At 42.8% G+C, this 1,137,162-nt stretch overlaps 21 protein-coding genes, 2 long non-coding RNA genes, 3 other non-coding genes and 3 pseudogenes across 75 annotated transcripts; 17 read left to right on the top strand and 12 right to left on the bottom strand.

The window, feature by feature from the left end:
- Positions 1–46,351: 46,351 nt before the first annotated feature.
- STING1 (stimulator of interferon response cGAMP interactor 1) lies at positions 46,352–56,548 on the top strand. Of its 8 annotated transcripts, none has more exons than XM_061423627.1 (8): positions 46,352–46,447; positions 46,760–46,860; positions 47,462–47,688; positions 47,764–47,947; positions 48,191–48,299; positions 49,540–49,778; positions 50,577–50,763; positions 51,342–52,758. In XM_061423627.1, the coding sequence occupies exons 3-8, from the start codon at positions 47,462–47,464 to the stop codon at positions 51,530–51,532; spliced, it is 1,137 nt and encodes a 378-aa protein (XP_061279611.1). In that variant the 5' UTR covers positions 46,352–46,447; positions 46,760–46,860; the 3' UTR covers positions 51,533–52,758. The 8 variants fall into 8 exon arrangements, 7 of the variants coding, with proteins under 7 accessions (XP_061279611.1, XP_061279610.1, XP_061279612.1 ...); XM_061423629.1 differs by having other exon boundaries at positions 46,396–46,451; XM_061423626.1 differs by having other exon boundaries at positions 46,382–46,860.
- Positions 56,549–56,817: 269 nt separating this feature from the next.
- On the bottom strand, positions 56,818–58,685 carry SMIM33 (small integral membrane protein 33). The gene is made up of 2 exons (XM_061423636.1): positions 58,599–58,685; positions 56,818–57,207 (listed from the first exon to the last, which is right to left on the bottom strand). The coding sequence occupies exons 1-2, from the start codon at positions 58,605–58,607 to the stop codon at positions 56,818–56,820; spliced, it is 399 nt and encodes a 132-aa protein (XP_061279620.1). The 5' UTR covers positions 58,608–58,685.
- A 1,662-nt stretch (positions 58,686–60,347) lies between these two features.
- On the top strand, positions 60,348–68,481 carry ECSCR (endothelial cell surface expressed chemotaxis and apoptosis regulator). Of its 3 annotated transcripts, XM_061423633.1 has the most exons (10): positions 60,348–60,520; positions 64,042–64,092; positions 64,246–64,299; positions 64,733–64,861; positions 65,279–65,326; positions 65,968–66,081; positions 66,481–66,579; positions 66,801–66,837; positions 67,890–67,986; positions 68,145–68,481. In XM_061423633.1, exons 1-10 carry the CDS (start codon positions 60,460–60,462, stop codon positions 68,151–68,153), a joined length of 699 nt encoding a protein of 232 aa, XP_061279617.1. In that variant the 5' UTR covers positions 60,348–60,459; the 3' UTR covers positions 68,154–68,481. The 3 variants fall into 3 exon arrangements, with proteins under 3 accessions (XP_061279617.1, XP_061279618.1, XP_061279619.1); XM_061423634.1 differs by lacking the exon at positions 64,042–64,092 and having other exon boundaries at positions 60,356–60,520; XM_061423635.1 differs by lacking the exons at positions 64,042–64,092; positions 64,246–64,299 and having other exon boundaries at positions 60,357–60,520.
- An 8,793-nt stretch (positions 68,482–77,274) lies between these two features.
- On the top strand, positions 77,275–108,694 carry DNAJC18 (DnaJ heat shock protein family (Hsp40) member C18). 2 transcript variants are annotated; one of them, XM_061424686.1, is made up of 8 exons: positions 77,275–77,393; positions 79,042–79,228; positions 92,479–92,624; positions 95,485–95,670; positions 96,491–96,600; positions 97,605–97,714; positions 100,257–100,429; positions 102,530–105,340. In XM_061424686.1, the coding sequence occupies exons 1-8, from the start codon at positions 77,354–77,356 to the stop codon at positions 102,940–102,942; spliced, it is 1,365 nt and encodes a 454-aa protein (XP_061280670.1). In that variant the 5' UTR covers positions 77,275–77,353; the 3' UTR covers positions 102,943–105,340. The 2 variants fall into 2 exon arrangements, with proteins under 2 accessions (XP_061280670.1, XP_061280671.1); XM_061424687.1 differs by lacking the exon at positions 102,530–105,340 and adding an exon at positions 105,366–108,694 and having other exon boundaries at positions 77,278–77,393.
- A 4,711-nt stretch (positions 108,695–113,405) lies between these two features.
- SPATA24 (spermatogenesis associated 24) lies at positions 113,406–118,572 on the top strand. Of its 2 annotated transcripts, none has more exons than XM_061424698.1 (6): positions 113,406–113,584; positions 114,631–114,696; positions 114,925–115,055; positions 115,140–115,210; positions 117,845–117,947; positions 118,040–118,572. In XM_061424698.1, exons 1-6 carry the CDS (start codon positions 113,468–113,470, stop codon positions 118,182–118,184), a joined length of 633 nt encoding a protein of 210 aa, XP_061280682.1. In that variant the 5' UTR covers positions 113,406–113,467; the 3' UTR covers positions 118,185–118,572. The 2 variants fall into 2 exon arrangements, with proteins under 2 accessions (XP_061280682.1, XP_061280683.1); XM_061424699.1 differs by having other exon boundaries at positions 113,409–113,584; positions 118,055–118,572.
- Positions 118,573–120,305: 1,733 nt separating this feature from the next.
- Positions 120,306–125,469, top strand: PROB1 (proline rich basic protein 1). Of its 2 annotated transcripts, XM_061424647.1 has the most exons (2): positions 120,308–123,284; positions 125,152–125,469. In XM_061424647.1, exons 1-2 carry the CDS (start codon positions 120,330–120,332, stop codon positions 125,452–125,454), a joined length of 3,258 nt encoding a protein of 1,085 aa, XP_061280631.1. In that variant the 5' UTR covers positions 120,308–120,329; the 3' UTR covers positions 125,455–125,469. The 2 variants fall into 2 exon arrangements, with proteins under 2 accessions (XP_061280632.1, XP_061280631.1); XM_061424648.1 differs by having other exon boundaries at positions 120,306–125,244.
- A 450-nt stretch (positions 125,470–125,919) lies between these two features.
- MZB1 (marginal zone B and B1 cell specific protein) lies at positions 125,920–128,071 on the top strand. The gene is made up of 4 exons (XM_061424700.1): positions 125,920–126,188; positions 127,023–127,147; positions 127,499–127,609; positions 127,709–128,071. Exons 1-4 carry the CDS (start codon positions 126,012–126,014, stop codon positions 127,863–127,865), a joined length of 570 nt encoding a protein of 189 aa, XP_061280684.1. The 5' UTR covers positions 125,920–126,011; the 3' UTR covers positions 127,866–128,071.
- A 442-nt stretch (positions 128,072–128,513) lies between these two features.
- SLC23A1 (solute carrier family 23 member 1) lies at positions 128,514–146,489 on the top strand. Of its 3 annotated transcripts, XM_061424668.1 has the most exons (16): positions 128,531–129,447; positions 130,522–130,583; positions 131,214–131,348; positions 131,808–131,965; positions 132,697–132,785; positions 132,920–132,987; positions 133,530–133,711; positions 133,841–133,961; positions 134,208–134,364; positions 134,670–134,817; positions 135,370–135,475; positions 135,710–135,839; positions 135,938–136,081; positions 136,559–136,654; positions 141,507–141,767; positions 144,931–146,489. In XM_061424668.1, exons 1-15 carry the CDS (start codon positions 129,366–129,368, stop codon positions 141,746–141,748), a joined length of 1,920 nt encoding a protein of 639 aa, XP_061280652.1. In that variant the 5' UTR covers positions 128,531–129,365; the 3' UTR covers positions 141,749–141,767; positions 144,931–146,489. The 3 variants fall into 3 exon arrangements, with proteins under 3 accessions (XP_061280653.1, XP_061280652.1, XP_061280654.1); XM_061424669.1 differs by lacking the exons at positions 141,507–141,767; positions 144,931–146,489 and having other exon boundaries at positions 128,514–129,447; positions 136,358–136,648; XM_061424670.1 differs by lacking the exons at positions 133,530–133,711; positions 133,841–133,961 and having other exon boundaries at positions 128,532–129,447.
- PAIP2 (poly(A) binding protein interacting protein 2) lies at positions 143,509–161,434 on the bottom strand. 2 transcript variants are annotated; one of them, XM_061424702.1, is made up of 4 exons: positions 161,348–161,434; positions 148,175–148,338; positions 146,650–146,829; positions 143,509–144,441 (listed from the first exon to the last, which is right to left on the bottom strand). In XM_061424702.1, exons 2-4 carry the CDS (start codon positions 148,310–148,312, stop codon positions 144,385–144,387), a joined length of 375 nt encoding a protein of 124 aa, XP_061280686.1. In that variant the 5' UTR covers positions 148,313–148,338; positions 161,348–161,434; the 3' UTR covers positions 143,509–144,384. The 2 variants fall into 2 exon arrangements, with proteins under 2 accessions (XP_061280686.1, XP_061280685.1); XM_061424701.1 differs by lacking the exon at positions 161,348–161,434 and adding an exon at positions 161,012–161,101.
- A 6,777-nt stretch (positions 161,435–168,211) lies between these two features.
- Positions 168,212–208,016, bottom strand: MATR3 (matrin 3). Of its 13 annotated transcripts, XM_061424654.1 has the most exons (18): positions 207,905–207,983; positions 206,664–206,702; positions 205,151–205,236; positions 204,323–204,402; positions 184,424–185,515; positions 179,579–179,640; positions 178,555–178,596; positions 178,112–178,224; positions 177,823–177,875; positions 177,270–177,395; positions 176,327–176,452; positions 175,975–176,142; positions 174,688–174,819; positions 174,005–174,048; positions 173,530–173,905; positions 171,729–172,095; positions 171,142–171,263; positions 168,212–170,074 (listed from the first exon to the last, which is right to left on the bottom strand). In XM_061424654.1, the coding sequence occupies exons 5-18, from the start codon at positions 185,333–185,335 to the stop codon at positions 170,024–170,026; spliced, it is 2,694 nt and encodes an 897-aa protein (XP_061280638.1). In that variant the 5' UTR covers positions 185,336–185,515; positions 204,323–204,402; positions 205,151–205,236; positions 206,664–206,702; positions 207,905–207,983; the 3' UTR covers positions 168,212–170,023. The 13 variants fall into 13 exon arrangements, with proteins under 13 accessions (XP_061280638.1, XP_061280645.1, XP_061280647.1 ...); XM_061424661.1 differs by lacking the exon at positions 184,424–185,515 and having other exon boundaries at positions 207,905–208,016; XM_061424663.1 differs by lacking the exon at positions 184,424–185,515 and having other exon boundaries at positions 171,729–171,951; positions 207,905–207,993.
- LOC133252202 (small nucleolar RNA SNORA74) lies at positions 204,470–204,669 on the bottom strand. The gene has a single exon (XR_009737826.1). It is a non-coding gene; the product is annotated as a small nucleolar RNA SNORA74 (small nucleolar RNA).
- Positions 208,017–269,344: 61,328 nt separating the features above from the next.
- SIL1 (SIL1 nucleotide exchange factor) lies at positions 269,345–519,301 on the top strand. 5 transcript variants are annotated; one of them, XM_061424675.1, is made up of 10 exons: positions 269,345–269,430; positions 333,124–333,238; positions 340,631–340,760; positions 408,979–409,099; positions 417,672–417,771; positions 428,146–428,337; positions 433,764–433,885; positions 514,371–514,467; positions 514,899–515,063; positions 518,785–519,301. In XM_061424675.1, the coding sequence occupies exons 2-10, from the start codon at positions 333,134–333,136 to the stop codon at positions 519,139–519,141; spliced, it is 1,389 nt and encodes a 462-aa protein (XP_061280659.1). In that variant the 5' UTR covers positions 269,345–269,430; positions 333,124–333,133; the 3' UTR covers positions 519,142–519,301. The 5 variants fall into 5 exon arrangements, with proteins under 5 accessions (XP_061280659.1, XP_061280658.1, XP_061280661.1 ...); XM_061424674.1 differs by having other exon boundaries at positions 269,345–269,438; XM_061424677.1 differs by having other exon boundaries at positions 269,401–269,577.
- Positions 462,519–468,519, bottom strand: LOC133251758 (phospholipid hydroperoxide glutathione peroxidase-like; annotated as a pseudogene).
- Positions 488,212–492,176, bottom strand: LOC133251925 (uncharacterized). Its single transcript, XR_009737781.1, has 2 exons — positions 491,817–492,176; positions 488,212–490,842 (listed from the first exon to the last, which is right to left on the bottom strand). It is a non-coding gene; the product is annotated as an uncharacterized LOC133251925 (long non-coding RNA).
- Positions 519,302–527,395: 8,094 nt separating the features above from the next.
- On the bottom strand, positions 527,396–870,555 carry CTNNA1 (catenin alpha 1). Of its 5 annotated transcripts, none has more exons than XM_061424653.1 (19): positions 870,439–870,524; positions 858,596–858,732; positions 681,396–681,502; positions 680,104–680,299; positions 648,345–648,511; positions 647,715–647,834; positions 638,851–639,120; positions 636,212–636,415; positions 576,020–576,100; positions 574,699–574,851; positions 561,867–561,959; positions 548,973–549,129; positions 538,127–538,327; positions 537,235–537,386; positions 532,875–532,985; positions 531,170–531,351; positions 530,941–531,046; positions 529,483–529,617; positions 527,396–528,581 (listed from the first exon to the last, which is right to left on the bottom strand). In XM_061424653.1, the coding sequence occupies exons 3-19, from the start codon at positions 681,498–681,500 to the stop codon at positions 528,294–528,296; spliced, it is 2,721 nt and encodes a 906-aa protein (XP_061280637.1). In that variant the 5' UTR covers positions 681,501–681,502; positions 858,596–858,732; positions 870,439–870,524; the 3' UTR covers positions 527,396–528,293. The 5 variants fall into 5 exon arrangements, with proteins under 5 accessions (XP_061280637.1, XP_061280635.1, XP_061280636.1 ...); XM_061424651.1 differs by lacking the exons at positions 858,596–858,732; positions 870,439–870,524 and adding exons at positions 702,220–702,311; positions 706,927–707,041; XM_061424652.1 differs by lacking the exon at positions 858,596–858,732 and having other exon boundaries at positions 870,439–870,555.
- LOC133251926 (uncharacterized) lies at positions 528,515–535,566 on the top strand. Its single transcript, XR_009737782.1, has 2 exons — positions 528,515–528,601; positions 529,278–535,566. It is a non-coding gene; the product is annotated as an uncharacterized LOC133251926 (long non-coding RNA).
- Positions 552,586–552,658, top strand: TRNAY-GUA (transfer RNA tyrosine (anticodon GUA)). The gene has a single exon. It is a non-coding gene; the product is annotated as a tRNA-Tyr (tRNA).
- LRRTM2 (leucine rich repeat transmembrane neuronal 2) lies at positions 588,278–595,433 on the top strand. The gene is made up of 2 exons (XM_061424672.1): positions 588,278–589,026; positions 589,376–595,433. The coding sequence occupies exons 1-2, from the start codon at positions 589,023–589,025 to the stop codon at positions 590,920–590,922; spliced, it is 1,551 nt and encodes a 516-aa protein (XP_061280656.1). The 5' UTR covers positions 588,278–589,022; the 3' UTR covers positions 590,923–595,433.
- Positions 626,031–629,015, bottom strand: LOC133251321 (voltage-dependent anion-selective channel protein 3-like; annotated as a pseudogene).
- A 319-nt stretch (positions 870,556–870,874) lies between the features above and the next one.
- HSPA9 (heat shock protein family A (Hsp70) member 9) lies at positions 870,875–886,211 on the top strand. Its single transcript, XM_061424667.1, has 17 exons — positions 870,875–871,070; positions 872,396–872,454; positions 872,720–872,807; positions 873,786–873,967; positions 874,711–874,835; positions 875,747–875,820; positions 875,905–876,011; positions 876,610–876,772; positions 877,754–877,846; positions 880,903–881,112; positions 882,225–882,452; positions 883,321–883,425; positions 884,177–884,294; positions 884,951–885,045; positions 885,253–885,345; positions 885,528–885,668; positions 885,943–886,211. The coding sequence occupies exons 1-17, from the start codon at positions 870,990–870,992 to the stop codon at positions 886,018–886,020; spliced, it is 2,040 nt and encodes a 679-aa protein (XP_061280651.1). The 5' UTR covers positions 870,875–870,989; the 3' UTR covers positions 886,021–886,211.
- On the top strand, positions 881,509–881,580 carry LOC133252205 (small nucleolar RNA SNORD63). The gene has a single exon (XR_009737828.1). It is a non-coding gene; the product is annotated as a small nucleolar RNA SNORD63 (small nucleolar RNA).
- Positions 886,212–893,969: 7,758 nt separating the features above from the next.
- Positions 893,970–922,126, top strand: ETF1 (eukaryotic translation termination factor 1). Of its 2 annotated transcripts, XM_061424688.1 has the most exons (11): positions 893,970–894,128; positions 894,290–894,393; positions 914,568–914,743; positions 915,123–915,262; positions 917,754–917,892; positions 918,175–918,365; positions 918,894–919,023; positions 919,563–919,718; positions 920,122–920,186; positions 920,850–920,997; positions 921,172–922,126. In XM_061424688.1, exons 2-11 carry the CDS (start codon positions 894,308–894,310, stop codon positions 921,252–921,254), a joined length of 1,314 nt encoding a protein of 437 aa, XP_061280672.1. In that variant the 5' UTR covers positions 893,970–894,128; positions 894,290–894,307; the 3' UTR covers positions 921,255–922,126. The 2 variants fall into 2 exon arrangements, with proteins under 2 accessions (XP_061280672.1, XP_061280673.1); XM_061424689.1 differs by having other exon boundaries at positions 893,970–894,393.
- LOC133251920 (POU domain, class 5, transcription factor 1-like) lies at positions 894,400–912,187 on the top strand (annotated as a pseudogene).
- A 27,728-nt stretch (positions 922,127–949,854) lies between the features above and the next one.
- On the bottom strand, positions 949,855–953,692 carry EGR1 (early growth response 1). The gene is made up of 2 exons (XM_061424671.1): positions 953,106–953,692; positions 949,855–952,414 (listed from the first exon to the last, which is right to left on the bottom strand). The coding sequence occupies exons 1-2, from the start codon at positions 953,413–953,415 to the stop codon at positions 951,096–951,098; spliced, it is 1,629 nt and encodes a 542-aa protein (XP_061280655.1). The 5' UTR covers positions 953,416–953,692; the 3' UTR covers positions 949,855–951,095.
- Positions 953,693–965,235: 11,543 nt separating this feature from the next.
- On the bottom strand, positions 965,236–971,299 carry REEP2 (receptor accessory protein 2). 3 transcript variants are annotated; one of them, XM_061424697.1, is made up of 8 exons: positions 971,080–971,299; positions 969,258–969,330; positions 968,893–968,969; positions 967,604–967,724; positions 967,286–967,399; positions 966,781–966,922; positions 966,556–966,686; positions 965,236–966,470 (listed from the first exon to the last, which is right to left on the bottom strand). In XM_061424697.1, the coding sequence occupies exons 1-8, from the start codon at positions 971,109–971,111 to the stop codon at positions 966,402–966,404; spliced, it is 759 nt and encodes a 252-aa protein (XP_061280681.1). In that variant the 5' UTR covers positions 971,112–971,299; the 3' UTR covers positions 965,236–966,401. The 3 variants fall into 3 exon arrangements, with proteins under 3 accessions (XP_061280681.1, XP_061280680.1, XP_061280678.1); XM_061424696.1 differs by having other exon boundaries at positions 966,781–966,928; positions 971,080–971,297; XM_061424694.1 differs by lacking the exon at positions 971,080–971,299 and adding an exon at positions 970,921–971,027 and having other exon boundaries at positions 966,781–966,928.
- Positions 971,300–972,956: 1,657 nt separating this feature from the next.
- Positions 972,957–1,030,573, bottom strand: KDM3B (lysine demethylase 3B). 4 transcript variants are annotated; one of them, XM_061424644.1, is made up of 24 exons: positions 1,030,319–1,030,573; positions 1,017,918–1,018,085; positions 1,015,591–1,015,704; positions 1,013,598–1,013,703; positions 1,011,928–1,012,052; positions 1,009,956–1,010,030; positions 1,006,693–1,007,292; positions 1,001,983–1,003,219; positions 1,000,890–1,001,091; positions 997,521–997,735; positions 996,596–996,748; positions 991,305–991,412; positions 989,893–990,020; positions 988,255–988,534; positions 987,278–987,534; positions 984,417–984,683; positions 983,451–983,622; positions 982,955–983,045; positions 982,685–982,815; positions 982,141–982,260; positions 977,146–977,285; positions 976,715–976,891; positions 976,125–976,259; positions 972,957–974,393 (listed from the first exon to the last, which is right to left on the bottom strand). In XM_061424644.1, exons 1-24 carry the CDS (start codon positions 1,030,514–1,030,516, stop codon positions 974,313–974,315), a joined length of 5,280 nt encoding a protein of 1,759 aa, XP_061280628.1. In that variant the 5' UTR covers positions 1,030,517–1,030,573; the 3' UTR covers positions 972,957–974,312. The 4 variants fall into 4 exon arrangements, with proteins under 4 accessions (XP_061280628.1, XP_061280627.1, XP_061280629.1 ...); XM_061424643.1 differs by having other exon boundaries at positions 996,566–996,748; positions 1,030,319–1,030,550; XM_061424645.1 differs by lacking the exon at positions 1,006,693–1,007,292 and having other exon boundaries at positions 996,566–996,748; positions 1,030,319–1,030,549.
- A 2,975-nt stretch (positions 1,030,574–1,033,548) lies between these two features.
- On the bottom strand, positions 1,033,549–1,043,618 carry FAM53C (family with sequence similarity 53 member C). 2 transcript variants are annotated; one of them, XM_061424693.1, is made up of 5 exons: positions 1,043,330–1,043,618; positions 1,039,782–1,040,011; positions 1,039,347–1,039,404; positions 1,037,422–1,038,206; positions 1,033,549–1,036,496 (listed from the first exon to the last, which is right to left on the bottom strand). In XM_061424693.1, exons 2-5 carry the CDS (start codon positions 1,039,857–1,039,859, stop codon positions 1,036,239–1,036,241), a joined length of 1,179 nt encoding a protein of 392 aa, XP_061280677.1. In that variant the 5' UTR covers positions 1,039,860–1,040,011; positions 1,043,330–1,043,618; the 3' UTR covers positions 1,033,549–1,036,238. The 2 variants fall into 2 exon arrangements, with proteins under 2 accessions (XP_061280677.1, XP_061280676.1); XM_061424692.1 differs by lacking the exon at positions 1,043,330–1,043,618 and adding an exon at positions 1,042,875–1,042,961.
- On the top strand, positions 1,043,108–1,079,026 carry CDC25C (cell division cycle 25C). 7 transcript variants are annotated; one of them, XM_061424682.1, is made up of 15 exons: positions 1,043,139–1,043,226; positions 1,044,562–1,044,660; positions 1,049,140–1,049,348; positions 1,050,217–1,050,311; positions 1,051,007–1,051,052; positions 1,052,621–1,052,654; positions 1,052,759–1,052,848; positions 1,057,019–1,057,177; positions 1,073,049–1,073,201; positions 1,074,151–1,074,252; positions 1,075,252–1,075,314; positions 1,076,602–1,076,700; positions 1,077,235–1,077,368; positions 1,077,788–1,077,899; positions 1,078,104–1,079,026. In XM_061424682.1, the coding sequence occupies exons 3-15, from the start codon at positions 1,049,152–1,049,154 to the stop codon at positions 1,078,251–1,078,253; spliced, it is 1,434 nt and encodes a 477-aa protein (XP_061280666.1). In that variant the 5' UTR covers positions 1,043,139–1,043,226; positions 1,044,562–1,044,660; positions 1,049,140–1,049,151; the 3' UTR covers positions 1,078,254–1,079,026. The 7 variants fall into 7 exon arrangements, with proteins under 7 accessions (XP_061280669.1, XP_061280666.1, XP_061280664.1 ...); XM_061424679.1 differs by lacking the exon at positions 1,043,139–1,043,226 and adding an exon at positions 1,043,706–1,043,917; XM_061424680.1 differs by lacking the exon at positions 1,044,562–1,044,660 and having other exon boundaries at positions 1,043,142–1,043,226.
- A 1,695-nt stretch (positions 1,079,027–1,080,721) lies between these two features.
- GFRA3 (GDNF family receptor alpha 3) lies at positions 1,080,722–1,102,356 on the top strand. 2 transcript variants are annotated; one of them, XM_061424691.1, is made up of 8 exons: positions 1,080,722–1,084,437; positions 1,092,475–1,092,762; positions 1,096,637–1,096,729; positions 1,097,991–1,098,303; positions 1,100,417–1,100,520; positions 1,100,688–1,100,822; positions 1,101,236–1,101,324; positions 1,101,537–1,102,356. In XM_061424691.1, the coding sequence occupies exons 1-8, from the start codon at positions 1,084,365–1,084,367 to the stop codon at positions 1,101,624–1,101,626; spliced, it is 1,185 nt and encodes a 394-aa protein (XP_061280675.1). In that variant the 5' UTR covers positions 1,080,722–1,084,364; the 3' UTR covers positions 1,101,627–1,102,356. The 2 variants fall into 2 exon arrangements, with proteins under 2 accessions (XP_061280675.1, XP_061280674.1); XM_061424690.1 differs by lacking the exon at positions 1,080,722–1,084,437 and adding an exon at positions 1,084,448–1,091,321.
- Positions 1,102,357–1,137,162: the final 34,806 nt, after the last annotated feature.

Genomic DNA, 1,137,162 nt, shown 5'->3' with positions numbered 1-1,137,162 from the left:
AGAGACGCGCGGGCGGGCGGCGCCGCCGGGGTGGGGCAGCCGGAGCGCGGGGTGGGCCCAGGACGAGGGGCAGGTCGGGAGAGCGGGGATTGGCGGGCCGGGGGAAGGGAGGGCCGGGCCGCGCCGGCGGCGGAGGGATACGGGCCGCCCCTGTGTACCTCACGCGCCGTCGCTGTCGCTGCCGCGGACGGCGAGAGGATGACGCCGCGAAGCGCAGAGGAGAAATCTCGCGAGACCTGTGGCGCGGGTCTCAGAGGCTTGCCAGTAGTGGTCCTTGATCGCCTTGCCTGTGGGCTCTCGGCTCTCATTCGCGTGATACATGAGATGAATAAACGTTTAAAAGCGAATGTTTTCCAGATCACTCGACCGTCCCCATAGCATAAACCTACCGGGGAAGAGCACGTAGGGCCATAGGAGGAAAGGACTTGTCCAAGGTCACACAGCTCCACAGTGGCATAGCTTGGGACTTCCCTCAAGTCTAGAGTCTGGTCAAATCTCTCTCGGGAAGCCGCGTGATAACAGCCTGGGCACCTGCGGGACTATGGTTCTACATGCACACCGCCGGCAGCCCTGAGATGGTTTTCCCCAGGAAGGCCCCAAGTAAGTGACAATTTGAATGTCTCCCAGTCTCTGGCTTGTCAGGAGAGGTGCTCCACTTGAATTGTTACAAATAAGCAATAAAGCTGTTCAGTTCAGTTCAGTCGCTCAGTCGTGTCCAACTCTTTGCGACCCCATGAATCGCAGCACGCCAGGCCTCCCTGTCCATCACCAACTCCCGGAGTTCACTCAAACTCAAGTCCATCGAGTCGGTGATGCCATCCAGCCATCTCATCCTCTGTCGTCCCCTTCTCCTCCTGCCCCCAATCCCTCCCAGCATCAGGGTCTTTTCCAATGAGTCAGTTGTTCGCATGAGGTGGCCAAAGTATTGAAGTTTCAGCTTTAGCATCAGTCCTTCAATGAACACCCAGGACTGATCTCCTTTAGGATGGACTGGTTGGATCTCCTTGCAGTCTAAGGGACTCTCAAGAGTCTTCTCCAACACCACAGTTCAAAAGCATCAATTCTTCGGCGCTCAGCCTTCTTCACAGTCCAACTCTCACATCCATACATGACCACTGGAAAAACCATAGCCCTGACTAGACGGACCTTTGTTGGCAAAGTAATATCTTTGCTTTTGAATATGCTATCTAGGTTGGTCATAACTTTCCTTCCAAGGAGTAAGCGTCTTTTAATTTCATGGCTGCAGTCACCATCTGCAGTGATTTTGGAGCCCAGAAAAATAAAGTCTGACACTGTTTCCACTGTTTCCCCATCTATTTGACATGAAGTGATGGGACCAGATGCCATGATCTTTGTTTTCTAAATGTTGAGCTTTAAGCCAACTTTCACTCTTCTCTTTCACTTTCATCAAGAGGCTTTTGAGTTCCTCTTCACTTTCTGCCATAAGGGTGGTGTCATCTGCATATCTGAGGTGATAGATATTTCTCCCGGCAATCTTGATTCCAGCTTGTGCTTCATCCAGCCCAGCGTTTCTCATGATGTACTCTGCATATAAGTTAAATAAGCAGGGTGACAATATACAGCCTTGACGTACTCCTTTTCCTATTTGGAACCAGTCTGTTGTTCCATGTCCAGTTTGAATTGTTGCTTCCTGACCTGCATATAGGTTTCTCAAGAGGCAGGTCAGGTGGTCTGGTATTAATATCTCTTTCAGAATTTTCCACAGTTTATTGTGATCCACACAGTCAAAGGCTTGGCATAGTCAATAAAGCAGAAATAGATGTTTCTCTGGAACTCTCTTGCTTTTTCAATACCTCAGCAAAAAACTTGCACAATGTGTGCCCCAATAATTAAAACCAACTTTACGTTCAGCTCACCATCAAAAGCAAGCTTAGAAAACCTATTCTGGATAGCACTGAAACATGTAAATTATCATATGTGAAACTGATCACAAGTGCAAGTTCAATGCATGAGACAGGGTGCTCAGGGCTGGTGCATTGGGATGACCCTGAGGGATGGGATGGAGAGGGAGGTGGGAGGGGGGTTCAGAATGGGGAACACATGTTCACCCATGACTGATTCATGTCAATGTATAGCAAAACCCAGTACAATATTGTAAAGTAATTAGCCTCCAATTAAAATAAATAAATTTTTTAAAAAGAAAACTTATTCTGGGATTACTTTTAAAAGATAGAGGCAAAAAGTGAGTTCACTGAGCAACTACTCTGTGTGGAGCCCTGCAACCAGGACCAGAGAAATATAAGGCTGACTGGTTTTATAAGGCCTGGTCTGGGAGATGCTTTTTACCTGGTTGAGGACCCTGAAGACACAAAGAATAATAAGTAATATTCTTCTGGGCAGTGATGACTACATTCCCAAGTCTCCCCCAGAGGTTCCTGATTCTAAATCTGTTCTTTCCTCTGTCTGGAAGGCACCTTAAAGATCACTGATTAAGAGAGGAGAAACTGGAGCCCCTAAGGAAAAGGATCTTTCTAAAAGTCATGCCATAAGTCAGCCGCAAAACTTTTAACGCCTAACCTACTAAATACAGGTTGGACCCATAAGGCAGGGCCACCATGGATCCAGTGTCAAAGAAGGGCAAAGCTATGTCCAATAGCCCAGGATGGATAGGTTTTAGGTTGGAGGTAGAGAGGAAGATTCCAAAGTCCTAAATCTTTTCTTCCTAAGAACTGTAATGGGGGAGGTACAAAAATGCTCATTGGTCACATTTTTAAAACTTTTTTTCAACAATACTTTGCATTAAAAAATAATTTACATTTTTCATTACAAGAAATACAGATAAGGAAATAAGCAATACAGATAATACAGATAAGCAAAAGGAAGGAAATAAAAGTCTACTATACTCCCATCATCCAACAATTAACCATTTGTGACATTTGGTTTTTGTCCTTTCTGTGTTTTCCCATTATATATAAATATATATTTTTCTTTGAAAATGTAGGATCATACCATTATACTATTTCGTCATATACCTGTTTAAAAAAAAAATATGGACTTAAGGTGTACAACATGTTGATTTGATATAGGTAAACATAATGGCATGATTACAGTCACGACAGTTAACTTCTCTATTCATTTTGTGTGTGTGTAGTGAAAACACCTGAAATTTTGGTAATTTACTTTTAAAAAATATTTGTTTTAATTGGAGGATAATTGCTATACAATATTGTGCTAGTTTCTGCCACTTATCGACATGATATCATCCATAGGTATGTATATGTCCCCTCCCTCCTGAACCTCCCTCCCATCCCCTACCCCATCCCACTCTAGGTTGTCAGGTAACTTACTTTTAAAATAAAAAATATATGGCGAATCTTCCTGTGTCAAGACATATTTTTCTTATATTTTAATGGTTGTATATTCCATCATAAATGTACCATATTTAATTGTCACATTTTGGGGGACATTTAAGTTGTTTTAATATTTTTACTATTAAAAATATTACTATATGGAACTTCCCTGGTGATCCAGTGCCTAAGACTCCATGATCCCAGAGTGGGGGGCCCTGGTTCGATTTCTGGTCAAGGAACTAGATTCTTCCATGCTACAACTAAGAGTTCATATGCTGCAACTAACAACTGATGCAATCAAATAAATTAATAAATATTAACAATGGAACAATTGACTGGTTCAAAACCAGGAAAGGAGTACATCAAGGTTGTATTGTATTATACTGTCACCCTGCTTATTTAACTTATATACAGAGTACATCATGCAAAATGCCAGGGTGGATGAATCACAAGCTGAAATCGAGATTGCTGGGAGAAATATCAACAACTTCAGATATGCAGATGATAGCACCCTAATGGCAGAAACCAAAGAGGAACTGAAGAGCATCTTAATAAAGATGAAAGAGGAGAATGAAAAAGCTGGCTTAAAACTCAACACTCAAAAACCTAAGATCATGGTATCTGGTCCCATCACTTCATGGCAAACAGATGGGGAAAAAATGGAAACAGTGACAGATGTTATTTTCTTGGGCTCCCAAATCACTGTGGATAGTGACTGCAGCCATGAAATTAAAAAATACTTGCTCCTTAGAAGAAAAGGTATGACAAACCTAGACAGCTTATTAAAAAGCAGAGGCATTAGGGCTTCCCTGGTGGTCCAGTGGTTAAGATCTATCTGCCAGTGCAGGGGACTCAGGTTCGATCCCTGGTCCAGGAAGGTCGCGTATGCTGCAAGGCAGCTGGGCCCGCATGACCTGCATGCCCTAGAGTCCATGTACCATAACTGGAGAGTAGTCCCTGCTCTCAGCAACTGGATAAACCCTTCACACAGCAATGAAGACTCAGAACAGCCATAAATAATAACACAAGCAGAAGATATTAAGAAGAGGTGGCAAGAATACACAGAACTATACAAAAAAGATCTTCATGACCCAGATAACCATGATGGTGTGATCACTCACTTAGAGCCAGACATCCTGGAAGGTGAAGTCGAGTGGGCCTTAGGAAGCATCACTACGAACAAAGCTAGTGGAGGTAATGGAATTCCAGCTGAGCTATTTCAAATCCTAAAAGATGATGCTGTGAAAGTGCTGCACTCAATATGCCAGCAAATTTGGAAAACTCAGCAGTGGCCACAGGACTGGAAAAGGTCAGTTTTCATTCCAATCACAAAGAAAGGCAATGCCAAAGAATGCTCAAACTACTGCACAATTGCCCTTATCTCACATGCTAGTAAAGTAATGCTCAAAATTCTCCAAGCGAGGCTTCAACAGTATGTGAACCATGAACTTCCAGATGTTCAAGTTGGTTTTAGAAAAGGCAGAGGAACCAGAGATCAGATTGCCAGCATCTGTTGGATCATCAAAAAAGCAAGAGAGATCCAGAAACACATCTGCTTCATTAACTGTGCCAAAACCTTTGACTGTGTGGATCATGACAAATTGTGGAAAATTCTTTAAAAAATGGGAGAACCACACCACCTGACCTGCCTCCTAAGAAATCTGTATGCAGGTTAAGAAGAAACATTTAAAACTGGACATGGAACAACAGACTGGTTCCAAATCGGAAAAGGAGTATGTCAAGGCTGTATATTGTCACCCTGTGTATTTAATTTATATGCAGACTACATCATGAGAAATGCTGGGCTGGATGAAGCCCAAGCTGGAATCAAGATTGCTGGGAGAAATAGCAATAACCTCAAATGACACCACCATTTGTTATTGTTATCAGATGACATCAATAACCTCAGATGCAGATGACACCACCCTTATGGTAGAAAGCAAAGAACTAAAGAGCCTGTTGATGAAAGTGAAAGAGGAGAGTGAAAAAGTTGGCTTAAAACTCAACATTTAGAAAACTAAGATCATGGCATCTGGTCTCATCACTTCATGACAAATAGATGGGGAAACAGTAGAAACAGAGGCTTTTATTTTGGGGGGCTTTTATTTTCGGGGCATATTGAGTGCAGCACTTTCACAGCATCATCAAGGTCTATCTAGTTAAGGCTATGGTTTTCCCCGTAGTCATGTATGGATGTGAAAGTTGGACCATAAAGAAAGCTGAGCACTGAAGGATTGATGCCTTTGAACTGTGGTGTTGGAGAAGATGCTTGAGAGTCCCTTGGACAGCAAGGAGATCCTACCAGTCCATCCTAAAGGAAATGAGTCCCGAATATTCATTGGAAGGACTGATGCTGAAGCTGAAACTCCAATACTTTGGCCACCTGATGCGAAGAGTTGACTCATTAGAAAAGACCCTGATGCTGGGAAAGATTGAAGGCAGGAGGAGAAGGGGACGACAGAGGATGAGATGGTTGGATGATATCACGGACTCAATGGACGTGAGTTTGAGTAAACTCTGGGAGTTGCTGAGGGACAGGGAGGCCTGGCATGCTGCAGTCCATGGGGTCGTGACATTGTACAGGAGATAGGGATCAAGACCATCCCCATGGAAAAGAAATGCAAAAAAGCAAAATGGCTGTCTGGGGAGGCCTTACAAATAGCTGTGAAAAGAAGAGAGGCAAAAAGCAAAGGAGAAAAGGAAAGATATAAGCATCTGAATACAGAGTTCCAAAGAATAGCAAGAAGAGATAAGAAAGCCTTCCTCAGCGATCAATGCAAAGAAATAGAGGGAAACAACAGAATGGGAAAGACTAGAGATCTCTTCAAGAAAATTAGAGATACCAAGGGAACATTTCATGCAAAGATGAGCTCGATAAAGGACAGAAATGGTATGGACCTAACAGAAACAGAAGATATTAAGAAGAGGTGGCAAGAATACACAGAAGAACTGTACAAAAAAGATCTTCATGACCCAGATAATCACGATGGTGTGATCACTCACCTAGAGCCAGACATCCTGGAATGTGAAGTCAAGTGGGCCTTAGAAAGCATCACTACAAACAAAGCTAGTGGAGGTGATGGAATTCCAGTGGAGCTATTTCAAATCCTGAAAGATGATGCTGTGAAAGTGCTGCACTCAATATGCCAGCAAATTTGGAAAACTCAGCAGTGGCCACAGGACTGGAAAAGGTCAGTTTTCATTCCAATCCCAAAGAAAGGCAATGCCAAAGAATGCTCAAACTACCGCACAATGCACTCATCTCACACACTAGTAAAGTAATGCTCAAAATTCTCCAAGCCAGGCTTCAGCAATACGTGAACCATGAACTTCCTGATATTCAAGCTGGTTTTAGAAAAGGCAGAGGAACCAGAGATCAAATTGCCAACATCTGCTGGATCATGGAAAAAGCAAGAGAGTTCCAGAAAAACATCTATTTCTGCTTTATTGACTATGCCAAAGCCTTTGACTGTATGGATCACAATAAACTGTGGAAAATTCTGAAAGAGATGGGAATACCAGACCACCTGATCTGCCTCTTGAGAAATTTGTATGCAGGTCAGGAAGCAACAGTTAGAACTGGACATGAAACAGCAGACTGGTTCCAAATAGGAAAAGGAGTATGTCAAGGCTGTATATTGTCACCCTGCTTATTTAACTTATATGCAGAGTACATCATGAGAAATGCTGGACTGGAAGAAGCGCAAGCTGGAATTGCCAGGAGAAATATCAATAACCTCAGATATGCAGATGACACCACCCTTATGGCAGAAAGTGAAGAGGAACTCAAAAGCCTCTTGATGAAAGTGAAAGAGGAGAGTGAAAAAGTTGGCTTAAAGCTCAACATTCAGAAAATGAAGATCATGGCATCTGGTCCCATCACTTCATGGGAAATAGATGGGGAAACAGTGGAAACAGTGTCAGACTTTATTTTGGGGGGGGCTCCAAAATCACTGCAGATGGTGACTGCAGCCATGAAATTAAAAGACGCTTACTCCTTGGAAGGAAAGCTATGACCAACCTAGATAGCATATTCAAAACCAAGATATTACTTTGCCAACAAAGGTCCGTCTAGTCAAGGCTATGGTTTTTCCTGTGGTCATGTATGGATGTGAGAGTTGGACTGTGAAGAAAGCTGAGCGCCGAAGAATTGATGCTTTTGAACTGTGGTGTTGGAGAAGACTCTTGAGAGTCCCTTAGACTGCAAGGACATCCAACCAGTCCATTCTGAAGGAGATCAGCCCTGGGATTTCTTTGGAAGGAATGATGCTAAAGCTGAAACTCCAGTACTTTGGCCACCTCATGTGAAGAGTTTACTCATTGGAAAAGACTCTGATGCTGGGAGGAATTGGGGGCAGGAGGAGAAGGGGACGACAGAGGATGAGATGGCTGGATGGCATCACTGACTCGATGGACGTGAGTCTGGGTGAACTCCGGGAGTTGGTGATGGACAGGGAGGCCTGGCGTGCTGTGATTCATGGGGTCGCAAAGAGTCGGACACAACTGAGCGACTGAACTGAACTGAGCGACTGAACTGAAACATAAAAATATATATTTTTTAAAAGCAGAGACCGCTTTGGCAGCAAAGGTCTGTTTAGTAAGCTGTGGTTTTTCCAGGAGTCATGTACGAATGTCACAGTTGGACCAGGAAGAAGGCTGAGCACCAAAAGATTGACTCTGATGCTGGGAAAGATCAAGGGCAAGAGGAGAAGGGGATGACAGAGGATGAGATGTGGGATGGCATCACTGAATCAATGGACATGAGTTTGAGCAAACTCTGGGAAACGGTGAAGGACAGGGAAGCCTGGCATGCTGCAGTCCATGGGGTGGAAAAGAGTCAGACACAACTTAGTGACTAAATAGCAACAAAAATATTGGTATAGTGGATATTCTGTAGTTAATTTTTGTAAAACTCTGAGGGCTTTTGGGTATAAATTCCTAGAAATGAAATTGCTCTGTCAAAGACTAATCAGATTTTTACATCTAAGTTCATGAGGGATAAGAATTTATAATTTTATTTTCTTGTTATATCTTTGTCAACTTTTCATATCAAGGTTATCCTGGCCTCATAAAATAAGTTGGAAAGTGTTCCTTCCTCTGTGTTTTGAAAGAGTTTGTGTAGGATTGTTATTTTTTTCTTCCTTAAATAAATATTTGATAGAATTCACCAGTGAAGCCATCTAGTCCTGGAGTTTTCTTTGCAGGAGGAGTTTGATAATAAGTTAATTTCTTTAATATGTATGGGGCTATTTAGATTTTTTTTCTTCTTGTGTCCATTTTTCAAGGAATTTGTTCATTTCATTTAAGTTGTCCAATTAATTAGAATAAATTTACTCATAGTATCTAATTTTTCCTCTACTACCTGTAGAAGAAAAATTTCCTACTCCAGGGGATCTTCCTGACCCAGGAATCGAATCTTGTCTTTTGTGTCTCCTGCATTGGCATGCAAAATCTTTATCGCTAGTGCAATCTGGGAAGTCCTAACAGTTACATAGTATTTGTTACTTATTTCTTTTTCCAATAGTGTATAGAGATCACACAATATAGATAATGGATGTGCTATAGGAAGAAAATAACATCTGTGTTTGGTGATTTCTGAGATAGGATTATGAGGGACTTTTGCTTTCTAAGTCAAACATTTCTGAAATGTTTAAAGTTTTATACTGAGCATGTATTATTCTTATATAAAGAAAAGAAGTTTTAAAATCTAAACATGAAATAGCAAAAATTGGATACAGTCTAACCATTCACCAATTAAAAAAGGTTAATTAGAGTACTAAATTAATGCTACAGGATACTATACTATCATGAAAAGAATGATTAAATCCATATGTCCCACTGTGGAAGAACTATCATAATATTGTTGAGGTATAAAACAAAAACTGCAGCAAAATGTAGTTTATATAATTCCATTTTTGTGGGTTAAAAATGTCCAATAAAAACTCATGGAGCTGCTTACACTGGAGATTTTCACAATTTATTCTAATGAATATCTTTTTTTTTCCCCTTAAATATTTATTTGACTGCACCAGGTCTAAGCTGTAGGGTCTTTAGTTGTGACATGCAGTCTTTCTTGGTTTCAGCATGTGGGATCTAGTTCCCTGGCCAGGGATCAAACCTGGATCCCCTGCACTGGAAGCCTGGAGTCTTAGCCACTGGACCACCAGGCACGTGCCTGACGAATATCTGAATAGAAGTTTTTTTTCATCTTTATGAAATTCTGGTTACATCTGTATATGTGTTAGAATGTGCATGGGAAAATATCTGAACAGATGAAGACCAAATTTTTAACTTAATTATTCCTGGGGAATTACTTGAAGAAAGTGAGGGAAGGCACTTGCACTTTTTGCTTTACATACTCCTCTATATTATTTACATTTTAAAATAATGAACATGGAAATTCCCTGGCAGTCCAGTGGTTAGGACTTGGAGCTTTCACTGCATAGGCCACAGGTTCCATCCCTGGTCTGGGGAACTTAGGTCCCCCAAGACTCAGGGATGGGCAAGATAACAAGATGATTTTCTTTTGTTTTTAAAACCAAATAGAAAAATAAAATTCCTTGTCTTCTATGGGGTCCCCTAAATCACTCCATTGATTTCAAGGACATTTTTGCTGCCTTCCCTCCCTCTCAGTGGATAAAGAAAATGAAGTAAGAACAGTCCAAAGCCTTCAGGCAAACTGTGTCCAGTCCACATGACAGTATTACTGATTTCCCCTTTAATTTGCATTGAAGAAACTGAACTTTTGGTTGAAGTCACTTTTGTTTCAAGGAGAAAGCAGACAAACTTTAATGCTAGGCACCGTCTCATGACCTTTTAACATTAACACGTCTCTCAGGAAAAAACTGGGATTTGGCGGCAAAGCTCCGCGTGAACATTATCACTTTTTAAATGTCTTATTTTTGACGATGCCCTAGAAGCATTCTTTTGGAGAGGTTCTTGGTCCCATAAAATTTAGCCAATGGGAAACAGGAACTAGAGACCTGAGAGATGAGACTGGTTTCAACAATCTTCAGCCGTGAGTGAGAAAGCTGCATCTACAGCCAGTCGCCTCCTCACAGCTTGCAGCTCTGTCCTGGTCCCAGTGTCTCTGCTGCGGGTAGCTGCAGCCCTCCCGCCAAGTGGGGCGGGGGATGAACCCGAATGGTTGGTCTTTCCTCTGCATCCAGCCCTACCTACAATCCAGGATCCACACAGATTTAGAGGGATGATTGGGCTCAAAGAAAGCAGAATGATCAAAGAGATGGACACAGAACAGGGCGAGGAAAGGGAACGTTCTAATAGGCTGGGGGCTCACCTGCCAAGCTTTAGCTTTCAGAATAATATTTTGACATTAGTAAGGTAACCCAGATCCATTGTGAGGCATGGAAGAGGGTCTGCCTCAGTAGCTTTACTGCTTTACCTTTTAATATTTTGTCTGATTTTTAAAGTTTTATTTATTGTCAAACAATACAGAAACTTATAGAGCTGAAAGTTAAAGCCACCTTCCCTAATTCTACCTTCCTAGAAATAACTACCATAACAAATACTGTGTGTCTGTCCAAATCTTTTAATGCAAATATTGTATATATAAATATACATATGCTATGATGTAGTGGTTAACGACTAAAAAGTTAGCCTGTTAGATACAGACTAACTTTGACAATTCAGCCTTATCCCAGACATCAGTTTTCTCAAATGTAAACTGAAGATAATAATAAATAATAGCTCCTTTTTAAAATTTCAAAAAAAAATTTTGTAGACATAGATTCATACTACCTTTGTGGTTCTATAAATGTAATTTCAAATGAATTTTTAAAATTCTTACAGATTCACAGGGAGTAGCAAAATAGTATAGAAAGTTCCAGTGCCCTTCATTCAGTTTCCCCCAATAGTTACATCTCACATAATGATAGTACAATATCAAAACCAGGAAACTCATGTTGGCACAGTGTGTATATACAGTTTAATGTCATTTTATCACATTTCTGTGATATCACATATGCAGATTTCTGTGACTACCACTGGAATCAAGATGCAGAACTATTCCAAAACTACAAAACTCCTTCACAGTACCTGTTACAGCCATGTCCACCGACCATCAACCTCAACATCTCTAACCCTTGACAGTTACTAATTTACTTTCCGTTTCTGTAATTTTGTCATTTCGAGAACGATATATAAATGAACTCATACTGTATGTATGTATGAGTTCTGAGATACCTTTTGAGACTGGCTTTTTTCACTCAGCAAAATATCCTTGAGATCCATTTACGTGTCTCAACATTCATTGTTTTTTATTGCTGTGTAGTATTCCATTCTGTAATGTACTTAAAACTTTTTTTAAAATTGTAGTAAAATACGTGCACATGACAAAAATTGCCATTGTAATCATTCTAAGTGTACAGTTCAGTGGCACTAAGTATACTTACATTATACTTAATGTACTTACATACAGCCACTACTACCACCCATCCATAGAAATCTTCTCCATCTTGCAAAACTAAAACTCTGTACCCATTAAAAAATAACTCCAATGTCTCCTTCTCCCATCCCCTGGCAACCACCATGAATTTGACTACTCTAGATAGCACAAATAAGTAGAACATACAGTAGTTATCCTTTTGTGACTGGCTTATTTCCCTTCACATAATGTCCTCAACAGTCGACCATGATATAGCATGTCAGAATTTCCTTCCTTTTTAAGGCTGAATAAAATCCCATTGTATGTAAATCCATTCATCTGTCGATGGACATTTGGGTTGATTCTACCTTTGGCTATTGTGAAAAATGCTGCTATGAATATGGATGTTCTATAATGTACTTTTGTTTGTTAAAACTGGATCATGCCACCTATTAACAAAATAGTACATGAAGGGAAATTTTTCTTTATAAAAGTAGTCTAGCTAATATTTTAAGGAGTAATGAGAAAGTATCAGCATTTTGTGACCTCTAATGAATTAACTGAACTAGGCATGGAGCGTAAATGGCTGCTAATTTTTTAGTAAGAGACAATCAGACACTATTTGCCTTCTGGTAGAAGTACACCATACCAACTATGAAGCAGTGTTGCCATCAAATCTCTACATCCAACTATGTAGTAATAGGAAATACAAAGGACAGAAAAGCCGGTCAAAACTGCCTCAGAAATGCAACCACAAAATTCAGATTGTGAGAACAGTAACAACACAGTTTCTTTAGCAAGAAGTTGCAAGTAAGGACACACACACACACAGAGAAAACTTATGAATTGAAAGATATTTAAGAATCCCCACCAAAAACTTGTGCAAATGTTCATAGCAACATTATTCATAATAGTAAAAAAATGGAAAAACCTAAATATTTATCAGCTGATGAACAGATGAAGTGGTATGCCCATGCAGTAGAATATTATTCAGCAATAAAAACATGCTACAACATGGATGAAACTTGAAAATATGCTCAACAAAATACACCAGTCATGAAAGACCACAGATTGTATGATTCTGCTTATGTGAAATGTCCAGAATAGGCAAATTCATAGAGACAGAAAGCATATATGGGGTGATGGGGAATTTGGGAGGTAATGGCTAAGGAGCAAAATGTGTTAAATTTTACTCTTTAAATAAATGAATTATATGGTATGTGATTATATATCAATAAAACTATTAAAAAGTATTTAAGAAGCATATGAATCAATCACAACATGTGGATCCTATTTATATTCTGATTCAAATTATTAAAAATAAAATTTATGACACAATTGGAAAATTGAACACTAACTAGATACTTGAGGATATTAAAAAATTTATTCAGTTCAGTTCAGTTCAGTTGCTCAGTCATGTCCGACTCTTTGCGACCCAGTGAATCGCAGCATGCCAGGCCTCCCTGTCCATCACCAACCCCCGGAGTTCACTCAAACTCAAGTCCATCGAGTCGGTGATGCCATCCAGCCATCTCATCCTCTGTCGTCCCCTTCTCCTCCTGCCCCCAATCCCTCCTAGCATCAGAGTCTTTCCAATGAGTCAACTCTTCGCATGAGGTAGCCAAAGTACTGGAGTTTCAGCTTTAGCATCATTCCTCCCAAAGAACACCCAGGGCTGATCTCCTTTAGAATGGACTGGTTGGATCTCCTTGCAGTCCAAGGGACTCTCAAGAGTCTTCTCCAACACCACAGTTCAAAAGCATCAATTCCTCGGCGCTCAGCTCTCTTCACAGTCCAACTCTTGCATCCATACATGACCACTGGAAAAACCATAGCCTTGACTAAATGGACCTTTGTTGACAAAGTAATGTCTCTGCTTTTCAATTTATTACTATTTTTAAAAGTGGGATGACAGTATGGTTATCACACAATGGGATGATAGTTATGGTTTTTAATAGGGCCTTTTACTTTCAGAGATACATACTGAAATATTTTTATAGATGAAATAATGTCTGGGATTTGTTTTATTTTTTTGTTTTGTTTCCGATTGTTATTATTTTCTTTTTTTTTTTAATTTTGTTTTATTTTTAAACTTTACATAATTGTATTAGTTTTGCCAAATATCAAAACGAATCCGCCATAGGTATACATGTGTTCCTCATCCTGAACCCTCCTCCCTCCTCCCTCCCCATACCATCCCTCTTAGTCGTTCCAGTGCACTAGCCCCAAGCATCCAGTATCGTGCATCAAACCTGGACTGGCATCTCGAGTCAGGAAATAAACAAGTGAAGGTACAAATGAAACATGATTTCCCATGACATAATAATTATTGAAGTTGGGTAATGGAGCTATGCCAGGCTGGATGAAACACAAGCTGGAATCAAGATTGCCGGGAGAAATATCAATAACCTCAGATATGCAGATGACACCACCTTTATGGCAGAAAGTGAAGAGGAACTGAAGAGCCTCTTGATGAAAGAGAGGAGAGTGAAAAAGCTGGTTGAATACTCAACATTCAAAAAACAAAGATCATGGCATCCAGTCCCATCACTTCATGGCAAATAGATGGGGAAACAATGGAAACAGTGACAGACTCATTTTCTTGGGCTCCAAAATCACTGCAGATGGTGACTGCAGCCATGAAAGTAAAAGACACTTGCTCCTTGGAAGGAAAGCTATGACCAACCTAGACAGCATATTAAAAAGCAGAGACATTACTTTGCGGATAAAGGTCCATCTAGTCAAAGCTATGGATTTTCCAATAATCATGTATGGATGTGAGAAAGTGAAAGCGAAAGTTGTTCAGTCGTGTCCAACTCTTTGCAATCCCATGGACTATACAGTCCATGGAATTCTCCAGGCCAGAATACTGGAGTGGGAAGTCTTTCACTTCTCCAGGGGATCTTCCCAACCCAGGGATTGAACCCAGATGTCCCACATTGCAGGTAGATTCTTTACCAGCTGAGCCACAAGGGAAATCCAAGAATACTGGAATAGGTAGCCTATCCCTTCTCCAGCAGATCTTCCCGACCCAGGAATCGAACCGGGGTCTCCTGCATTGCAGGTGGATTCTTTACCAACTGAGCTGATATGAGAATTAGACCATAAAGAAAGCTGAGCACTGAAGAATTGATGCTTTTGAACTGTGGTTTGGAGAAGACTCTTGAGAGTCCCTAGGATGGCAAGGAGATCAAACCAGTCAATCCTAAAGGACATAACTGAGCGGCTGAACTGAACTGAATGGAGATATGAGAACTTATTGTAATCTAGTCTGTCCACCTTTGTGTATGTTGAAAATTTTCCATAAAAATATGTATTAATGAACATATTTCCATGTCAATATATGGAGATGTACTTCATGCTTTCTTTTTTTTTTAATAGTGAAAACTTTTATATTTGGAATTAGCCAGATGGACTCAGTTTACATGATCCCGATTTTGTTGGCAAGATTCAAAGCATCATAGTCAGGAGCCAGTTGAACATATGCCTTCTTTTCTCCATCAGGCCTGATCAGGAGTTGACCTTAGCCACATGGATGTCATAGAACTTCTTCACAGCCTGTGTAATTTGGTGCTTGTCAGCCTTGACATCCACAATGAATACCAGTGTGTTGTAGTCTTCTATTTTCCTCATGGCTGACTTGGTGGTGAGGGGGAATCTGATGGTGGCCTAGTGGTCAAGTAGTCGGACACAACTGAAGCGACTTAGCAGCAGCAGCAGCAGCAGGGGCACTCTTCCGAAGATATTTGGGCTGCCTCCTGAGCCACAGTGTTTGGCTGATGCCAGGAAGGTGGGTGACATCTGGATCTTCTTTTTTGGTGGATGTGGATGCCTTTGAATACTGCTTTCTCGGCCTTCAAAGCCTTTTGTTTGGCTTCGGCTTTAGAAGCGGCAGGGGCTTCCTTCTTCGCCTTCGCCACCATCTTCATGAAAAAAGGTTTCTGTATTTCATGCTTTTTAAGAGCTATATAAACTTCCATACTTATATAAACAATTCCCTATTAGAGGATATCTGGATTGCTTTCAAAATATTTAATATTCTAAACAATGCTGTAGGAAATATCTTTGTCTCTGCTCATCCTAAAGGAAATCAGTCCTGAATATTCATTAGAAGGACTGATGCTGAAGCTGAAACTCCAATACTTTGGCTACCTGATGCGAAGAACTGACTCATTTGAAAAGACCCTGATGCTTGGAAAGATTGAAGGCTGGAGGAGAAGGGGACAACAGAGGATGAGATGGTTGGATGGCATCACCGACTCAGTGGACATGAGTTTGAGTAAACTGCAGGAGTTAGTGATGGACAGAGAGGCCTGGCTTGCTGCAGTCCATGGGATCGCAAAGAGTCGGACATGACTGAGCGACTAAACTGAACCGAACTGCCCAACTAGCCATTTCCTTAGAATAAATTTCTAGAAGTAAAAGTGTTAGGTCAAATGATGTGAATGTTTTAGATTTTTATATACATGGAGAGATTGTTTTCCAGGAAAATTCTTGCACTTACTTATTTTCCCACACTTACAATAAAATATTGGTCACTAGCAATCCTTTCCTTTCTTATAAAAAAAGCTTTATTGCCATATAACTTTTATACCATCAAATTCACTCATTTCAAGAGTACAAGTCAATGATCTTTAGTACATTAGTTATAGTTATACAACCATAACTCTATAAGTTATGCAACCATCACTCTATACGTTATAGTTAGGCAACCATCTCCACAAATTAATTTTAGAATATTTTTATCACCCCATAAAGAAACTTAGTGTCCATTTACTGTCAACCCTTAGTTCTACTCCCAGCCCTATATGAACAGTAATCTACTTATCTCTATAGATTTGCCTTTTTTGGACATTTCATGAAAGTGAAATTATATACAATGTATGTTCCACTTAGCATGCCTTTAAAGTTCATCCATGCTGTACTGTGTGTCAATATTTTGTTCCTTTTTATTGCTGAATAGTATCCTATTATGTGGATATGCCATATTTTGTTTATGCATTCATCAGTTAATTGAGAACCGTAATGCTGTTTCCACTTTTTGGCTATTGTAAGTAAGGCTGCTATGAATATTCACATGCAAGTCTTTGTGTGGGCCTGTGTTGTCATTTCTCTGGGTAGATACCTAGGAGTAGAATTGATGTGTCATATGAAAATTCTGTTGAACGTTTTGGATAACTGACAAACTGTTTTCCAAAAGACCTGCATCATTTTACATTCTCACCAGAAGTGTAAGAGGATTCTGACTTCTCCACATTCTGACCAATGTTTGTCTTTTTTTTTTAAATAGCCATCCTAGTAGGTATGAAATGGAAGCTCATTTTGGTTTTTATTTGGGACCATATTAATAATCCCAAGACAAAAATATAGGTGGTTTTAATCCTGTGGGATAAACCCTATGAAAGTAAAAGTCACTCAGTCGTGTCCAACTCTGCAACCCCATGGACTATACAGTCCATAGAATTCTCCACTCCAGTGTTCTGGCCTGGATAGCCTTTCCCTTCTCCAGGGGATCTTCCCAACCCAGGGATCGAACCAAAGTCTCCCGGACTACAGTCAGATTCTTTACCAGCTGAGCCACAAGGGAAGCCCAAGAATACTGGAGTGGGTAGCCTATCTCTTCTCCAGCAGATCTTCCCGACCCAGGAATAGAACCAGGGTCTCCTGCATTGCAGGCAGATTCTTTACCAACTGAGCTATCAGGGAAGCCCTGGGGTAAATCCGATAGCAACAGTAACAACAACAACAGTCATCATTTTTACTGAACCCTGACTCTGAACTTTATTCTCATTTAATCTTCCAAACCACCCTATGAGGCAGATACTACTTTTAAGATGAGTAAACAATTTCCAGACCAGGAAGCCAAGGCTTTGGTAAAGATAAGCACAGACAGTTGTGTAGCACAAAGGAGGGGTCTTCATTTAGACTGTGGGGTTCAGGGAAGGAGTTTTGGAGGGGACAACCTCTCATTTGAAAACTGAGTTACACGTAGGTGGTACCAGGCCTTGTTGAAGAAGTGCTGCCTTTCTAGGCATAGGAAAAGCAGGCACAGGGGCTTGTGAATTGGGGGAGCTATTGTGGCCATTCTCTCCCCTGAACCAGCATCCAGTTCCAGAATTCCCAGGACAAGCATCTGTCCCCTGCCAGCTCTGCCTGTTTCTCCCCAAGGCCCCTTTGTCATCTTGTAGACCAGACCCTGCAACCAAACTACCCTTTGAGAATAAGGGGTTACTCCAAATACTGCCCAGCCCCTGGGAATGGATGACCTGTCACACTCATGTGAGTGTGGCCTGAGTAAGATCAGCATGTCCAGCTGCCAACACCAAAGCCAGACTGGAAGTCATGCACGTATGTATGTGTGTGGGGTCTTCTTGGTAAGCCACACCCTCCCCCAGCCCCAGAATCTCCACCTTGAGGTTTACTCCAGGGAATCAAAATTTCCCTTCTAAAATATAAACAACCCTTGCAAAGGGACACTTCAGCCCTTAACTCCTTAGGACAAATTGTATGAGTTATTTTATAGAGAATAATGAGAAAGATACCTTCTCTATTTCAACAAGTGTTCATGGAGCAGCTATTTTGTGCTAGCTCCTATGCTATCAACACTGGGCACCAAGATGTAAAGGAGATAAAGCTCCAGCCCTCATAGAGCTCACATCCTAATGAAGGAGTGTTTAAAGTTACTGTAACCAGGTAACAACTGCTGCTGCTACTGCTAAGTCAGTTCAGTCGTGTCCGACTCTGTGCGATCCCATAGACGGCAGCCCACCAGGCTCCCCTGTCCCTGGGATTCACCAGGCAAGAACACTGGAGTGGGTTGCCATTTCCTTCTCCAGTGCAGGACAGTGAAAAGTGAAAGGGAAGTTGCTCAGTCGTGTCCAACTCTTAGCGACCCCATGGACTGCAGCCTACCAGGCTCCTCTGTCCATGGGATTTTCCAGGCAAGAGTACTGGAGTGGGGTGCCATTGCCTTCTCCGACCATGTAACAAATTACCCCAAAATTCAGTGAAGTAATAATTTAATATGCTCATGGATTTCCCAGATCAGAGATTCAGACAGGGTACAGAGTAGATGGCTTATCTCTGCTCTGCCATATCTAGGGCTTCTGCTGGAAGCTCTCTATGTGTGGTGGTTGGCCCTGGCAGACTGAGTCCCTAAATGGGGCCAGAGGCTGAATATTTGAATGTAAAGGGAAGAAGAGTGCCCTGAGGATGAGACTCTGAAAAGGACTGTGGCGCTATAATAACAGCTCATGTTTCTTTTTAATAATTTTATTTATTTAAGTATTTATTTTTGGCTGTATTGTGTCTTTGTTGCTGTGCAGGCTACTCTCTAGTTGAGGTAAGCAGGCATCTCATTTCAGGGGCTTCTCTTGTTGCAGAGCATGGGCTCTAGGGCACACATTTCAGTAATTGAGGCACATGGGGTCAGTAGTTGTGGTTCCCAGGCTCTAGAGCACAGGCTCCTTAGTTGTGGTGCAGGTACACAGGATTAGTTGCTCTGTGGCATGTGGGATCCTCTCAGACCGGAGATGGAACCCATGTCTCCTGCATTGACAGGCAGATTCTTTACCACTGAGCCACCAGGGAAATCCCTCAGCTCATGTTTATTAAGTGCTTCAGTTCAGTCAGTCAGTTCAGTTCAGTCCCTCAGTTGTGTCCAACTCTTTGCGACCCCATGAATCACAGCACGCCAGGTCTCCCTGTCCATCACCAACTCCTGGATTTCACTCAGACTCATGTCCATCGAGTCAGTGATGCTTGGAGAAGACTCTTGAGAGTCCCTTGGACTGCAAGGAGATCCACCCAGTCCATTCTGAAGGAGATCAGCCCTGGGATTTCTTTGGAAGGAATGATGCTAAAGCTGAAACTCTAGTACTTTGGCCACCTCATGCGAAGAGTTGACTCTTTGGAAAAGACTGATGCTGGGAGGGATTGGGGGCAGGAGGAGAAGGGGACGACAGAGGATGAGATGGCTTAGTATGTGCCAAATATAGGGAAGACATCCCATGTAACCCAGGAAACTGGGTGAAAATGGAGCTCCAATAAAAAATTTTTTTAATTACTCAAATAATTTTTTTAAATTATGTGTTTTCTTTTCATAAAGAGAAGCATATTGTTTTTTGCTTCAACTTGCTGTTTTACATGTCAATATATCAGGGACATCTTTACATGTTAATTCAGAACTATACTTTTCTTTTTAAAGACTATAGAATCTTTCATAGTAAGGATTCTATCATAGGTAACTTAATCCCCTATTGAAGGAGAAAATTAAGGTTAATTTTTCTTGACACGTTTGTAGGATAAGTCCTAGATGTATTATTACTGGATGAAAGGATATGCAAATTTAAATTTTCAGTGGGTATTGCCTGGTTATTTGCTAAGGAGGCCATAAGATTTACACTCTCTACCAACAGTATTAATAAATAAGACCACATGTTTCCCTACACCCAACAATATCCCTCATCACAAATGGGTTAGGTATACCTTTTCATATGCTTTTTGGCCACTTATATTTTATGCTCAGACACGTGCATGTCTATATCTCTCAAGCTGGTGTCTTCATTTGTAAAAATGGGATTGTAGACAGATGGGAATCCCAAGTGTGAAAATTACAAAATCAAGAATGAATGACCCCTCCTACACTGTTGATGGGAATTACGTTGGTACAGCCACTATGGAAAACAGCATGGAGATTCCTTGAAAAACTACAAAAAAAAAAGAGAGAAAGAGTTATCATATGAGTCAGCAATCCTACTCCCAGGCATACATCCAGAAAAGTCAGAAGCTCTAATTTGAAAAGATACACACACCCCAGTGTTCATAGCAGTACTATTTGCAATAGCCAAGACATGGAAGCAACCTGAATGTCCTTCAGGTTGAATGAATGTATAAAGGAGATGTGGTGTATACACAATGGAATATTACTCAGCCATAAAAATAATGAAATAATGCCATTTGCAGTGACATGGCTGGACCAGAGATTATCATACTAAGTAAAGTAAGTCAGACAGAGAAAAGCAAATATCATAGAAATCACCTACATGTGGAATAAAAAAATGATTAAAGTGAACTTATTTATAAAACAGAAATAGACTCATAGACATAGAAAACAAACTTACGGCTACCAAACAGGACATGCGGAGAGGGATAAATTAGGAATTTGGCATTAACAGGTACACACTACTATGTGTAAAATAGATAAACCACAAGGACCTACTTTATAGCACAGGGAACCACATCTTGTACCTATAATGGTGAAGAATCTGAAAAAGAGTAACTGAATCACTTTGCTATATACCTGAAACATTGTAAATTACCTATACTTCAATTGAAAAAAAGAAAAGAACGGGGCTTTCCTGATGGTCCAGTGGTTAAGAATCTGCCTTGCAATGCAATGGACACCGGTTCGTTCCCTGGTTCAGGAAGATCCCACGTGCTGAGGAGAAACTAAGCCTGTGAGCCACAATTACTCAGACTGCCTGATGCAACTACTGAAACCTGGGTGCCTAGAGCCTGTGCTACCCAACAAGAGAAGCCACTGCAATGAGAAGCCTGAACACCACAACGAAGAGTAACTGCACTCACTGAAACTAGAGAAAGCCTGCATGCAGCAATGAAGACCCAGCATGCATCCAAAAAATAAAATTAAATAAATAAATCTTTAAAAAAAAAAAAATGAAGGGCACTGCCTCCTACCCTGCAGATGAGAACTGCGCACAAGATGGCTCCCTTTTTGAATAAAGCCCCTGGCCCTGAAGGGAGGACGCTAGGGACTTCTGCCGAGTGGCTTTTGAGCCTTATTTGTAACTCACTGGAAGCCCCCACTGATGGTAGCCAGTGACAAACAGCATCCACATTCATCTGTAAGAAGTTGACACAGCTTTATGTCAACTTAAAAAACACAACTTATGTGTTTAATATTACAAATTAAACACAAGAATCCTTGAGAGGCCTTGAGGAAGGCTCTAAAAGTGGGCCCACCCAGTCCCTCCTTGAAAGTGTGTGTCCAAGAGGCAGAGTTACCCACCAGATGGAGGTTTTGCCCCCACTGCCATTTACTTTGCTGCATAATATTGCACCAGTGGCTTCCCCAACTCTGAACACAGCTTCTTTACCTGGGGATAATAATAGCACTGACCCAATGGGATTGCTGCAGAATCTGGTGAATTCATGTGCCAGGCACCAGGCACGTAACTAGGTAGTTATTATTATTCTTACAGGTCTCTGACAGAAGGTTTCTAACCTCTCTGTAAGTAGCTTCAGCTTCCCTGGTAGCTCAGATGGTAAAGAATATGCCTGCAATGCAGGAGACCTGGGTTTGATCCTTAAGTCAGGAAGATCCTCTGGAGAAGGGAATGACTACCCACTCCAGTATTCTTGCCTGGAGAACCCCATGGACAGAGGAGCCTGGGGGACTACAGTCCATGGGGTCGCAAAGAGTCAGACAGGACCGAGTGACTCGCACACACATACACACATACACACACGTAGCTCTCTTACATCGCTGTCAGTGGGTAAATAAAATCCCTCTGTAGTCTAATCTCATCCCTCCGGCTGATTCAGCTCCTTCACTTGAGTTCTGTAGCTAGGGAAGATTATTTTTAAGACCCTCTGTAACTTACTCTTTTCCCTCTGGTTCCAGGCACAGTCTGTCAAACACCCTTGGGGAGAGACGGAGGCATGAGAGGCGGTGGTGCTCACAGTAGCACCTCCCATTCTTTCTTTGCCCACACCTGTGTCTGGAGATTACATGCTATCTGCTGGCATGGGGAGAGGAGAACATTCTCACCTGGCCCAGCTTCTGCATGTGGCTTTCACCTAGTTCCACCTGGATCTTGATTTATTTTTGCCATGCTGTGTGGCATGTGGGGTCTTAGTTCCCCAACCAGGGATCCTAAAATCAGAGGCTTAACCACCAGACCACCAGGGAAGTGCCCCACTTGGTCTTTAAACTTTGCATGGCAAAGCCCTAGGGGGACTGTTGACCCCTTCCAGAGAAAGAGGGGGTGGATGATGGGGCTAGGTTTAGGATTGGGCCTCTGCCTATTGCTTAATAATCATCATAAAGGCCTTTCTGGCCTTGGAGCTTCCTGAGGGGCTTTCACATTCAAGATGCTCAGGCCTCCTTTGATCCCTCTCCCTCCAGTGGTGGACCAGTAATACATAACAGTGGCCTCTTGTTACTGAGCACAGAGCACAGAAGGGACCGTACCTTTAGCACTTGGTAATAATAATAGCTAGCATTGATTGAGTACTTAATAGGTACCAAATCCCTCACAACTATTCTGGGAAGAAGATACTGTCACAGACAAGGAAAAGAAGGCAGAAGGTCCTTAACAGTTCAAAATTATGGCAACCAAAGGGCCCGATTGGCATTTGAAGTCCTGCTGGGATTCTGAAACCAGTATGCGCCACCTCCCTGCAGCCTGCACTTCCAAACCTGTCAGTCCTCTTCCTTCTGCAGTGCTTCAGCTTTTCCTGACCTCCTCTTACCAGGAACTTTTTTCCAGGCCCCTCTCTCACCTCCAAGACACCCACTGGTATTTTCAGTACCCTCCATCGTCTATCGTTGTCCCTCCAATTATTTAAGACACTTCTGGGGTCACAAAGCGATCCCTCCCAGTCCAGCCACCCCTCCATCCGTTCTGGGGCACGCGTATGCAGGCACATGCTTGCACACCCCCTGTTCCCCATCTCCAACAAAACAGGCTACAGCCATTACAAACTGTGCAGCAGCAGATTGTAGTGACAGAAACAAATGTTTAGAATGTCTTTTATTTAACTTTTCATAGTTTTGAAGAAAATGATAAAACATTAAATATTTCTTGCTGTTGCTTATCTGTGGTTTCTGATTTATTTGCAAATGAGCATGTATTAATCCTGTAGTAAAGGGAGAAAAGCCCGTATTTGGAAAAACTTGGGTAGAGATAGGAGTTAATGGCCTTTGACTGGCTTTATATTTACCCTCCGATGGATTCTTGCCTCCCATGGCCCAATAAACTCCAGAGTAAGAAGCCCCAGCAGATTTAAACTTTTGGGTCAAAAGAAAAGCAGTAGCAAGAAAGAACACCCAAGAACCTTGGTAGTCTCTTTTTTGATACTCTTTGGTGTTAGCAGTTGTATCTCTGATGACCTGGAGAGTCAGGGACATGATCCTGGCAGTGCCAATAGGGGGCTGGGGAGAGGGAGTCCCCTCTCTTTCTCTGATATGGATAATTGATGCCTTTTAATTCTTATGCAGGTAGACCTCCAAAACAAGTTTCCCAGAAGCCCCCTTCCACAAAATGGGCCCCTTGTTATTCCCTGGTACACCAAGGGCTGAGCTACCTCCTCCAGAGGTTCCAGCCTCTCCCATGTTATCCTCCTGCCATTTCTCCAGCTCTCCTCCTTCACTGTCCTTAGTTCAGAAGATGAACTCAGATGGTAAAGCATCTGAACTGCAATGCATTTCGATCCTTGGGTGGACAATCCCCTGGAGAAGGGAATGGCTACCCACTCCACTATTCTTGCCTGGAGAATTCCATGGACAGAGAAACCTGGTGAGCTAGAGTCCATGAAGTCACAAAGAGCTGGACAAGATTGAGGGACTAACATTTGCAGTTTCAGGCATGTTAAAGCTCTGGGGTCATTGTAGGGTATGTGACAGGCAGGCTTTTGAGATGAGTCTCAGATGGCATCTGGGGTTTTCCTGGTGGCTCAGTCAGTAAAGAATCCGCCTGCAATGCAAGAGTCCTAAGTTTAATCCTTGGGTTGGGAAGATCCCCTGGAGAAGGGAATGGCAACCCACTCCAATATTCTTGCCTGGGAAATCCCATGACAGTCGAGTCTGGCGGGCTGCAGTCCATGGGGTCGCACGAGTCGGACACGACTTAGTGACTAAACCACCACCATCAGATGGCAAAGAGAGTCTTAGTAGGTAGGAAAAATGGGAAAGAGTCTATAGGCCAAGGCACAGAGGAATCTATAATAAAGCCAAAGGATGGGAAGTGACAAGAAATGAGACTGAAAGGCCCTTACAGGCCAAGCTAAAGGTTTGCATGGGATCCTGAGGGCAGTTGGAAGTCACTGAAGAGTTTGGGCTAGTGAGTATATACCAGAAACACAAAGAGAAGTGTTAAATAGCTGACATTTATTGACCACCTGCTTTGTAATGAAAAGAGTTTATTTCATTTAGTCTTACCAACAATTTTATGAACTAGTATTATTTCTATATGATTTTAAGGGAAACTAGAGTATGGGACGGAGAAGGCAATGGCACCCCACTCCAGTACTCTTGTCTGGAAAATCCCATGGATGGAGGAGCCTGGTAGGCTGCAATCCATGGGGTCACTAGGAGTCAGACATGACTGAACGACTTAGCAGCAGCAGCAGCAGCAGCAGAGTATGGGAAGATTGTTTCCTCAAGCCATAGCAAGGTGCTGATCCCGGAATCTATTCCTTTAATTGTCATGCTATCAGACCTGAGAAAGGGCAGGGATCAGTGAAGAGTCCTGGAGATGACTGGGAGACAGAATGAACCACTGGACTCCATGACTGCCTGGACGTGGAAGTGAGGATGAAAACCTCTCAAGGATGATGCCCAGTTTTGCACACTTAGGAAACGCATGCAAAAGCACACATTCTCTGGGCCAAAGTACAGAGATGAGAGCCAGAGCCAGCCAGTCAGCAGACCCATTCTGATGGGTTGGCCGTGTCCACAGGGGAGGCCCAAATCAGCCACACAAGAGGTGCTATAACAGGAGCAAGTGGCCTGCCTTCCTGGTCCTTTCCCAGTGCTAGCCAAGCAGCAGGAGGGGCTGAGGGATGCTTGGAGCAGGGCCATCTAGCAGAGCCCGGGCCCTTGGCAGCTAAGCCCCATGAGGGGACTGCACAGAAGCATGCCAGGAATGGCAGCTGCTGGGGCGGGTCACCAGAGGGATGGAGGAAGGGTATGGATCCAGCTGTGGGCCAGGCCTCTCTGGTGGTCTCTGTCTTACTATGGATGAGGGATGCACCAGGCTGTGTGGTTTCCCCGACTCTGGGGTTCCTGAGGGGTTGTACCTTCCCTACCCTTAGGCATCAGGCATTGACAATATGATCTGACCTCTCTGACCCTTCAGATTCCACATTGAATCCCTTTGTTACCCAGCTCAGGTCTTTTTGCTTGAAATGCAGCAAAGCCACTCTACTGATACTTAATTTCAGTGAAGGACATTACAGTGTTTCCTGCAGGGCACCAAACAAGGAGAACCAGGTGGCTAGTACTCAAAAGGCCCAAACTCCCCAGTAGCTTTCAGGCAAGGGTTTTAAAAGGTAACAAGAAGGGGTGAAGGTTACAGGGAGTATACTCAGCTCCCGGACATTTTTCTGAATGGCTGGTGGTGAGGTAACAGGTGATGCTTCAGGAATCTCAATCATTAGCCTTCTGGTTCCAATCAGTCTGGAGTCTACATGCTTGTGGGCAGCATGTCATCATCATACTCCACTGGGTGGGGGTCTGAGTTTCTGCAGAACAACTCACATTTTTGTCTATATCCCTTCAGACTCATTACTCTACTCATAACTGCTTGAGTCTGCTCTTTGGAACTCAGGGAAGGCCAAACAAGAAATGGGGGCTTGTACCTGGGAAGGCCCCGCAGGGTCCTGCTCAGTTTCAGTCTTCCCTTTTCTTTGATAGTCCTCAATGCTGAGGGGGACAGAGATGGGACAAGAAAGGGAATAAAGCTTTGGACAGAGAGGTTAATCATAAATTCAGCATGGGAACTGGGTTTTAGGGATTCCTCACACTCCTTGGACTTCCTGTACTGGGTTTTGGCCCCTCACCATTTCCTTGCCCTCTGGCCACCTCATTTCCCTTATCTCACAGCTAGCCCATTACCAGGTCCTGTGGTTGCTCCTGCCCGCCTCCCTCTTCTCCCAAATTCAGCCACTTCTCTGGCCCCACTGCCTTTTTCTCAATTCAGGCCAACACCTACTCAAGGCTGGAAGGTCACATCAGCCAGCGGTCCTGTCCTCTTTCTACACTGCAGCTGGAAGAGGGATCATTGCAGAGATTCTTGTTGTTCCCTGGATGAAAGCTCTTCAGTGGCCTTCTGATTCCTTTGGTATAAAGACTAACCTCATCGGACTGACCCACCAGCCTTTCACAGCATGGTCCCTGCGATCTCCAGCCCGTCTTCCACAATGTCTCCCTCACATGCTGAGCCATAGCCCCACCCACTTCAGAATCACTAGTGGAGCTTGTTAAATGTGAAGATTCTGGATCCCCACCCCCAAGTCCACCAAATCAGAATCCCTGAGACTGGCACCCCTGTCTAATAAGCCTCCCATGATTGAAACCTACTTCTTGCAACTCCTCCAAAAGCTAGGGCTCTTGTAACAAATTCAACAAAACCTTTTAAAATGGTCCACATCAAAAATAAAAATCTTAAAAAAAAAAAAAAAGAAGAAGCTAAGGCTCTCTTTCCTCCTGGGCTGTACACAGGTTCCTCTTGCCCGGTGACTATACCTCCTCCACGTCCTTCATACTGAGTTTAAAGGTCACCTCCTTCTGGCCCTAGGCTTACTCCTAAAACAGTACTTATTAAGTGGAATTTTGCCTGTCTGCTTCTTTGTCCCCACCCCTATCCCCAACCAGAATGTAACCTCCTATGGTAAAGTGCCTGGTGCAGAGAAGGGACTCAATAAATACTTCCTGAATCCCAAATGAATGAATATCTGGGCATATTCCAAGCTCAAGGATCTGGCATGGTGCAGGAAGAGAGAAGAGCAACCAAGAATAAACTGGCCCTGAAGATGGAGAAGTGGAAGTATCCAGGGGTTAGGAAGCAGGGGTCCTTCCAGTTCCCCTCAAGCTGCTACTCAGAGGGGTCTGATTAAGGGCACAAGCCCCTCCCAAGGATGCCAAGGAGAACCTACGTTGGTGGATCAGCTTTCTTCTCTGTGGCCTTAAGAACTCACCCCTGCTCTTCTGCTGGGGGTTTTGAGTCCCCCCTACCCCTGTACCCAGAGAAGGCAATGGCATCCCACTCCAGTACTTTTGCCTGGAAAATCCCATGGACAGAGGAGCCTGGTGGGCTGCAGTCCATGGGGTCGTTAGAGTCAGACATGACTGAGCGACTTCACTTTCACTTTCCACTTTCACGCATTGGAGAAAGAAATGGCAACCCACTCCAGTGTTCTTGCCTGGAGAATCCCAGGGACAGGGAAGCCTGGTAGGCTGCCGTCTCTGGGGTCGCACAGAGTCAGACACGACTGAAGTAACTTAGCAGCAGCAGCAGCAACCCCTGTGCCACCCAGGGGAGCTGGGGATGGCATCTTGGTACTCCAGCAGCACTTTGTCTCTCTTGGCTTTTTGATCCATCAGAAAAATCTCAAACCCAGTCCAGACAAGTGACTCATTACAGCTTTAAGGAATGAAAGCTGCAAAGCCAGCCTCCGATAGCAGCACGTAGAGAAGACGCTAAGAGAAACCAGTCAGCAGATGCCCTCTAGAGCCAAAAAGAGGTCTTCCTCTGTGTCCCAGGGCTTCTCTGGACACAGAATCAAGGTATTCTGCCCTCTGTGCTCAAAGATGTCTCCATCTAGTTGTGGGAAGGACTTGCTGCTAATTCGCTTCAGTTGTGCCAGACTCTGTGCGACCCCAGAGACGGCAGCCCACCAGGCTCCCCTGTCCGTGGGATTCTCCAGGCAAGAACACTGGAGTGGGTTGCCATTTCCTTCTCCAATGTGTGAAAGTGAAAAGTGAAAGTGAAGTCGCTCAGTCGTGTCCGACTCTAACGACCCCATGGACTGCAGCCCACCAGGCTCCTCCATCCATGGGATTCTCCAGGCAAGAGTACTGGAGTGGGGTGCCATTGCCTTCTCCACTGGGTCTTAATTACAACAGCAATAACAGCTGTCATTCTTACTGAACGCTTGCGTGTGTGCATACTAAGTTGCTTCAGTCGTGTTTGACTGTGCAACCCTATGGACTGCAGCCTGCCAGGCTCCTCTGTCCATGGGATTCTCCAGGCAAGAATACTGAAGTGGGTTGCCATGCTGTCCTCCAGGGGACAAACCCAACCAGGTTTGTCCCTAACCCAGGGATCAAACCCACATGTGTTAAGTCTAACCTGCATTGGCAGGAGAGTTCTTTACTACTAACGCCACCTGGGAAGCCCACTGAATGCTTACCCTGTGCCAAACATTGTTCTAAGCATTTGGCTAGCAGCCTCTCTCACACCTCAAACAATCCCTTTGCAGATTAGGAAACTGAGGCTCAGGGAGGTTAAGCCCATCCGTACAGTGGAAGGGATGGATATAAAGCAGAGTGGTTGAGAGGAGGGCTCTGGGTGGGTTGGGAGGTGATGCACACTCATTTTTCAGTTGAAAGGAAAGGCATGTTCTTGGGGTGGGGGAGTGTCATAAGGTAACGGGAAAGCCCTGCTTGCCAGGCTAAGGTGCTTGTTGTAATCGGTCCTCTAGGCTCCATATCAACTGTTCCTTTCCTCTGTTTCTATGTTAGGTGGTCAAATGCTATGATTTGACCTAAGGAAATGGACCTGGGAGTCCTGGCTCTGCTACATTCTGGCTGTGGGACCTTAAGCAGGTTCCTGCCTTCTCTGTGCCTCATTGTCCTTGCCCTGAAAGGAGCTTTATTCGGGAACTTCCAAATCAGCCCATGGGTCTCTATTCATAGCTTCATAGGACAATTAAGCTTAGATGCAGGAGCAACTTTTATTAATAATTAACTTTAGCCTTTTCCTGAAATAGACCCTTCCCCTACCTCATATGTTCCCCTAGGACACAGGACAGGTACAGAGGAGGGAGGCAAAAGAGAGAGCAGAGACTGTTTTGTCTGTACTTCCCTGAGCGGATGAAATGTCTGGCCCCCTCCTATATCCAGGTTGGTCCACCTGCTTAGATCTCCAGATCAGAGAGAAACAGCATCTCTTCTTCCTCTTTACTGTCTGTGTTCATCCATTCGTCCATTCATTCCTCAAAAGCCAGGCCTCCTCCAGTCCAAGCACTGTATAGGACAGCTATGAAGCAGATGGACAGGACAGGTAGATGATGGGCTTGCTTTTGTCCTAGTCCAGCTGGCCACCAGGTGTCACCAGTGCCAGCCACACAGCCTCCCTCAGGCCTGAGAAGAAAAGTGGGGCTGGGATGGGGAAGTGTGAACCCGTGAAAACACCCAGCTCTGCTCAGCCAGCCTGGATCAGAGGCAAGTTCCTCAAGTGCAAAAATAATCCACTTCCTTGCCCCTCCCTCACGAGAAAGACACTCTCATGATTTCCCCAGCAGCCCAGCTTGCTTGGGATATTGGCAACTCATAACCTCTGCTCAGTCTGGAATTCTCTCTACAGCCCATCCCTCACAGCAAGCCCACCAGACTTCTTGTAAACCCTTTTGGTGACCACCGGTTACCACTTTGCAGGTGAGACAGGCTGGAATCTGGGACCCTTTACTGCAGTTCCTACACCTGGACAAACTTCTCCTTGAGCAACAGAATATCAAGAAACTGTAAGGGACTGAAAATAACTGTGTGCACCTGCAGCTGGGGCAAATTGTGAACAAGATACAGAAAGACCAAAATCCAACTGCCACTTCTGGGGTTCAGGGAGCAAAAGCAGGGTACTGTGAATGATCCCTGCACATGGAGCCACCCAGCGGGTGGGCAGACCACCTAAGCCAGTGGGCCCCAACCTTTTTGGCACCAGGGGCCAGTTTCGTGGGAGACAACATTTCCAGGACCGGAGATGGGGCATGGCTTTGGAATGATTCAGGAACATTACATTTACTGTGCACTTTATTTCTATTATTATTATATCAGCTCCACCTCAGATCATCAGGCATTAGATCCTGGAGGTTGGGGACCCCCAACCTAAGCCATCCCTCTGGCCTGACCCACAAATTTGCCCATACCATCACTTTATTTAAGGGACCAGCTGTTTCCCCTCCTCCCCACTACCCCACCTTCCCCTTCCTCATTCCCTCTTACCCCCCATTCCCATCTACTACCACCCCCCCACACACCCTCCCCCGCCCCAACTGAGGGGAGAAACAAGACAATCCATTACTTGTTTTCACTCCGTCCTGCTGTAGCATCGGTCCCAGTAAAGCTTTGTCTGTGATTTTCCTCTGGCCTCTTATCAATTTCTATTGATTAAAGATTCCAAGAACCGGGGTCAGTAACACAGGTAGCCTTTATTATTAGAAGATCCTTCCTGACTCAGAACCAAAACTTGACAATCACTTTGTCCTTGTTTTGCCTTCTGTAGGTCAGAAGAAGAGAGCTCTTTGGCTGCATGCAGCACTTCAGGCATTTGAAGAGATTTCTCAGGTCTCCTGAGTTTATTTGTTCATTATTAATGTCTGTATTTTGTAAGGCCTCCCCAGACATCAGCCCTGGGTGTTCTTTGGAAGGAATGATGCTAAAGCTGAAACTCCAGTACTTTGGCCACCTCATGCAGAGAGTTGACTCATTGGAAAAGACTCTGATGCTGGGAGAGATTGGGGGCAGGAGGAGAAGGGGACGACAGAGGATGAGATGGCTGGATGGCATCACTGACTCGATGGACATGAGTCTCAGTGAACTCCGGGAGTTGGTGATGGACAGGGAGGCCTGGCGTGCTGCGATTCATGGGGTCGCAAAGAGTCGGACATGACTGAGCGACTGAACTGATCTGATCTGATCTCTGAATGTCTGTATACAGAGAATTTGCTGTGTGACAGACCTCAGGGCCACAGCAGAGAACAAGCCAAATTGAGACCTGTTCTCCCACAGCTTGTTGTCTGTCCAAGAAACCAACAACCAAACCAACAGAAATGATAAATCTTGCACAAGGCCAGATAGAGGATGTTTGGTCTGACATGAAGTAGGAGGCAAGGCTCTCACCCAGTCTGGTGTGGTCAGGCAAAGGGTGAGCAACTTCACTGCCATTCAGTATCAAATTTTTTCTTTGGGCTGTGCTGGGTCTTCATTGTGGCACACAGTTGCTGTACATGAGGTTTCTCTAGGTGCAGCGAGCAGGGGCTGCTCTCTAGCTGTTGCTCAGTAGCTGCGGCATGTGGGCTCTAGAGCACAGGCTTTTGACACAGCTGCTGACTGTCCCCAGAGCAAGTGATCCAAGAAAGAGAACAAGGAAGAAGTAAACAATGCCTTTTATGATATAGTTAATCCTATACTTAGGAGGGGAATTACACTCCACCTTTTGAAGGCAAGAATATGAAAGAATTTGTGGATTTTTTTTTTAAACCTCCAGATACCCCAAATTCCCTTCCCAAATAACTGCTACAAACATTTTGTTGTATTTACGACCAGAATGTTTCTCATGCAAATACATACATCAGCCTTAAAAAACAAAAATGGTTGTCATAATGTTCATTCTGGGGTTAATTCCTATCTTACGTAATGTTTGAACAGGTAATAACTCACACTCTAAAAATTTAAAGGTATAAAAGCATATGCAGTTAAAAGTGAGTCTCCCTCTCTTACTTGCTCTCAGCCACTTAGCTCCCCTCCCTGAAGTTTGGCTTCACCTGATTCTGGCATATCACAGACACACACGTGTGCTGTGCTTTGTGCTTATTGCTCAGTCGTGTCTGACTCTTTGGGACCCCGTGGACTGTAGCTCACCAGACTACTCCATCCATGGAGATTCTCCAGGCAAGAATACCAGAGTGGGTTGCCATGCCCTTCTCCAGTGGATCTTCCCAACCCAGGGGTTGAAACCAAGTCTCCTGCATTGCAGGCAGATTCTTCACTGTCTGAGCCACCAGGGAAGATCAGATACATACATATCTATCCTTCTGTTTCCACACTCACTGCTCTGCAACTTACTCTTTGATCTCATTCTACAGCACTCAGATATTTCCATATTAGTACATAGGGAACTGCCTCATTTTTAAGATTTGCAGAGTATTTCATTGAATGGAAGCAACCAAATTTATTTGATATGGACTATTTTGTAACTAGTTCTGTGACGTTAAAATGACTATAAATGTCTTTCAGTGTCAGTAATTCTACGCAACATTATAATTTGTTGTGGCTGTTGACCATGTACTGTCATTATTTTAACTGATCCCCTGGTGTTGAAAATTTGAGTTGTTTCCTATTTTCTTGTGGTGGCTTCCAAAACAAACAGCATAAATCTAGTGAGCCTTATGGTAATATCCATCAGAAGCCTGAAAAATAGGCATAGTCTTTGATCCATCAATCCCACTTCTAAGAATCTCTCCTAATAATCAGAAAAGTACATGAAGATACACCTTCCTATGCTTGCTGCAAAGTTGCTTATTGCAAAGAAATATTTAAAAGAACAATTATACCAAAAAGAATTTCTCGCACTGTTGTGAAAGTTCTAGGGCACACAACATATTACCCAACCTGGAGATCCAGCAAAGAGACTGAGAAGCCAGGGAATTTGACTTTGAAGGCCAGTGGGATTTGATTACAGAACTTCCAAAGGACTGGGTAAACAGACTCTTGGAGGGAACAAACAAAACCTTGTGCCCACCAGGACCCAGGAGAAAGGAGCAGTGACCTCACAAGAGACTGAGCCAGACTTGTCTATGACTGTTTAAGAGTCTCGGTGGAGGTGTGGGTTGACAGTGGCTTGCCATGGGATCAGGGGTACTGAATACAACAGTCCTGGCATAAGTCCTTTTAAAGAAGGTCACCATTACTGCCATTACCCTACCATAGTTTGGCCTGAGGCCAAACTACAGGAAGGGAACACAGCCCCACCCATCAACAGAAAATTGGATTAAAGATTTATTGAGCATGGCCCCACCCATCAGAGCAAGACCCAGATTCCCCCACAGCCAGTCCCTCCCATCAGGAAGCTTCCACAAGCTTATCCTTATCCATCACAGGGCAGACAGAATGGAAAGCACAATTACAGAAAACTAACCAAACTGATCACTTGGATCACAGCCTTTTCTAACTCAACAAAACTGAGCTATACTATGTAGGGCCACCCAAGACAGACGGGTCATGGAGGAGAGTTCTGACAAAACATGGTCCACTGAAAAAGGGAATGACAAACCACTTCAGTATTCTAGCCCTGACGGTTGGATGGCATGACTGACTAAATGGACATGAGTTTGAGCAAGCTCCAGGAGTGGGTAATAGACAGGGAAGCCTGGCATGCTGCAGTCCATGGGGTCACAAATAGTCAGACATGACTGAGTGACTGAACTGACTGATTCTTGCCTTGAGAACCCTATGAAAAGAACCAGTATGAAAAGGCAAAAAGATATGATGCTGAAAGATGAACTCTCCAGATTGGTAGGTGCCCTATAATATACTACTGGAGAAGAATGGAAAATAGCTCCAGAAAGAATGAAGAGGCTGAGCCAAAGCAAAAACAACATTCAGTTGTGGATGTGACTAGTGATGGAAGTAAAGTCCAAAACTGTAAAGAACAATATTGCATAGGAACCTGGAATGTTAGGGTCATGAATCAAGGCAAATTGGAAATGGTCAAACAGGAGAAGGCAAGAGTGAACATTGACATTTTGGGATTCAGTGAACTAAAATGGAATGAAATGGGTGAATTTAATTCATATGACCATTATATCTACTACTATGGGCAAAAGAATCCCTTAGAAAAAATGGAGTAGCCATCATAGTCAACAAAAGAGTCTGAAATGCAGTACTTGGGAGCAATCTCAAAAATGACAGAATCATCTCTCTTCGTTTCCAAGGCAAACCATTCAATACCACAGTAATCCAAGTCTTTGCCCCAATGACAATTGCCAAAGAAGCTGACAGTTCTATGAAGACCTACAAGACCTTCTAGAACTAGCACCAAAAAAGATGTCCTTTTCATCATAGAGGAGTAGAATGCAAAAGTAGGAAGTCAAGAGATACCTGGAGTAACAGGCAAGTTTGGCCTTGGAGTACAAAATGAAGCAGGTCAAAGACTAACACAGTTTTGCCAAGAGAACACACTGGTCATAGCAAACACTCTTTTCCAACTGCACAGGAGAAGACTGTACACATGGACATCACCAGATGGTCAATACCAAAATCAGACTGATTATTTTCTTTGCAGCCGAAGATGGAGAAGCTCTATATGGTCAGCAAACAAGACTGGAAGCTGACTGGCTCAGATCATGAACTCCTTATTGCAAAATTCAGACTTAAATTGAAGAAAGTAGGGAAAACCACTAGATCATTCAGGTATGACCTCAATCAAATCCCTTACAATTATACAATGGAAATGACAAATATATTCGAGGGATTAGATCTGATAGACAGAATGCCTAAAGAACTATTGATGGAGGTTTGTAACATTGTACAGGAGGTGGTGATCAAAACCATCCCCAAGAAGAAGAAATACAAAAAGGCAAAATGGTTGTCTGAGGAGGCCCTACAAATAGCTGAGAAAAGAGGAGAAGCAAAAGGCAAAGGAGAAAAGGAAAGATATATCCATCTGGATGCAGAGTTCCAAAGAATATCAAGGAGAGATAAGAAAGCCTTCCTCAGTGATCAATGCAAAGAAATAGAGGAAAATAATAGAATGGGAAAGACTAGAGATCTCTTCAAGAAAATTAGAGATATCAAGGGAACATTTCATGCAAAGATGGGCACAATAAAGGACAGAAATGGTATGGACCTAACAGAAGCAAAAGATATTAAGAAGAGGTGGCAAGAATACACAGAAGAACTATACAAAAAAGATCTTCATGACCCAGATAATCACGATGGTGTGATCACTCACCTAGAGCCAGACATCCTGGAATGTGAAGTCAAGTGGGCCTTAGGCAGCATCACTACGAACAAAGCTAGTGGAGGTGATGGAATTCCAGTTGAGTTATTTCAAATCCCAAAAGATGATGCTGTGAAAGTGCTGCCCTCAATATGCCAGCAAATTTGGAAAACTCAGCAGTGGCCACAGGACTGGAAAAGGTCAGTTTTCATTCCAATCCCAAAGAAAGGCAATGCCAAAGAATGCTCAAACTACCGCACAATTGCACTCATGTCACATGCTAATAAAGTAATGCTCAAAATTCTCCAAGCAAGGAGAATTTCCAGATGTTCAAGCTGGTTTTAGAAAAGACATGGAGAAGGAAATGGCAACCCACTCTGGTATTCTTGCCTGGAAAATCTCATGGACAGATGAGCCTGGTGGGCTAGTCTATGGCATTGCAGAGTTGTACACAACTTAGCAACTGAATAACAACAACACACAATCAGGCAGATTGTGATTTGTGGAAATAATTCTTGATGGAAATGTGACATAAAATGAAGAGTGAAGTGACCTAGCAATATGGAATACAGAGTTTTGTAAGAAATTAGCATTTGTGTATAGAATAATTATTGCAAATATTCAACAATAAAGTCCATGGCTAAAGAAAAAAAAAAAATAGAAAAGGCAGAGGAACCAGAGATCAAATTGCCAACATCCGCTGGATCATAGAAAAAGCAAGAGAGTTCCAGAAAAACATCTGCTTCATTGACTACGCTAAAGCCTTTGACTGTGTGGATCACAATAAACTGTGGAAAATTCTTAAAGAGATAGGAATACCAGACCATCTGACTTGCCTCCTGAGAAATCTGTATGCAGGTCAAGAGACAACAGTTAGAACTGGACATGGAACAAAAGACTGGTTCAAAATTGGGAAAGGAGTACACCAAGGCTGTATATTATCACCCTGTTTATTTAAATTATAAGCAGAGTACATCATGTGAAATGAGGGACTGGATGAAGAACAAACTGAGTCAAGATTGCAGAGAGAAATATCAATAACCTCACATACGCAGATGACACCACTCTTATGGCAGAAAGAGAAGAAGAAGCAAAGAGCCTCTTGACGAAAGTGAAAGAGGAGAGTGAAAAAGTTGGCTTAAAACTCAACATTCAAAAAATGAAAATCATGGCATCCAGTCCCAAAGCTTCATGGCAGATAGATGGGGACACAATGGAAACAGTGAGAGACTTAATTTTATTGGGCTCCAAAATCACTGCAAATGGTGACTGCAGCAATGAAATTAAAAGATGCTTGCTCCTTGGAAGAAAAACTATGACCAACCTAGATAGCATATTAAAAAGCAGAGACATTACTTTACTGACAAAGGTCTGTCTAGACAAAGCTATGGTTTTTCCAGTAGTCATGTATGGATGTGAAAGTTGGACCATAAAGAAAGCTGAGCACCGAAGATTTGATGTTTTTGAACTGTGGTGTTGGAGAAGACTCTTGAGAGTCCTTTGGACAGCAAGGAGATCCAACCAGTCCATCCTAAAGGAAATGAGTTCTGAATATTCATTGGAAGAACTGATGCTGAAACTGAAACTTGAGTACTTTGGCCACCTAATGCAAAGAACTGACTCATTTGAAAAGACCCTGATGCTGGGAAAGACTGAAGGCAGGAGGAGAAGGGGAAGACAGAGGATGACATGGTTAGATGTCATCACTCACTGGATGGACATGAGTTTGAGCAAGCTCTGGGAGTTGGTGAGGGACAGGGAGGCCTGGCATGCTGCAGTCCATGGGGTCGCAAAGAGTCAGACACAACGGAGTGACTGAACTGAACTGATATGTCTCCAAATAGGTCACTGACTAAATCATGATTCATAATTCTATACCATGGAGTACTAGGTATACACCAAAAATTATGATGAAATTTTACCTTTATTGATCCACAAATATGTCTATGAAATGATCCCTCATCTTAAAAAAAGCAAGTTACAACACTGTATGTCTAATAAAATTGTGAAAACAATTTTATTTACAATAACATGAAAAAGAATAAAATAGAAAATAATTTGAGGGTTCTTCAAAACATTAACCATAGAATTACTGTATGACCTAACAATTCCACTTTCCATACCCCAAAGAATTGAAAACAGGACCTCAAACAGATACTTGTGTGTAAATATTCACAGCAGCATTATTCACTATAGTCAAAAGGTGGAAACAACCCATGTGTTCATCAGTAAATAAATATGATACATACATAGAGTGAAATATTATTCACTCATGAAAAGGAATGCAGTTGAAAGTGAGTCTCCTTCTCTTACTTGCTCTCAGTCACTTAGCTCCCCTCCCTGAAGTTTGCCTTCATATAAAGGAATGACGTCTGCTACATGATACCACTTGTGGATGAACCTTAAAAACATTATGTTAAGTGGAATATGCCAGACAAATAGCGTATGATTTAACTTATATAAAATATAGAGGGTAGGCAAATTCATGGAGAAGGAAGCGGCAACCCACTCCAGCAATCTTGCCCAGGAAATTCTATGGACAGAGGAGCCTGGAGGGCTACAGTCCATGGGGTTGTAAGAGTCAGACACAACTTATCGACTAAACCACCACCGGCAGGCAAATTCATAGAGACAAAAAGTAGATTACCAGAGACTAAAGGGAGGAAAAAGTCGAGAGTTACTGCTTAATAAGTATAGAGCTTCTGTCTGGGATGGTAACAAATTTTGGAAATAGATAGTGGTGACTATTGAACAACACTATGAATGAATTACTGCACCTGAATCGTATACCTGAAGCGGTCAAAGTGTAGACTTCCCCAGTGGTCCAGTGGTTAAGAATCCATCTGCCAATGCGAGCGACACGGATTCACCCTCTGGTTCAGGAAGATCCCACATGCCTCAAGGCAACTAAGCCTATAGGCCATAAATATTAAAGTCCACAAGCCCTAGAGCCTGTGCTTCCCAGCACGAGGAGCCATTGCAATGAGAAGTCCAAGCACCGAAACTAGAGAGCAACCCCTTCTCTCTGCAACTAGGGAAAGCATAAGAGCAGCAACGAAGATCCAGCCTAGCCTAGAGTAAATAAACAAGTGAATTTTAGGACTTCCTTGGTGGTGAGAGGGTAACAGGCAGGAAGGCCAGGGGTCTCCAAATGGAGGAAATAGGCTGCAAGTATCAGACATTTTTTCTCTCTCTTAAGTGGCAGGAGGAAACAAGCAAGTGTTAAATTTTTCCCTTTCTCTATACAAATTTAAAAAGAGGTTTGTCTTAAAATTCTGTGTTGCCATGACAACTGGCTCCACCTGAACTTAACTTTTCTCAAACCTTATGTTTGTCATAAGCTATGTTAATGAACTATGTATTTACCCTAGACTCTGTCTTTCTTCAAGTCGGTTCCACTTAAGACCCAGAACTGATAAGTGCTCAACAAACCTGTATGCTTTACTCATACATTGCTCTCCTAATCTATGTTAATGAAACTATATATTTACTTAGAAACCTGCCTTTCTTCAAGATTCATGTCAATTGTTTTATGGCCCAGGATGACTCACCTGGTTCTCAAAATGCATGTTGTGGGTGAGGGGCCTGGTGCCACTCTGAGTTTTGAGACATCTCCTTTCTCTAATTAACAGCTTGCTGATAGGTATACAACATACTGGTAAAGGCTAGCAGGGGGGCACTCTTTCTGCCCCCTTCTGATGTCTATGTCAGAAGCTTTCTCTATCTCTTTTATATTTTAATAAAACTTTATTACACAAAAGCTCTGAGCGATCAAGCCTCATTACTGGTCCCAGATTGAATTCCTCTCCTCTGGAGGCCAAGAATCCTAGCATCTTTCACGGCTCAACAACAATCTTTCAGTGGTACAGTGGATAAAAATCCTCTTACCAATGCAGGAGACACAGGTTCAACCCTTGGTCCAGAAAGATTCCACATGCTGCAGAGCAACTAAGCCCATATGCCACAACTACTGAGGCTGAGTGCGCTAGAGCCTGTGCTCTGCAGCAAGAGAAGCCACCATAAAGAGAAGCCCGTGCACTGCAACAAGAGTAACCCTCGCGTGTACAATCAAAGAAAGCCTGGGCACAGCAACAAAGACCCAGTGCAGCCAAATAAATAAACAAAATTATGAGATAGTTGGATGGCCTCACCGACTCGATGGACAGGAGTTTGAGCAAGCTCTGGGAGTTGGTGATGGACAGGGAAGCCTGGCATGCTGCAGTCCATGGGGTTGAAAAGAGTTGGACATGACTGAGCAACTGAACTGAACTGACTGATAAAAAGTAATAAAAATAAATTAAAAAAACAAAATGATTAAAGAGGCAAATTTTGTGTTATACACATTTACCACAATTTAAAAATTCCAAAGAAGAGTAAAATACTAAATAAGTGCAACACTTCTACAGTATACAATATAAAACATTGCTAAAAGGAATTTTAAAAGACCTGAATAAATGAGAAGACATCTCATGTTCAAGGGCTTGATAATGCTAACATGATGATATTACCCAAACTGACCTATAGAATCAATCTGATACCTGTCAAAATCCCAGATGACTTCCTTGCAGAAATTGACAAGCTGACCCCAAAATGTGTATGGGAAATTAAACAACCCAAACAGCCAAAACAATCTTGAAAAGGAAGAGCAAAGTTGGAGTCCTCAAAGTTGGAGGACTCAAACTTTTCTAATTTCGAAGCTTACTACAAGCTATAGTAACCAAGATGGTGTGGACTAGGATAACAATAGATACATAGATCAATGGAAAAAATTGAGAATTCATAAACAGAATTCACGTTTTGAGTCAGCTGATTTTTGACAACTGACAAAACAATTTGTGCCAATGGAGAAAGGCTAGTTTTTGACAAATGGTGCTGGGACAACTGGGTATCTATATGAAGAAGAACATGAATCCCTAACTCACATCACATATAAAAAAATTCAAAATGGACCAAAGATATAAATGTAAAAGCCAAAATCATTAAACTCTTAGGAGAAAACATATATACAAATCACTGTGACCTTGATTAGGCAATAGCTTCTTAGATACAGCACCAAAAGGACAAGCAACAAACTAAAAGCTAAATTAGGTTTTATAAAAATTAATAACATTTGTGTTTAAAGGACACCATGAAGAAAGTGAGAAAACAACCTAAAGAATAGGAGAAAAATTTTGCAAAGCATTTATCTGATAATGGACTTGTATCTAGAATATAAAAAAAAAAATCCTATGATTATCACAATAACAAATTATTAAATAATAGTAAAAAGACAAATACCCAACTTAAAATGGACAAAAAATATGAGTAGGCTTTTCTCAAAAAAGATGTGCAATAGCAATAAACACATAAAAAGATATTCAACACCATTTACCATTAGGAAAATGCAAATCAAAACCACAATAAGATACCACTTCATATCAATGAAATGAGAATGGCTATAATCAAACAGACAGATAAGTGGGTCATAGAGTATCTTGCTTTGATTTGTGTCATCAAGTGGTCAGCCTATGTTTTCCTCTAAGAGTTTTATAGTTTCTGGTCTTACATTTAGGCTTTTAATCCATTTTGAGTTTATCTTTGTGTGTGGTGTTAGTACATGTTCTAATTTCATTTTTTTACATGTAGCTGTCCAGTTTTCCCAGCACCACTTATTGAAGAGATTGTCTTTGCCCCATTGTATATTCTTGCCTCCTTTGTCAAAAATAAGGTGTCTGTAGGTGCATGGTTTATTTCTGACATTTCTATCTTGTTCCATTGGCCTATAGTTCTGTTTTTGTGCAAGTACCATTCTGTCTTGATGACTGTAGCTTTGTAGTATAATCAGAAATCAGGAAGTTGATTCGTCCAGCTCCGTTCTTCTTTCTCAAGATTGCTTTGGCTATTCAAGGTCTTTGGTGTTTCCACATGAATTGTGAAAAGTTTTGTTCTAGTTCTGTGAAAAATGCCATTGGTAATTTGATAGGGATCACGTTGAATCTGTAGACTGCATTTGGTAGTGTAGTCATTTTCACAATATTGATTCTTCCTACCCAGGAACATGGAATATCTCTCCACCTGTTTATGTCATCTTTGATTTCTTTCATCAGTGTCTTTTATTTCTGTATACAGTTCTTTTGTCTCCTTAGGTAGGTTTATTTCTAGATACTTTATTCTTTTTGTTGCAATGGTGAATGGGATTGATTCCTTAATTTCTCCTTCTGATTTTTCATTGTTAGTATATAGGAATGCAAGTGATTTCTGTGTATTGACTTTGTATCCTGCGACTTTGGTAAATTCACTGATTAGCTCTAGTAATTTTCTGACAGTATCTTTAGGATTTTCTCTGTATAGTATCACGTCATCTGCAAACAGTGAGAGCTCTACCACCTCACTCAGCCCTGACCATCAGAGGGAAAAAAAGAAAAAAACTCAATGCAAATCTCACCTGTAGGAAGCTTAGACAAACCACTGGACCAAACTTCAGAGGGCAGAAACCAAAAGGAAGAAAGAATTCAACCTTGAAGCCTACAAGATTTCTTTTCAGGTGATGAAAATGTTCTAAATTTGATTGTGGTGATGTGACTATATTAAAAACTATTGAACTGTGCATTAAATAGGTAAGTTGTATGGTATGTGAATATCTCAATTAGGCTGTTACCTAAAACTAACAAGAAACAACTGTAGATTTCACCACCCTCATGAATACCACCTTCCAGGAAGATGTAGGGCCATTATTTACCCTCTGAAGATACAGTAGCTCAATCAGCTGTGCTTCCCCAACCCCAGTCATGCATCATCCAGCCCCTTTTTCTATCACATTTACTAGGATATTGTCTTGTCCAAGAAAGACCATGACACACTAGACAGCTGCGTGATGGGGCAATAAAGTTACATAAAGAAGTGGCTGGGGTCAGACTCAGAGCCACCCACAGGTGAGACATCAAGTCTCTGTGTCTGCTTGAGCCCAGGACAGAGGCCAAGATGAGCGGGGCTGACAACTCGAAGAATGTGATTCTCAATGGTTATGATGATGATGGTGATGGTGATGGTGATTACAGTTAGCTGTCACTGAGAACTTACAAGTCAGGCCTACAGACACATTATTTCTTTTCATTCTCATGATAATTTTATGAGAAAAAAAAAAAAGCATTACTACCCCCACTTAGGTATGAGGAAGCTAAACTTCAAAGACGTTAAATAACTGGGCCAAAGGGAGGGAAGTTAGATTCAAGTTGCAGACTGCCAAGCTCTCAGGCTGCTGCCCTCTGGTCAGTGTTTCTGAGTGCCAACACTCTGTTCCTCAGCCTGCTTGCTCCTGGGGCCTCTCCTTCACTTACTGGTAGTTGCTTCTTGCCTCTAGACACTCCGGAAGTGCTGGTCTGAAATGGCTTTCATTTCTATTTCCAACCCCATTACAGCTTCCATATGTCTTCTACCACTTGGACCTAACTTCCCTTTGTGGTCCTCAGCTTCCTCTTTGGATGCCAGATGGCCATCTGGAAGAGCTTTGAGGTCTCTGCCCATCAGCATAGCTGATGAGGAAAATCCCCTTCATGCAGTTGTTGACACTCCCCATGCCCTGAGGCCCTGGCCACAATCCACAAGGCTCCAAACAATTCTCTAGCAATCTTTCTTTCTGCACTGACCTTGTTATGGATTGAACTGTGTCCCCCAAAAGAGATACTGAAGTCCTAACTCCCTCTACCTGTGAATGTGACTTTATTTGGAGACAATGTCTTTGTAGCTGCAATTGAGTTAAGAGGAGGTGATTAGGGTGGGCCCTAATCCAGTGGACAACACTGGTGTCCTTATAAGAAGAGGAAGTGCCATGTGAAGACAGGGACACACACCGTCATCCTGTGATGATGGAGGCAGAGGCTCAAGTGCTACAGCTGCAAACCAAGGAACACCTGGGGCTGCCAGAAAGTGGAAGAGGCAAGGAAAGGTCCTTCTCTAACACCAGCATACTCCAAACAACTAATACATGTTCAATGTCAGGAAAAGAAACCCTAAAAACATGATGAGCTAAAAGGAAAAAACATACCAAAAATCACCCATAGTCCTGCTACACAGAGTAATCATTGTTAGCATTTTTCCTGTTATGTAGCCTTCCAGACCTTTTCTCTTGCAATGCGTATTTCTAAAAATGCAATTATATTATTTTGTACTCTGCTTTTTTCCAGTAAGAAGCAATATGCTAAAAATATTTAAGAGTCAACATACAAAATTACTTCTTCATTTTTAGTGGCTGCCTAACATTCTAAGATAAACCACAATTTAATCAGTCCCTATTGTTGGACATTTAGATTTTAGTTTTTCTCTGGAATAAACAACACTTGCACAAACATCTGAAAATGGGCATCTTTGTGCCTTTGTCTGATTATTTATTTTTTTTTTTAATTATTTATTTTTGGCTGTGTTGGGTCTTCATTGCCACTCAGGCTTTTCTCTAGATGTGGCTGCTGCTGTTGCTGCTAAATCACTTCAGTCATGTCCGACTTTTTGTGCGACCCCATAGACAGCAGCCCACCAGGCTCCCCCAGTCCCTGGGATTCTCCAGGCAAGAACACTGGAGTGGGTTGCCATTTCCTTCTCCAATGCATGAAAGTGAAAGATGAAAGTGAAGCCGCTCAGTCATGTCTGACTTTTAGCGACCCCATGGACTGCAGCCTACCAGGCTCCTCCATCCATGGGATTTTCCAGGCAAGAGTAATGGAGTGGGGTGCCATTGCCTTCTCCACTAGATGTGGCACACGGGCCCAATCTCCATGGCATGTGAGATCTTCTTGACCCGGGGATCGAACCCATGTCTCCTGCATTAGCAGGCAGATTCTTTACCACTGAGCCACCAGGGAAGCCCTGATTATTTCTTGATAAAGGATTCCCAGAAGTGAATTGCTAGGTCTATGATTCTATGTGTCTTTTAAGGCTTCTGATTCATGGTACCATTCTGGCCCACAAACAGAGAATCTTCCTCTAGGAGAAGGGGGCAGAGATGAAGAACAGGTTCAGCGGAAATGATGACCATTGTGGAGCAGTGGAGCTGGCAGAAATGGTACCACCCAGCGGAGGTGGTGCTGGCTGCTGGGCAGGATCAGTATCAGTATTAGTTCAGTTGTTCAGTCGTGTCTGACTTGTTGCAACCCCATGAACCGCAGCACACCAGGCCTCCCTGTCTATCACCAACTCCTGGAGTTTATCCAAATTCATGTCCATTGAGTCGGTGATGCCATCTAACCATCTTATCCTCTGTCGTCCCCTTCTCCTCCTGCCTTCAATCTTTCCCAACATCTGGAAGGCAGGGCAGGATAGTAAAAGCCAAAGGTTGCTTGGCACAGGGGGAGTTTGGGACAGCTGTGGAGTTGCCTACTCTGGGAGGACTCTGCTCAGAAGTTTTCTTTGACAACCTTGATTTTCTTTGGTTTTGAAGCACCAGAGCCCTTGTCCACCGCAGGGGGCCCCCTTTGTGAGCCTTTGTAGGGGAGAGAAAGTGCAGAGAATTTTCTCCATTCTTGGAAAATTATTTTTAAAAATGAGAGTTTTCTGGGAGCCTCCTTGCTCTCAAGAGGCCAGTGGCATCTATGAACATGGTGTGTCTTCTTGTGTCTGGTTGGGATGTGGGGAAGGGTCTAGGCAAGTACCCTCTGGCCTGGAAATATATGGACCGCTTCTGCTCTGTGGCTTCTGTCCCAATCCCACTCCTGTGCCTGCCCTCTTCTCGAATCTGATCAGCTTACTGGTGTGCCAGAAAATGGCCAGAAGCACTCTCCACCCTCCGGAAAAATGCAAGCATGAAATCTGACCCTGGTCCTTCCACCCCTTTCTGGGGAATCAAAGCACAGAGCCAGCTGGATTTTGAAGTCACCCACCTGATTCATGTCCCCACTCCCTCCTTTACTAGCGGGGGGGACAGGGGCAAGTTAATTCACCTCACTGAAGCTCAGATTGTCCATGAGATAGTATTTTTTTTTTTTAAACTTTATATAATTGTATTAGTTTTGCCAAGTATCAAAATGAATCCACCACAGGTATACATGTGTTCCCCATCCTGAACCCTCCTCCCTCCTCCCTCTCCATACCATCCCTCTGGGTCGTCCCAGTGCACTAGCCCCAAGCATCCAGTATCGTGCATCGAACCTGGATTGGCAACTCGTTTCTTACATGATATTTTACATGTTTCAATGTCATTCTCCCAAATCTTCCCACCCTCTCCCTCTCCCACAGAGTCCATAAGACTGTTCTATACATCAGTGTCTCTTTTGCTGTCTCGTACACCGGGTTATTGTTACCATCTTTCTAAATTCCATATATATGCGTTAGTATACTGTATTTATGTTTTTCCTTCTGGCTTACTTCACTCTGTATAATAGGCTCCAGTTTCATCCACCTCATTAGAACATGAGATAGTATTATACCTTCTTGATAGGGTGGCTGAGTGGACTAAGTGAAACAATATATGTAACACTTGGCATAATGTCTGGAGCACAGTAAGCACTTAATTATTAGGCGATGGCACCCCACTCCAGAACTCTTGCCTGGAAAATCCCATGGACGGAAGAGCCTGGTAGGCTGCAGTCCATGGGGTCGAGAAGAGTTGGACATGACTGAGCGACTTCCCTTTCACTTTTCACTTTCATGCATTGGAGAAGGAAATGGCAACCCACTCCTGTGTTCTTGCCTGGAGAATCCCAGGGACGGGGAGCCTGGTGGGCTGCCGTCTACCGGGTCACACAGAGTTGGACACGACTGAAGCGACTTAGCAGCATTATCATTATTTTTATCGTTATTACTATCGTTATTACTATCATTATCCACTCAACTGCCTTTTTAGCTGGAAGCACCAGGTTCTCTCTGGGAAGTCACAAGTGTTGCTATAATACTTCCTATAGAGAGCCAAAACCCCACACTTCAGCAGCCCTTTGGCTCCCACTAAGTGTTTTTACTAGAAGGCTATTGTTACAGGAAATAACTCTTCATTTTCCCCGCCTCTAGTCTGATGTCACAGTCTTCAAAAAAAGAGGATCTGCATTTGCAAATCAGAATAAAACCACCAGGCAGGGCAGCATGGTGCAGTGTGTATGCTTGGCTGGGTGTGTGAGTCTCACGAGGGTGTTGGTAGAGTGTGTTTGACTGGGGGGCTTGAGGGACAGCTGGTGTTCAGGGCTGTGGCTGTGAAGAGTGTGAGAGGGTTTCTGAACACCCTCGATTTGAGGGGTGGACAATGGAACAGGGGCCTTCTCATGCTTTCTCCCTCACCCCAAGGCAGGCGTGGCTGACCAGAATGCCCTGGGAGGCAGGAAATAACCTCCTCAGCAAGCACAGTGAGGCTGTGGTCTGGTGAGATGCCAGCGCTGGAGTGCTGTGGAGAAAGCAGCAGTTGTTTTTAACCTTTCATTTTTCAGGCTCTACCCTGAGAGGCCACCCTTGGTTGCTGGGAGCCCCTGTGCTGGGCCTTCTCTTCCTGTGATCTTCCAGAAACAACCTGCAGTCTGAGAGGTAGAAGGTAAGATCAGGAGCCGGCCAGCCAGAGCTCTAAGGCTGAGGACCCTACAGAGGTGGCAGAGGTGGGTGCCTCCACCCTCTGGACTGTGGTTTACAGCTTTGCTGCCTAAGGTCCTCCCTGGGGTGGACTGTGGGGAGAGGGAAGCCCTGGTCCCCTGCTGAGTGGTACCTCACAGGACACTTTCAGGTCTGGGTCTGGGGTAGTCGCTGTCTTCTTTCTTCACCACACTTGTGGTTTCACTGGGGTTGGGTGAGGTATGTATGTGTTGTTCAGTTGCTAAGTCATGTCCGATTTTTTGCATCCCCATGGACTACGGCACGCCAGGCTTCCTTGTCCTTCACTGTTTCCCCGAGTTTGCTCCAACTCATGTGTGCATGCATTTCTTTCTCCACCTACTCTGTTTGCAACAAATCTTTTTGGGTTGGAGCTCTGGGATGCTGTATGCCCAACCTGTCCCCTAGAGGTGTCTCCAGGAGCATTTTCTGGGTATGGCTGGGCACCAGGGAACTGGAGAGCTGGGGGATATGCCCACTCAGGGCCTCAGTCCTGGAACTGTAGGAGAGTGAGGGGAGAACAACCATGGATTTCTTGGTACCCACAGATGCCTCACTCCAGCCTGCATCCATCCATCCCACAGCCCAGGGGTCTTAGGGCCCAAAAGGCAGCCTTGGTCCTGCTAAGTGCCTGTCTGGTGGCCCTTTGGGGCCTGGGGGAGCCACCAGACTACACTCTCAAGTGGTTGGTGCTCCACCTGGTCTCCCAGCAGATGGGACTGCTGATCAAGGGAATCTGCAGTCTGGCCGAGGAGCTGTGCCACGTCCACTCCAGGTGACTCCCTGAAGTACCTCCTGCCCCTCTCTGGTTGAGCTGGGCTGGAGTCTGGAACTTGCATGTCACCTGCAGGTACCACGGCAGCTACTGGAGGGCTGTGCGGGCCTGCCTGTGCTCCTCCATGCGCTGCGGGGCCCTGCTGCTGCTGTGCTGCTATTTCTACTGCTCCCTCCCAAACATGGCTGACCTGCCCTTCACTTGGATGCTTGCTCTCCTGGGCCTCTCACAGGCACTTAACATCCTCCTGGGACTCCAGGTATCACATACAGGGAGGTGGAGGATCTGGTTGGGTGGAGGTGCGGCTATTGTGACCTGCTCTGAGCTCAGTACTGGGAATGGGATCAGTTTAGAAGCTGACCCTTGGACTAGAGCCTAGAATGGTCTGGGTTCAGCAATGGCAGAGAAGGGAGCCAATTGGCAGGAGGTTGGGAAATCTTGGGGGAGGAGTGCTCTCGTTATCCTTCATGGAGGTCCTCAGGCCCCACCCTGCTGTCCACAGGGCCTGGCCCCAGCAGAGGTCTCTGCAATCTGTGAAAAAAGGAACTTCAATGTGGCTCATGGGCTGGCCTGGTCATATTATATTGGATACCTGAGGCTGATCCTGCCAGGTGGGCCGTCCTCTATGCCCCCATTTCTAGATCTACAAGACAGACAGTAAGATACGCAACCTTGTTTCCAGAAGTCACTATATTTTTCAAAGCATTTTCTTTTTCTTTCCCCAAGAGTTCTCAGTTGCTATTTATTTTTCCAAAACTTTATTTATTTATTGCTGTTGGGAGTATAGTTGCTTTACAATGTTGTTAGTGTCTGCTGTACAATGAATTAAATCAGCTATGTGTATACATATATCCCCTCCCTCTTGGGCCTCCCTCCCACGCCACCCCCATTCTACCCGTCGAGGTCATCACGGAACACAGATTTGAGCTTCCTTCAAAGCATTTTCAGTCTAACAAACCATATGATTCCAAAAGCGATCTTATAGGCTTGAAGGCTATTACTATTATGCCTGGTTTGCAGGAAGAAATTCGGGGCTTAGATCCATTAAGGGACTTGTCCCAAGTCACCCATGAATTCTTTCAATAAATATTTTCTGCAAGCTGTATGCCCTTCATTTACAGTTTCTCTTTTAATTCACATCCCCTGGAGAAGGGAAAGGCTACCCACTCCAGTATTCTGGCCTACAGAATTCCATGGACTCTATAGTCCATGGGGTGGCAAAGAATAGGACACGACTGAGCGACTTTCACTTTCACTTCTGTGAGGACAGGATAATCATCACCCTTGTTTTAGAGTTAAGAACATCAGAGATGTTCTGAGAGATAAAGTGACTTGTCCAAAGTCACACACCTTAGCTATAGGAGGAAGCAGAATTCGAACACAGGCCTGTCCAGACCCTGGACCCTTGACTACCCCACTGGAAACTTACAAATCGCATCTCATTCTTCTAACTTGCTGGCCAGGGCTGTGGTTCTCCCCCATCTCATGGCTGCCTTTGCTAGACAGCAGGGCTTCAGCTAGAGGTCTAGTTCAGTGCACCTGGGGTTGCTGGGCATGGCAACTCCCAGGGATCTGCCTGCCTTTCAGAGCTCTGAAAGCTGTAGTGGGAAAGAATGGGGCTAACAGAAATCTGGACAAAGGTCAAGTGAGGGGGAGAAAGGGGTGGTGGGAGTAGGTGAAACATTATTGCCTAATGCTCTGCCTCTCCTGGCCCCCCAGGCAATGCCTGTGGGCTGGCCCCCCAGGGCTCTTGCACCCACACAGTGAGGGCAGCAAGGGCCTGCATCTCTGTCCTGAGTTTGTTGGGAGACAGAGTTGGTGGAAATGACTTTTTGGACCTCTCCACCCTAGGGTTCCGGGCCCGGATCCAAATTTACAATCAGTTCCACAACAACACGCTACAGGGTGCAGGGAGCCACCGGCTGCACATCCTCTTCCCATTGGACTGTGGGGTGCCTGACGACCTGAACGTGGCTGACCCCAACATTCGCTTCCTACATGAGCTGCCCCAGCAGAGTGCCGACCGTGCTGGCATCAAGGGCCGGGTTTACACCAACAGCATCTATGAGCTTCTGGAAAATGGGCAGCGGGTGCGTGTGCAGGGAAGCAGGTGGCACTGGGAAGGGGTCAGGCCTAGAGACTCAGAACTCCGAGCCCTGGCCAAGCCGTGATGAAAATTCACTGCCCTTCTCTGTGCCTCAGTTTCTCTGATCAGTCCCAGGGCTGGGCAAAATTAGGTTCTGAGTGATGATGATTAAGTAACATTTATTTATTTATGACCGTATCGTGAGGCTTGAGAGATATTAGTTTTCTGACCAAGGATTGAACCCTAGCATGGAGTCCTCACCACTGGACCACCATGGAATTCCTAGTAACATTTATTGAGCACTTATTACAAGCCAGATGCTCTTCCAGGTGCTTCATCTGACCACCTCATGGAATCCTCACCACCACTCTGTGGTGTAGGGACTGTTATGACCCCTGCTTTGTAGAAGAGGACACTGAGACTCAGAGAACCAGGGCGGAAGTGGACGATTTCACCCTGAGTATACCATGCTCTGGAACATAAAGCTGCCCAGATGAAGATCGAGAGAATGTCTGAAGGATTTCATGTAGGCTGTGGGGAACCCAAGCAGAGTTGAACCCAGAGTCCAGTCCCCGGACTTGACATCCAGCTGAAGTAGTTGACAGCCTAGACGAAGGATCTGGGAAGGGTAAATTTAATGCAGTCCCTGGCTGTGATTTTAGGAGTGGGGTTCACAGGCAAAGGTCATCGACCCCATCCGGTGGCCACCTCCCAGACTCCACCCCTACAGATTGAGCAGTGGAGTCCAGATTCTGTCTGCCTGGCCTCTGGCTGAGTCTTATCTTCCTTTTACCTCCTCCAGGCAGGCGTCTGTGTCCTGGAATATGCCACCCCCTTGCAGACCCTGTTTGCCATGTCACAGGATGGCCGAGCTGGCTTTAGCCGGGAAGATCGGCTGGAACAAGCCAAACTCTTCTGCCGGACACTTGAAGACATCCTGGCAAATGCCCCTGAGTCTCAGAACAACTGCCGCCTCATTGTCTACCAGGGTAAGGGGGTGACAAGCTGAAGGACAGGAAGGGTTGGGGGCCTCAAGGGCCTCCCAGGGGGTCAGCAGGAGATAGGACAGTCCTCAGCCTTCCTGAGTGGTCAGGGCATTCAAGCCCTGCCCCTGTCTCCCTTGAAGAAGGTCCTCTCTCCCCACCATGGGACACCCAATGGCTTTCTGAGGTCTTTGGCTATGGGTCCTGGGTGGAGCATGAAGAGGTGGCTCCAGGGGTCTCTTCCTTCATCTAGAGTGCCAGAGGAAGCAGATAGCCCCCAGCCACCCACCAAGACACCAGGACTGCAGCCTCAGCAGTGTCACTCCCTTGCTCTGTGACCTTAGGCAGGTCTCTGTCCCTTTCATCTCTAATGTATCATCTCTAAAAGTAGGAGAGTAGAATTCTCTTGTCTCTAAAACCACTGCTGGCTCTAGGATTTCATGAAACTCCAGTCCCAATGGCTAGGGGTGGGGAGGAGGTGGCAGAAGGAGGGTTGGAGGAGACCCCCAGCAAGTCCTCTGGGTGTGCTGGAGTGGGTGTGTGTGAGGCCTTCACCCCCCTACACATTCCCCTCCTCATTCCAGAACCTGCAGAGGGAAGCAGCTTCTCCTTGTCACAGGAAATTCTCCAGCACCTTCGGCAGGAGGAAAGGGAGGTTACCATGGGTAGCACAGAGACCTCAGTGATGCCCGGTTCCTCTGTACTGTCCCAAGAGCCTGAGCTCCTCATCAGTGGCCTGGAAAAGCCTCTCCCGCTCCGCTCGGATGTCTTCTGAGGCCCCAGTCACCTTTCCTGAGCCCCTGGCCAACCCTGAGACTCTGAAAGGATTTCTTTCTTCAGCAGCTGGAGGCCTGCTGCTGCTGCTGCTAAGTCGCTTCAGTCGTGTCTGACTCTGCGCGACCCCATAGACGGCAGCCCACCAGGCTCCCTTGTCCCTGGGATTCTCCAGACAAGAATACTGGAGTGGGTTGCCATTTCCTTCTCCAATGCATGAAAGTGAAAAGTGAAAGTCAAGTCACTCAGTCGTGTCTGACTCTAGTGACCCCATGGACTGCAGCCTACCAGGCTCCTCTGTCCATGGGATTTTCCAGGCAAAAGTACTGGAGTGGGGTGCCATTGCCTTCTCTGTTCAGTACTTTAGATATTTCAAATATATAGATATGTATGTTAGTGTCTAAAGAGAGTACATACAGCTGAGATGTGGGAGATGATATTTATACTTGACCGAAGAAGGCTGCTTAATGAATTTGGAGGGTTTTCTGTTTGTTTGTTTTTTAAGTAAAAAGTTTGATACCACTAATGCCCTCATTTTTATGAGCCTCCAGGTCCAGTTTAATTATCATTTCTTCCTTCCATAGTCCAGTGATTTTTCTTTTTGTAGTGATTAATATTTGAAGCAAGCCAACAAATCATTCTGAATTAAACTTTAAGTTAATAAAGTTTCAATTCATGAATTTTCCAAACCAACATAAAAATTCATATTTTCCAGAGCTTAGTAATATAAAACTTTAGAAGTCACATGTAAAAAACTTACTGCAAAGACCTAATGGAGATATGGAGAAAGGTAGCAAATGAAACCAGAGATGTGAATCACGTTAAAAACTGCATATGCGTTGGGACTGAGTCTTGAAGGGATAAATGTATATAAAGCATTAAAAACTAGTTTCAACATTAATTTTCCATTTGTGGAATGTAGAACTTGTAGTTTAACCATAAATTTAAATTAGCTATTCTGAAATAGACATATTAGTTTTTAGTGAAAGATTTCTAACAGCCAGAAACACCACCATCAAAAGGTGCTATAGATGCTGGATCCTTATATTTTTATCTCACTTTACAGGACACAGGAAAAAGGGCATTTAGGGAAGAAAAAGGATATTTTGGCTGCAGAAAGGGAAAGCTGCAGTAATATAATCAATTTGTAATTAAGGAACAATCCTTACTTAGCCTAGTAGAAAATAATATTTTAGAGTTTAATAAACATTGATTGTCCTTGGTTTATTATTGTTTTTTTTTCTTTATTTTACAAAAATACTTACCACAGAACACCATACAAAATGGTAAAACTGGATAGATAAACCTGAATTCTTTGTGGCTCAACATGCTATAATAAAAAGATTTCTGCCCTCTCAGAGAAGGTCCTTGGACTTGACATTTCAAGATGAATCCTGTGACCTTGGGCAAGTTGTTTTACCTCTCTGAGCCTCAGTGTCCTCATCTATGAAATGGGATTATAATCATTGCCCTATATACCTCACAGGGTAGTTATGAGTAGTATGGCTGTATAGGTTTTCTGCAAACTCTAAATGCCAGGTCAGGGGCTTCCCTGGTAGCCCAGTGGTTAAGAATCCATCTGCCAACGTCGGGGATGTGAGTTTGATCCCTGGTGTGGGAAGATTCCACATGCTTCAGAGCAGCTAAGCCTGTACTCCACAACTACTGAGCCTGTGCTCCAGAGCCCGTGAGCCACAACTATTGAGCATGTGTGCCACAACTACTGAAGGCCATGCCTAGAGCCTGTGCTCTGCAACAAGAGAAGCCACCGCAATGAGAAGCCCATGCACTGCAACTAAGAATAGCCCCTGCTCTCTGCAACCAGACAAAGCGTGTATGCAGCAACAAGGACCCAACACAGCCAAAATAATAATAAATAAATGAAAAAATCCTTAAAAAAATAAAAAATGTAAACTTATTATAAGGTCATATTTACTTATTATAAATAAGGTAAATTTAAGGGATCTTCCAGGTGTCCTCCATTGGATGCTCAGACCTACCCTCCACCTCTCCTCTGTCCTAGGATGGCATCAACAGGCACCCTCGCCCTCTGACTTCTGGTCACATTCAGACAATGGGAAGCCGCAGTGAGAGAAGGGAGTGGAGGGGGGTGAGGCTGGGATATTTATTCTCCCATGTCCCTCCCAGGAGTTTCAAGGTCACTGTGGGCTCTCTTCATCTCTAGACCTAAAGGATCCTTTCAGTAACCCTGTCTATCTCCAGGTTTCATTAACTTGCTCCTCCCCATCCCTCTTCAGGCCTGACGATGGTACTGCCATCTCACTGATGCTCACCTGGAATGCTCCCTCTCACTTGTGGTTTCCTTATACCTGCCCTTTCTAAATAATCCCCTTTAATTTTTATTAAAATTTTTTTAAATTACAAATAAAAAAAAATGTTTTGGCTGCATCACACGGCATGTGGGATTTTAGTTCGCTGACCCAGGATTGAACCTGAGTCCCATACAGTGGAAGAACAGAGTGTTAACCACTGGACTAACAGGGAAGTTCTTAAGTAGTCCCCTTTTTAAACACTCTTCAGGTTATTTATTTGAGTATGCCATCTTTTTCTGGCCAGTCTCTGATACAGCGGTTGCCCTTTATTACAGTGTCCGAATCTGCTTGCACACAGTTCCTTACATGCCTCCTCGTACTAGCTCAGGGCCGTAGGATAGTGGCCATCATTTCAATGTAGACAGAGCCCACCAGTCAGGCTGAGAGCATGGAGCTGGGAAGCATCCCACTTCACCTGGCCGTTCAATGTCCTGTCTTCAGTGGGTGACTTGGGGGAGAGGGAGGGACCTGAGCCAGCACAGAGATGCCATAAGGAGTAAACACAGCTGTGTCCTGGGCAAAGGGACTACTCAAAGAAGCAGTGGCTACTGAATAAATGTCCCCGGATGAGACTCCCCTGAATAAGGCGGAGGAGAGTTTGTGTGAGGTGATGGGATATACTCTGGAGATCTTGGACAACACAGCTGGCTACTCACCTGCTACACTTTGTGCCATCATTGTTAGAACTGATCCACTGCGGCAACCACTGTGGGGGCAAAGTTGCCCCCATCTGGGAGGCCAGACAGCCTATTTCTGCCACTTCCATCCATTCCACCCAAGACTTATTCCCTCTCTCCCATCTTTGTTTTTATCACAAATGCTCAATATGAATTTCTGAGTACAGCATTACTATGGAAAAAAACTCCACAGAGACACACATTTGTCAGAAGCAACCCACTGCCCCCAAGGATGACAGAGCCAAGGGAGTGAAGGGGAAACAGTCCCCACCCCTCCCCCACTGTGCCAGCCATTCTGCCCCTGAGGATCCCCCAACATCACATCAGTCACTCCAATACCTAAAAATCAGCCCAATAAGATCTTTACCTACCCACCCAGCCCCCAACATGGTGCCCAGACTGTGAAGTCTGCCAGTCCCAGGTTCAAGGCCTGACTCTACCACTTAGTACCTGGGTCCTGCTGCGGTCTTGATATCCCCAAATGTAAATGGGGATAACAGTGGCTCCTCCTCCTCCTAAGGCTGTATGAGGAGTAAACATTACAATATCTGTAGGTCCACAGATGAGCCTGGAGCCCAGCACATAATGGGCCCACAAGAAGGAGCAACTATTAACATTATAGCTGCCTCTTACCAATCCCAGTGGAGGCCAGTCCTCTGCACACATTAGTCTCTGTTCCTCTTCATCTGTTATTTTCCAGAGTCCTTGATTGTGCTGGGGTATTTCCGAGGGCAGTCCCCAAGGTTGACTTGTTGCACTCAGGCATTCCCCAGAGTAAAGTCCAGAAGTCCCTCCACAAATGTCTGTCTGCATGTTCTTGACTGCACAAGTCAAGTGAAGTTCAAGGGTGTCCAAGGAAGGGAAGCCTTTCCAGAGAGCCATTGAGAGGCTCAGCTCTGCCTTCCCTGCCTCCTGCATCTTCCCAACTTCCATGTCCCTCCTTCTGCAGGAACCTCCACTCCTTCATTTCCCCAGACAACCTCCACAGACCTCCTTTTCCTTTCCTGTTTTCCTACCAGCTGGAAGGTTCTGGATCTGGGAAATGTCCTGTGGTAACTTCTAGACTGGTTCCAACAGGCCAACTCACACAGAAAGTGGGAGGTAATGAAAGCCCCCCAATTTCCCCTACCCAATCCTGGGAAAGTGAGATAGAGTCTTGCCCCAAGATGGTGGAGGTAATTCAAAAACAACTTGGGAATCTACAAGTGGGCTCCCTAGATGGCATCAGTAGTAAAGAACCCTCCTGCCAACGCAGGAGACGTAACAGACGTAACAGATATCGATCCCTAGGTCGGGAAGATATCCTGAAGGAGGGCTTGGCAGCCCACTCCAGTATTCTTGCCTGGGAAATCCCATGGACAGAGGAGCCTGGAGGGCTAGAGTCCATCAGGTTGCAAAGAGTTGAACATGACTGAACCGACTTAGCGTGCACACATGCAAGTGGTGCTTAGGGCTTTTAGGGCCCTTGGAAGTTGGCAAGGCCGGGGACCTGACAGCCAAAGCTCAGTTAGTGAAGGGCAGTGGATCTGCCTTCCTTTCCTGAGTCCCAGAGAAGGCAGACCCCTAGGTTCTTTGACTTGGCTCTCTCTGGTTGCCCTCACAGGACCTGGGGGCTATGGGGACAGGGCCTCCACCAGGAACCTCTGACATCCTTACACAAGGGTGGGGTGGATGGTGGAATCTCCCCAGCTGAACTCACTTTGACACCAAAAGGGGAGATAAGGAGTGGAGGAGGGAGTAGGAATTCAGAGGAGGAGGTTCAGGGGTCTGATGCTTCCTGAAGAGAAGGGGGTAGGTTTGTTAGGGTGGCTTTGGGCACTGGGAACGCTCACAGCAGCGTGTTTCTGGGCAGGGCTCTCAAGTTTCTTCTATTATTTTGGTCCTCACAGGGCTTCTTCTACAAATACTCTGCTGAGAGGGCAGCTCCAGTGAGTCCAGCTGTGCCCTTCTGAAGCTCTGAGGCCCAAGCCCTGGTTTGCTTTTGCCCTACTTCTCTGTCCGGGCTTCCCAGGTGGCTCAGTGTGTAAAGAACCCACCTGTAACTCAGGAGACATAGGCAGTCTCGAGTTCTTTCCCCAGGTTGGGAAGATCCCCTGGTGGAGGGCATGGCAACCCACTCCAGTATTCTTGCCTGGAGGATCCCGTGGAAAAAGGAGCCTAGTGGGTGATAGTCCATAGGGTCGCAGAGTCGACACAACTGAAGCAACTTAGCATGCACTATTCTGTCCAGTTTCTTGTTCTGACACAGCTGAGGCCAACTTTCCAAAGTCTCCCTCCTACAGAAACGTGACTTCATTGATGCTGAACCTGGGCCCATCTGGCACAGGGCGGGAGTCAGGGCCCGGAGGTTCCTGCTGGGGGTCTTCATGACTGTCCTGATGGCCCAGCACGCGCCAGCGGATGAGGTAGATGCCGCCCTCTGGCTTTGGGGATGGTGGCTCTGTGGTGAGAGTGGCATGGCCTTTGTGCAGCCTTGGCCCAAAGTGGACCGCCACCACGATACAGACTGCCAGCAAGACAAAGACAGCGACGATGATGGTAAGCAGGGGCAGCCCGACCACTGGACGAGGGTCCCAGGCCCCACCCAGCACCTCCGGAAGCTGCTTCTGGGGCTCCTGCCCTGCTGAGCCATTGACAGTTGGAGAAAGCCATGGATGGTGGCCAGCCTGCGAGGGAAGCGGTAGAGGGAGAGAGTGACATGGGCATGTACACACAGAGAAAGACCAAGCTAGAGAGAGATAGACACCCAAAGGGAACTGAGAGAGGGACAAACAGACAGAGACAGAGAGACAGTAAAGACATGGTGAAATAGAAAGAGATGGCAGAGACAGAAAAACATAGAGATAAATACATAGCAATAGATAGAATGAAAGAAAGAGACAAGGGGATACAGAGAAAATGAGGAAGATACAAGGAGAGAGAGAGATAAAGAGATAGAAATGAAGATAAATACAGAGAACAGAGGGGACAAAACAGAGATCAGGAGACAAAGTCATTCAGAAAGGGACAAAGAGAGGGGCTTTATTACAGCCTAGCATATAAAGTTTATCCTTCCTTCCCCCACCAAGTCCTCTCCCACTGATCTCTCTTCCCAGGTCTCTAGCAAAATTCCTAAATACATCTAATGTCTTGGGTCAGGAGTCCTAGCACATTTTGGACTGCTCTCCCTTGTCTTGGCCAGGGGTCAGTGAGCAACTATTCCTTTCAGTCCCGGGAAAAGGGAGTCATTGTGTCCAGCTTCTTAGGTTCCCACTACTCCCCACCCACATGGTAGGAAGAAGGCTGGACTCCAGGGGAGGGAGAGAGGAAGAGGAGGCATGAACCCCAGAGGCTTGGGGGAGGTAAGATCTATACCTCACCCCATAATATCCACTTCCGGATCAGGTTGTGGTGGGCGCTGTAGGTTATGGAACACTCACAGGGGATTCCTGGTTCCGTCCAAGATGGACTAAGGAGACCCCCTGCCAGCCTCTATCTCTTTCAGGGTCCCAGCATTCTTCTGCCTAAAGCTGGGGGTCATGATCCCTACCTCTGTCTGTCTCTACCCTGCTAAGTATTGGGTGGTGATGGGGTTTACTATCAAGGTAGCAAATCTCCAAACCATAGGCCCCAGAGCTGGCAAGGTTATCACAGGCTCAAGAAGCTGTCCCCCTGGTCTTCCCTTCCCCAGCTGGACCATAAGGAGCAGCCCTTGGGATGGAGACCCTCCCCTAACTCTAAGCCTCAGCCTGGCCATCCCCATGGGTAGGCAACTGGGGTCCAGGGGGGGTTGGCCAGTAAAAACCCACTCCCTTTAGTTCCTGAGTCACATTGTCCACCCCACCCATCCCCAGCACCTGTCCTTTGGCATCTTTAAAGCTTAATACCTACCTCACCTCCCCTGCTTGAAAGTCTTGCGCTCTCTAGGGCCCTGGCCACAGAGCTCCCAGGGTAGGGGGTGGGGAAGCAGTTCCGGATGTACAGGGGGAAAAGGGAAGCAGAGGCTGGTGCAAGACTTGGAGCCCTTGATTGCGGGAGTCTCACCAGCCTGGCAGAAGAGGGTGAGCTGAGAATCTACCTGATGCATTGTCCGGCTGTGCAAGGCTCTCTTGGGACTGGCGGCCAGCCGGGCAAAGGAGAGCCGGTTGCCTCAGCTGGGTCCCTACCCGGAGCTGCCACGTCTATGGGGCTTACAGGGCACACACCCTCTGCGCACACACCCTCACCGCTCTCTCCCGCGCTTTCACTTCCTTGAACATCTGGACTACCCTGGGCCTGGCCCTCAACTCTGACAGTGCTTTGATCTTACTCCTAGGCCCCTCCTTTCACGTCCCCTGCCACCTTCAGGAGCTTGAGTCTGCCTGCTCATCTCTCCTTCACCGGATCCCAAGCACTTGCTCTAACCCCGCCCCCGCCCCCAAGCCTGCCGGCTGTACATCCCAACTGATTCCCTGAAGTCATTATCCTTTGATTTTTTTTTTTAAGCAATTTCTCAAGCACACTGAAAAGTACAGACTATAATATACTAAGTCTCTCTGGTCCAGTCACCAGTTCTGTTCATCTCAATAGTCTGTCACATTTATTTCAAAGAATTTTAAGAACGAAAACATTACAAATGGAAGCTTCACTCCTTACCCCTTCCCTCCTTCTCACCCTAGGGATAATCATCTTGTTGAATTTGATATTTATCATTCCCATGCAAGGCATTCTTCTCTCTTTGTGCTTTTTCTTCTTTGGTTTTTACAAGTATGAATTCTGTTATGTCTGTTTGCATTTGTCTATAACTTAATTTGTGAATGTGTGTGCTTTAATGCTTCTGAGTTACAAGAAGTGCCCACTAATTTTGCCTCTCTCTGGAAACAGTTTTTTTTTTAATGTATTTATTTGGCTGGGCCAGGTCTTAGTTGCACCATGTGGGATCTAGTTCCCCGACCAGGGATTGAACCCAGGCCCCCTGCACTGGGAACATAGGGTCTTAGCCACTGGACCACCAGGGAAGTGCCCCTGGAAACAGTTTATAAAGGATAACTTTTGGTTCCCAACTAACTCCATAGGACCAGCCATCCCTCAATCTGTTCCTCACTGTGCAGCCACCACCCTTTATTCTAGTTTGGAGACCAGGAGACCCCCTAGGAACTCCTCTCACCCTGTGATCTGATCCCAGAAGGTAAGCCTCCTGATTTCTTGTCTCTCAGCCCAGCTGCTACACATGCTGATTTTTAGGGACTCCACTCAACCTCCAAGCTCCCTTAAGCTCTGGTCACTGGGTTTCTGACTTGACCTGCAGAGTGAGTACAACTGGCTGGCTGGACGCTAAGGACAGGGTGCTGCTGGAGCACAGGGAACAATGGACCCCAACACGAGGGGAGGGCTGAGGGAGGGATGCTTAGAACGTGGTCCTTTAGTTTTTCTATGCAGAGTAACAAGAATGTTGTAATACCTCCCTGAAAGATGCAAGGAGTCCCAGCTGGATCTGGAGGCCTGAGGAGGGAGAGGTGCGTAGAGGATTCAGAGTCTACAGAGGGTGGGCGGCTGAGCTTTAGGGCTCAGTGAGACAGAGTGATACTCCAAGAAAATCTCTGGGTGGTGTGTGGAGGGATAGATGGACCCCTGCAGAGGGGAAGAGAGGGGGTGCGGGGCCAGGTCGCCATCACTGGCTTTTGTGCCCAGGTCCTGGCGGAGACCACGTGGCCCTAGCCAAGGCCACAAGGAGCCTGGGCGCAGGCGCTGCGCTGTTTGGGCCTTACATCCTCAGCTGGGCTGCCTGACTGAGCAGGGCCCCTGGAGCCAGTCCCAATCTGTTTCCTTCTATTCTTTGACAGGAAGCTCCTGGAGAGCCAGCCCCCACCCCCCACCCCGCCCCAGCAGTCCCTCTCTCTTCTCCACTATGGACAGAGCTTCCACTCAGAGGCTGCCTGCCGGTTGCAGACCAAGCTGACATGGGGAGTGTCAGAGAAACGCAGCTGCGCTGGGCCATCCTGGGCTTCCTCCTGCTCCAAGGTAAGAGGCACCCACCACCATCCTTCAGCAGTTCTTCTCCAGTGGCCAGCAGTTCTGGGCGCCTGTCCCTCCTTTGGGACACGCACAGCACGCAGGCTCTCCATCCAGGGCTTCACTCTCCCAGAGGGAAATTCCAGAGCCTTGTCATGAAGCGGATTACTTGGATGGGGAGCTGGTCATTCCCAGGCAGCAGTAAAATAGAGATATTCTTAAATGCTTTGGTGGGAAACTTTCCAGGGAGAACTGGGTCCCCCAGAGAGGCTGGCCCCCTGAAATGTGGGAAGTGACTGTCTTGGTGTGAGGTTCAAGCTGGAAAGCTCCCCCCAGGCTGTCCTAGCACAAAATGGTCTGTACCTTGGGCTTCACAGGTGATCTTTTTTCTTCTTTCATATGAGGAATAACAACCTAGGATCTCCAATTATTGACTTTACAGTCAAATCACAGCAATGAAGACTCAGGTTAGATAGAAAGAACTATTTGCCTAAGAAACTGTACACATTTCATCTAGGGGGCCAGATGAAATCATCCCCAAAAGAAATGACTTGGGAACAACACATCTCAGGGCTCTGGTAGCTTATGACTTACGAGGTAGCTCATAAGGGGTCTTCTAATTAGGGAGCAATTGCTGGGAATCATGAGAAATCCAGGAGATTCTGACTCACAGGGCAGAAACTTCCCTTTGGTCATCCCCTCCCCACCCCCACTCCACCCTCCACAAGCCCTCCGCCGAGGATTTAGGAGCATGTGCTCAAAGCAGCAGAAGGAAGTTCTAGAGTATTTGGATGGGGAGGGGAGGGAGGATGGTTTTTTTTTGGTGGTGGGTGAGAGGGCCTGAGTACTCCAACAGTCTGTCTCCTGGAGAGGTCAGACATGTCTCTGAAAGCCCAAAGACTGAGTGTAAAACTCTGATCATCCCAATCCTATGCCTGCCGACCCCCTCCCAGGAGGACAGAGTCACTCACTTGACCTGAGGCTCGGGGACTAGGTGGTTGTAGAAACTGCAGAAATGGCAGAGGAGGAAATGAAAAAGTGAGACTCATGAGGGGACATTTTCACAAAGCTAGGCTTCTCCCAGCTTCCCCACCTGCCTTCCTGCCCCAAGCAAGCACCAGGGCTGGGAATGTCCTTAGTTTTTCTGCCTGAACCATGAGCACCTTTGAGTATCCTAACCGCTCCTCCCAGGATCTCAGAGCGCTCACTCTTGTCTTCTTTGTTGGATTGGAGAATCTTTCGAGGATATTCAGGCTCACAGAGAGACTTGACTGTGGAGACACAGATTCAGGGCAGACTTGAAACTTAGAGGATTAAAGAGAAGGGGCAAAAATTAAAATGTCCAGAATTTCTTGAGCATGAGCTGTCAGGAACTATGTTAAGTGCTTTGTGTGCATTTTCTTATCCTCACAACCACTTGTGGGCTACTAAAATCACTTGCATTTTAAAGAAAACTGAGGCCCAGGTCAGACAGTAAGTGACAGAATCAGGGCTTGAACCCAAGACCATCAGTCTACAAAATCCATGATTTTAACTACTTAACTCTGCTGCTGAGGAACATAGTGTGGTGGTGGTCAAGACAGAGAGGAGAGAGGCTAGAAGGGAATGAAGCAGGTAGGAATAAGGGAGAGGACACAAGAAAATAAGAAATCCCTGTGGTCAGTGTTCTTCCAGTTCTGCATGCCCAGTGGCCTGAGGCACCTCCGCCTGTAGGAACACAAGCTCCCCAAGTCCCTCCTCTCCTCAGTGAGGAATCCACTGTTGACACAGTGTTCTGGTTGGAGGAGGGGAGACGGTAGACAAAGAGAGAGCAGGTCACTGCTAGTTGGAGCTTGTGACTTTGAAACTCCTTCTAACTAGTTTTGCTTCTAGAAAAGTGCAAGAAGGCAGTGAACTGTGCCTTCCCACTAAAAACCAAAGTTATAACTTTCTAGAACTAAGATGGTACCTTAGATATGCTCGATCAATAACTGATAGATTGATCTATCTGATATATGTCTATCAATTACTGATAGACATGCCTCAGATTGAAAGGGTTCGCCCAGGGTCAGCTGGGAAGAGTTCTCTCTAGGCTGGGGCACCTAGAAGCTTTAGCTCCCCGCTTGACACCCCCACCCAAGGAGGGAATGGGGCTATGAGAGATGGTGACCTGGAAAAACGTGGCCCAGTCTTTGGGCAAGCTTGGGCTTGGAAGCAATTAATTCCTCTCCATCTGAGTGATAGCCTCACGGAAAAAGGCAGTGGTTAAAGAAAATAAACAGACCAGCAGGCTGTCCCAGGCTGGGCGGGCCCCTGGCCCTTAGCCGCCTCTGTTCACCCGGGCCCCGGGGCTTCCAGGCCTGGTGCTTCCCTATTGACGAGGGGCCGAGGGAGCAGGAGGCCAGGCCAGTGGCTGCAGTCCCTGCCCAGCCAGTGGAGGACGGGAACCCAGCTGGGCGGCTCCACTTCCCCACGATGTTTTCCTTTCACATTGTTCACAGGTTTCAGGAATGATTTCATTGTGGAAAATGAGCAAAGAGGTTCCACACACACAGGGGACACATGTATGGGCACACCAGCACACACGGCCTCTGCGTGGAGGCCCACAAGCACACACGTGTACGTACAGAAAAGGGAACGAGGGCTTGTGACCGGGGCCTCCTGATAATTGCTCCTCCCTGGGTTTGGCCAACAGTGACCATTTCCAAAGTAGCCTATACCTGTTAGAGTACACTGGTTGCTCATTCTAGAATTTCCTTGCTTCCCGTGTGTACCTCAGAACTTGCTTCCTTTGTAGGCCCCCCCTCCAGCAGGAGGGACAGAGAGACAGCCCAGACACCAAGCCCAGCCCCTAACTCCATCTTATTCACCACATCTTTTCATCCCCTTCCCTTGGGGCAAGGCCAGGATGACAGCATTCACAGAAAAGGAATGGCTCTGCAGCACTGTAGGGAGACCTAAATGAGAGGCCTGAGTTCTGGGTCTTTGTCTAAACGTGTCCTGTCACTGGCCCTCTGTCCTCGGACATATTGCTAATTTGAAACAACCTTCCCCTGGATTCATGTCAGGTTTGTATGTAACCCATGTGGGGTTGAAGAGACCGGAAAGGACTTTGGGACACTGAACCATGAAGTGGTGGTGACAGTGCGACTGAGTCACAGAGGAAGCCGGCACCACGAGCTGGAGTCACATCCTCTAGCCCTCTGCCAGGCTGTCTGCCTTCTAGCACAGGGGGCTGGAAGCCAAAAGGCCTGGGTTCCTCTCCAGGGTGCGCACTGGGCAGAAAGCTCGCCAAGCTAGTCTGTATGTTCGCCTTTCTCTTGCCGGCCGCAGCTTCCAGCTGCGTCATTCAGGGCTGGGTGCTTAGGAAAGAAGAGCTCCAGGCCCGTTTTGCAGTAATCTCTCACATGCCTTGAGAGTGGAGAGAGATGGATGCTTGGGTGGTGGATGGGGTAGGGAGAAAAGTCTAGAAAACACCAGCTTAGCGAAGAAGAGAGGGAGACAGAGCAGTCAGAGGCAGTGGACCCTCAGTCTCAGATGATCTGTTTCAGGAGCCTTCAGCAGTCAAAGTTCAACCACACAGCCAGCTTCCCCTGAAACAAGTGAGTGTGGCTGCCGAGTGGCCAAGCCTGCCCCTTGCCCTCTCCCCAGCCCTTAGACCTGCTTGGAGCCCAAGGGTTCTTGGGTGGGCTAGGGAGCGTGGTGGCATCACCAAACCTGCCCAGCCTCCAACTGCCCTCCGCCTATATTTGCAGGTCCTTCCACAGAGGCCAACAGCTTAAGCCCTCTGTCCGGCACCTGGACCACAGGTACCCCGCTGCTCAGGTTATAGATGTCATCCAGACAGGGTCCAACAAGGAGGCAGACACGGAGTCTGCTCTAAAGGACAATACAGAGTAGTAGGGGACCAGACAAGTAAATAGGACCCCACATTGACAGTTAGGAGGCGGGGAAGGGTCACGATGGGCATAAGCCAAAGGTGCTATGGGAACCCAGGCAACATCAACCCCTTCAGATGTAGGGCCAGACATCCCAGACTGAGTGGTCTCTGAAGCTGAGGCCCAAAAAGAAGTCAGTCAGATGGAGGCTGTGGGTTGGAGGGCGGTAGGGCATACCGCAGACAGAGGGCACTGCAAAGGTAAAGGCCCAGAGGAACTGAAGGCAGGTTTGGGACTAAAGGGCCTCGCTGGTCACATGCTGGCTGAGGCCCTAAGCAGGCCACATGCGCTTCCTAATCTGCAGCAGCATCAGAGACGCCCTCACAGTTCTCCACGGAAGCCGTGACTCTGAGTTCAAGCACCGTGGCTGATCACTTGCCGTCCTCTCCGGGACCGACTTCGTCCCAGTCACAGAAACACACGTCAGGACTCAGTGAGTACCCAGGGCTGGGGGTGGAAAAACACCGGGTCATGTCTGACTGAATTCCTTCTTCCTTGTTCAGGAGGCCCAGGGTCCTGCCCCACAATGAGGGTTCACACCAGGGTCCACACCAGTGGTACCCTGCTTTGGGAGACAACTAGAGCTTCCTGGGGCTGAGGGTGGGGAGAATGGAGCTAGGAATGGGTCACAGTGAAGGTAAAAGGAGCCTGGACTCAGAATTAATAAAGACATAGATGGGATAAGTGGCGGGGAGCGGGGGTAAGAAAATGCAAAATGATGGAAAGGAAGGCATAAAGGGTTGGGAAAGGGCTACACGCTTCTCAGGGCAGGTTGGCCTTCACCTGGCAATATGGGAGAAAACCAGGAGTGGGTGGGTGCCTTCCATCTGGGCCCTGTTTTATGGTGCAGGCGCTGATGTTCCGAGCAGTGGCAGGAGCAGCGACAGCATGAGTGGAGGTATGTCCTGTCTGTGCTCACAGAGCAGAGAGCCCTGACCCTTTCTCTTGTCCCAGCCCTCTGCTCTTCGAGTTTTTTAATACTTCCCACCTTATTTGGTGGGGCGGGGGGTAAGGATAAGGAAGTGGAATTGTGGAATTGCAATCAGGCCTACAGTAAATGTGTTGAAGCTGGGCAGAGATGGGCAACAGTACTGCATTATGAGAGCATCAGAAACGTGTGTCCATTAACTGGCAGCCTGACTTCTTAGGTCAGTGCCTGGGGACAAACTTCCAGTGCCCTTCCTTCCTCCCAGTTCAACATTTGGCAAAACACAGATGGCTCCCTGTGTTTTGTTTTAGGAGCCCAGTCTGACTCCCTATCTCTGCAGCCCTCCTCTGGGCCCCACGGGGGTGGTGGGAAAAGCATAATGAGGGGAAGCATCCTGAACTTTCTGAAGTCCTCTGGAACTAGGAACATGAGCAACCACAGTGCTCTTCCCGTGATCCCATGTCTCCCAGTTCTGGAGGGTGGGAGGGTGTCTCTTGTGGGAGTTCTCTCCTCAGTCCTCTACCTGGGGGAAGTGGGAAGGGACTGGCTTTCTCATGTAGGCTGAGTCAGTCCCTCCACTGATACCTCCATCCCTCCCTGCTCCTTTCTAGACACCTCTCACAATGTTACTTCCACATCACCCAACATGAGTTTTAGGACGACAGCAGACTCCACTGTCCCACCCAGCCCCACGTCAGAGACGGTGCTCACTGTGGCTGCATTTGGTGAGAGGGAGAAGGTGGGGAGTGGCGGATGGGAGGCTCATGCCTGAACTGACTTGAACTCTGGGTCTGGGAACAAAAGTTCAAATCTTGCCCATTTGTTTCAGGAGGGTTGACTGATGAAGAAGATGCTGGTGGGGAAGGAGCCTCCATTGGCCCTCCACTCAGCTCTTTTGGACTCTGCTGGACTCCATGTTCTTAAGAGAGGATGGGGTGGGCTGTGGAAGTCACTTTGGCCAGGGATACAGGCTGAGAGCGCATTCATTTGGGAGTGAAGGGGAATTCACTTTGCTCCCAGAACCTGTATAAACAGCACTCAGCTGGGAAGGGAATCTGGACTCCTGTTGCCCTCTTTTGTCCCTGCCTCTGCCTTTCCCTCACCCCACTCTTCTCCCTGTTCAGGTGTTATCAGCTTCATTGCCATCCTAGTGGTTGTGGTGATTGTCCTGGTCAGTGTGGTCAGTCTAAGGTTTAAGTGTCGGAAGAACAAGGAGTCTGAAGGTACATGCCCTGACTCTCAGGGCCCCCTTTGCCTCTCTTTGATGAGGGACCCACAGCCAGACTCTAGGCGTGGCACCCAGCCCAGAATTGAGGGAAGGAACAGCACGCAGGAGAAATGAGAAATGGGGCGGGGGTGGTCCACTTAGGTGGGCTTTGAAGGGCCAATTGGCCTTCTGAGTTACAGCCTGTGGCCTCTAACCTGTGCCTTTGGGTTTTTACAGATCCCCAGAAACCTGGGAGTTCAGGGCTCTCTGAAAGGTAAGACTATTAGAAGTGCAAGGAAAGAATCATTTACTGACCTCTTACTCCTCCACTCCAAGAGGGAACCAATGCTTCCTGCTTTTTATACACACATACACACACCCACACCCCACACCACCCCCCCCCCCCAACACACACACACGAGTCCTGACAGCCTCACTGAGGCCAGGGCTGGGGGTGGACAGGATAGGGGTGGAACTGAAAGGAAACTGTCAGGCGAGAGGAGATGGACTTTACCCCCAAGGAATCCTTTATCCCCAAGGCTAAGCCTTTATTAGCCTCTTCATGAAAAGCGAAGGAATTCAGATTCTAATATACTCCTTAAACAGAGGGTACGTATTTAAGGAACCACTTTCTAAACACCTTGTATGTGTCAAGCACTATCTTAGGTATTTTGTAATACCGGGAGTTGGTGATGGACAGGGAGGCCTGGCGTGCTGCAATTCATGAGGTTGCAAAGAGTCGGACACAACTGAGCGACTGAACTGAACTGAATATTATGTCAAGTCCTTAGAGTTCTTCAAGGCAGATATTTCTGCATTTTACACATTCTGCATTCTACATTTTAATGCAGAAATATCTACATTAAAAAAATAAGACTTAAGAGAAGTTGTGGTGCTAGAGGTGAAGAACCTGCCTACCAATGCAGGAGACATGAGACATGTGTTTGATCCCTGAGTCGGGAAAATCCCCTAGAGGAGGAAATGGCAACCCACTCCAGCATTTTTGCCTGGAGAATCCCATGGACAGAGGAGCCTAGTGGGCTACACTCCACAGGGTCACAAAGAATCAGATACGACTGAAGCAACTTAGTATGCAGGGGAGGTTTTAACTTGGTCCAGGTCACACAAGTAGTAAGATTTAAAACTAAGATTTAAACACAAGTCTTTTGGGCTTCAAAGCACATACTCATTTGATGACAGTCTACCACCAAAATAAAGGCTTCTCAAAACAAAGGTCTAAGTTTCAATACTCCCCCCAACAATTCCTTGACCCTCAATGCCCTGTGGCTTCTTCTCTCTAAAACCCATGTTCCCTTCCTTCCCCAGCGGTTCCACAGCCAATGGAGAGAAAGAGAGCATCACTCTTATCTCGATGAAGAACATCAACATGAATAACAGCAAAGGATGCCCCTCAGCAGAGAAGGTGCATTTTTCCCCTGGTTCCTTCCTTCTCCTTCCTCCTCCTTTCAGGCTCTATCTCCTTAATCAGAAAGGAGATACTCTCGAAGGCCCAGACTCTTCTTTCCCTACCCAACCATAGCTAATAACGTCACCCATCCTCATTATGTATTTATTTTGCAGGTTCTTTAAAAGCAACCTTGGGTCCCAATGGATCTGATGATGATGCAACTGCCCTGTGACTGTAAGGAAGAAGGTGATGGAATCAGTAGAGGCAATGAACCAGATATAAATTATTGTTTCCCATTTACTCCCAGACTGAAAGGACACTAGCATCCCTCCAGATCTGAGAGGGAGCTGCCAGTATGAGAGACGCTTTCCCATGTGAACAGTCAGCCTAGAAACACAGCCTGCTCCTCCCTGCCATTTCAAAGTCACAGGAAGGAGTCTATGGAGCCAGAGCAAGGAGAATGACAAAATGAACTGATCCTTTTTCCTTGGCATTAAATTTATTTTCTGACCTGCAGTCTAATTTCTTTTAAGGTCTATGCTCCCATGAGTATTTCTTAGTGTTTTAGCAGTTCTGGGGCCTCCTTTTGGAGGTAAGGCATGTGTACAATTTCTACCCCTGTAGGGAGCTCTCTGAGAAACTTGGGAAGTGGAGAAAATGTTTTATTAGGTCTGCCTTGTTCTAATTGATTTATTAAGTAGTGATGAGGACTAACCACTCCAATAGAAGGGACAGAAAAGGAGCTATAAACAGTGACCAACTGTCACCAGTTGGTCTGCAGAGTGAGAACACGAGAGGTACAACGCATTTTGATTCAGACACTTCGGTGACAAGAGCTGAATAATATAAAGGCAAATGTCCTCTGCCTGCCCCAAGTAGACGTGATTCACTTTCATCCTACCGGTGGGAATAGCACTGGGAAGGATAGATCTATGACTTCATAAACCTAAATCTACCCCCTCTGCCCCACACAGCTATGATTTCTGTGTCTGAGAAACAGAATGAAGGTTCACAAACACGGTAAAGTCATTTAAAGAGAATGAGAAAAAGAAAGTAATCTGTATTCTTAGTAATCTCTACCGTGACACTGGTTTGGAAGTGAATCTTGGTTGGGGAGAGTCAATGGAAGAGTCATCTGGGTATGTCTGCATGGAGCACCGTAAGCATCTGATTGATGGCAGTTTAGAACACAGGAAAATACAAATCAGCCATTCTGAAGCAACCATAGGCTATTTTCTTCTGGATTTAGACTCTATGAAGTAACAGGATAGAGAAAGCTTAGAACAGAAAGTTTCACTCTACTTGTCTCAATGAAACTATTAAAGTGGTCTGAAGAAACCGACTGGATTGTAAAATCCTCTAGGGCAGGGCCTGTAACCTGCTCATGTCTGTAGCTTCTATGTGGTACACCGTGCCCAGTACATCAGAGGTCACGAAAACTGGCTTGTGAGTGCAGAGAATCTAGTCAAAAGACTGGGCTCTGCCACAGACTTGCAGCTTGATTTGGGTGAAACCATCCCCATCTCTGAAACTATTTTCTTACTTTTAAAGTGAGGTGGGTAGACTACTTGGTCTTCCCTATCTTTTTTAGTTCTTATATTCTACACTTGATAAACTCAAGATGTAAGAGAAAATGAACACAATATTTTGAGCAGAGATCGTTCTGGGTGGGAGCCAGAGACAAGTATTGGGTGACTCTGGGACTTAGATTTTCCTACGTGTTAGTTGTGCATCAATGTGGAAGAATGATCCTGGCCTAGCCCTGTCTATCTCACAGGCTACTTGGTAGGTAAAATGGAATAGTAAATGTGAAGACACTTGGAAAGTAAAAGGGCTAGCTGGCAACTGCAGCAGATAATGTGGAGTACCACTACCCAGGTCCCACTTCAGGATCAAGACTCTTGACCTTAAACTGCTGGGAGTGTTGGCTGCTGAGGGCTCATAGCTGACTTATGACCAGTCAATGGGGGTGGAGGTAGGGGTGAAGACCTGGACTCCTTATATCAATTTCTCCCTCTGCTTAATCTTGCTTCCCTTATAACTCGAAATTTAATGTTAGGAACACTTAACAATAAACCTTCAGCATACAAATCTCAGAGACTCTATTTCCTGGAGTACCCAACATGTGACAGCAATTCTATAGCTTTTAAAAATAATTGATATATTTTATTTAAGCCACAATGCAAAAAACACATGACTTCCTAGCCAGTTCCAGTACAAAAATCCATTCACTGGGACAGAACTCTCCAGGTGACCTAACAATGTCTAGAAGTACTGGATTCTTTTTGAATTGTTATTGTTACTCTGACTGAGAGGGGGACTTGGTTCAGTTCCTTATCATGCTGGACTAATTAGGTTAAGGACATGCTTTCATTCTAGGTAACTCAGTTGACATCTTCATTATAAGGCCACAAACTTCCCCCTGATTCTGGACAATGTTATGCAAATATGAGCTGTTAGTCCTAAGGAATTTATATGTGGGAGAGATGGGGTGAACTGGTATCAACAAGAGACTAAAAGCCTTTACCCTGAAATTGACATTGAAATACCACATTAGCCAAGTTGACTTTCCTGTTGTCAAATAAGTACCCTTTTGGGAGAGGTTAAGGATGAATTCACTTCATGCTGAATTCTGCTCTCTAGCAAGCTATATTAGAGGGGTTTCTGCTGGAGAATCCTACTATTTATGTAAATACAGAACCCCACCTCTGACAGGAAATCCAAGTATAGCCTTTCCCTGCAGCTTCCCTGAGCCCATATTTCTTCCTTGATGTCTAGACAACAGGATGGTGGTCATTTACTGGACGGCTTCCTCCCTATGCTAACATAGGACTCCAGGACTCCAAGGCAGGAACAGGTGGCAGGGGTGGGCTACTTGCTATGTGTTATTCCCTTGCTTCTCCCTGCATCCAATGGGAGGTCAACTGAAAAGTCATCTCAGGAGCACAGGCTCTATCAAACAGAAGGATGATTTATTCAGTATCTTTCTTCCAGGGCTGGATGGAGCAGCATCTCAATCATATAGGGGACACAGCAAACCTCAGTATCACCAGCAAAAATTCACTACAGTTCAACAAATTTTTCTAAAAGTAGAGAAACTGATAGAAAATCTGAGGCTGATTGTAGGTGAAGTGGTTTAGCAGATGAATAGTTACTGCAGACCTCCCAGCCCAGGTCTTGAACACAATTTCCCAAAGCCAGGCTGCTGCTGCTGCTGCTGCTAAGTTGCTTCAGTCATGTCCTACTCTGTGCAACCCCATAGACGGCAGCCCACCAGGCTCCCCGCCCCTGGGATTCTCCAGGCAAGAACACTGGAGTGGGTAGCCATTTCCTTCTCCAATGCAGGAAAGTGAAAAGTGAAAGTGAAGTCATTCAGTCGTGCCTGACCCTCAGCAACCCCATGGACTACAGCCTACCAGGCTCCTCCGCCCATGGGATTTTCCAGGCAAGGCAGGCTGGTACTACTCAATTCTATTGAATTTGCTAGGAAACATTGTGTGGCTATGCTCAGCATTTTCCCCCTTGATTTGTGGATGTCCTTTCTCATCTCTTTGAACTTCTTTCTGCACCTACCTCCCTTTCTTTGAGGTTCAAGTTTGAGGCCAAGTTCTTGTCCCTTATTTCCTTCCCAGGTGCTCTCACTCTTCCTGCTGATTACTTTCCCCAGCACCTCCATCCTGAGCCCTTTAAGCCCACAGTTTCCTCTTTTACCAAACAGAGATTGAATTTGACAGTGCGAATTATTTTTGTTGTGTAGTTGGCGTGCTTAAGCAAAAACTGGCACAGACGTGTTCTAAATGTTGAGGATTTGGAGTTCTAAGTTAGTCCTGGTGATATAGTCACAGAAAAATTCACCCAGAAGTGTTAATTGAAGTGTAAATGAGCTGATGGATATATTTGCATGGTAATATCTGAGAAAGTTGTATGCTAAACCATTTTTTACTGATCTAGAAGTCACCAAGCCATCTAGAAGTGGAGGAAGTGAGGTTTCAGAGGATAACGGGAAAGGTCATTGAGGTACCAGACATTTCCAAGAGGCCTCAGCTTCCCAAATCTTGTCCAGAATTCTTGAACCTGGACCCTACTCCTAGTTCAGTTCAGTTCAGCTCAGTCGCTCAGTCATGTCCAACTCTTTGTAACCCCATGGACTGCAGCACACCAGGTCTCCCTATCCATCACCAACTCCTGGAGCTTACTGAAACTCATGTCCATCGAATCGGTGATGCCATCCAACCATCTCATCCTCTGTCTTCCCCTTCTCCTTATGCCTTCAGTCTTTCCCAACATCTGGGTCTTTTCCAATGAGTCAGTTCTTCACATTAGGTGGCCCAAGTATTGGAGCTTCAGCTTCAACATCAGCCTTTCCAATGAATATTCAGGACTGATTTCCTTTAGGATTGACTGGTTTGATCTCCTTGTAGTCCAAGGGACTCTCAAGAGTTCTTCTCCAACACCACAGTTCAAAAGCATAAATTCAGCACTCAGATTTCTTTATAATCCAACTCTCACATCCATACATGACTTATGGAAAAACCATAGCTTTGACTAGATGAACCTTTGTTGGCAAAGTGATGTCTCTGCTTTTTACTATGTTGTCTAGGTTAGTCATAGCTTTTCTTCCAAGGAGCAAACATCTTTTAATTTCATGGCTGCAGTCACCATCTGCAGTGATTTTGGAGCTCCCCAAAATAAAATCTCTCACTGTTTCCATTGTTCCCCCATCTATTTGCCATGAAGTGATGGGACCAGATGCCATGATCTTAGTTTTCTGAATGTTGAGTTTTAAGCCAACTTTTTCGCTCTCCTCTTTCACTTTCATCAAAAGGCTCTTTGCTTCTTCTTTATTTTCTGCCATAAGGGTGGTGTCATCTGTGTATCTGAGGTTAATGATATTCCCCCCAGCTATCTTGATTCTAGCTTGTGTTTCATCCAGCCTGGCATTTCACGTGATGTACTCTGCATGTAAGTGAAATAAGCAAGGTGACAATATACAGCCTTGACGTACTCCTTTTCCTATTTGGAACCAGTCTGTTGTTTCATGTCCAGTTCTAACTGTTGCTTCCTGACCTGTATGCAGATTTCTCAACAGGCAGGTCAGGTGGTCTGGCACTCCCATCTCTTGAAGAATTTTCCACAGTTTGTTGTGATCCACACGGTCAAAGGGTTTGGCATAGTCAATAAAGCAGAAATAGATGTTTTTCTGGAACTCTCTTGCTTTTTCAATGATCCAATGGATGTTGGCAATTTGATCTCTGGCTCCTCTGCCTTTTCTAAAACCAGCTTGAACATCTGGAATTTTATGGTTCACGTACTGTTGAAGCCTGGCTTGGAGAATTTTGAGCATTACTTTACTAGCATGTGCTGCTGCTGCTGCTGCTGCTAAGTCACTTCAGTTGTGTCCGACTCTGTGCGACCCCATAGACGGCAGCCCACCAGGCTCCCCGTCCCTGGGATTCTCCAGGCAAGACACTGGAGTGGGTTGCCATTCCCTTCTCCAATGCATGAAAGTGAAAAGTGAAAGTGAAGTCATTCAGTCGTGTCCAACTCTTAGTGACCCCATGGACTGAAGCCCACGAGGCTCCTCTGTTCATGGGATTTTCCAGGCAAGAGTACTGGAGTGGGGTGCCATTGCCTTCTCCGTACTGGCATGTGAGATGAGTGCAATTGCGTGCTAGTTTGAGCATTCTTTGGCATTGCCTTTCTTTGGGATTGGAATGAAAACTGACCTTTTCCAGTCCTGTGGCCACTGCTGAGTTTTCCAAATTTGCTGGCAAATTGAGTGTAGCACTTTCACAGCATCATCTTTTGGGATTTGAAATAACTCAACTGGAATTCCATCACCTCCACTAGCTTTGTTCATAGTGATGCTTCCTAAGGCCCACTTGACTTCACATTCCAGGATGTCTGGCTCTAAATGAGGGATCATACCATTGTGGTTATCTGGGTAATGAAGATCTTTTTTGTATAGTTCTTCTGTGTATTCTTGCCACCTCTTCTTAATATCTTTTGCTTCTGTTAGGTCTATACCATTTCTGTCCTTTATTGTGCCCATCTTTGCATGAAATGTTCCCTTGATATCTCTAATTTTCTTGAAGAGATCTCTAGTCTTTCCTATTCTATTATTTTCCTCTATTTCTTTGCATTGATCACTGAGGAAGGCTTTCATATCTCTCCTTGATATTCTTTGGAACTCTGAATTAAAATGAGTATATCTTTCCTTTTCCCCTTTGCCTTTAGTTTCTCTTCTTTCCTCAGCTATTTGTAAGACCTCCTCAGACAACCATTTTGCTTTCTGCATTTCTTCTTGGGGATGGTCTTGATCACTGCCTCTTGTACAATGTCACAAACCTCCATCTATAGTTCTTCAGGCACTCTATCACATCTAATCCCTTGAATCTATTTGTATAATATACTTCCACTGTATAATCATAAGGGATTTAACTTATGTCATACCTGAATGGTATAGTGGTTTTCCCTTCTTTCTTCAATTTAAGTCTGAATTTGGCAATAAGGAGTTCATGATCTGAGCCACAGTCAGCTCCCAGTCTTGTTTTTGCTGACTGCATAGAGCTTCTCCATCTTTGGCTGCAAAGAATATAATCAATCTGATTTCAGTATTGACCATCTGGTGATGTCCATGTGTAGAGTCTTCTTTTGTGTTGTTAGAAAAGGGTGTTTGCTATGACCAGTGAGTTCTCTTGGCAAAACTCCGTTAGTCTTTGACATGCTTCATTCTGTACTCCAAGGCCAAATTTTCCTGTTACTCCAGGTATCTCTTGACTTCCTACTTTTGCATTCCCGTCCCCTATAATGAAAAGGACATCTTTTTTGGGTGTTAGTTCTAGAAGGTGTTGTAGGTCTTCATATAACCGTTCAACTTCAGCTTCTTCAGCATTACTGGTCGAGGCATAGACTTGGATGTGATATTGAATGGTTTGCCTTGGAAACAAACAGAGATGATTGTGTCATTTTTGAGATTGCATTCAAGTACTGCATTTTGGACTCTTTTGTTGACTATGATGGCTACTTCATTTCTTCTAAGGGATTCTTGCCCACAATAGTAGATATAATGGTCATCTGAGTTAAATTCACCAAATCCATTCCATTTTAGTTCATTGATTCCTAAAATGTTGATGTTCACTCTTGCCATCTCTTGTTTGACCACTTCCAATTTGCCTTGATTCATGGACCTAACATTCCAGGTTCCTATGCAATATTGCTCTTTGGAGCATCGGACTTTACTTCCATCACCAGTCATATCCACAACTAGGTGTTGTTTTTGCTTTGGCTCTGTCTCTTCATTCTTTCTGGAGTTATTTCTCCACTGATCTCCAGTAGCATATTGGGCACCTACCAACATGGGGAGTTCATCTTTCAGTGTCCTGTCTTTTTGCCTTTTCATGCTATTTATGGTGTTCTCAGGAGAAGGCAATGGCACCCCACTCCAGTACTCTTGCCTGGAAAATCCCATGGATGGAGGAGCCTGGTAGGCTGCAGTCCATGGGGTCGCTGAGGGTCAGACACAACTGAGAGACTTCACTTTCACTTTTCACTTTCATGCATTGGAGAAGGAAATGGCAACCCACTCCAGTGTTCTTGCCTGGAGAATCCCAGGGGCGGGGGAGCCTGGTGGGCTGCCGTCTATGGGGTCACACAGAGTCGGACATGACTGAAGCGACTTAGCAGCAGCAGCAGCATGGTGTTCTCAAGGCAAGAATACTGAAGTGGCTTGCCATTCCCTTGTCCAGTGGACCACGTTTTGTCAGAACTCTCCACCATGACCCGTCCATCTTGGGAGGCCCTACACGGCATGGCTCAAAGTTTCACTGAGTTAGACAAGGCTGCGGTCAATGTGATCAGTTTGGTTAGTAGTCTGTGACCCTACTCCTAAGTAGCCCCATAATTCATAGCACTCTTCTCAATCCAATTTCTCCCATATAATGCTCTAGCATGCCCACTCTCAACCAGATACCTCTGACTTCATGGTATTCTGACATCTTTGACTCTAGTTCAGTGTCCCTGGACTTCAAGACATATTCCACCTTTCCCTGTTCATCTTCTAGAGTAGTCTGTCTAGCCTCCCTAAACCAAATAAGCTTCCTTTAACCACCTAAAGGATGTCCCTGATCAGACCCCTTGTCTGAAGAGCACAAGTGGCTTCTTCAGGACCCAGCCTTCTGTGTACACACTGATGTTCATGTATCCCAGGGCCATGACTGCAGGGAAGGGATGGAACTGCTTACAACTGAAGGCATTTACCCTTTCAGTTTGTGTCTAGGGCTGTATATCTCCCCACTCCACCCCAACTACCTAAGTAGCTGTTATTTGATATCATAGTTGACATAACTTATTTGGTCTTTGTGACTAAGATCTCAGTGAATTCCAGGTGATTTTTTTGTTTGAGGATGTACATGATCATGTTTCACTTCTGCAGACCTGATTTTTGGCCATCCCAACTCACCTGCAGGGATGAATCAGTAAGGACACTTAAGAATCGCTTTTATTCTTCACTAGGCTCCATGCAAACTTGAGTGGGAAAATGCAGGGATAATTCTTCATTTCCTTTTCACTCATCTCCTAGGGCCTGGTACTTCAGAAAAGGGGATGGGTCCAGTAAACGAATGGGGTGGAGGAGAGAAGTCTCAGAGGGGCCCTGGAGACTTCAGGGATGGATGTCTGATGGAGACTTCAGACATCCTGGGATGGATGAAGACTAAGGAAAAGCAAATATAGGAATCTAATGCCAGCTCCAAAACCTGACTTTTTCTTCTTTCTCTACGCCTTACTCTTACTGGACATTCTAATGAAACTATGCCAGAGACACTGCCTTCTAACCACATAAAATTCTCACCTTTTAATTTCCTTGATTCTTCCCAGAGCTGGGTTCAACATCACCAAAACTTGTCCTGGACCAAACACACACTTTTACACAGAATTAGGGGGTCAGCGTATATTTTAAAAGGACATCCCTGAGGCTAAAAATAGTCACAATGTCACCCTCTAGCCCATAGTTTGCAATGTCTTTCCCAGTGAATCTCATCGCGTCTCCTTGAACTTCCCAGCTGTTATGCGGCGTGGAAGCCACTATCCCCACGCTACAAATGAGGAAAAGCTCTGCCCGCAGTTGTCACAGTAGCAGCTATGAGCTGCTAACAGTCAACTGGCAGCAACACTCCTCCACAGGCCTTTCAAGGGTCGCGCCCCTTTACACCACTGCAGCTGCGACCCCTGGCGCAATGCAGGCCGGGGATTGTAGTCCAGTGAGCCGCAGTTCCTATGGATTGGACTACAATGACCAGCATGCCTCGCGCTTTTTTGCCCCCCTTCCCTTTTAGCCTCGGGCGCGGGGGAGGCTTGGCCGACCTGCTGACTGGGAACCGATATGGCAGCGACTTTGGGCAGCGGGGAGCGCTGGACGGAAGGTACCAGGTCCTGGCTGGAGGGTGGGACAGGGCAGGGTCTCGGAGAAATCAGGGATGGGACTCCTGAAGGCACTTGAAAGGGCTGAGATCCTGGGCCTGAGATGAAGGACAGAGGCCTATGAGAAGATGCTGGGCCTGAGTGGGGTTCCTGGTGAGGTAGGAGACTCTCCAGGACAGGGGACCGGGATATGGAATCCAGAAGCGTTGGCTCAAGCTGAGGACCCGGCTCGATACCCACAGTCACCTGTGACGACTTGTTGCCTCCGGCCCCCAGCCCCGCCCAGGGCCTGCAGCTATCAAGCCCGGCACGCGCCAGGGTGGGCGGGGTAACGCGGTCTCCCGCAGCTTGCCTACCCGGCCCTTATCCTCGCCTCCAAACTGGGCTGCCTGACCCTAGACCTGGGTTTCGTCTTGCCCCTGCATCCAGCACTGGGACGGATAGGCCAGCCCATTCCATCCTACAGTCAGGCAAAGAGGACTGAACCAATGCCTATTATGTATTCTGCATTATGGATTTGACAGACATGGTCCCCTGAGCCCACAGAACTCTCAGTCTACTGAGAGAGTTTGACAGGTAAACAGTCAGTTACAAAAGAAGCCCAGAATGTCCTGGGCTACACAGCAAGGTCGTAGATTTGGTGGGGGTATACTGTTAAGGCACTCAACACGACCTGGGTTTCAGAGAAGGCCTCATGAAGAAAGCGTTACATATGATGACATGAAGGATGTGCTGGAGCTAGCCAGACCTACTTAGAGAAAGTTTTGCAGGCAGAAGGAACAGCATGTGCTAAGGCCCAGAGAAAACAAGGTATTGCTGATCTGAAGGGAGATTGTTGTGGTAGAAGGTAGAGTACAGAGGACCTTGTGGTGAGATTTGAAGCTAAAGAGACAGGCTGGGCCCATAAGAAGAGATCTGGACATGGAGCAACGGGTAGTCACTAAGATATTAAGCAGGAGAAAAGGGTTTTTTGTCTTACCCAGATCCTCTAGACAGGACATGAGCATTCTGCCTTCTTTGACTATATTCCTATGGCCCTCTTCACACTCTGCAGGCATTATGATTAATTAAATTCTCTCCCTTTAAACAGTAACCTCTTTGTGGTCAGGAGTAGGTCTTACTGATACACCTCCTTGATCTATCTAGCCAAATGTCTTGTATGTATTAGTTCTGTAACCATTTAAACATTGAACTCATCTCTACTTTAAATCTTAGTGGTGGAAAATATTGCAACAAAAAAAAATATGTTATGAACAATTCTCTCCTGACCATGAACCACAGAGAAATAGACTTCCGTGGTGCTGCCCTAAATCCAAGGTATTGGGCAGATGCCTCTGGAGTGCCTTTACTGGCCCTGAATCAAGATTATTTGCTGGCTGATGCCTATAGGGATGATGGACATTTTAATGCTTCATGTTTCTGACATTAAAAGTTTTTCATGATTGCTTCTATATTTTCTGTATTGTTTTCTCAAGGAAGATGTTTCTTCTGCTTTGTATGGATTTGGATCTGTAAAAGTCAGTATGATACCACTAACCTGGCCCTCAAACATTCACTGGCCTATAGGCAGCCTCCCAGATAGCTAAGGCCAGTAGCAAAGTTGATTTGCAGGTCAGAGTGAACCCTTATGGAGGTACTGTTGTTTTGCAGCTTACATTGATGCAGTCAGAAGAAACAAATACCCAGAAGACAGACCTCCTGAAAGTCATGACCCCTGTGGTTGCTGTAACTGCATGAAGGGACAGAAGGAAAAGAAGTCTGAGAATGAATGGAGTCAGACCAGACAGGGTGAGGGGAACTCCACTTATACAGAGGAGCAACTGCTTGGAGTACAAAGGTGAGCCTGTGGTGGGATTAGATGAATGATTTTATGTAGAGTGCCTAGCGCAGATGACTGCTATTATTATTATCATTGAAGCACAATAACATCTTGGCCTCAGAGGCAAAGTTAGGTGGAAGTGGAGTGTTAGGCTATAATCTGAAGTAACTGCCCTGCTTCTACTCTAAGAGAATCAGGGAAAACCAGGTTGACATAACAGACATCTGTACAACATCCTACTCAACAACAGCAGAATGTACAATCTTCTCAAGTATACATGGAATATTATCCAGAGTAGACCATATGTTAGGCTATAAAACAAGCCTTAATAAATTTAAAAGGATTAAAATAAAACAGTGTATGTTCTTTGAAATTGACAACAGAAGGAAATTTGGGTAATTCACAAATGTGTAAAAATTAAACAACATATTCCTAAATAACAAATAGGTCACAGAAGAAGTCACAAGGAAAATTAGAAGATACTTTGAGATGATTGAAAATGAAAACACAACACACCAAAACATATAGGATACAGCTAAACCAATACTTAAAGGAAATTTATAGCTATAAATGTTTATTTTTCTAAAATCTCAAATCAATAACCTAATCTAGAAAAAGAAGAACAAACTAAATTCAAACAAACAGAAGGAAATAATATAGAGTGAAAATAAATGAAATAGAGGATAGCAAAACAATAGAGATCAACAAAAGCAAAAGTTATTGGTTATCAACAAAACTGACAAACTTTTAGCTAGACTGACCAAGCCAAAAAAGGGAGAAGACTCAGATAACTAAAATCAGAAGTGAAATAGGGGATATCACTACCAATCTTAAAAAAATAATGATTATGTAAGAGAATACTGTGAACAATTATATGCCAACAAACAAATTAGAGAACTTAAATGGATAAATTCAATTTCCCACAAATAAAAGCCCAGGCACCGATGACTTAACTGGTGAATTCTACCAGATGTCTGAAGAAGAATTAACTAATCTTTCATTAATTATTATAGAAAATACCAAAGAAGGGAACACTTTCCAAGTCATTCTATGAGACCAGTATTACCCTATAACCAAAAGCAGATGAAAGCATCACAAGATGGATACAGATTTCTGCAACATTAAAACATGTAAAAAGGATTATATATCTTGACCAAGTGAGATTTATCCTAGGAGTACAAGGTTGTTTAACACATGAAAATAAAATAATGTAATATACCATATTAATAGAATAAAAGACAAAAGTCATATGATCATTTCAATAGGTGTAGAAAAAGCATTTGACAAAATCCAACACTCATGATAACAATATTCAGCACACTAGGAATAGAAAGGAACTTCCTCAACCAGATAAAGGTCATCTACAAAAAATCCACAGCTAACATCATACTTAATGATGAATAATTTGATGCTCTCCAAGATCAGAAACAGAACAGGAACAAGACAACTACATTCACTCTAGCTATTACTATTCAACATTGTGCTGGAGGTTCAAGCTAGGGCAATTAGGCAAGAAAAATAAGCCAACCAGATTGGAAAAAAGGAGTAAAACTGTATTCACATATGTTATGATCTAGTATAGAAAATTTTAAGGAATATTCACACACAAACTATTAGAACTAATAAATGACTTCAGCAAAGATCAATATACGAAAATCGTTATTTTTCTTTTTTTCACTTAATAAACATATATTTATAGATATACAATTTCAGAATTCTAGTCAAGAAATATAGCAGATCCATGTTCTTATTGCACATGGCTCAGCCCATCTAGGGACATCTACTGAAACCAGAGGGTCGGGATGATGGGGACAGAGCACTGGGGTCAGCACAGGCAGGTCGCTCTCATCCATATCCAATTCTGAGCATCTCTCTGGGCTAGGGTGGCCACTTCATCACAGGGCAGGACTTTATTTATAAAGCCATATTTGACATTTCTTAACCAAGCTTCCTTTTCCAGCAAGAATCCTATTTGTTGGGGAACTTTTAAAAGAGATCCAAGAGAAGCTCCGGGAGGGTAGTGACCCCCTCCTGGCGGGCAGCTTGGGGTACTAAGGCTTCAGGGGATGGCTGGCTCAATGACACATCCACCGCCAGAGAAAAATTTGGGAAAAACAGTAATTCCAAAAGGTTCAGTATAAACTGTGGAAATGAATAAAACCTCCCTCCCTTCCCCTGGCTGCTGCTGCTATTTTGAGAAAAATCCTCATTTGAAAGTGATGATAAGAAACTCTTGTGGTTCATCCTTTGTCCAACATGCAAGAGAAGGCCAGGTGGCGTCACGAACATGGAGGGTAGAGACAGAGGTGCCCACGGTCATGGACTTTTTTAGGAGCCAGCTGCTGCCCCAGGGTCCTGAGCACCACCTGGTTGACTCTTCAAGGAAAAGCCTTCTGGAGTCTTTGGTATATAACTTAGGAAAAACCAGTAGCAACAATGGGTCTATGCCCTGGGGCACCTGTAAGGGAAAACTTGCATAGGGAAATCATTATTTTTCTATACATTAGCAATGAACACGGAGAAAGCAATGGCACCCCACTCCAGTACTCTTGCCTGGCAAATCCCATGGACGGAGGAGCCTGGAAGGCTGCAGTCCATGGGGTCGCTAGGAGTCGGACACGACTGAGTGGCTTCACTTTCACTTTTCACTTTCATGCATTGGAGAAGGGAATGGCAACCCACTCCAGTGTTCTTGCCTGGAAAATCCCAGGGACGGGGGAACCTGGTGGGCTGCCGTCTATGGGGTCGCAGAGTTGGACAAGACTTAGCAGCAGCAGCAGCAGCAGCAGCAACAATGAACAATCTGAAAATGAAAACAGTTTCATTTATAACAGCATCAAAAAGAATAAAATGCTTAGGAATAAATTTAACAAATGTAAGATTGTACATTGAAAACTACAAACTTCATTAAAAGAAATAAAGAAACTCTAACTAAATGGGAAGTTTGCCTGTGTTTATGAATCGAAAGGCTTAATATTGGTTCAGTTCAGTCGCTCAGTCATGTTCAACTCTACGACCCCATGGACTGAAGCATGCCAGGCTTCCCTATCCATCACCAGCTCCTGGAGCTTGCTCAAACTCATGTCCATAGAGTCAGTGATGCCATTCAACCATCTCATCCTCTGTCTTCCCCTTTTCCTCCTGCCTTTGATCTTTCCCAGCATCAGGGTCTTCACATCAGGTGGCCAAAGTATTGGAGTTTCAGTTTCAGCATTAGTCCTTCCAGTGAATATTCAGGGCTGGTTTCCTTTGGGATTGACTGGTTTGATTTCCTTGCAGTCCAAGTGACTCTCGAGAGTCTTCTCCAACACCACAGTTCAAAAGCATCAATTCTTTGGCGGTTGGCTTTCTTTATGGTCCAACTCTCACATCCATACATGACTTATGGAAAAAACATAGCTTTGACTATATGGACCTTTGTTGGTAAAGTAATGTCTCTGCTTTTTAATATGCTGTCTAGGTTGGTCATAGCTTTTCTTCTAAGGAGCAAGCGTCTTATAATTTCATGGCTACAGTCACCATCTGCAGTGATTTTGGATCCCAAAAAGATAAATCTCTCTCTGTTTCCATTGTTTCCCCATCTATTTGCCTTGAAGTGATGGGACTGGATGCCATGATCTTAGTTTTCTGAATGTTGAGTTTTAAGCCACTTTTTCACTCTCCTCTTTCACTTTCGTCAAGAGGCTCTTTAGTTTTTCACTTTCTGCCATAAGGATGGTGTCATCTGCGTATCTGAGGTTATTGATATTTTTCCCAGCAATCTTCATTTTGATAATATTCCTCAAATTGATCCACAGATTCAACACAATCCCTATTAAATTCCCAGTTACCTTTTTTTGCAGAAATTGACAATCTGATCCTGAAATTCATGGATTTCAGGATGCATCCTGAAAATGCAAAGGACCTAGAGTAACCAAGTGTTAGTCACTCAGTCATGTCCAACTCTTTGTGACCCCCATGGACTGTAGCCGGCCAAGCTTCTCTGCCCATGGGATTATCCAGGCAAGAATACTGGAGTGGGTAGCCATTCCCTTCTCCAGGGGATCTTCCCAACTCAGGGATTGAACCTGTGTCTCCTGCATTGCAAGCAGATTCTTTACCATCTGAGCCACCAGGGAAGCCAAAACAGTCTTGGGAAAAAAGTGCAAAGTTGGAAGACTCATACTTCCCAATTTCAAAACCTACTGCAAAGATTCAGAATGATGATAGTGTGCACTAGCATAGGATAGGCATTTAGATCAATGAAGTAGAATTGACACTCCTGAGATAAACCCTTATATTTATGATTAATTGGTTTTTGACAAGAGTGCCAAGACAATTTAATGGGGGAAAGACTAGTCTTCTTGTTGGGACAACTGGATATCCACATTGCAAAAAATGAACTTGGACTCCTTCCTCACACACATAAAAAAATTTATTCTAAGACCTAGGACCTAAATATAAGAGCTAAAACTATAAAACTCTTAGAGGAAAACATAAATGTAAAGCTTTGTGACATTGGATTAGGGAGTCATTTTGTGTTGACAACCAAAGTATACATTATAAAAGAAAATATAGGCAAATTGGACTTCATCAAAATTAAAAATTTTGTACTTCAAAAGATACCACCAAGAAGGTGAAAAATCAACCCACAAAATGGGAGAAAATATTTTCAAATTATATATCTGATAAGGGAGAGATGGAAAGAGAAAAAGAGAGGCAGGGGAGTATTTGCCATGGAATCAGGAATTGGAAACTAGGGTGTGGAATCCATAGGATCCCCACAAGCAGCTATTGGGGAAGGACCCCAACTGACATTCCAGACCCTGCATGAACAGTCCCGACTGTGTTACTAACTTATGAACTCTTCAGCAACACTGTGAGCCTCTGCCTGCTCAACTGAGTTGTGTGATAGAAAAAACTGGAGGTACTTTAAATGCCTCATCAGTAGGGAATGTACATGCATGCATGCTCAGTCACTCAGTTGTGTCTGACTCTTTGCAACCCTGTAGATTGTTGCCTGCCAGGCTTCTCAGTCCGTGGGGTTTTTCCAGGCAAGAACACTGGAGTAGGGTGCCATTTCCTCCTCAAGGGGATCTTCCTGACCCAGGGATCAAACGCAAGTCTCCTGCATTGCCAGGTGGATTCTTCACCACTGAACCACCTGGGAAGCCCATACGTCCATAACAGTGCAAGAATATGCACCCTTTAGAAGAATGTGGTAGATTTTAAAAGTATAGTTGATTTACAAGTTGTGTTAGTTTCTAGTGTGGAGCAAAATATTATGTTACGTAAAACTGAATATATATATATATATATGTTCTTTTTCAGATTCTTTTCTATTATAGATTATTATAGGATATTGAGTCCAGTTCCTTGTGCTATATATATATATAGTATGACCTTATTGATTATTTTATATAAAGTAGTATGTATCTGTTAATCCCCAAGTCCTAACCTGTCCCCTTCCTTCCCACTCCCTCACCCCTGCTTTCCCCTCATTTCAGTTCAGTTCAGTTCAGTCGCTCAGTCGTGTCTGACTCTTTGCGACCTCATGGACTGCAGCACACCAGGCCTACCTGTCCATCACCAATTCCTGGAGTTTACCTAAACTCATGTCCATTAAGTCAGTGATGCCATCCAACCATCTCATCCTCTGTCATCCCCTTCTCCCTCCTTCAGTCTTTCCCAGCATCAGGATCTTTTCCAATGAGTCAGTTCTTCACATCAGGCGGCCAAATTATTGGAGTTTCAGCTTCAATATCAGTCCTTCCAATGAACACTCAGGTCTGATCTCCTTTAGGATGGACTGGTTGGATCTCCTTGCAGTCCAAGAGACTCTCAAAAGTCTCCTCCAACACCACAGTTCAAAAGCATCAGTTCGTCAGCACTCGGCTTTCTTTACAGTCCAACTCTCACATCCATACATGACTACTGGAAAAACCATAGCCTTGACTAGACAGACCTTGATGATGCTGTGAAAGTGCTACACTCAATATGCCAGCAAATTTGGAAAACTCAGCAATGGCCACAGGACTGGAAAAGTTCAGTTTTCATTCCTATCCCAAGAAAGGCAATGCCAGAGAGTGCTCAAACTACCGCACAATTACACTCATCTCACACGCTAGTAAAGTAACGCTCAAAATTCTCCAAGCCAGGCTTCAGCAATACATGAACCATGAACTTCCAGATGTTCAAGCTGGTTTTAGAAAAGTCAGAGGAACCAGAGATCAAATTGCCAACATCTGCTGGATCATGGAAAAAGCAAGAGAGTTTCAGAAAAACATCTATTTCTGCTTTATTGACTATGCCAAAGCCTTTGACTGTGTGGATCACAACAAACTGGAAAATTCTGAAAGAGATGGGAATACCAACCACCTGACCTGCCTCTTGAGAAATCTGTATGCAGGTCAGGAAGCAACAGTTAGAACTGGACATGGAACAACAGGCTGGTTCCAAATAGGAAAAGGAGTACGTCAAGGTTGTATATTGTCACCCTGCTTATTTCACTTACATGCAGAGTACATCATGAGAAACACTGGGCTGGATGAAGCACAAGCTGGAATCAAGATTGCCGGGAGAAATATCAATAACCTCAGATATGCAGATGACACCACTCTTATGGCAGAAAGTGAAGAAGGACTAAAGAGCCTCTTGATGCAAGTGAAAGAGGAGAGCGAAAAAGTTGGCTTAAAGCTCAACATTCAGAAAACTAAGATCATGGCATCTGGTCCCATCACTTCATGGCAAATAGATGGGGAAACAGTGACAACAGTGGCGGACTTTATTTTAGGGGACCCCAAAATCACTGCAGATGGTGACTGCAGCCGTGAAACTAAAAGATGCTTACTTCTTGGAAGGGAAGTTATGGCCAACCTAGACAGTTTTCCCCTCTGGTAACCATAAATTTGTTTTCTGTGTCAGTGAGTGTATCTGTTTTGTAAATCAGCTCATTTGTGTCATCTTTTTATAGTCCACATACAAGTGATATTATATGATATTTGGCTTTGTCTGACTTACCTCACCTAGTATGATAATCTCTAGATCCATCCTTGTTGCTACAAATGGCATTTCTTTGTTTTTTATGGCTGAGTAATATTCCACTATATATATATATATATATATATACACACCACATCTTTTCTATCCATTCATCTGGCTATTGTAAAGAGTGCTGCTGTGAACACTGGAGTGCATGTATGTTTTCAAATTAGAGTTTTCATCTTTTCCAGATGTATGTCCAGGACCATATGTTCTATTTTTAGCTTTTTTAAGGAACTACCATACTGTTCTCCATATAGCTGCACCAATTTATATTCCTCCCAAGAATGTAGGAGGGTTTCCTTTTTTCTATACCCACTCAAGCATTTGTTTGTAGACTTTTTGATCATCGCCATTCTGACCAATGTGAGGTGATATATACCTCATTGTAGTTTTGATTCACATTTCTCCAGTAATTAGCAATGTTGAGATCTTTTTGTGTGCCTGTTGGCCATCTGTAGAATGTGGTAGATTTTTAACAATAGCCAATATTTACATCATGTCAGATGCTATCAAGCATTTTAATGAACACTTAATTTAATTATAACAGCTCTGTGAAATACAGGTATAATTATTAGCCCATTTCAAAAGATAAAACAATTCACAGAGTTAAGTCCACAGCAAAGTCAGATGCCAACCAAGGCATTTTGACTCCAGAGTTCATGCTGTAGTCATTCTCAAAGGTGTGGTTTGAGAATCCCAAGACCATTTTGGAAAGAGGTCTACAAGTTTTAAACTATCTTTGTGAACTTCCCTAGTGGTCCAGTGGTTAAGATTCTTTGCTTCCACTGCAGAGGGTGCAGGTGTGACCACTGATCAGCAAAGTTCCACATGCTGCTTGGTGCAGCTGTCCCCCACCCCCAAAAAAACCACACAATATCTTCATAATAATACAAACACATATTTGCCTTTTTCACGTGAGAGGCCATATAATATCCAATTATATCTTTTTCAGATCAGATCAGATCAGATCAGTCGCTCAGTCGTGTCCGACTCTTTGCGACCCCATGAATCGCAGCACGCCAGGCCTCCCTGTCCATCACCAACTCCCGGAGTTCACTCAGACTCACGTCCATCGAGTCAGAGATGCCATCCAGCCATCTCATCTTCTGTCGTCCCCTTCTCCTCTTGCCCCCAATCCCTCCCAGCATCAGAGTCTTTTCCAATGAGTCAACTCTTCACATGAGGTAGCCAAAGTACTGGAGTTTCAGCTTTAGCATCATTCCTTCCAAAGAAATCCCAGGGCTGATTTCCTTTAGAATGGACTGGTTGGATCTCCTTGCAGTCCAAAGGACTCTCAAGAGTCTTCTCCAACACCACAGTTCAAAAGCATCAATTCTTCAGCGCTCAGCCTTCTTCATAGTCCAACTCTCACATACATACATGACCACAGGAAAACCATAGCCTTGACTAGATGAACCTTTGTTGGCAAAGTAACGTCTCTGCTTTTGAATATGCTATCTAGGTTGGTCATAACTTTCCTTCCAAGGAGTAAGCGTCTTTTAATTTCATGACTGCAGTCACCCTCTGCAGTGATTTTGGAGCCCTGAAAAATAAAGTCTGACACTGTTTCCACTGTTTACCCATCTATTTCCCATGAAGTGATGGGACCGGATGCCATGATCTTTGTTTTCTGAATGTTGAGCTTTAAGCCAACTTTTTCACTCTCCACTTTCACTTTCATCAAGAGGCTTTTTAGTTCCTCTTCATTTCTGCCATAAGAGTGGTGTCATCTGCATATCTGAGGTTATTGATATTTCTCCCAGCAATCTTGATTCCAGCTTGTGTTTCTTCCAGTCCAGCGTTTCTCATGATGTATTCTGCATATAAGTTAAATAAACAGGGTGACAATATACAGCCTTGACATACTCCTTTTCCTATTTGGAACCAGTCTGTTGTTCCATGTCCAGTTCAAACTGTTGCTTCCTGACCTGCATACAGATTTCTCAAGAGGCAGATCAGGTGGTCTGGTATTCCCATGTCTTTCAGAATTTTCCACAGTTTATTGTGATCCACACAGTCAAAGGCTTTGGCATAGTCAATAAAGCAGAAATAGATGTTTTTCTGGAACTCTCTTGCTTTTTCCATGATCTAGCGGATGTTGGCAATTTGATCTCTGGTTCCTCTGCCTTTTCTAAACCAGCTTGAACATCAGGAAGTTCACGGTTCACATAATGCTGAAGCCTGGCTTGGAGAATTTTGAGCATTACTTTACTAGCGTGTGAGATGAGTGCAATTGTGTGGTAGTTTGAGCATTCTTTGGCATTGCCTTTCTTTGGGATTGAAATGAAAACTGACCTTTTCCAGTCCTGTGGCCACTGCTGAGTTTTCCAAATTTGCTGGCATGTTGAGTGCAGCACTTTCCCAGCATCATCTTTCAGGATTTTAAATAGCTCCACTGGAATTCCATCACCTCCACTAGCTTTGTTTGTAGTGATTCTTTCTAAGGCCCACTTGATTTCACATTCCAGGATGTCTGGCTCTAGGTCAGTGATCATACCATCGTGATTATCTGGGTCGTGAAGATCTTTTTTATACAGTTCTGTGTATTCTTGCCATCTCTTCTTAATATCTTCTGCTTCTGTTAGGGCCATACCATTTCTGTCCTTTATCGAGCCCATCTTTGCATGAAATGTTCCTTTGGTATCTCTAATTTTCTTGAAGAGATCTCTAGTCTTTCCCATTCTGTTGTTTTCCTCTATTTCTTTGCATTGATCGCTGAAGAAGGCTTTCTTATCTCTTCTTGCTATTCTTTGGAACTCTGCATTCAGATGTTTATATCTTTCCTTTTCTCCTTTGCTTTTCACTTCTCTTCTTTTCACAGCTATTTGTAAGGCCTCCCCAGACAGCCATTTTGCTTTTTTGTATTTCTTTTCCATGGGGATGGTCTTGATCCCTGTCTCCTGTACAATGTCACGAACCTCATTCCATAGCTCATCAGGCACTCTGTCTATCAGATCTAGGCCCTTAAATCTATTTCTCACTTCCACTGTATAATCATAAGGGATTTGATTTAGGTCATACCTGAATGGTCTAGTGGTTTTCCCTACTTTTTTCAATTTAAGTCTGAATTTGGCAATAAGGAGTTTATGGTCTGAGCCACAGTCAGCTCCTGGTCTTGTTTTTGCTGACTGTATAGAGCTTCTCCATCTTTGGCTGCAAAGAATATAATCAGTCTGATTTCGGTGTTGACCATCTGGTGATGTCCATGTATAGAGTCTTCTCTTGTGTTGTTGGAAGAGGGTGTTTGTTATGACCAGTGCATTTTCTTGGCAAAACTCTATTAGTCTTTGCCCTGCTTCATTCCGTATTCCAAGGCCAAATTTGCCTGTTACTCCAGGTTTCTTGACTTCCTACTTTTGCATTCCAGTCCCCTATAATGAAAAGGACATCTTTTTTGGGTGTTAGTTCTAAAAGGTCTTGTAGGTCTTCATAGAACCATTCAACTTCAGCTTCTTCAGAGTTACTGGTTGGGGCATAGACTTAGATTACTGTGATATTGAACGGTTTGCCTTGGAAACGAACAGAGATCATTCTGTCGTTTTTGAGATTGCATCCAAGTACTGCATTTCGGACTCTTTTGTTGACCATGACGGCTACTTCTTCTGAGGGATTCCTGCCCACAGTAGTAGATATAATGGTCATCTGAGTTAAATTCACCCATTCCAGTCCATTTCAGTTCGCTGATTCCTAGAATGTCGACATTCACTCTTGCCATCTCTTGTTTGACCACTTCCAATTTGCCTTGATTCATGGACCTGACATTCCAGGTTCCTATGCAATATTGCTCTTTACAGCATCGGACCTTGCTTCTATCACCAGTCACATCCATAGCTGGGTATTCTTTTTGCTTTGGCTCCATCCCTTCATTCTTTCTGGAGTTATTTCTCCACTGATCTCCAGTAGCATATCGGGCATCTACTGACCTGGGGAGTGTCCTCTTTCAGTATCCTATCATTTTGCCTTTTCATACTGTTCATGGGGTTCTCAAGGCAAGAATACTGAAGTGGTTTGCCATTCCCTTCTCCAGTGGACCACATTCTGTCAGATCTCTCCACCATGACCTGCCTGTCTTGGGTGGCCCCACAGGGCATGGCTTAGTTTCATTGAGTTAGACAAGGCTGTGGTCCTAGTGTGATTAGATTGACTAGTTTTCTTTGAGTATGGTTTCAGTGTGTCTGCCCTCTGATGCCCTCTTGCAACACCTACCGTCTTACTTGGGTTTCTCTTACCTTGGGCGTGGGGTATCTCTTCACGGCTGCTCCAGCAAAGTGCAGCCAATGCTCCTTACCTTGGACGAGGGGTATCTCCTCACTGCTGCTCAAGAGTATAAAAGACTTTTTATATCAAAAAGGTCAGAACTGCTGCTCTGGTGGTATAAACTATTAACCCTGTACTTCTCATCTCTGTAAGTTACTGGTCAATCCCCAAGATAAATTGTTGTTTGAAAAAAGGATGTAGAAGGGTGATCATAATATGTTTACATTTAGGTATTAATAAGAAAAAAAGTTAAAAAATGGGGCTGTTTTTATACATGTGCTGTCTCTGTACATGGGAATGAGAAAACTTTTTTTTTTTTTTTTTTTGGCTGTGCATCTTGTAGGATCTCAGTTCCCTGGCCAGGGATTGAACCTGGGTTATGGCAGTGAAAGCTCAGAATCCTAACTACTAGGCCACCAAGGAAATCCCCACAGAAAACTTCTAACTGTGGTTATTCTTAGCATAGGAGATTGGGGAACAGAAAATGGGGAAGCAGGAAGTTGTTTCACTGTATATAGTTTAGTATTTTGGATATTTTTCTTCTACCATCAGTTCAGTTCAGTTGCTCATTCATGTCCAACTCTTTGCAACCCCATGGACTGCAGCATGCCAGGCTTCCCTGTCTATCACCAACTCCCAGAGCTTGCTCAAACTCATGTCCATTGAGTCGGTGATGCCATCCAACCATCTCATCCTCTGTCTTCCCCTTCTCCTTATGCCTTCAATCTTTCCCAGCATCTGGGTCTTTTCCAATGAGTCTGTTCTTCACATCAGGTGGCCAAATTATTGGAGTTTCAGCTTCAGCATCAGTCCTTCCAATGAATATTCAGGACTGATTTCCTTTAGGATTGACTGGTTTGATCTCCTTGCAGTCCAAGGGACTCTCAAGAGTCTTCTCCAACACCACAGTTCAAAAGCATCAATTCTTCGGCACTCAGCTTTCTTTATAGTCCAACTCTCACATCCATATATGACTCTTCGAAAAACCATAGCTTTGACTAGACAGACCTTTGTTGGCAAAGTAATGTCTCTGCTTTTTAAAAAATTTTTTATTGAAGGATAGTTGCTTTACAGAATTTTGTTGTTTCTGCTTTCTAATATGCTGTCTAGGTTGGCCATAGCTTTTCTTCCAAGGAGCAAACATCTTTTAATTTCATGGCTGCAGTCACCATCTGCAGTGAATTTGGAGCCCAAAAAAATAAAGTCTCACTGTTTCCATTGTTTCCCCATCTATTTGCCATGAAGTGATGGGACCGGATCCCATGATCTTAGTTTTCTGAATGTTGAGTTTTAAGCCAACTTTTTCCCTCTCCTCTTTCACTTTCATCAATAGGCTCTTTAGTTCTTCTTCGCTTTCTGCCCTAAGAGTTATTGATATTTCTCCGGGCAAACTTGATTCCAGCTTGTGCTTCATCCAGCCTGGCATTTTGCATGTTGCACTCTGCATATAAGTTAAATAAACAGGGTGACAATATACAACCTTGACGTACTCTTTTCCCAATTTGGAACCAGTCTGTTGTTCCATATCTGGTTCTAACTGTTCCTTCTTGACCTGCATACAGATTTCTCAGGAGGTAGGTAAGGTGCCTTTATAACTTTTTAAAACAAAGTTTAAAAAGATAGCCATAAAAAAGAGGTACATTTTAAAAAATGGTTAGGGTATTTCTTCTGCCTTTGCTATCCTGTGGTTCAACTTTGAGGACCTTAGATTGGGCCTTAATATAAGGATTAGTATACTTGTTCTATCCACTTACAGGGATATAGAAAGAATAACATATTAGATGTAAAAATACTTTGAAAGGAATTAAGCTGTCACTGGGAGGAGGACATTGTTAGTGAATTGAATGATTCATTAATGTGTTCACCAGTTTTCTCTCTTTCTGCTTTGGGTGTCACAGATTGGATATTGATTTACTATTTAGCAGTTAATTGTACAAAAGGGACCTTTGTAGACATACTAAAAAAATGTTTCTGATTTGTGTTTTTAGGATCAAGAAATGCAGAAATTACTATGAAATTCTGGGAGTTTCACGAGATGCTAGTGATGAAGAGCTTAAGAAAGCTTACCGAAAACTTGCCCTGAAATTTCATCCTGACAAGAACTGTGCTCCTGGAGCAACAGATGCTTTCAAAGGTCTGATCCTAAACTAATGCTTAATTATGCCCTCTTTGTGGTGTTTGGTCACAGCAAGTTGTTTCCAGCCTCTCTCGTAATTGTTTTCTAAGGCTACAAGCAGGGTCTTGTTTTTTCCTGCCACACCTCTTAGGTAGTGATTATTAGCATAGCTCTCTCCTTAATTTCTTACTTTAATTTCTTTTGGGAAAAAAAATTGGTTTCTCTGTAATATCTTACAGAACCTTTTATTCTTTGATTCAGCAAATATTTATTGAAGATCTATGTGTCCGGTGCCAGGGTAAGTAAAACTGATATGATTCCTCTTGTGGAACTTAAAGGTTGGTAGCCACTTGCAGGCAGGACCTAGATAGCATTTCAAAGCTTCTTTGACCATGAAACTCTTTGTTCATGAAACCTGCATTATAAACATGTGGTTAGTATAAAAAGGCTTTATAAGACTTTGTAGAGAGCAAAAACATAGTTATAGATCAAAGCTTTTTCCATTGATTTCTGTGATACTTTCAGAAACATATTCTCAAAAAATATTTTGCATCCAATACATAAATAAAAATTTCACTTAAGAGCTTCACCCTGAGGAATGTCATTGATTCAGGAAAGGATTATCAGTAGATGCTAAAACCATTGGGTAATAGGTTGTTGTTGAATAGAATATTCACATAATGTCAAAGTATTATCCCACAGAATACTTACTGATTTTGTTGTTATTTAGTTGCTCAATCATGCCTGACTCTTTTGTGACCCCATGGACTATTGCCCACCAGGCTCCTCTGTCTGTGGGATTTCCCAGGCAAGAATACTGGGGTGTGTTGCCATTTCCTTCTCTAAGGGATCTTCCCAACCCAAGGATTGAACCCCAGTCTGCTACATTGGCAGGTAGATTCTTTACCACTGAGCCACTTGGGAAGCCCAGATTGCACAGAGAAAATTTTCTAAGTAATGGAGATAGCTAGCTGTTACTACTTTAAGCAAGTGATCTAATTTATCATCACCATTACTAGAACAATTTAACATTACATGTTGTAATACTATGTGGTATTCTTGCCAGAATGTTTGACCTGAATCTAATAAAGAGGAAACAATCAAAATATGGAACATTCTACAAAGAACACTGAACTACTCTTCAAAAAATTCAATAAAAGAAAAGCAAAAAAGGTGGGGAGACTGTTCCAGATGAAAAGAAACTAAAGAGATGTGAAACCAAGGACAGTACATTAACCCTGAATGGATTTACTGGGTGATAATGAGTTGGTGTTAATTTTATTAACTGTGATATTATATTTTGATCATGTAGGAGAGTATCTTTCTTCTTCAGAGATGTATGCTAAAATATTTAGGAGTGAAGTGTCAGAATATCTTCAGCCTACTTCCAAGTGATTTAGCAAGAAAAAATGAATACATATTATATATATATGCATGTATGTGTAGAGCATTGAGAAAAGCAAAGTGGTAAAATGCTAACATTGATGAATAAGGTTAAAGGTGTTTATTGTACTATTTTTTCAACTTTTCTGTAGATTGGAATTTTTCAAAAGGAAAAGTAGGGACTTCTCTGGTGGTTTAGTGGCTAAGACTCGGTACTTGCAATGCAGGGAATCCAGGTTCGATCCCTGGTCAGGGAACTGGATCCCACGTGCTGCAACTGAAAGATTATAGATCCCTAATGCCCCAACTAAGATGCGGCACAGCCAAATAAATAAATGTTTGTAAAAAAGAAAAAAGTAAAAAAACGATAGATCTGAGACATTTTTTTAAAGTCGGCATTTACCTTAGAGGACAAGCTACCTTTGTTGATGTGCCTTTGTGAATCTCATTCTCCCCGCAGTTTCTATAAGGAAACAGATAAACCACATTCTCCTCATACCTTCATGTAGGGTACGTCACAGACTGATGCCATTTCTCTAAGAAATCTGCCAGATTTCAAGGGATGTGAATGTTTAAACAACTCTGTTTAGGTTTTTCTGGTTTTTTTTTTCTGCTTAACTGTTCTATTGCTATAAATACTTAATACAGTTCCCTGACTAGAAGACTCACAAGGAAATGCTCTTTCTGACTATGTTTTCTGATAGTGTTGACTGAATTAAAGGTAGGCAGGTGGGAATGACTTAAAAGATTTTTTTTTTTAAGATTTCTTTGGTGATTCTTTGATTGGTGGTACTGACTGTATGTTTAAATGAAATTGGACAAAGTTTGCACATTTGTGCACAGGGAGAAGTGATGGTATGCTTATGTAGTCTGTTCAGACTTTGATCCCTCACTGAGGCACTGGACATTTTTTTTGTTTTTTTAAGCCACAATGACTGGCTTGTGGGATCTTAGTTCCCCAACCAGGGAATAAACCTGGACCCTCGGTAGTGGAAGCACAGGTTCTAACCACTGGACGACCAGGGAATTCCCTGGAGATACATTTCCTAATTTCTAAAGACTATGTTTAAAAGTAAGCTGAAATAAGACTGATGACTGAGGACTTTGCTTTTAACCAAGTAGGAGGATTTTTATTTATTATTTTATTCAGGAGACTGTATGTGACTTCATGTTAGAATACCATTGCTTATGTATAAACTGTTTCTGACCATAAACTATTGCTCTCAAGTGAAATAACACATTTTTGATGAAGGAGCACAGTACTTCTAAGTTTATCTTGACTCCAGTGTTTAAGGCTTATCAAACTAGATCTTGGGAAGATTTCAAGGGCAAGCACTTCGGTGAACTTTCCAGGCCCAAGCACCTCTCCTTGGGTCACTGTGAAGTTGTCCAGCACCAACTCTTCACTGCTACTCTGGGCTCTTCACTGCTACTACTGTGATTACCCTCAGCCGCAACAGACTGTGTACTCTGGTGCTTTTTGTTTTTGTTGCAGCAATAGGAAATGCCTTTGCAGTCCTGAGCAATCCTGACAAGAGACTCCGCTATGATGAATATGGAGATGAACAGGTGACTTTCACTGCCCCTCGAGCCAGACCTTATAATTATTACAGGGACTTTGAAACCGACATCACTCCAGAAGAGCTGTTCAATGTCTTCTTTGGAGGACATTTTCCTACAGGTTAGTATCCCAACTTTTTTCATTTAAGAAGTCTTAGGAACTTCCCTGGTGGTCCAGTGGTTAAGACTCTGCACTTCTACTGCAGGGGGCTCAGGTTTGATCCCGGTTCGGAGAGCTGAGATCCCATATGCCATGTGGTGTGGCCAAAAACAGTCATATATATTTTCAGGATCTGAATAGAGGGGCCGTGGTATGGTGGAAACAAGACTTTGGAATCAGATAAGCTGAGGTTGAAGTCGTCTCCAGCCTCCAACTATGCCTGATTTTTACTTAGTCCGTCTGATCTTGTTTCCTCACCAAAAAATGAGGCTGATAATACCAACCGATATTTTTTAAGTGTTTTATAAATTAGAAGCAAAATTCCTATATTATAATTATTGTAAACTAGCACTTATATAAAGGTAAAGGTTAGAAAAATACCCCCAGAGAATTGGAAGTTGGGTTAATTAAATGCCTTGGAAGTAGATTGAATTTTGTGGAGTTGCAATTAAAGATACTAGTGACATAATCTGATATTGGGCAAGAAGGCAGATAAGAGCATGTCAGACAGGATTCATGGCCCAAGTGCTGTTTCTTTCTCTGCCTCTCGGGTTGCTCTCACTCGCTAGTTACAAAGGACTGTTTAAATAAGGGTGAGAGAGCTAAGCATGTCCCATTTTCAGCTGGTTCACTTGATATACCTACTGTCTTATTTTTCTATTGGGTAATATGGGACAATACCCTACCCTCAAAGAGCCTAGTTGGAAGCACGGACCTTGGAAAAGGCAAGGAAGAGATGTGTGCCATATTTGCGTGCTAAGTATTTTTCTTTCTTTTCCAGGAAATATTCATATGTTTTCAAATGTGACAGATGACACCCACTATTACCGCCGGCGGCACCGACATGAGAGAATGCAGACACGGAAGGAAGAGGAAGAAGATAAGCCTCAGGTACCTGGGGAGGATAGGACAATAGCGGCCCATAAACGCTCATACTGAAACTAACCCTTATGGAGTAAGATCAGGTTTTTGAAGTTCAGCTTGAGATATGTGCTAAAGCGTGCTTTAGGAAAGCAGAAGCATGGTAAGAAGAGCTGGATAACTGGCCCAAATAGGCCAGAATGGTACCCCCTCCCCCACCCATTCTTTGGGGACTATCCCGGGAAATCTGTTCCCCTATGGGGCTGTCTTGAAAAAGATTTTCTTGACTGCAGAGAATAGGGACCCCCTTTATAATATTCAGTACTAAAGGGGGTTTAAATTAAGAGATCGAGGGAGTCTCATGAAGCTCAAGGGCAGGAGGCACGCTGGGCCTTGTGACAGATGGGAGCCAGGAACTGGGGTGCTGTCAGGCATCACGCAGCTGTGCTCTCTGTGACTCTTGGGGCCAGACTGTCTCCAGTTTTCCTGACTCTCTACATCTGCTTTGTTCTCTCTAAGCAGCCTGGCTTTTCTACTTCCCCTTGCAAGTGTCCAGTCTACAGTGCCTCTGAGTATGTGTCCTTACAAGTGACTGCCTAGCAGTGAATGGTGATGAATCTCAATCCCAGATTCTTAGGAAGAATGTGATCATCCCTGCTATGGTTAGATGTCTGCTAGATGTCCCCCAGTCTGCTCAGCTGAGGCCAAGGCAACAGAACTGCATGATAACATGACCTTGTGAGGGTACAGGCTGGGCAGACTAGCACACAGGTGTCTGCTTCATTGGTCTTAGAAAAGGAGGCTGCAGGATTACTGAGTGTCAGTCCAGGTTGTGGGTGGGCCCCCTTCAGCCTTTTCAGCAGACAGAATGGAGCTGTTTGGTACTTCTCAGCAGAAAATACAACCTTCTCAGAAAAACTATGGGCAATGTGCAATGCATTAGTAATGCATATTTTCTTTGGGAAAACTGTCCTATTTTCAGTAAGCTTTATATTGATGAAGAGTACTTACACCAAATATTTTTTCTTTTTCAGACTACATATTCTGCATTTATTCAGTTACTTCCAGTTCTGGTGATTGTGATCATATCTGTGATTACTCAGCTGCTAGCTGCTAATCCCCCATATAGTCTGTTCTATAAATCGTAAGTCAAATACTTAAAATCTTTCTTAACAACAAGCTGGTACATTTCTAACATTTCATGTCACCTTTTGTTGTGGAAAACACTGGTTTTGTGTTTAAAGGAGCAGCTGGATAGTAATAATGCAGAGACTCAAAATTACTTCAGGCAGTTTCCCATGTATTCAGGACCTGGATTGTTTTGTTCTATAGCGACATCATCTGGTCAACTGCGGAACAGCAACAGATGGTTTCTGAGGGATTAACAGACTAACTCCAGGTTCAGATTAAATCTTTAACATTCCATGTTAGAGTTAGAAAGGACCGTAATGAGCTTGTGAAAGTATCGCTGCACCCCTGTGAATCTGAGAACATAGTAACTAAGATCTAGTGATTATGCCCAATTTAAGAAACTGCAAGATTAGGACTTTTATTCATAAGGCTGTGCAGTCAAACCATAGTATCTCATTTCTTTGCTTTTGCTAAAAATATAGAAATCATTATAAAGTTTGTATTGCATGAAAAATATGAGCTCTGGTAGGAATTTTTAAATTTCTTCAATTAAGTATTTCAGTTAAATCAGTTCTCAAAGTTTGATCCCTAGACCAAGCATTAAGTGGCAACATGTTAGAAGTGCAAACTCTTAGGCCTTACTCTGTATCTATTAAATCAGAAACTCTAGAGGTGAGAACCAGCAATATGAGTTTTAACAAGCCTTCCAGATAATTCTGGTCCATGCAAAATTTGAGAATCACTGGTTTTTTTTAAATTAATAATGGGAAATGAGCCATTATTCACAATTAGAGTTTAGCAGACAAAAAACTTTCAAATGTGGACTCCGTCGTGGAACAGTACCTAAGAGGAAGAGCTCTTGGTGATCACTATAGCCTTAAGGCTATCATTCTAGATCAATATCTTCATTTTACAGAGAGGAAAGCTGAGACTCAGAGAGAGGTTATTGCTATCAGGTCACGCTGGCCTGAGTCCCTCTGATTTCCTGACTTCCCATATTTCTCCATATGCTACTGCCACCTCCTTTCTTGTCAGGCCAGTGAGGTAGGCAGGAACCTGCCCTCAGCTTTCCAGAAAGAGGCAAGAGCAATCGGGGCCTGAGCTCTTAGACATCCAGCAAGATCCATGAGTTAAGAGATCAAAGGAAAAGCTAGGAAAAGGTCAAATATAACTCCTTTAAGATAGACTTTGTTCAATCTGAACAAAGTCAGCTTGGATTTGCACAGTACCATCACATTGTTTTAACTGGAATTTGAGCTCCCTTCTATACTTTCTTATGGTTAGACTTTAGTTAACCCACGACCTGTTAAAGTTTCTGAACATCAGAGACTTTTGGATATCACTAAGAGTTCGCCTGGAGGTATAATTGAAATCTATTGTCTCAGTTTTTTGCAGTTCTCATCTAACAGCTATGTGTGAAGTACTTTTTATCATGTCCTAAAAATTGGAACTAAGTTGGTATAAGCTGTCTCGTTATTTGTGAATAGTTTACTGTAGCAATCATTTCATTCAACCAACATTTACCAGTAGCCACTCTGTGCCAGCTGCCATGCCAGGTCCTACAGAATATATAAATTGCTTTTTAAACTTTCAGCATTCTACTTTTAACAGAGAAAACAGTCTAAGAGAGGTGAATCCAGGTAGCTGCACCTTCATGTTCATAGCAACAATGTTTATGGTAGCCACGACGTGGAGAAAGCCTACACACACACACGCACACGTATATACACACACAGGAATATTATTCAGCCCTAAAAAATGAAAATTCTAGCATTTCTGACTACACTGAGGGACTCTGAAGGCATTATGCTAAACGAAGTAAGTCAGAGAAAGACAAATACTATATAATCTCACTTATATGTGGAATCTAAAAAAAAACAACTCAGAAAAGGAGATCAAATTTCTGGTTACCAAAGGTGGAAGAGAGAGGGAGGGGAATTGAAGGAAGATGGTCAAAGGTGCAAACTAATAGTTGTAAGATAAATATTAGTAAATATGATGTATGTCACATACAATACAGTGTTATAGTAGTTAACACTGCTGTATGATAGGAAATGATAGAAAAGTTAAAGAGACTAAGTAGTAAGAGTTCTCATCACAAGGAAAATTTTTTCCTTTATTCTTGTCTGGTTTTTTTTTTTTTTTTGGTCTTCTTTATTTTGTTTTTATTGTATCTATGTGAGAAGACAGATGTTAGCGGATTACCTATTAGACATGTTAGACATTGTGGTAATCATTTCACAATATATGTAAACCCATCATGATGTATGTCTTAAATTTAAAGAGAGAAAGAGGGAGAAAGAAGAGAGGGAGATGACTCATTTAAGAGAATAAAGTAAATATGCTGAGACTGAATCCACTTGAACATGCTCATAGAGTAGCGACAATGACAACATTGCACTTACTGCTTTGCTTGGGAAATAATAAATGTTGATGTGTTAGAAATGGTATTTGCATCTATGAAGAGGTGAGTGTGATGATGATATCAGCGAGGCCAGTGCTAAGAGTGATATTTCCAAATATAACAAGCACACCTGAGCCTCTCCTTGTTTTAGGACCTTGGGCCACACCATTTCTAGAGAAACCCAGAACCTACAGGTGCCTTACTTCGTGGATAAAAACTTTGACAAGGCCTACAGAGGTGCATCTCTGCGTGACCTGGAGAAGACGATAGAGAAGGATTACATTGATTACATCCAGACCAGTTGTTGGAAGGAGAAACAACAAAGTAAGATGCTTAAAAGGGGCTTTAGCTGGTGCCACCCTGAGGTATCCCCAGCGTAGCGATCTCTCCTCTCTTTCTGAGCTACTCATGTTTATGTGAACACGGACAGGACAGAGCCCCATTCAGGATATTAGAAATATTGTGATAAAAAGGGAGGCTTATGACAGGATACGTGTGGCCAGGGCTTGAAATCTTCAGGGACTTAGGCAGGACTAGTTGCCTGTCTGTCTGTCTCTGAGTTGCTACATCTGTCTGCCTATCTGCCTTCTGTCCTTTCTTTGCCAACTGTTTTCCTACGTTTTTTCAAGCTCTCCTTGACAGCCTTGATTTGCCCTAGTTTATTTTGGTTGCCACCCTCTTATTCGTTCCCCCAACTTCCCCAACCCCACCAGTCATTGGCCCCTTTCTACGTCACAAGGTTCCTCTTTAAGTAGCTCGCTGCTTTGGTCCATGGTTTCTTAATTCCACATTTCCCAGAGGGAAATCTGCTCCAGCCTAACCAAAGTTTGATAGGTTGTTGTTATTGAGTCTGGTGCCCCTTCTCTTCCCCTCCAATCAGCTGTGGCCACACAGAACAAAAGTGACTCTCTTACTGGAACAGGCCTTCCACACCATTTCCCTGTCTGGAGACAGCGAGGGTGACAGTATTGGCTTATGATTTGGCTTACGACTGCAGTGAGCGTTCGTGGGGAGTGCTGTAACAAGGCAGCCCTGCCTCAGCCAACAGGCTCCCTTTCTTCCCACTTGAATTCCTCCCTGCCCGCACACACACACACACACACACACACACACACACAGAGGCATTAGTAATTGTATCTTATAAAACTTGGCTTTGGTTAATTTTTAAAAAGCAAACTAACTCATTTTAAAAAACTTATCACCGGGTATTATTAAACATCTAACAGTGTCTGATAAATTTAGATCCTCAGTCACAGTGCTACTAAGCGCTTGCTGACCCATCTGCATCCCAACCCCACCCCAAGTTAATCTCTCCTTCCTCTGTGTGTTTAAAGCCCTTCACTCATCCTACTGAAGTACCACCCTCACAGTGTTCCTGTCCTCTAGGTATATGACAGTCTCCCTGCTGGACTCTGGGCTCTCTGAGGTCAAGAACCATGTCTTACTAATTTTGTGTCCCAAGCCCTTGGCAGTCTTTGCTTCAGAACAGATGCTCAACAAATGTCTTTTGAAGAGTGGATTCTCGGGACTGGAAAAAGTGAAACTGCTGAGGGATCACTGAGCAGGGCTAGTGTCCTAACCCTGGCCCTGAGGGACCTTGTGTCCACTGTCTACTCCTGTAGGGTGGAGCCCACTTGACCTCTCAGTGCCTTAGGAGCAAGGTGGGCATTGACTTGGATGTAAGGGGGAATTCAGCAGGAGGAGGCGATTGCTTTTTTTATTGAAAAAACAAAAAACAAGGGGTCTGGAAGTAACCCTACCCCACTGTCAAACTAGGTTTTTCTAGTTTCAAAAACCAGGAAATAATTTTAGAGCAAGATAGAGGCCTTAGACTTAAAGGCATTATAATTGATCACCTGATCCAAATCAGGTGAGGGTCAGTGTATGTCCTAAGAATCTCCATTGTTTTAGGCCATGAGAGGGTCTTGAATTTGTTGCTTTATGCAATAAATTGGTGAAAATATATATTTCTTAAACCCTACCCCGCCACACACACACACACCAGCTAGAACTATGCAAAGAGCTCATGGTTAGGATTTCCTGGTGGCTCAGATGGTAAAGACTCTACCTGCAATTCAGGAGACCCAGTTTCGATCCCTGGGTCAGGAAGAATCCCCTGGAGAAGGAAATGGCAACCCACTCCAGTATTCTTGCCAGGAGAATCCCATGGACAGAGGAGCCCGGCAGGCTACATTCCATGGGGTCACAAAGAATCGGATACAACTCAGCGACTAACACCTTCATGGAAAGGATTACACCTAAGGTGGCTTCTAGCCTTGTGTCCCCATCCTCGTGAGGCCTGCTTCCAGGGCTTTGGCACCTTCCAGGTATAATCAAGTGGGTGAGCATGACATGTGTACCCACAAGTTCCAAACCGGGGGTTATCAGCACACACCCCTTAAAAATCTATTTCTGGCATTTAAGGATGGTGGCTGTCCGGAGCCGCCACACAACCCAAGTGCCATTTGAGAACAGGCAGCATCTGCCCTCCGGATCCAGCAGCAAGTGCAGCCAACATGGTTAAATTTAGCACATGGATGGAGGTTGTAAAAATAAACCTGCTTGAGAACAAAGTTCAGTCTTGGCAAAATACCGAATGGAAACTGCTTTTAGCAAAGGTTAGCCATTGTCTTTTAACATCTTTTGTTAATTTCTGTGCTCTGCTCTTCCTTAGAATGTTCATCAGAGTGAATTTCTATGAGTACTCCTTTACTGTAAACACTGGCGCCCTGTCTACCCCTTCACAGCTGCATCTAGATAATAAAGCCAACGCTAGGGGAGGTGGCCATGGCCCTGGGCTGGGACAGACTAAAATAAAAGGCAGGACTGCCTCCTGACCTGGCTGAGTGGGACTGAGACCCCAGCCCTGCCTGGCAGAGGAGAACTGTCCAAGCTCTGGAGCAGGATAGCAGAGAGGGCAGAAGCTTAGGCTTTGAAATGGGTATAAAATGAACTTCCTCCCAAGGAGGTTGTATGGATTATAGAAGATGACATGAGTATAACACTTAGCATAGAGTCTAGCATATAGTAAGTGCCCGGATCCTAACAGAATCCAGACCTCGCTTGGCCTTGCTCAACTAGATGTAGCTCTGTCTCACAGGGCTGGATCATGAGGGTGGTTGGGATCTGTCAGGACTCCCATCTGGGCTTTTGGGCAGAGCATTTTGGGAGAGGAGGCTCTGGGACTTGCTTCTCTTGGCAATTTGCCCAAGTCAGTTTACTCTAAAGGCTCAGTGCTCTGCTCATCTATTACACTGGCATTTGGAGCAGGGGAAACATTATGCAGAGAAGAAAACAGTGTTCCTTGGATTCTGCCCCTGCCAAAGATTTTGTTTTTCCTTAGAAGGTACTGAATATTAACAGAATTTGTCAAAAGTAACATATTCATTGAGTTGAGCTTTTGTTCATTGAAGTACAAAAGGATTCAGTGGCTATCTGGAGAGAAGTTTCTCCAACCATGATCATGGGGGTGTGGGGCATTGTTCCTTGAAACACTGTTCTTCTGCAGGGTCATTGCTCTGGAGCAGGGTTCTAAACCTTTGGAGCATGTTTTGAGAAAGCATTCATATATGTGCACGTATGTTTTCTTTCATCAGCTTATTACAGTGGTTGTCAGTGTAGAAAATAGAAAGAAGCACTAGCCGTTAATGTTTTCTGGAATGAGATTTCAGGCAGTGAGACATCTGGATAAGGTCAGTAACAAAAAACCCTAAGGAAATCATTTCAAGGAAAAGCTGAGCCACAGAATCTGCTCTACATACTGGTGCAGCTGTGACTCCAGAGGATCACAGAGCCCTCTTGAACAGGTTTCCCACATGCCAAAGCAGCCAGACAAATGGAGTCAGTGCCCAGCTCTGGGTGGAACAAGGCAGCAAGGACTCTCATTTGGGTGCGGCCCATGATCCTCCACAAAGCTGCATCACCCACGAGAATGCCCATGCCAAGGCAAGCTCTGGCTGGCACGCAATGCAGGCCCCACACCACGAGGTGAAAGCACATTGTTCTGGAGCCTAGGAGACTTGCTGCTTGCCAAGCAACTGCTGGGCCAGGGCCTGGGCTCTGAGCCCCTATTGAAGAGGGTGGGTTTTCATGCATCCCCACCCCTCGCCCTAAAGTCCTGCACTTAATCTGCACTTTGGGCCTTACTTGGTGTAAACAGAATCATTGTGAGCAGAAATGCCAGTATTTTGTGTCGATAGAGACTTATTCAGAAACCAATGCCCATTGTTCCCCATGGCTAAGTATTAAGTCCTGTTTCCAGTCAGTTTGCTGATTAATCAGACAGGTGCCTCGTGTTCACCAAGAAAAACAAAATCTGTCAGCAAGATGATTAAGAATGAATAGGCATATTTAAGAATGATTAAAATAGCATTTTCACAAGTATGGGCCTTTAAACACTGAGTAGCTATCTGCTGTTGAAGCTACACAGGCCCTCCAAGCATGCCTTCCTGTTAATACACAACATGTCTCTGGAGGTTCTCTTCAGGCATTCCTTCCTCAGAGTGTCTCTGAAACTACACAAAAGAATGAAAAAGAGAGGTAGCCAAACCGCTGCTGAGTCTGGGAGGACAGCAGAGATTATATTCTGGTTAAAAATAGAATGACCTTCTCCACTATGAGGAGAAAATGAAATACATTTTGTCAAGGAGATAGAGGTCACCAGATCCAGATGATTTCACTTTTAAAAGAATCCAGCTGCCTTTGCCCTTTGAGTTAGGGGCCCCCCATGTGGTGAGGGCATGAAGGATGCAGCCAGCAGCCTGGGCACCTAGAGCAGGCAGGCCCCCAGAGGAGGGCTCTGTGTCCATCAGCGCGTGTGAGTTATGCTCCAGCAACTCGGGAATGGTGAAGCAGCTGCTTTTGTTTCAGATGACAGGAACAGGCGATCGGACTCCATTCTATCCCAACTGCCACGTGAATACCATTCGTAGGAAAGCCTTGACACAGAGTCTCCTCTTACTGCACACGTGCAGGTTCCCTAAGTCTTGTGCCAAATGTTCTATTGATTAGAACTAAGTCCGGTGCTTTTGTAATGGAGCACAGATACTGTTGGACTCCAGGATCACAGGTGTCCCTTAATCCTCAGCACCTGGTGTGGTATAGCTTCCTGATACATGTTTCTCGAGTAAATGAGTTTTTTTCTTAAACTTAATTGAAAGAAAAAGCATTAAAGTAAAAGGAGCTTTGCTTCCAGAAGTATTGAAGTGAAACAAAGGAGCTCAACTCTCTTGATGAATTGGTTACCTCTTTTATCTTTCAGAGTCGGAGTTGACCAATTTGGCAGGATTATACAGAGATGAACGACTGAAACAGAAAGCAGAATCTCTGAAACTTGAAAACTGTGAAAAACTTTCCAAACTTATTGGCCTACGCAGAGGTGGCTGAGAGGCTGATAGTCCTACGCAGGCTCGGGGTTTTGCTACATGTTACTGTTTATGTTCCTAATTCCATTTTATAATACAAAATTAGGAAATGATGAACATTTCACAATTTGCTAACTTTGTTTGGTGGGCAGAGTTGGAGGCGCTTCAGCATGGAGCCAGACTTGTCATCACAGAATCCTTCCTGGGGGTTGGCTTCAGGAACAAGGGGCAGGTCATCTAAATTCACGGCCAAGCATTAGATCCAGCCCCCTGAGCCGTACCTACCTGCCTCTAGGAATGTAGTTCAGGGCATCCCAGAGCAGATTCATATTTTCTTCCTTCTTCAGTGAAATCTCAATATCCAGTCATTCCTAGGCTTAGCCAAAGCAGCTTAATATTGGTTGTTTACAATGTGCCATGAGAAATTATACCTCTCCTGTTGTTAGAGTCATCTCCCCACCAGATGCAGTTGTTGTAACAACTCAGCTTTCCATTTTCAAAGGGGAATACAGAGAAACGCAAACTGTTGTCCACAGTTTTCCATTTGCCTAATCTCTGTTTAGTTACTGGCATTAGCAAACTACCTGATTTCAGTTTCTTTTACTTTCTTAACCCTCTCTCTTACAAAGGGCCCAGAAATTAAGAGTTACTGAGTAAACAGTTCAGTGGACACACAGAAACAGGGGCCAGGGGTGAAGGTAAAAAGCAAATCTGAGTCTCAGCTGTTCAGTGCAGTTTCCCTAGTCCATCATAGAACACAGAGAATGTGCTTTGTCATTTTTCCTTGCAGCATCACACTTGAGCTGAGTCCCTATACCCCATAGAGGTACAGTGGTCAGACCTAAGAGGAGGCATTCCCACCCAGCCAGGCTGCTCGGACCTAGAGATAGATAGGAAAGACCCTTAGTCTGGGGCTCTGGGGCCTGGTGGGATCTGGTGTTGGCCCAGCAGTCACTTTGTTTAACCCAGTGACCTGTGGTTGTGATAGGAGATGCTTTTTTCATGTAGTCAATGTCTGTTAAGTGCCTGGTATGGATAAGACCATCAGCCCAAAGAGGCTACGTGGTTGACCTGGGTCACACAACTGGTTGTGGCAGAGCTAGATGGTAGGCTGATTATCAAGTACAGAGTGAGTGAACATCCCCCTTGCTCAGGTGATTCTAGCCATATTAGTAAAAGCAGAAGCTTTCCCAAGGATGCCCCTCCTGCACCACCTTCCAGCCTGGAACCTGGTATCCTTTCTATGGCAGTCCTGCATCCACTCAGCACACCTCACTACACCACTTACCATACCAAACAAAAAGAGGCAACTCTTCCCACTGGTGACAAGGAAGAGGGAAGCCATCGCATGGACTGTGTGGTTCTGGGACTTTCTGTGGAGGTGAGCTACAGGATTGAGCTGCCCAGATTCTATCATGAATCTGAACCTAGAAGGATCAGTAGGTGACTGTAGTCAACACTCCATGTGTTTTCAGGATGGAAGAAAAGTTCCTGTTGCAAGGAGAGTCTACATTAAAACTCATTTCCAAAGTAGAGTTTCTCCTTTCAGTGGCAGAGCCATGATTTAAGCAGACGTATTTAGTATGGTTCACCTGGGAGCATCCCACAGGGTCAGGAGATGAGTGCAGAGGTAAAGAGTGGGGCTTTCGTGGCTGGTAGGGGATACCTGCTCAGTTCCAGGGAGGGAGAGCAGCTCCAGAGATGGCCAAATTTTTGTCACCCAACTAGGTCTATCTTCTGGGTTTGGGGGGACTTCCTTGTTCCCCTTGGAGTGAATGAAGGGATTTACATGGTAAAATGTGCCTGTGAGCCAGATGGGCTGTAGAAGGTTGTTTTCCTATACGTACAAAAATCAAAGCTCTACTCTCCCCAACCCCAAACTCTGCTAGAAAATGGACCATAATTAAACTGACTTGACAGGTTAAAAGTCCCGCTCTAGGTGCCCATGAATAGTGTAGTCACACATTTTATGGATTTCATGGCAGAGATGAGTTATCTGTGATGATACTAAATAGAGGCAATACTAACTCACTTCATTAGATGTCAGGTCTGTTGTCTGTTTTTATAGCACTGATGGTACCATTTTATTTATTACCTAATAGACGACAACACTCACATCACATTCCTCAAGGGGATAGTATGTGCTTTGGATTGGAGGATAGTTTAATCTATTTGGTACTGTCCAGAATATTGTTAAACTATAATTTCCTGGGTTGCATTTTTAGATGGGTTGTTTGCATGGTGGTAAAATAAGTGTTTTCCTCTTGCCTACATCATTTGGAAGGTTTTATCATATATAAACTTTCTAGTTATGGCTTATTCTTGCTGTCAGAACTTGGCATGCAGCTCTCGACTATTTTTGTGAGCATGAATGCAGACTGGCGACGGGGCTAAGAAGTAGGGCTTGAGGCTCAAGCAGAAACCGAAGCTCTCAAAAGAATGGAAGTGCCTTCTGCAGCACATGATCAGCAGTGAGGAGGGTAGGATAAAAACCCTTCTCATTACAAAGGGCAGCACAATTTGAAGGCATCTGTGTCCCCAGGTTAGTAACCCTGGGGTTCATCTGCTCAAACTAGAACACTTCTGAACTTCCTTGATCAGCGCCAGGCCTCACAGTTTGGGAAAAGTGACCAGTAAGAAAACACCATTGCTGTTCTTTCTGTTGGAAACTGTTAGAAATTATGCTGAACTCCAAACCCCACGTGGAATCCAGCAGCCTGGCCAAGCTATGTGTTATTCTCATTTATGTCCTCACACTCAGGACTGGCTTTATGAGGAGACACTGTTGGGATTCCAGAGCTTTCTTTTATGAATTGGCCACACATGTGAGTTCACTGTCTGCATGCACTGTTCCCTCACAGGAGCTAGCGCTTAATTAGTATTTATTTTTTATTCCTTTAAGGTGTAAGCTTAGTGTCCTAATATATTTTTGGAAAGGACCAACTTACTATACATCTTATTTTTTGAGCCTGCATTGTTGATACCTTGTACAGTGACCACCGAGAAACTATATACCTATGTGTTAGATATGATTACATGATTTGCATCACATTGAGTATTTGTAATTAAAGATGTGAATGTTCTGTGACCAGAACCAGGTTTGACACAGATGGAATCAGCTTATGATGGAGTGAGAATCCTGAAAAATCTGGTCACCTGATCCACAGCATCTGGACTGAGTATATTTTAACAGAGAAAGAAATTAAATGATTTTATATTAAAAGAATGGCTTTATAGTTTTCCTTTGTTCTTTTACCTTTGCCCATGGCACTCTTAGGTCCTGCATATTGCCTGACTCCTTGGAGCCACTTAGGACTAGACTAGACCAGAGCTCTTGACCTCTGCTCCAGTGTTCCCTCATACATCAATGGAATTATTGGTGTTTAGAACAATAGATAGCATCGGTGACACCATCAATTCAATATTTGTTTTCCATCGGATATCAGCAGCTGCAGCTTATTACAACCAACAGATACATCAAATCCACTTAGCATCTGAACATCAGGTGTTATCCCAGTTCCTTGCTGGTTTTGTTCCTCATGGTCCTGTTAGGTTAGTCATGGCTTAGAAATACAGGACATTGTTAATATAATCGTAATACCTTTCATGTGAAGAAAGATTAAGATTACTCAATTCAGCAAAGATGGAGAACTTACTATGTGCCAGGTGAGCTGAGCTTTTGGGATGGAGATCAGGAAACAGTGAAAGCCAGCACCACTGCTCCTGGAGCTCTCATCTAACAGGGAGGCCAATTAGACAATAGTTCCCAGTGGGATGAATGTCAAAGGGGGAACCAAAGGAATCTATAACAATGGGACTTAATCCAGGATGAAGGATCAATGAAAACAATTCTGAGGGAAAAGAGACTTGAAATGTAATCATCCTTCTTACAGAGTGCAGTGATTAAAAATGGGGATGGAAGCAACACCATTGAAATTCTCCCATTTCCATGAATAGCACCACCATCCATCCAAGAAAAAAGTCAGAAACCCAGAAGACTCTGTGTGGTAGACTTTTAAATTTGGTATCCTCCAATGGATCACGCCTAATATTCATGACCTTGTGTAGTCCCCTTTCTGACCTGGGCTGGCCTTGATCTTTAACCAACAGACTGTGGCAAAACCAGCAGCTTCCATTTAGGTCCTACCACCCTGAGACCACTAAGCTAACTGCGTGGAGAAGCCATCCAGAGGAGAACCAAACAACTGAGCTGGCAGCAAGAACTGAACCCAGACACGTATCATCTGAGCCAAACTGGTTATGTCACCCCTGCTGATGATCACAGCAGAAATGAGCTGCATACCAAGCCCAGTTCAAACTGCAGAATCTTGAGCAAGTAATACACTAGGTACTGTTTTAAGCCATTACATTTTGTGGTAGTCTGCAGCAGTAGAACAGAGAAGGCGATGGCACCCCACTCCAGTACTCTTGCCTGGAAAATCCTATGGACGGAGGAGCCTGGTGGGCTGCAGTCCATGGGATCACTAAGAATCGGACACGACTGAGCAACTTCACTTTCACTTTTCACTTTCCTGCATTGGAGAAGGAAATGGCAACCCACTCCAGTGTTCTTGCCTGGAGAATCCCAGGGATGGGGGAGCCTGGTGGGCTGCCATCTATGGGGTCGCACAGAGTCGGACACGACTGAAGCGACTTAGCAGCAGCAGCAGCAGTAAAAAACCAAACACCTCGGCTCCCTTTCCCCATATCCCTTCCATTGTTAAGTCCTATCAGTTTTACCTCCAGGACACCCCAAATCCATCTACTCTGTCTCCTCTGATACCATCTGACTCCCAAACTACCATCCACCTTGACAGAAACCACTGCAGTAGTTGCCTAAGTATAAGTAGTCTCTGTGCATCCACTCAGGGTCCCCTCCAATCTGTACACCTTGCTGCAGCCAGAGACATAGTTTCAAAGCATAAATTACAGCATAACACCCTCTTGCTTAAAATATTTCAGTAGCTTTCTTTTGCTCTCATAATAAGAATCAGTAGTCTTCTGCATGGCCTAATGCTTAACAAGCCTCTACCAAGTTTCTGGCCTCTATCCTAGCATGATGTCCTGTATATTGTTTTCTTTTCTGCCATACTAACCTTTTAGTTACTACACTCTGCCAACCTTCTTCCCCAAGGGACACTGTATTCACATTTCCCTCTTTCTGGTACCCTTTCCCACTTCCCTGCCCCTGCCCACCTTTGTTAAGTGCTTCCTGGTTACCTTAATAGGTTTCATTCAGCTCAAACATCTTTTCCTGACAGCCTTTCCTGACACCCAGGCTGGGCTAAATCTCCTTTTAAATTACTCTTATTCCTCTTTTTCTTGCTTGAATAATGACTTAAATTGGGATTTATTTGGGTGTTTATTTGATTATTATCTGTCTCCCCCATTAGACTAAGTTCCAGTCTGGTTTTATCTGAACTGAACCTTGGAAGGAAATGACATGACACCTGTCAGGACTTCCTCTGGAAGTGCAGCTCAAATTCTCTGAAACTACTCCCATCAAAAGGTAGGAGGTGTCCCTTCTGCTTGAATCTGTACTCTGTGGTTTCTTGAACCAATAAAGTTGGGCAGAAGTGACACTAACCCAGTTTTTAGGCCCAGAGCTTAAGAAAAACGCATCTCTCATTTTGTCATTTTGAGGGTTTATTGGCCGCAGACTCAGCTTGCAGGATCTTAGTTCCCTGACTAGGGATCGAACCCAGGTCACCAGCAGTGGAAGCGCAGGGTCCTAACTAACTACTGGACCACCAGAATGTTTTGTCACTTTGGATGCAGTCACATGCTATAAGAGAGCCCAAACAGCCCGTGGAGAGGCACCAAGAACCCTGGTCCTCATAGAGCAGAAATAAGATTTCACCATTGAACTTCGCCCAAGCTGAAGATTTCCGAGCAAAATGACTTTTTTTGAAGCTATTAATTTTGGGTGGTTCGTTAATAGAGCAATAGATAACCAGAACATCAACCACGATGACAGCCCTGTGAAGAAAGGCAGTCCTTCCTGGAGCAGGATCACAAAGCTATCTGTGATGTCATGTTATCCTGAGCCTTGCTGAGCCCCAGCTGGCGAGGAACCTGTAGTGTCTGTTGTCACAGAGTGGGAGTCTTGGCAGTCCCTGGACAGAGGGACCATCCCAGATCAAGTCCGTGCTAGTATGCCGTGGGCCTGGATCCAGGGTTCTCTCTTGCTCACAACTTCCCACCCCCTAGGAACTGGCTGCGGGAGCCTATTTCACTCCAGAGTTTTGCCCTGAACATGGAGAGCAGCTGGTGAAAGTGATCTTTGAGTGGCAAGGGACATAAAGCATCACCTCATGAAAGACCCTAGAGAGGAGAAACTCAGGGATCGCTGCCCCAGAGCAATGTACAGCTTTGTCCAGGGTGATTCAGAGGAACATTCGCATTTGAAACACAAAGTTCCAAGAGGGCTCTGTCCTGAGGTACATAAATCACAGAACATCCTACAGGCCCATGATAATCCAATACCATAGCCACTAGCCACATATGGCTATTTAAATGTCAATGTTAACTAATTAGAATTTTTATTAAATATTTAAAAAGCACTCCTCAGTCACATGAGCCATATTTCAAGTGCTGCCAAGCCACGTGAGGCTAGTGGCTGCTGGCACTGGACAGTGCAGAACGTTTCCATCACAGAAAGGTCCATCTATGACCTTAGAGATTGATCCACAGAGGTGGCCTTACCCTCAAGGACATCAGAAGAAACACAATAAAAAAGGAAAGAAAAAAAGGGAAAAATAAAACAAGGATTACCACTGGGAGATCCACAGGAATGATCATGTTTTGTCAGGTCACAACATCCAGCCAAAAAGAGATACCCAGGCAGCTGAGGAGAGCACCCTAAGTGACTTACCTGCCATTTCAACTTCCCTTTGTGGTCATTGACAACATATTTTCCCAAATTCCTTAATATAGTCATTTCCTACTTGGGAGTTTCAAATTCCATAACTTCAGAATCCATTATGTTCACAAAATACTACATAGCATCATGATTAAGAACATGGACTCTGAAATCAAACTGCCCCCGTCAAAACACTGTTTCAAAGCTCAATGGCTTGGGTGACTTTGACTTACTGGGTTATTCATTCTCATAGAAACTACATTTTCTCATCTGTAAAATGGGGATATTAAAATCGAGTTCACAAGGTTATTATGAAGGTCACATGAAATAATACTAATAAGGCATAACAGTATCATGAAATAGTGAATACTTGATAAATATTAGTTCTGGTTTACCCCAAGCATAATCTTATTTGGGTTTCAAAACAAACCCTCATCGGGGATTGGTGGGGATATGTAATCACTTTATTTTTCCTTTCCTCCATTTTACAAGTCTCCTTCAAAGCCTGACTTCAGTTCTAATATCTTCAGACTCTTCAGGTTGCCCAAAGCCTGGTCCCAGAATATAAGGACTCTTATCTTAGATTAAGTCACTTTTCTTTAATATTTTTTAGCTTCCCTTCATTGGGAAGCTCAGGCCCCCTAAGTACTAAGTGTGTTCCTAAGAGCTTCGAAGAGGGATCACATTAGTCTCATACTATGCGGGAAATTCAGAGTTTAGAGTGGGATAAAGACACACGCAGGGGTTGTCCATGACTCTTGCTTCAAGGTCTTGCATGTAGTTTAATGGGTTCTGGGGGAAGGCTGTGGGCCGGTGTGAATGTTGCCTGCTCCTCAGCCCTTAGAGTAAGTTTAAACCGGGCCCTGCCCGCTCCTCAGGACTGCGTAATAAAGACACCACATAACAAACGTGCAAATTCCCTATAAACCTAAATTACTAACGGTGCTGCAGGTTCTCTGCCCGAGGCGGCTCCTGTAAGAGAGCGACTCTTTTAAGAGGCGGGCCCCATCCCTGCAAACAAAGGAAGTCCCCGCCCCTGGTTGCCAGGGTGCTTTGTGGCGCCGCATTCTCATTGGTGGGCGTCAGCGGTGAAGCAGCCCGCGGCAGCCATTTCCAACGAGCTGGCGGGGGCGAAAGATGGCGACGCCCGTCGGGTGGTCGCAGGGGGGGTCAGGGTCGGTGTGTCTCGCCTTTGATCAACTGCGGGACGTGATTGAGTCTCAAGAGGAACTGATCCACCAGCTGAGGAACGTGGTACGCAGCCAGAGAGCTGGGGGAGGTCTGACTGGACGCCTACGTGGTGGGGGCGGGGCCAGGCCCTGTCCCTATGCCAGGGGCTTGCCGAGACCACATTGCCAATGGCGTCATCCGGAGGAGGCGGGGCCCCGATGTGTTGTGGCTGGTAGCGAGGTAGAGCCCAAAAGGGACTGTCTCAGGAACATTTACCCAGAAATTTTAGAGAAAACCAAGTTGTTCCCTGCTCTCTTTGCCTGGTTGTCCAGGGCCTGGTAGATATGGCAGCCTATTCACTGAGCTTCAGTTTCCCCATTTGTAATTGGAGATGACTTCACTGTGTACAGAGTAACTATAACATCATCCCTATTGTGGAATCCACTCTCCATGCTGAGTGCTGTAAGCTCGTCACATGTTGACTTAAGGGCTTCCAACCCCTTTATGTCCTTTGCTTTTGCCTTGTCAATCAAATGCAAAGCTGGGACAAAGCACTGGAGACACAAATTTCCTGAACATGTATGGTAAAATCATGGCCAAGTGGGATATATGATTTTTCTGTTTTTTTTATCTTGATAAGAAGGTGAGGACATAGATAAAACTGACTTCACATCTATTTCTCACTCCAATGTTTGAATGCCGCTCTGAACACTGAATTACCTAAAGGTACCCAGGCCTTTCTGTTGACACCTGGTCTTTACATGTGTGTTCTCATTATCTGGAACACTTCTCTTTTCCATCCTTTTTTCTGGCCCACCCACATTTAGCAGTCAGATATCAGGGTGACATCCTTTCCCTTGAAGAAGTTCTGACCCTTCCCCAGGCTGAGGCAAAGGCCTCATAGTGCACATCATGGTGGCCATGGTGTCTTCTCCATGAGACTTATTCCTTGTGTGCAGGACCTAGAGTTGAGCATCAGTGAATCTTGTGGAATGAACTCTCCCTTCCTTGGGCCCCAGTGTTGTCGTACATGCCCTGGGCATCATCCATTATCTATCCCAGGCCCTGGTGCCTAGAGAAACCCCTCCCACCACAACCCCAGGCCCTCCCTGAACCAGGCTCTGTTGCAGATGATTCTCCAGGATGAAAATTTTGTCAGTAAAGAAGAGTTCCAGGCAGTGGAGAAAAAGCTGGTGGTAAGTAATGGCCTCTGTCAGCTTCTCATCTTCCCCCATTTCCCAGGATCCTAGTGGTTGGGCAGTCCTTGAGCACTGGTCTCTGAGCACCTCCAGCCCCCATAGTGAGGACAGAATCTTCCTGTACCATGCCTTCTACATGCCTGTCTGAGAAAGGGGGCTGATTAAGGGGGCCTAGGAGACTCAGCGTGGCTTGTGGTGATAAGGTCACTGCTGCTGCCCCTGCAGGAAGAGAAAGCAGCCCATGCCAAGACCAAGGTTCTCCTGGCCAAGGAAGAGGAGAAGTTGCAGTTTGCCCTCGGAGAGGTAGAGGTGCTGTCTAAACAGCTGGAGAAAGAGAAGCTGGCCTTTGAAAAGGCGTGAGTGGACCTTGGTAGTGGGGGAAGAGTTGGGGGTCCCATCTGCCCATCAGCCTTCCCACCTTCCTTATCTTCTCCACTCAGGCTCTCCAGTGTCAAGAGCAGAGCCCTGCAGGAGTCCAGCAAGAAGGACCAGCTCATCACCAAGTGCAATGGTAGGCGGGAGGCCCGCACTCCCTCCCACGCTTGCTTACATGGGCACTTCCCTAACAGCCCAGTGCCTGTGTCCAGGGCAGGGTTTCACCCCAACTTCTGTCCCCGGCTGAGGATACAGGCCAGCCCAAGCGGGCCACACCTTCGCAAAGGCCTTCAGGGACCAGGCAGGCCACGGAAATGAGGGAAGTGGTTGGTGTACAATATTCTTCATGGCCATAAAGGAACGGGCTCGCTCCCATTTTTCTTGAAACATACGACCTTCTTAGTCCACCTTTTTGTTTTCCCACTTTTGGTGACTAATAGAAATAGTGTACTTTACTCATAACTCTGTTTTCAGGGAAAGAATAGTCCTGTATGGAAGCTGATCCTTAGTCTGAGTGCTGGGGACCCAACAGGGAGAAATGGAGACTGTGGTAATGTGGAGAGCCATACTCCTTCCCAAGGGCCTAGCACCTCTGCTGTGGGAACAGGGGCCCAGTACAGTCAGATCTTTAAAAAAGACTCTGGAAAGCACATTCTAATGGAAGCTTTTCTGACTTTTTCATGTTGGCACTAAATTTAAAAATTCAGAAATGTTTAAAGTATTGTATGGCCCAAGGACAATATGTCTGTGGGCCATTAGTTTTCACCTCTGCTCTGTGCAGATGTCTGTGGCCACTTGCTGGCTCAGCTGGTGCTCTGAGTTCGAGGCACTTTCAGTCAGCTATTCAGTGTCCTGAGACCTTAGAACTCCTTTTCATTTTCCCAGAATGCCAAACTCCCCTTACCTACTTTAAGAAGTAGATATGAATTCCATATGCAACATTTCCTTCATTCACTGCAGTGTTCATTTTGAGTAGATCAGAGTTCAAGCCCAAAAGAGGTTTAGGGTCTCTCCTGATGGGCCCTCACCTGGAGTCTTGGGCACCCCCTACCTACCAATGCAGTCTTCTCTTTCCCCTGGTGAGTACTCTGACTGGAAAGATGCCAGCAGGCTGCCATCTTGATCTGGCCAGGTGGACTAACAAGCCTCATGGTTGTCTAAGGCAACCTCATGGCCTCATGGCCTCTCCTGTGGCCCAACAGGCAGGCAATGCCTCCATACCCAAAGATGCTGCTCCCCTAGTCCTTCCCTTTTCCCTGGGTTTCCCCCCACTTCCCTAAAAGGAACCTAGGCTTCTCTCCTAGTGGTGAGGCCCTTCCTCTAGGACATTTCCTAGAGATCAGCCATGGCCTCACGGCTCTGCGTCTGCTTGTGGAAAGTATGTGTGAGTCATAGGGGAGGAGCTGGCTGCCTCCCTGCAGAATGTTCTGAATTCCTCCAGAAGGGCACAAGCCCTCACCTGAGCAGATCTGGGGACCTGAGCCACCTCCTGGCCTGACTTCTAACGCCCCACACCTCCCTTTATGTGGTTCCAGGTTGGTTGTATACTTACATAGTTCCTTACTCTTCTGAGAGTCTTTTCTAACCACTCTCTCATTGGGTGCCATTTAGTCTAAATAGCTCTCATTTATTTTAAGATTCAAACAAATTTCTGATGCTTTTTTCCCATAAGAACTTCATAAGCAATCAGATTGGATTCACTGACTGACCTGGGGAAGGAGGTTAAATAGCACTGGTCCTGTGACCCAGTGAGCCCCGGTTTTTCTTCTTTTCCTTCACCCATGTCCCTGTTCAAAATATGCTGTAATTTTTTTACCAGATTTTCTCTTCTGAAACCTTAACTGCTTCAGCATTTTTGCATTTTCAGAGCTTACATTCTAGTTAATCTTTGTCTAGCCTTTAAATGCTTTAGGATTTTCTTCTTGGAGGATCAGAATTTTTCAGGGCTCCCTGAGAGACATTATGTAAATGAAGCAACCCCAGATCCCTACAGCCTCATTGGATTTTAAGCCAAGACACAAAACTCATCCTTGCACTTAATCTGGGGGTAAGCTTTGCCACCACTATCTCCCTGGGGTCCTGTCTTCTCACCTGAAGCTCTAAGATAGGGCTGGGCATCCTGCTAGCCCTCAATGGGTGGGTGATTTGCAATGACTGAACTAGGCGATGTTTCTAAGACTTAAACTCCCAGGGGACATCTTGTTTATTCATTCCACAAATAAATGTATTGTGCATCTATTTAATACTATGTGCCAGGTACTGTTTTAGGCCTTAGGGTTAAAGCTGTGAATAAAACAAAAATCTTTGTCCTTGTGGACCTTATAACCTAGTAGAGGAGAAGACATGAGCAAAACATGAGGTCTGTGAGATTTAAGTGCTAAAAGGGAAATAAAGCAGGAAAATGGGATAGGAAATATTGGGAAGTGAAGGGTTGTAGTTTTAGACTAGGAAGGGTCTCACCAAGGAGGTGATATCTGTAGAGAGCTGCAGGAGTTGAGGGCAGGGCTGACCATCTCTCTCCAAAGGCCTTTGCATGCACACAGGCGAGCCACCTGGTCCAGAATAGAGTTGTGAAGTCACTGACACACACCCCCACTCCATCAGGACTCTATAATAAACTCATCCTTACACAGGCATTAGCAACTACTCTTGGACAAGCCCTGGGTCGGGGGGAGCCAAGTTCTGAAAAGACCCATGAGGGAATGCCTTATCTCAGGAAAGAGCCCATGGGATGGGAACCCCTCCTCCTCCCTGCCTCTCTCCCCCACAGAAATTGAGTCTCACATTATAAAGCAAGAAGATATACTTAATGGCAAAGAGAATGAGATTAAGGAGTTGCAGCAAGTTATCAGCCAGCAGAAAGAGATCTTCAGGTGAGGGGTCTGGGCCAGGCTGGGGGTTGTTGATGGGAGTGGGGAGCCAGACCTCTGCTCCCTACCCTGGGCTGTCCCCAGCCCACGCCCAGCCGGCTCCGTTGCAGGAATCACATGTCTGACTTCCGGATCCAGAAGCAGCAAGAGAACTACATGGCCCAAGTGCTGGACCAGAAGCATAAGAAAGCCTCGGGGACGCGTCAGGCCCGGAGCCGTCAGCGTCCCAGGGAAAAATAAAATGGTTGTCGCCTTCCTGTTATCTGCTGTAAAGCCCAACCTCTGCCTTCTCTGCTCTGGAGGTCCCCATCCTGACTCTGTCCCTGTGGGTACTTCCCTCAGGCCTCACAGTGGCCTGGACCCCAGGGAAGAGGCAGGGTAAAAGGCAAGACACCCCTTTCTTCCTCCCTGCCTGCCTTTTGGACCACCACCTGCCAGGCCATTCCTGTGCTCAGAAGTCTGAGGATGCGCCTCGAGTCTCCAGCCCCTGTTACTCCCCTGGCTCCCTCCCTTGGATGATAGTGGGGACCATGGGGGTATGGGGTTGTAGCCTAGGGAAGGACTACTTGGTTGTCTAGTAGGCACTATCCCTCTTACTCTTGGTATTAAATTCCTTCCTATATAAACAGCCCTGGTTACCCCAGCGCCCTTTGTGAATTTAACTCCAAACTTGAAGGGCTATGTGTGTATGTGCTGTGTTATGTGTCTGAGACACCCCAACTGGAGAGTTCAAAGATGGTGGGTTCTAGGACCACAGTGAATTTGGGAAATCGGTTTCCATCACATAACAAGAATGTTATACCTGGGAATCACTTTTGCATCTTCTTAGACTTCTCTGAAACAGAAGCTTATATGCACAAATGGAGGAAGAGGAAAAGACTGCTATGACGGTGGTGCGGTTTTTTGTTTTCCCCCTGCTATGTCTGTTTTTAAGGTGGGATAAAAGTCTGTGGAAGGGTTATGACTTTATGACTTACTCAAGTTGCATATACAGAGCTGAATGTGATGGCCAGGCTTGGTCCTCTCAGAAGCCATCACTAATGTGCCCTAGGTGGTCAAGGGGACACACCCAGGCAGGGGACCCACTCAGGGGAGGCTGAGTCAGATTGTCAAGTCTAGCCTTTCCTGGGTCAGTGTGAGGCTGAGTGCGTAGGAGGAGCCAGTGCTCTTGCTTTAGGGCCAGCTGGGGCCTGAGTCATAGCAGGACCTTGAAGCCAGAAGTTTAAGGGCAAGTGGTGCCCATTGTCATCGTCCCAGGATAGTAACAGGTGGTAGCTGCTTCCCCATCAGCAGTTGTCCCCAGGACAGGTCCTGAAGTGATGGGGCCTGGAATGAGGGCATTGTGAGTGCCTGGGGGAACACAGAGCTATTCTTACCACAGGCCTTTAGAGAAGGGACCGCAGCTACCCTGCTAAGTCACTTCAGTCGTGTCCGACTCTGTGCGACCCCATAGACGGCCGCCCACCAGGCTCTCCCATCCCTGGGATTCTCCAGGCAAGAACACGAGTGGGTTGCCATTTCCTTCTCCAATGCATGAAAGTGAAAAGTGAAAGTGAAGTCGCACAGTCGTGCCCAACTCTTAGCGACCCCATGGACTGCAGCCCACCAGGCTCCTCCGTCCATGGGATTTTCCAGGCAAGAGTACTGGAGTGGGGTGCCATTGCCTTCTAAAAGATGCCATATTAGCATCTGGGCCTTGTTCTACCAACCTGAAAAGCTAGCACTGTCCCCTCCAGCCTAGGTTTCCACAAAAGCAGTGGGTCTAGCCAGGGACATGTTTTCTGAGGCCCCAGTACAACTTTTGGAGTGGGGGAGCCCTCCATGCAATGCTCCTCTATCAAAGATATGGGGCAGGTGGTGGTGATGGTCACGGGAGGTGATGCATGCTCCCTTATGAGCTCTGGCTGGGACTGGCTTTGTGAGGGCCAGAGAGGAGGGGTGCGCTGCAGTGATGGGAAGATGTGGGGGGTTGACAGATGAAATTGCCAGACCTGGGTTGTCTGGTCTCCTGGCTCACACACTGATCCACACAGGATACTTGACCTCAAGCAGGTACCTGCTCAGCCTCAGTTCCCTCACCTGGGATGGACGAGTGGAGTTGGGCCTAGCTCCTGGGTCCAAGTTGGATGTTTGCCCTCCGCTCACCTTCCAAACCAAACCCTGGAATGTCAGCCTAAGCTCTCAGGTTCACGCCCGAGAAGGGATCTAGGAGGGTAGGGCCCAAGGCCCTCTGGCTGGCTATGCCGCTGTCTTAGGAGCGGACGCGGCCGCTTTAAGGCGCGGTGACCCCCACGGCACCCGCGGGCGGGGCGGGGACAATGCGGGCGTCCGCGGCACCAGCGGAGGCGAATGCGAGGGAGGTAGTGCGCCGCGTCCAGCCCCAGCATGCTGACCGCGTTCGCCCAGCCAGCCCTGCCTGGGTTCCCAGGGCGGCTGCCTGCGGCCCCCGCTCGGCGCCAGGACTCGTCCGGTTCGTCAGGCTCCTACCACACTGCTCCGGGTTCTCCAGAGCCCCCGGACGTTGGGCCGGACGCAGAGGGCCGGGCGAATTGGCCCAGGGTGGCCCCTGCGCTGGGGGCGGGCGTGCAGCCTCGCCTGTCCGTCAGCGCCCAGAATAGCCGCCAGCAGCTACTGCCCGGCTCGGGTTTCCCGCGAGGCCCGGCCTCCGGCCTGCGACCACCCCAGCCCCAGCTGCGCATGCTGCCGTCGGGGGAGATGGAAGTCATCTTCGGCGCTGGGCCCCTATTCAGCCGCTCCGACGCAGAGGATAGAGAAGTGCAACAGCTCACGACGCGGGCCTTCCGCAGCCTCTCTCCTCCTGGGTCCACGTCTCCCATCCCTGACGAACCGCAGCCACAGGGCCCCGACGGTGGCTCCCGCTGGGCCACTTACCTGGAGTTGCGGCCCCGCGCGGCGAGTCCTGCCACCCCATCGCAGTTCGAGTGTGTGGAGGTGGCACTGGAGGAGCATACCGCGCCTGCCAGGCCCCGGACGGTGCCCAAACGTCAGATCGAGCTGCGCCCTCGGCCCCGGAGTCCCCCGCGGGAGGCCAATGCGCCGCGCCCTCGACTGCTCCTGCGCACCGGCTCCCTGGACGAGTCTCTGAGCCGCCTGCAGGCTGCCGCAGACCTCGTGCAGACGGCGCTAGCCAGAAAACTGAGCCCGGCGCCCCCTGCCCCAAGCAACGCCACCTTTGGACCCACGGTGCCGCCGGAGCCTGCGACCCCGGAAACGCTCCGCAGTACTCGGGTGGCCCTGGAGGAAGCCAAGTCTCTGCCGCCTCGGGTGAACTATAGTTCAGCCCCAGCCAGGGCCCCAAGACCGTGGCCAAGCCTCCGGGAGCGCGCAATTCGGCGCGACAAGCCCGCGCCCGGGACCGAGCCTCTGGGTCCAGTTAGTTCCAGCATCTTCCTGAAGTCAGGGGAGAAGCCCGAGGAGGTGCACCAAAAAGAACCGAAGGCTCGTTTCCCGCGAGATACTCCGGCTCAAACCGTCCTGAGGGCACAGGGTCCGCCTTTCCAGTCTAGGCCCCCCTGGGAAGTTTCGAGTAAGGCTGTGAGACGGAGAAGCCCATCCCCGCCGTGGGAAGCCCCAAATGGGACCGTGCGGGGTCCTCACTGCACCTCCCCCCAGAACCTGTCCCCCTGGAATCGAACAATTCGGAAGGTGAGTAGCCCATCGATCCCGGAGGCATCCTCTACGTGGGACAATCAGGATGCTGCTGTCACGGAAACTGTCAGCAGAAAGAGCCCTTCCCCTCCGACCCTTTCCCAGTGGAATCGGGGTGTTGCCAGGGCAAAAAGCCCATCCCCCGAAGCTCCCTCCTCGTGGGAGGTGCCGCAGCCGGCAGTTGGGGATGCAGTTGAGGGAAGCAGGAGCCCGTCCCCGCCGACCTTGCCCTCGTGGGAGACTCCAGATCGTCCTGTTGGAACGTGGAGCCCATCGCCCCAGGAGACGTGGAACTCCACAGTGCAGAGTTCATCGGTAGTGTCTACGCGGGTAGCTATTAATGGCGCGGCCCAAGAGGAACTGGTGCCGCCCACGCCGTCTGCACCAGGGACTCCAAAGCTAACAGAGGCTCAAAGTCCGTCCACGCGGGAGATACCGGATCTTGCCTCCCGAGGCAACCAGCTGTCGCCAGAGGTGGCTGCACCCCAGCTGCCTCTCAGTCGCACCGTGGATGTCGATGTGCTCCCTGAAGCGGTGGGCTCCGGAAAAGCGGCCTCTGGGCGCCCGCGCGTGGCCATTCCGCGGCCCCGCGACGTACGCAAGATGGTGAAGACCACGTACGCGCCGAGCTTTGCGGCAAGCACCCCAGACTCAGGGCTCCCCGCCCCTCCTGCAGAACCCCGCGGGGAGGAAGGCAGCGCATCCAAGACACAAGAACTTCAGGCGCTGGGGCCCCCCGCCCCGTCTCACTACACTTCCATTTTTCTCAAGGACTTTCTGCCGGTCGTGTCCCACCCCTACGAACCCCCAGAGCCAACCCCAGACACAGTGCCCCGGGACGTTACCCAGTCCAACGGGGTCCTGCGGCGGAGGGCGGAGAACAGCACGGCGAAACCCTTCGCGCGCACTGAGATCCGCCTGCCTGGTGCCCTGGCCTTAGGCCGCCGGCCTGAGAGAACCCGGGGAGTCGCGGTGCACGGTCCTGGCGGAAAGAACCGGGATGCAGAGGCTCAGCGCTTGGTCCCAGACAACAAGGGTCGGACCAGCCCTCTAGGCGGCGCTCGCACCTCACCCCAGCAGTCGCCCATAGGGCCGGCAGAGACCCAACCTCCCGGACCGCCACGCCCCAGCTCCCCGCAGGCGCACCCTAGCTCGAGCTCTGGAATGGAATCCGAACTGGAGACGCCCCCTAAGGCCCTTGAGCCCGCGGTGGCGGTCCAGCCGCCCCTTCTGCGGGAGCCCCAGGCGTCGACTCGTAGAACGGCCCGGGCCCAGCCCCGCGCTGCCTCGGCGCCTCCGCTGGACCGGTCAGCGGACGGTTCCTCCCAGGGGACGCGTAGGCCGCCGGGGGCTGCAAACCCGGGGAAGGTCCTGGTGGACCCCGAGAGCGGCCGCTACTACTTTGTGGAGGCGCCGCGGCAGCCTCGGCTGCGGCTGCTCTTCGACCCTGAGAGCGGGCAGTACGTGGAGGTGCTGCTGCCACCCTCGCCCTCGGTGCCACCCCGCCGCGTCTACACTCCGCTGGCCCTGGGCCCCGGCCTCTACCCGCCAGCCTATGGGCCCCTTCCCGGCCTCTCACTGCCACCATCCCCCGGCCCGCCGGCCTTCAGCGGCCCGCAGCTACCCTGGGCCTCCGAGGCGGGGCCCCTGGACGGGATGTACTACCTGCCAGTGAGTGGGACACCCAGCCCCGCACCTCCTTTTCTTCTCTGTGCTCCACCCTCCAGCTTGGGTCCCTCGCAGCCCAACAAGGGCTCCTTGTTCCCGGTGTGAGGCCCCAGGGCCTGATCCGCATGATGTTGGGGCCTATTGATGGTCTTAAAGGTTTTGGCATCCAGTCCTTTACCCTCTTTTCCTTCAATCATCTCTTCTTTTAGCCATCTCATGCCTTTTTGTTTTTTTCAGACCGAAAGTTACCTTCAGATTATCTGAGACACGTTGGGGTGGGGGTGGGGGGGCTAATGGAGCTGGAGCTCAGTAAATGGCTGTCTGTTTCCCCCACCCCAGCAAAATCCTATACCCTTTCCCCAAGTCCCAGAGTGTAGTGTGTTGGGGTGTGTGGGTGTGTATGTGTGTTGTGGGCTGAAAAAAATGCACAACATGAGATTTGTGAATTAAGTGTTCAGTTCAGTACAGTTAAGTGTTACTTGGGGCAAAATGAAAAACTATAAGCCTGGGAGACAGCCTCTCACATAGGTTGTCTATGTGGGGGTAGGTCAGTATATGTGTGATTTTGGTGAAGGAGGATAGTGCAATCAAGCACACATTTTGGAAGAAGATTGCTGCTAGTCACAATGAGCAGATGTCTATTTTATTGCTTTTCTAGATATGAGAAGATTGCAAGAAATGGGCTCATAAAAACTTCTCCTGAAAATAAATATCTAAAGGCCTATTTTGCCAGTTTCTCCCAGAGCACAGAGGGCCTCATTCCTGATCTCTGCCCTGAACTTTCAGGGTGGGTTGAAGGTCAGAGATTGCAATGGCTAGTGATTTCATCTTTGTAGAGGCAGGTGACAAGTGACAATTTTTAGTTGGCTGTGTGAAAAATCCCAGGACATGGCCCCAGGAACCGACCTGAGGGGGTGACGGGGTTTCTCAGGGACAGCAGGAAATGGGAGCTGCAAGGAAGGGGCTGCCCCTAGAGGTAGGGAGATGTCTGTCTCTCCCCAAAGGTGGGCCCAGCTGAGGTGGAGCAGGCTAGTGAGCAATGATGGGATGAAGGGAGAAGGACACTGGTATCAAGTCCATTATTCTTTGGAAGGGGATCTGAGTCTTGGCCTGGGAGGCTGTGGGGGAAAGTGGCTGGAGAAGGCCCTAGGCGAGGATCATCTGAGAAAGGGAGCTGCGGGAACAGGAGGTGGAGGTAAATCAGGGAAGTAGTATGGGAGGGGCCATGGAGGGTCAGCCTGGGACTTACTGGGGTGGGGACTGGGGAGAAGGTGGGAGGTGACTGTAGTCTGCAGCTGGGAGTACTGCCCCTCATTCTCTCCTCAACTCCAGCCTCTGACTTGGCTTGTCTAAGCCCTCAGAACTGAACTGGCTCATTCTGGGGTTATAAGTAGGGGTTCTGGCTGTTCCCACCGAGGGGGGAGGAGCAGATTAGTGGGTCATTGGGAAAGACTTAAAAGCAGAGAGGATGGTTGAGCTGTTGTCAGGAGACTCTTGACCTATCTGGATGGGGTGGAGGGTGGGTTAGGGCTGGCGAAAGAAGGGATGCCCCTGTGTGGAGCTCTCAGCTGGTTCCACTCACCTGGTAACAGATGTGGCAACCATGCCTAGAGAGGGGCTGGCTCTGCAGGCTGTCACAGCGTAGGAAGGGACAGGCCCCACAATGTGTGTTCCAATTGCCTCGAGACTCCAGGAGAGCAGAGGGGGACGCGCAGAGTGGGAGGTGCTCTTCGTGGGGGCTCTGTGTAGAGTACTGAGTGAAGTGACTGGGCCTTGCTGGACTGATACGTGGTGTGATGAGTTTGCATAAGAACAGTTACCATTAGAAGCAGTGTTAGGGATGGAGATCAATGCCTTTCTTAAATTCCAGGCCTCTGGTGGACCTGCATCTCTTGGAGTCACTGCCCCCCTCGATTTGGATTGGAAACAGAGAACTATGAGTCAGAATAACCTGGACATCTTTCTGTGGCCAGAGATGCTGATGCCAAGGAGGGCCCTGGGCCACTCCTGGGCCCCTCACTTCATCGTGATGTGCAATAAACCCAATGGCCCCAATGGCTGGAAAAATTGGCGTGAAGTGTCTGATTTCCTGCTGCGGCCTCTTAACACCCCCTACAATGCCGTCCATGCCTGGGTGTGGCTTGGGGGAGAGTATCACATGTGTCTTTCATAAACTGTGGCATCCATCCTTCAGCAAACCTGCCTCTCGGAGCGAGCCCTAGGCTGGCAGTCACGCCTGTGACCTCATTTCTTCTGGCGGCTGAGTGGTCAGTGGGCCTTGGGGATCAACCAGGCTTGGGTTCCAGTCTCAGCATAGCCCTTCTAGCTGTGTGGCCTTGAATTTGTCACTTTTCTCTGAACCTTTGTGTTCTTGGGGGTAGATTTAAGACAACAGTAACCAGTCATCTCGTCCACCAAGGAGCTTAGCACAGTGCCTGCCATGTGGCCTGTCCCAGGTCATGAGAGGTATCAGCTCCCATGTGTCTTTGCCCAGGCCCAGCCCCTCTCCTTGCCTCATTGGCTGGAGCCAGGGTCCCACGAGAGAAGGTGCACACGTGGAGTCTCCAGGGCCCTGGGGGAAGGGAGAGAATGGGAGGGGTGAAGTGTCAGTTCCCCATTGGTCTGGGCCAGGTGTTCTGAAGCAGCCCCCACTACACACACACACACAGATGCACCCACACACCTGCACCCCAACCACAGCCCTTGCTCACTGAGTCAGCTCCACCGGCCATGAGGCTGTCACTGCTGCTACTGCTGCCGCTCCTTGGGGCCTGGGCCATCCCAGGGGGCTTCGGAGACAAGGCCTCACTCACTGCCACTGCCCCTGAGCTGGACGATGAAGAGAAGTTCTCAACTCACATACCTACTCACCTGCGATGTGATGCCTGCAGGGCGGTGGCCTACCAGGTGAGTCCCCCCTCCCCCAGCAGCTCTCCTGCCCCTACACAGGCCCCTTCTCAAGCCAGACCCTTCTATCTGCCTCAGGTTCCACCACTGGCCTTTGATCCCCAAGCCCACCCCCAGGCATCAAGCTAGACTCAGCCTTCCATGATATTGCCATCTTCACCTCACCAGAACCTCTGTGCCTCAGTTTACCTGTCTGCCCAGCAAAGAGCAGACAGACCATCTCTGGGACATGAGGGAGTCCCTAGCTAGTCCTCTCAGACTTCTCCCGTTCCAGGCCGATCCTGAAGTCCAGACTCCTTCCCAAAGCACACCTGGGGAGCACAGGGGTTTGTGTGCACGTGTGCATGTTTGTCGAGTCCGTGAGCCCATGAGCATGTGTGGGTGTCTTGAGTTCACATACAAACCTGTCAAGCGTGTCTGAGTACTTGTGTGTGTGTGTGTGTGTGTGTGTGTGTGTGTGTGTGTAAGTGCTATGAGTACATGTGTCACTGATGACTGAGTGGTTTTATTTTCTTTGCTTGTTCTTGTGGTTTTACATCACGTGTGGTGATGGTGGGCAGGTGTGCCCTGCAGGAAGGCCCCCCAGTGCCCAGGCCAGCTCAGCTTTGCCCATCCACCCACCTCATCCCAAGGCTGTGGATCCTGCCTCAGCTGGCACGTTCCCAGCTCTCTGGACCTGGGGGAGGGCCACGAAGTCAGCCTCACAGGTGCTTCCTGCTCAAAAGGCTCCGTTGCCTCGTTCTTCCTCCGAGACTCAGGTTTCTGCTCTCCCCCGCCTCTCCTTCCGCACTGAGTAGTTCTGAAGCCCTGGTTCTGAACCCCTCCTTATTCCAGATGTGGCAACATCTGACAAAAGCTGAGGCCAAGCTTCTCCCACTGGACTCTGGGGGCCGTCGTGAGCTGAGCGAGTCAGTATACACAGACGTCCTGGACCAGAGCTGCTCTCAGACCTGGCAGGGGTGAGTTGAAAAATCTGGCCCCTGCCTCACTTCTCCAGGGGCAGGCTGATGAATGGGGGTCCCCATCCTCCCACTCACACCATACACACTCCACAAGGTCTCCAGCCCAAGGGTAGGGGCTGGTTGGGACAGAGGCTGAACTCTGGAACCAGGAGCAAGCAGAAGATTGGGTGGCCAGGGGATAAGGGTGTTGTGTGACTTTGGGCCAGGGGCTTCTCCTTTCTGGTCCTCAGTTTTTCAGCAGAGAGGATCAGAATCTGGGCACTAAACTTGGTAGATGTCCCATGTGCCCCGCTTCGGGTAGATACAGGCTCCACTAATGCTGTCTCCCTCTCCTCCCTCCACCTCCAGCTATGGAGTTGGAGAAGTGGACCAGGTGAAACGTCTCATGGGCCCAGGACTTAGCACAGGGGCGCAGCCGAGCATCATGGTGATGATCATGGAGGGGCTGTGGCCCACCAGGTGATGACTGGAGGGTTGGAGTGGGATGGAGCCCTTGCAGCCTTGAATCTGCCCATTGAAGGCAGGGCAGAGTCTGAGGCTCCTGCTGGGCTCCCCTAGGCTCTCCAAGACCTGCTTTCACTACCTGGGGGAATTTGGAGAAGACCAGATCTATGAAGCCCACCAACAAGGTCGAGGGACCCTGGAGGCGCTGCTGTGTGGAGGCCCCCGGGGGGCCTGTTCAGAGAAGGCTCCAGACACAAGGACAGAGCTCTAGTCCAACTCCTCCTTCCTGGTCAGCCCCTGAAGACAGCTGGCCTCCCTCTTGATCTGCCTCCCTCCTTTCTGCAGGCAGCCTGGAGGAGGGGTGCAGGGAGGCTTTGCTCATCTGTTTTTCCTCTCTCCCTCCCTCCTCCTGCCTCGGGGGCCTGGGACGTGGCCAGGGCCTTTCCCTCTGGACTCAAATAAAACCAGTGACCTCGACTCCTTCTCTCTGCAAAAGGTTCTTGGGGGGCTGGGAGGATAAACATTGGTGTTTCTGCTGGAGAAGACCAGGGACAAGCCCCACAGTTTCCCAGAGGTAAGTGAGATCTGTCATGGTTGAAAATGTGAGTGAGCTGACAAAGGCACATGAAATCAGTTATCAGCACGTTTGGAACCCCAGATCCCTCAGGAGAGAAAACGAAAGCCAAGGAAAACTCCATAAGCACGTCACCTGCGGACACACCCACTGTAGCCGCTGCACTCGCTGTGCCCCTTTCAGAACACGAGTCTCCCTGGGTCTACGCCCAGAGGCTGCTCACTTTCTAGACTCTGCTTGTGACCCAGCTGGCGTGACTGGGCCCTGGGGCAGGGCAGGGCAGGGCGGGGTTCCTAGAACAGGCTGTATTCCTGATCTTGGCTCTACGTCCTCCCCAGAAATTCTTCTCACCTGCGGCCCTTTTTTTAGCAGCAGAGGAAAGAGCTCCACCTGGGTTGCACCTGAGTCTGGGTATCTGGGGTCAGTGATGCTCAAGCTTGTAGTTTCCTTTGTATCTCTGGGAGGTGGACAGAACAGACACTGTAATACTCTGTTGACACCTTGGCTCAGACAACAAAAAGACTCAGGCAGAGTCCTAGGTGAAATGGCAGGGCTGGGAGGGAATTCACATTTGGGGTGGGGGGAAGGATAGTGCTGGAGGAATGGGGGTGTCCTAGGCAGGCCCTGACCACTGTGGCTTCCCTGAGCTGCCCTGCAGCCCAGCGCTCTGTGTTCCATCGCCTGTTCTCCACCTGCCTGAGGCCCCTCCCCTGGCCCTCAGGAGAGAACCCTGAAGCCCAGGGAGAGCCAGGGTCCAAGGCATTGGCTGAGGCATCAGAAGTAGCAGGTGTGGAGCTGGGAGCTGTGATGTGGACCTGCGTGGTCCTGTGTTTGTGAAGTGACTTAGACTTTGCATCAGACTCTGGGTGTGTTTGTGCAACTGTGTATCTGAGATCATGTGCAGCTTGCCAGCCTTGTCTCCTTGTGTGTGGTATGTGGTTTGGGTAGACTTGAATGACCAAAGGACAGTGTGTGGAAAGGGTGGGGCTGTCTCTCCAGCCCCCTAGGGAGTACTGAGGAAAAGAGGGTGGGGAGGAAAGTGCTGAGGAGTACAGGCTTTGAACTGGTCAGACAACTTTGGGAACCTGGGAGCAGTAGCCAAGAAGGGAGAGGAGAGGACAGGCAGGCAGAACAACGGGCTGGAGGCTGGAGCAACGGGCTGGAGGCTGGACAGGCCTTTGGATTCAGGGCTGTGACATGAAGCTGCTACCCAGCTGGACAGCGGTGCTGCCTGGGAGCCCTCGGGGCAGGGCCTGGCCGTGGGCACAGCGACCCAGAAGTAGGTGGACCCTAAGAGGGCCGGGAAGGCACGGAAGGGAGCTGAACCTGGGACCTCGGGCTCGGCCCTCGCCAGCCTAGAGCCTCAACCCCTGGGCTTTCCCCAACCCCTAGGAGGGGAAGATGGTCTGGCCCAGGGCTGCTTCAGGGGTTGTGTGGCCGTCACACAGGGCCTGACGCTTAGAAAGGCCCCCCAATTTGGTTTAATGCTCTGCTGTTGCTGTTTTAAAAATTATAACACTTGGAACAGGGGTCCCAGGTTTTCATTTTGCACTGGGTCCCACAGAGCACACAGCTGGTCCTGGCTGGGAGGGAAGGAAAGGAATCCTTGTCCTGACACAGAGGACAGGCAAGACCGGGCTAGCCCTGGCAGCTCCTTGGGCCCATCTGATTTTGCCTCAGGGACCCTGAGTGGTAGTGGTGAGGAGGGCAGTCCTTTATGACATTTAATGTAGAAATAAATACGATGGGTTTAGGTGTTCAGGTAAACCTAATTTTTGGAATGGTTTTCTAAAACCTTGCGACCTGTGTGGCCTTGGTCAGATCACATCTCCTAAATCTGTTTCATCAGCTGTAAAATAGGTTAATAGCACCCAGAGCCTGGGGTTAGACTTGATGATACAAGGATGTTGCTTGGCACACAGTCATTCCCCAATAACAAGATGGGTTATGATGATGATAATGATTAACTTTTTATTAATAAGTAGGGAAAAACCTGATTCAGAGCGTGACATCATATGTGCCCAGGTTCACTCCCTTTCTCCTCACCTCACCCAGGGCCTGGTACCCTTCCAAGGTCATCCTCTCCTCACCCTCACCCTGGCCCTCTCTTGGAAAACTTGTGGCCCGTGCCCAGGCTCAGGTGTGGGCAAGCAAGGGAATGCTCAAGAGGTACATGTGGCAGAGGCTTGGGCGGCCTTTTCCACTACAGCCAGAGTTAATACGTTACCTCAGCCTGGGCCCTCCTTTCGCAATCAGTGATAGAGATCTGGTTACAGATTTACTTCAAACAATGCCTGATATGTGGAGTAAAGTCCTCCTTGGCCTTCGTAAAGCCAACCCTCCTTCTCCTCAGGAACGGCTCACACCTGTGCCCCAAAGATGAGGGCCCGGGAGGACGCTGAGGGCCAGACACAGGTGCTGGGGGATGAGTAGGGGTGGGGGTGGGGTTGGGTGGGTCAGGGGTGGGGTGGGGCACTCTGCAAGCCTGCTCCCTGGGAGGGCAGAGAGAAAAGTTCTGATGAACTGGATCAAGAGTGACTGTCCCAGGTGGAATGTGGCAACTGGGGGAGGGGGTGGGGGTGGCAGTGGGGGTGAAGGAGATTTCTGCTTTGGGACTGGCTGACTCCAGCCTGGAACCAGCAGGGGGCCAGCCTACCACCCTGCTAGGAGACACTCCAAGGACTGGGGCACTGGTGGGACCAGATTGGATCCAAGAGGGTCTGTCACGGTCTTCAGCCCTCTTGGACTCTTCCTGGGGTACCTCCAGGCTTCTGACTCACGGGCCCATTCCCTTGGCTAGAAGGCCCAGGTTCCAGGGGCTCCAGGAGCCAGCACAGTGGACTCATTCCTGCACAAGGCAACGTGAGGTGGGAGCCAGGTGTAGCCAGGCCAAGGGAGAGCTGGGTAGGTGAAGCTTGAGGGAGGGCAAAGGCCCCCGTCTGTGGAGCCAACAGGCCACTCGGAGCCCCTGATTGATTCTGAAGCAGAATGGACTTTTCTGGGTGTCAACGCTCCCTGCTGAGTTATTCTATATGCTGCCCCCAGCATGAGTCCCTGGGTTCAGCAGGGACCTCCACAAGGGACCCCCCAGTGTCCCTGTCCACAGAACCCAAGTTTGACATGTTGTACAAGATCGAAGATGTGCCGCCCTGGTACCTGTGCATCCTGCTGGGCTTCCAGGTGGGCATCTTCCCAGGGCCTGCCCCCTGCGCATCCCCCACCCCGACCACCCTCCACCCACCCCAGGATCCCAGCCCCCTCCCTGGCCAAGGAGGTCATCCTGGGTAACAGGAAGAGAAACCTAAGGTCAGCTGCAGTGACTGTTGCCAAGTCGGTGGGGAAGAGGTTTGATAGGGCCTGAAAGGGCCGGCACATCACCCGCCAGGGGGAGCGCCAGTGACAGGGAGGAGGGCCCCCGCCACAGCAGCTTGGGCAGATTAGTGACTCCCAGAGAGGTGAGCAGTCGCTCTGTGGGAATCCCTTATGGGAGTATCAGTCCCGAGTGGGCTACCTGGCAGGGGTGGCCTGGGCTCAGGCCCACTGAAGCAGGTGTGAGGGCTCTGAGGCCCCCCCTGCTTCCCGGTGGGCTCCCTGGGCCCTGCGTCACACACTGTCCCCCACACTCTCCCCAACCCCTAGCACTACCTGACCTGCTTCAGCGGCACCATCGCTGTGCCCTTCCTGCTGGCTGAGGCGCTATGCGTGGGCCGTGACCAGTACATGGTCAGCCAGCTCATTGGCACCATCTTCACCTGTGTGGGCATCACCACTCTCATCCAGACCACACTGGGCATCCGGTGAGCTTCCCCATGTGCCACCTGCACCTCTGACCCCATTCCCGTAGACACACACGCAGTGACCCACACAGCAGGGGCAGTCTCAGAGGACTCTCGTGGGACACAGAGAGCTGCTATTTGTGCCCACCTGCTGCTTTGGCTGCCAGGCCAGACTTAGAGGCAGGTGGCTGGGGTCCCACCCTGGACCCCTGGGGGTTCCTCAAGGAAAAGGAACGTGCCTAGCTGGGTTCTCCTCAGTTAAGCCTTACTCTGGGTAATCGGGACCACTCGCTCTCCTGCTTCCAGGGCCTTTGCGGGCCCCTTCAATGGCCTGTCCTCCTGGGGGCTCCCTGCTCCTTGTGCACAGTCCTAGGCCTGGGTGGCCTAAGGATGGTTGTTTGTGGGAAGGAAGGTTGTGACCAGAGCTTGCACACAGGAGCCAAGCTATCCACTCCTGTGCCCATGGCCCGTCACAGTGCAGGAGCTGGTGCTGAGAAAGAAAGGGAGCAGGTTATGGGTTAGGGGCTCCATTTGTTTTCTTTCTTAGGTGCCCAAAATGTCGCCGAGTCCGGCCTGAGGCCTCAGTGATTTCCCTCTGTTCTGCCCCGGCCCCTGTTCCTCTGTGTCTCTGTCCCTGTGATTCTCCCGGTGCCTCTCTCTGTGCCTGTCCCCCGCCCTCTGTCTCCCCCGTCTCTTGCTCCTGCCTCCCCACCTCCCATCCTGTCCCTGTGGCTCTGTGCCTCTGCTTCCAGGCTGCCGCTGTTCCAGGCCAGTGCCTTTGCATTTCTGGTCCCAGCGAAAGCCATCCTGGCCCTAGAGAAATGGAAATGCCCTCCAGAAGGTGGGTGCATTTCTGGGGTCTGCACTGGGAAGGGGAATCCCTGGAGCCTGGAGGTCGGGTCTGTCCCATGTCCATTCAGAGCAGCATCTTTACTTTCTCTCTATCCATGTGTGTGTTCCTATCTCTGCCCACAGAAGAGATCTATGGTAACTGGAGTCTGCCCCTGAATACCTCACATATTTGGCACCCACGGATACGAGAGGTGGGTTTGCATGTGGAGCAGAAGAGACCTGCACTTGAGAGTGTGGTTAGATGGAGGGGAAGGCCACTGCTGAACTGGGGTATGTGAGAATGTGGTCCAGGAACTTTTTCTTTATAATTTTATTTGTTTAATTAATTTATTTCTGGCTGTGTTGGGTCTTGGGTGCTATGTGGGCTTTTCTTTAGTTGCGGCAAGCAGGAGTTATTCTTCGTTGCAGTGCATGGGCTTCTCGTTGGGGTGGCTTCTCTTGCTGCAGAGAACAGGCTCTAGGGCATGCAGGCTTCAGTAGTTGCATCATGTGGGCTCAGTAGTTGTGGTACCCGGGCTCTAGAGCACAGGCTCAATAGTTGTGGCGCACAGGCTTAGTTGCTCCGAGGCATGTGGGATCTTCTTGGACCAGGATTGAACCTATGTCTTCTGCATTGGGAGGCAGATTCTTTACCACTGAGCCACCAGGGAAGCCCCTTGGAACTTTTTTTAAAAAAACAACATAGATGTCATGGCCTCTACATAGTGACTTACAGCTGATCTTGCTTTTCCAGGTCCAGGGTGCAATCATGGTGTCCAGTATGGTGGAGGTGGTGATTGGGCTGATGGGGCTGCCTGGGGCCCTGCTCAGTTACATCGGGCCTCTTACAGTCACCCCCACTGTCTCCCTCATTGGTCTCTCTGTCTTCCAAGCTGCTGGTGACCGAGCGGGCTCCCACTGGGGTATCTCAGCTTGGTGAGTGGGCACCAGGCCTGGTCCTTGCCCAGCCCCAGTCCCTCACTCCCTCATGTCCTGCCCCCTTAGCCTTGGCTCTTGCCCCAGCACAGCCCACCAGCCATCTTCTCTTTGTGCTTCTGCCCCCAGCTCCATTCTCCTGATCGTCCTCTTCTCCCAGTACTTGCGAAACCTCACCTTCCTGCTGCCTGTCTACCGCTGGGGAAAAGGCCTCACTCTCTTCCGCATCCAGATCTTCAAGATGTTTCCTGTGAGGAGCTGACAGGCAGCTTGGGCTGGGACCAAGGCAGGGGCTAGACCTATGTCCAGGGCTAAGGCTGGGAGAAAGGGCCAAGGCAGTAGGGGAGCTAGAGGCAAAGATGAGGTCCCAGCCAGGAATGGGGGCCAGGGTCTGAGCTAGGGCTGGGGCACCATGGGGCTGGGGCTCGGGTTAGCTGGTTAGCCTGGACTGAGCTCCCTGGGCCCTCAGTGGACCCCTCACCCACCCTCGCTTCAGATCGTGCTAGCCATCATGACCGTGTGGCTGCTCTGCTATGTGCTGACCCTGACGGACATGCTGCCCTCAGACCCCACAGCCTATGGCTTCCAGGCACGAACAGATGCCCGAGGGGACATCATGGCTATTGCTCCCTGGATCCGCATCCCTTATCCCTGTGAGCAACCCATCTGGGCCCCTGTGCCTCCAACTGAGACCATCAATGTGGCCCCTGGTGACCCCAGTCCATCTGATGACATAATAAGTATCAACTGCACATTTAAAGTGTTCCAGGCAGAGTGCCAGTGTATTCCGACATAGCCTCACTCCAGCTTTATGACTGAGTGATCCCAAATAAGCTCCCATCCCAGGCTGAGATCCTTTTACCCCTCTCGCTGCTCTACCCAAGTACTGCCTGTTCTACTCCCTGACTCAGCTAGGAACACTCACTGCATCCATCTGCCTGTCTCCCTGTTGCTTCAGGTCAGTGGGGGCTTCCCACTGTGACTGCAGCAGCCGTCCTGGGAATGTTTAGTGCCACGTTAGCAGGCATCATTGAGTCCATTGGGGATTACTATGCTTGTGCCCGCCTGGCTGGTGCGCCACCCCCTCCAGTACACGCTATCAACAGGTATGCCCACCTGTCCTCCCTAATGTCTGATCCCCTCAAAAGTCACTCGGGAAGCAAACATTGGGACAGAGTTGAACCCCAGAGGAGGGGGACAAGGAGTTGGGCAAGTCACTAACTCACCAGGATTGGTCCTCCTTACTTATGAAGTGAGGATGCTCCCATCACTTGCTGTTGCAAATAGCTGAGGAATAACAAAGTCTTAGAGAAACCACAGTCACTGACAGCCTTCCGTGTGTCTAGCCCTTGGTGTGCATTCTCTCCTGCAATCCATTAATGGCTCTGTAAGACAGGTACTCCTATTGTCCGCATCTTACAGATGAGGAGATTGATGCCCAGAATCACCCAAAGATTAAGTGCCAGGATAGTGGGACTAGCATTCAGACCTGGGATCCTGGCTTCCAGACCCCCTTTGGCCTAGAGTGGGGGACGACTATGGACAGTTGGTTGTAGCTCGCACAGTCCTAGGGATGCAAGAGATCTGGCCAGGGCAATGGGAGGACGCAGGCCAGGATAGAGCACTGACCAAGGCCCCCACTTGCCCTTTCCTTACAGGGGTATCTTCACCGAAGGCATCTGCTGCATTATCGCAGGGCTGTTGGGCACGGGAAATGGGTCCACCTCATCCAGTCCCAACATTGGCGTCCTGGGGATTACCAAGGTGCCCGGATTAGCCAGAGTGGCCCAAAGCCCCAACTCCATTCCACGTACCGCAGGCCCTGCCACAAACCAGTCCTACTTTGGTCTAGGCCCCGCCCTACATCCTGCCCTGACCCATTCGTGCCCGGCTCTTGTAACAGGCCCTGCCCACCCACCACACCCCTCCCCTCCTGCAACTAAGGCTCCCCCCAGCTTCGTCCCCTGGGTCTAGCACAAACCCCTGGCTCACTGGCAGGTGGGCAGCCGGCGCGTGGTGCAGTATGGTGCGGGCATCATGCTAATTCTGGGCACCATTGGCAAGTTCACGGCTCTCTTCGCCTCACTCCCTGACCCCATTCTAGGGGGGATGTTCTGCACCCTTTTTGGTGAGTGTTGCGCATGCTTTTGAAGACGCAGCGTGGTCGCAATGAGTGGAGCCCACTCAGTGGGCTAGGAGCCTCTAGCGGTTCTCTTGTGCCCTCAGGCATGATTACAGCTGTGGGGCTGTCTAACCTGCAGTTCGTGGACATGAACTCCTCCCGCAACCTCTTTGTGCTTGGATTTTCCATGTTCTTCGGTCTCACGCTGCCCAATTACCTGGACTCCAACCCGGACGTCATTAACACAGGTATTCCCAAGAGTCTACCCATCTCAAGGTGGGGGAGGTATGGTGGGCTTGACTCTGAGCATAGCCTCTTCCCTCAAAGGCTCCACACAGCCAGAGCCACAAATCCTCCCCAACTCTGGATGTTAGTCAGCAGCCAAGTGGCTAACCAATAACTGTCCTTTACTAAGACATTTTCTGTGTCTTAACTTTACATGTGCTCTTTTAGTTTTCACAACAGCTCCATGAGACAGATACTATCTTCATTACAGATGAGAGGGGTTAAATGATTTGTTGCAGGACAAGCAGCAACCAGCAAACTGGGATTTGAATCCAAGGATGGGAAAGGCAGAGGGTATAATCCTGAATGTCCGGATTTTGTACTGTCCCATCTCCACACCTGCTCGAGGAAGTCAGCAGGCTGCGCAAGTGGGGAGCGTCTCTGAGATCTGTTCTCTGGATGAGGCCGTCACGTTCACTGGCCTTTGGCCTGTTCCACAGGCGTTCCTGAGGTGGACCAGATTTTGACTGTGCTGCTGACCACGGAGATGTTCGTGGGTGGGTGCCTCGCTTTCATACTGGACAACACAGTGCCAGGTATGGGTCAGCCCTGGGAGGGGAACAGAGAACCATGGTGGACTCATAGGCAGTCCACCAGATGTCTCTGGAGCCGTGGCCAGGTCAGATGCAATGCAGGCTCTGCAGGGAGAAGCAGGAACAGATGGGCTGGAGGGAGAGACCACTGGCCTCATAGAGGCCAAGTTTCCTCTTGGTCTTGAAGAGGATGTGGCTAGGAGAGTCATTCCTGGGCCCCATGAATTGTTTCCTTGCCATTTCTTGGTTGCCACTGGATTGAGGGGTGCCTTTGTTTTCTTAGGATAGGACAGCTGGGAATGTAGCATTAGTATGTTGGCAAAACCCACTCCAGATATGCCAGTGATCTGTCATGCTGGCTACCAGGAGAGCTCTTAACATTTCTCTTTGGTATCAGGGCTTTTTACAGGGGTCATGGAGGATACTTTGTGGGGTCCCTGAGAATCCTCCTAGCCCATGTTTATGTGCCCCCAAAATACAAAAACTAAATGTCACCAGGTATTCTGACTAGTAATGAGACTTGTTAGCATTTACCAAATATTTACGGGTCAGGAAGGGAGCTAAATGTCTCATTTTATCCTCAAAAACTATCCTGTGAGACAGACTATCAATGCCATTTTATGTGAGGAAAAAGAATCAGGGGTTAGGTGACTCACTGAAGGTTTTAAACACTGCAAATTTGGGATTTAAATAAAGTCTATCCAATGCAGTTAGTTCACAGTCTGTGTCCCAGCCACTCTACCACTTTGCTGGAGAGTTCCAGGGGAAGTGTAAGATCAAGGAAAGCTCAGTGGGGACAGAGGCCAGATTGCATTAGTCTACGGAGATAAGAGACTGGAAAAACAAGATGATAGCTCTCCATCTGCTGTCACTTAACAGCCTAAATATAGCTGGCTCCACTTGCTTTCCCCTCTCTGAAGACACAAGTGTCTACTCAGAGCACAGGAATCAGGGGCTGGCTGTGCACAGCTGGTGGGTTAGAGTTTACATAGGGAAGGGGCAGGGCTCCCTGGTACTTTCAGGGATTTTAGATAGCATCAGATGAGGGAGCTCCTGGTAGAAGCTATCCAGTGAATAGATGGATTTTGGTACCTGATTATGGTACCCCGCCCTCCCTAAACATATCACCTAAAGGAAGCTGAGGTGAGACCTGAAGCTCATCCTGTGGATATGAAGACAGGGAAGTGGCAACCTTGATGCCTAGGGAATCCAGAGAGATGGAGGGCATCTGGGTAGGCAGCTGTACAGAAGGGTTTGTGATTTGGGCAGCTGGATTAAGCTACCCAGATGTTAACAGCCTCAGAGTGCCAGAGTTCCTCACATCCCTCTCCTTCAACCCAAATGCCCATCATTAATCCATCCCTGCCGATCATTATATGTATTATGCTGCATAGTAGGTAACAGTCCTTCAATATGTATTGATGAGGAATCTGAAGCTCACAGTGGTTAAATCATTTGCCTAAGGTCACACAACCTGGACTCAAACCCAGGTCTGGCTGGCCCAGAATGCAGTCAATAACGGAGTCATACAGCTTTATTCCGTGGGACGGGTACACTGTGGGCACAGGCCACTTTGTATTTGCTCTTTCCCCTTTACCCACAAACCAACCTTAGAGGGGCAAAAAGTTTAGTTCAGCAAGTGCTCCTGAAGCCTGCCAGTATGGCCCTGAGTCAGACACGTAAGGGCAAAAAGTCATCCAACAAAATAGAAAGTGAAAACCGAGTTGAAAGCAATTTACAGCAGTAAGTTTTCATACAAAGATGGGCTCGATAAAGGACAGAAATGGTATGGACCTAACAGAAGCAGAAGATATTAAGAAGAGGTGGCAAGAATACACAGAAGAACTGTATAAAAAAGATCTTCACGACCCAGATAATCACGATGGTGTGATCACTGACCTAGAGCCAGACATCCTGGAATGTGAAATCAAGTGGGCCTTAGAAAGAATCACTACCAACAAAGCTAGTGGAGGTGATGGAATTCCAGTGGAGCTATTTAAAATCCTGAAAGATGATGCTGGGAAAGTGCTGCACTCAATATGCCAGCACATTTGGAAAACTCAGCAGTGGCCACAGGACTGGAAAAGATCAGTTTTCATTCCAATCCCAAAGAAAGGCAATGCCAAAGAATGCTCAAACTACCGCACAATTGCATCTCACACGCTAGTAAAGTAATGCTCAAAATTCCCCAAGCCAGGCTTCAACAATATGTGAACCGTGAACTTCCTGATGTTCAAGCTGGTTTTAGAAAAGGCAGAGGAACCAGAGATCAAATTGCCAACATCCGCTGGATCATGGAAAAAGCAAGAGTTCCAGAAAAACATCTATTTCTGCTTTATTGACTATGCCGAAGCCTTTGACTGTGTGGATCACAATAAACTGTGGAAAATTCTGAAAGACATGGGAATACCAGACCACCTGACCTGCCTCTTGAGAAATCTGTATGCAGGTCAGGAAGCAACAGTTAGAACTGGACATGGAACAACAGACTGGTTCCAAATAGGAAAAGGAGTACATCAAGGCTATATATTGTCACCCTGTTTATTTAACTTATATGCAGAGTACATCATGAGAAACACTGGACTGGAAGAAACACAAGCTGGAATCAAGATTGCCGGGAGAAATATCAATAACCTCAGATATGCAGATGACACCACCCTTATGGCAGAAAGTGAAGAGGAACTAAAAAGCCTCTTGATGAAAGTGAAAGTGGAGAGTGAAAAAGTTGGCTTAAAGCTCAACATTCAGAAAACAAAGATCATGGCATCCGGTCCCATCACTTCATGGGAAATAGATGGAGAAAGAGTGGAAACAGTGTCAGACTATTTTTTTGGGCTCCAAAATCACTGCAGATGGTGACTGCAGCCATGAAATTAAAAGACACTTTCTCCTTGGAAGGAAAGTTATGACCAACCTAGATAGCATATTGAAAAGCAGAGGCATTACTTTGCCAACAAAGGTCTGTCTAGTCAAGGCTATGGTTTTTCCTGTGGTCATGTATGGATGTGAGAGTTTGGACTGTGAAGAAGGCTGAGCGCGGAAGAATTGATGCTTTTGAACTGTGGTGTTGGAGAAGACTCTTGAGAGTCCCTTGGACTGCAAGGAGATCCAACCAGTCCATTCTAAAGGAGATCAGTCCTGGGATTTCTTTGGAAGGAATGATGCTAAAGCTGAAATTCCAGTACTTTGGCTACCTCATGCGAAGAGTTGACTCATTGGAAAAGACTCTGATGCTGGGAGGGATTGGGGGCAGGAGGAGAAGGGGACGACAGTGGATGAGATGGCTGGATGGCATCACTGACTCGATGGACCTAAGTCTGAGTGAACTCCGGGAGTTGGTGATGGACAGAGAGGCCTGGTGTGCTGCGATTCATGGGGTCGCAAAGTCGGAGACGACTGAGCGACTGAACTGAACTGAAGGTGAATGAACCTGGGCTTGAGTCATCCAGAGCGCTTCCTGGATGATTCTGGAAGGACCAAGGAAACTGGAATGTGGACAAGAGTTGAAGGCACCGCAAGGGAGGGGTTTGGAAGGCAGGTGGGGAGCATGCACTGGTGGTTGTGTCCCAGCAGCGTTGAGGAGTGGGGTTGAGACACCCCAGTCTGGTGCCACAGCTCCAGCTCCTCTGCTGTCTGCTCTCTGTGCAGCCAGGCCCAGCTCAGACAGCGCCTGCTCCAGTGGCCTCTCCCATGCATCCCAGCCCTCCCTCAGTGCGTCCTCCTCTGAGATTTTGAGATACATCTGGTTTCTCTACCCATGGGGTTTTTCAACCTGGGCTGCCAGTGTGTGGAAATCTCTGTACTAAATTTCCACTTACTTGTCTTCAACCTCATCTCTTGTGAAAACCTCAGAGAATTCACAAATCCCTCCCATAACTACTTCCCCCTATTTGTGAAAAATCTCTTGTGTATCCCTACCACCAACAAAGATTTTACCTAGCTTGACTTCCTGAAGTTTGTATTAGAGTTTATTTTCCAAATATGGACTCGTAATACTAATACTGATTATAGTATTTCAAAATATACCTTCCTACCTCCACAGCAGTCTGGGTACTACTTGGTCCCCATTGGTCCAGCAAACACCAGCCCCATACTGATGGTGAAGGCTGACAATTACTTAACCTTCTTCATCATAAAATTTTGTATAATAGTGCATATATGCTATGGTGTGCTAAGTCACTTCAGTCGTGTCCGACTGTGTGACCCCATGGATGGCAGCCCACCAGGCTCCCCCATCCCTGGGATTCTCCAGGCAAGAACACTGGAGTAGGTTGCCATTTCCTTCTCCAATGCAGGAAAGTGAAAAGTGAAAGTGAAGTCGCTCAGTCATGTCTGTCAGCGACCCCATGGACTGCAGCCCACCAGGCTCCTCCATCCATGGGATTTTCCAGGCAAAAGTACTGGAGTGGGGTGCCATTGCCTTCTCCGAATAGTGCATATGTATCTCCCACCAATGTTTCAAAGAAATCAGACAATGAATTTAAAGCACTTAAGCACGGAGCATTATGGCACACTGTTACGCGTTACTCAGTTGTGTCCGACTCTGTGTGACCCCACAGACTGTAGCCCGCTGGGCTCCTCTGTCCATGGGATTCTCCAGGCAAGAGTACTGGAGTGGGGTGCCGTCTCCTGGCACACTGTAGATATGCAATAAATGTTGATTATGTATAACCAGTATCTTTCAGGGATCTCTAGAGCTCTAGGCAAGTTAGGAGCTGAGATCATAGATTCATCTTTGCAGGACCAGAAAACTGAGAATCAAGTTAACTCTGGAATTCTTCCCTCATGACTAGGTTATGGGGAAGGGAGGTAGTAGAGGATTGTTGGCTCTGGTGACCCCTTTGTCCACTTGCAGGAAGCCCAGAAGAACGAGGTCTGATACAGTGGAAAGCTGGGGCCCATGCTGACAGTGAGATGTCTTCCAGCCTGAAAAGCTATGACTTTCCCATTGGGATGAGCATGGTAAAAAGAATTGCCTTTCTGAAATACATTCCTATCTGCCCGGTCTTCAAAGGATTTCCATCAAGGTCAAAAAACCAGCTTCCAGTTCCAGAAGATATCCCAGAAAACACAGAAACCGTGTACACCAAGGTCTGAAAAATTATTCCCAGCAAAGGTAGGACTGTGTGTTAGTCTATGGCTTTTGTGGGAGGGATGGAAAATCACAACATTCTTATGCTTTAACCAGAGAGACAACTACTCAAGTTACCATTTTTGTAACATAATTGAATATTTTCAATGGAAAGGGAGACTGGGTAAAAAGTCACTGTATGTATGTGGAACTCCTTAGCCATTTCATGACAGTGGACAGTGGACAGTGACAGTGGAACTTCCCAACAAGTGTGGGCCATTAGCCGTGTAGGAGGTTCAAAGTATGCTGAAATATTGATCCTTTCGGCCTTTGGGTATCTGAACTGATACTGGGTCACCTGGGGCCTGTGAGCTATAACCTGTAGCTATAGGCAACCTCATGTAGTATGATAAATTATATTTCATGACATGGAAAAGGTTGAGAAATGACTGACACAAGTATACGAATATTAAAAATTCTCTCACGTAAGGCGCTCTGTCTCAATAGTTGTAATAAAACCTCTACAAAACAGAATGATTTCAGTTACCCTAAAACTATGCCATACAGGCCCTGATGGGGTGATGTCTCAAGGTCTTAAAAAAAAAAAAAGGTAGTTTTAATGTGCACATTGCCACAGACAGACAAGTTCCAACAAGGTGAGAGCTTAGCTTAGATGACTCCATGATAGAAAGTTTTAGTAAGTGATTTATTAATTTGTACCAGGGAATGGTCTCAAGTGCTTGATGTGTATTAACTAAATATACTCCTGAGATAGATACTATTATTACTACCATTTTAACAAGGTGGAAACTAAGGCACAGAAAGGTTAAGGGACTTACCCATAATCACTAGACTCAAATTCAGGAAGTCTAGTTAGTCTTTGCTCTTAATTATTAGGTTATTCAAGTTTGTAACCTCTTATTATATTACATGATGATCATCTGGCAGTATGTGGAAATGAACTCATCTGCCCACCCATCTAGGCTTAGGGAAATGGTCTCCAACGCTTACATACTTGGCAGCTTGCTGTGCCACTTGTGGTGCTGAGCTAGTAGAGAACAGAAGGGGCTGGTGGTATTGTGGAACCACCACAATATTGTTCTATAAAGAACAATAGCCAAACAAGATCATCTACTTCAGAGTCTTAAAAAACCTACCTGTTTATTAGCTTAGTAAGGGAGTCATTAAAAAAACAGCAGGCACAGGTACTGACATCAAAGGACCATAGGGAAAATGTGAACCAGAACTGACCAGATGGCATTCTTAATCTTGAGCCCTCCAAATTTAAGAATAGGGCCATGAAGCAGAATTGTATGTGGAACCAGGAAATTGCTAGCTGACCAACAGCCTATCCCAAATAAAGATTATAAATTAGTTTGTGAGAGTGAAAAAGGGGATCCAGGTGAATCCCAACAGCAAACCAGGCCAATCAGAGCAGCAATGGTTTGTGAAGGGCAGAAGCCAGTGGAGCTTATACTAGAGTAAGGTTACCAACATACTGGCCAGCCAGAAAGTTTCTTAACATGGATATATATGATTGCCTTGACACTGCAGCCTGAGGTGACCAAGGCGGGCTATGGAGGGGGCTATGGGATTTATTTTACTGCTGTATTTTGGACAGATACTTATATATAACAACACATTTGACACTATGGAATCTAATAAAGCTTGCTCTCTCAGCAAATTTCGCCAACAGGTTTGTCCTGAGGGACTGGGCCCACACTAAAATGAGTATCACCACTTGAGAGTCCGTATTTCAACACCAATAAACACAAACATCAGCAGCTCAGTTCTACTATTATTTATTTTTTTAAATATTTTTGAAAAAATATAATTTTTTTACAATATTTTCAACTTAAACACTATTCACACTGAACACGTATGGCAGCTTAACCTACCCAAATAAGAAGTTTAAGAAGCCAAAACTGTTCTAGCTTTGTTAAAAGAAAAGTTGTGCTGCAGACTATTGTAGTGATGGTTAACAAAGCAAGGAAAAGCACCACTCAAATCATATGTAACAATTTATTTGTTCAATTGAATTATGGGTTGGTCAAATGTTAGATTTTACACAGGTAATAGCTATGATGCAATGACTCCTTAGAAAAGGATGGAATTCTCAAATCACATACTTGCTTAGATGTAACACTAGGATAATTCAGTATTTTCTTACATGATAACACCCCATAAAAGCCAGGAGACTTAGGTTCACTACCTTGTAACCTCAGTAACTAAAGACATATTTAAATGTCTATACTGAACTATTTCAATTAACCAGCAAGCCTTCTTCAGAAAAAGGAGATTCTTTTTGATGGGAACAAATGCAAATTTAAGTCTGAACTGAGGAACTCACTTAACAATTAGAATTTAATTTAGATTTAGAGATCATTTAATTTGGTGCTTTGACACAACTTGACTGGTGCTTCTTTCCTTGCTGTCACTTCAAGCCATGGGGCCAATTCTGTTCTCAGTAAATGTTTGACAGCTTTTTACTTAACAGTCTCAGCACTTTTATTAAGCATGCAAGACTAACAAAACTTTGGCAATGCATAAGTGTAACACAGTGACGAGAGAGAGCTTTTACAATTAAGTCTTCTAATACTGCCTTCACAGTGTGGAAATTGTGCTACATCCACCAAAAGAGGGCCCCGTCTACTCAAATATTTTAGTACTTCACCCCAGGAACAAACTCCTTTGCATTTGGATTCAGATTGCTCTTGACCTGGAAAATAAGTAAAAAAGCAAATTCATTAGCAGATATCTCCAGATACTCAGAAGCATTCAACCCAGATCCACATGCAAAACCATCTTCCAAAAAAAGACAAAGGCAAGAATTCAGATGGTAAGGTCAAACTGAATTAAAACACATCTATAGCAGTGAAAGAAGGAACCAGATGTAAGCTATGTATATTATATCAAATTTTATCAATTTCCTAAACAGAAGGTAGGACTTGAAATTAAATTTGCTTAAGTGTAACCGGAAACTCACTAACTGCACATCCACCAAAGGAATGTCTCAGAACACAGAATTCTATTTATTTAACTATGATAGTTGACTTTCTTTAAACAGTTTCAAACTATGCAAACATTAAACAAGTATTGAAATGATGATTAAAGTGATTGGGGAATTGTTTATGGATTAATTTTACTTTATGATGCTCACTGAAAATATGGAGTTGTCTTTCTAATTGCTGTATTCTAATTCCCACAGGAAGCATGGTATATAACAGGAAAAGAAAACTACATGGGGAGTCAGAAGATCTAAGTTGGAACCCCAGCTCTGCTAACTAACTTCTTATGTAGGCCTGGATAAGTCACTCTCTGGGACTGTTTTTGTATCAGTTAGGGGAGGAATGGGCCAAAGCCTCTCAGAGCCTTAGAGGCTTGTACCACCATCATTGTGTATTTCTAAATCTTTACTTTCCTAAGTAGATATGTTAGCATACAGGGAACAGCTGGAAATTTTCCTCTACCACATTTTTGAATGCAAATTGATCAAGACAAAAAGAAACCAGGACAGATTCCAGGGCCTGAAATGTAGGGATGCTGGCAGGATTTTAGATTGAATCTGAGCCTTCAACATTACTTACTTCAAGACCAGAGCATATTAAACAACATTTTGGAGCAATAATTTAAGTTTCATAATTTAAACATAATCATTCTCATCTCTCAAGGGAAATTAATCTAAACTTTGGGCAGATACAAAATAACTAGGAGGAGTTAATCTCAAATAGACTGAGTCAAACAAACCAGTTTCTAGACAGTGGGATGATACTGGGTCCAGGTAAAGTTATACATTAGAGCAAAGAGCTTTTCTCCTCAGAGGAATCAGGATTATTTGTGGAGTGACTAATCCAGCCATAAGCAAGTATACCCCAACAGACTGTTCAGATCACATATCTGCCTAATTGGGTTACTGTCCTTTACTGCAACAAAAGCTATACCACAATGTACATTTCAGTGTTCTCTATACAGCCTTTTAGGAAAACAGTTTCCAAATGTCTGAAAGGGCAGGCTGGCAGTATCCTCTGGGAATGCTTATAAAAATTAGCATGTCTAGATGACTGATTCTATGGATGGCATGTTCCTGAGAAAATTTCTGTTTTTAATGCTTCATAGGTCATTATGATGTACAACCAGGTTAGGAAATCACTGCACAGTGAATAAAAGACAATTACAAAATGACTTCAGAGTCTAGGGGAATATTCCAGAGAACCGTCTTGCAGAAGCAACTAGAGATTGTCCATATGGAAAGAAAGTTTAACATTCTGGCTAAATTATCTTAATTTTAGCAAAAGGATCATCAGGTTTTACTTTAGTACTGATGCTTAGTTATCACAGTTCCTGAAAAAACTTTTTACTACAAATAAACCATCAGCAATGAGACACTGGGAATAACTAAAAATATAAATAGGTTTGTGTTCCTTTTCTGCCAAGAGTTTGCAAGTCTTTGTTAAATCATAATTCCAAACAGAGTTAGAGTAACTCAATGAAAATCCTGGGTTACGAAAAAAATCTCCAGAATTTTACCCTTCAGAAAAAATTTGTAATTTCACCAAATATTTAAGACAGAGCAAAACCTCTCCGTCTAGCTACTTTTGCACAGGCAAATCACATGAACATACTTGTCCCTTTTGAATGACTGCTTTTAGACATTTACGTATCCTAGGGTATCGTAGTTGTCATAACTAAAAGTAGTGTCAAGGAATCTATTAGTCAGAAATCTATTAATCAGACTAACTCCAGAGTGCTGCCAAAAGTCACTCCATATCATAAGTGAGACCAGGAGGCCTCTGCTTCCATAGTAAGAAGCAGCAGAATTTCTGAAGGGAAAGAGACGTAGAACTCTTCTTAAACAGATGGATGCTGACTTTTCCACTTATGAGAAAGACCAACTAGGTTTTAAAAAAGTGAAAAAATAACTCTTTACCACAAGATCTTCCAGGGAAGAGCCATCACTGATAACAAGGTCATTAAACTGGTCTTGAATTTGGTCCATAGTTTGTGGGAGATCTCGAGCTGGAATAAACCACTCATGTTCCTCCTCTTCTTCCAGCATTTCTTGGAAACAGCGTTCAATAAATTCTTCTTCCCATAACTCCTCTTCTATCTGGATTTATAATAAAGGGTAATTTATAGCATACTTGGTAAGATGACATCACTAGGAAAGGCTTAAAGTATCTTGAACTAAACCATTAAAAATCACAATGTCATACCTTCCTTGTCTGCTTCTATGCTAAGGTAAAAAAAAAAAATCTTTTCCATAAGACCTGGAAAGATATATTTAGATTTTTGCTATGTCTTACTTGTCAGAGCAGAATATTCTTTCTTTCCACTAAAGGTGGCAGGGAAGAAGTAACAAAAGTGTTCTTATGCAGGACTGGGTATTAGAATTACCTATGATACTTCCAAAACTATACAAACCCTAAACCCACCCAAAAATGACTGGAAAAATTATCTTTAGAGGGTCAGCAACTTAACTGTCATTGAAATAGAAGACCATACTGCTTAACCCTTTTTAATACTCTTGAATATATATAACTGCTGCTGCTGCTGCTAAGTCGCTTCAGTCGTGTCCGACTCTGTGCGACCCCATAGACAGCAGCCCACCAGGCTCCCCCGTCCCTGAGATTCTCCAGGCAAGAACACTGGAGTGGGTTGCCATTTCCTTCTCCAATGCATGAAAGGGAAAAGTGAAAGTGAAGTCGCTCAGTCGTGTCCGATTCTTCGCTACCCCATGGTCTGAAGCCTACCAGGCTCCTCCGTCCATGGGATTTTCCAGGCAAGAGTACTGGAGTGGGGTGCCATTGCCTTCTCCAATATATATATATATATATAAAAAACTAGATATGGTCAAATCACACTGGCTACTGATGGCCAAAGTCAGGATCAGGGAAAAACAAGACAAAAGATGAAAACAGGTACAAGAAATATGGGAATAAAGACATTTATCAATGTATGAGACTTCTCTACAACGTATGAGAGTTTTCTAAAGTAGAACAGTGGTGTCAGATTTGGGGGCTGGTCAGAACAAGAACCTTAGGTGAAAACCAGTACTTTGGTACTGGTGCCTGTCTACTCTGGATTCTCTTGACTTTCACCACAATAGGACAATCTGACTGGTCTAAGGTAGTGGTTTCCAAACCTTACTGCTCCCAGGAACCACCTGAGATGGTCAAAAAAAAAAAATAAGTTTATCAGGTCCCACCCTAAACTCTTCTGAATCAGAATTTTTGGGGTCAGACACTGAAAAAAGTTCCCAAGGTTATTTCAATTGAGCAGTTAAACCTGGTAGTAATCAACATCCAAATAAAACAGAAGTGGTGGCACATAAATCCATGTATTTCATATATAAGGGACCAGGTGAAAAACACATTTCAGGGACAAGTACAATTATATTATTTGACGGTTATCACGGGCTACAATAAAAAAGAATGTTTATACACAAAACTAACTTGTCTGTTGAATTCCTCTTCATTTTCCATCCACATGTACTCTGCAAATGGATTGTCATCTTCATGAGAATGACCGTTAATTATCACATCTTCATTGATGATGCTTGGGCTAGTACTGCTGCGACTTGGATCTTTCATGGTTGGCGTCAGATGTAGTTTTTAACCTTAAAACAGCAATACAGTTAATTTAGCCAGTTATTCTTTCAGTTCTTAGTGAGCATCTATTATTACCAGCCATCATGGTTAGGTCTGAGATGCATATTAATACATTAATGCACATGATAAACCAAGCATTTGGAAAGCTTCATTTTTCTCCTAAACGATTTTAATGTCTAAGGAATAACTGAGAATAGCCTAGATTCTAGTAACAGTAAACAAAGGCAAACAATTATTTAAATTGAATCCCCAAACCATCTAATTTGTTAAAAATAGAATATTCTATGTTTCATAAAACAACCATGGTTTGGAAAATTGATATTAAAAAACCTAGGGACTGGAAGTGAAAACTAACAAACTTTTAATATATTGCAAGCTAAAAGTTTGAAGCATTAAAGTTCCAGAGTCTACAGTATTCTGTCTGTGTGTGTACACCCAGTCGAAAAGTTGTGTCCGATTCTTTGTGATCCCATGGACTGTAGCCCACCAGGCTCCTCTGTCTATGGAATTTCCCAGGAAAGTATAGTGGAAAGGGTTGCTATTTCCTACTCCAAGGCATCTTCCCAGCCCAGAGACTGACCCCATGTCTCTTGCGTCTCCGACAGTGCAGGCAGATTCTCTGTCTGCACAACCTGGGACGCCCCTACAGTAAGTCTACCAGTTCATTAACTCCGAAATTGCTAAAAAATGTGTTTACGTAAAGCAAGAGAGACTTGTATGTAAATCCAAACATTAGTGTGATTTATGCCAAAGGAAGGCAACAGCATACCTAATATGAAGATGAGAGTTTTAAAAATGTCTTCTTACTCCAAAGTTGTCATAATCAAACTAAACAGAAAACCCCAAATATACTAGAAATAGTTTTCCTTCTTTGGGTAAGGTTCAGGGACAGACTTGCTCTATGTATGTTGCCTGGCCCTTTAAACTCATTTTATGAACTTAATTTTAACTTAATTTTATGAACTTAACAGGACATAAGTACTAAAAAACAGCTTTTCATATAATATGAATGTAAGTCTCTAAGCAGTAGGGGTGGGTGGGCCCAATCCTGATGCACATATGCATTTCCCCCAATAATGAATACTAATGACAATAGTGTCATGGCACTAACATTTTTCATTGTTAGGAAGTCCTGAATTAAGAATTACTGAGAAGGCTTCCCTGGTGGCTCAGTGGTTAAGAATCTGCCTGCCAATGCAGGAGACACAGGTTTGATCCCTGATCTGGGAAGATCCCGCATGTAGCAGAGCAATTAAGCCTATGCGCCACAACTACTGAGCACGTGCTCTCTAACAAGAGAAACCACAGCAATGAGAAGCTGGCACACTGCAACTAGAGAGCAGCCCCCGCCTGGCGCAACTAGAGAAGAGCCTGCCAGCAATGAAGACCCAGCACAGTCAAATATAAATCAATAAATAAAATTAAAAAAAGAATTACTGAGAATTCTGCCTTCCTTAGTGTTGTATGTGTATGAAAGAAAAGGCAGAGACAGACTGAGATTTATGTGGTAGGGTGTGGGGTAGAGGGCTTCCCAGGTGGCTCAGCGGTAACCACTCCACCGGGCAATGCGGGAGCTGCGGGTTTGAATTCTGAGTTGAGAAGATCCCCTGGAAGAGGAAATGGCAACCCACTCCAGTATTCTTGCCAGAGTTATTCCAGGAACAGAGAAGCCTGGCAGTCTACAGTCCATGAGGTCACAGGGTCGGAACACTACTGAACAGACACACAGTGTGGGGTAGAAAGAAAACATGACTGGGATTAGGAAACTGAAGCACTGTGAAAAGACACAACAGAAAACAGATGATAGATATCCTTGATATTTTTATTTATCATTATCTTGGGTTAAATAAACCCTCTTATTTTGATAACAAGTTCTGACTAAACAGCAATCAGTTCCTCTAAAGTAAATTACTTATATATCAGGCTACCAAATATTTATATGCTCATTTTTAAACAAACTACACTTTAGAGTAGACTCAAATATTATGAAAAGAAGGAGGTCAATTCTGCTTTGCAACTTCATGGAACTTTGTTTACACTGCACACAAACCGATCATTAAACGATGTTCAAACACATCTCAATTTACAACAGCTTTTCATTATTTTCCCAACATGTATCCTATCCCAGCTCATACCCATTACATCCTACCTTTCAGAAGACCACAGTATTAATAAATGACATATTTTTAGTTAAAAATAGTACATAAAAATCATGTTTAGCAGATTACAGGACATTCAATATTCAAGTAGAACTGAACAGTTAAGTAGCAATTATATGTGAGACCTGTACTAGAAATACCACTAACTTGTTTTTGAATATGATTCAAGTGACTATAATAGTGTGTGTGTGTGTATATATATATATATATATATAAAAATAAAAATTTGTTTAAAGAAAAAAGTGTTTTCCATACATTTCATGAGCATAAGTTTATGTAAACAATGAAAATCTGCATCAGCAAATTCTATAGTCTGGGAATCTCAAGGAACCCCTCCCTCCTTGTTTGATGCCAACCAGTAACAAAATATAAATAGTGCTTAGCAAAAAGGGCCCAAGCCCTGCATCTGACATGTCTCTAGGTCAGCTTTTTGCCCATTATCACCTCATCAAACAACCTGTGGCTTTGGTACAGATCCCACTGAAAGTATATTAAGGACAGTAAATAAAATTTCATTGTCAAGCAATATTTGGGAAACAAATCCTAACTGGAACCAGTAAAATCAACTGGAGCCCAGGCACTAATCTTGCATCTTAAGATAGCTGAGGAAGAAACAACTGCTGACCAGATTTCTGCTATAGCCAGTCAAGTGAAAAGCCAGAGGGGTGAGGATCATTTACTTTCAGAACATTGACAGACCTACAATTACTGAGTGTAAGGTGTTTTAATACAAGGTATTGTTACCAGATTTTAAATTTTCTTCTATCACCTGTTGATTCTTCTTAGACCAAACACTTTATATTATGTCCTATGTATGTTTTGGGGCTTCCCTGGTGGCTCAGATGGTAAAGAATCCACCTGCAATGCAGGAGTCCTGGGTTTGATCCCTGGTCGGGAAGATCTCCTGGAGAAGGGAATGCCTACCCATTCCAATACTCTTGCCTGGAGAATTCCAAGGACAGAGGAGCTTGGTGGCCTACAGTCCATGGGGTTGCAAAGAGTTGGACATGACTGAATGATTAACACACACGTGTTTTGCTGTCTTAAAAAAATTGAGTATATAGTTCAAATACCGTAAAATTTATTATTTTAAATTGGCATTTGTCAAAAACAGTTAAAGGCAAATATAGTAGCCAGTGCCAGCAAAGAATAACAGTTGGGGCAAAAAGGAAAGGAAGAAAGGCTGGTGAAGGAGATGCTTTGGGAATAAAGGCTTTGAAAAGCTCCTACATATTCTGGGAAACCTAAGAGGCCACAGGCATGCCCAGTGCTGGCAGCACACTCAGAAAAGACCTGACAAGATTATTCAAGCTTCAGGCTCTGCACATAAAAAGGTTAAGAAAGAGCTGTAAAGTGCTCAAGTGTTAAAGGTGTGCCTCAGCATACAGCAGCAGGTTTGACTGGGGAAAGAATCAGTAAACTTGGTAAATCAATGAAGATTATTTAGTCTGAAAAACATAAAAAATAATGGAAGATTTAAAAATGAACAGACCTCAGAGATCAGTAGGATACCATTACATGTACCAATATATGCATAATGGGAGACCCAGAAGAAGAGAAAGAGTGAAGACTAATTGGCCCCTAACTCCTCCAACTTGATGAAACCTATCAAGCAGCTCAAGGAATTCCCAAGTAGAATAAACCCAAAGCAATCCACATGGACACATTGTAATCAAGTTATTGAAAGTCAAAGACCAAAAAAGCATCTTCAAAACAACAAGATTAATAGATGATTTCACATCAGAAACTAGAAGCCAGAAAACAGGACAATACATATGAAAGGATAAAAGGGGCGGGGAGGGAAACTAAGACATTCCCAGATAAGTAAAAAAGTGAGAGTTCATTACCAATATACCTGTCTTATAAGGAGAGCTAACTGACTCCTTCACATTGAAATAAAAAGAATACCAGCATTAACTTGAATTCACTGGAAGAAATAAACAATGATAATTATACAGTAAATACAAAAGTCACTAATAGATTTCTTGCTTTATAACTCCTCTTTTTCTCTACAGCAAACTAAAGCAGCATTAGTCCACATGAGTTACAAACTAAGGTGTTATTTGTCATGTCCAGGGTAACCACTAGGAAAAACCACCAAAAAAAATATATAGTGTAAGGTGTACTGCTGAGATGTATCATCATCTTATTCAGAGGCAGTCCAAAAGCAGCAGCTTCAAGTCAGTGAGCTCAAATCTATATATATTAGTCTCTTGTGGCTTAGAACAAAACCAACAAAAACTTAAACAGGAACTCCTGAAAACAAAACAGAAGCACCTAATTTGCTTCAGTGATGTTTGAGGACACAATGTATGTAATGACTTGACAAATACAGTTTAAAAAAAAAAAATCTGAGAAGTAAACCATAACAATCTGTTGCTGTCTTGTCTTCGTTCATGATTTAATGGAAACCACTTAAAAATGGGCAGAAACGAACAGAGAAAACCCATAATCCCCTTGCCCCAATTTTTAATGTTCATACTTGCTTCAAAGAACATCTATGGCTTCAAAAAACATGTTTTTATTATTTAAAATCCTAAAATTATCACAAAATGTAATTCAAAATTTTTAATCTTTAGCCTTAATCTCATAAAAGGATTTCTAAAACAACACAGTAATACTAATTCAGAACAAGCAATATTAAATTACTAATACTAAAAATCTAGTAGTTGTAAGAATACATCTAATAAGATTTTCCTAAACAAAAATCACAAAATGGTAAAACAACAATGTATCAAAGTAATCATTTGAAAAATTCTGGATAATTTGTCTTTGCATATAGTTAGGAAATTTTGTTGGAAAAGGAAGCATTAAAGTAAAAAAAACTGTTTATGTACAAAGTAGGCCCTACTTAAACAGGTCTTAAGGAAGTTTTTTCCTTTCCATCTTCAATCTTACCCAGAGGTAGTCAATTTTAACAGCTTAGTATATGTCCTTTCATATTTTTTTGCTTATAGAGACACACATAAAGAATTTATGTATTTTAATAGAATCATGCTAAACTAAATATATCACATGAAAGATCCTTACTAGTCAATGTACACAAGTATACTTAATTTTTTAAATGGATACAGCAGCAATTATTCAACCATTTCTTCTCTGATGCAATTTACCATTTCCAGTTTTTTCAATACAAATAATCCTGCTTTGATCACCCTTGTACACACATCCTTTTCTAGTTGTGTTTTCTGTAGGATACATTCTGATAAGTGAGAATAACTGGGTCAACGGCCATGTGCATTTGTAGCTTTAAAAGACAGATTATATGCCAAAAATATTATGGTAATGTACATTCCTATAATAAGCTGGGTGCTCCCATTTCTCTGCATCCTCAACAGCTCTGTATATAATCAACATAGCATTTTACTTTTGCAAACAGGTGGGCATAAAAGAATCTCACTGTTTTCCTCTACAGCTGCCAGGATATGTTCATCTTGTTTACGAAGTCTTTCCCTATCTTGAGGTTTTATTTCCTTTATTTTCTCTCAGTATTTTTATAGTTTCTTTCTTATAGTGAAACCTTAAAAAAAAAAAAACAAACCACCAAAACCCAACTATTCCTATTATTTTTTTAAATATATTTTTGCATATTTATTTAGCTTACTGGGCATTCCTTAGTCATGGCACATGGGATCTTTAGTTGCAGCATGTGGAACCTATTTCCCTGACCAGGGATTGAACCCAGGCTCCATGTACTGGGAGCATGGAGTCTTAGACACTGGACCACCAGTGAAGTCCTCTAAATCTTTAACTCATGTGAGCATTACTTTGAGTATGATGTAAAAGATCTATATTCATCATTATTGAAATGAAAGCTTGTTCCTCAGGTTTATCATGATCAAACTCCTACTATACTGTTTCCTTGCTCTGTGATGGTATATTGTATACTGTTTTATCCCCAACTTTTATTGTTTAAGAATTTTAAACTTACAAAAAAGTCATAATAAAATAATAGTATCATGAACACTTGTACCTTTCATCTAGATTCATCAACTATTAGCTTTTTGCCACAGTTGTTTTCTCTATACAATTTTTTTTGGCTTAACCATCTGCTATGTTGCAGGCCTTTCATCATGACCTTTCATTTTCAAATATTTCAGCACAGTATCATACTGTTTTGAATAGAGCAGCCTTTCAGTAAGTTTGAATATCTAGTATCACAAATCCCTTAGCAACTTTCTTGGGGAAGAGGGGAATCTTGCACTTTCATCTTTGTATCAATTTTAAAATTGTCAATAACAGTCTGATGGGAATTTTACTAAAAATTTGCAGTTTAATCAGGATCATGTTTTTATGTTAAGCCCTCTGGCCAGGAAGATGGCATATCCATTTACTTGAAACTATTTTAATTCCTTAAAGCATAAATGAATCAGAACTTTTTACCAATAGTGGTAGACTATTTATAGTCTTCTCACTAAAAGTGTTAGATAACATATTCCTCAAGAAACACTCAAAAGTGCTGAAAAGTAAGTAAAGTGGGAATTCAAAGAACAAAGTGGAACTTTAAACACTGAGGCTGCCTCTGCACTGAGGGCTTCTTTCTGTCCATTAGGCTTCTTTGAATCGACCTTGGATGCTTCAAGGGGCAAAAGGCATATAGGAAAGATGGAACAGGAGATCCTCCCGCTCTAAGCTGGGACCCCAAAGGGCTATATACTCAGGTTAAGGTTGAACCAAAAACGACTCCCACTCCCCACCAAGCTAATCAAAAGGGAACGGTGGAAGGGAACTGGACCTCTTATGGATAGGAGGAATAAATTCTCATCACCTGGGAAGTCCAGAACATCCCAAGTCATGAACTGAGTATAAAGTGGCCCTTGACTGGTGCCAGAGCCTGGCAAAAGCAAATGTAAAATTCCTTGAGAGGAAGGCATCTTCATTCGAGGCCTTCGGTGAAGTCACTCAGTCGTGTCCGACTCTTTGCGACCCAATGGACTGTAGCCTACCAGGCTCCTCTGTCCATGGGATTTTCCAGGCAATAGTACTGGAGTGGATTGCCATTTCCTTCTCCAGGGGATCTTCCCAACCCAGGACTTGAACCCAGGTCTTCCACATTGTAGACAGATGTTTTACCATCTGAGCCACCAGGGAAGTCCAAGAACCTCAAAAAATTAATCTTTAAGGCCAATGAAGAGTTCAAAATGAAAGATAACCAAATTCAAAAGGCAAAAAAAAAAAAAAAAAGATACAACAAGCAAGAAGCAGTGCAATTTACAGAAAGCATAATCAAAACTCATGTAGCATGTTGCCACTCATGTGGCAAAATGATCATTACCTATCAAGCTTGAAAATATATTCAGAAAACAAAAAAAATAAATAAATAAAGAAAACAGCTAAATATAAAAAGTGCACACAATAGATTTGGAAAACAGCCAAATGATGATATATAAAAACCACAACATAAACAAAAATATAATGGGTTTGGCAGCAGACTAGATCTATACAATAGAACTGAAGATAAAAGAAAGTATCCAGAAAACAGCAAAAAGATAAAAAATACAAGAGGGTTCAAACAATATAGATGGCAGAGTGACAAGTATCAAGTTCCAAAAGAAAATAACTGCAAACCCAGACTGTGAGAACGCTACATAAAATATAGTTTTCAAAAAAATGAACTAGGAATTTTTCCATCCTTATATTCAGGAATCATTTCAATAACAAGAATTATGGGATCCCCAAAGACAAATGAATCTAAAATTATAAGGGCTTGGTATTATTAACAACCTTTAATTTTCTCGTTTTGATAGGTCTATTCAGGTTTTCTGCATGTACGGACGTGAGAGTTGGACATAAAGGCGGCTAACGCTGAAGAACTGATGATTTCAATCTGTGGTGTTGCAGGAGACTCTTGCAAGTCCCTTGGTTCAAGCCATTCAATCCTAAACGGAATAAACCCTGAATATTCATTGGAAGGACCGAAGCTGAAGTTTCACTACTTTGGCCATCTGATGCGAAGAGCTGACTCATTGGAAAAGACCCTCATGCTGGGAAAGACTGAAGGCAAAAGGAGAAGAGGGTAACAGAGGATGAGATGGTGAGATAGCATCAATGACTCAATGGACATGGATTTCAGCAAACTCCAGAAGAGAATGAAGGACATGGAAGCCTAGAGTGCTGCAGTCCATGGGGTCGCAAAGAGCTAGACATGACTTAGCAACTGAATAACAAACCTCTCTGGTTAACCACAGTAATTTTTATTTCACTAAAATCTCATTTCTCCAGAATTTGAATTTTGTTACAACAGAAACGAATTTCTCCTATTTCATAGCTCATTTGACTATATCCCTCTTTTCCTTGATAAGGCTGACACGGGATTTATCATAAGGAAAAAAAACTCCAGCTTTACAATTTGCAGAACACAGTGAGTGTGAGGGGGGTGTGTGTGTGTTCACAATTTGCAAATGCATAGAATCTCTGGAAAGGTAGAAAAGAAACAGAGGCAAATAATATCTGATAAGGGAATTTTATTTGGAATAAAGACCTATTACAACTCAACAATAAAAGACCAACCAACCAATTTAAAAATGGGCAAAACATCTGCAAAGTTCTCCAAAGGCCAAAAAACACATGAAAAGATGCTCAGCATCCTTAACTATGTGGAAAATGCAAATCAAAACCATGAGATAATACTTTATATTAGTGAAAATATGGAAAAATTGGAACCCTCATTCACTGCCAATGGGAAATTTAAAATGGAAAACAGTCTGGCAGCTCCCCAAAAGATTAAACACGGAATTACCATATAACCCAGCAATTCCACTCCTGGGTATATTCCCAAGAGAAATGAAAATATGTATCTACATAAAAACTTACACAGGCAAAATGTTCATAGCAGTAGAGATACAACCCAAAGGTCCACCAGCTGATAGATGGATGAATACTGAAAACATCATGCTAAATCAAAGAAGTCAGTCACAAAGGAACACATATTGTATGACAGATCATGGGCATAAGATTTCTTTTTGAGGTAATGAAAATGTCCTCATTTGATGGAAGTACAACTCTGGTAATATACTAAAGACTACTATATACTTTAAATGGGTGAACTGCATGGTATGCGAACTATAGCTCAGTAAGAGCTGCTAAAAAAGAAAGAAATTTCACCAGATTTTGGTCAGGTTAAGAGCAGTTTTTTTCCTGATATCTGGCACTTTAAATCTACAAACTCTTTTCCTCAGCTATTTTTTGCCATTTATTGGTTTCCAGCAGTGTCCATACATTTATAGTCGCTACAAAATTTTAAAATATGAAAATAAATCTTTTAAGTTTTAGAAAGTTTCCCCCTTTTTCATCTCTTAAGAATTGTCATTAACCACTTCATGATGTATGTAAATAAAATCATTATACTATATACCTTAAACTTATACAGTGCTATATTTCAATTATATCTCAATAAAACTGGAATAAAAAATAAAAACATTAACTCTTAAAAAAATTCTCATTAAAATTCAAACAGAATTCTCTCTCTGCTTCTTTCATTAAACTGACTCCACAAGGAATTTCCTGGTGGTCCAATGGTTACAACTCTGGGCTTCCACTGCCAGGAATCAGGGATCAATCCCTGGTGGCAGAACTAAGATCCCACAAGCCGAGTGGTGCCGCCAGAACCCCCACAAAAAATCAAAAAGAAACTGACTCCACAGACTTACCACCTTTTCTTATTCCACTGGACTCTACTTTGAACTACTGTAGGCCCTTTAAAGTTATTTGTTGTTTAAACACACATATATTGTATACATATGTATTTTAGTTAGTGAGAGAAAATATAGAAATTTCTGCAACAGCTTCTGTATTTAATTCAGAAGTCTGAGCAGGACGGAATTTTTTGTTTAATGTTTGGCAGTATAAAATAACGATTAAAAGCATGGGCTCTGGAACCAGGCTGCCTTTCTAGATATGTGACAGTGGGCAGGTTATTTAATCTGTTTCAGGTTCCCTATCTGTAAAATTGATAATAATAAGAGTACCTAGGCAAACAACCTAGCAGATAACAGTATTACTAAACATGTAGAACAATTAAGATTGCTAAGGCAAGCTATAAGATAAAAACAACAGGTCCAACCACTTGTAGGAGTGAAACAATGTCACAGAAAAATCCCAAAGACTATAACCCTGATCTCAATTATAGTGTAACTACGTTATGAGGTAAGAAAAAGGATGGTACAACACGGCTGAAAAAAGCTCGAAGTGCATCAGAAATACCATCCTTATTTATAAAAACTGATACATAAAAGAAGCAGAGTCAGTTCAAATAAATTCACACTATCCAACTTGGTAGCCACCAGATACTTGTTGCTATTTAAATTTAAATTATTTTAAGGCAAAAGAAGAGGGTGGCAGAGGATGAGATGGTTGGATGGCATCACAGATTCAATGGACATGAACCTGGGCAAACTCCAAAAGATGGTAAAGGACAGGGAGGTCAGGGGTGCTGCAGTCAGTCCATGGGATCAAAGAGTCAGACACAACTTAGTGACTGAACAATTTTAATTCCATACAATCAAAATTTTAGTTCTTCGGTTGCACTTGCTACATTGCAAGTGCTCAACAGACATGTGCTCAGTAGCTATCTTACTGGACAGCACCACTATGAACAATGAGGAAATTAAGAAAAAAGACTGAGTTACTGATAGTGAATCTCAGGCTGTATCATACGTGAAATCTTAATGTATCTGTGCAACAGGGTGATCCAGATCACCAAGACAACTTGGATAACTTTCATTTTGGATTGGGTTCAAATCCCAGATATGCCATTAACCACCAGAGGACTCTTAATATGTTACTAAATCACAGGCAGCATGCTACAGAGGTTAAGAGCACATAATCTCCGCTTGGATTTGAATTCCAGCTCTTATTAGTTGTGTAACATTGGGCAAGTTACTCCACATCTCTCTTTCATTTATAATCTTCATTTTACAGTAGTACTTGCTGCCTAAAGACACTGAAGAGTAAATACTTGTAAAAGTACTTTGAACAATGCCTTCCATTACTAAGGGCTATAGAAGTGTGTGCCTAATAAAAGAATCTCTCAAGTTTCTACTGCTTTCAAAACGGGCAGGACAAGCTTCTCTTCCTGCTTATTTCACAAGTTAAAATAAATATGAAAATCACCTTCCAACCCATAAAGAAACAGACAAGCAGGCTACACTTTTGGGAGAGTTACCTTTTTTTTTTTGGTCAAAGACACCTACTTGTTAGAAAAAATGAAGTTCTGAACAAGTTCACAATTAACAAGTGGTATAAACAGCGTAATTTGCTCAAAATATCCTCTCACAGACCGGAACAGAAACACAAAACAGCAAACACTAGGAATCTCATTAAAACCCTTAGAGAATTTATTTGCATACATAACCTGCAGCCCATGAAATTTCAAAGGCTATTTAAAGAAAACTCAAACTAACACCTGACCAACTGCTAAAACGCAAACTGTGAAAAATCATACCACCAGGTTAATTAGACAAGATTAGCCAGCACATGCAAAATGGGAATTTGTCTTCTGCTGAAATGTCAAAAGCTGTCAGCTGTTAGACCTTCTCCCACGGCACACTGGATGCCAAATTCTTTCTAGAGTTTGCGGTTTCTGTGAGATGATGGCGTTGCAAAATCAGGGAAAATAAGACAACAAAAGAAGCAGTAAAGGTCCCTTTTTGCAGTTACAGAAAATATCAATGCTGGCTGCTTCAACAAATGTTTTGAAACAAGTAACTTGAACACAAGCTATATATTTTTGATGGTGCGAGAGAATAAGCATAGTACAGAGAAACTAAAAAGTGCAAGAACCAAAACTGAAAAACGTGAATTGGCTAAGCCCTTAAAAGTTCAACTAGTTCAAAACAGTCCTGGAGTAGGAGTTGCCAGTACTCCAAAGGACCTCCTAACCCGAGCACGGAATACAATGTAACTAAAATTAAGGGGTAGGGGATGTCGAAGAAACCGGAGAAAACAGATCAGAAAGGTACAGGCTCGCGGACGGTTACAAAACGCTCTACTAGTACGCAAGGCAACCCGCCAGTCCCTCCGCCCCTCTCTCTTCCCCCACCCTAGCCTCAGGAGGAGCGCGCAAGCGCAGCAAGTAGCGGCAGCGCGTGGCGACGCGCAGGCGTAAAGTGGGGAGAAACAATGAGCTTTGTTGCCGAGGCGGCAGCGGGGAGCAGGGGAAAAGGGTACCGGAGGCGGGGGTGAAGGGACTGGGGTGGGGGTGGGGGCTCGCGAGAAAGTGCTATCCCGGCAACCATCGCGCGCCACCGAGGACCCGGATAGAGAGCTGCGGGATCCAAATCATAAATAATAATGACAATGAGAAAAAAAAGCGACGGCCATTTCTCAAAGAAAGAGACTAAGTCGGTCCAAGATCATCTCTCAGACTCAACTGGAAGAGGCAAGGAACAACGGGGGCCATACGGGCTTGGGGGCCAACGACCCAGGGGACCCTCTAGGCCCCTCAGCCGTCGCCGAGGTGCTGTCCCTCGACCGCCGGGGCCGCCGCACCCTTCTCGCCGCTCCGCCCGAGGGAACCCCTCACCCAGTGCACAGCAGCGGGGACGGCAGCCAACGAATCCGGTCGGCCTCCGCGGATCTCCACAAGCAGCGCCGCTCCCCCGCTCGACGCGCGCTTCGCCCGCAGCCTCCCTTCTCCAGTCCAAACAAACACCCCAGCCCGGAAGTGACTTCACTTCCGCCGCTGCCGCCGGCCCCGCCTCTCGTTCTGTCTGCGCTGCCCTCCGAGGCCACCAGAGAGCGCACGAGAGGGAAAGGGAGACTCGCCGCCCCCCCCCCGCCCCCCCCCCGCCTCCCCACCACAAAGTTCTTGTCGCCCAAGCTGCACACGTGTGCATGCGCAAAGGCCTTTCCTCCGTACCCTTGTGACCGCGGGGAACGCTGGGAGTGCTGTCACGTTTTCTTAGGAAAACTGGAGTGGAGCTGGGCCAGTGTCCCCACACGCGCCCATTCTTCAAGAATGATGGGATGCAGTGAGTGGGGGAGGTAGGAAGGAGTCACAGACAAGATACACAGACGTGGACTATTACACACCGCAACAGTTACCTCAAACACACTGACATCAAATAGGAACATCTAGATAACGAGAGTGCAGTCACACAGCCAGACACACACATCAAACGTGATATATACAGCGTCACACACTGAGTGACACGTACCAAATCATATCCACAGATCCTGACATAGAAAACATAACACAGAAATAATAAACTAAGACAAATTCACTGAGGCTTATTACACAAGCACCTGCACTCATACACGTCCAGGTACACCCTTTTCGAACCCAGATCTTACCACCACTATCCAGACATAGCATGAAAACGTGAACGTACCCTTGGCCAATCAGGCTTTTTCAACCACAATGGTGAACTCAATGTGAGCTGGGAATTGAGATCTATAGCCCCCTTTCGAAGTTACAAAGGAAATAGTCTGTTCAGAGGGAAGACTGAAGGGTGAGTTAAGGGTCCAATAATTTCCTCCTCCATGATCTCGGATGCGCTGCCCGCCATACATTTATCTATGCTTCCTTGCTTCCCCATTGGCAAGTCTTACGTATGTTTTTAGTGATACTAATCAAGGTACAGTGTATAGTATGTGTAAAAAAATCTCCGAATATATATTTGAAAGGGGACACAAGAAAACTTTCTTCCCCCTAGGGAAGTAAAATGAGGGACTGAGATTTATCTTTTTATTCTCTTGTAAACCTTGAATCTTAAGAAATCAAGCTTTTCTGCTAAAACTGAAGACAAAAATAAAAATCTCCCTCCATGGAGTCCTGAATCTGACAGGGCTTCTCTCTAGGGCCATTTCATTCATTAAAAATCTTTGAGTCAGCCCAAAGCTCCAAAGAAATAAAATGTGGTTACTCCTCAGTCAACCACATTGGCCACATTTGCAAATATGTATCCTAAACTGACTAAAGTCTCTGTGTGGATCACAACAAACTGTGGAAAATTCTTAGAGAGGGGAGTACCAGACCACCTTACCTGTCTCCTGAGAAACCTGTGTGCTAGTCAAGAAGCAACATTAATAGAGCCAGACAGGGAAAGACTGGTTTGAAAGCAAAGGAGAACAAGGTTGTATATTGTCAACCTGCTTATTTAACTTATGTGCAGAGAACATCATGCAAAATGCTGGGCTGGATGAATCACAAGCTGGAATCAACACTGCTGCGAGAAATAATAATAAAGAAAAAACAAAACCAAAATCTTGGAGGTTACTGAGGAGAAATATCAGTAACCTCAGATATGCATGTAATACCACTCTAATGGCAGAAAGTGCAAAGGAACTAAAGAGCCTCTTGATGAAGGAGAAAGAGTGAAAAAGCTGGCTTGAAACTCAACATTAAAAAAAACTAAGATCAGGGACTTCCTTGTAGTCCAGTGGCTGGGACTTCATGCTCCCAATGGCGAGGGCCCAAGTTTGTTCCCTAGTCAGGCAACTAGATTCCAAATGCCCCCACTAAGACACCTTGCAGTCACAATAAATTAAAAACAAAAACCAAACTAACATTATGGCATCCAGGTCCCATCACTTCATGGCAGATAGAAGGGGAAAATGTGGAAGCAGTGACAGATATTTTCTTGGGCTCAAAAATCACTGTAGGTGACTGTAGCCATGAAATTAAAAAAGATGCTTGCTCTTTGGAAGCTATTACAAACCTAGACATCATATTAAAAAGCAGAGACATCACTTTGCTGACAAAGGTCCATATAGTCAAACTATGATTTTTCCAGTAGTCTCATATGGACATGAGATTTGGACCATAAAGGCTAAGTGCTGAAGAATTGATACTTTAAAACTGTGGTGCTGGAGAAGACTCTTGAGAGTCCCTTGGACTGCAAGATCAAGGCAGTCAATCCTAAGGAAAATCAACCCTGAATTTTAATTGGAAGGACTGATGCTGAGGCTGAAGCTCCAATACTTTAGCCACCTAACGGGAGGAGCTGACTCAGGAATATAACCCAACGCTGGAAATCAAAGAAGGCAAAACAGGGTTGCAGCAGATGAGATGGGTAGACAGCATCATTGTTCATGAATTTGAGCAAACTTCGGGAGGTAGCGGAGGGCAGGGGAGCCTCCTGTGCTGCAGCCCATGGAGCAGCAGAGTTGAATGTGACTTCGTGACTCAACAATCCTAAAGCAGGGAAAAAGAGCTTGGCTTTCTTGGCTGCTGAACAAACAGCTCTGGGGAGGAAGATGGTGTTTAACTGTCTATGGAGTTTATTAAGTTTATAAAACTTAGGGAGTTATAAGTTTATTAAGTTTATAAAACTTATGGTTTATGGAGTATGATTAATTCAAGGAACCTGGAAGGTAATTTATCAACTCAAGGCTAGAAGAGGCATGAACAGATAGAATATAAAACCATAACAGTTTATAATCTGTAGATGCTGTCTGGATGGTGGTGATGGTCTGATAGGAAAAGTGTCACAAGGCAGGCAGGCTATTAAAGTTTGCCAGTGATAAGACACTGCAATGGAATCATCAGAGGTCCAGAATTTTAAAACGCTACAGCAATTCATGTATTGTTCAGGCAACAATTCTAACTTGAGATGGAAGGTGAAGTAGGATGCAGGAATCAGGATGGTGGTTATGAAGGCACAGGATGGTTATGAACAGGCTCTCACTGTTTTCATCAAATGTAAAAATGTGTGAATCTTCTGTCTCAAACACTCCATGTACAGATGAAATTGGAAAGATGTAAAGATATGGATATTTATAGTTAAGTCAAAATGGAAAAGTCAAAATTTCCTATCAATAGGGAATTGGTTAAATGAATTATGGTTAACAGAGTAAAATGTTATTTAAAAATGGCTAGGATAGTATATTCTATGTATGAAAACAAAAGTTGGCCTGACTTATAAGGGTCAAATTTGTAGAAAGTTTTAAGTATAAATAGGCAAGGTTTTTTTTTTTTTTTTTAAGGGTGATATGCACCTACAGATGTGCAGAATATAAGGGCAGAGGAAATTCCTCTTTTGCAGCGTCAAGCCCTACCTTGCTGGTTTTGCACAGCTTAGCTACTTACGATGAAATGGATCAGAGACACAACTTGTGCTTGTAAGCAGAATTAGCCACAATTAGGAAAATGAGTTAGGTTTTCACTAGTTTTTATCGTCTACTAATGGTCAAGGCTATGACTTTTCCAGTGGTCATATATGGATGAGAATTGGACTGTGAAGAAAGGTGAACGCTGAAGAATTGATGCTTTTGAACTGTGGTGTTGGAGAAGACTCTTGAGAGTCCCTTGGACTGCAAGGAGATCCAACCAGTCCATTCTAAAGATCAGTCCTGGGTGTTCATTGGAAGGACTGATGTTGAAGCTGAAACTCCAGTACTTTAGCCACCTTATGCGAAGAGTTGACTCATTGAAAAAGACTCTGATGCTGGGAGGGATTGGGGGCAGAAGGGGACGACAGAGGATGAAATGGCTGGATGGCATCACCGACTCGATGGACGTTGAGTCTGAGTGAACTCTGGGAGTTGGTGATGGACAGGGAGGCCTGGCGTGCTTCGATTCACGGGGTCACAAGGAGTCAGACATGACTGAGTGACTGAACTGAGTGACCATTTAAACTCCAATTCCTTTCCACAGGTTTTTATCCCAGAGCAGATTAAGTGCACACAAAGAGCATAAACTGGTGTCTTCCAGATACAAGTGGAGGGGGAGGCATACATAAAAAGAACAGACTTGGCAGTTGCCAAGAAGTAGCTGATCAGAGTGATTTAACAAACCTGGCAAAACTGAGCAAATAGGAATTGGTCCAACTTTTGACAGGTGCAATGACTGAAATTGGAGTATTCTGTCCTTGTCAAAGGTAGGACATTCCTGCTGCTCTTGGTATATTCCATTTGGATCAGGTAATTAAACCTGTATACAAATGGTGCATTATATATATATATATATATATATATATATATCTCGCAAGATTATATATAAGCAAAGATCATTAAACCTGTATTTAATGGCTACAATTTCCACTGTAAGTTTGTTATTGGTGTGAACACTATTTGTTTTTACTCTGCAGCTGCTAAGTCGCTTCAGTCATGTCTGACTCTGTGCGACCCCATAGATGGAAGCCCACCAGATTACCCCGTCCCTGGGATTCTCCAGGCAAGAACACTGGAGTGGGTTGCCATTTCCTTCTCCAATGCATGAAAGTGAAGTCGGTCAGTCGTGTCTGACTCTTCGAGACCCCATGGACTGCAGCCTACCAGACTCCTGCATCCATGGGATTTTCCAGGCAAGAGTACTGGAGTAGGGTGCCATTGCCTTCTCCAGTTTTTTCTCTACTACACATAAAAGACTGCCCCCCCTTCCTCTTAATTTTCATGTTCCCTATTGTACATTTGACTTTACAGAATTCTTTAAATGTATGGAAATTATAAATCTAAGGCCAGGGCTAAAGATAAAGGCTTTAATAAATGTCAATACAGCCTTTTAAAAATTCATCATATATTATCCAACAGTTCTCACGTGGAATTTTCAAGCTATTATCTCCTGGTATCTTCACATTTTTTCCTAACAAGTACCTTAATTGAGCTCTAGCTTCTATCAACTATAGTTAATAATTCAGCAAATTATATCTGGAGTGAACAGTATCAACTTCCATTTTTCCATTCACTTAAAACTTCAATAAATTAGCTGCTCATTTTATTAATGTCCCAAGCAAAAGATAAAGGGTTCACCAGGGAAAGCAGTATTGAGGGCTCTTGGGTGTCTCCCACTTATAACCTTAAAAAATGCTTCATGAAGGATCCCAAATATTCTTTTCCAACATTTCCCTTACCTTTAGTAACAGTAGCAAAACCTTTAAGCCACAGTATCTAAATCAGGCATCTGACCACAAGTGCCTAAGTAGTATACTTCAGCTGTAAGTAAATCAATCATTCTCTAAAACGTGGCCTCTATTCTTGACATCACCATCACCTGGGTAATTTATGGAAAAATGCAAATTATTAAAATCAACCATACACCCAGTAAATCAGAAATTCTAGGAACAGGGCCCAGTAATGTTTAAAATGAAGCTTCCAGGTAATTCTGATACATGCTAACATTTGAGAACCACTAGTGGAGAAGGTCAGAGAAGGCGATGGCACCCCACTCCAGTACTCTTGCCTGGAAAATCCCATGGATGGAGGAGCCTGGTAGGCTGCAGTCCATGGGGTCCCTAAGAGTTGGACACGACTGAGCGACTTCACTTTCACGCATTGGAGAAGGAAATGGCAACCCAATCCAGTGTTCTTGCCTGGAGAATCCCAGGGACGGGGAACTTGGTGGGCTGCCGTCTATGGGGTCGCACAGAGTCGGACGATTGAAGCAACTTAGCAGCAGCAGTGGAGAAGGCAATGGCAACCCACTCCAGTGTTCTTGCCTGGAGAATCCTAGGAACGGGGGAGCCTGGTGGGCTGCTGTCTATGGGGTCGCACAGAGTTGGACACGACTGAAGTGACTTAGCAGTAGCAGCAGTCTTAAAGAATTCACAGAAGCATTTTGTTTGTATACCATGTCTCAAACCTGACATGCAACGGACATGCATCAGATTGGAGAGGCACTTTTAACTCCAGCTTAACCAACAGCTCAGCTGAGGGTCCTGGTTGGAGAATACCTCAAATGCATTACCACCCAACAGTTGATCTTGGGTGGATATAAACAGTATCCAAGGCCATATTCTATGGAAGCCACCAATACAGAGGAGTACAGAGCTGCTCACCCCTAGCCTTAGCTTGTATTATCCTAACCAAACTGTGTATACCAATTTTGTCTGATTTAAAAATATGCAGCATTCCTACAGATTTCCACTACATACAAGCCTCTTTCGTCACAATTTTTACTCATGTCATTTTCCAGTTCAAAGCCACTAAACCTATACTGTGAACAAAATCAGGCCAAAAAAATGTGTATTCTTCCACTTTTATAACCTAACGCTGCCATACTATTTAATAGTGTGTATGTCCTTTTCACCCTAAAGTGACAGTCACTCAGTCATGTCCAACTCAGTCCATGTTGTGACCCCACGGACTATACATCCATGGAATTCTCCAGGCCAGAATACTGCAGTGGGTAGAGCTGTTCCCTTCTCCAGGGGATCTTCCCAACCAAGGGACTGAACTCAGGTCTTCCACATTGCAGGCCAATTCTTTACCAGCTGAGCCACCAGGGAAGCCCAAGAATACTGGAGTGGGTAGCCTATCTCTTCTCCAGTGGATCTTCCTGACTCAGGAATCGAATCGCACTGCAGGTGTATTCTTTACCAGCTGAGCTACCACAGAAGCCCTTTTACCCTAAGAAAAAGGGGTAAAAGAATTCAGAGGCTTGATATAAGCTTTAAAAGTTCCTTATAATCTATACCATATAAAAATCTCTAGAAGTACTTATTCAGTACTCAATAGCCAGAAATCCACATTCCTCATTTACAACTCTAAATAAAATTATTGGGTTGCTAAGATCTTATGGAAAAACCTGAATGAACTTTTTGGTCAACCAAGTGTTTTTAAGATACACACTACTACAGCTAGCCAACTTAAGCCTTATCAGAGTAATTCTCATAGGCCATATTTATTAGCAATGATAAAATAAAACTGTAAAACAAACATCAAGTTTCCTTCACTCAGGGTTAACGTCTATATTAAACTAATAACTAAAATGGGAGTGGGAAAATTTTCTACTTTACAGTTGGTTAAGTGAAAAACATTCCTATTAAATAAAGGTTTGTCATAATCTGGGAAATAGCTGTTACAGGTTTATTCATCATTAGCAATTTATGAGAATTTATACTTTCCAAACCCTAGCAAATGAAGATATTAAACATTCTTTTCTACACCTTGGTGTATCTAACAAAATAGGACCTATGAAAAAAAGCTGACAGAAAACAAGGGATGCCATTGTACACAAAATGCTCTGTATATAGCTACTGTTAGTTAACAGTTGGAATTAAAAGCTGGTAATTAGTAAAGGCCAAAATTAAACTGAGATAAACTGGCAAGGATTTTTTTGTGCATGTTACATTAAGGTGTCATTTTCCCCTCAGTGGTAGATCATAAAATTTCTTCCATTTGATACATCCTTTAATAGATCTAAGTGGTTCAAAGAGAATCCCTTAAATTCTTTTTTAAATTAAAAATTTGCTTGACAATAATCTCTTAAACCAATTATCCCAACATATTTTGAAAGGCTGATACAACTAATTCTTGTTATTCCATGTTATTTCCAAGATTATTGTTAACGCTTAGACATATCTAAACATGAGCTTTTGTTGTTTGTCACCCTTAGCATTTTGAACTCTGAAGGTCTGAAAAAACTATGAATAGTCCAATTTTTAGTTATGTAACAGGAACAAGAAATCCACCAGCACCAAAAGCTTTAAAACTCAGATTTTTAGTAGCAGTTTTTAGAACACTCTAGATTAAAAATGGAATAATTTGTTAAAGCATGCAAGAAAGTTTAACAGTAAATAAAAACCACAACTGTGACAAATATATTGGTTAACACCTCAAACATGTATAACCAATGAACATGGCCTAGGTTTTTGTTTTTTATTGGTACTCACTTAAGAAACTTGAATCCACAGATATAAGCAGTATATAACCAGAAAGTTACAAGTAAACACAGATTATACATGCAAATTTCTGTTCACAAAGGTCACATATGCAAGTATATGAATTAGAAGCGTGCATCTAAGATTATGGCCAAACTTTTTTTAAAATGCAGAAATGTAAAATTACATCTTGAAAATACAAAGAGATGGTCTACACACTTCAAAAATCAAATGTTGCTTATACCAGATGATGTATGACAGCTACAGGATTCAAGTGACAAGCAATAAGATCTCAAGAAATTAATACTGGTCAAAGAGAAGGGGAATATTTTTACATTTCACTGAAAATACATTAACTTCTAGAATACGAAATCTAGCAGGAACTTAGGGGAAAAAATTACAGAATCTAAAGCCAATTACTTAATATTTCTTATTACCTAAACAACAACATGACATTGAAAGAAAACTGCACCTGCATTTTAATTACCAATCTCACATTAGTGAAGTTCTCCATAAACGAAACAAAACCAAAAATGCTTCAAACTCCAAATGAAAAGTCTGCAAGGCTCAGATTAAAATGTGGAATGTTTCAGATGAAAGTAATAAAAATACAATTGGTTTTGTTCTTTATTGAATGGAATCAAAAGTTTTGACATATCTCTGAAGCTTGGAACTACTAAATTTCATTTCTTTGAATGCTTCTACATCTTTCTTAGTGGTGCAAGTGTCTTTAGCATACGAAGTCAGTCTCTACAAAGTATTTCTGTCTGTTACTATTTTGATAAAACAAAAACAATTCTTCATTAACTTAACCGTATATGTATTTTTGCTATAACACTTAACACATGAACAGACATCTATTATCTATTATTTTCCACTAAAACAAAAGAGTACAATAGTTTTCTTCTAACTATCAGTATTGTATTTAAAAAAGGTTAACATTTAAAAACAAAGAACCATTATTTTCTTTGAAATCATTAAGCTTCTAGCACATCTCAAACTTCCTTCTTCTGCCTGCGTTCCTCTGCCAATTTATTCAGAAATTTCTGAAAAGAAAAGAAAAAGTTACAAGGATTAAATCACCTTAGTGAAACATAACAAATGGATTAACTACAAAATAAAATATTCTATTGAAGTTTAGGGACCTGAGTCTAATTTAACTATAACCTTGTCAATATTTGTAAGATCCAGTTATTCTTATCAAGCAGGTATAAAACTAAACTGGACACCACAGTAAGGCATGGGAAAAGAAACAGTAAAATATGAAAAAGTTACTTCAATGTGCAATTAAGACTAACTTACAGAGATGAGAAAACAAAGACCAAAATACGCACATAGAATAACTGCTGCTACCCCAAGAACTTAAGATTAGTTAAATGACATGTATTTATTCAATGCCCCTTCTTCTAAGACAAAGGACATTATTAAATTTCTGCTACCACTGAAAATAACCAATGTCCTTAATACTCTAGCAGCTTTATATTATAAATCAGTATTATCTTTTTTAACTCCTACTTTCAAGTTTTCCCTCATCTATTTCAATACTTGGTGTCCTTAAGCCACTAACTAAAACACCAAACTTTCAAAATATCCAAACAGAAATTTGTTATTCTTTATTATGTTGTGCTTTATTAATTTTTCCTTTTACCTGTATATCCTTTTGATCATAAAACTTCACTGAAGTGTCATTATTAATAAAATAATTTAAAGTCAATGTAAAAATCATTAAGTATAAAGGGATATGGCACTTTATAAAGTTGAAAAAGGCTTTATAGTATTTCACTTGACTTTCAAGCCTCCGGTATCTTCCAAATTAGAGAAATTACAGTCTAATAATCATTTGAGAATACTCAAATAACTCTTAATTATACAACAGAATTTGTAACGTTTAAATCTATAAATTTAGAAATTACTAAATTATCATTTAGTTAATAGTGTATTCTAGAAAGAGGTTTAGCAGATGCTTCCAGAGTTCATCAAACTGCTCAAGGCCCATCAATAAAGAATGTTATCAGGATAAAGCGTGCTGGGTCCACAGATGGTACTGGTCCATAAACTTACGTGACTTGTTAGTTTTCACAAAAGAACTCTCCTCTTTTAGATTCAGCCTTACCTTTAATTTCTGATAATGAGGAAGGCTGCTGCAATGAGTATTCTTTGCAACTTCTTCATTTGTATAAAAGAGTGAACACAGCTTACAGTAAAACCCTGTTTTAGGTATCACATAGTCTATACCTAGAACACAAACATACATTCTTACAAATTCAGTAAACTGAAGATTTTAATAGTGTTCTCAAATCTTTTTTTTTCCTGTCAATATAATTTGAATGAGTTAACAGTTGTGACATGTCCAATATAGCCTACGCTAAAACAAAGCAAAAACCATAACATCGTTAATAGCTTGTATTTTAATTGATGTTTAAGGGCCCACACCTAATTGTTCTCTTAAAAATGTTGAAATAGAACGGTGAACAAAACAAAAAGCAATGTGAAATTCTCAGAAAATTTTATGAGGAGAAAAAAGAACATATTATGGAATGGTAACAAAAAGAGGAAAAAAGAATGCTTCAAGTAAGATTTACAAATTGTTCTGCGTAGAACTTCATGCTATTAGAGTTTATTATGTAAGACCAATTTAAAAAAATCTTATAGTAAGAGTTTGGGGAGGGTGAGGGATAACAACAAAGCCTTAAATCTCACCAACAGGAACATTGGGTTGATATGGTCCAATTCTATACTCATCTGGGATTGTATAGTCCTCCTTGTTTTCATCACTTTGGCCATCTGCATTTTCACTTGTATCTTTGTTGGGATCATCAGCATTCTCAGCAGATTCAGCACCTGGCTCTGTATTTTCCTCATTTTTAATTCCATTTTCCAACGCTGCTTCATTTTCTTGGTCAAGTTCCTCGATCTTGTCCACCTTAATTTCAACCAAACCATCATCATTTTTGTCACCAGATTTAAATGCCATGCCCGATTTACGAAGTTTCTGAAGTTCCGAATCTTCCTCATCACCAACCTCATCTAGAGTGACAAAACCTTCCATATTCCCTGGGAAACGACGCTGTTAAGAAAGACAAATTTACTCTGCAACAATTATCCTGCAGTATCCCTTCCATTTGCTTTACTTGAAGGGAAAGGGATAGCGTCTTTGCCTTCATTTCCTCACAAAAAAAAAAAAGGGGACTTTTCTTTCTCTCCCCCCAAATTTACTAGTTTAAAAAAAAAAAAAAACCTTAGCTTGTTTTAAAACTAAGTAATCCAAGCCTTCCCTTATATAAAGAGCAGAAAATAAACATGAGGACATTCATACTCTATACTTTGAGACTTATGCTGCAAGATAATCAGAGCTGATTTCATGAAGTATCAATAAGTTGAATGATGTCCTTCAAAGAAGGTATCTTATGGTGCCACTCTTTTTGTTTACAGAGCAGTGTTTAAAATACCACTGTGGTTTAAAATCAAGCTCTGGAACATAACTGCTTAGGTTTAATTTTTGGCTCTGCCATTTATAAAAGCAGTATGACCACAATCTACTGAATTTTAACATGACTCAATTTCCTCATTCATGAAATATGGATAACAAGCATCTGTGGCATAAGGTTATTTTAAGAATCAGTTAATTAGCACACACAAAGAGATTAGAAAAATTGATGGCACATAATGCTCAATAATTATCAGCTCTTAAGAGCACAAACGTAGTACTACATAACTATATTTCAGCCAGAAAAAGAATTTCAAGGCTAACTTATTTGACCAAGCCATCAAAATCTGGAGGTCTATAAATAGTAAGTTTTCTGGTAGTAGAGTATATCTTAGAAGGAATGCATGAAAGAGGATTATAATAATCTCATTTCAAGACTCATTTATCTTATGGAGTTCTAAAGGCATTGTAATGCTCTAATCTTTAATGGAGATAGTCAAGTACACCATGGGTCTTCTGATTTAGTATTTTTCTACCATGTATATATTTTTATATTGCGATTTGCCTTAATTTAATATGTGATATGTGTTCTAAGAAAAAATGTTTTAAAACCTATTGAAATATCTAATCAAGGTTACATTTCTATAATAGGAAAATTCTTCAAGTTCTACCATTTTTGACACAATGTTTTAAGTGTCCTGGGTCAGTTACCCCTGGGTCAGGTCAGTTAACTTACTGTAAAATCCATACCCCATATTTAAAAAAACAAGCTGGACTATACATAAAGGCTGCCTACTACTCTTTACACACTACCACTACCAAATAGAATCATATACAGCTTTAAGTCTTTCTCCTTTGTTACTAAAAAGTTCTCTTTGTGAATTGACATTTTTCTATTGCAGTTTAGTCCTATTCAATCTATGTATTGCAGAGTTTAGATGTCAATTTTTTTAGTGATTCCTGTTTCTTCCTAATGTAAGTCACTAATTCTATTAAATATGACCCTAAGATAAATAATTTGAAACACTGATCTAGTTTTCTACTGCAACAAGTCAACATAAAACCTTCTTTTACCTTTTTAAGCTTTTTCTTTGCAGCTCCAGAAGCACTGGCATTTGCATCTTTTTTCACAGCTTTGTCTGAAGGTTCTTTTTTCCCATCAGATGCCACATCCCCTAAATTAGCAAGATCTGTTTCATCTCCCACTGAACTGCCACTTTCTAGCAGTGCTGCTGCTTCTTCTTCATCTACAAGTAGCTCATCTTCAGATTCAAGAAGCATGTTAGGCTCTTGTTCTGCCTGGTCATCCTTTGTATCTTTTTCACCATCTTCACCTGACTTCTCTTCTTGTTCTTTACCTTCAGCAGTACTTTCAGTCTTCTGAGAACCATCAGTTTTGGATTTCTTATCACTTGGAGATTCTTTGCCATCTGGAGAGTAAGATCTTTTCCTGAAACCAAAACAAACACCTGAATTAATTCTACCGAGTTGGAAAACGAAGGTTTAACATACTAGTGTATACAGACATAAACACACAAAATGAAATTACCGGGATTTATCTTTTTTGAGTAAGTCAATGCCTCTGTTGGGAATCTAAAAGACAAAATTTCACCAGTTACATAAATGTATTAGATTTCATAGAGTATTTAATTATCCAATTAACTAATAAACGATGACCATCCTTTATATATCAACTAACCTTATTTAAACCATACCTAAGAATGTAAGCTGCCCTAACATTATTAATTACCACCAACATTTGAAGAGCAGTGAATAATAATTTTGTTAAAGCTTTTCAAATAGAACCTTAAGTAAAACAGATAAAAACAAAGATGCTTTATACAGACATCAGTTTAAAAACTTCTGTATTAATGAAGACAAGAAAAAGAGAAAAGATCACTCTCTTTCAATAACTAAATCCTATGTATGTATTAATTATTTACTTATTTCTGGTCATGATGCTGCATTCTGGCTTTCTCCAGTTGCAGTGAGTGGGGCTACTCTTCGTTGAAGTGCTTGGACCTCTCACTGTTACAGAGCATGGCTAGAGTGCAGCTCAGTAGTTGTGCACAGAAGGGATCTTCCCAGATCAAGGATTGAACCTGTGTCCCCCACACCACCAGGGAAGTTCCTAAATCCTACATTCTTAGCATGTAAAAATTTATAAAAATGTCATGGCTTGAAAAGCATGAAAATAAGCTTTATAAAGAACCTGAATCAAACACTACATACCCTGAGTACCAATTTTTTGTATTTTTCAGACAGGTCAACTTTTACACATCTCCCTTGAAACCAAAGGGCCTTTTTCAAACAGTGGTCAACCATTGCCATTGCATCTTCTCTGGTCTCCATCTCAATAAAGGCCTGGGGCAAGAAAAACAAACAAAAAAAAAGAACAAAAAATTAATTAGAAAGTAAAACTTTAGAAGGATACAAACTCATGAAACTATAAAAAGGTTAACAAAGAAAAGATGCTCTACTTACAATTTAAAAAATGAAATGTAAGTATGAAATAACTCAATCCATTAATTAAACTCACATAATTTGAAAAGTCTAATATCCAGTGTTTATAAAGCTCTTAGAATGCTGCTGCTGCTGCTAAGTCGCTTCCGTCGTGTCTGACTCTATGCGACCCCATAGACAGCAGCCAACCAGGCTCCCCCGTCCCTGGGATTCTCCAGGCAAGAACACTGGAGTGGGTTGCCATTTCCTTCTCCAATGCGTGAAAGTGAAGTCGCTCAGTCGTATCCAACTCTAGCGACCCCATGGACTGCAGCCCACCAGGCTCCTCTGTCCATGGGATTTTCCAGGCAAAAGTACTGGAGTGAGGCGCCACTGCCTTCTCTGCTTAGAATGCTAGTATGATCGTATATGAGTATTATTTTTTGAAGAGCATTTGGCACCGTCAAAGAAAAGAAAGCAAGTATCAGGATCCACAACTTCAATTCTGAAATTGTATCCTTCAATTATATGCATAAATTCACATGCCACAAAATCCACAGCAGCATTAATGGCACAGCAAAAGAACTAGCATCTCTGCTGCTGCTGCTGCTGCTAAGTCACTTCAGTCGTGTCCACTCTTAGCGACCCCATGGACTGCAGCCTACCAGGCTCCTCCATCCACGGGATTTTCTAGGCAAGAGCACTGGAGTGGGGTGCCATTGCCTTCTCTGAGAATCTCTAATATCCATTAATTAAAGAAATTAAATTCAGCACAGTTTACTCAATGGAATCATGTGTAAAGTGGAAAGTAACACTTTAATATAATCTCATTTGAAGTAAAGGGGGAAAGTATACTTATATACACAAAGGAAGATCTTTGGAGGCAAACTCTGGAAATAATATTAGCCAAACTAGAGAAAAAGATCTTTACTTTCCACTTTATTTACTCAATATTCAATAATTTGGCCGCCAAATTACGCCCCCACCCCTTCACTAAAAATGAGGATGTTAAAATAACTTAAAAAAAAAAAAAACTTTGAGAAATAATCTTTTTCAAAACTTCTACATGTATATTACCTGACTTTTCATCCTCATCAGTATATAATTCTTTATTTTCCCATAAGGCTCAGCAAGCTTGAGGACAGCACTGTCAGAATAGCCAGAATGAGGTAAGTTGCTGAGATGTATCACTCGTCCAAGCTCTTGTTTTTGATCAAACTTCTGGTCTGGCTTCCCCTCAGGTTTCTTTAATACACAGGAGGGAAAAAAACAAAAAACAGAGGAAATCAAATTAGTAAGTATGCCATAATTATTAGTCAAGATTATTCTAGATATTAGCAACAATTTTAAACAGCTATAAGTTAGTAAATATTAAAATGATACACTAAATAACTGGTGATACAAATCTGGAAAAATAGAGATTATTTACCTTTATTCTCTTATACTTCTGGGATAAATGAACTCTCACTGGCTTGCCAAATACTAATGCTGGGGTGGTTGTGTAATAATCCACTGCAGCCTGAGCATCTTCTGTGGTTGCCATTTCAATAAATGCCTAAAATTGAAAAAATATATATTTACATTTCCAAAAAACCACCCAATTCCATACTGTCCAAAGTCTTTCCAAAAATATTTAATCATTATATAGAAAGCATTTTCAAGAACCTGAGAGAAAAAAAAAATCTCTAATTTCCTATTTTATTAAAGATCATCTCAGACTTTATTACTTTCATGACACTAACACTATCATTTATTATGTACTGAATTTGAAACAATAATTTGGCACCATTTGGTTAAAAGTTTGAAATGTTTTTCCAAATAATTATGTTTATATAGTCCTTACTATGCTGCTAAGTCACTTCAGTTGTGTCCGACTCTGTGCGACCCCATAGACGGCAGCCCACCAGGCTCCCCTGTCCCTGGGAGTCTCCAGGCAAGAATACTGGAGTGGGTTGCCATTTCCTTCTCCAATGCATGAAAGTGAAAAGTGAAAGGGAAGTCGCTCAGTCGTGTCCAGCTCTTCGCAACCCCAAGGACTGCAGGCCACCAGGCCCCTCCATCCATGGGATTTTCCAGGCAAGAGTACTGGAGTGGGGTGCCATTGCCTTCTCCCAGTCCTTTCTATAGCAGTAGTATAATAAAGATAATGTAACTGCTTAAGAATCACAATTTATAAAGTTACTAACAATCTATTGGTACTAGAATTCATTACTGATTGGCCCTTTTCAACTATTGGTTCAACTATTGGCCCTTTCCGTCATTACATTCCACATTGATGATTTAAGCTAACATTCTTTTTTCTAATACAAGATAATATATTCTCTTTAGGATATACTTTAGTGATGAATAAATACTACACACTTAACTCATACCTCATTAATTTTATTTAGAATAAGATGATTTGAAATAACTCCAAATGGTTCCACCAGTTGTAATAGTTGATATCTCAAGTTTTTCCCTCGCTGGAAATCCATGATGTGAACAACTCGGCTAGTTTCCTATTCGTTAGGAAAAAACCAAGTTAGTAAATAAATTTCTTTAGAAGCAATACGAAACAGTAAAATATTAAATCTTTTATAATCTGTAGTCAGTCAGAACAAATTAAGTATTTAAATATGTCCCTGGAACAAGCCTCATAGCTTCAGAAAACAGTGTCTGCACTGATATTTAAATCAACGACTGTTATATAATTAGATGGCAAACTTAACTTTGAATCAAGGTGAAATCTCTAGACTGTGGACATATGAAAACAAAGTTTTAACTCTTATCAGAGTCACGTATAAAAGCCTGTTGGTTTTCAAACTAAAACAATCTTTCTGTAATAAGGACTACAACACAGATATAATTAGCAATGATTCAAGTCAAATCACACTTCCCCAAAGAGCATACAGCCAATACAGTAAAAGCAAGAGCTTTATTACTGACCACTCTGCCTTTCTGCATGTGTCTTGGTCCTTGCAGGTTTCCATTTCCAGCACCTTTATGGGGAAAAAGTATATTTTCAGTCTTAGGTATACTTGTCCTACCAGGCTATTTAAATTGAAAAACAGACATCTCTCTAACAGCAAAAGAACATCACAAATGAGTATCATGTATTCTCATGAAATGTCATCTTTGAGTTACATTTCAATGACACTTCTTTTGCCTAAAATCACTGCATTTAATCTTTATGATAAAAACTCTTACGGAAAGGTAACATGAATTTTATAATCACCCAGATTTCCTCTTGGTCCAACTGCTGGTCCCCCAAGATGAAATGATGGGGGTGGAGGTCCCAGAATTCCTGGTGCTGGGTTTGTAGACTGCTGCAACATGAATGGATCACCCCTGGGAATATGAAAACATAAAATACAAAGTATGATAAAGAAGTCCATCAAAAATAACTGAAATTTACTGCTAAAACACTCCTTGTATGACAGTGATTCCAATATTTGGGGGCATTTAATGCATGATGTAACTAGGGGGAAATCTATAATAAAAAAATAAAAATTACTACATAAAATAGTTTCTAAAAATTCTTTCACCCATGATGACTTTTAACAAACTCATATTAAACAAAGAAATTAAGAAAATATTGTTTATGAAATGTGAAAAATTTAACCTGAATTCCTTACATTGATCTCCTTTACAAACAACAGCTTAAAAAATTTAACTTACATTGTATGTCCTGTATCAGTGTCAGGATTCCATTCTGGGTAGCTTTAAAAAGACCAGAAAATTAACTTTAAAATAAAACTGTTCTTTTCACAAAGTAGCCTTGTTTGGCCTTTAAAATAGATTTATTAGTAAAATTATACGGTAGTATAAGTGTTAGAAATATTACTGTTTAAAACATGTCATATAGATACTTCCAAAGGAAAATGTCAAATTAATCAAAATAAAGGAGAATTAACTTGCTCCGTATTGCTTAAAATGTTAAGTAATGTATATTGCAATAAAATAGTCCTTTATCTGTTTTTTTCTTGGTGGGGGGGTGGTGGTGGTCAGGAAGGGTCATACAACTTGTGGGATCTTAGTTCCTTGATCAGAGACTGAACCCTGCCTGGCCCATGGCACTGAAAAAGTGCATGGAGTCCTAACCACTGAGCATCCAGGAATTCCCTATATTTGTTAATTCACAAAGAAGTGCTATATGAGGGACTGGAAATGTGGGTTATATAGGGAAACAAAGATTGTATGTGAAAATGGCCACCCCAGTGAACAATGGGCTTCATGTTCTTTAGGTAGGGAGATTCTTTACAAATTCTATCCTAGCAGCTTAAACTCCATCACAAGTATCTCAAAAGCAAAAAATATATCCTGAAGGGTTTTGCTTTAAAACTTGTTACTTCTAGTATAACTTCCCCCTTTTCTTCAAGGAAAATATTTTCTTTATTCTCAGAGCACATATTATTGTTATTGAAAATGCTCTTATAAATCTATTTTATGCATCAATGGCTATCTTTAGGTCTGTTAAAAATTCTTTCCATTTTAAATAACAAAGTACCGCTATCACTCCACCTTAATATTCCACATACAATTCCAGACCTAAACATTGTTTGTAACTGGTGATTGCCTGGACAGTGTCAACTATTCAGTAATAACAATGTGGATATTACAAGTAAACGATGAATTCCCCGAAACCAATCAATGGCTGTTTCTGACAGTTAACTGATGCTTTAAAGGTATTTCAGACTCCTACATTTCAAGAAGAAGCTGGCATCGACGACTGTGACTTGCTCCATTGATATGTTGACTCCACTCCTGTAGCAAAGTAAATTAGCAGAATTAACAAAACTAAAACTAAGATTTCTTTTCAACCATTCAAACTCTAGGATGTTAATCTATATGTCTATATACAATTATCATAAACTGAACACCTGACCATTCACTAATTTAAAACCATTTCTCTGAATCCTTGTAGCTTCATCCTGCCCTCAAATACTCCATGCACATTCTTGGAAAAACTGGTAACTTGGTTAACAAACTAAGAGACCTGACAGGGAAAAGATAGAGTTAATAAAGATGAAGAGTAGTAACTGACTTTGAGATCAGTAGGCATATTAATTTCTGCTGCAGACAAAACTGAAGTTTTATTCACATATTATTAGAATTGCTTTCACAGAACTCTGATAAAATAAATATCCATGCTTATATCACTTTTTAAGAAAACATATACTGTAAGTATGAATAATTAGTTAAAAATAGTATCTTTAATTTCATCCAGCCTTTGAGGTATGCTGTAAGTGTACTATAGTCACAGAAAGCTAAGTTAATTCAACAGGAGTGACTTTTCAAGGAAACACTCCCCAATTTATCAAAAACCTAAGCTTCCATTATATTTCCCAAAATTAGAGAAGTAAATTTCAGGAATGTCCATTTCTAAGTTTTAGGAAGGAAAACATTTTATTTCTTCAATATTTGCTTTATGATTATTTTAAATTTTGAAGGGATTACTTTTTCCTTTACTTTATTCAATAACTATCCTTTCTTTAAAAATCCACATGTAAATGATTAGCATTTTAGGCAATATAAAAAGAAGAGTTAGGAAAAGTAGGCTTTGCTGCCAGACTGCTTAGGTTCAATTCCCAAGGTACCACTTACTAGATGTGAATCCTTGGTATAAGTTATTTAAAAAACACTGTGGTTCAATATCTTTCTAGGGTTTTTTGGAAAGTAAATGAACAATAAAGGTAACCTGTTTATTGGAACACTGCCAAGCACATATGAAGTGCTAATAAAAAACTTTTTAATTAAAAAGGAAGAAAAGCAACTATTATTACACTGCTTATAAAGCTATCTTGTTTTACAATCCCCACTTTACAGGTTATTATTGTTTCACAAATCCTCACAGAATAAGGCAACTTTTCCAAGACTCATACTACCTGAAACATTAGAAAGTCCTTAAAAGGGAGTCTGACTTAGAGCTGAACCAAATTACAAGAGATACCATTCTGAAGTTTTAAAAAGTTAATTTATAAATGGAATCTAGTTTTTAAAAACTTACAGCCTGAGTGTTTACACACATTTCTTTGCCCTACTAAAATTAACTAAAATTCTGTGACTGAAGTAAAATGGAACATTTCAACAGAATGGTACTTCTAAGAACTTGGGGAGCTATCTTTCAAAGTTAGATTGTCTTTATGGCTAACAGTTAAAGAACTGGAAGAGATCTGTCCAGCTGGCTCTATAACCAAATGTTTGGGGTATAAAAACTTTCTATTTGCAAACCAACAGACCACTGACTTGTTGGAAGCCACTTTAAAAATGGCTGTAATCAAGAGGCACCATAGGCAAAGTTGACAAAATTCAGAAGCGGGATTAAACAAATATGTTAACCAAGAATTTTCTTAATGAAAACTATTCAGATTTAAAATATCCTTGAGAAACAGTGTGTTCAGAGAGGAGTAAAAGTTATCCTATTAGGCATGCTTCTAATTAATAGGAGATGGTAAAGCTATCTAGTAAACCAGAAATTATTTATATCCAATCGCCCATGATCTTCAAGGGTTCAAACTTTTGAAAGTGTGGCTGGTCTTACAAAGTACTAGAAGGAAAATCAAGATCAAAGAATCAGTTATATCTTCCAAACCACCCATTACTAATCTGCTCTACCATAATGGGCTTTAAAAAAAATCTGTATGTTTGGATTCTACATTGAGGCAACACTCAGATTAATAAAGAATAAGGATTCACTTTTTGAATTCAGAAGTTCTGCAGGAAAAACTACATTCACCTTAATGTCATTGAGATACCTAAATTATATAAAGAAAGGATAATTTGGAGAAGCACATGTGGAATGGCAAAGTTAAGAATAACTTAAGGGCTTCTAGAAAACTAAAAAGAAAAACATGAACTCAAGTGACAAGACAGCGGAAGGGCTGTAGTGGCCAGTTTTCTTTAAGTGAAAGGAATTTTGAGGCAAGTTTGAGGCTGTGCAGAAAAGCAACTTGATGTTCTAAAATGACCTAGAAAGAAATAAAAGCAACATCATCACTGAAAGTTACTTAAAATATCAAAATGACAGATGTTTTTCCCCTAAAAGACTATTCATACTAAGAAGAAGTTTTGATCATGTAAGTTATTTAATGTTACCGGTAAGTGAAAAGAACAGATTTTCCAAGTTATGCAGCAATACCAGAGAGCAGGATTAAATGTTTAAAAAATTTTCATTACCTACTTTCGTAAGAATTTTCTCTAAACTCAGTGATTCTATATCAGCTATAAATTAAAAAGATCCCTACCAAAAGTGAGCATTTATTTTTCCAATAATGAAGATACCTAGAAAACATTAGCTATGTTAAGGAAACTATATTGAGAGAATCCAGGTGTTAAAACTTCTTAAAATCGGTTCAATTTACAAATACCACAAATTTTGAAAATCAAAGGGCCTCTAAAGTAACTTTCTAAATTTGCTAGAGTACACGCAGTTTTGCGGATTAAAAGTATCTCTTTACTAGGTAAGGTGCCTTACTCTTGAGTCTAAAGTTTCAAATATTCAAAAATGTTCTTTGGCCAATTTAGATCCATTTACTATCATTATTTATTAACTGTTCAGGAACTAGAAGGTAGTAACATCTGGACAGAAAAGAATGATATAGAAAAATAGGAACTTTTTCTGATTCAAGTCCTTCTTGATTTCCTTTTGTGTTCCTTTACTGAATTCTTTTCCTATATGTTAAGTGGCAACATTAAGTTACTGCTCAAAGTCAGGATGAAGAGACTTCCAACAGCAGCTTTTAATTTATGATGACTCCAGTAGCAAAGATTAAGTCCCTTACAATCATTTTCATTTGAGACACTGTAACTAGCTATCTTCCTTGGAATTTATAGAGACCCCATCTGAGAATATTTCTCATACTGTCATTTCTGCAAGCAGACAGAAAATATTTGGAGTCACCAGAGTTTAATGGACCTTTTCATTAAATCAATTCATAGCAGATCTAAACCTTGAAGTTGAATACTGAACAAAAACTAAATTCCATGATATACTAAGTGTATCCAACACATTTGAAAAATAGAAAATACCAAAATACCTACTAAATACAATTCCCTAACTTTTACGAGTTTGTGATTCCATGTCTTACATTAAAATTAATCTATGAATGTAAATTTACCATTTGAAGTTATTTTGACATGGATTGAAGAATAAAATATTCCTTGTGTACTTAAACTACTACTTCAGAAAACTTTTGTATTATAGATTTATATACATGTATTTTTAGCTAGAAATCACTCTTAAAAAGATATTTTTCAAAATACTCTAAATTCAAACAATGTAAGAAGTCTCTTAATTACCTGAGACAAAAACACTGAGATCTCAACACAGAAAAGGGATTGATTGGTAAGACTTTTAAAAAGATTAAAAACAAAATCTCTAATGACTTACATGATTTAGTTTACTCAAAAATCAACTCAGTTAAAAATGCTTTTAAAGGGATAGATATGAAGAGAAAATGACCCTTCCAGATGTTACTGTGAAGAAAAAACCCTGTAACAGCAACCATCAAACCAGTTTCATGGCAATAACATGTTCCAATTAAGTACAGCACATCAGGAAAAATGGATGGTCAGATTACAGATCAAGCTAGTGGACTGCTATAATGCTGACTTTAAGTCAACTGCACTGTATTTTGTTTTGGGAAAAAAACAGTGCGAATGATTAGCATTGAAAACGTTGAAAGAGAAAGGACAATATATTTAAAAGGGCATTTTGAAAAAGTTCCCATTTTGCCAGATGTGATAATTAAAGCAAAGGAGAATCAGATTTTTTTTCCTTCAAATGAGTATACCAGAAGTCTAAGTCAGAAAAAGAATATGCTTATGAGGAACACAGAGCAGGATACTGCAGTAGGTGATTTTCCCAAGTCTCTAAAGGGATAGATGCAATATGGGATAATAAAAAGTGAGTTTTGAATATGTTTAAGAAAGTTGTGGAAAAGGAGAAAAAAAAAAGATGAAAAATTTCAGTTACAGCATGAGAGTTTGTGTTAAAGGGAAATTAAAAAAGAAGAATAAACTAATCTAAAATATGAAATATACTGAAACAAACACCAGGGCTCTACATTAACTCTTTCCCTGTAGCCACAGATAAGGAAAAAAAGAGAATTGTTCAAGAATGTATCGTTACTACATACGAATCAGTAATTAAGACAGATGGAGAGCTGATTATCTAGCATCCTGAATGGCAGAGCACATTGACTGCAAAAAAACAGAAAAAATACTTAAAACAATTCAACAAAGCAGACAAAAAAAACCTGCTTAAATATACGATTAAGAAGAACATACTGATGCCAAAAACCAACAAGATAATTCCAGTGGATGATAGCTTTGTGGCCAGAAGTAATCTACGTAGATTATATTAATGTAAAGCCCTGGTTTAAAATGCTCAAAAACAATTACCTTCCAAATAAAGTAAGTGTTCTCCAAAGTATAAAAATTCTTGATCAACTCAATGTCATCAGACTACAGAGTACAAGATATAGGTAAATACAGAATAGGCACTACAACGTAAAAGAAATTAGAAGTATCTGTTGCATTAACTCACCTTATTAGAATGAACTGGCAAATCACATATAGAGCACAGATGGGGATAACCCTTCGGTAAGAGTCCATGGAAGTCTTCAATATTGCTACTTGGAGGAGCGCCCCTCTTTTTCTCAAAGAGAGATCTCTCTTGTAAGGGGCCAGGACCACGTCCCATTCTCTCATACTCACTGTCAAATTTATGATAGTTATGCGATGTCTCACCAAAAAAAGAATCATCCCTACACCTTTCTCCATCTCTTAATCTGTCATCTTCATAATCCATTCTGTCATAATAACCAGATTCTTGAGAACGACTTCCATGGTCATAATCAAGCACTGGGTTGAGACTAGGACCACGATCATCAAAACTATCTCTTCTAAAGTGCCTTTTTTCTTCCCAATCGTCCCTAGGTACTCTGTATGGTGGCTCCCGTGTAGCAGATCTGCCATCTCTACCATAACTCAATGTAGGGCCTTCTTCAGTTCTCCTCCTTTTAAGCTGCAGAAGGATCTGGGGCAAATTCTCAGGAGTAATCTTGTCCTCTGGATAACGACTCAGTTCATCTAAGTCTCTAGCAGACAGACCAAAGCTGGCCAAAATGTTACTGGCCTGGTCTGCATCTCCACGGTGTTGAGAAGACAAAGGGAGCGGACCTCTACTTCCAATGTTAAATATAGACTGCAAATTATGGGAAGAAGTACTAGCAGAAGACAGTGCACTATGAGCTCCTTGTTGATTCAATGAAGAACTCATTCCAAGATTCATTAAACTAGCAAGGCGTGCAGTACCCTGGTTCATCCTTCCAAGAGATGCTGGCATACTTAAAGACTGGGTAGCAGCAGCAAGAAGGCCTATTCCTGCTGCAGACAGGTCACGCCCATGACCCTGTGAGTCCCTACCGAGAGATGACTGCTGGAATGACTTGGACATTGTAGAACTATCTCTTGTCTAGTTTATAGATTAAAAAAAAAATTTTTTTTTTTAAAGATGGCCAAAAAGAAAGCTCAACTAGAAAACTAGGTTAACTTTGCTTCAAAAAATGGTAACGCCAAGAAAAAGGATCAATAAGGACTGTAGAATCTTCTTCAAGCTGAGAACCAGCAGACAACTCTGTAGAAAAATAAGCAATTTTAGTCATAAATCCCTTTAAGTAGATGCCGTTTTTTTTTTAGAAAAAAAAAACTTACGCATCATGTTGATTAAAAAAAAACATTTAAGATCTCAAACTTACAAGGAATTACATAACTTAAACAGATTTCAGATGTATGCAGAGCTTGCATATACTTAAAAAGTAGTCTTTCATGCTAAAGTTTAACTATTAAAGGGAATTTCATACGGAATTTAAAAACATTTCAATTGAAGGGTCAGATGTCTGAATATATCAAAATTTCAATAAAAATATAGATGTGTCTCTTCTTTTAGAAGAAAAATACACCCTATAATATGATGCTTAAGTTCCAGAAGACTAAAAACAAAACAAAACAAAAAATCAAGGTCAACAAGTCAAAGATGAATCAGTTGTATTGTTTTAGAAAATGAGACCTATTAACACTATCAGAAAGAACCAAGTAAAATCACAAGTAACGAAGCTTAAGTGTCAAGTACCTAGCATAAGATCTAAGACCAAACGCTACAGTTGAGATCTTTATGCAGCAAAATCAAATTGAGGTAAAGACTGATGTGAAGAAAAATAAGCGACTCCCTACAGTTTATAGATTTCTGCACAAATTTAAGCCAAATAATTAACTGCCTCATTCTCCATCCTCTATCAGGCAGTTGCTTACTTCATTTCTAATCTTAAAAGGTAAGGAGAATCAAATATGGTCAGTACAGAAATAGGAGACTCCCCAAGAACAACCACAAGTACAGGAAGTATAGGTGATTTAAAGAAGTGAAACTCCACAAGGTAGTAGCCGTGAACATTCATTTAATGCTCAGGGCTGTAACACCTCTAGAGCTCAAAACAGGTAAAAATGAAAACGAGATCTTGCTTACATAGATTTCTGTAAACAGATTCTTTCACAAGAATAGCCCCATCATCCAGAAAATTTAAATTGTGAATACAACCCCTCAAGATGTGTTTCCTCCAAGATGTGATAGTAATGAAATTACTTTCATTTTTATTTTACCTCAAAAATTTTCACATAAGAATTCACAAAGCATTTATGAATGATCTCATAACGTATTAAATGACGTACATAACTGTCCCTGGTGAAACAATTTTATAATCACAATTACACACAGAGGTTTAGGTCTTAAATTGTTTGCTACATAATTCTACTATGTAGAGACACTGTTCAGTTAACTCATAAGTTTGATCACCGATATACCTAAGCACTTAAACTTTATCAACATAAAAACCAGGCAATATTTAATAGTTACAAGTCAATTATGGGACAGATTCCACCAATGACAGATTAAGGAAACACTAGACGAAAACAGTGGTAGAAGAAGTGTAAAAAAAAAGTTGCAGGCAAGACTAAAGTTAGATTTTACAAAAAGATGTAACAAAGTTAAAAAGACATAGAAATGCTATCAGAGGTGACTGGAATTACAGATGTTTTTGCACACCAAGAAAGATGAACTTGAGAAAAGACACCAAAGAAACTCATTCCAGATGAGATCCATTATGTAAACTACTTAGACCTTAAGATTAATAAGATAAAGACAAGAGTAAGTAAACATCATTGGATGAAGGTTTCTCTGATATGACTTTTAAATACCATACAGAATGGTGGTTAAAATACTGTTGAAACATTTGTAGTACCCTCTTACGTTTTCATACGTTGTTTAAAAAAAAAAAAAAACTCAAAACCATTAAGAGGGTTTTTTTGAAATCAAAATTTCAAAGTATCTAAGTTACTATTAATTGCAGCTTTGCCTTTCACTTGGGAGTCAAAGCTTCATATACTGAAAAGCCAGCCTTTCAAAAGACCTATTCTTTCCCTTTAGGGAAATTATACTATGGCATTATGACCATGTGTAAATTTTTAACATTGATATTTTAAGGAAATGATTGTTGAATTACAGAGATCTCAATTACTTTTCTTTGCAACATATATGAATGGTGGAGCTGCAAAAAGGAAAGGTTAAGAGAAGTAAAGGTAAAAGGTGATAACCTTAAGACAAAACAGAAAATGGATGTCAGAAAAACTAAGAAAAAGAGAAAGACAACCATGTAAATCCCATGACAACTTGTAATTTAAGAATAACTTTAATATTTTTGTGACTCAGATTCAACTTCAGTCCCACACAAAGATATGAGAGTAGCAGTACTGAAAAAGTCAAATTTTTGAATTTAACAAATTTCTTAAAAATTTTCTATTAGAACAAAGAAATTAAGAAAAATTCGACAAGATAGCACTGATGTAAGAACATTAAAAAGTTCCTTTAGTATCTTATCTTTGGTCAATGAACATAAGATGAACAAAGCACTTTAAAGGCTCTAAGTCAGACCTACTGCCTATGAAACCATCACAATACTGAGAAGTTTACCAAGTTACTAAAGTGATTAAAAAAAAAAATTAGCTTCTTTTACTCCATGTTTTTTTTCTGCATAAAGCTGCGTTTTCATAGAGATTAATAAAGTTTGAAAATAGTTCCTTTCAGATAACTCATCTAAAATGTAATGTTAAAACCCAATTTACTCATTTAACTTTATACAATACAGAATCTTTCACTTCCAAAAAAAAAAAGTGCCTCCACCCTCTCCCATCAGAAAACATTAAGAAACAACTAAGGCTTCACAAATGCCATTTAACTATACTCTGATATTCAAATTCTCAGTGAACAAAGTTCATGATATAAATTCTATTAAAGATGTTAGCTTCACATTCAACATCTGAACAAATATGTATGGTTAAGAAATAAGCTTCGGTTAATAATATTCAACCCCCACATTCCATAAACCTGATACCCTTTATCTTCTTCAATAATTAGAAGAAATGGAATACTAAAACATTTTAGAAAACAAATGAAAGCTAAACACACACAAAGTTAATGGAGAAAACAGTGTTCTGTATCCAAATTTCCTGTGTAAAATAAAGATTATCTATTAGTCTATTATATATTATTTCAGAGGATTACTTAGCAGGAAGTAAAATGAACATAAGCATACTTCAGTTCTTTAAAAGATGACATAGAAGAAACCTTCAGCGTATGAAGTTAAAAACACTATGTTTTAAAGGTATCTAATACCACCATATGGATCTTTATACTTTTTGACTGTGTGAAATAAGTTACTTTTAAAAAACAACCGATTTTAAGATAGTATAATCATAAAGGCATGTAGAGATACGTAGGAAAGAAATATCCACACGTTGACATAATAACCTTTTAATCTCACGTAAAAATTTAACATACAACAGCTAGAAAACAGCTTCTGAATTGTAACACAAATGGGTGAAAGAAATTTTGAGATTTTCCCATCTCTATCAAGGTCAAACACCTTTGTGATTTAACTTTTTCATGTGAAAATATGCCAAATATACACGGCAACCAACAATACAAATGCATAAAAAATGTCCTAATCATGTCACTAACAGATGGCAGGGATAGTTCACTAATTTAAAGAAGTACTTAACTAATCAATCTCCAACTGAAGTACAGAGTACTTCAATTGAAGTAAATATTCCTTAAATTTCCTCACTTATTAACCTTATAATGGCTTTATAAATAACTTCAACATGGCTTCCACTTTAGAGTATTAAATAAATTTTCACCTTAATGTTAGTTTATATCACTGTATCTTTTTCTACTATATTTTATAAATTGTATTTCATTTAAGGGTTTTTTTTTTTTTTAAACTGAAGTATAACTGATTTATAATACTATATGAGCTTCAGGTGTACAACATAGGATTCAGTATTTTTGCATATTACACTCCATTGTAAGATAATGGAAGATAACAGCTATTATTTCCTGTTGCTTATCCAGCTCTATTAACTTTGTATACACCAATGTGCCTCACCACACAACAAAAAAAACCTAAAAAGTGCAGTGCCCAAGAAGGCTGAAAAAAAAAATATTCTGAAGTGCTTTAAAACTATTGGTGTCAATTCATATATATTACTGATCTGGATTAAACTTCTAACCCACTTCTTAATCCTTAGGTTAACAACAGATTCAGTTGCTAAAAAATCTTCATGGTAAACCACAGAAAAGATTCCTATTATTCAGACTTAAAATATTTTTCTTCTAAGTTTTTTCCCTAGTGACTTTAAGTAAATTCATACTACAGGAAAGAAAGTTACTCCATTTAACTGACAATTTTGACTCTTGATCTGACCTATGACACTAACTTGGCTAACTCTCTATTTAAAAGCAAGTCTGTGGTTTTCCTCAAGGCACCATTCTGCACCCTTATGATATTCCCCTCTGCTTCATGATCTGCTCTCCTGGTTTCCGCAAACATCTGTACAACTCTTTGATTTGATATAAATTGGGATTTTTTTAGAGCCCAAATGCCTGGATTTGAAAACCAGCTCTTCTACAGAATAGCTGCATGAACCTGGGCAAATTACTTAACATCTGGGTTTATTCCCTCATATGTAAAATGGGAATAAAAATAACATCCATTTCACAGGGCCTGGCATATTGTAAGCACCACAGTAATCATCTACTTTATGCACTCTGATCCTCACAACCAATGAGAAAACAAACTAGAAGTAAAAGGACTGACCCAGAGACATAAACACCTTTTTCACTTGTACTGGACTATTTCATGTATCAACTATAATCTCATTCAATTCTATTCAAAGCCAGATTTAAAACCTGAAGGTTGTTACCAAGTCAGAAGTCAGCTTTAAAAGACTACAAACCTAAAACATCACTAATCATTCTACTCTATTCAAAAACATACTGCTCCCTACTATTTACCACATGAAGTCCTCAGTATGGTTTTCAATGCCCTTCATATTGGTTGCATCCTTCTTCTCTAAACCTATTTTCTGGCACATGCCAACACCTTAAGAAAAAGTTCATTTTATGAGCCATTATACAGACTGCTTACTACTTGTTCAAACATAATTATTAGCTAGAATGTGTCTCTCCTTTCTCCATTTAATACTAGGAATTCTCTTAAGGTCCAACACCCCCCTTCACATCATGTATTTTACAAATCAGTGTATATAAATGCCAAAGGTCAGAAACAACATCAATAAAACCTTAGATACTTATTTCCAATGATTCTTCCTTCCCTTATGGAGTCTCTTGTTTTTAAGTCCTACCACTTAACAGACATATCTTTTCAGTGTTAATTTTACTTTTCTTAATTTTACACAAATGGGCTTAATATATATATATATTGCTCTTGTTTAAAACTGATTTACACATGAATTAAAACTACATTTTCACTGTTATATAGATACCATTATGGCATACACACTTATCTGTTTTTCAGAAGATGAACATTTAGACTGTTTCTCATTTCCTGTCATTACCAAGAATGCTGTTATGAGTATTTCTTGGTCTCCTGATGCTTCAGTATAAAATTCCCTCCTCCACTGTGGTTCTCAAGGATATCATAACCCACACAAGGATACACAGTTAAGCATTAAAATTGTTTTATTGCTTCACACCTTTTCACAGTGAGAATGTTTTAAGTACACGTTTGTATTTCTTTGCTATTACTGTTCCTTTCCCAACTGCTGTGAGTCAGGTGTTCAAACACTTTCACATATGCTATAAAAGCTCTTCTCCTATCGGTGACTGTACCAAAGAGAGATGTTTAATATCCTAGTAATTTCCAGAGGGAAAAAAATGTACAGATCACCTTTAAAGACCAGAAAATTATCTATTTCATTAACAACCAATGATACTACAAATCAGTGGATCTTCCCTGTAGCTCAGACAGTAAAGAATCTGTAGCAATGCAGGAGACCTGGGTTCGATCCCTGGGTTGGGAAGATCCCCTGGAGAAGGTAATGGCAATCCACTCCAGTATTCTTGCCAGGAGAATCCCATGGACAGAAGATTCTGTAGTCCATGGGGCTGCCAAGAGTCGGACATGACTGAGCGACTAACACTACTACAAATCAAAGATCCTACTGAGATTCTATTATCAATAGAGTCCTTTCCAACTTGCATTTACTGCTCACCATGACATCTTCTATAGACATTTTCCTCCTCTTCGCTCTTCTTATCCAGCAGCTATTCCAATGTCAACAACTGGGAAGACCTATGATCCCACCCCCGGACCATGGCAACCCTCTTTGTTCTATTAACCTGTTTCTGCCTTAAGACAGGCACCAATAACCACAGGCTATTGGTACTCTATAAAAGAAAGGCAGAGATTTGTCATTTAAAAAACTTTCCAGAAAAAGAGCAAGTTTTTATATCAATTAGCTTTAAGTTCTGGAATAGTTTAAAATCAAAAATTTAAAGTAATTCTTAAAATTTTTAAATCAAAAATTTACACCTAAGTTTCAATTGCTACTTCATATCAATTTCAATGTCAGAAACTCCTGAGCCTTTTTTTAGATAGATATTAGGGCTTGACCTACAACTGGGAAAATCAATCACATTGAGGTTGCAACACATCAAAGATACTGCATCCATTCAGACCTGCCACCTAATAAATTATATTCAGGTCAGGAGAGAGAACACAGCACTTCATCATGTAACTTCTATTGTAGCTTATAGTCAATATGATCTGCAACAAACCAAAAGCTAAAGTACTTTAAAAGGCTTCATAGTCACAGTTCTCTCAATCCACTGGGCTTCTATGCTCTACCTTTTACTATCCACACCAAAACAGTTTTTCTATTTAAAAACCTTTTATCAAATAGTTCAGAACCCTTAACCTAATGGTCCAATGAGAAGACCCACTACATAGTTAACGAATTTTAAATTAAAGCAATTTCATGGACAGTGTTAACCTTGGAAAAACCGTATATATAAAACTGCAAAACTACACTGCCCACAACCCTTCCACCTCACTAACCATGCATTTGGCAATGTCCACCCCAAACCTTCAGTCAATCAGGTATACTGAGACCCTATTGCCACAGTGTGGGACAATTTTAATGCAATTCTTTTTCTTTTTTTACATTAAAATAATACATTTTTATTTCTGTAAAAAGAGAAATTTACTCTTCATAATATTCTCTAACATCTCATTTAATGTGGGTCTAGCAAGAGTTTCAAAATAGCAAATTGTTAAACTTGATAGTAAAACTCACTTTTCTTCACATGACTCAATTAAGGAAATGCTTAGTATTACACCATACCCTGAAGGTTAATAAACTGAGGCTGGGGAGGAGATAAATTCCAGAGTGAAGCAAGGAAATAGAGAAAGAAAATGACATGACAAATATCATCAGGTTACAAAATAAAGAAGTATATAAACACAAAACACAGACTTTTAACTAGAAGATTTGCTAAGAACACCACTTAACAAACCACTGTCCAATTAATTCTTTGATTTCGATCATTTATAAACAGCTAATGGCTGCAGTTCATAATTATTAGTCCTATCAATATTAATTTTATGTGAGAATGCCTTCAGATTCCTATGTGCCTACACATAATAACAAGAATATCTTACACAAGCACTTCTTTTTGTCACATTTGAAAACTGCACTTCAGATTTCAAGAAGTTGGCTCATTTTCATCTCAATTTCCCTTAAACAGAGGTGAGATTCTAAAAAAACAAAATGTCTTTTCAGCAGTGCTGCTGCTGCTGCTAAGTTGCTTCAGTCGTGTCCGACTCTGTGCAACCCCAGAGACGGCAGCTCACCAGGCTCACCCGTCCCTGGGATTCTCCAGGCAAGAACACTGGAGTGGGTTGCCATTTCCTTCCCCAATGTGAAAAGTCAAAGTGAAGTCACTCAGTCGTGTCTGACCCTCAGCGACCCCATGGACTGCAGCCCACCAGGCTCCTCTGTCCATGGGCCAGGCAAGAGTACTGGAGTGGGGGGCCATCGCCTTCTCAGCAGTTTTGGCATTTACAAAAAATGTTTCAGTTTTTTCATTACAAAATTAAGTGTAACGTCTTGTGGAAATTTCAAGAAAAAAGGAAATACAAATGACCCATAAAGCCGACACTCAGGGATATTTTTTACGCTTATTTACACGTTCCTTCAAAAAACAAAAGTCATCAAATTTGGTATCAGCAGAGTTTTATTACTTTCTCCCCAATTAGAACTATATTCCACTATAATTTTCCCATCTGCTGCTGCTGAGTCACTTCAGTCGTGTCCGACTCTGTGCGACCCCATAGACGGCAGCCCACCAGGATGCCCGCCCCCCCCTACCCTGTCCCTGGGATTCTCCAGGCAAGAACACTAGAGTGGGTTGCCATTTCCTTAAATACTTCTAAATAGCTGTATAGATTATCACTTGATGACCACACTATAATTAGCAGATCTCCAAATGTTGAATCCTTTGGATTTTTAATATGCTTAGTAACCAACATTAACATTTACATACACATACTTTTGACACACTATTCCCTTATTTACAGGATAAATTCCTATAAGCGTAGTTCTTCCATTTTAAGCCTATTTAACAGGCAGAGCCTGAATCAAATATCTAATCAAAATGTAAGCGTTCTAAACACACTGGCTTCATTGCCATTGGTTACCTACATAACAAGCACTTCCTTGGACTCAAATTCTTTCTATAAAATTGGGAATTTGAGCTACTTGTTATTTCTAAAATCAAGGAAGATTTTTTTCTTTGCATTCTTCAGTTGTTAATGTCTTTATATATCTCTGACTTGTAATAATATTTGGCGTTTACACTTCCGTAAAACCATTAGTAAAATAAGTATGTTTAAAGACTTCTTTAACATACAGAATGTTTAGGTCAAGGGTAATTAAATACTTTCGAATTAGTTCAAAATGTTACATAAAAGCAACTCCACTTACACACAGCTAAGAGATCCGAATTCTTGATTTCCAAAACAATACTAATGTTAAACAATTATGTCGCTAGACTCCGAAGATCGAGTCGTTTCGTTTTTAAAAGGTAATTTTGAACACGTATGAAAATAGCCTGAAATATAATTTTTGCCCGCAGAGTACAACTGTTTAAATCTACCTGGGAGAAAAATGTTTCGTCGACTATCTAAAAATCTTAAACTAAGCTCTGTTCATCGAGCAGAACGCAGCATCAATGCAAAATCTCATCACTACGGCCTGGGAAATCAACAACTCGCACACTTTACAGCGCTCGTGAAAGACTAGAATTTTGGAATCGCCATAACCGTTCTAGAAATATCTGGCTGGAAAGCCGTAACTGATCCAATAGGACTATTACACAGAATAGCGCCACAGAGCAGGATAAACACCTAGGAAATACTACTCCACTGTATATGGGAAAAGTCTTTGTATAACACAGAACGTGGCACAGCGCCGGCGATGAAAAGAACAACGAAGCCGCGACTACACCAGGCTACTATAAACCCTTTGTCTGGAAACCGGAAGGTCCCCACACCACACCATCCTCTCTAGAGAAGCTTAGACTGATAGTATTTTAATATAGAGGAAAGGAATGTGAGGTGACTCTCTAAACAAGAACAAATCTCCTTCGCAGCGTACCGCAGAAGGCTTTATCCACGACGCAACACGATGAACAAGCGTTAACGTTTAATTTTTCGGCCATTTTTACGCGATGGCGGGGGGAGGGGGGAATTGTTTCTGAGGCCCGGCTAAAACCGCGCGCGCCTGTGTGTGGGCGGGGGACAGGGGAGTATTAGGGGGCGCTATGAAGCGATGGGCGAGGAAAGCAGCGAAGGCCGCGACACCAAGAAACGCTGCTCAAACGGCTAAGCTTTTCGGAGTCTACGGAATCCTCCATTTTGGGGAACGTTTTCAGGCGCAAAAGGGGGGGGGGGGAAGGCAAATATATCTGGGGCTGGTTTTAGCTTAACTATCCTCCCCAAACGGCAGGCCAACCCCCTCATGGTTAGTCGGTCCCTCAGGCCTCGAGCGCTCCTCCCTTTCCCTCAGAGCAGCAGCCCGCGTGTAACGGGCTCGTCGTCCCGCCCCCGCCCACAGACAGCCCGGAACGCAGGAAGCTCGGCCGATCAGCTGCCCTCGGCGCGCCCCGACTCTGCCTCCGCACTCTGGGCCCTTGGCTGGCCGCGTGTCTCCCTACGGACCGCTCACCTCCGCCACCCGAGAAGGCTGGTTGCGCCGCCACTGAGCTCCTAACATGGCGGCCGCCGATCAGGCGGCTCACATACGCAGCGCGGAGGGAGGCAGAGCAGGCGAACGGGAGCGAGCAAGAAAGGCGCGCCGCCGGCTCCCCGCGGCCCCTGTTGCTGTCGCTGCCTCCTCCCGGCGGACGCCGAGAGCCCCCGGCCACCCCACCCCGATTCTTACCCGCTTCACGCCTACCTTGAAGAAAGGGAGAGGGAAAACGAGAGGTACCTCTCCAAGCGAGCGGGACGCGGTGGCTCCCACAATCCCCCGCAGCAACGGCGCTGGTAAGAGGTGGCAGCAGAGGCAGCAGCCCAAGAACCAACCCACTCTCGCGAGAACTCGCCCCAACCCACCTCGGGTCCTATTTCTGCGCGCGCCAGGCCCCTCCCCCGGCCCGGCGCGCGCACGCCGCTCGCGCCCTCAGCTGCGATCGTTGTTCTCTGATCTTGTAGCTCGCCTATGGGCGGGAAATGGAGCGCCATAGCTTATAGAGTTCGAGTCCCACTCCCCACAAAGGATTTTTTCCCCCTGACTCTTCCATACTGCTTGGTGCAAAATTTAAATAAGGTATGCGTTAGAAGTGCGTCGCAGGATTCCCTGGCTTCGACCCTCTCTGGTATTTTCTGATAAACTGCGGAGAAGTGGCAGTTCGGGGCAGGAAGTGGAGATAGATACTATTTTGAGTGGTTTTAATTTCAGAAATTTTATGCGGGTCATTGAGGAAGATAGCGAAAACCCATTCCACTGAAAAGACCGCCGCCGCCATTTGGTGAATTTGAATGTAGAACACTCTTCAAGTACCCCATGAGCAAAGAAATATAGCACATGTGAAAATCCTGAGAAATTGTATAGATAAGGATGGAGAAAAGGGCCACTTCCCTGGGGTTTGAAGTTTAAATGCAGAGGGACAGGCAGGCATCTGACGTCTGAGGTAAGTTAGTGAATACAAGTCAGATTAATAGCCCTCAAAAATTTTAAATCTTGAGTATGCTGAACCATTCTGGGTCCACTGTGAAGATAGTGGACAGGGCAAAAATGAACAGCAGACCTGTATAAAATTTTTGAAATCATTTAGGACAAAGAGCAAGACTTGCTTGGATATGGAAGATGGAGAAGTACAATGTAAGAATGACAACTGTCAGCAGTGCTATTGAGAATGGGAGGTGGGGGCAGTAAGGCTTCAGTTTGGCATCAGCTTCAAAGGAGTTATATTTGACCTTGAACTCAGGAGAAAAGGGTGTGGGTTAGTGGCAAATTCAAGTTAATATAAATGAAGGAGAGTTAGATGAACTGGAGATTAAGAGAGAAACCTTAGGTAAACCTATGGTAAAAAGAGAAACCTTAGGACCAAGCCTTGAGAAACTAATCTGGTAGTTAAATGGCAAGAGACCATGTTGATGAGGGAAAAAAGTAGAGGGGAAGCCACAGAAATTGTACTGCCTTGACAGCCAATGTACTCAAAGGACTAAACGATCAACAGGGCCTAATGCTGCCAAGAGGTCAAGCCTAGGACTAAAAACATCTACAAAAGCTTTGGCAACAGGGACTTCCAGTTCAGTGGGAGAGGATGTCAGATGGGAGGTGCTTAGTATGTGAAAAGTGTAAAACTACCAAATGTGGAATAACTGGCTATGAAAAGAAATCAGGGTTGGGGAAGATTTGATTTACTACAGGAGAATTTTGGGCCATTAAAATGTTTGCAGAAGAGTTAAATTAGGAAAGGATTGGTTGGGAAAGGCAGCAACAGAAGGAAAGATTCATATTGGACATTACTCAAAGGATGAGTTCTGGAGGAGACATCTCTTTCTTGTAATAGGTATGGAGAGGATGGTGCTGAATTTTCATTAGGAATTAGTCAGGTGACTTAAGTTTTCTGTGACTAAGCCATCTATGGAAAGGGCTAGAGTTACACAAAGGAAAAATTTTAAATAGCCATTGTGAAGAGTGGAACTGTACTCCCACATCTCCATTATGTTGCATGATTTTCTACAGGCTTTGAGAAGGCATTTGGTAGAATACATCAAGAACTGGGGCATCCCTAAGGCTACTACATTGTTAACTTTGGAATGAAATTTGTTCAGTGAATATTGGGTCCTCCTTCACGTCTACTCTATGAGTCTTTGATTCCAACTGATTTTGGCTAAGACTTCACTTTATGTTCTCCCCAGATCTTAGATGAAAGCAGCTCTGCTTTTCTGGATTCAGAAGTATGAATGCATGCTTATTTCAGATATATACATACCATGCTTTTGTACAGACTATTAATGCAATTTGGTGATTGTTCAAAGGAAAGGCAAACTTTTTCAGTTGAGTAATTATTTATTGAGGATCTGCTTAGTAGGTCAACAGCAAAAAGACACACTGGAAACCAAAGGTAATACAAGATTTCAGTCGTCAAATGTCTATTTCATGATGGGTGGTTCGATCCCTGGGTCGGGAAAATTCCCTGGAGAAGGGCATGGCAGCCCATTCCAGTATCCTTGCCTGGAGAATCCCATGGACAGAGGAGCCCAGCAGGCTACAGTCCACAGGGTTGCAAAGAGTCAGACATGACTGAAGCAGCTTAGCACGCATGCACACATACAATGATGGATAAGACAGATTATCAGCTTTTGAGAATCCCAGTCTGATGAAGACTGGACAAGGAGGCTGGCCTCAAGATGGGCCTGGCTATGAGAAGAGATGGATCAAGAGTTCTATTCACATTTGGGTTTCTTAGGAGTGGGCGTGGTATACCAGTGATGACAGAGGCTACAAAGCAAGAATTTCTGCTGAGACTTTGAAAGGTCTAAGTGACAAGTTTGGAATAAAACTTTAAACACCAGGATACAATCTCCATAAAGCTAATCTTTCTAAAGTTTTGAGCAGAGGAGTCATATTGGTTGAGGACATATATTTTCACACCACACAATCACTAAGCAGCTGATAATATAATTTTAAGAGTAAAGTACCTTTACTCTTATTTTACATAAGAGATTAAGAAGCTTGCCTGTTTGAGCATTATATTGGACTGCCTTCAGCAAGGCTGTGGTCTCCTGGCAGTTCACCATCTACTTTTTAAATAGATAAAATGCCCTGGAGGGGCTTCCCTGGTGGCTCAGTGGTGAAGAATCTGATTGCAATGCAGGTGACGAGGGTTCAATCCCTGGGTTGAGAAGATCCCCTGGAGAAGGCACTCCAGTACTCTTGCCTGGAGAATTCCATGGACAGAGGAGCCTGGTGGGCTACAGTCCCTAGGGCTGCACAGAGTTGGACATGACTGAAGCAACTAAGCAGCAGCAGGTCATTTCAAACCTTTAGGCTATTTAAAAAACAGAAAATTGTTAACCAGCAGCTTTTTTAGCAGTTGCAAGGGAAAAGAAATGGGCTTAAAATTTTGGGGAATTTCCTGGTGGTCCAGTAGTTAGAGAATTCCATGCTTCCACTGCAGGGGTCCTGGGTTTGATCCCTGGTCAGGCAGATACCGCAAGCCATGCAACACAGCCAAAAATAAATTTAAAAATTGGGGGGAATTTTTGAATAAGGAATACATATAATAAAATTCAAAGCACACGCAGAAGTTTTCCCCAACTGCTATTCCCTTAAAGGCAACCACCATCAACCATGTGTGTTTTAAGGATTTCAAATAGTTAGGCACTGTTACATCTTCAGGACTTTCCTGTAGCTCAAATGGTAAAGAGTCTGCCTGCAGTGCAGGAGATGCGGGTTTGATCCTTGGGTCGGAAAGATCCTCTGGAGAAGGGAACAGCAATCCACTCCAGTATTCTTCCCTGGAGAATCCCATGGACAGCGAAGCCTGGTAGGCTTCAGTCTGTGGGGTTCCAAGGTCGGACACAACTGAGCGACTAACACACATACATGTTATATCTTTATAGAGTCCACTAGCAAATGATTTGGAAACTGACATATTTGTTTCCATGATTTGTTTCAAAATTTAACAAAACCAGCATTCTTGTTATCCTTACTTACCAGGGTATTAAAAAGTAGGATACACTTACGACCTTACTCTATATTGGGTACATAATGACACACTGATAATAATATTTACCAGTTGAAGCTCTTTAGTCAGCTATTGGTATAATTGAGGCTGCTTGGCTATATGTGAGTAAGATAAACATTTAAAAACTGGTGAATAATACCTTTTCAAAGGACTGTTAACATGGCACCTGGCTATCTAGCTCTGTGGTTGAATACAGCACAATGACACATAAAATGGGTGCTCAGTCAGGGAAGGTGCTATCTGAGCTGAGATATAAAAGTATACAAAGTGGAAATGGAAGATGGAATCAGAAAGGGAAACAGCATATACAGAGACCTAGATACAAAAGGACTGAAAGAAACCAACGTGGTCAGAAAGAAATCTGAAGGTGGTAAACATGACCGTGTTGTGTTCATCACATATCACCAATGGCTAGCATAGCGTTCAGTTAATAAAAGCTGTAAAACCATAAAAAGGGTATGAGTTAAATAACTAGTCTTCTGACAAGATGAGCAAATAGCATAGGTTATTATCACTTCCTCAGCCCTGGATATATTATATGTACAAGTAAAAGGGAGGTTAGGGCCCCAAGAAACTAAATATGAAGAGTTCCCTGGATGAACAGATCATGATTGGGCTCTACTATACAGGGGCAAGAAATTATAGTGCCATTGGAATAGGGGCAGCACAGAAAACTCTCCTGGAGTGGCCAGTATATCGTAACCATTAGCTCCTGGAGTTCTCATCTAGAGTTCTACCATCTGCCATTCTGATGAAGTCCAGGTTCTATCTAATTCACAGGCTGTGTACCTTGGGGATTTGTCTACTTTTCTTCAACTCATTGAAGTTGGGCCTACACTAGGGCCTGGGCTTGGCTCCTCCCTTCTCCCACCAGCTGATACAAAATTCCATCCTCTACTGTGAGCTCATAAGGTAAAAATAATCAGTCATTTGGGGACTATAGCATCTACTATAAAAGACAACAGGCTCGACCACTATTCTAAATGAAAGAGAATAAAGGCCATAACTAAGGCATTTTGAGTATTAACCTACAGAATGGAAGAAGATATTTGCAAATGATGCTATGGACAAGAGCTTAGTTTGTAAAACATACAAACAGCTCAAACAACTCAGTATTTAAAAAAAACAATAAAAAAATGGTCAGAAGATCAAGGAAGTCTAAGAAGCTGTCACAGCCAAGAGAAGCCTAAAGAGACATGATGACTAAATATAATATCCTCAATGGGATGCTGGAACAGATAAAGGACATTAGGTGAAAAATAAGGAAATATGAATAAAGCATGAACTTTAGTCAATTAATAACAAATGTCCTATACTAATATGTTACTAACAGGAGAAACTAGGTGCAGGGTACATGGGATTTCTTTGTACTATCTTTATAGCTTTTCTGTAAATCTACAACTATTCTAAAATGAAATAAATTTCAAGGTCCATTTTATCACCTCTTCCCAGGTAGTCAAGTTACCCTTAAAAAGCAGTATAAAATGTTCTTACACCCAAAAGGGCTTGTAATGGAGAATAGGGAGAGCCAAAGTAACAGGGGCTCCTTTGAACCAGGCCTTAGGATCCTAAATTGACAAATCTATGACCTAGCAAGTGGGCTCATTAAGTGTTCCTAAATAACTGTAAAGAGCAAGGTGTTGCTAAACAGACATTGTAAATATTAGAGTTGAATTGTTAATTCAGTGAAATTGTTTTCCAAGAGAATATTGACAGGTCTATTAACTGGAGCTGTTCATAAAGCCCTAATTAAGCAAAAAGATTCAGAGGAGCCATTGTCACTCTTTTAGGTTCTTAATTAGTTGCTCTAACCAGGTTGTCTTCCTTAGTGTGAATTCCTAGGCCCTACGCCACCTTTTTGTGTCTCTTTGGGGCCTGCAGAATTTATTTCTCTGGGGTTTTGTTTTCCTGATTAAAATTTGAAATGTAATTCAAACTTTCATTGCAAAAGCTCACTGATAGTTTTTTCCAACCTTGAATGAAAGGAAATAAATCATTGACAGGTGACAGACTCAATATTTGGGGCCCTCTCCTCATACTGCTTTAATTTTCCTTTCTTAATATGGTATAGGTCCTGAACTTGAGCAGCTCAAGGGGCACTTGTGTTTACTAATTGCTAGCTATGGCAGGAGGTGGCAGCTTGGATATTTACAGGCCAATATCTGCCAGTTCAATTTCAGTTTTCATTGCAGCATGGGAAAAGGGTGATGGAGAAAGAGAAGGCATGGATTTAAAGCTGAAATGTGTTACTTCATCTTAGACTTACCAGGAAAAAAAAAAAAAGCCAACAGGGAGTAGTAGGTGACTAATTAACTTCACTTATCAAGTAGGAAATCCCATTAAATTATTTTAATGTGCATGATTAAGCCACTGAAACCTCTGGGGGTACTGAATACAGGCATAAACACCAAATGAATTTTCCTTTTTCAAGTAGCAACACAGGGGCCTCTCCCTGCACCTGGGTAGCTTTACCATGCCCAGGAAAGCCATCTATATTCTAATAACTTGAGATTCCAGATTTTAAAACCTGGATTTTTTTTTCCTGGCTATTCTTTTTTGGTTTGTTTTTATGATATTATTTTTTTAATTCAAAGCTAGGTTTTAACTGAAGGATAATTGCTTTACAGAACTTTGTTTTGAAAGAATGTTTTCTTTCAAACTTCAACATGAATCAGTCATAGGTATACATATATCTCCTCCCTCTTATCTCCCTCCCCATCCCACTCCTCTAGGTTGATACAGAACCCAGTTTGAGTTTCCTGAGCCATACAGCAAATTCCCATTGGCTATCTTAAATATGGTAATGTAAGTTTCCCTGTTACTCTTTCCATACTTCTCACCCTCTCCTCCCCTCTCCCTGTGTCCATAAGTCTGTTCTCTATGTCTGTTTCTCCACTGCTGCCCTGTAAATAAGTTCTTCAGTACCATTTTTCTAGATTCCATATATATGCATTAGAATATGATATTTATCTTTCTTCTGGCTACTGTTGACATATAAAAATTTCCTCTTTCCTTAGGGACCATTTCTACTTCACTACTAGGATGGGTTTGTGATCAGGTTCTGCTGGAAACCAAACACTGCTGTTCTTTCTTAGGAACTCTTCCTTAGGTGTACATTTAAAAAAAAGAACCATTTATAAGTAACTCATTCAAAAAAGCACATACAACAAACCCCAAACATAAGAAATAAGGACTACCCTATTACTGGATAATTTACTAAAGTCACCCCAGTACTCTAAAAGCTGAAGAGTTTAATACTATATGGTAAAAGCTTGTTTAAGGCAAAGGTATTGATAACATCTAATTTTTCACGGACACATGTTGGTACTGGCCCTAAATCTGTTGCTAATGAGCTGTAAACTCCCAAGGCCTGAATTTCATTCCCCAAGATGGGTTGGTAATTCTGGCCTGCCATCTGTTTTTGAAAGGCCCTCAAGCTTAGAAGGGTTGAAGGAAATTATTTTCCTTCACTAAAAGTTTATGAAATTTTTATTTCAGTGTTCCTAAATTAAGTTGTATTGGAGCACAGTAGTGCTCATTTGTTGACATATTATCTATGGCTGCTTGTATACTGCAACTGCAGAGTTGAGTAGCTGCAACAGATAAAAAGTTTATATGGTACACAAACCTAAAATATTATCAGCCTCTTTACATGAAGTTTGCCAGCCCCTGCTCTAGAACAGCAGCATGTAATATAACTTTCTGTATTGGTGGAAATGTCTTCTGAGCTCTCCAATAGGCAGTCACTAAGTACTGAGATGGAGAAAGGGATTTTGTCAATTTTAAATCCACATGTACTATGCAGCAGAGCTCTAGAATATGAAGACTTAGTTTAAGTCTTGGGTTTACTTATTTTTAGCTGTTCTGCACCTTAATTCCCTGAGCAGGGATCAAAGCCAAGCCCCCAGCAGTAGAAGCACAGAGTCCTAACCACTGGACTGCCAGGGAATTCTCAAGTCTTAGACTTTAAGCATTCTCCTCTAAAATTCTAGTTCTCACCACAGTTTTTTTGAACGTTAAGTATTTCTACCTTTTAAGAAAACCTCGTGCTTCATCCTGTTTTTCCTTCAGTCTCAAACTCTGGCCATACTCTCAGTATTTTTGACACCAGATGTGTGGGTCTTGTCAGCAGTTGGGTGTCCTGCAATGTAACTCAATTAAGACACCATCTACACCTAGAAATAACTTCAGATCTCAGAGGCTAAGGGCACAGTCCCACAAGACTGCCCCTCCTCCACTTCAGATGCCAAACCCAAGTCCAGGTTGTTAACCTGTGCTTCTGACAGAAAGGCTGTAAGTCAGAGATTGCCACAACCTTCTCCTTGGGTTTGACTCATTTTTGCTAGATGGGCTCAAAAGAGCTCAGGAAAACAGTTTACTGTTTACCGGTTTACTGCAAAAGGATATGATAAAGGGTACAAATGAACATCCGGATAGAAGAGATGCATAAGAGAAGGTATGTAGGAAGGGGCATCACTCTCCCAGCACTTCAATGTGTTGTTAGCTAACCTGGAAGTTCTCTGAACCCTATACTAATGGAATTTTTATGGAGGCTTCATCATGATCATTTCCAACCCCTCTCCCCTCTCTGGAGAATGAATGTGTATCATATGAGTGTGTGTAAAAATTCCAGTCCCATTAGAACAAAGACTTTACTATCACCCAGGAAGTTCTAAGGGATTTAGGAGCTCACTGTCAGGAACCAGATTCAAAGACCAAGTATTAGAACAAAAGATGTTCCTGGACCTTCAGGACAAAAGGACTACATACATTACTTATTTGGATGTCACAAAGGGCCATCAGACCTCTGGGGTCCCATGGAGGAAGGTTTCTCACTCAGGCAAAGGCATCTAGGATTCAAAGAGGAAACAAATGACAGGCTGTCCATAAGGCAGGGTCTTTTTCTAATAGAAAAAAACTGTTTGCACCCAGACTAGGACCAACTCCACAGGAGGAGTTACTCCACTCTCAGAGGTGCAAAACACTGCCCAGAGGTACTCAGCCACAACACCAAAACAGTGCTGAAGTCAGACCTCAATAAAGGCAGTGCTTGCTCTTCCAACAGTGTAACACCATCTGAGGCATCACGCTAGCCTGGATAGCTGACAACTGCTGGATGATTCCTGAAACAGTTTTCTTACTTATTTCAGAAGGTATCCCCATGAATTGAACATTGACTGCAAAACAGAGGCCTGGAAGCACTGATTGCAGACCCTGCTGTCAAAACCTTGAAACAAACAGGAAACAGGAAACCCTTTCCCATGCCGTCAGTCATTTTATCCAACACTGAGAGTTCTTGCCATGTGCTGGGCACTGTGCTTGGGATCTAGGGATTGGGATCTGTGAACAAGGTAAGATACACTATACTTTCCGTCATGAAATTTACAATCTCCCCTCAGTTTTCTCAGATGTAATGATTCAGATTATCTCAAAAACCTTCAGACCATAACCACCAAAATCCTATTCAGCCTTTTTCTGCCCAGAGGCTGAATTTGTTAGGCACAAATACAATTGTTTCTGCCTTCCAGTTGTTTTCTGATGGGCTCCAACTAACAGGCCTGGCACATGGTCAGCATCAGAATGAGTAAGGACATTTACCTGATAACGCCATACAGATAGATGGTCCACTTGCCACTAATTTCATCTCTTCAGGAGGGCCAAGGATGCCCTACTTTTGAGTCATCCTAAAAAGAAAAAGATTTCAGTGTTCAACATCCTAGCTTCTGAGGCTGCTTTTCTGTAGAGATGGAAACAATGCTGTCTGCCATTTATGATTTACCAAATTTTTATATCCTCAGCAATTATTTCCCATTACTTGCCTTTTTTTCTTGCCTGTTACCACTAAAGCTCTCTAGATTATCACTTGTATTATGGACCCATATGTAAAAGGCTATTCACAATGAACATCTGAGGTATTCACACAAAGCACCCAACGTTTAGCTAAGAGAATTCTTTTAAGGGAAAGCCAATTGATAGAACAAAACTAGCTTTGACAAACAACACCTCTGCCTCCCAACATCCTCAAGTCCTTCTGTAGAAACTAAGATGTTACTTTTCACTGAAAGCAGCAACTAAGTCTGCCCCATTGGATAATCTCCAGCATCACTCTTGCCTAGAACTGAGAAGCATCTCTTCTCAGAAAATTAGCATTCCAAAACAAAATCACTACAAAGGGGACTCAATTACTGCTCCAAAAGAAGCAATAACTCTGCTTACTCCTGAAAATCAGTAAAGTGAAAGTCACTCGGTCGTGTCCAACTCTTTGCAACCCCATGATCTATACAGTCCATGGAATTCTCCAGGCCAGAATACTGGAGTGGGTACCCTTTGCCTTCTCCAGGGGATCTTTGCAACCCTGGGATTGAACCCAGGTCTCCCGCATTGCGGGCGGATTCTTTACCAGCTGAGCCAGAAGGGAAGATACCAACAAAAAGTAGAAATCTGTCAACCTGAAGCAGAAATTAGTACTGCTGTAGCTAGGCCTAGTATTTGGAGCCCCTCAATTAATTGCTATTTTTATATTCTATTAATGAGATAAAGAATGCTCATCATTTTAAAGCAAATTCACATCCACATTCCTTGTAAGGTATGGCATTCTCACAAGTAACTAGAGTTATAAAATCTTTCTACAAAGGGATTATCCTGAGTAGCTCTGTGTTGGTAGAGGAGTGGGAGCTATGAACTTTGATTTCAGTGAAATCTGCAAAAATCCCATGGCCCCGTTTGAGCACTCGGTAGACTCAAAAAAAAAAAAACAACAAAAAAAAAACACCTCAACTTGTTCTCTCTATTTATATATCCCTCTGTTTCTTCTGTTTCCAAGGTATGATTCAAAGAACTTCATTCTAGTCAAACCTATCAGACCAGAACCATTCTCCACGTTAGGTTTCTCCCTGCAAAGGCACATGCTTGCAGATTTAACCTCAATGGAAAAACAACTATGCTGGCATCCTGGTATAGTTAATAACAGAGTAGGCATGAACCAGGCCCAGAATGCCAACCAGCTATCAGCTGCTGTTCTCCCAGCAGTGTAACACTTGCCTAGGTACACGGAAACCTAGGCAGCTGCCTACAGCTGGGGCCAAAGGTAGGTTAATGGAGCTGCACTTACCTGGGGCTGCATCTGCTTGAAAGTTCATGGCTGGATGCTCTGCAATCAAAGCACTCCAGGTTAGAGACAGCCAACAGTTAGTGAACACTTGTGAGGCGTTCAAGACCCCTACCCTCAAAACTCCCTTAACTTAGTGAGGCCTGAACCACAGAAACAATAGTCAAGAACTAACAGCTTTCCCTTGGTTAGCTTTATTGTTGTCATTCTTACTTGCATACCACAGCAGTTGAACAGTAGCAAATTAATGGTCTCATCAACAAGTATCAGGAAGCTTGGCTGTCACTTAACAGCCAAGTGACAGTGGGCAAATAACTTAACCTCTGTACCTGTCTCATTTGTAGAATGGGGGTGTTGTACACCAGGTGTTTGGGAGGTTTAAATGGAATATAAATTAAGTGCATAAGATAATATCTGCTATAGACTGGGCACTAAACATTTGCTATTATCAGGAACTTACTCTAAGCAAAGAGATGATGAATACTGGTGAGCAGAAGGGGAACTTACCCTTGGAAGGCAATGGGCACTAAAAATTGGAAAGGCTGGTTGAAACCAGATTGAGAAGGGCCTCAATTATGTGATCTCTTGAACCATAAAAGCAGCATTTTAAAAAATAACTGGATGCAGTAAGGGATGTTAAAGAAACTAGCGACAGTTAGGTTGCTATTCTTTCAACGACCCCAACTACTGGTTGAAAACAATAACCAAAATGTTTGCAAAAATGTTAATAAACATTCCTACCCATTCACACTTACAATTTACCTTGTTTGTATAAGGTGAGAGTATCTAAGACAATACTTTCCCCCAGCCTTCCTCTAATTTCACTCCAAAACGTTTCCAAACAATTAGAGGAAAAGGAGAATAGAGGGCTCATTGTCCAGGTCTAAAAACGAATCTAAAAATAGCTTGTCCCTTTCCGCGCTGGGGTTGAACGGACTGACGGAGCTCCACCCGACCACGTGTTCCTCACGAACCTTCCCAAGTCCCTGGCCCTGGTGCCTGGGACCAAGGCTCCCCGAGACCGACTCCCGGCAACTCTCCAGGGACAGCAGGGATGGTAGAAAACAGGGGGTGACTCTAGGGGTACGATCCCTCAGCATTTCTTCAAGATGCCCTCCAAACCTGGGGTCACTAGGGAACGAGCCCCAGTTTCGTCCCGTGCCTCGGAAGAAGCCTCCAAACCACTGTCTCTCGCCCCTAGCTGGTAAACCTCCAAGGCTTCTCCCCACTTTGCCCTTACTCACCCTGCACGTGTCCGGAGCTCGGTAGAGACACAGCAGCCGGGGCAGAGACCGCAGGGGAAAAGGGCAGTCGGGAGCCGAGGGGAGCCCCGCCCCGGGGCGGCTACTGGGCGGGCCCTCGGTGGGCGGGGCCCAGAAACCCCGCCCAGGAAAGCGTTAGGAAAATGGGAGAGCTGTGGTAGAGGTGGGCATGCTCTACACAGGAGCTAGACCCAAGAAGAGAAAAGATAGAAATCCGAACAAGCGCTATGGTTATTTGACACCCATCTCATTTGTACTTACACGTGGAAAGCGCGCTGGGTTTGAAACTGCTTAAGAGAAAACTTGATGTGTCCTAGTGGGGCGGTGCTTCCTGTCAACCCACACCGAGCGCCGCGGGTTCCTCGCACACGTGTGTGGCGCCTTTTGGTTGCTGCAAGCTCAGCCCACGCTTTTTCCACCTCCCACGCAGATCCTCTTCCTGGCTTTCTTCAGCATTTCTGTCACTCAGCCAACGGATCGCCCACGCACACAGGTCACCTTGGTTTTTGGGATCTCTCCAGGAGGTTTTCGCCCGGATTATTTATGCTAGTCGCTCCTACAGCCTAACCTACGGGACCACATCCCTGGGGCCCTGCAGTGGGATTTTTAACTGAGCTGCAGCGGCTAAAGAGTACTGGCTTTCTCTGCCAAACTTGCCTTCCACCGTGGCACAGTCAGCCAAAGAGGCCACATCTTTGGTCTGGACGGGTTGCCCACCAGGTTATCAGCATTTCTTTTGAACACTAATCCTCCCCTCACTACTTGAAGTCACTATGATTCTCTCCTACTGAACATTTTGGTGAAGCTGAGGATGAGAAAGGCAAGGTCCAGTAGCAGTACTTCCTAAATCCATTCTATAATTTTCCAAATTCTAAAGCCACTTTGTTCCTGGCATCTCCCTGCCCCCAGTCCCCAGCATCTGGTTGGCTCGGCCCATCTATTGCACCTGGCACCTTTGTCAGGTGAACCCTTGGGAGTAGCCAAAGTCCTTGTCATCTGCCAGCATGTCTTATTATCTATTTCCTCAGGTATTTCATAATGGGAAAAAAATGTGCTTCCTATAAACCCAACCCTCCCAGACCTCTGCTGAGAAAGCCCAGAGTCCTACATTGATTCCAGGAAAAAATTTCAGGCTCTAAGGATAGAGAGCCCTGAAGTGGCAAACACAAACCCTCCCCAGTTTGGATGGAGTTGGACACAGTCTATGGTAGGAAAAAGGCTTACATAAATACAGTATTTAAAAACATCATATGATCAGTGCTGGGCTGGTAGGCAGGAGATGTGCTTTGCAGTTAAATAGGAATGTGGCTGAAGAATGCTGCCCTAATCAGTGCCCACATCCAGCTATCATAGTGTGTTCATAAAGGATGGTTATGAGAGCTACAGCAAACATAAAGGATGGTTATGAGAGCTACACCAAACTGGGCCGATTGGGTGGGTAATCGTCCTGCAGAGCTCTCCTAAAGGAGCTCTGTATTGCATTGGCATCTCATGTATTTTGCTTTCTTCCTTTCCATACACACAAAATGGAGAACGCACAGCTACCCTGAGGATTCATGAAAAGGAAAGATGAAGTTTGTGTGAAAGTGTGCATGTGTGGTTTCAGAGCAGAGACAGGAAGTAATTGGGAATAGAGAGATACCAGGGCCTTTGTGGATAGAGGGACCAAATGACTTGGAGTCAACTGAATTCACAGATGAGTCCAAGGAGAAGGCAGGATTTGTCTAGAGGGAAGGTCAGTCATTAATAAGGCTGAGAGATGGGCCATGTCCTCATGTGGTATTGAAAATGGAGTCACCTTTTTAAGGTATAGGCCATTCAGTATCCTTTTGAGGAAAACCTAGATTATGATTTCTTCATTTTCCAGTTAAAAAATCCTTTATAGTCTTAATCTCCATCCTTTTAAATTATGAATTCATTTTGGTGAGTTGTATTATGTGGTCTTTTACTTATAGTAGCAACTACTTTTTTACCTTTTTGTTTATTTCTTATTCTTGTAAAGACAAAATTGTTAGGAATAATAATGAAAAAGAAAAGGGAAAATTTTAGAAAAAAAAAAAAAAGCAGCCAGATGAAAGGCAAAGGATTAGAATAGGTCCATTAGCCCTGAGTTTGATCTCATAATTGAAAAGCTGGCCCCAAAGGACGCTAGGTTTCCAAGCTTCTTCTTTTTTTTTGTTTTGCTTCCAAGCTCCTTTCCCTTTCTCCTTCATTTATCCTCTCTGTCTTGCTTCCTTACTGGATGTGTTTTGCCCTTGAGACTGCTCTTTTCCTCCCTTCCCTGGACAAGAATCACCAGTAGAGAGATATTTAATCACTTGTTCAATTAGTCAATCAGCCAATCAACGTTTACTAAACATCTACTGAAGATCCTGAATAGGTACTGTGTATAAAGTCAGAGGAGAGGAGATTCCAGCCTACCTAAAGCTTACAATCTAGTGGGGAAGAAAGATAAGTAAAATAAGTATCCTTGGGCATATGTCAGGGGGCAGCTAACCTTGCCTGTGGAATCAAGGAGAGTACTTAAGATATCAGTATTCCCTCTGGCTGATCATAAAGGCTTAGAGTAGAAGAGGGATCCCTCTTGCATCCCTATACCCCTTGCTGCTGCTCTATAATAGCTACCCAAGTTAGAGTGGGGCCCTGTAGTAGTCCTTATTTCCCAAAAGCATATGGGGATTGGCAAGGATATAGAGAAATTGGAACCCTCATACACTGCTGATGGGAATGTGAAATGGTACAGGCGCTTTGGAAAACAGCCTGGCTGTTCCTCATAGTATTAAACATAGAGTTACTTTAAGGCTTAACCATTCCACACCTAGGTATATACCCAAGAAAGTAAAAATGCAAATCTACACAAAAATTTGCACACACATGTTCATAGTACCATTATTTGTTAGAGTTAAAAAGTTGAAACAAATGTCATTTAACTGACAAATGAATAAATAAAATGTGGTATATCTATACAGTGAAATATATTTTGGCCATAACAAGAAATGAAGTACTAATTCACATGATACAACCTAAATGAACCTACTTTGAAACCGTTATGTTAAAGAAGCCAGGCTGAAATGGAGTAGGACCCTATGGTCATTGCTCCCCATGTCCTCCACCTGCCTTTAGTCTGTGGAAAAACTTTTGTTGTTGTTTACTCCCTAACTCGTGTCTGACTCTTTTGTGACCCTGTGGACTGTAGCCTGTCAGGCTCCTCTGTCCATGGAATTCTTCAGGCAAGAATACTGGAGTGGGTTGCCATTTCCTCCTCGAGGGGATCTTCCCAACCTAGGGATCAAATCTGCATCTCCTGCATTGGCAGGCAGTTCTTTATCACTGAGCCAACAGGGAAGCCCAGAAAAACTTAAGCCAAAGAACCAGTTTAATTAGAGAAATTCAAAAACAAAGGAAAGCAGTCTAACAAGATTAAATAATAGTTTAGTCCTTAGCACAGTTAAGGACTTTAGTTCCTTCTCAAGGGCATAGATAACATTCTGGGTCATATCCTGTGAGCTGTCTTGTAGATACTGAAACCCCCACCAGGTGGAAGACGTTAACTACATGATGACCAGATTATAGCCATGACATAAGCTGTCAGAACTCTGAAAACTGGCCTCAAGGAAATGTGACAACCTGACCATAGAACCAGAGAAGGCAATGGCACCCCACTCCAGCACTCTTGCCTGGAAAATCCCATGCACAGAGGGGCCTGGTAGGCTGCAGTCCATGGGGTCGTGAAGAGTTGGACATGACTGAGCGACTTCACTTTCACTTTTCACTTTCATGCATTGGAGAAGGAAATGGCAACCCACTCCAGTGTTCTTGCCTGGAGAGTCCCAGGGATGTCAGAGCCTCATGAGCTGCCGTCTCTGGGGTTGCACAGAGTTGGAAATGACTGAAGCAACTTAGCAGCACAGCAGCAGACCATAGAACTGAAGATTAACTGTACTTAAAACAAGATGTTGCTGGTCAGACCACCAATGACCAATTTCAAGATAACTGTCAGAGCTGACTATACTCTTTCTGCATGTGGCCCCCTCCCTCCCACTATAAAAAGCTCTTGTCTCCTGATTGTTGGAGGTAGAGGGGAATTGGCCTCTGGACAGGTGTCCCTCTGCTCCCCATCTCCCCGGTTACTAGCATCCCAAATAAAGCAAAGTTTCCACCAACCTGGCCTCTTTATTGGCTTTTGAGCAGCAAGCAGATCTCACTTTTGGTTACAAAACCACAAATTGCTGGGCTTCCCTGGTAGCTGAAATGGTAAAGAATCTGCCTGCAATGCAGGAGATCAGGGTTCAAACCCTGGGTTGGAAAGATCCCCTGGAAGAGGGAACGGCTACCCATTCCAGTATTCTTCCCTGGAGAATGCTATGGACAGAGAAGCCTGGTGGGCTACAGTCCATGGGGTCACAAAGAGTCGGACACGACTGAGCAGCTAACACTTTCACTCACTTTCATCACATATTGCTTAATACCATACATATGAAAGTCCAGGATAGGAAAATCTATAAAGACAGAAAGAAAATCAGAGGGTTGCTTAGATCAAGGTGGAGGGCTGTAGGATAGCTAAAAGTTATGAGGTTTCTTTTTGAGGTGATGAAAATGTCCTAAAATTGTGGTGATGGTTGCACATATCTGTGAATATAATAGAAACCATTGAATTGTATATTTTAAATGAGTAAGTTGTATGGTGTGTGAATTCTATCTCAATCAAGGGGTTAAGACAACAGTAGAAAGCATACCAGGGGCCTAAAAGATCTGTAATTCTGATTAAAATAGTGGACCTCATGGTCATTGCCAATTTTAAGGTCTAGAAAGGACTTTTTATTCTGGGCCCTATGGCCTTTCAGAGTTCCCTCCTCAGTATACAGAGAAAATGCATTAGAGTTGGCAGCACAAACAGATGCAGAAGGGTAGACTGTGCATTCTTATATTCCCCCTCCCTAGCTTGCTTCCCTGATAGCTCAGCTGGTAAAGAATCTGCCTGCAATGAAGGAGACTCCAGTTCAATTCCTGGGTTGGGAAGATCCCCTGGAGAAGGGAAAGACTCCCCATTCTACTATTCTGGCCTGGAGAATTCCATGAACTGTATCGTCCATGGGGTCGCAAAGAGTAGGACAAGACTGAACAACTTTCAGTCCCTAGTTTGACTCCCTCATACTGTTTTGGTTTAACATTTATAGTGTACCTACTGCATAGAAGGTATATGGACCTGAAAGAGCTAGAGTCTCTTTATTCTTTCCAGTGGCTGAAATTAAATCTTTAATAGAATATCCTGTATATAAACAGATAAAGCTCTTTAGAAAATAGGCAATGTGGTACAAAGAACAGTTGCAAGGCATTCTGGGATTCGAGGCTCCCTCTATGGCATGTAGGGAAATATCATGGTGACATCAGCTAGAGCAAGACTAATTCCAAGTCCTTCTTAATTTTGAGCAAGTTCCAAGACTTGGCTCCCTCCTCACATGCTTCCAATCACCCCCTTCATTTGGTTTCTAGACTCAATTAGTTAGTCTATTTCCATACCCCTCATTTTCTCACCAACCCCACCCCCACAGTGTCCAAATTGGCCCTCCAATACTGAAACCATGTGCCGGAAATTCATTAAGCTGAACACATGGGAAATTACAGAGGAGATTTCACTTGTCACTTAGACTCAAATATAGAAAGTAATTTTAAAAGGACAGTGGCAAGAGGCTATTTTTATCTTGCTTGTTTGTGCTGAGTTTTCTTATCTTGCTGTCTCTCATTCTCTTCCTGGCTATCTCTACTCTTCCTTGCTTCGTCTTTAAAATAAATGTTGGTTGGCCTTTTTAATCTTCATCTTAGTTTCTCTTATCTTGCATTATGGAGTCTTTTGTCTGTCTTTGTCATGCATTTATTCATTCATTCAACAAATATTGAATATCTACCATGTAGCAGGTCCTGTGCTAGGCACTAGGAGAATACAGTGGTGAATAAGACAGACATGGTCCTTACCATTGTGGAGATTACAGTCTAATGAGGCAGGTGACATCAGGTAGATTGAGTTCAGTCTGGGTCACAGAAAAACCTTCAGGGAGTTATTAGCACCTTTCTGATGCTAAGTTTAACCTGCAGTAAATGGGCCTGTGAAAACAGGCCAGATCCCAGCATGTTTGTGGGGTTAAAGAATACACCAAATTTATTATAAGGAATGCAAGACAATCAAAGACCCAGGTTTCTCTGTGTTATATACAAGCCCTTGGGGTAGAGAGAACATGAATTTGACAGTCAAATGTGGATCTGATTCTGATTCCACCACTTACATATTAGCGGTTTGATTTCTGGACTTCAGTTTCCTCACTTATAAAATGCAAATTGTAATCTCTGCATTTTAGATTGTTGTGATGATTAAATAAGAGAGCATATATAAGGGACTGGGCAGGTGCCCAACATATTTGCTTCCTTTCCCATTACCTCCTTATCCCATCTTTGAATCTCACAATTACAAAAAAAAACTCCAGTCTCTCATTTGGTGGGAAATGAGATTCTTTAGTTGGTATTAACCAGTTGTATAACCCACTCCAGTGTTCTTGCCTGGAGAATCCCAGGGACGGGGGAGCCTGGTGGGCTGCCGTCTATGGGGTCGCACAGAGTCAGACACGACTGAAGCAACTTGCAGCAGCAGCAGCAACCAGTTGTATACCCAGAGAAATCGGTTACTACAAAGTGCACTATACATACAATTTATGACAGATTACTTCCTTATTCTGGGGTAAAGAAAAGGCAGTAAAAATAATGAAATTATACAAAAAGACTGAAATAAGGTATAACAAAGAACTTCTTGACTGTGAGGGCTGGAAATATAAGTGTAGCTGGACAGCTACAGAATTTTTTTTCTACAAATATCTGTTTAGACTGGGCTGAGGAAGGCTGATCCAGAGGTAAACCTGCTAACCTCTTCATGTCCCATTTAGCCTAGGGAATCTTTTCAAGAGAAATTGCAGTTCTTCTTCCTTTTCCAAGCCAGACATGCTCTGGGGAGATGAATGCTGCCAGAAGGCTTATTGCTCACAAGGAAAGGAAAAATGGCAGCTGCCATTTCAGGCACTTAATAAGTACACCAAATTGAGAAGCTGTTGATTTGGTTTACCTGATTCCTCCTCCCTGATAAAGAAGAAATCTCTTCAATCAGAGGTTCTTTGAAACTGAAAAGGAAGCCGGAGCTCTAACTGCGGAAATTGGCAGAGGCAGCGCTCAAAGGAATAAGCCTGGCTCAGCAGGCAGCACCAGGATTCCTGGATTCGCTCCCCTGCCCCCACCCACAGGAAATTTCAGGTTGCCTTTGTTCTGCTGGGTTCTTTTCAAAGGAGATTATTTTAGTTGTCCTTTCCTCCCTTTACCACCATTTTTCTTCTTCCTTCTTTTCCTTATTCTTGCTGCTTTGCTTCCCCCCTCTCTCGTGCCTCCTCCATTTCGTTTTCTTCATTCCTCCTCCCCCAAGTCTCCATATCAGCTGTTGGATCTCATCGCCTGCCTCGCTCGGATTTCGATTCCAAAAACTTTAGAATTCCTTCTTGGTCTAAAGTAACACTGTTATGCTGCTAACAAAGGCGATACTCTCTATATTTAGAGAGCAAGGTTCCCCCCAAGTGTAGTCAGGTGCACTCGGGGAAAACCTTTCAGGCAGAAGGGTTTTCAGAGCCTTTCATGTGCTAATAAATTGTGAGTGTCCATAGGGTTGGGGAGCTGGGGGGGCCTTAGAATACTGGAATTCATTTCCCCAAATCTCTTGATCTTTTTTTTTCTCCACAGAGCATATCCTGGATCAGGTGGTCTTTGGAACACATTTCAGAGACACTTATGTGTTAGATTTTTTTAAAATGCTGTAACATTCATTATCATTTGATTTTTACAACTACCCTATGATAGGACAGGGAAATTATAATGGACTTATTTTATAGATGAGTAAAACTGAGGCTCAGAGAGATTACATGCCTGGCTCATAGTCACATAGCTAACCAGCAAGCAATAAAAAGCTAGGTCTTCTTATTTATGGGCATACTGTCTCTGCACAGCATTGTGCATGCTTAGTTGCTCAGTTGTGTCTGACTCTTTTCCACCCTTTGAACTGTAGCTTACCAGGTTCCTCTGTCCATGGCATTTTTTCATGCAGGAATACTAGAGTGGGTTGCTATTTCCTTCTCCAGGGGATCTTCCTGACCCAGGGATCAAACACACTTCTTCTGTGTCTCCTACATTGCAGGTAAATTCTTCACCCACTGAGCCATTGGGGATTTACAAATATACAAAGTATAAAGTTAAATAGGTTACTGAAAGGATAAGAAGAGAATATCAGGATGTCATGCTTGTTGCTGTTTAGCGTGTCCAACTCTTTTGTGACCCCGTAGTCCACCAAGTCTCCTCTGTCCATGGGATTTCCCAGGCAAGAATACTGGAGTAGTTTGCCATTTCCTGTATTGTGTTTAAGTATAATATATATGTGACATCAACATATGGTATGTAACATATGATATAAGATCTAAAAGACATACATACTATAATTGGTTAATTATGGCTTTCATTTTCCCCATTCAACTAAATATGTATTGTGCAACTATTACAATGTGTTTATCACTATTTCAGTTGCTGAGGACAGAGCAGTGACCAAAAGAGACAAAAACACAAATTCTTGCCTTCATGGAGCTTACATTCTAGTGGGGGAGATAGAAGTTATAAATATGTAAAATATATTTTATTATCTATGTTACATAATACATATATATGTGCCTTATAATCATAAAGAAAGAAAAAGTGAAAGTGAAGTCACTCAGTTATATCCGACTCTTTGTGACCCCATGGATTGTAGGCTACCAGGCTTCTCCATCCATGGGATTTTAATCATAAAGGCTAAGAATAAAAATAAAGTGGAATAAGGGATAGACAAATGTGGGAGTTGCCAATAAGGGGTGCAGGGAGTCAAGAAAGGCTATACTGAAGACCTCACATCTGAATAAAGACCTGAAAGAGATAAAGAGGTGACCATGCAGAGATTTAGCATGGTTTAGGAAGTGTCTCCAGCAGATATGAAAGCAAGTTGAAAGAGCCTCAGGCAGGAGTGAGCCTAGGGTGAGGGTGAGTGGAGAGAATGGTAGGAGATCAGGTTAGAGAAACTGAAGGGTTGGGGTCCTGATGCCAGCTCTTACAAGGAAATGAAGTCATATAATGCAGATGATATGTCATATGACAGGTATACTATACCATATGACAGGTTTATTTTGTTGCTACATAACAAATTACCCCCAAACTTTAAGAATTTCAAACAGCAAAAGTTAATCTCACACAGTTTCTGAACTGGGAGCAGCTCAATTGAACTGGCTCAGAGTCACCCATGAGCCTATAGTTAGGCTGTCCTCTAGTGCTTCTGTCATCTTAAGGCTTGCCTGAGGCTGGAGGATCTGCTTCCAAGATCAGTAACGGGGCTGTTGACAAGAAGTCCCAAGTTCCCTCACATGAACCTCTCCATAGGGCTGTTCACTATGTAGCAATTGGCTTCCACCAGAGAGAAAGTAACCTAGTGGGAAGCCACAGTATCTTTTATGATCTAATCCTTAAAGTTATGTACCATTACTTCTGTTATATTTGTTGGTCGCACAGATAAACCCTGGTACTATGTGGGAGAGGACTGCGAGTATGTGAATATCAAGAGATGGGGGTCTTTGGGGTTCACCTTGGAGGCTGGCTACTATAACTAGTTTGAGGAAGAAAACGTCCTTAAAATAACCATTACTTCAACAAATATGTGGCAGATATTAGCATGTGACCCCTAAAATACTGGTGCTCACAACCCTATCTGGGTTGAGGCCTGAACAGGGCCAATACAGAGTAGGAGCTTGAGAAACCCACTGTGACTCTAAAGATCTTACTTTATCCTCCTGTAGGAGGATGTTTCTTTTCATCAAAGCCCCACTTCCTCTAGGCCTGGCCTCATTATTTCATTCACCTAATTAACAGAACATGGACTAATCTTAGTTAAACCTGCAAAGAAAAAAAAAAATGCTTTAAGGAAAGCAGTAGAACTTCAAAGGCAGGCTAGGACCTCTCTGGGCAATTTAACCTTGAGATGACACTGGACTTTTATGAAGACACACCTACCCTGCCACATCCTCCTGTACCTTCATGTGAAGTCTTCCTGCCTGGTCTAAAAAGACTGATGACAGGGAAGAGAGTATTTGCTCAGTCCCTGAGGCCCCGTATTGAGTCTGTTCAGAGACAAAGACAGGGCTCTCCGGAGACCCAGGCGGGTTCCCTGCTGACTCCTGCCAGGTTCAGCTTTGGCTGTGCAGTCAGAGTTCAGCCAGTTTCCTCAGTTGAGCAGCAGATGGCATCGCAGCCTCAGGAGCGAGCAGCCCAGACTGCTGGCAAGAGCAGCAGCACAATTAAGAACTCAGACTCCTGCTTGGCATCTGGGAGTTCCTGGGGTGGGGGCCTCTGCCTTCCCAGCTCTCAGCTCAGGAAGTTTCTGCTCTGTGCCTGCAGATTAGGATATGGTCAGGCTGGTATCTCAGTGAGCAGAGCCTGAAGCCCCCAGTTAGGAAACAGATGGTGAATGCAGGGTCTTTGCTATGATCTTTTCTGAAAAAGATGAAAATCAGAGGTTGCTGTGCTCAGAGTAACTGTGTTTTTCCATCACTGCATATCTTTTGCTTGTCAGGGTCTGCACAGAGTATATCTTGCTTTGGGGGCTAATGGGTCCTTGGCAGAAGGTTCCTGGGATGATCAGATGGGGCCAAAGACAATTGAGGGATCAGAGGTCTTGGGAAAGCATCTCAGGAATCCCAGGGGCTCAAAATTGAATCTTCTTCCCCCCAGTGACCTGAATGAGAAGCTAAGCTTTCTCCTAGCAACACAGGGAGGGCTCAGTCCTGCAGGCCTTCTGTTTATGCTTCAGTCTCCTTCCCTTTCCCTGTATTTCTGACTCCTCCTCCTCCACCTCTCTGTTCCACTTTTCCTGTCCTTCCTTTTTCCTCTGTCATCTCTGTCCATTGATGTCTTTCCCTCAGTGGATGGATCTCTTTCTTTCTCTGCTCCAGGATAGAGAGGAAAGCCAGTTACCAAACTGTTCTGGCAGAGTGCTTGTGAGCATGGGGCTGCAATGCCATTGCCTGTCCTTAGAGACTGGGACCCTCTCCACTCGGCCCAACCTCCCTCACTCCTTTCCTCCTGGCTTCTGCTGCTGATGCTTCATGGCTGATCCCAAGGAAACCTGGAAAAAGGGAGATCCAGAGGTCACCAAGAGAACATATTCCCCTCCCTCAGAGTCTATGCTCCGTGCTTTGTAACTGTGGAAAGGAAAGTCCTCAGGGGCTTCCCAGTAGGACTGGGATCCACTCAACCTCCTGTTCACTAGTTACCCATATATGCCACTAGAATATAAACTTGACAGCAGGGCCTGTCTATCTTGTTCACTGCTGTATCCGAAGTGTCTAGTGTATATATATATATATGTATATACACATATACATATATATATACACACATATATATATGTATATATATATTTGTTTTACTTTATTTGACTGCACCAGGTCTTAGATGTGGAATGCCCAGATCTAGTTTCCTGAACAGGGATTAAATCTGGGCCCCCTGTATTGGCAGTGTGGAGTCTTAAGCACGGAATTACCAGGAAAGTCCTGATAATAAATATTAAAAAAAAAAAACAATAATGAGAAAATGGATGGAAGGATGAATGCTGTGCTCTGAATTAAGTGTTGGAGTACTAACATGAAAGGTGCCATGCCAGTCCATAAAGAGAGAAGAACACCTGGAGAAACAGTAATCCATAAGAGTAACTCTGTGGATGATGGTGGTAGAAGCTGCAGTGGGTGTCTGAGTTTGCACTGTGAAGACAGAGAAGGCTTTGTTCACCAACCACTGCAACAGTTATCCATGGAGAGCCCATTAGTACTAGACTGTGGGTTATAGCAGGTGATAAGGTAGGCTCCCAATTGAGTTTGGGGGGATATGAATAAATACATAGGTAATAACAAACAGGATAAATGCTGTCTTAGGGGAAATAATGGTACTAGGGGCAAAAAGCAGAAGCAGCTCACCTATTTCAGGGAGTTCTGGAAGGTTCAGTGTGAAGGGAGTTCAGGCTGAGACCTGCCTGAAAGGTTGGTGGAAGTCAGCTGGGGAAGGAGAAGGGAAAGATAATTCCAAGCCAAGGGAGCATCATGTAGGGTCAAGAGAGAATAGCGAGTTTCAAGGAACTGAGTAAAAGTGTCCAGAAATCTGGCTGGAGTACCAGTATGGTGGTTGACTCAGTCGGAAGACACACCTAGAGAAATGGGTGGGAGTCGGGTAGAAGAGGCCCCAAACCAGGTTAAGGATTATGTCTTTACTTTGAGGACATGGAAACCTTTAAAAGTTTTAAGAAAGGAGGTGATAAGATTAAGTTTACATTCTAGAACGATTACTCTGGATACAGTGTGGGAAATAGATGGTGTGGGGCCAGAGTAGCAACCTATAGACCAGTGAAGGAATAATCTATGCAAGGAATGCTGGCCTGAACGGTGATGTTGGTAGGGATAAAGTTCAAGGTTTGAGTCAAGACTGAAGATACTTAGGAGTTTTCCAGGTGACAAACTTGGTGTGGAGGGGATGTTGGCATTCCAGAGAGAGAAAATACATGTGCAAAGATTTCAGTAACTTGGCATGTTCTGAGAAGCTCTTGTGGTTATGTGTGTTTAGCTTGTAAGAGGACACAGGTGTAGGAGATGAGATAGAGAGGAACTAGCCTTTGCTGAAGAGCCTTGGAAGCCCTGGATGAGGCCAGCCCCCTTTTGTTAGAGTTTGGGGAAGAGGGTGGAGGTATGGCTAACTTCTCCAGATACTTGAATTATCTGGAGGCTTCCAGAAGGTCCTGGTCCATCTAGGCATGTTCAGAACAAATGCATTACCCAGAATCTGAAGGACAAGGGCAAGCAGAATCCAAGGAGGTGAAGGAAGATATGAGAACTGGAGGAAGCAAGTGGGCCAAGACAGGGAGTGGGAAAATGGAAAAAGACTACCTGGTAAGCATAGCCAGGCAGTACCACTGGGTGAGATAGGTTCCATCAGAGCCTGGAAATCTCTCTTCCAGAATTATTTAGTCTTTGGATTCTTTCCTGTTCTGTCTCCAGACTTCACAACCTCCTAGCTGCTAAGTCACTTCAGTCGCGTCCAACTCTGTGCGACCCCATAGACGGCAGCCCACCAGGCTCCCCTGTTCCTGGGATTCTCCAGGCAAGAACACCAGACTGGGTTGCCATTTCCTTCTCCAATGCATGAAAGTGAAAAGTGAAAGTAAAATCGCTCAGTTGTGTCCGACTCTTAGCGACCCCATGGACTGCAGCCCACCAGCCTCCTCTGTCCATGGGATTTTCCAGGCAAGAGTACTGGAGTGGGGTGCCATTGCCTTCTCCGTCACAACCTCCTAGGGACAGCTCTAATTTTTCCCCCAAAGGAGAGATTTTGGAAACGGGCAGAGAGCATGGACCAATCAATGTATGCTTAAAAAATTGGGCTCTGCTTCTTCCTTGATTTGCAATTTTGGACAAATCATTGGAACCATTTTTCTCACCTGTTCAGTTCACTTCAGTTCAGTCGCTCAGTTGTGTCCGACTCTTTGCGACCCCATGAATCACAGCACGCCAGGCCTCCCTGTCCATCACCAACTCCCAGAGTTCACTCAAACTCCATCGAATCAGTGATGCCATCCAGCCATCTCATCCTCTATTGTCCCCTTCTCCTCCTGCCCCCAATCCCTCCCAGCATCAGAGTCTTTTCCAATGAGTCAACTCTTCGCATGAGGTGACCAAAGTACTGGAGTTTCAGCTTTAGCATCATTCCCTCCAAAGAACACCCAGGGCTGATCTCCTTCAGAATGGACTGGTTGGATCTCCTTGCAGTCCAAGGGACTCTCAACAGTCTTCTCCAACACCACAGTTCAAAAGCATCAATTCTTCAACGCTCAGCTTTCTTCACAGTCCAACTCTCACATCCATACATGACCACTGGAAAAACCATAGCCTTGACTAGATGGACCTTTGTTGGCAAAGTAATGTCTTTGCTTTTCAATATGCTATCTCGGTTGGTCATAACTTTTCTTCCAAGGAGTAAGAGTCTTTTAATTTCATGGCTGAAGTCACCATCTGCAGTGATTTTGGAGCCCCCCAAAATAAAGTCTGACACTGTTTCCACTGTTTCCCCATGTATTTCCCATGAAGTGATGGGACCACATGCCATGATCTTCGTTTTCTGAATGTTGAGCTTTAAGCCAACTTTTTCACTCTCCACTTTCACTTTCATCAAGAGGCTTTTTAGTTCCTCTTCACTTTATGCCATAAGAGTGGTGTCATCTGCATATCTGAGGTTATTGATATTTCTCCCGGCAGTCTTGATTCCAGCTTGTGCTTCTTCCAGCCCAGCGTTTCTCATGATGTACTCTGCATACAAGTTAAATAAGCAGGGTGACAATATACAGCCTTGACATACTCCTTTTCCTATTTGGAACCAGTCTGTTGTTCCATGTCCAGTTCTAACTGTTGCTTCCTGACCTGCATACAGATTTCTCAAGAGGCAGGTCAGGTGGTCTGGTATTCCCATCTCTTTCAGAATTTTTCACAGTTTATTGTGATCCACACAGTCAAAGGCTTTGGCATAGTCAATAAAGCAGAAATAGATGTTTTTCTGGAACTCTCTTGCTTTTTCGATGATCCAGAGGATGTTGGCAATTTGATCTCTGGTTCCTCTGCCTTTTCTAAAACCAGCTTGAACATCTGGAAGTTCACGGTTCACGTATTGCTGAAGCCTGTTACATGGGGACAATAATAACGTCTATCTCATGTATACTAAAAGGTTGAAATGAGGTAGTGTGAACAGAAGGCTTGCACAGTGAAAGTTCTCAATACATTTTTGGTGTTATTAAGATTGTCATATGAGCCAAATGGGATGCCAGAGGCAAGATGAGTACAGAAAAAGATAGGAAGAGATGTGAGTGAAGAGGGCTTAGAAGAAGAGAAGTGAGTTCCAACCTGTGCAGAATTCTTCAATGGCTTCCATGGCCTATGAGACAAAATTCTCCACCAGTGCTACTACTTGCCTACCTGTTCTGCTCCATCTCCACTATTTCCAACCTCACTTAACATGATTAAACATGACACACGCTACCTATGATTCCCAGGATATACCAGGTTTTTTTAAACTTTTACATGAGCTGTTCTTCTGGAGAGAAATGACTTCATACCAAATAGCAGGAAGTTTTTGGAGACCCGGAGAGGGAGGGAGGAGCAGGTAAAGATAACATGGCTCATGTAAGTGGCATTTGACCTTGTACATAGGTGAGACAGAGGCGGGCAGGCTGGTAGGCATGCTTCGCTTGGTAGTGAGCCTAAGGCTGGAGAAGAAGGAAAGGGTAAGGTTTAGGGGAGTCCCAGCACAGACCTAGTCTTCCTCCCTCTCCCTTTTCTCTTTCCTTTTCCCCTTTAGAGTTCATATTCCATGGAGGGAATTGCAAGAACTAGGAGTATTTCCTGGGACTTGCTTGTTTCTGTTACAAGCTAAGGCTCCAGGACACAAAGATTCCATTACTATACTATTTGAAAAGTATAGACTTATAAAGACTTATGTGAAGGAAAATAGGAGCCTGGAGACACAGGTAGCTAACCCAGGCCCCAGGAAGGATTTGCAGAGGAGGGGAGCAGGGCACCAGGGTCTGGGGCAAAGGAGTAGGTTATCAAATGCAAAAAGGTTTTCAAGTTGTAGTCACAGCTTCTACCTGGTCCCTGTGGAAGATAAACACATTCTTCATCCCCCCTTTCCTCCGGCTTCAGAATTGAACGTTTGCACTTCATTCTTCCAGCCCATTCTTAGAATCATTGGTTGTTAGAGCCAAAGAAAAAATCTTGGTGACTTGTAGGTCATCCCAGTCTTTAGAATTTTTTTGGTGAGGAAACAGACCCAGAGGGAGGAAGAGCTTGTCTAAGGGATCTCAGTGGATGAGGAAGTTGGACTTAGAAATTAGGGTTTCACACTCATTTCTGCTCACATTTCTTGGTGCCATATAGCCCTGATCCTCCACCCTGAACCTCAGGGGAAGGTTTTTTTTTTCCAGGTAAGGACAAAGGAAAGGAATTTTTACCTAACCCTTTATTATCCAATAGTAATATCTACAACAACTATCCTTCACTGAGCATTTGCTGTGTGTCAGGCACAATTCTAGGTACTAGGGATGTAGTTTTCAATTGCATGTAACTCATATTCTGGTCGGAGAAGGCAATGGCAACCCACTCCAGTACTCTTGCCTGGAAGATCCCATGGACGGAGGAGCCTGGTGGGCTGCAGTCCATGGGGTCGCTAGGAGTCGGACACGACTGAGCGACTTCCCTTTCACTTTTCACTTTTCACTTTCAGGCATTGGAGAAGGAAATGGCAACCTACTCCCTTGTTCTTGCCTGGAGAATCCCAGGGACGGGGGAGTCTGGTGGGCTGCCGTCTATGGGGTCGCACAGAGTCAGACACAACCGAAGCGACTTAGCAGCAGCAGCAGCAGCAGCATATTCTGGTGTGGAGACAAGTTAAACAAGCTGTTCTATAGTAAGTACTATGAAGAAAATTAAGGTCAGAAAAGGGTTGAGTGTGGCTATAAGGAGACCTTTAGATTAGGGCACGTATTAGTTATCTGTTGTTGCATAATGAATTGCTCTGGAACTTAGAGATTTAAAGCAACAGTGAACATTTATTATCTCTCATGGTTTCTGAGGTTCAAGAGCGGCTAAGCTGGGTAGTATGGGCTCAGGATCTCTTTTGAAGCTGCACTCAAGGGGTCAGTCAGGACTGCAGTGAATGAAGCCTTGACTAGAACTGGAGGATCTTCCAAGATGGCTTCTCACACGGCTTTGGCTGGAGGCCTCAGTTTCTCGCCACATGATCCTTACCATTTAAGTATCCCCATGGCATGGCAGTGTGTGAGTCAAGAAAGAGAGCAACGAGGAAACCACTTTTTATGCTGCAATCATTTTAGATTTAGAGACATGTTGCAAAGATAGTACAGAGAGTTCCCATATACACTTTATCCAAGCTCCTCTAACATTAATATCTTATATAACCATGGTACATTTGTCAAAACTTAGAAATTAACATTGGTACACTACTATTAGCTAAACTATAGACTTTATTCAGATATCACCAGTTTTTCCATCAATGTCCTTTTTTCTGTTCTAGGATTCAATCCAGGATGACACGTTGTATTTAGTCATCATGTTCCTTTGGTCCCCTTTGATCAGTGACAGTTTCTCAGTCTTTGTTTTTCATGACCTTGAGAATATCAGAAGTACTAATGAAGTATTTTGTGAAATGTCCCTCAGTTTGGGTTTGTCTGTCTTTTCTGCTGATCAGACTAGGGCAATCATAATGCCTTTTATGACTTTGTTTTAGCAGTCACACACTGTTACGCCATATTCCGTTCTTTAGAAGCAGTCACTAAGTTGGACCAACATTCAGGGGGAGGAGAACTGAGTTCTACTTCTAGAAGGGAAGAGTACTGGATGATTTGTTGCTGCTGCTGCTAAGTCACTTCAGTCGTGTCCGACTCTGTGTGACCCCATAGACGTCAGCTCACTAGGCTCCCCCATCCCTGGGATTCTCCAGGCAAGAATACTGGAATGGGTTGCCATTTCCTTCTCCAATGCATGAAAGTGAAAAGTGAAAGGGAAGTCGCTCAGTCATGTCTGACTCTTAGCGACCCCATGGACTGCAGCCCACCAGGCTCCTCTGTCCATGGGATTTTCCAGGCAAGAGTACTGGAGTGGGGTGCCATTGCCTTCTCCAGGATGATTTGTAGGCATATTTAAAAATTACCACAGGGATGGGGTAGGGAGGACTTCTCTGGTGGTCCAGTGGTTAAGGCTTCACACTCCCAAGACAGGGGGCAGGGGTTCAATCCCTGGTTGGGGAACTAAGATCCCATATGCCACATGGCAAGCCCCCCACCCCCACAAAAAAAAAAAAAAATCACGGGAGTCAGGGAAGGCCTCTGTGAAAAAGTGACTTGAGTAAAGTCTTGAAATAAGCAAGGGAGCAAACCATGGAGACATCAGGATAAAGCTTTGTAGGGCTTCCCTGGTAGCTCAGTGGTAAAGAATCCATCTGCCAATATGGGAGACACGGGTTTGACTCCTGATCCTGGAAAATCCCACATGCCAGGGGTCAACTAAGCCAGCCACAACTACTGAGCCTGTGTTCTAGAGCCTGGGAGCTACGACTACTGAAGCCCTTGTACACTAGAGCCTGTACTCCGCAACAAGAGAGGCCACCATGATAAGAAGTTCGTGCACAGCAAGGAGTGGCTCCCACTTGCCACAAATGGAGAAAGGCCTTTGCAGCAACAAAGACCCAGCACAGCCAAAAATTAAAAACAAAAAGCACTTTGTAGGCACAGAGGATAGCCAGTGCAAAGGGCCTGAGGCAGGAGTGTGTGCAGCAATATTTGAGGAATGTCAGGAAGCCAGTGTGGTTTATCGGAGAGAACAAGGGGGATAATGGTAGGGCAGGAGGTCATAAACTTTGTGGCCTGGAGTTAGGGAAGTAATAGAAGGCCCTGTGGAATTACAGAACTATAGAATCCTATACTAGGGATTTTGGACTTTATGCTGAGTGAAATGGGGACATTCATAAAGGGTTTTGAGCAGAGGAGTGACATGATTTTAAAAGGCTCTCTGGCTGCTGTGTGAATAGACTACAGGTATCATATGAGGAAGAACTCAGTGTTCTAGAAGGAGGCTCTTTCCATAGTCCAGGTGAGAGATAATACTTATTGTCTCATTTAATCCTTAACTCAAGGGCCATTATAGGATTAAATGAGATAACATATTTAGGGTGCTTGGCACACAGTAGGTGCTAAGCATAACAAAGTCTCAAGGGACAGCAGTATCTAGAGAGAGTAAATGAGTATCTTTGGGTCTGGACAATGTGCTTCTTGTATGTCCAGCATGTAGCCTGCCTCTAGGGATGCAAAGAAGAAAAAGCTGAGTTTTTGAGGCACTCAGAATCCTGTGTGTTGGACATTTCTACAAGAGATAACCCCAGTTCGAACTGTCAAGCTGACTTAACACAAGGGGCTTTAAGAAATGCCTGATTTGAGCAAAGTACCCAAAGACTCATCTGACACAACTTCTGCCCCTGTCATCTATAGTCTACTCACTGAGAAGCCAGGCTTCAGACTCAGGGCTGTTGGAATCTTCAGGCCCACTTTCCCAACCACTCTAATATATTGAAATGGAATAGGACCCCTGTGGTCCTTCCTCTTAAGACTTTTTTTTTAATATAAATTTATTTATTTTAATTGGAGGCTAATTACTTTACAATATTGTATTGGTTTTGCCATACATCAACATGAATCCACCACGGGTGTACACGTGTTCCCCATCCTGAACCTCCCTCCCACCTCCCTCCCCATACCATCCGTCTGGGTCATCCCAGTGTACCAGCCCCTAGCATCCTGTCTCATGCATCGAACCTGGACTGGTGATTCGTTTCACATATGGTATTATACATGTTTCAATGCCATTCTCCCAAATCATCCCACCCTCGCCCTCTCCCACAGAGTCCAAAAGACTGTTCTATACATCAGTGTCTCCTTTGCTGTCTCACATACAGGGTTATCATTACCATCTTTCTAAATTCCATATATATGCATTAGTGTACTGTATTGGTGTTTTTCTTTCTGGCTTACTTCACTCTGTATAATAGGCTCCAGTTTCATCCACCTCATTAGACCTGATTCAAATGTATTTTTTTAATGGCTGAGTAATATTCCATTGTGTATATGTACCACAGCTTTCTTATCCATTCGTCTACTGATGGACATCTAGGTTGCTTCCATGTCCTGGCTATTATAAACAGTGCTGCAATGAACATTGGGGTACATGTGTCTCTTTCAATTCTGGTTTCCTCAGTGTGTATGCCCAGCAGTGGGAATGCTTGGTCATATGGCAGTTCTATTTCCAGTTTTTTAAGGAATCTCCACAGTGTTCTCCATAGTGGCTGTACTAGTTTGCATTCCCATCACCAGTGTAAGAGGGTTCCCTTTTCTCCATACTCTCTCTAGCATTTATTGCTTGTAGACTTTGGATAGCAGCCATCCTGACTGGCGTGAGATGGTACCTCATTGTGGTTTTGATTTGCATTCCTCTGATAATGAGTGATGTTGAGCATCTTTTCATGTGTTTGTTGGCCATCTGTATGTCTTCTTTGGAGAAATGTCTGTTTAGTTCTTTGGCCCATTTTTTGATCGGATCATTTATTTTTCTGGACTTGAGCTGCAGGAGTTGCTTGTATATTTTTGAGATTAATTCTTTGTCAGTTGCTTCATTTGTTATTATTTTCTCCCATTTTGAAGGCTGTCTTTTCACCTTGCTTATAGTTTCCTTTGTTGTGCAGAAGCTTTTAATTTTAATTAGGTCCCATTTGTTTATTTTTGCTTTTATTTCCAATATTCTGGGAGGTGGGTCATAGAGGATCCTGCTGTGATTTATGTCAGAGAGTGTTTTGCCTATGTTCTTCTCTAGGAGTTTTATAGTTTCTGGTCTTACGTTTAGATCTTTAATCCATTTTGAGTTTATTTTTGTGCCCCTTAAGACTTTTGCCGGCATATTGTCCTTGGAAAAACTTTAGCCAAGGAATAAGTTTAATCACAGAAATGAGAAAATGTGTATGCAAAGAAAAACAGTCAAACAAGACCAAATAATAGTTTAGTCATTAAACAAGACTAAACAAGATTAAACAAGACTAAACAAGATTAAACAAGAGCCCTTTAGTTCCTCTTCAAGGGCTATAGATAATATTCCAAGCCATATTCCTCTGAGCTGTCTGGTAGATATTGAAACCCCCACAAGGTGGAAGATGTTAACTCCATCATGACCAGACTTAACCATGGCATAAGTTCCCATGATTCCAAGAATTTCCCTCAAAAAAAATGGAACAAGTGGACTCTGGAACGGAAGATTAACTGTACTTAAAATAATCAAAATGATGCTAATCAGACCACTGCATGACCAATTTCAGGATGCCTAACCCTAACAGAGTTGACTGTACTGTTTCTGCATTGCAGCCCCCTCCCTCTGCCTAAAAAGCTCTTGCCCACTGATTGTCAGTGAAGTAAGTTTGACTTTGGACAACAGGAGTCTGGCCCCACCCTTGGTTGGAAGCCTCTGAAATAAAGCAAACTTTCTTTTCCACCAGCCTTGCCTCTTCATTAGCTTTAGAGCGGTGAGCAGGCGAATTCCACTTTTGGTAACAATACTGTCAGCCATGTAGTGACATGGTTCTTCTAAACTTAACCCATGGCCTTGCTGGTTACATCCCGGGCAGAACCTGCTATGCAATAGGCTGAGGAGTTTTCAAAACCCAAAGAGGGAGGGAAAGCCAGGCTTATTATCCTTTGATTGATATTTGCTGCAAATAACACTTAACACACAGAGTGGGAGAGAAAATAGATATGTGTTGGTTATGGGACTCCTATGGTTAAGGCTTTGATGAGGCTTCTCTGGATGAGGATATGGGAAGGTCAGTTCTGTGATCCTGAGACCCCTCTCCCACAGGTCCACCAGCACTCGTTAAAAAAACTGTCTCTCTCTCTCTCTTTTTTAAGTTTCTGCCCATTTTAAAGTTGGAGAAAAGTACCCTCTATTGGAAGAAGGGTTTGGCACAAGACTGAACTTCCACTTGGCCTTTGAAATCACCAATTTGCAATTCTTTGGATGAGCTTTCTCTCAAAGAGAAAAAAAGAAGCATGGAAGCAAAAAGAACAAGAATGAGAGTGAGACAGAAATTGAAGAGGGTACAATTAGAGGAAGTAGAATGAATCATGTTACAGGAAGGGGCAGATCATCTGAGGGAAGTTACAAAGAAGAAGACCGCTGAAGACTAGAGAGAAGAACACACTCTTCCTTCCTAAAGAAAGGTTAGCTAATAACAGCCCCCTTCATGTCTGCAGTGGTAGAGCATCTTGAGCACCCACCCTCAGATCCCCCTTGTCATCATCACCCTGCATGGAGGGCAGGGAGGCACTCACTCTCCAGGAGGTCCCTATCCTTTGTTCCTTCATCCCTTCAACATGTAGTTAATGAGAACCTACTGTGCATCATCAGAAGCTGCTCAAAATGTTTGGGATACAGGTGTGAATAAGGCACTCAGCACACAAGTGAGTTAATATATTCATTGTAGATAGTGGTCAATGCTGTGAAGACAATGAAACAGGATTATAGGATGGGGTGTGTTGAAGATGGGGTGTGTTGACAACTAAGGTGTTGTCATCTGTCATCCCACCCAAGATGCAATGAGGATAATAATAGGAGTGTTTTCACTGAGTTTCTGTGAGGGAATTAATACACGAGGCACGTAGCACAGTGCCTAGCACAGAATGAACTCTCATCTCTTATCCTGTTGTGGGCAGGGCCTGTTTCTCAGAAGTACTGTTACCTTCGTTGGATTGTCTTTCCCTGAAGGAAAGGACTATTATCTATCTTGTTTTCTGCTCCGTAGAAAATGTCTGGTGTACAATCAATGTTGGTTGGATAGAAAGATAATTTCCCATTTTACCAGTAGAGAAACTGAAGCTGAGATCTTAGGGGATTAAAACCGTCCATTTCAGTTAGTGGCAGAGCAGGGGCTGAAATCCAAGCCTCTGGATCAGAAGGACTCCAGGGATTCTTTGAGCCCAGTCCTCATGCCCCTAGAAGCCCACCTGTTCTCTGATATAGGGGGATGGAGAGTGGTGAAATGTGACAAGAAGAGGCTCAGAGAGGTCTTCTATGACATCTTAAGTGGACTTTAAAGGAGTTCTGTGCCCTGAGACTCTCCTTCTTCCAGCCTCTCTTGACTAGCTACAAAGATGAGAGCCACCCAAAAGACCCCTGAGTCTTTTTCACCCCACTACTGTGGACTGCTCCCCAGCAGCCAGTGACATGGCACAGAATCACTCCATCCCTTTTGTCATGAAACCCTTGACTGCTGAGATGGCTTTCCTTCTTTCCTTTCTTGCTTCCTTTTTCCAGCTTGCCCAGAACTCTCCCTTTCTCTCCATCTCTAACCCTCTCACTCATTTCTATCTTTCCAGATCTCTAGTCTTCCTCCCTCCCTTTCCATTTTCCCCTCCTTTCCTCCCTCTCTTCATAATAGCCTTGCTCTTTCCTCCCAAAACTGAAGGGCAGGAGTGTAGTAAAACAAATCGCTGTCAACAAAGTACATTTGCACTGTATTCATCCCCAAGCAGAGAAGATTTATCAGGGTCTCTCACTCTGCACTGTTATGTAAATGTGGTAATCCAGTGGAAATATGATATCCAAGGAGCCTGAGGATAAAGTCACCATTAAAACTATCAATTACCCACTGGGGCTTGGGTTTAGTTAACTCACTCACTGCCTTGCCTGCCTCCTTGCCTTTCCTCCTCTTGGGGGAAAACTTGACATGTGGCAACAGCTTACAAAAAATGCTTCCTGCCTCCTCGGGTCTTTGGAGGTCATCTGGAGAATCAAATGTTTATAAAGTGCCTGAGACATTATAAAGTGATACATAATTCAAGGGTGTTATTATTTCTATTGTCATGTGCACCATCTCTGTGCCCCTTCAGTGTGACAGGTGTCTAATGTCTTCAAGCCTGGGATAACCCCATGCTTAAGTGTCTGTTGCCTCCTTCTGTTGGCTGTACCTATAAGCGATGCTCTTTCTTTGCTCTCTATGTAGCCCTTGGGCACTCCTGAAACATGTTGATGTTTGTTTGTCCTAGAAGTTTAATATGAAGATAAGCTCTTGAGGGAGATGAGAATCCTAGAAGTAGCTCTCCACATTCCCACTGCTCAGCAGTGAAGAGTAGGGCAAGTCCACAGAGGCAATGGGAATAGGAAGGGAGGCTAAAGTCAAAGCTCTTAGCCCCAGCCAGACCTCAGGGCAGCTGTACCGAGAACCTCAGGATTATGTATGTACCGAGAACTTCCCCTACATTACTGAGAGGCTGTGCTTAAGGAGGCCTACAGAGTCCTGTGTTCCCAAAACAGGCAGAAAAGCCTGGTGGTTAAGAGTCTGGATTTGAGTCCCAGTCTGCTACTTGCCGAGTTAGTTCCCCTCACTTCTCTCATTTGCAAAATGGCAATGATAATAGTATCTGCCTCATAGGGTTGTTTCGAGGAATAAATGAGGAAACTTATGAAGTCCTTTCTGCTGCTGCTGCTGCTAAGTCGCTTCAGTCGTGTCTGACTCTATGCGACCCCATAGATGGCAGCCCACCAGGCTCCCCCATCCCTGGGATTCTCCAGGCAAGAACACTGGAGTGGGTTGCCATTTCCTTCTCCAATGCGTGAAAGTGAAAAGTGAAAGTGAAGTCGCTCAGTCGTGTCCAACTCTTAGCGACCCCATGGACTGCAGCCCACCAGGTTCCTCTGTCCATGGGATTTTCCATGCAAGAGTACTGGAGTGGGGTGCCATTGCCTTCTCCGATGAAGTCCTTAGGAGGTAGTAAAATAATTTTGTTGTTTTAAGTGTTGCTCAGAATGCTTTCTACGTCATGGGCAAGCCCCCTCAAAGGCCTGGTCATGGGGGTATAGCTCTTACTTGGCTACTTCCCTGATGAAAGGCCCCTAAGTCTGGGTTGTGCTTGCTTCCCTAGAGGCTGTTTCATTCCCCCCCAAACTCCAGCAACCCCTGGGGGCTGGAGTATAGGGACTAGAGGAGGAATGGAAAGGCAGCAAGAGTTTTGGGGGAGGTGGGTGTCTTACACAGAAACATCAAGAGTCAGAGCTGAAAGTAGAGGAGGTGGCGGGGGTGGGGGGAGGAGGGAAGAAGATAGGATGTCTCTAAGCTGCCAGAATCCGGATGGGACTGCAGCTCTAGGGCCCTGGCACTTCCTGCCACCCCCAGTCTTGGGGATGAGTCACTGAAGGGAGGAGTGACGGAGGCATCACGCTCTGCCCACAGTGCATTGGGATGTTCCGAAAAAGAGGGCTGGTGGGAGGGAAAAGGAGATCCAGAGGCTTAGGGGCTGAGAGGAGCTGGGAACAGGGGAGAGAGGAGGAGCTCCTGAGGGTCAGCTACCTCTTACAAGTCCAGGAAGGCAGGCGCTACCTTCTCTCTCATGTGCCAGCTTCATTGACCATCCTGGCCACAAATAGTCTCTGTCTGTGTTAGTTTGACTCTCTCCAGTTTCCTTCTCCACAGGGCTTGGGTGGGGTGGGGAGGGTGTGCTTCACATCCTCTTGGCACCCACAGTGGTGGGGGGACACGGATGCATGCATCACTTTCCCACCTGGCCAAATCTTTACGTCTCCTCTGCTTTATTTATTTATATTTATTTAAAAATTTTTTATTTTATATTGGAGTACTGGAGCATGATTGATTAACAATACTGTATTAGTTACAGGTGTATAGCACAGAGATTATATGAGTTTGTATCAGTTATATTCATACAAGTATCCATTCTTTTTCAAATTCTGTTCTCATTTAGGTTATAACTGAATATTGATCTTAGTTCCCTGGGCTATACAGGAGGTCCTTGTTGGTTATCCACTTTTAAAAATTCGTTTTTTTTTTCATATTTTAATTGAAGGATAATTGCTCTACAGTATTTTGTGGTTTTCTGTCATACATCAACAAGAATCAGCCATAGGTACACCCATGTCCCCTCCCTCCCAAACCTCCCTGCCAGCTCCCTCCCCATCCTACCCTTCTAGATTGTCACAGAGCCCCTGTTTGAGTTCCCTGATTCATTCATTCCCATTTGCTATCTATCTTACATATGGTATTGTAAATTTCCATGTTACTCTCTCCATACATCTCATCTTCTCTCTCCTCCCCTCCCCCCATGCCCATAGTTATGGTCTCTATGTCTGTCTCTCCATTGCTTCCCTGAAAACAAATTCATCAGTACCATCTTTTTAGATTCCATATATATGCGTCAGTATACGATATTTATATTTCTCTTTCTGACTTACTTCACTCTGTATAATAGACTCTAGCCTCGTCTACCTCATTAGAACTGACTCAGATGTACTCCTTTTTATGTCTGAGTAGATCCCATTGTAGGTTATCCGTTTTAAATATAGTCATGTGTACATGTCAATCCCAAACTTCCAATCTATTCCTCTCCCCTTTTCCCTTCATAACCTTAAGTCTGTTGTCTAAGTTTGTGTTTCTGTCCTGAAGATAAGTCCATTTGTACCATTTTTTAAGGTCCCACATATAAGAGATATCATATGATATTTGTGTTTCTTTTTCTGATTTATTTCACTTAGTATGATCATCTCCAGGTCCATCCATGTTGCTGCAAATGGCATTGTTTCATTCTTTGTAATGGCTGAGTAATATTCCATTGTATATACATACTACATCTTTATCCATTCATCTGTGATGGACATTTAGGTTGCTTCCATGTCTTGCCTATTGTAAACAGCACTGCAATGAGCATTCAGGTCATGTATCCTTTTGAACCATGGTTTTCTCTGAATCTATGCCCAGGAGTTGGATTGCTGGGTTGAATGGTAGTTTTGTGCTTCCCTGGTGGATCAGATGTAAAGAACTTGCCTGCAATGCAGAGACCTGGGTTCGATCCCTGGGTTGGGAAGATCCCCTGGAGAAGGGAATGACTACCCCCTCCAGTATTCTTGCCTGGAGAATCCCATAGACAGAGGGGCCTGGCAGGTTACAGTCCATAGAGTTGTGAAGAGTCGAACACAACTGAGTGACTAATACTTTCACTTCATGGTAGTTTAATTCTTAGTTTTTTAAGGAACCTCTATACTGTTCTCCATAGTGGCTGCACCAATTTACATTCCCGTCAACAAGGTAGGAGGATTCACTTTTCTCCATACTCTCTCCAGCATTTACTGTTTGTAGGAAGTCTCCTCCACTTTTAAAAAAAGTCTTCTCCACTTTAAAAGCCTTTTCCTCTTTCCCTGAGCACCTAGTCTATAACTCTAGTGCAGCACTTGTTTCATTTTGTTGGATTTTTTTTTTTTTTTTTTAGGAATGCCTGATCTCTTAGCTTTCCAGCTCCTCAGAGTCCAGAGACTTTTCTTTGTTCCTAGAGTCCTTCCACAGGATAGGCAAAAATGTATGAAAGTGGTCTTGGCCCATAAATACTATTTTTTTCTTCTTCTCTCCTTTTCTGGTTACTGCTATTCTTTGATTTTTTATAGTTTTCATTAACTGAGCATCTCCTATGTGCCAAGTATTTTTACATGTTAATTCATTTAATCCTCATAATTACCTCATGCTTATTTCACAGATGATATAACAGCTCAGGGAGGTTAAATAACCTATCCAAGGTCAGCAGGTTCCAGAACTGAAATTGGTTGGCAAAGCCCTCAGAATTTGGTTTAAGAACTTTTTTATTATTTTTTTAAATGCAATGATCAGACCTCTTAGTGCAACTATTTTGTATAGAATTTTTAGTTAACTTTTGACTTGCTTGTTGCTTTTCTTCATACATATATGTGTATGTATGTGTATATAAAATCAAGGCATAATTTATGTACTATGCCATTCATTTAAAGTCACAATTCAATAGTTTTAGTATATTTATGGAATTCTGCAACCATCACCACAGTCAACCCTAGAACATTTTCATCATTCCAAAAAGAAACCCTGTACCCAATTTGGAGTCATTTCCCACTTCCCCCCAACAACTGCCAGCCCTAAGCAACCACTAGTGTACTTTCTGTTTCTATAGATTTGCCTAACCTGGACATTTCCCATGAATGGAATCGTGTATTATGTGGTATTTTGTGACTGGCTTCTTTCATTTAGCATAATGTTCTTAAGGTTCATCCATGATGTAGTATTTATCGGTACTTTTTTTTTTTCATTGCTGAATTCTGTTGATCAGTTGCTCAGTCATGTCTGACTCTTTGCCACTCCATGGACTGCAGCATGCCAGGCTTCCCTGTCCTTCACCATCTCCTGGAGCTTTCTCAAACTCAAGTCCATTGAGTCAGTGATGCCATCCAACCATCTCATCCTCTGTCATCCCCTTCTCCTGCCTTCAATCTTTCCCAGCATCAGTTTCTTTTCTAACGAGTCAGCTCTTCTCATCAGGTGGCCAAAGTATTGGAGCTTCAGTTTCAGCACCAGTCCCTCCAATGGCTGCTGCTGCTGCTAAGTCACTTCAGTCATGTCTGACTCTGCGACCCCATAGACGGCAGACCACTAGGCTCCCTCGTCCCTGGGATTCTCCAGCAAGAACACTGGACTGGGTTGTTGTTTCCTTGTCCAATGCATGAAAGTGAAAAGTGAAAGTGAAGTCGCTCAGTCGTGTCCGACCCTCAGCGACCCCATGGACTGCAGCCTTCCAGTTTCCTCCGTCCATTGTCTTTTCCAGGCAAGAGTACTGGAGTGGGGTGCCATTGCCTTCTCCGCCTCCAATGGCTACTCAGGGTTTATTTCCTTTAGGATTGACTGGTTTAATCTCCTTGCATTTTAAGAGACTCTCAAGAGCCTTCGCCAACACCACAGTTCAAAAGCAGCATCAGTTCTTCAGTGCTCAGCTTTCTTTATGGTCCAAGCCTCACAATTATACATGACTACTAGAAAAACTAGCTTTGACTATACAAACCTTTGTCAGCAAAGTAATGTCTCTGTTTTTTAATATGCTGTCTGGGTTTATCATAGCTTTTCTTTGAAGGAGCAAGTGTCTTTTAATTTCATGGCTGCAGTGACCATCTGCAGTGATTTTGGAACCCAAGAAAATAAAGTCTCTCACTGTATCCATTGTTTCCCCATCTATTTGCCATTAAGTGATGGGACAGGATGCCATAATCTTCATTTTTTGAATGTTGAGTTTTAAGCCAGGTTTTTCACTCTCCTCTTTCACTTTCATCAAGAGGCTCTTTAGTTCCTCTTTGCATTCTGCCATAAGGGTGGTGTCATCTGCATATCTGAGGTTATTGATATCTCTTCTGGCAGTCTTGATTCTAGCTGTTCTTCATACAGTCCCTCATTTCACATGATGTACTCTGCATATAAGTTAAATAAGCAGGGTGACAATATCTAGCTTTGATGTTCTCCTTTCCTAACTTTGAACCAGTCCATTGTTCCATGTCTGGTTCTAACTCTTGCTTCTTGACCTGCATACAGGCTTCACAGGAGGCAGGTCAGGTGGTCTGGTATTCCCATATCTTTAAGAATTTTCCACAGTTTGTTGTGATCCACACAAAGTCTTTAGCGTCTTCATTGCTGAATAATATTCCATTAATATTAATGGTGGAATAATAATATTCCATTGTATGTATATTGAATGGTTATACCATACAATACCATATTGTATTTATACATTTATCAGTTGTTGAAAATTTGGACTACTTCCACTTTATGGCTATTATGAATAATGTTACTATGAACATTCATGTACAAATTTTTGTATGAACACCTGTATTCAACTCCCTTGGGTATACATATATCTAGGAGTGGAATTTGTGAGACATATGGTAACTCTATGTTCAGCCTTTTGAGAAACGCCAGACTGTTTTCCAAAGCAGCTGCATCACTTTATGATCTCAACAGCAGTGTGTGAGGGTTCCAATTTATCCACATCCTGTTCAATACTTGCTGTTATCTCTCTTTTTAAATTATAGCCATCCTGGTGGTTTTACTTTTCATTTCTTTGATGACTAATGATATTGATCATCTTTTTTAGGTGCTTATTGGCCATTTGCATATCTTCTTTAGTGAAAAAGATATATTCAGATCCTTTGCACATTTTTAAATTGGGTTATTTGTCTTTTTTATTATTGAGTTGTAAGTGTTCTTTATCGGAGAAGGCAATGGCACCCTACTCCAGTACTCTTGCTTGGAAAATCCCATCGGCAGAGGAGTGTGGTAGGCTGCAGTCCATGGGGTCGCTAAGAGTCAGACATGACTGAGCAACTTCACTTTCACTTTTCACTTTCATGCATTGGAGAAGGAAACGACAACCCACTCTAGTGTTCTTGCTGGAGAATCCCAGGGACGGGGGAGCCTAATGGGCTGCCGCCTATGGGGTCGCACAGAGTCAGACACGACTGAAGTGACTTAGCAGCAGTAGCAAATGTTCTTTATATATTTTTAGATTCAAGTCCTTTATCAGATTTATGATTTGCAAATGTTCTCTTCCATTCTGTGAGCTGCCTTTTCAGTTTCTTGATGGATCCTTTGAAGCACAAAAAAGTTTTAATTTTGGTGAAATCCACTTAGTTTTTTGTTTTCCATTGCCTGTGCTTTTATTGTCATACCTAAGAAGGCTTTGCTTAACCCAAAGTCATGAAGATTTACTTTTACGTTTTCTTTGGGGAGTTTTATAGTTTTAGCTCTTACATTTAAGTCTATTACCTGTTTTGAGTCGACTTTTATATATAGTATGAGAAAGGGGTCAAAGTTCATTTTTTCTCATGTGGATATCCAGCTTCATTTGTTAAGAGACTATTCTTTCATTTGAATTGTCTTGACATCTTTTTTGAAAATCAACTGATTATAATTTCGAGGGCTTATACTGGGGTCTCAAGTCTATTCCATTGATCTATATGTCTATTCTTATCCCAGTGCCACACTGTCTTGATTATTATACTCCAACTTTGTTCCTTTTTTTTTTTTGAGACTGTTGTACTCTTCTGGGTCCCTTGAATTTCCATATGATTTTTAGGATCAGCTTGTCAGTTTCTGCAGAGAAATCAGCTGGGATTTTGGTAAGCGTTGTGTTGAATCCAAAGATCAATTTGTGGAGAAAACTCTCATTCTTAACCAGGACATCATGCCATCTATCAATCCCAATGCAAAAGGAGACAAAAAAAGCCTACAAGAGGAGGGAGAGAGGAAGAGAGAGAGAGGGAAAGAGGGAAAATGGTCATCCACATGGAGCAAGTAGAAATGAATCTAGATGCAGTGAGGTCCTAACAGGCAGAATTTGGGAATACTGAATTCTTCCTTACCAGATACATGTTCCATTTATCTGATTTCAGTGCATACATGGAAGATGTTATGGCTTCTTGCTTCCCAAGATCATTCATTCCTTTTCTCTAACCTCTCTTCCAAATACCTGGAGGTTATAAGAATGCCTTATATGTCTTGATTGGTGGGATTTAATAAAAACTTCCTGTTGAAAAGGCCCAAGTCTCAATAATGGAAATAAATTAATCTCATTCTAGGAAATAAATTAATCTCATCCTACCCCTCTTTTTGCAGAAGGAAGTGTTACAGCCCCTTCTTGGTGAGTTTTGGAAAAGTTTGCCTTCCCTGGGTCTCTCAAGTTCTAAGGAGACCAGCATATGGAGGGTGTGCCCGAATCTCCAATGGTGGTCTGGGGAGTGCAGGGGTGGGGAATGGGGCTGCAACTCTCTTACAGTTTCCTGATTTGGTGAACTTAAACATTTTGCTACAATCTGTACCTTCTATTCTCCAACCAGACCTTCTTTCTTTCTTGCTAATTGCTGGTGAGGGAATGAGAATGTGAGAGGTGGGGTTATAGGCTGGACGAGAAGTGAGTTTAATTCCCTCCTAGTGGATGGGAAAGGATGATTGAAATTGCTCATTTAGCAAGCGATTTAGCCTGCTGTAGAAAATCCTATTAAATGACAATTCTTTCTTAGTCGTGGCTCCTGGGAAGAGCAGCTTTGGGCTTTGTGAAGACCAGGGCACACAGTCTCTTCTGAATCCAGTCAAACAATCATCACCAATAAGACACTAAAAGCCAGAGGCAGGGAAACTTCACATTTCTGTGCCTCTTCCCGCCCCTTCACCCTAGTCCCTCATATTGTCACTCAATTATCTGGTTAGTTGAGCCTTTTCTCTGCCCATTGTAATATAAATAGCAAGCATTTTATAGGTCCCTATTAAGCAATGTGATCAGCATCAATTACCTAATGAGACTCTGGAAAGTCGTGATTTAAAATCCCATCCTTAGTTGTGATTCGGCTTTGTCTGGAGCCAACATGAAAATTGCAGTGACACCCAAATTAATGGCACTTCAGATGTGGGGCCTTTGCTCCCACCTTGGGTGTACCCCTGGGGGAAATTCACCGTCCGCCAAAGGGGCTGATCACTGTACTTAGTTTTGAAAAGGAGAGTTTTATGTCTTACTAGCACTCGGGGTGATGGCTAGATTTGCCTAGTTCTGCCCTATAGCCTCAGGTTCTCTAGGCTTGTAATTAAGAGGGTGCTTGCTTAGTTGCTCAGTTGTGTCTGACTCTTTGCGACCCCATGGACTGTAGCCTGCCAGGCTCCTCCGTCCATGGAGATTCTCCAGGCAAGAATAACTGGAGTGGGTAGCCATACCCTCCTCTAGGACATCTTCCTGACCCAGGGATCGAACTGGAGTCTCCTGCACTGCAGGCAGATTCTTTACCAGCTGAGCTAGCATGAAAGCCCAATAAAGAGGGTGAGACTATAGGAAAGTACAGGGAGGAGACTGTCAGCTCCTGAGGGCAAGGAGTTCGGTCTGTTTTGTTCCTTGCTGTTTCCATAGAGCCTATAGACTACCTGGCACATAATAGGGGCTCCATACTTTATGAATGAAAGACTAGAATCCTAGGGTGGTCCCTCAGCCAGCAAGCCCTTCTGTTTGCCAGTTTAGGTGTAGTTCCCTGGAAGACAAGGAGAGATTTTTGTGTTTAGTGATGATCCTTCTAGCCTGAAGATTTAGTAAATGCTCCATTTGGGGTGGTGGTCTGAAATGCAAGCACGTGATGTTGACAGTCTGGTGGGTTTAATCTTTCTAACTATCCCCCAGATATCTTGGTTAAGGACTTTTTTTTCCCAGAGTAACACCAGGTGCTCCCTTTTCTTCCTCACTTTTCTTAGTTTCTCTCTTGGATAAGAAGCAACTTAAAGCCACTTGCCAAATATACTTATCAATTTTCAGTTGTCATTTAGTCTGCGTCTCACTAACATTTGACTTAGTTCATGACACATTTCTTTTGGAACACTTTCTTCACTTGGCTTCCTGGGCACTAACATGTTCATGGTTTTCCTGGCAGATCCTTACCTCACCCTTTTTTTTTTTCTGGCCCTGCTACATGGCATGTGGGATCTTAGTTCTCTGACCAGGGATCGAACCTGTGCCCCTTGCAGTGTAACACGGAGATCTAATCACGGGATCATCAGGGAATTCCCCTTAACTCATCTATTTTAAACTCAAGAGTCAGAGAAATCTTTTAAGAATATTGTCACATGTCCCTTCTGCTCAAAGGTGTCCAATGAAAAGATCTGCATTATTATTAACCAGGAAAAATGCAAATTTAAACCACACTGAGAAGCCATTACATTCACACCAGAATGCTAAAATTCTGCCACCAAGTGTAGGCAAGGATGTGGAGCAAGAGGAACTCTCATTCATCGATGGTGGGAATGTAAACTGGGAAATGCCCTTTGGTAAACTGTCACTGTCTACTATAGTTAAACATTTACCTTCCCTATTATCCAACAATTCCACTTGTAGGTATATACCCAAGTTAAAGGAGTGCGTGTGTAGACATGTACAAGAATGTTCTTAACAACCTTATTCATAATAACCCCAAATTGGAAACAACCAAAATGTGCATCAACAGGAGAATGGCTAAATAAATTGTGGTACATTCATTCATGAAATACTACACAACAATGAAGGAGAATGAACTATAGTATATGTAAACTAATGTTGAACTTTTGACAGGAAAAAGAAATTTTTGTGGTTTTAAATCACCAAGGTATAGAAATTTGTTACGGCAGTCATAAGAAACTAATTTATTTATTATATCTCCTTATGATGAGTATTGAGTTTCAGTTTTACAAGATGAAAAGAGTTCTGGAGACTGACTGCACAAAAACAATGTGAATGAATTGTGCATTTAAAGATGGTTAAGGTGTTAAATTTTGTTATGTGTGTTTTAACAGGTTTTTAAAAAGTCATAAGGTAAGATGAAATACAAAAGAAATAAATAAGGCTCCACATAATCTTACCCTGCCTACCTCTCCAAGTAGCTTTGTCATTCACAATGTTCTTGGCTCACTGACCTTGAGCATATCAAATGTGCCCTAATGTCAAGATTTTTACATTTGTTGACCCCACCCCACTGCCTGATTTACTCTATTCTCTAATATCTCTGCAGGGCTCTCCCCTCACCTCATTTAGGCTCTGTTTGTTTATTTTATTTTATTTTACTTTTTTTTTCTTGGCTGTACTGCACAGCTTATAGGATCTTAATTCCCTGGGATGGAACCTGGGCCCTCGCCAATGGAAGCATGGAGTCCTACCTAACCACTGGACTGTCAGAAAATTGCCCAGATTCTGTTTTAATGTCACTTTAACAAGGACTTTCTGGACTAGCACATCTAAGATATGCACCATTCTATTACTGACTATCCTGTATCTTGTTCTATTTTTCTAAAAAGAATTTTTAAAAAATACAGTTTTAATCTTAAAACCAGTCGGTTCAGTTCAGTTCAGTCACAGAGTTGTGTCCGACTCTTTGTGACCCCATGGACTGCAGCACGCCAGGCCTCCCTGTCCATCACCAACTCTTGGAGTTTACTCAAACTCATGTCCATTGAGTCGGTGATGCCATCCAACCATATCCTCTGTCGTCCCCTTTTCCTCCCACCTTCAATCTTTCCCAGCATCAGGGTCTTTTCATATGAGTCAGTTCTTCACATCAGGTGGCCAAAGTATTGGAGTTTCAGCTTCAACATCAGTTCTTCCAATGAATATTCAGGATTGATTTACTTTAGGATGGACTGGTTGGATCTCCTCACAGTCCAAGGGACTCTCAAGAGTCTTCTCCAACACCACAGTTCAAAAGCATCAATTCAGCACTCAGATTTCTTTATAATCCAACTCTCACATCCATACATGACTTATGGAAAAACCATAGCTTTGACTAGATGAACCTTTGTTGGCAAAGTGATGTCTCTGCTTTTTACTATGTTGTCTAGGTTAGTCATAGCTTTTCTTCCAAGGAGCAAACATCTTTTAATTTCATGGCTGCAGTCACCATCTGCAGTGATTTTGGAGCTCCCCAAAATAAAATCTCTCACTGTTTCCATTGTTCCCCCATCTATTTGCCATGAAGTGATGGGACCAGATGCCATGATCTTAGTTTTCTGAATGTTGACTTTTAAGCCAACTTTTTCACTCTCTTTCACTTTCATCAAGAGGCTCTTTAGTTTTTCTTTGCTTACTGCCATAAGGATTGTGTCATCTGCGTATCTGAGGTTATTGATATTTCTCTCGACAATCTTGATTCCATCTTGTACTTCATCCAGCCTGGCATTTCGCATGATATATTCTGCATGTAAGTTAAGTAAGCAGGGTGACAATATACAGCCTTATGTACTCCTTTCCTGATTTGGAACTAGTCTGTTGTTCCATTTCCAGTTCTAACTGTTGCTTCTTGCCTGCATACAGATTTCTCAGGAGGCAGGTCAGGTGGTCTGGTATTCCCATCTCTTTAAGAATTTATTACTTAAAATAAATAAATTCTTACTTGAGTAATAAATACTTATTTAAAATTTAAGTATTTATTAAAATTTATTTTAAGTAATAAACTAAAAATTCATTACTTAAAATAAATAAGATGGCTTATTACTGTTGGTGTTATTGTTTATCACCTGCCTGAGTTTAGGTTTGCTAGGTTTCTCTACTGTTAAGTTATTTCTCCTCCCTTTCCTTACTGTACTCTTTGGAGTGAAGTCATTATGTTCAACCCACACTTGAGGAGTAGATAGTTGTGCTCCACCTCCTTGAAGGTGGAGTAGCTACATAAATTACTTGAAATTCTGCAAGAGAGAATTGTTTCCTCTCCCTTGTTTGTTTATTCAATAAATTCTTTTAAATCAGTATTCATGAATACTTATTTTTTACGAGGCTATAATCCAGTAATACTTTATTTTGTTGCTCAGATTATTCCAATTTTGTTCACTGTGAGCCCTTTCACGTTGGCCCTTATGTCCCTTTGATATATTGCTATCATTGTGTTTTTGAGTTCTTCCTTTGTTTCTGGCACTGCAAGATGTTCCAGGCTCACGTTGTATATTTCCTGCCCCATCCCTAGAATCAGCCCTTTCTCCAAGGAACTCTTGGTTTCTTTTATTACAAAGAAGTTTGACTGCCTGAAATTGTATTATTTCTTAGTGTTCTATATGTATCTCCCACTAGAATGTTAGGTCCTTAAGCAGGACCTTTTTTGCTTTTTCACTACTCTATCTCCACACTTGATCTTAGCCAAAAGGCACTGCTCCATCTCCATTACCTAGAATATTATCTGGCACATAGAAGGATATCAATAAACATTTAGAGAATGGATGAATAAATAAGGCCAAGTAGTGTATCTTTTTATACCCTTATTCTTCATGGTGCTTTGACACTTAAAAAAATTTGACTGAAGGATAGATGTATAGATGGATGGATTTATAGATGTATGAGTAAAAAATGTATGAATAAATGACTAAAAAGATGAACAGATTATTGGATGTATCCATGAATCAAGAACAAGTCAGAAGTTGATATTACTACCCTGCACTCCAGTTATTCATGATAGACACTGGGTGGTGAGGGGCTTCATTCTTGATTCCTTTCACACCTATTTCTCCCACATTTAATCAACCACTAAGTCCTGCCAATTTTACATCTCAAATACTTCTTAAATCCATTTCCTGTTTCTTATTTCAACTGCTATTGCCCTAGAGCAGGCTCTCTATCTCTTGCCTGGATGCTGCTATGTCCTTCTAAGTCATCTCTCTCCCTTCAGCCTTGTTCCAGCCCCCACCACCGTCCTCATTCCAGCCAGAGGGCTCATTCTAAACGATGACTTTGCCTGTGTCACCCCTTTAGTTAACCCTTCAAGGTAAAGGCAAAACTCCTTAGCACCTACCCTACAATGACAAGAACCTTGGCCGCCTCTCTAGCCTCTCCTCTGCCATTCTCTGCCTTGCACTGATTTGTATGCCTCTGAAATACCAAACAGCAGTTAGTTCCCACCAGGGATCGTGGTGCTTCCCTGTTCCATCCTTTGCTGATACTAGTCCACCCTGCCTGGAATGGATCTTAGCTCCCTAGCCAGGGATCAAACCCAGATGCTCTGCCTGAAAGCACAGAGTCCTAACCACTAGACCACCAGGGAATTCTGAGAACTTTGTCTTTTATTCCTGTAATCCCTAGCACAATGGCAGGTGCTCAGTAAATGTGGGAGGGAAGAAGGGTGAATTAGAGGTCCACTGCCTGGGCCTTCAAATCCAGACTCTCTCTCTTACTAGTATGAGGAATTTGAATAATTTCCTCTCTGTTCCTCAGTTTCCTTATTTGTTGAAAGGAAATATAATATCTCCATTATAGGATTGTTTCTCCATGTTAAGGGAAATTATTCATCTCATTAAAAATTTAAAAGTTATTGACCTAAACGTTCTTTACAGAATTCAGTTATGACTTAAAATTTTCTACTGTATCTGCTGGTATGTCCCCTTCAAAAATTTTTCATATTGTTTATTTATGCCTGTCTTTTTCTGGATTGAGTTTATCAAAAGGTTTTCTTGATCCTCTATAGTGCCTTTGTTTTCTAATTCATTAAGATTTGACTTTGTCTTGTGATTTCTTCTTCCTACTCTCTTTTGGATTAGTCTGTTCTTTTTTAATTTCTTGAGTTGGATGCTTTTTTCCAGGTTTTTATAAATCCACACATTTCCCTTTAAGTATTACTTTATCTACCTCCCGCAGCTAATTTTAATTTCTAAATATCTTTATTTTGATTTATTTTTTGTACCACGAGTCTAGTAGCATTTCCAAATGCATGGGATCCTTATTATCTTTTTGTTGTTAAGTTCTACTCTTATTAAAGAAAGTAGTTTATTGATTTTTTAAAATATCTGAAGAGATGTGCTCTTCTGTCTAGTATGTGATCAGTTTTTTAGGTGTTCCGTGGGTACTTGAAAGGATAATCATTGGTTGCATCATAGGTTTATTGTGAAGATAAATATTAGATAATACCTATAAAGCACTTAAAATAATGCTTAGTACTTAAATATCAAGAAGTGGGGGTTCTCATTGTTATTTTGCTGTTATTGTTGATGGGTGACAGTCAGTCATTATCGTGTGTGTGTCACTAGGTGCCCTGGGAATTATGGAAATTGAGCCCTCTCCTGCAAGTCAATGTTCTACAGTTAAGTGTCTAAGCTGGGTACAGGGTCATTTGACCTTTGACACACTCAGAAAACACCACTCAGCTCATTATAATTGAAACAGTTCAGAGTTTGAGTCAGACTGACCTGCACTGGGATCCCAGCATGACCCCTCACTAACTATATGATGCTTCCTCTCCCCCAAACTCAAACTCCTCTTTCCTTACTTAGGTATGATCTTGGACTTGCAGGGTTGTTAGGAAGATGAGGTTAAATGCCTTCAGCATAGGGCTGAATACAAAGTAAACCTTTGATCGTGTTGGTTTCTTTTCCCTTTCCTTCCACTGATTTTGCAAGAAGAAAGAGGAAGGGCAGTTAGAGCTCTAAGGTTACAGCCGTCTCCACGTCTCCACTCCTTCCCAGGACTCCTTAGAAAGCCTCATTTTCATCCATGCAAGGCTGCACTTATCTGATGCTCTTCCCCAGGGAGCAGCTTGAAACCAGCCTGACTGAGGGAGAGGAAAGATGGGAAGAGGATGCTGACATATGCAAATCAGCACCCAGCCTTCTGCCAAATTAGTGTGACACCTGCTTGGACAGAATTTTCCTTTTATCTCCTGTCTGGAGCAGGTCAATTAATTTTTCAGGCTACCAGTTATCTCATAGATGACAGCTCCTCAGACCCTCTGAGAGCAGGGTCAACCTCCTTGGCTGCCACACAAACTCCAGATTTGCCTCTGCCCTTTCTGGGGTACCCCAGTAGACTGAACATCTCAGGGGCATCTCTGCCTTGTCCTCAGCTTTTGCTTGACTTTCCTCAACACTGACATTGACCTTTCCTACTTTCTCTCCTCTAAGCCTCAATCCCAGTGTGCAAAATGGGTTGTCTGCTTTTCCTGCTTTGGATTCCAAGGAAGAAGAGGCAGGAAATGCACGGAGGGCAGAGCTACAGGGGACAGAATAAGGGAAGCCTGGACAGGGGTGTTTCATAAACAGTTTCATACAGGGAATTCTCTGGTGGTCCAGTAGTTAGGACTCACACTTTGATTGTCAAGGGTGTGGGTTCAATCCCTGCTTGAGGAACTAAGTTCCTATAAGCAGCAAAGTGTGGCAAAAAAACCACATTTTTTGAGCTCTAAGGTCAAAATGATGAGTCACTTTTCCTACATTCTCACCACTGCCTCTACTTCCTTTGCCTCCTGCCATTTTGCCCCTACCATTTTAATTTCCACATATAACATAGACAACATTCATTTTTTTCTGCTCCTGCCTGCAGGCTACTAGAGAAAACCACAGAACCGTGCTCATTGGCTCCAGTGTCTGGTTTTCAGTTGTGGTCAGGCCTCCAATGTCCCTTGGTTATCTTTGTAATCATCCCCAGCCCTTGATCCCTTTCATTCTCTTGCTATGGGTATTTGGGCTTGTTTCCAGTTTCAGCTATTATGAATAAGGTCACTGTGGATATTCTCATACACATCTTTTTGTGGACATATATTTTTCTTTTTCCTAGGTAAATATGTAGGAGTGGAATCGTAGGTTACAGGATATGTATATATGTGTGTGTTTAACTTTATAAAAAAGTGCCAACAACTTTCCAAAATGGTATACCAGTTGGGGCTTTTATCAAAAAGCAAGAACCCTGAGCTCTGTGCTGAATTTACTGAATCAGAGCATTCCAGGAATAAAGGACAGAAAAACTGTATTTTTAGAAATCTCCTTCTGTAATTTTAATGCAACCAGTTCATTAATTGGCATTTGGAAACCACAGGACAACACTAGGAATCTTTAGTTTCTTGTTTTCCATTCCTTCCTCAGTAAATGTAATTCTGGCTGCCGTATTCACAATATATCATGATTGTAAATAATGAAATAGTTGACTAATGGTGGTTTAAGCAGTAAGAACATTGATTATCTCACATAACAAGAAATCCAGAGATAAGTAGCTTTAGGTTTGGGTAACTTAGCCACTCAATAATGTCATGAAGGATCCAAGCCTTGGAAAGTTCTGTGGTGGCCCAGTGGTTAGGATTCGGTGTTTTCACTGCTGTGGCACCTGGTTCGTCAGCCCCCCACCTCCTGAAAAAAAAAGAAAAAATATCCAGACTTTTTTCATGTGCCTTCCTCAGGGTGTTTGTCCCATTCTTGGGCTTGGCCTCTCATAGTCCTAAGATGGCAGCCACAGCACTGAACAACATGAGCTCACATACAACTTTCAAAGTAGGAAAGGAAGGAATTGAAGGTATCTATTGTATTGAAAAGGCTAATCTTTTCCATAAGCTTCAAGGCTCATTCTCAAGTCCAAGTGCCCAGAACTAGGTCACTTGCCTATCCTTAGGTTTAAAGGAGTGGAGGAAGATGTACTGAGAAGTTATCCAGTATTTTTTGAGCCCCTATAGTGGGAGATGGAAAAGGCAATGGCACCGCACTCCAGTACTCTTGCATGGAAAATCCCATGGACAGAGGAGCCTGGTAGGCTACAGTCCATGGGGTCGCTAAGAGTTGGACACGACTGAGCGACTTCACTTTCACTTTTCACTTTTCACTTTCATGCGTTGGAGAAGGAAATGGCAACCCACTCCAGTGTTCTTGCCTGGAGAATCCCAGGGACAGAGGAGCCTGGTGGGCTGCCATCTATGGGGTCGCACAGAGTCGGACACGGCTGACGCGACTTAGCAGCAGCAGCATAGTGGGAGATAGTCCTTGTCAGTAAGGAAGAAGGATGGGAAAATAGCTTTGAGGTGAGTAATTGACAGTGTCTTCCACAAAAGTGTTCCTTTGGTCACCTTAATTGCTAGATCCAATGACTTTTCTCCGGTTTTCTTTATACTTGACCTCTCTGTTATGTTCTACATTGCTGGCTCCCTCTTTCTTTTGTTTTCTGCTATGCTTCTTCTTGGGCTCCTGTCCGTTACCTTTCTCCTGTTTTTGGTTGGCATTACACTAGATTGTTTCTTTTTTTTTTGGCTGAGCTTTAGGGCATGTGGGATCTTAGTTCCCCGACCAAAGATCAAACCTGAGCCCCCTGCATTAGCAGCATGGAGTCTTAACCACTGGATTGCCAGGTAAGTCCCTACTCTGTGTAAAGTACAAAGATTCAACAGGTAGGCCACAAACAGCTCTCTTTAGGTCTTGGTCACATGGTTAGGGTGGATTGTTTGATTTAGAAGCTCAGATATATCTAAACAGGGTCTGATTAAAAACCCAGGGTGGTCTTCCCTTGTGGCTCAGCTGGTAAAGAAACCACCTGCAATGCGGGAGACCTAGGTTCGATCCCTGGGTTGAGAGGATCCCCTGGAGAAGGGAAAGGCTACCCACTCCAGTATTCTGGCCTGGAGAATTCCATGGACTGTATAGGCCTTGGGGGTCACAAAGAGTCAGATATGACTGAGCAACTTTCCCTTTCACTTTCCCGGGCTTCCTTTCCTCCCTATAGTCCTGATTGGCCTTCTGCTCTCTGTCTCTTCTATCTATTACAGAGCTATTGCTCTTGATAAGGTTCTTACTAGATTTTTCTTTAAAAAATTAATTTATTTATTTTCATTTGAGCCCAATTATTTTAAATATTGTAGTGATTTTTGCCAAACATCGACATGAATCAGGGATGGGCACACATGTGTTTCCCCTCCAGAACCCCCCTCCCACCTCCCTCCCATCTCATCCCCCAGGGTCATCCCAGTGCACCAGACCTGAGCACCCTGCCTCATACATCAAACCTGGACTGGCAATCTGTTTCACATATGATAATATACATGTTTCAATGGTACCCTCTGAAATCATCCCACCCTTGCCTTCTCCCACAGAGTCTAAAAGACTGTTCTTTACGTCTGTGTCTCTTTTGCTGTCTTGCATATAGGGTCATCGTTATCATCTTTCTCAGTTCAGTTCAGTCGCTCAGTCGTGTCCGACTCTTTGCGACCCCATGAATTGCAGCATGCCAAGCCTCCCTGTCCATCACCAACTCCCAGAGTTCACTCAGACTCATGTCCATCGAGTCAGTGATGCCATCCAGCCATCTCATCCTCTGTCGTCCCCTTCTCCTCCTGCCCCCAATCCCTCCCAGCATCAGAGTCTTTTCCAATGAGTCAACTCTTCGCATGAGGTGGCCAAAGTACTGGAGTTTCACCTTTAGCATCATTCCTTCCAAGGAAATCCCAGGGCTGATCTCTTTCAGAATGGACTGGTTGGATCTCCTTGCAGTCCAAGGGACTCTCAAGGGTATTCTCCAACACCACAGTTCAAAGGCATCAATTCTTCGGCACTCAGCCTTCTTCACAGTTCAACTCTCACATCCATACATGACCACTGGAAAAACCATAGCCTTGACTAGCCGGACCTTTGTTGGCAAAGTAACGTCTCTGCTTTTGAATATGTTATCTAGGTTGGATAGCATAAGTTTCCTTCCAGAGAGTAAGCGTCTTTTAATTTCTTGGCTGCAGTCACCATCTGCAGTGATTTTGGAGCCCCCCAAAATAAAGTCTGACACTGTTTCCACTGTTTCCCATCTATTTCCCATGAAGTGATGGGGCTGGATGCCATGATCTTCGTATTCTGGATGTTGAGCTTTAAGCCAACTTTTTCACTCTTCTCTTTCACTTTCATCAGGAGGCTTTTTAGTTCCTCTTCACTTTCTGCCATAAGGGTGGTGTCATCTGCATATCTGAGGTTATTGATATTTCTCCCGGCAATCTTGATTCCAGCTTATGTTTCTTCCAGTCCAGCGTTTCTCATGATGTACTCTGCATATAAGTTAAATAAGCAGGGTGACAATATACAGACTTGACGTACTCCTTTTCTTATATGGAACCAGTCTGTTGTTCCATGTTCAGTTCTAACTGTTGCTTCCTGACCTGCATACAGATTTCTCAAGAGGCAGGTCAGGTGGTCTGGTATTCCCATCTCTTTCAGAATTTTCCACAGTTTATTGTGATCCACACAGTCAAAGGCTTTGGCATAGTCAATAAAGCAGAAATAAATGTTTTTCTGGAACTCTCTTGCTTTTTCAATGATCCAGAGGATGTTGGCAATTTGATCTCTGGTTCCTCTGCCTTTTCTAAAACCAGCTTGAACATCAGGAAGTTCACGGTTCACGTATTGCTAAAGCCTGGCTTGGAGAATTTTGAGCATTACTTTACTAGCGTGTGAGATGAATGCAATTGTGCAGTAGTTTGGGCATTCTTTGGCATTGCCTTTCTTTGGATTGGAATGAAAACTGACCTTTTCCAGTCCTGTGGCCACTGCTGAGTTTTCCAAATTTGCTGGCATATTGAGTGCAGCACTTTCACAGCATCATCTTTCAGGATTTGGAATAGCTCCACTGGAATTCCATCACCTCCACTAGCTTTGTTTGTAGTGATGCTTTCTAAGGCCCACTTGACTTCACATTCCAGGATGTCTGGCTCTAGGTCAGTGATCACACCATCGTGATTATCTGGGTCGTGAAGATCTTTTTGTACAGTTCTTCTGTGTATTCTTGCCACCTTTTCTTAATATCTTCTGCTTCTGTTAGGTCCATATCATTTCTGTCCTTTATTGAGCTCATCTTTGCATGAAATGTTCCCTTGGTATCTCTAATTTTCTTGAAGAGATCTCTAGTCTTTCCCATTCTGTTGTTTCCCTCTATTTCTTTGCATTGATCGCTGAGGAAGCCTTTCTTATCATCTTTCTAAATTCCATACATATGCATTAATATACTGTATTGGTGTTTTTCTTTCTGACTTACTTCACACTGTATAGTAGGCTCCAATTTCATCCACTCATTAGAACTGATTCAAATGCATTCTTTTTAATGGCTGAGTAACATTCCATCATGTATATGTACCACAGCTTTCTTTATCCATTCATCTGCTGATGGACATCTAGGTTGCTTCCATGTCCTGGCTATTATAAACAGTGCTGCATTGAACATTGGGGTACACATGTCTCTTTCAATTCTGGTTTCCTCGGTGTGTATGCCCAGCAGTGGGATTGCTGGGTTGTATGGCAGTTCTATTTCCATTTTTTAAGGAATCTCCACACTGTTCTCCATAGTGGCTGTACTAGTTTGCATTCCCACCAACAGTGTAAGAGGGTTCCCTTTTCTCTGCACCCTCTCCAGCACTTATTGTTTGTAGACTTTTTGATAGCAGCCATTCTGACTGGCATGAGATGGTACCTCATTGTGGTTTTGATTTGCATTTCTCTGATAATGAGTGATGTTGAGCATCTTTTCATGTGTTTGTTAGTCATCTGTATGTCTTCTTTGGAGACATGTCTGTTTAGTTCTTTGGCCCATTTTTTGATTGGGTCATGTATTTTTCTGGAATTGAGCTGCAGGAGCTGCTTGTATATTTTTGAGATTAATTCTTTGTCAGTTGCTTCATTTGCTATTATTTTCTCCCATTTTGAAGGCTGTCTTTTCACCTTGCTTATAGTTTCCTTCGTTGTTTATTTTTACTTTTTGTTTATTTGTTTATTTTGTTTATTTTTACTTTTATTTCCATTACTCTGGGAGGTGGGTCATAGAGGATCCTACTGTGATTTATGTCGGAGAGTGTTTTGCCTATGTTCTCCTCTAGGAGTTTTATAGTTTCTGGTCTTATGTTTAGATCTTTAATCCATTTTGAGTTTATTATTGTGTATGGTGTTAGAAAGTGTTCTAGTTTCATTCTTTTACAAGTGGTTGACCAGGTTTCCCAGCACCACTTATTAAAGAGATTTTCTTTTCTCCATTGTATATTCTTGCCTCCTTTGTCAAAGATAAAGTGTCCATAGGTGCATGGATTTATCTCTGGGCTTTTTATTTTGTTCCACTGATATATATATTTCTGTCTTTGTGCCAGTACCATACTGTCTTGATGACTGTGGCTTTGTAGTATAGCCTGAAGTCTGGCAGGTTGATTCCTCCAGTTCCATTCTTCTTTCTCAAGATTGCTTTGGCTATTCGAGGTTTTTTGTATTTCCATACAAATTGTGAAATTATTTGTTCTAGGTCTGTGAAAAATACCATTGGTAACTTGATAGGGATTGCACTGAATCTAGAGATTGCTTTGGGTAATATACTCATTTTCACTATATTGATTCTTCCGATCCATGAACATGGTATATTTCTCCATCTATTTGTGTCCTCTTGAATTTCTTTCATCAGTGTTTTATAGTTTTCTGTATATAGGTCTTTTGTTTCTTTAGGTAGGTTTATTCCTAAGTATTTTATTCTTTTTGTCGTAATGTGAATGGACTTGCTTCCTTAATTTCCCTTTCTGTTTTCTCATTGTTAGTGTATAGGAATGCAAGGGATTTTTGTGTGTTAATTTTATATCCTGAAACTTTACTATATTCATTGATTAGCTCTAGTAATTTTCTGGTGGAGTCTTTAGGGTTTTCTATGTAGAGGATCATGTCACCTGCAAACAGAGTTTTACTTCTTTTCCAATCTAGATTCCTTTTATTTCTTTTTCTTCTCTGATTTCTATGGCTAAAACTTCCAAAACTATGTTGAATAGTAGTGGTGAGAGTGGGCATCCTTGTCTTGTTCCTGACTTTAGGGGAAATGCTTTCAATTTTTCACCTTTGAGGATAATGTTTGGTGTGGGTTTATCATAAATGGCTTTTATTATGTTGAGGTATGTTCCTTCTTATTCCTGCTTTCTGGAGGGTTTTTATCATAAATGAATGTTGAATTTTGTCAAAGGCTTTCTCTGCATCTATTGAGATAATGATATGGTTTTTATCTTTCAATTTGTTAATGTGGTGTATCACATTGATTGATTTGTGGATATCAAAGAATCCTTGCATCCCTGGGATAAAACCCACTTGGTTATGATGTGTGATCTTTTAAATATGTTGTTGGATTCTGTTTGCTAGAATTTTGTTAAGGATTTTTTCATCTATGTTCATCAGTTATATTGGCCTGTAGTTTTCTTTTTTTATGTCATCTTTCTCTGGTTTTGGTATTAGGGTGATGGTGGCCTCATAGAATGAGTTTGGAAGTTTACCTTCCTCTGCAATTTTCTGGAAGAGTTTGAGTAGGATAGGTGTTAGCTCTTCTTTAAATTTTTGGTAGAATTCAGCTGTGAAGCCGTCTGGTCCTGAGCGTTTGTTTGCTGGAAGATTTCTGATGAAAGTTTCAATTTCCGTGCTTGTGATATTACTAGATTTTTCTTAAGGGCAGATTTTCATTTCTAATTTATTTATTAGTCGGATACGACTGAGCGACTTCACTTTAACTTTTCAGTTTCATGCATTGGAGAAGGAAATGGCAACCACTCCAGTGTTCTTGCGTGGAGAATCCCAGGGATGGGGGAGCCTGGTGGGCTGCAGTCTATGGGGTCACATAGAGTCGGACATGACTGAAGCAACTTAGCAGCAGCAGCAGCAGCAGCAGCATTATCTTCCATAGCATAGGTTCTAAAACTGAAGGGCCCTTTGTTTTCAAACACTCCATTTTGAGATAGAAGTTGCATTGCTCCACAAAATTAAAGCATGATGTATCTGGAGTCCCAGAGTCTAAAAGATGGAGACAGACACTAGAGTCAGTTGAGAGCTGGGTGATGGAAGAGTTGAGAAGAATCTTCCACTTATGGTATGGCTACCTATGAGAATTTGGATATACACGTCTAGGGCTGACTTTTCAAGTGAATGATGTATGTTATGACCCCTTTTTGAGACTCCATGAATTTTTATGTAAAACTTCTGAAGCCATGATGTAAGTGGTGTGACTTGATTTCAGACAGATGCCATTGAGGGATCCAGGGTTCATGAGGCTTACAGTATGGACAGTACCACATCTGAGTCACACTCAGGCTATTGAAGTGTCTCACTGATCTTTTAGCCTCTGACCTGAAACTGCTTCTAGCCCCCTCATCCACCATGTAGTTGCCAGAATGATCTAAGACACAAACCCAGGTCATTTCCTTGTTTAAATCTATTAATGATTCTCCAATCAATGTGTCTCAAATCTGGGATTCGTGGATCACTAGGGATGTATTCTCTGGGGTCTTCAGTACCCTTTAAGAAATTTATTATTTAATTTCAGAATTAATTAAAAAATGTAAGCATAGGCTGTAATACCCAGATGATCTTTTAACCAAGCACTTGGAGATTTTACTGTTTGTTTGCACTTATTGATTGGGTTCATGCCAAGTGATCTTCTGAAATGACAGTATTTAACTTTTAATGTTGTAATTATTTTTATCTCATTGTTCATAGATATATCGCCAACACCCACTGCAGTGTCTGGTACATCATAGGTGTTCAGTAACAATTTGTTGTGAATAAATGAATGAATGAAGCATGTCAAACTGGTTTCTGATATCCTTGGGGATTCACTAAGTTTGAGATCTCCTTAGCATGGCATGTGAGGCTTTTCACAATCAAGCTAGGAATACTCAACTTGTAATTTTACCAGACAGTCTGGGCAGGATGTGGAGGCGTAGTCCTTTTTAGAAAATAAAAAAGCAAAAGTATAAAGGATTTATGTGCATTTTGACAGGGCAGACGTGATATGCAAATTACTTGCAAATATAATGCAAATGACATGCAACTCCTCATGCAAATGAGCATCCTGTCTTTGGAAACAACTGCCCAGGCATTCACTAATTTGTCTGTGGTACTGGCAGTAAATCTTTCAAGGGCTTAGGATGCAAGTTGCTTTGGTGAGGATGTGTGTGTACTTGGGAGGAGGAAGTGGTGGGAAGAGGTCTCTTAAGATGTCAGTGTGGTGCTGTAAGCCTGAAATTTAGAATGAAACTTAAAACAATTTGCAGCTTAATATGAAGTTTTTCTGCCTTGCTATTCCAAAGACTGGCCTTTTGGATTTGGCAGTGGTTGTGGGAGCAATGTGGAGAAGGCAATGGCACCCTACTCCAGTACTCTTGCCTGGAAAATCTCATGGATGGAGGAGCCTGGTGGGCTGCAGTCCATGGGGTCACTAAGAGTTAGACAAGACTGAGCGACTTCACTTTCACTTTTCACTTTCATGCGTTGGAGAAGGAAATGGCAACCTACTCCAGTGTTCTTGCCTGGAGAATCCCAGGGACGGGGGAGCCTGGTGGGCTACCGTCTATGGGGTCTCACAGAGTCGGACACGACTGAAGTGTCTTAGCAGCAGTAGCAGCAGCAGCAGTGGGAGCAATGAAATGCAGCTCCTTATATTCCTTTAACTCTTTAGCTAGCTCACATCTTCTGTCCCACCCATCTCACACTGTTCCAGCTCTGGTCTACTGGAGCAGAAAGTACGGAGTCAGAGATCCCTGGCCACAGGTCCTCACCATGAGGATGGCAGAACAGCCTGTGATAAGAACTCTTATAAATCATGTCTGAAAGAGATTAAGAGCATGATGTGGAGTTCTGCATTTCCTAATCTCATGACAAGAAAAATTTAGCTGAATTTCTGCTAGACCAATTTGAAAAAGATGGTTGGTTACAAGAAGCATGGGGCCTTTCTGAGAAATATAACTGCTTAATTTCAATGCCAATGATGCAGTATCTGACTAAATTAGAAGCTTACTTGGAAATCTAAAGGAAAAAATTGTCAACTGTGATTTTTTTTCATTATAAAACCTGTTCTTCCTTGTTCTTGATGTATAAGGAAATTTTTGGTTACACAGACTCTTCTACAATGATTATATAAATGGGCAAATGAAGTAAAAGAGCCTTGAGTAGATGCATTTTAAAATAACGAAAAACCTTTTTTTTTCCTCTGACACTTTGCTTTGCAATCAGACCTGGGTTCAAATTTCCACCTCCCAGATATCCAAACTTGGGCAACTTACTTGACTTTTCTGAGACTGTTTCCTCATCTGTGAAAGAAGAATAATAGTAGAGCCCTCATGAAGCTGCTATCAGGGATAAATGAGATAATGCATGTACTTAGCACAGTGCCTGGTTCATAGTAAGTTTTACAAAAAGTAGTTATGTACAGGGGTCATCTGTAGACTTGCTGCCTAGAGCCCATTCACCCTCCATCTGCTAGCTGTTCCACATTTCCTTCTGGTGAAACATCATTCTCTCTTCAGTCCATGCTGTTCTAGTGAAGCTGACTCCAACCTCAGCACCAGGATTAGAGCCCGTGACACAGGTTTAAACCAATCAGACCATTCCATTCTCTAGGCCACAGTCCAGGTCAGTTGCTCAGTCATGTCCAACTCTTTGCGACCCTGTGGACTGAAGCACACCAGGCTTCCCTGTCCATCACCAACTCCTGGAGCTTGCTCAAACTCATGTCCATTGCATCAGTGATGCTATCCAATCATCTCATCCTCTGTCGTCCCCTTCTCCTCCCACCTTCAATCTTTCCCAGTATCAGGGTCTTTTCCAATGAGTCAGTTGTTTGCATGAGGTGGCCAAAGTATTGGAGTTTCAGCTTCAACATCAGTCCTTCCAATGAATATTCAGGACTGCTTTCCTTTAGGATGGACTGGTTGGATCTCCTTGCAGTCCAAGGGACTCTTAAGAGTCTTCTCCAACACCACAGTTCAGAAGCATCGATTCTTTGGCGCTCAGCTTTCTTTATGGTCCAACTCTCACATCCATGCATAACTACTGAAAAAACCATAGCTTTGACTAGATGGCCCTTTGTTGGCAAAGTAATGTCTCTGCTTTTTAATATGCTATCCTGGTTGGTCATAACTTTTCTTCCAAGGAGTAAGCGTCTTTTAATTTCATGGCTGCAGTCACCATCTGCAGTGATTTTGGAGCCCACCAAAATAAAGTCTGCTACTGTTTCCCCTGTTTCCCCATCTATTTGCCATGAAGTGATGGGACCAGATGCCATGATCTTCGTTTTCTGAATGTTGAGCTTTAAGCCAACTTTTTCACTCTCCACTTTCACTTTCATTAAGAGGCTCTTTAGTTCTTCTTTGCTTTCTGCCATAAGGATGGTGTCATCTGCATATCTGAGGTTATTGATATTTCTCCCACAATCTTCATTCCAGCTTGTGTTTCATCCAGTCTAGCGTTTCTCATGATGTACTCTGCATATAAGTTAAATAAGCAGGGTGACAATATATAGCCTTGACATACTCCTTTTCTTATATGGAACCAATCTGTTATTCCATGTCCAGTTCAAACTGTTGCTTCCTGACCTGCATACATATTTCTCAAGAGGCAGGTCAGGTGATTGGTATTCCCATCTCTTTCAGAATTTTCCACAGTTTATTGTGATCCACACAGTCAAAGGCTTTGGCATAGTCAATAAAGCAGAAATAGATGTTTTTCTGGAACGCTCTTGCTTTTTCGATGATCCAAAAGATGTTGGCAATTTGATCTCTGGTTCCTCTGCCGTTTCTAAATCCAGCTTCAACATCTGGAAGTTCATGGTTCATGTACTGTTGAAGCCTGGCTTGGAGAATTTTAAGCATTACTTTACTAGCATGTGAAATGAGTGCAATTGTGCAGTAGTTTGGGCATTCTTTGGCATTGCCTTTCTTGAGATTGGAATGAAAACTGACCTTTTCCAGTCCTGTGGCCACTGCTGAGTTTTCCAAATGTGTTGGCATATTGAGTGCAGCACTTTCACAGCATCATCTTTTAGGATGTGAAATAGCTCCACTGGAATTCCATCACCTCCACTAGCTTTGTTCATAGTGATGCTTCCTAAGGCCCACTTGACTTCACATTCCAGGATGTCTGGCTCTAGGTGAGTGATCACACCATCGTGATTATCTGGGTTGTGAAGATCTTTTTGTACAGTTCTTTTGTGTATTTTTGCCATCTCTTCTTAATATCTTCTGCTTCTATTAGGTCCATACCATTTCTGTCCTTCATTGAGCCCATCTTTGCATGAAATGTTCCCTTGGTATCTATAATTTTCTTGAGGAGAGCTCTAGTCTTTCCCATTCTATTTTCCTCTATTTCTTTGCACTGATCGGTGAGGAAGGCTTTCTTATCTCTCTTTTCTATTCTTCGGAACTCTCCATTCAAATGGATATATATTTCCTTTTCTCCTTTGCTTTTCTCTTCTCTTCTTTTCACAGCTATTTGTAAGGCCTTCTCGGATAGGCCTATTGCTTTTTTGCATTTCTTTTTCTTGGGGAAGGTCTTGATCCCTGGCTCTTGTACAATGTCATGAACCTCCGTCTATAGTTCATCAGGCACTCTGTCTATCAGATCTAGTCCCTTAAATCTATTTCTCACTTCCACTGTATAATTGTAAGAGATTTGATTTAGGCCATACCTGAATGGTCTAGTGGTTTCCCTTACTGTCCTTACTTTCAAAGTCTGAATTTGGCAATAAGGAGTTCATGATCTGAGCCACAGTCAGCTCCCAGTATTGTTTTTGCTGACTGTATAGAGCTTCTCCATCTTTGGCTGCAAAGAATATAATCAGTCTGATTTCAGTGTTGACCATTTGGTGATTTCCATGTGTAGAGTCTTCTCTTGTGTTGTTGGAAGAGAGTATTTGCTATGACCAGGCCACAGTGATTGATTAAAAATGGGGACGTGGATAGTTACCACATGACCCAGCAATTATACTCCTAGGTATAGACCTAAGAGAATTGAAAACAGGTCTTCAAATAAAAACTTGTATGTGAATGTTCATAGCAGCATTATTCATAACAATAAAAAGATGGAAACAACCCAAATGTCCATCATCTGATGAGTGGATAAACGAAATGTTGGTATATTCCTATAAAGATAATATTATTCAGCCACAAAAAGGAATGAAGCACTAGTTCATGCTACAATGTGGATGAGACTTGAAAACACTGTGCAAAGTGAAAGAAGACAGGCCATATATTATATGATTACATTTATATGAAATATCCAGAATAGGTAAATCTATAGAGATCAAAAGTACATTCATGATTGCCAGAGATTGGAGGGAGGGAGAATGGGGAATGATCACTAATGTGTGTGGGGTTTCTCTTTGAGGTACTGAAGATGTTTTGGAATTAGATAATGGTGATAACTGTACAACATTCAGTTCAATTCAGTAACTCAGTTGTGTCTGACTCTTTGCGACCCCATGGACTGCAGCACACCAGGCTTCCCTGTCCATCACCAACTCCCGGAGCTTGCTCAAACTCATGTCCATTGTGTTGGTGATGCCATCCAACCATCTCATTCTCTGTTGTCCCCTTCTCCTCCTGCCTTCAAACCTTCCCAGCCTCAGGGTCTTTTCCAATGAGTCAGTTCTTTGCATCAGGTGGCCAAAGTATTAGAGCTTCAGCTTTAGCATCAATCCTTCCAATGAATACTCAGGACTGATTTTCTTTAGGATTGACTGGTTTGATCTCCTTGCAGGTGGATTCTTAAACCACTAGACTATCAGAGAAGTCCTTAAGAGCTGGTTATACATTGGAGTCTGTGTGTGATTTTCCTGGTTTTAGGACTGAAAATCCTTTGTTCCACATTGGTCACCCTAGTTGGAGCTCTCAGTCTACCTCTGTTGAAACTCAGGAGTATACTTGTGGACTCTCCACTTACATGAGTCAATAAATTCCCTTTTTGTTTTCGCAAGTGTCATGGGTTGGGTTATCCAGAGAAAGGAACTGAGATAGAGTTCAGGGTTCCAGATGTTTATTAGGGAACAGTATTTATGAAAGAAAGGAGGAAGAAGAAGATTGGATGGAGGAAGAAGTTGTTGGTCAATCCAAGAGAGGGCTCTGAAACTAGCACTGCCCTCAAGATAGTCCCACACTGATCCAAAATGGTGGGCCCAGTATATTCTCCTTTGTTTCTTTTCACCTGCAAACTTCTAGTCATCTTTCAAGTCTCAGTATAAATGTTGCTTTTGTGGGGAGCCATTGATGCTTTTGAACTGTGGTGCTGGAGAAGACTCTTGAGAGTCCCTTGGACTGGAAGGAGATCCAACCAATCCATCCTAAAGGAGGTCAGTCCTGGGTGTTCATTGGAAGGACTTATGTTGAAGCTGAAACTCCCATACTTTGGCCACCTGATGCGAAGGGCTGACTCATTGAAAAGACTCTGATGTTGGGAAAGATTGAGGGCAGAAGGAGAAGGGGACGACAGAGGATGAGATGGTTGGATGGCATCTGACTCAATGGACATGAGTTTGGGTGAACTCCGGGAGTTGGTGATGTACAGGAAGGCCTGGTGTGCTGCGGTTCATGGGGTTGCAAAGAGTCAGACACGACTGAGCGACTGAATTCAACTGAACTGATCAGTGATGTTAGTCCCTCGGCACCTGGAGCATGTGTAGCAATTTGATTAATTAGTAACTGTTTTTCTTTGTTTTATGTTGTTTTCCTTGAAGTCTTTTAGCTTCATGAAGAAATGGACTGTTCTAGTTAGCTATTTCTAAGTAACAAACTACTCTGAACCTTAGTGGCCTATAACAGAGGCTGCCTTAGTAGGACCCTGGTGCCAGATCTAGCCTACCACCTGTTTTTGTATAACTGAAAAACTAAGAATTTTTCTTCCACAATTTTAAGGGTTATAAAAGAAACCCCCCAAAAAGAATAATATGTGACAGAGATGGTACATGGCCCACAAAACCTAAAGTACTTACTATCTGGCCCTTTATAGAAAAGGTTTGCCAAAATACGCATTGTGTTACATCTAATGATTTTATGCATCAGGACTTCAGGAGAGATTTGGTTGGATGATTCTTCCATGTGATATTAACTGGCACTGCTCAGTGGCACTCAGCTAGAAGCTAGTCTGGTCGAAGGGGTCCAAGAAGGCTTCATTCATACATCTGGTACCTTGATAAGATGGCTGGAAGCCTGGGTTCAGCTGGGCCCCTGTCCACACTATCTATCCCTCAGGGTGATTGGACTTTAATAAGAGTGGCTTAGATATCCAAAAAACCAAAATGGAAACTCTCAAAGAGGGCTTATAATTGGAGAGTGTCACCTTTTCTATGCCCCATTGGTCAAAGCAGTCAAAGGCCAAGCCAGATGCAAAGGGAGGGGAGATATAACCCAACTCTGAATGACAGGAATGCAAAAACGTTGAGACTTTCCTTAATTAACTTGAGGACTAAGTCAGCTAACCCTTAGCACACCACCTGGCATATGAACTCAATAAGTTTGTTAACTAATGGATATACTCTGGTAGATAAAATCTAAGCGATTTGTAATAAAAAAATATTAGATTTGCAGCTTGATCAAGGCTGAGGTCTAATTGAACTCTTAGAAGCACTCCTTTCCGTATGTTCCATTTTGGGACTACCTTGGTTCTTCTCTACTGTGTCGTATCTCTCAGAGTGTTTGAACTTGAGTTTCCTTTTTGGTTAATGAGGGACAATGTATCCTATATCTCACAGGATTCCTGTGAGAATTAAATGGTATAGTGAATCTGAGAAAGTGTTATACACTGTAAAGTTCTGTTTAACTTTAGGTTGTCATTATTGTCATTGTTCCTTAGGATGAGGAGTGGACAAGGCCAGAACCCCTAGATCTCCAGGAGATGGGGAAGGACCCCTCAATCTTACCCCACTCCTCAGCTCAGTTCCTGAGGAACAGACATTAGAAGGGTGCACCATGGCCATGTAGTGAAATTCTAGCCAGGGAAGATTTATTTCTCCATAGTGGCTCTAATGGTGGGTCTCATAATTCCATAATGATCTTGGTGCCAATTCCTCCCACCCTGGGCGTCTCTGCAGAGGCCATTGGGAAATGAGAATCCACACTAGGTAAACATATAAGAATGATTAGTTGCATGTGACCAGCCCCTTGTCACCTGAGCTGGCCCGTTGTGTGCTCCAACATATGGAGTAATAAAAACACTGCTGAGAGAAACCACATTCAACTTGTCACTCTTACCCAACTCAGAAAATGCAGTATCCTTTTCCGTGGAAGAGCCCCCTTGAAACCCTCTGTCCCAGAGGCATTGTCATACCTTTCATTTTTTGTGTGTCTCATTTTTGACTGGAGGGAGGATTTGTCTGCCTGAGTAATACCTCTTCTTCCAACCTTTCCACAAAAGCTCTTATACGTTCTGAGCATGATGTATAATTCATGTGTAGTGTGTGTACATCTGGGAGTGGGATAATTACTTAGAATATGAGTAGGATATAAAGCAGGATCCCTGTGTGAGTCTGTAAGTACCCACGAGTATGTATTTGTGTCATTTAACTTTGCCCAGCCTCTAGCATAATGTCTGTGTAGCCAACAGGCATGGAAAAGAATAGTACAAATAGCTAAGAACTACTCAGCAGTTACTGTGCTAAGCACCAGACTGAATGCTTTATATATATTATCCTATTTAATCTCCATAACAATTATTGAGGTGAGTACTAATATTATATCCTTTTTACAAATAAGGAAACACACCTTTAATGTTGGTTATGTTTAAAGCAACTTGCTGAGCTAGTGAGGAGCAGTCAAGACTTAAAATGTCTGTCTGATTTCAAAGTCTGCGGTCATGTATGGATGTGAGAGTTGGACTGTGAAGAAGGCTGAGCGCCGAAGAATTGATGCTTTTGAATTGTGGTGTTGGAGAAGACTCTTGAGAGTCCCTTGGACTGCAAGGAGATCCAACCAGTCCATTCTGAAGGAGATCAGCCCTGGGTGTTCTTTGGAAGGAATGATGCTAAAGCTGAAACTCCAGTACTTCGGCCACCTCATGCGAAGAGTTGACTCTTGGAAAAGACTGATGCTGGGAGGGATTGGGGGCAGGAGGAGAAGGGGACGACAGAGGATGAGATGGCTGGATGGCATCACTGACTCGATGGACGTGAGTCTCAGTGAACTCCAGGAGTTGGTGATGGACAGGGAGGCCTGGCGTGCTGCGATTCATGGGGTCGCAAAGAGTCGGACACGACTGAACGACTGATCTGATCTGATCTGATTCTTAAATTACTCCACAACCCCAAATCTAGGCTCTCTGCTAACAGTGATCTTGGATTTAATGATCCAGTGTTCAGTGACATGCCACATGGCAGGCCTTATTCTCCACATGTGATCTCCCAAAGCTTTGGTGCTTGGAGACCTTTACTGGGGCCAATGTCAGAGGAGGGCAGTGTTCTTCCATCATTGGCTTGCTGACCCAGGTCTGTGTTGGTGTGGTCAGTCACTGTACTCACCATGCCCAGGATTCCCTTGTAGCAGACACCAGCCCTCCTGCAGCTCCCTGCGTGGCCCTTGTATAGGGGTAGGCACAGACTGGACCAGGAGCAGGTCCACATGGGCTCCCTGCCCTACAGTGGACCTGCAGTGGCCTGATTCTTAGGGCTCTTCCAGAGGTGGGCCGTGGAGATTGAAATGTACTATTACAGTCAACCGGGATTGCCCCAAATTTGGAATGTACAGTTAAACTGTCTTGGCCAGTTAGACATCTCAGTGTGATGCAGATGTCAAGAGTAAGAGAACAGGTGGTCAGTGAGAAGGAGAGATGGAAGAGTAGCCTGTTTTCGGACCATTTGGTTCCAGTTCCGGTCCTGCCTGTTTGTCTTTACATCAGTCCTTTACTATGGGCCTGGGCAAACCTGAACTGTATGGTTAAGGGGTGGGTGAGGAATTTGGAAGCTTGAGGGAAAATCTAGGAGATAGAGATGTGAACTAGATGACTGGGTACTGTGCAAGGGAAAGAAAATAGTAAAATACGATCCATGGAGGTGACATAGGTGAGGCGTGTACGTGAAGGTGGGGGAGGAATGGCTCAGGTAGGCTGTCAGGTTGTCGCTGCAGGGTGTGTGGTATTAATGTCCTCCCCCATCACCCTACAATGCCTTCACTATATCCTGCGTTTCACCCTGATGCTTTTGCAGTATGGCTTCTTGGGGGGGAAATGGAGCAGAATGAGGGGACAGCTGACATCTAGGTTATACTCCATCTGTCACCAGTCTGGTTTCCCTAGGGTCTCCGATTGGCTTTCAAGGCTACTTTTTGTGTATATGTTTGCATGTTTCACTAGATATGTCTAATTGTGTAATTATAGAGAAATGTGTCTGTGGCAATGTGCATATCAATATGTAACAGAGTTCATATATGTAAATGAAGGATGTTTTAATTTATCTATACATGTAAACATGTATGTGTGCAGTGTGTATTATGAATCTGGATGTGTAATCTGGGTGCGTGAGTGTGGGTGTTTGTGCCAGGGTATGGGGCCTGTGGCCAACTGTATTCTCCAGAGGTGGCTGCCATGATATATCCCATCCCACATATTCTCTTTACAAGATGATGGTGACCCTCCTCCCATTGAGAGGTGGGCTCCCCTTCCTTCTCCTCAAATGTAGACAGACCTCTGTGACTCCCTCAACCAATGGAGTGTGGCAGAAATGATGCTACATGACTTCTGAGGCTAGATCATAAAAATACCAGGCACCTTAATGCTTGGTTCTCTTGGGATGCTCATTCTTGGAAACCAGCCACCAAGTTGTGAGAAGGCCAAGCAGCTACAGGGAGAGGCCACTCATCAGTGTCTTGGCTGACACCCCCAGCTGAGGTCCTACCTGCCAGCCATGTGAGTGAGCACCGTGCCTTCCTGGAGCCACCCCCAGGGGACAGTGCACAGAACAGAGTCTGTTCTTCCCTACCAAGCCCTGCCCAAATTGTTAAATAAATGTGGATGCTTTGTTATGCAGCTATAGCTGTGTCTGCCCTAGCTGTGTGTGTGTTCCTGTGATTTGATGCCTTTGTGAGTGACTGTAGGAGGTTTATTTGTGTCAGATGTCTGTGTACTTCAGTAGGTGTGTGATTGAAGGTGTTCCTTGGGGTTCTTGGGGTTTAACTTTGACCTCAGTGGAAGTTGTTTGCTGAGAACCCTTTGAAATCTTGTCTATCTTCTAAGTCTCTTCTTTTGCATGTTTTCCCTTTGAGCCAGAGAGGCCTGTTCAGTTGAAAGCAAATGCAGCTTAAATTTACTGACCTTTTTTCTGGTTAACCCCCCCTGGAGATGCCAAAGCCTTCTAGCAGGTGGGAGGTTGCTATCCAGAGGCCTCACAAGCCTTTCACAGGGGCTGAAAACACTGTTTTTAAAATTTTCCTTTCCAGAAATGCATCAGAGACAGAGCAAAGCACAGACACTGGGGTCCTTGATGTCTCCTGGGATAGAGAGATCTAAAACTTCTGACTGCCACCAAGGAAGCTGTTTATGGGCTCAAGTGTGCCAGGTCTCAGGGCAGAGGTCATCTGGTCTTTGCTCTGCCTTGCCTGTGCCATCTACTGCAGTTGAGTGCAGCCCAGGAAGTAGAGAACCCTGGCTCTGATGGCTAGTTCCTCTTGGTCTCCTTGGAAGTACCCCATCAGCTTCTTGCTTCTTCCATGTTGGCTCTTGATTTACTTTTCCAGAAATGCAGAGAGCTCGCTCTGTTTCATACTCCTGCCCTTGCATTGCCTCTCAGGCTCTCGGGACTGCTAAAGCACCATTGTCCAAGAGCGCTTTTAGCAATGATGAAATGTTTCATGATCTGCACTGTCCAATATGGTAGACATTAGCCACATGTGGTTTTTGAGCACTTGAAATGTGACCAGTGTGACTAAGAAATCGAGTTTTAAATTTTATTTAATTTTAATTTATTTAAATCTAAATAGTACACGTGGCTATTGGCTACTGTGTTGGACAGCACAGCTCAGAAGAGTTCAGAGAGAAGAGTTTTTCTTTTATTTGTAAAATGGGGATAAAAATCAGCCCCATCTGCCGCATAGGGCTGTCTGAAAGAAACAAGATGACGAATGTGAAAGAGTTTTATTCACATAAGGGATCTGGAAAGATAGCAGTGTGAACAGAGTGGGCTTATTCTTATAGCTCTTTGTTAATATTTCTGTTTTATGGCCCTTGCTGGACTGGGTTGATTTGATCTGTTTACATTTCTGAATCTCTCATCTGACTTTGAGCTCTTTGAGGGTAAGAACAGGGGGATAGTATCATAGCTGTATGAAAGTGAAAGAAAGTGACGTCGCTCAGCCATATCCGACTCTTTGTGACCCCATGGACTGTAGCCTATCAGGCTTCTCTGTCCATGGGATTCTCCAGGCAAGAATACTGGAGTGGGTTGCCATTTCCTGCTCCAGGAGATCTTCCCAAGCCAGGGATTGAATCCGGGTCTCCCACATTGTAGGCAGACGCTTTACCATCTAAGCCACCAGGGAAGTCATAGCTGTATCCTCACAGCCGATTGCTGGCATGTACTCATGTTCAAGTAAATAAAATGTCTAGAGTCCAGAAGTGATTGCTAGCAGCAGTATTTAAAGAGTATGGTGAGAGCTGGGGTTGGGGGGCACACAGAGAGGAGGGGAGCAGGAAAATAGGGGGTGAGACTGAGAGCTAGGGCTCCAACTCCTGACACTCAACATTCTAGGGCCACCCAGAGAGACCAGTGAGCCATTCCTGATGCCAGGAAGCTCTCACACAGCTAGGTATCAGGCTTGTGGGAGACTGAAAAAGGTTGGTCAGAGGAGAAATGGTCCACTCATGCATTTTGCTTGTTAAGGAAGGCGGTTGAACATATAAATCTCTGCCTAGTTAGGCCCCTGGGGTGGGTGCTGTGGTTTTCTTTCTTTTCCTGAGGGTTCTTCAGGCCTTTATCTTTCAGAGGTGTTGCTCTTCTGGGGAGCAGAAGAGGGAACTTGGAACTCTCTAACAGAGCTTTAAGGGACAGAATGCATTTTTAGTTTTTGTTTACTTATTTAAAAGGAAATTTAAAATTTACTTCTGCTCAATTCCAAGAGTAATACAGGGAAACAAAGAGAAGAGCACAGTAGGATCCTACCACCCAATCTGATCCCTGGATTTCAAACTTTCTGCCTTTACAGTGGTCCTCCTTGTTTTGGGGCCATGAGAATAAAGACAGTCTGCTTAGGCCCAGCCCTGCACACTGATTTTAGCAGCTCAAGCTCAGAGCTAATTCCCCTGGGAAGGTGGCTCTCAAACAGGGCTTTTAAAGGTTTGGAGATTGGGGGACATGGAATTTCCCTTCAGTGCATACTTGACCTGGTTAGATCTGTCCCAAGAAGGAAGCCAGGCTCCTGTGAGTGCTGGCTGCTCTCTGTCCAGCTGGACTCTTTTCTTGGCTCATGCATTTATGTATGAATTCTGAGATTTGAGCTTATTCTATTTTTAAGCTTCTTACTCTTGTAGTACTTTATTAATATCTTTTTTATAACTTGTGTCAGGCTCAATTGTAATTTATATGTTCACTCTGAAATGTATCCCAGATGCAATAAATATTTGTTGAACATTTATTACCTGTCTTCATGGTACTAGGCAGTGACACAAAGTAGAATTATTCCTGGGTCCAGCTACTCTCACTGGTCTCCTGAGTGTTCCATGGGAAAAGCGAGCTGTTCCCTGTCCTTTCCCACCCAGTCCCAGGGAAGTGCCTTACATAGTCTTTCTAATAAACTGGCAGTACTCACTGAAGCCTAGATCCCCTGGAGAATTTCATGGACAGAGGAGCTTAGGCGGCTACAGTCCATGGGGTCTCAAAAAGTCAGGACTAAGCGACTAACACTAAGCCTTCCAGGCAAGAAGGTACTATGGAAAGAGAACAGGACTTTTGCAGGCATCCAAATCAGACTTAAAATCCCAGTTCTAGCACTTTGGGACTGTATGACTTTGAATAAGTCCTTCAACCTCTTTGAGCCATAGCTTCCCCATTTGTGAAAAGGGGTGTGTATGTGACAATTCTGATCTTAAAAAGTTATGAGAAGTAAATATAATGTATATGCGACACTTGGCATATATAAATAAGACATTCGGTGGTAGAGCAGAATTAGAGCTGCAGGTAACTTTTATTTTTAAAATAATAGGTCGTTGTCAATTCACACAATATGTAAGTATATAAAGTAGGTGACTTGCAGGTGCCCTATTCTGTATGAATTTTCTAAAATGACTGTGTGTTGTTTGAGACTGAAAAGAGTAAAGTCGCTCAGTCGTGTCCAACTCTTTGGGACCCTATGGACTGTAGCCTACCAGGCTCCTCTGTTCCTGGCCATTCTCCAGGCAAGAATACTGCAGTGGGTTGCCATTTCCTTCATCAGGGGATCTTTCCGACCCAGGGATCGAAGCCGGGTCTCCCACATTGCAGGCAGACTCTTTACCCTCTGAGCTACCAGGGAAGTCCATTTACTGCTTTATCCCAGCTGAGTCACACCAGTTTGATTTTTTTTCACTCCCTACCCCTCTGCTTGCTTTCTTTCTTTTGTCTAGGCCATGAGGCTTGCAGTCTCCTCGACCAGGCATTGAACCCATGCCCCTAGAGTGGAAGCACTGAGTCTTAACCACTGGACTTCTGGTGCAGTGCCACCTCTAGTTTTTTTCTGATGATTTTTCCGCGAAGAAGAAGCTGTTGGGAAATCAGAGACGAAACTTCAAAGTTCTATTTCTCTCTGACTTAGAAGCAAACTGGACCCGCAAGTATCTCACACCGGCGGAAGGATACTGGGCTAAACAAGGGCCAGGAGGTTCGCTCAGGTAGACGCTAGGGGGCGGGACTTAACAGAAGCGAGGGGGCGGGGCTAACAACTTCGAGTGCGGGAAAGGCAGTGGGACGCCGCTCGGCTGTTCTGGAAGGCGACAATTGGGTGAGGAGGCAAGTGACATAATAGCCGCGCGCTCACGGGTTCTGACGGTGGCCGTCGCGTCTGCGTACGGGGAGCTGGTTGCCGCAGCGGCCGCCTGGAATTGTGGGGATTGTGTCTGCCCCTGGGCTGCCGGGCGGGAAGCCGAAGGTAGGGGCAGTAAGGCCACCCGGCCCTGGGCCTGGGCTGGAGGCTCAGGGCGCTGCTCCGGTCTCTACCCGCCAGCGGCCCTGGCGCCTTCCCAGCACTGTTCGGGGTCCCTACACATCCCACCAGGGTCTCTGAAGCGGGACGTGTAAGTGGGCTCTGGACTCTTCACTAGTTTCTGCAGACTTGGCCTCTCAGCCCAATGCTGCCTTCCCTATCCTTCCCACTCAAAACGTCTCCAGGATACCTGCTTGAATGCCAGGAGATGAGGCAGTGGGGGTCCGAGACAGGCTTTTGGCTTCTCATTTGTTTTAGTTTCCTTCCCTATTCTCTTCTCCCGGTCTCAGTTTCTTCATTTGTCCACATGCTCCAGCGTTGACATTCTGGTGTCTCTTCACCATATGGAATTGAACGCCACTCACGTTGTATTTCCACTTCGATCTTGTGTTTTCCTTTGCCCTAGGTAGATAAAATACTTGCCTGTAAAGTCGGAGTTAGAAACTTTGTGTTTAAAATCACCAGAAGGTTGTGCCTATCCCTGGTGTGTTTCAAATCACTCAGAGGGTTTTGTTTATCTCTGGGCATTATTTTCAGGCATTTTGGATAAAGTGAGGCATGGGTACTTGCAGTTCTCCCCAGGTGGTTCTGATTCAGGTGGTCCCAAAATCCTCGCTTTGACATTCTCTGCTACAGAAAGCAATAGAAAATCATTTAAACTATGAGCCACATGTGGGAAAAACAAGGTAATCAGGAAATACCCAGCACCTGCGAGGTAGGGGGGGTGGGGTGTGTGTGGGTGTGGGGGGGGGGGTTCCTTTGCACTAGAGGAGCTAGAGGGTTGTAATATATGATTCATATGTAAGATTAGTTTTTTAAATAAATATTTTTAAATACTTGGCCTCGAATTCAATAAATAAAACAATTAAATTTTGGGGGGATTTAGGAAGTTAGATTAAACCTAGACTAGGTAAGCAGGAAAAGAATGAATCCTTCATATTTGCCAAGAGAATAAATTAATATTTAAAACAATGTTTGTTTAGACAGTGTGAAAGATGTGTTTTGTACCTGTGTGTCTTTTTAGCTCTCAACCCACCCGAGTTTCTTTTCCGATAAAATTATAGCCAGATTTGGAGATTGGATAGGATTTTGATGGGAGCTAGGACAGGATATCAGGATTGATATTTGTGTGGAATGGATCAGGATTGGTCTGTGGCTTCAGTTGAGAACTTGGTCCTTGGGCTTTTTTCTGAATGGAATTAAATTTTTTTTTTTACTTACTTTTGACTGTGTTTGGTTTTCATTGCCGCATGGGCTTTTTCTCTAGTTACGGAGAGTGGGGGCTGCTTTCTAGTTGTGGCGCGCAGACTTCTCATTGCTGTGGCTTGTTGTGGAGCAGGAACTCTAGGCGCTTGGACTTAAGTAGTTGAGGCACGTGGGTCTAGAACACAGCCTTAGTAGTTATGGTGCACTTGGGCTTAGTTGCCCTGCAGCAGGTAGGATCTTCCTGGACCGGGGATGGAACTCATATCTCCTGCATTAGCTGCTGGATTCTTTACCACTGAGCCACTAGGGAAGTCCGGCCCTTGGGTTTTTAAGGTGTTGCCATATCAGACTTATTTTTACTGTTCTTTTGGCTGTTTAGTGGACTTAATCTGCAGATTAATACATGTGCTGTTCAGATGAAATTGACAATAGACAAGACTTACTGCCCCCATTTTACAGATGGTGAGAATGGGTAGTATGTTAGTAGAGATGTGGTAGCCCAGGAATGAGCTTTGTCCTCTGATTCCTGCTCTCTTCCTCTTGCCTGATGTCTTTGAATGCCAGCTATTACTTTTCTGTAGAGGCCAATTTTGAGCCCTGGTGTGTTTCAGTGACAGGAGAAAAGAATAATTAAAAAACTGCAAAGTAACAAAATGGCTTTAAAATAAGCATGTGTGTGTGAAGTCGCTCAGTCCTGTCCAACTCTTTGGGACCCCATGGACTGTAGCCCACCAGGCTCCTCTGTCAATGGGATTCTCCAGGCAAGAATACTGGAGTGGGTTGCCATTTCCTTCTCCAGGGGATCTTTCCAGCCCAGGGATCGAACCCAGGTCTCCTGCATTGCAGGCAGACACTTTATCCTCTGAGCCACTAGGGAAGTCTTAAAATAAGCATGCCAGAACTTAATTCTCAGTGAGTATTGTTCTCTTTTAGAATGGCATGTGTAAGTGGTGGGGGTTGAGGGTGATATCCTGATAATGGCCTTTTGTTTTTTTCTTTTTTGCCTCCATACTCAGCTTGTGGGATCTTAGTTTACCAACTAGGAATCAAACCTGCATCGGAAGTGTAGAGTCTTAATCACTGGACCTCCAGGGAAGTCCCATTAAAAATTTTTGTTTTTTATATGGCCTTTGTACAAAATAGTTTTGAAAATCCATCTTGAAATTGTCAGAGATGTTTTTGAACCATATGAGAGATCAGTTTCACTAATACATGACACCATACAGTTGCTGCTGTTCTTTTTTTTGTTTTTAAACTACAAATGGCATGGTTAGGCAACCTGTCATGTGACCTCAGATGAATTAACAGTTCATTTGAAGTGGACCTAGTGGAAATGTGAGGTTTTTTCCTTTTTGGATGGGGGTGAGCATGTTGCATGGCTTGTGGGATCTTAGTTCCCCACGAGGGATTAAACCTGGGCCCTCGGCCGTGAAAGCATGGAGTCCTCCCCACTGGACTGTTAGGGAATTCCCTGAACATGAGTTTTGATTCTGAGTCTATCACTTATTAGCAGTATGACCTCTAACAAGTTATTTCACTTCTGAGGCTTGGTTTTCTAGTGGATAAAAATGGGAATAATACTTTGAAGAGTGGTTAAATGAGGTAGTGCATATGAAGCTTTCGGGACACAGGAATGCAGTAACTGTTTGCATCCTCAATAAAGATTTGCTATTAATGAAAATATTAAGAAAGACAAGAGTTTGTAAAAGCAAGTTGTACATTTTTCCAAATAGGCGGATGCCTTCTAATTGTCATTTCATTATGTTTGTAGATTCATGCTCTGACCTTCTCATCCTGCCTTCTTTTTTTTTTCATTCATTTTCTATCCTTTCCTGAGTGACACTGTGCTGTGGAGGCTGTCTGCCAGTCTCTTGGAGTAAGCCTCTTTTCACGAGAGCTAATCTGAACATTCTTACAATGCCAGCCCCTTGGTTGTGGATTCCTGGGGATTTTTTTTGTGGGGCCTCAGCTGGTGTTTGGATCACGCTCTGTAGCACAGTCATCTCTAACTCCTGGATTTGGAGTCAGTTTGGAGACCTGTTCTTGTGAGCTAATCTTTTCTCTTTCTGAGCGAGGATGAATGCTTTATCCTTCTCTGAGTAGGCTTTAAGCTGCAAGTCTTAGTCTTCTGCAATATACAGCTTCTTACTTTAATTATATGTGGTGTAAGGAAGGAATATCCTTCCCTTTTCTTCATTTACTTCCACCAAGGGTTTTACTGCCAAGTAGGGACGAAGGATAGCTGGTTGTCATTCAGGTGAGGTGGTGGGTGACCCCTGATGACCACCTTCAACAATAATTGAATTTGTCTTTGGAATAAAAACCTCATAAAAGAGGGAAGCTACTCAGGACATATGTGGAGAACCTGTCAGAATTTCCCTGATTTGTGAAGAGTTTACACCTGGCATCCTCACTTGTGCAATTTTCTACCTTGGAGACAGAATCCAGAAGCAACTGAACTATATTTAGCCCAGACTGATGGACAAGGGTGTGGTTGTGTTGGCTGGTCATATCTGCCCTCATTCTCCTAATAGGGTCCTAGGAACAATTTGAGGCCTTGAGAAGTAACTTAGTCCATTATGGGCTGCTATAATAGAACACCGTAGATTGGGTGGTTTAAATAACACACACTTATTTCCTGCAGTTCTGGAGGCTGGAAGTGAAAGATTAGGGTGCCAGTATGATCAGGTTCTTTTGGAAACTGGGTTGTCCCTTTGGACATCTAATCCGATGTCTCTCAACTTTTTGTTCATTAGCACCTTTTGAGACATTTTTTCCCCTAACTGCCCCTTTGCCTCCAATCAATGGAATTTTAATACAACAAATATACTGTGTATCTGTTTATGTTCTCTGGCCCTTTGGGCCACAAACTGTTGTAATATCTAAGATTTTTTTTCTTCCTCAGGAATCAATTTTCACCCCTTGGGGGGTGATTTTGCCTCATTGAGAATGCATGGTCTTATCCTATATTGTCTCACTAATATAGTCATCAAGGCTCATTTTTTTAACTTTTTATTTTTTATTGGAATATAGCCAGTTAATGGCGGAGAAGGCAGTGGCAACCCACTCCAGTACTCTTGCCTGGAGGATCCCATGGACGGAGGGGCCTGGTGGGCTGCAGTCCATGGGGTCGCTGGGAGTCGGACACGACTGAGCAACTTCACTTTCATGCATTGGAGAAGGAAATGGCAACCCACTCCAGTGTTCTTGCCTGGAGAATCCCAGGGAAGAGGGAGCCTGGTGGGCTACTGTCTATGGGGTCGCACAGAGTTGGACACGACTGAAGCGACTTAGCAGCAGCAGTAGCAGCGTATTTATTTTTTGCTTATTGCTATTCTTAATAATTCAGAGCAGAAGTTGTTTGTCCCTTACTGAAGTTATTCTGTATTGTCTGCTTCAAAGCCTAATGATTTTAAGGGAGTTGGAGAAGAAATGGAATATGAGTGGAGGTAGGAGGGATATTTTTATCTGGACTTTCCAAATAGGCCTGAATGAGTATATTCTTTACTGTTTTTATTTTCTTCCAAATCTTAAGAGTTTTCAGGTACTGCACTTGCCATTTGTTTCTCTAGTGTCTCCTTGGCCTTTATTTATCACAGCTGAGCACAGATGTTCTTGGACTGAAAATTGAGTAGTGTCTGTTCAGCCATGTCACATGTCAAATTCACAGAGAAATGGGAAGGGGTATGTTTCTGAGGTCTGCTTGCTGGCTATGTCTTGACTGAAAGCATTCTTGATTATGCCTTTTAATTACCACTTACTGTCATCACAGGTAGAAAAACATACAGCAGTCAGTGAATTGATCCATGTCTTGTCACTTTCCTTCTGCAAGTTGTCTGCCCTTTCTGTCTTGTGAGAGAGAGGAGTTCTAGAAACTGGAAGATGAGAAATGCATCCCAAAGGTCTGGTGAGGAAGACTGATGCCAGTGGACTTTTAAATGGATATGTCTTTACATTTGTGAATACTTTCATGCTTATGCCTCTTATCTCTGTGAGGCTCCCAAGGAGGTAGCATCCATCTGACCAAACTGTGGAAAACTAGCAGGCTTCAGTTCAGAGGAAGAAACATAAAGTAGGACAATCAATACAAACATTGATTGATCATGCTCTGAACCCAGGGAGTAGTAGACATTGGAAGCATAAGAGGCCAACTCCTTAGCAAGGAGTTTAATATTGATTTTGTGCCCCTCTGCATGTCTTACTCATGGGATTTGATTTAGATTATATTCACTCATGGGATTTGATTTCGATTATAGTCAGTCTAAATTCACATCATTTCTGTGCTGGAAGAGATCATCTTAGGAGGTCTTTATATCAATTTCATTGCAAACACCAGGATTGAGTCTGGTTCAGATTAAGGGATGGCTCTTTGTGGTTTCTTGGGTGAGTAAAGATTCAGAAGGTACCCTTCTAGTTCTGTCATCACCCATTGCTTCAGTTTTACTTTGATGGGTTCCTATTTTACTGATGAAATGAGCTTCAGGCATGTGAAATGGGCCATATACCTTTTTTAGGGCCACCAGCATATTAGTGGCAGAGCTGAGACTCAAGCCAGAGGGTTTGCAGAAGATGGCCATAGAAGTTGTTGGAATTATTTAGAACCTTGTAAAGATGCAAGATGTAATTGCAGTTAAAAATCCCTATGGAAGGAGAAGGCCCTGCCTCCATTGACCGCCTTGTTCATTATCTTACAGCTCTCACAGTTGAGGTTTTTGGGTGTCATGACGATTTTTCTCCTATTTGTAAGTGTTTGCTTTTGCTCTTACCTCAAGGAAATAGTGGAGAAGGCGATGGCACCCCACTCCAGTACTCTTGCCTGGAAAATCCCATGGACAGAGGAGCCTGGTAGGCTGCAGTCCTTGGGGTTGGGAAGAGTCGGATACAACTGAGCAACTTCCCTTTCACTTTTCACTTTGCTGCATTGGAGAAGGAAATGGCAACCCACTCCAGTGTTCTTGCCTGGAGTATCCCGGGGACTGGGGAGCCTGGTGGGCTGCCGTCTCTGGGGTCGCACAGAGTTGGACACGACTGAAGCAACTTAGCAGCAGCAGCAGCAAAGGAAATAGATTGAAGTTTCCACTTGTTTTAGAAACAATAAAGTAGTGCCCAGGCCAGACTGCTGTGTATTCTATAAAGAATAGAGCCAGTGAAGCAGTGGACCTTATTTTGTGACCCAAGCAAACCTTTAAAACACTTCTAAAAGAAAGAGTGAAGGAATGGATGGTATGTCACAGTGGTTTAAACCACTCAGGGGTCCAGTGTTCATAGCAGCATTATTTACAATAGCCAAGACGTGGAAGCAACAAGTGTCCCAATAATAGATGAATGGATAAAGTAGAAGTGGTATATATATTCAATGGAATACTACTCAGCCATAAAAAGGAATTAAATAATGGCATTTGCAGCAACATGGATGGATCTAGAGATTATCATACTAAATAAAGGAAATCAGATAAAGACAAATACCGTATAATATCACCTGTATGTGGAATCTAAAAGAAGTGATACAAATGAACTTATTTACAAAATGAAAACACAGAAATAGAAAATAAATTTATGTTTACCAAAGGGGAAAGGAGGGGAGGGATATATTAGTTTGGAATTAACAGGTATGCACTACTGTATATAAAATAGATGAACGATAAAATCTGCTGTATAGCACAGGGATCTATATTCAATATCTTGTAATAACCTATTAATATAATGGAGGGACTTCCTTGGCTGTCCATTGGTTAAGACTGTGCTTTCACTGCGAGGGGGCTTGGGTTCTATCCCTGGTTGGGGAACTAAGATGTTGCATGCCATGCATATATTATACAATATATATTCTTTGTGCTTAGTCTCTCAGTCATGCCCGACTCTTAGTGATTCCATGGACTGTAACCCACCAGGCTCCTCTGTCCATGGGGATTCTTCAGGCAAGAATACTGGAATGTTTTTCCATGCCCTCCTCCAGGGAATCTTCCCAATCCTGGGATCGAACCCAGCTCTCCCACATTGCAGGCAGAATCTTTATCTGAGCCACCAGGGAAGCCCATATTCTTTATATATATCTTTATAGTATATATTTATATATATTCTTTATATATACTCTAATATATATAAATTATATATAATATATATAAACTATATATAAAGTACATATATATACTATATATTCTTACTTTATACTCTATATTATAAAGCATATAATGAATATACTTTATATGTTATATATTTATATGTATAATATAAATATGTATTCTTTATATATGTATATATTCTTTATCTGAATCACTGCTATATACCTGAAACTAACACAGCATTGTAAATTAACTATTGTTGTTGTTTGTTTAGTCTCTAAGTAGTGTCTGACTCTTTGCGACTCCATGGATTTCTTCATGCCAGGCTTCCCTGTCCTTCACTATCTCCCAGAATTTGCTCAATTTCATGTTCATTGAGTCAGTGATGCTATCTATCTCATTCTCTGATGCTCTCTTCTCCTTTTGCCTTCAGTCTTTCCCAGCATCAGGGTCTTTTCCAGTGAGTCAACTCTTTGCATCAGGTGGCCAAAGTCCTTCCAATGAATATTCAGGGTTGATTTCCTTTAGGATTGACTAGTTTAATCTTGCTGTCCAAGGGACTCTCAGGAGTCTACTCCAGCACCGCAATTCACAAGCATCAGTCCTTAAGCACTCAGCCTTCTTTATGTCCAAACTGTCACATTCGTACATGACAACTGGAAAAACCATAGCTTTGACTAGACAGACTTTTGTTGGCAAAGTGATGTCCCTGCTTTTTAATATGCTGTCTGGGTTTGTTATAGCTTTTCTTCCAAGGAGCAAGTGTCTTTTAATTTTTTGGCTGCAATCATCATAAGCAGTGATTTTGGAACCCAAGAAAATAATATGTCACTGCTTCCACTTTTCCCCCTTCTATTGCCCATGAATTAATGGGACTGGATGCCATGATCTTAGTTTTTTGAATACTGAGTTTTAAGCCAGCTTTTTCACTCTCTTCTCTGAGCCTCATCAAGAGGCTCTTTAGTTCCTCTTCACTTTCTGCCATTAGAGTGGTATCATTTGCATATCTGAAGTTGTTGATATTTCTCCTGGCAATCTTGATTCCAGCTTGTGATTCATCCAGCCCAGCATTTCACATGATGTACTCTGCATATAAGTTAAATAAACAGAGTGACAGTATGCAGCCTTGTCCTCAATTTTGAACCAGTCAGTAGTTCCATGTAAGGTTCTAACTTTTGCTTCTTGACCTGCATACAGGTTTCTCAGTCTGATATTCCCACCTCCTTAAGAATTTTCCACAGTTTTTTGGGATCCACACAGTCAAAGGCTTTAGCGTAGTCAATGAAGCAGAAGTAGATATTTTCCTGCAGTTCTCTTGCTTTTTCTATGATCCAGTGGATGCTTGGCATTTGATCTCTGGTTCCTCTGCCTTTTCTAAATCCAGCTTCTACATCTGGAGGTTCTTGGTTCACGTACTGTTGAAGCCTAGCTTGAAGGATTTTGACCTTGCTGCTGCTAAGTCATGTCAGTCGTGTCCAACTCTGTGTGACGCCACAGACGGTACCCAACAGGCTCCTCCCTCCCTGGGATTCTCCAGGCAAGAACACTAGAGTGGGTTGCCATTTCCTTCTCCAGTGCATGAAAGTGAAGTCACTCAGTCATGTCCGACTCCCAGCAACCCCATGGACTGCAGCCCACCATGCTCCTCCATCCATGAGATTATCCAGGCAAGAGTACTGGAGTGGGTTGCCATTGCCTTCTCCTAGCATGTGAAATGAGCACAATTATACAGTAATTTGAACCTTCTTTGGCATTGCCTTTCTTTGGAATTGGAATGAAAACTGACCTTTTCCAGTCCTGTGGCCACTGCTGAGTTTCCCGAATTTGCTGACATACTGAGTGCAGCACTTTAACAACATCATCTTTTAGGATTTGAAGTATCTCAGCTGGAATTCCATCACCTCCACTATCTTTGTTTGTAGTAATGCTTTCTAAGGCCCACTTGACGTTACATTCCAGAATGTCTGGCTCTAGGTGAGTGACCATACTATTGTGGTTATCCAGGTCATTAAGACCTTTTTTATGTAGTTTTTCTGTGACTTTACATTCCAGAATGTCTGGCTGACATTATGGCTGACTGACCATAGTATTGTGGTTATCCAGGTCATTAAGACCTTTTTTATGTAGTTTTTCTATATATTCTTGCCATGTCTTCTTAATCTCTTCTGCTTCTGTTAGGTCCTTACCATTTCTGTCTTTTATTATGCCCGTCCTTGCATGAAATGTTCCCTTGATATCTCCAATTTTCTTAAAGAGATCTCTAGTCTTTCCCATTCCGTTGTTTTCCTCTGCTTCTTTGCATTGTTCGTTTAAGAAGGCCTTCTTATCTCTCCTTGGCTATTCTCTGGAACTTTGCATTCAGTTGGGTTTATCTTTCCCTTTCTCCCTTTCTTTTCACTTCTCTTCTTTCGTCAGCTATTTGTAAAGCCTCCTCAGTCAACCCTTCATAGATCTCAGTGTTGTCATGGTGAAGGGACTTGCATAACTCGATGAAACTATATGACATGCTGTGCAGGGCCACCCAAGATGGACGGTCATAGTGGAGAGTTCTGACAAAACGTAATCTTCTGGAGGCAGGAATGGCAAGCCAATCCAGTGTTCTTGCTGAGAGAACCCCATAAACAGTGTGAAAAAGCTAAGATATAAGACACCAGCAGATGACCTCCCCCCACCCAGGTCAGAAGGTGTCCAATATGCTACTGGGGAGCTACAATTTAAAAAAAGCCCCACTCATGGATCAGCTCATTTGGTTTCTTAATCTTCTATTGTTAGATTTCAGATTGTTAATAAGATGCTTACTTTCTCTAAGCTTTGATTTCATGATCTGTAGAATGGGAATAGTAATACCTCCTTTTGTAGCTGTCTTGAGAATTGAGAATTGTAGAAAGTACATTCACGGGCACAGTGTAAGTGCTCTGTATATTATTATCGATAATGACAGCAACAGCAGTTTCCAGTTCCTGACCCGGTTAGAGGATAAACTATGCTGACTGTTCAAGTGTGATCTTAACCATCACATCATTGTCTTTGTTGGCTGGTTTATTATTCCTGTCAGTCACATTGATCATGCTCATGCTAAATAACTAAAAGTTGTGAACAGCAAAGGACTTTGCAGCTTCTTTGCCACCTCCATCCTTATTCGGCTTAGTTCTCGCCTTTTTGAGGCTCTCTCTACTGGCTACCCCAGTCAAGGGGCATCTGACATGGTGATTTTAATGAATCAGGGCTGGCTGGTCCAGAGCCTGACTACAGCCCACTGAGACAATGTGTTCTCCTTGTCTCTGGCCTTCTCCTTTTCGGCCAGACATGAAGCAATTAGCTCATTAAGGGAACTTTGACTTCTGTCACGGCTTTTTTCTGATTTGTATGCTCATTCCTGGCCTTGTGTGAGGTCAGAGAGGCATAGTCAATTACACTGACCTGGATTTTGTGCTCAAGTTGTCTCTCTTTTGCTTTGAGATTTGCAACTGGTTCAGCAGTGGGAGTGAAGTGAGGGAAAAGCCCCTGAAGCTACTAACCAGCCCCACCCCCATTGTACTGATTTCAAGCTGAGTTTTAAAAAATTCTGACATGATCATAACGATTGCCTGTGCCTTACTTCTGAATGAAACAAATAGGGTTAAACCTCATTATTTAGGGGCAAGACCAGTCTGCATAGGTAGAAAAACAGAAATCAAGGAGTGTTTTCATGAATTCAGTTCAGTTCAGTCACGTCCGACTCTTTGCAACCCCATGAATCGCAGCACGCCAGGCCTCCCTGTCCATCATCAACTCCCAGAGTTCACCCAGACTCACGTCCATCGAGTCAGTGATGCCATCCAGCCATCTCATCCTCTGCCATCCCCTTCTCCTCCTGCCCCCAATCCCTCCCAGCCTCAGAGTCTTTTCCAATGAGTCAGCTCTTCACATGAGGTGGCCAAAGTACTGAAGTTTCAGCTTTAGCATCAGTCCTTCCAATGAACACCCAGGGCTGATCTCCTTCAGAATGGACTGGTTGGATCTCCTTGCAGTCCAAGGGACTCTCAAGAGTCTTCTCCAACACCACAGTTCAAAAGCATCAATTCTTCGGCGCTCAGCCTTCTTCACAGTCCAACTTTCACATCCATACATGACCACAGGAAAAACCATGGCCTTGACTAGATGGACCTTTTTTGGCAAAGTAATGTCTCTGCTTTTTAATATGCTATCCAGGTTGGTCATAACTTTCCTTCCAAGGAGTAAGCATCTTTTAATTTCATGGCTGCAGTCATCATCTGCAGTGATTTTTGAGCCCCCAAAAATAAAGTCTGACACTGTTTCCACTGTTTCCCCATCTATTTCCCATGAAGTGATGGGACCGGATGCCATGATCTTCGTTTTCTGAATGTTAAGCTTTAAGCCAACTTTTTCACTCTCCACTTTCACTTTCAATTGCTGTATGGCAAAAACTATCACAATATTATAAAGTAATTATCCTCCAATTAAAGCAAATAAATAATCCTGACTACCACACACACACACACACACACACACACACACACAATGTTTTCAGAAATGCCATTGTCTTAAAATTTGGGGCAGGCTTCTGCTGTGTCTTTCTCATCTTGTCTTACTGCTTCCTCTGTTTCCTGGAACTGCACCTGAGTGTTTTTTTTAATAAACTTTTTATTTTGTATTGAGGTATAGCTGATTAACAATGTTGTGATAATTTCAGGTGAAAGTGAAGTGAAACTGGAGTCGCTCAGTTGTGTCCGACTCTTTGCGACCCATGGACTGTAGCCTATCAGGCTCCTCAGTTCATGGGATTTTCCAGGCAAGAGTACTGGAGTGGGTTGCCATTTTCTTCTCCACGGGATCTTCCCGACCCAGGGATTGAACCCAGGTCTCCTGCATTGCGGGCAGACACTTTACCTTCTGAGCCACCAGGGAGGTATTCAGCGATATATATACGTGTATCCATTTCCCCCCATGCACCTGGCTTTTTATAGGAGTCTCAGCTTCTCCTTTGGCTCCCTCCAGGACATTGTGTACCACTGGCGTTAGGATCTTCCTAAATACATTTCTGATTGGAGAACGCTCCTTTAGAAGATTTCAGTGGCACCTACTGGCTTCTAAATAAATTCCCTATGTATCAGTTGTCCTGGTGTTCATGCCTGTCACAGTGTATCCCTGTCCTATCACTTTAATTAGATCCTCTGTCATTACATAGGAGTACTGCTTGCTCCTGATACACTGATCCATGTGGTCCTCGAAGCATTCTGCATGTTTGTCTCAGCCAGTTGTTTTGTCTGGAGTACTCTCTCTTTAGTTTCCTACTTTATTCTGCAGATCCACCTTCTTGGGCCTTGCTAATACCTCCTCATCTGTATCTCCATAGCAACACTTTGATTATAGAATTCAGCATACTTTATCCTGGTTTGTTGTTCTGTCTCTCACTGTATGAGCTTCCCAAGGACATGGGCATACTTTATTTTGTCTCCAGTCTAATGCTGTGTAACATGGACACTATAAATACTTATTGTATGAGTGAATACATGAATGCCTGAGAAATGATTAGCAGTTCTGTTCAAATCCCAGTTCTTCCCAGAAACATTCCTTGATCCCTAATCACAGTGAGTCTGGCACACTCAACTCCCAGAGCCCTTTGTGTCTGAAACAGTCTGATTCTTTAGAGTCCGTCTTCCCACCTTGATTAGAAATTCTTGGAGGCCACAAATTGCATCCCTCATTTTTCTTTGTGTACCCAGCCCCCAGCACAATTCCTGGCATACAGAGGGTGTTTAATACACGCTTTTGAATCCAAGAGTCCAGCCATTTGGTCGGTCGCTGTGCCTACCAGTTGATCAGCCTTCTGTTACTCACTGGCCAGGGGTCTCCAACTTAGAGATATTCCCAGGGCCAGGTTGGAAACTGTGAGGCAACAAGAAATGCTGGGCTGTCAAGTTGGAGTGCTTAGGTACTCTGTGGGGAACAGCTACTTCTCAGTCCATTTTTGCCACAGGTGAGTATGGCTTTAGTGGCCTCCTCAGCTCATATTACAAGAGAAGCTAGAAATTCAGATTCTAATATGATATCTGCAAGGACTACCAAAGTGCATGTGTGGTCCAGATTTGACCTCTTCCTATCCTTTTGTGGCCTTTGGGTTGAGGCTGAAATTTCCCAGCCACAAATTTTCTTTGTGGAAGAAGAAAGGGAGGGGAGATCATAAACTGAGGGAGCTTTTTAGGGAGTTTTGGTGAAAACCTAGCTTTGATTGAGAGTATCCTGTAATTTTCTATGGGTAGTGACTTACTCTCTTGGGCTGAGTGCTATAGAGACCATGTATGGTTTGGGCTTCATCCTCTTGTATTCCCTAGAAAGATGGTGTCCTATGGACTTTTGTGATTTTTGCTCTTTTTGTCCAGCCTCAGTTGAGACAGCCTCTGTCGATTTCTAAGGGCCTGGTGGTCAGGCTGGTACAGAGACCATTCCTGTTAAAGGCTTCCCTGAGGAGGGATTCTGGATGAGCAAGTACAACCAAAAGTGAAATATACTGAACAAAATCAACGCCTAAATGTCAGCCAAGGGGCAAAGCAGTATAATAGCCGGAAGGAAATCTGTACCTCTGTGGAACCTCTTGCAGGGCCATATCGTATCCCCTGGCTGTCCTGTTCTTTGCATAGTCTCTAAGGGCGGTGCTTACTGCTTGGTATTACTTCTGGGTCTGAAAGTGTTGCCACCAGTGGTCTCCCCATCTGTGGCAGAAAGTAGGTGATGGAATATCTGGAAGAATACATGGGAAACTGAAAAGAGTGGTTGTCTTTGGTGAGAGCCCCTGCGTGGCTGGAGAATGGGAGAAGAAGGGAGGCTGACTTTTCACTGTGTACTTTTGTGTGCTTTCTCTGATCTGAACTATGCACATATATTATTTTTTAGTGTACCTGAGCAAACCCAAATGTGAGCTCCTTTTCAGATTCTCTGTTGTCACTTTCTTCCTGAAGCATGTGTTTCTCTGTAAACACCTGGACCCGGTCCCTGTAGACTGTCTCTCAGAGGTGGCAGCCTCACCCCTCTGTTCTGCAGAAGTCTTTTAGGGTTTTTCACTTAGGGGTCTTTAGAATGACAGTCAGGCTTAAAGTATGTTCAACATTTTACTATTTTTAAAGGGCTTTCAGATAACATTATTTTATCCGATCCTTAAAACATTCTCGCTTTCTTGAGGTTTGGAGAATCTAAGTGACTTACTTGGGGCCATACAGCTGGTCAGGATAGAGCTGTGGCTGATCTGGGTAGCCATACTTCACATTCGTGCACCTCGCTCTAAGTTCTTATGGCAGTTAAGTTGTCTTCTCTTTTTGGAATTCCCTTAGTGATTTCCGGAGATGTTTCAGTTAGGGCAGGGGTGGAGCTGTGGAGTTTTCTCTTCTTTCCTCTTTCTAGTCTTTCCCTCTTTAGGACTCTCAGTTACAAAGACCTGTATTTTCTGGGAAAAAAGGAGTCAAAAGTAGGTTTCTCCATTTTCTATGTAGGGTGAATTAAGGCTTCATACGGGCAGTACTTTTTAGGGAAGCTTGAATTGACAGTCTGGTTTCCTATTCTTTGCTGAATATTATTGCTGCTATTAGGCAGAGGGCTGTGTTTCCAGGTTACAAATCTTTTTAGCAAAGAAGTAAATGTGGAATAGAATTGGAAGGACCCATGTAGTCCTTGGATATAATTTAATGCTCCACATCCCAGAGAGAGTAAACATTGTAAAGTGTGCAAGATGGGTTTGGATTAATATCCTGACAACATATGGTTTGGCATGTAGGGCACTCCTGGGAGACCCTCCTCACTGTACACAGCCCGCCTTTGCTGGGTGGCCCCTTTCCACAGGTCTTCCCAGCAGCTGTTATGCACCTGGGTAAATTGTCAGCTTCCCTAAGCACTGAAAAAAATTTTTTAGCTGATGAAAGCCCTCATACAGGAGGCAAAATAAACAGACAACCTGAGAGACAGTGTGTTCTAGTACTTCTTAGTTTCCCCTCAGTTTGTCCAGGGTGTTCACTTCCTTTAGAAACACTGGCTGATCATCATCACTGGGCTCTTCAGAATACAATATTGAAAATCATCTTACCTTTCCCACTCTGTTTCCCCTGGAGTCATGGTGTGGAAAGTCTCTGGAAGCTCCAGAGAGGCAGTGAGCACCATGGAAGGAAGTCTCAACTATTCCTAAGCATTAAGCAGAAATCTTTGACATTTTACTTTTTCTATTCTTACTTAAATCAGAATTAGGTTGCCATCAAAGAGGATTCTGTGCATTAATGACACCACTCAGAGTGGGGGAGGCTCCTGGTACCTCCTTTGCAGTATCTGAAGAGAACTTGTTGGGGGCATGCAGAGATCATGCTCAGGTTATCTTTTCCTCACCTAGCCCTAACCTGTGCTGTGCCAAAGAGAGTTGTCATAGAGATATATACCAGCTAATGGCTTAGTCAAGGCCTCATTGGTTGGCAGCTTTGTAGGTCTGGAAACTCAGCTAGTTCATCCAGGTTTAAGTCCCAGTGGGGACGTAAAGCATGTGAAATTCCTAAGCATGTGAAATTCATGGGACCATCGAGCTACAGTCCCAGCTAACTAATTAACTCTAAGAAGCATGATTACCAAGTTGACTTGTGAGGACAGGTAGGAGCATTGTCTCCACCACAGGAAAGGTGAGCTGGGAGCCAAGTCAGCTCTGGAGGAAGTCAAGGTGAAGTATGGTGGAAAGTTCTTGTCTATAGATCAGTATACCCAAATTCAAACCATATACTAGCTGTGAGACATCTGAGATGAGTTATTTAACTTCTGCTCCTATTTCTTCATTTGTAACCAACCCCTAGTGGCCACCTCCCCTCCTCGCCGACTTCCTCTGGATTTTCAGATATGTATGTAGTAAGCACTCAGTAAAGACTGTCTTATTTATTTCCCTGTCTCCTTCCCTCTGCTCTTCTTTCCTTCCAGCCTTGTTCTTCTAGGGCTATGTCTATATTCTGACCAAAATACACTCGTTGGTCTTTTAGGGCACCAGGGATGCGTTGGCGAGAGATTCAGTACTTTGATTTTCTAGCTTCCCTTTTATGTATCCTTTGCAGATCAGTCTTTCTTTTACCAAAGGTTACAGTAGGAACAATTAGATTCTAACTCTTCTGTCTGTTTCAACCTAATAAGTCTTCTGGTTACCATTGAATCTATAGTTCTTGCCAAGCACCCACTATGGGTTAGGTACTGCTTGGCCATGAGAATATAGTGGTGAGTGAGACAGAAACACCTTTCCAAACCCCTTCCTCAGATGGGTTACTTCTGTGGATGACTGGTCTTGTGCATATTTTTGTTGCTTCATCCTAATTTCCTTTGGAGAGGGCAGTCTTCTCCCTCGACCTAGGGGACAGTGCCCCTTTGTGTTGCCTGGGCCTTGCCTGCTGGCTTGCTTGCTCCTAAGTGATGAGCGTAGCAAGCTGAGGCTGAAGGAGAAAGCCCTGTGGGCTATTACTGCCTCGGCCACACATGTCCCAAAGGCTTGCGCTTGGCACTCCTGAATGTTCCTTTTCTCCCTACACACAGATTATAGTGTTCATGGATAATTTAAATTCAAATAACCTTCCGTCTCCTCTCCTCCTTAAAAAAAAGAGCCCTGTGTATTACAGGTTAGAGAACAAAGACAGGCAGCCTGGGTCTCCTGGTAGGGTTTGTTATATCATGTTTTTTGTGCAGCCTGGCTATGGGTTGCCTTTTCTTTAATAAGGCTAATGTGTAATTCAGGCATACTGATATTCTGCAGTCATAGAATCTCACGTCTTTCTCTACCTTGTTTGTCATGTATAGTGTGACATATAGTCACACACACACACACACACACACACACACACACACGGTGTGTTAGGGGCTTTGACTGACAGCAAGTGGAACTTGGTTCTTCACTTTGGACTAACATGGTGCATCCTGGCCCTTAGTGGTTCCTGCATAAAGAAATAAAGAATGCCCAGTAGCCAGGTTGATGGACTTCTTAGCTTCAAAATAGGGGCCTGAAGATAGCTCTCTGTTCCCTCTTCCTCTTTCTGTTGCCAGTATGCCAGCAGTTGCCAGGAAGTGTATACAGGGAGCAGGCAGAATGGCTCTCTGGGAACCATTTATTTGAGAGGCCCCAGTGGAGAAGTGCATTTTCCTCTCCTCCTCCTCTTGCTGTGGTATGTAGCATTGTGACTTGGTACTGCTTGTCCCTCTGCAGTACTGAGGCCTGTTTGTGACTCCTCTGGCCCTGTAGGGATTTTTAGCAATAAATTGCTTGCTGCTTGGTGTTTCCCCCAAACTCAATCACCTTTCCAGGGATTGGGGAGTGTGTCAACAATTAGGGACCTAGCAGAGCCTCTGTTTCTTATACTGTGACCACTGGAAATATAGTGGTTGAGCCTATGTGAGCCATGCTTCCCACTGCTTCTGGGGTTGGGCTTCTGCAGTTGGATTTAGTGTTAAGAGTCACGCTAGAGGCTTGCTTGGAAAGTGGGAGCACTGAATAATTATTGCTTATGTACCAGTTAAACCTATCAGCCAACAGATGTCAAGTGCAGGAAGAAGTGCAATAATGTTATTGTAATGGCATAATAGTTATCATAATAATCAGCTGGCATAGCATTTGATAAGAGGCAGATCCTGTACTGAGTGCAAGGGAAGGGTTAACCTTCAACTACAGCACAGTGAATTGGTGCTTAACCTTGTAAGAGATGCCTTGTTGATGCAAGTGATTCAGGTACTGATTTGCTCCCCCCTCTCTCAGTAGCTAGAGGAGCTATGGAAACTTCAGCTGGGGTTGTCTGCCCTGCAGGTACTGTCTTTTTCATAGTGTGATGGAGCATACACCATTCTTTTGTTTAAGTTTTATCATCCTAGCACCCAGCAGCAATGGGTTTATTCCTATAGGTTCATTTGGAATTTTCAGAAAATCCAGCCTTATTTTCTTAGCTACAGTTGGTGAACTCTACTCCCTGCAGTGAACTGTGTTCCATACCTAGGGGTGGTGGTGTACCTCTTTTATGTGTACATACTAATTGTGGTGGGCTGTGCTTGCAGAAGATGGCCTCTCCTCATCCAGAGAGCTTTCTGGAACTGCATTCCCACGTGGTTAGAAAGGTGGCGGTGAAGGGGTGAGGAGCAGAACTGGGCTCATAGATGACCCACAAAGGCAGCACTGGGGTAGGAGAAAAGAGTGTTTGGATTCAGGCAGACCTGGCTTTGCTCCTGACCTTGCCACTCACTAGCTGTTGGAGAAGTTATTTAACTTTGCTGAGCCTCTGTCCCTGTCTTTGTGCTCATCTGTGTCTCATTCGTTCTTCACTAAGAGCCCTGTCTCTGAAGTAACTATCACTATGCCTGCCACTAAGTAGAGCTCAGTGAATGCTTCTGCTTCCCCCATCCCACCTGCCTATCCTAAAGAGTAGAAGTGCAGGGACAAGACCCTTCTGCTTTCAAAGGGAATTTTGGCCACAATTAGAGATTAACAGGTGAGTTTCTTCAGGCCCTGGTGTTGCTTCTCTGAACCACAACCTGTAGACCTCCTTTGGAGCTGACTCATCTGGAGGACTTTTGATATTTAATGTTTCGGCGCATCTCTGCTTTATCCAGGGAGTAAAACATGGGGTTTAAAAATCACTTTGGGGAGCGGTATCCCTACTCTTGCCTCAGTCCCCTGCCGCTGTGCTCCTTTCCCCTCTTTCGTTTGTGTGGGTCACTTGGGAGCACTGCCTGCCTTGGGAAGTGCTTGTTTCTTACAGAAGCTGCTCCTTCAGTCTCTTTACTGGGTAAAAGTTACTGTATGTCTCTTTTGGCTGCATCAGATGGCACGGGGGATCTTAGTTCCCTGAGGGAGGATTGAACCTGTGCCCCCAGCAGAGGAAGTGTGGAATTTTAATCACTGGACCACCAGAGAAGTCCCAGGGTTGCTGTATTTCTATATGCCTGGGCCTTTGCTGTGGACTTTTATTTTGGAAGCTTGGAGTACTCAGACAAGGTGATATCTTCTTAGACTATTTTTGGCTGTAGGCCAGCTTATCACTATGGCTACCACTCATTTGGAGAAAGGCAGGATACAGAAGGTAACTTTTGGAAGAAATTTGGGAAAGAGGAGGGGGAAGGGGAAGAATAGTTTGTTTTAAGGTCACAAGAGGAGAATAGCTTCTCTAAGCAGAACCATTTTGTTTTGGACAGAGCTTCATTTTCCTTCTCTCTGAATTTTTCTTTCAGTCAGTAGACACATTAATAGCCTCTGTTACATTCCAGACACTGTGGTTATCCCTTTTATATACTTATCACCAAGTCAGATACAGTTCCTGTTCAGACTGTTGATGAATATAGACATTAATCAAATTATAATCTCATACATAAATGTGAAATTATGATTATAATAGTGTGTGGAAAGAAAGGAATGTGGTACCATGAGAATATTTGACAGGAATTTGACTTGATCCTGGGTTTAAGAGGGTATCAGGGAAAGCTTTGTTAAGGGAGTGATTTTTGAGTTGTAAAGAACAAACGGATGTTTACTAAGCGAAGTGACATGAGGTTGAAGGGCATTCCCGGCTGAGGGCCTAACTTTTACAAAGCCTCCTGGGGGCACGGTGGGGAGGAAAGAAACGTGACTTCTGTGGGGAGCTGAAACAAAATGTGGCCAGAGCACAGAGAGTGAGAGGAGATAGGCACAGGGTCAGGTTGCAGAGGGTGGCAAGGACAGGCCTGTTCAGCATGGCATGGCATTTTGATTGTACTAGAAGAGCTGGGAGACCTTTGGAGGGTTGTTAGTTGCGGTGAGATGATTGAATTTGCAGTATGAACAGATCACTCTGTTAGCTGGTACATTAGATGCATTTTGATGAGAGTGAGAATGAAGATTAGAGGAGGAACATTACTATAATGCGTTGCTTTTTTTCCTTCAGTCAACTGAATGGTGATGTTGATACTGACCCCATGACACGTTGCCTTATTCCTCCTGAGTCAGGTCCTCTCTTCGTGCCTACCGTCAGTGTGTTGTTAGGGCCACCTGGTCATTCAGCAGACATGGTGGCTCAGAGTGTTGGCATTTGGCATTTTGTCATCTTCCCAGAAAGAGACCTGGAGGTTTCATGCCTGTCACTTGTTAACATGTGACAGCAACAACACACTTTGTAGCCTGTTGACTTGCCATCTCTATTGGCTGTCACTAACTGGGCAAGGCCTACGCCTTTCACCTTGGACCACCTAAGCCACTGACATGGGTACATTCCTGAAACGTGATGTGCCAAGTTAGCAAAGACAGCACCTGCGGTTTGTGTATTGCTCACTTCTGGTTGATACTGATGTGTACATGTTCTCTCTTGGCAGCAGCCAGTGTCTGGAGGGCTGGAAATGGGTTTTCGTCCTTCTTCCCACTGTGTCGCCAGGAAGACTGAGATGCAGGAGGGACCCGTGGTATCAGTGTCACATGCTGTCAGACCAAGTGTTAGACGCGTGGTAGGTGGTTCCAGACCCTAGATCAGAGCCTGTCCTCAGCAGTACTGTGGCCTTGGCCGCTGCTCCTCACTCACTCACTGGAAGGCCATGCTGCATATAGTGGTTAGGAGCATGACCCTTGGAATTGAGCAGACGTTAGCTGGAATCTCTGCTTAACTACTTATAAGCTGTGTGATCTCGGACAAGTTACTTCACTTCTGACCCATAGTTTTCTTACCTCTAACTGGGAGATAATGATAGATTTCTGCCTCACGGGGGAGTTGTTGTGAAGTATCAGTGAGAATGTATGAAAGGAATAAACAGTATGGTTTATTTGGCTGATTTTGTTAGTTTTGCATGTCTGGTATATGCTGGACTCCTTGCTGGGTGTGGCATAAAGATGTCCTGCCTTTGAGGTACTCAGTTTTGTGGTAACTTTTTCTGCTATTTGTCACCTTCTGTATGGTCATGCTTCAATAAAACATAGAGTCTCCTGGAGAGGATCCCGGTCAGATGCCCACTTGGTGATGCTTTGTCTTCCTGTGGGCCTCTTCCTCCTCCTGTGGTCCCTGGCCTCCAACATGCCTTGACTCCTGTTTGCTCCTGGCTTGGGGGTAGGAGCGATCCACTCTTGGTGGTGTAGCCCTGCTTCTTGTTGGGACTGCACCATCTGGAGCAGCCCCCTCTTTTTGTTGCCTTGTGAGTTTCCATTTCTGGTAGTGAACACATCCTTGGGCTCTTTTGTTTGTTTCTTAAAACAGTCTATTGTTGCTGCTACTCTTCCTTTGTGAAATGCTGTGTAAGGTGGTTGACATAAAAGAGACCATGAAAAGTAACCTGGGTTGTATTTTCTGTAAAGGTTTGTTCAGTACCAAATTGGGTAAAATAAAATACTCCCCAGTGGTCTTGGGGTTGGGGAGGGGAATGATCCTTGTAATGGGATTGTATTTGGTGGAGGTGTTGGGGAAAGTTAATTTGATTTATTTGATTTCCTGCAGGGGTGGAAGTGAGGGTAAGGGAAGGTCAGAGCCTTTCACATTCTCTGAATTGGAGCCTTTATTGGCTGAGGAGGCGAGGCATGTTGGTCTAGAGTGTCAGGGCTGGAGCGCAGGCCCTGACCTGTGCCCGCGCTTTCTTCCTCATTCATGGGAGTAGGGGCCACGATGAGTTCGTTTGCCCCTTCATTCACTCATCATTTAGTCAGCTGCGTGCACTGTGTTCTCCAGGAAGAAAGAGAGTTCCACTTCTGCTAATTGATAGTTCTTTGTCCCTGTCCTAGTGCTTCTGTGACACTTTCCTCATTTGAATAAGGTATACTGATACCCACCTACTGGGACAGTTAGGATGAAATGAGATAATGTGTATCATCGCCTGATGTGTGGTGGGTGCCCAGTGAGTGATGAGGGTTATAGTCCCTTCCAAGAACTCAGACCCCATCAAGTAGAGAAGCCAGAGGTTCTGAGAAAGGCTGGCCAAGGGCGCAGACCATTGAGAATGGATTTGGTTTGTTAGGGAAGGTTCATGGGGAAGATACTTGGAGTCAGGCCCCAATCTGTGTTCCTCTTTGGGGAATATGAGAAGCTGCTTCAGTTTGAAATGAAGTAGTAGTCAGAAGGTTTGTGTGGTTACCTGAAAGAACTGTTATTTTTCCCCTATCCCCCAAACAGAAAGGGGTTGGAATCATTAGAGCAAAGTGGCTGGGGGCCCTGGCTCTTTCTAGTCAGATTGACCTGGGTTCCAGCTGTGGATCTGCTTTGTACATGCTGTATGGTTTTGGGCAAGTCACTTGCCCTTTCTGAACTTCGGTGCCCTCATCTGTAAAGTGGAAATGACGATATCTACTCATAGTGTTGGTTGAGGATTGAATAAAAATAATGCATGTAAAGCAGTTAGCAAAGTGCCCTTGACGTAGTACATATTCAGTGACTTGTATATCTCTTGGGAAATGAAACTCTTCAAAATTTCTGGGGCCAGGTAAACTTTTTGTAAAGTCAGTCTATATCCTGGAATAAGTTACCGGCTTTCCGCAGTAAGTTCTTGAGAACGTAGCTCCCCTGCCTTCAGTTTCTGTTGGCTTACCATCGTACTGAGAATTACATCCAAACTCCCTACCCTACTTATTGGCCTTTACCGAGCAGATCTCCCTCTGCCTGAATTGGCAGCCACATTTCCTGCACTCTCCCCCTCATTCTCTGTGTTCTGGCCTCTCTAGCATTTCTGCTCCTCACGTAGAGGACCTTTGCTCCCTTTGTACCCTCTGGCTGGAATACTCTTCCCTCGTGTTCTCTCCATTGACTCCTTGTCATTCAGATCTCAGTTCTGCTGTTACTTAAGAGAGAGGCCCTTCCATTTGTTTGGTATTAAGTAACTTCTCACATCATGGTAACAAAGGTATCTGATATTTTTCTCGTTTTCTTCTTGTTGACTGTCTGTTTCCCTCCACCAGAATGTAAGTTTGTTGTTGTTCAGTTGCTCAGTTGTGTCCGACTCTGAGACCCCGTGGACAGCAGCATGCCAGGCTTTCCTGTCCTTCACCATCTTCTGGGGCTTGCTCAAACTCATGTCCGTTGAGGGGTGGTATCCAACCATCTGGTCCTCTGTCATCCCTTTCTCCTCCTGCCTTCAATCTTTCTCGGAATCAGGGTCTTTTCTAATGAGGCGGCTCTGCGTCAGGTGGGCAAAGTATTGGAGCTTCAGTTTCAGCGTCAGTCCTTATAATGAATGTTCGGGATTGATTTCCTTTAAGATGGACTGGTTGGATCTCCTTGCAGTCCAAAGGACTCTCAAGAGTGTTCTCCAATACCACAGTTCAAAAGGATCAATTCTTTGGCGCTCAGCCTTCTTTATGGTCCAACTCATATATCCATACATGACTACTGAAAAAACCATAGCTTTGACTATATGGACCTTTGTGAGCAAAGTAATGTCTCTGCTTTTTAATACACTGTCTAGGTTGGTCATAGCTTTTCTTACAAGAAGCAAGCATCTTTTAATTTCATGGCTGCAGTCACCATCTGCAGTGATTTTGGAGCCCAAAAAAACAAAGTCTGACATTGTTTACACTGTTTCCCCATCTATTTCCCATGAAGTGATGGGACCAGATGCCATGATCTTTGTTTTTTGAATGTAGAGTTTTAAGCCAGCTTTTTCACTCTCTTCTTTCACCTTCATCAAGAGGCTCTTTAGTTCCTCTTCACTTTCTGCCATAAGGGTGGTATCATCTGCATATCTGAGGTTGTTCATATTTCTCCCAGCAATCTTGATTCCAGCTTGTGCTTCATCCCTCCCAGCATTTTGCATTATGTGCTCTGGATATAAGTTAAATAGGCAGGGTAACAATATACACCCTTGACGTTCTCCTTTCCCAGTTTTGAACCTGTCTCTTGTTCCATGTCTGGTTCTAACTTGTTTCTTGACCTGCGTACTGGTTTCTCAGGGGGGAGGTCAGGTGGTCTGGTATTCCCATCTCTTTCAGAATTTTCCATGGTTTGTTACGATCCACACTGTCAGAAGCTTTAGGTTAGTTAGTGAAGCAGATGTTTTTCTGGAGTTCTCTTGCTTTTTCGATGATCCAGCGGATGTTGGCAATTTGATCTCTGGTTCCTCTGCCTTTTCTAAATCTAGCTTGAACATCTGGAAGTTCTCGGTTCACGTATTGTTGAAGCCTGGCTTGGAGAATTTTGAGCATTATTTTGCTAGTGTGTGAAATGGGTGCAATTGTGTGGTAGTCTGAGTATTCTTTGGCATTGCCCTTCTTTGGGATTGAAATGAAAACTGACCTTTTCCGGTTCTGTGGCCACTGCTGAGTTTTCCAAATTTGCTGGCGTATTGAGTGCAGCACTTTCACAGCATCATCTTTTAGGATTTGAATTAGGTTAGCTGGAATTCCATCACCTCCACTAGCTTTGTTTGTAGTGATGCTTCCTAAGGCCCACTTGACTTTACACTCCAGGATGTCTGGCTGTAGGTGCCGTGATCACACCATTGTGGTTATCTGGGTCATTAAGATCTTTTTTGTATAGTTCTTCATGTATTCGCCACCTCTTCTTAATCTCTTCTGCTTCTGTTAGGTCCATACCATTTCTGTCGTTTATTGCGCGCATCTTTGCCTGAAATGTTCCCTTGGTATCTCTAATTTTCTTGAAGAGATCTCTAGTCTTTCCCATTCTGTTGTTTTCCTCTATTTTTTGCATTGATCACTGAGGAAGGCTTTCTTATCTTTCCTTGCTGTTCTTTGGACCTTTGCATTCAGATGAGAACAGCTGCTCTCAGTCATGTGCACAGTTGTATTTCCAGTGGTAAGAACGGTTCCTGGCATATAGTAATAGATGATCAAACAGCATTTATTGAATGAATGAGCTTGTGAATGAGAATGGATTTTGTTATTACGCTGACTGGGTACACAGGTGCTCGTGTTCATACCGCTTTGTTTCCAAAGTAAATGTAATCAAGGTGATTTTCTTTCTTGTTCATTACTTATTAAGTGTCTTCCCACTTCCCCTCAACCATTAATTGGAACTTTCTAGAGGGAGGCTATTTTTCTCTGGCTTCATTTTATGTGGCTTTGTTTCTTCCTGGCATTTTGTTATTGGAAAGAGGAGTTTGTAGTTACTGGGCGTTGGGCATTGATTTTTAGGTTTTCTGTTATAAGGAAGCAGGCTTTAGTGCATTTGCTTGGAATAAAAACAAACACAGAAGCTTGCCAGGATGGCGACTTTATCTCACTCTGATTTTCTACTGAGAATTTTTGCAGTACTACCTAAGTACTTAGCCAGGGGCATTAGACAAGAATTGACAAATTGATGATGGCCAGATAGATACAAATTCACAGAATATGAGTAAGTAGCAGGTGGAACAGTCAGGGAATATTGCTTTTTTTCTTTCTGACAGTGGCCTGTTGTTTTTTTTTTTTTTTCCGTGGCAATTATTAGTGATATGAGAGAGACCTGGACCAGTTAACTGTTTCCCTTGTAGATGGCCTGTAGCCTGCGGAGCTGCGGGGGCTGTGGGCTCATTGCTGGTGTGCCCACCTGGTAAGTCCTAGGCAGTCCTGCTTTGCTTTGCTAAGAATGCTCTCCAAGCTCCTATAGTAAGAAAGGAGCAGAAATGCAGTCATCTTTGTAAATGTTTGGGTCCTAAATGTTACTAGTGCTCAAAGATTTAGAGTGCTCCTGGACTTAGAGAATGAAATCATAGGCATGAACATGAGCAGGAAAGGGTGTCTTGAGCGGAGTAAGCCAGCAGACATGGGCTTAAATCCCAGAAAGGTTCTGTGTTTATTGAGAACGGTAGCCCTACAAGTCGGAGAAGGCAATGGCACCCCACTCCAGTACTCTTGCCTGGAGGATCCATGGACAAGAGGAGCCTGGTGGGCTGCAGTCCATGGGGTCTCTAAGAGTTGGGCACGACTGAACGACTTGACTTTCACTTTTCACTTTCATGCATTGGAGAAGGAAATGGCAACCCACTCCAGTGTTCTTGCCTGGAGAATCCCAGGGGCGGGGAAGTCTGGTGGGCTGCTATCTCTGGGGTCTCACAGAGTTGGACATGACTGAAGCAACTTAGCAGCAGCCGCCGCTGCCGCCACAGCACTAGCCGCCCTACAAGTACTGGTCTCTACTCATTTCCAAGACTCCCTTTCTCCCAGCTAAAGCTGCCTTTTCTTTCTCCTTGTCTCTAAGTACATGGTTATCTTACCTTGCTTTAGATATTGTTGACTCTTCACTATTTATAAAGCTCAGAAAAGGAAGACATTGGGTAGCTCTTTGTCAGTTCTCTCCTTTGCTTATTTTCCTTCTTTGAAGGACTTAGACTTGTGGTTAATTCGGGGTATTTGGTCACACTTGTTACTACTAAGTCAGTATCTTAACTTGCTATCATTACTGACCATCCTCTATCCATCTGGGGTAATCTTTATGTTTAAATTTATTTAGAAGTCCACTTTTAGTGAATTCCTCTTTACTTTTTTTTTTGGTGGTTGTTGTTTTAATGCAAGAATTTCAGCTATATGTCAGCAAGACAAGTATTTGAAGATTCTGGTACCAAAAGGTAGTTTTTCTCTGGGCTGAGAAATTATTATTACTCGTCACTTCTTTCACCTCTCCCTTCAGTCTTTTCTGAGCTAAAAGATGATCTCTGTTCCTTTAATCTTCTCTCACTTGTGCTATATCCTGGTCCTCCTGTTGTTTCCACAATTCTTGTTCAAAGGAGTATTTTCTTTCAGAATTTTAACAGCTTTCTTCTGGCCAGGATTGTAGGTAACACATAGGCTCTGTCTCCTTTTCCCCCAGGCTATGTAAGGGTTGTATGTGTGCGTGTGATTGTAGAAATGTGGTTGGGATGGGCAAAATGCACTGTTACCCTCTCCCACCCCACGTTCACTGTCATCCATAGTCCTGAATCATTTAAAGGTGCATCAGCCAGTGAGTCCCCAGGCTAGGGGTGGTGATGATGGCCTGTTTCAGATAGCTTATCAGGGTACCTATTTCTTTTTTTTTTTTTAGATTGAGGTTTTGTTGTTGTTGTTATTGTTTGGTTAAAAAGTAAACCAACTCATATCTCTTTTTATTTTGATTTGCATTGATTGTCTGTCCTTAAGTTCCAAGTGAGAACTTCTTTAAAACCAGTTGCCAGTCTTTGTGTTCACAAGGATTTGGAGGGTCAGGCCTCCCAATCCTTCTTCACCTGTGTATCTGATAGAATAATCAACTGCTGTGTACACAGTTCTCAAATGTCTCTCCTCTCTTACACATGCGTGCGTGCACACACGTGAACACGTTCTTTTTTTTCAGGAATGGACATTTCTCTAAGAGGAATCCATCTTGTTTCATGCAAATAACCTCCATTACAGCAAAATTCAGGAGACAGACTTTGAGAAAGGTAGAATTAGCAAGTTTTTCTTTTTTCCCCAGAAGACCTCAAAGCTCTTAAAATAAACCTTAAAAAACCTGTTACTCACAGCCTCAGCTCTGAGAAAAGACAAATTGCAAACCTGGTGCAGTGAGACTCTCCTTTTCTCCTCTGATCTTTTTCCTTTTTCTCTCTCAATTTATTTTAACATTGTCTTTCATGGTCTTACCTAGAAAGTTGATTCAGTCCTTCATTGCCAGCTCTTAGCTGGAGAAGCAGCAGGGTCTCTGGCCCTAATTTATGGTTTATATTTCTTCTCCATTCTCTTTCTTGGCCACCCCAGTTCCTCATCTCCCAACACCTTACTGATCCCTCCCCCATTAGAATGACAGTGACATGTAGCTTTGGAATTTGATGTTGTCAGTAGATTTGGGTAGAATTTGGCAGCCTGTTTTGTGCATGTGCTGCTAAATAAGGAAATGGGGCTTTTCTCTCTTGGTACCTTCATTCTTCCCCCTTGCCTCACTCATCCTGGTGAGCCTTGTAGCCAGGGGGAAGGGAGAACCCTTTACCTGATTAAATAGCATATTAGCTTCAGTTCAGTTCAGTTGCTAAGTCGTGTTCGACTCTTTGCGATCCCACGAATCGCAGCACACCAGGCCTCTCTGTCCATAAGCATCTCCCAGAGTTCACTCAAACTCACATCCATCAAGTCGGTGATGCCATCCAGCCATCTCATCCTCTTTCGTCCCCTTCTCCTCCTGCCCCCAATCCCTCCCCGCATCAGTCTTTTCCAATGAGTCAACTCTTCATATGAGATGGCCAGAGTACTGGAGTTTCACCTTTAGCATCATTCCTTCCAAAGAACACCGGGGCTGATCTCCTTCAGAATGGACTAGTTGGATCTCCTTGCAGTCCAAGGGACTCTCAAGAGTCGTCTCCAACACCACATTTCAAAAGCATCAATTCTTCAGCACTCAGCTTTCTTCACAGTCCAACTCTCACATCCATACATAACCACTGGAAAAACCATAGCCTTGACTAGACGGACCTTTGTTGGCAAAGTAATGTTTCTTCTTTTCAATATGCTATCTAGATTGGTCATAACTTTTCTTCCAAGGAGTAAGCGTCTTTTAATTTCATGGCTGCAGTCACCATCTGCAGTAATTTTGGAGCCCTTTTTAAAAAAACAAAGTCTGACATTGTTTACACTGTTTCCCCATCTATTTCCCATGAAGTGATGGGACCAGATGCCATGATCTTCATTTTCTGAATGTTGAGCTTTAAGCCAACTTTTTCACTCTCCTCTTTCACTTTCATCAAGAGGCTTTTGAGTTCCTCTTCATTTCTGCCATAAGGGTGGTGTCATCTGCATATCTGAGGTTATTGATATTTCTCCCGGCAATCTTGATTCCAGCTTGTGCTTCTTCTAGCCCAGCGTTTCTCATGATGTACTCTGCATACAAGTTAAATAAGCACTATACAGGCTTAACGTACTCTTTTTCCTATTTGGAACCAGTCTGTTGTTCCATGTCCAGTTCAAACTGTTGCTTCCTGACCTGCATACAGATTTCTCAAGAGGCAGGTCAGGTGGTCTGGTATTCCCATCTCTTTCAGAATTTTCCACAGTTTATTGTGATCCACACAGTCAAAGGCTTTGGCATAGTCAATAAAGCAGAAATAGATGTTTTTCTGAAACTCTCTTGCTTTTTCGATGATCCAGAGGATGTTGGCAATTTGATCTCTGGTTCCTCTGCCTTTTATAAAACCAGCTTGAACACCTGGAAGTTCGTGGTTCACGTATTGCTGAAGCCTGGCTTGGAGAATTTTGAGCATTATTTTACTAGCATGTGAGATGAGTGCAATTGTGTGGTAGTTTGAGCATTCTTTGGCATTGCCTTTCTTTGGGATTGAAATGAAAACTGACCTTTTCCAGTTCTGTGGCCACTGCTGAGTTTTCCGAATGTGCTGGCATATTGAGTGCAGCACTTTCACAGCATCATCTTTCAGGATTTGGAATAGCTCCACTGGAATTCCATCACCTCCACTAGCTTTGTTCGTAGTGATGCTTTCTAAGGCCCACTTGACTTCACATTCCAGGATGTCTGGCTCTAGGTGAGTGATCACACCATCATGATTATCTTGGTCGTGAAGATCTTTTTTGTACAGTTCTTCTGTGTAGTCTTGCCACCTCTTCTTAATATCTTCTGCTTCTGTTAGGTCCATTACCATTTCTGTCCTTTATCGAGCCCATCTTTGCATGAAATGTTCCCTTGGTATCTCTAATTTTCTTGGAGAGATCTCTAGTCTTTCCCATTCTGTTGTTTTCCTCTATTTCTTTGCATTGATCGCTGAGGAAGGCTTTCTTATCTTTTCTTGCTACTCTTTGGAACTCTGCATTCAGATGCTTATATCTTTCCTTTTCTCCTTTGCTTTTTGCTTCTCTTCTTTTCACAGCTATTTGTAAGGCCTCCCCAGACAGCCATTTTGCTTTTCTGCATTTCTTTTCCATGGGGATGTTCTTGATCCCTGTCTTCTGTACAGTGTCACTAACCTCAGTCTATAGTTCATCAGGCACTCTATCTATCAGATCTAGTCCCTTAAATCTATTTCTCACTTCCACTGCATAATCATAAGAGATTTGATTTAGGTCATATGAAGCTACAAAATAGCATTTCAAAGCAAGAAGTCAGGGCGTGTCCCTAAAGTTCCCTTGGAAGGAGGTGACCTTTCAGTTACTTTTTTCAACATCTTTGGGGGCCCATTTGAAGAGAGCTGAAGCAATAATTGCTGCTGCTAAGTCACTTCAGTCGTGTCCGACTCTGTGTGACCCCATAGACAGCAGCCCACCAGGCTTCCCTGTCCCTGAGATTCTCCAGGCAAGAACACTGGAGTGGGTTGCCATTTCCTTCTCCAATGCATGAAAGTGAAAAGTGAAAGAGAAGTCGCTCAGTTGTGTCCGACTCTATCGACCCCATGGACTGCAGCCTACCAGGCTCCTCTGTCCATGGGATTCCCCAGGCAAAAGTACTGGAGTGGAGTGCCATTGCCTTCTCCGGAAGCAATAATTAGGACTAAGCAAAGAAAATGAATTTGGATCCAGAATAGTTTAAAAAGAAGCTTAAAAAACCAGAACCTGCTGAGACATAATAAATAGGTGTTTGAGTTTTGTTCTCTTCTTACTTATTCCATTCCTTTTTGCCTTTGTTTTTGGTTTCCTTCCCAAGACTTAGAGACTCTGTTATTCCCTTGATAGTGGAATAAGGATCCTACTGGTGACAGCTTGCTGATATTCAGGCAGGTAGAAGGAGCTGAGGTGGGCTCCCTTCAGATACTGCTAAATCCAGGAGTTTGGGGTTGTCTAGGGAAGGGTAAACTTTCCATTTTTATATTCCTTTGCATTCTCCCTAGGATTCTTTGGGACTGACTGTATTTTCCAGATAATTCTCTCTGAGAAATGGGGAAAGAGGAAATTTTCTGGACGGTTTTTGCCGGGCTTTCTGAGCAGTTGGAGCATCATGCCAAAGATACATGGTCTTATCTCCTTAAGATCATCTCTAGGCCTCCAGTTTGTTTGGGGAGGCTGGCAGTTTGGTATAGGTAAGAGCTTGGACTTTGGAGTCAGATCTGCTTTCGAATTCTGACTTTGTCACTGATTAGTTCTGTGACCTTGGAGAACTGACCTTACCCCTATGAGTCTTAGCTTTCTGAAACATAATGGAGGGTAACAATGGTGCCTCTGACATAGGACTGTTGTGAGTCCAATGTCTGGTGAATAAATACTTTGTAAAACATTAGCTGTAATTTTAAGATACTGATAGATTATTAGATTGAAACTTCTTGGCAAGAGACAATAGGTAGGAAGTTGCTAAAAAAATCCCAAACCACTTTGGAGTTAGATCTGCTTTCGAATTCTGACTTTGTCACTGATTAGTTCTGTGACCTTGGAAAACTGACCTTACCCCATGAGTCTTAGCTTTCTGAAATGTAATGGAGGGTAACGATCGTGCCTCTGACGTCAGTAGGACTGTTGTGAGTCCAATGTCTGGTGAATAAATACTTTGTAAAACGTTAGCTGTAATTTTAAGATACTGATAGAATATTAGATTGAAACTTCTTGGCAAGAGACAATAGGTAGGAAGTTGCTAACAAAAACCCAAAACACTCTGATGGAAGATAGGTTGAAGGAGAGGAAAAAACATTTAGCAAAAAGAAAAAGAGGAGAACGTTGGGTACTGTAATGAGTTACCTGTTGTTTTACTACATTAGTAAATCCCAAGTCTTCCCCTTTGTTAATCCAGCCAGTTGATTGTTCTCCCAGAAACACCCAGCCTTATTACTGGCTCCTCTGCAAAGATTTACTAGACACAGCAGTCACAGTGTCCTCCATTACCAGGACATTATTATTTTTAAAATGCACTGCTTTGTTTTGCCACCTGCACTTTGCAGTGTTATAAATAATTAAAGCTCACCGCACTTGTCAGAATAGGTTCAAAAAGTGCATTTGGGGATGCTGTACCTTTGCCTTGACAATGTGTTTATTAGCTTGCTTGTTAATTCCAGAATTGGTTAACTTGAGGCACCTCTGTGCCAGCCTGCTCACACCAACACTCACCTTGAAGACTTCAGCAGAGGGGCTCAGTGTGGTAGTCTTTCTTCTGTGTCCCTGAGAAGTCATCAAGTGGTGAACAAGAAAGCAGAGAACAGTTCTTGCAGCTGATATGCTCTTCCCCAAATGTGTTTGTGTGGGAAAGAACAAATCGTGGGCCAGATGGAGCAGAGCAACAGAGGTTAGGAGCTTCTAGATGTTCTGGAAAACAGTCAAGTGCAAACAAATCAATTAGAAGAAAACCTTTGTGAGACACTTTGGTTTGCATTTTCATCAAAACGTTGGACTGTGGGCTGTTTCTGTCCATTCCTGGTAATTGGAACGAATGTTCGTTTTTGCCTCTGATAAGCATTTGCTGTGACGTGGGAGTAGGAGGAAGAGAGGCTTTTCTGGGGGTGTTGCTATAGAGGAGCTGTCAGGGCCATTGCTTCAAGTGTTGGCAGGGTCTCCTGTTAGCGCACAGGTCTGGCTTGGGGAGGCTGTGTGCAGAAGAGGAGCAAGGCATAGGGCTCAAGTGCAGGCGTGGAGTCGCAAGGACCCAGGTTCACAGGCTGACTTTGTTGACTACTAGCTGGGTGTGTTAATTTCCCGTGGCTGCTGTAAAAGGTTAAAATAAGCCAGATGACTTGAAACAGCAGAGATTTAGTCTTTTCTAGTTTTGGAAGGCAGAAGTCTGAAGTCAGTATCACTAGGCTGAAATCAGCATGTTGGCAGGGCGGCACTCCCTCCAAAGGCTCTGGGGCAGAATCTGTTGCTTGCTTCTTCCAGCTTCTGGTGGCTGCTGGCATTCATTGGCTTGTGGCTACATCACTCCATTCTTTACGTTCAGTATCTTCAAACCTCTGCTCTGTTTTCACATCACCTTCTCTTCCATGCCTGTGTCAAATCTCCCTTTGTCTCTTTCTTACAAGAACATTGTGATTGTAAGGAATGACACTGTGATTGTGTGTTTAGGGTCTACTCAGATAATCTGAGATAATTGTTTTAAGGTGCTTAATCACATCTGTGAAGACCTTTTTTTCTTATAAAGTGTATTTGCAGGTTCCAAAAATTAGGAGCTGATATCTTTGGAGGGCTTCTAGACTTTCACCAATATGTTTTCTTCCTTATCTTTAAAATGGTAATTGTATCTTCTGGAATAATTTCCATGGAGCTGAAATGAAATCTTGCTTGCCAGACACTCAGCAAAGTGACAAATACATAGTTGGTGCCTAGTACCTAGTAAATATTCTTTTATCGAGGGGGGGTATTTTAAAATTTTATTATTGAAATATAATTGTTTTAAGTGTTGTGCCAGTCTCTGCTGTACAGCAAAGTGACTCAGTTATCAATTCAGTTCAGTCGCTCAGTCGTGTCCGACTATTTGCGACCCCATGGACTGCAGCACACCAGGCTTCCTTGTCCATCACCAACTCCCAGAGCTTACTCAAACTCATGTCCATTGAGTTGGTGATGCCATCCAACCATCTCATCCTCTGTCGTCCCCTTCTCCTGCCTTCAATCTTTCCCAGCCTCAGAGTCTTTTCCATTGAGTCAGTTCTTCGCATCAGGTGGCCAAAGTATTGGAGCTTCAGCTTCAGCATCAGTCCTTCAAATGAATATTCAGGACTGTTTTCCTTTAGGACTAACTGGTTGGATCTCCTTGCAGTCCAAGGGACTCTCAAGAGTCGTCTCCAACACCATAGTTCAAAAGCATCAATTCTTTTGCACTCAGCTTTCTTTATAGTTCAACTTTCACATCCATACATGACTACTGGAAAAACCATAGCTTTGATTAGATGGACCTTTGTTGGCAAAATAATATCTCTGCTTTTTAATATGCTGTCTAGGTTGGTCATAGCTTTTCTTCCAAGGAGCAAGCATCTTTTAATTTCATGGCTGCAGTCACCATCTGTAGTGATTTTGGAGACCCCCAAAATAAAGTCTGACACTGTTTCCACTGTTTCCCCATCTATTTGCCATGAAGTGATGGGACCAGATGCCATGATCTTTGTTTTTCTGAATGTTGAGTTTAGAGCCAACTTTTTCATTCTCTTCTTTCACTTTCATCAAGAGGCTCTTTAGTTCTTCTTTACTTTCTGCCATAAGAATGGTATCATCTGTGTATCTAATGTCATCTGTATTTCTTCCTGCAGTCTTGATTCTGCTTTGTGCTTCATCCAGCCCAGCATTTCGCATGATGTACTCTGCATATAAGTTAAATAAGCAGGGTGACAAGATACACCCTTGACGTTCTCTTTTCCCAGTTTTGAACCAGTCTGTTCCATGTCTGGTTCTAACTGTTGCTTCTTGACCTGCATACTGGTTTCTCTGGAGACAGGTAAGGTGGTCTGATATTCTCATCTCTTTAAGAATTTTTCATAGTTTGTTATGATCCACACTGTCAGAAGCATTAGCATAGTCAGTGAAGCAGAAGTAGATGTTTTTCTGGAATTCTCTTGTTTTTTCTATCATGCAGTGTATGTTGGTAATTTGATCTCTGGTTTCTCTGCCTTTTCTAAAACCAGCTTGAACATCTGGAAGTTCTTGGTTCATGTACTGTTGAAGCCTGACTTGGAGAATTTTGAGCATTATTTTGCTAGCGTGTGAAATGAGTGGAATTGTGTGGTAGTTTGAACATTCTCTGGCATTGCCCTTCTTTGGTATTGGAATGAAAACTGACCTTTTCCAATCCTGTGGCCCCTGCTGAGTTTTCCAAATTTGCTGGCATATTGCATGTAGCACTTTAACAGCATCATCTTTTAGGATTTGAAGTAGCTCAACTGGAATTCCATCACCTCCACTAGCTTTGTTTGTAGTGATGCTTCCTAAGGCCCACTTGACTTGGCATTCAAGGATGTCTGGCTCTAGGTTAGTGAGCACCCCATCGTGGTTATCTGGGTCATGAAGATATTTTTTATATAGTTTCTGTGTATTCTTACCATCTGTTCTTAATATCTTCTGCTTCTGCTATGTCCATACCATTTCTGTCCTTTATTGGGCCCATCTTTGCAAGAAATGTTCCCTTGGTATCTCTAATTTTCTTGAAGAGATCTCTGGTCTTTCGTATTCTATTGTTTACATCTGTTTCTTTGCATTGATCACTGAGGAAGGCTTTCTTATCTCCCCTTCCTATTCTTTGGAACTCTGCATTCAAATGGGTATATCTTTCCTTTTCTCCTTTACCTTTCACTTCTCTTCTTTTCTCAGCTGTTTGTAAAGCCTCCTCAGAGAACCATTTTGCCTTTTTGCATTGTTTTTTCTTGAGGATGGTCTTGGTCACTGCCTCCTGTACAACCTCCGTCCATAGTTCTTCGGGCACTCTTGTCTATCAGATCTAATCCTTTGAGTCTATTTGTCACTTCCACTGTATAATCATAAGGGATTTGATTTAGATCATACCTGAATGGTCTAGTGGTTTTCCCTAATTTGTTCAATTTAAGTCTGAATTTGGCAATAAGGAGTTCATGATCTGAGCCACAATCAGCTCCCGGTCTTGTTTTTGCCAACTGTATAGTTCTACTCCGTCTTTGGCTGCAAAGAATGTAATCATTCTGATTTTGGTATTGACCATCTGGTGATGTCCATGTGTAGAGTGTTCTCTTGTGTTGTAGGAAAAGGGCTTTTTGACCAGTGCATTCCTCTGGCAAAACTCTGTTAGCCTTTGCCCTGCTTCATTTTGTACTCTAAGGTGAAATTTTCCTGTTACTCCAGGTATCTGTTGACTTCTACTTTTGCATTCCAGTCCCCTATAATCAAAAGGACATGTTTTTTGGGTGTTAGTTCTAGAAGGTCTTGTAGGTCTTCATAGACCCATTCAACTTCAGTTTCTTCAGTATTATTGTTTGGGGCATAGACTTGGATTCCTGTGATATCGAATGGTTTGCCTTGGAAATGAACGGAGATCATTCTGTCAATTTTGAGATTGCATCCAAGTACTGCATTTTGGACTCTTTTGTTGACTATGAGAGCTACTCCATTTCTTCTAAGGGATTCTTGCCCACAGTAGTAGATATAATGGTCTGCTATTGCTACTGCTGCTAAGTCGCTTCAGTCGTGTCCGGCTCTGTGCGACCCCATGGACTGCAGCCTACCAGGCTTCTCCGTCCATGGGATTCTCCAGGCAAGAACACTGGAGTGGGTTGCCATTTCCCTTCTCCAGTACATGAAAGTGGAAAGTGAAAGTGAAGTCGCTCAGTCGTGTCTGACGCTTAGCGATCCCATGGACTGCAGCCTACCAGGCTCCTCCATCCATGGGATTTTCCGGGCAACAGTACTGGAGTGGGGTGCCATTGCCTTCTCCCGATATAATGGTCATCTGAGTTAAATTCACCCATTCCAGACCATTTTAGTTCACTGATTCCTAAAATGTCATTGTTCACTCTTGCCATCTCTTGTTTGACCACTTACAGTTTACCTTGATTCATGGACCTAACATTCCTGGTTCCTATGCAATATTGTTCTTTACAGCATTGGACTTTACTTCCATCACTAGTCACATCCACAACTGCGTGTTGTTTTTGCTTTGGCTCTGTCTCTTCATTCTTTCTGGAGGTATTTCTCCACTGTTATCCAGTAGCTGTTGGGCACCTACCGACCTGGGGAGTTCATCTTTCAGTGTCCTCTCTTTTTGCCTTTTCATGGTTTTCATGGGGTTCTCGAGGCAAGAATACTAAAGTGGTTTGCTGTTCCCTTCTCCAATAGACCTTGTTTTGTCAGAACTCCCCACCATGACCCGTCCGTCTTGGGTGGCAACAGAGGGGACGACAGAGGATGAGATGGTTGGATGGCATCACCGACTCAGTGGATATGAATTTGGGTAAACTCTGGGAGTTGGTGATGGACAGGGAGGCCTGGTGTGCTGCAATTCATGGGGTTGCAAAGAGTTGGACATGAATGAGCAACTGAACTGAACTGAATGTGTTACAAGGTTTTCTGAAAGTCAGATCTTCCACCATCTTGGACCTGATTGGTTCTAACCAGTTTTTGTTACAACTTATAGCTTTGTCATTCTTTGAAAGGTTGTGTTCTGCCCCCTTCCCTCCTGTTTCACCAGGAGATTGGATTGGATATAGTTTGCTGTGCTATAGAGTAGGACCTTGTTTGTCCATTTTAAATGTAATAATTGGCATTTACCAACCCCACATTCCCAGTGAATATTCTTATTTATGTACGTATATCTTTTTTTTTTTTTTTAGTTCTACCAGTTTATTGCTACCAACCTGGGACCCTCCACCCTCATGCACACGTGCTCAGTCATGTAACCCCATGGACTGCAGCCAGCCAGGCTCCTCAGTCCATGGACTTTTCCAGGCAAGAATACTGGAGTGGGTTGCCATTTCCTTCTCCATATGTACGTATATCTTACTGCTCTTATTATTTAGTCATCTTGTATGAAAGAGAGACGAATAGTTCCTTTAAGACTTCGACTTTGGACATTCTCCTCATCCCCCACCCACAGTCATTGTCCCCATATCCCTAGGATCTTTGGCCATCATCACCACAGTGAGCAGCTGTGTCCTCAAGGCCAGTCTGTTACCAGTCCTCCATTATCCTTTCTCAGTGCATGTTCTGATCTTTAGGAATAAGCCTCACCCTTCTGTTGATGTCCCTTCAAAATTCATATGTTGAAGCACTAACCCCTGGTATGGCAGTATTTGGAATAAAGAAGTATTGGGTTGGCCAAAAAGTTCATTTGTGTTTTTCCATAAGTTGGTACGACCCGAATGAACTTTTTGACCAATCCAATAATTTGGAAGCAGTTATTAATGTTAAATGAGGTAGTAAGGGTGGGCCCTAATTTGATAGGATTTTGGTCTTTATAAGGGAGAAGGCAATGGCACCCCACTCCAGTACTGTTGCCCGGAAAATCCCATGGATGGAGGAGCCTGGTAGGCTGCAGTCCATGGGGTCGCTAAGAGTCAGACACGACTGAGCGACTTCTTTCACTTTCCACTTTCATGCATTGGAGAAGGAAATGGCAACCCACTCCATTGTTCTTGCCTGGAGAATCCCATGGACGGAGAAGCCTGGTAGGCTGCTGTCCATGGGGTCTCACAGAGTCGGACATGACTGAAGTGACTTAGCAGCAGCAGCAGCATGGTCTTTATAAAAAGAAATGCCAGGAACTGTTTTTTCCCCTCATCATTCAAGCAAACTGAGATGCCATGTGAAGCCTGGGAGGAGGTCACTGTGTAGAAGCCTGGAAGAGAGCTCTCACTGGAAACAGTAGCAGCCAGAACCTTGATCTTGGACTTCTAGTCTCCAAAACTATGAGAAAATAAGTTTCTCATGTTCAAGCCACCCATTGTGTGGCATTTTGTTATGATAGTGTTAGCAGACTAATATGGGGGTGTAATCTGGTTCACCCCCGCTTCTGCTCAGATATCTGAGGGGAAGCTTGGGCTCTGAAATGATTCCCAGTTACCATTCAAGACAGTTTTGTGTGTTGCAGTTTTCCCATGGATAATTGTAACTCCATAATGAAGCATAGAAGAATATTATTTTTACAGTGATATTTAGTATCTGATAGCTATTAGCCAAAAGGTACGTGTCCCCAGCGAGGTACTGTAAATATATTTTATCTGTTCCATTACCTGCTGTTTCACAAACATATCCCTGAAGCATTTTAATCTTGTTTTTCATACTTGTCTTCAAGTGAGGAATTGTTCTGATTTGCAACTTTGGGGGATAATTACTACGTTTATTAATTTCTGTTCTTTTCTCCTCTCCATTTATTACTGCTTCTTGAGAAAATTTTTGTCTAAATCTAAACTAAGTGGAAACAAGTCACTCGATTAAAGGGTGTTTTACAACAGTGTTTTCTTCAGCTTCCTTGGCATACTAATGGGAGGGCTATGAAAGCATCTTCTTACCTGTGGTTGAAGATCTTCGTGGTCTGGGCTTAGATGAGTAAGAGGCTTTTGGGAAACCTCTGACCTTAGGCTTCATTGCAGAGTGTTCTTTTTTTTTTTTTTTTTTACACTGGGGGTATTCCTGGGCTGACCAACCTAGATAGCATATTGAAAAGCAGAGATATTACTTTGCCAACAAAGGTCTGTCTAGTCAAGGCCATGGTTTTTCCTGTGGTCATGTATGGATGTGAGAGTTGGACTGTGAAGAAAGCTGAGTGCTGAAGAATTGATGCTTTTGAACTGTGGTGTTGGAGAAGACCCTTGAGAGTCCCTTGGACTACAAGGAGATCCAACCAGTCCATCCTAAGGGAGATCAGTCCTGGATGTTCATTGGAAGGACTGATGCTGAAGCTGAAACTCCAGTACTTTGGCCACCTCATGCGAAGAGTTGACTCATTGGAAAAGACTCTGATGCTGGGAGGGATTGGGGGCAAGAGGAGAAGGGGACGACAGAGGATGAGATGGCTGGATGGCATCATCAACTCGATGGACATGAGTTTGAGTGAACTCTGGGAGTTGATGATGGACAGGGAGGCCTGGCGTGCTGCGATTCATGGGGTTGCAAAGAGTCGGACACGACTCTGTGACTGAACTGAAGGGCAGGAGAGGCTGGTTTTCTTCCTTTCAGAGATTGTCATAGACATTAACGTAACATGTGTTATGCACTGGACACTGTATAGTGTTGTGGCAAACAAGGTTCTCCACTCATAGAGATGCTCAGTACATGTTGACTAAGTGAATGTGTGGCTAGATAGAGTGGTCTTTGCCTTCAGAAAGACTGAAGGGGCAGGCAGAGCTTCATTGGCTGGGGCCTAGTGGATTAAGGGTGCTGTAACCTCCCTGGAAGTTGGGAACAGAATTTGGAGCATCCTGTTGGAGCCATGATGCCCTAGCACTTGGATCTATAAGAGGAAGCAAAGGAGAAAGGCTGTGTTGAGGATGGTTTATTTTGCATTTAGTTTTTTCTGGTATTTTGGCTTCATGAGTCCCCTCTTTTCATTGTAGACAGGGACTGTTACGTATGTTCCTTGCAAGTGCAGATGCTTCATAAATGTCAAGTGATCACCCAAGACAGCTGAGGGAGGAGATAGAAAAGTAGTAGCTAAGACAAGTTGGCTGAGGCTAGGGCAGAGGCAGAGATGTTTGTGAATTAGATGCCCAGGAAAAGAAATGAAGAAGGGAAGAAAGCAGAAGCCAGGAAAGGATTTGAATTAGCCTGGAACTGAATGGGAGCCCAGTTTAGAGAAGTCTGATCTGGAATACTCAGGGAAAGAGCAATGGAGAGGGATTTCTATCTAAGAATGAGGAAGGACAGAGAGTTGTTAGCTTGTGATACTGAGGAAAAGGGGACACTGGGAGGAATGGCTTAATTCTTTTCTGTACCACCCACGTACCTACGTATCTCTCCTTTATGGTGCTTGTCATACTACCTGGGAATTATTTGTTCATGTGCTGTTTCTTCTCTGAGAAGATAGAAGGGGCTCAGACATCTCTCTATTTTAATTATCTAACACTGAGTCCATCACATAGCACGTGCTGCACAGGTAACTGATGAACATTCTTGAGGTTAAGGCCTGGGTGAGCCATCCATTAAGAACTGAAATGTAGTGGGTTGAGATGGGGCAGAAGGGACATGAGCATGTAACTGACTTTGTTGGGGGTGAGAGGGATAGAAGTGAAAAGTGAGATTGACCCAGAATCTAAATCTTTCAAGCATTTACCAAATACTTCTTCTGTGTCAAGCTATCTGGGCAGGTGGGCATAGTCCCTATCCTTACGATGCTTAAGGCCTAGCAGTGGAGGAGGAAAACTGTATAAGACAAAGTGTAGTAGGTGCAATGCAAAGAAAAGTATGGGTGCTATATCAGTGCCTAATGGAGTCTAGTGAGGAGGGTCAGCGAAGGCCTCCTGGATGAAATGTCTTTGAGTGAGTAGCAAGCCTTTAAGGTGAGTAGGAATTTGCCAGATAAAGAGGAGGAGGAATAGAACTCCAAGGAGACATATGCGAAGGTCTGGAGGTAGGAGACAGGATGTCTTAGAGCACTGGGAAGTTCCATAAGGCCAGCTGTAGATAGGGTGAGAAAAGAGAGAAGCTGAAGACGGTGATTGGGGCTTGATATTGTGGAAGGCCTGGGTATGGAATTTGGCCTTTTCCCTGAGGGCTCTGGAAAAACATTGAATGGTTTTAAGCAGGGGGAGGGTAGGATCAAATTCATGCTCTGGCTGTAGTATAATCCATCTAACATTTAATCAAGGTGTATACTTGTAATTTGCTGATCTTTTATCCTCTGACACTGCAGCAAAGTCTGTCCATTTGCTCTTAATCATTGAGTGCAAGAGCCTGAAGAGAGTGTGGCCTGCCCCAGACCTGAGTTCCTGGTGTTTGAACCCGGAGCCCAGGCTGTGTGGCTGAGCATGTGGTGGTCAGGACTGTAGCTCCCACCTTTTCTGCAGCTCCTTCCACCCTCACCTCAGTGCCCCCTTCACAGCAGCTTAAAATTCCTCAGTCATTGTACCTTCCTCAGCTTTGTGCTTTCTACAAATTGAAAAATTTTATGACAGTGTCAAATCAATGGGAAAAGTTTTAAAAAGTAGGATTGAGAAATAAAGACCTCTTTCCCTTTTCTCCCTGCAAGGGAATTTGAAAAATATAGAAATTCTAAGTTACATGTTAAGTATCCTTGGGGTTTCGTTTCCTTTCCTTTTGAAAAATTTTTTACGTTAACCAAAAATCCGACAGAGATGCTTGTGGGAAGATAATTCCTTTTGGCTGGAGCTTAAGCTCCACATTGTGAGCTTTTTAATTTTCTTTTTTCAGCGGTGAGTTGGGACCCAACTGTGCAGTCACTAGAGCTCATCACAGTCCTGTTGCTGGGCGAGGTATCTCTGTGAATCTGTATGTTTTCCCCTTGTACCTACCTAATGAAAGCCAAATTAAATCAATTTTTAATCAATGAGATGAATGACGGGTTTTCTTTAGAAAATAAACCATAAGGCCCCAAAGTACTGGAAACGGTAAAAAGTGAAGTTTTTATTTGTGTGTGCGCTGTTAGGCATGACTTTAATATCAGACAAATGGGAAGTGCTATTAAAGTAGTATTTGGAAATATGCTGTCTCAGGGAGATGAGGGAGAGTGCTTTTCTCTCTGCCCTCTTTTCATAGTTTGTGCAGCCTGTATGTGCCTGGCAGCTTGCACAGGTGTCTAGTACATTGAGATCCCAGGGACACCTGAATGACTGGAGGGATGGTTTTGAGCAGGACCATCTTTCTGTCTTGTTGCCGCCTCCCTCCACCCTCTCAGTCTCCTTATTTGTTCATTGCTTCATTCGTTTATTCAATATACATTTATTCCTTCTGGGCTTTTGTGTGGGCCACTGGTAAGGAATTGGATGAAGGGAAGTTCCCAATGAATTGAGGCTAAGAGCCATGGCTAGATGTCCCCTTCTTCTTCTTTGCATTTTATCCCTTTTTTGGGGATATTGTTTTCTAAGCTACTCTCAGCACCAACATCGTCCTCCTGAAAGTTGCTTTCTTCTACCTGCTTTGGTGGAAGGAAATGGCTTCTTTTAGGGCAGATGGAGTAGATATGAAGACTCTTTAGCTCAGTGGCTATCCCCATTTGTAAGTCTCCATGGGCTATGCGGGGTGGGGCTTTGAGGGGGCAAGTTTGCTTTGCTTGGGATTTGATTCCCATAATCATTGGTTTGGCTTTGGTCTCTGGGGTCCCAAGGCTTTGGTACCTCTAGGCACCAAACCTTCTCTGCAGCACATATTCCAGTTTGCTATTGTTATTGAGTGGGCTCCCTGAGTGATGCTCTTCATCTGAGGAAGACAGTGGCTTTTATTGAGTGCCTTTCAGAGGGGTTCGGAAGACTGGATTTGGGTTATTCCAGAAACCATGGGCTGAGAAAAGTAACTGATTCATTAAAGCTGTTCACCTTCTGCTTCCTCATTGTGCTCATCAGCTTGGGTTGCCCTCACCTGAGAGGTGGTGGTTGTGGGTGGCGTTAGTAGTTGGGGCAGGTGAACTTGAAGGAAAATAGATAAAATAGTTGGTAGTTAATGATGGATGGGGGCCGACAGGAAGTGGGGTAAGGAGAGGGAGGTGTTGAGGCCTTCTGGGTTTCTGGTTCGTGCAGTTAAAGCTAGGCATTTCTAGAGGAGGATCAGTATAGTATCTCTGGGCATGCTGAGTGTGAAAAAATATAGAGGAGAATAGAGCAAGGCATATTCTTGGGGAGAGTGTGCCTAGATTCTCAGGCTGATTTCCTGTTCAAATTATCCACTTGGGTTTTGGGCCACTGTAGTGAAGGATAATACAGCCCAAATCCAAATTTTGTTTATAAACTAACTCCTTCTATTAATAGATGTTGAAAATTTTCGAGAACTAACAAACCCTGAACCACAAGGCAAAGGAGTGAGCTCATAAGCAGATTTCATAAACAGTGGTGACCCTCCTATCTTCTTTTTCCTCTCTCTAGTCCCCTTTTCACCATGGGGCAGTTCTGAAAAGGAGAGAGATTCCAAAGGGTTGCCTAGACAACCTAAGCTCTGTGTTTGAAACCCATCTGACAAAGTGGATTCTTAACATATCACGAGGCCACTCCTCTGTAAATCCTTTCCTCCAGCATTGTTGAAATAAATACATGTTCTGAGTTTTAGGCCCCCAGGCCTTCAAAAAAGCTGTCTTGCCTCTGTTTGGGATGCTTTTCTCATTGTCTTTGGTTGGTTAATTTCTTTTCCTGTTTTAGGAAGTCCTCTCTGATATCGATTTCCTGAGGGAGATGCCTGTGCTTTCCTGCAGCCAGAGCCTTCTAGCTGGCTCCTTCAGGGCTCTTTCAACCCAGTGCTTACTATAACTGCTGATTTACTTATCTGTTTCCATTGCCCATCTCGAGGCTTCTGGACAGCAGGACCCCTTTTTACTTAGTCTTTGTATTATCAGCACCTGGCACATGTCTGGGATGTAGCAGGTCTCAATAAATACGGGCTGAAGGGTGAATAATCTGCTAGTTGGATGTGTTAGAGGTGGTGGCAACTGGATATATGTTCCCTAGTAAGTGGTAAGGGTTTATCCATCTTTCACAGTGAAAAAGTTTTTGATTTTTTGGTAGCTCTTCTGTATGGGAAGGTGAACAAGGTCTTTGCAGAAATATGTTTCTGGATTAGTGTGGCTCTTGAGTGCTTACCTGGGGTTGAAATGATTTTGGCGTGGGTGTGAAGCTACAGGTAGTAAGTGAACAGTTTGTCTGGGCTGCGTGGGTGTAGCGCTCTTGTGTTTTTCTTGTTGCTTTCCATGTTTTCATGAGCTACCATCCAAACATCCAACTTCTCTGAAGCCAGGGCTTGTACCTGGTTGTTGATGGGAGTGGTTGCCTTTCAGGTAAGAGATTGTAGTATCAGCCAGTCTTCGTCTACAGTGTTCCTTGTTGGCATTATCAGAGGCTGTGGTGGCTGTTTTAAGGAGAGCTGCCACAAGAGGAATCCCTGAGCAGTGGGAGACTGAACAGAGAGAGAGTAATTGGAAAGAATTGCCTCCTACTTTGTGTCAGACCAGGCCCTTTAGGCAAGATAGAAGGAGTAGGAAAGGTGCTGACTGACAGAAATAAAAATGTAATACCAACTGAGAGGTAAAAGGATAGTTTTGTAAGGAAACTAGAAAGAACTGGGGTCCCTGCTCTAAGGGTGAGGCAAGCAAGGGCCACTCGGCACACCCTTGGTACTCTGGAAATGATTCTGTCTTACTCATGACCCAGTTGGTTTGGATTCAGAGCATCTGCTGCCCAAAATGTGGGTTCCAAATGCTTACTGATCCTTAGCTGAATGTGCTCCACTTGGAGGCCAGTTGTGAGACTGATTGTTCCTAGGGTATGTTTACCTGGGCAGGTAGCTGGCATGTTATCCCCTTTCAGCAGATCTGGTGCTCTGAGAAGACTAGCTGGCAAGTCATCCTCATGGAGCCTACTGTGGCAGGAGAGACTTCCTGTGGTCCCACTGGCATCACAAGCCCACTCACTGGAACCTAGAGTCTCCTTGCAGGCTCCAGTCTGGGATACTGCTGTTGGTTGAGGTGTACTCCTGTCCGTTGCAGGCTGATGAGTCCTGACAGGCTGGGATGTGATTGGTAGCATCTTGCAGGGCCCTCTGACCCTACTTGCTGTCATGAATCCTGTTGTATCCCTCTTGTACACTTGCTTCAGCATCTCATGATATACCACTCTTAAGATAGCAGATGGGAAAATCATCCTTCTTGGGTTTATTCCCTGGTGGCTCAGACAGTAAAGAATCTGCCTGCAGTGAGAGAGACCCAGGTTCAGTCCCTGGGTTGGGAAGATCCCCTGAAGAAGGGAATGGCAACCCACTCTAGTGTTCTTGCCTGGAGAACCCCATGGACAGAGGAGCCTGGTGCACTACAGCGGTGGGGTTGCAGAGTCAGACAGGCTGAGCGACTTGCACTTTTTTCACTTTAAATAATGATAATACATTAAAAAAATTGTAGCCTGGTTTGGGAATTTTCCTGGCTCAGGATGTGTTTGTTATGTTCTCATTGCCCTATGGAGACCAGCAGAGCTGTGAAGAGAAAGCACTTCATTAGGAGACTCTAGAATAAAACTGGGCTCTCCTGGCACTTCCTCAGGGATTTGGGCCCTTCCCCTTCCACAGTCTGTTGGGGCCAGGGCCTGGGAACTGCTCCCCAAGGTGTGCTCTGTGCTAGTGTCCAGGGATCTTAAGGAATATAATTAAGCAACTAATAGACGTGGTGATGTTTAAAATTAAAGTGTGATTTTGTTGACATTAAGCATAGTTATTTAAATATCAGTTAATTAGTGCTTTTTAATATTGCTTCTTGAACTCAAGTTTGGTTATTGCAGTTGACATAGATACTTGACAAACCCAAGTCACTGTCGAGGCGTGGGCCACAGATGAACATGGACTTGGAGGAGAGGAAGAGAGAACACATAATTAACAGCTGTTGAAATAATTCAGCTGTTTCCCTTGCTGATTGCTCTCCTCCTCTGTACTGCTGATACAGTGAATTTTTAATGGGGTGGGCTCTTGCTATGCCAATCAGGGTTAGGATGAGGCCTTTTTGATTGTTGGAAGTAAGCTATAAGGTTGGGAGGAACACTTTACATTTGAAACTAATGCCGTATTCCCCCTTAATCCCAGTACAGGATCTGAGCTTTGGGGTATGCTTTGGTATGAGGGCTGCAACTCGTGTGAAAGCAGGTGCTGAAACTGTGGACATTATTGACTGGGTAATGAGGTCAAGTCGGGAGATGAGAGTCTCTGGCTAAGGTTCAGCTTGTAGAGCTGCAGGTAAGCTGAGGTGCCTATAGACAGAGGTCTTAATGGAGTGGTCAGTGAGCCTTCAGAGGGTCTCCTTGCCTGAAAAATCTGCTCTGCACACCTTCTGGAGTGTCACTGTTATGGATTATGGTGTTTATCTGCTCACCTGGTCATGTCTCCACCCACTCATTCTTTATTTATTTATCAGCCATACTTTCATTGAGAGTCTACTGTGTCCTAGACCCTGCACTAGCTAAGATGGAACAGTGGATAAGGAAGGAGTCTTCCCCCTCAGGGAGTTCATATTTACAATGCAGTTTGCCATTTTAACCGTGTTTTCAAGATTCATCTATGTTGCAGCATGTATCAGAACTTCAGTCATTTTTATGACTGAATAATATTTCATTCTATGTGTATACCACATTAAAAATCTATTTTAAAAAATGTATTCATCTATTGATACTTAGGTTATTTCCATGTTTTGGCTGTTGTGAACATTCACATGCTAGTGTCTGTTTGCGTTACTCTCTTCAGTTACTTGGATATATACCTAGGGGGGCATGATGATTTTATGTTTAGCTTTTGAAGAATTGTCAGACTTTTCCATAGTGACTACATCATTTACATTTTCCACATCTTTGCCAATACTTATTGTTTTCACTAAAAAAAATAATTGTCCTAATAGGTATCAAGTGATATCTCACTGTAACTTTGATTTGCATTTCCACAATGACCTCTGATACTGAGCATCATTTCCTGTGCTTATTGGCCATTCGTATGTTGTCTTTGGAGAAATTTCTATTCAAGTTCTTTGCCCTTTTTTAAATTGGGTTGCATGTCTTGTTGAGTTGTAGGAGTTGTTTATGTATTCTAGATGTTAAACCCTTATTAAATATGTGATTTGCCAATATTTTCTCTCATTCTGTGGGTTATCTTTGCATTCTCTTGCTAATGAGAGGCACAAAAGTTTTTAAAATTTTTTAAAAATTATTTTTTTAATTGAGGTATAGTTGATAATGTGTTAATTTCTACTGTACAGCAAAGTGATACACTTGTACATATACTATTTTATATTCTTTCCTGTTATGGTATATTTTGGAATATTGAATATCATTTCCTGTACTCTACAGTAGAAGTTTGTTTATAAAAGTTTAAAAATTTTGATGAAGTTCAATTTATTTATTTTTATCACCTGTGGTTTATGTCCTATTTAAGCAACTGTTGCTTGATCCAAGGTCAAGCACTTTGGCCCATACATTTTCTTCCAAGAATGTTATAATTTTAGCTGTTACATTTACGACTTTGATCCATTTTTAGTCAATGGCACCCTTGTTAAAAATCAATTGATGTAATGATGTAAGAGTGTATGTTTATCCTTATATCAATATAAGATTATATGTTTATATGATTTTCATGCAGTTTTGATTATTGTAACTTTGTGGTAGGTTTTAAAATCAGAATGTTTGAATCCTCCAGCTTTATTTTTCTTCCAGATTATTTTGAGTAGAATACCTTGATTTATTTTTATTTTTGGTTGGGCTGCATGGTATGTGAAATCTTAGTCCCCATCTAGGAATTAAACCCATGTCCCCCTGCATTTGAAGCATGATGTCTTAACCACTGGACTGACAGGGAAGTCCCTGGGTAGGGTATCTTGAAATTCCATGTGAATTTTAGAATTATTTTTTTCGTTTCTGCAAAAAATGCTTGTGGGATTTTCATAGACTATGTTAAATCTGTATCTTGACAGAATATGTTGAATCTGTATAATCCTTTGAGTAGTATTGTCATCTTAATAAAATTAAGTCTTTCAGCTCATGAACGCAGAACATCTTTATATTTATTTAGGTTTTCTTTAATTTCTTTTAGGTCTTTTTATTTCTGTTGTAGTTTTCAGTGTATAAGTCTTTTGCCTTGGTTAAATCTTTCTCCTTTGATTAAATTTATTCCTAAGTATTTTATTCTTTTTGATGTTATTTTAAATGGAATTTTCTTAATTTCCTTTTTGGATTGTTAGTGGCTAGTGTATAGAAATACAACTGATTTAAGTTTTGATTTTGTACCTGTGGAATTTATTAGCTCTAATAGTTTTTGTTTGTAGCTTCTTCAAGATTTTCTTTGTATAAGATAAAGTCACCTGTAAACAGATAGTCTTGCTTCTTTCTTTCTAATATGGATACCTTTTGTTTCTTTTTCTTGCCTAATTGCTTTGGCTAGAACTTCCAGTGTTATGTTGAACCTCAGTGACAAAAGCAGACATCCTTGTGTTATTCCTATCTTAGAGGAAAAACTTTAAGTCTTTTGTCACTGAGTATGATGTTAGCTGTTGATTCTTCATATATGACCTTAGTTATGTTAAGGAAGTTCTCTCCTATCCCTGATTTATTGTTTTTATCATGAAAGGATGTTGGATTTTGTCAGATGCCTTCTTTTTATCAATTGAGATGATTATGTGATTTTTTTCCCTTCACTCTACCACTGTAATTTACTAAATGGATTAATTTTCATGTGATAAACCACCCTTTATTCCTAGGATAAATCCCACTGGATCATGTTGTATAATCATTTTGAAATGCAGGTGAATTTGCCTTGCTAGTATTTTGTTGAAGATTTTTCATGTATGTTCATAAGGATATTGGTTCTTATAGTGTCCTTGTTTTGCTTTGGTGTCAGTGTAATTCTGGTCTTACAGAACGGATTAAGAAGTGTTCCCTTTTCTTCTATTTTTGGAAATTTTAGAAGAATTGTCATCTGCCACCCTTCTGAATAGGCATGTTGCTGGGTAATAGGCCATGGGCTTTGTGACATGGGGGTACCAATTTGGAGCTCTGGCATCCTTTTTTTTTTGGTGGGGGCCTCTGCACCTTCATCTTGGCCCCCTGTCTGGGGAGCCAATTATACTGGTGAGGAAGACTGGAAGTTGTCTCGTTTTTTTTTTTTAAAAAAAAAAAAGGTGAACTTGAGAGTTGGATTTTTAAGACTGTAGTTATTTCTTTGTGCTCTTTCTTTCCTTAATTGGTGGATGGTCTTGCTGAACAAGAACAAGACCTCTGTGATCCCAGTCAACAGAGCAAATTAGTAGATAAAGGAACAGTTTCTGTGTTGAAAATAGCATATTTTCTAAGTATGTCGAACATTTTAGGAAGAAAGATTTCATTGAAAATAGCTTCCCATAATTCTGACTTCATATCTGACCACCGAGATGGCTACAGGTACTTTTTTCAGAGTTCTGGTACTTCATACACATGTGCCATTATGTTCTGCTTCACTCAACAGTTGTTCAGTTGCTCAGTCATGTCTGACTGTTTGCGACCCCATGGACAGCAGCACGCCAGGCTTCCCTGTCCTTCACCATCTCCCAGAGGTGAGATGGTGAAGGACACATTCTCTCAAACTCATATTCATTGAGTTGGTGGTGCCATCCAACCATCTTATCCTCTGTTGTCCCCTTCTCCTTCTGCCTTCAGTCTTTCCCAGCATCAGGGTCTTTTCTGATGAGTCTATTCTTCACATCATGTGGCCAAACTATTGAGGCTTCAGCATCAGTCCTTCCAATGAATATTCAGGGTTGATTTCCTTTAGGATTGACTGGTTTGATCTCCTTGCTAGTCCAAGGGACTCTCATGAGTCTTCTCCAGCTCCACAGTTCAAAAGCAACACTCAGCAGTATTTTATGCATTTTGTTTTCATGTTTCACTATAGTGCATATTTTCACTGACATTATTTTCCATTGTGTATGCCACATGACTCCTTTTTAGATTATTGATGCTGTTCAACTAACAGATATTTTTTGAGTGTCTGGCACAGTGCTAGTCAATCAGGATCCAGCAGTGGTTTAGGTGGACAATGGTCCCTACCCTTGTGCAGCTCCCAGTCAGATGGGTGGTAATTGTTATAGGCTCATGAAATGAAATTTCACTGACCATGTAACACAGCTTTGGAGAGGATGAGGAGGTTGTGTAGTCTCTAGCCCTGGCTCCTATTCCTGCCTTCTAAAAAGCAAGTGAGACCTTGTCAGGGCAGTGGCAGTTCTGCTTGTGACAAGGGATCTCGGTGAAGCCCAGGATGGGGAGCCCTGGGACCATGGCAGAGTCAGCTCTGAAATGGGACTGCCGCAGCAGGGAGAACTGCTGTTTCCTAGGCAATACTCTGCTTAATATTTTTAGTGCGTGGTCACGGCAGAACTAAATGTGGTTTCTGATCCCAAATTGGTAATAAATGTAGACATATATAGAGTCAGAAACAATGCGTTTTAAATCCTCTGCTCCTTAATTGTCTTGCCAAGTGCTGAGTTTAGGTTTCTTTGCTTCTTGGCTACCTACCCAGCCTCCCACCATCTCTCAGAGAAGGCACCCAGATTTTCTCTGGGTGTTTGGTGGGATTGTGAAAGCTGTGAGTTATGGCTCCCTGAGCTGTGTTGAGAAGCATCTGATTTTTGTGTTTCTCCCCACATATGTAAATGTATACATTTTAAAACTCATCCTCCTTTCAAGTTTTTAAGAATCTGGGATTATGAATAGTCTTGGACTCTCAGGCATGTTAAAAATAAAATATGATGTTTCAGTTGCTGACTTACCTGGAAGCTATAGTCAGGGCCAACATGGTAGTAGCAAGTTCAGTGCTTGGTGACCCGTCCTTAGTGCTGCCGCTAAGTATTTCTGTAAGTAAATGCTGTTTTCTTGGGGTTCCTTAATTAGTTTAAGCATCACCCTAATTGTTGCCTTTCTCATCATTTCAGAGTTGTAATTTGTGTCTCCAGTTGCCCGTAACAGTATCTATTTTTTCATGGCATATTCCTTAAGAGGGCTTTCTTCTTAATTGTACTGTCTGAGACTCAGATGTGGAAAACCATACAAGTCATTGATTGTGAGCAAGACAGAAAGCACCTGAGGACAGTGATGGTGTCTTTTGTATATTCTGTTATACAGTAAGGTTCCCAGTGTGCTCAGGGGACCTGAGGTAAAAGGGACTTGTTTCTAGAGTGTGAATACTGAATGCTTATAATCTAAAGTGTCAGAGTGGCTGACACAGAATAAAGGTTACTGTTCTTACTGATTTGCAGATAGTCCATTTGTAACTATGGACTAGAAGTCATACCCTCCTTCCTGTCATAGTCCCACAGTGAGGCCCTAACCTTTGCTGGAATTTGGAAACAGCAGGCAAAGGAAAGATGAACTCTGATACCTCCCTAGCCCCAGCCTGTGGTGTGTAGATGAGAGTATGAAGTCTTTGGTATTCTTGAGGAGCAGGCTATAAAGAAAGCCCATCAGGCTTACTGTTAGCAGATACTAGTTTAAAAGGAGAGGGAAGGAGGTGGCCCTTACTCCCTGGCTAGCAGCTGACCCTGGCTAGCGTGGTCTAAGCAGTCTGTCTACTGAATTTGCCCATGTTGCTCCTGCCGTCCCTCTTTTCCCTTAGAGGTAGGAGAGCAGCAGCAGGAAGACAGGCCGAGTCACCAGGAAGCTGGGCTCTGAAGTGGCTGTTCTTAGTCAACTCTTCAGTGGGCACTGATGCAGAGCCAGCCAATATTGCTTGAAGTTTTCAATGGAAATGCCTCTGTAGCTGCTAGAGTGTAGTCCAGGTGTGTAGGAAGATTTGCAGCTCAGGGAAGTTGGTTCTAAGGAGAGACTTGTTGTCAGAATACATTTCTGTATGGGGGTGCAGTCTCACAGTTTTTGTTTATCCTGCCCTTTTCTCTAACAGTAGTGGTTAGTGAGAGCTGCAAGCTTCTCAGGCTCTTCGTTTGTGTCAAGCATTGTGCTGTATGCTTCCTATCATCACATCATCTCATTTAATGCTAATAGCCATCATACAGAATAGTTACTGTTAAGTTCCTTTTTAGAAGCAGGAATTGAAACTTGGAGAGAGAGGTTAAGCAGCTAGTCCAAAGTCCCACAACTAATTGGGGAGACCTGAGTGGAAATCCAGAGCCCACATTCTTTTCATTACATCAGAGTGAAGATGGAGTTGAGTAGAGCTTCTGGTAACCTTGGCTGCTGTCATCAGAAACAGGTTGATCATTCCTAGGATCTCACAGCGGGTCAGGGAGCAAGTATAAGGAGTAGATCTCCTTGCCCACAGCCTGCTAGATAGAAACTTGCAGGTTAGGGCCTAGTAGAAAGTACACTCACCCTGGCCGGGGTATCTCTACTTTGCCTTGTTGCTTGCTGGTGTGCTTAGGCAAGCCCCACTCACCTTTTTGGTCTCTCTTTTCTTCATCTGCTGTATAGAAGTAATTCTGTCCTATGTATGCCATGTGTGGAAGTAGGATCAAAGACTAGTGGTAAGTGAGTTTGAATATCATGTGGGCCAACTTTTACGCAGTAGAGGTCTCTCCTTACCTCTGCTGAGTTCTTTCCAGACAGTTGAGTGTGTATGAGGGGAGTGCTTAGTGCTGGACTGTAAGGGAGAGCAAGGGTGTTTTTGCTTCTTGGACAGCTGGGGAGCCCAAGTTATGGGAGGTCATGAGGTCAAGTCATACAGGGTGACAGTGAACTGGTTGCAGTCTGAGTCAAAGACTTTCTTCTTCTTGAGTGTCTGTGCCTCTCCTGTGGGCTGTACTATGCCAAGGGCATTCATTAATTAAAATGTGTGTGTGTGTGTGTGTGTGTGTGATGTGCAGAAATACAGACTTGGTAGAAGTGGTCTCTCCACAGTAGGCTCATTAAAAAAAAAATTTCTCTCCTGACACAAAATGTGTGCTTTTGTATTCACACTGTTGCAAAACAAATGAAAGGCTGATTTCATCTACCACTGGAAAAGCAGCATGGTCTGAAAAGAGCATGGGTTCTGGGGCCAAACTGGCTTTGCATCATGACTCTACTACTCTCTGGCTGTGTACACTTGGGCAAATTGCTTAACCTCTCTGAATTTTAGTCCCATCATGGGCAAAATCATATTAGAGCCCCATCATAGGGTTGTGGTGAAGAATAAATGAGCTTAGAACTTTGCTTGGAACATAGAAAGTACTTTATAAATACTGGCTATAATTAGAATTTATTTTCCTCTGGGCTGCCCAAATACTGCATTTGAATACTGGAGGATTGGGTGTCACTGGGGTATTTCTCTTTATCCTTCAATCCAAGTGCTGTAATTAGGATTATTACAGCTCTACAGAGTGTAAGGACTAAGGCTTCTGAGTGATCTGAGAGCTCAGAGAAGGTGGAGTTGTGTCTGATGGGAGTTTGTTCTTGAAGAATTTGTCTCCCTTCCTCCTTTCTCCACTGATGTGACTGTGCTCATCACTATCCTGAGGATGTGTGTGTTTTGGGGAAGCTCTACACCATCATGGGAACCTGTTGTATAGCATCAGAGAATCTCTCTATAGGACCACTGGGGCTAGTATTTTCTCTGTTATCATTGTGACTCTAGGAAAAATGTTGAAAAAACTGGATTTAGAGAAGTGGCCCCAAATCTCCAAACATCACTGGACCTACTCACTGTTTCCAAATGTACTACCCTTGTACGTCTAGTTCTTTTTTAGAAGGGCCCTCTGGCTGTCTCATTGCCAAATCCAGTGGCTTTTCTCATCCTTATTCTGACTGACCTCTTGACTTTGTTGCCCACAACTTGATTTTCTCAGGATTCTCTCCTCTTTTGATCTGTATAATTCTGCACTATTCTTAATGTTTTTCATCTTGTCCCCTGGATTGTTCTTCTTTCTTTTCCTAACCTCCAGTCATGACTGGAAAACTCTTCTTGGCCCATTATTCCTTTCTCTGTAAGTTTTCTCCCTAATAGAAGGACTCTTCTTATTGCTTTGATCGTCACTTCTGGATGATGCCACCAAAATTCTTTTCTTGCTCTAGTCCTATCTACCTCTTTGTCTTAAACAGGCATGAAGTTGCCAGAGCCTTCCTGGATGTAACGACAAGCCCATGCCTAAAGGCATTGAACTCTGGTTATTCTGTGTGTAGATATCGATTGTTAGCAGGTCAAATGAAGACTGAGTCTTAAGCTTTCTTTTTTTTTTTTATATGAAACTTTTAGTATTTTATTCATTTTCATAGTTTTACAGTATTAGTAAAAATAATGGACATTATAAATAAGTATAAAATGGAAGTTGATGAAAAAATAATCCCAAGTCTTCCTTGACTCCCACCCTCCCACCAAAAAACTAGCTAGTATATGGCAAATATCCTTTTCACACATTATCTTTAGGCATATATTCACTTTGTAGTGGTGGATGGTTTAGTCGCTAAGTCGTGTCTGACTCTTGTGATCCCACGGACTGTAACCTGCCAGGCTCCTCTGTCCATGGTGTTTTCCAGGCAAGATTACTGGAGTGGGTTGCCATTTCCTTCTCCTTAAGCTTTCTTCTAGTATTAGATTCTTTGAAGGCTGGGGCTGAATAGGATAGGTCTGGAGAGGGCCGGGCTGGGCTCCATTTTATTCAGTCACTCTACTTGTCACTTGATTTCTTTTGATGGAGCCACTATCTTTTGTCTATGGGATTGCAGTGTTTTGCTAATATGCTTAGCTACCTTAGAAAATCTTTTTCAGTTGAAATACTGTTGATTTACAATGTTGCTTTAATTTCACATATACAGCAAAGTGATTCAGTTATATGTATCTATCTATCCATTTTCAGATTCCTTTTCATTACAGATTGTTTCAAGATATTGAGGCCTTCCCTAGTGGCTCAGATGGTAAAGAATCTGCCTGCAGGAGTGTAGGATACCCAGGTTTGATCCCTGTATTGGGAAGATCCCCTGGAGAAGGGCCTGGCAACCCACTCCAGTATTCTTGCCTGGAGAATCCCCATGAACAGAGGAGCCTGGCGGGCTATAGTCCATAGGATTGCACAGAGTCAGACATGACTGAAGTGACTTAGCACACACAAGATACTGAGTATGTGTCCCTGTACTGTATGGTAGGTACTTGTTGGTTATCTATTTTATATGTAGTACCCACTCCAGTGTTCTTGCCTGGAGAATCCCAGGGACGGAGAAGCCTGGTAGGCTGCAGTCCATGGGGTCGCACAGAGTCGGACACGACTGAAGCGACTTGGCAGCAGGCAGCAGCAGCAGCAACTTAGCTACCTTCTTGAAGATCTGTTCTCTTCAGATAGGGTAGGGATGGGCTTGGTCATGTCCCCGTCGTTTTGGAGTACAGAGTATTGAGAAGGGGTTAGGAATGCCCCTTCCTATTTCATCCCATCTCATGTTGTCTTCTTTCCAGAGCTGTAGTCCCAGCTGGGCCTGTGGAGCTGGGCCTGGGCCTTCTTGGCTCCATGTGCTCTCTGGCAGGGCCAACACCTATTTCTGTGTTGCTGCTGGAAAGGCTTCACTAGATCTCTCCATTGCAGGCTTTACAAGTGGATTTTGGCCTTGTAACTCTTCTCTGGTCAGGCAGAGGCTTAGGTCCATTGTGAACTTTTTACCCTCCAGTAGCTTCATCTAGTCGCTTTCCTTTTAGGGTGCCTTGGATTTTATTGAGAGCAGTCCCCATTTGCTTGGCCTTAGGCATGACTTCAGTATTTGGGGCACACACTGTTGCCATTACACAAATGGTCAGTGGCTTAAGGATGTTCCAAGTCCAGCTTGCTACCAGTTACGGTTTAGACTGGGGTTAGAAGCCACATTTCTTTTGCAGTGCAAAAGCTCTTTTCATTTAATTGCTGTCTACCTCCTGACTTTCTGCTTTATTTATGTCTTAGGGGAAAAGCCTGTTTGCCTGACCTCTTCAAACTTACTTCTCTTGTCCTTCAAATTATCCTTGGAAAATCCATTTCTTTTCCTAAGCCTTTGCACGTTGTTCTCCCTTGTCAGGGCTCTCCTTTCAGTGTTCTCTCTGCATTGTTTTTTCAGCTTCATATTTGTTTTCCTAAATTAGGTGGTGAGCTTCTGTTTGTGGAGAGGTGATTGTGTGTGTTTGTGCATGTATGAGTTTGTGTAGCACACAAATAGTAATGAATGTGTTTGTGGGAAGAGTTCCTCCTCTTTCAGTTTGTAAAGCAGAAGACTGTTTTATAGCTGTTCCTGCAAATGCAAGTTCTACATGATGGTGGCCTGGCTCTCTGGGCAGTAATATGCTGGGAAAAGCACTCAGTGGGCTAGGTCTGCCTCAGCGCTCAGCAGAAAATTGGCTTGAGTCTCACCATTTTTAGCTGTAGGGCTCCTCCTTTGAACATCTGTTTCCTTTACCTCCTGAGAGTAGATACCCAACAAAAGGCCTTGGTCCTAAATTTTGAGATGTAGGGTCAGTTAGAGGGTATGTCGATCCAGCAGGAGGCAGGAGCTCTGGAGAGTGTTTCTAGGGTGCCTGACCTGGCTCTGGCTGCCTGTGGGTCCAGGGGCAAGTTCTCATCCCCAGTCTAATGATGGTGTGATAACTAGGTGCCAGGTGCTGTACATTAGTTTATTCCTCCCTAATATCGTTTGAAGTAGGAGCTTTTACTATGCCCATTTTATAGGCAAAGAAACTGAGGCCTAGTGAAGTGTGTCAAGGATCACATAGTTAGAAATTGGCAGAGCCAAGACTTGGCTTTACATGTGTCTGACTCTAAATTCATGTACTTATACTTTCAACCTAATGTTTTAAATCCCTTTGCTTTAATTTTCTTCTAGTAAGATGGAAGTATAAATTCTTGCCCTTTCACTTTTTCCAGACGATTTGGGGAAACAAATACGTGGACAATACGCTATAGATTAAAAACCTGGGCATTTTATAATACGGAGTTCCTAGCGTTACCAGGCAGGCTGCTGAGGTAGTGCTCCCTGCCAAGAACACTTGTGATGTTTACAATTTCTCCCTGTGCTTTGGCCCTGCAACTGGAGAGCAGCCAGCGTCCATGGGGCCTACCAGCCACGTCAGAAGTTTTCAGAGGTCCAACAGTTTCACTCCTTCTTCTCTTGGCTTCCTGCCATCCATCATGGCATTCTTTTGTTTTCCTTCCTTGAGAGAAGGTAAAAGTTATGGGAAGATGTCATGTTTATGTAGGGCCCAGTCCCCTCCCCAGTCCTGTATGAATTGAGAAGAGAACGTGAAGCACCAGGGAGTCGTGGGCTATTGAGTCCAAGGGCCTCCTCCCACCTATGCCCTCAGCAGCTACTCCGGGCAGCAGTAAGTTGGCAATACAGATTGCTGAGAGCATCCACCCTCTATTTAAGTAGAAGTACAGACTACAAATGGTCAGTTTTGATAGAAAAATGGGCATCTTAAGTACCCTATTATCTCTTTTGTCCCAAAGCCCAAGGATACTTAAGGAAAGAGTTACTGGTGGAACACTGAAATACTTCCCTCTTTCTTGGACTGAATTGATGGTATTGTAAGTCAGAAGAAGGCCTTAAATATAAAGATGTAGTGCTGTCTTCTTTTGAGAGCCAGGGATGATGGGAAGGTTTGTTATGCAGGGTGTACAGGAGCAGGTGATGAGGTGAACCCAGGGTTAGTGGGTGGCAAGTGATTTGGGAAGGGTACTAACCTCAGGCCCGTTATGCCACACTGTGCCTCAATGGGATTCTGTGACTTTGGCTTTAGTTATATCATGGCCTGAGGTTTTCTTTTGCTGCTGCCACTGCCTAGGTTCCTGCTTGTGATGGTGGAATCAAACTGTGGGCTACTTCTCCTTTCCTTTCTCCCAGCCTCCGTGTAAAGCCAAGGGAAAACTTGCCTACTTGCTCTCTAGTTGCCACTTCTTAAATACGGACAAAGGCCAGGTGGACGCAGTTGGAGGCCAGGCCTTAAAGAGGACAGAAGATACCATTACCCATGTCTGCATGCTGTGGAGTTTGCAGTTGTTTCTGGGTGCCCTTGCAAAGCCTGGGAAACTGTCTTACCCCTTTCTCCCAGCCTCACTGCTCCTAGGCCTTCCCAGGCATACCACCCCCCACCCCCGGCACCACCGTGTTCTCTCTCCCTCCGATTCATGGAAAAATATATGGAGGCAATGAATAGGTCAGTTGTGCAGTCCACATGGAATTATTGTGGGAGAGATGAGGGATCCATTTGGAAATCGATCTCTTATCCTTGGTATTGGCAGAAAATGCTTCTGAGATGTTAGTGTGTGTGGAGGTGGTAGTGAGCCCTGTGGGAGCTGCCATTTCTCTTGTACCCCCCCGCCCCCCAGTCCCACTCCAGGAGGTGGGGAAGCTGGTGTTTGTACATCAGCTGCCGCAACCTCTTCTTTCTCAGTCCCTTCTGGGCCTCTTCCTGCTCATTTGTCTTTTTTGCTCTTGGTTTCATCCTCATTTATCTCTTCCTCCTCATTTTTTCCCTGGCGTCAGTTCCAAGTGTGTAACCCTGGCTGTAAGAAGGGAGCTTGTAATTCTCTGTGTGTATATGCATATACACATGGATAGTCTTATGTAGGGGAAGGGAAGTCTTTTGGGATAAACCTTTTCTGTCTTAATGTATGTTGTCCTGCTAGTGCTGTGAGCCCACTGCTTCCATTTTTTATTCCTCTTTTCTCCACAGCCAAGGATGTAGAAATAAAAAAGGTATGGGACATTATAGGAAGCTTCAGGACCATGTCCCCTTGAGACCCATCTTCCCTGGACCTTTCTAGACTTCTCATTCTTGATTGCCTCTGCCCATTGTTCATCCTCACTGAGCCTTGCACCCCACTCCCCTGCACACCTAGGCATGGCCAGGCACCTGTCCAGAACCAGTGCCGTGCTGTGAACTCACTCCGTGTCTTTCAGTGTGATTGGTGCCCTAGGGAGCCAGGTTGCTGGGGAAAGCTCATGTGGCATTCAGCCATTCCATTTTGTCTACAAAAAAAGAGGGGAGAAACTGGCAGAAAGCAAACGCTTTTGCTGCTGGGTGAGTTTAGCAGCTATTTTTAGCTCCTAAGCCTTTGCTTTCCCATTTGGCTGTGCTTTTTTAGCACAGTGTCAGTCCAGCAGGGCTGTTTTCCTTCATGGCTCCAGATGTCCTTAGGGAAAGTTTCTGTCTGCCCCTGAGAAGATGTGGGATGGGCACAGGGTAATAACTTCTGATAGTGGGTTTAGGCAGAGCCTTGGGCCCCACTGTAGACTTGTCACAGGGCCAGTTTATTGAGGTGGAACATGGAGTGTGGCAGGAATAGGAAAGAGAAAAGGTAAAATACCATACTCTCTCGAGGTGTTTCCCCTATAATTAATTCAGTTAGGACTTTATTGAGTAAACTGCCTAATGAGGTGTATTGGGGCTGAATGATCAACATGCAAACCTTTTATAAGGGTCTTGGACTGATATTGACAGGTTCTGAAGTTTTCTAAGGTTTTTTTTTCCCCCAAATTTATTTATTTGGCTGCCCCAGGTTCTAGTTGCAGCATGAGAGATCGTTTACTTGCAGCATACAGGCTCTTTAGTTGTGGCTTGTGAACTGTTAGCTGTGGCATGTGGGGATCGAGCTGCCTGACAAGGGATTGAACCTGGGCTCCCTGCATTGGGAGTGTGGAGTCTTAGCCACTGAATCACCAGGGAAGCCCTCTAAGGTTTTTTTTTTTTAAGTTTATTGTTATTATTTTTTCTCTCTGCCTTTCTTTCTGGGGTAATTTGCCTGTTTGGGTTAAGTTCTTTTGACTTCCTCTCTAGTTTACTGACCAAAATTTTTTCACTACTCCAATTTGCCTATTTTTGATATTTCACTTAAGTAGAACCATACAATATCTATTCTTTTGTGTCTAGTTCATTTAATTTAGCCTAATATTTTTAAGGTTTATTCATGTTGAAGCATGTATCAGAATTTCATTTTTTATGACTGAATAATGTTCCATTGTATGACATTTGAAAAAAAATCTGTTGAATACCTAAGTTATTTCTACTTATTTCGCTGTTGTCAGTAGTGATATTATCAACATTCATATGGAGGTACCTGTTTGAGTCAATGTTTTCGGAACTTTTAGGTGGAGTATGTACTTGGGGTGGAATTGCTGGATCACATATATAGTAGATCTATATTTATCTTTTTGAGGAATTGCCAAACTGTGCCACAGCAGCTGTACCATTTCACATTCCCACCGGCATTGTACTAGGGTTTTAGTTTCTCCACATCCTCATTAACATTTGTTGCTGTCTCTCTCTCTTTTTTAAATAAACTTTAGCCATAATGGTGGATATAAAATGGTACAGTGTTTCATTGTGGCTTTGATTTGTATTTCCTTAGTGATTAATGATGAGAATCCTTTCATGTCCCTATTGGCTTGTGTATATCTTCTTTGGAGAAATGTCTATTCAAGTTTTTTGCCCATTTAAATTTTTGTTGTTGAGTTATAGGTGTTATTTATATATTCTGGATACTACATCATTATAAGATAGAAGACTTACAAATATTTTTCTAATTTTTTGAGTTGTCGTTTCACTTTCCTTATAATGTCATTTGAGGCACAAAATTAAAACTTTTAATTTTGAAAGAGTTCTGTTTGTTTTTCCGTTTATCATCTGTGCTTTGGTTATTATATTTAAGAAACTATTGCCAAATCTGAGGTTACGAAGATTTTCCCTACGTTTTCCTAAGAATTTTCTCTCTTAATACATTTTGAGTTAATTTTTGTATATAAGGGAAGAGTCCACTTCATTCTTTTGCATGTGGATATCCAATTGTTCCGGGACAGTTTGTTGGAGAGACTGTCCCTTCCCCATTGAATTGTCTAGATAATGTTGTTGAAAATCAACTTATTGCATATGTAATTATTTCTGGACTCTCAGTTCTGTTCCATTGGTCTGTATATCTGTCCTTACACCTATACAACAGTGTTTTTTTGTTTTTTCCCACAGTGTTTTAATTACTGTAGCTTTGTAGTAAGTTTTGAAATCAGGAAATGTGAGTCCTCCAACTTTGTTCTTGTTTTTCAGTATTGGGATTTTTTTTTTTTTTTTTTGGTGGAGGTTGGGGGGAGCATACATTATGCTAATAGGATCTTAAAATCCCCAACCAAGGATTGAACAGTGAAAGTGCCAAGTCCTAACCACTGGACTGTGAGCAAACTCCTCACCATCAGGATTTTGATAGGGATTGCACTGAATCTGAATATTGCTCTGGGTAGTACTGTCATCTTAGTGATATTAAGCTGCCGATCTGTGAACATGGGATATCCTTTTATCCTTGTATCATTTAAAGTTTAACAGCCATGAGGGCCTGCACTTTGGTTTGTTTGATTGTCTGAAAAGTGAAGTAAAAGGCTTTATGACTTGGGAATATTGAATTTTGCTGTTTTAGGGGATGCTAATGGTATCTGCCTTTAGGTATAACAGTAGATATGGTTAAGAAGTGAATGGTTAACCATTAGGGACTATAACCATTTAGGGACTATGTAACCTGTAACTATTTAGGGACTTCCCTGGTGGTCCAGTGCCTAAGACTCCACACTTCCAATGGAGGGGTTAGGGTTCGATCCCTGGTCAGGGAACTGGATCCCACATGCCGTATTGAAGATCTAATATCCTGCATGCTGCAACTAAGACCAGGCAGTCAGATAAACACAAAATTTTTTAAAAAAGTGAATGGTTATAAAGGTTCATGTGAACTTGGGCCCGTGTCTGTTCACACACAGATCATTTGGTTAGTTTCCTTCTTTCCTCACCATAGCCAGTACCACCCTGTGCAACCTAATAACAACCTGGATAATGAAGAAGGAAGGGACAGGGCTATTATATTAGGTTGGAACAAACGTAATTGAGTTTTTGCATTGTTGAAATCTGCCATTTGATATTGGAATACTTTCTTAATATGGTTATTTTATACATCATTTTAATGCACATTTCTTTATACTTTTTACTAATGACTTATTCATGCTGTTTATATTTAATTTGGACTATGGAAATGATATTAGACAAAAAGTAAATTCGAGTGTTTTTCTTATTCGAGTTCAAAATGAATCGTAAAGCAGCAGAGACAACTCAACGTTAACGCGTTTGACCCAGGAACTGCTAATGAACGTACAGTGCAGTGGTGGTTCAAGAAGTTTTGCAAAGGAGACTAGAACCTTGAAGATGAAGAGCTTAGTGGATGACCATTGAAAGTTGACAGTGACCAACTGAGAGCAATCATCAGTGCTGATCCTCTTAAAACTGACATGAGAAGTTGCTGAAGAACTCAGCGTTGACCATTCTACGGTCATTTCACATTTGAAGCAAATTGGAGAGGTGAAAAAGCTTGATAAGTGGGTGCCTCATGAACTGACTGAAAATAAAAGAAATCATCGTTTTGAAGTGTCGTCTTCTGTTATTCTGTGCAACAATGCACCATTTCTCAATCGGATTGTGACTTGTGACAAAAAGTGGATTTTATACAACAGTCAGCTCAGTAGTTGAACTGAGAAGAAGCTCCAAAGCACTTCCCAAAGCCAAACTTGCACCACAAAAAGGACCTGGTTACTGTTTGGTGGTCTGCTGCCATCTGATCCACTACAGCTTTCTGAATCCTGGTGAAACCGTTACATCTGAGAAGTATGCTCAGCAATTCTATGAGATGCACCGAAAACTGCAATGCTTACAGATGGCATTAGTCAACAGAAAGGGTCCAGTTCTTCTCCGTGACAGTGCCTGATTGCACGTCACACAACCAATGCTTCAAAAGTTGAATGAATTGGAGTATGAAGTTTTGCCTCATCCTCCATATTCACCTGACCTCTTGCCATCGAACTCCTGTTTTAAGCATATCGACAACTTTTTGCAGGGAAAACGCTTCCACAACCAGCAGAAGGCAGAAAATACAAGTTTGTCGAATCTCAAAGCATGGATTTTTACACTGCAGGAATAAACCAGCTTATTTCTCATTGGCAAAAATATGTTGATTGTAATGGTACCTATTTTGATTAATAAAGATATGTTTGAGCCTACTTATAATGATTTAAAATTCACGATCTGAAACTGCAGTTACTTTTGCATCAACCTGAATAGCTTGTGCAAAGGTCCTGGATGACTACAGTTTCAGCCAAGGCCTCTCTCCTCATATGGGGGAATGGAGGCTACTTTAGGTTGACAGTTTCAGCCAAGGCATATCTCCTCATATGGGGGAATGGAGGGTTACTTTAGGTTGTTCTACATCTGGGGTAGGAGACCTGTGATACCTGTATTCCGGAAATGTCTGTCATCATCTGAAATGTTTGACATCTGTGAAAAAAGTGAGATCATGGGAATCACTGTGTTGGGGCAGGCGGGGAGGGGTGTCAGGCACCAGCTTCATATTGACCTTCTATCTTCTGTGTTTACATTCCTCAGGCCTCTAACTATGCCTCACCAGGGCCTGCTCCTTTTTAGGATGGCTCCTCTGTGCGTACTGCTCAGCATGCTGATGGTCTCCTGCTTCAACTTCTGCCTCTGTCATAAGAACTCGGTAAGTATTTTCACACAAGTAGAGGGATCTTTGGGATCCAAGAAAGTCTCCATGCCACCAGGGCTGCTGTGGGAGTTTCTTTCTTTCTTTTATTTATTTATTTTTTTATTTTACAATATTGTATTGGTTTTGCCATACATTGACATGAATCTTCCATGAGAGTTTCTTATAGGAATGTGACCAGTGCTGGGTCACGGAATGTGTGCACTTCTTCCCCTATCCCTTAGTCCTCTGGCCTCTGTTTAAAGCTTACGACACATTTTCTCTTTGGGGAAAAGATGGTGGTGATGATAATGATGTAATAACAATGATGATGATAATAATAAGCTTATCATGTACCAAGCATAGTCAGTCATTCAGTCATGTCCAACTCTTTGCAACCCCATGGACTGCAGCACGCCAGGCTTCCCTGTCCATCACCAACTCCTGGAGCTTGCTCAAACTCATGTCCATTAGTTGGTGATGCCATCCAACCATCTCATCCTCTGTGTTCCCTTCTCCTCCTGCTTCAATCTTCCCCAGCCTCAGGGTCCTTTCCAATGAGTCAGTTCTTCGCATCAGGTGGCCAAAGTATTGGAGCTTCAGCATCAGTGCTTCCAGTGAATATTCAGGACTTGTTTCCTTTAGGATTGACTGGTTTGATCTCCTTGCAGTCCATGGGACTCTCAAGAGTCTTCTCCAACATGACAATTCAAAAGCATCATTTCTTCAGCACTCAGGCTTCTTTATGGTCCAGCTTGCACATCTGTACATGTCTACTGAAAAAATCTTTGACTATACAAACCTTTGTTGGTAAAGTAATGTCTCTCCTTTTTAATATGCTGTCTAGGTTTGTCATAGCTTTTCTTCCAAGGAGCAAGTGTCTTTTAATTTAATGGCTGCAGTGACCATCTGCAGTGATTTTGGAGCCCAAGAAAAAAAGCTCTGTTACTGTTTCCATTGTTTCTCCATCTATTTGCCATGAAGTGTTGGGGCTGGATATCATTATTTTTGTTTTTTGAATGTTGGAATTTTAAGCCAGCTTTTTCACTCTCTTACTTTCATCAAGAGTTCTGCCATAAGGGTGGTGTCATCTGTGTATCTGAGGTTATTGATATTTTTCCCGGCAGTCTTGATTCCAGCTTCTGCTTCATGCCCGGCATTTCTCATGATGTACTCTGCATATAAGTTAAATAAGCAGGGTGACAATATACAGCCTTGACGTACTCCTTTCCTGATTTGGAACCAGTTTGTTCCATGTCCGGTTCTGTTGCTTCTTGACCTGCATACAGATTTCTCAGGAGGCAGGTAAGGTGGTCTGGTATTCCCATCTCTTTCAGAATTTTCCACAAGTTTGTTGTGATCCACACAGTCAGAGGCTTTAGCGTAGTCAGTGAAGCAGAAGTAGATGTTTTTCTGGGATTCTCTTGCTTTTTCTATGATCCAACCAAGCATTGTATTGTGTGCTTTTATATGTATTCTTACTTAATCCCATCAAATGTTAAATAGACAACTGAAGTTATTATCCTCATTTTGAGAAGGAGGAGAACTAACAGATGCTAAGTAACTTGGCCAACATTATAAAGCTAGTTTGTAGCAGAGCTGAGAGGGTCAGGATTTTCCCCAAGGACTGGGTTACTTGTGTGGTGAGCACCAAGACTACTACTTCTCTACTCTCCTCTTCCATTTCTGTGTCCTTTTTCCCTCTGTCTTTTGTTGCATGTTCTTTATAGTCTCCATTTCATTAACCCAGACCTCATTACTGAGGGTTTCTGTCATTGACAAAGGCAGGGGCAGAATGCCTGAGAAGGCCCTGAGCTTGGTCTGGCTGCAGGGTGTCCTGGCCCCATTTCCCTGGCCTGCCCCAGCAACAGCCTGCCCTTGACCAGCTCCCAGTGCCCTCTCTTTCCTCTTCCTTGAGATGCCCTGACTGTCAACTCTGACAGTTTTACCCTCCCCTGGCCACCTTCCCCAACCCCAGGGGTCCTACTTAAATGTTGGTTAAAGTGCTGGAGGCTTTGGAACTGGAGGGCCTTGAAGTGCAAATGACAATTGTGATGAATTTAATAGCAATTCAGCTCAGCTAAGGTTCACCTCTGGCTCATGGCAAACTTCCACCTTCCCTCTGAAGTCATTTGTTTTCTCTCTGCCTTTCTCCCTACTTTGTGGAGCAGGAGAGAATGTACAGTTAGGAGTCACGAATCCTTTTGAGCTTTTAATGTTCTTTGACTAAGATCTTGTTGCTGTCATTTTTCTGGTCTCCTCTTCAAGGACAGTAAGACTGGAATCCCATTGGCCCCAGAGGGTGCGACTGGCCACAGAATGAGGTTGGGGCTGGCTCTGACATAGCTGGCCCAGAAAAGCACCCAAGTTTTCTGAGGGATTAGGGCTGTGTCCCCTTTAGCCTGCAGCTCTTGAGGATCTGGGTACTCCCCGTCGTGAGCTTTAGCAGATGCACAATTAACAAAAGCGTGCTGATGAATTTACTTAAGGACTGTGTGCTAGTAAGTCCCTTTTGGATAATAGTTCAACCAAATAGATGAGCTTTCAGAGCCATAATTATTCTGGCCCATTTATATTAGCTCTATTGAGCCTAGTTTCAGAAAAATGTTAATACTGACTTTCATCAGCAGAAGCTGCTTTTATCCTTATGTCTGTTCCTAAGCTGTATCCATTTGTCATAATCTTTCATCATGTGCTAAGTACAAGTAGGAATTGAAGCATCTTTTCTCTCATACCATAAAAATTGCTGCCCTGATGGCATTTAAAAATCCAAATTATGCAGCCAGCCACCTTCACAACAGTGAAAATGGGGGGTGGGGGAGATGGGAGTGGTCATGATCCTTTGTTCAGAGCCTGGAGTCCAGACAAATGCTCCTGGTGACCTGGAATTGTTCTCCCCAAGGGCATTTGTTACAGGTTTATGGCCACCCAGCAAAAGGTTGGCTGTGTGTATCAGGATATGATCTGGAGCCATCCTCCCCTCCTGTCGCCTGCTGTGGCGCCTCTCTGGGGTGTCACTTCTAAGGAGCAGTGTGAATGCTAAAGGGATGTATTGTGTGGTATACTCACCTTCAAGAGGTGGTAGATGAGTGGGATAGTGGAACCCAGTATAAAGGAGCACAGAGCCTTAGTAAGCTCTCTTTTGCCTCTCACTTTGGCAGTTTAACCATTTCTGAGCTTTGTTTCTTCATGTGTAAAACAGGGTTGTAAAACAGGTACCTCCCTCTTAAATTTTAGTGTAGATTAAATGTGATTATATATATAAAGCACCTAGAATTGAGACTGGCACTGTATGGCTAATGGATGGTCAATAAATGTCAGCTGTTATTTTTTAGTATGGGGTGGCTGCTTCCATTGTTTAATTTATGGCTCTGTCAGTCAGGCTTCTATCCCAAAATGTTGCCCCCTCAGTCTGTCTCTGTCACAACAGCAATCCACCTACCCTGAGAGTTCATTTATTCTCTTGGATCTTGAAGGCTTTGGTCTTTAAGAATCTCTTATTCAGTTGCAAGTGTAAGGAAGTGTATCATGGTAAGCTGTTGTCAGTTAACACCTTAGCTGGGATTTCTTGCCATTTCAGAGGAAATTGGTATTTACAGTATTGATGGCAGAGAGAAGAGAGAATTCAGCATTGAAAGGAGCCCTGAAAAGCCAACTGAGAGGGCACCAGAGCATGAGATTTACTTCAGAGCTGACCACGGGCTGGCTGGCCTCCCACACCTCTCGGTCTTTGTCTCCTGTTTCGGACCCTGCTGGAGCAGAGGGAGGGTCATCCCTTTCTCTGCGACTGTGTTTCTCACCTTGTCCATTAAAGGGCAGGGGCTGTGCTGGTAAATGTGCTGGGGTGATCTCATTCCCCCACTGCTTGCTTCCCTTAGCATCCAAGGCACAACCGATAGAACACTTGACTAAGAACAGAAACAGAGAAGTGAGTCAGGATTCAGACAGTCCTGGACTTAAATCTCTGCTCTTCTCTCAGCATTGTGGTTTTGCACAGGTCCTGTGTGTGTAAAGTGGAATTAAAAGTGTGTGTTTCATAGGTGAAACTTGGATGAGTTGTGTGGCATGGAAGGCACTTAGACCAGTGCCGGGCCTGTGGGTAGGGGCTTCATAAATGGTAGCTGCTGTTTTCCTTACAACCCCATCTCCATGATGCTGCTTTTCCTGAAAACCTTTTCTGGAATTCCACCTTTGAAGTGACTGTCTAACTTGCAGTATGTTCGTGTGACCAAGCCTCCCTCAGTGCTTGCTGAAGTCACTGAGAGCCAGATTTGGTGAACAGAGTGAGTTGATCAGACAGACGAGCACCAAATTTATGTCACTTCTACTAAAAACAGGTGAACTGTAAAATAATGGCAGATTGTGAGAGAGAGAGTGTGTGTGTGTGTAGCTTAAAATATGGTTCAAAGATGATACCAAGAGGAAACTTAAAAAAAAATATTTTGAGCAGTGATAGGATTGTTGGAAAAAGGGGCTTTCCCGAGGCTTCAAGTATGTGTCTCAGTGGTTCATATCTTGTTGTAATCCTTCTTCTTGAACCTACTTTGTTAGTCTCATTAAAGATCTAGGGAAAAGGGCTTTCTTAGCCTCTACTCATTGAAATGAACACTAGCCTTGCCTGGATTTTGAAGGGTCATATTTTCATCATCACCATTACACTTGCCTCTTTCTTTCTGCTTCTCTTGATGTTGAGGATTTGGTTAGTTGATTACCGTTATACCTGCTAGGAGTTAACCTGGCTAATAGATACACTAAAGCAAGACTTGTAATGTAAAGCTTAGAGATGTTTAGTTTGACTCTCCTTGTGTTCTAAAAGTAAGAAATATCAGATAAAAATATGGATTTCTGTTTCTTATTCTGCCATGAATGCCTTCATGGCAGTGGCAACTGAGTAACAGCTATGTTTCTTGATCAGGGCAGGAGGACTCCAGTTTTCACAGTTCCACTACTCCTAGTTGTTTTTACACTGAGCACACAGCACATTTACATCCGTCCCTGCCTGGCTTCTGGAGGCATTTAATCCACATACTTCAGAGGTAAATATTATTAATGGTCTTCTAGCCCTGCGGTCTAGTGTACGGCACTTTTGGCAGAGACTGACCAGCATGACTGGGCCCTGGAGTATATAGGCTCCAGGTACTTAGTGGACAAGGTGGTCTTTGTTCTGGAGTATGGGGCTAGTTCCTGGCTGTCAGCAAACTCTTTGGGCTTGTCTCCAAAAGATACACCTGCCTGTAGGAGGAAGCGCTTCTTTCATTCCTTTGTTGTGTGATTACAAACTAAGCCTTGGGCTGGGCAAGGGGTATATGCAGTGGTGAAAAAGATTGACACTGTGCCTGCCCTCAGGAAACTCAGCTGTTGGAAGTGTGACGTCCATGCCCTCAGAATGTAGGGAGCCTCCTGCCAGTCTGTCTGCTCATCAGTCTCACACACACCTACTCTTCTGTTGCTAGTTTTTCTTTTGAGCTCAGACTTATACAGACTTCAAGTTGAAAGGGTAGGAGGAGTTTGCGGGACAAGGCTGCACAGGTGACCACAACCCAAGCCTGACGTGCCTGAGTGAAGCTATTTTGTGCAGTCCATGCTGGATGTCACAGCACAGACTCATCTGACTTGCCCCTAGGGATGACTCCCTTTACGAGTAATAGGTGTAATGGCTACTGTGTAGCCAGGGCTAGTGGTTTACAGGGTAATACTTCTAACATATGAGTGAGATGTTATTTCCTCTTTACAAATATAGAAACTGAAGTTTAAAAGTTAAGTAACTTTTCCTGGAGTCAAAAGCAACTTGGAATTGAACTTTGGGTTACCTGAAGCAGAGCTTCAGTTTTAAACCACGATTCTATCAGTGCGTCTCGTTACTTGTAACATGATTTAAGGACATCTTCTTGTCCAAGCTGACTCATTTGTAAAGACCCTGATGTTGGAAAAGATTGAGGGCAGGAGGAGAAGGGGACAACAGAGGATGAGATCGGTTGGATGGCATCACCGACTCAATGGACATGGGTTTGGGTAAACTCCAAGAGTTGGTGATGGACAGGGAGGCCTGGCGTGCTGCGGTTCATGGGGTCGCTGACTGAACTGAACTGATTTTGTCCAAGATAATTTTCCTTACTGGTCCTTCAGAAGATCTGAAATTCTTCCATCTGAATCTCATGTTTTTATTTCTTGTTAAAATGTAAAAATCCTTGGAGGGGCTTTACATTGTCATCTTCAACACCTTAATCCCTTAATCTTTCCTCTGTCAGCTAGTTAAAGATCAGGACCTAAGGGACCCAGGGAGGTTCCTATCTGGACCTGGGGCACTGCTTGAAAAAAATGGCATTGTTACCTCCCATGTAGGATTAAAGTTGTTTGGAAGACCAAAATGAGATCTACATAAAGTACCTAGCACAAGTTTGGGTTCATAGGAGGAATCCATGAAAAATACTCTTAGGGGGAGAATTGGGAGGTTGGAGTGCTGAAATAATCTTCCAGTGTGCTAATGTGGGTTCTTCTTTGCCCTCCCAGATGTAATTTCTCAGAGCTCTGGAACCCTCTGGTTCCAGTTTCCTGAGGCCTTACTGCTTTTTTATACACAAACAGGTTTAAAAATGGGACAGGAAGGATGGGAGGCTGGGAAGGAATAAAATGAATAATACTTTGTATTTATATTACATCTTTCTCTCCCGAGCTCAAAGTGCTCAACAGACACCATCTCATTAATCCTCCATACTCTCCCTGGGGTGGAAGGAAACAGGTTTTAGGAAGAGGTTTCCAACCTGGGCATCTTCCTCCTTTAGCTCAGCTGGACTTGTGCCTTCCCACTTGCACCCCTTCCTCCATGGACTGGAATGTCCCAAGAGGTCATGTATGCCCCGTAGGTACCCTGGGGAATTAAGGTACCCAGGCCCTTTCTCTGCCCTGCTGGGTGGCTTAGGAATTAATTGGGCTTTAGCTACCAGCTTTTGTACATCTGAGTTGACCATTTGAGGCCTTACTGTTCTATTCAGTTGTATGCTTTTTCTTTTATAAATATCTTTAGTTTTTAATTATAAGAGTAATAGGAATTTTAAATATCAAACAGTATAGGAGCTTATCAAGTAGAAAGTTAGTCTCCTATTGTCTCATTTTGTCGACCCCTCTCCCCAGTATGTTCCTTTAAACCCCTCACGATAGTGTGGAACCTTCTGAAATTTTTAAACAGTGCATATACAAAGGTGTCACATACACACAACACATGCTGTGTGAATTGAATCATATCACCTCAGTTGTACTGGTTCTGAGACTAATCTTGTGAAAGGTCCAAACATGGCTAGGGAGGGCAGGAAATGCAAGGAGGAGAGTGTACTCCCCCAGGCTGTTTTCTTTCTGCTTGCTTGCTACCCAGCTGTGATGGTTCATGCATGCCCTATTTTCCTTTTTCTGAAGGAATTTGCACTGACCAACCCAGAGAAGAGCAGCACCAAAGAAACCGAGAGAAAGGAAACAGAGGAGGAGCTGGAACCCAAGATTCTGGAGGTGTTTCACCCGACCCATGAGTGGCAGGCACTTCGTCCAGGTACCAAGCCCAGCCCTGTCTCCAGGAAACACACTTGAAAATTAAAATGTGTATGTCGTTTGTCTCCATAGGGCTGTTTTGGAGGAGCACCCCTCTCTGGCTTCCTTGGAGGGGAGTAATGGTGGCTGCTGCTGCAGGACTCAGGGACCTTCACGTTCCTGCAGAACAGAGATTGCCGTGTCTGAGTGTCCTGGAAGGCAGGGAGGTGGTGGGTGGCCGAGCTTTCTGAGAAAGTGATTGAAAACTTTCTTTCCTTGCACTTCTGAAGCGCAGGAGAGGCAGTGACATGTGCCTCACTGTGCAAATGCTATTTTGGGTTCTGTTGCTCGGCTCAGTGCTGCTGAAATATTGTTCATGGGAGAGTCCTGAGCACCGGTGCAGAGTAGGAGTTTTCTATTGTTAAAGAAGCCTGTGCCAAGAAACAGGGGCTGATCCTGGCCTGGGTTTTGAACGGAGCATCCTCAGAAGGGACAACTTTTGAACCCTTTTATGGCCCTGGGCCCAGGGATTAAAATAATAATGAAATAAGCCAGCAGTTGTGGTGTTTACCATATTCAGATACTGTGCTAGGTGCTTCATGTGCGTAAGCTTGTTCAGTCTTCACAATAATAGGAGCTATTATTGTCTTTATTTTCAGATGAAAACATTGAGGCTCAGAGAGAGTAGGTGACTTGACCTATGTCATTCAGCTAACTTGTCCAACATCATTGACCCCAGCCTGGACTCACCTTCTTCCCACTTGTCCTTGGTTCGAGCCCGACTGGGCCTATTCTCAGGAATAGGCTATTTGTGTTCTGCACTGTTGCAGTGGGATGACAAGCCCTGGCAGCTTCCAGAGCATAGTTTCATCAACTCCTTGCCTATATTCATCACCATGTTCTCACTGCTGCATTGCTGCTGTGCTGGGCAGGGGCAGCATTTGTGCTGCCAGCCAACTTTCTGATAGCAATATCGCCCCTGCTGGGCTTGAGTGCAGGTAGTTACTGCCACAGAAAAGTGATGAACCACCAGGAAAACCAAGTAGGTGCTAATGGTGTTGGGTAGAGGGAGATTTTAGGGGCAGAGGTACTGGGCTCAGCAAGTTCAACTTTTGTTCTGGCTGCTTTCCTCCACCTTCCCTGAGAACTGAGCCCCCTGGTCTCTGAGGACTAAAACTAGAGGGACTCTCGGGGTGTGGAAAGTGGAGGATGTGGGTTATGTTCATTGATTTTATGTGATTAAAAGTGCTTATACCACTTCTGACCAGGCAAGTGCCTGGAGCACATGGAAGTCAGTGTCCCTACCCCTACCCTCTTTTCCTGTGGCACTCTTTAAGGCCCCAGTCCACAATGCAGATCAAGCCTGAAAGTTCTGACCCAGGGCCCTTGCCCAGCCTCTGGGCAGTGGGGTTGCTGATAATGGTTGAGCAAAAGAACTTCTCTTTTTATCTTTGGGGAGGGAGGGCCAGTACTTGTGTGACAAGGGCAGGCTGAGTGCTCTAAGTGTCTCTTGGAGAGTTAGAGTGGAGTACTAATTTTTACATTTAACTTGTTGTCCCATTGACATCCTCTGCCTTCTAGTTTCTTAAGGCTCCTTATACATTGTTCTGCCCCAAGTTTCCTTGAAGCCACTCCAAAGGCTTGTGAATTGTGTTTGAGCACAGACACTCAGGCCCCACAGTGCTGAGGCAAAGCGAGTCTAGTTCCAGTTGTGCTTGCCCTGTATTCCCAAAATGTTTTCATTTCACCTACACTCTCCCCCCAGAGCAGGACCAGTGAGGGGAGGAGGGAAGGTGAGAGATTTGTTTTGGCCTCAGGGTTTAACGTGTGATGATTGAGAGGTACTGTCGAGGCAGACAAGACTCTCTTCAAGATGTTCTGTGTGTACATTGAGAAGGTTTTTATATGTATGTTTGTTGGTAGGAGATTGACATCTCAGGGGTCTGTATGGATAGCTGGCATTTGCCTTTAATCAGTATATTTAATCCACCTGGGATTCTAAATTCTAAATGCTACCTGGGAACTTCCATCACAGCTACTGAATGGTTAAAAGGGATGTTACTAGTCCTGGAATGAGTAGATAAATGAGGAGGTAGTATAATTTATTAATAGTGGTAAAGAGCACAGACTTCAGACTGAGCCAGTCCTGGATTAAAATCCTAGGTTTACTACTTAGGGGATCTTGGGCAAGTCACTGAATCCCTCAGTTCCCCAATTGGTGATGTGGGAGAAACGTCCTGCCCGCCTCCTGCAGAGTCTATTCTGAGGATTTCTAACAAGAAAACATAACCCGGTACATAGCAGTTCTGATTTTAAATGGTAAATTCTCTGTGCCACCCCTTAAACTTGATTGTGAAATTGGATGCCAGTGGTTATGCATGAGTGTGTAACCTTCCTGTTCTCTCTGGCTTTAGATGGGGAAGGGAACTTATGGTGACAGGGAAAGACTTCCATGGTCATGGAATGTTCTTCTTTCCTTCCAGGATGATTTTTGGTAAGGGAGCAGAATGGGCTAGCACAGCATTTCCTGCCTAAGAGCTAGGACATGGCATAGGAAGATGGTGGAATATCTTTGGGGGCACTTTTAAGAGAATGGCAAAATGGCTAGTTTATGTTGACAGTTATTGACTTCAGTTCAGTACCTTCTGTCTCCTTAGGTCTCTGAAGGTAGGACCTCATCTGTGTTGTCCTCAGGTCTCCAAGGAGGAGTTACTGGGCTACACGATCTGGGCTCATTTGAAGGCAGATATCCTGCCTGCTGTAGCCTGGAATATCAGGGGACCAACCTGTAACTTCATGAGCCTTCCTACCGGGCCAGGTGGGAATTGAGCCCCAGCCATCCTGCCCTGAGCAGCTGCAGGTCACTCCCCTCAAGTCTCCCTGCCTTGTTATTACTGTCAGCATCCTTGCTGGGAGTTACTTGTTCCTGGAAGTGATTTTCCTGTCTCTCTCTCTCTCTCTCGGTTTATTTTGGGATCTGTCATACCTTACGGAGGCACAGCAAGCATTTGAGTGTGGATTCAGCATCAGCTGTTCACAAGCAGGCAGAGGAAAGCTGTTTGCTGGCAGGTCCTGTGGGTTCTGGGCAAGGAACTCAGAAATTTGTCCTAAGGCTGAGCACCCATGAACCCCAGGCTTTGTGCCTGTGTACTTGTTATTAGAGAAAACTGGTCACAGCCAGATATGGTGGGCCTTCTGCTCCTTGGGCATTTTCTGTGATCCTACTTTGTGCCAAGCACTATACTGGTAGCCAGAGACAGATAATAGCTCACATTTACTGAGCATTCCCTGTGCCAGGCATCTTTTGAGGGTAGGTGCTATAACTACCCTCATTTTTATAAACAAAATTGAATCTCAAGAGAGGTGACTTAGCCAAATGACCAAGTGATAGAATTCAGATCTAGCTTTGTTTGGCTCTAAGCCTAACCTCTACCACTGTACCATACTGTCTTTCTGGGTAACAAATGAGACATGACCCCTGCCTTCCAGCAGTTCATAGTCTCATAGAGGATACAGAGAGAAAAAGGCATTGCAATGTTTTGAGTGTCCTGGAAAAAGTGCGTGGTGCTCAATGAGGGCACAAAGGAGGGTGTGGGGAGGCCAGGCCAGGGCCTTCTCTCTATCCCTGAGATTTTGGTGGAGGTTTGAGTCAAATTTTATGATGCTAAACCTCCAAACCCACTTTCAGTTCTCTTTTTGAGCTCTGTGGCCTTGTCAGGTTGATGAGAATCTCTGAATCTTAGTTTCCTCATCTGAAAACAGGGATGAAAATACATACTTCACAGAGATGGTGTGAGACTGAAACAAGATTAACATATGTAGAATGTTTCACACGGGGCCTGGCACGTAGGAAATATTCAATAAATGGCTATAGTTGTCATTTTAAAAATATACCTTTGCTGCTGCTGCCTTTCTTTCCTTGGGACCTGAAGGAAAAGTGGAGGCGATGAGGCTGGCTGAGCAAAGTCCTCTCTTGTTCTGCCTGTTACCCAGTGCTGTATGTTGGTCCCATATGGACTCATGGGAGCTTAGACTTGGGGGTTCTTATTGACCTGAGGTGACTTCCAGGATCTGAAATTCTGTGTGAGAGCCTCTGAAATATTGTCATTAGTACAAAGAGCCACTTGATGGGAGCATGCAGGAAGCCTGTGCAGGAACACATTCATGTGAGGGGGTATAAAAAAAAAAAATCTAAATCATCAACAACTGATGAGAGCAATCCAAGAATTACAGAGCACCAGCCATCTGGTCAGATCATTTCAGATCTGCATGAGCGATAGGAGGGAATTGAATTTTAAAAACCTCATTTATGGTAGATCAACTACTCTCTTGCAAGCATTTAAGGGAGGAGTCTGATTTCCTGCAGGCTCTGGACATCTGTCTGAAGGAGCACCTGACTCTGGTCTGGGTGATGGTGGGATTGTCTCTCTGAGGTCTTCTGCCCCTTGCAGCTTAGAAGAGACCATGTGATCTTCCAGTCCTCGGATCCCAACTGCATATCCAGTAATTCAATTTAGACACTATCTAGCTGGAGTTAGTGTCAGATCCCAGTTAAAGGACTCAATCCGACTGCCTCTAATTGAGATGCTAGTCATGAGTCCCAGACTACTGGCCTTGTGACTGATCAGCTATAAATTGGAGATTCCCAGAATTCCCTCCTCAAGTTTACTAGAACAGCTCACAGAACTCAGGAAAGCATTTTACTCATGTTTACTGGTTTATTATAAAGGATACAACTCAGAGTAGCCAGGTGTATGAGATGCATAGAAGGTATGGTTGCTAAGGTTTAGAGCTTTCCTGTCCTCTATGGGCACACTGCCTTCTCAGTACTTCTCAGGTTCACCAGTCAGAAGCTGTCGAAAGCCCTCCAGGGGCTCTTATGGAGTTTTTGTTATTAGGTGTGATTGATTTAGGTGGCCAAAGTCATTGGCCATTGGAGATTGAACTCAATCTCCAGCCCTGCTTCCCTCCCTGGAGGTGGGGCTAAAAGTTCCTACTTCTAATCAAAGCTTCATCTTTCTGGTGACCTGCCCCCATCTTGGAAATTACCTAATTCTACCCCTGCTCCCTCACCGGAGTCATTTCAGGAACCAGGGATAAAGACCAGATTTTTTTTTTTTTTTTTTAAATACCACAGGCTACGATTGAGGTAAGACTATGGGCAAGTCCACCTATCCCTATCCAGCTCTGATTGGGAATCGGGTAATCCTCCCTTTCTCCCCTAATCAGGAGAATCTTTATGGGTTATTTCATTCCCCAGGATGGTCCACGAGAGTATGACCTGTGTGTGCCCTGTCGCTCGCACATAGGCACACACACACCTCGAGGTCCATGAGCAGTGGCTGAGAGTAGGAGTATTGGTTAAGGGCAGTTCATACCTCAGCTCCTCTGGCTCATGAGAGTGAGGCAGTTGGGACTTCTTGGCTGTCACCAGGAGCTAATGGCCTGAGGGAGGGCTATAGCAGGGGACCTCTGCTGCATGATCTTTCACCCTGGCTCAAGAGCGGTGTTGGAAATGTAGAGCAAGGGCTGGGTAGAGGAAACTGTGTGGTTTTTGTGTGGTGTCTTGGTAATGTATCTCCTCTCTTGAACACAAATCGCTGTCTCCAACAACATTTGAGGATGGTGTGTTCAACAGAGCTTATCTTTGGTGCTACCTCCTTCTGCGCAGTGCCTTCCTCCCCTGCTTTGAAACTTTTCAAGTCTTCAGGAGATTTCCTTGAGAACGTCATTTCTCCCTTTCCTACCTATACTTCTAATCCATCCTCCCCTATTACTGCCACCTCCCTAGCCTTTGTTAAGTGTTTCCACTGTGAGCATCTCTTTTCCTGCTCAGGGCATAGCAGGATGCCAGATCTCTTGAGGCCTGTAGGAGCAGTGTCCGAGGCTCCAAAATACCCTGTACTGGGAGAGAAAATGATGGTGGGCTAGAATACATGCAGTCCCCACCAGGCTCCATAAGGACAGTTTAGAGCTCTTCGTTTCAGAGAGACACCATTTCCTATATGTGAACTTCTTCCAGCATAGCTGACCAGTGCTTCAGTAGCAGCCAAATTCCACATCCTGGTGGCAAAGCAGGTAGAGGCCAGGGCAGGAAGGCCTGTGACCTCCATGGTAGCCACTGCCAAGGCTAGAGGCCACGTTGAGACTAACTGGCTGAGCACTGTGCTGTAGAGATGCCCAGAGAATCTCTACCTGGGCTTTGCCTTTAAGTACAGAAGTATGAATGGGGCAGGCCAGGGTCCAGTTTGCATTCTATGGACTTGGGGGGGTGATAATGAGCAACTGTTGGATATCCACTTTCTAACAAGCGTTTGTATGCTTAATGCTCACGCTAGGCCCTTATTCGCCTCTTCTTTTTCCTCTATCTACCTGATCTCTTTGAGGCTTAATAGAGAGTCCTTAGAGTTGCGCAGCCTCAGCTTTCAAAGATCAAGGACCTCCCCCCCTCCCCCAAAACTGGTTAAAATAAAAAACTTAGACTGGAGTAGGGATACTGGAAAACTAGTTGGCAAAACTAGTCCCAGCCCTTATACCCAGGGGTTGATTTTAATTCAGAGAATCTCTGTAGCCTCGACTTCCCTTCTTTCTCTCATATTGACCTCACTTGACTGGCTAAGACTGTCTAGGCCATCTCCAAGATTGGGATTAACCAGAGTTGGGAATAGCTCTTAAGGATCAACCTGGAGCTGAAATCAAAGACCCTCTTCCAGAACTTTTTCCATTTTTAGCTTTTTCACAGTACTGGAGGTAAGAATTGATTGATAACTTGAGATAATATTCAATTAGGTCGAGAAGAGGACAGGTAGGGAGCAGGAGTGAAGAGGGGATGACGTGAACTCTCTCTCTAAATGTGAGCCTTTATTGATCTAGTTGTAGAGGCAGGGATGTGTAGAAGAATGATGGGATGATAGTGGTGGGCTGCATCCCTTCTGTCAGGTAGCGGGTGGTGGGAGGAAAGAGAGTTGAAATACAGTAGATCTGACTATGTGAAAATAAGCGTGTAGTTTAGTCCCTTCAGGGTTAGGCTGTGAATGGGAGTTGAGGAAATTAAGAAGAGTGATATAAACTCCTGGGTTTGGGGGTTGAAAATAAGTGGGAGAAGAGAATGAAAATAGTAACTTCAGAGACAGCCATACCAAAACATTTATTTCTCGTTACATTTGTTGAACTCTTATAATGTGCCAGGTACAGTGCTTGATGTTGGAGATACCATGGTGGGCATTAAACAGAGGCTTGCCTGCTTGGGCTTATGGTGTAGGAAGATCCCAGACAGGAATATAATGCTATGAGAATACAGAGGTGTGGCCTTAAGGAACATCTTCCCAGAGGCAGCGTCACTGAAGCTGAATGGAGAGAACTTCTGTGTATGTTGGAAGGCAAAGGGGAAAGGAGGCACTGTTGACAGAGATTTGAAATCCCAGAGAGCAGATAATTGATGAGACAAAGTTGTTTAGGTGGCAGATGGAAAGTCTTGGCCTCATGAATGTGATGAACTTGGACAAAAACAAGAAAAAGTAGGAGAGATATAGAGGGAGATTGAGGAAGCTTCCAATAGATGTCTGATTATCTGAGTCCAGACGAAGGTGAGCCTTTTACCTTGGATGCTGCATGAGAAAGGCTTGATTGGGTGCTTAAGGAATGGAGAGGTTAAGGAAGAACCATTGTGAAGAAGCTGTTTAGACAGTCAAGAGGTCAGAACTAAGCATTGCCCAGCATCAGGGCCCAGTTGACATCTGACAGCCAGACTTTGTGGTGGTCTGGGACCAGTGGGTTTGGCTGTGTTCTAGAGCAACGTGAGCCCTGGATAGTGAATAGCTGGAGTGTGGGGAATGATGGGGAGATCATTAAGGAGATTTGTCGGATTGTCTTTGGGATTGATGAGAGAGAGACCTTTGTCTGTCTGACCTATGGGGCAAGCTGGAGAGCATTAGTGGAAGCTTTTCTGAACCTACTCCAACCTTCCCTCTTCTGAAATAGGGATTTTCAAAACTCTTGGAAGTGATCAAGGTCAGAGTTGGGGTGGTATCCCACTGATTTTCTAGGCAGGCATGAAAATAACCTGAATGAAGCAGAGCTTGTGTACAGGCTCTGTAAGCCTTGTGTTCCTTGTATTCTTATCAGGCTGGTTTTGTTTCTGTCCATGTTGTGTCTTGCTTTGTTACTTTTCATAGACTAGGAGGTTGTTGATCTTGCCTTATTTCCTATAATATGTTGATTTGAGACAAACAGAGATTGATTTGTATTTTAATTTGTTTAGTTCTCAGAATAGTATGTTTATGGTTTGTATAATGCTGTTGTTTGAGAGGACAGAATCATTCTTTTGAATTGAAAAGTTTTCAGATTTGATCACCTGTGGGCATAATTGGGCTTCCTTGGTGGCTCAGATGGTACATAATTAGTTTATCTGGGCAGAGGTGGTGAATTTTTATGAGTAGCAATAGGATCTTTTTGTTGAGTGTTGTTTTTTTTTTTTGCCTGGGGGGAACACACTACCCCCCCATCCCCTAACGAAAGCGGCCCTATAAATATTGCATAAGCATCGTCTTGTTAATCTTCATTCTGTCATCCTGGTTTTGCCAAGTCAGGCTTTTGGACAGAGAATAAGAAAGTTATTTAGTATCTCACGGCCAAGAATGACTAAGGCAGAATAGGACCCAGGAACTCTAGTCTAGCTGATGGGGAAGGGAGGAAAACCAGCACTTGGGGGGAACGCCCCTAGTCCTTGGTGCTTTGTGTATGTTACTTAAGGGAGACTTCCAGTAAAAAAACAAAACAAAACACTTCCTGTAAAGAAGTGTTTATCTCTTCTCTTGGTCTCTTGGAGCCTGTATTTGGCCAATGAAGGGGCCTCAGGTCCCATTGTCCTTCCCAGGATTTTTTTCTTTCTTCTGAAGATAGAAACTGTAGGATCACTGCTTGAAAGTAGTGCCATTTCGAGTCTCTGTGGGAACAAAATAATGTGAATTTTGGAGGCTGTTGACATTGAGAAGGGGAATTATTCAAGAGGATGAAGAATTATTCAAGCTGCTCCATCTTTGTTTCCTAGGTTAGATCTTAGGGGTCGATCCAGATGTTCCATAAGCACAGTGAAGTAAGTAGCCCTGTGTGCAGTGTGATTGGAGGGCTATTAGCTGGCTTTAGATTCCCACTGGGTTAGATTGCAGATGGAGAGGCTGGAGGGATTGTTCCCTAAAGACCATTAGCTTTTCAACCTTCAATATTTGATCAAAATAGCTAGCTGAGGATACCTTCGAGTTAGATATAAAATGGTAGACTTCAGAGGAGAGGAGCTCTTTCTTGCACAAAGCTGGCAGTAATAAGAGTAGCCAAATGCAATGTCTGATTTATAGGAACCTAAGTGATGGGGTTAGGTGCCCTTTGAGGGGGTGAAGGAAAGTGGGGAGACGTAAGAGAAAGGCAAATCAAAGGGAGGCTGAGTCTTCTCACATGTTTACTGATGTCATTTAACCCTGCCTATGCATGTCAGTGGAAGTCTTGGCTCTATAGTGACTGAATTTGAACCAAAGTCTCTTTCTCTGTCTTTCCCTCCCTTTTCACACTCTCAGCTCTTCCTCACTCACTGCCTGCCCTCTTTGCATTCTTTTCTCCCTTGCTGTAATGGCCTCTACCTGCAGCTGAGAGTCAGGTGGCAGGGGTGGATAGATGTGCGGGTGTGTAGTTGGGGGGAGTATTTTCTCAGTTCTCTCAGCATCAAAGAAATGATTTCCAAGCCAATCCTTTCAGCCATGTATTTCGCTGATCAGTCAGGACAAGAGGAAAAACACATTGGCATTGCCAGAGAGGGGGTTTGGGAAAAATCAATCAAGTGGAACTGAATGATCTAAAGTCATAATCATTAAGAGCAAATCCTGGAGTGTAGCTAGAGTTCTTCCCAGCCTGACTCGCACAGCTGTGTCCCTTGATGCTCTGGCCTGTGTTGCACCAATGAGTTGCGCTTTAACCTTCCCAAAGAACCTGATGCTAAAGAGAAGGCTTGTGTCAGCTTGTGTTTCCCATTGTTGGATATCTTTGGACATGACATGGAAAAGAAGCAACCCCCAAAGGTTTCTTTTTTATCCTTTGACTGCAGTGTCTCCATGTATTTGCAGAGGCCTTTGGAAGAGAGTTCTCTTGATTCTAGCATACCTACGTGTTTGTATGTTTCACTCTTTCCTGGTACTGGTCAAGGGTGAGGTCTCAGGAGAACACTGGCCTCTTCTTTGTCCTTAGGTCAGGAAGATGCTTCCTGTGAAGAGAAAGAAATTTCTGGTTGTATGGGAATAACTTAGAAATTAAAGTGGATAGTTTATCTCCCTTGGAAAAAAGACAGGAGCCTAGAATGCTCTCTTTTCAAAGAGATGGGTCCTGTGGGTAGGGAGTTGCCAGAGGGCAAAGTCCAGCCTGTATTTTGGCATCTGGTTGTTGTCACAGTGCCTTGAAATTAGCAGACAGCAGAGTTGCAGAGTCTCTCTACCCAGGTTCAACTGTGCCTTGAACGGCTGGGTAACCTTGGGCCAGTTATTTAATTCCACTAAGGGTTGATGAAATATCCTGTAGTGAAATATCATTTGTAAAATAGGGATAGTAAAAATTCCTACTTCAGAGGATTGTTGTAAGTGGGTAAATAAGGGAAGTACAGAAGTGTTTACGATAGTGCCAGGTGTATGAAAAAGTGAAAGAGTTATCTGCTTAGTCATGTCTGACTCTTGGCAACCCCAAGGACTGTAACCTGCTAGGCTCCTCTGTCCATTGAATTCTCCAAGCAAGAATAGTACTAGAGTGGATAGCCATTCCCTTCTCCAGGGGATATTCCCAACCCAGGGATCAAATCTGGGTCTCCCACATTGCAGGCAGATTCTTTACCATCTGAGCCACTGGGTAAGCCCAGTGCTAAGAGTTTAGGAATAGCTTCATAAATGTTAGCTACTATTGTTTCTGCTGTAAAAATGAGTGGACACCAGACAAACTCTGATTGAGACATGATCTAAAGATTGACCAGTATTCAAGTATGTCCAGATTGAGAAAGACAAAGACGAAGAACCTGTCACAGATTGGAGGAGACTAAGGAGACATGACAGTTAAACGTGGTGTCATATCCTAGATTAGATTCTGTAACAGAAAAAAGAACAAAGGAAAAAATTGGTGAAATGCAAAAATAGTCTGTAGTTTAGTTAACTACTATTGCAGCAATGTTGATTTCTTAGTTTTGATAATTGTTATGTAAGGAGGCCTTACAAATAGCTGTGAAAAGAAGAGAAGTGAAAAGCAAAGGAGAAAAGGAAAGATATAAGCATCTGAATGCAGAGTTCCAAAGAATAGCAAGAAAAGATAAGAAAGCCTTCCTTGGCGATCAATGCAAAGAAATAGAGGAAAACAACAGAATGGGAAAGACTAGAGATCTCTTCAAGAAAATTAGAGATACCAAGGGAACATTTCATGCAAAGATGGGCTCGATAAAGGACAGAAATGGTATGGACCTAAACAGAAGCAGAAGACATTAACAAGAGGTGGCAAGAATACACAGAAGAACTGTATAAAAAAGATCTTCACGACCAAGATAATCACGATGGTGTGATTACTGACCTAGAGCCAGACATCCTGGAATGTGAAGTCAAGTGGGCCTTAGAAAGCATCACTACAAACAAAGCTAGTGGAGGTGATGGAATTCCAGTTGAGCTATTCCAAATCCTGAAAGATGATGCTGTGAAAGTGCTGCACTCAATATGCCAGCAAATTTGGAAAACTCAGCAGTGGCCACAGGACTGGAAAAGATCAGTTTTCATTCCAATCCAAAGAAAGGCAATGCCAAAGAATGCTCAAACTACCACACAATTGCACTCATCTCACATGCTAGTAAAGTAATGCTCAAAATTCTCCAAGCCAGGCTTCAGCAATACATGAACCGTGAACTTCCAGATGTTCAAGCTGGTTTTAGAAAAGGCAGAGGAACCAGACATCAAATTGCCAACATCCGCTGGATCATGGAAAAAGCAAGAGAGTTTCAGAAAAACATCTATTTCTGCTTTATTGACTATGCCAAAGCTTTTGACTGTGTGGATCACGATAAACTGTGGAAAATTCTGAAAGAGATGGGAATACCAGACCACCTGACCTGCCTCTTGAGAAACCTATATGCAGGTCAGGAAGCAACAGTTAGAACTGGACATGAAACAACAGACTGGTTCCAAATAGGAAAAGGAGTACGTCAAGGCTGTATACTGTCACCCTGGTTATTTAACTTGTATGCAGAGTACATCATGAAAAACGCTGGGCTGGAAGAAGCACAAGCTGGAATCAAGACTGCCGGGAGAAATATCAGTAACCTCAGATATGCAGATGACACTACCCTTATGGCAGAAAGTGAAGAGGAACTAAAAAGCCTCTTGATGAAAGTGAAAGAGGAGAGTGAAGAAGCTGGCTGAAAGCTCAACATTCAGAAAACAAAGATCATGGCAACTGGTCCCATCACTTCATGGCAAATAGATGGGGAAACAGTGTCAGACTTTATTTTGGGGGGCTCCAAAATCACTGCAGATGGTGACTGCAGCCATGAAATTAAAAGATGCTTACTCCTTGGAATTAAAGTTATGACCAACCTGGATAGCATATTCAAAAGCAGAGACATTACTTTGCCAACAAAGGTCTGTCTAGTCAAGGCTATGGTTTTTCCAATGGTCATGTATGGATGTGAGAGTTGGACTGGGAAGAAAGCTGAGCGCTGAAGAATTGATGCTTTTGAATTGTGGTGTTGGAGAAGACTCTTGAGAGTCCCTTGGACTGCAAGGATCCAACCAGTCCATTCTAAAGGAGATCAGCCCTGGGATTTCTTGGGAAGGAATGATGCTAAAGCTGAAACTCCAGTACTTTGGCCACCTCATGTGAAGAGTTGACTCATTGGAAAAGACTGTGATGCTGGGAGAGATTGGGGGCAGGAGGAGAGGGGGACGGCAGAGGATGAGATGGCTGGATGGCATCACTGATTCGATGTATGTGAGTTTGAGTGAACTCCGGGAGTTGGTGATGGACAGGGAGGCCTGGCGTGCCGCAATTCATGGGGTTGCAAAGAGTCGGACACGACTGAGCGAATGAACTGAACTGAACTGCAGATGCAAATATTAGGGTAAGCTGAGTGAAGGGTATATGTGAAGTTTGTACTGTTTTTGCAACTTTTCTCTAGGTCAGAATAAAAAGATAAATGAAGTCCAAGTGACCTTTTAGGTAAAGGAGAAACTAACCAGGGTGGAACCATGCATAGCAGATCATACCTGACTCAGCCTTATCTCCTATGTCATGCATTGGGCTCTTGCCAAGGGGCTCTGACGCCTGGCCTTTAGTTCCTGAACACCTGCTGCATTCTGAGCAGAGGTCAGGTGGATAATTGGTCAGATGACGACCCAGACACATGCTCCAGTTCTGATTCTGCAACAGCGCCATAGCTACTAGGGTGGAGGCCACTCATTGGGCTTTAGGCTGAATGATCAGGGCATTTGCCTCTGTTCTTTGGAATATAAATGAAATACTGCCTATTTTATCTTGTTATCTAAGCACCAATCACTATGGCAATATGTTTGCAGGTCTCGATGCCTACCCCTACGCTCATGCTCACTGTTTGATCATCTAGAAGAAAGAAAAATCAGTTCAAACCAAGCTTTGCAGTAATTTATTTTCCTTCCTGTTTTAAGTGCCTTTCTTTTACACAAAGCAGGTACTTTGCTTGCTCTTTTTGGGTGCAGAAGGGACATGTGCTTTTCTTATGACTGATGTGGCCATCTCTGTCATGGTAATAGCAGGGTTTGTGGAAGAAAGCCCTTATCATTGGGAGAATGTGGATCTTGGAGTTTTTATTTTTGCATTGGAGTCAGCTGTGAGGGGAGGGGTTCTGAAGTGTATAAAGACTTCCATTCTAGCACACAGCTCTCTCCAGTATTTACCTTCCGGAAGCCCATATTTTCTAAGTTAAAAAAAAAATCAATGCTAAAAAATGTTCTTTGTATTTTAACTCACTGGCCATGCTGTACTACTTTTTGCTATTGATTTACAAATTTTATTGTCACACCCTGGGGATGTGTGCGTATTAATAGTATGACAAATGGCTGGGCTCTGAATTATGTATTGTATTACGGGGGAGTTCATAAACCATATTTCTCTATAGGTTATTTTAGGCATAAGACTAGTGAACTGTCGTTTCCATGTGATTAAAAAAAAAGCAACAAAAAACAGGAGATGTGGTGGCAGGGAGAAGTATCTGGCTCAAGATTGAACAATAAACTACCCATGAAGGCTTGTGAATATAGAGGCTTGAAGTGGACACACCTTGGGTGTGGAATGGGAAGATTGGGAACATCTGGGCTAGAGGAGAGAGACACGGTTGCAAATCAGACCTTTGCTCAGACTGGGTCCCCAGTGGAAAGATGACCAATTTCCTTTCTCCTGGGGCTTCTCTTCAGTCAGATAACAAGTGGTCTGAGGCCAGAGAGTCTTGCATCCTCAGTGGGCCTTCCATGCTTCTGCTTCCCCTCCCCCATGCAGCCACTTGCGCTGATGGATGTGCAGACTCTTTGCAAACAGTTTGGTACTGCTCAGCTTGCAAAGATCATCTGTCTCTTTTGAATGAGCAACTTTATGTTTGTGGCTTCTTTTCCCTGCACAGAGAGATAATGCCTTGTGTCAGCTTCTGTCTTCTGATGGAAATGTTTACCGTCCCTAGGGAAAGGCACCATTCTTTGGGGGTAATGTCTGCTGGTGCTCCCCACGCCTTGTGGGAGCGTAAGCCTGTACTCAAGGGTGGAGGAGCCATTGAAGCGTGCACAGTAGCTACCGAGGTAACCATCTGCCGGTGTCTTAGCTCGGAGCTTGCCTTTGAGGTGCCATTGGGAGGGAGTGTCTACACTCCCAGGCCTACATGCATTATGCACAGCCTATTCCCTAAATGAGCTTTCTAAGTGTATATAATTCCCTTCTACTCTGTTCTAGTATAGTCTGCCTCAGGGCACCATTCAGAATTTCCCCTAATTATGCTGGAACTCAGCTCCTAGTGTCTAGCATTTAGGATTTCCGATAATAGCTGATTTTTTTGGGGGGGGATAGATTTCTAAACGGAGAAGGCAATGGCACCCCACTCCAGTACTCTTGCCTGGAAAATCCCATGGACGGAGGAGCCTGGTAGGCTGCAGTCCATGGGGTCGCTAGGAGTCGGACACGACTGAGCAACTTCAACTTTCACATTTCACTTTCATGCACTGGAGAAGGAAATGGCAACCCGCTCCAGTGTTCTTGCCTGGAGAATCCCAGGGACCGGGGAGCCTGGTGGGCTGCCGTCTGTGGGGTCGCACAGAGTCGGACACGACTGAAGCGACTTAGCAGTAGCAGTAGCAGATTTCTAAAATTGCAGTGAGGGATTGATTTACAGTTAAAGGAAGATTTGCTTCTTAAAGGGAAATTATCAACACTGCAATGATAATAGTTTCATGGCAGTGGTATTTTGACTCTATCCAGAGCCACAGTCTAGCCCTCCTGGCGTCTTCCAGAATGGACTCTGTAGTTTGAGGAGGCTTCTCAAGCAGTAGAATGAAGTCTGTGCTTCCAGTTGTAGACCACCACTTTCCCTTCCTGAGATGGAGGAGTTTTTGCACATGCTGCTTAGAAAAAAGGGATTCATCGCATGACTCATTCCTCGCCCACAGATCTAGGATTCCTGCCATCCAATAAATTTTGGCAGACACGTGGTGTAAATGGAGATTGATTCTTATCTCCCGATGCCTACACTGCTGCTCCCCGCATTGTGTATGCCTCATGGGTGGAGTCTGGGGTGTGCAGCTTTTCATCCTTCTTGCTTTTCCTCCCAAGCAGCCCCTGTGCCTCTGAGACTTCTGCTCCCCTCTTCAAGTAGCCACAGGAAAGTGCATGGTCCTGAGCTGTGTGGCTCTTGCAGCAAGGAAACTGGCCACTTGGGAGAGATTTAGGGCAAGTCTGGACCAGACCAGATGTGCCTTGTTTTTAGCCTAGCCTGTGGGAAGCTCTTGTTTTAGGAACAGCCTCCCTAACCCCTAAGTCTGTGTAGCTGTGTCTGGAGCTAAGCCTCTCCCTTCCAGTCTGACCTTTTGGGGCTTTCCTCCCTATTTCTGGCTTCAGCAAACTGACCTGCTGACAAGTTATGGAGCCATTGCAGCATATGGGGTTTAGCAATGACAGAGTCTGTTGCAGGACTGCCTTTATTGGATGTCCTTTGAAATTAACTTTCCTATAGTCTGGTAAGTGCCCTCAGGGACCTCTTCAGGGGTCTCAGCCTCTCTTGAACTTCATGCTCCTGCTGACTCCCACACTCATTCCTGTGTGTTTTCATTTTAAACATGGCTGGTGATGAATTGATAGAAGGGTGTGGGGATTTGCTTTCCTCTGCACCAGAAGTGCAGTGCTGCTAATTTTATTCTGTGCATTCTGTCTCTGAGATGAGTAGGCTCCTCTGTGCCCATGTTTAGTACTGCTGTGTTGCTGGACTCTCCTGGCAAAAATTAGGCTAATGTCTCGAACGACTGCATTAGCCACTGAAATGAGGTTCTAAATTGAAGGTACTATACCAAGTCTCTCTCCAAGGTATCACCTTGTTCTCGCTTTTATTATTCAAATTCATTCTCTCAATGATTCTCTGCAGACTGGCACGCTGGTTCAGTGCAGCACATAGTACTGGCTGAAAGGCAGGATCACCTTTTAAGAAGAGAGAGAAAGGAAAGGGGAAAAAAAAAAAAAAGCAAAAGATGAATGCTATGGTGCAAACAGTCAGCAGTTTGTTCTAAGAGCCACTTGGCCAGCTTGTTCAGTACTTCGAGATAGGGGAGGAAGAAATGAGACCTGGAATGGCGTGCAGTGGGTAGTGTGAAGGTAGGATAATGTCATTGCATTAGTGGCATCTGTGCCTTACAAGTTCACCACACTTTCTCCTTCCCTTTTGTGTTTACTGAGCACGTAAATATGTGCCTTACCGGGTGCTGAAAACTGGCACAGGATACCAAAAATCAATAAAACAGGATCTTACCTTCAAGAAGCCCTTAGTCTTACAGTTTCATGTGTGTGTGTGTGTTTTGCTGTTTTGGGTGTGTAGGTGGCAGCGGGGGGCCGTGTGGCAGGGCGGGGTTGGGGGGGGGCGATAAGGGAAGGGCTCAAGCTTTGATTCTTGCATTTTACATCAGAAGTAGGAACCTTCTAGCAATCGATGCTTAGATGGTTGAGAATTTAGCTCTTACGTGTTTGTTTTTAAAATGGCTTTATTTTTTTCCTTGCCTGCTGACAAAGTAATATGTTTTCGAAGCAGAAAACTTGGAAAACCCAAAAAAGCACAAAAGAAAACAACAGCAACAAAACCATACCTACTCTACTTCCCAGATGTAAAGATAACATGGTTTATGTTCTTCCAGTTGTTTACATAAAAGTGCTTTCATTCTCTACATAATATTTGGAGGCTTATATTTTCTATTTAGAAATTGGGAACTAAATATGATAGGTTTTTAAAAGCTAGAGCCTCCAGCACATAATTAGGCACACAGTGAACATTTTCCAGATGCTGCTGTTTGTAAGAATATACCAGATTATGCTTAATTATTATTGTTACATATTTAGGTGGCTTCCAGTTTTTCGTAATTATAAATAATTCTACAATAAACATTCAAAAACATTCTGCATGTTTTTATGTGCTCTTTATGTTCTTAGAAGAGATTCACCAAGGTAGAGGTTGCTTATCTTTTCTGATTGTTTTGCCCAGCATCTAAGCTGGGGCAACCTCTTGTCTGGACTGTTAAAATAACACCATGTTTTGAGTATCTCTTATTCCCATTGTGCATCACACATCAGATGCCCTGGGATTTCTTTTCTCTGTGATCCCTAGATACTTCTCCTTTGATTAGGAAATAGCTGGCTTCAGGGAAGACAGGGCAGCAAGCACAGAACCCATGTTCTCATTGTTGTGTACCAAGACTATAGGATCCCCAGGACAGAGACATTGTCATCAGTCTCTTTGATGGTAAACAGATGTTGAATGCCTGCCCACCTGTGTCCAGCTCAGTGCCAGATGAGGGAGGTATATAAAATAGGCCCCTACTTTCAAGGAGCTCACTGAACTGGACTGGATAACAGAAATGACATGAAATAATCCACACGTGTTTATCGAGCACTTGCTCTGTGGTAGGTATTTGCTCTAGAGTACTGTTGGGAGAGGGTAGCAAAGACTGAGATGCTTTTCTTCTTGAAGCTGCAGTACATATAAATAAGAACATTTATAAGTAAAGTTAACTAGCCATACAAATCAGTAAGTGATAAATATCTAGTTGTACAGGTAGCAGGTGTTACAGAGATTCAGAGATGGGCGGCTGTGAAGCAGAATGTCATTTATTATGAACCAGAATAGATACATAAAGCTCAGAGAGAAGGAAGGACAGCTAGGGCTTCATAAAGAATTGGAATTTGATGAGGTGGGGCAGGAAGAGTTTTCCAAATGGGAGGAACAGCTTGCAAAGGGATGGTGGCAGTAATGACTATATCATGATGGAGACCAGTTGCACAGCAGCAGAGGAGCAGATTGAAAGTAAAAGTGTTAGAGGAGCAGATTGAAAGCAAAAGTGTTAGTTGTTCAGCTTTGTCTGACTCTTTGTGACCCCATGAGCTGTAGCCTACCTGGCTTCTCTGTCCGTGTAATTCTCCAGACAAGAATACTGGAGTGGGTTGCCATTTCCTTCTCCAGGCAATCTTCCTGACACAGGGATTGAACCTGGGTCTCCCCATTGCAGGAAGATTCTTTACCTCCTGAGCCACCAGGGAAGCCCAAAGAGCAGATTGGGGGCAGGAAATTGCCTAAAGGTGGGAGCTCAGGTTGCATACTGAGATACCTGAGAATTATGGACTCCAGAGCAGTACTAGGTACACAATAGATGGATAAATTTTGCTAAATTTGTTTCTGATTATAGGGCAGGTAAGAAGGCCTTGATTAAAAAAAAAAAAAAGAAGGCCTTGATTTTGTTCAGTGCCAGAGTGCCCAGGCACAGTCTTTGGACCCCTACTCTTCTCTTAACTACTCAGCACTTTGGTGATCTTGTGTGGCCTAATGACTTTACATTTTACTTGTAAGCTGATGACTCCCAGATTTTTAAAAATCTCCAGTCTATACTTTTCTGAATTCCAGACCCATCTGTCCATTTGCCTCTATGTGGGTGTTTAATCCTTAACACATCTAAAACTGAGCTCCTGTAACCTTCTCCATCTTGGTTAATGGTAAGTGTATCCTTTCAATTACTCAGAGGCCAAAATGCTCAGAGCCATTCTTGACTCCTTTCTTTCTCTCACACCCACATTCTGTCTCTCAGCAAGTCCTAAACAGATCTATCTTCACATATATCCAGAATCTGACCACTTCTCATTTCCCCTGTCATTACCATTATCTCTCCCCTGGGTTATTGTAGTAGGCTTCTAACTGACCTCCCTCCTTCTGCCCTTAATGCTTCCAGCCAGTTCTCAACACAGCCAACCAGAATGATCCTGTGCTCAAAAATATCCTTTGGCTTTTCTTCTCTTGCTGCTGCTAAGTCGCTTCAGTCATGTCCGACTCTGTGCGACCCTGTAGACGGCAGCCCACCAGGCTTCTCCGTCCCTGGGATTCTCCAGGCAAGAACACTGGAGTGGGTTGCCATTTCCTTCTCCAATGCATGAAAGTGAAAAGTGAAAGTGAAGTCGCTCAGTCATGCTCAACTCTTAGCGACCCCGTGGACTGTGGCCTACCAGGCTCCTCCCATGGGATTTTCCAGGCAAGAGTACTGGAGTGGGGTGCCATTGCCTTCTCTTAGGAAGAGTCAAAGTCCCTTCTGTGGCGTACGTAGCCTTGTGTTGTGTATTACCACCCTTACCTCTGTCATTTCATCTTGTACTACTCTCCCCCACATTCCCTCTCCTCTAGACACCTTGGCCTTCCTCATGTTTCTTGAATGCACCAGGCCCATCATGCCTTGGGACCTAGAATGCTCCTCTCATAGATAGTTTTGTGGGTTGCTCCCTTATTTCTCTGAGATCTTTACTCAGAAGCAACCTTCTCTTCCAGTGGCCAAAGCTGGAATGGTTTAAGCAGCAAAATAATGTAGTATTCGATTATAACCCAAAGTATAAAATAAATATACATGAGTGTGAACTTACATAAATGAATGAATGGATGAATAGCTAAATAAATGGGAGACAGAAGATAAATCTATTACAGAAGAATTCCAATAGTATATATAGATTCTTCCCCCTTCCAGAAGGGAGAACTTAAAGTGTGATTTGGATTTAGTGACTCACTTCTAAAGAGTAGATTATGGAAAGAGAAAAATAATACCTTTACAGTGAAGGACCTGGTTAGCATTACTTGTGATTCAGGGTAACATCACCAGTGCTGTCATGTGGATATGATAGGTCTCTTGATATGATGTGAAAATAAGAGTTCTTCACCTCTGTGGTGTTTTTCCTTGAAACCAGTAACTCCATTCCAATCATGAGAAAAAAATCAGACAAATTCAAGTTGAGGAACTTTCTACAAAATACCTGACCAGTATTCCTCATACTGTCATGGCTATGATAAACAAGGAAAGACCAAAAAACTATCATAGACCAGAGAAGACAGGACATCTAAATGCAGCGAGGTATTCTGAATGGTACTCTGGAACAGAAAAAAGTGGACAAACTGATGAAAGTTTTGTTCCTAGTAATGTAACAATGTTGGTTGCTTTTTTCTTTTTTTAATTGAAATATAATTGACTTACAGCACCATTAGTTCCAGGTAGACAACATAGTGACTTGATATTTCTGTACATTACAAAATGATCACCATGGTAAGTCTAGTTACCATCTGTCACCATACAAAGTTGCTACAATTTTATTGACTATATTCCCCATGCTGAACATTTCACCTTTTTTACTAATTTATTTTGTAACTGGAAGTTTGTATTTCTTAATCTCCCTCACCTATTTCACTCATCCTCCTATTCTCCTCTCGCCACCTGTTTGTTCTTTAAATCTATGAACCTCTGAGTCTATATCTTTTTTTTTTTTAATTCCACAAAAGAGTAAAATCATATGGTATTTGTCTTTTTCTTTCTGACTTATTTTACCTAGCATAATATACTCTAGATCCATTCATGTAAAAAATGGCAAGATTTCATTCTTTTCTGCTGCTAATATTTCATTGTATATATACAATAGAATGTATATATACAACGGAATATTATATACCATATAATATACACCACATCTTTATCCATTCATCTGTTGACATTTAGGTTGCTTCCTTATCTTGGCTTTGTAAATGATGCTACAGTAGCATGGGGGTGGATATATCTTTTCAAATTAGTGTTTTTGTTTTTTTTTGGAAATAGAAGTGGAATTGCTGGATTGTGTAGTATGTGGTTCTCTTTTTAATTTTTTGAGGAACATCTGTAGTGTTTTTTACAGTGGCTGTATCAATTTACATTCCCTCCAGCATGCAAAAGGGTTCCCTTTTCTCCACATTTTTGCTAAAACTTTTTATTTTCTGTCTTTTTGATAACAGCCATTCTAATAGGTGTGGGGTAATATCTCATTGTGGTTTTAATTTGCATTTCCCTGATGATTAATGATGTTGAGCATCTTTTCATGTGTCTAACCATTTGTATGTCTTTCTTGGCAAAGGTCCTCTGCCCATTTTAAAAAATCAAGTTGTTTGTTTTTGATGTTGAGTTTTATGAGCTCCTTATATTTTGCATATTAACTCCTTATCAGATACATGATTTGCAGATATCTTCTCCAGTTAAGTAGGCTGCCTTTTCTTGTTTTTGATGGTTTCCTTTGCTGTGTAAAAGCTTTTTAGTTTGATGTAGTTCCGTTTGTTTATTTTTGACTTTGTTTCCCTTGCCTGAGGAGAGAGAGCCAAAAATACTACTAAGGGACTTCTTTGGTGATCCAGTGGTTTAGATGCTGTGCTTCCACTGCAGGGAATGTGGGTTCAATCCTTGCTCCGGAAACTAAGATTCCATTTGCCACGCAGTGTAGCCAAAAAATAGAAAAAATAAAACTCCCCCCCAGAAAACCAGACCTCCAAATACCACTAGGACTAGTGTCAAAGAGTGTGCTGCTGCTGCTGCTAAGTCGCTTCAGTCGTGTCCGACCCTGTGCAACCCCATAGATGGCAGCCCACCAGGCTCCCCCGTCCCTGGGATTCTCCAGGCAAGAACACTGGAGTGGGTTGCCATTTCCTTCTCCAATGCATGAAAGTGAAAAGTGAAAGTGAAGTCGCTCAGTCGTGTCTGACTCCTAGCGACCCCATGGACTGCAGCCCACCAGGCTCCTCCATCCATGGGATTTTCCAGGCAAGAGTACTGGAGTGGGATGCCATTGCCTTATGGTCTCAGATCTTACATTTAAGTCTCTAATCCATTTTGAGGTTTTTTGTTTTTTTTTTTTTAATACAATGTGAAAAGGTAGTCCACTTTGATTCTTTTGCGTGTGACCAGCTTTCTTAACACCGTATATTGAAGAGGCTGTGTTTTTCTCATTGTATATTCTTGCCTCCTTTGTCATAGATTAATTGACCATATAAGGATGGATTTGGTTCTGGGATTTCTGTTCTGATCCATTGACCTGTGTGTTCATTTTTGTGCCAGTACCATATTATTTTGATTTTTGTAGCTTTGTAGTATAGTTGGAAATCAGAGAATGTGATACCTCCAACTTTGTTCTTCTTGCTTAAGATTATCTTGGCTATTTGCAGTTTTTTGTGTTTCCATAGAAACCTTATTTTATTTTTTTCAGTGTTTGTTTATGCCTGTTTTACTTTACATGTTTCAGTATAATTAATTGGCTTACAATGCTGTGTCACTTTCAGGTGTACAGTAAACTGAATTGGTTATGCATATAAATATATCTCCATTCTTTTTTAGATTCTTTTCCCATTTAAGTTATTACAGAGTATTGAGTAGAGTTCCCTGTGCTATACAGTGGGTCCTTATTAGTTACCTCATTTATACATAATACTGTGTATATGTTAATCCCAATCTCCTAATTTCCATAAATGATAGAATTATTTGTTCTAGTTCTGTGAAAAATGTCATTGGTGTTTTGATAGGGATTGCATTTAATATGTAATTGCCTTGGGGGTGTATGGTCATTTTAACAGTATTAATTCTACAAGTTGATGAACACCATATATCTTTCCGTTTGTTTGTGTCATCTTCAGTGACTTCCTTCAGTATCTTACAGGCTTTTCAGTACAGTTTTTTTTTTCCCCCATCTCCTTAGATTTATTGCTAGGTATCTTAATCTTTTGATGCAATTATAAATAAGATTATTTTGCCCTTTTCTTACAATTTGTTGTTAGTGTATAGAAATGCAACAGATTTCTGTATGTTAATTTTTTATCCTGCACCTTTAATGTATCCTTTTATTAGTTCTAATAGTTTTTTGGTGATGTCTTTAGGATTTTCTATATATAGGATCCTGCCATCTGCAAACAGTGACAGTTTTACTACTCCTTTTCCAATTTGGATTTTTGTTTTTTTGTCTTATCTGATTGCTGTGGTTGGATTCCTAATACTGTGTTGAACAAAAGTGATAGTGGACATCCTTTTTTGGTTGTTCTTGAATTTAATAGTGAAAATCTGAAATCATTTCCTCTGAGTGTTATATTAACTGTGGGCTTGTCATATATGGCCCTTATTATGTTGAGCTATGTTCCCTCTTTGTGTATGTTCTTGACTTTGTGGAGAGTTTTTAATCATAAGTGGATGTTGAATTTTGGAAAAAAGTCTTTTCTCCTTCTATTGAGATGATCATATGATTTTTATTCTTCAGTTTGTTAGTGTGTTATATTACATTAATTTGTGGACATCAAACCATCCTTGCATAACTTTGATAAATCCCACTTGATCATGGTGTGTGGTCCTTTTAATGTGTTGATTAATTTGGTTTGCTAATATTTTGTTGAGTTTTTTTGCTCCTGTGTTCATCAGTGATATTGGTCTGTAATTTTCTCCTTTTTGTGTTATTTTAATCTGGTTTTGGTGTCAAGGTGATGCTAGTTTTGTAGAATGAGTTTGGAACCATTCCTTCCTCTTCAGTTTTTTTGCAGTAGTTTGAGAAGGATAGGTGTTAACTCTTCTTTACATGTTTGATTGAATTCACTGTGAAGCCATCTGTCCCTGGCCTTTTGTTTGTTGAGAATTTTTTTTGAAAATTACTGATTTAATTTCATCACTGGTAATTGGTCTGTTCATATTTTCTATTTCTTTTCGATTCAGTCTTGGAAGATTGTATGTTCCTAGGAGTTTATCCATTTCTCCTAGGCTGTCCATTTTATTTATGTTTAATTATTTATAGTAATCTCTTACTCTTCTTTGCATTTATCTGATATTGGTTGTAATTTCTCCTTTTTCATCTCTGATTTTATTGATTTGGGCCCTCTCTCTTCTTTTTATTTGGATGGTATTTATTTTTCTTTCTTATTTGGCTGTACTGGGTCTTAGTTGCAGCATGTGGGATCTTCGATCTTTGTTGTGACATGTGGGATCTTTAGTTGTAGCATATGATCTCTTAGTTGTAGCATGTGGGGTCTAGTTCCCTGACTGGAAATTGAACCCGGGTCCTCTGCATTGGGAGTGCAGAGTCTTAGCCACTGGACCCCAAAGGAAGTCCCCCTTCGAATACATTTTTTATTTCACTTATTGTGTTTTTCATCTTTGTTTGGCTCCTCTTTATATTTTATGACTCTTTGCTAAACTTCACACTGTGTTCATCCATTCTTCTCCTGGGTTTGTTGGGTGTCATTATGATTATTATCTTTTACTCTTTATCAGGTAGATTGCTTTTCTCCACTTTGCTGAATTCTTTTTCTGAGGTTTTATCGTGTTCCTTCATTTCGAATGTATTCTTCTCTTGCCTCATTTTGCATAATTCTCTGTTTCTGTGTAGTAGTAGATCATTTATGTTTATCGATCTTGGAGAAGTGGCCTTATGTAAGAGACATCCTGTGGGGCCCAGTTACTGTGGATGTGTTGTTTGTAGGTGGGACTAGCCCCCAGCCTACCTGGCTGCCAGGCCTATCTTGTCTAGAATTCCCCAAAATGACTGGCACCAATTTCTCTGTTCCTAGGGGGCATCCTTTTGCCTCCGTGGGAGATTCTCCTAGATCAGCAAGTGGGTCTGACCTAGGCTGCTTTCAAATTCTGCCTCTGCACTGGTTCTCAGAGTATATGAGATTTTTTTGTGTGCTTTTTAAGAGTAGAGTCTCTGTTTCCCACAGCCCTCCATCTCTTCTGTGCACAAGCATACTGGCCTTTAAAGCAGGTGTTCTGGAGGCTTATCTTCACAGTGCAGGACCCCCAGGCTGCAGAGTCTGGTGTGGGGCTTGGACCCCTCACTCCTTGGGCAGAACCTCTGCAATTGCGATTATCCTCTGATTTGTGGGTTGTCTACCCAAGGTTGTATGTCTTGACTCTGTGTGTGTGTCACTGCTCCTCCTACCAGTCTTGTTGTGGTTCCTTCTTTATATCTTTAGTCATGGAAAATTTTTTGCTCGTCTTCAGATCATTTGCAGTTGCTCTGTAAATAGTTAAAAATTTTTGTGGGCTAATGGGAGAAGGTTGGTTCTGTCAAAATCTTCCTGCTTGTATTGTCTTGACTGTACACCTCCAGTGTCGATTTTTAAAAATTAACAAATATATTAGTGTAATGAAGATCATAATATTAGGGGAACTGAAATTGGGTGAGAGGTGTACAAGAATTTAAAAATATTTGTACTATGATCATAAATTTTCCATAAATCTAAAACTACCCCCCACCCCAAAAAAAAGTCGCCTTCTCAAACAAGGCCTTCCCTGGCCACCATCTAAAACAAGGTTCTTCCCTCCTTTGTCCTTTCATATCCTTTCCCTACATTATTTTGATCCTTAGTACTTGCTTGTCTAATACTATATATTTTACTAATATTGTTCACTGTCTATTTCCAAACTATAAAACTCTGAGAGAATATGGATTTTGGCCTGTCTTGCTCATGTTTGGGTCTTCAAGGCTCAAAGTTGTACTTAGTTCATAACAGGTGGTTGAGAAATATTTGTTAATGAATGAAATAATGAATTCCTTTGTATCATCCTTTGTATCATCCTTAAACAACATGAGGATTTTGTGTTTGGGCTTTTGTTTCTCTTTTGAGATTTCTCCTATGGTGTCCCATTTTAGTGGATGAAATGACACCTGTTGTCTCTATTCTACTTCAATTCACATGGAAATTAGAAGCATGTCAGAAGTGGGTTGTGTGCATCCAATGTGTTTACCCATCAGCAGGAAGAACAGATAAATGATATCGTTTACTACTTTCCTGGCTGAAATTGTTCCTCTTGAAGGTGAGGATTGATTTATGAGAGACACTCTTTCCCTACACTCTTCTCCCCCATGGTTAAACCTGTGTTCCAGGACTGGCTGGTTCAGCATGACAAACATGAGATGTGTATGGATAGTGAAGACAATGAGGGAAGCGTAGGACACTTTGACCTAGAGAAGTAAAGCCAGTGCAAGAAAATTCATTTAATCATGAATACATGTTAAGCTTCTCTGTGACAATCACTGAACATTTGGAGGACAGAAATGGTGGAAATGTGGGCTGTTTCAGTAGTTCTTGGTCAGTAGAACTTGACAACACTGCTTGACCTTATGGCAGCTAAATTTAGGATGAACTAAAGCAAACATGCCTCATACAATGAATAGTAAATATGTGGTTAAAAGTATGTTTGACAAAAATGTGTGGCTGATAGAAGTGTAATGGGCAAAGGACAGAGAGTTTTGAGGACCATCATTGAAGAGAGGGGAGAAGGACCAGTTTCTTCCACACTCAGTCCCATGGCAGGAGGTCCTATGCATTCCTCTGATGCGTTAATGGAGGTGGTGTTGGGTGGAGAATTGCCCTGTCAGCATCTTTTCAGGTGCAAGAAGTGGGGAAATGTTGGTTGTCCGGTGGACCTGACTGAGGTCTGGAGGATTTCAGGCAGTGCTTGTTCAATGTCAAGTTTTTCCTGCATTGGAAATATCTCGTATGTTTTTAAGCTTCCTTTGGGAAGGACATACTTCCCGAAGAATGGAGTCACACTTATTTCAGGTCTGAACAAAAGGCATCGGGAACAACAAAACTGTAGGGTAAAAGATATTTCCTTTGTGCCTGGCATTCTCCATTTCCTGTTGCTTTCATGTTTCCCTTGTCTTGAGCCTGAATATATAGTGATTGTGCTTTGTTTTTGGTGCTGTGCCCATCACACCTGTGGTGCTCTGAACAAAGGCCTGCTCTCTGCTGGATACACGAATTGGCCCTGGGCCTGGGTCTGGGGTAGATTCGTTTTGGATACAAATAAGCAAGGCATCTTGCATCCCCTTCCATTTTGCCTGTGTAAGGAAGAGGCCAAGGGGTCCCCTCCCTTTGCAAGTAGAGCAGAATGTACCTTCTTAAAAGTATTAAAATATCACAGTTGGGTTCAATTATCTGCAGAAATAGAGTTATATAAAGGGGAAACTTACAAAGGAGAAATTTGTACCAAATAACAGGCTACATTTTTGTTAAAAAAATTTCTTTCAAGGCTATCTGGTTTAAAGTCTGAGTGTCCAGGAGAGAGGGGAAGCAAAAAGAAAGGAAGGAAGAAAAGAAAAAGAAACCAACTACTTAAAGATTCTTGAGTGTGAATCAAAATCTTGAGTGATCATATGCTCTTTACCAGTGATGCAGCCTGCCAGGGGCTTCCTGTCCTTGACCTTCTTCCTCACCTTCCACTCCCCTACTCTCAGAGGATGGTCAGGCAGAGAAAGTGCGCCTCAAGAGCCTTAGCTATTCCAAGTGCCTTGCTCTGCCTACCTACCATCTAGCTGAACTAGATGGCCTAAGGTCTTGCAAAGCTGACTTAGTCTTATCTCTGGGTCTTGGTTTAAACCCATCTGCAGGTTTGTATTACAGATTACAGAGGGACTGTTTACTTGTTTCTGCTGCTTTCTTCCAAAACAGTGCTATAGCCATACCAGAGTTGGGGGGTTCTACCATAAATAAGGACCCACAAGGTATAGCAGCTTCATAGGTATGAACAGCTTTTGGTTGTGTTCTCCTGGAGCAGACACTGAGATTGATGATGGGGTGCACTGTGTGTATAAGGGGTCAACATCTGTGATAGGAGGTGAAAGGGAGTAGGATTGGACAGAGGATGAAGTCAACTTGTGATAAAACCTTGATGAAGCCATGGTCATCCCAGCAAGGCATTTTGGAGTAGGTATTGTTTTTCAGCCCTACATTATAACAAAATGGTTAGATTTTTATATCCATTCCTGGTTCAGTCACCAGTTATAGGCTGTCCCTGAATATCCTGACCTTGACCAAAGTAGCTCTCTGCGGTTGAGACAAACCGTGAAGGAGCTGACACTGTAGGTAACCTGCTGACCTGTGCATGCATGTCTTTCTTTGAAAGGGGGATCTGAGCATGTCTGCCACAGGATAGCTGGGAACCTTGCTGAAACAGCTTGGAGTTGAAGCATATAGGAAGCTGACTTTCTCAGGATGAGTCTTCCCGTCGTTCCAGAAAGTGCTCTTAGAAACTAAGTTGATGGACAGGAGCTGGGTGGGCAGGTAGAGTTGGCACCAGAAATTGCACTCAACTTCTCAGGTAGAGCTGAGAAGTTGGCTGAGAGTGGCATTTGAAGACTTGGGTACAAGTTCCCATGGGGAATGAAATCTCACTTATTAGAAAGTCTTTGTTCTCAGCCAGTCAACTAACCAGGAATGGTTTGGATTTTGAAAATGTTTCATGATGCTTTTGAATTCACTATTTTTTGTCAGAAAAATAACAAAATGGAAAGGGCACCTAGTCAGCAGTCAGCAAATGTTTGCTAAATGAGTGAATGAAAGAACCATTGTGGTTCTTCATTCTTCCAGCAGCAGCAGGAAGCCGGGGGTCAGAATTCTGTGTCATCTCTTCAGAGGAATCTGTGCTCCAGAGGTAGCAGCTTGACAGGCTTAATAATAGCTCAACATGGAAAGAGAGGGTGAGGGATAGAGTGTGAAACAGAGGCACAATGGTGGGGTAGAGAGATTCCCAAGTGATGGCAGACAGGTGCCTATTGCCTCTGCTGGCTTGTAGGAAGAGAGAGTGTGTGCCTGGAAGTGGACAGGTGGCTGGATACTTGCTACATGTAGTCATTCAGGAAATGCAGGGAGTGGTCTGGTTGTCTTTTCTCTTAGGATGCTTTACCCCTCCCCATTGTTTGAGAATTGTGTAGCTTTCCTCTGCTTCTAGTAGTACCCTCCCATAGCCTCACAGCCCTACCCACTCTGTCACCTAGAATTTAAAACAATATGACTGACCCCCCTCTCTGGTCCATTGATTGCCCCACATCCCATTAAGCTGTTGTTTTACCCCAGGGAGCCAGGCCTGTGACCCATCTTGATTCTCTGAGCCTCTCAGTGTCCCTGTGTCCTCTTAAGTGATATGACATGGAACTTCATGACACTTGTAATTTCCAAGACACTTTATTGTCAGCCTGCTTGATTCCCTCTCCTTGTTGTCATATAGGGGAAAGGTGGGGCCATTGTAGGATGTTGGATTAGGAATGAAGAATGGCTGTAGGGTGGAAGTTAGAGTCCTGGGGTCTGGGCTGGAATTGACTAATTGCTAGTCCTAGGAGTGGAGTTGGAGCTGGAAGAGGCAGGAAGGAAGATAGCCTGTAAGTATATTTTATTATTGCATTAACTCATTTATGTAGAAGGTAAATTTGGCAAATTGCTTCTATATCTGTTACTGTAATGTGGTCCATTCTTACCTGTTTTCTTACTCCTTTTCTCCTTCCTATTTTTTAGATATAGCCATTTATCAGGGCTGTCCAGGATGAAAAGTATTGTTTCTTCTCTCTTCACTTTCTGCCTCAGGGATTTCTGGCTTCAGTCCTCTTTGCCATGCCAGGTGACTCCCAAGCCTGTGTTTGCCAGCCTCAGCCTTGCCTCCTGAACCCCCATCCTATATTTTCAGCTGCCTGATATATATCTACTTGTCCAGTTGGTGCTTCACATTCTTTAAAACCGAGTTCATTATAATTTCCTCTAAAACCCATTCTTCTTCCTGTTTAATCATGGTGTCATTATTCTTCCATTTACCTTACTTTGAAACTTTGGCATCTCCCTTCTTCCTGTCCCCTCAGCCATTCTCATCAGTCACTTTGCTTTGCCTCATCACTTGTTTCTCTTCCCACTTCTCCCTCTTGTCTTCCCACCCCTATGACTTCTTCCTGAGCCGTGGCTCCTTGCCAGTTCCCCTAACTCCGTGTGCATCTGCCTTCAGGTGTATCCTGTACATAATTGGCCACTGTGTCAGTCTGTCTCAGCCATTAGAACATGAAGAAACTGAAATGCTTCCCCATTGCCTAGAGAGTTAAGGTCCAACTTCTCAGTGTGGGTTGCGAAGCCCCATAACCTCTTTATTCCTTACCTCCTGCTATAATCTTGTACATACCTCATTTTCTAGCCATGGGACTGCTTCTGTATCCTGCATTATGTCCTGGACTTTCCTTCTTCGCTGCCTTTGTTGATGTTTCTTTTTGTCCTGAAGCGTCTTTTCCACTTTCCAATTTCTCTACTCCCTTGCTCCCTAGCCTACATAATTTCTCCCTGTTAAAATCATGTTGATTTATATACATTACAGTGGACTACTTTGACACTGTTGAAAAATGAAGTAGATGTGTATGTGCCGACATGGCATGATGTTGAAGGTATACTGCTAGATGACTAAAAAACATGTATGACAACATACAAAATCCCATTCTTGAAAAAACTATTAACAATAAATGTATATGAATATATACAGAAAAAAATTGGAAAACTATGTGCTTTTAATGATAATTCTTAAAGAAGAGTAATGATTATAGGGATTGTAGGATGATTATATGTTCATCTAATGTTTGATTTTTAAGATGACTATATATTTCTATAGTAGTCAGAAAACATAAAGCAAGGAAAAATAAGAAAAAAAGTTGTCCCCAACCTTCAAGGTTCATCCAGATTTTCTCCTCTCTAGTTTTCCCCTGTGGCAGGTGCTTACACTTTTCACTCCCCCAGCTCCCACCCTCACCCTGCAACCTCTCCCTTGAAACTCACATTGAGCCTCATATTACAGTAATTTTTGGATTTGCCTTATTCCCCACTTATTGTTCCTGAACCAGGAGATGGTAGCATCTGAATTCTTGAATACCTGTAAGGGTCTGGTTGGGTGCTCGTGCTCAGTGGCTGCTCCATCTTTGTTGAGCTGGGCTGCCCTGCCCCAGACATATCTGAGCATACTGGGGCTTTAGTGCTCTTATGCGTTGAGAGGGACTAAAGGCCCTGCTTCTTCAACAGCAGGAGCTGTATGCCTGATGGGACTGATCGATTGGCCTTTAATTTATTACCAGCTTCCGGACTAGGATCCTGATGATTATGATTGATAAGGATGTGATTGGAAATCTCATCTGTGTTCTTACTGATCCCTAGAGGAATCCATTTCCACATTGCAACCTAGGCCCTAACCTAGCATTAGATAAATTCAATTCAGCAATCCATCAAGACACAAAGTAATTGAAGTGTGGATTAGTGCCTGCCAAGAATGGCAGGAGAAAATGATGGAAGAGTTTGGGGCCAAAGGGGCTGAGCTGTCCAGCCTCTAGGGAATCTATTATTCTTCCAGCTCACCAATCTTTCTCTTGAGCTTTAATGATGTCTGCTTTGTAGGTGCATCCAGGTCCTGGATCAGCATAGATTCTGGTCTCTGCATCAAAGGATTTATACCACATAGTGAGAGACTTTTCTGTTTGACCTCAGTTAGCTTTCTTGGGGGGAGAGGTAGGCAGCAGAAGTTGTTGACAGTTAGGACCTGGTTGTTCCTGAAATACTGTCTGGCTCAGTGTGGCCTCAGCCTGGCTTAGAGACAGAGTGGGGCAATCTTGGTTGTGCAAGAAGTGCTTTTGAGGTTCTTCTTCAGGTAGACCTGGGCTGGAGGCCTGGTTCTATTACCAGTCTGAAGGAACCACTGTACTTTGCAGAATCAAAATGCCTGGTGATTTGATATCTGGTAAATATTTGTTGAGTTGGGGTAGTTGTATAACCAGAGGATTCTCTTCTGTAAAATGGGACTACCTCCCTCATAGAGTTGTCATGAAAGTGAAGTAAGATATGTATAGCAGCTATTCTAATGCCTAGCATCAAGAGGTAATTGGTAACTGCTAATTTCTTCTTTTCTGCCCCCTTCCCTCTTACACCTTAAAGGTTAGAAATCTTATGACTTACTATGTTCATACGTAATAGACTACAGTGAGAAGGGTTTGAAGATATCTCACTTTTAGCAAGTACAGCCTTTCTCTCCCTCTAGGTTGTCTTCTGTGGTCCTTGTAGCCACGCACATGGTCTGTGAAGGCTTCATTCACATCAGTGACTCATGGCACAGCATAAGTGCAGTGGAGAGAGCCAAGGACTAAGGCAAGATACCTGAGCTCTCATCATCTGTTTTCTTATCTGCAAAAAAGTAATATTTGCTTTATCTAGAATTTATATTGCAGTTCAAATCTATTTTCTGAGAGAGCATTCCCCTACCCCCATTGTCCTGAAGGATATGCCTCCCTTTTGGCCTGACTGTACTCACTGTTCTTCTCTTGAATGTCTGTCTTAGGACAGGATTTTATCAAGTGAATGATCATTGACAACACATTGTGATAACAGTGGTTAACACTGTGCTCATAGTGTGGTAGTACAACTCTTTTATGAGTCTGCCTGCTAGTTAAAAGGACTTTAAGTAGCTTTTAGTAAAAGATGTATGACTGCTTAAATATAAATTTAAACTCTCTATGGGTGTGGGATTGGGGAAAACAAACATAATAACCACCTTGTTTACTTTGGTTACAAGATCTAAACATTAAATGTAAATCTGAATGTCCTGGCAGGCAAGAGAAAAAGGGAAATATGATGAGTCACATAATTATCATCTAGTAAAATAGCCAAAAATTATAAAATAGGTTGTCTTCTGAGAAAGCTTTTTCCTGGTACTAGTAAAAACTGATCTAAAAGCATTTTTATAATAGACATTAAATCATGTACTGGACAATGTCTTTAACAAGATTTTTTTTTTCCAGAAAATGCAGAATATTTTTCCAGTCTGTTCCTTATATAGAACCTGAGGGCACACAAAAGAACAGATTTCAGTGAATATTTTATAGGGGACAAATCCAGTGAGCATTCTTCTGTTTTAACTAGGATACAATATAAAATCCCCTTAGCAGGATGGAGAGAGCCTGTGTTTTAGATTGCTTTCCTCAGACATCTGCTCTGTCAGGTTGTTGTTGGTAGGGACTTGAACAGTGGTCAGATTAATACTGAAGACTTTGGCCAGGCCTTGGACTTCCCTGGTCGTCCAGTGGCTATGAATCCGTCTGCCAATGCAGGGACACAGGTTTGATCCTTGATCTAGGAAGATCACGCATGCTGTGGGGCAACTAAGCCTTTGCACAACTACTGAGTCCTTGTGCCTACAGCCCTTGCTCCACAACAAGAGAAGCTATACTACAATGAGAAGCCCTTGCACTGCAACTTGAGGGTAGCCCCTGCTTGCTGCAACTAGAGAAAAGCCCGAGCAGCACAGCAATGATGACCCAGTATAGCCAAAAATAAATAAATAAAAAGGAAACCTTGGCCAGGATTTGGCACAATTTAACTGGTCAGTGTTTTCATCTTTCAAGATAGCACTTAATCTGGAATGATCCATTTTTGTTCATTCTCTGCATTATGGTGATATAAAAATTATTGGACACATGTTGACTTTTTAATAAAAATCATAGTGAATTGTTTATTTTTGTTAGGATATCCAACGGTGATAAAATGTGTCCAGCAAATTTTGTGTTTGTGTATAGTTTTATTTGGAGAAAAGTATATCACTCACAATCTATTGCCAAGTGCAGTAACAGGCATCCACCCTCTCACCCCCACTGAAGATGGTAGCCTTCAGTGCTTTTGTTTACGATCAGAAGTAAATACAGGCCTAGGAGATTTGCTGAAAGATGTTAGTTGTGGCTACATGAGAGAAAGTAGAAATCCCAGGTTTTCCTATCTGTTTCCTTTGGTTTTTCTCCTCTTGGGACTCTGAAGTTGGCATGGAGAGGAAAAAAAGTGGAAATTGTAAAATGTTGGTATAGCCAGCGAACATTTCCTAATGTATACAATTCTTTTAAACCTCAGAAATGGAGGAAAGCCACAGAGTGTATGTGAATAAAGTGATTATGGAGTTATTTTCTTACTTTGTTAAACCTTTTGGTTTCAATTAATCTTATAAGATGCTATTCAGTAGAGTTTAATTTGCCATTTAGTTCTTTTTTGCCACCACCTGAAATTAAAGAAATCCAGGGCAGTTCATTATCCTTTGCCCCTCCTTTGTAAGTTTGTAAGTTATTTCCTATTCAGTCTCCCTCCATCTCTGAAAGGGTTATTTGAATTGTTTGGGAGGGCCGGGTATTCTGTATCTATTTTCATCTGTTATTTATGTTTGCATTCAATTATACTCAGCCTTCCTTTCAATTATGGAGATGACCCTTGAGCATTTTTGTTTCAGGGAATAGGTGTCTGTTATAACAGTTAGCTTGGAGAGAGGGAATTAACCATAATTCTTGTCCTCAGAGGAGATGTGGTACTAATGGATCCCTGGCCTCCTGTCTGACTCTGGAGAGCCACTACTCTTATTTACTCCTTGGCTTAGGGTCTCCTGAAGTGGAACTGGCAAGAGTTACTCAGTTTTGTAAATCAGATTTGAATCCTCTAGAGGAGCCTGTGCTGTACGGCCCAGGTTTTCAGCTTGTATTTGTGCTGCCCATCATGCCTCTTCAAGCCCTTTTCCAGGCAGTGTTTGACTGGGCTCTCACAGTGCTCCAGGGATGTGCCATTTGTGAAATGTGGATCTACTTCTGTGCTGTTTAATATGGTAGTCACTAGCCATTTGTGACTATTTTAAAATTCAGTTCCTTAGTTTCATTAGTCACATGTGAGCTACTCAATAGCCATGTATCACCAAGGGCTGCTATAATGGACAGCATGGATTTAGAACATTTCCATCTCAACAGAAAGTTCTATTGAACAATGCTAGTTTATTTTTTTTTATTTTATTTTTAAACTTTACAAATTGTATTAGTTTTGCCAAATATCAAAATGAATCCGCCACAGGTATACATGTGTTCCCCATCCTGAACCCTCCTCCCTCCTCCCTCCCCATACCATCCCTCTGGGTCATCCCAGTGCACTAGCCCCAAGCATCCAGTATCGTGCATCGAACCTGGACTGGCAACTCGTTTCATACATGACATTATACATGTTTCAATGCCATTCTCCCAAATCTTCCCACCCTCTCCCTCTGCAACAGAGTCCATAAGACTGTTCTATACATCAGTGTCTCTTTTGCTGTCTCATACACAGGGTTATTGTTAGCATCTTTCTAAATTCCATATATATACGTTAGTATACTGTATTGGTGTTTCTCTTTCTGGCTTACTTCACTCTGTATAATAGGCTCCAGTTTCATCCACCTCTGGACAATGTGGAAGAAATGGACAAATTCTTAGAAAAGTACAACTTTCCAAAACTGGACCAGGAAGAAATAGAAAATCTTAACAGACCCATCACAAGCATGGAAATTGAAACTGTAATCAAAAATCTTCCAGCAAACAAAAGCCCAGGTCCAGACGGTTTCACAGCTGAATTCTACCAAAAATTTAGAGAAGAGCTAACACCTATCCTGCTCAAACTCTTCCAGAAAATTGCAGAGGAAGGTAAACTTCCAAACTCATTCTCTGAGGCCACCATCACCCTAATACCAAAACCTGACAAAGATCCCACAAAAAAAGGAAACTATAGGCCAATATCACTGATGGACATAGATGCAAAAATCCTTAACAAAATTCTAGCAATCAGAATCCAACAACACATTAAAAAGATCATACACCATGACCAAGTGGGCTTTATCCCAGGGATGCAAGGATTCTTCAGTATCCGCAAATCAAACAATGCTAGTTTAGAAAGTAAGTGGCAGATGCTTAGTTGACTGCTGATGTGGAAACATAACCTCCTTATATATTTGTTATTGTTCAGTCACTCAGTCATGTCCAACTCTTTGTGACCCCATGAACAGCAGCATGCCAGGCTTCCCTGTCCTTCATTATCTCCCAGAGTTTGCTCAAACTCCATTGAGTCGGTGATGGCATCTAAACATCTCGTCCTCTGTCACACATCCCCTTCTCCTGCCCTCAATCTTTCCCAGCATCTGGGTCTTTTCCAGTGAGTCTGCTTTTCCCATCAGGTGGCCAAAGTATTGGAGCTTCAGCTCCAGCAGCAGTCAGTCCTTCCAATGAATATTCAGCGTTGATTTATTTTAGGATTGACTGGTTTGATCTCCTTGCTGTCTAAGGGACTCTGAAGAGTCTTCTCCAGCATCAGTTCTTTAGTGCTCAGCCTTCTTTATGGTCTAACTCTCACATCCGTACATGACTACTGGAAAAACCATAGCTTTGACTAGACGGACCTTTGTCAGCAAAATGATGTCTCTGCTTTTTAATACGCTGTCTAGGTTTGTCATAGCTTTTCTTCCAAGGAGCAAGGTGTCTTTTAATTTCATGGCCGCAGGGAATGTCTGCAGTGATTTTGGAGCCTAAGAAAATAAAGTCTGTCACTGTTTCCATTTTTCCCCATGTATTTTCTATGAAATGATGGGACCAGATGCCATGCTCTTCATTTTTTGAATGTTGAGTTTTAAGCTAGCTTTTTTACTGTCCTCTTTCACCTTCATCAAGAGAGCTCTTTAGTTCCTTTTCACTTTATGACGTTAGGGTAGAGTCATTGTCATCTCCATATCTGAAGTTATTGATATTTCTCCCTGCAATCTTGATTCCAACTTGTGATTCATCCAGCCAGACATTCCGCATGATGTACTCTGCATATATGTTAAATAAGCAGGGTGACAGTATACAGCCTTGACGTACTTCTTTCCCAATTTGGAATCAGTCCGTTGTTCCATGTTCAGTTCTAACTTTTGCTTCTTGACTTGCATACAGGTTTCATAGGAGGCAGGTAAGGTGATCTGGTATTCCCATCTCTTGAAGAATTTTCCACAGTTTGTTGTGATCCATGCAGTCAAAGGCTTTAGCATAGTCAATGAAGCAGTAGTAGATGTTTTTCTAGAATTCCCTTGCTTTTTGTATGATCCATTGGATGTTGCAGTTTGATCTCTGGTTCCTCCACCTTTTCTAAACCCAGCTTGTACATCTGGAAGTTCTCAGTTCACATACTGTTGAAGCCTAGCTTGAAGGATTTTGAGCATTACCTTGCTAGCATGTGAAATGAGTACAGTTGTGCGGTAGTTTGAACATTCTGTGGCATTGCCTTTCTTTGGAATTGGAATGAAAACTGACCTTTTCCAGTCCTGTGGCCACTGCTGAGTTTTCCAAATTTGCTGGCACATTGAGTGCAGCACTTTCACAGCATCATCTTTTACAATTGGAAATAGCTCAGCTGGAATTTCATCACCTTTACTAGCTTTGTTCATAGTAATGCTTCCTAAGGCCCACTTGACTTCACACTCCAGGATATCTGGCTCTAAGTGAGTGATACACCATTGTGATTATCCAGGTCATTAAGACATTTTTTTTTATAGTTCTTCTGTGTATTCTTGCCACCTCTTCTTAACATCATCTGCTTCTGTCTGGTCCATACCATTTGTGTCATTGATTGTGTCCATCTTTGCATGAAATATTCGCTAGGTATCTCTCATTTTCTTGAAGAGATCTCTAGTCTTTTCCATTCTACTATTTTCCTCTATTTCTTTGTATTGTTCACTTAAGAAGGTTTTCTTATCTCTCCTTACTATTCTGTGGAACCCTGCATTCAGATGGGTTTATCTTTCCTTTTCATCTTTGCCTTTCACTTCTCTTCTTTTCTTAGCTCTTTGTAAGGCCTCCTCAGACAACCATTTTGCCTTCTTGCATTTCTTTTTCTTGGGGATGGTTTTGATCACTGCCTCCTGTATGGTGTCATGAACCTCTGTCCATAGTTCTTCAGGCACTCTGTCTATCAGATCTAATCCCTTGAATCTATTTGTCACTTCCACTGTATAATCATAAGGGATTTGATTTAGGTCATACTTGAGTGGCCTAGTAGTTTTTCCCATTTCAATTTAAGTCTGAATTTTGCCACAAGGAGTTTATTATCTGGGCCATAGTCGGCTCCCAGGCTTGTTTTTGTTGACCATATAGAGCTGCTCCATCTTCAGCTGTAAAGAATATGATCAGTTTGATTTCACTATTGGCCATCTGGCAATGTCCATGTGTAGAGCCGCCTCTTTTGTTGTTGGAAGCGGGTGTTTGCTATGACCAGTACATTCTCTTGGCAAAACTCTGTTAGCCTTTGCCCTGCTTCCTTTTGTACTCTAGGGCCACACTTGCCTGTTTTTCTATATCCTTTGCTATACTGTATCTTAAGTAGCTGCTTCATGGTCATTGTTATTTTGCTTCTTTATTAATTTAAATTTCTCAAGTAGAAAGTGCTAGATATTGCTAGCTAAAGCTGTTGGCAGCAATCCTGAGTTCTCTGGCATTGTATATGCATGCCATGTGGTAGTGGTTCTGCATCCAGTGGGAATGGTGCAGAGTTGACAGGCAGGTTGTGAGGCGAGGCTTCTCAGCAGAGAAGCTGTACCTGACATTGAGCGTGGCCTCTGCATATTAGGACCTGCATTCTCCTGCTGCTCTGACTCCCCATCACAGAGCCACAAAGAAGACAGGTCTAGTGAAATTGGGAGGCTCAAGTGGAAAGATGCGTGGCTTTCAGGATCTACAGAGTGAAAATCAAGTCCAGAGAGTTCCATAGGAGTTAAGATGATTCCAGAAGTAAAGATTTTAACAAATTTCCCAGACACCTAAATGAGAGATCAGGAAGCTTTTTTGTCAATTACAATTTTGTCCACAATTGTATAATTCTTTGCATTTTTTTTTTCAGGCAAGGTGAGGTTAGTAACCAAATATTGTTTGTTGTGTACTTAGAAAGATGAATGTGAGATTTTAACATGGAAAAATATAGCCACATTGCGTAAGTGACCCCAGAGGTACATTTTTGCTGCACTGAGGGTCCCTGGGTTCATACAAAATCTTTCTAGATCGCAGATCTGGATATATGCCTCCTTAATCAGTGCTTTAGTTTGTCTGGGCAGCGTTAGAGGGAATGAGGACAGTGGAAGGCACACTCATATATACCACTCCTGCCATGCCCTCCTCCTAATGTACATTAAATCATTTGATTTGTCCTAGCATAAGCTAAATATTTGATTTGAAAGGTAGCTCTATAACAGTGGAATTTGATTAGTGGGATTTTGGGTGGTGTTGGGATTATAGTGTCTTTCTGGTAGCCCTGAAATCCCAACTCATCAGTAACTCTTTTGGTGCCTCTGCATAGAACTTTGCCCCCTGGTTTACCCTTTCAGGTTTATTAGAGAGGGGGCTTTGGGTAAACTCACCTGTGATGTGTGGCAAGGCCTCAGTTACTAGCTTCAGGGAATATGGTGGTTAGCTATTAGGAAAAGCTAAGGTAGATTAAATGATACATTCCCAGAGAGAATGAGGAAGATTATTAGATTGAAATTATATACTAGATAAGAGTTTGGGGAGATGGAGTATTTTGTTATAGGAAGGGACTCTGGCCTCCTCTTTATGTATTTGGGCCTGTTAGAATTTCATTATGAAAGCTGATGAGAACTCAGAGAAACATCAGTCCACTTATGGTGTCTCAGGTGGTCATTTGTCCTCTAAGCCGCAGCATCTCTCTCTAGATCATAGCATGCCTCTCTGTTCCATTGAGCCTGCAGTCAGTGCTGTCCTTTCTAGGGATATGCTGCCATGCTGGGAACTATAAAGGAATTCAAGTTAAAAAATTACTATCTCTGTACACTGTGAGCTTGTAATTGAAAGTCACGGAGAATATGATAAGCATAACTGATGCTTATGACAAGATATGTAAAGTATAAAAGAATTGAGATAATGAGAAAGTCAGGTATTGGATAATAGAAATTTGGCAAAAATTTTGTTGATAAAATATAACACATTTAGCACCATGAAATCTCAGAAAAATTGGGGAGAATTTTGTTTTTAGTTTATAGAGGGGAAGGGTTTGGTTAAAGAGCCAGAATTAATCCTGAGAAGGGAATAGCTTTTTATGTCTTACTGGAGTCTCTCTTATTGCTTGATTTGGGTCACAGTGGTCTTTAAGAGTGACCATTAGCCATACCAGTTGAAGGGAAATTGGTTTCTTTGTTAGTGTGCTGGTGAAATAATGGAGTGGCTATAAATCTGAACTTTTTGACATCATGCCCCCACTTTTTCAAATGTCCACCCATCTGTCACAGGCCCTAGGGATACCTAGTTACTCTTCTAAATGGAGATACTCTGAGTTATCAGAGCCCAGAGATTGATTGCAGGATGGGGCAGTGTACGAGTGACTGTATCAGTATCAAGCTTTTGCTGCTTCCAAGGTCTATATATATTCAGCCATTTTAGTGGCTTTCCATGTAATGCATTTGACTTTTAGCTTCTGTTGCTAAAGTAATGGTAACATACTCTGTTTTCCATTTGTTTATTTATGGTCTGCTTTTTTACCCTTGCAAAACTTGATATAGGTACAAAGCTTCAGAAATGTACACATACCAGAGTAATAGATAACTCTGATTTGGTTACAAGGCAATAATTTAAGTTGACAGGTTTAGCTGATAACATAAAACACAAGAGAGAAATAGGATCAGTTTATAAATGTCAGCAGAACCCCTGAGAGTGAGTTGCTGCCTTGGAGCTGACTCTGGTACTGTTGTTTTGTCTAATATATTATAAAGTGAAATAAACTGATGTCTGTGAAAATCTGGCAGACCAAGATTAAAAGAATAGGGCTGTAAATTAGCTGCTTCCTTAATGTCACTTTTAAGCAACTTTCAGAAGGGGCTAAATAACAGAATATTAAGATCCTTGGAAAGACCTGGGGTCCAGCTTCTCTGGATTGCCAAGAGGCCAAGAGAGTGGACCTGCTTGTGGCAAGTCCTACTGTGAATCAAAACTTGCCTGTTCTACGAGCTCACTATGTATGTCCTGGAGAATGGAACTTTAGAATACAGGAGGTTGTGAAGTCCAGATTTCTGGAAGCTAGACCTTGTGGAAGGTCATTATATGTTCTGTCACTATGACTGCCATAACCATATGTGAAATATTTTAGTGATTTGTAAAACTGAAATCAATTCAGCATAATAGGCATTGACACACAAGATCACTATCTCCCTCATGGAAAATAAATATTCCTGCTTTACCTTGACATTTATTCCCCATAAATGCACCAGCGTTTATGTAGCATTATCTTATGATCGTGTTTTATTCCCTGTGACACGCACACTCTGTTATTGATGTCTGCAGAGTCAGGGGAGGTGGTGGGGATTGCTTAGGGCATCTCAGAGTACTTGGTTTTTAGGGGACTAGTTCCATTTTGTAGAATTAGTGGGACTGGACATAAACTTAAGCACACATATCATTTCATACCTCTCAGTGGCTGCCACTTAGAAAAGTCCTTGGAGTATAACTTTTACTCCCTAGAGAAGTTTGGACTGATGTCCTTGTTTTGAGATATCTCGTGCTGCAGAGGGAAAATAAAGTTCCAGGTGATGGAAATTTTTAAGAAGTAATGGCTTCCATCCATCTGCCTCAAGGCAGAACCCTGTCTAGGTTGGTCTGCACACCCTTCCTTCAGCAGTTTCTGTGGATAATTATGCTTTCAAACTCTGGTTTCTGATTTGTGCATTTCAATCATTATGGGCATTTAGCATGAACTTTTTTTAATTGAAGTTTAGTTAATTTACAGTGTTTCTGGTATACAGCAAAGTGATTCAGTTATGCATATATACATTCTTTTCCATTATAGTTTATTACAAGGTATTAAATATAGTTCCCTGTGCTATACAGTAGGACTGTTTTGTTTGCCTATAGTAATTTGTATCTGCTAATCCCAAACTCCTAATTTATCCTTCCATCCTCTTTCCCTGTTGGTAACCAAAGTGTCATAGTCTGTTTGGAATTTTATAACAAAATGTAATGAATTGGGTGGCTTATAAACAACAGAAATTTATATCTCAGTTCTGAAGGCTGGGAAGTCCAAGATCAAGGCACCAATAGATCCAGTGTCTGATAAGAGCTCACTTCCAGATCATAACTGTCACTCCGGCCTCACTTAGTGGAACGAGCAAGGGAGCTCTCTGAGGCCTCTTATATGAGGGCACAGACCCCATAGAAAGTAACCTAATCACCTCCCAAAGGCCCTGCTTCCAAATAACATCATGTTAGGAATTAGGTTTCAACATATGAATTTTGTGAGAGAGGTGGACACAAACATTCGCTCCATAGCAAGCATTAAACATAACTCAGAGATGCTTAGCTCTGGAGGCAAGAGGGGTTGAAGGGACTTGAGTTCTCATTAAAAAAAGCTCTTTAATCCTCTCTACTCCCACCTGTCTGACCACTGTCACATGTGTACAAATTCTCCTGAAGTGCCCCTTCTCTTCCATTGTTTGGTTTCCTTTGCCTTGATGGGCAGATTGGTTGATTGGGTGAGGGTTCTGATCGAGGTCATATGGGAATAAAGGCACTAAGGTTGAACCCAGCATCTTATTGATTTGTGTTTGAGCAAGGCCCATGTTCTCAGCCTTTGGGACCACCTTTTTATAACATCATAACCATAGCAAAATACCTTTCAGGTACTTTATTGCAATTTACATTTGATTGGTTGGACTTGTGTCTAATTAGCAGTATGTGTTAGAATGTTTCTGAGTAATACATGCTGTTCAGTCATTGTTTCTCAGTTTAAAATGTGTTTGTTGTTCGTATGTAATTTGTAGATAGTTCCCAGTTATAACAGTGTATTTCAAGGGAGCCTAAATGAACCCATTCTGTAGTAAGAGATTTCAAATGGTTGGTTTGTTTTTTTTTCCAGCTCCCTTCCTTTTTTCTTTTTAAAATAAATGTTTAATTTTCTGTACTAAAAGTAATACATGCTCACCATTAAAAAGTTATAAGATGTAACATAGAAGTAGAAGTCCTTTTTTTTTAAATTTTTTTTTTTGAAGGATAATTGCTTTACAGAATTTGGTTGTTTTCTGTCAAACCTCAATATGAATCAGCCATGCTAAGTCGCTTCAGTCGTGTTCGACTCTGTGCGACCCCACGGACTACAGCCTACCAGGCTTCTCCGTCCATGGGATTCTTCAGGCAAGAACATTGGAGTGGGTTGCCATTTCCTTCTCCAGTGCATGAAAGTGGAAAGTGAAAGTGAAGTCGCTCAGTCGTGTCTGACTCTTAGCGACCCCATGGATTGCAGCCCACCAGGCTCCTCCATCCATGGGATTTTCCGGGCAACAGTACTGGAGTGGGGTGCCATTATGCATATACCCCCTCCCTTTTGAACCTTCCTCCCATCTCACTCCCCATCCCACCCTTCTAGGTTGATACAGAGCCCCTGTTTGAGTTTCCTGAGCCATACAGCAGATTCCCATTTGCTATCTATTTTATGTATGGTAATGTAAGTTTCCATGTTACTCTTTCCATACATCTTACCCTCTCCTCCCCTCTTGATAACATATATTTAATATATTCTTTTAAAACCATTTTTATTATAAAATTAGATACAGAAAATTAAATAAAAATGTATAGCCTAATGAATTATTACAAGGCGAATACTCATGAAATCCTACCCAAGTCAAGAAATAGAACTTTACCAATCACCTCAGATAATCACGATAGTGTGATCACTCACCTAGAGTCAGACATCCTGGAATGTGAAGTTAAGTGGGCCTTAGAAAGCATCACTATAAACAAAGCTAGTGGAGGTGATGGAATTCCAGTTGAGCTATTTCACATCCTAAAAGATGATGCTATGAAAGTGCTGCACTCAATATGGCAGCAAATTTGGAAAATTCAGCAGTGGCCACAGGACTAGAAAAGGTCAGTTTTCATTCCACTCCCAAAGAAAGGCAATGCCAAAGAATGCTCAAACTACTGCACAATTGCACTCATCTCACACGCTAGTAAAGTAATGCTCAAAATTCTCCAAGCCAGGCTTCAGCAATATGTGAACCGTGAACTTCCAGATGTTCAGGCTGGTTTTATAAAAGGCAGAGGAACCAGAGATCAAATTGCCAACATCCTCTGGATCATCGCAAAAGCAAGAGCATTCCAGGAAAACATCTGTTTCTGTTTTATTGACTATGCCAAAGCCTTTGATTGTGTGGATCACAATGAACTGTGGAAAATTCTGAAAGAGATGGGAATACCAGAGCACCTGACCTGCCTCTTGAGAAACCTATTTGCAGGTCAGGAAGCAACAGTTAGAACTGGACATGGAACAACAGACTGGTTCCAAAGAGGAAAAGGAGTACGTCAAGGCTGTATAGTGTCAGCCTGCTTATTTAACTTATATACAGAGTACATCATGAGAAATGCTGGGCTGGAAGAAGCACAAGCTGGAATCAAGGTTGCCAGGAGAAATATCAATAACCTCGGATATGCTGATGACACCACCCTTATGGCAGAAAGTGAAGAAGAACTAAAGAGTGTCTTGATGAAAGTGAAAGAGGAGAGTGAAAAAGTTGGCTTAAAGCTCGACATTCAGAAGATGAAGATCATGGCATCCAGTCCCATCACTTCATGGCAAATAGATGGGGAGACAGTAAAACAGTGTCAGACTTTATTTTTCTGGGCTCCAAAATCACTGCAGATGGTGATTGCAGCAATGAAATTTAAAGACACTTACTCCTTGGAAGGAAAGTTATGACCAACCTAGACAGCATATTCAAAATCAGAGACATTACTTTGTCAACAAAGGTCCGTCTAGTCAAGGCTATGGTTTTTTCAGTAGTCATGTATGGATGTGAGAGTTGGACTGTAAAGAAAGCTGAGTGCCGAAGAATTGATGGTTTTGAACTGTGGTGTTGGAGAAGACTCTTGAGAGTCCCTTGGACTGCAAGGAGATCCAACCAGTCCATCCTAAAGGAAATCAGTCCTGAATATTCATTGAAAGGACTGATGTTGAAGCTGAAACTCCAATACTTTGGCCACCTGATGCAAAGAGCTGACTCATTTGAAAGGAGCCTAAGGCTGGGAAAGATTGAGGGCAGGAGGAGAAGGTGATGACAGAGGATGAGATGGCTGGATGGCATCACTGACTCAATGGACATGGGTTTGGGTGGACCCAGGAGTTGGTGATGGACAGGGCCTGCCACGCTGCAGTTCATGGGGTTGCAAAGAGTCAGACATGACTGAGCGACTGAACTGAACTGAAGCACCTCAGAAGCTCCTCCTGTGTCCCAGCCCGGCTACACCATCTCCTTCCCATCAAATGCAGCTGTTCTCCTGGCTTTTATAGTAATTGCTTCATTTCATCTTACAATAGCGTATTACCCAAGTGTGCACCCTAGACTCTAAAATGTTTCCTATTAAAAAAATTGTTATATCCTTTAAATTTCCTTGAATCCACAGGCTATTCCCTTTTCTGTCCCTTATCTTTACAGTTTGTTGAAGAACTCAAGCCATTTCCCAGATTGAATTTTACTGCTTTCATACTCATGAAAGCAGTTCATCATGATCCTCACACCTCAGTATTTCTTATAAATTGTCAGCTGGATCCAGAGGCTCAGTCAGACTCAGGTTCTGTCCCTATCACAAGGTTATAAATAGATTTGGGTTTTTGTATTGGGGAGTACATAATTGTACTTTCTTTTTGTGGGGTTACGAGATGGTGATATTCAAACTTATTTCTTTTTTTGCTTTTAGTTGTTTAAATTTTTAGTTGTTTAATTTTAGTTATTTAAATTTTTAAATAACTTTAAAAAATTATTTATTTGGCTGCATCAGATCTTATTTGCGGCCCGAGAGATCTTCGTTGCATCATGTGGGTTCTTTCTTTGTGGTGCACGTACTCTCTGGTTTTGGCACATGGGCTCCAGAGTGTGCGGACTTGGTAGCTGTGGAGCATGGACTTAGGTGCTCCACAGCATGTGGGATCTTAGTTTCCCAATTGGGTATCCAGTCTGCATCCTCTGCATTGCAAGGTGGATTCTTGACCTCTAGACCACCAAGGCAGTCTCTGTATAATTTTTATAAAGAGACACTGCCTCTCATATACTATTCTTTTTCCTAATTTATCCTAAATTTTATCAGTTTTCAAGATAATGAATTGTTTCCCAGTCAAGTTTTAATGAGTGATTAGAATTTTTTCCTTTAAGAATGTTTAGTAAGTTTCAACCCATTGCAATGACTGTTTTTACTGAAATTGAAATTACATTGTCTTTTGTCATTTGAATCAAAGCTCTTTTGGTATTGTCATAGTAGTTATTGATAGCGTTTTTGCTATTTGGTGTGACAAGATAGTCTAGGTTCATACTGTTTATTTCCCACCTAGTTCTGAAATCAACCATTGCTCCAGGAAGCCCTCGTTTCTTTTAATAGGAAACGGTGTCTTAAGACTATGTTCTGGCCATTAGGGTTGCTCACTGATACTGTACTGATCATTGTTTCCAGGTCTTTCCGTTGGCGAGAGCTAGGAAATATATCTGATATATTTTATATTATATAATATATCTGATAATAGTATATTATCAGATATATTCATTTATTTTACATTTTATTATACATTTTTATATACATTTACAATTATTTAAAATTTTATTATACATTTAAACAGATACTCATTCTGGAGTACAGGATTATTTTTTAGCTTTTTGGCATTACATCTGTATCTTTTATTTTACACTAAGAATTCTGGTTCTGGAATAGAATAGTATACAATTAGAATAATAATTACTCATTTGTCCTGTGTCATATTATACATATTACAGTTTCAGAATGGCAGTGCAACCAGCCTGCTAGGATTACTGAAAAAAGTTTAAAAACATTCTTTTGTGTGTGTTTGATCATCATTTGTAAATAGCTGTAAATAGCTGTCCTGTTTCTATATTGTCAGAGCACATAGCCACTTCTTCATTTTAACATTCATTTAGTCTTATTTCTACAAATAATTTTATATATATATATATATATATTTGATACTTCTCCTCCTCCTGTGGGAGGAGAAGGGGATGACAGAGGTTGAGATGGTTAGATGGCATCACCAACTTGATGGACATGGGTTTGAGTAAGCTCCCGGAGTTGGTGATGGACAGGGAAGCCTGGCATACTGCAGTCCATGGGATTGCAAAGAGTCAGACATGGCCAAGCAACTGAACTGATTTGATACTTAACTGCAGTCTTAATGACAGTGTCTCTTCATAGTTATTTTGATTGTCTAAAATGGGCTTTCTAGTAGATTCTTCAAGCAGGACTCCTTGAAACAATATTCTTTGAGTTCCTGGATATTGATAAGTTTGTCTGTGGTCTTTATGTTTTAAATATAAAGTGGCTACCCAGAAGCTGCTTTGGTAGACATGAACTTTTTGGCTCACATTTTTTTCTTTGAGTATCTTAAATCTGTCAATTTATTTTCTTCTGGCAGTAGGCTTTGCTGGCCAAAACACTGATTAAGAATCTAAGTTTGGGCTTAGATATCCTAAGGATTTTTTTCCTTTAAAATCCAGTAATTTTACTAGGTTATGTTTGCTGTCAGATGTTCCTCATCAGTATTCTCTGAGGTACACTGTGTGCTCTCTTAATACATAGTTTTTTAAAACTTTTTTTATTTTAGGGGAAATTTTTTTTGAATTACAGTTTTTGGTATTCTCTTTCCTTTTTTGAGTTTTCTTCTTCAATGTTGGATCTTTTTTTGTCTGTCTTTATTGTCAGTTTCTGATAAGTTTTTTTTTCCTTCATTCATTTTTGGTTTTTCATATTTTTCTTCATTCACCTTCTACTTATTTTATGACATTTTTTGCTTTGATTATTATTTCTAACTTTCATTGAGTTCTGGCACCTCATTTCTTATTTTTATTCTTGACTATATTGTATAATCAAAAACATGTGTTTAGCTCCTTTTAAAATAGGAAGTTGCAGTTTAGGTCTATTCATGGCCTGTTTTTCTGGCTTGTTTTTATTTTCCATGGAGATGTTACTCCTCTCCTAATTCTATTTTTCTTTCTTATAATAACTTTATAGGTTTTGAACTCAGTCTTTTTCAGGTCATTTTTTATGTGAAGTTAGATTTCTTGAATTATTAGAAAAGAAGCATGGCTTTAATTACCTTTTTAAAAAAATTCACAGTGCCCCATTTTCTGTTTCATTATAGTATTTAAAAGCATGGCAATTTGCTCTGTGAAGATTCCTGGCTCTGTTTTCTTCCAGCATTTTTATTTGGACCTTCTCTTTTCTTTATTGCTATTATTTCAGTTCTGCTTAATTTTTGATGTCTCTTGCAGCAGTGTTTTCTCAGTGTCTCTGTCCTAACCTCTTAGTGTTCTAATAGGGAGCATTGGTTGATTAAATCTGAGAGTTTAGTAGGACTCTGTTGCTCCAGCCACTGAGTACTTACCACCAGGATTCTTGTACTTACCTATTATTAGACTGGGGAGAATCCCTCCTGGGTTCAGCTGCTGTTTTCCCCTTGGCCTGTTTTGTTGTGTGTTTATGTGTGTGAATACCTACTGATACCTGCCTACTTTGGGCTTCTCCTTTTTCAAATTTGTTGGATACCTGTTGTTTCCTGTGTCCTCCTGCACAGAGACTGATTCCATGTAGATTTGGTGATTTGTCTTCACCTGCTTCACTTCTGTCTGGGAATTTGTAGGTGTCTTTTTACTTTGTTTTGATACAAATATTGCCTGTAGGATTTGTTTTGCTATCTAGTCATTGAGTCTGTTTTAATTGTGAAGATTTGAATAGATTAAAAGCTTATACTGCTGCCATATTAAACATATATGTTCTTTAAAAATAAAGATGAAATTTGTAGCTTATTCTTTTTGCATAGTCTTAGTCATCTTTTTGAAAGTGAAAGTGAAGTTGCTCAGTGGTATCCGACTCTTGGAGACCCCATGGGCTGTAGCCTGCTAGGCACCTCTGTCCATGGAATTTTCCAGGCAAGAATACTGAAGTATGTTGCCATTTCCTTCTCCAGGGGATCTTCCCAATCCAGGGATCAAACCTAGATCTCCCACATTGTGGGAAGACTCTTTACCGTCTGAGCCAACAGGACGTTGCAGGCAGATTCTTTTACCAGCTGAGCTACCAGGAAATCCCAGTCCTCTTTTTAGTGTCAGTATAATTCTCTCTCCTCCTTGTTGGAGATTATTGTATTCCATTGAAGGCGTAAACTGCATTGTGTAATAAATCCCTTACTGATGGACATTTTGTTTTGTTTCTCATTGTCTGCAGTTATTAAAATGCTATAATGAACCTTCTGTCAATATATCATTGTGCAGTTTGGTTACTGTCTCTATTGGACACGTTCCTACAAGGGGAATCCAGTGGGTTAAAGGAAATGAACAGTTGCAGTTTTAATAGATGTTGCCAGATGCCCAAGAGCATTGCACAGATTTGTATCTTTACCTACAGTGTATTAGAATGCCTCTTACTGTGTAGCCTTCCTGGTATTGGCTTATAGCCACTCCAAGGTATGCATGTTTATATGTGTATTGGGAGAGAGATTTACAGACCTCTTTAGGAAACTGGTGAGAGCTATAAACCATCTCAGAAAAATGTAATTGTATACTGAATATTTCACATACAGTTTTAGAGTCTTCACCAACTGGTCTTAGGTGACATAGTTCTTGTTGTTGCCTTCCTATCCGTCAGATCTCTCTTGCTTCTGTTTGGTGGACTTGGGAATACTGGAAAGTTTAGGGATAAAGAGAAGTTGTAGAGCTTTGGCCAATATTCATCCACTGAAGCCTGTAATCAGAGGTTATGATACTCTGAAGTCCACAGTGAACTCTGATGAGTGTAGTTTACTAACAGTTAAGAGCTCACCTGCACTTCTTTCTCATTCTGTTTTGTTGTTGTTGGTTATTCCTTTTTTCTTGAAATTTTTTTTATTATAATTGCTTTATAGTGTTATGTTAATTTCTGCTATACAGCAAAGTGATTCAGTTATACCTGTGTGTATATTCTTTTTCATATTCTTTTCCATTATTTATCTCAGGATATTGAATATAGTTCTATGTGCTATACAGTTGGACCTTGTTGTTTATTCATTCTATATATAATAGTTTGCATCTGTTAACTCTAGACTCCCACTCCACCCCCGCCCCCTCAAGCAGCTACAAGTTTGTTTGCTCTGTGGGTCCATTTCTGTTTCATAGATAAGTTCATTTGTGTCATATTTTAGATTCCATGTATAAATGACTTGTGGTATTTGTCTTTTGCTTTCTGACTTCATTTAGTATGATAATCTCTAGTCTCATCCATGTTGCTGCAAATGACATTATTTCCTTCTTTTCTATGGCTGAATAGTATTCCCTTGTATGTATGTATGTGGCTGTGTATGTATGTGTATCCTTTTTATCCATTATCTGTTGATGGACATACAGGTTACTTCTATGTATTGGCTATTGTGAATAGTGCTTCTATGAACATAAGGGTAATAATTCTTTTCGAATTATAGTTTTGTCCAGGTATATGCCCAGGAGTGGGATTGCTGGATCGTCAGTTCAGGTCAGTCGCTCAGTCGTGTCCGACTCTTTGCGACCCCATGAATTGCAGCACACCAGGCCTCCCTGTCCATCACCATCTCTCAGAGTTCACTCAAACTCACGTCCATTGAGTCGGTGATACCATCCAGCCATCTCATCCTCTGTCGTCCCCTTCTCCTCCCGTCCCCAATCCCTCCCAGCATCAGAGTCTTTTCCAATGAGTCAACTCTTCACATGAGGTGGCCAAAGTACTGGAGTTTCAGCTTTAGCATCATTTCTTCCAAAGAAATCCCAGGGCTGATCTCCTTCAGAATGGACTGGTTGGATTTCCTTGAAGTCCAAGGGACTCTCAAGAGTCTTCTCCAACACCACAGTTCAAAAGCATCAATTCTTCGGTGCTCAGCTTTCTTCACAGTCTAACTCTCACATCCATACATGACCACTGGAAAAACCATAGCCTTGACTAGATGGACCTTTGGTGGCAAAGTAATGTCTCTGCTTTTCAATATGCTATCTAGGTTGGTCATAACTTTTCTTCCAAGGAGTAAGCGTCTTTTAATTTCATGGGTGCAGTCACCATCTACAGTGATTTTGGAGCCCAGAAAAATAAAGTCTGACACTGTTTCCACTGTTTCCCCATCTATTTCCCATGCAGTGATGGGACCAGATGCCATGATCTTCGTTTTCTGAATGTTGAGTTTTAAGCCAACTTTTTCACTCTCCTCTTTCACTTTCATCAAGAGGCTTTTGAGTTCCTCTTCACTTTCTGTCACAAGGGTGGTGTCATCTGCATATCTGAGGTTATTGATATTTCTCCCGGCAGTCTTGATTCCAGCTTGTGTTTCTTCCAGCCCAGCGTTTCTCATGATGTACTCTGCATAGAAGTTAAATAAGCAGGGTGACAATATACAGCCTTGATGTACTCCTTTTCTTATTTGGAACCAGTCTGTTGTTCCATGTCCAGTTCTAACTGTTTCTTCCTGACCTGCATATAGGTTTCTCAAGAGGCAGATCAGGTGGTCTGGTATTCCCATCTCTTTCAGAATTTTCCACAGTTTATTGTGATCCACACAGTCAAAGGCTTTGGCATAGTCAATAAAGCAGAAGTAGATGTTTTTCTGGAACTCTCTTGCTTTTTCCATGATCCAGCAGATGTTGGCAATTTGATCTCTGGTTCCTCTGCTTTTTATAAAACCAGCTTGAACATCTAGAGGTTCACAGTTCACATATAGCTGAAGCCTGGCTTGGAGAATTTTGAGCATTACTTTACTAGCGTGTGAGATGAGTGCAATTGTGCAGTAGTTTGGGCGTTCTTTGGCATTGCCTTTCTTTGGGATTGGAATGAAAACTGACCTTTTCCAGTCCTGTGGCCACTGCTGAGTTTTCCAAATTTGCTGGCAAATTGAGTGCAGCACTTTCACAGCATCATCTTTTAGGTTTTAAAATAGCTCCACTGGAATTCCATCACCTCCACTAGTTTTTTGAGGAGCCTCTACACTGTTCTCCACAGTGCATGTACAAACTTATATTCCCACCAACAGTGTAGGTCTCTCATTCTGTTTTGAGCTCTTGATTCCTGTTCCTTTTTGTGCAGTCCTTTTATTTTGACCATGCCATGCAGCATGGTTTCCTGACCAGGGGTCAAACATACAGTCTTAACCACTGGAATTCCAGGAATGTTCCTCTGTGCAATTCTCAGTCTTTGTACCTCTATCTCATTTAACTTGTGGGTTGAAGAGTGATACTGTGGAATTAAAACACATTTAAAAATATGTGTTGTATTTACTAGATTTTACTTTCCAATGATCCCATGTTAAAGACTGTCTTTGCAGCAATATATCCCTTTTCCCCACATTTCAGAAAGAAGAAATTGTTTTTCATCTCATATAGTTATTTTTGTTTTGAAATATACACACAGTGGACATTTACTACCAGGCACTTTTGTTTAGTAATTTAGAAATATAAAGATGTTCTGACTTCAGGGGGAATTTAACCTACTGGGGAAAATTTATCAAATATCATGTTTTTATATATTTATTTCCCTCACTAGCCCAGTGATTTCCTTAAGTGTAGAAAGGCCATGTCTCATCCTTAATTTCCCTAAAACCCACCATATTGTAGGTGGTTAGTAAATATCTGTTGGATAAGTATCAAAGAATCCAAATGAGTAAGAAAAAATGAATAGAGGATGTGCCATTAGAGAGGAATAAGCAAGATACTCAAGGTTGAAAGGGAGGGAAAACAGTGTATAAAATTGCATAGCATTGTTTGAGCTAGGCCTTTAAAAAATGGATTTAAATTCAACAGAGTAAAAGCAAGTAAAGGGCAGTATCAAGGACCAAAGAAAGTGTGAATGAGTTTGGCCAGAGAATGGGGGATTTGTGGATGAGGGGAGATAATGCAGAGAATATCAGGCAGGGACTTTGCTGTATTAGGGGGACCTTGAACACCAGCTGGGGTATTGGTACTTGGGAGGGTAACAAAGAACCACTGAAGGTTTTTAAGAAGGGGAGTGCCAACAGAGTTTCCTCAAGGATGCTCCTCCTGCCTGTATTGGCTGGAGGCATGGCCCAAGGAAGGATCTTGTATCTTTCCAGTGGAGATTAGGTCTCATGATCTCTAGCTCGTGGTGCTGGTGACACTGGAGTTGTGAAGGGTTTGCCTTCTCCATAAATTTAAAATGGTAGGGGGAAGAGGGTGTGTGGGAGATGGATTTTTGTGAGGTGACTTCTATCAAAAGGGATCCATACCAGAATCCCTCAATAGGGGGTGAATTCACTGTTGAATGGTAGTAAGCACCAAGGCCAAAACTTCCAGGCACTGCCTGGGTCCTTGTAGGGGACTTGAAGAGTGTGTAGCAGGTAGAGTGCATATAATCAAGTGACAGTTGCAGAGTTTAAGTGCTCAGGATTGGGAGCTTTGTGGGGAGGCGCAGCTGGGGGCAGCATCAGCTGTTGTGACGGGTTGGAGGTATGAAGCAGGCTGCTTGTCAGAAGTGTACACATCAGCAGGTTTGCTGAAGCACCAACCTTGTGCCCAGTGGCCTGGAACATCCCACCCATGCTTGGATGGGCACCTGCAAGCAAGATCCCCCAAGGAACATGAAGCCAGAGCAGGGCAGCTGCTTTTATAAGCCTGATGGTGCATTGTTACAGAACTGGCTTCAACCTGTGTTTGAATTAAGTTTATAGGGAAACCAGAAACCCTTCCCCTTGTTGCTGGCTGGGCACTTTTTCTCATTTAAATCCCTCCCACGTTTGCTTAAGTTATACTTATGGATATGGCTTCTGATTTCTGTTCTGACTTGGGGAATGGTATAGATAGAGACTGCTCCATCTTTTTAAAAAATGTATTTATTTATTCTTGGCTATGCTGGGTCTTTGTTGCTGTGCACAGGCTTTCCCTGGTTGTGGCGAGTGGGGACTACTCCTTGCTGTGCCTGGACTTCTTATTGCCATGGCTTCTCTTGTTGCAGGGCATGGACTCTAGGTGCTCGGGCTTCAGCAGTTGCAGCACACAGGCTCAGTAGTCGCGGCTCACAGGCTCTGGAGCATTGGCTCGGTAGTTCTGGCGCACGGACTTAGTTGCTCCTTGGCATGTGGGTTCTTCCTGGCCCAAGGATTGAACTCCTTGGTGTCGCCTCCATTGGCAGGTGGATTCTTAACCACTAGACTACCAGGGAGGCCTGAAACTGCTCCATCTTAAATGGGTTTGGTTGGCCTACGGCTGGCCCCAGCCAAGGAATGCTGTAGTGTATGTTTTCAGTGTGATAGAGGCCTGGTTTAACCACCTGCCCTCTCAATTTGTATGCCCTGAAGCCTTCATTGTTACTGAACTGGCTTCAGTCCAACCTGAAAATTCTACAAAAATCATGTACTTGCTTATCCCCTACAGAATTCAGATACGTACTGAGAGCCTCTTAACACTCAGTCTAACCATCTGTAATGGTCCCTGTCCCATAGCTGGGAAAACTGAACAAGTCACAGAGAGACAGGAGTCTGTAAACACCATTATTGAGAATTCTCTGGAGTCTGCCCTAAGCATCCCACTTGCTTTATCTCTTACTCCTCACAGTGAACTCTGTGAACTCTCTGAAGTGAGTACTTGGAGCCCCATTCTATACATGGGCCACAAAGCTTATTGTCCCAAGATCTTAAAGCTATTAAGTGGTGGAACTGGACCTGGAATCTGGGTCTTCCTCAGCCTATGCCCTCTATCTCTGGACTGGGTAACTGCCCAAGTAACCCAGGTGCTAGAGGCTGTAGCTCCTTCTGGTGAAACTAGCAATGCAGATGAAGAAAGCAAAACACAGCACACTTAGTAGGTCTCTTAATACACATGATCCAAAACTTTAAGCTGAGAGGCAACAAATTGGGATTGTTATTACATTTTGCTAGATGAAAGAAGGCTCCGGTAACTAACCTCATTTTGTTGTTCAAGTTGCCTACATTTAAGGGGGGGCCCTCTCATAATGCAGAGGCAAAGACTTGGGACCAGTTGTTTCTTTGACTGGCTTCTCTACACTGTATCGTTGCTTCACCTGCATCATTTCACCTTCTCGTTTGCATTCTGTCCCCCTCCCTCAAAAAGGAAGGGAGTTGAGTCCCTTCCTTTACAACTGATCTAGAGAGAAACTTAGCTCTAGGAATTTTGCTCCCCTCATACCTATGGATTTCCTCTTTTTCCACTGCAGGGAGAATCCAAACTGGGGGGCTTTTGCAGCAGACACTGAGGAAATTGTAGAGGTCAGGACTAGCTGGTACTGTTTTGAAATTATTCACACAACCATGTTTGACTGTGGAGGTAACAGGTGCTGTTGAAGAGAACAAACAGAGCCAATTATGATGTCAGGATCCCTGGGGACTGATGGGGTAGGAGAAAAAGGATTAAAAATTAAAGTGCAGTATCTTGGCACTTTGCTTCTTAGCCCCCTTATTAAATTATGACTTCTGTTTGTGGAAAATAAATGAGAATAAAGGGTGTGTTTAGAATACAATCTTTGTGTTTTAAATTTGACTCATGAATGGTTTTTAGCACTTTCATTTGGTCCTTAGTCAACTTGTGTTCAAAGTGTCAATTAACCAATAAATATTATGAAAAACAAGAGTCAAAAATGGTTGCCACTCTTGCTAATGAGCTGCTAATGAAATTGTGCCTGGGTGGGAAATGCAGGCATTCTGGAATCCCCAAGAGTCTTCTCCAAGAAATGAGCTATAGTGGAATTACGGTCCCTGACCTCTGGGAAAAGGGCACATTTAACTTCTTCACTCCCAATTGCTTTTTTTCCCCTCCTCATTATTAAATGAAGCTCATTGTCAGTATCTCACAGTGAACTTCAATTGCAGTGAGACTTTTAAAATATGGTTTCATTTGACTCAGCAATTTCTAAGTGGTGGGATTGGAGAGCTGGAAGGACTGTAGCTTTGCTGTTTATTTTATTTGCGGTTTATTTCCAACTGCCTGGCCTTTGGTCTCTTAACGGTTCCTTTCTTCTTCCAATTTTCTTGAGTCTTTACCCAGTCTCCTCATCCCCAACAGATACGCATACACATATGCACAATCAAGAATGTGAAATCTGCATATATTCAAGATTTTGTAGGTTTGAGAGAATAGGTGGGGAATAAGTGTGTGTGCTCAGTCCTGTCTTGTCCACCTCTTTTGCTATCCTAATGGACTATAGCCTGCCAGGCTCCTCTGTTCATGGAATTTTTCCAGGCAAGAATACTGGAGTGGGTTGCCATTTCTTACTCCAGGGGATCTTACTGACCCAGGGATCGAACCACATCTCCTGCATTGGCAGGCGGATTCTTCACTACTGAGCTCCCTGGGATGCCTCAGTGGGGAGTATCTCTCTAAAAAAAGAAATGACAGTAACTAGACTCTGTCATTGATTGTAGACTCTAGCAATCAATAGGATTATTAAAAACCAGTTCCCATGGATGTAAAAGCTCAAGTGCTCTGATTAAAGGGCTGCGCTTTATCTGTTAGTCTCACTGGGTCTTCTGAGCTATAGAGGAACATGAAACATGTTGAGGGTAGAGATGAAAGGGGAACAGAGGAAACCAGTGGGCTAGGAACAGGTGTGGGATGCCCGTCTTGGATTTCCGGGTGAAAGTATCCCTCTGTTCTCCTTTACCCCTGGATTCATTAAACTGTGGGGCTCTGACAGATCTCCTGGGCTAGTGGAAGGAGGCACTGTACATGCTTAAAGCTCTGGTGCTTTTGAAGGAAGGAAAACTGACCACTGTCAGAAGAATTCCTTGTTTTTCTGATCAAAATACTGTCATCCCTTACTGCTGTCTCATTCTTCCCGTTTCCCACCCATTCCTCTTGTTCAGGCTTGATTGTATCTGATTAGGTCAAGGATAATATCTTTCTAAACAGTCTCCTTACTTCTTATTTTTCTGTTATATGCTGAGTTTCAGAAGGAGTTACTCATTGCCTCCTGAATATGCCCACTTCTTTGCTTGCCAGAAAAGTGGGACTCTGAATGTTGTTACTCCTCTTCCTTGTTTATTTCATATTCCTCAGTTCAGTTCAGTTGCTCAGTTGTGTCCAACTCTTTGCCGTCCCATGAACCGCAGCACGCCAGGCCTCCCTGTCCATCACCAGCTCCCGGAGCCTACCCAAACTCATGTCGATCGAGTCGGTGATGCCATCCAGCCATCTCATCATCAGTCATCCCCTTCTCCTCCTGCCCTCAAGCTTTCCCAGCATTAGGGTCTTTTCAAATGAGTCAGCTCTTCGCAGCAGGTGGCCAAAGTATTGGAGTTTCAGCTTCAACATCAGTCCTTCCAATGAACACCCAGGACCTGTCTCCTCCAGGATGGACTGGTTGGATCTCCTTGCATATTCCTCAATGGCAGCTGTTGGTCTTGTTGATGTGGTATCCTTCCCAGTGCCCAACACTGCAGGTGGCTTTCTTCAGTGGATGCACAGTAAGCTGTGGTAGAAGGAATGCCTAGTATAGAGCAGGCAGGCTCTTACCTAATCCTTAATATATGCTTGTTGACCAACCAATCGTGGACAGAGACTCACTGTGTCCTAAATACTTGGAGCCTTTGTCCTGATGGCTGTTTAGCTGAAACACAGGAAATCTCTTAGTAGCATGGCTAGTCCTTATACTTGAAGAGCACTGCTGTTGTGAATTCTGTGGGCAGAGATTTGTGAACAGCTGTTGTCTCTTCTTGGAACTGGAAAGGAGACATTGGTTAGATCACAGCAGATAAAATTTTGGAGGGTAATTCTGGAATGTGGTGGGAGCTATCAGGATAGCTATTCCCAGAGGAAGACTGTGGAGTCTCCTGATCTGAAGGGCTTTAGTGCAGGTGATGGATTTCCACACTTGCTTGAAAGCCCTGCCAGAGAACTCTTCTAAGGCTCTGCCCAGATTGTAGATTATGTGGCAGAGTAAAAAAAAATAACTTTGGAGAATATTTTTATTTTTTCTTGTTTTGCCATTGTTAAGTCCTTTTAGGAAATGCATGAATGTAATGACAAGACAGACTGGTTCACTCTGTGTTTTGCTGCTTACAAAAAAGATCTCCATTTGTGTTTCGTTTCAAAAAACATTAAGCGTTGGTTCAGGGTTCAGCACCCTAGAGAGGTTTGTGCACATTTTTTTGTTGTTTGTTACTGGTTCAGTTCAAGTCCTGCCTTGGAGACAGGATAGATGCTCATTTGTGTGAAGCTAAGATCTTGCCAGGACTTGTTTGGGGTTTCTGAATAAAAAAGCAGGAGGAGAGGGCTGTGGTAGTTATGGCAACCGGGCTTATGAAGTCTCAGCTCTGACTCACCCTGGTTATGAGCTTGGAGGTGAGTGGCATTGCTTCCTGTCCTGTATTCCTTCTGTTAATTCTGGTCCTGGAAGTGGGGGCCAGGAGGCTGGCATTCAAGCTGACCTTTCTGGTGGCCTACTGTGTGCCTAGAGTTGAGCCTGAGCTGTGGGCACAAGTAATTGGTCCTGCCCTTCAGAAACTCGGCATAATTGGGAATTTTCACTTTTGTTAACACATATATACCTACAGGACTTGATAAATAAAATGTCTTTGCTTCATCCTGGTTGACATTTACCTTTTTGGGTCTGTGTTTCCTGAAGTACTTTTAACTTCTTCTGAGCTCTGACACAGTGTTTTCTCATTTATTTTTCACAACAATCTAACACATTAGTGAAAGCAAGCACGATAGATTCTTGTCATTTGACACATAAGGTCATGACAATTCAGAAAGAAAAAAGAATTTGGCTGATTTTACTGGCTCTCAAAGAAATAGCCGAGTGGATAGCAGAGTTCCAGTGCTCGTGGTCGATGGCCAGTTCTCATCTGAGCGGGCCATGCTGGAGCAGCCCTAGATTTTTCTGCAGTTGTATCCGCGTTTAACTTGAAAGAGCCCAGGGGTCCCTGGAGGGGGATGTTTCCAGATTGAAGCCCACAGAGGACATCCCCATACCTCTTATGCCTCCCAAAGACATATTACTCCTAGGCATCTGATGCCATCGCAGAAACCAGGACACTGTGGCATCCATCTCAGCTGGCCCTGGCTCCCCTGAAGCAGAGCAGTCAGACTATACAGAGGGCTCCTTGTGGGTGCTACCCAAGGAGGACGCTGGTACTCTGAGCCCAGGAAGGCTAAGTTTCTAATTACTGGGCAATTAGGTGAGTGGGAACAAATGTTGAGTCAGGCAAGATTTGTCAATAGGTGAAGCATCTTTTCCAGTAGTCACAAATTGGTTGTAGGCTGAATTCCAAATATAGGTATGTTTTGTTTGGCTTTTGTATTTAAAAGTTTGAATGCTTTTAGAGAGGGCATTTTTTCTTTAGCCCTCACTATTCCCTGTTGTCTTATAGATGGCCTTCCTCACTCATCTCTCTTACTTGCCGGTCTCCCGTGGGCATTTGAGTTGACTTCTACATCTCGGATCAATATTTCTTACTTGCCCTTCTGCCAGTATTCCTCTTGCCCAGGTGTTTGATGGCTTCAGGCTTTCTAGACTCATTTTCTTTTTCCTACCCTACCCGTAACTGTCCTTCTGGGTTTGTGTTTAGGCTTTGAACTTAGCTTTTTCTTGGCCTCTAGTAATACTTGCTGTCACCTTGGACTATATTTGATAGTCTAATTACTGTTCCGGGATTCAAAAGAAGTACTGCTTTATCCAAAGAAATGAAATTTTGAAACAACTTTATTGAGATAAAATTTATATATCATAAAATTCACTCATTTAAAGTGTACAGTGGGAATAATTCTCAAATGTCCTAGGGAACATTGGTAGAATAGATGAGTAGTTTCCAGACTATGGTATTTCATGAACCAGAAAACTTTAAAAGAAAATTCTGGGGACCAAAGGCCAGCTTTTTTACTTTTCTGAGTTAAGGACCTTAACATAGAAACAACCCACTGTCATCCTTCATCATCGTTATCTCATTTTATAAAAGGACGTTTTAACACTAAAAAGATAGAAATGATATAATTTCAGAAAAAAGGACCTCTCTTTATAGTGGACACTTTTAAATTCCTTGTTTCAGGACCATTGGAATGAATTGTGACAATAAACAAACCACTTCAAAACTCAGCTTTAAAATGATAGTAATTTCTTTTTGTATTGCTCTCTTAGAACTGTAGTAATAGTTCACATTCACATACCCTTCAGATGCTCCAAAATAAAAAATTAAACCAGCCAGGATGTGGAGGAATGGGAACAACAAAATGGAATACAGGCACTAACAAATGAATCAAGTATTACAAATTGACAACATAATCATACTGATTTGGGTAGGGGAGAATGGAACTAAACTAAGTGGCCTTGTGAAATGATACCTTGACTAGATACTGCAAAACTAAAGACAAAGGAGCTGTATGTAAATGTTGTAATCTAGTTTGGTAAATGTGTTTCTGACAGTGGTATGGTTAGTAATTTTGAAATTACTTTGTATGTATACTAGGATTGAACAGTAAATAAAACATTGCAGATAAAAAGAGACAGTTTTCTTACTGTTGGAGAAAGAAGTTGCAAACAAGGAAAGAGAGGGGAGACAAATGAACCCTGTAGTGTTGATTGAAATCTCAGGTATCAGTATAGTCTGTGGCCATATCACCCTGAATGCGTGCAGTCTTGTCAGAGATACGAGTATAAGCTTGTACTTTTTAATAGTTGTTGTTGTGCTGCCAAGTTGTGTCTGACTCTTCTGCAACCCCTTGAACTGTAGCCCACCAGGCTCTCTGTCCAGGGAATTTTCCAGGCAAGAATACTGGAGTAGGTTGCCATTTCCTTCTTCAGGGAATCTTCCCAACCCAGGAATTGAACCCAGGTCTCCTGCATTGCAGGTGGATTCTTTACCGCTGAGCCACCAGGGAAGCCCACTTTTTAATAGGTCCACAGACAAATAGATATAGAAATATAGATGTGTATCAGTTCAGTTCAGTTGTTCAGTCGTGTCCAACTCTTTGCGACCCCAAGAATCGCAGCACGCCAGGCCTCCCTGTCCATCACCAACTCCCGGAGTTCACTCAGACTCACGTCCATCGAGTCAGTGATGCCATCCAGCCATCTCATCCTCTGTCGTCCCCTTCTCCTCCTGCCCCCAATCCCTCCCAGCATCAGAGTCTTTTCCAGTGAGTCAACTTTTCGCATGAGGTGGCCAAAGTACTGGAGTTTCAGCTTCAGCATCATTCCTTCCAAAGAAATCCCAGGGCTGATCTCCTTCAGAATGGACTGGTTGGATCTCCTTGCAGTCCAAGGGACTCTCAAGAGTCTTCTCCAACACCATACTTCAAAAGTATCAATTCTTCAGTGCTCAGCCTTCTTCATCCATCCATACATAACCACAGGAAAAACCATAGCCTTGACTAGACGGACCTTTGTTGACAAAGTAACGTCTTTGCTTTTGAATATGCTATCTAGGTTGGTCATAGCTTTCCTTCCAAGAAGTAAGCATCGTTTAATTTCATGGCTGCAGTCACCATCTGCAGTGATTTTGGAGCCCCCCAAAATAAAGTCTGACACTGTTTCCACTGTTTCCCCATCTATTTCCCATGCAGTGATGGGACCAGATGCCATGATCTTCGTTTTCTGAATGTTGAGCTTTAAGCCAACTTTTTCACTCTCCACTTTCACTTTCATCAAGAGGCTTTTGAGTTCCTCTTCACTTTCTGCCATAAGGGTGGTGTCATCTGCATATCTGAGGTTATTGATATTTCTCCCGGCAATCTTGATTCCAGCTTGTGTTTCTTCCAGTTCAGCGTTTCTCATAATGTACTCTGCATAGAAGTTAAATAAGCAGGGTGACAATATACAGCCTTGACGTACTCCTTTTCCTATTTGCAACCAGTCTGTTGTTCCACGTCCAGTTCTAACTGTTGCTTCCTGACCTGCATACAGATTTCTCAAGAGGCAGGTCAGGTGGTCTGGTATTCCCATCTCTTTCAGAATTTTCCACAGTTTATTGTGATCCACACAGTCAAAGGCTTTGGCATAGTCAATAAAGCAGAAATAGATGTTTTTCTGGAACTCTCTTGCTTTTTCCATGATCCAGCGGATGTTTGCAATTTGATCTCTGGTTCCTCTGCCTTTTCTAAAACCAGCTTGAACATCAGGAAGTTCACGGTTCACATATAGCTGAAGCCTGGCTTGGAGAATTTTGAGCATTACTTTACTAGATGTGTATACACATACATAAATTTCTTATCTCTGATTCAAAGACAGAGCCTAGAAGCAATGATAACCTAGTAATAATTAGCACATCTGTTATGCAGATCAGTTCAGTTCAGTCGCTCAGTCGTGTCCGACTCTTTGCGACCCCGTGGACTGCAGCACACCAGGCCTCTCTGTCCATCACCAACTCCCGTAGTTTACCCAAACTCATGTCCATTGAGTTGGTGATGCCATCCAGCCATCTCATCCTCTGTCATCACCTTATCCTCCTGCCCTCGATCTTTCCCAGCATCAGGGTCTTTTCAAATGAGTCAGCTCTTCGCATCAGGTGGCCAAAGTATTGGAGTTTCAGCTTCAACATCAGTCCTTCCAATGAATATTCAGGATTGATCTCCTTTAGGATGGACTGGTTGGATCTCTCTGCAGTCCAAGGGACTCTCAAGAGTCTTCTCCAACACCACAGTTCAAAAGTATCAATACTTCGGCGCTCAGCTTTCTTTTCAGTCCAACTCTCACATCCATACATGACTACTGGAAAAACCATAGCCTTGACTAGATGGAGGTTTGTTGGCAAAGTATTATGCAGAAAGTGGATTCTAAACACTGTTCTTCAGTAAAAGAACTAGAACTCCTTGAAAAATGGTTGATTCAAAGGCTGGGGAAAGGAAAATTTAAGATAAACTTGGAGCTTCTTTTGGAGCCAGAAAGTAAGGAAATACTTGAAAAAAGAAAATGATGGACAAAAGGGACTTGTAAAAGGAACACAAGAGTTAACCTGAAGAAGCTCCTAGTTGCCAAAACTGAAATAATTTGAGCAACAAAATAATGATAATATTGGACTATAACTCATAGAATAAAATATCTTTGAGAACATATTGATAAGATTAATAAGTATATGGAGAAGTGGCAGTTTTTCCTTATAGTGAAATTTCAATTCATAAATGTGTAAGGAAGGGAGTAGAAAATTGCTATTAACTGGGACTCTGTAATAACCTAGAGGGGTGGGAAAGGGTGGGAGGTGGGAGGGAGATTCAAGAGGGAGGGGACATACATACAGATACGGTTAATTCATGGTTATGTATGATAGGAATCATACCAATATTGTAAAGCAATCATCAATCAAAAGTAAATAAATATAATTATGAAAAAATTAAATTACAAAAAAAATTGCGCATAGACCATCACCACAGTGATAATTGTTGCAAGTGGATTCCCTTAATTGTGTGCAAAGGTTTGAGGAAAAAGGGGATTTGTATAATCTCAGTGTTTCTCCCATGATTTTCTTTAAACAATTCAGGGGTTTTTAGTATACACACAGTATCATGCAACCATCACCACATTTTCATCCTCTCCAGAAGAAATAATTCTTATGAGTGGTCATTCCCCACTCCTCCCTTCCTCTAGCCCCTGGCAACCATTAATTTACTGTGTCTGATGATTTTTCTATTCAGTACCTTTCATATGAAAGGAGTCATATGATAATATGACTTTCTGTGTCTGTCTTCTTTCACTTAGTGTAAGGTATTCAAAGTTCATCCATGTTCTACTATATATTAGTATTTCATTCCTTTTTTATTTATTATGTTTTTTATTGATTTACTTCTTTATTCCAGTTTTATTGAGATACAGCATAATGATCTAAAGTATTTAATTCCTTTTAGTGGATGAATAGTATTCTTCTGAATGGCTAGACTGCATTTTGTTTGTTCATTCCTTAGATTTGATGGACATTTGGGTTGTTTTGCCACATTTTGGCTATTGTAAGTAATGCTGCAATGAACATTCATGTAAAAGTTTTTGTGTGAACATATTTTTTTAGTTCTTTTGTGTATACACTAAGTGCAGAGTTGCTTGGTTCATATGGTAACTCTTTGTTTAACATTTTGAGGAAATGCCAAACTGTTTTCTACAGTTTGCCATGATTTTTGTTTACCACAGTGGAAAAGCTCAGTAGAGATGGCTTTTGTTAGTTGATCAAGACCAGTATCACCAGTATAAGACATGTTGACATCATGAACCCTTTGATATGATGTTTTGGGAAGAGCATGACATAATTTCTCTGGTGCTTCTGTCAAGGTGGCATGATTTGAGTTTAATCATGACAAAACCCAAACAATCCTGAATAACTGATTAGTATTTCTTGAGGGTGTCAGGGTCATGAAAGACAAGGGAAGACTGAGGAACTGTTGCCAAGTGCAGGAAATTAGGGAGAAATAACAACCATGGGCCATATGGGATCATAGCACAAAATAGGACCTTAGTTTCCACTAAGTTTCCACTTAGTTTCCACACTGTTAAGGTTTGAAAAGGATCTTTAGTTTGATTACTAGTATTAGTTTCCCAGTAGTTGTCTATGGCTATGTAAAATATTAACATTGGGAAAAGTCGTGTGAGTGATGTATGGAAACTCTCTATATTAATATTCTTATAAGTTCTGTGTAAGTTTTTCCAGTGATCATGTATGGATGTGAGAGTTGGACTGTGAAGAAAGCTGAGCGCCGAAGAATTGATGCTTTTGAACTGTGGTGTTGGAGAAGACTCTTGAGAGTCCCTTGGACTGCAAGGAGATCCAACCAGTCCATTCTAAAGGAGATCATTCCTGGGTGTTCATTGGAAGGACTGATGCTGAAGCTGAAACTCCAATACTTTGGCCACCTCATACGAAGAGTTGACTCATTGGAAAATACCCTGATGCTGGGAGGGATTGGGGGCAGGAGGAGAAGGGGATGACAGAGGGTGAGATGGCTGGATGGCATCATCGACTCGATGGACATGAGTTTGGGTAAACTCTGGGAGTTGGTGATGGACAGGAAGGCCTGGCGTGCTGCGATTCATGAGGTCACAAAGAGTCGGACGCGACTGAGCAACTGAACTGAACTGAAGTTTAAAAGTAATTCAAAGTAAAAGGTTTTAAAAAGATATCCAGTCATTTATTCTTGCTCACATGTCTGCAGATGGGCTAGACTTGGCTGACCATGGTTGGGCTCAGCTCCAGTCTGCAGTTTGGGTCCACATCTGCTCCATGGGTCTCTCATCCCTCTTGGACCAGAATGCTTGTAGAGCATGTTCTTCTCACAGTGATACACAATTCTGAGAGAAGCCAAACACACAAACACATTTCAAACCTCTGTGGCACATTTGCTAACATCCTGCTGACTAAAGCATGTCATAGGCCAAGTCCAAAGTCAAAGGATGAGAAACTACTCCTAGTAGGAGGGACTGTAAGGTCACACAGCACAGGGGGTGGATGGAACAGAACTGGTGACAGTGATACAATCTACCACTCATATTTTTCCCCCTCAGGGAGCTAATGTTAGGGAAACAGACACTGCAGGCTTTGCAGGCCTTTTTGCCTTTCTGGGTTCCTGTCTTATTTTCTGATTATCCCCTTCTCCTCTACCTCCCAGTCCTTAAGTGTATCTGGTGACTTTTTGGCTCTGCTCCGTTCTTCTCCAGTATTCCACTCCCTTCACAGAGGCTCTAGAAGGAAGCAGGTCAGATCACACTTTATCTCTAACTTGGCCTTTTTCCCAGTGGGGTGGAAACATTTGAAATACTGGGTTTTCTGTTGCTTCTGCCACTGCTGCTGCGGCTGGTTTCATGTATTTTAAATGAGCGTAACCCATATTTTAAGTTAATGTTATTGTGGTTGCTCTTGCCCCCTGTGGTGGCTTATGTGAAGGGAGTAATTTTGGAATTTTCCCTAAATAAAATAAATTGATTCACATGAGATCCTAATCTCTTCCTTGGCCAGTTTAGCACAGTCTAACTTGTTATTTTCTTGAACTTTTAAAGTCATGTACTTTTTCTCTTTTTTATTTCTACTTTTGATCAAAAGTCTGAAAATTCAAGGTATTATTATTGTTACTATTATTCTTACTGGTATTAGTATAAATTACTACTAAAAATAACTATCAACATGACTACTGATTATTATGAATCTACTTGCCCTAGTGAAAATCTTTGTTGTCATTTCCTTATACTACTAGATAACTCTAGGATTTTCTCACTTCCATTTTTAATTTTTCACTTAACAAATAGTTACTGAGGATATGCCATATGCTTGGATATGTGATAGACCCTGAGAATAAAATGGTGAGCATTTTTATTAGCCAGATAAATAAAAAACTTAAGATATAACTATTGATTGTGATAAATGTGATTGAGTAAAAGGGTCATGGTAAAGAGTTCCCTGGTGGTCCAATAGTTAGGACTCAGTGGTTTCACTGCTGTAGCCCTGGGTTTAATTCCTGGTGGGAGAACTAAGCTCCCTCAAGCTGCCTAAGAACTAAGATCTGTCAAGTGTGGTCAAAAAAAAAAAAAAAAGAAAAAGAAAAATGGTCATGGTGTTGTGAAAGCCTTTGGGGGGCAGCTAGATCTGGTCTGGGGAAATAGAGGATGCCTCTCAGCTTCTCAGATGGGATTGGAAGAATGAAGAGATGGAGGCTGGGGTTGGAAGGAGTGTTCTGGGTAAAGGGAACAGCAGGTGAAATGCCCTGTGGTAGGAGGAAGCATGGTTCCTTTTGTGGAATGGAAAAAGGCCATTGTGGCCTAGAGCATGGGGAATGAGGAGTGGACAGGTTTGAAGAGGCAGGCAATGGCTAGATACTAAACAGGGCCTTGTTGACCAGTGTGAGGATTTTCATCCATAAGAACTGTAGGAAGTCACTAAAAGGTTTGAGGTGGGGGAATGACATCATCAGATTTGTATTTTGAAAAAAAAAATCATTCATTGTAAAGAGTAGTTTGATTAGGGGGTAATTATAGTTAGTAGAGGGCAGTTGGAAAGCTTTGGGAGTATCTGGAAGAGAGATGGTGATGGTTCTAAGGGCAGTGGTGGGGAAGACAGAAGGATGTAAATTCAAGAGAGACATGGCAGGAAAAACATGAGATTTGGGAGATTGATTGGATATGAGAAATGTAAAGTAGAGAGAATATCAAAGATGATCTGCTTAGCTTCATACATTTGGAGATGGGATTTTTTTGTTTGTTTGTCGTGCATGGCTTTGGGATCTCAATTGAAGACCAGGGGTTGAACCTGGGACCACAGCAGTGAAAGCACCAAATCCTAACTGCTAGACCACCAGGGAACTTCCTTAAAGATGGGGTTAATATTAAAGAAGTTACCTCTTAGCCCATGGTCATAGGAATAGAATAGAAGTTATCAGTTTTTTGTTGTTTTTGCCAGGATTTGGCCTCCTCTCTTCGAAGAACCAACTTCCTCAGCCATTACTTTTATTTTCCTACCCCAAACTGGGCTTTAAGTAGTGCTTCAAGCTATCAGCCTCCACAGTCCTTCCAGTTCTTCTGGCCTCTTCTGTTCCTTGCCTCTTGAATGCATCCTGTCAGTTTCTGAGTCTGAATCTTTGCATGAAGGACTCCATCTATTTGGGATTCACTTTTTCCCCAGTCTGAGTCTCACTTCTTACGTCATTTAACACCTGACTTAACCTTATTCAGGGAGCCTCTGCAGAGAAAGGTTTTCCCGTTCTACTTGAACATACCTTTTTAAAAAAATCTTGAAGCCTTATGGATGGATTTGAGGTTAGAAGTGGATCATCACACACATACACTTATGTACTCAACTTGGCTTTTAATTTTTAGTCTAAGGTAAAGAAACTCCCTGCTGAAGTGTGATGGCAGGAACAGAAAACAGTTGTCTTGGCCTGGTGATTCCTTGGCTCCTTGGTTCTCTGATGGAGGCACAGTGGTTGGTGTAGCTTGTAGTTCACTATCATCTTCCCAGAATTGAGAAAACTTGAATTCTCGTTACATCATTGCTCTTTTACGCTCAGGATTTACCTGAACATTCCGAGAGAACTTGTGCTGTATGCTTCCCTTGAAAGAATTTTTCATGTTGCAGTGTCGCTCCAAGTACCATATACCTCATAAGCCTTCTCTGTCTTCTTGGCTTCTAGGTCAGGCTGTTCCTGCAGGATCCCACGTGCGGCTGAATCTCCAGACTGGGGCAAGGGAAGTGAAACTCCAAGATGAGGACAAGTTTCAAACTAATTTGAAAGGGTTGAAAAAAGGCAAAAGGTACGGTGTCAAGCCTGGGGACTAGGAGACTGACAGCATTGACCCTATAATGCTGAAAGTAATGACAATGTATTGTTCCTTTTTTAAAATTAATTTTTAAATTGGAGTATAATTGCTTTACAGTGTTGTTAGTTTTTGCTGTACACCTGCTTGAATCAGCTGTATGTGTATATGTATCCCCTCCTTCTTGAGCCTCCCACTCACCCTCCACTCCCATCCCACCGCTGTAGGTCGCCACAGAGCACCTGGCTGAGCTCCCTGTGCCGCACAGCAGCTTCCCACTAGTTATCTGTTTTATACATGGTGATGTATATATGTCAGTGCTACTCTCTCAATTCGTCCCACCCTCTCCTTCCCGCCCTGTGACCATTCTTTACATCTGTGTCTCTAGCCCTTCCATGCAGATAGGTTCATCAGTTCCACTTAATGTATTATTTCTTGCCCAAATACATGTGGATTTAAAATTTTTTGAAATTTAATAGCTTAGAGTTTATGATAAATATTTCAGGGTTTTATGGATGTTTATTTCTATGGTCTTTGGAAAGAAATAGTTTGCAAAGCAAACTGATACTTTAAAAAAAGGCTGTAGGGGAATGCTTAACCTGCTTTAAAAATGAAGTCTTTTTTCCCAGTACTTTAAGAGCACCCATTTGAATCCCAACAATTAATGCACTGATTCCAGATGAGTCATCTATTCATTAAAACAGGCCTGTTAGGCCTTCTGCTTTACAGTAATACTTCCTTGGTGGACAATAAAATTGCATTTTAAAGTCTTTAATTCAGAGTAACTTTTCGTCTTAAAACAGGCTTTCTTATAGTATAAAAGTTCTCCAGTGGTAAGAATTGCCTACTTTGTAATAATCAGTTTAGTTGATTTACTTTTGGGCAATTCATAGTCTCTCTTTTTATGTTTTTTTTTTTCTTTTTGACTTAAAAGTTTTCTTTGCTTGCTATTTCCTGTGTAAGGGAGGAGGAGGCTGAGGCATGGGGTTATAGGGGCTGTTGGAATTGTGCAGTTTGAAAGGTCAGTATAAATACCAACCATAAAGTTTCTAACACAAGGACCAGTAAATTATGGCCTGCTGCAAAATATTGGGGCTAATGCCTGTTTTTGTATGACCCACAAGTTATGTGGTTGTTAATGGTGTTTTATGGTCGAAAAAAAAATAATATTTCATGACTGAATAAAATTATGTGAAATTTGGATTTCAGCGTCCATAATTAAAGTTTTATTGGAATATAACCATGTTCCTTCATTTATGTATTGTCCATGGCTGATTTCCTGCTGCACTGGCAGAGTTGAGTAGTTGGGAAAATCGTCCCATAAGGCCCACAATATTATCTGGTTATTACAAATAGTTTCCTGTCCCTGTTCTAATATGGCCGTGTCTCGTTTTATTGCGCCTCACTTTGTTGCACTTCTCAGATACTGCATTTTTCACAAATTGAAGATTTGTGGTAACCCTATGTTGAGCAAGTCTATTGCTACCATTTTCCAACAGCATTTGCTCACTTCATGTCTTTGTGTCACATTTTGGTAATTCTTCAATTATTCAAATATTTCAAACTTTTTCATTAATATTGTATTTGTTATGGTGATCTATGATTAGTTCTTTGATTAGATCTTTGATGTAACTATTGTAATTGGTTTTTTGGCTTATATTTGTTTTGTCATGTATTTTTTAATTAAGGCATATACTTGTTTTTTTAGACATAATGCTGTTGCACACTTAATAGACTATAGTGTAAACATAGCTTCTATGCACCAAAAAACTGATGTGACTTACTTTATTGCAATATTTACTTTATTGTGATGGTCTGTAACCAGTCCCTTAATATTTCTGAGATATGCCTGTTCATGTAAGTATTGGGAATCAATCATGGATTGAGCAAGGTTAGTGTTACTCAGTCCTTGGATTTTTATTATTTTAGCAATATATTGAAGTTAGAGATGAGGCAGAAGGGGACCTGGCAAAAGGTCATCCATCCTGTCCATGTGGCACTCACAAGATCACAAAATAGCTTATTCAGATTTGGGCATTTTTCACTATCAGAAAATTCAATTTTGTATTATGATCTGTAAAATAAGGAGCTATTTGTCGTCCTTATAGTCACCTCAAACTGGGACGGATCTTTATTTTTCCCTGCCTCTCCAGATGGGCATGTACCTGGAGTAACACAGGTTATATGATGATTACTTTCTCAGAACCATCAAAGAAAGAATCAAATCTCATTGTTGTAACCCCTGTCAATATCCTTCCATTTCTAGCATGCATATACATCTTTCAGTGTCTCAAAGTATTTAGGGAAAGTGTCTCAAAGTATTTAGAAAGTCTTTTCTCACATCTAAGCCAAGTATTATTTTTGAGTAAGAAACCTATTTTTTCCCTGGTTTAAGAATATTGAGTTAGGAACTTGGTAAGTTTGGTGCTTTTTTATTAATATTTGTTGGTTTTAATATTATGAAAAGTAATTTCTCCAATACCTGGCCATACATAGATCATCAGTGAAAGAAAGAAAGAAAGAAAGAAAGAAAGTGACATCGCTCAGTCGTGTCCAACTCTTTGCGACTCCATGGACTGTAGCCCACCAGGCTCCTCTGTCCATGGGATTTTCCAGGCAAGAGTATTGAAGTGGGTTGCCATTTCTTCCCCAAGGGATCTTCCCGACCCAGGGATCAAACCTAGGTCTCCTGCATTGCAGGTAGACGCTTTACCCTCTGAGCCACCAGATCATCAGTAGGAGCACTTACTGCTTCACCTGTTGCTCCTGTCTTTTTAGACTAGAAAGAGAGCCATCCATGTGGTCTATAGTAGAGACACCACGAGAGAGGAATATTCATTCCTACTTCTGCCTCTTTACTTTTCTCCTTTGAAATGTTTCTGAGGGCTCTGCCTTGGAATGTCCTCCAGGGTAAGCTGGACATGTCTTCTTTCTTCTCAGTGTTTATAGGTAGCAACAAATCTGTTTGAACAGAAACCCAAAGACATTGACAAGGTGGTTGAGGGTGTTCAGTGCTGTGAGCTCAGTGAGTCTCTGGTGGTGACTTTCTCCTCTTGCAGTGAACCTCCTTCTGTGCTCCTTTAATTCCACTTCACAGTGTCTTCCTGCTTCTTCAGTCCTGGAATGGGAACAGAGACCAAAGGGCAGGGCTAATTTTCAAATTGTTACAATATTTTGTTTACTGACTTAACTGTTTTGAGAAACAAGACCCACAGCTTTCCATCAGTCTGTCAAAGAAGTTGGTGATCCTGTGAAGTTAAGGACCACTGGCTAGAGAGATGGGATAGTCCATTCAGCCTAATCCACAGCAGCTTCTCCACTAGTCCTGCTGGGCATGTGACTGGCCACACTGCTACCTAGAGCTACAGTTTCTGTGACCTCTAAAGCCCAGAAGAGGTCTCCTTACTCTGACTTGTCCCAGAGGGGTCTCTAGGCACTTGCTGAGTTCAGTGTACAGTTGGCTCTCAACTGGTGTTCCTCTTGCTATTTGTGTATTAGACATTGCCATCTTCATTGGTTTTAGTCTGTATCCCTGTCAACTTCTCCATAGTACATTTTTTGCCTTGGAACAATCAGCTTTTTGAGTCATCCTCTTACATTTAGAGGACCAAACTGCATCCAAGTTGTTCCATATTGGGTTGTGTATTTGTTTGTGTGTGTTTAATTGCTGAGTCCTGTCTGACTCTTTGTGAGCCCATGGACTCAAGCCCTCCAGACTCCTCTGTCCATGGGTTTTTCCAGGCAAGAATGCTGGAGTGGGTTGCCATTTCCTCTTCCAGGAGATTTTCTTGACCCAGGGATTGAACCTGCGTCTCCTGTGTCTCTGTATTGACAGGTGGATTCTTAACCATTGAGCCATGTAGGAAGCCCTGTTGAGAGCATTTACCACAGTATAATATGGTATAATAGTTAAGGGAGTGGGCCATGGATAGGACCATTTACTTATTCCACCATTCATTTCACAAAAGACCTATTGAGTGCCTGTGTGCCAGGCATTGGGGATACAGTAGTAAATAAAACAGACAAGACTCTAGCTTTATTGAGGCTGGCAAGCAGGAAAAGAGAAATAAGTATGCAAGTAAGGTAATTATAGATTATAATAAATACTAGGGAAGAAATGAGGTGATAAATCCCTGATGGAGGCTATTGGATTGGCCGAAAAGTTCATTCAGGTTTTTCTGTACCATCTTGTGAATAACCCAACAACCTTTTTGGGCAACCCAGTAGAAAGGACGGTTTGAGAAGACCTTGTCAAAGCCTGAGACCTGAAGGATGAGGGGCACTTAGTCATGCAAGAGGTTAATTTTATAGGGTTAGAGTTAGAGCAATTCAGTCAGAAGAAACAAGAAGAGTTCCTGGCTTTGTTAAGGAAAGGGCTTTGTCAAGTTCAAGAAAAAGGAAAATGATCAGGGTGATTAATGGGTAGGAGAAGGAAGAAGACTAATATCAGATGAGATTGGAAAGGTATGAGGGGCCTAATCATGTGGAATTTTGAGGAGCATGTTGAATGTTCTTCATTTAAGTAGAATTGTAATGGTGAGCCATTGGAGGATTTTGGGTAGGAGAATTATTTAATGTAATTTAGCAAGATCATTATATTTGCTATGTATACCGAGGATAGATTGAAGGTGGACAAGAGATGAACAGAGACAATTGGAATGTCATTTCAGTGGGTGAGGTGGTTTAGTCTGTGGTGTGTAACAAAGAGTGGATGAATTGGAGATTTAATTTGGAGGCAGCAGCAATAGCTTTACAATTTAGGGGTTGGAAAAAGGGGAGTAGGGGTTCAGGTAAAGCCTCATTTGGGATTTGCATAACCAGGTACTGGAAGGTACTATTTATTGAAATAGAAAAGATTGAGAGGGGGACAGATTTATGGAGAGAACTGTCAAGACCTATGGTTTAGGTGTAATAAGTCTCAGGTGGCTGTTAAAGATCCAAGATGTATCATTAGTTGTACAGGAGTCTGGCTGGTACTCAGGGAAGGGTTTGGGTCAAAGATGTAATTTTAGGCATCACTGCCTGATAGATATTTTGAATTATCTAGGGGAGAGTGTTAGTCGCTCAGTTGTGTCTGACTCTTTGTGACCCATGGACTATAGCTCACCAGGCTCTTCTGTCCAGGGAATTCTCCAGGCAAGAATACTAGAGGGGCTTCCCTGGTGGCTCAGACAGTAAAGAATCTGCCTGCAATGCAGGAGACCCAGGTTCGATCCCTGGGTTGGGAAGATCCCTTGGAGAAGGGAATGGCAACCCACTCCAGTATTCTTGCCTGGAGAATTCCTTGGATAGAGGAGTGTGGTGGGCTACAGTCCATGGGGTCACAAAGAGTTGGACATGACTGAGACACGCGCGCACACACACACACACACACGGAGAATGTAGAGATAGAGAAAAGATTGTTCAAGATTGAACTCTGAGGTGTTGCAGCATATAGGATTCGGGTAAGAGATAAGGAACCAGCAAGAAGAGTTAGAGAAGGAGCAAGGAAGAGGAAAAATCCCAGAGAATGTGGCAACAAAAAGCCAGGAAAGGAGAGTGTTTCAAGGAGGGAGGGGTGAACTGTGTAAATGCTGCTGGGTGGTTGAGGAACAGGCACTAGTGAAGAATCCATTGGATTTGACCATTGATTATTGGTAATTTTGATGAGAAGTTTTAGTGGAGTTTTGGGAACAAAATCCAGGTTGATGCATATGGCAATCTAGCATTCAAGGAGGTATGGATAGTGAATGAAAACAATGTGTTCATAAAGTTTTACTTAATCTGAACAGAAGCAGAGAAATGGCATGATAATTAGAGATTGTGGAGTCAAAGGGGTGTTGGTATGCTGATGGGAATACTCCAACCAAAGGAAAAGCTGATGATGCAGGCAGGTGGGAGTGTGGTATAATTTTGGGAGTTAAAGGTTTTGAAAAGGCAAGTGGGATCTCTACCCTAAGTGCAACAGGGGCAGGAACACTGTCATCCTTTTTAATAGTAGGGAAAGCAGAAAATGTAGATTTAGGTGCAGGTTGGTATATAGACAGGGATGCCTGACGTGCTGCAGTTCATGGGATCGCAAAGAGTCGGACACGACTGAGCAAATGAACTGAACTGGTATATAGAATGGATGATGGGAAGATGAATGAGTTATTGATGATAACATCTGTTTTTCTTAGTGAAGAATAAAATGAGAATACCAGCTGAGGATAGTTGTACATGTGCCTGTGCGCATGCAGGCACACATGTACATTTGTGTGTGTGTAGCTGGGGCTACAAGTACTCTTGCCTGGAAAATCCCATGGACGGAGGTGCAGTCCATGGGGTCTCGAAGAGTCGGGCACGACTGAGCGACTTCACTTTCACTTTTCACTTTCATGCATTGGAGAAGGAAATGGCAACCCACTCCAGTGTTCTTGCCTGCAGAATCCCAGGGACGGGGGAATCTTGTGGGCTTCCGTCTATCGGGTCGCACAGAGTCAGACACAACTGAAGTGACTTAGCAGCAGTAGCAGCAGCTAGGGCTAAGAGTGGGTGATTATGGATGGCTTGGGAGAGTGGGACTTTATACAGTAAATAGAGATGTAGTAGACACGATGGGGTAATCCTAAGTCTTGGAGAAAGGAGGAGAGAATCTGCTCCTTACAGCCTTGTACATATACCATGAGGAAACTATAATCAAAAAAGACACATGTACCCCAATGTTTATTGCAGCACTATTCACAATAGCTCAGACACAGAAGCAACCTAGATGTCTGTAGACGAATAGATAAAGAAGTTGTGATACTTATATACTATAGAATATTACTCAGCCATAAAAGGAACACATACAGTTCTAATGAGATGGAGGAACCTAGAACCTATTATACAGAGTGAAGTAAGTCGGAGAAAAACGTCATATGTTAATACATATAATGTGGAATCTAGAAAAATGGTACTGATGAACCTATTAGCAGGGCAGCAGTGGAGATGCAGACATTAGAGAACAGGCCTGTTGACACAGTGGGGGTTGCAGAGGTTGGGATGAATTGAGAGAGAGGCATTGAAATATATACATAACCACATGTAAAACAGATAGCCAGTGAGAATTTGCTGTATGATGCAGGGAGCTCAAACCTCGTGCTCTGTGACAACCTAGAGAGGTGGGATGGGGTGGGATGTGGGAGGGAGGTTCAGAGGGAGAGGACATAGTGTACCTATGGCTGGAAAAAACCAACGAAATATTACAAAGCAATTATTCTCCAATTAAAAATAAATAAATTTAAAAAGTTATAGCCCTAAATACTTCACACCCTCTTCAGAGTAAGGATCAAGGCAGTGGCATCCTCTTGCGGCTAGCAGTGGGTGATTCTCTGACAGGAGAGGTGTTGTCTGTCCTATTTGGTAGGACTGTGGTAATGATTTGAATGAAATACTAGTTTTAAAGGATTGACACAGAGCCTGACACATGGTTAAGTGCTCTGTAAATGGGAATTATTAACTAATATTATTTAGTTTAGGAGGATTGGAGTTTAAAGAAGTCAAGTGTTTTTCTGAGGGCTCTATAAGGGGTCCCTGAGATGAATCAAAGACAGACCCTCTCATGAGAGCTGAGGCTGGCTAGGATCTTGGGCCATAAGACTGAGGTACTCATCTCACCTGGAACAGAGAGAGTGGTCCACTAGCCCCTTCTTCCCCGATCTCTGCTGTATCTCCAGGGATACCTGGACCACCCTCTCCCCACACTGCCAGCCAGACAGTCTTGCCGGACAGTCTTGCCATGCACAGTCCACATTCCACACTTCCCTTTGTCTGTATGTATCACTGTTCCTTACCTCTGTTCACTGAACTGAAATGAGTGCTGGTGGCAAAACCTGCCTTCCACCCCGCTGCCCCACAAATGCCTTCTCTCCAGTCAAGATGAATTGTGGCTTGGATTAGCTCCAGGACTGTTTCTGAAGATACCACTCTAGTCTCTGCCAGCTTCCTGACATTATGTCCACCTTGGTTCCTTTCGTCCCTCTCCTTGGAGGCTGGCCTTGGTTTTAGTTCTTCATATCTCAAACCCATTCCTTTGTCAGGTTGACTCGTACTCCCTGCACATAGTCTGTGCTCAGGGGTTTGTCTTAAAGGTATGAATTTATTCAGCCTGTTTTTGTAAAGATAGATTGGCTTGTCAAATCAGGTTAGGCGCACACTTGGGCGGGAGAAGATTTTATATATACGGTACATGTTATGTCCTCTGTCTGTGCCCCATTGTCCCCCAGAAGGTCTTACTCTGGCACCTGCTGAGAGAGCAGCATTGCACAGACATTGCAGACTTGCTTCTGCCTGAGTAACTGGCAGAGAGCTCTCTGTCCACAGTGGGCTTCTGTCAGCCCCATGCCATTTTCTCCTCTTTTATGAAGCGACCCCATCTTTAGCTCTTTCCTCCTCTAGCTTCAAGGTGAGATCATCAAGGTTAGACTTCTGGCTGACCCATGGCAAAGGTGGGTAGTGTCCTGTGAGTTAGCCTGGCTTAGCTGGCCTTGGAGTGCCAGCCATCCAGAAGGGTGTTCTTTCTTGGGAAAGATGATACCCACCTCATGACTCTCAACTTCTCTTTGGACAGGCTGGACATCAACACCAATACCTATACATCTCAGGACCTCAAGAACGCACTGGCAAAATTCAAGGAGGGGGCAGAGATGGAAAATTCAAAGGAAGACCAGGTTGGTAATATTGCTTATAGTGAGTTCATACCATCCTGAAAAATGACATAAAAGGGAGTCAGTGTTTCCTAAAGCTTTAGCAATAAACATGGGTAATAATAACAATAATATTGCAAAATAATTTAAGGAAGCCAAATAAGTAACCTTTTGTGGACTCTTAATAAATTTCTGGGAGCATTTCTGTCATCGTTTCATTAGGATTCAGATTATACAATGGAAGTGAGAAATAGATTTAAGGGCCTAGATCTGATAGATAAGAGTGCCTGATGAACTGTGGAATGAGGTTCGTGACATTGTACAGGAGACAGGGATCAAGACCATCCCCATGGAAAAGAAATGCAAAAAAGCAAAATGGCTGTTTGGGGAGGCCTTACAAATAGCTGTGAAGAGAAGAGAAGTGAAAAGCAAAGGAGAAAAGGAAAGATATAAACATCTGAATGCAAAGTTCCAAAGAATAGCAAGAAGAGATAAGAAAGCCTTCTTCAGTGATCAGTTCAAAAAAATAGAGGGAAACAACAGAATGGGAAAGACTAGAGATCTCTTCAAGAAAATTAGAGATACCAAGGGAACATTTCATGCAAAGATGAGCTCGATAAAGGACAGAACTGGTATGGACCTAACAGAAGCAGAAGATATTAACAAGAGGTGGCAAGAATACACAGAAGAACTGTACAAAAAAGATCTTCATGACCCAGATAATCACGATGGTGTGATCACTGACCTAGAGCCAGACATCCTGGAATGTGAAGTCAAGTGGGCCTTAGAAAGCATCACTACGAACAAAGTTAGTGGAGGTGATAGAATTCCAGTTGAGCTATTCCAAATCCTGAAAGATGATGCTGTGAAAGTGCTGCACTCAATATGCCAGCAAATTTGGAAAACTCAGCAGTGGCCACAGGACTGGAAAAGGTCAGTTTTCATTCCAATCCCAAAGAAAGGCAATGCCAAAGAATACTCAAACTACCACACAATTGCACTCATCTCACACGCTAGTAAAGTAATGCTCAAAATTCTCCAAGCCAGGCTTCAGTAATACATGAACCGTGAACTTCCAGATGTTCAAGCTGGTTTTAGAAAAGGCAGAGGAACCAGAGATCAAATTGCCAACATCCACTGGATCATGGAAAAAGCAAGAGAGTTCCAGAAAAACATCTACTTCTGCTTTATTGACTATGCCAAAGCCTTTGACTGTGTGGATCACAATAAACTGTGGAAAATTCTGAAAGAGATGGGAATACCAGACCACCTGATCTGCCTCTTGAGAAATCTGTATGCAGTTCAGGAAGCAACAGTTAGAACTGGACATGGAACAACAGACTGGTTGCAAATAGGAAAAGGAGTACGTCAAGGCTGTATATTGTCACCCTGCTCATTTAACTTATATGCAGAGTACATCATGAGAAACGCTGGACTGGAAGAAACACAAGCTGGAATCAAGACAGCCGGGAGAAATATCAATAACCTCAGATATGCAGATGACACCACCCTTATGGCAGAAAGTGAAGAGGAACTCAAAAGCCTCTTGATGAAAGTGAAAGTGGAGAGTGAAAAGGTTGGCTTAAAGCTCAACATTCAGAAAACGAAGATCATGGCATCCGGTCCCATCACTTCATGGGAAATAGATGGGGAGACAGTGGAAACAGTGTCCGACTTTATTTTTCTGGGCTCCAAAATCACTGCAGATGGTGACTGCAGCCATGAAATTAAAAGACGCTTACTCCTTGGAAGGAAAGTTATGACCAACCTAGATAGCATATTCAAAAGCAGAGACATTACTTTGCCAACAAATGTTAGTCTCGTCAAGGCTATGGTTTTCCCTGTGGTCATGTATGGATGTGAGAGTTGGACTGTTAAGAAAGCTAAGCGCTGAAGAATTGATGCTTTTGAACTGTGGTGTTGGAGAAGACTGTTGAGAGTCCCTTGGACAGCAAGGAGATCCAACCAGTCCATTCTGAAGGAGATCAGCCCTGGGATTTCTTTGGAAGGAATGATGCTAAAGCTGAAACTCCAGTACTTTGGCCACCTCACACGAAGAGTTGACTCATTGGAAAAGACTCTGATGCTGGGAGGGATTGGGGGCAGGAGAAGCGGACGACAGAGGATGAGATGGCTGGATGGCATCACTGACTTGATGGACGTGAGTCTGAGTGAACTCCAGGAGTTGGTGATGGACAGGGAGGGCTGGCGTGCTGCGATTCTTGGGGTCGCAAAGAGTTGGACACGACTGAGTGACTGATCTGATCTGATTACATATTTGGGAAAACTGAAGCATGGAGCACAGATAGCCATACTCTGCATTACCACAAACATCAATTAGGGGAACAGAGATTAGAACTCACATCTCCTCACTTACACTTGAGTTAGACACAAGTTTAAAGGATGGGACCTAGACCAGGAAGGAAGAAGCCCAAGTCCTTGTCCTTTGAACACGTAGCAAACCTTTTCCAGACCTCAGATCCCTTAAATGTACAGTATGGGGCTGGGACAAGATGGCTGAGGTTTCTTCCAACTCTTAAATTTATGTACAAAGTATTAGGGAATGAGAAGGAGAAACAGGCAGAGTTGCAGCCCATTGGCTATGTCCCTAATGTCTGGTTCGTGGATCCTGACCTATCAGAACAAAGACTTATTCTTATATGGATCATGAGGTCATGTGATAGCCAGAGAATGTTAAAAATCAGTCCTTAACATTTCTGCTTGAGTCCTGTCCTTGAAAGAACTTCCTCCAGTGGCTGCCTTGCAGACCTTTTTATGTTCTCCCTCCTCCTCCTCCTCTTCACAATTCCCTCTGCTTTTCTTATCTCTGCTCTCATCCCAGAATTCTTGCAGTATCTTAGAGAGGCAACACCAGATTTTTGACAGTCTGTGTGTTAGTGAAGGAAGCTTTAGATCCTTCAGAACTAAGTATTTCTGAGACAGACGGACGTGTGTGTGTGTGTGTGTGAGAGAGAGAGAGAGAGAGAGAGAGAGAGAGAGAGAGGACCTCAGGAGGAAGTGTTAATGTACAAGCCAAGCCTCCGTGTTTTTACTCATCTTACCAAAGTTGTATCTCAATATGAAGAGTGCGCATGATAAGAGAAGGTGAGTAGCAGGATGGCAGCAGTAGTGGTGAAGGAAGGTGATGCGTAAAATTATATCCTACTGCAGGTGTGTATTAACTGCAGGGGTGGAGAGGTGTGAGGGAAAGCAAATCCCCTACCTGGTGAAGGTGAGGCCAGCAAAGGAGAAAAGGAGAGTAGTGCATTCCTAGGTGCCTGGAGCCGAGATCGGTATTCCTGTGTTAAGGGCTTGGGCTCATTCCCACTCATTCTCTCACCATGAGCTCCACATGGGGCAGATGGGAACATAAAAATCAGCCCTTGTTCCATGTTTTCTCTGTGGATGGAAGACCACCTGCACCCCTGTCTCTTCTCTTTACTCTCTTTAGTGGTATTCTTATCTCATAATTCAATTAGTATAGAAAAGTATGAATATTATAAAAATATTTTTTAAGTGTAAAAGCAAGAGATTATCTAAGTTTTCAGTTGCTATTTTTTGCAATTAAAAATAATTCTCTCTCTCTGCAAGAGACCCCAATAATGGCAGCAAAATGTGACACCCCTGTTCCATCTGATTGGTGTCAGCTGCCTCTTCTGACCTGTGCCTGCCACGCTCTTTCTTTACTTCTGTGGTGCTTAGGTTGTTAGTTTCTTCACCGAGGTACTGAATCCTGGGGTCCTTTTTTCACTTTCATTTGTATCCTTCCTGGACTGACTCAGCCACCTGCCAATGTACTGGGACTGGCAAATAAATCGACTTGAAGTAGGTTGGGGAGTTTCTTACATGTCTCCAGCTCCTGGCTGCAGATACCATCATACTTTTTATCAGTCTTTAAACAAAATCTTTACATGGTGATTTGCAAGTACAGGATGTGCTTTTACTATTTATAAGGACAATTCTGTGAGATATTGTCATATCTTACCAATTGAATGAATTTTTTTGGGGGGGGGGAAGGGCATCAATTCCATTATATCCATTGGTAACTTATTAGATTTAAGTGAATCAGTCCTTCCCAGAGTCTCTTGCTTTATGGAAAAGCTCTGTGTCACCCAACAGATTTGGGTCATTGTTTTTGAATCTGATCTCTCTATCCCCTTATTTGCTTGATGCTTTATGTTTTATCATGTCCACTGTTGTTCAGCTGTATCCTATAAATTGTTCCATTTAAAAATATGGCCATCTTAAACTTTAGAGTCTGGGCAAGATTAAATAGACTCATTTCTTCCTATTCTTCTTGTTGTTGTTTGTTGTTCAGTTGGTAAGTCATGTCTGACCCTTTGGACTACATTGTGTCAGACTTCCCTGTCCTTCACTATCTCCTGGAGTTAGCTCAGACTCATGCCCATTGAGTTGGTGATGCCATCAAGCCATCTCATCCTTTGTTGCCCCCTTCTCCTCCTGGCCTCAATCTTTCCCAGTATTAGGGTCTTTTCCAATGAGTCAGTCCTTCACATCAGATGGCCAAACTATTGTAGCTTCATCTTCAGCATCAGTCCTTCCAATGAATATTCATTCAGGATTGATTTCCTTTAGGATTGACTGGTTTGGTCTCCTTGCTGTCCAAGGGACTCTAAAGAGTCTCCCTCCAGCACCGCAGTTCAAAAGCGTCAATTCTTCGGCACTCAGCCTTCTTAATGGTCCAACTCTCACATCCATACCTGACTATTGGAAAAACCATAGCTTTGACTAGACGGACCTTTGTCGGCGAAGTGATGTTTCTACTTTTAACAGGCTGTCTAGGTTGGTCATAGCCTTTCTTCCAAGGAGCAGATTCTTTTAATTTCATGACTGCAGTCACCATCTGCAGTGATTTTGGAGCCCAAGAAAATAAAGTCTGTGACTGTTTCCATTGTTTCTCCAACTGTTTTCCATGAAGTGATGGAACCGGATGCCGTAAACCTCTTTTTTTGAATGCTGAGTTTTAAGCCAGCTTTTTCACTTTCCTCTTTTACCTTCATCAAGAGGCTCTTTAGTTCCTCTTCGCTTTCTGCCATTAAGGTGATGTCATCTGCATATCTGAGATTATTGATATTTCTCCCAGCAATCTTGATTCTAGCTTGAGCTTCATCCAGCCTGGCATTTTGCATGATATACTTTGCATGTAAGTTAAATAAGCAAGGGGACAATATACAGCCTTGATGTACTCCTTTCCCAGTTCAATGAGTTCGTTGTTCATGACCAATTCTAACTGTTGCTTCTTCACTGGCATACAGGTTTCTCAAGAGGCAGGTACGGTGGTCTGGTATTCCCATCTCTTGAAGAATTTTCCACAGTTTGTTGTGATCCACACAGCCAAAGGCTTTCATAATATTAAAAGCAAATATAAAAATATGATAAAAGTGAGAAGAAGAAGGTGGATTAGACAGGGACCTTGGAATTTGAGGGATGACATGGGAGTGAGTTTCTTGCCTTTCTTCTTGCTCTCTAAATATCCCAAAGTGGATATTGGAGAAGCCTATATCATGGAAATGCCAACAGGTACAGATAGAAAAAAGGCCCTAAGAAAGTCTTGCTCTCTATAAGAAAGAACCAGGAATAGGGCAGCCTAATAAAAATATTTTTCACAATACCTATTCTCTTTTAGCCAAAGACCATGGAAATCTCTCCACCTCCCTTAGTGCCAGTGGAAGTTAAATGTAGAATTTGGATTTCCACCTCCAGTTTGTGTGGTAGAGCAAAGCTATACTCTTACCTTCACCAGAGTGGTGTCAGCAGAAGCTGAGTGGGGAGCCTGAACTTGCTCCCCCTCTGGTGGCAGTAGATGGTGTGAGGCAGTGCTCTCCTATCTCAGCCAACATGATGTTGAGCAGAGAGCTTGAATTTCTACGTTCTCCTCAGTGAAAGATGAGTATTCTCTTCTTCTCCCACTGCTGTGGTACCAGCAGAGTCCATGTGTGGAGCCTGATTTTCACCCCTCACGGGGGTGTAGCAGTCTGCTTTTTTCTGTTGGGGTGGTGTCAGCAGAGACCAAGAAGGGAACCTGAATGTCTGTCCCCTGCTGACAGCATCAAGGTAGTTTTCCACTTGCTTTAGCTGCAGCGATGCCAGAGGGTGCGGTCAGTGGAGAGTCTATACTTCTAACCTCCATCTGGAGGGAACAAGGCAGTGTAAATCAGCATTCTGCTTTCCACTCTAGGGTAGTGTTAATGGGGATAAATGAGGAACCTGAACTTCTACCCCTAGATCAGCAGTGATAAGACAGTGCTTTAGTTACCCCACCAGGGTGCTATCAGTAGAGGTCAAGGAATGACTTCCGCTCCCAGTGTTGAGTGTGCAGCAGGGACAAATGATGTTCTTCCTTCTCCTTACTAGAGAGTGGTAGTAGGATTTTGGAAGGAAGGAAGATGGAGAAAGGAATTTTGCAAATGAAGTTCTAGGAATGCTCCTTAGTGATCCACAAGAGAAACAGACCAGACGTAACAGCAGATTTAAGGATGGAAGTACAGTGTGGAATACTGCCCAGGATTTCAGATTAGCTTTGGGGGGCACACAGAGCAAGGAGACCAAAATAACACTGCAGATTCTCTGAAAACTAAATTGGCTTGGGTTCACAACCTCACAAGAAGACGAGAACCAAGATAGTAAACTTAAACAGTGTGACTGCCTACTGAAAAGGAAGATTCAGTAGAATTCAGAATCTTATAATACTCAAAATGCCCAGGTTACCTAAATTGTATCTCACGATACCAAGAACCAGGAAAATAAAAACTTGACTTAAGAAAGACAGTTAACTGATGCCAGCAGTGATATGACCCGTAAGTTGGTATTATCTAATAAGAATTTTAAAGCAGTTATCATAAAAATGCTTCAAGCAATTATGTGTAGTCCTGAAATGATAACCTCAGCAAAGAAATAGAAGATATAAAGAACAAAATGGCATTTTAGAGCTGAAAATAGGGAAAAAATCACTGCATAGGCTTAATAGTAAAATAGAGATGAGAGAGAACAGAATCAGTGGATTTAAAGGCAGATAAAAGTTAATCTAAATAACAGAAAATAGATTGAAAAAAATAAATAGTGAGTTAAGGACCTGTAGGACTGACTGTAACAGAAAATCCAAGATTTGTGTAACAGAGTCTCAGAAGGAGAGGAGAAATAATATGGGTCTGAGAAAATAGTCAAAGAAATAGAGATGAAAAACTCTCCCAATTGGTGAAAGTCATAAACCTACAGGTTCATGAAGCTTAGTGAATTCTAAATTGGATAAATTCAAAGAAATCAACACCATGATGCATCACAGTCAACCTGAAAACAAAGGACAGAAAAATAATTTGAAAGCAACAAGGTAGAAACCACATACTAGCAATAGGGAATAATGTTTGAATGATAACATCTTTTTCATCTGAGATCACAGAGGTCAAAAATACGTGGTGTATTTTTCAAATGGTGAAAAAGTGAACTGTTCACTCAGAATTCTATAGCCAGTGACAATACCCTTCAGGAGTGGAAGGGAGGAAATCATGACACTCTCACACAGAAGAAAGTTAAAAGAATTTATCACCAGCAGACCTACCTAAAAGAATAACTGAAGAATGTTCTTCAAATAGAAGGGAAATAATCACAGAAGAAAACATGGACCATTGGGAAGAAAGAGCTGTGAAGTGCATAAAAGTAAAGGAAAATATAATAGATTACCCTTTTCTCAAATTTTTAAAATTATGTTTGATAGTTGCAGCAAAAATTATGACATCATCTTTAATTCCATATATGTTTAATATATAGTTGAACTGCCAAAGTTACTGCTTTCTTTTTCTTTGCTGTGCTTTCAACTTTGTTGTCAGTTTTATCTTTTCATTATCCATTTTTATGAAATGTTTCATGGTTTTATCCCGAGGAAGCCATACTACCACACACTTGACATCTGTATATGAATTGAATAATGGGGGCACAGTGGCCATTCACTGACACATTTTGAAATAAATTATGTGATCAGCAACTGTTCATGATTGGAATTTATATAATTTACATAGTGATTTATGAACTGAAGAGCTAGCAGCAAATTTGGTACTTAATGCAGTTAAATATATGATGGCAACTGAAATTTGAGTCATGTTGGGAGACTAGTATTATGTAAACTGTGGTATTCGAAAGTGGTACATATGAGATCTGTACAAAGCAAGGGCTGTCTGATAAAAGACTTGCATCTATCTAGAATATGTAAAGAACACTCAAGACTCAACAGTAAAAACCAACAACCAGTTTGAAAATGGGAAGAGGACCTGAACAAACATTTCACAAAGAGAATATGTGGATAGCAAATAATCATATGAAAAAAATCTAATGTCATCAGCTGTTACAGATATGCAAATTAAATCCACCACAAGGTATCACTATACATCTATTAGAATGCCTAAAATAAAAATGATAATACTAAATACTATTGAAGATGTGGAGAAACTGGGTCTTTCATTGGTGGGAATATAAAATGGTGCAGCTACTCTGGAAAATACCCAGTAGTTACACTCTTGGGCATTTATCCCAGAGAAAGAAGAACTTAGGTTTATTTTTAAGAAAATCTTTATACAAATGTTTATGCAGTTTTATTCATAATACTCCAAACCTGGAAACAGACATTCTTCAACAGGTAAATGGTTAAATCGTAACATCTGTACAATGGAATACTATTCAACATTAAAAATAAATGAACCATTGATATTTACAGTAAATTGGATAATGAGTTAATGCATCTCAAGTGCATTAAGTTCAGTAAAAAGGCAGTCTCAAAAAGTTACAGACTTTATTTGTATAACAGTCTCCAAATGCTGGAATTATAGAGATGGAGAGCAAATTAATGTTGCCCAGGCACAGGGATAAGAGAGAAGGGATGAGAGGATAAAGTGCAGATATAGAGGAGCACTGTAGAGTCATTTGATGGTGATGGAACAGCTCTGTAACTTGATTTTCTGGTGGCTACATGAATCTTTATAGATAACACTGTCTAGAATGACACACACACATGCATGCTAATGTGTACATGTAAAAGCTGGTGGAATCAGAATAAGACTTGTAGTCTAGTTAATAGTATTGTACCTATGTCACTTTTTTGGTTTTGACATTGTATTGTTACATAAAATGTTACCATTGGAGGAAGCTGAATGAAGGGCATATAGTACTCTCTACTATTTTTGTAATTTCCTTTGAGTAGTAATAATTGCAAAATTAAAAATTTTGTTAAAGGCCTTTCCGGGAGCCAGGCATGCAGGCATGAGGCAAAAATAACTAGTTTCTTATCCTGCTCACTTGTCTGTCAACCCTCAGCTTTCCTTGACCTCTTTACATGACCTTTGGTGGCCACCAGAGTCCTCTAGCAGGGTGGAAGGAGAGCATTTCACTGTTTTAGCCTAAAAGAGAAGAATATAGCATCCCATAGATGTGATTGCCCTGCTAGGAATGGTCTTTTTTAAGAGAGACTGATTCATTTCTTTGGTTGATGTTCAATGGAGTGCTTGTCACTGGGGAGAAAACCCATAGGTAATAGATGAGCAATTTGGAGCTGACAGCTGCTCATCATCCTGCTTTTTTATAAATATTCGTGCCTTTTAATTATTCTCAGAAGATGGAGACATAAGCCACTGTGACCTTTCAGACTCTCTCTATAAGTACTATCCTCTGAAATTGGGAAGAAAACAGAAAGTGTCACATGTATAAAATATCTAATAAAAGTCTTTTATTCACCTCCAACATAACTTCATTTTAAAGATCTTTATATGTGTGTGGGGTGGAGAGGGACTGAGCAAAAATTGTTTGAGACTTGAGCATAGTACATACAGTAATTTAGCCACTTCAGACAGTTGAACAAATTGTACACCTGTAGTTAGATTGACAGTAATGACAGAGATTTAATTTTCATCAGCAAATTGCTCCCACTCTGACAGCTCTTTACCGACAGTTTCCTGTATCTGGGTTTCCCTAAAATGTTGCTGGATGGGTAGGGTAAAGCAAAAGATATTCTTTAATTATAGAAGAAAGAGAACCAAGGTATGGATTATTACACCTTAGATCTTGGCTTTTCCATGTGAGATTAGGGGTTGAAGGTGAGCTGAAATTGTTTACCCTGACCTCAGTGATTACAAGGAGACTTTTCATTCTTCCTGAGCATTGGAAGGCTGGCTGAGATAAGTGGACCTTGGAAAATCTTGAGTGAGTTCTTGTGGCAGAGGGCTATATGTGTAGATTCTGAGGGCTTTCTCTCTGGGCATCCTGGAAAGTACAGATTAAAGAAGGTTGTGCCCTGGAGCAGCAGTTCTTTGAGGATGGGCATCCATGGCAGACCACAGGCTGATTGGGCAGATGTCTATAGTTGATGATTAATCATCTCTTTGCTACCCTTCTTAGGAAAGGCAGGCCAAAGTTAAGCGGCTCTTCCGTCCCATTGAGGAGCTGAAGAAGGACTTTGAGGAGCTGAATGTTGTCATTGAGACAGACATGCAGATCATGGTACGATTGATCAACAAGTTCAATAGTTCCAGCTCCAGCCTGGAAGAGAAGATTGCTGCACTGTTTGATCTCGAATATTATGTCCATCAGGTATTGTATTTCATTGTCCACTGGTCTCACTTTTAACTAACACCTCCAAAAATAAACCCCTCTGCCCAAGGCCCTAAGAAAATATTGTCATCATCTTTACTTCTCTCTCAAGTCATAGAGGATTTTTAATCTAGGCCATTATGTGTTGTATAAGATACTTTCTTAGAGACTAGAGCCAAGTTCTATTTCATTCGGAGTGCTACTTCTTTTAATTTTTCAACACTGAGGACACAGCAGAGGTAAAATAGACGGGATACTTGTTCCATGTAGCTTATAGTCTGGAAGAGGGTGCAATTAAATAGTGAACAATTGAATAATGAACCAATTAACAGTTTAATAATGAGATAATTTAAGATTATGATAAGGATGAGTGTATAATGGGGGAACTTAGTCTAGTCAGGGGTACTGGGGAAGGCTTCTCTGAGATTGTGACATTTAGGCTAAGCATTAAATGATGATTAGAGGTTGAGTAGACAGAGAGGGGAGATTAGAGCTTGGGGTGGCAAACTCTGGCCCACTTTTGTGAACAAAGTTTTACTGGAACACAGTCACATCTCTCTGTGTATGTATTGTTTTATTGTCTTGACTATTTTAATATTGCAGTGGCAGAGTTGAGTGGTTGTGACGTGAACCATTATGGATCATGAAACCAAAAATATTTACTATCAGGCCCTTTAGGAAAAGTGTGCCCCATTGTATTGGAGTGTTTCAGGCAGAGGAAACAGCTTGTAGAAAAATTCTGAGTCAGAGAAGAGGTTGGTGAGATCAAGGACCTGGTAGAGACTGGAGTGACTGGAGCACAGAGACCAGTGGGTGAGTGGCATAGATAAAGTGGAAAGGTTAGGGGATGAGACAGGTGGGCTTGAGAAAATCATGCTTTTTGTAATTTTATCCTTGATCCTAAGAACCATTGGAGAGTTTGGAGCAGGGAAATAACTGATCTGATTTGTGCCATAATTATAACAGTTAATGTTTATTGAGCATTATCATGTACTCGGCATATAGTCAAGTGCCTTGTACACATTAATTCATTGACTTCCATATCTGCCTTTGGAGTAGGCACTGCTGTTAATCCCATTTTGTAACTGAGGCAAATAAAGCACAGGCCACATTTGTGATTGCCCAAAGTCACCCAGTTAGTGTAGAGCTGGGATTAGCAACAAGGTCTGTGTGACCCTAAACTCTGTGCTCTTAGTGTTTTGGATACTCTGACTCTCAACGGGGTACTGGTACCACCTGAATGAAGCCTAAGAGAGAATAGATGGATCTAAGCAGAAGGAACCAAGAGAAGTCATTCACTTATTGAATGAATTAATTTATTGCATGCCTGTTAAGTTCCAGGCACTGTTCCAGGCACTTAAAATACATTTGTGAATGGAATTGGAGCTTACCTTCTAGAAGAGGCAGATAGACAATAAACATACCTAACAAGTAAATTATAAATAATATGTTTGAAGGAGATAGATACTACTGAAAAATAAAAAAATAGAGCAGGATAAGGATTGGCAGTGTTGGGAAGGAAGGTCTCAGTTAGGAGCAACAGCAGGTACCATAGCCCTAAGGTGGGAGCATGTCTAGTGTGTTTGGGGAACAACTATGTGGCAGGAGCTGAGAGAAGTAGATGAAGCGCAGAGAGAGAATGGGAGGGAGATCATGGAGCACTTTGTGGGCCATAGAAAAGAATGGAATTGGACAGAGTTAGAAGAATGTTGCAGAAGCATTTGATCTGACTTTCTTTTAAAGAAAGTCTGGCTGCTGTGTTGAGAGTTAGACTGTAGACTGAGGGCATGGGTAGAGGCAGAAAAACCAGATAGGAGGCTGTTGGAGTAATCCAGACTAGGGGCGATGGTGGCCTGGGAGGGCTGTGTAATCATCATCAAAGGCTTGCTTGAGATCTTCATCAAGATACAGATCTTCAGCGTCCTCCCACACATGACAGCATCCTTGTTCTCTATAAACTAAGCTAAAAGACATTCTTTAGGATTTTGCCAGCCTTTGTGTTGAGAGAGGATGAGTGTGTACTGTATCTGCAGGAATTATGGGATGGCCTCTTCATCTCTCTCTGCTCATAATTCTTTCTCAGGCCTCAAATAGCAGGTCTGTGATCCTTTTAGAGAAGAAAATGGACCTGGGTTCTCTTTTCTCTTTCCAGTCTTTCTCTCCAGGGTAAAAAAACAAAAAGTCCAACAGCTTTTCTGTTACAGATATTTAAAGGAATAAGGATCCTAGGAGTTATTGGCCAACTCAGTCCTGCTCTGATGTTGACAGCTTTTATTTTTTCTCATCTTAACATACTTCGATGGGTCTTTAGGTGTCAGGTTTCTGTAGGCTCTTCTTTTAGCTGCAGCGTGAAAGGCCAAAATGACCTTTTATGAGAGCTTATCTTATCCAGAGGAGGTTGAGTACAGAGAAGGGTAGCAGGGCCCGAATAAATTTTATTTCCCTTGCAGGTTCTTTGGTCATCCAGCAGTATTATCACTAGGGTGACATCCCATTGTGCTTTCATGGGTCACTAAGAGGGATTAACAATTTCTTGGACATCACCAAACTTATCCTATTTATCAGTCCAGAAACTAGTCCCCTGGTGGTGACCAAACTTGATCTGTTGGCAGAAGAGTCTTAAGTATTCTAGATCATTGGTCTTTCAAGTGGAAATACAGATAAGGTGGTGGGCTGGTATGTCAGGCTTCCATGCAGTAGAGTTAAGTTGTTATTTCACAGGGGTATTGAAGAAGACATAGCTTGGCCTCAAGTTCCAGTTGTGGTGGGCAGTTAGGGTGATGTAGTGCTAGATTTGAGGGAGATAGGACTCTTCTTACAGGAAACTTACTTAGTCCACTTTTATTCTAGACTGCTGATTGGATGTTTTGAGGAGTCATGGGCTTCAAGGACCCAAACTGGCTCTGCCCAAGGATTTTCTCACAGCCATGTTTGAACTATTAAACAAGATTTGTGAAAAGCAAAATCATGTGTGTGGAAACAGCATGTGAATTATTTATAAGGAGCAGCCACTGCCTGCCCCATTCACCCTGTGGCAGTGTATTTGCCTTCCCTCACGTGACTCCTCAATTATTTACCATCATTTCTCCCTTTCTTTATTTTCTGTGTTCTCTCATTGTCTTGTCAGTTTTCTGTTTCTCTTTTCCTCCTGAGTGTTGGCACAGTTCCCTACTGCCTCCTTCATTATGCACTCCTTCCTTCTACCTTGAACTCCTTTCTTTCTGTCCCACCCAGTCCTGAGAGCAGCCTGGGAAAAGTTCTGGCCCCAGACCCTGGCCCTGGTCATGCCTTCTGCTGTGTGATACTGGGCAGGGCCCAAATTTTGGAGCTTGTGTGTACAGTAAGCAGAGTGACTCTTTCCTACTTTATCTCCCATAAAATAACAAATGAGAAAACATCTTGAAAAGGCTGAAGAGCTTATGTAAATGTCAGCCTTTATAATACCCTGGTTTATCTTTATAGTAGTGAAGATAAACTGAATCTATAATAGAACCTCTGTGACTCTGGGCTGCATTGGTTTGCTCTGCTAGGAACTCATACCAACCTTGATAAGTAGCCATCTCAGGCATGGAATTACAGGGCTTTCTGAGCCAGGGTTTTGTATTTGGAAAACCTGGAAGAAGGAAGACCAAAGGAGAAGGTAGTGAATTCTTAGATTTTAAAATCAGAGTATGTAAGGAAGGAAAACTCAGTATTTATTTGTGCTTATGTCACAAAGCACTCAGCTCTGAGTCTCCCTAGTTCGCTAGGCTATGGTCCAATAATCATTCCCCTTCACAAGGACAGATTAGGGCAGACAAATGACAACCCTGGCCTGGGGCCCTTATGACAGAGCAGACTCCATGCTTTCTTCATGGCCCTGGATTGGCCATCTTTTTAGGTCTGTGGTACAAGAAACCCATTCATTTTATTGGCACGGATAGCCCAGACTGCCTTTTTTACTCACAGTGGAGTTTATTTCAGTGACCTTTTTTTGATCAAATTTATTCATTGATTGGACTTCCCTGTGGTGGCTCAGATGGTAAAGCCTACAACGTGGGAGACCTGGGTTCAATCCCTGGGTCTGGAAGATCCCCTGGAGGAGGAAATGGCAACCCACTCCAGTATGCTTGTCTGGAAAATCCCATGATGGAGGAGCCTGGTAGTCTACAGTCCATAGTGTTGCAAAGAGTTGGACACAACTGAACAACTTCACTTTCTTTTCATTCATTGACTTAATAACTGTGTATTGAATGCTTAGCTATATGCTTAGATTATTGTAATCCTTGGACCTGTACCAGTGGACAGAAAGACAGAAATCCCCTGCTCTTGTGTTTGAGAAGAATGATCTTCTAAGGGGTTAAAAACAGGCTAGGCCTACCCCAAAAGATAGGCATAGTCAAATACAGCCCTTCAAACTGGATTTCTCTGGTAGAGCCATCTTCCAGTTTGAAAGAATAGAGTCAGGTAAGAAAGGGCTTAGTGGAATATGGAGGAGAAAGGTGGGTAGTAGTCCCATTGGTGTTAGGCTTCCTGCCTCTTCCTGATGATTTGTAGAGTGGGATGAGCATGTAGACAAGAGGCAGCTTTTGTACCAACAAAGATATTTCCAAGGGAGACTGTAGCTGCTGCATAGGGAAAAAAGGATCCAGTGACCTTTCTGAAGAAGTTGAGTCTTCTTCCAGGATGCAAGTGAAGCTTGGGAAACAAGAGTCTGAATTTTGGGGCTTTGGACCTTAAGTATAGCCTAGACCAGTGTGGCCCAATAGAACTTTATGGGATTATGGAAATGTTCTACACTGTCCAGTAATAGCCACTAGTGAGTTAGCAAGGCCAAGGCTAAAGCTTTTGAGAGAGACTTTTATGCAGATTTATCACAAAGTGTCCTCAGATTCATTCAACCTTAGATTATAAAGTGGGTAAGTGGAAAGAGAAGCATACTATTGTTATTCTTCTTCTAGCATTTTTCCAGCCCTCCACCTGCAACAGAGTTCCTTTTATGGTCCCTGATTTCTAATTAAAAAGCAGCATTTTAAAGTGTCTGCTGCCTCCACTGCCCCCACTGAGGCTGGACATCACCAAGAAGCATAGTGTCATTTAATAGTGCCGATGACACCAGATCTTGGTGTTAACAGCTTGTACATTATGAGTAAGCTTGTGACTCATTATGGTAGTAGAATTTTCTAGGACATGTTTGGCATAAGCAATTACTAGGTGACATTTTTGCCAGTTCTCACGCAGGTACTCATAAATCATGGTAGATGAATTGGGAATTCTCAAATGTAAGATTGTTTCAAAATTTAGTTGGTTCTTACAGACCCTTTCCTAATTAGTCAAAAAGGCCACCAATACATTTTACTTAATTTTTTTAGTTTGTTCTTGAATAGTTAACAAAAGAAATTCTTACCTTGATGTCTATACTATACTAAGCAGTGCCTCTGTTCCAGATGGATAATGCACAGGACCTGCTTTCCTTTGGTGGCCTTCAGGTGGTGATCAACGGGCTCAACAGTACAGAACCCCTGGTGAAGGAGTATGCGGCATTTGTGCTGGGGGCTGCCTTTTCCAGGTGAGCAGCATGGATGGTCGTCACATTGGCCAGGATCCTTTGGACCCTTCAAGTGAAGTCTAGCTTTACTCTTGGCCTGATTGGCCTGGAGGAAGGATAGGTTTGAACTCATGCACATCTCTATCCACAGCTTAGTGTAATCTCATTGAAACTAGAGTAAGAATTTGATTCTGCCTTTATTCTAACTAGATAAGAATTTTTACCCTTGTTGTCACCATCGGTGACTCTCTCTTCCCCCTCATCTTATATGTATGGACATTTCATAACATATTTTAGGTCACATTCTCTGTTTTAGTCAAAGCTAATTAGAAGTTACACAACCATAAGTAGCTGAGAGGACGGGGAGTGAACTCCAAGAGTTGATCGTTTTAGCAGAGAAGCTTCATCTGGTGATGAATAAATAATGAACCTGACCAAGGAGGGCCTTCTTGGGGGAGATTTGCCTTCCTGTAGTTGCCTGAAACCAGTCAACGTGCCACCAGGTTATCACACTCTCTGGGTTGAGAGTTGTTTAAATTTCAGTTAGTCTGGCTTATGCTCGAAGACTGATCAGGTGAGAGGAATGAGCATCTCCAAAGGGTAGATGCAGAAAGAGATAGGAGCACCATATCATTATACTCGCCCTAAAAAAGTCAAAATGTCTTCAAGCTGCAGTTGTTCCATTTTTGAAAGTCTGTTCCTAGGACCATTTGTTCTTCTACAACAGGAACCATTATTCAAATTCTTGCTGTCGGGACATGTGTGGTGCCTATTAAGGGTTACCTTGCTTGCTTGCCAGGATTGTGATAATGTAGAAGGGCTCTTTTGAACATTATCATTGGACTCTTTGTTTTGAAAAGATTTCCTTTGCCTTTCATCTACGATTATCTTTGGTTAATCAGAATCTCAGTCTGATACTCTCTAATTCTAAAAGACTTAGCTATCTTTTCTTAGTAAATTGAGAGGCAAAGTTAGGAAAGCCAGAATTGTTGCAGGTGAGAGGCTGGGAGCACTGCAGGCCTTTGTTTCCCTTCTTGCTTACCTGACCCATCTTTAAGCCCTGCTTGTCTTGTGGACTCCAGAGCATACCTCTCTTGCTGTTGTTGACCAGAGCCATGCAGGGAAATCACTGCCTGTGCATTTACTGGAAAGGTGAAGAATCTATAAATTTGTCATTGACAGCTGTGATTTCAGCCCTGCACAAGTTAAGATCTTTATCCTCATTAGACTTTAGAGGCTTGAGAACTTACTGAAGTTCACTTTTTGTTTCTCAAGCTATAAAATAATTGGTTCAAACATTATTAACCTCTTTTCCAGACCCTTTTTGGAAATCTTCTCTGTACTCTGAATGTGAACAGATGATTCTGTGTGTACTTTGCCATTGCTTCTGGAAACACATTTCGTGGGAGAAAAGAAACGTCTTGATGTCACACCTTGGTTTAGGGGAGCTAAGCGACTTGAGAAGCTTGCTTTGGGACTGCTTAGCAGGCTATAACTCATATGGAGGCTGTGCCAATGTGTGGTGTTATTAAGACTTTTCCATGATTGTATTAGTGTAAGACTGTGTTAACATTTATGTGGTATCACTAAAATTTAAATAGAGATAAATATAAAATATTGCAATTTAGTGTTTTGATGGCAAGAAAACTGCCGTATTCAAAATGTTCTAGCTGGGATTTTGATGGCTCACTGGAGGGCAGTTACAGTGACAGCATGGTATGGCGCCAGAGCATTTGGAAGCCAACAGCAGGCTTCTGAACACCATGAAAATGTAAGTGTTTTATGCAAAGAGGAACTTGATGGAAGGTAAGAATATTTCCATGCAGAGGTAGGATTCAGTGGTCTAGTCTGATATTCATTATTTATTCCTGGTGTCCTAAGTATTGGTTCTGCAGCTTCCTACCTGCCCTCAGCCTGCAGGTGAGCACACACGTGGCACCCATGTATGCACACCTGCAGACACAAAGTGATTGGATCAGCTCTTTCTTTGTCAAGAGGGCTTTCAAGAGGTCGTGAGCATGTTGAAATCATGGAGTCTCATGGTTTGGGAATCTTATTTAGAGATCATTCCTTCCAGTTTTCTGCTGATGAGCAAAAACATAGCTCACTCCGTCCAGATGTTTGTTTGCAAGAACTAGGTAGACCACTGGTACATACAGTCAGAAAATCTAGGTTCAAGTCCAGTTTCTGTCATTTCCTGGCTGTTTACTTGTAGGCAAGTGATTTCACTTTTCTAAGCCTCACCTTTTTCATTTGTTATCTAGAAACAATCATAGGTTTCCTTTAAGACTGAATGAATATGGAAGAACATAATATCCAATAAATCCTGTGAAATGCTTATAAAACACCTATCAGTGACATGGGGTATAACATTGTGTTCATTGTGTGTCCTTTTTACTTTGCGTTTTCACTGTAACTCAGAGTTAAAGTGTTTCTTTTGTTTTGCATTGAAGACAAATGCAAACCTTTGTCTTCCTCATTTTCTCTTCTATTAAATGCCTACCTTCTACCACATGTATCTCTTGGTGTCAGTCTTGCTGCTTCATGAGGGTATTTATTTGCCTGCCTGGGTTAATTACTTCATAAGACCTCCACAGACATTTCCGTAGTGGGAAGTGGTTATTCCAAGATCAAGAAGAAAGAATTTACATAAACATAATTGATGTGGCCACTCGGTGTTACATGGCCACTGAAACAGTTTGTTCCCTTATTTAAATATTATTCACACTTATGATGGGTCACACACATTCATTTTCAGCTGCCAGTGTTTTTGTTGGCCCATGTGCAGGCAGGTCAGGCTCTTGCATAAAATGATATGTAGAAATAGGAAGGTAGGAGTCTGATGTCTTTGGCATCTTTATCTTTCCTTACCTCCCTTTCCTTCCTCCTTCCCTTCCTCCTTTCTTCAAGTCACATATTTTCAGTGGTCTTTCTATGACCTGCTTTCATCTTATGATGGCACCTCTCTCAGTCACTTTTGGTGTCCACTGTCCATGAGTTCTTTTATGCATATGTATGAATTATTCAATTATATCGGCTTGTAAAAGCTCACTATATGCAGTCCTTTTTCATGAACTTATGCATAGTGTAAAAAGGGAGGTATGTGTGCTGTCAGCCATAGTGCAATTATGTTCTCTTGTGATGGATCCCTGGAATAGGATTACACTCTACCCTATCTTTGATGTCTTCATTGGACCCTCCTTAGGAAATACTGGGTTACATACATCTCTCTGTAAAATGAATGTTCACCCCACTGCTGACCTTCACCCTCTCACCCTATGCTTTGTTGGTTCTCTAATTTTCCTAGTTATACTCTTCCCATGGATATTTTACTAATTAATTTTAACCATTTGGCCAGTGTCAAATCTTTGTGTCCCATTTCCATTTGTTGGCCTCCAATTTTCAAATTTCTTTCCTGCTATCCTTGAATTTCAGTGCTTATCTGTATCGTCTCTGTCTTGCCTGACTTTTGTGGCTTTTTGGGGGATCATTTCCATTGACCTCTACTTTTACTGCTGTCATCCACTAGGTATCTTGAAATTCATTTCCCTCCCCTCTCCAGCATTTTGTGCTGTCTGCCCACTTCCATCATCTCTTCACATTTTCATCTCTCCTCTTAAATATGGTTCTTACCCTTGTCATGACCTCCATCCTCTTCACATCCTCCTTTTCTCCCCCTCACCATTCTTCTTCTTCACTGTCTTGCCACTCTCTAGGCTCCCTCCTTTTAGCCTGCAAATGTTCGATTACGTAGCCACTGTCCCCTGCCAGCCTTCCCTTCCAAACTTCTTGAAAGATTAGACAGTTAGGGATCCAATAAGTGCACATGAGATACAATCGCTGAAATGGTTCAAGAGTATTTTGTCTTTATTGACATCTCCATTAACATTCAACAATGTCAACCACTACTTTCCTTTGGAAACTTTACTTCTCAGCTGCCATGTGATTGTAGTAGTCCCTTAGTTCTTGGATGTCTGTAATTAATTACTCCATCTATTTTCTTCTTATGGCAACATTATCTTTTCAATATCTCCTGACTACAGCCATTTACCAAAATTTTCATGGCCTTGTCACTATTGTCTCTTCATTTTCTCTCCCAATGGTCCCACCTTTTCCTGTGGTTTCATATTCTACCTCATTGTGGATAACTCCAGTGTCTAAGCCAGCTTTTCTTCTCAGGTCCTTTCCTCCATTTCTATCAGACTGTGTCATTGCACATCAAACTGAAAGAGAAGAAAATGGAATTCATTTTTGTCTATCTCAAAAGCTAGGCTTTTCTTCCCACTTCTCTATTTATCTGTTCTTGGCCTTATGATTGTCTTTGTTACCAAAGCTTAAAACTTTGGAGTGATATTTGAGTCTTGTTTCTTTCTAGTTATTTACCTAGTCACTGAGTCCTGTGGATTTTTATTTTCACAATTATTGTCTACTAAACAATGATTTCATTTTTATAAATCTGTTTTAACGAACCTTGATATTGTGAGGGCAGCAACATGTTTAGGGAGGGGACTCCCTCTCTCAGTGCTAGGAAATGAGCCCTGAATAGTTTAAATCAGGCATGGCAATCCCATTTTCTCTGGATGTAGATTGATTTAGAGGTAAGCATTTGACCCAGTTCTGGACAATGAGACATAAAGAGATGTTTGCTGGAAAAGCTTCTGGGAAGGATTTTGTTCTCTTATAAAGATGTTCAAACATGTTTTAGAAAAGGCATAGGAACCAGAGATCAAATTGCCAACATCTGCTGGATCATCGAAAAAGCAAGAGAGTTCCAGAAAAACATCTATTTCTGCTTTATTGACTATGCCAAAGGCTTTGACTGTGTGGATCACAATGAACTGGAAAATTCTGAAAGAGATGGGAATACCAGACCACCTGATCTGCCTCTTGAGAAATCTGTATGCAGGTCAGGAAGCAACAGTTAGAACTGGACATGGAACAACAGACTGGTTGCAAATAGGAAAAGGAGTATGTCAAGGCTGTATATTGTCACCCTGCTTATTTCACTTATATGCAGAGTACATCCTGATAAACCCTGGGCTAGAAGAAGCACAATCTGGAAACAACATTGTAGGGAGAAATATCAATAACCTCAGATATGCAGATGACACCACCCTTATGGCAGACAGTGAAGAGGAACTAAAGAGCCTCTTGATGAAAGTAAAAGAGGAGAGTTAAAAAGTTGGCTTAAAACTCAGCATTCAGAAAACTAAGATCATGGCATCTGGTCCCATCACTTCATGGCAAATAGATGGGGAAACAGTGCAAACAGTGGCTGACTTTATTTTCTTGGGCTCCAAAATCACTGCAAATGGTGACTGCAGCCGTGAAATTAAAAGACACTTGCTCCTTGGAAGGAAAGTTATGACCAACCTAGACAGCATATTAAATAGCAGAGACATTACTTTGCCAACAAAGGTCCATCTAGTCAAGTCTATGGTTTTTCCAGTGGTCATGTATGGATGTGAGAGTTGGACCATAAAGAAAGTTGAGCACCAAAGAATTGATGCTTTTGAACTGTGGTGTTGGAGAAGACTCTTGAGAGTCCCTTGGACTGCAAGGAGATCCAACCAGTCCATCCTAAAGGAGATCAGTCCTGGGTGTTCATTGGAAGGACTGATGCTAAAGCTGAAACTCCAATACTTTGGCCATCTGATGCGAAGAGCTGACTCATTTGAAAAGTGCCTGGTGCTGGGAAAGATTGAAGGCGGGATGAGAAGGGGATGACAGAGGATGAGATAGTTGGATGGCATCACCGATTCAATGGACGTGAGTTTGAATAAACTCTGGGAGTTGGTGATGAACAGGGAAGCCTGGCGTGCTGCAGTCCATGAGGTTGCAAAGAGTCAGACATGACTGAGTGACTGAACTGAACTGAAAGACAAAGATAGTAAGGAGACCTTGTCTACTTCTTTCTACCTTGATTACAATTGTTGGAGTAACAGTTGTTGGAGCTACAGCTGTTGTTGGAGCTGCAGCTGGCTTAGACCAGTGAGATGAGATGCACAGGAACAAAAAGGCAATATGCTGAAGAGGATAAATAAGGGGAAAGACAAGACTAGCTTCTTTATGATACAGTTTAGCTACTATACTGGCTTTAGAACCATCTATTTACATATTTCTGTCATGAGAGTTTTTTTTTGTTTTTAAAGATTCTGTTAGTCATTATTCTGTTAATTGCTTCTAACCATATTCGAATTAATAAATTTTAAATATCTCTTCATAGCACTTATCTCAATTTGCACTTAAATATTTGTTTGATTACCTGTTAAATGATGATAAACCCTGTTAGTCCAGGGGACAATAGAATTCATTTTCTGTCTTAATCTTGCTGTTTCCCTAATGTATAGCCGGACCTAGCATTGAGTGCTAGGAAGTAATAATGAAGAAACTAAAGAATAAAGTGACACCTAGGAAATGAAGTGTTTTTCAGATAACGCACGAGGGCAGAGTGGAGGATGCTGTCTCTATTAATGATGTAATAGTAGATGGTTCAGATATCTCGGTTCAGTCACTCAGTCATGTCGAACTCTTTGCAACCCCATGGACTACAGAATGCCAGGCTTCCCTGTCTATCAGCAAGTCCCAGAGCTTGCTCAAACACACGTCCATCAAGTTGGTGATGCCATCCAAGCATCTCGTCCTCTGTCATCCCCTTCTCCTCCAGCCTTCAGTCTTTTCCAGGATCAGGGTTTTTTCCAATGAATCAGTTCTTTGCATCAGGTGGCCAAAGTATTGGAGTTTCAGCTTCAGCATCAGTCCTTCCAGTGACTATTCAGGGCTGATTTCCTTTAGAATTGAATGGTTTGATCTCCTTGCAGTCCAAGGGACTCTCAAGAGTCTTCTCCAATACCACAGTTCAAAAGCATCAATTCTTTGGCACTCAACTTTCTTTATGGTCCAACTCTCACATCCATACATGACTACTGGAAAAGCCATAGCTTTGACTAGACAGACCTTTGTTGGCAAAGTAATGTCTCTGCTTTTTAATATGCTGTCTAGGTTTGTCATAACTTTTCTGTCAAGAAGCAAGCATCTTTTAAATTCATGGCTGCAGTCACCATCTGCAGTGATTTTGGAGCCCAAGAAAATAAAGTCTCTCACTGTTTCCACTGTTTCCCCATCTATTTGCCATGAAGTGATGGGATAAATGCCATGATCTTCGTTTTTTGAATGTTGCATTTTAAGCCAACTTTTTCACTCTCCTCTTTCATCACAAGGCTCTTCAGTTCCTCTTTGCTTTCTGCCATAATAGTGGTGTCATCTGTGTATCTGAGGTTATTGATATTTCTTCCAGCGATCTTGATTCCAGCTTGTGCTTCATCCAGCCCGACTTTTCACATGATGTTCTCTGGATATAAGTTAAATAAACAGGGTGACAGTATACAGTCTTGTCTAACTCAATGAAATTGTGAGCCATGCCGTGTAGGGCCACCCAAGATGGATGGATCACGATGGAGAGTTCTGACAAAATATGGTCCACTGGAGAAGTGAATGGCAAACCATTTCAATGTTTTTGCCTTGAGAACCTCACGAACAGTATGAAAAGGCAAAAAGATATGACTCTGAAAAATGAACTCCCCAAGTCGGTAGGTGCCCAATATGCTACTGGAGAAGAGTGGAGAAATAACTCCAGAAAGAATGAAGAGATGGAGCCAAAGCAAAAACAACATCCAGTTGTGGATATGACTGGTGATGGAAGTAAAGTCCAATGCTGTAAAGAACAATATTGCATAGGAACCTGGAATTTTAGGTCCATGAATCAAGGTAAATTGGAAGTGCTCAAACAGGAGATGGCAAGAGTGAACATCAACATTTTAGGAATCAGTGAACTAAAATGGACTGGAGTGGGCGAATTTAATTCAGTTGACCATTATATCTACTACTGTGGGCAAGAATTCCTTAGAAGAAACACAACAAAAGAGTCTGAAATGCAGTACTTGGGTGCAGTCTCAAAAATGACAGAATGATCTCTGTTTGTCTCTAAAGCAAACCATTCAGTATCACAGAAATCCAAACTATGCCCCAACCACAAATGCCAAAGAAGCTGAGGTTGAATGATTCCATGAACACCTACAAGACCTTCTAGAACTAACACCAAAAAAAGATGTCCTTTTCATCACATGGGACTGGAATGCGAAAGTAGAAAGTCAAGAGATACCTGGAGTAACAGGCAGGTTTGGCCTTGGAGTACAAAATGAAGCAGGACAAAGGCTAACAGTTTTGCCAAGAGAATATACTGGTCATAGTGAACACCCTCTTCCAACAACAGAAGAGATGACTCTACACATGGACATCACCAGATGGTCAATACCGAAATCAGATTGATTATATTCTTTGTGCCAAAAATGGAGAAGCTCTATAGAGTCAGCAAAAACAAGACCAGGAGCTGACTGTGGCTCAGATCATGAACTCCTCATGAGCTCAGATTATGAATCAGAATTCATAGGTCTGAATTATTGCAAAATTCAGACTTATATTGAAGAAAGTAGGGAAAACCACTAGACCATTCAGGTGTGACCTAAATCAAATCTCATGATTATACAGTGGAAGTGACAAATAGATTGAAGGGATTAGGTCTGATAGAGTGCTGAAGAACTATGGACAGAGGTTCATGACATTATATAGAAGGCAGTGATCAAAACCATACCTAAGAGAAACAAAGGCAAAATGGTTGTCTGAGGAGGCCTTACAAATAGCTGAGAAAAGAAGAAAAGTGAAAGGCAAAGGAGAAAAGGAAAGATATACCCATCTGAATGCAGAGGTTCAAAGAATAGCAAGGAGAGATAAGACAGTCTTCCTCAGTCATCAATGCAAAGAAATAGAGGAAAACAATAGAATGGGAAAGACTAGCGATCTCTTCAGGAAAATTAGAGATACCAAGGAACATTTCTTGCAAAGATGGGAACAATTAAAGGACAGAAACGGTATGGACCCAACAGAAGCAGAAGCTATTAAGAAGAGGTGCCAAGAATACACAGAAGAACTATAAAAAAAGATCTTCATGACCCAGATAACCATGATGGTGTGATTACTCACCTAGAGCTAGACATCCTGGAGTCTGAAGTCAAGTGGGCCTTAGGAAGCATCACTGCGAACAAAGCTAGTGGAGGTGATGGAATTCCATCTGAACTATCTCAAGTCCTAAAAGATGGTGCTGTTAAATTGCTGCATTCAATATGCCAGCAAATTTGGAAAACTCAGCAGTGGCTACAGGACTGGAAAAGGTCAGTGTTCATTCTAATCCCAAAGAAAAGCAATGCCAAAGAATGTTCCAACTACTACACAGTTGCACTCATCTCACATGCTAGCAAGGTAATGCTCAAAATTCTCCAAGTGAGGCTTCAAAGTGAACCAAGAACTTCCAGATGATCAAGCTGGATTTGGAAAAGGCAGAGGAACCAGAGATCAAATGACCAGCATCCGTTGGATCGTAGGAAAAGCAAGAGAGTTCCAGAAAAACATCTGCTTTATTGACTATGCCAAAGCCTTTTACTGTGTGGATCACAACAAACTATGGGGAATTCTTAAAGAAATGGGAATACCAGACCACCTTACCTGCCTCTGGAGAAATCTATATGCTGGTCAAGAAGCAACAGTTAGAACTGGTTCCACATTGGGAAAGGAGTACATCAAGATTGTATATTATTGTCAGATATATCACCTTGACCCTTTAAAAATCTAGGTCTGTATAATACATATGTAGCAACACTCCCCACTCCCAACCCCCAACTCTTCCCCACAGCTGAAGGCCCAAAAAAGAGAAGGTTAGAGGTGGGATGCAGTCACGTGTTGGAGATGCCAGAATTTGAATAAAAGTCCAAGTGCGATTCCTAGTACTAGTTCTGACCTCTTGACTCCATAAGCTAATTTTTCACTCCTCCAGATGTAGAGAGATGCTCAAACCATTTTGTATCTCATAAATTAACTGTCATATTAACCAGGTTGGCCCAAGCAGTTGGATAGCCTTATAGCTTTTAAAGCTGCATTCAAAGTCTTATTTCTTTTTTCAAATGGCAATTAATGACAAATGGAAAATGAGAGCTAAGCCTGACCAGGGTGTTGAAGAAACAAAGGGTTCATTGTGGGGAGGGAGGCACCACTTGGCTTAATGAACTTGTCCTTTCTGCATTTCTTTTAAATCTATCTCTGTAATGTTCTCCTGCCTCCTCCACATCCTCTATGGGGCTGCTTTCAGATTTTTTCAGTATTGACTACCTCCTCCTTAGTTTCTTCACTGTATAACTCCAGCCCACGAAGTTCTTTCCTTTCAACTTTATTAACATTTGTTGTCTGGACTCCTAAACTGTCTCATACAACTAATTATCTGCAAATGCCAATTCTTTCCTCTGTTTTCCCAATAAAACCGAGCTTCTTGAGAGTGAAACTGGTATCCAAGCCCGTGGTAGCCACAGCACTTTATAGAGGGTAAGTTTCATGTAGCTGCTTAGAGCATTTCATGGTGCAAACTAAATGGTCCAGCACAAAAGCTGAAATCACCAAAAATAAGTGGTAGTAATGAAGCCACAAGGAACAAGGAAGCTTTTTGTTTTCTATTTTGTTTCATTTTTCCGCTAGTGAGTGTGTATTACATTTGTATTTAAAATTTATACAATAAGTAGCAAAACAAAGTTGGAAGACTTCTGTATCTAGCATATGGTGATTAACATTTCTCAAAAAGAATTCTTGGTTCAGAAAACTTGAAGATGCTGGATCTGTAACATATAAACATTTCCTTAAACATTGCTCAATTCAGCTGTCAAAAAAACTTTAGGGCTACTTCTTTGAATTCCTACAGGGGAAATAACATATTCTTTATGTGGTAGTCCTGCAAGAAATTGAGAGAAGTTCCAGAGACACAAATTCTAAGAGATATGAAACGCTGGAAGTTACATCTGTTACGAGAACACTTGTTTCCTAATGGCCAAGATCACGTGGTTTCAACAGGTGTTAAGTTGGGAGACAGGAGATAAAAACTTGAGCCCTTGAAAAGGAGAATTAGAAAAATGAAAATCTTCTAGTTAGAAAAGGCATTTTGATTTTGAGTGGAAGGTAGAAATATTTCCAAGGAAATTCTTCACCCTTGAGTACTTTTGGACTGGAAATCATGTTCTCTTTGTGCCTTAAAAATCTCTAAGCTGGGAATTTATTCTAAAACAGTCTCAATATATAATAAAGTGGAAAAAATGTTTGCAAATTAGGTTAGAGATATAACATTAGTATTCCAATATATATATAAAGAATGCCTAAAAATAGAGAGTAGGTACATTAATAACCCTATAGAAAAATGGGATAGACACACACCGCAGAATAAGAGAGTGTAGGTGACTTAACCATAGGAAGAAATGCTCAGCCTCACTCATAAGAAGAGAAAGACCAACTAAAACTACACTGAGATACCGTTTTTCACCCATCAGGATAGCAGAAGTCCAAAAAAGTTGATAGTATATTCTGTTTGTGAAGCTGTGGGGAAATAGGCTCTTATACATTGGTGGTAGAATTTAAAAATAGCACAACCCTTACAGAATGAAATTTGACAGTAGCTAACAAAATTGCACACATATATTTACCCTTTGAAATATTCCTACTTTTAGAATTCTACCTCTAAAATAATACTGATAAAGATATGAAAAGACGTATGTATGTTCAAGGTTATTCACGGTAGCACTATTTGTAATAGCAAAAGAGGGAAATCAGTCCAAACGTCCATCAGCAGGGAATAGATGGAATAAATTATACTATATCATAAATTGTATCATTTATTCCATGGAGTGCTGCAGAGTTGTAAGAAAAGATTTAGGAATGTTTCTGTATAATACAGAATATGTCTGTTGTGATATTTCCCAGGATATATTGTTAAATGAAAAAAGTAGAGAAAATTATGAATAAGTGCTATTAAGCATTCATATGTGCTTATGTTTTTTTAAAAAATGAAGGATAAATGGTTGATATAGGGAGAGGGACTGCAATCATGCAGATATTTTATGTAATTTTAAAACTCAAAGTAATTACAAAAAATTATTTCTCATAAAAATTGAGAACAAAATGAAACAATTGAATCTAGTTGTCTATAGAATTGGTGGGATAATCACACAAGGAGGAACTATTTCATGTGATTTTACAATCCAGTAGTTTAACTATGCATCCCAATTTGGTTGCATTTTAAAGACAAAGGTATCTGTAAAACTTTTTAGAAATCTTGTTGTTAATGGAAATGTTAGTGTTGTTATTCTGAGACTGTTATGTGTGTTGTGGGATAAAGCAGATGAATATTTATGCTGGTTTCTCTGAGAGCCAGGATTTTCAGCGTGACAGGGGAGATACTGATGTAAAATTGAATATTGAGTAAAATCCCTCTTAGTCCTGATTTTGGATTGAAAGTATTAGCATGATTTCATGATGAATTTTTTTCTTAAAAAATGTGTTTGTTAGCTCTGTCCACTGAAAGAATCTAGAAAAAAAGATAAAGCTAGTAGCAATGGTCAACTAGGGCTTCCTAGATTGTATTTTCTATTAATAAACAACATTTTCCTCTAAAATAGCATTTTTCATTAAAAGGAACTCTGATTTCACATTGGCTCATTTCAAATCTGGAGTAAAATGTGTGCAAAATGATCTTGGATGTCTTTTTTTTTTTTTTTTTTGGTTGGATGTCTTGTCATAATCAAAAGCAAGAACATTCTCAAAGACTACTTGGGTCTTGTGTAAAGGACTCAGGATTCAACTTGAGAAAGTTCCCAGTGACCATAGATGGGACTCTAGGAATTTCAAGATGGATAAGAACTGCAGTGAATTGAAGCAAATAAAATATGTTTAAATCCCCAAATTCATCATGATACTTTTGAACAAATTTTAAACCTCTTTGGTAATTTTTAGAGAGTGCTGGGTAGGGAAACAATTCAAATCGAAAGTAACAAATAGAAACAATAAAGCATTATATGTTTATCTCTTCTTTCCCATATGAACTGAATCTCTGCATACTCAACTAGTTGAGGGGAAGTTTTTATTTTTATTGCTTTACTATATTGTGTTGTTTTCTGCCATGCAACTGGAATCAGCCATAACTATGTATATATCTGCTCCCTCTTGAGCCTCCCTCCCACCCCTCCCCCATTAGGGGAAGTTTTTAATAGAGAAATCCTAGGTAAAAAAGGAAGAGTGTCGTAGTTAGAATATTACTATCCTGTAACCTTTAACAAACTGATGGATCTTGGTAATGACCATGAATGGCTGCAAAAGAAAGGCAATCAAACATTATCTGCCGTGTTATGGATGATGTGGTACATATCCATTTATCAGTTAAAAAAAAATTTTTTTTTTATTTAGGCTTTGCTAGGTATTCTTTTGGAGAAGGCAATGGCACCCCACTCCAGTACTCTTGCCTGGAAAATCCCATGGGCAGAGGAGCCTGGTGGGCTGCAGTCCATGGGGTCGCACAGAGTCGGACACGACTGAAGCAACTTAGCAGCAGCAGATATTCTTTGCTGCTCGGGCTTTTCTCTAGTTATAGTGATGGGGGTCTGCTTTCTAGTTGCAGCACTTGGATGTCTCATTGCTATGGCTTCTCTTGTTGTGAAACATGGGTTGTAGGACTCGCAGGCTTCAGAAGTTGCAGCTCCTGGGCTCAGTATTGCTGTTCCAAGGTTCTGGAGCACAGACTCAATAGTTGTGATACACGTGCTTAATTGTTCGTGTGGGATCTTCCTGGATCAGGGATCAAACCCATGTCTCCTGCTTTGGCAGGCAGATTATTGTGGTTATCTGGGTCGTTGAGGTATGTTTTGGATAATTCTGCTGTGTATTCTTACCACCTCTTCTTAATATCTTCTGCTTCTGTTAGGTCCATACCTTTTCTGTCCTTTATTGTGCTGATCTTTGCATGAAATTATATCTGTCCTTATACTAATCTCATATCATTTCCATTACTATAGCTTTATATGTTTGTTTCTCTATCAGGTGAAACAAATCCTTTGTTCTTATTCTTCTTTAAAATCACCTTTAATGTTTTTGGCCCTTTACTCTTCCATGTGGATTTTAGACACACTTTGTCAGGGTCAACAAAAACTATTTGTTTCCATTAAAGTGAATTTACAGATTGTGAGAATCAGCATAATTATAAAATTGTGTTCCCATCTATGAATGTGGCTTGTCTTTTCAGTTTAGTTCAGTCTAGTTGCTTAGTTGTGTCAGACTCTTTGCGACTGCGTGGACTGCAGCACACCAGGCTTCCCTGTCCATCACTATCTCCTCGAGCTTGCTCAAACTCATGTCCATTGAATCGGTGATGCCATCCAACCATCTTATCCTCTCTTGTTCCCTTCTCCTCCTGCCTTCAATCTTTCCCAGCATCAGGGTCCTTTCCAATGAGTCAGTTCTTCACATCAGGTGGTCAAAGTATTGGAGTTTCAGCTTCAGCATCAGTCCTTCCAATGAATATTCAGGACTGGTCTCCTTTAGGATGGACTGGTTTGATCTCCTTACAGTCCAAGGGACTCTCAAGAGTCTTCTCCAACACCACAGTTCAAAAGCATCAATTCTTCAGTGCTCAGCTTTCTTTATGGTCCAACTTTATCTTTCCAGGTAGATGTTTTTAAATCTTTTAATTAAGATATGTAATTTTCCACTTAAGTATTAAATATCTTTTGTTATCCTTAAGTACTTTACAGGATTTGTTATTGTAAATAAGATTGTTTTCAAGTTTTCATTTTCTAATTTGTTGTTGCTATTGTTTGATTTTGTATCTAACAAATTTGCCAAAGTCTTATCTCTTCTAATAGTTTGTCTGTGTTTCTTAGTAGTTCTTCCTAGACAGTCATGTCATTTTAAAATAACAGTTTTCATTCTTTTTCATTATCCTCATTTGTTCTTATTGTAGTTTTTAGCATCTTTAATACAATGTTTATTAAAATATTAATAAGAGGCATTCCTGTCTTATTCTTGTCTTTAGAGGGAATGACAATATTTTACCATTAAATACTACATTTATTATAGGCTTTTAATAAGCTAAAAAATTCTCTTCTTAGTTTTCTGGGTTTTTAATCATGAATTTGTATTAGATTTTATTGATAATTTCTTTTATCTGTAGAAGTGACTGTATGATTTTGTTTCTGTTCATTCACTGATGAGATGAATTGCATTAGGAGTTTTTCTACTATTCTACATGCCTATGATATATTTTTATCTTTAATATTTTGTTTGACTTAGCTTTTTACTCCTTAATTTAGAATTTTAAAATTTGTGATTATAATTCAGGTTGGTCATATGATTTTTTTTTATTATACTAGTCTTTTTTTATGAGAGAGCATTTATTTTATTCTTATAGAAGCCTTAATGCTTAATAATGATCTAAATGTGACCTTAACAATATTAAGGACTTTGTTGTTCTTGTGGATTACAAAATATAAACTTGACTATTTTTATTATTTATTTGTTTATTTTTGACTGTGATGTTGCAGCATGCAAGTTCCCCAACCAGGGGTTGGACCTGTGCCCCCTGTAGCTGAAGCACAGAGTCTTAACCACTGGCTGCCAGGGAAGTCCCTAATTATTTTTATTGAGATAGATATTAGGACTCCACAGACAAAGAGCTCTAAAAAATGCTTTTTTCCCCCGCAAGTATCTCATTTTTGTGAGAGAATACCATCAAAACCAATCAGATTTATATAAACTCAGATATGTTGTTCAAGTATAAATCCAGAGAAAACTATGAAATTGAAAGAGTTATCAGAGCTTACTATAAAATTTTACTTGGCATAGGTAACAGGCAAGGTAAGCTCAAATTTAGTGTTTGTCATACTGTTCTTATATGTTTTGTATAAAGCTTATAGTGATGTTATAAAAGGATATGAAATGCTTTCCTTTCCTTTCTAATGTCTGGAACGTTTTGTACCAGATGGGGTTATCAGTTCCATAAAGTCTTGATGAAACTTACCTGTAGAACCACCTTGCTTGGCATATTTTTGTGTGGGTAGATTTTTTTTTTAATTTCATATTCAATTTCATTAATATTTAAGTCTCTTTAGATTTTATATCTCTTAAAAATTTTTTTTTATTATAGTGTCAGGGGTACAGCAGAGTGAATCAGTTACCATTGTTCAGTTGCTAAGTCATGTCTGACTCTTTGCGACCCCAGGGACTGCCGCACGCGAGACACCTCTGTCCTCCACTATCTCCTGAAGTTTGCTCTAATTCATGTCCATTGAGTTGGTGATGCTACCTAACCATTTCATCCTTGGCCACCCCCTTCTCCTTTTGCCTTCAATCTTGCCCAGCATTAGGGTCTTTTTCCAGTGAGTCAGCTCTTCATATCAGGTGGCCAAAGTATTGGAGCTTCAGCAACGGTCATTCTAGTGAATGTTCAGGGTTGATTTCCCTTAAGATTGACTAGTTTGATCTCCTTGCAGTCTGAGGGACTCTCAAGAGCCTTATATCCACTTTTTTTAAGATTCTTCCCTTGTTTAGGCCATTACAGAGTATTGAGTAGAGTTCCTTGTGCTATACAGTAGGTTCTTATTAGTTTTCTATTTTATATATAGCAGTGTGTATATGTCAGTCCCAATCTCCCAATTTATCTCTCCCGACCCTGTAACTGTTGGTAACATAACCATATGTCTGTTTTCTACATGTGTAACTCTACTTCTGTTTTGTAAATAAGGTCATTTGTACCCCCTCCCCACCTTTTTAAAGATTCCACATATAAGTGATATCATGTGATATTTGTCTTTCTCAGTATGACTTACTTCACTCAGTATGACAATCTTTAGTTCCATCCATATTGCTGTAAATGGCATTATTTTGTTCTTTTTCATTACCAAGTAATATTCCATTGTATATATGTGTACACATCTTCTTTATCCATTCCTCTGTTAATGGACATTTAGGTTACGTCCATGTCATGGCTATTGTAAATAGTGCTGCAATGAACTTTGGGATACATGTGTCTTTTTAAACTGTTGTACTCTGAGTATATACCCAGGAGTAAGATTGCTGGATCATAATGATTGTTTTGTTTTTAGTGTTTCAAAGAACTTCCATACTGTTCTCTATAGTGGTTGCACCAACTTACATCCCCAGCAACAGTGTAGGAGACTTCCCTTTTCTTTGTACCCTCTCCAGCATTTATTGTTTGTAGATTTTTTGATGATGATCATTGTAACTGGTGTAAGGTGATACCTCCTTATAGTTTTGATTTGTTTTCTGCGCGGGCGCAGGAGGGCCTAGAGGAGCTATCCCACATTGAAGGTCAGGAAGGGCGGCTGGGAGGAGATACCCCTTGTCCAAGGTAAAGAGCAATGGCTGCGCTTTGCTGGAGCAGCCGTGAAGAGATACCCCACGCCCAAAGTAAGAGAAACCCAAGTAAGACGGTAGGTGTTGCAAGAGGGCATCAGAGGGCAAACACACTGAAACCATACTCACAGAAAACTAGTCAATCTAATCACACTAGGACCACAGCCTTGTCTAACTCAGTGAAACTAAGCCATGCCCGTGGGGCAACCCAAGACGGGCAGGTCATGGTGGAGAGATTTGACAGAATGTGGTCCACTGGAGATGGGAATGGCAAACCACTTCAGTATTCTTGCCTTGAGAACCCCATGAACAGTATGAAAAGGCAAAATGATAGGATACTGAAAGAGAAACTCCCCAGGTCAGTAGGTGCCCAATATGCTACTGGAGATCAGTGGAGAAATAACTCCAGAAAGAATGAAGGGAAGGAGCCAAATCAAAAAGAATACCCAGCTGTGGATGTGACTGGTGATAGAAGCAAGGTCTGATGCTGTAAAGAGCAATATTGCATAGGAACCTGGAATGTCAGGTCCATGAATCAAGGCAAATTGGAAGTGGTCAAACAAGAGATGGCAAGAGTGAATGTCGACATACTAGGAATCAGCAAACTGAAATGGACTGGAATGGATGAATTTAATTCAGATGACCATTATATCTACTACTGTGGGCAGGAATCCCTCAGAAGAAATGGAGTGGCTATCATGGTCAACAAAAGAGTCCGAAATGCAGTACTTGGATGCAATCTCAAAAACAACAGAATGATCTCTGTTTGTTTCCAAGGAAAACCATTCAATATCACAGTAATCCAAGTCTATGCCCCAACCAGTAACACTGAAGAAGCTGAAGTCGAACGGTTCTATGAAGACCTACAAGACCTTTTAGAACCAACACCCAAAAAAGATGTCCTTTTCATTATAGGGGACTAGAATGCAAAAGTAGGAAGTCAAGAAACACCCAGAGTAACGGGCAAATTTGGCCTTGGAATACGGAATGAAGCAGGGCAAGACTAATAGAGTTTTGCCAAGAAAATGCACTGGTCATAATAAACACCCTCTTCCAACAACACAAGAGAAGACTCTATACATGGACATCACCAGATGGTCAACACCGAAATCAGATTGATTATATTCTTTGTAGCCAAAGATGGAGAAGCTTTATACAGTCAGCAAAAACAAGACCAGGAGCTGACTGTGGCTCAGATAATGAACTCCTTATTGCCAAATTCAGACTTAAATTGAAGAAAGTAGGGAAAATCACTAGACCATTCAGGTATGACCTAAATCAAATCCCTTATGATTATACAGTGGAAGTGAGAAATAGATTTAAGGGCCTAGATCTGATAAATAGAGTGCCTGATGAACTATGGAATGAGGTTTGTGACATTGTACAGGAGACAGGGATCAAGACCATTCCCATGGAAAAGAAATGCAAAAAAGCAAAATGGCTGTCTGGGGAGGCCTTACAAATAGCTGTGAAAAGAAGAGAAGCAAAAAGCAAAGGAGAAAAGGAAAGATATAAACATCTGAATGCAAAGTTCCAAAGAATAGCAAGAAGAGATAAGAAAGCCTTCTTCAGCGATCAATGCAAAGAAATAGAGGAAAACAACAGAATGGGAAAGACTAGGATTCTCTTCAAGAAAATCAGAGATACCAAAGGGACATTTCATGCAAAGATGAGCTCGATAAAGGACAGAAATGGTATGGGCCTAACAGAAGCAGAAGATGTTAAAAAGAGATGGCAAGAATACACAGAAGAACTGTACAAAAAAGATCTTCACGACCCAGATAATCACGATGGTGTGATCACTGACCTAGAGCCAGACATCCTGGAATGTGAAGTCAAGTGGGCCTTACAAAGCATCACTATGAACAAAGCTAGTGGAGGTGATGGAATTCCAGTTGAGCTATTCCAAATCCTGAAAGATAATGCTGTGAAAGTGCTGCACTCAATATGCCAGCAAATTTGGAAAACTCAGCAGTGGCCACAGGACTGGAAAAGGTCAGTTTTCATTCCAATCCCAAAGAAAGGCAATGCCAAAGAATGCTCAAACTAAGGCACAATTGCACTCATCTCACATGCTAGTAAAGTAATGCTCAAAATTCTCCAAGCTAGGCTTCAGCAATACGTGAACCGTGAACTTCCTGATGCTCAAGCTGGTTTTAGAAAAGGCAGAGGAACCAGAGATCAAATTGCCAACACCTGCTGGATCATAGAAAAAGCAAGAAAGTTCCAGAAAAAAATCTATTTCTGCTTTATTGATTACACCAAAGCCTTTGACTGTGTGGATCACAATAAACTGTGGAAAATTCTGAAAGAGATGGGAATACCAGACCACCTGACCTGCCTCTTGAGAAATTTGTATGCAGGTCAGGAAGCAACAGTTAGAACTGGACATGGAACAGCAGACTGGTTCCAAATCGGAAAAGGAGTTTGTCAAGGCTGTATATTGTCACCCTGTTTATTTAACTTACATGCAGAGTACATCATGAGAAACGCTGGACTGGAAGAAACACAAGCTGGAATCAAGACTGCCGCGAGAAATATCAATAACCTCAGATGTGCAGATAATACCACCCTTATGGCAGAAAGTGAAGAGGAACTACAAAGCCTCTTGATGAAAGTGAAGTGGAGAGTGAAAAAGTTGGCTTAAAGCTCAACATTCAGAAAACGAAGATCATGGCATCCGGTCCCACCACTTCATGGGAAATAGATGGGGAAACAGTGGAAACAGTGTCAGACTTTATTTTTCTGGGCTCCAAAATCACTGCAGATGGTGACTGCAGCCATGAAATTAAAAGACACTTACTCCTTGGAAGGAAAGTTATGACCAACCTAGATAGCATATTCAAAAGCAGAGACGTTACTTTGCCAACAAAATAGTCAAGGCTATGGTTTTCCCTGTGGTCATGTATGGATGTGAGAGTTGGACTGTGAAGAAGGCTGAGCGCCGAAGAATTGATGCTTTTGAACTGTGATGTTGGAGAGTCCCTTGGACTGCAAGGAGATCCACCCAGTCCATTCTGAAGGAGATCAGCCCTGGGATTTCTTTGGAAGGAATGATGCTAAAGCTGAAACTCCAGTACTTTGGCCACCTCATGTGAAGAGTTGACTCATTGGAAAAGACTCTGATGCTGGGACGGATTGGGGGCAGGAGGAGAAGCGGACGACAGAGGATGAGATGGCTGGCTGGCATCACTGACTCGATGGACGTGAGTCTGAGTGAACTCCAGGAGTTGGTGATGGACAGGGAGGCCTGGCGTGTTGCGATTCTTGGGGTCGCAAAGAATGGACACGACTGAGTGACTGATCTGATCTGATCTGATCTGAAGGTTGTTAAATGTATATAGATTCAGGATTCTTATAACCTCCAGATGCACTGTGCCTTATGTCAGTATGATTATTTTTATCCCTAAAAAGTCATTTTTACCATAAAGTCCATTTCATCTGATATTTATATATATATCAGCTTTCTTTGCTCTTAGCATTTTCTTGGTATATCTTTCTCCATCCCTTATTTTTCTCCCATAGTATTTTGGATATATTTTTTCTTTTTATAGCATATAGCTAGATTTTGTTTTGTTAATTCAGTTAAATACATTTGCTTTTTAGTGGGTGAATTTAATAGAGTCCTTTTATTGTGACTTGTTGACATAGTTGGATTAATTTCAGCTATTTGTTTCAGTGATGACCTTTAAGTTTTTAACATGCTTAATTGGGCTGCTGAAGTGTAAAGTTTTTTTACCTTCTCTCAAACAGTATAAGAACTGTTAAGAATGCTTTAATTCTGATTTCTCCATTCTCTGTGATTTTGTTGGCTAATATTTTATTTCCAACTTGTTTTTAACCAACTTTATTAAGTAGTCATTATTACCATAATCAGTGCTAATATTTTAGAGTTCATGCTTGTTCATATTTACCTATATGTTTATTGATTCCTTTGCCTACTTTTTCCTTCTGGAGATCAATTTCTCGAATTATTCTTTCATCAGATGTTGACCTGGTAAGCTTTTTTAGATTTTCCTGAAACTGTCATCCTTTTGCTTTCCTTGAATGATACTGTATCTAGTTATCCTTCTGGTATCTGTTGTTATTGATGGAAAATCTATTGCCAATGTAACAGTTTTTCCTTCTGTAGGCAATCAGTTTTCCCTTGATTGTTTTAAGGTTTTTCAGTTGTATTTAATTATTAGCCATTTTTACCATTATATATCCAGGGAATTTATTTTAATTTATCCTGTTTGGCTCTCAATATGCTACTTCAACCTTTAGATTTCAGTTGTGGAAATTTCCTGATTTATTGTCATTTCCTGGTTTGTTGGCTTTCCCCTATACTTTTCTCTTCTCCCTAATCTTTTATCAGGATTATATTGGACCATGTGTTTCTAACATCTCTTAACTGTTATTTCATATTTTTCATCTCTTCATCTCTCGTGCTTCTTTCTGAATGACTTCTTCCACTTTATTTTCAGATGAATTGATTTTCCAGTAGTGTCTGGTGTGTTTATTACATCCATAAAGTTGCAATTTAAATGGCTATATTTTTCATTTCTAGGGGCTTTCTTTTTGCTTCAGTGACATCCAAAAGTTTTGATATGTATTACTTTAGTGTTCATTCAAAATATTTAAAAATTTTAATTATGACTTGGTTCATTATTTATATTTAAGTGTATTTCCTTTGTGTGTGTGTGTGTGTGTAGCAGATTTTTATTAAAGTAAGAAAAGGGACAGAGAAAGCTTCTGATATAGACATCAGAAGGGGGATGGAGAATGCCCCCCTCACTAGTGTTAGCAAGGGAGTTATATATTTTTTAATTAGTTATTACAATAAATCGAAAGAATGTCTGGAGGTTGTAAAGATCTAACTAGACCCACTCCCATAATTTACATTTTAAGATAACGGGATTAGCCAGAAGGTTTTCAGGAAGGAGAAACTGTCCTTAAGCAGGATACATTGTTGTTATATAATCCTTGGTGGTTTAATCACTAAGTAGAGTGTCCCACTTTTATAACCCCATGGACTGTAGCCCGCCAGGCTCCTCTGTCCATGGGATTTTCCAGAGAAGAGTACTGGAGTGGATTGCCATTTCCTTCTCCAGTGCATCTTCCTGACCCAGGAATCGAACCCCGGTCTCCTGCATTTCAGGCAGATGCTTTACCTACTGAGCTGAGCAAAGCCCATATAATTCTGAGTACAGAGTTTAAACTGAGTTGTTTGTTGTGTAACCATCAGTTCCGGGCTTAAAGGAAAAAATGTTTTATTTGACTGAGACTAAGGAATGTAGAGAAAAAAAGATGTTTGTCCTTTCCTCCTCCTTGAGAATTCCAGACCCCTATCTCCTCCTTGAGAGCCCCAGACCCCTTTCTCTTCCTCGGGGACCCTGGACTTCTTATCAACCTGCCTAGGAATTGACTCTCTCATTCCCCCCTTTTCTTATAGGAGAATTATGTTGCCAAGGGAAAGGGGTGTTGTTTTCATTCCATAACTACTTCCTGCTGAGATGGGACACTGTCCCTAAATTGTTGAGGCAACATATTCTCCTAACCCTCATATTGAGGGTCTCTGATCCAGAGGCCCCAAGTAATAGTTGGAAGAGGTTGTGGCACTCGTAGGAGCTTGGACAACCATTTTTAACCTAAAAGCTTTCAGATGGTTAGAAACAAACCCCATTTTACAGTTACAGATGTAAGGCAAAATAGTCATTAAACCGAGTTAAAATCTAATCAAAATTAAAAGTTACATTATGTCCATAGTTACATCAATCCATCTTAGCATTGTTAGATGTCATCACAGAGTTGAAGAAAGTCCTTTTCCTTGAAGCGGAGAAACCCACGTGGGAAGTCTTCAGTTGAAGAGGAGGGGAGTGCTCTGCAGACCCAGAAATTAGATGGATTGTGGAATGCAGCATAGGAATGAGTCCAGGACAGGAAGGCGCTGTCTTAAGGGTCAAATGGCAGACTCAGGACTTTGAGAGTCAGCAGAAGCAAGCCCACCTAGAGTCTCAGGCTCATCTTGGTTCCTGGCTCAAACAGCGGCTTGTTTAACTCAAAGGCTGGGTCAGGAGTTAACCTCCCGGTAATGTCTGTTGAAAAGCTAAAAGCTGAGTCACATAGTTAAATTTTAAGGCTTCAGGATCTATGACAGTCAGTTCAGTTCAGTTGCTTAGTTGTGTCCAACTCTTCGAGACCCCGTGGACCGCAGCACGCCAGGCCTCTGTGTCCATCACCAACTCCCGGAGTTCACCCAAACCCATGACCATCGAGTTGGTGATGCCATCCAACCATCTCATCCTCTTTGTCGTCCCCTTCTCCTCCTGCCCTCAATCTTTCCCAGCATCAGAGTCTTTTGAAATGAGTCAGCTCTTCACATCACGTGGCCAAAGTGTTGGAGTTTCAGCTTCAACATCAGTCCTTCCATTGAACACCCAGGACTGATCTCCTTTAGGATGGACTGGTTGGATCTCCTTCCAGTCCAAGGGACTCTCAAAAGTCTTCTCCAACACCACATTTCAAAAGCATCAATTCTTCTGCACTCAGCTTTCTTTGTAGTCCAACACTCACATCCATCCATGACTACTGGAAAAATCATAGCCTTGACTAGATGGACCTTTGTTGGCAAGGTAATGTCTCTGCTTTTCAATATGCTATCTCGGTTGGTCATAACTTTCCTTCCAAGGAGCAAGCATCTTTTAATTTCATGGCTGCAATCACCATCTACAGTGATTTTGGAGCCCCCAAAAATAAAGTCAGCCACTGTTTCCACTCTTTCCCCATCTATTTTCCATGAAGTAATGAGACCGGATGCCATGATCTTTGTTTTTTGAATGTTGAGCTTTAAGCCAACTTTTTAACTCTCCTCTTTCACTTTCATCAAGAGGCTCTTTAGTTCTTCTTCGCTTTCTGCCATAAGGGTGGTATCATCTGCATATCTGAGGTTATTGATATTTCTCCTGGCAATCTTGATTCCAGCTTGTGCTTCTTCCAGCCCAGCGTTTCTCATGATGTACTCTGCATATAAGTTAAATAAGCAGGGTGACAGTATACACCCCTGATGTACTCCTTTTCCTATTTGAAACCAGTCTGTTGTTCCATGTCCAGTTCTAACTGTTGGTTCCTGACCTACATACAGGTTTCTCAAAAGGCAGGTCAGGTGGTCTGGTATTCCGATCTCTTTCAGGATTTTCCACAGTTTATTGTGATCCACACAGTCAGTCTTTGGCATAGTCAATAAAGCAGAAATAGATGTTTTTCTGGAACTCTCTTTTTCGATGACAGTATCATGCTTTTTCTATGACAATATCTGTGCACAAAAACAGTCTGTCATAGAGAGTCCCTTCTTTTGGGGCGGGGCGGGGAGTTGCAATTTGAGCCCTGATTAAAGCTATGGGTAGAACTGTAAACTGACTGTCTTGTGTTTCCTGAGTTAGCTTACATGGATGTCTTTTAATAATGTCATTAGCCTTTTAAACTTTTTTCTGAAGAAAAAAGTCTCCAGGAATAGTGTAAGTGATATTCTATTCCTAGAGCTTTTGATACCACTTGAGTTACAGCAGCTTTAAAGGTGGAGCATTGTTGCTCTGAACTTTAGAATTTAAGATCCCACTTATATCATGAGAAGTCAGTACAGTAAGATTTTGCCCATTCATTAACCTTGGGCTTTAGTGGATACTGCTTTTGATGTGAAAATAGGTGAGTGTCTTGAGCTTGTTAATGACAAGAACAGCATTTTGTGCTTGACCCACAGCTTTTCCATCAGCCCACACTTTAGGATTTACAGTTTGTTCCATTAAAAAGAAATGGTTCCATATTCATGAAAACAGAGGCCTGGACCTTGTTTAGTATATCCCTCCCTAGAAGGGGTGAGGGAGACTCTGGTATGATTAGAAACTCGTGAGAAAACAGCACAGAGTCCCAGTTGCCACTTAAAAGATGACTGACATAATAATGTTTGGCTCATCCAGACAGTCCCATTACAGTACTGGATCAGGAGGAAAGCGGACCAGGGGCTTCAGTGAGCACAGAGAAAGTTGCCCCAGTGTCCTAAAGAAGCCAACTGATTGGCCCTCCACAGTTATTAATACCTGGAGTTCCTTAGGTGTAATTAGGATGGGAGCTTGTGTGGGGACCCCTGGGCACCTTCAGTCCAGATTATCTTGCAATTCTGACCTTTGGGGCCTACACTTCAGAGGGCAGTCTCGTCTCCAGTGTGGTCCTTTGCAGACTGGACCTGGAGCCGGGGGCAGCTTAGATGCCTGAGGGAAATCCCTCTTGCGATGCCCCTCCTTTCCACAGTAATAACAAGTCTGTCCCTTTTCACCTGGGTCCCTCTGGGCATTTTTCTCAGGCTGTTTCTAACAGCAGGTCTAACAGCCATTGTTGGGGCTTCAGTCTTTTGCCTGCTTCTTTTTTGCCTCGATTTTTCCTCCTCATATTCTCTATCATAATATACCGTCTGAGCCAGCTGCAACAGTTTTTCTAAAGACTGATTTGGTGCAAATGCTTGTTTTTGTAACTTACGGCAGATATCTGGAGGTGACTGAGTGAGAAGTCTATCTTCCTCCTCCTGCACTTTCAAGATCAACATCAGTAAACCCGTGGAGAGCCTCCCTTAGTCTATCTAGGAATTTACCAGGAGTTTCCTTCTCTTCCTGTTCTATGTCAGCCAACTTAGCATAAAGTGTTAGCATGTGCTCACTTGAGTCCTACAAGAATACATTCAGCAAAGTTGCTCTGTTATTGGAACCACTTGGCTCCCAGTAGGAAGGAGGGCTATTTCATGTTCCCTCTTTCCCCTGGTCTCACCCTGAAGCCATTCATCTCCAGAATTGTAGCTTCCCCCAAAGCTAGAGCGCTCGTGTCAGGAGTCAGTGTCTGTCCCAAGACATAAATTAAATCTCTCCAAGTAAGCTCATAAAGTAAAGTTAGTCCCGTAAAGGCTTCTATGTACATTTTGGATCCTCTAAATAGTCTCGACTGCAATTGGGACTGTTTGAAATTCTATCAAGACTGAGGCAACCCCTCCTAGAAGGGTGCCCTGATTCTCAACCTGTTCCATTGGGAGCCCCAGGTAAAGGGGCAAAGTAAGAGAACAGGAGGCAGCTGAAGGTTTCACACTCAAATCTGCACTCTTAGGACATAAGTCTGGCATGTCTTTCAGAGAGATAAAGAGCAACACATATGGCACTTCTATCCATTTCACTTATTTTCTACAGAACTGGTCTAGTTGTAACACAGTAATAATTGAGATCCTTCAGCAGGTCAGCAGCATTTCCTGTCTTCCAAAGAATACTGTGGCCATTCAGTATCACAGAAGAAGATCAGGTGTGTCTTTTTAAATTTTGGGGATTGAACTTGTCCCAGTTTTTTTAAATACATTTTAAAGAAGTGGTTCTGAAACTGCTAGCTCCCATCTGTAAGAAAAAAGCAGCATCCACAGCCGTGGTTTTTTTTCCACCAGAAGCATCCTTCCCTGCTCTAGATGGGGATGTAGACGGACTCTCCACTGAAACTTTCCTTCCCTGGTTGAACTTAGTCGGTCCCTTACCGACGCAGGCGTCTTACTCATCCCTTCAGTTTCTACCACTAAGGTCGGGTGGAGATGGCACCAGGGGTAGACCTGATGGCATCCCAGATTGACTTACTTCCATGCCACCAAGACCTTTGTTTGATTTGCCCTTTGCTCTGATGCCACCCAGAGTGTAACAGAGTAGCTTTCCTGGAATGTTTCCCAAGCTAGTACTACTAGGGGAAGCATCCATCTTATGTGTGCGTATGTTCATTCCTGAGTACAGTCCTGACTGCAGTAGAAGTGGCGAGTCATAAAGGGACGAACAGCAACCAAGATGTCCCTCCTGAGTGTCACCACACCAGTATATGTGATAGCAAAAGAGATGGTGGAGGGTTAGCCAGTGAAGAAAAAGTGATTTTTGTTCTTGAGCTATTAGGGCCAATCCTTCCAGTTCATTTCCACAGATTCCACATAAGGAATATCCAAGGAGTTGAGACAAAAGCCATCAGAGAGCCTCCTCTGGTCCATTAAGAGCTAGTGCTACCAAAGGAAGAAGCCCATTGCATTTCCAATCTGACCAGATCCTTCAGTTCCCATTCTGTGTACTAAAAAACCTCATGGTCAACAGCAGGGCTTCTATGCACATAGATAGGAGACACAGCCATGACAAAGACTCACTTTCAGGTCGCTGGACCCTGAGGCAGGCAGCCAAGAGAGTAACCTCTAGCCTGAGAGACGTTCCTGGAGCTAGAGCTCTACCTCGCTCTCAAACATGCTCCTGTAACTTTCTGCTCCTAGCAAGGCTAGGTGCTTCCGTACATGGGATCTAAGTAAAAGTACATAGTAACAGCATGGATCACAGTTCCCCTGAAAGTCTATGATCTGACAAATTAGGTTAGTAGTTGCAATTCCCCACGCAATTACAAAATAGTCAGCGACCAGGAAAAGATGACTGAGAAAGGAAAGTTCGGTCCACATGCTTTGCCCATTTCTGGTCACTCCCCTTGCAGGGACCTTGAATTTCTCTTGGCATTGGCAGGTCGGTATAAACTCCCGACAAAGCTCCCCTTTTGGGGGTTGCCTTCAGTCATTACAAAGTCATTACGAACGCACCGCACAGGACATGTCATTCATTCACACAAATACACCATAGAGTTAGTAAAGTAAATCAGAAAACTTGCATACTGAGAAAGCAGAGAGGCTAGAACTCTGAGTGTTCTTACCTTGTTCTGAACATCCCGGACAAGCCCCCAAGATGATAGCTTACGTTGAACGCTGTTGGATTCGTGATCTCTGAAGAAGAAGATTTAGCTTTGGGACCAGGGACCAGGCTTGATCATTCAAGAGCCTTTGTGTAGCAGAGTTTTATTAAAGTAAGAAGAGGGACAGAGAAAACTTCCTACATAGACATCAGAAGGGGGATGGAGAATGTCGCTTAAGTGTATTTCTCAATTTCCAAATGCAACAGAAAGTTCATAGTTATGTTTTTGTTAGTAACATCTATCTTGTGGTTAGATAAATACTTTTATAATTTCAGTCATTTGAAAATAATTGAGACTTTCTGTTAGTGTATGATCAGTTTTTATAAGTGTTCACATGTGCCTGAAAAGAACATGTATTCTACGTTCTGATTATGAGCCTGTCTGCCTTTCCCTTTCTTCCTCCTTTCTGCCCCTCTCTTTCCTCTGGATATGAAATTTTATGATGACATTTGTTTTCTCTTAGTGAATTAAATGTATTATTCCATTCTGCCTTCTGTTGTTGCTGTTAAGAATCTGGCTATCAAGTGATCACTCTTTTGAAAATAATCTGTGTCCCTCAATCTCTGCCTATTTTTTTTATATTGTATGTCTTATCCCTACAAGGCAGCCAGGGTTGGGGGTTGCCAAGCTGCAGCTGGGTCAAAGGACCTTCCTCCCTCAAGGGTGGGTCTGCCCCCTTGGGGGCTGGTTTTCAGGCAGACCATCATGGGCACCGGTGGAAGGCTGCTGGGGCACAGGCGGCAGGCTTGGGTGAGGGCGTCACACTGGTAGAGCTCTAGAGGTAACACGGCATGTTGTTCTGTACCACCAGGGACTCTTCCATGGGACCATACCATTTCAGCACACAGCTGTTCTTGTCAATGAGGAACTTGGTGAAGTTCCATTTGATGGCATTTCCCAGCGTCCTCCTCCCCTTGGGCTGAATTTTCATGCACTTCCACAGAGGGTGGGCATCATCCCCATTCACACAGATCTCGCTGAACTTAACCAAATTTGATGCTGTAGCCATGGCGAACTTTTTGATCTCAGCATTGCTCCCTGGCTCCTGCCTCCTGAACTGGTTGCAAGGGAAGGGCAGAATCTGTAAACTACACTCTGCGCATTGGCCGTTCATGAGTGTAATTTACATCCGTCTTGCCTCTTTGCAAGGTCACACTGGTGACTATGCATACTTAGCCTGGTGCTTATCCAGGTTAACCACGCTCTCGTCAATGTTCTTGACTGAGAATTCCTACATGGATTGTACCCAGTGCCAGATGTCACAGGACACATACATGGTGCTGACCAGGAGCAGGCAGGGCCCCACAGAGTAGTGCCAGCTTTAGCAGGTGGCACAGACAGCTCCCAACTGTCTACTTTTAAGAATTTCTGTTTTTATGATTTTTTTTTTTTACTTTCCCATGATGATGTATTTAGGTGAAGATTAAAAAAAAAAAATTCCTGCTTGGAGTTTGTTGAATTTATTCAATCTGGATTTGTGTCTTTCATCTGTTCTAGAACATTTATAGCTATTATAGCTTGAAATATTGTCTCCGCCTGTTTCTTTTTCCTATCTTTTTGAGACTCTAAAGAAACATATGTTAGACCTTCTTATCCAGTAGTCTTTCACATTTCTTTACCTGTTTTCCATATTTCCCCTATATATGCCACTTCTGTTGAAACCTCAATAGTTTTGTGTAGCATGTCTTCTGGTTTACTTGTTTTCCCTTCTACTCTGTCTAATCTGCTATTGAATCTGTCCATTAAATACTCAGTTATGAATTTATAGTTCTAAGTTTTAGAAGTTTTATTTGTGTCTTGTCAAAGTTTGATTTATTCCTTTCTAAAATTTCCTATTTGCTGCAGAAATTTTAAAGGATGTCTTTTATTTAAAACTAGTATACGTATTTTAAAATACATATTTTTACAATTCCAGGTCTTTTTCTGCCAATTTGCATCAGTGGTACCTTGTTTCCTTATAAGCTTGGTGGTTGTTTTACTGTACTAGTCATTATTATTAAAAATTATTTGTAGCAGATTTGAGTTCTCTTCTGCCAGGTGCCTAGAGGTAATTAACGATATGGAACCATGGCAAATCAAGTTCACAACTTGAGATTTCTTAGTCTGCCCAAGAGATGTGAGTCTAGATTGTAAACCATGTGGAAGCAGATTGTGACTTCAGTTTTTTGGGGTCAGCTTTTTCTTTTCCTTTTTCCTTTTCCTTCCCTTGCCCTGTGCTCCCCACATAGCTGTTGCACTGAGTATTGCCAGGGCAGTCTTTCTAATTCACCTTTAAGCTAGGAATTCAAAAGACTAAACTCTCAGGAAAATGTGGGGAGAGTTCCCACTTTGGGTGGCTCTAGACTTTGACTTTATTCTCCTTTCCCCACAGGGCTGCCAAAACCAAAACCCAAGTTGAATGAATCAATGAATGCTGCAGGGTTGAGTGGCTTTCATACTCTGGTTCTGTTTTGTCCCTTCCTTAGCTTTTGGTTTTGTAGTTCCTAAACATTTTGTTGCTTTTTTGATGCTTTTAGTGAATGTATTTTTATATTCAGGTTTTTTTGTTTTCAGAGTGGTTTGATCTGAATAATCTAACTCACTATTATTGGAAATGATTTGGCCATTGATTTTTTCAAAAAAATACTGCCTAGTACCTTACTAAACTATTTTATTGTTTATAAAAGATTTTCAGTTTATTCTTTAGTTTATACAGTCAAAATACATGCAAAGAAAGATACATATTTTCTTTTATAGTGGTATAGTAGGTAATTTGTTTTTGACAGGAATCCTTTTGATGTTTCATGATTATACATGATGATGGCATTTGATGTGTATGTGTCTTTTATCTATTTTTATATGTGTTTATATTACATATGTTTATGTCAAGTAAATATGTTAGAGTAGCATTAAGTGTGCATATATAAATTTCATTTTCACCAAGGGCATCTAAAAGAAATAAATGCAAATCAAAACCACTATGAGGTACCATTTCACACCAGTCAGAATGGCTGCGATCCAAAAGACTACAAAGAATAAATGCTGGAGAGGGTGTGGAGAAAAGGGAACCCTCTTACACTGTTGGTGGGAATGCAAACTAGTACAACCACTATGGAGAACAGGGTGGAGATTCCTTAAAAAACTGGAAATAGAACTGCCTTATGATCCAGCAATCCCACTGCTGGGCATACACACTGAGGAAACCAGAAGGGAAAGAGACACGTGTACCCCAATGTTCATCGCAGCACTGTTTATAATAGCCAGGACATGGAAGCAACCTAGATGTCCATCAGCAGATGAATGGATAAGAAAGCTGTGGTACATATACACAATGGAGTATTACTCAGCCATTAAAAAGAAAACATTTGAATCAGTTCTAATGAGGTGGATGAAACTGGAGCCTATTATACAGAGTGAAGTAAGCCAGAAAGAAAAACACCAATACAGTATACTGACGCATATATATGGAATTTAGAAAGATGGTAACAATAACCCTGTGTACGAGACAGCAAAAGAGACACTGATGTATAGAACAGTCTTATGGACTCTATGGGAGAGGGAGAGGGTGAGAAGATTTGGGAGAATGGCATTGAAACATGTAAAATACCATGCATGAAACGAGAGGCCAGTCCAGGTTCGATGCACAATACTGGATGCTTGGGGCTAGTGCACTGGGACTACCCAGAAGTCTGGGAAGTTTACCCCAGAGGGATGGTATGGGGAGGGAGGAGGGAGGAGGGTTCAGGATGGGGAACACATGTATACCTGTGGCTGATTCATTTTGATAATTGGTAAAACCAATACAATTATGTAAAGTTTAAAAATAAAATAAAATTAAAAAAAAATTTATGGTGAATTGTATGCCTTTTTGCCATCTACCTAGATGACTGTGTGATAATCCTACTGTGACCTCATTTGGCAAATTATATTTGTATATTACCCAATAGTGAATCATCTTTACATATCTGTAATGATTTTTTTAGCCAGTGTATTAGTTATCTGTTGCTGTCTGACAAGTTACCATTAACTTAGCTGCTTAAAGCAATGCACATTTTCTATTTCAGTATCTATGGTTCAGGATTCCACACATGACTCAGTGGGTCCTCTGTATCACTGCAGTGCTGCTGCTGATGCTGCTAAGTTGCTTCAGTCATGTCCGACTCTGTGCAACCCCATAGACGGCAGCCCACCAGGCTTCTCCATCCCTGGGATTCTCCAGGCAAGAATACTGGAGTGGGTTGCCATTTCCTTCTCCAGTATCACTGCAATAGCTGACTTCTAACCTGAGGCTTGACTGGGGAAGGGTATCTTTCTAATAAGCTCATGGGGGTCCAATGTTTTTTGCAGAATTCAGTCTTTTGCAGGTTGGCACATTAGGGGCTTCATTTTCTTGCTGGCTGGAGCCTGCTCTCAGTTTCTTGCCATGTGTTCATCTCCATAAATATCTCCCAACATGGCAGCTTGGTTTTTCAAAGCCAGTGAGAGAGAGAGCAAGTTCTCAGCAAAACAGACATTACGGTGTCAGGTAGTGCAGTGATATGTACGTGTTCACATGCATCCTGTTACCTTTCCTGTGTTGGTTAGAAGTAAGTCATATCTTACTTAAGGGGATGTGTCTGATTTTGGTCTAGACATTATGAATTGTCTGCAAGTAACAGGAAATGGTATATATAAGATAGATGTTTATTTCTCTTTCACCTAAACACGATCTTCAGATCAGCAGGGCCGGTATGGCAGCCCTGCTTCAGGTGGACACGGTGGGTCTTGAGTTCGTTCTAGTCACACTAAGATTCCTGCCCTAAGGAATAACCCTTTCTTCATCATTTTAAATGACCGGATCTGCATCCCAGGGAGCAGAGTGGAAGAAGGGACATAGAAGAGGAAGCCAGTGACGATTAAGTCTTTTAAGGAAGACCTGAAATCTGGCAAATGATGTTTCTGCTTATATCTTGTTGGCCAAAATGTAGTCTTTTTTACTTGTATTTCATTTGCCCAGCAAAAGTTTGGCTGCTGTGGAAGAATGGGAGAACAGATCATGAGGAATCACTAGCAATTTCTACCATAACTAGTTTTAAGCTAAACAAACAAACAATCAAAAAACTTTTTGCTCTGGGATGTTGTTGTTTGGTTGCTAAGTCATGTCTGACTCTTGGTGACCCCACAGACTATAGCCCGCCAGGCTCCTCTGTCCATGGGATTTCGCAGGCAAGAATACTGGAGTGGGTTGCCGTTTTCTTCTCTAGGGGATCTTCCCGATCTTTCCTTCTCCAGGGATTGAACTCACGTCTTCTGCATTAGCAGGCAGATTGTTTACCACTGAGCCACCAGGGAAGCCCTGCTCTGGGATTGTTGTTGATCAGTCATCCAGTTGTGTCTGACTCTTTGCGACCCCATGGACTGCAGCACACCAGGCCTCCCAGTTTCTCACCATCTCCCAAAGTTTGTCCAAGTTCATGTCCATTGGATTGGTGATGCCATCCAGCCATCTCATCCTCTGACACTCTCTTCTCCTCCTGCCCTCAATCTCTCCCAGCATCTGGGGCTTTTCCAATGAGTTGGCTGTTCTCATCAGATAACCAAAATACTGGAGCTTCAGCATCAGTCCTTCCACCAAGTATTCAGGTTGATTTCCCTTAAGATTGACTGGTTTGATCTCATTGCTGTCCAAGGGACTCTCAGGAGTCTTCTCCAGCACCACATTTGAAGGTATCAATTCTTTAGCATTCTGCCTTCTTTACAGCTCTCACAACCACACGTGACCACTGAGAAGACCATAGCGTTGATTATACAGACCTTTGTCGGCAGAGTGATGTCTCTTGCTTTTCAACACACTGTCTAGGTTTGTCATAGCTTTCCTGCTAAGAAGCAATCATCTTCTGATTTCATGACTGCAGTCACCATCCACAGTGGTTTTAGAGCCCAAGAAGAGAAAATCTGTCACTAATTCCACCTTTTCTCCTTCTGGACCAGATGCCGTAATCTTAGTTTTTTTAATATTTAGTTTTAGACAGGCTCTTTCACTCTCTTTCACCCTCATCAAGAGACTTTAGTTCCTCTTCGCTTTCTGCCATTAGAGTGGCATCATCCCGCATATCTGAGGTTGTTGATGTTTCTCCCACCTATCTTGATTTCAGCTTGTTACTCATCCAGCCCAGCATTTCTCATATGTGCCTGGTGTAGTAGGTTAAACAAACATGGTGACCACAGACAACCCTGTCATACTGCTTTCTCAGTCTTGAGCCATCAGTTGTTCCACACAGGGTTCTAACTGTTGCTTCTTGACCTGCATACAGGTTTCTCAGGAGACAGATAAAATGGTCTGGTATTCCCATCTCTTTAAGAACTTTCCACAGTTTGTTATGATCCACACAGTCAAAGGCTTTAGTGTAGTTGATGAAACAGAGGTAGATGTTTTTCTGGAATTCCCTTGTTTTCTCTGTGATCCAGCAAATGCTGGCAATTTGATCTCTGGTTCCTCTTCCTTTTTAAAACCCAGTTTGGACATCTGGAAGTTCTTAGTTCACATAATGCTGAAGCCTAGCATGCAAGGTTTTAAGCGTGACCTTACTCACATGGGAGATGAGTGCAATTGTCCAATGGTTGTCACATTCTTTAATATTACTCATCTTGGGATTGGTATGAGAATTGACCTTTTCCAACCCTGTGGCCACTGCTGGGTCTTCAAGATTTGCTGACATATTGAATGTAACACATTGATGGCATCATCCTTTAGGGTTTTGAATAGTTCTACTGGAATTCCATCACACCACTCACTTTATTAAAAGCAGTGCTTCCTAAGGCCCAGTTGATTTTCACATTCCAGAATGTCTGGCTCTGGGTGGCTGACCACATCATCATAGTAATCCAATTCATTAAGATCTTTTTTGTACAGTTCTTCTGTGTATTCTTTCCATCTCTTGTTGATCTTTTCAGTGTTTACTAGATCTCCACCATTTCTGTCCTTTATTGTGCCCATCTTTGGGCAAAATGTTCCCTTGATAGCTCCAAGTTTCCTCAAGAGATCTCTAGTCTTTGGCCTTCTGTTGTTTTCTTCTAGTTTTACGCACTGTTCATTGAAGAAGACCTTCTTGTCTCTCCATTGCTGTTCTTTGGAACTCTGCATTTAGTTGGGTGTACCTTTCCCTTTGGGCTTCCCTGATAGCTCAGTTGGTAAAGAATCTGCCTGCAATGCAGGAGACCCTGGTTCGATAGTCATTGGCAATATGGATCAGGTTGGGAAGATTCTCTGGAGGAGGGATAGGCAACCCACTCCAGTATTCTTGGGCTTTCCTGTGGCTCAACTGGTAAAAGAATCCGCCTGCATGGTGGGAGACCTGGATTTGATCCCTGGGTTGGGAATATACCCTGGAGAAGGGAAACGCTACCTACTCCAGTATTCTGGCCTGGAGAATTCCATGGGATTCCATGGAGTTGCAAAGAGACACGGCAGAGTGACTTTCATTCACCTTTCCCTTTCTCCCTTGTTCTTTACTTCTCTTCTTTCTTCAGCTATTTGTAAAGCCTCCTCAGATAGCCACTTTGCCTTCTTGCTTTTCTTTTTCTTTGGGATGTTGTTTTTCGCTGTCTCCTGTACTGTATTAAGGACCTTCGTTTCATAGTTCTTCAGGCACACTGTTAAGTAGATCTAATCCCTTGAGTCTATTTGTTACCTCCACCGCATATTCATAGGAAATTTGATTTAAGTAGTACCTGGCTGGCTTGCTGGTTTTCCCCCTTTCTTTGGTTTTCCCCTTTCTTTCTGAATTTTGCTATGAGAAGCTGATGATCAGCTCCAGGTCTTGTTTTTGCTGACTGTATACAGCTTCTCCATCTTCAGCTACAAAAAATATAATCAATTTGATTTTGGTATTGACCATTCAGTTATGTCCATGTGTAAAATCATCTCTTGTGTTGTTGAAAAAGAGTATTTGCTATGACCAGTGCATTCTCTTAACAGAATTTGGTTAGCTTTTGCCCTGCTTCATTTTGTTCTCCAAGGCCAGACTTGCCTGTTACTCAAGGTATCTCTTGACTTCCTACTTTTACATGCCAATCCCCAGTGAACATCTTTTTTGGTATTAGTTCTAGGACGTCTTCTAGGTCTTCATAGAACTGATCAAGTTCAGCTTCTTCAGCATCGGTAGTTGGGGCATAGACTTGAATTTCTGTGATGTTGAATGGCTTGCCTTGGAAGCAAACTGAGATTGCACCCAAGTACTGATTTCAGACTTTTTGTTGATTATGAGGGCTACTCCATTTCTTCTATGCAATTCTTGCCCACAGTAGTAGATATAATGGTCATCTGAGTTAAATTCTCCCATTGCCATCCATTTTAGTTCACTGATTCCTAAGATGTAGATGTTTATTCTTAGCATCTCTTGCTTGACCATGTCCAATTTACCTTGATTCATGGACCTAACATTTCGGGTTCCTGTGCAGTATGTTTCCACTTTGCTTCATTCTTTGAAGGCCCAGGTGCTTCATGCATTCTGGGGCTATTAGTAGTTGTCCTCCGCTCTTCCCCTGCAGCTTATTGTACACCTTCAGACTTGGGGGACTCATCTTTTGGTGTCATAGCTTTTTGTTCTTTTATACAGTTCATGAGCTTCTCATGCCAAGTATACAGGAGTGGTTTGCCATTCCCTCTTTCAGTGGATCATGTCTTGTTAGAACTCTTCACAATGACCCACCCATGGATGTCTCAGGTGGCCCTACACAGCATGGCTCATAGCTTTGTTGAATTACGAAAGCACCTTCACAGTGACAACCCAGTGATCTATGAATGGGGCCCTGGGATAGTTAAGTATTAAATTATTTTTTCTCCTTTAAAGATTTGAGAAATTATTAAAAATTCAGTTTCTTTTCTGTAGAATGGGGAGGACTTGAAGAGCATAGTATGCCAGAGAGAACTGGACTAGCTTGGACCAAGTACAGTGTGGATATGAGGAAGGGTGGTTGTGGAAAAGGAGCCAGCAAGGAGCAGGTTCTTAAAGTATATTGTCTCTATTTTATCCTGCAACAACTCTTGCTGTCGGTTCAGTTCAGTCACTCAGTTGTGTCCGACTCTTTGCAACCACGTGAACTGCAGCACGCCAGGCTTCTCTGTTCATTACCGGCTCCCAGAGCTTGCTCAAACTCATTGAGTCGGTGATGCCATCCAACCATCTCATCCTCTGTTGTTGCCTTCTCCTGCCCTCAATCTGTCCCAACATCAAAGTCTTTTCCAATGAGTCAGTTCTTCGCATCAGGTGGCCAAATTGTTGGAGTTTCAGCTTCAGTCCTTCCAGTGAATATTCAGTACTGATTTCCTTTAGGATTGACTGTTTGGATCTCCAAGCAGTCCCAGGGACTCTCGAGTCTTCTTCAACACCACAGTTTAAAAGCATCAATTCTTCAGCACTCAGGTTTCTTTATGGTCCAACTCTCACATCCATACATGACTACTGGAAAAGCCATAGCTTTGACTAGACAGACTTGGTTGGCAAAGTAATGTCTCTGCTTTTTCATATGCCGTCTGGGTTTGTCATAGTTTTTCTTCCAAAGAGCAAGCGTCTTTTAATTTCATAGCTGCAGTCACCATCTGCAGTGATTTTTGGGCCTCCCAAAATATAGTCTGTCACTGTTTCCATTGTTTCCCCATCTATTTGCCATGCATGATGGGACCAGATGCCATGATCTTCATTTTTTGAATGTTGAGTTATAAGCCAGCTTTTTCACTCTCCTCTTTCACTTTCATCAAGAGGCTCTTTAGCTCCTGTTTGCTTTCTGCCATAAGCGTGGTGTCAACTGCACATCTGAAGTTATTGATATTTCTCCCGGCAATCTTGATTCCAGCTTGTACTTCACCCAGCCCAGCATTTCGCATGATGTACTCTGCATGTGCTATGGGTAATATTATTCTGGCTTTATAGAACAGGGTAATTGCTTAAGGACTCTGAAATGGTTTATGGGAGGACTCAAATTGAAGAAAGTAGGAAAAACCACTAGACCATTCAGGTATGACCTAAATCAAATCCCTTATGATTATTCAGTGGAAGTGACAAACATGTTTAAGGGATTAGATCTGATACACAGAGTGCCTGAAGAATTATGGACAGAGGTTCGTGACATTGTACAGGAGGCAGTGATCAAGACCATCCCCAAGAAAAAGAAATGCAGAAAGGCAAAATGGTTGTCTGAAGAGGCCTTACAAATAGCTGAGAAAAGAAGCTAAAGGCAAAGGAGAAAAGGAAAGATATACCCATTTGAATGCAGAGTTCCAAAGAATAGCAAGGAGAGATAAGAAAGTTTTCCTCGGTGATCAATGCAAAGAAATAGAATAAAACGGTAGAATGGGAAAGACTAGAGATCACTTCAAGAAGCTTAGAGATATCAAGGGAACATTTCTTGCAAAGATGGGCCCAATAAAGGACAGAAATGGCATGGACCTAACAGAAGCAGAAAATATTAAGAAGAGGTGGCAAGAATACACAGAAGAACAGTGCAAAAAAAAAGATCTTCATGACCGAGATAACCATGATGGTGTGATCACTCACCTATAGCCAGACATCCTGGAATGCAAAGTCAAGTGGGCCTTAGGAAGCATCACTGTGAATAAAGCTGATGGAGGTGATGGAGTTTCAGTTGAGCTATTTCAAATCCTAAAAGATGATGCTGTGAAAGTGCTGCACTCAATATGCCAGCAAATTTGGAAAACTCAACAGTGGCCACAAGACTGGAAAAGGTCAGTTTTTATTCCAATCCCAAAGAAGGGCAATACCAAAGAATTTTCAAACTAGTGCACAATTGCAGTCATCTCACACGCTAGCAAAGTAATGCTCAAAATTCTCCAAGTCAGGTTTCAACAGTACATGAACTGTGAACTTCCAGATGTTCAAGCTGTATTTAGAAAAGGCAGAAGAACCAGAGATCAATGGCCAACATCCATTGCATCATAGAAAAAACAATAGAGTTCCAGAAAAAACATATACTTCTGCTTTATTGACTATGCCAAAGCCTTTGACTGTGTGGATCACAACAAACTGTGGAAAATTCTGAAAGAGATGGAAATACCAGACCACCTTACCTGCCTCCTGAGAAATCTGTATTCAGGTCAAGAAGCAACAGTTAGAACTGGATGTGGAACAACAGACTGGTTCCAAATCAGGAAAGGAATATGTCAAGGCTGTATCTTGTCACCCTGCTTATTTAACTTATATGCAGAGTACATCATGTGAAATGCTGGGTTGGATGAAGCACAAGCTGGAATCAAGATTGCCAGGAGAAATATCAGTAACCTCAGATATGCAGATAATACCACTCTTATGGCAGACAGTGAAGAAGAACTAAAGAGCCTTTTGATGAAAGTGAAAGAGGAGAGTGAAAAAGTTGGTTTAAAACTCAACATTCAGAAAACTAAGAACATGGCATCTGGTCTTGTCACTTCATGGCAAATAGGTGGGGAAACAATGGAAACAGTGAGAGATTTTATTTTGGGGGGCTCCAAAATCACTGCAGATGGTGATTGCAGCCATGAAATTAAAAGACACTTGCTCCTTGGAAGAAAAGCTATGACCAACCTAGACAGCATATTAAAAAGCAGAGATATTACTGCTGTAGTCCATGGGATGACAGAGTCGGACACGACTGAGTAACTGAACTGAACACTTGAACCCAGAACTTGATGTTAAAGCCCGTGTTCATTCTTTAGTTTGAAGAGTTAACAGATTCCCATAAAGAGAGCCATGTTTCTAAGGGTCTTGAGTGTGATACTAGTCTTTTTATTCATCAGTTATGCAAGCTCTCAACTTTGATATTTTGAAGTTGCAGGCAATGACATGAGGATGTAATCATTTAGTTGCTAAGTTGTGTGTCACTCTTTGAGACCCCATGGACTGCAGCATGCCAGGCTTTCCTGTCCACCATCTCATGGAGCTTGCTCAAATCATGTCCATTGAGTTGGCGTTGCCATCCATCTTTTTTTTTTTTTTGGAGTTTTCTTTTCTTTTTTTTTAAATATACATTTATTTATTTTAATTGGAGGCTAATTACTTTACAATATTGTATTGGTTTTGCCATACATCAACATGAATCTACCATGGGTGTACACATGTTCCCCATCCTGAACCCCCTCCCACCTCCCTCCCCATACCATCCCTCTGGGTCATCCCAGTGCACCAGCCCTGAGTATCCTGTATCATGCATCGAACCTGGACTGACGATTCGTTTAGTATATGATATTATACATGTTTCAATGCCATTCTCCCAAATCATCCCACCCTCACCCTCTCCCACAGAGTACATAAGACTGTTCTATACATCTGTGGCTCTTTTGCTGTCTTGCATACAAGGTTATCGTTACCATCTTTCTAAATTCCATATATATGCGTTAGTATACTGTATTGGTGTTTTTCTTTCTGGCTTCACTCTGTATAATAGGCTCCAGTTTCATCCACCTCATTAGAACTGATTCAAATATATTCTTTTTAATGGCTGAGTAATACTCCATTGCGTATATGTACCACAGCTTTCTTATCCATTCATCTGTTGATGGACATCTAGATTGCATCCATGTCCTGTAGTAAACAGTGCTGCAGTGAACATTGGGGTACACGTGTCTCTTTAAATTCTCGGTGTGTATGCCCAGCAGTGGAATTGCTGGGTCATATGGCACTTCTATTTCCAGTTTTTTAAGGAGTCTCCACACTGTTCTCCATAGTGGCTGAACTAGTTTGCATTCCCACCAACAGTGTAAGAGGGTTCCTTTTTCTCCACACCCTCTCCAGCATTTATTGCTTGTAGACTTTTGGAATAGACTTCCAAAAGTAGACTTCGGAATAGCAGCCATTCTGACTGGCGTGAAATGGTACCTCATTGTGGTTTTCATTTGCATTTCTCTGATAATGAGTGATGTTGACCATCTTTTCATGTGTTTGTTAGCCATCTGTATGTCTTCTTTGGAGAAATGTCTGTTTAGTTCTTTGGCCCATTTTTTGATTGGGTCATTTATTTTTCTGGAATTGAGCTGCAGGAGTTGCTTGTATATTTTTGAGATTAGTTGTTTGTCAGTTGCTTCATTTGCTATTATTTTCTCCCATTCTGAAGGCTGTCTTTTCACCTTGCTTATAGTTTCCTTTGTTGTGCAGAAGCTTTTAATTTTGATTAGGTCCCATTTGTTTATTTTTGCTTTTATTTCCATTACTCTGGGAGGTGGGTCATAGAGGATCCTGCTGTGATTTATGTCAGAGAGTGTTTTGCCTATGTTCTCCTCTAGGAGTTTTATAGTTTCTGGTCTTATGTTTAGATCTTTAATCCATTTTGAGTTTATTTTTGTGTAGGTTGTTAGAAAGTGTTCTAGTTTCATTCTTTTACAAGTGGTTGACCAGTTTTCCCAGCACCACTTGTTAAAGATATTGTCTTTTCTCCATTGTATATTCTTGCCTCCTTTGTCAAAGGTAAGGTGTCCATAGGTGCATGGATTTATCTCTGGGCTTTCTATTTTGTTCCATTGATCTATATTTCTGTCTTTGTGCCAGTATCATACTATCTTGATGACTGTGGCTTTGTAGTAGAGCCTGAAGTCAGGCAGGTTGATTCCTCCAGTTCCAGTCTTCTTTCTCAAGATTGCTTTGGCTATTTGAGGTTTTTTGTATTTCCATACAAATTGTGAAATTATTTATTCTAGCTCTGTGAAAAAATACCTTTGGTAGCTTTATAGGGATTGCATTGGTAGATTGCTTTGGGTAGTATACTCATTTTCACTGTATTGATTCTTCCGATCCATGAACACAGTATATTTCTCCATCTATTAGTGTCCTCTTTGATTTCTGTCACCAATGTTTTATAGTTTTCTACGTATAGGTCTTTTGTTTCTTTAGGTAGATATATTCTTAAGTATTTTATTCTTTTCATTGCAATGGTGAATGGAATTGTTTCTTTAATTTCTCTTTCTGTTTTCTCAGTATTAGTGTATAGGAATGCAAGGGATTTCTTTGTGTTGATTTTATATCCTGCAACTTTACTATATTCATTGATTAGCTCTAGTAGTTTTCTAGTGGAGTCTTTAGGGTTTTCTTTGTAGAGGATCATGCCATCTGCAAACAGTGAGAGTTTTACTTCTTTTCCAGTTTGGATTCCTTCCATCCAACCATCTTATCCTCTGTCTTCCCCTTCTCCTGACCTCAATCTTTCCCAGCATCAGGGTCTTTCCCAGTGGACCGGCTCTTCCCATCAGGTGGCCAAAGTTTTGGAGCTTCACCTTAAGTATCAGTCCTTGCAATGAATATTCAGGGTTGATTTCCTTTAGGATTGACTGTTGATCTCCTTGCTGCCCAAGTTAAGGGTCTTCTCTAGCACCACAGTTCAAAAGTACCAGTTCTTCAGTGCTCAGCATTCTTTATGGTCCAACTCTCACATCTGTACATGACTAGTGGAAAAAAACCTTAGCTTTGTCTATAGAACCCTTTGTCAGCAAAGTGACGTCTATGTTTTTTAATACACTGTTGTCATAGCTTTTCTTCCAGGGAGCAAGTGTCTTTTAATTCCATGGCTGCTGTTACCATCCACAGTGATTTTGGAGTCCAAGAAAGTAAAGTCTCTCACTATCCATTGTTTCCGCATCTATTTTCCATGAAGTGATGGGACCGGATGTCATGATCTTAGATTTTTGAATATTGAGTTTTAAGCCAGCTTTTTCACTGTCCTCTTTCACCTTCATCAAGAGGCTCCTTAGTTCCTCTTCACTTTCTGCCATTAAAGTGGTATCATCTGCATATCTGAAGTTGTTGATATTTCTCCTGGCAATCTTGGCTGGATGAATCACAAGCTGAAATCAGTATCACTGGGGAGGTAATAGATGGGATGTATGGAAAGGTCTCTCTATTCAGGCTGGCTGTGATAGCCAGCAGTCTGAATGGTGGTCAGGATGGATGTCTGTTCCTTCCTTGCTTTCCATGGTCTGCTTATGCTTTAGTATGGCAGTCCAGTGGACACTGGCAAGCATAAGCCTCCTTAGGAAATTCACAGCCACTCTCTTTTGCCCATTGGAGATAAACCCTGAAAACAGCTCTGACCCACCTTTCCAGGAATGGGGCTGCTCAGACTGGGAAAGCATGCTTGGAAGTTTGCTGCTCTGGTTCATTTTTCAAAACACTTGAGTCCCTTCTGTGGTTTCTCTGTGGGATTTAAGTTACAATGTCAGAGGTGGGGAACTTTCTCTTGTTATACTTCCTCTCTTTTCTACCTCCCTTCAAGCACTTCTGAGTGTTTTATTTATTTAGTTCTGGTCAGTTAGACGTTTTCTCTCCCAGCCGTTCATCTGCAGGTAACATTAGTCCATTAGTTACAGAGGAGAACCCAGAAAGACAAGGGGGCAGGCAGTACTTGAAGAATGGCAGGAAATATCAACCCTGTCCCTGCTGATGATAGCCATGCTTCACAGCTTGCACTTCCTGAGTAAAAGACTTGGGAAAGGGGAGTCTCAGAGCTTTTTCAGGAAGTTGGCTGCATCCCATTATCTCCAAATGTGTGCAAAGTGTTTAATGAACAGCACTGGGTACAAAGCTGTCATGTGGCTGTGGAGCAGACGGATTTGCTCATATTGGACAATTCATAATCCCTTTGTTTCAGGGAAATCTCTAAGACTGACTTCTCATACTGCCTCCCAACCCCCATTGCATACACAGCCTTGAGGTTTAAAGCTAATTTCTTTCTATCTCATTTTCTTTCAGTTTTATACTGCGTTTAATCAGTTGCTTTAGTCTCATTGCCCCTTCAGCCAGGCTTGCCAGGAAAGGATTATAGCTGGGCCCTCATGCCCCAGCTTCATCTGGAGCATCTGGTCAGCGTGCCAGAACACAGAATATCTCAGAGGCTTCCTCTGCTCTTTGACTGGTAAACACAGGGTAGTTTAAGCTGTTATGGAGCCTTCTGTTTACAAAACATCCAGAATATGTGAAGGGTAAAGGGGAAGCTGAAAGCTCTTAAAAACTAGCTGGAAAGTGCATGAAAACTAAAATGGAGTCCACCTGCTCAGTTCCCAGGAGTCCTCCCCAAGCTCCTTTTTGTGGTTAGGTCATTTAGATTCTCACTGCAAGGACTTGAGGGAAAAGACCATTCCAGTAGGATTTCTGTTTGGGTGAGAGTTCCTGAGGGGCATCCTGGGGGATTTTCCTTCATGATGGTCACTATGGTACTTCACTCTGAGCAAGTATCTTTTCACAATCCTCATTGTCTTTGTGGAAAACTCTTTTGGGTTTGTGTCCACACTGGGGTGAATATTAAGATTCGAAAAGAAGCAAAGGCTAAGCAGAAGGTGGGCCCAGGAGTAAACTTGCTGGGCAGTTTTCAAGCAGGAAGAGAGGACAGAAATCAGCAAACCCTGGTACATACCTTTGCCATCTAACATGAAATGCCTGTTGCATAGATGCTCTTGCCAAAGAACTGTGGAAAATAGCTGAGTGGAGGAGCTTCCAATCCCCCTTAGTGTCTCTGTTGAAACGATTTATTCAAGACCACAGAGCCAGCTGGCAGACAAAATGAAAAGATGAGTCAGAAACTCTATAATTTCTTTCAAGCTAAGATGTGGCCTTCAGGTAGCATTTCCTGCATGGAGGACTCTGGATACAGAGCAGCGTGTTCCTGCAAGATTCAGATAAAGCCCCTCTCTCCAGCCCTGTAACTCACAGTAAACTGTGCATTAGATGAGCTGCAGTTTCTGCTTTTGCAAAAATAAGAAATTGTTGGGGGCTTATCAAGCTAGATAGTGCCTTGTAGGGTGTCTTACACAGAGTGTCTGACCTGCCCTCCCTCTCCTTCCCTCCACTTCCCTTTCCCCTCTCTCCTTTGTTGCTGCAGCCTTGTCTTCAGATAGTCATAGTGACCTCTTGGGTCCCTGCATCTTTCTAACTACAGCTAATCCTGGTCCTGCATTCCTTTTTTGTTTTGTTTTTTAAGTAATTTTTATTTCTTTTTGACTGTTCTGGGTCTTCGTTGCTGGATGGGCTGTCTTTAATTTCAGTGAGTGGGGCTACTCTTCATTGTGGTGTATGGGCTTCTTACTGTCGTGGCTTCTCTTGTTGCAGAACACAGGCTTCAGTAGTTCTGGCACATGGGCTCAGTAGTTGCTATTCCCGGGCTCTAGAATGTAGGCTCAGTAGTTGTGGTACATGGCTTAATTGCTCCACGACATGTAGGATCTTTGAGGACCAGGGATTGAACCCATGTCTCCTGCATTGGCAGGGAGCCCTGGTCCTGCATTTTTTTTTTTTTTGGTCCTGCATTCTTAAAGTCTGCACCCAAAGGCTCACTAAAACTGCCCAGCTAAGAGACATAAAAAGCAGAGACATTACTTTGCCAACAAAGGTCCATCTAGTCAAGGCTATGGTTTTTCCAGTGGTCATGTATGGATGTAAGAGTTGGACTGTGAAGAAAGCTGAGCACAGAAGCATTGATGCTTTTGAACTGTGGTGTTGGAGAAGACTCTTGAGAGTCCCTTGGACTGTAAGCAGATCCAACCAGTCCATTCTAAAGGAGATCACTCCTGGGTATTCATGGAAGGACTGATGTTGAAACTGAAACTCCAGCACTTTGGCTGCCTGATGCGAAGAGCTGACTCATTGGAAAAGACCCTGCTGCTGGGAAAGATTGAGCGCAGGAGAAGGGGACGACAGAGGATGAGATGGCTGGATGGCATCACCGACTCAATGGACATGGGTTTGGGAAAACTCTGGGAGTTGGTGATGGACAGGGAGGCCTGGTGTGCTGCGGTTCATGGGGTCGCAGAGTCAGACACAACTGAGCGACTGAACTGAAGAGACGTATGAAAGTCTTATTTTCTCCATGAAATGTAGTTAGACCTCTCTATTAGTATTTTGGCAAATGTCCAGATTAGTATCATGAGGTGACTTAGTCAAATTTAAATTTTATGTCTTCAGCTCTGATTTGGTAATATATTCACGTGGTTCAAAATTCAAAGGGCACTAAAGGCCGTTGTGAACTTCCTCATACCCCATCCCTGTTCCATCCAGGTTCCCTTCCTCAAAGCAACCAAGGGTTGCCAGTTTCTTCTAGAGATATTTATGTATAGTCTAAGCAAATGTACCCATATAGTGTTTTTTCATATATTTATACAAAAGGTACTTCACTGTGTATACAGCTTACTTGTTTCCATTTAACAATATATCATAGACATCATTCTTTATCAGTACATAAACAGCTTCTTAGGTGACTTTCATTTTAATAAATGTAGAATGACTCACGTAGAAACCTTTGGGGAAATGTGTGCGTTGACCCATGTTTAAAAATGACAGTGCTCCAATTAGACTTATTACTTAGGCACAATTTATTGTTTAAATGAAGGATGTATTTGATTGTTGTGTCTAAGAAGTGATTACTGATGGCTTTTTAGAGCCAGTATGACTCACAAAGCATCTTTGATGATAAGTTTAGAATGACTGTGTCATTAGTTCTGATTGGGAGTTTGTGCAATTCAGAATTTTAGTTTAAAACCTGTTAAGGGAAGAAATCAGCCATAAACTTGGTCTCCTTGGCTGCAGTGCTTCCCCTGTGTTGTGCTGGGACCATTTTTTAATAATCAGGGGGCTGCACTACGTCTGCCATGGCCACTTGGCACTTTGGATCCAGAGATGCCCAGATCTTTCTTTGCACTATGAAAAGTAAAAATAAAAAAGCTTAGCTATTTGCTTTTTCCCTGCTGAAACCTGCTGACAGTTGGGAATGCTTCCAGACCCAGGTGGCTGACTAGCTGGGCTCTGGCCCTCTTATGGTTATGTTCTTGGTAAAGAGATGATCCAAGAAAGATCAGGGAATGAGTTGGGGTGAGTAGGATGGCTCCATCTTGAGTGTTTGCCAGGGCAGCCACTTTAATGCTTGTGGGAGAGCCAGGCTATTTACAGAAGACAAAAGCCACATTTTTTGCTTTGGATGAGTGTATTGGTTTAGAATCCTCAGGGCCATTATAAGACATCCAGAGGTTCTGAACACTGAAAAGAATATGGTACCCATCTCCCCTCACCCTCAAATCGCCTTCTCCCTACAAATAGGTAACTCAAAATAGAAGTAATTCCAAATTTTAAATTAAGTCTGCTAGCCCCAGGAAAGATGGCTAGTTATATTTTTTTACAAAAATATATCAAATTGACTTTGGGCTTTTTCCTCACATTTTTTGGGTACCCATGCTTTGCTGATGCCCAAGGACAAATTAAGTGTCTCTGTTGCATGATCTAACATTGAGAGTTTCTAGTTCTGCTGAGGAGCTACCCTCTTTCTAGGATTTGGATGACAAGAATTATTTTACAGTATCAATAATTTTGAAGTTTTTAAAAAGAATGTTCTTTTGTTTATTTAATATTATCTTTACCTAGACTGAACATTAGAATAGCTCTGAAATTTTCTTCCAAGAAATGCATTTTCTTCTTGAGTGCTCCATGATGAAATCAGTCTTAATTTCAGTTCAACTAGTGTGTAAAAACACACAGTGAGTGATTATTAGTCCCTGAAGGAGGCAAGACAGATGGAGCCCAGAATGGAATTGGCTTTATGATTAATTGAATCCTTGAAGAGCTGAATAGAGTTAGAGCTGATCCAGCCCAATCAGCGCCTTGAGACGGCTGGTGCTGTCCTGAGCCTGAGAGAGGAAAGGGTCACAGCAACCCAGATTTATCCTCTATTAAAATGGATTGGATGTATGTACCAGACAGTTCCCATTTTTAAGCCATTGATGCAGGATAATTGGAATGGAAACAAACAAGATTAGAACTAGATTACAGGTATTTGTGCAAGTTGCCTCCTAAATCAATCAGAGTCCATGATTTGTTCTGAGGGTGCGTTATCATTAGAGTGAATCATTGAAACTCAGCGACACATCTGGAGCCGGCCAGCCAGAAGGGAAAGAGGGAGGGGGGAGCAGAAAGCTGCTTAGGGTAGGGAACTGGACACAACTGTGGAGTGCTTTTCTGTCTTTTGGGGCAGAAGTCTTCCAGAGAGAATTTTAATTTGATTTTGCTCTTTTTTCTTTGCAGCAGAGATGCATGAGAGTATAGGTTTGAAATGACTGCCTCCTTTCCATAGTGAATAGATGGGTGTGTTCTTTTTTTAATGTTTGGACCAAACAGTCACCTAGGGCAGCTGCTGCCTATGGAGACCCTGCCATCCAGGGAGAGAGAAGGACGAAGGCCTTCTAAGGTGCTGTGGAGGACTGCGGCCACGTGAATCACCAAGTCCATTAGGATTGGGTGCCCTGGTGCCTTGCCGGGGTCCTGTTAGTACAGAACATCATGTGTGGAGCTAGAGAGCTCATGTTTGCTTTCATGGATGGGCTCCACTTTCTGGGCCAGGGGCTGAGGGATGAAGGCTAGGTTCCCTCATAGCCCTCTGCCCCACTGACTCTAGCTGTGGGCATGGGCTGGGGTGTCAGGCAGGGGATCCTCGGCCCGAAGGTGACTCTCATCTAGTCTTGTACTCACATAGGTCACAGTCTCAGATCTGGAGCCGGCTAACATCTGAGTAATTGTTTTACATATAAAAACAAGAGGAATAGGTACGTGAGGAGCTTTCTCACCAGAGACATGTTGCCACCATCCCTTTCCTTTCTGAGCTACCTTCCAGGCACTGGTGCTCATCTCAGGTTCCTGGCAACGTGTCGGGTTTAGGCCCATAGAAGCCTCGTCTGATAGGCTAGTCTTACCCTTACCTTTGAACTGAGCTTTTTTTCCTTTTTCCCATTTTGAGCTCTTGTGAGTCAGGCTGCAGGCAACTCATTTACATGGGAGACAGTCAGAAGGCAAGCATCTTGAAGTCTACTTTCATTTTGCCATGGGAGGTGTTTTCCTGTTGAATTGCTAACCTGACAGGTCAGAGGGAATCATAAAAGATCTCGCTCATCCCTGGATGGAACAGAGTAGAGTAGAGTAGAGCACCTCCGAAGGGGGTGAAAAACCTTCCTTGATGACAGTTCTGGCATTCTCTAAGCCTATAGAGTACTGTCCTCAAGGGAACGAGGTGAGGTTTCTTGGTCCCACAGCAGAGAAGGTGAAGCCACAGTCCATAGTGCACACTCAGGCTGCTGTAGAGCTAAGAACTGGGCTCGCCTCTCTCCTCCCCTTTTTCCCTCCCCCGTGTCCTGCTATTACATTGGCCCTGCTAGCTGCTCTGGCTGTGGTTTCCACTGCTACCATTGTGTCAGGCACAAAGGAGTTTAATTTGCTTGTTTTGTTGGAGTTCCCTTTATGAAGAATGGTGTCTAATCCCTGAGCTGAGAAGCATCTAATCCCCCTGTGTCTGATACAGCCTTGTTCCTGTCTGAGTCATCTGCTCCCTTTCCAGCTCAGCCTCAGCTGGACCTTCTGCCTCTTACTAGCCTGGACCCCAAGAGCCAGCAGTGCTCAGCAGACTCTCCTTCTCGCTTTTGTGTAGGTGTGTGGGGATAGGAGGGGGGATGGCGATGTGCAGGGGGCTTGGCCTGGTTTCCTGGACCTGAAAGGACTCAAGTGTGTATGGGAAAAGGAGGAATTAGTGGTGCAGTGCCAGTCTTGCCTGGGACCAAGTGGTCCTTGGCATCCAGGCCTCAGTACTCATTCCTCTTTTTGTGCTTGAGCCTGGAGGTGACCTCTCATCTGCTTAGAGCAGTGCTGTCCCTGGAAGCTCAGCTGCTCTATTCAGTGACAAGAGGACAGGCTTGACATTTAACCTTGCTTGTTAAAACAGGTGGAAGAGGAACTTAGCAGTGCCATCTTTGGTTCTCCACACTTTGGTTGGAATCTGCCCTCTGGGGCAGGGGGCAGATATAGCCACCTTTGCTAACCCCCCAAGGAAGCCCTGTATGACAGGAAGCTCTTACTTTAGTCTGCAGGTTGTCACACACTGCTTGTCGTGTGTGACGTGTGTCACACGACCTGCTGTCGTGTCCCACCTGTCTTTCCAGTGTCCAGGACTGTGGATGGGGAGAGATGTGGTCAGAGAGATGGCTGAAAGAGGCCATTCCCTGCAGAGGAAACTCATAATCTGTGGTTAGGATCTGTCTCTGGGAGGAGGGATGCCTCCTGGACTTGTGTCTCACAGACTCTTTCTGTTTGGGCTTCAGTTTTGCTCGTGTTCAGAGTTTCTGCCAGGTCTTCTTGTCGCTCTTCTCTGGGGCCAGTGTCTCTATTATGACTGGGTAAGTGGACAAACTCTGTGGGAAAGCCTGGAACATGGGAAACCCGTAAGTGTGGGATAGGTGGTGGAAGGACAGACATCTGCTTGGACACATTTCTCTGTATATCTCATGCAGTATGAGGGCCCTGTCCTTGCCCTGCTCCCCTCTCCGTGTGGCACCCCAGCCTCTGGACTGCTATGCAAATGTGATTCTTGATGACAAGGTGGAAGGGGAGGACTAAGCCAGGTAGCAGTCAGGGCTAAGGGCTTCCCACCAAGGGGGACACTTATTGGAATAGTGCCAGCTGCCGCCTACCACCATGGGTGAGTTGTCAAGAGGTGACTTTGTCTGCTTAGTGTCCCTAAAGAAGCATGCTGGGGAAGTCCTACAGGAAGCACAGATACCATCTAGGGATGCTGAGGGACCCACAAGCCAGGAGGCCCCACTGACTTGGACAAGGACCTTAGCCAAGGCCCTTGGCCTCTCTGCACTCTTACCTGGAATTGGGGAATAGTCTCTTATACCTCCTGGGGCCATGGAGAGTGATGAGATTATTCCAATAAAATGGCTCTGATTGTCTTGGAAGAAGAATGCTGTATCTCTGCCAGTTGTGGTTGTTATAAATAGTGACACTTGAAAATCGATAGGGCACCACTCAGAGGAGCCGCAAGTATTGCCCATGCTTGTTTGCTCTCCAGTTTATTCTCACCTTTTCCTAACGGAGGGAGGGGCAGATGCTGCCCGCGCTGCACACCTCACGGAGGGTTGGGAGGATTAGCTGTGAGGTAATGAGCACAGCAGAACTGTGAACTAGGCAGAAGCATTTGGCGGCCTTGCTTATTGCCCATGGCAAACAGGCGGAGAGAGGCCAGCTCATCTGACAAATGTTTACTGAATTTCAGCTCCTGTTACTTTCCAAAGAGATGGAAAGATGAATTTGGCATTTTTACTGCCCTCAAAATGTTTAGAGTCTACATCAAGGCGTGAAGAATGTTGAGAAATAACCAGAGTAACTGCAGTATTCCAGACACTGAGCTAAGAGGATTACGTTCATTTTGTCATTGAATTTATCCAATAGGTTACTGTTATGAATAAATATAACCATCATTTACATTTTACACATGAGGAAATGAGACCTATGTGACCTGTTTCCCTAGGGTCACATAGCTAGACTGTGTTAGAGCTAAGATGTGAACCCGGGCAGTGTGACTCAAAAGCCAAGTTTTTCACCAATGTGCCATGCCAAAGTGATGACAAATGCTGAAAGAGAGAGACATGGAAAAAGACAGGTACATTGAAGGACAGAGAAAGACAAAGACGGGGGAAGGGGAAAAAGAGGAGAAAAGATGGATGGAAAAATGAGGGGGTGAGAGAGGTTGAGAGAGGACCAACTAGATATGTGGTGGTTTTCTATTGTTTTCTCTGCCTGTGAGTGATAATCAGCCTTATTCTTTGCCTTTATTTCCATGTGCTGTAGATCAGATCCAACCCTAGGAGGAAAATCAGGATGTATATCAGGAAAGGGCAGTAGATAAGAAACTTGATTTTGGTGGCTCACCAATCCCGGGAAATGACCCTCATCAAACACTCCTGTCACAAAGGACTCTGCTGCCTCTGGAGGGTAGTTTGGGGTTTCTTCCCTCCTTTTTGATAGATTGAGTAATGGTGCCTCTGTAGTTGAATTCTGTATTGGAGTCCTTCGCTCACTTGCCCCCTCCTCACCACAGGCTCCCTTTGGAGTCTGAGAGTGTGAGTGCCCATCTCAGCTTGTGATCCTGAGCCCAGAATGCTTCTCAGAAGAAATCATCTGCTTATTGCTGGAGATAAGCACCCAGGGTGAATCCCTAATGCAAATATGAGGCTTCTGTGGCAGTGTTGGACCCACACCTCTGGGAGGAGAGTTTGCCTGTTGTCACCAAGCATAGGAGGGAGATCCTGTCAGTGGGGAGAGGGTCAAGCACAGTATTTTAAGCAAGTAATCCTTTATTGTTCATTCAGCTGCTTTAAAAATAGACACCACCCTTTCTTTCTAATTGGCACCATTTGTCATTCTCTGTCCTTGATTTTCACACACTGAACTGTTCATGAATATTTATTTACCCTTCCAGGGCAACTCCATATGTGTGTTTGTGTGTGTGTGCACACACATGCTTGCATGCACCTCACAAGCTCATTCTGCCCCTCCTTTCTTTCCTGTCATGAAAGATGACATAGTGGGAGGCAGGACTTCTTGAATCCCTTTCTTTGATGCGGAGGAGTTCCCACACATGTGTTTCACATTCCTGCTTGTGAAGCTACCTCTCTGCCTGCCCTGATTGTTCAAACCTTTCCCAGAACTCAGCCAACCTTGAACTCCCATACCATACCTCTGCCCTCCTTGCCTAGCTGGTGAAATGCTCCCCCTCAGCAGTGAAGTCCAGGATCCCCAAGGTGCTTTGATGAGGTACCCTGGCTTGAACCCTAGGCTCTTCAGATTTGTTGTTGTTGTTCTTGGCAATGGCTAGACAAGGGGCTTCCCAGGTGGTGCTAGTGGTAAAGAACCTACCTGCAAATGCAAGAGACATAGGGGACGTGGGTTTGATCCCTGGGTTGTAAAGATCCCCATAAGGAGGACATGGCAACCCACTCCAGTAATCTTGCCTGGAGAATCCCATGAACAGAGGAGCCTGGCAGGCTACAGTTCATAGAATCACAAAGAGTCAGACATGACTGAAGCAACTTAGCATGCACACATGCAGACGAGGGGAGCAGGGACCAGTTTTCACCTCTTTTTTCCCTCAGTAAACCCTCTGCTTGTCAGCCACAGTGACAGACAAGCCCTAGCAGTTCTGAACAACAGAGGAGCCTGGAGCCTGCCTCTGGGATTTTGTGCTGGGCTGAGGACTCTGGAGAGAACCTCCCGTTGTGGGTGAGCCCATCAGCCTGGGATGGCCCCATTCCTGAGCCATTGTTCTATCTTTTGGCTCTCTAGAGTGGCTGAAAGAAAGATGACTGCCTGAGCAGTTAAATGAGGGAGCTTATTATTGGTGATGTGCACGTCTCGGGTATGTTGCATTTAGCATCCCTCAGTGAGCTTTCCCTTTGCTCTGATGGAAGTCTGCATTCTCTCCGTCTTAATGTTTTCTCTAAACCAGAAATGATTTCAGATGTCGTCTTTTCACCCGTCTCCTATCAAGGAAGCCATTTTTTATAGCCCATTTCACATTTAACTGCTTCTGGTCTTAAAATTCATTTATTCATTAAAAATATTTGTATTGACTATTTACCATGTGCTAGGCTACCATAGTGGGGGAATAGTGGTGAACAAGACAGTTAGGTCTCACTTCTTAAATAGTTTACCTTTAGTCAAAAATAAGTTTTTAAAAACTAGTTAATACAACATGGATTTGAACTGCTCAGGTCTACTTACATGCAGATTTTTTTCAGTCAGTATGCACTGCAGTACTACGATTTGAGCCTGGTTGACTCCAAGGCTGGGTAAGCCTCTGGATGTAGAACCATGAATAACTAGGGCTGACTGTAAAGTTACATGTGGGTTTTTGACTGCACAGGGGTCAGCGCCCTCACCCCCTAGTTATTCAAGGGTCAACTGTACATCATCACAATTAACAGCTTCTTGATGTTGCCTCTAAGGACAACATCAAGCAAGTGAAAAGACAGCCTACAGAATAGAGGAAAATTTTGTAAATCGTATATCTGATAAGGGACTTATATTTAGAATACATAATAAACTCTTACAATTCAATAGTAAAAAGGATAAATAACCCAATTTAAAAATAGGCAAAGGATCTGAATAGACAGCTGTCCAAAGAAGATCTACAATAGCCAATAAGCACATGAAAAGCTATTCAACATCATTAGCCACGAGGGAAACATGAATCAAAACCTTAATGAGGTCATACTTTATACTCTCTAGAATGGTTATCAGAAAAATGTATGATAATAAGTGTTGGTGAGAATATGGAGAAATTGGAACCCTTATGAACTGTTCGTGGTGATGTAAAATGATCTGGCCATTTTGGAAAATGGTTGTATCAAGTTTTTCAAATGATTAAACAGAGTTATTGTATGACCTAGCAATTCCAATCCTAGATACAGACCCAAGACCCCTGAAAACATATGTCCACACAAAAGTTGGTACCTAAATGTTCACAACAGCATTATTCATAATAGCCAAAAAAAAATGGAAACAACTCAAATGTTTATTGGTTGATAGTGGATTAATACAATGTGGTTTATTCATACATCGGAATATTATTTGATATTAGAAGGAAATGGTGTGCTGATACATGTAACACATGGATGAAACTTAAAATATGCTAAGTCAGAGAAGCCAGTCACAGGACTGCGCATCATATGAGCCCATTTATATAACATGGCCAGACTAGGCAAATTATAGAGCCAGAAAGTAGGTTAGAAGTTGCCTAATTCTGGGAGGGTGGGCTTTGGAGAAAAATGAGAAGTGACTGCTAATAGGTATGGGTTTAAGGGGGAGGGTGGCTGATGAAATGCTTTAAAATTGACTGTAGTGATGGTTGCACAGCTCTGTGAATATACTGAAGCTATTAGATTGTACAATTTCAATGGGTAAATTGTATGGTATATGAATTATATCTTAAGCTATTTTTAAAAGTCAGTGATAAGTGTTATGAAGAAAATAGGATTATGTAGAGATTTTAGATAGGTTAGTTAGGGAGACCTTTTTGAAGAGATGTCCTTCTGGCCCCAGCTGAAATGTTGAGGTGAAATCAGCCTGCACATGTTAGGCTGAGATTTTTTTTTTCAGGCAGAGGAATATACAGTGCAAGGACCCTGAGGCAGGAGCAAGCTTAGTCTATTGGTGAAGCAGCTGGGAGGTCACTGTTCCCTGAGTTGAGTGGAAGACTAAGAAGTGAGGTTGGAAAGTTAGCAGTGCATCTAGAGACCAAAGTAAGGTGTATTTGGGTTTTATTCTAAGAGTAATAGGAAGCTACTTTAAACAGGAGAGTAACAAGATCTCATTTGCGTTTTTTGAATGATCCTTCTGGTTGCCTTGTGGGGAGGAACTCTTCATGTCTTCAGAATTGAGAGCCTCCTATCTTAAATCTTCCACCTCTCATGGTAGGAGATTCTTCCTGGTGTCTTGTTCAAGTCATTCCTTTTCATCAGGATTCTGGGTGGTAGATCTGGTGACCATGATAATCCTTCATAACCTGGAAGATTATTGCTCTTCAGATTAGAAAGTGGAGACAGAAATTCTCTATAGTTTCTCCATGGATGTGTCTACTTTCATCATGTGGTTGTCAGTTTCCAGATTTGGGACCATGGTGTTTCCTTGGTTTTCCGTAGCTGGACTGGCTCTAGCCCTAGTTCCTTGGCTCCAAATTGAGTAGGGCAATCTTTCTGCCTCTGCCAGCTAGCAGCAGACCTGTTTTCTTCCCCTGAGGTTGAGGACAGTCAGGAGGGTAAGCAACAGAAGGTGCTGTGTTGAAGCCCCACAACCCAGTTGGGTGGGCAGGGCTGGAATGAACTTTTTTACAGCTCCAGGTAGCTCTTGAGAGGCTGGTGATGTGGTGAGTTGGAATATAAGACAGGAGCAAGATGACCTGGATTTGAATCTGGTCTCCACTACTCATGACAACCCACTCCAGTGTTCTTGCCTTGAGAATCCTACGAACAGATTAGTCCACGGGGTCACAGAGTTGGACACGACTGAGCAACTAACACACACATACACACTCCACTACTCATTAGGTGTCAAATGTTAGGCAAGTTATGTAATCCCCCAAGCAGTTTCTTTGTCTATAAAATGGGGATAACCAACCTACCTAAGGTTGGTTATTGCAGAGAATTAAATGTGGTATACTTGTAAAGCATGTAGAAGACTGCCTAGCAGGTAGTGATCAGAGTGGTAACTGCTATTATTATCATCTTTGTTCACCCAAATGTTAACTCAGAGAGTCAGCTCAGGACACTTGTGTGGGCAAGGCAGTAGATGGCACATAATCTTTAGAGCTTTGCTTGCTCTGCAAATAGTTTTTAAAAATTTCATATGTATTGTCTCCTCTGACCCAAAGAAATGCATGCTCAGTGTAAGCTTTCCAAACCTTAAAGTAATATGTAGTATAGAAAGTTGAAATGACATCAAAAGGACATAGATCAGTTGCAGAGAACTGCCGATTGGTAGTTTATTCACTCATGCAACAAATATATATTGAGTGCCTGTTATGTACATCCTCTGAGTAGCATTGTGAAGAGTAAGGGAGGTAATGTAAAAACAGTGCCTTGCACATGCTGGGCAGCCAGTAAGCACTCAGTAATGATAGCTTTATTATTGTTACTGTTACTCTGACTGGAGGCAGGGGTACAGGCATTGTTTTCAGCAGGCTTTTTTTTCCCCCAGCTGGAGAGCTGGGATATATGGGTCATAAAGTTGATTATCCTCTCTTGTATAGTGTTCTGGATCTTAGGGGCTTAGTCAGAGCTTTTGCTGGCCTGTGGCCCTGACACTGGACCCAGTTCTTCCATGATGTGTCACTTGCAGGAAACAGAACACTGTGAAATGTCTTTCTTGTTTCCTTGTTGATTTTTAGTTGTTTTTATTGCTGTATAACAAATTACTCCCAAACTTAGTGAGTTCAACCAACAGTATTCATTGATTATTTCTCACAATTTCTGTGAGTCATGAATTTTGAAATGTAGTCAAAATGTTGGCTGGGCTGCATGATCTGCTTCCAGCTCTCATGCCTGACAAGTTGGTACTGTCTGTTGGTTAGAGGTCTTAGTTCCTTTCCATGTGATCCTCTTCACAGGGCTGCTCATGTATCCCCCATGGCTCCTTTCAGAGTGAATAACAGAAAGAAAGCAAGGCAGAAGTGTCATTTCCTTTCATGATGGAGCCTCAAAAATCAGCTCCATCACCTCTTCTGTCTTCTTTCTGTTACACAGATAAGCCATGTTCAGTGGCGGAGGGAAATATACAAAGGAATCAATACCAGAAGGCAAGCCATTTTGGAGACTGGCTGCCATACCTACAACACCAAGAACACTTTCCTAAAAAGACCCTGTGGAGGGAATACCAGGCATCAGTCCCTTTGTGGATACTTGTCTGTGAGGTCAGTGGTACCCACAACCCTTCCCCACGCTCCACCTCCGCAGTGCTGAGCTGCCTCGGAGGAGGACAGTGGTTTCATTTTTCAGTCTTTGATCATGATAATAGCTAAAGTGAGTGACAGAAGACTGCTTCTTGCAACTCTGTCAGTGACTTGTGCATTAGACTCTGGATTTCTTGAGGTGGACTGACCAGTTGGCCAGCCTCCTCTTACAAGCTTTCAGAGGAGGGGGACCATTTTTGGTACATTGAAATCCAGTCATTTTAAGATGAGGATAAATGGTACTGTACTAAAAAAGGGCTATTAACATTTTCATTCCTTATAGCTCATGTGTTCTGTTAGGAAGACTCTCCCTTATGAACTGGGAGAGGTAAGAGTTGGGTGGCAGAAGAGCTTCTGGGTTAAGAACCTGGGCTCTGGATAGACAGGCCTCTTGACACTCTATATCCTGGACAAGTTACTTAACCTTTTAAATTTCAGCTTCCTCAGCCGAGAAGTGGAGACAGTGCTGCTTCACTGACTCACTGGGAGGATTAAATGAAATAATGTACATATAGTATAAACGAAGCTCCTAGCACAAAGCATGGCACATGGTAAGCAAATACAAGAGCTGTCTGTAATAATATTGTTGGCATCAGTCTCATCATCATTATTATTACCCTCTTTGACCCTAAGTTAGAGGAGAGGGGCAGTGACTTACCCAGCAGCACAGAGGGACTCTGGGCCTATGGACTCCATCCCTCCTCCAGCATGTATACCTTCCGGCTTGAATGTCCTTCCATGTGATGCCGGAACCACAAATAGAAGTTTGGGCAACTCCCAATTATCTAGTGTGAATAATTCGCTCTGAGATAATCTGTGTGCCTGGCCAGCTTCTCAGATCAGCTGACTGGATTATTCTCCTCTTTCAATTATTCAACAGTACAAGTAATTGAGAGCTGGCATTAGAATGTGAAGGCTGTGAGGTCATCTCCTGTTTTCAGTCGCTCAGCCCTGCCAGTGGTGATGTTTCAGAGGAGCATGAAGGCTGTAGAGAGGAGCCCAAGAGGGGGAAGACAAAAGTGGGGTCAGGTTTGAGAACAAAGGATGAGAGCCCTGGAATGACATCCTGGGGAAAGCAAAGCTGCTGACCTCAGACGGGGAGAGTCAGTGAGGAATGGTTTACAAGGTGCCTTTTCTTTCACCTGGGCCAGACGAAGGGCCCCTGTTGGAGTCAAGGGTCATGCTTCCCTGAGGAACTCTTTGAATTTAAATTTGACTCTGAAATGTTTTTTTTGTTGTTGTTTTTGACTGAGCCATGCATCTTCCAGGATCTTAGTTCCCTGATCAGGGATAGAACTCAGATCACCTGCAGTGGAAGTGCAGAGTCCTAACCACTGGACTGCCAGGGAATTCCTGACTCTGAAATGTTAGATATTCCTGCTGCTGCTGCTAAGTTGCTTCAGTCGTGTCTGACTCTGTGCGATCCCATAGACGGCAGCCCACCAGGCTCCGCCATCCCTGGGATTCTCCAGGCAAGAACACTGGAGTGGGTTGCCATTTCCTTCTCCAATGCATGAAAGTGAAAAGTGAAAGTGAAGTCGCTAAGTCGTGTCCGACTCTTGGCGACCCCATGGACTGCAGCCTACCAGGCTCCTCCGTCCATGGGATTTTCCAGGCAAGAGTGCTGGAGTGGGGTGCCATTGCCTTCTCCGATATTCCTGGAGTCCCTTAAAATATGGTTGACCACCCTCTTCCCTTCTGTTTGGCATCAGGGGACTGCCTTAGGAAACTCAAGGAGCCAAGCCTTTCTGTAAAGTAGGGGCTCTACATTGAAATGATCCCTTCATATAAAAAGTAAACAAAGATTTATTTACAAATTTACAGTGCATATAAATACATAATATAAAAATCAGCTTTTATCTCTGAGGGTATGAGGAATGAGGTTTTGAGATAGAGGAACTTTTCTATTTTGCATCTTCTATGCTGTTATGAATCCTTTTTTTTTTTTTTTACCATGAGCTTATATCATTTTCTAATTAAAAGGTAGAATGAAATCAAAACATATAAGAAGTTGCTATTGTGTTTTCTGGTATGAGTTCTTTGAATTGTGGTATGTAGCCTGTAGCTGGCTTGAGTTTTGGGGTTGGACACAACAATTCGTTCAGATCCCTTCAGCCAGGTGGCCAGTGAGGCATTATTTGTGAACTCCATGGCCCAGGCTCCCTTAGAGTGAGGTCAGTGGGGCTTAACCAGCACTCCTCTGCCCCTCGTCATAGCGCCTTAGTCCCGAGGTTGCCATCCTCTCTCCTGCTGTTATTATCACCACCCTGTCCTTCCCTAAGGACCCAGGAACCATTTCCCCTGCATCCGCCAGACCCAGGATTACCCTGAAGTTATCCATCTAGACTCCTTTTTGCTTCTGAGACGGAGGATTAAACTCTTGATCCAGATACTATTTTGATATGTGGTTTGTCCAAGACCAGTACTTTTGAAGGGAGGAGAAAGGTTAGTTGGTATTTGAACTGTTTCTCTTGAGTTAAAAAAACAAAAACTTTCATTTAGTTTGTGGCTTAGGAAAAGTTGTTTGAGCTCAGTTTGTTGTTCATAGTACTGAGGTTCATGCCAGGTCTTGACTGGTGGTTGGTTCCAGCGTGTGTTTAGGAGGAGCAGGGGCAGAGTGGAGGCAGGAGCTTTTTTGTCTTTGGGGCTCAACAGCAGCAGTAAATTGTGATGTGTGTGGAGCAGGAGCAGAGCCAGCTCAAAGAGCCCTGGGCCAAAGGTCCCATCTGCGGGCAAGCTGCTTTTCAGCCTGGCTGGAGGTTCTTATATCTGAGCCCAGCAAGGCTACATTAGGCCAAACCTTCAAACGTGGCTCCAGAGTACGAGGCATAGTCAGAGCATTTAGCTGCTCCACGTGGAAGCTGAGCTCCATTTTCCTGCATTTCCATTTCCTGAGAAGACCTTAGTGGCAGAGAGAACTTGGTAGACACGTGTTGGCCAGCATCACTGCTTAGGGCAGGCTCCAGGTCAGTGGTGAAGTTGTTGGAATGGCTCAGGAATGTGCAGAACTTGGAAGCTGAATGAAACCTAGAGATGCCTCTGCTGGATCTGGCTCCTGAAGATCCCTGTGATATCCTGTTCCTAGCTGGCCTTCGAGCAAAGAGGCTTCCTGAATTTGTCTCACCTCTCCCCAGGGACCCTGACATAGCCCGTCTGGGCTTTTGGAGGAAGGGTATGACTTGTTTAGGCTGAAGGAGATAGGAGTTCCCAGAATCCCTTGAGAAGGAGATAATTTACTTTGATAATTAGCCTGAGAGATGATTTAGGCTGCTGGCTGGGGCCAGATGAGGGAGTTAGAGGAGTGTATGTTGGTCTCTGGAGATGAGGAATGCCAGGGACTCTATTCCTTCAAGCCAGATTAGGGGGAGAGCCCCAGTGCAAGCACTTTGTGCTAGATGCTGAGCAAGTGGTGGCTTTTGTGTCAATGGGGATGTGGTGGGTTTTCCCTTTTTGTACCTAAAATACCTGTTTTCCTCTCCAAGAAGTAGAAATATCCTGGAATGGAGAGCCAAACTATGGAGTCATTGGCATGAATGGCAGTGATTCTGGAGGGAGCCACATACCTATTCTTAGCTCTTTATCAAATATGCTGAGCTGAAGTTTCCAGGTTTTGGGGGTCATATTCTCCATTGTTGGTGGGTGCTATGGGAAGGTTTGAGTTAGTGGGTAAGGGAAACCTCCAAGGAGTTGGTTGTCTGAAGACTTTAATACCGTGTGAGTTTCCTAACTATGAGCCTGCTTGGTGTCCACATGATCTTGTGCTTGGGCCATGGGGACAGATCTGTAAAGATGGGCCACTGTTAAAGGACTTCCCTGGCAGTCCAGTGGTTAAGGCTCTGCAGTTCTACTGCAGAGGGCATGGGTTTGATCCCTGGTTGGGGAACTAAGACCCTCCATGCCACGGGGTACAGCTCCCCCCTCCCTCCCCACTCTACCCCCCACAAAAAGGGGACAAACAGCAAGCCATTTGGAGCATGTAACCTATGTAACCAGACTGTTACATACCTGGCCTGACTCCCAATCTAGCTCCAAACAGCCAATTACAATCCAGTATTATGGCTTGAATCCCATGGACAGAGGAGCCTAGCAGGCTACAGTCCATGGGGTCGCAAAAGTCGGACATGACTTAGTGACTAAACCACCAACCATTATGGCTTGAGGTGGTATGAAACAGTATGGTGAGCTGTGAAGGCTCCTGATTTATATTGTTTTTGGTCTCAAGACATTCTTCTATCTTCCTTCTTTGGAAACCACCTTCTTTCCTTTGGGAATAAGGCTGTTAGTTTTTGTGACCCACCTCTTCTGTTCCCAGTTAGGGCTTGTCATATAACCTGGATTGGACACTTGTAGTGGCTCTTCTGTCTGTGCAGTGACTGGCCCAGGGGTTGGCATATGACACAAGCAGGACCAATCAAATTCCTGCCCTGGAATTCTGTCCCACTTAAGAGGGAGAATTCTTTATGCTGGGATTGATGCATTTGGGGGCAGCCAGTGGCCATCAGACTCACCTTTCCGTGGAGAATGCAGCTTCATCTAGAGAGAGGCAGAGCCCAGAGATGTAGCTGAGGGGGGGCCTGGCATGCTCCTGGAGCCTCTGGACCCAGCTGTCCTTTTACTTTCACCATCATTCTTCATGATGGATCCCAACAAACTAAGGTTTTCTCTTAGATGAATCTGAATTCAGTTTTGACCCCTCAAAGAGAGTCCTGACTAATAGCAAACAGCTTCCAACTGATCTAACTCTCTGCTTCCAAATAGCCAGTATCGTGTCCAGGGAAGCTGCTTCATGGCTGGGACCCCATACAGAAAACTTGCTTCAGACATGTTGGGCACTCACTTCCTGTTTCTTCCCTGAGTAGCAGCACCCTCTCCATCTGCTGCCAACCTGTGGGAGAAGGGTGGAGACCTGAGCTTGGGTCTCCCAGCTTGCCTCTTGGTGTCAGTTAATCTTGTCATCCATGCATGTATTTTTCATCTCCTTCCTCTGCTTCTGCAGAGATAAATACAAACTGTCAGTCTTGCTTTGCAGGGGCCTTGCCAGACATGCCAGTGGTGGGGAGTTGATCAGTCTACCGCAGGCTCCTGTCTTCCATATGTAGAGAGGGAACCATATTCCCATGGCGCAGTGCTGTTTGAGACTGCAAATCTGATTATGTCCCTCTGAAACTGGGCTGTCCTCTGGTGCCCAGCTTGAGCTGATGCTGAATTTATTGTCCCTAAAACATCAGGGCAGTGTTAGAGGTTCCTTGCCCACTGCTTCTTTCCCAGGCTGCTTGTGCCAGCTGCGGGGCCCTCGTGAGGCTGTTAGGTGTCTCTCTGTGGCAGATTCATTGTTCCATATTTTTATTTAATTACTTACTTTTACAGCTCTTAGAATAAATCTAATTATCCATCTGTTATGCTACATTATGCCACTGCAGTTCACGCAATTCTTTCTCATTGTATGATATTTGTTAACTTGACCTTGCCCTCTTCCAGTGTTCATGCTCCCCTGTGTGGCTCTGTGCCACCTTCTCAGTGGATCCCCAGCATGTCAGTCTGTTAGGGCCCCAGCAGAACCGACCTGTGGGTGGCTCTTAGGTGAAGCAGAGGTTGGTGGAGTTTGGAGTAGTTCAGAGGGAGGAGCATGGCCAAGAAGCCACCTACAAGGCCATGCTGACCTGACTTTGGTTTGGAAGGCTGGATTGGTATTAGGGTGCTAAGAAAGAAAGAAGAAGTTGTAGCCTAAGTCCCTGATCTTTAGCCAGAGTGCTGTTGTCAAGGTCAGCCAGGTGAGGTCGACCAGGAAGGAGGTGACAGTGCCCACCTGCGGACATGTCTGTGACTGCCCCGCCATGGCTGGCAAGTGGTGCCTGGCATTAAGAGCGAGTCAGGACTGATCTCAGACACAGCACAAGTGGAAGTTACCTACTGGAGACTGATTTCAGGAACCAAGTGAAGGATCCTGGCCCCCAGATTGTTGTTGTTGTTGTTGTTGTTTTTTTTAAATTCTTTTCCTGCTGCCTAAAAATTTTTAATACTGTTGGGAATTAAGGTCTTGATTTTTTAAATACATCCATTACCTCTCTTTGGGGACAAATATAGATACTCCCAGAAGGGGTATGCCAGGGGTCATTGAACACCTCTGCTCTGTCCTTTTTCTCAAGCAGTTGGGAAATCATGGTGGGGACACACAGGAAGTTGATTTAGGAGTCAGACTGGAGGAGGAAGGGCAGAGAAGGCAAAAACTGAGAATATTAACTAGGGTCTGCCTTGTGTGAGCCCTTGCAGTGGGTAAGCTGCTCATAATGGGAGGGAGGTCGTGTGTCCAACCCATCCACATACCTAGTTATAGGGCTGGACCACCCAGGCCTCAGTGTCCCAGCAGGGGAGTAACACCAAGCCGGCCTTATCCTTTTAGGCAGCTGCTGCTCATTGAGTACCAGCCATTGGGCTAGACCATCTAGAGTGAGGTTACAGGTGAATAGGCAGGAAGGCATAGTCCGTGTCCTTGAGGGTGGTGACGATTTAGTAGGGGAGACAGACTTTGACCAAGTCTGTTGAGTGAAGGGGTCCCAGGAATGCATAGCAGGGGCCCTGTGTGGGAGGTGGTCACTGAGGGCTTCTCTGAGGAAACGGTTGGAGAGAGACATGGAGGAATAAGGACTAGCCTGATGAAGCTGGGGGCAGGGATGGGGAGTGTTTGGGGGAGGACACTCCAGGCAGAGAGGCAGTGGTGATGGTTGCACATTTGAGTTGAGAAATTCATTGTGGGAGCAAGTCAGTTTTTGTTTTCACATGGGCTCGTTTTCAGCGGGTTCCTGAATGGAAACCCTGAGGGTGCTTCCCTAATTCCTTGGGGGCACATGTGTGTGGCCAGATAGGCTTTCTGTGTGGAGACACTTGGGTCAGAGGCTGTGTGTTCTACTGCCTCATCCTCCAAGGTACCCACAGCCCAGGGCTGGGCCTGTTACAGTGGCTGAGGCCTCCCAACCCCCCGCCTCTGGCCCAAGCCCATATAAAAGGCCTTCTGGATGCAGGCCCGGTTTGGAGCTCATTATAGCCTCATGGCCAGGCCCTCCATTTTCCCTTCCAGGTTAAGACTTGGCAGGCATCAAAGACTGCCAGGAACACCCCACAGGCCTTCTCCCTTAATGATCTTGCTACCGCCCCCAGTCTGCATGGCCTTCTTAGCCAAGCTTTTCTCACCAGAGCCTCTGCTTTTCTTCATTCCAGCAAGCAAGATTCAGTGACTAATTGCTGGTATTTTTTTTTTTTTTTCTTCAAGACTATTGATATAGACTGTCATGTTGGGGGTGGGGAAGAGCAAGCTGTAGTCTGGGGGGACTGGTGTCTCCTGCTGCTGCCGTCATTAGACTGAGGCCCATGTGGTATTGATGTCCGCATTTTGTCTTTGTTCTCATATTTTTTGTCGTTTCGACATTTGGTTCTTTGAACATCTAACATGCCTTTTATGCTTCTCATCTCCCACAGAAGATTGTTGTATTTTGTACCCCACCGAAGCTGTGTTTTCCTTTTGTCAGATTTCTCACTTTCTTCTTTATTGTATTTTGATCAGTGTGGCCATGTAGGTCTGGGTTTTATTGGGAGCTTTTCATCTTCTTGGCAGTGGCCCTTGGGGCCTGGGTCTTCTTGCAGAAGCTGGGCTCTGCCACAGGCCCCTGAAGCAAGCTTCTCCTGGCCAGGGCTGGATAGAGCCCAGCCTGTCATCTCTCCAGGGACATTCCAGTGTAGTTGTTCTGAGACGCAATCAGGCATCAGCACTAGTAAGACTTGTTAAAATACAGATTTCCAGGTCCCATCCCCAAAGTTTCTGACTCACGAAGTTTGGGTTGGGGCCTGAGAATTTTTACTTTACCCTTGTTCCCAGGTGTTGCTGGTACTGCTGGTCCAGAGACCACACTTTGAAAACCATGGTATTAGTATAATTCCTGCTTTACCTTGAGCCAGAGTGTCCAGGGTCATATGGAAGGGAGAATAGTGAGGGACCAGATTCCTTCTCCAAACTGGTCCAGCTCTCCAAAACTAAACGATAGCAGATGTTGGCAGTGGCAGCATAATGTTTTAAACACTTTTACAGTGCTTTCAATCACCCTGTATTGTTTGATCCTGAAAAACAGACCCCTTGGTTAAGTAACTCAGCTTCTTGACAAATAATAGAAGTAAAGTTCATATAAGTTCAGGACTTTTGATAGTGTGTGGTGTAACTCCAATGGAATCCATGTCTCTTGGCTCCTGTTCTTGAGGTTTCAGGCCTCAGCCACTTATTAGCTATGTGACCTTGAGAAAAAAGCTACTTAACTTTCCCTGACTCAGTTTATTAATTTGTAAAAGGGGGTAATAATAATGTTTGCCCCATAGAGTTGTAGTGACAATTATGTGACTTAATATTTGAAAAGCATTTAATTGTTGTTAAGTGTTGGAACCCCAGAATCTATTCTCCTAATGACTGTGAGGGGCTGCCCTTATTTTTTGCATTTCTGCTGTCACAGAGGCCTAGGAGAATGTACCACTACTCAGTATTTGCCTCAGGCAGTCAGGACAGAGCTCAGTCAGTTTAGAAAGGTCCTCCTCTCTGTGGTCTGCTCTGAGGGAACGGTGGATGGCATGTGCCTCTTGGAGTTGGGGTGGAGTGGTAGCTGCGTGTGGAGTCTGAGACCAGGAACGCAAAGTCATCAGCACTCCTCAGGAGCTGCTGCAGTTGCAGCTCAGCCCTGCAGTGGCCCTTCACAGGTTAGTTTGTTAGGAGGGAAAGCCCAGTCTACCCTTGCAGTGTTTCCTGTCTCCTGACTCCTCTCTCCACCTTCTGACGGGGGCATGTTTTAAGTAGAGGGCTGGTCCTGATGATGCTAATAGTATTCAACCTGTCGAATAGTATGTGCCAGGCACTGTTACATTGGATACCTCGTTTAATCCTCCCAATGAAACAATCCTTACTTTACAGATGAAGAAGTTTGGGCAAAGATAGTTTAATTACAATTAAGTAGAAAGGTCCAAGATTCCAGTTCAGGTCATGGGCTCCTGAGCCCATGGTCTTTATAAAGTTTTGTGAAGTTACCTCCTTGTATTCTAGCATGATGTTTCCCTCTGGGGTGTCATTTTCCCTCTCCTGTAGGTACCTAGCCTTGTTCTGTTCTCAGTATTCTTTGCTCCTCAGCTTAGTGTCCAGGACAATGGAAGGTTTTTTTTTTTTTTTTAATTCACCTTTGTATATTCATAGAATTTAACACAAAACCTTATACAGAGGGTGACCATATGTTCTGTTTATGCCTCTTTTCCCAGTGCAGTAATTAATAGTGCTTCTTTTCACTCTTAAAAATGTCCCAGTTTGGACAATAAATTATGTGGTCACCCTACTTGCACATGATTGGGACAGTGGCATTTTAATAGAGGACCTTTAAGACTCAAAGAAACAAACCCCAGATGGTAAGATTTTAAGCACTTCTATTGCCCAGTGAGCAGGAGAATTTAGACAAAGGTTCTGCTCAGCACCCCACAAATGTACCAAAAAGAACTATCTCTTAAGACCAGAGTTGAGGCCAGTAGGGGTCACAAAGTCAATTAGATTTATCGAGACAGAAGTCCCACTGTGGCTGACATGCCAGACCAGGAAGAGAGGAAGTGCAGAAAACTTAGGCTTTCCCATTTCTCCCAAGCAAAAATGATCCCCAGCCTAGCACTTGGCTGTCCGTAAGCCCCTTAGCCTTCCTGCAGGAAAGAGCTAACTGGGCTTGAGCTGTTCCACTGTGCTGAATGAACTGAAGCCCAATGGGAGTCTGGGCTCTCATCCCAGTGCATTTTTTCTGGGATTCTGCTCATCTCTGACTCTACCCCTGTACCTGGACGTGGGATCACACTCACCCACACCCTTGGTGTGTAAAAGTCACACTCCAGATTGTGTCCTTGCCCCATTTGCAGGCAGCTGAAAACTGCTGTGCATATGTCAGTTCACACTTGAACTGGTTTAATGTTTTTTTCCTTTAAGTTGCAATCTGAAATTCAGCCAGACAGGCTTTAATGAGCAGTAAATTGTCAAGCCTTTTGTTTCCCTTGCTATTTCCCAAGCCATAGAGATTCTGTGTTTGATTCAGCAACAATTGCTGAATCTTAAACAAACCATTTACATTTTGACGTTAACTATTTTATGAGTGTAACTTTTTCGTTGTCGTTAGAATGCTTCTAACAGAAGGCCTTTTTAGTGACTTATTAGTAAAAGAGTTTAAAGGGTCTGTGGAAGATGATTCTTAACATTTTCTTTGAAGAAAACAAAAAAAGTAGATTTTTATCTGAATTCATTGGGTAATAAATACATGCAGACTTTTAGCCTTTCTCCTCTGAGCTGAGGCTTTTGCTCTTGCTGAGGTCATTCTAGGGTATCTTCCTGGTCAAGCCCTCCATTTTTCAGATTACAGTACACTTAATATTGAAGCCCCCGTCTTGCAAAGTTAATAGAGTCCCGCTCTGAATGTTTCTGTCAGCTGTTAATTTTGTCTAATTAGGGGCAGGAACTATTTTCATTCTTCGCTTTGGCCCCAAGATGCTTAGCTGAGGACCCTGTGCACTCTGGGCCCAGTCAAGATTTGTCGACCAGCTGACTGGACAAAGAGCCTCAGACAAATAGCATGCTCACAAACGAAACCATCCATCATTCTGTCTCTGGAAGCTCTGGGTAATTGGGGCTGTTCTCCAGTGTTTAAAGATCTCCACAGAATGGGAAGTCTTTACTTTCCTCTTAGGTTCCCATTTCAGTATCTGGTCAAACAGGCACAAAGGCTTTGGGCAAGTCTAGTCCTCCCAGTTTGTTCCTGCATCAGGGAAGCTCTGTGTCTTTCTTAACCTGGAGGAGACCTGCTGAGCCCTGAGCCTGGCCAGGGAGTCTGCAGGCCCACTCCATCCAGTTTTTTCCTCTGTTACAGAGGAGAAAGTGGACAGAAGTGGCTGGGGTGCATGATCCCACAGTCACTCAAGCCATGAGATTGGCCATATGAAATAGAGCTGGCCAAGGAGGCCATGTTGATCCACCCCCATGGAAAACCAGGAGGAGCCTTGCCTCTCTTGAGGCTGTTCTTGCCTCTTGGAGCTGGAGCTAATTGTTCACAAAGATCTTTCCAAATACCAATAATGCAAAATATTTGGGTGGTTCACTATATTGTTCACCATATTTAAACTGTCAGAAACCTTAAATATCTAAGCAGAACCTCAGCAAACAAAGGATATTTTGGGGACTTGTTATGTATGTTGCACAGCAGAGAGATTTGTAGTCTATACGACTTCCAAATCCTGGAAATGAAGCATTTCAGTGTTGTCATTTTCTGCTATAGACCATCCCACGATCGTTGCCTTTCCTTTTACTATTGAGAGATGGCTCATTCATAAACATTTCTGCAGTTGTGTGGCAAAAGCAAGATAGGCTTTGCTTAATTCCATTGGCTCTGATTGAGGAGATGAGGTGGTTGGGAGGAAAGGTGAGTGATTTCCCAGCACATGTCTCAGAACTCTTGAGAGCAGAATTGAAGTAAGAAAATGCCTCCTGAGCCACTAAAGGCCTGTTGAGAAGGTGTATTGCCTGCACCTTGGAACAAGGATGGCCAGTGGTCTTCCTGGGGTGCTCATACCATGCCAGACCAACTTGTCTGCTCTTGTCAGCCTTTAGCACTTAGGGGAGCTGGTATAGACCCATCTCACACCCACTCTGGGTTCTCTAATAGACTTGATAAATCTCACTGTGAAGACTTCCCATATGATTAAGCCTAAATTTCCTTCTGTTTAACTTTGTTGATCCCACTTCCCTCAGACTGAGACAATTATGGGAGACATTTGTTGAATATTTATAGGGCCACAGATAATTTCCCTTTAGCTCTCTCTCTTCCATGTTCCCCACTCTGTGGTCTCCCTTTCAGTTTAGTTCAGTTGCTCAGTTGTGTCCGACTCTTTGCGACCCCATGAACCATAGCACACCAGGCCTCCCTGTCCATCACCAACTCCCAGAGTTTACCCAAACCCATGTCCATCAAGTCGGTGATGCCATCCAACCATCGCATCCTCTGTCATCCTCTTCTCCTCCTGCCCTCAATCTTTCCCAGCATCAGGGTCTTTTCAAATGAGTCAGCTCTTTGCATCAGGTGGCCAAAGTACTGGAGTTTCAGCTTCAACATCAGTCCTTCCAAAGAGCAGCCAGGACTGATTTCCTTCAAGATGGACTGGTTGGATCTCTGTGCAGTCTAAGGGACTCTCAAGAGTCTTCTCCAATACCACACAGTTCAAAAGCATCAATTCTTCGGCACTCAGCTTTCTTTATAGTCCAACTCTCACATCCATACATGACTACTGGAAAAACCATAGACTTGACTAGATGGACCTTTGTTGGCAAAGTAATGTCTCTGCTTTTGAATATGCCATCTAGGTTGGTCATAACTTTCCTTCCAAGGAGTAAGAATCTTTTAATTTCATGGCTGCAATCACCATCTGCAGTGATTTTGGAGTCCAGAAAAATAAAGTCAGCCACTGTTTCCCCATCTATTTGCCATGAAGTGATGGGACTGGATACCATGATCTTCGTTTTCTGAATGTTGAGTTTTAAGCCAACTTTTTCAGTCTCCTCTTTGACTTTCATCAAGAGGCTCTTTAGTTCTTCTTCACTTTCTGCCATAAGGGTGGTGTCATCTGCATATCTGAGGTCATTGATATTTCTCCTGGCAATCTTGATTCCAGCTTGTGCTTCTTCCAGTCCAGCGTTTCTCTGGATGTACTCTGCATATAAGTTAAATAAGCAGGGCCTCCCTTTAGCCGGTTCTAATTAGCTTCTTTGATCCTTCCTCCCTGTTTCTCCTCTAGTTTGTTAATTACACTTCTCCCCCATGAATTCTTCCTGTACTGGCCTTGTCTGTCTAGCCGGAGGAGCTGGGAATGAGAATCCAAGGCTCCTCAGTGGGAGGTATTACCTTCTTCTTTGTCCTGTACCACAGGTAGCCCCTCCCACTTCTGAGAAGCCTGAAAATCCAGGCACTCTGCCTTTCTTAGCAGAAAGGTAAGAACAGTAATTTTCATTAAAGTACAATATATCATGATTAAAACTGTTGTTTGAATGCTTGGTATTTGCCAGGAAGTGTGCTAATCTCTTTATATATTATCATACTTCATACCCACAGCAATCTCATGAGATAAATATTACTAATTCCTATTTTATAGATGAAGAAACTGAGGTCTGAAGAGGTTTAGTAACATGTTGCAACCACACAGCTTGACAGTGCTGGAACTAGAACTTGAACTTGGGTCTCTCTGACTCCAGAGCAGCTTTTACTCAGTATTTGCTTTTTGAGTTTGAGCTTTTTGATAAGACGAAAGTCCAGATCACTGGCTCTTAGATCACCAAAAAACATGCTGGGATGTCAGCTATTTACCCTTAGAGTGGGAGAGGGTTTTTGCATTGAGATAATAAAACTTGGTGCAGAAGCAAGTTGGTGTGGTGCTATGGGTCTTTATATATCTGGACCCTTGGAAATACCTCCTCCTGCAAAAAACAAGAATCTCATCAATTTTTGAATTGCTTTAATTCTTAACTCACTTTTCTGATAGTTTTATCCCTCAGAAGGTTGAGAAAAACGGCTTCACTGAAATGGTATTCTGAGCATCATGAATGATTTGTTTGGTGAAGTGAAGGTGTTGGAAACTTTAGTACAAAGTGGCCATGTTCAGAGAAACCAAGGGAAATACAGAACTCTGAGTTTGAGGGAAAGCAGATTTTAGAAGGTCCAAGGAAATGTAGATATATTTGGGCAAGGGCTTTGAAGGGAAGGCTGACTCATAGTCTGAACAATGAAATGTGCTTAGTGCAGTCACAAGTGATTACTGCAAGGAACAGAGAGGAGACACCTATTCAGACCAATAAGGCCACTTGGGGAGTTGTTAGTGTTGCGCTTTGTCTGAGAGATGATAAAGGGGCCTGTAACCAGGAACAAACAGAACGAAAGGTGTAGATCTCCGGGAGCACTGTCAGGACTGGGTGCTGAGAGCACAGGACCTGCTGAGCCGTTGGTGTTCGGAGTGAGGAAGCAGGGAGGACACTGGGCCGCCTGCCCAGCCAGGAGACTCGGTGTCGCAGGTGGCAGAGGGCTCGTTGCCGTCCTTCTGTTTTACCTCTTCACTTCTCTTTAAGGAGAATGGCCCTCCTGTCAGAAAGAGTAAAGCAAACATGGTTAGGAAGAACCTGAGGAAGGAGGGAGAAGAGCCACTGGCTTCTTAAAATTAATTAAGGTCTGAAAAATCAAATGAAAGCTCATGGATATCATCATGAGACTGTGCACATATGGATGTTTAAGCATCACTGAGAGAGGAGTAAGCAGACATGGTAACTGTTTTGCTTTTCAGAATAACAGGGCAAGTTTTGAGCCCTCATTTATGAGCATTTCTAAAGAGAGATGATCTCTTGGAGTTAGTGTGGGTTCCATGAAAATAGACTGATTTAAGGCTTCATATCCCTTCCTTCCTCCTTCTCTTCCTTCTAAAATAGTACATTCATCTTACGTGTACCACTTGATGACTTTTTAAAAGTGAATATACCCATGTAACTACCACCTGAGTCAAGAAATGGAACTCTGTCAGCACCCCAGAAGATTCCCATGCTGCCTCCTAACTCTGATGTCTTTTTTAGAAAAATTTACCAGCCTACAAGTTAAGACTCAATGTTGTAGACAAAGAGGGAACCTGCATTTCAGAAGTGTTTGTCCAAACACATAGCAAAGTGACATTTTAAATTTTGCTGTTACTAAATTTTTAATTTTATAAATAACCCACATTCATTGTTTTGTGTTTTTTTAATCTTACCATGCAGGAACAAGTATATGGTGTCAGTCCACCCCTACCATTTATAACTGGCTTTTTACCTGCTCTGCTTGTATTCAGGGCCATGTTGGAGAACCCTTGCCTCATCAGAGGGTGATAGGAACAGCCTTCAGGGATTCAACCTAGGTAGGCCCAATGTGAGTCAGTTTTGTGATACTACTACCAAAAACTTGGATATGGCCTTAGATTTTAGGAACAGATGGCCTTGGGGCAGAGGATTAATTATTTTAATTAAAAATTATTAGTGAATTCCAGAACTAATGGATGAAAGTTTGATGAGGAACAGGTTGTCTTCATATCTCAAAGAATCTCCCCGCAAAATACATGTCAATTTTGAAGGGACAAGTAGTATCTTTATAGTGGAGAAATCTGGCAGGTAGCACCGTGATGAAGTAATCAAAGTGAACCCAGCCACTCTTGAGCCTGAATGACGTCACGTGCTGCCTCATATGAGGCACTGAGAAAGATAAGACGTTGCTTTTGTGTCACTCCTGCCAACATGCACTACCTCAGTCTAACCAGGAAAACATATCAGCTTCAGGCTGAGGGACATTTTACAACTGGCCTGTGTACTTCCAAACTGTCACCATCATGAAAGAAGACAAAGACAGACCAAGGAAGGCTATCTCACAGTTAAAGGAGATGTGGAGACATGCTTCTCAATTCATAATGTAAGGCCTGGGTTGGACCTTGAACTAAAATTATTTTCCTAATAAAGGATATTTTGGAGACAGTTGGGAAAATCTGAATATCTGTAGATCATGCATCATGTTAATTTCCTCATTTTGATTACTGTGGTTATGTTCTTAGGAAATACTTGTTACATTTGGGGTAAAGGGGCTTCAGATCGCAGGAAAAATGTGTAAATATATATATAGAAAATGTGGTAAAATGGTAGTAATTTGTGACTCTTGATGGAAGTCTTTTTTCATTTTGCCCCTTTTCTGTTATTTTTCTGTATAATTTTCGATGGTATTGTAAAATTTTTATTTATTTGGCTGCACTAGGTTTTAGCCGAGGCAGGTGGGCTCTTCAGATGCGGCCTGTGGAATCTAGCTTCCTGACCAGGGATTGAACCCAGGCCCTCTGCACTGGGATCATGGACTCTTAGCCACTGGACTACCAGAGAAATCCCTCTATAGTAGTTTTTTAGTGCCCAGTCTGAAATGATTTGGACTTCCCAGGTGGCACTAGTGGTAAAAAAAAAAAAAAACAAACAAAAAAACCAGCAGCCAGTGCAGGAGACGAGAGGTGCAGGTTTGATACCTGGGTGGGGAAGATCCCCTGGAGGAGGGCATGGCAAGCCACTCCCATATTCTTGCCTGGGGAATCCCATGGACAGAGGAGCCTAGTGGGCTACAGTCCATGGGGTCTCAGAGTCAGACACTATTGAGCAACTTAGCTCCCACATCAGTTCAGTTCAGTCACTCAGTCGTGTCCGACTTTTGCGACCCCATGAATCGCAGCACGCCAGGCCTCCCTGTCCATCACCAACTCCCGGAGTTCACTCAGACTCACGTCCATCGAGTCAGTGATGCCATCCAGCCATCTCATCCTCTGTCGTCCGCTTCTCCTCCTGCCCCCAATCCCTCCCAGCATCAGAGTCTTTTCCAATGAGTCAACTCTTCACATGAGGTGGCCAAAGTACTGGAGTTTCAGCTTTAGCATCATTCCTTCCAAAGAAATCCCAGGGCTGATCTCCTTCAGAATGGACTGGTTGGATCTCCTTGCAGTCCAAGGGACTCTCAAGAGTCTTCTCCAACACCACAGTTCAAAAGCATCAATTCTTCGGTGCTCAGCTTTCTTCACAGTCCAACTCTCACATCCACTGCAAAAACCATAGCCTTGACTAGATGGACTTTTGTTGGCAAAGTAATGTCTCTGCTTTTCAATATGCTGTCTAGGTTGGTCATAACTTTTCTTCCAAGGAGTAAGCGTCTTTTAATTTCATGGCTGTAGTCACCATCTGCAGTGATTTTGGAGCCCCCAAAAATAAAGTCTGACACTGTTTCCCCATCTATTTCCTATGAAGTGATGGGACCAGATTCCATGATCTTCGTTTTCTGAATGCTGAGTTTTAAGCCAACTTTTTCACTCTCCTCTTTCACCTTCATCAAGAGGCTTTTTAGTTCCTCTTCACTTTCTGCCATAAGGGTGGTGCTGCAATGATTTAAGGGTGGGGCAGGGAATGCCCCAGAGGACTGTGAGGCAGCGCTGTGAGCTCCCAGATGTCAAGAAGATTCTTCAGCGCCCCTTCCTCTGAGTCCCCTTTGGCTCTCCCAGGGTGGGCAAGTTGTCATTCTGTGTGTGTGTCTGGAAAGGTGTTCTGGAGATGCTCTTGTGAGCTGTATCATTGTGGTGAACTGTGGGCATCCTACACTGGCTTCTGTGACTGGCAGCTGTTTGGGGACTGTATTTGAATGGGTCCTGTGACACTCCCTTCTTTTCTTCAATGTCCAGATGGAACTTCTAAGAGGCCCAGTGTGGTTCCCACCACAGTTACATGGTTTGAAGCTCATTACAGGCTTCAGTGTCTTTATTTCTCCTGGCAGCTTCATTTTCATGTGGAAGAGTTGTATGTGTTGTTTTTTTTTTTTCCCCTAAGTTGGTAACTGTCCATGTCTTGATTGATTAATTGATTGCTTAACCACATTAATCCCTAGATGGTAGGCTAGTATAGATCTTTAATGAGCCTGTTTCGGGAATACACATCCTGCAGGTTCTTGTGTTCACAGGTGACCCAGGGCCACTCACTGTCTGAGGCTGTCAGAGAAAGGACCTTTCTTTCTCTGAGCATACACAGCGTCATCAGGCAGGATCACAAACGATTGAGCCTGAGGTTTCCCCCTTTCCCCACTGCACAGCATCTTCTCAGAGAGCATTTCAGAACAGTGACACCTTTGTCTTCTGTTATTAAGACAGAAGGAGTAATGATTGTCCTACCTAGAAATATTGCAGGGACTCATGAGAAAGCACATACCCTCTGTGTCCCCAGCATGCTGTGAACAGGCCTGACATCTTGGTTTGGGCTGGGACTCTGGACCACACAGGCTCTACGCCAGGGGTCTCACCTTAGAATCTCCTCAGCCCCCACTGAAGCCATCAACCCAGTCCGTATTTCCTGTTCTCTCCCTTTCTGTTTTTCTCCTTTTCCACTGATTCAGACTCCCTTTTTAGCCCTTACTGTTCTGATTCACCCATGAGCATGCTGGGTGAGCAGATTCTGTGCATTTCCTGTTTCTGGGCACACGCCCCCGCTGCCAGCAGTGCCTGCTCCACGGCCCCCGTGCATCGCAGAGGACCCCACAAGGTAGAGGGCCTGTGCTTGACTTACTGCTCTGCTCTCCCCATCTTGAAAGCCCTCAGTTTTGGAACAAGGGTGCCATGTTCCCTTGAATATTATGTAGCTGGGTCCTGAGTGCCCCGGAGGGAAGAGGCGCTGCCTGCCTCTAAAGTGAGCAGCGTTGTCCTGAGCCCCCGTGGCCAGGCCTGGCTGCCCACCCTGAGATCAGCTCCACCACCCCTCAACACCCCCTGACACTTGCTCAGCCTGGTTAGCTAAAACATGACCTCTGACCCTTGGCAGGTTCCCACATCAGTCACCCCAACCCAAATTATTTGGTTTCTGCAAATGCAGTCTTTTTCCGTTTCTGCAGTGCCCCCTCCCCCCAACGCCAAGATTTACCGAGGAGCAGCTGCTACTGTCCCTCTGCACTCAGACAGCTGACTCGCCTGCTGATTGTGAACATCCCAGTAATCCAAGTGCTAATGGTGTTTATTCAGCCCAGCCGGCTTAGCCCTGAACAAGGTTTATTCTCATTTATCTCATGGGAGACGAGCTACGTCCTTAATATCCTTCTGTTGACTTTGAGCACACCAGCGCCACTGATGTCGCTGAGAGACATGCCAGGCCCCTGCCCTTTTACTCACTCAAAGCCTCAGTTGTCAGGACACCCATCGTCTGGCCGGCAAGACACCCTCACCCCCATGCCCGCCCCCAGGCTCTGTGGCTGCGGCTCTGATCCTGAGTCTGTGGACTGGGAGGAGCTGAGACCAGCATACGTGTGCCTGGGCCTCTGGGCCGAGGAGAAGCTGTGTTCTCGAGGATATGGTCTGGCCGCAAAATGTGTACAGCAGACGCACTGATTGTAATCTCCCAGTCACAGTGTATTGGCTAGCATTTTGGTGCTCACTGGCTTTTCTGTCTTTAACTCAAGGTAGTTTTAGCTCTGTCTCCCAGGTGAAGACTCTGAAGCAAAGGGACTCACCCAAGGCTATCAGGCATTGTTGACAGGATTCTCGCTGAGTAATCTCCGGGCCCTGCCCCTTGCACATGCTATAGACCTCACTCTGCTCTGTATGGGGCACTTCTTCCCCCAAAACATAGCAGAGAGCGTTCAGAGCCCAAGGCTGAGGTCTCAGGGAGAGGTTCTCTGAGAGCAGGTTGGTGTCAGCCCTTCCAGGGCTGACTGCTCAAGAGAAGCCCTTTTCCACTGTCCCTGATGGATGGACTGAGTGACATCTAGAAATACGAGATTGGTCTTTTCCACCCTCCGGCTGTGTTTCCTCAGCCCCTTGACTGGACAGCACTAGAAGGCTGTTTTCAGAAGGGTTACAATTGTATGGAGTCTCTGGCATGTCCATGGAACCACTGAAGCCCTGAGCCCTGGGGTAGGGCCTAGAGTTATGTGGGTTCTCTCATTCAAGCTGGTCAAGGTGTAGGCCCAGGGCTGCCAAGGCCACACTCGGCCACAGGCCCACATTTGGCCAATGGTCCTACTCTACTCATGCAGGTCTTCAGGACTGTGCTGCAGGTGGGAAAGAGTAGACTGAATACCTCATGAAAGTGATTCTGTCAAGTGGCAGGAGGCCCGAGGCTTTCCCTTTTTCTCACTGGTGTACTTCTGTGTTTGAGCTCTATTCTTTCCTACTGTGGATGGGCTTTCCTCCATTTAAAGGGGTCGGGACGAACCTGGCTGCTCTTGGCTGTAGGTACCCCTGGCTTGCAGCACACTGTCTGCCTTGTGGAGAAGAAACTTCTGTGTCCTGACTCCAGAATCAAAGACTGAAGGGCTCTGATGGCCCATCCTCAGCAGCCCACTGAGGGCCTGGTGAAGGGGGAACATGATGAAGCAGTGCTGGGCCGCAGGCCCTTACCCATCAGGACCACAGGGAGTGGGAGAGTCAGTCACAGGAGGAAGGGAAGAAAGGATTTCAGAGCCTGGTGAGGAGAAAGGATGCTGGGCAGATACACAGAGCGCACCACAGCGCCAGCCTGACCTGCGAGGGGTGGGCTGGCCTGCCTCAGAGTGTCCCTCCAGGTCCTCTCCCACCCCGGGTCACTGTCCTGACACGGGCCCTCCCCCTGGGCCCTCTCTCTCGTCTGTGTGCCCTGGAGGCACGTTTCCAACTCCCCAATTTGCCTTGCAAGTGTTGAGGAAAGAGAAGCAGGAGCAAGTTCCACTTACTGGGCAGGTTATGGGTCCTGTGTCTCCCCTGCTCGGTCAAAGCCTGACCTGCCTTTGTGTCAGGGGTCAGCTGCACCTCTCAGCCCCATTCTCGATGGTTCTTCAGGGCAGCCTCCACTGAATGGTCTCCTAGCCTCTCTGGACGTGCTCATGTTGTTCCCTGAGCACATGCTGGTCTTCTGGTCCACAGACCGTCTTCCCCACCTGACCTCCCAGTCTCCAGCAGTCTTGCTTCTTTCGGGCAGCCTTGCTGGCTCTTCCAGACCAGACTTTCCTATTCTTTCTCTGAAGCCCCATAGACCGTAGGTTCAGAGCCACCTGGCAGGGCCTAAAGTTACGTAGCCATTCACTTATTCGCTCTGCACCCTGTAAGTGGAATATGGTGGTGTGGCATCTCTCCTGCGTGTGGAGCCTGGCTTGTCAGTGTGGAGCAGCAGCAAAGAGGCTGAGTGTCCGCGAGGATCTGTTCTGCACGTGGGGCATCTCTGAGCAACTAACTGCCTGGCCTGTGCCTTCCTCTAGATCTTCCCTGGCACAGTGCTGTGCGGCCCTTTCTACCCCACATCAGGCTTCTGTGGACAGAAATACTGGGAAGCCATGTCTCTTCTTAGCTTTGGGCATTCTTTGTTTACTCCCACTGGCTTATTCTTCCTCTGGAGGATCCTAGGGATTTGCCCACAGACTACGTGCCCACCCCTTGGCCGCTGGTAGTCTGTTTTTTACTGTTTGTGCTTTGGTTCCCTCTGGGGTTTGGGTCTTCTCTCCCCTTCTACCAGCTGAGACCTGGGTGGGCAGAGACCAGTCTTCTTCGTGTCTCTCCCCTCCCCCAGCACTGCCCAGGCTGGTGACAGGGAGGCGCTCCAGGGCCGCTCAGGCTGGGCTTCCCTGGGGGCCCCTCTGCTCCTGAGCTGTGTTGCCTCTCTGGGTCTTGTTCTCAGCAGATCTGTAGATGAGAACAAGGTTTCACATGCCGTCTTTGAAGGAGCTTGTCTGTGCCGCTCTGGGGCCCACTGGGGACGGGGCTCCTCTGTGCTGTTCCCTGAGGCCGATGCGATGTTGGGCCTCCTAGCCCCCTCTTCCTTGGGAGACTGCATCTGACGTTTGTATGAATTTTCTCAGCGTGGTTGACTTCTTTTCCTAGACCCTGCCTGTTGCGGGTGAGCGTTCCTCAGACACATGATGGCAGAGACAGCCCTAATTAGCTCACCCTTTGATGAAGCAGCTGCCTGTCTCAAGTTGGGGGAGCAGGGGGTAGGGGAGAGGCTCAGTGCCAGACTCCCGGCATCAGTGCCCACCTGCCTGTCTGGAGAGGAGCTGTCAGCCTTCCTCCCCGGGGACCCCAGCCCTCTTCTCCAGACGGCTGTTCAGACATGAGTGAAGTTGCAGTGGGAGAGGCCGGCACCCACCCTCGTGTCCTTTCTGCAGAGGAGATGCAGCGGGGTGCGGGCTTCTCCCATTTTACAGCAGGAAAATTGGCCCTGTGCGCTCGGTCTGCACCAAGCTTTGAGGCTGCCGCCTGGCAGGAGTAGAGGGTGGGCTGTCAGGCACTCACTGGGCCCCGTGACCGTACTGTCCGGCCAGGGCCTCTCCTCTGAGCCGCCTGCTCTCTCTTCTTGTCTGCCTCCCCTTTCTCTGGGTTTTGGACCAGGAATCGTCTCTGTGATTTGTCTGTATCTTGAGCATCCTGCCTTATTCTCCCCATGCTGTGAGGGCCCCCTGCCGAAGTGGGGGTTTGGAGAAACAGGTGCTTTTTGGGTTTCCAGTCTACTTTTTGGTGGCCAGAGCCCAGAAGAGAGTGGGGGCCGCCTGTGTGCTTGCGTCTCACCCCGGGGCCAGCCCCTACTCCATCCCCTTGCTGCTGGTCTCTGGCTTTCACTTGCCTGCCACCTTTCCCAAGACCTTATAAGCTGCTGGTGAAAGCATCTCAGTCTTCCTCGAGGGCCTGACTACACAGGCCCCTGCACTTGGCTCTCAACCATAATTCATCACCAGTTTGGTCTTAGAAAGCAAATGATTCCCAGCATGTCCCTGTCTGGCACCCTGCCCCAGGGGAGGTCTCACCCTTCAGGCGCCCATCCTTTCATCCGGGAGGGCTTTGCCTGAAATGTTTGTTTGAAGCTCATCCTCACTCTTTTCTCCAGCCCAGAATGGGGCCTGGAGTCCCAGGGGCAGCCCTGGGTTTGGAGTGTTGCGTTGCTGCCCGTTTGCTGCTTGATGCAGTCACGGTTGTCCACGTGTCAGCTCCCTCCCCCCTGTTGCTGGGGCCTTCGCCTTGGCAGAGCCTGCACTGGGCTGCAGGGACAGGCACAGAGTGGAGAGAGCAGCAGGGGCAGCTGGGTTGGTCCTGTGTCGGGATCTCCCCAGGACCAGAGGCTCCCTGGATCCTGTTCTCTCTGCCTGCCTTCCTCCCCATGCTCTGTCTGTGTGCGCCACCCGGGAGGGGAGGGGGCGGAAGACACCTTGCAGCTCCACACTTCTTTAGTGTTTCCCCAGAGCGTGATGCTCCTGGGATCCTGGAGGCAGCAGGGGAGCAGGTATGGCTGCCTCAAGGAGCGTGGAGGAAGGCTTTCCATTGGAGGGACCCTGAAGGAGCACGTTGAGCACAGTGGGATCTTAAAATGGGACTTCCATCCCCAGATCTTGCCTGCCTGTTGGCTGATGTGGAGTGGACACTGGCTTGGGGCCCTGGGCCCTGTCGCCTGGGCTGTGGCCACTGTACCCAGATGGACCCGCGTCATTTTGTTTTGTTTGCCCAGCTAAGTCCTAGCCTGTCCAGAGTGGGAACCCCCCTTTGTTCTTCACCAGGGATGGCCGCTGTGGCAGCAGCCCCCTTACCTGGGCTGGGCATGCCCCCAAGTTGGTGAGTAGGTGCAAAATCATGCTCTCTTGTTCTTCCCCCACAGCAACCCAAAGGTCCAGGTGGAGGCCATTGAGGGGGGAGCCTTGCAGAAACTGCTGGTCATTCTGGCCACAGAGCAGCCTCTCACTACAAAGAAGAAGGTGTGTTTCTGCCCTTTTTTCTTGTTCAGACCTCAGCACACCTGTGAAACCTAGAAGGCGAGGAGGGTCCCTCTCCAGACTGTACTTGTAACCCTTGGGGGCCTGAGTGGTCATCCCTGGGTGGCATGGCGGGGAGGGCCTCTCTCTGAAGCAACCAGGCAGCCTGTGAGGCATCTGAGGCCTGGGTTCAGCTCCCAGGTTCAGAACCCCAGCTCCTGCCCTGGGCCTCTGTTTGTCCACTGGGTGATGTTGAAGGTGTCTGATGTCTCTCCTCTCTCAGCCTTGGGTCCTGGGGTGCAGCTAATCCCAAGGGTGGCGGGTGGAGCCAGAGAGAAAGGGGGCTGGGCTGGGATACTTGGGGCTCCTCCAGGTGCCTGCCCCAGGGCCTGGTTTCTGTAGCGCCTCACCCATCAGGGTCTGTTTCTCCCCAGGCCCTGTTCGCCCTGTGCTCCTTGTTACGACACTTCCCCTATGCCCAGCAGCAGTTCCTGAAGCTGGGGGGGCTGCAGGTGCTGAGGAGTCTGGTCCAGGAGAAGGGCATGGAGGTGCTGGCCGTGCGTGTGGTCACCCTGCTCTATGACCTGGTCACCGAGAAGGTGAGTACTCAGGGCCCGGCCACCCCTGCCCTCTGCTTTGTGTGTGCTTCTGGTCATTGGACCTCCTCCTCCCCCAGTATCTTCCGTCCGTCCCTCCATCCTCATAGCAGAGTGACCTGAGCAAATGTGCCAGCCTGGAGCTGGGCAGCGATGCTTTGGAGCCCAGGACTTCTGAGATGTCAGGGCAGAAGTCCTGTGGGAGGTGACTGCTGAGCTCACACCTGAGAGCTGCACGGAGTGGGAGGGAGGAGGGGACGCTGGCAGTGGTCAGGGCCAGGTGTGCAGGCATAGGGGTCAGTATGACCGAAGGCCCGAACAGCCAGGATCAGCCCTCCATGGAATGAAAGGTCATGTGTGGTGAAGCGTAGGGTGGGGGCAACCAGGAGCAGGTGGGGTGGAGCAGCTTGTGTCTGGAGCCACCACAGCAGCCAGGAGACCGAGGAGCTGGGCTGGAATAACGCTGAACCTGAAGATTCTGGAAACCTGAAGCTGCCTCCTCTGGTTTGGGAGCTTTGGCTCTGGGCCGGGCTCAGACTAGCTGCCATCAAGGGCCCCAGGGGCTTGCTGCCTGCAAGGAGACTTGGTGCCCAGCCTACTTTGGTCTTTGTGAGCTTGGAAAGTGTCTTAATTAAGGAGAGGGTAAAACCAGCCAGGCCTGATTTCTTAGTTCAGCTGCTGCAGAGAGCTCTGGCAGGGTTTTCTCTGTTGCCTCTCAGGGGCCACACTCTCCCCACAGCTGACTCGGATTAGGGGAGCAGGGCTGGGCAGCCGCGGGGACCATGCTGGAGACAGAGGGCCTGCCCCTTCCTCACCGCGCCTCCCGGCTCTGTGCACCCCTCTCCCAGGCCTCAGGCTGGATCAGGGTTGTCCGTTGCTGCTTTTCTCTCCACCTCTTGGCTTTTGTTTGTGTGCACTCGCCTCTTTTCCTGTCTCATCTCTCAGGCTGTCCCTCTCCCTCTCTCTCCCCTCCCCCTCTCTCTTCCTTCACCCCTCCAGGCTGCAGAAACCTGATTTCTCAGAACAGCAGGCAGCCATGTGGTGCTCACATCCAGTTAATAAGGCCTGGGCACAGTTGACGTCCTGGGAACAGGCCAGCAAGCCTGGGGAAGGATGTGTGCATTGGTTGGCATTTCCCGGGAGAACCCTGTCACTTTCCCCTGGTGTCCTGGGTGTCTTTGCTGCCCCCAGCCCTGGCACAGGGCACTGTGACTGCCTCATCCCAGGGGAGCCGCCTCTGGCAGTCTGACCAAGGCTCTCTGAGTCAGCTGGCCCAGGAGCCAGACTGGAGGCTTTGGGGTGCCATGAGGATCAGGGAGGGCCTGGCGTTTCTCTGCAAACAGCACGAAGACAGCCGTCTGTCTGCAGGAGGAAGATGGTGGAGGGGTTTCAGCTGGAGCAATAGAACAGATGGCAGGTGTGCTCTACGTGTAAGGCCATCAGGGCGTCTTGTTCTGTGGTTTCTCAGAGAGAATACACTGGGGATAGGTACAGGGCTCCCAAAGGAAGAGGTGTGACAGGGTGGAGGGGTGCCATGCTCCCTGAGGGCATCTTTGGTGTGCAGAGGTAGTGGCTGGACTTCAGAATTCCCAGGACAGTGTGGACCCGCCTCTCAGATTATCAGGCTCCTTGGTCCTTGCCCCTTCCATCGTCTGCCAAACCCCAGGCATTTCTTCTTCTGTCCCTTGGCTCTGGGCAGGCCCTCTACTAAGAAACTGTGTCCTGACATCTGAGCTCCTGCAGAGCTGGGACGCCTACCTGTGGTTATGAACCCACATCTTCTTGTGCCTCCATGAAGCTGAAGGGCCCTTCCACAAGTGTTGCCTGGGTGTCTGCCTGCCCCGTGCCGTGCCCGGCCCACAGTCCCTGCCCTCCTGGTGCTTCCAGGCAGACATTTACCAGAGACCCTCCTAGAGTGTGTGGGCCCTGGAGGCTTACCATCAGGGCCCTGACTCTTTGGGGCAGTCAGGAGAGTTGCTGAGTGAGATCTGAGGGTTGAGTCAGATTGACTGTGGAGTTGGTGCTGGGTGAGAGGGTGCCGGGAAGTGCGAGCTGCCCCTGCACAGGCCCTAGGGGAGGGTTAGTGTGACAGGTGCCGGAGTGAGGGCACCAGTGGGGAGGCGTCTGAGCGCCCGGGGGGCAGGGCCTGCAGCGCCTCCACGTCCCAGGGTGGGAGTCTATCTTTATGGTCAGAAATGCCCAGTGTGAAGGGTTTGGGGTGAGGTCTGGAGGGGGCAGGCTGGGCCCGGGAGGCAGGGGACTGAGAAGCACAGCGAGGAGCAGGGCCCCAGGGCACAGAGCTGGCAGGACTGGGGTGTTTTGCGGGTGGAGCTGGCGGGATGGGAGTAGGTTAGGAAACGACAGCCACATCCCTCTCAGCCTTTTCTGTGTCAGAAAGCTGACCCTCTCTGCTTCCCTGCTTCCTCTGCCGGCTCTGAGGAGCCCCAGAGCCATCAGGTGGTCTGCTGTGGGCCCTGAGCTTTTTCTGGGCTTTCTTCTTGCCTGCCCTGTCATGCATGCCCCATTCTCCCCTGGAGTTAGGGCAGCGAGTCCTTCTTTCTTCCTGAGAGTGCGTTTAGTGTGCCCACTGCTGCTCCTTCGTCTCCGCATACCTTCCTCTGACGGGTGAAGTGAGTTGGTAGACTCCTGGTGGCGTGCTGTGATCGTGCAGTGGTTAGTACTCTATGTAATGAAATGAGGTGGTAATCTGTCAGGTCTAAGGTGTTCCCTTCCCTGCCTCTGAATGCCTGCTAGGATTGGTTCCCACCACATTCTGTTGGAGCTGGGTTTCTGCACATCACCGACACAGGCCATGTGTGGAACTTCCTGCCCAGACTTCCCTTGGCGTAGAGGCCAGGGATGCCCAGGGCTCTGTGTTCTGTGCCCAGCCTGGCTCTCGTGCCCATCCACCGTAACAGCCTGCTGGGCTGCAAACATGAGATGGGCCCAGGCCTCTTGTCACAGCCCTCCATGTGTGCGAACCCTCCACCCTCGTCCCCTCAGACAACTCCCACAAGCCTCGCAAGACTCAGGGAAGTGCCAGCTTCCTCTCCCCACCATGCCCGACTCCTCTGAGGGAGTGGATCCGTGGTTGTGGTGGTGATGCCGCCGCTGGCACAGCTGACATTTGATGATGGTAAAGCTCACTTCGTTGGTGGGCTCCGTGTGCTGGGCACTGCGTGTTCGCTGTCCTCTTAAGTCCTCCCAACCATCCTGAAGGGGCTTAGTCGTCTCGTCCACTTGAGGGGTGGTGACAGTGAGTCCCAGGGAGGCTCAGTGCCGGCCCAAGGCCGTTTGGTCATTCAGCTGTCAGTGGTGGAGCAGGATTTGAGCCCAGACTGTCTGCCTCTGCCCCGCCCTGCTACACGAAATGCACCGTGACATGTAGGACCTGCTCCCCCAGATCCCGAGCTGCTTGAGGGCAGGGATCCTGTCTCCATCCTGGTTTCTCCAGCACCTGGCACACTGTAGTTTTTTTTTTTTTTTGGATGAGTGGATGGATGGACAGATGGGTGGACATGTGGACGGGCTGGAGAGCATGTGTGGAGCTGTGAATCCAGCTGACCTTCCCCCTGAAGGGCCTTTGAGGCCCAAGGATCTGGACAGAGAAGGGACAGACTCGGGTCAGCCAAGCGCCTTCAAGTCTGAAGGGCGGAGCTGATGGCTCTCTGTCTGTTCTCTGTCCCGTGTCCCCCCACCCCCGCCCTGGCCATGCGGATGGCAGATGTTTGCGGAGGAGGATGCCGAGCTGACGTGGGACATGTCCCCCAAGAGGCTGCAGCAGTATCGCCAGGTGCACCTCCTGCCCAGCCTGCAGGAGCAGGGCTGGTGCGAGATCACCGCCCACCTCCTGGCGCTGCCAGAGCACGACGCCCGCGAGAAGGTGCTACAGACGCTGGGCGCTCTCCTGGCCACCTGCCGGGACCGCTTCCATCAGGACACACAGCTCCACAGGACACTGGGCACCCTGCAGGCTGAGTACCAGGCACTGGCCGCCCTGGAGCTCCAGGAGGGTGAGGACGAGGGTTACTTCCGGGAGCTCCTGGACTCCATCGACAGCTTGCTGACGGAGCTGAGATGAGGCTGCCCCTGACACCGGGACGCTACTTGTGAGACTGAGGGGCACCAGCTTGGGTGGGCTCCTCAGGGGGTACCAGGCAGGAGGGCGGGGCTTCCCTCCTGGGGCCTGGGCATCATCTGGGCAGTGCTGGCTTGGCCATTAAATGGAGGCGTGACGGCCAGTGTCTTGTTTGTGTCTGTGTGGTCTGGGCATAGCGCTTTGGTGGTCACTGGGTGGCAGGCTGCTGAGGTGCCCTGGTGATGTGCTGGGTGGTTGCCTGGTAATGGGCCCTGTGGGAAGGATCCAGGCCCAGGAGTTAAGAGAATCCCAGCTGGACCCAGCTCTCTCCCACCAGTGGCTCTGTAACTTTGGGTGACACTTAGCTTCCTGGAGACTGTTTCCTCCTCTGTCAGAGGAGAAGGCCATTAAACGTGAAAAGACACACGGAAAGCACCACACCAGTGCCCAGCACTCGCGCTTGCCCCTCCTCACCCAGCTGTGCAGGGCAGTCTGCCCCTCCATCCCGTGCCTGCATGTTAGTTTCAAGGCTGGTGGCAGAAACTTGAGGGCATCTCCACACACAGGGCTGCTGTGTCAGCCCAGGCCAGGCAGCTGATGGGTGAGGCTGGGCCCTGGGTGGTGGGACTGGGGGCGCTCGGTGCACTCTGGAGGCCTTTGGGTGGAGGTATCACTCTGGGAGAGGAATAATCTCTCCACAGCTGGTAGTGGGAGCCCAGGCTGGGCCCACCTGACGGAGCAGAGGGGCCTCTCCGTGCCCTTGCCTCTCTGCGTCCATGTGCTCTGCGCTGAGCAGGAGGTGGCAGCCTTGGAGGCAGGGGTGGCTGAGCCTGACAAGCCGCAGCCCCCACCCCGGAGAGGCTGAGCGCCAGGCTGGGAGCCTGCTGCAGGTTGCCACAGCAACCCTGCTCTGGGCTTTCCTGATTTGGATTCTGGTGCGTTTGTTTTTCAGCTTTTCCCAATGCACCAGAGGCTCACTCCTGCTGCTTAGGCCGCCCCTCCCAGCCTCTGTGTAGAACTCTCCCCATTCTGGCCTTGCGTGTAGAAATCGTGGTTTCGCTGAGCTGAGGGCAAACTGAGGCCCAGAGAAACCGGGGGCAGGTCAATGGCTTCAGCCCTGCTCCTGCCCACGGAGAGCCTGGGAGGGCTGCTGCAGCAGAGCATTCTCCAGGGGGGCGGGAGGGAGGCCAGGGTCTGTGGAGTTGGGGTAGGATGCCTCGGGGCCCAGGTGTCACGGGGATCAGTCCACCAAGTTGGATGCCTGCTGGCTCGGGCATCATGGGGCTCAGACCAGAGTCCTCCGAGTTGGATGCCTGCTGGCTCGCAGCCTCTAAACCTGTCAGTAGCCTGTACATTTCACAGATGAGGAAGTCACGGCCAGGGAGGCTGAATGATCTGCCTGAGGTCACAGAGGCAGCGAGGGGCAGAGCTGGAGTTTGCTGGGCGGAACACGCTTTGAAAAGTTTGAATGTTTGGCTCAGAAGAAGATCATTTTAATTAATCTGACAGGCAGTGGTGGGAGGGCCAGGAGAGACGGCTGAGCAGGCCAGGTCCAGAAAGGTTCTGGGACTCGGGAGTGAGTGAGGGGAGGCAGACAGTGCCAGGCGACTGAGCCCACAGCCAGGTGATGGCACTGCATCTGCCGTCTCCTTCACATACATAACACAAGACGTTGGCAGGGGTGGAGCTTGGGCTGCAGTCTGCCTTCTCAGTGGCCTCATCCGGGTCATCCAGGGCCTCTGCCTTCTTGGTCCTTAGTCTCGGGTGGATTCTGGTTTCACCATCCAGTTCATCGGTGACTGTTGTCTGCAGGTCTAGGAAGAGCCTCCGGGACCTATAGCCAAGGAGCACAACCTGGGCTACGTAACATGATGTCTGACAGTGAATGCTGAAAACTAAAGAAAAATAAAGCCCAGAATGGGGGATGAGGAGTGTCAGGGAAGGCCTCTCTGAGGAGGTGCAGTGTGAAGAGAAGAAGTGAGGCAGTGAGCCCTGTGGGATCTGGGGAAGTGCTTTGTATATAAGGAAATAGCAGAGGCAGGAACATGGCTGGGTGTTGGAAGAAAAGCAAGAGTTGGTGGAGGGGAGGATAATAAGCACCGTGAGGAGGGCGGACTCTGGCAGCTCTGGTGAGGACTGGAGCCGCTGCTTTGTGATGGGGCCATTGGAGACTTGTGAGCGGAGGGCAGACCTGACGTGACTGACATTTTAACAGGACCACGCACGCTGCTGTGGTGAGAACAGATGACACGGGAGCAAGGACGGAAGCAGGTGGCCGGCGCAGGGTCTTATGTAAAATCCAGGTGAGAGCTGATGTGGTGTGAACCAGGGTGATGATGGAGACAGTGATGTGGTCAGACTCCACTGTGTTTTAAAGGTCACCGTGAGAGGACTTGCTGACTGATTGCATGTGGGGTGTGAGGGAAAAAAAGAGTGAAGGATGAAGCCTTACCTCAGGACTTCAATAAAGTTGAAGTTGCAGCAGAAACTGGACAACCATGTTTTAGAAGATGAACCTTGACCTATAACTGTTGTCTTACCCAAAATTTAACTCAAAACCAACTACAGACCTAAATGAAAAACTGTAAAATGAAAAACTGTAAAACTTTTAGAAGAAGAGAGGAAAATAAATATTTGTGACTTTAGTTTTTAGCTATACCACCAGAAGCACAATTCGTAAAGTTAAAAACTGATGGATTGAACTATATCAAAATTAGAAACTTGTTCTGTGAAATTAAAATAAAGACAAGCCAAAAACAGGGAGAAAATATATACTTGGCAAAAAGGATTTGTATCTAGAATCAATGTCAAAAAAAAATACTTGACAAAGGATTTTGCATCCAGAATATATGAAGAATTCCCAAAGCAAGAAAACAGTCAACCCAATTTTCAAAAATAAAGATTTGCAAAGACATCACCAAAGTGGATATACAGATGACACATAAGCAGGTGAAAAAAATGCCCGTGAGACAGCATTCCATTCTTATTCCTAGGTATTTACCCAAGATAAAAATCCTTGTTTATACAAAAACTTGTACTTGAACAATTATATCAACTTTATTTGTAAAAACAAAACTGGAATTAGGTAAAATGTCCCTTATCTGGGGGTGGATGGACCAAATGGAAATAATCCCCACGGTGCTCTGCTCCACACGGAAGAACAGACAGCTATGCCCGCGGCACACGCGTGCGTCTCAGATGCATGCTGCGGACTCAAAAGAAGCCAGGCTCAGAAGGCTGCATACTGTTGATTTATGGGACATTCTGGAAAAGGCAGAACTATAGGGAAAGGGCCTGTTCAGGACTTAGGGGACATTTCAACGACAGTGGGGCGGCACAGTGGAATCTTGGGGAGCATGTTGGAAATGTTCTGTGTCTCAGTTGTGGTTACACAACCACTACATGTGTCAAAATTCAGACACCCCAGAAAGTGAATTTTACTCTGTGTAAATTACAGCTAAAAAATTGTAATAAATACTTCCCTGGTGGCTCAGATGGTAAAGAATCTGCCTGCAATGCAGGAGGCCTGGGTTCGATCCCTGGGTTGGGAAGATCCCCTGGAGGAGGAAATGGTAACCCAGTCCAGTATTCTTGCCTGGGAAAATCCCTTCAACAGAGGAGCCTGGTGGGATCCATGGGATCACAAAGAGTTGGACGCAACTGAGCGACTGACACTTTGAAATACTCAAACGTTTCCTTTCCTAGCATTTGACTGTTATCTGTGCTTCTGAGATTACTTAATGTCTATCGCATCTGATGGTGGAAACACTAACCCTGCACTCGAACTTCTTTTCCTAGCTCCACCAGCAGGATACCTCGTGGGTGGCTGGAAATCTGATGTGGTGGGAGTATTTACACCAGGGAAGTCGGGAAATGTTACAAATCAAGGCTTAATTTATTGTTTTGTTGATTGTCTAGACTTTAAAGAGGGCGATGAAGAAGACATTAATGCCAGTTAAGCTTTGTGTGTCATCTATATTTAGCACAAAAAAATGAAATTATCTTACAGTATTTGACAGATATTATCTGATTCAGCAAAGTCATCATTCACTGACAAGTGAAATTCCCACATTTATTTTTGTTCTTTCACTTCCTTACTCCTTAAGGTAAACAAAAATATCAACCAACATTCATGTCAGAACTAGACTCATTTGTCAGTTTCAACCATAGGTTGGCTATGGATGCAAGATTTGAGCAAAAATCAAAGAAGGAATTTAAGCTGTGTGGAATCGAGAGTAAAGAATATTGCCTATTTCGTTAATTCTGAGTTGTGTACTGTAATTCCTTTATAGGAGTAAAATGTGTAACAAAATATATGGATATATATATGCAGCCTCTCCCCATCCCTCCCTGAAAACCTGGTTGTTGTACATTATTGATCAAGCAGAAGAGAAGCAAGGTCAGTGGCCTGGACTAGCTGAGTGTTAGAGACCAAGAGGGGGAGCATGTTAAGGAGACTCGAGCAAGGTGAGTGAGGATGTGATGGTGGAAATCTGGAGAAAGCCTGACAAGGAGGGACCGTGGCTGCCAGCAGCAAGTCAGGCCGAGAGGAGGGCTGGACCGAGCGGGGAGAGTGGTGGTGGGCACTGGAGACGGTCCCAACGTTCCCCTGAGGAGCTCTGTCTCAGGGGAGGGAGACATGGACCTGGAAAGGCTTTTTGTCCCCTTGTTTTAAACTCTGGGGTCTATGACATATTTTTGTGTGCTGATGAGAACCACTGAGGGAAGGCAAACTTGGTCAGGCAGGAAATGGGGGCGTGAGAATTGAGGGCTAGAATGCTTTGGACTGGGATCCCGTGACCAGTGACAGGGTGACCTCACCCCCTGGAGAACCCCTGCACGCTGACACGCAGTCCTGAGGACCCGTGCAGGAACGGGCAGGTGCGGTGGGAGTCTGAGGGCGTCTCTGGGGAGAAGAGCCTGCCCTCTGGGGCTCCTGAGGGCTGGTCTGAACCTGGGGGCGTTAGAGGGACTGACTGAGCGGCTGGGAGGAGGGGCTGGGCAACTCGTGAGCTGTGTGACTTGGGTGAGAGTTGGTCGCCACTCCTGTAGAGTTTGAGGGGCAGTAATAGTGACACGTCACGAGCAGCAAACAAGCAACTGGGGGATGTGGGTGAAGGCCTACATGGGCCCTGTGTGTGCCCAGCATGAGGCAGCTGCTGCTCTTCTTCAGTGGGGGGCAATCCTTGCCTGGGTGGAGAGTGGACGCTGTGAGCATTAAGGGTGCAGAGGTGAGGGGGGCCCTTGGAAGCGTCTGCCCGGGGGTTGTGGGAGGCACTGCCCTATGGTTAGCAGGGCAGGGGGGAGAGCAGCGGGGCTCTGCCCAGCCTGCGTGAGGTCATGGCCAGAGCAGGGGCACGGGGCAGCTGGCCCGTAATGCCAGGCTGAGGCACCCAGGGGAGGAGATGGCCTGAGGTGTCACCCAGGGAGGTGACACTGAGGGTCGTGGCTACCCTGGCTGAGAAGCAAGAAGCCTCGGGATGTGAGGGGAGACACCCCTCTTAGCGGTGGCCAAGGGGCAGGAGCAAACCCCACACCGACACGGTGAGGCTGGTCTCCCCCGAGCTCAGCCCACGGTCTGTGAGGAGGGTGGAGGATTCAGGATCGCTGGTTAAGACCTCTGGTGCCGCCTCTGTGACCTGCTTTCTGCTTCCCAGTATCTTCTGATTGACTGGTTTAAATAAGCAGTGAATCATCTGAACAGTTCAACTATTTCTCAAGCACGTGCCAGGGCCTTTGAGAGGTTACGGGGTCACCAAGACCACTGCCTTTTCCCCAAAGAATGCCAGAACAGCCCTGTGTGAGCTGGCACTGCAACGCCACATGCTGGGGGCAATAGGGCCAAGGCCTGGTGAGAAGGGGGTGGTCGTGGGCCACGCTTGCCCGTCGTGGCACAAGGGGAGATTTTAGGCGCTATAGCAATGAACACTTTACTAAAGTGAATTTTAATGTGTATTAGAAAAACTGTAGCACATCAAACATTTCATAGCTATTGCTTAAGGAGGAAGTGAAGCTCAGTAGAACTTTCATCTTTTGGGAACGTGTGCTATTAATGTTGGGATGGTGAGGGTGATGCCTGGGACATGCAAGTGATGGGCTCATGGGGGGCAGCGTGTGGACATCCTAGGAATCGCGTCCAGTGGGCAGTGTGGGTGTAAAGGGCACGGTTAGTCCAGATACTCCCAGGGCAGGCATGGGGTCCCTGAGGGCTGTGTGCAGAGGACTGACTCTTGAGAAATGCTTTTGGAAGTTTCTTTTATCACTTGGTGGAGAGTGGGTAATGGATGCTGGGGGCTGAGGGAGGGGGCTGTCTAGACCAGGGTGGGCTCAGCCTCTGAGAGAAGTGGATGGGCTGAGCAGACAGGTGGACTGGATGGTCTACATGGCGCTTGGGTGCGGGGCTGTAGGTCACGGCAGCAAAAGCCATGAGTGTTCCAAGTGTCAGCGTGGATTCTGAGTCAGTAAGGAGGAGGGGCCGAGTGAAGGGAGGTCAGCGTCTGTGGGCCTGGCCCCACAAGGGACCCCCAGGTCCCCAGGGTACCTGTTCATGTCCTGGGCCTTGGAGAGTGGATTCCTATCCCTGTGAAGCAGGGAGGCAAAATATCAGGGGAAGTCTTTCTGATAGACTTTTGACAAGACATCTGAAGGAGATCTTGAGAAGGAATTGGGGGGGGGGGGGTGGGTCTCTGGAGAGAGCAGAACCAAAACTGGCAAAGGGCAGATATGCAAAGAACGGTGAGAAGAAAGGCCAGAGACAAAAGCGTCCACACTCACTATTAGGACTCTGGCTTTTAGGACATGGAAGCCACTGGAAGGTTGAGCTAAGAGAATGACATGCTCTGGCTTGTCTCTGAGGGGTTACTGTGAGCCATGGAAACGGTGATTGGGGATGCCTGGTGGGGGTTGGGGGGGGGCGGTGCGGGGAAGGAGCCTACTCAGCGCCCACATGCAGACGACCGTGGGAGCCACCTCCTGGCCTGTGCCCCTGTGTTGTCCCCTCCCACTGTGGGCCAAGGGTGGTTTGTGTCACCAACATAACACTGAAGGCATCACGTATTGCTTTTGGGATCAGGTTTTTAAAACGCGCCGTAGGTTCCATCTGGTTGCCATCCTCTCGGCTCGCTCACTCTGGTGGGGGCGTGAGCCGCTCTGTGGGAAGGCAGGCCCACCTGGCACGGACCGCAGCCTCCCACCCCCGCCCTGTGAAGCAGCCTGGAAGTGGGTCCTCTGCTCACAAGCATCCAGACAGCCTTACAAGAGACCCAAGCGTCAGAACCTTCCACTCGGCTGCTCCTGGATCCCTTATCTTCAGAAGCTGTGAGTGATGCTTGTTGTCTTGGCTGCTGAGTTTGAGGGCAGTTTGTTACATGCTAAGAGAAGCTAATGCAGTGATGAGGTCTTGGACCAGGTGACGGCAAACAGAACTGGTGAGAAGTAGCTGGCCCCAGCATACATTTCAAAGGGAAGCCTCTGTAAAATATGTATAAAGACATCCAAGTGGAGAGTTTAGGAGACCGCCAGTTATAGAAGTCTAGTTCTAGGAAAAGTTGGCATTTGGATGGTATTTAAAGCCAGAAATCTGGCTAAGATCAGGAGTAAGCAGAACCAAAGAGAAGAGGTTGAGGACTGAGCCCTGGGACAGATAGCGCAACTTCGACCAGCTAGGAGGAGGAGGAGGAGCACCCTGTGAGGAACAGGAAACCGGAGTGAGATGCTTCGGAGGCTGAGGAGGAGCTGTGAGCGGGGAGGGCCTGTGCACCTTGGCCACTGACGGTGCGGAGAGGAAGATGGGCATGCAGAGCTGACTGGAGCGGCAGGAAGTGAGGAAGGGGAGACAAGGACGACACTCTCTAAGGAATGGGGATGTAGGCTGGGAAAGGACAGCAGGTTCAGGAGGTTTGTAAGGCAGCCATCATCTTGGTACAGTTACAAACCAGTGGGGATGATTCAGAAGGGGAGGGTGACCTCCAGGGAGATGTCAAGGATGCCTCTGAGGTTCTGCCCTGCACCCTGAAGTACAGACATGTGAATTCCCATGGTGGGCGTGGCCCTCCCAGCCGGCCCAGCCTGGAAGCTCCAGGGAGGCACAGCCCTGAGCCCTTTGCACAGTCTGCTCCCTCCCTGGGCAGTACCATCCAGGAAAGAGGGCCAACGGGAGGCCGGAGCATGGCAGATGCTGGGGGCAAATCCAGGACATGTCTGATGTAGAAACTCCACTCTATGGGAAGGCAAAGAAAAGAACTCTGGCCCCTTAGACTTGGTTTCATAGTGGACTTTATTGGGAAAAGTTAGTGTAAAAACATTCAAATTCATAAAATTTAAATAAAGTAAAATTATACCTTGTAGTTATAGTAATCGCTATAGTAATCACAAATAAGGTAAGTCTAAATCATTGCCTAAGCAAACACTATTTTGTCAGGCTTCTCCTAAGCCCAAAGCAGGAAGCGCTGCAATTATTAGAAGTGAACCCAATGATGAATTTACATTTGGAAACTGAAGGAAGTTAAAAGAGCATGTTCTGATTATGGCATCACAACATTCTAGCCTGAAAAAAAGCAACTTTATTAATGTCCCACAGCTGAGTACATTAGTAATTGTAACCATGCATTAAAATCCTCCTTTCATGTTATAAAGAGAGTAATCCATTTTCTTTGTGATACATTGTTTTAATTAGTTTTGTGTGGTCTGTCCCTCTAAAGACCTGTCTAGGAATGTTCCTTTCTCCAAGGCCTCCTAAGACGCCCGGGATGCTTCCTCCGGGTCGTCTTTGGTCATTTACTACCAGCCAAGTGGCCAGAACTGGGGGAAGCCCCTCCCTGAACCAAGATGCTGGTAGATCCCCTCTCCCAAACCTACTGCTACCACCACTGGGAGGACAGGCATCTCAACTTGGTCAACAGTGTTACTAACACATTCATGTGGGAGTCTCTTTGGTTATGGAATTTTTACTTTTAATTATTTAGGAGTATAAAAAATATAGCTAGATATATGCCCCTGAATTCTATGACTTAAACACAAGTACGTCCTTACAAAATTCACCAGGTTGGCCAGGTCTCAAGAATCTATTTCCCTATGGGATCTAACATCAGTGTTCTATTTAGCAAATATATGTGAGTGAAGAATGATGAGGGATCTTTAGGAGGGCCCGGGCAGCCTTAGATGCTGTCCATAGCTTTGAACTCACTGAGGGCCTGCACGGGGTTCACGTGCTTCTTCTGAGATGCTCTTTTAATCTTGGTCTGCGTCTCATCCTGTTTCTCTCTCTTCACCAAGGGCTTTTTCTCAGGCGCCTTCATCTTCCACGACACAGCAGGGAGGTTGAGGGACGCCATCCCCTGGGACTTCTGGTATTTGGTGGAGGCCACGTACGATGCCTTCACTGTCTGCACCACCGCATTCATCAAGTTCTTTGCGGCTTGGATCAGGGACATGGCGCTGTCCACCTGAGAGGCACAGACAGGAGGTGAGGAGCACGGGCCAGGGTCTGGGGTGGAAGGTCCAGCTGGCCTGTCGGTCCCCGACAGGGAGTCCCCACTCTCCTGGGGCCCAGAAGCAGCCCTCGTTCCTAATCAGCTCTCCCAACGGCTAGGTGCTCTCATCCAAACACCCTGAAAATGCCTGTATTTCAGATCTTCTGAAGGGAAGAGTAATAAAAACCTAAGGTACCATTACCTTACCTGCCCTAGCCCTCAACAGTTTTCAAACAAGGCGGGGGATGATCTGCAGAACAAGCACTGTCAACAGCCACAGGCATGGGGTGGGGGGCTTAGGTCAGCCTCCTGGACAGAGCGCCCCATGCTTTGAGTAATGACCCAGGGGACTCCCCTCACATTTAGAGAAGATGGGTAATTGTCCCCAGAGACAGGGGCATTTGATGTTGGAGCAGGTAAACAAATGGTCTAAGTATGTCCAACATTCAAAGTTCTTTGAAAGGAAATTGTGTGGGGTTTAGCAGAAGCCACGGGGCTTCCATGGAGTGAGGTGTCCTTGTTCCCCTAGGGTGACAGGTCCAGAACTGTGTGATGTGACCTGCGAAACAGACAAGGGGAGGGAGTGTACTGGGGCTCTTTGAGGGTGGAGGGGGTTTGAGAAAGGCTGTATGTCTCTGCAATTTCTGAACAGGCTCACTTTCTCTCTAGAAGAAGAAAAAAAAGGAGGATAAAAATACTCTTTCCCACAGAAGCAAAAGGGAAGAGGCCAGCACAGTAAGGGCTCCTAACTGTCACCAACCGTGTTCAGCAGAGCTGCAATATGCACAGAGGAGCCGACGTGCAGCCCTCAGCCTCCGAGAGGAAACTATGGGTCCTCTCCCAGCACTTCCTCCCACTGACAGAGGAAACTTACCCCAGAGACGACCAGCTCCCCACCAAGGTTCTGCACCTCGGCCTTGACTTTGCTGCAGATGTTGAGCTGGTGGCAGTAAAGGGCGATGCGCTGAAGGTAGGCCAGCAGGTCCTGCTTGCAGGCTGAGTCTGGGCACTGACGAGAGAGCGGACTTAGCACCAAGCACTCTTGAGCCCAAACACACCCATTCCTAGGGCTATTCTGACAGGCTCAGTCAGTGCTGCAGCAAGGATGAGAGAGGATTATCCAAGTACCCGGGCTGTCACTACCCTCAGCAACTCTGCTGGGGTCCCTGCCTCTGGAGAAAAGTGACGGTGTCATGAGCTAGAGTGAAGGGCTGTCTGCTCAGAGGGCCCAGATCTGCTCAGTGGTGCACACTCTAAACACCTGATGAAAGGAGAGTCATTTTAGGCAAAGATGGAGAACAAGTGCGTCAACCAAAGCAAGCAGAGCACCTCTTAAGTGTTGACGCCAACACCTCCCTTCTGTGAGGCTGGGGTTTTTTATTCTCAGCAGCTCCTGAAGCATGGCAGAGCCATGCCTCATTTGCATTTTAAGATGGTTGTGTAAGACGACTGTGTTGGGAGCTGTGTGGAGGGCGGAGCAGGGAGTCAGTGAGGAAGGCCATAGTCTTGCAGGCACAGGCTGTGCACGATGGACTGAGTGGTGGCTGCTGAGAGGAAGAGACCAGATGGTGCTCACATTCATGTGGCCAGTAGATGTACTGGGGCTGAGTACCAGATATAAGCCCTTACAGAGGGGCGTTAAGGAGGGCTTCCCAGTCATTGGCTTGAGCACTGTCACTGTCCTGCAGCCCTGGTGCAGGCTGAGCATGTGGACACTTGAGGGAAAGCAGTGGGAAGGCTTTGTAACTATAGCTGAAAATAGCTTGTAAACTTTCCTGGAGGTTTACACATCTTTTTCAACACATCAGTAGAGAAAAGGGATGAAGGCTGGGTGGCTGGGAACACAGACGTCTGTCCCCACTTCGGCACATCATGCTTCCAAAGCACCAGACCAAAGAGCTCCTGACTCTTACGTGAAATACACCCATAAGAGGCTCTTAACGCACTTAGTTTCAGTATATTATTGGGGCTTGCAGAATTAGCTCCTACCCAGAGCTGACATTCTAAAGAGATCTGAAGAGCTAACAGTAAAGGCTGGTTTTAGCTGTCAATCAAGGCAAGATTTTAGGACATACACACCTATGTGTGTATGTGATGTAATGCACAGATGTGCTGTAATGCAAACTGGGCCTGTCTTATAAAACTTGTCAAAGAAACAGGAATTCAGAAATCCTTAAAACTCTATGCTGATGTTAATCAAGCAGGTTGGTGAGTTAAGAACACTGTTTGAGATTAGGAAAGTGCTGTGGCTCATGAAAAACACTGTTACCACCCCTGGGCTGCCCGAGTCCAGCATGAACTTTAAGGCCTGTGGGGCAAGTCTGTTACTTACATGGTCTGCAATGGTGCGGCCAAGCTTATCCATCCTGGAGCCTGCCTCAGCAATTTTCTTGGCGGCACTGATCACATCTGATGTGTTTTTGAGTGGTCCTTTACCTCTGAAAACACGGAACAAGGATGATTGTTAACTAAAGCCCTTGTAGGTGGAGATGAACAGCAAAGGATGTACGGAGCAGCACATCCTGCCTGCGTGAGGTGGCCTGCAGGGAGGGGCTGCTCACCGGGTGAAGTCCGTCATCTCCATCATGATCATGCACATCTGCTTGGCCAGCACGATGATGTCATTGCCACTGTCGTCCCACTTGGACACCTCAGCGTCCAGCTTGCTCTTTTCTTCCTGAAAACTGGCCACCTGTTCCGCAATCTTTGCTTTCTGCTCCTGGGGAAGCTGAGCCATGATCGCCTGAAATCAGAAGCACAGAAAGCTCTTACATAAAGAGAATATGAAGTTCTCACAGTGCATTAACCAAGAATATTTCCACCAAGCAATCTATGACATAGGTAGGATGATGCTTTAATAGGTTTCATTTTGCCTGAAGAACCATTTATTCTCATTTTGTGAAGTTTATAGCTTCCCGACCCACTTTCAAGAATAACGGTATGAGGAGTTGTAGGCTAATGTACAAGCTTCCTGATCACACCTGCACAGGGACAAAACCTGCTTAATTCTTTAAAAGTTTCATCTTCTGAAGTCAGAAAGACAAATATCACATTATGTTAGACATAGGTGGAATCGGATTTTTTAAAAAGATACAAATGAACTTATTCACAAAACAGAAACAGACTTACAGACTTTGAGAACAAACTTAGGGTTGATTACCAAAGGGGAAACATGATGGGGTGTGGGTAAATCAGGAGCTTGGCATGAACATACAGTATTTTATACATATAACCAAGAACATACTGTATAGCACAACGAATTCTACTCAATATTCTGTGATAACCTATGAAAGCATCTAAAAAAGAATGAATATGTGTATAACTGAATCACTTTACTGTACACCTGAAGTTAACATAACATTGTAAATCAACTACAATAAAATTACTTTGAAGAAAAATAAACTTCCATTAACCTTAAAAAAAAAAATGTCAACCTCGCCTCCTGCCATGGGGATGAGGGAGGGGCTAATGCATGCAGGCCTTTCCCTGGTGTCAGTATATACATTTCCAACTTTGCAAGATGACCCAGAAGTAGTCTTAAAATGTAAGTAAGTTTTAAAGGAGGCAGAAGAGAACCTGCTGCAGAGCACACTTCTCAGGCACTCACACCTAAGCCTGCGGCACCTGGAGGCCCGCCGCCTACCTCAAGCCCCAGACTCAGGCCTAGGGCTCCTCTCGACTCAGCTCCCCAAGGGCTAGGACCCAGTGGGGCTTAAAGCAGAGATGAACCCGCTGTTCAAAATGACTTCTAAGGGGTGAAAAAAGACTCCTTAGTAATATTTCTTGGCATCCTCCCAAAAACATAAATGCAATTGATTGAAGATTTAACGACTCAAATGAATGCAATGGCTCTGATTTTCTTGAATGTACCACTGTTATTTTTTTCCCCATGAATAATTAAATAGTTCATGCCCGTGGTATCATTGAGATAGGCAAAGACAGCAATCTTTTTTGAGTTTCACTGTCCTATTAACAAACATTGCATTGATTGGAGCATAGCGCTTTCCTGACTCGGGGCTCTTCATAAACCAAAGCCTCAGGGTACAGCTGAGGGGGCCATGTTCTTGCCCTGCTCTAGCTGAGGAGACATTCTGGATGAACCTACAATGGACTAGCAGGTGCCACAACTTTAGGATAAGGTTCCACTGCCAGAGAAAATGAGAGGAAAAATGGTGTTTTCAATAATGAGAGTTCTTCTGGAAAAGAATAGGCTAAGAACAGGGAGAGACAGGAAGGTCTGCAGGACAAGTTAAACCTGATCCTTACCCGGGCACTCTGGCCAGCTATTAGCTGGTCATCTTCTGTCTGGACACTTGTCCTGCTTCTGACATCGAAGTCTTCCGTCTCAAAGTCAGAGTCATCCAGCTCCTCAGGGGTCTGCCACCAAGACAGAAATGACAAGTCAAACACAACCCTGGGCCGCCAGCAGCCCCAAGCCCCTGGGCCCACAGCCCCAGGGTCTGATGTAAAGACATCCAGAATTTTCTGCAGTACTCTAAACAGCCACGAGGAATAAAGTTAAAGTTGCTCAATATTTGAACCCTGCTTCACCGATGCATGTGCCAAGCAGTCCGTTCAACAAACAGCGAGCAAAGGCACCACACCAGCATTCCCAAAGGACCTGGAGGGTTTCAGTTTCTACCAAAGAGTCAAGACTCTGCTTGACAAAAGGTTTTCACTTCATGTACTTCTCCAACACCTGCATCTTAAGACAAATGTGAGAGTTGTTCTGGGTGGAAAACGTACTGTAGTAAAAATAGCAGTTTCATACATTAAACAGATTCTTATAACTTTGCCATTTTTTAATGGAAAAAAGAAAATTAACTGAATTAATACTGGGATTCCTCTTAGGTTAGCAAAGGTTGATCTGAGGAGTAAAAACAGGCAGTGTGTTTTTATGTACTTTTATTAAAGGAAAAGAGAATATGGCAGATAAAGTCTGAGTAAATACCAAAAGAACTGATCACTTTTTTGCTTTAATTATGAAATAAAAATTCTTATTTTGTACACCCTCCAGCCTCTCGTGATTAGCTGCTGACTTAAAACATAATGTAATCTTCGGGAAATTATCAGCAACAGGGCAGCAGGCAGAACAGCTGAGGTTGGCTCTTGGCCCAGCCGGTCGGCCTATGACAAGAGGGCAGTGAGGCGAGTCCCTCATCTGCACCAGGACCTAATCCAACCCCAGCCTGAGGGCTTCCTGTGAGGAAGCATCCGGACTGCCCAGAGTATGTTGGGTTTGTACACACGTGAAGGCTGGGCCGGTCCCTCTGTGTGGAGGTGAGGACAGTGGGGGTCACCTGAGGCACCAGTGAGTTACACGTCAGTGCAACACCTGGGGTCCAGCTGCTGTTGGCCATTGTGATTCTGGAGTGACAGACACTTGAGCCTTGTAGTGAGGGGTGCCTCTTAACAGGATCTCTACTTCCCCACCTTCCTCCATAGCCCATCACAGCCCGAAGAACTGTTCTTACCAGGGAAACCAAATTATCTTCTATCTGTTCATTCACTTGTTGAATCTCTGTGTGCCAAGCAAGCAGTTCTGGGCTCTTAAGGTACAGAATGACAGAGACAAACATCCCTGCTCTCACAGATACAAGACTGCAGGCACCCAAGGATGTGAAGAGCGAGACTGAGAAGCAGCTGCATGAATCCAGGTGAGAGGTGCTGGTGGCTTAGACCAGGGCAGTAACCATGTTCAGAATCCCTACTTATTGTGAAGGTAGACCCAACAGGATCTGCTGATAAATCAGATTCAGTGTATGAGGCAAAAAGTGGAATCAAAGGTGAATCTAAAATTTGGGCCTAAGCAAGTGGAAGACAGACGTGCCATCAACTGATGAGAGAGCAGGGTGGAGAGATGCGGAGCTCACTTTGGGGATGACAAGCAAGGGGCAGCAAGCAGGGTGGCTGGAGGAGTGGACCATGGGAGTCAGCCTCTCGCTGGTTTTCTCATCTTTATGCTCCAAGCAAATGAGTACAGTCAGAAAAGAGACAGGTGAGAAACTATGCTACAGGGTGTACCCGTGGTCACGGGCTGTGAAGATGAAGGATGAGGAGAAACCAGCAAGACTGAGGAGGAGGGGGCCAGTGGATTTTCTTACAGTGGGAGACATTAAGGCACGTTTGTCTGCTGGGGGAAAAGTGCTGGAGGAATAGGGAACAAGACCCAGTGCAGAGAACAGGCTCAGCCAGGAGCAGATGTTCAAACCACCTCAGGATCCTCGGAAACGATGGATCCCTGGTGGTTCAGAGAGTGAAGCGTCTGCCTGAAATGTGGGAGACCCAGGTTCGATCCCTGGGTTGGGCAGATCCACTGGAGAAGAAAAAGGCAATCCACTCCAGTATTCTTGCCTGGAAAATCCCATGGATGGAGGAGGAGCCTGGCGGGCTACAGCCCATAGGGTCGCAGAGTTGGACATGACTGAGTGACTTTACTTTCAGGGCCAGACAGGTAGGATGGGGCACAGGTGGGGAAAGGGGAGAAGGTATGAAGTGTTCCCAGACTCTACGGCTGTGTAGCACCAACAGTCCCCTGACATCCTGGGTCCAGTGACCCCAGTCAGATGACTGTACTTTTATGCACCACATTCAGCAGGAGACAGAATTTCACTAGGGTTGTATTTTGAAAGGCAAATAAGGGGAGTAAAAGGGTGCAAGAGAGATTGTACTGATGAAACAGAAGCTGGAATAGGAGTGAGGCAAGGACCCGAGAGGCTGAGTGAGGGTTGCAAGTGGGGAGGACGAACCGGCTGAAGATCTCAACGGACTCAAAGCACTGTTGGGAGTCACAGAACCAAAGGGAGCAGCTGACCAAAGGGATGATGGAGATGCTGGTTATGACAAAGACCAGGCAAGAGTAGGCAAAAGAGGCTGAGTATGGGGGAGGACAAGACATCAAGAAACCAAGAGTCCCTGGGGTTGGAAGGATGGTTCCTGAATTAAATCAAGACAAAAAGGAGCTAAACCAAGGCTGCTGCAGACCTACTTGTCCTTGCTCTCTGAGCCCTCCCAGGTGACCACACCCAGGTTCCATCTCACCACACCTGCCAGGGCCTCTCATACTTACGATCCAACACAGCAGTGAGCACACAGGAAACAGCTACTACATGCCAGGTCCTGACCTGAGCACGTTATCTCCAATTCATCCCATCAAAGCTATCAACACCATCATCTGCATCTTAAGAGAGATGAGGGAACTTGCTGAGAGTCTCAGATGTGAGGAGGAATCCTGCTTCCACAGAACAGGCCCTAGATGTGCAGGTATCCTGGGGTGTGTGCAGTGCCAGCTCATTTAAAACCCCAAAGGCATTCACCTCAGACACTCAACAACTCATGATTATTAATGTTTCTTCTATTCTCTGTCTGCACGCAAAGAACTTTGGAAAAACAGGGCTGCATTTTGCCACACTGGTGCGCTTGACCCAGGGATCCCTTCACACCTCTGGAGGCCAGGCCTCCCTGAGCATGGGCTGCTCTCCAGCAGAGCAGCAGGGGTGAAGAAAGCAACAGGCTCCCCCAGATCCCCTCCCAACCCCCAGTATGTGCAGGTGACCCGGGCCTGCAGGAACAGCCAGCAGCCAGCCATACAACCCTTGAGCCATTCTCGTTGCTCCTTACCCGAGAGGAGTGCAGTAAGGCCCAAGTGTTTTTACGTTGCATACAGAATGCATCCAGCCTGATGCAACTACTCAGGAATGGCCTCTGGTAAAAAGGGGGACACAACCCTGTCCACCTTGGAAGGTCTGACCAGCAAACCATGAAGGTGTAATGGAAACTCCCTGACATGACTAGACTGTCAACAGAGCCCAGCAACCGTCTACTCAGCAGGCCTATGTTCCAAATGCTGGCTCTGTGGCTACAGCAGGGCTGGCCCGAGCCTGGGGGCATCCAGGTGACCCCAGGAAAGCTTGGCACAGGTCCTGCTCTCAGCTTCCAGAGCAACACATTCATGTTCAGAACAGCATGTGAGGGATCAGCTGCTATGTGAGTCCCAGCCTAAGACACAGGATGATCACAGAGGAGGTGTTGGTTTCTCAAAACCCCATTGTTCATGTCCAGGGGACCCCAGACACTGTCTCAGATGGTGAGAACTGCTGCTGGCTCAGAGAAGACGGGTCAAATGGGGCCCAGAGTGGGTGGCATTTCCCTTCAGCCATGGTGAGAGGGCTCTTGGACACTTGGCCCTGAGATCAGGAGCATCACCGAGGGCTGCACAGCCCCTCATCTTCCCCCTCAACACCCCGGGGCTCTAGTGCCCTGCCTGCCTGCCACCCCTCTGAGGTGAGGAGTGCTACATGTAAAGAACAGCTTCAACCTGAATAAGGGAAATACTCCCTTCTCTGAAATTCACTGAGGAGCCTTTATTTTCTGTCACTGCCCTTTAACTCAAGAGGAAGCCTCAACTCATACTAGGTCCCCTTTTCTCAGCCCAAGTTTGGGCTCTAACTGGCAAGTAAAAGTCATTTTAGACAACGTAATTAAACATATCTCCTCCTAACAGCCCTTAGATTCATGGTTTTAATATACTGCCAACACATCTGTTGAGTTCCAGAATGATGCATTGCTCAAGTTTAGCAAATGATAAGAAGGAAGCTGTTAAAACATCTAAAATGCAGTTACTCACCCTTATCATCAACACTGCTTTCCTGATGTCCCGGATGCCATCATACACCAGGCGGGAGGCATCGATAAACTCGTTTTCATCCATGGGCTGGGCAGGGTCTGAGCTGAGGGCTTCCACAGCCGCTTCCACTTGCTCAGTAAAACGCGGCATGACTGCAGAGAAGAGAGATGATAACATCACCACCAGCCCTCCTAAATCCCTCAGTCAGATGCAGAGAGGCAGAGTGGATGATGAAGAGCCTCTGCTTCTACCTATGTGAGAGGTATTTATGGTTCAAATAAATTAAATGCCATATTTTACAAAGAACTGAATCCTCTTCTTTGTCTCTGGCTAGATTCTGCAACACAGGATTTAGATGGCTGAGAATTTGAATTGGGATTTGGACTGAGGAGCCTGGTGGGCAGGAGTCCATGGAGTCACTAAGAGTTAGACACAACTGAGCGACTTCACTTTCACTTTTCACTTTCGTGCACTGGAAAAGGAAATGGCAACCCACTCCAGTGTTCTTGCCTGGAGAATCCCAGGGACGGGGGAGCCTGGTGGGCTGCTGTCTATGGGGTTGCACAGAGTTGGACACAACTGAAGCGACTTAGCAGCAGCAGAGGCCTTGCTAGAATGGGACCCTCCTTAATTTAGTGTGTTCATTAACTAGAGATATAACTCAGAAGTTCATCTTAAAATACTGAGTTTAGAGTGACTCCCATTACTACCTGTGGGACACAAATAAGGGAAACGTGTTTGTGTGGTCTTACTGTGGCTGACCAATGACTCATCAATCTCATGTACCTTCCAGAACTCTTGTCCGAAAATCAAACTGAGTCCCAATGTCCTACTTCCTAACCACAGGGCCATCTGTGTGTGAGGAGCACACGTAAGGGAGGGAATCCCGCACCTGTGTTGGAGAGCAGCTTGGTTGCTTCCAGCACCTTCTCTGTGTAGACCCCTGGTTCATAGTTGTCCATCTCTGAGGTTACGACATGAATGACCCGGGCAGCCCGGCCTCGAATTGCACCAGCTGTGCGGTCCAGCCCATCCACATCTTTCTCTTGGAGAGCAATGACACATTTGTTCACGTCTTCCAAAATGTGATTCTCTGAGGAACAAACAAAAACAGCCGAATGAGGGAGGAGGCCTCCCACCAGAAGGGGACAATTTTAAGTTGGCACCTGTCACTCATCCAGTGCTCACTGTGTGCCTGCTACTGTGCCAGAAGCTTTACACACATCATTTCACTCGAGACCAGATTACCCATGGGATCAACTCTCCCCTAGAAACTGGACCTGTAATCACCTCCAAGAATAACCATCTTTATTCCAGGTTTAGAAGAGACAGGCAGAGATGCCCATCTTTCAGAATCCTTGATAATTTCTCTTTCCCTTAAACAATTTCACTGATTTTATATCCCGAAGTCTAATTAGAAGACAAGGTTCACTATTCCCAGTCCCTTGCCCCTTGCTCCAGGAGATGCCAATGGTATTCAGACAAACGACCAAGACATCAGGACAACTCTGGAACATGAGAAGGGCCTGGAAGGCAGGCAAAAGCCTCGTTGGAGTTGGATTTGGAAGATCTACCAGAACTGTTTCTCCTCAAAGACAAAGCTTCACCCTGGGTATCGGGAACCCCAGAATGAGGAGTTCACGTTAACCGCATCTATAATAGCGAAGTGGGAGCAACCAAAATGTCCCAGAATAGAGTAATAAATTATGGGCACTGTGCAGCCATTGAAATGGATGAGGATCTGCAGGGGCTGATGCAGAATGGGAAAGGGAATGTTCTCACCACCAGGAACTGTGCAGTCCACCAGCAGACAGCCCTCATGACAGGGCTGCCCACACCGCATGGGGCCGGTGGGTGAGCGACACAGTCTCCAGGTCATTGTCTGGCTATTTTCTTCCTGCTCAGAAAGCAGCTTTCCTTAAGACACACAAGAAATCTGAGAAGCATTGTCTGTTAAAGACATGCTCCCTTTCTTAAACCAAGACAGTTCATGTCTCAACAGGTGAAAGACTAATGGCTCTGGTTTTTCTGGAAGAGTCAGGACTGTAATGTAATCTGTTTAAAAAACACATATGGGGACTCCCCTGGTGGCTCAGTGGTAAAGAATCTGCCTGCCAATGCAGAAGGCATGGAATCAGTCCCTGATCTGGAGGACCCCACATGCCACGGAGCAACTAGGCCCAGGTGCCACAACTACTGAGCCCACACGCCTCAGCTACTGAAGCCCGAGAGCCCACACACCGCAACAGGAGCCCCCGCTTTCCGCAACTAAAGAAAAGCAGGTGCAGCAATGAGGACCCAGCAGAGCCATACATAAATAAAATTATAAATAATAAAACCCGAGAAACACAGCCGACCATTTCTTTGCCATTCTGGTTACCTTATGTTTTTGACCTGTCATTATCTAGGACTGGTTCCTGATTTAATTCCCTTCTAAAAGTCATTACCCTTCCCTCTCAGCCTCTGCTGACACAGTCATGTTACATAACACAATGTCTAGAAGAGTGATTACAATAGCTTTACCTCCTCAGATACCTCAAACAAGCAAGTGGACATGACGCTGTTTCCTCTTATCTCAAGGGGAGCCAGAGGCAAGTGCAAGTACTTAGCAGATCCAGCAAAGAACAGAGCCACCACAATGCCCTGCCTGTGGGCTTCCAGATACCTAGCAGGCTCCAGGAACAGGGCCCTCCATTTTGTAGTTCCCTGGAGATGGCAGGCATGGCTTGCAGCTACAAAACTAAACATACTCTTACCATGTGATACAGCAATTGCATTCCATACAAAGCCCCGCACACAGATGTCTACAGCATAACTACTCATAACTGCCAAAACTACGATGCAATCGAGGTGTTCTTCAGTAGGCAACCTGAAATACTGTGGTACATCCAGACCGTGAAATATTATTCTGCACTTAAAAAAAAAATGTGCTATCAAGGTATGAAAAGACATGAAGGGACCTCAGGAGTTGCCAGGTTCTGGAGCAGGGAAGAGTGAACAGGTAGAGGACAGAGGGTTTTGAGGGCAATGAAAACACTCTGTATGACGCTGTAATGATGGCTACACTGGTACACTACCAAGAGTGAGCCGTGTCACTGTAGGGTCATCAATTATAATGAATGTGCTAGTGTGATGGGGGATGTAGATAACAAGGAGGCTGTGCATGTGTAGGGGCAGAAAATAGATAGAAAAACTTTGTACCTTCTTCTTAATTTGGCTTCCTCTCAAATTGCTCTAAAAGTCTTAAAAAATAATTTTTTTTATATCATCAATTAAATATCTTTCCAAGGAGCCAAAATACAGCAGTAAAAAAAAGGCGGGGAGGGGAGAATGAATTACCACAAGACAGCTAACAAGACCATAATTCAGCATCTTGCTCCTTGGAAGGAAAGCTATGACAAACCTAGACAGCATATTAAAATGCAGAGACATCACTTTGCCAACAAAGGTCTGTATAAGTCAAAACTATGGTTTTTCCAGTAGTCACATATGGATGTAAGAGTTGGACTAGAAGGCTTAGCACCAAATAATTGATGCTTTTGAACTGTGGTGCTAGAAAAGACTAATGAGAGTCCCTTTGACTGTAAAGAGATCAAATATGTCAATCCTAAAGGAAATCAACCTTGAACATTCATTGGAAAGAATAATGCTGAAGCTGAAGTTCCAATACTTTAACCACCTGGTGCGAAGACATGACTCACTGGAAAAGACCCTGATGCTGGGAAAGGCTGAAGGCAAAAGGAGAAGAAGGGGACAGCAGAGGATGAGATGGTTGGACAGTATCACTGACCAAATGGACATGAGTTTCAGCAAACTTCAGGAGACAGTGAAGGACGGGGAAGCCTAGGGTGCTGCAGTCCATGGGGTCAAAAAGATTCACACATGACTTAATGACTGAAAAACAACAACAAATTCAAACATTAGGAGACTTTGAGTTTATACCACTGCACTATTAAAACATAAAATGTATTGAACTTTTCACATAAACCAATTTTAGGGGTAATAAATGAACAGACTGGTCATAGCAAACATCCTCTTCCTGCAACACAACAGATGACTCTACACATGGACATCACCAGTCTGTCATTACTGAAATCAGATTGATTACATTCCTTGCAGCTGAAGATGGAGAAGCTCTATACAGTCAGCAAAAACAAGACAGGGAGCTGACCGTGGCTCAGATCATGAACTCCTTATTGCCAGTTCAGACTTAAATTGAAGAACACAAGGGAAAACCATCTCCAAGAAAAACAAATGCAAAGAGGCAAAATTGCTGTCTGAGGAGGCCTTACAAATAGCTGAGAAAAGAAGAGAAGCAACAGGCAAAGGAGAAAAGGAGAGGTATACCCATTCGAGTGCAGAGTTCCAAAGAATAGCAAGGAGAGATAAGAAAGCCTTCCTAAGGGAATAATGCAAAGAAATAGAGGAAAACAATAGAATGGCAAAGACTAGAGGAATCTTCAAGAAAATCAGAGACACCAAGGGAACATTTCATGCGAAGATGGACTCAATAAAGGACAGAAATGGTATGGATCTAACATAAGCAGACGAGATTAAAAAGAGGTGGCAAGAATACAGAAGAACTATACAAAAAAGATCTTAATGACCCAAATAAGCACAATGGTGTGATCACTCACCTAGAGCCAGACATCTTGGAATGTGAAGTCAAGTGGGCCTCAGGAAGCATCACTACAAACAAAGCTAGTGGAGGTGATAGCATTCCAGTTGAGCTCTTTCAAATCCTGAAAGATGATGCTGTGAAAGTGCTGCACTCAATATGCCAGCAAATTTGGAAAACTCAGCAGTGGCCACAGGACTGGAAAAGGTCAGTTTTCATTCCAATCCCAAAGAAAGGCAATGCTAAAGAATGCTCAAACTACTGCACAGTTACACTCATGTCACATGCTAGTAAAGTAATGCTCAAAATTCTCCAAGCCAGGTTTCAACAGTATGTGAACCAAGAACCTCCAGATGTATAAGCTGGATTTAGAAAAGGCAGACAAACCAGAGATCAAATGGCCAACATCTGCTGGATCATAAAAAAAGCAAGAGAATTCCAGAAAAAACATCTACTTCTGTTTTATTGACTATGCTAAAGCCTTTGACTGTGTGGATTACAACAAACCATGGAAAATTCTGAAAGAGACGGGAATACCTTACCTGCCTCCTGAGAAACCTGTATGCAGGTCAAGAAGCAAGTCAGAACTGGCTGGACATGACACAACAGACTAGTTCCATATTGGGAAGGGAGTACATCAAGGCTGTATATTGTCACCATGCTTCAGTTCAGTTCAGTCGCTCAGCCCTGTCCGACTCTTTGCGACCCCATGAATTGCAGCACGCCAGGCCTCCCTGTCCATCGAGTCAGTGATGCCATCCAGCCATCTCATCCTCTGTTGTCCACTTCTCCTCCTGCCCCCAATCCCTCCCAGCATCAGAGTCTTTTCCAATGAGTCAACTCTTTGCATCAGGTGGCCAAAGTATTGGAGCTTCAGCTTTAGCATCAGTCCTTCCAAAGAAATCCCAGGGCTGATCTCCTTCAGAATGGACTGGTTGGATCTCCTTGCAGTCCAAGGGACTCTCCAACACCACAGTTCAAAAGCATCAATTCTTCGGCGCTTAGCTTTCTTCACAGTCCAACTCTCACATCCATACACGACCACTGGAAAAACCATAGCCTTGACTAGACGGACCTTTGTTGGCAAAGTAATGTCTCTGCTTTTGAATATGCTATCTAGGTTGGTCATAACTTTCCTTCCAAGGAGTAAGCGTCTTTTAATTTCATGGCTGCAGTCACCATCTGCAGTGGTTTTGTCCTCTTTCACTTGCATCAAGAAGCTTTTTAGTCCCTCTTCACTTTCTGCCATAAGGGTGGTGTCATCTTCATATCTGAGGTTATTGATATTTCTCCTGGCAATCTTGATTCCAGCTTGTGCTTCTTCCAGCCCAGCTTACTTATGTACAGAGTACATCATGAGAAATGTCTGGCTGGATGAAGCACAAACTGGAATGAAGATTGCTGGGAGGAATATCAATAACCTTGGATATGCAGATGACACCACCATTATGGCAGAAAGGAAAAAGGAACTAAAGAGCCTCTTGATGAAGGTGAATGTACAGAGTGAAAAAGCTGGCTTACAACTCAACATTCAAAAAACTAAGATCATGACATCTGGTCCCATCACTTCATGGCAAACAGATAAGGAAACAATGCAGTGAAAGACTTTCTTTTCTTGGGCTCCAAAATCACTGCAGATGGTGACTGCAGCCACTAAAAAGACGCTTGCTCCTTGGAAGAAAAGTTATGACTAACCTAGACAAAATATTAAAAAGCAGAGACATTACTTTGCTGACAAAGGTCCGTATAGTCAATTCTATCATTTTTCTAGTAGTCATGGACAGTATGAGAGTTGGACCATAAAGAAGGCTGAGTACTGAAGAACTGATCTTTTGACTGTGGTTTGGCGAAGACTTGAGAGTCCCTTGGACTGCAAAGAGATCCAACCAGTCAATCGTAAAGGAAATCAGTCCTGAATATTCATAGGAAGAACTGATGGTGAAGCTCCATTAATTTGGCTGCCTGATGCCAAGAACTGACTCACTGAAAAAGACCCAGATACTGGGAAAGATTGAAGGCAGGTGGAGAAGGGGACGAGAGAGGATGAAATGGCTGGATGGCATAATTGACTCAATGAACATGAGTTCAATGGAAATAAGTTTGAGCAAGGTCCAGGAGATCAGGAAGGACAGGAAAGCCTGGCATGCTGCAGTCCATGGGTCACAAAGAGTCAGACACGACTGAACAACAACAATGAACCAATCATAAGAATAAAGGGATTTAGAGCTCATGTTTAGATCAGAAAAATCTTTTATATACTTATTATATCAACATTTATATAAATAATATCTACATATTACTTAAACTAAGCAGACTGGTACTGAGCCTGCCTACAATACTAACCCTAAAAATTGCTACTTTTACTGAATCTAACACAACATCTGGAGAAGGGGAAGAGAAGGGAAAAAAAGAAACAATGTTGCTAATTAAACTATGAACCAAAGTTTTCACATATCACTGATTTTCAAGACTCATCCCAGTTTCAGGATTATTAATACTTGGGGTGGGAAAACACCTTTGGCAATCATTAAGCACAGCATTCTTTTTCATTCATTAAACAAAGTGGCCCAAACTTCACCGAGGATTTATTAACCTTCATCTTGGGCAAGTAGTTTTTAAAAAGCAATTTAGATTTTCTTGAATTCATACAGGTTTTCTTCCAGATGAACCCAAACCAGGGAAGGGCCTGCCATTCTTTAGCCACCAAGGAAGGCTTCTATATCAGGAAGCTGACTAAAGTAACATTTTCTACCCTCACTGAGACAGCCCCAGCCAGCTGAGGCCACTACGAACCCAGGACACAACCAACCTGCTCTCTATACTTGAGCCCTAAGGGAGAAGTGAGTTCCCACTGGACATACGTGCAAAGATAGGAGGGTTGGAGGTACCCACACTAACTTAAGCCATAAGTTACTTTAACAGAATTTCTAAGGAAACTCCATTCCGAGTAGACACACCAATCTGGATCCCATTAAAAACTCTGATGGTTCAATATAGTCTTTATCTGTAGATGCTTCAAACAGGAAAACACACACACAAACACAACACTCTTATCTCCAAGGGATCATATTATGGACATTAATATATCTGGTTTTCATTTGAAAATCTTTCTAGGACTGCCTCTGCATATCTACCTCAGCCACGTCAATGGCTGTGCTGTACCCTACTGAACAGACGAAGGGCCATCATTTGCTTATCTAGTCTTCTCTTAGGCGTTTTGGTTGAAGTGAACATATTTGCAAGGTATTTTGGCAAACATCTGTGTACCCATCCTCAGGAAAATTTCTAGCAATGGGATTACTAAGTCAAAAGGCAAATGTGTATAAAGTAGATGTATGATGCCTAATTGCCCTCTGGGAATCAAGCCAAATGGTATTCTCCAAAAAGCCTGCATGAACTTACACTCAGTCCACAATGTCTAACAGGGCCCATTCTGCCCTCCCCTTGCTCTGGATATCTTTATCAGTGCAGCCTTAAGCATACACAAGAGATGATAATATTGATACTCCATATAAAGAATGTACTCCACTATTATGAGAAGAGCCTGAGTGCCTGACATTTAACTCACTCTATAGTAACCATTTTTTAAAAAATCACTATTAATTACTGTGGAAACCAGGCACAGAACTATTGAGTGACTTATTCATTCAGGATGCATGGGAGTCAGAGATCAAATATCACCACTTTCCTACCTTATCTTCAGTCCTGGAGTTTTGTAATTAAACAACCAACCAACGAAAAAAAACTAGGTACAAAAATCCTTTTATTTAGACCAATCAAACCAAATTATTTTGGCATAGTGACAATGAAGCAGAGTACAAATTACTACTCTTATTTGTTGCCCCAAAGTATCTAATGCATTATATTGTTTCCAAGAGCACTTGGTTAAGAAAAAACAATAAACCCAATTATAACCACTCTAACCAACCACTTGCAACCTAAAAAAAAAAAGAAGGGAGGGGGTAGGGTGTGGGAATCAAAACTTCCACATGAAAGCTGAGTAAACAAATGAGAAAGTAAACTGCATTTCCACGGAAAACATTTATCAAATACAATTCAAATGAAATTCAAACAGTCTTTATCGCTTTGATAAATTTCAAACCACTGTCCTTAAGGAATCAGTCCATATAAATATATTCATGGTTTACTGAATGTTGTGTAGCATCCTAAATCACCCCCAATATTTACAAGGCAACATTCTGAATAGAACAGCTTAGGGAAAACGAGTGCCCCTCCCTCTTCCCTCAAGTGGCTTGCACGTCCCTTTTATTTTCGAGTGCCACTGGCTCATACCTGACACACAGTGACTCAGGTTGCCCCTGCCCTGCAGCCTCATGAAACACTGCTATCAGGGTCTTGGTGGCTTTACCAAGTTATACACAATATGACCATTATTTTTTAAGCTGTAAAACTTGGGATATAACTTATAATAAGCACAAGGGAACTTCTGGAACCAATGGGACAGAATATGCAGAAATAATGGAGCTAAAACAGCAGAGGGTCCTTTCAGTCCTATCCCCTAAGTAACTTACCCTTGGAAGGGCTCTCATGAGTAGACAAGGCTACAGCAAACATACAGGCCCCATGGATTCCAAGAGGGACTGATGGAAAAGTCATTACTGGAAATATTCCTCCAAACCTATCCCACTGAAAAAGGGCCACAAAACCCCAGGACATGGGAAAACACCAATACTCCAAGGAGTCAAGTCGCATTCTTACTTTTCATTAGGTCAAATTTCATGAAGTGCACCAACCTTAAGCCAGAGCCTGTGCTGGGCAGTTGCCGAGCAGCCCCTTACTCAGAAACATGCCCACTTTGCTGAGGGACTACTGAGCACCACTGTGCCTCTGGGCGATGGGAAATGGCAGAGAGGGCAGACCTTGGCTTCTGCTGGAAAGACTGCTAAAAGCACACAGCTGCTACAGATGGCACCTGCTGTCCAACCTGCGGGGGGGGGGGGCGTGCCTCTCAAGAGGCTGTGAGCTGGGGACCACTGGGTGCCTGCCCACTAGAAAATGGGATTCCTCTCAACGAAAGCCAGTCTGCTGGGTGAGATGGGGAGATATGTCTAATCTGCCACATAAATAGTGCTAAAGCTGCCATGGATGAGGTTAGTGTGTAAGGGTATAAAGGAATCTAAATGCCAAAACTTAACTGATCAATCCAGTAGCACTCTACACAGGCATCTGCCTGTCTCTTCCTTTCAAACCAAGCCCCTGAAAAGCACACCGTGACAACCAGAGGAATTTTGAGTAATAGCCTTGTCCTGTTAATTAATTAATTACCTGATAACTAAGCAAGCCTATGACAAAACCTTAGAGAAACACACTAATGAGGGTCTCTGAAATTCAGATGCTCTGAAAGCACTACCATCTCCTGACTGAGACTACTGTTCTGTGTTTATTTGCTAAATGGAAACTGTCTAAACTCTTTTCCATCAAGTAAACCCTTCTATTTTCCCACATTTGCATAAAAACTGAACATACTCACCAGACAAAAGTTATCTGTTAGAAAATCTGGTTTCTCTTTACTGTTCTTCTGTTTTATGTCATATACCCTAAAGATATTGCCTGGATCCCACTAAATGCCACTGCAAAATCCCCTTTGTTCTCTGATCTGAAGAATGCTGCATGAGGGACATCTGATTCTATTATATTTTATTCTGCTGTAAGAGGACTAGAAATCCCTTGAGACCAAGCCTTACTTGGTAAGTAAGTTTAGGAATGTAATATCTATCTCCAAAGGGGGGCTTTGCATTTAGATTTCAGAATTGGTTGTTTGCTTAAAAGTGTGCTGTGAAGGTGGAATGTTTTTCTCTAAACCTATGAAAAAGAATAATTCAGTATTTCATTGGGAAAACAACAGAAGGCCAAGATTTCCCAAAAAAGCAATTGCTGCATTTTTGGCACCTGCAAAAATGTGCTTGCAAATAGGTTTTTTGTTTTAAAGTACCAGCACCTGCAATTTGGCAGTCCTGCAGCAGCATGGTTCACCCCCTTGTTTTGCAGTTTACAGACTCCCTGCTCCCCAATCTTTCAAGCAGAGCCAATGCTCCAGTCCCAAGGAGAGTGAGCAGAGACAGGGGAACATTGGTATGCAGAACACAGTGTCACCTTATATAGGTCACTGCTGGAGGACTGTGCTGTGCATGTACTTAAGTAACGCTCCTGTTTCAAGCCCCATTGCTGCTCACATCTCCCACGTTCCAGATTGTGCTTCCCTGGGGTGACAGGTAGTTTCAGCCCTACAAGGACCAGCCACTGACTGCCCAACAGGCCAGTGGCCTCACGAAGCCTGGCACCTCCAGAGAGCAAGCAGCGTGGCCAAGGGCAGCAGAGGCCTGTTAAATGGAGAATGCATTTATACTTGCTCAACTCTAAGGAGATGGATTGAAATTTATCTGTGTGATAAACAGGGAATTGCAGTTGACAGACATTTTCTATATGAATGCAATTTACTATGTCATTACCAGTTTATGTTTATATAATGAAATCAACTGTTTTTGTGAGGTGAATTACCCAGATTTATTTTTTGCAAGTTCATAATTAAATGGTACTTAAATATTTCCTCTCTGTTTTCTATCTGTGCATCATGCAGACAGAGTCTTTCGAAAGTAGGCAGTTAAACTACGATCATTTCTGAGGGAGAGAGAGATGCTTTCCAAGCGGAACAATTTTTACAAAAGAAACTGAAGCTGATGATGCTGGGAATCCTGTCTCCTAAGTCTCACAGGCTCATTAACAAACCACCAGTCCAGCAGGTCAGTGTTTTTTCTACACACAACAGCAGCAAGAAAGGTGGATGCTTATGGCGTTGTACAGGTCACAGCTTCAAAATCTTACTCCACACAGAGAACAACTTCTCCAGGCAGTTTCCTGATTCATACCTCTGAGATTGAGACCAGCCCCACCACAAGCAGAACAACTCTAACCCCATGTCCAACTGCTTGGGAGTCACTGGTAGCTGTTTTCTTTAATTAAAATGAAAACCATCATAGTATTATTGCTAGAATAATTTACCTGGCCAGACTTGGGGGTGTTTTGATTGTCCATTATTGTAACATAGGTGAAAGTAATTATGCACATCCTCACATACTTCTCTGGGGAATCAGCTCATTACCTGAGACAGCCAAGAAGTCATCAATGGAAGTAATGTCATCGACAGCATCTGTGAGAACTCGGACTTGTTTTTCCCACTGTTCTTTAAAAAGATCCATGTTTTCTTGGGCCAGTTTACTCTGTGGTTTTGCTGCTAAAGCCAATGCAGCATTGATAACCTGCAAAGACATTAAAGTTCATTGTATACTCTTTCAGAGTCAAGAAAATAAAATAAGCCAGACACTTTGGTCGGTGGAGTGGCTATGGTTTTGTCTCCTGTGCATTTCATGAGGACACACAATACCACATGCTCCACTTAAACAGTTACAACGATGGAAACAGAGAAGTATTAAACAAAAGGCTTTACATATGAATGGGAAGCAATTCATCAGAAATACAGTACTGGAAATACTGGAACTATGGGCAGTAACAAACACAAATTATCTCTGATCTCCCCATTCTGTGACAGCAACTCTTCACAATTTCTGACATTTATATTCCAGGCTTTTTCTCCTCACATACACATGTACATGTGCCAAGTCAAAAAATTCACAATTAGAATTATATGCTAATAAAACTGACTATCCTGCTTTGTTTAAATACTTCTCCATATCATTAAATGTATGTTAAAACATTAACTGTTTAGAGATGCACCTTATAGATGCACATCACTACTCCGACTGCAGGATGCCTATGTTTGTTCCAGTCACCCATCATTCTTAGTCTTGGGATGAACTTTGGCATTTTAGGCTCTTGGTACGTTCTCAAACTACATATGTGAAAAATGTTTTTCTGAGGCATACTGTACTTGACATACAACTTCAAAGAAAGTATAATATTTATTAAGTTTAAAAGTTATTTCTTCTAAAATAATAAGAAGTCATTTCTTTACAAAAAAATAAGTCATTTCTTTACAAAAAAAACAACAGCTTTACTGAGATATAATTTATATGCCAAACAATTTACCCATTTAAACTGTAATATGCAAAGATTTTTAGTATATTCAGTTTTGTAACCATTCAGTTCAGTTCAGTTCAGTCACTCAGTTGTGTCCAACTCTTTGCGACCCCATGAATCGCAGCACGCCAGGCCTCCCTGTCCATCACCAACTCCCGGAGTTCACTCAGACTCACGTCCATCGAGTCAATGATGCCAGCCAGCCATCTCATCCTCTTTCGTCCCCTTCTCCTCCTGCCCCCAATCCCTCCCAGCATCAGAGTCTTTTCCAATGAGTCAACTCTTCACATGAGGTGGCCAAAGTACTGGAGTTTCAGCTTTAGCATCATTCCTTCCAAAGAAATCCCAGGGCTGATCTCCCTCAGAATGGACTGGTCGGATCTCCCTGCAGTCCAAGGGACTCTCAAGAGTCTTCTCCAACACCACAGTTCAAAAGCATCAATTCTTCGGCGCTTAGCTTTCTTCACAGTCCAACTCTCACATCCATACATGACCACAGGAAAAACCATAGCCTTGACTAGACGAACTTTTGTTGGCCAAGTAATGTCTCTGCTTTTGAATATGCTATCTAGGTTGGTCATAACTTTCCTTCCAAGGAGTAAGCGTCTTTTAATTTCATGGCTGCAGTCACCATCTGCAGTGATTTTGGAGCCCAGAAAAATAAAAGTCTGACACTGTTTCCACTGTTTCCCCATCTGTTTCGCATGAAGTGATGGGACTGGATGCCATGATCTTCGTTTTCTGAATGTTGAGCTTTAAGCCAACTTTTTCACTCTCCACTTCCACTTTCATCAAGAGGCTTTTGAGTTCCTCTTCACTTTCTGCCATAAGGGTGGTGTCATCAGCGTATCTAAGGTTATTGATATTTCTCCCGGCAATCTTGATTCCAGCTTGTGTTTCTTCCAGTCCAGTGTTTCTCATGATGTACTCTGCATAGAAGTTAAATAAGCAGGGTGACAATATACAGCCTTGACGTACTCATTTTCCTATTTGCAACCAGTCTGTTGTTCCATGTCCAGTTCTAACTGTTGCTTCCTGACCTGCATATAGGTTTCTCAAGAGGCAGGTCAGGTGGTCTGGTATTCCCATTTCTTTCAGAATTTCCCACAGTTTACTGTGATCCACACAGTCAAAGGCTTTGGGATAGTCAATAAAGCAGAAATAGATGTTTTTCTGAAACTCTCTTGCTTTTTCCATGATCCAGCGGATGTTGGCAATTTGATCTCTGGTTCCTCTGCCTTTTGTAAAACCAACTTGAACATCAGGAAGTTCACGGTTCACATATTGCTGAAGCCTGGCTTGGAGAATTTTGAGCATTACTTTACTAGCGTGTGAGATGAGTGCAATTGTGTGGTAGTTTGAGTATTCTTTGGCATTGCCTTTCTTTGGGACTGGAATGAAAACTGACCTTTTCCAGTCCTACAGTCATTTTTAGAACACTTCTATCACTCCAACAAGAAACTCCATATCCACTAGCAGTCCCTCCCTATTTCTCCTAATCCTTTCTTCCAGCAACCACTAACTTAACTTTGTGATTTTTTAAATTTATGTATTTTGGTAAATTTTTATGAATTACCTATTCTGGACTTTTCCTATAAATGGAATCGTATTAATATGTATATTTTTGGAACTAGCTTCTTTCACTTAACATGTTTCCAAGGCTCATACACACTATAAAATGTATCAGTACTTCACCCTTTTTACTGACAAATAATATGCCATTATATGAATTTACCACATTTTCTTTATTCAATTATCAGCTACAGACATATGAATTCTACTTTTTGGTCATTATGAATAACGCTATGAATATTTACATATGTGTTTCATTTATTTCCACTGTTTTTTTATATGTAACTAGGAATGGAATTGCTGGGTCATATGGTTAACTTTATGAGGAACTGCCTATCTTCCAAAGCAGTTGAACCATTTTACATTTCCACCAGCATATATGAGAGTTTCAATTTCCTCATATCCTTAACACTTGTTTTCCCTTTCTCCCTATTCCATTTTTTAAATAACAGCCATCCCAGTGGGTGTGGAGTGATATTTCACTGTGGTTTTGATCTCCATTTCCCTGATGGCTCATGATATTGTCTGTTAACGTACTTATTGACCCCTAGTGTCTTTGGAGAAATACCTTTCAGATCCTTTGATATATTCACTGAATGAATAAATAATGAAAGTAGTTTGAAAAAGAGCTGAGAGAATCATTAGGCAGATCTCTAGGTACAGGTGCTTATGGGTTATTGGAAATAAATGTGTTCATAGTAATGCAACTTTGAAGGTAAGCAAGGACAGGGGAAACTGGTAGTGATGGAGTTGAGATCTGCGAGGTAGGACAGCAGCTATCACAGAGTCATTTGGGCATCGTACCTGAGAGCAGGAGTTTGGGATCATGTTTTTTCAGTGCTACAGAAACTGCATGTCTTCAGGTCATGTCTGTAATTCCCCAATATATTGGAGGGGTATCCAAGAGTGAGGCTATCAAATTACCCCTCAAAGACTGTAATCAAAAAACTAAAGAAGAATCAGACCCACTTGACTGGTATAACTAATTCCGCTTCCCTCCCAGCTAACTGGAAGGGATAAATTATCGAAACTATCAATTATAGATTGTAGGTTTTGAAGACTAGGCCAACCCAGTTACTATTAATAGCCCACTACTTTCAAAAGCTTCCCTGGTGGCTCAGAGGTTAAAGCGTCTGCCTGTAATGCAGGAGACCTGGGTTCGATCCCTGGGTCAGGAAGATCCCCTGGCGAAGGAAATGGCAACCCACTCCAGTATTCTTGCCTGGAGAATCCCATGGATGGAGGAGCCTGGTGGGCTACAGTCCACGGGGTCGCAAAGAGTTGGACATGACTGAACAACTTAACTTTCACTAACTTTCACTTTCAAAAGTGAATGGGTTTGGACAATAAATTATTTGTCAAAAGTATCCTAGCTTTCCCATGTGTTACACCATGGTCTCCCCTATTTTCATCATTTCCAGGCTTGTTCTTTGACCTCTTTTCCTTCTTCCCTTTGTTTCCCACTGGGTGATTCAAGATTGTGGACTACTCTTCATTAATTAACTCATTAATTCACTAATGTTATCAATGACTCAGAGTGGAGCTAGACCTTGTAAGAATACCTGGCTGAAGAAAATGTTTCTTAAGAGGGCCAAGTAAACACCAGCAGGGAATTAATTATATGTTTTAAATACTAAGATAATTTTCCCTTACAAAGAGAAAATTGCTCCCTTTGTTCTGTAATCTTTTCTCATACAGTATAATGGAGGAAAAGCACCTTGTCTAAGGTGATTCTTGTTTTGATTACAAAACTGTGGGACATAATAAATTAAATACTATTTTCTGATGTATTGGGACTAGCTGCTAAGTCACTTCAGTCGTGTCCGACTCTGTGCGACCCCATAGATGGCAGCCCACCAGGCTCCCCCGTCCCTGGGATTCTCCAGGCAAGAACACTGGACTGGGTTGCCATTTCCTTCTCCAATGCATGAAAGTGAAAAGTGAAAGTGAAGTTGCTCAGTCGTGTCCAACTCTTAGCGACCCCATGGACTGCAGCCTACCAGGTTCCTCTCTCCATGGGATTTCTCCAGGCAAGAGTCCTGGAGTGGGGTGCCATTGCCTTCTCTGGTATTGGGACTAGAAAGATACTTAAAATAATACTTTGAATAATCATCCAACATGACACTTATTAGGGAAAACTCTAGAATCATTTACTTTAAAAAAGTCAAGATGTTATTGACCGAATACCTATTGTCATCATTACTTAATTAATGGTCTTTCTAGCTAATGAAATAAAGTGGGAAATGGAAATAAGAAAAGGCTGTTTAGAAAGTAGACAATAAAATTACTTTTCAATGTAGAACATCTTTGTTTATCTAGAAAACTGAAGTAAGTCAACTGAAAAACCTCTTCGAATTAATAAGAGTTCATTAAGGTAGCTAGAGACAATGTAAATATATAAAAATGAGTAACATTTCTATATACCAGAAAACAGGACATAAAATGAAGGGAGTATCAGCTCTTTATGAAAACAATAGGAAATATGTGAATCTGTAAAGAAACCTAAAGGACCGAGATATCAAAAGTAACTTTTTCCGAATACATTATAAAAAAAAACTTGAATAAACAGAAACACAGTCCATGTTTAGGAGTAGGGGGACTGACCTATTTATTCACCAATTAATCTGGAATAGTTAATGGCTGAGAGCAGCAAATATATACATGGGATAGAGATCAGGAGGAATGAAAAGTTAAAATGTAATACAAAGCTAAAGTAATTGAAAAGAAAAATCTAAAAACACACCCTATCATAAAGCAGAAGTCAATATATGACAAAAGAGACATCACAAATCAGTGATGGGGGATGGTCCATTTTTACATTTGATGGGCTATTTGGAAAAAAAATAGTCAATGTCTGAACTTCATACTTATATTTATGTGCAAAATAAGATTGTTCCCAAATAGATAATGAGTTAGATTTAACATGATATGGCTAAAAGAATGTGTTTAATTATGCACTTACTGAACAAATAAATATTTCTTATGTTTTAGAATAGTTAAGGTTCCATGCTTCCACTGCAGAGGGCACAGATCTGATCCCTGGTCAGGGACTAAGATCCCACATGCTGTGTACCAACCCTGGCCCCACCAAAAAAAAAGAGAAAATTCTCTGCTTACATTTGTATTTAAGTATACATGACAGATGAAGTATATAATGTCTGACAAATCAGTAAGGAGAACGTTAAAATACTGGTATAAAATGGAGGTAAGACATGAACAGCCCACCTAAAGTGACCTAGTTAAGAAACAACAAGAGGGAAATATTTACTCTCACTTCTAAATTAATGTGACTCACTATCCTTGCTCATTATATTTGCAAAGAGCCACAAACTAGGCACTACCACCACATATCAATGGCAACTTTTTAAATGCTACTGTAGGCTAAGACCTCCAGTACAACACTGAACAGGACATTCTTGTCTGGTTCTGATCCTAGGGGGAAGTACTCAAGCATTTCATGATTGAGTATGATGCTATCACGCTGAGGAAATTTTCTTCTACTCCTAGTTTACAAAGTGTCTTTAATCAGGTCTGGATGTTAGATTCTGTCAAATAGTTTTCCTGTTTCATTCCCACTATTCTGGTTACTTCTTCTGTGTCTCTTTTGCTGTCATCTTCTTCCACTAATGCCGGAGTTCCAAGGCTTGATCCTATGCTGTTCTATGCTTCTCCCACCTGTGAGCAATTTCTAGTTTCATGATTTTACATACCACCCATCTGCCAACTACTCCCACATCTCCATCCCAGACCACTCATTCTAGCCCCCAACTCATTTCCTAACCATTTCCTACCCAGCGCTCTACTCAGATGTCTCAAAATAAACATGTCCAAAATAAAACTCATGATTTCCTGCTCCCAACCATGTTGAATGCATCTCACTTTAAAATACCTATCACTCAACTTCAAGAGGACTCACAGTGTTGGGGACAGCAAGAGAACTAGATTTCCTTAGTCCAATCAGTATCTTCCTCTCCTCCAGTCTGGACTCTAAAAGAGTAATCATTCCATATCTTCTCCTCAAACCTGTCACACTTCTGAGAGCATCATCACTCTCAGCTTATAGCTCTGCTTCCTATTTAAATGAAAAGATGAATACAATCAAAAAAGAATGTCTGCGAATCTTATCACTGCATCTACCCATTTACCTGCATTTATGCCACATGCTCTGTCTTACATCTTTTTAACTGTGAATGTTCCTATCTATGCTCCCATCTCAGAACATTCTTGCCACTTATCCACAGGATCTCACTTCCTTTCCTCTACTGTAGGACAATATCCTAGTAATTCTCTCCGCTTTAGTCTTTATTATCTATATTTCCCTTCTACTGGATTATTTCCATCAGCTGAACGTTAAAAAAAGCTCCCAACTAAAAATAAAAAGTAAAAGTCACTCTCAACTCCATATGTACTACATGCTACCACGCCATGTCTCCATTATCCTTACATTTAATTTGAAAGAGCTATCAACTTGCTGTATTCATCTCTTTTCTCTTGAATCCACTCTAGCGGAGCTCCTAAATTCTACCTAAACTTCTTTGTCCAAGATCATCTATGATCTTTATATGTTGCTCAATCCAAGGATCAATTATCAGGTCACATTCTATAACCATCTGACATGAATAATGACTCTTTCCTAGGAACATTTTCCCCGCTTGTCTTCCCAGATAGAGTGAGCTTCTGGTGCTCTTCTGGTCAATAATACTTCCTGAATCTCCTTTGCTGGATACTGCTCACCTCCCCAAACTCTAAATATCAGGGAACCCCAGTTTTATTTCCAGACCTTTTTATTCTGGGGTTACGCATTCCATTGGTGAACTTATCAAGCCTCATGTCTTTAAGCACCACGTGTGTGTTAAAGAATCCCACATTTATACATTTTGTCCAGACCTCTTCCCTAAACTTGACTTTATTGCGTGCATGTCTAACAGGCACCACAAAATTAAATGATAGCTCCGTCTTTCTGGTTACTAGGATCAAAACCTGTAATTTTTCCTGATTCTTCTCTCTCCTCACTTCACTAAACCTTCAGTAAATTCCACCTTCAAAATATATTTGGACTCTATAACCAGTGCTTACCACTTCCACTGTACTCTTGCCTCTGTTTCGGTCTCCTATGCTGCTGTAACACATCATCACAAAACTAGTTGTGCTTAAAACAACACAAATGTGTTATCTTACAGCTCTGAAGGGCAGAAGTCTAAAGTGGGTCCTACAGAGCTAAAATCAAAGTGTTAGCAGAACGTTCATTCCAGAGGCTCTAGGGGAAAATCCAGTCCTGGTCTTTCCTAGTCTTTAGAGGTTACCCACTCGCCTTGGCTTGTGGCCACTTCACTCCAACTCCTGCTTCCATGATCACATCTCCTTCTCTGATGCCACCACCACTGCTTTCCTCATATAAGGACCCTTGAGATTATATTAGGGACCTTCTGGATAATCTAGGTTAATTTAACCATTTTAAGATCCTTAGTTTATTTACCTCTGCCAAGTCCCTTCTGCCATACAAGGCAATATATTCACAGGTTTTAGTAATTAGGATATTGGGGGTGGGGACAGCACATTATTCTGCTTACCACAGCTTCCTAGGGGGTCTCTCTAACTTTCCTCACAGAAGTCAGAGAGACCTTGGTAAAATCAAAGTTAGATCATGTCAATTCTCTACTCAAAACCCGTCAATGGCTTCCCATGTGACTCAAAGCAAAAGAACCAAATGCTTTACCATGGCCATATAAAAGGCTCTATACCATTCACACTTCTGTTAGATATTTCACCCTTCTTCCTCAAATTCTATTTGCTGTTCTCTCTTCCTGGACTGCTCCCCTCTCAGACACTGTCCCTGGCTTGGTCTATCATCTCCTTTCTGGTCTTTGCTTCTACATCACTCTCTCAGTGAGGTCTTTATTGATCATCCCAATCACACAATTTAACATCCACACCAACATTGTGTATGTGTGTCTATGCTTAGTTCTGTCCAAGTCTCTGTGACTCCATGGACTGTAGCTCCTGCCAGGCTCCTCTGTCCATGGGCCTTCCCAAGCAAGAATATTGGAGTAGATTGTCATTTCCTACTCCAGGGGATCTTCTCCACCCTGGGATTGAACCCAATCCTTGTGTCTCCTGCACTGGCAGGCAGATTCTTTACCACTGAGCAATCTGAGAAGCTACACACCAACATTACAAGTTACATTAGAAGAGAAGGTCTCAAATCAATGATTTAAAAGCTTCTAACTTAAGAAACTAGAAAAAGGGGGAAATAAACCCAAAGCAAGCAGAAGGAAAAAAAATAGAGTAGCAATTGATAAAATACAAATTATCAAAAGTCAGTCAAGAATAAACAGCTAATGGTTAAACAAGTAATCTGAATATCATTCTATCTATTAAAGAAATAATTTATTGTTTAAATAATAGTTTAAACAATTTAGTTTAAAATCTTCCCATATAGAAAATTCCAGGCAAGACGGCTTCATTGATAAATTCTCCCCAAACATTTAAAGAACTAATACCAATTATATAGACTTTTCAAGAAAATGGAAGAGGGAAACCTTTTACGGTATGGAAAACAGACTTTACAACAAAACAAAACAACAGACCAGTATCAATATACAAGGCTTACAAGGAGACTAGAGTGTTTCTGGGGCCCTGTTACCTACAGACCTCCATGGGAGGGGGTTAAGGGAGGAAAGAGACACAGAAAATGCTGTGAGAAAACTTTTAGTCAGAAGCATCTCCTTTGAGCTCTTCTGTGCAACTGCTGTGTAAAAATGTTAGAGAAAATCAGAAGCGGAATAACATATGAATGAGAGCTTGATGCCACAGGCTTCCCTGGCTGGTATGCTTTAGCTCATTAAAGAGCTATATATTTTCTCATTAACTATTCAAACCAGGCCTGTCTGAGTTTATGCTTATTTGATAGGGACTGAACAACAATAAATGCTTATCAAGCCTGTTAGCCACAAAAATGATCAGAATTTCCATAGCACAATGGGAGAAGCAATAATATGAAAGATAAATCTAAGTACGCAGAAGAAAAAAAAATAACATTTCTTCTTTCTCAATTCAGTTAGCGAGAAATCCACCCCTCCCCCCCAAAAAAAGGACCAAAAAATGTAGATAAAGCAGCAGCTTCAAAGACTTGATTCACCCTTGCTTAAATTTCCAAGAAAGGCCATGCATTAAACCCAGCCATATGAAATATTAAACTGCCAGATTTGTATTAACTTAAATGTACAATGCTCATTCTTGCATAATGAACTATGAAAAATAAAATATTAAGTCAGATCATCTCCAAAATGCCATTCTCCGATTTTAAAGACTCAATTGCCAAAAACCTGCTGTTGGCAGGGTTTTTCCACTTTGTTTTGACCAGCATTGGATGAACTGAAAAATGAAAATCTTTTAAGCAGCTACCAAGGAATAAGACTTGAGCACACCATGAGGAGATGATGTGGGGAATCAGGTCCTTTTCCAGAACAGTTTGATTTTTTTTTCCCTGATAAGAGCATGTGAGATTGGTGCTATCTGCTCAGATGGAGGTAGGTCCCTGTTCTGGAGAACAGTGAGATACTGCAGACACAAAGCAGAAGGCAATGCAGAGAGTGCTGACCTACTTTCTTCCCTACTCATGACAACAGTAAATCACCAAAAAATGGGGTGCTTTTCTCCCCCAAGCAACAAAATAAATCCACCTTCAGGTTACTTCGTCTGAACTCAACTTTAATACCACAAACATTTGGAGTTAAAATTGCTTTACTCCTAAAAAGTTAGTACTTTAGAACAGAATTTCCCATTTCCAAAAGTGAACAGAAAGATGGGGAAGAAAGGTTTCTACAGGTTCCATCTGTCATCTCTCCCCTCCAGAAAGGAACAATAAGGTCTAGGAGCCAACTCCACACTGTGGGTGGGGGTCACAGAAAAGCCCCCAACAGAGGGGCCAGGGCTGCCTGAATACAGCAGTGTGGGTACAGCTACTGTACAGCTACTGACATAAAAAGAGACTGGAAAAACCCAACACACAGTCTATACTGTGAATGGATGCTGACAGTAGCCTCAAAGAAACATATACTTTAATATTGTCTACATGCTACAGCGTATTAAACACCATGTTAAACTACTGGTGAATTAACTAACTAGTTTATTCAAGTTGATTAGCTTGCCTAGGGTTTATCAAACAAGCCAGTGATGCCTGACATCACTGCCCATACCAGGCTGAAGAGAGGGACAGCCATTAGCCACCTTAAAGGAGAGGTCCTTCGAGTATGAAACACATGGGCCAGGGTAGGTGAGATGCAGCTCCTAGAAATTTGCTTTATCCTCCTCAAAGAATTTCAAAATGTTAGTTACCAATCCTTTAAAATTGGGACTTACCAAAAAATCTGAATTGTTGACTTCTCTTTACAAATAATGAAAGAATCTAGCAATAATAGGCTGGAATGAAGTCACAGTTACCTCATTTAGAAATGGCACCTACTATCCAGTTTGTCATTACCATGCCCGCAATGTCTGCTGTATTTGTTGTCATTGAATCTGCCTAGCCCTATTTGCAAGCCAGGGTAGGATGGAGCCTGGGAAGGAATCTGGGAGAACAATCACAACAAGTAACACCTTTTTATCAAGGACATATACCAAATGGCAACTAATGGCACTCCAGTACTCTTGCCTGACAAATTCCATGGATGAAGGAACCTGGTAGGGTACAGTCCATGGGGTCGCAAAGAGTCGGACACAACTGAGTGAATTCACTTTCTTTTCTTTCTATACCTAATCCTAGGAATCATCCAGGTATTGTCCTGGGGTCTGCTCTAGTAGGAGAAATGAACTACAGAAGAGAGGGAGAAAGGTTGCCTCAGAAAGCACCTAGAGCCTGGGCAACAAGCCCGAGCCAAACGTGACTTATGCACACCAGCACTCCCATTAGAATCTACTAGACTCTCTTTTTCAAGGCTTTAATATCATTTATATAAATACTCTTAGTAGGTGTGATCAGCGTATGTTACCATCTGTTTCAGCCGATATGTGAAAGCATTGTCGCTTTTCAAGCATTTCAAAATCAAATGGAGAAGCAAAGGCATTAAAAATAAAGCACTGATAGGGTAATAAGGCAAGCCTGAGAAAAGAATGCCAAATCTTTAAAACCTGCTCTAAATTTATTTCATACAACTTGTTCATCCATGAACTTTCTGGACGTGATTAAATTTACTGTGCTTATTATCTGTATAGCTACTGACTGGCCAGTAACAGACTTAATGACTGGGTTAAAGCTGAAGAAACACTGATCAGATCATGTGGATCCACAGCTGACCCAACACACTAACACCCAGAGGAAGCAACTTTCATTTGCAAACTAACCCACATGGTTGAGAATGAGAACAAAGGCTCTAATTAACCTGCGTACCAGTCAGGATCCCAGATTAATCACCAGTCTTTACTTATTTTGGTCAGGAATCATGCATATGAAAGAGCCAAAGTAATGTTTACGGTGTATCTTAAAGCTGGTGGCAGGCATAACACAGAAACTTCATTCCTGTGATCTCTTATACTCCAGTTCCCTTGATTTATTCCGCTTTATTTGTGGTCAATGTCATCTGGCAGGACATTTAGAAAGAGGTTTAGGGTATGTCCATGACCATTCTCTGCCTCAGAAACTGGAGAAGCAACCTCTTCACCAAAACAGCACTGACACTACTCAGAAACCCCTATGAGGGGCACGGAGTATCAAGCCACACAAACACGATCAGCACACTTCACGGCAGAGAGCAGCTCATCTAACATTTAACAAAACAAGCATTCTTCTGCGTGCTTTAGTGTCTTTCTAAAGCCCCAGATGCTTAACCTAGCCTAATCACCAGCCTTACAATATGCCATTGGAAATGGAGAAAAGTTCTCAAGTTTTACCAGTAGCAGGCTGAAATACGTTATTAATATCTGTATCATAAGGGTACTTCAGGACACAGCAGATTAAGGCTTCCAGTTCTTGAATCTCATGCCCTCTAACAAGATCCAAACACTGGGCATAAAGATGGAGTGTGGGTGGGCAGCAGTTATCCTTTCAGGCTCATGGGGTAACAATCCTGATGCCAGGACTACCACATGTTGCAGGTGGCCCTCCCTTAGAAAGGCCCTTAGCAATGGCCACTGCCTGCCCTCCATTTGCCAGCAGTGAAAAAGGCTATACATTTCAAATGAAGGGCAAGGAGACAGTACCGCATGACGCTTAAGCAAATATCACTGGAAGTTAAACATACATTTCTCTACATGGACTGTGGATCAGTATTTTGTCCTCAAGGCTTCTACCTAAGATCCTAAAAATGAAACTAATAAAATAAAATTCATTTCCACTTTAATAACCCAAATCCAATTGGTGATAGCTTAAACACTGCTGGTTGTACTTTACCTGAGGACAGAGGGCTTCTAGCTGGCTTGCAGACATTCGAACAAGCTTTACACCTTCTTCATTGTTGGAGATGGAACAGGCCAAGTTGGCCACCTAGAAGAAAAGATAAAAAAGGTCTTTGAAGATTTTTCTCTTTTGACTGCAAAGGAAAACAAATGTACATCTACCCCATCCCTGACCTTTAGAGAACAAATGAAAAAAGCACCAAAGGTGTTTTATTTCTCACAGACTGATTACCTGCTTATGAGGACAAATTTTTTAGCTCTGTGCTAAGGAAATTAAACAGACTCCTAACACATGTCACATTGTTGGTGGCAGAACCCTGAAAGATCCTAGGGCTTATAACTCATCAGATGTACATGGGCTCTAACCTGCCTGAACAGTAACCTCAGAACAAGGGTCTGCTGGTGTGGGCAGTGATGTGAGGAAAGCTAAGGAACCGAGGCACTAAAGAATCACTGGTACCCTCAACTACAATAAAAATGTATTTTGCAGCTATTCCTGAAAGAAGGAAATCGAAATTCTAAGTTGCTATTCTCATTTGACAGGTGAATGGATACTTAAAAGTCAAGATGAGTTTTATTTGAACGCAAGGCTATTTTTCAAATAAAAAAGAATAGCATTAACACATTGAGATGGAGGTAAGGCCATCCTCATAAGAAATGGGAAAAGAAACAGAGATGATATCCCATAGATAAGAACAAAACTGTCCTTCAACTGGTTTCTTCAAAGCACTGACAGCTGGACTCTTTCCTGAATGATGCTACTTCATTTGAACTAAAATCTTTACCTTCCCATCCAACTGCCTCAATGACACTACTCGTGTAGCCAGAGACAATCTTTCCAAGTTGTGTCATATTTCTTCTGCTGAAGCTCTGGCTGTGCTGAGAATGTTGCTCTATAGTGGCTGCTAGTGCCATGATCACTTATCCACATTTCTAAATAAACAGGTTTGCCAATTCTGTTAGCAATACCAAGGACCAACTGAATACATGGTGCTAAGAGATACCTTCTCCCCAGTTGCAAACTGAGTTATGAATGATAGACGCATAGGCAGTTGAGTATCAGAAGCACACTCTGAAAACTTAAAATGCCAGAGTAAACAAGGGCAATTGCAATAATCTTTGATTTTCACTGCTTTACCCAAGTTAAACACATAAAGACACAAGAAAAATTATATACCATTACTGTTGTTTGCAGTGTTACAGTTAGGGATTATCAGCTTTCTGTAAGACTGCTAACTATCGTAACTAGAATCCTGCAATGCTTAATCATAAGGAGAAACAAAAGAACATGCAATTTAAACACAAAAATGTATGGAAAAAGAAAATTAAGTCAGATTTTAATGTGTAGGGGCCTTCAAAATCACATACAGAAGTAACATTTACACTCCCTAAAGGTTCCAACTCCACTTTCCAGTGTCAACTGAACCTGAGCAAAGAGGCACTTCTATTCATGATGACAAGCTACAGAACTGATTGTTGATTTCTATTTCTTTGCTTTAAAGTGCTGCAAAACATGACATAAAACTTTTACAAACATTATTCCTCAAATATACATTTTATGATGCTCTACTGAAGGAGAAAGCTTTAATTAGAAGTGTTTATGAAACCATAGCTTCTATTGCTTCACTGCCTTAAGAAGGCATTTTGAAACCAAATAAGAAAGCATTTTGAAACCAAATATAAAATTGGAGGCTGATGACTGAATTAGCAATTTGGGACTAACAAAGACGCCTGGTCCCGCCCCATGCCCAACATTTTAATTTTAGGGGGCCAGTCAAATGTTAAGATTCAGGAAGGTCTGTCACTGTTTCTGCCTTCAACTCTCTGGCCACCACACAATTTCACATTCTCCCAATTTTATAAATCTGTAAAACTCAGAAAAAAATATTTAAGTTAAGAAACAAATTGAATTCTGTACACCATCATTCCTGTTTTCTGACACAAATCCTAACAAAACAAAAGTTATGGAAGACTTATTCTTTATTTTAAAACATTAAAGTGTTTCTGATGTACTGTTGAAGCAGTAATGTTCTACAAGAGTACACTGCCTGTTTCAGGAGGCTACCCCGCCTGCCCTGGAAGGAGGAAGCGGGCGCCTGTCACTGACAGTCTTCTCCAGATGAATGAGCTTCAATTCACCCTCCAGGGACAGGGCTACTCACTTCTTACCATGGCAAATGTGCAAATGCAACATCTCAACCACAGCTCTCTTAGAAGCTAAATTCATATACTAGCGCCAGGCTTGACTGCCATGAAAGCTGGGTATAAGGGAAGGGGCTTCCTAAATAATCTCTTTGTGGGGCTCTAGAAATTTGGATAGCAGCTAACTAGACTGAAGAAGTTTCTAAAATCTGAATTAAAAACACTCAAAGCAGCTGACTTCCATAGAGAACCTAACAGAGCTGAAACTTTGGAGAGTGATGAGTCTCTAATTTGCTTTGGGAATAAATTGTCTTATCTTTGCAACCACAGTAACTTCATGTATTAATAATTTAAATGTCTTTGATTCCCACTAATCTAAGAGGTAGGCTAAGATTGACACTATGACTCCCACCTTTGAAATTGTGACACTGCTTCTGCACCACCTCTGCCTATTCCATTTAAGTGTGGACCTTGTAGACAAGCACAACATTTCAGAAAACATTCAACTACCCAAAAAAACAGCCCTGGGCTTTTGCTGGGTTTAGTAATAATCTGTGCTGTGTGGAAAAAAACTGTCACAGCCAGGCTGTGTAAAATCAACAAATATGACATCTGTACATGACAGAAAAGACAACTTTTCAGACACTGAGGAAAGCTCCAGAACTTCTTTATTAAATACAAGTTATTAAGCAAAGTTATAAGGCAGAAAAATTATATAATTATGACAAATTTTCCTGTTATACATGTGCTGGTGACTTTAAATAAATTTAAAATTTAAGTCAAACACAAGTTGCTTCCCACTGCCCCTTAAACTGGAACCTTTACAGGAAGAAAAGAAGAGATTTCTTTTTGTTCTTAGTAATAAATTAATGACCTACTCTCATAGTAGTCTATACCTGTTGTGGAGGTGAAACAAGTAAGAAGAACTGTGAAACAGGAAGCTTTTACGTCTAAGTAATGACCCCACAACCTGAGTAGCAAGCCATAAAGTTGAAGCTCAAAACCTCTATCACTTGCTACATGGTTTTAGGTCAAGCTACCACCTGAGATTTCTTTAAAAATGGTTAAGCTATCTGTACTCTCAAAAAAAATCCAAAGTAATAATAAAATCAACTTTTCTAAACTTGTCAATATAGGAAGACAGAAGTTCCAATTGCACATCACATAAATATCAGAACCACACAAGAAATTTTTAACAATCATTTCCAAACCCACAGAAGAAATGATGATGGAACAGAGATTAAGCTTCTAACTTTCCATTTTCCAGGAAAGGGTCTTCTGACAGTCTTATTAGGAGGAATAAGATAGCTTACCCAAAAGTGAAGCACACAGGGGTGACAGAAAAGTTCCAAACTGGACTATGATGATGACTGCATAATTACAGTTACATAAATTTAGTAAAAACAACTGAATTGTACACTTAAAATGGGTGAATTTTGTGGTCTGTAAATTATACCTCAATCATGTATTAGTATCTGTAAGCAACTGGCAGAAGTAAACATCAATGGAAATTTTTGGTGATGCAAGGTAATCTAAACCCAGGCATCAAAGAACTCCCACATGTGAATACCAGAAATGTGAACCCACCAAACTCAGCTGGTAAAGAATCCGCCTGCAATGAGGGACACCTGGGTTCAATCCCTGGGTTGGGAAGATCCCCTGGAGAACGGAAACGCTACCCACTGCCGTATTCTCGTCTGGAGAATTCCACAGACTGTATAGTCCACGGAGTGGGAAAGAGTCAGACACGACTAAACAACTTTTACTTTCACTTTCATACAAGGAACTGGGATCTTGGGCAAAAGTCAGCAAAAGAACTGTGTAATCAGATCCATGACTGCAAATAATCAAATGATCAAAAGTGGAGTATTAAAAAATGTTTTTTTACATTAATGGAAATAACAAAGTATACAAAATATAGAAAAGAAAAAACACACTCAAAAATAACTAGGCAGATTTGAGAAGGATCAAAATAGAATTTCAAGAGAAAAGTAATAATGACTACCATTTCTAGAAATTTAAAATAATACTGACAAGACACTGCTGAAAAGAGAATTATTAATCTGGAAGGTCAAACTGAAGAAATTATTCAGGAAAACTAAGACATTTTCATGACACGGAATCCATAAATTAAGAGACATGCAAGATAAATTGAGACTGTCTACTATTCAACTTTGAGGATTTCAGGAGGGAATACAGGGAGAATGGGGAAGAGGCCATACTCAAAGAGGTAGGTGAGGATGAAACAATTTTTAGATTTGGGAAGACAGATTTCTAAGCAGAGTAAATAAAAAAGAAATCTACACTCTGATACACTGAAGTAAAGCTTTAGAACAAAGCCAAGATGATTTTAAAAACAGCCAGAAAGTAAAAACAAATTATCTACAAAGAAAGCTCAGTGAGACTTCCTGTTGCTTTCTGAACAGCAACAATGGAAGCCAGAGAAAGGGTAATATCATCAAATCCCTGAAGACGACAGTGAGGCGGAAATCCTCCTACGATTATATGTCCAATAAACTACTGTATTTTTTCAAGAATTAAGGCAAAATAAAAAATGAAGACAAAACAAAACCAAAAACAATCTCAGAGCACTTATTCCAGACAGATCTTTCCTGCCTCAACTAAAGGCGTTTCATACAAAAGATGCTTCAGGGAAAAGGAAACAATCCCATAAGGTTTAATGTCCAAGAAGAAATGAGAAGCAATGAAAATAGGGTATGGAGTAAAATTTATACAAAGTTGAAATAAGTTATTAAAGAAACACCAATGGTGTCTAACTCATGGGGCTAAAAATTAGAGAAATGAAATACTGTACAAGAATATTTAAGTTAGAGAATAACTAAAGTTAAAGCATTCTAAGATTCTCATATTGTTTCAGAAGGAGAAAAAGATACTCACTAACCTCAACCTCTGAGTTAAACATACATGCTTAAAAATATCTGGAGTTGCTACTAGTAAACAGAGTGTATGATTTCCAAACAAGAAGAGGGGGTGAAAAAATAGGAAGAAGTGGGAGGACTCAACCAATCCCAAAGAGAAAAAGAGAGTCAGAAATAGAGGAGGGATTGAAAGCAGTGGGTTAAAAGGAAAGAGAGAATAAAAACGCAGTGGTAAGAATGAATCCACATGTCATGCCACACTTCAGTGAACAAAAGTAATCAACAACAACAACAAAAAACCCTGCTAACCTGAGTAACAGTAACTAAACTTATGCTATTTACAGGACACATTTAAAGCACAAAGAAACAGAAGGGTTGAACATTACTTTAAAAAAGAAAGCAAACTACACTGGTGTGATGGGGAGAAAGCACTGGACTCACAGCCCCTTAGTTCCCCTAATATTTTCATAGGGAGGCTGAAGGACAAGTGCTGGGTTAGCCCCTCAACAAATAACAGATGTCTGGACTCAACTTGGCGTCAACTGAATGTTATGACCTTGCCTTTTTAGAGAGAATGTACAAGGGGGGAAGAAAATGCATGGTACCTGCCACTACATTTATTACTAAAATACTGAGGGCCCTATCTATTAACTCATTCACTGTTCCTTATGTGAAAGTGCCACATTAGGAATTTTTTTTACTTTTTTACAATAGGCTTATTTCCCATGAAAAAGTGGGTATACTTCCTCCATTCTAAAGACAAAAACTAGACAACCAATTGTGTTTCTTCCTTTCCTCCATGCTACCAGGAAGTGCAATGCCACAATGAAACACAAGCATGGCAATTATAGTTCAGATGAGAAGTGTATGACTTCTCATCTGCATCATGATTTTCAACATCTGCCTTATCTTATGTTTTTGTTCAAAATGAGCCATACCAAATCAAATTTTAAGAAGAGGCAGGATATAAATATAAGGATCTCCGGTAACAGGATTAGAACTTGAATTTACTAAAACATCATAAACTATTTTAGACAGTTTTGTTATTTGATACTTTTAAAAAGCTTTTTTTTTTTCATGTATAGATAACCACTCAGATGAAACTGTCATCATTTCCATTTACGTGTTACTATATGGACCACTTGAACAAGTTCCCTATTTCTGTCTAACCTCCTGAATAATCAGTAAGTAAAGCTAAGAATGGTGCCTGCCTAAACACTAGTCCATCAACTCTACTGGTCAGGCAACAGGATTACACTCTTTTCTGAAGCAGAGTGATTCCTTCTCATTCCTACCAAGGCCCTAAGAGAAAAGATTCTCAATGCTTCTTAAGAACAAAATGCATCCATCACCTTCACCTGACCATCCCAAAATTTGAGTAGGTGGTTAAATTCAGCCCAAAAAGCTGGTTAAGGTGTTAAAACAGTACATGCAAGACACTTTTGTCTTACACACCCCATTTATCTGAAATTGCACTCTTGAAAATTTGAGAAAATCAAGCTCAGTATGCTTAGGAAGTTGTTCCTAATTTCAAGGTCAGCATTCTCCCCCAAGAATACTTCACTGCTTTCATGCAAACATCCTACAGTACTAGAAAATTGAAGCTTCATTTGATTTGCTGTTTGTAAGAATTTCAGCCTACAGTATTGTACTGAGATACTGAGAAAATATCCAAGATGTCACAGGTAGATAGTATAAGGTCCTTGTTTAATTCAAATGCTCCTTACAGAGGCTTCTTCAAGGTCACTTTCCTGCGTATTATCAGCACACCACAGAATAAAAGTTATAATGCAGATCACTCAATTTGCAGTTAAAATACACGTTTCAAGCCAATAAAGCCATACCCTATGAAGTCCCAGAAAATGGGAAATACTTGGACCTGGGGTGGGGGGGACTGGGGGAGTGGCATAGCAAATAATGATAATCCAGCTCAAAATTGTACCAATTATATTTACTTTTTGGTTCTTAATTCACAAGACAATGAATGAAATACTATCTTATTGTAGCAAGTTCATTATAATAAGAGGCCTGTTTTAATACAATGTCTGGGACTGAGGGGAAAGGGATACTAAATGATAGTTTTTATAGGCAAGATTTCATGATTTATATTTTTCCTATTTCACTCTCAATTTGTGAAATCGAAAAAGGACCCAGAAGACAGCAAAATTAAAAAAGGAAAACTGATTCCTCTTTAGTTATTAAGCTGCTCACAGCAAAGGAGGTAGGCAAAGAATGAGGCAATTAAAAAGGACACGTGGATGTTGCACTAATGACAAAAAGGTTAATATTTCTGACAGAAAACAAATTTTTCACCTCAATACACTAAATTGACAAGCAACATAAAGAAATCATTAATTTGATATGGGAGAAAATCAGGTAGAAAAGGTGTTACTGTTATTATGAAGCATAGCCATGCCCTTTCATAAACAGATCAAAGACAAGCCCTCAGTGCTATGCTCCAGAACAGAAGAAAACGGTGGCGAGAAGGGTCACCAGCTCATTAATACTGACCCTTAGCTCCTGCTCCCCTACTCACTGGCCTTGAGACGCACAACCTCTATGTGCCCTTCACATAAGAAAAGGAACTCAATACCATGTGTGGAGCTAACAGATCCCACTGACAACTGTAGTGAGGCGTCAGAGGTCTTAGTCAGACCCTGAGAAAGTAAGAGCAGTCACACAGCAAACACTGTTATTTGCTTTTTCCAGTAAAATCACAAAGTCATTTAATAAGGATCTGGTAGGCAGCAGGCACCACACAACCTTCCAAATACTATGCCCACACAGAGGGGCTGGAGAAATTCACTTCTGCTCCTAAAATCTTAAGAGTCAGTATATGATTTTTATTCTTCAAACTAATCTCATATTTTCAAAATGTGGTGTACAGAGAAGGCACCATAAAAGGTTCCCATTTCTCAGTGAATGCTATCCCTAATACTACTCAGAAATCATGAATACATTCAAAGCAACTTTACATGACATCCCAAATTAAGGCATTTTTTTACATTATTTTATTGGGGGGACAAAAATTAAGGAATTTGTAACTGATTGAGCAGTAAACTATATACAAAGAATTGTACAATCAACACAATGATTTCTAGTGGCAATGTGAAAGGTTCTATCCTATGCCTTGTCTCAGACAGTATTTTATAAACATCAGATTGGATAAAAGGAGAAAAGATATGCTTACTTTTTAAAAAAGAAAGAAATGACTAGTTTGGAAGGTATTGTCAATAATATTAACAGTAAAGCCACCAACAGTCCTGACAAATAGAACACTAGACTGAATCTAAGAAGTTTATTCTGGATGAGTGTAAAAACAGAGAGAGTCCAAAAAAACCCAACTGCCCCGACAATGACCAGAACTGAGAAGATGGACCTGAGCAGCAGCACCTCTGAAGGCAAACCCTGGAGCTGGCTGACTGTGAGGTTACTGCCCAATGGCAGCTTTGGCAGTCCGATTCCGTCTATCCACCCACCCATGGAGCAAGTGTTTGACAAGGGCTGGCACTTTAGTAGAGAGCATTCAGAGAAGAGGCAGAATGAAGAGAGCCTCTCAAAGGCCTGAGGAAATCATCCAGACTAGTGCTGTCCAACAGAAATACAATGTGAGCCACATTAAGAGGTGAGATTAGAAAAAGTATTTAAACTCAAGATAATACATTTCAACATGTAATCAATTAAAAAGTTAATGATATCTTTTAAGTACATTCTTTTTCCATATTATATCTTTGAAATCAGGTATGTATTTTACACTTATAGCTCCTCTCAATTCACTTGTGCGCAGCAATAAAAAGATGGACAGGAGTAGTTCCAGAGAAGATGACTGTGGCCCCCCCATTCCTACAACCAGAGAATCCACCAGTGGAATGTGATGCCTCTGGAAAAAGGGAGTCTCCCACTGCTGAAGGAGTCTAAGAAAGGTTAAGTGTCAATGCATGGGTATTAAACAGAATGGGATTTACACATCAGAGGGACAATCAATACTTCTATGAGAAAGGACCTCTTACTTCACAGAGAAGAGATGGACTCAATCAGAAAACTAGGCTCCATAAGGGCAAACCTCCAGCGAAAAGTAGAACAATGCAAGGAACACCAGATAAGACAAGCGGTAAATCACTGGGTAATTGGCCACCAATAGGATCAACATAAAGCTGCAGCACACAAATCTGCCCTGTCTCACTTACCCTGTGTGGTGTTTATGGCTGGGTAGCAAGCTAACTGAAAACCATATACTCCATGTACCTTCAAGATGGGGAGGTGTTGTGTGTACACACACACACACACACACACACACACACAGAGTGTGGTCTTTGCACTGGATTACTTCTGAATTCTTAGGAGATTTGAGGACTGTCTTTGCTACTCATTACTTATGCTAACGAGATAACTCGAGGTGAGCCACTACATGTTAGACTAATGAGACAACTCAGGAAGAGGAGGCCAATGTCAACCATGTGATTAGAGGACTGAGGCTTTCAGGAAAAACCTAGATCTAGGGGAGGAAGGGATCCTATCAATCACACCTACATAATGAAATTTCAATAAAATCTTTGGACAATGAAACTCAGTGGAGCTTCCCAGCTGAATCATCGATGTGCCAGGAGGGTGATCCATTGAGAGAAAACAGGAAACACTGTCTCTGAGACCTTCCCAAACTTTACCCTCTATGTCTCTCCATTTGGATGGTCCTGATTTGCATCCTTTACACTAAAATGGGAGTCATAAGGAGAACACTCTCCTTGGTTTTACGAGCTGTTTTATCAAATTATTGAACCTGAAGTGGGCCAAAGGAATCCTCCAAATTTGTAGCTGGCTGATCCGAAGATTGGGTGGACTGGGGACCCCCAAACTTGCAGCTGGCATTTGTAATGAGGGCAGTCTTGTGAACAGAGAGTGAGTTGGTCATGGGAATCCTCAAATTTATACACAGTTGGGTCCGAAGTACAGATGGGATAGGGACCCCCTAATTTGCAGCTGGCATCTACAATGAGCTCAATCTTACTGGGCTTTATGCCCTCTACCTGTGGAGTCTATCCTAATTCCAAGTAGTTAGTGGCAGAACTGTATTATTTTAGAACAAAAGAATCTGGCAGAATTCTCAGTGGCTGCAGAATCTGAGCCCTTCCTTTCCTGCCAGAGGCCTATCAACACCAGCCCTTCCCAACTTTCACTTAGCACTCTCACTTCCTCCAAACCCTCAGGAAAAAAACAGCAAATGGCCCTAAAACCAAAGCTGGCTGCAGACATTTATTCCACTCAAGACGGGGAAATTAATAGAAAGAAAGGAAGATGGCAGGAGATTAACAAAATAATCACAATGGAGTATTTTACCTTTGCTTAAAACAAGTCTCTCTCTAATTCAGTGTTTCATTATAATACAAAAGTACTAGTGTGGGGAGGAGAAGGCCTGTCATTGAAGTATCAAGTTACTCTTTGAATCAGGAATATGAGGCTTCTATAACAAACACTTTAAAAATTCATTTTGTTTTTATGCACACATGCAATTATTTATCTTAGTACCTCTATTACCATGAAGTAATTTAAATGTTTGCAGAATGGTACTATAAGGCCTTTGGTTTCTTCTTCTGCTTCTAAGTCGCTTCAGTCGTGTCCGACTCTGTGGGACCCCACAGACAGCAGCTCACGAGGCTCCCCCCTCCTTGGGATTCTCCAGGCAAGAACACTGGAGTGGGTTGCCATTTCCTTCTCCAATGCATGAAAGTGAAAAGTGACAGTGAAGTCGCTCGGTCGTGTCCGACTCTTAGCGACCCCATGGACTGCAGCCTACCAGGCTCCTCTGTCCATGGGATTTTCCAGGCAAGAGTACTGGAGTGGGGTGCCATTGCCTTAGGCCATGTGTCGTTTAATATACATATATTATGTGTGGGGGATGGTAGGGGTGGAGGTCACTGAGAGGGGAGAGAGGTGAGAAACAAGTCAGAAGTGAGCTGTGACAGGGAATATCAAACTCTGAACACTACTGGGTGCCTGGTTAGTTCAGAATGAAATAAAAAGTATGAGCACTGACAGAGTTCCTAGAGTAAGGTCTGCAAAGCCACCAGGCCCACCTAGTGCTTCTTCTTGGGCACGAGGCTGTCTACTACACCAGTGAGCCCGAGTGGCACAGCCTTCAGTGTAAGAGGGATTTAAGTTACTTAACTTCCCTAAGTCTCAGTTTCCTTACCTGAGAAATGAGGAATGTACACTGTATTTGCATATATTGCGTCCATACATGGTACACAGTAGATGCTCAGCAAGTGTCAGTTCTGCTGGATGGAGAGGATGAGGATTGTACACCAAGTCCTTAAAAAGTGACCTTCCTCCAGCTGAAGAACAGACCAGGACTGCCCTGAAGGTTCAGCCTGTCACACCCTTTCAGATGCCCTTTCCCATGCCACTACAGTAGCCTTTTACCCCAGGCTGTGGGCTGGCAGCATCCTTGCTTCCTATCTCACAGGCACACTTTCTGAGATGCAGGCTACTTACGGGAGGCTGGCTTCCTGAAGACAATCTTTGTATATTTGGAGGTTATACCTCATGCAGTCATACAACTATTGTGAAAAGATTATGCTTAATGGAGACACAAACTGCAAGCCTTTGGACCAAATGCCAGAATCATTAACTTGAATAGAAGACTGACCTACATATTTTGTACATAATTAATTCAGTTAAGGATAATGATCAATGTTCAAAGAAAACTAGATGTAAAATTAGTAACATGTTTAATGTAATAACTGATGCTTTCCTTAGACTATTTTACAGTGTTAACCTGGCCTAATATCACTATAAATCCAAGTGTACAAGACACACATTTTACATAAAAGGCTCATTTTCTGTTGTTACATAATGACCAACTTACCAAATGGTCTATAGAATATTTCTTCCAAATATTAGGTGTTTTACATTTGGGCTACAAAATTAAATAACTTGCCATATACTTACTATGTGTCAAACTTTTGAAATATAGTAATAATGAATCAATTAAACAGTAATATAATTTCAGTAATCAAAAGGTAGGAGCAAGCCTAACTTATCTGGAAATTAAATAGCGACTTACTCTTTCTTCTTGTCACCTTAACAAACAGACAATAACATACAGATTTCTACTACTCAAACATATCTAATTAGTAGCATGTTAGGGCTGTTTCTTTAGGGCCAGGAGGTGGCGGCTGTGTTGCATGGCTTGTGGGGCCTTAGTTCCCAACTAGGGATTGAACCTGTGCCGTTGGCAGTGAAATGTAAAGTGTTAACCACTGGAAGGCCAGGAAGTTCCCAATTTCTTTAGTTTTATAAAAGGGTGATGGAGGGGAGGCTGTTCTCAGGCAAAGGGTTAAGCACTTGACACACATCATCTCTTAAATCTCAAAATAATACTTAGATAGGCATCATTAGTATATTCTCATTTTATGGAAAAGAAATGGCATTCAAAGGGATTCAGTAACTTGCCAAGATGCAAGCCCAGGCAGTATGACTTCTAAACTCCAGCTTCTAGCCACTATTTTCTACAGTGTCTTCTGAGATTAAGCATGTCATGATCTATCTGTATCTGCATTAAAACTAAGTGGAAATGTTAAGATTCCAGGAATAGGGACTATTTTTATTTAATCAGGTACATAATTAACGTAAACTTAGCAAAATGGTAGTTTGGGATAGATGTTTAAGTAATTATGAAAAAGACTTTTGTCTTACACATATTGTAAATAACATGAGTCCCTAAATTCTTTAGCTGATTCAATAATATGGTTAAAAATCACCACACTCCACCAAGTTACCCATAGTTAATAAAACGGCTAACATACTTACCTCAATTAATTTGTTGGCATGTTCACGGAAAACTTGGGCATATTCTTTAACTTCTTTCTCATTTCCATTCTTCGCAGCCTCAATCAATACTAAAAGTGGAACGTTGGTTTCCAGAAATGAATCTGAAACATGGTCCATGACAGCTTTGCGGAGCTAATAATTAAATTGTAAAAATTTGATTTTGTTTCTACCAAAAAGCTAGACTGCTTTCTTCTCTTGCACTTCTAAATCTAATGGAAATTCATGACAGTTTGGCTGCACTTATATGAGAACCCCTCATGTAAGCCATGCAGTTATATAATCTGCAACACAGGAAACACAATTGCGGAGATAACAGCTTATACTACAGTTAAAGCATTTCAGCAACAGAATCTCAGTTTTCAAAATAAAACCCTTTTTTCTTGGGAATTACAAAACTAAAGCTTCTATCTTAAAGGAGTGTTAAAAAAAAAAAACTAAACAGAAATGACCTCTAGGTTGAATTAGCACATAGCCTTGGAATATAATTGGCCTAATTGGCTAAATAAAAATGAGAAGGGAGAGGGTGTTAGCACTTTCTGAACAGGGTTAGCACACTATGAACCTTAAAACTGAAAAGTTATCTTTATAACCGTGTGTGATATTACTTTACTAAAAGGATGATGGGTAGCTACATTCCATCTTTAATTCTGCTATATACCAGACATGAACAATAAAATATTTCTCCACTAAGTATGGAAATTGTTTGTATTACAACAATTACAACTTCTTTTTAAGTCTTAATGTTGCTTTACGAATTCAATCCTATCTTTTTTTAAAAGATTAATACTCAATTTGCTCCCAAAATGTTAATGAGATTCTTTAACATTAAATGAAGAGAAAGACGTCTATACTTACAAACTCAGAAAATTCAGAGCCCCAAATAACTATACTCTGCATATCTGTACTAGAAACACATCTTCACCAAGAATCAAAATCAGAAAAGGGGCAAGTCAAATACATAATTTCAATTTCTATCTCTACTGTTTGTAAGTTAACACCACAAGATCCTTCAGGGTATTTTCTGAGGTCCCCAAGTCATTTTAAGTTGATTTTCTTACCTGAGCATCATTTTTATAGCATAATTTATTCAGTCCATTCCAGTAGGACTGTATTACTCCAGGTCCCCAGGAGATTTTAGTAGCCATTTAACAGAAGCTTATTAGCAACAAAACAGTCAAATTTCCTGTGAAAAGTCATCCTTTAATTCAAGAAAGCATACGGGTCCAGTATCTGTTGGAATTTTAACCAAAATAACAAAACCAAGAACTTGGGAAAGCAATCAGCACTTCTCTCAGCTTACCTGCCTACGCAGGTCCCTGGTCTTCTTGGTCATTTTATCTATTGCAGAATTGAGTGCATCACTTCTTTCTTTACGTCCAGCCTGGAACACAAGGAAAGAGGTGCACATTGTAGTAATTTTTTTTCTTTTTTTTGGTAGTAATTTATAAGAAAATTTAATGGCAGTCAATAACTAAGTTCAAATCAACATTGAAAAATCAATTTTTTAAGCCCCAAGTTGGGATATACATTGGGGTGAGGAGAGAACCATGTGGCTTTGTTCATAAAACCCTAATTTTAACCCAACTCTTAGGCTCCATATTATTTCATGATGGAAACTGAGGGCGTTTTGCCAAAACAAGAGAAGCCAAAAGGCAAGACTTTTGCTTAAAGTTCTGCTAGAAAAATTAAATGTCTATTTTAATACAAGGTTCAGCATACAATTTCATTAATGAACCAGTTCTCCTTGAACTGCAGGCAAGAAAAGGTAATATCTGATTTTGATGAACTCTTAAGATATGAGGAATGTCAAAATGTGAAAGATGGCACCTGGCACTAAAACAATGTGAAACAATGTTTTAAAACAAAGATGTTTCATAATGGACAGGAGTTAATAATGTATTTTATGCAGCTCAAATAAAAAAGTGCTTTATAAGACTACTTCAGTTAACACTGTATATCATATAGGCCAAATAAGAATGCTTTGTAAGATTACACAAAAAGCCTAGGCTAAGCTTAATGCAACTGTATTGCATAGAAAAGAACATATCGGCCACTCTGAGAGAGTATAATGCTATATAAATCAGCATTTCTTAAGAGGGCAGGGGGCTGAGTGGACATTTGCTTGGGGAACATTCTAAGCAGAATCAAAATTGATGGTAGTTGAAAGAAAAGGGACAAAGGTAGTCATCCCAGGTAGAGCTGGCTAGCCATGTGCTTAGAAATACCTTGTAAGACATCAGGTTAAACTATGAAATACATTAAAAGCTTTTCCTTACAAGATGCCCAGTCAACAAATGTGGCTCATTCTGTAAAGCATGTAGTAATTACAGAAGAGATACAAATGGACAAAGGAACTTAACCCAGTGTTCCTCTAGCCATGGGTGCCCTCAAGGTATTCTAATATAGATATACCATCTACCTAAGTCAGTATAGCAGATGAGAGCCAAGAAGATGTAGTTATATACTTTCTGAGTGCCTTTTAACATTTGTTATTTAATTTCTCCCTTATCCCCCATCTGTTGAATGTGGACAATGATACTTGTCCCTCTGCCTCTATCTCTGGACTCTTAGGAAAAAAGAGAAGGAATATTTAGGGATATAGGTTATGCAGCAAGAGAGAGGAGGAGACAAAACATTAAAAGTTGAAATACAACCAATACATTGATATGGTCCCTATCAAATCTAGTCAGGGCCACATTCCAAATCTTTCCTCTACCTGTACTGTCAATAAAATTAAGTAATTCACTAATATTAATGGGTTTAAGAAAAAAAATCTCAACAAAAACTGAGGAAGTATGAGAATTTCTTCTACCTTTAGGAATGAACTGTGATTTATTCATGGGCATCAGTCAGAAAAGAACTTGACAAGCATAATTAGTTACTGACAACCTTAAAGATCAAAATACAAGATCTAAGGCAAAGGTGGCTAAAGTTAAAAAAAAAACAAAAAAAAAAAACTGACCTCATAATTAATGCTTAAATCAGGAAAATCTCAGCACATTTCTTAGAAACTCAAGCACTCATTTAGAAGTAAACCTAGTACAATCTGTCATATCTAGCTGTGTGTGTGGGGGGGGGGGGGGTTCTAACAGATCATTTATTTCAGAAAACATGTTATCTGAAACTCAAAGGTTGAGTTCAATGACCTCATGAGCACCTAATTACTTGCAACCACTGAATGCCAGAAATGTCCTCAATTTGGGTAGAAGGATTTACTTAGAAAGTTACATAAAAGCAAATTCTTAAACTTGACTTTTGAGGGAATTACATTCACACAGCAAAATTCACTTTAAGATGCAACACACAATATGAATCTGTTAATCCTTTGTCATACTATCTTAAAAATTAATTTGTCTTTCTTGTTACTTTAGGAAATAGAGGCTTATGCCTCATTAATTGGCGGGGGGGGGGGGGGGGGGGGCGCCGCAGTTCAGAAGCAGTTATTTACTGACGTTTTTAGGTTATGCTAGATAGATCATCTTTTAAATCAAAGCATCCTTTTAAAAAGAAAAAAACAAAGAACCAGTCCAAACAGCAAGTTTATAGTTACAATCATTTATAATAGAGGTGAGTACACACACTTACAAACTTAAGCTTGAGAAAAGCAGAAAGCTTGCTGACCTGTAAAATAACATCTTCTCTTTGAGATTAAAGCTGTTATGATCTTTTGTTTCTAGCTTTGGCTAGACCAAAGTAAAGTTGCCCAATGAATTTAAGTAAATTCTTGGCTCCCACCTAACTGAGAGACTATCCCACCAAGTAGAGAGACCACCTAGGCTCACTCAGTTTTGATACGTATGCCCCTGCTAAGCAGTGACAAAGGCATTCTAAGAAAAACATAAGGCATGTTTGGGTTTCAACATAAATCTCCTCCTCAACAAGTAAATATCAGATGAGAGACAAAGGTTATTAGCTGCGACTGCCTCTAAGCAACTAGGTTTTGGTTGAGACAGTAAAAGGGCTTTCAAAACCCATTTTCAAGAGAAGCATGAGGAAGCCACTTCACCTTCCTCCTGCTTCTATTTATTTAGATATTCTTTAGTGAGTACTCTGCATCCATGGGAGCAGGCAGGACTAGCAGTAATTCTTTCTCAGAAGGTTTCTATCTGAGATAAAATAATTCAGAGCAACTCCTAATTCAGCAAGACCCTGTCTTGTGCTGGGCCTGACAGGACTTCTGAATGACATTAACAGTGGTCAGAGCAGTACATAAAAGTCATACAGGAAGTTACATTTAAGTTTGGCATTGATTTTTTTTTTTAAGTATTAAGAACTAGAATTTTCTGGAGGATTTTACCCATTTTGGTGGTGACTTCTGAGTGAACAAACTTTTTTCTCTTCCAAAAAAGTCTCCTGCCTCAGAAACAATAAGCATTCTCTTATAACAAATCTACAACTCTCAACCATTCAAGATGATATTGAAAGAGGAAACAGAACAGGATCTATCTTGAAAGCAGGACTCCATCTTGGGCCGGACTGTGGACTTTGAGCTATATGCCCAGTATCTATCGAAAGACAAACCAACTGGAAAACCAGGCCCCAGGAAGGAAGATCCCCAGGGCTCTCCATCGCCTAAAAGAATACCTTAATTATATGTGTAACCGAATAGAATCATACATTCTATTATGCTTACTGGGGTATGATCACAAGCCTATTGATAATTGTCCACTGTTAACCACCTAAGCTTAAGGCATGAATCATGGGTTAACTTTGATTGTATCTTTCTTTTTCCTTTGGTCAGACTAGTTTCAGGGAACCGTATACACTTGGGGTATACAGTAAGTAAGTGTTAGTAGCTCAGTCGTGCCCAACTCTTTGCGACCCCGTGGACTGCAGCCACCAGGTTCCTCTGTCCCTAAGATTTTTCAGGCAAGGATACTGGAGTGGGTTGCCATTTAAACACAGTGCTTCCAGGGAAAAACACAAAGTGAAGACTTCCACAATACTTCCAGGGTGAAAAATACACTAATTTGAAGATTCTGCATGATCCATTCAGGGCTCTTCTACGAGAGGGTTCCTTCTCCTAATTCTGCACACTCAACCTGCCAGAGCCGAGCCACTCCCATCACTTCACTGCCTCTGGTCACTCAAGATATGATCCATCCACACACATTTAAATTCTTCAGACATGCCAAGCTCTCTATCACCTACCTGGAATACTCTTCCCATCCGTCTTCTAACTCCTTCCTATCCTTTAGATGAGGTATCACATTTCCTTGTATAAGTTCCCTGTGGCCACCTCCAACCCTAAGTTTCATTTAGGTGTCCCTCTGGGGTGCTTCCACGGCACCTCATTGTTTCCCCTCATAGCCATTCTCAAATCATACCCTGGGACACCTGTTAACATGAACAAGATGAGAAACCAGTGACCACAGACATGCTTAAAAGTCATAGGACTTAGTGTGTCATCTACATGGCATATTATCAGTTACTGCTTTCCTGTTATCAGTGAAAATATAAGGCTTTTCAAACAACCTCAAATATTGTCTACCAAATACTTTCTATATTTAATCTAGAGTAAGGCTGTAAGAGAATAGCAGCGGAGGATAAAATCCAATTTAAGGACTATTTAAAAGGGAACATTTAAGAACGATTTAAAAGGAAATAGGACGTTCCGATTAATTTAATAGGAAGGTCTAGTTCAATACAATGCCTCCATCAGCCATTAGAAAATTAAAATTTAAACACTAAGAACCATGACATTTCATAAGATTCAAGTCAGAATGGGCATCTGAAGCCTCTTTCCCCCAATGACAATGAGAGAGAGAGAAAAGAACAGAGCAGCATTGTTACCTGCAGGTACAAAAGGGGAAAATGAGGCCTGTCATCCACTATACTGCCATCAGGTAAAGCTGGGGATAAGGAACTTTAGAAAGAAGTGTTACCAAGATGCTGCTGGAAGACTTCAGAGATGAACAGGGGACCTGATATTAAAGAAATTCTCAAGAAAAATATTTTGAAAACCCAGGGAGACTTGAGTTCAGTCAGTATCCTCACACATGCTAAGTCGCTTCAGTCATTCCAACTCTTTGTAACCCTATGGACCATAGCCTGGCAGACTCCTTTGTCCATGGGATTCTCCAGGCAAGAATACTGGAGTGGGTTGCCATGCTCTCCTCCAGGGAATCTTCCTCACCCAGGGACTGAGCCTGAGTCTCTTATGTATGTCTCCTGCATTGGCAGGAATATTCTTTACCACTAGCGCCATCTGGGAAACCCTATACCTTCATAAGTAGGACTAAAAAGTTTGCTGTGGGATGGGCAACACATTATCATACAATATACATTTGGTAGATAACAGAAACAGCAATTTGACCCTTCTTGTTTTACCTCGCCTACACATGGCTGACGGGCTTTGTATTAACTGAATGTGACAAGAGTTGAGGCAAAGATTAAGTAACTTAATAGAATATAATGGTCAAATAGACCAGCATTCCCAAATTTCTTTCAAAGATACCCTCTCGCTCTGGTTGCAAAAGACAACTTTCTGGTTTACCTAATGTTACCTATTTCATCCTAAAAATGTTAAAACTGGGTAAGAAACTCGAATGTTACATACTATAACCTTGCTTTCTTTCCCTCTCCCCTCAAAGAAGGCATAAGCTTAGAAATGAGCCTTACTGGTTCATCTGAGTATTTTCTCAGATGATAGCCAGCCTTGCTTACTACCTTTAGATTTTTCTAGGCCCCATGCCATATTACACCTGAAAATGTGCCTATAAGGTCTAACAAGCTTAGGTGTTACAACCACCATTAACATTCCACTATGGCTTAACTATGCCATGTCCCTTTACATGGCCACTATAGCACAGAACTAAATGAACTGTAGTGAATATGTTGCAACCTTTCCACCAAATCCTGGGGAGACCAGAATGAATGTATGAACTACCACTTTCCCTTCCTGGGGAAAACAAAATCCAGGATGGAGAAAAGAACAAACTGAAGCATGTAGCTGAGATATTTCAATCGCTTTTGAGACACCAGTTTTCTTCTTAAAAAACCATCTACTTGTTAAATAGGTGCTGTGCATAGTAACTTGGGAAGCTGTCAGATGCGCAAATAGGTATACAAATTAAATATATAAAGGTCATTTAAAAAGGCCTTAATTTTGAAGCTACTAATAATCCAGGAAAAAATAAAATGACTCAAATGTAAAGATATTTCAGAAGGATTTTTTTTCCTTTAAGAACTGTAGGATCTTTTTTAAAATTTATTTTTAATTGAAGGATAACTGTTTTACAATATTGTGCTGGTTTCTGCCATACCATCAACATGAATCAGCCAGAGGCATACATATGTCCCGTCCCTCTTGAAGCTCCTTCCCACCTCCCACTCCATCCCACCCCTCTAGGCTGTCTCAGAGCACCAGTTTGAGATCCTTGAGTCATACAGCAAATTTCCACTGGCTCTCTATTTTGCATATGGTAGTGTATATGTTTTCATGCTACTCTCTCCATTCGTCCCACCCTCTCCTGCCCGTGTCCACGAGCCTGTTCTCTATGTCTGTGTCTCCATTGCAGCCCTGCACAGAAGGATTTTTAAAAGCTCAGTTAACTGGTAAAATCAGGTTAAGATTTGTGATAAACCAGGAAACATTTCTGGTTTCTGCACTGATTTAAAAATAACCTTCTGAAGGATCTGATCCTCTTCTCTGCTAAAGATAATGGGTTAATAGGGAATCTCTGTTTACTGAAGATACTACAAATTTCATGTTCACCAACTTGTACTGGATCGTTACCGTAATATGGCAAGTGTGTGTCTTAATATTAAGAAAGATTATCACCTGTTTCACCATTCATTAAAATTAAGCATATATAGCGAAGATCATAAAACCTTTAAAAGACAAATGACTAACTGGAGGAGATATTTGTAAAATATGTCACAAACAAAATTAGCTTCTTTAATAAGCAAATAATCCCTGCAAATCTTTAAAGAAATGACCAACTGTAGGAGTGGGGAATGGAATGACCAAATGAAATACACAATCCACAGAAAAGAACAAAACTAACAGTATACCGACATCCAAAATGATGCTCAATCTCACTCATAACACATCAAAGAGAGCATTTTTCACCTATCAGATTCACAATTTTAAAGTCTGCTTTATGGTGTTAGGGTGAGGGGAGGGTTAGTATACATTTACAGACTACTGAGGGAAGTATAAATGGTTTAAAATTCTTTGGAAGGTAATGTGGCAATGTCTATCAATTTTAAATATATACCCCCTACAACCCAACAATTTTTTGTTAGGAACTTACCTTATATATAAACTTGCCTAAGTATGCAAAGATATTAAAAGAATATTCATTTTACACTGTCTCAAAGGCCTCAAAAAAAAACTACATGTCCATAGATTATAGTATAGCCATACAAGGGTAAAGCTATGAAGCTATTAGGTACACGTGTATGCTCGCACACAGGGAAAAATTATGAAGCCATTAGATAGACCCCCACCATGTTCTCACTTTCAAAAGCGCAAAAAAAAACAGAGGAAAAGAATCAGCTCCCATGGGAGCTCAAGCCTTAGCAACATGGGGTCAATATATCAACAGCAGCTATAATGTTGACATGCTGCTATAAGCCATTCCTAATAAGAAGTGATCTTGTTCTCTTTGGGCCGAATTTTTGTTATTGGATTTCTCTGCATTGACAATATCACATGTTCAAATACTTTGCTTGCCTTAAGCACATGTTGCCATCTCTCTACCCCAGAGGACACTAAGAGGGAGGAACGGCATTTCCAAGCTTCAACAACCAAGACTGCATATAGCTGATATACTGCAAATTCACCCACTTAAACCTAGCCAAGTGGGTCAAAGAGCCCACTAAAATTGAAAGAGATTCTTCTAAATATGAATGGGTATCTCAACTCTTAATCCTATCCTGTGCAAATGGTTTCGTATAGCCTGTGGTCGTCTATGTAGGCAGGAGGAAACATATCTAAGTAGAAAGCTACTCTAAATGCAGAAAGGGAGAAGCAGCAGGAAAGATAAATCCAAACTTGGCTCTATTTCAGAATAAAAAATGAAGCCTACCACATACAGAGGATGGGGGAAACATGAACACAATGAAGCCACGGGCAGGCAAGAATAAGAAATGTGTGTGTGTTCAGTCGCTCAGTTGGGTCCGTCTCTCTGTGATCCCATCGACAGTAGCCCACCAGGCTGCCCTGTTCATGGGATTTCCCAGGCAAGAATACTGCAGTGGGTAGCCATTTCCCCCTCCAGGGGATCTTCGAGATCCAGGGATCAAACCTTCAAGTCTCCTGTATTGGCAGGCACATTCTTTACCACTGAGCCACTGGGAATCTTCAAGGGCTTGGTAATATAAATTTTAATCAGTCTATGTACTTATCAAGACTTCAGGACTGTTCTGTTTGGTTTGGGTTGGTCTGATGTCTACAATAGGTAAAATAAAAGATCTCTGTGGTTTAAAAGCACCTCAGCTCAAACTTCTATGGAAGATTTTCCCTTAGCTAAGATTTATCACCCTAAGATTTACTGCTGAATTTTCTAGCTGTGGGCACAGAACACAATGTTAGCACACGACACTAGTTCTGCCATCCTGCCAATAGCAACAATTGCCCAAAAACACATGTCTCCAAAACTAGGAGAAATCCCACATTTTGAAAGTCACAGCATCAAAAGGAACACAGCTCATCATCATCAGTGTAACCATCACTCCTTCTCTCTGCTCTCTCAGTCATGTTTAATGAAAGTAACAAAAGAACTTTTAAAATATCACAATCAATGAAAGGCAAGGACGGGATCAAACTGTGGATTCTGTAGGCCTAATGTAGACAGTCTACTTCTTAAAAGGCTTTTGGAAGGAAAGATTCTCAGCAACAGAGATACTTACTAACACTCAAAGTGGTCCTCTGTGTTTTCACCAAAAATCTAAGGGCCTAGAATTTTGAATGTTCTCAGATTCTCTGGCTCTACCTAGGATAATCAATTAACTTGATGATTAATTAACTACTCTTTAGCCCATGTCTAACATGACAGATTGGAAAGGCCATCAATCCTTACATATTCTATCTGCCTCTGTCAGACAGATTCTATTTCTTGGGAAGATAACAAGCTGATGTTTAGTGCCAAACCCCAGTAATTTCTTAAAGAGCAAATCACGGACTTTCCCTGTGGCCCAGTGGTTAAGAATCTCCCTTTCAATGTATGGAATGCAGGTTTGAACTAGAAACCAAGATCCCAAATGCCATGGGGCAACTAAGCCTACACAGCACCAACTACTAAGCCAGTGCACTCTAGAGGCTGTGCTCCACAACAAGAGAAGGCTATACACTGGAACAAAGACCTAGCACAGCGAAAAATAAAGAGTAAATCAAAAACTTAATAGTCAATCTTTGCCTCCAAACACATGTTTAAAAACAGTGAACTCTAGGATTTATTATAATTTTCTCTCATCCTCGTTCCCTCCCACTTCTCAAAAAAGGCTAGTATTGATAAAACTCACTGAAATAAAGATACTGATACCAGCATCTTTAGGCCCAACTGTGGCTGCCAACTAAGAATCCTAAAAGGTTCTTGGGAAGGGATATATTCAGACCCACAAATCTTATATCTTTTTGCAACTTTTTGATAATTGTGAAGAGACCTCCAAAGAACCATGACCAAGACTGGTAGCCAGAAGATTTTCTTTAACCGAGCACCTCTGGGATATGAAAATTTGGGGAGTCGGGCACGATTGGTTAAGAAACACCTGAGTTTTCAGCATAAAGCAAAATCCAGCTCCCTAACACAAAAGATTAGAAAATTTCACGTTATACATCTGCTTTTCCAAAGAGATATTTATTCCTGATTAGCAATATATGTTAAAAGCAAACTTTCATGACAAGTAATGCAGATAAGTATTAACACCTAAACCCGGCCACATGACTCATTTAATTTGCTTAAACCCATTCACAGAGAGGACAGACAGGCTAGATTTTACTTGTCCTTTGCCTTGTCACGAACAACTATAACAGTGAAAATTGAAACAGATGATATCAAGAGTACTTTCCAGAGGTTGTATTGCCACTTTAATTAAGTCAAAGGCATATGTATGCAGAATAAAGCCGTTGTGAAATGAAACCAAGAAAAGGTTTAATTCAGAAAGAACATGGGTTTCTTTTTAGTCCTTCTAGCTAAGGAGAGATAAAGATCAAAAAACGATACAAATCTCCCTCAATAGGAACAGTGTACTCCAACCCATTTTAAGACAAACATCACATCTTCTTTGATTCCACAGCCTAAACCTTTTGAACCCAAAGAGAAGTCAAGTGGGCAAGACAGCTAATGACCTAGACAGACCGTGCTCTCTGGGTACTGTGGTATAGCAGGCATTACTGCCCACTTCTCCAGGTGCATCAAAAAATACTCTTGATTGCACTGGTGCTTTTCTGAACAATTTTCCTTGCCCACAAATCTGTTATAATAGTATTAGGATAATGTAATTTAAGGGTTTTTCATCTGTTAGTATACTGTAAGTAGGCCAAGTAGACTACAAGAGCAGAAGGGAACCAAGAGTTCAAGGGGAAGGAAATGCTTTTCCCTCTAAATTTTCACATATAACTCATTCCTAATCATGGTTGCTCTAATCCAATTGATTTCAACACTTTTCTCCACATGGAACTAAAGTGGTTACTTTAGGGGAGAAATTAATCCAGCTCCTCCTGCCTTGCAAAGGTTTTTTTCATCAGAGGGTGACTAACTTCAGTAAGAGCATTTACAGTATCCCCAGGACTTCTTTTCCTTAAAAAAAAAAAAAAATGAGAGACCACCCTTACCAGACACCCCTCATTGGAAGCTTTGTGAACAAGTTCTGTTCCTACAGAATGGTCACTCTGAAACCTAGGGTCACAGACTCTAAGAATTTGATTAAACTTTATTGACAGAAAAATGCACAAGCAACACAACTCTACAGGCCAATTATGGACTCGGGTTAAGAACTTCCAGCCTACAGAGAGAGAGACTGTGGAAAGGATCCAGGTCAGTGGAGGAATGGCATCCTGAATTCTAAACGAGGACCTCTCCCTCTCTTCCTTAACCAGGAAACAGGAAAACTGGGAATACTACTTCCTGAGAATAAGGGGTTCCACTCGTGGGCAATGTTGGCCTGGGGACTTCTCTCTGGCCTGGAGAAGCTGACTGAGAACTGTCCTGCTGGTAGGGTCTGTCTTTCCCCTCTCCTTTCACAGGTGTCAGACATGCCCCACGGGTTTTTAGACTCTACCAAACCTAAGGAGTATTTCTGTCATCTTCTCTCTCCCTTTACACATTCCTGGCATTTTCCTCAATAAAATTCTTATACCTCTAATCCTATCTTGGGGTCTGTTAGAAGGAGGAGCCAAACTACACACTTGCAATTGCTGCTGTCTCCACAGAGACCTGAGGGAAGCACCCTGGAGTCTTCAGTCCTCACTCTGGCACTGCATTCCAACACAGACACAACACCCCTTGAGAAAATAACTTCTTACACACACCCCGTGTGATAAAGCGCCTGGAAGCCAACAGATTGATGGTGTTCTGGTTTCACAGATACCATGGGGCAGTTTTCAGATTTCTGCCTTCAAGTCTGAAACAAGACCTACTGAGGATAAGTATGAGAGAAATGGTATGAGAGAAATGGCCAAGAAGGCCAAATCAGTAATGTCAGGTGTACAAGAGGCCTTATCTTCATCAGGCCTGAAACTATGACCCTAACTCACACTAGAAATAACTTTCATGTTTATACAGTAGTAAACATGGAGCTGTATATTCGTAACCAAATTCTGAAAAGTGATACTATTCGACAGGAGAAGATAGTGTTAGGTCAAGTAAAAACAGCTAAAGCAAAAATTCTATTCCAAAGTATAAGTGATCTTTTGTATTCCCTAGAGAGAGTCTAACAACAGTTAGTATGAGACTCAGTTCTTAAGTGTGCCAATAGGCGCTGTTGAGCATGCAAATGCTCTATTGTTTGAGGGCCACAATACCCCAACCCAGATCGCTAGAGGCTTTTAGCTTTAGGAGTAAGTGAAATTCTGAGGTAAATACAAACGACCATGTCATAATCTAGCCATGCTGTACCACCTGTCCTAAATTATTTCTGTTCCACTGTTAACACTTAGAGCATGCAATATTAAATGACTATATCAACCTACCCTTTTCTCCTACCAAGACATCCAAAGATTTCTGGATTATTATTTTTCAGTTAGTATTGTGATAAAACACTATTATATAAAATAAGACAGAGAAGGAGAAATCATTTTAATTAGCTTTCTCTTAAAATTCTCAAAGAGTAGAATAACCAAATTCTTTGTTTTCCAACCTTTCCCCTCCTTTATTCTTGGTTTTTAACGCTAAACTGTTAATGGCAAAGAAGCAAAGCCTATTGAGCTAGTTTACCAACACATCTGAAGCAAATCATAGTCGTAACTTCTATTTTAACCAAGCATGACAACCAAGTGATTGAGTAGCTTTCCAAACTACCAGAGCAGCAGGCACTCACATAGAATGCTGTTAAATCAGCACTTCATAAATCGTACAGGCTCCTGCCCATTTAGATGCTCTCTCTATGCAGAATCGGCAGTCTAATGCTGGCTCTTCCAAGCATTAAAAAATCGTCACTCTGCTAACCCAACTCACTGTTCAGAAGGATCTTCTTGAATGCAGCCTTTATTACAACCTCACTGCTGCTTCCTACACTGAAGGAATACCATGTTTTCAGGTCAGGAGTTCTTCTTTCTCGCTTTATTATAATCGGGGGTCTTACAACGACCCCGACATTGTTACAAAGCACACTGCTTTATAACAGTAAAGCTTCTGGAAAACCCAAACAAAAGACACGTCACCCGGTGACGTCAGCCTATATACAGTTCTGTGTGGTCGCAGCACATAAGCAAATCCATTCTTGTGCCGTTTCTCGGAAAAGCTTTTCAGTAAATGCACTCATGCTGCTCCAGGAGCTCTTCTCTGCAACAAGCCGCCCATCTGCCATCAACAAGTTAAGACCGAGAGAACTAACGGCTGCGGAAAGGAGAGGCTGAAGCTTTGATTAACCAGCTGAGCAGTTAGAGGAGGACGAAATTAATAACTTATATTCAAAACTGATTTAGAGTGGTCAAAGAAAATGAAACCAATGCTTTCAAGAGGAATATCCTAAGGAAAAAACAACTCGCCCTGGTGGATTTCAATTTTACTCGGAAAGCCTGGGACACAGAAAACAGGAAACTGGTCAAAGGCTCCTGCATGTTAGAGCCTTTTACAGACTCACTGCGTTGAGTCTGACAACCGAGACTGAATGCAGCCTCCAATGTGCTCAGAAGAATGGGTAAGTCCATGTATTTAATGTGTCTTGTACAGTCAGCAAGGAGTCACGCTTTTAAAATAAGCCATTGAATTCACATTTTATGAGAGAAATCACTTGTCACATTTTTGGATTTTGAGGTTTAGGTAAAATATATATTGCTGATGACAGATGTGTTGTATCTCCTTTCTTAATGGTTTAAGTTTTGTTCTAGTCATACTAACAAGGTTAGTTTTTTTACAGCAAATGAAAAAATAAGTTATATGTAGTGAAATCTTTTGCCATAACGTTGTTGTTGTTGTTGTTTTAAAAGCCCGTATGCTCTGCTGAAAAATATTCTATCTTCTTGTTTTCCTTAAATTATATTCTGCAGGCTTACATTTCAAGTGGCCATTAGGGGCCCCTATGCTAGCAGCAATATATGCAATGAGTATGGTTTTAAAAATGCTGCCTGCGCTGGGTATGGCGTGCCCACCCAAATGCCGCTGTGAGAAGCTGCTCTTCTACTGCGACTCTCAGGGCTTCCACTCAGTGCCAAACACCACAGACAAGGGCTCTCTGGGCCTGTCCCTGAGGCACAATCACATCACAGAGCTCGAAAGGGATCAATTTGCCAGCTTCAGTCAACTCACCTGGCTCCACTTAGACCACAATCAAATATCAACAGTAAAAGAAGATGCTTTTCAAGGACTATATAAACTTAAGGAATTAATCTTGAGTTCCAACAAAATATTTTATTTGCCAAACACAACTTTTACCCAACTGATTAACCTGCAAAATTTGGACCTGTCTTTTAATCAGCTGTCATCTCTGCACCCAGAGCTTTTCTATGGCCTCCGGAAGCTGCAGACCTTGCATTTACGGTCCAACTCCCTGCGGACTATCCCAGTACGCCTGTTCTGGGACTGTCGTAGTCTGGAGTTTCTGGATTTGAGCACAAACCGTTTGCGAAGTTTGGCTCGCAATGGATTTGCGGGATTAATCAAACTGAGAGAGCTTCATCTAGAGCACAACCAGCTGACGAAGATTAATTTTGCTCATTTCCTACGGCTAAGCAGTCTGCACACGCTCTTCTTACAATGGAACAAAATTAGCAACTTGACATGTGGGATGGAGTGGACCTGGGGCACTTTAGAAAAACTAGACTTGACTGGAAATGAAATAAAAGCCATCGATCTGACAGTATTTGAAACGATGCCTAATCTTAAAATACTCCTCATGGATAACAACAAGTTAAACAGCCTTGATTCCAAGATCTTAAACTCCCTTAGGTCCCTCACAACCGTTGGCCTCTCTGGCAATCTGTGGGAATGCAGCCCTCGAATATGTGCTTTGGCCTCCTGGCTGGGCAGTTTCCAAGGTCGGTGGGAGCATTCCATCCTATGCCACAGCCCCGACCACACCCAGGGAGAGGATATACTAGATGCAGTCCATGGATTTCAGCTCTGCTGGAATTTATCAACCACCGTCACTGCCATGGCTACAACTTATAAAGATCCAACCACTGAATATACAAAAAGAATAAGCTCATCAAGTTACCATGTGGGAGACAAAGAAATCCCAACTACTGCAGGCATAGCAGTTACTACTGAGGAACACTTCCCGGAACCAGACAATGCCATCTTCACTCAGCGGGTAATTACAGGAACAATGGCTTTATTGTTTTCTTTCTTTTTTATTATTTTTATAGTGTTCATCTCCAGGAAGTGCTGCCCTCCCACTTTAAGAAGAATTAGGCAGTGCTCAATGATTCAGAACCACAGGCAGCTCCGATCCCAAACACGACTCCATATGTCAAACATGTCAGACCAAGGACCATATAATGAATATGAACCTACCCATGAAGGACCCTTCATCATCATTAATGGTTATGGACAGTGCAAGTGTCAGCAGCTGCCATACAAAGAATGTGAAGTATAATATCTACCCATCATCAAAAATTACATCAGATAAGTAACCTATTTTACATAGTAGGGGCTAAATACATATCTAATTTTTACCAATGGTGACATTAAGCCTAATTTTTCCAAACCAAGTGGAGACTTAGGTTTCTGACGTGTTGAAGTATTTTTAATTTTTTTAAATGAAACCATATTTTAAGTGTTAAATGAAGCAATGCTCACATTAATTTGCACTCTTGTGGGAAAGTCTAAAAATGCTTACTTCAAAATAAGACATTTCATGTATGTAATTATATACTATTGTGTGTAAACATTTACACTAAGGTCTCCATATGCTATTTTTTTCTACTGAAAACAGTTTGGAAAGACGCTACTGAGCAGAAAGAGATATGGATCAATACTTGTTTGATCATTGCTCTCCACCCCAAGTACCACAACTGGCTTGCTGCTTAAAAGGAGACTTAGCAAAGTTCTCTTGTATGATAATTTGGTATTTACTCAAACCTACAATTTAATGCCAGTGTGGGGAGTAGAATTTTATGTATGCTGAAGACTGGTCAATATTAAACACTCTTCTTCCAGAGTTTTTGCCTGGGTTAGTAGGTATTATCAAAGTCCATATCATGAAATCAGAACCCTTTATGTAATTCTAATAAGCTGAGTAAGTCTTTAATATATATAAACAATGAATCCAAGTGATTGTGAAAAGGTCTCATTACAATGAAATCTATACTAAATAATGACACTGACTTCGTATCATATCTCTAGTTTGACTTATAATGGACATGTTGATTTTTGTGGCATTTAGATAATTATTTTAAACTAGTGTTAAATTATCACTTTACTAATTAGTTTACTAAATCCTATACTTACATTTATATGTGAAAAAAGATTTAGAAATTATTTTGGAGAGAAAAGAGATAAACTGAGTCAATTTAACAATCTTATGACCAGCTTCTCACTCTAGTTTGAAAGCACACACACAAATACACCCTCACTCCCTCTCTCTCTCTCCCCACTCTCTCCTCCCTGTCCCCCTCTCCCTGCCCTGTCCCCCTCTCTCCCTCCCCCTCCCCTCAACTGTCATGATCAAAGATGCCTTGACAAAGGGGTTTAAACCTCTTTCCTCTGCCTTTCCTTGATCTTCAAGCCTCAAAAAGCCAAATTAAAAATAACTGGCTAGCAACAGGCATAATACTGATTCTTGTTAGAATATATTTTAAAAGAACCATTTTTAAAAAGTACTTTCTAAGTATTACATGCTAAATTTTGACCTTTTAATGGATATCAATTCTTACTGTTTAAGAGCAGGTCCTTCTAAGTAAAGGGAACAACACAGATTTGAAGCAAACCTTCTCATGGCAGAACACTCTACATGCCTATGCAGCCACACAGTGGTAACTCGAAGGAGGTGAGGAGATGAGAGAAAGGCAGCATTTTGAAATCTAACTCTCCCTGAAACAGGTTAGCAAAGTTAAAAGGAAGCTAAGCAAATGGGCAACTATACATGATCTGAATCAAACAGGGCAAAGGCCCTGGGACCTGCAGCTGGAAAGGGGTGAGGGGGGAGATTCTCTGTTATTAATATAAATGTTCAGCAATTTAAAAATGATAATGATATCACATTTCTCATGTAGAAAAGAGCCACAAGTATTTTGTTTATTCAATTATGATTTCCCCAGAGAGACTATGACATATTTATGATTTAGATATAAGTTACCAATTCACACAGAATTTTTCCATAAATGAGGTTCCACTAGCAAACATACTAGCAAAAACCATGAAATTAGACTACTGACTTGATTTTTAGAAGATGAAAACTGACATTTGATGATGAAGAAAAAAAGGCATAAATTCTTAGAGAAAATCATTACCATAAAAAAAAGTTATCCTTTACTTCAAGGCCTATTTCTTCCCAGGATGGAACTGAAACATGTTAAGACTATAGTTTAACCCATGAGATTTAATACTGAAAGATGTCTACCTACATTTCAAAGAAAATGTGTCTCAGTAAAAAGCAGACAAGATCACAAATTATAGTAAAAATGTGCTCTCTACAATTTCTAAGGTGGGCAGATTTGTTTGGTAAAGTCTCAGTCCACCTCAGCAGATCTTGAGCAGTGAACATTTCATCTCTTAATAAAACTAGACCCTAGGTCTGCCTGGGCAAGGATAGAAGCTGATTTCCCAGCATAGGGCACAGCTCACACTTTCCTTTCAGAAGGGCTGGATCAGAAGCCCCTGTAACAAATGAGAGCTCCAGTAGCTAAAATTTACTAACCCATTTATCAGGATAAGCATGGCCATTTGTAAGGGAACAGCTTTGTCACAATACAATTGTGTCTTAGACATACAAGATTTCACTAGCTCTGAAGGATAGCAGAGTACTTTCCATCATTTCAACCACAACCCCAAATTAATTGAAACTGTGAGCAGAAGGGTGAGAAATATTGGCTGGGAATCCCCACATTAATCCTAAAGATTACAGTTAGTAAAATGGACCATCAGTCGGCAAAATCCTTAATGTACATAGGAAAGTAAATTGGAAAATCAAGCCATTTAGTAATTCAGGGGAACAGCATAGCCAAGGCCACCAAGGCATACTTTTCAGTTGAAAAATAACAGATTTTTTTGGCCCTTCATCTTTTGGGCAATGCTCTCTGAGAAAAGTGAATAACAGTGCCAAACAGCGCTTTCCTTTTCCATTTAAAGAGCAAACTTCCCTTTTCAAATGCCTATAGAAGGCAAGACTCCTTTTAATTTTGGTCTATTTGTATTTCTGTATCAGCACAGGCTTGAAGATGAGACTGTTAGTCATATGTGCTCTCTTTACCAACTGGTTCGGGTGGAAGACCATCACAACTACACTGCAGATGCTGGCAATATAATGTTAGGCCTTTTTTACTGTCTTATTCTCTTCAATTCCCCCATCCCCCCTTTTTCATTTTTAAGATTAGAAGAAAATGACCACTTGAAAACCAGAAAAATAAATCTCTCTGGAAAAAGGAAGCTAACGAAGGCTCTGATACTGTACCCACCTAGTAACCAATAGCTAGTTTGGAATTATTTATATTCATTTCTGTAGCTTGCCAGGATTTCAATCACCTTTCTGAAATTAGAGTGAGTTGATAAATTTACAAATGCATACAACTCAGAGAATACCCACTGCCAACAACAAACAGAAAAGATACTAATTTTTAAGCCAAAAATCTGCACTAACACACGTAATTTCTTAATGTGGCTAAGTTAATTTTTGTACCAATTCACTGAATGGAATTGACTGAACTTCCCAACTCCACTAATTATTAAAATCCATTTGCTTATTCTAATGCTGGTCACCAAGATCTAGACTCTTTCCAATAAAAATGAGCCCTACCTATGTAGCACTAGGTCTTAACCCTAAATTCAAAACAGGCACACCGTTTTCTTTAGGCATACCTCCTCTACACAACGATGGGGGGTGGAGACTATAAATGCCCTGTTCTCTCTAAAGTATGGGTATCAATATGAAATTTTGAAATATTATTTTTACATGATCATTTTCCTAATAAAGCAATACGACAGATCTGACTCAAAAATCTGTTTGGGGACATGCTTTTCATACCTTACAGGTTAAACGGCTTCAACTAGAAAAAGATAAAAGAGATGAAGATAGATAATTAAATATTTCTGTTCCTAACCTAGGGCAAACACGTAGTACTTAATTTAAGGTTAAAACAAATAGTAAATGGCTATTTAAGCTTTCATATCGCTATTGCAAACATTTTGGAAATGTCTGCTACTCCTGCAATTAACCTGTTCCTCCTTGGTAATTTTTAAAAGCCTAATCTATGGAATGTTTGATGAACCTTCCGACCAACACTGGAAACTAAAAGTACAGTCCAAACATATTGTGTTCAATCACCCTAAGAGCCATTTTTTGTGGGAGTGGTAGGGGGGTGGGGTGGGGTGGGAGGTGGTCAAGTGGGTTGGGGGGGAAGGGAGAAGAAAATACTATTATATGGGGGCAGGGGGTAACCAAGTGCAGTGTACAGGGAAGTTTTGTTATTAAAATTGTGTATACTGTAAAAAGTGAATGTCTGTTTTTTCCTGAAGCTTTTCCTTGGGAACCTATCAATTCTGACATGTGAAACTTGAAGAATCATTTATGACAGATACAGAAACCTTAAATGAACAGTTGTTTTGTACCATGTTCTCTATAATGCCAAATGTGCCAGTTGGAAATAGGGCAGCTAATCATCACCTGTCTTCATTCAAAGACAGGCAAAAAACTAGGCCAAGAAGTAAAGCGGGGGAGAGGGGCAGGCAAAAAAACCACCCAGCTGATAAACAGCAGTCATACAATAAGAAGCTACTCTATCACAAGCCTTTGCTACTGGACAAACAGCTGTCTATGGGGCTCACCGGGCCCAAGGCTGGCCACCATCCCTCACCCCTCTAACATTTGTGTTCTGCCACAGCCTGGGGAACCTCAAAAATGTACTCAATTGCCTATACCCAACAAATAGCAACGTGGCCTCTACCTCAGGGATCTGTTAGTACACATCCTAGCAGTACCCTGCACACCACTCCTGGAAGGGAAGTCCACAGGTGCTGACCATGCTGAGGTCTCTAGGATCCCTACATGATCCACCTTGTCCCAGACAGCAGCTCAGTAAGTATGGATAGGGGAAAGGAAGGGAATATTCTTAACCAATCTCTCCTTGCTTGGCATAAACATCCCAAGGACAGGGCACTTTGCCTGGGCAGCACTGTGGGCAGAAGCTAACCTGGCCTTGAGAACTGACTGCCACAGGTCGCCGTACTTGCCAGGATGACCTTAACAGTTCTCCAGACCAGCAGTGCAGCAAGACCAGATAGACAGGAACAAACATCCAGGGATGAGGAGATCAGAGGGGCTAAGAGAGTTCTTACACCAAGAACCTCAGCAGTAATTAGAGCAGAGGCAGGAAGCACAATACAAAATTTGACTCAAACTAACTCATACAGTATGCACTAGAGGGCACAGGTGATTGTGGTTTCAAGTTACACAAAAGAAATGAGATCCTATCCTTTATGGAGTTAAAAGCAGAGTTTATTAACATAATTCTCGTACATTTTAATCTTGAAAATCCCATGTAAAGCTACATCTGATTTCTTTATCGGTTATTTTAATTAGTTTTGCCTGTATGCCACAGCATTCTCAGGTTCCCACTCAGATTTATAATAGAATTCTTCAAGGTCTGTTTAAAGAGATTTTTTTCTTTCTTTAAATATATCTAACCAGCTGGGTACTCTGGTCTCCCTTAGAGAGACAAAATGTACTACAAATTGTCTTTTACAAAGAAAGAAAAGGAAAAAAAGGTGAAAATCATAGCTATTCCCAGTATCTCCCCATAGCATGAGTTCCTCATCACTAGACAATGTTTTGGGAACAGTCTTAGGGACAGATGCTGAACCTCCCTAAAGCCCTATCTGAAGGAGACATTAAAGAGCAAGAAATCTCCAAAGGCAAGTACAATGAAACATGCTATCCTGTAGAGCCCACAAACTGAATATACCATCCTTTTATACATGGAGGACCTAGAGCAAAGCTAGCCCAGGCCTCCTGGCTAGAAACCCAACATGACGGAGCACCTATGAACAACCACCAACAACTCTGAAGGCCGGTGGCTACACCATCACCTAAAGAGAAAAGGCTCTTTCCTCATTTGGGACCAGATTTTAAAACTGTGGCCCCAGAGACAATTTCCAAAGACTTTTCACAGCTTCCATGAAGAGACTTCACCAAGAACCACAGTGAAGAGAAGCAAAAGTGTTATAACTTGACTGAATATTGATTCACAATTGTGCTCAGTGCACAAAAACTCCACCTTTATGCCCTGGTATTTCTACCAAACACACACACACACACACACACACACACACTCTCTCTCTCTCTCTCTCTCCAAACATACACACACAATCTCCAGTTCGCATTTTCTGGAAAACCATAAGATAAAAACTCTATAGCCATTTATATGTGTCATTATCATGAGAACCAAAAATGTTCCCCTGGCCTTGCTGCCAAATATTATACATAGAAGGCAACTGCTCAGTACCTCAAAATCTCTGAAAGCAATGTGTTTATTATTTACATAGGGTCTACTTCTATAAAGTCAAGGAAATTGAGTTAAATACATTCACACATACAGAATGGTTGAAATACCGATGCAAAAAGATCAAAGGCAGGGAGTCGAGAATGTTTCATAGGATGCCAAGAATTTCTTGAAACTATATTGTGAATATTGTGTATGAATCTAGAAATTTTACCAGATCCTAAACCGTTTTGGTTAACTCACCCATAAAGCCCTAACAGAGTATTCTAGTATACACTAGTTTGGCTTTGATCTTCCTGGTAGTCAAGGGAAAGAACAAAATCAACAGCTTTCAGCTGATAAAGGAAGCACGTCAATTTATTTGGGGGGAATGATACAAATCCAAAAGTCTGAATTGCCTTTTTTTTTTCTGAATTGCCTTTAAAAAAGAGCCAGCTGTAGGAACAATAAGGAAAACATGTCAGTACCTCCAAAGAGCTTTTACAGAATAGGTAAAAAGTTGATGTTTTTCACATCAACTCTTGAAAAAACTATAGAAAAGGAGACTACGCACGCATGATGCATGCTCTATAGTATGATCTGGCCTTTGTGGTGACCCAAGGCAAGAGCCTATAAAGTCAGCAAGAATGAATATGTATCCAACTTGGAAGTACAGTTTGCATTTCCTCCTTATAATATCCCTGGGACCCAAGCTAGAGTGTTCATCACATAGGGACATCCAGTAAATTCCTAACCTACCATTACATTATAAATCTTCTAGGCTAGGAGTACAATTTAAAAATCTTTCACTACATCATGAATGAAGAGAAGCACATTTCATGCATCTCTAGTTATGTTGATGATAATCATAAAGAATGATTTGGATAAGAATCTATAAGATGATTACCAATTTCCTAAGAAAGAACACACTTAAAAAGATAAAGCATTCACTAGTGTGAATAGCTGTCAGAAATTTAACTGTCTTTAAAATTTAAAACTCATTCTGTATGTCATTAGCAAAACCTTCTACGTTTCAACAAGAGCAAATAGACACCTGTGATTAGAGACCTGCTCCACAGTTGGGCGTGTCACGCTGGACAAGTTCATCAACCTTACTGTGCCTTGGGTCTCTAACTCCTAAGATGGAATTAATAGCAGTTTAATTTAATACATGCAAAGTCCTGAGAAGAGGCCGGCACACAGTAAATACTTAACAAATATTTGCTATTTTTAATAACAATATGTGAGAACTAGATGTGACAGATCCATCTTTAATCCCATTAAAGACATATTAAGCTCCTGAGTTGCTCCCAGAAACTCTCTACTTTCCAGTATTACTTTCTACACTAAGTTAACATATGGTATCCAAAATGAAGATTGATAATTAGCAAGAGCTTTTAATAAGCCAACAACCTGGATACACTTCTTATACCTAATACTAATATAAAACTGACCACATTATCTCACAGTCAAGTAATCTGCTTTATATAAATGTACTATAATATTAGACACAGCATTATTCTGATTTGGCTTTATGAATCAAGGCTAAATTTAAAGATTTAGAATTCCTAATTCCAAAATTCCTTCTGAGTAAGGCACTTAAAAATCAAGTAATTACATAGGCCAACACATATTATCCATTATCATAAACAGATACTATTTTTCAAAAGACATATAAAATAATCTCATTGATAGCCTCTGACAATTTTATTTTAGGACAAAATATATAACTGAAGATTAAGGATCACTATTATGTTGGGGTTTTTCTCCTTAGGAAAAAACATACTTCAAGTCTACATCTAATTTAGGAAGCAGCCCATCCAATTGTGGAGGATTTGGGTCCTAGGCAGATCTGCCAGAACTACTGAGGGGTCTGATCAAGTGAAGTATGAGAATTTTAAGACAAAGATAACCTATCAGTCAAACAGAATATGTTTCATGATTGCTGGACAGTGTAAAACTTGCACGGAATTAACCTCTCAGAATGAAGACCTACATTTGGTCATATCAAAATAGATCATGTGGCCCAGATTTTTCAATTCAAGAACTTCTTTCTTGATATTCTCTTTTCAAGATCATTATCTGGTTTATCCAACAAGGCAAACTTCTGTATCTGTTCCTTTACCCATAACTTTTCTGCACTTTCCCACATCTCTTGACCCTAATTGCTCTCTTTCCTCTTTTACAACCACAATCCACTTCTCTTCATGCTTTCCAAAACTCGAAAGGTAAGCTACTCTATTAAGAGGGAAAAGTTCAACTGTCATATATCCATTGCTAAGCAACCCCTTTTAAAGAAATAGCCATAATTTCAAAAATACTCCTTGATTCCACAAAACCAAATGCCCATCAGCTGCAAATGAATCTATACAGCTTGGGAAATACTATTAGAAACACAAGTACACATCTTGAGTTGTCTTCTTAGTCTACCCTTCCCTTTGTATAGATTCAAGTATCAAATAATATTATTCACCATTCTTATACTGTCAAAAGATAAGAAATATGAGCCATTTAAGGATAGTGACTTTTTTGCTCTTAATAAATAGCACTCACTTCAGGTCTATGACCAAATAAAACCCCTAACACTCTTCACATATATAACATTAGTAGTTATTTTGCTGGGTTAATGTGGGGGGTGGGGAATGCACCCTAGGGGATAAAGGACACAGGTATAGAGAACATGGCATGGTTCTAAAAATTTCAGAAGTGTAGAGTTCTCAAGATCATAGATGGTAGTCTTTACTTCCCTCATCTGTGCTCTAAATTTTCATATACGTTTTGTCAGAATTCCATTGAATTGACAACAAAAACACTGATCTTTCATGTGAAAGTATTTTCTGCCATAGCTTTTGCTCCAAATAGAAAGACAAGAGCATTAGGCGCTTCATGCTAGGACTGTCACCCATGGCACACACTAAGAAACTGGGTCCAGAAATAACCCTGCCAATGATACCTTCTCTCTGATCAATCTCCCTAACTCTCCCTTGAAATTCAAAAGGGAAAATGGCAGTAAGCAAAAAGGAAAAAGAATATACCACCTTCAGCACACTTCTACAGGCATTCTAGGACAGTGCCAGGTCTTCCTCTTGTCTCCTGACAATCCCTTCAGGCCAGTAGGTGCAAAACTGCTCTCTGACATTTGCCATCAACTTCCAACAACTACAGCCCATTTTATTATTGTGGTAAAACTGCTAGTCTAAGATTTACCTACTCCTCTACATGAAAACCTAATAGCAGGTGGTCAGGAATTTTCTTCCTTTTGATGCAGCATTCCTAAAGTGTCAAAAGACATTATAGTGCATAAGCAATACCATCACCTAGACATCCAATTTGTGCTCACTTAGAATTACATGTGAGATGAATTACAGGTAGAAGTCAAAGAAAGAGTCAACTTATAAAAGGGTTTATCTAAAGTGGGCTTGACCTTCCCAGCAAAGACATCACCCTAAGTTATTACAAAAACAATTAAGCAAATATAACTGTTAAAAATACAAACTGAGCGCCTTCACTTTCACTTTTCACTTTCATGCATTGGAGGAGGAAACGGCAACCCACTCCAGTGTTCTTGCCTGGAGAATCCCAGGGATGGAGGAGCCTGGTGGGCTACCGTCTATGGGGTCCCACAGAGTTGGACACGACTGAAGCGACTTAGCAGCAGAAGCAGCAGCTTCCCAAAATAATAATCAGTATTTTTAAGATCATGCCTTATAAATATTTTATGTCAATTTTCAAACACACATACACACTCCTCAGTTTAAATTGAAGAGAGGATGGGGGAGGGGCCTAGGGATTAGATAAAACCTATGAAAGGCTACATTCTTTAGTCTGATTTATGAATTAGAATTTAAACTAATTGAATTCCAAGACCTAATATCAACTGGGAGTAAGAACACTACAGATGGCAGACATTGAGAAGGGGAGGAGTGGAAAAGATTAAGATTCTGCTTTCCACATGTTAAAAGCTGAAATTCAAGTAGTGGATGACAAATTTAGAATAAAGACCAAGCCCAGAAATATAAATTTTGAAATCATCCATGATTAGAGGAATTTTTAAGTCATAAGACTGAATGACTTCAAGGAACTGAGAGATGGAGAAGGGATTCATAAAACCACACTCTTCTCCTACTCAATTTGAGAAACCTTTAAACAGTTATCTATCAAATAAGTCAATGAAAAAAGGACGGGATGCAAGCGCAGCACCCTCCTCTCAACATCAAAGTCACATGAGCAAATCACATTCTATTGGAAAACTAACAGGAATAAGGTCAACTTAATTCATGAAACACTTCATATCAAAGGAATTGGTACTATTAAGGATCCACATTACTTTAGGAAGGGAGAATGGTTACTACTACAGTAAATCCACCATTAGTCACACCTCTAAGTATGTTCTGAAACAGATGATCCTGCCCTCAATGAGGTCTGTGTAATAAACCAAAGATCCAGTAAGAGAACATGGGACAATCAGAAAAGCAGGTTTCAATATGGGGGGAAATGTATGACTCATTTACTTGAAATACAAGGCAAGTATTCAATAAAATGATAATCATATAATGTTCTCTATCTTCATAGAGGGCTGGGATACAAGTGTGTGCATTTAGCAAAACCTATCAAATATTTAAAATTTGTACATTTTACTGTATAAAATTCACCATAAAAAATTAAACAGATGCACGCTGTAACACTTACAGATGAAATATGCCAAATATCTGCAACTGACTTTGAAATGAATCAAAACAATAATAAGATGGACTTTCCTGGTGGTCCAGTTGTTAAGAATCCACCTGGCAATGCAAGGGACACAGGTTCAATGCTTGCTCTGGGAAGATTTCACATACCTATGGACAACTAAGCCCGTGCGCGGAAACTACTGAGCCCACGCACCACAACTACTGAAGCCCTCGCACCCTAGAACCTGCGCTCTGCAACAAGGTAAGCCATTGCAATGAGAACCAAGTGCACAGCAACTAGAGACAGCCTGAGTGCAAAAATGAAGACCCAGCACAGTCCCCCCACCCAAAAAAACCTCAAAAATAAATAGAACACTAATATGATGGACACAGGAATGGATAAATATGTGATAAAGGAAATATTAAAAAACCAATCACAGAATCTACAAAATAGGTGTGTGTAAACATGCATGTTCAATTGAAAAATTCTTTCCAGTTCTATATACGTATGAAATTTTTCATAACAAAATATGGGGAGGAAAGGGAATATATAATCACAAGTCTAATTTATGGTATGGGCCATTTAATACACTATTCTTCTCAACTGGAACTATAGTGTTGCATGGTGGCTAAGAGCTTGAAATCTGGAACCAGGCTAAGTTCAAAGTGTAGTTGTGAACTTACTTACTACCTGTGAGATCTTAAATAAGTCATTTAATCTCTCTGTCTTAACAGTATGAAGCTCATGTTTAGAAGATTAAATGGGAATGTGTGTGAAATACTCAGAACAATTCCTGGCACACAGTGCTAAAGTGTGACCTGTATTACTACTACTACTTCGTAATATATTTAAATAATTCAACAAGTACTTCAACTTTCACTATATGAGATGTTCAGGTGATATAGGCACTTGCCCTCAAGAGTTTATAGTTTAGTCAGAGGTTAAATTTCAAAGAGTCAATAAGTAACTAATAAAAGAAGCCCCCAAAATGTGAATTGGATGATGCCACCTAGATCGCTGATGGATTTAGAAAGGGGGGATGGGGGTGGGGGGTGGTCACTGAAGAATGCAGTGGAGAAAACAGCCTTAACCTAGGTACAAAAGTACAAGCATGATTTCAATATGACTGGCTGTGTGGGGTGGCCAAAGCCCTCTGACAAACTGATACCAGTAAATGAGCAAAGCTAAGTCCAAATGCCAAGGGGCTTCAGGGACCAGGAAAGGTGCTCAGATTTAACATGGTCAACAAGAACAGCCAGTCCAGATTTGTGGAGATGACTAGAATTATGATGGTCAAAGTGGTGATTTAGAAAAATGTATTTTAGCAATTTTTCTTGTTTTGCTGAGAAAAACAAAACCTATAATTTTAACTATCAGAGAAGGACTGTAGAAGATGGATAAAAGATTTATATGAAGGACAGACAAAGGGTAAGAATCAATGGCCAGTTGAGAAAAAAACAAATGACTCTCTCAGAGCTTTGCTCAAGAGAAATGAGGGCAGCACAACGGGCAAAAATGTAAGAAATCATTCCTTCACTAGCATGTACTAAATAGAGCGTCCAAATTCCCATGTCAATTTCAAGTTTTCATTATTAATCTCCAATCTGAAACTATTTTCTGAGAAGATACATGGTTTCTTCATGTTTTCATATTTACAACTTTCTTTTCAAGTGTCAATAAGGACTCCCTCTCCTGAATGAAACACAGAAAAGGTAGAACCAGTTTCTACTTTTTGAAGTATGGAGCAAATCCCTTGCTTGGGTTCCCTTCACTCTAATAAAATCTACTATGCACTCTTGAATTCTCTGTAAGCTAAAATTTTAAACTTTGAGAACAATAATTTCTGATTCCCTTGTACGGCACGAATATTAAACAGAAATGCAGGAGGACAGTGTAGTGACAACCTGCTAATTTAACTCTCTCACATACTACAAAAGAATCTTATTATAAGGTTTAATCTGTTACTTTCATATATAAGAGGTTCATTAATGGCTTCACTGTTAGATACCTCAGTGAAATTGCTACTTTTTAAAAAACTGTGGAATGGCTGCCAATATAATTTTAATAAAGCCCCAAACGTTATCTACATACTATCTTAATAACAGAAATTGAAGATGAAAAAATGACACCTTAAGGGTTACATTTCACAACAGCAACAAGTTTCAGAATTTCAGAATCCTTTCATCTCCTATCCGAATTTAATACCATCATGTTTTTGGTTCTGTCTATAATCAAATACTTTCTCTTTCTTTAGAAAGACTCAGAAACCATCATACTTTTAAGAGTTCTTCGGTGTGTCGAATAAGAAAATACATTTTTATTTTTCCAGATTTTCATTACAATCAAGACTACCTGAAAAAAAAAAAAAAAAAAAAGAAGGGAAAATTGAAAACATATAGGGCAATTTGAGCAATTTTTTAAATACACCTGTACAAAAGAAATGGAAAAACTGTGTAAGAAACTTGTGTATTTTTTAGAGTACATGAAAGGAGAAAAAAAGAATACATCAGTTTTTTCCTTTTTAAAAAAAGACTAGCTGATAAATTTCTCTATTTAGGCAAACCATGAAAATTATCAGATATACAGATTTTTTTGTACAAACTTAAGAATTCTACAGTCAGAACCAGACAGAAAACCACAGAGGGGTTCAAAATTGCTAAAGTAGTACATCAAGGTTATATATTATCACCTTGTTTATTTACCTTATATGCAGAGTAAGTACATCATGGGAAATTCTCAGGCTGGATGAAGCAAAGTTGGAATCAAGACTGCCAGGAAAAATATCAATAACCTCTGATATGCAGATAACACCACTCTTATGGCAGAAAGTAAAGAGGAACTGAACAGTCTCTTGATGAAGGTGCAAGAGAAGAGTGAAAAAGCTGGCTTAAAACCCAACATTCAGAAAACTACAATCAAGGCATCCAGTCCCATCACTTCACAGCAAATAGATGGGGAAAACGTGGAAACACTGACAGACTTTATTTTCTTGGGCCCCAAAATCACTGCAGCCACAAAATTAAAAGACGCTTTCTCCTTGGAAGAAAAACTATGACAAACCTAGACTGTATAGTAAAAAGGAGAGACATCACTTTGCCAACAAAGGTCCATCTAGTCACAGTTTTTCTCAGTTGTCACGTACAGATGTGAGAGATGGACCACAAAGAAGGCTGAATGCCAAAGATTTGATACTTTCAAACTGTGGTGCTGGAGAAGACTCTTGAGAGCCCCTTGGACAGCAAGGAGATCAAACCAGTCAATCCTAAAGGAAATCAACCCTGAATATTCACTGTAAGGACTGATGCTAAAACTGAAGCTCCAATTCTTTGACCACCTGATGCAAAGAGCCAACTCACTGGAAAAGACCTTGATCCTGGGAAAGATTTACAGCAAGAGGAGAAGGGGATGACAGAGGACAAGATGGTTGGATGGCATCACTGATTCAATGGACATGAGTTTGAACAAAGTCCAGGAGACTGTGAAGGACAGGGAAGTCTGGTGTGCTTCAGTTCATGGGGTCGCAAAGAGTTGGACACGACTGAGCGACGGAACAACAAAGAATTCTACATAATTTTTGACTTAAGGTACTTCGTCAGCAGTCCAGTAGTTAAGACTCCATGCTAAAAAAAAAAAAAAGCATAAAGATGAGTTTTCTATAATAAACTCATTATATTCGATTAAAAAAAAAAAAGACTCCATGCACCCACTGCAGGAAATGCACAGGGGTCACAAGTTTGATCTCTTATGGGGGAACTAAGATCCCAAATGCCATGCAGCCAAATTGTGTGTGTGTGTGCATATAGATTATAATATATATATATATAATTATATAATTTATATTCAGTTAAGTTCAGTTGCTCAGTCGTGCCCGACTCTTTGTGACCCCGTGAACCGCAGCATGCCAGGCCTCCCTGTCCATCACCAACTCCCAGAGTCGACCCAAACCCATGTCCATCGAGTTGGTGACGCCATCCAACCATCTCATCCTCTGTCGTCCCCTTCTCCTCCTGCCCTCAATCTTGCCCAGCATCAGGGTCTTTCCAAATGAGTCAGTTCTTCACATCAGGTGGCCAAAGTATTAGAGTTTCAGCCTCAACATCAGTCTTTTCAATGAACACCCAAGACTGATTTCCTTTAGGATGGACTGGTTGGATCTTCTTGCAGTCCAAGGGACTCTCAAGAATCTTCTCCAACACCACAGTTCAAAACCATCAATTCTTCAGCGCTCAACTTTCTTTATAGTCCAACTCTCACATCCATACATGACCACTGGAAAAACCATAGCCTTGACTAGATGGACCTTTGTTGGCAAAGTAATGTTTCTGGTTTTTAATATGCTGTCTAGGTTGGTCATGACTTTCCTTCCAAGGAGTAAGTCTTTTAATTTCATGGCTGCAGTCACCATCTGCAGTGATTTTGGAGCCCAGAAAAATAAAGTCTGACACTGTTTCCTCATCTATTTCCCATGAAGTGATGGGACCGGATGCCATGATCTTCGTTTTCTGAATGTTGAGCTTTAAGCCAACTTTTTCACTCTCCTTGCAGGTATTTTTAAATTTAACCAAAGTAGGGGAAACTGTAAATGGGGATATCCTACCACATACCAAGTTCTGTTGTTTTCTGCAGCTCTTTTTACAAGAAAAAAAAAAGGGACATGCTTTCTCCTTCTGCTAGACACGGAAAAAACGGAGACTGTCTCACTGTCTCAACCACCAAACACTGAATGTGTGAGACACCAAAACATCTTCTGTAAGGGTCTGCAACTAGAACCATTGGTAAAATACAGTTCTCAACAAAGTACAAATTTTTAGGAGACAGGTGGGGGAAAATGTTTTACCCACTATGTATTAGATTTTCTCTTTTTTTCTGGAGGATAACTGCTTTAGAATGTTGAGTTGGTTTCTGCCATACAATTTAAATCAGTCTTAATTATATATATAAACTATATACATGCTCCCTCTTGAGCCTGTATTATATTTTCTGTATTGGTATTACAGGGTTTCTATTGGAGTATCTACAATTTCCCACATCCACAATAACTTTTATATATACAACTGGCTGGTTAGTTAGCTTGGTTAAAAGGCCAGTCATGGGGTTTGGTCATTGTAGAGATCAGATTTGCTCTTCACAGTCTGAACTCAAACCTTTTTGTCTGTGAAATTGAAAACATCTGTCAATGGTTACAACTGGTACTCAAAACTGTGAGGATATCAGTGAAAAGCATTTTCACTGAAAAGCTAAGGAGAAATCAACAGTATACATCCCATGAAGTAAGAAATATCTCTACATACAGTATAATATAGAAGCAAACCTTATCCCTTTTAAATGAATAGTACCCACACGAGATAAAGAATAAGATGACATCATAACAAATTAGTCCGGTGAAGGGGGGTGGGGGAGGAACTAGAAAAAATGTCTATAGAAAGGCTTAGGGGGATTTTTTTTTCCTAACACAGGGACACAGTAGGTCAAATGAATCCCACCGTAAAATTCTTTACTGTCACTATATCACAAAATGTCTGTATTTTATACTACTGCAGCCAGAGGAGTTTGTCGAACTGTTCTTTCTTCCTCCTCTTCTCTCACTTAAGTTTCTCTCCGGTGACGCTTGGCAGCCTACTCATTCAGCCTTTCCTTACTTGAGAGCTTTCAAGCATTTACACTTTTAACCTAAGTCTATGGACGAGAGTATTTCAATAGGCACAAGTCCTCTGTGTTCAGTTGGGGAAAAACAGAAGTAAAAAGACCTATGTCAAGACAAAATAAAACAGCTTTTATTTGTCTCAAAGAGAATGCCATTATTTAGCTCATTTCTTGTCGAATATTTTTTTTTTTAAACTTTGGCACCTCTCTCTGATTTCAAGTCTTGTACCAACATTTTTACTTGATTAAAGAAAGATGCTCTTGCTTGAATATGTATAGTTACATTCAATATTTGCATTCAAGAACTTGTATGTCCATAAGTAAACTACAGATACCCAAATTCTGCAGACATAGGTAAAAATAAAAACAAATATTCTTAAAATTATTTACAAGTATAGAAATCCTGCAGATGTGATGTCAATGAGAATTGTGAAAGACAAGTTTACCATAGAATGTTATATAGAAGGAAATGTTCTGAAACCCTACACTAAACCAGCTCTATGATTGGGCTTCTTCCCTTTCCTTCCAAGACAAATGACTTCTATTCCTAAACAACTAAAATAGCCTGTGTGGGGGAAAAATCTTTTTGGAAAATTATATAGAAGCTCAAAGTTAGGCAATTAACTTTGTATTCAACCATGAAATTTTTACAAAGGAATTTGTACTTGGATTATGTCAATTTATATGATACTCTCATTTGAAAAGTCTTTTCCTTAAACCAGAATAAAACAATCTTTTCTCTTTTTTGGGTACTACTTCTGCATATACACACACAGCAATAGCTTATTTAATGAACAATTATAAACATACGTCCAACCGGAAGAAACATTGGAGCATTTATCTCACATCAAGCAAATGAAAGATTGTGATGGACTTGTGTTGGGTCAATTTAGCCAATTCAGAACTATACTTTCCAGAATTCCCTTCCCTGTACAGTTCGTTTCGCCTGTGTAGAAAGCTATGTACGTGTGTATGGGTGTATATAAATTTTAAAAGAATTATCTTTGACTTTATAATTTCTGTATTGTGAATCCTAATTTCTTATAATTGTATTTTAAAAGGTAATATAGAGTCTAAAAAGCAGCTATAATTAAACTATAGTAACCACCAGATTACTATACAGAGGGCAGACACACTGAAACCATACTCACAGAAAATTAGTCAATCTAATCACACTAGGACCACAGCCTTGTCTAACTCAATGAAACTAAGCCATGCCCGTGGGGCAACCCAAGATGGGAGGGTCATGGTGGAGAGGTCTGACAGAATGTGGTCCACTGGAGATGGGAATGGCAAACCACTTCAGTATTCTTGCCTTGAGAACCCCATGAACAGTATGATAAGACAAAAAAAGATAGGACACTGAAAGATGAACTCCTCAGGTCAGTAGGTGCCCAATATGCTACTGGAGAAGAGTGGAGAAATAACTCCAGAAAGAATGAAGAGACTTACCGAAAACAAGACAAAGCGAAAACAATATCCAGTTGTGGATGTGACTGGTGATAGAAGCAAGGTCCGATGCTGTAAAGAGCAATATTGCATAGGAACCTGGAATGTCAGGTCCAAGAATCAAGGTAAATTGGAAGTGGTCAAACAAGAGATGGCAAGAGTGCATGTCGACATTCTAGGAATCAGCGAACTGAAATGGATTGGAATGGGTGAATTTAACTTAGATGACCATTATATCTACTAGTGCGGGCAGGAAATGGGGTAGCCATCATGGTCAACAAAAGAGTCCGAAATGCAGTACTTGGATGCAATCTCAAAAATGACAGAATAATCTCCGTTCGTTTCCAAGGCAAACCATTCAATATCACAGGAATCCAAGTCTATGCCCCAACCAGTAACGCTGAAGAAGCTGAAGTTCAACAGTTCTATGAAGACCTACAAGACCTTTTAGAACTAACACCCAAGAAAGATGTCCTTTTCATTATAGGGGACTGGAATGCAAAAGTAGGAAGTCAAGAAACACGTGGAGTAACCGGCAAACCTGGCCTTGGAATACGGAATGAAGCAGGGCAAAGACTAATAGAGTTTTGCCAAGAAAATGCACTGGTCATAACAAACACCCTCTTCCAACAACACAAGAGAAGACTCTACACATGGACATCACCAGATGGTCAACCCCAAAATCAGATTGATATTCTTTGCAGCCAAAGATGGAGAAGCTCTATACAGTCAACAAAAACAAGACTAAGAGCTGACTGTGCCTTAGATCATGAACTCCTTATTACCAAATTCAGACTTAAATTGAAGAAAGTAGGGAAAACCACTAGACCATTCAGGTATGACCTAAATCAAATCCCTTATGATTATACAGTGGAAGTGAGAAATAGATTTAAGGGACTAGATCTGATAGAGTGCCTGATGAACTATGGATGGAGGTTTGTGACATTGTACAGGAGAGAGGGATCAAGACCGTCCCCATGGAAAAGAAATGCAAGAAAGCAAAATGGCTGTCTGGGGAGGTCTTACAAATAGCTGTGAAAAGAAGAGAAGCAAACAGCAAAGGAGAAAAGGAAAGATATAAGCATCTGAATGCAGAGTTCCAAAGAATAGCAAGGAGAGATAAGAAAGCCTTCCTCAGCAATCAATGCAAAGAAATAGAGGAAAACAACAGAATGGGAAAGACTAGGGATCTCTTCAAGAAAATTAGATACCAAGGGAACATTTCATGCAAAGATGGGCTCGATAAAGGACAGAAATGGTATGGACCTAAGAGAAGCAGAAGATATTAAGAAGAGGTGGCAAGAATACACAGAACAACTGTACAAAAAAGATCTTCACGACCCAGATAACCACGTTGGTGTAATCACTCATCTAGAGCCAGACATCCTGGAATGTGAAGTCAAGCGGGCCTTAGAGGGCATCACTACGAACAAAGCTAGTGGAGGTGACGGAATTCCAGTTGAGCTCTTTCAAATCCTGAAAGATGATGCTGTGAAAGTGCTGCACTCAATATGCCAGCAAATTTGGAAAACTCAGCAGTGGCCACAGGACTGGAAAAGGTCAGTTTTCATTCCAATGCCATAGAAAGGCAATGTCAAAGAATGCTCAAACTACCACACAGTTGTGGTCATCTCACACGCTAGTAAAGTAATGCTCAAAATTCTCCAAGCCAGGCTTCAGCAGTATGTGAACCGTGAACTTCCAGGTGTTCAAGCTGGTTTTAGAAAAGGCAGAGGAACCAGAGATCAAATTGCCAACATCTGCTGGATCATGGAAAAAGCAAGAGAGTTCCAGAAAAACATCTATTTCCTGCTTTACTGACTATGCCAAAGCCTTTAACTGTGTGGATCACAATAAACTGTGGAAAATTCTGAAAGAGATGGGAATACCAGACCACCTGACCTGCCTCTTGCGAAATCTGTATGCAGGTCAGGAAGCAACAGTTAGAACTGGACATGGAACAACATACTGGTTCCAAATAGGAAAAGGAGTACGTCAAGGCTGTATAGTGTCAGCCTGCTTATTTAACTTCTATGCAGAGTACATCATGAAAAACGCTGGGGTGGAAGAAGCACAAGCTGGAATCAAGACTGCCGGGAGAAATATCAATAACCTCAGATATGCAGATAACACCACCCTTATGGCAGAAAGTGAAGAGGAACTCAAAAGCCTCTTGATGAAAGTGAAAGAGGAGCGTGAAAAAGCTGGCTTAGAAAGCTCAACATTCAGAAAACAAAGAGCATGGCATCCGGTCCCATCACTTCATGGGAAATAGATGGAGAAACAGTGGAAACAGTGTCAGACTTTATTTTTCTGGGCTCCAAAATCACTGCAGATGGTGATTGCAGCCATGAAATTAAAAGATGCTTACTCCTTGGAAGGAACATCATGACCAACCTAGATAGCATATTCAAAAGCAGAGACATTACTTTGCCAAGAAAGGTCCGGCTAGTCAAGGCTATGGTTTTTCCTGTGGTCATGTATGGATATGAGAGTTGGACTGTGAAGAAGGCTGAGCGCCAAAGAATTGATGCTTTTGAAGTGTGGTGTTGGAGAAGACTCTTGAGAGTCCCTTGGACTGCAAGGAGATCCAACCAGTCCATTCTGAAGGAGATCAGCCCTGGGATTTCTTTGGAAGGAATGATGCTAAAGCTGAAACTCCAGTACTTTGGCCACCTCATGTGAAGAGTTGACTCATTGGAAAAGACTCTGATGCTGGGAGGGATTGGGGGCAGGAGGAGAAGGGGACGCCAGAGGATGAGATGGCTGGATGGCATCACTGACTCGATGGACGTGAGTCTGAGTGAACTCTGGAAGCTGGTTATGGAAAGGGAGGCCTGGCATGCTGCGATTCATGGGGTCACAAAGAGTCGGACACAACTGAGCAACTGATCTGAACTCAATCACCAGATTCACTGGATCCTGGGAAGGAAAGTATGACAGTGTAGAAAGGAGGGGGTGGGACAGAAAAAAGAATGAAGGCAGTGAAAAGAGGATGTACAGTGGAAAAGAGGCTGGAATCGCTGTCCTGGAAAATTGCCAAGAAAGAGGTGAAAGTAGCTCCCTGAACTGAGCCTGGAAGCAGGAAATGTTGATGGAGGCAGGGGTCAGGGGTGCCTAATAGCCCACAGCCCCACAGGCAAGGCCCATACTCATGAGAATGCACTGAGGCACTGTTAAAAGTGCTGCAATATCTCACACACACACACCCACACCAATACTTAAAAGGTTAATGCCAAGCCTGATAGAGGCTTCCAGAATCCTGCCCCAGTACAACAGCATGCTGACTGGGCACCACCCACATTAACCAGTTGTACCTATAATAAGTATCTCTCCGACTTAAAGACAGAAACCATGCATTCCCATCATGGTTCACCTTTACCCACAAGCACTGCAGCATAACTTACCAAGATGACCAGTTGCCTTGATCAACTGGAAAATCAACTGAAGATGTGAAGTTTAGGGACCTAAAAGCCCAGGTGTCAGAGATCAAGCATAATAGTGTCCAGCAATATAAGAAGAGAGGCTCAGTGAGATAGGAGCCCAGTGAAGGCAACATGGGTTCCCCTCTCCTGATCACCTATGATATACTCAACACAGAATATTTTGTGAAAGTATCCCTAAAACTGCACTCCCCAGGCACCTATCACTGATTACCTTACTGCATGTTTTCCACTGGCACAAGGCAAAGAGTACTTTTTGTTTATTAATAGTCTTTCTTCCTATAGCACAGTGTGGGAGTATTTTTACCATGGCTATAGGCAATGCACAATATCCCCTAAACTGAATCTAAAAACTCCTTCTGTTATGGCTGAAGTTAAAGGTCCAATATTAGAAAGCAGAAACTACTATCTGTCACAAAAAGACTTATTAGACAGGGTTCCCCACCCCCCAGTAGTGGTTAATAGGCAAAAAAAGTCACAGAGGTATTATCTTTGGGGCTCTAAAACCAGAAACCATCATTCAATGTTTTTTCTGGACAAGAGCCAGAGTTAGGATTTAAAGACCACAGGAATTCTCAGATATGCAAAACTGAAAGAGACTATAGTGAAAGGATAAAACCTTGAAAATTATTATAGTGAATGAAGACTACTATAAACCATCTGTGATGAGAAAAGGTAATAAATTATGAAGCGTAGAGATCTGACACTCTGAAATAAACATTTCAAAGAGAAAAGTAAATGCCTATTGGCTATACAGATAATACACTAAGATGTGCTGTCATAATAGTAATTATTTGTTAAAGAGAAGTAACCTCAATATTATACAAAACAGTCAATAATCGAGCAGCTAGCCTAGGGCTACTCAATCTGACTTGGTTGAAAAACAATTCAGACATGAAACACGACACAATGACTACATTCCAAGCATGTGAGGTTTAGACTTCATTACAATAAGGGACCGAAACTGATGCCCCAGTAGAGAGAATAAAAGAGAGGTCACAGATTAAATACCTAAGAAAGTAGCAGGAAAGCAATGACAAACAGGAAACAGCTTTCCTAAGAGTGAGAAAAGATTGCAAAAACTTCTGACCAAAAAAGGGGGCTGTGGAATACAATTCAGTGGTCATATGAGCAAAGAATATACTTAAGAAAACACTTCTGGGGGTGGGGGTGGGGAACCCAAGCAGAAGTCAGGAGATTATCTTAAAGTCTCTTTTACAATTAAGTGATGGACAGGGAGGCCTGGCGTGCTGCGATTCATGGGGTCACATAGAGTCGGACACGACTGAGCAACTGAACTGAACTGAACTGAACTCTCAAAACAGACATCTTTAATGGGGTGTGTGTGTGTGTGTGTGTGTGTATACACTTTACTGTATCTACAGAAAACATTTCTGGAAGGAAACAAAATATAAGAAGAAAAAAATGGATGGCTAGAGAACAGGAATGAAAGGGGACTTCATATATACTCACTATACTCTTTTATACCCTTTTAATTTTGCACTATGTAAATATATTACCTATTTTAAAAATTAAAATCCCTTTTATTAGGTAGAAAGCAATACCGCAGTCATAAGGATCTCAGCTTAACAATAAAGACCTACATTTTTCAAAACAAACCTATCAGAGTCAGCAAATGAAACACTTCCCCAGTTTCCCATATCATTTCTGAAGCAACTAACCATTAATCCGATGAGTAAGTTCACAGATAACATCTGAAGGCAACTGTTCATATCTCCTAAGTGAAGACTGATGATGTCAGCCAGCCCACATGCCTCACTTCTAAGTCAGCCCAGCTTAACTACAAAGATTTTTCCCTTCAGCCATTTTAGAACTCTAAAAAGAAATAAAGATTATAAATATCAAAGGGTAAAGAAACCTTCTAGACTTCACATTACCTGTTCTAGTGTCTTTTTAATACTACATATGCAACACCTAAACATTGTTTCGGTTAATTATTTAACCAGCTCTAGGGAGTGTAAATTCTCTTAAACAGTGAGCTAGTGAGTTTATTAAGACTAGAAAAAGTTTTATTCATAACATCATTTTCTGGTGCTAGAAAGAAGTTTCAATAAACTACAGAGAACAAATCAACGTGACTTGTAGAAAAACGAATGAAAGGGACCTCCTGGTGGTCCAGTGATTTAGACTCTGTGCTTCCAACTCAGACTGGACCCCTGGTCAGGGAGCTAAGTTCCCACATGCCACAAGGCACAGCCAAACAAAAAGCAATAAAGAAAAGAAAAAAAAAGAGAGAACAAGAAAAGAAACTATATGGATAGTCATAGTATTCAAATTTTTAGAAATCTACTTCAAATGCAGTCACCAAATAAATCTAAAATGAGCAGGAAAGAATAATGAGGAGATTTTATACAGAGATGCCTATACAAAACTCAATTCAGAGAATGAACACTGACAGTCAAGAGCCTCGCTTCTCCATGCCAGGAAACTTGGAATTATCTATAAAGTATGCCAGACCCAAGCAAAGTATATGTTTTAACAGTAAGGAGAATATATTATGAATCTGGGAATAAGGCCACCAACTTCAGGCAAGACAGTTAAAACAAATGGAAAGAAATAAAATAACCTCTGCAACACTCAGTAGGGGTGTATTTGCTAAAAATTAATACAATCTTCAGATATTATTACCAGAATGCACATAAGAAAGAAAAGATTCTCCAAATGAATTTGACCACTGCAAAGAGAGAGGAGAGGAGAAGGTAAAGGGAGGAAGGGTAGAATTAAGCTCTTTGACTCAGCAGGAGAAATGCAACTACTCTAAGAAATCACTGGAAAGCAGGACAGGTAAAAATAAAAAACAGAGGCCTTAAAGTATTAACCATTTAAAATTCTAAACTTTATTAGAATAGTAGTGGTAGTCGTAGCAGTAGTAAGAACAGCAGGGGCTGTTTCACAAGCTCCCAACCAAGCTGTGTGCGTAGGCACAACCATCATCCTGAACTCAGTGTTGAGATGACCGAGATTGGGGAGTGACTCTTCCTGTTCAGTGAAGCTGTCAAGAAACAGAACATCACTCCACTGACAATCCTTTCAATAAGAAATTTACCTTAATGCCAACCATTAAACATTAAACCATTAAAATACCAGTAAACACAGAGTTGAAAGATCTCTGGATGGAAAACAAAGCTTCCAATTAGGTAGATTTCACCACCCTAGAGCAGGCCTCTAAATCCCAACAAAGCAAAAAGAATTTTAAACACAGAGAGGAGACACCTGATTTCTCTGCAGAAACATAAGCAACATCAGGTGGAGCCGTGGTAAAGAATGAGCCTGCCAATGCAGGAGACTCAAGAGATCTAAGTCCAATCCATGGGTGGAGAAGATCCCTTGGAGTTGGAAATGGCAACCCACTCCAGTGTTCTTGCCTGGAAAATTCCATGGCAGAGGACCCTAGTAGATACATTCCATGGGGTTTCAAAGAGTCAGACACAAACTGACTGAGCATGTACACAATCATCCCTGACAACTTCACAACTAATGAGAAATCCACTAGCCTATACAATCTTTGTCATTTTCAGCTTCTATTCAACTCCTCAGCCCCAGATAAAGAAATATCAACATCATCAGAACCAAACTCCAAGCAGCAACAACAGAACTAAGAGCTAGAGCTACTCAAATAGTCCCTTTCTATAATCCATTGAAAATTTACTTGGGGCAGAGAACATTTGCTCTGTCTCCCAGGACATCAGCTTAAGAGAGAGATTCCCTACTCAAAATAGGCTTCACAAACACCTGTCCACACTGATCTGAGGGTTACTGTATCTACCAAAACACATCTTTTCTTACTTTCTGCCATTGTGCCTGAAATTCTATCATTAAGCTTCTCTCTGAGAGTCTTCTTTAAGGGGAAAAAAAAAGGGAAGAGGTACAAATATCCCCAAACAAAGTGACAACAAAAACTGGGGAAAAGAGATTATATTTGTCTATTTCAACTGACATTTTAAGTAAGAAATTATGACAGCTAAAAATGAATGTTTACAGTTTTCCCCCTTGTTTCAGAAAAAGCTTAAGAACTTCTGAAAATTCCTTCTCTCATATGAATGTTTTTGGAGCCTCTAACAGTTTGGTCTGGTAGAAAACACTGGGAAATAAAATGTACTAACTACCTAGCAGGTTAACATAAATGGAAAAACGCTGAAAAGAAGTCATTATGGTTAATTTGAACCCTTGTTAGTAACTGTAATTTTATATATATTTTATACACGAGTTATTTTAAGCTTGTATAGTTGTTGTTGATTTCTATGATGGAACTGAACATACTTCTGAAGTCCAAGAATCACTGAAAGCTGGAAGAAGGCTGATAACTTCTGCCTAAATTTTACCATACATAAGCCCCTTGGGTTCACCTGACAGATCTGCAGTTTAACTCCACAAGCAAACCCTATAGCAGCAACCATGCTGTTTCGGTAGGTGTAGCACAAAGATCAGAAAAAGCCAGTTTGACACAAACTGAAGAGCCATACGGTTGATCTACAAATAATAACCCACAAAGGAAAAAAAAAATCTATTATAGGCTAACAAAGTAATATTGCTTTACACAAGCCACTTCACTTACAACCTCTGCTACATCTTTTTTGGGCCAAGTGGGCCAAGAACATAGCTATGAGATATATATAATTTAATGAGAACCACTATTTCTATCAAAATCCCTCCTTCAAATCCTTTATATTCCTGTGATCAAAAAAAGTTTTTACTCTAAAAAGACTATGTAATTAATACAAAAGCTGATTCCTTTTCAAAGTTCTTAGAGTTCTAAGCTAATCAAATTCTAGTGATTATATGCAGAATCATCACATTAAAAAGTCCATAGTACTTAAAATGTGATAGCTTAAGGGCCATCAATATGCATATTGTACAGATTCACCACTTTTTCAGAGACGAAATAAAAATAAAAATAGTCACTCTGAAATGACACATGTTCAATCTGATTTCTCAGTTTTTAAAATTATTTTTGATTCAACAATTCTTTACTTGACATATTCATAATTTAGATGAAATAGCCACAGAAAATTACAGGCCATTACTTTGTTCAACAGAAAGCCAGAAAATTAAAGAGGCCAACTTAAATACACAATGTAGGCTTTTAATGTGGCCAAAGTCATTCTGACGGCAATAACAGACACAGGCCCCACCTCAAAACGGGGAAAACAGTCTGCTTCACACAGGATAAACAAGTTGCATCAATCTATAGAAAATATAATTTAAAAAACTCATCACATCATTAGGATACATACATGTGAAAAAGCATGTGACTATTTTAAACAGCTTTATTAAGATATGTATTAAGATATATGTACTTATTATAATGTATATATTAAGACATAATTGATATATAACTCACCCAGGTAAAGTATACCACTTGATGTTTTATAAAGTATATTCACAGATATATACAACCATTACCATTAGAACATTTTTACCACCTAAAAAGGAGCCCTGTATACCCTTTAGCTATCACTCTTCCAATCATTAGATGTGAATATTTAAGTATCAACATTAAAGTTTCAATATCCAGGACACAGTGAGCATACTTGGTTTTAAGTATTAATGCCCTAAATTTGTTGTCCTTTTCTTAAAAGTAATTTTTAGTATTCAGTCTAAATTTGTTCCTTAAACCTCCACAATCACAATTTTATCCATTCTTCAGGTAATTTCTGTTTGTGAAAAAGGGTATCAAGGCAATCAACTCTTAAGTACATTCCCTCGACAAACAAAAATACATAAAAACAAAGCCTACAAACACATTTTAAAATGTGTCTATCCAATACTATCTACATAATAAGTAATCATCCTTATTCTATGGCACGTGCCTTTCTTGGGTTTAGAAAAGTAGAAACGGGCTCCAAGTCCAACTGTGCCAAAATTAACAGGGCCTTAAAGAATGTAAGACACTCTTTTCTTCCACCCACATTAAATATACACCCCAAAAACTTGATTTACCGGATTTTCGGCTGCCAACGAAAGTAGACTAGCTCAGTGGCTGACATTTCCTTTTGGCAGTCATTAGTCCTTAATGTGTCGCTGTCTAGAGGCTAAAGGCAATAGTTTCATTCCTTTCTGCTTTAGTAGATCATTTTTTGGGGCCTGAGGAAATATATCAAAGGCTAAAACCACCTTACAAGAATGCTGTCAATCAAAGATGTTATAATATAAAAGTAATATGATTAAAAATCCTCTCTCCATAAGCCCTTTATCACTAGAATTGGAATAGTAACTTTCTACATTGGTGCAAATTAAAGGGGAAAAAGCAAACATTTCCCAACACCTCTAACTGTCAGCGAGCCACCCACTAACAGGAGAAAAGAGGACTGCTTCTAGCAAATCTTCCTTGTGAAATGGTACCTTAAGGGTTCTTCGTTCCCATCAAGCCAGGTTTGCCATCCCCTGTACAATAATTAATTGCTGATTCTATATCTATTACTGTTGTTTCTCCCTTCACCCACTCTTCAATGCCAACCGTGTCTTTCTGTATTTGAATACCCTATTTGGTATAGTCTTAGACTTGCTCCAGTGTTTTATAATAAAATAATTTCATTTGTGCTTTTTTAAAAAACTTTATTGCACCAGCATTATCTCTTCTAAGCCAGATTGCCTCATTCTGGTTTTTGCCCACAAAAAGAGTGCTAAAAAAAAAAAAAAAAAAAAAGAGGGGGGAACGCAACAGTACAAAGAATGTTTATATTCAAGCACCGTGTTCCCTAGCTAGAGGCCATGTATTTTCATAATCAACAGTGAAAGCAAGGAAATCTGAAACCATTATGGCCAACAAAATACTGTTAAAGCCACCTAAAATTGTGCTGAGGCAACTTCTTAATCAGTAGGAAGTCTATAGGAGATAAGTCATGTGATGGGGGGTGGGGGGGCAGGCCTGGCTAATTACTGTCATTTATTATATTCTGTTCAAAGTTTAGTGAACAACAAAGGCAACATCACTACTAAATTATACAACAGTCAAGTATAGATAAACAAAAATTTCTTACTACACATGATAGAGCTTTAAAACTATGATTCAGGGCAGGGCAATGGCTGTGATAATGCTTGAGACAGTAGACTACAGAACGCCTAGATGATTAAGTAACAACCATTTCTGACCTTCTAAAAAAAGTGCTTGCTAACAATTTAGCCTAGAACACTGCATCATTCAATGACTACACTAGTTACACTCCTTTTAAAGAATCAAGGAACTCAAATCAAATACAGTGACAAAGGGTTTACTTCAAGGACAAATGCACAAGAAACCAAGCACAGCTGGGCAACGGGCCTCAGAAGCAATACAGGAAGCCTAGGATCCTCCTCCTAACTGGCTGCACCACTCTCCAGTCTCAAATGCCTGACCCAACGTTACCCTCCATGGGGCCTAACTAATTCACAGCTGCTGCCCACCCACAAATTCATTTTGCCATGACCCCTCAAGACCTTGACTCTACTTAATGGCATAAGTTCTTACTTCAGTTTTCATTTACTAACTGCATCGTTTTCTCATTAATTTTTCCATACAAATTCCCAAGAGAATTAATTAACCTAAGAACTGGGGACTGAGAAGGGGGCTGGATAGAATAAAGCAAGCTCTTTTAGACTCTGCAAGACCAACAAATGCCTTCAGAAAGGCTGTGCCGCTGTTGCTGCTAAATCACTTCAATCGTGTCCGACTCTGTGCGACCCCATAGACGGCAGCCCACCAGGCTCCCCGTCCCTGGGATTCTCCAGGCAAGAACACTGGAGTGGGTTGCCATTTCCTTCTCCAATGCATACATGAAAGTGAAAAGTGAAAGTGAAGTTGCTCAGTCATGTCTGACTCCTAGTGACCCCATGGACTGCAGCCCACCAGGCCCCTCCATCCATGGGATTTTCCAGGCCAGAGTACTGGAATGTGGTGCCATTGCCTTCTCCATAGAAAGGCTGTAAGACATGGCAAAGACTGTGCCCTTAAATATCTAATATGCCGGCATCTACTCAAATAACCATAATAATAAGATATGCCTTTTAACTTTTATTATGGGATTTTTTCAAACATCCAAAAAGATTAAGACTAGTAAAAAGAACTTCCTTATGCAGTATTACCAGCCATCAACTTTCTGCTTTCTTGTTTATAATAGTTTTGTTAGTTTTGGGGTAGGGTATTTTAAAACAAATCTACAACATCATGTTATTTCATAAGGCATTCATCATAAACCTATGTTCATCTCTGGATGGTCAAATCTTGAGGGTTAAAAGAACTGTCATTTGTCCAAAACCTCAAATTGCAAATATACAGTTACTGGCCTTTATCATCAAAACCCTAAAACTAATAAAACTTTTTTATTTTTCTGGCTATACCTCATGGGTGGGCAGAGAAGGCAATGGCAACCCACTCCAGTACTCTTGCCTGGAAAATCCCATGAACGGAGGAGCCTGGTAGGCTACAATGGGGTCACGAAGAGTTGGACATGACTGAGCAACTTCACTTCACTTTCACTTTTCACTTTCATGCATTGGGGAAGGAAATGGCAACCCACTCCAGTGTTCTTGCCCGGAGAATCCCAGGGACAGGGGAGTCTGGTGGGCTGCTGTCTATGGGGTTGGCACAGAGTCGGACACGACTGAAGTACTTTAGCAGCAGCAGCAGCATGGGTGGGATCTTAGTTCCCTAACCAGGGATCGTGGTAGGGCAGAGTCCTAACCACTGGACCACCAGAGAATTCCCAAACTACTGTAATTCTTGATTCAGAGTGGTTTTAAGAAAATAATTAACTTTGCACTGGCAGGGAAAACCAAGTCAAAAAAAAAAAAAAGTTTGATTCGTGCTCTGGAGTTTGCCAAAATGAAAGCTCTACAGATAGCAAATAAGAGCTAGTCAATGGAATCCGTTTTAACAAACACTATGATTAGAATTCCACTTTTAAATGGAAGTTTTTGGTAAATGCTACAAAGTTCAATATTGCTTTGAAACATAAAAATTCAACAAATGTCTTACTAATGATTTGAAGTCCACTTCCTAAATTAAGACATTTTGGTAGCCTAAGATAAACCATGTTTGAAAAGGTTTAAGGAGACAAGGGATTCCTTTATCACCAAAAAAGTGACTCAGTAAGAGTACCTATAAATGACCAACTTTAAAAAAACTATTTTCCAGTATTTTCACCAATACAGAATCTTAAAGGCAACATAAACACATACATCTATTTCCCAGAAACAAGTGCATTTATTGTCAGGAGCTTTAAAAATTATAGTTGGGTACACTGATCAAACATCTAGAATTTTTCTTATAAAATATTTCAGGTTATGCAATGTTCATATAGAAACAAGGGCAAGTCAAAACACAGATCTTTTTATTCCTAGAGGATGAGTTTATGTGAGTTTACAAAACCAATAATTCTCCTTCAAAGCAGGGAGAAGTAATTCAGGATAAGTAAGTTCTGGAGTTAAATTTAAAGAACAATTAGCAAGGAAGCCTTGAAGTAAGATGCCACACTGCATCTATAGGTACAAACTGCAAATTATAAAACCCGGAGTTAGAATATCTGCAACTGGAGTAAAACCAGGAGGTCAATCACTTCACTCCACCTGAAAATAATACTTGTAAGACAATTTACTGACTAGTTATTATTTTAGCATAAAGCAACTCAAGGGAAATATCTTCTTTATGGTACATTTCCAAATTACACCATTATGAAAAGGTCTTATGCTGTTTTCAGAGAATGACCAAACAAAATCCATTCTTAGCAGTCTCTGGTTCTAAATACTGAATATTCCACTTTAAAATAAGTAAATTATCAGCTGTCAAGTACTTATTTAGCAGTCATCTGATGTGAACACAGATTCAACATAAAAAATAAAAGGGACATCCAGAGAAGAAAAACATCACATTCCACTGATTTTTGTGATGAAGAAATACAAAAACCAAAGTAACTTTCAAGAGAGCAGGCATGAAATCACAGAAAGAAATTTCCTGGCAGCCAGGGCTACATCTCTCTCTGGCAAGGACAGTCTGGAAACTCAATGAGTTCTTTTTAACTAACTACCTTAGGTCCTCTAAAACACCCAATTTAAATTAAAAAAAAAATTTTTAAGATCATTGGACAGAAAATATTAGGGTAGAAAGTTATGATTGATAAGCTTTTAATTTAACATTTTGTCCTATATGGGTATTCTAGACAAACAGGCTTATTTTATTAAAAAAAAAATTGCCTAATTTGCTACATTTAAACAATGAAATTATTTTTAATGAATCGATTTATTCTCAACATGACAACTTTGCCAAAAGTAAAAAGAATAGATGAGGAAGGAGGAACTGTATTATTAATTTTCCAAAACAATACCAATTTACACACATACACAGCATTTTCTAGTTTTATGCTCACGTCAAACATGGCATCCCTTTTCCTTTCCACACTCAAATGAGGTGGGGTGGGAATAAGATCCTCTGTCAGCTAAGATTAGATGCTTGAACTACAAGATCATGCAGACTGAGGGTGGAGACTGCTGTTTTGGCTCTCTGCTATAGACAGAGCAAGAAACCAAGATATCACGCAGAGCCAAGAAGACAGGACAGCAGCTTCAGTCACTGACGACCCAGATCCCTGTTCACCTTGTTCCAGGCTACAGTTCATTTAATGCTCTTTTCTCTCAAGGCGTTTTGATATTTTGCATTGCCACCATCAGTTTTCCCATCTTCTTCATTTTGCTTGTTCTTGAGTGGTTCTCTGTGCCTTCTAACAAAGTCAGGCAGAAGGGCAGCTATTAATGGCTGTCTCACAGCTGAGAAAACAGCTATCGGGGAGGCTCCTGGATCAAGCTTTAATGATACCTATTCGATGTAAGCATTATTACCTACCATCCTCGGCATTACATACGAAAGGGACCACCAAAAATAGCTCTGGACTAAAAATCAGAAGTCTCAATTCTAATCTTAACTACTCTTACCTGGGTATGATCAGGGCCAAGTTACCTCCAGGTTTTAGGCTGTTTTGAAAATAGGTGATTGGTTTTAGTTCTGATTAAGATGGGGTAAACACATTCTACCCTGTCTATCCCAATGAATGCAACTAAAAACCCTGGAGAGAATACAGAGAAGCAATCTTGAGAACTGAAATGAAAAAGGGCCAAAGTCACAATTATAGTTGGCAGACAGGGCTCTATCTGTCTCAGTAACTATCAGAACAAGCAGACTCTAAATAAACAAATAAACAAACAATCAAGGTACAGAAGTACTAAACCAACTGAATCAGTCAATGTCATCAACCTGAATCTAATTAGCATATATATTAAAAGAACACTCCAATCAACAATAGCAAAAAAAAAAAAACCCCATAGTCAAGTACAGATAGAACATCACAAAGGTAGCACTACTGGGTCATAAAACAAATCTCAATAAGTAATTAAAAATACTAAAGTCACGCAAAATATGTTCTCTGACCATACTGAATTTGAATTAAGCTAGGAATTAGTAAAGGCTTCCTAAGCGGCACAGAGGTAAAGAATCCGCCTGTCAACGTGGAAGATAAGGATTCGATCCCTGGGTCGGGAAGATCCCCTAGAGTAGGAAATGGCAACCCACCCAACAGAGGAGAATAGTGGGCTACAGTCCACGGGGTCACAAAAAGTCAGACACGACTGTGCACACACATACACAAGAAATCAGTAACAGAAATAGAACAAGAAAATACTTGGAAACTAAACATAATGTACTTCCAAATAATCCACTGGTCAAAGAATAAAACTCAAGGAAAATTTTTAAACATTTTAAACTAAACAAAAATGAAATATGAAGACAAAGCGGGGCTTATATGGAAATCTGCCCTAAATCTTAACACTAAAAAAGAGAAAAGGTCTCAAGTCAATAACCTAATTTCCTACCTCAAGGAACTAGAAAAAGAACAAAATAAACCTAAAGGAAACAGAAGAAACAATGAAGAACAGAAATCAGTGAAATTAAAAATAACGGAGGAAAAACACACACACAATGAAACCATAAAAAGCTGGTTCTTTCAAAAGATAAATAGAATTGATAAACCTACAGCAAGACTGGCAAAGAAAATGGAGAGTCGAGACACAAATTACCTACACTAGAAATGAATTACAGAATATGGCTATAGATGTAGGAAACGAGTTGCCAGTCCAGGTTCGATGCATGATGCTGGATGCTTGGGGCTGGTGCACTGGGACGGCCCAGACGGATGGTATGGGGAGGGAGGAGGGAGGAGGGTTCGGGATGGGGAACACATGTATACCTGTGGCGGATTCATTTTGATATTTGGCAAAACTAATACAATTATGTAAAGTTTAAAAATAAAATAAAATTGGAAGAATAAAAAAATAAAAATAAAAATAAATAAAATTAAAAAAAAAAAAAAGAATATGGCTATAGACTCCCCACAAACACTGAAGGGATAATAAAAGACTGCTACAAACAAGTTTCTCATATAAAACTTGATTAAATGGATAAAATTCCTTAAAAGCCACTAACTTTAAGAATTTATCTAAGAAGAAATATATACCCTAAATAATATAAGATTATATAATAATTGGATTATATAATAATTATATACTTATATAATAATTGGATTATATAATAATCCAATAAGAAAAACTGAGTTTGTATTTTAAAACCTTCAAAAAATTAGTTGGCTGGACTAGATTTAAAGCTTGGCAAACTTCTGTAAAGGGCCAGATAGCAAATATTGTGGGCTTTTAGGCCCATTCCATCTCTGTCACAACAACTTAACTATGTCACTGCAGTGGAAAAGCAGCCATGGACTATAAGTAAACAAATGAGCGTGGCTATGTTCCAATGAAGTTTACAAAAATAGATGGCAGGCAAGACTTTACCTGATAAGTTTGTCAACCCTACACTATGATAACTAATGTTACTTTCAAATTCTAAAATTTATAATTCTATACTGGGGAGGCCTTACAAATAGCTCTGAAAAGAAGAGAAGCGAAAAGCAAAGGAGAAAAGGAAATATATAAACATCTGAATGCAGAGTTCCAAAGAATAGCAAGAAGAGATAAGAAAGCCTTCCTCAGCAATCAATGCAAAGAAATAGAGGAAAACAACAGAATGGGAAAGACTAGGGATCTCTTCAAGAAAATCAGAGATACCAAAGGAACATTTCATGCAAAGATGGGCTCGATAAAGGACAGAACTGGTATGGACCTAACAGAAGCAGAAGATATTAAGAAGAGGTGGCAAGAATACGCAGAAGAACTGTACAAAAAAGATCTTCACGACCCAGATAATCATGATGGTGTGATCACTGACCTAGAGTCAGACATCTTGGATTGTGAAGTCAAGTGGGCCTTAGAAAGCATCACTACGAACAAAGCTAGTGGAGGTGATGGAATTCCAGTTGAGCTATTCCAGATCCTGAAAGATGATGCTGTGAAAGTGCTGCACTCAATATGCCAGCAAATTTGGAAAACTCAGCAGTGGCCACAGGACTGGAAAAGGTCAGTTTTCATTCCAATCCCAAAGAAAGGCAATGCCAAAGAATGCTCAAACTATGGCACAATTGCACTCATCTCACACGCTAGTAAAGTAATGCTCAAAATTCTCCAAGCCAGGCTTCAGCAATACGTGAACCGCGAACCTCCAGGTGTTCAAGCTGGTTTTAGAAAAGGCAGAGGAATCAGAGATCAAATTGCCAACATCTGCTGGATCATGGAAAAAGCAAGAGAGTTCCAGAAAAACATCTATTTCTGTTTTATTGACTATGCCAAAGCCTTTGACTGTGTGGATCACAATAAACTGTGGAAAATTCTGAAAGAGATGGGAATACCAGACCACCTGACCTGCCTCTTGAGAAATTTGTATGCAGGTCAGGAAGCAACTGTCAGAACTGGACATGGAACAACAGACTGGTTCCAAATAGGAAAAGGAGTACGTCAAGGCTGTACATTGTCACCCTGCTTATATAACTTACATGCAGAGTACATCATGAGAAACGCTGGACTGGAAGAAGCACAAGCTGGAATCAAGATTGCTGAGAGAAATAACAATAATCTCAGATATGCAGATGACACCACCCTTATGGCAGAAAGTGAAGAGGAACTCAAAAGCCTCTTGATGAAAGTGAAAGAGGAGAGTGAAAAAGTTGGCTTAAAGCTCAATATTCAGAAAACGAAGATCATGGCATCTGGTCCCATCACTTCATGGGAAATAGATGGGGAAACAGTGTCAGACTTTATTTTTCTGGGCTCCAAAATCACTGCAGATGGTGACTGCAGCCATGAAATTAAAAGATGCTTACTCCTTGGAAGGAAAGTTATGACCAACCTAGATAGCATATTCAAAAGCAGAGACATTACTTTGCCAACAAAGGTTCGTCTAGTCAAGGCTATGGTTTTTCCTGTGGTCATGTATGGATGTGAGAGTTGGACTGTGAAGAAGGCTGAGCACCGAAGAATTGATGCTTTTGAACTGTGGTGTTGGAGAAGACTCTTGAGAGTCCCTTGGACTGCAAGGAGATCCAACCAGTCCATTCTGGAGATCAGCCCTGGGATTTCTTTGGAAGGAATGATGCTAAAGCTGAAATTCCAGTACTTTGGCTACCTCACGTGAAGAGTTGACTCACTGGAAAAGACTCTGATGCTGGGAGGGATTGGGGGCAAGAGGTGAAGGGGATGACAGAGGATGAGATGGCTGGATGGCATCACTGACTCTATGGACGTGAGTCTCAGTGAACTCCGGGAGCTGGTTATGTACAGGGAGGCCTGGTGTGCTGCGATTCATGGGGTCGCAAAGAGTCGGACACAACTGAGCGACTGATCTGATCTGATCTGATACTTTCAAGGTCAAATATCACTGATAAATAGTTGAAGAAAAAGGATAATGCAAACCCTATCACAGAGATAACTGACTCCCCGCCCCCCCCCACCCCGCCCAAAATGTGATGGGTTTATTTTACTCTGATGCAAAACCAAAGATTTCTACAGAGATCAATATATTACCAGATCATGAAAAAGTGGTGTGGGACATGCAGGACATGATGGACAACTAGAGGGTATGGTCAATTCCTTTGTAACATGACACTACACCATCACTGCAGAACACACTGAAAAGAACACTGAGGAACTGAACTGAAATGTGGACGAACATGACAACCTCCAGGCGTGCCTTCAAGCACCTCCCTTAAGGTGGACTCGGTACCTAAGCTTCAGTGTGGGCAGGATTACAGGAGTATTACAATTGTTTGGAAGAATAAAAAGTTCACACTTTCTGAAATTTAAGGTCAAAACATAGTGGGTTCATTTCTCTTCACCTCCAGGAACAAAGCTGATGCTTTATTCAAAACCACATTAAGCTTCTAGTTCAAATCCCAGTCTGACCTTGTGCCCTCCTGCATTGAAGTTCTTTCCATTGATTAGAGCTGACAGGGTCAGTTTCACTCCTGGTCAAAGGGTCTGAGTGTAACCCAGTCCCATCAGGCTGGCATTGTTTACTTTAGCAGAGAGAGTTCTACAGTCCAGCTTGTACTTAGCAGCAATGCCAAGGCAGGTGGTGTTACTGCCGGTTGTCTACGCGAGGTTTATCAACATTTCAATCTTCTCATTCACCTTCTGGTAGATCGACCCCCCAAACTCAGTGCCATCATTCACATGAGTGTGCAGCTGGAAGTCTGCAGCCTTGTAACCCAGGGCACAATTATTCTGTGACAGTTTGGATATGGCTGAGTCAAAACTCATCTGATAGCCAGCAAGCCAACCTTCAAAGGCCAACACGGTCCAGCCACAGATGGTTGGTCCAGAAAAATCTATATCAACATTACTGCCAAAACTGAAACAATTCCATTAATACGAGGCCTTCAATTTCCCACTCTTCTTTCCTGTGTTCAGTACAAATATGGGATCAAAAGTCAGTTTCAACCCTTCAGCCAACTTATTCTCCCAAGTGATTTCTATTTCTGTCTGTTCCACTTCTGGGTGAAGGTCAGTCCAGTTACAGATCCTGTATTTGGTCTCTAGGTTGCCTGATGCTTTCCTTTTATTAGCGTAAGCATGACCAGAAGTAGAAAATTTCACTCCACTACATGACTTGGTTCTCAGATCTATTTTGACCATGCCAAATCCATATCCGTTGTTGAAGACATCTTTGGCAGCCTTTCCTAGATCACAGTAAGTTGGTGTGTTACACGTACCTCTGACCAGAGTGCCTGTTCCCTTCGAAAGGGCACCATTAAAGGTCTTCTTCAGACCAACATTGTTCCTAACTGATTGTTTTGATCAAGACTTGCTACAAGTATATACTGTAGTAAACAAAGTACCCTCCTCCCTCCAACAACTCACTCTCTCAGTCAAACTAGTCCTAAATGAATCATTACCTCAAACAAAAAAAGAATCACATTGTTAAGGTAAAGGCTAAAACTCAATGCATCTGCAGCCTGACACTGGACAGGCTTCTGGGCCTGCTCCATCATCCTAATTTCAAGAGACTGCTCCACTACTGCTCCATTAAGCCAGTGCCATTTTATCTAATATATAAACATGCATCTTTCTGTGTACAAAAGGTTATGATCTTGCCTGTTAAATACTGCAAATCATAATGCCAGAGTGGCATAGCTAGAAGTACCTCAAACCTCTTAGAAAGCAACATAAAATACAACTAGAGACATCTTCCTCAGACTTAAGAAGGTCTTTTAAACCTCTCATCTCACACCACAAGAAAATCATACAATTTTTGACAAATATGCTTTCCAAATTACATAAATATCAAGAGGAAGAAGTCCTACACATGCTTGAATTTTGCACAAATTCAAGAATTTATACCTAAATTCTTCAAATATGCTAGGCAGATCACAGAAAAGCTTACACTGCTGCTGCTGCTGCTAAGTCGCTTCAGTCGTGTCCGATTCTGTGCAACCCCGTAGACGGCAGCCCACCAGGCTCCCCGTCCCTGGGATTCTCCAGGCAAGAACACTGGAGTGGGGTGCCATTTCCTTCTCCAATGCATGAAAGTGAAAAGTGAAAGTGAAGTCGCTCAGTCGTGTCTGACTCTTAGCGACCCCATGGACTGCAGTCCACCAGGCTCCTCCATCCATGGAATTTTCCAGGCAAGAGTATTGAAGTGGGGTGCCACTGCCTTCTCTGAAGCTTACACTAACAAATCAATAAAATCATACAGCTACAGAACTATGGACTAGCAATACAGGGAAGAGTCTACTGCAGGAAACCCAAGGGTTCACACAAAGATGGAAATCGTAGCATATTATATAACAAAACTCAGGCCCTATAGCTGCATATCATAGAACCAACTGAAACATCCATGACATCAAGCAACACCAGAGAGTCTAGCTTTGCAGGATACTCTAAAAGAGCTTTCTTTTCTTGTTCAGCTCACTTCAAGCAGCTATACAAGACCTGGGTTTACCTTATTTACTGTGAAGTATTTCGGTAATAAGTTTCATTTATAGAGCTATACAGTGAAAAACTCCATGATTATTAAAGATGATGGTATAAAGTCATATTTTCTGACTTACAAAGATGCATTATAATAAAAGTAGTAAGTGTTCAGATTTTCAGATCACAGGGATATGAGTTCAAACCGCAGCTATATGATTACACATTTCTGAGCAAGTAACAATTCAATAAGGGTTACTATGGTAGTCAAACAGGTAATAATATATGTCTCTCAGCACAATGACCAGTATATGGTAAGCACTATAATATTACAATAATCCTTAGTTCTGCTACCAAAAAAATAATAAGAACAGATAAATGTGTACATACACACACAGTCCAAATGAAGTCTGGCATGCTAGTACCAAAAATGGTGATATATAATGAACAGAGAACTTCATAATCAGAAATAAAATAACCTATTCTAATTCTGAAAATTAGAAAATGTAGCCACAAAATAACGCAGTAACAAGCTCTTCGCAGAGTCCTTCCAAAGCTTGGAAGCTCTGGCTCTGCTAAAGTGGTTCCAGGAAAGCATTTGCAAAACTGAGAAGAGATCAGCATTTGATTAAGTGCTTCTCTTCACTGCAATAACAATATATCTTTGAGAGCGAACATTAACTGCACCTTATTCATACATTCCATATCTATTATCTTAATCAGATAAAAATTTTATACCTGATATGTTAACATAATCAAACCCCTCAAATACAGGCCCAGTCCAATACAAAAAATGTCTAGCTACTTCATTACTCTTTAAAGGTCCTAAAGTCACTGTCTCCAATGTTTCAGGGCAAGAACAAAGACAAATTTAACCTTAAACAACATCATCCTCACCAGGTCTCAAGCTGTACCAATTTTATTCTGTCTAAAACTAGTTTAAGGTATAAAAAAATACAAGCTATAATAGCTACTATGTAAGTTACTATCCAGACACTGAAGGAAGAAGTTGATGGCTTAACTCTTTAGCTACTCCTCTTAACTGGTTGGCTATCCAGTAGTTGTAACTATCCAAGAGAAATATAAGGCAAGCAAGAAATAAAAACTACATATGTAATCTAAAATTTTCAAGTAGCCATAGATAAAAAGAAACAGGTAAAAAAATAAGTTTAAGAACGAATTTTAACCCAATATATCCCAAACATTATCAATGAGATAAAGGTATTTACAGCTTTTTCAGTGAAGTATGTCTTGGAAATTTGGTGTATAGTTTACACTCACAGCACATCTCAATTTGGATCTGTCACATTTTAAGTGCTCAATAGACACATATGCCTACTGGTTACCACACTGGATGGAACCAAGCTAAAGCTACTCAAGCCCAAGACATGTACTTCTTCTCACCAATTACAAAGTCTAATTCTAGTAACTCAGCACACGACTGAACTGCTAGACAAGACTGCTAAGCTCCCAACCAAGTGGGATTCTGGGAATTCCCTAGTGGTATAATGGTTAGGGCTCTGCCCTTTCATTGCAGAGGTACTAGGTTTGCTCCCTAGTGAGGGAACTAAAATCCCATAAACTGTGCGTGTGGCAAAAAAACAAACAAAACACACCCACATGGAATTCATTTCAAAGACTGAAGTCTTTTATGTTTCAGACATTGTGTGAAGAATTTTCAGACTGGGGGGCAAGAGGGTTTTGGGTGCGGGGGAAGGGTTGTTCACTTGTTTATTGAGGGGAATGTGAGTATGGTAATAGAAACATTTGGTCCTAATAAATTCTACTATTGGGAAAAACTCAAAGCGCATGGCCTAACAAAGGAAGAAAGAACCACATTAAAGATCAGCATATCCCTTAGCAGAAGGAAGAGTGTGAAATAAAGAATTCAGCTGTACCAAGTACAGAGCTCTTCAGAAGGAGGTGTTTCACTGGCACTGAAATATCTTCAGAGAATATTATAACACAGAATTGGGCTCCAAAGTCAACTACACATTTAAGAAACAAATTTGAACATGTTGAACTAGTAGCCGGTTTTAACCTGTTAACCAGGTTAAACCCTGGTTTAACATTTAACACTGTTAAATTTAAAATTGTTAACATTTAACAATTAACATTCAGGTTAATTGTTTTTTCATTTTGTTCATTATTATTTTTATTATGTTAATTGCATAACATAACATTTACCATCTTAGTCAATTTTAAGCATATAGATCACAAGTCTGAAGAACATTTATATTACTGTGTAGCCATCACCACATCCATTTCCAGAACTTTTCATTTTCCCAAACGGAAACTCTGTTCCCATTAAACAGTAACTCAACATTCCCATCTCCCCCAGTGCCTGGCACTCCCACTCTCCTTTCTGTCTCTATGAATTTAACAACTCTTAGGAACCTCATGGAAGTGGGATCATAGAGGATTTGTCCTTTGTGTCTGGCTTATTTCACTCAGCATAATATCCTCCAGGTCCATCCATGCTGATGTCCCATTAACTTAACAGTTTGAACATTCTATGAATATCTTATGACTATGTAGAGAATATTAAGAGGGTTAAAACATTATTTTAAAATTTAGAAAACAATGCATACAAGAAAATGGACAAACTGGAAATACATATACCTAAATGTTAGTAGCCATGGTGGTTCAATCATTTAATGCACATGTGTGACTTTCAATTAGAAAAAATAAACAAAGTGGCAATAACTTTTTTCAAATTCAATTACATTTCAATTTCAATCCATTCACTTTTAAACCCATCCAGGCCGTTTTTCTTTCCCTAGAATCCTCACAGGCAGAATAACCTTAGGTTGATAAAGCAAGAACAAATTAAACTTAACCACAATAACCACATTTCATATCAAGGAAACCTGGGAAGTCATTTATGAAACTACAGACATCCACTGAACAGTCAAAAACCCTCTACTGTCAGGCATCTGAAGTATTTCCATAATGTTAAGTAAGCAGGGGTCAAATGAATTATTTTTAACATCAATGTTTCTTAAAGCTTCAGAATAAGTCAGCAACAGATCTAACATCATCTCTTAACTCTCCAAACTTACAATGCAAGAAGCAGCATTAAGGCTGCTGACCTTCTGGCCCTCGGAGCCTTTAAAAGAGAGTTGGGCCCTCACCTTATAATCATTTACCCTCACAGCTTATTTCAGAGTATCTAATTTTTTTCAAAAATGTCATCTGTATACTGAAAAACTGAAAAATCTACCAGAAGCAGGGGTAAACCACCCATGGCCTCCTCCTCCATAACGCTCTAGAATGTGACCAATAAGAACAAGAATCTTTATTTTTTTCACTAATGTATCCCTAGCACCAAGAATATCCCAAACTGTTCACTTTATCCATTTTTCCCAAGTCAGCATGAGTTCTTATGAAGCAAGCACCTACTGAGTATCTCTTCTAGCATTACACTGGACCCTGAAAGAATATTTTAAAAATAGGCCCATCTTTCAAAAACTTTAAAACCCAGCTGCAGAAATTGCACAGATAAAGGAAATACAATTAAGCAACAATTCAAGGAACAATTGAGTGCTACTTGCTTCAAGTAGCAAGAAATAATATAGAATGGTGTAGTGTGAAATGGCCTTCAGCAAAGAGGTGGGGGTGGCGGGGGGTGGTTGGGAGGGTGGGGACAGAATGTCAGCCTTGAACGAAGAGCAGGTTAGATTTAATCAAGTAGGAAGGGAATTTCAAAAACATAATAAACAATGTCCTACTGAACGCATAAGCTCAGACTGACCTGAGCAGGTAGAACAAACTGGAAATGGAGAAAGTGAATAGAGCCTGGAATAAGACAATGGCAATGGAGACAAAAAAGGACAAATGTAATAAACCATCTTAGCAGTTTCTCCACCTTACCTGTACATTGGCATCTCTTGGGGAACTTTTAAAAATACTGATGCCTGGAACTGAATCTGGTAATTTTGACTTAATTTGGGTACAATCTAGACGTCAGGATTTCTAAAAATTGCCCAAGGATTCTAATTTCCATCCAAGGTTAAGAACCACTGCCCTATCTTATCAACTGTACATTTTGAAAATAAAACTTTATTAAAAAGAATCATTGCCTCAGAGGAAACACCAGTGTAACTTGTTAAGTGGCAACACAGGATGAAGAAGGCAGGCTCAAGAAATTACAACAAAATTTTTGAAGTATGTATCTATAAAAATTATGACATGACTGGGAGAATTCAAGAGGAAAAAATAAAAATACATGAGCCTTTCTGGATTTTTACCACTCCATCAGCAAGTTTTATGTACTAAACCAGTTTTAATTAATCCAAACTGTCCCAATTCTCCATATACCATAATTACTCATCTAATATTTTTCAAAAGAAATAATCAAAACTGAAAGTGAGCCATTTTTTAAAAATCAAGATAAAGCTCAATGCAAAGACTATAAAATAAATACTTGATAAATTGCCTCAGGTTTCCCAGCTAGAAATAAACTCACCCTCCTTCCAATTCCCATGGTATTTTAGTAAAACCTATGATGGCACTCACAAAAAATGTACTGTAGAGATGCTGTACATTTCTGAAGGGAAGGACCAGAGCCTCATTCCTCCTCTTACACAGTGCCCAGCACACTACTCTGCAGATGACACACAGTATAAACTGAGTGACAAGAAGATACTGCCAGGTAAGTTCTGACTGTCACTGGAGGTTTTCGAATGCTTCATGAATAAGTAAACCCTATCCCCAGTTGATTCTGCTTCTTGCAGATCCTTTTACCCTAAGGTTTCTTCAAATGTGCTTCACTGCCCTCCCACTTTATCCTCACTCCAATACTTCTGGACAGGACACAGCCTGATCATTGTTATGTGAGTCAATTCAAGCGAACTATTAAAATATTTTTATCTTCAGGAGAAACATGCTCAGAAAATTTTTTTCTAAAATGTATTTCTGATTCTTGACATAATTCCCTTCAAAAACCCCATCATAATCCTTTAAATTCTGCCCAACATCAATCACTGTTCTAGCTTTCACTTACATAGTAAGATGTTATGTAAGATGGCTGTTATGATCCCCATATCTTCAGCATAAATGAGTATCTCCCACTTTTACTTACATCCATGGCACAAAATAGAAAGTACTATTTAAAAGAATCCAAGAGGTGATTCACAACCAGAGGTGACTAGCCCGAGACCTGACCAAACCTAGGACTGAAGGAATATTTTTTTAGACTGGTTAGGAAGCTCTGGTATGGAGCAACGAGAACAGATTTATCACATACTCTCCCCTACAAAGGCTGTTTTTAAAGTTGCTTCCCAATCATAACTATTAGACACTTTCACATCACTTCAGCACTGCACATGATAGCGGGAACTGATTCACATACATGCCTTAAGGCCTTTGTTTCCCTCTTTAAGACTCCAGTATCGTGAGTTAGTCTTCAAATTATTCATTTTTTACATTTTCTGATTTCCAGGCTTACGTATGGGTTTTTAAATGTGTCCCACATTTTCACTGTTGACTTATCAACTGCTTTTTCCATCTGATTTAACTAAGCCTCTAATCTCATTTTTCTGAGGTAGACTGCGTACGATCAAAACATGGCAATGGCTTAAAAAAATTCAATATGCTTGACTAATTTCGCAATATGGTAGAAACAAGATAAACATTCATTTTCACCCCAGGAATTCCATCATGACCCACCATTATATGTTCACTTATGTAAGAATATAAATGAACAAACAAGATGTATGGCAAATGAACATACGAGAAAGTACCAAAGATCTTCTCCTGAAAACTATTAAGTAGACAAAAATCACTAGTTAGAAATAATTTGCATTGTCCTTCTTCCCTTTAAAATGATTCTCTATAATTTTTATTTAATTTATTCCTTCTTTGCCACAGTAAAATATTGGGTACAAGATCTAAACTATAGTAACCCTAAACCAGCATTAAATAATTGAAATGGAAAAGTATTAAGGAAGTAAAAAAGACATTACTGATAGAGAAAACAAGTACAGTATCTTCCACAGCAAAAAAAAAAAAAAGTGTTAAATTTCACAGTATTGGTTTTTAAACACAAATCTTAAAGTTCAAAAACACTACTCACTTCACCTAACACAACAGTTCAGTTCAGTTGCTCAGTCATGTCCTACTTTGCTCTACTTGGCAAAAACCTAGTCTTATCACATTGTATACAGTTCATTCAAGAAACTTCATCTGTTATAAATATTTTCAATATTCCCTTTTGCTCAAAATTATATGGTCACCTAGATGTGGTAAAAGAATTTCAGGGGTGTTGAAGGTTACTATCCATGTAGACACATGCTGAAATATGTAGACAAAGGTGAAGAAATACAATTTCTGCAAGTTACTTTCAAATGTTGCATAGAAAAAAGGGGTGTATATACACACATACACACACACACAACATATATTTATACACACAAACATATTTATCTGTTAATTGGTGAATCTAGATAAAGGGTTTACTGTATGATTTCTATAAGCTTATAATTTTTCACACTAAAAAGTTGAGGAGAAAGGGGACACACAGTAAGCTATCTATCCATTCCCTTAAAAATTTTACTCCACCCAAAAATCAATAAGCTAAAAACACATTTGACACTTACAGTTAAAATACCTCAGACCCAACACTTACTACAGAAAACTCTTGTTACTTCAAAGAAAGTTTTGAAAAACACCTCAGAACCAACACCTGTCAGAGAAAATTCCTCTTACTCACATTGCCCATGTACTCCGAGAGTAGGTCCTGCAAGGCCTGGCGGACAGCATTACACTCTGCCACGATTCTCTCACGCCGGTCATCACGTGTGCAGGACGAATCAGCCATCAGGGCAGCCCCACTAATGATGCTTTCCAAGCGCTCCTCCAGGGAAGGCCTAAAGCGCTCCTCGCTGAAGCTCAAGGGGTCCACAATGATTTGTTTCTGCAAAGGAAGCGTTAGTGACTATTAGTGTCATCTCTATTTCCTCCAGTATTCAAGAAGGTGAGGAAAATGCTGTTTAGAAACACCAACATATAACACAAAAAATTTCAATGCCTGAAACAAAGTTATACTTGTTAACTTTATACATTATACAGATAAGGGGCATTCCACACAAGTTGGCTAATGGTGGATTACTTCTTAAAAAAGGCACTGGAAGCAATACTTTCAAGCTGAAGGGGTCTGAATAAGGTATGATATCTCAAATGCAAACAGAAATATGTCAGCATAAAAATTATGTTCATGCAACTTAATATGAATATCTAAAGGTCTAGTAAGTTACCAAATGAGAATTACAAGAAAAATAAACATCAGCATTTTTTCTATGTACAGAGTGTAAAACTGTCACATGATAGTAACAGAACTGTTTCATCACACAAAAAAAATAAAAACAAAACACTGACTTTTGTCTTCAAGGTTTCAGAAAAGTCATTTATAATCAGTTTCAACTGTCCTCACCTTATACATTTCAAAGTTTATAAATGATTCAGTCTCAAATTTATTCTGCTAATTCCAAATTAAGAAACTTTATTACCTCAAAGACCTTCAGGTAATTCTGTAAGAGATGACAGTAATCTGTCCCAAAAAAGCCACTCTCTAAGATACAATTACCCCCAAAAGAATAAATCCTTCCTCTGTCTCCCCTTTACTCCCCCGACTCCACTCAAATAGAGATTTACCACTGATGAATAAAGTCTGGTCACAAGTAAGCTATAGGTACAAGGTCTAACATCAACAGTCGCAGGACAGGATCTACTGGCCTTCCATAGACTTTCCACTTGATATAATTCATCCTCACACCAGTAAATGTCTGTACAAATATTTTGCCTTTATTTTTCTTTATAGGGACTATGTTCTTATTGATTTCAATTTAAATGCCAAGTTTTTTTCCCCTGTAAAAAAAGCCTGCCCTTTTCCAATAAGTATACATTTCTTCTTTCTTTTCCAAAAAATCATCTATTTTAAAACTGAACATATGATTCCTTCAGTTTATTATTAACCTACATTATAGCTGATCTTTTTTCTTACCAGACTAAGTTACTGCAGTTATTTCTCTGGTCAAAACTGAATACACAATGCCTTCTTCACAATGACCAATAGGAAGGAGGAAGGAATGGTCACAGGATTTTAACAGTCACAGAACTTCAACAGACCTATAAACATTTAGTCCAACCCCCTCATTTTATGAATGAAGTTTCATTGTACCCTGAAGAGGTTAAATGACCTCTAATAGATACTACTCAACTTAGGGCAAAATGTAACCCTTATTGCCTTGAATGAGGCCAGTAGCTAATACTGTCAAATTTGAAAGGGAAAAACAACAGTGCCAGTTAATTGTAAGATATATCTTAAGAATTTGCTGTAAGTTCATTTAATGTTTAAGGCTCCAGGGTAAAAATTCAGTTCTAACATCATAGACTTTTGGCGTAACACTGTCTTTACCCAAGCCAAAGTACAGAGGTGAGACAAAGGAAAAAAATATCAACAACTGTTAAAATGCACTCTATTATATTTATTCTATACTTCAAAGCATTCCTACTTATGAAAGGATGCTTGTCACCTGGAAGGTAATTTTCTCTTAATGCTAATTTTTTAAAAAAAATTAACAGCTGGGTTCAAAACAAACAAAAAACTTAAAGAAATCTTGAACTGCTGCCATCTACTGGAAGCCATGAGGCATTGTGGGTAGAAATTTAAAACCATAAAATACATCCCCCCAAATTACGATTAGAGTTGACACATAGGATAGTGTGTGCACAGAATATATACACAGAACATATCTGGGACATCATTTATAAAAGGTGATTATATGGCCTTATGCTAACAAAGTATTTTAATCCTAAATTTGCTCCTACTTGATTAAATTTTGTCTTTATTACAATTTAGTTATTGAGAAGTGTGTCTAGGCAAATAAGATTAAGATGACAGCACTTTTGCTGTAGTCGTTTATGATGTGTCTATAACTCTCACTAGACTGTGAGTACCTGGAGCACACAGCCTAAGTGCACTTTGCCTCTGTATTTTCCATAGGTTCACATCTCCCAGAAGGTTAAAATCTTGGTTGAAATGAATTGAATTCATATCTCAAGAATGACCTCTTAGGAAACACAACATTAAAAAAATTCAGAAGTTTAACTAAAACTAAAAAAGAAAAGAGAAGGGACGGTGAAAAGGGACAGGAGGGGAGGGGGAAGAAAAGATAAATGCTTTAGGTCAAGATCAAGTTGAATGATGGTTCATAAAATTTCTTTCAACTTACACTGCGAATCTAAGTCGAAACTGAGCTATCATGAGAAACCTTAATCACATTTCCCCACAAATCTGTTAATTTTGAGGGATCATCAAAAGCCTGAAGTCTCCTCCCAAGTATAACTTACATCAAAGTTGTTGAGGGCATATGCCAGTTCTCCTCCTCCTGCACCCGGGTGCTGAGAGGCATCATCTGATGCAGTGGCCTGGGCTGCATTAGAAATTCCTGTGACTGCCTGTTGCAGCTGCTTGTATATCAGGTCTCTGTTGGCCTTGTAGGCTGCAACGTCAGGGTGCTGTAGGCATGCCTGGGATGCAGTATAGAGGATTGGAACGTTTTTCTGCAGGATTCCTCTGGCTGCAGCCATCTGATCACGATGGCCCACATCTTTCAGTTCCTACAAAAGTAAAACAAGAATATGGGTTCTACTCATAAAAATTTGTCAGTGAATTCTAAAAAGTTAGAATTTCTGCTAATTAGATGTTATTTTCATTAACAGTTTGGCTTGAAAGTTCATCACAAAGGACACAGTATGGCTTAGTAGCTGAGAGTTCAAACTTTCCCGAAACACAAAGACCTGAATTTGAATCCCCAGCTCTGGTTTTTACTATTATGATCCTATTTAAACTCTCCATACTCACTTTCTCCTTCTGTAAAATAGGAGCAATATTTTGCTCTCTTACAAATGCCTTGAGGATTAAATGGAACAACGCATGTAAGGCATCTAGAAGAGCACTAATAAAAAACAAAACCATGAAAACTAACATCTTGATTACAACCTTATTAAGATGGATATACCTATTTCAACTAAAATACAAAAGATAAAGAGACATTTAAACAGAGCAAAATTTATTATGAGGACTTCTTATTAAGTTATAGAAGTTCATTGAGAGAGTTTTGTCAAAATTGGGATGAGATACCACAGATATCTCAAAACCACAAACTACTCAAACCAGCCAGGTGAGGATGTGGAAGCCTGTTCTTCCAAGTACAGAACATCTCGTTTCCCCTTTCTCATCCCAAAGACCACCGTAGGACCCAGATTATTAGGGCATAAAGCTGAAGTCCATGGGCTCCATGACTTTAACCCAAAAGGTTTGTATTAATATTTCACTATAATACTCTATAGACATGCAATCTTAGGTGAACTGTCCTTTCTCAATTTCCTCTATCCCATAATTATAATCCACAGTTAAAATGATTTGAGGTTCCTAACATGGTTTCAACTACCAGCATTTGCTTGGTAAATCTGGGTGAATATGCTAAGTGACACCAACAATAAACAAGATGGGAAGGGAGTACTTCTGGTATTCCTATGTTACTGCAATTACTCAGAAAAAACTAAGTCTTCAGTAAATGTGGATTTGCTACCACAGAAGAAAAATGTAAGTGATAACCATAACTGACCACCAACTGTTTCAACTCTATTTTATGTGTGACCCTAGAATTTAAACATTAATGTCATCAACTGAGTCCTAGAGTATAATTTAAATGTTTTTAAAGTAACTACAACACGTGCAAACAGTAAGAGAAAACTGACTTAGAAAGGCCAAAGTCAATTACTCAATTTAAAGTCTGACTTAACTGTTTATGGGTCATCTTTCTAAATGAGTTCCTAATTAAGCATTAGAGACACCACACTGGCTTTTTTCTGAAACTTCATCTATGTTTTAGGTTTGCATCTTTATTGAAACTTTGTACAATATGACAGCTTACTTTTCCTGCTAGAATTCTTTTCTCATTTGGAATTTGAATTTGCAAGTAATAGCTCATAGCACTTCAAATGCCCTGTAGCACAGTACATTAGGCTAAATATTTAGAAACAGGACCCCTTGGATTTTGATTATCAGTGATCATTTCAAGACTCAAGCTATCACAGGGGGTTGAGGCTCACCATTATGCTTAAACAGCTGGTGCACATGTCCTGTGTGGCATTTCCTTAATGTCTTCCCTCACTACAACCTCAGGGACTTTTACGCTTTCTAAGAAGGCATTTGCCTTTATAATATCCTCTATTTCATAAAAACACTTTGCAATCAACTTTGTGGATACTTCCTAAGTATCCACAGCCTAAATCAGCATAGTCTGTTGCAAAGGTTAAGCAGACACTTGTAGTCACCCAAAGCTACAATAGGTACCACAATTCCTGTTCAACACATAATTTTTCTAGAGCCACTTCCTGGCCTGATATGATAAACTCCTACCTTCCCAAAGACTACATGAGGTTCAATAGTCAAAAAGGACACCATGGACTTAGAGGATGATCATTTTAAGACTCAAACTACGACAAAGGGCTAGGGCTCACCATTATATGAAAGCCGCTGGTGCACACGTGCTGTGTGGCATTGTCTAAAGATCTTGCCCTCACGACAATGTATCTTTGACAGACTTCTTTTTACAAGTAAGGAGGATGCATTTGAATCTATGATGAAAATGACAGCTACCATCATTTGTCCTAACTGCTAAAGTGTTCTATCTTCTCTCTTTTTAGAAGTGCTTCTGCCATAGCATAAAGAACTAGATTTTAAGTAAAGATAGGAAAACAGACACTATCACAAGGCAGCACTATTTATTATAATAAGAAAAATGATCAATCATAAGAATTCTTTTCAAAATATACAGTGCTAGGACTTCCCTGGTGGCCCAGTGGCTGAGACTCCATGATCCCAATTCAGGTCTGATCCCTGGTCAGAGAACTAGATCCCACATGCTGCAATTAAAATCCAATGCAGCCAAAAATAAGATACACGGGTCTCATAATTAATCCAGATTAATGGGGGGAAATAAACTATTAAGCAATGTAATAGATTACATACAAAATTTAGAGTTCCTTGGTCTACTTCAGGCTTCATAATTCCCCAGTGTGACCAAACAAACTCAGGAACAAACAAAACAAAGTGGAAATGACTCCTTCCAACATAATTTGAACTAACCATCACACAAATAACCAAGAAACAGAAGCTAAATTCTAAGCAATCCAGAACACTTTCTAACCAAGATCTGGAAATTCAAATGACAATTTCCTCTCATGTACCTCTTAACAATATAAAATTGCAGCCATAGTTACTTTTGATCAGATGTCTTCTCTTGGATTCAAATTACTACACTTAAAAAATGGTCCATGGTCAAACTCATCCAGTCCACATGATTTACACATAAAACAGACAGTGGCAATATTATCCATTACCAATTTGTTCACGCTTTCAGAAAAATAATCACGAAAATCAGAGTTGACAGACTAGGTAAGAAGCACTATGTTTTTAACAAACCCATCTCAACAAGCTCCTGTACCTGGGTGGGTGGAATGTAAACATGAAAGCAGTCCATCTTTAGCATACCGGGGAGGCAGAGCTGACAATGTAAGGCAGAAGTAGTCCTCCTCAGAAAAACCAGCGTCAGTGCTATGGCAGATCCTTACCCTTACCATCTATTTCACCTTGACAGTCAAAGAGTCTGCAGCCAGTCTAATGGAAATTCAAAATCTTCTACTCAGCAAGTAATATTCTAACCCAAGAAAGTAACAGATTACGGCCACACACAGAATCCCATTCCAGATGGATCTGCAGCACAGCAAAATGGGGTTTTTCAATCATTTGTTAAACAAGTATTTATTGAACACTATGTATCTAGGCAGTGTTCTAGGCACTAGGGATTACAGCAGCAGATTAAACAATGTGCCTGTCTTCTGGAGCCATACAGCCTAGGTTCAAAACTGGCCCTACCACTTCTAGATGAATGTCCATGCCAAATTAATTAACCTCTCTACACTACAGTTCCTCCATCTATAAAATTAATATCTGATCAATTATATGATCTACTTTATACTACTTTTGTGAGGATTAAACAAATTTGTACTTACAAAATGCTTATAACAGTGTTTAGTGCATAGTAAACACCTTTTGAAAGTTATTCACTATTATTTTCAACAACATCCTCAGCCCTACACCATGTTCCAAAAAACCCTTAAAGACAAACTGGTAAATTCCAGAGCTCCTGTACACCTTATAAGGTTCAGCATTTCCTCACTGGGTGGCTGTTGCTTAAATGGTACAGGGGAGCTAAAGCAGCCAAGTATGCACATCATATCCAAATACTGCTTGTCAGGAAATCCCTTTTCTGGACTAGGGTTGCCAATAAATATAAAAGGCTTGATGAGGAGGTGAACTATTACATACCACACCTGGGGAGAGAAGGAAAGGTCAAAGGTGAAAACAGTCTAGGACACTAAGCATACAGCAATAGAGGAATTCTATTCTATTCTACAGGAAACACAAAGTGTGAAAAACTGTGACCAGTAACTAAAGGAGGCCAGTGGAAACTACCTAAAAGGGAGAGTGAAGATTTCACCAGGCTGGCACATTAGGATAAACAAAATTGCTATTTAATTCCCAAGAAAAGTATTTACTTCAGTTCAGTCATTCAGTCGTGTCCGACTCTTGGCGACCCCATGAATCGCAGCACGCCAGGCCTCCCTGTCCATCACCAACTCCTGGAGTTTACTCAAACTCATGTCCATCAAGTTGGTGATGCCATCCAGCCATCTCATCCTCTGTCATCCCCTTCTCCTCCTGCCCCCAATCCCTCCCAGCATCAGAGTCTTTTCCAATGAGTCAACTCTTCGCATGAGGTGGCCAACGTATTGGAGTTTCAGCTTCAGCATCAGTCCTTCCAATGAACACCCAGGACTGATCTCCTTCAGGATGGACTGGTTTAAATCTCCTTGCAGTCCAAGGGACTCTCAAGAGTCTTCTCCAACACCACAGTTCAAAAGCATCAATTCTTCGGTGCTCAGCCTTCTTCACAGTCCAACTCTCACATCCATACATGACCACAGGAAAAACCATTGCCTTGACTAGATGGACCTTTGTTGGCAAAGTAATGTCCCTGCTTTTCAATATGTTATCTAGGTTGGTCATAACTTTCCTTCCAAGGAGTAAGCGTCTTTTAATTTCATGGCTGCAATCACCATCTGCAGTGATTTTGGAGCCCAGAAAAATAAAGTCTGACACTGTTTCCACTGTTTTCCTATCTATTTCCCATGAAGTGATGGAACCGGATGCCATGATCTTCGTTTTCTGAATGTTGAGCTCTAAGCCAACTTTTTCACTCTCCACTTTCACTTTCATCAAGAGGCTTTTGAGTTCCTCTTCACTTTCTGCCATAAGGGTGGTGTCATCTGCGTATCTGAGGTTATTGATATTTCTCCCGGCAATCTTGATTCCAGCTTGTGCTTCTTCCAGCCCAGCGTTTCTCATGATGTACTCTGCATAGAAGTTAAATAAGCAGGGTGACAATATACAGCCTTGACGTACTCCTTTTCCTATTTGGAACCAGTCTGTTGTTCCATGTCCAGTTCTGACAGTTGCTTCCTGACCTGCATACAAATTTCTCAAGAGGCAGGTCAGGTGGTCTGGTATTCCCATCTCTTTCAGAATTTTCCACAGTTTATTGTGATCCACACAGTCAAAGGCTTTGGCATAGTCAATAAAGCAGAAATAGATGTTTTTCTGGAACTCTCTTGCTTTTTCCATGATCCAGCAGATGTTGGCAATTTGATCTCCAGTTCCTCTGCCTTTTCTAAAACCAGCTTGAACATCTGGAAGTTCATGGTTCACGTACTGCTGAAGCCTGGCTTGGAGAATTTTGAGCATTACTTTACTAGCGTGTGAAGTGAGTGCAATTGTGCGGTAGTTTGAGCATTCTTTGGCATTGCCTTTCTTTGGGATTGGAATGCAAACTGACCTTTTCCATTAGTTTCAAGAAATACACACCAAGCCCCAGGTCCTATAAAAGGCTGTATTATGATCGGGGGCACACAGGCGCCCATAGCCAGCCTATTCAACAAATACTACTGTAGGAGGATAAAGGTTAAAGAATCAGGCCCAAGGAAAACTGTAAGTGACCATGAAATACTACAAACCCAAGACAAACTTTAGAATCTATCACTCAAGATACCAGCAGAAAACAGATGGTAAGATCAAACTAGGTAATTCAAAAATGTTTATAGAGACTATGCTTCAAAATTATAGGGGTAAAGTACAGAAAAACCACAGGCTATTAGGGCACTTGGGCCCAAAGAGACAAAATGAGACAGGAGTTACCAGAAACCAGGGAATGAGGCAGAGGGAGAACATAATCCAGAAGAGGCTATGACATTTAGCCACCAAGGACAACCAAGAGGTAGGGATAAACCCCAGTTTACTGCCCTCTGATCTCCTAATGGTGCTCCCACTAGCCAACCCAACCAGAAGCCAGAGGGGAAAGAAGCCCCTGGATGCGGTCCTGTAGATAGGTTAGGTTCCTGGGGCAGACAGTAGGGTGATCAAGGGCAGAAAACAGATATGGAGGAGCTTATAGAAGATCTTCTGGCACATTAATGAGTAACTTCAAGATTTTTATGACATCTTACTTGGGAAGTGTTTTGTTTTTTTTGTTTTTTAATACATCAGGGGATTATAATTAAGGAACTCTTCATGGACTCAAAGCACACAGAATTAAAACTCAGGTAACTTTACTCTCCAGTACGTTTCTCCAGTAGCATACAAAATTCTGGACTATTACTGTGTTTATCTCAAAAACATCATCAATTTACTTATTCCACCATTTTGAAAGATACGCAATCAGATAAGATCAGTCGCTCAGTCGTGTCTGACTCTTTGCGACCCCATGAATCGCAGCACGCCAGGCCTCCCTGTCCATCACCAACTCCCGGAGTTCACTCAGACTCACGTCCATCGAGTCAGTGATGCCATCCAGCCATCTCATCCTCTGGCATCCCCTTCTCCTCTTGCCCCCAATCCCTTCCAGCATCAGGGTCTTTTCCAATGAGTCAACTCTTCACGTGAGGTGGCCAAAGTACTGGAGTTTCAGCTTTAGCATCATTCCTTCCAAAGAAATCCCAGGGCCGATCTCCTTCAGAATGGACTGGTTGGATCTCCTTGCAGTCCAAGGGACTCTCAACAGTCTTCTCCAACACCACAGTTCAAAACCATCAATTCTTCGGCGCTCAGCCTTCTTCACAGTCCAACTCTAACATCCATACATGACCACAGGAAAAACCACAGCCTTGACTACACAGACCTTTGTTGGCAAAGTAACGTCTCTGCTTTTGAATATGCTGCAATAGTGTCAGTCTAAATGTTCTCACTTTCCTCAAATAATAGTAAGTCTTCATAAATCAAGATCAGACTAGGTTTTAAGAGAGTAGGACTATTCATCAAACTTTATTTTTTAAATATAAAATTTATTTCACATATTCAAAAGAGAACTTATATCAAGAACATCCAGTAAAATCAATTGTGAACGTAATTTTGGCAGCTTGCCATATTTATAGAATAACCATACCATCATACAACAAGTTCTTCTTAGGATTAAACAGGTCCAGCAAAAAGAAAAAAATTATTGTGATTTATGTGATAGAGACATAAGCTAATTCAAGGACAAATGATAAAAGTGCACTGAGCCTACATTAACTAAATTACTCAGGCAATACAACAAATCTAGCTATATTATCATATATAATACTAAGTACTGGGAACATAAAATCAGGATCCCGTATGTGCAGATTCAGTCTGATCACATCTTATAGCTTGAAATATGAGCAGTAACTACTATTCACCAACTGCCCACTGCTGAGGGCCTACTAAGAATCTGGTGCTATATTAAATACTTCACATACATTATTTAATTCAATCTTCTCAATTTTTATTCTAATGTTAATGTAACCAAAGTCTAAGTCTCCAAAGCTGAAGCTGTAATATACTGGACATTTACAGTACTGACCCCATGTTCCTCATGCCTGTTAGAGCACTCTTGTTGAATGTTCCTGTACTCAGGAACATTTACCCTGTCACAGCAGAAAGGAGATCTTCTTTACCCTGAGTCAGATATAGTTAACTGCTTTCCTCTTTCCAATGATCAGTAAGGAATGGGCACATTATACAATCCATTATTTAGGGCAAATCTGTTAAAGGCTTCTAGATCATTTGCTTATTAAGAGAGACATATGGAAGAAACAACCTTTTCTTTCCTCACTGGACATACTGACTGTGTGCAAATGCCATGCCTACAGCTTCTTCAGTGAGGCACACTGAAGATGGCAGTGCTGGAAAATGTAAAGATATGGAAACCTTGATGATACTTGCAAAACCTTTAAATTTAACAATCCTGAAGTCACTTAACCTATCCTGGGGCTTCTAATCAGTGAGAAAATAAACCCCCCAATGGTCATGCAATTTAGGAACTAGGTTTTCTGTAAACTGCAGTGCAAAATTATCCTAACCAATATAGGTATCAGCTAACAATAATAAGAATTCATCTTTTCAGGACTTTTAAAAAATAAGAATAGCACAAGCTTAATCAGGGCTATGCAAGTTATTAGAGCCAGATGGTGACTCATGCATCCCCTCTAGAGAACACACATCTAACACACAGCATCCAATAGAAAGGGCACAGGAAGACTTCAAGCATCCCAAGAGCAAAACACCGAAGGGTGAGCAAAAGCTGGAAAAATAAGAACACTGATCCACATGTCACACAACATAAATTCCTAATACTATAAAATCTAGTAATAACAAATGATAAGAAATACTTAAAAGTTACAAAATATGGAGGGCAAGGTACTTTCTGATATAGAATTCCAATATGTTTTTGACTGGATTTTTTAGAAGTCTGAATTAAATTTCACCATCAACTCAAGTTCATCCTTGAACACAGAGAAGAACGGTGTTTCACTTCTCAGAATGCTATCGCAAACTGCTAAGGTACCTAAAGTAAAATTTTCACAGGAATCAAAATAGGAGCATAATATGGATACAACCTAATTCTACCTTTAGTAACAATACTGAAGGACACATCATAAACTAAATGTCTTAATGGAACTATATTAGAAGAGGGAGATATTGGCACCTTTTGAAGACTTAGGTTAAATGGATTTTTCCCAATAGGTAATAATATAAACAACTTAAATATATCCCCAAATCATGACCGTACCTGTTGTCTTTTGGCTGCCATAATGTTCAGTTTATCCACTTCAGGTTTCAGGGCTTTATACTGTATTCCCAAGTCCTGTTCAGTGCCAGCATTCCTCAGTTTCAAGATACCATCTTCTACCTATAAAACACACCCCCACAAAAGAAAAATTCTCAACAATGCTAGTCTGTACATAAAGAAGATCTAGAACTTTTTATTCCTTTCAACAGCTACTCAGATAGTAATCCAAACTTCCTCTTAAATTTACATTTGGGCAGGTACCACATGGGAATTTTACGGGAGGTAGGAAAAGACCGTATTATTTTGACTTTCATGTAAAAGGATATAATTTACCATATCTTGATTTCTCAACTCTGGAACTCTGCTGGTACAAAGAAATGCTTAATCACTACCACAAAAAGGGAAGAAGTCAAAAACAATACCTTTTCTGCAAAGACACCATAGGCCCACAGCACAGCCAGTATGATGTCCACGTGGAATAGAGGAGCAAGTGGAAATTAAAAACATTCCTGGTCCACTTAGGTAAACCAAGTTCATAACCAAACTAAATCCTAAGGAATGTTGAACTAAGGATGGCCAGCAGCAGCCTTGCTGTGATAGAACAAATTACAGACATCAGCCTGTACTTACAAGTTTCAGCTGAACAAGTAATTTGTAGACATCTGCCATGTCAGCCAAAATAAGCAGCCGGGTAACAGCAGAGAGCAAAGCCCGAGCTGCCCGAACCATGTTGCCACGCTTCACGGAAGAGCAGGGATCATCTGCAAACTCTCCTGCAGCACTCTTCATCAAATCACCTGTTTTACAGAATGGAAAATAAATTTAGCAGGAATGAACCAAATAACCGATCTACATTTTAAAAAACGGTAATTCAAACTTTGTATATTCATACACAGAATTTAAGGATTTTTATTTCTGCTATTTTCCTCTTGCATTTGTCTTCTAGCTGTCACTAAGACAAGCAACCACATATATTCCTGGTAAAAGCACAGTATCTGCAAAGTGATTTAGCACTACATATCAAAAGCCTTAAAAATACTTCTTCCCAATAAGAAAAAAAATACTTGTTTCCATTGATCTAGTAATAATACTCCTTTCCAAAAAGGACCATTATATGTATCCTAATGGAGAAAAAAATTCAAGATTTGAATGGGAGGAAAAAAATGGATCTAACACAATCTACCCGCACATCCAAAGAAAGATACAGAAACATAGCAACCATTATGAAGGACCACCACACTTCATTAAGCATTTCAACTATCTAATGCATAGAGCTCAAACAGAAACTCACTGGTATGTGAAAAGACAAGAGCTTGTCACGGATTCATTCATTTTCCTCATAGCAAAACACTTCCAACAGTTCAAATGCCCAAGCAAGCATCTAGTTAAGTAAATTAAGGTAAAGCCTACAATTGACTTTTATGCAAATATTAAAATATATATGAAAAATGTTAAAGTTTATGAAATCTTAAACAGAAAAAAGATGAAATGATAAATGTATGTAATCTGTGCTTTAAAAAAAAGGAAAAAGATTGGAGTAAAAACACAAATAACAATTATATAAGATACAATCTAATTCTACATCATTCTGTATTTATAAAAACATTTTCTATAACAGACATCATATTCATAACTTTAAAAATTAACCTAAAAATATATACATTTTACTACAGTTATGAGGAATATCCAACTCATACAATCCCACCTTCAACAATGCCAAGAAGTTCTAACATTTCCTAGAAACTTGTAAAGTAACTTATACTTTTTTGTTATGTGTTTCTAATAATAATCATTGAAGGTGCTTATCGTTTTCTCTTTTCTTATAGTTGGAAGTAGCAGGAGTGCCAGGGTCTGTTCCTCTCTATGGTGACTATCTTTGGATTCCTGAAAAAGCAATTACTCCCTCCCTCAACTTCAGATTAAAGCCTAAAGGCTATTCACTCTCTTATCTCTTCCACAAATGTAAAAAAAAAAAAAAAAGCACATTCTCATGAAGCCACGCTAATTCTGAAGAGACGTACAAAACTTCTCTTAACTATCAAAATTTTAGTTGTAGAATATGAGCCTTAGCAGGGGAGTTAAATTCACCCTCAGTTCAGTCACTCAGTCATGTCTGACTCTGCGACCTCATCAACTGCAGTACGCCAGGCTTCCCTGTCCATCACTAACTCCCAGAGGTTGCACAAACTCATGTCCATCAAGTTGGTGATGCCATCCAACCATCTGATCCTCTTTCGTCCCCTTCTCCTCCTGCCTTCAATCGTTTCCAGCACCAGGGTCTTTTCCAATCAATCAGTTCTTCAAATCAGGTGGCCAAAGTATTGGAGCTTCAAGCTTCAACAACAGTCCTTCCGATGTATGTTCAGGCCTGATTCCCTTTAGGATGGACTGGTTTGATCTCCTTGCTGTCCTAGGGACTCACAAGGGTCTTCTCCAGGACCACAATTCAAAAGAATCAATTCTTAGGCACTCAGCTTTCTTTATGGTCCAACTCTCAAATCCATACATGACTACTGGAAAAACTATAGCTTTGATTAGATGGACCTTTGTCTGCAAAGTATATGTCTCTGCTTTTTAATAAGCTGTCTAGGATGGTCATAGCTTTTCTTCCAAGGAGCAAGCGTCTTTTAATTTCATGGCTGCAGTCACCATCTGTGGTGACTTTGGAGCCCAAGAAAATAAGTCTCTGTTTCCATTGTTTCCCATCTATTTGCCATGAAGTGATGGGACCGGATGTCATGATCTTCATTTTTTGAATGCTGAGTTTTAAGCCAGCTTTTTCACTCTCCTCTTTCACTTTCATCAAGAGGCTCTTTAGTTCCTCTTCACTTTCTGCCATAAGGGTGGTGTCATCTGAGGTTACTGATTATTTCTCCCAGCAATCTGAATTCCAACTTGTGCTTCATCCAGCCCGGCATTTCACATGATGTACTCTGCATATAAGTTAAATAAACAAGGTAACAAGATACAGCCTTGATGTACTCCTTTCCCAATTTGGAACCAGTCTGTTGTTCCATGTTTGGTTCTAACTGTTGCTTCTTGACCTGCATACAGATTTCTCAGGAGGCAGGTAAGGTGGTCCGGTATTCCCATCTCCCATCCAAGTACTAACCAGGCCCGACCCTGCCTAGCTTCCGAGATCAGACAAGATCGGGCATGTTCAGGGTGGTATGCCCATAGACTGGTATTCCCATCTCTTGAAGAATTTTCCACGATTCACACAGTCAAAGGCTTTGATGTAGTCAATAAAGCAGAGTAGATGTTTCTCTGGAACTCTATTGCTTTTTCAATGATCCAACGGATGTTGGCAATTTGATCTCTGGTTCCTCTGCATTTTCTAAATCCAGCTTGATCATCTGGAAGTTCTTGGTTCATGTACTGTTGAAGCCTGGCTTGGAGAATTTTGAGCACTGCTTTGCTAGCGTGGTGAGATGAGGGCAATTGTGTGGTAGTTTGATCATTCTTTGGCATTGCCTTTCTTTGGGACTGGAATGAAAACTGAACTTTTCCAGTCCTGTCGCCACTGCTGAGTTTTCCAAATTTGTTGGCGTATTAGTGCAGCACTTTCACAGCATCATCTTTCAGAATCTGAAATAGCTCAACTGGAATTCCATCACCTCTGCTAGCTTTGTTGGCAATGATGCTTCCTAAGGCCCACCTGACTTCCCATTCCAGGATGTCTGGCTCTAAGTGAGTGATCTCACCACTGTGGTTATCCAGCTCATTAAGATCTTTTTTTGTATATTTCTTCTGTGTATTCTTGCCACCTCTTCTTAATTTCTTCTGTTAGGTCCATACCATTACTGTCCTTTACTGGGCCCATTTTTGCATGAAGTGTATCTAATTTTCTTGAACAGATCTCTAGTCTTTCCCATTCTATTGTTTTCGTCTATTTCTCTGCATTGATCACTGAGGAAGGTTTTCTTATCTTTCCTTGCTATTCTTTGGAACTCTCCATTCAGATGGGTGTATCTTTCCTTTTCCTCTTTGCCTTTAGCTTCTCTTCTTTTCTCAGCTATTTGTGGGGCCTCCTCAGACAACCAATTTGCATTTTTGCATTTCTTCTTCTTGGAGATGGTCCTGATCCCTGCCTCCTGTACAATGTCACAAATCTCCATCCATAGTTCTTCAGGCACTCTATCAGAGCTAATCCCTTGAATCTATTTCTCACTTCTGCTGTATAATCATAAGGGATTTGATTTAGGTCATACCTGAATGGTCTAGTGGTTTTACCTACTTTCTTCAGTTTAAGTCTGAATTTTGCAAATAAAGAGCTCATGATCTGAGCCTAGTCAGCCTCCGGTCTTGTTTTTGCTGACTCTATAGTGCTTCTCCATCTGTGGCTGCAAAGAATATAATTAATTTGATTTTGGTTTTGACCATCTGGTGATAACCATGTATAGATTCTTCTCTTGTGTTGTTGGAAGAGGGTGTTTGCTATGACCAGTACATTTTCTTGGCAAAATGTTGTTAACCTTTGCCCCGCTTCATTTTTCACTCCAAGACCAACCTGCCTGTTCCTCCAGGTATCTCTTGACTTCCTACTTTTGCATTCCAGTCCCCTATGATGAAAAGGACATCATTTTTTGGTGTTAGTTCTAGAAGGTCTTGTAGGTCTTCATAGAACCTTTCAACTTCAGCTTCTTCAACATTTGCAGTTGAGGCGTAGACTTGGATTACCGTGACACTGAATGGTTTGCCTTGGAAACAAACAGAGATCATGCTGTCGTTTTTGAGATTTTGAACCCAAGCACTGCATTTCAGACTCATGTTTTCTATGAGGGTACTCCATTTCTTCTAAGGGATTTTTGACCACAGTCATCTGAATTAAATATGCCCATTCCCGTCCATTTCAGTTCACTGATTCCTAAAATGTCTATGTTCACTCTTGCCATCTTCTGTTTGATCACTTCCAATTTACCTTGATTCACGAACCTAACATTCCAGGTTCCTATGCAATATTGTTCTTTATAGCATCAGACTTGACTTCCATCACCAGTCACATCCACAACTGGATATTGTTTTCGCTTTTTCCTGTTTTTGGTAAGTCTCGTCATTCTTTCTGGAGTTATTTCTCCACTCTTCTACACTAGCATATTGGGCGCCTACCGACCTGGGGAGTTCATCTTTCAGTGTCCTCTCTTTTTGTCTTGTCATACTGTTCATGGGGTTCTCAAGGCAAGAATACTGAAGCGGTTTGCCATTCCCTTCTCCAGTGGATCACGTTTTGTCAGAATTCTCCGCTCTGACCCATCTGTCTTGGGTATCTCTACATGGCACGGCTCATAGTTTCACTGAGTTGGACAAGGCTGTGGTCCATGTGATCAGTTTGGTTAGTTTGGTGTGACTGTGGTTTTCATTCTGTCCGCCCTCTGATGGATAGGTTTAAGAAGCTTCCTGAGACTGACTAGGGGAAACTGACTCATGTTCTAATGGGTGGGGCCATGCTTGGTAAATCTTTAATCCAATTTTCTGTTGATGAGTGGGGCTGTGTTCCCTCCCAGTTATTTGGCCTGAGGCCAAACTAGGTAGGGGTAATGAAGGCAATGGAAACCTCCTTCAAAGCATGAACTGTTGTATTCACTGCCCCTGACCCTGCAGCAGGACACTGCAGACCCATGCCTCCACCGGAGACTCCTGTACACTCCCAGCAAGTCTGGCTCAGTCTTATAACAACATGGTAAGTAAGCAAGTCTTACTAACAAGATGGTGTAACAGAAGGACATGCACTCATCTTCTCCTGGGAGAACTCCCAAATTGCAACTCACTGCTGAAAAACCATCGACCGGAGAATGCTGGATCCCACCAAAAAAAATAACCCACGTGCAAGGGCAAAGGAGAACCCCCTTTCGCAAGAGGGGCGAAATCCTGTTTAGAATCAAACCCCATACCCGCCAGAGATGCTCAGAGAGCTCAAACAAAATTTTGTGCACACCAGAACGCAGAGACCCCTCAAAGACTGACTGAGCCAGACCTGCCTTTGAGGGTTTTAGTGTCTGCTGCGGAGGCACGGATCAGCAGTGGCCTGCTGCAGGGACAAGGGCTCTGGCTGCAGCAGACTTGGATCACAAAGCGTGTGGCATAAGCCCTCTTGGAGGAAGTTACCACTAGCCCCACCATTGAGCTGCTGAGCATATGACCCACAAACTGCAGAACAATTATACCAAAGAAATTCTCATACTGTTAAGAAAGTTCTAGAACCCACAACAGATTTCCCAACCTAGGGATCGGCAAAGGAGCTGAGAACTACCAGGGAATTTGACTTTGGAGGCCACTGGATTTGATTACAGAACTTCCACAGGACTAGGGAAACAGATTCTTGGAGGGCAGAAACAAATTCACCCTCAGATTCATATATTAATTAGGCTAAGAAGAACCATACAGTATTAAGAGTAAAGACAAGTTCTGTGTATGTCCATGTGTATTGTAAGAAATAACTCACAATGAAGAATTTGATAGTTAAAAGTTTTCCTGGATCTAAGATACAGACACATGACAATTACGTGGATGTTTAACAAAAATGTTATTTTACGGTACTTAAAATGAGTGCTCAATCATTCATTTATTTATTTATTCAACAAATATTTGAGCACCTCAAATACTATATTAGGTGCCAGTGATACAGTGCTCAAGAAACAGCCCATGTCCTCCTTGAGCTCTATGGAGGGAGAAGACAGACAAGCAAACAATTAAAGCTGATTAAGACAAGGCATCTGTACTCAAAGGGCCCACAAATCAGGGAATATTACAATGCAACCAGAATTAAAATAGCCCTGTGGACAAGATGCTATGGGAGTACATTAGGAAAAGCTATTTACTCATGTACGAAGTTGTCTCTAAAGTCTTGCAAAAAAGATATTTGCCTTAATACTAAGCAATAGAGTTCCATCTATTTATTGAGAGCTTATTACACACTAAAACAAATCCACTGCCAGGGATATATGAAGCTGAGCAAGACTTACTTTCAAATAGTTTATAAATCAAAAGTGATCATACAGAAATTATGTGTCATTTTTATTTTTTTTTTTTTAGTAATTTTTAAAAAATATTTTATTTTATTTTATTTTATTTTTTTTAAAATTTTTTATTCCTTTATTTCTCATGTGTTCCCCATCCTGAACCCTCCTCCCTCCTCCCTCCCCATACCATCCCTCTGGGTCGTCCCAGTGCACCAGCCCCAAGCATCCAGCATCGTGCATTGAACCTGGACTGGCATCTCGTTTCATACATGACATTTCACATGTTTCAATGCCATTCTTCCAAATCTTCCCACCCTCTCCCTCTCCCACAGAGTCCATAAGACTGTTCTATACATCAGTGTCTCTTTTGCTGTCTCGTATACAGGGTTATCGTTACCATCTTTCTAAATTCCATATATATGCGTTAGTATACTGTATTGGTGTTTTTCCTTCTGGCTTACTTCACTCTGTATAATAGGCTCCAGTTTCATCCACCTCATTAGAACTGATTCAAATGTATTCTTTTTAATGGCTGAGTAATACTCCATTGTGTATATGTACCACAGCTTTCTTTATCCATTCATCTGCTGATGGACATCTAGGTTGCTTCCATGTCCTGGCTATTATAAACAGTGCTGCGATGAACATTGGGGTACACGTGTCTCTTTCCCTTCTGGTTTCCTCAGTGTGTATGCCCAGCAGTGGGATTGCTGGATCATAAGGCAGTTCTATTTCCAGTTTTTTAAGGAATCTCCACACTGTCATTTTTAACATACAAGCTTTAAGAAAGGCATAAAATAGCATAGGGTCAAAAAAGGAAGCACTAATGACGACGTTGGGATATAAGTGAAATGCCAGCAACAGTTTTATGGAAGACACAGTAATCTGAAATAGAATCTACCATCAAAGGACCGGAAGAATTTGGGGCAGTAGAATTAAGGGAGTTAGGACCTCAAGCAAAAGAAACAGCAACATACCAATATCTAACATTTATTAAATGCCCACTCCATGACACTATGCATATTTTATTTAATCCTATCCACCACCAAAAAGTAGGTGCTATTAGCCCTTCTACAGAAGAGACAATTCAAGTTTAGACAAGTTAATTAACTTAACCAAGTCACCTAATAGTAAATGACAGAGTCAGGCTTTGTAATGCTTAATGCTTATGGTCTTAGGACCACGTAACAGGCTGCATATACAATAAAAAGGTGTATTTGAGGGCTGAGTAGTCTAACTTGGAAATGAGGGATGTGTATAAAAGCAGGCATCAGATGATGGAGGGTGGAAGGCCATAGAGTACAAAGAAGAATCCCTAAGCCAAAGAAGGAAATCAAAGTCAACCTAACATATAATAAACCTGGCCAGAGATACGGATCACAAAGCCACAAGAAGAGCCCAGGAAAGGGGACTTCCCTGGTGGTCCAGATGGCTGAGACTCCAAGCTCCTAATGCAGGGGGCCTGGGTTTGATCCCTGGTCAGGGAACTAGATCCCACATACTACAACTAAAGATCCTGTGTGCTGTAATTGAGACCTGTAGCAGCCAAATAAAAATAAATAAATTTGGGGAGGCAGGGAAAGAGCCCAGGAAAGAGCAATAGTAAACTATAAAGGCTGGGGTAAAATGATATGAAAACCCTTGATTCAAGAGTGAGGGAGGGAATTCCCTGGCGATCCAGTGGTAACATCTCTACATTTTCACTGCCATTTGGGTTCAATTCCTGACAGGGAACTAAAATTCCACAAGCTCATTGGCATGGCACTCCCACCAAAAAAAAAAAAAAAGGGAGTGAAGGAAAAGAAGATCACTTGGAAGATCACTTAAAGAATTCAAGGTACACCAGTCCTGAGATGGAGAAGAGAGCCAGAACATACTAAACGTGTGCACATGAAGCAGGGGAGATTTTTTTAAAAAAAACTGGAGTCCTTTAGACTGTGGATTTAGTAGTAAGGGAAGGAAGACTCTATGACAAGAGAAACAAGGAGACCCAAGATGATAAACTGTCAAAATCAAGAAGTATTTGCATACGAAAGTGGTCAACAAAGTCAAATATATACATGTAGATCATCAGGAGAGAATTCAGAATTCAGAAATATAATGAACTAATTTTCAACAAGGCTGCCAAGACCATTCAATAAAGGGGAAAAAATATTTTTAACAAATAGTGCTAGGACAACTGAATATCCACATACAACAAAATGAAGCCTGACCCCCAAACTCGTATCATATACTTTCAAAATAGATCAAAACCAAATTTAAGAGCTACATTTATAAAACACTTAGAAGAAAACATTGATATATCTTCAAGACCTCCAATCAGGCAATAGTTTCTTAGATATAACACATTAAGTACAAACAACGAAGAAAAAAGACACAAACTGAACATCATCAAAATGTAAAATGTTTGTGTTTTTAAGGACAGGCTCAAGAAAGTAAAAAGACCCACAGAATGGGAGAAAATCTGGATCAAAGTACCAATAAGACATAAAGAAGAAAATCTGGATCAAAGTACCAATAAGACATAAAGAAGTCTTGGGTTTCCCTGGTGCTCAGTGGTAAAGAATCTGCCCGCCAATGCAGGACACAGGTTCAATCCCTGATCCAGGAAGATCCCACAGGCCACAGAGCAACTAAGCCCATGTGCCACAACTATTGAGCTTGTGCTCTAGAGCCCAGGAGCCACAGCTACTAAAACCCACAGGCCTTAGAGCCTATGCTCTTTAACGAAAGGCCAAAGCAATGAGAAGCCCTCGCTCTGCAACTAGAGAGTAGCCCCAGTTCACCACAACTACAGAAAAGCCCACACAGCAACAAAGACCCAGCACAGCCAAAAACCATTTTAAAAAAAGGAAAATGCATATCAAAAAAGGTACTCTTTAAATCAACATTAAAATACAAAAAATCCTATTTAAAATAAGCAAAGGGGGACTTCCTTGGCAGTCCAGTAGTTAAGATTCAGAGTTTCCAATGCAAGAGGTATGGATTCAACCACTGGTGGAGGAACTAAGATCCCACATGCTGTGTGGTGTGGCCAAAAATAAATTAACTAATTAAAATAGGCAAGGGAATTATACCACATCTCTCCAAAGAAGATACGTAAATGGCTAATAAGCACATGAAAAGATACTCAATCTCAACTGCTCTAAGGGCAAAGCATGTCAAAATCACGGAATATCACTTCATATCTACTAGGATTGTTGTTGCTGTTTAGTTGCTAAGTTCTGTCCATCTTTAAAAAAGACAAACAGCAACAAATGTTCGTGAGGATACAGGGAAACTTGAACTCTCACAGCCCACTGGTGGGAATATAAAATAGTACAGCCACTTTGGAAAACAAACTAGCAGTTCCTCAAAAGGTTAAATACAGAGTTACCATAGTTCTTCAGTTTCTAAGTCATGTCCGATGCCTTGCAACCCCACGGACTGTAGCATGCCAGCCTTCCCTGTCCTTCACTATCTCTCAGAGTTTACTCAAATTCATGTCCGCTGAGTCAGTGATGCTATCTATATATTACCATGTGATCCATCAATTCTGCTTCTAGGTATATACCCAAGAGAACTGAAAACAAATGCCTACACAATAACAAATATATGAATGTTTACAGAAGCACTATTCTTAACAGTTGACACATGGAAACAATCCAAACACTCATCAACTAATAGATAAAGAAAATGTGGTGCATCTACACAATCAAATATTTAGCCATAAAAAGGAATAAAATACTGAGACATGCTACAACACAGATGAACCCTCAAAGCATTATGCAAAGTGAAAGAAGCCTGTCACAAAAAGCCATATATTGTAGTACTCCTCTTATATGAAATGTTCACAATAGGTAAATCCATAGAGACAGAAACTATCACCGTTGCCAGGGGCTGGGGCAGAAAGAAAGACTGAGGATTACTAGCTGCTAATAGGTTTGAGGTTTCCTTCTAGGGTAATGAAAATGTTCTGGAATCACATAGTGGCGATGGCCTTTATAACCTTGTAAATACACTTAAAAACCAGTGAATTTGTATCCTTTACAAGAGGGAATTTTGTGCTATGTGAATTATGACTCAATAAACAAAGACAAAGAAGAGTATTAAATGCAGTGACCTAAAAGTGTACTCACTGTGGAGTTAGAGGTTAGCTTAAGGTCTGACTTTGACACTTACCAGCTATGTGACTAAACTCCATAGCCCGTTTCTTCCTTTGAAATATGTAGAGGGTACCTTGCTGTGAGGGTCAACTAATAACACATATAAAAGGCCTACTTTATTACCTTGCACTGGGAGATAATACAGGGTTGGTAGACATTATTACCATTAGGCAAAACACAATGAGAAGACAGAGAAAAGATCTTCATTGCATTTCCTGAGTATTTAAATCTGTCCAACAATGTTCCTCAAGGGCGTTCTTGCCTTTTTTCAGCAAGTGTTTACTGAGTGCGGGCTATGAGCCAGGCACTAAACACTTGGTATAGAAATTAACCAGACAAAAATTCCTGGTTCTAGGGAGCCTACAATTTAATTTGAAGGAATGATAACAAACATAATAAATCAATTATGAAGGGGCAGTAAAAGAAAGGACAGAGAAAGGGGATATAAGATACAATTTAAAATGGGGATCTAGGAAGGTCTCAATGAAAAGGTACACTTGAGGAGTCTTGAAAAACGCAGCACAGGAGGGATGTAGCTGTCTCAAGGCAAGATTCCAAGCAGAGGAAACATCAAGTAAAGACCCTAGGGTAGATGAACTCTAAAATGATCTTGGAAGGCCAAGAAAGCCAGTGGAGGTAATGAGGAAGAGGGACTGGGGGAGGTACAAAAGCCAGATCTAATGGGTAACAGAACCAGTTAGAAATAAAACTGTTCTTTCAAGAATCTGATTTGCTCCTAGGAAGAAAAATCAACAGCCTATTAACAAAAAAATTTATTTTGTGCAGGATTAGAATGTGGAGAAGGAAATGGCAACCCAGTCCAGTGTTCTTGCCTGGAGAATCCCAGGGACGGGGGAGCCTGGTGGGCTGCCGTCTCTGGGGTCGCACAGAGTCGGACACAACTGAAGTGACTTAGCAGTAGCAGCAGCAGGAGTAGAATGGAAGAGAGTATGATCATGAATTTACAAGTCAGACAGAAACTGTAGCTTCACCACTACCAATTCAGTTTCCACAGTTGTGTAACAAATAATACAGGTGACCCTCACTTTGCACAGTAGTGCAGGTCTATAAAAATGATCACACAAACTGAAACAATGCAATATGATCTTAATTACCAATGGGAAAAATCACAACTGTCTTGTGATCTTCAAAATTTTCTCTTAAACAGTTAAAAGCTTACTATTCCTTATACACACACACACACACACATATACATACAGAGAAATGAAACTAAAATAGTACAACTAGTATTTATTTAATATGTAGCTTAAAACATTATGAACACTGAGAACTAAAATGTTTCCTTGTATGAAAACTACTCAAAAGTAGTTTTTGAAAAATGATCACCTTTTTCAACATGATACAGAGTACGCATTTTTTCTCACTTCACAAATTATCCTATTTCTTTCTAAGTCTGGATCAGTTTCAAACATTTTATCCTTTGCACTTTCACAGTCATGAACTATCTCCAAGAGTCCCTTTAATGTGAAAGTTTTGATGACATCACTTCCTCTTGGACATCATTATCCTTTTCATCACAACTACTTATCTCACTTAGAGTTAGCCTTCACAAAGTTACTCTGAGTATCTAAACTTTCTTAAACAGCAGCACTGTCAACATTTCCTCAGGCAGCAAATTCCTTCTGTAACTTGGATTTATTACTTTTCCTTTCCTTGCTGCACTTTCATCTTTGCAAATTCCCTCCTTCAAGGCTCTCTTATAAAATGGCTCACGTGGGTTTATCACCGAGATACAAGGAGGCAATGCAATTACACATTGCATGAACTGAACAGTTGCAGTGATCAATCACTAACAGACCATGAAAGAAGGAACATGATTCGTCAGTGATCTCGATGCACACCTTTTATTTATGTAATGATTTGTACACTTCACAGTTAGCAGCAAAGTCTGTACTTTATGCAATCACTCAGCTAATACACTAATATCTGAACCATGTTATTGGAGGACTGGTAATACTAAACTGTGGTAACAAATCTGAGCATACTGGATATATGCAAAGTGAGAACTGCCTCTATCAACTTCCCAGGCATATGAAACCCAGTGTTTAGGAGAGGGGTTAGAACAGTGCCTGCACTCACATACTATCCTTTTTATTGCTATTGGAATTAGTTACAGACAGATTGAGCAGGGAAAGGATGCAAAATGACACTAAAGACACATATTAAAAAATGAAGATTCTAGATCAGGGAACACACATCATCAGGACCACAGGAGGAAGTGAGAGCCATGGTTCTTGTACCCTTGGGTAAGAAGTGAAAGCAGAGGCTTCCTGGCAGTATGAAGTTCAGCACTGCTAGAGAATCTGTTTTCTCAGAGGCAGTAAATGAAGCTCTCCTAAAAAACTGAAGATGGAAATGGAAATGAGGGTTTGAGGAGAGTGGAAGAAACTCTGAAGCAGCTGCTATAGAAAATGAAAAAGGGAATTAACCTGAGGTAAATGAAAGAACTGTGGGAAGAACTAAAGGCCCAGAGTGAGCCAAACAGGATGAACTGAAAGTAGATTCTTAAAGCTACAGACCGTCTAAATGAATCAAAACTATTTAATGATTAGCTTACATTCAAATGGACAAGTATAAAGTCTTAAAATTTAAATTTAACTTTAATTACTTAATCTCACTGTAATAATCCACCAATTTATTCCCAGCTCTAATTTCTTTTTGCACTGTAACCCGCTCCTTCCAAATTCTCATTCTGACCCAAGTTCCTCTTAAACAATTTCATGCCTCTACAGCTAGCATGGTATCATTCCAAAATAGTATCAAGTCAGGTAACACGTAAGTGGAACTGAAAGGAAGAATCAAAGTAAATACATTCACATCCACCCTCATCTCTCTTAGCTCACAACCATAATGGCAAATCTTTAACTTCATAGCTAAACATACGTTATCAGGAATGAAAATATACATGAGAAACATACTGTATGATGCATTAAAACATACATGTTTTTTTGCTCACAAAACTATAAACAAATATGAAAATATCTCTTTAGCTTTACAGCAGGGGGCTCAAATTCCTGCTAAATGGTTATCTCTATAAAAGGAACATGACACTTTGAGACTGAACTGATGGTTAATAAGTTAAAAACAATAAAATGTAACTCTCAATTAGTTTACAATGCAGACATGTAGAAGTTACCACATGCACCTTCTGTACACAAAAAAGGCAAACTAGGAAAACTGAGACAGACTGCTCACAGTCAGCAGTACAGGTTGAGAATATAGCTGGTCTTCTACCCGTGACTCAATTGTCTATAGAGCCTACTACTTGGCATCTCTTATTAGCCAAGATATAATGGACATGGAACTTAAGAGAACACACTACTACTGTTCCATCAACAGTAAAAACAGATCTGTCAACAAGTCCGTTCCCTGGAATTTTCCCCTAACTAAGCTGGGGATAAAAGTTAAGCTCCTCTGGAGTTCAAAACAAGAACAAAGGGCAACTGTAAATAAAGTAAACTAAAAACCACAGTTCTACATTAGAACAGGACAAAATAAAGGCCTTCTGAAGCAAATACCTTGAGTAAATTCCCTCCAAAACAATCTTAACTTATAAAAAATTATGGGGAAACGACAGGCTAGAAAAGTGTGTGTGGGTGTACAAGAAACAGACACACACATACAGACAGGAAAAGAAAAAAACAGAGAGAGAAGGCTTATTTTTTCTAACTTAAGCCTAGGAAACATGAGATATTATCAGAGATTATATTGCTCCTTTAAAACAAAGGATGTAGCTATGTTAGTGAATATACACTTCTCTCCGAACACTGTCTGGCATAGAGCAAACAAGATATTTGAACTTGGTCTGAATCCCAACTTGGCTATTTGGGGTAACCTCAGGTTGCTTCCCTGATGGCTTAGAGGATAAAGCATCTACCCACAATACAGGAGACCCAGGTTCCATCCCTGGGTAGGGGAAGATCCCCTGGAGAAGGCAATGGCACCCCACTCCAGTACTCTTGCCTGGAAAAATCCCATGGACGGAGGAGCCTGATAGGCTATAGTCCATGGGGTCACAAAGAGTCGGACATGACTGGGTGACTTCACTTCACTTCAGGTTGCTTCAGCTCTGTTTTCTCTTCTGTAAAATCAGAATACTATCTCCCACCCCCACTGGGCTGTTTTGAAAATTAAATGAGGTAATAAATACAAAGCTCAACAATTATTTCTGTGCCCCTTCCACTTTCCCACCTACCTTCTCCAATTCTTAAAACTATTCAGAACATTGTCATTGCTCTCACATCAATCATTTCTTAATTTTCAGAAATAAGGTCATGTTAGCAAGTTTCCTAAATGATGAAGGAAAAATTGACTTTTAATTTGTAGTGATGAAGCAGTAAAAGAGGTGCCTCCTTCACTCCAGTCTCCATAGTGCAGAAAGTGGTAAAAACTGATCCTTTTGTGATAACTACAAGCAAAGCTATAGTTACCCTTGCTGGGGGCTTCCCAGGTGGTGCTTGTAGTAAAGAACCTGCCTGCCAAAGCAGGAGATGTAAGAGATGCAGATTCAATCCTTGGGTTGGGAAGATACCCCTGGAGATGGGCATGGCAACCCACTCCAGTATTCTTTGCCTGGAGAACCCCATGGACAGAGGAGCCTGGTGGGCTACAGTCCATGGGGTTGCGCAGAGTCAAACATGACTGAACTGACTTAACATGCATGCACAGCTGGGTATTTTAGCTTTTCCATCTGATTTTTAGAATTAAGAGAGGGAGAGACCCCAGGGGAGGGGTAAGGCGGGAATTAAGCCAATCTGAAGTTCCTCTAAATTTGTAAAAATCTGTCATCTTCCTCCTATATCCTATTTACAACTTCTCATCCCCAAAAGCCCATGCCATACCGTAAGAATGGCTTCCAATCACAATGCCATAGCAGAGGATACCAAGTCCTCAGAAATTTAGCTATGGAAACATCTCAAGGAGACTCAAAAGATAAAGTTATATTTCTCTTGGATAAACATCCAAGGGGCTCCCTGGTGGCTCAGAGGTTAAAGCTTCTACCTGGAACGAGGGAGACCTGGGTTCGATCCCTGGGTCAGGGAAGATCCCCTGGAGAAGGCAATGGCAACCCACTCCAGTACTCTTGCCTGGAGAATCCCATGGAGGGAGGAGCCTGGTAGGCTACAGTCCATGAGGTCGAAAAGAGTTGGACACGACTGAGCAACTTCACTTCACTAAACATCCAAGGAGACTCAAAAGATACAGTTATACTTCTCCCAAAAACAATACTAAGGTTTGGGTAAACTCTGGGAGTTGGTGATGGACAGGGAGGCCTGGCATGCTGCAGTCCATGGGGTCGCAAGGAGTTGGACACGACCAAGAGACTGGACTGCACTGAACTGAAGGATACTTCTAATATGTTCCTTGGCCAGAACTTTTACTACCTTTAGGTCCAGAAAAAAAGAACTCTGCCAGCCCAGCAAAGGAACATGGTTTATCTTCTGTAAATTACATAATCCACCCAACTTCAGGTATCTTTATTAATGAAAAAAAAAGAATTTTTTTAAAATTTCCATCTTAAATCACAGATATACAAGAATCTGTATGCACAATAAGAACAGAAATCACAACGTGTTTACATCATTAGGGTGGGATGGGGGAGGTGTTTCAACATACATGAAAATACTAACACAGGTGGTTTATCATCAGGTTGTATAGCACGATGGGTGATTATTTTCTACTCTGTGTGGGTTTTCTTTTTGAACTTTCTAAAATCAATGTATTTTTAAAGAAAAAAGTCTTCAAATGATTTTAAAATGTAAAATATCCTTAATTCATGTTTGTGACACATGAAACTCAGGTTTTCCTAAAAAAGAGTAACTTAAAACACTCCAAAACAGCCTATATGCAAAATTTCTTTTTTTAGAAGTATAAAAAAAATCCCATGGCTACTAGTGTCAGTGCAAAAAAGGAAAATTAGCATACATTATGAAATAAAAGCTTTGTATAATCAGCTATCTTGAGAAGCTTATCCAAAATATGGAAAAGCAAGAAGTAAAATAAAGAGGGGGCCCATTTGCAGCCCCAGTCTCACTGTCATTATTTTTTGTTGAGTTGCTGCAGGACAAATTCAATTATTATACAGACCTTAATAGACATTTCTTAAACAGAACATTTTATAAAAGCATATTTTATCAACTGCCAGATCCAAAAAAAAAAAGGTATTTTAAAACATCCACCCAAATATGCTTTTGAAGCCCAACAAATACAGTTCAGTGTTAAAACAACAGAGGTGTCCAGGAGAAGAGTTTAAAGCCATTTATCATCTTAAAGATGTTCCAATTATTTATTCATTTCATGATCAATTTCATGACCATATGTGGAATTCTGATTCCCCCTCTCCCACTAATTTCCTGGATGACTTGCTCAAGCCACTTTGATCTCTTCATTTCAAAATGATTTTAACTGGCTAAAATTTTTCATCCTCTCAGATATCTCATACTATCCTTGTTAACATTGGCAGGTTCAGTCTTTAAAACTGCCCTATTTATCACACTCCTTTTAGATTTCTGAAAAGTAACTAAAACTCTGGTCATAACAATATTTAAAGAGGAGTCATTAGTTTTCAGGTTCAAAATAACCTCCTTAAATCATATTACTCCATAGAGGGTATTATTCAGCCATTAAAACTTATGTTATAGTAGAGTACTTAAAGATACTGAAAGTTGTTCAGGATCCATTAAGCGAAAAAAGTAAAATTAAGCAAAACATAATTCTACCCATATGTCAGTACATTCATCAAAGACATGGGTATAGCTATGGCTGATTCTTGTAGATGTTTGGCAGAAAACCACAAAATTCTATAAAGCAATTATCCTTCAATTAAAAAACTAAATAATTTAAGTGGCAAAAAAAAATGCAGACATCTCTGGTGGTCTGGTGGCTAAGACTCCGCACTCCCAATGCATGGGGCCTGGGTTTGATCCCTGGTCAGGGAACTAGATCCCACATACCACAACTAAGGCCAAATAATGTTTTTGTTTTTTTTTTAAACTGGAAGGGTCTAGATTAAAATATTAACCATTGACTTCATCTATGGGTAACAACAAAACTATAACTGATTTTTAGTCCTTTTTTTGCTCTATCAAAAACATGTTAACTGGAGAAAATTAACTTTTGCTAAAGGAATTTTTTAGTTCTACCCAGAGCATCCAGAGGAAGAAGAGGAAAAAAAAAAAAAAACCAAGCAACCAACATCACAATTAAGTCTGTTACAAACTGCCCTGTACTTAACAGATGAGCATTTTAACACAGTAGAAAGCAAAAAAAAAAAAAAAAACAACCCTAAATTTGAATACCTAGAACTTTCCTATCACAGGATTCCTAATTCTTGAAAGTTACTTTTTTATCACTTTAGTTCCACTGATAAAACTTATTTTATACCAAATTTTCTAAATTTATCTGATTAAAGGATCTCACCAAAAACTGATAACTGTTTTTATCATTCCACCAACTTTCTTTTTATAAAATATTAAACTGACAGGACCAAGTCTTCATAAAGTTATTTGCCAACTTCAAGATAATCAAGGATTAGCATGCATTTTCCAACCTGTCCCAATCCCTTCCCCCCAGTCCTCAAAATTTTTAAATTCATTTTCCATGATCTGGTAATAGAGTAAGACATCTTCCATGCTCATCAATGAAGACAAACTGGCAGTACACTTGCAACGAAAAATAGATTTTATAACATAGTACTTATGGGAAGGAACCAAATGGTGGAATATATCTGGCATAATTCACACGCCCTATGACACTCAGATGAGCATGAATAAAACAGTTAATCCTCTTCGCCTTCACCTTTCCATTCATCAATGAGGGATATTTGGCAAAAACCACAGAGCCCTGAATGACAACTCCATAGTTATAGAAAAACTGACCATGATTCGAAGAATTTCTGACAGATGACCTTTTTAATGGCATCTCTTTTCATTTTCCTGGGATGCCATTTTTAATCCACAAAACTGTTTATCTTTAGAAAATCAACCCAGAATACTTAATATCATGTTATTTAAATACTGTAAGTCCATCTGAATCAGTTCAGGGAACACCTAGAAAAACTCTCAAACTACACCCTTCTCTATCCACTGTGGGTAAGAAAAGGAGTTTTGAATTTCTACTTTTTCTACTAGACAGAATGGATTTTTTTAAAAAAATTAAAATAGAGTACCACACATATTCATGTTCTCATTTTCCTTACTAATTCAAGTGTGCCCTGCTGCTATTCAAAAACACTCCAAAGAGAGGCACTTACTTCCTGATTACACATTCAAATAAATGCATAACATGCATTTCAACTTGGAATCACTTTCTTAAGAAATTAACTAGTAGAAACCACTTTTCTATATCATGGTTGAAGTCAGGCCAAAGTCAAAAATTCAGTACCTAACTTCCTCAGCTACACTGTACAAATATATTAAGGCAGGAATATTATCTATCGACTGTATCTTAAAAGTATTATTATCCTGGTTAGTACTATTATTTTTGTGAGTTTAACAAGACTTTGGAGAAGGCAATAGCAACCCACTCCAGTACTCTTGCCTGGAAAATCCCATGGACGGAGGAGCCTGGTAGGCTGCAGTCCATGGGGTCGCTGAGAGTCGGACACGACTGAGCGACTTCACTTTTACTTTTCACTTTCATGCATTGGAGAAGGAAATGGCAACCCACTCCAGTGTTCTTGCCTGGAGAATCCCAGGGACGGGAGAGCCTGGTGGGCTGCCGTCTCTGGGGTCGCAGAGAGTCGGACACGACTGAAGCGACGTAGCAGCAGCAGCAGCAGCAGCAAGACTTTAAAAAAGGGGAGGAGCAATTTCAAAATGACAGGAAACATTAGAATTTAATAACTTCCCTCTCCTTTCCTCACTCTCAAGATGGCTACACCGGAACCCAAGTCTCTGCGATAGCACATGCTCACACAAAACAGTGATCCAGGGGTGGACAGCATCCCTAACACATCCCAAATGCAAGAAAATACAGCCTTCACCCTCAAAGGCTTACCATTTAAGTCAAACAGATAACTTTAAGACATAAAACACTTGGATGACAACCAGTTAATGATTTTTTGGAATTTATATTTTGCTTTTCCTGCTCAAGTTAAATGAACAGCAACAGAAAATGGATTAAATAGAGTAGAGGAACAGGGGTCAATAATGAACAAGTTTTAAATTAATCACAGTCCTCAGGAACATATGAAGGGTAGGAATTGGTAGCCCTTTAAACAACAGATACAGCCATCACAGGATCACACACAAAGAGACATCCAGAAAAATAAGCAGTGAAAACAGGATGAAAAATCTACTGAGATAGCAAGGGGAAAAGACGGGATAACAAATGAGAAGGCAGAACTTAAAGCAAGAGTATGAGAAAAATCAGCAGATTTCTTGTTAAGTTTAATGAAGAAACTGATTACACTAATCTGGAAACCTAATTAACTTAAATTTAATCTTTTTCAAAATGTTAAATGTTTCTCTGCTATTGCTTTTCCATAGCATCATTAACACTTTTTGAAGCCCGTACTCAATATTCCAGGGTAGTAATACTTGTCATTTTTCTCCTGTGAAAAATTAAAGAGCCCATGTATAAGATCCAGCTCATGATCCAACCTGAATAAAACCACACTAACAGCACCAGACAAATTAAAATGCAGTCTCTCTCACACACCCACACAAAGCTCCTTGAAGCTATGTTTCAAGTCTTCACATCATGAACTTAGCAAGCCCAGACTTCACTCTGTCTCCTGTCTACCTCTCAAATCCTACTCGAAACAGTCACTGACAGCTGCTTTGTCCTGATCACATCTGCCTTTTAACATCTATCTTGCAGGCTGCCTATATTAGATGTGGGTACATCAGTCTAAAGCTGTCAACATCTGCACTGGACAGGAGACCAATTTTCACCTCCTTCAATCTGACTAGTCAGTTGCCAGGGAGAAAATTATGCCTCAAGAGCCTGACAGCTTGTGCTCAATATTCTTTTGTCGGGGATAAAATACATCATTATTTTCCCTAAAACTGCCTTGCCAAGATTTACAATAAAATAAATACACACACACACAGGTACACTCACACACATATACCTGTGGGTGCACACGCATTTCTCCATATGTATATACCATTTTCTCCCTTTATACAAATCATTCACACACATAACAAGGAAGAAGACCTCTCTGTCCTCAATTTCACTACATAATTACTATGATAAATAAAAGAATATCTCTTAGTACCAATTTAAAACCCTCACTGCCTATCCCTTCTTTATGACAATGTCCTTAAAAGACAATTTTATCAAGTAATTCTGTACTTTCAAGATTTAAAAAAGCTAAGAAGACATTTTGTGCAACAAGTCCAAGTCACCAATGAACTATAACTGCTAAATCACAAGAAAGTGGTAAACTCAACAGCTTTAACTATTGTTTTAGAAGACCAATAAACACTGCTTTCTTGCTCTAAGTGACAAAACACGTTCTACAGAAAAGACAGTTCCTATAACAAATGCAACTAAGTACTGAACAACACTGACTGTTCTCATAAGCTAAAGTCCTTCTACTCAAGGATAATGGGCTTGCATTATAATCAAAGTTTACCTGAAAAGGAATTATGATCCCAAAACCAGAACTGGAAAAGTCTCCAAAAAAATCTTAACACAAATACTGCCTAACATAAACAGACACAAAAGGTGGAAAACTATAAGCCAAACATTAAAATGTCTGCTTTCTGTTTACTGAACAAAGACATTTAGTAAAAAAATTTACTTATTTTCACCTTCTATCCATGTAGAGAAGGGGTATGTAGGTGTTACTATTAAATGTTTTTCCAATATTAGACAGATAATACTGGAGAGGATTATTACAGTGAATTATCTAGATATTTTCATGTTGTTCACCATGTGAATAATAACACATACATGAGAGGTGACCTTAGTAGCAAGGCAGTCATGGAACAAAAATCAAAACAAATAGTCTGTGAGGCAGTAAGAGCCATGGATTTAGCTGCAGTCTTTGGTCTATTCAACAGAACTCAACCACCTTTTCAAGGACTACCATAAATCAGGTCCCACCATTAAAATCACTACAGACAGACACAATCACGTTTTGATTCTCAACTCCAAGTTAATGCTACCTCTGCATACCAATAGACTAGCGATGAGAAACCTAGAAGATTAGCATCTCCGGGCCAATAAGCCAAATCTCAATTTTTGAAAACCTGGCAGAATTCAAATCAATAAGAAAAATAACAGGGATTCAACAAATCTGCAAAGGAGCACTATCATTTATAAATACTTATCACTGCCCTAGAGACTCTCACAAGCACCATTATGTTTCACATATATTCATAAACACAAAGAAATGGTCAACATCAATTACTGCAAATAATGCAAATTTTAAAAAAGAAAGTAGCATTTTACACCTCTAAAGACAGCAAAAAATATTAATGGACTATCCCATTACTTTTCAAGAAGGATAATTTGTTTTCATTAAACATCATATTATTATTATATTCTGTGTTCCTTTGGAGAACGGGGAGCTCCCACATTCCTTGTGTCCTGGGGTGAACATGCTAAATAATCTCCTTTGGCAGTAGGAAGTGTTTCAGTGCTGAACATGACCAAAGCAAAGCTAACCAGTCCTCTCCATGACTAAGATATAAACACTAAGAAAAGTTTTATCTGCTGGGATGAAAAAACTAGTATGACCACTTCCAACTAGAGGTGGGCATCTTATCCAATATGTATATATGGAAATAGAGGTAAACACAAGGAGACAAATTTGATGGAAGAAAGTCATGCATCCTTGCAGTCAGTCGTATCTGGCTATGCTTGAACTCTGGATCTACTGCTGGAATTGCCAAACTAAAACTCGTAAGAATTTCCCAGGTGGCTCAGTGGTAAAGAATCCACCTGCCAAGCAGGAGACACAGGTTCAATCCCTGGGTCAGAAGATCCCCTGGAGAAGGAAATGGCAACCCACCCCAGTATTCTTGCCTGGGAAACTGCATGGACAGAGGAGCCTGGAGGGCTACAGTCCATGGTGTTGCAGAGTCAGACACAATTTAGCAACTCAACAACAACAAAGACCCCAAAAGTCCCTTTTTGTTTAAACAAGTTTGAGTTGAGTTTCTGTATCTTGTAATGGGTGAGGTTATATGAATATTAAGCAATATAGACAGATATAACCCCATATATGCTGGGCTGTGCTAAGTCGTTTCAGTTGAGTCTGACTCTTTGTGACCCTATGAACTGTAGCCCACCAGGCTCCTCTGTCTATGGGATTCAAGAATACTGGAGTGGGTTGCCATGGCCTCCTCCAGGGGATCTTCCCGACCCAGGGATCGAACCCATGTCTGTTACGTCTCCTGCATTGGTAGGTGCGTTCTTTACCACTAGTGCCACCTGGAAGCCCTACTAGAGAACAATTTAGAACATTTTGAAGTCCTAAAATCTAAGTCCCTGAGAAAACTTTCTGAATGGTTAGATGAGTACACATATATTGGAAACTCCTCCAAACTGTACACCAATCTGTATACTTTGCTATATATAATGTAAATATATACTCTTCAGTTCAGTTCAGTTGCTCAGTTGCGTCCGACTCTTTGCAGTCCGACTCCATGGACTGCAGCACGCCAGGCTTCCCTGTCCATCACCAACTCCCGGAACCTACTCAAACTCATGTCCATCATGTCAGTGATGCCATCCAACCATCTCATCCTCTGTCGTCCCCTTATCCTCCCCTCTTCAATCTTTCCCAGCGTCAAGGTCTCTTCAAATGCGTCAGCTCTTTGCATCAGGTGGCCAAAGTACTGGAGCTTCAGCATCAGTCCTTCCAATAAATATTCAGGACTGATTTCCTTTAGGATGGACTGGTTGGATCTCCTTGCAGTCCAAGGGACTCTCAAGAGTCTCCAACACCACAGTTCAAAAGCATCAATTCTTCGGCACTCAGCTTTCTTTATAGTCTTTCTTTCTTTATATACTCTTAATGTTTTTTTAAAAGATCTGTGCCCCTATATTCCTACTCCAGGAAATATATCTTAAAGATACAAATTTTTTTTAAAGGGAAAACATTATACATATAGGGTTCACTTACAACATTATTTTTATATCAAAAACATAAAAATAACTAAGTCCAATAATAGGGAAATGATACAATAGAAAGTATATAGTTTTAAAGATTATAAATACCAAGGTTATAGTAAATCATAAAAATAATGCCTGTAATTAGTTTAAAATTTTTAAAAGAAAACAGTAAAATGGTATAAGCTAGAAATAAAATGCATATATGTAGCCAAGGAATTAAAAAGAAACAGAAAACTAAATAAAGACTATAATAACCCCCCCAAAATGTAAATCTAACAAAATACAGAGGATATGTGTATTGTATATACCTGCTGCTAAACACCAATGAAAGAAATTTTAAAAAGATCTAAATAGATGAAAATGTATTTTGTTCATAAAAGACTCAGAGTAAAAATGTTGACTCTCCCCAAAGTTTAATGTAATCCCTATCAAAATCCCAGATTTTCTATAGACAAGATTATCTAAGATTTATGTGGAAAAGCAAAAAAAAAAAAAAACACTAGAATAGCTAAAACAATTTAGAAAAAGAATAAAGAGGGAGAAATCACTCAACCCAATTTTGAGACTCATAACTACAGCAATAAAGATTGTGAGCATTGGCTGAGGGATAGACACATAGATAATAGAAAATAGAGAACCCAGAAATAATCCCACACAAGTACAGCCTGACTGATTTTTTTTCCCCAGCTGACTGATTTCTAACAGGGTGCAAAAGCAGCTCATTGAAATATTCTTTTCAACAAATGATACTGGAACAACTAGATGTTCACAAAGGAAAAAAGAACTCAACCTAAACCTCATATGCTATACAAAAATAATCCAAAATGAGCCCAAGAGTTAAAAGTAAAACATAGAATTTCTAAAAGAAAATAGGAGAAAATCTTCATGAGCTAAATAAAGCTTGTTAAAGAATTCTTAGACATGACACCAAAAGCATGATCCATACATTGGGAGAGGGGGATCAATAAATTGGACTTCACCAAAATTAAAAACTTAGTATGCTACTTAAAACTTAGATCTGTTAAGAGGGTGAAAAGACAGGCTACATCCACATCACGGAGTACTCACAGTATACCTGCCTGTAATTAAAAAGCTACATTGGAGGGCTCTCAAGGGCAGCATGTTGAGTTGTATGTGTGTGTGTGTGTCTGTGTGTGTGTGTGTGTGTGTGTGTGTGTTGGGGGGGGGTGGGGAAAGCCAATCTCAAAAGATCATACATTGTATGATTCCATTTATACAATATTCTTGAAATGACAGAATTAGAGATGGAGACAGATTAGATGCCAAGGGTGAGGGATGATGGGGAATGTAAGCAACATGGGTATAACTATAACAGGTATCAAGAGGGAGAGCTTTGTGGTGATGGAATAGTTGTATATATTGTTTGCAGAGGTGGTTGTACAAATCTTCACAAGTTAAAACCAGAGAATTGCTCTGCCAATGTCAATTTCCTGCTGCTGATATAGTACTATAGTTCCATAAAATGTAACCACTGAGGGAAACTGGGTAAATGGTATACTGGACTACTCTATACTATATTTGCAACTCCCTGTTAATCAAAATTAAAAGTTAAAAAAAAAAATCGGTTACTTAACTTTTTATTAGTGTAAATAAACACTGAAGCAAACAATGTAACAGAATTTTTCATTTGACAGAAGACTGCACAGCAAAATCTGAGTGGCTCTAAGTTGATGAGAGTATGTTAATGTTAGGTAATTCACCTGGAGTTTTTAGTAGCACACACTGCCTCAATATATACCCTAAGTGATTAATGTCTGAGGAAGATATTTTAATTTTTCACATACCAGGTCCCTCAGCTTTATCTATAAAGAGCAGCCATCTATACAGGCCAAGCTGGCAGTAAACCTGCATGCATGTGTGCGTGCGCTTAGTTGCTAAGTCGTGTCCAACTCTTGGCAACCGCATGACCGCATGACAACTGGCCAATTCTCCCTTTCCATGATCTGTCGCAGCAGTCCCTTCCTTAACAGCACATCTCACCTCCCCCGACCCCAATGGTTTCCTGACTGTTAGTCCAGCCTCCAGGCTCTCCCCCAACCCCTTTAAGGCTTCCTGTACACACCTGAGAAACTAATCTTCCCTAAACACCACTTCTTTTCATAGTCCATGTTATCCAGATGGTAGAACTTCTTAAAACAGGAACAAAGTTAAGGAGACATATTTCAGTTTAATTTAAGAAGATAAAGGCGTTAAAAATAAACACAAAGCCATGTTGGAAAAAGCTGCTTCCAGAGGTGCAAGTCCTGTGTCACTAGATATATTTAAATGTATGGGAACCTGAACCTGGGAGACCTATTCCAGCCACAGAACTCTCTAACTTGGTATCATTTCCCTGATAGTTCTCCCTTCTTCACTTGGCATTCCAAGCCACCCTCTAAAACCTAGCTCCAAGCTCTTTTGTATCCAACCTCTCCTCCCAGCACTCCTCTCCAGTCAGAGCCTTCACGGTTCCCTGTGCACATCTTGCTTTGTCTGCTGCTTTTCTTACCTGAATGACTTTTTCTCCCTCCCTTCTTTTACCTTTCAAGATCCAGTACACCTTCAGGAAGCTTTTCTAATCCCATGCGTACATTCTTATTCCATTCCATTCTTTGCATGCTACTCATGCTATTAATTTTTTATGTCCATATGTCCTGATTATAAGCTCCAAGACAAAAAAACAGTAAAAACAGCCTCCTGTCTGCTAGAAGACAGTCTCTCTCTCCTTTTTTAATATTATTTTGGCCACTCTGCACTACATGCTCAATCCTAGTTTCTTGACCAGGAATCAAACCCAGGCCCCCTACAGTGGAAGCACAGAGTCCTAACCAATGACCCTCCAGGGAATTCCCCAAAATAGTCTCTCTTCACAAGAGACCGCACATAGTCACCCAGCCCTTTCCCCACTCTGGCCTAACACAAGCTTCTCCCCAGGAAATCCACTGTTGTGAACCTGCAGCTCACCAATCATCTACCCCTTTGCTGAGAAGAGTATCTTTAGAAGCGGTGTGAGAATATGAGAATACACAAAGGTGCACCTGAGACTCTTGGGACCGTCTCCCTCATTCACCCAGAAATGCCCATGAGCTGTAAGGAAGAAGTTACTGATGCAGCGGCAAGTCTCTGTTCTTGGCCTTTGAGATCTACTGTAAATTGTAACTAATGGATTAAACAACACTGTTCTAGTAGAAACCATTCCTCATCACTTAACTTCCTATTTATTATCATCATCACTGGTCCTCCTTTTTAAAAGTCTCCCCCCTTTTCAAACAAGTGTCAATTAGGCTTTCCCATCTCTGCCTCTTGGATGTCCCCTAACCAGTTAAGAGCCCTCTTTTTCTCATCAGAGCCCTATTCAAGTATCCATGAAATACTTTTAGATACTCTTAGCAACACACAGGTATTGTTAAAGTATGTATGTATAAGGAAAGGCTGCTAATGGGTATGAGATTTATTTTGGGAGTGGTGAAAATGTTCTGGAATTAAATAATGGTAAACCTGTACAACTTGGTGAATATACTAAAAACCACTGAAATATATACATTTTAAAATGGTGAATTTTGTGTTAAGTGAATTATCTCTTTTTTTTTTTTTAAAGGTAAGATTCTCCACCAGTATCCCAGTACTTACATTTGGCACTGGGGCGAAAATATCTTAATTTTTAAGAAAACACCTTTTCTCACATACTTCTTGGAGAACATAGTCAATTACCTTCCTCAAACATTTAAGTGCCTATCATAGACAGGCACCATGATAGCTGCCACAGAAAACAATTGCCAGACCATCATAGAACCTATGCTGCTAGAGCCTAAGAGGGGAAGGTAACTAGCTCTTTAACTATCACTGTGCCAAGAGCTAGGAAGAAAAAGTATAAAGGTAAGAATGACCTAATCAGAGTGGGAAATGTGAGGGTGGGCAGGGTCCCCAAAAAACATTATCTCTAAGAGACACATGTAAGCTTCAGCCCATATCAGGTAGTTAACAACTAATTTGGGCTGACAAGCAGTACAACAAAACCCCTGTTTCACAGGGGTTTGCAGGCCATTCAATTAATAACTGGCTCCCATCCACCACAGGAGACTCACCTGGTCTTGAGGTAAAGCAACCCTGCATTTATGTATGTGTATGTTTTACCCACTGACAGTGTTATGATAAGGTTTTAGTGTCCTCACAAATGTTTGTGTTTATTATTCATGTAATCAGGGGCAAATACAAAAAGAAAATTAAGTTATGCTGAAAAACTGCATACATTCAAGTCTCTGATTATTAATGATTGCACAGAAGAGCACAGACAGGGCTTATACAAGCTCAAAAGATATAGAAGGTTCAATTTTTGGCTCAAAAGCATTATAAATAAGAACATAAATCAACTATTTATTCGAAGACAGTAAGCTCACATCTTTAACCCTAGATTAGAGGTCAGCTAACTATGGCCTGTGGGTCAAATCTAGCCAATCCACCATTTTCATAAATAAGTTTTACTGGAATATAGCCATGCCCGTTTGTTTTTACACTGAATAGCTGCTTTCCCAACACAACTGCTGAACTCAATAGTGTTAAGAAAAACCTTATCGCCAATACGGTCTAAAATCCTTACTACTTGGCCAACTTGTACTGGATGACAGTAGCCCACACTGATTCAGAACAAAAACATCTTTTTATACATCCTTCAGCAATTAAAGGATGTTCCAGTGGATAAGCAACAGACTTGAAATGCAAAGAACTCTACTTCATTAGTCAATCCACCATGGAGTTCTTGATAAATTGTAATTACATTTTATATACCAGTAAAATTCAGAGCAGTTAGGTCCGAGTTTTCCATAAGTGCTCAGGATTGCTGAAAGCAGGCCTGGGAAAGGTTTTTGTATTAATTATATATTCCTGCCCAATAAATTACCCCCAAGTAAGTATCTTAAACATTTATTATCTCCCCAAGTTTTCTGTGGGTCAGGAATTCAGGGTTGGTTGGGGCTGCCATCATCTGAAACTTAACTGTAGTTGGATGATCTTCTAAGGTGGCCTGGTTACATGCTTGGTAAACTGGTACAAGAGACATCAGCTCCTCTCCACAAGACCTCCTGAGTGTCCTCATAACCTAGCCAGCTTCCCCTGGAGTCAATAATCCATGAGAAAGAGATAGGAAAACACAACATTCTCCTTACGACTTTGCTTTGAAAGTAGATAGTGTAACTTCCACACCACATTCTATTTCTTTACAGAACTAAGTAAGAGTCTCTAAGTACAACACATATTCAAGAAAGTCAAAGTTAGGCCTCATTTTTAAAGGAAAAGGTGTTAAAAGAATCTTCATATATTAACATCACTTCAGGGTTTCAAATGATGAGTAAACAGCTTCAACAACATAACCTACAAGGTTTGGTTGACTCAAGAATCTGTGCTTAACCATTATCATACCATGTATTTTGTTCTATTTGTCATAGGAGAGAGACGGTATCACTATTTGTTAACATTCACCAAAGAAAAAAGTAAGCCAACAGAAGAAAGGCAAAGCACTCCAGTTTTTCACATCTGACACAGTAACAGTGATGGGAGGCAGTTATACATTTGCTTTAGTTTTAGTTCTGTTTTGTTTTCCTGCAAGGAGAAGGAAAATTATGGAGACTAGATCATGAACAGATCAAAAATAATTGCAAAGTTGTACCGGAACAGATAGCATTTATGATTCAGTGCCACATAAAAAATTTTCTCAGATACAAACAATAATAACAGAAACTGAAATTTAGATGTGCATTCACAATTGGGAGGGGTGGGGCTGTGCTTGGGAGGTGGGAGGGTGTATTATATCACAATTGCTACAGATGTGTATCAGAGTAACTTCTGGAACAAGGAACATATATAGTAGGGGGAAAAAGTTATTTGTTACAATTCAACGTATTTTGAAAATAAATGTCTCTGTAGACCCATAAGCACTTGACCAAATTCACCTGTTAATACTGTGAGTTTCATTAGGGGAAGCAAGAAGACCAAGGAAGCAAAACTTTCTCACAGAGGGCAGAGAAATAACAGTCATCCTGATTTCCTCAACAAAAAAGCTCAAAAATGGTCCTGAATCAGACAATTAAATCACTTTAAATTCAATCAAAATTCACTCTGCCAGGTTGAACAGTATCCCTCCAAAATTTAGATCCTCCCAGAATCTGTGAATGTGGCTTTATTTAGATACAGGGTCCTTGTAGATATAACCAAATTAAGATGAGGTCATCCTGGACTAGAGTGGACCCCAATTCAATGACTAACATCCTCTTAAGAGGGAACTTGGCAACACAGATACATGGAGAGTACCATGTGACAAAAAAAGCCAGATATTGGAGGGACCTGTCTACCTGTCAAGGAACACCAAGGACTGCCAGCAAAAAGCAGAAGCTAGGAAAGAACATGGAACAGTCTTCAACTAAGGCCCCAAGAATGAATCCTGCTGACACCTTGATTTCAGATATCTAGCCTCCAGAATGCCAAAAAAATAAATTTCTGTTGTTCTAAGTTACCAAATTAGTAGTCATTTACTATGGCAGCCAGAGAAAACTAACACATCCACTCAGCTAGGATTATGCAACTTAAGTAATCTCACCATTTTCAGTATTAGAAATATGTATTCACAAACTCAGAACAATAGGAGACAGCATCTCCATTTAATGCCTTGCCCTTTTTGGGTACTGTCACAGGGATGAATCTGACTTAAGAGTCCAATGGACTATGTATGCTGCTGTCAGCCAGAAGGCCACTGAGGCTCTCCCAAAGACCAGTAGAGCACATGCACAGAGCATGGGAGTCAGTTCACCTTAGCTGATAGCCAACAGCCCTAAAAAAAAAACAAAACCAAACCTATGTTTTTGTTGAAGTCCTCCTGCTAGACCAGAAGTTTAACAAAAAATTACAGGTCAAGAAGTTATTCTTTCAGATTTAAAGTCCTCTTATCTAGATAAGCAAAAAGGACCTACTATAAAGCACAAGGAGCTCCGTTCAATATTCTGTAATAACCTAAATGGAAAAAGAATTAAAAAAAGATACATGTATAACTGAATCACTTTGCTGTACACATGAAACTAACATTGTTAATCAACTACACTCCAATATAAAATAAATTTTTTAAGTAAATAAAGTCTTCTTATCATGATTATTGCATCATAGTGATGGCACTCTTTCTAACAGTAACCACTGGTAAACTGTGGGTTACCATTTCACTTCTTATTACTTCTGAGTTTCCCAAAACATGTTTCCTAAAAAAAAAAAAAAACATGTTTCCTTTAAACTCTCATTTAAATTATTTTAAACTCAAGCCAGTGCAAATATGCATGGCTGATTTAACCTATCAGTCTGACAGAAAGAGACACTGTCTAGATTATTTTCAGAATTGCTAAACACTTTTCTATTTTATCACCCCTGTATCTTTAGCACAAATTAACACATATTACCCAGGATAAAAGATAAACTTCTGCCCCATATCAGTTCAGTTCAGTTGCTCAGTCGTGTCTGACTCTTTGCGACCCCATGAATCGCAGCACGCCAGGCCTCCCTGTCCATCACCAACTCCCGGAGTTCACCCAGACTCACGTCCATCGAATCAGTGATGCCATCCAGCCATCTCCTCCTCTGGCATCCCCTTCTCATCCTGCCCCAATCCCTCCCAGCATCAGGGTCTTTTCCAATGAGTCAACTCTTCGCATGAGGTGGCCAAAGTACTGGAGTTTCAGCTTCAGCGTCATTCCTTCCAAAGAAATCCCAGGGCTGATCTCCTTCAGAATGGACTGGTTGGATCTCCTTGCAGTCCAAGGGACTCTCAGGAGTCTTCTCCAACACCACAGTTCAAAAGCATCAATTCTTTGGCGCTCAGCCTTCTTCACAGTCCAACTCTCACATCCATACATGACCACAGGAAAAACCATAGCCTGCCCCATATATTTCCCATCAAATTGTGTTACAACATTCCTACAACTATTACTTAGAACATTGGAGAGAACTGGATTCAGATTCTCCAAAAAAGATGTTCGTTAATCACTCCTGATTAAAGCTTAAGCCAGTACAACTTAATACATTTCCAATAAGTGAATATTTGTAGTTACCTGAGCAACTGGCAATATATAAGAATGAAAATATTGACCACAAAGTCACCTTCAAGGATTATTTTTCTAGAAAAGCCTGGCTCTCCCCATACAAAAAGTGGTATTGACCTACCTTGTTTTCGAACATCTTCTACAGCAGCCACAAGCTCCTCCTTGAGAAACTGACTCTCCTTTGCAATTTTATCCCCCTTCTCCAAGAAATTCTCAGTTGCTTGTTCAACAGATGCAGCCAAAACATGGGCCTTCTTAGAACGACCTCTCTTCTTATTAGAGGGCCCCTTGCTATTGGTGTTTACCAAGGTTGTAACCTAAAAGTTTCAATTTTGAAAATTAAACTGTAGCCAACTAAAATTAAAAGAAAAAAAAAAACAAAAAAACACACTAAGAGTAACATCTTTACAGATAGCAAGAATAAATTACTCATAGTAAAATGAAACATCACATTTATGAGTCTAGTAAGTATTAACAAGTAAGATAAATTCTCTCCATATTTTAAAATATTCAGCAATGATACGCCATATTTAGTTTCCAAAATAATTTAGCTATCTCAATATGTAAGTTAAGATTTATAATTAATATTTTAATTTCTCAAACATGATCATTAGGTTTTTAAGCTTCATTTTACAGATTAAAAACTAACAATAAACAAATTACATGTCTCTATTATGTCATCAAGAAGTTCAGAAAGGGGTTAACAATGAATTCTGGAGCCCAAGAAAATAATTTACTTATAATTTTAAAATATTTATTTTATATTTATATTTAAAATATTTATTTTCTTGAGCTCCAAAATCACTGCAGATGGTGACTGCAACCATGCCACTACCTCTCATTTTTGTGCTCGAGTACAATGTCTGTCTCCCTCACACTCACACACAGACACATACACGTGCCAAAATGCTACATGTGCACAGCAAGTTGCTAACACTTTAATGAAATGGCATCACACTGTGATATTTGTATTTGTAACAGAACATACCAAACCTACGCTCTCAAATTAAATGACCTTCTAACTGATCCTGGACAACAAAAGTTGTATTAAGCAGGGTGAACAGACTTAATAGTCAAGGTTCCATATCCTATCTTTCTTAGAAATACTTTTAAGTATTAAGTGGTGTGCACTGCATACCACTAGCCCCTATTACTGCCAATCAAGACTGAAGAAAATGGCATCAAATATATTTCTAAAAGGCTAAATGAATCCACACATAAATATTTAATTATTAATCCACACATAATTAATTATTAATAAAAAATTAGAAGCCAAACTGTCTCATTACTATCAGCCTAAACTCAACCACTCAAATTAAGGCTTTGAACTAAACAACTTTGCCCTGTGTTTATTACCCAGGCCTACTATTATGGAACCATATAACAACTATGTATTTGTTTGCAGATTCTTACCTGGGTAACAAGAGGCTCTAACAGTCTTTCAACTGCCAGAGTCCTGATCTCTAGACTTTTGGGGTCCCATTTGAAGTTTATGTTGCCTGTGTGGACAGCAGTCATTTCTGAAAGAGAAACAGCCAGTCAGGCAAATATCAAACACACATATGAAACATAAAAAATTTTCTCCTACTCAAGGACTTTTTTACACCAAGAAAGTTACAATCACCACAAGATGAAAGAAATTCTTACCAGCCTGCACATGAGGGCCCAGTAACTCTTACAACCTCTTACACATAAGATTTTGAGTTTACAAACATTATGGGTACTACAAGAAGGCATTCCCAAATCATGAGCTTTTCCCCTTGGGCTTCTCTGGCACCAAGGCACTTCTACCTCCAGTTTTTTCATACTAACCTAGAATCAGGATGAAAAGCTCGAGGAAAAGAAGGCTAATACAGAAGATGCTGATTTGTCTTATTCCGCAATGGTTATAATACACTATTATCTAAAAAGTAAACCTCACTTCATTTTCTGATGGACTCTTAGAGAATATCTTATCTTACTGTATTAAAACCTAACACTTCAATCTACTGTCTTCTGCACCTACAGCTATCATCACTCACAGCCTGAAGAAATTTCAGGTCACACCTAGTCAAGTATCACTGTATCACTGTCAAGGTAAACTTCCATTAGACAGAGGCTTTAAGACTAAGGGAAAAGACTTCAGCCACAATACCAAGCAGTTGGTGTTTGCTTCTAAAAGCAGTGCCTCAAAGATTAAACAGAAAAACAGGTGAGGTATGTAGATGAGGTAAACACTAAACAACCTGTTCATAGAAATACAAATCTTAAAAGGGTGCGTTCTTATGAATTTTTACCTCTTGATTTTCACTCTAAAGGAAAAATGAAGGTCCATGGACAAACCTGGGTACAATGATGTTTACAAAAGCACTATATATGGTCATTAAAATCTGGAAACTACCTATATTTCAAAAAATATACCACTAAATAAATAAATCACAGAACCAATCACAAAATGGGATACTGTGCTGCTCTTAAAAAACTACAGTAACAAAATTTAGGAAGAAATAATAGTATTCTCACTGCCCAGGTCTTTATTTCTATTAAGTACTAATTCCTTTTAAAAAATTTTTTTAAAAAAGGTATATTCCAGGTCTGATATATCCTATCGTGCAGAAAGCAAGGAAAGACACAATGACTAACAAGAGCATATTAAAAAGATATAAGAACCAAGGGCTCCACTGGCTAAATTCAAAAGTTGAATATCAAAAAGATGACTATAACTGCCTATTAGCTATCCTATCACCATGCATGGTCAGTCGCTTCAATTATGTCCAACTCTTTGCAACCCTATGGACCATAGGCCACCAAGCTCCTCTGTCCATGGGATTCTCCAGGTAAGAATACTGGAGTGGGCCGCCATGCCTTCCCCCAGGGGATCTTCCTGACCCAACCCATGTTCTCTTGCACTGCAGGTGGATTTTTTACCTCTGAGCCACAGGGGAAGCTCTAAGGATCCTCAAAAGGAAAGAAAGGGGTGAGAAGAAAATTTCTGTACCATAAATGTACAACAGAATTAAAAAATGACCATTTTGTAAACCCCAATGTAATAACTGATTCAAACTAGGACTATCAATGGATATTAACACCATTAGGTGATGGACTACTGGGGAACAGACTATTTGTAAGGTGCCAAAGAATCACCTGACAGGTTTTACTTCTATAATTACAAAGGGGGCAAGACATATCTTTACAACACTGAGATCTAATGGCCATCTCCTTAAGTAACAAAATTTAGCATTGCTAACAATGCAACTCTGATATTACATGCCTCACATGCCATGCCTTGGCATGTGAAGTGCCCTATATGAAGTGCCCTATATTCCCTAAAAAGTATTCTTAATGAAAAAAAAAAAAAAAGTTCCAGATGTTTTTCAAGAGCCCCAGTATTATATAAACTGAGCAAAGTTAATTGTCCAAGAGAAAAATGAAAATTAAATATTTAACCTGAGTCTAATGAAGCCTCTGCATAGGGATTCTAAGCCTTTTTCAATGCATGGATCCCTTAAGCAGTCTAGTGAGTCTTATAGACTAATGTTGTCTGGTAGAAATATAATACAAGCCACCTATGCAATTTAAATTTTTCTAGCAGCCACATTAAAAAGTAGAAAGAAACTAATGAATTAATTTCATAATATTTATTTAACACAGTATATCCAGAATATTATCATTTCATTATGTAACTGATTTTTTAAAATTACTGATTACATAAGATAGTTTAAAAGTACTAAGTGTTGGAAATCTAGGATGTGTTTTACACTTAAGGCATATTTACATTCAGACAAGTCACCTTTCCAGAGCTCAGTAGCCACATGTGGATAGTGGCTTCAGTACTGCACGGTGCAGCTACAGACTCTTCCTCAGAATTTTTTTTTAAATGCATGAAATACAATTCAAAAGATTACAAAGGAAACATATATATTGAGATTAAGCTATCAAAAGCCATATATATGCTCTTTATTAACATACTAAATAAGATGTCAAGAATTCTGATAACTACTTCAAAGTAATAATGAACACACACTTTTTCAACATAGATTACAATTACTTCATGTATGAAAAGCCCTGAGATTCCTCCTGTTGGGACGAAGTTATAGCTTCAACTGAAGTTGGAGTTTGTTTTCTATTGTTAATAATAAATTCCTATTAATAATAACAAAGACAAAACTTTTCCAATCCATATTCAGTGCAGGTTAAAAAACCCTAACCTGAACTGAATTTCACAGAAGTATATAAGGGATACAGATGCATGTTAAATACCACCAGGGAACAGACAATTGGAATATAAGGCATTCTTACAAGACAATGTGGCCTTAACTCTTCAAAAAGTCAATATCGGGGTGTGGGACATAATTTAGACTAAAAGACTCAGGAGACAAAAGAATCTAATGCAACACACATATCTCATTTGGATCCTGGTTTGAAACAAAAAGCTATTAAGAAGACATTTGTAGGAAAACTGGTAAATTTTTATAATATTATATTCATTGGAGGAGGAAATGGCAACCAGCTCCAGTATTCTTGCCTGGAGAACCCCAAGGACAGTATGAAATGCATGCCTGGGGTCGCAAAGAGTTGGACACGACTTGGCGACTGAACAACAAAAAATTAAATTATATTATGGAATTAATGCTCAGTTTCATAGCTGGCTTCCCTGGTGGCTCAGGGGTTAAAGCGTCTGCCTGCAATGCAGGAGACCTGGGTTCGATCCCTGGGTTGGGAAGATCCCCTGGAGAAGGAAATGGCAACCCACTCCAGTATTCTTGCCTGGAGAATCCCGTGGACAGAGAAGCCTGGTGGGCTACAGTCCACGGGGTGGCAAAGAGTCAGACACACTGAGCAACTTTAACTTTCACTTTCTTTCTTTTTTTCTTAGGTATGATAATGAACTGCAACTATATAGAAAAAGGACTATTTTTAGGAGATGTGTACTGAAATCTTTAGAAATCAAATGTCAGGATGACTGCAACTTTCAAATTCAGCAAAAGTAAACATACACAGAGAGACCACAAATTACTTAAAAATATTCATAACTATTAAATCTAGATGGAGATCATGTGAAGTGGCTGGGTACACCTGAAATTTCTCATCTTAAAAATAAAGAAAATGTTGTAGAGGTTTATGAGAAAATGTTCAAAATACATACTACTGAAGACAGAAAGTAGATTTCAAAAACAATATGAAGAATAACTGCAGTGGGATATATAAGCCAAAATATTAACAACGATGTTACATCTTAAGATTGGGGGATTAGGAGTGGTGTTAACTTTCTTTTTTCACAATTGTATTCTCTGATTTTATAAAATTACAGCTATTTAGAAAGTTGCTTTTGTAATAAAAGAAGTAGAATCTTTATTTTACAAGGTGCAAGGAGGACAATATAATCAGAAGGCATGCTTGATCATCACTCAACCACTTTGAACTTGTTTCCTCATTTATAAAACAAGGCTATCATTTACTTAAAAAAAAAGATTATCACTATCTTTAGAGGGCTTGTGTGAAAATTAAACAGACTATGATCCACTGAATTAAATGAATCCATGATAACACCAACAAAGAAGGAAAAGTTCTTCCATAATAGGAAATCAGCTAACATATAGAGAAGGAGTAACACATATAGAAAAATCACCATTTAAGAAACCTCACAATATATTCAAGAATTAGCAAAGAATGCTAAAGCAAACAGGTGAAAAGTTTACTGAGTATTAACCCAGTGCTCTGTGCCAACCTAGAGGAGTGGGATTGGGGAGGAGGGGGGGTAGTTCAAGAGCAAAGGGATATATGTATATTTATGACTGATTCACATTGTTGTTGTACAGCAGAAACCAATACAACATCGTAAAGCAATTACCTTCCAATTAAAAATAAATTTAAATAAAAAGGAAACTGAGTATTTACATAGTCTCATAGTAACTCCCAAGAGATTACCAACAGATCACCAAGGGGGAAATAAAGTATTTAACTCTGCAGAGCAGAAACCTGGCAAACACCACCTTAGCCAAGTGACAAAAATATCCGTAATAATGGGAAAAATGGACATCATGTACTTCCTAATACAATGCAATAAGAAGGATACACCATTGCCTTCTGTGGTATTTCGAAGTGACATAACCCCCAATCCTGTCAAAAGGAAACATCAGACAAACTCAAAGTAATGGATATTCTATAAAGTAACTAGCTACAGTCTTCAAAAATGTCAAGGTAGGAAAAACAAAGAGGCTGAGAAATACTTCCAAATTAAAAGAGGCTAAAAAAAGACATGAAAACTAAATGCAGTCATTCTGGACTGAAAATTGCACTAGGAATAAGAAACAATTGAGACAACTGATATAATTTGATCAGGGATTCTGAAATAGATAATAGTAATATATCAATGTTAAATTTTGAAAATTCCCATCATCGTATTGTAGCTATGTCCTTATTACACATAATGGGAATGATATCTACAACTTAACTCTCATATGGTTTAGAAAAAAAAATAATTTCTTAAATATATACATATACTCAAAGAAGAATGAAAAAATGCGAGGCAGAAGAGAGATAATGAACAGAGGGAAACTGAATGGAAGAATGTGGGATAGAGAGAAGGAAGGGATGGAGAGAGGGAGCGGTAGCAGGAGAGAGGGAGGGGAAGCAGGGGCGGGGGGCGGGGGGGCAAGGAAGGAGAGAGACGTCCTGAAATGGCTAATGTAGTTGAGAACTGATTTTTTTTTAATTTTTATTTCATTTTAATGTTAAATAGCCACTAATGACTATCTCATCAGACAGCACAGTTCTAGACCCTCTACAGAATAACAACAGACATCTACATCTCATATTTGAATAATGACCAGGACAAAGTAGAACTGCACGTGTCTGTGACTAGTCCACTCCTAACAACTTTAATATAAAAACATCGGTCTGTATCCTCTTCCCTAAATGAATGCTTGAGGCACAAATAGATAAGACTGCTTTAGATATTGCTGAAAATATTACTGCAAGCATCATCTAACATTTCACAAAGACTTATGTAAGCATCAAAAATTCTAGAACCTAGGCTTCCCTGTTGGCTGGGTGATAAAGAATCCACTTGCCAATGCAGGAGACATGGGATCAATCCCTGGTTCAGGAAGATCCCACATGCCACAGAGCAACTAAGCCCCTTGGCACCATCACTACTGAGCCAGCACTCTAGAACCCATGAGCCACAACTACAGAGCCCACATGCCACAATTACTGAAGCCCAAAAACTCTATAGAGCCTGTGCTCTGCAGTAAGACAAGCTGCCACAATGAAAAGCCCATGCAAGACAACTGGAGAGTAGTGCCGCCCCCCACCCCCCAACACCGCTCAGCAGAACTAGAGAAAAGCCCATGCAGCAATGAATACCCAGCACAGCCAAATAAATGAATAAAATTAAACAAATTCTAAAGTCACTGAAAATAGGATGCCAAAAGGAATGTAGATTTGCTTAATCTGGTAACAAAGAATGCCAGTTTCCACAGAATTTGTCTCACCTCAAGTGGGCAAATTTGCTCTCTCTACACTTACACTGTGTAAAGCCTATATTCTGGTTTTTAAAGGTTATTTGTCCACTAAACTGATCAATCCAAGTCAGTAAACCTTAGGAGATGGGACTAGTCTATATCGCTACAGAGCTGACAACTGTAGCTCAAGCAAATGTCATGAAATGTCAAAGATAAGACATTTCAGAAGGAATGATTTTCCCCATGTAACCCACATTTCTGTATCCTAGCATTCCAACCACTGTATCAACACAAAACAGAAAATATTTCAAAGGTTGTAGAGGGAATGAGCCCAAAGACAACTTAAGTGAAGCTACTTGCAAGTAGACGTGTAGTCACATTTTCACATTTGGATTTTAATTATTAAACAAGTACGACACACAACAATTCACTTTCCCAAAGAAATATGCTCATTTTTTCTTGAAATAAAAAGCCTTCATGAAAGGAGCCCAGAGAAAAACATTAGGTCAATCCCTGCCTGGGGAAAAGCACCGAGCCTGAGGACTTGATCACTTTTGAGAACCCGCAAATCAAAATCCAAACACCGTACACATGCATTCTTATTGCTTGAGAATTCACAGCTCAAGCCCAGTGAGCAAAACTGAAGACCAGGATGAGAATCCTTAGCTAAAAGACAGGGTTCAGGCCACAGAAAAGCTGCCAAGGAAAAGGAAAGCTATTCACAGATACCTCAAAGAGGGAACAAGCTGCCCAAAGTGAGCCTGGGCAAACTGGACCAGTCCAGTCATGGGGTAAAAAAGGCTTCAGACACTTGGAGAAAAACTAGAATTGCCTTAGAGAAAGATCAAGAGTCCCCTGATTATTGTACACATGTTGGAAAAAAGGATCAAAACATTCTCAAAAAATGTCTTTTCGTCCTTTGTTTCCCTAATTTTGATACTCTGGGGTATAAAATAATTTCACTTTCCTGTTAACTGGAAAAAAAGGCAGAGTGTAAACACAATAACAAAATTCAAACAACCCTGATCTCTCTGGGTCTGGGAACTGGTAAATGGGAAAAGCCTGTGCCCAGCTTCCCATGAGCCGCAGCAGTCTTTATTACACACATCTAAGGTTGGCAGATCATTCAATTTTTTAAGAGATCCGAACATGCAGATTTTTATGTTAAATCTTCCAAATTTAATGTTAGAAACTTGTTCCAAAAAACGTTACCACCATATGGGATAATCATGTCTTAGTACTGTTTGCCCTTTCGGTCACCACTTTGCAGTCACTAAAGATTTCCCCATGAAGTCCTTTCTGATTATACATTCCAGAACTCCACATCCTCTTAAGTAATGTCTCTGAGGAGGTCTTCAGCCTCCCCCATAAGATACACTAGATTCAGGCTCCCACTAAAGATGTTAAGGCAAAGGACTCACTCACTCACTCACTCACTCACTTCCATTGAGAAACTTGAAATATACTGACACTTGAAAACTGAGAACACATTCAGTGTGTTTTCAAGTCTTAACAACCATGAAGGAAGCAGACTGCTTTGTGATGCATCTTTAATCAAAGGTCCTGCCATGAGTGACACCAAACGTTATTAAACCATATTACAAAATCAAGTTATGCTTTTGTGACTACAACCCTAAAAGGATTTCAAAAAGTAGAGGTAGAACATTTAAAATCTAATGAAAACACATTCTCTGGAAAGAACATGGCTCCTGGAACCAGCTTCATCATTTATTTTTTCTCTGACATCAGGCAAGTTACCTCAGCTTTCTGAATCCTCAGTTTTCTCATCTACAAAATGGAAGGGGTTGAATTCTAAGCTCCAAGTCTTTTCAGTTCTGAAATTCTAATATTCCCTTCACTGAAATGATCTCTCAATAGCCTCTGAATTGTTTCATTAAATATAATTTAATTTTCCCAGGTTTAGACTGTGGTAATCCTAGCTGTATTGTAAGTTTAAAGATGACAACTATGCTTATGCTTCTTTACAAGCCTTAAGTTGCTGGCAAGGTGCTTTAAGCAAAGATGCTTTATGCAGAGCAGACACAGTATTAGCTGAATTATATTTATGCAATATGATTTTAAAATATTTACAAGCCTATCACGACAAAGCTCCTACCTCAATCCTAGTCATATTTTCTGCTTCTCTACAATTAATGACATCATTTAAAGTAGCTAAACAAATAACTTTTAAACTCTAGGCAATTTCTAGTTTTCCAATTAACTTACAGAGTACTCCTTCACAACATCTATTACAAAACCTACTAGAGCTAGCCAACCTTAATGAATTACAGCAACCTGAGGTTTTTCCAGGAGGGGATCATGCTTGGTGAAACTAAATAAAACGTTAAACTGTAGTTATTCAGTCTTCAATATCTTATAAATAGCAATCCTAGCTATAAAGCAAAAGTTCACTATAAATTCAGAAAGGGGCAGAGACAGTGGGCAGTTGACTAGCAATCTTCATGAGACAAAGAGAGATGGAGAAGCAGAAAGTAAAAGCACAGCTCCTCCAGAACCAAGGAGGCTGATTGTTGGCAAATGGCCTCATTCATGCAAAGAGCTACATACCTTCTCCAAAGACATTAAATGTTCATTTACAATGGAATGGCCACATCATTCTTAAAATGTGTCTGCTCCAAAGCTTTAGGCTATCCCTACTTAGCTACTCAATGCCAACTTTTTTTTTTTCATATAAACAGCAAGGTTAAGTTAATGCAATGGTTGGATGGTTCATTTAAATGCAAATCAAGAAATTTAGAAATTAAAAGTACCCACAGTAATGCTAACTGTCACAGTGCACAAGATACAGGATCGTGGATTAATCAGTGCAGTCCTAGGGATGCTAGGCTACATCTGTATTAAACAGAATTAACAAAGCCGTTGGGATCTTAACCTTCAAATCTCCAGGGTATTGTAAAAAAAAAAAAAAAAGAAGAAGAAAAAAACAAAACAAAACAAAACCTTATGATTAAGACTGACTGACACCTGTTTATTTGACTAAATCCATCCCCAAGCCTGGGTTTCTTCCCCAGTGGTCCTATGATGATCTTGGATCAGAAAGATCCCCTGGAGTAGGAAATGGTAACCCACTCCAGTATTCTCGCCTGGAGAATCCCATGGACTGAGGAGCCTGGCAGGCTACAGCCCATGGAGTCGCAAAGAGTTGGACATGACTGAGTAAACATGGGTGCACCCACAGGTCCCCAAGCCCATCACTTTCTCCTAAAATGTAAACTAGTTGGGAATAGGGGGAAGAGGGACAAGGAGGGGTAAGAAAATAAGATGTATAAAACCACAGGTTCATGTAAACAAAAAGAAAACTTGTTCCCTTCTCCCCACTCCAAAAAAAATGCAGTCTCTTTCTAATTACAAGTACAGGATCATCACCCGCCCATTCCAAAAAAAATACTTAGCCTTGGTCAAACCTGGGAGCCAAAACATAATGAGTAAAAAGTTTGCATCTACAGCAGAGTACTGGATTACATAAACCATCATCTTATGTGATCCACTCACATACAAATACATTTTATACCATTTATATGGCACACAATACAAATTGTCACTCAGATATACAGACCTAGAAGAAAAAGGACATGGCTAGGTCTTTGTTTTATTTCAATGTTGTAATATTATGATGATTTTATTACTGCTAAAGGTTATAATTATTTTTAATCATAATAAAACATACCATCACTCTCATTTTCTTATCTTCTCTAGAGTATTGAAGGTAATAGGGTAACACAGGAAACACAATGATTACCAAAAGCACTAAGCAAAGGACAAAAGGTAAACCTAAAAAAACAATGGTTGGTCCACTAGTCACTTAATCAAATATTTTACTGCCTTCTCTGCACAGACACTATTCAAGACAAAAAAAAAAGTCTTCATGAAACTACACTGTAGTAACAGCATAAGTAAGTAAACAAAACAATATCTGTGCTAGAAAGAAAATTAAGCAGGGTAATGGTAATGAAATGAGGTAGGATCCTTCCAGGACCTTTCTATCTGGATAACACTTGAGCTGAAAGTCAATAAAGAGCCAATCAAGTGAATTATTTGGGGGAGGAGCATTGAACACAGAGGTAACAGAGATAAGGCAGAATCTCCCAGGACTTAGAGAAAGAAGTGATCAGTGTGCCTGGAGCATAGAGAAGAAGTAAGAGATCAAATGAATAGAACAACAGAAACAAGCTCCAGAGCTGCTGGAATAACTGCACTGTGGGCCGGATAGCTATGTCCATTTACTCAGCTTCCATTCCACATGGTTGAGACCATTAACAATGCAAGTGTTTAAGAGAAAACTGCACCAAGCCCTCACAACAGATAACTGATTATGGATGCACAGGAAGTCCCTTTTTCCATAAGAGACTGGATGGTCTGAAAAACAAAGATGAAGCCAGCATCTGGACTGGAAGCTCAAGAAAACAGAGACAAAAGGGAAAAGAGGGTTTTGTTTCACAACAATGGGACTAAAAGGCAGAGAAACTTCTCACCCAGCTGAGAAGCTACACAGGAATAAGAAGACTGTACTTTTCTTAGAGAGCCAGGAGACAAGATGCCCAAACTTGACTAGAGGAAGTACTGAGTGAGAAAGAACTGAGGAAAAAAAAAAGAAATGTCTCTAAAACTTGTAGCATATACCTTTGATGATTTGGTTACCATTCATTTGTCAATGACTGACCAATTACACATTCTGAGGATCCTGCTAGGTGTCAGGGACACAAAGACTAATCAGAAACCACTACCAGATCATCATAGCAATCACAGCAATCAATTAGTAAGTATAAAAGGAAAAATGTGCCTTTACAATGGAGCTATCTGGCAGATGCCACTTAATCACAAGTGTTTAAACTTATTAGCCTCACCACAGGTGGAACAACCTGACAATCATTTCAATGCTGAGAAAGGTACATCATCACATATGTACTGTTCTTGCCACAAGTGGAAACAATGAGACAAATCCAAACTGTAGACATTCTCTACAATTGGCCTAAACTCTCCAAAAGTGTCAGTCATAGAAAAAATAAAAAGACTGACAAAACCAAAGGAATACAACAACTAAATTCAGTACAGGATCTTTTATTGATTCTTGCATTAAAAAAAACACACTATGAAGGACATCACTGGGACAACTGGTGGGATTTAACATGAATATGGATTGTACAGGAGATCAGGACTTCTAGGAATCTTGTTAAAGGCAAATTCTGCATCCGTAGGTCTAGGGTGATATTTAAGAGTCCGCATTTCTCACAAGTTCCCAGGGCCGGCAGACATTGGCTCTGGACTACTCTTTAAAAGTGATCATGTTACTATATCAAAGTAAAATTTCTTATATATTATAGCTAGTTAAGTAAGGCAATGTCCTTACTCTTAGAGGAGTTACATGCTAAAAAACATAAGGGTGAAATACTTGGTATCTGCAGTTTATTTTCAAATGCCTCAGATAAAAAACTTATATACAGTAATGGAGGAAATCTGAAAAATGTTAGCAATTGATGAAACTAGATGAGCTGAAGAATCAAGTACTCATTGTATTACTTTTGACTTTTCTGTACATTTGAAGAATTTCAAAAAAAGAAAGTTGAGGGAAATGCTCAGTCTAGAAAGAAAAACAGTTTATAATACAACAGAAAGTATAAAGTCATAAAGCAATCCACTGGTGCAAGAGGAGCACCCGGGAGGGAATCCCCAATGGGGAGAGTCATCACTGAGGATCCGCTGTCCTAGGAGGGAGGGCAGTTGTTTCAGGTTGTGCAAAGGGACCAAAGGCCTTTGGCATCTTCCAAGAACCACAGGTGTGAAGGAAAAATATTAGTGAAATGTCAGAAGATAAGGCTGAAAGATAAGCAAAGCAATTAAGAAGGCATCAGAGATTATCTTAACTTAAAAATACAATTTTATTCTTACTATTTATATTACTTGAGAAATCCTGAAAAGCACCCCCCACCAAAGAAACACAAAGATAAAAGGCAAACCGCACCCCCCCCTACAATAACCATATTAAAAACCAAAAGCCAGTACCATCCTGGCCAGCAGCACTTCCCCCGTCTAAAGGCCTTCACACCCACACTGGAGAGTTCAATTCCTCAAAACCCACAAGGCCAGAGCCAAGCATTTTCCTCCTCATCTACTCTCCCTCTGGTTCTCCTCATCTCCACTGACCAAAGCTCTACCTAACTAGGCCCGTTTCTTCCTCTTCCTTCCCCTCCTTGCACCTTACTTTACTTACCCTCCCTGTTTTAAGGAATGTTCTCATTTCCAATCATTCTCCAGATAGCCCCAGACAGTTATCATCACCATGGAATCAACTTCCTCTGAAAAAAACACAAGATTGCTTCCCCAGCCAAAGACAGTATAAAGCTGAAACTCCAACAAACCAACCTTACTCACATTGGTCTGTCAACCTCATCACCTGCCTGCACTCCAAACTCTTCTCCAGGGAGTGCATGTCTCCAGATCTTTGTGTAACCCGGATCCTCTGCTCAGGGCAGACCTTCAAATTCTTCCATCTTCCTTCAAGGCTCACACAGATGTCCTCCGCTTCTAAGAGCTGTTCCCTCTTTTCTGGTTCCCCTATCATTTTACAAGCATCTCTATTACAGCACTTGCTGCATAGCATGATAGCAGTGTGTCCGTCTCCCATAAAGCTGACAGCTCCTTTGAGCACAGGGACCATGCCTTTTGTGAGCACGGTAACTTTCATCTAACAATTCTATAAATGATTAACTGAATTGGCTTAACTGTTTTAAGATTTCACCTAGTAACACTGACACATGTAGAAAGAATTAAGAACTCCCTCTCTCCTGTAATACTTTAGCAAAACAGGTACAGATATTACCAAAGTAAATGTCATTAGTTTGTAAACTTCTTGAGTTTAGCAATGGTGACTTACACACTTTTTTTTTCTTTTGGGCACACCACACAGCCTGTAGGATCATTTCCCCTAAGAAGGATGAAACCTGTGTCCCCTGCAAGGAAGTACCACTTGCACATTCTTAACATCTTCCCTAGCACCTGCTTTTAAAGTCAGGCTTAATAAATGCACTGTATTTAACTGAACCCTTCCTTGAAGCTGAGATACAGCAAATATAGCCTTAGACTTTTAACTCAATAAAGATACCTCAAAAATACCACCTTTTCCACTGGTCTTAGTGACTCCAAATAAGTTTAAATTTCTCTCAAGGGTTGCCATACTCCATTTCCTTGAATTTTTTCCTTTCCTCCCAAGGGATCAAGCTCACATTTCACTTTCCCACTTCTGTGCAAAATGACAGGTTTCTAAAGATACACTTCAAAGTCAGTCCAGAGCTTTTCTGAGAACATGATGACCCCAGGTCCAAGGAAGCAAGAAAATGGTAACAGATGATTTTAAGAAAACTTTGCCAATTTAGAGATCCCCAGGAACAGAAAATCCCCATGAACACTGACTCATCAATAATAGTAACTTACCCTCACAGCTCTGCCTTACTCAGTGCACTATCATTTTTCATAAACCATGATTAACAGTCTAGATTAATATTGAAATATTTAACATAATGAAATATTCAACATACCATGAGGGACTAGTTAACAATGCATCTTTGCTGGGAAACAAAGTATGTATCGGTGCTGCACAGGGCAAATGGACCATTAGCAAAGGCTCCTATCCTTCATGTAACTTGAAATGGGCCACTGTGAATGCGTTTTCTGAGTTAGGACCACACTTTCAGTTTCAAGAACAGCCTGCACTTTATCCTGGCTAATAAACCAGTACAAGATTATGTAATCTGGTAATTAACCAGGCTTCCAACTTACTCCTCAATTTATAATGTCTAATACTAACAAAATAAACCATAGCAACAGAACATTTTCAAAATATAATTGATGTTCCACTTGTTTATGACAGTATTTAACAATGAAATCTCAGAGCAAGAGAAAGAAAGTAATCCACAGCTCAATATAATGAAGTAGAAGAGCCAAAATGAAGTAATCCAGAAAAGAACTACTCTTTAAATTAGCAATTAAGGAATAACATCAGTTACTTAACACTAAGATTAAACTGGATTAAATTATTTCATCACAAAAATTTAACACAAAAGAGAACCAAAAGAGAAAAAAATATAACAGAAATGTTACATTTTTTTCTTCAGTAAAGCTCTTGAAGTCTTTTTTCAAAAACTCTTACAGATGAAAATAACTTCCACAATATAATTCCCCCTCTTCTTTTACTACAATGGGAACACTGAATAGACAAGAAATTTTAAAATCTAATCACACTACTCATACAATACTTGTTCCAAACGATCAAATCTTTGCTACAAATATTCAGAAAAACACTCAAAGTTGCCTTTCTAACTGTATTTGCCTTAAATGCACTGCTCCAAACTTGTAGCCAGTGAAAAAGCACAAATTAAATCCCAATCAAAAGGGGGCTTGATAGATGACAGTCCACCAACAAGTAAACAGAAATGCATGCTCATTTCAAGCTCCATTAGAAATGGGGTAGGGGGTATGCTTACACATGGAGAAAGTTTGTTATTAGAAAGAAAAGAAAAAAAAAAAACTAAAGGGGAAAATGAACATTTGGAAGTTCCAACAGAGAAAGGGCAATGTTGAAGTTTTATTTTGAAGCAGTTATTTCTGCACACTCTGAACTTTCAATAATGGACAAATTTAGTACAGTGCTCTTGCAAGTGAGCAAAAACAGCATGAAACAGGGTAAATCAGGCCAGATTGTTCACCTCACCACCCTGTTCAGCCCATTCAGCCCAGGCCCACAACATGGGGGCTGAGTCAATCACCACAGTGCATAAGAAACAAACAACATTCTCACCGTCTCAAAGCAAGCATACTGGCACCTGGACAAATTTCAGTAACTGATGCTTTGTAAGACTCTCTACAATGCCTGGTGTATTTAACTTCTTTTCTTAAGAGAAAACAGAAGGTACTAATAAGACTTAAATCCTCCAACACATAAAGTATAACCAAAATTGCTTAAAGATTTCTAAGGGTATGGCTTCAAAGTCACTCAAGAGAAAAAAACTTAATTGGGCTGGGAAAGCATAAAGGATAATTGATTTCATGTTTTTCACTATGTGTTTATATGGAAGGTCAAACTTTCAAAATACAGATTTTTTTAATGAGTTTATTTTTACCTGTTTTTCTTTTTTATATGCAGTAAATTCACTTCAGTTTCCTATTCTACAGCTTTTGAAAAATTCACAGTTGTGTAATCACCTCCAAAATCAAGAGACAGAACAGTTAAAAGAATGTTATTTTCACAACAGCACACACATTGAACTAAACCACACAAGATAAATGTACAAAAATTTACTTCAAGATCAAATTTGGCATCAACTTACTGCAAAATTACAGTAAACAATGATGTGGTGTTGGCATAAACTACCATTTAAAGACTAAGAGATCAACAGAACAAAATGAAGAGCCCAGAAACAAACCCTCTGACAGTCAAATGATTTTCAGCAAGGATGTCAAGACCATTCAAAGAGGAAAGGATGGCCTTTTCAGTAAGTAGGGCTGAGAAAACTGGATATCCACATGTAAAACAATCAAGTTAGACTCTTACCTTCTACAGTATTTAATAATTAACTCAAAATGGATCAAACACCTAAACCTAAGAGCTAAAACTATAAAACTTTAGAGAAGAATCACAGGGCAAAAGATTTATGACACTGGATTTGGTAATGCTTTCTTGGATATGACATCAAAGACACAAGTAACAATAGAAAAAAAAAACTGAACTTAAAATAAAAACTGGTATATAAAAGGACACTACCAAGAGTGAAAAGGCAATCCAGACAACAAAAGAAAATAACTGCAAAACACACATGTGATAAGAGATTAATACCCAGAATATAGAGAACTAAAACTCAACAACCAAAAAAAAAAAAACCACCCCTCAGTTCAGTTCAGTTCAGTCGCTCAGTTGTGTCCGACTCTTTGCAACCCTATGAATCACAGCACGCCAGGCCTCCCTGTCCATCATCAACTCCCAGAGTTCACTCAGACTCACGTCCATCGAGTCAGTGATGCTATCCAGCCATCTCATCCTCTGTTGTCCCCTTTTCCTCCTGCCCCCAATCCCTCCCAGCATCAGAGTCTTTTCCAATGAGTCAACTCTTCGCATGAGGTGGCCAAAGTACTGGAGTTTCAGCTTTAGCATCATTCCTTCCAAAGAAATCCCAGGGCTGATCTCCTTTAGAATGGACTGGTTGGATCTCCTTGCAGTCCAAGGGACTCTCAAGAGTCTTCTCCAACACCACAGTTCAAAAGCATCAATTCTTCGGCGCTCAGCCTTCTTCACAGTCCAACTCTCACATCCATACATGACCACAGGAAAAGCCATAGCCTTGACTAGATGGACGTTTGTTGGCAAAGTAATGTCTCTGCTTTTCAATATGCTATCTAGGTTGGTCATAACTTTCCTTCCAAGGAGTAAGTGTCTTCTAATTTCATGGCTGCAGTCACCATCTGCAGTGATTTTGGAGTCCCCAAAAATAAAGTCTGACACTGTTTCCACTGTTTCCCCATCTATTTCCCATGAAGTGATGGGACCGGATGCCATGATCTTCGTTTTCTGAATGTTGAGCTTTAAGCCAACTTTTTCACTCTCCACTTTCACTTTCATCAAGAGGCTTTTGAGCTCCTCTTCACTTTCTGCCATAAGGGTGGTGTCATCTGCATATCTGAGGTTATTGTTATTTCTCTCGGCAATCTTGATTCCAGCTTGTGTTTCTTCCAGTCCAGCCTTTCTCATGATGTACTCTGCAAAGAAGTTAAATAAGCAGGGTGACAATATACAGCCTTGACGAACTCCTTTTCCTATTTGGAATCAGTCTGTTGTTCCATGTCCAGTTCTAACTGTTGCTTCCTGACCTGCATACAAATTTCTCAAGAGGCAGGTCAGGTGGTCTGGTATTCCCATCTCTTTCAGAATTTTTCACAGTTTATTGTGATCCACACAGTCAAAGGCTTTGGCATAGTCAATAAAGCAGAAATAGATGTTTTTCTGGAACTCTCTTGCTTTTTCCATGATCCAGCAGATGTTGGCAATTTGATCTCTGGTTCCTCTGCCTTTTCTAAAACCAGCCTGAACATCAGGAAGTTCACGGTTCACGTATTGCTAAAGCCTGGCTCGGAGAATTTTGAGCATTATTTTACTAGCATGTGAGATGAGTGCAACTGTGCGGTAGTTTGAGCATTCTTTGGCATTGCCTTTCTTTGGGACTGGAATGAAAACTGACCTTTTCCAGTCCTGTGGCCACTGCTGAGTTTTCCAAATTTGCTGGCATATTGAGTGCAGCACTTTCACAGCATCATCTTTCAGGATTTGAAATAGCTCAACTGGAATTCCATCACCTCCACTAGCTTTGTTCGTAGTGATGCTTTCAACAATGTGCAAAATACTAGACATTTCTCCAGAGATGATATACAAATGGCCAATAAACCCATGAAAATATACTCAGTATCACTAATCATTTGGGGAATACACATCAAAACTATGAGATAACCATCTCACATTCATTAGGATGGCTACTATCAAAACAAAAGCAAACAGGGGAAAAAAAGTGTTGGTAAAGATATGGAAAAAAATGAGAACTTCTGTGCCCGGCTGGTTGGAATGCGAAATGGTACAGCCACTGTGGAAAACAGTATGGCAGTACTTCAAAGAGTTAAAAATAAACTTACCATATAATCCAGCAATTCCACTTCTGGGTATATACTCAAAAGAACTGAAAGCAATGTCTCAGAGATATTTGAACCATGTTCACAGCAGTATACTATTCACAGTAGAACTATCCAAATGTTCATTAACAATTGAACAGATAAGCTAACTGGAATATATATAAAATAATGTTGCTGTTGTCCTCAATAAGGCAAATATATGATTCCATTTATATGAGGTACCTAGAATAGGCAAACTGATAAATAAAATAGAAAAGAAGTTACCAGGAACTGGGAAGAGAGCAGGATGGGGAGTTGCTGCTAAATAAGTAAAGATCCTGTTCAGAATGATGGAAAAGTTCTGAAAACAGATGGGGATGATGTAAACGCACTTAATGCTCAAAAATAGTGAAATGGTAAACTTTACGTTATATATATTTAATAACTTTAGTTTAAAAAAAAAAATTCTTTTAAGAGTAGCAAATCTTTCCCTGGGGAATTCCACTCCTAAGAAGTTCCCCGCCTCCACACCCGCCCAAAAAAAAGAAGTTTCCCTTAAGATGTCAGGACAGGTAGAAGATTCAGCTGCAAATTAAAGCAACTCTGGAAGCAAGCTAAATGTCCAACAGAGGACTGATTAAAGAAGCTATGTTGGAACAGTAGGGGATAATTAACATGCTATGTTAACACTGTGAGATTAACATATTTCATCAATTCTAAAGCATACATATTTCACATCTTTAAGTCTCTAAACTTTGGATGTGTTCTAAAAATGATGGTAGTTCCTAGTGTATTTAGTAGTGTTTACTTCTTGTGTGTGGGCTCAGTCATGTCCAAGTCCCTTCAACCCTATGGGCTGAAGCCTGTCAGGCTCCTCTGTCCATAGGATTTTTCAGGCAAGAATACTGGAGTGGGTTGCCATTTCCTACTCCAGGGGAATCTTCCCAACCCAGGGATAGAATCCACATTTCCTATGTCTCCTGCATTGGCAGGCGGATTCTTTACCACTGAGCCACCTGGGAAGCCCTTATTTTTCTCAGTGGTACATAAAATAAAGGTTAATCTTAATGCTATTAACAGGGGAAATGTTCAAGTATGATAAATGGACCAGAGCAAATAAAGTAAAAATCTAGTTTTTATAAAAGTTATAGTCAATACACTCTTAGAAAAAATATCAGAGCATGTACACCAAAATGTTAATAGTGTTTATCCCTAGGTGATAAAAATGAGTGGTGGTTTTATTAAAAAAAAAAAAAAAAACTGGATATAGGGACTTCCTTGGCAGTCCAGTGGCTAAGACCCTATTCTTCCAATGCAGGGAGCTGGGTTTGATCCCTGGTCAGGGAATGTGCCATATGCCACAACTAAAGATCCCGTGTGCCGCAACTAACAGTCAAATAAATAAAAATAAAACGTTTAAAAAAAAAAAAAAACTGGATGTAAAGCCAAGCTGCTTCCACCCCCATATCAATCCGGCAAATCCTATATATAGCATACCTACTCATATTAGACATGAGTCAGGTATCACAAAAGACTGAAAAATGCGAAAGAATGTAATGGCCTTGAAGGAACTCATCATGTAGCAAAAGAATTTATGGTCCACAAGAGCCTTTAGGAAGGTAAATCAGCAACTCAGTGCTATGTAAATAACAGCACTCCATAAGTAAAATAATAAATTAGCATTTTATCACATCAGACATTAAAAATAAATATCCTTTATGAAAGTGAAAGTCGCTCAGTTCTGTCCAACTCTTTGCGAACCCACAGACTGTAGCCTGCCAGGCTCCTTTGTCCACAGAATTCTCCAGGCTAGAATACTGGAGTGGGTAGCCATTCCCTTCTCCAGAGGATCTTCCAACCCAGGGATCAAACCCAGGTCTCTCGCACTGCAGACAGATTCTTTACCATCTAACCCAATAAGGAAGCCCAAATTATCCCATAAGCTCATCACACTTATTTCACAGATGACAAAGTTCAGATTCTCCAGCTGAGATCCCTTAAGATTAAAAACCCCTAAAAGCAGTTGACTTCCCTGGTAGCTCAGACAGTAAAGCGTCTGCCTACAACGTGGGAGACCGGGGTTCGATCCCTGGGTTGGGAAGATCCCCGGAGAAGGAAATGGCAACCCACTCCAGTATTCTTGCCTGGAAAATTCCGTGGACAGAGGAATCCGGTAGGTTATAGTCCATGGCGTTGCAAAGAGTCAGACATGACTGAGTGACTTTCACTACAAGCAGGTTATCATCATAAATCAGGTAACAGACACATAATCAATACAAATTAGCAACAGCAGAAAATACCCTGTCATACAATTACTGTTTGTTATGATATTTTAAGAATTACATTAAAAAAAAAATTCTCTTCATAAGTTTTCCTTCCTCACTATGTGCTTACTGTAAAGAGGTCACAATAAAAAACTTTATCTCCTGTCCTCAAAGAAGTCACAGCTCAGCTGAGGAAGGGGTGCAGGGGGAGACACAGAGAAAAGCTCTATGACAACGGAGTTGGCAATGATTTCTTAGAAGACACCAAATGCACGAGGAACAACAACAACAACAAAATAGATAAACTGGACTTGATCAAAATTTAAAACTTTTGAACACTAAAGGATATACCAACAGGGTAAAACTGAGAGAAAATATTTCAAGTCCTGTATCTAATAAGGGATTAACAGCCAGAAGATACTAAGAAATCCTATACCTTAACAACAAAAAACCCAAACAATTAAAATGGGCAAAGGAGTTGAACAGTGATTTCTTCCAAGAAAATACACAAATAGCCAATAACCACATGAAAAACAGTCAACATCACTAAACATTAGAGAAATACAAATCAAAACCACAATGAAACATCAACTCATATCTATCAGGATAACTTATTAAAAAGTAAACAAATCTTTGTAAAAATTAAAAATAGAAATTAACAAGTGTTGATGAAAATGTGGAGAACATGGAACACTTACACATTACTGTTATGAATATAAAATAACACACCTACTGTAGAAAATGGTATGGCAGATCCTCAAAAATTTAAGCACAGAATTACCATACCAAATGAACTAGAAATTCCATTTCTAGGTATATATCCAAAAGAGATGAAAGCAGGAACACAAACACGTATTTGCATACCTGTGTTCACAGGAGCATAATCCACAGTGGCCAAAATGTGGAGGCAACCCAAGTGTTCATCAACAGATGAATGGATAATGGAGTACTCAACCCTTAAAAAGAAGGATATACTGACAACATGGGTAAAACTTGAAAGCATTATGCTAAGTTAAACAAGCCAGGTATTAATACAGTCAAATTCAGAGACAGAAAGTACAATGGAGGTTGCCAGTGGGCCAGAGGGGGAGAGGAAATGGAAAGTTATTGTTTCACGGTTATGGAGCTTCAGTTTAGGACAATGAAAATTTTTTCTGGATAGGGACAGTGACAGTGGTTACACAACAAAGTGAATGTACTTAATGCCACTGAAGTGTACACATAAAGATAATTTAAATTGTACATCTTGTTATGTATATTTTTAAAAGATAATGAGAATGTCATAATCAGGTGCAAATTTCAGAATCTCCAGTAAGTTAAAGATCACTTTCAACAACAATGATCAATGTCTCAACAGAAGAGGCATATCGATCAGATAGATAGCATTTGTGTCAAGAGAAGGACTGAGCATTCCAGAACAAACGCCTGGCAGATGCAGAGACATATAGCAACAATTCACAATAGAAGATAAGGCTGAAAAAGTAAGGACTCAGAAGGTGTTAAATGCCAATCTAAAATTCTGACTAGTGCAGCAACAAGACAGCAGTGTATCTCCCCAAAAGAATAAGTATCGCTTGTATGTAAAAGACTGAATGGTGGAGGGGAAAACAGTAAGAAATTCAGTTAACTTTAGCAGATGTTTATAGAGCAACGATAATGTTCCAAATTCTCAGATCATAAAAACTGAAGGGAGAGGAGGAATGGGTAGCAACTGCAAAGGGATTTCTAGAGTACTAGTAATTTTCTGTTTCTTGATCTGGGTGGTGGACATGGTGGTGTTCACTCAATTCATTAAGCTGCTGCTAAGTCGCGTCAGTCGTGTTCAACTCTGTCCGACCCCACAGACAGCAGCCCGCCAGGCTCCCCGTCCCTGGGATTCTCCAGGCAAGAACACTGGAGTGGGTTGCCATTTCCTTCTCCAATGCGTGAAAGTGAAGCCGCTCAGTCCTGTCCAACTCTTAGCGACCCCATGGACTGCAGCATACCAGACTCCCCAAAAAAAGTCCCTCACTGTTTCCATTGTTTCCCCATCTATTTGCCATGAAGTGATGGGACCGAATGCCATGATCTTAGTCTTCTGAATGTTGGGCTTTAAGCCAACTTTTTCACTCTCCTCTTTCACTTTCATCAAGAGGTCCTTTAGAAAAATGTATATATAGAAATTATGCTATGCTATGCTAAGTCGCTTCAGTCGTGTCCGACTCTGTGCAACCCCATAGACGGCAGCCCACCAAGGCTCCGCCATTCCTGGGATTCTCCAGGCAAGAATACTGGAGTGGGTTGCCATTTCCTTCTCCAATGCATGAAAGAAAAAAGTCAAAGTGAAGTCGCTCAGTCGTGTCCGACTCTTAGCGACCCCATGGACTGCAGCCTACCAGGCTCCTCCGTCCATGGGATTTTCCAGGCAAGAGTACTCGAGTGGGGTGCCATTGCCTTCTCCAATAGACATTATAGAAATTTCTAAATATAAATTATATAAAATGTAATTTTGGTTTCTATAAATATATTAAAATATACATAAAGTATAAAACAATTTATCCAGAGAACTACAAGCAGTTTTGATAGTTCAAAAATTAATCTAAACTAGAGTGGAAGCAGAGAGAAGGGAAAACAAGAACTTATAAGAGGAAGACAAAATGGAAAGGATTTCATCTGATTACAGCTGGATGGAAAGGAGTAAGAATGAAATGAACATAGTTATCATTCACTCAAAGTATCAACTTGGTAGTCAAGGCCCTCCATTATCTGACTGTTGCTCATCTGTCATAGTTCCACCCACAAGCCAGATTCCATAAAGAAAAGACTCCTTCCTCCTTCATTCAATGGGCATCTAATGTTTTCTTTATTCTCCAGGCCAGATACCATGCCAAAGATCAAGGCTCACTTTCTAACAGAAAAGACAAACAACGATATCAATAACAAGGTATAGTGTAATGGAGTACACCACCTGGTGGAAGAGATCTGCTACCAAAAAGGAAAGTGCTAGCTTAAAGTCTTGTAATAGGATAAAAATGATGGAATACAAAGGGGGAGGGGGTTCATCACTGAGCAAACAACATGTCCAATTCATATTTCATATGTTAAACTTATCTCATTTCTCCAAAATACAGCTCCCTTTATCTCACCACTCTCAGTCCCACCATCTTCCTAGCTCAACTCCCTACTTCCATTTGTACACAATACAAGCCCTGTAAGCACTAGCAGAAGTGATCTTACAAAGGAAATCAGACCATGAAACTCACTACAACGGTTTCTTACAACTCTTAGAAGAAAATCCAAACATGTGATCTGGAGTTTCCTGGCAATTTCATGTGAGGCCTTCCCCCTACTCTAAAAGAACTTAAAGCTACACAAGTCTTCTCTTAGGTCTCTAAACACATGGAGTTCTTTCCTGTCTCAGGACCTTCAGGCAAGCAGAGATCCCTCTTCCCTCTGTGCAGATCTTCATCAGCAAACAAACCACAACAACCAGCTCTATCCTGTCTCACACTGTCCCTTTTTCAAAGAAATCTCAGGACTCTGCCAGTTACTGCCCATCTCCACATCTGGTTTAGGTATAAAAAAGAAAAAGGTATCTCATTTTGGTCCTCGAGTTTGAGAAGCCTCTTGGGACACCCAAGCAGTTCTCTGGTGCACAAGTGACCCTATGGATCAAGTGAGATGTTCTAATTCAAAAAAGAAGCTTCCACTTTAGCATCAGTGTTGGATTTTTAACCTAAGTTTGATGACAGGAAGACTATGTAGAAAAGTGATTCTCAACTTAGAGGAAGAGGGCACCCCTGATCTCTAAGTCACTGTATGGAATGAGATGTTACTAATGAACGGAGGGTGACACCCCATCAATGATGTAAGGCTTTCGAGATACGTTGGATAGAATCCTTGATAAGAGTGCATAGAACAACAAGTAAAAAAAAAAAAAAAAAGAACAAGTAAAACCAAAACAAATACAAAAACAAAAACCCAGACTGAGAAACAAGAACCAAGAGTAAAAGGAAAACCAGGAGAGACTTAGATCACAATTCCATAAACTCCGTTGCCCTTTTATGCTTCCTCCTAACCAAACCCTACTCCTGTTTCATCCAGTTCAAAAGCTGTCCTCCCCTGGAAGCATTTTGGTCTTATCCAAACAAAACTCATTAGCCCCCTTTCCATGTCTCCACCAGTTTTTATCATTAATATTATGTAAGACTGACCATTCACAAGCTTCTTATCAATACTATTATGGTAGTAAACGCCATCATTCTTGTACTACACCTGGGGTGTATGTGTCTCTTTCTTATTACAGTGTGAGGTCTTGGGGTTAGATATCATTTCTTAAAATTAAAGTGGATAAAAAAATATTTCACTTAGTAAAACTCAAAAAGAGTAAATAACTGGGCAGAGGTTCTGGATAACTTCTCAACCCGTTCCTCTTGTAAAACAAAATAACATCCTAATTAACATGATTTCTAAATTCATCCTTTCCTAAAGAAACATAACACCTGTAGCGTCTTTAAAAATCACTGCTAAAGAAAATACCCTCTTATCGAAATGCCTATCCTGTTGCAACAATACAATGATGTAATCATTTCCTTCACCATAAACAAGAAAAGTCCTTAACTTGGTTGGAGACTTAACACAACTTACTCTATTCTAAATTACTGTAAGTTTTGTCCAACACACACACACACACACACACAAAGTATTACGAAGACGCAGGGGTACATTAAGAGGGTGTGAGTCCTGGATCTGAGCCAACTGCCGCCCGCATTATTAGGAAGCCATTCCTGCCAAGCCAAGGTTAGGCATTCAGTCAATATTTTTTCCAACAAGTGTTTCACACAAGCACACTCCTTTAAAAGTTAACAAAAAGAGATTCCAACGCCACTCGTGAAAACTAGGACTAATCAGAATTAAGTATTCAATTAACCAGCACAATAAGTCAGAGTAATTTCAAAAACAAAGGTTAATTCGGTGCACGCCAAAAGTCCACACACGGGTGTGGCGCCCATTCCCAGCCAGGCTGTGTCAGGGAAAGGGCCACAAACTTTCCATTTGCTCCGGCCGGCAATGCGGGGCTGCGGGCTCAGCCCATGTCGCGTCCACCTGACCTGGAAGTTTCGGTGGTGGGGGAGGGGTGCGACCACAGATACCACAAACCACACTTACTTCAGAGGAAAACTCAACTCCCGGAACCACCCGCACCTCGAGCAACGCGCACTCTTCCCCGCAAGCAAGGCGGCCGCGGGGGCCCAGCGCGGGTCTGGCGCGCGCACCGAGCCCACTTGAACAAAGTTTAGACACCCGGAGAAACTTTCCAGAAAGGAAGCGCCGCGGTAGCGCGGGGTCCGCCAGTCGCTCCGCTCCAGCCGCCGCGGCCCCTCAACTTCCCGAAGGCCAGGAAGCGCCGGCCCCGCCCGCCGGGCCAGGGCCCAGGCCGGGGGCCCCGCCAGGGAAGCGGGCCGAAGGCCGCACAGGCGCCGGCCTCAAGCCCGATTCAGGGGAAGGTCGCTGAGGTGACCGCGCCCGGCCCGCCCACTCGAGGAGCCCCTCGGACGGCTGGGGAGCCCGCACCCGCACGAAGACAATTACCTGCGGCGAGCTGGGCGAGCGCTTGAAGATTCCAGAGGCCAGAAGCCGACGGGCCGTCGCTTTGTCTCCCCCAGTCCTGCTCGGAGGAGGAAATGGGCCGCCCGGCGCCCCCGCCCCCGGCCCGCCCCCCGCCCGCGGCCCCCGCCCCCGCCCCGCGGCCCGAGCCCCGCCCGCCCTTCTCAGCACCTCCCTCCGGCGCGCTCTTCCCAGCGCCTCCCGCTGCCGCCCAGCTTTCCCAGTTCTCCCTTTGGGGGCGAGTCCTCGACCAAAGAGGCTGGCAATGGCAGACCCGGACCCCTAAAAGGACCTCTTGCTCTCCGCCCTTCACCTCTGAGTTACTTCATCCCAGGCTACTAGTAACCAAAGATGGGAGTGACACCCCTCCCACCCCCGAGAGGTAGGAGGAACGCTCACTCCTGGAACAGCCCGCGAGCTGGGGAGAGCAGGTGAGTCACCGCTCTGCGCACAGGTGAGTACCCGGGCGCGGCCGGCTCAGGCCCCACCCCTTCGCTGGTGCCCCAGGGACCGGGCGAGGAAACGCAGAGTCCCGGGCACGCTCCTCTGAGGAGTGCCACAGGTGTTCCTCAATGACCGGCTTCTGAAAAAAAGTGCTCTAGCCCCCGCTCCTAGTTTCACAGCAAGAGAAACTGAGGCCCCGTAGCTTGAGGCGAAGTGGAGCTAGAATCCGACTCTAGGGACCTCATAATGTGCGATGAAAGCCCTCCGAGAAATAACCTAATCCATCTGTCACTTGACAGATGGGGTAACCGAGAGCTATCCTGATGGAGGACAAGAATCTTGTCACAGAGGTGTCCCCTCCAGAGATTGCCCCCAATCGCGTGCGCGCCCCCACGGTTGATTTCAGTCAGTTCAGTCGCTCAGTCGTGTCCAACTCTTTGCGACCCCATGAACCACACCACGCCAGGCCTCCCTATCCATCACCAACTCCCGGAGTCCACCCAAACCCATGTCCATCGAGTCGGTGACGCCATCCAACCATCTCATCCTCTGTTGTCCCCTTCTCCTCCTGCCCTCAATCTTTCCCAGCATCAGGGTCTTTTCAAATGAGTCAGCTCTTCACATCAGGTGGCCAAAGTATTGGAGTTTCAGCTTCAACATCAGTCCTTCCAATGAACACCCAGGACTGATCTCCTTTAGGATGGACTGGTTGGATCTTCTTGCAGTCCAAGGGACTCTCAAGAGTCTTCTCCAACACCACAGTTCAAAACCATCAATTCTTCAGCGCTCAACTTTCTTTATAGTCCAACTCTCACATCCATACATGACCACTGGAAAAACCGTAGCCTTGACTAGACGGACCTTTGTTGGCAAAGTAATGTCTCTGCTTTTTAATATGCTGTCTAGGATGGTCATAACTTTCCTTCCAAGGAGCAAGCATCTTTTAATTTCATGGCTGCAATCACCATCTGCAGTGATTTTGGAGCCCAGAAAAATAAAGTCTGACACTGTTTCCACTGTTTCCCCATCTATTTCCCATGAAGTGATGGGACCGGATGCCATGATCTTCATTTTCTGAATGTTGAGCTTTAAGCCAACTTTTTCAGTCTCCTCTTTCACTTCAGTATTGGTCTATAAATCCAAAATAATGCAAGACAACAATACCCACAGAGCACTGAACAAGGTGCTAGGGAGACCTGCCTTCAACATGTTTACCCTTTACTACTTATATCTCCCTTTCCCAGGAAATGCAAACTCCTAGAAGACAGCAGCTGTGTTCCCTACAGCACCCAGCACAATGCTCATCCCCTAGGCAATTAATGTCTGTGGGTGAATGTGCCCGCTGTAATTCAAAGCACTGTGGATCTGTGCTAGTTGGGAGTTACTGACAAAAGGCAGTAGGACCATGAAGGGAGAGAACAACCTTAAAGAGAAAGACCTTAACAAGGCAACTTTTGTCCACCCACATCTCATTCTATGTCTAGCTTCAGAACCTTTGCTCCTATGGCCTCCTCTGCCTGGAGTGGCTATGGCTTCCCTCCCCTCCCCCACTGTACTTAGCTACCTTAGAACATAGTATTCAATCAATAAATATTTGAACTAACAAGAGATAAAGGAGTATGTTCCATAACTTTGTATATTCATCACTTCACTGAAGTACCAGTTACTTAGTTTGCAAGGTCCCATGTTCAAAAATTGCTAACAATTACAAGATCCCAACATTGGAGCATTAAACCAAGCATGGGGCTTTCCAGGTGGCACAGTGGTAAAGAATTTGCCTGCCAATTCAGGAGACACAGAAATGTGGGTTTGATCCCTGAGTTGGGAAGATCTACTGGATCAGGAAATGGCAACCCACTCCAGGATTCTTGCCTGGAAAATTCCATGGACAGAGGAGCCTGGTGGGTTACAGTCCATGGGGTCAAAAAGAATTGGACACAACTGAGCGCACGCGCACACACACAAACACACACACATACGAGAAGCCTTCCTAAGCATAGGGCCCTGGTACAGACTGAATGTTTGTTTCTCCTCTCCCCCAAATTTATGTTGAAAACCTAATGCCCTTGGTGATGGTATTAGGAGATGGGGCCTCTAGTACATGATTAGGTCATGAGGGATTTGTACCCTTATAAAAGAGGCCCCAGAGATCTCCCTTGCCCCTTCTGCCATGAGAGAACAGAGCTTTGACTATGAATCAGGAAGACAGCTCTCCCTACAACATGATGATGCAAATGTCTTGATCTTGGACTTTCCAGTCTCTGGAACTGAGAAATAAATTTCTGTTATTTATAAGCTACTCATTCTGTGGCATTTTGTTATAGCAGCCCCAAAAGACTAAGACAGGCTCTAAAGATGAAAGTGTGGATTTGTTTGAGGAAAAGAAGGATCAGTTCAGTTCAGTTCAGTTGCTCAGTCGCGTCCGAATCTTCGACCCCATGAATCGCAGCATGCCAGGCCTCCCTGTCCATCACCAACTCCCGGAGTTCACCCAGACTCATGTCCATCGAGTCAGTGATGCCATCCAGCCATCTCATCCTCTGGCGTCCCCTTCTCCTCCTGCCCCCAATCCCTCCCAGCATCAGAGTCTTTTCCAATGAGTCAACTCTTCACATGAGGTGGCCAAAGTACTGGAGTTTCAGCTTTAGCATCATTCCTTCCAAAGAAATCCCAGGGCTGATCTCCTTCAGAATGGACTGGTTGGATCTCCTTGCAGTCCAAGGGACTCTCAAGAGTCTTCTTCAACACCACAGTTCAAAAGCATCAATTCTTTGGCACTCAGCTTTCTTCACAGTCCAACTCTCACATCCACTGGAAAAACCATAGCCTTGACTAGACGGACCTTTGTTGGATCAGGTGACAGAAAAAGAATATGATAAGAGACTTGCAGTGTTCCCTGTAAGCTATGGTGAGTCACCTCCTGACCCCTGAGAAACCATGACAAGCTTACTAGGGGTAACTTGAGCATTCATTAAGTCCAAGGTACCTGCTATGTGATGGAGCAGCAACAATGAATAAAACTGACTTTAAAACTGAGATAAAATTGAGATCCGTGTTCTCACAAATGTGAAATGTAATAGAAGAGACAGGTATTAAAACAAGTAAACTACAAAAAAAAAAGGTCAAGTGTGAAAATAGGGTAGAGCAACAAGTCGATTTAGGGGAAAATTAACCTAATCTGGGGCTTCCAGTTGTTGCTAGCAGTAAAGAACCTGCCTGCCAATGCAAGAAATGTAAGAGATATGGGTTCAATCCAACCTGCATCCCTTGGAAATGAGTCCAAGATGGCAGAGTAGAAGGACATGCACTCATCTTCTGCAAGAACTCCAAAATTACAACTTGCTGCTGAACAGCCATCAACAGGAGAATGGTGGGTCCCACCAAAAAAATACACCCCCCGTCCAAGGGCAAAGGAGGAGCCCCAGCAAGACTGTAAGGGGAGTGAAATCCCATTTAGAATCAAAACCCATACCCGCCAGAGATGCTCGGAGGGCGAAACAAAACCTTGTGCACACCAGGAGACCCCACAGAGACTGAGCCAGACCTGCCTTTGAGTGTTTGAGTGTCTCCTGAGGAGGTATGGGTCTGCAGTGCCCTGCCACAGGGGCAGCGACTTTGGATGCAACAGACCTGGGTGTGGCATAAGCCCTCTTGGAGGAGGTCGCCATTAACCCCACCATAGAGCCACCAGAATTTACACAGGACTGTGGAAACAGAATCTTGGAGGGCACAAACAAAACCTTATGCACACCAGGACCCGGGAGAAAGGAGCAGTTAACCCACAAGAGACGGACCCAGACTTGCCTGTGAGTGTCCAGGAGTCTCCAGCGGAGGTGTGGGTCAGCAGTGCCCTGCCGCAGGGTCTGGGGCACTGAGTGCACCTATGGGTGCACAGACGTTTTAAAGCAGGTCGCCATTTTCTTCATTACAGGTCAAACAACAGAGAGGGACCACAGCCCTGCCCATCAACAGAAAATTGGATTAAAGATTTACTGAGCATGGCCCCACCCCTCAGAATAAGTTTCCCCCATCCCCAGTCTATCCCGTCAGGAAGCTTCCATAAGCCTCTTATCCTTATCCATCAGAGGGCAGACAGATGAAAACCACAATCACACAAAACTAACCAAACTGATCACATGGACCACATGAACCAAATGGATCATGTATGGATCCATGTGGATCCACATGGACCACAGCCTTATCTAACTCAATGAAACTATGAGCCATGCCTTGTTGGGCCACCCAAGACAGATGGGCCATGGTGGAGAGTTCTGGCAAAATGTGGTCCACTGGAGAAAAGAATAGTAAACCACTTCAGTATTCTTGCCTTGAGAACCCCATGAACAGTATGAAAAGGCAAAAAGAAAGGACACTGAAAGATGAAATCCCCAGGTCGGTAGGTGCCCAATATGCTACTGTAGAAGAGTGGAGAAATAATTCTAGAAAGAATGAAGAAATAGCCAAAGAGAAAACAATGCCCAGTTGTGGATGTGACTGGTGATGGAAGTAAAGTACAATGCTGTAAAGAACAATATTGCATAAGAACTTGGAATGTTAGGTCCTTAAATCAAGGTAAATTGGAAGTGGTCAAACAGAAGATGGCACAACAGAAGATGGCAAGAGTGAACATCCACATTTTAGGAATCAGTGAACTAAAATGGACTGGAATGGGCATATTTAATTCAGATGACCATTATATCTACTACTGTGGGCAAGAATCCCTTAGAAGAAATGGAGTAGCCCTCATAGTCAACAAAGAGTCCGAAATGCAGTACTTGGATTTACTCTCAAAGACGACAGAATGATCCTTCTGTTCCTTTCCAAGGCAAACCATTCAGTATCACAGTAATCCAAGTCTATGCCCCAACCACAAATGCCAAAGAAGCTGAGGTTGAACAGTTCTATGAAGACCTATAAGACCTTCTAGAACTAACACCCAAAAAAAGATGTCCTTTTCATCATAGGGGACTGGAATGCAAAAGTAGGAAGTCAAGAGATTCCTGGAGTAACAGGCAAGTTTGGTCTTGGAGTAAAAACTGAAGCAGGGCAAAGGCTCAGGTTTACCAAGAGAAAGCACTGGTCATAGCAAACACCCTCTCCCAACAACACAAGAGAAGACTCTACATACACATGGTCATCACCAGATGGTCAAAACTGAAATCAGGTTGATTATATGCTTTGCAGCCAAAGATGGAGAAGCTCTATACAGTCAGCAAAAACAAGACCGAGAGCTGACAAGGCTCAGATCATGAGCTCTTTATTGAAAAATTCAGACTTAAATTGAAGAAAGTAGGGAAAACCATTAGACCGTTCAGGTATGATCTAAATCAAATCCCTTATGAATATACAGTGGAGGTGATGAATATAGATCCAAGGGATTAAATCTGATAGAGTCCCTGAAGATCTGTGGATGGAGATTCATGACATTATATAGGAGGCAGGGTTAGACCATCTCAAAGAAAAAGAAATGCAAAAAGGCAAAATGGTTGTTTGAGGAGGCCTTACAAATAGCTGAGAAAAGAAGTGAAGCTAAAGGCAAAGGAGAAAAGGAAAGATACACCCATTTGAATGCAGAGTTCCAAAGAATAGCAAGGACAGAAAAGAAAGCCATCCTCAGTGGTCAATGCAAAGAAATAGAGGAAAACAATGGAATGAGAAAGACTAGGGATCTCTTCAAGAAAATTAGATACTAAGGGAACATTTCATGCAAAGATGGGCACAGTAAAGGCCAGAAATGGTATGAGCCTAACAGAAGCAAAAGAGATTAAGAAGAGGTGGCAAGAATACACATAACTATATTAAAAAGATCTTCATGACTCAGATAACCACAATGCTGTGATCAACCACCTAGAGCCAGACATCCTGGAATGGGAAGTCAAGTGGGACTTAGGAAGCATCACTACAAACAAAGCTAGTGGAGGTGATGGAATTCTACTTGAGCTATTTCAAATCCTAAAAGATGATGCTGTTAAAGTGCTGTACTCAATATGCCAGCAAATTTGGGAAACTCAGCAGTGGCCACAGGACTGGAAAAGGTCAGTTTTCATTCCAATCACGAAAGGCAATGCCAAAGAATGTTCAAATTACTGTACAATTGCACTCATCTCACATGCTAGCAAAGTAATGCTCAAAATTCTCCAAGCCAGACTTCAACAATACGTGAACCATGAAATTCCAGATGTTCAAGCTGGATTTAGAAAAGGCAGAGGAACCAGAAATCAAATTGCCAACATCCTGTTGGATCATCGAAAAAGCAAGAGAGTTTCGGAAAAACATCTATTTCTGCTTTGACTACACCAAAGCCTTTGACTGTGTGGATCACAACAAACTGTGGAAAATCCTTAAAGAGATGGGAATGCCAAACCACCTCACCTGCCTCCTGAGAAACCTGTATGCAGGTCAAGAAGCAACAGTTAGGACTGGACATGGAACAACAGACTGGTTCCAAATTGGGAAAGGAGTACATCAAGGCTGCATATTGTCACCCTGCTTATTTAACTTATATGCAGAGTACATCATGTGAAATGCTGGACTGGATGAATCACAAGCTGGAATCAAGACTGTTGGGAGAAACATCAGTGACCTCAGATACACAGATGATACCACCCTTATGGCAGAAAGCAAAGAAGAACTAAAGAACCTCTTGATGAAAGTGAAAGTGGAGAGTGAAAAAGTTGGCTTAAAACAACATTCAGAAAACAAAGATCGTGGCATCTGGTCCCATCACTTCATGGGAAATAGATGGGGAAACAATGGAAACAGTTTTAGATTTTCTTTTCTTGGGCTCCAAAATCACTGCAGATGGTGACTGCAGCCATGAAATTAAAAGATGCTTGCTCCTTGGAAGAAAAGCTATGACCAACCTAGACAGCATATTAAAAAGCAGAGACATTACTTTGCCAACAAAGGTCCATCTAGTCAAACTACGGTTTTTCCAGTAGTCATGTATGGATGTGAGAGTTGGACTATAAAGAAACCTGAGGGGAGGGAAGTGGAAGGGGGGGTTCAGGATGGGGAACATGTGTACACCCGTGGCGGATTTATGTTGATGTATGGCAAAACCAATACAATATTGTAAAGTAAAAAAATAAAATAAAATGCAGATTGCTGCTGCTAAGTCGCTTCAGTCATGTCCAACTCTGTGCAACCCCATAGATGGCAGCCCATTAGGCTCCTCTGTCCCTGGGATTCTCCAGGCAAGAATACTGGAGTGGGTTGCCATTTCCTTCTCCAATGCAGATTATCAAACCTAAAAAATAAATAAATAAATAAATAAAAATATCAAAGCACACACACAAAAAAGAAAGCTGAGTGCCAAAGAATTGATGCTTTTGAACTGTGATGTTGGATAAGACAGTTGAGACTCCCTTGAACTGCAAGGAGATCAAACCAGTCAATCCTAAAGGAAATCAGACCTGAATATTCATTGGAAGGACTAATGCTGAAGCTGAAACTCCAATACTTTGGCCACCTGATCCGAACTGAAACTCCAATACTTTGTCCACCTGATGCAAAGAACTAACTCATTAGAAAAGACCCTGATGCTGGAAAAGATTGAAGGCAGGAGAAGGGATGACAGAGAATAAGATGGTTGGATGGCATCATCAACTCAATGGACATGACTTTGAGCAAGCTCTGGGAGTTGGTGATGGACAGGGAAGCCTGGTGTGCTGCAGTCCATGATGTCGCAAAGAGTCAGACACAACTGAGTGACTGAACTGAACTGAACCTAATCTGGGGTTCAGTGACCCAAGGAAGTCTCCTTTATGCTGTGACCCACTCTTGCCAGACTTTTTCACTCACCTCTCCACCCAAACTCCACCCTTTATCAAGGTCAGTAATGACCTCCATGATGCCAAATCCAGTGATCAGTCTCTGCCCACGGTTGACTTGTACCATCAGCAGTGTTTAGTCACTCTCCCCCTTAAAATACCATCTCCATTGGATCTCCAAGCACTAGGCTCTTCTGGTTTTCCTTCAGTCTCCCTGAATACAACTTCGGAGTCTTCTGTATTAATTTCCTCTACATCTTCGCAAACTCTAAATAGTTTCCAGAGTTCTCAAAGTGCAGTCTAAGAACTCCTGAAACCTTTCCAAGGGATTGTAAGATAAAATCTATTTTAATAGTAATACTAAAATAGCATTTGCTTTTTCCATTCACAATCTCTTATGGAGTAGAGTGTTCTACAGGTTGCGTGCATGCTCAGTCGCTAATTAGTGTCTGACTCTTTGTGACCCCATGAACTATAGCCCACCAGGCTCCTCTGTCCATGGGATTTCCCAGGCAAGAACACTGCAGTGGGTTGTTATTTTCTACTTCAGGGAATCTTCCTGACCTAGGGATCGAACCTGGGTCTCCTGCATCACTGAGCCAGCTGGGAAGCATTCTATAGGTTATATGATGTATAATATGGTATCACTCAAAATGCAGAAGCAGATACAAGAATCCAGCTACCTTTCATTAAGCCAGACGTTTAAAAAATTTGCAAAAATGCAAAACAATTACATTTCTCCCCTTGAATTTTCTTTTGTTTTAGAAAACACTGTTATTTTTCTTTTTAAAAATACTGTTTAATGCCTATAAAAGCAGATCTGCCAAAATAAACTTTAAGACTTTCTATATTAAAAAAAAAAAGTTATTTATGATAACATGCAATACTGCAGTCAATACTGACAGATAAAACTCCCATAAAGAAAAGCTCTTCAAGATCCTCAAAAAATTTTAAGAGTGTAAAAGGATCTTGAGACTTAAAAGTTTAAGAACTGCTGTTAAGAGTGTCCCAGGACTCCATCCTTCAACTTCTTTTTCTGTCTACCATCAACCCACTGGTGATCTCATCCAATCTTTTTGCTTTAAATATGCTGGCAACTGTAGGTTTGTATTTCAACCTGAACCTTTCCCTCTGAATTCTAAACTTGCAGACCGAGCTCCCTACTTGATACCATCATAAGAATATCCAGAAGGCACTTAGGCATCTCACACTGTATATCTATGTGTCCAAAGCTGATTTCCTGAAACCTCTGTCCAAACCTACCAATCTAATAATTTTCTTCATTTCATAAATTGCAATCCCATTCTTTAGTTGTTTAAGCCAAAACTTTGGAGTCATCTTTGACTGTTTTATTTCATGCACACATTTCGTATTTGATTCCTCAGCAAATCCTGTGCCTCTTTCTTCAACATATATTTGGAATCTACCAACTTTTTACCATCTCCACTGTTACCATCCTGAGTCAAGCTATCATCATCACTTAGCTTGAATTTCATGTGCGTGCAACCTCAGTCATATCCGACTCTTTGCAATCCCATGAACTGTAGCCCTCCAGGCTCCTCCATGGGATTATCCCAGCAAGAATACTGGAGTGGGTTGTCATTTCCTCCTCCAGGGGATCTTCCTGACCCAGGGATTGAACCTGCGGCTCCTGCATTGGCAGGCAGATTCTTTACCACCTGAGAATTTAACAGGAGACTCCTAACTAGTCTTCCTACTTCAGCCTTTGCTTCCCTCAGTCTTTTCTCAATTCAGTAGCTGGAGTGATTCTATTAAAAAATTTAATAAATCCAAACATGTCACTATTACTCTATCCCAAACCCTCCAGTGGCTCCTGTCTCAGACTAAAAGGCAAGTTCCGTATAAGGGCCTCCAGAGCTCACCTGCCCCCACACACCCCTCTGACACACTGGCCTCTTTACTAATCCTGGAACACTTGGAGGCAGGCTCTTGCCTTAGGGCCTTTGCTTTCTGCCTGGAATGTTCTCCAAATAGCTGCCTGACTCACTCCTTCACCTCCCCCAGGTCTTTTGCTCAGCTTTCACTTTCTTGGTGAGGCTTCTTCTTGGCCACAGTATCTAAAATCGCATTCCCTCCCCCCAGCATCCCATCCTTCATTGCTTTATTTTCTTCCTTAGGATGTATCACCATCTTACATATAAAGTCATATAGTATATATTTATACATATATTTTCATAATTATTGTTTTCTCCTAACTCTCACTAGAATTTAAGCCCCATGAGGGTTAGACTTTTTGTCTGTTTTCTTCAGTGCTATATCCCTGGTACCTGGAATATACTTCTAGCAGAGGACCTGAAGGACATGGTGGTGGTGGTGGTTTAGTTGCTAAGTCATATTCAACTCTTGCAACCCCATGAACTGTCCAGGCTCCTCTGTCCATGGGATTCTCCAGGCAAGAATACTGGAGTGGGTTACCATTTCCTTCTCCAACATAGCAGGTCCCTCAATATACATTTGTTAAATAAATGAAAGAAAGAATGCATGAGATATATAGAAAAGTCATTGACTGTATGGATAGAGAAGGAAGGAAAGAGTAATTCTAGACAAGGGACAAGCAAGTTTGACAGCCCCAAATCCCACTACTGGAAAAGAAGTTCTGTGATTTGGGAGCAGTAAAGCAGGCAGAGGCCAAACTGGAGAAGGCTTTGTGAGGCTTCAGACTTGATTGTGAGGGAATGGTGACCATAGAGGATTTCAAACAAAGAGGTAAGTTGATCACATTTTGTTTTTTTTTTTAATTCATTTTGCAAAAATGCAGATTGTAAAGCAATGCACATAATATCCCATTTATGTTTGAACACTGTATACACATTTGTTTTAATGCTCTTTTCTCACATCATCTGAGCCATTTAAATCCCACCATCTGTTCAAAACCTCCAGGTCTTCCCATCTCACTCTAAAGAGTAGTCTTGCTCAGCAACCTCAAACCCGTCTCTGGCTTTTCCCTTCTATCTTTCCACTCCAACCTACACTGGAGTCCTAGACATTCCCGTAACACAATGAAGCACTTTCCTTCCTTAGGGCCTTTTCATTTCCCATTTCTTCTGCTTGGAATGGTCTCCCAGATAGCTCCTTAGCTCACTCCATGGCTTCACCAAGATCTGTGTTCAAATATCATCTTATTTAAGAGGCTTTCCCTAGTAAAATAACATTAGCACCCTTTCTTCCCCTCTCCATTTTATTTCTTAGCACCTGTCACCACCTAACATATTAGGGGTTTCAACATCTCCTGGTCACAGAGAACTTCCCTGACCACATCCTCTACACCCCAGTCCCTCTCCACCCATGTTACTACATTCTCTTACTTACAGCACTTATCCCTTCTCTAGAATTGTCTTGTCTAATGACTTCTTTTCTTTATTAATAATTTTATGTATGTATTTATTTTTGCTGTGCTTATTCATCCTTGCTGCACAGGCTTTCTCTAATTGCAGTGAGCAGGGGCCACTCTTTGTTGTAGCACATGGACTTCTCATTGCAGTGGCTTCTCTTGTTGTGGAGCACAGGCTCTAGTGCACACAGGCTTCAGTAGTTGTGGCACATAGGTTCTAGAGAACAGGCTCAATGGTTGTGGTACAAGGGCTTAGTTGCTCTGGGGCATGTGGGATCTTCTCAGACCAGGGATTAAACCTATGTCTCCCGCACTCCGGCAGGCATATTCTTTACTACTGAGCCACCAAGGAAACCCCTGATTTATTTTCTCTTTCCTCTATTATATTATAAACTGCATGAGGACAGGAATCTTGTCTGACATTTTTTACTTCTCTGCTCAAATAATTTAGCACAGTGCCTGGAAAATAAAATACACTTTAAAAATATTCAGAGAAAGAATGAGTGGCCATAGATATAGAAGGAAAGCCAAGTGTCATTAAAGTCAAGGACTTGTTCACTAATGTCAGTTGATGGTATCTGGGTTGAAACTTCACCTTTCAACTTCAGGTTGATTAACATGCATCAAGGATGTTAAGAGGACTTCTATGGTGGTTGAGTGGATAAGAATCAACCTGCCAATGCAGGAGAAATGGATTCCTGGTCCAGGAAGATTCCATGTGCTTGGCCCAGGAAGATTTCACATGCCTGGTCCAGGAAGATTCCACATGCCTTGGAGCAACTAAGCTTGTGCTCTACAGCTACTGAGCCTGCGTACCTAGAGCCTGTGCTCTACAACAAGAGAAGCCATTGCAATGAGAATCCTGCATGCTGCAATGAAGAGTAACACCACTTGCCACAACTAGAGAAAAGCCCACACAAAACATGAAGACCTGGCACAGCCAAAAATAAAAGATAATAAATTAATTAATAAAAAATAATAGTTCTAAGAAAGAAAGAAAGTGAAGTTGCTCAGTCGTGTCTGACTCTTTGCAACCCCATGGACTGTAGCCTAACAGGCTCCTCCATCCATGGGATTTTCTAGGCAAGAATACTGGAGTGGGTTGCCATTTCCTTCTCCAGGAGATCTTCCCGACCCAGGGATTGAACCCGGGTCTGCTGCATTGTAGGCAGATACTTTACCATCTAAGCCACCAGAGAAGTCTAATAGTTCTAAACAAAACCCCCGCAAAAAGGATGTTAAGGAAAAAATGGTCCAAAAAAGTCAATCAGAAAGACTTCATGGAGTATTATGAAAAGTAACATAAAATAATGTCAAAATGTCAATAAAGATGAACCATGAGAGATCATTTTAAAGATTTTCTACATTACATTGTGGTGGTGTTTAGTTACTAAGTTGTGTCCAACTCTTTGTGGCCCCATAGACTGCAATACGCCAACCTTCCCTGTCCATCACTATCTTCCAGAGTTTGCTCAAATTCACACCCATTGGCCAATGATACTATCCAACCATCTCATCCTCTGTCACCCCCTTCTCCTTATGCCCTCAATCTTTCCCAGCATCACAGTCTTTTCCAGTGAGTCGGCTCTTCGCATCAGATAGCCAAAGTATTGGAGCTTCAACTTCAGCATCAGACCTTCTAATGAATATTCAGGATTGATTTCCTTTAGGATTGACTGGTTTGCTGTCCTTGCTGTCCAAGGGACTCTCAAGAGTCTTCTCCAGCACCATAATTCGAAAGCATCGATTCTTTGGCCCTCAGCCTTCTTATGGTACAACTCTCATATCTGTACATGACTATTGGAAAAACCATAGCTTTGAGTACACAGACTTTGGTCGGCAAAGTGATGTCTCTGCTTTTTAATATGCTGTCTAGGTTTGTCATAGCTTTCCTTCCAAGGAGCAAGCATCTTTTAATTTCATGACTGCAGTCACCATCACCATCTGCAGTAATTTTGGAGCCCCCCAAAATTATAATCTGTCACTGCTTTCACTTTTTCCCCCATCTATTTGCCATGAAGTGATGGGACCAGATGCCATGATCTTAGGTATTTTTTTTTTTAATCTTAGTTTTTTGAATGTTGAGTTTTAAGTCAGCTTTTTCACTCTCCTCTTTCAGCCTCATCAAGAGATTCTTTAGTTCCTCTTTGCTTTCTGCTGTTAGAGAGGTATCATCTGCATACCTGAGGTTGTTGATATTTCTCTTGGAAATCTTGATTCCAGCTTGTGATTCATCCAGCCCAGCATTTCACATGATGTACTCTGCATATATAAGTTAGATAAGCAGAGTGACAGTATACAGCCTTGTCATACTCCTTTCCCAATTTTGAACCACTCCATTGTTCCATGACCAGTTCTAACTGTTGCTTCTTGACTTGCATACAGGTTTCTCAGAAGACAGGTAGGTGGTCTGGTATTCCCATCTCTTGAAGATTTTCCACAGTTTGTGGTGATCCACACAGTCAAAGGTTTTAGCATATTCAATAAAGCAGAAGTAGATGTTTTTCTGGAATTCCCTTGCTTTTTCTATGATCTAAAAGGTGTTAACAATTTAATCTCTGGTTCCTCCGTCTTTTCTGAATTCAGATTGTACATCTGGAACTTCTCAGTTCATGTATTGTTGAAGCCTAGCTTGAAGGATTCTGAGCATTACTTTGGTACCATGTGAAATGAGCACAATTGTATGGTAGTTTGAGCATTCTTTGGTATTGCTTTTCTTTGGGATTGGAATGAAAACTGACCTTTTCCAGTCCTGTGGCCACTGCTGAATTTTCCAAATTTGCTGGCATATTGAGTGTAGCACTTTAACAGCATCATCTTTGAGGATTTCAAATAGCTCAGGTGGAATTCCATCACCTCCACTAGGTATGTTTGTAGTAATGCCTCACACTATAGGATGTCTGGGTCTAGGTGAGTGACCACACCATCCTGATTATCGAGGTCATTAAGTCCTTTTTTATATCATTCTTCTGTGTATTCTTGCCACCTCTTCTTAATCTCTTCTGACTTCTGCCATTTATCATGCTCATCCTTGCTTAAAATGATCCCTTGATATCTCCAATTTTCTTCTTCAAGAAAAAGATCTCTAGTCTTTCCTATTGTGTTGTTTTCTGCTGTTTGTATTGTTCATTAAGAAGGCTTTCTTGTCTCTCCTTGCTATTCTCTGGATCTCTGCATTCAGTTGGATATATCTTTTCCTTTCTCCTTGCCTTTGGCTTCTTTTCTTTACTCAGCTATTTGTAAAGCCTACTCAGACAACCACTTTGCTTTCTTGCATTTCTTTTTCTTTGGGATGGTTTTGGTCACTGCTTCCTGTACAGTGTTATAAACCTATGTCCATAGTTCTTCAGGCACTCTATCAGATCTAATCCCTTGAATCTATATTCATCACCTCTATTGTATATTCATAAGGGATTTGACTTAGATCATACCTGAATGGCCTAGTGCTTTTCCCTACTTTCTTCAATTTAAGTCTGAATTTTTCAATAAAGAGCTCATGATCTGAGCCTTGTCAGCTCCCTGTATTATTTTTGCTGACTGTATAGAGCTTCTCCATCTTTGGCTGCAAAGAATATAATCAATCTGTTCTCAGTATTGACCATCTCGTGATGTCCATGTATAGAGTTGTCCCTTGTGTTTTTGGAAGAGGGTGTTTGCTATGACCATTGTGTTCTCTTGACAAAACTCTGTTAGCCTTTGCCCTGCTTCATTTTGTACTCCAAGGCCAAACTTACCTGTTATTCCAGGTATTTCTTGACTTCCTACTTTTGCATTCCAGTCCCCTATGATGAAAAGGACATCTTTTTTAGTGTTCTAGAAAGTCTTGTAGGTCTTCATAGAAACTTTCCACTTCAGCTTCTTTGGCATTATTGGTTGGGGCATATACTTGGATTACTGTGATGCTGAAAGGTTTGCCTTGAAAACAAACAGATCATTCTGTCATTTTTGAGACTGCACCCAAGCACTGCATTTTGGACTCTTTTGTTGACTATGAGGACGACTCCATTTCTTCTAAAGGATTCTTGTCCACAATAGTAGATATAATGGTCATCTGAATTAAATTCTCCCACTCCCATCCATTTTAGTTTACTGATTCCTAAGATGTCGATGTTCACTCTTGCCATCTCCTGCTTGACCACATCCAATTTACCTTGATTCATGGACCTAATATTCCAGGTTCCTATGCAATATTTTTCTTTACAGCATCAGACTTTACTTTTACCACCAGACAACTGAGTGTCATTTCCCAGCCTCTTCATTCTTTCTGGACCTACTTCTCTGCTCTTCCCCAGTAACACATTGGATACTTTCTGACCTGGGGGGCTCATCTTCCAGTGTCATCTTTTTGCCTTTTCATACTGTTCATGGGGTTCTCAAGGCAAGAATACTGGAGTGCTTTGCCATTCCCTATTCCAGTCGACCACATTTTGTCAGAACTCTCCACTATGACCATCGGTCTTGGGTGGCCCTGCATGGCATGGCTCATAGCTTCACTGAGTCAAGCCCCTTCACCACAACAAGGCTGTGATCCATGTAGGGCTATATCGTGAGGATTTCATTATTATTTATCTACATGTGCTGGTAAATAGCTTACCAGTTTACAAAGCACATTCCTGAATGTTATCTCATTTGAGGAGGGAAGAACCAGAATGAGTAAAGATCTAAAAACAATGAAGATGAGAACTGACTGGGCAGCTTTGCAGTCAGAGTTTGGGAAGACTTTACCACTTGTTTGTTGCCATGAAATGATGGGTACCCCCTCCCCCAATAAGGCCCATGTACATGGTACTAAGTTGCTTCAGTTGTGTTCGACTCTTTGCAACTCTGTGGACTGTAGCCCGCCAGGCTCCTCTCTCTGTGGGATTCTCCAGGCAAGAATACTGGAGTGGGTTGCCATGACCTCCTCCAGGGGATCTTCCTGACCCAGGGATCAAACCTGCGTCTTCTGCGACTCCTGCATCGTGGAAGGATTCTTTTACCACAGAGCCACTGGGGAAGCCCAATAAGGCCCATAGAAAAGATCAAAAGGACTCTTGGATTAGCCTGAAGAAAGCCAACAAACAAAGTCAGATTTGGACAGGAGAGAAAAACACTAAAGGTAAAACCTAAAGCTGGGACCATATCAGGGTCAAAGGCAGTTGGATGCCTGTTGGTCCTGCTTGCCTTTCCATCCCCTTTCAGATGAGTAGGGGAAAGCCATAAAGCCCTGCCATCCTGGCAGAGCTATCTATTAGCTTAGCTAACACCAGAGATTTTCCTCATTTCTGTGTAGCTTAGTTCACAATGCTATCTGTACCTTCTTAGGTAGGGACTAAGCATTTTAAAAATCTCCCTGGGTGGACTTCCTTGGAGATCCGTTGGTTAAGAATCTGCATGCCAGTGCAGGAGACACAGGTTAGATTCCTGCTCTGGGAAGATTCCACTTGTCAAGGGGCAACTAGGCCCATGTGCCACAACTACTGAAGCCCACATGCATAGAGCCCACACTTCACAAGAGAAACCACTGCAGTGAGAAGCCCATGCACCAAAACTAGAAAAAGCCCACAAGCAGCAACAAAGACCCAGCACAGCTAAAAATAAATATATATATATATACACATATATATAAAAAACAACAATAAAAGATATCCCTGGGTGATTCTCCTGTGCAGCCAGAATTGAGAATCACTGATAATTTATCTAAGGCTGGACAGAAAATAAAGTCAAATCACACATACCTAAAACTCACTCATTAATTCATTTCTGCACACAATCATAATTATTTTAATACTCAATAACTGAAAATAAAAACAATTTATAGAGAGTTCCAGAAAAACATCTATGTCTGCTTTATTGACTATGCCAAAGCCTTTGACTGTGTGGATCACAATAAACTGTGGGAAATTCTGAAAGAGATGGGAATACCAGACCACCTGACCTGCCCCTTGAGAAATTTGTATGCAGGTCAGGAAGCAACAGTTAGAACTGGACATGGAACAGACTGGTTCCAAATACGAAAAGGAGTACGTCAGGCTGTATATTGTCACCCTGTTTATTTAACTTATATGCAGAGTACATCATGAGAAACGCTGGGCTGGAAGAAACACAAGCTGGAATCAAGACTGCCAGGAGAAATATCAATCACCTCAGATATGCAAATGACACCACCCCTAGGGCAGAAAGTGAAGAGGAACTCAAAAGCCTCTTGATGAAAGTGAAAGTGGAGAGTGAAAAAGTTGGCTTAAAGCTCAACATTCAGAAAACGAAGATCATAGCATCCGGTCCCATCACTTCATGGGAAATAGATGGGGAAACAGTGGAAACAGTGTCCGACTTTATTTTTCTGGGCTCCAAAATCACTGCAGATGGTGACTGCAGCCATGAAATTAAAAGACACTTACTCCTTGGAAGGGAAGTTATGACCAACCTAGATAGCATATTCAAAAGCAGAGACATTACTTTGCCAACAAAGGTTCGTCTAGTCAAGGCTATGGTTTTTCCTGTGGTCATGTATGGTTGTGAGAGTTGGACTGTGAAGAAAGCTAAGCGCCGAAGAATTGATGGTTTTGAACTGTGGTGTTGGAGAAGACTCTTGAGAGTCCCTTGGACTGCAGGGAGATCCACCCAGTCCATTCTGAAGGAGATCAGCCCTGGGATTTCTTTGGAAGGAATGATGCTAAAGCTGAAACTCCAGTACTTTGGCCACCTCATGCGAAGAGTTGACTCATTGGAAAAGACTCTGATGCTGGGAGGGATTGGGGGCAAGAGGAGAAGGGGACGACAGAGGATGAGATGGCTGGATGGCATCACTGACTCGATGGACATGAGTCTGGGTGAACTCCGGAAGTTGGTGATGGACAGGGAGGCCTGGCGTGCTGTGATTCATGGGGTCACAAAGAGTCGGACACGACTGAGCGACTGATCTGATCTGATCTGATATTTACTAAGTCTTAGATACATGTTAAGAACTTTTATTCCATGTTAAGAACTTCACATGTCATCAAAACTTCTTAACAATCCTAAAGAAGTTACTATTGTATTCCTCATTCTGTAAATGAGAAACAGAACTTTGGATCACACTGGGAACATGGCAGTGCTCGGACCCAGATCAACCAGAATCCAGAACAAGACTCTTAACCTTGTCCCACTTAGCCTCTGAAATGTCAATGGCTTTTAAAAACTCTTTGTTGACCTGCTACATTCAGAATAGTTTTCATTTTAAGACTATATTATGATGGAGGTAATTTCAATCCCTAGTTGTTATACTATTACAACAATGTGATAAGTGGGGCTGGTTGGGGGTTTTTTAGGAGGTGGGGTGCCAGGACAGGTGCTCACTTGTATCCTTTACAGGCCTCTTCTAATAAGAGCATGCTACTGGCTTTAATCAGTGAGTTAAGTTTTAAATAAAAACAACCAAACTTAGGTCCTTGACACTTATGAAACATGCATAATGTTCTCTTTTTTTGTGTTACTCATCTTCCCTGTAGAAACTAAAATCAAGATTTAGTTTTTAAAATCAGTAATCAGTGGGTGTTCATGATTCTTTCTCCTCTGATATGATCAAAGACGTTTACACAAAAACAAACACTCCCCTTGCCCTTTCATGCTGGTATTTTTATTGATAACAATGGAGAAAGAGAACCTGAAAAGAGAAAAGTTAAAGACAACCAAACACAGTCATATCTAAAAGAAGTCTTTTAAAAAGGGAAGGAGATGGAGATGGGTGTGGTGCTTTATTCTTCTTTTTAAAGTATCAGTAGGCTTTATTATAGAAAGCTTGTTGTTTGTATTCACCATTCTAAAAATTCTTTGACATTTTTAGATTTTTATAAGGGTATGAAATGTTCTATCAAGATAAGAATTGTGGCACAGTAATATAAACTAATTAATACACTTTAGATTTCAGATGTATTAGTGAATGAGTCCAAGTGGAAGAGGCCAAGCACAGCAGGAGCCCAACAGGGGAAGGCCCATCGTACTGGAAACCGGGACAGTGAAAAACGAACTCAGCAGAAAGCTCACGCAGCCCAGTCTCAGATTCCAGAAGACCTCCAGTTAAGAAACCTTGGACCACTGGACAAAACCCCAAGAGGGATTGTCAGAAGATCCTCTGACCAATCCTGAGGAAGTCTGGTACACTGATGGAAGCAGCTTTGTCTTGGATGGAAAAAGAAGAGCCAGGTCAACCAGCTACAACATGCAGTGCCAGTTCAACAAAGATATAAAACTACAGCTGACCACAGAAAATATCACACACCCTTGGACACTGCTATAAGGACTCTGAAGATTGAGACTAGCAAGAGGGGGAGGCCCAATACCCGTCACCGTCCCAGTTCAGCAGGAAGTAGCCAGAAAGACCTCGACACCCCTATTCCCAAAGAATTGGGAATTCTTGAGGGGGGAATGTTAGGTAGGTAGAATAGGAAAAAGGAGTCCAAAATGGCAGTGGCTAAATCCCATGGACGGAGAAGCCTGGTAGGCTGCAGTCCATTGGGTCGCTAAGAGTCAGACATGACTGAGTGACTTCACTTTCACTTTTCACTTTCACACATTGGAGAAAAAAATGGCAACCCACTCCAGTGTTCTTGCCTTGAGAATCCCAGGGACGGGGAGCCTGGTGGGCTTCCGTCTATGGGGTCACAGAGTCGGACATGACTGAAGCAACTTAGCAGCAGCAGCAGTGAATGAGTCATTTGTCTCCATTCATTGCTTTCATTGCTTAACAACAATTTTTCTAAATTCCAAGAAATTCTGAGAAAAAGAAAACCTGTTTGAACAGAGCAGAGATATACATCTGCCAAGAATCTTTAATGCCCACGTGTGTCCCAGATGGACACTGAATACAGGAAAACTTAAAGTAGAAGCCGGGCAGCCTTTGTCTTTGGTTTGCCCAGAATGAATTTGATTCTGGGTTGACTGGAGTTAGGAGGTCAAGTAGGCCCTAGGATTCCTAGACTCTATGAGCTCACAGTAGAGTCTGGCCAACATACATTCCTTCTTGTCTGTCTCCCACCATCAGTTCTTACCAGTCCAGCTTCTTTATTTCTTTAGTCACAGTAACTCACTCTTCTATCTGCCCTTGAGTTTGGCAGGACCTGCCCCTCTATCACAGAAGACAACTACCATATTCATTCATTCATCCATTTGTTTGCTCAGTCAACAAATATTTTAGAGCACCTACTATGAGATGTGCATTGTACTAGATCCTAGAAATACAGTAGTGGGCAGTCCTCATGAAATTTACATTCCAGAGACAGAGAAAGACAATAAGTAACAATTAAATAAACAATGTGATTTCAGATAGAGTGACTAGGAGGAAGCATGCTTATTTGGATAGAAAGGTCAGGAAAGGCCTCACTGAAAAGGTGATCTTTGAGCTGAGACCTGAATGACCATAAAGAATCCTGTGATGGGGCAGAATATCTCATGGGGGGAAACAGCAAGTGTAAAGGCCTGAGGGTGGGGAAAAGCCTGGCATATTCAAGGAACATGAAAAAGCAAGTGTGTAAGGAGTAAAAAATGAGGAAAAGATAGTACTACATAAGGTCAGAGGCATAGGCAAGGGCCAAATCATGTAGGACCTTGTAGGTGATGGTAAAAAGTTTGGGTTGTTCTTTAAGAGCAATGCAAACCCCCTCAGACTATTAAGAAATGAAGTGACCATGATCTGATTTGCATTTTTAAAAGGTCACTGGACTGCTATATTAAGAATGAAGCGCGGTTGCACAGCAAAGGAAACTGTAAAAAAAAAGACAACCCTCAGAGTGGGAGAAAATATTTGCAAAGGAAGCAACCAACAAAGGAGTAATCTCCAAAATATACAAGCCATTCATGCAGCTCAATATCAAAAAACAAACAACCCAAACAAAAAATGGGCAGAAGACCTAAACAGACATTTCTCCAAAGAAGACATACAGATGGCCAACAAACACATGAGAAGATGCTCAACATCACTAATTATTAGAGAAATCCAAAGCAAAACTACAATGAGGTATCACTTTACACTAGTCAGAATGGCCATCATCAAAAAACCTACAAACAATAAATTCCAGAGAGCGTGTAGAAAAAAGGGAACCCTCTTGCACTATTGCTGGGAATGTAAATTGATATAGCCACTCTGGAAGACAGTGTGGAGGTTCCTTAAAAAACTAGGAATAAAACTACCATATGACTCAACAATCCCACTACTGGGCATATACCCTGATAAAACCATAATTGAAAAAGATACATGTACCCCAATGTCACTGCTGCTGCTGCTGCTGCTGCTGCTAAGTCACTTCAGTCGTCTCTGACTCTGTGCAACCCCATGGACTGCAGCCCACCAGGCTTCTCCGTCCATGGGATTCTCCAGACAAGAACACTGGAGTGGGGTGCCATTTCCTTCTCCACCAATGTCACTGCAGCATTTACAATAGCTAGGACATGGAAGTAACCTAAGTGTCCATCGACAGATGAATGGATAAAGAAGCTGTGGTACATATATACAATGGAATATTACTCAGCCATAAAAAGGAACACGTTTGAGTCAGTTCTAATGAGATGAATGAACCTAGAGCTTATTATACAGAGTGAAGTAAGTCAGAAAGAGAAAAACAAACCATATATTAACGCATATATATGGAATATAGGAAGATGGTACTGATGAACATATTTGCAGGGCAGCAAAGGAGATGCAGACATAGAGAACAGACTTGCAGACACGGTGGGGAAGGAAAGAGTGAGGTGAATAGAGTAGCTTGAAAACATGTACATTACCATATGTAAAATAGCCAGTGAGAATTTGCTATGGCTCAGGGAGCTCAAACAGGTGCTCTGTGACAACACAGAAGGGTGGGTGGGGTGGGAGGTGGGAAGGAGGTTCAAGAGGGAGAGGACATATATATACCTATGGTTGATTCATTTTAATGTATGGTAGAAACCAACAATGTTGTAAAGCAATTAATTAAAAAACTCCGTGCTTATACTGCAGGCGGCAGGAGTTCAATCCCTGGTTAGGTAACTAAGATCCCCCATACCCTGCTGCGGGGTGTGGCCAAAAAAAAAGAATGAAGTATAAGAGAACATGAGTGAATGCTTGTCATCATACATTAACTTATTCACATATTCAAAGATATTTTTTGAGCGGCTATCTGCCAGACCGTATGCCAAGCACTAGGAAATCATGGTAAGCCGAACAACATTCCTCCCCTCAGGGAGTTTACAAGATAACTGGAGAGACAGAGAAGTATAGAAACTGTTATAAAGAGCTAAGTGCTGTGCTGGGAGTAATCTCCATTTGTTAAGGGTACCCAGGGAATTCATTCATTCATTTAATAAATATTTATGTGCCAAGCTCTTGGAATGCAATGATGAACAAAACAGACAACATACATACCTCCATGGTGTTTACAGATTAATGTCAGAAGCAGACATTAATTAAACACTCTCACAGACATATCATTACCCTCTGTGATATGAGCTATGAAAGAAAAGTAATGTGAGAATGTATAAGCTTGGATTAGTCTGCGAGGATGTGGGAGACAAAAGATGAGCTGCAAGTAAAAAGGCAGGTAAAAAAGGAAAGGAAGATTGTCAATTGTGTCTCAATAAAACTGGAAGAAAAAAAGGGTGACTTCCCTGGTGGTCCAGCAGCTAACACTCTGCACTCACCATGCAGGGGACTCAGTTTCAATCTCTAGTCAAGGAACTGGATCCCACATGCCACAACTAATAGTTTGTATACCTCAACAAAGATGGTGCCTCAACTAAGACCTGGCACAGACAGATAATTAAATAAATAAATATTAAAAATAAAAAAGGAAACAATGCTGGGCTGTTGGTGGTAAAGAGAGGACATTCCAGAGCAAAGGAATAGTGTGTGCAAAGGCAGGAAAGCAAGATGTTCAATATGGCTGGGCTATAGATAAGAAGGGCACAGCAAGGTTAAAGAGAATAGAGAGGCAAGCAGGTTAGAATCATGCCATGCTAATAAATTCTTTTGACTGGTAAAGGATTTTAAGCAGGAGAATGATGAGGTCAGATGATTAGAAACGTCTCTGGACACAGACAGGAAAGTTAACTCTGCCCCCCATAACATGCCACACTTTTATCTAGAGCAGCAGATCCTACTAAATGTGGATGTTATGCCCTCGGTGAAAGCCTTCTTGGGGTTTCCTGGCTTAAGTGAGGTCCAATTTAGCAAATGAAATTAGCCACCTTATTACTACTTCTCCCCAGCATCCATAGCCTAGCTCAGGACCAATAGCAGCCATGAATGCAGAAGACATCTGCCTGTTGTGCTGAGAAACAACCCATCAGTGCCTCCAAGACTGGGCACACGAGCTTCCTCTGCCTCATGAGCCATAATGGAGTACACAGGGCAAGGTCCCCTTAGGTCTCAATGCCTTATTCTTTTCATTAATTTGCTTAAGGTGAGGAATGTGACCCCCTGACTGCTATCATTTGCCCTCAGCATTTTGCTCTTACCTTGAGTTTTCAGCCAAACATCTGGCTCTCTGGACCAAAGCACCTTTTACTTGGTGGTAAGTAATACCTTCTGACTACCCTGTCCATCAAGGGGTGTTTCAGTTTAGGGGGTAGGGAGAAGTTGTCCTGTGTCTTCACTGAGGCTGAGGCCCAGGAGACTAGGGTAAGATTTCCAAAATGTGGCCTAGGCAGGTACTCCCTGCCTCAGGTGGCTTACCATTGTTACAGGACCAAACCTAAACAATTTAGCCTGCCTCCATGGCCTTTGGGGATCTGCCTCTTCTACCAGCTGTTCCCTGCCTGGTGGGCTCTTTCCCCACATCTCTCTATGGCAGTGCCTTCTTATCATTCAGGTCTCAGCTCTAAAGTTACTGCCTCAACTCAGCCTCCCTGATCACCCACGCTAAGGTAACTGGATAGTCACTCTCTACCCCATCACGCCGCTGTCTTTTCTTCGTAGTACATGTCACCATCCAAAATTATTCATATTTGTCTACCCACTTATTATTTGTCTTCTCCCACGAGGATGTAGCCTGTCATCTTGGACCTTGTCTGTCTTGGTTCACTGGTTTATCCCCAGTACCTAGAGAAATATCTGGCACATAGTAGGTGCTGAACGAATGAATGGTGTTAACTTATCTTTCCAACCTTATCCACTCAATTCCTACATTCATTCCCTGAGCTTTGGAAGGATGGAGGGTTATGGAGATCCTAAGACCTGCTTCACTAATCAAAGCCTCTAATTCCTTCATCGTGGAACAAGTTTCCTCTTCTCCCCACCACCTACCTTCCTACCCCCACAACTATTCTCTTTTCTTACAAATTCTGAAATCCTCCCAGATATTCAAGGCTGGTACACACCTCTGTCAAGGCTGATCTTCCCGTATTGCAATGAGATGTTTACCTGTCATCTACCCCACTTGCCCACATCTGTAAGCTCCTCAAGGAGGCGTCCATTCACCTCCTTATCCCTAGCACACAACACAATAACCAGCACACGATAGATACTTCACTAATGTTTGCTGACTGATTAAGAAAAATGTGGTTCAGAGAAATATGGATTAGGAAACTGTGGTCATTTTTATGGCAGGAGTAGGATGGGTTTTTATAAATCTAGACCTAAAGCAGAGAGGCAGCCCCTTCCTATGGACCAAACCAGAAAATAACACCATATTAAATCCTGATAACTAAGAACAAAAGGCTAAAGGTGTGGCCAGAAAGATGCTACTTCTAATTATCCATATACTCCCAAAGTGAAAAAGAGCAGTGACTTTACAGGTTCAGTACAGGAGCATTCTCACTATCAACTCTGGCAAGATCAAGCAAAGAGGCCTCGGAGAAGTGCTAGCTTCTGAGCTAAAGTGCTTCCCACTCCTCCAAGCATGTCCTCAAGCCTTATCTCACTAGGGTCTTGGGGGAAGGAAAGTAGGTTTTATCCTATCAAAGAGGCTCAGAGAGCTGCCTGCTCAAGGAGACATCACCAGGAGTGAGTTGCTCTATAGCTGTGCTTTTATCCTGCTATTTGGGAACTCTTAACATGCTCATCCAGAGAAGGCGATGGCACCCCACTCCAGTACTCTTGCCTGGAAAATCCCATGGATGGAGGAGCCTGGTGGGCTGCCGTCTATGGGGTCGCGAAGAGTCGGACACGACTGAAGCGAGTTAGCAGCAGCAGCAGCAGCAACATGCTCATCCAAGGTTTAGCTGCTAAGCTCCTAGAAGGCTGTATAATTACTGCCTAAAATACAGAAGAGTAGAATGTGTAATTAGATGCTTTTAATAAAGGCCTTTTGGGTGATGCTGCTGAAGATGATGGCAGGTTTGAGAATGATAATGATGCAGAGGCTATCCTTGAGGACAAGGGCCAAGAGGGAACCCTTGTCCTTAGAATGGAGCAACAGCCAATACCTCAGGCAAAGGGCTGATCAAGATACAGCCCAATAATTGTTTGAACTCAAGCTGGGGCAACAGTGACCACCTCAGGGCTTTACTTCTGATTGGCTGTGTAACCCCACCAAGCCTCAGTTTCTCCATCTCTAAATGGAGAGAGATTACCTCTTAGGTTGTTGGGAGGCTCTTTGGAAGTAACCAAATAAGCTCTTTATCAGAGAGCCTATACCACAGTAATTGCTTCATGATTATACTAGTAAATACAAACAGCATTACTTTATGACTGGCAATGGTCTAATCACTTTACATAGATTAGCTCATTTATATAATACCCTATAAGGTATGAACTAATACCATCAGCCCTTCTATAGATAAAGAAACTAAGGTGCACAAAGGTAAGCTGAGTAATTTGCCCATGTCACAGAGCGAGAAAGTGCCTGAGCTAGGTGCTGAACCCGGGCAGTTGAAGTCCAGAGGCATTACACGCTTGTGGTGGCTATGGTGGCCAGTGATGTGCTGTTCAGATTTCCCTTTGCGAAAACTCCTACAGTGAGCAGAGGTGACTGACTTCAAGATCTATCACAGCATCCACACCAAGGCCACGCATCCTCTGGGCCGCACTCAAGCTACGACTGAACCTAGCAGGGGTACTGGAGTTGGGTCATCCTTGCCCTATATGGGATTGCTATTTTTGTGTGTATGGTAAAATATACATAACATAAAGTTTATCATTTTAACCATTTTAAAGTGTACAGTTCAGTGGCATTAAGTGTATTCATATGGTTGTGTAACCATTACCTCCATTCATCTTCAGAACTTTTCCATCTTTCTATCCATACCGATTAAACATTAACTCCTCATTCCCCGCCCCCCACCCCAACTGAAGCCCTTGGCAACCACCATTCTACTTTCTATCTGTATGAATTTGACTACTCCAGGTCTTTCATGTATATGGAATCCTACAGTATTTTTCCTTTTGTGACTAGCTTATTTTGCTTAGCATAAGGCCATCAGGGTTCATGCATGTTGTCATGTGTTAGAATTCCTTTCTTTAAGACTGAATAATACTCTGTTTTGTATATATGATATTTTGTTTATTCTTTTTTTAATTAATTAAAAAATTTTATTTGACCATGCAAATTTCTTTCCTTTTTTTTTTTTTTCATTTTGTTTATTCTCTGAATGGATTGCCAACCTTTGCTCAGGACTGTCAGTGAGCCTGGCTGAGACTTTTTCAGAACTGCACTTCAGTCTGAAGCTCTTTCTACCCAAGTCTCCCTTATTGCCCATCTCCTTTTCCAAGTTGTTTAATCTGCACTGTAGTCAAAAGACTCTCATCATCTCCCCTAGCTCCCTCTCCCTTTATCCTTCACAGATGCTCCCCCATTAATCTCTTGCATGCCTAATCTCATCTTGATGTCTATTTCTCAGAGGACCATACTGTCACAACAGCTTCTTAATAAACATTATTTATCATTATCATTATTTCTTGGGAAGGGGAAGAAGCATATAATGCAAATTCATAAAAATAATTTAGGACAGTTATATAGCATAACTGTGCATAGTAATTTCTTTTGGTATATATATCTCATTGTAGAAAAGTTAGAAAACACACAAGTAAAAAGAAGAAAATTAAATGTACCCATTATTGTACTATCTCATATTGTTTTCAACCATTAATGTCATTACTGTTTCATTTTGGGGTAGCTCTCTCTAGATGTTTATCTCTACATATGCAACATCAGTTTCTTTTTAAGCAAACTGGTTTCTTTCATAGAATGGATTGAGTAGAAATGACTATGGAATTTGGATTGTATAAAATAATTTAGGAATGCATTCATTTGTTCACTCATTTAACACATATTTATTGAACAGCTACCAAATATCAGGCCCTGCTCTAGGCACAAGGGATGTAAGACAGATAGCTCTTGTCTGCAATGTAACCAAAGACGCTCTCTAGGCATTTACAATGTGCTGCTGTATAGACACAGAGCAGGGCCACCCAGCCCAACTTCCCAACTTGTTTGCTTAGAGAAGGTGGTATCTCATTCCAGACTCGAGGGATGGCAAAGAATTAACCAGCCAGAAGACAGGAAATTTTAAGAGGCATTGTAGGGCTAGAACCTAGGTATAGGGGATCATGCATAGTAGATTTGGTTGCTTAAGGAGCAGCTGACTCTGTAAACAACTAACTCTGTGTGTGTGTGTGTGTGTGTGTGTGAGTGATTAGCAGCCACTCAGACTCAGCAAGGGATAAGGCCTTAACCAGTCCAAGAATCTTGGGCAGACGTTCTCAATGGAGGTGGCAGAGACCCAGGAACCCACTGGAGGAGAGTAGCTAACTGATCCCCAACTTTAGATTGGAAATACTGGCCAAGCATTCAGCTCTCCAAGGGCAAGGATGGCAGCTACTCCCCCTCTGTGGAGACTTTAGGCCCAGGACAAAGCCAAGTAACAGGGTTCTTAATTATGACTAGTGCCCAGGGATCATTGTTTCTCAGCCTAAAGAGGTCTCAGGCTAAAGAATCACACTCCAGACACTTCTGGCATCAACATGAAGTATAGACTCCAGGGTCTTGGAAGTAATGCAGAAAAAATACGAAAGCCTAGCCTTTCTCTGAGAAGATCTGAATTATTTATCAACAGCAGTAGCAACACTGCCCATCACAGAATTTCCAAGAGATGTTAACGATCAACAAAAAGCGAGTATTGTTTCAAGAATTATTTTGCTATAAACTTTTTTTTTGGTTGGCAGCAGCTGACGTCTTATTTTCTGCATCCTATATTATTGTTGGCCAAGTTCTATTTTAGCATATGACCATAAATGAAATTCTTCAATTAGATAATATAAAAAGGTCTCAATGTGTACTGAAAGGCACCATCATCCCATTAAATATGAATATAACTTGGGTTTTTGAGGAAGAAAGTGGTAGACAACCATGCTTTGGTATTTTTAGGTACGTAGGTAAGGTAGGCACTCACACATGTCACCACATCCCTCTGAACAATAGAGACAGCTCCTCACTTCTCCTGGACCAAGAGGGATGGGCTGAGGTGACGTGGCAGTACTTCCTCAGTGTCACCTTCCTTGAGCATCAGCAAGCCCCCCATTCCACTTATAAATTCCATGCTTAGCAAAGCAGCTGCCAGCAAGTGGCCTAGGGAATGAACGCCCATCTCTGTGGTCAGGGAGGCCTTGGCATTGAGATGGACAGGAACATGCCCAGACCTGGCAGCTGGACCCTCTAAGACAGGCAACCACAAAGATCAGTACTGGTCAGGGGTCTGATGTCTTTCCAATGCAAGAAATGTCACCACCTCCCTCAGGGACAGGCCTGGGTGGGGGTTGTCACTGGGTGGGTGAACACCCACTGGTCTCAGCCAATTTGGCAGTCAGGGTAAAAATAATAACAGGAGCATCATTTTCCAAAATTAAGGGTGATGCTATAGCAAATGTATGCAGATGTATACAGACACAGATGGGAACAAGTGTATTTAATTGTAAATGAGTCAGAACGGAGCAAATGAGATTTCCCTTATATTTGGGTTCCAAAAATTACAGAGAAAATGTGCCTGAGGCAGAAACAAACCAAAAAAACCACCAGAATAAAGCGGTGGGGAGAGGGGGGGTAGATTATTGATTCAGAAGCCACATGGGAGGGAACCTTTGGCATCCAGAAGGGGTGGCTTTGGTTTTCTCCGGGGTTTATGAAAGCGTCCTGGCTCCCAGAGACCCTAAAGTGACAAAGATGGCTGGACTCATGGTGCTCTGGTCTCATCTGGCCCATAGATGCCAAAGAAAGTGGGGAAAGGAAGGGAGGGCCGTAATGGGCCATCCTCAGGAAGGGAGCCAAAGGTCCGCTTTTGTGACCTCAGAAAAACAAGCTGAGGTGGAGAAAAGAGAGAGGGAGAAAAAACATCTCTGCCTAGCTCCACGTGGCTAAAGAAAGAGGAATGACTACAGAATACTTCCTGTTTGGAAAGTACCATTTCACTCCAACAGCTTTAATGAAGGCGCCGAGTAGAGTGCCTGGCTCTTGGCAGATGTTCAGTAAATACTAGAAGAAGGAAAGGAAAGAGAAAACGTGGAAAGAAGGAAGAATATATCATCTTGCAAGTCCCTCCCATTCAGTGGACGGAGGCAGTGCTGGAGTGACGAACCAAGGAAGCAAAAAGGCAGACTGCCCAAGTGAAGGAGACATGCTGCTCGGGGGAGAATAGATACGTGTGTATGTATGGCCAAGTCCCTTCCCTGTGCACCTGAACCTACCACAACATTGCTAACTGGCCATTCCCCAATACAAAATTAAAAGTTTTAAAAGTGAATAAATAAAGGAACATGCTGCAACAGACACAGCTGTGTCCTCTTTTGGGGTTCAGGGGGATGTGGGAGATGGGCTGGAAAGTGAGGCACACTGATCCTGGCAGGCCTCCTACCCTTGAAAGCTCATGCCCTCCATAGGCAGTAGTCTGGAATTCACATCTACCCCTGTGCCTGAACTATGGTAATCTGCACCTCAGAGGACAGCAAAGACTGGTTTCAGCATAGCCGGCGAGCTGTCCTTAAGGGCAGCAGCCGGACACACAAGTTGAAAGCTCTGTGCACCTCGGCCGCCTCTGTCTGAGCGCAGCACCTCTGGTAATAGATGCCTGTGAGTAGATGAATATATGAATGGAAGCATAAGTGAATGAATGAACACAACAAAGGCTCTTCCCACCCCAAAATGGTCTCATTCCATGGTTTGAACCCTTTACCACTCCCTTCCCCCTTCCCGGCCTTGTTTCCTGTGTCCTAACGAGTCTCTGCAAACCCAGCCTTTTCACTGTGGGCCAGGCCCCTGCCTGCTGCAGAATTCCAGGAAAGCGTGAAGCACAAAGGCTCCTCTCTGGGACAAGGGCAAAGGCAGCTTTCATCCCCAGTCACCCTGCATTCTTTGTCAGTTTTGCAGTCTTTGCATTCTCTCCCCAGAACACCCAGAGGGCTAGGTTGGCCTTCTAGACATTTGACCTAAGGCCCCCCAACCCCCACCACTCTCCTAACCCCTCTCTTGCCTCTGCTCCACCCCCAGGATTTTAGCCTTGAAGAAAGCCAATACTGTGTATCTAGTGATGGGCAGTTAGCTCCAGGGAGGGTTCTGAGTGTTACAATCCAGAACAGTATATGGTTCAGCTCTGCAGGTCCCCTGAGCCACCCCTCCCAGTTACCAGCAGACACAGAAGCAAAAGAGGAAACTGAAGAAATGCCACACAGCCTCACACAGTACAGCTGTGAGCAGCCCAGCAGTCACTGCAGCTTCAGTCTGCCACATGCCAGCCTGGCAGAAGGGTTCCTTAAAATGAAGTCAAGGAGCGTTGAAGAACCGCTTCAAGCGGAGGCCCATGTCTGCTATTCACAGGCTGTGCCAACACTGGCTTCCTACAAAAGTTCAGTGCCCAAACTCGTTCCTTTCTGTAACCTGCCTCCCCTTGCCCTGCCCTTGCCTTTTATGCCAGACTCTGCATCAGGTGTCCTACTTTATAGACTTTCCACCTCCCTCCCTCTGTCTTCCTCTTCCTCCTTCTTCTCTCCCTCTTCCTCCCTTCTTCCATTTGCTCAATACCACCATTTATGAAGCTCTTTCAGGTAAGATGAGTTCAGTGGCATATGTGACAGAGCAGGGACTGTGGCACATACCAAACTAGGGAATTAGAAGGCAGGCTTTGAAAAGATGGAGAAAGAGAGATTGTTGGAGAAAAGATATATTATTAGTATAATAACTACCAGAGCTAGACCATAAGAGGGAAAAGCATCTTGTAGATGCTTCAACCTGACTTTGGACTTTGGAAAAGCAGACCCTGTCTTGCATCTCCTCCAAGCAAGACCTAAAGACTAACATCTCTGCCAGTGTTTTCTGAGACATCTTGTTTTGGATTCCCACAAAACTAACCCTGAAACAGGGATTCAGGTGCAAATTGTTTATTTGGGAGGTGGTTCCAAGAAACACTTACTCCTTGGAAGGAAAGTTATGACCAACCTAGATAGCATATTCAAAAGCAGAGACATTACTTTGCCAACAAAGGTCCGGCTAGTCAAGGCTATGGTTTTTCCTGTGGTCATGTATGGATATGAGAGTTGGACTGTGAAGAAGGCTGAGCGCCGAAGAATTGATGCTTTTGAACTGTGGTGTTGGAGAAGACTGTTGAGAGTCCCTTGGACTGCAAGGAGATCCAACCAGTCCATTCTGAAGGAGATCAGCCCTGGGATTTCTTTGGAAGGAATGATGCTAAAGCTGAAACTCCAGTACTTTGGCCACCTCATGCAAAGAGTTGACTCATTGGAAAAGACTCTGATGCTGGGAGGGATTGGGGGCAAGAGGAGAAGGGGACGACAGAGGATGAGATGGCTGGATGGCATCACTGACTCGATGGACGTGAGTCTGAGTGAACTCTGGGAGTTGGTGATGGACAGGGAGGCCTGGTGTGCTGCGATTCATAGGGTCTCAAAAAGTCGGACACGACTGAGCGACTGATCTGATCTGATCTGATCTGATCCAAGAAACACTGGTAGGGAAGTAAGAAGTGAGACAAAGAAGGAAAGGAAACCACTAAATGGTGTGTTATAAAGTTACATGGACCACTGGAACTCAGATGTACTGGGGACTGGAAGATAATGTGAAGGTGCCCCAGGGTTACCTGCTGAGGGATGAGGAAGCTGGGCTACATGCACCCTCCCATTACTGGCTGACAGCAGTGCTCAGAGCTGAGCCATTAACTCCCTGGCGCTCCCTGCTTTCCCTGTGTCTAGGCCAAGTGTGCTCCTTTGGCCATAACAAAGCCTTCAGGCAAAGTCCCCTGTGTTTGCAACAAGCAGCCTCTGGTGAGTAGAGGTGAGCACTGAGAGGATTTGAGCAGGGCCACAGCAACATTTTCTTCCCTGGTGGCTCAGTGGTAAAGAATCCACCAGCCAATGCAGGTGACATGGGTTCAGTCCCTGGGTCAAGAAGATCCCCTGGAGAAGGAAATGGCAGCCCACTCCAGTATTCTTGCCTGGAAAATCCCATGGATAGAAGAGTCTGGCAGGCTACAGTCCATGGGGTCTCAAAAGAGTCGAACACAACTTGAAGTGGCTAAACAACAGCGATGTTTGATACAAACTGCTGTAGCCTTCCAATCAACACCCTTTAACTTGAGCCACTTCGAGTTGGTTTCTATCCCTTGAAACTAAACAGCCCCTCACTAAGCTATCCCCCTCTCCCTTATCATCCCTAGTAGCTAGCTATGGCAGCACGAAACCCCTCACTCTTCCTCTTTTCTCTTGTCTCTATGGCCTTAAAAGGTCCCTCTTCTCTACCTCAAAATATTCTTGAACCTCAACCCATGTTTATTTTCTATGTTCTTTTCTTGGAATATTTCCCTTTCATCTGAGCTTCTGCATGCACGCACGTATGTGCCTAAGAGCCTGCATACAGACATACATAAACACACACATACACACCTCTTGCTTTCTCCAAGACTTTGTTCTATTATCAGTTACCCTCCTTAACAGAGGAGCAGGAATATTAAAGAGAGTATTCCAGGCAGCAGAAGCCATAAGAGTGTGCTCATAAATCAGGCCTAAGGGTGCCCCTCCCAGTGGCTTCCCATCACCCAGGATACAAAATTCCTGAGCCTGGAATTCAATGCTTTAATCCAATTTACCATTCTTTACCTAATCTACTTCTGTTTTTTCCTATGCATCTCATTAACCAACAAACATCAAGGGACTTCCCTGGTGGTCCAAAGGCTAAGACACTGACCTCCCAATACAGAGGGCCCAAGTTCAATCCCTGATCAGGGAGCCAGATTCACATGCTGCAACTAAGAGTTTTCATGCTGCAACTAAATACCCTGCATGCTGCAAGGAAGATCAAAGATCCCGTGTACCAAAATTCTAAGTCCTGGTACAGATGAATAAATTAAAAAAAAAATTTTTTTTTTAATCAAGGGCTTTCTACATAACAAGCATGGGCCAAGCACCAGGGAAGAGCCAAGACAGACACAGTTCCACAGTTTCTTTCCTTACAGAGTTTATAGACCTTTAGGGGTACAGAAGGGAGAGACAGAATGGAGATCATAGGAAGACTGCCCTTCTTTGATCCAAAAAACATTCTGGGAGGAGCCCAGATCCAACTGCCTTCCTGGTCTCTGTGCCTCTCCCATCTGTATTCAGCCTCCAATAAATGCTGTCTGCTGGTATTCACACCTGGTGTGGCTTCTTCCCACACTGTGCCAGAGTCAGTCTATGTGACCAGTAGAATATGGCAGAAGTAATGTGAGAGTTGGACTGTGAAGAAAGCTGAGTGCTGAAGAATTGATGCTTTTGAACTATGGTGTTGGAGAAGACTCTTGAGAGTCCCTTGGACTGCAAAGAAATCCGACCAGTTCATCCTAAAGGAGATCAGTCCTGGGTGTTCATTGGAAGAACTGATGAAGCTGAAACTCCAGTACTTTGGCCACCTCATGCGAAGAGTCGACTCACTGGAAAAGACCCTGATGCTGGGAGGGACTGGGGGCAGGAGGAGAAGAGGACAACAGAGGATGAGATGGCTGGATGGCATCACCGACTCGATGGACATGAGTTCAGGTAAACTCGGGCAGTTGGTGATGGACAGGGAGGCTTGGCGTGCTGCGGTTCATGGGGTCACAAAGTGTCGGACACAACTGAGTGACTGAACTGAACTGAACTGAATGGTACATCACTACTGAGCTTAGGTTATAAAAGACACTGCAGCTTCTGTCTTGGGCTTTTCTCTCTCACATTATTTTCTCTCAGATTCCATTGCCGTTTCATAAGCATCTCTGGAGACAATGAGACTTCTAGCAAACAGCCATAACAGTGACTCATCTTAGAAATAGATCCTCCAGCCTCAGTCAAGCCTTCAGATGACTGCAGTCCTAGGCTATGCAATCTCCTGAGAGACCCTAAGCTAGAACCATTTTGCTAAACTGTTCCCCAATTTCCATCCCTCAGAAACTATGGGAGATAATAAATGTTTAAAGCTACTACATTGCGGGGAGGGGGTACTTTGTTACACTACTACTACTACTAAGTCGCTTCAGTCGTGTCCTACTCTGTGCGACCCCATGGACTGTAGCCTACCAGGCTTCTCTGTCCAGGGGATTCTCCAGGCAAGAGTACTGGAGTGGGTTGCCATTTCCTTCTCCAATGCATGAAAGTGGAAAGTGAAAGTGAAGTCGCTCAGTCGTGTCCAACTCTTAGCAATGCCATGGACTGCAGCCTACCAGGCTCCTCCATCCATGGGATTTTCCGGGCAACAGTACTGGAGTGGGGTGCTATTGCCTTCTCCCACAGCAATAGCACTAGCACTGCCTTAATATACCTCCTTCCCCCTGATATCCAAGGCCTTTCTGCTTGTCCCACATCGTTCTCATTGTCCGTCTGCTCACCAGCATCTCTTGCTGGGCCTAGTAGAAGGAATCACAACATGATTCCCAAGATGCTTTCAAAGCTTCAGAGTTGGCTGAAACTCTGCCCACTTTACTTTCCCTTAGCAGTTTTTCCCCTTAATTTATGTTCCCTTATTTATAATTCAAAGGAAAAAAAGAAGCATTAAGTTCCTGATTCGTGTATACTTAACTTTTTCCCCATGGCCTTGAGAAAGGGCTTTTGGTGTAAGAGAGGTCTATCTTTGAGCCCCTTAAAGCTTCTACTCTTAAATAATGTCTGTTGGCTGGTGGGATGGATGATGAGTATGTGAGTGGGTGAGAAGGTATGTGGATGGATAGATCACTGGTGGTATTAAAAAAAAAAAGTTTCTACTCTTTGTGAACAAAAGAAGTGAGCTTACCAAGAGAAAACAAAACTTGGACCTCAAAACATTGGAGCTGGATTTTGAATCTGGAATTTGTGTTCTCTAAGTGCACTCCAAACCTGGCCGCTTCCTTGTCCTCCTCTGACTCAGTCCCTCTGCCTCACTGGACAGCTCTTTCCATCAGAGATATGCAAACACTCCCAGGGTAGTTTCCTCACAGAGCACAAAGGAAATACACAAATACAGACTTATTTTAAAGCTATAGTGCAGGATTTGGACATACTGAGAATTGACTTATAAGGCTGCATTCTCTATCAGCAGAGGATTCAAGCTCTTAACTCAGTTTTCCCCTTTTTGTTTTAATTTTCTATCCTGAGAAGTAGCTCTGAAAATTCCCAAGGGACATTAAATCACCTGCCTGCCCCAGGTCACCATCATAAGATTTGGCATTGAGGAACCATTTTGCTAGGTTTGAGATCATCCAGAGCTGGACATAAGACAGAAAAGAGAGACGCAGTCTTGCTTATTTTGGCAGCTTTGGTTGTGCTCCTCTCCTTTGGAGTGAGTGCAAATGGTTCTGCAAGGTCCAAAGGAGATAAAGAGAACACAGAATACTGTTTATTGAGCTCCTACTATATACAAGGTTGTTATATCATTCCTCTCAGGAACCAATGAGGGAGGAATTCGTGGCAGTTTGAAAGCATGGCTTTAAATTTTTATTTCTCCTTCCAGCAAAAGGTGATATCTATCCTGTGTTGTCTCCCCTTGAATCTGGGCAGGCTGGTGACTTCTTTGACTACAGAGTAGTGTACAAATGATGCTATGTGAGCCCCATGGCTAGATCATCAAAGGCCATGAAGTTACTGCCTTGCTGGCTGGGACATTCACTCTTGGAACCTAGAATCATCATGTAAGAAGGCCAAGAGGCCACCATGCTATGAGGAAGCCCAATCCATGCAGAAAGGCCATGGTCAACAGTCCAAGCTGAGCCCAGTTTCAAGTCAGCCCAGTGAAGCCCTAGATGTCATGAAGCAGAAACAATTCATCTCCACTGTGCCTTGTCCAAGTTACTAACCTGCAGAATCTGTGAGCATGACAAATTGCTTTTGTTTTTTTTTTTCTTAAAGACAAACGTGTGTGTGTGTGTGTGTGTGTGTGTGTGTGTGTAGGATATTAAAAAAGCAGAGACCATCACTTTGCTGACAAAGGTCCATATAGTCAAAGCTATGATTTTTCCAGTAGTCATGTACAGATGTGAGAGTTAGACCATAAAGAAGGCTAAGAGCCAAAGAACCGATGCTTTAGAACTGTGGTGCTGGAGAAGACTCTTGAGAGTCCCTTGAACAGTACGGAGATCAAACCAGTCAATCCTAAAGGAAATCAACCCTGAATATTCATTAGAAGGACTGAGGCTGAAGCTGAAGCTCCAATACTTTGGCCACCTGATGCAAAAAGCCGACTCATTGGAAAAGACTCTGATGCTGAGAAAAGAGTGAGGGCAGGAGGAGAAGGGGACGACAGAGGATGAGATGGTTGGATAGCATCACTGACTCAATGGACATGAGTTTGAGAAAACTCCATGAGATAGTGAAGGACAGAGGAGCCTGGCATGCTGCAGTTCATGGTGTCGCAGAGTTGGACATGACTTTGTGACTAAACAACAAAGTGGCAAAGGTTTCTGACTATAAAGCCCATTGTTCTTCCATGAGGGACCCAATCAGGGATGAGATATCAGGACAGCTGGGTTGTAGGACTGGGAGAATCATATGGTCGTGCTTTTCCTTGGTTGAACCCCAAATCCTGCATTCACCTTTCCATCTCAGGGCAGAAATGCCCATATAGTTCAAGCCCCAGGGACATTTGGCAAAGATGAATCCAGGTTCTTTGTTACTGTCTGATGCTCAGCATGAAAAGCTGGAACAGAGTTCCTGGATCTGTAAGACTCATCTCCGTACACATCAGAGCTATATGCTGGCGCCTGATTCACTCATTTTTTAAGCAGATCCTGACCTCCAGGAGATGCTGTGAGCTAGGATCCCTTTGAGAACCAATCAAAAGCCCTTTGAAGATGGGCTTAAAAAAAAATATGGATTTACCTGTAGGGTGAAGGTGAGGTGGGTTTGATCCTTTGTCTCCTTTGGCGAGAGGAGATGGGATCTGATTTTTCCACTCTCTTCCCTGTTTACAATGGTGCTGAGGGTTTCATTTCATTAGTTCTACAGTCTCTGAAGTGTTTCAGGTGTCAGGTGCTGTAATAAGTGTGAAATATAATTTTTTTTTTATCAAGATAAAAAATCCAACCTCAGAGATTCAACTACTGGGAATCTGCTCATAAAAGGCAGGAACCCTAGTGTCGACTTTAAATAAATTGCAACTGAAGCATAATCGAGCATCAAATTATCACTGCAAATCCTCTCAGGAATTCTCTATCAATAGATAGACAAAAAGACCCCATCCCATCTAGGAAGGGGGCCAGATGGAGGTCCTGCTACCTCTCATGTCTAGGGGCTTCCCTGGCCCATTTTTTTTTCCCTCAGAATGTACAATTCTTCCTGTACAGGTTCCCAATTCCACTCCACAGACCTTCCTTAGCACCCTCCCCACATCCTCTCAAACCCACTTTCCTGCATAGCAATTTCTGGTGAGTGCTGTAGGCTGAGTTTTCCAAAGGTACAGCCCTGGCCATTAACCTTTAAAGAGCAAAATGCCAACAGTGCTGCATCACAGGGGGCACACCTTCTATTTACAGCTCCTTTTTCAGATCACAAGGTACGAGGCAAAGAGATAATTTTGCTTGACTAACAGGAAGTGCTTAGCATTAATGCAGGGGGAAAAAAGCCATGATATGACCTGAGTAGGTCATGGACAACCCAGGTCAAATAGGAGATTCTAGGCAGCATGTTAGAGGGTTTTGGGACCAAAGCTACAATAAGCAACTCTGGGCAATTCTATAGGAAGGGAAAATTAGCATTTACTGAACTCTTACTATGTGCCAGGTGCCATGCGAGATATTGTACATATATTATTTATCCCTCATTTCAGGCCTGGGAGGTTCCATTTTATGAATGAGTAAACTGAGACTCAGAAAAAAGTGATTAAGTAACTGAGGTTAATTGCCCCAAATCACACACCTAGTGTGGGAAGGACCTGGGATTCAGATTTGCTAACTCTGCATTCTTCGTTTTACCTACTGACTGTGAGAAGTATATCCTTGCCTTGGCACAGACATCCTAGCATGTGACCCCCACCCTCCTCAAAATGAAAACAGGAGAGATTGAACATTATTTCCAATATGTTTATTGAATGACTTGAATGAAAGGCTCTTTTACAACTCTTGAGAAGTTTCTAGAAGAAACTAAATGTTAACTGTAGGACTCAGAATCTAGAGTCTATGCAGCAGAAGCACCTAACTCCGCCTCTGAATCTCCCAGTTTCCCCGCCACGACCGTCCACAGTGCCTCAGTCCATACACAAGGCTTCTCAAGGACCTACACTTCTTTCTCTACTCTAAACGCATGTGAAGTTCTGTGCTCAGTTGTTAAGTCACCTCTGACTCTGTGCAACCCCGTGGGCCATAGCTCGCCAGGCTCCTCTGTCCATGGGATTCTCCAGGCAAGAACACTTGAGGGAGTTGCCATTTCCTCCTCTGGGGGATCTTCCCAACCCAGGGATCAAATCCGTGTCTCTTGGGTCTGCTACATTGGCAGGCGGATACTTTAACAACTGTACCACCTGGGAAGCCCAAAGATGACTCCAAATAACCATCTCTTGAGGCTGGTAGAACACTCATGTCTAATCATTTACCCACCCTCACAAAGCTCAACGTCTCAGGCAGAGTCGTATAGATTCTTCCACACGTCAGCCACCCAAGCCACCTCTGACACACCCTCGGCCCCAGCCCCCTGGTGCCTTTGGATCAGGAAGCTTTGTTACTTTAGGGTGGGTTCTTGGGGTGCCAACCTCTCTACTGCACTCTCTCAGAGGTTCTGCCAGGAGTAGGGTTTAGGTCTGCACAGTTTACAATATTCCTGACTTTAGATTTCTTCCCAACCTGGCTGCCTGCCAGGGCAGCTTCCTCTCTCCTACCCACTCTAGGACCCTAGTACAGCCTCATCAATGAGCTTAGGTTGGGAGAAAAAACAAAACAATACAAAAAGGAAACTTTCTGCTCACTTCCCATTATTTTCCACAGTAGGAAATGAAAGCACTGTTTCATTCGACCTCAAGCCAAAAACTTAAGCATCATTTTCAATTCCTTTCTTCTACACTATATAATATTTAATCCATCAGTCTCTATCTTCTATATATATCTATATTTTGAAGCCTCTATCTTCAAAATATAACCAGAATAAAAATAAAACCACTTGTTTACCACGTCCAATGCTACCACCTCAGTCCACACGCTTATCACCTCTTATTTGGACTACTGCATTCATAACCAGTCCTTCTGCTCAGTTCTCAATCCCCTTTAGTCTGTTTCATGCTCAACATCTAGAACTGCACTGTCTACTATATTAGCTACTAGCCACACGTGGAGGACTTCCCAGGCAGTGCAGTGGAGCCACAGGAGATGCAAGTTTGATCCCTGGGTTGGGAAGATCCCTCAGAGGAGGAAATGGCAACCCACTCCAGTATTCTTGCCTGGAAAATTCCACAGACAGAGGAGCCTGGTGGGCTACAGTCCATGGGGTTGTAAAGAGTCAGACATGACTGAGCACACACACACACATGTGGCTATTCAAGTATAAATTTAAATAAATTGAAATTTTATTTCCTCAATCATATTTACCACACGTTGCATGCTCAATAACCACATGTGGCCAACAGCTATCACACTGGGCAGAGAAGACAAAACATTTTCATCACTGAAGAAAGATTTTTTGGGCAGCATCGACCTACAGTGAGCCTTTTAACACTTCAGTCAGATGTCTGGCACCTGCTCGATGTGCTGCAGTGACTTCCTATCACACTTAACCACCTCCTCCCAAAAAAGGAGGTGACCAGGTTTTGTTCTGTGACCAGGTTCCTGCTGTGCCTCCTATCTAGTTTCCTTATTGCCCTCTCCATCTCTCATTCCTTCCAGCCCTCAGCCTCTTTGAAACTCCTCGAATGTACCAAGCATGGTTCTTCCTCAGAGCCTTTGCCCCTGCTATTCCCTTTGCCTTGAACATGCTTACCTTAAATACTCATATGGCCTACCTCCTCACTTCACTTAAATCTCTGCTCACATGGCCCCTTTCCCACCACTATTTCGTCTGATTTTAAAGGAGTTACACCCTCTCTCTCCACCCCTAGTTACACTCAAACCACTTATTCTGCTCTATATTTCTTTACAGCACTTCTCACTGCCTGACATTCTATGATACCTGTATTTGTTTTTAGTCTCTCTCTCTCCCACTAGAACCCTTATTCCATGAAAACAAAGGCTGTGTGGTTTGTTCACTGCTCTATCCTCTTGTGCATAGAACCCTGCCTGGTGCATAGGAGACTCATGAAAGTTTATTTATTGATTGAATGACTGCATGTTTTCTATTCTGCAAACGTCATGGAAGCAAAGAACTACAAAGAACTTAGCCATCTGCTTGGAATGGGGAAGAGGAAAAAACTGTAGAGAGAACTAATGAATTATTATCTTAATAAATTATCCAATTATAAACCTGTATTATAGAATTTGGTGTCTGTATAGTCTTATGTCTCTATAAAGCTTATTTTGAAAACATGAATTTGTTCCAAACTGATTAATATATTAGGAAACAATTTGAACAAAAATGCAAAGTTTGCTTCTGTGCAACTTCATCCGTAAGAAACACAAGGTAAGTGCAGAAAAATGCACCCACCTGAATCAACCCACATAGAAAAACACACAATACAACACACACAAACACCGCACATGTATTATGATCCATACCCATCCACATCTAGTGTGACGACTTCCCAACAAATTCAGATAGCCCACCTTCTTCCACTTCACAACTCACAAGATGCAACTTTGCCAACATCAAATTCCACATTTTTTCAAATCAGAGTGTTATATTTACTATAATATTTATGTTTTTCTTAACTGTTTAACATCTACAAAGCTATGCTATCATTTTTATCATTTTTTATCTTTTTTAAATGTGTCACTGGTGAAGTTTTCACTGTTGTGCTCCTAATCCCATTTTTCTATAAGCCCTGAGGGATTTTGCAAAGCTCTGTGATGTTTATGAGCACACATGTCACTGTTGGGGCCCAGGTTAGGCTACCGCAAAATGTACCTCAATGGCATTTTGCTTATTTTAAATTAAAATTACTTAAACTGCCAACACAAGAGGGACAGCGTGACTCTCCTTTCTGTCTCCCTGAAGGCAGGAAATCAATCTCTCATGTGCAAGATGCATGCCCTGCATCTGGAGGTAAAAGGACACCCTTATGGCCACAGACAGGGAATTCAGGCCAAGAGATGTTTATGAACCATGTTACTTCTTTAATTTGCTACCCCAAGCCCAAACACTGTTTAGATTCTTCACTAATTGGGCGTTCAAAACCCAGGTTTCTTTGTCCTGTCAATTTCTCACTAATTTATTATTTCCTTGTCTTCAAAGTGTAAAACTGCCTGCTTTTGACCATGTCTTAAGTGCCACTTCTATGGAACCTCCATGCATATGAATTAAAATTTGTTTCTTTTTTTCCTGTTAATCTGTCTGATGTCCATTTTATTATCAGTTCACAAGAACTCCAGAGAAGTAGAGGGGGAAATTTCTCCCTCCTCAGCATCACCTTCTAACAGATCTGACCCTATTTGGGTACATCTACCCTCTGCTCCCCACCCCCGAACTACAGGAAAAGCACCTGAAGGGCAATGTGATTTTTATTCCTTTTCTAATCCCCAAAGCTCTGCCTGCAAGACTGCACATATAATGTAAGGAAATGTGCGTTGCTCAATTTATTCCACCCCAGCCTCCTCTCAGGAGAGCTCCCATTAGCATTCTATCAAATTGTGTGTGTGGAAAGGGGGTGGCCAGAAGGAATTGCCCAGGGAAGATCTTTGTTGGCAACATTCTCTCCCAGAGCTTCCAGGAATCCCACTTCAGGGAACCATTAACTTTCATCTGAGCGGGCGGGAGCCCTCAACCAACATCCTCAAGCTGTGGAGGAAGGGCATGCTCAGGGCCCAGGAGGTCGAGCCAGCAGGCGCCCCCCTGAGCAGGCCCTGCAGCTCCCAGCTGAAGCAGCAGCTAGTGCGATGAGGAGGCCCGAGTAAGATATATTAACATCACAAAAGTTAATGGACCAGAAAGGGAAAAAATTAACATAAATTACCTTCGCCTGAAATCCTGCCTGCTCTGGCAGCTAGAGGAAAAGTTCAATGCGGAGCCAGAGGAAAATCAGGCCTAGGGAAGCAGAGGCCTTAATGGGCTAAACTATCACCTCCAACCCTCCCTGGAAAACAATAACTCCCTGATCATCTGGGCCTAGTAACAAATTATGCAAGGCAAGTGGCACAAAGAAGCTAGTTTTACTCTGAGGCTCTCTGGCTAGTCCTTTATGCAGTGGGTGCTTTAAGCAGCTTTTGCTGGGTGTGAAATGCATTCTTCAGGAAGATGGTGACTTCTCTCCATCCGGGGAACCTTGGGGGTATCCCTGGCTCCTGCTGGGCCTCCTTGAGTCCTGGTAGTGAGAGCCCTCTGTAACAAGAAACCAGCTTCCAGGCCTCTCTGGATGCAGGATATTCTCCCTGCTTCGCCCTATGCTCCCCTGCACCCCTCATGCAAGGTTTAGTGAGAGAGCCTCATGTGAGGCTTAGTGAGAGAACAGAATTCCACTAGGAAATTTCAAGTTCCCAGGATAAGGGGCTGACTGGGGAAAGGGAAGAGATGAGAGAAGGTGTTGATGGAAACTGGGTGTACAGAGCAAAGAAGCTGGTGGTGGTTGAGAGATCCCTGGTGGCAAGAATGATCTGGGGACTTTGAAGAACAATGAGGCCCAAGACAAAATTTTAAGTTGTTGATGAGCTGTGTGGTATGGGGCCCCTTCTGCTTTTCCTCAAGCTTTCAGTAAAAGGCTGTCACATATTGACTTGAATTAGAGATGCTTTGAAGAGTGAAGAATATTGGCGGTCTGAGAGAAGAAAGGGATGAGAGGCACAGCAGGTCAAGAATTCAGCAGAAACAGGTGATAAGTGTAAATATTTTTACAACCCTAATGGAGTGGTAGATACAGTTCTAAGTGGCTTATGTTCATATATTACTGGTAACTCATTTCATGCTATAAAGGAGGAGCTTCGACTATTCCTATTTTATATACAAGGAAACTGAGGCACAGAGAAGTTAAATAACTTGTCTAAGGTCACAGCACCAATAAATGGCGGAGCTGGAATGCAAACAAAGGCCCGAAAGCCATTCTTCTCAAACACTTCACAAGAGTTCCCAAGACATGGGGCTCAGGACATGGAGATTTCTATTGTACTTGAGGGTGGGGAGCAGCATAAGGTAAGTCCTCCCAGCTGAACATGAGGGGAAAGAGACCCCAGGAGTCTGGGAGACTTGGATAAACCCAAGAGGCTGATAGCTGAATTACATTTAAATGAGGAAGGAAGGGGACTTCTCTGATAGTCTAGTGGTTAAGAATCCATTTGCTAATGCAAGGAACACGGGTTCAATCCCTGTTCCAGGAAGATTCCACATGCCACAGAGCAACTAAGCCTGTGCACCACAACTACTGAGCCGTGTACCCCGAGTCCACGCAGCATGACTGGAGAAAGCCTGCACACAGCAACAAGGACCCCGGGCAGCCATAAACAAATAAATGTTTTTTCAAAAGAAACTACCAGTCTATCTTACAAAATGGCTCTACTATTAAAAAAAAATATATAGGAACAGAGGGCCAGTGATGCCCAAAATTCTTTCCTACATTAAGGATCTTTGAGACCAAGATCAGGGGTCCTTCCCTAGAAGGGGCTGTGGTATTGTTGTGGAGGGAATACATACCTGGGACAAGTAAAATAGCCCACTATAGGCTAAACAGAGAGCCTACAAGGCAGCAAGGCAGTAGAGAGAGAGGTCTGTGGGTCAAAATGATACATGTTAGATGAAATGCATTAGGGAAAGAAGAAACCAGCGAGACTTCAAGGAGGAGGTAGCTTCCTGCAGAACAGCAGCTACAGTAACAAGGCCCTGGAGTCTCATTTCAAGCATTTCCCGGCCCTAGCCCCCTTCTTTCAGGCCCCTTCTTTACTCTCTTTCTTTTCATATCCCGGAACTCCTCTAATTGGATCAGCAAAGCCCAAGGGAGTGCCTTGTGGAGAGGTGGGAGCAAAATGGTCAAAAGCTGGGTTGCTCAGTCAGTAGGAAAATTACCTACAGAGGCTCTGGCTCCCAAAAATGGTCTGGAAGCTGAATCTGAAGGGAAATTTGAATTTCCCACTCCAAATCATCTTTGGTTAACTGTTACTTTTTCACAGATATGATTCACATAGATTAATACTATTTTAAAACAAACAATTTCATGGTTTTTAATATATTCATATGGTTGTGCAACCATTACCACAATCTAAACATGTTTATCATCCCAGAAAGAAATCCTGTGTCAGTTAGCAGCTGTTCCTCACTTCCCACTCACTCCAGCCTGGCCACCGTTAATCTTTCTTGTCTCTGTGGATTCCGGATACCCATTTCAAGGGAATTATATCATGTATGGTCTTTGATGACTGGCTTCTTTCACATAGCATGATACTTTCAAAGTTCATCTATACTGCCTTATGTATCAGTACTTCAGTTCTACTGGTTCCTGGCTCCAGCCACTTCTTCCTCAGGTAAACTGGTCTGCATTCTCTGCATTCACCTAGCTCCCTCATTTTCAGGATGGCAGTTTGTCCTGTGATCTCAGTTTCTGATGAGTCTAAGAAAAGTTGTTGATCTTTAGTTTGTTTAGTTTTTTTCTTATTGTAAGGCAGTGGGCATTTTGATAGGAATTGAACTGAATCTGTAAATTAATTTAGGCAGTAGTGCCATCCTAACAGGAGAAGGCAATGGCACCCCACTCTAGTACTCTTGCCTGGAAAATCCCATGGGCAGAGGAGCCTGGAAGGCTGCAGTCCACGGGGTCACTAAGAGTCAGACAAGACTGAGCGACTTCACTTTCACTTTTCACTTTCATGCACTGGAAAAGGAAATGGCAAGCCATTCCAGTACTCTTGCCTGGAGAATCCCAAGGACGGGGGAGCCTGGTGGGCTGCCCTCTATGGGGTCGCACAAAGTCAGACACGACTGAAGCGACTTAGCAGCAGCAGCAGTCATCCTAACAATATTGAGTCTTCCACGAATATGAAATCGGGGCAGTTATCAGTTAGAGCCCTCAAACTATAAGTTGCTTAATAAATAATAGCCTATAACTTGCCTTTACTAACTAAGCTTGCTTTAATTGTCTTTGCAATTACATACCCTCTAAGCTTTACATCACTTAGACAACACACCATAAGACTTCTTTAACTGATAGCCCTTATAGATAATACCTCTGATGTATGGATCACTATAGTAACCGTTGCTTACATTGTTTTCCAGAAACATGGAGCTAGTCTTGGCCAGTTCAAACCAGTCAAGACCACCAACCATTCAGTTGAGTCTGCTCAACTTTCTGAAGGATAACATTTGGATATCAGAGGGCCAAAACCTCTATCCTCATGTTAATGCAGCCATTTTCTGAACATGCATCCCATGAAGAAGCATGTAACTTAGATAGGCCTGTGTGGAATGCCAATTGCTTCACCTTTCTCTTGCCTCCAATTATCTTTCCCCACATCTCAGGCCACTCTGCTTCTTTATCCCATAAATATCCCAAGCCTTTCACCTTCAGGAAGGTGGATTTGAGACTTGTTCTCACATCTCTCACTTGGCTGCTTTGTGAATAAACCCTTTTCTCTGCTGCATCTCAGCGTTTTACTTGCTGCATGTCAAAGGAGATGAACCTGGTTCAATAACAAACATGGGATATATTTTCATTTATTTAGGCTTTCTTTCTTTCCATAATATTTGTATCTTTCAGTGTACCTTTGCTTAACTTTTATCCTTCTCTGCCTCAGCTGCTACAGAGCTGAAGGGTTAAGATGAGGGAAGGGATAGGTAGGATTGTTCTCAGCCAGGAGCAAGACCAGGACTCTCTTGGGATAACCCATGCCAGGTGCTGGGCACAGCTGCAGGTCAGCATGTACTTGGCACTGTCTCATCTGGGCCACAGAGAAGGCGATGGTACCCCACTCCAGTACTCTTGCCTGAAAAATCCCATGGACGGAGGAGCCTGGTGGGCTGCAGTCCATGGGGTCACGAAGAGTCAGACACAACTCTCACTTTTCACTTTCATGCATTGGAGAAGGAAATGGCAACCCACTTCAGTGTTCTTGCCTGGAGAATCCCAGGGACGGGGGAGCCTGGTGGGCTGCCGTCTATGGGGTCGCATAGAGTTGGACACGACTGGGATGACTTAGCAGCAGCAGCAGCAGCATGTGGGCTACTCCCTGACTCTCAGTTCTTGAAATGCTGAGATAGGAAATCTTTCAGGCTCATTATTCCAGGAAAGCATCTTCTTCTTGGGCGAGCCTTAGAGCAAGCAGCCCCAGGGACTCTGAAGTCTGGTCCCCAGCTCCTATCTGCCCTTGGAATTTCTGCTGCCAGGAAGGTGCTTTCTCCAGGAATGTCATTGGCAGAGAGGACAAGAACCATGCAAATTACATTTCCAAGACTTCCCCTAATCATATCAAAGTCCTTTGCAAGGAGTCTTCTAGCCTAACTGGAGTTTGAAAATTACAAATTATTTTTAGCAGAAATGCTGACTGTGGGAAAGCAGGTTAGAGCAAATCTGATTCACATTAAAGCCATGGTCAGATCATCATGAACCTACAGGATATTTATTTTTCCATCAGCTCCTCCCTGATTCCTCTACCTCCCTTTTTGGCCTGACTGAGCTGGAGACTCGCCTAATACAAATAACAGCATTAAAATAAAATCATGCAAAAGCTCAGGGGAACACGCCTGAGTAATGGAGAAGATAATAAGCTTGGACAACCACCCCAGCCCTCTCCTCTTACTCCCTCAAAGCAGATGAAAGTTCATGACTGATTTGGGATCCCTTCTAACAATAAACAGGAGGGAAACTAGAGCTTAAGTGGTTTAAGAAAAAATAGTAACGTACCAAATCGCTTTTAACTCCACTGATACTCACTTAGTCCCCATATCTCTGAAGTAATTTTCACTTTCTAAGAGTTGTATGCTGAACAGAACAAAACAATAAAGCCATGAGAAATACACTAAGACAGAGGTGGCTTCGTTCATTCATTCATTCATCAAATATCTACAAGCTGACTATCCCAGGCACTGCTGCAGGAGACATAGAGGTGAAGGAGGTGGCAAAACCATCCTTGGCACCCCACTGTTCTTAAGGATGGAGGTATAATAGATGTGTAGCCAAATGAGCCACACTACCAGCAAATGTGTGGCTTCCAAGAATCTGCAGCTTAAGACTCTTCCTCTCAGCTTGGGTTGGTGGGGCAGGGAAGTTGGGAGTGGTCATCTCACCTCTGCCTGTGGGGAAGTGAAAGTAGAACTGCTCATTTATCTTTGAAAAAGAGAAAAAAAGAAGGAAAAGGAGACAGGAGATTGTCACTGATCTCCTAGAGGAGGGTTTTTTCCATTGATCTTGTAGCTTTGGGATGGACAACTTTGTTGGTCTCAGAGATCTGGTTCCTTGGACACAGAGTCTGGCTTGAGGAGTGAGGGAGCTGATCAAAATATTACGAAGCAAAACCACGAAGAGTGTCTGAACCTGAAAGGTAACATTTGGTAGAATGTTATCCTGCCCATAACATGGAGCTCTTCCCAGTCTGCTTTCCCAAGAGACGATGAGAATAAGAAAGAGGGTGGCTAACAAGGGTCTTGAGGCACATGGAGAGGCGCCAGCAGCAGCAGCATTCCACTGTAGGGCAAATCATGTGGGGTCATCTGGGGGCTACTTTACCTTATTACCACGAAAATCCTCTGAATTTTATTATTGGGAACAGTGACCATGTTTTTGGCTCCTCCAGGGCCTGGGTGTTTGGTGAGTCATCCCTCAAATCTTCTCTCAGTGTGAAATGGATTGCTGCATTTCCAGGGCTTAATTGTCCGCACCAGCTAAAAGCACTCTGCCAGTAATGAAAATACATCCACTCTTTTTATCAAGAAAAAAGGATAATAACTCAGCCAGCTTTAGCTCACATTTTATTGAACATCAGCCCAGCTTGTTTCTAAGGACATCTCTGATTCGAAGCATAGAAACTGAGGGTGGGGGGTGTGGGGTGTGGGGTGGGGGCAGGGGGAGAGACATTCAGGAAAGTTCTAGGGGAATGAAGGGCAAAAGAGAGCCCAAGGTCACCCTGCTAACCCCCGCGGAGTCCACAACTTTCCAAAATGACAGCTATCCCTTCCCAAGGGGCTGGAGGAAGTGACTACTCAAAATATAAAATTGCTTTGTCTCTAGAGAGCAGACTTCTGGTTGCCAAGGGAAATGGTGGAGGGATGGATTGGGTGTCCGAGGTTAGCAGATGCAAACTATTACATATAGAACAGATAAACAACAAGGCTCTACTATGTAGCCCAGGGAATGATACTCAATATCCTGTGATAAACCATGATGTTAAAGAATATAAAGAAGAATGTATATATGTATACGTATAACTGAATCACTTTGCTGTACAGCAGAAATTAATACAACATTGCAAGTCAATTATACTTCAATAAAAAAATTTAAAAAAACCCTTTGTCTTTCATTGAAGGTGAATGACGGTAATAACAATCATAATGATGGCCCTTTATAGTTTTCAAAGAACATACAGAAACTCTTTCATTTGATCCTTATAACCTTCCTGAAGAGTTAGCCAGAGAATGCTATTATGTCATTGCTATACGTAATGAAACTAAGGCTTAAGGAAAGGAAGTGACTTACCCAGAGTTATCAGCTAGTGTTAGAATCACTGTCTAATACTTGAGCTGGGCAGCCTTTCTAGAGCTCCACCCACATCCCAGAGGTGAGGTGGCTCCCTGCAGGGGTACAGGTGGGGGAAGGGTGCCAGGGAGAGGGACTGCACTGGAGGGAGTAACTAGTGCAAAATGGGATAAGGTCTTAGGGACTTACATGGTTCTGAAAGATTACATTTGAAGAACTTGAACCAAGCTCTGCATTCCCTCAGTTCCCTCTCCGTAACTTTCTCCTATACCAGTGCTCCAGGCACTGTCCTCCTGCAGCAATATTCCTGAGCACCAAATTACAGTCAGTCATTCCCTACTTCTTCCTTGCTCACAGAAGCCTAGTTTTACTCTCAAAAACCAGAAGCCTGGTTTTTGTCAGCAATTGATAGCACTGGTTCTTCCATGAAGTTCAGTAGAAGCTAGACTACTCCTCTGCCCAACTCTACACCAACGAGTCATTCACTCTCTTTGCTAACGACCAGTTCACGAATGCATATGTGATGAAATTTTTGTTATGTTATGAGATATGAAGGGAAATCTGCGTAGTGTCAAAGGAAGGGTTTCCTTGTTCTAAAAAGGGAAGGATTTGCTCTCTTCCTAGACAATGGTGGAGGGAGTTGGAGCTTTGGCAGCCATCTTGGCACCCAGAAGGACCTAAGCACAAGAGGGTGACTGAGAAGAAAGAAAGGAATAGTCTAGCCCTAGATGATGCTGACTTGCTAAATTAACCAACCTTACAACACTAGCCTCTCTGCCTTCAGGCTTCTTTATATGAGGTAATAAAATTACTCTTTTTCTTTTTTTTGGCACCACTTTGAATTGAGGTACCTTCTCCCTTCTTTCCACTGAAAGCATGTGAAATGCTATACCTCCTCTCTGTTTCTCAAACTCTTCAAGCTCCTTGTCTGGGATATTTTTCAACTAGATGTTCACCTGGTTGTCTCCTTCTAATCACTCAGGCCTCAGCTCAAATTTCACTTTTCCACAGAGACTTTCTATGAACTACAGATAGCTGAGCACTGAAGAATTGATGCTTTTGAACTGTGGTATTGGAGAAGACTCTTGAGAGTCCTTTGGACTCCAAAGAGATCAAACCAGTCCATCCTAAAGGAAATCAGTCCTGAATATTCATTGGAAGGACTGATGCTGAAGCTGAAGCTCCAATACTTTGGCCACCTGATGCGAAGAACTGACTTACTGGAAAAGACCCTGAAGCTGGGAAAGATTGAAGGTAGGAGAAGAAGGGGAAGACAGAGGATGAGATGGTTGGATGGCATCACCAACTCAATGGACATGAGTTTGAGCAAGCTCTGGGAGTTGGTGATGGACAGGGAAGCCTGGCATGTTGCAGTCCGTGGGGTCCCAAACAGTAGGACATGACTGAGTGACTGAGCTGAGCTGAAATCTAAACCAGTTTTCCAATCACTATGTTTGCATTTTTAGCACTTATTAGTATCAGAAACCATGATGTATTCATGTGTTTACTTGTTTATTGTCTATTTTCCTCAAGAGAATATAAGCTCTACCCAAGTAAGAACTGCCTGGCTTCCTCACCACTGTATTCCTAGCACCTGGCACAGAGCCTAGAATATGGTAAGTGCTCGATAAACATTTGGTGAGTGAATAAATGAATCCCAAAGACAATCTCACCATGCTGCTTCCCAGTCTCTCTCCCCCATAGCTGTTTGGGTAATGTGTCTGTACACTTGGCCTTTCATCAATTCCATTTACAACAATCTAAATCACAGGACCACTAAGAAATAAAGAAGGCAGCAAAGAAGAAGAACATCATAAAAGCACAATTATTTTAGGCTTAAATGTAAAAGGAGAGGAGGCTGATTGCATAACATATGTAGATATATGCAAATTACCATGCAAGTTAAATAGCAAAGAAGTTTAAAGTGGTGAAGTCCAGAGTCCCATGTTGGGTGTGTTTTCCTTCCCACCAGGAAGTAGTATTAACTTTTTAGACTCAGAAAGTGGGGATGCTGACATACTGTGAGAGGAAAATCAACTAAGAGTTCCACAAGTAAAAAATAATATAACGTAGTTGTTGGGTTTTTGTAAAAGATAAAAATAAAGAGCATTCCATGCATCCACTTTAAAGACTAGAAATAGAAAGCATAAAATTCTGTCCAGTTTTACATGATGGCCAACTATGGCTACAGAAGAAGAGGGAGAAAGGAAACAAAAAATAAGAAGAGGAAAAGAGAGGATGAGAAACAAACCCTGAAGTTACCCAAATCCTTCATCAGAAAGAACTAATCCATGTAATAATTTTTATATTCACAGAAAACAAGCAAACTAACAAAAAACAAATCTACCACCACCACCACACACAAACAGTCTTCTGTTTTAAATATACATATATGGGTTTCCCTGGTGGCTCAGATAGTAAAAAATCCATCTGTAATGCAGGAGACTCAAATTCAATCCCTGGGTTGGAAAGATACCCTGGAGAAAGGAATGACTATTCATTCCAGTACTCTTGCCTGCATAATTCCATGGATAGAAGAACCTGGCGGGCTACAGTCCATGGGATCACAAAGAGTCGGACACGACTGAGCAACTAACACTTCTATAGGAGAAATAGGTACTCACTCATTGATTTGTTCAACAACTATTTTTGGAGTACACATGTCCTGGACCTAGAGTAGCCGCTGGGGAACATTTGAGAACAGAATGTGGACATAGTACCTGCCCTTGTGAGGCCTGCGCTCTCTCAGGTTCTCTACTTTTCAATGGAGGAAATAGCTTTACTTGTTTTCTCTAGAAAGAAAAGATGGTTCATCTCATTTTACAGAGGAAAAGGTCTATTTTTTGGAGCACCACACTGTGGGTGGTCCCTGTGCTGCCATTAAGGATTTGAGGGCCCTGTCCCTGGACCACCAATGGAACTGCCTTCTGCTGGAGAGGTCAAGGAGAAGCTGGCCTTCCATGCTGGACTTTCTAGGATATTACTAATTTTAAACATTTTGAGCCAACGTATTCCATGGGACCTGCTCCTCAGCCATCACTCTGGCCATCACCATATCTCAGTTATAATAGTCTCCTGTCTCCCTGCTCCCAACCATGTCTTCCTTCTGCCTGTGCTCCATAAAGCAGCCACAACCATCCTGTTAAAATCTAAGGGAGAGCTTGTCTCTTCTCTGCTCCATCCCTGTGCTGACTTCCTGTTCACTCAGATAACGATCTGAAATCCTTATAATGGTCTATAATATAATCCCTTTCCTCTGACCCCCTTTCCTCCTCTTCTCCCTCCTGTCACTCTGTTCCAACTGCACACCACCTACAGCCCCACATCAACCTTCGCATTTGATACCACTCTATCTGGAGTGCCCCTCCTCCACCTCCCATATCCTCACGGCTCACTCCCTCACCTTTCCAGGTCTTGACTCATTTGTTACCTTCTCACGGTGGCCTTCCCAACTGTCCTATTTAAAAATCGCAAATCCCTCTGCCTTCCACACTCCCTATCCTCTTTCTCAGCTTTAGTTTTCTCCACAGCTCTTATCATTCTCTAACTTATTGCATATTTCACTCATTTGTCTTATTTATATTCTGTCTTTTCCCTATAGAATAAAAGCTCTGAGAAAGCAGGGATTTTCGTCTGTTTTGTTCATTGTTAAATCCTCAGTCCCTTGAAGAGTGACTGTCAAATTAAGAACTATTTGTTAACGGTCCTTTAGTTTGAACTGACTTAGTTTTATGGAAAAACGTGACCTCATACTTCTTGTTTTTGTGATTTTACAGAGGACCAGTGAAAACTTCATCAGAGGCTCAGCCTGGTCCTCACACTCAGGCTTTGGAAGCTCTGGCCCAGAAAGCTGTCAGTCCCTGGAGATAAACCTTGGCCCTGAACACCCCCCACCCGACCCCGACCACCAAGCTAGTCCCAGAAGGGGTGAGTCCCCACTGACACTTAGCTCGTAGCAGTTAGGTGCCTGAACAGCAAATGTCAGAGCCTCCTCCTAAATGCAGGCAGATTTACTTTGCAGACGGTAAGGATGCATTTTAATTTGTTGATGTGAAATCTTAATTGAACTAAACTGCTAGAGGTAGTCTCTGTTCTCTGTCATAGTTTTAATTTAGTTGGCAAAACAAGATATCATCAAAGGAAAATCACAGGCGAACATGCCGTGCCCAAAAGCAAACACCCTTCTGCGTTTGGAGGTGGGCTGGTGTGTGACTGGCACAAGCATGAACCCCATCCACACAATGCAAGATGCCAACTGGGCTTTCCAGGGATACTCAAGGGCCATGACATGGGCTCAGACAACGCAGCCAGGTTAAACACAGCTCCCCTCCTGGTTTCAGTGTTCTAGCTTTGAATTTTTAATGTTTTACCTTCTGACATGGGGGATGGTGGTTCCAACTGGAAGGCACTGAAGTATGAGAGGTGCCAGCTATTTCACTCATTGCTGGGGACCTTGAGCCGCTCAATTCTTCTTCTTGGCCTTGGTTTCCCCATCTGCACAATAAGGAGGTTGAAATCTACATCCCTAAAGGCTTCCATCACAACATGCCACATACAACACAGCTTAGGACCATCAGGCCTGTGTCAATATCTAGCCTGAGACTCCTGACTCTTGTCCACTAAATCTCTGCTGAGTCTCTGCCATGGCTTATACTCACACCAATGGCCTCACTGTTTCCTATGGGGAGGTCAAGCTGCAGACCTGTCACTAACACAGCCTCATCCCTGCCTGACAGAATCTCAGGTTGCAGTTCTGGTAAGGAGGCCTTAGGAATCATTCTCCTGATGAGAGATGCTCACCTTGTCCCTTTCCCAGATGTCCACCCCCCAGGATCCTTCTCCACATGTGACCTGTCCCAATGCAGTAGCTTCTACCTGTTCAGTCTCTTCATGTCTGGGGAAGCTCTCACTGGAATGCTGCTTCAAGCTCACCCTTGCTATAATGCCCTGAATGGGCAGAAGCAACTCATCAGTGGCGAATGGTAGGAACTGGCCCCCTGGGCAGTCCAGCTCAGATTTCTGCATTATCTTATTTCAAGGACAGTCTCTGCAAGGGAGTTCCCAGGGAAGTGACTCAGGCCTTGGCATCTCTCTCTGAAGCACAACTGTAGAAGGGCTGGGGGCAGCTTCCTTAAGGGTTAAGCTCCTGGGCTAACAGATCCCCACTCTTGTGACTCACTGTCTGGAATAGAGGGTTTCAGGTCCCAGTACCTGCATTTAGTCACAGGTTTGTCTCATGCAGGGAATCAGGTGCCAGGAGGTTTAGCAAAGAGGCAATGCTACATAGAAGGAGGACCACAGCTTTACAATAGAAACCACCTGGCAAGTCCGTCTGCTCACTCATCCTGTTCCTTCATCTGTTAGGTGGGGATGTTAATATCTACCTCAGAGAACTGTTGTGAGAACTAGATGCTATGTTTCTAGAGTGTTATCCCTGTGCCAGATTACACTTCCAAATGGTAGCAATCGATGAACTGTTGTTATTGTTTAGTCACTAAGTCGAGTCCTACTCTTTGTGACCCCATGGACTATAGCCTGCCAGGTTCCTCTGTTCATGGGATTTCCCAGGTAAGATACTGAAGTAGTTTGCCATTCCCTTCTCCAGGAGATCTTCCTGACCTAGGGATTGTACCTGTGTCTCCCAAGGTTCCTGCACTGGCAGGTGGATTCTTTACCACTTAGCCACCTGGGAAGGCCGTAATTGATATGTTATTATTATTTAGGTCCTAGTACAGTGCCTGCATCATCAGAGGACGCTTGGAACTATAGATCTACTTTCAGATTTGGGGGGATGATGCAAAGTACAGATCACACAGACATATTCCTGAAGTTACTCTCTCCTTGAATTCTTCTGTCCTGCTCTACTTCTCCGTCAGTCTGTGAGGAGATGAGAGTCAGGAAAACTATGAGAGCTGGTTGTTGGGTGATGGCATTTGAGAAACAAACTGAGCTCTGCCTCCCTCTACCCTTGGTAAAAGCTGAATATGTCCTTTTCTCATCACAGGACAGAAAGTTTGAGGATACTAATCGAAAGCTAGCAGGCTTCATGCACAGGAAGAGCTTGGACTTTTGATCAGTCTTCCTTGGGGTGTGGTCCTTTGTAGAGACTGGGCTTAGCCTTTGATTAGGCAGGATTCTTTCTACTCAAAGTGTCAGAAACCTCTCTCAAATTCTTAAGTAAAAATTGAATGCTTTGACTCACAGACTTGAGGAGGATTCTAATCAAAAGATCAAAGGAAATCCAGGACCAAGGGACTAGAACCAGGGACTTGGCATGAAAGGACATGCTCTCCCATGACAAAAATCAAACCTGATGGTATGGTAGAGTAGGGGCCCACTTTATGTTGGGAGGTTACGAAAGGTATGGCTCCAGGCAGAAGTAATATTTTAGCTAGTGCAAAGGCCCTAAGTCAGGAATAAGTTTGTTCAAGGACGGAAGCCAGTGTGAGTGGACAGCAGTGAGCAGGAAGAGAACAAAAAAGGAGGCAGGGACCAGAATATGAAGGATCTTATATGTCAAGATACGGAATTTTATTGTATTCAAAGGATTGTGGAAAGTATTTGGAGGGTTTTAAACAACAGAAGGAGTTAATCTTAACTTATGTTTTTAAAAGAACTCTCTGGTTACTGTATAGGAAGGAGACCAGGAGTCAGGATTGAAAAAGGATTTGGAGGAAAGGCTAGAGGGAGGAGCAGATTTGGGCCATGGGTCGGGAGAAGAGTTCTGTTCCAGTGATGTTAAATCTGAGATGCTGCCAAAATGTTGCATTATTTCCTTAGGATTGCTGTAACAAAGGGAGAAGGAAATGGCACCCCACTCCAGTACTCTTGCCTGGGAAATCCCATGGACAGAGGAGCCTGGCAGGCTGCAGTCCATGGGGTCGCTAAGAGTCAGACACGACTGAGCGACTTCACTTTCACTTTTCACTTTCATGCATTGGAGAAGGAAATGGGAACCCACTCCAGTGTCCTTGCCTGGAGAATCCCAGGGACAGAGGAGCCTGGTGGGCTTCCGTCTATGGGGTCTCACAGAGTTGGACACAACTGAAGCAACTTAGCAGCAGCAGCTGTAACAAATGGCCACAAACTTAAAATAACAGAAATTCATTCTCTCACACTCAGTTCTGAAGGCCAGAAGTCTGAAATCAAGGTGTCAGCAGGCGTGGTCCTCTCTGGGCGCTCTGAGGGAGGATGGGTTCCATGTCTGTCTCTTCTAGCTTCTGGTGGTTGCCAGCAGCGCCTGGCTGTGGACACATCACTCCAATCTCTGCTTTCATCTTCATATGCCATTCTGTTTGACTCTGAGTCTCTATGAATTTATATCCTCCCTTCTTCAGTGATATTGATTTTAGAGCCTATTCTAATCCATAGGCTTAGAAGAAGTGACCTCATCTTCACTTGATTATATCGGCAAAGACCCTACTTTCAAATAAGGGCATATTCATAGGTATTAGAAGTTAGGATTTCAACATACCTCTTTTTTTTTTTTTGGCCACACCACACAGAATGTGGGATCTTAGTTTCCTGACCAGAGATGGAACTTGCACCTCCCGCATTGGAAAGTGGAATCTTAACCACTAGATCACAAGGGAAGTCCTTCAACATATCTTTTCAGGAGACACAATTCAATCAATAGCAGACATCCAGTAAGCTGACAGGTATGGAAGGCTGAACAAAAGGTTAGGTCTATTTTGGAGATACTAGTTTGGCAGTCATAGAAAAACACCATGGGACTAGATGTAGACAGAGAAGAGAGTAGGTGTTAGGTTGAGTTCCAGGACCATCTACTATTCAGTGGTTCGTGGAAGAGAAGGAGCCAGCATAGGAGACTGAGAAGTGGTCATGAGGTAGAAAACCAGGAGAGCATGGTGTCTTGGAAGCCAAGGAGAAATCTTTCTTTTTTTTTTTTAACCTTAGTATTTTTTTCTTTTTTATTAATTTTTATTGGAATATAGTTGTTTTACAGTGTTGTGTTAGTTTCTGCTGTACATCAAAGTGAATGAGTTATACATATACATGTATCTGCTCTTTTTAAGATTTCCTTCCTATTTAGATCACTATTGAGTACTGAGTAGAGTCCCCTGCCCTATAGAGTAGGTTCTCATTAGTTATCTGTTTTACATATAGTAGTCGGACATGGCTGAGCGACTTCACTTTCACTTTTCACTTTCATGCATTGGAGAAGGGAATGGAACCCGCTCCAGTGTTCTTGCCTGGAGAATCCCAGGGACACGGGAGCCTGGTGGGCTGCCGTCTATGGGGTCGCACAGAGTCGGACACGACTGAAGTGACTTAGCAGCAGCAGTATATTCATGGGGGAGACCCTGTTTCAAGACAGAAGTACAGTCAACCACACTGAGAAGCAGATCTCAGACATGGCAATATGCTGACCATTGGTGACTCTAGTTGGGCAGGTGTTATGACTGGCAGACCCACCAGAACCACAAGCAGTGGGGGAGGAGTGATTTCCCCAAAGGAAATAGGGATGTTAGACAGAAAACAACAGATGTCCACTCTCCCTTACTGCCCTCCCAAGGTTGCCCTGAGGCCCGGTGAGACAGTGTCCGTGAAACTGCATTGTGGGCTACATAGCCACTACACAAGGTGAGGGATTATTAGAGTAGGACTTAGTAAATGATAGATTTGTTTACTTATTCACTCAGTGAACAGTTACTGAGCCTCTAAAAAAGGCTTTGTCCTAGGTATATGAAAAAGAAACAAATCATGAATCAGATGTGATCTTCCCCATAAAAAAGCTTGTAGTTTAGTAAAGATGTATTAGTTAGCTTTTACCAGGTTACACTGTAGTAACAAACAACTCCCCAAACTTTGTGATTTATAACAACAGAGGTCTGTTTCTTGCTCATCAGCTTCAGGTTAGCTTTGCTTCTGCTCCAAGAGTCTAGGACATGTCATTCTAATAGCGGAGGGTAAAGGATACTGTGATGGCTCCTAAAGTTTCCCCTCTGATCACATCTATTCTCAACTGATTGGCCAAAGAAAGTCTCATGACAATGGGGAAAGTCTCTATGACAATGGGGTAATGAAATATACTCCCTCCACAGGGAAGTACTGAAAGTCACATGCCAATATATGGCAATTTATAATACTTTTACTGAAAGGAAAAGTGAATAATATGGAAAAACAATATAATCACCATAAAATCATAAAGGGGTAAAAGAACATGAGTACTTATTATACAACATAAAATGATCAGAGCCCTTGGATCCAGGGCATTAGGAACTCATACTCTCCAGTTGGGAGACCAGAGAAGAGTTCACTCCAAGAGGAGAAACTGGCTTTGGAGCTGGGTTTTGAATAATACCAGAGGATCTAGGTGGGTATAGAAGAAGAAGACAGAGGATTCCAGTAGAGGAAGAACAACATGAGAAAGCCATAGGACATGGAAAGTAAGATGCTTAAACAGGGAATGGTGAATGGTTTAGTTGGACTAAAGCAGAGAAGTTGGAAGGAAATACTGGAAAGATAGCAAGATGAGTATGTCTGCTGGCCTCTGAGAGCATAGCGTCTCATTCCACTTCATCCAACTGCCCATCCAAGGGTCCCTGGACCAGGACAGTGCCTGAAACTGCTGGTAAATGAGTCCAGAGTAGGTGAGTGCTTGGCTAGATTCTTCTGCCCTTCTTGACTTGGTCAAGTCCAGCTCCTAGCCCAGAGTCAGCTCTCTCTCTCTCAATATCTCTTTCAAAGTTTTGTTAGAAATTGGACTTCTAATGTTCTTATAAACATTTCTATACATTTTCTGTTGGTTTCTTCTGCCTATATCAATCACCTTGCTATCCAGATGGTACTTCCACACCAGGAGACATTAAAAAGAGGTTTCCCATTGGACTTCCCTTGTGGCCCAGTGGCTAAGATTCTGTGTTTCCAATGCAGAGGGCCCAAGTGTGATCTTTGGTCTGGAAACTAGATCCCAGATACCACAACTAGAAGATCTGGAATGCCACAGTGAAGATCAAAGATTTGACATGCCACAAATAAGACCCAGAACAGCCAAATAATAAATAAAAATAAATAATTTCTTTTTTAAAAAAAGAAGTGCTTCTCTGGTGGCTCAGTGGTAAAGAATCTGCCTGCCAATGCAGTAGACACGGTTTCAATCCGTGATTTGGGAAGATTCCACATGCCATGGGGAAACTAAGCCTGTGTGCCACAACTATTGAACCTGTGCTCTAGAGCCCAGGAGCCGGAACTACTGAGGCCCAAACGCTCTAGAGCCTGTGCTCCGCAGCAAGAGAAGCTGCCTCAATGAGAAGCCCATGCATTGCAATGAGAGAGTAGATCCCACTCGCCAAAACTAGAGAAAAGCCCGTGCAGCAACGAAGATCCAGCACAGCCATAAATAAATAAATATGTTTTTTAATTAAAAGAAAAAAAAACGAGGTCTCCCCAGAAGCAGTAGGATGGACAGATGACCTGGTGGAGTGCCCAACCTTGTAAAGAAAGTCTCAGGCTTCATTCCACTGGCTTCTCTTTTCTACTGCAGCAGTAAAATGGGTTTCTCTTTTGTTTTGTTTAGAATAAGATCCCATAATTTATTTTGTTCATAATGTCATAAAAGAAAAATATAATAGCTCTTTACAGTTGCATGCATTAACAGTACAAATTCCATTCTTTCTGGATTCAGCTTATTATTACAGCAATGATTTGGGTTAAATGTTATATAACAGAAACTTTCTGCTTCTTATTATGTGATAAGAATGTGATGATCAGTAAAATTAATTTTATAACAATCTTGTTTGTTTTCTTTGCAGTTATCAAATGCACTACACAGACGGAAAAAGCTTTGTGAGAGTGGGTCCTGGCTTATTAGAATTAATGAGTTACCCACCTGGTGGGCATGTGGTCTGATTGATACTGGCCCTGGGCAGGTTTGCACTTCTAATCATTAATGCCCTGCAGCCTGCTGGAAGCATGGAAAGAAACAGGCTGACCAGAACATGCCAGAATACAGGGGCAGGGCCACAGGAAGGCCTCCCACAGCCCAGGAGCAGCCTGCCTACAGATGTAAGAGGAACTCAGGGTCCTGTGAGTAGGTGTAATCCTTGGTGGTCCTACCTCAGTGGAGGCAGGGGGATCTCTCCTTTGGGTAGGCTTCAAGGTCAAACATTTCAGTAGGTGCCAGAGTACATCTCAGGCCTGAGGAGAGCCTTGCATGTCACTCATTCCATCATTAATTCTCTAGAAAATATGTATTAAGCACCAACTCTGTGTAAAGCACTGGATAGAGCAATAAATAAGACAGAGAAGCTCTCTGCTCTCTCAGGGTTTCATTTTAGTGTGGGAATCAGACAATAAGCAAGTTAAGGAATAAATCAGCAAGATAAGGTTAGTTAGTAATAAGTGCTGTGAAGACAATAAAAGGGTGAAGTTATAAGGGTGCTTGGGTAGGCTTACTCTAGACTTCTAGTTGGGGCAGCCTTCTCTGCAAAGCTGATGTTTAAGCTGAGACCAGAGGTAAGGGAAGGAACCTGCTTTGCAACTTGCCGGGGGAAAGCATTCTAAGCATTGGGAACAAGAGGAGCAAAGGCTCCAAGGCAGGAAAAGACTGCAATTATTTGAGGAACAGAAAGCAGACAAGTGTGACTGAAGCATAGTGAGCAAGAGAGAAAATGATTAGAATTGAGGCTGGAGAGTTAAATAAAGATCAGATTATACAAAGTTTTGTAAAGCTAAGTGTGTTAGTTAATAGACAATCAGGAGAAATCAGAAACCACTCTAGGGTTTCAAGGAGAAGGGGTTTACTTTGAGGAACTGGTAGCAAAGATGTTGGAAAGGCTCCAAAGATGTTAGAAGATCTTTGGAACAAAGGTTCCAAAGATGTTGGAACAAAAAGACGGATATGAGGTTTTCCAAAGATTAATCACAGGAAGTCACTATTAGCCCTAAGGCTGGAAAAACAAATTGGGCAGAGGTTATAACTATAGCTGAAAACTGCTATTCCTTGCCTGAGAAGGAACATAAGAGCAAGCAATTGTTGCCGTTACTAGAGGTGCCATCAAAATGTGGAAAAGAATATGGCTTCTCCCTTACTCCTGCTTTCTAGTCTCCAGCCAGTGGTTCCAACTAGAAGAACATAACACAAAGCCAGCTTTCAAAGGAGTATAGGAAATGTGGGTTGCAAGCTCCTTGGTATTGGGGGGACTGTGTAGAGGGCAAATGCGGAGCCAGGCAACAACACTCACCGTCACATCAGGGTAAGGGTATGGATATTATTCTATAGGCCTCCTTCATGAGCTCTGTAATTGATAAGTAGAACAGGCTGCAGGGGCAATTTTCATTTCACATCAGTAAAACAGGAATGAGTCAGACACAACTGAGCAACTGAACAACAACAAAACAGGAATGACAGTATTCATGGGTTTGTTATGAGGATTCAGGGAAATAATGTATATAAAATACTCAGCACAGTGCCTGGCACTTAGTAAGTTCCCAGTGGACTTTAGCTATTGATGAAGCTATACTGAAAGTAAAACCATTTGCGAGACTTTTAAATGAGATAAAGGTCTTATCACTCAGAAAAGTTGGCAACCAATGGTTCTGGAAGAGCTCAGTCTAGACAAATTGAGAGAATCAGAGCATCTCCATTTCCAGTTTGTTCCTACAGGGTTTACACTGAAGACTTTTGCTGTGCTCTGCTTCTCTGGGCTCGGGCCTCATTAGGAAATACAGATTATAAGGAGTCTGATGGAGGATTTGCGTACCAGACAAGATCATGAGTATTGTTCCATTTATCTATTGCTGTGTAGTAAAATACTTGAAAGCCTAAGAGCTGAAAACAATCATTTTCTAATGTTCATGAGTCTGTTCATCAAGAATTTGGTTGGCTACAGTGGGAGATAGCTTGTCTTTGTTGCGTCTGGGCCCTCAGCCGGTACAATTAAAAGGATATAAGTCTCTCAACAGCTTGGGGCTGAAATCACCAAATGGTCATTGAGTCATGTCTGGTACCTTGACTTGGAGATTAGGACTGGAGGCCAGAGTGCCTACACATGGCTTCTCTAGGTGGTTTGGCTTCCTTACAACATGGTGACTGCAGGCTAGTCCGACTTCCTATATGACTCAGGGCTCAAATTATGAGTTTTTCAGCTAATAACATGGAAGTTGTATTGCCTTCATGACCAACCTTCAGACGTTTCTCCAGCTTCCCAGGTGGCACAGTGGTAAAGTCCACCTGCCACTGCAGGAGACACAGGAAATGCAGGTTTGATTCTTGGGTTAGGGAAAACCCCCAGAGAAGAAAATGGCAACCCACTCTGGGTATTTTTGCCTGGAGAATCCCATGGCCAGAGGAGCCTGGTGGGCTACACAGTCCACAGGTCGAAAAGAGTCGTATGCAACTGGGTGACTGAGCACACACAGAAGTTTCCTGGCACCACTTCTGCTGCAACCTATCGGTCTATCATTTGTAACCTATAGTTCAATTCAGTCGCTCAGTCCTGGCCAACTCTTTGCAACCCCATGGACTGCAGCACACCAGGCTTCCCTGTCCATCACCAACTCCAAGAGCTTACTCAAACTCATGTCCGTAGAGTCGATGATGCCATCCAACCATATTATCCTCTGTCATCTCCTTCTCCTCCTGCCTTCAATCTTTCCCAGCATCAGGGTCTTTTCCAATGAATCAGTTTTTCATATCAGGTGGCCAAAGTATTGGAGTTTCAGCTTCAGCATCAATTCTTCCAAAGAATATTCAGGACTGATTTCCTTAAGGATGGACTGGTTGGATTTCCTTGCTGTCCAAGGGACTGTCAAGAGTCTCTTCCAACATCACAGTTCAAAAGCATCAATTTTTTGGCACTCCCCTTTCTTTATAGTTCAACTCTCACATCCATACATGACTACTGAAAAAACCACAGCCTTGACTAGATGGACCTTTGTTGGCAAAGTAATGTCTCTGCTTTTTAATATGCTGTCTAGGTTGGTCATAGCTTTTCTTCCAAAGAACAAGCATCTTTTAATTTCATGGCTGCAGTCACCATCTGCAGTGATTTTGGAGCCCAAGAAAAGAAAGTCTGTCACTGTTTCCACTGTTTCCCATCTATTTGCCCTGAAGTGATCGGACTGGATGCCATTATCTTAGTTTTCTGAATGTTGAGTTTTAAGCCAACTTTTTCACTTTCCTCTTTCACTTTCATCAAGAGGCTCTTTAGTTCTTCACTTTCTGCCATAAGGGTGGTGTCATCTGCATATCTGAGGTTATCGATGTTTCTCCCAGCAATCTTGATTCCAGCTTGTGCTTCATGTCTTATGATGTACTCTGCATGTAAGTTAAATAAGCAGGGTGACAATATATAGTCTTGATGTACTCCTTTCCCCATTTGGAACCAGCCCGTTGTTCCATGTCCGGTTCTAACTATTGCTTCTTGACCTGCATACAGATTTCTCAGGCAGCAGGTAAAGCAGTCTGGTATTCCCATCTCTTGAAGAATTTTCCACAGTTTGTTGTGATCCACACAGCCAAAGGCTTTGGCATAGTCAATAAAGCAGAAGTAGATGTTTTTTTCTGGAACTCTATTATTTTTTCGATGATCCAACAGATGTTGGCAATTTGATCTCTGGTTCCTCTGCCTTTTCTAAATCCAGCTTGAACATCTGGAAGTTCTCTGTTCACATACTGTTGAAGCCTCGCTTGGAGAATTGTGATCATTACTTTGCTAGCATGTGAGATAAGTGCAATGTGTGGTAGCTTGAACATTCTTTGGCATGGCCTTTCTTTGGGATTGGAATGAAAACTGACCTTTTCCAGTCCTGTGGCCACTACTGAGTTTTCCAAATTTGTTGGCATATTGAGTGCAGCACTTTAACAGCATCATCTTTTAGGATTTGAAATAGCTCAACTGGAATTCCATCACCTCCACTAGCTTTGTTGCAAGACCCCACACACTTTACAGTCCACGGAATTCTGCAGGCTGGACTACTGGAATGGGTAGCCTTCCCTTCTCCAGGGGATCTTCCCAACACAGGGATCGAACCCAGGTCTCCTACACTGCAGGTGGATTCTTTACCAGCTGAGCCACAAGGGAAGCCCAAGAATACTGGAGTGGGTAGCCTATCCCTTCTCCAGTGGATCTTCCCGACCCAGGAATAGAACCGGGGTCTCCTGCATTGCAGGCAGATTCTTTATCAACTGAGCTATGACGGAAGAGCTATAAAGAAGTTATAAACCTCAGACTCAAGGGGAAAGGAAGTATATTCTACCTCTTGATGGGGGAATGACAAAGTTCTAAAAGAGCATATGAGATGGGAAATACTACTGTGGTTATTTTTTGAAAATATAATCTGCCACAGACCTGCAAGTTAGAACTGACACTTCCATGGGGTGGAGACCTTGCCAGCCATTCTAGAAAAATAAGGTCTGAGCTCCCTGAAGAAGACAGGGCTAAAGGCACATGCCCATCTCTGTCTTGCCTTAATCTTCAGAGGAAGCCTCCCCAAAACTCCCAAAAGGAGACAATTTGGTCCAGAATAAGTCTTCAGATGTCCTCAGAGAGCCCACTGGTAAAGACTCAGGAGACAGAGATCACATTAGAAAGCAAGAGAGATGGAAACTATGCTAGGGAATCTCATCTGAGACAGAATAATGATGATGATAGTGATGATAAGATATTTAATGAGTGCCTATTTAGGACCAGGCACTTACATATATCTTTTTCATTTAAGCCTCCGAAAGGAAACATAGAGCCCTAAATGTTGAAAAGAAAAAGATTGAAAATTAATGAGCTAAAGATCTATCTTGGTAAAAATATATATATACAGAATAAACTCAAAGAATGTCAAAGGAAGGAAATAGCAAGATGAGGAATAGAAATTGAAGAAATAGAAACCAAATATAAAGCAGAGAGGATAAGCCAAGCCAAAAGCCGATTCTGTAAAAACTGAAAAATCTCTGATGATACTGATCAAGGAAAAGTTGAAAGAAGACAAAAATAAACAATGTCAGCAATGAAAAGAGGGATACTGCTCTGGATGCTTCAGGCATTAAAAAGAAAATGAGAGGATATTATGAATAATTTTGTACCAATAAAACTGAAGACATCTGTGAAATAGACAAATTTCTTAAAATATATAGCTTACTGATAGTGACTCAGCTTGATATAGGAAAACTGAAAAATCCTATAATCATTAAAGAAATTGAATCAGAAGTAAAAAATCTTCCCATAAAGAAAATCTACACTTTAATGGTGGGTTCTAATTCTTTAAATATCCCATGGGAGAACTAGTATTCCCTTCTTCAGATGAAGAAACTGGAATTACAAGAGTTTAAGCAACTGGCCTAAAGGCCAGAGCTAGTAAATATCAAAGCCAAGATTTGAACCCTGGTTGGCCTGGCTCCAAAGCCAGTAAGTTTAGCTATTATACCCCTCCAGCCTCCTCTTCAGATGCTATAACAGCATATATGTGAAAGTGAAGGACAAGACTATGACGCAAAACTGTACAACAGATTCTAGATTTGCAGAGATAGAAGATAAAGCATTTTCTTTCTGGGGAAGCCCTGGAAATGAGAATCTGGTTATGCACACACAGAGAAGGAATCCGACGATTATCCCTAGGATACCACCCCACCATCTTTCAAGACCTGTTTAAATGCCACCACTGCTATCCTGCAAAGCACCATAAACCCTGCCCTAAGCCCCATAGCTGGCCCTGCCTCCTTCACTCTTTGATGCCCTCAGCACTGAATGTGGGCCTCTTCTATACATCGTCTGCTGTATATCATTTTCATTAACGTTTTCCTACCTTGAAAACACATATCTTCCAAGGATACCCTGTGGTTTGAGAAGCCTGCATTAGAAAGTTAAATACTGGCACCCCAGGTGACTACCAAGGCTTTAAACATTGTAAGGCAGCTATTGTTGATATCTAGACCATCCAGAATATGTTCTTGTTAAGTGATATTTTACAATTTTTCACTAAAAGAAAAACTAAAAATTTAAATATTCACATAGCAAACGCCATGGTCTTCGAAGATAGATTTTTATCTTTGTAATAAGCATGAACTGTTTCATGATACATTGTAGGATTTCATTATCTCTCTAAATCAAAACTAAATTCAGTTTAAATTCTGTGGAACACTAGATTATTGTCCCATCTTTTTGCTCCCCTCTAGGTAATAAGATTATACATCTACATTCTTTGCCAGGTAACTTTACAGATTCTTCCTGTGGGTGGAGTGTATTTCTCCATCTGTTGACTCAGGGCTTGGCCATATGACTTGTTTTGACCAGAGGCATTTCCATCAGAGCTAAATCTTTGTTTATCTCATCTGTAAAATGGAAACTATAATATTGTTTACTTCACAGAGGTCTTATAAGAAGTAAGTGAATGCATATAAAGTACTCAACGCTGTGCCTGGCATACAGTAAGTGTGCCATAAATGCCAGCTGTTACTGTTATCCTGTATTTATTCACCTAAATATTCTTCCTCCTGAGTCCTCCCATCTCAGAGGGCTTGCATTCACATGAGCACAGGTTTCTGCTCTGATGGAACTCATGCCTTCATTCCAACCAACCTTCTTGATCTGGGATCATCCCTCTTCAGTGTGGGAAGCATTAAGCTTCCAACCCTAATCTTTGTTAGGAAAGGCTGTAGGGAAGTTGTCCTCTCAATAGCCTGATGCTTGCAGCTTCTCCTTTCTACCTGGAAATACACAAATCTTCATGGGGGGGCCAAAAAAGTCTAAACCTCAATGGCACAAAGTTTGGCTCTCCTCCCAGAAGGGATGGAATGCTTTTCATTCCTTTGAGGTGAGCTGAGCCTGCAGCTGAGAAAAACTAGACGGGGTTATTTTCCTAACAGGTCATTCTGCTACATCTAATTCTCAGTATGTCTTCAGTACTAGACTGTTATTTCCTTGGCTATGTTTTATTTACTATGTATCTACAGAGCTTAGCAGAGAACTCATAATTAGGAGGCGCTTGATAAATGTTGGGTAAATGAATGAATGAAGATGCGTTACAGGACCAAGACAAGTTCCAAATTAGGGAATCAGTAAAAACATCAGCACCCACTCTGCCACTGTGTGCTCAACCTCATGCCTAATGCTGAGGCCCATAAGGTAAAAGTACTTGAGCCTGGACTCAAGTCCTCAAAGACTTAAGTCTACAAAGGAAACAAAGCTCAACCAAACAAAGCACTTTCTCTGTCTGACATCAAAGAGAGCCCACAGAGGTGCCTGGTTTGGAAGCTGCGGTGGGATTGACAGTGCACAGAAGGTTTAGGGAAGGAAGAGGTAGAATGTGGCCCAAGGTTTGAAGGTCTGGGCAGGGTTCAGGCACTCAGCAGAGGGCCACTAGCTTGTCAGATGTCCAAGAACATCACGAGCAAAGGCACAGCACAAGAATGAGCTTGCTATTTGTGGAAAATAACAAGGAGACCAGGCTGATCTGGCTGTAGGACTTGTGATAGGGAGTCATGGGACATAAGCTTGGCTATTTCAGGCTGTGACCTGAGTGTGGAGACGGGGAAGTCAGGCTGGTAGTGGGTCCTGATGAGTCAGGCAACAAAGAACATGTTCCTGAGATGAGGTGTGATGAGCATCCACTAGCAGCAGGAGCTCTCTTCCCTCTCATTCCAGGATTAGATGAGAGCTGAATTCAAGCCAGAGATTCCAGATATAAGCCCACTAGACGGGGAGAGCCCATAACTCCTCAGGAAAACGGGAATTTGTACTGGTGAAAATGTTTGGTTTCAAGCAACAGAAAAACTCTAGGTAACGAGCAAAAAATTATTATATTAGAAAGAAATGGCTGGGGGCAGGGTGGGGGGAGTGGCTTACAGAATCAAAGAAAATACTGAAGTTGCTATCCCAGGAAGATGAGGAGCCAGAAAACTGAAATCAAGGGAGCCAGAACTAAGGAGTATCCTCTTCATGTTGCTGTCTTGGCAATATATGAATTCCATTTTCATGTCATATCACTCAAGACTGAAGGGAGAAAGACCATCTGACTAGCCTAGCTAGGGTCACATGCCAACTCCTTGGCCAAGCAATGGAGGCTGTCTTCATTAAACAGTCCATAGTGGGACATTACTGGTGCTCCAGTGGTTGAGATTCTGCCCTTCTAATGCAGGGGGCTCGGGTTCCATCCCTGGTTGGGGAATTAGCATCCTGCAAGCTGTGTGGTGTAGCAAAATAACAACAACAGTCCACAAATTGTAACTGCTACAGCCAAATTGTTACTGCTACAGTGCCCCATGCCAAATCCGCAAAACTGATGCCAGGGGAAATGGACACTAAACAAGCCAAAACAGTAGTGTTCTACTGCAAGACGTGTGGTCTGAGAAAGCCTAAGGCTTAGTTCATCTTAGAGACTGGAGAGACAGGAAGGCCAGCCCAGTTATCTGAACTGGTAGATACAGTGATGGTTAATAGCTTGTGTTCATTTGACTGGGACACAGGAACCCAGATACCTGGCTAAACATTCAGATCAGATCAGTCGCTCAGTCATGTCTGACTCTTTGCGACCCCATGAATTATTTCTGGGTAAAAGTTTGTTAGGAAAGTATTAATATAATTACCCAGCCTCCCTGATCCTAAAGCCCTGACACAAGGAGAATGAGGCCATCTAAAAATCCTGATGCTGAGCAGCAGGGGTAGGGTGAGTCTCAGGGCAACTGAAATCTATGCCCACTTAGTTGGAGCCTCCCTGGACCTGGTCCACTCAGCCTGAGAGATGGGATGAGTTCTGAGCATAGGTGGCAGAGAGACTTAGAAGCTTTTGAAGGACTAGATAGGGATGAGGTAGGCTTAGGGGTGGGTGACCTCAGAAGGAAGAGATAAGAAGGCCTCAGATTCATGCTCCAGTCTCCTCTACTCTGCTGAGCAGCCCAGGAAACTTGCCTCTATGGACAGTATTGCCCTGGCTCCTTGGCCTCAGCATCCTGTTGGGTTTGGCTAGTCAGAGGCATGGGAAGGAGATAAGCCAACGGGAGGAGAGAAAGGTAGGGGTATTTACTCCCCGCCCCTATTCCCACTGCTGGGCCTCAGGGTTAGCAGCAGCTATGTTCCTTTACAGAAGGCCACAGCTCCCTGGAAAGGGCTCTCCCACACACAGCTCTCAATAGGTTCTGGCCAACACCACTCCCTCCTTTACCCCTTGGCCTCCAACCTGGAATTGGTAACTGCTTTCTTCTGTGGCTAGGCCTGGGTACTTCCAGGTCCTTTGTTGTTTCCCTATAACCCCACCCAGGAAACATTTCCTTCATTGCCTCTCTTCAACTTACTCTCTGAGCGTGCAATCTCTTTTCTGCCCCTGCCAGGTGCAGCCTCTCACTGTGGCACAGCAGCAGGAAACCCCCAGTCTCCTTGGCCACTTGATGGGCATCCTTGCCTGGGATGCCTCAGATCAGTCCACAAAAATCAAGGAATCTCAATCAAGTGTTCTCTGGTATTTGGCAGGACCCTTAAAAGGTTATTCTGTCACCTCCCTTCCTCCACACATGATCAGGAACAAGGCAGAGGGTGGCCAGCCCAGGAAAGGCTGTCAAGCGAGCAGAGGTCCTCTGGCCTCAGTGGCCCACCAGGATGGATTCTCTCCCCTCAGGCCTGACTCAGATCCTCCTGCTATTATCTCTGTCCCTGGCCCCCTCCATGGACTTTCCAGTAGGGAAGTCAGAATCCCCTTTATAATCTATCCTTAAACATCAGCTGTCTTCCACTTGCCTCCCCCTTTGCCCAGAGATAATACTTTTGTCTGTCTTCCCACATCCATCACAGCACTTGGGGTGCATAGAGGAAGACTGGGACCCTTCTCTAAGCCTTACACTCCCATCCCCAACTTTGGTTTCCCCTGGAAGAAGCAGGCAGGGGGAGGCCTCTCTCGGACTGAAGACAAGATAGCTGCTCATTAGGAAAGCTGAGAAGTGAAGTAGGTGACTAATGGTGTCAGGAGCAGAGCCCAGCATGAGCAGAGAAGTGAGCAACGACATCAGAATTAACTGAGGGAGAAAAAGGAGAGGAGAGGAGAGTCAGTGCACAGATCACGCAGGGCTCTCACTCCCAGGGGATTCTCAGGAGACAACTAAACCAGCCTGACCTCTCCCTCCTGGGAGCTGTCATCTCAGAAAAGAGGACGACTCTGTCACCTTGTGGGGTGAGGGACTTTTGGAACATGGATACAGCAGGGATGTTTATTCATTCATTTCACAAACATTTATTGAGCACCTACTCCACACTGGGGGCCAGCTGTGAATCAGATAAACATAATCCCTGCCCTCTTGGAGCTTGCTTCCTGATGCTTTGAAGATGAAAACTCCCCTCTGGTCCACGAAGCCACACTTGGTCTGGCTCCTGTCCTCCTCTCCAGCTGCATTTTGTGCCTCTTCCCTGTCTCAGTCTCTCTAGCCACAAAGGCCTTCATGCTATACCCTGAGCAGATATGTACATTCTTGACTCAGAGCTCTTGCATTGCCTGTTCCTTCTGCCTAGAACATTCTTCTTCCAGATTTTCCTTTCCAATAAAAACAAAAGTAAACAAGTGGAACCTAATCAAACTTACAAGCTTTTGCACAGCAAAGGGAAATATAAACAAAATGAAAAGACAACCTACAGAATGGGAGAAAATATATCCAAACAATGTTACTGACGAGGACTTAATTTTTTAAATACACAGACAGCTTATATAATGCAACAACAACAACAACAACAAACAATCCAATCAAAAAATGGGCAACAGACCTAAACAGACATTTCTCCAAACAAGACATACAGATGGCCAATAGGCACATGAAAAGATGCCCAACATCCCTAATTATTAGAGAAATGCAAATCAAAACTACAATAAGGTACCACTTCACATCAGTAAGAATGGTCATCATCAAAAATTCAACAAATAACAAATGCTTGAGAGGGCGTATGGAGAAAAGGGAACTCTTCTGAACTGTTGGTAGGAATGGAACTTGGTGCAGTCACTGTGGAAAATGATGTGACGTTTCCTCAGAAAACCATAAACAGAATTACCATATGATCTAGCAGTCCCACTCCTGGGCAAATATCCATACAAAACTGTAATTCAAAAAGATACATGCACCCCTATGTTCATAGCAGCACTATTCACAATAGCCATGACAAGGAAGCAACCTAAATGTTCATCAACAGATGAATGGATAAAGATGTGGTACTTTTATACAATGGAATACTACTCAACCATAAAAAAGAACAAAATAATACCATTTGCCACAACATGGATGTAACTAGAGAGAATCATGCTAACTGCAGTCAGTCAGAAAGAGAAAGACAAATACCTTATGATACCACTTATATGTGGAACCCAAAATACAACATGAATAAATCTATCGAACAGAATCATGAGTGCAGAGAACACCCTGGTGGTTGCCAAGGGGAGAAGAGTGAGGGAAGGACGGGGTGGGAGGCTGGGGTAGGCTTTAAATCCTGCTATATAGCACAGAGAACTATATTCAATACCCATGAGAAACCATAACGGAAATAAACATTAAAAAGAAGAGAATGTACACATATATATATATATATCACTCTGCTGTACAGCAGAAACTAACACAACACTGTAAATCCACTATACCTCAATTTAAAAATATTGATAAAAATAAATGAAATAAGAAAAGATCCTCCTTTCCAAGGCTGCCTCCCTCCAGTCATTCAGGTTTCCACCAAGGGACTTTCCTAGCAGAGAGGAAAGCACTCCAAGTGGAGAAGAAAGCTTGTTAGACAGTCCTTAGGTGGGAGAGTTGAAGAGCTCAAAGAAAACCAATCCTGGCTGGGGAAGAGATGGCAAAGGGAAAGGGGAAATTATTTACTCTGAGTTCCCCTGAAAGTCAGCCATAGCACAAAGCCTCTAATCCAGGGATCAGGGAAGAGGATCAGAGGAGGGAGACCAAGGACAGCCTGTATGAGAACTGTATGTATTGACTTGATCACAGCTGCAATCAGTCAGGGAACATTCTGAAAAGGCTTACGGAAGGGTCTCAGAACCATCACCTGGGGCAAGTAAGAGGGAAACATTTATCCAGTGGTTCTCACCCCCGTAGTCAAGAGTTGCCCCCAAGGTATTATCTATTCTGCACCTGACTTTCACGAAAGCCCAACAGCTGCCTGGCCAAGAAAGAAGCCCTGGGGGAGAAAGCCAGAGGGAAAGGTCAGGGGCCTGAGGGGAAGCTGCTGTCAGGTCACGCCCATGAACTGGGTGAAGCTATTTGTCACATCAATGGCTGGAATGAGAGGTAAAGCTGAGAACTGGAAGTGGGGCACAGGAGGTGTTCAAATAGAGTAAGAAGGACATAACATGAGAGGCTGAAGATATGAGCGATGAGCTGTGCACATCAGAAGGGAGAGGTGGAGGTTGCTCTGGGCAGGCAAATGTTCCTCACATGGGTGGAAGAGTGAGCTATGGTGGTCTGAGGCCCCAGAGCAGACCTCCTCTTTGTGGAGCATCTAACCAGGCCATGCCTTTGTGTGCTGAGGAGGCCATTTCTCACTTTGGGGGAATTTCTCAATTTGGGGGAATTTACTTAAATTGAAGAAAGTAGGGAAAATTACTAGACCATTCATATATGACCTAAGTCAAATCCCTTATGATTTTACAGTGGAAATGACAAATAGATTCAAGGGATTAGATCTGATAGACAGAGTGCCTGATGGGCGGAGGTTCCTAACATTGTAAAAGGGGCAGTGATCAAAATCATCCCCAAGAAAAACAAATCCAAAATGGCAAAATAGTTGTCTGAGGAGGCCTTACAAATAGCTGTGAAAAGAAGAGAAGCAAAAGGCAAAGGAGAAAAGGAAAGATATATCCATCTGAATGCAGAGTTCAAAGAATAGCAAGGAGAGATAAGAAAGCCTTCCTTAGTGATCAGCGTGAAGAAACTGAGGGAAACAGAATGGGAAAGACTAGAGATCTCTTCAAGAAAATTAGAGATACCAAGGGAATATTTCATGCAAAGATGGGCACAATAAAGGACAGAAATGGTACTGACCTAACAGAAGAAGAAGACATTAAAAAGAAGTGGCAAGAATACACAGAAGAACTATACAAAAAAGATATTAATGACCCAGATAACTATGATGGTGTGATCACTCACCTACAGCCAGACATCCTGGAGTGTGAAGTCAAGTGGGCCTCAGGAAGCATCACTACAAGCATCACTACTGGTGATGGAATTCCAGCTGAGCTATTTCAAATTCTAAAAGATGATGTTGTGAAAAGTGCTGCACTTAATATGGCATCAAATTCAGAAACTCAGCAGTGGCCACAGGACTGGAAAAGGTCAGTTTTCATTCCAATCCCAAAGAAAGGCCATGCCAAAGAATGTTCAAACTACTGCATAATTGCACGCATCTCACATGCTAGCAAAGTAATGCTCAAAATTCTCCAAGCGAGGCTTCAACAGTACATGAACCGAGAACTTCCAGATGTTCAACCTGGATTTAGAAAAGGCAGAGGAGCCACAGATCAAATTGCCAACATCAGTTGGATCATAGTGTTAGGTAGTTAGAATAGGAAAAAGGAGTCCAGGATGGCGGTGGCTAAAAGACAAGGAAGGGAAAAGCCTGCGAAAAAGGAACAAAGGAAGGTCAAAGGAGAGTCTGAGGACCGGAGTGAGGACTTCAGGTAGAACAAACAGCACTCCTGGCTAGCCCAATTTGCATAGAGCAGGCCCAGGGGGAGGGAAAAACATATAAAAAGAGGAGTCAAAGGGCTCTTTTGCTCTCTCTCTCTCCCCCACCCCTCCGCGTGCTGGCGTGCTCCTCCACTCTCTTCTCTTTGCGCTTTTGGGTTAGCATGTCCTCACGCTTCAAGGATGGATTCTCCTGCTATCTTCTGAATAAAATAGAGCTGTAACACTGATTTGTCTCAGAGCTATAACATGGTTTGTCCAAGACCTGAGAGCTGTGACGCATCGAGGGCTTTAATGTCCGTCACTCCAAATCTTTGTTGTGACGAGACAGAACCGAGGAGCATACACTCACCTGACGATAGAAAAAGCAAGAGTCCCAGAAAAACATCTACTTCTGCTTCATTGACTATGCTAAAGCCTTTGACTGTGTGGATCACAACAAACTGTGGAAAATTCTTTCAGAGATGGGAATACCAGACCACCTGACATCCCTCCTAAGAAATCTGTATGCAGGTCAAAAAGCAACAGTTAGAATTGGACATGGAACAATGGACTGGTTCCAAATGGGGAAAGGAGTACATCAAGGCTGTATATTGTCACCCTGCTTATTTAACTTACATGCAGAGTACATCATGAGAAATGCTGGACTGGATAAAGCACAAAGTGGAATTAAGACTGCCGGGAGAAATATCAATAACCTCAGATATGCAGAAGACACCACCCTAATGGCAGAAAGTAAAGAGGAACTAAAGAGCCTCTTGATGAAAGTGAAAGAAGAGAGTGAAAAAGTTGGCTTAAAAATCAACACTCAAAAAACGAAGATCATGGCATCTGGTCCTATCACTTCATCGCACATAGATGGGAAACAATGGAAACAGTGACAGACTTTCTTTTCTTGGGCTCCAAAATCACTGCAGATGGTGACTGCAGCCATGAAATTAAAAGACATGAGCTCCTTGGAAGAAAGGCTAAGACCAACCTAGACAGCATATTAAAAAGCAGAGACAGTACTTTGCTGACAAAGGTCTGTATAGTCTGTCAAACCATCAAAGCTATGGTTTTTCCAGTAGTCATATATGGATGTAAGAGTTGGACCATAAAGAAAGCTAAGCGTGGAAGAATTGTTGTTTTTGAACTGTGGTGTTGGAGAAGACCCTTGAGAGTCTCTTGGACTGCAAGGAGATTCAACCAGTCAATCCTAAAGGAAATCAGTCTTGAATATTCATTGGAAGGACTGATGCTGAAGTTCCCACCTGATGAGAAGAACTGACTCACTGGAAAAGACCCTGATGCTGGAAAAGACTGAAGGCAGGAGGAGAAGGGGACAATAGAGGATAAGATGGTTGGATGGCATCACCGATTCGATGGACATGAGTTTGAGCAAGCTCTGGGAGTTTGTGTTGGACAGGGAAGCCGGGCATTCTGCAGTCCATGGAGTTGCAAAGAGTTGGACACGACTAAGCGACTGAACTGAACTTGCAGCAGCATCTCATGTAAGGAGTGAGAATGCAGGGCATTTATGTGCTCCTCAATGTACTCTCATGTGACCTGTGTTGGATGAAGGGAAGGATTCTCATAGTGTTCATCACAAGACTCTGGCCTGGTGCATAAGTGAGCACATTCATTCAGGAATCAATATTATTTACTGAGCATCCCCTATGAGCCAAGCACTGTCCCAGGCACAGGGCATGTTGAGGCTATTAAGAGTACCAAGCACCGTGCCTTCACCCAGTGGGAGTTCACATCCCCATGGGTGATAGGCAGACTTGGTACCTGTTCCATGCACATTTCAATGTGGATGGTACAGGCATGTGCTGCCTGGTTGGGGCCTATGATGCTAACTTTGCTTCCTCCATAATCTCTCCCTGCTCCCACACCCACCTCCTGCTCTCCCCAGCCTCACAATGAAGGCCCCAGGCAGGCAAATAATTCCACCCCCATGAGCTGGGGGCCAGCTCATTTTAATTTCTCAAGAAAAGTTTAATTTTGCCAACAGCCAGAGGCAATGACAGCAGCTCTAGAAATCTGGCTGCTGGTACCCTGGACTGGGATAGGCAACCCAGAAATAATTGCCTCTTTGAGTGTTTTATTGGAGTGTGCACGTGCTTCCTGCTTCTCGTGGGGACCATTCCCTCCCAGGTTGCTTCTTAATGTGAGGAATGAATTAGGCCTGTGGGTTGCTTCGAGGCAAAGGTGGAGGGTAGGTCAGCCTCAGGGTTGTACCTTGTCCATCCACACCTGCAGACCTGTCGGGTGCACCAAATTAACACCTTATGGTCATACAATTTTCCCAAGGTTTGCATCAACCCCTTGCAATTGGAAGCCCCTCGCTATGCAGTTGAGGGTGGGTGGCCTTGAGCCTTGCTCTGAGCTCTGAAGACTGCTCTGCTGTAAGAGCCTCCCCCTTGCTGCTGTCCTTAGTGCAGGGTGCCTGCTTCTCCTTGCTCTGTACAGGGAAACACAATGTTAATGATGATGAGTCCAGATTTTCCTGGGTGTGGAACCAGCCAGATGGATCCTAATGCCACATCCTGGCTCAGTCCACTGGATCTGTGACTGTACCAAGATGGCTGCCTCCTCTGTGGCTGTTGCCTGGTGTGAAGGGCGTGAACAGGCAGAGAAAGAAGAGAGGGGAAATGACTGTAACAAAGGGAGAGGATTCATTCATCTGCCCCAAATCTGGTGGGGCCTTCTCAAGATCACTGAGACTATCCCCCTGACTCCAGCCTAGTTAATGCCTTCCAGCCTCCCCAGGGATCCAATCCCAACCCACTATTTGCTGGATTCTCAGCAAGGTCAGGGAACAGGCGGAGAGGAGCTCCACTTTCATGCAGTTATTCCAGCTCCGTGCCTCAGTGGAAATCCTTTGGGGTTACAGGCCTGTGGACTAAATTCTCTCTAAAATAATTACGCTTCATCTAGGTTATGTAATTTTTTGTGACATAGGAAATGGCTGTCAGGGTGGGTGCAGGGTACCAGGACCCTGTTTAGCCCTGGGGTGAGACACAAGGACTTGCAGGCCTGGGGGACTCCTGCTGATGCTGCCTGCGGCTCCAGTCCTCCAGGAGGCCCACAGAAGTGCTATGCCCTTTCATTCCTTCCCTATCTTGGCTCCTGGAAAACTACTCATTCTTCAAAATTCTGATCAAAGATCACCTTTTCTCTGAAGCCTTCCCTGATGCCTTTTTAGGCAGAGCTCATCACTCTCTTCTGGCTCAACAGTCCACTCTGCAAACAGACTGATCTTGAGCAAGTTACTGATTATGGGACCTCTATAAAATGAGAGTAATATAGCCTTTGCAGGGTTAGGGAGGAATTAAGAGATGATGTTTTCTTAGAATTATGCCTGGCACATGGTCAGGCTCAGAAAATGACACTTCTTGGAGTGATGATGGCAGTGATCACACTTTTTCAATGGTCTGTTTACACATCTGTCACTCCTAATAGCCTGTGGGCTCCTTAAGGACAGAGCCACAGTTGAGTCATTGCTATGACCGTAGCACCCTGGCTAGCTCAGAGTAAGCACCTAATAAAGGGTAATAAATGTCAGCAGTATCATTAGGATACTTAAAATAACACTAACTGGCCTTTAGTGAGTGTTTACCATGTGCCAGGCACTGCTCCTTGTCATTTAGCAGGATTATCTCACATAATCTTCACAACAATCCTATAAGGTACGTTTGTCATCGCCATTTCACAGGTGAGTAAAGCGAAGCTTGTCGAGGTTACACAGTTTGCCTGAGGCCACACTGTAAGGAGTGAGGGACAGAGGCAGTTTTTTGAACCTGGTCAGTCTAATGCCAGGATTTTTTAACAACTCCATGCTTGACTGCCGAGCATGCTCTATACTGTATCACAATCTTCAGTCTTAGGTTTGATTTACTCATGTAGCCCCCAATCCCTGCACAGATATTGGCACAAAGTAGGTTCCCCAATTAATGCTTCTTCGATAAACAGGTGTGGGAGTAACAGGAACAGGAGTGGGAGAAAGGAGAAAGTCAAGGGTAGATAAAGCCAGAAGAGGAGTGGGGAGAAGGCCGGGTCTTGGCCTTACGGTTTGCACACCTTTACTGGGACCGGTGCCATTCTCACCATGCTAGCTTTCAACTGTGTTTGAAAGAGTGCCCCTTGGGAACAAACAGAAGCTCAGAAGAAGGGGAGTGGAAGACTCAGGTGCTCCCTCCTTCCCAGGGGCCCCTCCTCATGCCCAGGACCCCTGGCTTGAGTGTAGGGGATAAAGAGAGGGGTGCCATACCTGAGTGAGCCAGCATTTGGGAGAAGAGGAAATAAAAGTAGGCTGCAGCATCTCCATGCCTTAGAAGACTAGATTGTGGGGATCAGGCAGTCACCCCCACCTACCATCCACCCTCTGTCACCTCTGAACTCAACATTCAAGGCCTGACTCACTCAGTAGGCTCATGTCTGACCTTGATGGAGGTGAAGCTGTCTTTGATGGAGAGACGGCTGCCTCTTCTCATCTCCCTGAGAACACTGAAGGGAGGACCCACCAGGGCCAAGTCACCTAGGGCTCCAGTCTACTCCCTGACCTTCAACTTCCTTATATTTAAAAGACTTGCTGTTGTTGTTTAGTCACTCAGTCCTGTCTAACTCTTTGTGACCCCATGGACTGTAGCCCACCAGCCTCCTCTGTCCGTGGGATTATCCCAGCAAGAATACTGGAGCCTGTTGCCATTTCCTTCTCTAGGGGATCTTCCTGACCCAAGGATTGAACCCACATCTCCTGCATTGGCAGGTCGATTCTTTACCACTGAGCCACCAGGAAAGCATCGTTATGCCTAGAGGCACCTTGCAGCACAAGTGGTCAGAGGCGAAGGAGTGGACGTTCTCTGTTCCTGCTGCCCTGTCAGTGCCCTGGCCGGGGTAGAGCCTGCCCGCCCATCTGTCCTCAGGGCCAAGGTCACGTGGACTTTGACTGGCTATGTCCAAGCCCAGCCCTGCTTATTCAAGTCCAGTTGGTGCTAGGGAGGGAGAGGGAAATTTTAATTTACATTTCTCCCCTCGATTCAGAGTCTGGGCAGCTATTTCGACTGCTTCACTGGAATATTCTTTAATTCTGAGTTTCTTTTTCTCATTACGGCTTGAAAATTAAAATTTCTCTGCCTTGGGCAAATGAAGGCTGAGTGAGGGATGGCTGCTGCCGCTGCACATTCCTTATTTAAGTCAATTTGGAAACACCGACTGCTTCTTCTCAAGCAGGTGACCGAGAGAAGAGGACAGGGCAGACTTTAGCCTCCCTCCTTCCCACAGCATTGCCATTAATCCTCCCATTATTCCTGTGGCCCTTACTGACCTGCCTAATTACAAACATAATAACACCTTGGTTTGTAAAGCTCTTCCCCATGTGTTATTTCCAGCTGATCATCACAACAGCCCTGCAAGGAAAGCAGGTGTTCTTGTCCTTGTTTTTATTAACGAGGGAACTGAGGGTCCAGGGCATTTCAAAGATGAAAGAGAAGCCCCTGAAATCCTTGGGGAGGGGGGCAACAGGGTGCAGGTAGTTGACGTTGCGACCCCCTACCTTCAGGTCCCCTTGTTTCTGAAAAGACAGCTGGGGCTGGGCCACCTCCTCGCCTCGCCCCCAGAACACTGAAGGGGAGACCCATTCAGGAGCCATGGGACCTAGGGTGGCTCCTGGCCCCTCCCTGACCTTCAACTCCCTTATATTTAAAAGGAAGTTGCCCTAAATTATGCCTGGAGCCACTCTGCAGTGCATGTGCCCAGACTCCAGGGGAAAGGAGGACAGCTGTTCTCTGCTGCTTTGCTCCATGACTGTCCTTGGGTGGTGACAGCTCCTCCCTGTGTGAAAACACCCAGCTGTCTTTGCCTTGCTCTTTTCTCTCTGCACATCTCTCCATGACTTGCCCACAGACTCTCAGAGGGATATTTGATCCACATGGGTCTCCCAGGTGAGCTCCAGAACATCCCCTCAGAGAGGGGCCTGGAGAAAGTCCCCAGACCTTTCTGCTGGGAGATGACTCTATAATTTCGTCAGAGCTCTAGCAGCACTCTATCCTTAATGAGCATGTTGGGAGGTGTCTGGGGTCTTCTGAGGCCTGGAACAAAGAGTCTAGGAATGCAGGCTGGACTGCATCTCAAGCAGTCTTAGAAATTATGACTGCCCCCTGTTGTCAAATAGCAGCACCAGCCTTTGAGGGGCACATGCTCTGGCGGGAAAAGAAGGTTCTCATTTGCCCCATCCCCAGCTTCCTTAAGGACCTGGGAGTTTCCACATTTTTCTATTCCCTTTTGTAGAACTCCAGAGAACCAGGAGCCCAAGCTCCCAAGTGACCCTAAACCTCTTCCACAATCTCATGTGTTTGTTCCTGGTGTGAAATGACAGCCACTCTCATCTGCCTCTCTTCCTCCCTGGGGAATGGGAGCTTAGGGCAGACTGCTGTCTTCATCACCACCTCAATCCCATCACCATCTCAGTTCCCACAAAGAGAACTCCAAAGCTAACCTGAGCCAGCAAGAAGTCTGGGAAAACAGGGCCTTCCTGAGGCTAGTCCAAGAGGGAGAGCTGACGGGACTTGCCTGGTGGTCCAGTGTTTAAGATACCACACTCCCAATGCAGAAGGCAGGGGTTTGATCCCTGGTCAGGGAACTAAAATGCCACATGCCGCAGTCAACAAAACAAAAGGAGAGCTGACGGAGAGAGGAGGGAAAGAGCACCTTCTGGAGATAAAGTCTTTGGATAGTAACTCAAATCCTTTGGACTATTGAGGCAGAGAAAATCAAACTAATCTCAGATCACACTTCAGCTCTGTCTCAAGCTGTGAAATCTCAACCAACCTCTGGAAACCTCAGTTGCCTCCTTCATTTTCCACAATGGGGATCACCCCATATTGCTATTGTAAGAAGAAATGAAACAATGTACATAAGACACTAACCAAGCCCTCCAGCATACATTAGGTGCTCAGCAAATGGTTGCTATTTTTATCACTATTTAGTATTCAGTTCAGTTCAGTCATGTCCTACTCTTTGCAACCCCATGGACTGCAGCATGCCAGGCTTCCCTGTCTAACACCAACTCCTGGAGCCTGCTCAAATACATGTCCATCGAGTCAGTGATGCCACCCAACCATCTCATCCTCTGTTGTCCCCTTCTCCTCCTGCCCTCAATTTTTCCCAGCATCAGGGTCTTTTCCAGTGAATCAGTTCTTTGCATCAGGACGCCAAAGTATTGGAGTTTCAGCTTCAGCATCAGTCCTTCCAATGAATATTCAAGACTGATTTCCTTTAGGATTGACTGGTTGGATTTCCTTGCTGTCCAAGGGAGTCTCAAGAGTCTTCTCCAATATCACAGCTCAAAAGCATCCATTCTTTGGCGCTCAGCTTTCTTTATAGTCCAACTCTCACATCCATACAAGACTACTGGAAAAACCATAGCTTTGACTAGATGGATCTTTGTTGGCAAAGTAATGTCTCTGGTTTTTAACATGCTGTCTACATTGGTCACAGCTTTTCTTCCAAGGAGCAAGCGTCTTTTCATTTCATGGCTGCAGTCACCATCTGCAGTGATTCTGGAACCCAAGAAAAGAAAGTCTGTCACTGTTTCCATTGTCTTCCCATCTATTTGCCATAAGTGATGGAACCAGATGCCTTGATCTTCATTTTTTGTGTTGAGTTTTAAGCTAGCTTTTTCACTCTCCTCTTTTACTTTCATCAAGAGGCTCTTTAGTTCCTCTTTGCTTTCTGCCATAAGAGTGGTGTCATCTTCATATCTGAGGTTATTGATATTTCTCCTGGCAATTTGGATTCCAGCCTGTGCTTCATCCACCCCGGCATTTCACATGGTGTAATATGCATATAAGTTAAATAAGCAGGGTAACAATATACAGCTTTGAAGTACTCCTTTCCCAATTTGGAACCAGTCCATTGTTACATGTCTGGTTCTAACTGTTGCTTCTTGGCCTGCACACAGATTTCTCAGAAGGCAGGTAAGGTGGTCTGGTATTCCCATTTCTTGAAGAATTTTCCAGAGTTTGTTGTGATCCACACAGTCAAAGACTTTGGCATAGTCAATAAAGCAGAAGTTATTATTATTACTATTTAGTATTAGTATCTGTAGAGCCAAAGCTATGGCTTTTCCAGTAGTCATGTATGGATGTGAAAGCTGGACCATAAAGAAGGCTGAGCGCCAAAGAACTGATGCTCTCGAACTGTGGTGTTAGAGAAGACTCTTGAGAGTCCCTTGGATAGTCTCTTGAAGACAAAGGGTCTTCACCAAAAGTTCTGTGTGATCTTGTGAAAGCCCCACCTTATCTCTCCAGGGCCAGCTTGTTGACCCACACATAGACCCAAAAAGGCTATTATGTTTCCTTGTGGTAGCTAACTTTACCCTGGGAACAACAGTACCTTGGGAAACTGAAGTCAAAGGAGACCAAACCAGTCAATCCTAAAGGAAATAAACCCCGAATTATTCATTGGAAGGACTGATGCTGAAGATGAAGCTCCAATACTCTGGCCACCTGATGCGAAGAGCCAACTCACTGGAAAAGACTCTGATAATGGGAAAAAATTGAGGGCAGGAGGAGAAGGGGGAGACAGAGAATGAGATGGTTGGATGGCATCATCGACTCAATGGACATGAGTTTGAGGAAACTCTGGGAGATAGGGAAGGACAAGGAAGCCTAGCATCCTGCAGTCCAAGCGGTTGCAAAGAGTCAGACACAACTGATCAACTGAACAACAACAACAATTAGTATCGGTATTATTATTGTTGTTGTTAATGGAGATTTAGGAAGTAGGGATTGGAAACAGACTTTCTTGTTTGCAAAGACACTCGGCCACAGTGAGTTGGGAGGGGAGAAAATCTCCAAACAAAGGGTCTTCACCAAAAGTTCTATGTGATCTTGTGAAAGCCCCACCTTATCTCTCCAGGGCCATCTTGTTGACCCACACAGAGACCCAAAAAGGCTATTCTGTTTCCTTGTGGCAGCTAACTTTACCCTGGGAACAACAGCACCTTGGGAAACTGAAGTCAAAGAAACTGGGCAGTCAAGTCCCTCTCAATGTCAGATAAAGGGGCTCCTATTCTGATTCCCGTCAGTGGTGAGGGATGATACTCAGACTGCCACTGAGCACAAGGGCCTGCCCAGATAGAACAATGGCTGGACAGGTGCCAAGGCCTTGAGAAAAAACTGAGGTCCCCAGAGAGAAACCAGAGCTGCCCCAGTGGGCACTGCCTTTCTTTTGCACCTCTCACTCTTGGCTCCTCTCCACTGCCCACCCAACCTCATTTCAGACAAGGAGGGTGGGACCAAGGTGAGACCCCATGAGGTAAAAATTGGGGCTCCTCTCCTGGGGAGGGAGTTTAGAGCATTGGGCTTCCCCCCACATCACTAGCTCCAGGGACCATAATATGACTGAGGGGCCAGGAAAATGGGGTAGCAATCCTAAGATCCTGAGAAGGGAGAGTCCCCAGAAGTCAGTATCACCTCACCCCATCTCTCTTCCCCAGTCCCAGTTCTTTGTTTCTTCTTTCTCTTCTGACTCTCTTCTTTCCATTGTCTTTTCACTGCCTCTTCCTCCGTCTCCTCTCCCATCCAAGGCTGGCTTTGCAAGTTTTCAATTTCTATTCCAAGACCCCCTAAACATGTAGGAGTGTCTCTTTTTGTTTCTCTTGTTCCCTCTCTTCTCTCTGATTGCCTCACCCAGGAGCAGGAATTCCTGCCTTCTCAGAGAGACACGAGAGCTAAGTCCCAGGGTTTAGGCTCAGGCTCCTCAGGGGCAAGTGGGAGGCAGGGGTTGGGCTGTGTGGAAGAGGAAAGCATGAACTGGCTCATGAGAGCATAAAGAAGGCATAGACAAATGGAATGCAGTATTGATTGGGCTCTGGGTGACTCATCACCCCAGAGGAGGGATCTAGGAGGGTGATGTCATTGCTGGAGCTGATGGTGACACTGGCAGCTGCACCCCATCCCTGCCCAGAGACATTTACTTCCTTTGTTAGCTTCTTTTTGCCTCCTCATTACAGGGCAAGGCTGGGGAAACAGACTTCACCCTTGGTGTCCTTTGGAACCACAATGTGGTTTTCTTAGACTGAGACCTTCCTTCCTACATCTGTGCTCCAATTCCTCTGCCTGTCTTACTAGATGTACTAATGTGCACATGGGCATTCACTGTCTCACACATGTGTGCACACTTTTGATATGTATGCACAGCTTACATGCAAGCACAGATGCACGCACACACACACACTCTCAAACATACTCCCACCTGCCATCTGTTTCCTTCAGTGAGGGGAATAAACTGGGCTTCCAAACAATGCTAGGGGACTCCAAGACGAGATTCTCCCGGGGAGTGATCTGAGGAAGAGCTTCTGTGTGCTTATCCGTTGGCATCTTGATGCCTTGTGCCTCTTGGCTTCAGGACTGCACACTAGAGCCAAAATAAGCCCAGCATTTGAATAGGCATGTGTCCTTGAATATGTTCATTTCCAGCTTCATAATCATGGGGAAATTGGGAAGGGATGTGGTTGGCAGGGGACGGGGATATGTGGAAAAGGACAATCTGAGTAGGGGCAGAGACTTTAGAAACTTAACTCCAAGACAAATTTTATAAGATACCCCTCTCCCACACACCCATCCTCAAATTGACTATATCTTTCCTTTTACATCCTGGGAAGAGAGCTGAATCTCCCTTGTTAACTAAGTCCTAGGAACCCAGCTTAAGCTGGGGCAGATCAAGAGTTCCAAATATGAATGGGAATATTAATACTATGTAAATCACATGCAAATACATTGAAAGCAAAAATAAACAGCTTGCAGGTCTTGAAAAAGAACGACTAGCCTGGGGTGAAGGCAGTGGAGAAACCATAGCCCACACAATGGGGGTGACTTCTAGAGTCTGGGTGGAAGATGAGCCCACTCCAGTCCTCTGGAGACCCTGGCCTGTGGTGGAAATGGTTTGTTTTGACCATGAGCAACCTACTCACAAGTATTTGCTCAATGCCCATTTGACATGGTGGCAGAGGTGGATTTTCTGTAAAGCTAAAGAAGCTTAAGCTTCGGGGCTACAAATGTCCACAGGCCCCTGCCAAAGGCTGCACTTATTCTTATGTCTATAATTTTGTGTTCTTCTTCTTAAAGAGAGCTTCTCCAAATTGTATGAACTTTGGGACCCATAAAACCTGGGTCCACCTCTACACTGAAGAGAATAAACTCCCTATTCAGAGGAACCAGAGATCAAATTGCCAATATCCGCTGGATCATGGAAAAAGCAAGAGAGTTCCAGAAAAACATCTATTTCTGCTTCATTGACTATGCCAAAGCCTTTGACTGTGTGGATCACAATAAACTGTGGAAAATTCTGAAAGAGATGGGAATACCAGACCACCTGATCTGCCTCTTGAGAAATTTGTGTGCAGGTCAGGAAGCAACAGTTAGAACTGGACATGGAACAACGGACTGGTTCCAAATAGGAAAAGGAGTACGTCAAGGCTGTATATTGTCACCCTGTTTATTTAACTTCTATGCAGAGTATATCATGAGAAACGCTGGGCTGGAAGAAGCACAAGCTGGAATCAAGATTGCCGGGAGAAATATCAATAACCTCAGATATGCAGATGACACCACCCTTATGGCAGAAAGTGAAGAGGAACTCAAAAGCCTCTTGATGAAGATGAAAGTGGAGAGTGAAAAAGTTGGCTTAAAGCTCAACATTCAGAAAACGAAGATCATGGCATCCGGTCCCATCATTTCATGGGAAATAGATGGGGAAACAGTAGAAACAGTGTCAGACTTTATTTTTCTGGGCTCCAAAATCACTGCAGATGGTGACTGCAGCCATGAAATTAAAAGACGCTTACTCCTTGGAAGGAAAGTTATGACCGACCTAGATAGCATATTCAAAAGCAGAAACATTACTTTGCCAACAAAAGTTCGTCTAGTCAAGGCTATGGTTTTTCCTGTGGTCATGTACGGATGTGAGAGTTGGACTGTGAAGAAGGCTGAGCGCCAAAGAATTGATGCTTTTGAACTGTGGTGTTGGAGAAGACTCTTGAGAGTCCCTTGGACAGCAAGGAGATCCAACCAGTCCATTCTAAAGGAGATCAGCCCTGGGATTTCTTTAGAAGGACTGATGCTAAAGCTGAAACTCCAGTACTTTGGCCACCTCATGTGAAGAGTTGACTCATTGGAAAAGACTCTGATGCTGGGAGGAATGGGGGCAAGAGGAGAAGGGGATGACAGAGGATGAGATGGCTGGATGGCATCACTGACTCGATGGACGTGAGTCTGAGTGAACTCTGGGAGTTGGTGATGGACAGGGAGGCCTGGCGTGCTGCGATTCATGGGGTCGCAAAGAGTCGGACACGACTGAGCGACTGATCTGATCTGATTCCTAATTCAATTAGCAGCCTCCTTTGAGATCATCTATCAGAGACGTGTGTCAACACCGTCTTTTCTCTGGGTGGAAGATCTGAATGAGCTCCTCCTCCCAAGGCTGCTCCTGGCTCCAGGATTCCACAGTTTCCTGCCTTGAGGCTGGTGTTGGAGGAAGATGAAGGTAACTGCTTTGTTGTTAAAGGGAAAGTGACCCTCTTGCCCAAACTCTGAACCTCAGGGAACAAGTACCTGATAATGAATAGTAATTATATCTTACATTTGTAGAACCTTTGAGAGTTTCTAAAGGGAATATGTCTTTTGATCTTCACAACAATCTTGAGGCAGGGAGGAGACACATTAATACTATGGAGATTTGTTATAGACAGGAAACTGAGGCTAAAAGAGGTGGTATTAAAATAATAACAGCTCACACTCATAACTTTGTAAAATCAGGGATGCTTACATGTATTATTATTGTGTTCATTTAATCTGCACAACTCTATGAAGTAGGTACTATCATTACCCTTGGTTTTAGAAATGGATAAACTGAACAGAGAGGTTAAGGAACTCTCCTTAGCCAGACTCAAGAGTAGCAGAGCAAAGACCCAAACTCAGGCAGTCTGGCTGCAGAGTTCTTGCTCTTAGTCAGTTCACTACCCAAACAACTTATGCATGTTCATGGGCCAGAATTTAAATTCAAATCTTTCTGACCCCAGAGCCCTTTCTCATCACTACTAAGCATGACAGCCTCCCTAACGAAGGAAGTGCCAGTCATTTGTTTTCAGAAGCCTGGAGGGAGGCACAAGGTGATTGGTCTAAGGACCAGGTTCTAGCCAGAGAAGGAAGGATGAGTACCAGAGTGACTCCTGGGCTGATTGCTCAGAGTGAGCCAGCAATTACCAACCTGAGATGAGCCTGGGGAAGCTTCCTCCCTCCTGGTCCCACAAGACCCCAAAATCTTTGACCATCTCTCTCCATTCCTGTAATCCCAACAAATGAGATCAAGATTATGTTCAGAGGTGTGTTTAGGAAGATCACCATGGCAGGAAAATAAAAGGTAGCAGATTAAGGGTCAAGGTGAGTCAGGAAACGTTTGTAAAAATCCAGGAGAGAAGTGATGAGGTCCCAAACAAAGGCAGTGACTGTGGTATGGAAAAGAGAGATGCTGCAGGAGTGAACAAATAAAGGGTGAACAGGGATGTCTTCAAATGATACAGCCTACCTTCAGGCATGGGTGGAAGAAGGGGGACAGACAATGCGAGAGGCAGGGGGACAATAAACAATGAGGCCTGTAGGATGAGCAGCCCCTGGAAGCTGCCAGAGGTAATAACATTCTATCTTCCTGCTCTCTGGATCCCCAGTCAGGCTGGTCCCTCCCAGGCTTTGTGTGTGTGTGTGTGTCTGTGTGCATGCAGAAGTGTCAGCCCTGGGCTCTAGGGCCACATCACAGAGAGGTGAGCAATGGGGAGCATCAGGAAAGTGTGATTTAGAGTCTCATTCCCACTGCCCTTCACTGTGCTGCAAGGACAGTTCAATGTAATATATAATTACCGCCGCCCAACAAGGCTGCACTGTACACAAAGCTCCCCACCTTCCTCCCGCTCCCTCCTGCCTGCATTTAGACTATAAATCAGTTTTCAATCCTGAGTGCTACCTGTAAATGTTCAAGCTCAGGATCCTTGCCTCATATTCCTGCGTCCCTGGGGGGTGGTTCAGGCTCTGAGTGGCCCCCTTCCCCTAGTCTGATTCTGACATGCTTCCGATCCCCTGATTGATGGTAGGAGGGGCAACGGGGAAGCTGGAATTGGCTCTAGGTTCACTGGGACCCTGGCTTGGGGAGTGGGGTGGGTGGCTCTGGGTCTACCTGACTTGGCCAGCATACTGGCCAGTGTGCATGCTCCAGATCACTTGGGTAGGAAGACAATGAGGACTTCCCTGGTGGTGCAGTGGATAGGAGTCCACCTGCCACTGCAAGAGATATGAATTCAATCCCTGGTCCGGGGGGATTCCACATGCTGCTGGACAACTAAGCCCGTGGGCCACAGATACAGAGCCAGCACTCTAGAGCCCAAGAACCACAACTACTAAACCTTCGCGCCCTACAGTCCGTGCTTGGCAACAAGAGAAGCCACAGCAATGAGAAGCCCATGCACCGCAACAAAGAACAGCCCACCCTTGCAGCAACTAGAGAAAGCCCACGAGCAGCAATGAAGACCCAGTGCAACCAAAAATAAACAAATACTTGAAAAAAAAAAAACAACAACAACAAAACTAAACTAATCCTTCCTCTAGAAGGGCACTGGAGAAGGAAACGGCAACCCACTCCAGTATTTTGGCCTAGAGACTTCTGTGGACGGAGGAGCCTGGTGGGCTGCTGTCCATAGAGTCGCAGAGAGTCAGACATGACTGAAGTGACTTAGCTTGCATACATGCATTGGAGAAGGCAATGGCAACCCACTCCAGTACTCTTGCCTGGAGAATCCCAGGGTCAGAGGCGCCTGGTGGGCTGCTGTCTATGGGGTCGTACAGAGTCAGACATGACTGAAGCGACTTAGCAGCAGCAGCAGCAGAAGGGCACCCTCCTCCCAGGGACCACCCTCCTTGGAAAGTGTCCAGAAGAAAGTACCCTCCTCATGTACTGATGTGAGGATGTGGAAGCACAAGCCACGGCTCTGCCCTGAGCTGGGGTGGGAAACCCTGTGGTGCACCTTGGGGGTGACAAAAGGACAAATCAAGAGAGGGCTTCCTGATTCCCTGAGGACGTTGATTCTGTTTTTTAAAAATGTGGATGCTTGCCTTGTCACCTTCCTGCCTCTCTTTACTAGGATGACTGTAGCGGCCACCCCTCCACCTGCATCCACTAGTTGCCTCCGAACACATCCTCCTGCTGAATGGAGGTGAGATCATGCCTCTTGCTTCCCTGATTAAACCTCTTTGTGAGAGTCCTTCTTCCCTTAGGATAACACTGAATTCCTTCCCAAGGTTCATAAGACCTGACCTTGCCCATCTTAACCACACTAACCTCATCAGGGACTTCTTTTATTGCCTCACACCAGCCACACCGCTGTCCATTTCTCCAACACTCCTGCTACTGAAACCTGAAACATCCTTCCTCCGGCTCCTCCTCTTCTAGGCTCTTCCCGTGTCACCGTCCTTCCCTGATGACTCCACCTGAAGTAGGTCCCCCTTTCTATCTCAGCACCCCACTTGTTCACTTTATAGTACTGTTTATATATAATTTGTAATTCTGTATTCTTGAGTTGGTTTCCTCATCTTTTTGTTTTTTGTGGGGTTTCCCTGTTAAACTGGAATTTCTGTAAGGGCAGGGGCGATACTATGTTGTTCACCACTGCATTCCAGATGCTTAGCATAAAGCCTGGCACATGCTGCTGCTGCTAAGTCACTTCAGTTGTGTCCGACTCTGTGCGACCCCATAAACGGCAACCCACCAGGCTCCCCAGTCCCTGAGATTCTCCAGGCAAGAACACTGGAGTGGGTTGCCATTTCCTTCTCCAATGCATGAAAGTGAAAAGTGAAAGTGAAGCCGCTCAGTTGTGTCCGACTCTTATCGACCCTATGGACTGCAGCCTACCAGGCTCCTCCGTCCATGGGATTTTCTAGGCAAAAGTACTGGAGTGAGGTGCCATCGCCTTCTCTGGCCTGGCACACAGTAGGTGTTAAATATCCTTTGAATGAACTGAATGCATGGCAGGTGGTTGCCAACAGAAGTCCTGGAAGTTGAAGCTGACTCTGGTGACCCCCATCACATCCCCATTTGCAAACAGCAAACAGATTCCTCCTTCCATAGGAGATCAGGCTTGTACCCACCCTGGGGTAACTAGAAGGGGCTCCCCCAGGGCCTCAGTCCTCCTTTCTCTCTTTTAGGAAAACTCTCTAGCTTTGGCCACTTCTGGCTGTCCGTGGAGCTGCCCCTCCACCATGTGTCAGCGGTCAGTATTCACCACCTCCCACTCCCCATTGAGGTCCCTGGGTTGCTGCAAATCACAGCCCATTCCAAATCCATACCTGTGCCCACTGGTCAGGGCAGAGGAGACGAGCCTGGAAGGAAGGGACGGGTGTTTGGGCCAGGGACTCAAAATGGAAACAGGAAGGGAGGCTGAAGAGGCAGCTCTTCCACGCATTTTAATATCCATGAAGTAAATGCAAATTAACTGAAAGCACCTTTTGAATAAGCAGCTTTTATTGAGGGAGCTGCTCTAATCCGTAAATGGCTTTATTGATCACAAGGAGCTTCCTGGTGGGGGAGGGGGTGGGAAATATAAACCCGCTGTCAGGAATTGCTCCGCAGCGCCCTTGTCCCTGCGTTTTTAGATTCCAGACATGCTTCTTGTGGCTAATGGAACTTGCAGATCTCTAACCTCAGCTTCCACATTCCACTCTCCACCCCCTCCCGGAGTCTGGGGAGCCTGCCCTCTGGGTTTGCAGGGGCTAAGGCTGCTGCATGCTGCATCGCTGATCTAGACATTGAGTGAATCTCAGGGCTGTAAGCAACCGAGCGTGGCTCTACTGATATGGCCCTGGGCTCTCTGGTATAGCTCTACACCTGGGCACGTGAAATAAGCCTATGCCTGTGTATAAAGGCACATGCACTGTGTCTGTGTCCATTTACACACACCCCTGGGAACAAGTGTAACTGTATGTCTGTGTGGCTGTGTGTGTCTGCAGCCTCCCTCAGGTCTCCAGCCATTTGTACTCCTTCTCAGGTTATAGGGGCCTGGCCTCAGCTGAGGAATCATATTTTTTCAAGGACTAATGACTTTATCAGAATGATAATGAACTGATGACACATGGAAGCTCTCAGGCTCTGGAGAGAAGCCAGAGAACAACTGGGAACAGAATGGAGGTTGGTAGAACTTGGGGGTCCAAGGACCTTGTCTCTCAGAAAGTCCACTCTGGCTCTGTTCAGAGTTTAGAGAGTGAGGGGATGTACAAAAGAAACCCAAAGGATGTTGGAAATATGTTATCAGTATTTCTGGCCTGGTCTACCTGCCTTTTCTGCTGCTGCTGCTAAGTCGCTTCAGTCGTGTCCGACTCTGTGCGACCTCATAGATGGCAGCCCACCAGGCTCCCCCGTCCCTGAGATTCTCCAGGCAAGAACACTGGAGTGGGTTGCCATTTCCTTCTCCAATGCATGAAAGTGAAAAGGGAAAGTGAAGTCGCTCAGTCGTGTCCGACTCTTAGCGACCCCATGGACTGCAGCCTACCAGGCTCCTCCATCCATGGGATTTTCCAGGCAAGAGTACTGGAGTGGGGTGCCATTGCCTTCTCCAACCTGCCTTTTCTAGGAGCCTCCAATCCCTGTGTTGCTGTCTCTCTTGACCATGGTTGTGAGTTGTGAGGGGCAAGGCTGGCTACTTTATTCTCCCAGTCTCTGCCATCTGGCCCTCACCCAAAGCCAAGTCCTGCCCAGAGATGGGAGGAGGGGACTGCCTCTAGATATAGGATAACAAAGAATTCTGAGATGGTCAGGGACACATAATCAGGCCTTGAGGCAAAAACGGGAAAGTTATCCCTTGAACATGCAGCCTGTCAAGGCTAATCGGCCTCAGTGATCTTTCATAATGGATTTAGGGCCAGGTGACTTGTCACTGGGGAAAGGATAGGAGAGTGCAGAAGCTTATAGAATATCCACGCTGGAGGGACCTGGATTGCAGAACAGAGACTTCTCTCATTGGTCAGAGAAGATAAGTGACACCCCTCTCCTAAAGGTTTCAGAGACACTTGATACAGACCTGGCTTACAGCACACAGGGGCTTGCTTCACTGAAAAGCTCCCTACTCCACTGCACCAAGAGACAGACACTTTTCCCCAAGCTGAAGAGCTCCAGCCCCCTTAGGAACACAGTAAGTGTTCAATAAATATTAGTTGTTGTGAATATTAGGGCTTCCAAGTGGCGCTAGTGGTAAAGCACCCACCTGCAAATGCAGGAGACATAAGAGACATGGGTTCGATCCCTGAGTCAGGAAGATCCCCTGGAGGAAGGCATGACAACCAACCCCAGTATCCTTGCCTGGAGAATCCCATGGACAGAGGAACCTGGTGGGCTACAATCCATAGGTTCACAGAAAGTCAGACCCTGGCCTCCACTGTGGCCTCTCCTTGCCCAGTCCTGGCTTTCTCTCTCTAAGCCCTGCAGGGAGTCCTCCTTCTGTCCCAGGAAGTCCCAGTGACCTTTCCCTCAAGTCTGCAAATATATTCTTGGCGAGTCTTGAAAATAAAATTGTGCTCAATATTTGTATAGGGCTTTTCTGCTGCCCAGCCCTTTACAGACATTAGCTAATTAAATGGAGGAGGATGAGACAGAACAGGACCCAGTCTCTGCAGTCAGGATTCCAGGCCCTCCTGACCTGGGTGGCTTCAGCCTTATTTTTCCTTTATTCTTTTTCTGCAAGATTGGACTCACTCTGAAGAAGAAACTTCTGGGGAGTCGGCCACTGAGACAGAAAGCAAAGTGAGAGGAGGGAGTTTAACAATATGTTGAGGGACTTCCCTGGTCATCCAGTGGCTCAGACTCCTCACCCACAATGCAGGAGACTCAAGTTCGATCCCTGGTTAGAGAACTAGATCCTGCATGCCAAAACTAAAGATCCCGCATGCCACAATGAAGCTCAAAGATCTTGTATGCCCCAACCAAGACCTGATGCAGTCAAGTAAATAAAATAAAATAAATATTTTTAAAATAATAAAAAAATAATATGTTGAGTAGGTAAGAGTCTTCTTGATGTCATTCTGTCACATATCTAGTCATATCCAGCAATTGGCTCGGTCTAAAAGTGTAATTATGTGTCTTCCACGAAGGGGTCAGTCGCCTTCTTGCCCTTTGGAGGAGGATATCAGGACAGACAGACAGTACCTAGAGCCAGAGCAGGTTGTCAAAGGTCCTTCCCAGAGAGCTAGGGGTCCTGTTCCTGGTCTAGGGACAGTGTCGACCTCTCAGCCTACCTGGGAGTCACAAACTGGACAGTGGTTCCTAGCCTGGAGAGAAGCACATAAACCTCTGCCCCACCCTGCTCTTCCTGGCCACGAGGGCTGGAGGCGAGCCAATCCTCAGCATCAGCAGAATTTCTCATTGCACTGCCCCCCACCTACTCCCCACTACCCTCAGACCCTGCCTGTGTCAGCAGGGAATCACAGTGTGGAACTGTACTCCAATGGGCAGCAAGTCAATTCCCACCTGGGGAGGAGAGAAAGAAGGAGAGATGGGAGTGGGGAGGTTATCATGGAGTAGAACTAGGGAAAAGACCAGAGAGAAAGAGAGACCAGTTACAGAGACTGAACTAAGGAAGACATAGGCCATGTTTCAGACTGAGACTGCAGGAGAGGAAAGAAGACTGGAAAGAGAGAGGGAGGAAGAAACAGCCCCTCAGGTAATAACTGTGTAGAGACCGAGGATTTCTTGGTACAGCCAGGAATACCCCCAAGTAGAAATGCCCCCAGGAGGCCTGAGAGAGCTGCCATGAATCCTGGAAGAAGAGCCACATACCCCACCCACCAACCCCCCAGAAGGACAAAATCCACAGGTGCCCACCTCAGATGTGTGGGCTCCTCCAAGAGGCAGGCGGTACATTCTCCTCCCTGAGCCCCTCACAGGGACTGCAGCCTGGAGACTCAGGACCTCCTCCTGTGGTGAGTATCCTCCCCTCCCCAGGCCTGCCCCTGCCCACCATGATCCCATTCATCTGCCTCGTGCTGACTGGGGAGTCAGCAATTCTGGAGGCCCCGCCAAGTCCAGCAGAGAAGGGCCTGACCTTCTCTCACCGTAATTATCTGTCTCATAAAAAATAGGCATTGAACTTAATAAAACCAATTAAGACTTCAGGGCCAGGGCATAGAAGCAAGCCAGAGTCCAGGCAGCACTGGCGACTGTGTGAGCCAACTCCAAGGGCAGAGCAGTACGTGACAGCTCCCTCCTCTCAGTCCCAGCCCCAAAGGCTGCTAAGCTCCTGCAGCTGTAACAGCTGAGGTCAGACCCAAAGAAAGACTGGCTGAATGGCTGGCAGGAGCTGTGAGGTTTCTTCCCTTTTGTGACTGGCAGCCTAGCAGAGACTGGTTCCTCCCTCCCACAGCCCTCTGTGGTTTCAGAAAACCTCAAGAGCTTCCCATCAAGTTACCAAGGCAACCACAGCCCAGCAAGATCCACAGTGATGATGAAGAGAGAGCGAGCAGAGACTGACAGCAGTCCCCTGACAAGTTGTCAGGGTGGGAACACACGTTCCAGGGTGAGCAAAGAGGCAGAGGCTTCAGGCCAGAGAAACATCCCCTACCTCCCTGTCCAGTCTATTCCAGGACTCGTTTTCCTGCAGCCCAGTCCCAGGTGGGTGAGAAGACAGGCGAGAACACAGCTTCCTACACCGTTAGGGGGGATGGTGGGCATCTCCTCCACAGCTTCCCAAAATGGCAGATGTTGTCGCTCCTGGCCCCAACCTCTGCTTTTAAAATCCACTGGTTGAGTTAACGTCAGGTAAGGATTTTCTTCAGAGAAGGAAATGGCAACCCACTCCAGTGTTCTTGCCTAGAGAATCCCAGGGACAGAGGAGCCTGAGAGGCTGCCGTCTATGGGGTCGCAGAGAGTCAGACACGACTGAAGCGACTTAGCAGCAGCAGCAAAGAGTTTCTTATGTTCGGTTCAATGGCAAATATTTAAATAGTGATTTTGAAAAGAAAAAAGAAAATCCAGTGGGACTCCTTTCCATAACTACCTGCTCTCTCCATACAGGAGGCAGAGTTGCTAAGGGATCATGAGCACAGGCTGTTTTGGAATCGGGTTTGGTTCTTGCTGTGGTCACTTTCTAAGACTCTGTGATCTTGGGCAAGTCAATTCTCTCTCAGTCTCAGTTTCCCTTAGCTGAAAACGGGGATAGTATGATAAATTCTCAGGACTTAAAATTCTGGTTCGATCCCTGGGTTGGGAAGATACCCTGGAGAAGAGAAGGGCTACCCACTCCAGTGGACACAACTTACACTTTCAATAATATCATACATATAATGTGCTCATGCAAGGCCTGGTACAGGGTGACTTTTTGCTTTGTTTTTAAATTTTTGGCCACATCTTGTGGCATGTGGGATCCTGGCTCCCCAAATAAGAATCAAACCCATGTTCCCTGCATTGGAAGCAGAGTCTCAACCAACCACTGGACCTCCAGGGAAGTCCCACTGGGTCAGTTTTCTTTTTTTTTAATTTAGCTGTTAAACATTTTATCCTTATTAGTAGCATTTTAATTTTTATTATAACTGTGTGCTTCCATTTACTCATCTGTAAAAGAGGAGTCATGATTCAGTGGGTCAAAGATTGAACAAGATAAAGCACGTGTAATGCTTAGAACAGTATCTTCCCCTTAGAAAGTGCATAATGAATTGGACCTGTTATTATTATGATTTCTACAACTCCCTTGCCACCCCTCCCCCCACTACCAAGCCTTCAGATTAGGTACCTGGAAGTTATCCCTGAGCTGGCCCCAACTCCTAGCTCCCTAAGTAGTATTGGCTGTGAAAAGGAGGCTTCTGAACTGTACTGAACTTCTAACTCACTTCTGGACCAAGAATAAGTCTTTAACTTCTGCACTCCCTCATTTCCATCTCAGGAGCCTTAGGTTCCCTGCGCAGGCTAATGTCCAGCTAGATCAGCATCCTGAAGGAAAGGGGTCATGGTCATTTAGAAGGGGAAAAGGTCAGCCACCAAGTTAGAGTAGGGGACACAAGAGAATAAATGAAAGACACATGGGTGGAGTTACAATGCCTTTTAAAGGTTCCTTTCTTTTGCTGGTCCAGCTGAGGCCTCATTTCTATAAGGAAATCTCAGATATAACAAGCAGTTGCAGACTGCTCCCAAACACTCGCCATCTTCCTCTCAGGAAACATCAACACTCCTCTAGGGCCCAATCACACTTTTGACCTTTGAGACCCATGAACTGGTCTATTTGTGATGCAGTTTTCCTCATACTCAGCCCTTTCTGCACATCTGTACCTCATGATTCAGTCACATACAAACTGCACGGGAGGGTGTCCCAGGGTCTCCAGTGTATGCTGCAAGCTTCAAGCCTGGGCTAAAACTACAGCTGGAAGAACTTAGGTGAAACCTCAGGAAAATGTCCTGGTTCCAGGAGCTGGGAGACAGAGAAAAAGGCTACAGATAAGCTACGGAATTTGCGCCTCTGCAGATTTTCATCTGGAGCAGGCCCAGTCCCTAATCTCTACTGCCCTAAAGAGCTTGAGAATTAATCCCTCAGTTGGGAGTAGATGGGGCTGGGGCTCTCTGGACCCTCAAGACACTGGAGCCAGGGCCTCCTACATTGGGCTTGTCTTCCCACTCTCCTCACCCTCCTCTCCTCCACACCCTGGAGGACTGCTGCCTTAATGTTTATAGCCACCCCGAGGCCTGTGGGATGAAGTGGGACCCTGAAGGCCTGGGAATTCCTGCAGAGCCAGACTGTAGAGAAAACTAGTGATTTGGGGTTCTGAAGTCAGAAATCAGTTCTGAGGATGACTTGGACTTGTACTCCCCCAGAATAAATTCACAGATTTGGCCCTGTGCTTCCTTGAGAAGAAAATGGCAACCCACTCCAATATTCTTGACTGGGAAATCCCATGGACAGAAGAGCCTGGTAGGCTACAGTCCATGGGGTTGCAAAGAGTCGGACATAACTTAGCGACTAAACAACCACCACCTCAGCTCTGCTAGTGATACCTGAGATCCTGTCCTCTACCACCAGCCACCATATACTGGCCTCCCCCCATTCCTTGAACAGAGACTGATACAGACAAATACTGATACTATTTTACCATCCCTGTGCCCCTAACTCAATACTCACACAGGCCCTGTTACTGGAGAAGAGGATTTGGCTTTGAGATGACTGGGTGGTGGATGAAGAAATCTGAGGGAGATGAATGGAAGAAGGCAGGAGTAGGGGTCCTTGGGAAGTCTCCTCTTAGGGGCTTTTCCTCAGGGCAGCTGCTGCCCAGAAAGCCTCAACCAGGTCAGCTATGGGTCAGGAATGAGCCACACCCCACCAATCTTCTCAGCACTCCTACTGAGTAGATCTCCTACCCCATCCCCATCAGACTCCCAGACAAGTCCAGGATAGCCACAGAGGACTGTGTTCAGTCTGGGAAAAGTAGAAAAAGTCTCTCCCGTTTTCCCACCATGATGAAGAATCTAGTGGGCACGGCATGGGTATTAGCAACACAGATTAATCTGGAAGTCATTCTGAAGAAAATATAGCTCCCCAAAGACAGCTAAACCACTAGCAAGGGGCCAGGAGTTACACTGTCCCCAAACTGGGACCCATTTAGTCTTGGCCATGGCTCCCAGATAGAGACCTGCCCTCCCAACTAATCTCCCAGAGGCAGAAGTCAGGTTCCTTTCAGCCCAAGGAGTCTCAGGGAATATTTAGAAAAGCGATTTTCTCTCAAGTATCTGTCTGCCTGCTAGAAAAAGACTACTTCCAACTCTCAAAGGGTTTGCCCTGTTCACCCTCAGAATGACAGGTGGATACACAAAATTTCTATTATGTTCAGAGTCCAGGCCGAAGATGGTCCCTAGAATCCTCTCTTGGGATGACCCAGGAGTGCCCCCTGCTGCCAGGCTTGTCTGAAGGCAGTTTGGGGTGGAAGAAGGAAGGCGTGTTAAAGTCCATTCTAGCTGCTCCAGCAGAAGGGGCCATGCTTTATGCTGCCGTCTCCACACACCACCTGAATCAGAGCTGGATCTCCCCAGGAGTCACTGAGGATGGGAACAGCCAGAGAAGAGCTATCTGGGAGAAGGACAACACACCGGGGCCCTGCAGCCTGGCCTCCGGCACATGCCCAGAGCTCAGAGGAGGGCTGTCCACTCTGCAGGGGTCCCTGGCTTCAGGAGAGGAGTCAGGTTCCACGTAGCAAAGTCAGCCACCTCTGTGCCCCAGAGAGAAGAGGCTGTCCCACATTCGGTGAATCGCCTCAGTGAGAGTGCAGTGGGAGATCGACACAGGAGAGACCCCACTTCTCCCCAGAAATTCCCTCAGATGCCAGTGAGACATGACCAAATTTATCACTGACAATACAGATAAGAATGCTGCTGTTGCTGCTAAGTCACGTCAGTCGTGTCCGACTCTGTGCAATCCCATAGACAGCAGCCTACAGATAAGAATAGTTGTTTCCAAAAAGACCTTCGGCTCCACGTCTGTAAGTTCAGGAAAAACTAGAAGATTCTTCAGGTCTCTTTAGCTCCAACATTCTGTGAGCCTATAGGATTCCACAGCCCACCTCACTCCTAGTGGCTGCCTTTTGTCCTGACCACCCACTACTCCCCACCCCTAGTTCTTTCTTTAACCTAATTTAAATCTATCTTGCTGCATGCTAAACAGGGGCAGCTAGGAGGGAGGGTCTTCTTCCAACACTTCCTGTTTTCAATATCAGAGACAGAGAGGGAAGCCAGAGGGGGGCAGTGTGTGTATGTGGGTGGGGGGAGACAGGACACAGAGAAACCCAGAGAAGAAGAAGGAGCAAAATAAGGGGTGGAGAGATGACCAGCTAAGACCCAAGTAAATATCTGAGAGAAACCTTCTGACTGGCTGGAGAGGTAGAGAACAAACCTCAGAACTGCCTCTAGTCACTTTCCCTCTAAATGGTTCGCAGGTACACCTCTGCACTCTCACTCAATGTAGGTGCGAGCGTGCATGCACATGTACATCCTGTGCTGTGCTTAGTTGCTCAGTCGTGTTCAACTCTTTGCTTCCCCATGGACTGTAGCCCGCCAGGTTCCTCTGTCCATGGGGATTCTCCAGGCAAGAATACTGGAGTGGGTTGCCATGCCCTCTTCCAAGGGATCTGCCCAATCCAGGGATCAAACCCAGGTCTCCCAAATTTCAGGCAGATTCATGGGTGCTTAGACTGTGGGAAAGACCTAGCTGGATGTGGGGCTGGAGGGGGAAGCAGTTCTTTCCTGGCCACAGAGTTCTGCCTCCACCTGCATAATCATGTTCCCTTTCACAGCCCACCTCCCAGCCTCCAAGCCTTCCAGCACTAGGTCTTTGTGATTTCAAAACAGCTCCCTGCCTGAGTGCCACCTCCAGGAAGTGCTGAGCTGGTCAAATGAGGGGATGCAAGGAAGGAGAGCAATCCTATTCCCTCCAGAGCACGACCTCCATCAAATACCCTCCTTTTACCTCCCCTCCCCTCCACCTCTTTCATCACTGCCACCGACAGCTGCAGGAACAGTCCTCCTCACCCAGAGCAGTGGACTGCAAGGAACAGCCTACTTCCCAGGGATGGGACGGGATAGGTCTGGGGCGGCAACATTCCCAGCAATGCCAATACCCTCTGCCTCCCTTCTCCCGTAAGTAAAGAAACAAAAGGGAAAGCCCTCCCAGTCAGTCCTTACAGCCACTTTGCAGTCACCCCAGCTCCCTGAAATCCCTGCCCAAGCTCTCCACAATTCTGCCCTCCCAAGAGAGCCTATATTTATCAGACCTTTGAAAGTCACTCCAGGATATCTCACCCTGAAAGACAGATCTGCTCTTAGGACGCAGGGAGACAGTGATGAATTTGCCCACACACTAGCAACCTACTTCCATTAACTCTTGTGTCCAAATAATTTCTTTAAATCACCAAAGATGAGGCTGGGGGAGGGAAAGGCAAGTCTGACAGCAATCTTCAGTGGGGATTCCTCCTCCAAACCTGGCCAGAGCCAGGCAGGAGAAAAACCCAGCACATCCATACTCTGGAGACTTCTGGAGCAAAGTGAAGGAAATGAGACCCCACACCGGCATCCCACAGCGCCTCCTGTGACTTCAGTTATCTTCAAGTCATTCCACTCCCTTGGATTCTTGGAAAAACAACACATACGTGGGACTATGCACCCCTTCCTCGGGGCTTTCAGAGCTCTGGCTGTTCCTGGACAGGGTGGGGGTGCTTCTCAGAGCATCCTGACCCCTTAGACAGACAAGAGAGCACCATCCCCCGTGTGATCAGCATCTGGGGGACCCAGAAGGGCAGAGCACAAGAAGGATAACAGATAAGACAGAAAACAGATAAGCTCTGTACTGCAGTTCCCAGTTTACCCATTTCTTCTCACATTACCCTATTTAATGCCCTCATTGTACAGTTGAGGAAGCAGAGACTCAGAGGAGTTGACTTGCCCAAAGCTACCAGCTAGAAAAGGGATGGATCTGAGTCCAGCACTGGTCTTCTCCTCTTCAGGGAGATTACGTCCTGGTAGTTTAGGAGACCAGGAAAAAGGTAACATTTCAGGTGCTAAGTACGTCCACCTATCCTTGGCTCTGGAACACAGTATTATCAGCTCAAAACTACAGTTCTAGCCCCTGCCCTGCTTACACTGCCTGCCTCTAAGCCAGTCTCCAGCTGGATGTTTGAACACCTTGGGGGTGGGCCAGGTGGGGCCCAGAAGGCAGAAGGGACAGAGAAGGGAAATGCTGGCATTTCTCCAGGGCCCAGGAGCGGCAGAGAGAATGAGAAGTGGACAGATGGGCCTAAATGGGCCACGTGGGAAGCCTGGGCTACAGGAAAAATGTGGGCACAATGTGGCCTGGCTAAAACATGGTTGTGCCCAATTGGCAACCTGAGCAGTTTTCCCTTCCTCCATTCTCCCAACACCCCTCCAAATTGCCTGCTTCAGATGTGATTCTTTCCAAATGGGCTCCCCTCCCCCACAAAGGGCTGGCATGTGGAGGGAGGTTGTGGACTGATTACTGACATTGTAGCCTCCTTCCAGCAGCAGCAGGCTGGGGAGCTGGCGGCCCAGACCACAACAGGAGCAGCTTGTGATGGTCTGTTCCAGCAGATTGGACAGGATTCCCCATGGCTCAGACCGGAGGCTGAGGGGCCAGGATAGAAAACGCAGGAAAGAGGAGGCCCCCAAAGTCTTGGCCAATGGGCTGGCTTTTTGGTGGCTTCAAATATATAGGCTTTCCTTGCCTGGGAAAAGTCAGAATTATCTAGCCCTGTGATCCTGACTGGCTGCAGAGGCTGAGTGTTGGGATCCCCCTTAAAGGTGCTCAACCTGTCCCAGGCCTTGGAGTTCCCAGAAATGAAGGAAGAGCAAGTAGGAACCAGTAGCTGGCACTTGTTGTCTCCCTCCATGCCTCTTAATAGTAGAAACTCAACTCTTCTTTCAAGTATCTCATTGAAGGGAGTAATGGGGAGGAGAACAACTTTCCCTTCCAGGGTCTTGTGGAACTGCCAGTAGTTTGAGTTATCTAGCGAGAACAAATGCATCAAGAGATGTTAAGAGGAGCAAGATATAAATATTGAAATTCTGAGACTGGATTCAAGGCATGACCTCTTCTCTAAGAATATTATCTATTACCCTTAAATGTGTGCATGCATGGTCAATCGCTCAGTTGCATGAGGGCCCCTGATACAGCAATATGTTCCCAAAGAAGCTCATTGTCTTCTAATGTAGGAGAGAAGGCTGGAATAGGAGTGTGGTGGTGGGTGGGGGGGAGGTATCTTCTTATTTCAGCTGAAGTGACCAAGGGGCCTAATTTGGCATCTCTACCAAAATGGAGGTGGGAAGACAAGTTACCGTGAATAAGATGGGCCTCCTACACTAACATGAATCATTCTTAGGACACCTCTGAGCCTATCTAGGCCCTGATCTTTGTCTAGATGCTTCTCTCTAGCTAAGGCTGAGAAGCCGATGCAGACACTCACAACCTCACTCTTCACAGCACAGCCATTAAGGAGCCTGATTAGCAGAGCCCCATGCTGGGCTGCTAATGGGTTGGGGATATTAAGCATAAATGGTTTCCCAGTCCTGGGCTGAGCAGAGCCCAGGAAGAAACAAATATTTTAATCTCAAAGAACCAGAAACCTAGGAGGGGTGGGTTTCCTCAGCTTGCTGCTGCTGCTTAGTCGCTTCAGTCGTGTCCGACTCTGTGCGACCCATAGACAGCAGCCCACCAGGCTCCCCCGTCCCTGGGATTCTCCAGGCAAGAACACTGGATTGGGTTCCCATTTCCTTCTCCAATGCATAAAAGTGAAAAGTGAAAGTGAAGTCGCTCAGTCGTGTCCGACTCTTAGCGACCCCATGGACTGCAGCCTACCAGGCTCCTCCATCCATGGGATTTTCCAGGCAAGAGTATTGGAGTGGAGTGCCATTGCCTTCTCAGCTTACTCTGCATCTATTGTTCTCCCATCCTCTACCACAACAGTTTCTGCAACTCTCAGATCTGGGGATTCCCTGGCTGAGGAGGCCTTACTTATCCTCACTTCCATGAATGGGGTGAGGGATGGTGGGAATAGATCTGCACTCACCCAGACAAATGAGAGTAGAAGAGATTGCCGAAGATTCACAGGGAGGGTGATTCCTGGGGCTGCCTTGGCCAATAACCCTGGTAATCAGGAAATCCTTGACATTTAACTTATTTTATCTAAATAATTTTTTATTTATTTGGCTGCACCAGGTCTTAGCTGTGGCATGCAGGATCTTTGATCTTCATCGTGGCATCTTCGGTTGCAGGTGCAAACTCTTAGTTGCACCATGTGGGATCTAGTTCCCTTATCAAGGATAGAATGTTGTCCCCTGCATTGGGAACACAGAGTCTTAGCCACTGGACCACCAGGGCAGTCCCCCTTGACATCTAATTTACATTAGTCTTGGGATAACTCAAGGCCCATTTCCCAGTAGCTGGGGAATTGGGGGAAAGGACTAAAATGGAAGGTCATGGATGGGACACCTTTAGATCCAAATCAGAACCACTGCTTCAGGCCAGCGGTTCTCCCAATGTGATTGGGACCAGCAGCACCTGGGACCTTGCTATGAATGAAAATTCTTAGGCCCTAACCCAGACCTACTGTACTGGTAAATTCTGGGTGTGACAACAGCAATCTTATTTTAACAAACCTTCCAGGTAGCTCGGAGAAGGCAATGGCACCCCACTCCAGTACTCTTGCCTGGAAAATCCCATGGACAGAGGAGCCTCGTAGGCTGCAGTCCATGAGGTCGCTAAGAGTCGGACACGACTGAGCGACTTCACTTTCACTTTTCACTTTCATGCATTGGAGAAGGAAATGGCAACCCACTCCAGTATTCTTGCCTGGAGAATCCCAGGGACGGGGGAGCCTGGTGGGCTGCCAACTATGGGGTCGTACAGAGTCAGACACGACTGAAGCGACTTAGCAGCAGCAGCCAGGTAGCTCTAATGCTTGCTTTAAGTTCATGAGCCACTGCTCTCGGCTCTACCTCTCAGACTGAAGGGGAATGTCAAAAGAAGGGAGAATTAGGGAGGATGCAATAAGCAACCTCATCCAAAGGAAAAAAAAAATAGGAACTTTCCCAACATTGACTTCCAAAGCTAGGCCTCAGAGGAGTCCTCTGATCTTCTCGGACTGCAAATGTCAGAGCAGTGTCTAAGTGGCCCTGCAGAGAAGAGTCTGGGGAAAATAATCAACTCTGACCTTTCGCATTTTGCCCAGAACAGGAAAGGATAATGGAACAACCCTTTCAGGTAATTTATCTCTTGCTCAGTTTTTCTGAGCAACCTTTCCCCTGGGCCCCCCTGAGATTCACATCCCTCCTCTCCATCTCCCTAGCCCTCTGGTTACCTGCTGCATCTCATGTTATTTCCCCTCATACACTGAACAAGAACTAATTCAAACTGTTTCTTAAGCAGACCACCAGTGAGTGAGTCCCTACTTCATAGCGAGTAGGAGAGTGAAGCCCATCATAACCTAAAACTATAATCTATAATGGGGCAGGTTTTCTTTATACCTGTCCCTCTCCCACAGCCCAGGCCACAACAGTTCACAACGTTGCCATAAAAGAAAAGAGTGGTTTTCCTCTTTTCCTGACCTTTTATACTGGACCTGAATGGCCACACTTGTAAGGAAAAAAAAAGACAAAATCTCGGTTCCTAACCAAGCTGTAAGTTTCCTGAGGGCCAATACTGATCTATAGCTTCTTCTTTTATATCCACCATACTAAATGTCTAACACACTAGCTGCCTAATGAATATTTGATCAATTGAACTGAAGAGAGTGCCCAGGAACAAGAAACTAACTAGTCTGTTTCCAAGCTGGAACTACACCAGTGATCAAGAAATGAGTTCTCCCTGAAAGGATTAGGAAAGAAACCCCATCCTGTCACCTTTGATGCCAGGCACAGCCATCTTCATTCATTTATTCAACAGGAATAATGTTCATAGCACGCCTGCTATATGTGGAATGTAGATCCTAAGGCCTAGTGGGGGAAAAAAACATGCATTTCAGGTGGCATTAACTGTTTTGAAAAAAAACAACAACAACAAGGTAGGTAAGAGGGCTACAGATGGTGGGAACAGAGCTCAAGAAGAGCCATTCTGAGGAGCTAGCATTTACGCAAACACCTGAAGGAAGAGGAGCTAGACATGCAGCTATGTGAGAGGCGAGCATTCCAGGCAGAGGGAAGAGCAATGCAAAAGCCCTGCACTGGGGGCATTCTGCAAGGAACACAGCCTGGGGTGGAGTAAACAATGGGAGAGAGATAGGAGATGAGGCAAGAGAGAGAATGGTGCACAAATTACATAAGACCCCGTAGATTATAAGGATTGTAGATTTCATGCCTAGTGAGAGAGAAGTGATTAGCAAGTTCTGCACAGAGTGAAATGTTCTGATTTTAATGGACTACTCCAGCTTCTGTGTTGAGAATACCCTGTAGGAGGTAGAGCAGAAGCAAGAAAACCACTCAAGAACTATGACAGAGCTCACTCATGTCCCCCACAAATTCAGTCTCTCCTGTCACATTTTAGCTGGGCACAGGCTACTCAGAAAAAGAACTACATTTCCCAAGCTCCCTTGCAGTGAAATGTGGTCTTGTGACAAAATGCTGGTTGATGGGATGTGAGTAGAGGGATATATGCAACTTTCAGGTCATGTTCTTACAGGAAGGGGTCTGCTATCTACTTCTTCCTTCTCCCCTTTCCATCAGTTGGAATCTCACAAACATGACAGTGGCAGCTGGAGCATCTATCTTAGGCAACAGGATGGAAGTTATATGTTGAAGAACTGACAATATTTTCCAAGGAATTAGATAAGGAGACATGAAAGAAAGAGAAAATCCAGGAATGACTCCAAAGTTTGGAAACTGATAGAACCCGAGTTGCATTTATTGCCATGGAGAAGACTGGGGTACCAGTGAGTCTGAGTGGACTATGAGTGACATTCACATGGAGATGTCAAGTAGCAGCTGGGTATGAGTATAATGTTCAGGGGGAGACGCAGGGCCTGAAGATAGCTAGATTTAAGGGACTAGATCTGACAGATAGAGTGCCTGATGAATATGGACGGAGGTTCATGACACTGTACAGGAGACAGGGATCAAGACCATCCCCATGGAAAAGAAATGCAAAAAAGCAAAATGGCTGCCTGGGGAGGCCTTACAAATAGCTGTGAAGAGAAGAAAAGCGAAAAGCAAAGGAGAAAAGGAAAGATATAAGCATTTGAATGCAGAGTTCCAAAGAATAGCAAGGAGAGATAAGAAAGCCTTCCTCAGCGATCAATGCAAAGAAATAGAGGAAAACAACAGAATGGGAAAGACTAGAGATTTCTTCAAGAAAATTAGAGATACCAAAGGAAGATTTCATGCAAAGATGGGCTCATAAAGGACAGAAATGGTATCGACCTAACAGTAGCAGAAGATATTAAGAGGTGGCAAGAATACACAGAAGAACTGTACAAAAAAAAGCTTCACGACACAGATAATCACAATGGTGTGATCACTGACCTAGAGCCAGACATCCTGGAATGTGAAGTCAAGTGGGCCTTAGAAAGCATCACTACAAACAAAGCTAGTGGAGGTGATGGAACTCCAGTTGAGCTATTTCAAATCCTGAAAGATGATGCTATGAAAGTGCTGCATTCAATATGCCAGCAAATTTGGAAAACTCAGCAGTGGCCACAGGACTGGAAAAGGTCAGTTTTCATTCTAATCCCAAAGAAAGGCAATGCCAAAGAATGCTCAAACTACCGCACAACTGCACTCATCTCACATGCTAGTAAAGTAATGCTCAAAATTCTCCAAGCCAGGCTTCAGCATACATCAACCATGAACTTCCAGATGTTCAAGCTGGTTTTAGAAAAGGCAGAGGAACCAGAGATCAAATTGCCAACATCCGCTGGATCATGGAAAAAGCAAGAGAGTTCCAGAAAAACATCTATTTCTGCTTCATTGACTATGCCAAAGCCTTTGACTGTGTGGATCACAATAAACTGTGGAAAATTCTGAAAGAGATGGAAATACCAGACCACCTGACCTACCTCTTGAGAAATCTATATGCAGGTCAGGAAGCAACAGTTAGAACTGGACATGGAACAACAGACTGGTTCCAAATAGGAAAAGGAGTACGTCAAGGCTGTATATTGTCACCCTGCTTATTTAACTTATATACAGAGTACATTATGAGAAACGCTGGGCTGGAAGAAGCACAAGCTGGAATCAAGATTGCCGGGAGAAATATCAATAACCTCAGATATGCAGATGACACCACCCTTATGGCAGAAAGTGAAGAGGAACTAAAGAGCCTTTTGATGAAAGTGAAAGAGGAGAGTGAAAAAGTTGGCTTAAAGCTCAAGATTCAGAAAATGAAGATCATGGCATCTGGTCCCATCACTTCATGGGAAATAGATGGGGAAACAGTGGAAACAGTATCAGACTTTATTTTTGGGGGCTCCAAAATCACTGCAGATGGTGACTGCAGCCGTGAAATTAAAAGACGCTTACTCCTTGGAAGGAAAGTTATGACCAACCTAGATAGCATATTCAAAAGCAGAGATATTACTTTGCCAACAAAGGTCCGTCTAGTCAAGGCTATGGTTTTTCCAGTGGTCATGTATGGATGTGAGAGTTGGACTGTGAAGAAAGCTGAGTGCCGAAGAATTGATGCTTTTGAACTGTGGTGTTGGAGAAGACTCTTGAGCGTCTCTTGGACTGCAAGGAGATTCAACCAGTGCATTCTAAAGGAGATCAGCCCTGGGATTTCTTTAGAAGGACTGATGCTAAAGCTGAAATTCCAATACTTTGGCCACCTGATGCAAAGAGTTGACTCATTGGAAAAGACTCTGATGCTGGGAAGGATTGGGGGCAGGAGGAGAAGGGGACGACAGAGGATGAGATGGCTGGATGGCATCACCGACTCGATGGACAAGAGTTTGGGCAAACTCCCGAAGTTGGTGATGGACAGGGAGGCCTGGCGTGCTGCAATTCATGGGGTCGCAAAGAGTCGGACACGAGTGAGCGAGGGAACTGAACTGAACTGAACTAAACACATAGGTGATTTTAACATTCTGAGATAGATGGGATTATCTAGGGAGGGTGGAGAAAGAAGAACAAAGCTATGATGACAGTCCTAGGGCAATAGAGGTAGGGGAAATGAGGAGACAGCACTGGACACTGAGGAGGTAGGAGAAGAAGTGAGAGAGGAGCATCTGGGAAGCCCAATGAAGAGGATGTCTTAGAAAGAAAAGAGTGAACATACATGTCAAATGCTGCTGCAAGATGAGTAAGAGGAGGACTAAGGAATCCCGCTGAAATGAGAAGCCACCAGTGACACTGACAACAAGAGAATTTTCAGTGGGGCATTGACGACTCAAGACAATGAGGAGAGAGGAAGTGGAGACAATTCTGAATTCCCAGCAGGTAGAAATCATTCTAGCAGCCTAAATTCCACCCTTCCCATCACAGTCCCAAGCATTCTGAAGGACAGGAGGGCACCCAGCAACTGAATCTTACCCAGCTCCCCTTATCCACGTGTCAGAATGACCCTGCTATCTCTCCTCTCCTAGCTTCTCTCTTCCCAGGCATCCCTGCAACTCTTCTGCCCTGCTGGCTCCCAAGGCGGCTCTCAAGGACTACCTGGGCAGGCTCGGCAGCCAGGCCTGACACTCCCGGATCATAATTAGTGCTGCTGCTAATGATTTTGGCCCCTATGGAACAGCGACCTGGGAAATTCTGATACTTCCAATTTTCCCCCTCAGTGCTTTTCCGGATACAATTTCCCAGCCAGTGTCTGTGCTTCAGCCCTGGGCCCTGGCTGCCTCCTCACCAGGGAAAATGAAAGCAGTGTCTCAGATGCCATTCCAGAGGGCCTAATCATTTAGCTGGGGTCATTTCCTGGCCATTGTCACAGCATTATCATATTAACACAGGCACACCTTTGGGGGAGGCAGGGAGGTTCCTGTGAGGAAAGGGTGAGGGCACCAGGCCCTTTCACAAGGCCCATAAGGAGCACTGCTAGTGGTGTGATGAGAACACTGGCAGCCAGAGAGAAAAGCGCCCACCCAGAAGAACTCTGGAGTTTCCAGCAGAGATGCAGCTCATCCACCCACTCTTCCCCAATGAGGATTCTCTCTGGGGCTCCTCTCTTGGCAGTCAGAGCCTTGCACACTGTCCTGTGGCATCTTGAGGCTAGGCCTAGTCAAAACTCAAACCCAGCTCTCCTCTGCCCCCGCAGCTTCAAGCGTTGGCCTCTTGACCTGGAAAGTGCTCAGTTCAGAGTACTGCCCTGACCTCCCAGGTCTGAGGACTTTACTTCATTGCCCTGATGGGCCTCCAGCTCTCTAGGGCAAGGGCCACAGTAGGCCCAGTGCCTTAGGGTCTTGGAGGAGAGGTCAGAGGGTTGCCTTGGGTTAAGAGCATTGGGACTGACTGGACCTTGGCTTCTGCCACAGGGGATAAAAACAGAAACCAGCACCTACAAAGCACTTGCAAAATGGGAGACCAATTTAAAACCCTTTTTTTTTTTTAAATGTAAAATAGACATAACATAAAATTTTACCATTTTAACCATTTTTAAACATACAGTTCTGTCACATAAAGTACATTCACACTGTTGTGCAACCATCACTACCATCACTCACCAGAGCACTTTCATCTTACCCAACTCAGACTCTGTATCCATCAAACACTAACTCCCTGAGCGTAGGGTGTTGCATATTTATCTATTATAATCCTTATTGTGAGGTAGGAATTTTCTCCACTTCTTACCAATAAGGATATAATAATAGGAAACAGTGAGAAGACAGTGTTGCCCTGCTCAGGGGCAGACAGGCAGGAAGAGGGTTTGAATCCCCATCTGCCCAGCTCCAGGGCTTACCAGTGACTCAGTGGTAAAGGATCTGCCGGCCAGTTCTGGAGATGTGGGTTCAATCTCTGAGTCAGTAAGATCCCCCGGAGAAGGAAATGGCAACCCACTCTAGTATTCTTGCCTGGGAAATCCCATAGACAGAGGAGCCTGGCGGGCCACAGTCCGTGGGGTCACAAAGAGTCAGACACACATAAGCGACTGAGCAGTGGTGCTTTGTAGTTCCTTCTTCTGACCAGTCTAGGGTCTAGGGCCTTTATGGGAATGTATCACTAAGAGACATCACTGATGACTAGTCACTTCACACATGACGTTGTACACTCAACTGTAACACAATGGAAGGGCTTCTAGCCAGCATGGTTTGTATTTCCCAAAGCAAGGCCAGCCATTATTAATGTCTTTTGACCACCTCACAGGACCCAGCAGGAAAGGGTTCCTCAGACATCCTTCTTTAACTTGGTTCAGTTCAATTCAGCCACTCAGTCACGTCCAACTCTTTGCGAACCCATGAACTGCAGCACGCCAGGCTTCCCTGTCCATCACCAACTTCCGGAATTCACCCAAACTCTTGCCCATCGAGTCGGTGATGACATCCAGCCATCTCATCCTCTGTCATCCCCTTCTCCTCCTGCCCCCAATCCCTCTCAGCATCAGAGTCTTTTCCAATGAGTCAACTCTTCACATGAGCTGGCCAAAGTACTGGAGTTTCAGCTTTAGCATCAGTTCTTCCAATGAACACCCAGGACTGATCTCCTTTAGAATGGACTGGTTGGATCTTCTTGCAGTCCAAAGGACGCTCAAGAGTCTTCTCCAACACCACAGTTCAAAAGCATCAATTCTTCGGCACTCAGCTTTCTTCACAGTCCAACTCTCACATCCATACATGACCACTGGAAAAACCATAGCCTTGACTAGACGGGCCTTTGTTGGCAAAGTAACATCTCTGCTTTTGAATATGCTGTCTTGGTTGGTCATAACTTTCCTTCTAAGGAGTAAGCGTCTTTTAATTTCATGGCTGCAGTCACCATCTGCAGTGATTTTGGGGCCCCCCAAAATAAAGTCTGACACTGTTTCCATTGTTTCCCCATCTATTTCCCATGAAGTGATGGGACCAGATGCCATGATCTTAGTTTAACCTGGTACCACTCTCCAAACTTGACTGTGTTCACTTCCAGGGTGCTGGGCCTTGACACTGCTCAGGGATTCCCCCGTTGCAGTGTGGAAAAATGAAAGGAGTCAAGGTGTGCAGTCAGATGAACTTGGGTTCAGATTCTGACTCTGCTACTCTGTAACCCTGTGAGTCCAACTCACAGGAAAAGAGATCCCCTTAAGTTAACTCAAGTATAGAGGTTTGGGCCTCTCAGGACCTCCAAGGGCAGTCACTGGAGCTGGGAAGGAATTTAAATTCAAGGCTCCTCAGCAACTGGAAGTCATGGCTCTGTCGTGTCAGGCTCCATTGGCCCCTAATGTGATTCAGCTCCACTGGGCAAATATGCTTCTCTTGCAGGCTCTGATTACTGCTGAAAACTCTTTACTTTAGGTTGAGGTTTCCTAACCTAAAGTAAAGGGATAGATAGATAGAGGGAATCAAATTGGCTCAAATCATCTTTTCTCCACGGGGCCATAAATTAGAGGTGACTGGCTAGCCCATGAACGGACTGACCTTGGGTCAGAATCTCCCTCTGGTTCAATTACCTAAGAGCGGAGGAAGATGGAGGTGGGTAAATGGTAGTTTAAGAAGTTGGGGTGAGAGGTGTCATGTGGTATATAACATTGCCTGCAGCCAAGTTTTTACCAGTACAGAGTCACAAAGGGGGATGTGGAGTGGGTAGATAAACAGACCTAATATATATATTCTAACTGTGTTACTTATACAAGTTATTTTACCTCTCTGGCCCTCAGTTTTTTCTCATCTAAACAAATGGGGAAAATTACTACTTCACAGGATTGTTGTAAAGATTAAATAAAAGGGGGCTTCCCTGGTGGCTCAGTGGTAAAGAATTTGCCTGCCAGTGCAGGAGACATGGGATTGATCCTTGGTCCAGGAAGATCCCACATGCCTCTAGGCCCGAGTGCCACAACTATTCAGCCTATGCTCTAGAGCCCGGGAGCTGCAACTACTGAAGCCTGAGCTCCCTAGAGCCTGTGGTCCTCAAAAAGAGAAGCCACCACGATGAGAAGCCTGCATACTGCAACTAGAGAATAGCCCCCACTCGCTGCAACTAGAGAAAAGCCTGTGCAGCAATGAAGGCCCAGCACAGCCAAAAATAAATAAATGATTAAAAAAAAAAAAAAAAAAGACTAATTGAGAGAACAACAGTCTGGTAGTTGCTTACTAACAGAGTAGGTGCTTAATAAACATTGTTTTCCTTCCCTCCTGTAGGAAGGTCCACTTCCAGTGCTATACTGAGCTCAGCTAAAAAAAAAACCCAAAAAAACCAAGATGGGGCTCTGTCCTCCATAGTAGATTGAAGTCTCCCTGGACAAACATCATGACTCATCCTCTTTTTGTTTCCCTCTTGGCACCTCCACTTGATATATTTTATTCCCTTTTGCTGAAATGAGCCTCCTAGCCAAGCACCTAGTGGGAGAGAGAGATGCGTCCTCCTTTATATTCCTGAAGGGCCAGAATTGCTAGCTAACCCTCTCCACAAGAGCCGCTGGCAGCATGAGTGATAGGGAGCAAAGAGGGCTTCTATGTCAAAAGGAAGATTAATGTGCTCCCACACTTAGGAGGATGCTTTGATGGAAAGCCTCACACAAGGTAGCATTTTTTTTCAAAATGGTATGAGACAATAAAAATAAAAATAGGTCTTCCCCCAACTCAGGGGCCTGGGGCAGATGACTTATTTTTCAGTGGTTAATCTATGCTCACAGGAATTGTCCTAGGTCTCATTTCATCACTGACTCAGTAAATATTTATAAAATATCTGCTCTCCTGAAACTTACAGTCTCATCAAGGAAGGAATTTACAGTCTAACCAAACAATCCCACTAATGAATATTTAAGTACAAATCATGATGAGCGTTATTAAAGAAAGAACATGTTTAAGGAGAGTATATAATGAAGAACTTGACATAGATTAGGCAGTCAGATCGAATTAAAATTTTTGACCTTCATCCTGAGAGCAACGGGAGGTCATTAAAGGGTTTAAGCAGAGTTTTGGCAGGATCAAATACAGGTTTTGAAAAGATCACTTAGCTACAACGAAGAGAATAGATTGAAGGGGGACTGTTGTGGTAATTCCAAGCAAGAGATAATGGTGCCTCTAACTTCCGTAGTGGTGGTGGTGGTGGTAGTGATAGAGATTAGTTGTGGACTAAAAAGATATTTAGGAGGTAAAATTACAGGACTCGGTGATTGAGTGGATATGGAGGAGGGAGAGTGTGGAGAGAGTGTGAGAACAAGGATTCCAGCTTGGATAACATGATGGAAGAAAACAAGGGAGGAAAAGACCACAAGCAAAGTCTGAGGTTGCCCTTCAGGAGCCTTCAAGACATCCAACTGTCAATGTTAAGTTGACAGCTAGATACATGGGTCTCCAGCTCCAGGAAGGAGTCAGGGATAGGGATAACAAATGTGTGGGTCATTTGTTCAAAGGCAGTAGATAAGTTTGCCTAAGGAGACAGCAGAGAGTGAGAAGAAAAGAGACTTTGAGTCAAATCCTGAGGAACTTGGCCACGTCATTTAGGGTAGTAGTTTTCCTCCACTGGGAGGTTCCCAAGACTCTAAAAGTCCTTAAGGTCAAAACTATTTTGATAACAAAATTAAGACATTATTTTCATTTTTCACCGTGCTGACATTTGCACTGATGGTGCAAATGCAATAGTGGGTAAAATAGCTTATATCTTGCAGTGGCACTAAACTGTACAAGCAGTTCTTGTATTCTTCATTGCAGTAAAAAAAAAAAAAAAAAAATTCACTTTAACTTAGGACTGAACTTGATATAACTGTAAACACTATTAATTTTTACTAAATCTCAACCTTTGAGTATATCTTTTTAATATTCTGTCTGAGGAAATAGGAAGCACACATAAAGCACTTCTGCTGTATCTCAAGTATAATGGTTGTCTCTAGGAAAAGCATTTTGCAATTTTTTGAGTTTCAAGCTGAATTACCCTCTTTCATGGAATATCATTTTTACTTGTTAGAATAACTATAGAAGACAAACTAAGATTATTCAGATTTGAGTGTTTGGCAGACAGTTTCCCAAAAATGAACAAAGTTAGCCTGTCACTTCAAGGAAAACAACTGACAGCTTTTGCGGCCAATGATAAAATTCAAGCTTTCAAGTGAAAATTAGAATTTTGAGACACTTGTATCTGCCACCATGAACTTGATGGCTACCCAATGCTTAAAGACTTCCCTGATGAGATTGATGGTGATACAATGAATGTGATTTTTAAAATATTGTAAATGAAATGTATCAACATTTGAAAGATATATACAATTCAGAGGATCTATATTTTCCAAATGACCAATGTATGACATTACAAAATTTATTCAAAGTACAAGTTAAACAAATGGATTTTAATGTAATGGAGTAGAAAATGATAGTTTCAGATTCCACATTGCAAGTGATCTTTAAGAAATGACCATGTGTAGAGTTTTGGTGTAATATCAAAGAAAAATATCCACAATTATTGGAAATCTAAAATACTCCTACCTTTTCCAATTCTCTGAGGCCAGATTTTTTTCATATACTTCAACCAAAACAAAATATTGATACTGAATACAGAAGCAGAACTGAGAATCCAGATGTCTTCTAATGTTAACCAAAATATAATATTTAAGTTAACATATAACGGTTTATTATTGTTATCTTAAGATGGGTTAATAAATATTATTTTCTCAGTTTTAATTTTTGGTACAGTAAATACTGATATGGATAACCCACAAACAAAAGCTCTGGGAGGCCTTCAATAATTTTTAAGAGTACAAAGAAATCCTGAGAGCAAAAAAATTTGGGAACTGCTGATTTATAAACTGAAATCCCTTCATTCTGAGAAGTCATTCTATACATCTCCATCAATAAACAGCTGAGAATAAGGGTATCTCTCCCAATTTGCAAATATCACTAAGGAAGAAGAAATATTACAACTCACAAACACTCACAAAGTTTTGGAGCTGCAAAGATGGATCCCAGAAGCTTCCAAAAGGGTCTAGGGAAAGCCCCCTATCAGAAAGACCTCACCCTGTCCTTCTCTCTTTCCATAAAAGGTAATGACTCCAGTAAGTCAGTTAACCCCAGTTCTTACTTCATCAGTGCCATCACCTCTTCTCATCAGCACATCCTACTGTTGATTTTTCAATCTGCTGCTGGTTGAGGCAGTGCTAGAGGAAGCAAACATGAAGGGGCAGATAGGGTCAGCCGTATTTCTGAAATGCCAGCACATTCAATTTGTCTGGTATTTTGCGTGAATTTCCTCTTGAGTTCAGAGGCTCCTAACTCAGCAGAATTAAAATGGAATGAAGTAATTAGAGCAGCAGGCTGCGAGGATGTTCTGGGCCTAGCATGAAAATGTGGGGCAGGGGGAAAGGAAGAAGAGAAGAGAGACTTAAAGAGAGGTCTAGAAAGAGACCCATCCCAAGGGCCAACTCCTTAGGAAAGCCTTCCCTCACCTTCCTAATCCCTTGGTCAGTAGCTCTCTCCTCAGCTCTGCTTCCTATGAATCTATCCTGGCTGGCCCCTCACAATCAGACTCCACCCTCCATTTCTAGTCCCCTTTTCAGAAACTCCCACCAACTATATCTTCCTTCTACTCCTACTAAACTTATCATGCTCCTCCTATATCACAGTTCTCTGTGCCTTTGGACATGCAATTACTACACTCTACTGAAATAATTGCTTATATGTCTGAATCTTTAGTAAGACCGGTGACTCCCTAACCTCTGGATTCTACGCATGCATTGCATCTTACTCACTAAGCAAACTGCTGACTCACAACAAGACTTTCTCCATTTGGTCCCAAACTGATTCCTAAATTAGTTCAAACCCATAAGCCCTAAGCTATAAACAGGATGATGCAGTCTTATTATAGTGCAGTAGTCTGAGTTTAGGTGCTAATGCTTTGCTGATCGCAGGAGTGTGACTGGCTAAGTGATATGATTAAAAGGATTGGCGGGTGGGTTATTTGTGCCTTGGCCATGGAACACCTGAATGCCTGGTTAATTTTGATAAAAGCTGGTGACCACATTCCATTACCCCATAAAAGATAGAGCCCAGAGGCTTCTCACTGTGGAGCAGACTGTTCCTGTTTCATGAGCTTTTCCTGTTACACTTGCTGGATCTCCCTGTAGAGTTGCTATCCTTCCTTCTCCTTCTCACCACCCCCTCACTCTGGCTAGAAGAGATGAACCCAGAACTTCCTGGGCCCGTGGGCTCCTGGGACATTGGCTATCCCCTCTGTGCTGTCAGGAGGAGCAGCTGCTCTCTAGAGAGGACATTTACAAACCTTGACTCTCTTGGGACCAGGATCTCTCCCCTTCCCTTATTTCTGAGTCTAGTGAGGGTGGGAAGTAGCAACAGAGCCTGCTTTTGTCTCAGGTGGCTTAGACGGTAAAGCGTCTGTCTGCAATGCAGGAGACGCGGGTTCGATCCCTAGGTTGGGAAGGTCCGCTGGAGAAGGAAATGGCAGCCCACTCCAGTATTCTTGCCTGGAAAATCCCATGGACAGCAGAGCCTGGTAGGCTACCGTCCGTGGGGTTGCAAAGTGTCAGACACAACTGACCGACTTCAGTCTGACTAGCAAATCCATGTTCCCTGCATAGGTCCACTCCTTGGGGTAAAAAAGGTCTTTTCGTAGACCCACCGCTGGAATGAGAAAATTAACCTTTAACCAGTAGATTTCCCTCACAAACACACAATTCTTGAGATATGGCTGATTTTCTGCCAAATAAGTAAAGTTAAAGGAGAAAACTACTATCTACTATTAATATCATCTTTTCAGGAAAGCGTGAAAATACGAATATAACCTCACATTAAAGAGGAGAGGTTTTATATTGAATATATTTAGCTTTACTTAAAGACTCATTACATTGTCCTTGTTTTTTCTCATTTCACCATGGCAGTGAAATGGACCTGTAAATACCAGGAAATAACTAAACCAGACTATAAGCTTCTTTGAGCAGAGAGTGGTTTTTACTCATTTGTATTTTCCCAGGACCTAAAAGAGCCTGCTTTATGATAAATGCTCATCACATTTTTGTGGAAGAAAAGAGGAAAAAAGAGAGGAAGGAAAGAATTCCTCAACTTCCAGGACTATGATAGGAAATAGATGTCAAGTCCTAAGAAAGTGGGACCCTAGAACAAACTGTCTCTGCTCTGTGACCTCCTTAGAAAAGAGCTGCTTAACCTATTCCCTTGTTTAACAGCATTCAGTAGTTCAGTTCAATAGTAGTACAGTCTGGGTGTACTGATTACTCACACACATTCACCAAGTATACAATGTAGGAAAACAGAATGTCTCACCCATGAAACTTGTCATTTTCTATGGTCTTTCCCTACTTGTTTCTCATTATTATTATAATTTTAATGAGTCACGCCACCCCTCTCATTCCGTATCAACTTGTTCCATGGATTGGAAGTTGTTTTTATGTCTAGGCCATTAGACATAGAAACAAAAGCAAGAGTAGAACATGCTTCTTGACTCATATCTTTAATGTTACTTGGACATGGTTAAGACTCTTCTGATACAGGCTGTACATACAGACTTTGACATATTCAGATCACATCAGATCAGTCGCTCAGTCATGTCCAACTCTTTGCGACCCCATGAATCGCAGCACGCCAGGCCTCCCTGTCCATCACCAACTCCCGGAGTTCACTCAGACTCACGTCCATCGAGTCAGTGATGCCATCCAGCCATCTCATCCTCTGGCGTCCCCTTCTCCTCTTGCCCCCAATCCCTCCCAGCATCAGAGTCTTTTCCAATGAGTCAACTCTTTGCATGAGGTGGCCAAAGTACTGGAGTTTCAGCTTTAGCATCATTCCTTCCAAATAAATCCCAGGGCTGATCTCCTTCAGAATGGACTGGTTGGATCTCCTTGCAGTCCAAGGGACTCTCAACAGTCTTCTCCAACACCACAGTTCAAAAGCATCAATTCTTCGGCACTCAGCCTTCTTCACAGTCCAACTCTCACATCCATACAAGACCATAGGAAAAACCATAGCCTTGACTAGACAAACTTTTGTTGGCAAAGTAATGTCTCTGCTTTTGAATATGCTATCTAGGTTGGTCATAACTTTCCTTCCAAGGAGTAAGCGTCTTTTAATTTCATGGCTGCAATCACCATCTGCAGTGATTCTGGAGCCCAGAAAAATAAAGTCTGATACTGTTTCCCCATCTATTTCCTATGAAGTAATGGGACCGGATGCCATGATCTTCATTTTCTGAATGTTGAGCTTTAAGCCAACTTTTTCACTCTCCACTTTCACTTTCATCAAGAGGCTTTTGAGTTCCTCTTCACTTTCTGCCATAAGGGTGGTGTCATCTGCATATCTGAGATTATTGATATTTCTCCCAGAAATCTTGATTCCAGCTTGTGCTTCTTCCAGCCCAGTGTTTCTCATGATGTACTCTGCATATAAGTTAAATAAACAGGGTGACAATATACAGCCTTGACATCCTCCTTGTCCTATTTGGAACCAGTCTGTTGTTCCATGTCCAGTTTAACTGTTGCTTCCTGACCTAGCTCATTTAAGCAGTTTCTAAACTCTGGGAAATCAGGAATCCCTGTGCCTGTCCAAGTCTAGACACATAGGACCACAGAATTTTAATCTCTGCCAGAGGCCTACAGCAATCTGGAGCCAGCATTAAGCTAGCTTCTCATCATCCCAGGGCATGAGGGAAGTTGGGAAGACCAAGAAACAAGGTTAGAGATGATCAAGTGGGAGACGGACAGCAAGGATATTCAGAGAGGAAAATGACTGAAGGGAACAAGAACGGGCCAGAAAAGAGAGGAAAAGAAAAGAGGACAGAAAGTGTAGAGGTAAGGGATCAAACAGGCTTCCCAGGTGGCGTTGGTGGTAAAGAATATGCCTGGCAACGTAGGAGACACAAGAGTCTAGGGTTCAATCTCTGGGTCTGGAAGATCCTCTGGAGAAGGAAATGGCAACCTGCTCCAGTACTCCTGCCTGGAAATCTCATGGACAGAGGGACCTGGTGGGTTATAGTCCATGGGGTTGCAATGAGTCAGACACTACTGAGAACACGCACAAAGGATCACACATGTGAAAGTGATGAAGCAAATGGCTGAAGGAGAAGGTGCCCATCTCATCAGAAGACATTAATTTCCTCCAGAGTAGGAGCAGTCTCATACTTTTTTACATATATTTATTTACTTATCCGGAGAAGGCAATGGCACCCCACTCCAGTAGTCTTGCCTGGAAAATCCCATGGACGGAGGAGCCTGGTGGGCTGCTGTCTATGGGGTCGCACAGAGTCGGACACGACTGACTGAGCGAGTTCACTTTCACTTTTCACTTTCATGCACTGGAGATGGAAATGGCAACCCACTCCAGTATTCTTGCCTGGAGAATCCCAGGGACGGGGGAGCCTGGTGGGCTGCCATCTCTGGGGTCGCACAGAGTCGGACATGACTAAAGCGACTTAGCAGCAGCAGCAGCAGCAGCAGCATTTACTTATCTATTTGGCTGTGCCAGGTCTTCATTGTGGCATTCAAGATCTTTAGCCACAGCATTTTTTTTTTAATGTATCCCTCAAATAACTTCATAAGTGCTCAATAAGTGTTTATTGACTCCTGCACAGGGATTGAACCCAGGTCTCCTGCACTGCAGGCAGATTCTTTAACAGCTGAGCCATGAGGAAAGCCCAAGAATACTGCAGTGGGTAGCCTATCCCTTCTCCAGCAGATCCTCCTGACCCAGGAATCAAATCAGGGTCTCCTGCATTGCAGGTGGATTCTTTACCAACTGAGCTATCAGGGAAGCTGATGGATAAGGCTTTCAATAGGAGATTCAAGTGTCTGGTATTGTCCCATCAGACAAGTCCCTCAGAATCCTGGGACTGGGATTCTGGTATTCATAGCACCCCTCAATCTCTCTTTCTGTCTCAGGTTCTCCATCTTCTCTGTTAGAGGCAGGATTTCAGACTGTGTAGTTTTTCATTTATTCATGAGTCAGCAAAATCTGCCCCAGGGGTAAAACTGCTCCCTGTGCTGGGCCTGTACACCCCAAAGGAGGGCCTCAGACCTTGGTTAACCCATTAAGTTGTGATATTTGCCCACTTCTCCCAACTTTCTTTTAGTATTTATTTTATTTACTTATTTATTTGGCTGTGCTGGGTCTTAGTTGCAGCATGCAGGGTCTTTAGTTGCCACATGTGAACTCTTAGTTGCAGCAGGTGAGACCTAGTTTCCTGACCAGGGATTGAACCTAGGTCCCCTGCACTGGGAACTTGAAGTCTTAGCCACTGGACCACCAGGGAAGTCTCCTGAGTTTTATTAAATAACCCCCTTTGCCTGGATGCCGAGGAGAGTCAAATGAAGAATTCGGGATCAAGATGCCTGGTCTTAGGTGTACACTCTGCCTGTCTCCCCTTGCAGGGAGTGAGTCCTCACAGAGAACTTCACATGAATTTTAGCACAGGGGCTGCTTTCTCAGGCTATGTCCCTGAGCCAGCCTCTCTCTCTAGCCCCTTCAGGTACCTAGTGACTGAACTGCTTCTCTCCCCTGCCCTCTGACCTGGCTTCTGGTGAGGAAAGGCCTAAAGGCAGGCTTGTTCCAAGTATCCTGTGCTCTGCTAGGCTTCTCAGTGGTTTCGTGCAGGTGTTTCCAAGTCTTTGCTTTCTAGATATTTCAACAAATCTATCCCTAGAGTCATCTTGCTAGAGACCCCAGCAACGTATAACCTACTCTTTTATAAGTTCTTATTTGACCTCCCTTCAGTTTTGCAGTTAAATCCAATGCTAATGGTGGAATAGCTCATGTATAAAAAGTCCTTCAGAGACTAAGCAACTAGTCCCCAACTTCCAGTCCTCTTTCTTCATAATCAGAATATTCTAGAGCCCCGATGGAACCTGTTTGAGCACCACCATTTATCTCTAGAAAAGCACTGAATACAGCAAGAGGCTAAGGACATGCTGACATCTTCTCATCAGCAGGCCAGAAATGATGGTTTCAATTTCCTTTCTCATTTCATTTATTCCCAGGCTGCTTCCTCCCCACCTTCATAAGCCAGTTCTTATTTCAAAAAGTGAAAGTAATAAAGCTGTTCTCCATTATTCATCGGGTTGCATGCTTCCTCTCAGGCACACATACCCCTTACACCCTCCCCTCCAACTCTTCTTATCACCTTCCTTTTCCCCTCTCTGCCTCCTCTCCCTGGGGGCTTCCCAGGTGTGCTAGTGGTAAAGAACCCATCTGCCAATGCAGGAGACATAAGAGGCGCAGGTTTGATCCCTGGGATGGGAAGATCCCCTAGAGAAGGACATGGCAACCCAGTCTAGTATTCTTGCCTGGAGAATCCCATGGACAGAGAAGCCCGGCGGGCTACAGTCCATGAGGTTGAAAAGAGACAGACATGACTGGAGTGACTTGGTATACATGCACACTTCTCTGCCTTACCCCTTCCAAACTGAAGGGCAGTTCAGGGCCAATGTCCTTCCTCAAAGTCCTACACTATTCCTAGAACCTTCTGAGCTAATTCTCAGCTGGGTTGATGATCACAGTACTAAATACATACTTTACGATATGCTTTATATTTACTCATTTCCTCACACCAATGTCTCAGGCTATATACATCTTTCAGAGAAAACCCTACAAAAACCTGCAGTCCCAGAGAGAACTGAAAAATCCCAGTGGGATTCATGGGCCATATTCCAGCTGGGTTTACTATCTCCCATCCCAACAACAGGAATTATCATCCCTGAGCGGGGCTCACACTAAATACCAAGGCACTGGCCTTGCAGCCTGGGTCTGGACCAGGAGCCAAGAATTCTGTGGAGACAGCCCCTTTTAGGTACCTGCATCATCATTCCTCCTGCTGGCATGGTTTGCCATCCTTGATCAGTAAATACAAACAGATGCAATACAGCGTGTTGGGTAAGGGATGAAGTAAAGTGAAGTCGCTCAGTTGTGTCTGACTATTTGCGACTCCATGTACTATAGCCCACCAGGCTCCTCCATCCATGGAATTTTCTAGGCAAGAGTACTGGAGTGGGTTGCCATTTCCTTCTCCACAGGTAAGGGATGGGGTTTGTAATAAAAAATTTGAATTTAAGTTCTGTCCTGATACTACATAAATAAACTTGGTTAAGCTCTATGCCTTAGTTGTAAAGTAAGGTCATATCCCTGGTCATATCAGATTAGTCGCTCAGTCATGTCCGACTCTTTGCGACCCCATGAATCGCAGCACGCCAGGCCTCCCTGTCCATCACCAACTCCCAGAGTTCACTCAGACTCACGTCCATCGAGTCAGTGATGCCATCCAGCCATTTCATCCTCTGGCGTCCCCTTCTCCTCTTGCCCCCAATCCCTCCCAGCATCAGAGTCTTTTCCAATGAGTCAACTCTTCGCATGAGGTGGCCAAAGTGCTGGAGTTTCAGCTTTAGCATCATTCCTTCCAAATAAATCCCAGGGCTGATCTCCTTCAGAATGGACTGGTTGGATCTCCTTGCAGTCCAAGGGACTCTCAAGAGTCTTCTCCAACACCACAGTTCAAAAGCATCAATTCTTCGGTGCTCAGCCTTCTTCACAGTCCAACTCTCACATCCATACATGACCACTGGAAAAACTATAGCCTTGACTAGACGAACCTTTGTTGGCAAAGTAATGTCTCTGCTTTTGAATATGCTGTCTAGGTCGGTCATAACTTTCCTTCCAAGGAGTAAGCGTCTTTTAATTTCATGGCTGCAGTCACCATCTGCAGTGATTTTGGAGCCCAGAAAAATAAAGTCTGATACTGTTTCCCCATCTATTTCCCATGAAGTGATGGGACCGGATGCCATGATCGTTTTCTGAATGTTGAGCTTTAAGCCAACTTTTTCACTCTCCACTTTCATCTTCATCAAGAGGCTTTTGAGTTCCTCTTCACTTTCTGCCATAAGGGTGGTGTCATCTGCATATCTGAGGTTATTGATATTTCTCCCAGAAATCTTGATTCCAGCTTGTGTTTCTTCCAGTCCAGCCTTTCTCATGATGTACTCTGCATAGAAGTTAAATAAACAGGGTGACAATATACAGCCTTGACGAACTCCTTTTCCTATTTGGAACTAGTCTGTTGTTCCATGTCCAGTTCTCACTGTTGCTTCCTGACCTGCACACAAATTTCTCAAGAGGCAGATCAGGTGGTCTTGTATTCCCATCTCTTTCAGAATTTTCCACAGTTTATTGTGATCCACACAGTCAAAGGCTTTGGCATAGTCAATGAAGCAGAAATAGATGTTTTTCTGGAACTCTCTTGCTTTTTCTATGATCCAGAGGATGTTGGCAATTTGATCTCTGGTTCCTCTGCCTTTTCTAAAACCTCCCTGGTAGGAAGGCCCAAATGAGAATATAGAAGTAAAGCAGTTAATGCAGTCCTTGGTACACAGGGAGCATTCAATAAAACTTAAAAGTATTACGATTATATATGAATGGACATCTATAGTTCAGATAAACTGTTCACTCATTACAGGCTTTTAAATAAATAAATACAGCCTTATTTTTTAAGTATTGCCTCTAGGAGTTGTTTTAATGAATTGCTAGAGCAGAGTGATTTATCAAGAACCATATTGTTGGAATGCAAATAGACACTTCAAAGAGGTGAAAAGTAACTTGTTTTCTTGAGTAGGATAACATTTCCCCTGGGATCCTGTTTACAAATTCAAATATTTTGTAAGCAAATAGTACTAAGATGAACTCTAGCTCTTATTTAGGTGAAAAGATTAGAGTACTGCATTCCTGAGAATTGAGTAAGAGAGGTTTTTACCCTATAGAAATAGAGCCATTGCACAAATGAAATGCTCTAATTACAAAAGCAGGAGGAAAAATGTCAATCCTGAGATTTTTTTCCTTTTATGCATATTTATTCTAATGTTGCAAAAATTGGGTAATGGCCAACCTATTACACAAATACAGTCAATTTTCAAGTATTCATGTGTGGGTTAACCAAGGCAGATACCTAACCAAGACTGTGTTTGCTTTTTTCTGTTCTATTTTTACTGTCCCTCTCCCACAAACACACACACAGATACAGATATTTGCACACATACACCCATAACAAACTCTTTCACACACACGCAAACACATTCCACTTTGCCTAAAGCAAGTCGGGCCCAGAAATGCCTATTCTGTTGGTTACAAAAGATGTTGGTCCCTAAGACAAGAATCTGTTCCTTTTCTCCCTCACCACAGGTTTCCCCTTCCCAAATACCTGGTGGGAAGAAATGGGAAAGAATGAGGAAGGAAGGAAAGGAAATCGTGGTATAAGTTCCCCAGCCCAGCAGTGCAGGCTGCGAGACACAGAAGGCTCCTGCTCCCTGTGTGCTGGCATCTCTCTTGCCATTTTACTGAAACTTTGGGGTGTTTTTCTCTCTACAGCACCCACGCTCCCTCCCTTTCTGCCAAAGCTTCTTGTTATGACAGAACAAGAGGTTGGTGGGTTGGTGGGGAGGGGAAATGCAGCTAGGTAGCCTGAGGGCAGAGTTACAGCTCCCCCTCCAGGAGCAGGGTGGGTGGGTGGGAGATTAAGCTACAGACAAATCCTAGAGGCCCCCCTAGTGCTGAACCTCACACATATCCAGAGCATCTGTACACACAGAACTGTGTACCACCTCCCAAACTCACCCATACACACACCCACATGCAGGACTGGAAACTTGGTGGGCACAGCCATGCCTCAGGAACACTCCGGCAAGACATTCCTTGTCACAGTGGCATAGATCTGCCCAAAGCAACCCATGTCCCAGGTCCCCTCCTTTGATCCCTTTCCCTTCTGATGGGCTAGAAAATGTTGCTGGATGTCGGGAAAAATTTGTGCTATAAAGGAATGGCATGTCTTGAAGTGCATCACTCAGCACTTCAAGCACAGGGACCACCAAACTGCTCAACAAGTGAAAAAAAAAGTGGAGGTGAAAGTCACTCAGTCGAATCTGACTCTTTGCGACCCCATGGACTGACTGTACAGTCCATGGCATTCTCCAGCTCTGAATACTGGAGTGGGTAGCCTTTCCCTTCTCCAGGGGATCTTCCCAACCCAGGAATCAAACCCAGGTTTCCCGCATTGTAGGCAAATTCTTTACCAGGTGAGCCACCAGGGAAGCCAAGAATACTGGAGTGGGTTGCCTATCCCTTCTCCAGGGGATCTTCCTGACCCAGGAATCAAACCGGGTCTCCTGCATTGCAGGTGGATTCGTTACCAGCCAAGCTGCCATGCTCAACCCTCTCCTTAGTAGTCTCCACTCAGAACATCCATGGGCTCCAGCAGCACACCCCAGAAGACACAGACCAAGTCCTGATTAGAGGGCAGAGGAAGTATGGGCCGCAACAGGCCACAGTCTGTGGCCTCCTCATTCCCCTCAGCCTTAGCTGATGTCCCAGGCTTGTCTAAGGGAGAGGCCCTTCTACATGAAGGAAGGAGAAAGGAGTTGAGGAGCTCTCAAAGCTCCAAGAAAAACAGCCAGTGAAAATCAGCTGATAAATCTACACACCAGGCTGAAATACAGAGGTCCCAAAGTGGCCAGGCTAGACCCTGAACAGGAAAGTCAAAAGGCTATCCTCTACTGTGTGAGATGAGGCTTTATGAGCTCAGCTGCCAAGTGGCCAGTCTAAAATGGACTTAATTCTTCTCCTTCCAAGCCACTGATAGGCAAGTACACTGCCTTTTCATCTTCCAAAGTCCTTCTCTTTATTAGACATCTCCATTATTCTTTGTATTTTATGCACATTAATTTAGATAAGTCCACAAAGTGCAATCTTAGAGAAAGCTGAGAAAGCCTGAGGTTCAGAGATTTCACACAACTGGATCAATATTACATGGTTTGCCCTTTCCACTGCTTCTCAAGGTCACTCCACTGGGAATGCTCCCATCTGCCTCTGAGTGTGAGACTGGTGGTAAAGATAGTGTTGCAGAGGTAGAAGAGGAAGAATCTACATGTTGACCTTCTTCCAAGGGAGACAAAAAGTAGTGCAACCTGGGTCTCCTGACCTCTGCCTGACCTTCAGCATTGGGGATGAGGCCAGCTCCCTTGAAGCAGAGTCCTTCCCTGGGTGGGCTGTGCCCAGGACATGGGTGATTCATCTAGAATTCTGTTCCTCCTTCAGGACCACGAATTTTCTTGGCCAGTGTGCTACATGGCTGCAAAAAGCCCAGCCCTGGACAGGCAGAGATTATGTTGGTTCAGAAACACTTAAAAATTAATCAGCACATGGAGATGCAGGCTGTTTTGCTCAGGGCAATGTGCCACCTATGTTGTAATGTGCCAAACTCCCTCCTTCCATTTCCCCCAGCTCCTCCCCCTCCCCAGGTCCTGGCTGTTACCCTTGTCATTCTGACAGTGAGAGTCTGTTCCCTTACTCCCTCAGGCGTGACTGTTTGCAAAGCTCAAACTGCCACCTGAGCAGCTTCCCCAGGTGTGTGTGTATGTGGTGTTTTTCCTTCTCCTCAAACTGAGAAGTAGTGAATCCATTGGTTTCCCTACATTCTGGAATGTGTCCTAGGAGGAGAGGTACTCAGTTTTGCATTTGCTTTCAGGAAACCTGCCCAAGTAGCTACTCCTTGAGGCAAGAACTATAGGTCAGGCTTTCTTGAGGATGACCAAAATAGAGATTATTCCCCCCAGAGGGGCTACCACCAACATTTTATCTCCTTTCAAATAGGGCTGCTCTTCCTTACAGCCCAGAGAAACATAATTCATTCAAATAGTCATTCAACAAGTGTTTATCGAGCATCTACTGTGAGCCAGAAACTGTCTCAGGTGCAGGAATACAGCAATAATAAGACAGAAAAGGACTGTGCTTTCATGGAGCTTGCAGTCTAGTGGGAGAAGGTGGATAAGAAATGAGTAAAATAAGAATTGGCGCCAGGATGAATGCTTGATAAGATAATAGCACAGAGATAGGATCGGCTGACTATGGCCCACTGCCAGTTTTGTAAATAAAATTTATAAAGTAAATAAAGAACACTGAGCAAGGAGCTACTTTATTCTTTTATTTTTATTCATATTTTAAAATATTTTCGAATAGATAATATATTCAGTAAGTCTAAATTTAAAAAAAAATAAAAAAGGATATGCAGAGCCCAGCCCTGTATCCCAGCTATCCAGTTTCCCTCCATATAAGCAGCAAATTTTAATATTTTATGCATCCTACCAAAGAAATTTATTCACATAAAAAGCAAACACATGTGTGGAATCTATAACCACCCCCCACCCCAAGGAAGTTATTTTAAATTGGGAGATCAGGAAAAACTTATAATTTAGGCTAAGACTCAAATGATATGAAGGTGCCAGCCAGGCAAAGGTCTCTGGGTAGCAGCTTCCAGGCTGTGTGTGGGAACAGATAGTATACAAGCCTCAAAGCTAGACTAGAGATGGCAGTTTCAGAGGAAAGGAGGCTCATGTGTTTTGGGGCATACTGGGCAGTGATTTGAAGTAAATTAGAGAGAAGTTAGGAAGCAGGAAGATTCTTCTCTTAAAGGCTCAACAGGATCTACAGATCCCAAGCTCCTTAGTCTCCATACTGGCGTGAGAAGGAAGTAATTACTGATATCTAATTCTAGTGTTTTTTGCTATCTTCTTAGTCTTAAAGGGGGACCACTCTGTCTTTTAATAATAGACTCCATCAGTATGTATATGCTCTATATATTTGTATGAACATGGAGGAAAGTATGGAGCAAAACAAGAGTATGGAGGGGAGAGGAGGGTTAACAATTAGCATTTCTACAGATTCTTAGCCTAGGAGCTTGACAAAGGCTTTGTAAAGATGATGATTACCAACCTGAATCAAGCAGATGGGTCTTTGCCTGGTCGCAAAGACAGAGAGCAATAACTAACTCTCCACCCAGAGCTTTGCTTAATAAAATGTAGAGAATTTTCAATTTATGCAATAACTATGTGTGCATTACTTCATGGCAAATAGAAGGGGGAAAACATGGAAGCAGTGACATATTTTATTTTTGGGGGCTCCAAAATCACTGTGGACAGTGGCTACAGCTGTGAAATTAAAAGACACTTACTTCTTGGAAACAAAGCTATGACAAACCTAGACAGCATATTAAAAAACAGAGACATCAGTTTGCCAACAAAGAGGTCTGTATAGTCAAAGCTATGGTTTTTCCAGTAGTCATGTATGGATGTGAGAATTGGACCATAATGAAGACTGAATGCCAACGAATTGATGCTTTTGAACTGTGGTGCTGGAGAAGACTCTTGCGAGTCTTAGACTGCAAGGAGACCAAACCAGTCAATCCTAAAGGAAATCAACCCTGAATATTCATTGGAAATATTGAAGCTGAAGCTCCAATACATGAGCTACCTGCTGAGAAGAGCTGGCTCATTGGAAAAGACTCTGATGCTGGGAAAGATGGAAGGCAAAAGGAGAAGGGGACAACAGAGGATGAGACAGTTAGGCAGCATCACCGACTCAATGGACATGAATTTTAGCAAACTCCAGGAGACAGTGGAGGACAGAGGAGCGTAGCGTGCTGTAGTCCAGTAAAGAGCTGGACATGACTTAGAGACTGAATAATATGGGCAGAAATTTTCAATCTCCAGTTTTTGAGGGTACTGGCTATGCGTTCTGTATCTTGGGGAAGGTAAGTGAAGTAGAGTACCTAGACCCTACCCTGAAGGAATCCAGCTGGGGAAAGGCAACTTGAACTTAAGAAATAATGGCGGGTTAACCTAGATGGTGTAAACTATTTCAGAGAAGCTAGGAAATAATGTGACCAAGAGCTGTCAAAGAAGCTCTCAAGAGAAGGTGTATTCTAAGCTGAGTCTTAAAGGACAAGGAGGATCTGAATAAAAATAATGGCTTATTGAGTAAAAGGAGATAATGTGAATGAAGAGGACAGCAATTGGCACTGTAACCACTCAATAACTGGCAGCAGCAGTTGCTTCTTCTTCTTCTTATTATTGTTACTTACAGTTGACAAAACACTTTTCCATAAACTATTTCATTTGATATTACACTAACCTTGTGATTGGACAGGGCCACTGTTACTGTTTCCATTTTACAGGTGAAGAAGCTGAAGCTCAGGATGAGTATGCACATTGTCCAAGTCATAGACCAGAAACTGAAACTCAGGTGCTTTGAATCCACACAGCATAGGCTTCCCCTCTATGTGGAGAGAACAGCAGGCAATTCAAGCAGGCAGAACAGCAGGAACCAGAGAAAGACACAGGGAGCCTTAGTAAACCAAATTATGAATTACACGTCAGTTGCACCAGAAGCGAACTAAGCAGCTAAGCTCCTGCCTCTCTTTCTCTCACTCTCTTTTCAAAAGAGCCTACATGCTCTACCTTCTTCTTTAGATAGGCTCCATGTTCCCAGATCCAAGTCCTAGCTCAGGAAAAGGAGAAATGTAGAGATGGACAACCTCAGAGTAGGAAAACTGAGCAAGAGAAAAATCATCCTTTCTCCAATCTCATTAGCACTACAGATCTGCACACACATGTATCGAACCTGCAGGTTGTCAATGTTAAGTTACTAAGCCTGAGGCCTGAAGTAAATCAGGCTATGTCTCAGAAAAAACAGGCTATGTTACTCATATTAAGTATTAAATATCTGTGTGGATTAAAATGCAATCTACTATTTTACAAGCTCTTTTCTTTTTCTCAGGATCCTGCTGAGTGGCTGGAAGGGCTATCTTCTACACGCTTCACTCAGACCCACCTGAGCATACTGGCCCTGTCCTGTAACCTCACAGAGGGGTCTGGCTGAGATAAACCACCTACCTTTTGTCTATCAGAGCCAGGCTTACGAGGCCCTGGGGCAAGGGGCTTCAGTGACTGCCTTTGGAATAAGGCTGCCTAACAGGGTTGCCCCTGGCAACCAAGCTGCTCCAGTGGCACGCATCTCTTAGACGAGACTTGGAGATGGAAGAAGTGACTGAACCATAAGATTCAGGCAGCAGCATATCAGTCATGTCCTCTTTTTTTTTTTTTTCCTCCCAGCCCCCAACCCCACTCCTGTGATGAGTACAAGTGCTTTCCCCTTACCTGTCTTCCCCAGGTCAAAAGGACCAACCTAGATTTTCTGTGGGAACAAGGAAGTTGGGGAGAACCTGTCTGTTTTGCCCTGCAGCTGAGATTTAGGTACACAATACATCCTTGGCCAGTTTCCCCACACCACAGCCCTCAAATGACTAATACTTTTTTAACCTCTTAAGCATCAACATTGCTTTCTCCAGAAAGCCCTGATTTGCTTCCTGTGCCTCAGGCAGGGATAGGTGCCCTTGCCATGAAACCTTGAGCATCACTCCATCATATTACACACCACCCTGTGTGTTTTTATCTGTTTTTATTACCTCCTTGAGGTTAAGGACTTTGGCTTCTCTAGCACAGGGCCTGGCAAACAGCAGGCACAAAATAAATTCTTGTTGAATGGATAAGTGAATGAATGAGAACACAAAGTTCTGACAGGGAAAACAGGGCACTGGGAGGGAGCTGTTTAAGCACTGGCTGGAGGAAGCAGCCTGCACAGAGCACAAAGGGGCATGAATGATTCAGCTTCATCTAGAATGTAGAGTGTGAGGGAGCAGGGAAGGCCCTCCAGGACAGTCTTGCAAGTTGAATGAATAGTTTGGGCCAGGAGCATGCAAGCTCACAGCAGCATTTTGGGAAGACGGATTTGGCCAGGTGTACAGTATGGACTGGAGCAGGGAGCCAGCTGGCAGGGAGACTAGTCAGGAGGCTGTTTTGACAGTCTAGACTTGACATGTAAGGGGTCTAGACAAGAGCAGTGACGAGGGGAAATGAAAGCAAGAAATAAACCACCCAACTCTGTTGGATGGCTTCTTCATGAAGCCTAGGAAACGTCAGTTCTGCCTAACCCCGGTTAATTACCATCCTGTGGTAGCCATCTGAGCTGACTGGCCACCAGAACACTCTGCTCTCTGCTGAAAACTTAGCTGCCATCCTCAGTGCAGCTTGAGTATTTCCCAAACCAGTATTCCTGAAACAGTGGACAATTGTATATTAGTAGTCATCTTGCAAAGAAAAATAAATGAGTTATCTTCTCAGATAACTTTAGGAAACTCCAGACTCAACAAAGGCAAAGCCATTTCTATACTCAGTTATCTCAGGGGGGCCATATTACACACACATATACTCCCAGTGTTTGTCAACCTTAAATGGCATTGGAGCCTTTTTCATGCCATACCTATTCACAGCTCCTAAAGGAACACTCACAAAATAGCTGGAAGACTCCAGAATCACACTGGTTTGCCATGCCTCCTAGAGGGCACATCAGGACTACATATATAGAGCACACTGCCTGCATACCCAGCACCCTTGCTTTTGTAACCTCACACATGGCCCTAGCTCAGAAGCAGTATAGAAGCTGTTTACAAGCTCTGGCCCTAAAGTCAGCCTGCTTGGATTCAAATACTAGCTCTACCATTTAATAGTTACCTAGCCTCTCAGTTTTCTTATCTATACAATGAAGAAAATAATAAACTGATTTGAGTGGGGTTGTTTGGAGGATTGTATTAGTGAGATAAGCCCTGAAGAGCACTTAACACTGCCTAGTGATCACTCACCTAGAGCCAGACATCCTGGAATGTGAAGTCAAGTGGGCCTTACAAAGCATCACTACAAACAAAGCTAGTGGAGGTGATGGAACTCCAGTTGAGCTATTTCAAATCCTGAAAGATGATGCTGTGAAAGTGCTGCACTTAGTATGCCAGCAAATTTGGAAAACTCAGCAGTGGCCACAGGACTGGAAAAGTCAGTTTTCATTCCAATCTCAAAGAAAGGCAATGCCAAAGAATGCTCAAAAACTGCACAATTGCACTCATCTCACACACTAGTAAAGTAATGCTCAAAATTCTCCAAGCCAGGCTTCAGCATACATGAACCGTGAACTTCCAGATGTTCAAGCTGGTTTTAGAAAAGGCAGAGGAACCAGATATCAAATTGCCAACATCCGCTGGATCATGGAAAAAGCAAGAGAGTTCCAGAAAAACATCTATTTCTGCTTCGTTGACTATGCCAAAGCCTTTGACTGTGTGGATCACAATAAACTGTGGAAAATTCTGAAAGAGGTGGGAATACCAGACCACCTGACCTACCTCTTGAGAAATCTGTATGCAGGTCAGGAAGCAACAATTAGAACTGGACATGGAACAACAGACTGGTTCCAAATAGGAAAAGGAGTACGTCAAGGATATATATTGTTACCCTTTTATTTAACTTTTATGCAGAGTACATCATGAGAAACACTGGGCTGGAAGAAGCACAAGCTGGAATCAAGATTGCCGGGAGAAATATCAACAACCTCAAATATGCAGATGACACCACCCTTATGGCAGAAAGTGAAGAGGAACTCAAAAGCCTCTTGATGAAAGTGAAAGAGAGTGAAAAAGTTGACTTAAAGCTCAACATTCAGAAAATGAAGATCATGTCATCTGGTCCCATCATTTCATGGGAAATAGATGGGGAAACAGTGGAAACAGTGTCAGACTTTATTTTTGGGGGCTCCAAAATCACTGCAGATGGTGATTGCAGCCGTGAAATTAAAAGACGCTTACTCCTTGGAAGGAAAGTTATGACCAACCTAGATAGCATATTCAAAAGCAGAGATATTACTTTGCCAACAAAGGTCCGTCTAGTCAAGGCTATGGTTTTTCCAGTGGTCATGTATGGATGTGAGAGTTGGACTGTGAAGAAAGCTGAGCGCCGAAGAATTGATGCTTTTGAACTGTGGTGTTGGAGAAGACTCTTGAGAGTCCCTTGGACTGCAAGGAGATTCAACCAGTCCATCCTAAAGGAGATCAGTCCTGGGTGTTCATTGGAAGGACCGATGCTAAAGCTGAAACTCCAATACATTGGCCACCTCATACAAGGAGTTGACTCCTTGGAAAAGACCCTGATGCTGGGAGGGACTAGGGACAGGAGAAGAAGGGGACAACAGAGGATGAGATGGCTGGATGGCATCACTGACTCGATGGACATGAGTTTGAGTGAACTCCGGGAGTTGGTGATAGACAGGGAGGCCTGGCATGCTGTGATTCATAGGGTTGCAAAGAGTCAGATACAACTGAGTGACTGAACTGACCTGAGTACATAGTAATCCCTCAATAAATATAGCTAATCTTTTTATCTTATGCAGCCAAGTATTCTATGATGAGAGCCCAAGCCCTCCAGTCATAACTCTGAACTGAGGCAACCCGGTGAGGTCTGGCATGAAAAGGCAAGGAATCACATTCTCTTTGGGGAATTAGGAGTGGGACACAGGGAAGAATGATTAATGCTAAGAGGGAAAGCTGAAAAGATCATACACAGAGGAGGCAGGAGGAGGCATAAGAGTCACAGCAAGCAATTTTGTCCAGTCTGCTCCTCTCTCTCCATGCCAAAATTCCCATGTTCTTTTAAAAAAAAATTTTTTAATTATCTATTTGGCTGCATTACATTTTTGATATTTATTTATTTATTAATTGAAGGATAATTGCTTTGCAGAATTTTGTTGGTTTCTGCCAAATCTGCCAAACATCATGATTATATCTTAGTTGCGGCATGTAGGATCTTGAATTTTTGCTGTGGTATGTGGGATCTTTAGCTGCAACAGGTGGGATCTTTTTTTTTTTTTAGTTGTGGCATGAAGAATCTTTAGTTATGGCATGTGAGATCTACTTCCCCAACCAGGGATTGAACCCAGGCCCCCTACTTTGAAAACATGTCTTAGCCACTGGACCACCAGGGACATTCCCCAAAATTCCCATTTTCTGGTACCTCATTTGCTCTTTCTTCATCAGAGATATCAGGCTCTCCAGTATTTCAAGCTAGTGCCTTCCTGGCCGGAGTACTACTACTAAAATCTGTTTCTACCTACAGAACACTTCTAAAATGTGTAGAAGGCTTTTTTCACACCAACAATCAATTCTCTGGCTCTCTGGACACCAGTTGGGTATCATACAATTTAATTCAATTCCAACACTAACTACCTGAAGTTAGCATCAGGTCTCACAGGTTAAGGGCTCAGTCCCATGAGACTGATTCCCATTCCCATTTCAGATGCCAGTTGCCAGCCTTTGGCCTCCTCTACTTCCAACCAACCAGCCATAAATCAGGGGTTCCCATGACCCTCTTCACGTGCAATAATTTGCTAGAACAGCTCACAGAACTAAGGAAAGCACCTTACTTGTAGTTACTAATTTATTATAAAGGATTCACTTAGTCGTGTTCGACTCTTTGCAACCCCATGGACTGTAGCCTGCCAGGCTCTTCTGTCCATGGAATTCTCTTCCCAACCCAGGGATCGAACCCAGGTCTCCTGCATTGCAGGTGATTCTTTACCATCTGAGCCACCAGGGAAGCCCAAGAATACTGGAGTGGATAGCCTATCCTTCCTCCAGCGGATATTCCCAACCCAGAAATTGAACTGGGGTCTCCTGCATTACAGGCAGATTTTTTTTTTTTATCAGCTGAGCTACCAGGGTAAGCCCTATTATAAAGAATACATACATAGATTGGTTCCAGATGGTAGAGTAGAAGGACGGGCGCCCCTTCTGCCAGAGCACCAAAACTGCAACTAGCTGTTGAACAACCATCAACATTGTTCTTCCTGTCTTTGATAGGAAGACACTGGATGAGGGCCAGAAGGGTCCCAACTGCAGAAGCTTCTGTCCCCATGGACTTGGGATGCACCATGCTCCTGGCATGTGAATGCATTCACAAAACTGAAAGCTCTTGGAACTTTGTCATTTAGGGGCCTTTATGGAGGTTTTACCAGATAAGCAAGACAGATTATTTACTCAGTCTCCAGCCCCTCTCCTCTCCTCAGAGGGTAGGAGGATCAGAATGAAAGTTCCAGGCTTTTAATCAAGATTAGTCTCTCTGGTAACCAGCCCCTATCCTGACTATCTAGGATCCCAAGAGTCACCTCATTAGAACAAAAGAGGCTCCTAACACCCTGGAAATTCCAAGGGATTTAGGAGCTCTGTGTCAGAAACAAAAGATGCTACTATCACCCCCATCACTCAGGAAATTACGAGGGTTTAGGGAGCTCTTTGTCAGAAACTGGAGACAATGATCAAATATGTGTTTCTTATTACGCCACAGGTATCAACTCCTTAAGTGTTTATAGATGCTTCTGGTATGAGTAAGAAGCTCATGTCAAATTCTCCACGATTACAGGGAACACCACTTTACCGCAGTGTTCTTGCCAGGAGAATCCCAGGGATGGCGGAGCCTGGTGGGCTGCCGTCTATGGGGTCACACAGAGTCAGACATGACTGAAGCGACTTAGCAGCAGCAGCAGCAGCAGCTATATGTCCTTGCCCTCACCACACACACACACCTTTCTAGATACTCACCTTGATCCAATAGCTTTCACACATTCCAAGGAGAGGCCTTTGGATTTGGAAAACAGGATGATAGAATGGGAAAATAATTCCTTTCTACCAATACAGCATTTTACAAAGTGCTATTTACATATTATCTGATTTTGATAATAGCCCTCAGAGGAAGGTATTATTATCCCTATTTTACAGATGAAAAACTGAAGTTTGAAGAAGTCAAGCAATAGCTCAAGGTCATACAGCTACTGAGGGCAGAATCAGAACCAGAACCTGACAATTTTGACCTCTAAGCCAGGGACCTATTCACTATTCTCTCCAATCTGGCCTCCATCTCAACCTAGGACTCAAGAGTCAGGCCCATCCACTTGATGGTCAGGCCCATCAAGAATCACAGTCTTGATCTGACTGAGAACTTGTCTCTGAGCAGGTCGTGCTCAGTTCTGTGGTAGCTGGTGGGCAGGCAGAACCCCAGATACCAAGCTGTGCCTCTGAAAGTGACTTTTGAGAGGAAGTGAGCTGGCAAGGGCATTCAGGGATGCCAGGAGCAAAGTCTTGGATCAGAGCTGCTCTTCCCACTCTTGTCACACACTCTCCTCTGGGGAGATCCACAGCAGCTGTGATATGGTTAGGTTCAGTATTCTGCCCTGATGTGGTCTGACAGCAGCTAAAAGGCTACAGTGGGAAGATAGTAAGACTGAAAATCCCTCAGTGGAAACGTGGTTTCTTGTTACTCTTCTTCACGGTCCCATGATTATACCAGGGACTCAGAAAGGCTCAGGCACCATGACTGTCTTATAAGTTTTGAGTTTCATTCATTAACCATGGTAAGAGGCATCTCATCCTTTTCTCACCTGTAGAGACAGCCTGAACTTAAGCATGCTGAGGGAGATGATAGGTATCTGCTTCCTTTGTTTTTCCTCTTTAGACTTGTCCCTCCTCTCCTCCTGCAGTGGAAATCAATTTCTTTTCACTTATGAACCAGCTTCTGAATCCTGAAGTTGCCTCATGTCCCCTTTCCTCCTCTCTCCTCATTACAGAATCAGAGGGTATCCCAAAATCCCCCTTGTTTTTTTATCCTCTGAATTCCAGGACCGACAATTTATTCATAACAAGGGTGAAAATATTCTTTCTCATTCACCTTATCCTGTGGGAATGAGAAGGCAGGCGGTTTCAGCCCTCATTCTACTCTCTCCAAACTATTAACCTTCCCAGCTCTACCTCAGCTGTCAAAACTTCAGACAGCACACAAACTAAGGCACACAAAGTTCCCCCTGGGGACATGAAAGAAAGCTCCAGGTTTTTTTCAGTTTCTCCCAACATACACACACACACACACACACACACACACACACACACACTCGCGCTCTCTCATCTCCTCCCAGCCTTCCCCTCCTTTCCTATCTCTCCCTGCTCCCCTTCCCTTTTCCTCCCTCACCCTCCTTCCCTCTATCCAAGGAGATGTTAATGGAAATGTCCATTAGATGCAGCAGCTGCCAGAGTGCTAGGCCGACTGGGCAGAGGGCCTGAACCCATTTATCCAAACTACATCCCCTAACACATATCTCAGGTTTTTATCTTTTCATTTCCACATTGTGCCTCAGCCAGGTCACTGAGTGCCAGCTCCCTGGTCTGAGAGCCCAAATACCTCCCTAGAGCACACATTGATGCCCGTCCACCAGACACAGAAACAGTTCATGGAGATGGGGGAGGAGGATAGCAGGAAGGATGAATCAGCACACACCTCCCAGGTCCAACTTTGTCCACGAAAATGCTGCTTAAAAGGCCTTGACTGTGGAATCTTTCTCTGACATTTATCTATTATTGTGACAATTTATTACAATGTCACAAAATCTTAAAAGCCACTCTCAAGAAACCATAGCCTGTTTCTGAAGACTCTGGGCCTGAGACCAGTGACATCCACAGTGTCACTGCTGTCTGGTACCTACTCTGACCTCTACCATGAGTTATTAGAAAGTCATATACTTTACCAGATGTTCAGGATAAAGACAACAAAAGAATAACTTTAATTATAGTGTGGTAAAATCCTAGAGTACAGCTGAGTACAATCTGGCAAATTATGGAAACATGGCTTGATCAAAGAATGGAACTCTGGCTTAGCATAGGACTCTGCCTTCAGTTCTTAGTTTGGTTCTTCCTATTTCTCCCAGCTTTATCTTTGACCTGTGATTCACACAGAAGCCATTCCACAAGTATTAACTCAGTGCTCCTATGTGCCAGGCTGCTCTTCCTTGTATAGCCCTTGAGTTCATGGCAAGATTGACTCCTCCTCGTGGTTCTCCCAACACCCCTATCCAGCTAGTTCCCGAACACTATGACCAGAGGCTCCTCAAACCAGATGCACTGATTTGATCCTTTCTTGAGCTGAGCTTGCCTTTCTTCACACTTGAGTCAGGAAAACAATATTCACAAGTGACTACTTTATCCATAATTTGTGTTTCATAAGCAATTCCATTTGAATAAGTTAGACATACTGCATAGTCAAAGAGGGAAAATAGGCAATGTATGTTGTAAAGGACACATATTCCTCCCCAAGCATCCCTTCCTTAAGGAAGTCTCTCCCATTTCCTAGTTTTTCCAAGACTGGAGGGGCAAGGACCTCCTCCAGATTTCAGCAGTAAGAACATGATCCAGGCCTAGCCTATCAGATTATTTCACACCTCTGGGCACAGCAAGTGGCTCAAGGAAGGTCATATGATTGAAAACCATATCAATCACAGTCTTCTCTTGGCTTCTGTAGGAGTAATGGGAAAGGTGCTTGCTTTCTCCCTCTGGAATGTGGTAGCACTGGTTTGGAGCTGCTGGTGGCCACCTGGCTGCCACGTGTGGAGATCCTAAGAATGAAGCAATATAGCAGCAAACAAAGCCAAGTGATGCAAATAATCTACACCTTCATGTATCATTTGAATTCATGGATTTAGTCTTTCTGAAGCAAATCTACTCTTCATTGGAGATGTTCGGGAAGAGAACAGATAGCTGCCCTTCAGCTGTCTGATATGAGGCCCTCATGCCACCTCTATTTTATTCCCTCCCACAAAATACACTGGGAGAAGTTAGGGAAATGAATAGGAGCTATCCAAAATTCCCCCTTTCATCTCTTGATCTAAACACAAGATCTCTTGAGAAGAAGCAGGAGCCACTCTCATTCTCCTGTCGGGTAACTAAGCTTGTTAAAAAGGTTACGGATATTTGAGGCATGTCCATAAATCTTTGAGAGCATCTGGATAAGTATTTACTGTCACCACTCAGACATATTCTTCCTAGGGCCACTATCAAAACAGAAGGGACAAGGTGTGTCAGTGGCATATCAGGAGAGAGTTCTCCGCCCCTTCACCTACTCCATCCCTTCCTATCCTCACCAATAGAACTAGGAAAGTTAAGCTCTAAGAGGTAATCAGAAGCAGTTAGAAACTGTCCTGTGGAGGGTTCCTTGGAATAATGTAAGAATTCACCCTTATTTGCTCAAGATAGAGCCAGTCCCAAATCTCAGAGGCTCTGATGATGAAGTCTGGACTCAGAGAGAAAAGCAGCAGGTAGAAAAGGAAGAGGGAGGGAAAACACAGGGAATTATTACAAAAAGAGTAAAACAGAATTTCCCAAGAACAAAAATAGCATCATGAAAAAGCCAATAGGTTGAGCAAAACATGGTAGAGAGGGGACAGTTTCACCCCATCAAAGCATAGAGTTCCCTGGGCAGGTGCTGGTGTTCTCCTTTCAGAAAACTCTGGACCCTGCCCAGGGCAGTGTAGAGCCTGGCTGACTCTCAATCAATGCACAAACCTGCCCAATTGTCTCTGCCGTCTAGTCATGGCTCAAGGGTTCTTGAAGTCAGGATGCTTCCATAATTGGTTAAGCCCATGTGGAACCTCAGTCTGTGGTGCTGTGCTAACAAGGCTGTTTAAACCCTTCCTGGCAAGGAAAGCACAGCTGTCCACCAGATGTCTGTTGAAGAAGCCATCTATTGCTAGAAGAACACATCCTCATCTTCTCTCTCAGTGGGCCATTATTCCTCTATATTTTCTGGACACAAAAATAAGGGCTGTTGTTCCCAATGCTCATTATCATAGGGCATTAATCATTGTCATTATACTCACAAAGCATTATAGTGTCATTTAGGTTGCTCTATACTCTACCACTTGGGAAAAGTGCTGCCTTAAGTTAGGTTCCCCAGAAGCATAATGTGAAACAGAATACAGGTCATGTGATTCGTTGAGGTCTGCCTTCAGGAGAAAGAGAATGAAGGAAGCAGGAAATAGTAATAAGGATGGATGTGGTCACAGTTTTGTATTTGGCCTCAACCTGATGCCACAGGACAATTCTGGAGCATGAATGGCACCAAAGAATTGCTCCTTCTTTGGGGTAAAGAAATAATCCTTCCTCAAGGCCTTTGTACCTCCTTGACTGAAAGCTGCAGCAGGTAAAGACAGGGTCTCCCATTCACCAGGAGCAATTTTTCTGGAGAAGGGGGCAACTATGAGACACTGGACTCAATACAAGCAGCTAGGCTTGAAGCAGATACACTGATGTGGTAAGTGAATTTGGGCAGGGTACCAGTAGCATTCATTAGAGCTGCTGTATTAGTCAGCTCTGGCTGCCTTATGAAAATACCACAGAGTAAGTGGCTTATATTTACTTCTCATAGTTCTAGAAGCTGGAAGTCTGAGGCCAGAGCACCAGTGTGGTTGAGTTCTTGCATGGTCTTTCTTCCTGACCTATCGATGGCTGCCTTCTTGCCATCTTACTCACACGCGGTGGGGGATTGGGAGAGTAGGGCAGGGTAAGCAGCAAGTCCTCTGAGTCTGTCTCCTCTTATAAGGGCACTAATTCTATCAGGAGAGTCAACCCTCATAAACCTAATTACCTCCCAAAGACCCTCCTCCAAATACCATCACATTGGGGGTTAAGGTTTTAACATATGCATTTTAGGAGGACAAAATTCAATCCATAACAGCTATCATTTTGTAAACAGGGAAATGAGACAACTGTTAGCTAGATTTGTTCAATGAGAGCCATTTCCTTTGCACCTAAATTCTTCCAGAACCCCATCTGTCATCTGCTGTGGATGAGACCAGCTAGACCCCCAACTGGCTGACCTGGGCCTAGGATCTCCCAACAGTTTCTCTTTTCTCCATCTCAGCAGGCACTGCTTTTTGCCCTGGGAAAGTCAGGCTGTGATTATTTGCAAGACTCAGCCCTTGGTAAGTATTCTGTAGGTGACAGCAGAGGCATCTGTGTGCAATCCTATCCAGCTCAAGCTTTGAAGCTCCAAAGCAGAGCCATTAACATTCTCTTCAGCCTCAGACAGTTCTCTTCAGCCCTTGTTAGTCTCATTTTCTTCCCTCTCAACTTTTTCATCAAGAGCAGCAGCTTCCTTTCCCCTAGAACTATTTCTTCTCTTCAAAGAGCTCTGGGCTCCAGGGAGGCCTGTGGCCAAGAGACTTGCCAGACACTGATGGATTCTCAATGAAGATCACACTGTGCCACCTGCTCTGTAGCTAAGAACCCAAGCACCTTCAACTCTCCTCAGTTCAGGACTGAGCAAAGGACCAATCAGGAAGGTGCCTTCCCTCTGGCTTCCAGGGCAGTCTTCAATGGTTAGGCCATGGGTTATGGAGGTTATCCTGAGTCCCCCAACCCACCCCTACTTCTGGATTTGTTATTTATATAGAGGAAGTCAGGGAGGAGAGTCACACAGGCCTTGCCCTGAGAAAGTAGAAATCTATCTACTGTCTCCCCATCCTCCATTCTGAAGCCTTTTTCTCTTCATAGGGGAGGAGGCCAAAGGACTCACCCTTTACAGAGGGGGTCCTATAGGCCTGAGAGGGGCAGAAGAGAGTTCTCAATGAGAATGCCATAAATGCCTCCATAATTTATTAAGAGCTATCAAATATTCATCTGTATGGAAGATTCTTAGAAAATAGGAAGAAGGAATCTTAGGGAAGCTTAAATTCTGCCACTGGCCCCAAAGTACATTTCTTAGGTAACCTACAGATTATAGTAAGAGGGACTCCAATGCCTGCAATTCAGACAGAGAAGAATGAGTTTCTGCTGGCAGATGATAATTCAGCTTCATTGTCTTTCCTCTTAAACTTGCCTCTTAAACCTGCCCTTTCCTACCAAGAGCCACTGGTTGTATTCCTGTGTCCTCACCAAGGTTTTTGAGGGGTAAGGGGAATTGTGTCATATTCTCCCACTACCATTCTCCCACTTGATTCTGCTATCTCTGTAGCTTTCCTTCTCTTATGCCCTACAGCTATCTTAGGCATACAAGCTCTCACTCCTTACAATTGCTTCCAGAGAGGCATATGAAAACAACTTTCCCAGGATATTTTACCAAACTCCTCTGCAAACAGAAGAGCAGCTATGACAATAGAGTACCATCATTTGTATTCATTTCTCTGTCCCTTCTGGCTGCAGAGCTGGGCCTAGCATCACCCAGCGCAACAGCCCAGGTGGGCCCAGAGGCACACAGAGAAGTACTGCTACTCCATCTGCTGGTTTAACAGCAGCCCTGGGTTGCAGTCTTTAGACTCCTTGCAAGGCAGGTTCTGGCTCTGAACCAGGAGAGCAAGATATCTTTTTGTAATGATAGAGAAAAGATAATCAGCCATTTTGTCAAAAGATAAGACACAGATACAAATACAGCTGGAAAACACAAAGCCAAGAATCATTGATCTAACAGGAGCTGTCTCTGCTCTGGGCAACCATTGTTTGGGGGCTATTATAATAGGGACCTGCGTATAATTATGGAGAAGGCAATGGCACCCCACTCCAGTACTCTTGCCTGCAAAATCCCATGGACGGAGGAGCCTGGTGGGCTGCAGTCCATGAGGTCGCTAGGAGTCGGATACGACTGAGCGACTTCACTTTCACTTTTCACTTTCATGCACTGGAGAAGGAAATGGCAACCCACTCCAGTATTCTTGCCTGGAGAATCCCAGGGACAGAGGAGCCTAGTGGGCTGCCGTCTATGGGGTCGCACAGAGTCGGACACGACTGAAGCGACTTAGCAGCAGTGTATAACTAGAAGACAGCTCCAAATCAAGGTGGAGGTGGGAGGGGTTAGGATGGAGTCTAGAAAAACACTGATGAAACTGTGCTTTTTCTTTTCTTCTTTCCATCAAGCCCTTTCCTTCATCTCTACTTGCCTTCTTTGTGAATAATACCTCTCCTTTGCAAATTATTTCCCTATGGCCTGTGGTCCATCCAGAGCCGTTTTTATGCTCACAATTTCATATTTATCTACCCTCAGCAAGGCAAGGAAAGGATGAAGGTAATAGATGAGGGTAGTAAGTTTCCTCAACAGAAGAAAGAAGGAGAAAATGATACTATATACCTTTACACAGAAATCTATTACTTAGTTCCTGAAATCTCTGTTCAACTACAGTAGGTACACAGTGCAGTTTGGAAGTTTCAACACAGGCTCCACTATGTAGTATCCATCTCATATAAAAGTTAGATGTTAGCAAAGATGCAAATTTTCATAGAAAACCATTGAAAAACGGTGATGTAATTCTAAAATCTTCACCCATATTAAGAAGTTGTTGGGTATTAAAGGAAAATTTTTGAAAGACTATTTATTTGGTGAGAAGTGTTGGTATGCTGTGGGTATCCCCCTCCAGAGAAAGAAGGGTACCTGCATTTCACCACTAGCCTACTGAGAAGAGCTTCAAGGGAACCCTCAGGGGGCTTGATACATATCCTATGCAGTTAGAGGGGCAGAATGGACTGATTTTTTATTCCAGCCCAAGAAATATAAGGGCCATTGTATGGGCTGCTGCTGCTGCTAAGTCGCTTCAGTCGTGTCCGACTCTGTGCGACCCCATAGACGGCAGCCCACCAGGCTCCCCGTCCCTGGGATTCTCCAGGCAAGAACACTGGAGTGGGTTGCCATTTCCTTCTCCAATGCATGAAAGTGAAAAGTCAAAGTGAAGTCACTCAGTTGTGTCTGACTCTTAGTGACCCTATGGACTGCAGCCCACCAGGCTCCTCCATCCATGGGAGTTTCCATGCAAGAGTACTGGAGTGGGGTGCCATTGCCCTCTCCAGGCTAGCACCTGCTTAACAATGCTGGGATTGCCCACAGTCTCAGAGCTTATATGAGCAAAACACTGGTTTCTCACCAACAGGCCATTGAATTGCTATGGAATAAGAAAGCAACTGACAGAATAGAGTGTACTCTCCCGAGTCAAATGTGCATATGTACATGTGGTGGGGTGGGGGGAGTACAGATCTCTGAAGAACTCACGAAAGTGCCCCAGGAGAAAGCTAAATTTAAATATTCACCATTCCTGGAGAACACAAAACTGGCTTCAACAATGTGAGGCAAGTACATTATTTCCTGCTCCCTCATACTTTCTTGCTCTAATCCTGGAAGTGTCAGAAACTTCAGGAAAGAAAGAAGGACCACACCCATCTTCTTACTTGTAACAAGCCCCAGATGAAGGAGGATAAATAGCTTAATGCTGATAAATTTTGGAAACAGGGACAATATCTGGGCTGAATATGTTAAGTACCTAACTGAGATCAGGTTTTATTATATAAAGCAACTATAGCGCTTCCTAATAACTACAGAAGAAACGTTTGTCCAGGAGTGGAGTGAGGACTACCACTATGGAGCAAGTTTCAAGGAACAGTGGGAGCCAAAAACAAAAGTTTTTTTTTAATGATTACATACCATGAGCCCTGCTTATCACTGTTCTAGTTACAACTGTAAAAGTTGTTTCTCAACCTTTATTTTAAAAAGTAATAAAAACACCGCCAAAGGGGTTATAGCAAGAGGAGCTATTGTCAGAGTTAGTGGTTCTCCTTGGCTTAATAGCACTGTAATGTCCTTGTGGAAAATGAGGCCTATGGATTTAAGCTCTGCCACTTCTCCCCTTTTTTCTTTTTAATTAATTTATTTTTTTATTGAAGGATAATTACTTTATAGAATTTTGTTGTTTTCTGTCAAAACTCAACATGAATCAGCCATAGGTATACATATATCCCCTCCTTTTTGAACCTCCCTCCCATCTCACTTCCCATCCCACCCCTGTAGGTTGATACAGAGCCCCTGTGTGAGTTTCCTGAGCCATACAGCAAATTCCTGTTGGCTATCTATTTTAGAGTCCCTTGGACAGCAAGGAGATCCAACCAGTCCATTCTAAAGGAGATCAGCCCTGGGATTTCTTTGGAGGGAATGATGCTGAAGCTGAAACTCCAGTACTTTGGCCACCTCATGCGAAGAGCTGACTCATTGGAAAAGACCCTGATACTTGGAGGGACTGGGGGCAGGATGAGAAGGGGACGACAGAGGATGAGATGGCTGGATGGCATCACTAACTCGATGGACGTGAGTCTGAGTGAACTTCAGGAGTTGGTGATGGACAGGGAGGCCTGGTGTGCTGCGATTCATGGGGTCGCAAAGAGTCCGACACGACTGAGCAACTGAACTGGAACTGGAACTGGATCTATTTTACATATGATAATGTAAGTTTCCATGTTACTCTTTCCATACATGTCACCCTCTCCTCCCCTCTCTCTGTGTCCATAAGTCTATTCTCTATGTCTGTTTCTCCACTGCTGTCCTGTAAATAAATTCTTCAGTACCATTTTTCTAGATTCCATATATATGCATTAGAATATATTTATCTTTTGCTTTCTGACTTACTTCACTCTGTATAATAGGTTCTAGGTTCATCCACTTCATTAGAACTGACTCAAATGCATCCCTTTTTATGGCTGAGTAATTTTCCATTGTGTATATGTACCACAACTTCTTTATCCATTCAAACATCCATTTAGGTCTTTTCCCCACTTTTCCCCTTTTTTTCTGAATTCCCAAAAGCATCCTCTCTTCCCTCCTCCTGATACCCTGCAGTACATACCACTTGTAAGCAAAGTTACTTTAACAATGTCCAAAAGCCTCCTGTACTGTCACATTTCTGCCCCATATCCTGTCCCTTGCACCCTGAGCATCCCCAGGGGTAACAAGGGGAGTCACAAGCCACCTCAACAGTTTCAGAGTCTCTTTTATGTAAACACTTACTTCCATCTTCTCAATTTGACCTCCTCATTCTTCCCCTATATTCCAGGGGAGGGGCGGGGGATGAGACACATACACATACACCCACATGCAAAGCTTTATACAAAGAAAATCACATATGTGAATTCTCTGCCCTCCAGGAAAGTACAACTGAAGAGAGCTAACATTAAGTAGGTAAGCATAAATAGCAGAAAAGCAGCATTAAGCAAATACATGATGAACAGCAGGGGAAATGCATGAATGAGGTAAGAAGCAGAGATGGCCAGTTGATGAACATTTACTTGAATAAGCTACTAGGTGTCAGGTACTGGGCTAGGTTCTGGCAACAAAATTGTGAACAGAATAGACACAGTCTCTGTGCACACAGAGCTTTCAAAGTACTGCGGAAGATAAGCACCAAGCAAATTTTTTCCAAAAAGTAGTTTAATGAATACAGGTGCACAAAGTGCTATGGAAGATAATATGTAGGACTGGTTTGGGAACTAGGAATCTGATCTAGTCTGGGGGTTAAAAAAGTTTGCCTACATAAGTGACATTAAAATATGGGGGAACCTGAAAGCTAAGTAGGATTAGACAAAGGGCTGGTGGGCAGAATAGAGACCTAGAGAGCAGAGAGAACATATGGGAAAGCAGAAGCAACACACTGAAGGAACTGAGAGAAGGCCTGAGTGGCTAGAATGAATCTATCAAGTGGGAAAGAGGCCAAGGTGAGGAGGCTGAAGGGATTAGCAGAAAGCTAGGGGATTCTAAGTGTTGATTAAAAGCAATGCAAGTAAAAATTATAGGATCAAAGATTTGAAGTATTGGAAAGCTTTTAGTGTTATCCAGTCAGACTACCAGGATGATGCTGGAATCCTCTCTGCCTGTTCCCTGTCACTAGGTCAACATGAATGAAGGCCAGAAAGGACTTAGCAAAGGGGCTAGGCGGGGAAGTCCACAGGAAGCTGGTATAAGCAGCAAGTAAAGTATTCATAGAGCCCCACAGGCTGAAGCAGGAAACTCTCCACTTCCCCAGAGTATGAGCTAGAGTTGCCTATCCAGCCAACCTGCCTATTCGTGTGAAGACACTCTCCCAGGATCAGCCAAGGAGAAGTAAATGGCGACCATTTGTGTCTATTAACCCTAGCTTAGTGAGAGGAAAATTACTTTGAGCAGGTGTCAAGGTATGTTGATATGTTCAACATAGCAGGTTGATATGTTCAAGAGGGACTGGCTAGTTTGCATTCATGACAGAGAAACCTATTGTGAATGGCAGCCTGTGAAGAAGCAAAAGGACAGCAAAGCTAGAGTGCCCACCACCCCGAGGAGCTCTGGACTACTTACTCTGATAGTGGAATGTGTTCACCGTTGTTAGGGCAGATGCTTCGTTGGGTGTTAGAGGCAAGCGAGGAGGCCACTCCTTGATGGTACAAACCAATGAAACTCATTATTCTCATGGCAGTAATAAAACTGGCCCCCTTTTTCCTTTATTTTCCTGCTTCTTACACTATGGCAGGGCTGGGTGTGCTGAAGAAGGATCTCATGGCCAGGCCATGATATTCACTAATCAGCACTTAGTGAGCACCCCCATACTATGAAGAGGTCTGTGGTGGCTCAGAATACAAGAAAATGGAAGTCTCTGTACTTGAGAGGCTCACAAATCTAGAAGAGAAGCAAGCACCATATGATAAACCATAATCTCAGGTACCAAATGGATGTACGGAGGAGAACTAGGTTTAAGGTGGACTAGATCACTGTGGAATGGGCTAACAACCACCAAGCTGTTTGAAGCAGCAAGCACTTGATCTGGGTGGCACATCAGTCAGGTGTAGTGAGGAGGTGGGAAAGCATGGGGGGTCAAGAAGTGCCCATGGCGTCAGAGGAACAGGCTTAGACCAGGGCCCTCTGACAAAGGAGTAACGGGAAGTCAGCTTTCAAAGGTGAAGAAAATCATGAAAAGCCCTAATGGTAGACTAAGGAGCTTGGAGCTTTGATTTTATTCTAGAGACAATGAGAAGCCACTGAGTTTCTGGGCAGGAGTTTTAGAACAACTATTCTGACTGGAATGTTCAAAATAATTGGAATGGAGAAGTGAAAAAAAAGGCAAGGATGTCAGTTAGGAGATCAGCATATGGCAGGATTTAAAATTTTTCTTCTCTTTTTTTGCTGAAAGAACTGGATAACAGATGTCTCCCTTAACCTCCCATGAACATTTAAGGAAAAGGAAATAAAAGTTTTGGTTGTAGTGACAGGGGATTGGGATTTAAAAGACCATTAAGATTGCTATAAACGAGCAAGATAAACCAGCCTCAGAGGAGCATAATGCAGGCAAGTGCTCCAGGCAGACTAGAGATTCCCCTGGGTTGTAGATGAAGATGAGTTTGTAGGACCTACAAGCTGGGGACCCAGGCCTTGCTCCTTGGCAGCACCAGAGGAAGGAACACAACCCAGAGAAGATTGGCCCCACGTTACAACCAGGAGATAGGACTCTAGGCTGCAGGATTCACAGCCTCACAAAAGGTTTCTGTAAGTCAAGGATGAAGATCAGACACTCAGGCACTGGACATGAAGGGTTGGTGCAAATAATGGGACACCAGGTGTCTCAGCAATAACCAGCAACTCGAAGCCCCTTCCAATCTCATGGCAAAATATAGGATCCTGGAACCACAATTCAGGTCTGAAGATGAAACATAAGTGAGGTTAAATTTCCCACCAGTCAGACAGGGTAGGAGCATATAATTGGAGCTTACCTTATTTAAGCTTATAAATAAATGTGATACTTTCTCCACATCTGAATTTATAAGCTGAGAGTCATACCTGCTATAATTGTTGCAGTTCAAGTGTGAGAAAATGTCACTTACATTAGAATGACTGAAGTGAGAAGACAAAGACATAGAAGCCCCAGAGATATTGTACAGGAAGAAAGAAAAGGACTTCCTCTGCCAAGAATCTACAGAAAATCCCGGGACACAGTAAGAACGCAGGAAATATCTGCTTGCCTCTGTCACTCTCAGGCATCCTTAATAGGGGACTCAAGTAAACGCTTTATGTTTAGTCTTAGCATTCATAAATTATGATGAGATGTAACTTTAAAAAGCTGTCTTCTTGGGCTCTCTGGTGGCTCAGTGGTTAAGAATAATATGCCTGGTTCGATCCTCAGTCCAGGAAGGTCTCACAGGCCCCAGAGCAACTAAGCCCATGCACCACAACTACTGAGCCCACGCGCTGCAGCTACTGAAGCGTGCGCACCTATAGCCCATGCTCCACAACGGAGGGCAGCCCCTGCTCAGGACAATTAGAGAAAGCCTGCGTACAGCAACAAAGACCCACCACAGTCCAAAAGTAAATTAATTAAATAAATAAATCGTTAAAAAAAAAAAAGCAAAAGGATGAGATTCCATCACTGAGTTTCCACTTGGTGTCAGATATGGCATATTAATGAAGCATTAGTTGCTCAGTCGTGTCCGACTGTTTGCAACCCCATGGACAGTAGCCTGCCAGCCTCCTCTGTATATGGAATTCTCCAGGCAGGAACACTGGAGTAGGTAACCATTCCCTTTCCCAAGGTATCTTCTCGACCCAGGGATCAAACCCAGGTCTCCTGCATTGTGGGCCAATTCTTTGCCATCTGAGCCATTGAGGAAGCCCATGAGGTACAAGCAATATCCATATTAATAAAATTCTGTTTGTGTCCTTAAGATGCTCACAATCTAGTGGGAGAGATGGACATGCTGACAAATAATTAAGCTCCCATGTATGTGTCATAACAAAACTGTGAATAAATGTTCTAGAAGCACAGAAGATCAAGTGAGAAGTTGTCTCAGGAAGCTTGAAAAGGATTTACAGAGAAGATGAGATTTAAGAGGGTTTCACAGGATAAGTAAGAGCTCAACATCTGGATAAGAAATAGAAGAGCTCAAATAGTGGGAAAGGTATATACAAGGCATTGAAGCATAAAGTAGTAGTAAGCCTGCAGTGGAGGAGTGGGAGACTACATTCAGCGAAAAAGATGTTCTGCCTGGAATTGTCCCCTAAAATCTTTAACTGAGGCTACCCATATAATCAACACATTCACCTCAAAAGAGCTTCTAAGATACACCAAAGAGAATTGTCACCAGTATGTGGCTCTGTGCTGGAGACTACACAAAAGGATACAGACACTTAACTACCCACTGAGAACATAACTACCCACTGAGTACCTAACAGCCTCAGGCAAAACTTCATTTTTCTCTCTGAAGACTCCCAACTGAAAATACTAGCATATTTTCCTTCCTCAATATTATCCAACCTGGACTACATCAAATAAATAAAATAAAATAAATTTTATCCCCCAATAAAATAGCTTTAATTAAAAAAAGATACTATCTAACCTCATCATCTTCATCCACCAAACAGGCAACTTTCAGATGAAATACATTAGTTTAAAACCCATATTCCAGGAGTCTAGATAAAGCCTGGTGACTCAGAGACTGTTCAGCTCATCATAGTGCTCAGTTTTCTGTCCCAGGGGTCACCTCCCTGTAAGCCCTACTTATTCCCCCTTTTTAGCCCTAAATAAACAGGCAGTGTGGAAGAGGGCTGCCACTGCTGAATCGCTACAGTCGTGTCCGACTCTGTGCAACCCCATAGACGGCAGCCCACCAGGCTCCCCCATCCCTGGGATTCTCCAGGCAAGAACACTGGAGTGGGTTGCCATTTCCTTCTCCAATGCATGAAAGTGAAAAGTGAAAGTGAAGTCTCTCAGTCATGTCCGACTCTTCAAGACCCCATGGACTGCAGCCTACCAGGCTCCTCCGTCCATGGGAGTTTCCGTGCAAGAGTACTGGAGTGGGGTGCCATTGCCTTCTGGGGGAAGAGGGCTATGCTTGCCTATTATCCACTATAACATTAAAACAGGAGGGAAGACGGCAGGGAACAAATTTTACCGAATGACATAGACATTGAGGATATGAAAAAGACTGGTTATAACTGGTTAGGTCTAAGATGGTGAAAAATTTGACTTCTAGTAGACCTTGAGCCTCATTATATGTTCACTGTAATACATCAGCTACATGACATACCCACAGGTGCCATGGCAATTCCAAGACCAACCATGAAAGGCCAAAAAATGTGCAGGGGTCCAATTCCTGGAAATCTCTGCCCCTTCTCCAAAATAGCTGGAATAATCCTTCCACTCATTAGCCTATGAAATGATCAGATTCATAAAAAGTACCCAATCCGTATTTCAGCACCTCTCATCTTCTCTCTGTCTGTGGACTGAGTTTCTCCCAGGGCTGCTCTTGCTTTTTGAGGCAGATCACAGACTGTCTATGAAATGTGTATGTCTCTAAATAAATCCACTTCTTTTCACTTTGTCTCTAGCTAAATGGCTTCTACGCTGAGACATAAAGAACCTGAGCTTCATTAAGCTCTGAAACCAGGTGTGTGATCTTAATGAAAAGACAGTGGGTTCAAATCCCAGCCTATGGGTTCAAGTTCCAGTCTGGGTTTGGCTGGGTTTGAGTCGCATCTGAGTTGTGCAATTACAACTTCATGTAAAATATAACACAAGAAGAAAATACCTCAAAAAAAACTCTAATAGAATTTTTCCCTACTAATGTGCCTCAAGATTTACTGAGACATCAAAATCTTATTTTCAGCACATTAATGGCCTGGATTGCAAATGTACAGGTTATATATTTTGTGATGTATTTCTGATAGAATTCAGGAATCAGGGATGAAAAGATATTATCATTGATAGAGTCTTTGAGGGTGAAGGGAGGATCTTAAAAAACTGACTTCAACTAAGAAGAGGAAGATAATTTGGTTTTATTTCTCAAATAAAAAGTGTGTTTGATTTTGAAAAACAATCATCCAGACTCACATTTTTGTGTTAAACAACCACCTTGAAATTGGTCTGCCTCAGAGGACAGCTCAATTCTGGGCTACCTTAGCATGAATGATTTATGACATTCATGCACTTGGCAACTACATCAGTTTTTCTAAAGCTGGCACCCAACACCACCTGCATGTTAAGTGAAGATTTATGATTTCTAAAACTCACCTCATTATGCAGAGGTACATGAATTGTCTTATATGTGCAGTCTATAACTCCCAAGACAGATAAGGAGGCAGCTATGTCACAAAATTCATGGCTCTTTCCCGTTAAAGCTGAAGTTTTGGAGAAAAACTAAGGAAATAACTGGCCCTTTGTAGAAAAATAGCTTTAGCTAACCATCACACCTCCAAATGATGAACCAGCTATAGCCTACCACTATATCTTACAGGAGCAAAGAGGCTAATGGTAAAAGTCACTTTAATCACAGCAATGAACTATGTCTATGTTTTGAACACTGCAGCAATAGACAGAACCTAAAGTGACTCTTTGGAAATATTGACCATTCTGTTAGTTTAATTTTTTCCCCAATTTGGTGTCTGAGACCTCTTGCTGATCAAGTGGCCCAGTCAGACCCACAGACATGAACTCCAGAGAAGAGAATTCAATACCTTGGAGTGCCCAGTGGCAGAGAATTCAGTACTTGTGTGCTCCCTCAGAGTGAAGAAAAGCAAATGCTGGTTTAGGTTCTGTAATGAAGCTTGTTTTCTAAAAGTCTTTAGAAATGCAGCAAATCTTTCCACACACCCTACAAAATAGTAGAAGCAAAGAGGATTAAATGGAATAAAGTTATGAATCTCAAGGAAGAATAAGATTATATAGACAACCATTAAAAATGACAAGTATATGTGACCAGGCTGACAAGAAAATATTTTTAGGAAAGGTATAAAAAGCAGAACACAAAAATGGCAAGCATATACACTGACTGGAAAAAAACCAAAATGACAGAAAAAATGGTGTGGACCTCCCCGGTTGTCCAGTGGTTAAGAATCTGCCTGCCAATGCAGGGGACAGGGGTCCCTAGTCTTGGAAGATTCCATTTGCAGGGGAGCTTCTGAGCCCATGTGCCACAACTACCGAGCCTGCATGCTCTAGAGCCCAGGAGCCTTAACAAGAGAAGCCCGAACACTGACACTAGGGAGTAGCCCCTGCCCACCACAACCAGGGAAAGCCTGATGCAGCAGTGAAGACCCAGAGCAGCCAATTAAAAAAAAAAAAAAAAATTTTTTTTAAATGGTGTTTCTAGCCTAGAGAGTTTCAATAACATAAAGTTAAGCAGAAAATAATGAAATTCTAAATAATTTATTTTCAAATATCCCTATCAATGAGGATATAGACACATATGTATGATTGCTGCTGCTGCTAAGTCGCTTCAGTCGTGTCCAACTCTGTGCGACCCCAGGGACTGCAGCCTACCAGGCTCCTCTGTCCATGGGATTTTCCAGGCAAGAGTACTGGAGTGGGGTACCATTGCCTTCTCTGATGTATGACTGCTAGTTACCCTAAATCCAAGAAACCCCTGTTTCTCTCTCCTCTGCAGAGCTCAAAACAGTGGGCCACTCTCCACGGCCTTTGAGAGTATAGAACACCTGCACTCAAATACCCAAGGTGACAGAAGAAAACTAAAAGACAAAACGTCTCAAAGTAGAGGTAAGAAAATTATTTGGGAAAAAAGATTGTGGGAAACCCATTTTCAACTTTAATGACTTATTAGATGTCATTTGATTTCTGAAATGTGCTTGGGATTTGTCCAGCTCTGACTCTGGGCTCTGACAATGCCTTAGGTCTGCTTGTCCCAACGTGGTTACTCTATCTCATGGAAATGATGCTCTACTCACAATACAGTGCACAAGAGCAAGAAAGTAGTATCAGGGAACTACAAATTGGGCAAATCAGGAAAAGTGAAGCCTCTTTGGCTACTGGGAGTATGTATATATCCAAGAGCAGAGTAGATACACAGAGAAGACTTGTATTTGAGTTCAGGGACTCAGTTACTACTTCACATTAAGTTACTTGTAGACACGTGATCACTCAAACACAGGTGTTGTTCTCCAGGGCTTTGGTGCTGGTGTTCTACTGGCTGCCTTTAATCCTGAGAGCAAACACACACACACACACACACACACACACACACGGTGCTGGTGTTCTACTGGCTGCCTTTAATCCTGAGAGCAAACACACACACACACACACACACACACACACACACACACACGGTGCTGGTGTTCTACTGGCTGCCTGTAATCCTAAGAGCAAACACACACACACACACACCACCCCATGTCCTGGCACAGCCAGGGTAAAACAGACTTCTTTTGGGGAAGTCACGGAAAGCTGAAAGAGCACACAAAGGGGGCCTCATCCACAGTCTCTGTGGAGTCTCTCTCTACACAGAGTTTGCACTTTGCCAGGCTCCCCAAGTGACGCTAGTGATAAAGAACCCCTCTGCCAGTGCAGGAGACATAAGAGACAAGGGTTCAATCCCTGGGTCGGGAGGAGGAAATGGGTATTCTTGCCTGGAAAATCCCATGGACAGAGGAGTCTGGCAGACTACAGTCCATGGGGTCAAAAAAGAGCTGGACATGACTTAACAACTAAACAGGCTTAGAGACAGATCATTAGTCTATGGTAGAAGAGAGATATTCATGAGACCTACAGCAGCTATCACACTCACAGATCCCCCCTTGCCCCTGAAGAAGGGGATCACAGCCTCCCTATAGGAACCAGCCTGCTCTACATGATGCCACACACACAATCACTACTCCCACTCCACCCCAATCACTAGCTCAATAAAACAAAGACGTGGAACCTAAATGAACGGCCTATGAGCTGACCCAGTGAGCCCTGAAACAACGTGCCACTTTTCTGCGCCTTTACTCTGCCCAATAAAGGCGCTCCGTAATGATGGTGCACTTCAAGCACACAGAAAGATAGCAGGGGTAGTGCAAACAGCCCTGGGATACACGAAGAGTACAGGAAAAAAGTATTCCAATGTATTTATATTTATTTTTTATCTTTTCTATTTTACATATTTTAATAATATTACTACACACAAAGCTTCTAAATATACAAATATTCATAATAGAGGTATGTGCTCAAATTTTTTGTTTTTAATTTTTTGGCTATGCCATGCAGCATGCAGAACCTTAGTATCGCAACTAGGGATGGAACCCGTGCCTCCTGCACTAGAAGAGCAGAGTTTTAACCAATGGACTGTCAGGGAAGTCCCTCAAATATTCTTCTAATAGAATGTGTAGTGAAAAAATATGATGACCAGAAGATACCACACTACTTGGGGTGTTCCTAAGCAAGGTGAGATCCTTAATTGCCACCTCTACCAGAACCTCCTGTCAAACTTGTTAAACATGCAGATTACTTGAAACACCTCAGACCTACAGAACTAAGTTGGTATGCTTAAAGAGCTTCCCAGTAATTCTGATGCCTACTGAAATATGGGAACTACTGTCATGGAAGAATTAGGGAAGCAAACACAAAGAAGTGAGATGTGGAAAGGGCAGCGTCAGTGCAGAAGTGCCATAAAGATGACTGATCCTGCTGGGGCCTGACCAAAGAGGAGGAGCTACCCCTCGTTCTTCCTGAACTCTGGTTCTATGGGTATTGAGACAATACCTGTACTTTTCCAACTAGCCTTCAAATAAATCCTTATCACCTAAAGAAACTTGGGTACTTCCTTTCCTGATGGTTGGGAAGCAGGTTTCTAAGGTTTCTAAAACCTTAGAAACCAACAGCCTCTCACATAGAGAAAATGTTAATCAGAAGAACTAAAAAGGTAGCTGATACACTTTCACTAAATGTACACCTTCAAGAGTGAGGATAAGACAGGAGGAAGTAGGTATATGAGTCAGAAGTGTCTGTAAACATTTGAAAAAAGATCCTGTACTAATTGAACATTTAATCGGAAATCATGTGGGTGATTTCTAAAAAGTACACTAAGTAAAAATGGAGCTACACTACAGAAGCTACACTGTCTGTGTGACTTTGGGCAACTCACTAATTCTCTTATTTCATCATCTGTTAAATGATAAATTAGATTTTACTTTATATTTTTGTGTAAAACTGTTTCAATCTTTTTAAAAAAACTTTTATTATAGTTCATTTAAAATGTTGAGTTAGTTTCAGGTGTACAGCAAAGTGAATCAATTATACATATACATATGGTAAATGCATGCATGTTCAGTTATGTCTGTGACCCTACGGATTGTAGTCTGCCAGGCTCTTCTGTCCGTGGGATCATCCTGGCAAGAATACTGGAGTGGGTTGCCATTTCCTCTTCAAGGATATCTTCCCAACCCAAGGATCAAACCCACATTTCCTGAGGCTCCTGCATTGGCAGGCAATTTTTTTTTTTTTTTTAACCACTGAGCCACCTGGGAACAGTATGAAAAAGCAAAAAGATATGACACTGAAAAATGAACTCCCCAGGTCAGTAGGTGCCCCATATGCTACTGGAGAAATAACTCCAGAAAGAATGAAGAAACAGCCAAAGAGAAAACAACACCCAGTTGTGGATGTGACTGGTGATGGAAGTGAAGTCCGATGCTGTAAAGAACAATATTGTATAGGAACCTGGAATGTTAGGTCCTTGAATCAAGGTAAATTGAAAGTGGGCAAACAGGCGATGGCAAGAATAAACATTGACGTTTTAGGAATCAGTGAACTACAATGACCTGGAATGGGCAAATTTAATTCAGATGACCATTATATCTACTACTGTGGGCAAGAATCCCTTAGAAGAAATGGAGTGGCCCTCATAGTCAACAAAAGAGTCCGAAATGCAGTACTTAGGTGCAATCTCAAAAATGACAGAATGATCTCTGTTCATTTCCAAGGCAAACCATTCAGTATCACAGTAACCCAAGTCTATGCCCCAACCACAAATGTCGATGAAGCTGAAGTTGAAAGGTTCTATGAAGACCTACAAGACCTTCTAGAACTAACATCAAAACAAACAAACAAAAAATGTCCTTTTCATCATAGGGGACTGGAATGCAAAAGTGGGAAGTCAAGAGATACTTGGAGTAACAGGCAAGTTTGGCCTTGGAGTAAAAAATGAAGCAGGGCAAAGGCTAACAGAGTTTTGCCAAGAGAAGGCACTGGTCATAGCAAACACTCTCTCCCAACAACATAAGAGATGACTCTACACATGGACATCACCAGATGGTCAACACCTAAATCAGATTGATTATATTCTTTGCAGCCAAAAATGGAGAAGCTCTATACAGTCGGCAAAAACAAGACCGGGAGCTGACTGTGGTTCAGATCATGAACTCCTTATTGCCAAATTCAGACTTAAATTGAAGAAAGTAGGGAAAACCACTACAATGGAAGTGACAAATAGATTCAAGGGATTAGATCTGATAGACAGAGTGCCTGAAGAACTATGGACAGAGGTTCATGACATTATACAGCAGGCAGTGATCAAGACCATCCCCAAGAAAAAGAAATGCAAAAAAGCAAAATGGTTGTCTGAGGAGGCCTTACAAGTAGCTGAGAAAAGAAGAGAAGCTAAAGGTAAAGGAAAGATATACCCATTTGAATGCAGAGCTCCAAAGAATAGCAAGGAGAGACAAGAAAGTCTTCCTCAGTGATCAATGCAAAGAAATAGAGAAAAACAATAGAATGGGAAAGACTAGATAACTCTTCAAGAAAATTAGAGATACCAAGGGAACATTTCATGCAAGAATGGGCCCAAAAAAGAACAGAAATGGTATGGACCTAAAAGAAGCAGAAGATATTAAGAAGAGGTGGCAAGAATACACAAAAGAACTGTACAAAAAAGATCTTCATGACCCAGATAACCACACCAATCACCTAGAGCCAGACATCTTGGAATGCGAAGTCAAGTGGGCCTTAGGAAGGTGAAGGTAAAGTCTCTCAGTCGTGTCCGACTCTTTGCGACCCGTGGACTGTAGCCTACCAGGCTTCTCCATCCATGCGATTCTCCAGGCAAGAATACTGGAGTGGGTTACCATTTCCTTCTCCAGGGGATCTTCCCAACCCAGGGATCGAACCCAGGTCTCCCGCATTGGAGGCAGACACTTTAACCTCTGAGCCACCAGGGAAGCCCTAAGCTAGTGGAGGTGATGGAATTCCAACTGAACTATTTAAAAATCGTAAAAAATGATGCTGTGAAAAGTGCTGCATGCAATATGCCAGCAAATTTGGAAAACTCAGCAGTGGCCACAGGACTGGAAAAGGTTAGTTTTCATTTCAATCCCAAAGAAAGGCAATGCCAAAGAATGTTCAAACTACCGCACAACTACACTCATCTCACACATTAGCAAAGTAATGCTCAAAATTCTCCAAGCCAGGTTTCAACAGTACGTGAACTGAGAACTTCCACATGTTCAAGCTGGGTTTAGAAAAGACAGAGGAACCAGAGATCAAATTGTCAACATCCGCTGGATCATCAAAAAAGCAAGAGAGTCACAGAAAAACTTCTACTTCTGCTTTATTGACTATGCCAAAGTCTTTGACTGCATGGATCACAACAAACTGTGGAAAATTCTTCAAGAGATGGGAATACCTGACCACCTTACCTGCTGCCTGAGAAATCTTTATGCAGCTCAAGAAGCAACACAGTTAGAACTGGACATGGAACAATGGACTGGTTCCATATTGGATAAGGAGTACATATTGGGAAAGGAGTACTTGAAGGTGGTATATTGTCATTCTGCTTATTTAACTTATATGCAGAGTACATCATGTGAAATGCTGGGCTGGATGAAACACAAGCTGGAATCAAGATTGCCGGGAGAAAGATCAATAACCTCCGATATGCAGATGACACTACCCTTATGGCAGAAAGCAAAGAAGAACTAAAGAGCCTCTTGATGAAAGTGAAAGAGTAGAGTGAAAAAGTTGGCTTAAAGCTCAACATTCAGAAAACTAAGATCATGGCATCTGGTCCCATCACTTCATGGCAAATAGATGGGAAAACAATGGAAACAGTGTCAGACTTTATTTTCTTCGGCTCCAAAATCACTGCAGGTGGTGACTGCAGCCATGAAATTAAAAGACGCTTGCTCCTTGGAAGAAAAGCTATGAACAACCTAGACAGCATGTTAAAAAGCAGACATTACTTTGCCAACGAAGATTCGTCTAGTCAAAGCTATGGTTTTTCCAGTAGTCAGGTATGGATGTGAGAGTTGGACCATAAAGAAAACTGAGCGCCAAAGAACTGATGCTTTTGAATTGTGGTTTTGGAGAAGACTCTTGAGAGTCCCTTGGACTGCAAGGAGATCAAACCAGTCAATTCTAAAGGAAATCAGTCCTGAATATTCATTGGAAGGACAGATGCTGAAGCTGAAACTCCAGTACTTTGGCCAGCTGATACAAAGAACTGACTCCTTAGAAAAGACTCTCATGCCAGAAAAAAATGAAGGCAGGAGGAGAAGAGGATGACAGAAGACGAGATGGTTGGATGGCATCACCAACTCGATGCACTTGAGCAAGCTCTGGGAGTTGGTGATGGATAGGGAAGCCTGGTGTGCTGCAGTCCATGGAGTCACAAAGAGTTGGACATGACTGAGCCACTGAACTGAACTGAGTCACCTGGGAAGCTCTGAGCCACCACATGTACATATATCCACTTGTTTTTAGATTATTTTCCCATATAGGCTGGGCTTTTCTGGTAGCTCAGCTAGTAAAGAATCTGTCTGCAATGTGGGAGTCCTGGGTTCAGACCCTGGGTTGGGAAGATCCCCTGGAAAAGGGATAGGCTACCCACTCCAGTATTCTGGTCTGGAGAATACCACGGACTGTACAGTCCATGGAGTCGCAAAGAGTCAGACACGACTGAGTGACCTTCATTTTTCCTATATAGGCCATATAGAGTATGGAGTAGAGGTCCCTGTGCTATAGTAGTAGGTTCCTTTTAGTTATGTATCTTATATATAGTAGTACATATATATGTCAATCTCCCAATTTATCCCTGCCTGCAAAGGTTAGATTTTAAATGATATGTAAATGCATTTCTATGTTTCTAGAAACCAAGTTCAGGCTCAATTTCTAGTTCAGGTTTCCTTTTGCTAAATCATTCTGATTAAGAATAAATGAAAGTATTCAGAAAAGGCTCCTACATCCTTAAGAATTATTAAATGGGTCTTCATAAAGAGCAAATCTCTGCTTTTGTCAGTCCTGCTGCTGCTAAGTCACTTCAGTCATGTCCGACTTTGTGCGACCCCTGAGACGGCAGCCCACCAGGCTCCCCCGTCCCTGGGATTCTCCAGGCAAGAACACTGGAGTGGGTTGCCATTTCCTTCTCCAATGCATGAAAGTGAAAAGTGAAAGTGAAGTCGCTCAGTCGTGTCTGACTCTTAGCGACCCCACGGATTTCGGCCCACTGGGTTCCTCCGTCCATCGGATTTTCCAGGCAAGAGTGCTGGAGTGGGGTGCCATTGCCTCCTCCGTTTGTCAGTCCTACACCCTCCCCAAATAGGGACTTCACACACAGATCCTTGGACCTGTCTAATAGCCACCTGTTTTTCAAACCTGAATGAAAATCCACGTGAGGTTAACTGCTTTTTTACCCTGTGCAATGAGACTGCATTATCACTAGAATGTAAATACCAAATCTAATCAAAGTGATTATCTTAATTTATTGCTGCCTTAGTTTTCTTTCAGGGTCATATTCTCTTTCTCTCTTGTCCTTTCAGAGGGAAGGCAGGTTGGTGGGTTACCAGGCATTCCATACAGAAAGAAACCTACTAATTGTCACCATCCCTGGGGACAGAAATATCACTGACACAATACTTCCTACACTTCACTGGGGCAAGTTCTGTTGAATTAGACTTGAGTGAAGTGACACTGTGTAATGTACTCCAATACAGTGTAGCTAATACCCAAACAGAAAAGTGGGAACTGTCTCCTGAAATCTGCTGCAGGTACATGAAAAATTCCAAGGAGAATAAAAATGACAAATCCCTGCAGTATGTCACATTTTTATTTCATGAAGATGGAAAGTGCCACAGCATGATATTCATCTTTGGGAAGACTGAATAAAATGTCATCTGAGCCACCAGTTTAAAGAAACTCCTTTAAAAATATAAACTTGATCTTATGTATTCTATTACAGATTGAACTTCCTTTATAGTTGTCCTGGAACCTAAACTACATAAAAATATTTTTATAGCTTTAACTCAATTGCCTAAAATAACTGTTGTTAATAATGGATTAGGCCAATGCTACAAAACTCTTCTTCCATATACGTAGAGATAAATGATCAGATCCAGTTTTATTATGAGACAGCAAAGTCTAGTGGTTAGCAGTATAGGTTCTTTAGTCAGACAGTCTGGCTTCAAATATGGCCTTACCATTCAATTGCCATGTGACCTATATAACATACTGGATCACTTTAAGCCTCAGTTTTCACATCTGCAAAATGGGAATACCAACAGTATTTTTCCCTTGAGACCATTTTTTTTTTTGCACATTCCATTAAAGAATGTTAGAAAGCATTTAGGACAGTGGAGCACTTAAGTAACACTTGACAACTATTAAGTGATTAATATTTAAAGACAATTCCTGTTAATGATTGGGAATTAAATGTTTAAAAGTTATAATTTAAAACATAGTATGCACAGGTATTAGCTGTCTGTTCTGCCTGGTAAACAATTACCCTCATGAAAATTATGTACCAACTCCTTTCACTTTTCAGTATGACATTGAAATGATAACAGAGAAATGGAATACAGTGCTGTGTTATGATGAAGAATTGTATCAGCCAACCATGGATCTAATTGTCCAGTCTGCTGCGATTCATGGGGTCACAAAGAGTCAGACACGACTGAGTGACTGATCTGATCTGATTCATTTGCACCCTATTTCTTTTTAGACTCAGGCTCATTTCTTCCAGCCTTCAGGCTGCAGGCTATGTTAATTTGCAAAGCAACCCCAAAGCTTGTCCTTCACTCTGGCAAATAATAGGATACATGCAGCCTCATTCTCAGGATACTGCTTTGAATAGTGTCTAGAGCTACAACATCCCCCTTGTGGTCATACTGAGTATTTACCAGGCTCTTGGGGAAACCAACAAAAACCTCAGCGATATGTGTACCCCCAGAATCATCCTCTCACACATCCTTTAATCAAATAGTTAACACTATTTGATTCCAGAATTCTTCTGATTAACACTTCGTGGTTTTTAAGTGTATGCAACAAGAAGGAAAAAGAGCAAATTCTTAGGAGAACTAGTAGATAAAAGAGAGATGTGAAGAGGATGCAGTTAATACCAATTATCCCACTTGCCCTCCTCTGTGTCATATGCAAGGTAGGGATGTGAAATTTTCACTTTCTACTTTGCTTCCATGTTTAATATTATTTATCATTCCTCCCTATGTTTCTATGTTCTTTTTTTGAAAATTTTTATTGGAGCATAGTTGATTTGCAACGTTGTGCTAGTTTTAGCTGTACAACAAAACGAATCAGCTATACAAATACATATGCTGCTACTGATGCTAAGTCGCTTCAGTCGTGTCTGACTCTGTGCGACCCCACAGACGGCAACCCACCAGGCTCCCCATCCCTGGGATTCTCCAGGCAAGAACACTGGAGTGGGTTGCCATTTCCTTCTCCAATTCATGAAAGTGAAAAGTGAAAGTAAAGTCTCTCAGTCGTGTCCGACTCTTAGCAACCCCATGGACTGCAGCCTACCAGGCTCCTCCATCCATCGGATTTTCCAGGCAAGAGTACTGGAGTGGGGTGCCATTGCCTTCTCCACAAATACATATATCCACTCTTTTTTAGATTCTTTTCCCATATAGGTCATTACAGTGTATCCAGTAGCATTCCCTGTGCTATACAGTAGGTCCTTATTGGTTACCTATTTTATATATCAACCACAAGCTCCCAATTTATCCCTCCCCTCAATGTTCTTCAGCATCAATGTATTGTTTTAGTATACAAATATCCTAAAAATAGGAGTCATTAGACTGTCGCTTGGATGACTGCAGAAAAATCTACTTCTGAGGGAATTAACAAAACAAGACATGAAAGCACTAGGTAGACAAGTAAGGACAATAAATAATAAATAAGAGTGTGAGGGTACTTCTTAAAAGGACCTGTGTAACCTATAAACAATACAATGTTGGACCTTTATTTTCTTACTCCCTCTTCCCTTTTCTCTTACAAGGTAAACTCTTCAGCTGTCTTCTTTCCCTCCCAAACTTCCCCAAAATTTCCTTCACAAGTCCTCACATCAGAATAGTGGAGCATCTTTCTCTTTTGAAATCGGACTTTGAGACTTAAGAAGTCACGGGCATCTTGTTATACAACCCATGTCCACTGTCCCAGGCAACAAGGTTTCCGAGATGGGCCTGACGACCTGTTACAGAATACAAGTTTGTGTGCCTGACACACAGTGAAGCCAAACCACCAAAACAGGAGTTTGGAGCAGAGAAAGGTTTTATTGCAGGGTCAAGCAAGGAGAAAGGGTGGCCCATGCTCTAAATAAATCCCTGAACTGAGAGCTTTTAGAGAGTAAGTTTTTATAGGAAAAATTTGGGGTGAGGGCTGCAAGGCATGTGACTTCCTTCTGGTGGGTTGGTAGTGAGGAATCTTGCCCTCGTTTAAGTTACCATTCTCTATCTGAGCAGGGCCTAATTCCCATAGAACTCATAAATACTACGTATATTCAGGTGATGTTAGTGGTAAAGACCAAGTTTGCCAAAGCAAGCAACAGGGGTTCAATCCCTGGGTCAGGAAGATCCCCTAGAGAAGGAAATGGTAACCCACTCCAGTATTCTTGCCTGGAAAAATTCCACAGAGGAGCCTGGTGGGCTATAGTCTGTGGAGTCACCAAGACACAGCTGACCACACACTCCCTGAGGAGGAACCATGACCGTGCCCCAGTGCTGTGCTATTCTTACTTGACTATGCCTCTCTTGTTTTCGTCCCCTAATAAGCAACTGCTGAAATCTGCCTTTTGGAATTCAGGGTACCTTAAAGAAGCTAAAAGAAGTCTATAAACAAGCAACAGTGGGTAAAGAAGGGCTTTCCTGCCCAGGTGGGCCCCACAGGGGCCTGCTTGGTTTCTGAGCCTCAGTGAGGCCCATCAAAGCTGGGCAGTAGGATCTTGAGCTCAGGTATGTTTTTCTCTTGACGGTCTGCACGATAATTAGCCTAAGGTAACCCAATGCTTTGTATGAACTTAAGTCTTCTTGAGTAGTTCAAAACCCAAGGTCCCTGTGCTGAAACACAGAAAAAATTCGCCTAAGGTCTCCATATGCAGGTTACTTCAAGTTACTGCAACAGCAACAGGCAGTCAAAAGACAAAGGACGAGGGTGAGCAACAAATGTTTTAAACCCCAGGTCTACATTGAACAAAAGGGCAGGACAAAATGGCGCCCTCCTCCAGAAGAAAAAGTCAACACGAGCGGACCTTGCCGCCGCCAGGGTCTCCCAGGGAAACGGGGGTGGGAAGGACGAAACTCACGTGAGCTTGAGCACCCTATAACAGCGGTAGTCAGACTCCACCCCGTTTTTCACTACTCCCTGTGCACATGCGCTCCAGGCCGTCGGCGGGCGGCCAGTTGCGCAAGCGCAACAGACCCCTCCTCTCACGTAACTGACGCAAGGAGACTGTAATCTGTTCGCAGTTTATCCCGTGTGACCTTGAGTCCTTCCTGCCTCCGAGGACCGGGGTTGTCCACAGTTCTGCCTTATACCGCTCTTAGACCTCCCGTCTCTCGTGGAGCCCTGACCTGCTGCAGCAGGCGCAGATGGACATATTGTTCCCAACTATCAGGCTTCGAAGCGTATTAGCCATAGGCCCTGCCTCCGGGCGCGGCATACAGGTATTCTCTGATCAGGCAGCACGGGCGGCGCCTCAGAGGATGAGCGGGCTTCCAGGCCGCAGCGGTCAACCCCCGCCCCCCACCCCACGTGGTAGGAGGTTTCCAGAATCGCTAGCACCTCTGCGCCGCGCTGCCCTCGGCCGTCCGAGCGCCTCTTTGCGCTGTCTCGTACTTCTACCGTCTAGCAGCCATGATAAGCGCCAGCCGAGCCGCAGTATCCCGTTTCGTCGGCACCGCAGCCTCCCGAGGCCCCACAGCCGCCCGCCACCAGGTAAGGGACTGCCGGGCCCTCCTCGAGGGGCTCACGGTCTTGGGACTCAGTGCGGCAGGCCGCGCGCGGCCTTCGGGGTCAGAATCCTCCGGGAAAGAGGAGAGATGGAAAATAACAGAATTCAGTGTTGCTGATTCAAGGATTAATTCAGGGTTTTGCCTTTCTTTCTTTGCTGAGTCACACTCTTTGGGAGCGTAGAGTTTTATTTCACCAAGTAGCTGGTAGTCGTTCTGATAGGCTTTTTGATACGGATTACGCAGTTTGGGCCTTGAGGTCGTAGTCTATAGGGAAGGAATAACTATTATAGTTTTTATTTTCGCTTACGGGTAGAAGAAGGAGTCTTCTAAAATCCGGAGTGTTCAGGGGCCCGGTTACTACGATATGACGAAGGAAGAAAGAGCATCCGAGCAATAAATTAAAAGTCAAGTTCTGATTTTCTTGTTTGCGAACATTTAATAGTTTTTTCCCCAGAATTTTCGTCTCCGTTATTTCAGAAAAAATAAGTAAATCAGGAAAAGGCCATGGAGTGATTGCTCATTATCGTGTAAGAGTAGAAACACATCTTTTGGAATTGTGTTTCTTTGCGCTCAGGTTGAGTAAAGGACGACTTGCATAGCCTGAGGTGAGAATGTAACAAAGGTCTTTGATCCTGATCAGAGGCCACTCCAGATATTCCCCCCCCTACTTCATATTCCCCCCCACCTAAACTGACTTCACAAGGTTGCTGATTCTACTCCCTTTAAAGCATTAGCTTGGCAACATCAGGGGAAATGGCTCAGATTAAGTTAAATATATATTTGCTACACACACATGTGTGGATCTTAAGTGGACACTGATATGACAGTGAAATTGAGTAGTTATGTTGTAATGTATTTTTGCTTCTCCACGGGATGTTTGGCAGTGCTTGAAAAAGCCTTTGGTTGTTACAGTCTGGGTAACCATGCTACTACTAGGTTCTAGTCGTAAAGGTCCAAGTTGTTGCTGAACATCCTGCAGTGAACAACCCAGCTCCCAACGAAAGTTTTGTTCAAAATCAGTAATGCCGAAGTTGAGAAATCTTTTGTTAATGTAATTCAGGACAGTTTTACATGTACTTGTTTGTCTGACTTACTTGGAAATTTTATACTTTATTGGACTTGATAGCTGTGTCAGTACCATTATGCCTGTTATACATAAAATATCTTACAATTTCAATGAACTTTATGCATGGTAGCCACTCAGAATGAAAATCTCAAACGTTCACGTATTCTTCAGAAGAATAGTTAAAACAAGCCCAAGTTTTCTTATGTAACTGATGGCTGATGCAATTTTTTTTTTTTTTTAAGGATGGCTGGAATGGCCTTAGTCATGAGGCTTTTAGAATTGTTTCAAGGCGGGACTATGCGTAAGTATAATTTCATTTTCTTTAATAGTAAGATGATAAATATTAAGTCCCAGACTAATGGTCTCAAAATTTATCATTATTTTGTTCAGGAATAAAAACACTGTTATATTTATTAAGAGAGTGTTCATTTCACCACAGTAGCAAATAATTGTTTTCTAGCAAACCTTCTTCAAGGTTTACCTTCATATTGTAAAATAAGTCTTTTTTCCCACCATTTTGGAGACCACTGTTAACTGACCATAGCATTGTTTTAAATGTCTTACAGATCAGAAGCAATCAAGGGAGCAGTTGTTGGTATTGATTTGGGTACTACCAACTCCTGTGTGGCAGTTATGGAAGGTAAACAAGCAAAGGTGAGCATAATTGGAGGCTCTGGACCATGTAGTGGTAGCTAGTAGACAATTCAGAATTCTGTGTCCATTGGCTTAGATGAGGGACATTTTAAAGGTTGTGTTTAAATTCTTAAGACTCGCTTGAGTTGCATCTTTGTGCTTAATTTATGCTGGTAATAATCAAATGGATTTAACTTCCCAGGATTTAAGTGTGTCCTAGTACAGAGATAATAAAATTTTACCTTTTTATAAGTCAGTTAAAAGTTAAAGGTGCAGAAACAGTCTAGAAGCAAGTGGAGCTCCAAATAATGCAAAGGCTGGGTCATAAGTAAAGAATGTTCTTTATTTCCTGCTGTGGTAGAGGCTCTTCCTCCTGAATCCTACCTATTCTGTTCTTAAAATCTTTATTCCCAGTTGGTTCGCCTCAATAATATTTGAAGCACCTGGATCTTTTAATCCTTTTTGGCAATTAAATTTTTTTTTCCTTTACTGCAGTGGGTCTTCATTGCTACGTGCAGGCTTTTTCTAGTTGGCGGCCAGTGGGGGCTACTGTCTCATTGCAAGGGCTTCTCTCATTGTGGACCAGGATCTCTGGGGTGCTCAGCCATCAGTAGTTCTGGCGTACAGGCTTAGTTGCCCCACACTATGTGGAATCTGCCCAGACCAGGGATCCAACCTGTATCCTCTGCATTGGCAGGTGGATTCTTAACCAGGGGATCACCAGGGAAATCTGCAAATTTTTTTTAATGCCTGAAATTTTTAGCCATCACCAAAACAAAAGTACATTTGATTTATATATATTCCTATTTTTTCAGATGTTCTTAGTTGAAAATTGTTTCACTCTCAAATAGTAGTTGCTTACTATATCAATATTTACAGGGCAGAAGAATATCCTCACTAGTACTATTGTTTAATGTTTGCTTTGTGTCTCAAATAATTGATATAAAGACACTGGTGGTGACTGGAACCTTACTCTCTGTCCTACTTTGGGAGTTTTAGGTGCTAGAGAACGCTGAAGGTGCCAGAACCACCCCTTCAGTTGTAGCCTTTACAGCAGATGGTGAGCGCCTTGTTGGCATGCCGGCCAAGCGACAGGCTGTCACCAACCCAAACAACACATTCTATGCTACCAAGCGTCTTATTGGTCGGCGATATGATGACCCAGAAGTTCAGAAAGACATGTGAGTAATAGTAAGACTGTATTTATTTGCAAAGGCTGTATAGAACAGTCTTCCTAGCAGGATCCCTGAGGACAGGCCCTGCCCCTGCCCAGAGGGTGTCTTCTTCAAAATATTCAGTTCTGCCTTCACAGATTAGGACTTTGCTATGTGTGACATGATATATGAAGATTTGGCTAGTCATACCTGGACCATGTAAATTGGTGTTAAATACGAGACAGATAATGACATAGGCTCCATCTTGTGCTGATCAGATAGTTCGATATGTTTTCAAGGTTTATCCTTGCTGTCACATGTTATCAGTATTTCATTTGTTTTTATGGCCAAATAATACTCCATTGCACACATACATACATAATTTAATGTTTATTTGTTGATGACATTTGGGTTGTTCCCACTTTTTGGCTGTTAATGAGTAATGCTACCATAAACATTTGTAGGTTTGTATGTGGATGTACGTTTTCATTTCTCTTGGGTAGACATCTAGTAATGAAGTTTCTGGGTCATATGATATCTCTGTGTTATCCAAAGCAGCTGCATAAGTTTTTGGTGAGAAGAATGTTCAGGTTTCATTAGGATGTTTTTACATGTTAATGATTACTTTCTAAAGGATTTCATTAAGTGAATTCCTGAAGTTCTCATTTGTTGGCATGGATCTCGTGGGGTGGAAGATGGGCTTTCATGGTGTATGGTAACTTCATGGTAGATTGTGCTGGCATGTTTTCTCAAATATTTGTGTCTTTCAGTAAAAATGTTCCTTTTAAAATTGTCCGTGCCTCTAATGGCGATGCCTGGGTTGAAGCTCATGGAAAACTCTATTCCCCAAGTCAGATTGGAGCATTTGTGTTGATGAAGATGAAAGAGACTGCAGGTGAGAAAGCTTAGTTCATATCTGGAAGAATTCAGAAAACTGCATGATTACTCTGAGATCACTGGCTTCCGTATCTCATTGACCTTTGAATGAGTTTGCAGTGACTTTTGCACAAAATACCTAGAAATGGCAAAACTTCATTACTTTTTCTCTACAAATTGAATTTCTCTTCCAAGTTTTCCTAATGGTGGCTTTCATGTTTCTTTTTCCCAGAAGGGAAACCAAAAGACTACATTTTAAGTTTTTGTGTCTGTTAGGTAAAACTTATAACTTCCTGTTTGGTCTTGAATGGACCATGTTATAGCTCTTAGACAAATCAGTGTTACAGCTAGTGTTACAGCTCTATTTTATTTAGAAGATAGCAGGAAAATCCATCTTTGAGGCGTGAGGGCACGTCGATCCAAAGACATGAGGAGAAGAGCGCCCCAGCACGTGGGGGAGAGAGAGAGAGCTAGCTTTGGCTTCTTTATTTATATGTTTATCTCTCCCTGGGCCTGTCCAATGTAAATTGGGCCAGCCAGGAGTGTTGTTTTTCCTGAGGCCCTCACTCCTGTCCTCAGACCTTCCTTTGTTCTATTTTCGGGGATTTTTCCTTCCTTGTCTTTTAGCCACCGCCATTTTGGACTCCTTTTCCCTATTTTACCTACCTAACAGAGAAAGAGTGGCTCTTTTAAGTCTAGGTCATTGTAGTTGGTGAGCCTTCACTAATGTGTTAAAGGTGAGATCCTGAGTTTTTTAAATTGGAGTGTTTTTCAATAAGATCTCTACATGTTAGGTCATATGCTAAAAAACGAACAGGTACTGTTTGTGATCTCAAGAGGATGACATGGGTTGTCAGGCTACATTATTAATTGTAGCTTATTTTATCTGATAGGATTCTCATGGTTGATTTTCATTGATTTCTTTTCCAGAAAATTATTTGGGGCATACAGCAAAAAATGCTGTGATCACAGTCCCAGCTTATTTCAATGACTCTCAGAGACAGGTGAGTTCAATTAGCATTTTTAGTCACGAAATAAATGGTACTTGGGACACAAGGGTGAAAAATGCTTTTTTTCTTTTTCTATAGGCCACTAAGGATGCTGGCCAGATATCTGGACTGAATGTGCTTCGGGTAATTAATGAACCCACAGCTGCTGCTCTGGCTTATGGTCTGGACAAATCAGAAGACAAAATGTAAGTTTGTGTAATAAATTTCCACTTAGATGTGTGAGACTAAGTTCACGGAATCTTGAAATCTATCCTCAGTCATCATCTTGATTTCTTAGTGTTGCGCCTTAGACTAAAAATGTACTGCCTTGATCTTTTCCCCAGGTTTCTATGGACTGTGTTTTTCATTCATTTCAGGACTATTCCTTTGATTACTTTTTCTCTCTTCTTTCTTTTCTTTTTAAAAGTACTGGCTATGGTTATTTGGCAACCCACTCCAGTACTCTTGCCTGGAGAATTCCATGGAGGGAGGAGCCTGGTAGACTACAGTCCATGGGGTTGCAAAGAGTCGTACACGACTGAGCGACTTCACTTTCACAGTTATTTTACTCCCTTGGTATGCCTGTTGGCAAGTATTCATCCAGAAGTTTAGCATTTCATTTTAACTCTTATGTGTGTTACATGTTGCTGTAAGACCATATGTTAAGACATATGACACTTAGGCAGTCATCAACTTTCATAATTATACCTGGGTGGGGGGAAATAGCCAGATTTATGTTAGTTTGGTGACTGAACTCTACCTGTGATGAATTTTGTTCTTGAAGGCCTTCTTTTTTCTTTCTAGCATTGCTGTATATGATTTAGGTGGTGGAACTTTTGATATTTCCATACTGGAAATTCAGAAAGGAGTATTTGAGGTGAAATCCACCAATGGAGACACTTTCTTAGGTGGTGAAGACTTTGATCAGGCCTTGCTGCGTCACATTGTGAAGGAGTTCAAAAGAGAGGTTAGTTACCAGTGTGGTTAATGTGTAGACATTGAAATACAAAGAATTTCTTTGGACTGCGGTTTGCTTTGTTTATGATTTTTTCTCCCGTTAATAGACTGTTGCATAGTCCACTGAAATTGCATTTCAGTTTCATGGGCGCTCTGAACTGTTCTGGTTATTGTAACTTCAAATTGTGAACAGACAACAATGAAAAGGATACAGTACCTGGTGTATAATAGTACTGTGGTATTTTATATAGGAAACCTGAATGTCTTTGGATTGGGGTATCCAGGTTTTTGGAGAGAAGTGCTAGAACCAATCCTCACAGATACTGATGGACAACTATATAGGTTCCCTCCACTATCTGAAAACGTCTTCCTTTGAGACCTATGATAAGCTGAAATGTTGTGAAGCAAAGAAGCAATTACCTTAGGCCACATTTTGCTAATGGATGCACAAAACAAAATGTTCATATGCTCTCAGATAGTTCAAAGCTATGGTGGCTTGATGCTCAGATAAATGTAGTTACTGGGCAAGGAGCTTGGGGTGCACACTGCCTCTATAATGGCTTGCTGCAAAGCCAATGCCGAATATTAGTTGTCCTTTTTGCCTTTTTTGTAAATGTGAAAATCCTTTTCAGATTTCATTTGGTTGGCAAAAACAGGTGTTAATATAGATCTTTTATAAAAGTGAGGTGTGGTTTAAAGCAAGTTTTGGAAAATTGGGAGAATACCTGTATTAGAAAAGGAGTTTTGAGAATTCCTTTTTTGAGCTAGAATCCTACAGCTGGAAAGAAGTAAGAACAGTTCATCCCTTTAACTCCGGACATAGTATATCTTTTTCAGAGTAGGTCTTTTTCCTGTAGGTTTTTAAAGGCAATAATTAATTTTTGCTTGTTTATAAAGGTATGGCTTTATTTTGTCTTGTCTATACCTTACCACTGCGATTTAAGTAGTATTCATTTTCTCATTTACACTAGTTATATTATGTCTTTGTTAGACGGGGGTTGATTTGACCAAAGACAACATGGCGCTTCAGAGAGTTCGGGAAGCTGCTGAGAAGGCCAAGTGTGAACTCTCTTCATCTGTGCAGGTGAGACATGGACAAATTCCAACAGCCTTGATGGATCTTTTCAGCTGGAGTTTACTTGAATAGCAAATTTTAATTGGCATAATATTGGTGAGATTTTTTTTTTTAACCATTTTCTGGTTGGTGGTAAAAAAACTTTTCCATTAACAGAATCATTGTATTTTTAATGGGTGAGCTGAAATTTGTTAAGCACCAAATCAGGTTATGTTACAGGAGTCAAATAATGGTTTAATTGAGAGCTGAATGACATTGAATATACTTATTTGTGTTAAATATAGTATTTTTAAAATCTAGACTGTACCATTATGCTAAGTCACTTGGGTCTTTTCCGACTTTTTGGACTTTTTGTGATCCTATGGACCATAGCCCGCCAGGCTTCTATGTCCACAGGATTCTCCATGCAAGAATATTGGAGTGGGTCACCATTTCCTCCTCCAGGGGATCTTCCTGACCCAGGAATCGAACCCAAGTCTATTATGTCTCTTGCATTGGCAGGCGGATTCTTTACCACCTGCACCACCTGGGAAAATCTAGACTGAACAGTGTGCAAAATTAGAATTACTAACCTGGAAGTACCAGGAGACTCTCAGAACTACTTCTGTTTTTATTTCAGACACCGTTTTATGTAAGTCTCTGATTGTCTTATTTGGATCACCAGTCTAGACAGTGAGTTAATGAAACCTGGCTGAAGGCTGGGCAATATGTACCTGTGCAAGTTTGCCTCCATGGGCAAACGCTTTACCATCTGATCCACCAGGGAAAGGTTGACATTAGTTAATTAAACATTATATCAATAAATGTCAGAAGTAATGTAGAGGTTAACAGTTACTCTGTAGATAGACTGGTGGAGATTAAGTTTCTATTTCATTATTTGCTATATGACTTTGGATGAATTACTAACGTTTGTTTTCTTGTCTATAAAATGAGGATAATTAGCACTCCATTTCCCCTTAGAGTTGTGAGGATTTGTAAATTAATAGGTGTAACATGCTTAGGACAATGTGTAGTAAATGTATGTGTTAATTGTTGTAATTATATATTTATAGTATAATTATGTTATATATAAATGTATATGGTAATTGTATTTTCTAGAAAAGGCAAACTTAGACTAATAATAGAGGAACTTGACAGGTAATTGACATAATTAGAGCTCCTGCAAGGTGAGTTGATCAGGAAAATATAAAGTGCCAGATAAGTATGAGGTGGTGGGGTAAGACCTGAGAAAGGGTCAATGTGGAGCATAGAAGATAAGTCTGGAGGCTTTACAGATTGGAGGATTTGGTGTCTTTCCTCGGATGACTACAAATCACTGAAAAGTTTTGAGATGGGGCAGTGACATGGTCAGTTTGGGGAAAGCACCCTGAGGTGGAGTGAAAAATGCGGGGGAGCTGTGGCAGCCTGAGTGGGTGTGAAAAAGTGTAGGGGGCTGTTAAAACTACACCAGGTGGTGAGAGGAAAGCACTTGGACCAGGGTGAGGTAGGGAGAGATACATGGTTCGATTTGAGAGAGAGAAGGGACAAAACTTCATGATGGAACTGGCATTTGAAGGTGGAAAGTCCTGGAGTTTTCCAGTTTGTAACTTAGAGTGTATGGAACTGCACTAGTACAGTAACCACATATGGCTAAATAAGATTAAATACAATTTTAAAATATTTATTTTACTGCACTGGGTCATGGTTGCATACAAACCCTTAGTTGCCGCATGTGGGATCTAGTTCCCTAACCAGGGACCAAACCTGGGCGCCCTGAATTGGGAACAGAGTCTTAGCTACTGGACCCATCAGGGGAGTCCCAAAATACAATTTTTAAGAATTCCATTTCTCAGTTGCACTCAATTCCATTTCTCAGGTGAATTTCAGCTTTTCAGCCATGTGTGACTAGTGGCTGCTGGATTGAGAAGCACAGGTAGCATTTCCATTGCCACAGAAAGTTCTATTGGATTGCATTAATTTTTTTTCTGATTCGGTTTAACATTGTGCAAAGAGGAAATTGTTATTGGTGTTCTTAAAACTATATCCAGTATCTTAAAACTATATCCAGAAGGTTTGTTAATTCTTATTAAGCCTTTAACTGTCCAGGGTACTCTACCTGAAGAAAAGTGGTTAAGGATTTGCTCCCCTCGGTCTTTATTGCTTTTTGGCCTTGCTTTGATGTGAAGTTGGAGGTGCAGCATAAATTTAACTCTCTTCTGGGAGTTCACCCCTGAGACACCTGTTTCTGCATGTTTAATAGTGAGTTTTGTTAGTCTAAATATTCTTAATCCATGCCTTATTAGGATTTTACATTTATTGATAGTATATGTTACATGGTGTGACTATAGCAGTGTTTGCTGCTCTCTGTGACTATCATACGGAGAAGGCAATGGCACCCCACTCCAGTACTCTTGCCTGGGAAATCCCATGGACGGAGGAGCCTGGTAGGCTGCAATCCGTGGGGTCGCTAGGAGTCAGACACTTTCACTTTTCACTTTCATGCATTGGAGAGGGAAATGGCAACCCACTCCAGTGTTCTTGCCTGGATAATCCCAGGGATGGGGAGGCCTGGTGGGCTGCTGTCCATGGGGTCACACAGAGTCAGACACGACTGAAGTGACTTAGCAGCAGCAGCAGTGACTATCATAGCAGTAGTCAGTCCTTTAGACATTTTTGTTGTAGCTTTTTTAAGCACCTTAGACTTGTAAAGCCCTGGTTTGGTAGCAGATTATTTGGTTCAGAGCATACATGTGACTTTTTTCTTAAAGTACAGTGAATTTTTTTTAAAAACTTGGTAAAAACAAAGTAATGTGATTTCTTAATGCATGTTTTAATGGCAGGACAGTTCTTCACCTTCTGAATGGGGATTTTTTTTCCTGCTTCTCTATTCCATCCTTCATTATTATTAATAGGTTTGTAGTGTTACTTCTGAGAAGATAAGAGGTTAAATCTTTAAGAGTCTGTCTTTGGTAGCTGTTCGTTTAAAGTGTGTCTGAGCTTCCCTGTGATTTTTGAAATATTTTCTAGTGTGTAGTCTTTAATTGAAGTAATAGACTTCACAACTGGTCTTCCTGCTTCCCTTGCAGACTGACATCAATTTGCCATACCTTACAATGGATGCTTCTGGACCCAAGCATTTGAATATGAAGCTGACCCGGGCTCAGTTTGAAGGGATTGTTACTGATCTAATCAGAAGGACCATTGCCCCATGCCAAAAAGCCATGCAAGATGCAGAAGTCAGCAAGAGTGACATAGGAGAAGTGATTCTGGTTGGTGGCATGACTAGGATGCCCAAGGTAAGTACCCATGGAATTCTTGGCATGGAGAGCAGAGAGGGCCCACGTACGATTTCTTAGGACATAGCATATGCACACTATATGGCTTCTGTTGTGTAGGGACATGTGTGTGTGACCTTTCTACCACGTTGGCCTGAAAGGGGTATGAATTTGTGTACTCGCTAGAGTTCTAGTCTTAAAGAGTATTTTTAAAAAAGGATTAAGAAGGGGGCAGATGTCTTTGGAGTACTAGCAAGGAGGACCCTGAACTTCAGTTTTATAGAATTTTTCAGAATGAAGCAGTATGAGGTCCAAGACACCTTAACATACAGCTTTAATTAGCCTCTGTAGGCAGTTTTGGATATGTGTTTTGCAGTATCGTGTTTGGGTTTCTAATACCATCTTCAACAGAGATTTGTGCAATGATGCATTGTATCAACCCATCATTCTGATAAGATAGGTATGTGGAAAACTTAATGACTGAGCACAGAACATGTTGAAGGTATAATTCTTTATAGCTTGAATGGAATGATCTTGGGCTTTGATTTTCATAATTTTTTCTTTTGAGTACTTATGGTTAAGTAAATAATGCAAACAATAAAATGGGGGTGAAAAAGAGAGGCTTTGAATCAAGCAGGTGTCTTTATGTTAATAAATTATCTCAGATGTTATATTCAAATAGAACTTTTTCCTAGCATTAGTAAAATATGGAGGGGAAAACATACCTCACATCAGCACTGGTATTGAATTACTGAATTACTACTGCTGCTTTTAAGCTTGAGTTTTAGTTGATACATAGAAGAGGACTTGGACAATATCGATTTAAGTCCCCGTGCCTTCCGGCTTCTATTCCTAGTGTGTTGCTTGGGAAATCAGATGACAAAATTTAGGCAAATTGTTTCCAAATTTAAAGAGGCTATAAATGAGATATTCTGAGTAAAGTATGTGTTACCAGATAATATACTTAATTCATTAATAAGAACTCAACTCAAAATAATAATTTGAGTAAACATTCTTGGATCTGAAGCAACCTATCCTGGATCTGGTGGGGTCTGTGGATACATGCGCTTCTCTCATTCTCAGGCAATTGCCCTGAGTAGCTAGTGACAAGGTTCTTTTTTCTTGGCACTCAGGTTCAGCAGACTGTGCAGGATCTCTTTGGCCGAGCCCCAAGTAAAGCTGTCAATCCTGATGAGGCTGTGGCCATAGGAGCTGCCATTCAGGGAGGTGTGCTGGCTGGTGATGTGACAGATGTGCTGCTGCTGGATGTCACTCCCCTGTCTCTGGGTATTGAGACCCTGGGAGGTGTCTTCACCAAGCTTATTAACAGGAACACCACTATTCCTACCAAGAAGAGCCAGGTAAAAGTCACTGCCTCCTTACTTTCTCACAGAGATACTGGATTCTGTGAGGGATGTGATTGTAACCACTTTTGTGAGCTCTTTCTAGAAAACTTTTCTTTTTGTTTTGCAGTTCACACTAATTGAATGTGGGTGGGTGGTAAGAATCTTGTCATTTATTCTCTTATATTCCTGGGAAAGTTCTCTTTACCTGTAAGGAGTGGTGGTGATATATTAGGGAAGTCATCAAGTGTCTTCCTCCACAGGACAATAATGTGCCAGAAGGAGCCTCATTATTTGAAAATTCCTACTTTATTCTCAGAGGCAGTAAATAAAATGTTTTGGCTGACAGTAGGGGAGTGTGCTTGTCTTCCCAGTAAATGATAGTTCTGAGATACCAAGCCAAGGGTTATTTGGACAGTGGGTCTTAGGTTTAGAATTACTTCCTAACTTTCTGAGTTTTGATGTTTTTATGAAAGAACTATGACTCTTGCTATGCTTGCAGTGATATATTGCCACAACATCATTCTGAAGAAAAGTGATGATTTCCTGTGACTATGAACATAAATGTCCTTTCTCTGACCCATTTCTCTGGATGAGCATGTTTCAACATCTCACTTTTTATAGCTCCTTCTCTTGAGGCCTTATGTGCTAGTGCTGCATCTTTGTACAATGCGTTTGCTTAGCTGAAACAATAGCTATTGTATGCCCTTCTGCTGTGCTAATCCTACTCCTGTTCTCTGTAAAAACATGGGCCTTTGTTCTGAACATAGTGTACATTAGGATTCTTCCAATGTTGGGATGTGAATTTCTTCCTTTGGTTAGCAGTTTGTAGGGGGTAATAGTTTAATCAGGCTGCCAAACCAGCACGTTTCCTTCTTTTCCCTAGGTGTTTTCTACAGCTGCTGATGGACAGACTCAAGTGGAGATTAAAGTGTGTCAGGGTGAGAGAGAGATGGCTGGAGACAACAAACTTCTTGGACAGTTTACTTTGGTAGGTATTAGGAATCCTGAATTTCATGGTCATGATCATTCTTTTTATGGTGAAGTTACACTATTCTGACTCCTAATATTATTATAAACTGCTGACACAGTTTTATTTCCACATAGCATTCAAATGAATGCTGCAGCCAGATAACCAGAGCTTCAGTTCTTACTTGAAAGCCTTGCCTTGCTTCTTGTGCCTTGGGAACTAAGTCAAGAAGTTTATAAGCTTCACAGAAATGTTCATAAACAGTGATTAGAAGAAATATCTCATTACTACTTTTAAAGACATTTGATACTGTTGCTGGTTTTTCGGCCACACTGCACGGCATGTGGGATCTTAGTTCCCTGACCAGGGGTTTAACCTGTGTCCCCTGCAGTGGAAGCACAGTCTTAACCAGTGAACTGCTAGGGAAATCACTTGCTACTAGCTTCTAGTCAGCATTGCTTATTGTTTCTTACGGACATGAGCAATGGAGAACTTTGCTCTCACTGTGTATTCTTAGGTACATAAAGCCATTACAGTTACTTGCTGCAGCCAGCCTTCACTGGTATGAGTCTTATTTATTTCAGGCAGCAAGGAAAGTACTACCCTAACCTACAAACTCCTGTTTTTGTACATTTAAAACGTGTTAAAACATTTTGTATGTGTTTCTCCCAGAAAACAGGTAACTTATTCCCCAGAAGATCATACAGGTTTTGGAAATAGACCACGGGACCTGTTGGTGAGAGGAGCTTACTCTGGTATTCATTTATTCTAGATTGGAATTCCCCCAGCCCCTCGTGGAGTCCCTCAGATTGAAGTTACATTTGACATTGATGCCAATGGGATTGTACATGTTTCTGCCAAAGATAAGGGTACAGGACGCGAGCAGCAGAGTAAGTTCTCTTATTTATTAGATTGTAAGAGTGAGGTAAGGGCTTCCGTAGTGGCTCAGTGGTAAAGAATCCGTCTGCAATGCTGGAGATGTGGGTTTGATCCCTGGGTCAGGAAGATCCCCTGGAGAAGGAAATGGCAACCCAGTCCAGTGTGCTTGCCTGAGAAATCCGATGGACAGAAGAGCCTGGTGGGCTACAGTCCATGGAATCACAAAAGTCAGACTCAACTTAGTGACTAAAATAATAAGAGTGAGGTAAGAGACTTTGAAGTTCCTCTCCGTTAGGAACTACTCTAGACTGTGTGTATCTTCTCTGCCCCAGCCTCAGGGGAGGATGGTGAGTTCTTGCCCTCATTCTCCTTAGTTATCAGTGTCTCGTTATCAGGTATGGTGTTTATTCCCCAAAACAAACAAGCACTGAGCCTCTGGATTGTTGAAGTTTTTGGTAGGTAGGGCAGTTAGTTGATGTTTGTATATTAGGACCCTTGGTTTCCCTCTGCTTATTATAGGCCAGTAGGCTATTCCTCTTCTCCATAATTCACATCAATATTAGCTACTCTGAACAGGAGGATTCTTTTTCTTAATACAGTAGAGAAAGAAGCATATGAAGCATATCATTTTCCTGGGCAATAATGCGGTGCCTTCTTTTCATTATAGTTGTGATTCAGTCTTCTGGTGGATTAAGCAAAGATGATATTGAAAATATGGTTAAAAATGCAGAGAAGTATGCTGAGGAAGACCGGCGAAAGAAGGTGATTACTTCACTCGTAACTTATGTGAAGTGCCTTTCTTATTTATTCTCATATAAAAATTGTCATGGAATCCAGCTAAAATCTCCTAAAGACATCTCAGACCACAGTGATTTCTCCCTCTTACTGTTTATACTCTTTAACTGTGTGTAGCCATTAGCAGGTTGATTGGTAAGTCTTCGTTCATACTGCATTTTTAATTTCTCTTAGGAACGAGTTGAAGCAGTTAATATGGCTGAAGGAATCATCCATGACACAGAGACCAAGATGGAAGAATTCAAGGACCAACTGCCTGCTGATGAAGTAAGTCCTCTTTTAAAACAGCTCAATAAGTTTGGGGTGTATTGTCACTAATGTCAGTGACAGTCATTTTTCTGTGGATCTTGATAGCAATTTCTTAAAAGTGTCTCTCTAAACATTCTGCTATATGTTCAGGGCTAAGAAAACCAGAAAAAGTGAGGGTCTGGCTTTGTTTTGGTTTTAAGTGCAACAAGCTAAAAGAAGAGATCTCCAAAATGAGGGAGCTCCTTGCTCGGAAAGACAGTGAAACAGGCGAAAACATAAGGCAGGCGGCATCTTCCCTTCAGCAAGCATCATTGAAGCTTTTCGAAATGGCATACAAAAAGGTATTTTGCTCCTAACTCAATGTAACTGCTCTTGATCACTTTCACTGTTGACTGCTACACAGCCAGTCATGGAACTGGGAGTATTGGACTTGGAAGTAAACTTCCTGGTCTTCTTGAATACTTTGGGAGGGAGACGTGGTGAACCCAAAGGGAAGAAATCACTAAACCTGGGAGCGTGGGACAGGTAGGCTATAGCTCCTTCATTTTCAGTTCATCAGAGAACAAACTGTCACCCTTAACATTAAACAAGTGACTCTCAAATGCTTTCTTACAGATGGCATCAGAGCGAGAAGGCTCTGGAAGCTCTGGCACTGGGGAGCAAAAGGACAATCAAAAGGAGGAGAAACAGTAACAGCAGTAAACTTTGGAGTTGAAAGGACAACATGCTTGGGAGTGAAGGGATTTCCTGAGCTGAAACGGGCAAACTTCAGTCTTCTACTGTGTTTTTGCAGTATTCTATATATAATTTCCTGAATATGTAAATTTAGTGACCATTAGCTAATGATCATTTCATGAGTAACAAGTTGAGCAGTACAAAATTCACAGTATTCTGTCCCTAGCCTGTCATTCTTTTTCATTTCAGCTGCATGTAAAGTTGGAAAGATGATTTATTGATCATTCTAAAGAGGTAACATTGTTTTGTGTTGAAGTAGTCTATGGGGTCGCACAGAGTCAGACATGACTGAAGCGACTTAGCAGCAGCAGCAGCCATATTTTCAAGGGGTGAAATCTCACACAGTGAAGACAGTTGGGTCTGGAATGAAACCACAAGGTGATGAGATCCTTCTAGTGACCTGAGTACTGCTGTACCAGCCTGTGTGTATGTGGAATTCCTCAACTGAGGCCTTGCAAAGCAAGCCAGCTGTGCCATGTTGGGAGGAGGAGCAGGGAAAGCTAGATCAAAAGAAAACTGAGCTAACTATTTGTTAGATCCAGCTTTTAAAACACAAGTCGCCCAAATTTCCTGAAGGCACACTTTCCTAGCTACCCTTTGGCCTTATGTCTGGCACCTGTGTCCTTGATGAGTGTTCTTTTTGATCCATTCTGGACTTTTTTAAAAAAATAGGAAAACCATCTTGATCTTTTTGTCTGAGGACCTGAAATTTAGCTTCAGAAATAGATGACATGAATTACATTTCCCAGTTCCCTGACTTGTATGGGATTTCCTAACATTAGCCAGTTTCAATTTTAACAAATTGAAAACTTGAGAAGGCTGATATGATAATCATTATCACCAAAGACGAGTCTGATTCAGGAGTTTCTCTCTAGCCTATCTGAGGTTTGGAATGTTGAATGTTCAATCTTTAACATGAAAATTAGGCCTCATACTTTTCAGGCTGCTTTCTGCTCTAAATAAAAACTTCAGAAGTGGCTCACGATAATGGAACATTACGTCCTAAGGTGAGATTTCAGTGGCTTATACATCAGAAACCAGGTAATTTCTATAGTTCTGGTTTTTTACCCTCAGCGAGTTGTCATGTCCTACTCTTTTAAATGTAGTTCTAAATATCACATGCTGCCAACTTAAGATCCAGGAAGGTGACTACATCTATAACTCAAATTTAGGAATTAATTTATTTTTAAAAAATTAAGGAGACTTTAACACCCTTTTAAAAGCTTCTTGAGGTTGATATGAGAATAGGCTCAAGTTTTCAGCCACATGAACACTTAATGGGAAACTTGGGGGATGTGCAGTATTTCTTTATGTACTCAAACTGCCGTATATATGATGGTGGTTCAGTTACCCACTAGTAAAACTAACATCAGCACAAGCAGCCTTGAAAGGCAAAAATAAATTTAAATTCAAATATAATCTTCATGTTGTGGCAACACATGCATTAAAGGTCCCGAAAGGAAAACTGCCAAGTAGTCTTCCCCACTTAAAATGCACCCCTGCTACACAATAGAACAACACATGTGATCGGACCCCTTCTCCTATACTTTGACCTTGCTCAGACTGTCTTCTTCTATATTTCCAATTGACTCCTCCCCTCACTTTTTTAAGTAAGAACTTTGAGATTGTCATAAATAGCAGCCTTCAAGTCCCTGTCATTTCCTGTCCTTACCCACAGCAATTACCACCACCTAATTTTTCTTTCCCCCATTGCTATGAGTTCTTTTGGTCCTCCAAATCCCTGCTTTTAAATAACTAACTCCTAAGGTAATGGTATTTCGAGGTGGGGCCTCTGGGAGGTAGATCATTCTCATGATTGGAAATAGTACCCTAATAAAAGAGGTTCCAGAAATCCCTGATGCCCTTCTTAACATGAGGACACATTATGACCTGGAAGAGGGCCCTGACCTGATCATGCTGGCACCCTGATCTCTAACATCTAGCCTTAATTGTGAGGGAAAAAATTCCGTTTATAAGCTACACAGTCTATTATTTTATTCTGGCAGCCTGAATGAACTAAGGCCCACCCATTTTTGCAAGTTGCAAGAAGCCAGAATCTTGTTCACTGTTACTTCCCAACATTAGAACAATGCCTGTTACTTAAGCACTCAAATCTTGTCAAAACAATCTCCCACTGTCCAAAACTTGTGGGTGGTTTGCTTTCTCCATTACTTTTTAAGTTTACATATAAATTATACTCTCCATCTGTCAAGAGTTCTAGGGGTAATGAACCACACCCAGAAACTAAAACTTAATTGGTGAAAGATTAAAAAGAATTCAAGGAGAAATTAATAATGTTTACAGAACTAAAAGTGTGGCCTGAGGTACTCCTAGGCCAGCAAAGGGGGAGTAAGAGGGACCAGAATAAATCTGAAACCCTCTTTTATACTTTCTAGGTATTAAGTACAATTCTGTTACTGACTCGAAAAAAATTTACCCAAGCTTTTTCTTAACTTTTAATTAAATCTATTAGAAAATCTAGAAGAATGCTGTCATGAACACACAAAAACACCATTCAGATGGATTCAGTTAGCATTTTGCCACATTTGTACTTTTTTAAATACTCTGCTCACTCTACATGTTTTCTGAAGATCATGACACTTCAACCTACATAGCATGCTTAAGAGCAAAACATTATCCCTACAGCTAATAATCAGGAAATTTAGCACTGATGAATCGGAGAAGGCAATGGCACCCCACTCCAGTCCTCTTGCCTGGAAAATCCCATGGACGGAGGAGCCTGGTGGGCTGTAGTCCATGGGGTCGCTGAGTCGGACACGACTGAGCAACTTCACTTTCACTTTTCACTTTAATGCATTGGAGAAGGCAATGGCAACCCACTCCAGTGTTCTTCCCTGGAGAATCCCAGGGATGGGGGAGCCTGGTGGGCTGCTATCTATGGGGTCCCACAGAGTCAGACACGACTGAAGTGACTTGGCAGCAGCAGCACTGATGAATAGTTCCTTTGCCTTTTTGTCCTTTCATGATGTTGATTTTGTTGTTTTGAAGGGTATAGGCCATTTGTTTCACAGAAGAGAGAGCCCTTTGGATTCACCTGGTAATTTCCTCCTGCTGAGAGTCATGTACACATTATTGGTAGGAATACTTTGTCTTTATCAGTGCCTCAGTTACCAGGGAGAACAATATTATGTCTGTGCTTTGCTCCACATTTCATCATTAAGTTACCGTTAAGTAATCTGTAAGGGTGGCTTAATTTTAAGTATAACATTTATACTAGAGATTCTGTAGCAAGAAGGAGCAGTAAAGAAAAAAAGTTCTTGCAGATGATTAATGAGAAGACTGGGAGTGAAAACAAAATTTGAAAACAAACTGCTTCAAACACCCTTCAGTATTTCAGATACCACTGTGACTCCATACTCCAGTCCTAAGGCTGTTTTATAAGGGTATGTCTTTACTTTCCTCTGGTATCAGAACGATGCAGTGAGTGAAAGCCCTGGATAAAGGAGCTACAAAGCAACCTATATTATTCAATCAGTGAAGCAGACAATGTAGCAGTTATAGAAAGAAACACTGAAACAGCCATTTAAGTAGGTCAAAACCAGTCAAGTACCAATCTCATATGGTTAAACCTAATTACAATGTACCACCATCAATCCCATTTCTGCTGCAATAGGTTAGGAAACTCAATTTTCACACTAGAGAGAATACTGCAACTGAACCAACCTTTAATAATTACAAGTTTCAACTCACAGGAGATCTCAGGAAACAGGAAATGTTCCACTTAAACAATAAGCTCCTAAACAGGTGCTTGTGGCCCCTGACCCAAAAGGTAGATATTTGGGGCAATGGCTGGGAAATGGAAAGTCCACGTGAGTGACTTCAGGGACCCAGAAACCACTGATTATAGAATGCAAGATTGCAAATACTGTTTTTTTCTGGGGAAATGGTCCACTGCTCTTCACTTCTTGAAGAATGATTTCTTGAAGGAATCTGACGAAAAGGGGGTTAAGAACCATAAATTTTTCCTAAATGGGAAATCAATCTACCTTACTAGTCTAACTGCTGAATTCAAGCCATAACCCTTGATCCATGTCCCCTTTGCCTTTAGCTATCTCCCATCTTGCCTTTCCATTTCTCAGTTATCCCTGATCTACCCTCTTTCATGAAGCCTTCCCCATTCAGCCCACACTGTCTGTTTCACTCAAATTCTTACACTCTTTATTTTTCAAATTTTTAATGTTGAGGAACTTACAGCTTTTAATATTTTCTACCTTCCCTTGGATTATTTTGAAGCAAATTCCAGAAATCATAATTTTACTCTAACATTTCAGTATGTACCTCCAAAAGGATTATTCTATAAAATATAACAATATCATGATCACATCAAAAAATTAATCCCTTAATAGCAAAACTGAATGTTCAAATTTTCCCAATAGTTTCATAACTTTTTTTTTTTTTTTTGCTGCACCACAGGGCACACAAGATCTTAATTTTCTGACAAGGGATTGAACCTGTGCCCCCTGCAGTGGAAGCACAGTCTTAACCACTGGACCACCAGGGAAGTTCCATAATTTTTCCAACTGTTAATGAGTCAGGAGCCAGTAAAGCCCACAGCTTGTATTGGTTGATACGTCCCATAAGTCTCTTTTGAACTAAAGGTTTTCCATGCTTCTTTTTCCTCCACTTTGCAATGTATTTGTCCTGCAACTTTTGACATCCTACATTTCACTGATGGCACTCCTGTGATGTCATCAACATGTTCTTCATCCCCTGTGGATCTGATTCAGGCTAAGCTTTTGGACAAGATTGGGTGGTATATACTTTCATCAGAGAGTATACAATTCTGGTTGGCTCTTCTATGATGTCAGCAGTCACTGATGATCATTACCTAGTTCTTTAATTTCATTAAAGGTATACTATGCTATTTTTTCTTCATTTTTTATATGGAATACCTCTACAGTGAGACACTTCCCCTCATATCAAGTAACTAGTTAACCTGAAGTACAGTTCTTATGGGAACTGGTTTTTAAAGTGAGTTAGTTTTGTAGTATTAATCAAAGGTGAGACCAGTGAAATTTCTTGGGTGTCTTTGTGAACTCATGCGTTTTAACTTCCTTAAGATGCCTCAGGGGTCTTCCCAGCTGGCTGAATGGGTAAAGAATCAAGCCTGCAATGCAGGAGACCCAGGAGAGGAGGGCTAGATCCTTGAGTCAGGAAGATCCCTTGGAAGAGAGCATGGCAACCCATTCCAGTATTCTTGCCTGGAGAATCACATAAATAGAGCCACCTGGTGGGTGGTCCATGGGGTCACAAAGAGTTGGACACGACTGAAGTGAAGGAGCACACAAAGACACACGCATGCATTGTACTTTATACTGGCTTAATTTTAACAAGACCTCATTGGTAAAGGACAGTGTCTTCAATAAACAGTGCTAGGAAAACTGGACAACCACAAGCAAATGAATGAAAATGGATCACTATATTACACCACATACAAAAATTAAAGTGAGTTAAAGACCTGAATGTAAGACCCAAAACCAAACACTTAAGAGACAGTAAGCTCTTTGACATCAATTTTGGGCTTACTGGATTCGACACCAAAACAAAAAATGCTTCTGCACAGCAAAGGAAACCATTAACAAAATGAAAAAGCAACCCATTGAATCAGAGAAAATATTTGCAAATCATGTATCTGATAAGTTAGTTCCCAAAATACATTAACAAACCAATAGCAAAAAATCCAAGAAAAAATGGGCAGAAGACATTAATAGACATTTTTCTATAGACACACAGATGGGCAAAAGGTACATGCTGCTGCTGCTGCTAATAAGTCGCTTCAGTCGTGTCCGACTCTGTGCAACCCCATAGACGGCAGCCCACCAGGCTCCCCGTCCCTGGGATTCTCCAAGAACACTGGAGTGGGTTGCCATTTCCTTCTCCAATGCGTGAAAGTGAAGTCACTCAGTAGTGCACGACTCTCTGCGACCCCATGGACTGCAGCCCACCAGGCTCCTCAGTCCGTGGGATTTTCCAGGCAAAAGTACTGGAGTGGAGTGCCATTGCCTTCTCCATCACCATGCTTACCTCAGCATAAAACAGAAAAGCAAGCCTGTGAGCTAGTCTAGAACATCTGTAAAGCCATCACACATGGGCCTAAAACAACACTATAAACACAGAAATGAGCAAGAAAAGAAAATCAAGGCAAACTAGTATAAAAACAATTGGGGCAAAGAGAATGAAGTAAGGAAAATGGAGGGACACAGCAGACACCCAGTCAGTAAGCAGTATTTATGACTTTAAGAAGGGCCACTACTAAGCACAGTCAATGGCACACAGTAGAAGTACAATAACTTATATAATGAGTGAACATATGGTAAAAATTACAAAATGGAAGCGATTCCATTCTGGGAATTCATTTGCTGGGGGAGAGACTTGCCCTGAGTCAATGTCCTCACTCTCAGCAACTTCCTTTCACTTTTCTTTGCGTGAGTTTCCCAATCTACGAAATGGGAGTAAAAGCCCCATTTCCAAGGTGTGGATAAAGTTGAGATAACTCGCAAAAAGGATTCAAAGCTCACACAAATGCAACCACCTGAGCACCCACCGCTGGCTTGTTTCATAAACAATCTCGGATTTATTAAGCAGAAGAAATTTTCAAAAATCCCCCACAACCTGCTCATCTTCCCCATCTAAGTAAAACTAGCCATTTCAATACTCTGGGAGTCATTCTTGCTCTTCCTCCTCATCCAACCTATCATCCAGCCCTAACCATTCTAACCCTCAAATATCATTCGCTGTACTGTCATCACCCTAGTCTAAGATACAAATTATCTCTCACATAAATTACTAACCTTGCTCCAGAACACGAGCTTTTGCGATTTCTGAAATGTGTTATGCTCCCTCTTGACAAAGTCCTATTCACCTTTGGGTTTCATTCTAGTTTTCACTCACTCCTCTTTCATTACATACTCACACCCCTCTGAAGTGTTTATGTATTTGTGTAATTATTTCATGACACAAACGTATAAAATCATAGTCGGCTATAAATCCAACTAAACTGAGAGCACCACGAAGGTAGGCACTGTTATCTGTCTGGCTCTTCTCAGGAAACTCGGGCCTGGCACACAGCTTGGGCCCAAATACCTGAATGACTCCAGCTGAGGTGGAGACATAAAGTAGCCAACTACAACTCCAAAGTCAAAGACAGCTGCCCACGTTCCTTCAACATTCTCCCCACCTTCACTCTCCACAGCTCAAATCAAACCATTCAAGGTATCAGATACCTCATGTCTTCAACCTCAGGCAGCCCCTGCTTTCTCCCCTTCCCCATAAAGTTCCAGGTCCAAAGAGAACCCCTCTTAGCCCTGGGCCGGGAAGGAACGTGCTACTTTTGCCCGTGCGGGTGTCGGGGTGCTGGACTACCCGGGAGACATTTCCTAATCCTGACACCCTGGCCGAGCTTCTGAACACTAATCCGTGACGCACGCAGACCCAAGCGCTTCGTCAGCTGTGAAGTAGCAAAGAGTGAGGCGCTTCTTTGAGACTTCTCAGACGCAATTCAAACCGCTCGTCCCAGCTCGAAAGTAAAAACGCGTCGCTGACCCTCAGAAGTCCGTTCCATTCAAGAACGTGGGAGAGAAAAGACAACGACCCACGCGCCTTGCCCTTTAAGAAACACTCCAGGTTTAGGCAGCCAGGGCTAGAGTAAATTCTCGCGAGATTCACCTACTTCCGCCCGCTTCCTGCTCTTTGCTCTCCGAACCGGAAAGAAGGAGGTATTTCCCCGCCCCCGGCTTCTACCTCACAAGGCAGCGCGGCCCCAGATGAGACCAATCGGCGGGTTCTTTGTAGGCCACGGCCCAAACAGCCAATGGAAAGTCGCGGCGCGCGCAGAGCTCCCCCTCTTCCTTGCTGGCCCCCTCCCTTCCGCCCGCCGACTACCACTCAGCCCCTGGCGGAGGAAGTGATGTCACAGGCCCCATGTGAGCGGATTGCAACACATGCAGCTGCCTGGAGAGAGGGAGCCGGTGTCCTACGTCAGAGCCGCCGCCGCGGACCCGCCGCCGGGGAGGAGCAGCCGCTGCCGCCCAGGACTGGGCCCTTAGGTAAGCCAGGGAGAGGGAAAGGCCAGCTACCACCTCGGCGGGCCGCGCGGGGCGGGAAGAGGAGGGACTCTCGGGGGTGGCAAGGAAGGGGGCCGCTCTGCCCCAGCGGCGGCGCTAACTCTGTGGTCTTGGTGTCTCCGGGCCCCGCCGGGCCGCTCTAGGGAGGAGGAGGCGAGAAGATGGCGGACGACCCCAGTGCTGCCGACAGGAACGTGGAGATCTGGAAGATCAAAAAGCTCATTAAGAGCTTGGAGGCGGCCCGCGGGTGAGCTCCGCGTCTGGGCCCCCCCATGCCCTCTTGGTTCCGGGACCCCCTCAGGATGGCCGCCCCCGCGCCGCATGGCCGAATGAGGAGAACCAGGCACTAGCCAACTCCCGCCTTCTGGACCTCTGGGTAGTAGCTTCAGTCCCAGGGGCGAGGGTCTACGCTGTTGGCTCCAGAAGGGGCAGTTCTCCCTCTTGGGGCCAGGGGGTCCTGCTCCCGGTACTCGGACCACTCGACCCCCTCGTGGTAGGCCACTGCTACTTTTGTACCTCTCTCAGGCGGTTGAATCCAGCACCTCCCTTTTTGAGCTCCAGATGCTGCCACCCAACTCGGGTGCTGTTGGGGGAAAGGGCCAGGCCTTCCTTTACAAAGGCCCTTCCCTGATTTCCTCTTTCCCTTCCTTTACATTCTTCAACCAAGCCTCATTAAAATGGCCTCTCCCTCCCGGGCTTCTGAGACCCGGGTGGGATTAAGTCTGGATGGGGCGGGAAGGAGAGGTAGTCAAGGACAACCTTTTTCTGACTTCCTCTGATTTCTCTGGGTTTTACAATTCTCCCAAGATGACTTCCTCCTAGTCCTCTAATTACCCTTTAGCTTCCTGGTTTTAGCTGTTACAGGGAATGTGTGCGCCGGAGGAGAGGTTTAGGCTGACAGCTGTGTATCTGTATATACAGGAGAAATCCGAATTAATGGGGTTGTTGATATGAACAGGCTCCCTTTTGGCCTCTCTCTGGAACTCCTGGGGTAGAGGTGCCTAGTGTATTAATGCTTGTTGAAATTCAGAACTGGAGTCGGTGGGCTTTGAGTTTTCTTTGGTAAATTTTGAGAAGCAGTTGTTAGGTGTGTCCATTGTGGGAAGGATGAACTAGTTTAAAACTAACTTTATATGCTCTTTTAAAATTAAAAAAAAAATTACTGTTTAGGGGAGAGTGTGTCAGGGGTATATCTGTTCTCTCACTTTATTACTTTGTTCTTTTGCCAGTCATAGAAACTTTTTACTATGTGGCAAGGAAAAAGTTTTTGGAACATTACCTATTTGTATGTCTGAGCATTCTTAGAATAGCAGAGTGTCTTGTCTGGGACCATGTTGAAAGTTGTTTTCACTACATGGATTGGACATTCTGGTTTCTGACCCAGGTTTGTTCTTGGTGGGCAGATTTACAATGATGGGATTCACCAAACTCATAGTAGTTACTGCTTTATAAAGTAAGTATGCTTAGTTCCATTGAAGCCCAAGGCTAACAGTTTTGCCGTTGTGCTTTGTTCTTAATTAGTGACAGTTCTCTTTGGGGTGAAACTTCTGAAAGTTTGATGCTCTTCAGTTACTGGAGTTTTTGCTCACTTTCTCTGGTACAAATTGAAGGTGGCAGCTTATTTTTCTTTCCTCAGGTTTGTTTTTCTTTGAATTTAATAGAATTATTCAGACAAAGTTAATATAATCTTACCAGAACTTGAACACATGATTCTATGCCACATGGTAGAATAATTATTCCCCAAATATGAGAATACTGTACAGGAGGGATAATATAATAGATCATGACCCATTATGATGCACTACCAGGAATTAGCCATATTCTTTTGTTTCGTTAGCATCTTATGTTGTTTTGCTTGAATCCTTCACTTGAGTATGACTTTTCTAGATTGCTGTTGTTACTGCTAAATAAGTAACAGCATTCCTTTCTACTGTTTAAGGGAGGGAGCTAATTCTTAAATTTGTTCCTAGCCATGTTACCTAGCCACTTGAAACTTTTAAGCTCCTCTTTGAAGCTTTTAAAGGCTTTAGTTCTTTGATTAACAAACTTAGGTAAAGTTTAAAGCATGCTAAAAATGAGGTTCTTACGCACAACTTTTCTTGCAAGTGGTAGTTAAGTTTGAACATTTTATACAAGGTTAAGCTGTCCTATAAACAACGTGGTTGATAATCATGTCCTACTTTGCTTTTATTCAGGATTTGGTTATATCCTGATCCCATGACAATTTAAATTCTTGACCATTGCTAGGTATCAGTAAGGGAGTCATATGTATATTCTGTTTGACTCAGAAGTTTCTTAGTATATACCAATTTCTTTTTGAGAACAGCAAGATTGTATTATGGCTGAGTTATATTAGTCAGACTCATTAGATTATCACAATGTGCAGTGAGAATTGTTTTTCCTTCGTTCCCTAATGCTAAAATAGTCATTGAGAAACGTTATGGACTTTTAATTTTAAGCACAAACTGGATGGTACAATAAATCTATTTGTGGTGATGTTTAAGGGGCAGGGGCAAGTTGTGGGTTTCAGGAGAAAACAGGTTGTGTTCGAGCATGGTTATTAGTACTAGATAGTGAAACAGTGGTAGATGAGTAGAATTGTTTTGGAAATGAAGATTTCTTCTCCACCCCCCCACCCGCCCCCCATCAATTCTGGGCATGAGAATCAGAGATTGGTTTGTTTTTAACACTGGCTCTTCAGGTATGCTGGGATAAGAGTAATCTTGAAATTGAGATAGCCAATATGTGATTATCTTGATATATGATCCCAAGGTAATGTAGCTTTAAAGGAAAACCACCTGCAAAATAGACTCACTGATTAAGTAAATCTGAACAGAGTGAAGTTTCTAAGCACATTAGTTTATTAAGCACTTAGCATATTATACACACTGTATTAAGCAATACATTATTTTACTTAATCTTCGCAAGAGGTATTGTCTTTTTGTCATACTTTCTGAATTAAAAGGAGTGTTATACATATAACTTGAATTTATGTTGGATAGAACATACATATTTAGCTTTGTATAAGCCCGGTGAAATGTTGGTTTCTGTGTATACTAGTTAAAAAAAAAAACAGCTAATTCTTTTCCTATACATAGGTCCCACTTAAAATTAATTGTAGTTCTTCCTGGTTTATGATTGCTCTTGGTGTATTCTCCATAGTTGGCTTAAATGAGGACAGATGTGTACATAAGCCAAAACAACGTAGGGCCATGTGGATGGAAACCATGATTGTAGATATTTTCAATAAGGAACTAAATCAGGTGAAGTATGTAGAAGAAAGGTAAGTGGCAAATTTAGGTTGTTTAATGTTTCTGAGCCTGCGAGAGGTAGCCCCAGAAATAGTGTTGGAAGCTTTGTAGTTTTCAGGTGATAAAATCATAACAAGAGCCTGTTATATCAAGGACAGTGGTGAATATAACCAAGGAATGGACAAGGTGAATCTGGGCTAAATTATGTCTGTGAGTATTAGAATTTTTTTTTTCATTTATCTTCCTCAGGGAATCATATATTTCATATATAATCAGATCTCAGTCAGGTAACCCATGTTTAAAGATCAGGGCACTTTCTAAGCTTCATTTGAGTCTTCTGTGGTTTGGGGACATTTTTAAAGCTTTTGTTAAAAATAAGTTGTAGATACCTTGAAGGAAATAAATTGCCTGACTTTACATGACTGTCTTTCTTGCCCCCAGATATATATATGGGTGGGAGTAGGGGTGGGAACACAGGATGCACAGCAGGATGGGACAATTTTTCTCCTCTGAGAAGTTCTGATACTAGATGTGTGGGTTTTTTTCCCCCACACCAAGCAGTTCTTCAAGTCTCACTGGACACCAAAAAGGTATTCCTACAGTTGGATTCAATTCTGACACTACTCAGAGTTACTATCAGATCCCACAAGACTGCCCACACATATGATGCCAAAGCAAGCCTGGGCCTTGGGGGTTCCTGTGACTTCTTGGGTTCAATGATATGTTAGAAGGGTCCAAAAAACTCAGGGAAACTATTTATGTTAACTGATTTATTACAAAGGATGTTATGAAGGATATAAATGAACAGCCAGATGAAGTGGTACATAGGGTCTGTAAGGGTCCAAGTGCAGAAGCTTCTGTCCTTGTGAAACTGGAATTTGCCACCTGAGTTTACTAACCCAGAAGTTCATTAAATCTTGTTCAGGAATTTTATATAGATTACTCTGCAACTACCCCTTCCCGTAGATCTGGGAATGGAGCTGAAAGTTCAGCCCTCAAAACATTTGGTCTTTCTGGTGACTTGTCCATCCTAATTATGCCTAGGGGCCCCACCCTAGTCACTTCATTGGCATAAACTCAGGTATGCTCTTTGGGGACTCCTTATGAATAATAACAAAAACACTCCCCATCTCAGGAAATTCTAAGGTTTTTAAGAGCTTTCTAAAAGCCAGGGACAGACCAAAATCTCCAGAAAATTCTTCACATTATATTGAATTAAAAGTTAGTATTTTTATGAGATCAATGAACGGGTTTTTAAATAGAATATAGGTAAATTGTTGATATGATTTGAATAAATTAAAGTGTGTAAAATGTGTTTGGGTTTCTTCCCTAAGTGGAAGTTGTTGATTAGTAGAACATTCACCTAAAGGATTCTTGGAATGGTCTCAAAGCAATGAATTTCAGGTGGTTTTAGTTTTTAGTTCTCCACATCATAGTTACAGGTGGCTGTAACAAGAATGATACTTTGTAGTTTTTCATATACCGATACCAGGATATTCAGGCTCTTAAAGAGGGTGTTTTTCATCATCTCTTCTGGCTTTTCCTGCCTTTTTCTTGTCTCTGATAGTTACACAGGTAAAAGACCCCACTAGAGAAAAGTCAAGAATTAGAATATTTTTAATTTCCTGGGAAGAGATGAGTGTAGAACACAAACTACAGTGACTTCCCACAAAGTGGTCAAAATATAGATGCCACCAACGTGTCTGGGTCTGTTGAGGTGGTAAAGGGAAGAGGGGCAGATAAGAGTATATTTGATAGGGTGTGGTGGTGTTCCTCAGCCTACTCCAAGTGTATTAGGCTGCCTGCCTCAACTCAGAACTAGTCCTAACAGCCGTTGTATTCTGGCATGGTGTTCTGTGCACTGTGAACCTGATGGACAATTACTCTCTTTGAATTTCAACTCCTGACAGACTTCTTATTGTAATAGCAGATACACTTATCCTTCCAGGAAAGGAAGGTTTGCTCTGGACACATTCCTAGGTAAGCAAGCGTACCTAATTAGAATACTGTTTAAGGCAGAATGCAGTGTAGGTCTCCAGTGTCCCCCCTACCTGCCTGCCCCCAACACACACACTGGTTGGACCCTTTTAGCAGAGGGCCCTTGTTTTGAGTTTGGTTGTGGGAAAACTTAAAATGTGGGTTTTGCAGCAGGGCTAAATGGCTTCAGGCCCTATTTAAAGAGTCAGAAAAAATCTGCCATTTTTCCCTAGGCCTACTGCTGCAACAAACCATCTATCTCTGAACTTGGGCAGCAGAAATTTTTTTAGTCCACCCTGTTCTCCAGGGATCTCAGAATAGAACCTTCTTCTAGGATACATTCTATAGGAGTGTCTGCAGCAGCCTGCTTTAGTGAGGAAGGGAAAGGATTTAGAGGGGGTTCAAGATGCTTCCCACCAGGTTAGAAATTACAAGGTTTTTCTGTGGGCAGCTGTCCTCAGAGCATGATGAATAAAGTTCCTGCTCATAACAGCCTCCTTTTAATACTGCCTATTTGGTAGTAATGAAAGTTTCCTTCCCCCCCTCCACCCCCCTCTTCCTGAACAGGTATCTTTTTCTTTGACTCTGAGTGAATCAAGATAAAGCATCATTGCTCTTTTTCTCACCTCTAACAAAACATAATTGAGTTTGATTAAGAGCCATAATTTCATTGTTTTTCTTGGGGATACAAGGATAAACACAGACTTGAGTCTTTCACATTGATAGATTGGTCAAGCTTTCTGTGCTGTAATCTAGTGCTGTTTCTCTTTTATCTACTTAATTTGTATGTAATACCCATCCTATAAGTATTTACATGTTCACTTTGTCCTTATTTTAACCCTTGAAGTTGTTTATTCGTTTTATCCTTTAAGGTTTTCTTTAGAAGAATGATCCTAGTCAAAACAGAAGATTGTCTTTTTCTTGATGTCTGTGGCCTTCTAACTTTTTTCCCCAATTTCACATCTAAATATATGAAAAGTGAAGCCCACAGATACATTTTTACTATTAACTAGTCAGCTTACAAGCTCCATCAAACATCTGCTGTAGGTTGGATATTTATACATTTAGGGAAGCATTGTGCAACGCCATGAGAAAATGGTCTGACACAAAACCCTGGAGTGATGATATCCGTTTCCGGTCTCAGAATAACAGGGTACATGTTGATGGGGGTGTAGTGTAAGCAGATTATTTGGGTCTTAAATGAGGTATTAGACATGGTCAAAAATGGAGATATTGTTTAACTACTTGGGCAAATTTCCTAGACAAGGCAGGTGAATGTTGTCAGAGAATGTTACTTTGGGCATTGTTTGATACAGTATCTTTGATACACTGATGTAGTGGAGCTGTAACTGATCTGCAACTTTGAAATGGTCATTGACATTCATTCTTGATTAAAAGCCAGTTAGCTTAAAATTAGACTCAAAAGCTTTGTGTTGGTTGATAGTTGGTGAGCTGTCAGGGTATTGAAATAGTGCAGAGTATTTGCATATATGTGCCTCACTGGTAACAGAGTGTGACAGTCCCAACACTAGTTTGCAAGTAGTGAAAATGTACTGATCGCCAAACTTTAATTTCTGAATACCTCTAGATATTTTTAGCTTTTTACTGAAGAAAAAAAGTGTTTTCCTCCTTTCTGGCCATCCCATTTTCTGGCTTTTATGACTCTACTTAAAAGCAAGAAGGATCCTCAGGAAAGACAGGGTTAGAAGTTCATGGACAAGAAAGATTGAGTTTCAATCAAGCAATGAAAGTAGTTTCCTGAAGATGGGTTGAAGAGCATATATTTTGACTCCTCACAACGGCTCTATGAAAAAAGCTATTACTGCCATTTCATGGATGAAAAAATTTGCAGTGCTGAGAGATTTATTAGCTTTGCTAATATAACAGTCTTAACAAGGGGCAATGCTAGATTCTGTTCCCACTTTGCTGATTGCAGAGCCTCTGGTCCTAACTATTATACTGCACTGCCTTGCTCTTTGATTTTGCTGAATAGAAACATTTTTCTTTTGCTGAATAGAAACATCTCCTATTCTCTCCTGAAAGGAGGATTCTTGTCCAAGGAGATTTTCAGTTTACTAGAGGGAGCAGATGTGCAGAGACTCGAGAGCAAAGATAAAAGGGAACAGGCATGCTGTTTGCAAATCTACCGTAGGAAGAACTTGGGTACTGAACATGTTTGTTCTTAATGAGCATCATTGGCGAGGGAAATAACTTACTTCTAAATCCTTCCCCAGAAGCTCATGTGTGTATTAGAAAGAAGATTAACAGGAACGCTGTGACTTTTGTTTTATTTGAAAAGTACTTGCATAGTGGCCAAGAAAGATAAGAAGTGGACTTTCTCGCCCTGTGTAGAACCTTGATGGTTAGCTGCTCCCTAATGTTGGCTGTGATTGCTATCTCCTGGCTTCTCACTGATGTGAGAATGCTAGAGAAATTTTCCAGCTTCTGCTGCTCCCTAGTGGAATATTCCACTGTGTCAATTTGTTTGTTTTTAGTTTCCCTTTTATGACAAAGTAAATTCCTGTAATTGTAGAAAAAATACTCCACCAGATACATAGTTTTGTTTTAGAGTACAGTAATCTTAATGCTTTTGAGGATAAAACACTAAAATGAGCCTTTTGTAAACTTTACTTTCTGCAAAATATTGGGACATTTTGAGTTATTGTGTCTTCTAGGTTAGAGGCTGCTTTAATTTTTTGGTGTGTTCATATCTTGGTCCTTGTCCATCTGGTAATGGCATCTGATCCTGAGGTCAGTAGCACAAAACCAGTTTCCAGTAACTCTGTCTAGCCTCTTTGAAGAGTAACAGAATCCTCTAGGTATTCTGTAAGCTCTCTCTATAGAAAGCAGCCCTACCCACCTCCTACCTGCATCATAGATAATATTTAGGAGCAGGTTTGAGGTGGGGTTGAGCCAGTTTAAAGGTGGCAAAATAAGATACTGAAAGTGTCATTTTTGTTAGGTAAAAGACTGACGGGATGGTTTGAGCATTTTAGTGAAGCTAAAGCAGAGATGATTAGTCATTTTCAGGCACATGTTAGTTCTTCTCCAAAGATTGGCAAACTCTTAACTGGTATTTTATTTAATAGTTTAGAATAAAACCCTTGGTGTCTGCTTAGAAGAGACTGTATAAAGAAGACCCTGTTTCTTATGTTAGCAATTAACCATTTATTCATTCTCAAATGTTTAAGCATGTACTCAGTGCTGAAATGAATTCTGCCTTCAAGAAGTGTTATTTCACAGTTATTTGGTGGAAATTACTCCTGGTGGCTCAGATGGTAAAGAATCTGCCTACAATGCTGGAGACCCAGGTTCGATCCCTGGGTGGGGAAGATCCCCTGGTTAAGGGAATGGCTACCCACTCCAGTATTCATGCCTGGAGAATTCTGTGGACAGTGGAGCCTGGCGGGATACAGTCCATGGGGTCGCAAAAGAGTTGGATACGACTGAGCAACTAACATACTTTCTTTGGGTTTAATATGGGAACATAATAGGGTGGGGGTTATGAGCACAGGGTTATGAGCACAGGTTCTTTGGGTTAAAGAGAAAAACAGGTCAAATCTTTGAAGTGGCTGATAACCAGATAGAAGTAGAGGGGAATTAATTTCTGTATTTCTCCCTTGTGATGAATTCCAAAACAGCTTATAGTGTTCTGACCATATTGTTTGAACTGAGTTTTGGCTTGGTTCTTTTGTTCTGTTGGAAGATTTTGGCAGGTCCTGTAACCCAGTAAAGGTGATTATCACCTACCACAAAGTTAACTATTATCTCTCTCTCTTTAGGCTTACTTAATGCTTAGATTCAAATAAGTCTGTAGCATCACTTAACAGTGTTGCTACTCTCCTCTGCCCCACAACTGTGCTGTGCCCGTAATTCTTTCTGGGTTCTCTTAAGGACAGGGGGGTGGGGCAAAAGAAGCTATCAGGTTCCATCTAGTTACCATTTAGCAATCTATCCATTCGAGGCACTTGATATATATTGTTTTATAGAATCCGCATGACTTTGTGAAGTAAGGAGAAACTGAGACTCTTAATTTGCCCAGGTTGTGGTAGTAGGACAGTCATAAACCTGTGCTCATAACCCCCGTCCTATTATGTTCCCATATTAAACCCACATAAAAATTGCTTTAGTTTCAGAGTTTAAATTTAGCTTTGTGCATTTGGTTAAGGAAGAAAAATGGAAAAGCCATAGTGAATAAAATAATAGAAATAGTAGAAATTGGAGAGGAACCAATTGATTTTCAGCTGGGATCCCTACCATGCAGCTAGGCTAGTGAATCCCAGAAATGCTGTGTCTGAAATTTAAGTTGAGCTTTGTGAGCTTGAAAAGGGGATAGGGGAAACCTTGACCATCCGTATCCTAGGCTTATCTCGGTCAAACATTGAGATGATAGCTTCCTGGGGAGCATATACTCTTAAATCCCAACTAGAAAGGATAGTAGGCAGTCTCTAAAATGCTCCTCGCCCTAATCTGAAAGTAGGGGTGATAAGATGGATGGTAGTGACTTGAGAGTGTTCTGGCTGGGAAAAGTTGGACACATCTGAGCCATCACAATTCATTGTAGTCATGTTATTGCTAGGATACATGACAGCAGCTTACCTGCAGGAGATGAGCTCTGAGTTTCTTTTAAGAAGGGGTGAGATCATGGAATCTCCCTGACTTCAGCTGCCTGAGAGGTCCTTCTTAAAGGCATAGAAAAGAAGCCAAACACAGTGATTCTTAACCCTAGTTATGCATTAAAGTCTGATTCTATTTAAATCAATCCATTTGAAAGTTGAGACTCTCTCAGCCATAATCGCTACCACCCTCACTCCTCCTTTTCAAGAGCTATTGAATCAGAACATAAAGGAAGAGGAGATCTTTTTGTATCTAAGCATTTTTGTTTTGCTTTTTCAGAAAGCTCTTCAAGGGTTCTGGGGCTCTCATGCAAATTGGCCAGTGGATAAGCTTGTGGGTGCCACATTTTCTTCTAAAGTGTTCTTGCTGCTGCTGCTGCTAAATCGCTTCAGTCGTGTCCGACTCTGTTGAGACCCCATAGACATCAGCCCTCCAGGCTCCGCCATCCCTGGAATTCTCCAGGCAAGAACACTGGAGTGGGTTGCCATTTCCTTCTCCAGTGCATGAAAGTGAAAGTGAAGTCGCTCAGTCGTGTCCGACTCTTAGCGACCCCATGGGCTGCAGCCTACCAGGCTCCTCCGTCCATGGGATTTTCCATGTAAGAGTACTGGAGTGGGGTGCCACTGCCTTCTTAAGTGTTCTGAAGCATTGTTAATGATAAGCACTGGTAAGATCTTTACAAGTCAAAGACTACTGAGATTTTCATTTTGTCAGGCTTCCTGAATCCAAAAGCTGGAACACTGCTAACTGTAAAGCTACATAAACATACACCCCATAATCCAAGCTTTGCTCTGATTACCTTGAGTTTTCTTCTTTAGAGTCCTTGCAGTCCTGGTAATCTGCACCTTAATGTTTCCCTGTAGTGTTTAAGGGCCATGAAACCTTGGATTAGATAAGTTGCTGGTGGTACTACCCCTGACTGCCCATTCTAGGGAGAGAAACTTTTCTTTCAGCAGTCACCTTTGAGAATGCGGGAAGAGAAAGCTGTCAGCTGTCTCTTTAAATTCTCTTGCTTTTCCTAAGTTGTGTCTAGTTTGTTTAACTGTCCGTATTTAGTCTATTTACAACTACTCCTTCTGTCTCCCAGCTGTTTTATTTCTCAGAAGTTAGTCCTCTGAGTGGAAGCACTGCTGAACTCTTCTTTGAAAAGGGAATGTACCCCTAAAATGATGAGAACAAGAAGGGGTCTGAAAACAGAGGCCCCTAGACACCTTACACAGCACACTGTATGTTGTGTCTTTTTTACAGCCTGCCTGTGAATCATTGCTGTGTGCCTCATAATCCACTGACTTGAATGAGAGCCTTCTGATTTGGGGAAAGGGACATAGGGACAAAGCAGAGGCATGGATGAAAACTATTAAAATTAAAAGGTGTAGTTTGCTTACACTGCCAGCAACTCCTTAGTGAGAGCTTTATTTTTCATTCTCCCTTGAGGACTCTTTGCTCTACTTCAAATGAAATACTCAGCTTTCTTGGTTTTATTTTGGTGATTACACAAACTGGTTTAGTAACTTTGGCTTGCCTGAGGGGCGGGTGGGGGGTAAAGGAGTGTTTATTTTGTTTGGAAACTTTTCCTGGAAAAACTGTTTTTAATTTTTAAAAACCAGAAGCTCCCCCCCTTTTTTTCCCCCAAGTTTTATTCTTTTGGCTGTTCTGTGAGGCATGTGGGATCTTATTTCTCCAAACAGGGGTTGAACCTGTGCCCCCTGCAGTGGAAACAAGAGTCTTAACCACTTGGACAGTCATAAAATTCCTGGAAAAGCTTTTAATTTGCTGTTATCAAACCCAACATACAAATCATGAAGCCTTTAAACTAAAGTAGAGGCCATCTCTTTAAATAATCCTTGTATCTTCATCCCCAGTGGTGTCAGATGAATTCAGAAACTAAAGGTTTCCCCCAGACTGGGTAGAATGTGAACGTGAAGTCGCTCAGTTGTGTCCGACTCTTTGTGACCCCATGGACTGTAGCCTACCAGGCTCCTCCGCCCATGGGATTTTCCAGGCAAGAATACTGGAGTGGGTTGCCATTTCCTTCTCCAGGAGATCTTCCTGACCCAGGGATTGAACCCCGCTCCCGCATTACAGCCAGACGTTTTACCGTCTGAGCCACCAGGGAAGTCCTCAAGACTGGGTAGAGAGAGGCCCAAAGGGAAACTAGTGAAAGTCGCTCAGTCATATGTGACACTCTGTGACCACATGCACTGTAACCCACCAGGCTCCTCTGTTTATAGGATTCTCCAGGCAAGAATACTGGAGTAGCCATTCCCTTCAGGGGATTTTCCTGACCTAGGGATCCAACCTGAGTCTCCCACATTGCAGGCACATTCTTTACTGTCTGAGCCACCAGGGAAGCCCAGTTTTTTCTTAAACATTAGTCAGAATTCAAAATGAGTAAGAAGCCAAGACTAACTGTTAAGTGGCTTCATATTTAACAACTTCGTAGAAATCTACCAATTTTTAAAGTGGAATTCCATAACAAGATTATGTTCTTAGGTATCTCTACTACTCTGTCCTTTCTAGGATGTTAAATGGATGTGAGTTTAAGGTTGCCCAACTCTGGTGCTATACAGTAAAGTTGCTTAATGGATGCTTATCTTCTTAATCTATCCACAGTGAAAAGTAAATAGCTGCTTATCTTAAGGTCATTGCTTTGTCCTCCACGTGATTATCCTGCTTTAGGGACTTCCTTTAGGCATTTCAGCCCCTCAGTTAATTTATTCCAGCATTCTCTTTAGCCTCAAACTTTACCTCCTTTGGGTTTGTTGCCTGTTAGCTTTCTGATCTCTGAGCCTCCACCCTGCTATTCTTTTAGCCCCTTCTCATTACATTTCCTACAACTGAGCCCTTTTCAGAAGTAGCTAAACTCTTTCGGTCCCTAAAGAGTCCAAAAGCCCCAGGGTAAAGAAATTCTCTTTTGAGAATTGTTCATCTGAAAACAAATACAAGTCAGTAAAGCTCAGATTGCAACTTTTCCCTCTCTTGTATAGTTTCATATAATAAGGTGACACCTACAATCTAAAGCAAGTTTGAAGTTAAATTTACTTGCCTAATTTTTCCAGCCCCTCCTAGAGCAAACTCCTTTTTCTCCTCTTTGGCCTGTAAGATTTCGCAAAACTCCAGAAGGAATTATCAAAAAGTGTTTAAGAAATTTAGGTCCCTAACAAGATAAATATTGGAAGTAAAGCAGTTTGTTACAGTTGATTGCTAAAAGAGCTTTGTTTTTGTTTTGTAATAGAAGATACCAAATTGTTTCATTTGGCAATTCTTTTTCCATCTAATTCAGAAACTGGAACATGGCCACTACAATTGTATATATGTCTGATTTTTTAATTTCATGATCATTGCTTGTATTTATGGTGACCACTAAAGCTGCTTATCATGAATTTGTTTGATTCTCCGCTTTGACTAGAATATCTGGCTCCCCTGTCCAAGGGGTGGCAGCAGAGCACACACCATGCTTTACCACATATTTGTAGTTCATAATTCACAAATTTACTTGTAGTTTATTGAGGAAAGTATCGCAAAGGTTGTGAACCAGCCTTCTAAGTTTTGAGTAGATACCCCAACAGAAACAATGCTGGGTTTGAAGACAACATTAGTTGACAGTCTGAGAGCAACTATCCTGATTGTGGAAGGGCTTGCTAGCCAGCTTGTCTCCTTCTAAAGAAAACTTGTCTGACTAGGAGACTTGTGAACTTTGCCACTAGCAGAAAACTATGAGGTTCTTTTCCAGTGCTGGTACCAAGATGCACATTGTGAAGATTATTTTATTCTAGGAAGATAGTTTCCAGACACTTACAGATTTCAAACACTTATGGTTACAAAGCTAATATTGGGGGTTTTCTCTACTTTTTGATGTTGTTCCTTTCACTGTGCCTCTTGCCTTCTTTCTTATGACACTTGGCACATAAGCCTATTTGACTTGACACTGTAGCCATCTGTCTTAATTTCTTTTTCTTGTGGACTTCCACCAGACATTGGATGTATGTGAAGTTAACACACTCAGCAATTAGGAAGAAGTTTTAGGTGTTTTCTGGCAGTCTATCCAGTTTATCTAAAGAAAGCCCCCACCTGTTTCATTTTGACACTAAAACTTGTAATGATTAAAGTTATAATAGCCTTTAGGATCATGATCTTGAAGAATCTCAGGAAGTAATTTCCTATAGACTCATTAAGTATCAAGTAGAAACAGTTTGTAAAACAACAATCACATTTCTTAACATACTTTGGCTCATATCAGATCAGCTTTTGCCTTCAAAATATAAACTGGCTCAATTTATTTTTTAATGACATAGTTGATTTACAATTTGATTTCTCTACAGCAAAGTTATATATATGTATATACATTTATTTTTTTCTTTAATATTCTTTTCTGTATATAATAGCTTGTATCTGTTAACTCCAACCTCCCACTCCATCCCTCCCCCACCCCCCTTGGCAGCCACAGGTCTGTTCTCTCTGTCTGTGAATCTGTTTCTGTCTGGTCAGTAGGTGCATTTGTGTCATATTTAAGATTCCACACTATCACATAAGGTGTGATATACGGCATTTGTCTTTCTGACTGACTTAGTATGGTAATCTCTCATTGCATCCGTGTTGCTGCAAGTGGCATTATTTTGTTCTCTCTTGCAGGAGGTGGGGCTGAGTAGTATTCATTGTATATATGTACTATATGTATATATCTTCTTTATCCATTCATCTGTTGATGGACGTTAAGGTTGTTTCCAGATCTTGGCTATTGTGAATAGTGCTGCTATGAACATAGGGGTGTGTGTATCTTTTTCAGTTAGGGTTTTGTCTGGGTATATGAAATTGGATCAATTTATAATGATAGATAAAGAAAGCCACCATTAGATTTGGTCAGGGCACATCTGGGACTTGTAATATCCCATGTATATGTTGGTTATACTTCTAATTCAGTTCATATTACTTGTTTTTAATAAAATGGGTAATGTAGTTTTTTAACATAATTATTTTTACTAATGGTAAACACAAATTAGCACTTCTCAGGAAAATCCTTTGGCTTTTCTTGTAAGCTTACAGATTAAGAAACCTTAAAGGAAATATCTTACTAAGTTCTATTTTGAGTCTTTCCCATAGCACTTTTTTTTTTTTTTTTTTTTTTAACTTTTTGACCAGGCCAGATCTTAGTTCTCTAACCAAGGATCAAACCCATGCCCCTTGCAGTGGAAGCACTATTCACTACTCCGCAATGATCACCAATATGATTCTAAAACATTTTCAACCCAAAAAGAAACCCCCGTGTGCCCATTACCAGTCATTCCCCATTCCACGCTGGCTCCTGTCTCTGGATTGCCTATTCTGGACATTACATATAAATGGAACCATGCAAGTGTGGTCTTTTGTTACTATTTTTCATTGGTATAATGTACTGGCACTCTATTTTTTTTTTTAATTACTGAATAATTCCATTGTTTGGATATACCACATTTTGTTTATCCATTCATTAGTTGGACATGGGGTTTTTTCCTACTTTTTAACTATTACGAACAGTGCCTTTGGTAAAAGGCACTTTTACTTCTCTTGAGCATACACCTAAGAGTGGAATGGCTGAGTCATGGTAACTGTTTAACCTTCTGAGGAACTGCCATGTTGTTATTCATAATGGCTATATCCATCTAACATTATCACCAGCAATGCACATGGGTTCCCTATCTCGGCATCCTGCCAACACTTTTTTTTTGGTAACACTTTTTTTTTAATCAGTTCCGTTCAGTTGCGTCCGACTGTTTGCGACCCCATGAATCGCAGCACGTCAGGCCTCCCTGTCTATCACCAACTCCCGGAGTTCACTCAGACTCACGTCCATCGAGTCAGTGATGCCGTCCAGCCATCTCATCCTCTGTCGTCCCCTTCTCCTCCTGCCCCCAATCCCTCCCAGCATCAGAGTCTTTTCCAATGAGTCAACTCTTCGCATGAGGTGGCCAAAGTACTGGAGTTTCAGCTTTAGCATCATTCCTTCCAAAGAAATCCCAGGGCTGATCTCCTTCAGAATGGACTGGTTGGATCTCCTTGCAGTCCAAGGGACTCTCAAGAGTCTTCTCCAACACCACAGTTCAAAAGCATCAATTCTTCAGCGCTCAGCCTTCTTCACAGTCCAACTCTCACATCCATACATGACCACAGGAAAAACCATAGCCTTGACTAGACGGACCTTTGTTGGCAAAGTAATGTCTCTGCTTTTGAATATGCTATCTAGGTTGGTCATAACTTTGCTTCCAAGGAGTAAGCGTCTTTTAATTTCATGGCTGCAATCAACATCTGCAGTGATTTTGGAGCCCCAAAAAATAAAGTCTGACACTGTTTCCCCATCTATTTCCCATGAAGTGATGGGACCAGATGCCATGATCTTCATTTTTAATAGTGGCCATCTTATTGGGTGTGAAGTGGGTTTGTGTTTTGATTAATGATTAGTGAATTGGTATATTTTGATAACTTTTTAAAATATTTTCTTAAAGTTAAGAAATATTTTGGGGGTGCCTTCCTTCCCCATGGCGGGACACCTCGCTTCTGACTTCGCCTTCTCGCCCCCGCCGGGCGGTGGACGCGATGGGCCGGGAGGGCCAGAGCCGGGCTGGGTTGATCCTCGGACCTGGATGAGCTTCCAAGGGCCTCCTGGTGGGTCGGGGATCGGGCCGGGGGTTGTGCCTGGAGCCGAGGTGTGGGGTTTTCCCCCGTGCCCCCCGCCCTATGACTTGTGTGGAGGGATGGCCTACTGTGCGCCGCAGGTTGGAGTGGGGCCGGTGCCCCCAGGCGGCCTGGAGACCCCTCAGCCCGAGGGCGAGGCGGGAGCCGGGGTGGAGAACAACTCCGAGGGGGCCTCCCCAGACCCCTGCGCCGCACTCGCAGGCGCCGCGAAGCTGGACAAGGAGAAGCTGGAGCCGAACCCTGAGGAGTCCCAGGACATCAAAGCTCTTCAGAAAGACCTTGAACAATTTGCCAAGCTCCTAAAGCAGAAGAGGATCACACTAAGATATACCCAGGCTGATGTGGGGCTCACCCTGGGGGTTCTCTTTGGAAAGGTGTTCAGCCAAACGACTATCTGCCGTCTTGAGGCTTTGCAGCTCAGTTTCAAGAACATGTGTAAGCTGCGGCCCCTGCTGCAGAAGTGGGTGGAGGAAGCTGACAACAACGAGAATCTGCAGGAGATATGCAAGGCAGAGACCCTTGTGCAGGCCCGAAAGAGAAAGCGGACGAGTATCGAGAACCGAGTGAGAGGCAACCTGGAGAGCATGTTCCTGCAGTGCCCGAAGCCCACCCTGCAGCAAATTAGCCACATCGCCCAGCAGCTCGGGCTGGAGAAGGACGTGGTCTGAGTGTGGTTTTGCAACCGTGTACCATTTCACACCAGTCAGGATGGCTGCGATCCAAAAGTCTACAAATAATAAATGCTGGAGAGGGTGTGGAGAAAAGGGAACCCTCCTACACTGTTGGTGGGAATGCAAACTAGTACAGCCACTATGGAGAACAGTGTGGAGATTCCTTAAAAAACTGGAAATAGAACTGCCTTATGACCCAGCAATCCCACTGCTGGGCATACACACTGAGGAAACCAGAAGGGAAAGAGACACGTGTACCCCAATGTTCATCGCAGCACTGTTTATAATAGCCAGGACATGGAAGCAACCTAGATGTCCATCAGCAGATGAATGGATAAGAAAGCTGTGGTACATATACACAATGGAGTATTACTCAGCCATTAAAAAGAATACATTTGAATCAGTTCTAATGAGGTGGATGAAACTGGAGCCTATTATACAGAGTGAAGTAAGCCAGAAGGAAAAACATAAATACAGTATACTAACGCATATATATGGAATTTAGAAAGGATGGTAACAATAACCCGGTGTATGAGACAGCAAAAGAGACACTGATGTATAGAACAGTCTTATGGACTCTGTGGGAGAGGGAGAGGGTGGGAAGATTTGGGAGAATGGCATTGAAACATGTAAAATATCATGTAAGAAACGAGTTGCCAGTCCAGGTTCGATGCACGATACTGGATGCTTGGGGCTAGTGCAGTGGGACGACCCAGAGGGATGGTATGGGGAGGGAGGAGGGAGGAGGGTTCAGGATGGGGAACACATGTATACCTGTGGTGGATTCATTTTGATATTTGGCAAAACTAATACAATTATGTAAAGTTTAAAAATAAAATAAAATTAGAAAAAAAAATATTTTAACTAGTAAAATATTTGTTAACTAGACTAATAAATATTAACTAGTGAAATAAATATTTAACTAGACTAAATATTTCTTAACTAGACTTAATAAAAGTCTTGAGAATGTCTAGGTTAAAAAGATAAGTAGTTGGCATCAATATTAAGGTTAGAGGGGTTGGTAGCTGTTCAAAAGGGAGCTCCCATGTGACAAAGCCTTGGGGATGTATCCTCCGTAAGTTAGGGTTTTGTCCTGGTTTTTAGTTGTAGAAACTTCAGTTTGCTTGGGTACCCAGAGGTAATCAGACTCTGCATTTCTCTCTCTAATCAAACTCAAAAGTGATTAATATGTAAAATACACTTAGAGGTACATTTATTTAGAGAGAAAGGTGTATGTGTGACAGAGATTTCCTAACTGGGATATTTATGTGAATCCAAGACTTGTTTCTCATTATCAGGATACTTAGGGTGCTAAATTAGTGGTTCTTAAGTTTTCGTGGTGAGCCTGGAATTTTGAAGGAGGGGTCCAGGATATTAAACTGCTATTTCATTTAGACTTGTTGCACCATCCTGTTATTGCATCATCCTCTGAAGAACCACCAGATTCTAAGCCTCTGCCACGGACTCAAGGTTAAATTCCAGTCTTCTTGTCACACCTTTATCCAAGCTTCTCCTGCTTCATTCCTTGGTGAATGAGGCATTTCCCTAGTACCTCTTAAAGTGCCTTTTGTCTTTACATATAGCTAAAGCTGGTATTCATTCAAAGAATTAAACACCTGTCATATTTTTTTAATTGAAGTGTGAAAGTGAAGTTTTCAGTAGCCTATCAGGCTCCTCCGTTCATGGGATTTTCCAGGCAAGAGTGCTGGAGTGGATTGCCATTTCCTTCTCCAGGGGATCTTCCCAACCCAGGAATCGAACCCGGGTCACCTGCATTTCAGGCAGATGCTTTACTGTCTAGCCACAAGGGATTGTAAATCAATATATATACATTCTGGAGAAAGAAATGGCAACCCACTCCAGTATTCTTGCCTGGGGAGTCCTATGGACGGAGGAGCCTGGTGGGCTGCTGTCTGTGGGGTCACACAGAGTCATACATGACTGAAGCAAGTTAGCAGCAGCGGCAGCAGCATATACATTCACTGATAGTTATATGTGTATATATACATTCTTTTTCATATTATTTTGCATTATGGTTTATTACTGGATATTGAATATAGTTGCCTGTACTGTACAGTAGGACCTTGTTGTTTATCTGTTGATACTTTATATATAGTAGTATGTGTCTGTTAATCTCTGATTCCTAATTTATGCCTTCCCCCAACGCCTTTCTCCTTTGGTAACCATAAGTTTTTTTTCCTGTCTGTCTGTTTTGTAAATAAATTTATGTCATATTTTAGATTCCACATTAAGTGATGGGATATGTCTTTTCTCTTCCTCAAATGGGATTATTTCATTCTTTTTTATGGCTGTGCATGTGTGTGTATTTAGTTTTTTAAGCAGCCTTCATACTGTAACACAGTGGCTACACCAGTTTACCAGCACCCTCCCACCTACAGTGTAGAAGGGATTCCTTTTCTCCACAACCTCTCCAACATTTGTTATTTGTAGACTTTTTGATGATGACCATCCTGGCTGATAGGAAATTTTTATGTGCATTTCTATGTGATAGGAAATTGTAATTTTTATGTGCATTTTTGTGATAATTAGCAGTGTTGAGCATCCTTTGATGAAATGTCTTCTGCCCATTTTTTGATAGTGTTTGTTTTTTGTTCTTGAGTTAGTTGTATGAACTGTTTGTATGTTTTGGAAATTAACCACTGTTGGTCGCATCATTTGCAGGTATTTTCTCCCATTCAGTATGTTGTCTTTTTGTTTTGTTTATGGTTTCTTTGCTGTGTGAAAGTTTATAAATTTGATTAGGTCCCATTTGTTTATTGTTGCCTTTATTTCTGTTGCTTTGGAAGACAGACCTAAGAAAACATTGGTACGAGTTATCTGAAAAGGTTTTACGTGTGTTCTCTTCTAGGAGTTTTATGGTATCATGTCTTAAAGTCTTTAAAGCATTTTGAGTTTACTTTTGGGTATGGTGTAAGGGTGTGTCTTCATTGATTTACATGCGCTGTCCAACTTTCCCAATACCACTTGCTGAAGAGACTGGCTTCTCTCCATTGTATAATCTTGCCTCTTTGTTGAAGATTGATATACCTACCATATTCTGAACACTGTTCTAGCTCTGGGTCACTTTAATTACAGAGGTATAGCCCCTACCTTCATGGTCACTTTTAGAGTGATTTATTTTTCCTATATAAGGGGCATCTCACTTTTAACTCCATTTACTAATGGTAATTCTTTACTTATGTAGTACTTAAATCTCTAATGCTATTCTTCCACAGCAATGGCACAAGCATGATATCGTTGATCATTCCTCCCAAAGACCAGATTTCACGAGTGGCAAAAATGTTAGCAGATGAGTTTGGAACTGCATCTAACATTAAGTCACGAGTAAACCGCCTTTCAGTCCTGGGAGCCATTACATCTGTACAACAAAGACTCAAACTTTATAACAAAGGTAATCTGGAGCTTGATCATTTACCTCCTCTACTTTGTCTTGGTTGTATTTTCCACTTTGCTTCTGTTGTGATGCTTTTGGTCCCAAGTGCTTTCTTTACCCAGCCATAAGCTGTGTTCCTTTGGTGTTTTTTTTTTTTCCCCTAAGTTATTTTTTGAAAGTTAAGTAGTATGTACTATACTTAAAATAATAAATCCTTTTGAAAACATCTCAAGTTTCAAAATTAGGAAGAGAAATCTGCCTGAGAAATTTACAGATATTTGTACTTCATGAAAATTATGATTTAAAGGGGCAGGAACAATGGGCTGTGGGAACATTTCCTATTAATTGAGGAAAATTAGGTGTGTATATAAGTGGGGAAATTGTTTGTTCTTTGCAGTACCTCCAAATGGCCTGGTTGTTTACTGTGGTACAATTGTAACAGAAGAAGGAAAGGAAAAGAAAGTCAACATTGACTTTGAACCTTTCAAACCAATTAATACGTCATTGTATTTGTGTGACAACAAATTCCATACAGAGGTAAGAAGTTAAAACAGAATGTTTTTGTTACCCTAAAAGAAATCCACCATAGCTATTAGCAGTCACTCCCAGGCCTTCCTCTGTCCCTACCGCCATACCCCAAGATCTCTCAGCTATAGGCCACCCTTAATCTGTTTTTCTGTGCCTTTTGTGGCTTGTTTCTTTTACTTAGCGTGTTTTCAAGGTTCATCCATTTTGTGGTATGTATTATGCTTCATTCCTTTTTTATTACCAAATACTATTTTCCACATTATATCTATTCATGGATATGCCACATTTCACTTATTAACATCATTTGGTGAAACTGTCATTTCCACTGTTTGGCTGTTATGAATAATACTGCTTTGAACATACGTGTACAAGGTTTTGTATGTCCATACATCTTCACTGGGGGGGCAGGTATACAAGCTAGAAGTGGAATTTCTGGGTCATACAGTAATTAATGTTTAACCAGTTCAACAATTGACAGGCTGTTTTCCAAATAACTGTTCCATTTTATAAGGCTGGCTCTTTAAAAAAAAATTACATTATTATGACAATGAATGACGTGAATATTCAGCATATTTGAGGAAAGTGCTAAGCTGTGTTTGAAGAACTAATTAGAAGCAAAGAAATAAATGACTGCCTGAACTCTAGGTCTCCTTATGTATCCATGATACTTGACTATATTTCTTGCATTCTTAGTTTCAGCTCACAAATTATAAAAATCTTGAGTAGTCAGGACCATAAGAGCTTTTTTCCCCATCCATTAAAAAAAAAAAAAACTTTTGAGTGACAGAAGTGTCATAATATGATGAACATTAAGGGTAGAAAGGAAACCTCATTAGAGTGACCTAAATCAGTCAACAGTAGAACAATCAGGAATTCACAGCTGGCTTCTAGTTCAGTCTCTTGCCTTTCATCGACATAGGGGAAAACCTCTATAGTGGAATTAGAACTGACATTTGTCAACGCAGTTTACAATGGATGATTCTGCTAACCTGACGGGAAGTTCAGTTCCATTCGGATCTTGAGCGATTGCATAGATGGTGGAGACTGATTTTTCTCTTGGCTGTCACAGCCTCCTTATGGCAAAAGTTTCATTAGGGAGGCAGTTTGCCACCCTCTTCCAATTAACTGTATCTGCTTTGATAAAGGCAGATTTTGAGTCTTCTTGATTTAAATAGTACATGATACTCATGTTATCTAGTTTTACCTTACTTACTTAAGTTAGCTTCATTGGTTTTTCTAAACCTTAACACTTTTTCCAAGATAGCATTTCGTCTTAACTAGCTTTCTTTGTTTGGGCTCTAACTATTACAAACTACCTACACATGTGGCATACTGAACAACACAACTGAAGTTGTGTTTAATCAGGATATTTATATATTCTTATTATGAAGGATAAGTCTGTTCCCTGATGAGCAGGCTTGCTGAAAACCTAAATTAATCAAGTTATAACAGAGATAATTGGGATAAGGCAAAAATTTTTTTAAACAAGTTATTTATTTAAATTCTGGCCCCACTCTGTGGCATGTGGGATCTTAGTTCCCTGACCAGGAATCAAACGTGTACCCCCCTGTATTGGAAGACAGAGTCTTAAGGCAAATTTTTTAACATGGGCAATATTCATGTCTTAATGCTAATTATCAAGTATGCTTTGGTTAAAGGGTGATTCTTAGTGATTAATCTGCTTTCCAGTCCGTGAAGAGCTGTTTTCTTCCTCAGTTAAATGGTATGGGTAATAATTTCTTAGCTCTATAGAGGCTGCCACCTAGTAATTAGTCATCTACCATGTCTATAGACGCCAACTCTTGCCCATCTATATGGGTCCCAGATCTATTTAAAGATCTGCTCTTTCAGGAGGCAGAAATACAATGATATAATACTAACCCAGAAGAATTTTCTCTCATAAAAATTCAGAATTATTATCTATAGTACCTTTAAAATTGAATTTTAGATATTGATGTCATTAATGTTACTCAAGGCATAATTAAATGAAACATTTCAAAACTAGATCTTTTTATAGACGGTTTCTGGGTTTTGTCCTCAGTGAGTACTCCTATTCTAGAATTGATTTACAAAAGATTCTTATTAGCCATAGTAAATACTGCTTATTAATGCTGGGATTATTAATGGTAACAGCAAGTCAACTTTTGGAGGTTAGACTTTGAATATTATGTTCTCTAGACCACCATCAGTCTAAAAACAACCTAGGAAGAATTTGATCCCTATAACTCTGTATTAGTTTTGGGTTCCTGTGCCTAGGTCAGCTTTGTAAAAAGGCTTCCCATTGATATTGTTGGTTTTCTCCTGCATCAGGTTCAGATTTGTCTATGTGAATTACATATTTATAGCTGAAGCCTTTAAATTACTCCGTGAAATGGTTTTCCTGTAGTACTCCATACTGTTCTGAGTGAGTGGAAAGGGCTTGTATATGTCCTTTTGGAATTTTGTCTTAATTTTGCAAAGCTTTGAGATTTATGGTGTGGTACCTGTGTTTGCTTTTCAGGCTCTTACAGCACTACTTTCAGATGATAGCAAGTTTGGCTTCATTGTAATAGATGGTAGTGGTGCACTTTTTGGCACACTCCAAGGAAATACAAGAGAAGTCCTGCACAAATTCACTGTGGATCTCCCAAAGAAACATGGTAATCCAGGAAGAGAACATGAACACTTTTCCTTTGTGTCCAGCATTAAGGAAGCAAATTGTGTAATAGGGGAAAGTAATCTCAGGTGATGGGAGAAGCATTGTTACTTGTGACTCTTTTGACTACAGAATTAGTGTTCACTCACTAAAAGCGATTTTATTCTGAAAGGAATAGTGATTTTCACCTTTCCTTGGGAAATAGCACGGTTATATAATTATTTTAATTAGCAGGGTGTCATGTACTTAATAAATGCCTTTTTCTCTCATCACTTTTTTGTCAAAGGTAGAGGAGGTCAGTCAGCCTTGCGTTTTGCCCGTTTAAGAATGGAAAAGCGACATAACTATGTTCGAAAAGTAGCTGAGACTGCTGTGCAGCTGTTTATTTCTGGGGACAAGGTGAATGTGGCTGGTCTCGTTTTAGCTGGATCAGCTGACTTTAAAACTGAACTAAGTCAATCTGATATGTTTGATCAGGTAAGTGAGAAGTAGATGCTCCATTATGTAAGTTTCTAGGTGGGAGTAGTTGAGTTCTGTGAGTGCTGGGATGTGCACATCTCTTTCTTTTACAGTAATAAATTCCATGTTAAAAACCTCAGTCTGTGTTGGCAAAATTTTATGTGTATTATTTGTAATATTAGATATTCCCCCATGTCTGGACTTACTTTCTTTTGAAATCAGCCATTTGGGGATGGAATCTTTCTTGGTGCTGTGTTGGCCCCTGGTTTTAGTAGGTTGCCATAATTGGCTTTAAATTGAAGTTTGATTCCAAAGAAACTAGGAGCTGGTTTTATAAGTCTAATAGGATGTGCAATACAGTTGGCTGGGGAGGTGATCTTCATGAGACCTGTTCATGAATAAATTGGGCACCTTTCCCCATATTCTTCCTCCTGAGGTTTCACTGGTTAGTTTTGCATGCCATTAAGAGGTAATGGGTCTTGGTAAGGGTGTTTTGAAGTACTAATGATGTGCTTTTTTCTTTTTTTTAATTTTGTTGTGTGTCAGAGGTTGCAATCAAAAGTTTTAAAATTAGTTGATATATCTTATGGTGGTGAAAATGGATTCAATCAAGCTATTGAATTATCTACTGAGGTCCTCTCCAACGTGAAGTTCATTCAAGAGAAGAAATTAATAGGTATCAGTGAAATACAATTTCTTTACTGTGAAAAGTTTTTGTATGTGTGTATGTACAAAACAAGACACTGAGAAGGGTAAAAGAGGAAGGTTTAGCATTTTTATTAAAATCCTCCTCAATGGAATCATTATTTTAAATCATCCTTTAGTTATCATGTCTAATATTAACAAATGTTTGTTTTCCTTCCTGTTTTTTACCCTTTGGCAGTAGGAACCAAACTTCAGTCAAATTTCCCATGTTATCCTTTGTTTTAGAGTGATAAATAATTCAAAAGCTCAAATTAAAGATTAATAGGGCCATTGTTTGGCTGTGTTTCCAATTTGATACACACACATTTCCAAATGATTATGTACTTGGCTTAACTGGTACCTCTTGAGACTCAATTTCTGGAGCCTCGACTAGTGGTGTGATTTTTCACCAACTTTTGGCAGTTATTTTTAAGTTGACTTTTTCTCTTTCTCTGATTTTTGAGTAAGCAGGTGTATATGTACAAAAAGAAACATTAATATACATTCTTATTGACCTGTCCCTAACCACAGGGCGATACTTTGATGAAATAAGCCAGGACACGGGCAAGTACTGTTTTGGAGTTGAAGATACACTAAAGGCTTTAGAAATGGGAGCTGTAGAGATTCTAATAGTCTATGAAAATCTGGATATCATGAGATATGTTCTTCATTGCCAAGGCACAGAAGGTATGATAATTAGTAAATAAGGTTTCCATTTGTTACTGACCTGTGTATTCAAGAAGCCTGGGGTGGAGATTGGATAAGGTGGCTGATTTCAGGAGCAATCAAAAGGCAGATGTATATCTTGTTCCCCACTTCCAGCCTGTACCCTATTGAACTGATAAATGTCTGCCTAAGATTTTTGAGGACAAGGGCTGTATCTTAAATGTCTTTGATGTTTCCTTATGATAGGACCAGTATACCTGGTAGACAGTCATTCACTGCATACTGACTAATGTGCTTATGAAAAGAAGGTTGGTAGAATCAGTTCAGGAGTCCTTTCATCTAACCTAATTTTCACCTCATGGAACTTAAACCTGTTAGTATCTGAAAAGCAGGTTAACACTTTTTTTTCCCCCCAATACTGCAGAGGAGAAAATTCTCTATCTAACTCCAGAACAAGAGAAGGATAAGTCTCATTTTACAGACAAAGAGGTATGTGACTGTTTATGCTTTGATGATACATGCAAGGAAACATAAATCTGTATGTTAGAGCACTGGCAGCATAGAGTAGCATCAGCCTTGGGAAACCAGACCTCTACTGGTCAGCAGTGGGAGTACCAGGAGGTGGTCCACTCCCGTATGCCACATAATAGTCTGATTCCAAGGAAGGAGGGTAGGTGATGGTTACCCTGGTTCTTTTTTTTTTTTTAAGTATAAAAAGGTTTACTTGCTCAACACAGGTCCCTTTTAATTGTTAGCATCTTCAAATTCTGAGTTGGACAACTTTGGTTTTTACAAGGCTCCTCCAAAAAAGCAGTTGTGTCTTGTCTCTTAGCTGTTGAGTGAATATTGTCTAGAGATACTTTTTAACAGCCTGACTTCTCAAGACAATGGGAGGAACCATAAATTGAAAAACTGCCAAGTGTGTGTTAACATTTCATTACTGATGCTAGAGCCAGGGGAGGAATGTTGTTTGAAGTAATCAGAATTTCTGTGCTGTTGGCGTTTATGTCGCCAGAACCCATAATTTGCTTACAGTTTAATACACCATAGATCTGAGAGGAAGAGGGAAATGTTGGCAGGCAGGGTAGCAAGTATCCATGTCTGGATATATCCTAATCCTACTGATTCTGTATCTCATGGCTGCCCCTGCAGACAGGACAAGAACATGAGCTGATTGAGAGCATGCCCCTTCTGGAGTGGTTTGCCAACAACTATAAAAAATTTGGAGCTACGTTGGAAATTGTCACAGATAAGTCACAAGAAGGATCCCAGTTTGTCAAAGGATTTGGTGGAATTGGAGGTGAGTAGCAAATCAGAAAACTAAAAGGCAGGGTCTCAGCCACAACCTTTCCTGTGTATCCCAAAAATATCATTACTTCCAGAGAGGTGTGCTGTAATTCTGCAAGGGGACTGCTCTCCACCCTCCAGTCCTGTCAGCCACAGCTATTTACTGTTTGTTCATTTGTTCCCATAGGTATCTTGCGGTACCGAGTAGATTTCCAGGGAATGGAATACCAAGGAGGAGATGATGAATTTTTTGACCTTGATGACTACTAGGTAGTCGACATGGGTCCGGCAAAACGTGCCTCACCCTCCAGCATCCAACCCAAGGAGCATACCCGTGGTGGAATCCAAACAGATCCCTGCCTTACAATTGGAACATTTCCGGAACTTAATCCATGAGCATTGGATATTGAAAAGAAAACCGAAACAAAACCAGACCCAACCCTACACTTTGGTTTGTCATGGTGTCAGCGCAGCAGCCTACAACTAGTTCCTAAATGCCACTTTGGACTAATTTAAAAAAGAATCCCAGTTTTTACTTTTACTCGATGGTGAAATTGGTTGCTCTTGTATTTTATGGGGAAAAAACAAAAAGATTTTTTTAACCTTCATACATAGAAGCAAAAATACTTTAACTGCTGTAAACCTTCAAAAGTTAATAGAAATGAGATATACTGGTTTGTTTCTTATTTTGATTGGAGAAAAATTAAATTGCTGCATTTCGCAGTGACCCATTTACATGGCATTCTCAGCTTAGACTGCATAAGAAGAAATATATGTGGTGAAATGTTGGAACCATTTCTCTCGGTCTCTGTTTAATGTTGAAAGGGTGAGCTAATAGGCAATTTCAACTTCACTCCCTCACATTACCCGTCCCCTCCAGGCTGTCAGTTTCAAGGATGCAGATTGCATTGCCAAGATAAACTGACACATGAAGCATTTGGGCCACTGCTCTGTTTCCTTCCATCTGTTTTGCAGGCGCATTTGCGCCCAGGGTTTGGGAGCCCTTACCATCAACTGCTTTGACAAAGGTTCACATAATCTTGCATACTAGAAACCAGTTTGGGATGGATATGATGGGACTTCTATGCTATTGCTGGAATTGGGAGAAATAAAACATGCAATTTTAAGTGGAAGCAAAGATATTTAAATATTTTATTTTGCTTGGGTCTGTCCTTGCAAAAGGGAGGTGGTCGTGTTTTCCTTGTGTTGGATGGCATGAGATTATGTGAATGTTTTGATTTTTAAAAAATGAACTGCAAGGTTTTTCACAGGAACGACAGACGAGACATGTATGACTGTGCATGTAATTGTAAACCCCTGACCTCCTGGTGGGGTTGGAGCATCTGTTTCAAATATGGGACTTACAAGCACCTCTCATAGGAGAAATTATGGGAGGAGGGTGGGAAGGGCAGGGGTGGGAAGGGATGGGGACACAGCTTCTGGCACCAAGGACTTAACCATGTTGGACCCAAAAGTGGGCCTGAAAACCTGAAGCTTAGGCTTCACAGCTGGGTTGTAAATCAGACTTGACCCCAGCAAACATGCAAGGTCACGGACAGGGTGCCTGAGGTGGTGACAGTGAACAAAGTGTATAGGACGTGCCCAGTGGTAGCAATGGAAAAAAGTATACCAAATGGACTTTGAAGGACCAAAGGTTTTAAAAGTCGATTGGTATCACCCCACACTGCTAGGGTAGTGGGGTGCATTTGATTTTCAAATTGGGTACTTTTAACACTTTAGTGCCTGACTGCTGTTCTTCACTGACTTGACTCAGTCACTCGTAGCTTTATTGGTCTGAACCAGCTCCTTGTTCCCAGGTTGCAGACCTGCCTATCGTTCCAGTAATCCTGTTTCACTTGAATGAAGGGAGTATGTCTTAAATGTAAAGCTTCTGGTTCTCAACACTGTACTCTGAGGTCCAAATGACTGTCTGTCAATGTATAACCTGATGTCTCAACCCCCAGTAAGAAGAGTCAGTTCTTTGGTATTCACCAATGCGGGAGGCTTCACCAGAACAGGCTTTTTCTTTGGGCTCTGCTGTTTGTTTGCAGAACACCCAAGAGTGAGCAAACATGCTCTCTTCATAGCAGTACCTTAGGGTTTTGCCATTGTAAATGGGTCTAATGTGATATATGACAAGATCAGAGAAATTGGATGTAAATTTACATTTTTGAATATGCTTGTTGTTTCACATGATACATTTAGGGTATGCAGCTCCTTTTGTAGTTTTTATTTTTACTATTTAAGTTTGGAAATGATGCCAAATTTTTGTATTTCTTTAATCAATGTGTTCTCTTCAGTGATATATATTGCATTATATATTGATGTGTGTATCAATATATACTGATATGTATTACACTTACACAATACAAACACATAAGAGGGGGTGAAAACCGTAGCATTTGCATTCTCTATAGCCTCTACAGAGAGATCCTAAACAGCAAACTCTTGGTGTTGTGATGTACAGAAATGGAGAAGAGTATTAAACCATATTTAAGAATATACTTCGTGTGCTTGAGATTTTTTAGGACTGTTCTAAGAAAGGTCTGAGCCGTGGAGACAGTGTGAATGAGCTCTCCAAAGCATGTGCAATTTCCTCAGTTACTTTTCAGCCATAGACTTAGTTGTCTAATGCTACATTTGCCTATGGAAGTGTATATGCAAAAGGCCGTGATCCCAGTGTTAACGCCAGAGGAAAGAGGTTCCAGTTGCTGGGCCAAACTAATTTGTACCTTACTCTCTTCCCTATGCAAGCCAAAGGGAAACTTGCCCTTTAAAAAGAAAAAAACATTGTTAACATTCCATGGAGGTAGGTGGCACTTTTAAAACAGGCCGAAAGAAGTTAAGTAGCAGCTCTTCAGTGGCAAAGCCAAATTTTATGCCAGGCTTAATTCCAAAATTGATTCTCTTTCTACATGTGGTTGCCTTTGAGTCAATAGCAGATCCAGATGGAAAGGTGGAAACTAAGCCTCCCCTGTTCTGATCTTGCATACTTGGTACCTGTGGAAGAGCAGTAACCTCATTCAAGGCCAAGTCAAAGGCTGGCTCAATGGAACAGGGCTTCTAGGATGTGTTAAAACAGAAGAGGATTCTTGTTTCATTTCTTTTCCCCAAAGTGGAGCTCCTTCTATTTAGTAGTTTAGGAAGCCTAGTTGAAGTAACAAGGTGGTACATGATTTTCTTTGTCCAGGTTTAAGAAGTATTAACAAAACTGACCAGTAAGGGAACCTCTTTTGTCACTTTGCTTTTTCAGCATAATTTTGTCTAGTTTCTCATCTGATTTAGATGACAGCCTTGATGAAACCCAGTCACCCTATGGGAAGAGGCAGACATGCCCATGCATGGCAGAGGTAGTTTTTTCTACCCCTAGTTGCTGTTTGAAGTCAAAAGTTGGAAGGCAGCACAGTAGTGCCGGTTATGTGGGCTGTTGTGCTCGCCTGTCTGGGCCTGCAGCACTTGCCATCTTTTGTTCCCTGGCTCTAGTTCTCATGCCATGGTGCTCCCAGACAGACATAGTGTATTCAGGGCTGAATGCCAAGATGGAATGTAAGCTTCATGCCAGCTTCTCTCTCGTTGCCAATTTGAGTGTGTGCCTGCTGGGACACCTATCTGCCAAGTCCACCCTGATGGGACTGTGCCTCCCAGGGACACAGGAACTGACCGACCAGGAGGTGTGGAAGTAATGAGTGCCAAAGTTATTGAGGATAACTGGCACTAGAAGTGTATGTGGAAAACAGTTTATCTCCAGGGTACTCTTTGACAGTCAACTCCAAACATGTCTGAGAACTCTGTTCTGGGTATAGTCAAATTGCTTGGTAAGCTCACCCTGGGGCTTAGTGAAGAGCCCAGGACAAAGAATCAGCTTTTTAGGCAAACATCTCTGGTTTTGTCTCTGCCATTCGTTGAACTTATGACTTCATGTAAGTCCCTTCCTATCTCTCAGTTCCATATCAGTGTAAGGATGAGTCTGAATCTCAAAGAGCCTTTCCAACTGTAAAGCTATCAGGATATAATAGCAGGAGATCTGACATCTGATGAATAGAGATCCTGCCTAGAGACATTTGGCCATGTCTCTGAGCAGCAGTTTCCCTACCTGTAACAGTGCCTGCTCCCTATAGACTGTGGTAAGGATTAAATGCAGTAAGGCACGTGAAATACACAGTGGCACTTAGCAAGAACTCAGCTGGGAGACAATCACACCTGCACCAACTTTGGTCTTCTCTCAGTGGCCTGGGTGAATATACACTGGAAACCACAAGGTGGTGCTCGAGTTAAGGATACTGGTTGCGGAAGAACGTTGCTTCGAGTGGGGAGATTTCTGACAAGCATTAACAGATTCCTGGGACAGCTTGTCTAATTAAGATTTGGCTATATGGAGAAGGCAAACTACCAAAGTAAGCAGGGATGAGTGAACAGGGAGGAGAACCCGGGCGTTGAGTGGCCCATCTGAAAAGTAACTACAATCTCTAACATTTGTTGGACAGTTGCCATGTACCAGGCAAGATGCTATGTCACGTGCATTCTCTCATTTAATCCTTAGAAAAACAATGTGCCTCATTCTGTTGTATATCTGCCCATTTGGTTCCAAAGCCAATGCAAATACAGGTCATTCTTCGTTCAAGAAGAGAGAACAGGTGTTACTACTGCTAAGACCAGTCAACTCACCTCACCAACCTCTGCTTTCAGAGACAACCAACAACTTGGATTGCATCTGGAAGACATTCATCTAGCAGTTATGTCCTTCCCTCAGAACATGTATGTTTTGACAGCTCAGTCACAGCCACAGTTGAGAATGGATAAAAGAAGCTCCCCTGAACTCTTAGAGGATCCCTGTAATTGATCCAGCATCTTCAAAGAAGAATGTATACACATAATGGAATTTCTCAGACACTAGGGCATCTGCCCCTGCTCTTAAAAAAATATGCTGTCAGAGGGCAATTAATGAAATTGGAATGTGGACTATGGATAAAATATTGTATCAGTGTTTCTGATCTCCTGAACTTGATAACTATATGTGGTTATGTAAGAGAATACCCCTTCTCATAGGAAATATACACTGATGTAGCAAGAGGTTCAAAATAAGACATTCATTAAGGAAATTTTTGAAATTTCAAAAATATGGAAGAAAAACCTAAAAGCATCATTTAACTAACATTTTAAGGTCATCATGAACAGCCATTATAGAAACAGTGTAATGAATGTTTAGGTTCCAATTGATTCACAAAGTACCTAGAACACAAGTTTGACCATTCAAGTTTGGTTTTTACTCAGAATTTGGGTTTGACTCAAAGGTCAATACAGGAGACATAGGTTCGATCCCTGGGTGGGGAAGATCCCCTGGAGGAGGGCATGGCAACCAACTCCAGTACTCCGGCTTCTAGAGAATCCCATGGACAGAGGAGCCTGGCAGGCTGCAATCCATAGGGCCGCACAGAGTCAGACATAACTGAAGCGACTAAGCAGTAGAGAATGCATTAGAAGAGTTAATTCTGCTGCAGGGTGTACAGCTGAGGAGAAATCCCCAGCCAGAAGGTCTGGGGGTGCTGAACCTAAGAACTGGGCCCAGATTGGAAGGAAGAGAGGAGAGGCAGTGCCAGGAGAGGAGCTTCTGTCAGTCAAACACTTCAGAGATGAAATCAGCTTTGGAGTTGGATCAGTGCTGGGTGAGATGAGACAGTATGAAGAACAAGGCTTTTTGGGGGACCCTTGACTCCTGCTTCACTGAGCGACCCTGGGGATGAGGGGAAGAAGGCAATGCTGCTACCTTAAAGCCTAAAACCCATTCACAGAAAGGACAAGAGTGACATCAGACTCTAGTCCTTTGTCCACAGCCACACCCCTTCACCACTTAAAGAATCATAATTGCAGCACTTATAGGGGGCTTGGACTTTACCATCCCAAACTCCTAATTAAAGGGATAAGAAAGTTGAAGCCCAGAGAGCAGCCTACTGACCTGTCAAGCTCATGCAGGAAATGAGGAGAGCCAACATGAGCAGCTGTTACAGCTCCAAATTCAGTGCTCTTACCAAACGTGGGATCTTATTATTTTTCATCTAGGCCCCTTCTCCTCGTTAGAGATAAGAAAAGGGAGGATCAGAGAATAAGGGAGTGGCACGAAGCCAAAGACAGAGCTGAGAAGGGAAAGGTGGCCAGCATCCAGGTGGAGTTATGAAAGTTGTTTTGAAGTCACTTCCCTGTGAGTCAGGGTTGGCTTGAGTGTATAGATTAACTTGCTTCTCCAGCCTCCAGGGTTCCATGTTAGCACCATCTAGGTTTCCCTTACAGTCAGACTTCTGGCTTGTCCACTTTGGTGAGAAACCCTGCCTGGGCTCAGCCCCTTCTGCTTGATTCTTCATCCTCACCCAAAGGAAACCTAGGGGGCAAACCCATTTTCAAGGAAACCTGAGTGAGTGAGTGAGTGAGTAAGTGAAAGTCAAAGTGTCCAACTCTTTGCGACACCACACACTATACAGCCCATGGAATTCTCCAGGCCAGAATACTGGAGTGGGTAGCCTTTCCCTTCTCCAGGGAATCTTCTCAACCCAGGGATCGAACCCAAGTTTCCTGCATTGCAAGTAAATTCTTTACCAGCTGAGCCTGGAAACCCAGAAAAGGAAGGTGGAAACTTCAGAGAGACTCTCCAAGCAGGAATGGCAAGGATCTTTTGAGGTAAACCCAAGATGTAGGAATATTCTGCTCCACGGAGAAAGGGAGGTGGGAGCCAGCCTTGAGAACAAGGAGAAATCAGGGCTTGATGCTAGAAGGCCTGCCCCAAGTTAAACATCTGTCCAGACCTGAGCACATTCCCAGGCTAGGCTCCCTGGGGACTGGGATGAACCAACGCCCCCCCCACAGAGCAATCCCCACTGGAGGGCCGGCAAAGGAGCACTCTATTTTTAAAAGGACAGGATGTCACCTGAGGAAGAGGAGTTGCACTTCAGTCCTCAAGGCTAGAGGCCCTCCCTCACACCCCTGTCAAACTTGGATTCTACAGACAGATGACATGGAATGGGCTCTTTCCTTCCTGAGGAACTAAGCAAAGGTCCTCAGAAACTCAGTCTTCTCACAGACATTGCTCAATGCCACTTCTATTCCTTACATTGTGCTTGGGTTAACTCTGGTCTCATTCTTCCATTCAGCAAGTATTTACAAACATTTCCTATGTTCTAGGACCTATGCAAGATTCTGGGGCACAGTGGTGAGAAACAGTCACTGTCCCTGCCCTCCAGCAGGAGACAGCAAGAATTATAATAAAAGTGAAGAGTCTTAGAGGATAAAAGGAGGGCACCTCCACTTCATCTAGGGGTGGCCAAGCTGCCTGGTGAGCCAGGGTTGGCCTGGAGAGGTGAGAGGCAAGTTTTGAAAGGCAGATGTGTTGGTCCTGACTTGACCCAAAGGCCAGGAAACTACTCAGATTTTAAAATACTTTTCTAAACCTATCATTTTTGTTGTTTATTAACAGCTTTATTGAGGTATAACTTACAAACTGTAAAATCAACCCACTGCATGTATAGTTCGGTGATTTTTTAAAAATAAATTCATACAGTTATGCAAACATTACATAATCTAGTGTCCACCTCTCTAAAAGGTCTTTCATGTCCCTCTGTGGTCAACCTTTGCTCACTCCCAACCCTAGGCAACCAATGATCTGCTTTCTGTCTCAATAGTTTTGCCTTTCCTAGAAATTTCATGTTACTGGAATAGTGCAATACGCAGTCTTTTACATCAGGTTTCTTTCACTTAGCTTTTTTCATTTAGATGGATTTTTTTTACATACATCCATGTAGATGCATGCATGTTCATTTCTTTTTATTGTTGAGTAGTGCCTGGAAAATCCCATGGACGGAGGAGCCTGGAGGGCTGCAGTCCATGGGGTCACTGAGAGTCGGACACGACTGAGCGACTTCACTTTCACTTTTCACTTTCATGCATCGGAAAAGGAAATGGCAACCCACTCCAGTGTTCTTGCCTGGAGAATCCCAGGGACGGGGGAGCCTGGTGGGCTGCCATCTATGGGGTCACATAGAGTTGGACACAACTGAAATGACTTAGCAGACTTAGCAGAGTGTGATATAATAAGCAATATACATTTGGTCTTTGTCTCCTATTCTTTCCAAAGACTTTCTCTAAAACCCTTGGAATCTCTTGAGTGATGAATGTCTTTGGTACACTAATGAGATACCCAGATAGTTTCAAGACGTGGGCTGCTTGCCAAATAAAAAAAACAAAAATAGGATTACAGGGCTGGAACATTCAGCCCTACTCCAAGAGGGGAAAGGGGCTTGAGATCAAATTACCAATTTCCAATGATTTACTCAATAATGTCTACATAATGATGCTTCTATAAAAACCCCTAAATTATGCAGTTCGAGAGCTTCCAGTGTGCTGAGCACACCAAAGTATTGGGAGGGATCCTTGAAATTCTATATGAATTTGAGGATGAACTTTTCTGTATCTGCAAACAGTGACATTGGAATTTTGATAGAAATTGCAATGAATCTTCAAATTGCTTTGGGTAGCATTACCATCTTGAACATATCAAGTCTTCTAATCCATAAACACAAGATGTATTTCCATTTATTTAGGTCTTCTTTGATTTCTTTCAACTGTGTTTTGCAGTTTTCTGTGTATAAATCTTTTACGTCCTTGGTTAAACTTGCTCCCAGGTACTTTAGTATTTTGGATGCTACTGTAAATGGAACAGTTTTCTTAATTTCCTTTTTGGATTGTTCATTGCCGGTATCATTCTGGTTTTGATTTACAAGCCATTCATGTATTTTTTCTGGTGAAATGTAATCTTTCATTCTTAATCTGCCACTTGATATTTCCATGAGTAGAGAGAGAGGGAGTGTCTTTGTCTCTCAGATACTTTCTTCCTTCTTCTGTTTCTCTTACTCTCAAAAAGTGCTTCACAGGTGGAAGGAAAACACTGTGCACCAGGTTAGCAACAGACATTGGAGCCGCATCTAGGTCCCACTCTGCTACTTCCTAGCTGCCTGACTTTGAGCATGTTGTTTCACTTCTCTTTCAATTTCTTAAAGGTTTAAATAGGATGCTTTGTTAAATAAACTAAGCTATTTCATTTGTCACATAAAATATTAATAACTACAGCCTACTACAGCCAAGCATTGTGCTAAACCCTACAAGGCAGTCTTAAGTAAAAGAGACACAGCCATTGAGCTTCCAATGCCTTATCCCAGTGAATGTGAAACCCCAAATGCAATTATCACCTGAGGGAGGGCCACAGGTGAGTGTCTGTCACAGGGTATTTTGACCTGGCTGTCAACTTTTCTGAAGACACTGATGCTTTAATTGAGCACAGGAGATATTAGCTAGGCAAAGAAGAGGAAGAACATCCCAGGCAGTGAGAATATGTTGGCGGTGGCAAAGAGTACAGTTAAGGAGGTAGGTGGAGAGAGGTGTGGATGAAGCTCAAAGAATGAAAGGGCAATGTAGTGGAGGAAGCAAGAAGGGAGGCCAGAACAGGCAGTCCGGGCTGAGCCTCAAGAGCCTTGCTGAGACCTTGAAATTTTACCGAGGAATAGGAGAGGCTGCTGAGGTGTTTTAAGTAGAAGGGTAACAAATGCAGATCTGCTTCTCAAAAAGATCCTCTAGGCACACTGCAGTTTGAGAAGAGAGTGTGAGGCTGAGTCTTGAAGTACTGGGACATTTTTTTTTTAACAGGATTTTTTTTTTTTTGGCTATGCTGGGCCTTCATTGCTGTGCTGGGGCTTTTTCTAGCTGCGGCAAGCAGGGGTGCTATTCTTCGTTGTGGTGGCCAGGCTTTCCAGTGTGGTGGCTTCTCTTGTTGCAGAGCACAAGCTCTGGGCTTGAGGGCTTGGCAGTTCTGGTGCATGGACCCAGTTGCCCCACACCATGTGGGATCCTCTGATGTCCCCTGCATTGGCAGGCAGATTCTTAACCACTGGACCACCAGGGAAGTTCTTGTACTGGAACATTTAATATCCAAATAGAACATTATACATCAAGACATGTAAGCAATGAAAGAAAAGTCTTCAAGAAGAGATAATCAGGGACTTTCCTGGTGGTTCAGGGGTTAAGAATCCGCCTTCCAATGCAGGGGCCTCAGACTTGATCCCTGGTTGGGGAACTAAGATCCCACATGCCATGGGGCAACTAAACCCACATGCTGCAAATAAAGAGCCTACATGCTCTGGGCTATAGAGAAGCCTGTGCGCCACAACTAATATACACAATGCAGTCAAATAAATTAAAAAAAAAAAAACACACAGATGCTCACTTACAAGTCAATGCTGGTGAGAACTACTAAAGGAAAATGAAGACTGAAAAAAAATCTACTGGACTCAAGAGTCAGGGGGTCCCTGGTAACAGCTAAAGAGCCCCCAGACACTGATGCTCAGACCTCGGAGTCTGTCTAGCCTCTCTATGGCCCCACAGTCACTGCCTCAGGACTTACACTCTGGCAGATCAGAGCAAGTCTTTCTCATTAAGATTCTTAGGATTCCCTGGCAGCTCTTCTGGCTGGCTGCACCAGCTCTATCATGGGACCAGGCCAGTTTGCCCATGTCTGCCTACATATCTCATCTAACCCACCTCACCCATTTGGCGAGGGGGAGCCAGAGGTTTCTACTGGGTGCCAGCAAACAGGCAGTCTCATGCCAGTTAAGCACTACTCCAAAGTCACACACCAGTTCCTAACACAGCTCTACCACTTATCAAGATCTTGGTGAAAGATATGCAAATGGCTGAAACTCTTTTCCAATTTGTAAAACACTGTGACAATGAAGCATGTATCAAATACTCCACCTAGAGAATTAGCTATCATAGGTTCACATTCATTCATTCAACAACTGTTTATTGTATAGGTAACAGCGATGTAATAGACAACAAGGTAGACATCATCTATGTTAACAAGGAGTATCCAATCTAGTGACCCAGTCAAACAAAGATTTGATGCTTGACAGGAAAAGCACAGGGCACTGGCAGAGAATTGGGTGGGTGGAGGAACAAAAGTCACACCCCTAGTACTGTTGCAGGGAGTTGGCTTTTCTTTGGGCAAGATCACTCATTTATAGCATAAATACAGGGTTGGTGCCATTGGTAAGATAAGATTTAGTTCCTGTCCCAAAAGAGAATTAGGAGGTAAGCACAGGAAAATAATATGGTTAAGAAGAAAAGTGCAAAGAAATCTCAGGAAACTGTCATATTGGGTGTCACACTGGCTTTTTATGCACAAATTCTCAGCTTATTTGGAACTCAGGTTCCATTAAATATCCGCACCATAGAGAGGCCTAAAAGCTAGGACCCAGGGCCATTGGAGTTATCAGTCTCTCTCAAGACAGGGAGCAACACAGAAACCCTACTGCTCCATAGGGTTTTTCCAGGCTCAAATCCCTGTCAACCCAGAAGTGAACACAAGGCCTCCCCAGAAGAGGCCTGGGGTTCCTGCAAATTCTGTAGCTGGAGAGGAAGCTGCCAGAGCTCCCCAGCCTCTCTCAGGCCTTCCTCCTCTGCTAGGCTCAGCTATAAATAGCTTGCTGGTTTCCAGCTGGGGATCTCCCAGCCCTGAAAGGAGTAAGCACCGCCTTCTCACCTTGTCCTGCCCTCAGCCTGGAGCAGAAGGGGGTGGTAGCTGGCAGCCGGAAGGAAACGCTGCTGCTGCTGCTGCTGCTGCTGCTGCTGCTAAGTCGCTCAAGTGGAAGGAGATGAGGGGAGGGCAAAAATGAGCACCACAGAGAAGCTGGCCACTGGACTACATTACCCACAATCCTAGATCATAGCTGGAAAGAAGAGGTTGCTCTGGGCCTGCAGCCTTCGGTGGGAACAAGGCCAGAGGCAACCTAGTGCCTGCGTGTGCAGCCCAGGCCCAGTTTTTTCCAAAAATGTAAACCCAGAAACCTTCAGTCATGGACCTTAGAGATCATCTCCTCTCCATATACTCAATTCACAGGCACTCAGCTGATCTGAGGCCAGGGAGACAAACAAAATTCCGTTTATTTTCACCTTATTCACTGTGTGTGTGTGTGTGTGTCTATAACCAAAGACTGGAAGTCTATGAGTGATTTTATTCTGGATGAAGTCCAGAGGCTTCTTAGTGCTAAAAGCCCCCTCCCGAGCATTTACTCGACTCATTACTCCCAAGTTCTCAGCTTTTCTTTCCCTGCCTCACCTGAGGAGGAGCAAATGCTCACAGGCTGGTCCATGTTGCATTGCATTTCTGGAAGCGCTGGGGGGTGGGCGCTCAGGAACTGCTGTCTCTGCTGAGATCTAGTCCCTCTCCACCTTTGCTCATCTCTCAGCAGGCAGATCAGGGTAATCACGTGGCTGAGGCAAGTTTAAGTCCCTGGAGGCGCTGTACGAGAGCCGGGAGGGGTTGCCGTTTCCTGTAGTGGATAAACCAAAGGTGTCAGGCTGAGCAAGGGAGGCCATTCTGGATGGTAGAAGCACCCAGTGGGCACTGCTCCAGACCTCAGTCCCATGGCAGGTGTACACCTGCCCCAGCTCTGGCTCCCCCCACTCCAACCTTCCATGTTTCCACAAAGAGCCGAACTATTCATGTTGGATTCTGGGGCTCATGAAGGTCCAGACTGACAGGGAGCATAGCGGTGAAGATATTTGGGACTAGACCTGAAGTCGGGGGCCCCTGTCCAAAGTGGAAAGATACTAAGGCTAGCCTGACAACAGGGTCTTTCCCTCCTTCCCCTCGCTCAGATATGATAACAACTCTCACATCCTGAGCCCGGCACCAGGGATGTAAAGATGGGAGTCACAGTCTCAGTAAATAAATGATGTGTTACACAAGAAGCCTATGGGTGGGGGGTTGGAAGGACTTCCAGACGGCCAGAGATCTGAAACAAGTAAGGGTGACGCACAGTTCCACCAGAATGGTGTAGAAAGGATATTCCAGGCAGAAGGGACAGCTTGATAATGGCAGAAGGAGCGAGAAACGGAAAGCAGAGAAATACTGAAGACCGACTAAAATGCGCGCGCGCTGGCGTGCAGCAAGCGAGGCCAGGCCCTCACACCACGCTAAGGTGTGGGCTTTAGGCCTCGGGTCGGTAGACGCCGGAGGAGCTCCAGCAAAGTCAGCGGCGCTCAGACAATCAGGGGGTAAAGTGGGACAAAATATGAAACCAGTGGGGAGAGTGGCAACCTCGGACCCTCTGGGGACGCCCGAGTCGGCCTATCCCGCGTTTACCTCAGCCCGGCCAGGCCACGCGTTCCCGGCCCCGCCGCCGCCGCCGCCCCCTCCTTGGCAGAGTCCCCTGGCCGCGGGCTCCCGGGCGCGGGCGGACTCGGCGGGCCGAGCTCCCGCCCACAGCCGCCTGCGGGCCGCCTGCCAGACGCGGCGGGAAGGAAGCGCCTTGTATGGGCCTCAGGCCGGGAGGAAGCGCCAGGCAGGGCCCCGGGAGGAAGCGCCATATTTGGCGAGGGGCGGGCCGGGGGCGGGGAGCGCGCCCGCGAAGGAGGCCGCTTCCGCCGCCGCAAGACCGAGCCACGCCGCGCCGCCCCACCCCCACCCGCGCCGGGCCGCGACCCCCGCCCGACCCCTCCTCCCATTGGAGGTACGCACGGCTTCTCGCTCCGCTCCCTTGGTTCCAGAGCTACGCGAATTGGGGACGGAAGGCGGGTCCAGGCCGGCTTTGACGACTGACAGAGCGGAGAAGCTTTCCCGGCTCCCAGCACTCGCTCTGTGTCCTTGGGCAAAACACTTTGGTCTCTGAGCCTCGGATTCCTCTTCCTCCGAAGGAAATGGGGATAAAATGAGAGGATGCCTGTTAAGCACCGCCAGGAGCGGCACTGCCCGCAGTGGCAGCGCATTAACCCCAACATTTCTTTGTGGCGGGAGAGGGGCGGAGGTGTTTCCATTCCCTTGCTGTGTCCCTTTAACCTCTTTATAGCCTCCTAGGAACCTCGGGGCTATATGGAACTGACGCTTTCAAGAAGATATTTTTCTTGAAGAAAATAGGGCTACCTTAAAGTTTAGAGTTTTTCCTTCCAAGCTCTGGGAGTCAGACGGGGTTTCAATCCCAGCTTATCCCCTTCCAGCTGATTTATGCTGGGAAAGCTACTTTCCTTCCCTAAATCTCAATTTCCTCATCGGTAAAATGGGGATAATAATTCCTGATTTGCAGGGTTGTTGTGGTAATTAAATGAAACTGGTGTGTGTGTATGTGTGTGTGTAAAAGAGAGAGAGATTTCGAGAGAGAAAGAGAGCCCCTGACATGGAGGAGGTGTTTAATGGTCTTCCGTTCTCTGTGCACTTTCCCATCCTGCCGGTGGGGAGGAGATAAGGGCTAAGTAAACTTGACCATTCCTCCTGGAAGTCCTAACCTCTTGGAGAAGACTGTCCCTTCTTTAGAATGTATGGGACCTTGTTGCTAATATTTGGTTCTTCTTCCAGAGGCATATCTGTGGCCCTTAATGCTCCCCTTTCTCAGTTCAGCCACCACCGCCAGTGAGTTGCCATCCTTGCCGGCTCTTCTCTACCTACCCTAGAGCCTAGCTGACCTGAACACACTGGCAAGGGCAAAAACAACCTGCAGGAAGTTGAAGTTCCCATCACAGCCAGAACCTGGTATCTAGGACACCATACCCTCCCACGCCTGCTGTCAGTACCACACCCACACGTTTCACCAAGAGATGGGTATCAATCTCAGAAAAACATTTCCCAACCCTCCCTTGTTGGCCCTGCCCTGCCCTCATCAGTTCTGCCTGGCCTGGAGTTCCGCTTAAGTCTAACCAGAATCTTTTTGCCCCTCAGTCACAGCTCCATCCTGCAGTTTGCAGCCCCTAAGCGGTTCCAGGCTAGTTTGTGAACACACACAATGGATGTGTCACCAACGGCCTTGTTTCCTTTCATCCTTGCTGGGCAAGGAGGCTGTCGTTGGCATGGTAACCTTGCCTGTAAAAGTTGCAGCCCTCAAGGATGTTTTTCAGTTCCAGCGGGGACACAGCTCCTTCCCCCCACCTCCCCCATGTAGATCACAGGGTGACATGTAGCTGTGTCATCTGGCCTCCCCCAGAATGGGGATGTGGTGCTGGTGGCACAAAAGAAGGACTGGTTCATGGAGGGCGGCGAAGGGCTTAAGGGAGATGTTGATTGGATCTCTGAGGAACAGGTTCCTTCTGTCCCTTCTGTCCTGTATGTGTTGATCCTCAGCCACCAGAGAAACCAGTTCTGAGGTTCAGAATATGTAGGGAGCCACTCTGGATCTCGTGGTGAGTGACAAGCACACATCTTCACTAAAATCAGGCACCCAACAAATAGCATGATGCCCGGTACTTAAACCTGTAGAATAAACTGATAAACCAAAAAGCCTCCAGAATCCAGTGATTTCCTTTGTCCTCAGGCCCTGTGGAATAAATGAATATTTATTAACCATCTCCCATGTTGCAGTTTCCCCATATATTATTTCAACTAATTCTTCCCACAGTCCTTTGAGGGAGGTATTAAAACACTCCTTTTACAAGTGGGGAAACTAAAATTTGGGCAGAGATCTTTAAGCAACTTGACCAAAAATACATGGCCTTGAAGTGATGGCACTGAGACTGGAACCCAGATCTTCAGACGCCCAACCCTCACAAAAGTCCTGTGTTCCTTTGTATTTGTGACTGTACTACTGGTAAAGAAATCTTTGCCCCCAGGTCCCAAGGCATTCCCTTTCTAGGAGGTCCTCAGGAACGAAATGGGCATCAGCATTGGTCCGTGTGGCTGCTGGGTCCTGTGTGGCCCTGCGTGGCACAGCAGTAACAGCGTCCTCATCCTCAAACCTGAGGCTTCCCGCTACCAGCTGCCTCGTCTCCGTCATGGAGTTTCCCCGGCAGAGGGCAAGCTGAGGGAAAGTGGTTCCCAGCTGCCAGCCTCATCTAGACAAAATTGCATTAGCGCCAGCCCCGGCTTCCCTCAGTCCCTCCAGAGTGAGCACATTCGGCTCCCCTGCAGAAGGGAGGGGCAAGAGAGACACCGAACAAAAAATTTCTCTGGCTGGGAAGCACTTGGCTTCCAGCTGCCACTCATCTTGTAGGTGGGGAAGATTAATACTGATCCTCTGGAGATTATAGGAGTCTCTAAAATGAACCCTTGGGCAAAAGGTATGCCAGGGAGAGAGGCTAGTAGAAAAGCCCAAGGTTTGAGTGCAGGGGGCTGGAATGAGACGCAATCTTAGAAGGGAGGAAGGCCACTGATCTCCTGTCATGCTCTTTTCTGGGTGTTGTTCTTCTTTCTGTGGGACTTCTGACCTTTTATCCCAAAGGTGGAAACAGCAATTTCCTGGCAACTGAAGCAGGGTGAGGTATGAAGCAGTAGGAGGGAACTATCAGATTGTGACCTCAAGTAAAACAGGGGATGCCTTAATAGTATTAATAGTTAATATTTATTTTTTTTAAAAAGTGTGTTGACCACACTTTATTACCTCATTTAATAGATCTTACTGGTACCCCTGTTTTAGAGAAAACAAAACTGAGGTTTATGGGGCTCCTCAATGACCATAGCTCCTAATAGAAGTGGGCCAAGCACTCTGTAGATATTGTCTCATTTAATCCTCACCACGAGCCAGTGAGATGTAACCATTATGTCCATTTTCTAGAGGTGAAAACTGAGAAGCAGGAAACTTGCCTGTGATCACTAATGTAAGTGGCAGAGTGAGGGATTAGAATTTGACATGTGACCTCAGAACACACACGCTTGACCACTTTGTCTTGCTGCTACCAAAGCTTCTCCATGCCTTTGGGGACTTCTGCTCACATAGCCTGGGACCGCAAGTATCTGCCCACACTTGCATTTTCCTAGTAGTTGCCACACAGGTGAAAATCCAGCCAGGAGTGTTCACTTGGTTTAGTTCAGACTTGCCATCAGAGTCTTTGTAGGGCCTGAACAGATAGGTCTGGGTAGTGTGGGGCGCTGTATCTTGGGGCTTGGCTATTTCCCATCTAGACTCCCAAGGTGGGAGGAAACCCAGAAAGGTCTTCACTACCCTCCTCATGCCTTGAGATTTCCCTAAGAGATACAAAGATGTACAAATTAAACTGTCCTTAGGAGGTCTCCTTAAGACCCAGGAAAGTGCTTCTTGCAGGAGAGGATGAGGAGTCCAGCAACTTCAACCAGTGAGAACCGAAAACAACAGCCTCTCCAGCTGGGCAGGCTCCCAATGGCCTTTCTCAGAGGCTCTTCTGCACTATTATATGATGAGACTCCATTGCTCCCAGCCCCACTGCAGGACTGCGGGGGTGGGAAACACTTGGAATTCTGAGTCAGAGGCAAGGTTCCACTTCACTTTCCCTGGAACAGCAGGTCAAGGATGCAGCAGGCAGTGTATCTGGAAAGGAAGGGTAACTGGAAAGTGAAAAGGAATTGTGCGCATTTCCTTCCCTACCATCTCTTTTATTTTAAAAACATTTTATGTATTTAATTTTTATCATACCATGTGTGATGCATGTTATTGCAGAAAATACATGTGATGGAAATGAAGTTTTTTAGTATGAGTGTTCCTTCCTTTTTTCTTTTTTTTTTGGTTGTTCCACGTGGCATGTAGAATCTTAGTTCACTGACCAGGGATCGAATCCCTGCCCCCTACAGTGGAAGCTTGGAGTCTTAACCACTGAACTGCCAGAGAAGTCCCAATGAAAGCATCCCCCACCCACCGTCTTTTTCCTCTCCTAACTTACCAACCCACCAAAAGGTTTCCAGCTCAGAATCCAATCCCATGTTCCGGTTTAAAGAGTTCAGTCTTTGCAGTCCAGTTCTGGACATTTTATCATGTAGAATCAGAATTGGGAGAGGGAAACAGTTAGAGATGTAGAGCCTGTTGTTGTTCAGTCACTAAGTCGTGGCCAACTCTTTGTGACCCCATGAACTGCAGCATGCCAGAGCCTGAGAGTCTGGGAAAGGGAAGGACTTGGGCATAGAGGCTAAGCTGATGTATTTAATAAAGAACAAAGAAGGAGAGGGAGAAGGAAAGCTAGAAAGGAAGAGTATGAGGAATTTTATGAAGTATCGTAGGGTATTAAGTAGATTCTCTATAATTCCCCAAGTAGAGATTGAAATAAATTTGTACTTTCTGGCTCCAAGGTCATAATTCCTTATGCGCAACTCTTTATTGCAAAGCTTATAGAGCTCTAATCATACAGAGATCCAGAATTTGTTAGGGATCCATACAGGAAAGTACAAAATATCATTATGTAATAAATGAAAGAAAATAGTCAAGGATTTATCCTTTTTTTTTTTAACAACTATGACTAAGCCTAAATTCATCATCAACACATTCTGACTAACAAATGCAAATAGAATGATAGAATTACAAAATCATCATTTTGTAACCTCTAATGAGATAATAGATTTAGATAAGGATCATCAGTAATCCGGGGATTCCTGAAACCATTGGGTAGTGAAGGATTGACATAAATTCTATAACATCAATAATACTTGAACCCATCAATTAATTTTAGCATCACAAAAAGAGAGACCACCCAAGAGAACTGAAAACATCTTCACATAGAAACCTGTATATAATGTTCATAGCAGTAGCCTTATTTGTAATAGCTAAAGTGGAAGCAACCCAAATGTCCATTAACTGATAAGTAGATTTTTTAAACATGGTATATCCATACAATGGAATATTATTCAGTGAACAAAAAGGGGTTGGTGTACTGATACGTGCTACAACATGGATAAACCTTAAAAACATTGTGCTAAGTGAACAGATACCAAAGGCCATATATTTTATTATTTCATCTACATGAAATGTCCAGAATAGGCAAATCCATAGAGACATAAAGTAGATTGGTGGTTACCAGGTGCTGCAGGAGGGTTGGGTGGAATGCAGAGTGATTGTCAATAGCTATAGGATTTCTTTAGGGGGTGATGGTAATGTTCTGGACTTAGGTAGTGGCAATAGTTGTACAACATTATGACTATGTTAAAAACCACTAAATTGTACACTTCAAAGTTTAGTTTTATGTTATATGAATTATTTTCGATTAAAAAATCATATATAGGAAATTTTAAAAAGAGAGAGAGAATCGATGTCTTTTGATACACTGCAGGAGCAAGTATACCACATGACCTAAAAAGTGAACCTAAATTTGATCAAAACTCTAGGTATAAAATGAGTTTATAGGAAACTCATGAGATAGAAGGACATAGTAAATAACATTATGAGAGGAGAAAAACAATGCAATCTATCAAGTCCTAAAAGTGGTGAATTCTTCAGGACAAGTAACTTGGTTTCTTCAATAAATAAATAGCAAGGGCAACTATTATGGATGAAAAGAAATGTAAAAGACATATCAACCAAATTCAAAATGTGGTCTTTTTTAGGTCTTGATTTAAACATAGGAACTTCAAAAATACTAATAGATACATATATATACACACACACACACACACACACATATATGTATATATATATACTGAAGGGCTTCCCTGGTGGTCCAGTGGTTAAGAATCCACTTGCCAATTCAGGGGATGAGGGATGAGGTTTCAATCCCTGGTCTGGGAAGATTTCACATGCCACAGGCCAATTAAGTCCATGCACCACAACTACTGAAACCCACTTGCCTACAGCCTGGGCTCTGCAACAAGAGAAGCCACCGCAATGAGAAGCCCTCACGTGGCAACTAGAGAGTAGTCCCCAATTGCTGCAGCTGGAGAAAGCCCGTGCACAGCAACAAAGACCCAGCCCAGTCAACAATAAATAAATAAAAATTTTAAAAGTATATACTGAAGTATTTTTTCAAATAAAATTATGTAATGTCTAGAATTTGCTTCAAAACAATCCAGTGGATGTTGGCAGGGAGTAAGAAAGGCAGTGTAGATGAGACAAGACCAGCTGTGAACTGACAGGTGTTGAACTGATTGTTAGATACAGAGAAGTTCACTACACTACTCCCTTCTACTTTTGTGAAAGTTTGAAAATTTATACACACATGTAAAAATGAGGCTTGACTTACCATAAAATTGGGGCATATTTAAATGTTATATATTATTTAAAGGAAAATGGGCTAAGATCAAATAATTGAGTGTGAGGTCACTCATGTTTTCTAGAAAGCTGAAATTAAAGATCACATATAAAATCTGAAGGGACCAGTCAAATTATTGTTACCATTATTGTTATTATTCCAATAACCAAGTTGGAAGTGGAGTAGGGGGACCAGGGCCCTCCCAAGGAGGCAGAAAGCACTGCAGCCTTTCAAATACCCAGAAACACAGCCAAACTAAGTTGTTGGCCTCTGGCCCCAACCTGCGTTTCAAGCCCCATTTCTTGCCCCCTCCTCACTTTCCTTGCTTTCAGGCCACACCACCATTAAGTCACAGGTTCCTAAACACCCTGACCTCCTTGCCCTTATACTTGTTATTCCCCTGCTTGCAAATCCCTCTCCTGTGAACGCCTCATCTTCCTTTTACACCCTGTTCTCCTCCACCTTCATAGAATTAGTCACTCCCTGCTCTATACACACCTCTCTCACAGTGCAAGGCAATTATTTATTTCTACATTTCCCCCCATCCTATCCTGTGATGCCCCAGACTCTATTTTGTTTATTTGTACAAGCTCAGGGCCTGACATAAAGCAGGTAGCATTTGATGACTATGTTTTGGAAACAGACAGATGGAGTGACTGAGGAGCAGTCACTGAGTGACTTTGGATGGCCCAGTGCTCAGGGTGGCCCCAAGACAGTTACCCAGACTTTGGCTCTCCCATCATGTGCCTGCTACACTGGGATACAACAAAGCAAACAGTCTGATCCAAGAACAACCAACAAAATCACCTGGTTTACAACAACTCAGTTATAAGCAGAAGAAACAAGTTCAGGAGAAAAACTTTGAGCCTGGTAGTGTGCATGAATTGTGTATTGAAAATGAGGACAGAGATAATTCAGTGATGGGGGCAAGATCTCAAGAGTTCTCTAATAGTTGAGGGAAGGTGACAAGCTAATAAAATAGTGCTTTCTGACTTTTAAAAAGCCTACAGCCCCCAAATTTAGAAACCAGCAGCAGCTCTCTGATGCTTCTATCCTGCCAGATCCGACAGACAATCCACCTACAGGGAATATTAAACAGGCAACCTGTGTCCCCTCAGCAAAAACCTAAAGCCTTGAGTCCCTGGAAAAAATTTCCCTTCTTTTCTTGTTAGCACTCTTCTTAACACCTTAAAACTTAAGGAGCAGATCTGTGCAGGGAAAGAAAGTACTCCACCAGAGGACCTTCATACAGACCCCTACCCTACATCACACCAGATTCTAGAAAATAATTTCTTGCTTACCTAGTCTTTTTTTCTCTTTTTCTTTCATAAACAAAATTATTTTCTTCTGATGATAAAAAATACCTGCTTATTTGGAAAATACAGACAGGTCCCCAACATGAGATAAAAATATCCCATAATCACACCAAAACTAATATTAACATTTGACATATGTGTGTGTGCATGTGTGTATTTTGTATAATTGGAATCATGTCATAAAAAGTTTTATATATTCAACTGTGGTATATTGTGTTACTAGTCAGGTCAATGACTATTTTAGAACATGATTTATAATGACTGCATAGTAGTTCATCATATAAAAATTGACTTCAGCCATCACCCATAGGACACTTATGTTGCTGCCAGTGTTTTTTTTTTTTTTTTCCCATTACGAATAATACACTATAATTAACAGCAATCCTGCAAGAATTGCTAGGTCAAAGGGTATGAACTTTTATAAGGTTTTTGGTGCATGATGTTGAATTGCTCTCAGGAAGGCTTGCACCAGTTTATTCTCCCTCCATCAGTGCGTGAGACTTTCATGGCTCCAAGTGCTATCCCTCATTTCACCATGTGTGAAGAAAACATAGGTATATTCTCACAACAAAGATATATTTTGTAATCAGAAAATAATTCACATTCTTTTGGAGGGGGCCACACTCCATGGTGTGTGGAATTTTCCCTACCAGGGATCAAACCCCTGCCCCTGCATTGGAAGCATGGAGTCTTAACCACTGGATTGCCAGGGAAGTACTCATGTTCTTTTTTAAAAGAAGAAGAAAATAAGCACTACTTTCCCCATTAAACAGATGAGAAACATGAGGCCCATGGATGAATAACTTTAAAAGACTTGTTTTTTTTGAAGCCTGACAGTTAGATCTGAGGAGGTTGAAAAAAAGGTATTTCTGCATAGAATCAAGATGCTTCTAAGAAGAAAATTCTAAGGACTTTGCCAGTTTCATTAGCCAAAAATGAAGTCTGACTCTGAAGAGAATTAAAGGTGACTCTGAAGAGACTATTCAGGGGAGTCATCACAGATCTGAGGGGACAAACTTGGTTCTGAGCCTTCCAGAATGGAATCAGAAGCAGTTAGCACTCCAGAGTTCCTGTTTTACAGAGACCTGGGCGGTCAAATGTGCGTTTGCATCATTCATAGAATATCGAGAACATTCCCAAAGTACTGCTTGACCTCATCACTGATCTAAGAAGAATTACAAATGGGCCAGGTTGGGTGGATCTGAGAATATTAAATAAGTGGTTCTGAGAAGAGTTTAAGATGGATGGTTGGTGTTGAGATTATTGAAAACTGGTTGTGATAAGGTAGCTGGAGATTCACTGTCTCTGACAAGCTGATGTGAGGAAATTAAAAGACATTCAGAGGTGGGTGGCAGGCTGGGATGCTTTTGTTTTTCCTTCCCCCACCTCCTCCAAATCCCCTGGATCAACCCACCCACAGTAGATGCTTAGTTAATTTGTTCAATAAACGAGTCCCTGTTTGTTTCTCAGGAGTCTGATCTTCAGATCCGAAAAGATTCTAGGATGAGAAGTTGGTTCTGAGCAGAAGAGAGCTTCCAAGGATGCTGAGATAATTGTCTCTGAGGAGGGCACCCACTTCTGGTTCTGAGGAAATGGAAACCTCTGGGTTTGTCTGGGAACTGAGAAGGCACCCAGGCCCAGGTGGACAGCCTGATTTGGGGAGAAGACCCTTCAGCATATATTCATTTCCATCCATTTGCCTCTCCAGATTAACTAAGCCCCTTCCCTCAAAAATGAGTCCCAAATGAGAGTCTTAAGAGGGCCTCCGCCCCTACTACCCCCAGGTCTGTTCTTTGGACACTAGTTTTCAAATCAGCATCATGATCTTAGAAAGCTGTGTCCTCCCAGCAGAGGGGCTGGGTCAGAGCCCAGGTCAGGGCAGCTAGGAGGAGAGAGGCCCATGAGAATCCCCTCCAGGGAGGAAGGACAGGTCTGTAGGATGGAGTGAGCTCCGGGAAACTCTCCTGGGGAACAGGCACCTAAGACAGGGAAGAAAAAGATTTTAAAAATCCGGCTTTAGTGAGTATAAAGGATTTTAAAATACTATACCTTCTTTTTATTTAAATCAACTATACTTTGACTTTCTTCTTTTAATTTGGCTGTTGGGGTCTTAGTTGGGGAATACTCGATCTTGCATTTGAACTCTTAGTTGTGGCACGTGAGATCTAGTTCTTTGACCAGGGATCAAACCTGGGCTCCCTGCATTGGGAGTATGGAGTCTTAGCCACTGGACCACCAGGAAATCCTGAGGTATAATTTCACATCCTAAAATTCATCCATTTTAAGAATACAATCAATGACTTTTAGTAAATTTATAGAGTTCAAACATCATAATTTATTTTTAGAAAATTTCCATCATCCTCAAAATAACAAGTTGATTTGCAGTCAAGACTTACTCTTTTTAAAAAATGTTATTTTTGAATTTATTTTTGGCTGCTTCATTGCACTCAGGATCTTATTTTCCCCACCAGGGATGGAACCTGTGCTCCCTGCAGTGGAAGGGCAAAATCTGAACCACTGGATCACCAAGAAGTCCCTCAAGATCTCCTCTTACCCACAGCCTCTGGCAACTACTAACCTGCTCTCTGTCTCTATGGATGTGTCTTTTCTGGATATTTCATATAAATGAAACTATACAATATGCACTGAACTTCTTTATTATAATGTCTGTAAGGTTTATCCATGCTGTAGTGCACATTCATATTTTGTTCCTTAAGGATCACAGAGTGTTATTTCTTTGTTTGGATATACTCCATCTTATTTATCCATTCACCAGTTGAATAGACATTTGGCTTGTTCCCACTTTTTTGACTCATGAATAATGCTGCTATGAATACCGGCATCTGTATCTTTGGTGAACATGTTTTCATTTCTTTTGGGTAGAAGCCAGGAGTAGAATTGCTGGGTCATATGGAAGATCCCCTGGAAAAGGGCACAGCAACCCACTCTAGTATTCTTGCCTGGAGAATTTCATGGACAGAGGAGCTTGGTGGACTACAGTCCGAAGAGTTGAACATGACTGAAGCAACTTAGAATGGTGCGGCATGGTAAGTGTATGTTTAACTTTACAAAAAATAACTAAGGACTTCCCTGGTAGTCCAGTGGTTAAGAATCAGCCTTCCAGTGCAGGATGCAGGTTCAAGCCCTGGCAGGGAAGCTAGGATCCCACGTGCCAAGGGGCAACTAAGTCCATGCACAACAACAGAGACCTGATACAGCCAAATAAATAAATATTTCAGAAAAGAAGAAGAAATGGCTAAACTATTTTCTAAATGACTTAGTGGTACCTTTTTACATGCCCACCAGCAATGAATGAGGGTTCCAGTTTTTTCACATCACCAACAATTGTTATTGTCTGTCTGAAAGGGTAAATGTTAAGGATACTTTTCTAAAATAAGTCAAGTTACCCTCTCCCTAGCCCAATCCCAACACATACCCAGGCAGGCAACAAGTGCCGGTTTATGAGAGTTGGGAACCTACCTTCTGGCCCCCGCTGTCTTTTCACTCTCAGGCTGCTGCCCAGTCCCAGGCTCCCTTGGCCCAAAGAGGAGAGACAAAAGATATAGTTACAAGACTGCCTCAGAACGGAGGGTTGGAAATGCAGTAAGACAGGGTTTGTGATAACTAGGGAGTGAGGGGGGCCTGTGTTCTAGAAAACCCATCCAGGTAAGATCCCACAGGAGATAGTAACAAAATGCAATGTGTACAGATAAGCGCCCAGGACTAGTTTCCCAGGATTGCTTCCCACATCATCTGGTCTTAGCCACTTCCTCCTTTTGAGGTAGGAGCACCTCATCAGTGTGTGGCCCACCACCCACCAGGCACCTTTTCTCCTTAGAAGAGTATTGCTGAGGACTTAAATACATTTGCCAAGCTAAATAAATAATGACCTATAAATAAACATACCTTGTTTAGCCCCAGACATCTTGTTAAAAGAGGGTATAAATAAACAGGAGGGAGTTTGAAATAGAGCAGTAAAGATGATGAAGGCACTGGCTCTGTTTCCATGCAGAAAAATGAAACAAAAAAATTTTAGAAGGCTGAGTACTGACTCTGTGAGTGTGGGGCGAAGCAGGTGATTCTTGCTTTGAGTAAGAGAGAGGCCAGTGAATGGGGACATGGTGGGAAGAAGGAGCCAGAAACGGAGGGGGCAGTTTGGGAGTGAATGGGCCCACATCTACACAATGACTTGTACTCACATGCCCACAGCAGCTTTATTTCTAATAGCGCCTAAAGGAACCAACCCCAATGTCCATGCACACGTGAAAACATGAGCAAATTTTGCCATTCCTGTGCAGCAGAATACTGCTCAGAAATAAAAAGGAGTCACTATTTATTTATACATGCAACAACATGGATGAATCTCTAAATAACACTAAGTGAGAGAACCCAGGCCAGAACCAGTGGATACTGAATAATTCAATTTGTCTGGAACTCCATAAAATGCAAACTGATATGTTTATAGTGGCAGAAAACAGATCAGTGGTTGCCTGGGGGCAGAGGTGGAAGAAGGAAAGATTTCCCAGGGGTATAAGGAAAGTTTTGAAGGTGATGGATATGTTCACTACCTTCACTGTGATGATCATTTCACCTGTGGACACGTGTATCAAAACTTATCAAACTGTACACTTTACATGTACCTCAACTGTATTTGTATCAGTGTTTTGTACTTATATATACACACCAACTGTACCTCAGTAAAGTCATAATAGCAACAATAACAACAATAATAACAAACAGCCTAAGTGCTGAGGAGAATAGACTTACAGGATGGCTTCCTGAAAAAGAAGATGAGATTGTGCTACTTGGATCTGAGGAGTTGAGCCCCCAACTTAAACTATGAGAACATATCAAGTAAGTGTTGCCTCAAAAGTCTCTCCTAGGTTCTAGTAGTGGGAAAAGCGAGATGGGACGAAAAATCACTGCAGTGGAGGGCTAGATTTGCTGTTCAGGTGCAAAATCTTATTAACACCCAAAGGTGTATGGGTAGAATGTTGAAATCTTATTTGCTCAATACCTGATTATTTTAGATTTTGTCTCATTTCCCCTTAGGACCACTAGGATCTTACTCTGCCCAATCTTCCCCTCTCAAACTGAATTAAGTGCGGCTGTACCAGGGAAAACAGCAGAGGAGAGAGGGGGGCATTGGAGAGAAGACCTCTGACTCTATTGCACCCTTTCCTGAAGTTGGGGATGGGCTGTAAGTGGGGGCAGGTCAAAGGAAACACACCTCAAACCCAGCCTGATGACAGTGCTAAGCTCCGCCTTTCTTAGTGCTTAGGATTCTTCAAAAAGGATGAGACTGAACAATCCTGAAGTTAAGAGAAAAGACTATCTCTCAGATACTAAGAGGTAAGGGTCAAGGGTCCTGAGGATTTGGTTCTTTCTTTCATTTCAGAATTGAAACCTGTCCTTTGCTGGCCAAGTTCCCCTGACTGCTCTCCTCTTCCACCCCATTCCTCTCTGTCCCTCTCCACAAACCCAAAGTCCTAGACAATGTCCCCAGGTAACAATCAATTGCTCAACATTCTCTGGGTCCCTTCCCAAACCTCAGCTTTTATGATGATGAGCGCTTTTATCCATACTACCCTGTGCCCTTGGTTTTAGATTTCCCTCACAGGAGCCAGAGTTAAAATGAACACTTTCCTTTTTCTTTATACTATGGGACTATAAAATGGGGCAATTAGTGAGTCTTGGCCTATTTCAACCATGAGAAGAAACTTGAATCTCAGTTGTCAGAACCTAAAGAAACTCTGGTGACAGGACTAGTAATAATTAGCTGGCAGGCTTGGCAGAATTTCTCGGTCTGCATCAGAATCACCTGGCATGCTTGTAATCAAGGCCAGTTCCAGGAACCCAATTCCAGACCTCAGGTATTAGACACTCTGGGAATGGGGCCTGGGAATCTGACTCTAATGCTCTGTAACAATGTAGGAGGCCCTTTGTTTTAAAGGAACAGAGTGAGTATCTTTGCTCCTTCTTTTGTATTTTATTCTTGTCGTGTTTTGTTTCTCGGGAGTCTGTGGTGAGAAATTCCTAAGAATGTGTAACAGGCATAGACTTGTGTTTCTGGGCCAGTATGGGGAGGGTAGGTGGGGCTGGCAAGAGGTGTGCCAGCACAGTATTGTCCCATCAGGACATGGCAATTTTGCCAGGAGGCTCACAGGGATGTGCTCTTTGCTAGAGAAGGTGGCTTGGTTTTCCCCTGTTCCAGGCTGAGGAGTCTGGTGTCCTGTGAAAGAGCAGAGATCAACAGTGCTGGTGCTTGAGGGCTAGAATGGAAGAGGAAGAATTAGGCTGATGCCAGGGGACTGCTGGAATTCCCCTGGCTCAAGGAGAGGTGTGGGTTGGTAACCAGTGAGACTCTTAGAGAGACGAGAAGGTGTGGAGGCAGATTAGATCTCCATTTCATTCAGGGCCTGATATCCATACTAGATAGAGGAGATAACTCCATTGTTCTTGATTTGGGGGTCAGAAGTTGGGAGAGGAGCCAAGGCTTGGAATTCCAGAACTATTAGATTCCAAATCTATTGTACATCTGACCAATGGAAGGGGTGTCTGACCAAGTCACAGAAGACTCCTATCCAGGTTGGAGGCCGTGCTTCCCTTCAGGAATCTATCCATCCATCCTCCCTGGCTCACACACGAAACAAGCCAATCAGGCTGACTTCTACTTGCCCTGACAAATTCAACTTTTTCACCTTTCCTAAGCCCCTGGATGGGTTTGAGAGCTTCATGCTTGCCCATATTATATAACCTAACGCCACATTAAAATTTTCGGCTTACATGTCTGTCTCCCCAGCCAACAGTCTGCATTGTTGTTGTGGCCAGCTCAAGGCCTCTCACACGATAGACAAATGCTCACGAGTCCATGAGTATTGCTCTGTATACGATTGTGGACCCTCAAGGGACGGGGACCAGAGGAACCTAGCACCTAAGGCCTCCCACGCAATGGGGACAGACTTAGGCTAGATGGAACCTTAGACAGCAGGCCAGCCTCCTGCCCACTCTGCTCTGTGTCACAAAGCTGCCAAGGATCCCAACTCCAGCTGGCAAGTGATGAGATTTCTTCCTGGAAGGATTCTTGGCTTGAGAACTAGCCCATGCCTCTTCTAGTCTTCTTCAGTACCCTCAGGTTTCTGGGGACCTAGAAGACAGGAGGGGGAGACCAAGGCAATCCCACCTTTGTTACTGTTTCCCAGTGCCCTCTGCCTACCCCTTAATTCCCCCAAGTGCATATGGCAGGGATTCCCTAGAATACAGTTTGCCAAGCCCAGATAGAGATGGGGGGAGGGCGGGGGTGGTCAGGGCTGGTTGAACATTTGTGGCCAGAATGGTACTGCCTCTGGCCACAATTACGCCACCTACACATCTGGCCTTTTGTAACTTTAATTAATCAAGATAAGCTTACAGCCCACCAGATTGAGGAATGAGCCCAGTATCAAAAAGAGGAGATCCACATTCAATTTTCTAAGAATTCACTCCAGTGTCACACATTGGGCACATCTCCGGTTAGAATATCCTTGTCCCCGTAAAAGTCCCTCAAACCCCTCGATAGAGATGGCTAACTACAAAGGCCTCCCCCTAGCCCAGGAAACACACCCAACCACAGCTATTTTATTTTCCTTTTAATTTTTCTGAAGGATATACACCACATATCCCATGGGCAATAAAGCGCATTCAATGTGTTTATAAGCCAAACAGTCACTTTGTTTAAGCAAACACATGTACAAAGTAAAATAAAACCACAAAATAATGAACTGCATGTTCATAACATACAAAAATTGCCGCCTACTCAGTAGGTAACTACAACATTCCAACTCCTGAATTATATTTATAAATTTACATTTTCAGTTTAAAAAAATAGACTTTTGAGAGTTCGGATTTTTAGATTTTGTTTTCTTACATTCTGGAGAACTGGAGCTCAAGCTCAGCCCCCTTCCTTATTTTGCTCCCAAAGCCTCCCCCCGAATCACCACTCCCTGCCCCCCTTAAGGCTAGAGGTGAGCACATCCCTCACAATTGCACATGTCAAGCCGTGTCAGCAAGGCGCATCACACAAAAGGCACCAAGACGTGAAACTTTTTAAACCAAAAGGACAAAAAAAAAAAAAAAAAAAACTACTTTCAAAAAAAGGAGAAAAACCAAACCGTATTTTGCCACATGTGAGTACAGTCGGGCAGTATTTACAAAACGGTTAACAGAACAACACTCTGACACATGCTGCGATTAATACCAAGAACTGCTGTTTCAAAAAAAAGCTTCAAACTGAATCGTCACAGCATCATCACAAAACAAAGGATCACCATTGGTTTGCTTGGCTTTTCTTTGTTTGTTTTTTTCCCAAAAGTGAGATTCTAATTCCAAATAATACAATAGAGTATGCAAATTACCTTCACATCAAGAGTACCCCAAGAAAAACAAAATCCATGGCACAGACACTGTACAAGAGTACAGGGCTGGGTTCTGAGGGACCCAAACCCCATTTTTGCCAACTTGATTTTCTAGCATTGAAGGGAGCAAGGGGTCAGGCATACGATGGAGATGATACTGAAATGATATATCCAAAATCCATGCAAATCAAGTTCTTTGGATAGATGTGAAGAACTTGGACATGGCTGTTTCAGGCAGCTGAAGTCAAAGGGAATAGGGACTGGGGAGGAAAGGGAAGTGGACAGAAAGAATTGTTGGCCAACAGACCTTCCACAGTGACCCTGGGGTCAAGTAGAGAGGGAGGACTTGGCTCTGAGAACCTCCATCTGACCTAAGAGGAACCCCTCCCCCCTCCTATGGCCATCTCCTCCTCCTGTCCTTTAAGTCTCTTGTGTTTCATTTTCTCCCTTTTCCTTTCCCTTTAGCAAATTTCAATTGTCCTGGGAGAAAAGGTGGTTGTCATGTCCGAAAGCCCAGTGGAGGCGCTGAAGGAGTTGGTGACAGCTGAGGAGGGGAAGCTGCTGACCTGGGTCGGGAAAGCAGGAGGGACGGAGGAGTATGTGGTGGCCACCGAGGGGGACGGGAAACCATTGTGGACAGGGGATGGGTAGGTCGAGGAGCCAGGAGAGGAGTAGGAGGTGGGCACGGGCGATGGGTATGAGGTGGTAGCTGGGGATGGATAAGAGGTAGTAACTGGGGATGGGTAGGAGGTAGCCACCGGGGACGGGTACGAAGGGAGAGAGGAGGTGGCAGCAGAGGCTGCGCTTTTGTCTGCTTTTTTGTCCTTCTGCCGCAAGTGGATCTTGGTATGCCTCTTGCGTTCATCGCTCCTGGCAAACTTTCTCCCACAGATGTCACAGGCGAAGGGCTTCTCCCCTGTGTGGGTGCGGATGTGGGTGGTGAGGTGGTCACTGCGGCTGAAGTTGCGCATGCAGATGCGGCACTGGAAGGGCTTCTGGCCGGTGTGGATGCGAATGTGGCGGGTGAGCTCATCTGAGCGAGAGAAGCGCCGGTCACAGGACTCCACAGGGCAGGCGTAGGGACGTTCATGGGGGGGCGTCTTGCTGGGCCGGTTGGGGTACTTGCGCATGCGGCTGGGTTTGATGAGCTGAGACTGGTAGGTGCTGTTGAGGGCCTTCAGGTCCTGGGAGCCCGACTGTGTGGCAAAGGCCTTGATGGTAGAGAGAGGAGTGAGCGAAGGCTGCTGGGTACGGCTCTCCAGGCCCTGGAAGGGCTTCTGATCTGGTGTGCCCAGGCCCAGGTCCCCCTGCTGTTGTGGAAACAGATAGTCGGGGATCATGGGAACCTGGAAGCCCCCCTTGGCACCAGGGTAGGCAGGAGGTGGGTACTGAAGGGCAGGGCCTGCTGAGCCTGGAAAGGCCTGGCCTTGTGGCTCAGGGAAGATGTCACTGTTAGGTGTGGGGAAGGTGGGTGCCGCAGAGTAGATGGGGCTGCTGTCGTTGGACTGCACTGCGCAGCTCAGCGGTGGGCTCTGGGAGGCTGAGGAGGAGGCCGCGGGAGATGATGCTGAAGATGAGGTGGCCGGTGGGTTGGTCATGCTCACGAGGCCACTGACCAGGCTGAAGAGGGGCTCAGGCCACAAGGTGTTCCCACTGTTGGGTGCAGGCTCCAGAGAGAAGCGGCCTGTGTAGGTGATGGGGGGCAGCCGGGTGGTTTGGCTGGGGTAACTCGTCTCCACTAGAACCTTCTCGTTATTCAGAGAGATGTCAGGAAAGGACTCTGGCAGGAGAAAGAGAGGGAAGAGGCCTGGTTACTGGAGAGCAATCACCGGAAGACGCGGAAGACCCACGCTGCCAGACAAGAGGTCGGGCCAGCTACCATTGACTCTTGAGCTGGTTAATAATTGATAACAGCAGATTGAAATGTTCCTGGACCCGGTCCAGACGCAGAACCCATTTCAACAACCGCTGACGCAAATACGGAGAATCCCCCTCCACTGCAGCTCCCAGCGCTCCGCAGCGGCGGCTGCGCGGGCGAGGGATTCCCGCCAGTACCCCCGCAACGGCCGCGGCTAGTGCGCGCCCCCTACCCCGGGCTGCCGGGACATCCCGGGCCAAGGATCCCGGCCTTTCCTCGGGGATAGCTGCAGGCTAGGCAAGCCTTTCTGGAGGGGGAGGGGGCGCAGCCCTGTTCATCAAAACAAGCTCCCCCTCCTCCATCCACCCACGCAGCCCCACAGCTCTCCATCCAAAACAAAAGCTGGCTCCTCTGCGCACCGTTAAGGACAGGGTGGGGGTGGGGAGAATGTCTTCAGGCGGTCCTCTAAAACAGGACCCTGGGGATATAAGGAATGGAAGGGAAACCCCACTTGCATCCCTGCGGCGAAGGGGGCGCTGCAAAGGCCGTGGGGAAGAACCGGACGCCAGAATGTCGGCGAATGGGCTAGCCCTCGGCGTAGGCCACAGCTTACCTGCGGTCAGGTGCTCGTAGGGCTGCTCGCTTGCCTCCCCCTGAGGGTTGAAGGCGCTGCTGCTGTTGCTGTTGCTGCTGCTGCTGCCACCCCCTCCACCTCCACCGCCCCCGCTGCTGCTGCTGCTGCTACCGCTGCTGCCCTCCGGGGCCCCGGCGGCACCGAGGAACTGGGGAGCCCCATTGCTCAGCAGCATCATCTCCTCCAGCTTAGGGTAGTTGTCCATGGTGGGCGAATGAGGAAAGGAGCCAAAGGGGTCGGAGATCTGCAGCGGGGACATCAGCTGCATCTCGGCCTTGGCTGCCGCCATCCCGGACCGGCGGGCTGGAGAGCTGGTGTTGGGGCGGGTGGGCGCAGCCGGGGACCGAAGCTGCGGGGGACACCTCTCGGGGGCTTGGCCAGGTCACATGCGGGGCGCGGGGCACACTGTGGAGAGCGCAGGCGGGGTCCGCAGGCTCGCCCTCGCCGCCGGCCGGTGTAGACGCGGCGCTGCTACCGAGGCTGGGGTAGGGGCCGGTCCTGCGGCGGCGGAAGCTGGCGGCGGCGGCGGCTGGCGGCGGCGGCTCCCCAAGTTCTGCGCGCTGGGATCTCTCGCGACTCCCCGGATCCGCCTCTATTTGAAGGGTCTGGAACGGCATGGACCCGCCTCCGTCGTGACGTACATGGCCATATATGGGAGGCAGGAAGCCCTAATATGGCAAGACCGGCCTGGAGGACCCGGAGTGACGTGAAGCCCCCTCTCCAAGAACTGTAGGCACTGCCATCCCGCAACCTGGGCCCCACGCCTGCTCCCGCACCCTAGGTGCCCAGGCTTCGAGGAAATTTAGTGCTCAAGCCGCAGCCGAGGACTCCCCGACCGAAGCTGCTCAGTAGTTCCCGGCGTTGCCCCCGCCTCTTCCCTCCGCCTTCTTCCCTCCTCCCGGAGCCGGAAGCAGCCAGGCCTTATCGGGGCGCTCCAAATAAGGCGCTGCCCAAATAAGGTTTGTTCCGGCGGGGGATCCTTCCTGCTCCTTATATGGCGTTTCCGGGTCTCTGCTTACTGCTCCCTGGCTCTCTCCCTCCTCCCTGGTTCCAAGCCGGGAGCCCAACGCGCGCGCTACAGCTGGGGACGCCCAGGCGGGGAGGGCTCCGGGCGCACCGCGGTTCCCCGGCGGGGACTGGGCTGGGAAAGCCCGGGCCCTGGGCGGGGGCGAGGGCGAGGAGGACTAGAGTTCTGCCACCGTCATCCAGGGCTCGCCCGCCCACCTCTGGGACCGTGGGAGCCGGGCGGGAGCTAAGGGGAGGAGTGGCTGGGCTGGCCAGGGCAGAGGCCGCCCAGGAGAGGCGGGGCCCTGACCCCTGGCCTCGACCAATGGCATGGTGCCTTTCCAGGTGTCGCGGTGGAAACTGAGGCTTAGAAAATAATAGCCAGATGGTTCCTGTGCAGTGCGATGGGCCACCTGCTTCTCCTCCATCTGCCAATGGAGTGGGGTTGTTGGGGCCTCGGGATCCCTCTCCGCCATCAGAACCGAAAGGCAATTCTCTGGTTCCCTCTGGGGAAGAGCCCACGCTTGGGTGGCTGGACAAGGGAAGCTGATTGTCTCTGGAGAAACCTGAGTCCTGTTCCCACTAGGAGCTAGTGGTCCTTGGGATGGTGGGAGACTGACCCACCTTTAACCAGAACAGGTGATCGGGGGCCAGAAGTGTGGGAATCCGAAAAGGAGACTTCCTTACGGACTGTCTGGGGACCCCCGGCTGGTGAGAAGAGAGATCTGCTTAGCGAGCTGGTGCTGCCCTCTGGAGGTCCCCTCTCCAGCTCGGTTCCCCCGGCCCCTGGCCGAGTAGGCTCTTCGCCGCCTTCTTGCTCCCCCTCCCAGCTCCTGTGCTGGGCGCTGCGCCAGGCGGGGGGAGCCTTAGACGCAGTGAGCACTAACTGAGCAGGCGCCGCAGCCTGGGCTCCCCCTGCAGTCCCTGGGGAGCCGCCCCAGCCGAGGCTCGCAACTCCCGGGCGGGGTAACACTCCCCTCCTCCAGCCAGGCCAAGGGCGAGGGTGGGAGGAGGGGGCGGTTAGGCTGGCAAGGTTCCAGCAGGTCTCCTGGGAGCTAGACGCAAACGGGGAAGCCCTCCCCGTTGCGTCCCCGCTCCCCCACTCAAGTGCGCACCCAAAACAGAACGGGGATTCCTGTTGGGGAAGGCTTCTGCTCTAGCTCTGAATCCAGGGGAGGTGGTGTTTTTCTGAATTTAAAAAGAAAGCAGAAAGTGTGTGTGTGGAAGGAGGGTGCTGACGACATTGGGAGGGAAGGGGTGGGGACGGGTTAGGGTCTCCCTGAACCCAAACAGCTTCAGGAAGTCGGGGTTGAGGGTGTAAAATGGGGGAGGAGGATGTAACTATCTTCGGCTTCATCCCTTTGTATTCTACACACACACAAATCGGCTTAGGGAATCCAGCAATGAACCAGGGCACCCTTATCTCTGTTCTCTAAATCTGAGCTCCCCAACCCAAACGCTAGGACCTGGTGGGGGCCCACTCCAAGGTACCGAGTTGTCCATTAGAAGCAAAAGCCTCCTGCAGGGCAGAATGGCCAGGCCAGTCAGAGTCAGATGTGTTAGGTCTGAATGCCCATTTTGCTACTCCCTGGTGGGGTATCTTGGCCAGGCTTTTCTTATCTCTCTTCAGCTGTAAAACAGATCTAATGTTAATGATGGAAGGATTGTTATAAAGACTGAAAACTTACATGGACTTCCATGTGTGAAGTTCCAAAGCACAGTGCCTGCCTTGCAGTTGACATTCAGTAAACAGTGGCTTTTGCTGTTTTCTGGGGCTTTTGACCCACTGGGGTTGCCCACAGTTCACCCACCCATCCTCAGCCCCCAAGTAAACCCCAGTGACCATTTTCTGAAAAGTTGTACAGAGAAGGAGAAACATTCCAATCCTAACACAGGGGCCATTGTCCTGAAGAGCCCATCTTAATCCTCCTTGCTGCAGTAAAACATTATTTCATAGAGCGGAATTTTTTTCAACCTTGACTGTGCACAAATGGAGCTCTGAAAAAGAAAGGTTTTACCCTAGGCTAACCGAATCACAATCTTCCTGAGCTCATGAGAGCCAGAACTGAGCAGAGACTTCCTAGGATCCTTTTTCTGTCTCTGGGGAGCTACCCAGGCTCTGAGAGTACATATTCCTCCCCCAGCCAGGGCAAACTGGTTCCCCTATGATTCTAATGTGGAAGTTGACCCACAGGATCTTCAGGTCCTCACTGAAGCTGTGCACTCAAAATCCTAATAATCTACATCTTTCGCTTTGTGTGTCCAACCGTTCTTTTCCTAAGTGCTCCCAGTCAGCTATTTCCTTTGGAGAACCACCCCCAATCCATATGGTTGAGGGAAGAAAACCCCATCCTAGATCTAGGTGAGGACATGTCACCCCTACCTGGTCATCCATCTAGGATGCTTTCTTCCAGCAGTCCAGGAGCATTCTATCTCCCTAGGCATAGCCACTGCATCAGGATGGGCACATGACCCAAACCAGGCTAATGAGAGACTCTTCTAGGACTTTTTCTGGAACTCTGAACAATAGGAATTCTCTTTCCCAGATGGTACTAAACCAGTGGAATGTAAGCCTGGAAGCCATCTTGCCATCTGACCTGGAGAGCTTACCTGAGAATGAAGCCCATGCAGAAGAAATTAAAAAACAGATCCACACCCAGAGAGTAAATCTCTGGATAGAGTCGGGGCCTTTGAGTTACACAGGTTAATAAATTTCTTTTTTAAATAAAGCTTATTTCAGTTTCTATTACAACCCAGCAGGTTCTGATTAAAACACCCATTATCCACAACAACAGTAAACTTTTTTGAGGACTTTCTGTGGATAAAGGCCTGAGGCATAGGCTCCTGCTGCTGAGAAGCTTACAGTTGGGTAGAAGGGAACCTGGACTCCATGTTACAAGAGAATTAAGATTAGGCAGCAGCCCTGAGTCTGGGACTCTCAGACCTTGTCCATTGGGTGACTGATGCCAAAAGCTCTAGAAAAGGTGAGAGGCCCTCAGAGGGTCTGCAGGTCTGAGCCGATGTCAGTGCTCAGACTTTCCTTGCAAACCATAGAAGAGGAAGAGGCAGAGGTGAGAGCAGAACTGGGCTGGTCCATGGCAGCTGACGCTAGGAGAAAGTCAATGGGAACCATCATGTCTGACCCAGGGCTGAGCAGGCTGTAACTCTCAGAGGAAAACAAGCCCCTTTTTCCATCGCCACTTCCTCCTCCCCACCCCAGGCTACGTCAGCACCCACATGTGCTGCTCGGATAGTGGTTTGCCACCACTGTGACCAGCCCAGGGCTCAGGAAGTGACTCTCGCTTTGGTTCTGCCTGGGGTGCCTGTCACACTTTCCGATGGTTGATCAGCTCTGCCGGAAACATGGAGGGCCTGGCCTTCAATGGGTCTGGGGGCAGCTCTGCTCCCACCCCAGGGAGGGTCTTTGGGCACTGAGAGAAGAATCTGAAGAGGCCAGGTATGGAGTGGCACAGAAGATGCACTGAGGCGGGGCGGGAGCAGGGGGACGGGGGAGAAGTGGAGGCATGGTGGAAGAGGGGAAATGAAAGAGAATCACCCCAGAGTGCTCCGGTGGGAAACCATCCTATTTTCTCCAATTTCAGATGGGAAAACTGGGTGCCAGAGGAGATCCTGAGCCCTAGGACAGGTGGAGAAGGACAAATTCTGAGACAGGCCCACACAGAGTGATGCTGAGGCCTGAGGAAGTGGAGGGTGCCCTGGGCCCTGAAGAGGTGCCTGGCTGCACCCTCCAGATGGGATCCAGGGCTACAGCGAGGAGTCCATGTAGGATTTGGTCCAGGTTGGGGATCTGCCTGTGAGAATCAGGGTCTGGGCTGTTGTCCTTAGAGTCTGCACGAGGGGTCATGTGCCGGACAGAGTTAGGTAAGGCCTGAAGTGGAAGTCACGGGACTGGCACAGAGGGACCATTAAGGGAAGAGGGAGTGGGTCAAGGTAGGTGAACATTTCAGCATACTGGGTCCTCTCTGCCCTGCAGAATCAGGAAGAGGCTGCTGTCCCTGAACATCAGTCCCTTTGCCCTGCGCTGAGTGGTCCCTCTCCCAGGCCTGGGGTCAGCGGGATCCTGGGCTCAGAGGACAATCCATCCTTCCTTGCTCCCCCCACCCCCAGCTGAGTGTGCAGCAAAGCTGGCTGCAGAAATCTCTGGAAGCTCGTTGGGCAGGCAGAGGGAGGGGAGTGTTACATAAGAACCCACTGATGTGCAGGAAGTCTAGAGCAGCCTTTAGATTAGAAAGGCAGCGTTCCCATCCAGCCCAGAAAGGCAGGAATAGCAACGGCAGTTATTTCTGGCCCCTCACCACCGCCCAGCACCAGGGCTGCTCAGCTTCGTGGCGGGTGAGCTTGGACTCTGCAGACCTGTGGGGAGGGCAGAGGGAGGGCAGGTAGCCCCTGGGTTTACCCCGCTCTAGCACTGGCCTCACCGTCCCCTCCCCCTAAACACTGGGATGCTGAAATCAGTGGTGATGCTTGTTTCCTCTGATTTTCCTCAATCTCTAGATGCATTTCCTATCCCCACCCCCACCCCCCAGACACATTTACAATGTGACAGGATTCATACTAAACACTTGACAGGTATTTGTCCTTACAATGCCTTATGAAGTAGGTTCCATTCTCACTCCTGTTTCATTGATGAGGAAACAGGTTCAGAGAGGGCAGGCAACTTGCTCAAGGTCAGAGAGCCCAGCAATGGCAGAGCCAGGATTCCAATCCAGACAGTCTGGCTTCAGATCTGTCTGCCTGAACCCCAGTTCATCCTAAGAACTGTTTTCTGGGGCCCCAGAATGAATCAGACAAAGCTTTCATCCTACCGGCACTCTTGAGTCAGATCGAATAGCAGGGGCAGACATGAACACGTCGTTTCAATTCATTCATTCGGCAATTACCTATCACACATCTGTTCCACTCTGGGCATTAAAGATATAAGGAGCAGTAAGGTAGGTTCTCCCTTCTTTGCAGGTCATAGCTCAGTAGGGGAGACCAACAAGTAAACAAGCAATTTCCACAGTGTGCGGTGTGCTATCCTGGGGGAAGCACAGTGACTGGGGAGCCCCTAATCCAGCTCCCACCCACTGAAGTGGTTCTCAGGCAGTCAAAGAGCCAACGCACCATTTTAAAATAATTCCAGGAGGCTGGGTAGGGGAGGACTGGTAGTGAGACCAGCCAGGAAACTGTGTAGTCATCCAGGAGAGAGGGTAAGGTCTACATGCCTCAGGGTCAGCTATCAGAGACTCTTCAGGGACCTCCCAGTCAGAGAGCAAGAAAAACTGACCCCCAGATTTACAGACAGGCCTCTCAGCCCAAGGTACATCTGTTCCCCGTGGTACTGTGGCAATGGGAAAGTCAGAGAGGTTGGATGGAAGAGTCTTCTCTTTTTCCTCCTCTAATCATCCCCCTAACTGGTCTACCCTTATGGAAACACTGCTTTTTACGTATTTATTTATTTAGCTGTGCTGGGTCTTCATTGTGGCACGCAAACTCTCAGTGGGATCTAGTTCCCTGACTGGGAATCCAACCTGGGCCCCTTGCGTTGAGAACATGGAGTCTTAGCTACCGGACCACCAGGGAAGACCCAGGGAACCTGTTTTAGGGCAAAGTCAAAATGAGTGCCTAAAGAGGAAGCTGGCACCCAGAAGCAGGGAGAAGCACTTGCATCCAAATTATCACACTGACGAGTAGCGATGAGAGGGAGGACAGTTAGCCCCAGTGCCCAGGAACATCCACAGAGGGGTCTTCACTTCACTCTGGGCAGAGACCACACTTCTACTCTATCAGCAAAGGGAGGGACTCTTCGGAACGGAAAGGATTTGTTTTCCCTCTGGTCAAGCTACAGAGAGAGCTATTGTGGCAGGATGACGATGTCTTTAGGCTGACGTTGGACTCATTGTTTTTTTTCAAAAATATATTACAGTAAAATATACATAACATAAAATATCCCATTTTAACCATTGTAAGTGTCCTATTCAGTGGCATTCAGTTATATGTGCAGTGCTGTGCAACCGTCACCAGTATACATAGGCAGAACTTTTTTATCATCCCAAACAGGAACTCTGTACCCATGAAACACTGGGGATAGGGAAACATAAATTCTCTATCCTGTTGCCTCCTCTTTGGCCCCTGGTAATCCCTATTAGAGTTTCTCTATATATAAATTTGCCTAGTCTAGGTACCTCCTGTAAGGGAAGATATTTGTCCGTAATATTTGTTCTGCTGTGCCTGGCTTAGCATAATGTTTTCAGGGTTCATCCATGTTGTAACATGTATCAGAATTTCATTTCTTTCTAAGGCTTAGTAAGTATGTATATACCACTTTTTGTTTATCCTCTCATCTCTTGATGGACATTTGGGTTGTTCCTACTTTTTCGACTATTGTGAATAATGCTGCTATGAATATTAATGAGCAACTATCTGTTTATGGATTCTGTTTTTATTCATCAGGCCTCTCAGCAGTTACCAAATAGATTAAAGTTAGATTTAAGAAGGACTTTCTGGTTTCCTACTACCAGCGACCTAAGCAGCAGCATCTCCTCCTATGGATAGTTCCGATAACCTGAATCTCTTCCACCCCCTCTAATCCATCCCTAGGCTGAGGTAGTGCCCAGAATGGCTGCACCATCGCAGGAAAGAGGCTTCACAGGGGTCACTCTGGAGTCATACCTCTGGATGACTTATTTTTAGTAGCTGGGTGGGGGTTTCACTGTCTTCTCTTGGGTTCTGGGTACATTTGCCACCACTACCCACCCCAGACCCAATGTTCTCCTTTCCCTGGCAACATCCAGACTGTCTCCCTTTTTCTCTCCCAGGCTAAATTGGGAGTGTGAAGCTGCTCTTCTTCCCAATTTAGCTTTTGAATTAAAGTGAGAAGTGAATGTGGCTGGAAAGCTGGCTCCCATCTGTGTGTGAGAGAGAGAAAGGCAAAGCAAGCGAGCATGAGCACATGCCGGGGGCCAGGGCGAGTGTAGGTGGCCCCGGCAGCTGCTTAGTGCAGACACCCATCCTTAGGTGCCGGCAAACAGCTCCGCAAAGAGATGCTGAAGGTAGAAGGCTGGTGTTTTTTTGGGAGAGGAAGAATGCTGCAGAGATGTCATTTGTACATTCCAGAAAAATGTGCTGAATTATTAGAGTGTTCCAGGCCCTGTACTAGATGCTGGGGAAACAGTGGTGAACCAGGTAGGCCCATCGCCTATGCCCGGGCTTTCAGTCTAGTGGGGACACATGGGCACTGATGAAACAGGGTGATATGTGCTGTCAGGGAAGAGAACACGAAGAGAAGGCCATGGGGCCCTGGACCAGGTGCAGTGTCACATCTAAGCTGAGACTTGAAGAACATGCAAGACATTACCAAGTGAAGGAGGAGACAAAGAGCACGTGAGCAGAGGGCACTGCGTGTTCAACAATTTGGGTGGGCCTGGTTTCCCCGAAGGAGGGTGCTGGCCCCCCGGGAAGCCCACCAGGTGGGCTCAAGAGGGCTAAGAGCTTCCATTTCCTCCTCTTCTTCCAGGGAGAAGAAAGCCAGAAGAGAATGCCAGGGCCAGAAGTCTGGGAGCACATGAGTCCCTTCTGCTCAGGCTCTAAAATAGTTGAAGCAGGGGGAGGAGGGAAGCCCCAGGTCTCCTTCTGAGTTGCCACTTAGAAAGCTGGACCCGGCAGGTCCAAGATGGACATGGAACAGAGGAAATGGGATCTCACTTGCATCAGAGGAGACAAAGGAATCAAGAAGGGTCGCTGCTTGGTTTAGCTTACCCCATCCTCCCCCTGGAGGCTGTCTGAGTTGTCTCTGGGGAACCCGTCCTCTTCTCACCTAATGGCAATGAATCATGATCTGGTGGAGATGGGGACAGGTCGAAATCTTGGCAAAGAAAAGAGGAATAAAGGAGCTCTATGGGGGCCATGCATTTCTCTGTCAACTCTCAAGTTCCCCAATGACAGGCACGGCTAAGGGATGCTGGTGTAAAACTTGCCATTAATATTTCAGGCAGCATTATTTATTGATTACTCATCTGGCTGGGACAAAAGAAGAGGGTAATTCATTAGGTGTGCAGGGCTGGTGGGGTCAGTTTGGGAAAGAGGTCAGGCAAAGGTAAGTCATTCAGGAGTCAGCCCTGGCTGCTGGAAAAAATACCCTGGGGTTCCAGGGTCTGAAGATTAGGGTCTTTGTCTCCTTTTTCAGCTCTACAGTACCCATGATGAAAATAAGAGAAGGAGCAGGGGACGGGGAAACCTAGGGGCAGCCCTGGGACTACCATTGTGGCCATAAGGGAGTCAGCTCCAGGGAACCCTGCATCTAGGTAAGCGTCCCTCTCGCTCGCCTAAATTGTCCCTCTCTTAATAATATTTTAGAAGCCCAAGTTGGGTTCTTTGGGCTGTATGACCCTCCTAGGGTCAGCATGGCAATTTCCTTGCTCCCAGGAGGTACCTCATCCTTCCCCAAAGGGAGTACTGCTTGCTGGGTCTGACTATCTCCTCTGCACACAAACTGGGGTTGGAAAGTGATTGAGAATTTATATCTGCCTATCCACCCACAAGGATGCTCTCTTCATGAACCTCCAACTCCAGGGACTGCGGTGTAAATATTCTGCTCAGCGGACCTTAAAATCCCACTGACTGCTGAAGGAGACTTTCCCCCGGCCAAGGGCCGGGGAATCCCACACTGGGGTGAGCTGCGCCACCTAGTGGGCTTTTTCCTCCTTGCAGGCATCCTTCTCACCCATCACTGCCTCCAGCCTAGATTTGCTGACAAGCTGTCAGGCAGAACCCAAATGGCTCTAAGACTTAAGGTGTCCTCCTCCTTTATGCAGGGCTGACCCAGCTCAGAGAGGGGAAAACTGGGGTTAGGGGGAATCTGTGACAGAGATAATCACGTACTCACTGGTATTTAAGGCAATGGGGAAGACAGCACTTTGGCCTGGAAATAGTCTCTCCCTATTATTCTGAATGCCACATATATGAGGACCAGAGGCCCCCAGAGACCCTCCCTCCTCTACCTAACCTCCTTTCCTCCAGGCTGAGCAAGGCTGGGCTCAGCTCTTCTGATCAAGGAAGAGCTGGCATAGGCTGGAGCTGCTGGCTTTCCTCTGACGTCATAGCCTGGAAATCACATTTTAAGCAGGTTCTCCTAGTGTGGGGCACACACAAGGGAGGGGAAACAGGATGAAACCACTTCATGCCTGAGGACCGTTTTAGCCAGGGACCTCAGGCTTGGAGGGCTGCCCAGTGTCCCCAACATGGTCTGGGCGTGGGACAAAGGGCTAGACCTCAGCCCCCACTTCAAAGCTACTCTCTCTCAATGCCCAGTGGGTTTCCAGGCAACGAGCAAGTGCCCTCCACATAGCTCCTGCCAGACATCTCTGTCATGACTTCCCTTCCCCACTGCCCTGGCCTAGAAAGATGTACTAAGGTGGAAGGGAGAGGGCAGGTGACCCCAGGGAATAAGACAGCAAGGGCTCATGTAGACCCAGATGTTTTTCATCAGCCTCCTCCCTCCATTCTGTTGGTCACCCTCCATCTCTCCTCTTCTCCCCAGCACCACAGGGGTCAGACCCTGTGTGGAGGTCTAGAAGACAATGTTTCCATGGCAACGGACCAGTGAACTTGGAAATCTGAGCATCATCTGTTGACACAGGGAAACCCAGATGTGCAGGGAGAGCCTGGAGATGTGGAATCTGACAGTCACCTCCTTGGCCACTGGTCACTGTGGATAGAAATGTGTAATATGAGTGTGAGTTGGGTGAGTGTGTGTGTGTGTGTGTGTGTGTATGTGTGAAATGCAGCAAATGGGATTTAGGTTAGAGAGGCCTAACCTGCTTTCCTGGCCATATGGTAGCTGCTAGCAGGAGATGCAAGCAACTTACTCTCTGGAGATCTTTCTAGAACAAGGGAGTCTCTCACCTGATTTCTACTCTGACGCTTCCTCTCCTTTCTGATAGAAAAAGGGGCCAAATTGCCCAGAGGGCAATGGTGAAAGGAATGCCGTTCAGAGCGTTATTGACTGGAGAATTTCAGGAAAGATAAAAAGGGCATCTCACATGCCTCCCTCCCCCTGCCCTCGCTCTCCACGAGCACCTCAGTGCAGAAGCTTCTTGGCCAGCTGGCTCAAGTTTGGCAGAAGGACATGCACCCGTGATGCCAGGGAAGGGAGAGGAAAGCCTGGTGTAGGGACATTTTGCCAATCCTGAGGTCCAGGGCCTGGAGCTAGGTCTCCACTCTGATTCCTCCATTTTCCTTCCATAAGGCTGAGCTGCTATTTCTCTAGCTTCTTTCAGCCTTCCTTCTTCCCTCACTTCTTCCCCCCTCCCTCTCTGCTCTTTTCCCCTGTCTCTTCTGATACTGCCTCTGCCACCTTTTCCCTTCTCCAGGCTTCTGTTCCCACCAGTGGTGCCCCTGGTGACCTAGGCTCCACCTCCCCAGAACTTGACCCCAGGCCCTGCAGCCCCCCTCCTCCACTCCTCCACCCCAGCCCAGCAGCTCAGGGCTCCAGCCCTCCTTCCACAGGCCACATGGGCATGCCTCACTGGCTCTGGCCTTTGGGTCTCTGTCTGCCTTGTTTGTCCCCAGGGTCAGATGTGAGCCATGAGGCTGGTTCCACATTTTTGTCTCTCCCTCCATCCCACCTAGATCCTCCCTTCAGTGTCTGGCTCACTGTCCCTCTCCAATGTTTTTTATTTTTTAGCCTTTCGAGGCCACAGCGATCCAATCCCCAGGCTCTGCCAGGAGCCCCCAGTATCCCATTCTTTTTCCTGGAGCCTCATCGTGATCTTTGCCCCCAGAACTTACACCCTTGCACTTTCTGTGAGGTGCCAGAATGGGGAGGGGTCTCCGGTAGGATTCTGAGGGACAGGACAACCTCTAAGGGTGGTCCCTTGCCCTTCCTAAGTCCTGGCTCTTTCCAGCCCCCTGGCTCTATATTGAACCTCCAAGCCATCTTCCCAGATGGAACTACTTCAAGGCTATCTCTTGAAGATCAGATCTCTCGAGTTCGTAGTTGACTTCTTCTCCCCTCCATCCCACAGCTGAGCCCTGGCTTCTCACTTGAAGTCCTTCTCACCTGTGGACTGGTAGACCAAGAACAAAGCACAGAGGCTAACACAAATGAGGTGCCAGAATTTGGTTTATTGGCTCATCCAGTGCCAAAGGTCCATTGGGCACCCTCTTCCCACCGATCTGGAGCCCCCTGGTTCCTAATACCTTTTTCTTCTTTACACGCTCCTCCGAGCCCTGACGGAAGGAAGCCACGGCAGAAGCTGGGGCAAAGTGTGGGGCAAAGGCTGGGCTCTGACAGGGGTCTGTTACAGGGGGCCTAGTCTGCTTGGCACAGGAAGAGGGCCTTAGGGGGAAGGAAGATGGACCCCCAGGAGAGGAGAAAAGGAATCGGCTCAGCAGGGGCCTCTACTGAGGGCCCAGAGGAGATGGAGCCCCATCCTGGGGCAGGAATGGGAGGAGGCAAAAGAAGAGGGGATTAAGGGCAGAGGAGCAGGTGAGAGGCCCCTTGGAGCCCTACTCTCTCATAGGCTGGGGTCCTCTGAGGCTGAGAGAGTAGGCGGGAGGGCTGAGGGGGGAAAGGGCAGCTGGGTTGGGTGGCGGGAGGTTACTGCTGGAGGCAAAGTCCTTCACTCAAAAGCCCCCAGCTCTAGACCCAGAAAGATACACACACACACACACATTTTCTCTTTCACACACACACACACCCCTGGAGCCCCACCTCTTTTCAGTGGGCACAGGTAGCTCACAGCCATACCCAACACCCCCAGCTGCAGCTCTGGCCTGGCTCCTGGTCACTTAAACACCACTGAGACCCTGTCCTCCATTCACACCTGTAGGCCCAGAGCCCAGGTTCTCCGAGGCCTCCCCACTCCCTCCTTCTCTGCTGGGCCTTCAGGCTCTGGTCAATCTGGGCTGTGACTGGCCGCCGACCCTGACTCAGGGAGAGCAGTGGGGCCATGTGTTAGGACAAGGGGATGGCCATGGTCTTCAGCAAGGCACTGGGTGGGCGGGGTCAGGGCTGGAGCGGGGAGAGTAGCTTTCGGGCTCTGGGGGGCCCGCACCTCCTTGAGTGGCTCCCTCCTTAGCTCCTGGGTCCAGCCTCTACCCTCGGCCCCCCACAGCAGGGCCTCCCTTCTCTTTCCCAAGCCCTTCCAGGGGAATGGCCACTGGGAGGCACCGGAAACAGCCATCTGAGAGGCCCCGGGGCCTGAGGCTGAGGGCTGCTGGCACAGTGTGGAGCTGGATTCTGTAGCCTGCGGGGAGGGGGCGGGGGCCTCAAGCTGAGTCACCCCCTGCGGAGGTCTTCTTCTTGGGCCGGGTCTTCAGCGTCTTGGAAGCCGGTGGCTGTGGAAGGAAGAGAGGGAGACAGAGGGCTCCGCCTGGAGCCACAAGCCCTTCCCACTTCCCCAAGCTCTGTCCCGGTTCTCACCTCGGGTTTGGGCACTTTTTTGATGGGTTTGACCCTCTTAGGGGCCTTGTCTCCCGTGTCATCCTCAGAGATCTCTGTCCGGGGATCTGCCTGGTTGGTGCCTGACCTTACGCTCAGGGTGGGGTCATCTCCTGGTTTGGGGAGGAAAGGAGAGCAGGTGTCTGGTCTCTCCCCTACTCAGCCTCCTCGCCCTCGCCCCCTGCCCGCCCTGGGCCCGGACTGTACCCAGGTCTTCAATGGTGTCCAGGAGGCTGCCAGGGCTGGCTCTGAGGCGGCCATCAGGCCCCTGCAGGGGCAGCGCGTCCTCGTCCCGGATCAGGGTCAAGTCCTGCATGCTGAAGCTTCGGAGCTTCTCTGATAGCACCCCCTGGCCCTGGGGTCACCACCACGCACCAGGAGGACCGGAGGAGAAGGGGCGGGGTGGAGAGAGAGGTCACCACAGGGCACTGGGCAGCCACTGGACTCAGCGCTCTCCCCATGGCATCCTCAGCCCATCCCACGGCGGCTCTAACAGGCTGGGGCCATGCGTTCCCTTTGGACGGGTGAGGAAACTGTGGCCCGCCAAGTGGAAGTCCCTTAGCGGGGGGATGTTAAAGGCAGGATGGAAACCCCAAGCTGCACAAGCCCCCAGACCTTTACCGGCCCAAGAATGCGGTGGATGCAAAGGGGACTGGCTGTGGGATGAGATGAGCAAGCTGGGGCCTGGGAGCTGGGTCTGCCCCCATCTCACCTTGGCAGCAGCCGTGACTGCGGCATTGGCGGCCAGATTCAGACCCCTCTTGCCCACCCTCATCATGGTCTCATAGCTCTTGTCTCGGGCCTGTGTAATGTACTCGTCGATCTCCTGAGGGGTTGGAGGGGAAGGAGGAAGAGGTGAGGCTGGGTCCTACCCTGCTTTGCCCTTGTTCACACCTGGCACTACCTGCCCCAGGGGGTCAGGCCCCTCTCAGATCACCCACAGGGAGAGCCATGAATACACGTGGCTGCAGGCTCTGGGCTGCCTTGACCTGGGATAGGTGGGAAGCAAGCGTCCCTTGTTCCAACAGACCTTCTCTTTGTTGGACAGGGTTGGGTGCACGAACTTGCGGTAGAGCACGCTGGAGCCTTTGGTATAAGGGGACAGCAGCCATATCACAAAGGCGATCTTGAGCTCAAAGTAGAAGGGGAACCTGTGGGTGGGAGACAGGTAAGGGCAGAGCCTGGGGCAGGAAGTCAGGAGGCATATGGACCCGCTGCAGGACCCTGGCTGGACTCCCACCCCTTAGTGCACTAAGGTCCCCATGTGGCTTAGGAGACTGGTCAAGGGGAAGCTCAGCTGAGACTCCCAGTAGCAAGGTGAAAAGTGACCCCAGCAGGAATTCCCAGCAGCGGTGGCTCTATCACTCTCTTCTCTCTGACAGAAGAGCACCCACTCCTCTGTCCTGGGGTCAACACCAAGGCGAGCTCCCTAACCTTCCAGGTGCATTCTTGGATCCTCACTCCCTTCCTTCCTGCTCTTCCTCCCCAGCTGTGCTCTGGATCTATCCCTTGCTGCCATGACACGGCCTCTGCTTTTTAAGGACTGTTCTCTATTCTCATGGCTCCTTCTCAGGCCACACACTCCTTCAGGTCTCCTCTATCCTCACAAAGCCCTCATCAAAGCTCACTCCTTTGCTTGCATCAAGAGGCACCTGCACTCACTTGTTCTCAATTTTTAATCCATGACTCTTTCCTAATTTGACCCCATTCAACTTTCTCTACTCAAACTGTGTTTTCTCAAAGGCCCTTGAAATCTATAAACGCAAGGATCTTGCGTCCTCTACCTCTCAGTAAAACTCTTTTGACTTTCAGTGTACTGTGCTATGTTCGTCCTCTCTTCCAAGAGGCATTTGCTCATTTAGTAAACATTTTTGAGCGCCTGCTGTGAATATACAGATGGTTAGACAATTCCGTGTCCTCAAGAGTGCATATACATAGTCTAGTAGTGCCTAGAAAAAGCCTTTGAAATACAAGCTTTGAAATACAATCCAATGTTCATGAGATTGACTCATATGCCTGTTTTACAAATAGGGAAACTGAGGCCTAGAAAACTGTGACTTGCTCAAAGTCACTGTAAGTCTGGCAGAAACAGGTTTCCTGAATTCTATTGTGCTGCTTTGGCTCCCAAAAGAAAGGTGAGAGTTATGTCTGTTCTTATTTTGCTCAATCAAGCCAGGACTGGATGGGGGCTGAGAGGAGGGGACACCCAGGACCCCATGGGACTGTTGGGGAGATGCCACCCTAGGTGGACTGGCTGTGTAGAAGAAGTCAGAAGCCCTGGCCCCGAGGTGCAGGGAGGCGGGGGTTGCTGGACCTCACCAGGAGAGCACGATATCTGTGAGTGTCTCGGCAGTGGTGAAGAAGGCAAAGACGATCCAGTACATCATCCATTTCACCTAAATGTACAGAGGGCGGTGTCAGCTGGGGCCTTGGGGAAACACCCTGGACCCCACCTCTACTTGCCAACCTGCTGGACGCACTATGTAGGGGGGCACAGAGGGCCCCAACTTTGTCTGTGTATCACACCAGGGTTGGGGAAAGGGATACACGGGCGCCTCCCCGAACCAGGTCTCATTAGTGCTGACAGCATTAGTATAACGTCATCCCCGTCTGTCATGTGATCCACTGTCCTCCCTGATCTCTGCCACATAAGTTGGGTAGGAGATGAAGGGTCACACACTCACATATTCCTTCACGTTTTTTGTCTTCACGGCCTTGTAGGAAGAGTAGGCTGGGTACAGGGTGCCAAAGATGAGCCTAGGGAGGCAGGCATGGTTACTGGGCCCCTTGGCCAAAAGCAATGGCCTCTCCCTCCCATCTCTGCATCAGTCCCTGGGTAGGTAAGGGGAGAATGGACAGAACTCCAGGGTACCACATCAGCTGACTGATGAACTCAGGTCAGGGGTTAAGGTCAAAGCAGGCAAGCCTGAGGTGATACACAAGCATGGAGGCCCTAGCCAGCAAGGGTGATGCCCCTTTATTGTTCAGTTCTTCTCCAGCCCCTGACAGAAAGACCTAGAGGCCAGAGGGTCTGATGTGGCTTATCTGCCCTGAACCTCATTTGTGCATAACCATATCATGGGGTGGGGGTCAGGTCACTGCCTCAGGGGTGTCGTCCTTCTCCAGACATCATGCACTTTCTTACCCATTGGCCCTTACCCTCTACCTTCCCGTAGTAGGGCCAGGGACACCACCTAACAGGGTACCTGGCAGTCAGAAGTACCACTGTAGCCCTGGGGACCTGAGGAGCAGAGGGCACGGGGGCAGGAGGCCCTGAAGGGCAAAGTGGTTTATTTCCCGATATAAACACTTTTGGGACTAGCCTCCAGAAAGTGTGCTGGGCTAGAGATCCTGGCTATAGTGGAGTCTGTGCTGTTCCCATCAGAGACCACATACAGGACACAGGTGAGGCAAGGAGAGGACCAATGCCACTCGGGGAGCTCATTCACACAAGAGGAGCAGCCAGTGTGAAGGCCACATGGACGTATGAGGCCCCTGGGTTCCCTCAGGTGGGAAGGGAAGGAGACTCTGGTGGGTCTAGAGGAAGCCAGAATTGAAGAACACGATAGCAGGGAGGGGATTCTGGGGTGTCAGTGCCCCAAGGTGGAGGTTGAGGGGCAGGGTCCTAAGCTGGGGCAGGTTAACTGAAGCCATGCAGAGCTCCTGCCAGGCCCAGCCTCTTGACAAATGTGTGGATACCGCCTGTTCCCCATGGACTTGCCTCACTGAGGCAGGGTACTTCGGAGATGGAGTCGGGGGTGGAATCCTCAAGGACAAAGTCCACAGTTGTGGGAGAGGGCACCCTCCTGGAGCCTGGGGGAGCTGGGAGGGACAGAACTGGCAGCCTGGGATGAAGGCCACCTAACACCCTTCCCTCCACGGCTCTCACAATCCCAGGCTGAACACACATATCCTCTCCCAGTTACCTCCCACACTTTGTCATCCAAGCATCTCTGCTTCCCGTCCTCCCTGGGGGGCCTTCAGAGCATGTGCCCTCACCCCCAGTCTCCTGACAGACAGTGGAAGAGGGAGGATAAATGGGGCCCTTCGGGGAGGCCAAGGCTGCCATGGCCCTAAGCTATGGAATGAGGAGGCCCTGCCTTGCTCCCCTGGCTCTTCCGTTAGTTCTCCCGCTGGGAGATGAGAGCCCAGGTCTGAGGGGCTCCTCCGGCCAGATGTGCTACGTGGGTGAGGGGACAAGCCGCCTCCCCTCATAAATCAAGCCATGCTGCCTAGCCCCCTCGGGGATGAGGGAGGGCGCAGAAACAGGGAAATTAAAAATAAAAGGGATGGGAAGCCAGGCCTGCCTTACTCCTCGAACATTCCCCGCTCCTCCGGATCCCTCACCTCCACGTCTCTGGGGACCCCAAATAGGGATGATGTGCCTTTAGGTGATTCTGCTGTACGAAGCCACGGAGTGGTCCATCCCAGGCTTCCATACCCCTCACCCGCCACCCCTAGCCACCATCCCCCTCCCAAACGGCCGCGCCCCGCCGCCGCACTCACACCACCAGGCGAGAGATGATCCAGGACACCATGGCGGGGCCGGGCGGGGCGCGGGGTGCGGGGCGGGAAGCCGGCCCGGGCCGAGGATGCGGCTGCTGGAGGCCGAGCGGCGGCGGCAGCAGGAGCCGCAGTAGCAGCAGCACCCGCAGCAGCAGCCGCCGCGGGGGCCGCGGAGCGCCGAGCCGCCGCCGTTAAAGGGGAGGTCCCTGCCGCAGCGGCGGGCCGTGGGCGGCGGCGGCTCTTAAAGGGGAGGCCGCGGCGGCGGCAGCGGCGCGCCCCCCTGCACCTGCTGTCGCTGGGCATGCGCCTTTGACCTGCCTTCCTCCAATGGCTTGTTCACTTTTCTTGGGTTCCAAACCCAGGACCGAGGTCCTCAGAGGCCTTCATGGTTCCATCCGGACATCCTAGCCCTCTTCCTGCGCTGATCACAACAGGCTGAAAGACTTAAATATCCTAAGAGGAATAATGACTGACTTACTGAGTGCTTATTGTGTGCCAGGCCCTGTGCTAAGAGCTTCACATGCGTTATTTCAGTGACCATCCCATAAGACAGACGTTATAATTATCATTTTGAAGATAAGAAAATGGGAAGCTTCGGGGAGGTTCAATAATATGCCTCGGGTCACAGAACCACTAAGTCATGCTGCTAAGAAAGGAACTTAGGAAGTCTACTGAATTGGCTACTTCTTCCAACTGCTATCAAACCCTTCTCCCCTATCGCTGACCGTCAAGACACCCACCCAGGAAGTCCTGAGGTCAAAGGCATAGAGGCATATGTCCACCCCGCCATCACCAATCACTCCAGTTGTAAAAGGCCTAACGCCATTCCCAATCTGATCTGCTTTAAGGTTGTCAGTTCCTAAGTTTTGTAGGGGAACAGGGCCCTGTGCTCTCAAGGATACCCTGGGGCAGGGGAATCACCCTTTTTGTAAAGAGGCTGGTAGAGAGGCCTGGGGTCCAGGCGTGGCGATGAATAAGGGGCTCCAGTTCCATCCCCATCAGCAAGCACTGGTGGCAATGGATGCCCTAATTCCGAAGACATTTATATCCAGAATGTAGGCTAGCCTGCCTCCTGATTTTCACCAAAGCAACAAAGCTCCAGCAACCTCTGCAACCTCCCTTCCCCCACTGCTTTCCTTTCCCATCCCATTTCAAAGCTTCTGCATTCTTTATGTTGAGGTATAATCCTCTGATGATCACAGCACCAGCCCGTGCCCATCCTGGCCTAAAGGACATGCTCAGAACTCTGTATTTCAGTTATGGTGCTATTCAAACTCAGTATCCTTGAACCACACACAATGGTCTATTTCCACCCTGATAATTGTATTTCCAGGCTCAAACACTTTGGAAGATGTGTTTCCAACAGGATCCAAGGAAGCAGCCTCTGATGACCCCTCTTGCTATTCTTTACAACTTCCTCTTCAAAAGGCCTTTTCTAATTGGAACACAGTCTGTCCTCACTCTTCAAGCCACTTGAATTTCCTATATGGGCAGCCAGGCCTCTTGTTTTGAGGAACTTTGTCACTGATTGCCCAGAACCTTGCTCAGGCCACTCTCCCTGGCCCTTTCCCCCCAGGCTGCTTCTGGAAGGTAGGAACCCACCTTTCCCATAGGGCAGAAACCACGGAAAGCCCATGTTTGCTCCTACCTCTAGCTCATGTAGCACATTCCCGTTTGTCCCTAAGCCCTCAAACCACAATGACCTGGCACATCCCTCGCCTAACTGGGCACAAATTCAGGAAGCAAAGAGTAATAATTGGATGCAACAATGTAATGATGATATGAAAATGAACTATCCTCCAACTCCAACCCCACCCTCAACCTGGCCCTGCTTTTTAGAACAACTGGCACAGGAAGAAGTTAGTCCACTATGAACAGATTTGTTAGATTTTTAATAAGAACATGGAAATCCCAATCAGCCCTTCAACAAAATTAAAATACAGAAAGTGAAATTAAAAGTATTCTACAGTAAATGACTTTTATTAAAAAAAAAAAAAAAAAGTAACTGTGAACATATAAACAAGCCTGCAGGGCACTACAGTACAGCTGGGAAGAAGATAGATACATTTTCCAATGTATCTATGGGCCAATGAATTCCATCATTTTCAAATAAATTCTTAATAAAACTCCACTGAGTTGGAAAGTTTTGCTGAAAATATTTCTGGACAAAAAAACTCCCAAAACAAAACGCCTCATGTAGGAAAGCAAACTTTCCTTTGAATTTGGAACTATAAGAGGAGTCCCAAGGGAACGCTGGTAATAGGTGGAAATGGTTCCTGGAGTCACCAGTGTGTGTATGCATGGAACACACCACAGCTCAGACACGACAAAGTTCTTTCTCAAGATGGCTGTTCCCTCAAGATAGGGCTGAGATGGGAGGGGGGTGAAATTAAAAGAACCCTAAAAAGCCAATTCTTTTAAATTCTGCTTTGGCTGATTTTTGTGCTATAATGGGCAGTTGATTTCTAAAAATCTTATTTCTTCAAAGAGTTTTCTCGAAGGAAGACTAAATGTAATGTGCCTTTCCTCATAATCCAGGAAAACAACTGTGGTATTTCAAAAGTTCTAAAAATATCTACTTTCATGAAATAGTAACTATTTCACTACAAACCTATTTTTCACTAAATACACACGTTTCCTAATCCTGGAGCCTCTTGGGAAAAGCAGTGGATTCTCCCTGGGTCCTTCAAGACTTCAGTGTTCATGGGAGAGAGATGGTGGGGAATGGCTTCACCCGTCTCCTGGGATGGGCTGTGTCAGAGGTCATGTGTAGAGACACCATCAGGCTTCCACCAGGCGTGTTTAAACAATTAGCCCCCACATGTACCAGGTATGTGATTTCCCCCTACCTCCAAACACATTCCCACTTAACTAGGCACAAGAGAAAAAAAAAGAAAGGTGTGCCCACATTCCTGGTTTCCACAAATCTCAAATCATGAGAATGTGCAGGACAGCCCAGTGATGTTCAGGCAATCTGAAGTCCCAAAAGGCCACAGGATAGGGATGTGGCACCCTCGGCTTGGAGTCTGAAACTGTGTGTGTGAACAGTGCGACTTTCCTGTGTCAACCTTCAGTGTTGAGGCAGCGTAGAAAAGAGTGGCTGGAGAGTTTGTAATACTGACCACACTGGCTCCAAGTGAAGGACCTCTGCTCCAGCAGAGAACCCTGTCGTTCCCTGTATGTGTTGTGAGTGAAAGACCTGCTTCACAGGGGAGTTTGAAATTTCTCCACGCCTACGATCTTGCCAGCTTGGACTCATGAGCCTTGAGGGTGCCAACAGCATCTTTCACTGCGTGATAAATGATGTTCTTCACCTGGAGAGAGCAATCAGCACAGTTAGTCCATGGCAGCCACAGACTGTGCTCTGCAAATGAAAATATCCTGCAAGGACTAAAAGCCTACTGATGAGTGAGGAAAGCCCTCAACCAGGACTGCGTGCTCCCCTAACCAACCCCAAAAGATGATTTACAAATCACACAGAATATACAGTTTATATTCAAAAAAGAGTGATTCATCATTTGAAAGCCTATATAATCACCATCCTCTATGTGTATATATGTGCTGGGCACTACTGCTAAGCTCTTTATGTGGACTTTCATTTAATCCTTACCATAATCCTATGAAGTAGATTCTATTATTATTCCCATTTTACAGATGAGAACTGAGGTCAAGAATCTTACATTAAGGTCCTATAGCTAATAAGAATGCACTAAAAACAGTGGGCAGGTAGGATTTATTGGGTATTTTTCCCTTTCGTGCCTATATTTTCTAATTTGTCAAAAAGGAACACATATAATGTATGAAGCAAAAGTTATTAAAATAGAGTGAACAGGATGAAGACAGTTTTAAATCAACATGATGATTATTTTTGGGGAGATGGAATGGGAAAGGGTACATGGAGGCTTCAACAATGTAGTTGTTGTATATAAATACATTATATATATGGTATGAATATGATGCTTTATCTCTTAAGCTGAATGATGGCCACACAAGCCCCCTTGTTATTCTCTATCACATTTTTTGTATTAATTCAACCAATGTTTACTGAGTACCTACTATGTGTCAGACATGTCCTAGGGAAAAGCAGTGAACTAAAACAGCAAAACCTCTGCCTTCATGGAGCTTAAACAGCTTATGTTCTAGTAGGGATAGAAACAAACAAAAGATACATAGCATGTTAGATGGTGAAAACTACAGGAAAAAATAAAGCAGTAACAGAGGACTGGGAGGTGATATGTGACAAGTAGAGACCAAACAGAGGGTGGTCTAAAATATATATGCCTGAACACTTGCATTCTATCTATAATAGAAATGTCATCTATCAATCTAGCAACAACCAAGAAAAATATCCAACCTCACGGGTCACTGACACACCTGAGTCACAGGCATGACGCAGGAAAACAGGCCTTAAGTGAGAGGCTGCGAGAATGCCTGTTTGGATGCTAAACCTCTGCCTCGGGAATCTTGCTTTCTTATTCTTTTTTTTTTTTTTATGTTACTAAGCATCCAGGTATATTAAAAATGATATTCTGCCCTTAAAGTTCCAATCCATTTCAGAACAGAGGAAAACCTAATCTGATTCTCCAGTTTAGATCTATGAGGGGGAAACAACTCTTAGGGACATGGATTACAGTCCCTAGTAGGGCTCTAAGGAATTGAGTTTGCACAGAAATTTGCTGGGAGAAGGCAGTTCTGTGGAAACAGGTTTAGAACACATTGCCACAGTGCTTTTCTCACCTGACTGGGGAGGTCAGTCTAGTGCAGTTACTAACACTGAAACACTGTATCTTCCAGGGGCAGAGAAAGAAAAGACTGCCACATTGGAAGTGATGAGGTCAAAAGACGAATATTCTCTAAAAGTAAACCTGAAGAGGACCGATTAAACACTTCCTGAGGGAGGACTTGTCACACCCCAGACATGGGCCTGAGTCAGCTCTCTGCAGTTATCCTGCCCAGATAATAGCCTCAGAAAGCAGTGTGCGCCTCCTATGTATGTGGCCTACAAGGAGATAAGACAGGGCTGGAGTGGAGGAGGAGCTCTTTACCTGCAGTTTATCCTCATGGTTTGTGTGAGTGTTAGAGAGATGCCTGAATTCCTGCGTCAGGCGAAAACAGTGCTTTACGTGTTCTGGAGACACGAAGTCTTCTGCGACTTTGATGCAACTATATAGGTTGTGCACCTGCGAGAGGAAAGGCAGAGGCAGACAGCAGGCGCCAGTCAGTAACCTGAGGAAACCGCTCATGTAGTGCACAAGGACACTGGAGAAACACTTCTGATACCCCACGTTTATAACGACAACAAATGCAGAAAGACTCTAAGTATAAATTTATAAATGAAAATGGTACTAGTGCAAAAATAGGATCTGGAAAAATATATATCAAATTCTTAACAGTAGGCTACTTTCTGGGGAAGGCAGAATGAAGGAATTGAAAATGGGATTGAACTGAGACTCACTGTCTTCTTTAAATGAGCATTTAAAATTACATAGAAGAAAATGAAAACGCAAAAAATAAGTTGCAGTTTAAGAGCAATTGGTCTAACCCACACTTTTATATCTACTGCCAGATTAGCAACAAACTCAGAAATAAGGAAACTATGGGAACTGCGGAGCCCCACCCACAAGTTGGGACATACCTGGTGTGGGGCTCCAGCAGGTATGAAGACAGCATCTCCCAGGAACTGAACAATGGCCCAGCCTTGCACACCATATTCCTCATAGAGCCGCTTACGTAGGGTCTGGTCCAAGTACCAACTTTGGTCATGAATTGGATCATGATCAGGGGGATTCTCTTGGCCTTGCTCTTCTCCAACCTGATCATGAAACCACGATCAAAACCCAAAGATGGAAAAATCAGTAAACACATAAAGATTATTAACAGGATAAATCCAGTTTGCTGCAGTAATACCTACTTTATTTAATATCCTCTAAGTGAGGATTCAGCCCTATGGGGCATTGTAACAAAGGACACAAGTCTTTAATGCCAAGGGACTCTACATGAGAAACCCTAGTTAGACTGTCTTAGCATCCCCAGACCTGTGAGCTGGGAGCCCACTCAGGGACATACCTTTCGGAGCAGCTCCCGGATCTTCTCTGCATCCTTGGCTGCATAGATATGCCACAAAGCACCGGGTTTCTCCTTTCCATCATGAATCCTTTGCTTTGTCACCTCATCAGCATCTCCCTCGTCAATTGTTTTGAGAACCTCTGAAAAAAGCAAAATGATATTTCAATGTAAGCAGCCACTTCAGTACCTCTGAGTGAAGCAAAATGTCCAATTCAAACAAGTTTACTCTCTACTATGCTTTATCTGCAATAACGGACTGGTTTAAAATTGGGAAAGGAGTATGTCAAGGCTATATGTTGTCACCCTGTTTATTTAACTTATATGCAGAGTATATCACATGAAATGCCGGGCTAGATTAATCACAAGCTAGAATCAAGACTGCCAGGAGAAATATAAACAACCTCAGATATATGCAGATGATACTACTCTAATGGCAGAAAGTAAAGAGGAACTGAAGAGCCTCTTGATGATGGTGAAAGAGGAGAAAGAGCTGGCTTGAAACTTGACATTCAAAAAACTAAGATAATGGCATCTGATCCCTCACTTCACTTCAGTTCAGTTGCTCAGTTCTGTTCAACTCTTTGTGACTCCATGGACTGCAGCATGCCAGGCTTCCCTGTCCATCACCAACTCCCGAAGTTTACTCATTGAGTCGATGATGCCATCCAACCATCTCATCCTCTGTCATCCCCTTCTCCCGCCCTCAATCTTCCCCAGAATCAGGGTCTTTTCAAATTAATCAGTTCTCTGCATCAGGTGGCCAAAGTATTGGAGTTTCAGCTTTAGCATCAGTCCCTCCAATGAATATTCAGGACTGATTTCCTTTAGGAAGGACTGGTTGGATCTCCTTGCAGTCCAAGGGACTCTCAAGAGTCTTCTCCAACACCACAGTTCAAAAGCATCAATTCTTCGGCACTCAGCTTTCTTTATAGTCTGACTCTCACATCCATACACGACTGCTGGAAAAACCATAGCTTCGACTAGACGGACATTTGTTGGCAAAGTAATCTCTAGGCTTTTTAATATACTGCTTAGGTTGGTCATAGCTTTTCTTCCAAGGAGCAAGCATCTTTTAATTTCATGGCTGCCGTCACCATCTGCAGTGATTCTGAAGCCCCCCAAAATAAAGTCTCTCTTTCCACTGTTTCCCCATCTATTTGCCATGAAGTGATAGGACCGGATGCCATGATCTTAGTTTTCTGAATGTTGAGTTTTAAGCTAACTTTTTCACTCTTTCACTTTCATCAAGAGGCTCTTTAGTTCTTCTTCACTTTCTGCCATAAGAGTGGTGTCACCTGCATATCTGAGGTTATTGATATTTCTCCCGGCAATCTTGATTCCAGCTTGTGCTTCGTCCAGTCCAGCATTTCTCATGATGTACTCTGTATATAAGTTAAATAAGTAGGGTGACAATATACAGCCTTGACGTACTCCTTTCCCAATCTGGAACCAGTCTGTTGTTCCATGTCCAGTTCTAACTGTTGCTTCTTGACCTACATATAGATTTCTCAGGAGGCAGGTAAGGTGGTCTAGTATCTCTTTCAGGATTTCCCACAGTTTGTTGTGATCCACATAGTCAAAGGCTTTATCATAGTCAATAAAGCAGAAGTAGATGTTTTTTTGGAACTCTCTTGCTTTTTCAGTGATCCAACGGATGTTGGCAATTTGATCTCTGGTTCCTCTGCCTTTTCTAAATCCAGCTCTGACATTTGGAAGTTCATGGTACACGTGCTGTTGAAGGCTGGGTTGGAGAATTTTGAGCATTACTTTACTAGCGTGTGAGATGAGTGCAATTGTGCAGTAGCTTGAGCATTCTTTGGCATGCCTTTCTTTGAGAGTGGACTGAAAACTGACCTTTTCCAGTCCTGTGGCCACTGCTGAGTTTTCCAAATTTGCTGGCATACTGAGCGCAGCACTTTCACATCAAGTTTTAGGATCTGAAATAGCTCAACTGGAGTTCCATCACCTCCACTAGCTTTGTTCGTAGATGCTTCCTAAGGCTCACTTGACTTCACATTTCAGGATGTCTGGCTCTAGGTGAGTGATCACACAATCGTGAATATCTGGACCATGAAGATCTTTTTTGTATAGTTCTTCTGTGTTTTCTTGCCACCTCTTCTTAATATCTTCTGCTTCTGTTAGGTCCATATCATTTCTGTCTTTATTGCGTGCATCTTTGCATGAAATGTTCCCTTGGCATCTCTAATTTTCTTGAAGAGATCTCTAGTCTTTCCCATTCTATTGTTTTCCTCTATTTCTTTGCATTGATCACTGAAGAAGGCTTTATCTCTCCTTGCTGTTCTTTGGAACTCTGCATTCAAATGGGTATATCTTTCCTTTTCTCCTTTCCCTTTTGCTTCTCTTGTTTTCTCAGGTATTTGCAAGGCCTCCTCAGACAACCATTTTGCCTTTTTTAATTTCTTTTTCTTGGGGATGGTCTTGATCACCACCTTCTGTACAATGTCACAAACCTCTGTCCATAGTTCTTCAGGCACTCTGTCTATCAGATATAATCCCTTGAGTCTATTCAATATCACAGTAATCCAAGTGTATGCCCTGACCAGTAATGCTGAAGAAGTGGAAGTTGAATGGTTCTCGTCCCTCACTTCACGGCAAATAGATGGGGTTTTGAAAAAGTGGAAACAGTGACAGACTTTATTTTCTTGGGCTCCAAAATCACTGTAGATGGTGATTGCTGCCATGAAATTAAAAGATGCTTGCTCCTTGGAAGAAAAGCTATTGACAAACCTAGACAGAGTATTAAAAAGAAGAGACATCACTTTGCTGACAAAGGTCCATATAGTCAAAGCTATGGCTTTTTTCAGTAGGCATGTATAGATGTGAGAGTTAGACCATAAAGAAGGCTAAGCACCGAAGAACTGATGCTTTCAAATTGTGCTGGTAGAGAAGATCCCTGAAAGTCTCTTGGACAGCACAGAGATCAAACCAGTCAATCCAAAAGGAAATCAACCCTGAATACTCAATGGAAGGACTGATGCTGAAGCTGAAGCTTCAATACTTTGGCCACCTGATGGGAAGAGCTGACTCACTGGAAAAGACCCTGATGCTGGGAAAGACTGAAGGCAAAAGGAGAACGGGGCAGCAGAGGATGAGACAGTTAAGATAGTATCACCAACTCAATAGACATGAGTTTGAGCAAATTCCAGGAGATGGTGATGGACAGGAAAGCCTGATGTGCTGTAGTCTAGGGGGTCGCAAAGAGTTAAACATGACTTAGAGACTGAACAACAACAACATTCTCTATCTCTCGGGAGTGATAAAAAGTAGACTCAGAGTCAACAGTCACAGTGAAGTCTAAGCTTCCTACACGTGGGAAGTGACCCTAATCTTCCATACTTTTGATAGAGACTCATCATTTTTTGGAAGAATAGTTTTTAAAAAAAACATATTTCCTGTTCAAACCGTGTAGCCATATCTTATGTTCAAATTGCACGTTATTTCCTACTGTCATGTTCAAGGGCAATGATGTTGTTTTTGTGAACACCCATCATCTCCTGAATTACTTGAATAGCTTATCCGGGAACAAAGCCAAAGATTTGTTTATTGGTGACGTGATTCATAACGCTGGACCTCATCGGGATAAGAAACTCAAGTACTACATCCCGGAAGTTGTTTACACTGGCGTCTACCTGCCTTATGCAGGAGGAGGCGGATTCCTCTACTCCGGCCACCTGGCCCTGAGACTGTACAATGTGACTGACCGGGTCCTTCTCTACCCCACTGATGATGTTTATACTGGAATGTGCCTTCAGAAACTTGGCCTTGCTCCAGAGAGACACAAAGGCTTCAGGACATTTGATATAGAAGAGAAAAGCAGGAGTAACATTTGTTCCTATGTAGATTTGATGTTGGTACATAGTAGAAAACCTCAAGAGGTGACTGATATTTGGTCTTGGTTGCAGAGTGCTCATTTAAAATGCTGAATTATGTGCAAAATATATTTTACATAGAAATGTATCTCACATAGTTCCTATTTGTGTTCTCTTCCATTAGAGGTCATTTCTATGTAAAACCATCAAAATTGCCTTTATAGGTCACGTCCATTTGATGGCCTCTAAACCCTTCAGTTCAGATGGTAAAGTGTCTGCCTGCAATGAGGGAGACCTGGGTTCGATCCCTGGGTTGGGAAGATCCCCTGGAGAAGGAAACGACAACCGGCAGTATTCTTGCCTGGAGAATCCCATGGATGGAGGAGCTTGGGGGGCTACAATCCATGGGGTTGCAAAGAGTCGGACACGACTGAGCGACTTCACTCACTCACTCACTCACTCACTCCTACTGTATGTAGATGGACTGTATACTTTCTCAAGACCTCTTCAAGCTCTAGGATTCTATGGATTTAAGGCCGTGAAGGGTAAAGCTTCTCTGCCAAGGTAAGAGGCTTGGCTTCTAATCCTTATCTATTATAACCCTTTAAAAGACAACCTAATGAAAAGATCTACAGGTGTGTAGCATCTAAAGCAAATGTGTGGCAGAAAATATTACCAAAGTAATGACACTGATTATCTATTAACTTTGAGATTTTGAGTTATTTTCTTCTTTAAAACTTTGTTTTCTGAAACCTCCATAATTAACACATATTAATTTTACATCGAAATAGTGGAGAGTGCAAAGTAGCAAAGTATCACTTTTATGCTTCATTTCTGTGCAGATGACCTGGCTTTATCATCCGTTACCCCACAGCTGAACTGGCTGCTGGATGAGATAGGCCAGTTTGCCCTTTCTTCTTTTTCCTCTTTGTCATGCTATACACTCAGTGTTAAGGGGCAGCATTCCCAAAGAGAGAATAACTGGTTGATGACACACAAGTACCACTCTTCTCTGCTACAATCACCCCTTTGTGCACCTACGACGCATCATGTCTGGTGGAGACTTAAGAAAAAGCAACTGGCCCTGACTGAGGAGAAAGACATCCCATTTTACTTCTTAGGCTAAACCTCACCCTCCTGAAGCACTGAGTTCTAGAAATCTTACCTTCATCATGAGCACCCTCCCCGATGGGGATCCCAACATACACCATCACATTAACTGCATCAGACACATCTAAGTGAAGATTTGTTGTGCCAACTCTTCTGTCTTCTGCTGTTATCAAGCCTGAAGATAAAAAGGAAGATATACAAGGTGAAATGGCAATATTCTGTATTATTATAATTATTTTTTTCATTTTTGGCTGAGTGGCGTGGCATGCTGGGTCTTTCCCTGACCAGGGATTGAACCCATGCCCTATGTAGTAGAAGCATGGAATCTTAACCACTGGATTGTCATGGAAATTCCTTGGATGGAGTCTTTGAGAGGAAACTTTCTAATGCTGTAATGTATGTTTTATGGACTGGCTCATAGGGCTGTTATGTAAGTCAATGATAAAAGCAAACATTCAAAACTATCCTGGATACTGTCAACTTCTTCATCACTCTGCCCTCTATCATCTCTACACATGACACTGATTACAGATCTCCCTCTTCAGGTAAAATGGAAACAAGAGTATTCAAAAAGATCAGTTATGGCCTCTCCCTCATACCGTAGGCATTGTACATCTTGGGGCCCAGATCGGGCCTTACAAAATAGCTGGGTAGCCTGGAGGCCAGATTGAGCCTGCCATCTCGCTTGGTATATTCTGGCAGAGGAAGGTTCTCCATCAGATCTTCAAACCTACAAAAGAGCATGAGAAATGACTTAGGTTGTTACAGGGGAAAAAGGCAAAGAGGTGGAGCTCACTTTTCTGTGATTACTTTGTGATGGCTTCAGCAAAGCACAAGTCTCTCAAGATGACTTACTGTAGTTCACTAACCTTGTTGGCATCATGTCCCGAAAATCTTCCCCAGGAGGCCAGTCCTTGAGTTTGAGCACCATTGGCTGCCCATCTTCTGACCTTAATCGTTCTGGAAGACAGAAAGCACTCCTACAAACATCTGCTGTGTTGGCTATTTCCTGATTCTCCAGTGACGAAAAGGTTTAGAAGACTAAACTCTCTCTTTTTTTTTTAGTTTGCAAACCTCTATAATGGATTACGTGGGCTTTGTTTTCCTCACCCACAGAAAAACCATGGTGAGTTTTTCCATCTCAAAGTGAAAGTGCCCCACACAGCCCATGTGACATGTGCTTAAGTCCAGGTAAGGTCTGGGAGCCATGTGACTGCCATGAGAGCTACCTGGTTGCCACCATGATAGACTATTTCTCCCACTAAGAGGATGTATCAATAATTTGCTATTTTAGGGGTAGGGCTGGGCATATAGATGCTTACTTTCTAGTCTGCTTTTATAGAACCAGATAGCAAAGCTACTTACTGCATATGATCTCGAAGCCATCCCAGAAATCCCGAACTTTCACATCGGAAATTATAGCACAGTTCCTGCAGTTCACCAAGTCCACATCCTGGTCTCCAAATTCCTGGCTAAAGGCTTCTGGCTTCCAGAGTTCGGACTTGAGCTTTTTATGTACTCCTGAAACCAGCACTGGCTGTGGAAATAAAAGTATCTTAATCAGAGCCATGTAGGAAACACTTAACTCAGGGCTAAGGATAGAATAGGAGGGTTTCCTGAGGACAACCTCTTCTCCATGATGACTTCTTGATCCCTCCCAGTTTCAGAATCCATGGATTCAACATGTCAGCTACAGAAAATGAAAACACTTCTATTCTGTTACTATATTTGATTCTCACAGGGTGGGGGTGGGGGTGCATTCCAGAGAAATTGCTTCTATTGCCCTGGCATATACCACTAATTTGAGGTGAGAGGATGAAAAGCTAAATGCAACTCAGAATACTTCCTCACATCTCAAATAAAAAACTATCTAGACAATTCCATAAACCCCTCCTTCCTCATACCTGCTAATGTATAAAATTCAGGAAGTGTTATTACACTATCCCACAGACTTGTATGGTCTTGAAACATTTACCTAGAAAAGTACCACCCACTTCCACCAACTCTCACCTCACACCATATCTCACTTAAGGATTTTCCTCTAAAGGTGTTATTAATGCCAGATCACAACTTCACAGGAATTTCAACTGCACTTTTAAGAACACAGAGCTACACAGCTGAGAAAGAAAAAAGATCCATAGTGCATTTTACAAATCTTTCAATTTTTAAAAATCAAAGAAAACTCAAAGTAGCAAAGCTGTCTACAACAAACTTACTATATATCTAAATCTCCTTGGCAGAGTATCTCCCAGAGAGAACTGAACTATCCTGCTAGCTTTGGTGGGTGGACAGGTAGACAGCCGACCCTGGGATCTGCTTATTCTTGCTTACCTGGCCTTGCTTCCAACACTCCCGGAAGATCTTCCAATTGTTTTTGTTGCTGGGGTCATGAAGACACAAAAGTCTTCCATCACAGAGCCAGGAATGAGAGGTATGGGGGTCCAGCACATTTAACCCCATCACCATCTCCTTCACTTCCTTTTGGGTATCAGTCAAGTTACAGGCCCGCTTTGCAGCATCTGAGGTTTTCTTATTTTCTACCACTGAGGCAATGATGTGGTCAAGGAAGTTGGGTAGGCTGGCCTTGTTCTTCACTCCCTGCCAGACACAAATCCATCAGGTTAGTATGACTGAGGCACCATCAGTAGAGTATTAAAAAACAGTCTCACAGTTTTATTCACATGGAGTTCTGATCTACCTGATTCAATTTCATAAAAGTTATTATGAAGTCTTTTGTGGTTGGAAGGGGAATCTATTAAGTTAATATCTTACATTTTCCTAGCCTTCATATTCTGCTTTTTATTTGTGAAAGAAAAGTACAGAAAGATCCCTCTATTGCAAGAGATTTGAGACCTAAGAAATATCTCTGGGGACTTCCCTGATGGTCCAGTGGTTAAGATTCTGTGCTCCCAATGAGGGGGCATAAGTTCAATTCCTGGTCAGGGAAGATTCCACATGCTGCATGGTACAGCCAAAAAATAAAAATAAAAAAGAAAGAAATATCTTTGGCATTGAGGCCCATTTTATATGCACGTAGACTTCAGGGATCACAAAATGCTACAGCTGAGTGAAAAAGATCATTTACTTTGAGGGTTATACATTTTTTTCTGGCCAGCATGTTCAAGGGATATAATACTTCAATTAAGTAATTGAGGTGACTTACCAAGGCAATGACTTTTTACTAGGGAGTGTACCCAATAAATATTTGTATCCAAGAGAACTGAATATTCTGAAAGTAGTCTCCCACTCCTCAGTTTGCCCCCTACCAAGAATCTTTCATTTGTTTTGGCTGGTGGGGAAGCTCAGGCCCAGAGATGAAAGTGAGAAACCTAAGACCACAGATGTGAAGGAAGGGGAGGGCTTCTGTAGACTTGATAGCCCAATGACTTAAGTATCACTAGTCATTATCTCTATGAAGTGTATGCAACCATATAACATCTTTGGAAAATTTAAAAAGAAAAAGGAGAACTGGGAGTCCAAGCCAAGTACAGATAAAACAGAGCTCAAAGTAATTTCAGAGGTCATTTATCCAAAAGAGAAACAAATAACCCACACTGTACAGGGCTCAACCATCATCAAATTTCAGTCAGTCATAAAATAGAATGAGAAATATGTTTATGTACTTGTTTGAAATGATCTCTGAAATACATAAACTGAAAATAAAGAACCAACATATAAAAATATCTGTGTAAAAAGAGGAGGAAAAAACTATATACTGAATGTATTTTAATATCATAGAAAGGACACTCATGGAACAGTGGTTGCCTACAGAAAGGGAGGCAACAGCAAGAAGAAGCCTTTTCACTGTATCTTTTAAATTTAAAACCTTTTGAATTTATTTGTTCAGTAAATGCTTACTAAATACCTATGTATCAAACATTGTGGCACTATGACTATTGGGTGAATAAAACAGACAAAAATGGGGAATTTCTACCAGTTTAGTGATTAGAACTTTGTGCTTCCACTGCTAGGGACCCAGTTCGATCCCTGCTTGGAGAACTAAGATCCCAAAAGCCGCACAGCATGGAAAAAAAAAAAAAAGACAAAAATGCCTTTAAGTGATGAGATAGAAAATAAATAAAACACAGTAAGTCAGATGATAATAGGTGCAGAGGAAACAGATATGAGTGGAAGATGGGAGTGGAATGGACTTTAAAAAAAGGGTGATCTAAAAAGAAGGCTTACTAAAGAGGTAACATTTCATAAAGGAGAGGATGCTGACGAAGAAGCAGGCCATGTGGTGACATGAAAAAGACAGCTCTCGGTGGAGAAAAGGATACATGTAAAGGCTCTGAAGAGAGCATGCCTAGCCATGTCCAAGGAAAAGCAAGAAGGTGGGTGTGGCCAGAGCAGAATGGAAAATGAGAGTGGTAGTTGAGGTCAGGGAAGTGAGGAGAAGCTAGGGCTGGAACAGTATAGTCCACTGAAAGGAGTCTGTTTTTATTATGAAATTGGAAGCCCTTGAAAGATTTTAGGCAACAGTGATATGATTAGATTTATATCTTAAAAGGATCATACTAACTGCTCTGTTGAAACTGACTGTAGAATGGAAAGGGAAGAAATGGAGATTACTCCAAGAATTCAGGCAACAGAGGATGTTATCTCAAACTAGAATGGGGAAGCAGAGGAGCTGATGAGAAATGGGTGTGCTACGAATACATTTTAGCAATCAAACTGAAAAGATATGCTAACAGATTAGACACAAAGTGTGAGAGGGGAGTCCCAAATGACTCTTAAGATTTTTGGCCAAGCAATTGGAAACCAGTGATCAAGAGAGGCAAAAAATAAAGGAAATGCAAGTTTATAGGCAAAAGATTAGGAGTGTGGTCTTAGACGTGTTATGTTTGAGGTGTCTATTAGATATCCAAGAGGATGCCACATAAATGTATTGCCTACATTAAAAAAAATTAGCTATCTGTTATCATCAAGAAAATAAAGTGATTCCTGCTGATGACTGAAAAATTCCAATGTCTCAGTTTCTACTGATTTCCTAACAAGGCACAAAAGCTTTACTACTTAAAAGGATCTCAAACATTCCCCAAACTTGATATAAAGAAAGATCTTATCAATTGGGACTGATAATGTAGAGAATACAAGTCACTCTATACCCTCCAACCTAGTTATCAGATCTCTTTCTGATGGTTCTTCCATGGAAAAGCAGCAAAGGCTAGAGTTTTAGGGAGGACACTTACTGCTGAGGATGTAGAGAAGACCGGGGGAAAGGGTATGCCTGTGTCCAAGGGGGTTTGAGGAAGCTTTCCTGGCCCGGAGTGGAGGAGGTCTCGAAGGCTAGAGCCTTCAGTTTTGTTGTTGGAGGCAGTGGGACCCAGTAACAGACTGTTAAAAAGCTTTGGAGTCAACGGAGAGACCTTTGCAGTGGAGTTGAACGAATCCAGCCCAAAGGGTGAATGAGACTCTTTATTGAGCACCGACCTCAGGGACCCTGCTTCTGTAAGAACATAACCGGGAATAGCATTAGGCACAAGGAATACCCAGCAGGCAACTGCCTCCTAAAAATCAGCCAAGGAGGAAAGAAGAAAGATTCTCCCCTCTCCTGCCCCCCAAACTACATACAGCCTGTCTGGGCCAAGCCTGATGAGCTGTGACTATGGCAGGTCTCATGGCCAAGGAGAAGCTCTCCTACTTCTTCCTTTCTTTTCCAGATCTGGATTTCAAACTTCATTTTGTTCCCATTCATCTTTCGTCTCCCTCACTTTCTAAGTCAGTGTTTCTTCAAGTAAGTCTCCAGAATACCTGTATTGTAATCTCCTGGAGTGCTTGTTAAAAATGAAGATTCTCATTTAATAGTTCTGGTGGGGCACAGGAATCTTCATTTTTAACGATTCCCCAGGTGATTCTTGTGCCCATCAAAAGGCAAGTCTAGCTCTCCTGGCTAGCAATACTGGCTTAATAATAGGGCAATCTGGGAAGATTGTTAAAAACTAAATTCTGGCTAAAGAGGTTTGGGGTAGAGCCCAGGCATGTGCCTTTTTAAAAAAGCTCCACTTCTAGAAAGAAGTCGAAAGAGATTCCCTCATTTTATGTGATTGGCCAGAGAAAGCAAGCAGCATGTTTCAAAAATGTGGATTGTAATGTATGAGTTTGAAGAATTCCAGAATAACTCAAGTGTTCCACCCACCGGCAAGGCAGGGACTTGTGTTAATCTCACCTTTTGTTTCTTCTTTAGCCTTCTGAGTTGCTAAATCCGCCAACCAGTGCAGGGCAGAGGAGGGTGGGGCTGTGTCAGGGCAAGGGGGCCTGATGGCTTTTAGCTCACTATTGCTATTTGATGTCGAACTGTCTGCTTTCAGAGGCTCATCTGATCTGCTGTCAGTACTGTCGGCTTTGGGAACATGGTCTGTCTCTGGTTGTGCTCCCGGTGCAGTTCCTCCTCCGCTTGAGAAGGTGGTTTCATTTCCAGAAGAGGCACTAGGGTTTATGCTAGGAAGCTATAGCACAGAACGCCAAAATTATTAAAGTGCTGTCCTTGTGTAGAAAAAATACATTGCAAATAGTAAGGACTGCTGACACTAAATAAGTCTGGGAAAGCAATTTGGAATTGTCCCATAAACTGCTATTTCACTCACTCATTAATTTAACATGTATTTATTGAGTCCTACATGTGATAGAATCTATGCTAGGTTCCGTGGAAAGAGCAATGAACAAGACAGGGTTTTTGTTTGGCATGCCTGAGGCTCAATTTCTACAATGACAAATCGGTGGTCAGAACCTGACTGCACAAAGCTGCTCTGAGGATCAAATGAGATAGTATATGCAAAGACCTCAGCACAGTGTCTGACATACATAAATGCTCAATAAAAAGGTCATTATTCTATTGTTAAGTTTTCCAGATGATGTGTTCTAATATATCAATTCTACTGAAAATATATCTTGAGATTTCTCAGAGTTAATCCTTATACCTCTTATTGATCACATGTAGCATTCCTAGATGGAGAAGGAAATGGGAACCCACTCCAGTACTCTTGCCTGGAAAATCCCATTGATGGAGGAGCCTGGTAGGCTGCAGTCCATGGGGTTGCTAAGAGTTGGACATGACTGAGCGACTTCACTTTCACTTTTCACCTTCATGCATCGGAGAAGGAAATGGCAACCCACTCCAGTGTTCTTGCCTGGAGAATCCCAGGGATGGGGGAGCCTGGTGGGCTGCCATCTATGGGGTCGCACAGAGTCGGACACGACTGAAGTGACTTAGCAGCAGCAGCATTCCTGGAAAGTCCTCTGAAGGTAAGCAGTGTGTTTTTTGTTTTTAAATAATGTCTTATTCTTAGTGGTCATCATCAAACTAGAATGACCTCCACCTCTGACAGAAAATGGGAAAATCACTGCCTCTCTATGAAGGCTTAGGATGGTTTCAGGGGGAATGATCCCAGATCAGCAGGCCAATATTCATGTTTCTTTCCTCAGTATCTAACATGACAAGGCAGGGTCCATGCACACAGATAAGACTGTATTCCTAGACCTTTTCTATACTCTTTATCTGCATAAAAAACCTGAGGTATAAATCCTGACAAGATGGAAAGAATCTATCTCTTTGTGCCACTTATCAACTAAGCCTGAATTGGTTTTAAAGACAAATGAAGAGAAACTCACACCAGTTAGGGGGAATTTAAATCCCTCCAGTAACTGTATGGGCTCTCTCTAGACAGGCTTCCCTATCCCCTAGTTGCCCAGGAATCCAAGAGTAGCCTGGGACAACAGAGGTGAAAATGGGACATTTCCTGGAACAAAGAACTTAAGTTTCTCTCAGTTTACCTGTGAGAAACATCACTTTTTCACACCATTTTACCTGTGACATCCCATTAGTGACAGCAGGTCTCAACACAGATTTGTTCTGCCGACTAATACAAGGGCAGTTTGCTTTAATTCCCCACTTGCCCCGGGCAGCATGTACCATGTCTCCAATATTGTAAAGAGCTGGAAAAAAGATAATTATAATAATAATCAATCTTGGAATACTTTACATTATCTCTCTCAAGCCTTACATTTCAATGAGGTAGCAGTTTGTACCCGTGATTTCTGATGATGAAACTGAGACCCAGGGAAGTTAGGTTATTTGCTTAAGTACATAAAGTTGGTAAATGAAAGTACTAAGACTTTAACCCAGGTCTATCTAGCACTAATGTTCTGTACACATTTAACCACTAAGCTACACTCCCTCCCTCCTCTAAGTAAACATTAACAAGGTGTCCTTCAGCAGAAACGCTAAGGGTAGATTCCTTAATATTCAAGCGAATATAAATGTTTTGAATGGTATACTTGAGATTTAGGTACTTTACTATAAGTTATACCAATGTATACTTTACAGAAACATTTAACTAATGCTTAGATCAGCAGGGAGCAGGCATCTGACCACTGCACTCAGGGAGCTCTTCTGCTTGCATACACTGGGGTATAAAGATACAGGGGGTGGCTCCCCAAAGTGAAGGAGACTATAGGCAGGGGATTCACCAGCTTCAGTGTGTGTGTGTTAGTGAAAGTATGGAAGCTGGAAATAGACTTTCTGGAGGAATTTCTAAAGTAAGTTGCCATATGACCATTGATTCCTACTGGTAAGCTGCCTTCTTCACGGTTTCAAGAGAAACCATGATTAGCTTCAGCTGGATTTTTTTTTTTTTTTTTTTTTGGCTGCACCATGGGGTATATGGGATCTTAGTTTCCTGACCACGGATCGAACCCAGGGCCCCTGCATTGGAAGCATGGAGTCTTAACCACTGGACCATCAGGGAAGTCCCTCAGCTGGATTTTTATAAGCCTAAAAACAAAGGTCTTTCTGGAAGACAGGGAACTAGCTTTTTCTTTCCTTTTTTTCTTTTTGCCATGTTACATAGTTTGGAGGATCTTAGTTCCCCAACTAGGCCTAAACCCGGGCTCTCAGCAGTGAGAGCAAAAAGTCTTAATCACTGGACCACCACAGAATTCCAAGACAGGCTTTTTCTATTCTGGCCCTGCTGACCATAAGAATGTAAAATGACATCTGAAAAGCAACCAACCCCTACACCCAGCAAGGTGAGGCAAAGTATGTGCCCTGGTTGCATACAATCAATCTAACATTTCTGAAGATTCAAAGTCTCAGAGAAATCTTGTGAAGCTTAAAAACAGTCAAGCTGACATAAACCATTTTACCAAATTTTATAGTGTATAAATTATAACTTAAAAATATTTTTCTCCCACCAAATCTAAAAAAGGAATTCCTTTTACCTGTGCCAGGGATTATCTGTGTGGGCATGAGATTCTCTGGCTCATGGGACTGCCCCTTTGCACACTTCAACCAGGAGAAAACCTCTTCATCACCCATCTCTTCTGTCTCTGAAACGGAAATGAACGACTTTCCTATTTATGAGGGTCACAAGATGTATCTCTCTCAGTGAGTGAGAGTTTCAGACTCTAAAGGCCAACTTTCTCATGGGTCAAAGAAGATCACAGCTAATTTTATTTATTTTTGGTTATACAGTCTGTGGGACCTTAGTTCCCCAATCAGGGATCAAAGCCATGTCCCCTACCGTGAAAGCAGAGTCTTAACCACTGGACCACTAGGAAGTCCTTAACTTAAAAATACTGCTTCACTGAGGTATAATTTACATAAAATTAGTTCAACAATTTAAAGTGTACACTTCAAATTCAAATATGTTTGAATTTCGACAAAGATATCTAGTTGTGGAAAACAGTGCAACGTTCAGAATTTAAAACATTCGTATTCCTTCCCAAAGCTGCCTTTAGCCCTTTGCAGTCAATACCCTTTCCTCAACCCCTGGCCACTAATGATCAAATTTCTAACACTAAAGTTTTACTTCTAGAATTTCCTATTATTGGAAACATATGGTATGTCTTCTGTCATTTGTGTTGAGATATTTTCATTTGGCATAATGATTTTGAGATTCATCCATATTGTTCCATGTATAAGTAATTCATTCCTTTTTATGTTTGAGTGATGTTCCATGGTTTGGATGTACCACATTTTGTTTACCCACTCATGAATAGTTGGACTGCTTTCAATTATTGGTGAATAGTTGGATTGTTTCCAATTATTGGCTATTATGAATAAAGTGCTACACATATTCAAGCACAAGCCTTTGTGTGGACATATTTTCATTTCCCTTATACATACTAGTAGAATGCTAGTTGATGTTTAAATTTATAAAGAAATAGATAATACTGTTTTCCAAAGTGATGGTACCAAATTGCATCCCTACCAGCAATGTTTAATAAGTTTTAGTTGCTCCATATCCTTGACAGCACTTTGCACTCTCAGTTTTAAAAATGTTATCCATCCTAGTGGGGACAGTGGTTTCTCATTATGGTTTTAATTTGCATTTTCCTAGTAAGTAATGACAGTTTTTTCCATGTGTTTTTCATTGACCTATCTTCTTTGATGACGTATCTGTTCAAATATTTTTCCCATTTAAAAACCGGGTTGTGGGGACTTCCCTGGTGGCACACTTCCAGTGCAAGGAACTTGGGTTTGATCCCTGGTCCAGGAAGATTCCAGATGTTTTTCCTTGTCTTTTTAACGTTCTGATTTTTTGGCTGTGCTGGGTCTTAGATGCTGCGTGGGCTTTTCCCTAGTCGCAGACAGTGGAGGCTACTCTCTAGTTGCAGCGTGTGGGCTTCTCGTTGCATTGGTTTCTCTTGTTGCAGAGCATGGGCTTTAGGGCACTCGGGCTTCAGTAGCTGTGGCACACAGGCTCAGCAGCTGTGGCTCCCAGGCTCTAGAGCACAGGCTCAATAGCTGTGGCGCACAGGCTTAGTTGCTCCACAGTATGGGGGATTTCCCCTGACCAGAGATTGAACCCACGTCTCCTGCACTGGCTGGCAGATTCTTTCTAATTGAGCCACCAGGAAAGCCCTTACCTGTCATTTTTTGAGATTATGTATCTATCTAGTCAGTTATTTTGGCTGTACTGGGTCTACTGTAGCAGGGGCTAGTCTTCCTTGTGGTATGTAGGCTTCTCACTGCAGTGGGGTTTCTAGTTGCAGAGCACAGGTTCTACACACATGGGCTTCAGCAGCTGTAGCACCTGGGCTCAGTAGTTGAGGCTCACAGGCTCTAGAGTCTGGGTTCAGTAGTTGTGGCATATGGGCTTAGCTGCTCCACAGCATGTAGAATCTTCCCGAACCAGGGATTGAACCCATGTCCCCTGTGTTGGTAGGTGGATTCCTATCTACTGTACCACCAAGGAATTCCTATATTGTTATTACTTTTGCTTTAAACAATTGTTTTTTTAAAATATTAAAAGTAAGAAGAAAGTCTTTTATGTGTACCCACATGTTTACCATGTAGCACATTCTTCATTCCTTTGCATAAATCCAAATTTCCACATTGTATCATTTTCTTCTGCCTGAGTCACTCACTACCTTTAACTTTGCAGAATGGGTCTGCCGGTGATAGAATGATAAATTCTATCACTTTTTCCATTCCTGGAAAACGATTTCACCCTAGAAAGATACTTCCACTAGGTATGAATTCTAGGCTAATAGGTTTATTTTTAGCACTTTAAAATGCTGTACCATTGTCTCTAGAGTATAGTTTTCCGACAAGTTAGCTATCATTCTTATCTTTGTTACATAATGTGCATCTTTTTCCTCTTGTGCTTTTCAGCTTTTCTCCTTACACACTTTTTCAGTAAGTAATTAGGACATGCTTTGGTGTGTTTTTCTTAATGTCTTTTTTATTTGAGGATTATTGTTGGACTTGTAATGTTATAGCTTTTTCATCAAATTTGGAAAAATTTTGGCTTTATTTTTTTCAATATTTTTTCTATCTCTGTTCTCCTGCCCTTTCTCTTTCTGGAACTCCACTTACTTGTTTGGGAGACTACCTACCTACTGTATCTGGTAGTTCAACAGGGCACTCTTCAACTTATAAATTTAAGTCCTCTGTCTGTACTTAGTTTTTTATAGTTTTTATTCTATGTCTTCAAGTTCACTGTTTCTTCTGCAGTATCTAATATGCCATTAATCCTACCTAGTGTAATTTTTTTTGGAGATACTTTTCAGCTCTAGAAGCTTCATCTGGGTCTTTTACATGTCTTCTATGTTACTCATTATGTTTTCCTTTATGTCCAAGCATATTAAAAGTATTTTAACAGCTGTTTTAAGGTCCTTTTACAATAACTCCATCATCACTGTCATTTCTGTACTTGTTCTATCGATTGTTTTCTTCCTCCCAGATTACTGGTTGTATTACACTGGTTGCATTATTCTTTTCTGTACACCAGATCTTTCTTCACCAAATGCAGAGCTTTGTGAGTTTTATGTTTCAGAGTACTGGATTTTGTATAATCCTTTAAAGAATGTTTGGTTTTACTGTAGCGTATAACTAAGCAATTTGCAGATGAATTTGATCCTTCCAAGTCGTGCTCTATACTTCATTATGGCAGCTCCAAAGCAACCTTATTCTGGGACTACGTTAGTCCTACTACAAAGGGTGTGACCCCTTTGGACTCTGTCCAATGTCTCTCCACTCTGGCTGGTGGGAATACAAATTGTGAGTTCTGTATACTATTCAGTTGATTGGCTTGAGGACAGTTTCCTCTGATGCATGTGCAGACCACTACACAATAAAAAAAAATTGAGATGATTTCTCTAGATCTGGTGTTCTTTCCGTAGCACTTCACTACAGTGCCTCACTCTTCTAAGATTTTAATCTCGGTCTGAACTTGTGAGATTGCCAAACTCTATTTTAATTGCCTTTCCCTGTGGTACAGGCTAGAAACTGCCTCCAGGCAGTAAACTGGGGCAATTGTAGGACTCACCTTGTTTCTTCATTTTTCTGAGGGAATACAGACTCAAGCTGCCTGTTGTCCAATATCTGAAACTGTGAAAGTGAAAGTCGCTCAGTTGTGTCTGACTCCACAGTCCATGGAATTCTCCAGGCCAGAATACTGGAGTAGGTAGCTTTTCCCTTCTCCAGGGGATCTTCCCAACCCAGGGATTGAACCCAGGTCTCCCACACTGCAGGCAGATTATTTACCAGCTAAGCCACAAGGGAAGCCCAAGAATACTGGAGTGCGGAGCCTATCCCTTTTTCCAGTGGATCTTCCTGACCCAGGAATTGAACCGGGGTCTCCTGCATTGCACTGCAGGTAGATTCTTTACCAACTGAGCTATCAGGGAAGCCCTCTGAAACCGTGGTTTTGTATATTTTGTCTGATTTTCTTATTTTTTATGATAGGAGGGCAACTTCTGCAGAAGTTTATCTTTCATGGGCAAAAGTGGAAGATCTTAGCTATGTAACATGTAGTACCTACTGAATGTGTTAACCATTGGACATACATTATCTCATTTAATCCTCAAAACAATGCTGTGCGGGACATACTTCTATTATCTTTGTTTTATAGACAAGGAAATGAGTCTGAGGGGTTAAGTAACTAGCTCAAGATTACCCTAGTTGGTATGATAAGATACAGAGGTAGGATTCAGATCCCAGTAGTCTAAGCTCTAAATCACTGTTACAGTGGTTACACTGTATCATAGAAGAGGGAAGAATGATGAAGTCAAGGGGCAAGGAAGATTCTTGGCAGCTAATAAGATAAAGCAAAAAGAAAGTGAAGCAAAGGGTTTGAATAGACATTTTCCCAGGGAACATAAACATAGGGCCAAAAGCCACATGAAGATTCTCAACATTAGTAGTCATCTGGGAAATGCAAATTAAAATCACACTATATACTACTTCACAGTCACTATGATGGCTATAATCAGACAGATAATAACAAGCGTTGACAAGGATGTGGAAAATTTGCAATCCTCATACATTGCGGGTGGAATTATAAAATGGTGCAGCTACTTTGGAATACAGTTTGGCAGTTTCTGAAAGGGTTAAACATAGAACTGCCATATGCCCCATCAATTCTACTATAAGGTATATATTCTCAAAAAAATGAAAACATACATCCACACAAAAACTTGTAACAAATGTTCACTATTCATAACAGCCAAAAGTAGAAACAACCCAAATGTCCATTAACTAAAGACTGGATGAAGAAGATGTAGTATATCCATACAATGGAATATTACCTGGCAATACAAGGAATGAATTATGTGGTATAACATGGATGAAACTTTGAAAGAGTATGCTAAGTTTAAGAGGCCAGTCACAGAAGGCCGTATATTGTATGATTCCATTTATATGACATGTACAGAATAGGCAAGTTGATAGAGACAGTAAGTAGACTCATGGTTACCAAGGTTTAAGGGGGGTAGGAATAGGGAGTGACTGCTACTGAATGCAAGATTCATTTTTGGAGCAATGAAAATGAAATTAGATAGTGGTGACAACTATATAAACTTGGGAATATACTAAAAACATTTGAAGTGTATACTTTAAAAGTTTTAACCTTCTCAGTTAGGCTGGAGTATTGGCAATTTTAAGACCTCACAATGTGACAAAACATAAGCTAAAGAAGGAGCCCAAAGCCATTTTTGCTTCAGTTTCCAAGTCCACACCTCCACTGACATTTTACCTTCAGCCGTATAGGACAACATTTGCTCACCACTGCGCGGTCGGCTTTTCCTGAGCCTGTAACAGTCAAGGCAGACCCCAAATCCGCATTTGCGACAAACCCAGTGGATGTTGAAGAGGGTTGTTTCACATACATCACACATCTCCCGTACACCTCGGACCGCTCGCTTCCATGCCACTTTCTCTGGTGGAAAAAGGAAGAGGAATACTGTTGGCATTGATCATCCTGAGCGAGAGCAAAAGATCCCAGATCCACTGATTCTCATTCAAGCATTTTGTCTAGCAATTAAACTCAAAGATTCATGAAGTTCATATTTCTATAATTGTAAGAGAAACAAAATACATGGAATTTCTAATATTTCTGAACAAGTGTCAGTGAGAATGAATGCCATATGTTGTCACTTAAGATACTATAAAATTTTCAAATTGAGGAAGCTTGAAATAAGAAGATTTTTCTCTTAAAGTATAGGGCATAATTTTATAGTACAATATTCCTTGGTCTAGAAATAGGGTATAGTATCTCACAGACATGGAAATACCATAAATGTATGAATAACATGGCTTTAAGGTATGAAACACAACAACCAGTAGAACTTAATCTAGTCACAAACCATAAAGTACTTACTGACACAAATTAGTTCAAAGCGAAGAAAATATTCAGAGTGAACCAAACCCAAATAGGGATCAAAATGCAAATTATGGCAACTGTGCTACAAAAATGAAAAGACAAATAGGGAAGGAAATTTTAGTCTGTTAAATGCCAAAGACGGAAAGACTGAGGACTGCTAGACACAGGTACTGCTTTAGCTATTCAATTTACTTCATATAGAAGTTTTAGCAGGCTTAATTTATCCATAGAAAATGTTATCTGCCACTCATTCCACACTTCACTTGAAGCAAAAGAAAATGAGTTTCCAATTAGAACTGCCTAGAAGACAAGCAAGAGGGGGCCTTACGGTGTGGCTCCACCATCATCATGGCCTCCTTCTCAGACATCACAAGTTGGCAGAACTGGTCTCCAACATTGGCCAGAATGTATTTTGAGGTTTCTAGGTCTATTCCTTCTGCTAGGGAGGAAGAGGGAATCCACAGGTTCATGGCATCAGGGTCACTTTGCTGGGGACTCAGAAACCCTTCCACTCGGAGTACCCCTTTTCGAGTGAAGATCAACCTGAGATAGGAGGATACACAGTCAAATACATAGTACATAGCAGCAACCATGCAAACCAACACCCACTTAAAAATCCTACGACCTAAAAGAAATTGAGACTTAATAGGAATCAGGCGGAGTTAAGAACTTGTACCATATTCGACCAACACAGTATGCACTAATAGAAAGGCTTATTGTTAACACTTATTAGATCCAGGTTCTTTGAAGAGCTGAATACCACTTTCTCTAACCAGTTATTCCATACCAGCAACCACACCAGTAAATGTGACCAGAGAAAAATACAGATCTGTGCTCAATGTCACACTTGAAATGCCTGTTGACTTACATCAGGTGAGCCTTTAATGCTTGTTTAATATCTTCTTTCTTTTCAAAACTCCAGTATTATTCTCCCCACGAGGACCTTGCTAATTATTTCACTCAAAAATTCCTGCAAGGAGCCAGAAGAGAGAATTCCCACAAGCTCCCACCATACTATCACACATTGCTATACCTGCCCCCATGTACTCCATCTCGTCTTCTGCTACTATGGATGAACTAGCTCCCAGTGAAGACCAATCTCTCCACCTTTGCTCTACACCTCATCCTCTTGCATAGGCATCCCTTCACTAATTCTCTGTTCTACATCTATTTTCCTCTCTTTTTGTCATTGTTCAGTTGCTTAGGCGTGTCCCACTCTTTGTGACCTGATGGACTGCAGCACGCCAGGCTTCCCTGTCCTTCACTGTCTTCCTGGAGTTTGCTCAAAGTTATGTGCATTGAATCGGGGATTTTCCTCTCTACTGAATCACTCTTGTCAGTATTTGAATATGCTATCTCAGTCCCCTTGATCCCACATCCTCCTTCATTTATCTGTTCGTAAGAGCAAAGTTTCTTAAGAGATTTGTCTATACTGATAGTTACCAGTTCCTTTCTCTTTTATTTTCTCTTAAACCACAACATTCAGAAGTTCTCTTATCAATCTACCAAAACTTTATTTTGGCTGTGCTGTGTGGCATATGACATCTTGACTTCCTGACCAGGGATGGAACCCACATGCCCTGCAGTGGAAGCATGAGTCTTCCACTGGACTGTAAGGGAAGTCCCAAAACTGTTTTTGACAAGGTCATTCCCTCCTGTTAAATCCAAAGGTCATTTTTTGTCCTTAACTGACCACACCCAATCACCAGCATTTGCCAGAGTTCATTATTCCTTCCTAGAAACACATTCTTCAGTTGTCTTCCAGAACACCTCACTGGCTGTTTCTTCTCAGTCTCCTTTACTAGTTCTTCCTCATCCTGATTTCCCTGGTAGCTCAGACGGTAAAGATTCTGCCTGCAATGCAGGAGACCTGGGTTTGATCCCTGGGTTGGGAAGATCCCCTGGAGAAGGAAATGGCAACCCACTCCAGTATTCTTGCCTGGAGAATTCCATGGACAGAGGAGCCTGGTAGGCTACAGTCCATGGGATCACAAAGAGTTGGACACGACTGAGTGACTTCACTTCACTTCCTCATCCTGAAACAGGAGGGAAGAGAGAGGGCACAGACTTTAAAAGAATGACATAGCCCAAGGACACGACATAAACTGATTAGAACAAACAAGTCCAAGATGTCAGAGTGACTTCCACTAGACCTTTGAGCCCCACTCCAGTACTCTTGCCTGGAAAATCCCATGGATGGAGGAGCCTGGAAGGCTGCAGTCCATGGGGTTGCTGAGGGTCGGACACGACTGAGCAACTTCACTTTCACTTTTCACTTTCATGCATTGGAGAAGGAAATGGCAACCCACTCCAGTGTTCTTCCCTGGAGAATCCCAGGGACAGGGAAGCCTGGTGGGCTGCCGTCTATGGGGTCGCACAGAGTCGGACACAACTGAAGCGACTTAGCATAGCATAACATAGCATACACTCATCATAATACATCAGCAAAGTAAATTGCCACACCCACTTGTGCCATCACAGTTCTGAGGCCAACCATCAAAGACCAAAAAGAGGGCAGTGGCCCAACTCCTGGAAATCCTTGCCCTTTCCCAGGATGACAGAGGATGAGACGGTTGGATGGCATCATAGACTCAATGGACATGAATTTGAGCAAGCTCTGGGAGTTGGTGATGGACAGGAAAGCCTGGCATGCTGTAGTCCATGGGGTCACGACTGAGTGACTGAACTGAACTGAATTTCCCAAAATAGTTGGAATAATCCCATTCATTGTTGTTGGTCAGTTGCTAAGTCATGCCCAACTCTTTAGGGCCCCATGGCGTCACCACATGTGGGATCTTAGTTCCCCAACCAGGGATTGAACCTGTGCCCCCTGCAGGGGAAGTGCAGAGTCCTAAACACTGGACTGCCAAGGAAGTCTCCCATCAAGTCATCCTATTTATATTGTAGCCTCTCTAGCCTCTCCACATATCAATCCTCTTTCCCTTATCTTCCTCATAGTTAAACTTGTTTTTCTTATTTATTATCTGCATCCCTTACAAGCCTCTGGAGGGCTGGAATTCGATGGTTTTGTGTACTGTTTAATCTGCAATGCCCACAACAATGGCTGGCACATATTAAATTTTCAATACACGTTTGCTGAGTAAGCGAATCCATGCCACATGGATAAACCACTTGGATTTCTTTATTTAAAAAACTAAGGACTCTTGAATGATTTATTAGAAGAAATTCCTCTTCTAAGTTTATCAAGCAGAAGCAAAGTGAGTAAATAGCTGTTGTTTGGTAAAAGCAAGGGACATTTCAAGGATTTTCAACAGTTATCCCTATTTTAAAGAAGGTTCACATTATCTCCTAATCTTACTTCCCCTTCTTTCTTAGGGGACTTAAATTACTCTAGCACTAAAGAGGAGTAACTGGTTAAGCAAATCTATAATACAAAATGGCATCCTTCTGCTCACATCACTGGTTTCAAATGGAATTCAAGTTAGGAATAAGAACACAGTTCAGGGGGCAGCAGGTGAGACTGTTAAATTTAAATTCTCTTAAGGACGAAGTCATGTATCATTTCACAACCTAAATAACTAATGGGATGGCAGAACCTTAGCACAGACTCTGAGAGCAAGGGAGTTTAGGAAAACAAGAAAAAGATGCTGAAATATGTTTACCAATTCAGAGAAAGAGTGGAAGTTATGAATCACTAAGGAAACTGGGAAGGAGATGAAGAGAGGAGTTTGGGTACCTCCGGAAGTGAAAGAAGCGGCAGGCCACAGTGGAATCATCTTGCTCCTGCTCCTTAAACTTCCGATACCGCTCCAGGCGGCACTCACGACACTTGTGCAGGTGAGGGGCTACATTGATGCAAGACCCATCCTGCAGGAAGGGCTCTCCGGACTGCTTCAGCTTCTTTACTTTGCTCACATCTTTCAGCACTGACTGGCCCACTGTGAGAAGGCAGAGCGAGAAATGGTTGGTCATGAAAGGTTTAAAAGAGATGCAAAAACATAATCCTCCTGAGGACAGACATTGTCCTGACCTGAGTCACTTCTCCTTGCACTGGATGGGCATGAGCCCATCAGGTCCATCCTTGGCAGAAAAGGAGCAGAGGGAACAAAGAGGCTTCAACTGGGAAATAAAAACCATGGAGAATTTGTGGGAAGTACCCCATGACAATGAAACAACTCTGAGTATGGGTGAGGAAAACTCAAGAAGGCAGAAGGTAGCTTCTTGCCACCAGCCCCTCAGGATATGACTGTTCTACTAATCAAGAACTCTTGGTGCTTCTATGGGAAACCAAATCCTAATGAGAATGGTGACTTGCCATTTTCTTAGACACTTGTCTTTACACAATTTCAGACCATAACCTCACTCCACAGGAGTTAACGGCTTTTGAAAGACGTTTAAAATCATAAATATGTGACAGAGAGGAGCAAACTGAGGAGCGGTTCTCTTGCTTCATCAACTCTACTAAAGGCTGCTATGTGAGAATAAAGATAGTACTGAGTAACTCCCCTAAGTTCATTAAAGGGGAAGGACCAAAGGCAGGAGAAATACACTAAGGGAGGAAAGAGTTCCTGACCAAAATTAACAGACTATCAAGACTTTGTGGGATTATCATTAACAGGACAGATCTCTCTCTTACAGTGCTGGTTTAGATCAACCCTGCCTTGAACCAGATGAGTTGATGAGGGATCCCTACTGCACCCTTTGGACTATGTAATTCTATGAGATTATAGGACTTTCCATCAAAAAGAGGGCCTCTGCTGCCCAAGAGCACAGCAAGCATTTGAGGCAAGTGCCAGAGCCAGGCCCATGGATAATCTCAGCAGGATCACCTTTCAAGGGAGCAGTCCGAGGCCGGCCCTTGGGGGCCTGCTTCCCTTTGCCTTTTCCCAGCAACAGCTCAGCACTGCGTTCCCCATTGGGGCCCAGCTTCCCCATCAGGTGTTCCGGAATCCCCTTTAGACCGGTCTTGGCTTGGAGCTGCTCCTCAGAGTCGCTTAAATCTGACAGGTCACTATTGGTACTGGAGTCTGAGTCCTGTCTGCAAGCCAAGCTTCGCTCATCCAGTGAGAACCTTTTCACAGCTTCAAAAGGAGCTTTGTTCTCCTGTGAAAAATCTGCTGGGGAGGACAGAAAGCTGCCTGAGTGCCTGCCAAAGACGTTACTAAAGGTTTTAAGGAGAGGATTGTCCTGCTGCCCAGGCCCCACAGTTGGCCTCTCCTCTGTGGGGCTGGAGGAGAGAGTAGGCATCTCAATGGGCTGGGTGAGGCCGCTGGTGGGTGAACTGGAGCGGCCATTCCCCATGGCAGAGAGGCTTGGCCCCCCAGTGGTAAGAGCTGAGCCCAGAACACCAGACACCAGTTTGGAGGAGTCAGTTGTGATGAAGAGGGTTTTCTTCTTTGCTAAAGATGCTGAATCTGTAGAGGAGTGAGACTCGGGCCAGCTGGGTGCTGCCTTGGAGGTGACAGTGGTAGCAGAGGAAGAGCTACCTGATGCCTGAGATGCAAAGCTGCTGAAAGGACTATGTTCAACTTTCTCCACAAATGCCAAGAAAGGGTTAGAAGGCTCTTCTCGGGACAGTTTAGGGGGCTGTAAAAATAGATTTTCATGACTGTCTGGGGTGCGGGCATTTAGGAGGCTCCGTGGGAAGGCTGGCGTGAGGGTGGGCATGGACTCTGCAGGCACTTTCCGATCCACAGAGCTGCCAGCCTTAGAGCCTGATTTAGTGTCTGCTCCAAGAGTGGATCTTCCTTTACAGAGGCTCTCAAGGCTTTGTTTAAATGAGTCTCGACTGGAGGAATCATCAGCCAAATTCTCTGAAACGGTAGTGAAGTAGTTACTGGTGGGTAAAGTTTGGGACATGCATTGAAAAAACAAGTTTTTGGAGAGATCAGAGTCTTTCTGAGACTCTGGTGCTGGGCTACAGCCAAAAGAGAAGCCCAAAGGTTTGTTCTCTGTGGCAAGAACCCCATTGGACTGGCTCCTTCCACTTCCAAAAGTCAAAGCTTGTGATGAACCCGGGAGTGATGCTCCAAATCCAGAAGAGGCCAGGACAGAATTCCTTGAATTCTGAAAAGAAGATAGCCAGAGTTAGTGATGCTGGCTTCCTTGACAATCTTTTGATACCTTCTTGGACCTAGGCTAACATTTCTTATGGGTCAATCAATTTTTCTCCTCTACAATTCCAGGAAAACTGCTCTTATAACTGTTACTTTGCCAGGAAAGAAAACTGCCACAGACAACACAGAGGGGTCTTTAGCAAGGTGAGACAGAGATGGCAGGATGAAATGATACCCTTGGTTGTTAGCCAACTGACTGTCAAAGCACCAGGAGGCTGTGTAGGCTTCTAAGTTATCTATTTAGAAATGAAGACTCTGTCAGGGAACTGAAGAAAAGGGTTCCTGAATGTAAATGAGCTTTTAGTCTGAAATAGAGTGAAATATTACTAGTGACCCTGTAATATTAATTTACCTCAAAGACCTTAGGGGCTATGGTTAAAGTTTTGGTTGAGTTAAGTCATTGCAAATTGCCCACTCTTACAAAAGTGACTTCAGCCCTATGAAAAGCTCATTGTACATTAAAGAAAAGTATCTTTGTCTGAAAATCGCTAAGATGGACCCAAATCAATGTATAAGCTGAATTATCTGTTTCTCTTAAAGTTAGATATAAAGGTGCTAAATTAAAGAGGCATACCAGTTACTGAACACTTCTGTTATCATGATTTAACAAGTCTCCAAAGTGGAAAACTGTAGATACTGATAACACCCACCAACAAAAGTACTCAGCATAACAAACTGGAGAATGAAAAAAAAATTCTTTTTTTATACCTTAAAAATGCTAACTTCTGCAATTGGATAAAGAAGGATGTGTACATAAAGAGGGGTTAGAATCACTTTCATATACTATATCACATACTCATATATGTGGATAATACAGAGAAATATCCATAGGTAGGTATAAGTACTTACATAATACTTATATTCACTTTAAAGTATTAGAAATAAAAATTATTTCATGACTGCTTAATAGATATGGAGTTTCTCTTGGGGAAGAAGAAAATTTCTTTATGTGAGTAGTGATGGTTGCATAACATTGTGAATATATAAATGCCATGATACTGTACACCACAAATTGTATAAATGGTAAATTTTATGTGTTAACTTAATTTTTAGAAATGTAACGTATATCAGATAAATGAAAGGGTGTTGTTAAAAAAAAGCGGGGTGGAGGATCTCTTTAACTATGGATCTCTTTAACAGTGGATCTCTTTAACTATGTAAGAGGAGTCTACATTAGGACTTTCTTTGAGGGTGGCCAAGAGGCATGAGAGCCAGGCAGGCCTTCTATGGCTTGCCTCCAGGTGACATCTGCTACAGAGACCAGTTCAGGGCATTTCAATAACTTAGTTCATTCTCCTTTTTTCTTTTCCTTCCCATTAACCAAAAACCACTGACTTAAAATTCCTCCAAATAAAAAGAAGAGAATAGACAGACACAGCACTGATGCTATGCTGTTGTTTCACTGGCTGGATCTGGCCAGGTCCCTCGACACCTGCGTGACTGCAAAGAATGAGCATAAGGATCTCAGGTTTCGCTACTAAAGTTACCCTCTAAAAATAAACACACACATGGACTTCCCTGGTGGCTGAGTGGTAGAGAATCCTCCTGCCAGTGCAGGAGACATGGCTTCCATCTCTAATCCAGGAGGATCCCACATGGCCGTGGAGCAACTAAGCCTGTGCATCACAACAACTGAGCCTGTGCTCTAGACCCCAGAAGCAGAAACTGCTGAGCCCATGTGCCTCAACTACTGAAGTCTGAGCACCTAGAACCCATACTCTGCAACCAGAGAAGTCACCACAGTAAGAAGCCCTTGCACTGCAACTAGAGGAAAAGACAAGGCAGCAACGAAGACCCGCACAGCCAAAAATATTAAATAATAAATAAAATTATATAAAAAATACACACATGAATGAAAAATAATTGGATGCTCTTTCATTTTCCTACAACTGATTAAATTTCAAATCCTTTTCTTATAAGAAAGTGATGACAAACTGATTTCAACACAATTTTCAGAGCAGGAAGTTTCCTGGGGGGGTGTGTCCCTGGTTCATGATGGAAATATCCATTTCTGTACTTTTAAATCATATCCCAAGAGAATACCTAGGCTAACCCACTAGTAAAGTTACTGATACAATCACAGAAATTTCTCAAACCTGTTTGGAAAATGCCCTCTGAATCCGCACTTCATCTATTCAGCTTTGCTACTCCAAGAACAACAGTATTCAGTGGATCTCTTCATGAAGCATGTAATACTTGCTCTGTTTTGTAATCCCCATTTACATCTATTCTGCCTTTGACATGGATTTAATTTTAATCAATTTGGGCAATATGATGACTTAAACAGAGGAGAAATCCACATAAGATCCCCACCTAGTTCTCTTGGGAATGCTGGTAAACTAACAGAGAACAAATCATGAAGAGTGTAAACTTTGCATTTACAGGCCTTCTCTTCTTCTGCCTTGGCACTTCACTTCCCTCCCCATCCCTGCACACTAGAGATTAACAAACTGGATCTTCTATGAAGGGGAAGAAATCAGATGAAATGTACATGCCATGTTTTATATGACACTGTTATAAAACAATTCCATTTTAGGATGTGAGCTCCTTCAAATAGGATTTCAATTCTCTGTTTATAATATACAGTACTTAGCACACAGTAGTTTCTTATACATAATTTATAAAAGTCACTTAGTATTTTATTTGTATTTCATATTCCAGTTTGAATTAATAGCCAATTTGAAAAGAAAATATGACCAGCATCATTAATCATACTTTGGTGACCAAAATAAGAGCCAAGACTATAAGAACTGATTTTGATACTGTTTCAGATTTGACTGGGGAGCCAACTTGATGTTAACTTTATTTAACAAAAGTTGCATTTCAGCAACAATATATGCATATCAGATAAAGAACCTAGCAAGCTGGATACTACCACAATTAATTCCATCAAAATTTCCAGGTAAGGCTTAAAAGATTAAGAGGGGGGAAAAAAAAAACCTTCTATGGTCATATCAAAGTGGCCCAGCCTCAAAGGAAAATATAGAAAATGATGAACTGAAAATGGGTTGGTAATAGTAGCTTTTACATAGCCCTAATTATAGTGTTCACTGTTTCCAACACTATAATTCATTAACCTTGCTTCACAAAGGCCTGGTGGAGGCTAAACCACTACACGAACTAAATAGATAGCCGAGTTTAAAAGATTCCCCATTAGATCTATTTTAACGACACATTAAATTGGATTGTGTAATCAAGTTTTGATTAGCCCAACTGTTAGGTGACTTTTAAGAGCTGAGAAAGTTTTAAGAATATACACATTTGTCCAACAAGCAGTAAAGGACTATCCACAGAATACAATTTAAACACATCTCAGAAATACTCCTTCCCTATGGCATCTGAGATGCTTTTTAATGTGTTAAGAACAAAGTAGGGTGAAAGTGTGAACCCACATCTTGCAAATCTGCCCCTGAAACAACTCACCTCTCCTGGGGCCTGCGACCAGCTGCCTTTCTGTTTTTCCGGCCCAGTCCCTGTTGCAAGGCCAGTGTCTGAGATCCTCACCGTGGTTGGGGTGGAGCTGGCGGTAGTGACCACAGCTGCTGAAGCCACCATACACTGGCCAACTTGTTCCAGTGTTTTTCCTGCCTCTTTATTTTCGGCTCCACCCACCTCTGGGGCCAAAGGTGTCTGACCTGTGGCTGCAGAATACGGAGTGAAAGGTAGAGGTGTGTCCCCACCCACAGGCTCATCCTGCACCACCAGAGTCCTGCCGTTTTCTTTGGTGTAAGTGGCAAAGCGAATGCTGCGGTTAATCTGGGGGACAAATGTAGTCGGTGGCTGCTTGGTTCTCTGATCCAGCCCTGGCTCTCCACTGGCATTCCCTCCTTTCCAGGGCCCTCGGCTTGCCTCGCCTCCATCGCTCCCATTACTGTCTACTTCACCCCTGTCTCCTTTCAATTTCTTTGATGCAGGGTCACACCCAGAGTCCGAAGCACTTTTCCTCCTCCGGCCATCTTTCCCCTCTATGCTCTCTCTCTTCTTCTTTCCTTTGGAAGATTTTACTGCTTTTAACGTACCCCCCTACAAAACAAAATTCAAAAAAGATTTATTACAAGGGACTTTCCATCCTGTGAAAACCATAAACCATTAGCTCTTTCCCATCTCTAGAAGCAGACAATCAAAGCTGGGACAGATTGCCAAATTCCAATGCCAGCTCTAAGACATACCCTTTGTTAAAAAGCTCCTATCTTCCTGTGATTCAATTTACACACACATATTCAAGATAACAGTTACTAGAGGTTAACTCACTTCACAAAACCTCCCTTAAATGAAACGTACTCCTTTCTTAAATGGACTTTTTTCAGGATTTTAGAAATTTGTGGAATATCTTTTATAAAATGGACTGATAAAGCTAGTCTGGGAACTTATTTGCCCCTTGGTGAAAAAAAAAAAAAATCTGCTTTATTTTATATTTATCTCCTTGTTTGATAGAAACTGGCAAGTATTGAAATATAAAATCTCCTCTATCCAGAAGTCACTAAAAACTGGTGACAACTTAACAATAGGAAAAGGAACATTTATGAGTCTGTGACCAGAGGAAAAGTGAGTCCAACAGAGACAGGTTTGAGTTGCTCTTATGGACACTATAAAGAACACAAATAATTTCCAGATCTTATTTCAAAGCATTAGATACAAACAGGGGGGAAAACTAAAAAGTCAGGGTACCATAACCAAAAACTCAAATCTCTTAGCTCTTTTAGTAATTCCATCCTATCTCAGGAAATCTTATTTAGCCTTATTTGAAAGGTCAGTAACCTTAAAAGACACAGAATTAAAAGGGGGAAATTCCTATCCCTGAGTGAAAACTCTTTCCCTGAGAAGGACAAGAGGACAGGGGATTGGGACACAGTTAACACTCTCTTAGGCAACTTATACCTGGAACATTCTTAGACTGATATCCTATTATTTCTTTTTAGCTGCATTTAGCTAACTTTCAGATAGTTTCATTTAGATAATGTGCTGGGGTGGCAATAAGCTAGTGACATAGTTATTTGGCTGTTATTATTTACCAGCTTGATTAATCGACTCTCACTGCCCTTGAATACATATAGATTCTTGGTGCAGATGTGTATCTTTGTGTAATCAATCATTATTATAGCTCTTATAACTGAATTTTTTTCAAATTTTTCATTTCTTCTTGCCAGTTTTCTCTTCTTTTTTTTCTGCCTTCCTTTTTTTCCCCTTAATTTCCTTCTGAAAACCTTAACCAAAGCTCAAGATTTACTTGTTTCTCCCATACTTTTGGTAATATTAATCTAAGTTTCTAAATCTTTCATTTAAGAACTGTTTTTGTTTGTTAAGAATTATTTTCATTTGATCATTTAAAAATCTTTTTACCCCTTCTTCAACCTCTATCATCACTCAGTTTTCAGTGCTGTGAAGTATTTAAGTACGATCACTGAAATCTCTCCTTTCTTGCTCACTCTTTCCAAGGAAACGAGGTGACCATGGATCTCTAAGAAGCGTTACTGTAAAACTTGGCAGATCTGACAATAATTGTATTTTGCTAGCTAAGACGAGAGTCACACCATGGCAAAGCTGAAAAAAGAAGAATCAACGTCTGTTGCTGAAAGCCAAAGATCTCACCTTTAACTCATTTAGCCAACTTACAGAGCCTGGCTCACAGCAATTTCCCTGAGCAACAACATATAAGTATGTCCTACTTATGGTGAGCTACTCACATGTGAGTAGATTAGGACACTGAGAACAGTACTCTCTAGCTATACCTGGCACAATCTAAATGTACCTAGCATATAATAGGTGCTTAAAGAACAAATGAAATGAGGAAGGAAATAAAAAAGGGACCCAACACAGCATCAAAGTAACAAGTGTTTTTCAGCCACGTAAACACAGTCAAGAGACTTATCCTATTTGTAATAATATAATATGTAGTAAAGAACTATTAAATTTTACCCTGACTCTTCTTTTCCTACCCTAATCTTGTTTTATCAAGCCAAAATGACTAGATAAAGAAGAGGAAGAATTGTATACCCAGCATGAGCAGCCAAGAGAGCAATACAAACACAGGTGCTAAGAAAACTATGAAGAATATATGGACAGATGGCCGTCCAAGTCAATGTCCTACTGAAGGAAATTCATACAGGATTCCTTAATTGGTTCAGGCACTGGTTTATAATGTGTCTTTTGATGGGTTATGATAATTCTGAATGAACCAAGAGTTGGTCTGATTCACAGAAACTATGGAGTAATCCACTGTGTGCTGAGCACTGAACTAGGCACTACTTTAGTTTGAACTCTTCTTGGGATACGAAATTTCAGATTTCCTTGGAGCTCACTACCACCTAATGGAAAGAAAAAGAGGATGTAGTTTCTTCTCCATTTCTTATTACTGGGTAGGTCATGAATATTACTACTACTTATTACAGCTTTGTCTATTGTTATCTTTTAAATATACCTGTCCTAAAAAAATGTAAGAAAAAAGTAGGCCATTTTAAAACAGTTAGGCAACATAGCCATGATGAAAAGGGTTTGCTCAGACTAGGTCTCTTTCTTGAGATTACCCTCCCTCAACTAGACAAGACTGTGGTGAGAGCAAGAAATGTACAGTGGTCAGAGCTTGAAACCCAAAGCTATTAACATGGATAACACAAACATAATGAAGTCTATGTAACAAGATAATGCAAGCTCATGAGTCTGCTTAGAGACTCACTCCATTACTGTACCTCGCTCTGAGGCGCCGAATTATCCACGAGCATCACATGGATCAGTCTGGGATCTACGGACTTGATCTCACCACTCTATAGAAGGAGGGGGATAGAAATAAGAAAAAAGGAGGAGAAAGATTCAATGCCTGCCCACCAAAGACACAATTATGTATTTTTTCTTATGTAATCTATGCAATTATCTCTATTTGTTTCTACTTCCCTGCTAGAATAAAAGCTCCATGAATAGGGATCTCTATTATTTAATTCACTGCCGGAATAACAACATTTGAAACAAGGTCTAGCATATGGTAAGCACTCAAATATTTGTTAAATGAATGAATGAAAAAATTGAGTTCAATGCCCAAGTGTCTCTTTTAGGGTTACTAATTTCAAATTCTGCATCTCTAAAACCTTCCTATTCTGTAATTAAAAAAACAAAACAAAAAAAAAATGAACTTCCCTGGTGGCTCAGTGGTGAAGAATCCACCTGCCAATGCAGGAGACATGTGTTTGATCCCTGGTCCAGGAAGATCCTATATGCTGTGGTAACTAAGTCTGTGAGCTACAATTGCTGAGCCTGTGCTCTAGAGCCCAGGACACACAACTACTGAGCCCACGTGCTTAAATTATTGAAGCCCTGCCAGTGTCAGAGCCAGAGCTCTGCAACAAGAGAAGCCACCACAATGAGAAGCCTGCATACTGCAATTAGAGAGTAGCCCACAGACCCTGCAGCAACGAAGACCCAGAAGAGCCGAACTAAATATAAATAAAGAATAAAATTTAAAAGAAAAAAGAAACCTTCAGAAAAAAACTAAAGGTTTCGGCAGGGGCCAATTTGACAGATACTGTCAGATTTAATGTATACATCCTTTGACCTGGCAATTACACACTTGGGAATTTATTTCAGTAAATAAATAATGTGAAAAATGTATAATGATATATGCTCAAGGATATTCACTGAAGCATTATTTGTATTAGTAAAATACTGGAAATGATTTTTAAATGTCCATCAATTTTAAATTAAATTAGTTATACTACATCAATTCAGTGGATAGTATGCATCTGATTTTAAAGGATGAAGTATATTTCTATATATATTTATAGAGAATGATGCTAATTTAAAATTAAGTTAAAAACATAAAGAACTATGTGTATCATATGATCCCATTTGTTAGTATAGTATGATTTATGCAGTTCTTACCTAAATAGACAGTATAAAAATATCATAAACACACACAGAGAGAAGGTATTTGGAAGCACATGGAATATATACCAAACTGTTAATGGTGGTTACCACTGTCAGGAGTAATATTTGCCTATGAGAAGGGATGGGTTTCACTAACTATTTTATATATATGTGTATCACTTGAAATTTGTAAATGAAGATTGAATAATTTAATAAATAATGAAATGACTAAAATCATTATGCTTATATTACATGTGACTGCAGAGGGCAATTCTGAAACCAATTCAAAGGTGTTATAAATACATATGTGTTTGCCTCAAAATACTCTTGTTTTTGATAGATAATTCTCCAGGTAGTTATAGATGCTATGTTTTTTCTACTTATTTCCTTAGAAAACAATTCATTTTATCAGCATGTAGGGGAAAGTGGCATAAGTATTACAGAAGCAAATGCTAATTGATTAGATTTTTAAATAATAAACATTATGAATATGACAAAATAAGATATTAGTACTTCACATCTGTATACTGTTCTATAGATTTCAAAGCACTTTTGAATACATCATCTCAGTTCCCAAAACACACACTGTGAGGCCAAGGGTGGTTACCCAATTACCTCTAATTTACAGATGAGAACACTGAGGTTGAAAAAGTAGAACAGCCTTTCTCAAGGTGATAGAATCAAAAGTGATAAAGCCAGAGATGGAACCCAGCTCTTCTCACATGTAATGAAGTGCTCCCTTTCTCCATACCACCCTTGGTAAGGGGATGGATGGACCTCAGACAAAATAACACAAAGCCTCACCTCAGTTACAGACACTTCCATAAGACGGGTGATGGAATCTTGATGGCTTACAACACCACAGAGCCAACTTTCTTCTCCCTCTGGCTGGTACACTTTGACCCTGTGACCTTGAACACTGTAGGGACCTAAAGAAGAGATCAGTACTGAATATTTTTGGCTAAGCTGTATTTCATGATTGTTCCTTAAAAAACAGAAACAGAAAACTTATTGGCACTTTTAATCGTCTTGTATGGAGTTGAATAAATGAGCAATTTCAGATTTACTATACACAGCAATTTAAAAATAAAACATAGTTTTTCCCAGTGACTTTGGTAAATTTTATTTGGAGATTTCTTAGAATATCCTAGGATCTGATACCTTATCTCAAATTTTCAATTCTAGAAGTAATACAGGAAAGAGAAAGGCAACTTACAAGTCAAAAACTATAGATAATATGAAAATCTACTCAGATCTATCTGACATATACATAAAAAAAGTAGGCCAGTAAGTTGAATGTACCATTTTGTTATGTTAGCATAGGAATGATACATAACCATTTGCCCTTTGCTATCTTACTTTCAATACAATAGGTGGAGAATTCAATTTTTGAGGTTTCCAGCCTCTGCTCTAATAAGAATCTGAACAAATATAGCACCTGTCTTTCTAAGAACATAGAGTTTCAAAGATATTACTTTATCAGCAGGTAATGTTACCCTACAATTTCAGCTGGCCCTCCAAGAACAAGTTTCTCTCTCCTACATATCTTATACATTTGAGACCATATAGTTAAATCACTGTTTATTTTAATTATCTTTCAGAGCTATAATTAAGCTTAATTTTTCTATACACATTCATATATATCTCTATGTCTTATCCTGTTCCTTGATTTCCTTCTCACTGCTATCTATTTTTCCTCACTTTCTTTCCTCTCTCATACCTTTCCTTGATTATTAAACATCATTTCACACTGATACTTCCCTTCTCCAAAGAGGCCAGTTTTCCTACTTTTACCTATTTAGATTTAGTTTGACAGAAGAGAACCAAGAGCCCTATTTCACTGAAAATCATTGTTATCATGAGGTCAGGAAGGACAAAGAACAGATGTACAACATGAAGGGAAGGATAAATGAAGCCAGAGTCTACCCTTTGTATAGAATCTTGGGCAAAATCTGTATGTAAAATGAAAAAGTTAATAAATCTCTTTTGTTTTCATTTTTAAAAGTTAACATGCTCTTAATGTGAATGAGTCTGTGCACACCTTCCTTTATGAACATACTTTACACTCTAAGTTTTTATTTGTTGGTGTTAACAGTCTTTGGTCCACTGAACCTTACAAGCCAGTATGCTCAACAAGGGCGGAGATTTTCTAGCTTGTGGTTATATCCCCAGTACCTTAACACTGTGTCGACTGCAAGGTTAGTCCTTAATAAATATTTAAGAAATAAAGAAGTTTTTAAAAAGACAACATTGCATATTATGAAAGATAATACAAAAAGGAAACTGGTTTGAGGGAGATCCTATTTTTCCAATCCATTCTAGAGATCCAGCTAACTGGAGTTACTTGTGACACTACCCACAAAAAGATAAACACAGATGTTTTAAGAGTTGCACGGTTTTCCCCATTCTATCACTTTCAACATTGGCTATACACCCGATTCAGAATTTAATGACAGAAGACTATCTATTCTTACCTCGGCTGAATATCTCTTGTAGCTTTTGGTCACTGATCAAAGCATTAACTGTGTCTCTCAGAGCAGCATGTTCCAAAAGAATCTGGTTTTGGCTATCTGTTCCCATCTAGTAAATATAAAAAAATAAAAAACTGAATACTGAAATAAATAGCAATAGTATCTAGCCAGAAGAGAAAAATTATACCCCTGAGTTCTACATCAGCATATATCAAAATGTTCCAAAGAACCCTAGTCTGACTACAAGATGCTCTACAAAAGTTAAAGATGCTACGATCATTTAGGTTTAGGAAATATTATACCTCCCTTGAACAAGGTGAGAAGGGGGCAGGACATCAACTGCTTCCCCAACCCATCCAGCCAAAAATCTGTGTATGTTTGACTCACCCAAAACTTAACTCGTAATAGCTTACTGTTGATTGGAAGCCTTACTGATACATAAATAGTTGATTGACATATATTGTGTATATCATACATATTTTTCTGTATTCTTATAATAAAGTAAGAGAAAAGAAAATATTAAAATCTTGAGGAAGAGAAAATACATTTACAGTACTATGCTGTATTTATTGATACCCTATGTTCATGATGTCTGTTTACAAGATGAATCATCTGTCAATGCACTACATCAAGACTGCCTTATTCAGGGCTTCCCTGGTAGCTCAGTGGTAAAGAATCTATCTGCCAATGCAGGAGACATGGGTTCGGCCCTTGATCTGGAAATATCCTACATGTCACCACAACAATTGAGCCTGTGCTCTAGAGCCTGTGGTCTGCAACTACCGAAGCCTGTGTGCCCGAGAGCCCGTGCTCCGCAACAAGAGAAGCCACCACAGTGAGAAGCCCACACACCGCAACTAGAGAGTAGCCCCCACTTGCTGCAATTAAAGAAAAGCCTATACAGCAACAGAGACCCAGCATAGCCGGAAAAAAAAAGACTGCTTTATAGAAAACAAAACACTACAGATGTTAAAAGTATTACTAACACTAGACATCTAAATGAAAAGACACAGTGAAAAAAGTTTGTATTAATTTATAGGTACTATATTTATTGATGAAAATCCATACACTAAGTGGGCCAATGTAGTTAAAGCCCGGGTTGTTCAAGGGACAACAGCATACTATATCTTTCTACATACAATAGTACATTTAAAGGCTCTGAGAAGACAAGCAGGGAAAAAAACATGTTTAGGTAAATGTTCTTCATACTTATTTGACTATAAAACATTTTATTCCCTGTAAATCTTGTTATTTTGATACTTATCCACAATTCACTGAGTGCCTATTCATACAAGCACTAGGATTACAAAGATGAATAAAACAAGACTGATGAGAGGGAGTGAGGCCTAATGAGTCAGGAAGACATTTCAACAATAAAGAAATCATCATTAATATTTCACAAAACACAGTTTAGTAAACATTGCTCTTGGCTGCCTCAATAAGACAGCAAAACTCTTGGAAGTCTCCTAAATTTTAACGTTCAGACAATAACTCTTGTGAGAAATAAATATTATCATCCATAAATTCTGAAACTCGAACTCAGATACTAGCTTGTTTAAACTACTAACCTTTCCCTTTTCTGTAACTAAAAATATACCTAAGCTCTTCAATATTTAATGTTGATTGGAACCAGCCCCAATTCCCAGCCTCCGTGCCACTGGCAAAGGTATAGGCCCTTCTCAGACAAGTTACAGACGCAGCCATCTCTGTGAACTCAGTACTTCTGAGGAACTGTGTGGTCTTAAGTGTGAAGTGGTTTCAGGGTGAGGTGGGGGTATGCAGGGGAGAAAAGAATCCTCAGTCACCAAATGTACTTTTTCAAGGGAGCAAAGAAACTTTAAAAGCCACATGGATTAGAAAAAAAAAGGCACATGGAATTACTGGGAGAAAGTACTTGCTTCAACATTAAAAGAGAAGAGGAAACACTCTATTTATAATCAACAGAGAAATCAGCAGGGAGAGAAATAAATTCAGGACTAGACCAACTGATAAGTACCTGGAACAAATGCAACCCATTAGCATCTGACAGGAAACGAAGCTCTCGATCCAGAAGGTATTCAACTGGAACCACAGAACCCAAACCGAGTTTATCTACCAGGGGAGTGAAAGTCTGTGAAATACAATGACAAGAAATAGATTAGTACTTGGGAGAGAAAATAAATAACAATTAAACTGAATATCCAACTGCAGAGAAAATACCCATTATTAATATATATCTTTCACCTCAGTAAATACAAATAAGCTAAAGCATAAGTTCTGAGAGTCATTCCTAATCCACCATCTGCCCTCAAATAATCATATGAAGCAAACTAGAGCATAAAGTCAGCTCAACAGCCTTATTAACAGCTAAAAAGGATACAAAGAATAAGAAATTCCTCATTCTCTTTTGCAATCTAACTAATCTTGTCAGGCTTCAAGAGGGTTACATTACAGTAAGCTCTCAGAATAAAGAGTTACACCATTATCATCTCTAGAACTCTTGAAACCTTTGTGAGATTTCTAAAATGATCAGTGATATAAAAATGTATGGGTAAATTCATATTTAGTGTTTCATAAATAACCTGCCTACAAAAGTCACCCAGGGACCAAAATCAATTTGAGCTTCTTCTAAAAGTTCAACTGGAAAGTGGCCTTAAAAACAAATGAAAAGAGTTCAGTAAGCGACGATATGTATAATCAGTACGTTAAAAATGTCTGTTTTGAGCATTATTTAATTTGGTTAGTCATAGGAGAACTAGATTTTTGCCTTGTGAGAGTTTGAGCTAAGAAGTAGCACACAAAGTGTCTATGCTTCTAACTTATCCAACTAATAAATGGGTGATTTAAAATGCTAAAAACAAAAAAACTCGTCACAAATAGTCTGATTTAAAAATGGGCATATCACCTGAATAGATATTTTTCCAAAAATAGACAAATGGGCAACAGGTACATGAAAAGGGACTCAACCTTACTAAATTCAGGGAAATGCAGATCTAAACCACAGTGAGTAATCACCTCATACCTAAAATGAAAGACAAAGAGGAAGGGACCCTTGCACCATCATTGGGGATGTGAAAAGACAAACACACCAAGTACTACTGGAGAGGACGTAGAGAGGGGGACCCTTGCACCATCAGTGGAATGTAAACTGGTGCAGCCACTACAGAGAAGAGTACAGAGGCTCCTCAAAAAAATTAAAAACAGAAACTACCATGTGATTCAACATCCCACTTCTAAGTATTTATCCAAAAGAAATGAAATCACTATCTTGAAGAGAAGAGATATCTGCACCCTCATGTTCACTGCAGCAATATTTACAATAGCCAAGACAAGGAAACGACCTAAGTATCCAGTGATGAATGAATGGGTAAAGAAAATGTGGTGCATACACACACACATAAATATTACACACAATGAAATATTATTCAGCCATAAAAAAGGAGGAAATTCTGCCACTTACAATACCACAGCTGAATCTCCAGGGCACTGTGCTAAGTCAAATAAGTCAGACAGAGAAAGACAGATATGGTATGATTTCAATTACATGTGGAATATAAAACAACTGAACTCATAGACACAGAATATATTGGTGGCTGCCAGGGGTGGGGGGAGTCTGGGAAATGGGTAAAAGTGGTCAAAGGGTATAAGCTACAGTAATAAGAAGAGTAAATTCTGAGGATCTAATGTACAGCACGGTGACCATAGTTAAAATGCTGTATTGTATACTTGAAAGTTGCTAAGAGAGCAAATCTTAAAAGTTCTTACCATGTATGTGTTGTGAGAAGCAAATTAGATAATATGTAGGAAGGTACTCTATAAAACAATGAGATTATTATACTTTATTGAGATTTTTAGAATGTTCTTGTTCTGCAAAGCTAAAAAGAAAAGTTCTTACCACATACACAAAAATGTAACTATGTGAGACACAGAACTGTTAACCTTACTATAATCATTATTTCACTATAAATATAAAATCATCACATTGTACACAGACTTATACAATGTTATATGTCAATTCTATCTCACTGAAGCTGGAAAAAAAACAGTTTCTATGGGGAAAAAATAGACTTTAAGAATTACATTGTTTCATAACATTATTATGAGAAAAGAAAGGTGAAAAATTATTTAGAAACAAAGTATCAAATATTACTTTATATAAAACATTTCAGAAGGCACAGGAGAAGAGATCTCCCCCAATTTTTGCTTCAGTAACTTCAGAATAAAAGCCTGTTAAGGACAAAGCATTAGAGTCTGGGGAATTCTAAAGAGTTTAGCTATTGCATAAATACCATATCGAATAGGAATAAAACCCAAATATGCTTTTAGCCAATAAAAGTCACTCACCAGGGCTGGCCACTGTGCAATTGAGACTCGAGTGCCCTGGATGAGGACTGGGTCCTTCCGAGGTGCCCATACTAGAGACCCTTCCAGCAAAAGTACAATAACTTCTTCAGCGTGAACTTTAACCCAGGAGTGCTGCTTCCAGTTACAGCCATCAAATTCTACAAAGATCTAGAAAAAGAGACAAAAAGTCATCTTAAGGTTACATTGGAAAAAATCCAACACTATAATATAAAAACAAACACAAACTTCCTGTTTTGAAAACTTTTAACTTGTTTTTAACTTCTTTTAATGGATTTCAATAAAAACCAATCTTACTTCAGAGCCAGGAAATTGGTCTCATCCTCACTCTGAGAAGAGGGTACAGAGTTGAGGGGGCATTAGTTATTTACAGTTAGTAATTTCTAGCCATAATCCTACTGAGATTTATAACTCTTAGTTTCCAATTTACATCTAAGCACACTAACTGGGGGCTTACTATGTATAAGGCCCTATGCTAGGTTCAGGAATACGGAAAGGAATCTAGAACACTGGTCTCAAGGAGCTCATAGTCTAATAGGTGGAAAGACAAATTTTTTACACTTCTGTTGTGAACTTTTAAAATTAATAAAGGCTAGAGTACTTATAGGAGAAGGCAATGGCACCCCACTCCAGTACTCTTGCCTGGAAAATCCCATGGATGGAGGAGCCTGGTAGGCTGCAGTCCATGGGGTCGCTAAGAGTTGGACACGACTGAGCGACTTCACTTTCTCTTTTCACTTTCATGCATTGGAGAAGGAAATGGCAACCCACTCCGGTGTTCTTGCCTGGAGAATCCCAGGGACGGGGGAGCCTGTTGGGCTGCCGTCTATGGGGTCGCACAGAGTCAGACACGACTGAAGTGACTTAGCATAGCATAGCATAGAGTACTTATAGCCTACTTCAAAGAATTTTAGTTGGCTTTTGGGAAAGATGCAAGAAAATGATAAAATATAAATTTGCAAATCAGGACTAAGCAAACTACAATAGGAAGTCACTGTTAAAGTATAAAAAGAGGGAAAACTTATGAAGAGAATAAGGATCTATACAGCTGTATGACTGAGGGATATATGATGAATGAAGGATTACTGATTTGGCTCTGAGCTTCCTAAAGGCCTATCTGAAATGGAGAGGTCAGCTGCATTGTCTTCACTGTCTAAAAGGAGAACACAAAGCAGTATCTCATGGAAGCAACACTTTTCCAACCCTTGGCTCTACAAGAAATTTCTCATATGACACTTTCAAAGGAAACAATGTAGGGCAATTAAATTCATCACACAAAGCTCTAGGTTTATTACTTGTAATATACTAAGTTTCACATCTACTTAAAAAAAAAGTGATGGGAAAATAAGGCTCAAAAGGGGAAGCATGATTTTCACAGAGAAAGAACATTAAACTGCATTACATTTAATATATATATATATATATATATATAATATATGAATGAAGGGGCTCATTCATATATTAATACGTGTTCTGGGGGAATCATATACAACTTTAAGTAACTTGCTGACAACTGGAAAGAGATGTATTCAAACTTGTATTTAAGTACAGACTCAGGAAACAAGAAAGGCAGTAATGAACAAAGCTTGGGGCTTATGTTCCTGAAGGCTTGGATTTCCGTCTTAATCTTAAGATGTTAGTTTTAACTGAAAACTTGACCAAGTCGCTCTTCGCTTCTCAAGTCTTGGTTTCTTCCTTTGTGATAAAACATACCTCATGGACTGGTTGTGAAGACTAAATAAAGTAATAGATTCAAAAGTACTTTGGTCAATTGTAAAGCACTACTTGGGCAATAACATGCCATAAGATAAAACAAATAAGGTATAGGGAATGTTCAGAAGCAGGAGAGATCACTTCAGGTGTGCAAAGGGAGTGATATGGAATGAGGTTAAAAAAAAAAGTCCCCCCCCCAAAAAAAGTCCCAATCAAGTTCTAGGACGGCCAGGAGCTACAGCACCCTGTGGGGAAGGAGTGGGCAATGAGACTAAAAAGATTAATAGTCAATGTGGAAGACACCAAATATTGGGATAAACTTGGGTTCATACATCTGCCAATGGGAGATACGTATGTGTGTGTGTGAATGTGTATACATGCAACTGCCAGTAAAAGGTTTCTGAGGTCAAAACATAAGCAGAACAGTTTGTTTCAGGACAATTCAGCTACTTAGTGGATGAAGATGGTTTAGATGGGAGTGGGGTGGGGAACAGGGGGTGTTCTTACATGACCTAGAGTGGGAGCAGTGAGACAAGGAAGGAAGTGACCAGGGCTCATGAGAGTTGATGAGTCATATCAATAAGCACGATGACTGGCTGGAATAAGAGTAAGGGAAAACTCAAAAATGACTTGGATTTTGAACCAAAGACTAGGAGAACAGCAGTCCCATTACTGTTCAGTGGTGTCATAACTGATGTCCAGAGGAGGCAATGGCTGAAGGCCTTCCAAGTCATGAAAAGGAACAGAGGCTGTCGAAATCCTAGGTCGAATCTGACCTTGAGTGCTCTTCTGGGCATAGCTTAGAAAACCAGAGGTTGAGGCTCTCTGGTGCCTGACAGCTAGGTGCCATGTACAGTGGTAATCTGCCAACTACTTTAAAAACCAACATGGTGCTGGTGCTGGTGCTAAATTGCTTCAGTCGTGTCTGACTCTGTGCGACTCCACGGACTGTAGTCTGCCAGGCTCCTCTGTCCATGGGATTCTTCAGGCAAGGATACTAGAGTGGGTTGCCATTTCCTCCTCGAGGGAACCTTCCCAACCTAGGGATGGAACCAGCGGCTCTTATGTCTCCTGCATTGGCAGGCAGGTTCTTTACCATTAGTGCCACCTGGGAAGCCAACATATGAGTCACAAAACTCTAAATCATACCAACATCCAAATATAAGGACAACACTAAAAGAAGTCATTGTATCAAAGCTGTAATGATTTTAATTCTTTATATAGTAATTTGAACATTTTAAATGTTAGTATTCAGGAATTCTATCATAACACATCTGAAAACACCATGGAAGAGCGGAAACATTTGAAAGCCATATTTCACCTAATTTAAGGGCAATTATTTCCTAACCTGCCCGGGCAAAGGAATGAAGTATTGAACTTGGCAACCACAGTGCTGTATGTTCTAGGATCAAACAACTGCTCTAGGCTAGCAATACAAATTTGTTTTGAGAGCAATATGGAATGTGTATATATAAACATGTTCTACCAGTATTATGGCTTATTTCTGGCCCTAGCACTCTGTTCCACCTCCTAGCTAGAGATGGAAGGAGTTAGAATATATAAGGTGAAGAATCATTTCAGGTCAAAGTACACAGAACAGGAACTCTTAAAATGGTAATGGCCAGGGACTTCTCTGGTGGTCCAGTGGTTAAGATTCCATGCTCAGAATGCAGGATGCCCAGGTTCTACCCCTGATCAGGGAACTAGATTCTACATGCTGCACCTAAGACCCAGTGCAGCCAAACAAACAAACATTTTTTTAAAATGGCAGTGGCTAGGTCACAAAACAGGAAGAAGGGATATAAGCTAACAAAAATCAATGGTAGTGCTTGGACTGAGTTAGAGATGGCCAAGGCAGGTTGATAATCTGGACAGAACTAAAACAGTTTGCGTTTAGTTTTTTTCAAGTATTTTTAAAATTTCTACTACTAAAGTTGCAAAAAGTATTATTGTACAGCTAGAGCCTAAGGACTAAATGTGTAAAATATTTCCTTAGTTAAGAAGAGTTAGTGGTAAAATGCTTACTTTCATTTCAAAATCCCTTTTATGATCTATATGTAATGCACATTCATTTCAGTGACATTAAAATGAAATAAATTTTTTAAAAAATCAAGTAAGTTAACCTAAGTTTGATAAAATCAGACAGTAGTAGTCTGAGTAATACAAATGTTCATGCTAACCACATAATTATATAATAATCAGTTTGGATTCTGGTCCTCCCTAAGGCCATTCTTACTACAATTAATAAAGGTATTTATTCACTCACTCAACAAAAACAGAATGCCTCAGAAATATGTGTGTGTGTGTGCATGTGCACAAAACACTTGCCAGGGCCAAGAAGATCAAGGTGAATAAGGTAGCACTTGGCAGGAAGGAATCAAACCCTAGATGAGCAAGCCAACAGAGAGGTACAGAAATTATTACAGAGGTATGTAATAAGAGCAGTAATAAAGACTGAACATATTAGAGAGGGTATATGCTTTGGGAAACAAGGTTTCATGGAAGAGGTAGTGCAATACAAACTGGATCTCAAAGGACAAACTGTATTCTTCTGGCAGAGAAGGGAGAGAAAGACTGCAGCAGGTGCAAAAGCAGAGAAACCTAAGAGCAGATTCAGTGTTCTAGGAGGAGGATGTAGCAGCTAGTAAGCTGTAAAGTGTTCTGTTGGCCTGTTAACGGATGATAAATTGAAACCTGGTGGCAAAGGTTCTTGTTTGGTCAGCAGAGTGGGGGTTCTGTTGGTATGTCTGAACTCTCCAGTAGTCAATCCCCCCTATACCCTTCAGTCTGTCGCCCAGCTATTTCTCACAAGCCTGGCCCTGGACACATGCGAGTTTATGTTGTCTTCTATAGGCCTTGGGGGAGCGTTTGATTGTTTTAAGCGGGGTGGGGAAAATGATATACACAGACATCTTTCATGTGCATTTTAGAAAGATAATGCCATCTGAGGGGAAAAATTTCTCAATACTGTTTAAATAGGAAATCAAAATAGAAATTACAAAGTATTAAACATCCTTTATTCAAATTATGGGATAAGGAAGTTTTAAAAATGAGATGTATCTAACAGATGAACATAGAACTCTAAGATATATTATATGGAAAAAAGCAAGCTGCAGATTTTTTAGGGAGTTGGGAGGACAGGAGAAGGGTTGGGATAGGAGAAGTAATAGTATTATCTGATAATAAGGTAATATCAGTAAATGTTCCTTTTTTGTCCTTAGACATATTATTTATATAATTAACTTTTTTTTTTTTAAAGGAAAGAATTAACTTTGGGATCAGGTTTGAAAAGAACTCATAGAGGCAAGAAACTGGAGGCAAGGAGACTAATTATAAAGTGATGAAAACCCAGGTAAGAGATGTAAAAGGCCTAAACCAAGATCTAGATCAAGACTGTATGAATGAAAAGCATATTTGAGAAATTAGAGATAAAAATAACAGGATATGGTAATGACTATGAGAAGGTAAGGAAAATGGAAACTAACTTCCAAGGTTCCTAACTTTTCTTTTCCAGTTTTTCTAACTACATTCTAAATGAAATATGAACTGTTACAAATGATATTAGAATCCCAGGTGGCACAGTGGTAAAGAATCTGCCTGCCAATGTAGGAGGTGCAAGAGACAAGGGTTAGATCCCTGGGTCAAGAAGATCCCCTAGAGTAGCAAATGGCAACCTGCTCCAGTATTCTTTCCTGGAAAATTCCATGGACAGAGGAGCCTGGTGGGCTACAGTTCATGGGGTTGCAAACAGTCAAATGCAACTGAGCACAGAAATAAGCTGAATACAAAGTGTGTGTGTGTGTGTGTGTGTGTGTAAATAAATGGTTTTAGGTGCAGAGGAATCACAAAAATGTGGATTTGCACCCCTACTTCCCCATTTCTTGGCTGTGGGAGCAAGTTACTTTAGCCTCTTTGAGCCTTACTTCCTTTGTCTATTAACAGGGACAGTAAATACCTCACAGAACTGTGGTAAAATTAAATAAAATAATGTGAAATGCCTAGTGGACCTTGGGCTTCTGATAAATATGCATTTCTTAAGCAAATTCATAACTGGTCAGAATATAAACTGGAATGACTTCAAAGGAAAAAAAAACTGTCATATATCAAGAATCTTAAGTATGTATATATCCTATATTTCCATAATAGCATTTCTGGCAATAATCCTAGGAAGTCATAGTAAACACAGAACAGGCTTTATTCACAAAAATGTTCATCACAGAAATATTAATAAAGCATAAAATCTGAAACAATTTCAGTATCCAATGAAAGAGGAGCAGTTAAATAAATTAGCCAGTCAATAAAAACTATAAGATTTCTTTGAGAGCATTTATTGTTTCTCTTTCAGTTACGAAAGCAACACATGTTATCTGTGGAAAATACAAAAAATGACAAAAAATTAAAATCACCTAAAATACAAAATTTTTTGGTAATACATGAAAATAACTGACATATTAAGTTAAAAGAAAAACTCAAAACTGAAAATACAGTATGAATTCAACTTAAAAAAACATTAGACTATGTACCAAACATAGCAGTTTTTAATACGTTGTGATTCTACAGGGGCTTTATTAAAATAACTTCTACATTTTGTATACTAGACATTTATTACTTGAAAATCAGAAAAACAAAACACATCTAACAACTCTGATGTAAATCACAAAAAACCAACTGACAATGTACCTTGGATGGGGGTCCCAAATATAAATCCAATCATATAAAGAAGAAAATCAGTAGTGAGTCAATATCAGTAAAAATATACAAAAGAAAAAACCTTAAAGATCAAGTTAAATACAGGGGGCCACCGAGTAGAAAATCCATAATAAACAAAATAAAAAATCAGAAATAAAAGTTGACGTAATACTGGCTTCTAAATATTCTACTTAAGGTGAATAGTAAAAATGCACATGTTCCCTGTTCTTGATGAACTTACAATCTAGAAGGGCAGATAAGCTATATGCTTATGTATCTACACCAAGAAAAATTAATAAATATTACAAAAGAAGTATCTCACCAAGTGATAAAGGAAGAACACTGGGATTTAGAAAGACTTGATAGAGGTGTTCTTTTCTCTTTACAGGATTTCAATGGACGACAAAATCAAAAGCAAAGCGTAAAAGAGGTATAAAACACTTAGAAAGCACTAGGAAAGCAGAGGATCAGCAAGAGTGCATGTTGTAAATATCCATTTGGCAACGCCCAGCTTTCCTTGTCTGATTCTTTGCAGGACAAGGATCCCTCTTATCTGTAATTTGGTCTCCTGAGTAGACCAGGAGGGGGCTCTGTGCAGATCTCTGGATAGGTTTATCTCCCATTGTAAATTAATAACATTACATGTGGATTTACAAATCAGTCTCAAGAGTTTGGTTAGTGAGAATCAGTTCCCTAGAGCCTGATTACCCCTGAAGACACAACTGCCCACCCCCCACCCCACCCCAGAGCTCCTGCCCTTGCAAAACTAATCGAGGTCACTGTTTAATCAGGCAGGTTTTATCCAACTGCAAGAAGGGTAAAAGACACTTGAGCAGTAGGAACAGTGGGATGAGGAGGGCTTAAAAACCACCAACCTGTCAAAGGCAGTGGAAAACTGAGAAACAGCAACAGGTGTTGTGTCCCCCAGGCCTTGAGGAAGCAAAGCCTACTGGAACCCACTCCAGCTGTTGCTGAGAAAATCACTAACAGAAAATGCCATGTTAGTTACCCGTGATTTAGGCGGGTGGAGGGGAAACTAAATCAACAAGAAGAAGGTGGAGAAGAGAACTAGGCAAGTGAGTACTAAAGGAGGGAATGAGTCCTTGACAGATGGAGAGTTAGTGAAACAACTCTTAGAAACAAATGCATAATAAACAAGAAAAAAATCTGATTGTACAGTAAAGGGAGAGGATGCTGGACAAAATGACCAGTGTACAGTGTGACCACTGGTGGACACATTGTAGTCTTGAAATAAATAGAATGCAAAGACAGTAAGATAGAAGTATCAAAAATGACATACACACATAAACGAAGACAAACTTTAAAAAGCAACTTACACAAAGCACTTGAGTGCCTAAAAAATTCAATAGTGGCTCAATGTTTCAAAAACAGACCTCCTGCTGTAAGAGGAGAGTTAGGATGAAAAGTGTGTGTAGATGGCCTCACATTTAACCATTCTTTTGCACCATCTCATTTTTATTTAAAGTTCTCTAAACCATACACTGATCCACAAAACATATTCTACTGACTTTAATAAACAGTGTACTACAATATTATTCAGATTTTTATTTAGCTTAGGGATTATAAGCAAGAAAAGAACACTTATGGATAATCATTAAAGGCTGACCTCCTAATTCAATTAGGGCTGAAGTTCTATGTGTGAACTTAGGTTGAGAATAAATAATATTAAATTGTACACTGCAAATTATTACATTATCTAGAAACAAACTAGACAGCTATTTTAAAGTCCACCTACTCTGAGACAAAGAGGAGAGTCTGCAGGAAGAGTTTTTTCTTTTTTTAAAAAAAAGCAGATATGCTTTCACTCCTCTTAGAAGATTACCAGACGGAAGAAATATGGTACTAGCCTTGACACTCCCACATCTATTACACCAACTCAAATCAAAGAAAAGGAGTACTTTAGAGCCCACCTTTCCTCTAGATAAAGATGAAAAAATTAAAGGGTTAAAAAAATTAAGGCAGATATGCTTTTACTCCTGTTGCAAGTTCTGGATAGCTGAGACAGGTAAGATATACATTCAAAACAATTCATGACTACTAAAAGCATAATTTAATTCTATCACATAGAAAGAAAAGGATGGTTTAGTTAATAAAATTGGTGTTGCCACAAGTGGTTCCTACTCAGTAGGAAAAGTTACATTGTCCACCACACATGCCACTTATAAAAATATTCCAGATGGACTAAAGATCTAAAGGTAAAAAAATGAAACACTAGAAAGAAAATTTGAAGAATATTTATACAGGCTCAAGGTGGCAGGGGTGAGGGTGGGTGTCTTCTTCCCAAGCAATTAAACCCAGAAGCCATTAAGAAAGGTCTAACAGACCTGCTGATAGGAACATTTTATTTTTCTATGTGGCAAAGCAACCCTTAAACAAAGTTAAAAGACAAATGAGAGAAACGATACTCTTGACAGGTAAAGGGATTAATGTGCCAAATACAGAACTTGAACAGAATAAGAAAACTTCCATTTTTTGAAACAGGCAAAAACTTGGCATAAATAACTCATAAAAGAAATGTAAGAGACTAATAAACACAGAAAAAGATCAGTGGTCATAAAAATGCTAGATACTATTTTTCACTCATCAGATTACAAAAAATGACAAAGACTGATGACACCAGAGATGGCAAGGATGAAAAGAAACAAGCACTACCTGCATGTGGGTCAGAGTATGAAACGCTATAATCTCACAGGAAAATAAACTGGCATTACCTAATAAAATAAAAATACATACATGTACTCCTTAACCCAACAATTTCACTCCTGGATGGCTAACCTAGAAATAAAACCATGATTACATAAAGACATATGTACAAGGATACTAACTCCATTGTAAGTGCTAAAAAATTTAAAATACCTTGAATGTCCATCATAAAGGGAAATGATTGAATAAATCATTGTATATCCATTCTATAATGTAGTTATCTAAAATGATAAGTAAGGTCATGGGTACTGATGCCCATGGTCTAATGTTAAATGGAAAGAAAAAAAAGACACAGGTTACGATATTGCACAGTATGATAGCATTTGCTTAAAAACAAACAAACAAACAAAAAACCCCCACCTTTTGTGTAGACAGAGATGTTTTTATATTTTTGTACCAGTATTAAGAAGACACACAAGGCTTCTTCAACAAGTGAAAGCTGCTAAAGGATGCAGATTGTTGACCTTCCTGTGTATACTCTTGGCATTTTGACATTCTGCAAAATGCAAGTTTTGCTTTTATTATCCCCCAAAAGAAAATCTACGTTTTTGTGTATCTGTGTATTTACCATGGCTACATATGTGAAGGTCCCAAGGTCTCTGTCACTTACACGGACCAATAACGATCCAGAACACAAAGAGGACACAGCGTTAGAAAGGCATAAAAATCCATAATACTAATTTTGCAACTAGACTTTTTTTCAAATATAACAAGCCTATTTTGAAATACAAATAAAGTTACTATTACATGGAAGAGGGAAAGGAAAAAAAGATGTTTACTTAATTCAAAATCTCAGTAGTTATTTCTCAGCATAGCTTTGGTGAGGAAAATGCCCAGCTATCAAATTCTTTTCAACAAAACTCTTGATCAAGATCCTAACTTATGGCTTTAGTAATGCTTTCCAAAAAAAAAGGTGGGGGGGTTCATTAATGAATCAGGACTACATTTTGAAAGACTTCTGGATCAAAATTATTTAGAAAGAGGATATTAATGGAGCCTAAAATTGCAAAGTGTTTGCAATCACTTCAAAAACTCATTCATTCAACCCTCAATTACTCATCCTTAACAGGGGGCGCCCTGCCATGCATTACTCAAAACCAGGCATGCCTGAAAACATCTTAAACATAACTGAATGAAAATCTGTCCAATCACAGGCCAGCTGCTTGCAAACTCCACCCTTGAGTACAGGAAGAACACTTCTGATTGGAAGACAGTTGTGTTTACTACGGTTGTGTGGTGCAAAATTGGAAAGGCACACATGCCAAAGGTCCAAAGGAAATCTCTTTAATGAAAAAGGAAAACAAACGGACAGTTCTGATTCTATATTAGTTGTTGTCATTAACTGAACCTCATCATCACAGCAGCAATTCTTGAGCAATTTTGCAAGCTAGTAAAATATTTTAAAGGCTGAGTTTTGTTGTCGCTTTTTTTTCTCATCTATGTTCCTTGATTATACATACGAGACAAGCATAAGCCTATTCTTAAAACCCCAAACTGCCTTTGCTTCTAAATGCATACATCTCCATCCAAGACCTCAACACAGTTGTAACACTTTGCTTTGAATCACTGAAACTTTTTACTTGGTTTGAGTAACCAGTGCCATGGGCCCAGTGGCACAATTCTTCAGTATTTAGCTTAGCAGGTGTCCAGCATCTCCGTGAGCTTCAAAAACCACTGCCCTTTGGGAGCTCAGCAAACAACAAAGTGAATGGGTAGCCATTTCAGGTGCAGAGCTCATTAGCAATTCATCTGATGGAGGAAACAACTAGAACCGAAAACTTCGACTGAAAGGCTAGGACAGACTAAGTTTTTAGGTCAAAATATGGATTTAATAGTGGATCTCAACCTAAGTTTTGCATTCAAGGTGGTAAATTACTGGATCTAGGAGGGACACCTCTCCCCCAGTCTTAACCTAAAAAGCAGTCTTCTAAAGAAATAGCAAAGGAATTTAACTCCAAATCTCCTTGCTTAATCATCCTCTTCACCTTATTATATTCCTGATATCTCTTTAAAAATTCGCCCCACTAAAGCCTCATAAATGTCCAAGCAGCCTTTTTCTTAAAGCCAAAGCCAGCCGTAAGCAAAACCCAGAAGACTTCTATATGGGGCGGGGCGGGGAGTCTAAAACCACTGATCGGTAGGTAGAAAAATGAGTATCAGAAACCTGCAATGTTAACATCAAATCTTACAAAATGAATTCCCGTTTACAGCGAAAAAAATATCTGCAAAAGCAAGTTCATCAAGAAAATTTTCCTTCTGCCTGCGGATCTATCACAATCTAAAAGAATCCCCCTATTTTTCACAGCCTTATCTCAACACAGAACCTAGGGCCGCTATCAGAATGAGGAACTAAAGAGGCTTGCCAAAGTTCAAAGACAACATTTTGTAGCTACATTAACAAAAATAACGCATCACGGACACGAATGCTAGTTAAGTTCTATTACTGAACAACTTTAATCACAAAATACACCAAGACAAGTATTCAAAAGTGGCCATGCCCCAACACAAAGTTTCAAAACAAAACCTCTCCCAAGGTTTGGGGGAGTTGCCCAGCTAGGAGATAAAAAGCACCACCCAACAGCCCCATTTGGCTGCTAAGACAGATCTCAAACTTATCAAAAGCAGCCACTACGGCAGCTCCTGTCACCCAGAAGCGCAAAGACAGAGGAGTCTGAAGAGAGCTGGCCTTTCTGGAGACAGCCAGGCCGAGTCTGGCTCAGACGAGGAGGAAGTAACTGCCAGATAAAAAAGCTCTGAGCAGCTTCAACTGCAGCCTCTCGATCTCCCACAAGTGCCCACATTCCCGCCCCATTCGGGGCTCGGGGAAGAAGGGAACAGGGCGCAGGTCTCCCACGAGAGGCTGGAGACTACAGGTCCGCTTCTTCCAGGGGGCAGCGGCACACGGGCAGAACTCTAAGGGGCCCCGGAACCCAGGGTGCTAGAGCCTGCTCCTTATGAGTGTTGGGGGGGGGGACGCTGAGAAAGGGGTCGCTCAGGAGGCGGGGCCTGCCGGGTGGAGGCAGCATTTCCTAGCGCCCTGGCTGCCCCCCCGGGGTAAACCGGGGCGCGCACCCCGACGCGGAAGCCATGCTGGCCAGAGCTCGGGGTGCTGAGGAGCCGGCGGGGGGCGCTGAGGAGATCTGGGGGCGCGGAACTGGGTCACCTCCACCCCACCGCCCCCTCACAAAGGCCCCCGGGGAGGCCGCCCGCAGGCCGTGCAACCCCGGCCTCGAGTGCCCGCCTCGGCCGCCACTCACCGCTAGGTCCTGGGGCACCGCCCCGCTCATGGCCCGCACCGTGCCGGCCCGCCAGGCCCGAGTGCGCAGCGCAGGCCCCGGATCTCCGCCCGCCGCCGCCGCCGCCGCCGCGGGGACCGAGGCCGAGGACGAGCCCGCGGTGTCCGCGAACAGAAGCAGCAGCCGCTTGCCCACCGGGGAGGCTGCCGCGTCCGCCATCGCCAGGGCCGGCCGGACCCGTGCTCCCGCCCGCCGCCTCCCACCACCTCCGCCGCCGATCTCCCGATCCGCCCGCAAGGCCTCCCTCCGCACCACCCGCGGCCGCGGCTCCCCCCCACCCCCCCCCCAACAGCCACCACCAACCACCGGCGCCGCGCAGCGCCCCCCGTGGCCGGGAGCGGAGCCGCAGCCCGGGCCCCGCACAGCGCCCCCCGCGCTTCGGAGCGGGCCGGCAGCTCCGGGCCCCTCGCAGCGCTCCGCCCCAACCTCCCCGGGGCCTGCAGTGCCCCCTGCGGCAGGGAGGGGAATTGCAATTTCGGCCGGGGTGGGGAAGTGGGCGGGTCCTTCAGTCTCCCTTGGCACCATCCTGGTGCCATATTGCCCTTAGGGGGCCCCTTTATCTGAGGTTTTAGCTTACCCTCCTTGTACACCAAAGACTTTAACTGGGGTGGGTGGCTGAGGGGCAAGTTACCTAGAGAATTGATATTCTGAGATAAGAAGTTAGTGCCCCAGTACCTGATTGATTTCCAAGCCTGAAAATAGGCACTACCCTCCTGTCCTTATCTTTTAGGAAACTTCCCATTGGTCCATGGGACACAATATCTTTCTTCTCACTTGTCCATAACATGGTACCATTTCATTATATATTACCAATACTTCATAGGTCCCTTTCCAATTGACCAACGTTTTATACCCATTTTATATGATAATGCCACTCTATATTGGCTGAAGGCCAACGTGCTTCCAACATCTCAATAGTCTGACATATCCTAGTGGAGCTTCTTCCTGCTTCCAAATCAGCCAATGTTATTAAGTCCAGGTGTTTCTCAATTCAACTTTTAAGGGAACTGGAAAGAGACCAAAGTACATCTTACCATGGAAATAAGTGGAGCTGGGGACAAAGAAAACCCCATCACTCCTATCTGAATTCATAGGCATGGAAGACTGATACTCCTGTCAGAAAAGTGGCTGTAGAGAAGGGGAGATAGTGAGATATTTTTTGCCTAGATTTTTGTTTACACTGGGCAATGAGAAATCTCAGTCATTAACATTGGTCACGTTAGAGACTAGCACAAGTTCCATAATCTTATGGATGCAGAGTATACATGGAAGTAGATACAAACCAGGAAAAGATGGTATTAATCCATGATTACTACCCTAAAAGTACCCATTTCTTTCACTGATCTGACGCACAGACAATTAAGAGCAGTAGCATTCTTTCCAGACTTATGTGCCTACCTAGAAATCTGTCCATAATCTTCTTTACCTTTGACCTACTTGCCTTGTAGCAAAGGTTGGGGGCCAGAGGGAAGTACCAGTTATTGGCTTCAGTCAAAGTACAACATCCAGTGAAGCCATTCTAGAACTAACCTTATGGAGCACCAAGGAAACATTTATTTGGATTTTTTCCTCTCCCTATTCCCTATAGTGTCCATCTTCCATAGCCAATCTGAGGCCTGATTCAGTTTTTCTTGGTTTTTCTGGGCCGAGACACCTCTTAAAACACACTCCTCACAAATTGTAATTGGTAAGAGACAAAGAGATGAATCCATACATGACCTAGCTGCCTTGTAGATTTTCCATTAAAATTCACTGCTGGGATTTTCTCTCATGGGGAGCTCTTATTACTGTCCCACTGTCCAAAGCTAGCTTCTCACAGCACCAGACACAAGTGGTGTCTTTGTGCCTAAGCTCAGCAATGGGAAAGCAAAGACAAAAAATAAATAATTAATTCACAAATATGGCAACACTTTCATAAGCCAGTAAGTTTTCAAAGAATAAAACAAAACCCTCATAAAGTTTATATTCTTTCTTATGCTTCAGCAATGGAAAATGAAATCACACTAGCCTTCAGAGAAAATAAACAGTAGAAAAACCCAACAAAAAAACTGACCAGAAAGGAAAAAAAGCAGAGGGAAGTAAGTTTGTTCAGGCCTTAACCCTGCTCAAACAGTAGGCGAAACATAACAGCAGTTTTATACAAAGAACGAACCTGTGATTCTGAGATTCTTTAACCACATGCTATAGCCCTACCCCCTTCAAAGCCCTTCTTACTTTGTTTCCAGGATAGGTGACAACTCCCACTCTTTTCAGGGTGTTTTTTCATCCCCTCAAAGTTCCTCCTCCAGGTAGTCAAGCCAATCCTTTCTTCTTGCACACTTCATTGGTATTCAGTGATGAGTGTCACCAATTTGAAGCAGAAAACTGGGTCGGAGGCTAAGCAACTTGACTCTTCTTGCTGCCTGGCAAGTCATTGCTACAACTGGTAAAGAAAGGCTATGCCTTAGGGACAAGAGGCTCCTGCCTAGCTCTCTAAGCAACTACACTTCACCCACACACATTGGAAGAATGCTAACGGAGGGAGAAGAAAGGGTGGAATAGAAAGGTCTAGAGAGAGAGAGTGAGCCAAACAGCTTCTTTCAGCAAATGAACATTCCAAATTGAAGCATTAGGGAAAATACCACCTTCTAGAGCAAAAAAGCAGCTCTGCTGCTAGGGTAGTTTTCCAAAACCAGTATTTTCAGGATGGTGAAATTGCTGAGGTCTTTGGACTCTGAATTTTGACAACTTTATCTCCAGCTCTCCACAACAAAATGTATGAAAACTCTGAAAAGACACTCCTGGACAAGGTCCGTATCATGCCTTCTCCATACTTCCCAAAGCCTACAAACCATTCTAGACAAGTTTCTAATTGCACCATCTAGCATTTCTCAGGGAGGAATAATGGATTAATACTTGACATCACCCTGCTGGAAGTGAGAGTGACAGGAGGTAAGAAGAGATGGCTATAAGTACCAGGGAAACAGGAGACCAAATCAGACTGCCAGAAATAACTGAGGTCTTAACAGAAGCTGGGTCACAGGATATAACTACTGTGGCTGCAAAGGGCCCAGGGACCAAATACTGTCCTCGAGGGGCAAAAGTTCAGCCATGTCATAGAAGAAGCAGCTGGAAGAGTTGCGTGGCCTTCTCCCCACTTCCTCCTTGCCTTTCTTTGTGAAGAAAGGAAGACAACACTGTAGTACACAAGGTTGCTTGGGAAAATGGATTATTCTAATAAAACTTTATTTTTTCAAACACAGCCACAGAGGCAGGACCTCATGTTTAACACACACAGACTTATGGATTTTTTTTAATATAAAACAAAGTTTACGAAAAAATTTTTCCACTTTTTGTATTTGTAATCCCATTAGCACAGGGACTTTGGCAGCAGGTGGGAGTGAAGGGCAGCTGGAGCTGCCAGTGGGCAGTCACCGGGCACAGGAGGAGAGCACCAGCCTGGGAGTGGCTTCACTCACACACGCAGGAATACTCACCTACTGATCAGCCACACCACACACACAACACAGATGCAGATGTCTACCCAGGGTCAACCACTGCAGAGGTGTGTTCCACTCTGGGTAAGCCCAATATGTGAAAATCCAAATTGTCAAAACAGCTAAAGTAGAGGGAGGTTGCTTGCTTTACAAAAGAAGCAATCACAGGCTGCTTTTAAATGGTCAGCAGTCCAAATGCTTTGAAAAATAGCATTTGGTTTATACAGATCTACCATGTAAAGCAAAATAAACCACTTCTCGAAAAGGCTTGTCCAAGGGCCACAGGTACTTAGATTAGGAAGCAAAACAATAGTTCCAGCTAGTTTAACTTTCCAGATCTTAAAGTAATGGAATTCAAATATGGCATCTATAGACCTTCTCCCTTAGGGATGGTGCCCTAGGGTTTTGAGGAAGCCAGGGTGGAGGCAGAAATTATTGCCCTCACTTCAGCTTTGGGCCTGCAGAGAACCCCCTGACATTACCAGTGGCCTATTGTAAGCTGGCACAATCTGCAGCAGAGAGCCCAGGCATGAGGATGGCCCAGGAGGAAAAGAAGCTGGCACCAGGGAAATTATGGCCTAAAGAGCGAGAACAGAAAGGGGAGGGATAAAACCAAGGAGGGGCAACTCCTGGGCTCACAGTTTCCTTGGATTCTCCAGAGAACCTCTCTCAGGCCCCTACAGATCTGGTAGCTCACTAGTAACTCGTGCAAACTAGCAGGTGAAGGGAAGGAGTCCTGGAGGGGTAGAACCTCTAAAGGCAGGAGGCTGAAGAAGACATAGCCATCTCCTCGGGAGTGGAGGCAAGGATGCTAGGGCCTCACTGATGCTCCTATCCAGCATGTGGGAGACCCAGAAAACCGTAAGTTCAAATCCATAAGGAAGAAAACACATAGGTCCTCTTTCCTAACATGAGCAACTGGTTCCTACAAAACCCTGGGAAAATGCCCTTCTTCCAATAAACAGGAAGGGCAGGTCTAATTTGGTCCTGCAGGGTCTAAGCAAAGCTGGACAAAGCCTCAAAAGCCATTATGGCAGCAGCTTCAGTATGCATCTCCCCTGGAGCCAGCCCTATAGAGCTTCTGAAATCCTTAAACCCATCAGTGTGGCCACTGAGACCTGTTGCTGAGCCCAAGTTGTGGGTGTGAAACAATAAAAGAAATTCAATCCAGCAACAACAAACTCCCAGCTGCTTCTCACAGTCTGCTTTACATATCCTCAGCCAATCCCTCAGTGAGCCTCAACCTCCCTGAGGTCTCTAAGGGCCAATTAGAGGCAAATAAACATTTCCTGGCAGGAGTGGAAGATGAGCAAACTAGTAAATGCTGACATCCCCTTCCTCTTTCTCAACCAACTCAGAAAAAATGGCTAGGCCTGGATCTTATAACAAGTTTCTCTACAGTCTGCTTCAAAAGGGCAGTGCTGGGGTGCACTCACCTATGCCTGCTGGGGACTGAACACTACTTCTGCTGCAGGTCAGCCTCCATACAGGGGCTTCCTTCCTTCTTCTTGACCCTCAAAGGGCAGAAAGTAAGAGGGAAAAGAGGTCCCATCAGTAGGAAGGGAAAGAAAGAGATAGAGCCCTTCAGCCCTGCCTTAATTGCCCACATGTGCTTGCATCTACTTAGTGAGTGAGATAGGCAACTTGTATCCAGCCTTGGCAATCTGATAAGAAAAAAAAAGCCAGCAGAATCAATATGCAGCGCCCTCTCCAGCCAATACTAGATCTATCTAGGGGAGGTATGGGCCTGAGGAAAAGACCATTAGTTGAGGACCCCCAAATAGAATCCTTTGCAGAGCCACTGTTGCTAACAGATTACAAGCTTGCTTCCAGAGCTCCTTAGAACCCCGACTCCTAAAACAAGCCTGCTGTCCCGTGAAAACCTAAGATCCTGGGAGTACTGTGGTGCTCTGCTGTTAGGTTTCAACTGCCTTCCTTCCCTAAAGCTACCCAAACACACCTTTCCTCGAGCACTCTCATGCACTCAACACACTCTCACACAATTTCTCCAAGGAGGCTGAATGAACCCCCCACCCTGGCCAAATTCTAAGACACAAGTGCCCTTTGAAGCAAAGGGGCTAGTGAAATTCCCCGAGCTGGGGTCGGCAGACCCCTTCCGTCCCTGCCCATTGCTTTCTCGGTGGCAGGGATACTCACACTCAGGGCCGCCATGGGAAGGGTCTGCTCTGGGGCTGTCCCTCCCGCCACCAGCTCCGTTTATCTTGTCCCGGCCAGTCTCTCGGCATAGTCGAGCTTCCTGGAGCGAGAAGATTTCCGGCTGCCCTGAGTCGGAGCCCTCCATTCACCCCCATTCCCAGGCTGGGCCCCCAGCCTTGGGACCTCGACACTTGTTAGTAGCCATAAGAGAGTCAGTCTGTGTGGCCCCAGGAAGTAGCCTCTCAGTTTTAGTTCTCCTCAATCAGATTCAAGTCCAGGTCCCCAAAGTCCTGCTGGCACAGTGTCCGCTTGCTTAGCGCCTGCCGCCCCCACCGCACGGCCCCCTCCTCTTCCTCTTCGCTTTCACTCAGCACCTGGGAGGAACCCCCAATGGGGCTGCAGGAAGCAGAGAGGGGTGGGGGGCTGCAGGCCATGAACCACGGTGGAGAGATACTGCTGCCTTCCCGGGCTGTTTCTTGGAGACAGAGACCTCCTGAGTATGGTTTCTGTCAAACAAAACAAACAAACAAACAAAATTAAGGCAAAGAGAGATGTTAACTTCCCAGAGAACCCCGCCCAAGCTGTATTTCAAAGTACCCCTCTTGGTTACCCTTGAAAGCAGGAGTCCTATGCGTTAGGGTGAGGTCATGAACTCCCAGATAAAATTTTGAAAATTCAGTGTACATGCATATTTTTTTGAGGAAAAGAGCCCATAGTTTCTATCAGATTCAAGATTAGAAGCCTGTTTATAAACTTCATGTGTGTAGGAGTACTGACTGACAGCTTGTTTCACTCCTATATTGCCAGTGCCTAGTCAGAGTCTGTTACGTAGTAGGTATTCAATAACATTTGTTGACTGCTTGAACGAATGACTATGAATAAGTGAGTAAGTCCTCAAAGCGGTTTATGACCCAGTGGTCCCAAAGAAGAATATGAAAAGAGTGGGCAAGTGCCTACAACAACTGTACTCATACTGGGAAGACAAAAAACATTTGTTGAGTGAATGAATGATGCAGCAGCCTATTTTGCTTAAGCCCTCCCAGGCCCACGTGAAGCAGTGAAGGGCAAGGGACAAAACCAGCCTTGCATGAGAAGGGGCAGGGCACTGATGGGGCTTTTCTGAGCCATGCATAAAGAGGGAAGATGCCTCCGGTAGGACAATCTGGGATCTCTGTTGGAAGGTTTAACATGGGTCCACTGAGTTTCTCTGCAACTCCCAGAACTGAAGAATTTCACAGGACTTTCAATGCTAAAACCAGGATAATCCTGGGCAAATTGAGATGGTAGACCACCCTTAGCCAAGGCTCAGGCAGACAGGAGTGCCAAGAGAGGCCATGTCAGGAGGGCCCGGAGCTAGAGGACACCTTACAAGTGAAAATCGAACAGTCTTCGCTACTCCCATCCCAGCTTCCCTGGTCTTGCCAGTCCCACCTGATTCATCTTGTCAAAGTCCAAGGAAGGCCGCAGCCGCCGAGGGTCCTCCTCATGGCGCCGCTTGACCCCAGCTTTGCGGGCATCAAGATCACAAGGCTGTGAGCGGCTTCGGGGAAGATTGCGCAGGCCTCGAGGTCGCCAGGGCAGCTCTGGGGAGGATGCAGGGGAGCTCCGGGCAGAGGGCAAGAAGCGGCTTGCCTGTGGGCCCAGGCTGGGTGACAGGGAGAAGCGGCGCTGGGGTGGGCAAGGTGACAGGGACTCAGCATCACTCTCCCAGGAGCCACTTTGTGGGGAGGCGGCAGAGGGATGAGAGGAATCTTGGGCTAGGGCTAGGCTGAAGAAAGGGGGGCTGTAGGGTCTGTGGGCTGGGGCACATTGAGAAGAGGCACTGGGAGCTTGGAGGAACCTGAGGCTGGAGACCCGCTTTGGGGGGCTCTGGTGAGGCACCTGTGGCCCACCCCCTCCACCACTGCCCCGGTGCTTGATGGGAGTCCACAGCTTGGAGGGGGCGGGCCGCCACACTGGCTGCCAGCGAGACAGGTCCACGGGCACTGAGAGTGAGCGGCAGTGCCTCTTAGATGGAGGGGCAGGGGGCACAGGAAGCTTTTCTGGGTCTGGGGGCTCAGGGCTTAGGACTTGGGAGAGGGACTGCTCCTGTGGGGAACTTCCTGGGCTGGGTGGTCTGAGGTGCAGGCTCAAGCCTGAGGGGTGGTAGCTGAGGTTGAGGCTATCCTGGAACTCGGCACAGGAACAGTGGGGCAGGCCCCTCCAGGAAGCACCTTCTGGAAGGCATTCATAATAAAGATAGAATTAATGATAGCTAATATATTTTCAAAAGCTTATTATGTGCTACAAAACACAGTGAGCACTTTATGTGAGGTTTCCCCTAAACTTCATGAGTTAGGTACTATCACTACCCCCATTTCACAGATGAGAGAAGTTCCATAACTTGCCAACAGTTATACAGGAATCAAATGACCAAAGCAAGGTTCAGAACCAGATCTGTCCGATGCTAAAGCTAGGTCTTTTACCCAGCAGACTATAGTGCCTCCGTTATGAGGAACCACCTGAAACTAAAAATGTAGAATCATAAACTGCCTGTGAATCCCTGTCAAAGGTAGAATGAGTCAAGAGAAGCAAAGGTGTGTGTGCCATGCTCACCTTTCACTCCACTCCACCGAGCTCTTTCCTCCCCCAACCCCCAAGCCCTGAGTTGCGGAAACCTGGCCTACACTCTCCGTCCTTAGCCTTTACCTTTCCTATGTGTCAAAGCATCAAGCAGGTAAGAGATCACTTGTATTCCTAGTGAAGGCAAGGGTGGGGAGGGTACAGTGGGAAAAGCCTTTGATGGTGCTTGTGTTCCTCTGGGTCTGGCCACCCACAAGGAAACACTCAACATACTTACATAGTAAGATCTTCTAGCCTTATTATGATTAGTTTAAAAAGAAAGTTCCAAATATACAGAATGCAACCTTTTGTGTTCAAAGAGTGGGAATAAAAAAAATTTTAATTTATATTTGCTTCTATTTGTAAAAAAACAAAAACAAAAACTCTGGTTGAACAGACAAGAAACTAATAACAGGAATTACTTTTAGGGAGGTGATAGAAGCTAGGTAGATAGAAAAGGAAGGGGGACTTTTTTCAGATTAACACTTTTCCTATTTAAAAAAATTTGAAATGTGACTGTATTCCCTACTCAAAAAATTAGATTACAAAAGTTCCTACAAGGCTAGAATAAGAGCAAGGTAAACAGATAACTCCCATACTGGTGCAATAAAATGGAGACAAGCACCAATCTCAGAAGCTGACCCTGGTAAGAAAATTGTGGAGGCAGGCTAGTTAGACCTGGTTATGGAAAACCAATAAAAGAAACATGTGGATGGAGGCATGGCATACACACAAATGTACACATAATGTCTTACCAGACACAAGCTGGAAAGGGTTCCCACAGTTGGAGATGTCTGCATGATCAGGCAAAGGCTAAGAGACACAGAATATCCATCATGATTCAAGATCAGGACAGAGTTCCAGGAAGCCCTTTCAGCTCCCCTCTGCAATTCATGGGCTATAGGGATATTAGGGACATCTAAGTGTTCTCTTATCCTCTCAAAGTTAGTAAAATAATTCACATCTTCCAGTATCTCAAACCTTTCTCCACCCAAATTTTAGTGGCCCTTCTCTTAACAGTAAAAAAAATCCCTGCCCTCTTCCTTTTGGGCTGGGTTTTGAGCCTTTAGTGGGCACATCTAGTACAAGTACGATAATTCATACAACACAGGACAAGGCTGAAGTAGTAACAACAAATAGCCTAAGAAAGGGCGAGGGGGTCTTAGAGAAGTGGGAAGACTGTCTTTTACCAGACTGATGCTGAAGCGTGTGCATTTCAGCTCATCCAGAGTCTGCTTCTGTAGCTGCTCAGTGATCAGGGTTATCATGATTCTCCCCGGGATTTGACTTGCACACTTTGGAGCAAATGATGGATGTCTTCCCTGTTGTTCTTCCAGACCTCACTCGTGAGCTGTCTTCTGCCACTGCAGCACCATTCTAGCACCATTGGGACTTCCCTCTCCAGTCATGCCTGCTGAGTCTGCCAATTACAGATGGATCAGCCCCAAGTGATATTAGAGATGTACCTACTCCAGAGATGGAAAATGCAAGGCACACATACCCCAGCATCCCTATGTCAGGCCTCTGGCACACATCATTAACTGATCACAGCTCTTTCCGGCTAAGCCTAAACATAGCCTCAGAAACAGTCTCAACTTGGCACTCCGGATAACCAGTATAATAAAATGGAGTTAGCAAGCAAGTTGAAACCTATTTGCCACTCCTAACCTGGTTCGTGCTCTGCTCTGCCTACCCAAAATACCAGCACCACGAGCTCAGACGAGAGAAATGCCTACATTGTTATCTCCATCCTGATTAGTCCAATATTTTATCTTCCAGTCAAAAGCAAGAAGAGGTAGCCTCTTCCTAAACTACAGAAATAGTAACAGTGCACTGGTTATAGGAATGACTTTCTACTTCAAACCAGAGTAAACAAGGTATTATATTCTCCTTTATCCTCAACAGCTGATATTATTGTTCTCCAACAGATACTGTACATATTCTCTTATAAGAAGACAAGAAAATGCTACCAGGGTAATTCCATTCACATTTCAACTCTACAGATGTTAAAAACAACAACTCTAACTTCATTCAACTAAGTTTTTAGCCTGATTTGACTCAAAGACCATGAATACAATTAATCAAGACTCTTTCTCATGGTCAATTACAGTAGAAGCAAACTAATTCTATCAGAGAACAGGCTTCAAGCCCACACAATTGCCTGAGGGACCTCAATCAACGGAGGAGGGAAGTTAATCTAACATTTCCATACTGTTCTGCCTATTCCCAGAAATGACCAGCAGGCAGACAGCAATCAGACAGTGTAAGTAGCATTTGCTAGCAAAGAGAACTAACTATCAAGAAATCAAATCTGGATCCGATTTGCTGTCATGGTCTTGGCAAATCATCAAACTTTTCTTTTCCTCAGTTTACTCATATGAAAAATGGGCAGAATAATCTTAATCTGTCACAGGGATAATATAATAATGCAAAATATCAAACATAAGAAGTATACCACTTGGCCTGAACAAATCAGAAGTCCACACAGACTGCTGTTTCTCACCCTTCCTATTTGTTGCTCTATAAAGCCTCAGGGTGCTACAAGTGATAATATTAAGATGAAGAAAGCAATTGGGTTGGTTTATTTGGCTGGATATCAACCTCCCTCACTCACATGCCAAGAAAAGCCCAAAAGGCTTGACCTTGAGGGCAGATAACTTTCAACCCTGGCCAAAAAAAGTGGGGTGGCGGCGGCGGGAATCCTCTCTACTCGATTTCCACCTCAGAGGGAGGCAGACCACAAAGAGAAGCAAAGAAACACACTTCGATGTACTTGGAGTTTAAGCAAAAAGGAGGCAGGAGAAGTCAACCACCACTATAGTTAAATAATATTTTCATGCATAATTATTATTACCACCCTGAAGTTCCAGTTTCCTGAGCACTCCCTTCAGCCGCTTCCCCCATTCTTGTAGGAGAAGCTAAAGCTTGTATCACTTCTGCTCTTGGTTTCTTAACTCTGACCTCAAAGACCAACCAGAGAGAAAACCTAAGGCAGGCTTTTACCCTCAGAGACCCCAGGCCTCAGGCTGACCAGCCATGAGAAGCAGGGAATAAAGCAAACTCTTTCAAGGTTTTCATGAGGCATTTGGCCAAATAGCAAACTTCCAGCCCTCTCTGGGATCAAGAGAGTGATTTTGTGTTTTTCTGCATTTTAATTGTTGGGATGTGGCCACACACGGCAGTAATTAGAACAATGCAACTACCACCACGCAACTGATACTTTCAGTCTGAGTTTCCTAAAACAGGCCAGGCTGAGAGGGGGAACAGAACGGAAGCCATAAGGAATCAAACCAGGACACAAAAGAAGGCAAACCAGCTCCGCGAGGGGCCTCCTCTTTCTCAGGCAGGCAGAGAAAAAAGTGTAAGAAGCCCTCTCTTGCCGCCTTCCTTCCCCTTCCATTTTGTGCATCTGAGGGGCACAGACAGCCCTGAACGTTCACTAAACAAGTTAAAACTTCTCAGCTTAACAACTGGCATGGGGCTAAGCCCAACACAGAGCAGCAGGCCGCTAGGCCCTCCCTCAAATCCCACCAGGCCCAACTCTCAATCCAGGCTTTCTCTGCACCATCACCTGTCCCTCAAATAAAGGTTGGACCCCCACCCCACTGGGTGGCGGTAACCCCTGACATAAGGGTTTCAGGGATGCTGAGGTTGTGCTGGAACCTGGATAACCTAGGATCAAGTCAGGCCAAGGAAGAAAAGAGTCAAAAACCCCTGGAGACCTTCCCCCTAGGTCCCAGTCCCACAGCTCTGGGGGAGACTGAAGAAAAACATGAGGCAGGGAGGCACACGAACAGGTATGTGGGGACCTGACTGCTTTTTCTCCATATGGCACTGGTGGGCATAGGGGTGACAAGTGGGAGCACCCCTCCCCCCACCCCAGTGAAGAAGCAAAAGGCTAGGCCCCCCTCTCCAATCTTAAACCTCTCCATCGGTTGCTCTGCCTGTCCCCGCGGGGTGGGGCATGGGGCGTCCGCTAGCCCCTCGGGGTGGGGGGGAGGGCGCCAGGGCACGCTCAGGGGGGCTGTCGCTCGCCTGTTCCCAATCAGCTTCCATCATCTGGCCGCGGGGAAGCGAACTCAGGACACAGGGGACGGGAGGGTCTGGGACTTAACACTCCGCCACCCCCTCCCCCACCGGGTCCCGTGCTCTCCCCGCGGAGGCGGCCAGCAAGGCCCTGCCTCGCGGGCGGACGGGCTGGGGGAGGGGAAAGAGGGAAGGAGGGAGGGACGGTCTAGGTGCCCGCCCCGAGGCCCCAGCGCCACCTGCCCTCCGCCACCTACCGCGGCTCCTCCAGTTCCCAGGGCCGCGGCCGGAGCAGCTCTGAGCGCTCGGTTCGCCCCACGGTGCCCTTAAAAGGCGCCGGCGTGAACCAACGGGCCCCTGAGGAGAGTGGAGAGATCGCTCGGGTTGGGAGAACCCCCCTGAACCGTCCGTGGAGGCTCGAGCCCCGCGTCGTTTTTCTCGCAAAGTCTTTCTTGGCTAGCGCCGTCGGAAAGAGGCCGGGCTCTTTGATTTAGCGATGAGGGTGATTTCCTCCCTAGGAAGTCACCCCCTGCAAAATATTGCAGAAGGTGGACTGGGCCAGTCGAACGCAAATCTCGAAACCCGCGGGGGAGGCCGTGTTGGTCGAAGGTAAACAAAGCCATTGCCCCCGCCCTCTGTTACTACATCTGTCCACGTACGCCCCCCAACTCGATTTCGGCAGCATAACGGAATTAGCCAGGGTTCCTCTCACCTGTTTTCCTGCCCCCACTCTCTACGGCCTCCGCTCTGAAGGAATTCCCCTTCCCCCAGCAGAGGACCCGTCCATGTCGTGAAGGCTTCTGGGAGGCGTAGTCCAAGCGCCGATTAGGGCCTGCTCTGAGTCCCAGGAGCCCCTCTTCCAGCTGCCGGATCGGCTCGAACCTTATAAACCCAGGACCTGTAACGGTTGCGGGCCGTTTCCACTTGTTTGTGTAGCTAGCTGTCACTCAAAATACTGTAAATCCGACGAGGGCCCAGGGCTGTTCACTCCTTCTCCTCTCTCTATGCCCCCACCCCCCAGCAGGATGAGGTAATGGGATTGTGATTATGACATCATAGGCGGTTCAGTTGCTTGCGTGGGGGAGGGGGGAGAAGGGAAAGTACGGTGGTTACAGCTGGACCACTTTCTTTAAACCTTTCTGGGATGGAGGAAACAGGTCGCTGGGGGAAAAGATATTGATAGCGCTATATTTCCTCTTCAGGAAGAAGAAACCACCTTTTATTAAATCTCCATCGCTACCACTACCTTCTACTCAGCCAAAGTTTAAGTCCTTTTTCAAGAGACTGAATGTAGCAGTTGGTAGGTGAAGAGGTTGTGGAACGGCTAGGTGGTTTCTGGCTGTTAAGTAAATTTGAGTATCAGCTATCAAAGAAGGTTTAGACAGAGGGTAAAACATGGGAAAAGGAGAGGTTTTAAACAATGCCTTCGTGTTATGATCTCTTTGTGGGACAGAGTTTTAGATTTTTAATAAGTTGAAAAGTAGAAGTACTGCAAGTAATCTTCACTATTACATTCAGCAAGAAGTCCCCTGAAAGACACGTTTTCCCTAAATATTTTATGCACCACTGAAGTCTGGGACAGATAAGTAATTGTGACCAGCTCAAAGGTAGAGGCAATGGTGGGAATCTTCCTCAGAAAGACAGGGAAGGCAGGAGTGACCAAATCTGCAAACTGAAAAAGAAGAGTAAAGGGAAAGTGAGGTACTTATCAAGAAAATACGTGGAGCAGGGGGGTGTGATGGGAGATACACTGCACATTTGTTTGCCCTGCACATTTCCCCTTGGCAAAAGAAGGGGCAGGGACCATGAAGTGTAGAGGAAACGGTTTCCAGTAATTGCTGCTATGGAGCGCTTATGTGCCAGGCACCGTGCTGCATACTTTAAATATGTATTCTCATTTTTGTTTACAATCATCAAATGAGAGAAAATTTCCTTGTTTGACAGATGAAACAGCAAGAGAGGTTAAGTAGCTACCCATGTGGTGGACAATGGTCATATTAAAAAGCTGTCTGAGACTCTAAAGCCCTTGGTCTTCACCACTAGGTAAATCTCCCTTTTTATTTAATAATAAAATATCATGCTTACTAAAGATAAGTGATTGAGTATAAGAAGTTAGCATTGGCACATTTGCAAAACATTGAAAGAAACTGAAACACTTAAAACAACCAAACCCTGCAAGTCAGATTTCAGGTCTTGATTCAAAGGAAAATGACACCCATTTCATCAAGTATAAAACAGTGTCTCCAGTGCAGCCCAGCCTCTTCCCCATTTCTAACTACAACTAGATCTCTTTATGCCACTTTTGGTTCAAAGTTTTCTGTTTTTTTTTTTTTACTCACGTTCTGCATATTTTCCCCCCTGCTGTTCCATTTTCCTTCTTTTGTTCTTGGGCTACTACCTTGAACCCTATCATAATTGTGACCTCCTGGGCTAGACCCCATCTCTGACCCTGCTCCAGTGGGTTTTAGCAGAGGATACTACCTGGGCTCCCTCCTAGTCTTCATCCTGATTCTCTGAGGGTTCCAGGGCCTGGAGCCAGTCATCCAAAGGGGTGGAATCCATTGGCTCTAAGGGATTGTCCATTCCGCACCTAGGAAGGCAGCAGAGTCAGAGAAATGTGCACTTCAGTCAGGCTCTCCCTTTTCAGCCAGTGAAAGTGAAACCTCTGCAAAGTGGGGAGAGATAAGGCTTAGTCCACCACTCAAGGAAGGAACAAGGAATAGTGCACACACCCCTCAGCCTGCAGAGGCTGGCTGGGAGGGTCCCAGGAATGTAGGGCTCTTCTCCACTTCCTGATCTGGGCATCCCAGGAGCGACGGCTGTACCTCCTGTTCTTGTTTGGTGTTTGAGGGTGAAGTCCTGGCTGTCGCTGTGCCCTGGCAATGACAAATGTGTCAGACTAAGGTCAAGGCCAAGGGGCACAGCTTATTGCTTATTATGGTGAATTTTCCAGGCAAGAGTACTGGAGTGGTTGCCATTGCCTTCTCCATTATGGTAAATTAGGAGACTCATTAGGGATTTTCTGAGAATGAGGTAAGATCAATGTCCTTAATTCAAAGAAAATGTTTAAATTAGATTAAACATCAAACTTCCCAACTGTCTAATATTCTTTCTTCTGGGTAAGCTAAATTAGATATTCCAAGTCCCTCATTAGTCAAGATAGATACAGAAGAAAGTATTTGACATCTCTTTAAAACATATTCTACCTTTTCATTCATTAATTTGTATATATGCTTGTAAGCTTACATGTAATTAGGCAGGTATGTTGTAATTAACAGTCAGATGGAGGCATGGGCCTTCCCAGGTGGCACTAGTAGTAAAGAACCCTTCTGCCAATGCAGGAGATGTAAGAAATGCAGGTTCAATCCCTGGGTCAGGAAGATCCCCTGGAGGAGGGCATGGCAACCCACTCCAATATTCATGTTTGGAGAATCCCACGGACAGAGGGAATCCCCTGGGGCTGGGGTCCATAGCGTCCTAGTTACCCATGATCCAGTGTTCATGGCCAATCTTGTTTCATCTATAGTCACCACCACTCCCACGGGATTATTTAAAAAGCAAATCCCCAGCTGAAGTAACTTACCATACACGCACATGGAGGCATGAGGTGAAAATGGAAGAAAAAAAATTTACTAGCAAACACGAATAGAGCTTTGAGAAGTCTTATAGGCCAAGTATAACTTGTTCCTTTTGAAAAAAAAAATCTTGGAAATGTATTTGGGGGACTAGATTACAGGATAATTTAGTAATGTTGCAACTTTGTGGGAGCATTCAGATTTTAGTATCTTTCCATCACCTGACATTGAACAAAAACCATGTGGTTGACACTCTTTGTGACTACCCACAACTGCACTCACTTGGGGACCTGCTGCAGAAAGCACTGGTAACCAGGTGTGCGCTTGCCATAATCTATCTGCTTTTGCCGCCGCTGTAGAACAGTTGCATCTGTCTCTAGCTCCCACCTATAAAGATGTAGACAGTGGTCCCATGAAGTGTTATGATAGTCATCAAAGCAGAAACCAGCTCTTCCTACATTCCCTTAATCTCCAGCCTGATTGTCAAACTTACCTGGCATGGCAGGGCTCTGTACTGACTCCCACACTCATCATCTCCATCTTGGAGGATAAAGACTCTTCACACACCTTCTTTCTGGGGAAGCAAATTCTACAGATGAAAAGGGTATTAGGATAACACCCAGCTAACTATACTATACCTCTCAGCCACTACACTACCAAGATCCTGGCACCAGATAAAGGTTGTATTCCTAACTCACTGTCTCTCAAAGATAAAGGTTGCATTTCTAATTTGTTTCTCAAAGTGTGGTCTGTAAGCCATTTCTATGGGTAGCTTATGGGTGCCTTAATAATTCCTCAGCCCCACTCTAGACCTATTGAATTATCATTTTGGTAAGTTATCTTTTAAAGAGCTTCCAAGGTTATTTTAAACATTTTTTATTATGGAAAATTTCAAATATTCAAAGATAATAGCATAATTCTCTGCTACTTAAAGTCTGATCCCCAGACTAGCTGCATTAGCATCAGCTGAGAACTTGTTAGAAGTGTAGAATCTTGGTAACCAGATCAACTGAACCAGAGTATGCATTTTAGCAAGATCCACAGGTGATTAGTATAAAGACTAAACTTTGATATTACTGGATATCATGGACCTCCTAGTTACCCGTGACCCAGTACTCATGGCCAATCTTGTTTCATCTATACTCACCACCACTCCCACAGGATTATTTAAAAGCAAATCCCCAACATTAATAATAAATTCTTAATACCGTCTAGACAGAGGATGAGAGAGATGGTTGGATAGCATCACTGACTCAAGGAACATGAGTTTGAGCAAACTGCAGAAGATGGTGAAGGACCAGGGAAGCCTGGCGTGCTGCAGTTCATGGAGTCCCAAAGAGTCAGACACAACTGAACGACTTAACAATAATAACCACCTAGTCAATGTTCAAATACCCATAAACAACCAAAGTTTAGGATCCTTTGGACTCTGATAAGGATTATGCCATGAGATGATTCTACTTTCCTTGAAAAGAAATTTCTTTTACCTCACAAACATAGTGTCTCAGATGCTGCGCGCTTAAAAGGGTCACGGACCCAGGAAAGCTCTTGCAAGGGGCCAGTGCTACTCATCATAAATACACACACCTGTCTTGCCGCAACATCTGCCACACTGGCTGCTAATGTTCCACCTATAGGGGAAGGCTAGCAAAAATAAGGAAAGGTCCACGTAACGGCACGAGAAAGAAGCAAGGGAAAAAAAACACAATCCATTTAAAACACCCTCCCACATAAATGAATTCCTCCAGGTATTATCCTAGGGAGTGGTGGTCGCTGCTGCTGCTGCTAAGTGGTCGTCGCTAGCAAGGTGCAATTTAAATGTCCCGGGGTTGAAGGGGCTGAGGGGGCCGAAGGAAAGGAGAGCTCAGAAAGGGTGTGGTGATTGGCCAGAGGAAGAGCCAATGAGGCGCCAAGCTCCCTATGGGGCGGGGCTTAGCTAGGGGCTGGCCCCAAACTGGTGGTCTAATCGGAAGCCTGCTGGCCTGTGGGGCGGGGCAAACCTCCTTCCGAACAGCTCACGCCCCCGGGGATGTAGGAGGCAAACGATTGGCTCAGCGGGTCTAGGCGGGTGCGCGGAGATAGGCTGACGCAGTTCTGAGGCGAGCGTGATAGGATTTTGGGAAGGCGGAAGGTTTGAATGGTCAAGGCTTTTGGCTGTTAATCTTACTCTTAGGCTGTAACTTCAACCTTCTGCTGAGAGAAGCGGCGAAACCCAAACCTGGCCTATCTGGTCGAGAGGCATAGATGTATGGTTAGATCGCCTCCGTTACCTCAGATTTTTCTTTAGTTCTTCTAGAATCTTCGCTTGTGTCTGATTTCCCTGCTTACTTTCATTCCTCCTGAAGGCAAGTCTCGGACTCAAACCTGCGGTAAGCCTAGAGCTGTGCCCTCCACAGAATCACGGGCCTCGCGAACGGTGTTTGGGGGGACAAAACAGGCATTATAGCGAGTTAGGAGACCTGAGTTCCTTCCTGTCAGGAGTCATGAACTGTGTGGCTTCTTTTAATTTCATCTTCAAAACCCTGAGGTTGCCTTTCGGTAAGTTAAGATTCCAATGGAAAGGCCAAGCCACTTCCGGCAAGTGCTATTTCACCTTCAGGCCAATCTGTGATTCACCGTTTGGGAATGCCCCCTTCTCCAATACTGGTTCACTTGGTCGCAACTGTAAAGGGTGGAGGAGGTTGTGTAGGTGACGTTTTCCCTCTCTTATGGTTGTTTAGTAGAGTCCGACTCTTTTGCGACCCTATGGACTGCATGCAGTCCACCAGGCTCCTCTGTCCATGGGATTTCCCAGACAAGAATACTAGAGAGGGTTGCCATTTCCTCCTCCAAGGGATCTTCCCCACCCAGGGATTCAACCCACGTGTCCTGCATTGGCAGGCGGATTCTTTTACCGCTGAGCCATCTGGGAAGCCTCGTCTCTTAGCTAGGTTTTGTTTTTTCTTAGAACTCGGAGACCATGTCTGCAGAATTCTTCTCATCCAAAAGAGAGGAGGGAAGCCTTGCCTCAGGACCTAGTTTTAGGTCCAATCAGAGGAAGATATTAAACCTGCTCCTTGAGAGAGATGCTTCCTTTTCCATCAGTTCAGATCTCCCTACAACTCCAGTGGAGAAGAAACTTTTTGGTGACTCTGCAAACCTAAGCATTTTGTCTGGGTAAATCTACTTTTTCTTTTCACATCTCCTTTGCTCTTCTAAACAGTTTTTGGGCTTTTAAAAAATTATCCTGGTTCAGAGATAAGGGTTAAGTTACTGTCCTTGACTAACTATTTGACAGTTTTGAGTCTAAGGCTTTTTTTCTGTAACATAGAAATAATAATCCCTTACTATCTTACTAGGATCATATAGAATCAAATGATGAGGAAAGTCTTTGAAAACTATTGCATCATATAAGTTGTAGTTTTATAAGTACTACAGTCAACATTACTTTTGTTGTTGTTTAGTTGCTAGTGCCCAATTCTTTTGCAACTCCATGGGCTGTAGACCGCCAGGATCCTCTGTCCATGGTATTTCCCAGGCAGTAATACTGGAGTGGGTTGCCATTTTCTTCTCCAGGGGATCTTCCCAACCCAGAGATTTAACCCACATCTCCTGCATTGACAGATGGAGTCTTTACCACAGACCCACCAGGGAAGCCCCTATTGTACTTTAAATTCTGGTAATGCCATACTCTGATGCCTCAATTAGCCAGCAAAGTTGGAAGTCAGAGTAGTACTGAAAATCTGTGTGCTCATGGTGCTCAGAGCAAAAGATGAGGAGTCAAGACCCACCTCAGCCATTTTCTTAAATTACCTTGATTCAACATGTTGAGGAGGAGAAAATGAGGTATTATTGGAGTAGAGAAAAGGTGGCGATTTTTCTCAGCCTAGTCTGACATGTTTCCAAAAATCAATTAGATTTATTTGAAGACTGTTTTATGTGGTAGTCAGAAATAGGTATTTCAAATGAAGAGGATAATGTGATCTTTGCCTTTTAGGATATTATAACCCAGTTGGAATCTTGATGTATTATTATGTCTCAACAGAGGAACCCCAAAATGTTGCCTTGATCTTTCGAATCTTAGCAGCGGGGAGATGTCTGCCACTCAACTTACTGCTTCTGCAGACCTTGATGAAACTGGTAGGGAAAGGGAGGTAAAGGCCTCAAGGGAAGGAATAATTGTTAGGGGAGAGGACAGTAGTATGATAGAGATGGAAGGTGGTAAATGTAGATAGAGAGCCTTGAGGATGGAATTCTTCGAGGACCTAGAGGATTTTTGAGAAGAATAATTCAGCCAATGGGAAGAGAATTGACCCGAATAGGAGTCACTTTGCGTTGAGAAAGTTAGATAAGAAGGAATATTTTGTTGATTGATTGTGGGAATGAAAGTGGTAGTTAAAGATAAAAAGTTTTATGCCTCAGTCTAATTTCAGCAGAGACAAAGAAGCCAACATAAAGAAATGCTTTGTCAACTAATTCTTATGTGTTTTTATAGGGTGTGTACCCCAAAGGAATGTGTTTTACTAGTCAACCATTTTAGTATTTGTTCTAATTTCATATTTCCTGAGTGATAAATTTTCCTTTCTACTGATGAAAAAAATCTCTGTAGGTTAGCATAATGCACTATTTCCAAGAAATTTTCCTTTATGTGACACATGCAGATTTTCAAGTTTCTGTGAACTTGTACCATGGTACATTGTATCATGAAATTGGTATTTTTCAAGAGCCTTTGTGTTTAAAAGCTCAGCTTTTGAAATTAATATGGCTCACTGGTAATGAAAATTAGAAGGAAAGACAAAATACATGAACAAGAATAACTTTACATCTGATTGCAGGTCATTTGGAGTCTACAGGACCTGAGCAAGTACGGTTAGCTGGAATGTAAGTTCTTTTGCTAAATGAATCCCATACTAAACTATTAAAGCCTTCTCAGCACTGGCCTAGGGATTTTATCCTATGCAGACTCTATAGCGAATGTTTCACCTAAGGTATAAGGGGGCTTGAAGGCGTAGGTTCTTCCCTTGAAAGATATTTTAAGTTTCCAAAATTGAAATTGTGTTGTGAGGGACTTTCCTGGTGGCACAGTGGATGGAAATCCGCCTACCAATGCAGGAGACTTAGGTTTGATCCCTGGTCTAGGGCAATTCCACATACTGTGGAGCAACTAAGCCCATGTACCACAACTTTTGAGCCTGTGCTCTAGAGCCCATGAGTCACACCTATTGAGCCTGCATGCCGCAACCACTGATGCCTATGTGCCTAGAGCTTGTGCTCTGCAAGAAGAGAAGCCACTGCAATGAGAAGCCTGAGCATTGCAATGAAGAGTAGCCCCTGCTTGTTGCAATTAGAGAAAGGCTGCAGGCAGCAATAAAGACCCAATGCAACCAAAAAATAAAATAAATAAAAAATAGTAGATTACTTATGTAAAAAAAAATAGTGTTGTGAAAATGAAGGCTATTTATTTTAACCCTCACATACAATCAGTATAGTCTTTAAAATGGAAGAGAATTGTATACTGAACTTAGATGGAGGCTGTTATCTGCATGTGAGTAGTACTAAATCTTAGTGGTCAAAAGTGCAGCAGAGTGCAGGCTCTGGAATCAGAGTGTCTGGATTCCAGTGTCTTACTGCTTCATCAACTTACTTTGACAAGTTTCTTAACCTCAAGGGACCTCAGTTTATTTGTAATAAAGAAATAATAATAATGAAGATAATAGCACTTTTCATAAATGACTTCTGTGAGGATTAAATGAATATGTACCTAATACATATGCTGCATTTTACAATGTTTTTTTTATTACTATTGAAGATTCTTTATTGAAGATCTTATAAAAATGTTCAGTTAGAGAGTACTCAAGGAATGAAAAGTACTTTTAATTCTTAAATTTATCATGAATTTTCCATTTGATTATTTTAATATTTTTATAACTTTATTCTTCAAAGTTTAGATGAATTAGGTGCCTCTTTGTGCACTAGGGAAGACTCTCCATGAGTATTTTTAATCAATAAATGTGAAAATTTTACTTTATATTGGTTTTATTTTCTTTGAATTGCTTATATGTCCTAACTCAGGTAGCCTAGATGAAGTCTGGGGATGGAGGATAGAAATCCATAAAAAATAAATATTAACTCCCAATAGTCCATGCTGAAAAATTAGCAAATTGTAAACTGTGTCCACATAAGATATAGGACAAAGTCATCATCTTTGATGCATATCTATATATATGGTTATGCCATTGAGGTGAGGTCCTCATCCCCAGGATGTCACTTAATGTGTTGTTATTTACCACAGAGAACACCCTATATATTGGTATTGGAAGAGACATCAATTAGGTACAGGTTTCCTAGAATGCAAGAAAAGAAAAGTGGGATGTCCCGAGTCACTGAAGAATAACCAAATCGTGTTTGGGGTTTGAATGACTGGCAGTTTTTCTTTTTTTGATCTACAGGAATTACCGCCAACATCTTATAAAATGTAGCCCAGTGAGTAACTTATCTTTTTGGGTTTGGGTTTGTCAGGTGGGAGGCAGAGGATTTCCAGCTTAGCTCGAAGATGCCGGGTGTTCTTTGAAAACAATCTCTTGTAGGCACAGCTGTTTTGTAGCACTCCGAATGCCTTGGAGCATGGCCGCAGGAAGAAAGATGCAATATGTGGCTCATCTGCAAATAAGGAAAATGTGAGTGTTTAATGGAATACTAGGTCCATTAGTAGTTTTATTCCTTTGAGTAGAGCAACTAACACATCAGTATCCCTATGAGACCTAGAGCTGTCTGTGCTTCAGTATGCTGGACAAGCAAATTGCAACACTAGAAGAAAAAAAAATTCTTTATAGTTTGTTTGTTTCTATTTAGGGTTTGATCCTAGGATGGAAACCTGGCTTCCAGTCTTCCACAGCAGGTCATCATTATTACTCACGTTCAGTTGATTGTAATGTAAAAATTTAGGACTTAAAAAAAAAAACACAGGGATAATTTACATAACTTGTTCACGTATTCATTGCATGGCTTCATATACAAGTCTAGGTTTCTTAATTTCTTCTTATTTCCCTCTTAGTCTAGCTTCTTAGCCCCTATTCTGAGGAAGTCATTGTCCTTTTTTGTTTGAGTCTTAGATCATCCTTCAGTTCCAAGTTGAAACTACCCTCTCCAAAGCTACATAATAGTTAAGATAGTTCTCTAATCCCTTCATTAATCCCCTTTTCTAACCATCTTTTTGCTTTTCCTGTCCTCCCATCCTTTCTTCCAGGTCAGTATGTATAAAAGATAGCTGCTGTTCTTCTTTGCTCACATTGCCTAAGTTATGCCCATGTTTTTTTGGCTGTCCTAATTAGCTTTTTCTTGAATTAATACAGTTCTACTCTCTGTTTATAATCACTATTTAAAAATTTCATCATTCCTTCCCCTGTCAGGCTCCCTTTTTCCTCCCTTCCTTTGGCTTGTGATCATAAAATCAGTACCCTCCAGAGCGGTTCTATACACCATACATCAAATCCAAACCATAATTTGTATTTTCAGGATATGTGGTCAACCTTGATTACATGTACTATGTTTTGTGAGGGTTATCCATGGCTTCATCAGATGAAGTGTTTTTGGCAGAGTCTACAGACACCTCTTCTTTCAGCCAGTGTAGTTTTTCTTATGCAAGAAAACAGCACTTAAAAGCCCCTGGAGTGGTGGGTACCCAGGAACCTGAGGTCTCCTCTTTCTCTACAGGTGAGTCACTGGACATGATCCTCAACAATCAACTGAGGTGTTGTGGAGTAGAGGATTGCAGATCTGGATTTAATGGCCCTTTGAATTTTCTAAGCTGACTTGAGTGAGAAAAGGGGTTGGAGAAGTAACCTTTGAACAAGGAAAGAGAGGAGACATGTCCTCTGATCTTTTTATGTTAAAGTTTAAGAAGAAGAATAAATTCTTAGGCTAAAGCATTTCTCCTTTATTCTTAAAGTGTTTCCCTCCTCTTTCTCATGGCTTCCAGGTGGCTCATTGGGTAAAGAATATGTCTGGAATGCAGGAGATGTGGTTTCAATCTCTAGTTGAGAAGATCCCCTGGAGGAGGGCATGGCAACCCACTCCAGTATTCTTGCCTGGAGAATCCCATGGACAGAGGAGCCTGGCTGGCTATAGTCCATGGGGTTCTCAAGAGTCAGACATGACTGAAGCAACTGAGCACGCATGCACCCCTCTTTGTCAATTTTAAAAGTACTGTATGCCCATGTGAAAACTGTGTAAAAATATAGTAAAATAAAAAGAAAATAGCTACCTCATAGAGAAAAACCACTGTTAATGTTTACCTCATTGCTTTCAATCTTTTAACCATGTGTATAGTTTTATAAAGTTGAGGTCATATTGTATATATAACTTTATATTCTATTATTTTAAATAAATAATAAAACTCTTAGTAAACAGTTCTTAGTGGATGCTTTTATTCTAATAATTGAACTTGAATTTATATAAGTACTTCCCAATTGTTGGGCACTTATGGGTATATACATTTGCTTTTACAAATAATGCTATCGTGTAAATTCCTGAGCACAAATTTTGCCTGTTAACAATTTTTTTATTGAGGATTAGTACCAAATATTATAATTACTAGATTAAAGGGTTTAAATACTTTTAAGATTTTTGATACATATTGCCAAATTCCTTTCCAAATAAAGTTCTAAGAATTTACATTTTCATGAGCAATCCATAGCTCATTTGGATAAATGATTTGTTATCACTTTTAAAAATGTGCTAATTAGATGGGTAAAATGTTTTATTTTATGTTAAAAATATTTAGTAATGATTTCATGTCCCTTCAGTTCAGTTCAGTTCAGTCTCTCAGTAGTGTCCGACTCTTTGCGACCCCATGAATTGCAGCACACCAGGCCTCCCTGTCCATCACCAACTCCCGGAGTTCACTCAGACTCACGTCCACTGAGTCAGTGATGCCATCCAGCCTCTCATCCTCTGTCGTCCCCTTCTCCTGCCCCCAATCCCTCCCAGCATCAGAGTCTTTTCCAGTGAGTCAACTCTTCGCATGAGGTGGCCAAAGTACTTAGCCATGCATATTTTCTCTAATGAATGATTGTGTCCTTTGTTCATTTAGCTACTGGAGTTTTAAGTTAAACTTGTTATTGTATTTGTTTAATTGAAATATATTTGATTTACAAGGTTGTGTTAGTTTTGGGTATATAATATCACTTGTTTTTAATAAACTGTGGACTTGATATACTCCAAAGATTTGGATCCTAATCTCAACACTCTGGGGAAGGCATTTTAATATGCCCCATACTAAGGAGATAAAGTTGAGCATATTTCAGATTTTTCATATCTTGGAGTAAGGCAAGTCTTGGAGCATAGTAAATTGCTAGATAGCTGTTAGTGTATGTATGTGTAATTTTTTAAAATATAGTAAAATATACATAACATTTACCATCTGAACCATATTTGTGTACAGTCCAGTGGCATTAAGTATGTTCACAACATTAAGTATGTTCACTACCCATTTCAGAATTTTTTTATCATTAAAAACAGAAGCTCTCTGCTCACTAAATAATGGTGGTGGTAGTTTAGTCTCTGAATTGTGTCTGACTCTTGTGACCCTCATGGACTGTAGCCCACCAGGCTCCTCTGTCCATGGGATTTCCCAGGCAAGAATACTGGAGTGAGTTGCCATTTCATTCTCTAGGGGATCTTCCTGACCCAGGGATTGAACCTGTGTCTTCTCCGTTGTAGGTGGATTCTTTACCAATGAGCCACAGGGAAGTCGCCCATTAAACAATAACTCCCCCTTTCTCCCTCTGGTAACAACCTTTAGTCTACTTTCTGTCTCTGTGAATTTGACTACTCTAGGTACTGCTTCATGTAAGTAGAATAATATAATATTTGGCCTTTTCTGTCTGGGTTATCTCACTTAGCATAATATCTTCAAGGTTCATCCATACTGTAGCATGCATTAGAATTTCATTTCTTTTTATGGCTGGATAATATTCCATTATATGGATATACCACATTTTATTTATGCATTAATCTGTTGATGGACGTTTCGTTTGTTTCTACCTTTTAGCTATCGTGAATAATGTTGCTATGAACATTAATATAAAAATATCTGTTTAAATCCCTACTTTCAATTCTTTGTAGTATATACCAAAAAATGGAATTGCTGGATCATACATGGTAATTGTATGTTTAATTTTTTGGTAGAACCACCATACCGTTATCCGTAGCAGCTACATCATTTGACATTTCCCACAACAATGTACATGGTTCCAACTTCTCCATATCTGTGCTGACACTTGTTATTTTCTGTTTTTTTGTTTCCTTGTAGCTATCCTAATAGGTACAAAGTAGTATCTCTGTGGTTTTGGTTTGCATTTCCATTATGACTAGTTATGTTGTGCATCTTTTCATATGGTAGTTGGTTATTTGTATATCTTCTTTCAATAAATGTCTATTCAAGTCCTATTTGTTTCTGTTGTTATTGTTGCTATTGTTATTGTTGAATTTTGGAAGTTCTTTATGTATCTTGAATATTAATCTCTTATCAGTTATGTGATTTGCAAAAATTTTCTCCTATAGGTTACCTTTTCAGTTTTTTAATAATCTTTGATGCACAAAGGGTTTTAATTTTGATGAAGTCCAGTTTATCCTATTTTTCTTTTGTTGCTTGTGCTTTTATATAATATTCAAGGAATCAGTGCCAAATCCAATGTCATAAAGCTTACCTCATCCTGTTTTCTTCTAAGAGTTTTATAGTTTTAGCTCTTACATTTAGGTCTTTGATTCATTCTGAGTTAATATTTTTATATTGTTATAAGGGAAGAGTCCTAGATAGTTTTTAATATTGTCAATATACTTTGTAGGACAATGGAAACTTGGTGGAAAGTGAAATGAAACATCTGGGCAGTCCCATTACTACAGTTTCAAAATTACATAAAAATCCAGAGCTAGCAGAAGATCAGGCAGAAGAGATATCAGATGAATTGATGGAGTTTTCACTGGAAGATCAAGAAAAGGCCAAGGTAAAATACTCTCTGATAGTATCTTTGCGTTTTTCAAGTTCCTTCATTCTTGATAGTATCTTTGTGTTTTTCAAGTTCCTTCATTCTTGAATAAATAAAATTGTGTCTGTAATATGTTGCAGCCACTGGACTATGTGGTAGGTCTGAAGAGATCAAGAAGATATGGTCTCTATACTCTAAGGGTTACCTGACTGATAGTCAGGTCATCATGGGAATATTACTGCTGGTGAGAAGGTTTGTTAGCAGTTTAAATAAATCACCATCAGTGTAATCTGGTGTAAAAGATAGCTCCAGAATAATAGTAATAGATGAAATATGTTTAGGATGATTTTTCAAATATTTTAGAGTATGTTTTTGTTTTCTTTTATCCTCTCCATATCACTAAGAGGAATATATGAAGCCTGTGTTATTAGCAATACGCTGATATGTCAAAGATGCTTTCTGAGGCATTTAGATTTTCTGAGTCAACTTCCTTTCTTTGAAACAAATATGTGCAGGGGTTTGCTTTTTTTGGTGGGATCCAGCATTCTCCTGTCAATGGTTGTTCAGCAGTGAGTTGCAATTTTGCAGTTCTCGCAGGAGAAGATGAGCATACATCCTTCTACTCCACCATCTTTTCATGTAGACTGTTAAGAAAGTTCTAGGACTCACAACAGATTTCCCAACTTGGGGATCTGGCAAAGGGACTGAGAACCCCCAGGAAATTTGACTTTAGAGGCCAGTGGGATTTGATTACAGAACTTCCACAGGACTGGAAACAGACCCTTGGAGGGCACAGACAAAAACCTTGTGTGGGGGGGGGGTCGGTCCTAAGATGGCGGAGAAATAGGATGGGGAAACCAACTTCTCCCCCCCAAATAAATAAATTTATATTAAAAAAAAAGAAAAAAAACAAACCTTGTATGTACCAGGGCCCAGGAAAAAGGAGCAGTTTCTCCACAAGAGACTGAGCCAGACTTGGTGTGAGTGTCCAGGAGTCTCTGGCAGAGGTGTGGATCAACAGTGGCCTGCTGCATGGTCTGGAGCAATGAATACAACTGTACAGGCATGAATCCTTTTGAAGGAGATCACCATTATCTTCATTACCCCTACAATAGTTTGGTCTCAGGTCAAACAACAGGGAGGGAACACAGCCCCACCCATCAACAGAAAATTAGATTAAAGATTTACTGAGCATAGCCCCCAGAGAAGGCAGTGGCACCCCACTCCAGTACTCTTGCCTGGAAAATCCCATGTACGGAGGAGCCTGGTAGGCTGCAGTCCATGGGGTCGCTAAAAGTCGGACACGACTGAGCAACTTCACTTTCACTTTTCACTTTCATGCATTGGACAAGGAAATGGCAACCCACTCCAGTGTTCTTGCCTGGAGAATCCCAGGGACGGGGGAGCCTGGTAGGCTTCCGTCAATGGGGTCGCACAGAGTTGGACATGACTCATGCGACTTAGCAGCAGCAGCAGCAGCAGCAGAGCATAGCCGCTATAAAGAAAGCTGAGCAATGAAGAATTCATGCTTTTGAACTATGGTGTAGGAAAAGACTCTTAAAAGTCCCTTGGGCTGCAAGGAGATCAAACCAGTCAATTATAAAGGAAATCAGTCCTGAATATTCATTGGAAGGACTGATACTGAAGCTGAGACTCCAATACTTTGGCCACCTGATGTGAAGAACTGACTCACTGGAAAAGACCCTGATGCTAGGAAAGATTGAAGGTGGGCAGAAAAATGGAAGACAGAGGATGAGATGGTTGGATGGCATCACCGACTTGATGGACACGAATTTGAGTAAGCTCTGGGAATTCATGATGGACAGGGGAGCCTGGCGTGCTGCAATCCATGGGGTCGCAAAGAGTTGGACATGACTGAGCGACTGAACTACACTGAGCATAGCCCAACCCTTCAGAACAAGACCGATTCCCCCACAGTCAGTCTCCCATCAGTAAACTTCCACAAGCCTCTTATCCTTATCCATCAGAGGTCATAAGAATGAAAACCACAATCACAGAAAACTAACCAAATTGATCACATGGATCACAGCCTTGTCTAACTCAATGAAACTATGGGCCATGCCGTGTAGGGCCACCCAAGACAGACGGGTCATGGTGGAGAGTTCTGACAAAATGAGGACCACTGGAGAAGGGAATGGCAAACCACTTCAGTATTCTTGCCTTGAGAACCATGTTATCGGTATGAAAAAGCAAAAAGATAGGACACTGAAAGATTAACTTCCCAGGTCAGTGGGTACCCAATATGCTACTGGAGAAGAGTGGAGAAAAACTCCAGAAAGAATGAAGAAATGGAGCCAAAGCGAAAACAACGTCCAGTTGTGGATGTGACTGATGATGGAAGCAAAGTCCAATGCTGTAAAGAACAATAATGCATAGGAATCTGGAGTGTTAGATACATGAATCAACGTAAATTGGAAGTGGTCAAACAGGAGATGGCAAGAGTGAACATTGACATTTTAGGAATCAGTGAACCAAAATGGACCAGAATGGATGAATTTAATTCAGATGACCATTATATCTACTACTGTGGGTAAGAATCCCTTAGAAGAAATGGAATAGCCCTCAGAGTCAACAAAAAAGTCTGAAATGCAGTACTTGGGTGCAATCTCAAAAATGACAGAATGATTTCTGTTCGTTTCTAAGGCAAACCATTCAATATGACAGTAATCTAAGTCTATGCCCCAACCACTAACGCTGAAGAAGCTGAAGTTGAATGGTTCTGTGATGACGTAGAAGACCTTCTGTGGGCAGGAATCCCTTAGAAGAAATGGAGTAGGCATCATAGTCAACAAAAGAGTCTGAAATGCAGTACTTGGATGCAATCTCAAAAACGACAGAATGATCTCTGCTCGTTTCCAAGGGAAACCATTCAATATCATGGTAATCCAAGTCTTTCCCCTGACCAGTAACGCTGAAGAAGCTGAATTTGAATGGTTCTATTCAAGACCTTTTAGAACTAAAACCTGAAAAAGATGTCCTTTTCATTATAGGGGACTGAAATGCAAAAGTAGGAAGTCAAAAAACACCTGGAGTAACAGGCAAATTTGGCCTTGGAGTATAGAATGAAGCAGGGCAAAGGCTAATAGAGTTTTGCCAAGAGAACACACTGGTCATAGCAAACCCCCTCTTCCAACAACACAAGAGAAGACTCTACACATGGACATCACCAGCTGACCAACACCAAAATCACATTGATTATATTCTTTGCATCCAAAGATGGAGAAGCTCTATACAATCAGCAAAAACAAGACCGGGAGCTGACTGTGGCTAAGATCATGAACTCCTTATTGCCGAATTCAGACTTAAATTGAAGAAAGTAGGGAAAACCACTTGATCATTCAGGTATGACCTAAATCAAATCCCTTAGGATTATACAGTGGAAGTAAGAAATAGATTTAAGGAACTAGATCTGATAGACAGAGTGCCTGATGAACTATGGATGGAGTTTGTGACAGTGTACAGGAGACAGGGATCAAGACCATTCCCAAGAAAAAGAAATGCAAAAAGACAAAATGGCTGTCTGAGGAGGCCTTACAAATAGCTGTGAAAAGAAGAGAAGCAAAAAGCAAAGGAGAAAAGGAAAGATATAAGCATCTGAATGCAGAGTTCCAAAGAATAGCAAGGAGAGATAAGAAAGCCTTCCTTAGTGATCAATGCAAAGAAATAGAGGAAAACAATAGAATGGGAAAGACTAGAGATCTCTTCAAGAAAATTAGAGATACCAAGGGAACATTTCATGCAAAGGTGGACTCAATAAAGGACAGAAATGGTATGGACCTAACAGAAGCAGAAGATATTAAGAAGAGGTGGCAAGAATACACAGAAGAACTGTACAAAAAAGATCTTCACGACCCCGATAATCACGATAGTGTGATCACTCACCTAGAGCCAGACATCCTGGAATGTGAAGTCAAGTGGGCCTTAGGAAACATCACTACGAACAAAGCTAGTGGAGGGGATGGAATTCCAGTTGAGCTATTTCAAATCCTAAAAGATGATGCTGTGAAAGTGTTGCACTCAATATGCCAGCAAATTTGGAAAACTCAGCAGTGGCCACAGGACTGGACAAGGTCAGTTTTCATTCCAATCCCAAAGAAAGGCAATGCCAAAGAATGCTCAAACTACCACACAATTGCACTCATCTCATACACTGGTAAAGTAATGCTCAAAATTCTCCAAGCCAAGCTTCAGCAATACGTGAACCATGAACTTCCAGATGTTCAAGCTGGTTTTAGAAAAGGCATAGGAACCAGAGATCAAATTGCCAACATCTGCTGGAGCATCAAAAAAGGAAGAAAGTTCCAGAAAAACATCTATTTCTGCTTTATTGACTATGACAAAGCCTTTGACTGTGTGGATCACAATAAACTGTAGAAAATTCTGAAAGAGATGGGAATACCAGACCACCTGACCTGCCTCTTGAGAAACCTGTATGTAGGTAAGGAGGCAACAGTTAGAACTGGACATGGAACAACAGACTGGTTCCAAATAGGAAAAGGAGTACATCAAGGCTGTATATTGTCACCCTGCTTATTTAACTTAAATGCAGAGTACATCATGAGAAACGCTGGGCTGGAAGAAGCACAAGCTGGAATCAAGATTGCCAGGAGAAATATCAATAACCTCAGATATGCAGATGACACCACCCTTATGGCAGAAAGTGAAGAAGAACTAAAGAGCCCCTTCATGAAAATGAAAAAGGAGAGTGAAAAAGTTGGCTTAAAACTCAACATTCAGAAAACGAAGATCATGGCATCCAGTCTCATCACTTCATGGCTAATAGATGGGGAAACAGTGGAAACAGTGGCTGACTTTATTTTTTGGGGCTCCAAAATCTGCAGATGGTGGCTGCAGCCGTGAAATTAAAAGACGCTTGCTCCTTGGAAGAAAAGCTATGACAAACCTGGATAGCATATTAAAAAGCAGAGACATTACTTTGCTGACAAAGATCTGTCTAGTCAAAGCTATGGTTTTTCCAGTAGTCCTGGTTGGATGTGAGAGTTGGATCATAAGGAAAGCTGAGCGCTGAAGAATCGATGTTTTTGAATTGTGGTGTTGGAGAAGACTCTTGAGAGTCCTTTGGACTTCAAGGAGATCAAACCAGTCAATCCTAAAGGAACTCAGTCCTGAATATTCATCGTAAGGGCTGATGCTGAAGCTGAAGCTCCATTATTTGGCTACCTGATGTAAAGAACTGACTCACTGGAAAAGACCTTGATGCTGGGAAAGATTGAAGGCAGGAGGAGAAGGGGAAGACACAGGACGAGGTGGTTGGATGACATCATCAACTGGATGGACATGAGTTTGAGCAAGCTCTGGGAATTAGTGATGAACAGGGAAGCCTGGCATGCTGCAGTCCATGGGGTTGCAAAGAGCCAGACATGAGTGAGGAACTGAACTGAACTGACCCCAGATCTAAATCAGAATCTGTGTGGGTGAAGAGAAGTCGCTCAGTCGTGTCCAACTCTTTGCGACCCCGTGGACTGTATCCTACCAGGCTCCTCTGTCCATGGGATTTTCCAGGCAATAGTACTGGAGTGGATTGCCATTTCCTTCTCCAGGGAATCTTCCCAACCCAGGGATTGAACCTGGGTCTCCCACATTGAAGATAGATGCTTTAGCGTCTGAGCCACCAGGGAAGTGAGTGGGGCCCAGTAATCTAGTTCAGTAGTTCCTCCAGGTGATTTTGATGCACACTAAAGTCTGGGAGCCACTGCACTATAAATTGAAGTTAAAAAATGTAATTTTTAATGTTATTTTAAAAAAACTAATTAATTTTAGTTGGAGGATAATTACTTTACAGTATTATGATGGTTTTTGCCTTACATCGACATGGATCAGCCATGGGTGCACATATGTCCCCCCATCCTGAACCCCCCTCCCACTAAATTAAATTCTGTTTTCTTTTAATTTCCTTGGTTTGTGGGAAAACAACAGAACCAAGATAACAATCGAAAAGGGACATACTGGGTATTGGGAGAATTGACAGTGACCTTCCTAAAGAAAACATTTTTGAGGACTTGCTGATTATGGAGAGTAGATCTGTGGAAAAAGAAAGTTAGGGATAGTTAGCATGGGGAAAATGCTACTAGGCCTTTTGGAAAAAAACAAAAAAGCCCATTGTGAAATGAACCTTAATGTTGCTCTTGAAATACAAGTTAGTCTTCGTATTTGTAAAATGTTGGCATTAATACAGACAAGTCTCAATAGTTATTAACGTAATAAAGTTGAATTTAATGTTGATTTAAAAGAAAATTCTTTTGTTTTCAATTTTATTGTTTGAAATTTTTCTGAAGTATTTAAACTGCTTTTGTGAAATTATAAGTACAATAACTGAACAAAATTGAATCTTTCTTTGCTGATTGATGATCTTTCACAGTCTTAGAAACTTTGTTCATTTTGAATTGTACAATATAAACATTATATGACAGTGAATTTAAAATAGACTCACCCCAGTAAACACTCTGTAATTTTGTTTGTTTACATGGAAGAATAACATGTGGTTGTTAGGTATTTATTTTATTGGTCTTTAATAAATATTAAAGACCAATGGCTTGTTTTCTTGGATTATGACTCTTATAAAGTAATTTTTTGTTGAGAGCCTACTGTTTAAGACTGCATTGCAGTAGATTTTAGGTTAGAAAAAGTATAGGGATTGTCTGTTACTGGTTTATCTCTTTGATGCTAAATGGAATGGGATACCTTATAAAGCAAGGAGATTGGTATAACCTTTGTGATTTTTGATTCATTTCTTATAAAAAAAAAAAACCCTGTTGACACTTGTTAAGCATCAGGCACTGTGATACAATGGTGAACAAAACACTCTAGGTTTGTGCCCTCTTGGGTTTATATTCCTGACATAGAGACACAAAAACCCAAAACCAAAAAACATGTTCATCAACTTACTAGATGAACTTAGTTTGAGTTCTTGGTTGCAAATAACAGAAATAGATTCTAGTTACCTCAGGCAGAAAAAAGATTTTTCTGGAAGATATTGAGGAACTTGGAAAATTATCAGGAAGTTTGGAAAATAAGATGAGGCCCAGCCAAAGTGCTACTATAGGAACGTTGTGCTCTGGAAGCCACCACTTGCTGGCTAAATGCTCAGTGCCACTATTACTGGCCCCCTGCCACAGAACATAACCCACCTTGCTGCTGGACTCTTGGTCAGGGACATTGCTGCCACCCACTATATTGTCCACTGTGATGCAGCATAAAAACGTCTTAACCAGTGCTGTGCTTTTGTATTGTTTCTCAAGGTTCAAAATCCAGTCAAGAATATGAAGTTGACTATAAGAGAACGGAAAAGGGATTATCTGTCCCCTTTTGTCTTCTTATCAGGAGGCAAGTCTTCGTTCTGTCTAATTTGAGATTTTACTAAAATAGGATGCTTAGTAGCCAAATTGCAAATGACTGTGACAGAGACAAAATAATTTAACTATTACAAATTGTCCAAGTGTAATGTAGGAAACGAAATAGGGACCAATATAGCGTCTTGACAGAAGGAAACCTTTAAATGGAGGTAATTAGGAAAGGCCTCCTCAAGCAGGAGATATTTAGTTGAGAACAGATTCATGAACTGTCCCAGTTTGCCTGAAACTGAGGGGGTTCTCAGGACATGGGACTTTCATTCTAAAAGTGAGAAAGTCCTGGATGAATTAGGGTGAGTTGATAAGGAACTATCAACTCCTTCCAATCCCAAAGAGAGGCAATGCCAAAGAATGTGCAAACTACTGCACTATTGTACTCATCTCACACACTAGCAAAGTAATGTTCAAAATTCTCCAAGCTAGGCTTCAACAGTACATGAACCAAGAACTTTAAGATGTTCAAGCTAGATTTAGAAAAAGGAAGAGGAACCAGAGATCCAATGGCCAACATCCACTGGATCACAGAAAAAAGCAAGAGAATTCCAGAAAAACATCTGCTTCATTGACTATGATAAAGCTTTTGACTGTGTGGATCACAATAAACTGTGGAAAATTCTAAGAATACCAAACCACCTTACCTGCCTCCTGAGAAATCTATATTCAGGTCAAGAAGCAATAGTTAGAACTGGACATGGAACAACAGACTGGTTCCAAATAGGAAAAGGAGTACATCAAGGCTGTATATTGTCATTCTGCGTATTTAACTTATATGCAGAGTACATCATGTGAAATGCCAGACTGGATGAAGCACAAGCTGGAATCAAGATTGGGGGAGAAATATCAATAACCTCAGATATGCAGATGACACCACCCTAATGACAGAAAGTAAAGAGGAACTAAAGAGCCTCTTGACAAAAGTGAAAGAGGAGAGTGAAAAAGCTGGCTTAAAACTCAACATTCAAAAAACAAAAATCATGGCCTCCAGTCCCATCACTTCATGGCAAATAGATGGCTAAACAGTGGAAACAGTGAGAGACTATTTTCTTGGGCTCCAAAATCACAGCAGATGGTGACTACAATCATGAAATTAAAAGACGCTTGGTGCTTGGAAGAAAAGCTATGACTAACCAAGATAGCATATTAAAAAACAGAGACATTACTTTGCCAATAAAGATCTGTCTAGTCAAAGCTATGATTTTTCCGATAGTCAGGTATGGGTGTAAGAGTTGGACCATAAAGAAAGCTGAGTGCTGAAGAATGGATGCTTTTGAACTGTGGTGTTGGAGAAGACTCTTGAGAGTCCCTTGGACAGCAAGGAGATCAAACCAGTCAATCCTAAAGGAAATCAGTCCTGAATATTCATTGGAAGGACTGATGCTGACGCTGAAGCTCCAATACTTTGGCCACCTGATGTGAAGAACTGACTCATTGGGAAAGACCGTGAAGCTGGGAAGGATTGAAAGCAGGAGGACAAGGGGACAACAGAGGATGAGATGGTTGGATGGCATCACCAACTCGATGGACATAAGTTTGAGCAAGCTCTGGGAGTTAGTGATGGACAGGGAAGCCTGGTGTGCCGCAGTTCATGGAGTTGCAAGTTCAGACACGACTGAGTGACTGAACTGAACTGATAAGGAACTGTACATGACAGGAGTCAATAAAGAACCATACATAGCTAGATTGTTCCATGACAAAGGAATATTGTTAAGTGCCAAAGTGAAAAGATACTAGTGGGTTCAAGGAGCTGAGAAACCAATGTGAGTGAGGGAAAAAGTTGCCTGAGGTAGGAAAGGAGAGGTAGGTAGGAGAGAAATCGTGCAGAGCCTCTAGGCTACAGTTGGTCCTAGGATCTACCCTCACCAGCTTCTGGACACTGGGAAACTCCTGACTAGCTAGACAAAGCTAAAGTATCATTATCATTGTTCCTCTATGACTTAGCACTTACACTCTTTGCAGTCAGTTGCCATTTGTTTGGAGAAGGCAATGGCAACCCACTCCAGTACTCTTGCCTGGAAAACCCCATGGATGGAGGAGTCTGGTAGGCTGCAATCTATGGGGTCGCTAAGAGTTGGACACAACTGAGCAACTTCACTTTCACTTTTCACTTTCATGCATTGGAGAAGGAAATGGCAACCCACTCCAGTGTTCTTGCCTGGAGAATCCCAGGGACGGGGATAGCTTTGATAGGCTACCATCTATGGGGTCGCACAGGGTCGGACACAACTTAAGCGACTTAGCAGCAGCAGCAGCAGCAGCCATTTGTTTTTATATAAATGTATTGGAAATAACCTATCAAAGCAGTAGTGGCTGTTTCTGTTTGTTGAAATAGTTTTCTGTGAACGTTTATTTCTGGCTTCTTGTCTTTGGACTATATGAAACCCAAAGAGATGTTTATCACCCTCATTATTGCCATCATAATAGCTACCAATAACCTAAAGCTTCAGTGCAACAGAATAGAGATTTGAGAAATAGACCCATGCATGTATGGTCGATTGATAATAGACGAAGATACAAAAACAATTAAATGCAGAAAGCATAGTCTTTTCAACAAATTGTGCTGGAGCAACGGAAAATCCATGTGAAAAACAAAAATTTCAATCTATACTTCATATCATATATATAACTTTACACAAAATGAATCATGGGCCTAAACATAAGAGTGCAGAACAGCTGAAGAAAAAAACAGAAGAATGTTTGTGACCCTATTTTAGGCAAAGATTTCTTAGATGTAATGCTAATAAATGGATACATTTCACTTAGTAGATAGTTAATTCAAACTCTTTAAAATGAACTCTTTGCTTAATAATTACAGTGTGTTCTAGAGAGGCTCTTTTGGTTAAAGAAACAAAGGTTGACTAAGGCCAGCAAATTTGACATTCTGATCTAGCTTTCTCCTGCATTCTTCTCAGGGCAAAACTGTAGTAATACGAAGGGAAGTCATTCATGGAGGCTGGGTAGCCTGCTTCTCGGTTCTTTACCACATCTCCTCTACCATTATACCTTTGGTTCATCCATCCATTCATCATTGGTGTCATGACCTTGACTGTATCTCTTGGCTCCTTCCTTTTAATAAAACTTTGGCTTCTGCTGCTGCTGCTGCTAAGTCGCTTCAGTCGTGTCCAACTCTGTGCGACCCCATGGACTGCAGCCTACCAGGCTTCTCCGTCCATGGGATTCTCCAGGCAAGAACACTGGAGTGGGTTGCCATTTCCTTCTCCAGTGCATGAAAGTGGAAAGTGAAAGTGAAGTCGCTCAGTCATGTCTGACTCTTAGCGACCCCATGGACTGCAGCCTACCAGGCTCCTCCATCCATGGGGTTTTCCGGGCAACAGTACTGGAGTAGGGTGCCATTGCCTTCTCCTGCTGCCTAATTATTTTGACATTTTGCAAGTTTGACTCCCAGAGAGGTAACCTGATTGACCCAGATTATGTTTACATATTTTTGACCACTAAATAGGAGTGTTCAGTCAGCAATATGGTCCAGTCACCAGTGGCTTGCAGTAGGATTGTGGAGACTATAGGGCGTTGACTGACAGGGGTCCAAGGGAAAAAGTAGGTATAGAATGTTGGTATATCAAATGTGATCTGTGCCTTTAACTGGTACCATGAACAATCAAGTTTTCTTTAGACAGGACCATGGGTGTGACAAATACTGTTGTGTAGATGTAGTTATTGTGTTGTATAGTAAATTACTGATGTTCTTACTTTCTTCTCTCAGAAACCATTGACTATCAATATGTTTTCCAATTTTGACTCTCTTATGGTCTAGCCTGCTTCTAAATCAATCCATGGCAGTTAGTGAGATAAGTATATAAAGAAGGAAAACAGAGGATAAGAATCTTGGATTAGTTTAAAGTTGCTATCAGAGATCTTTTAATATATCCCCCTGCATCTGGGTATATAACACCCATATCATATCTTTCAAAGAGACAATTAGTCTATACTTCTGTACTTAGTCTATTCCTGGGCAAGCAGCTCCCATGGTATTTAATCCATTTTTTTTTTCCTGATAGGCTTCATAGTATCAATCCTATAATGGTCATCCTGATATTTTTTTTCAATTTATTTATTTTAATTGGAGACTAATTACTTTACAATATTGTAGTGGTTTTGCCATACATTGTTATGAATCAGCCATGGGTGTACATATGTTCCCCATCCTGAACCCTCCTCCAACCTCCCTCCCCATCCCATCCCTCTGAGTCATCCCAGTGCACCAGCCCTGGGCACCCTGTCCCATGCATGGAACCTGGACTGGTGATCTGTTTCACATATGATAGTATACATATCTCAATGCTATTCTCAAATCATTCCACCCTCGCCTTCTCCCACAGAGTCCAAAAGGCTGTTCTATACATCTGTGTCTCTTTTGCTGTCTCGCATATAGGTTTATCGTTACCGTCTTTCTAAATTCCATATATATGCATTAATATACTGAATTGGTGATTTTCTTTCTGGCTTACTTCACTCTGTATAATAGGCTCCAGTTTCATCCACCTCATTAGAACTGATTCAAATGTATTCTTTTTAATGGCTGAGTAATATTCTGTTGTGTATATGTACCACAGCTTTCTTATCCATTCATCTGCTGATGGACATCTAGGTTGCTTCCATGTCCTGGCTATTAGAAACAGTGCTGCAATGAACATTGAGGTACAAATGTCTCTTTCAATTCTGGTTTCCTCAGTGTGTATGCCCAGCAGTGGGATTGCTGGGTCATATGGCAGTTCTATTTCCAGTTTTTTAAGGAATCGCCACACTGTTCTCCATGGTGGAGAATAGTTTGCATTCCCACCAACAGTGTAAGATGGTTCCCTTTTCTCCACACCCTCTCCAGCATTTATTGTTTGTAGACTTTTGGATAGCAGCCATTCTGACCGGTGTGAAATGGTACTTCATTGTGGTTTTGATTTGCATTTCTCTGATAATGAGTGATGTTGAGCATCTTTTCATGTGTTTGTTAGCCATCTGTATGTCTTCTTTGGAGAAATGTCTGTTTATTTCTTTGGCCCACTTTTTGATTGGGTCATTTATTTTTCTGGAATTGAGCTGCAGGAGTTGCTTGTATATATTTTTGAGATTAATTCTTTGTCCGTTGCTTTGTTTGCTGTTATTTTCTCCCATTCTGAAAGCTGTCTTTTCACCTTGCTTATAGTTTCCTTTGTTGTACAAAGCTTTTAAGTTTAATTAGGTCCCATTTGTTTATTTTTGCTTTTATTTCCATTACTCTGGGAGGTGGGTCATAGAGGATCCTGCTGTGATTTATGTCAGAGAGTGTTTTGCCTATGTTTTCCTCTAGGAGTTTTATAGTTTCTGGTCTTACATTTAGATCTTTAATCCATTTTGAGTTTATTTTTGTGTATGGTATTAGAAAGTGTCCTGGTTTCATTCTTTTACAAGTGGTTGACCAGTTTTCCCACCACCACTTGTTAAAGAGATTGTCTATTCTCCATTGTATATTCATGCCTCTTTTGTCAGAGATAAGGTGTCCATAGGTGTGTGGATTTAGCTCTGGGCTTTCTATTTTGTTCCATTGATCTATATTTCTGTCTTTGTGCCAGTACCATACTGTCTTGATGACTGTAGCTTTGTAGTAGAGCCTGAAGTCAGGCAGGTTGATTTCTCCAGTTCCATTCTTCTTTCTCAAGATTGCTTTGGCTATTCAAGGTTTTTTGTATCTCCATACAAATTGTGAAATTGTTTGTTCTAGTTCTGTGAAAAATACCATTGGTGGCTTGATAGGGATTGCATTTAATCTATAAATTGCTTTGGGTAGTATACTCATTTTCACTATATTGATTCTTCCAATCCATGAACATGGTATATTTCTCCATCTATTTGTGTCCTCTTTGATTTCTTTCATCAGTGTTTTATAGTTTTCTATATATAGGTCTTTAGTTTCTTTAGGTAGATATATTCCTAAGTATTTTATTCTTTTCGTTGCAATGGTGAATGGAATTGTTTCCTTAATTTCTTTCTATTTTCTTTTTTTTTTTATTTTATTTTTAAACTTTACAATATTGCATCGGTTTTGTCAAATATCAAAATGAATCTGCCACAGGTATACATGTGTTCCCCATCCTGAACCCTCCTCCCTCCTCCCTCCCCATACCATCCCTCTGGGTCGTCCCAGTGCACCAGCCCCAAGCATCCAGTATCGTGCATCGAACCTGGACTGGCAACCTGTTTCATATATGATATTATATGTATTTCAATGCCATTCTCCCAAATCATCCCACCCTCTCCCTCTCCCACAGAGTCCAAAAGACTGGTCTATACATCAGTGTCTCTTTTGCTGTCTCATATACAGGGTTATTGTTACCATCTTTCTAAATTCCATATATATGCGTTAGTATACTGTATTGGTGTTTTTCTTTCTGGCTTCTTTCTATTTTCTCATTATTAGTGTACAGGAATGCAAGGGGTTTCTGTGTGTTGACTTTATATTCTGCAACTTTACTATATTCATTGATTAGCTCTAGTAATTTTCTGGTGGAATCTTTAGGGTTTTCTATGTAGAGAATCGTGTCATCTGCAAACTGAGAGTTTTACTTCCTCTTTTCCAATCTGGATTTCTTTTATTTCTTTTTCTGCTCTGATTGCTGTGGCCAAAACTTCCAAAACTATATTGAATAGTAGTGGTGAGAGTGGGCACCCTTGTCTTGTTCCTGACTTTAGGGGAAATGCTTTCAATTTTTCACCATTGAGGGTAATGTTTGCTGTGGGTTTGTCTTTTATAGCTTTTATTATGTTGAGGTATGTTCCTTCTATGCCTGCTTTCTGGAGGGTTTTTATCATAAATGGATATTGAATTTTGTCAAAGGCTTTCTGTGCATCTATTGAGATAATCATATGGTTTTTATTTTTCAGTTTGTTACTGTGGTGTATTACATTGATTGATTTGCAGATATTGAAGAATCCTTGCATCCCTGGGATAAAGCCCACTTGGTCATGATGTATGATCTTTTTAATATGTTGTTGGATTCTGTTTGCTAGAATTTTGTTAAGGATTTTTGCATCTATGTTCATCAGTGATATTGACCTGTAGTTTTCTTTTTTTGTGGCATCTTTGTCTGGTTTTGGTATTAGGGTGATGGTGGCCTCATAGAAGGAGCTTGGAAATTTACCTTCCTTTGAAATTTTCTGGAAGAGTTTGAGTAGGATAGGTGTTAGCTCTTCTCTAAATTTTTGGTAGAATTCAGCTGTAAAGCCATCTGGTCCTCATCCTGATATTAGATTCTATTATTTCCTTTTCCCTTGCATGATGCTTATTTTGCTGTTTTTCTTCCCGCATTAACCAACCTCTTTTAAGCCTTAATGATAGTTTTTCTCTTTCACTCCATAGATTGAAAAAAAAATTTTAAGTTTTCTTTTTTCCCCCTGAAGGAAGTTCCAAAAAGCAAGCTTGAATTTGCCTACATGGAAAACTATTTACATAGCATTTACATTGTATAGGTATTATAAGCGGGCTTCCCAGGTAGCACAGTGGTAAAAAGTCCACCTGCCAATGCTGGAGATGTGGGTTCGATCTCTGGGTCAGGAAGATCCCCTGGAGGAGGGCATGGCAATCCACTCCAGTATTCTTGTCTGGAAAATCCATGGACAGAGGAACCTGGCAGACTATAGTCCACGGGGTTGCAGAGTCAGACACGACTAAAGTGACTTAGCATGCATGCATGAGTGTGTGTGCACACGCACACACATGCACACACACATATTATAAGCAATCTGGAGATGATTTAAAATATATAAGAGGGAATTCCCTGGGTTAACCACTCTGCAGTTCAACTGCATGGGGCATAGGTTTGACCCCTGGTCAGGAAACTAAGATTTCACATGCTGTGCAGCATGGTCAATAAATAAATAAATAAAATAAATGTACAGAGGGATGTTCATAGAATATACTACATGATTTTAAATAAGGGACTTGAGCACCCCCAGATTTTAGTATCTGTGGGAGTCCTGGAACCAGCCTCTCACAGATACCTCCCAGTTGTCTCAAGGGACAACTATATACTCTTGCTTCATAGTACTTTTCACCCAGGCTTGCTTTTTTGGCTTGTTATTTTCAGTTTTGTTGGGATTCTTAAATCTTGATAGTCAGGGTCTTAGGATCCCATAGAGAAGCTATCATATGACTAGAGGAATTAAGCTTGCATTTGCTTTTTTCTACAACTATTGTATATATGATGATCAGGTTGAGAATTTGGCTGGAGTTAAAACGTCTTAGAGATGGAACATCATGGAGTCTGAGGAGAACGTGTTAATGAGGAAGGGAGGACAGGTTCCTTACCTGGGGCATTGTTTCTCAAACTTAAGTGTTTCTAGGAATCACCTGGGCATCTTGTTAGAGTGCAAATTTTAATTCATCAGGTTTGGGAAGAAGCCTAACATCTGGGATTCTGCATTGCTAACAACCTCCCAGGGGAGGTTCACAGTGCTGGCCTGAAGATACACTTTAAGGAATAAGAACTTTGGGGTTTCATGTTTCCAAACAGCCACCTCTGAACCGGAGCTCCCTGTATCGCTCCTCATCATTGCCAGACAGCTTAAACAGTCCAAGTTTGAAGCAGGTGGTAAAATTCAAGGACAGCACAATACCAGATAAACTAAAAAAGAAGTATTGTTCAAACCAAAAAGAGCTCGGAAAGGTAAGACTTTTTTTTCTTTTTTTTGTCAGAAACTTTTAAAAAAGACAGTCTCTTTAATCTTTATCTCATCTTCTCCACTTTTCTGGGTTGGGGGTTGCTTTTGCATAGCTTTTGGTCTTGTACTTTTACTTTTATCTCCTCTTTCCATTTTCCTTTTCTACATCTGCACCCATATATAAAGTATTTAATAATAAATATGTTATTATAATTTTTGAAATGATATCATTGTATTGTCTTCCCAACCACCTTTTTTAAGATCTGAGAGAATACAAGGGAACTGTGATTGAGAAGGATATTTATTGCTGTTTTATAGGCATTTGGACAGAAATAACATATAGAGCACACTGGTTTGCTGGAAAGCAAATTCTGAAAAACTTAGTCCTCATCCTGTATCTCTCCTTTAAAAAAGAAATCTCAATACATTTGGCTATTTTATGAAATCAGTGTATGACATTATAGAAAAATAGAAAATTCAAATAAGCAAAAAGAAGCCATTGCAAAATGTACATAATCACACAGGCCAGAGATAATTACTGTTAATAATGTATAGCCTTTCAGATTTTTTTTAATGCAAATATATTTTTTCTTTTATTAAAGAGGCATTACAAAGTACATGTTTTCTAACCTACTTAATGATGTGATATTTTCAAGTTAATGAAGTTAATTTACAGCTTACTTTTTATTCCCTAATAGTAATCAATAATGTGTGGATGTGATTTGTTTAACCAAGGTCCTGTTACTGATCATTTAATTTATTAGTAATTTTTCTCTATTGTAAACCTCCTTAATAGCCAAATCTTTCTACATGTCTTTATTTTCTTAGTAAAACAAGCGGAATTATTAGATCAAAGAGTATGCATATTTTTAATGAATCTCCCTACACTCCTTACTTCCCTTGGTTTTTAAACCTTTAACATGAGGATTGGGGTCGGGGGAATCTTGTCTTCAGGGCTTAGGTCTAAAGAAAATGGTCTCCCTCTGTGACATCAATATGACTCAGATGCTGGAGGAAGATTCAAACCAGGGGCCTCTGATTGGTGATTTCTCCAAGGTGAGTTTGGTTGCACCATATATTTCATCCTGTATTTTGGATCTGAATCTTATCTGCTTGCAGAGGACACTAAGTTTAATTAATATGCATCTTTAGCAAGTACTCACTGATAACCTGAAGGTGCTGTAGTGGTAGATATAGGCCCTAAGCCTTTCATGAGAAAGTATCCCTTATTCACTCTGGAAATATCTACAGAAGTAGAAAAAGTATGAGGCTTTCTTTTTTCTGTTTTTTGGTGGTGCCCTATGGCATGTGGAACCTTAGTTCCCTAACCAGTGGTCGAACCTGTGTCCCCTGCAGTGGAAGCACAGAGTCTTAATCACTGGACTGCCAGGGAAGTCCCAAATATGAAGCTTTCTACTTTTTTAAAAAACATATTTAAAAATTATATAAATCATATTTGGTGACTACAGAAAAGATAGAAAATGGAATCTACCCCAGATCTTATCAGAGTATTATTGTTTTTGTTTACTATTTTTTTGGTGTATATTTCTGGTGTATATTTTGGTGTATATCTCTGTATGTATTTTCACAAAGACATATGCATGTACACAAATACACTTTTTGTTTTTCCATGCTTGTTTTGAGGTTTTTATTCCATCTCCTTTGATATATCAGGAACATCTTTTCATGTAATAAATAATTCTTCATCATTTCATCACTTTTAATAGCAGCACACTATTTCTTTTTTTTTTTTTTTTTGGCTGCCTGTAATTTCCTGATAAATCCTTTCTTGTTATTTACTTCTACAATTTTTCCTTATGAACTGCACCAAGATGGACTATATTTGCAGCTAAATCTAAGAATTTTTTAACATTCATAATTAGTTCCGTAGGTTCAGTTCTTAGAAATGGGATCGTTGCATATGCACATTGAGACCATTGATTTCTGAAGGCATCTGGGGTTTTAAATGTCATTTGGATAGGACAATATATGGGTCATGATTTCAAATTTGGGTATAGAGAACTTGCTGTTTTTTTAGCTCTTGGGTATTTCTAGGTATGTGCACTGCCAACCGTGTCAGGGAAACACCAAGATCTGAAGTACGTCAACCCAGAAACAGTAAGCAGATTTCTGGAGATGGTAACTGGTTACATAAGCTGCCATCTGGTCTATTCTGTCCCTAAAATCCCCACTTCCATTTGTATTTCTTTCACTTTGTTCACTCATGTGGACTCTGTACTCAGCTGAAGCTATGTTAAAAGTCTCTCTTATATGTCACCTTTGTTTGTAATTAAGCAAATGATATATAATTGTTACATAAGAAAGGAAGGAGGAAGGGGAAGGGAGAAAAGTAAAAATCACCCAATTAGGCTGGCCTTACATCCTGGTTTACATGTTGCAATTCCATTTATGCCTATTACTGCATATTATTAATAGTGCTCTCTGTTACTCTCAAAAGTATTCTAGTTTGTGCAATAATTATTTTGTCACTTTACCCATAGGTTTCACCATCAGAGATAAGCACTAGTAAGACTTTCCTTATGGCCTTACAGATTTTATTCTGGTATAATAAGTTTTATAAAAATAGTATCATAATCATGTAATTTTGTAGTTAGCTTAGTAAGTCATTGTAAACATCTTTCTATATCATTTTAAAAAAATCTATATTATCCCTTTGATGGCTATGTAATATTCTGTTATACTGATAATATATAACCTTTTTAACTAAACCTCTTTTATTGAGTATTTAAGTTATTTATAATATTTTGATAATCTAAAGCAATGGTGAGATCAACATTATTGTGCCCTATCTTTATGTACTTCTGTTTACTTAAGATGCTAGAAAAGAACTTGCTGAAAATGTAATTACATTTATTTTTTTATAAGTATTTACAAAGTTTCCTCTGGAAAGTTTGAACCAATTTATATAACCACACGTAGCTTAAGTTTCCTCCTCTGGATATCAACCCTTTTCTTCATATCCCTTTTGAGAAACTCGCTTCCTAATCTTACGGTGGAGGGTGGGGAATCATTTCTCATTTCTTCTTGTAAAATTGAGACCTCTAGCTGCTACCTGTGCCCTTACAGAAATCCTTGGGTGTCTTCTCAGAGATTGATTGCATCCGTGTCTTCCTCCAAATAAGTAGCTTGAATCTTCTCCCTTGTGTCTTGGCAATACTGACTATTTTGGTTCTCCAAAAGGCCATTGCCTGTTTTATTCTCTTACTTGAGGAGGGTTGGTGGGGGGCGGTTGCACCATTGCCATGTTTCAAATATAGGGGGACTTTGGAGGCTGGGCATACAGTGGGATCCTGAGTGACTAAAAGGAGTACACATTAGGAACTGGGTAACTGGCTCTTCTCTCCCTACAAAGAGGCAGGGTATTCAGTCATAGTTTCTGTACAGGTGGCTGCCTTACTATCAGGGGAGTTCCAGGGTCTGATTGAGAAGTTTTATATCATCGATTGCCGCTATCCATATGAGTACCTGGGAGGACACATTCAGGTAAGGTTATATTGAGGACTTAGCAGGGGAGGAGCTAGAGATACCACTTAAGAAGTCTAGGCAAAGGGTCCTGTGACCTCTGGAACCAGGGCAAACATTATACATTTGGAATACATCGGGGTTGTCAGTCCTCATTCCTGTTGTAATTCTGTGAACCTTGAGCAATTTACTTTTCCTTTCCCTCCTAGACCAATCTGCCTCTTTCCTATAGAAGCCAAAAGCTCCTACCTGGAAATAAAAACATTAATCCAGAGACTGAGCAGCACTTGGCAAACACTTAATGCTTACAGACATTTCTCACAATAATCCCTACACTTTAGGCAGTTCTGTTCTATAAATGTTTATTGAGCACCTAGTATATAACCAAGCTCCATGCCAGGCCCAGTGGGTAGATACAGGTAGATTTCCACTCTGAAAGTACTTAATAGTCTAGTCTTCCTGAATTAAATATTTCAAGATGGTATTCCAGTTATTTCTAAGTGTTGGCCCTGTTCTCTCACCCTTAAGGAAATACTTAATAAAATTATTTTACAGGGAGCATTAAACTTGCACAGTCAAGAAGAACTATATAACTTCTTTCTGAAGAAACCCATTGTCCCTTGGGATAACCAGAAAAGAATAGTCATCGTGTTCCATTGTGAATTCTCCTCTGAGAGGGGTCCCCGAATGTGAGTGTCTACACGAGGAGGGGGCATGGAGAGGGTGATGGATCTTGAGTTGGGACTTACAGCCAGGGAACCTTCCCAGCCCAGTTCAGACAGAGACTGAAAGAATGAATGATTTCCACTATATTTTAAAGAATGTATAAAGTTAAAAAAAAAAAAAAAGAATGTTAAGGAGGTGGAAGGAAGAAGTTTCTACAATTCAAAGGTTTGAAGTAGTGAAGGAAAAGGGATTTGGAATTAGGTACCAATGGAGGAAAGGAGAAAGAGCAGTGCTACTTGCACCTTGTTTTGCAAAAATAAAATCTGGAGTTCCTTTTGAGGGTTAGGAAAAGTCAATTCTTCCTTCCCTTCCCCAGTGAATGACCCATGGAATCCTGAACTTGCTTTTTCCCATCTCACCCATCTCTGGATTTTCTCTAAAGGTGCCGTTCTCTGAGAGAAGAGGACAGGACTCTGAACCAATATCCTGCCCTGTACTACCCAGAGCTATACATCCTCAAAGGGGGCTACAGAGACTTCTTTCCAGAATATATGGTAAATCTTGGATGGGGCATGTGGGGCAATGGGGGAGCCCAGACTTGGGGGAGCCAACTTTAACATGCAGCTCCCAGGGCCTGCAAAGCCCTCTGAGAAGAAAGTGCTGTTCCTTCTAAGCCATTCCCTGTAGCATCTCTATTATACCTCGTGGGCAGACTGTAGGCATCAAGAGGATTCCTTACTCTGTCCCTTGCCTTTCAGGAGCTGTGTGAACCACAGAGCTACTGCCCAATGCATCACCAGGACCATAAGGCTGAGCTGCTGAGGTGTCGAAACCAGAGCAAAGCATGGGAAGGAGAGCGGCAGCTGCAGGAACAGATTGCCTTATTGGTGAAGGATGTGAGCCCATGATATCAGGTCACCTACTGGCTGCCTGGGACTCACCAAAAGGCACTGTAGAAACCCTGAGGTGAAAGAGGCCATCTTCTATGCAGCCTCTTTTCATTGTAATATGTTAAAAGATGTCAGCAAACCAATAGGCTGCCAAACTAATGAAATCTCAGGCATGGGATTGGTTACATTTTAGTAGAGCTGCTGGCTAGTGAGGAAGTCCTCGAGCTAGTTTTCTAAGGTTGGAACCTTGGGTTGCATGGAGATTTATGTTGCTTCAGGGGGCTGTTGCATTCCTCTTGCTAACTACTTGCGTCTTCTCAGAGGTCAGCCAGATCTTTTTCCTGGGCTCTGGCTATGCAAGAGAGTGTTGAGAGAGTTGTCCATCTTCTTTCTCTGTATTTTCCTTCTTTGTCTCCCTCTCTCTTCTTTTTTAAAAAATGGAAATATAAACATTGATGAATGAGAAAAAATCCTAGAAGATGTATGTAAGGAAGTAATCACCACATTTAAACTCCTTCAGACAAAGATGTGGCCATCTCTATTCATAGCTGAGGCCAAAGTGCTTTTCTCCAGACCATGGTTCTCAAAGTTTGGGCCCTGGTCCATCAGCATTATCTGAACTTTGCTTGAAATGCAGGTTTTCACAGCCCACTCCAGACCTACTAAATCAGAATGTCTGAAGTTAGGGCACAGAAATATGGGTTTTAAAAATCTCCCTTTCAGGTGATTGTGATGCATGTCAAGGCTTGAGAACTACAGCTCTGGAATTAAAGAAAACCTTTTAAATGGAATTCTTCAGCAGTGTTCCAGACTTTGCTTTCCTATACCATTCCATGGTATGAATTGCCTAAAAGTGTGCCCCAGACTCAATTCTTTGTGGTATGAAGACTCAGAAAACCAAAATAATTGCCATTCTGTAAAACCAAGTGATAGGTCTGAGTTGCATTCCAAAGGTTCCTTATCTACAGCCTCAATAGAATTTAAAAAATATTTATTTATTTATTTATTTTTGGCTGCACTGGACCTTTCCTGCTGCTCGGGCTTTCTTCTAGTTGCAGAGTGGGGGCAGTGTGTTGGAGGGCTACTCTCTAGTTGTGGTGCTTCTCATTGCAGTGGCTTTTCGTTGGAGAGTACAGGGTCAGTAATTGTGGTGCACAGGCCCAGTTGCCCTGCAGCATGTGGAGTCTCCCAGACCAGGGATTGAACCTGTGTCCCCTGCACTGGCAGGCAGATTCTCAACCACTGGATCACCAGGAAAGTCTGCCTCAGTGGAGTTTTGACTTTTCCCATTTTCCAAAGTTTTTTTTCCACTCTACTTCATGTTTCACAGAGACAGATTTAGGATGGTTGGAAGTAGACATCCGTGCCATATGAAGATAAGAATGAAAGAAAAGAAAAGTACCAAGCAAGATCAGTTAGACTTCAGAAAGATTATTTAATTTAATTAATCAATTAAAAAAAAAAATTTGGCCGTGCCGTCTGACATTTTATATCTTAGTTCCCCAACCAGGGATCCACAGAAAGATATTTTTAAGTTACACTCTTCAGCATTACCTCAGGCTTTCCTTTTTTAGAGCTCTTTAAGGTGAGTAGGTTTTTGTCTGTGTAGTAAAGTACAGCCCTACTTGGCCTGGATGGCAGTGGAATTGCACATTGTCATTCTGTGGCATTAACCTGGTAAGTAGTGATAGCTCAGAACTAGAAATGGACAAAAGGCTGTGAAGCCTAGCCTGAGATAGAATGGAGACAAAAATGATACCTTCCCAGATTTGGAGCAGGGAGACTTTTTAAAAAATGATTGGGAGGGAAGAGTGTGCCCAAGTGACTGCATTGATTTTTGTAAGGTTCAAGAACGCTCTTCTCCCAGAGTGCTGCATGCTTGCCTCACAGCAGAGGGCACTGCTGTATTCTCTAAGGCAGCCACTGCAGCCTGCAGTCTCTACCCCTAGCTTGAACCTGCCTGTCCTGAGCCCTTGAGCTCAGAGCTCAGACGGGCTGGGGGAAAATGGAGAGAAGAGCTGCTGCTTTAATAGGTGGAGACAGCTGAGGGAAAGATGCTGTTCTTTTGTCCCACTCCACATACTTCCTCACAACAGGCAGGAGCTTAGTCGCCTGACCAGGAAACTGCATGAAGCACCTCCACTTCCAAGTGTGAGGAGGGGTCCCTGACTGACTGCCTACCCTAGTGGGTCATTTCCTATAATTCTTCCCAGAAAGGGAGAAGCAAGCCCCTACCTGGGAAGAGACTGGTGCACACGTATTCACATTTCAGTGATCTTAAATGGAAGTTCTGAGTTGTAAAACATAAGTGAAAGTGAAGTCGCTCAGTCGTGTCCGACTCTTTGCGACCCCATGGACTGTAGCCCACCAAGCTCCTCCGTCATGGGATTCTCCAGGCAAGAATACTGGAGTGGGTTGCCATTTCCTTCAGGACTTAAAAAGCTATCTACTTTGTGGAAAATTATATTTGCCTGAAAGGCTACATTTTCCCGAAAGGCTACATTTTCCCATATAGTTTCTTGAAATATCTTCCCACTGTACAGGTACCATGTCACGTGATTCATGTTATTTTCAGAAACAATAATAATAGTAGCTAACAACCTTTCAGTTGTTTACTGCTTGCAAGTAAACATTTACTCATTTTATATAAATAAACTAATTTTCACAACAATCCTGTGAGGCAAGTACGTAGTCACTATTATACATGTTTTACCAATAAAGAAATTGAGGAACAGAGAGACTGAGTAACTTGTTTAAAGTCCCACAGCTAATGAATGCCAGAGTTGAGATATGAACTCAGGCAGTATGGCTCCAGAGTCTGTAATGTTAATGGACTTTGCTGTTACCAAATCCTCATCGATGGAACGATGTGTCTTTCTAAATTGGCATTGTATTAGGTGTTAAATGTGTAAGTGCCTCAGTTATAGGTTCTTGAGAAGTCAGGGCCATAGGGTTGCTTCAGCTTAGGAACTGAAGCTAAGGGCAGATACTAAGACCCTAATCCAGAAACTTTTGCATGAGGCTATGAAGGGGTTAGCTCTGTGCTGGTGTCCTTATACTGACTGGTATTCATTCAGCATGAAGTCAAGTGATAAAGAATGGAAACCTTTTGGTCTGAAAACACTTCTGGTTGCAATCTCAGCCCCAGTACCTGGCTAACCTTTGCTACAGAGAGGGAAGCATTTCCCTTTCCTTACCAGCCATATATAAAGTGAGAGGCATGGAGGATCTTCTTTCCCCATTCAGTTCAGACAAATGTGAGGGACTAACTAGTTTCTTTCTAGGGATGTCAATTCTAAGTACCACAAGCATTCAAATATGTCACAGTTCCTGCCCTTAAGGTAGAAATGACTCTCCTTGTTCGATCCCTACAAGCACTCTGGCCCACTAGCATATTCAGCAAAAGGAAGAAGATCTAGCCTCCAACTCCAAAACTGTAGGTTGACTGGTAAGGGCTGACTGAGTTCATAGAATAATTAACTCCTGCAGTGATATTCCGTGTGTGCTATGTGCCTGGCACTAAGCTAAACCCTTTACTCACTATATACTTGTTTAATCCTCAAAACTGTTATACAAAGTAAATACTGCTATTTTTCAGATGAAGAAACTGAAGCACAGAAAAATTAAGTGACATGCTCAAGGTCACCCAGCATGTGTTGATAATGTCAATTGAAACCAGGTAGTCTGTAAAACTTGTTCTCTTAACTGTTTTTCACTGAACTGCTAACACCCTGGATTAGCTAAGGATAGCAGCAGGGCAGGAATTAAAGCCCAACAGTGAGAGAGGTCTTGATAGAAGGCAGAAAACCAAGATTACAAATGAAAGTGGAGTAAGATACAGAGCTTTGAGCCCCAATCAGTGGCTTGCAAAGCCCTCCCAGGGCAGTTTGTGTCTTAATCATTTTTGCACCTGGCATAAAGCTGGGCTCATAATCAGCCTCAAAAGACATTATTGAATTGAATGATGGTTGAGTAACATCTTTGTAGAAAGGATTGGTTCATTTGTCATTATCCACAAGGTTCCCAACAGCAATGCTGCTTATCTAGCAGGTGTTGGCAGCCACAAAGGACATGGTTGGTGGGGAGAGAGTATGCTGGAGGAGCTGTCAATATTAGTCTTGGAGTCATATTTGTTTGCAGAGGCTTCCTCAACCCTCCACCAGCCTTAGTTACCGATCCTCATTAAAGGCCCGATGATGTCAAGCTCTTTACAACAGTGCCCAGACAGAATTATGCTCCAAACATCTAATTTACTCTCAGAGGCTGGTCTTTTATGGGTGGCTTTGGATATTGCTTTCAGCCCATCAAGTTGACCTTGTTCCTTTTGCTTTCCTGGTTCCTTTTGTGGGGAGAGCATTGAGTAGACTCACTGAGTAGGCACCGTGAGCAAATGCCTTTTCTAAGCCTACCCTCCTACCCCAAACCGATTTGCCTTGGTTGCTGAAGGAGAGTGCAGAGGTAACACCCCTTGATCACCTCCTACATCCTTGTTGATTCATAGCACCCTTTCCTAGCATCCCAATCACCTGATATTGTTACATTTTGCCTTGTAAATCCCATGTTGGAACTATTGCCAGAGTGAAGCAGAGAGTGGGGGCTATCAGCTCCCCAGCCACAAGTTTCCTAATCTTACTGGAGGGAAGGACTTGGGAAAGGTACACAGAGGTAGGGTGGGACTGGTGAGGGTTGGGAGGAATAGGCCCTGTATAAAAGCTGAGTAGCCAGATGCTCACTTTCACAGCTCTCCTGTAAGACTGGCAGGGCAGATATAGATTAAAATGAAGCACAAACTCCATTTAAAGTGCATTACAGCCCAGGAATCAGCTCCCCCTGGGCAGGAGAAGGGAGGAAAGGGCACAGGAGGCTACATAAGTCTCTTTCCTTATCTAGCACCACATGTCTCTCTCCTAGCTTTGTGAAGGGTGATTTACACCCTGGCTGGAATGACTCTCTTTCTGAGCTGATTACATTGGCAAATGCCCCCCAGAGGCCACAGCAGGATGGCCATATTCAGAAGCAGCAGCCAATAAATCTCAGAGGTTTATATTGTACTTCTCAGTACCCTCCCTCCTGGCCCTCTGCCAGCTGGGCTGTGGAAGTAGGAGAGGGCTTGGTTGGAGGATTGGGGGAGGACACCCTTCAATACCTTTCATTACCATCTTCCCTAAGTACTGTTTAGTTCTCATTCTTAGAAGCCATTCTGCCTCTGTCTTTATCCCGGGAGCAGGTGGGAACCAGCCCAGTAAATTGATCTAATAAATAACCCTTATCTTTATGGGTAGAAGTCCTGGGTTTCTCCTAGGTATTTGCTCTTGGTAGAGTAGCTTGCTCTCCTAACCCTCCTCTGAAAATGATGAGGCTCCTAAATGATCTCTCCAACCATCTTTCTCAGTGATCTTTCGTCCAAGGAAATCTCCGCAGTTTAGTCTGAGGGAGGTTTGATCCTTCCATTCTTCCTCATGACACTGAAGGGGCTGAATTTTGGAGGAGTCTAGTCTGGCAAAGGTCCTGGGATCTGGCCCCCAAGTCTGTCCCCAGCAAGGTCATTTCACCTGTCTGCAGAATCTTGGGGTTAATAATACAACGGAATCTCACTCCTGAAGATACTGATGCGGGGAAATGATATCAGAGATGTGCAGATTCTAAGGGGAAAAACCCCAAAACTTGAAATGCAAGTGCCCTCTTGCATTTGTTACAAGATTTCATTTGCGGGGGGTGGGTGTGGGGGTGTGGTTTCTTGGTGGTAGAGCGGATTCCGGAAAGTGAGATAGGATGCTTTAAAAAAAAAAAAAATTTGGACCCCCGAGATGGCGAGTTTCCAGTGGCAGCTCCTACAATGACTCGGCTGCTCCGGGGCGCGTACCCTGGCTCGCCCCCACCCCCGCAGCCCTCTGGGTCTAGTAGGAGAGACCGCGTGGTGCGTCCGTCTGCTTTGGAGTTGGAGGGCGGCGCCCGGGACCCTGGTGGGAGAGTGTCGGCGCCGCCCTCCCTGCGAGGAAGGGCGGGAGAAGTGGTGGGAGGTGCCGGTAGAGGAGCCCGGGTCACAGAGCTCCTGTGCTAGGAGAGGGTAACGCCGAGTCGGGTGCAGGCAGAGCACCCGACGTCGACAGCCAGCGCGCGCATCCCACCATGGCGCGACCGCAGAACCCGCGACCTTTGCCGCCTGCGCTCCTGCTCCTGCTGCCGCTGCTGCTCCGAGCTGGTGAGTGTCGTTGGAGCCGCCCCGGCTGGGGAGCGAGGGGATGGGGCTGGTGGTTACAGTGTAAGTGGGGTGCCGGCACCAGAGCCAAGAGAGGTCTCAGACCCCACACTGCTGCCTGGTGCCTGGCGTCCATCTGTCCGAGCCTGGAGAACTGGAGGAGGAAGCCTAGAGTGTCAGGAAGGGGCTGGGTTCTACGCCTAGTCCAAGTGTCTGAACTTGTAGATTGAGTGTCAGCCGTGGCCAGGGCACCCAGGCATCTCCTCGCTGCCGGTTCCCCCTCTTCCCTCTTTTGAGGTGCTCCTAGACAGTCACAGAACAAGCTGCAGCCAGGCCACTACCAAGACAGCATTTCTAGGAGGTGGGGAGAATCAGAAGCACGACGCCTTTTGCTCCACATGGGCTTTACCACTTCCACCCGGTGTAAAGACTGGGAAAGTGGCCACTAGGTACAGATGACAATATTGAAGTTTTTGTTAGAATTAACTTGTCACTGGGAACTCCCTGGTGGTCCAGTGGTTAGGACTCTGCACTTTCACCCCCCAAAAAACAAAGAAAGAACTGACTTGTCACAAATTAGGGTTGAAAACTGCTGCCCAGAATTCGCCAACACCATTACTGAGTGGTTGAGAATATTGCTCACCATCAACAAACCCCCTCTTCAGGATGTACTTTACTATTATTTTAATTGGAGCAGAAAATTCACTATTGGGTAAGATGGCCTTTCTGTATAGGCTGCCCAGCACAGTGCCTTGCCCTGTTATAGATCCACAATAAGTGTTTTGTGTAGTACATGGTGCAAGGCCTGATTTTAGAACTATGCCATTCCCCTAAGGAGCATGCATGTGGCCTCTGGGAGAGGGATGGGTGCATGGAATCTCACTGTGGGCTCCTGTCCAGAGCCTGGCTGGAGGGACTCGTGAGGCAGAGACCAGGTACTTATCTGCACATGACCTCCTCCACAAAGTAGGACTGCAGAAGTGCAATCTTGGCTGAGAGACAGATATGGAAGGAAGGAAGGAAAGTACTGACCTGTTCAGACTGACTTCGTCAGTAAATCAGAGCAGCAAGACATCACTGATCTGATTGAGCTGCCCAGGAAATTTCACTACCCTAACAGTATGGCTGTATGTCAGGATACGGGTAAATTTTCAACACCTTCATCATGACCAATTTAGTGGAACAAGTTACCCTCTGTTAGTGATGAAATTTAACATGACCCTCACCTTCTTTTGTGGAGCTGCAATGCCCCCAGATCTACCACTGCTCAGACTTGGTGAACTGTATCAGCTAAGAAATTAGAGAGGTTTACTTTTGAAAATTGTTATGACTCAATATTTAATATTTAGTCCAGTTAAAGCAATTAGACTTGAACCTGCTACATTTCTTTCAGCAAGCACTTTCTGGGCACCTACTAGAAGTAACATCTTAAACATGCAGCATTTCTCAAACTGTTTAAATCCATGTCCCTTTTTTGATAAAGATAAAAATCTTATGTCTTAAATAAATTTTGAAATTTCAAAAGTCCTTTTGTTCATCTTTCACATATAAAATTGTTATATATACTTTTTTGTTTTTGTTATCGTTGTTTTGGCCATGCCATGATCCTAGTTCATGTTTTGGCCATGCAAGATCCTAGTTCCTTGACTAGAGATTGAACCTGGGCCATCAGCAGTGAAGGCATAAAGTTTTAACCACTGAACTACAGGGAATTCCTGTCAAACACGCTTTTTTGAACCACAGATTCCCTTTGGAAATTCTTATATGTCCCTAAAAGGGTCCTATCCTCTCTCTTTCTTATCCCCTGCATTGAGAAATTCTGGTTTAGTTCAATCCCCTTTTTAAAAATCAAAATTGTGGACTTCTGTGGTGGTCCAGTGGCTGAGACTCCATGCTACAAATGGAGGGGGACTGGGTTTGATCCCTGGTTAGGGAACTAGATTCCACATGGTGCAGCTATAATCCTGCATGCTGCGGCAAACACTGAAGAGTCCATGAGCTGCAACTAAGACCAAGTACAGCCAAATAAAGAAATTTTTTAAAAAGTCAAAATTAAGGACTTCTCTGGTGGTGCAGTGGATAAGAATCTGTGTGCCAGTGCATGTGACACGGGTTTGATCCTTTGTCTGGGAAGATTCCACATGCCACAGAGCAACTAAACCTGTGGGCTACAACTACTGGAGCCTGCACACTCTAGGGCCCTCAAGCCACAACTAATAAGCCCCTGTGCCACAACTACTGAAGCCCACATGCCCTAGAACCAACCAGTCCCAAGGACTGCGCCTGCATGCTGCAACTAAGCCTGTGCATCTAGAGCCTGTGCTCTGCAACAAAAGAAGCCACCACCATGAGAAGCCAGAACACTGCAACAAGAGAGTAAGCCCCATCTCTGTAACTAGAGAAAGCCTGCATGCAAAAACGAAAACCCAGCACAGCCGCAAATAAACAAACAAGTAATGACTAAATAAATATAGCAGTGTGTACATGTCAAAAAGTAAAAATAAATGCCAAAAAATCCACAATGAACAAAATACCAAAATTTTAAAGCAAAAGTAACAATGCCATGTTGAGGCATATTAGAGCCTGAAGCAAAAGGAAAAATCAGTACTGCTCACCCTGCCCTTTTTTACACATTGGATATGACATCAATTGTCTTTAAGGGGCATCATTCTAGTGAATTTGCTAAAATTCAGATTCCCAGGCATTATCACCAGAGATTCTTGTTTGGTAGTTTGGAGCTAGGGCTCAGAAATGTGCATTTTAATAGTAATCTAATTGATTATTATATGATTGGAAGAGAATATTGGACTAACTAAACTTGGAGGCCCATCCTAATTTTGGGACTCTTTGATTATAAGTAGAAGGTGCTCAGAGAAGTTATTGGGGTGGCTCATAAAATATCTGTTATCTGGTTATTTTTTAAATATTAGTGGGAGCTTACAAAGAATAAACACTGTTCTAAACACTGGTAATGTTTAGAGTGATGATAAGATAGACATGGAAATCTAGCTGGGAAGAAAATTTAAAAATGAAGTAAAAATATATCAAATGGTGATAAGTACTATGCAGAGAATTGGAATAACAGTATGTTAGAGTAGCTGGGGGGCTATTTTACTTTGGTTGGTTGGGGATAGCCTTTGTGAGATGCCACTGAATGACCAGAAGCGTCCAGTCATGTGAAGATCAGGTGGAAGAGCATTTCAAACAGAAAGGTTAGGTGGACACAAGGTTGTCTTGTTTAATGGCAACCAGAAAGAAGGCCGGTGCAGATGTAGGGAAGTGGGAGAGGAAGAAAGCTAGGAGGGGAGGTTAGAGAGTTGGGCAGGGCCAGATCTCTACAAGACTTTGTAAACCAGAGTTCATAAACTAGATCTTAACCTAAGTGCAATGGAAGCTGGTAGAAGGATTTAAGCAGAGAAATGGGATGATCTGATACACAGTTTTTAAGTTCATCAGTTCAATCATTCAGTCATGTCCGACTCTTGCGACCTCATGGATTACATGCCAGACTTCACTGTCCATCACCAACTCCTGGAGTTTGCTCAAACTCATGTCCATCCAGTCAATGATGTCATCCAGCCATCTCATCCTCTGTCATCCCCTTCTCCTCCTGCCTTCAATCTTGCCCAGCATCAGGGTCTTTTCCAATGTTGGTCTTCACATCAGGTGGCCAAAGTATTGGAGTTTCAGCTTCAGCATCAGTCCTTCCAATGAATATTCAGGACTGATTTCCTTTATGATTGGCTGGTTTGATCTGCTTGCAGTCCAAGGGACTCCCAAGAGTCTTCTCCAACACCAATGTTCAAAAGCATCCATTCTTTGGCATTTAACTTTCTTTATACTCCAACTCTCACATCCATACATGACTACAGGAAAAACCATAGCTTTGACTAAACAGACCTTTGTTGGCAATGTAATGTCTCTGCTTTTTAATATGCTGTCTGGGTTGGTCATAGCTTTTCTTCCAAGGATCAAGCATCTTTTAATTATCATGGCTGTAGTCATCATCTGCAGTGATTTTGGAGCCCAAGAAAATAAAGTCTCTCACTGTTTCCATTGTTTGCCCATCTATTTGCCATGAAGTGATGGGACTGGATGTCATGATGTTCGTTTTTTGAACGTTGAGTTTTAAGACAGTTTTCACTCTCCTTTTTCACTTTCATCAAGAGGCTCTTTAGTTCCTCTTTGCTTTCTGCCATAAGGGTGCCATCACCTGCATATCTGAGGTTATTGATATTTCTCCCGGCAATCTTGATTCCAGCTTGTGCTTCATCCAGTTCAGTATTTCACATGATGTACTCTTCATATAAGTTAAATAAGCAGGGTGACAATATATAGCCTTCACATACTCCTTTCCCAATTCGGAACCAGTCTGTTGTTCCATGTCCAGTTCTAACTGTTGTCCAGTTCAAACTGTTGACCTGCATACAGATTTCTCAGGAGGCAGGTAAGATGGTTTGGTATTCCCTCTCTTGAAGAATTTTCCACAGTTTGTTGTGATCCACACAGTCAAAGGCTTTATCATAGTCAATAAAGCAGAAGTAGATGTTTTTCTGGAACTCTCTTGCTTTCTCTATGTTCCAATGGATGTTGGCCATTTGATCTCAATTTCCTCTGCCTTTTCTAAATCCAGCATGAACAGTTGAAGTTCTCAGTTCAAATACTGTTGAAGCCTAGCTTGGAGAATTTTGAGCATTACTTTGCTAGCGTGTGAGATGAATGCAACTGTCTGGTAGTTTGAACATTTTTTGGCACTGCCTTTCTTTGGGATTGGAATGAAAACTGACCTTTTCTGGTCCTGTGGCCACTGCTGACTTTTCAAAATTTGCTGGCATTTGAGTGCAGCACTTTCACAACATCATCTTTTAGGATGTGAAATGGCTCAACTGGAATTCCATCACCTCCACTAGCTTTGTTCATAGTGATGCTTCCTAAGGCCCACTTGACTTTGCATTCCAGGATGTTTTGCCAAGAAAACAGTTAAGAGATGATCCCATATAATGCTAGTCAGCATTAAAATTATGTTATATTCACACAATGGAATGCTATACAGCAATGAAAATAAGCTATTTGCAACTATACTTAACAGTGTGGGTGAATTTTAGAAACTTAATATTGAACAAAAGGAGCCAAGACACCAAAAACACATGTATGATTGAAAAACAGGCAAAACAAATTACTAATGTTAGAAATCAAGATGTTGTGTTTGCTTTGTTAGGAAGATGATGACTGGCAGATGGCTTCTGGCATGCTAGTAATTAATGTTCTGATTCTTTATCTGGGAATCTGGTTACACAGGTATATGTAATTAGAAATTCATTAAGCTATACATTTTTGATTCATGTGTTTTCCTATGTTATACTTTATTATCAAACATGATATACAAATGACTAACAAAAACATGAAAATATGTTCAATATCATTAGTTATTAGGGAAAATGCAAGTGAAAACCACAATGAGATACTAGCTTACACCCACAAGGATGGCTGTAAAAACAGAACAAAAAACAGAAAACATGAGTTAATAAGTATGTAGAGAAATTGGAACCACCCTCATGCATTGCTAGTAGGAATGTAAAATGATACCAGCTCCTTTGGAAAACAATCTAGTGGCTCATCAGAAAGTTAAACATAGAATTATTGTGTGACCCAGCAATTCCACTTGTAGAGAAATACCCAAGAAAAATTAATACCGGTGTTCAAGCAAATACTTGTGCGGAAATGTTTACGTAGCACTATTCACAGTAACCAAAGATCAAAAATGTCCATCAGCTAATGTTTACATAAACAAAATGAATTATGGTATCCATGCAATAAAATATTATTCATAAGAAAGAGTGAAACACTGATTTATACCACAATGTGGGTGAATGTCAAAAAAAGTATGTTAGATGAAAGAAGATAGATACAAAAGTACGTATTTTATGGTTCCATTTACATGAAACATGTAGGACAGGTAAATGTGTAGAGACAGCTGACTACTAGGGCGAAGTGAGAATGGAGAGTGACTGTTTAATGGGTATGAGCTTCCTGTTGGGGTGATGAAAATGAATTGGATTTAGAAGTGATGGTTGTACAACACTGTGAATATACGAAATGCCATTTACTTGTGCCCTTTAAGATGATTGATTTTATGTTGCATGATTTTTCTCTCTCTCTCTTTTTTTAAATAGTTTGCATCTTTTGACTATCTTCATCCAGTTCTTCCTTCCCACCCTCTGCCTCTGGTAGCTGCAAATCTTATTTATTTTCCTATGAGATTGTTTGTTTTTGAAGTATAATTGACCTACAATGCTATGTTCCTGGTGAACAATATAGTGATTTGCTATTTCTATACATCTCAGAATGATCACCAAAGGTGAATTTTACTTCAATAAAATTGAACTTTCACAACCTAAAACAAGTTATTAAAAAAGATGGATGCATGGAGAAGGAAATGGCAATCCACTCCAGTGTTCTTGCCTGGAGAATCCCAGGGACAGGGGAGCCTGCTGGGCTGCCGTCTCTGGGGTCGCACAGAGTCAGACACGACTGAAGCGACTTAGCAGTAGCAGTAGTTGGATAATTTGATTAGAATTGTAATGTGAAATCAGCTGATTCACCTGCTAAAACTTGTTTAGACTTTCAGCTTCCTAAAGCCTTCTGTAGCCTTTATATTAATTGTATGTAATGTTATTAAGTATACATAGTTAACTTTTTAATTTAGAAATGTACATTTTTTTCATGTAACATAAGTCTTAAATGCTCATTAGGCTGCTGCGTAAACTTAAATTTGTTTATTCCATAAATGCCGAATCATTTGGGACAGCTGATTTTGAATAAAGAAAGGCTTGAACAAAGAGGCAATGAGAAAAAAAAAAAAAAGATGGATGCAACAACAGAAAATGGTAATTATGTGAAGTGAAAGATTTGTTAACCAATTGTAACATTTTACAGTATATACATGTATCAAATGATCATGTTGTACATCTAAAACTTAAAAAATGTTGTATGTCAATCATATATCAATAAAGCTGGAAAACAAAAAAGATGGCTGAGTGGTAAGAGAGAATGAATTTTAAAGATGGAACCATGGAGACCAGTAAGGACTCTCAACTAGTTCAGACAGAAATTGGTGGTGGCTTGAGCTAAGGAAGTAGTGATAGATGTGGAGAGAAATAGACAGGTTCCAGATATGTAGTGGAATTGACAGGACTTGCTGGATTGAACATAGGATGTGAAGGAAAGAGAAGAATTCAGAATGACTCCTAGATGTCCTGCCTTGAAAAACTGGGGGATGATGGTGTATTGTTACCACTTGATAGGGACCCTAGGGCCTAGAGTGCAGGGCCTTTCTCCAGGGCTGACCTACAACCAACCATGATATTCTTGAGTAAGTAACAGAATCAGTAAAAGTGCCCTACCCCAGCAAGTTCCCATAATAAGGGTTTTTATTATATATATTTTTAAGTTTTTAATTTTGTTTACACCATGTTATTTTTAAGTGACTTTTTTTTTTTGGCTGTGCTGTGAGGTTTGGAGGATCTTAGTTCCCTGACCAGGGATTGGACCTGGGCCCCAGCAATGAAAACCCGAGTCCTAACCACTGAACTACCAGGGAATTCCCTTAAGTGACTTTTAATAGAAGACTGAGAGTTGTCGCTAACTGTCATTTAGCACTCCTGTGCACATTCTCAACTCTCTGGTTATGATGCTAGCCCTGTTCATGGCATAACTCTGCTCAGGGCCCTCTTCCAGTAACTGGCAGGGTCATCAGGCTCAGCTTCAAACAGTTGTTCCCCTTCCCTTCCCAGGAGGCTGAGCAGCCTTTCTTTATCAAACCCCTACCCTTTCTTGAGCCTGATCTCTTCTGTCCAGATTGTGACCATGGCAGACCCTCCCACTGGACTTTTTGTTCCCTACTAAAGGCCTCTGTGCTACCCCAAGACTTTCCTACTAAAGATTTCGTCCAGAATCTCCCTGTCCTACCTTATGACTTGGTTTTCTCAGACAGCTATTCTGACCTTATGTGAGCCTCTCTTGACCTCTCTCCCTCCATAGGGGACCACCTCCCCACAGAAGGCCGATTCACAAACAGCTGTATCCAGGCCAGGAGGAAGTGTCAGGCCGATCCCACTTGCAATGCTACCTACCACTACCTGAATTCCTGTGCCTCAAGTATAAGCACCTCATCACCTGCAGAGGAGCCTTTGGTCCCTGAGGACTGCATGGAGGCAGCACAGCAACTCAGGAATAGCTCTCTGATGAGCTGTACATGCCATCGGCGCATGAAGAACCAAGCTACCTGCCTGGACATCTACTGGACCATTCATCCTGCCCGTAGCCTTGGTGAGGCTCCCATCCTAGAGTGGGCTAAGCTAGGGAAGATGGCTCTTGGGAGTTGATTTTTAATCCTGTTGGATATGGGCCACATGGTAGATTCTGACAGGGTTGATAATGAAGCTCTGCATTTGACATCAGTAAGAAATGCAGGGAGCAATTGGCTGTATCCTTTTGGGTCCCAGAATACTGCCCTCCCTTCCCACTACTTCCCCCTTTCTTTTACCTGGAAACATGTGGCTGCCTCTTGGAAGATCTCTGAACCAGGCTAAGGCCCAACATGGGGAGCTCCTGGAACAGATGGATAGGAGAGGAAGTGGAGGGAAATGGTCTTAACCCATAAATACAACATACAAATACAAGATAATCCTAGGTTCAGAGAGGCTGGGAGGTTGTGTCCTGGTGCAGCCTTTAACAAAGAGGATACTCATTAACTAGACAAGAGATGGTAAAAGACAGAGGGCACTGGAAGACCAAAGAGGAGCTTCCTCTGACTCTAGAGATCTCTTTTTATATAGTCAATTTTACTGGACTATGCTGCAATAATGAAACAGGGTCTTGTAAAAAAAAAGGTTAAGTTCTTACTCAGGTTCTGTCTTGGCTGTGTCATGTGTCCTCTTCGTTCTGGGATCCAGTTCAGCCTCTACGTGGGATGTTCCTTTCTGATGGCAGACGGAAATGAGCATTGGCAGAATCATTTGATGCCTTTAAAACTTTCTGCTCAGACATCACATGAAATACTTCTGCTCACATTCCATTGACAAGCAGATCACTGGTCAAACCTGATGTCCTCTCCCAGGGGACTCTAAAAATCTCATGGCAATAAATGAGGATGTGTAGTCTTACAGGAAGGGTAAAAATAAGTAGAAACAGTAATGCAATCTACTGTAGTTCATCACTTGGTCAAAACATTCATTTCCCTCCCTTACACAAGAAAATATAACTACTCACTAAGGAAGGTGCCTAAGTATTCTGTTTAACCAGAACATCAGACTCCAAGATCCCCGACTTGGATATTATCTTGTGACAATTTCTGTATAAGGTCTGAATGTGTGGTTCCTCTTAATCTAGAAACCTATATACTAAAAAGTCATCTGCTTCCCATATATACTCAATATGTAGTAAGGGAACAGGGACAGGAGAAGCACAACAAACTCAGAAAGAGGAATAATGGGAAGCACACAGCAGACATTGATTCATAGCAATTCTGAAGTCCTGCCACACAACTGATGCAAGGGCTGTTTTCCCTGGGAGTAGGACTTGCTCTTTAATAAGGCCCTGCTTTTGCTCATTGGGGAGCAAAAGCCCAGGAGTTTCTCAGCTCTCTGGGAGGTCCTTTCCTTTCCATTATTTTCTTGGGCTACATCTGAAAAGGGCATTGGAGACTATGACCTCCTTAGGGACTGAATAGTGTTCTCTGCTTGCTTCTTACTTGAGGAATGTTGGAGCATCTTAAGTCTCAAATAATCAGAGTCTCTTTTAATCTAGGCTGGTGGCTCTTAGCAGTACTACTCTCTCAATACATAATTGTGTTTTATATCTTTTGATTCTGTCACCTCGTGTGCCAGTAGCTGTTCCTATAATCCTTTTCAAGACATACATCTCTTTCCAGACCTAATTAGAGGTACCTTGCCCTTATCAAACTTCTGTGCCTGAGCCACTATCTCAGTCTTTTTTCCCTGAGCATATTTGTCCAACTGGCAGGATTTATTGGATACTGTCTTAATCGATGGGATCTCCACAAAGGGCATGATAGCCACGAACTTGAATTTGTCTTTGCCCCAAGGCTGAGTTGTAATTGAGCTTATTACTCAAAGCATTTTTCAGTTTTATCTTTTACCATTAGAATATAAGAAGCAGTTGCATTTCTAAATACTGCAAGTCCTAGAATTTCCGTATTCTTTCTTCTCGGTTTCCTCCTTATTGGTAAACTGGTCAGTTCTCTAAGCTTATATCTTTCTTGTGGTACCTTGCCAAATATAGTCATAAGCATTCACAACATTCACTAGTAATCTTCCTTTTCTTAGCTTCTTCCTCTTAAAGCACAAGCTCACTCGTACATCATCTTCCTTCCAAGTTATTGCAGGCAACAATTTTACCAAACATTGTGCCACTGCATAATGAGAGCCGCCAGCCCCCAATAACAGCTTATTCACTGCCCACTGCCCAGTCCCAAAGCTAATACTGTTTATTTTAGATTTTGTTACTTCAGCACTGCACTTCTAGATACCAATTACATGTTTAATAAGAGTTTGCTAAATTATTCAACCAACCGCAAAATCCTTGGCTTTTACCAACAAAAATGTAACTTTTGTTCATGTTACACACATCTGCCATGGGCTTCCATGAGTTAGTTGGCTTTGTTTTTGCTCCACCTGTCTTTTTCATTTGAGGATCCAGGATGGTAGGTGGAAAAGAACCACAGCAGGACCACGTGATCTTAAAAATTCTTCTTAGAGGTGATTAAGTCTCTGAAGCTCACAATCCACAGACCAAGGCAAGTCACGTGGCCAAACCTTACAGTAGGGTGGGAAAGTACAGTTCTCTCCTAGGGGGCCTAGAACATGGCAACAGGTAAAGATATATAATCATCCTCCAGCAAGCAATTGGAAATAGTAGTACAATATACCACTCTTCTTGTTCCCTGACTTCCTCTCCTCATCCTAATCACCTCACTTCTAGAGCTTCACCTGAACCCTCTCCCTAAATCCTCTTGCCTTCCCCCTCTTTTCCCTTGGGAGCTCCCAGGTCTCCCCAGGCATTCAAATCATCCTTTCTGATTTGCTTGATACTATACATATCCCTTGGAGAAGGCAATGGCACCCCACTCCAGTACTCTTGCCTGGAAAGAGTGAGCGACTTCCCTTTCACTTTTCACTTTCATGCATTGGAGAAGGAAATGGCAGCCCACTCCAGTGTTCTTGCCTGGAGAATCCCAGGGACGGCAGAGCCTGGTGGGCTGCCGTCTCTGGGGTCGCACAGAGTCAGACACAACTGAAGCGACTTTGCAGCATACATATCCCTTCTCTACTGAAGACATACAGAATGTCCCTGCAAGCTCACCTCTGTCTTTAAACAATACTTTTTAACCAGTATTTATTAAGCACCTTGTGTATGAGCTATGCAGTAATTTTTTTTTTTAATTGAGGTACAGTTGGTTAACAATGTTTTGTATGCAGTGATTTTATAAGATCCTGTACATCTCTTTCAGGAGCTCACAGCCCCATGAGGGCATCTGAAAGAGATGTATTTCCTTTGAAATCATTGTCTCTCCCTTCTCTGCTTTTCTCAGTCAGGTTCATTCTGGGCCTGTTCACGTTTCCATCACCTCAGCATGTGATAAATTTCCATAGCCAAGTGGTTGGTTCTGGAACAGAGTTCACCATGGCCCCTTCTCCAATTGCAAGAGCAAACAGGACAGAATCCCTTTACTTGTTTACATGCCTACAGGCGATATGCGTAGTAGTTAGGAGTGGAGACTCTGGAATCGGATAATCTAGATTTCAAATCCCGACTCCACTTATTAGCTTATGTGAGCCTGAGCAAGTGAATTAAACCTGTCTTATCCGAAGTTTCCTTTTACCTAAGTGAAATTGTATATATATATATATAAATATATTTTATATATATATATAATACCATAGTGCCCAGTATACAGTGTGCACAACAAATAGTAGCTTTATTATTCTTACCATTAAACCCGGTTTATTCATCAAGCCTAGCCTGTACCTTTATGGCCCCATTTTTTTTCCTCTCCTCCGCCCAGGATGCAGCTATTTGGGTAGAGATTGTGCCTTTGCCTTTTCCCCAGGAGCTTCAGCTCCTCCTACTCTCATCCCCAGCCCAGTCCTCAGGATTCTGATGCATCCTACCTTGTCTCTAGGTGACTATGAGCTGGATGTCTCTCCCTATGAAGACACAGTGACCAGAAAACCCTGGAAAATGAATCTCAGCAAACTGAACATGCTCATACCAGGTATGCAGGGCCAGCTAGGGCTGGGGTATGGGAGGGCCTAGACTCTGCGGGAAGGGTGGCTGGTGGGGAACACAGCTGGGTAATAAGAGGGGAGAGTTCTAGACTGCCAGGTGACTAAAGAAGCCCTGTCATGGTGAGAGTCTGAGCTATGGGGCATAATCTAGTCTCACAAATCAACAAAAAGCAATAGTTATTAAGGAGATAATCAAAGAGAGCCTGTTAGAGCTTCTAGCTTCCAAAGGGTGGATCTCTACAAAGGGTTAGAAGGGAGTGGCAGCAGTCCCAGGGAAAAAATGTGCTGAAATGGAGTATTTACCCTAATTCGAGGCAGCCAGGAAAGTAGCTTGTGGTCCCTGAAGACCAGGAAATTGCTTGTTTTCAACCATTCTAATGGGATGGGCGAGGTGTTGGGCAGGGAATGGTGAGAGAGAGTGTGACTCCTCAGGAGTGATTCAGGGTGGGGAGCCATCTGTCTGGCAAGGACTATGATGCATGTTTTTTAAGAAAGTGAGGCTGTTGTGTTAATTGGAGAGGAAGACACACTTGCACTCTCTTTTTGAGAGAGATGTGAGATTTGTTGTACAGTCAGTTCTTCATATTAGAATTTTGAGAGAAAAGTATAGAAATTTATATATTAGAAACTCTAGGTTACAAGGAATCTGGAATAACCTATTCCAGTTACTCTGTTCTGACTGCTGAAATATTCTGTTAATAGAAGTATCACCATGATTTCCCAAGACTCAGAGTATGGGTTTTTTTATGCATGCATCAATCAAAGAAAGATGGACAGAATACAGATACAGAACTGAAATCCTAAGTAGAATTCGGTTGCATCTGTTGTGGACAGTTCAGAAAGTATACTTTTCCACACCAGGAGGATTGTGGGATCCTAGTTCCCCCACCAAAGATGGAACCCCTCAGAAGTGAAAGACTGGCTTCCTAACTGCTGGACTTCCAGGGAATTTCCCAGAAAGTACTTTAGAATGTTGTAGGGCCTCTTGTTACAGTTTCCACCATGGGATCTCACTCATTGCATAGGATTGTAAGAAGGATTCGGTTAGATGTATGTGGCTTAAAAGCAAACAAACAAACAAAAGCCTAGGCAAGCAGAGGAACAGGATGGGGGAGGCTCATGGGCAAAGCCTTTTTCAGGGCAGTCCTCCCTGACGGTAGTGCCCTCCCACTACCGCCCTTGATAAATCAGAGGCTGGGCTGCAGGTCTGTAAAGAGGACTGCTGACTTGCTTCCCCTCTCCCCCCAGACTCGGACCTTTGCCTCAAGTTCGCCATGCTGTGCACTCTTAATGACAAGTGTGACCGGCTGCGCAAAGCGTACGGGGAGGCGTGCTCTGGGTCCCGCTGCCAGCGCCACACTTGCCAAAGGCAGCTACGCGCCTTCTTCGAGAAAGCCTCAGAGCCTCACTCGCAGGGCCTGCTGCTGTGCCCGTGCGCGCCCACCGATCAGGGCTGCGGGCAGCGCCGGCGCAACACCATTGCCCCCAGCTGCGCGCTGCCCTCGGAGGCCCCCAACTGCCTGGAGCTTCGGCACGTCTGTGTATCCGACCCGCTGTGCAGGTGCGGGTGCTATGTGGTGGGTGCTGGTGAACGGGGTGGGTGCCACTCCTTCCAGGCTTCTTCCTGGGCAGGGTTGAATCTAACCTAGCCCAGGGATCCTGGACTGATTTCACCACATAGCTACTCTCGATACCTTTTAAAACACTTTTCTAAGGGTAAATGTGAGTGTGTGTGTGTACACACACACACACACACACACACACACACACAGTGTAAAAACCTTAGAAAATATAAATGTGTCTTAAAATATCACCCCAAACCCATCACCTGGAGTTAATCTAACATACTTTGGAGAGCATTTCCTTCCAATCTTTTTTCTCTACAGATAAACAAAATCAGACATTTTGAGAGTATATTTATCTTGCTTTTCTTCCACTTATGGTACGTATCTGGTGAGCATTTTCTGATGGAAGCAGTATGGAATAGAGATGAAGACAAGCTCTGAAGTCAGACATATGTGAATTTAAATCCTTGTCTGTGTGACCTTGCATCTATCACTTAACTTAAAATTCTGTCACTTAACCCAAGGTTCCACTTACTCCTCTGTAAAAACTGGGATAATAATGCAGACCTCTTGGGATTCTGGTGAGAGTTAAATTATGTAATTTATGTAGAGAGTTAGCTTACTGGTGCAGTTAAGTAAGGACTCAGTAAATGATGGTGCTTATTTTGTCATTTACTGTCCTTTAACAACTTACTTTTTTTTTTTTTTTTAACAACTTACTTTTTAACTGTGTACATTGTATTTCACTTTATAGATGCCCCATATTTTATTTAGTAATTCCTCTGTTTATAGATATTTAGGTTGCTTTCTTTACTGCTATAAATAATGCTGCAATAAATATTACTGTTATTTATTAATCTTCGTGCACAAATCTAATTATTGCTTAGGTTGTGTTGCTACAAATGTCATTACCAAATCAAAGAACATGAAGAATTGTAAGGTGTCTGATAAAAATTTAAGCAAAATTTTAATCTGGCTTACTTTGACCTTCTCACGCAAACATTCATCAGATTGAAGTTATCCTCCTTTCAAGTGATATTTGTTGACAGAGTCACACCAACTTTGTGTTGCAGCTTGGTTCTACCACTTAGTTCTCTGTAACCTTGGGCAAGTCACCTCTCTTGAGTCCCACTTCCTCTTCTGTAAGATATTACATAATAAAAGCTCTTAGTTAACATATTAACACCTAGTAATTACTATGGGCTAAGTACTGTTTTAAGTACTTAACATCTAGTAACTCATCTAAAATTCACAAGAACTCTGTAAGATTGTTGTTATTTTTTTTTATCATCCTCAGTTTACAAATGAAGAAACCACAGCAGAGAAAGGATAAATAGCTTACTCAAATTCACCCCTAGATAGTAAGTCAGGTTTGTTAATGAAGTTTAGAATGAAAGAAGTCTGGCCTAGAGTCTGCTCCTAAAGGCTCTGCTCTGCTGCCTGTTGTTATGCTGGTAGCTGTTACTATTACTATCACAATCACTTAACAAGTGCTGGGCTAGATGACTAAGATATTGTCCCTCCTTTCAAGGAGTTTGCATTTGAATGGGGATGACAGAGAAGTAAACCACTGATCTAACACGAGGCTTTTGCCTTACATTTTTTCCTTACATTTTTGTAAGGAAAACTGCACAAATATATATAGAAAAATATATTCACAATTCCATTGCCTAAAGATAACCAGCTTTACCTACTGTAGGATGAGTGTTAAAATAATAATATCTAACATTTACTGAATACTCACTGAATACCAGGCCCTATTAAATGCTGTACATTTAATGTTCTTACTTCATCCTCACAAAAATCCACAAGGTAGTGCTATTTTCGTCTCTATTTACTGTCAAGGAAACTGAGGTTAAAGAAACTGCCTGAGGTCTCATAATTAGGGATTTTGGAGCCCAAGTTAAAAGTGATATGCTGTGGAGACTGGGGTGATAGTATATTTGACTGTGACAGGAGCAGGCCTCACTCAGGAGGAGGCCATGGCTCAGGCTCTGAAAGGCAGAGGAGGATTTGGCATGAAGATAGGCATGTCAGCTAAAGGGGCAGCAAGTTGATGGCTGCAGGCCAGACCGTCAACAGGGACTCTTGAAATTTCCTTTTTTCCAGATCACGTCTGGCAGATTTTCAGACCCACTGCCATCCCATGGACATCCTAGGGACCTGTGCAACAGAGCAGTCCAGATGTCTGCGGGCATACATGGGGCTGATTGGTGAGGCTGGGGGACGTGGGTAGGGAGCCAACAGGTTGGCCAGCCTGGCGGGTGAAAATGCTCTCAAGACTGAACCCAGATGGAGTGGTCCTGAGACAGGTGGGAGACGGATGGGAGCTGAAGGCGGGGTTGGCTTAGTCATCGATAATCTTTTCTTCACCCCATAGGGACTGCTTTGACTCCCAATTTTGTCAGCAATATCAATGCCAGTGTTGCCTTAAGCTGCACCTGCCGAGGCAGTGGCAATCTGCAAGAGGAGTGTGAGCGGCTGGAAGAGTCCTTCTCCCACAACCCCTGCCTTAGTGAGTGCGCGCCACCTGCTCCCAGTCCCTGTGGCTGGTTCAGCTCAACCCCGGGAGAGGGAAGGGGTCAGCTCTGTGGTCCACACTGGTTCCATCCATCTCCTGCAGATGGAGCAACCCCCTCCTCAGCCCTTAGCATAGGCGTACATCTCCCCAGCCTGGGCCTTTCTGCCTTCTCCCATTCCCTAAATGACCACCCTCCTGCCCCTGCCAAGCTGCCTTTTCACCTGTCTGAGCCCCAGGGACACTCTTCAGCTCAAGGAACAGCAAGCAGAATGAGATAATATCCCATTCCCACCTGCCACACACCCACCCTCATATATGCCAGGGTCCCTGAGACATTTCCTTTCCATCTTTTGGAGCCTAAGAAATCTCCAACATCTGCCTGCTCTCAGTCTTCCTTCTCTCCTCAGTGGAGGCCATTTCAGCTAAGATGCGTTTTCACAGCCAACTCTTCTCCCAGGACTGGGCAGCCTCTACCTTTTCGGTGATGGAACGCCAGGTAGGGGCTCCTCTGTTACACCCCCTCCTGCCTTTTCTGGACCATCGGGGGAAACCCAGACGAGGGGGACAAGAGACTGGGGGTGGCGTGAGTTCCTTTTGGTCATGAGGACTGTAGACCTCTAATGGACATCTCAGGGGAGGGGAACAGGCCTTGATGGAAGCTGAGGTGGTGCAAAGGGTGGAGCTGACTCCATTTCATTTTTTCCACAGAACAAAAACCCTGCTCTGAGGCCACAGCCTTGGGTGCCCACTCTTTTCTCCTGTACTCTTACCTTGATTCTGCTCTCGAGTCTCTGGTAGCTGGACTTCCTCAGGGGCCCTCTTCCCTTCTACCACACCAGCTGACCTGCTGCCTGCAATGGGTGAGGAAGGGACAGCATCGGGAAGGAGGTTCAGTCTACCACGTGGCAACCCTGACCTATGTCCACTCAACTCCAGATGAGGTCATGGTAGAAGCTGACTAGCCGAGTTCTCATGCCCTTCACTTCTTTTTCTGTTTTGTTGTTGTTGTTTGGCCGTACCACACGGCAAGTGGGATTTTCGTTCCCCGACCAGGGAGTGAACCTAGACCCTCCCAGTGAGCACTCAGAGTCCTAACCACTGGACTGCCAAGGTCATTCCCTTCACTTCTTCTTGGGCTGCCCCTTCTTAGAACTTCAGCATATGATCTAGTGGTATCCAGCTCTCCCAGGTTCTCGCCTTATTTCTTTCTCCTGCCCACCCAGGATCACTCAGGCTCTAACAAATCAGTCACACTCTGCTGCATTCTCCAGGTAGGCAGACTTGGGTGTTCTGAAGTGACCTGGAAAGACATTCCTCATGGTGAGGAAAGCTGGAGGAAGACTCCTATCTATCCCTTGTTTTCTCCTCTGAGTGGGGGATGGGAACCTACTGCCAGCCCTGCCCCAGGATCCTACACAACACTTGAGCATCAGGAGCTGGAGCATTTGGGCCTTGCTTTCTTCCTGCTACTGTCCTAGAGTCCCCTTAGCCTCTTGGATTATGATTAAACATTTTGATTTAAAACGTTTCTGTTTTCCCATTGTCTCACATTGTGAATTTGTATAGAACGAGGGGTGTTACAGACACAAGAGCACAGGCCAGGTTATCTAAGAGACACAGTGACCCTGCCACCAGGTTTTATGTGACCCTGGGCAAGTCTCTCAGCCTCCCTGTACACTTGACATGGAGTTGGAAGAAAAGTAACATATGTGAGGCTGTGGACCAGGTACTAGTCCCAGCTGCTGCCTAGGATCTGCTACTCCCTGTACATCTGTGCACATGAGAACCTATAGGTATGTATAATATTTTGTAAGTAAGATCAGGCACTGCCTATCAAAGTGTAAGTCACAGACCCCTTTCAACATCCATGAGAAGAGCTTGAAATACATCATCCTTTTCATCAGCTGCCGTGACATGGACTTGTATGAATGCATATTCCTACATACATAGTTTATTTAACCAGTTCTGTATTGATGGATATTTGTTTGTCTTCACATTTTTCTCTGAGCCAAGTTTTAAGGCAGCGAGGAGGTGACTGGGGGTAGTATGTGCAGAAGAGCTTCCAGAGCAATGGGTGACATAGGGAAGCCACTCTAAACATTCTTGTATCCACATACCCCTGCCCCAGGAAATGCCCAGCCAACCTGCCATCCTGTACACTTCAGTGGGGTACCTGGTGGACTTTCCTCTTTCTCCCCTCCCAGGAAGATCTCTGAACCATCAGGGCCTCTCTATTTGCTTTGGCTCCATTATCATGGGGCTGGGGAGTTGAATGGTACAGTCATTCCTTGCTAAGTGCTTGAATTAGACTAATAGGTCATCTGTACTTTTCTCTGAAGAAGGTCCAAATTCCTGGTAAACAACCAGACCACTCTCCCAGCCTAGGGCCCAGAGCCAAGACCCAGGGTGGGGGTGCACAGTGGCTGGACTGAAGCTTTTAATGGTATCCTGGCTGGCCAGGGTGGTTAATGCCATTAGACTAGTTTCTGGGTAATGAGTTGGGAAGGTCTGCTGGCAGCAGTGGTAAGCAGAGAATGCTGAATTACAGGTCTCTGCGTGGCTGGGGTGGAGCAGATTGTCTTTTAAACAGCTATCTTGAAATTGACCCATTCAATCTTGTATTCATTCAGCAAACCTTAGCAAGTGCTTGCTCTGTTCCAGGCTGTATTTTTCAAGATCTGTCCCTTCCTCTTCATGAGCTAGCATTTTGGTGAAGGGGCAGCCCAGCCCAGGACTTTGGCAACTGGACCTCGGCTTTAGGCACTTGGGACTTTTCAGTTATCCTGGCTGATTGTAACACTCAGCTGTTTGACCTTGTGAAATACTCTTTATCCCTCTGAACCACCATTTCCTCATCTCTAGTAGGGATGCCAATAAGAGTACTTAAAGGGTTGCAGTTTTGCTTTTGCTTTTGTTTTAAATAAATACATTAGCAATTTAATGTCATTAAAAAGAATTAGCAACATCAACTAATGTTTATATCAATTTAAATGGTTTTGGTTGACAATGTTTTTGGCTTCTTATTTCTATAAAAGCTTATAAGCATGAAAATTTTATGCTCATTTTGATCTCCATGTATATTTGTTAGATAATAGTAAAAATATTTAGAACTAACAGGGTTGTTTGAAGACTAGAAATAATTATAACATTTAACATAGTGCCTGATACGGGATGAAGGGTCAATAAATGGCAGCTGTTACTATTATTACTTCTGGGAGGGGATCTGTGGGTACTATGTATTCCACTCCCAGCCCTGGAACCATGGCTGGCTCTGCCATGGTGATGATGCTGGCTCTGCCTCCAACTGGGGGCTGAATTCTGGGTGGGGCTGCTTCTGGGAGATTGGCTATTCAAGCTCTCAACTCCAGGATGGAAACCAGAGCTCTGGGTTTGTAGCTCAGGCCCTGAGGGACCTTGGACCAGTTGTAGAGTCAAAGACAGTGTCTCAGTCAAGGATCTTTTGGCTGCATGTAACGGAAGATCCCCTGGATGAGGAAATGGAAACCCACTCCAGTATTCTTGCCTGAAAAATCCCATGGACAGAGGATCCTGGCAGGCTATAGTCCATGGGGTCACAGAGTCCAACAGGGCTTAGCAACTGAGCATGCACGCACATAACAGAAACATTAAAATTACTTAGTAAAAAGGGAATGTCATGCAACCTAACTCCAGGAAGTTCAGCTGGACCTTGGCAAGACTGAAACTAAAAAGTCAGGAGCCAGTCTTCAGCTCCAACTGTTGAAGACGTAGACATTTTGGGCCATCTACTTCATTCTCTCTACAGACGTACTTCGTTTGCATGACCTTCAAGGGCCAGCATCTTCAACCAAATGACCTATCCCAGTTCCAAATTCATGAAAAATATGACTGTGCACAGGTTTTAGATTGGCTTTCCTAGGTTGAGGGTCCATCCCAGGCCTATCAGCTGGGTAAAAAAAACACAGACTCACATGCAACTAAAGTAATTACAGGGTCCCAGAAGGCAATGGCACCCCACTCCAGTACTCTTGCCTGGAAAATCCCATGGATGGAGGAGCCTGGTGGGCTGCAGTCCATGGGGTTGCTAGGAGTCGGACATGACTAAGCGACTTCACTTTCACTTTTCACTTTCATGCATTGGAGAAAGAAATGGCAACCCACTCCAGTGTTCTTGCCTGGAGAATTTCAGGGACGGGGGAGCCTGGTAGGCTGCCGTCTATGGGGTCACACAGAGTCGGACACGACTGAGGCGACTTAGCAGCAGCAGCCCTCTTAGCCAAAAGCAGTTCTCAGAGAAGCAATGTGTCTCAGCAAGACCCCAAGAGCATAGACACTTGGCAGGGACTTGAGGTAGATTTTAATCACCCAAGGTCTAACTTTACTTTTTTTGTGGCTTCCTTCCTGGTGTAGGAGTATCTTCTTTGAGCTTCCTTCTTGGATGCCCTGAAGGATGGGAGTTAGGGACAGAGGCCCAATGCTGTGGCTCCTTTGGGTCTGAGAACCATACTGAGAGCTAGATGGAGATTCTTTATGGCTGCAGAAGGAGGCTTTGCTACTGTGGAGCTTGCTATCTTTCTGGTCCTGACAGTTGAAGAGTAAAGCAAAGTGAAGGAGATCAGAATATGCCACTCTAAAATATGCCATTTTGGCATAAGTATTATTTTGATCTGAAGGCAATTAAGAACCAACAACAAGGTCTTTGTCTTCCCCTTACCTGCCTGAAAGGGCATAAATGAAGACGGGGAGTCAACACCAAGATAAGCTTGCACAAACAGACCTTACGAAAATAGCCGTTACTTCCAATAAGTTTCCCCCATATATTTCTTAGTCTCTTCTGCACAATTTATTGTTCCCTGGGGCCCAAACTCTCTATCCTTTGTTAAAAGGGTACATAAGGCCCCTAGTCTAATCTCAAGTCTTATACAAGTTTCACTTCTTTTCTGTAAACTCCCATGTAGGTAAATATTAATAAAAACTGTACCTTATCTCTTGTTAATACGTCTTTTGTTAGCTTAATTCAAAAGCCTCCAATTACTGACCATAAGAGAGTAGAAGAAAAGGGTTTTCCTCCCCAACAGAAGCATTGCTACTTCTTTGGCTGATAACCCTCCATTTGTGCTTCTATATCCCATCTTATTTCCTATTTGGAACCAGTCTGTTGTTCCATGTCCAGTTCTAACTGTTGCTTCCTAACCTGCATATAGGTTTCTCAAGAGGCAGGTCAGGTGGTCTGGTATTCTCATCTCTTTCAGAATTTTCTACAGTTTATTGTGATCCCCACAGTCAAAGGCTTTGGCATAGTCAATAGAACAGAAATAGATGTTTTTCTGGAACTCTCTTGCTTTTTCCATGATTCAGCAGATGTTGGCAATTTGATCTCTGGTTCCTCTGCCTTTTCTAAAACCAGCTTGAACATCTGGAAGTTCACGGTTCACGTATTGCTGAAGCTTGGCTTGGAGAATTTTGAGCATTACTTTACTAGTGTGTGTTCAGTTCAGTTCACTTAGTCATGTCCGACTCTTTGTGACCTCATGAATTGCAGCACTCCAGGCCTCCCTGTCCATCACCAACTCCCGGAGTTCACCCAAACTCATGTCCATTGAGTTGGTGATGCCATCCAGCCATTTTGTCCTCTGTCGTGTGAGATGAGTGCAATTGTGCGGTAGTTTGAGCATTCTTTGGCATTGCCTTTCTTTGAGATTGGAATGAAAACTGACCTTGTCCAGTCCTGTGGCCACTGCTGAGTTTTCCAAATTTGCTGGCATATTGAGAGCAGCACTTTCACAGCATCCTCTTTCAGGATTTGAAATAGCTCAACTGGAATTCCATTCCCTCCACTAGCTTTGTTCCTAGTGATGCTTTGTAAGGCCCACTTGACTTCACATTCCAGGATGTCTGGCTCTAGGTGAGTGATCACACCATTGTGATTATCTTGGTCATGAAGATCTTTTTTGTACAGTTCTTCTGTGTATTCTTGCCACCTCTTCTTAATATCTTCTGCTTCTGTTAGGTCCATACCATTTCTGTCCTTTATTGAGTCCACCTTTGCATGAAATGTTCCCTTGGTATCTCTAATTTTCTTGAAGAGATCTCTAGTCTTTCCCATTCTGTTGTTTTCCTTTAATTCTTTGCATTGATCGCTGAGGAAGGCTTTCTTATCTTTCCTTGCTATTCTTTGGACCTCTGCATTCAGCTGCTTATGTCTTTCCTTTTCTCCTTTGCTTTTTGCTTCTCTTCTTTTCACAGCTATTTGCAAGGCCTCCCCAGAAAGCCATTTTGCTTTTTTGCATTTCTTTTCCATGGGGATGGTCTTGATCCCTGTCTCCTGTACAATGTCACGAACCTCATTCCATAGTTCATCAGGCACTCTATCTATTAGATCTAGGCCCTTAAATCTATTTCTCACTTCCACTGTATAATCATAATTATACAGTGATTTAGGTCATACCTGAATGGTCTAGTGGTTTTCCCTACTTTCTTCAATTTAAGTCTGAATTTGGCAATAAGGAGTTCATGATCTGAGCCACAGTCAGCTCCTGGTCTTGTTTTTGCTGACTCTATAGAGCATCTCCATCTTTGCATGCAAAGAATATAATCAATCTGACTTCGGTGTTGACCATCTGGTGATGTCCATGTGTAGAGTCTTCTCTTGTGTTGTTGGAAGAGGGTGTTTGCTATGACCAGTGTGTTCTCTTGGCAAAACTCTTTTAGTCTTTGCCCTGCTTCATTCCGTATTCCAAGGCCAAATTTGCCTGTTACCCCAGGTGTTTCTTGACTTCCTACTTTTGCATTCCAGTCCCCTATAATGAAAGGGACATCTTTTTTGGGTTTTAGTTCTAAACAGTCTTGTAGGTCTTCATAGAACCGTTCAACTTCAGCGTCTTCAGCGTCTTATTGACAGTCAAGCCTCTCACTCTCATTCCTCTCATGGAATCTCGGGTTCTCAAAAATTCCCTACTCTTTCAGCACCTCTGCTTCTCTCAGGAGGAAGCCCATTCATATGGGAGACTTGGTCCAATAAAGTTCCATCCTCAGATGCTGAGCTGGTCAAGGCCTTATCTGACATACTGTGGGAGCTGTGGGGGTGGAGGAGAGACAAAGACAATAATAATAACTAACATTTATTAAGAGTTTAATGTGTGCAAAGCACCAGGCTAATGGCTTAAAGAGCATTATCTGATTTACTTTTCAGAAGTATCCTCTTTTCCTTGTTTTACAAGGGCATTGTAGCAAAGCTAAGCAACTTGTCCAAGGTTACAGGGCTAACGTGTCTGATCCAGGATTCAAACCTCAATCTCCCTGACTCCCAGGTGCAATCTTTGATCCAGTGATCAGGTTTGTTGGGGTGAGATCCCACTACCTAAATTTCAACAGAGGCCATGATGGGGAGTGTGGGGTCAGAGAGCTCTTTTAGGCTATAAACATGACTTCCTCAAAGAGAAGGTATTTGGACTGGATCTTGAATGAATAGGGTTTATCAGGTAGAAATTGGGGAAAGGGGACCCCAAAAATCAGAGTGGGCAAATGCAGGCTGGAAAGGGAGTATGATAAGATGTCTGCTGTGACTGGAATTATTTGAGGGGAGGTGCTCTCAGGTCTTCCTGTCACTCACTCCACATCCCACTGTCCTAGGGGAGGGTTCTCCTCTGGGGACATACCCAATTGCAGAGCTGCTGTTGTGAAAGCCAGACCCTATGAAGCAGGAAGGAGTCTTGGGGAACTGGTGTGCAGAGTTCTGGCTTGGCATGCTTGGCATCTCTGGTCATAGGGAGCCCCATGGCTTCTTGACCCCTTGGTGACATCCAAGGGCACAGAGGTCATCACTGTATGGGTGAACAGATAAAGTGACACTGTGTCTGGCCTGGAACAGTGAAAAGCAGGAAGGGATAGCCCGTCCCCTACAGAGGGATACCAGCTAATAACCACTCCCCACCCTTCCCAACCCCCACACCCATGATCTTCCAGTTGCTGTAGTCAACTGCAGTGTCAGGGCATTCATTTCAAGAGTCTGGTCTTCCCAGACTTTGGTTGGCTTTGGGGTTCCCATGGAGGCTTCTTCCTGCTGTACCTACTGTGGACTAGGTATGGCAGGCAATAGGCGCATGTAGAAATGAAGACAAATTTTGTGATGGAGACAAACTACAGAGACATCATTATTTGAGCACTTGATATGTGTTGAACATTGCACTTAGAGTTTTGCATGTGTATTTTTTTAAAGCTAGGTTGCCTTATGGGCTTGTCTCCACATGGTATGATCTGGCATCCATAATATTTGAAAAAATTTAAATAATTATTGTACAATCTTTTGAAAAAAAAAAAAAAACACACAGCAAAACCGAAATCCTTTCCCCCTATCTGTCTCTCTCTATTATACAAAGCAGCAGCCATCTCCACACAATCTCTTCTCTCCATGAAGCTCAGAGGAGAGATTTACACCATGAATATATGTAGTTAATATTTTGTCTTTGTCTCACATGTGTAATACAGTTTAAATTTCCTCATATCTCTCTAAGGCAGACACTATTATCCCCATTTTACAGATAGAGAAACAGATGTCCAGAAATGAATTATTGCCCAAGGTCACATAGCTAATCACTGGCAAGTATCTTTTAAGCAGAATTTGTGCTTGCTATAAAAGTACATGTGATCTAGGGTCTGTGAGGCTTTTGAGGAAGAGGCAGTTCATTCATTGTGGCGGGCGGTGGGTGGTGTTTCATGGAGGAGGCAACATTTGAGTAGAACCTCAAAGAATAAAGAGAAGCTCAACAGATAGAAAAGGGCAGTAGAAGTGTTCTTTAGGAAGGCAGGAAAACCTGAGAGATGAACATAGCAAATTATGGGATGTCAGAAGAGAGGCAGTCTCATTTCTCCCTATCTCATGCCTCCCTCTCAGTAGTGGTGGGTCTGGCATTTAGGAGACTTGCCTCATTTCCCAGCTTTGCCCCAGGCATATTCTGCCTGTGCCCTTTAAGAGCCTCCATCACAAAGCCTCCTTGTGTCTTCTGAAAGAGACCATCTAATTCAGACTGGTTTCATACCCACCATTCCCCTCCCTGACATAGGGGAAGAGAGAGAGATGTAGTGATGGAGCACAGAAATGCACCCCCTCTTAGGCCAAATCAAATACACTTAATTCTTCAGGAATTACATGTGAAGAGTGTCTTAGGGAATGCAGCTCTCCAGCTGTTCAGTGGAAGCATGTTGTAGTGAAAAGAGCACAGTGGAAAGTGGATTTACCCTTTGCATCTCAGCAGAACTACTTAACAGCTAGATGACTTCAAGCAAATTGCTTAACTTTGCCAAGCTTCAGTTTCTTGATCTACAAGAATTATGGGCCCTATTGTCAGAAAGTGATGTCAGAGAAGGAGAAGAAATGGCTGGCTGGGAATATACTGATCTGATAGTTACTTTAGTATTGGGTGTCAGGGACTTGTTAAATCCAGATTTCTCCTGCAGGAAGTGGACAGTATAGGCCAGAAACTTGCATTGTGACTTCATGTGTTTAATTTTTAAATATATTTTTTCATATTCTCCCTTAGCCCAGAAAAGATTTGAGGTGGCTTATACAAATGCACAATACCACAAAATGAAAATAAAGGCACAAAAACCAAGATGAAGAGAGAACAGTGGGTGATAGATCATTTCAGTAATCTGTAATGCATGTGAGCAGATCCTGCCCAGGTGAATACCATTGGCACAAAACCCTTAGTATTAATATATCATACTTGCAGGTAGTAGAGCTTAGAAAGTGTATCTTAATGGAGCTAAAGGTAATACTTCTATTTTAGAAATGACCTGAGGTGAAGTCCTGCCCTGGTTCCAGCATATACTGTGTGTGTGCCTGCATGAGGGAGCAGGAGAAAAAACCCTGTGTAAATTATACAAATTTTGGGTCCCCTGTGTTTCACAAGAGACCAGAGGCAGCTGCCTCTGCTTTCTCTGCTGCCCTGCTGCTGCTGCTGCTGCTGCATCGCTTCAGTCGTGTCCGACTCTGTGTGACCCCACAGACGGCAGCCCACCAGGCTTCCCCATCACTGGGATCTCCAGGCAAGAACACTGGAGTGGGTTGCCATTTCCTTCTCCAATGCATAAAAGTGAAAAGTGAAGGTGAAGTCGCTCAGTCGTGTCCGACCCTCAGTGACCCCATGGACTGCAGCCTTCCAGGCTCCTCCATCCATGGGATTTTCCAGGCAAGAGTACTGGAGTGGGGTGCCATTGCCTTCTCCGTCTCTGCTGCCCAGGGAATCACAAAACCTGACCACCTGATTGAAATGGCCAGCCAAGAGAGGGGAGGCAAGAGAGAATAAACAGAAATTAGCATTTCAATAAATTATCCTGCCACTGAAATGTATGGAGTGTCTGTTATTCAACCTGCTCAGCCCTTCACATTTAGTATATTTCATGTTAATGTTGTCTATATTACATGTTAGAGGGAACTAGCCTAGGAGCTAAGGACACAAGCTTGGGTAAGAGGGGTAGAGCCCCGTCTCCCTCATTGGCTTGCTGCAATCCTTGGTTGATTATTGCCTATGTTCCTTCACCTGCGGACCCCACTTTATCCCTTTCTTGGGTCGTGGTAGTGAATCTGTAAGCTAAAGCATGACACAATGTTAGTATGCAGTAAACAACATAAGCAATGGCACCCCACCCCAGTACTCTTGCCTGGAAAATCCCATGGACGGAGGAGCCTGGTGGGCTGCAGTCCATGGGGTTGCTAAGAGCCGCGACTGAGCGACTTCACTTTGACTTTTCACTTTCATGCATTGGAGAAGGAAATGGCAACCCATTCCAGTATTCTTGCCTGGAGAATCCCAGGGACCGGGGAGCCTGGTGGGCTGCCGTCTATGGGGTCGCACAGAGTCGGACACGACTGAAGCGAAGCAGCAGCAGCAGCAAACATCATAAACAGCAGCAAAAGTTTTTTGCCATTCAAGGATGGCAGGGACGTCCAAATCTTGAAACACTATCCCCCTCCACCTCCACCACCCCCACCTCCCAGGCCCCTCGGTTTGGTTAGGGTGGTAACAGGCGGGGGTTCTTCCCCAAGCGGGCTCCGCGGCAGGGGGAAGCCACAGGCGGCGTGCAGAAGAGGCGCGCCGCCTAATGCAGTTGGCAGTTAATTAGAGGGAAAGGTTATGTCATTAACGGTGGGATCGATGCAAAGGGAATTAAGAGGCTCTGGCATTGCTGTTGCCGCGCTCTGTGCGCGGGCCACAGGCCGAATTCAAGCAAAACTCAATACGCATTAGCACACTATCTGTGGCTGCCCTGGGCGCGGGGCCGGCAAGCGCGGGAGTTGCAACATCCAAGTTGGGCGGCCCCGAGCCGGATGCGGTGCCTTGCTGGGAAGCGCCAGTGCCCCAGCCTTGGCTGCCAGGAGCCCCTGCGAGAGGTGGGATGCAGGATGTCCTCCCCTGGGGAGGCTGGGGGCAAGGTGGCTGCCTCCTCACCAGGGGCCTTCCCATGACTTTAATCATAAGGAAGCCAAGTTGACTTTCCCAAACTAGGCCAGGCCATGGTGTAACCCACCCTCCCAGTGCTGACTTCTTCGTGGCCTTTATCATAGCGTGATTACATGGTGCTCTGTACAACATTTTGATCAATGTGCTTTCCCCAACCAGACTGTCAGCTTCAGGAGGGCAGGGACTGTGAGGGTCTGCCTTGTTTAACTGCACTCACAGAGCCTGGCACATGGCAAGTGCTTAGTGAATACTTGCAGATGGAGTGGATCTCTAAAGCAACCCAGTGAGAGCTGTAGAGTGAGGAAACTGGGCCTGTCACTTCATTTCCTTGTGCCTCAGTTTCCTCACTGTATCAGCTCATTGGGTTCCCTGCACATACTCTTTCCTTGAGCAAATGACCTTCTCTGCCTGAATCTTATTTTCCTGTCAAGGGAAAATTAGTTGCTGCTGCCTCCAAAGTATGTGCCAGGGACTGTGTTAACACACAGATTTGCTCCTTTAATTCTCACAACACTGTAAAATAGAGATCATTTTATAAACATTTGATCATTTTATAAACATGGCGGTAGGCCCATTCTTTGCCTGTTCACACTCAAATCCATTGCTCCCCTTCTGATAGTCCACGTCACAAATGGGTTTCCCTGCCAGCAGGCTTCATTACCCAGGCTTCCTTGTCAGCTGAATTTTGTTTGGGAGCCACTGGCTCGGGATTAGGGGACTGAGGACAGGAGGAACCAGTACGCTGTCAGCCTTGGCAGCTTCTGGGCTCCGTCCCCCTTCCTTTGGCCTCTAGACCAGGGATGGTAGTAGTTTCCTGTTCTTGCTAATCTCTGGGTCACCTCACTTTTCTGTTTGGCTTCTCAGTTCTTCTATTATGTGAGTGGTAATAGTATTAAATTGTCTGTATTAAATTCCCTCTGTATGAAATACTTAAGAGTGAATTCATTTTCCTGATTACTCTAAGAGTCATGATTGGAATCCAGATCTGTCTGACCACAGAAGTGCACTTAAAGTTTTTGTTTCTTTTTTTTAATGGAAGATGATAGTGGGGCAGGGCACTAAAAGTGATAACCATTTAACGACCTGCCCAGAGAGCTCGTCCCAGGTCCCTTTTGTGAGAGAAATTAGTTTTAGAGATGGTTATCCACTCATAAAGCCTATTTATAATTTATTGTGTTTAAGAAATTCTAAAAAAAAAAAAAAGGAAGTCCTACTTTGCATAGCTAAAATATTGTTTATACCCATAAACAAAGATTACTTACCAGAGTTGTTCTGAAGATTAAATGAACTAATGTATGCCAAACACCTGGTACATGGTGGATGTTCAGTGATAGCTTTAAAACCTGGATAATTTTTAGTACCTTCAGTTTTCTCAGCTTGGTGATCCTGGAGCGTGGAGGACAGCGACTCCGTCTTTCATTCCCTCACATTCTCATTGCACAGTAGATTAACCTTGCCCATTGGAACAGTGAGTGAGAAGTAGTAGTCAGATGGCTGGCCTGGCAGCTGCAATACACAGAAGATGTGTGCAATGAATGTTAGATCTGAGAGAATGCTTCTAAATCAATTGGACCACCCTAGAGACTTGGCTGGCAATGAATGAGGGTGTGAGGTGCTTTTGACACATGCATCCAACATCTGATTTGAGCAAAGATGTCTGCTCAGTGGTCCCGAGGGCAATTTTCTCCTGATTGATTTGGAACTTTCAATCTTAATGGAAAAGAAGCCAAGTATAAAGGAGGTAGTTTTCTCCATGGATCAGAAATCTTATTGTGCTTTCCTTTCTAAACTTGGAGGCTGGTGGTGGGTACCATCTCCTGTTACCTGCAAAGGAGCTACAGAGGCCAAAGTTTACTAGGGAAGGGTGTTTAAAGGTGGGGGTGGGAGTTGGGGAAAGGAGCTTCTTAATCCATACAACTCGCAATGACTAGGGAAAACCAGGAGACCAGAAACTGCCCTTGATGCATCCATCCTATAGACAGTAGTTCAGGTCTTCAGCTAACATAGCCTAGAGCCTGGGACTGGGAATCCCACCTGTGCCCTTGGCCAAGGCACTTCATTCGAGCCTGCCTTGATCACTGCATAGGTTGCTGGGGCCTCATATGAGTCACTGATGTAAATGCAATTTAAAGAAGTTTATTGACCTTACAAATATATTTAAGGTTATGGTTTTAAGCTAGATAAGTAGCTGAAAAACTGCTTTTTCCATAATAGCATAAGCCTCCTACTCCTAGAAGTTAAGAGCACAGGATTTGGAGTCAAATAGACCCAGGTTCCTGGTGAGGAGATACCCCTCGTCCAAGGTAAGGAGCAATGGCTGCACTTCGCTGGAGCAGCCGTGAAGAGATACCCCACACCCAAGGTAAAAGAAACCCAAGTAAGATGGTAGGTGTTGCAAAAGGGCATCAGAGGGCAAACACACTGAAACCATACTCACAGAAAACTAGTCAATATAATCACACTAGGACCACAGCCTTGTCTAACTCAATGAAACTAAGCCATGTCCCTGGGGCAACCCAAGATGGGCGGGTCATTGGAGAGATCTGACAGAATGTGGTCCACTGGAGAAGGGAATGGCAAACCACTTCAGTATTCTTGCCTTGAGAACCCCATGAACAGTATGAAAAGGCAAAATGATAGGATACTGAAAGAGGAACTCCCCAGGTCGGTAGGTGCCCAATATGCTACTGGAGATCAGTGGAGAAATAACTCCAAAAAGAATGAAGGGATGGAGCCAAAGCAAAAAGAATACCCAGCTGTGGATGTGACTGGTGATAGAAGCAAGGTCCGATGCTGTAAAGAGCAATATTGCATAGGAACCTGGAATGTCAGGTCCATGAATCAAGGCAAATTGGAAGTGGTCAAACAAGAGATGGCAAGAGTGAATGTCCTTTTCATTATAGGGGACTGGAATGCAAAAGTAGGAAGTCAAGAAACACCTGGAGTAACAGGCAAATTTGGCCTTGGAATACGGAATGAAGCAGGGCAAAGACTAAAAGAGTTTTGCCAAGAGAACACACTGGTCATAGCAAACACCCTCTTCCAACAACACAAGAGAAGACTCTATACATGGACATCACCAGATGGTCAACACCGAAATCAGATTGATTATATTCTTTGCAGCCAAAGATGGAGAAGCTCTATAGAGTCAGCAAAAACAAGACCAGGAGCTGACTGTGGCTCAGATCATGAACTCCTTATTGCCAAATTCAGACTTAAATTGAAGAAAGTAGGGAAAACCACTAGACCATTCAGGTATGACCTAAATCACTGTATAATTATGATTATACAGTGGAAGTGAGAAATAGATTTAAGGGCCTAGATCTGATAGATAAGAGTGCCTGATGAACTATGGAATGAGGTTCGTGACATTGTACAGGAGACAGAGATCAAGACCATCCCCATGGAAAAGAAATGCAAAAAAGCAAAATGGCTGTCTGGGGAGGCCTTACAAATAGCTGTGAAAAGAAGAGAAGTGAAGAGCAAAGGATAAAAGGAAAGACATAAGCAGCTGAATGCAGAGTTCCAAAGAATAGCAAGAAGAGATAAGAAAGACTTCTTCAGCGATCAGTGCAAAGAATTAGAGGAAAACAACAGAATGGGAAAGACTAGAGATCTCTTCAAGAAAATCAGAGATACCAAAGGAACATTTCATGCAAGGATGAGCTCGATAAAGGACAGAAATGGTATGGACCTAACAGAAGCAGAAGATATTAAGAAGAGATGGCAAGAATACACAGAAGAACTGTACAAAAAGATCTTCATGACCCAGATAATCACGATGGTGTGATCACTCACCTAGAGCCAGACATTCTGGAATGTGAAGTCAAGTGGGCCTTACAAAGCATCACTATGAACTAAGCTAGTGGAGGTGATAGAATTCCAGTTGAGCTATTCCAAATTCTGAAAGATAATGCTGTTAAAGTGCTGCACTCAATATGCCAGCAAATTTGGAAAACTCAGCAGTGGCCACAGGACTGGACAAGGTCAGTTTTCATTCCAATCTCAAAGAAAGGCAATGCCAAAGAATTCTCAAACTACCGCACAATTGCACTCATCTCACACGCTAGTAAAGTAATGCTCAAAATTCTCCAAGCCAGGCTTCAGCAATGAACTTCCAGGTGTTCAAGCTGGTTTTAGAAAAGGCAGAGGAACCAGAGATCAAATTGCCAACATCCGCTGGATCGTGGAAAAAGCAAGAGAGTTCCAGAAAAACATCTATTTCTGCTTTATTGACTATGCCAAAGCCTTTGACTGTGTGGATCACAATAAACTGTGGAAAATTCTGAAAGAGATGGGAATACCAGACCACCTGACCTGCCTCTTGAGAAATCTACGCAGGTCAGGAAGCAACAGTTAGAACTGGACATGGAACAACAGACTGGTTCCAAATAGGAAAGGGAGCACGTCAAGGCTGTATATTATCACCCTGTTTATTTAACTTATATGCAGAGTACATCATGAGAAACCCTGGACTGGAAGAAACACAAGCTGGAATCAAGATTGCTGGGAGAAATATCAATAACCTCAGATATGCAGATGACACCACCCTTATGGCAGAAAGTGAAGAGGAACTAAAGAGCCTCTTGATGAAAGTGAAAGAGGAGAGTGAAAAAGTTGGCTTAGAGCTCAACATTCAGAAAATGAAGATCATGGCATCCGGTCCCATCACTTCATGGGAAATAGATGGGGAAACAGTGGAAACAGTGTCAGACTTTATTTTTCTGGGCTCCAAAATCACTGCAGATGGTGACTGCAGCCATGAAATTAAAAGATGCTTACTCCTTGGAAGGAAAGTTATGACCAACCTAGATAGCATATTCAAAAGCAGAGACATTACTTTGCCAACAAAGGTTCGTCTAGTCAAGGCTATGGTTTTTCCTGTGGTCTTGTATGGATGTGAGAGTTGGATGTGAAGAAGGCTGAGCGCCGAAGAATTGATGCTTTTGAACTGTGATGTTGGAGAAGACTCTTGAGAGTCCCTTGGACTGCAAGGAGATCCACCCAGTCCATTCTGAAGGAGATCAGCCCTGGGATTTCTTTGGAAGGAATGATGCTAAAGCTGAAACTCCAGTACTTTGGCCACCTCATGTGAAGAGCTGACTCATTGGAAAAGACTCTGATGCTGGGAGGGATTGGGGGCAGAAGGAAAAGGGGACGACAGAGGATGAGATGGCTGGATGGCATCACTGACTGATGGACGTGAGTTTCAGTGAACTCCGGGAGTTGGTGATGGACAGGGAGGCCTGGCATGCTGCGATTCATGGGGTCACAAAGAGTCGGACATGACTGAGCGACTGAACTGAACTGAAAGGTGAACAGGGGGCAAGGACAAATTACGAATTTGGGATTAATAGATATACACTACTATATATAAAATAGATCTACAAGGACCTATTGTATAGCACAGGGACCCATATTCAGTATCTTATAATAACTTATAATGGAATCACTTAGCTATACATCAGAAACACTGTAAATTAATTAAACTTCAATTTTAAAAAAATATGAAGTCAAACTGGAGAAGGGTGGGCTTCTAATCCAAAAGCTCTATGTCCTTAAAAAAAGACAAAAACTGGACATAGACAACCACACAGGAAGAATATCGGGTTAAGATGAAGTTAGAGATCAAGGTGGTGATCCTAAAAGCCACGAACACTGAAGATGGCTAGCAAACCACCAGCTAGTGGGGAAGCCTGTAACCCATCCTCTCACAGCCCTCAGAGGGAACCAACTCTGCTCATACCTTGATTTTGGACTTCCAGCCTCCAGAACTCTGATACAATGAATTCCTGTTGGTTAAACCACCCAGTTTGTCATACTTCGTTACATTTGCTAGGCAGCCCTAGCAAACTAACATTAATATGTGAAACAAACAAATCCAGAAATTCTGCCCCTCTGGCTTTCCCAGTGGTAATTCCTGCCCAAGCCCAGATAATTAGATCTATATTAGATTGCCCCAAACCACTTCTGTTAGAACAACTCTTGCCAGGTAGGCTTCCAAGCAGCAGGCAGAATGATGTGGAAAGCTGTTGACCTATTAGTCCCAAGGAACACAGTAGTTTTAAGTCTGATCAACTGCAACCATGCAATTAACAACAACAGCAAAAAATCCTGCCTAGGTCTGAAGAGCTTAAAAAAAGTTTGCAATTTAGCTATTTTATCCTAATGGTATTTTAATAAGTAGTAACTGCTATACATTGATTGATTATTATTATGGGTTAGGGAGTTTGCTAAACACTTTATACTCATCATTTCTTTAAACCTCTCAACAACCTTAGGAAATAAGAATTATTATTGTTTACATTTTATCAAGAAAGAAACCGAGACTCAGAGGATTAGCTTGTCTGTAAATGCATAGCTAGTCAGTAATGGAGCTGACCTCAGACCCAGAGTTCGTGATTTTTCTTACCACACTCCTCTGTCTCCTGAGAGGGTACTGGGCCTCCATGCAGAGAAAGCTTATGGAACATTAGGTCTCTCCCCTGTCTCCTTGTAATTGACATAAAAGCTACTGCTTGTTTTGCCTGCATTTTCAAGTTCAAAATGAAAGAAAAGTGACTGGCACATAGTAAGTGCTCAGTAAGTGTTAGCTATTATTACTATTAATATTGCATTATACATATTCTTCTCTGGCAAGGGAGGTGAATCCCTAGTCTATTGCTTACAATGAGTACTTAGAAGTTTTCCTGAATGAACAAGACAAGTGGAGTGGGGGCCTGGAAAGTTAAGTTGATCTAGGAAGAAAATGAGAAGTGAGGGTAGGGAGCTTAGGGCTGGGGGTGGAGGGTGGCAAGGGACAGAGAAAGTAGTTGGCCCAAAGCCAGACACCACTTTGCCTTTGGTGTGGCTACCCCTGGGGTTTCAGAGGTGGGGGTTGTAAAGCCTTTCTATTCCTGATTGGTCAGTTCACCTTGCTTTATCCTGTATTTTCTCCCTTTTGGGGTATTGAGAAGGCTGCAGCTTGAGGTTATGTAAAGCTTCCTGGAAGAATTCCAGGAAGAGGAGACATGCATGGGGTGCTGACGAAGGTTCCGGGAGTAAAGGACTGTGTGAACAACAGTGATTGTGCACTGTCCATCTGCACCATGGCGAGGCCAGAGGGCAGTGGAATCGGGCAGATTTAGGTGGAAATTCCAGCTCTCCCATTTTAGAAACTGTGTGACTTACCTTCTTGAGTGTGATTTCCACTTCTACAATAAGGATGATAATGGTACCTATTGCATAAGCACTTAAAAGCCTAGTAGAATGCCTCATAAATAATAGCAGCTACTACTGTTATTATTATTAAGGGTTAGAGTTTAATATCCTCTCTGCCTCCTAGCCTTCTTCTCTCCCTCCTGTTCCCGCAGTCCTAAATATTTGAGTCAAATACCTCCAAGTGCTCCTTGATATCTTTGCTTTCCCCTGGTCTTTCCGGTACAGCCAGGCCTTCAGGCACACTTGGGCAGCCCCAGGATAATGGTAAGCATCCCTTCATGACTCTGGGATGGTCCTTTCTCCCTCACAGCCTAGGGAGGGTTGATAAAAGTCTTATCTGAGTCACATTCCATTACAGGATTAAATCAGACTTGCTCTGGGGCCTTCTGTCTGCTACCCTAGGCTGCATGCCGGCAGCTCCTTGTTACTGCCTTTAGCCCAATCTGAGGTCATCTCACTTCTTTGGGCCCAAGGGACCCTTGGAGGCAGAGGCTGAGGAGAGGCTCTGGCTGCCATTTGGGATCCATTACAAGTAGCAAACACCGACTAAGCATGGAGTTCAACAGCCCCGCACATACTAGGCACTTTGGTTTGCAGACTAGGAGGAAGGATGCTCACCTAGTCAGCTCCAACCTGAGGAGAGAAATGACAGGCTCCATGAGGGCAGTCGACAGGGATGAAGGAGATCAGCAAACAAGAGGTAATGGGACAAAGGAATAATTGTGTGACTGCAGGCAAGTTGCTAAATTTCTCTGAGATTTAGTTTCTTCAACTCTGAGCTCGTAATATTAGCATTTACTGCAAGAAGTTAATTTAGGTGGACACATGTGTTAAAACAACCAGGTTTTAGAAATAAACCTGAGTTTGGATTCTGGCTTGGCCACCTTGTGCCATGGCTATTAACTTCTCAGAACATCAGTTTTCTCATGGGTAAAAAGGAGGAAATAACACTTCCCTCCCAGGGTTGTACGGGTTAGAGAAATTTATGCATAGCAGTTAGTGCTTACTGGGGCAAATGCATACCCTATCCACTGTACTAGAACTGCTCAATGAATGGGTACTCATGATTCTTCTTAGGCAATGTAGGTGGGAGTGGGTTTAGCCTTCTGGTCTACCTTCTCAAATTAGAGAGGCAGCAGAGAAGATCCATTTCTCTTGCCCAGGTCTCGAGTGTGTGTGTATGGGGGATGATGGGGTTTGGGGGAGAAGGTTGAGGATGGGATGCATGTCTCTGTGTGTCCCCTGGCAGAAAGAGCCTGGACTGAGCCAGATGCCACCTCAGTGTGGGGTCAACACCATGATATGTATACTGGACTTGGGACCAATCTCAGCTTGGAGGGCACAGCAGGAAGAGAGAAAGTGGGATTTCATTAGCCTCCAACACCCAGGTGGGCCTTAGAATGAGTGTGTACTCAGTCATGTCCCATTCTTTGCAACCCATGGACTGTTGCCCTCAGGAACCTCTGTTCATGGAATTTTCCAGGCAAGAATAGTGGAACAGGTTGCCATTTCCTCCTCCAGGGAATCTTCTTGGCCCAGGGATTGAACTCACGTCTCCTACATTAGCAGGTGGATTCTTCACTACTGCACCACCTTGGAAGCCCAGGGCCTTGGAGTGGACAGATGAAAGCTGGAATCTGTCTGTGAGACTATCCAACAACAGGGAAGGCCTGAACGCTCAGCACCCAGCTGCCCCAACAAGGGCTCATTCCTGAGTCTGAGGTGCCACCCCAGGAGCTCCCAGCTAGTAGTTCAGTCTCTCTTTGCTTAGATCTTTCATCTGTCTGGCTCCCTTTTCTTTCTTACTTCTTATTTTTATTTGCCACCACTCCATAATTTTATTGTGATTCTTTCCTGACCGATGCCTAGTGGGTATCTGGCAAATGTGAAGGGACATCATACCCTATGTCTGTTGGAAACACAACAATCTTTGTGTAATGACTGTCTGCATGGCATGATCTCATCTCATTCTCAGAGTAACCCTATGAGCGAACTTCTCTTAATACCCTCCTTGTAGTTGAGGAAACTCTCATTCTATGAGATAAAACAACTTTCTCATAATTATTTGGTTACAAAGTGGTTGAAGCAAGACTTGTTCAAAGATGGGGTGACTTTTCCATTCCAACTCCAGGTAAAGAGCATTCTCAGGTCTAAGCTGTGCTTTCTACACTCATGGATCCTGGGGAAGTGTGAGAGCTGAGCTGTTTTTTCAGGGGGACACCACAACCTCTGTGGAGTGGGCACTGTGCCTCCAGAAACAGTGGGCTGAAGGAGGGTCCTCTGATGTCTTCCTTAGGGGGCACTGAGCTCGCAGGAGTCGGTATGCTGAAAGTGTAGATGTCTTCATCCAAGTTTTAAAAGGGAGCCCAGAGGTTCCTGGGGAACAGAAGAAAAATAAAGCAAAAATGATGGAGGCAGTCGGTTGCTTTGAAGTGAAGCCAGTGGATGCCCCCTGCTGTGGTAGTGATTGGGCTTCCCTAGTGGCCCATGGATGGAGGAGCCTGGTAGGCTGCAGTCCATGGGGTCGCTAAGAGTTGGACACGACTGAGCAACTTCACTTTCACTTTTCACTTTCATGCATTGGAGAAGGAAATGGCAACCCACTCCAGTGTTCTTGCCTGGAGAATCCCAGGGACAGTGGAGTCTGATGGGCTGCCGTCTATGGGGTCGCACAGAGTCGGATACAACTGAAGCGACTTAGCAGCAGCAGTGGCTCAAACGGTGAGCATTCCATGAAGAGAGGAGCCTGGAAGGCCACAGTCCATGGGGTCCCAAAGAGTCAGACACGACTGAACGACTAACATACGCATGACAGCAGTTAGGCACGTGAGTCTTGGAGTCTAACATTTGGATTCGAGTGTCACATTGGCACCTGCTTCTGTGGGTGATCTTTTACAAGGCATTTAAATTCTCAAAGCCTCAGTTGCTCCATCTGTAAAATGGAGATGATAGTGGTACTTTGTTGTTAAGATCAAATGATAGCCGTATCATTTGATAAAGCTCTTAAAGTTCCATAAAGCTCTTAGCCTAATGCCTGGACCTCAGTCAATTTATTTAAAAAGGTATTCCTATTAATAAAATTAGACTAAGAGTAAATACCTGTCAGAAGTGTTCTTTATCTTGATCTGGGTGACGGGTATATGAGTGTGTGTCTATGTAAAAAAAAAAAAAACCTTCAATTGTACACTTAAGATCAAATTACTTTTCATGTGTAAAAATTCGTACATTCTACATTTTACTGTACGTATCTTATACCTTACCAAAAAAAAAAAAAAACCGAGAAAAACAAAAGGAAGCTTTTGCAAGCTAGAGTTAATAGAATGAAATGGTTCAAATAAAAAAAAAAAATTGCAGGCTAAAATGTAGGAAAAAATGTATTGTGGAGGTATGTCAGGAAGTTAATAAAAACATTTTCTTCCCCTCAGATTTTGTAATGGTTATGAGATTTATCAGGGTTTTTTTGTGTTTTTGACCACACTGCACAGCATGTGGGATCTTAGTCCGTCCCCTGCTCCCAGGGATTGGACCTGCGTCTCCTGCAGTGGAATCGGGAAGTCCTAACCACTGGACCACTAGGAAGTCCCTGTCAGTTTTTGTTTTTGTTTTTTTTTAATGTGTAATTTTGTGTGTTTTCTTTTATTATCCTAAGTAAATATTCACTTTTGTAGTGAAAAAAAAATGTGAATGAGCCCATCTTTGGTGGTGCTGTGCATGGGGCCCTCTTGGGAAAGGAGAGAAAGCAGAAGTTGCCAGGTTGGATAAAGACAGAGTCACACCCAGCCTGCCCTTATCCCTCAACTGGTTGGAGCCAATAAATGGCCTGGATGTGGCGTCCTGCAGTTGTCCTGGGGGAAGCCTGCCTGATGGGAAGCCTGCTGTGATCAAGCTCAGCTTTTTGCCCCTACAGAAGGAGCTCCCACTGTATCATGTTCCCCACTGGGAACAGCATGAGCAACACCGTGATGTCAGCCCAATCAATTCTCCTTCCTAACAGCTCTCAGCAGCGACCTGGGAGGTGAGGCATCCTTAGGGGGACTTTATTGAGTAATAGGAATTAAAAACACTGGGAAGGGGGTCACCCAGGCTCTGGGCCCCTGATTAACAGGGCTGGTAGCAAGGCCTCCCATTACATCCTGGAGCTATTACCTCCGGGAAATGGAACTGGACAAGCCTGCCTTCCATTATGCAAAGAAAGGGCTTTTCAAGTAAATTTCCATTTAAGTATGAGCTTAGATCAGTGACGATGGGGCCATAATAGCTGAGATGGTCATCACAGCTATTAAAAATACATTTTTTAACCATGTGCTCAGGCTGCCTTGTCATTTTCGTATCGTTTATCCCCAGAAGACTGTGACTCAACCTTTTCCAAGTTTTTCAGAGGCAGGTTAACATCCGTCTGTATTTTCAACTTTTTAATTCTTTGACATACATCCTGAGTGAAATTTACATCCTTGACACAGCCTACGGATATATTCAGAATGTGATAAAAAAAAATTGGTCCTGGATTGAGATGGAGATGGGTGGTGGGCAGTAAGTAAGGCACTCCACTCACTGGTCATCGCCTGTGGTGCTGGGCTTACCTCTCCATTTACACCATCTTGTTCTGCTGTTCCCTACACAGGACCTCAGACATACATACTTCATTTTTAGCTCAATGCCTTCAGATGGTTGTCTCTGCTGCCCTGGATACTGTTCCCCCATGCTCTATCAGGCTGACTCTCACATATTATCCAGGTCTCACCTTGAATCTGTATCTTCAAGGATGCTCTCTGACTCACTCCCCACCCCCAGACATGGTTAGTACTTTCAACTGGTTTTCTATCTTTGTGTAACAAACTGCCCTTAGCCATTTGCTCATGATTCTGCAGTTTGATTGGCTCAATCTTGCCTGGATGACCTCTGTAGCTGCAGTCAGTTATTGAGTTGACTGACAGCTAGCTATTCCTGGGTAACTTTGCTCATATGTAGGGAGCCTCAGTCAAAGTGGTGTAAGCAGCTGGGATGGCTAGAATGTCTGGGAAGCTAGGATGCTAACCTGGGGCTTCCTTACATGGTGGCTTCAGGGTAGCAAGAGAGTGCAAGAAGAAGCTGCCAGATTCCTTAATGCTGAAGTTCAGAAGTCACATAATGTCACTTCTACTGCATTCTGTTACTTGAAGAAAGTCCTAGGGCCAGCACAAATTCAAAGGCAGAGAAATAGACTCATTTATTAATGCAGAGTCACCTTGCAAAAGGGCAGGTATCCAGGGATGGAAGGGCTTACTTTGCCCATCATTTAGCACAGACTTAGTTCCCTAAGCGTTTCCTTCAATGCTCTTATATCTGGTGTTGACTAATGCCTTGTATGATTGTTTACTTGTCATTTTTATTTCCTACTAGACAATAAGGTCTATAAATGTAGGGACTGACTATCTTGTTCATCACTCTATTCCCAGAGCTTGGAACATAGGGCTTAGTTGCTCAGTTGTGTCCGACTCTTTATGACCCCACACACTGTAACCCGCCAGGCTCCTCTGTCCATGGGGATTCTCCAGGCAAGTAAACTGGAGTGGGTCACCATGCCCTCCTCCAGGGGATCTTCCCAACCCAGGGACTGAACCCAGGTCTCCCACATCGCAGACAGATTCTTTACTGTTTGAGCCACCAGGTAAGCTCTAGTGTAGTTGTTAAATGAACAGATGGATGAATGAATGAATAAATAAGGTTCCAGGTGTCCCAAAGTTGCAGCTAAGGCTTTGGAGATAGTCTTGGGTTTAAATCCTTGTTTTATCACTTCCTAGGTGTTTGACCTTAGACAAGTTAACTTGATCTCTGAGCCTTAGTTTCTTTATCTTTAGAGATTAAAATAAACTGCACCTCAGACTCCAGTCCTAACCAGAGGGTTTCAACTCCATGCTTGCTTTCTTTCCTCTTCTTTGTGACCCTCTTAGCTTTCATACTCAATAGATGAGGTTTCAACAGGTGCTAGTTTCCTTTCCCCAACTCCCAAGCATTGGAAACTGGGCTTTCAGGGCAAGTGGCCCTCAGAGTACATCCTTTGAAGGTCCCCAGGAGTCTTTGTTTTTTTTGTTTTTTTGCCGTGCTGTGAGGCATGTGGGACCTTAGTTCCCTGACCAGGGATCAAACTAGCGACCCCTGGAATGGAAGCACAGAGACAGGAGTCTATTCTATATAGATCATTGCCCCAAGACTATTAATGGCTATAAACCAGTAGTTCTCAACTAGGAGTGATTCTGCCCCTCAGGGGATAAAGATTGCCGGGAGAAATATCAATAACCTCAGATATGCAGATGACACCACCCTTATGGAAGAAAGTGAAGAGGAACTAAAAAACCTCTTGATGAAAGTGAAAGAGGAGAGTGAAAAAGTTGGCTTAAAGCTCAGCATTCAGAAAATGAAGATCATGGCATCCGGTCCTGTCACTTCATGGGAAATAGATGGGGAAACAGTGGAAACAGTGTCAGCCTTTGTTTTTTGGGGCTCCAAAATCACTGCAAATTAAAAGACGCTTACTCCTTGGAAGGAAAGTTATGTCCAACCTAGATAGCATATTCAAAAGCAGAGACATCGCTTTGCCAACAAAGGTCTGTCTAGTCAAGGCTATGGTTTTTCCTGTGGTCATGTAGGGATGTGAGAGTTGGACTGTGAAGAAGGCTGAGCGCCGAAGAATTGATGCTTTTGAACTGTGGTGTTGGAGAAGACTCTTGAGAGTCCCTTGGACAGCAAGGAGATCCACCCAGTCCATTCTGAAAGAGATCAGCCCTGGGATTTCTTTGGAAGGAATGATGCTAAAGCTGAAACTCCAGTACTTTGGCCACCTCATGCAAAGAGTTGACTCATTGGAAAAGACTCTGATGCTGGGAGGGATTGGGGGCAGGAGGAGAAGGGGACGACAGAGGATGAGATGGCCGGATAGCATCACTGACTCAATGGACGTGAGTCTCAGTGAACTCCGGGAGTTGGTGATGGACAGGGAGGCCTGGCGTGCTGTGATTCATGGGGTCGCAAAGAGTCGGACACGACTGAGCGACCGAACTGAACTGAACTGAACTGAGACATTTTTGGTTGTCACAGACATTTTTGGTTGGGGAGAGGCATGATGGAATCTAGAGGCTAGCAGCTAGGGATGTTAAACATCTTACAATGGACAGCCCTTTCCCAGCCCCAACAAAGAATTGTTGATCCAGAGGATCTTCCTAACCCAAGGATAGAATCCAGATCTCCAGCATTGCAGATTCTTTATCGTTTGAGCTACCCGGGAAGCCCCAACAAAGAATTAAATGGTTGAAGGCAGGAGGAGAAGGGGACGACAGAGGATAAGATGGCTGGATAGCATCACCGACTTGATGAACATGAGTTTGAGCAAGCTCCGGGACTTGGTGATGGACAGGGAAGCCTGGCGTGCTGCCCTCCATGGGGTCGCAAAGAGTCGGACACGACTGAGCGACTAAACTGAACTGAAACTGAAATATCCGTAGAGCTGAAACCATGATAGGAACTGACTGTTCTTTCCATCCTTACCGGGTTTAGATGTACTAGATTTTACCTGGTAGTAGTCAACCTTCATCCTTCTTTAGCTCTGGTGTTTGGTGATGGCCGCAGTCCTGGACCTCACAGCTTTTGATTAAGATTTTCTGCTCGGCAAGTTTGTTGAGAGGGGAAGGAGGAAATAACTCCATCTGCTGGCCACAGCTGGGATCACAGCAGGAGAAGGCAATGGAGATTTTTTCCGGGAAAGGCCTCATGTGTGTCAACCTTCAGTTCAGTTCAGTCACTCAGTTGCGTCTGAGCAAGCGTCTTTTAATTTCATGACTGCAGTCACCATCTGCAGTGATTTTGGAGCCCAAGAAAATAAAGTCTGACACTGTTTCCACTGTTTCCCCATCTATTTCCCATGAAGTGATGGGACCAGATGCCATGATCTTAGTTTTCTGAGTGTTGAGTTTTAAGCCAACTTTTTCACTCTCCTTTTTCACTTTCATCAAGAGGCTCTTTAGTTCCTCTTCACTTTCTGCCATAAAGGTGGTGTCACCTGCATATCTGAGGTTATTGATATTCAACCTTCACTGTGTTACAAACCCCTAGGATTCCTGAAGAATGTTAGTTGGGACAGCACACAACTGGACGAAGTTGTTTCTGAAGATGTTGTGTGTGACAAGCTTGGGGTTAGATTCTAGAGTTGAATTCAGAAACTTCTTATTCTTTCTTCTTTTTAAGAAATTGTTTTAAAAGTTATCCCAGGGGTCCAGACCCAGGAATGGACATGATCCTAGAACTTCATTTTCTCAAAGGGGGTTAGTGTCCTGGGCTTAGCAGCACTTCAGCCAGGAAGGTGCTTGTAGCTGCCTAGTGGGTGCTTGGTACACACTTGCTGAACTGAATCCAGAATTTAGGAGAAACTGCACCAGCATGCAGCTGCTTTTAATAGCCCTGTTGGGAAGAACATTTACTCAACCAGAGAAAGAAGAAGAGAAGGATAGAGGGAGGGAAAGGTGTTAAGTGATGCCTGGGTACTTTATGTGTCATTTCATCTGATCCTCACGACTACTTTGTATGGTCAATTACTGACCATCACTATCATCACCCCCATTTTATGTTATAGATGGAGAGGTTTAGTGACTTGCGTTAAGCCACTGCTGGTATATAATGGAACCACAGTTTGAATCCATGTCTCTCTGGGCCAAAGAGACTAAAGTCCTATCTATTTCCATTATACCACAATGTTCTTCCATAACAGAAGTGGTGTTTTATTTTTTTTATTTTTTTGACCGTGCTATGTGGCAAGCATGAACCTTAGTTTCCCAACCAGGGATAGATCCATGCCCCCTGCAGTGGAAGTGGGGAATCTCAACCAGTGGACCGCCAGGGAAGTCCCAAAATGATTTTAAAATAATAATAAAAATGTAAACAACTACTATTTATTGACTTCCAACCATATGCCAAGGTCTGTGCTAACATTTCACACAGATTATCTCATTTAAACCCTCTTATTAAATCTCACCATGAGCCTGTAAGGTAGGTATTGTTCCTATTATTCCCATTTAATAGATCAGGATACTGCTGAAGTTGATAAGAATTTAGTGTCTTGCTCTAGGTTTCATAGCTGTGAAACAGCAGAGTGCGGGGAGGGGGGAAGGAATTTTTTCAAAGGATCAGAATGGAAGAAAGAATGTAAAGAAGAAGGAAAGTAAAAGAGAAAAAGCAAAGGGAAAGGAGGGGAGGTAGAAAGAGAGTGTCACTGGAGGGGCTTCTGAAGAACTGGTCACCTCTTTGGTCTTGCCCATAGAAGAGGTGAGGAAAGCGATATCAACACTGGGAAAGCATCGCAGTAAGGTGCACACACAGCTGCCTCCCACCTTCAGAAGTTGACCTGCGGCAAATGTGGCTACCTGGTCAAGTGAAAGAGAAAATACCATGGAATGCCAAGTCTAAAAGATGAAATACTGCCTCAGCCAGTGAGTGAGGCACCTAAAAATTGTATGATGCAGATTCAGGTATGAATTCCATGAAGGAACACTACCTAAACCTATAGATGGCACCTTTGCAGCATCTTTGAAGCAACTTCCGTGTTTCAACAATTAGTCATGAATTGAGTGTTTTGATTTTAAATTTTAAAAAAATAAATAAAAATGAAGAATTCATAATGCTCTATTTATTAACCTGAGTAGTGGTTCATGGGTGCTCTTTTTATATTATTCTTTAAACTGTTGTTATATACTATGTGTTATGTATAAGCATATTTATATACTATATCTGATATAATTGTATCATATCCGTAAAATAGGGATAATAATATCTGCTTTGCAGGGTTGTTATGCAACGGATGGGCTTCCCAGGTGGCTCTGTGGTAAAAAATCTGCCTGCCAACGCAGGAGCCATAGGAGATGCAAATCTGATCCCTGGGCGGGAAGATCCCTTGGAGGAGGAAATGGCAACCCACTCCAGTATTCTTGCCTGAAAAAAGTCCAAGGACAGAGGAGCCTGGTGGGCCACAGTCCATGGGGTTGCAAACAGTCAAACACGACTGAGCAACTGAGGAGACACACATGCAAACAAGTGGTCTGATATGTAAAGATGCCAGCAGAGAGTAAGTGTTCAAAATAGCTTACATGTATCCAGTGTTCATTGTGTTAACAATTGTTCTGAATATATTACATGGATTATCTCATCCAGTTCTTACCCCCAAATGAATAGCATGAATTATTGTTATGATCCTCATTTTACAAACGAATGACCTAAAGGACATAGATTATCTTGGGAATGGTGGAATTAGGGTTTGAACCTAGTAATATGGCTCAGGGCCTGAATTATATAGCTCTTCACTCAACTATCTTCCAGTAAAGAACTCACTATTACCACCATTTTACCTCCTGAGAGAGAAGAAGGTAAAAGGAAGCCTAATGTCAATTTGGAAATAAAATACCTTTGAACTGGGCTGAGACTGGTGATGCTGGAAGTGCAAGGAGGTAGAGATCAGGAGTTCACAAAGGTGTTGGGAGGGGTCCACATTACTAAAGCTGATGATCTGGATTTTCATTTTTCAAAAAACATTTAACAAATAAGATAATTATTTAAATTTTTTCTCTTGATAAAAGGGAACAGTTTGAGTCTTGAGTGAATGAAAGAATGAATGTGGGGTGGTTCCTGGTGATCAGAGGAACATGGAAGAGTTTACAGCTGACCCTTGAATAACATGGGGGTTAGGAGTGTTGACCCACTAGTCAAAAATCTCAGTATAACTGTTGACTCCTCCCAAACTTAACTGGTAATAACCTACTCTTAACTGGAAGCTTTATCTGTAACATAAATAGTAGATTAACATATTTTGTATCTTATAGGTATTATATAGTGTATTCTTATAATAATGTAAGTTAGAGAAAGAAAATATTATTAAGAAAGGAAATGAAACACATTGTACAGAACATATATGTATTTATTGAAAAAAATCTAAAAAAAAAAAGATTTGCGTGTAAGCGGACCTGCACTGTTCTAACCTATGTTATTAAAAGCTTGGCTGTATTACTCAACTGAACACTGGAAGCCTCCATGGTGGTTTTTACTGTTGTACTGTTTAAGTCATATATACATTAAAAATTTACCCTCGATGGATAATGGTTAAAGTCTCCAAGCATAAGGAACCCTTATACTGAAATACTAGTTAATGAGGAGTTTACAAATGATACTGCTACAGATTTGCCCTAAGGTACTCTTCACATGTATCTGTGAATTGTATTCATCTAAAAAAAAATGTTGTGTAACACAAGAAATCTCTGGGGCTTAACAAGGCAGTGTTGCAATGAGAAAATATATCCAGGGTCCACAGGGAGGGGAGAGTGGGAAGTGATGCCAGTGGGTATGAGGATTCTTTTTGAAGAGATGAAAATGTTTTGGAATTGGATAGTCATCATAGGCTAAACCACTCACCCTTTTACTGTCTCCTTAGTTTTGCCTTTTCCAGAATGTCACATAGTTGGAATCATACAATATGTAGCCTTTTCAGATTGGCTTATTTCACTTAATAAATGGCATAGAAGTTTCCTCTCCAAGTCTTTTCATGGCTTGATAGCTCATATCACTTTAATGCTGAATAATATTCTATCTTCTGGATATACTAGTTTATTTATTCATTCACCTTCCAGAGGACATCTTGTTTCCAACTTTTGGCAATTCAGAATAAAGTTGTTATAAACATCTGTGCACAGTTTTTTTGTGTCAATAGATGTTTTCAATTCCCTTGGTTAAATACCAAGTAGCAAGACTGCTGTGTCACATAGTAAGTGTATGCTTAGTTTTGTAAGAAACTGCCAAACTATTTTCAAATGTGGTTGTACATTTTGCATTCTCACCAGAAATGAATGAAAGATCTTGTTCCACATCCTTGCTAGCATTTGATGTTAAGCAGCAATCTAGATTTTGGCCATTTCAACACGTATGTAGTAGTATATTTATTTTTATCCACGAATGCGGTATTTTTCAAGTTTTCTGCATTGACCATACATTATTTTTGTAATAGAAAAAATGTGTTATCAAATAGTAATCTGCAAACTCTTTGTAATAGCAAGTAGTGGTGGCATGATGGAGAAATAAAAATTTTATAGCATTACAGTGAGAAACATAATACAAAGTAATGATAGTATCAGAACAACTATGGCTTTAAAAATGGTTACAAACATGTGACAGTTATATCCAATTTATCTTTTCATTCACCGGGACAAAACATTCATTCATTAGCTACACTCAAAATGTGTTGTTTGTAGAGAACTTCTTGCCAGAAGCATCTTGAAATCATTTCTATTTTCTTGTTACTTAAAAACAAAACATAAAAATTATAAAATTATAGACAATTATAAAATAAACAATAACATATTAAAGAGCAAAGTATAATAATTATAAACAAGTCATAAAAGCATTATCTATCTTACTACCTATAATACCATAAACAGTTACATTTCATATTTATTCAATTTATATTCAGTACAGTCCATGGAATTGCAAGAGTCGGACATGACTTAGTGACTAAACCACCACCACCACCATATATCTATATCTATATATATACACACATAGGTAGATATGTGATATACTGTAATTTTTGTGCTTGCTAACAAATAATTTTTTTGTTAAATTATAAATTTAAAACAAATATAAAGTGTGCGACACTTCTGAAACAAGAAAAAAATAGAATTTTGACCTTATATATTATATAGTATGGTGGGAAAAAGTTGACTTTAGAATAGTCTTTCATAATACAAGTCAATCTAAACATGCTTTACATAATTTCACTTATATATAACACCCAAAGAATGGGTTTAAGACATTCTCAAGGGAGTTCAAAAAACCATATATTACTGTGAAAGGGTTAAAGATAAAACAAGGTTGAAAATGTTCATGTAATACATAGTAATGTTCATTTAATACTTAAGGGTTTTAGAATCAGAGCAGGGTTATAATCTAAACATTCTCCTTGGAAGACTGATTGAAATTCTGAACTTTCATCTTGTTTTATCTGTAAAATTGGGATGATACAAATCATGCTGCTGCTGCTGTTTAGCCGCTAAGTCGTGTCCAGCACTTTGCGACCCCATGGACTATAGCCTTTCAGGTTCCTCTGTCCATGAGATTCTTCATGCAAGAATACTGGAGTGGGTTGCCATTTCCTTCTCCAGGGGATCTTCCCAATCCAGGGATCCAACCTGGGGCTTCTGCATTGGCAGCCAGGTTCTTTACTGCTAGTGCCAGCTAGGGAGCCCTCAACAAATGTTAGTTATCTTCTCCCCTCCCCCGGGATAAGAAAGATGTTGGATAAAAATAAAAATTCAGACAAATTGAAGAAAGTAGGGAAAACCACTACTTCAGGTATGACCTAAATCAAATCCCTTATAATTATACAGTGCCAGTGGGAAATAGATTCAAGAGATTAGATCTGAAAGACAGAGTGCCTGAAGAACTATGGATGAAGATTTGTGACATTGTACTGGAGACAGGGATTAAGACCATCCCCAAGAAAAAGAAATGCAAAAAGGAAAAATGGTTGTCTGAGGAGGCCTTACAAATAGCTGAGAAAACAAGAGAAGTTAAAGGAAAAATATATCCATCTGAATGCAGAGCTCCAAGAATAGCAAGGAGAGATAAGAAAGCCTTCTTCAGTGATCAATGCAAAGAAATAGAGGAAAACAATAGAACGGAAAAGACTAGAGATCTTCTCAAGAAAATTAGAGATACCAAGGGAACATTTCATGCAAAGATGGGCACAATAAAGAACAGAAACCATATGGACCTAACAGAAGCAGAAGATATTAAGAAGAGGTGGCAAGAATACACAGAAGAACTTTACAAAAAAGATCTTCATGACCCAGATAACCATGATGGTGTGATCACTCACCTAGAGTCAGACATCCTGAAATGCGAGGTCAAGTGGGTCTTAGGAAGCATCACTACGAATAAAACTAGTGGAGGTGATAGAATTCCAGTTGAGCTATTTCACATCCTAAAAGATGTTATGAAAGTGCTGCACTCAGTATGCCAGCAAATTTGGAAAACTCAACAGCGGCCAACTTCCCGGGTGGCTCAGATGGTAAAGTGTCCGCCTACAAAGAGGGAGACTCAGGTTCATCCCTGGGTCAGGAAGATCTCCTGCAGAAGGAAATGGCAACCCACTCCAGTATTCTTGCCTGGAAAATCCCATGGATGGAGGAGCCTGGTAGGCTACAGTCCATGGGGTCGCAAAGAGGCACACACAACTGAGCGACTTCACTCACTCATTCACTCACATCAGTGGCAAAGGACTGAAAACATCAATTTTCATTCCAGTCTCAAAGAAAGGCAATGACAAAGTTCAAACTACCACACAGTTGCACTCATCTCACGCGCTGCCAAAGTAATGCTGAAAATTCTCCAAGCTAAGCATCAATAGTACATGAACCAGACATTCAAGCCAGATTTAGAAAAGGCAGAGGAACCAGAGATCAAATGGCCAACATCTGTTGGATCATAGAAAAAGCAAGAGAGTTCTAGAAAAACATCTACTTCTGGTTTATCAGTTCAGTTCAGTTCAGTCGTTCAGTCATGTCTGACTCTTTGTGACCCCATGGACTGCAGCATGCCAGGGCTCCCTGTCCATCACCAACTCCCAGAGTCCACCCAAACCCATGTCCATTGAGTTGGTGATGCCATCCAACCATCTCATCTGCTGTCGTCCCCTTCACCTCCTGCCTTCAATCTTTCCCAGCATCAGGGTCTTTTCATATGAGTCAGTTCTGTGCATCAGGTGGCCAAAGTATTGGAGTTTCAGCTTCAGCATCACTCCTTCCAATGAATATTCAGGACTGATTTCCTTTAGGATGGACTGGTTGGATCGCCTTGCTGTCTTGGACTCTTAAGAGTCTTCTCCAACACCACAGTTCAAAGGCATCAATTCTTCAGTGCTCAGCTTTCTTTGAGATCCAACTCTCACATCCACACATGACTACTGATAAAACCGTAGCCTTGACTAGACAGACCTTTGTTGGCAAGATACTGTCTCTGCTTTATAGTATGCTGTCTAGGTTGGTCATAGCTTTTCTTCCAAGGAGCAAGCATCTTTTAATTTCATGGCTGCAGTCACCACCTGCAGTGATTTTACTACTAAGGATTCGCCCAGTCATGTCCGACTCTTTGTGACCCCATGGACTGTAGCCCACCAGGCTCCTCCATCCATGGGATTCTTCAGGCAAGAGTACTGGAGTGGGTTGCCATTTCATTCTCCAGGAGATCTTCCCAACCCAGGGATTGAACCCAGGTCTCCCACATTGCAGGCAGATGCTTTAACCTCTGAGCCACCAGGGAAGCAGTGATTTTAGAGCCCCCCAAAATAAAGTCAGCCACTATTTCCACTGTTTCCCCATCTATTTGCCATGAAGTGTTGGGACCAAATGCCATGATCTTAGTTTTCTGAATATTGAGCTTTAAGCCAAATTTTTCACTCTCCTCTTTCACTTTCATCAAGAGGCTCTTTAGATCTTCTTTGCTTTATGCCATAAGGGTGGTGTCATCTGCATATCTGAGGTTATTGATATTTCTCCCAGCAATCTTGATTCCAGCTTATGCTTCTTCCAGTCCAGCGTTTCTCATGATGTACTCTGCATATAAGTTAAATAAGCAGGGTGACAATATACAGGTTTGACGTACTCCTTTTCCTGTTTGGAACCAGTCTGTTGTTCCATATCCAGTTCTAACTGTTGCTTCCTGACCTGCATACAGATTTCTCAAGAGGCAGGTCAGGTGGTCTAGCATTCCCATCTCTTCCAGAATTTTCCAGTTTGTTGTGATCCACACAGTCAAAGGCTTTGTCATAGTCAGCAAAGCAGAAATAGATGTTTTTCCAGCAGATGTTGGCAATTTGATCTCTGGTTCCTCTGCCTTTTCTAAAACCAGCTTGAACATCTGGAAGTTCATGGTTCACGTATTGTTGAAGCCTGGCTTGGAGAATTTTGAGCATTACTTTACTAACGTGTGAGATGAGTGCAATTGTGTGGTAGTTTGTGCATTCTTTGGCATTGCCTTTCTTTAGGATTGGAACGAAAACTGACCTTTTCCAGTCCTGTGGCTACTGCTGACTTTTCCAAATTTGCTGGCATATTGAGTACAGCACTTTCACAGCATCATCTTTTAGGATTTGAAATAGCTCAACTGAATTCCATCACCTCCACTAGCTTTGTTCATAGTGATGCTTCCTAAGACCCACTTGACTTCACATTCCAGGATGTCTGGCTCTAGGTGAGTGATCACACCATTGTGATCATCTGGGTCGTGAAGATCTTTTTGTACAGTTCTTCTGTGTATTCTTGCCGCTTCTTCTTAGTATCTTCTGCTTCTGTTAGGTCCATACCATTTCTGTCCTTTATTGAGCCCATCTTTGCATGAAATGTCCCCTTGGTATCTCTAATTTTCTTGAAGACATCTCTAGTCTTTCCCATTCTATTGTTTTCCTCCACTTTTGTGCACTGATCATTGAGGAAGGCTTTCTTATCTCTCCTTGCTATTCTTTGGAATTCTGGATTCAAATGGATATATCTTTCCTTTTCTCCTTTGTTTTTCAATTCTCTTCTTTTCACAGCTATTTGTAAGGCCTCCCCAGACAGCCATTTTGCTTTTTTGCATTTCTTTTTCTTGGGGATGGTCTTGATCCCTGTCTCCTGTACAATGTCACAAACCTCCGTCCATAGTTCATCAGGCACTCTGTCTATCAGATCTGCTGCTGCTGCTGCTGCTGCTAAGTCGCTTCAGTCATGTCCAACTCTGTGGGACCCCACAGACGGCAGCCCACCTGGCTTCCCCGTCCCTGGGATTCTCCAGGCAAGAACTGGAGTGGGTTGCCATTTCCTTCTCCAAATCAGATCTAATACCTTAAATCTATTTCCCTCTTGCATTGTATAATCATAAGGGATTTTATTTAGGTCATACCTGAATGGTCTAGTGGTTTTCTCTACTTTCTTCAATTTAAGTCTGAATTCGGCAATAAGGAGTTCATAGACTACGCCAAAGCTTTTGACTGTGTGGATCACAACAAACTGGAAAATTCTTAAGCAGATGGGAATACCAGGCCACCCTACCTGCCTCCTGAGAAATCTGTATGCAAGTCAAGAAGCAACAGTTGGAACCAGAGATGGAACAAAGGACTGGTTCCAAATTGGGAAAGGAGTACATCAAGGCTGTCCATTGTCACCCTGCTTATTTGACTTATATGCAGAGTACATTATGTGAAATGCCAGATTGCATGAAGCATAAGCTGGGACAAGACTGGGGGAGAAATATCAATAACCTCAGATATGCAGATGACACCACCCTTAAGGTAGAAAGCAAAGAGGAACTAAAGACCCTCTTGATGAAAGTGAAAGAGGAGAGGGAAAAAGTTATCTTAAAACTCAACATTCAAGTAAACTAAGAACATGGCATTCGGTCCCATCACTTCATGCAAATAGATGGGGAAACAATGGAAACAGTGAGGCTTTATTTTCTTGGGCTCCAAAATCACTGCAGATGGTGACTGCAGTCATGAAATTCAAAAACGCTTACTTCTTGGAAGAAAAGCTATGATCAACTCAGCTGCTGCTGCTGCTGCTGCTAAGTCGCTTCAGTCGTGTCTTGACTCTGTGCGACCCCACAGACAGCAGCCCACCGGGCTCCTCCATCCCTGGGATTCTCCAGGCAAGAAT

The sequence above is a fragment of the Bos javanicus genome, chromosome 7, assembly GCF_032452875.1.
Source record: "Bos javanicus breed banteng chromosome 7, ARS-OSU_banteng_1.0, whole genome shotgun sequence".
NCBI lineage: Eukaryota > Metazoa > Chordata > Mammalia > Artiodactyla > Bovidae > Bos > Bos javanicus.
This window is presented reverse-complemented; position numbering and strand designations above follow the sequence as displayed.

Excerpts from the sequence above, each read along its gene's own strand:
- ECSCR (XM_061423633.1), top strand. The coding sequence starts at position 60,460 with ATGGGGAGTGTCAGAGAAACGCAGCTGCGCTGGGCCATCCTGGGCTTC. Across the intron at positions 66,580-66,800 it reads GAAGAACAAGGAGTCTGAAG|ATCCCCAGAAACCTGGGAGT; the intron begins GTACATGCCCTG and ends GGGTTTTTACAG. Across the intron at positions 66,838-67,889 it reads AGTTCAGGGCTCTCTGAAAG|CGGTTCCACAGCCAATGGAG; the intron begins GTAAGACTATTA and ends TTCCTTCCCCAG.
- HSPA9 (XM_061424667.1), top strand. The coding sequence starts at position 870,990 with ATGATAAGCGCCAGCCGAGCCGCAGTATCCCGTTTCGTCGGCACCGCA. Across the intron at positions 873,968-874,710 it reads CCAGAAGTTCAGAAAGACAT|TAAAAATGTTCCTTTTAAAA; the intron begins GTGAGTAATAGT and ends TGTGTCTTTCAG. Across the intron at positions 876,773-877,753 it reads TGAAGGAGTTCAAAAGAGAG|ACGGGGGTTGATTTGACCAA; the intron begins GTTAGTTACCAG and ends TGTCTTTGTTAG.
- STING1 (XM_061423628.1), top strand. The coding sequence starts at position 47,144 with ATGTCCGATTTTTTGCATCCCCATGGACTACGGCACGCCAGGCTTCCT. Across the intron at positions 47,689-47,763 it reads CTGTGCCACGTCCACTCCAG|GTACCACGGCAGCTACTGGA; the intron begins GTGACTCCCTGA and ends TGTCACCTGCAG. Across the intron at positions 49,779-50,576 it reads TTCTGGAAAATGGGCAGCGG|GCAGGCGTCTGTGTCCTGGA; the intron begins GTGCGTGTGCAG and ends TACCTCCTCCAG.
- PAIP2 (XM_061424702.1), bottom strand. The coding sequence starts at position 148,312 with ATGAAAGATCCAAGTCGCAGCAGTACTAGCCCAAGCATCATCAATGAA. Across the intron at positions 146,830-148,174 it reads AAGAGGAATTCAACAGACAA|ATAGAAGAGGAGTTATGGGA; the intron begins GTTAGTTTTGTG and ends TTATAAATCCAG. Across the intron at positions 144,442-146,649 it reads CTTCCCTGGAAGATCTTGTG|GTCAAGAGCAATCTGAATCC; the intron begins GTAAAGAGTTAT and ends CTTATTTTCCAG.
- SLC23A1 (XM_061424668.1), top strand. The coding sequence starts at position 129,366 with ATGAAGCTGCTACCCAGCTGGACAGCGGTGCTGCCTGGGAGCCCTCGG. Across the intron at positions 133,712-133,840 it reads CACTGGGGTATCTCAGCTTG|CTCCATTCTCCTGATCGTCC; the intron begins GTGAGTGGGCAC and ends TTCTGCCCCCAG. Across the intron at positions 134,365-134,669 it reads GATCCGCATCCCTTATCCCT|GTCAGTGGGGGCTTCCCACT; the intron begins GTGAGCAACCCA and ends CTGTTGCTTCAG.
- GFRA3 (XM_061424690.1), top strand. The coding sequence starts at position 1,091,222 with ATGCCGAATCATTTGGGACAGCTGATTTTGAATAAAGAAAGGCTTGAA. Across the intron at positions 1,091,322-1,092,474 it reads GGATGCAACAACAGAAAATG|GGGACCACCTCCCCACAGAA; the intron begins GTAATTATGTGA and ends CTCCCTCCATAG. Across the intron at positions 1,100,521-1,100,687 it reads GGCATACATGGGGCTGATTG|GGACTGCTTTGACTCCCAAT; the intron begins GTGAGGCTGGGG and ends TTCACCCCATAG.
- KDM3B (XM_061424643.1), bottom strand. The coding sequence starts at position 1,030,516 with ATGGCGGACGCGGCAGCCTCCCCGGTGGGCAAGCGGCTGCTGCTTCTG. Across the intron at positions 1,015,705-1,017,917 it reads TTGCACAGTGGCCAGCCCTG|ACTTTCACTCCCCTGGTAGA; the intron begins GTGAGTGACTTT and ends TGTATTTCACAG. Across the intron at positions 982,261-982,684 it reads CAAGATGTACAATGCCTACG|GCTTGATAACAGCAGAAGAC; the intron begins GTATGAGGGAGA and ends TTTTATCTTCAG.
- SIL1 (XM_061424675.1), top strand. The coding sequence starts at position 333,134 with ATGCCTCACCAGGGCCTGCTCCTTTTTAGGATGGCTCCTCTGTGCGTA. Across the intron at positions 409,100-417,671 it reads GGGTTGAAAAAAGGCAAAAG|GCTGGACATCAACACCAATA; the intron begins GTACGGTGTCAA and ends CTCTTTGGACAG. Across the intron at positions 515,064-518,784 it reads ATGACCTGGTCACCGAGAAG|ATGTTTGCGGAGGAGGATGC; the intron begins GTGAGTACTCAG and ends TGCGGATGGCAG.
- PROB1 (XM_061424647.1), top strand. The coding sequence starts at position 120,330 with ATGCTGACCGCGTTCGCCCAGCCAGCCCTGCCTGGGTTCCCAGGGCGG. Across the intron at positions 123,285-125,151 it reads ACGGGATGTACTACCTGCCA|GCCTCTGGTGGACCTGCATC; the intron begins GTGAGTGGGACA and ends CTTAAATTCCAG.
- EGR1 (XM_061424671.1), bottom strand. The coding sequence starts at position 953,415 with ATGGCGGCAGCCAAGGCCGAGATGCAGCTGATGTCCCCGCTGCAGATC. Across the intron at positions 952,415-953,105 it reads CTACGAGCACCTGACCGCAG|AGTCCTTTCCTGACATCTCT; the intron begins GTAAGCTGTGGC and ends TTCTCCTGCCAG.
- ETF1 (XM_061424688.1), top strand. The coding sequence starts at position 894,308 with ATGGCGGACGACCCCAGTGCTGCCGACAGGAACGTGGAGATCTGGAAG. Across the intron at positions 914,744-915,122 it reads ACTCAAACTTTATAACAAAG|TACCTCCAAATGGCCTGGTT; the intron begins GTAATCTGGAGC and ends TGTTCTTTGCAG. Across the intron at positions 915,263-917,753 it reads ACAACAAATTCCATACAGAG|GCTCTTACAGCACTACTTTC; the intron begins GTAAGAAGTTAA and ends TTTGCTTTTCAG.
- CDC25C (XM_061424682.1), top strand. The coding sequence starts at position 1,049,152 with ATGTCTGCAGAATTCTTCTCATCCAAAAGAGAGGAGGGAAGCCTTGCC. Across the intron at positions 1,052,655-1,052,758 it reads ATCTTATAAAATGTAGCCCA|GCACAGCTGTTTTGTAGCAC; the intron begins GTGAGTAACTTA and ends AATCTCTTGTAG. Across the intron at positions 1,077,369-1,077,787 it reads TCTGAGAGGGGTCCCCGAAT|GTGCCGTTCTCTGAGAGAAG; the intron begins GTGAGTGTCTAC and ends TTTTCTCTAAAG.
- FAM53C (XM_061424693.1), bottom strand. The coding sequence starts at position 1,039,859 with ATGATAACCCTGATCACTGAGCAGCTACAGAAGCAGACTCTGGATGAG. Across the intron at positions 1,039,405-1,039,781 it reads CACGCTTCAGCATCAGTCTG|CCTTTGCCTGATCATGCAGA; the intron begins GTAAAAGACAGT and ends TGTGTCTCTTAG. Across the intron at positions 1,038,207-1,039,346 it reads CCCTTTCCAGCTTGTGTCTG|AAGGTGCTTCCTGGAGGGGC; the intron begins GTAAGACATTAT and ends AATGCCTTCCAG.
- CTNNA1 (XM_061424652.1), bottom strand. The coding sequence starts at position 681,500 with ATGACTGCTGTCCACACAGGCAACATAAACTTCAAATGGGACCCCAAA. Across the intron at positions 636,416-638,850 it reads ATGCCCTCAACAACTTTGAT|AAACAAATCATTGTGGACCC; the intron begins GTAAGTTATACT and ends CTTCCTTTGCAG. Across the intron at positions 549,130-561,866 it reads TAGAAGCCCTCTGTCCTCAG|GTTATCAATGCTGCATTGGC; the intron begins GTAAAGTACAAC and ends ATGTCTTTGCAG.
- REEP2 (XM_061424694.1), bottom strand. The coding sequence starts at position 971,012 with ATGGAAGCCTGGGATGGACCACTCCGTGGCTTCGTACAGCAGAATCAC. Across the intron at positions 969,331-970,920 it reads GGGTCCCCAGAGACGTGGAG|GCTCATCTTTGGCACCCTGT; the intron begins GTGAGGGATCCG and ends CTGCCTCCCTAG. Across the intron at positions 968,970-969,257 it reads CAAAAAACGTGAAGGAATAT|GTGAAATGGATGATGTACTG; the intron begins GTGAGTGTGTGA and ends CTGTACATTTAG.
- DNAJC18 (XM_061424686.1), top strand. The coding sequence starts at position 77,354 with ATGGCAGCGACTTTGGGCAGCGGGGAGCGCTGGACGGAAG. Across the intron at positions 77,394-79,041 it reads CGGGGAGCGCTGGACGGAAG|CTTACATTGATGCAGTCAGA; the intron begins GTACCAGGTCCT and ends GTTGTTTTGCAG. Across the intron at positions 97,715-100,256 it reads TATAGTCTGTTCTATAAATC|GACCTTGGGCCACACCATTT; the intron begins GTAAGTCAAATA and ends TCCTTGTTTTAG.
- MZB1 (XM_061424700.1), top strand. The coding sequence starts at position 126,012 with ATGAGGCTGTCACTGCTGCTACTGCTGCCGCTCCTTGGGGCCTGGGCC. Across the intron at positions 126,189-127,022 it reads GCAGGGCGGTGGCCTACCAG|ATGTGGCAACATCTGACAAA; the intron begins GTGAGTCCCCCC and ends TCCTTATTCCAG. Across the intron at positions 127,148-127,498 it reads TGCTCTCAGACCTGGCAGGG|CTATGGAGTTGGAGAAGTGG; the intron begins GTGAGTTGAAAA and ends CTCCACCTCCAG.
- SPATA24 (XM_061424698.1), top strand. The coding sequence starts at position 113,468 with ATGGCGACGCCCGTCGGGTGGTCGCAGGGGGGGTCAGGGTCGGTGTGT. Across the intron at positions 114,697-114,924 it reads CAGTGGAGAAAAAGCTGGTG|GAAGAGAAAGCAGCCCATGC; the intron begins GTAAGTAATGGC and ends CTGCCCCTGCAG. Across the intron at positions 115,056-115,139 it reads AAGCTGGCCTTTGAAAAGGC|GCTCTCCAGTGTCAAGAGCA; the intron begins GTGAGTGGACCT and ends TTCTCCACTCAG.
- MATR3 (XM_061424654.1), bottom strand. The coding sequence starts at position 185,335 with ATGTCCAAGTCATTCCAGCAGTCATCTCTCGGTAGGGACTCACAGGGT. Across the intron at positions 177,876-178,111 it reads TGGACCAAGAGGAAATCTGG|GTGCTGGAAATGGAAACCTG; the intron begins GTGATTATAAAA and ends TTCCCCATAAAG. Across the intron at positions 177,396-177,822 it reads ACATGCAGAAAGGCAGAGTG|GAAACTAGCCGAGTTGTTCA; the intron begins GTCAGTAATAAA and ends CCTAACGAATAG.